This window comes from Neofelis nebulosa, chromosome 9 (genome assembly GCF_028018385.1).
Source record: "Neofelis nebulosa isolate mNeoNeb1 chromosome 9, mNeoNeb1.pri, whole genome shotgun sequence".
NCBI lineage: Eukaryota > Metazoa > Chordata > Mammalia > Carnivora > Felidae > Neofelis > Neofelis nebulosa.
The window spans coordinates 77,070,193-78,006,868 of NC_080790.1; the positions used below are offsets into that span (position 1 = coordinate 77,070,193).

At 43.1% G+C, this 936,676-nt stretch overlaps 8 protein-coding genes, 7 long non-coding RNA genes and 1 pseudogene across 33 annotated transcripts; 8 read left to right on the forward strand and 8 right to left on the reverse strand.

Annotated features, from left to right (window-relative positions):
* The first annotated feature begins 342 nt into the window (after window positions 1–342).
* Window positions 343–110,403, forward strand: LRPPRC (leucine rich pentatricopeptide repeat containing). Its single transcript, XM_058684262.1, has 38 exons — window positions 343–544; window positions 15,301–15,497; window positions 16,823–16,945; window positions 19,654–19,775; window positions 19,882–19,940; window positions 20,638–20,724; window positions 21,561–21,687; window positions 22,039–22,183; window positions 22,448–22,593; window positions 22,847–22,952; window positions 23,034–23,141; window positions 32,156–32,274; window positions 33,992–34,085; window positions 37,112–37,178; window positions 49,761–49,788; window positions 51,788–51,845; window positions 52,933–53,039; window positions 53,261–53,338; window positions 53,676–53,720; window positions 54,068–54,181; window positions 55,219–55,349; window positions 56,055–56,140; window positions 57,557–57,764; window positions 67,522–67,646; window positions 68,127–68,233; window positions 77,359–77,427; window positions 78,224–78,314; window positions 85,549–85,691; window positions 85,827–85,935; window positions 89,014–89,140; window positions 95,151–95,239; window positions 98,691–98,895; window positions 101,114–101,253; window positions 101,386–101,501; window positions 104,010–104,084; window positions 105,960–106,044; window positions 108,236–108,378; window positions 110,244–110,403. The coding sequence occupies exons 1-38, from the start codon at window positions 396–398 to the stop codon at window positions 110,298–110,300; spliced, it is 4,185 nt and encodes a 1,394-aa protein (XP_058540245.1). The 5' UTR covers window positions 343–395; the 3' UTR covers window positions 110,301–110,403.
* An 8,241-nt stretch (window positions 110,404–118,644) lies between these two features.
* Window positions 118,645–136,706, reverse strand: ABCG8 (ATP binding cassette subfamily G member 8). Of its 2 annotated transcripts, none has more exons than XM_058684264.1 (13): window positions 136,528–136,706; window positions 130,774–130,875; window positions 129,454–129,604; window positions 126,789–127,027; window positions 126,132–126,264; window positions 125,761–126,030; window positions 123,186–123,348; window positions 123,012–123,095; window positions 121,929–122,128; window positions 121,406–121,482; window positions 120,431–120,698; window positions 119,337–119,464; window positions 118,645–119,251 (listed from the first exon to the last, which is right to left on the reverse strand). In XM_058684264.1, exons 1-13 carry the CDS (start codon window positions 136,588–136,590, stop codon window positions 119,114–119,116), a joined length of 2,016 nt encoding a protein of 671 aa, XP_058540247.1. In that variant the 5' UTR covers window positions 136,591–136,706; the 3' UTR covers window positions 118,645–119,113. The 2 variants fall into 2 exon arrangements, with proteins under 2 accessions (XP_058540247.1, XP_058540246.1); XM_058684263.1 differs by having other exon boundaries at window positions 130,774–130,878.
* Window positions 126,278–169,332, forward strand: ABCG5 (ATP binding cassette subfamily G member 5). 5 transcript variants are annotated; one of them, XM_058684266.1, is made up of 13 exons: window positions 136,729–137,117; window positions 137,754–137,875; window positions 144,517–144,653; window positions 144,735–144,833; window positions 150,002–150,134; window positions 151,549–151,688; window positions 152,450–152,579; window positions 153,041–153,254; window positions 153,337–153,542; window positions 154,327–154,465; window positions 160,042–160,227; window positions 167,611–167,723; window positions 168,881–169,332. In XM_058684266.1, exons 1-13 carry the CDS (start codon window positions 136,972–136,974, stop codon window positions 169,072–169,074), a joined length of 1,959 nt encoding a protein of 652 aa, XP_058540249.1. In that variant the 5' UTR covers window positions 136,729–136,971; the 3' UTR covers window positions 169,075–169,332. The 5 variants fall into 5 exon arrangements, with proteins under 5 accessions (XP_058540252.1, XP_058540249.1, XP_058540250.1 ...); XM_058684267.1 differs by having other exon boundaries at window positions 153,337–153,407; XM_058684269.1 differs by lacking the exons at window positions 136,729–137,117; window positions 137,754–137,875 and adding an exon at window positions 126,278–126,552.
* Window positions 127,026–133,517, forward strand: LOC131485177 (uncharacterized). The gene is made up of 3 exons (XR_009248686.1): window positions 127,026–127,254; window positions 128,448–130,894; window positions 132,475–133,517. It is a non-coding gene; the product is annotated as an uncharacterized LOC131485177 (long non-coding RNA).
* Window positions 168,802–212,040, reverse strand: DYNC2LI1 (dynein cytoplasmic 2 light intermediate chain 1). 2 transcript variants are annotated; one of them, XM_058684272.1, is made up of 14 exons: window positions 211,851–212,040; window positions 209,468–209,585; window positions 197,936–197,970; window positions 194,809–194,878; window positions 192,706–192,794; window positions 186,650–186,836; window positions 185,389–185,457; window positions 184,705–184,782; window positions 180,426–180,502; window positions 179,753–179,823; window positions 176,493–176,590; window positions 176,052–176,144; window positions 172,181–172,289; window positions 168,802–169,026 (listed from the first exon to the last, which is right to left on the reverse strand). In XM_058684272.1, the coding sequence occupies exons 1-13, from the start codon at window positions 211,997–211,999 to the stop codon at window positions 172,227–172,229; spliced, it is 1,197 nt and encodes a 398-aa protein (XP_058540255.1). In that variant the 5' UTR covers window positions 212,000–212,040; the 3' UTR covers window positions 168,802–169,026; window positions 172,181–172,226. The 2 variants fall into 2 exon arrangements, with proteins under 2 accessions (XP_058540255.1, XP_058540254.1); XM_058684271.1 differs by lacking the exon at window positions 168,802–169,026 and having other exon boundaries at window positions 171,989–172,289.
* Window positions 212,041–217,710: 5,670 nt separating this feature from the next.
* On the reverse strand, window positions 217,711–332,136 carry PLEKHH2 (pleckstrin homology, MyTH4 and FERM domain containing H2). 6 transcript variants are annotated; one of them, XM_058684273.1, is made up of 30 exons: window positions 332,021–332,136; window positions 325,080–325,209; window positions 305,289–305,351; window positions 294,844–294,993; window positions 292,894–292,977; window positions 292,012–292,093; window positions 286,870–287,055; window positions 283,483–284,444; window positions 280,392–280,467; window positions 278,832–278,926; window positions 278,103–278,247; window positions 274,922–275,058; window positions 274,709–274,819; window positions 274,465–274,551; window positions 272,231–272,389; window positions 263,621–263,701; window positions 259,828–260,007; window positions 255,390–255,498; window positions 254,350–254,462; window positions 249,506–249,685; window positions 246,929–247,026; window positions 244,573–244,750; window positions 243,281–243,436; window positions 241,344–241,441; window positions 233,119–233,260; window positions 228,047–228,192; window positions 226,866–226,995; window positions 222,842–222,928; window positions 220,763–220,900; window positions 217,711–219,811 (listed from the first exon to the last, which is right to left on the reverse strand). In XM_058684273.1, exons 2-30 carry the CDS (start codon window positions 325,200–325,202, stop codon window positions 219,626–219,628), a joined length of 4,482 nt encoding a protein of 1,493 aa, XP_058540256.1. In that variant the 5' UTR covers window positions 325,203–325,209; window positions 332,021–332,136; the 3' UTR covers window positions 217,711–219,625. The 6 variants fall into 6 exon arrangements, 3 of the variants coding, with proteins under 3 accessions (XP_058540256.1, XP_058540257.1, XP_058540258.1); XR_009248687.1 differs by lacking the exon at window positions 217,711–219,811 and adding an exon at window positions 225,374–225,408 and having other exon boundaries at window positions 220,868–220,900; XM_058684274.1 differs by lacking the exon at window positions 263,621–263,701.
* On the reverse strand, window positions 247,619–249,493 carry LOC131485180 (uncharacterized). Its single transcript, XR_009248690.1, has 3 exons — window positions 248,798–249,493; window positions 248,504–248,553; window positions 247,619–248,277 (listed from the first exon to the last, which is right to left on the reverse strand). It is a non-coding gene; the product is annotated as an uncharacterized LOC131485180 (long non-coding RNA).
* C1GALT1C1L (C1GALT1 specific chaperone 1 like) lies at window positions 307,592–308,706 on the forward strand. Its single transcript, XM_058686330.1, is given in 6 exon segments — window positions 307,592–307,635; window positions 308,117–308,287; window positions 308,289–308,338; window positions 308,341–308,502; window positions 308,505–308,645; window positions 308,648–308,706. Coding segments are annotated over 6 exon segments (627 nt in total).
* Window positions 332,137–338,753: 6,617 nt separating the features above from the next.
* Window positions 338,754–367,045, reverse strand: LOC131485183 (uncharacterized). Its single transcript, XR_009248691.1, has 2 exons — window positions 366,660–367,045; window positions 338,754–340,491 (listed from the first exon to the last, which is right to left on the reverse strand). It is a non-coding gene; the product is annotated as an uncharacterized LOC131485183 (long non-coding RNA).
* THADA (THADA armadillo repeat containing) lies at window positions 367,034–698,016 on the forward strand. 6 transcript variants are annotated; one of them, XM_058684278.1, is made up of 38 exons: window positions 367,034–367,178; window positions 370,105–370,204; window positions 370,501–370,595; window positions 371,313–371,443; window positions 376,660–376,808; window positions 376,928–376,960; window positions 377,232–377,280; window positions 381,242–381,429; window positions 384,220–384,314; window positions 385,243–385,463; window positions 387,601–388,307; window positions 390,610–390,761; window positions 393,995–394,150; window positions 394,879–395,001; window positions 400,985–401,108; window positions 407,692–407,843; window positions 410,293–410,506; window positions 414,571–414,706; window positions 414,981–415,117; window positions 419,136–419,297; window positions 420,751–420,908; window positions 430,480–430,589; window positions 450,902–451,034; window positions 454,410–454,523; window positions 458,622–458,744; window positions 470,427–470,518; window positions 512,852–512,941; window positions 514,688–514,819; window positions 546,758–546,926; window positions 598,560–598,675; window positions 618,767–618,861; window positions 641,443–641,822; window positions 642,389–642,507; window positions 642,841–642,913; window positions 645,838–645,991; window positions 648,617–648,748; window positions 690,310–690,479; window positions 696,917–698,016. In XM_058684278.1, the coding sequence occupies exons 2-38, from the start codon at window positions 370,129–370,131 to the stop codon at window positions 697,307–697,309; spliced, it is 5,853 nt and encodes a 1,950-aa protein (XP_058540261.1). In that variant the 5' UTR covers window positions 367,034–367,178; window positions 370,105–370,128; the 3' UTR covers window positions 697,310–698,016. The 6 variants fall into 6 exon arrangements, with proteins under 6 accessions (XP_058540261.1, XP_058540262.1, XP_058540263.1 ...); XM_058684279.1 differs by having other exon boundaries at window positions 419,136–419,294; XM_058684280.1 differs by having other exon boundaries at window positions 414,984–415,117.
* Window positions 698,017–701,322: 3,306 nt separating this feature from the next.
* Window positions 701,323–705,617, forward strand: ZFP36L2 (ZFP36 ring finger protein like 2). The gene is made up of 2 exons (XM_058684284.1): window positions 701,323–701,663; window positions 702,183–705,617. Exons 1-2 carry the CDS (start codon window positions 701,613–701,615, stop codon window positions 703,629–703,631), a joined length of 1,500 nt encoding a protein of 499 aa, XP_058540267.1. The 5' UTR covers window positions 701,323–701,612; the 3' UTR covers window positions 703,632–705,617.
* A 5,690-nt stretch (window positions 705,618–711,307) lies between these two features.
* LOC131485184 (uncharacterized) lies at window positions 711,308–717,427 on the reverse strand. The gene is made up of 3 exons (XR_009248692.1): window positions 717,292–717,427; window positions 716,671–716,781; window positions 711,308–711,833 (listed from the first exon to the last, which is right to left on the reverse strand). It is a non-coding gene; the product is annotated as an uncharacterized LOC131485184 (long non-coding RNA).
* Window positions 717,428–781,156: 63,729 nt separating this feature from the next.
* On the forward strand, window positions 781,157–800,297 carry LOC131485187 (uncharacterized). Of its 2 annotated transcripts, XR_009248695.1 has the most exons (3): window positions 781,157–784,680; window positions 796,600–796,654; window positions 800,065–800,297. It is a non-coding gene; the product is annotated as an uncharacterized LOC131485187 (long non-coding RNA). The 2 variants fall into 2 exon arrangements; XR_009248694.1 differs by lacking the exon at window positions 800,065–800,297 and having other exon boundaries at window positions 796,600–796,877.
* LOC131485186 (uncharacterized) lies at window positions 784,041–785,617 on the reverse strand. Its single transcript, XR_009248693.1, has 2 exons — window positions 785,363–785,617; window positions 784,041–784,904 (listed from the first exon to the last, which is right to left on the reverse strand). It is a non-coding gene; the product is annotated as an uncharacterized LOC131485186 (long non-coding RNA).
* Window positions 800,298–803,113: 2,816 nt separating the features above from the next.
* Window positions 803,114–814,625, forward strand: LOC131485185 (mitochondrial import inner membrane translocase subunit TIM14-like; annotated as a pseudogene).
* Window positions 814,626–833,000: 18,375 nt separating this feature from the next.
* LOC131486222 (uncharacterized) lies at window positions 833,001–836,315 on the reverse strand. 2 transcript variants are annotated; one of them, XR_009249247.1, is made up of 3 exons: window positions 835,406–836,315; window positions 834,036–834,103; window positions 833,001–833,051 (listed from the first exon to the last, which is right to left on the reverse strand). It is a non-coding gene; the product is annotated as an uncharacterized LOC131486222 (long non-coding RNA). The 2 variants fall into 2 exon arrangements; XR_009249246.1 differs by lacking the exon at window positions 835,406–836,315 and adding an exon at window positions 834,983–835,392.
* Between the last annotated feature and the right edge of the window lie 100,361 nt (window positions 836,316–936,676).

Sequence of the window (936,676 nt, forward strand, 5' to 3'; positions counted from 1 at the left end):
ACTGTCGGCTCTTCTCTAGAGTTTCCGGGTGTCCTTGCTAGTTGGCCCCCCGCAAGCCCCTGCGCTAACCTGGGAGGAGTTGACCTCTTCTGACTCTACCAACTGAAAAGCGCAGGGGTGGACGCACTGAGCATGCTGGGAGGAAGGCGAGGAAAACGAAAACAGAACCTCTCTCAAATAATCAGTCAAGTCTCATTATTAATAGCACATCGCATGGGGCTCATTTGTCCTCAGAGAAATAGGTTTGTCCACCTTCCATGTGAAAACAACGCGTGGCTCCCCCTACGTCTGGCGCGCCCAGCCTTTGGTCTCTTCCGCGCCGGGCGACCCCGCGATCACGTGCTCCCCCATTCCCTCTCGCCGAGCGTGCATTCTGCCTTGGGGACGGCCGAGCCATGGCAGCCCTGCTGAGATCCGCCCGCTGGCTCCTCCGTGTCGGGGCGGACCCGCGCCTCCCGCTATCCCTGCGCCTCCTGGCAGGTGGCGCGAGCCGGCTGCACGCCGCCCCTTTTCTGCCCGCGGCCCGCGCCGGGCCGGTCGCCGGGTGAGTGTCCATGCTCTGCCCCCGTCCGCCTGCAGCGCGGGCGTCCCCCGGGATCGTGACGCTGGTGGGGGCCAGGTCCGCCTGTCCCTCTCCGTCGCTCTAGGGGCCGAGCGTCCTGGGGTCTTAGACCCCCTTCCCCACAGGGGGTTTACTGCTGACAGGGTCGGTCGACTTTGGAAGGTCATGGCCGTGTGCATGGTTTGCTTCCGGCATGGATTCTGCTCTCGCCTAGGACTGGGTCGTCCTGCCCTCCGGCTACCAGCGGCCTATGAAGCTGGGGGCTGAGGGGTGGGCTTTGAACGCGGCTGCTGGGATCGGGTGTTACTCTTCTCCTTGGGATTGACCCGGCTTGTGTGCTGTCCCACGTGGGAACATTATCGGTGATCAGTAATCAGCTAGGACGTGTATTTCGAGAGGTTTATTGTGGGGGGACGGGAGGAATAGGTTGGGAACTTGCGTGAGCTAGGGATCATTTAGAGAGGGACGTTTAATTATTACCAGCTTGGGCTTTTGCATGCATTTTCTGGAGTGGGGTTTTCCCCTAGCTATTTACAAGAGTGTGGTATGAGTTGGGAATTGTCACAGTAGGGCTCTGTAAAAGTGTCAATGGATGAATAAGTGAACACGTGGAAGGGAAGTTAAATTCCCAGTGGGTGTCAGTGTGTGAATGGATGCTCTGATGGATTGAGGTTTATCAGGAGATAGGTCAGACATAGACTTGGAAGTAGGGGGGATTAGGAACTTTGATGGGAAAGTGTTACAAGTAGTATTCTGACCCACCTAAGAAGGGGAGATGGGCACTGAGCTTTTAAAATAGGAGAAAAAATGATTTTGAAAGACTGTTTATAGATAAAAAGTACTTTGGGAGACAACAGGACTAAGTGCTAAGGATTTGCTGTTGGACAAGTTACTCAATATTTCTAGACCTCAGTTTCCTTAGTTAGACGGAGTGGTAATAACATTGGTAGTACTGCGTGAGATTATCTATAAAAAGCACTTAACATAGGACCTGGTACTTAGTGCTTTATTAGTTATTACACTAGTAATAACTATGATTACATGGATCTTTGTGAAGCAGCCTGGAAACTTACTCTCTGCATAAAATTATATGGAGGAAACATTTTATGACTTCTTAAGGAGCCAGTTACAGATCTTTGGAGTGTAGCCTACTTGTAACTTACGGCCTGCGTGGGTTGTTCTCATTAGGCCTGCAACAGCTAACCTTCAGGAGCCATGCCTCTGCTTCCACAGAACTGCATTTCTTTGCTTTCCAAGACTTTCCAAGAAAGTTGTGCCAATTACTCTTAATTTTTTTAATCTTTAACTATTCCTGTGAGGCCAGAGGAGGGTCGATATTATCTTTCATCTTCACTGTTGCATTTGTGGAAAACAATAGAACACAATCTGTAGAAAGAGTATTGGTCTCAATGTTCATCAGACCTGGATTCTATTTACTTGCTACGTAATCTTACCTAACCTCTTTGAGTCTCAATTTCATGGTCTGTAAAGTAAAGGTAACAAGGCTTTTCTCCCTTCTTTGCAAAGCTGATTTCTTGTCATTCAGGATTCAACTTAAACACTGTTTCTTCAGAGAAGGCTTACCTCAACATTCACTCTAAAAAACTATCCTATTTTTGTTTTAGGTGGTGTGTCTGACTTGTTTGTTTCCTTAGTAGAGAAAGTGAATTGCATAAGAGCAGGACTTTGTCTTGCTCCCCACTGTGTGCTGAGCTTATAGCAAGCAATAAAGAAGTATTCCCTCTTTCTCTTGCACTCTTAACAATCCTTTTATACAGTCTCATGTAAGCATGCCCACATCTTTCCCGCCTGGGAAACAAAACCTTTCCTAGAACTCTGGACTTAACTGTAGATGCTTACCAGTTTTCCTTCCCTGTTCGTATTCCTGTCTCCTTTATTTCCTCTCTTTGTGTTCACTCTTTCACCCATTGCAGTCACACTACTGGTAAAAGCTATCATTGTCTTATTACTTTTTTCTTGTATATTTTTAAATTATAAAACTCATGTGCCTTGAGGAGCAATTGCAAAATAGAGAGGGAATAGTTATAAATTAAAAGTCACTGTTGGGCGCTTGGCTCAGTCGGTGGAGTGTGCAGCTCTTGATCTCTTGGTGTGAGTTTGAGCTCCACATTGGGTATAGAGATTACTTAAAAATAAGATCTTAAAAAAAAGGTATCCTTAATTCTATCACCCAGAGAGAGCCATTGAGATATATATGTCCTTTGTGTATGGATGTTTGTATGTATGTATGTATACATAATTTATGTATGTGTAGATGAAAGTTTATTTCATTTATTTTTTTCCCCAGGGACTTCTTAATTACCAGACCCACTTTTAAGGCCTTGAGCTCTGGCATATTACCCTGTGTCCCATTTTGCCCTCCATGAGACCCTTTGCTTTGCGTGAGTCTTTCGTGATTCTCTTCTCTTTAGGATTTTTCTCACCTGCTTTGTTGCTTCCTTTTTCTTCACTTCATCTCTTAAATGCTGATGTGTTGGGTTTATCAGCCCCTACCTACCTATCTGATCATGGTGTTTTTTTCTCTTCCTGGATATAGACACCTCCAGTGGTTAAACTACTTGTGCCTCAAACCCATCAAATCTCAAGTTGGACTCATCTTTCCTCTCAAATCTGTTCCTTGCGTATTCCCTGTTTTAGTGAATGTTGCCATTTCTATCTGCTTCCTAGAGATTTTTCATTCTTATTTCATTGACATCTCCCTTACCCGGCTCACCCCCTATGTATTGATTATACAAATGATTAAGTTCCGTTAGATTTTTTCATCTGGAATAAATCTCCTCTTCCTCCAACCCTCACATTATTCCCTAGTCTCCTTGATAACTGTGATCATGTCATTTTCGTACTTAAAATTAGACAATGTGATGGCTTCCATTAGTTCCAGGATAAGGTGCTTCATGATCTGGAGATGCTTCTGAGGCCTCACTTTTTGTGAGTTCCTTTCCATGACATCCTGTAGTCTAGCCATACCATACTAATGAGTCCTCTGCAGCAGGGCTTTTTCACAAGCATAAGAATTCCTTGTGGGAATCTTGCTAAAATGTAGATTCTGATTTTGCAGGTCTAGGCAGGGGCCTGAGATTCTGCATTTCTGACAGGCCCCCAGATTATAAAGGTACTGTTGTCAATCTATTGACCAGCAAGTCTCTGGAGGGGCCATGTTGCACATCTCTTTGATTTTGAATGTGGTGTTCAGTCTTGGAACGTGTCTCCCCTTCTCTCTACTCAGGTGTTCCATTCCTTTAGTCTGTTAAATCTTGACTGCTTTTCCCATTTGACCACTCTTTTGTGCTTTCTCTCAGATCCTGAATCACTAAGCACCTGTTAGCACGATTGCATGTGTGCCCACCAGCACTCCAGACCTGGCTGTAAGTTCCTTCAAGGCAGGGACTTTGTTTTATTCTTTTTGCCTCCTCTAGTGGCTGACTTCATGGCACATAGTAGTATGGGTGTCAGATATTTGTTGGGTAAATCAGTGAAAATCTTAGACATGGAGGAAGGAATATCATGACATGCAGAGAAGTTTGAGGGGATATTTAATCCATGCATATAGTGTGGCAAACCTCCACACGTTCACCCCAGTCTTGATTTCCTAGAATGTCCTGGGAAGGACAGATGAGTATCATTGAGTAAAATTATTAGAATTTATTAATTTGTTTTCAAAATTCAAGCGCCAAAAAGTATATACTTTTATATTCTTTAGTCTTGCTTTTCATTTCCCATTTCAGCACTTTTTTTTCATTTTTTTAGACAATTGTTTTCTTAAAAACCAGCTCTTAGCTTATCTTTTTGGGGAATTTGAGGGGCAAACACTGTTGCTTTCCCACAGACTCTCTTTTTCTCACACTTCTGGATCAGAAACTGCTTATATTTTCTTGTGAGACTTTTTTAGGCCTCTGTGCTTCAGAGGAAAGATAAGCTTTGAATCAAAGTTTGGAAGTGGATCTAGATTGATGATTGGCTTAAAGGTGAAGAGCACATATTGCCCTGTGACAGAATGATGTGACTTCTCAAGTTGGAAGGAAAGAAAACTTTCCCTTGTTTATTTTTTAATAAGACAAGAATCTTAACAAATATTAAGAGTCTGGGTCCTTTTGGCATTATGATTCAACCTCTGTGTATATAAATTTATCCATTACAGAGGGCTACGATAGGCACATGTAAAACTCATATATGCTGTTCATAAAAGAGGAATATAATACTGGGGCATCTGGGTGGCTCAGTCAGTTAAGCATCCAACTCTTGATTTCAGCTCAGGTCACGATCTTATGGTTCATGAGTTTGAGCCCCGTTTGGGGCTATTGCGCCAATAGTGCAGAGCCTGCTTGGAATTCTCTCTCTCCCTCTGTCTCTGCTCCTCACCCGCTTGTGTACTCTCAAAAATAAACATTAAAAAATATAATACTGTAGTATTTCAGATAGAAGAACAGTCACATTTGTTTATGTTAGGGGCTTATTTGAGTTTAAGAGGACATTTGGTAATGAGCAGCCAAAGCGTTCCAGGGGAAGAGAAGAGGAGGAGACTTGTTCGAGGCCATACTTTTATCCTATGTGGCTATGTGGGGTTGATACCGTGAAGGCTGGTTGATTTATTGTAGCTATTAAGGTTGATTAGAAGTTGGTCATTTGAGGGGTGCCTGGGTGGCTCAATTGGTTAAGCTTCCAACTTCAGCTCAGATCACGATCTCGCACTCCGTGAGTTCAAGCCCCGCGTCGGGGCCTGTGCTGATAGCTCAGAGCCTGGAGCCTGCTTCAGATTCTGTGTCTCCCTCTCTCTCCGCCCCTCCCCCACTCATGCTCTGTCTCTCTCACTCTCAAAAATGAGTAAATGTTAAAAAAAAAAAAAAAAGAAGTTGGTCATTTGATGGTTGAAAGCCATTGGAGAACTTTGAGAGGTATAAGTCTTGACAAAGTTAACACAGACTATAGGAGAGATAGAGGCTAGGGATGGATAGACCAGTAGGAACAACATTGATAACACAGATTTGGGCTAATAGGACCTCAGCTAGGTGGTGCAGAACTGCAGACCAAAAAACAAACACTTCCTTTTCTTCTTGAGAGATTGAGAACAGGAAGTTGGTCAGCACTTTGGCAGAATTACGCATAATAGATTTGGAGATGAGGATAAATAGTAGTACCTTCAGATTAGATCTTTACTGTTTTCAAGCTTTGTATGAATACATCACACATGCATTTCATCTCTTGTGGGTTCATATTACAAATTAGGAAAGAAGCTTAGAAGAACAAAGTAATTTATCTGAAATCTCCAGTTGGGATTTACTACAGACACTGTGATGCCCAGTTTTGAAGTGTTTTGAATGTGTTGTGCTTTAGGTGTTTAGGTTACTTATATACGTAAGTAATATGGATTACCTGTGGGTATACCATTTTAAAAAGGTGATATGATACATCATAAATTTAGGAATTAAAGACTATCCTGAGTAAGCATATGATATGATCTTAGAATGTAAACTCTGCAAGGGATCTTTAGAGTAATCTTGTCCATCCAGATTCTCCCTTCATAGATTCTAGAGAGTATCCTGTTCCATATTACATCATAGGTCCCAACTGGGGTAATTGACTATTCCTCCCTTCCTGTCATAGCTGAGACAAAGGAGACATGCCTTTGGACCGGGAGAGCCTAAGGTGGAGAGGATGTCTGGATAGGTAAAAAGGAATTGGTGTTTCCAGCCGGGAGACTTCTTTTTTCTTTTAATATTTATTTATTTTTGAGAGAGAGAGAGAGAGAGAGAGCAAGCACACAAGTGTGCAGGTGAAGGAGAGGCAGAGAGAGGGGGAGACTGAAAATCCGAAGTAGGTTCTGAGCTGTCAGCACAGAGCCCGATGAAGGGCTTGAACCCACAAACCATGAGATCATGACCTGAGCCAAACTCGGACACTTAACCAACTGAGCCACCCAGGTGGCCCAAGCCAGGAGACGTTTAAGTGTAGAAGAGTTCAAGTGGCTTTTTTAGTCTAAAATTTTGTGACCATAAAGCATAGAACTGTGGGATACAGCTTAACTGGGCAAGACTTTTTGGAGAATTGAGGTTTTGCAAAATAGTTGAGTGAGAAAGTTCATTGAAGTACCTTTACAAAACTTTTTTTTTTTTTTTTAATGTTTATTTTTGAGAGAGAGAGAGTGAGCGAGCAGGGGAGGGGCAGAGAGAGAGGGAGACACAGAATCTGAAGCGGGCTCTAGGCTCTGAGCTGTCAGCACAGAGCCCGATGTGGGGCTCAAACCCACAAACCACGAGATCATGACCTGAGCCGAAGTCGGATGCGTAACTGACTGAGCCACCCAGGCACCTCCGCTAATACATTTTTAAAAGAAGAAAATGCTCTAGGAAATGCGAAGTTAATATTTATTATGCTTACTCTGCCGGGTCTTTTATGTACACTGTCTCAGTGTTGCTCAAGCTTCGGGCATTTGTGTACTGCCTTCAGATTTTTTTGTGAAATCTGAGTATAACTGCAACCATTAATTATATTTAATATTTTTCTTTACATTGGTTTTAGGTTTAAAGTGATCTTTTTATAACTTAATTTCATCTTAAGCAAAAATGTTAGTAAAATAAAGAGCTTGATGTGATAGTTATTTTTAAATATTAATTAAAATAGATAAAAGTACTGAAATGGAAATTTTTTGCCTAAATGCTATATCTAAAATCATCCTCCCTAGCAGAAGGGTGATATTTTGGGAAACACTGTATTATCTCCATTAATCTTTTGTGATGTCCTTGTGAGGTAAATACTCCCAGAATTTACAGGCTGAGAGAAAGTTGGAGTAACTTGGCCAAGTCACACATCTTATAAATGGCAGTGCCTGAATTCAGGCTGGACTGTAGGACTCAGACTCATGCTCTTAAGCTCAGAGCTCCTGTGTTTCCACCATGCCGTGGAGCCTTCTGTTTTTGTCTCTAAGATGGTCCTTATCCAGTGTTCGTGAAAATGATACACAATAGGGTAGGATGTATACGGAGGATTAAGGAAGCCTCTCTAAGGCACTTTTACATGAAATTCTCTTGGTTATTTATAAGGAAGTGAGAATTAACAAATTGTATTGGTGAGACTTGTTGCTTGGAATTTGCAGTTAAATCAGCTGGGGGCTGGGATGCCTGGGTGGTTCAGTCTGTTAAGCATCCAGCTTCGGCTCAGGTCACGATCTCATGGTTCATGAGTTCAGGCCCCACCCCGGGCTCTATGCTGACAGCTCAGAGCCTGGAGCCTGCTTCGGATTCTGTGTCTCCCTCTCTCTGTCTCTGCTTCTCCCCCGCTTGTGCGCTCTCTCTCTCTCTCTCTCTCAGAAATGAAGAAACATTAAAAGAAAAAAAAATCAGCTGGGGGCCTTGGTACCAGGTATTTCTTTTCCATCTCCATCACCCACTGTGGTGTAGCTTCCCTTGGCCTTTTACCTCGACTACTGCAGTGGTTTCCTAAATGGTATCTCTGTCTTAATACTTTTTATTTCAAAAAAAATTTTTTTAATGTTATTTTTGGGCAAGAAGGACACAGAGTGTGAGTGGGGGAGAGGCAGAAAGAGAGGGAGACACAATCCAAAGCAGGCTCCAGGCTCTGAGCTGTCAGCACAGAGCCCGACGTGGGGCTCGAACCCACAAACTGAGATCATGACCTGAGCCGAAGACAGATGCTTAACTGACTGGGTTACTCCGGTGGCCCTCTCTGTCTTAATTCTTGGTGCCCTCTAATTTATTCTTCACCCAGCAGTTAGACTAATCTTTTCAAAACAGAAATAAGCCATAACCCCTGCTTATAAACCTTCAATACGTTTCTGATACAGTTCTGTACCTGGCATAAAATCTGTACCAAGAATAAAATCCAGACTCTTTATCTTCATAATCCTTCATGATCTAGCAGTCTTCCTCTCTAACCTCATCCCATCTGTTGCTCACTTGCTTGGCCTGCTGACTGTTCCAGTTTGCTTGAAATACTTATCCCCTCTTGTCTATGGCTGCTTATTTTCATCCTCAGCTAAAAAATTAAAGTTACATTTACCTTGAGCATTTTTTAAAAGATTTTATTTTTTAGTAATCTCTACATCCTGTGTGGGCTCAAACTCATGGCCTCGGGATCAAGAGTCACATGCTCTTCCAACTGAGCCAGCCAGGCATCCCCATTTTTCTTGAACATTTTATTCATAATAGAACCCTGCTCTTACTCTTTCATTGAAGTCTCTTATTTCCTTCTAGAGCTTAACAGCAGTTTTTAAATTTTTTTGAAGTTTAATTGATTATCAGATTTACTTACTAGATAAGTAGAAGGGCTGATCCTAGCACGGTGCCTTGGACATAGAAGGTGCTCAGTAAATATTTTTTGAATTAATAAATCAAAGAACTTAGGTTTGTTGTGTAAAAGTAAAGAACAATTAAAGGATATTAAAGAGGGAATGACATGAAGATGGTTTGGGGGATGGTTGATCTGGCAGTTGTATTAATAAAAGCTGAAGCCTAAGAAAGTAAGGAGTTTGTTGCAAAAAACCCATGTATTCTGGGGGCATCTGGGTGCCTCAGTCGGTGGAGCCGACTCTTGATTTCAGCTCCGGTCACGATTCCAGGGTTGTGGAACCTATGTAGTGGTGGTATAGTCAGTAGCAGTAGAGAAATTTGAAAGGAGTACCAACCACTTTTAAAAGGAGGCATTGTGTATTTTTTTCTTGTGTGGACTACTATAGAAATTATACTCCTTGACCCTCAAAGATAGGGTTTATTGAAGTCACGATACAGCTTATGGTTTGGGGTACCAATCTGAATTGTGAAGTGAACAACTAGTATTTTTAAAAAACATTTCTCTGGGGGGTGCCTGGGTGGCTTAGTGGGTTAAGTGACTCTTGATATTGACTCAGGTCATGATATGGTGGCTGTGGCAACCAGCCCCAAGTCAGGCTCCATACTGAGTTCCACACTGAGTGTGGAGCCTGCTTGGGATTCTCTCTTACCCTCTCTCTGCCTCTCCCCGCATGTGTGCTCATTCTCTCTCTTTCTAAATAAATAAATAAATATTTAAAAACTTTCTCTGTTGGGGCGTGTGGTTGGCTCAGTCAGTAGAGCATGTGACTCTTGATCTCAGGGTCATGAGTTCAAGCCACACATGGGGCATGGAGCCTACCAAAAAAAAAAGGCATTATCTTTTTGAATTTTTAACATGTTAAAACTTAAGTGGAATCAGTAATATAAGATGTATAAAAAGAATTATAACTGTGTGCGATGGTGGCTCAACATTTGAAAATCAATCCATGTAGTCAACCGTATCAACAGGCTAAAGAAAACTCGAGTGGAATAATTAAAATAGGGGATTGGTAAGAACATGAGATAAGTTTGAGATCCCCACTGCTACCACTTTCCATTGTGAACCCCCTTTGCAGCCGCATTCATTTTCTTGATGCCTTTCTGCCATGTTGAACTCCTTTCAGAAGATGACTACCCAAGTACAAATCCTGGACCTGTTATCCTGTCATTAACTAGCTTTTACTGTGACTCTGGGCAAGTTGCTTCAGTTTTATCTGTAAAATGAGGATTATAGTAATAATTTTTTGTTATTTAGCATGCATCATTAAATGCATAATATACATTAACTACTGGTTATATCTATTCTATTGCATATCTATATCTTTTTTTTTAAACTCTAGTAGCTCCAAAGTGCTAGAAGCTGGATTGACTTATAATAGCAAAATGATGACAGTAACAGGGAAGATGATGTTTTGAGAATGTGTGTTTGTTTGGTGTACGTTTGAAGTTTAAAAAGAATGAGTAACACTTCAATAAAAAGTTTATTTGAAAAAATAAACACCAAGACTACCCAAAACATACAAAGATCTCTTAAAACTCAACAATAAGAAAATTAAAAAAGAAAAAGAAAAACGTAATAACCCAATTGGGAATGAACAGAAGATTTGGAAAGTTCACAAAGGAAGACATATAGGAGGCAAGTAAGCATATGAAAAGATGTTCACCATCATATGTCATTAGGGAATTGCAGATTCAAACCACAATTAGATACCATACTTTTTAAAATGACTAAAATCCAAAACATCTTCGGGATCAAATGTTGGTGAGGAGTGGGGCAATAGGGAGCTCTCATATTTATTGCTGGTGGGAATGCAAAGTGGTACAGCCATTTTGGAAGGCAGTTTGTCAGTTTCTTGCAAAGCTGAATAAACATAAGCTTACCCTATAATCCAGCAGTCACACTCCTAGATATTTACCTAAGTGAATCGAAAATTTACATCCACATTAAAGTCTGCACACAAATGTTTATTGATGCTTTATTCATATTTGCCCAGGTTGGAATCAGCCAGTATGTCTGTTCTTCATTAGGTGAACAGAAAAACAAATTATGGTAAATTTGTAAAATGGAGTATTATTCAACACTAAAAAGAAATGTGTTAATCAAGCCACAAAAAGACGTGGAAGAACCTTAAATGTATTTTGGTAGGTGAAAGAAGCCAGTCTGAAAAAGGCTCCGTACTGTGTGATTCCAACTGTAAGACATTTTGGAAAAGGCTAAACTATAGAGAAGGACAAAGGTAGTTAACAGTGGTTCAGGAGGAGGGGGGGAAGGGATGAATAGGTGGAGCATAGGGCATTTTCAGGGCAGTGAAACTCTTATGTGTGGTACTGTAGTGCTTATCATAGATTTGTCAGAACCCATAGGTTTTTCACGGAGTGAACCCTATTGTAAACTATAGGCTTTAGTTAATGTATCATGATTGGTTCATTGTTTGTAACACATGTACCACACTAATGCAAGATGTAAATAGGGGAAACTGGGTGAAGGGGAAGAGGATATACAGGAACTCTGTACTCTGCACGCTTTTTCTGTAAACCTTGAAAAAGCCTTGAAAAAGTAAAATATTAGAAAAAAGTAAAGTATTGGAAAAAAGTACAGGCTTAAGAGGGGAATCTCACGGAAGCCTGCTTATAATAATAGGTCCTTGTACCTTTTTGAAATATGGACACTCAACTATAAAGTCATTATTTTTTTGTACTAAAGAGTTGAAATAAAAACCACCACCAGTTAAAAAAAAAATGAGAAAAACAATGCCACATTTTGCCAGAGGAAATGCGTGGGTAATCTGAATGTTAGTGGTGAGTGCCAGAGTCTCTGGAGGGAACCTAAGATGTTTAACTCAAAAATTCAAAAGAGCCATTTATGACTTGTTGATGAGATGATGAAATAATTTTCACTTATGTAGTTACATCAGTTTTGGTCATCAGATTGGAGGCAGTGCGTTCTAGCTTGTGCAAGCTTGATGGGTAGGTGCCTAACTACATAGACTCTCCTTCACCCTGGACTTGTTCTTTTCTTTACTTTCTATCACAACATACCTGTTGTTCCAGGCACGAAATTCTTGTTACTGAGGAATTTAGAAATGAATTTTGGGCCAAATAATAAATGTAGGGGCGCCTGGGTGGCTCAGTGGGTTGAGGGTCCGACTTCGGCTCAGGTCATGATCTCGCGGTCTGTGAGTTTGAGCCCCGCATCAGGCTCTGTGCTGACAGCTTGGAGCCTGGAGTCTGCTTCGGACTCTGCGTCTCCCTCTCTCTCTGCCTCTCCCCCACTCATGCTCTGTCTCTCTCTGTCTCAGAAATAAATAAACATTAAAAAAAAAATAAATATGGGGCGCCTGGGTGGCTCAGTCACTAAGCGTCCAACTTCAGCTCAGGTCATGATCTCACAGTCCATGAGTTCGAGCCCCGCATCGGGCTCTGTGCTAACAGCTCAGAGCCTGGAGCCTGCTTCCGATTTTGTGTCTCCCTCTCTCTCTGCCCCTCCCCTGTTCATGCTCTGTCTCAAAAATAAATAAAAACATTAAAAAAAATTTTTTTAAATAAATAAATGTAGAAAGCACTACCATGTAGGGAAGCACTGGAGACTTCCTTTTGAAGAGTGAAGAATCTTTTGGTTAAATGTGTAACCCTTCCCTCACCCCAGTTCATTCTATGGTGGGTCCATAGTTCAGCTTATCTAACGAAAGTTGAGTGAATATACTGGGGCACCCGGGTGGTGCAGTTAAGCGTCCAATTCTTGATGTCAGCTCAGGTCATGATCTCAGGGTTCATGAGTTCAAGCCCCACGTCAGGCTCTGCACTGATGGTGCGGAGCCTGCTTGGAATTCCGTTTTTTCTCTCTGTTCCTTCCCTGCTTGTACGTGTGTGCGCACGCTCTCTCTCTCTCTCTCAAAATAAACTTAAAAAAATAAAATAAAATGAAATTGAGTATACTTGTGTGAAGGAGAGTTGGCTGCATTAAAGATTTATTTGTGGAAAAATTAGCTTTAAAATGGTCAGAATAGTGTACTTTATCTTCTCTCTGAATTTTGTGTTTGTTTGATCTTATGTCTTAAACTGCATTTTAGCAAAGGTTTATTTTTGTGCTTTTTCACAGTTTATAAGATTTGGGTTGTATAAGAAAATCTTGGCAAATGTACTTCACTACAATTTTGAAATTCCCGTATTAATTACCTTTGGTTGTTTTGAACAGTATTATTTATTGCATATTCACCTGAACTTGACATGTTCTGGGTGATTTAAAATAATGCTGTTTTGTGTTTGCCTAACAAGGGCATAGTTTAGTAACAACTGATCCAGTAGATAGGCAAATGGCCAGAGAAAACCTTTGAAAATAATGAATAAATAAGTAGGAGCGTATCTTCTATGGTTCATAGGTAATTAGCATTTAATTAATTCAGCTCATTTAACAAATGAGCCATTTACAAATTAATCAATTAGCCATCTACAGTGTGCTGATCATTAGGTTTGTAAAGGTAAGAAAACATTGTCTTATTTAATTAGTATCCTGATTTTTTCCACTGTTTTCCAATTTGTTTACATAGGTAGAATCATTGATGGCCAGAGTGCTTGTGATTTGTCCCAGATCACAGTAATAGAATTTCTAGTCTAGTATCTGTTACTGCCTCTGTATTTTACATAACCTTGTGGTGAAACTTTTGGCGTAGATTTCTTTAATGTAGTATCATAAACTTAATCATTCAATTTGTGACTGGTTTTCCAGGTAGAGAACATAGGGTAGGAAACTAACAGCTTTATTTTTACACTTACTACTATGTAAATGTTTATTGGTAATTGGGGTAAAAATGTGCACATGCAAGAAAAATGGGATTATCATGAAGGTGTCCCTGGATTAATAAGTATTTTTTTATATCACACTCTGTTAATATGTACTTTGTATATATTAGTTATACTTAACTAGCTGCTATTGGAAACTCTAAGATATTTTGGAATAAATGTAAATCTTTGTGCATTAGAAATTTTGTGTTAAAAAGTGGTGTTTGAATGCAGAGAAAGTTTAAATTCAATTCAAAGTTTCATGATAGGGTATTTCCCACACATAAGGATTATTTTTAAGTCTGTTATTTGTAAATTAGGTATAGCCTATATTTCTGCAGTATGGAATACCTCTGATTTCATGTTTTAGAGCATTTGGCTTATGTGTTAGTTCTCCTATTATTAAAATATTGAATGCTTTAAAGGTTTTTTGTTGGGGCACCTGGGTGGCTCAGTCGGTTGAGTGGCCGACTTCGGCTCGGGTCATGATCTCACGGTCCGTGAGTTCGAGCCCCGCGTCGGGCTCTGTGCTGACAGCTCAGAGCCTGGAGCCTGTTTCAAATTCTGTGTCTCCCTCTCTCTGACCCTCCCCCCATTTATGCTCTGTCTCTCTCTGTCTCAAAAATAAATAAACGTTAAAAAAAAATTTTTAAAAAAAGGTTTTTTGTTCTTTATAAACCTACATGTATTAATCTGACCTTATCTAATTTATAAACTTTTTTTTAATTTTTGAAAATTAATGATGTTTATTTATTTTTTGAGAGACAGAGCACAAGCGGGGGAGGGGCAGAGAGACTCTGAGCTGTCAGCACAGAGCCAAAGGCAGGGCTCGAACCCACAAACCGTGAGATCATGACCTGAGCCGCAGTCGGACACTTAACCGACTGAGTCACCCAGGAGCCCCTGAAAATTAATGATGTTTAATACCAGAAATCTAGTTTTATTTTCAATGATTGAAGTTGTTAAAATAACTAGAAAGGTACTATATAATTAGTATTTTGACAGATGGAAAGCAGCTATGAATTGAGAGCCGAAACAGTCACTATAAAATGTTTCAAATTTATTTAGAGAGATTGAAAATTCTTTGGTCCTGAATGATTCTTTAAAAAATTGCATAATTTAAACTTGGTTATTGGTCTTCTTTTAAATTTAAATTCATAATGAGATTACACCTAGAAAACATTTGAAAGCAGTTATCAGAATTTTAAGTACATTTTAGATCTCTGTAAAGGTGAGAAGAACTTTGTAGCATAAACTGCTTCATTTTCCTTCATTAAGCTGTTTTTACTTAAGGAAAATAAAACACACACACACACACACACACACACACACACACGCTTAAACCACATCATATTATTGTCTTACTTTGAAATGATTCCATGTGGAAAGTTATCAAGACACAGTTATTCAGGAGATTTACTTTGCATACAATTTGTGTGTGCTTGTGACTTTATTTAGAGTAAAAGGCAGAACTTTTCTTTCCTACCATCTTACACTTCTCTGAGCATTTCTGGTTTTGTACCAGAATTTAGGTATTTGGTAACCAATAAACTTTGTATAAATTTTGCTCAATAAAAGAATTTATATGGATAATAAGTGAGTTTAGTTAGTTACCAATTGTGTTTCATTTTATAGAGGGCTGCTGAGCCAAGCCAGGCTATATGCCATTGCTGTTGAGAAAAAGAATTATCTTCAAGAGGAGCCCTCCTCTCATAGAAAGAATGCCAGTCAATTTGACTGGGCTCTAATGAGACTGGATAATTCTGTCCGAAGAACTGGCCGCATCCCAAAGACTCTTCTACAAAAAGTCTTTGATAACACCTGTCACTCAGGTATTTCAAATTTTTTGTATATTTTCTTGTTTCAGGGCAAGATCACTGCAAAACATGTTATTTGATACTTTTAATTTTGTTTATTATTTCTATTGATCATGATTTTATGTTATGATTGTGATCTTTTGATCTTTCCAACTCATCAGGGCAAAGTTTTGCATGAAACATTTTTGTATTAGATATTTTTTCCAAAATCAGCAAATAAAAATTGTCTTCTTGCTTTCCACTTTTTTACAAAAAAAAGTCACTCAGTGGTAAATCGTTTGGAAGCTGTTTCTTATCTTGCCTTGTATGGTGTCAACTGTCCCTAAGATGCTTACATATGATAGATTCCCAGAAGGACCAATAATCATTATTTCCCTTTCATTTTCACTTAGCTATTATAATCCATTTGAATCACTTACTTTGATAATCTGGTGGAAGGTTGTAGGCCCTTTTACCACCTCCCACCCCCCCACAAGCCGAGCATGCAAACATGCACATAATTTTGCATGTAGTTACAGAATATTCACCAGCTTCCTAAAGCCCATCTGTGGATTTCATTCACATTAAGAAGCTATGGAATCTAATGATGATGGATATCAAAGAAGTGTCAGTTATAATTGTGTGTATTTAAAAGCTATTGTATCATTTTCTCTTTTTGATTTACTCAGAGTTGAACGACTATTACCATAGTTAATTTTAGAATATTTTTATCACCTCAAAAAGAAATCTCCAAACCCGTAGCCATTGTCCCCCAACCCCTCATCCCTTCCAGCCTTAGACGACTACTAGTGTACTTTTTGGCCTTGCAGATTTCTTATTTTGGATATTTTATTTAAGTGGAATCATACAGTGAGTGGTTTGTTTTTTGTTTTTGTTTGGTTTTAAAGTCATCTTTCAGAGACATGTAGATAAAGGCCATGGATAAAGGGAGAAGGAAGTTTATATTATTTTGTAATTGATTGTAAACTTGGTATTCATGGGTTTTAATTGTACTGCTCTGTACTATTTTCATAAGATACTGAGAAGCTTAGCCTTTGAATTGTAGTAAGTAGTGCTTATAAATTAAGTTCTGTGTATTTTTATATGGTATAGAGCCTTGCAGATTACATGGATTCATAACCTTAGCTTTTTAAAAGCAGACTAATTTTAAAAACATAATTTTTAGTAACATTGTAAATGTTACTTGTGGATTTGAGTAGGGTTTTTCTAGTTTGTGGGTACTCTTAACATCTCAGTGAGGCAGGAGAGTTTTGACTATTTACGGATTTCAGTTTAAGTTTTATATTTACCTGTATGATATTGCTGTTGTGTTAAATGATATCCATTACCTTTTTTCACAGGGAGCCCAGGTGGTAATCAAGCCTTGCTTCTCCTGCGCAGCTGTGGTTCTCTCTTGCCTGAACTACAGTTATCAGAGAGAACCGAATTTGCTCATAGGATATGGGACAAACTTCAGAAATTGGGTATGATTGTTTAAAATATGTGTATATGTAAAAAGTGTAGATATTTTTTCTTTTGGTAAATAAGAATTTATTTACATAAATGCTATAATTCAATTTTATGGAAGAGCTACTTGGTAGTATTTATCTGGTGAGTTATAGCGACATCTAGAGGCATTGAGAATAAAATAATTGTCAACTATACTCAAATGAAAAAATAAAGTAATTTTCATAACAATTATTACTTTTATGGTAAGTTAAAAAGAAAAAGGACAGGATAAAAAGGCAGTTGTATTGTCAAAGTTGGGAACGCACATACCATTTGACCAAGCAGTTCCATTTGTTAGAATTTAGATAACAGGGGCACCTGGGTGGCTCAGCAGGTTAAGCATCTGACTTCAGCTCAAATCATGATCTTGTGGTTCATGAGTTCGAGCCCCGCATCAGACTCTGTGCTGACAGCTCAGAGTTTGGAGTCTGCTTCGAATTCTGTGTATCCCTCTCTCTGACCCTCCCCTTCCTCTCCTCCATTCTCCAAAATAAATAAACATTAAAAAATTAAAAAAAAAATTTAGATCACAGATATATTCAAATGTGCAAAGGGATATCCTTTATTGTGGCTTGTTTGTAATAGTTAGGAATTGGAACCAACTCTAATGTCTCTCACTGGGGATCAGATAAATTATGGGGTGTCCGTGAAATGGAATACTGTGCAACTGTTAAAAAAGGAGGAGTTCTTCTATACTAACGTGGGGTGTCTCCAAAATAGAAGGAAAAATTAAGGTGCAGAATGGTGTATATAGTATACTACTATTTTGAAGAAAAATATTTATATCTGTATATGCATATAACATTAAAATAATTCTTGAAGGATAATAAATACCAGATACAATTTTACTCTGTACCTTTTTATGCTTTGAAAATTTTGAACCGTGAACATAGTATCTATTCAGAAAATAACATAGTTTAAAAGACCATTAGATAAAATCCAATGTTCATTCTTGATTTTTAAAAACCTTAACAAAGAATAGAAGGATACTTCTTTAACATGTTAAATTTAAAGCCAACAACTAATATCATGCAGTGAAATAAGTTGTGAAACAATATGAGAAATTACAGTTCTTTAGATGATATACTTGTTTACCTGTAAAATCCCAGAAAATCAACTTACAGTAAAGTAGTAGGAAATATTAAATGTTCATGAATCTATAACTTTTCTTAGTTAGAAAATAAAATGGGTAGAAGGTTTTAAGTTTAGTCACAAATATATAAAATATCTATGAATATCCTTCAAGAAACATGTAGTATCTATTTGGAAAAAAACTATACAATAAACACAGAGCTTCACCTCAGTTTTGAATTCATCTAGAACTAATTTTGATGACAAGTTCGTTTGTTTAAAGTTTTGAGAAGAACAGATGAATAATGGATTTCAGAATGGAAAATAGTCTTCTAGGTATAAAAGCAGCAGGAAAGTGAAAATAAAGAATTGACTTCAAAAAAACTAGAAATTTCTGTATGTCAGTAAGTCATGTGATTTAAAAATACATGTTGAACTAGGAGAAATTTTTGTGAAAAGGGATATACGTTCGTTCTTTCAGTCTTAGAGCCGCTTTTTAGCCAACCATTATTAGAGTTCAACTTGATGATTTTTTAGAAGTTTTCAGACGCCGTATGGTAATCTTGATGCACAATCACATTGCAGATGTTGAATTGTACATGGTTCCCCTTAAGGCCTATATAAGTGTTACAACGGTTAACAGATTGGGCACTCAGGGCAGACCACCTACATTCAAATCTGTGGTCACTTACTAGCCATGTGGCCTTGGACAAGTGGAAGAGTCAGTTTTCCTCATGCATAAGATGGGGATAAGAGTACGTCTCAAAGCTGTTGTGAAGACTAACAGAGCCTCTAGATGCAGAGCACTTAGCACAGTTTCTGAAACATAGCACAGTATGTACAAGTCTAGTAAGATAAAAGCAAATTTTAATAGAGTAAGTCCTGTGTGGTCTAGAATCTCAAAGTGACTGACCAGAGGCCTGTGTTGCTACAGGCAGTTTAGAAATAAAATTTAATTCATGCAAATTTAGTAAAAAAATAGCATTAGATTGATACGATGACCAAGATGTCATCAGTGGGTTGAGGAAGGCTGAGTGGCTACCTTGATTGATGTGGCCTTAGGCAAGATAGGACCTGGAAGAAAACAAAGAGCTTTGGAATAGGGGTAATTAACAATAGCAGACTAGAAACTGTAACTGGAAATGGAGCCTTCAAACAAACACTGATTAGCCTGGTGAGTAAATAACCAGGTCTGCTAGTACAGTCCTCCCTGGATAGAACAACTGCAGTCACAGTCCGTCTTGGTGTGTCTGTTCTGTGGCAAGGACTACTTTCTATCAAAAATGTTTGTCACTTTAAATACAGAGGTATTGTCAACATTTTCTAACAGGAAGGGATATTATGCTTCATAAGTAAGGAAATCTTTGTCACTTTACATCTTAACATCTGAATAAGCAGTTACTTGTGATTGTATAGTAATTCAGTTAATAACTGTCTTAAATGCATAACTTGCTCTGTTCTGACAAGATATCTGTATAGTTGGGCCTAAGTATGGGGTGAAATGCTGAAGTGACCATTTTACCCCTTAAATTTAAGTATGCATATTTTAGTTGTGATAAAGAATATGATTTTAGGTCCTTTTCTAAAAATTTGATTTAAATTTTATTTGTAGGTACTGTGTATGATGTAAGTCATTATAATGCTTTACTTAAAGTCTATCTTCAAAATGAATATAAATTTTCACCAACTGACTTCTTGGCAAAAATGGAGGAAGCAAACATTCAACCAAATCGAGTAGGTAGCTGCTATTGTAAATGTTTATTGGTTATATCACTTTTTTTTTCAACCCCAGGAAAAAGATAGTATTTAAAAAATATTAACTAGCTCATTTCATTGACAGGTGACATACCAGAGGTTGATCGCAGCTTATTGTAATGTAGGAGATATTGAAGGTGCCAGGTATGGAGCTCTATAAATGTATGTTTAAGCAAACAAATTTGTTAAGTCCTGTAAACCTAGGATACGTTTATTTGTCTTTTTTTTTTTCTTTTAAGCTTCTTCTTAGGGAAATTATTTCAGAAGGATTTTAATCTAGCAAATTTGGTAATATGACTTAGATAAAATATAAAATTGTGTAAGAGGAGAAAGATAAATGAGTATTGCTATTTTAATTAAAATTTGGATTTACTGGAACAGAGGCTTAAAATTGCTGAGGTGTATAAAGTTGGCTTTAGTCCTTTTAAATTGATTATTTCCTAAAGGAAATGTTCTTAGCCATGTAAACTGTATTCATTTATAAAACTTGCAATATTCTGTCTTGCTGATTCATATAAAATCAGTTGTGACGTTTATTTCTCTGTAAAATTTAGTACTGCTTTTGGATGGCAGCTTTAGGAAATAATAAATTGAAATGTATAATTCATTTTTAATTGAATGGATTTTTATTAAGCTTTATAGGCTTTTTAAAGGTTAATTAGTATAGAAGAAACAATCACATTTTAAAAACTTACCTGCTATTTTTACCAAGGGTAGTTCAAGATCTATAATTTGATATAATTGATATAATTTCAGGGAGTGAGATTTTGTGTTTGTATGTTGTAAAAAGTGGTTCTGATGTATATTTCCAAAAAGTATTTTCATTTCTCTTTTATTGCAGCAAGATTCTTGGATTTATGAAAACTAAGGACCTGCCAATCACGGAGGCAGTTTTCAGTGCTCTTGTTACAGGGCATGCAAGAGCCGGGTAATGTTCAACTTAAGGTTTTGTTCTCGAGTGAGGTTTAAATTATAGGAAATTATTGTAGAAAATTCTTAAACCATGTTTATCTAACCCCTCAAAAATTTTGAGCGTGTGAAGTAGAACATGCAAATTTTTAAGAACTTATTCTTAAATTTATCTGTTTCATAAAACTTTTATTTGAAAATAATTCAATTTTAAAAATTGGGCCTGATGCAAACTAGTTGACTTTTTGTTTGTTTGTTTGTTTTTAAATTTTTATTTATTTTTGACAGAGAGAGAGAGAGAGAGAGACAGAGCATGCGTGGGGGAGGGGCAGAGAGAGAGGGAGACACAGAATCCGAAGCAGGCTCTAGGCTCCGAGCTGTCAGCACAGGCCCCAACGCGGGGCTCGAACTCACGGACTGTGAGATCATGACCTGAGCTGAAGTCGGATGCTCAACCAACTGAGCCACCCAGGCACCCCTTGACTTTGTATTTTAACTGTTCTCTTGATGCTCTTGGAAAACGGTTTTATTTTTGAAGAATAATTTACTAAATGTTATTCTTCCCTAAAAAGGTAAATTTGAGTCATAGCACACTTGATGAAAGAGGGCACATTAATTTAAGGTCTAGGTGATTATTATGCAGTTTGGTTTCTCTTTAATTTGGAACATTTATTATTTTTGTTGTTTCAGAAACCTACAGCTGGTTTCGTGTGTATTTGCTCTTTTCTGATGTCCTTTGCTAAATGGTTTATAAGAGTTGTTAATTTTAATAAGTACAGGCTAATATATTTTAGAATGATAGTACATTTGCCAGTATTATAATAATCTGTTCTGTTTTCTTTGAATAACTTCCAGAGATATAGAGAATGCAGAAAATATTCTCACAGTGATGAGAGAGGCTGGAATTGAGCCTGGTCCAGACACATACTTAGCATTATTGAATGCATATGCTGAAAAGGGTGACATTGATCGTGTTAAGCAGGTATGTCTTATGTCATGTAAATAATACTTTAAAACTATTGCATAAAAAAAAATCATTTGTGTGAGCTTGTGTTATGTTTTGCATGAAGCAGAAAAGTGTAGCTTATATCTGTTTTTAAAGGTATTTCTTGTAGACATTAGTATTGATGGAGAATTTTTAAAGTTTGGTACCTTGGTGTTGATCTTACAGTTATTGCTGAAATGTAATGTTTTCTGTTTTATAATATAAGCCCTAAACCTTTAGATGGTGTATGTTCCTAATTTTTTAAATTTTGGTATTTTAATTTATTTGGCTATAATTTAAAAATACTGGTTTCTAACTCGTTCTTCTAATTTCTGAAACTGTCTACAGACTCTGGAGAAGGTGAAGAAGTCTGATCTTTACCTTATGGACCGTGATTTATTGCAAATTATTTTTAGTTTCAGTAAAGCTGGGTATTCTCAATATGTCCCAGAAATTTTGGAAAAAATTACATATGAAAGAAGATATATTCCAGGTAATTTTTCAAAATTCATTTTTATGATTTTTCTAAAAATCTGAATTACTATTCTTACATGATGGAAAGGGCATTCTCTAATGATAGGGGATTGTAGTACATGAACACAGGACTCTTAGAAGTCAGATTAATGAACTAAATTATCTAGGGAGATATATCCTTTTGGCCTTTGTAGTTCATAAGTTTGTCTTTCAGAGTGGCTGCAGTGTAAAAATATTATTCAATTCAGTAACAGAATATGTTTTTCTTTTCTTTTCTTCCCAGATGCAATGAACCTCATTCTGCTTTTAGTCACTGAAAAATTGGAAGATACAGCATTCCAAATTTTATTAGCATGTCCTGTATCAAGGGAAGACAATCTGAATGACTTTGGCAGTTTCTTTTTACGACACTGTGTGACTATGAATACGGTATCCTGTCTGTTTTTACTTTATTGACAGTGTAATAGGCAGTGAAATAAGAGTCTATAAAGTAGAAGAACATACTATGAGATGAGACCGATTACAAACATTATGAAAACTTTGTTTCTGTGTTATAAGTTTATCAGTTAGAAAGAGGACGAGAGGTTGAAATTTTTCATTCCAGGAGTGATAGCATATCTGCAGAAGGTCAAATGGTAGGATATTTGCAGACCCAGCTGATGTGTGGTACCTTTCCCCCTAGCCTGCAGAGAAGCTGAAAGATTACTGCAAGCAGTTAAAGGAATCCCAGATGCATACATCTCCTTTGCAGTTCACACTCCACTGCGCATTACAAGCCAATAAAACTGGTATGATATTCTCATCATTAAAACTGACATAAATAAGTTTTGCTGAAGTAACTTTGTAATATTTTATGATATCTCTTTCAGATTTGGCAAAAGCTCTAATGAAGGCTCTGAAGGAAGAAGGTTTTCCTGTCAGAACTCATTATTTCTGGCCATTGCTAGCTGGACATCAGAAGGAGAAAAATGTTCAAGGTTAGGTTTTGCCTTTTACAGATTCATAATGGTCCAGAGATCCAGTGTAAGTTTCTACACACATCTAGTTGGATTCTTTGGGAAGGCAAACTTCTCTCTGAGTAGTAGACCTTCTGAGAAAATAGAATTGATTGAAGTCAGAGTCAAGAATTGGGCAAGCATTTTTAAAAACATAGTGGATTTCTTTTGTCTTAATTTCATTCTGACTTCGTCTCTGATCTTGATACTCAGACTTGTGAGTGTAGTTTTAAACAGTTTTTTATTTTTAAGTTTTTCGAAAAGCTCCTTAGTTTTTGATTTTACATATACCATTCAAAATTAATTTGTCTAGCCTTATTCAAGATAAAGTTATACATAATCAAGCCATTTTCTTTGTGGACCAGTCTCCTTAACTGAGCTGAGTTACAATAATAGGAAAGGCAGGAAAACTTTTATTGCAAAATGAGTGCTCATGACCTGACAGCCTGCTGATTGAAGGACAGAAATGTTCCATCTCTCAGGTTCTTAAGTACGCTTATGCATTTAGCATACTTTTTCCTTGTACACATGGGATACCTATAGGATATGAATAAGAATTGAACAAATATTAAATTTTAGAGTACAGTATCTAATTCTTTGGTTTGCATTATTGGTAATTCAGAAAGAGTAGTCTCATAAAAAGATGCTTTTAACAGAAGTACTTCCCCCTTGGGGAAACAAAAAATGGTCTTTTTCATTTTATCTCGCAGTATAATGTGCTTTAGAATGAGATGCAGAGTTGTTAGTATGACACTGGGTGACAAACAAAATGCACAAACAACAAAAAAAGTGCTTTTAGCAGACTTTCATATTGCAATTTTATTTTAAATATATAGTCGTCTTCTGGTCTAAAGGAAATAGTGAAACAAGTATTCCCTAATTGTTTCTGGCTATAAAAGTCTCAAAATCCTTTTTAGAAAAATCTTCATGAAAACAGTATGCTAGTTGATTAACTCTTTGCACATCCTCCAGTTCTGAAAGCTCCCAAGAAGTAACCTTTAACACAGTATTTTTGAACCAGAGAAAATTTACATCATTCCATGAAAATCTTCGGGCATATTCATATTGTCCACCTCTACACAGATAAGAAAATACCCCTGTTGAAATGTTTGTTTGCTCATCAGGAAAATTTGCTTTCTTCAACTGTATCAGTGTGTCTAGACTTGAATTGGTTACCACACTTTAACAACTTAGTAAGCATAGAAGAATTCAGGTGATTTCTTTTGATAGTTGTAGCTCAGACTAGTAGAAAAATGGGCTTTATCTTGAATCCATCCTCTCTTAGAAGCTTATAATTTAGATCACAAAGGTGCCTTGTTGAAAGACTGCTTTATATTAATGAAGTAACTGAGAGCAGCAGAGAGATTCCATGACTGACCTTGGGTTCCACACCTAGCTGTCAGTGCTGCTGGGCTTAGAACTGAGGATTTCTGTTCTATTTTAAACACTCTTTTTGGGGCGCCTGGGTGGCTCAGTCGGTTGAGCGTCCGACTTCAGCTCAGGTCACGATCTCGCGGTCCGTGAGTTCGAGCCCCGCGTCGGGCTCTTGGCTGATGGCTCGGAGCCTGGAGCCTGCTTCCGATTCTGTGTCTCCCTCTCTCTCTGGCCCTCCCCCGTTCATGCTCTGTCTCTCTCTGTCTCAAAAATAAATAAACGTAAAAAAAAAAAAATTTAAACACTCTTTTTAAATATCAAAATACCTACGTGTTAGACATTTGTAAGTGTTATGTTGTGTTTATTTTATAAAAATTCTTAGCTATTAACTAAAAGTTAGGTGCCAGTTTTTACATTAGGACATTTAAAAAAGTGGTATAAGTTTTTTAATCAGTGATGGTTTTATCTGGAAAAACATAAAAGTTGAGAAAGGTAACTTGAGGTACAAGATACTGTCAGTTGTGTTACAGTTTTTAAAAACTAGTTTCTCCCTTTGTGGGAGGTCCAGAAATATAGTAAAGTATGTGTTCTCCAGTTGTCCTTCATGTGACAACAAAATGGCTATATATACTTTGTATGGTTTCTTCAGGGTCAGGTAAGAAGGTCACATTTTTATCAGTGCAATGAACTTGTTCTTGTCCAGGAAAATGTCCTATATAAACTGGTAGAAAGAACAGAAGAAAATAACAGCTGTAGTGTTGGAAGATGTAGAGGAGCGTTTCATAAGGAATAGATAAAACCCTTCATGAAATCAAAGAAAGGTATTTAGAGATCAGATCAAACTGAAGCAAGAGTTTTCAACGATACTACGATCATTCATACTATTATTGAATTCTAGAATATTTCTGGCTGCCAGTTCAGCCATCACCAACCCCTAAGGAAGATTCTCACAGTGATTTCCTTATAGCTCATCTTACTAGTATTTTTCTCTGTGGCACAAATGGAAAAGTCACCACTTCGAATTTTAGCAAGTTGGCTGAATGAGAGGGAATAACCCAAAATGATTGAGGATTTATATCCCTGAGTATATTTAGAAAACCAAAAAGTTAAGAGTATAGAAGGGATAAGATCTATAAGGAAGGGGCCATACAGAAGCTTGAATGCCAATTGAGTAAAGTTGGTTGAATAGAGAATACTTTTCAAGAAATAAGATATTGCCTCTGGTAGAGGGAGTGCCCTACATAAGACTCAAAAATCATGTGGAGTAAGTGGTCATAGTTTGTGAAAGTTGTTCAGATCAACCATTTATCTTTCCCAAAAGTATAAACTATTTTAATTCTACAAAGCTTTTTGAATGGAGGCTTTCCTCTGGATTCATAAACTTTGTCGTGACTATCTTTGAAATTTTTATTTATTTATTTATTTTTTTGAGAGAGAGAGAGAGCACGTGCACAAGTTGGGGAGGGACAGAGGGAAAGGGAGAGAGAGTCTTAAGCAGGCTCCATGCCCAGCACGGAGCCCTGCTGAGGGCTCAGATCTCATAACTGTGAGATTGTGACCTGAGCCGAAATCAAGAGTTGGTGGCTCAACCAACTGAGCCATCAGGTGCTCCTTAAATATTTGTATTTGATTGCTTAGTCTTAGTTCGATTTTCTAAGTTCACAGAGGTTTGGAATCTATGTTTCCCTAGGTTAATATATGATTATTTTAATCTTTTTATTTAAAAGAAAAATACAAGGGGCACCTAGGTGGCTCAGTTGGTTAAGCATCTGACTTCGGCTCAGGTCATGATCTCATGGTTCGGTTCGTGGGTTCAAGCCCTGTGTTGGGCTCTGTGCTGGCAGCATGGAGACTGTTTGGGATTCTCACTCTCACCTCTCTCTCTGCCCCTCCCCAACTCGTGCTTTCTCTCTCTCTCTCTCAAAATAAATGAATAAACGTAGAAAAAAATTTTTAAAAAAAGATAAAAGTAAAAATAAGTAAAAGAGAAATATGAAGGCACCTGCTTGGGATTCTCTCTTTCCTCCTCCCCCCCTGCTGTCCCCTCTCTCTCAAAATACATAAATAAATATTTTAAAAATTAAAAAAATATATGAATTGTATTTTTTAGGAGGAGGTAAGTGGGTATGTGAGATCAATCATGTTTTTTTCTCCTTATTGATAAGTTTTTCTGTCCTCCCATCGGACTGTAGTTATTGAAGTGAATATCTTTGTATCCTCCCTCAGAATGCCTAAGGGAGTGACTGAACTTAACTGATCAGGCAGGTGTGGACCTGGGTTTTCTTTTAAAAAATTTTTTTTTTAATGTTTATTTATTTTTGAGACAGAGCATAAACGGGGGAGGGTCAGAGAGAGAGGGAGACACAGAATCTGAAACAGGCTCCAGGCTCTGAGCTGTCAGTACAGAGCCCGACGCGGGGCTCGAACTCATGGACCGCGAGATCATGACCTGAGCCAAAGTCGGACGCTTAACCGACTGAGCCACCCAGGTGCCCCTGGACCTGGGTTTTCTTAAACCAACTTTAATTTCAGTTAGAAAAATACATGTTAAAAAATGCTGGCATCACACATCCTCTAAATGAGTAGAATACACTCCTCCCCCTAATGTACCTTTTGGAAGAACAATGAGTTAAGAGAATCAAATGTCTTTGGATCCTAGATATCAGAGTGAAGTGTTTTGTACAGAAATAAAAATCTTCTGTTTACATTCAATTTGTTGGTCTATTTTCAGACATCAGAAAATCAAATACATAGTTACATTATTCTGCATTTACTCTGTGTATCACTAAGAAAATTTAAAAAATTACTAGGGTATTTTAAGACAGCTAAAAAAATGAAATCATTATTGTTACTAGTAACATTTATTTAGTATTTTTAGGGTTTCACACATTTTTTCCTTTAATTTAAATGACCACCTTGAGAGCTAAGTGGAAAGTTTTATTATCATCATTCTTATAGACGAAGAACTGCTAAAAATCAGTTTTTGGTGACAGAGCAAGGACTTGATCCCACGTTCTTCTGATTCCAGGATAAAGTGTAGGTTTTTGCAGTTTTGTGGTGTTACGAGCACCTGCCAGCAATTAGGAAACTTTTTTTTTTTTTAATGTTTATTTATTTATTTTGAGAGAGAGAGGGCATGCGACCTGGAGAGGGACAGAGAGAGGGGGAGAGAGAGAATCCCAAACAGGTTCTGTACTGTCAGGGCAGAGCCTGACATGGGGCTCAAACCCATGAACTGTGAGGTCATGACCTGAGCCAAAATTAAGAGTTGGATGCTCAACTGCCTGAGCTACCCACCTGCCCTAGGAGACTTGGTTTCTTATTCAAGATATGCCTTTGATCTTAGAGAAATCATTCAGTTTAACACTTTGGTTAAAATAAAGATTGACTTCTGAAGACATTTCCAGCTTTATTTACATAGAGAAGTACATCCCCCCGCCCCCAGTAGACAGAGTCGAAAGCCTTGTTAATACAGTTGGCCCCTGAAAATACAGGTAACAGGTTTGAACTGCATAGGTTCCCATAAACATGGATTTTTTATTTTATTTATTTATTTATTTATTTACTTATTTATTAAAAAAAATTTTTTTTTAAATGTTTATTCAGTTTTGAGAGACAGCAAGCAGGGGTGAGGCAGAGAGAGAGAGAGAGAGGGAGACACAGAATCCAGAGCAGGCTCCAAGCTCCGAGTTGTCAGCACAGAGCCTGACACAGGGCTCGAACTCACGAACTGTGAGATCATGACCTGAGCCGAAGTCAGATACCCAACTGACTGAGCCACCCAGGCGCCCCCGGATTTTTTAAATAAATACAGTATTGGAAATGTATTTTCTCTTCCTTAATGATTTTTTTTTCTTTTTTTGAGTTTATTTTTTAGTATTTTGAGAGAGAATGTGCATGTGAGCGGGGGAGGGGCAGAGAGAGAGAGGGAGAGCAGGAATCCCAAGGAGGCTCTGCATTGTCTGGACGTGGGGCTTGATCTAATGAACCGTGAGAGAACTGTGAGAACCGTGAGAACATGTCCTGAGCCAAAATCAAGAGTTGGATGCTTAACTGACTGAGCCCCTTCCTTCCTTTCTTTCTTTCTTTACTTTGAGAGAGGGAGAGAGAGAACTTACACTTTCTGTATAACATTTTTTTCTCTAGGTTACTTTCTTGTAAGAATACAGTATTTAATACATAGCACATACAAAATAATGTACTAATTGATTGTTTTTGATAAGGCTTCTGGTCAACATTAGGCTGTTAGTAGTTAAGTTTTTAGAGAGTCAGAAGTTATGTGCGGATTTTCAATTGCACTGGAGCCAGCGCCCCTAACCCATGTTGTTCAGGAGTCAGCTGTTGATAGATTGATCAAAACTAAGTACTAGGATTCTTTCTGTTCACTGTGTTCTCTTTTTCCTGTTCTCAGTCTTCCTCTAGGCCTAGACCACAAGGATTTCTTCCATGCCTGTGGGTAGTACTTACAGTTCTTGATACCGTTTCTATTTATTCACTAGGCCTAGACTCTATAAGTCAGAAAAATTTTCCATTCATTGAGTGCCTTGACACATATCAATTTGCTGAATCTAACAAGGATGGTAGTTAGGAAGGATTAAGCCAAGTGTTTTTTGATGGAGTGTCTAAAAGGCATGGTTCCTGGCATATTGTTATTTCTAATGTGTAAGCTAAGAAATTATGGCTCAGAGGGGCGCCTGGGTGGCTCAGTTGGTTAACCGTCCGACTTTGGCTCAGGTCATGATCTTGCGGTCCATGAGTTTGAGCCCCACATTGGGCTCTGTGCGGACAGCTCAGAGCCTGGAGCCTGCTACAGATTCTGTGTCTCCCTCTCTCTGCCCCTCCCCCACTCATGCTTTGTCTCTCTGTCAAAAATAAATAAACATAGGGGCGCCTGGGTGGCTCAGTCGGTTAAGCGGCCGACTTCGGCTCAGGTCATGATCTCACGGTCCATGAGTTCAAGCCCCGCATCGGGCTCTGTGCTGACAGCTCGGAGCCTGGAGCCTGTTTCAGATTCTGTGTCTCCCTCTCTCTGACCCTCCCCCGTTCATGCTCTGTCTCTCTCTGTCTCAAAAATAAATAAACGTTAAAAAATTAATAAATAAATAAATAAACAAACAAACATTAAAAAAAAAAAAGAAATTATGGCTCAGAGAGGGGAAGTTATTTGCTCAGATTTACACTAGAATTAAGTGCAAGAACAGGGTAGAAAGCTCTTTAAACTTAAAGGTCTCTTTAAACTTTGAACTTGTTTTTGTTTTGTCATTTTCACTGGAGAGTCTTATTAGAAACTTAGTTATTTACTTTAAACCATGGTCATGAAAGCAATCCCTATTGGTGAGAAAGGACATTGAGGACATTAGATTAGCACAAGTCTGTTACTAGTAATTGATAGGCAACTAGCTATGCCCTCCTCTCAAGTGCTTAGTAATCTTTGCATATAAAGAAGAGCATAATGTGATTTGCCATTTTTTATGATAGTTATCAATGTTATTAGTAGTAATTCCTAGTGAATTGTTAGAGGAATACTTCTCCTAAATTTTGCTTACAAGTATTGTTATGCCTGTTGTGTGCTCTATGGACCAACATGCATGTTCTCCTAAACTTGGAACTAAGCACATGCTTTACCTTGAGGGTTTTTTAAGTATTGTATTTGTATCTTAAAAAATATGTTTAAATATTTAAGGTTTTGAAGATCATTAGGTGATTTTAAGTATAATAAACTGTTTAATCTGAATAATCTGAATTTTATCTAAAAGAATTGTGCAGGGTGCCTGGGTGGCTTAGTCGCTTAAGTGTCCAACTTCGGCTCAGGTCATGATCTCACAGTTGGTGAGTTCAAGCCCTACATCAGGCTCTGTGCTAACAGCTCAGAGCCTGGAGCCTGCTTCAGATTCTGTGTCTCCCTGTCTCTCTGACCCTACCCCACTCATACTCTGTCTCTGTCTGTCTCTCAAGAATAAATAAACATTAAAATAAATAAATGTGCAGATATTCATAATGTTGTCACACTTGCCTATATATTTCTGTACTCGGTGGGAATTTACAATCAAGTATTGCGCTAGAGCACATTATATAACAAATTTGTAGAAATGTAATTAAAAAAAATTTTTTTAATGTTTATTTATTTTTGACAGAGAGAGACAGAGCATGAGTGGGGAGGGGCAAAGAGAGAGGGAGACACAGAATCTGAAGCAGGCTCCAGGCTCTGAGCTGTCAGCACAGAGCCTGACATGGGGTGTGAACTGACAGACTGTGAGATCATGACCTGAGCTGAAATTGAACGCTCAACCGACTGAGCCACCCAGGCGCCCCTGTAGAAATGTAATTTTTCTGTAGATGATGTGATAGGGCAAACACAGGGATCTTTAGGGGAAGTTTTAATGTGAAAGTAATGAAACTAAAGAAAATAAGTTTTAAAGAGTCCTTTCTTTTATTAAACTGTGTGTCAAGTTAGGTGACACCTGAGTAGTTTGGTAATTTTCCAGATTAATTGGTCTTGTATAAAGAAATCAGTTTGGGGGCGCCTGAGTGGCTCAGTTGGTTAAGTGTCTGACTTCCGCTCAGGTCATTATCTCACGGTTTATGAGTTTAAGCCCGCATTGGGCTCTGGGCTGACAGCTCAGAGCCTGGAGCCGGCTTCAGATTCTGTGTCTCCCTCTGTCTGCCCCTCTGCTGCTTACACTCTGTCTCTCGCATTATCTGAAAAATAAATAAACATTAAAATATAAATTTAAAAAAAGGAATCTGTTCGCACTATTTGAACCTAACTATAGCTTTGGAAAACATGCAGTGACTTTTAAGACGTTAATAAAAGATTTTTTTGTAAGTGGGAGAAGGGAGAAACAATCTTGTAGATTTTTATTTTTAACTATATCGAGATAATAATTTCTTAGAATCTGTTGTTCCTGATTCCTTTTTACTCCTATAAAATAGGAAATCGGAAGTTAAGGGGTGCCTGGGTGGTTCAATTGGTTGAGTGTCTGACTCTTGATCTCAGCTCAGGTCATGATCTCCTGTTTCGTGAGTTCAAGCCCCACATTGGGTTCTGAGCTGACAGCTTGGACCCTGCTTAGAATTCTCTCTCTGCCCCTACCCCACTCGTGCTCGCTTGCTCGCTCGCTCGCTCTCTCTCAAGAATAATAAATAAAAACTTAAAAAAATTTGTTTAAAGTAAACAATTAGGGAATTTTTAATATAAGGGCTTGAGAGAACGCTTTTGTCCTTGACAGATCCCCTCGCCCTGTGCCCCGCTCATCCCTTCCCTCTGCAGTGTTTATTCTGGTCAAGTTTTATTGTGTTGATCCGTCACTGCTGTGTAATAGCAATGCTATTTTATGATCTGTGTTCATTTGTATAATACCAGAAGTATTAGGCTTATTTTTCAATTGTTTTAAATTTTCTTACAGTTATAATTTGTGGGATATTCCCTTAGTACTTGCCACTGGATTAATAGATTTGTCATCGTATTTCCCAGTTCTTTTGCTTTTCTGCTTTCTCTTTTTAGACAAAATGAGTATTCTTTCATCCATTATGATTCAGAAAGTAAATAAACTGAACTTTCTGATCTTTTGTTAATTTGTTACAAGTATTTCATTTCTGTGCTTCTAAATTTTATCCTATAGGTATAATTGAAGTTCTCAAAGCAATGAATGAAGTGGGAGTAAATCCTGATCAGGAGACCTATATAAATTACGTGTTTCCATCCTTTGATAGCGTGAGGTCAGTTCGTGGGGTTTTGCAGGTGAGTACAAGTAAGTGTGGTTTTAATTTCATAATTGAAGAGATTTGTTTCCTCCCTAATTGTTTAGTAGTAACCCCCAAAAAAGAAAAGTCATTAAGCTTAGTACTAAAAATGGTCATTGTCTGTATACAATTTTCTAAAAGCTTTGTAAAAACACCAGTTAGTATAACATCTATAGTGGTTAAACTTAAAAAACTTGAAAAGGTAAAACACCAATTTTCTTGTGTGTTAAAAGGCAATATGTCAATATCAGGAAAAATGTAAATAAAACATTTAGACGCTCCTTAATCCTGCTTTACAGTGTAACTACAAGTTTTCAGTTTTTGACCATTACTTTTCACTTGTATATGAATTTTCATAATACAGTCTTAGTATACTTACCATACATAGTACACTTATTCTTTTGTTAAAATAATCTTTTGTTTGACTGCAAAGCATTATTTTCCTACCCAGTAATTCCTGTTCCCATCAGAAGAGGCAAGGCATTTATGAAGGGGCAAATGAAGTAATTGACTTGGATAGTGCATTGGATCAGCAAGGGCTGTACTTTGCGTTTTCAGAACAAAGTGGTCTGCAGTTAGGAACATTATGGCAGAGCACCAGCCACCTTAATAAGAAATGTTTTGGGGGCGCCTGGGTGGCTCAGTCGGTTGAGCGTCCGACTTCGGCTCGGGTCACGATCTCGCAGTCCGTGAGTTCGAGCCCCGCGTCGGGCTCTGGGCTGACAGCTCAGAGCCTGGAGCCTGCTTCCAATTCTATGTCTCCCTCTCTCTCTGACCCTCCCCCGTTCATGCTTTGTCTCTCTCTGTCTCAAAACTAAATAAACTTAAAAAAAAAAAAAAAGAAATATTTTGTTTAGAAGGTCTGTTTCCTAGGTGGTTATTCCCATAATGCCTAGATTTTTCTAATAATTTTAGTGTTCTTTTCTTTCTTTGAAATAATTACATAACTACAGTCCTTTTAAAGGCAGAATTTATATCTTAAGTGTCTTTACCTCTCTTCCCTGAGTATTTAGCAGAGTATTTTGAGCCTGTGGTATACATATTTTACTGCTAAAAAATTTATATTTAAAAATTCATTTCCCCACAGGGTCTTACTTCCCCAACCTACATTTTTCACGTGGCACTTTCTATTCCAGTGTGTAATTCCAACAGTTATTTTTTTATGCTTGAGTGCTGTTTTATTGTATGGATATACCTTAATTTATTTCTAGTTATTGCTTATTATTGATTAGGTTGTTTTAAATATTGTGCTACTATACATTGAGTCAGTAAATGTATTGGAGTTGAATTTTGGCTCAGATATTAAATTATTAAACAAATGATGGCATTGGGCCACATGATTAACCATTTGGTGTTAAATTGTTTAACACCATTCGGTGTTAAATCCAAGTGCATTGAATTTTTATTTTGTTATGAATGAGAGAATTGGTCTCATGCCTTCAATAATAAATTCTTTCTAGAAGGAAAGCATCCTAAGGGTAACACATATTTGAATTTGAAGATTAGGTATTTAATTTGGAATGTTGAAACTCTATCTCATAGTTTTTGTTAAAGTTCATTTATTCAGTTTACGTATTCTAGAAAATGATTGTTTTGGATGAAGGATTATCAAAGAATGTGTTGGTATAAAGAAATGGGAAAACAGGAAATTTGAATGGCATATCAACATATTTATAGCTGAGGCATGTTATCATTGAAATATGCTTTATCCCTAGGAAAATGGATGTCTACCTGAAAATAATGTATTTTCACTAGCTGAATTCAGAAGTGAAGCAGTTACTGGGAATTTACCCTATGTTTTATCATTTTGTAAGTATGCAACATTAGCTGTAAACTTGACAGGTATTGATTTCAGTTACTATTGAGGGCATGCAGGGTAGTTCATGCCCTTGATACGTACCTCAGGGAAGGTCAAGGTAACTTTCTGTGTTTTTTTTTATATGTTTTGCTTAAGTGAGATTGATAAGACAGTTTATGCGTTTAACTAATGGACAATTTGGAAGTAATTTTAAAGTTAAAAGAACCTTGGAGATTATTTGGTAGTAGGTTAGGACCCAGAAGACTTGGTTCTATTTATAATTAAGCCACTGATTATGGGACCTGGAACAGTCCTTTTGCTTCAATTTCTTGAAATGGAGATAGTGTTACTTCTCTGCCTTGTGCAAGTCAGTGTGAAAATCATAGGAGATATTGTTTCTGAAAGTGTTTTCTAAACTGATGCATATTATAGCCACTGTTCCATGAAGCTCATCTCCTAGTCCTCATTAACCAAAATACAGCAGATGTTTACTAAACACTTAACAAATGCTATGATGCTTTACAGTGTTCATCACATGTTAATAAAATTACCTGCATTGATGGATGAAGAAAGGCAGAGATGTTAAATGATTTGGTCAAAGTTAGTGATTGAGCCGGAACCAAGATTGTCTCATTTGACCTGATTCTTTCACCCTACCCACATTTTGATGAATAAGACATTTCTTAAAGTTTTCATCTTTGAACTTATCTATGACATTACTTGACCATTTTTCTAATCCTTTGAAAAAGATGCTGTTTAAAAAGAAAACGCACAAACATCAGTTTCTACACCCCTAAAATGTTAGAAGTCCATCTTGGATTAATGTGTACCCAGACTGCATAGGTGGAAACATTGTAAAAACCATATTACTGGTATTGAAAATAGTTCATCTTAATATCATAAGGGAAAGGCAAGGTGTTCAGTATGAAGAATGGTGACTCCTGGAGGTGTAGTTATTTGAGTTTAAGGTTGGGTGTTAATGCTAGCTGCTATCTGAGGGTATTGATTTTGCCTTCTACTCAGTATAATATAAAAATTTGCCTTCCTCACAGGTCAAAAACAGAAGCGTTAGCAGAGGAATCTGGGTGCACGAGGTGTATACACGAGAGCTGCCTTTTCCCTGTAGCATCTATTCCGCTTTGTTGTCAGCCACCTGATTTTAAGACTTCTTTGTTGCTAAGGAAACTAGATGCTTTTTGTCGGCAGCTTTCATCTTGCTAAGATGTTTCTGGTCACTTTTTAATGAATAAAAACTTGACAATATTCTATAAAATACTAGTGTGAATAGTATAAAAATAACGTTTCAAGAGGCTATTAAATTTGGAAAAGAAAAATTCTAGGAACTTAAGAAGTACTTCAGGCCACTCCTGTCAGTGCCCTCCCCTCCCTGCTTTGATTTACAGGTCTTTGAAAAGCAGTTAGTTCTATAATTGCTGGTATTCCCTGCAGGCAGCTCTGAGGTAGGCACTTTTGGTTACTACATCAAAAGGAATAGCAAGTAGTAGAGAAGAATAAGTGGCTTGTCTTGATCCACTTTGTGTAGTAGTGGGAAACATTTCCCCAGTTGTGTTTGTAGGCGTGGAAAATTAATTTCATCAAGCAGTTTTATTAAAGGTTGCTGAAAAGCATGTAGTTATGTCCACTTTAAAACTTCCTTGAGTGACTAAATGCTGGTCATTTAAAAAATGATTTTCAGATTTTTTAGTTCTGTGTAAAACCATTGAGAAACTTATATTCCCTGTTGAAGGATATAACAGTTGATCTAAAATAATTTTCTTATGTGTGTGAATTAAATTTTAATTCATGTTTAGGAGAGATGGGCAAATACTCTTAAAATCTTAATGTGACTTTCCCATGAGTTGTGTTTTTGTTTTTAAGTTAACCAGGTATCTTAATCTTCACTAAACTGTATTAATTCTGTTTTCAGAATTTGCCTCGACTATGAGCTCCTCTCTAATTCTGTCCATCTTGGATCATTCAGTAGTCACATTATGTATGAAAAGATTAAATCAGTTACTTGCAACATGGCACCATTTTAATAACAGTGGCAGGGAAAAATAAATTCAGGAGTTACCTACTTTGATTTCCTCCCTTGCTAGTAAGGGTTATGTGAAGTATCAGGCCTTATGTGGTAAGGCAATCAGGCTTACAATGTCATCATTGAAACATACAAAGTTGTAAATTGTTAAATGATAAAATGAATAATAGAACAAACAAATACTTAGAAAAGTGGAAGGTGAGAATATAAATCAGTTATCTAACAGAGGTGAAGACTTATTATGACTTTAGGCTGTCACTCTTACGTGTATGAGGTTATTGATCATAGTGGAAAATGGAATGACAAAGTGTAAGTGGTTCTACAGAACCCAGTGCTACTCTGAGAAAAGAACTTTTCTCCTTAAATTTTTTTTTTAATGTTTATTTTTGAGAGCAAGCATGCGCGAGAGGGACAGAGTCAGAATTTGAGCAGGGAATGGGCAGAGAGAGAGAGAGAGGGAGGGAGACACAGAATCTGAAGCAGGCTCCAGGGTCTGAGCTGTTAGCACAGAGCCTGACACGGGGCTCAAACCCACAAACTGTGAGATCATGACCTGAACCGAAGTCAGACGCTTAACCAACTGAGTCACCCAGGTGCCCCAGAACTTTTCTCCTTTCAAGGACAGAAGTCCTATGGGTAGTTACAGTTTCTCCCTTTGTAGGGCCACATTGTCTACTAATGTACAGTTTTGGCATGCGTACCAGACTGACTGTCAGTGTGCCGGTAGATTACTTATTACCATTTAGACCAAAAAAGCACAAATTCATTAGTTGTATATATTCATGAACATGGAATAAAAATGTTTTTAAAGGATGGCTTATGTTGTAGGTATATATTACTGCATTATCTAATTAATTTTGTATCCGAACATTTCCGTTTTAAAAATTTCCAAAATGAAAATGAAAAAGTATTGCTATAAATGTGTTTCCAAATAAGGTGATAATTTTTAAGTTTTTTGGGTTTGGTCTGGGATTTAATGATGATCACTTTCTTTTGCAGTGGAATCAAATACATTGCCTTTCTCATTTGCTTCTTTGAGAGGCAGCCTAATTCTAGGCTTTAGGAGGTAAGATGATTGCCTTACATAATGTTCTATGCCTGATTGCTCCTGTTTTTTTGACCTGCTGTGTAAGGAAACATACAGATATTCTTGTCTTCCAAATCTTTCCATTTACTAGTTACCTGAAATAACCTTACCTGTTTTCTTCTTCCTGTTAAGTAGTTGACTTGAGTGCAGGCAGTCTTTTATATCATCTTTTCCAAGAAATACACACAGATTTGGTAAAGGTCTTGTATCAGAGAAGAAAGCACTGTTTGAAAATGGCAGGTTGGAGTTCCAAAGTTGTATGTATGTTTGAATGGTACTTTGAATATTTAATTACAAGGTGACTTTAGTGAGGATAATACTACTGTCTTCCTCTGTGTGCTCAGGGGATGTTAATGACCTTTTTCCTTCTTAGTGTTGTTATTTTCAAAATAATTCAAACATAATGAGTTGAAAGAATAGTAGAGGAAACATCCACATAGCCTTTATGTAGAGTCACCATTTTTGATATTTTGCTATATTTGCTTTCTCAAACATATATGTACACACAAGCACATATGTATATATGCTTTTTCCATTTTTGCTGAACCACTTGAAGTTGTAGACATCGTGATTCTGGATCCTTCAACTTTTTTCTCTTTAAGAACAAGGTCATCATCGTGGGGCACCTGAGTGGCTCAGTCAGTTAAGTGTCTGACTTCGGCTCTGGTCATGATCTTGCGGTCTGTGGGTTCGAACCCCATGTCGGGCTCTGTGCTGACAGCTCAGAGCCTGGACCCTGCTTTGGATCGTGTGTCTCCCTCTCTCTCTGTCCCTCTGCTGCTCACACTCTGTCTTTCTCTCAAAAATAAATAAATGTTGAAAAAAATAAAAAAAATAAGGTCATCGTCTATATAATCACAATACCGATATCACTCCTAAAATTTAATAATATTATAATACCATCTAGTATACATAGTTCATGTTTAGATTGTCCCTAGTTCTAAAAATTTCTTTTATAACTATTTTACTTTTTTTTTTTTTTTTTAATTTTTTTTTTTCAACGTTTTTTATTTATTTTTGGGACAGAGAGAGACAAAGCATGAACGGGGGAGGGGCAGAGAGAGAGGGAGACACAGAATCGGAAACAGGCTCCAGGCTCCGAGCCATCAGCCCAGAGCCTGACGCGGGGCTCGAACTCATGGACCGCGAGATCGTGACCTGGCTGAAGTCGGAGGCTTAACCGACTGCACCACCCAGGCGCCCCACTATTTTACTTTTTGATTGAGGATTCAGTAAGTGCATGCATTGCATTGGTTGCTGCCTCTTTATATTCTCTTAATCCAGAACAATTCCCCTACCTTCTTTTTGTCTTTATGACATTAACTTTTTTGAAGGGTCCCAGGCTACTTGATCTGTAGAATGTCCCTCCCACATTTTGTATTCATACAGTTTCTTTCTCATAATGAGACTCAGGTTGAATATTTTTAGCAAGAATACTTGATAGATGATGGCATTTCTTATTGCAGCAAGAGATACAATGTTGGTGCCATCAGCTGAGTTTGATCACTTGGTTATGGTGGTGGCCGCCATGTCTCTCTTGCAAAGGAACCTCACTCCCTTTGTGATTAGTGAGAAGTCTGTGGGATGATACTTTGAGACAGTGGGTCTGTCCTCTTTCACAGAACCTTTCATTCAGTGTTTTTTAGCAGTCATTGGTAATCCTTGTTGAATCAGTTGTTCACAGTGGTAATTACAAAAGGACAGGTTTCTAATTTTGTTTTCTAATTTCTAATTTCTGATACTAATCTCAGTAATTTTTAGCCTGTTTCATCGGTGGGAACACTAGGGTTTTCTGTAGACCTCTCCAGCACCTCCGTTGCAGGCCAGGAGAGGTAGAACAGGTCGGTGGGATTCTGTGTTGCTACCGTTTCTAGTGTGGTTCCACTCTTTTCAGTCATAGTTTTGAATTAGGTTAAAACACAAACCAAGGGCTGCGCCTTTAAAGTTTAAAAATACAAAATACATAATTAAGTGGATCAAAATGCTAGTAGAGCCAGATTTTTAAAAAACCCATAAAACTAAGTAAGAACCAGGGCACATGAGTGACTCAGTTGGTGAAGTATCTGACTCCTGATTTCGGCTCAGGTCACTATCTTATAGTTTTGTGAGTTTGAGCCCCATATCTTGGGATTCTCCCTCTCTCTCTTCCCCTCCTCTGCGCTCTGTCTCTCTCAAAATAAATAAGTAAACTTAAAATAAAAACTCATATTATGAAGTGAAATAGTAACATTGTCATTTGTTTGTCCTTGAAAGTTTGTTGTATAAACTTCCAGGCCTGTGTATTTCCTTCTTTAACTTGACTGATGTTATGTTTTTGTAGTCCGCTTGAATGGCAGTTGTTACATTTCACATGTCCTAGTCTTCTTAAACAAGGTATTTGGACTGTAAAGTTGGTTCAGTGTGACGGAGAAAAACCACGCTGTACGTTCTGGTATATACCTAGGTCGGTCATTGAGCTGGGAGTGCCTCAGTGATTGAAGTATGCAGAGTTGCTTGCCTCTACACTAAATTTGTTGTGTTTTCTGTTTCTGCTTTTTAAAAAATGTTTGTTTATTTTGGGGGGATGCAGAGAGAGAGGGAGAGAGAATCCTAAGCAGGCTCCACACTGACAGTGCAGCTGAATCTCACAAACCGTGAGATCATGATCTGAGCCATTATCAAAAGTTGGATGCTTAACTGACTGAGCCACCCAGGCACCTCTCTGTTTCTGCTTTTTAATTTTGTGTCATCATCTTTGCTGTAAGAGCTTTTGCTTTGCTCTTGACATCTTTCAGTGTATTTAAGTAACCTATGCATCCTTCAGTAATTTGCTATTTTTGATTTATTGTGGAGATTGGAGGTGCTGGTTGGGATCAGACTGAAATGTGGTAAATAACATATGGGAACTTGTCCTTTATCTTGAAGAAAGTAGACTTAATTGGTGCAGTGCAGAGGCTTGGCTGAGGCAGAGATACATTTAGAATGTATTTTAATCTCGGATATATTTCTAATTTCTAGGAATCCAATTTGGATTTTTTAAACATATCTTCCATATCTCCTTGACATGCTTATGCTTTTTTTTTTCTTCTTTCATGACTAAATGGAATATTGTCGATAGGTGTTTTGATGTGTCTGTTAATTCTATTGTTTGTATCATTTCTGGTCTGTTTCTATTGGTTAAATTTTTTCTCAGTATACATCATACATTTCTGTTTCTTTGTGATTTCTGATTGGAGGCCAGTTGTAGATTTTATTCTGTTAAATGTGGATTTTTTTTTTTATTCCTTTAAATATTTTTGAGCTTTTGTTCTGATGTTTTAAGTTATTGGAACAGTTTTCTTAGTGCTTGTTGCTTTTATGCTTTATTACGCAGGACTAGATCAGCCTTCAGTCTAGGATTATTCCCAGTAAATTAATCCAGCTCCATTATTGAGGCAGTATTCTTGTGAGTATTTTGCCTGCTAGCCCATGTTTTTTGTTGTTGTTGTTGTTGGGTTTTTTTGTTAGTATTTTTAAATAATTTCTACACACAGCATAGGGCTTGAACCCACAACCCCGAGATCAAGAGTCACATGCTCCACCAACTCCGCCAGCCAGGCACCCCTAGACCATGTATTTTTGAGATCATTGGGAATGTGAGCTATTACAACCCCTGTGTGAGTTTTGGGAATTGTCTTTTTCAGTCTCTCAAAAGGTCTTGGATAGTTCCCTAGGCTGCAGATTGTTGCCTCACTCAGATGTGATTGTAAGTACTCCGCTAAAGACTGAGGCCAGCTCTGCAGATCTCCAGAGCTCTCGGCCAGGGTCTCTTCTCTCTGGTAGTCTACACTGCAACAAGTTGTAACTAGTCCCTTCCAGGAAAGTATTTTTAAGTCTTCAGGTTCAAAACTGTTACATTGGTGAGTTTGTCTTATTGTAGATACAGAAAAGTTTCAGCCTGTAGTAATTTGGCATTATTCATAGCATATTTTTAAGCATTAGTAACTAGGTGATTTCTTTCGCTCTCTCCCACCACAAAAACTATTAAAAATTCGGAATGTAATCAATGTTGTTACAGTCCAGTATCTTAGGATTAATGTAGCTTTCTGTTCTTTTATTTGATGCTGAATCAAATAGTATGTATATTTTAAAATCACTTTGCAGGACATTTAATACAACTATTAAAACAGTCACCTATCCCATGCTTCTCCAGGGTCTTGTACTCTAGTTTAGAATTGGCTGAATGAGAAGACAACTGGGTACTCATCTGCATTCCCAATAGAGTCCAGATTAACCCTCAGCAACTGCTGGGAGGATGAACACAGAAGAGATTCACTTAGTTACTCCTTACCAAAAGTAAGGACTATGAAGGATTATTCATAGTCATTCGAAATGTAAGAAGTTCTAGAGCATTAAATGAGATACCGTAGTCCCTTTGGCTAATCATAAGGGAAACTTGAATATGCATTTCAATACTGGAATGCAATTTTGGGATAGTTCTCTACCCTTGATATAAACTGCCTTTTAAAAAAAAGTAAAATAAAAAAACTAAATAAACTGCCTTCTAGTAGTATGTCCAGGGTCTGTGAAGAAATAGTTCCTAGCATGTGTTCTGTAACCTGTTGGCCCAGATTAATTTTTTATGCTATCCCACAATAGTTTTGAAATACCAATACTGTTTTCTCCATGTCTTCTGAGAGTAGTGTTTGGTGAGCTAGTATTTCTGTAAATTGATCATCTCAAGACCTGGTCATTGATTACCAATCAAGTATATGCCTTTCTGGGGTGCCTGGGTGGCTCATTTGGTTAAGCATCTGACTCTTGATTTTGGCTCGGGTCATGATACCAGGGTCATGGGGTTGAGCCCCGTATCGGGCTCTGTGCTGAGCATGGAGCCCACTTGAGATTCTCTCTCTCTCTCTCTCTCTCTCTCTCTCTCTCTCTCTCTCTCTCCCTCTCTCTCTCCCTCTCTCCCCCTCTCACATTCTCTCTTTAAAAGAAAAAGAAGTATATGCTTTCCTAAAATTTTCCAGTTTATAAATTGTCTGTTAACATTTGTAGGCAAAGTCACCTGTAGAAAACTATTTAAATTCAGTACTGCTTAGTGAAGATGAGATTAAGATTATTAGGGAATTCTTAACTCTAAACTTTTTTTAAAAAATAAGGCTGTTTTTAAGTCTATTTTAAAGGGCATTTTAGATCTGACTGATAAAGTTAGTAAATTCCTATGTCAGATTCAAGGCAGACTGACATTAAGTATGAGTAAGACTTTTCTTTCCTCCTAATAATCGTGCTAGCTGAACAAAGTTCAAATAAGAAAGAGGGCAGTATACATATTATATATTACTGAAAACTACCACCAGAAATATTGAGTCACTTCTAAGACACAAAATGCCGCTGAAGCTAGTTCACAACTTGGCTGGGAATATACCATGTCAAAAATATACCATGTCAAAAAGATAAATGTTTCCAAATTGGCATGCTAGTATTTAAGTCTTTTTTTTTTTTGCCACAGAAACAGAGTTCTGTGATAGAAGGAGGGATTTCCTGACCCAATGGCAATAGTCTAAACTTGGCAAGTAGGAGTTTGTTTATTCCATTGAAGTGGTGCTCCTTTCCATGTGTTGGGAAAAAGAAATGAAGTTTCTGGCATTACCCTATTGAATTCACCAAGTTAAATGCCGGATTGTAAGGCCCTCTTTTCAGTCAGAAAAGATGCTCCCATTCATGACATCTTTATAGGAGCAGAGGAAGTATTTCATGAACTATGGTTTAAGTGCTCAGAAATTTTAACTTATTTGTGTGTGCCAAATGCTGGGACCACAAGATAATAGGTTCATCCTTGAAACCAAGGATGAACAGGAAATTTACCGTCACCAAGTTGTTCATAGTTGGGAGACCAGAAAGTAAGAAAGCACCTGCAAACTGGTCTTGATCATTACCAACGTGTAGAGGAGAAGGTACTATGTCTTCTACCAAGGTCAAGGGAGGGATGAGTCCGGGCTAAGATGTGCAGAAAAGGTGCTGAGCTGAGTATTAAAGGATGAGTAAGAATTTGTTTAAGGCAAAGGAAGTACATTCCAATGATCTCTTCTAAGTTGTGAGGTTTGGACTTTGAGTCATGGCTTTGAGCCATGGAAAGATTTATGTAATAAAGGTAAGGCTGACAGTGGATATTCAAAGAGGAGAGAAATGGGTGCAGGTAAGGAAAGGTGATCCACAGTTTGTAGGGTCCTTTGAGTTGCCTTTTGAGGGACCTGTGAAATTTTACTTAGCTGTTTAAAAAAAATTTTTTTTTAGAGATGGAGAGCACAGAGAGGGGCAGAGAGGGAGGGAGAGAATCTCAAGTAGGCTCTGCGTTTAGTGTGAAGCCTGATGCAAGACTCCATCTCACAACCCTGAGATCATGACTTGAGCCAAAATCAAGAGTCAGATGCTTAACAGACTGAGCCACCTAGGCGCCCCAGACGGATTTGTTTTGTTTTGTTTTGTTTTAAATAATCTGTGTGTCCAATATGGGGCTTGAACTCATGACCCTGAGATCAAGAGTCACATGTTGTACCAGCTGAGCCAGCTTTTCTCAGTCTTTCTCTTTCTACAGTACCTAGCCTTTCTAAGTCTGTTTCATCTTCTGTGAAACAAGGAATTTTAAAACCTACATGCAGGATTGTCTTAAAAATAAGTAAAAAAATATGAGGTACCTGGAACTCAGTACAGAGGATTGCTTAAGGAGCAGATAGGAAGGAAATTTTTGAAAGGAGTCCTTTGAAAGGAGAAGCATCAGTAGGAGACTGGTGGAGAATGATCAACAACACAAATCTCAAAACTTAGTCAAGGGAGATTAAAAAGCATTAGTTGAAATTTGAATTGAGATTAGTGGTTATTTTAGCAAGAGTACTTTCAGTGGAGGTTTGAGGCCAGAGACCAGATAGCAGTGAACATTCAGTGAAGAAGTGTTGCCTTTTCTTGACAAAAACTTAGTTTTAAAAGATTCTGTACTTTTTCTTTGAACCTATGCCATCCATCATGAAGGTTCACATTCAAGGTAGTGCTTTTAGTCATTGTCAGTTGTTTTAGATACATGTACAGTTTTGAAAGTTTATTTCTATGCCTTTCCTAGGTACTTATTGCCAGGTTGGAGGGCAGTTTAGTATCTTAATATTTTTTATTTTATGTACGTTGATGTTTGGTGAGAGATACGATTAAGTAGCTTTTCTTAAAAACGGAAGCCCAGCTTATTAATGTTGAGCATTGGAATAGAGATGCAACATTTAGACCAGAGATAGTGTTTGTCTATTTATTTATTTATTTATTTATTTGTTTATTTATTTATAAGAATTTTTTATTTTTTATTTATTTTATTTATTTATTTTTTTAATTTACACCCAAATTATTTAATGTTTGTCTTCTACTATGGAGTTTTCAAACATTCACAAAAGTAGACTCCCAAGTACCCATTAGCAAACAGTTAAGATCTAGACCATCTTGTTTCATTTGTCTCCTCCCCTGCCCCCCCCCCCCCCCAACTTGGACTGTTTAAATTACAGACCTCTTGTCATTCTACCTATAAATACTTCAGTATACACCTCAGAACTTACTTTAAATACAACAACATGACCACTATGATATCACACCTGACAAAATTAGCAGTACCTGAGAAGAGGGATTCATCAGCTTCTCAAAAAGGGGTCCAAGATACCAAAAAGGTGACAAACCACTCTCAGTCTTGCCACTTACTGTTGTGTGCTTTGGGGCATTGGCTTCTAACTTGCCTGCAAACTTCCCTGCTTCTCACTCCCCCACCACCCTGCACCCCTACCAATTCCTTAGATGTGGTAGGTACCCATAGGTTAAGATTCCTTGGAATTAAATCAAAGCTGTTTCTGGCCTGGTCAGAAAAGATGCCTTATTTTTATCAATATGGACTTTACTGTATCTTACATTCACTGTGCGGCATTATATTCTCATATCTTGAGTTCTCACCCTTCTTTCAGTTAACTATTTGGCAAAATAAAAGTCTTTTTGTTTTTTTCTTTTCTTTTTGCATATGGAAACGTCAAGTAGTCCAAGGAGGCTGCACTGTAGTCAGTGGATGGGCAAGATGAAAACTCTCATTAATAGTTGAGACATTGTTTTCTGCTACAGCCCTAAGCTATGATTTTTAGGTCAGTTTATCATTTCTTCTGTTAACTGATTTCTCAAATAATTTTTCCCAAATGAAAATAAACACTATACTAAACACAGGGCTTCATACACATTTTTTTTCTACACCTATAGCTAAGAGTCCATCTTCTTTTTCCAAAATTCCTTAATGTACATCAGTGGGAGGGATGATTTCATCATGCATGGACATGTTTGTAGTTTTTATTTTGAAATAATTATGGAATCATAGGAAGTTGCAAAGATAGGACACAGAAGGCCTATGTGCTCTCTACCCATTTCCCCCCACTGGTTATATCTTACATAATTATAGTACATTATCAAAACACATTGGTATAATGTGTGTGTATAGTTCTGACATTTTATATTGTGTGTGTAGCTTTGCATAACCATCACTGCAGTGATGATAAAAAACTACTCCATCACCACAGTTATCCCGCATACCACCCCCCCAGGACTCCCCCTGTAGTCCTACCCCTGCCCCCACCCCATCCCTAACCTGTGGCAACCACTAATTTGTTTTCAATTTATATAATTTTGTTATTTTGCAAAGATAATATGAATGGACACACAAAGTAAATCATGTTTTGAGACAGGCCTGTTTTTACTCAGCATAATGCCCCTGAAATTCATCCAAGTTTTTGGTGTGTGTTGATAGTGCAGTCTGAAAAAAATAATTTTTTTAAGATTTTATTTTATTTTTATATTTTAAATGTTTATTTATTTATCTTGAGAGAGAGAGAGCGCATGCACGTGCATGAGATGGGGGAGGGACAGAGAGAGAGGGGGGGACAGAGAATCCCAAGCAGCCTCTGCACTGTCAGCCAGAGCTTGATGGGGGACTTGAACTCACAAACTGAGACATCACAACCTGAGCTGAAATCAAGAGTTGGATATTTAACCAACTGAACCACCCAGGCACCCCTTAAGATTTTATTTTATTTTGTTTTGTTTTGTTTTGTTTTATTTTACTTTATTTTATTTTATTTTACTTATTTTTTTTTTAATTTTATTTTTTTTAATTTACATCCAAATTAGTTAGCATATAGTGCAACAATGATTTCAGGAGTAGATTCCTTAATGCCCTTACCCATTTAGCCCATCACTCTTCCCACAACCCCTCCAGTAACCCTCTGTTTATTCTCCATATTTAAGAGTCTCTTCTGTTTTGTCCCCCTCCCTGTTTTTATATTATTTTTGCTTCCCTTATGTTTATCTGTTTTGTCTCTTAAAGTCCTCATATGAGTGAAGTCATATGATATTTGTCTTTCTCTGACTAATTTCACTTAGCATAATACCCTCCAGTTCCATCCACGTAGTTGCAAATGGTGAGATTTCATTCTTTTTGATTGCCGAGTAGTACTCCACTGTACATATATACCACATTTTCTTTATCCATTCATCCATCGATGGACATTTGGGCTCTTTCTGTACTTTGGCTATTGTTGATAGTGCTGCTATAAACATGGGGGTGCATGTGTCCCTTGGAAACAGCACACCTGTATCCCTTGGATAAATGCCTAGTAGTGCAATTGCTGGGTCGTAGGGTAGTTCTATTTTTAACTTTTTGAGGAACCTCCACACTGTTTTCCAGAGTGGCTGCACCAGCTTGCATTCCCACCAACAGTGCAAAAGAGATCCTTTCTCTGCATCCTCGCCAACATCTGTTGTTGCCTGAGTTGTTAATGTTAGCCATTCTGACAGGTGTAAGGTGGTATCTCATTGTGGTTTTGATTTGTAATTCCCTGATAATGAGTGATGTTGAGCATGTTTTCATGTGTCGGTTGGCCATCTAGATGGCTTCTTTGGAGAAGTGTCTATTCATGTCTTTTGCCCATTTCTTCACTGGATTATTTGTTTTTTGGGTGTAGAGTTTGAGAAGTTCTTTATAGATTTTGGATACTAATCCTTTATGTGATATGTCGTTTGCAAATATCTTCTCCCATTCTGTCAGTTGCCTTTTAGTTTTGCTGATTGTTTCCTTTGCTGTGCAGAAGCTTTTTATTTTGATGAGGTCCCAGTAGTTCGTTTTTGCTTTTGTTTCCCTTGCCTGTAGAGACCTGTTGAATAAGAAGTGTCTGTGGCCACGATCGAAAAGGTTTTTGCCTGCTTTCTCCTTGAGGATTTTGTGGCTTCCTGTCTTACATTTAGGTCTTTCATCCATTTTGAGTGTATTTTTGTGTATGGTGTAAGAAAGTGGTCCAGGTTCATTCTTCTGCATGTCGCTGTCCAGTTTTCCCAGCACCGTTTGCTGAAGAGACTGTCTTTATTCCATTGGATATTCTTTCCTGCTTTGTCAAAGATTAGTTGGCCATACGTTTGTGGGTCCATTTCTGGGTTCTCTTTTCTGTTCCATTGACCTGAGTGTCTGTTCTTGTGCCAGTACCATACTATCTTGATGATTACAGGTTTGTAGTATAGCTTGAAGTCCAGGATTGTGATGCCTTCCTGCTTTGGTTTTCTTTTTCAAGATTGCTTTGGCTATCAGGGTCTCTTCTGGTTCCATACAAATTTTAGGATTATTTGTTCTAGTTCTGTGAAGAATCCTGGTGTTATTTTGAGAGGGATTAAGATTTTATTTTTAAATAATATCTATCTGCACCCAGCATGAGGCTCAGACTTACAACCCTGAGATCAAGAGTGGCATGCTCTACCGACTGAGCCACCCTGGCGCCCCCATTCTGAATATGTTTTTAGAATAAAAAATAAGTGCCTTGTTAACTCCATATACCAAAATTCAGTCCACTCAAAGCTGCCCAACATCAAGTTTAAAAAGGTATAGATTTAAAAAGGCTTGTAGATTTTGTGGGTATTTTACAATGTAAATATATGTAGTAAATATAGTCTGTAAGTTTTAGTAAATTATATTTGCATTATAAAATTACCATTAAGGGGTGCCTTGGTGGCTCGGGCGGTTGAGTGTCCCGATTCCTGAGTTTGGCTTGGGTCATGATCTCATGGTTAGTGGGTTTGCGCCCCATGTCAGTCTCTGTGCTGACAGTGTGGAGCCTGGGTTTCTGCTGCTATCCCACTCATGCTTTCTCTTCCCAAAATAAACAAACGTTAAAAAAATAAAATTACCATTAAAACACATAGTCTTTTTAAAGTAGATGATATATTTAAATTAAATGTACAGAACTTGTAGACATTAAATTTATGAAGCTTAAAAATAGTGTAAGACTGGTTACACTGGTTCACTGGTTATCCTGTTTCATAAATGGCTTTTCATTTAAATAGGAGAAATTTGGGTGAGACATTCTTTTTGCTTTCTTTGGAGTAATTTCAGATGTATAGAAAATTGGAAGGATGGTACAAAGAACTCTTATATGCCCCGTTTACTAACTTTTAGCATTTTTCGACATTATTTTTCTACATTATTATTATTCATTCACTCTATCAATCAATATACACCCATGCTTATTGTGTGTATGCATGTGTACATGTATCAATCAATGTACACACATATACATAATAAAATTTATGATTTCAGGGGGGTTATTCTACAGAATAAGGATATTCTTTTTTTTTTTTTTTTTTTTTTTAAGGTTTTATTTTTAAGTAATCTGTATACCCTACAAGGAGCTTGAACTTAGAAGGGTTACATGCTCTACTGACTGAACCAACCAGGGGCCCCGCTACACAACAAGGATATTGTTACACAACCACAGCACAGTTTACAAATTCAGAAAATTTAACATTGATGGAATACTTTTATCTAATATGGCTCTTTTTATTCTAGATAGATAGATAGATTTATTTATGTATGTATATATGTATGTATGTATTTCCCCCCCTCTCTTCCAGAAGTTCCTTCATGGATGGATGTTGTCCTTTTTCTTTAATTTTCTCTAATCCAGAATGTTTCTTCAGCTTTTGTCTTTTACGACATTAACATTTTGGGGGAATACAAGCCAGTTATTTTATAGAATATTCCTTACTATGGTTCCCCATGATTAACTTTAGGTTTTACATTCCTGCCTGGAGGAATACCACTGGAGTGATATTCTGCCCTCAGGGAGTTAAATCTAAAAATCACACATTGTCCATCAGCAATGTCCATTAGTCTAATTTTGATCACCTAGTGAAGATGTTGTTCAATTTCTCCATTATATGGTTTTTATCTTTACTAAGACAAGTAATAAACAGTCTGAGGGCAGATGCTTTGAGAGTATGCATATATATCCTGCTCTTTCAAACTTGGACGCGAAGATTTAGGGATGATTCTTAATGAATCTTGTTTAAATTAATCATTATTTTGATTGAGTTCAAAGAGTCAGCCTTTCCAGTTTATCCCAAAAATTCAACTTAACTTTGGAAAAATTTATTTACTTATTTTTTTTATGGCTTTTATCTGCATTGCATATAATAGTTGCCAGTGTGTTGTAACTTACAATGTTTTTTAAGCCTCTGGATTTATTTTTAATCCTTTGCTGCCCTCTGCAGGTCTATGGATATAAATCTTTGGAGCAAGGTAAGTACTCCTAATAATGCAATTCATAAGGTGATTTCTAAAATGCTTTTAAGAGCAAAAGTTATAGTAGCTTCATACATTTATGATATATTATTATAAATTAATGAATTTTAGAGTCTTGAAATCGGTAATTTTCAAACTGTCTTCCTAGAGCCTGAAATTGATTATTGTAGTGATCCTTGACTTCGTCCTAAATTCTTCATAAGGTTTTCATCTTTTCCAAAGGACAGCTGTTAACATTATTGCAGTGACATTTGGCATAAAATTTAATAATTACTTTTTAAATTATATATACATATGGACATTTGTGTGTCTCTATATATGAATGATGTATAGATCAATTTTAAATTGCTAGTTTTTTAAAAAGTTAATTGCTTTTATGCAAGAAGTACCGTTACCCTTATGCTGAATTGCAGGAAACATTTGTAGCTAAATAAAATCAGAACATACATCATTAACAGGAATTTCCAATTTGTATATTTTTTAAAATCTAAATTTCCATAGGGGTGCCTGGGTGGCTCAGTTGGTAGAGCGTCTGACTTCGGCTCAGGTTATGATCTCACAATTTGTGAGTTCAAGCCCCGCGTTGGTCTCTGTGCTGACAGCTCAGAGCCTAGAGCCTGCCTCGGATTCTGTGCCTCCCTCTCTCTGTGCTCCTCCCCCACTCACGCTCTGTCTCTCTCTCTCTCTCTCTCTCTCAAAAATAAATAAACATTAAAAAAAATTTTTTTTAATCTAAATTTCCTTTAATTCTGTTTTAAGTATTACTTATACTGCCAAACTATACAGTCAGTTTTAACTTATGCTTGGGATATCTGTATTTAGAAATGATTTTTTGACTAGAAAGATTTTTTTATTGGTTTATTCATGAAATGTGTTTTTGTTCAAAATTTAGTATTAAATGTGGCTATCTTATATCTATTGGATGGCTGTTAATTACAACTTCTAGTAGGATTATATTGTCTATCTTCTGTACATGTCTGTGTTAGTGAAAAATAGTTTGTAGGTAAGAACTGTTTCATTTTACTTTAAGTACTGTCTATCTTAACTATCCTTTGAATTGCCATTAACTGCAGCATGATTTACATGGTGGAGTAAAGTGGGATGTGGCCAATTTTGCCTAATTTTCTATATTAGCAAATAAATAGTAGTAGAAGTAACTGCATTTTGAGTTGTCAACACTTGTAACATGTGCCAGGCAGTATTTTAAGAGCAAATAAATTCAGTCGTAGAATACCCATAAAGTAGTTTAGAATTCTTAACTCCCTTCTTACTATCTTCAGCCCAAGGATACATAGTCAAACACTGTGTCCAAAAGTCACAAGTCAGTACTATAGGTTTTGTAATCATTTTCATCATGAAATACATATTTGGATTTCTTTTGTTAAAATTGGCTTGCAGAATTAATGTCGAAGAATTAGTGGTGTGTATGTCTTTGAGTATTTGTGCATTCCTCTGCTAAGAATCCTTGAGAACAAGCACATTAGAGCTCTTGACCCCTTTGGTTTTAATGCCATTGAAATGACTGGGAAAATGTCGTTGGAAAAAAAAAAAAAACTAAAAAAAAATTAAGCTATTTACGAGTCCAGGATATTGTTACTTTATTACTTTTGTAATACTTCATTTAAAGGTGGAAACTGGCCCAGTGTCAACAAGACCAAAACAACATGATGAGAAATAATATTGGTTGGTAATTCCTATAAGCTCTGTCCTGTTTCTAACAATTTATTTAAAACAATATATAAACAAATCAGTTTAGTGACATTTCATGAAACACTGTAGTTTTTCTTTGACATGGATTTGTTTTGTTTTTGTTTTTAAAGACCTATTATTTAAAAACGAAACAATCTCCTTGGCAGGTGGGGTAGTGTTGAGTAACTGTGCTATAGAATAATACCTTACTGGGGAGAGGTTTTATTATTTCAAGAATTCAATTTCAGATTGTATTTGTTCTTGTTTGCTTCTCTTGCTGCAATGCACGCATTTTCTGTCTTACCAGATAACAGAACTGTTGTACAAGGATGGACGTTATTGCCAGGAGCCTCCAGGACCAACGGGTAGCGTTTCAATTTCGATGATTGTAACTTATCCACAAATCCATTCTTCTGTGTAATGATGGGCTAGAAGGATTACAGCAGTAAACATTTTCTTTTTGAAAGTGAAATTTGAAAACATTTGGTTATAAATCTTTATATTGATAACTACAACATTTTGAGATCTATGAGGTGTTTGGTTTTATCATTATAATTTTTTTAAAGACAAGGTTGGAGGCTTTTTCCTTCTTAGATATTGAAGAAATGCCTCTTATAGCACCTACCAAAATAGGCTTACAAACCAGTATTCTTAGTGTTTGTTATTTTAATGTTTTGGAGGTATAGTTAATTTTAAATTTGTAAGATAGTAAAAGAGATCTTTAGATTTATTCCTACGTAAATACAATTTATTATCCAAAATGCCTTATTTTGACATTTAATGGTTTTTGTTTTCCACCTAATGAAGCCTAGAATATATGGTTTTCTTTAAGAAGGTACCCTTCTTGAAAGTTCAGATTTTCTATTCTAGGTATTAACATATGGCCCTCTACATTTTATGCTTGAACGCATAGGAAAATTACTGTTGTTACAAAACATCTTTGTTAATCTTGGTTTTTCATTGGCTAATAGGCAGCTCTCCACAGGATTACTGTATCTGCTTATTAAAATTATTTAACTTTCTGTACTCAACATTTAGCAGCCATTTCTAATTTTACGTGTTCCCCAAATATTGTCCACAAAAAAAAAATTAGTACCGAAATGTGTACAAGGCATTTATTTATTCTTCCTACTCGTGGTTTGGACAGGAAAGGGGTAAGGCCTTGGGCAGGACCACTTCTGTCACAGAGTGGTGGAAAAAAATAGATTGAAGTAAGATTCAGTACTGAAAAGCTGTCACTCGGTCTGAAAATAATTAATATTCCTTTCACTCACCAGTTAGATATGTGCTCCCAAACCACATAATCTCTATGCCTCAGTGATCATTGTTGCCATTTCAGAGCCTCTCATCAGGGTGACATCTCACACCAAAATGATTTCTTATAAATTAATCTTGATAACATGACAGTCTCAGTAATTTTAGTGGAATGCTTTCTCTTGTTTTTTTCCACAGAAGCTGTTGGCTATTTTCTTTATAACTTGATTGACAGCATGAGTGACTCAGAGGTACAGGCCAAGGAGGAGCGTTTGAGACAATACTTCCATCAGCTGAAGGAGATGGTACCATTTCATTTTTTGCTATATAATGCCTGTCCTGTCTGACATGTATCTATTAGATTTGAAATTGCTGCTTTTAAGTACAACCAGACCACTTCTCAATGACATACACGAGTTGGAGACTTAAATTATGTCTGAGATAATTTCTGTTAGACAAATTTCAGTTTGGTTGTCTAAAACTCAGGATGTTTTTTTTTTTGTCTTCCTCCTTTCCCTTTGCACAGAATGTAAAAATTCCTGAAAATATCTACAGAGGCATTCGTAATCTACTGGATAGCTACCACGTTCCTGAATTGATTAAGGTGTGTGAAATAGTAAACTTTTTCAAAATGCTTGATTTATATATAAAAGCATGTTAAAATTTGACTTAAGCGTGATGCTTTTGGACAAAAAAAGTTTACGTGGCAACCATGAAAATAAGGTTTTTTTCATTGATGGTTGGTAAATATTGCTTATATATCTCAAAGAATGTGTTTAAAAGATTAATTACAATGGTTAATGAAGTATGAATAGAATTTCTGGAAGATTGAAAAGATGAAAAAATAGTAAAATGAGCTGAAACTCCTAAAATCTGCTTTTGACATTTGCTGATATACTTTTCCATATGTTTTTTAATTCTAATTTAAATCTCAATTTTAGGATGTTAATATGTTGGTTGACAGAGAGAAGATAGACTCTCGAAAAGTAAGTAGGTTTTTTGAGTAGATTCTAGATGCTATATAACCACCACATTTAATGAGAATTCTAGATTGTGTCCTTATAAAACCAGTGATTCCTAACATTTTTGTCATCAGTACATATCTAAGAAGTTAGTAACAGCTATTCCCTATCTTAGAAAAATCAGCATATCTAAGAAATTCGCATATGTATCTCAGGAACTTCAAAAACCCTTGGAGTCCATCCACATCCGGCTCCCCAGATTAATATCCTTGATAGCACTTTTGACATCTAGGAAAGGTCAGTTTAAAGGGAAGAATGACAAGGGGTACATTTTCTTTTTGTAGTAAATTTTTCTTTTTCCATTCCTGTAGGCTACGCAGCTTACATCATCTGTTTTGGAGTCTACACTTGAAAAACTAAAAGCTGAAAATCAACCTATAGGAGATGTCCTAAAACAACTCATACTAGTACTTTGTTCAGAAGAGGTAATATTTGTTTAAGTATTTCAAATATGCTATTAAGGTAAAAAAAAAAAATTCTTATAGATAAAAGTAAGAAAGCCAAATATAATATTTATGATTTTCACAATTGATTATTATACATCATGTGTGAAGAGTGCAATTAAATGAAAGGTTAACTAATTTCAGCTACACCTTGAATGGCATGTTTTCGGGTTGCTGTAGTTTGTTTACGATAATCTGCAAAGTGAATGATAGTAACAGCCGTGATAGGTTTATCATACATGCCAAATGTCCTTTCAAGCCATGGCTCCGGTCTCTTATATCTAGATTGTCAAGCAACTGATACATGCAGTAGTCATTTGCAAGTCAAATATTACTAGGTTGTTAATGCAGGGATTGAAATTCCATTTTCCTGCTGGAAAAAAGCTCTTTCTGAGATAAAGGGTCTCTTGCATTTTTTTCAGCAGGCGTCCAGCTGTACTTTGTGTTCGTTTTAGTGTGTGTCTGCAATTTGTGGTATATCACTAGACTTTTTCAGTTTCTAGTTCAATATGATTTGGTTGTATGCCTGTGTTTTTGGGGGAAAAAACATAACTGAGTTTAAGATTATAACATGGTACTGTTGAATTGTAAAATATTGCTTCACTTGGATATTAAAGTAGACTGTGAGGAGCTTTGCGATGATACATATTTCTCTGTGTGGACATTGGACTGTGAGTAGGAGCTGACTTGGTACACATTTAATTTGGACATCTTTTTTACAATACAGTACCTACAGTACCTACAAAGCTAAAACATCAGATTTGGCGTAGCAGCTCATGTTGCGTTACATGTAACAAATCTTTTAAACCCTACATATGTATCTTGGCTGCTTTTGAAAGGTGAATAAAAACACCCCAAGGAGAAAGGTGAAATTATTAACACCGGATCCATTTGTTTTTAAAGTGCTATTAACTTTTTCTATACTCCCGAGTGTTAAGCTTAGAGATTTTACATTTTTACTTTTATATCATTTTATACCATCTTCCTTCTTTCTTTTTTACTTCTGTCCTTTATTTTAGAACATGCAAAAAGCTCTTGAATTGAAAGCAAAATATGAATCGGACATGGTTGTTGGTGGCTATGCAGCTTTAATAAATTTGTGCTGTCGACATGATAATGCAGAAGACGCATTGAACCTGAAACAAGAATTGTGAGTACCCTGGCACTGGAACAAATCATCAGCATTTATGCGGATAGTCAGTCCTTCATGGATCATGTAAATTGAATATTCCTCTTACAGAATGTAATTTTTAAAAAATCTTTTTTGTCAGTGTTTTTTGAAATTTCATAAAATGACTCCCTTTGATTAATTGCAGCTTGTTTTCAGCAGAGTCTTTGTTTAAGTATGATAAGACATCCTGTGCCTGAAAGCCAAGGATTTTTCCCAATTGATTATTTTACAACTGCATATCACAACAGGGGTGATTATAAGGCTTAACATTCCCCTTTCTGTTCTGTAGTGTGAACAACATTCTGTCCATTTCTCAGGTATCTTTGGTTTCCCATCCTGATAGATTTTTTAATTAAAAATAATGTCTTTGAGTATTTCAATGTTTATCACAAAGTTAGAATCACGTAAAGTGCCATGAAGCAAAGAGTTCCTTCGTTTGTAACATTTGCAGATGGTGTGATGCAATAAACATGTAGTGTTAGGTTTTTACCCTTTTGTCACTTTGAGTATAATTACATATGAATTTGAATATGGCTTCAAAAATAAACCTTCACAGAAATGTAGAGGCCTACGCTAATAACAGTTCAGAACAACTGATGAGTTTTTGAAAAGTGATAACATGGATATTGCAGTTCTTTTCACAATCAACTTTTAACATAACATAAATGTGCCTTTAATTTTTAGTGACCGTTTAAATCCATCTGCTGTCCTTGACACCAGCAAGTATGTAGGCCTTGTAAAAGTATTGGGAAAACATGGCAAGCTCCAAGGTAAGCCTCGGCACATAAAGGAAATAGGTGATGCAAGTATCTTGCCACTGGAATAACATGTGAATTGATATTAATGGTATATCATGTCCTGCAAAGTGCTTGAACACTTTGCATACAAATTTGCATGTGAATCCATCCAGAGCTGCGTGGACAGTGTAGGCCATTAGTTTTAATGGATTGGCAAGCTTGTCATTTACATTTGCACAGCTCAGTGCTTTTTGCATTTCTACAGCTAGTTTTTATTAGCATTGCTGTTTGGATTGAGTTTGAAGATCATGACTTATGGCACAATTTGCTTATATGCCTGCACTAATGGCTTTGTTTTTGCTTAAGAACATCTGAAGGCTGAACGTAAAACCTATAAACATACCCTTTATTTAAGAATATGATTTCTGTAGTCTTTGTCTTAACTTTTAATAACATTAACAAAAAATGTATATACCTTAATAAGTTTTCATTTAGAAGTTTGCAGGGAAAACCTTGCTGATTTTACAACTGAGATGCATGCTGTAATTTTCTCACTGTTGAGATAATACTAAGCCTAATTACTTACACTTGATCATATATTCTTACTGTTTGCTTGTTTCTTAAATTTCTCATTGGGCTTGATTTTGAAACTTCCTTTTTAGCCTTCCTCTCCTTTTTATTTCTAGAGAAGATATTTAAAGAAAATTTTTACAGTGAAAAATGTAAGGAGGAAATACTTGATCTGAACGTTGAATTTTTTCTTGGGACGTCCTTCTAATACAGAAAACTCTTTATAAGCATTAGCCTGCTTTTTAAAAATCACTTTTTGTAAAACGGTCAAAACATTTTGTCTGGGCAATAATTAAGAACAACATTATAAAAACGCACTTATTCCATATCCTAAAATGTTTGTTTCTGCCTTCCTAATGAAGCTTAATGAATCTAATGTATTAACATGCAGTCTTTTGGAAAGCTTTCATTGGCTCTGCTTGGCTAATTAGTATCGACATAGCAAACAGGCCCTATCGGTATCAGACCATTAGTCTGGCTGTATATACAGTGTAAACACATCTTTATTATCTGGCCTCCTGACAAGCCATCTGCTGAAGAAACAATGATGTGATTTAGCAGATGTTAGCTTTGAACGATAAAAGCCTCCATTTAGGAGGATCTTACAGCTATAGGGCAGACCGTACAGGGTTATGTGGTGCAGAGTGGGCACACAGTCCCTATCTATAATTTGTAGTCAAAGTTGCAGGGAAATGATAAAACCATGCTATTGTGGATTTATAATTGTAGTCTCGTTTAGAAATGCAAGTAGTAATTAACTTGAAATCGGCATTATACACTAGAATTTACATTCCTGCTGGGCTTGAAATGCTGTTTTAATAGCAGTTTGTTTTCCCTACATGAAATTACCTAAGGGTCTTTTGTGTTACTTCATTGTAGATGCTATTAACATTCTAAAGGAGATGAAAGAGAAGGATGTTCTTATCAAAGATGCAACAGTCTTGTCCTTTTTCCACATCCTGAATGGCGCAGCTTTAAGAGGTGAAACTGAAACAGTAAAACAGTTGCACAAAGCCATCATGACTCTGGGGTTAGCGAAACCATCCACTGCCTTAAGTTCCCCACTGGTCACTCTGTATCTGGAAAAGTAAGTTAAGTGAATTATGAATTTTAAATCTTGGTATTCAAATAATGAAGCTAATCATTTGGGAATTACACTTTGTAAATACTCTGTGGTGCTATGGAAGCCTTGGAGGTTATTTACCACAAATAAGAGGATTTTTATGGGCTAGATGACGTTTAAAATGACCAGCAGCTCTGTGGCCCTATGGCTTACTTCTCAATGGATTGGTCTGCGCTGATTTTTTTTGTGGGGCATGTGATGATATCACATGAAATTGAATCTAATTTTTCCCAGTTATGAGCCTTAGAGGTGTTAATTATTAATATAAGAAGGAAGGATTCTCTGGGGCTTTTGATTCTGCATCCTGATTGTTATTCGAGTAGTAATGTAGCAGCATCTCTTTGGTGCTCCTTTTCTCCATGTTGTAATTGATTTTAATAGTATGTGCCATTACAGGTTTTCTAGCTTTGATAAATGCTGTAGAGGATGTCTCTGTGCGTTGGAAGAGGAAGATGAATTTTGTTGATAGGGTGAGGTTTACTTAGTTTGAAAATTTTTACATTTGATAGCAACTGATATGCTTTAATATGCCCAATTTAAGGTATTATTTGCAATACAAATCATAAAAATCAACCCTGCTCTCTTGCAGTGAGTAAAACATTTTAGTAAGACCACTATGCACCCTTTATTATATCTTCTTTTCCTTTTGCATTTGTTTTCCCTTTTTTGCCTTTTTAAAAAAAATTTCTTACATCTTTCCTCTTTATCATCTTTTTCGTGGTTTAATGCAGTTTTTAATTTGCCTGTTTTGTGATTGGGATTTTCTGATTTTCTGATTTTATTTTAATTCCACTGTAGTTAACATAGAGTTATATTAGTTTCAGGTGTACAATACAGTGATTCAGCAGTTCCTTATGTTAGTCAGTGCTCATCAAGATAAGTGTAGGGGGGCGCCTGGGTGGCGCAGTCGGTTAAGCATCCGACTTCAGCCAGGTCACGATCTCGCGGTCTGTGAGTTCGAGCCCCGCGTCAGGCTCTGGGCTGATGGCTCGGAGCCTGGAGCCTGTTTCCGATTCTGTGTCTCCCTCTCTCTCTGCCCCTCCCCCGTTCATGCTCTGTCTCTCTCTGTCCCAAAAAAATAAATAAAAACCGTTGAAAAAAAAAAATTAAAAAAAAAAATTAAAAAAAAAAAAAGATAAGTGTAGGGATTTTTCTGATTTTAGTATAGATACTGCCCTATCAATGCCAGGAAAAATAAAAGATACATCTTAATCGTTCTCATATTCTTCCCAAATTTCTGGTAGTTTTCCTTTATTAATTAGAGGGTATAATTAATTGAATATAATGAATGGTTTATTATTGAATTTTTTTTTTAAGTTTTATTTATTTAATCTCTACACTCAGCGTGGGGCTCGAACTCATGACCCCAGGATCAGGAAGCACATGCTTTCCCACTGAAGCCAGCCAGGTGCCCCTAGTATTGAATTCAAAATGGGGAATAAAAATCATCTTGGCTCCATGTTAGGAAATGTAGATATATATATATTTATACACACACAGATACATACATACATATATATGTTTGATGAAACAGTTTGTCATCCAATCAAAAAAAAGCTTATCAAGTTAGATGATTGGCCACATCTTAACCTCTACAATCTCAGCATTACATCCTTTTAAAGAAATAGCGATTCAGACAATTACTGTGTTACTGAGTTCTCATGTTCACAGCCAACTTTATATCGAAATCCTATAATTAATATGCTTCCTACTAGAATTTTTTTGATTGTTTGAGAGACCCATCTCTGCAAATTGCATGTGAAGCTCTGCTTAGGGATTTGAAAGAAATGGGCCCAGTGCCCAGAAGAATTAGGCCCTCCTCCACTACTGGGCAAAAATAAAATAATTAAACAATGAAAACGAGGCCATGGTAGAATAGTATCTTACAAATAGAAATACTTTGAATACAGAGAAGACATGAAAGTTTTCTGAAAGAGGTCTGCAGATGGGGCTCATGAACCAAGGAGAGCTTATCCACAGGAAAATGAAATAACATGGAATCTACATGTTAACCTAGAGCATGCTCTGTGTTTCTGATTATAGAGGACAGTCAGAGATTTGTAGATCTCAGGAAAATTGGGCTGTCTCTCTTAATTGGGCTAGAGAAATCTAAATTAGTATCTTTGCTTTTTGATTTCTTACTACTTTCAGATACATAGAGAAATTATTACCCACTATTTTGATTTGCCTAGTCTTTTTTTTTTTTTTTTTTGGTATCTCTGCAGAGGCAGTCTCCATGACAGAATCTTTCAGTTTATCTTAATAAAAAGGTTTTGTTGACTGTTTTAGATGAGTCATGAGAGTAATAAAGAGAAGACAAAGGAAATTTCCTTTTTATAGAATTGCAGAAAACAGTAGTTGCACTTCTAGTCTGGGATAAGTTGGAGGAAAAAATTGTCTTTGAAACTTTTTTTCTGTTGTGTTTTCCGTAATTGCTGGAACATAACTAATTAATTCAGAATCATGACGAGAGCAGTACAGGGATTAACTACACTAGCCTGCTAAAAAGTCCACATGTATTTGATTTGATTAAATATGTTTAATCTTCAATAATATCATGTAATTGACCTCAGCAGGTGTGAGCTCATCTAGAGAATGAGCCTTATTTATTCAGACTTGAGATAAAATTATGAAACACGTTTCAGAACATCATATAGAATCTTCATCTTTTCATTCAAAGACAAGCATCATTTTGGAATGCCACTGCAAAGACTCTAAAGAGACTATCACTTAGATACTGTAATTCTGGAACAAATCTGTGAGATTGGGTTTTTTAGAAAGATGATGTTTCAGATTCCGTAATATCTTAATTTTGAAAGATAATGCTGACTTTTCCAGCATTAGATAAAACACAGGAGAAAGTAATCCTGTGTCAGTTTGTTACTTGGAAAGTGTATAAAAAGTTTATGGGTGTGGAAAACAATACACTTTGTTTTCATTTATTTGCAAAGAGAAGTACAAAGTAATAATAACACTTTTGGAAAATTGTAAAGAAGTTGGTTAACTAATCTGTTTTTGTATTATCAAAATTATAATACTTGTATTGAATGGAAAAATAAGCCGAGTTGAACAAAACTTTCAGGTGTTTCATTTACATTAGGATTATTTTATAAGCCACGTGTCTACCTGTAGGCCAAATGAATGCTACTTTATTTTAGGTAACTACTTAAAATTTTTTTTCTTTTCATTGAAATCATGCCTGATTCTGGAAGATGATCTGGGCCCTCCATATTAAGGAAGAAAGAAATGCTTTAAAATAGGTTAAAAGAGCTTTTGATTTGTCTTTATGCCATGGTAAAGGAAATGAAATTAATAAAATCTGGGCCATTAGGTTTAAAAGCATAAAAATTTGTATGATGTAGTTTCAGATTCACTTGTCTTACAGCTTATCCATTTTGGTTTCATCGAATGTGAAAAAACTATCTGAAGCTGTTTAACTGGATTATTTAGTGCAAATGATCAAAGAAGCTTTAATTTCTGCTTTCCATTAAGGACTTTTCTGTGCTGATTTGTGCTATAATCTGTATATGTCCACATGCATTTCATTTAAGTGAATCATGGACTTTGTATATTTAATCATCCCAGAACTCTTGCTAAGTTAATCTTGAGTTCTTCATAAAGGTCACAATTTCTGTAAGATGAACCTATAATATTAAAAGTTTAAAACTCATTGTAGCACTTTAGAATGTTATGTAAATGGGAAATATATTTTTTAAAATGCTGGTTATTCTGTCATATTTGCTCCCCTTCAATTTTAGCATTTTCATTTGTACTAGATACTTTTATTATTTATGGGAATGCTTGCCTTCTAGAGTAAAACTCTTTATGTGCTGAAAGGAAATTAAGGAGGTTTGGCTCTTTTACTCCATTATTGCAATTAAGAATTTAGCATCATCAGTGCCAAAGGACAAAAGTGGTTCATTTGCCCTAGGGGGACAGGACAGTGATAAGATGATTTTTCGTCAAGGATCATTGGGTCGTAATTAAGTTACATTCATGGCTATTGCTTTTTGAAGGATGATTGGTAAATGACAGGCTTCATGTGCTTAGTACGGACAGTGTTCAGTAGGGTTTTTTCTCCCTCTGTCAGAAAATCCTGTTGAGCCTGATAATGTAAATGTGGCATTTTATTCTGAACAAAAGAGCAGGGAAATGAGCTATCTTGTCTAATCATTCAGTTGTTTAACACCGACTTCCAGTTTAGACTCAATTGGCTGGAAAGCTCTTGACATGTGAAGTTAGTGCTGTTCCGAACGCATGTTTGAGTAAATTTTAAAGTAAGTGACAGCTAAATTGTACCTAGGGAAATTACAAAGCCTTCAACACAGTTAATTTTTTGGGGAGGATTAGTTGTAATTGCAACACCAGTCTACTTGAAGATTCCTCATTTATAGATGATGAACAGAAAAAAAACATTTAGCTCTTTCAAAGGCTGGTTCTCCTTACAGAATAATTTTTATGAGGACGATGGTTTCTCTTGAATTGATTTCTTTCCACACTGAACAACTGCTTAAGATTTATAGAATAGTTTGTTCTTAGAGTGAATTGGTTTTTTTTTTTTTCTTGTTTTAAACTTTTTTCTCCCCCAGACTCCCCTTTTCTCTAGTGATTTCCGATTTTGAGAGCTTTTCAGGCAGTATGCCCTTTAGGTAAATTACCACCTCACGAACACCTTATGCATAATGTCGAAGCACCTTATTCCAATTAAAAATCAATATTTGTCCCTTTTTCGTTGTTTAAATCAAGTATACTCTCTGGATTGGAAAGTTATTTACGATAAGTAAGGAGATTAAGTTTGAGGCTACTGATAGGTGAATAGATCGTTGTCACTAGTTCTAACAACATGAGATTCTGTGAGATGCATTTGTGGTTTTTACAGTTATGTAGAGCGAGGAATTTGACTTAAGAGTGCTTTGTTTCCTAGTATCTTTGAGAAGGTATTTTTGTGTTCAGTGGATGCCTCATATGGATGTATGTCCAGTGTTTGTTTTTCCATCGGTGACATTATAACATACTTTAATTTCATAATAATGACCGAAACAAAAGGTGGCAACAGATTTGCTATCTGAGCTTCAAGCTTGCCATTTTGGATATTCCTCCAAGTAATTATGGAAAATTACAGTTTGTAGTAGTTTTATGTTCAGTCATGTTCCCTTAAAAAGTGAATTAGAGATTCTAGAGTGAATTTTAATATGGGCCGAGTCCATTCACGTTGATAAATAAAACTCTCTTTTATTTTTTCTTTAATTTTTTTTAATGTTTATTTTTGAGAGAGGGACAGCGCGTGAGCAGGGGAGGGGCGGAGAGAGAGAGGGAGACACACAATCTGAAATAGGCTCCAGGCTCTGCGCTGTCAGGGCAGAGCCTGACACGGTGCTCAAACTCCCGAACCGTGAGATCATGACCTGGGCCAAAGTCGGAGGCTTAACCAACTGAAGCCTCAGAACTCTCTTTTAAATGTTCAAATTACTTACTGGACTCAACCTATCTTAGATACTTGTTCTTAAAATTGAGAATTTAGAATATTCCTTAACTCTCTTCTGCCTCATTTCGTAGACTCACAGAATTTGATAAACCTTATGTTTGCATCAATAAAAAAAAGTTTTTGAATGATTGCTTATTGTCATATATAGTTTCATTCATGAAAATTGTTTTATGTACTTCATTGAAATATTTGGGGGGGAGGGTCTAGTCATTGAAAAAAAGTCTTAGTTACGGTTTTTTTTTTTCTTTTTTCTGTTTTTTTTTTTCAAGTTTATTTAATTTGAGGGAGAAAGCCTCAGTGGGAGAGGGACAGGGAGAGACAGAGACAGTCCCAAGCAGGCTTCACACTCGCAGCATGTAAGCTGATGTGGGGCTTAAAGCCATGAGCTGTGAGATCATGACCTGAGCCACAGACGGAACCTTAACAGACTGAGCCACCTAGGGGCCACCCCCCTATTTTTAGAGATACCAATATGTTATAGAGTTGGTTTTCTTTTAGCATGATTTGAGGTTTGTGACAGCGGTGGCTAAATTTTTATCAGGAATGGGCTTTTAAAAATTTGTGATTCAATTGTACATAAAACTTTCAGAGTTATGAATATATGCTGAAGTAAGCATAGAATCAAAAGCTTTGGATCCAGAATTAATGTTATCAACAAGATTTCTTCAAAGCATTACTCTTATTTTAGAGTAGGGTTTTAAATACATTCTAGGGTTTAAAGTGTGCAAAGGAGATCATGGAATCATTTGAGGTCACGGAACCTCGAAGCACACTGATAAAGTGCTGTCCCACATCTTGGGTATAAAGCAGTTCCACTTTTTCCTTTTTATGTTTTGCTGTTCTTACTGATTTCATCTTGTCTAATAAAAGTCGTACTTTCATGTGATGATTTTCTCTGGTGGTGTGAAACATTTGAGTTGATGAATCTAATAAGCTCAAATTCACAGAACCTCACATTAGAGAATTAGAACTGGGAGGGAACCCATAGATCCTTGAGTTCAGCCATTGTGATAATCTGCCTTTCATCACCACTTCTGGAAATTTATCACATGGCTACAGCCAAAGCTGCATGTAGTACTTACCAACCAAGTGGGATTGAAATTCAAAAGTCCTGTGAGTATACAACTATTTGTGTTGATTTTAGATACTTTTTTATATTTTTCATTTTTATCACCCAAGTTTTTAAGCTTTAATAGGAAAGATTAATAATGACATCATATCATATGAAACGGATATTTTTATCTCTTTTTAAAATGACGTAATCAGCCACAAGTCAGAATGTAGATGATAGGGATTGAAAAGAGCCGGCTAATTATTAGTTCATTCCTCCCTCCCCCCACCCCCCCACCCCAGGTCATTACATTAGTTCATTTCTGTCATGAGTACACTTTGTATGAAATGTTTCATTATAGATTTCTAACTCATTTTGTTGGCAACCTGAGAACAGTAACAGTGGTACTTAAAATTACTAACAAATATATGAATTATTTCCAGTTTGCTATTCTTGTCTTTTCTGTTGTTGTTCTGAGTATGTATAATCTTCAGAAGCATGTATTTGGAGACCAAAGACTGTTAACATGTCTCTTTGATTGACAGAACAATTATTCATTCATTTATTGATAGCTTTGACCTAATGTAGAGGAAATACAATTGAGACATACTATTCTAGTTTGGGAGTTGATCTGAAAAAGCAGATCGTACTGCTTCAGAAAAATCAGTATGTGTTAGTTATTCTCTTGAAAATATTTTAGTGGTTTTCCGTTAAGTGGAATTGTAGAAAGCTAGTAACTGAACTTGTGTCTGAAGCAAGGGGAAATACTGATTATATAAAGGTTTATAGCGTATGTGGTAGCTACTGTAGCATTTCTCTTGTATGACAGTAATCTAGCCTGCAACATCTACTTGCAGTTTTGAAATTAACCTGTAATTTAGTCTTCACCCCAAATGACAAAAATTCAAATGACTCTGTGGGGTGCCAGAAGATGCACTGTAAACAGGGCTTAGGAAGGGGAGAAGGTAGAGCTCCCTCAGGATCGGCTCGTTTTCACTGTGTCAGTATTATTGCAGTAAAATTAACACTTCTTCGTGGTATTTTCCTTTCAGTAGAGCTTAAAATCTTAATCTAGATAAAATAGTAATTCAGTCTCAGGCAACAGAACATTTGTATAATGGACCAAAATGTTAGGGCTTCAACAGAAAATTTAAAAATGCTTTCTTCCTTTTGAAAACTGTTGCATGTGTGAGAGAAAGGTGTTTTCTCCACATAGCTTGTTATGAACTGTCACTAACCATGCCTGTCTGTCTATATTTCATACATTCTCTTCAAAACTCCTTAATTTCCTCTTCCAAATTGCACCACCTTATTATAAGGTTAAACAAACAGCAGTACTGTAAATAGAGCATAATGTATAAGTAGAGGTAGTTAGCTGAAAGTGAGAAGTCTAGGGACCCGAAGGCAGTGCCTTCCTCTGTTTACCTAGTAGCCTTAGGCTAATCATTCAGTCTGTACATGCCTTCATTTCCTCATCTATTTTAAAATAAAGGAGGATGGGATGTAGAATTGGATCACACAATTTCTACAGTTTTTCTAAGGTCTTACACATTTCTCACACTGTCATTTTCCTTTTAAAGGAAAAAGTGGTTTTTGAGGACTCATAACGATGTTTTTTCACCCTCTTGTTTAGGAAACTCTGGCTTGGGGCACCTGGGTGGCTCAGTCGGTTGAGCGGCCGACTTTGGCTTAGGTCATGATCTTGCAGCCTATGGGTTCAAGCCCTGTGTTGGGCTCTGTGCCAACAGCTCAGAGCCTGGAGCCTGCTTCGGATTCTGTCTCTCTCTCTCTCTCTCTCTCTGCCTCCTCTGCTCGCCCTCTGTCTCTCTTTCTCTCAAAAATAAACATTAAAAAATAACCTGAAGAAACTCTGACTTAGAAAATATCTTTTTATTTTAATTTATTACCACAGAAAAGAAGCCCTAACTTTACAATTAGAAATAATGTTTTTTTAAGGTCTTATTTTTAAGTAATCTCTATGCCCACTGTGGGTCTCAAAGTTACAACTCTTTTTGATCAAGAGTTGCATGCTCCACTGATTGAGCCAGTCAGGTACTCCTGGAAATAATTTTGAAAACCTCACCCTCTAATGAGAAATTTCTTCAGGGTTCTCCTGGAATTCACTGATCTTAAGAATGTCCTAGTTTTTATCCACAGTAAGGTTTCTGTATTATGAATCCTGAAGTTATTTTCTCCTTGTCTGGAGAGGTGGCAGTATGAAAACTAGGATGATAAAGTTGAAAGTACTCAAGGGGCACCTGACTGGCTCAGTCGGAGGAGTGTGCAACTCTTGGTCTTGGGGTCGTGAGTTTGAGCCCCATACGGAGTGTAGAAATTACTTAAAAAAAGAAAAAAGTACTCAAAAATTCCTTGGTAGTTATTGCTGGGCATTTCATAAAGTTTCCCGAATCTAGAATTATTAAGGGCCATGAACATACATAAGTATTTGGAAAAAATATTTGATAGTAGTCCTTATTTTTAGAAATAATGTGTTCTTATAGCATCTTAATATGTGAAATCAGGTTTTATTTGTAATTATCTCAGAGAATGCCTTCATTTATTTGGACTTTTTGGGTTTTTTGAGAGACAGGGAGTACGCGTGCATGTGTGATAGAAAAACAGAGAGAATCTAAACAGGCTCCACACCCAGCACAGAGCCAAATGTGGGGCTTGGTCTCACAACCCTGGGATCATAACCTGAACCTAAATTAAGAGTCAGATGCTTAACCGACTGAGCCACCCAGGCTCCCCCATTTGGATTTTTTTTTTTTTTTTAATGTTTGCTTATTTTTGAGGGAGAGGGCAAGTGGGGGAAGGGCAGAGAAAGTGGGACAGAGGATCTGAAGCTGGCTCTGTGCTGAGAGCTGTGAGCCCAACGTGGGGCTCGAGCTCATGAACCGCGAGACCATGACCTAAGCTAAATTGAGACAGTCAACCGACTGAGCCACCCAGGTGCACCTGGACTTATTTTTAAGAGTGCTGTTTAGCAAACAAAATAATAAAAGATAAAGGAGGGACAACAGGGAACTGCTCATGATGTCTGTACTCTGAACATTTATTTATACTATATAAGGATTATTTTCTCTCCCTCCCCCCTCCCCATTTTGGCTTTATTGAGTAAAGCTCATCTTGTACATTTTGACTGGTCATTGTGTATTCATTGTTAATATTTTGATGTTTCCAAGGGATGACTTAAGTGCCGCTCTTGAAGTCACCATTGACTGCTATGAAAAGTATAAAGTATTACCAAGGATTCATGATGTCTTATGTAAACTAATAGAGAAAGGCGAGACGGATCTAATTCAGAAAGGTTGGTCACCTCCAGTATCTTGGTGTATTCTTTTCCCCCTCTTGCTTGCTTAATCTTAATGCATTGCTGTGAAGAGAAAATTTAACAGGAAGGGAAGCACATCCAGAGAAACTTTGTTGTGCTTCTAAATTAAATTCTAAATTAAAAAGGTAGATTTTCAATGCTATAAATGTCCTTGATTGTAACAACTGTTCATTTTGCAAACTTGCCCCTCTATTATTTTTTGCTCTGCTTCTTGGTAATCTGCCTTTAGGAGGAGTTTTTCCCCCTCACCCTCACCAGTCCTCCATGAAGCTAGTCTTAGGTCCTCACTGGCATAAATGTATACCCTTAGATAAGGAATGTGACAGAAAATAGGTTGATACAGCATCAGTCTTTAAGTCATTCTAAGTATTTGTTTTAAAGTTTTCTTGTATTTGTCCAGAACTTCAAGTGTTTTAGTATTTTTTCCTCTGCTTTGTTTTTTTCTTTCCTCTCTAGCAATGAACTTTGTGAGCCAAGAACAAGGTGAAATGACAATGCTGTATGATCTCTTTTTCGCCTTCCTACAAACAGGAAATTACAAAGAGGCCAAGAAGATCATTGAGGTACGATTTTTTAGCTACAGTATTCTAATTGGACAGCTATTTAGACTCTTAATTGGAATATGTTTAAGAATTTTAACCTTTAATTACAGTTGTTCTGATTCATGTTAATATAATTCAATCCCAGTAATGGGGGCTGGGGGGTACTCGGCCAGCTTCTTTATTGTATGTAATTACAGTTCAGAAAAGGCAGCCTGGTTGTATATTGAATTTGTTTCCTCACTTTGTTAAATTCACTGTTATGTATCAAAATGATATTTGCATATTAAATCTTGGATTGTGGAACAATTAAATTAAACTGGCATTCCTGGGTGTAAAGTTGCTAATCCTCTTTGCCAAGGAATTCTTTGTTCTTAAAAGCAGTGGAATTTAATTTGCTGCAGACCATGCTCAGATTTATTTGTAATGCTTGTCTACAAGTTAATCAGCCAAACAAGTGCTGTCTGCAACTGTTTGGCATTTAATTTAAAATTTCTTCTTCTTCTTCTCCTTTTTTTTTTTTTTTTTTTTTTTAAACTATGTAAGCAGCTTATGGGAAATGGTAGGTGACAAACCTGGCCTACTTAGGATTAGTGTATTTTATCTAGGCTTGATTGAAATTTTGCTTACTGAAATTGATAAGTCAAAGGGCAACTATATAAAGTCTGTCCAAATTATGATTAATTTCACTATTAAACAATTCTGTTTCCTCTACATAAAACATTCCACAGAGGATAGACCCATTACCTTAAGAAAAAATACTTAATGTGAAATAAATAGAATAGACTTGTAAATATATCCTTAATCATGTTTCTGTCAGATCATACTTTGCCATTATTCTGTGTCTTTTTCCAAAACTTCCCAAAGGTGATGTGTGGCTTCCTTGTTTGTATATTGATGACTGCTTATCATGAAATTGAAAATGTAGTTATATAACCCAGAAAATCTTTAGTTTCTCTTGATGTTTTTCACAGAAAAATATGCAAAGGGAAGACCGTGATACTGATTCAGAATGTTCCTGTCTGTCTGTCTGTCTGTCTGTCTGTCTGTCTGTCTTACTACCCAATCTGTCCTGTCAGAGGGAAGTGGGATGTGCTGTCTTGGACCAGTGCTTCTGTAGCTCAAGTAGTCCATTTGAATTTTCTAGAAAATAGTATAAATTCTTTCATTGAAAGTGCACAGTGTATCTGAAAATGCAGGAAGCTCTTAAGATTCACCTCCTCAGAAGTCTTTTGAGTTCTTCTGCTCTGTATGCATGGTATCAGTATTAGGGCACTGATCAGAGGAGAAATGAAGCTCAGGTATTCAGATAATAGTGGCGAGTGGCTCTACAGTAGGAAATCATGCGTGTCTCTTTATGGAATAAGCAACACGTTATAGGAAGAGCCAAAGGCATAAGAGTGAGTTTGCCTTTTGCCATCTACTTGCTAGTGTGGTAATGGACAGTTTACTAAACCTTTTTAAGCTTCCTCATCTATAAAAGGTAATATAGTATCTTTCTTTAAGATTCAATCACATAATGTATGTAAAGCAGCTTGCATGTTTCCTGGATTAGGGTAGTAATCAATAATATTAATTCTCTTTGCCCCTCAAAAGTAGGGATTGTGTTATCTTCTTTACCCTGCGCAATTCACAATATGATGCTCAGCAGAAAGGTACATGTTGTCACATGAATAGGCAAGAGAAAACTGCCTCTTAATTACTTTAAAGCTTTGCCAAATGCCACATCATTGAGCATAATCATTTAGGGATGGCTGTCTACTGATGACAGAATTTTCATAGTGGATGTGTACAAAATTGCTTAAAGGATAAAGAATGGCTTTGTGGAACCCCTGCCGTGTTGTAGGGTAGGACAGCAGGTGTGTAATACATGAGAATAGACTGAAGCACATTTTTAGTTTCTTTTTTTGATGGTTAGCTGGAATTGAATTAAAGTGGGAACTTACTTATTTTTTTCACTATTAAAATTCAAGACCCAGGGGCACCTGGGTGGCTGAGTTAAGTGCCTGACTCTTGATTTCGGCTCAGGTCATGATTTCATGGTTGGTGAGATTGAGCCCCACGTCTGGTTCCATGCTGAGAGTAGGGAGCCTGCTTAGGATATTCTCTCTCTCTCTCTCTCTCTCTCTCTCTCTCTCTCTCTTTCTCACATACTCCCCCCCGCCCCCCAAAAAAATAAAAAAATTCAAGACCTGGAATTCTCTCTCATAGTTTTCTAAGAATTGTTGAAATATAAAAAATAATAAAAATTAATCAACTATGACTATATCAGTGTATGAAAGAATATTGTAAACAGTGAGCAACATTTTTTATCATTTCCAAAAATGCCAATAGTGTCTTATCAATGGGTAGATGTGCTGGGGTTGAGTTTTCAAAGCAGAATGTACGGTGAAGCTTCTTTGTATTTCATGGACTGTGAGAGATCAGATAAACCAGTTATGAAAATGTTCACATTAAATGAAGAAAGAAGAGACAGGATTCAGTGTGTATTACAGTATTCAGTGTAACAGCAACTTGTGTTGTTTTTTAAATGAGCCCATGTACATATATCATATAGAATAGCTTTTAACATAGCCTTTATATTTTATTTCTACACATGGATTATTGCAGGAGATTGGATTTATAGCTATTTTACTTTATACTTTTCTGTATATTCTGAGTTTTCTATAATGAGCATACATATTCTTAATACTCAGAGAAAGTATTCTCTTCCAAATGAAAGTAAGAGAGAAAAGGAAATCAGACTAAGAACTAATGTGAAGCTCTTTGAATGTGAGATTAACGCGTGAGGATAATTACTATATGAGACTGAGAAATGTTAACTGCTACAAGAAAAGTATGAATCGTTCTGAAAGTTCAAGGGTGGAACTTACTCCCAGTGAAGGAAATTAGGCAAGACTTTCTGGAGAAAATAGAGTATGAGGTGGGGGTTGATGAATATAGTAGTACTTTAACATTTGAGACTCTGATGGGGTCTGGGAAGGTTACTACAGGTATTAGAGGTAGAGCAAAGAAGTAGAAAGGGAAATCTCTAAATAGTTCTTTTTCCCCAGCTTTATTGCGATAACTGACATATAACAGTGTGTCAGTTTAAGTGTACATTATGTTGATTTGATTACTTGTATTTTTTAAGTTTATTTATTTATTTTGAGAGAGAAAGTGGGGCAGAGAGAGAGAGGAGAGGGAGAGAGGGAATCTCAAGCAGGCTCTGCGTTGTCAGTGCAGAGTCCGATGAAGGGCTCGAACTCACGAACCATGAGATCATGACCTGAGCTGAAACCGAGAGTCAGACACTTAACCAACTGAGCCACCCAGGCGCCTCTGATTGCTTATGTTTTACAAAATGATTACCTCAGTAATGTTAGTTAGCGCCTCTGTCACCTCACATAATTACATTTCTTTTTTATGGTGAGAACATTTACGATTTACTCTCAGCAGCTTTCAAATATTATACTATCACTGTGTTGTACATTAGGTCCCCCGAACCTGTTCATCTTCTAGAGGAAGTTTGTACCCTTTGACCAACGTCTCCTCATTTTCTCTGAGCCCCTGACAACCACTGTTCTAGGAGTTTGAGATTATACTGTATTTGTCTTTTCTCTGCCTGACTTCACTTAGCATAATGCCCTCCAGGTCAATCCTGTTTGACCAATTTCCCCTCCCTCCCTTCTTCCTTTCTTCTCTCTTTCCCTCCCTGTCTCTTTCTTCCCTCTCTCCCTTTCTTCTTTATATCATTAACAAATAATTACTGATGACATCTTGCAATCTAATCCTAGAGAAAGACCTTAAAAAAATGAGTCTATATAATGTAGTAATTGCCATAGAAAGGGTCTGTTCCAGACTCAGTCTTTCTGGGAAAGTGATGTTTGGGATGAGAACTAAAGGATGGATTGGGAGCCAGCCACGTAGAGTGGCGGCAAAAACATTTCATGTAGAGGGAACTCCCTGTGCAAAGGCTCTGAGGTAGGAAAGTGCTTCTGTCTTGTTCTGTCTCTCAGGACTCTATCAGATAACACTCAAAGAGAGGTACATTATCAAACACTTTTTTTAAATATAAAGTTTGTTTATTTTGAGAGAGAGAAAGAGAGCACAGCAGGTGAGGGGCAGAGAGAAAGAGTGACAGAATCTCAAGCAGGCTCTGAGCCATCAGCTCAGAGCTTGATGTGGGGCCTGAACTCATGAACTGTGAGATCATGACCTGAACTGAGGTCAAGAGTCAGACGCTTAACCGACAGAGCCACCCAGGTGCCTTTTTTTTCCCCCCCTTAAATAAGGTTTATTTATTTATATTGAGAGAGAGCACAAGCAGGTGAGGGGCAGCATTATCAAACACTTAATAAATGTTAGTTTTATTCCCTTCCTTCTGCGTGACCTTCCCTGTGTTGAAGTCAGACCTTTTGTCTCTCTCCTGCAGTCTCATCCTCTGCAGGCTAACTATCCCTAGTTCCTCTCAGTGTTCTTCTGGCACATTCTGGAATGAAATTGGGAATGTTCACAAATTATTTTTACAAACTTATTTAATAATATCAGGTAAATATTTTGTGAACTGTATTCTGTGTTGTACCAGTTATGATGGTCAATCTGACGTTTGTTTTTTCCCCTGTGAATAGACTCAAACAAAATTTACTACACATGTTACTGTTTAAAATATTCCAAATCCGAAGACACACTATTAATCTCACTACTCGTCTAGTCATCCCTGTGGTTTTTCTGTACTTTATTCAGTGCCTGTTTCTTTTATATATAATTGAAATAAATCGTACCATAGCTTTACCCTACATCACTGCTTCTGCATTTCCCTCCATGTAATTAAGAACTCTTCTAAGCATTATTTTTAATGACCTTATCATTCCATTGTATAAGTGAAGCTAAAGTTTATTTGCCCATTTTTCTTTTGAGAAAAATTTTTACTATTACAAAGAAATCATAACTCACATCTTAAGCTATAGATACAGGTATATTTGGTTTTCAGATTATTTACATAGGACCATTTCTTAGAAGTAGGTGAAATGTTATTACCATTAAGGCCCCTGATACACAGAGACAGAAACTTTGTTATGTCTTTATTTTATTTATTTAAAAAAAATTTTTTTAATGTTTATTTTTGAGAGAGAGAGAGAGAGACAGAGTGTGAGCTGGGGAGGGGCAGAGAGAGAGGGAGACACAGAATCCAAAACAGGCTCCAGGCTCTGAGCTGTCAGCACAGAACCTGGCCCGATGCAGGGCTCAAACCCACAGACCGTGAGATCGTGACCTGAGCCGAAGTCAGCTGCTTAACCAACTGAGCCACCTGGGTGCCCCGGTTCTGTCTTTGTAGATGATACCTCTTTTATGATTATCTTAGCAGAGATTTGGTCTAAAGTACAGGCCTCCCAAGTTCTAGTCCCATAGCTAGAAATTATCATAAACTAAAATGGTTTTACTTTTTTAAATCTGGGTAATGTTGCCCTTGTAGAATGAATTTGGAAGCTTTCTTTTCTGTTTTTTTTTTGAATTTGAGAAGAATAGGTATTTACTCTTCTTCTGATGTTTGGTAGAATTTACCTGTGAAGCTATCTGGTCCTGGGACTTATTTGTTTACTGAATCGATTTCATTGCTAGGAATTGATCTGTTCAAATATTCTATTTCTTCCTGATTTGGTTTTGGAAGGTTGTATGTTTCCAGAAATTTATCCATTTTTTCTTGGTTCTCCAATTTGTTGGCATATAGTGTAATGGTATTTTCTCATTTAAGAAAGGACTTTATTATGGGGGCACCTGGGTGGCTTAGTTGGTTAAGCATCTGACTCCTAGTGGCAGCTCAGGTCATGATCTCACGGTTTGTGAATTTGAACCCCACATCAGGCTCTACACTGACAGTGCGGCGCCTGCTTGGGGTTCTCTCACAAAACAACTCTGAGAAGTGATTAGGGCAAAGAAACTAGTTCGGAGTGTCCATGTGGAGCTGGTTTAGTTAGTAGTAGGCATGAAATTTGAAATTGGGTCCTGATTTCATATTTTCTCTTGGTTCTTTTACACCAATTCCTATCTCTGTGATCTCTCTCTCTTTTTAAAATTCAGATAAGGTACAGCATTGCATAAGTTTAAGGCATGCAGCATGTTGATTTGATGCATTTATATATTGCAGTATGACCTCCATGATCTCTTGACCCCTTAGTAATCTAAGCCATCAAAAGAACTTATCCTTTCTCCAGATTATTCTCTTGATTTTTCTCCCTCTTCTTATCTGCTGTTACCCTTCCATCACATTGTAGCCAGAATAAGTTTGCTATCTTCTCAGGGGGCAAAACCTTTCTTCTTTTTATGGTTTTGTGTTTAGAACCAAAAGGTTAGGGGCGCCTGGGTGGCACAGTTGCTTAAGCGTCTGACTCTTGATTTTGGCCCAGGTCATGATCTCACAGTTTGTGACTTCGAGCCCCCCGCATTGGGCTCTGCACCAAATCTTAAAAAAGATTTTATTTTTAAGAAATCTCTGCACCCCATGTGGGACTCAGACTCACAACCTGGAGATCAAGAGTTGCACGCTCTTCCCACTGAGCCAGCTAGACGCCCCTCAGAAGGATTTTTAGAGCTAGTTTTTTCCCCTGTCATCTCCCACATTTCAAGAAATGGATGTCAGTTCTCATACCAGTTCATACCCCCTCTCTTTAGTATCTCTTGTAATGCCTGGTTAAATGGGTTGTGTTTACTTTACCATAGTTAGTCTGCTAGTTTGACTTGCTCAGCCATATTTTCCTTACTACTCTAGACATGGTCTTTATGTCAGTCTCTGAAGATTTTAGAGAAAAGGACAAATATTGGAAGATTTAGTAAGTTCCATGATACCCTTTTCCTCCTTTGCTATTCTAGCTATGGACATAAATAGTTGGGTTTTTGTTGTTTTTGTGTGTCCGGTCCCTCTCATGCACTTGGTTTTCCTCCCATGCTGCCTAGAGGGTGTGGGGCTAGGGTAGTTGTTTGTTTTCTGTTTCATGTTTCTAGCACTAATGGCAGGAAAAATCAAAACAGGTAAAAACTTCTATTTGAGTCAAATTTAAGATAGTTTTCCTTGAGATCGATTTGAAGTAGAAGAATCTTCATCTCTTTCTGCTTTAAAGACAATAATTACTTGATAGGTACTTTTACTAGTATGTATAGAAGCCTATTATGATAACAGGAAATTTATATCAGAGTAATGTAATGAAATTAAATGAAAATTATTTTTTCTTTTGGATTACTATTATTCTTATACAAGTGAACTTACTACTAAATTGGAACATCACAAAGAATGTTTTGAAGCCCAGTAACCCAGGGGGAAACAAACATGCCAGGTTTTTTATTACAGTAATTACTTTATCCTCACTGTCCATTAATTAGATTGTCGCAAAACGAGAAAAAAAAACTAGGTAAGTTCATTGTTTTAATTAAGTGTTAACCGATTTTTTTGATAAGTTATATTTAACATCCCAATTAGAATTGTTCTTCTCCATATTTTTATTACATTTTCTATTTTTGCTTTCAACTTGTAGTGTTTAAAATTCAATAAGATGTTAAGAGATAAGCCAGAAATGTAGACTATTACAGCAGCCTAGGAGATTTAGTTAATCTGACCTAGATGTTCTTTTGATGATTGAGATTTATAATGTGAAAACAGTTCTCAATTTCAAAATGAAACATAGGAATATCTGCTGTATAAGCTGTCCTGCCAGTGACAGGCAGATTAATCAGCCACAAAAAGGAAGAGTTTACCATAGAAGTTGTGCTCTTTAGATTGTTGGCATTTGGATCAGCGTTAACGTTGAAAGTTATAAGTGAATGAATGTAGTAGTCCTGGCATTTTGCCTTCTTCTAATGAAGACTGTCCAGAATTTTTGCAAGGGCTTTTTGGATACGTTAGATTTCATTTGGTTTCATTTTCAGTGTAATTCATGTGAAACAAAACAGGTAATTAGATGAGAAAACCCTTGAGTAGAAATTGTGTGCAAATGTAAATATTAATGATATTTGAGAATATATTTAAACAAGTAATTTATTCAGCATTTCGTTCTTGTATCCCCAAGTGTGCATACTTGCACAGTTAGAATGAGAACACTTACACAGCTTCTGCTGTACCAGCTTTTCTGTCATTCTGCCAAAACTCTGAGGTGTTAGTGTCTGCTTCGTTCCTTAATTTAACATTGTACAATATTATTTTCAGAGGTAAAAAATAATGAAGACTTATAAATAAGAGATCAGATTGGAGGGGTACCTGGTTTAGTCAACAAAGCAGAGTGGAGGAAGCAGTAAAGGTACCTCCTCTAGACTGGAGCAGCCAGGGCTAATGAGTGTGTAGTTTTCTTATCATAATGCTGTGATTGAAATGTAGTATTTAATGGTGAAGCCCTCTTACAGATGATGAAAATACTATAGTTAGAGTGACAAATCCTTGGAATTATGTGTGAATTGGTTTTCCTTTTATTCCAGTATGAGAATTGTAAAATAATTGTTTTACAGCCACAGTTATTGACTCAACCTTAGTAATTTCTGATTGAGGATATAACCTATGTCTCAGTAATTAAAGTAAACTAAGACTGTGAGCTAGTTTAAAGTACTAAGTTTGTTTTAAGTACCTAGCTCTTTAAACATTTAGTTTTAGATACTAGGCAGACATTTGTGGTAGTCAGTACTTTTTGATCACTAAACTTCACAAAGCATGTTAAAGGAAAAAGTAAAAGCCATTGGTTTATGGTTGTGATAATGGTTAATAAGTTTTTGTAACAATAGTTTTTGCTTCTTGAGTCCATTGGGATCTCTGAGAAAGAGAGAGAAACTGTGTGTGTGTGTATTTGATTTGACATCTTTTGGAGTTTAGTTCGAGTCAAGGTTTCTTTTTGAACTAAAGAAAGCTTAACCATTTTAATATTTAAAAAATGATTTATTGAATGAGAATTGGCCTACAAAGCAACATTTTGATGTAAATCAAATCTTCTAGATACTGGTTAAATATCGGTTACCATTTATGCTGTTTTAATCCTAAAAGTCTTTGATAACTATGGTATTAAGTTACAGGTTTCTTTTATTATATATATTTGGGAAGGAGGTGGCAAATTCAGTAGAAGGAAAACTTTGAAGGAAAATTAACATTTAGCTAAGTTTTACCTCACGTGCTATATGATTATTTTATTTTATAGACTCCAGGCATTAGAGCTCGATCTTCAAGACTTCAGTGGTTTTGTGATAGATGCATTTCAAGTAATCAGGTTTGTGTTTAATTTCTGGTCTCAAGCACCTAAAACTGTGAGTAGAAAGCAAGTGTCCTCCATGTCATATGAGCATTTGGGGACATACAGCATTATTAATGGAAGCAGCGTTATCTTTATTGTTTTCCAGGTAAGCGGTAGCTTAATCCTTGTTTCTGAGGTGCTGTAGAATCCCAAAAAATTTTAATTGGGGCCCTGAAGATTTTCACTTGCTTTATCCTAGTTGTTGGCTTGAGCAGGCTAACCTTGTTTCCTTGGCAGTTTAAATCTGCTTCAGTTCTTAGTGACCAGAGGAGTCGCTTGATGGGAGCCCAAGTCGAATTTCTACTTTCTGTCTCCTCCAGTGCAGATATTTGTTCATATCCTGCAAAGTAAAAGCCACAGGGGAAGAGGAGTATAACACTTGGGTGGAGGAATATTCTTATTAATAAATAGAGGATGTGCTAATTCTACCCTCTACCCCAAGTATCTTTGAATTCTTCAAAATGCATGTTCATGGAGATTCCCTCAGTTAGGTGATTGTTCATGTTTTGTTCTTGACTGCAGAGTCCTTCAGCTTTTCAACCTAAAACATTTTTTTTAATGGTGGTAAAATACATCTAACAAAATTTATCATTTTAGCCATTTTTAAGCATTAATTACATTCACATTGTTCTGTTTGGCTCTTTAAATTTTTAAATGAAGTTAATCTGCCCTTTGGGTAAAGCTTATTTGAAGGATTATTCAACTGACATTTGTGAATTATAAAATATATCCTTTACACAGTTTAGATCCATCTGTTACTCTTATTTTTAAGGTTGAGACTCTAGAAAAATTAGTGGAGCTAACGCAGAAGCTATTTGAATGTGATAGAGACCAGCTGTACTACAGTCTGCTAAAACTATACAGTAAGTAATCTGACCATTCCTCATGTTTTCATCTTGTGACATTTATTCTGTTGAAGGCAGGTGCTAGAAAGGAGTATAAGGAAGGTCCAGGGATTGTTAGATGTGTAGCCTTTAACCGGGGCTTAAGTAGAGGCCAGATTGAGTTTTATCACAGAATGTTACATTGTATCACTAGATACCATACATGTTTCATAATTTCTGACAATCTTACTGCAGTAATCAGAAGATGAGAAAAATCTTCATCAGGGCCACAGAATTTAATGGGACTTTTTGAGGAGAGACTAATGTTTTCTTTTTATTTAAGTGCTCTAGTAGACTTATCAATCAGTCACTTCTATAAATAGCATAATCATTGACCTGTTCATGTCTACAAGATCCTTTTCCAGAAGAACGCATATTGATATACAAACTCATTGCTAGTTTTTAAAATGTGATTATGTTATAATACGGTTTTGACTGCTTCTATATTATAGACATTTTCTTATATTTTATTACCTACAAATAACTTCATTGAATGGATATACTAGATTTACCCAGCCAATCTCCTAATGCTAGACGTTGGAATAGAATTCAGTTTCCCATGTTATAAAATAGCGCTGCATTAACCATCTGTGTGCCGTAATCTTTGCGCATACTCTTAGTTGTTTCCTTGTACTGCATTTATATTTGTGTCCTGAAACTTTTTTTTTTAATGTTTATTTATTTTTGAGAGAGAGAGACAGAGTGCAAGTGGGGGACGTGCAGAGAGAGAGGGAGACACAGAACTCAAAGCAGACTCCAGGCTCCGAGCTGTGAGCACAGAGCCCGACGTGGGGCTCAAACTCACAGACTCACGGACCATGAGATCATGACCTGAGCCGAAGTCAGCCACCCAATTGACTGAGCCACCCAGGCTCCCCTGTGTTCTGAAACTTTTGATCTCTATTACCAAACATTGCTCTAGTGTGTTGATTCCAGTTTATACATCTGGGAACTTGGTAGTCTCTTTTAAGGTATTTGGGTAGAGAGGAACAACACTTATAATAGTCAGTGACCCTGGGGCGCTTGGGTGGCTCAGTCGGTTGAGCATCCGACTTTGAAAGCTCAGGTCATGATCTCGCGGTCTGTGAGTTCGAGCCCCACATCGGGCTCTGCTGACAGCTCAGAGCCTGGAACTTGTTTCAGATTCTGTGTCTCCCGCTCTCTCTGCCCCTCCCCTGCTCACTCTCTGTCTCTCTCTCTCTCTCTCTCTCTCTCTCTCTCTGTCAAAAATAAACATAAAAAAAAATTTTTTTTAAATAAAAAAAAAAAAAAAAGAATAGTCAGTGACCTGACCTCCCCTCCCCTCCTCTCCCTCCCCTCCCTTTTTCACTTCATAGATATCTGCTCTAGATTATTTTCTTTTTCTCATGGGAAATTTTCCTTCACCAAACACCATAGACAGCAGTGAATAAGTTAGTTCATTTGTCTTTTTGAATTTGTATTTATTATCTTTAGAAGCTTTGTCTTCTATGTTGATGGTATAAATAAGACTTTCCATAAAATTTACATTTCACTTGTTGGCTGCATTGAAGTACACACTTCACTATGTAGTTCTTAAAAGTCTCAAAATTCTTAAAATTCAGTTCTTTGGTTTGAATGAATTCTGGCATATAATACTGAGGTGGTTGTTATTGAATATATAATTAGAAAACTTACATTTTAGGAGTTTAGTCCCTCAGTCGGTGGATTATAACCTGTATTCATTCAGGTGCTAATTCTTTCCCTTCCCCACCCCCCTTTTCTTCCTTTTGAGGAACAGTTTCACACTTAAATTTTAATTTTATGCAAACTGGAAAAGAAAAAAAAACCCCTGAATTTATGTTTCCACACAAGTCCCAGCGTTTAAAGTCATCCCCATAGAAGACCCTAATCCCTTACTGTGCTAGACATTGAGGAGGGCCCTGCAGATAAAAAGGTAGTGCCCTGTGGAAAGAGTTAGGCCTGTGACCAAGACTAAAGACTAGCTATACAGAGTGAAAGAACAACTGGAAGAATGTACGAGGTACAGTTCTAGTCTGGGGAAGGTGGAAGTAGCCAGCCTCACAGACTTCTGTTTCCCCGTCCAGATGACCTTTGCTGTTTTGTTTTGTTTTGTTTTGTTTTGTTTTGTTTTGTTTTGTTTTTTAAAGAAAAGAAAACAATTTCTAAGTTCAACTTTCCTTTAGGGATAAGCAGTCTCTGAAGTTTATCACCATTTTTTCTCCTTTACCCTCTCTTTGCTCTGTTGGACACCTCCCTCCAGTGTTTTGCTCTATATTTGAGCCAGCAGTCTGAAGAGCACAGTCACGTGAGCGTAGCCTCTTGTGAGGCTGGAAGCCAGAGGAATCGTTATAATGAAGTATACTTTTTAACCCGGTTGGTGTACTTCATAACCTTTGTAGTGCTACAAATAGATAATATGGTTGTGATAATCCTAATCCTTCCCTTTCTTTTTTTTTTTTTTTTTTTTTAAATTTATTTTTTTTGGGACAGAGAGAGACAGAGCATGAACGGGGGAGGGGCAGAGAGAGAGGGAGACACAGAATCGGAAACAGGCTCCAGGCTCCAAGCCATCAGCCCAGAGCCTGACGCGGGGCTCGAACTCACGGACCGCGAGATCGTGACCTGGCTGAAGTCGGACGCTTAACCGACTGCGCCACCCAGGCGCCCCTTTTTTTTTTTTTTTTTTTTTTTTTTTTTTTTTTTTTAAAAACTAATCCTTCCCTTTCTGCTGAATAAACCAGTGCTCTCCTTTTTGCCCTCTGACTTGGACCACTACTTAAACGTGTTAAATAATGTATAAAGCACTATGGACCCAATTTGTTTGAAAAGGAACATATAATATGGAATGATGTATGAGATGTGGTGCTATCATACTTGAAAAATCCCTATCTTGGATTGTGGATTTCTGAGAAAGTAATTTGTTTGACCTACCAGAACTTTTTATGAATTCATTCTTTCTCATGGTGTAATTTTAGTCGTTAAAAGCGATTGGCCTGATTATTTTGGGGTATTTGTCGAAGAGCGGTTTTGTTTTGTTTTAAGAGTATCCCCCACCCACCACACCCTTCAGGTTGTGAATTACAGCATACTACAGAAACAGGCACAAAACAACGATACACATGGCTCAGTGGTTTATGATAGCCAACATTCATGTAACTGTAATCTAGATGAAGAAATAGAAAATGAAACTTTTCATATCTTTAAATACTAGTTGTACTAAACGTGTTTCATTTTCTACTTACTGTATACAGTATGATGTCCATAGGTGATCTGTTAAAAAGAATCTGTCACAATTCAAATTTTAGTTTGAACTATCTTTTCTTTCTTTTTTTTTTTTTTAATTTTTTTTTTTTTAATGTTTATTTATTTTTGAGAGAGACAGAGAGAGTGTGAGCAGGGCAGGGCCAGAGAGAAAGGGAGACAGAATCTGGAGCAGGCTCCAGGCTCTGAACAAGCTGTCAGCACAGAGCCTGATGCAGGGCTCGAACTCACAGACCCTGAGATCACGACCTGAGCCGAAGTTGGACGCTTAACCAACTGAGCCACCCAGGTGCCCCTCTATCTTTTCTAATACACTTTCTAATATCACCTTTCATGGTGATAGTCTTGCAAAATTAGTTCCTAAGACCTGTAACAAACATGAATGAAGCAGCCCCCTCATCTGCATAATGAATATACTATTATTTTGAGATAGTATTTTTACCTTATTGAACATTTTCTTATATTCTAAACATGTCAATTTCTTTTTATATATATACAGAGAGCTTATTATTTGTATACATTATTGGAAAGCAGACTGCTTTATGTTTGTTTGTAATTTTGTCTTAAAAGTTTACAAATCGATTTTTATTTTTATTTATTTATTATTTTTTTAATGGGAAATTTATTGTCAAATTGGTTTCCATACAATACCCAGTGCTCATCCCAACAGGTGCCCTCCTCAATACCCATCACCCACCCACCCTTCCCTCCCACCCCCCATAAACCCTCAGTTTGTTCTCAGTTTTTAGGAGTCTCTTATATTTTGGCTCCCTCCCTCTCTAACTATTTTTTTTTCCTTCCCCTCCCCCATGGTCTTCTGTCAAGTTTCTCAGGATCCACATAGGAGTGAAAACATATGGAATCTGTCCTTCTCTATATGACTTACAAATCGATTTTTAAAAAGCCAACATTTACACTTTAGCATTTATTCTACCTCTGAAGTTATTTATGTGCTTTTTTTCCCCTTTTTTTCAAGTACTTCCATTGACATTTCTTTTCGCACTGTGTATTTATTATACAAATAAGGCATGAGTATATTCCAAATTACTAAAGAGTCAAGCAATGCAGTAGTGTAGTATACAGAACAAAATGTGGAAATGTCCTTTTGTCCACCCCTCAGAAGTAACTTGTCAATTGGCCAGCCTTCCAGCCTTTTTTCTGTATATTTGTATCCATATAGTTTTTACATATACACCTATTATTTTGATTATTTTATTGTCTACATGTTTCATACTCTACGTTATGGTCTGTGGCTTCCTTTTTTACTTAATGTGAAATAAATTCACAGGGAAAGATCAGTGCCTTTTCTCTCTTTAATTACCATATTTAAGTGCTGGTGTCCTTGGAATCTCCAAAGTTGAACATTGATTTTTTTTTTTCAATTCGTGAGTTCATATTTTAAAAATTTATTTGTGTTTCAGTTTATTGCGATCGTTGTTTTCTAGGTGCTCACATTGTTCCATCTTTGACCAGTGGGAACTCCTTTACCTTGTCTCCCAGGTCATAGAACACCTCTCGCTAGTCTTGGATTGTATTCAGGCAAAGCAAGACTGTGCAGGCTTGCATAGCGAGATCCCTGTCCGAGCCCTAGATTTGTTATTTTAGAGTGGAACCATCATTTGGAAATTACCCCCTCTGATCAGTAATATGTAAAAACTTTCGATTTCAACCAAAACCCCAAACTAGACATTTTCATTTCTTAGTTCATTACCATAGCGGCTACGCATACAGTGACAACTTGTTACACACTGGTCCTATTGCCATAAATTACAATCCCACAACAGTGTGTATTCTGGTAAAATCACTAGTGGTGTCCAGAATTGTTGGTTGTATAGCTTAACAATCCTCAGAGATTGTGTAGTGGTCAGTCCTCTCATTCTTTAAAGAGGGGGAACCAAGAGTGCCAGGAGGGTGGTGATGGGATTATAGAGGCAGAGTGTCCATTCCCTGGCCACAGCCCAGGCAACGAGTAGGATTGTTGTTGTCTTGGTAGAAGGCATTTTAAGCCCCAGAGGGATATTGTACAAGAAAGGCATGGCCTTTCTGTGCCTTTGTGAGTTTTTGTACACAGGTGCCAATGTTGGCACGCTGACTAGTTTGCCTCAAAGGTTTGTTATGTATTTTGTGATCCAGGCATATTTCCAAGAAGTTTTTTCCCTTTAAACAAAAAAAAAGTGTCTGTGTTGTGTGTGTGTGTGTGTGTGTGTGTGTGTAAATATAAATGAGTTGTTTCATGGTATAAACACTATCTAATTTTCATGTATTTTGAAATATTCTCTTGTATAAGTTGCTAGTTAATTAAAGGTACATCTCTGTAATATCTTGTACCCCCAAACTGGAAGCTTCCATATACATGTGCCTCTTTTAGAAGAAAATTGTCTTCCTCTAATTCTTACAGTTGAAGGCACAGACTTGTACATCCTCCACCCATCTTCTCTTCAGTGTTTGGAATACTTACGTTAGTGTCAAAATGAATCTCTTTAGAAAGCACCTTAGCAGTGCTGTTTCCAGTTCTTGGAAACCTTTCCTGTGTCTTGTATAGTCCATAGTACTCTGGCAGGGAACAGAAGTGTTCCACCTTTTCTACAGGATTAAAGATACTGGAGCTTCGCGTTTTGCTTTTAATGTGTTTAGTTCAATTAGTTTTATATATTCACATAATTGAAAAGTTGCTGCTGAATTTTACGTTACATAAGAACATTCTAATGAAGGATAAGCATAATTAGCTTATGTGAATCTTGTTTTGAAAATAGGTTGTAAATGTAAGCGTTTTATATACAAATGATTTTATTATCAAAGTATGTACAAAATCACTGCAATTTGTGTATGACCTGGTGAAATTTTCCTACTTACTACCCTTTTACTTAGGTTTCTGATGGAGCATGAATGTGTTTTGTTTTTCTTCTTTGAGTTGTTTACTTTTAGGAGTCATTAGTTATCAAAAAACTTAGCTTTTCAGTTGGAGGGGTCAGGGAGAATCTAGGAAAATCCCATTTGTTTTAATATTTTGGAATTCCTGAGAAACATTTATTTATGTTTTCTGGAACATTTTGTGCTCTGAAATAACCCCTTTCCTAGAGCTGATGGTACACAATGAAGATACTCTTTATTCATATTTGAAAATTTAAAAAACACTTTTAAAGGAGTATTTCTTTGTGCTTAATAGTTATATTGAACTTAATTAGTGTCATGATATTTTTCATATTTTGGTCTAGTTTTTCACAAGTAAAAGTTTATTATATTAAATGACTTTGACCTTTTCTCTTTTTAAAACCCATTAGAAGGTTTTAAAAAACATCTTGATTATTAAATTTTTGCTATTTGTGAAGACGAGGTTACCACATAAAAGGAACATAAAAGGAATACCACATATTCAGTATGAAGGAATCTGCCTATTTCCTTCCAGTAAACTTCCCTTGCCCTATAATACTTATACTCTGGTGGCATTATTTGTTGGGATGAGAAATCTGTCACACAACGTCACAGACATTCTTCAAGTCAGCAGAAGAGACAGAATTCTCCCTATTCGACTAAGTGAAAAGCATTTGTTGATTTGTCCCCTTTGAAGAAAATCATACATCTGCGCGTATTCACTCCCTTTAGACCTTCAGACCATCATCTTTCCAGAGTTTCACGGACATAGTTGAATTGTTAGCTATTTCTGATTTTGATTTCAGAAATGGGCAACTTCTCAGTTACTTTAAAAAGGTTTTCAGAGTATGTAGTAAAGGGTAGGAGGTTTGTTGTTATTTTTTAATAGGTAAGGGATTTCTATTTGAATTTGAAAATTCAAGAGGTATACATAAAGAAGTCTTCTCATCTTTGGTCCACAATCATCCTGTTCCTTTCCCTGGTAGCAGTAATTTGGGGGTAATGCTTACAATTCAACATCAAATAGGAGGAAATTCTAAACATTTTTATGAATTCTACTTCGTATGCTCATTAATTTCTGCCTAATCAAATTTTACAGAAATAAATGGTGACTGGCAAAGAGCTGATGCTGTCTGGAATAAAATGCAAGAAGAAAATATTATTCCTCGTGCAAAGACCTTAAGATTATTAGCAGAAATCCTTAGAAACAATAATCAGGAGGTTCCATTTGATGTACCTGAGGTAATTTGTTTTTAACTGTAAGCATAACAGATTTTGTTGTCAGTATAACGTTAGGGCATAGGTGAGCCCGGTTTTGTACTAAAAAAATCACTGTGTATACCAGTTTTTGTTTAACTGAAGAATTTTGTTTTTAAGTTGTGGTATGAAGATGAAAAGCATTCCCTGAGTTCATCACCACCTTCACGTGAAGAAACAAATATCCAGAAAGATCTGTTGAATGCCTGCCAACGAAAGAAAAGCAAAGGTAAACCTGTACACAGGGGTCTAATAGTAGCATGAGATCCAAGTCCATTTAACAAATTAGAAGTGCTCTAGGACAGAGATGGAACTTGTATAAATTACTTTCTTTCATTTTTTAAATTAACAAAGATATTTTGGGGCAGTTGGGAAAACTTAAATATAAACTGAGTAGTAGATAATAATAAGGAATTATCTCATTTTGTTTTTATGTTTATTTTTTTAGTAATCTTTACGTCTAGTGTGGGGCTTGAACTCATGACCCTGAGATCAAGAGTCGCATGCTCTTCTGACTGAGCTAGCCAGGTGCCCCATCTCATTTTTATTAGGTTTGATAGTGGAATTTACGACTTATAGGACAGTATCCTTAAATGTTGAGATCTATAATGAAGTACTGAGAGATGAAAAAAAAATCAAGATATCTATAACTTGTTTTAAAATATCTAAGCCAAAGTGATCAAGCACCATTTCAAGGTTAGAGGCTGGACGTGAACCCTGTGTCTTGCTCATCTTCCTGTTTTCTAGCAGTAAACTTCCGACGTGACGTGCCTACCACCTTCATGACTACTTTAAAAATTTTATGACCATCTTGAACACTCTGGTAGCAGCTTGCCTATTACATTGTAGATATTTCCATTTAGACTTCATTGTACTCTTTCAGAATCATACATTACTGTTGTTTCCCTTTTTTTGTTGTTAATTTTTCTCCATAGCATGCTAGCATGCTCTTTAATTCTTTGAGTTTTGTGTGGATTTTCAAGTATGCTTTATGATACTTAAACTGTTATGTAGATTTTTATTCATTTTAGTATTGATCATTATGAGCTGTGTTCAATAGAAAGGAATCAATTTAGAAATTTATAATTTCCTCTTATTTCTTAACTGGAAATTTCGTGACACTGACGTAAAGTGTACAGGGTCACGAAGAGTAACTTTATCCTTTGTATCATTTTCCTTTGCTGCATACTCACCCTATACATCCTTGAGTCCTTACCTTATATATGGTAAACCTAAATATAAAATTAATTATGATCATCAGTACTATTTAAATATTCCAGTGGAGTTTTTATTTGACTGAAACAAATATGAAATTAGTATGTAGTTACTTTGTGAAGACTCTAGAGCTCCTTCATATATTACCTTTTTAAAAATTGTTGTTTTGGGGGGCACCTGGGTGGCTCAGTCAGTTAAAGCATCTGACTTCAGCTCAGGTCATGATCTCGTGGTTGGTGGGTTTGAGCCCCGCATCAGGCTCTGTGCTGACAGCTCAGAGCCTGGAGCCTGCTTCAGATTCTGTGTCTCCCTCACTCTCTCTGCCCCTCCCCCACTCACGCTCTGTCTCTCTCAGAAATTAAATAAACATTTTTTTAATTAAAAAAATTGTTTTTAAATGAAAACCTTAACTAGTTAGCTAGATAAATATAATGTAGTGTTTATTATAAACGTGGAGATATACCCCAATTCTGGTTTTAGTATGCAACTTACATTTATTGTACTTGTTTTATCCTGTTAATTCTTCAGAGTTTTTATTCACAAATCTCAGGATTTGAGTGCTTAGCAAAATATCAATACTTTGGAATTTGAATGCTTTGCATAATAGCACTTTATCGAATTTCTGGTAGTTTAGCCTCCTTACCAACTTTTACACCAGAAACCTGTGGTGAATGAGTGTGGCACTTTACAATGATAGCCCCTTCCTTCTTTTCCCTCCTTCCTTCCCTCCTTCCATCCTTCCTTCCTTCAACTAGTAGAGAATAATAAACAGACATACCGATTTCTTACAATGCCTATAGTTTTAGAAAACAGTAAGATTTTCTAGATTGTTTTGTCAGTCTTTAATATTTGAATTATACTTATTTTATATTTCCATTCAGGAAACCATGCTTGTTGGGGAGTAAACAAAAATTGCACTGCATTTAACCTCTTAGCTCCCTTAAAAGGGAGCACTGTGTACAGAATGACAGATTTTATCTGTTCTCCTTGGTTAAGATGCAGATATTAATGTCATACCTTTTCTCTCTTGTTTTCTCTGAGTTTACCTTGAAAGAGGGTTTTTCACAATGTCACCTCAGTTTAAATTGAAGGGCTCATACAAACTCCCCTAACTTAGAAATACAAGTGTAATGTCTGCTTGTTCAGAAACCTCTAAAGTAGCTCTGAATGTTTTTTTGAGCATCAATATCGTGTTCCCTCCTAATTGTATGTACTGCATTTCCTTACATTGAGCTTTATACCTATAGAAGTTCGTACGTGTAGTTCACTTATGCCCTCTCTTTTGTGGTTTGTTTATACACACCGGAGAGTGGATTATAGTTTCAGTTGGATGTTTATAGCCAGGCAATTTTATTTCAGAAAAGTAAGTGACTGAAAAGTGTAGTTACTTCTCTTTTGGTAACATCTTTTCATTCACTGACAGTTATTGTGAACAAGTGAAATAAAACTGTTAATCAGTCAAACAAATGTTGCTTAGTTTACTTGTTAGATACCTGTATATTTGAAAATTGTATGTTTTTGTATAAGTCCTGTCGTAGCCAAATAATTTGATCTCCTAATTTTAGAATTATAGGCTATATTCATTTTAATGCTATTGTGTTGAAATGTTAACCATTGTAACCACCCACTTATAGATTAAAGAGTGCTTTAAAATGCATCTTTTGCTCCCCTCAATCTAAATTATAACTGTGGTTTATTTGGACCTTAACACACATTTTGCAGCTTATTTTGAAACTGGTATCATCTTTTGACAAACAAATTCAGAAGAGCTCTTTTTCATTTTTATTGCCATGAGAATAATTTATTGACTTCAGAAAACTAGTATGAAAAGTCATTTTAAAAGGAAGTCCTTTCAGGTACCTTCCATGTGGCTTAAGTAGAGTTTCCAAAGCTGTGACTTTGTGTTTACAAAGATGAGAAGGGTGACGGCATCTGCTGTTTAGGTCAGTGTGTGTGTGGAGAGTGGTATGGTGGATGAGTATTGAAACAAGGAGAAATAATGTGGTTTGGGGGCCGTGTTCTAGGGTTTCTTCCCTCCTTTTTTGCCATTTCAGAGTAATGTCACCTCATTTTATGTTTTTTTCCTTCATAGATGCATATAGTATTTTCCTGAAAGCACACAAGCAAAACATTGTGCTGAACAATGAAACTTATGGCAGTCTGATAAAATTACTTTTGGAGAAGGATAGCTTCTTACAAGCAATGCAAGTGAAAGATGTGTAAGTATTAGTCTCTTTATTAAACCTGTCACTTAAAAAAACTATCAGCTCTCATTAGAATTTTTCTAATGATTTGTACTGGTAGCAGCTGCTTAATTATCCTCAACTACACACAAAAATCCTATGAAATGGTTTTCTAATTTTATGGGTTTCTTTTTAACCTACAAAAAAAAAAAACCTTTACTGGCCCTGCACAGTGCAGTACATTTTATTTGCCTAATATAACTTTGCCACTCATTTATGATGTCCATATACAGAAAAGTAATTGCTTTTTCTTCATCATACTCTGTTTCTTGTTCAGCAGCTAGATCTGTGAACCTTTTTTGGTGGGAGGACCCTAATATAATGAAAACACCCAAAGGCTTTGAACTTAGGCAAGGGTTCGAATCTTACTTGAAATTTCTATTGGGGAAATTGCCTCCCATCTGTGAGCCTCATTTTTTCTTTTATGTGATGAGGAGATGATAACAAGACTTACATTAAAGATCTCTTCTAGGTGTTGAAGAACATAGAGTGAAGTAGAGAAAATATAGGTGCTCAACACATTTTATTGAATGACTGATTTTACTTATTTTTAAAAAAATGTTTATTTGGGGGGTGGGAGGGAGAGAGAGAATCTCTGTCGGCACAGAGCCCGATGCAGGGCTCTGTCTCACAAACCACGAGATCATGACCTGAGCCGAAATCAAGTCAGGGGCTTAACCAACTGAGCCACCCAGGCGCCCCTCAGCACATTTTAAATGCCTTTCTCTTTGCCCTTCTGTTGCGTTTTTTGTTTGATTTTGGACTTTTTACAAAAAAAAAAAAAAATATATCTGTGTGGTGGTCATGGTAGGGGTTTTGTTTCTCTGGCTAGTTCCTCAGAGTAAAATACTTCATTATTCAGAACAAGAGTGAAGTTTTCTTACCTGGTGTGTCAGGTAATGGACTCTGTTGTCTTATCCCCAAGAAGTTAATGTGAAAAGTTGAGTTAGTAACCAGAAAGGGCCTAGAAAGGAATAGATCACAGTCTCCTGCCCGGGAATATAGAGCTGTCCTGGTGATGAGTCAAAAACCTTATTTTCAGTGGCAAAGGTCAGCCTTTTCCTAACGTATTACAAGTTCTTAAATAATCTCTCTTGGCTCAACGTTGGCCTTCAGAATTTTTAAGTCACAGTACTTTTGGAATATTAGAATCCTGAGTAGAAAGTGGATGCTTGGCATTCTTGCAGTTTGCTGGAAAATTTGGTGTTAATGCTAGTGTTACGTTAAAGTTATGCACCATAGGGGCCCCTGGGTGGCTCAGTCGGTTAAGCATCTGACTTCGGCTCAGGTCATGATCTCGCTGTCCATGAGTTCGAGCCCCGCGTCGGGCTCTGTGCTGACAGCTCAGAGCCTGGAGCCTGTTTCAGATTCTGTGTCTCCCCCTCTCTGACCCTCCCCAGTTCATGCTCTGTCTCTCCCTGTCTCAAAAATAAATAAACGTTAAAAAAAAAAAAATTAAAAAAAAAAAAAAGTTATGCACCATAGGGTCATATTTACTGTTTGTATTTCATTACATTTTGAAAAATGTATCTGACTGTACTTGTCTGGAAATACATAACACACCCATGTACAGTGTGTATACGTATAGTATATATAGATGTATATATACAAGTATAATATATACTTATGCACACCATATATATCTGTGGTCTTCAACCATCATTTGTATGTCCTATATCAAGGATAGTCACACTAAGACTTTTTGAAAGTTCAGGTTTTTAATGTATTCTGTATCCCATTTGTGTTTTTACTCAGTTGCTAATTAAATTACGTATCTCTAGAATACTCGAGACATGCTCCATTAGTGACTTGGAAAATTTTACATTGAACAGCCTATTGCCATCTGTAATCATTGAAGTCATCAAGGGGATGTGGTATTTTCCTAAAATTACTTTTCTCAGAAAATTATTACCTAAACTCTCTATCCTAACACTGCCCATAGTAATCAAAGGCATTCTGAAGCAATAGTGATTTAGGAGGAAAGGAAGGCAGTGTAAAGAGAAGAGCATTTTGTGTTGTGAACTGGGTGTGATTAAGTGAAGGGATAGAAGCAAAGAAGAAAAGTTTGGTTTTTTTTTTTTTAACTTTAAAAAGAAAACATATTTATTTTTGAGAAAGAGAGAGAGAAAGAGACAGCATGAGCAGGGGAAGGGCTGAGAGAGAGAGGGAGACACAGATTCCACAGCAGGCTCTAGGCTCTGAGCTATCAGCATAGAGCCCAATGTGGGGCTCGAGCCCATGAACCGTGAGATCATGACCTGCCTGAGCCGAAGTCAGACACTTAATTGACTGAGCCAGCTAGGCGCCCCAAACTTATTTTTTTTAACTTTTAATTCTGGGGTTGGTCACAGAGATCTCTGAAATTCCCCAAAGCACAGATTGTAATTTTTTCTCATTTTAATTGGGTTTGTTCTAGAACTGCAAGCCTCACATTCTGGTAGCATGAAGATTCCCCACAGCCCACTCCAAAAGTTCTGATTCAGTCCATCTGACTCAGTCCATCCACCCAGCAATGGTTTGGGGCCCAGAATTACTAAACACCCCAAGTGATTCAATAATCACATGTCATAAACATTTTGATCATATCCATTAGTAATGAATTGTACTAATGTAGCACATGTTAAGTATATTATAAAACATACTCAAAAAATAGAGGGGCATCTGGGTAACTCAGTTGTTGGGCATCTGACTCTTGATCTTGGCTCAAGTTATGATCTCATGGTTCATTGAGATCAAGCCCCATGTCAGGCTCTGTGCTGACAGCGCAGAGCCTGCTTGAGATTCTCTCCCTCTCTCTTTCTGCCCCTCCCTCACTTGCATGCACTCACTCTCTCTCAAAATAAATAAATAAACTTTAAAAAATAGATACTTTTCAGAGGATAAGATTTAAAAATAGAGGACTAAACAGCCTCTTGCCTCCCCGCTAGAGTGCTCATGCAGTGTGCACATCTTTCATTGAAGTGGTTTTTCAAACTGCAGTTGTAACCAGTAAGGGTCATGGAATCTCTTTAGTGAGACAGGACCAACATTTTGTGTAAATGAAATAGAATAGAAAATATCGAAGCACTCCATGTGATAAAGACGGTTTTGTGAGTTTTATGTAGTAAAATGTACACTAGTAGGTTGTGTGAAACGTTCCTTACCCTGTGTGATGGGGATCTTGATCAAACAAGTTGTGAAAGCTGCTGATCTAGAAGATGGTAGAAGATGCCTGCAATCACAGCCCTCCTGTTTCCCCTTATGTGCACAACGTGTAAAATGTATGTTGATTTTTCCTCCTTCTCTGGATCTCCATGAAGCCTTTCTGTACTCTGAAGGCACTTTTATCTTAGCTGTGTTATCCTTCCAGGAGGATTTTGTAGCTGCCTTCCACATGCAGCTGGGTGCACCTAAGAGAATCCTAGATGCAAAGCCTTACCATGCCATAAGCACCTAATCTGGGGATTGGATGCACATCCTTTCCCTTGAACTGAGATGTTATATCGAACTCTGAAGAATTGTACCTTGGGTTAGATCTACATTGGGTTGTTTTGAAAATAACTCTGGCCTGGAACTTCAGAAATGGTAGTTGAAGTTCACGTTTCTAATGAGGTCATCACTTCTTCCAGTTTCGTACCAGTGCTCTGAGTAAAAAAGAACGGTTGCTTTTTTTAAATGGCCTTCTTTATTGTGATGTAGCGTGACCAAATGAGCAAGTGGCAGTGCCCCCATGTATTTTGGCACTGTTATTGGCAGTCCATAGATAGCAACCTGTTGTTACTTTACCTGCATGACGCCTCTTGTCCAGTCTTCAGAGCAGTTTTCTCTGTGAACTAAAGAATGCAGTCTTTTTTGCTGTACCCTTGCTGTACCCTCTGATACGTTGCATTTACTTGACCTCTAATGAGATTTCTTCATTTTCAGAAGGTCATTTAAACCTTCCCCACAAATAATGGCACCTCAAAAGTATGTCACCTCAACAGTGACAGCAGCCTTTAAAAAATTAAAGAAGTCAACTTTCTTTCATTTTTAGTTAGAATTACACTTCCTCATGTTTCAAAATAAAAATTTAGATATAATGAATGCTTTCAAGGGAGGAGAAGTGCTTATCCAAAGAGCAGTAAGGGAGATAAAATATTGTTTTAAATCTCTGATAACACTAAACTGCGTTTTTAGGAAATTGACATTTCCATTCCTCCATCACAGTAGCCGTATAACCACGTGTGGCTGGTGGCTAACGACCGTGCTGGACAACATGGATAAGGAATATTCCCATCATCACAGGAAGTTTGATTTGATGGCTCTGAACTAGATTTTTTTTTTTTTTTATAAAAGGAAAGATCCAAAGTATAGGTCAGAAGTAAACTTTTATTGTCCGACACAAAGATCTCTGCCAGTAACTTTTTGTAGTTGTTTTTTTTTTTCCTTTTGCCAGTTTGTAATATATTTTTATTGTGATTGGTCAGTTTGTACATATGTAAAATATAGATGCTCAGTGTATTATAGAACTGAGGAGAGTTTCTGTCTTTCTGTTGATCCCCACTTTCATATTTGTATAGAAAAGGCAGTTTCTTGAGATTGAAAGAAATTATTGAAAGAAAATGTTCTGTGTTCTGAGGTTTTTGAAAGGTTGATAGTTCACACTTAATGTCAGTTAAAAGGGAAGTTTTGTTACCGCATGGTCTCAATGAATTTTAGGTAATATTTTCATGTAAATATGGTATAATACATGTAATAATGTTGACTTAAGAAGTGAGCTTAATTTTAATGTGTCTTCTGTTTATTTAATCATGCTAAAGAATGAGAAAGTAAATCCTTTATGCAGTTTATAGTCTCATGCACGAGCTGTTGACTTAAAAGCTTTGACAGATGGGACAAAGGAAAAAAGTCAAACTGAGCAATGGGTGCTTTGGTGGGATTAAGAGGATTGGTCAGGCAGGGGGTGGGGGGGGATAAGAAAATCCTGTGCCTGGGGACTGCAGGGGTGAATCTCAGAGGCTGGAAGTGACTGAGAGGCTGGGCACGTCACCGTGTCTTTGGAGGATTTTCTTGGGATTGACGAGAATAATTTACGAGTGACCCTGCTTTTCTCGCAATCTGCTCAGCTTCGATGTTCACGTCGACAGGCTGAGGTTGTTGGCAGCAAGATCAGCACCGAGCTTGCTAAGGCAAATGGCGGCGATTGCTTTTGCTCCTCGTGACCTGTGGGGATTTCCTCATCGGGAGATGAACCTTGGGGGCATTAAGGGTACTGAAATTTCATCACAGGAGATGTGCAAACAGTGTAGCAAACAGAAATCATCCCAGGCTAGGGTTTTTTAATCATGTCGGTTTTAGCCAGAAGTCAAGCAATTTTTGCTCTTGAGTTTTAAAAAGTTGGGGGAGGGGGGTGTTGCCAAATTAAAAGGCTGGGACAAGATTGTTGAGTGAAATTTTCAATTTTAATGTCACGATGGATTTAGTTGTGCAGTATGCTCACCTTTAAAACCTGTATGTATCTAGATGACAGAAATTTGAAAATTAATCAACCAAATGATACAGTGTTAGTAATATGCTTTCATTTATATTTAAAATATACAGCGCTGGAAATAAATGTTCATTTTTGTTGCCGAAAGAATAGTTTTACATTTTATAATTATGGTGAATGTAGAAAAAAGAGGAAAAAGTATCCAGCTTAGGATACAGCCGAACAATGCAGGGCATGCAGTTATTTTAGTCATCTAATATGTCAGCATTCAAGAATCTGAACCGATTGTTTAAAAAAAATCTTGTACTTTGTTTCTTTTGTTGCTCATTTCCAACTTTGTCATCTGTCAGAATGCAAAAAAAAATTATCCTTCTATAACCATTGACAGGATAACACAAAAGCTGTCTCCAGGTCGATATTTTGCAGCAATATTTTTAACATACGAACAGTAGTTTTTATAATTTCACCTTGGTGCTCAACCATTTATTATCGTATCAGAAGCATGTCAGTAATTCCTTTCTAAATGTCTGCTTCTTTTAGCGCTGAGACCCACATCAAGGGCTTCACACTGAACGATGCTGCCAACAGCCTCCTCATCATAACGCAAGTTAGGCGGGATTATTTGAAAGGTATGTCACAATGCTTGACCTTTACGTCACATTAATGCCTCTGCAGATTTTTCTTGTAACGCCCTTCGAATACTTGGATAAAGGAGTCCATTTAGCAAATTACCTGCTTATCAAGAGCCTTTTGTGGTAGCTGAGAGACGTAAATTACTGTACATGCATTTATAATACAGCTTGAATATGAATGTACTTGTCATTTGACCACTTAGTCCAGTTTCCATTCCATTTAACACAAGATGGGTTTTCTTAAGATGAATCACAGCTCTTCAGACATGCAAAATTTGTGTTCCAGAACGAGAGAAAGTACAGGCTTTCAAGTGCGTTAAAATTCACAGCACAAGTCATTTTGCTTTGGAAATTAACATACTTTAGAGCATCTGAAACAATTCCCAGCAGTTGTTTCTTGCATATTGTGTTGGTTGTGTGTGAGATAGCAAATGAGTTAAATTGAGTGTTAAATATGTGGGGTTGTGCACCAAATGATTATAATATTGATTTTTAAAACTTAATCTAATACTTTTTCAATAGTTCATAATACCAACAGCAATAAAATACAGTGTTTGGAGTTTAGCGTTTAGTGTTTTTAAATTAACGTTAAGAAAATAACCCCAGAAAGCTGCGGAGAGGACTTTGGGGAAGACTGGAAAGGGGGCCGTTTGTTTGGTAGAGGGTATTTGTGGATGGATTTGGATCTGGAGATCCTATGAGTGAGCTCCCCAGGAGGAAAACGATGACTCTCTTAAATGTAGGTAAGCGTCCTCTCTCAGGCTTTACGTTTGAATTTTAGTCAGTACAGTAAAACCATTAAAACCACAGTTTTCCAATCTAACAAAACCCACGTAGGAAATCTTTAAGGAACGTTGAAAAAACTCTCACTGTTCAGTATGGTGTCTCCTTTCTTCCTCGCTATGTAGTAATGATGTGATTCTTCACTTGCATGTTTATAAAATAATTTCCCATGCCTGAGAGAAAGTTGTTAATTGTGCATCTTTAATGTTGGCCTGTAATATTTAAATACGCTGGTCTTTAGAGGTCTTCTCATTGATTAGGACAGAGTAGGTAAATGATGATTTTTCTCTTTTGCAAAATTTCTATCGCAGCACTCCACAGGCAGGGCCAGCCCATCTAGACAGTCCTTTTGGACAGGGCTTGTTACTAAAACTTTAAAGCTGTCATTTCATTTTCAATGTAAAAAAAAAAAAAAAAGGCTTTTTGTCAAGTTGACATTTAATGTAGAATGAAAAAGAGTTTTAAAACATTGTAAACTTGCTCCCCATATAAATATTTCTGTAGACCTGGAGATAAAGACACAACATTTTTTTAATTTTGAGGGGTTAATTTTTGAGCTGAATCTGAACTGAATTTTTTTAACTTGACTACTGTCCTTCGCTTGTATATTAGATACCCTATGAAAACTACAAGAAACTTTACGATGTGATTTCACATCTACTCCTCTCAGTTGTTCAGTTCGGCAGGAAGTTGGTCGAGAGTGGGAGCCCTGCCACACTCCCGCCTCCACCCCCCCATGCCACCGTCGCCGTCTGCTAACCTGTTGTTAGAGTCCCGTGGTCGTCGGCAAGGATGGCAATGGTGTTGGTACAGTCCCCATCTCCTTATCTTGCTCCATGGCTGACTAGGGCTCCCAGTTTTTAAAATTCCCTTCTCTTTTTCAGGTTTCTTTTTCTCAATGCCATCTAAAGCAGAAAAATAAAGCCAGTTCAATCTTAATCTAATTTTGTAAGCGTATACTGTTCTGGAATATTAATAGCTGATTTATATGGCATCTTGGCAATATAATCAGTGTTACTAGTAAATTAAGGAGACTGAAAAGGACTCAGGGAGAGAGTGTGGATGGATACCGTTTTGAGTGTCTCTTGGGTCCTAAACTATATGGAAGGCAATTCCTGTTCTGGGAATTTGATTTAGGTTCTAAGGTCCCATGCTCCCTTTGAGTGGACATAAAATGGTCTGTTGTCCCAGTCCTTCTCTCTCACTCACACATGCACCCGTAGATGCAGGTGTAGGGGTGTTGGATTCTTGGGTTGCTGTCTAGCAATATGACCTTGGGCAAATTATTTAAACTCTGTTGTCTCAGTTTCTCACTTATAAAATTGGTACTTACTTCAGAAGGGTAGTTGTGATTGTAGCTGCTGACTATTGTGTCTACGTGTAGTAAATGCTCAACACTGTTGTTATCTTGTTTTTGGTACTGTTTTGATCCAGTCGTGGGAAGATCCTCCCTAGCAGCCTGTATTCTTAGTTAAAAGAATATTTTTAAGTTGATTATCTATGTGTGATTACCAGTTAAAGAAGATTTTATCAAGCTTGTTTCATAGATTATATTATTAAAACAATATCAATAACATTTTGTTTCCTAGTTATGCATGTGTATTTACAAAATATTAGAGAAGGTGCCTTTTGAAGTACCTATTTTTCCCATTTGAGAATCACGGATTTGGATTTTTTGTTTGTAGTAGTTAAAAATGGTTTCCTCAATAATAAACACTGAGCGTATTTTTTTTTTTTTATTTTAGCACTTTTAATAGACTGTTTAGTTATTCCCTTACCCTCATTCTTCTGTAAAAGATAGGTTTGTTCTCATTTGGAAGCTGCCTTCAGAGTCTCCATTTTTTCTAGGTTACATTGCTTTAATTCTAAAAAGCCGTGAAGTTTTTCTTGATAGCAGTAGTGATTGTTAGGCTAAGTGTTAAATTTTCCCCCCAGTCTACCACTTTACTTTAATGTAATGATTTCGCTACACTGGCACATGAGTCAGTAAATCAAGATATTTCGTATTTATCCGTAATCAAGTACTTACAAGTATGATACTTAAAAAAAAAAAACCTGTGGCTATATCCATGGGAATCTGATGATCTTTATTTTCTGTATCTACCAAGTGTTCAGTCATTTAAAATGAATTTGTTAGTGTGGAACTTGAATGTTCTAGTTTGGCTGCTTCTGTGTAATCTCTCCTGTTTAGAGAGAGACATTGTTTCCAAAGATGAATCTTTGGGATATTAGATTTGGATAAGCAGGTAATGTTTGAATGTAATAAAATCTGGTAAAGTATGAATGTGGTAGAAGTTACAGTATTTATGGAGACTCTTTAATTTTTAAAATTATTTCTATTTTTGTGAACTTGTCAGTTTCCTTAAAATTGGTCACTAAATGTTATCCCTGAAGGGAACCCATGTTCTGTCAGTAACATTTGTGTTTTCTCTGAGATTTAAAGAAGAAATTTCTCTGGCCTCTGATATTTTATAGATAGCCAAATAGATCATTATTTTTTTTAGGTTTCTCATAAAGTATTAATGTTTTCTGTAATCTAGAATAAATTATTCATAGCTTTTTGTGTGTAGCCATTTGGTACTCGTATCTAAAAGCTGGTTTTCAAAATGCATTAGTCAGTACGGTTCATAAAAGAAGAACTCTGTCGCCTGTTTTTCTGTTGTAGAGGCTCTAAAAACGCTAAAAACCACCTTAGATCTGGAGCAAACACCTTCTAGGATAGCAGTGACCCGCCTTATTCAGGCATGTGCCTTGAAGGGTGATGTAGAAAGTATACAGGAGATTCAGAAGATGGTAAATGGACTTGAAGATTCAATTGGACTTTCAAATATGGTTTTCATCAATAACATTGCTTTGGCACAAATAAAGAAGTGAGTATTTTCAAGTTTCTTTTCTTTCACTGGATACTAGAAGGAGCATTATCTCAAATACCACCTTTAAAAACTTTTCTTAGGCTATTAGAAGCCATATCAACACAGAGGAAATATTGATGTCAGTTGCTGATTGTCCTCGAACTATTAGGGAATAATTATGTGTTACAAAATGTGTTTTAGCTTTAAATTAGACCAACGAATGACATTTATCAAATTTTTCAAAATTGTGAAACTTTCTCCATGGTGGTAACTTTCTTCATGTGCATGCCAGGCCCTTGTGTTGAAACACTGTTACGAACGTGAAAAATGAGTTCATATGATTGTCAGCAACACTGAGGGTGACACTCTGCTAGAACATTGTGAGTGCGGAGGGACAAGCAAGCTTGTTAAAAATCAGCATTTCTGTTTCCCCCACCGTCCTTCCCATCCCTGCTGTCAGCACACACGCATAGGAAGCGAGGTGTTTAGAGGTGGTTCTTTTACCATCGCCTCTAGATTCCTTATGGAGACATGCCACTGTAGCAGTAAATCAGAACTTGATTTTTTTTTTTTTAATTTTTTTTTTTTTTTAACGTTTATTTCTGAGACAGAGAGAGACAGAGCATGAACGGGGGAGGGTCAGAGAGAGGGAGACACAGAATCTGAAACAGGCTCCAGGCTCTGAGCTGTCAGCACAGAGCCCGACGCGGGGCTTGAACTCACGGACCGCGAGATCATGACCTGAGCCGAAGTCGGCCGCTTAACCGACTGAGCCACCCAGGCACCCCAGAACTTGATTTTTATTAACGTCTCTAGCAAAGTACGTTGCCTAAGTTAAAGATTCATGGGATAATTATGGAATCGACACTCTGCGTGCTTTGTTCTTGAGTAGTTAATCTCACATACAGTTGATGGGTTGCGATAATCAAAATATAATGTTTGTTTTTGCAGGGTCTTTTGTTTGTTTCTATTTCTTTTTTTTTTTTTTTTTAATTTATTTTTGGGACAGAGAGAGACAGAGCATGAACGGGGGAGGGGCAGAGAGAGAGGGAGACACAGAATCGGAAACAGGCTCCAGGCTCCGAGCCATCAGCCCAGAGCCTGACGCGGGGCTCGAACTCACGGACCGCGAGATCGTGACCTGGCTGAAGTCGGACGCTTAACCGACTGCGCCACCCAGGCGCCCCTGTTTCTATTTCTTTGGGCAGAAAAGCTGTGTTTTGTTTTGTTTTTTCCTTTTAAAATGGTTCCCACCCCCGGCCAGATAGAACTTTGAATTTTCCCTTAATAAGAGAATGTGATTATTTTAGGTTAGAAGATCAAGGAAATTATCCAAGTAAGATCTGGATGAATTTTAAAATGCTACCATATTAAACACAGTTTTATATGATGTAGAGAATGTGATTTTATTCACTATTAAGGAACTATCTCACTGAAACCCATGAGAAAAACTTACTGTAACAGGGTGTTCATTTTTATTAGAGGATTCTTCTGTTTTAGGTAAGAATTCCAACAAAAAATTGATTATTTGGATTCTGAGTACCATATCATGACTAAAGTATCAGTTAGGAGTACCTTGGCCAAAAAGATAGTCATACAGATCATTGTTTATCATAACTTGTTAAATAGGGCCATGTAATTGATTTTTTTTTTTTTGAGTGTAAAGGTACTTTTTTCTGAGAATCTTAGTATAAATTAATTATTTTTCAAATGTATGATACCTGACAAAAACAAATTGATGTGACTGGTTGAAAGACATGCAAATAGCCCTTCGAAGACCTCAGCAGCAGCTTGAAGAATCCTGAGGTGTTATGCAATTATTATCTTCACCTCATGCAGCAGGAAGCAGTTGTAGATCAGAAAACTGAAGTTAGAGCACTTAAACAAGTTTTCATTTGATACCCAAAGAGCTACAAAATCAAATTAAATATTTAAGGTAAACTATTTCTTAAGGGACTGTCATTAATTAGCTGTTTGATCTTGTCTCTAGGGCAGTGTTTTACAATAAGCAACTACTTCGATTATTGTAGCATAAACTGCCTAGCGATTGCTTTTGTGACCTAAAAGTGGAGTTCACCTTTGCCTAGTGGTTTTTATCTGGTTAGTTGTAAATCTGTTTTCCCTTTTTCCTAAAGTATTTGTATGTGTCAATCTCTTAAGTTCTTATACTGAAACTGCCTACAAGATTAATACAAAAGCAAATACTTCTTTAATAATTTGTTTTACTCTTTGACAGCAATAACATAGATGTTGCAATTGAAAACATTGAAAATATGCTTACTTCTGGAAATGAAACCGTGAAACCCCAGTACTTTGGCTTGACATACTTATTCAGAAAAGTAATAGAGGAGCAGTTGGAACCAGCAGTTGAAAAGAGTAAGTGAGCTGTTCTTGCTAAAAGAACACAGAAGCACATTTTCTCTCTGGTGAGGCTGGACCAGATTTCTTTGGTGGGTGAGTGATACTACAGTTTAAACAAAAGAGTTTTCTTACCTGTTATTTTTTCAGTAAGCATCATGGCAGAGAGACTGGCCAATCAGTTTGCAGTTTACAAACCTGTCACTGATCTTTTCCTTCAGCTTCTGGATTCAGGCAAAGTGGATGACGCCAGAGCTCTCCTACAGGTAACGAGTCGCCACATCTGGACAGTGGGGCTTGTGGCTTATGGGAAATAAACTGAGAAATTACTAGACCTAAGTATAGGGTAGCATACTGGAAATAGAGCATGGTGCTGCTAGTACATTTAAATTCACTGTGGATCCAGGTCACATGACAAAGACTGGCTTGTAAGCGGGAGGTTGTTGGTTTGAAAGATGCCAGACTGGACTAGAACTGCCCTTCGATTTCAGGGGGGTGAGGGAAGATGTGTTTTGCTGAACGATTTAAAGACAAATGCTTTTGTGCAGATAGGTAATGCAAAGCCCTTCCTTTGATTTCCTACTTTAATTTCTCTAATGCTCTAAAGACTGCATCACCATGGCAACACAGTTTGCAAACAAAAAGTAGGAAATGTTTGCTTTTCAAGTACAGCTTCTCACTTGAATACTCAAACATTCTCAGTGCCTTATTCAAGGTTTATTAAGAGTTGAATTTGCTTTCTATTCACTTGTGTGTCACAGACACATTAAATGACAAATGCAGGTCTCTGTGGCCCGCACTTGCAGTTAAATTAGCAATCTTCAGGGAAGGAGACAACTGCATTCATGCCATTTTAACAGCACTAAATATAAAGCTGTGCCAAGTGCCGACAGAACGGTGGGTGATCGGAGCTGCCACTGGCAATGTACACAAACAGGCACCGCTGGGGAGCCCTTCCCAGCAGGTGGCAGTCAAACAGTCACCGTGATCCCTCCAACAGCAGTGTTTGTGTAGACTCCCTGTGTCAAATTGAGGCCTGGGACCAATTTCTGATAGTAAGTAGTACTATATTCCATTCCATTTTTACGAGCTGCGAAACATATTAAGTGGTAGATGGGGAAGGGGAAACCATACCCCTGTGCTGGAGCCCTAGTTTTAATCCTTGAAGTTCAGCTAGTTTGACAACAGAACCCAAGCCATTTTTAAAAGGAGTTCTTGACAAATTCCTGTGTGAACAGTTTTGCAAAAGGTGGAAATTGGCATGTGCCTCTGAGGTTGTTTTTTGTTTTTGTTTTTGTTTTTTTTTACTTTTTGTTCCTGGACAGAGAGAAATTCTAGTTAATTGGGAATGTTCTTGTTTGGTTTGGTTACTTTTTTCTCCTCTCCCCTTCCCCGCCTTTTTTTTTTTTTTAAAACTAAACAGCAAAGGCAGTTGATCATACATAGGGATTTCAGGAATCTTTTCGTGGTTTTGTCTTGCTGCCTTTAGTGTTAAAAGTTCCACCTAAAAGAAATAAACTCTAAAGCTTTATCTTTGCGTGTACGTATCTGTACATATCTAAGTGTACCTACCGGGGGGGGTTACTTGTCTCTAATTATACATGTGATAGTATTCACTCCATTTCAACACACTATTTTGATAGTTCTTCCGAAAGTGGCACTTGCTGTTTTATCTGCCAGCTTGTCCTGAGCCATCATCGCCCTGGCTCTTAGCGTGCACAGCGGCCAGCGGGTGAGGTGGGTGCCTGTGCCTTCGGAGCCGCACTCACACGGCGGCCTCTGCAGGGCTCTTGGTGGCAGCTGTGCGTTGAGACATCGGCCACAGTCTCTTCGTTGTCAACCCCTTCAGCAGACAGACGCTTTGGATGATAAACCCTTCACCTGTCCTTTACCTGCTTGTCAAACAGTAAAAGATTATTCTTGCCGCGGTGAAGAATATTTTGTTCACAGATGTCGAAAACATCAGTTTATAATGTAAATGCTCTGTGTGTCCGCAAAAGTTCTTTTTAGACTATTCGTTTTAGTATTGACAATGTCTTAAAGCTTTGAAAGAACAGTGTGCTCTTAGAAACTTAAGAGAATGACATCTGTGATGAGTGTAAACTAAAATATTGTCTTGCCATATTTGATTTTACTATAGCATCTAAGATGGGATAGACACTTGATTTCTCTGGTCTGTCATATAAACTTTTTTTTTTTGAGTTTAACTTTTGTCTCTTTCTCAAGCGCTGGCTGTCTGTTGCAATGAAAGCCTTTTATAAAATAGAGAGATTGAAATCAGTCCTTTTGTATGCATAAGTGTAGGTAATTATACTTTAAAGAGAACTTGCTTTGTACATTTTAATTTTTATAAAGAAACGAGCAGTTATCTCCCTGACACCTTATTAAATGTATAATTAACCTTATGATCCCTAGCTCACTTGTGAATGCTTGGCAGAATAATTGGAGAGGAATAGTGCTTCTTTTTTCCCCTCTTTCTTTGCAGTCCTAAACCTTATTCTGTGGTTGTTGAAGCATCGGTTTAATTTTTCCCTTTTCTTTTTAAACAAACTTCATACTCGCGGTGCCAAGGACAGCACTCCACTCACAAAAGCTTGGCATAGCTGGAGTTTGTTTTCTTTTTCTTGCCTTAAAAAAAGTGGTTGACAATTAGGCCTTCCTGTTGGTAATGACACATTACTGTATTATTGTGAACTTTGTTAATTGGAAATATTCACCTTGGTCTCCTTGTTTATCAAAAACCTTCGCTTACTGAATAACGTTTCAATTTTTAGAGATGCGGCGCGATTGCTGAACAAACTGCAATTTTCTTGGTGTTCTGCGTTAGGAGTTCTCGGAAACCAGGAAAGGTACTGTGTGGGATTTGCTGGCCAGTCAGGGAGGCTAGAAGCCAGTCTTGTTCGGGGACCTGAGTTTCACAGAAGAGCTTGTTGGTTCAGTGCCTTACATAAAAACACTACAGAGACCGAAGATTTTGCTTGTCTATACTTGTTCACTTTTTTAGATACTGAGACAGAGTCAGTCCAGGCTCCTTTTGTCCTGGAAATGCAAAACATGTTCATGCAGTGAATCGCCCGTTCACGTAGTTGTGTGTGAAGAGCCTCAAGAAAGGGCCCTTACGGGGGCACCCAGCTGGCTCAGTCGATGGAGCGTGCGAGTCTTGATCTCAGGGTTGTAAGTTTGAGCCCCTCATTATAAGCAGAGATGACTTTTAAAAATAAAAGAAGAAGAAAGACAGGGCCCTAGAAAGGAAGATAAAAATCCTGTTGCTTAGGTCACTTGGCCCATTTAACAGTGGGGAAGCCCTACAGAGGGAGCTGTCCTCCTGCAGAGCGTCTCTGTGCTGGTGGCTATGCCAGCCATTTCTCAGGTCCAAGCCGTCAGGTAGATGAGCCACTTGGCTTTAAAACTGGCACGTGCCACAAATTAATGTTCTCAATTTGTGTGGTTACCTCATTCACACTAAAAAGCTACGTGTGTGTATGTGTGTATAAAACAAAGCCAAGTCCTATTTTTGATGTGAAAAAAAATAAAAGTACAGTTCCAAAAAATATTTGTAGGTCTGATTTTACCTCTGAAGCAACATAAACCTCATTGTCAGTTTATTTGAGCACATACAAAGTTTTAAACCAAGTGCCAGTTGTAATGTTTGTTTTATGCAAAACATTTAGGTTTCTAGTCTGAGAGTCTGTCTAGTTCTCCTTAATTTCCCTCATGCTAACACACTGGTTTTGGGGTGTTTTTAATTTACCCAGTTGCACTTTTTATCTCTTACTCATATTTATTTACAGCAAACAGCTTTTCAGAAGTACTTATTGGTTGCTCTTTTTCCTTTCAAAGAGACTTTTTTTTTTTAATTTGTGGATTAAAAAGTATAAGGAATCTAAAAGGCATTTGTCGCTCTACACACGGGTCTGCGCCCACATGCCAAGTACCTACTGCCTTGCTTGGAAGATGGACAGGAAATGTACAGTAAAACACCTGTTGAGGACGTTCCTCCCAGGAGACTTTAAATTGCAGGAAGTCCTGGAAGGATGCAGGTCCAGATATATAGGTTGAGAAAACATGTAAAAAGTTAATTAGGATTTTTAAAAATTCCAGTTACAGTGTCTGCCTGTTTGACAGTAGAATAATTAAGCCAGGTCATGTATAAAATCCATCCTTGGTTTATCCAGCAATATTGGAATGTGTTTGGTTACTCACTAGAGTATGGCAGGTCTGTCTTTACTATAGGAACCAAACCCACTGGCGTGTCTAGATACCTCTGAAAGTAACCAAGTAAACATTCCAGGGATATCTGGAAATGCTCTGTTTATATTCAAAGCATGAAAACTCAGAAGGACTGAATTCTTCACATTTTGTTTGAAAATCTTGGCACCTTGAGACATCGTTGATATCTGTTTCTGCTCTTTAGGATTTCGTAATTTCTTGGTAAGGTTACTAGTTGACAAAAGAAGCAAGCAGTCTTTATGATATTTTAGAAAACAATTTATAGAAGTGTAAGTGGAATTGCATTAACTTTTGAAAAATGTTTGTTTGGCTGTCAGTTATCCAATCAACAATAAAATACTAAGATACACTAGAAGGGAAAAAAGTTTATTAAATTGAATAGGCAGTTCTGTTCTAACTGTTGTGAAGATTCTCTGATATAATGTACGTATACCAGTGTTTTATTTCACTCTTCTTTTGAGCTGTGGTAACATTTCCTGTATTTAATTTCCTAGGCATCAACTCTGAATTCTTTGTTAGAATTGATTCCTGAATTAATTGAAAAGGAAGAAGCATACACTTCTATCATGAAAAGCTATGGTAATAAGTTTAATCTGACTATGTTGTATTTAAGTCATTTAGATATTTGTAGTGTTGTCAACTAAGTCTTTGGCTCAAAGACAGTAATCCTAAATATCAGGTAATCATGATATAAATAATTGACTTAGCTTCAGAGTATGTTTTAAAAGCACATTTAAGAAAAATAGGCAATTATTCGTCTAATTTTCACATTAAAAAGTATCATTGGGCATCTTCAGAGAGGCCCAGCTTTGTTGAATAGGATCCCGGGCTCCTGGCAAGACTTGGAAGTCCACTTGAGTGTACACACTGGGCACCCATCCAGTCTCCCCAAGGCCACCTGAAACAAAACATGAAATAGGCACATATTTGAGACTGTCACGTGACTTGCCTTCTTGCCTCTTCAGTACCCTCCCCACCTGCCTACATTTCTGAAATAACAGACCTCTTCATTAAAAGTGGGCCCCAAGATTTTACTTTAAACCACAGTTGAAATTCCACTCTTTTAAGCACTTTGCTCCCTGATTGCCAGCTCATCACACATGAAAGGGAACCATGCTAAAGTTTCCTCAGTAGTCAAGATAAATGTAAGCATTTCATTTCTAAGTGATGATCACCTATCCACCTGCCACGAACTGATTTGCTCACATGAGGCAAGGGCTAAATAAAGAATTGCTTTGTTGATTTTATTGTTGTCAGGACAACAAACTGCAATCAGAATTCGTCATCTGGTTCTTCGTTTCTCCCCACCTTACAAGGTGACCATGATCTATTTCAAAATAGAGACAATAATCACAAAATTTCTCAAAGTTCCATTTGGGGGATTGGGAGATGTTAAATAATGACTAAATACCACAAAGTAGTGTCAAACAGCATAAAACTGCTACTGACTTTTGTAATCCCACTTGGGAATTGGGACAGGAAAGAGCAGGGAGACCAGGAAGGCAAGAGGGAAGAGTTTTCTGAATAGCTTCCTGGAAGATGGTAGAGTTTGGGCTGTGCCCTTGACAGTGTCAGGGAAACGATTTGGTCCCTGAGGGAGGATAACAAAGGAGTTATAGATAGGAAATTGACTTCACCCAAACTGCAAAGATCTGTTCAAGCCCAGTGAGAGCTGATGAATCACCCACACTCGCTCCCTTTTCGGAGATCCTGAGATTGATCCCTAGACTTCTCCTATCCATCCTGCAGGCTTGCCCTGGCTGTGCTGGAGTTGGGATTGGTTATACCGCACTGGTGTAGGGTAGGAGATTGTTAGGTGCTTAAATGTTAAAGAGTTGAGTTACCAACAGTGATTGTTAGCAGAGACCTTGTGATCCCAATAGTAAACCTCAAAGTAAAATTTCTGCACATCAGCTACAACTGGAAAGCCAGCTAAACTTAGCTCCTAGGCTACTTCATCATCCATTTAAGTGAAATATTAGTTTAAGTCGTTAATGTTATGTAGATGTGTGTAGTTTTTTTAATGTAGATTGATTAACGTATTTAGATTATTTTTGTCATTGTAGCTAACTATATATCCCTCATATTTGCTTAGTTCACAATAGGAGAATGTATTGAAAGTCTTTTTGGTGGTGTTTAGCTGATGATCTTCACCATGATGTAGATCTAGATTTCCACATAATTTACATGACCCTCCCCACAATAGTCCTTGAATTGGCTTGATTTCGAAGTGTGGATTAAGGGGTGCCTGGGTGGTTCAGTCAGTTAAGTGTTCGACTTTGGCTTAGAGCGTGATCTTGTGGTCCTTGAGGTTAAGCCCCGTGTAGGGCTCTGTGCTAACAAGCTCAGAGCCTGGAGCCTGCTTTGGATTCTGTCTCCCTCTCTCTCTGCCCCTCTCCCACTCACACTCTGTCTCTGTCTCTCTCAAAAATAAATAAACGTTAAAAAATTTTTCTTTTTTTAAGTATGGTTTTAAGCAGAAGAGTGTTGAATGGTGTATGTTTACTTTGGTTTATGGCCACTTTAACTATCCTGGGTCTCTTAATAGCCTTATTTATCATCTTCTCTTTTATACTGAATAATGCTGAATTAGAGGTGTGGGGAAGAGCGAGGGAGGGAGCTGGTAGTTTCTGAATGTGGCTTTTTGCTGAAAGTAGTTAACTATTCATTTGCCTTGGGATAAAGGGATTCGGGAGTCCTTGAACTGCTGTGTTTTGAGAAGAGAGTAAGGTAGGTGGTCTTTATCTATGATTAATATCTTTTTTTTCAGTCTTAGACAAGGATGCTGCGTCTGCTAAAGCACTGTATGAAAATTTGACTGCAAGGAATATAAAATTGAATGATCTGTTTCTAAAGCGTTATGCAGTTTTGCTGAAGAATGCTGGTGAGCCTGTCCCTTTCACCGAACCCCCTGTGAGTATTTCTTAATTAAGGAGAAAAAATACCTCTACAGATTTACGTATGCTTCATATTAATGTGTAAAAAAAAAATAAGTTGAATACTTAATTACATGAGGATTAGATCTCTGTGAAGAACCCTCAGGGGAGAGCTTCAGGAACTGAATAGTCCTGCCGTGAGTTTGGCTGTGGGAGAACGGAGCACTCTGGGGCTGAGGTTTAAAACACAAGGTCAGTCTCAGACCTTCAACTATAGGTATGGATTTATCAAATGTCCTTGGGGCAGTTCTGTCATCATTTCAACTTGAAATAGGATTTAATGGCCAGTATTTCAATAGCCTAGTATATTGTGTCCCTATTAATTACTTGTTCATTTTAAACAAGTTGGTTTTTATTTCTTCATCTAGGAAGGTTTCTTTTTTTATTGAGGTGTAATTGACGTAACCTTATAATAGTTTCAGAAGTACAACGTAATGATTCGGTATTTTTTTTTATAATGATCACAGTAAACCCATTAACATCCACACCACACATAGTTATAAATTTTTTTTTTCTTGTGATGAGAATTTTCAAGATCCACTCTCCTAGCTACTTTAAAATATGTGGGGCACCTGTTTGGCCCAGTTGGTAGAGCATCTGACTCTTAACCTCAGAGTTTTGAGTTCAAGCCCCATGTTGGACGTGGAGCCTATTTAAAAAAAAAAAAAAAAAAAAAGACATGCACTACAATATTCTAGCCCTATACATTACATCCCCATGATTTCATCATTTTATAACCAGAAATTTGTACCTTTTGACCCCCTTCACCCACCTGAGGCAACCACAAGTCTGTTCTCTATATCCATGAGCTTGGGGCTTTATGTTTTTTGATTTTTGTTTTGTTTTTATATATTCCACATGTAAGTGAGGCTATACAGTATCTACGTTTTCTGATTTATTCCGTTTCGCTTAACGTTCTCAAGGGTCCATCCATGTTGTTGCAAATGAGAAGATTTTATTCTTCTTGTGGCTGAATAATAATCCGTTGTATGTGTCATACATATATAATGATACGTACATCACATTTTCTTTATCCATTCATCTGCTCGTGCACACTTAAGTTGTCTCCGTGTCTTGGCTACTGTAAATAATACTGCGGTGAACATGAGGGTGCGTGTCTTTTCAAATTGCTGTTTTTGTTTTCTTTTGGTGAATACTCAGTAGTGGACTTACTGGATCATATGGTATTTCCATTTTTAGTTTTTTGAAGAACCCCTCCATACTGCCTTTTCCACTCGCTATACCAGTTTGCATTCTCACCAGCAGTGCACAAGGGTTCCCTTATCTCCACATCCTTGCCATCACTTCTTGTCTTTCTGATACTAGCCAGGTATTAGGTGCTGCCTCATTGTGGTTTTGATTTGCCTTTTTCCTGATGATGAGTGATGTTGAGCACCTTTTCTTGGGTCTGTTGGCCATCTGGATGTCTTCTTTGGAAAAAATGTCTGTTCAGGTCCTCTGCCCATTTTTAATTGGTTGCCCAGTAAATTTTGTTTTGCTTTGTTCTAATAAGAGAAATCATACATGCCAAATTCCTTTTTATTGTGTCATTAATTTGCAAGTTAGTACACCATGTTTATTTGAACCTTCTGTACCCAGGCGTAAATACCTATGTGCCCACACGGTGGAGGCTCTTGGTGCTGGCTTTAACTCTGGACTTGGGGCCCTTGAACTGGTGATTTCATGAGTAGAAAGGAGTGCGGAGGCTTGAGAAGACAGCAGCTGCCACGGGCCCGGTGGTCTTTGCTATCACTTTGCAGCATTTTATGACTTCTGAGTTTTGTGCCATCAGCTCTTGCTAGAAACTGTACCTGTAACTTCCCTCCCTTTTTGTCTCAACAGGAAAGCTTCGAATTTTATGCAAAGCAGCTGAAGGAATCAAGGGGAAATCCTCTGTGAAATAAGCAGTCACTACTTTATTTTGTGTGTATTTGTGGTTCAATGTCTAAAATGTTATTTTTTAAATATATTTGAGAGGACAGAATAAATAAATGAAAAGTTACTTTGTGTATTTTTTTTTTATTCATAAAGTACATGTTCAACACCTTATTGACAGCAATGGTGTGCACTTAGTCACTAGGCTTTGTTGGGGTTTTGCCTACAACATAAATATACGGCATTTTCTTCATGGTGTCTGATGTTTGAAGCTGTACCTTTTCAAGGTTCTTCTCTCTAACACTCTTGATGTCTCCCCTGCTCTGTTTTGTTCATTATTTTCATAAAATGTTATTCCTTTATTTAAGACTTGCTTGTTAATATTGTTTACGTGAAAATTTTGGAGCTAGACAAAATGATGCTCAGTGCGCCTTCTAAGGCTTTGCTATTTGATAGGAAATTCTCTTCATGTGTGAAACCCTGCATAATTTTCCAATTTTGTAAAATGCTGGCACTAGCAGCCATGTTGTAAGTCATCTAGCACTTGTTTTCCAGTGAAAAGCAGAAACTCAGACTGTTGCTTGCTCTTGGTCGGGGTGCTATTTGCCAACGCCTGGACACTCCCCACTATGCTTTCCCTTCTATCACGAAGAATTCCGAGGGCCTCTGTTCACAGATGCCTCTGAGTCCTAGCCATGACTTTGGTCATGAAACCGAGCAGCTCATTTCCTCTTGTCTTGGTTTCGGGTGTTTGTCAGCATAGGTACATCCCATACCAGGCTTGTTACTTCATACTCATCCTATGAATGTGTGATCTTATATAGGAAGGAGATTGTGGTTTGTATTCAGTTTTGTCAAAGTTATCCCCAAATCGTTTAGTAATTACTGTAAAAGAATGCAGGCTGGGTTGTGAAACAGTTTACCATTACAAAAGTATCTTAATATGTAACAGTGACCTATTTGGGGATTAGGTAGTTAATTACCAAGAAAGCTGAAAATGTTTTATTGGAGGTTTATCCTTGTTTTGGCGTATTGCTTCTCCCATTTGAAATCAGTGGTTCCCACTATCCACACGAGGGGAGACCTTGCCTTGCAGGAAGTAAGCTGGCCTCATGCTGGTTGTGCTGCTAACCTGAGTCTTCATGGAACCAACCATCCTTCATCTAGAGCCTGCAAGTAGCATGAAAGAGGAGGCTGAAGGAGGGAAGCCAAGAAGTAAATGTCATCGTGGCATTGTTTCCTCTGTCTCTGTTTTGTGCAGTTAGACCTAACGCATCAGAGGCCTCAGCCAATGTCGAGTCCTGGCCTAGAGGACTTAATGAAGCTCTCCTTTGTTTGCTCCAGGTGCAGGACCCGTACCTGTTGTGGTTTTGATATTGTCGGATTTGCCAAGAGCCTCACTCCACCAGTGAATTCCACTGGCCTTATTTTTTGCAGTCACACTAACCAAAAGTTAGTTGAGCAATATTTTACTGATCTCCATTGAAACAGGTCTCTCAGATGAGGCACGGCCTTGGGGCTTACCCTGGACTTCTCAGTTGCCTGGGCCAGAGACTTGAGAGTACAGAATGTAGTCTTACTTGTATGAAGTGACTCTAAGCCAGCCTTGTATATGGACTCTGATAAAATGCAGGGTAGTACAGAGGAAATAGCATTATCTAGCATTCTATTATTATTATCTATTGTCTATCATTAGCACTCTAAACAGCACTATAACTGCTTCCCCCTCGAATTTAAATATTTAAAATATAATTGTATATTCTAGGTGGGCTAATAAATGCTTTCTAAATGTCTAATTGCAAAACTGAAACAAATAGAGAGCAGACACAATTCTAGAACTCAATAATGTTTTAGACTAAAATTACAAGGAAACAGTCTAAAAAGTAAACATCATTGTAAACTTTTGGAAAGTACAGTGTTTTATATGTAATTGTATGTTCATGTATTTGAACCTAGTATAATTTTATTGTGAAATGCTTTGAATAAATTGTACCCCAAAAACTTGTGAGCTTCTTCATTTTTAATTCTATCAAATTTTTGTATAACCACTTTTATCATTTCAAGGACTTTAGTCCTAAATTTTTTTTTTTTAATTTTATGTTTATTTTTGAGAGAGAAACAGAGTGTGAGCAGGGGAGGGACAAAGACAGAGAGGGAGGCACAGAATTTGAAGCAGGCTCCAGGATCCGAGCTGTCAGCGCAGAGCCCGATGCGGGGCCTGAACTCATGAACTGTGAGATCATGACCTGAGCCGAAGCTGGACATATACCCGACTGAGCTACCCAGGTGCCCCGTAATCTTAAAATTTTAAATTAAAAATTGTGTGGTGGCCTCTGTTGCGACCAGAATTTCTTTGTTAAATGGTGTATGGTTTGTGTGTGGAGAACCAAATGAAATCATAGCTTCTCTGTTGTAAGGACAAGTGGATATTTAATTTGAGATCTCTGAGGTACAAAGTTGGCAAGAATTAGTAGAGTTGGACGCATGGTAAGTGGACACTGAAAATGAAGGGGGTTTTATCTGCATTGAGTGTCAGCAGCATTCCACGCCATGCAGGTGACTGGGACCACCACGGATCAGTCCTGGGCACACTTCCCTCCTCCCTACCCTCCTGTTCCTTTCTTGGGTGTGCTCATTGTGGCCAGCATCGGGGTCTTCTCTTTGCAGCTTCTTGGCCCTTCTCCCCACCCAGCACATTCGTTGTCTCTCCAGGGCTCCTGTAGCCACTTAAAAGAGCAGGTGTCAGGCAGCTCATGAATTCCTTGAGGACCAGTTCTCTGTGTCGTGTTTGCACCCCTGGACCTCACACAGACCTGGCTGCAAGCCCCCATGTATCGTTGTCAGGGCCACGTGTTCTGTGGGGTTAACCATGGGTACCCGCTACTGTGCATCGGACGCTCCTCTTACCTGACATTCACAATGAGAAAGTTGGGGCTTACAGAAGTTAATGTACCCCCCCCCCCCGCCCCCGGTATCACAGTGCTGTGATATGGCTGGGATTGACTTTCAAAAAAACAAGCAATCCAGTTAAATTTTAAATTCAGTTAAAAATCCCGTTAAAAGTCAAATCAGAATCTCTAGACTGTTAGGGTATTGTTTTTTAAAAAGCAAGCTTTCACATTTAACACAAGTGTTCCCAGTCTGGACAGCTTTACATTGTAAAGTTATTTCCTTCCATTTAGTCGAATACTCGGTTTCTGGCATAATCACCCGAGTTTGTGAATTCCAGTAAATTTTATTGCACACTGTTCTTCCCCATACAATTTATTCCACAAGTCTGCCATGTGTGTACTCTGCATACTTTTTCTTGTGTTTGAGGACAATTTTCATTTAATATTTGTCTTTCTGACAAACCAATATTTGTAGAGTTTCTATAAAATGAAAGCAACATTCCTGAAGTATGGTGGAGCTAATAGCTGCAGGGGGTACAAAATCATGGTAATTTATAGCTTTGCTGTTTCTATTAGAAATGTATCCTGCTTTCAGACCTGTGGACTTTACAAAGCCCACATTATGCAGCCTTAGTACAAATAAAGGAAATGGCTGCATTTGCAAATTCAAAATAGGCACTTATCTTTTTCTTTTTTGCACAAAGAAACATCCGGTTCAGGCAGAGCAAAAACATTTAACCGACTTCATACTTAACCATCCCTGCACATTAGTTTGGACAATGGCTGGCTGTTGGGATCCATGCTTACAAAGATCTCTTGAAAGTAGTATCTTCACCAACCCTGCCCCAGGCATACACTTACTGAAATTCTCATTATTTACTTGCTTTTGTCGTTTCCTCCCCTAAACTGAGGTCTCCTGGTGCTTTGCAGGGCCACCAGTTAGAACCAGAACCTGGCACTGACAACCCAGTGAGCATCGTTGAATGACAATGAACAACACAGCACCTGTCCCGCTTTTCAAGTCCTATTCTGAGATGTGTGCCTTGCATGCATTGGTGGCTTTCCTCACACTTCTTCCCAAGAGATCAAAGATGCCACTCGGTAGCTAGGAGCTCGGATATTGGGGGCTGAGGCCCAACAAGTTCTTTAAAACCCATGTGCCCAAATGAAAACACACTCAACTTTATTGCCATGAGGAGGGCTCTCAAATGTGTGATGGTGCAGCTCAGTGTAAGAGTGGAATCAACAAAAAGAGGGACAGTGGAGCTTTTTGGTGGTTTGGGGAAACAAGGAATCGCTCCAACTTTACAAAATGGCAAGACTATCATACGATAAACGGCACTAATTATTACACAGAAAGCTGAGAAGTGTTTTTCTGGTCTTTGAGTTGGTGTGTGCTAAAAAATCTCAACCTGCTGCTTAAAAATTACTGTTTTGTTAGCTGCTGATACCACATGGCTGCTGCTGTTCCCCAGTTGCCAACAGAAATGGGCTGTGCTCCACCTGCCTCTCACCTCCTCTGCCCTAGTGTCTTGGGCAGACACCATGTGATAGGGACCAGGATATTGCTCTATACCCTGGCCATTTTAAAGGAAGAACCTATCCTACTATCAAAAGCAAGTGTCAGGGGTTCCTGGCTGGTTCAGTGGGGTAAGCATCTGACTTCAGCTCAGGTCCGTTGGGCTCTGTGTTGACAGCTGAGAGTCTGGAGCCAGCTTCCGATTCTGTGTCTCCCTCTCTCTCTGCCCCTCCCCTGCTCACACTGTCAAAAATAAACAATCATTAAAAAAAATTGAAAAATAAAAAAAAACAAGTGACAGATAACTTGAGATTTGAATGACCTAGTTTAGACTATGAAAATAGGGGCCTTTACTTTCAGGCGTGAGCACTGGATGTATTTTCCAAAGAACAGGTCAGTCAGCAAGATGCTTCCTCACTTTCGGCTTCCCAGTCCCTTGCCCTGTTCCTCTGGAGCCTGGTGGGTGCTCCAGGCCTGTGGCTGGGCCAAGGGAAGCAGGAAATGGCACATGGTGGCTGTGCTGCACCCCTCTGTGAATGACATACTTGAGTCTCAGTAGAACCCCTATGTCTACCAGGTCTGTAGTTAGCGCTTGGATTTGGTGTCCATTTAAATATGCCTGCTGCTAGCTGTTTAATCTGGAATCAAAACAAGAGGACAAGTGGGGGGGGGGGGTGCTGGGAACACAGCAAATGCAAGATCTCTGTGAACCTGACCCGGGAGATTAGCTTGACCGAGGGGCAAGATTAGGTCTTAAATCATTTTTGTAAGAACAAGAGCAGGAAAATAAAAATCACATCAGGAAATATTTGAGTCCATATAGGTAATTACTTTCTGCTTAATTAAAATGTCCCTGTCAATAGCATAATTTGAAATTGGAGGGCTTAAAATACAAATTTCAAAACCTTTGCCTTCTGATCAAGAGTGTGCAAAGCTTACAACCTTGGGCAAAATCCAATGCACTGCCTGTTTTTGTACATAATGTTTCACAGCCACACCATCCATGTTTCAGAATTGTCTGCAGTGGCTTTCACGCTGCAACAGAGTTGGGTAGTCGCAACAGATACTCTGGCCCCCAAAGCCTGAAATACTGTCTGACTCTTAACCGGAAGAGTTTGCATCCCCTGCTTTTGATAATTACTCACAAGCTGACCTCTCTCCCTTTCAATGCAGGGAGGGGCTGAGTCGACAGCCCGCATGCCCCAGGGAGCAGTTTTTGTTGTTGTTTCTTTGTTTTGGTTTCAAAAAACAGACCTGTGATATCAGAATCTCTGGGATTGGGGTCCATAGTGGTATTTGTTAAAGCTGTGGGGTGGAGAACCAGGATGCTGTAACAAAAAAAAAGAAGAAGAAAAGAAAGAAAGAAATGGTGGCTGCTGGAGTTTCTCCAATTCTCCTGCCTCAGCACTTTGCCCCTTTCCCCCACAGCCCTGTGCACCAGAGTCCACTGAATCATTAAAGCCCCTTGTAGACTGAGTGGCCATAACTCAGTTAGATGATGGACCCCACTGGCTGCCAGCCCTCACCGCACATTGGAATCACTGTGGAGTTCATAAAAAAGCCCAGTGTCCTCTATCTCCTCCATTCAGGCCTAAAGCCATTAGGTGACTGTGTATGGGTGTGGGACTGAGAGTGGGGTAGGCGGCAGTAGGGTGAGAATGGCATCTGTGCAGACTAGGGGACAGCTTGATAACACAGCCCCAGCAGAGTGAGTAGGGTGCAGATGGGAGATTGGTTACATACAGGGGATTAACCAAATGAGTGAAAATATGAAGGACAGTGGAAGCCAGGTTTGTCACAATTGGAAAAGGGAGTTACAGGGGCACCTGGGTGGCTTAGTTGGTTAAGTGTCTGACTTCAGCTCAGGTCATGGTCTCATCGTTCGTGAGTTTAGCCCCACATTGGATTCTGTGCTGACAGAATAGAGCCTGGAGCCTGCTTCAGATTCTCTCTCTCTCTCTGCCCCTCCATCACTTGTGTTCTCTCTAACAAAACAAAACAAAACAAAACAAAACCCAGATACAAATGCAGAAAGGGAGAAAATTAGAATCAACTCTATGGTGTGCTGATATTTGGGAATTGGATGTATTAACGTGAACTCACATGTACAGGTAGATGTGTTTGTGTGTGTGTGTACATACACATGTATACAGACCTGTATACATATATCCACATGTATGCATTCCCTGTTTTGCCTCCTGAGAGGATCTGGGGGCAGTGATGCTGCAACAGCAATGGGCATATTTATCACTCAGATCTTTGCTTCTAAATGCCATTTTCCACTAAAAGGAACAAAGAATTCTTAGAGAAATGTCTGCATTTCCAAGCACTGGGACTAAGGACTGGGGGGGAGAAAAGAACAAAATGAGCCTGAAACACTTTTTTGTGAAAGAAAATGTTCACACAATGATAGAGACGTATCAAAAGGATGCAGAAACCAGCTTGAATGTGCCCCAGGGCCAAAACAGGGACAATTTGAATGTGAAAATTAATCATGAGACTAAGGGATTATAACCCACTGAATAAAACAGGACACTACAGGTTTATGTTGCTATAAATTGAAAAATGGCTAAGTGGAAGGTTTAATGAGAAATAGGCAACTTACATATTTATAAAGCACCTACCAACAGAATGCTTAATTACCAAAGGGGGGATTGGCTGTGGAGAGGGCTGGCAGACACTCCCTCGATCAAGTGATCCAAGTGGACATCTTCGGTATAGGACAAATTGAAATCCTCACCACCGACAGGATGCAATGAGAAGGGTGCATCACTTCTGCAACATCCCTGCCAAAAGAAGTGCCTGTGATATCCCGTTAAATTCATGACCTGAATTTTGTCATGCAAATGTATCAAACTCAAGCTGACAGCTAATTTGCAGAATCTTCAAGTGTCAAGGTCATACAAGTCAAGGAAAGTTAAAGACTGTTCTAAACTGAAGGAGACCAAGGAGAGTTGACGACCAGATCCAATGTATGATTCTGATCTTGATCCTTTTGCTATGAAGGACCTTGTCAGAACAATCAGTGAATCTTGAATGGGGCCTGCCCATTCGACAGTGGCCTGGTATCAATATCATAATGTGCCGTGTTATAGTGTGGCAGTGTAGATAATGGCAGTGTAAATACCCTGAGTTTCATGGCTGTACTATAAAAGGGCAGTGTGGTAGAGCGCTGCCTCTCAAACTCGGGTACATAAACCACCTGGGGATTTTCCTAAAATGCAGATTTGGATTCAGGAGGTCTAGGTAGAGTGTGAGCTTCTACCTGTCGGAGCAGCTCTGAGGTTAAGACCCATGCTGCCTGTCCAGAGCAGTTAGTAGTAAGGGCCCAAGGAAACCTGGGGTGAACATTTACTATTTGCCTCCCACTCACCTTCCTCCCTTTTTTGGTCCCAGACTGTGGTGTTTCCTTTGGGAACAATCTGCTCCCCTTGGTGTTCCTGTTTTGGATCAGATGGTCCTCAGTGCCCAGGCAACGAAGCACGTAACCTGGGTGTCATCTATCCCGTACCCTGGCCACTGTGAAAGGTTCAACACTGGTCCTCAGACCCAGCCAGGGCCAGTGAGAGGCAACTCTGAGAGGCCTGGCTGAGCTCACACAGCCTCTACAACCATCTTCATCTTTTAGAGCCTTCTTAGAATTTCCAAGCCTTACAGTGGCTCAGGACTTGCCTCTTGCCCTCCAACTCCTAAAGGCCTCCAAGGCTTTCCAACCCCCACATTGGACTCTACCACATAGTAGCCATGTGACCTTACCTAGCAAACTGAATTTTTGCCTCAGTTTCCTCATCTATAAAATGGGATACGACCCCTCAAAGGGTTGAGAATTCTAGGATACTCCTCCACATAAGTGTTTTGAGCTGTCCCTGGTATAGATCAGATGTTCAATAAATCTTTAATTGTTCAGTTTGGCTTTTGGAGCCCATGATCCCACACAAAAAGAATGGCATCTCACCGGTATGTTTTAGGTCATCTTCTGTATTGAGAGTGACTTAACACAGAGTTTGAGGATCCTGGAAGACGAGGCCAAACATTTTGCTAGGCATTGTTATTGATTCCTATGGATCCTACCAGTTCCCACACAGCCTACTCAATTCATTCCTAACTCGCTCCCATCTTGCACTGAGTTGCCTATATAAATACATACGAAAAGGAAATAAATTAGCAACATTGTAGATGTCCCCAAGTATGGTTTTCATTCCCAGAAATCGCAAGCTCTGGCCAGTGATCAGAAATCTCCTTCCACTGTCTTTATTCTACTGCCATCCTGTGGCCAGCCTGTGCCACTGCACATTGAGGGCTGGTGTAGCTGAGCTCCCTGTGCTGTCCTCCTGGTGCCCGGGATGGGGCTCCTTGGGAGGAAGGAAAGGAGTGCAGTTGAAGGGTCTTCTAGAGTCCCCACCAGCAAGCAGCAGTCTGGGCATGAATCACCAGTCTTGACTGGACTTCTGTTTGATGAATCTCAGGGCCACATAGTACAGGATCACAAAGCCACCACTGATGCCAATAAGGATGAAGTAGATGATGTACAGCGGGTATGAGTTCAGGCCCATGGAGCTGAGGATCTGGGGACACAGATATCAGTAAACCCACTGTGAAGACGTTCAGATGAATGTTATCTTTTTAGAGTCGAAGGCCTCAGCTACTTACTACGTCTCCCCGGATAGGGATGGTGAGGTTGCCGACGGCCATGTGGTAAGTGTGCCCTTTAAACTGAATCTGCATCAGCCCTTCAAAACACCAGCGGAGGAAGGAGACTTTGGAAATCCAAGCGGGCACTGAAAATAGCGAGACTCATGTTATTCACACAGGCTAACCACCTGCTCCCTGGGAAACACTCCTGGAGATGGGGCTCTTACACAAGGGCAGCAAGGTCCCTGAGGGAGCAGGAGGGCAGGGAGAGGGCAAAACGGCAAGAGGGGCAGCTTGGGACATGGATTGGGACAGAAGGGCCAAGTGGCTACAGGAGTCACCACACGTTTGATTGGTAACAATTTGAGAGAGTAACTTATTAAATGTCCCAGCATGTTCTCAGCTCCATGGAGGTACAACGGACATTTCTGAGTCTGTGCCCTGACCCAATGGTGGTATCACAGAGCTAGGAGTAGGAGGAAGGAACAAACTTGGCCCGAATGGTCAGGAAAGGCCTGGCAGAAGAGAGCAGCTATGGAAATGGGGGAATGGCGCCCCACAGAGAAGAGCCTCACAGGCTCAGATGTGAGTGCATAGAGGGTGTTGGGGACTTCAGAAGAGCTAGGTGGAGGCAGGGGAGAGTCAGCAGCCCTAACTAGAGGACTCAAGCAAAGCAGCAACATGGATTTCCACCTTACAAAAAGCCCTTTCCATGGGCAAGGGTCGAGAGGGATGTGGAAGGATCAGGGTCACAGAGACCATAGCTGTGGTCTGACACCAGACAGTAAGGCCAGGGCTGGGGGAGATCAGGCAAGGCGACATCTGAGAAAGATGTGGGAGGCAGAATTGACCTGACTCCCAGGTGAATGTGGAGAGTGAGAGTCAAGGGTGGCCTCCAAGTGTCAGCTGAGGGATATGAGAAGGTGCCATCTGCACCCTCTCATGGAGACATTCCTTTGACACGCAGGACAGTTGGCAAGGACACCTGCTCCCAGAAAAACCAAGCTTTAAATGGATCTAAGTGATGAGTCCTCATCCCCAAGTGAATATAGGCTTCATCCAACCCCGGAAGGCCTCAAAAAGCTTGACCAGGGGAGGGGAGCACGCCTTACCTATCCACAGGTTATCCAAGCTTATCATGAAGCCCCCGGTGAGGTAGAAGGAGTTGTAGAGAGCATTTCCAAAGAAGGAGGATGTATGAAATGTGGGGAGCAGGGCAGCGGCACCCAGGGCCATGATCCTGCAGCAGAAGACCACCAGCCACACCAGCAGGAAGTGCAGTAGAAAGGGCTCCAGGCCCGGGCGCAGGTTAGCCAGCCAGTAGATGGGCATCCCATAGATTGTGATGTAGACACAGTGCTCTGGAAGCTCCCCTAAGATCTGCAAAGAATAGCCCTTGCAAGGACGTGGAGCTAATGCCTTCATTGCCAATTGTTCTTTAAATGTTTGAAGATAGTGTAACCCTCAAGGATGTCAACCTTCCCTCCTGCTAATAGCCAGACTGCAGCAGGAGGGCCCGTGAGGGGCCCATGGGACCCTGGAACATGAGCTCACTGCTGGTTTCCCACTGCAGATGCCACGTGCTCCATCTGGGAGAGTTCAGAACAGTTTCCCCCGCAGAAGCAGCGTGGCCTGGTGAAAATGGCAGTTGTGTATCTATTCTCCTGTTTCAAAGTCCCCACCCTGCCTGCCCAGACCAAATAGCTGTGGGGCTTTGAGACAGCCGCATAACATCTCTGAGCCTCCACTTCCTGGAAATAAGTACAGTAACACCTGCTGACCTGCTTCCTGGAGATGTGGGGAGACTGGAGAGGTAAAGTATGCTGGATGTTTCCCATCTTTTCTTTTTTCAGATTTCTGCTGACCAGGAAAGTGTCACTCTTGGTCTACAGTCCTGGTCTTCGGGTAAATGTTTAAAAAATAGCAAGTCTCTGTAACCCCCTAGGGAACATGACAGCAGCAACCATAGATGATGCATGGCCCCTGGTTCAGCAAAATACTACTCTGGAGCTTCTGTACAATGCAGTGTAGCTTTCTCTGTCCCTGCACCCCCACCTGGTAACTTGCTCTCAGCCCTGACCAGTCACCTTGGTAAAGAAATATGGACCAGCAGTGTACAGCCCGTCTTCTAGTTCATAGTAAAGCATTGCCCTCTCTGAGTGACCTAAAAAGGGGGAGAAAAGGAGAATGAAAAAGTGACATTAATTTTCAGTGTTTCTGTTTTTGAGTCTCTTTTAGTACAATTGTAAATATTCCTGTGGCCTAAATGTCTCCTATTTTTAAAAACCAGGCAGAGTGAAACCATCCTAATTTAAGGTGTTTGTAATTCTGTAACTTATGAACTGCTGTCAAATATAAATCCCGCTATTATAGGAATGTCTAAGACTGCTTGGCAATCTGTGTTCATTTGCATACTAATATTAATGTGCGAACCTTAAAAATCATCATCTTCTTTTATTTCACAATCATGGTAAAAACAGTCAGCAAACCCATTCTCCCCAGGAGTTTGGAGGAACAGAGGTCAGCCTTGGACCAGCTCAGAGGGGTGAGTACCACCGTGTCCTCTGGTTGCTCCGGGTGTGGGTCACAGAGAGCGTAAGGCACACTCACATTTGGATATGACATCCAGAATCACGTTGAAAGGGATAAGAGCTCCAATCATGAACAAGAGGGCAGCTGTGTCCATAAAGGAGAGCTTGATGGCCCCATGGCCATAATAGAGGAACCCAATGACCAGGGACATCAGGCAGGCCTCTGCTGCATGGATGAGGAGAGTTGGCAGGTCTCGGAAATCGTTGAAAATCTGACGACTTAAAAAACAAAAGAGGTGCCAAGGGAATAACATACACCAGCCCCGTGACACTAGCAATGCCCTTCCGTCTATGCAGGGATGAAAGCCTCACTTTACTCTCTCATAAAATGGGGGAACAGCAGTACCCCCCTCGCAAGGATTCTGAGGCTCAAATGAGATCGTGGATGAAAGCATCTGTCTCACCGTATGTGCATAATAAACAATTGTTACTTTACTGTCAGTGTATCAGCCTTGCAATTTTACTTAAACACATTATCTTAAGGAAATAACCAATCACGTGTGTAAAGATGCACCTACAAGGATGTTTGTTGCAGTGTTACTTGTCATAGCATAAGCCTGAAAAAAATCTGACCATCAATATACAGTTTGCAGGAAAATGAATTGTGGCTAGATTGGAATGCTGAGGAAGACCTAACCGGGTAACAGGTACAGGCCTATTCTATGTGCAACCAAAAACAAAAAAATGGTTACAGAACCATATGCAGAGTATGATCCCATTTATGAATTACAATGCTTGTGTGCATGGGAATATCACCCACCAAACACTTGGGTCTCGTTTACTCTGAGGGCTGGCCTAACAGGTCAAGGCTGACCTTCTCCTTCCACTGAGGTTCTCCTGTATTGTCTGAATTTTTCATAATGATCCTATGTAATTTCTACAATCATTCAACCAGTAAGAACATTTTGATTTTGTTTAAAGAATAAAAGTAACAGGAGTGTTCTGTATTATACAGAGAGAGCTAGTGCTAGTCTTGACGATACTGGTTTTTAAAAATTCTACCTTTTGCTCTCTCCTTCAAATTCACTTTAGATAGAAAGGGCTTAATTTGACACAATAAAGAGGTCTGGGGTAGGGGAGGTGTGAAATGGCAGATAATTACCGGATCAGCATGGTAAACTGCTGCACAGGGCCAGGCAGCTCAGCGGAAGTCAGGGGCTGGTGAGTGTCCTGGGGGAGGGCCTGGCTGTCAAGAGGCAGAGGGTGTCATGGGACATGGGGGGTGGCTGCCTTCTGCAAGGAGCTCTCCACCCAGAGCCGCCCTGGCCTGCCTTACCTCTCCAGGCAAGTGCTCTCACCCAGCTCCTTTGCCTCCGCTCTCCACAGAAAGTCATCGAAGCCACGAACTTTTTCTCGGAACACGGCTGCAAGGGACCAAGCCTTCTCCCTGGTGGCCACTTCCTGTTCTCTGCTTCGCCTGTCGATGCTAGTCAAGTCCACTGTAAGTAGAGGATGTGGGGCCATGTGTGGCCAGGTCTCTGCACCTGCTCACAGGTGAGGAGCTCACTGCAAGGCCAGCTCACAACACTGGTCAGCCCTTGGAGGTTCTGGGACATGCTCCCCACCCTGTGAGGGTAGACCATGAAGTGATGGGAAAAGCAGAGAGAGGCAGAGAGATACCCAGGGCTGGCCTCCCCCGTGCTGGGCCTAGCCACATCCACTTCAGGGGAAAGCCTGCTTCAGGGAAAAGGCAACAGCAGAGGCCCTGTGGGCCCTGGCCTCCATCCCAACACCCAGGCTCATTATGGGGACATCCCTAGGACAGGACAGGACGCACTGGGCCTTTGGAGCCAAAGGTCATGGCACAGTTATGCCTTGACTCCAGCTCAAGCCATTAAAGCTTGTGACAGGGACTCAGCCTTCCAGGTGTGCCTTCTACCCATGAGGGGAAGGGAGGCTGGCCATAGGACAGCTGGGAAGTCTGGGCACTGGGAAATTCTAGTTCTCACTGTAGATTAGTAATTTGGCTCCCTAAGCAACCTGTCTAGAAGGGGAGAATGTTTTGGCTGGAGGTTGCCAATGTCTGGCCAACTCTAAGCAGAGTTGTCACCGCCCTCCAGGGGAAGGAGCTGGCATGACCAGCTGGAGAACCAGGCTGCTGTGCATCCACCTCTGTGTTACTTGTGGGGAGCATCTGGTAGTCCCAGCCACAGCTCTACTCTCATGGGGCTCCTGCGATGTCAGAAAGGCACATCCACCCAGTCACCACCAGGACCCTCCTGAACCCAGCCTCACTGCAGGCTGGAGGGTGGCTCACCTCCCTCCATTTCTCCTCTTAACCTCTGTCTCTTCCTTCCTACCATTTTCATGACATGTCCCATGGCAGGATAATGTCTAGGAGCGGTCTTGTAAAATGCAATATGCCTCCTCGGTGTGCAGGGCTGTAGACCAGAACACCAGATTCTCTGGGTACTGCCAGGCCCTATACCCCAGATTGGTAGGTGGTAGGCAAGAGCCCCCCACCAAAAGTGATAAAAATATAAAATAAAGAAAAACTTCTGTTCAGGTCTTTTCTAGGCATTTGACTTCTGGTAACCCCGCTCTGGAGTTACCGCATGTTGCTCCCGTGGCCAGGTTGACAGATGCCCTCTGCCCCCTTTATCTGGAAACGGCTAGCCTCAGGATGATACGCTGCCAGGAAGCCAAGCTGGCTCCTGAGCAGTGGGAGGGAGGGTGACCTCTATGTGAGTTCACACGCTGTGAGTGCACAGGGCAAGGGCTGGCAGACTGAAGAGAGTCCCCCTGGGGTGGGGAAGAGCACTGGATGCTGACAGGAGGATGTGGGCCCAGGGCCAGGCGTCAAGTTGGGGGCTGGACACACTGGCTGGGAGTCCCAGTTCTGCGTCTTACAAATTCTCTGCCAAAGGTTTAACTCTTCAGACTTCCGTCTTCTCATCTGTATGGATGGAAATGACCTTGGCCTGACAGGGCTGTGAGAGTCAAAGGGACACCCTCTGTAGCTTGGTGCCTTTGGGCCCAATGTCTGCCCTCAAGGACATGGTCCCTGTTGTCATGGTTACTGGTGAGGCCTTGCTACACTGGGCCATCTTGGGAGGAAGGCTGGGGCTCCAGGTGGCATATTGGACAAGCCACAGCTACTGTCTCCCCGCCCCTTCCCCCCAGCCGCCCTGGTAAAGCTGTGTGGCCTGGCCAGCAGCCATGGCACGCCTCAGCATTCAGGGTCCAGGGATCTGCTTTCGGGTCACACACCTGTAAAGGCAACTATCTCTCCAGGAATGAAGGAACTATCTCTCCAGGAACTAGCTTACGCTTTCCCTGAGGGCTATATGATGGAGGGCTCAGGACCCTCAGCAGGAAGGCCTTTCTGGGGGTGACAAAGCAATTTTCAGACCTAGTGCCTCATTGACCAAGACCTCCAAAAGGCCCTGAACTCTCCAGGCCCTGGGGTCCCTCCACCATGCAGTGCTTTCAGGCTCCCTGCCTCTGTGGGGGCACCAGGGCACAGCTTGAAGATTTCCTGGTGGCCTCCTAACCTTAGGTATCCTAAATTTCCCTAAAGAGTCTGAATAAAGACCACAATTCTAGAAAATTGACCCAAACCCTCTTTAATTCTATACCCCCACCACCCACTTTGGAACTCACAGGTTTCTTATCATGCACACACGAGTGGCTATGTCAGAAGCTGGATTTTCTTGGGCCCTTGTTTCTAGTATTTGATACTTGGCAAAGTGACACACATTCTCCAGCCCGCTGGGCCGCCCTGCTCCTATATCCTACTCCCCTGAAACCTCTGACAGCTTCCCTCCTGAAGCTCTCCATCAGGCCCTGCTGGAGCTTCAGGGTGGGGGGAGGGTGGAGTGGGGGAGGGGGGGCGCTGCTTGGGGGCTCACCATAGAAGTCTGCAGGGTTGCTGTAGCGAGGACAGGGGTGGCCGATGGCTGTGAAATACTGCACCATGTGCTGGGCTGCCCCCAAGTAGATGGTGGTACCGGACGTCATCAGGAGGACCAAATCAAAAAGCCTGAAAATGTCAGACCGAGGCTGGTGGAGGGAGATGAGCACCAACCGGTTGCCTTTGGCCAGGCGGTACAGCGTTTTCACCAGGTTGTGGGCCGTGAAGCTGTCGAGGCCGGAGGTGGGCTCATCCAGAATGAGGATTCCTTCCCAGCGGAGACAGGGGCCTAGTGAGCCGGCAGGACTGTGGCTGGTGGGAGCCAAGCCACGGGCGCGCCTCTGTCCACCCTCCTCCCCGCCCCCTCACCTGGGTTCCACAGGAGCTGCACCGCGATGCTGACTCTGCGCCGCTCGCCTCCCGACACGCCCCGCACGTACGCGTTGCCCACGCGCGTGTGGGCGCACTGGCGCAGGCGCAGCTCCGCAATCACGTCGTCCACCTGCGCGGGAGGACGTAGGTTTAGGCGCTGCGCTGCCCGCCTCTCTCCGGGTTACGTGGGTGCTGTCCTGGAGGAGAAAGCGGCTGCCCACCCTTGCCCCCCGCCCCACCCCCTCCGGGTGGGTTTGTGCTGTAGCCTTCGCTGCCCCATGCAGTGTTTGCTCCTGCATTTTTTCTGCATATCCTGAGTGGCTCTCACGCGCCGAGGGCGGCGCCATGTTGGGAACCTGGCCGCGACCTGGGGACAGGACAGCAGGGCACTCTGCCCACACGGAGGACCGGAAAACAGGTAGACACTCCTCTCACGTTTTGTCCTGTGTGGTGAAGGGACCCGGCCAGGGCGTAGGCGGCTTACAGAAGGATGTGGGGTTTAAAGGCGGACAGAGGGCAGGGTACCGATGGAAGGATGGCGAGCTGGGCTGCTCAGAGTTGACCTGTGACTGGGCCCTGAGGCAGGGGGGGGGGGAAGGTCGACAAGGGGAAGGATGTCATGGCTTCTTGGGGTCACCGGGGTCAGGCAGTTACCCTTTTGTCACGCTGGGCCTGGGAGAAGGTTCTGGGCAGGCGTAGCTGGGCAACAAAAGCCAGGGTCTCGCGGACGGTTAGGTTGGGGAGCAGGTGGTCGTGCTGGCGCACGTGGGCCACATACTTCCTCACGAGCTGAGGCGTGCTGGGCTGCCCGTTGATCCAGATTTGACCTGACTTAATTTTGCCGCTGTGGCCTCTCCCGGTGATCACGTCCAGCAAAGAAGCTCTCCCACACCCTGTGAAGCCACCAGAGACCTCCTGAGAGCAGAGCTGCGGGCGCTAGCCTGGAAGCCCTGACTGCCCGCACACTCTTTCAGCCACCTTGGACTTCTCTGTCCTTTCAGAAGTGACCAAGGCCCTAGAGAAAGTGGCACAGCTCTTGGACCCGGATGGGTCAGCCTCAGCACCTGGAGCTCCAGGGCTTTCACCTGCAGCCAACTTGAGCACCTTTGGGGAGCTGGAGGTACATTAATGTCGGCGGTTCAAGCCGCTCAACTAGTGGATCCAGGCTCTGAGATGGCAGGGGACTTTGTCAGTATTCACAGGGACACTGGGGTTCCCAGTCCAAGTGGGAAGTCCACTCTCCTAAACAGCACTTTAGGAGAGGTGTGGGTGGCCTTTGCTGTGGAGACCACCTAGTGCAACTGGAGAGACCTTCCATGAATCAGGAGAGAACACCAAAGGCATTCAGTTGGCTGGAACCTCCAGTTCCGTAAACTCCTTCATTGGCAAACACTGCTGCCACTACTGCTGATTCTACAGAAGCAGCCAAAATGCCTGAGGCTGTTTGGATTTATTATAAATTATGATGAGTCTTCATAATTTGTTTTATTCTTTGTTAAGCCTCAGGAAGTATAATTGATAAGTGTTTCTTTTTTTTTTTTATTAAAAAAAAAATTTTTTTTTAACGTTTATTTTTGAGACAGAGAGAGACAGAGCATGAATGGGGGAGGGGCAGAGAGAGAGGGAGACACAGAATCGGAAGCAGGCTCCAGGCTCTGAGCCATCAGCCCAGAGCCCGACGCAGGGCTGGAACTCACGGACTGCGAGATCGTGACCTGAGCTGAAGTCGGACGCTTAACCGACTGAGCCACCCAGGCACCCGGTTAAGTGTTTCTTTTTAAAAAAAAGTTTATTTTGAGAGAGAAGAAGAAAGAGAGCACAGGAGGGACAGTGAGAGAGGGAGAGAGAGAGAGAGAGAGAATCCCAAGCAGGCTCCACGCTAGTGGTGCAGAGCCTGATGTGGGGCTCGAACTCACAAACCATGAGATCATCGCCTGACCCAAAACCAAGAGCAGATGCTTAGAACTGACTGAGCCACCCAGGTGCCCTAATTGATAAGTGTTTCTAAGAAATCATTTAAATAAATTCAGTCAAGTAAACCTGAAGCTAAACAACACTGAACCTAGAGTCAAGAGTCCTGGAGACTGCTCAGCCTCTCCAAACTTCACTTGCCTCAGGGATGCTAACACCTGCAGGGTCATGTGTAGCGAGTATAAATTGTGGGGACTCTTAGGCTTTATGGAGGTGCCTTGGAAGGCCCGTGTATCTCCCAGATTCTCAGTTCATGAAGAAAAGCAAATATAACAGGAAAAGCCACCAGGAGTTACAAACAAAAACAAAATTGGCTTCTGAAGTGTCTGTTTTCTTTTTTAGATAAGAATTGCAGAGGCAGAGCCAAAAGTGGGCAGGACTTGACCTGTGGTGTTATTTCAGTTACAAAGTGCATTGACATACATTATCTTGTTTGATCTTTGGTTAGACAATAAACAGAATTTTCTTATCAGAAGACTAAAAAATTGGAGATGTTCAAAAGTTCAGTAATCTTTACTTCTGGAAATGATTAATCAAAAAGAATAAAGTGTTCTGTCTAACACCATCTAAAAGAGAAACACCTTGATATGAGAATCAGAAGACCAAAGTTCTAGTTCCAGCTCTGCATTAAATGTATGCCCTTAGGTGAATCACTCACTTTGTCTAGACTTTAGTCTCCCCATCTGTTAAATGAAGGTGTTCATATGTTGGGGCGGGGGACAGGAGGACACTCTAGAAATATTGAGGACCAGATAACTTAAAAACCCTCCATTAAAGAGGCTTCCAGACTGGTAAGGAGAAAGAAATAATACAGTGGAGAGAGTGAACACCATTCTCCAAGACCCCTTTCAGCTTTAGCATTGCATAATTTTAAGTTTGGCTTGCAGAAGTCACTCTGAGGCACTCCAAGATTCTGGATCTTTGCAGATGGTTGAAGGCTGCACTAAGACTTGGAGGGACTCTCGAAGAAGTGGGAGCTGTGGTGGGTGCTGTGCCTACCAGGTTGTGGGAGAAGAGTGAATGAATGCCCCTGGCATGGAAGAGTCCCCTGAGAAGAACATTCAATTCTGAAGATCTTACAAAGGTTTTTGCTCTGGATGCAGCTTCAAGAGGCACACTCATGATTCATAATGGTGGCAGCTATCTGACAGCTACTAAATGGAGGGACTTGAACTGGGATTTGAACCCAGGTCCACCTGACCCAGAACCTGTGCTTCTCACCCACTCTGCTGTGGTTATTCTACTAGTCAGCAAAGAATTCTGTGAGAAGCATCCATCTGTCTGAGGGACCATTCTGCATTCCAGAAGAGACAGAACCCATCGCCTCACTGTTTGCCCTTAATGGTACCTGAGCTCCCTATGATGGCCAGCATCTGCCCACTCCTCACTTTGAAGCTCAGATTTTGGATGCCCAGCTCACAAGAATCCTTGTGAGATGCCCAAGGCATCTTGAACTGAGCCAGCTTCTCAAACCAGGGCACCTGGGAGTCCATGTCCACCTGTGGGGAGATATTGCAAGGTTCTTCAGAGGGCGGAATAGAGGGTTTCAGCAACTTCTGTTCAACTGTACAGGAGACATCCTCCTGCTGTTGCACAAAAGGCCTGAGGGGCCCCCACCTACCATGCTGAGAACCTGAAGCTGCCATTTCCAAGTCTGAAGTTAAGACATGGGAAGCATGTGTAATAGCAGAATGGAAACAAAAACAAAGCAAAACAATGTTTTCAGTTTTTCAGTTAATGATAATTTACTAATGATTTGTTAAATGTTTATTACATGCAAGGCATTGTGTAAATCTCTATTTATTATCCCATTCAGTCCTCCTTGCAGACCTATAACATAGGTACCATTATAATCACTGTTTTTACAGGTGAGGCTCAGAGCAGTTACTTGTTCAAGGTCACACAGCTAACAAGTGGCAGAACAGAAAATGCTTATGGTGAGGCTCATTAGCTTGTCCTAATTCACATTCACAGGAAGCCAGAGTTGGGCCTCTGAAGTTTACCATTCTGCCCCCCCAGCGTATTCCATCTGAACTGCCAGGGGTCTACCCCCAAGGAGGTCTGGTAAATGGGGTCTTGAATCTGACCAGGGGGTCCTTCAGAGCCTCTGAAAGGCCAGGAGTCCTTGCACTTTGGATATTTTATTAGCTCCAGGGACAGTGTACTTTGCAAGCAAACAAATAACAAAACACGAAGCTGGTGAAACCTGAAAGTCTATAGTTTAGTGAAACCTGAAAGTCTGTAGTTTAGTGAATAGCGTCACAGCATTGTTAATTTCTTGGTTTTCATTATTTTGCTCTGGGTATGCAAGATGTTAACATTAGGGGAAGTTGGGCAAAGGTTACATGGAAACTGTACTATTTTTGTAACTTTCCCAAAAGTCTAAACTTACTTCAAAATCTGAAGTTAAAGTTTGAGAGATTTGTTTTTTCCCCAACAGGGTCACATAATTTCTTTATGTTTTAACAGAGGTCTTGTTCTCTAATGCTTCTCAACTTCCAGCTACAGTATATATAGCTGAAGGAAGTCTTGTGGTACTTTCACCCAACATGTGAGGCATCAACTTGGCAGAGGGCCCTCAGGATGGGCTCACCCTTACCTTCCACTTGGGGAATCATTTGGCCTTCCCTGCCCACTCCTCCCACCTTATCCTCAGGTATGCCTCTACCTGGTAGCTGAGATCCTGGACCTCCAAGGTGTTGGACTGGCCACTGTAGGTGAAGTATAGGCTGTTGTCATTTTCAGAGGAGAACAAGCTGTCCTGGAGGCCCTGCTGAGAAACATGACAGGTGAGGGGCTTCTTCAAAAGCCACTTAGGACTTAGGAGAAAACAGGGAGGAGACCCAAGAGGTGAGAGCTAGCAGCAGCTAGTGTGGTTGAGATCCTGAACTGGCAACAAGGGTTTAGGCAGATAGAGCCCAAGGGCTCTGAGAAAATAGGAGCATCAGTGAGGGCAATCTTTTTTTCCCTTCAGAGGGAGCTTTGCGGCTTCCCTCTAGCACAGCTCCTGGCTCCAGAGAACCTCAACCCAAATTGGTGGAGCCCGAACCCAGGCACCCTATGGTGGATGAGACCCAGACTCTGGACTAGAGAGAGCTTTGTGAGCTGCTATGCTTTGGGGAGACCTTAGCTGGGGCATGTCCTTAACTTTTCTCTTCCCTGCCTCTGACTTACTATTTCCTGACGCCAAACAGACTTCCCATACCTGCTATGTGAAGGGATGCAGCTATCAAAAAACTAGTGCTCAATATTTGGAAGACACAATCCTTAGAAAAGTTGCATCTTGGGGCGCCTGGGTGGCGCAGTCGGTTAAGCGTCCGACTTCAGCCAGGTCACGATCTCGCGGTCCGTGAGTTCGAGCCCCGCGTCGGGCTCTGGGCTGATGGCTCGGAGCCTGGAGCCTGTTTCCGATTCTGTGTCTCCCTCTCTCTCTGCCCCTCCCCCGTTCATGCTCTGTCTCTCTCTCTCTGTCTCAAAAATAAATAAACGTTAAAAAAAAAAAAAAAAAAAAAATTTAAAAAAAAAAAAAGAAAAGTTGCATCTTATTTAAATGAGGAGTTTTGCATAACAAAGCCATTCAAGATGATTTTGGAAGAAGCACCATTGTTATGTCATCGTCATTGTCAATATCTTGTTGCTGTTGTTGGTGTGATGTTGTATTTGTACATCAAGTAAATCGATGTTTTGTGGTATCACTGATACCTTTGAATGGTATTAGCTACCAGCATATCTAAATTCTTTCCATTTTATCAATTCAATCATTTAAATTATTGAGGCTCCCCCAGAAGAAGAACCTGGCTACTAACATTTCCATTTTTATTTTATTATTTTTTTTAATGTTTATTTTATTTTTATTTTTTTTAATGTTTCTTTTTGACAGAGAGAGAGAAAGACAGACAGAGCATGAGCGGGGGAGGGGCAGAGAGACACAGAATCCGAAAGAAGTAGGCTCCAGGCTCTGAGCTGTCAGCACAGAGCCCGACACGGGGCTCGAACTCACAGACTGTGAGATCATGACCTGAGCCGAAGTCAGACACTCAAACCAACTGAGCCACCCGGGCACCCCTTTAATGTTTATTTTTGAGAGAGCGACAGAGCATGAGCAGGGAAGGGCAGAGAGAGAGGGAGACAGAATCTGAAGCAGGCTTCAGGCTCTGAGCTGTCCTCATAGAGCCTGACGTGGGGCTCAAACTCACGAGCCATGAGATCATGACCTGAGCCAAAGTCAGACACTTAACCGACTGAGTCACCCAGGTGCCCCTCAGGTTTCCGTTTTTAAATGCATACAATTTTTCCTTTTGTTTCTTAGTGCAGGAAAAAGTGTATTTTTTAACAAGTTCCAGTTGACCCCATGATGTTTCCTCCTCAGAGCTGCCACTCACGCACTGATGTGTTCAGTCAAGTAAGCAAGCAAGCAAGCATCCAATACTTATTGGGAGCCCACATGATGCTGCAAGTTTGGAGTTTGGGATATGACAGTGAAAAAGATGGTCTCTGAGAAACTTAAACTTTTTATTGAGGTAAAATTGGTATATAACATTATGCTAGTGTCAGGTGCACAACACAACAATTTAAGATTTGTGTACACTGCAAAGTCACTACAATATGTGTAGTTACCATCTGTCATCATGCAAAGAAACTTAGATTAAGAAAATTTTTTTTAATGTTTATTTTTGAGAGAGAGACAGAGACAGAATGTGAGCAGGGGAGGGGCAGAGAGGGAGACCCAGAATCCAAAGCAGGCTCCAGGCTTTGAGCTGTCAGCACAGAGCCTGATGCAGGGCTCAAACCCACAAACCATGAGATCATGACCTGAGCCAAAGTCAGATGCCCAACCAACTGAGCTACCCAGGTGCCCCAGAAAAGCGTAGATTTTAATGAATGGGACAGGTGGTCAAGATGGAGCAAGATAGGCCAGGTGTAGAGCAGGCTGACCTCAAGCATCCATTCAGGGTATATTTATACTGTGTACACAATGCCTACATGTGCTTTGTGTGAAAATAAAATGACTTACATTATGTGAAAATAGTCTCCAGAAGTCTCTGTCAAACTTCCCCTGTAGTGGCAGAGGTCAGAAGTCCTTGGAAAGGACCACAGAAATGGAAGATCAATACAGGTGGTCATCTATGACAGTAACTATCAGTGAGTATTCCCCAGAATTGCAGGGCAGTATGAAAACAGCAGACCATGGCTACTTATCTTATCTGATGTTAGAATTATTACCATAAAGATCCTAAATTATACAGAAGAAACTGGGAAACCTGAATACCTACTTTAGCAGAAGGACTATCTCTGTGGAATAGAGAGGAATGCAAGAGAGAAGGGTACAGGGAAGAACGAGGGGAGTGAACTTCACAGTTCTTGGTAGTTAAGTTGCAGGTACATAAGAGATCACTGTTTTTTCAGCTGATCTGAACTATCTCAAAGTTTGTTTTCCATCTAAGAGAATGAACCTTTGAGTAGAACTCCAGAGTAGTACTCCCACCTAGCCACTCAAGTGCCAATATCTCCAAGGCAGGAGCTGGCTATGGAGATGGAGGAGGGGTGATGGTCTGTGCCCTCAGAGATGGAAAGGGAGATCTCTCCTGGGGGAGATTTAGGCCAGCTACAGAAGGTGCTGAATTTCAGGCTCACCACTTCCACCACTAGCACTCATACTGCCTAGTTTCTCCATTTAATTCTATTAAACTATCAGAAATTCTGGCAATTACTGAGAGACTCATTGAGCTAACATAAGATGCTTATTTGTTTGGTTATAAAAAGTAAACATCTGCAGGAGGGACATTAAGTCGATTGATATAAGATATGACTCAGCTCAGAAATTGCTTCTGTGAACTAACACCTGGCCAGGTTATATTTCAAGTGGAGGGGCAGCTAAGAAAGGGACATTGGACATTTTGGGCTCTGGAGCAATATGTGCAGGTGACCTAATGCCTGAGTGGGTTCCACTTTCCAGATAAGTGCTTTGGAAAGGTGGAGCATGCTGGGGCCCTGGGGAAAGAGGTGTCACAATAGGAAGACAGATAAAAGGAAAGAGGTGCTCCCTGTTGCTGGGGGGTGGGCAGTACCCCTCATCTTAGGCTAAGTAGGCTGGGCACAGGCAGCCAGGGACCTCAGCTGCCATCAAGGGACCATGACTTCTGGGTCACCTGTAGTTGGTTAAGCAGCCGACTTTGGCTCAGGTGGTGATCTCCTGGTTCGTGGGTTTGAGCCCCGCCTCCAGCTCTGTGCTGACAACTCAGAACTTGGAGCCTGCTTTGGATTCTGTGTCTCCCTCTCTCTCTGCCCCTCCCTGGCTCGTGCTCTGTTTCTCTTTCTCAAAAATAACGTTAAAAAGAAAAAGGGGGGATTGTGACTTCCTGGAGCTACACATGCAGCACAACTTTCAGAGGAAGAGAATTCATTTCTGGGTTGGAGACAGCCTCTGCTCCATTTTTAAGTATTTCCTTGACTCCCAGGATGGATTTGTTAGGTTTTGAGGTTTTGACAAATTCTCTGTATTTTTCAAATACTTAAATATCTATTCAGTTGACATCTTAATCAGTATGACTGTCAGAATATCACTTAAATTTCTGACAGGTGACATCCAAAAAAGCAAAAGCAGGTTTATTTGTAGGTAACCTGTTCAGCTCCTGCTGGGCTACATTGTAATTTCTCCTTGTATTAATTTCTGATCAAATGCCTGAGTCAGAAGCACAAATTAGAAGGGAACTTAGGGAGCACAGAGCCCAAGTTCCTTGTTCTAAGATGAGGAATCCATGCCCTTGAGTAGTAGTGATGTGCTGATGACTCAGTGTCTGTGCAAAAGCATGCAGGGTTTGTTCTTGGCTGAGGGGACGAGCCTGGGCCTTTATTAAAATGCTCGGACCAGATCTTACACATCTTTGTCCTGAGGACTGAGCCCCTCTAGTCCTCCTCTGGCCACACTCCTGCCCATGGACTGTGGGCCAAGGGCACTTGCCACTCCAGGCACCCCAGGCCCAAGGGGCATTTGTCTGTGGAGAGCGAATGGAATGTGGGTAGGCAGGATGGCATGACCACATAGGGGTATGTGAGTCACATGTTGCACTAGGGGTGGGCAGAGAAGGGGGACAGACTGTAGCACAGGGGTGGGCAGAGAAGGGGACAGAGAAGGGAGCCAGAAGCTGGCTCCCCTGTGCCACCACATTCTAGCTGCTGCTCCAAAAGGCCCTAGGATTTCTAAACTTACATCTGGCCTTTCAGGTTGTGAGGAAGGTATGTCAAAATAGGAAGATAGAAACTTAACAGTTGTTAGCTTGATTGATAACTTTAAAATAACTAGACATAAGATATGTATCCCTCATCCATCCTCTTGTTCTAGGTGCCATATATGTTGGGGGAAGATTATCACTTGGAACCTTGAGTTACAGAATTGGAGAAAAGGAAATTGGAAATGGCAGGCTTTCCCAGATGTTGGATTTGGGCAGTTATTTGCATTCCATGCTGTGGTAGCTGATTTGTCAGCCTTTTAGGCAGAAAATGTCCCCAAAGCCATTACTGACTTTATATACTGTTCAGGCTGTGAGCACTGCAGTCAGCTCCTACGAGGCATTTCTCAGCAGGAGCTGGCCATGTTCCCAGATCAGAGCTGGCTATTAGTTATGGCTGCAGGGCAGACTAGGAATGGACTGGGTTGAAGTCCTATCCTAGCAAGTGAGGACCAGACCAAGTGGCCTGTGGCCTTCCCTTTTGGGTGTGGAGTCCGCAGACCTTTCTTGTCTTTCTCTCCCTCCTCCCCACAGCAGGCAAGATGGAAAGGTGGGCTGGGGTGAGGTGGGGTGCTTCCTTTCTGTCTTCCAGTTTAGCCTCCTGCTTCAAATCCCACCCACATCCTTACTTTAGTCAAAGGCCATTTCTCAAGTAAACATTTCTCCATGTAACTTGGGTGGAGAACTTGTACCCCAACCTCTTGGCCCCCTGACTTGCTGTCTGTCCCTTTCACCTCTTTCTGGGGTCTTATATCTGCCTGTTGTGGTCATGTTATTATATTCCCATAAAAGTTGCCTGCCATCATATGTCATCAGTTTACTGCCTCTGAGACTCTGAGCCTGACAGACACACTGATGAAGGAAACACTGCAGAGTCCCCGGTGTGTGTGAACATATCTCTGTTTGGAGTCTCATTCAGAAAAAGCTGCATCAGCCCAAGTAACAAACAGGAACATCATTTCCCTGTAGGAGTGTGCCTTAGGGCAGGAAGTGATCTCAGAGGCCCCCCACCCACCCCTGACCCCTGAATCCCTTCCCCTCAGCCCTTTGATGCCCAGGAAGTAGAGTCCTGCTGCCATGTTCTCCCTCTGCTCGTGGTCCTGGTGGTGAGTTAAAACAAAGTTCTGGAGAGAGGAAAGAAAGGTCTGATTTGCCCCCAACCCCCATGACTGAGGTGACTGCCCATCACTCACGGAGGCATCCTGGGGAGCAGCCCTGTTCCGCAGCCCTCTGTCTTCTGGGACTGTCTCAGCCATGGGGCCCAGCGGTGTCTGTACCACTTTGCTGAAGCTTCCTTCACCTTAGCTGCTACCTGTGCCAGTGTTTTCTCTTTCTCAGAGTTGGGCAATCTCTGGCCCTGGTTCACTGTGCCTCCCAGCACTCCTCTCAGGCAGGCCCTCCTACAAACACAGACTGTGTGTTCTGCCTGCTGCCAAGATAGTGCACATGCTCTGGGTAAAGGTACATCAGATAATGGCATCCGTTACCAAACCCCAGTCCAGCTGCTGCAAAGGTCTGGAGAGGGACTCCAGAGCCCTGTGAGGAACAAGCAGGGCACTGTGCTGCTCACTCCTCTGTTGGGGCTCCCCCAGGAAGGGTCTGGCCACCCAAAAATTCACCTCTTCTGCCTCTTGGCGATGACTGAACTCCCATCTCTGACCTCTGTGGGGTCCTTGGGGCTCCAAGTAAACAGTGGCCCCCAGAGCTCCCCAGAGGAGGTTCCTACAGCTTGTTCAAGGCCTCGACACAGCCTGGGCATTCTCCATGCCTCCTACAGTGTCAGGTAAGGTTGATGCCTCTTCTTCCTGCTGGGAACTTGAGGCTGGGCTTTGTTTTTGTGGTCATGGCCTGAGGCGAGTGGGCCTCTCACCCCCTCTGCTGGCTTTCCTTGCTAATGGGGAGCATACATGGAGGCTTTGGGCTCCTTCAGTGGATCAGGGTGGAGAGAGGAGAGGGGAAGGGCTGCCAGTGGTAAATGAACAATGGTGAATGGCCCCCCTCTTGCCCATGGCAGGACATGGAAGCTCTAACAGTGAGGCAGCTGTGCTCTGCCATGTGCCCGAGCTTTGGGCCTCTTACCCCTTCCTTTGTGTTCCCCTGTGTACAGCCTGCCCCATGGGGATGGAGAGGGCTTGGGGAATACTTGCAACACAAACTGTAATGAAGCCTGGTGAAGGAATACAGGATCAAAGAGAGCTGGTATTCAAAGCAGCTCCCAGGCAGGCGTTTTACACAGATGAGCTTTCTCAGTTACTACCTGCCAGCGTCCACAGAGAGGGGCACTGAACCGCAACCACATTTAAGAGAGAGGTACTGAACCCCAACCACATTTAAGAACCTGTCCAGAAGCCACTGGGATTAGTGCTGAGGCACAAGGGTTTGGCACCTTCAGGAACCCCACACTGCCTTTCCTTTAAAGTCACCAGGTTGGACCCTGGTGGGACTTTACATCTTGCCGGCAGCAGTGGGACAGGCAGATCCTCAAGGATGTCTCCTTGTACATCGAGAGTGGGCAGATCTTGTGCATCTTAGGGAGCTCAGGTAAGCTTGGGAAGTACTTTAAATTTACGTTCTCAGTGAGCATTCAGAAAAGGCTTTGGCTTGCTTTGAACACATTGGGAAAACAGGTTTAAGTTGTAGCAAGAGGGCCACAAGTTTGGTATTAGAATGAAATCAAATGACATGTCTGACTGAATGGAATCTGGTACTAATGTGACTCCTTTAGAAAGATCCTTGGAAAAGAATAAACTCCTGGGGAGCCTGGGTGGCTCAGTTGGTTAAGTGTCCGACTTTGGCTCAGGTCATGATCTCAAGATTCATGGATTTGAGCCCTGCATTGGGCTCTGTGCTGGCGGCGCAGAGCCTGCTTGGGATCCTCTCTCTCTCTTTCTCTCTCTGCCCCTCCCCCACTCACATAGTGTCTGTCTCTCTCTCTCTGTCTCTCTCTCAAAATAAATCAACTTAAAAAAAATAAAGTCCTGCCTAACATATTAGTTAGTTCATATTTCAAAGTATGGAAAGCCCCTAACATGGTACCTGGCATGTAGAAGTACCCAGTAAACACAATTTCCCTGATTTTTATACTGTGCTCAGGGGCAGGAAAAAAATTAAGCACAAAGATACCCACTTAGCCCCATATCCATTGTTTTGTTTTGTTTTTTATGATGCATTTCAAATATACAGTCAAGAGTAGAGAATAGAGAAAGTTCATGTATTAACATCTGGCTTTATCAAATCTTAACATCAACATTATACCGTATTTGCTTCATGTCCTTTTTTTTTTTAAATCCAAGTCAACATATAGTGTAATAATGGTTTCAGGAGTAGAATTTAGTGATTCATCACATATAACACCCAGTGCTGATCCCAACAAGTGCCCTCCTGAATGCCCATCAGCCATTTAGCCCATCCCCCCACCCATCACCCCTCCAGCAACCCTCAGTTCTCTGTATTTAAGAGTCTCTTATGGTTTGTCTCTCTCTCTCTCTCTGTTTTTCTTATTTTTCTTTCCCATCTCCTCTGTTCATCTGTTTTGTTTCTTAAATTCCATATGAGTGAAAATGATATTTGTCTTTCTTTGACTGATTTTGCTTAGCATAATACACTCTGATTCCATCCATGTTGTTGCAAATGGCAAGATTTCATTTTTTTTGATCGTGGAGTAATATTCCATTGTATATATATACCATATCTTCTTTATCCATTTTTCAGTTGATGGACATTTGGGCTCTTTCCATAATTTGGCTATTGTTGATAGTGCTGCTATAAACATTGGGGTACATGTGTCCTCTTTTGTATCAGCATTTTTTTATCCCTTGGATAAATTCCCAGTAGTGCAATTGTTGGGTCGTAGGGTAGTTCTATTTTTAGTTTCTTGAGGAATCTCCACACTGTTTTCCAGAATGGCTACATCAGATGCATTCCCACCAACACTGCAAGTGTTCCCCTTTCTCCACATCCTCACCAATATCTATTGTTTCCTGAGTTATTTTTAGCCATTCTGACTGGTGTGAGGTGGTATCTCATTGTGGTTTTGATTTGTAGTTTCCTGATGATGAGTGATGTTGAGCATCTTTTCATCACATCCTTTTTTTTTTTTCATCACATCCTTTTTTTTAAGGAATTAAATATTACACACTTCACTGAGGCTATCTTTGTGCCCATTTCCCACTCTATCCTCCTTCTCTATTTTGGGTTATCTACACTTGAGGCTGAATTCACTGTTTGTCTCTGTGTCCCTACATCAGCCAGTCATTGCTCTGGGCAGGTGTAGCCTCCAGAGAGGCAGATCCTTGTGTCTGAGGGCAATGGCCCATGGGGATCACAGCTGTTGACTCCTCAGCATTGACCCTGACAAGTGGATCTGCATGGACACTACAGGGTCCACTACTACACTAGGTTATCCCATACACTTTCAGGGTAAAAGATTCTGACAGACTGGCTTCAGAGGAGTTTCCTGGTTGAGTTCTTGTTTGCACTGCATTGTTGACATTTCCTGGCACTACCTACTTGCGTTCTTCTCTGTAATAGCAATGGGTAACACAAGTCTGCAAAAGTCAAGCACGGTCAGCCTCATTTGACTTGGGAGTTAAATCCATAGCCATTCCCCTGCTACAGCAGGTAAACAACTGAGTGGCAATAGTAGCATTAAGATTAAATGAGAAGGAATTCAGTGACAAAAAGTGTTAACTCTTTGCTGAGATTTCTTGTCAGTTCCTATTTCCAGTTTTTCAATATTTCTAACTATATGCATGTACTGTGACATTCAGGGTCATTCTAATATTCCTTTTGTTAATTATTACATTCTTTAAAAATAAGAAAACCTGAGTTATTCCTGTAGTTTTTTGCTTGTCTTCTTTCTGTAGGATTAGAATGGTGTGTGGCACACAACAAAGAATGACTTCACATTCTCAGAAGGGTGTCCCACAGGCCAGTGTCATGCTTCATGCACATCTCAGCAGGACAGTGGGTGGGAGGCCTTGATCTGGGAGCTCATGGGCTGGTTTGTGATCATACCTAATCATAGTTTTATAACAACGTCTATCCTATTATACTGACTATGAATTCATAGTAGACTGCAAATTCACCTGGGGGTGAGGTTTTGTTTTATTTTGTTTTCTTTCTGTATTCTCAACAACTAGTATAGGACTAGCCACATAGTAGGTGCTTAGTAATATGTGTTGAATCAGTGGTATGTTAACATTTCACAAAATGACATATGATTCCATTGGTGTCTTACCTCACACAGCGCTGTTTGTCAAATCTTTATTAGTGAAGCAAAAGAAGACTTAGATGGTCAAAGTCTCACAACAGAATGGTCTAATGTAAGCCTGCCTAGGGTCACCCAACATTCCGGGGGAGGGTAAATATATTTGACTCATTATTTGCTATCAGTTGGGACCCAGACTCTGGGCTGCTTGCTCCCTTGTAGAGGACTATTTAGTTATAAACAATTTCTGTCTGTTTAGGGAAGATAACTCCAAAGGTCATGGTTTTATTGCCCTATAGGGCATTAACCTTTTGTTTTCTTTTTTTATTGTGGTAAAGTACACATAAAATTTACCATCTTAACCATTTTTAAGTGTACAGTTCAGTGGTAATAGATACATTCACATTGTTGTGCAGCCATCTCCACCATCCATCTTGCAAAGCTCTTGTAAAGCTCTTCATCTTGTAAAACAAACTCTACACTCATTAAGCAACAACTCTCCATTCCAGCCCCACCATTATACTTTGTCTGTATGATTTTGACTACCCAGCCTCATAAAAGTGGAATCATACAGTATTTGTCTTTTTGTGTCAGGCTTATTTCACTTAGCATAATGTCCTCAGGGTTCATCCATGTTGTAGCCTGTATCAGAATCTCCTTCCCTTTTAAAGCCCTTTTAAATTCCATTGATAACTATACCATATTTGCTGCTCTGTTCATCCATTAATGCATCCATTAAAGGATACCTGAGTTGCTTCCACATTTTAGCTATTGTGAATAATGCAATGAAGATGGGTGTACAAATATCTGTTTGAAACTATTTTCAATTCTTCTGCCAAGAAGTAGAATTCTTCTACTTCTTTTTTTTTTTTAATTTTTAATGTTTTATTTATTCTTGAGAGCAAGTGAGCGTGAGCGGGGGAGGGGCAGAGCGAGAGAGGGACACAGAATCCGAAGCAGGCTCCAGGCTCTGAGCTGTCAGCACAGGGCCTGAGACGGGACTCGAACTCACAGGCCGTGAGATCATGACCTGAGCCAAAGTCGGATGCTCAACCAACTGAGCCACCCAGGCACCCCAGTTCTTCTACTTTTTCTACCAAGAAGTAGAATTTCTGGGTCATATTGTAATTCTATTTTTAATTTTTTAAGAAACTACTGTTGTTTCTGCAGTGGCTATACCATTTTATATCCCCACTAACACTGCACATGGGTTCCAATTTCTCTACATCCTCACTGACACTTGTTGTTTTCCAATTTTTTGATAGTAGCCATCCTAAAGAGTGTGAGGTGGTATCTCATTGCAGTTTTAATTTGCAGTTCCCTAATGCTTAGTGCTGTTGAGCATCTTTTCATGTGCTGCTTGGCCATTCATACATCTTCTTTGGAGAAATGTCTATTTAAGTCCTTTGCCCAATCTTGAATTGGGTTGTTGCTGTTGTTGTTTCTGAGCTTTAAAGCTCTCTATGTATTCTGGATACTAATCCCTCATCAGATACATGATCGCAGATATTTTTCCTATTCTGTGGGTTGCCCTTTTACAGTGGGGATAGTGTCTTTTGATGCACAGAATTTTTTAATTTTCATGGAGTCCAATTTGTCTATTTTTTCTTTTGTTAACTGTACTTTTGGTGTCATATTCTAGGACATTAAGCATTTTTGTGTCTAACCTTGCATCTTCTTCTTTTTATTTTCCACTGATTATACATATCAGTTTCTTGTATTATTTTTTTTGAATAAACTTTTTCATCCTGCTGGTCAATGACTAATGAGTTGATAGGTAATAAAGTTGAGATATCTTTAAAAAGAGGTTAGCTATGTATTTCTATGTAAAAAGTATCCCAGAACTAAGTGGCTTAAAACAATAAAAATCATTACTATCTCTCAGGGTTTCTATGAGTCAGAAATTTGGAAGAGACTTTGTTGGGTAGTTCTGTCTGGAGTGTCTCATGAGATTATAGTCAGAAGCCTGCTGGGCTGCAGTCATCTGAGGGCTTGAGAATCCACATGCAAGGCAGCTCCCCTGCATGCTGGCTGGCAAGTTGGTGCTTGCTGTTGCTTACTGAGAACGTATAACATGAGAAGAGCCAAAGGCCCAGGAGAGAACCCTGAGTATCACCCACAGGAGGCTGGGAGGGAGCAGCCAGACCAGCAGGATAAAACAAAGAGGATGAAGTGGCATCAAAGCCAAGGGAGAGAGATGTATAGAGCAAGGCAGGCAACAGTATCAAATGCTTTTGGGAGGAAAGTACCCACCAGATACAGCAGCAAGGAGGCAACCTTGATGACCTCAGGGAGGCCAGTTTTGATGTGATGGGACTGGAATCCAGGCCCGAAGATATTTGGAGCTTCTGTCAGAGTTGAGGTTGGATCACAGAAATAGAAGGTCAGGGAAGGTTCTAGTTAGAGGAACCACATACGAGGCTTAGGATCATGACTGGGAAATTTTAGAGCATGTTTTGAAAGACAACTTGAATGAAGTCACATTTTGTTTTTTTACACTCCCTCCCCTCTTCCCACACTGACCTCTACTGAACATGCTGGAGCTAACTCTGATCTTGGTCAGCCCATGGGTTAAATAAGAACACCACCGCTAATGGAGTTTGCTCATTCATCTTTGTACCCCTCACAGCAACAAGCAATTGCTTTACAGTATTTGAACAAAAGATCTTCTCTGCGGTTTTGCACAAATCATCATATCCTTGGTAGAATTCTCTCTTTTCAGGCAGTTCAGAACCTCTTGCCTGTTAACTTCTTAGCAGCCTGGCCATGCTAATTCCTGTGTCCATTGACTCTCTGGGCTCATGTAGGTTTATGTCCAGTATGAAAACGAGGGGCCAGCTGGTGTCTTATCCTAACTGTATCACCTAACCTCTAACACTAGAAAAATGAAACCAGGGGAAAGCTGTTGGGTTCTCAGTGTAGGCTGAGGCCAACTTGATTTTACTAAAGGACTTGCTAGGTTAGTGCTTCTGAAACTCTGATATGTGTGGTAATTACCCAGAAATTTTATTAAAAAGCAGAATCTTGGGGCACCTGGGTGGCTCAGTCAGTTAAGCATTTGACTTTTGATTTTGGCTCAGGTCATGATCTCATGGTTCGTGAGATGGAGTCCTGTGCTGGGCTGTGCGCTGACAGTGCAGAGCCTGCTTAGGATTCTCCCTCTCCCTCTGCCCTCCCCCCACCTTCAGAATAAATGAACACTAAGATATATATTTAGGGGCACCTGAGTGGCTCAGTTGGTTAAGTATCCAACTCCAGCTCAGATCATGATCTCATGGTTCATCAGTTTGAGCCCTGCATCGAGTTCTCTGCTGTCAGCACAGAGCCGGCTTCAGATCCTTTGTTCCCCTCTCTTTCTGCCCCTCCTCTGCTTGTTCTCTCTCTCTCTCTCTCTCTCTCTCTCTCTCTCAAAAATAAATAAACTTTTAAAAAGTATGTATTTATACACACACACAAACACTCTGAAATCAGAATCTGATTCAGTAGGCCTGGGCTGGGGCTGAGAGTTTGCATTTGTACCAGGTGCTCAGGTGGTGGTGTTGGTATTCCGACCACACTTGATTAGCAAGGTTCTAGGCAGTGTTCCCTATTTTCAGGAACCACTAACTGATCCCTGGTTGGGGGAGGCAGGTGCAGAAAGAAATTCAGATGTCCTAGATCCAAACGTTTTCCAAGAGCCTAGGTTTTCTTTTTATTCTGATCCTATTTTTTTCTTTTTCAACTCAAAATAGCTTTAGAAGCAAATAGGCAGACAAAGCCCCTCCAGTCCTGACTGGGATGAAAGAAATGCCTCGTCTCTCTGTGACTTTTTTGGACAAGCTGGAAAGACTCATTTGGTGGCATGAGCGTTTGACTCAAGAGGCTAAAGAGAGAGCAAGTTAGTGCTAGACCAGGGGCCCACAGAGGGTCTGGGGATGGCCTGGCAATACCTCATGGAGGGAGTCTTCTTGGGCCTTGTCTTTTTGTCTCCCAGGCTCCGGGAAAACCACGCTGCTAGATGCCATGTCTGGGAGGCTGCGGCGCATGGGGACCTTCCTTGGGGAGGTGTTCATGAACGGCCGGCTGCTGCACAAGGACCAGTTCCAGGACTGCTTCTCCTACGTCCAGCAGGTGGGCGCATCCCCAGTTCCCGCCCCAGCTGGTGCAGCCTGGCCTCGGCCACTGCCATGCTGATGCCTCCCTTTTTCGCAGAGTGACACGCTGCTGAGCAACCTGACGGTGCGGGAGACTCTGCGCTATGCAGCACTGCTGGCTGTCCGTCGCTGCTCCCCAGGTTTCCTCCAGAAGAAGGTGGGTAGCATCTGGCCTTCTGCAGCCCTGCCCCCTAGGGTATCACCCCACGATGGTTCTGCACCCCCCTTCCCTCCACGTATCCATTCCTCCCCTTCACTCTTTACCTCTTTAGTGGGGACTTGCGCTGCCCAGTATGGCACCCACTGGTCACCTGTGGCCTTGAGCACTCAACACATGGCCAGGCCCACTTGAGATGTGCTATGAGTGGGAAACGCCCAGGGGTTTTTGGAAATTAGTCTGAAAAAAAATATGAACTATCTTATTAATTTTTGAAATACTGGTTACAGGTTGAAATGGTAGTATTTTGGCTGTATTGGGTTAAATAAATTATATTAAAATTAATTTTACTGTTTTCTTTTTAAAATGTCACTACTAAAACATTTAAATTCTATACGTGGCTTGTATTATATTTCTATGGAATGGCATCGTTCTAGGAGCTCAGTGTTTGAATAGTTATTTTCCTCACAGTACTTTGCTCTGCAGCCCTGTTGAGACTTTTCTCAACTTTCTTTGAGGCATTTTGAATGTGCCTTATCCAAACTGGATTAAGTTAATGAAGGGACTATTGACTTGTCAACTCTTTCTGGGTTTCAGTCTGTTTCTTTAAGTGTATCTAATTTGGAAGTAGTCAGAGGTAAGCCCACAGGGACTAAGGGTGTGTGGGTAGGTGTGCCACCTACAAAGCAGGTGCAGTTTCCTGGGAAATAGGCCCTCAGAGGAGGGTCACCAGAGGAAGCCAGCAACATCTGTTTCAGAGGCTTCAGCAAAGCCACAGCGAGGTTCCTCCTGGGCACACAAATTCTATCTGCTGTCCAGACTCCAAGGTTAGCCTCCTTTAATGCCATTGGGGCTCCAAGGAAATCCTCCATCTCGGCTGAGGGCGCCCCATCTTTATCAAGCACTGCTGAGTCTGCCCCAGGAACTTGCTCAATTTGTCCCTGGCATTGGACTTTCAGACAGGGCTTAGAGAGTGGAATTAGGTCTAAGCTGTGTCCCAAGTGCCAGCAGATTTGTTTGATAAAATACCCGGGTGAGTAAAGAGCATTCTTCTGTTTGAGAGTCCTAGACAGTGCTAGAGGATAAGCTTTTACTCCAGAGGAGTCTTAGCAAGGAGCCTGGCCCTCGAAAAGGACCATCGGCCTCACAGAGTGATACTTAGCTCTGTTCCTGGAGGTTACCTTAGAGTACTCAGAACGCATGGTGAGGTTCTTGCTATTCTACTAGGTTATACAGGCATTCCTTGGAGATACTGTAGGTTTGGTTCCAGACCACTGCAGTAAGGCAAATCCCAAAATCCATGGAGTCAGGTGAAGTTTTTGGTTTCCCAGTGCATGTAAAAGTTATATTTATACTATACTGTAGTCTGTTAGGTGTACAGTAGCATTATGTTTAAAATAAACAATGCACATCTTAATTTAAGAATGGTTTAGGGGCACCTATGTGGTTTGGTCAGTTAAGAATCCGACTCTTGATTTTGGCTCAGGTCGTGATCTCATGGTTAGTCAGTTCAAGCCCCGCATCTGGCAGCGCAGAGCCTGCTTGGGATTCTGTCTCCCTCTCTCTCTGCCCTTCCCATGCTTGCACATGCTCGTTCTCCCCGCTCCCCCTTTTTCAAAATACCTAAAAATAAACTTAAAAAAAGTAAAAATACTTTATTGACACACGAAATAAGCAAATGCTGTTGGAAAAAATGGTGCCAGTAGACTTGTTTGACACAAGGTTGCCACAAATCATTACTTTGTAGAAAATACAGTATCTGTGAAGCCCAGTAAAGTGAAGAACAGTGAAACAAGGTGTGTCTGTACTCTGAACTCTCATAGCTGGCTGGCATTAGTCAGGCTTTGTTCACACATAGTATTGCATTTCATTCTGGCATCAACCCTATGAGGGAGGCATTATCTCCTAACACACAAGATTAAGATCAGATAGTTGGGAATGGCAGAGCTGGGATGTGACGCTAGGCTGTCTAGTTCTATCATGCCTTCCTGAGCTCCTGGGATCTCCCGAGCCGCATTGTGATGAGAGAAGATGGAGGTCGAGTTCAGCCCACACTGAGGCACAGACATATTCACGTGACTTACCCCTGACAGTGAGTAACAGATGAGTCCATCTATGGACTTTGTCTCTGCTTGCTTTAGTATTTCTGTTTCTAAAAAGGGCAGAAAAAGATCCTATTGGTATCTGAGTGGGAGAAATGAAATCATAAACAGATTCTTCTGAGTTAGTGATCCACTTATGTCACATATCCCAATGAGAGAATGAATCTAAGAAAGCCATGGATCTCTTCCCCAGAAAATGCACATATATGCATAAATATTCAGAAAATTCATGGATGCCTTGCAATCAGTTGATGGCAAAATTGTCCCCCCCTGCCCCCAGTAACTGTTCTCTTGGCACTGGCAGCCCCTAAAAGTCCTGTGAAAGTTCCTCTGCCTGAGAAAGTACTTTCTGAGCAAATCTAGTCCACAGAACATAAAATCTGGACAAAGTAGTAAGAAGGAAATGGTGGTAATAGAGGGTAGAGCACAGCAGATCTCTCCTCTAAGGAACCTGAACATAAAGCTGTGGTTGACATGGGCAGTCTCTGTCTGCTGGATTGTGGGCTAAACCTTGTGCTTCATGGGCCACTTGAGAACCCAGACAGTTCTCTCAGTCCCAGTCTGTCACTTGCTAGTGGTGTGACCTTGGGCAAGTTATGTACCTCTCTGAGCATCTGTTTCCTCCTCCATAATGAATAAATAATAATGTATTAATGTGAGGAATGAGTCCATTTTGAGAACACATAGCATAGAGGTTGTTGATCCCAGTGATCCCAAGGGTTCCTTCTAAGACATTGTGAATTCCATTCCCAGTAGTGTTCGCCAAACAGAGAGGCTTTGGGATACAGTATGAGACATCTGAAACAGGTTAAATAAATGCCTCCTCTCTCTATCCCTTCCAAGCCAGGAGAGCAAGTTTACTCCTTTATTCTGGTTGTTGCAGAGCAAATGACAGGGATGCTCAGGAATCTGCCCTGGCAGGTGAGCCCATCAGCCTGGCCATATCAAGCAAAACTCAATTCCAGGATCCTTCTACTCTGATGGCAAGAGGAGACCCTTTTTTCCAAAATAAATCATACTGGTTTATTTATGCATTATTAACCTCGTTTTTCTTTGGATGTAATACAGATGTATTCCTTCTTGTGGTCAAATCTACATCTATGCTTTTGATCCCACTCCTGGCTCTTCTGGAACTTTGTTCCACAAATCATCTCCTCTTTTACTCCAATCTACTTTGTTGTTATTTTTTTAAAGTTTTTACTTATTTTGAGAGAGAGAGCAAGCACGAGTCGGGGAGGGCAGAGGGAAGGAGAGAGAGAATTCTAAGAAAGCTCTGCATTCCACACTGAGTCGGATGCAGGGCTTGATCTCATGACTGTGAGATAATGACCTGAGTCGAAATCAACAGTCGGGTGCTTAACTAAGTCACCCAGGCGCCCCTACTTTGTTGTTACATATTTTTTTAATGTTTCTTTTTGAGAGAGATACAGAATGCGAACAGGGGAGGGGCAGAGAGAGGGAGACATAGAATCTGAAGCAGGCTCCAGGCTCTGAGCTGTCAGCACAGAGCGCAATGCAGGGCTCGAATTCACGAGTGGTGAGATCATGACCTGAGCTGAAGTCAGACTCACTACTGACCTACCCAGGAACCCCTGTTGTTATTTTTTAATGTAGTGTTTTGTTTCTTTTTTCATGGTAAAAGTAACACAGTCTCTTTGGATGTGTATGGGAATGCAACTCATTACCATATATGTAGGTATTTTCAGTCTGTTTCTAGCTGCTTTCCCCAGGCCCTATGTATATATGGGTAATCAGCAAGGCAGGGCCAGAAGTAGAGGTTTTTGAGTCTCTGGAGATGGGTTAAGCTGAGGAAGGAAAGAAGGAATGGGAGGGAAAAGGCCAACCTTCTTGATTAGACAGTCATTAAAGAATGTTTCTAGTTTTGGGGAAGTTGAGGAGGAGGAGTAAGGAGAGGGTGTCAGGGAGTGGCAGAGTCTAAGAGAAGTGGAGAGAGAACTGGAACAGGACATGAAGTGTGGCTGTAGGTAATAAACTGGGTCCTCTGTAAAGTCCTTAAAGATATTCAAGTAAAGAATTGGCATTATTTTTAATTACTTTTGATAACTGGATTATATTTGATGCAAAACCACACTGAAAGTGGGCCAGGTGGGACTCCAGGACTTATTTGGGTTATATAAGGGTAGTCAGGTTTAGTTCAAACCAAATTAGATTTTTTTTGGTATATAAAACATTTATTATAATAAAATTTCAAAAACCAGACATACTTTTTTAAATGTTTATTTTTGAGAGAGTGCGAGCAGGAGAGGGGCAGAGAGGGAGGGAGACACAGAATCGGAAGCAGGCTCCAGGCTCTGAGCTGTCAGCACAGAGCCCAACCTGGAGCTCAAACTCATGAGCTGTGAGATCATGATCTGAGCCAAAGTCAGATGCTTACCCGACTGAGCCATCCAGGTGCCCCCAAAACATATTTTAAAAAGTATGTTGTCACTGTACCTTTGGAGGATCTTTATGCTGGACTCAATGCAACATCTGAAAATAGGGGTCCAACAGGGGCGCCTGGGTGGCTCAGTTGGTTAAGCATCCAGCTTCAGCTCAGGTCGTGATCTTCTGGTTCGTGAGTTCGAACGCCATGTTGTGCTCTGTGCTCTCAGCTCAGAGCTTGGAGCCTACTTTGGACTCTGTGTCTCCCTCTGTCTCTCCCCCTCCCCCAGTCAGTCTCATTCTCTCTCTCTCTCTCTCTCTCTCTCTCTCTCTCTCTCTCTCTCTCTCAAAAATAAATAAACATTTAAAAAATTAAAAAAACGATTTCTGTGAAAATAGGAGTCCAGTGAAGTCTCCAGTGTTTCCTGGTGAATTTCCCTGAAACAAATGTAAACAGTTTTGTTGCTCTAGAGACTTTTGAAAAACAGTTTTATTATTTGTTCTAATCTGACACATGTATTATGATTTAGACCAAATTGAATTTTACCATAATAGGCATGTTCTCCCTAGAGTGTGGTGAAAGTGGCTGAGCACTCCCGGGAAGTGTGTTGCCTCTCCCATGCCACCTGCAGGCCATAAATTAGGGCAGCAGCCCAGCCTTCTGGGACTTTGTGTCTCAAACAGGTGGATGCAGTCATGGTAGAGCTGAGTCTGAGCCACGTGGCAGATCGACTGATTGGCAATTACAACCTTGGGGGAATTTCCAATGGCGAGAGGCGCCGGGTCTCCATCGCAGCCCAGCTTCTCCAGGATCCCAGTAAGTGGAACTCAGAACTACTACCGGCTGCTGCCCATCTTCCATAGGTCTGGAGACGTTTTCGGTCCCTTTTTTTCATAGTCTCCATTTGCAGAGAGGTTTGTGTGGAACTGACGTCCCTGACATCAAACCAGGGACCCAGTTTCTTTGGAAATACTATGTAGTTCCTGATGCCATTCCACCATCTGAGTACAAAACAGCTCTTAGACTTGGAAACACTGCATTTGTGTTTTAATGTGCAGTGAGGGTCTTCCATGAACACATGGGCCTGGCCTGTCCATCCTAACTTCTTTTTTTTTTTTTTTAATTTTTTTTTCAACGTTTTTTTTTTATTTATTTTTGGGACAGAGAGAGACAGAGCATGAACGGGGGAGGGGCAGAGAGAGAGGGAGACACAGAATCGGAAACAGGCTCCAGGCTCCGAGCCATCAGCCCAGAGCCCGACGCGGGGCTCGAACTCACGGACCGCGAGATCGTGACCTGGCTGAAGTCGGACGCTTAACCGACTGCGCCACCCAGGCGCCCCTGTCCATCCTAACTTCTTACTAGAGCAGCACCACTGTGTGTGCTGTGGAAAACCAGTGAGTTTTGGTGTGACTAGAGGTACTAATGAAATGGCAGGAATTAAAGCAGGACTTTGATACACAAAAAAGTGTGTATTTTGGAGGGAGAAGTATCAAGATGAGGTAGCCAGTCACCTGCCTCTCCTGCTGAGTTTGGTCATTCTCCCTGCCACTGGGGGAACCTCAGCACTTACATGCCCCTAGAAGAGGACATACTACATTTGGATACTACACTGAGGCAGACTAAGACTGCCTGCTCTTCAGATGGTGGTTGATCACTAGAAGACAAGGAAGAGAGATGTTCTTAACAGCCCATCTCACTTTCTAGGTAGAAAGAACCACATTTAAACTCTCTAAAGAATCTAAGCCCCTGTCCCACCTCGGACTTTGTTATATGGGTCAGAGTTTTTTGCAGCACAGAAACCCTGTCAGTATTGGAAAGTGCTCCACATAAAGTGAGGTTATGTCTTTTTAACCAGCCTCCTCTCAACCTTTTGAAAACAACTTGGTGCCTGCTCACCAGCCCTCGTGCTTTGTCATTGGTCCTCTGGACAGAGCCCCAACAGTCCACAGTACCATGTGAGAGGCTGATCTTGTTTCTGCCCTGTTCCCTCAAGGATTAAAGCCAAAATGTGCTATGCAGCTGGGAGTTGGGTCTTACTAGGTCAGGTTCTCTGTCTTGGGCTTGGGCTGAAAGCCGGTTTACATGCAGGTACTCCTCACAGCATACTATTTGGATGGAGTAAGATGGGATGAGACATCTCCATAAAGAACTATTCAAAATTCTGAGTTTAGAGCCCAAAGCCCAGGCTCATCAGTGACTCAGAAACCTGACCCTTCCTTGCCTGCAGAGGTCATGCTGTTTGATGAGCCCACCACAGGTCTGGACTGCATGACAGCAAATCAGATCGTTGTCCTCCTGGCAGAGCTGGCTCGCAGGAACCGCATTGTGATTATCACCATCCACCAGCCACGCTCTGAGCTCTTTCAGGTGAGAGGGACGTCTCTTGTTCCTGCTTAACTCATCAGGGGTGGGTAGATGAGTGTGTTGAGATGGGGATCATGAGGGAGAGATTAGTACTTGTCAACCAGAGCAATTGGAACCAGTATGGGCTTCATGATATAGGAAGGGCACCTACCATGTACCAAATACCTTCTGTGCACTAGCTCATTTAGTCCACACAACAGTCCTATGAGGTGGGCATCTGTACTGTCACTTAATAGAGAAGAGGGAGCCTTAGAAATGATGCCAAATTGAGTCAATACCACACAGTAAAAAAGCTGGAAGTGGCATTCATGGTCCAGTTGGCTTCAAAGGCTGTGTCTTTCCACTGAATCATATAGATTTCCTTCCAAAAATCTCACTTCATCTTCCCAGGATACTTCCCAGGATACTTTCCCAGGAGCTGTTATTTGCCTCTTGTAGACAAGGATCTGAGATTAAACACATGGACATCTTGTCCAAGGTCACTCACTCAGTGGCATGACTGGGACTCAGACCCAGGTCCACTGGCCAGCTCCAGGAGTTCTCCTCCACCCCAGATGTGATGCTGGGCCCAGGCCGGATGCAGCATTGTGCACAGGAGCAACCCCAGCTGAAAAAATTAGGGACATGCTCTGTGTGTCTCCAGTGGACACAATAAGAATACTGATGCATGGCTAAGATAATCAAGGACTCACTGCTTGGAAATTTATTCTCCTGAAGAATATGGTAACCTGATTATACACTAATACCATCTATTTTCCAATCAGCTCTTTGATAAAATCGCCATTCTGAGCTGTGGAGAGCTGGTTTTCTGTGGGACACCGGTGGAAATGCTTGATTTCTTCAATGGCTGCAATTACCCTTGTCCTGAACATTCAAACCCTTTTGACTTTTATAGTAAGTTTTTTTTTTCACCTTTCCCATCATGAATGTTTATTAAACTTAACCATCTCAGATTTCTGCCTGGATGTCAACAGCACTGGTGGATTTTATTCTTGTTTTTGTTTCGGTGTTTTCAGTCTTTAAGGAATTAGTTTGGCTGGGTCCCTTAACTTACCATCTGATAGATGACCTGTCAGACTGAGGTGGGAGATCTCTCTTAAATGGGTGCATGTCCACTTTGTCAGAGAAAAATAGCTGAGCTTCTAAATTCTCACAGACAGCCTCAGTTGAATCCTCAAGGCCTTGCAGGTAACTTTAAAAGAATTCTGATTTTATAGGTGGGCATGAACAGAAAATATTTTGATTTTATAGGTGGGCTAGTACTCCTGAATCAATGATGAAACATGTATTATAAGCCATTGTGCATATATTTGCATTTAAAAACTCATGGGCCATTTCTTTTGGGAAAAAATTAGTGGACCTGACATCAGTGGATACTCAAAGCAAAGAACGGGAAATGGAAACCTACAAGAGAGTCCAGATGATTGAATCTGCCTACAAAGAATCAGCAATTTATCACAAAACCTTGGAGAATATTGAAAGAGCAAAACACCTGAAAACATTGTCAACGGTTCCGTTTAAAACCAAAGATTCTCCTGGAGCTCTCTCTAAACTGGGTGTTCTCTTAAGGTAAGAGCCTCAGCCCATTTTAGGTGGTTAGGCATTCACCAGTGAAAGAAAAGGAATTAAAACAGGGCTGTTTGGTTTTCAGGAGAGTGACAAGAAACTTACTGAGAAATAAGCTGGCAGTGATTATGCGTCTTGTTCAGAATCTGATCATGGGTTTGTTCGTCGTTTTCTATCTTCTGCGGGTCCAGAACGATGTGCTGAAGGGTGCTGTCCAGGATCGCGTGGGTGTCCTATACCAGTTTGTAGGTGCCACCCCATATACAGGCATGCTCAACGCTGTGAATCTGTGTACGTGCCTGTGCCTAGGGCGGGGGGCGGGGGGGGCACTTCCTCTCTTCCTGAATATCTCCCTTCTCCAGCTGGCACCTTGCAAGACTCCATGATTATAAGGGTATTTTGCTGAGCTAAACTTGGCCCTCTCCAGATTCTCTCCCTGGGGAATGGTAACTACTAAGTTACTGATATCTTAGTGTGAATTAGTTCACCAAGTAGATCTCTAAGGGTCTAAGGATCCAGGGAAACATGAAATTATGAGCTGCTGATGGGGTAGGGTTTGGGAAGGGTTTTTTTGTAAAAAGATCATCCCTGTTATCCCTTTCTCGGCCATTAGGATGTACAGCCCCTGGGAACCCAGATACCTGCCAACTTTGCACCATTAAATTCTTTTTGGAGACTATTTTAGGATAGCCAGCACCTAATTTTAAAACTCAGATAATCCAGAAGCAATACCTAATTGCCTGATGTTCTGTGCCAAAACCCTGCACAAAAAGAAGACAAAGTACCTCACATCATTCATGACCGTTTTGCACGTGTGTTCTTGAATTTGTGACACCCTTCCTTTGATTTTAGAAGGAAATAAATTAGGACAGCCTTTGCAACCATACTGTAATTCAAGTAGAGTAGATTTCTGTGGTGGAAGGTATTTATAGTTCTGTGGATGGCAGGTTCCCCTTTCCAGGACTAGGGAGCCCTGGCTGGTTCCCACTGTACAGCCTCAGGTTTAGTTTTGGCTAGCCCTCCTTCCTTAGCTGTGTGGTGGCCAGCTGTTCTGAAACCTGCTTTCCATGCCCAGTTCCTGTGCTGCGAGCTGTCAGTGACCAGGAGAGCCAAGACGGCCTGTACCAGAAGTGGCAGATGCTGCTGGCCTATGTGCTGCACGTCCTCCCCTTCAGTGTCATTGCAACCATGATGTTCAGCAGTGTGTGCTATTGGTAAGGGGTTGTTCAAAGGTGTTTAGTCCCCCTGGGCCAGGCCTGCTGGGGAGTCCCAGATGGCCACTGGGACCAATGGAGGGGGAGCTCCAGGGTGGACAAATCCTTGCTCTTGGCCCTGGGGGGTCTGTCTTTGCCCATCAGTGTCTAGTACAATGTCCTGTCCTTCAGGACAAATAAAAGAACCCAGCTGGGGGCTGCATGGGACCTGAGAGCAGATCAGCAGGACTACATGTGCCAGGGACAGGCATGTCCCACATCTCCTGCAGCGCCTGGCCAGAGAAGATCGCTCTTAAGTAGCTGGGATGCTGGGGGGTGGGGGGGGGTGGGGGGTGGGGGGGAGAGGTGACAAGCAGCTGTTAAGCGTGGCTCAACATTAAGCAAGGCTTCCGAGCACCTGTCAGCTGGAACGGCAACTCTGCCTGACATTTCCACTGACCCACCTGTGACATCACAGTTGGGCTGGTGTGAGGGGGTTTGAGCAATGGAAGAATGACTATGGGAAGAGGCACTGAGGAGCCATGAAGCATCCCTGATGCTGTTAGGTTTTGATTGATGGCTTATAGACAATGCTTCTTTTTGTTTTTTTTTTTTGTTTGTTTGTTTCTTAGAGCTTTTAAAAGATATAAATCTGAAAATGTGTAGTTATTTGCATGATTTATCATCATAGGGAGAGGTATCTTTCCTAATCCCTGTGGCTTTCCCATAAGAAAAGATGGGGGCATTACCTGGTATTCTGTGACTCTAGTAGTGTAAATGTGCCCAGCTTGTCATCCCAGGAGAACTTCAGGCAGTCTTGAGATGTTGTCTTCAGGCCACGGGATTCATGACTGCCTGAATAATTATAGGTGCTCCTAACATAGCCAGTATTCAGACCCATGATATGTAATACCAATAATAACTATGAATTAAGTGATACATAGGTAAAAGATAAACCAGGGTCTAGTTAGTTTGAGCTCCCAGATGAGGACTGGGAAGGTCTTGGTGCAGGTGCTTAGAAGTTGGTATCACTCTGGAGAGTGACAGAGGCAAAGCCACTTGCTCTGAGTTAGCAGATTGGGCTCCCCGCTGAGGGCGATGGCAGGGACCATGGGGCCTCCCTGCTGGACCTGATGAAGCCTCATTCTCTGACACTCAGGAACATGTTGACTCTAATCCATGATGTAAATAAACCATGAGCCTGTCTAGTTCAGGCTGAATGATCCAGGAACAGATCGTTTACAACCTGATTATTTTTGAGTAAATCAGGGTTGGCTGAAAATTGAAGACCTCGGTAATTTAGACTCTTGCTACTCAGTGTAGCCCACAGACCAGTGTCAGCCTTGCTTTTGAACTTGTTAGAATCTCAGGCCCAGCTACTGAATTGGATTCTGCATTTAACAGGATCCTCCTGGTGGTTCATGTGCACTTTAAAATTTGTGAAGCACTGATCTTGAAGACCATACAGTCTTTGAAAAACTGCCCATGAGAAAGTTCTGTAAGATTTAAGAAAACAGGGAAGTGTAAGCATACAGGTCAGGACTATTTTTGATTAAAGTCAGATATAGAAAGTCAGAATCATTTCCAGTGGTAGCATGCTGTTAGCAACATAGCAAACACTTTGATTAAATGACAGCAATGTTTGTTGAATGCCTACTAAGCACCAGCTTAGCCAGCACAATACTACGTGCAACAGAAGACTCAAAGAGGAGTGAACAGGAGGTGCTGCCCTCAGGCTTGCAATTCTGAAAGTTAAACATCTCTGAAAGTCAGAATGTATTTGTAACTCTTCTAGCAACATGCTGACATGAACTCAGTGGCAAAATCAGATGTGAACCCACACGATGTTCTCTGTACTTTTCCTACATAAACACTCCTGTTCAGCAGAAATATTAATGTGCTTGGTTACAGGTGGAGTCCCTAATCCCACTGTGACAAGTATGGTCTGTGCAGTGTACAGACTTTCCAAAATCTGTAAATTGCCACATTCCAAAATACATCTGGCCCTAAAGCATTTCATATGATGGATTGTGGACATAAATCTCCAGATGACTTTTATTCAAGAAAGTGTTAAGATTAGTGTTATAAAGAAGCACAGTCACTATGTTGAGGAATATAACAATAATAACAACAACTAACACATACTGAGCACTTGCTTTATGTCAGGCACTAAGAGCTTTAAATATACCAATTCATGTAATCCTTTCAATCATTCTATAAGGGTGGTACTATACCTATCCTTGTTTGTAGGTGAGCAAACTGAGGTACAGATGGGGTATCTTCCCCATCCCAGCCAATTACAAAGGAGACCAAGAGCCGATTTGTTTGAGTGGGGAGAGCAACTCTTGGAGGACAACTCTTGGAGGACAAAACTCTTGGAGGACAGATGAGCAGAATTCCAATGGATGGAAAAGGGCATTCCAGGAAAAGAAAGAGCAGGGGCATAAGTTCAGGAGCAAAATGACATAAAACCTTTCCAGAGAAAAGATGCAGTTGTGCTGTGGGAATGAAGGATTATAAAGAGTAGTGAAAGATCTGACTGGCCCCTCTGGTGAGGTGGTGAATGCCAGGCTAAGGAGCTGAAGTGGATTTGATAATGGGATGGGACATAGGAGAGAAGTCTGAACCAGCGAGTGACCCATCTGTGATGGACTCTGGAGGGTGAGGCTGGCCCGCTTTGGCAGCAGACTGGAGTTAGGGCAGAGACCCTGGAGCCTTGGCAGCAGCCTATGGGAAAGGCAGAGGCCTTACTGAAGAGAGGAGCAGTGGCAACAAAAGGGGATTCACTTTGAAATACTAGGAAAGTAGAATCAAATGGGCTTAGAAACCATGGATTTGTTGGTGGTAAAGAAAGTCATAGAGAATGCCTGAGTTTTCCATCTGAGGGAATGGGATGGTGACAGCATCTTGATAGGAAAGAGCACGGACTTGGTTTTGAACATGTTGCATCTGGTATGCTACAGGACATCAGATGAGACACGTCATGCTGAGGTTTTGGTGGTAGGCTACAGCAGAAAGAAAAAGAGGAATAAGAGTAAAGGCCTGGGAATAGATTTTATAGGAGAGAATATTGGAAGGGGAGAAGGTAGTCTTGAGTGTAAACCTTATTTATTTATTTATTTATTTTTTGAAAACATTTTAATGTTTATTTTTGAGACAGAGCATTAGTGGGGGAGAGGCAGAGAGCGAGGGAGACACAGAATCCGAGAAGCAGGCTCCAGGCTCTGAGCTGTCAGCACAGAGCCCGACATGGGGCTCCAACCCGTGAACCGTGTGATCATGACCTGAGCTGAAGTCGGACGCTTAAGTGACTGAGCCACCCAGGTGCCCCAAGTGCAAACCTTAGGAGGCACCTTTAGAGTGTGGGAAACAGAAGGGTGATCAGGGAGGTAGAAGGAGTAACAGGACCAGGCAGCATCAGAGAAACCGAGGGAGGAGAGCATTTCAAGGAAGTGTAGTAAACTCATTCATATTGCAGGGGTTTGAGGAGATGAAGCATCAGATTAGGATGTCATTGGCAGTCTTCCAAAAACAAGCTTCAATAGGTTGGTGGAGGTGCAAGTCAGATTTACAAGGGAACAAGTAAGAAGAAGATGCTGCTTGGAAGCTCTTGCTTCCAAGAGATGGAAGAAGCAGATGCTGCTTGGGAAGCTTGGTGGTGTAGGGTAGGATGAAGGGAAGGCAATTTGCTCACATGGTTATCAGGCTCAGGGAATTGATATTTCAGGATATGGTAAATAACACCATCTGGAAAAACCATTAGATCGAGAATAGATGAAACTATAGCAAAATAGGATAAGTCACAGATCACGTTTCCAGAGTAGAGCAGGGTAGGGATAGTGGAATCAGGTAACATGAAATCAAGGAGCAAGTAGATAGGATCAACTTGGCAATGATAGGGGGAAAAGAGAAAGAATGAGCACAATACATGGAAGATAAAAAATAGGGTAGATAAAGTTAGCAAGAAATTCATAAAATGGGAGAGGATTCCATCTGCTGAGCACTGGAGAGAGTTTGAAATTGGGGAGATAATTTAAAATACAGGTATATATTAGCCATGAGGGAAGTGTTATTGGAACCCAATAAGCAATGAGAAAAAGTAAGGGGTCTTGGGGCCGGCTGAGGCATAGTGGATCTGATTAGTACAGGATTACGCCCTGTTCAGCACACCTACAGGGAGAGAACCTAAGTGAAATAACAGGGCTCCCAGGTGTGGGGATTGGGAAGGCAAAGAATAGCAGAAGCAGGTAAGGATCTGAGGCAATGGGGACTTAGGGGAAACAGGAGACAGGAGGGATGCCATGATCAGAGAGAGCACTTTTATTTTTTTATTTTTATTTTTATTTTTTAACGTTTATTTATTTTTGAGACAGAGAGAGACCGAGCATGAATGGGGGAGGGTCAGAGAGAGGGAGACACAGAATCTGAAACAGGCTCCAGGCTCTGAGCTGTCAGCACAGAGCCCGACGCGGGGCTCGAACTCACGGACCACAAGATCACGACCTGAGCCAAAGTCGGACGCTTAACCGACTGAGCCACCCAGGTGCCCTGAGAGAGCACTTTTAGAATCTGAAATTTTGGAAGTAGAACAGTTTTGAGTAACATTGAAGTTTAAGACATGATGAATAATGAAGATTAGGTGGATGGAACCACTGGAATTGATCAGGTTACCTAATTAGGAGGCACTGATGTTGGTGGTTCATCAAGAAGGTTAAAGACCTTGAGGATAATGATAGTGGACAGGAGTGCAAAGACTGACCCTGGTCCAGATGCTATAAAATCCTCAAAGGTGAGAGAATGTTGTAAAAGCCACAAAGGATTACACGGGGAAAGAGAATTAACAGTATAAGCAAACCTCATGATTTGTATAAGGATGGAAGGCCTTGAAGAGTGGTAAGCAGGCATGCTTATAAGACATGCCAACTCCTTTTCCTTACTCTACAAATGAAAGAAAGGGCAGCCATGTCTAATGGTTGTTGAGGACATGCTATCACCAGGGGGAATGTATGTAGTGGAAGGAATGTAAGAGTTAAGGGGTATGGATATAGGGAAGTGTGTTTATGAAAATGAAGATCAAATCAGTGGATGGGGCTGGTAGAATAAAAGACAAGAATGGAATAGAGTCAATGGAGGTAGCAAAGGGTTTTCACGTGGGCAACAACCCCGCATGATGGGGATGAAGTGCAGGGATGGAGGGGCAGAGAAGCCCATGGAGTGAGCCTGGGAAAGTAGGCTACCTAGAGTAGGAGCAGTGCTAACTAGGCAGAATATGGTTAATTATGGAGAAGCCTGGAGAGTTCAACAACCCTATTTATTGCACTAGTTGCAACCATTGTCTAAGTATTAATATTTTCCTGTGAGAACTGAAGGAGCTGGAAAAGGTGGCACACTGAGTTGGAGCCAACAGAAACAATGTGTGGTAATGAATGGTCTCAGATGTTGGCTGTGTTTCGAAAAGGCCTTTCCAAGGGGAGTTTGGCTTACCCTGCAAACGCTTCCCACCCACTAACCACCATGAACTTATTCGTAGAAGGCAAGTGTGATATTTTTATTAGATAACCCTTGGAGAGGAAACTAAAGATTTTATGTTTTTCTAGGACTCTGGGTTTATATCCTGAGGTTGCCAGATTTGGGTATTTCTCTGCTGCTCTCTTGGCTCCCCACTTGATCGGTGAATTTCTAAGTCTTGTGCTACTTGGTATGGTCCAAAACCCAAATGTGGTCAATAGCATGGTGGCTCTGCTCTCTGTTGCTGGGATATTTGTAGGATCTGGATTAATAAGGTAAGATACAACAATTCAAAGGATTTTCATGGATGATTTGTTGTTAATGGTCACTTGATAATGATGTTATAAGGCATTCCAGAGGAGAGCTATGTGATACTGGCTAAAGGTATCACCTTGTGGTCTGGAGTATTTATAGTGCTTGTTTACCATTGTCATTTAGACCTTGAACTGTTTACTATTTGTTCAGTAAAGTGTCTTCACACTGAGGATCAGGAAATGACAGTTGAGGCATGTTATCCGTATTTGATTCACATGTAATAACAAGAGGAGGAAAACCAATCCATCCTCCAGAAAAACTCCCTGCCTGTATTGCAAGCTAAATAGCATGTATTTAATCCATTTTTGCCCTGGCACTGTGGAGTCTCTATTCTGGTTCTCAGTTCCCAGTTTCTTTTAAGAAGTAAGAACAGTCAGATAAGAGCTTGTGTGATAAAGGACCGATCAAGAAAATACTAGGAATAGATGACACACGCTGAATGTTAACAGAAATTATCTCTGGTAATATTTTTTCTTCATATTTTCCTTTATTTTGTAAATTTCTATAATAAACATCTTTTTATAAGCAAGAAGTATATATACGCACATACATACATTTTAAAAAAGCAGTAGCAGAAAGGGTGAAAATTTTTTGAAGGGTGCCAGTAGTCCCAGGCAGGTAATGTGAGCAGGACCTGTAAGTACACTACGGGTCCCTGAGAACATGTGACGGTGGTTGCTTCTTTGACTTAAACTCACCTCATACTTAACTTTGCTCCAGTCAAACCACTGTGAAGACTCACAGGCCACACGCGGCTCCCTGGAGAGCAAGGCTGCCCGGAGTTAGAGATTTCCTCTAAGCACTTAGCTGCCACATGGGCAAGTCACTTCTATCTACATTAAGTTTCCTCACTTAATAAATGAAACTAATGATCTTGGTCCCACCTTCCTCAGGGGAGTATGAGGAGCAAATGAGATAATCAACAGGAAGACACTTCATAAGCTGTAGTGAGTTCTAGAAAGTGAAGTGTTACAAAGTGAAGTGAGCTGGTTTTGATCAAAGAGGATTATTTTTACACCACCATTATTACACTGTATTTGTGTTGCTTAAGTGGATTGTTAGCATCTATAAAAAATGCTCAAGTCAAATCACCCCAAGGGTATGCAATCAAGCCAGCAAGGTATAGACCCACCTTGGGCAGGATCTCCACTTGAATATTTGAATCATTACATATTCCAGTCCGTCTGGCACTATTTTGTGTATTTGGTTTGTTGGAAAAGGGAATTCATTGTTTGAAAGAGAGGCAGTGGCCAACATTACCAAAGACTCTGGGGCTTTTTGCAAAACCTCAATATCCCAAGGTTTCACCTGGGTTCCACTCCCATCACTGAAATGAAAATCTGCTCTTCAAGGACCACATCAACCTCCTAATCATAAAGTTCACGTTTTTCCAAGTCATCACCTTTCCTGACTGACTGCCCGCAACATTTCCATTTTTGGCTGTCTCCTCCTTTAAACACAAACAGAAATAGCTTTGTTCTTTCTGCTTACAAAATAATGCACGTTCTTGGGGGAAAAAATGTACACAATACAGAAGTGCATAAGGAAGACTAAAAGTTACCTGAAGTATTGCAACCTTCAGTTAAATTTTGTTGTGTATCTTGTTAGACTTTTATATAATCTTTAATAGAAATGAGCTTATGCTGTTGTAGAGGAGTTAAGGATGCATTTAACAGTATAATGTTGGACAGTCCCATGTCAGTAAATTTAGATCTATGTTTCCTTCCTCTCTAAAGTACTCCAGGGGCTTCTATAATGTAGCCTGATTGTCCTGTGTCTTTCATGGATCCATTTGTCTCCGTTTGCCACCTGCACGAAGCCTCTCTGCTGGTCCCTTGGCTAGATCAGCTCTCTGGGAGCCTGTCAAGTGCCGCTTAGGTTGCAGCCTTCCTTCCTTTATTTATTTATTTTTTAATTTAATTTGTTTAATGTTTGTTTATTTTTGAGAGAGACAGCATGAGTGGGGGGGAGAAGCAGAGAGAGAGGGAGACACAGCATCTGAAGCAGGCTTCAGGCTGTGAGCTGTCAGCACAGAGCCTGACGTGGGGCTTGAATTCACAAGCTGTGAGATCATGACCTGAACTGGAGTCAGACACTTAACCGACTGAACCACCCAGACACCTCTGGTTTGTTTTTTTTTTTTGTTTTTTTTTTGTTTTTTTTTTAACTTAAATTCAAGTTAGTTATAATACAGTGTAGTCTTGGTTTCAGGAATAGAACCCAGTGATTCATCTCTTACATTTGACACCCAGTGTTCATCCCGAAAAGTGCCCTCCTTCATGCCCATTACCCATTTAGGCCATACCCCTACCCACCTCCCCTCCAGAAACCCTCAGCTTGTTCTCTGTGTTTAAAACTTTGTTATGGTTTGCCTCCCTCTCTGTTTTTATCTTATTTTTCCTTCCCTTCCCCTATGTTTATCTGTTGTGTTTCTTAAATTCCACATATGAGTGAAATCATGGTATTTGATTTTCTCTGATTTCGCTTAGCATAATACATTCTGGTTCCATCCACATTGTTACAAATGGTAAGATTTCATTCTTTTTCATCACTGAGTAGTATTCCTGTGTGTGTGTGTGTGTGTGTGTGTGTGTGTAGATGTGGTAAAGATGTATATATTATATATACATACATAATGTACATACATATATTATATATAATATATACATATACATACACACATTTCTTTATCCATTCATCAGTCAATGGACATTTGGTCTCTTTCCATAATTTGGCTATTGTTGATAGCACTGCAATAAACATTGGGATGCATGTGCCCCTTTGTATCAGCATTTTTGTATCCTTTGGATAAATTCCTAGTAGTGCAATTGCTGGGTCATAAGGTAGTTCTATTTTTAATTTTTTGAGGAACCTACATAGTGTTTTCTAGAGTGGCTGCACCAATCTGCATTCCCACCAGCAGTGAACAAGGGTTCCACCAACATCTGTTGTTTCCTGAGTTGTTAATTTTAGCCATTCTGACAGGTGTGAGGTAGTATCTCATTGTGGTTTTGATTTGTAGTTCCCTGACAATGAGCGATGTTGAGCGTCTTTTCATGTGTCTGTTAGCCATCTGGATGTCTTCTTTTGAAAAATGTGTATTTGTGTCCTTTGCCCATTTCTTCACTGGATTATTTGTTTTTTGGGTGTTGAGTTTGGGAAGTTCTGTATAGATTTTGGATACTAACCCTTTATCTGATGTTATTTACAAATATCTTCTACCATCCCTTCAGTTGCTTTTTAGTTTTGTTCATTGTTTCCTTAGCTGTGCAGAAGGTTTTTTATCTTGAAGTGGTCCCAGTAGTTCATTTTTGCTTTTATTTCCCTTGCCTCTGGAGACATGTCAAGTAAGAAGTTGCTGGCATCCAAGGTCAAAGAGGTTGCTGCCTGTTTTCTCCTGTAGGATTTTGATGACTTTCCTGTCTCACAGTTAGGTCTTTCATCCATTTTGGATTTATTTTTGTATATGGTGTAAGGAAATGGTCCAGTTTCATTCTTTTGTATGTTGCTGTTTAGTTTTCCCAGCACTATTTGCTGAAGAGGCTGTCTTTTTTTCCATTGGATACTCTTTCTTGCTTTGTTGAAGATGAGTTGGCCATATATTTGTGGGTCCATTTCTGGGTTCTGTATTCTCTCCCATTGATCTAGGTGTCTGTTTTTGTGCCAGTACCATACTGTCTTGATGATTACAGCTTTGTAATACAGCATAAAGTCTAGAAATGTGATGCCTCCCACTTTAGTTTTGTTTTTCAACATTAATTTGGCTATTTGGGATATTTTCTGGTTCCATACAAATTTTAGGATTTTTTGCTCTAGCTTTGTAAAGAATGCTGTTGTTATTTTGATAGGGATTGCACTGAATGTGTAGATTGACATTTTGACAATATTTGTTCTTCCAATCCATGAGCATGGAATGTTTTTCCATTTATTTGTGTCGTCTTCAGTTTCTTTCGTACACTTTCTATGGTTTTCAGCATACAGATCCTTTACTTTTGGTTAGGTTTATTCCTAGGTATTTTATAGTATTTGGTGCAACTGTAAATGGGATTGATTCCTTGATATTTCCTTCTGCTGATTGATTACTGGCATATAGAAATGCAGCTGATTACTGTACACTGATTTTGTACCTGCGACTTTGCTGAATTCTTGTATCAGTTCTAGCAGTTTTTTGGTGGAGTCTTTTGGGTGTCCCATGTAGAGTATCATGTCATCTGAAAAGAGTGAAAGTTTGACTTCTTCCTTGATGATTTGTATGCCTTTTATTTCTTTTTGTTGTCTGATTGCTGAGGCTAGGACTTCCAGTACTATGTTGAACAACAGTGGTCAGAGTGGACATCCTGTCGTGTTCCTGATCTCAGGGGGAAAGCTCTCAGTTTTTCCCCATTGAGGATGATATTAGCTGTGGGCCTTTCATATATGGCTTTTATGATGTTAAGGTATGTTCCTTCTATTCCTACTTTCTTGAGGATTTTTATCAAGAAAGATGCTGTATTTTGTTAAATGCTTTTTCTGCATCTACTGAAAGGATCATATGATTCTTATCCTTTCTTTTATTAATGTGGTGTCTTATGTTGATTGATTTGCAAATACTGAACCAGCCCTGTAACCCAGGAATAAATCCCACTTGATCATGGTGAATAATTCTTTTAATGTACTGTTGAATTCAATTTTCTAGTATCTTGTTGAAAATTTTTGCATCCAGATTCATCAGGGATATTGGCCTGTAATTCTCCGTTTTAGTGGGGTCTTTGATTTTAGAATCAAGGTAATGCTGGCTTCATAGAAGGGGTTTGGAAGTGTTCCTTCCATTTCAATTTTTTGGAACAGTTTGAGGAGAACAGGTATTAACTCTTCTTTATTTTTTTATTTATTTATTTATTTATTTTTTGGGACAGAGAGAGACAGAGCATGAACGGGGGAGGGGCAGAGAGAGAGGGAGACACAGAATCGGAAACAGGCTCCAGGCTCCGAGCCATCAGCCCAGAGCCTGATGCGGGGCTCGAACTCACGGACCGCGAGATCGTGACCTGACTGAAGTCGGACGCTTAACCGACTGCGCCACCCAGGCGCCCCAAGCATGTAATTTTATATGATCTTATCCTACAGAAAGTATACATAAGCAAGGCATGAAACTCAGAAGTCTATACAAAGAAAAATATTAGTAGATTTGATTACCAAAAAAAATAATTTGTAATTTTTAAAAAGCAAACACACTATAAACAAAGGAATACATTTGGTACATAATCTATATAAAGCTGTTATAAATCAAGAAGACATTCTGTGGTTGCTGACTTCCTGCAGGCATTCCCCATGCCCCTTTTTTTTTTTAATTTTAACGTTTATTTATTATTGAGAGACAGAGAGACAGAGCATGAGCATGGGAGGGTGAAGAAAGAGGGGCAGACACAGAATCTGAAGCAGGCTCCAGGCTCTGAACTGTCAGCACAGTGTCCGACGCGGGGCTCGAACTCACGGACCGTGAGATCGTGACCTGGCTGAAGTCGGACGCTTAACCGACTGTGCCACCCAGGCGCCCCAACTCTTCTTTAAATGTCTGGTAGAATTCCCTTGGGAAGCCATCTGGCCTATGACTTTGTTGGGAGACTTTTGATAACTGATTCAGTTTCTTTGCATCCTTCCTTTAAAAGGATGGCATCCTCTTGAGGGCAGCAGCAGTGCCTCATTCATCATTATAGTTCTCAGTGGCCAGCCCAAGGCCTTGAACCAAACAGGTTGGCAAAAAATATTTGCTGAATTGAGTGAATGAATGAATGACTACTCTCTCCTTGGACTGTGTACATACTGGATCAGTCACCAACTTCTGTTGGGTTTCTTCTTTGCTGTCAAATTACAAATGCATGTGGAGCCTTTACTTCTATTTCACCCTGTGTAGTGCACTGCAAGATGAAGGCACACGGTTCCTACCTCAAGGAGGTAACCCTCTGGCTAGCTGAGCAATCAGCCTGTCATGCCATCATCCTGTTGCAGGCCTTTGTCATCTCATACTTGAACTACTGCTGTAACCTCCCTTTTGCTTTTCTGCTTTTCCTAATCTGCCCTTATTCTGGCCCCTTCTACTTGCTGGTGCCACATTAATTACCTTAAAACACTATTTTCATGGTCTTTCAGTGTCAGCTCACTGAAAGGCCTGGCTGTCATTCCAAACCCAGCTCCCATGGCTTCATAGCCTCTGTTCTAGCCCTTCTGGCCCTTGAGTCCCATGTGCAGTCCTTGACATGCCTGTGCTCATGCCACCCTTCCTTCCTGGAGTGTCCTTCCTCTTCCCTCCTTCCTCCCCAGATTCCTGCCTGTCCTTTCCAATTAGCAGCCTCTAAGTTGGCGAATTCAATTTTGTGCCTTAGAATATTGCCAGTAACTCAAAGTCATGGGGCTTGGGAGTCCCTTGAGAATAGGTTAAAAAAAAACAACAAAAAACCCCATAAATACTAAGTATGAGAATGTCATGGACATGTGGTGCTAGATTTTTATACTTGGCACAAATCGTTTACCACTGTGTATTTTTATAGTCTTAAGGGTATATATTCTGTGTCCCCAATTACACTGTGAGTTCTCTAGGGGAAATTTCTTTTGAATTCCTCAAGCACTTAGAACTAGTGCCTTGCATATAGAATTTATTACATATTTTTTGATTGACAGAAGTTATATAGTGGACAAAGGAGGCCATAAGGTCAGCATGGAGTTTCTCCTGAAATAGACTAAACCGAGGGGACAGAGTTCATTTTCACAATGAGTGTCTGCTTGCTCCCTCCATCCTCTCCTCTTACAGTTAATTTTCACTTCACACACTAGCTCCTTCAAATCTTTGTTTAATCACAAATATCCTCCTTTAAAGTGATGTGTTAGGTGTGTTTTCTCTTTCATGTTTATATCAGTGGTGCTTTATCAAAAAAAAAAAATTAGACACCAATCCATCATCAGGGGATTGTTAAATTAAGGTTTCTACTATAATGGACCACCGAGCTATAATTAAAAATGATGGAGTGCTATGCTTACTGACTTGGAAGGCTGTCTGACATATGTTTGGTTGAAAAAAGCAGGTTAGAAAAGAGCATGAAGAATATGATTCCAATTATGTAAAATTTTATAAACATACGTACACACATTACATATATCATCAAAATATTAACCATGGTTATTTCTGGGCAGTGGTATTTCTTTGTACTTCTCAGTATTGTTTGATGTTTTGTATAGTGAGTGCAATTTTTATAATGAGAGATAAAAACTATATTCATAACAGGAAATGTAAAATGAGGGTTGTCTTTCTTTTCATTTGGTAGGACTATTACCAGAGCCTATTGAATTTCATCTCTCTTTCTCTTCAGAAACACAGAAGAAATGTCCCTTCCTTTTAAAATCCTCAGTTACTTTACATTCCAAAAATATTGCTCTGAGATTCTTATAGTCAATGAGTTTTATGGACAGAATTTCATTTGTGGTAAGTACTCTATTTTGGAATATAATCTTTTTTACATACTCCTCCGAGGAAGCAATTCCCTGAGGAAATGTATTTTTTAAACAAAAGCTATATTTTATAATAGATTTAAAACCTGTTTTGAAATAAAAGTCTGTTTCTTTGATTTTTTTTTTTTAATTTTTTTTGATGTTTATTTATTTTTGAGACAGAGAGAGACAGAGCATGAGCAGGGAAGGGGCAGAGAGAGAGGGAGACACAGAATGTGAAGCAGGTTCCAGGCTCCGAGCTGTCAGCACAGAGCCCAACACGAGGCTCGAACTCACAAACTGTGAGATCATGACCTGAGCCGAAGTTGGGCGCTTAACCGACTGAGCCACCCAGGCGCCCCACTTTCTTTGATTTTTAAAATAAAAGTCAAGTTAGTCACCTGTCAAAGGCCAATAGCTTAAGGCCACTCTTTTGTTTGCAGAAAATGATAGCCCTGGGGTGCCTGGATGGGTCAGTCAAAAGAGCATGTGACTCTTGATCTTGGGGTTGTGAATTTGAGTCCCACATTGGGTGTAGAGATTACTTAATAAAATCTTCAAAAAAAAAAAAAAGATAGACCTAATGTATGCTGAGGTAAACCCCTGTATACTCTGGATGGAGTCAGTTTCTATACCTACTGAACAGATTGAAGCAAATTGCAGTGGCTTCCTTCCTAAAATGTATGTAATATATATATATAGCTGAGTAAAGCCATTTTTGGCAAAAGTCTGTTTTCCTAATCCCATGAGAGGCAGTGGGAACATAGTAAGGTCCTTCTGGCCATGGAAATCCCAGCCCACTTTGTGAAAACAGCTAAAGAACAGGGCAGAATTTAGTAGCTATTTTAGATATTTTTAGGTGGTAACATCTAACCTTAGGATATTCAGTACTAGGTGATCATAAGAGATCATGATTTTTATCAGTACTATGATAATGAGTTTATACCCCAAATGGAAACAAACCCATTTCCATCTTCAAATGAAGCCAGGACCCAGAGCACCCACTATTGCTTCATCTAATAATGAATTCTGGATTCTCTAAAATGTCCTATATCTTTCATGACAAAAGATACTTAGCAGACAGTTGGTAAATACTTGTTGATTAAATTACCTGGGAAGCATCATATCTGACACTGTCAATCTTCCTGGCAGGCAGCTCAAATGGTTCTGTGACAACTAATCCAATGTGTGCCTTCACTCAAGGAATTCAATTCATTGAGAGAACCTGCCCAGGTGCAACATCCAGATTCACGACAAACTTTCTGATTTTGTATGCCTTTATCCCAGTTCTTGTTATCCTAGGAATAGTTGTTTTTAAAGTAAGGGATCATCTCATTAGCAGATAGTAAAGAACATTGCTGCAAAAAATGGACCTTACGCCCCAAATGTGCATGACTACTTGGAATGTCTAAACTAAGAAAGTCACATGTTTCTTGATAATATAAAGTCTTTTAAACATTAAAACTCCCATCTGTGCCCCTCAGATCCACGCAGGTCATGATATTCCAACTTGCAGGGACATGTGATATTTGGAAATTGTGACTGAGCTGGTCCAATTCTTGATATGTAAATATCAAGAATTCATAAAGTTATGGGAGACTGGTGAGACTATTTTTCTTTGTTCCAGATGCAGAAAAATACATGTTAAAAAATTATGCTTACAAACAAAAAAAATTAGGCTTACACTTGATACAAGATTTGGTAAGAAGACGACATGTGAATGATCACTCACTGTAAATAACAGAAAAGAGAATTGTGGGTTTGACTAAAGCATGCATCATGAAGAATTAGGTAGGAATGCTTTCATTATCATTTAAAAACCTACATGAGGGGGCTGAGTTACTCAACCACATTAAAAGGATGTTAGGCAGATGCTGGATGATGAAGACCCCTGAAACAGAGCACCTGGTGATTTTTTGGGGGTAGTTAAAATGAAAAACTAGGAATGGGCTGAACTGAGAACATCACATACCAGACAAACCTCTGGTAATGTTTTTAAAGATGAGTTTGCTATTTTTCCACTTTTCACTTGTGTATGTTACTAGATAAAGTGTATGCATTGAGTAATGGCATCTTAAGGCTAGAGAGCAGGTATTAAAGTCCATACAGAAAAGATGTTCAACTGACACAACATTTACACTAAGAAGAACCAGGTTACACATGTGGAATTCAGATTCTTGATTGGAAAGAATGCTGATAAATACAAATACACTTATTTTACATATTTTTCGGGATGAAATGATGTATATAGATGATTAAAAATGAGTTCTGTACTATCTTTCTGATTGATCAAGTAATTCATGCACAAGTCTGAAAAGACACTGTCTCAGTGTTACCATGGTAACTCCAAGGGAGACCATCTTAGTACATGAACTTGTTCAATTGCTGTGACCTAACTTATAAAGAATGATAAATTATAGCATTTGAAATGTCTTACATTATAGTAGAAAAGATCATTTCATTAAGGAGACCATAGTAAAATTCTGTTTCTTAGAATAGTATTTAAGGATCTGGAGACATTGGCAAATTACCAGAATAGTATTGTCAATTTTTGTAAAAGGTCTTTGACACTGATGATTATGGTGTAATAGTTACATAATACCTTACAGATTATATATGTCACATCAGTTATAGATAATTCTGGAGATGATAATCTACTAAAGTAGTTCAAAGAGAGTCCCACAGGAACCTCTTTTGAAATCTCTGATTTCAACTTACTAAAGATATGGGTGTGCACTGTAAGTGGAAACATTTCTACTATTCATATGCAGATGAATTTCATTCTAGCTCAGAAACATTTGGAAAATTGACATAGCATGTGACTTCAAGCTATTAAATGTTAGTGATACCACCTTAGAAGAACACAATGACTTTCAACATGCGACAGTCTGTGTCTTAAGTCAAAAATGGACAGTGATGTGTAAGACAATCAAATTATATAATAGAAATTTCTATTATTGTGGAATAGGCTGTTTCTTCCCACCAAGTCAGTGATGTTTCTGAGATTATAATGTTCACTATTAAAGGGAGCTCTTTCTCCACAGTACTCAGTCAGGGTGCCTGTCTGCTGCTAAGACTGAGGTTCTTCAGAAACATGCTAAAAATCCTGTTGTTAAGAGGGCTAGACCCACATGCATTGCAACTAGTTGATGAAGTCTTACTTCACTGCAGTGATCAGGTATTTTGCTATCCACTCAGATACCGCTCATCAATTTTGGTGTTCTTGGGGTTAGTGTGCTTATTTGAAGCTGGGTATGGTATATTAGAGCAAACATATTTTATAATGGAAGGGGAAGAACACAGAGTCAGTGACTTTCCTGGTTAATGACAATAATTCTGCTTACTCCAAATTGAACTTGGCTAGCAGACACACAAATTCATAGGCTCGAGAAAGCTTCGTAAAGGCTCTTTCACCTTGGAAATGATCTCAGTTATTACCAGTTCATGAAGCTTTGGCCTGCTTACTAATAACATATCTCCTTAAATTTACCTGTTCTTCAAAAAGTTATATTCATAATAACTATGCCAGAATCATTGGAGGTGCTGATTAAAAATGCAGATTACTGTACCCCATTCCAGACCCACTGATTCAGGAACTCTGAGTGTGGGGAGTCAGGCATGTGCATTTTATTTAAGTTCATTTATTTATTTTGAGAGAGTGAGTGGGGGGAGGGGCAGAGAGAGAATCCCAAACAGGGTTCACACGGTCAGCACAGAGCCCGATATGGGGCTCAATCTCACAGGATCATGACCTGAGCCGAGATCAAGAGCCAGACACTTAACAGACTGAGCCACCCAGGAGCTCCAGGAATGTGCATTTTAAATAGGTACTTCAGAGGGTTCTGGGTGGCTCAGTCAGTTGAGACTTTTGATTTGGGATTGGGTCGTGATCCCAGGATTGTGGGATTGAGACCCACGTCAGGCTCCATGTGGAGCTTGCTTGGGGTTCTCTCTTTCTCTGTCTGCTGCCCCCCCCCTCCTTTGTGGTCTCTCTCTCTCTCTCCCCGCTAATAGTTTACTTCAGGTGCTTCTTGTGCCTGTGTTTCAGAATTCAATGATAGTACCTGTGCATGTGACCCGGATTCTGGTTTCCTATCAGACATACCTGAGAACATACTTCAAGAAGGAATGTGTCTAATATAAATGCTTAAACTCACACTCGTAACTGTTACTAAAGGCTCTGGCTTTCACAGTCCTCAAACCATATAAGCAGAAACCTATAAATGCTGAACTGAGTACATACTAGATAAACACATTAGAGGCAGGCAGAAGATTCTTTTTATTTAAAAAAAAATACTGCATGTAATTACACAACTTTTCCCCCTTTTTATAGACTTAAAAGTATCCAGGGAGTTGCACTAATACAAGAAATTCCACTTTTCCTTTAACAAATTAGACATCTTAACTTTCTTCACTTATTACCATAATAGCTAATTAATAAAATAAACTTACTTGTATTTGGGAAAGAATAAATAAATACACTATAGTTGAATTATGTTCAAGAATCAAGCTCAAGTTGTTTCCAAGACTTGCAGGAACTTCTTTTGTATTGTTCCAGTTCCTAAAACAAAAATATGTATTACTTGAAGAGAAAAACTTTAAAAATTAAACTAGGCGCCTTAATGCTGCCTTAGCATCTTTTAGATATGACAGTATATCCTTTGTGGTATTATCATTTTCAAAATTTCTGGACAATTCTGTAAATTCTTACAATTAGGATTTTCTAGAAATGTAGTCTTCAGTGTTTCTGTGTAGCCTAAGCAACACTTTAGAGATCCACTTCTTAAAGATGAAATTACATACTATATATACATATAAATTGTCTTTCAACTATTAAATGCATTTGTCATACTTTATTTAAAAGTGATCTTATTTTTTGTTTCCTATTTGTTTCCTATTTGTCAAAACTGTTGAAGTCAGCAAAATATCTGTATTTAAAATGTATGTATCCTTTGACCCAGTGCTTGTACCTTTCAAAACGTGTCTCACAGAATAATAGAGGAGAGTGCAAGAACATAAACAGAAGGATATTCACTGCACTGTGTATACTGGCGCACACATGAAGGCAACTTTCCCAGTAAGGGAAGACATCAGTGCTCATTTGCACATGCCTTCATGGGCATCCGGCGAAAGTAACAGCAGTCCTATGTGTCACACGAAGAAAGCAGATAGGTGGAGAGAGGATAGGATACTTCCACTTTCTATGTTACATACTTCTATGTCTTTTGAGGGTTTTTTTTCCCCACGACAAGTATATGTTACTTTGACAATTCATAAAATCCAGTATGGGTGGATACCCTGCATGAGATGATTGATATGCAAAGGGACCATCCCTAAGGGGATTGCCTCCTGGCCTCTTGTTGTTCTTTGTCTCAATAACTGTACAAAGTAGATTATTTCAGATAAGCGAAAAGTGGTTACTCTGCAAGATAAGGCAACCACTGCCCTTTGGCTAACATAATTGAAGTTCACAGTTCCTATGAAAAGAAAATTCCATTCTCATTTTCAGAAAAACTGCAGATTGTCTCTTTCATACCTGTACTCAAGTTGTTTCAATTTAAATGTTAAAACTTTTAAAACTGAAGACTTAGTTTTAAATCACAACTCCAAAGTAGTCTTTACAGCTTGGTTTTTTTTTTTTTCTTAAAGGAAATTAATTCGGTTCATCAGTTATCAAAGAGTTCAAAGATGTTTAACTCCCAAGGAATAAACAGTAATCAGTTATCTTGTTTTTAACTGCAAGCACTGAATTATTTTTACCAATGGTAAGGGTGAGGACATTGTTTAAAATTCTTTGCTAGAGATACCTCCCTTCTGCAGACAGCAAACTGAGAGAAGAATTGGGCTGGTCACACAGGTCATGTCAGGGAAAATAAAGAATGACTGGTGTGATACACAACTCACCATATCCACAAGACCTTCAGTACTGCTGTCATAGGAATTCAAAATAATATGATGATGCTTTAAAGGAAGAAGAAGTAAGATTTTCCTTATACTGCTATTCTTCACGGCTATTTTAGAAAGCCATTTTAAAAGTGAACACAAAACTAAGAAAGGTTTTCAATTTGTCTCAAGAACCTCTAAAGTTTTAAGGGCGCCTGGGTGGCTCAGTCGGTTGAGCGTCCAACTTTAGCTCAGGTTATGATCTCACAGTTAATGGGTTTGAGTCCCATGTTCAGGGTCTGTGCTGACAGCTTAGAGCCTGGAGCCTGCTTCGGATTCTCTCTCTCTCTCTCTCTCTCTCTCTCTCTCTCTCTGACCCTCCCCTGCTCATGCTCTGTCTCAGAAATAAACATTAAAAAAATAAAAAAGATGTGGTATATACGCAACATTACTCAGCCAAAGACAGAATGAAATCTTGCCATTTGCAACAACATGGATGGAGCTAGAGAGTGTAATGCTAAGTGAAACAAGTCAGAGAAAGATAAATACCATATGATTTCACTCATGTGGAATTTAAGAAATGAACAAAGGAAAAAAACTGGGGCTGTAGTTAAGCGTCAGACTCTTGATTTCAGCTCAGGTCATGAGCTCACGGTGAGACTAAACCCTGAATGGGGCATTCTAGTGACAGTGCAGAATCTGCTTTAGATTCTTTCTCTCCCTCTCTCTGTCCCTCCCCCCACTCACACTTACTCTCTCAGGATAAGCTTAAAAAGAGCAAGAAAACAGCAACGTGAAGAAAGAGCTGAGGACAACTGGCTAGATTTTCACCTAACACGGACGAATTCTTTCATAGGCTGTGTTAATAGTGAAGAATGCTAGGTATTGTGGGGTTGCTTTCCAGCTCCACTCCAAATTCCTTCGGTTTTAGGTCAGGGAAGATGGATCTGAATGTGAAAAGTCATGATGCTGAGAAACATCCCAGCCCTTTTATAATACCTGTGCATATAAATGTAATAAAAGAGATCAAACTATGTGACATAAACATAACAACAGCAGTTAAGTCATTGACTCCTAGATACTAATTCACGATGACTTCCAACTAATCTTTAGTCAATTGCACACATAATAAAGGTTACATGAGGTCATCTGTTTCTACATCATGCCTCTCACTTTGCTATAGCAATGAAACCCTCTATTCATGACACAGTTTTCAAAAGTCTTGTGGACTATGTTTAAATAAAATGCTTTGCTTTCTTATTCTAGGGCCCCTGAAGGTGAAAGGCTAGTGCTGAGAAAATCACTCTGGTCACTGCTCCAGTGGATGGTTGTGTTCAGGTTACACAGCAGTGTGACTGTCCCGAGTGACACAGCACTACAAATCCCACCTGAGAGGTTGTTAGGGCATCCCATTTATAGTGCCTACTTGTGTAAGGTTGGATTCTGCAGTGTCCCACTTTATCAAACTAGAAGGAAATCTAAGAAAATCTAAGTATTGGGTCATGATGAATTTACCAGCTTCTGCATTCTTACATGACTTGTGTATCACAAATGGTACTAGCTAGGCATATATGGAACTCCATCTCTCTTTTTTTAATGTTTGAGAGAGAGAGAACGAGCAGGGGAGGGGCAGAGAGAGAGGGAGACACAGAATCTGAAGCAGGCTCCAGGCTCTGAGCTGTCAGCATAGAGCCGAACGTGGGGCTCGAACTCACAAAGCAGGAGATCATGACCTGAGCCAAAGTCAGAAGCTTAACCAACTGAGCCACCCAGGTGCCCCATTCAGTGTCCATTTTTAATCATTTTCCTGGGAGATCCTATGTTTATGTGGTTTCAGACTGGATAGTTCTGAGTTTTTCTGGTACAAGAAAAGTTTTAAGTATGTAATGTTTTAACAAAAAACAAAACCTTTTAAATAATCCCACAAACAAAAGCATATTATGAAACTGTCTCCCCAACAGCAAGGTAAGAATCACTACCCCTCTTCAACATAAAGTAAATGGGAGAATCCAAAAACAGTATGTGAACATTACGTCATGTCTCGGTGCTGGAATGGCAGGTGGCTTAAATTCCTTCTTTGTGCACATCAGAATTTTGTTTTATAGAGTGAAGATGTGCTATTTCAATTTTATTTTATTTTTTTTAATGTTTATTTTTGGAGAGAGAGTATGAGCAGGGTTGGGGCAAGAGAGAGAGACATTTCAAAGCAGGCTCCAGGCTCTGAGATGTCAGTACAGAGCCCAGTGTGAGGCTTGAACTCATGAACTGTGAGATCATGATTTGAGCCAAAGTCAAGACGCTTAACCAACTTAGCCACCCAGGCGCCCCTCAATAATTTTAAAAGTAAAAACCAAACATTAGATGAGAAAAATCTATGTAATTCCAGATGTATTTTGTGATAAAACTCAAGATGCAATAAAATAAGTGTTTAGGATAATACCTGATCCTTCTGCATTCTCATTTCGTCAACTTCTCTTTCAGCATACTGAGGGTCTCTTGCGGGGTCCTTGGTATCTTTTAGTGTGTTGATACTCTGAAATTACAATTCGAGTCATTTCATGCCCAGACCCTCAGTGACTACTGCCTGCCTCAGCCAGCCATTGGGGCCCATTCAAATTCTACCAGGCCCTCTCCCGCCCTTTCCTTCTAGCCACTATCTCTCCCTCCCAGGAAGCCTGCAAGCTGCATTTGAAAGTGGAGTGGGAGCTATGTCTTGCCCACCTTTTAAGTCCCAGTGCCTTGTGTACAATAGACTTTTGGCACATACTTGATTTTTGAGCATGTGAATAGAAAGCAAAGTAATCATAATAAACTCAGGAACACTTCCCAATAACTGAGTAGTACAAAAAAGTCTTGCTTTAAAAGAACTAGAAATCTATACCTTTGGTGGAAAGACCCTTTCATACACTTTTTTCCACAATTCCATTGGTGAATGGGCATGAAGCTTTCCAATGTCATTATCAGGAACAGGAGGAGATCCTAGAATTGGAAGTTGTACTCCAAATGACTGCACTGATTAAAACTTGACAAACTATCAAAACAGATGACACTTAGAAAAGCATAAATCCTAGATCAGTCATTTCCCTTCTCCCTAACATAGCCGCTATTAAAATTTACCCCAACACAGTATAGCAAGACCACTTGCCCCAGATTCTAGCACCAGAGGAAGAGACGAGTAGTGAGTCAACTGTGATTCTCTTTCCCCACACGTACACTGGTGTCCAGCAAAAATACCGAGTTTGGTATTCTCATGTGTTTGTGAATTTGTATGTAAACAGACTGTCTTACATGCTACTCATTAGAATGCAAATTGGGACAACGAATTCGGGGAAGTAATTTGGCACTACTACCTCCTATGTAAATACAGAAAAAAGTCGTATGTTATTAACCCAGAAACCCGTTTTTGGTGTTTAACCCAGAAACACCTGCACACATGTATTAACAGTTTCACACTGCACCATCGTTAGTGAAAAATTGGCCACAACCAAACTGTCCATCAGTAAAGGCACAGTAAACTAAATTATGCACAGCCATGCTCTGTAACTGTGTCCAGCAGTCAAAATACCAAACAGACCTAGCTGTGGCACTATTGTGGAAAAACCACTAACACACATTGAGTAGAAAAGGAAACTTTAAAAATAATAGCTAGAGAATGATACAATTATGTTCAAACAAATAGTTTTTTCTACAACATTCACATATAGAAAGTGGTCTGGAAGTACACATATCAAACTTGATTCTTATGTACTATTTTAACATTTTATAATGAGCATGCCTTTATGTATTGATTATATAATTCAATTTGAAAAATTGCTGCCACTTCTTGGCAGTTGTCTATAATCTTAAGATTTCTAATTCTTTCTCTTCTACCATCTACATTGTTGATCTTTCAGTACCTCTTTACCACTTTGGTGGGAAAGACACTAATGCGATCCACCAATCTAATTCAGCTTTCCTAAGTTTCTGTTTGTCCTCGTGTGTGTGTGTGTGTGTGTGTGTGTGTGTGTGTGTGTGTAGTAAGTTCTGTACAATTTTATCACCTTTGTAGGTAAATATCCAGTACCTCAGTTAAGATACTTACTGTATAGTGCCATTGTTTCAGGATCCTATGTGTTGGCCTCTTATAACCACACCACTCTCTTCCCAGTCTCTTCTACCTCCCCACCTACAGTCCTGTCCCTAACCTCTGATCACCATTAATCTTTCCTCCATTTCTAACATTTTTTTCATTACAAAAAATTTAAATAAATAGAATCCTATTGTGTAGAACCTTCCCCGATTGGCTTTTTTCCCATTCAGTATACACTTGGATTGATCCAAATTATTGTGTGTATCAACAGTTTGTTCCTCCTTTTTGCTGAGTAGTATTTTATTGTATGGATATACCATACCATAGTACATAGTTTTAAACAACATCTCTGGTTGTTTCTAGTTTTGTGCTATTACAAATGAAGCCACCGTGAATATCTGTGTACAGATTTTAATATGAACATAAGTTTTAATTTCTCTTAAATGCCCAATAATGCAATTTCTAGGTCATACGGTAGGTGGATGTTTAGTTTTATAAGAAACTGTCAAACTGTTTTCAAGAGTGAAAACTACCATCTGACATTCCCACCAGCAATGTGAGTATCCAGTTTCTCTGTATCCTTGCTAGCATTTAGCATTGTCACTATTTTTTGTGAGCTATTCTGATTAGCAAATTGTGGTTTCAATTTGATTTCCCTAATGATTAAAGATATTAAACATCTTTTCATATGCTTGTTTGCCATTTCTATATCCTCTTTGGTGAGATGCCCGCTCATATCTTTTCCCTATTTTTTAGTTGGATTCTGTTTTTACCGTTAAGTTATATATTCTAGATACCAGTCCTTTGTCAAATATGCAGTTGAAAATATTTTCTCCCAGAATGTGGCATGTCTTTTTATTCTTTTCAAGTGGGATTTTAAGAGCAAAAAGTTTTAATTTTGATGAGGTCTAAGCTCCATGATTTATTTTACATCCAAGTTAGTTAGCATGTAGTACAATAATGATTTCAATAGAATCCAGTGATTCATCCCCTACATATACACCTAGTGCTCATCCCAACAAATGTCCTTAATGCCCTTTGCCCATTTAGCCCACCACACCCCCCCAAACCCCTCCAGCAACACTGTTTGGTCTCTAGATTTGAGAATCTCTTTATGTTTTGCACCCTCCCTGTTTTTTAAATTCAGTCATTCTCGTTCCTTGTCCGACCTCCAGCTATTTACAGGGGCATTACCTGGCAGTACATACCGTGATTCTCACCGCTAATGAAATTAAGTCTTTGTGATCACTCATTAACCACCTCTATTCTTTTCATTCCAATTCAATCTATAATCTCATTACAAAGATCTTCATTTGAAGTCCAGTCAACTTTAGTAAGAGTAATAGGTGCTGGGAAATAAAAAAGAAAACTCCTATCTACTAGAGTGTTAAAACCAAACTTCTAGCTACAGAGTAGAAGTTTGCTAGGGCCCAAACCTCCACAATGAAAATAGCTTCTGTGGGAAGATAAGGAGCTTGATTATATAAACTCTTACAATTCTTTTTGCAAAAAACAAAACAAAACAAAACAAAACAAAAACCAAAAAAACCTCTTTTCACTTCATGAGCCTAACATATCCATACGTTTAGGAAATATATCCCATTATTTTTGAAGCAAGCTATTTTCATAATGAAGAATTAAAGCATACATAATTAGTACAACTGTTCTTTTTTGGTTTATTCCAACATTTGAATCTCATATTTTTCATCATTGCCCATAATCTGTAGCTTTGAATTTCCTGACCACTCTATGTTTCTGGTTTTCTTCTACACCCAACAAGCTAAAATTTAAAAGTACATGGAAATCAGCGAGGGAAAAGAAATACATGCAAATTTTTTAGTGAACTAGAAATCCAAAACCAGGCTCTTAGGTGCAACATTACTTCCATCCCAAATATGTCAGTGTGATGCATGTTGCATCAATGCCGTGTATACAAATAAACGCATAAGAAATAACAGCAATGATAATGAAATCAGAAATGGTGGTATGTTGGAGATGAAGTGAACGTAGGGTAGGATAAAAATCAATAAGCAATTAAAAAAAGATTGAACACTCTTAATAAGTTCACCAACCTATTTGACTTAAAGAATCCAATCCTGCTGTGATAAACAGTGGTTTATTTTGATCCACACATATTGATTTGCTACATGGATAAGAAGAAAAAAGAGTCTAATTTAGTTTAGCAATCGACTATCCTGCCATGCTCTACTGTAAATACAAGAGCCAGGTTTTATATTTAGCTACTGGTGAGAGAGCACACTGCTCCTAAATGAATGAGTGAATATCAATTTAAATTATTTCAAATATTAAAGTCTGGCATTAATAAAGGCTTTATAGGGGGGAAAAAAGTGACAGACATAAATTACCTTAAATGACAACCAAGAAAAGGAGCAAGTTTAAGAAAAATATACATACCACAATTATCAATTCAATTTCTATAATCAATATAAGAAAATGATAATACAGGGAAAGCTACTAAGATTACAGAAATAAAGTAAATCAGGGAAACAAGGGTAGTAGTATGATTATTTTATTCTAATCTTTAAGCATTACATAACATTTTAGTTATAATATTTGAGAAATATCTAACATAGGAAATGAGAAATAATATGAAATTATTTCTCTAAGAAGAGCCACCTGGAGGCCCTTTCCTATCAAGAAACAAAAGCCTGATATGAGCAATAATCAGAGGAGATTATTGGCAAAAAATAATAAAAAGATATAAAAAATCTATTTTAACAGTACCTTCTGTCAATGCCAAATGCTAACTGGTTGATAACTCCACGTATTTTTAGTAATAGAGCTTCTGATTTACTGGTAAACTAAAAAAAATCAAGAGAACAAATTATATGCTCTGCTTTCCGATCACAGAAACAGGTAAAATAAATATGGCTTTGAACACGTGCAAACTGCAGACAGAATTACTATTTATTTGCCCAACACACACTTGTTTGAGTAGACAAAAAACCTGAATAAAGGAAAATAAAGAAGTCTCAATAAATTTTAACTCACTCTTCACATTTTATGAGTGCATATTACGGAAGGGACTGGTGTTTATACACTGGTCATTTCGGCTATTCCCACATATGGCTCATAACTATTGCCCAAATGCAATCTGGTTGTTAGAAAATAGAAGGTTTACATCATAAATAACTTTTCCATCCAAGGGCATAGTACTGTCTTCCAAAAGGCCAACATGGAGGCTACAGACTAATTCAACAATACTAATAGTCATTAAAATGATCATTTAACTTTTCAGAATTGCCTTTGAGTCTGTAAAACAAGTTCCTGAAGATTCTCAGTGGTGGTATATAATAACTAGAGTGACCATAACCAGAACACTTCAGAGAATGAAAGGGGGTGGGTACGATTAATAATTAACTTGAGGGGCGCCTGGGTGGCTTGGTCGGTTAAGCGTCCGACTTTGGCTCAGGTCATGATCTCACGGTCCGTGAGTTCAAGCCCCGCGTCGGACACTGTGCTGACAGCTCAGAGCCTGGAGCCTGTTTCAGATTCTGTGTCTCCCTCTCTCTCTGCCCCTCCCCTGTTCATGCTCTGTCTCTCTCTGTCTCAAAAATAAATAAACGTTAAAAAAAAATAGTAATAATTGAGACATCAGGTGAAAATCAGGATATGTGGTTGGTTACCCTACAAATCTTTTAAGACTAGATTTGTTTTTTTGGAAATACCAAAAGTTACTCAGCCAAATAAGAATAGTTAACATGTATGAAAGTGGGAAAAACAACCATGAACCAAAATGACATGGAATTTTATAAGGCAAAGAAATCAGTTTTCAGGATAAGATTCATTCTGGATTAAGAACAGACTCTCTCCGGGCACCTGGGTGGCTCAGTCGATTAAGTGTCCGACTTGAGCTCAGGTCATGATCTCACAGTTCGTGGGTTCAAGCCCCGCGTTAGGCTCTGTGCTGACAGCTGGGAGCCGGGAGCCTGCTTCAGATTCTGTGTCTCCCTCTCTCTCTCTCTCTCTTTCTCTCTCTCTCTCTCTCGCGCGCGCGCACGCTCTCTCTCAAAAATAAAATAAAATAAAATAATAATAAAAAAAAAAAGAACAGGCTCCCAGGCAAATTATTATTTATTCATGTGAATATATAAAATTTAATACATTGACTTTTCAAAATTGAAATAATTTTAATACTTCCTTTGAAAGAAGGTTTAAAAGTATAAAAACTAACTGAATTTTTAAAACACAACTTCATGATGATCATGATGATGATGAATATGTGTGGAAAGGAAAATACCTCATCACAAACGTATTTCATAGAACTGTAGGGCTGGGAGGACATGAGAAGTTTTCTGACTCAACTTCCCTATCTGCTGCATCAATTGCCTTGAAACATCCTCCTTAAATAGCTGTAGAGCCTCTGCTTGTATCAACTCAATGGGAACTCATCACCTCCCAAAGCGGTTCATTCCATTTTCAGATAATGGTAGGATTTGAGAGTTCTTTCTTATTTTGATCTAAACTCTATTGATTCCTTGTTCTTGACTCTAAGAGAGCAAAGAATATACCTATTCCCTCTTCCATGGAACAGTCCTTTGAATATTTAAAAAGCATTATCACATTCTAGATGATTTGATACTCCTCCTCATATATCACATTTTTAAATCTCCAACCATCCTGGCAGCTCTCCACTGAATCTGGTCCTACCTCTCAATGTTTTTCTATTTTTATTTTTAATAACTTTATTAGATTGCTCATAATAGTGAATCCATTTTCTTGCCTGAATTTTAAAGGATCTGGCAATCTTGTAAAGCAGCCCCAAACTGTCCTCCTTGAAGTGAAACTGAAAGACGGGGCTTTGAAACTTTGGCTACTGTCTTCTTGGTCTGGGAAGCTAGGCAAGCTGTATGGTTCTCTTGATGGTCTAGAAGTGCTCCTCTAACCCAACCTCTCATCCCTCAGGCTTACTGAAAGCTGAGATGAAGCCTTTCTCAAATCCGTTCCCTAGAAAACCCTGATGATTTAGGGCCATCTAGGCTTGCTGGGTCCTGGCTTGGTCTGACTTCATCTAAATTTGTACCCTTAAGACCAGACTGGGCCCTGACTGATCATCAGGTGTGATCTGCTCTTAAAGAAAGAGATTTCCCTCAGCTAACTAACCAGATCTGTGGGGCTTTATCTTGTGGTAAAAATAAGAAACTACAAGATCCATCGTCTCTGCTTCTGTATCTTGGAGGAATCATTCATTTTTAAACTCCCCTATCTTTTTGAAATAGTAAAAATGAGTATTTCTAGGGTGCCTGGCTGGCTCAGTTAGTAAAGCATGCGACTCTTGATCTCGGGGTTGTGAATTTGAGCCCCACATTGGGTGTAGAGATTACTTTAAAAAAATTAGGCGGGGTGGGGGGGGCGGGGCTAGGTGCCTCAGCTGATTAAGCATCTGACTCTTGGTTTTGGCTTGGGTCATGGTCTCATAGTTTCGTGAGTTTGAGCTCTATGTTGGGCTCTGCCCTAGCAGCACAGAGTCTGCTTGGGATTCTCTCTCTCCCTGTCTGCCCCTCCCCCGCTTGTGCTGTCCATCTGTCTCTGTCTAATAAATAAAAACTTTAAAAAAAAAAATTAGGGGTGCCTGGATGGCTCAGTCGATTAAGTGTCTCTTGATTTCAGCTCAAGTCATAGTCTCACGGTTTGTGGGATCAAGACCCACATCGGGGTCAGCGCTGACAGCATGGAGTCTGTTTGAGATTCTCTCTCCCTCTCTGCCCCTCCCACACTCACGCATGCACGCTCTCTCAAAATAAATACATAAACTTTTTTTAAAAACTCTAAAAAAGAATATTTCCAAAGTACTCTGTCAATTTAATATATAAGCAGATACAGTATAAACATAAAAGGTACTGAGTTTTAAGAAAATACACAATGCAATTTATTTGGAGTATTCTGAAAAGTTAACATTTTAATGTTACCTTTAGTCATAATATACTACCCATGAAGGCTAGCGGCTAGCCCATGTTGTCTCCCGCTTCCCCTGAGCACTTTCATTTAGGGGGAAAAAGAAACCATTCAAATGGGAAGATACTATTTCTTTTAAATAAAAGTGCTTTTATATCTTATTGCATTAAAGGATATCCTTTATCCTTTGGTCCTGCTGTGGAACATAATGATAACAGTTATAATAAGCAACATTTATTAAGGAACACTTTGTTTCAGGCACTGTGGTGAGCATGTCACGTTACTTTCTTTTATCCTCACAACTCTATGAAGAAGGCACTATTTTTGTCTATTTCACCCTGTTGGAGACTGAGGCTTAAGTGAGATTATGTGACCAGTCTGAGATCACACATCTAGAAAGTGGTTGTCCTCAGATTGAAACCCAGGCAGCAAGACTCCCGAGTTCATGTTTTTAACTTCTACAACAAAGAGCGGTGCTTTTTTTTTTTTTTTTTTTTTTTTAAGTTTAAAAAAGAATATTTTGTTAAGGTTTTTTTTCCCCCTTTTCTCTTAAGAAAATACAGATTCTCGGGGCGCCTGGGTGGCTCATTCGGTTAAGCTTCCAACTTTGGCTCAGGTCATGATCTCGCGGTCCCTGAGTTTGAGCCCCGCATCGGGCTCTGTGATGACAGCTCAAAGCCTGAAACCTGTTTCAGATTCTGTGTCTCCCCCTCTCTCTCTGACCCTCCCCCATTCATGCTCTGTTTCTCTGTCTCAAAAATAAATAAACATTAAAAAAAATTAAAAAAAAAAAAAAGAAAATACAGATTTTCATTCTTAAGGGGAAACTAAAAATGAATAAGTTAATAGCCAGTTTATCTCTTTAAGATGGACTGGGGCTTATGGGCATAAGCAGCTGCTCCAAAGACATGGAAGGCCATCTAGCAAAGGGTGTTCTAGAAATACATTATCAAACACTGTAACAAGAGGGTTTGGGGGCAATGAGAAAGGAAAGGAGGGGATTATGTGCATTAGTAAAAACACTAGTATTTATAACTGTGCATCAAGTTGCTAACCTTTCTAAATTTGGTGCTGTCTACTCAAGCCAAAGGGTAGGAAAGGTACAAACCATCAATGATGCTCCATAATAATGTGCAACAAATCGAAGTGTCTTGCATATAACCTTTCTCTTCTCAGAGTCAAAATCCTGAAGAAATACATTATTAAAAAGAAAAAAGTTGAGAGAATTAAATATCTGTAGCAGGAAGGTACAAATTATTAAGCGTGGAAATAGATGATTTTTTTTTTTTTTTTGGAACGTACTCTGAGGAGTAGGATTCCATTACCTTGATATTTGTTTCTATACAGAGTTGAACAATAGCTGCGGCCTTCCAGAACTATAGCTGTCAGATCTTTCCTTGTTTAAACATGTAGCTCAACAGAATTGAGATATGAGCACACATTTTATAGTGTGGAATACCCTAGGGATTCTCTGACAAGCAAAGATAAGAAGAAACCAATTTTCTGCTTTCTTCAATTTAAAAGTTGGGGAGGAAGTTCTTTCCCTCAGTGACTGGGTGAAAGATTCAGTTTCTTGAGCTACCTTATCCCCATTCTGCTTCATCCCCAGTCCACTGTATTTTTATTGTTCTTTACATATTTTCACTTTCCCAACTATATCCTCTTTTCCAGATCTTTAAGATGTGTGACTCCTTGAGCTCTCCCTTCCAGAGTCATTGTTCTCATTTCACTATTATTTTTGCTCCTGTCCCAAGCATAAACAACCACCTTAACTAGAAGTGGAAAAGCTTACCTGAAAAATATCATATTTACTTCCAATTATGACCAGAGGTATTAGAAATGGGTCGACTAATTCACGATCCTGTTAACAAACATATTTCATTGATTTATTGTAATTAACTGTTTAATACTATGGATTCAGCAAATTCTATTTACTTCCAAAAATACACCTTTTTAGTCCCTTCGTAGATGTTGACTTTGTTTGCTTGACATGTTCTAATATTTAACTTCTACTAAGTTATATTTCTCAAGTGTAAAACTAGAAATGGCAGTTCCCTAAGTTACCATCATGTTCTGTCCTATTCTCTTAAATAACATGCCATCTTCCCATTTTTGTTTCTTACTACTTGGTATTATCTTTTGTTGCTATAGCATTTACACTGCATAGATGTGAACCATAAGCTGTTACTTTTGTCCTGATATTCGTGATGTAAAACACACTCATATAAACCCTGGACAATGCCAAATACTGCTGTGGGTTTTCCAGAAGATGATATTGACTGTTTGTTTGTTTGTTTGTTTGTTTATTTATTTATTTATTTATTAAAATTTTTTTTAACGTTTATTTATTTTTGAGACAGAGAGAGAGCGAGCATGAACAGGGGAGGGTCAGAGAGAGAGGGAGACACAGAATCCGAAACAGGCTCCAGGCTCTGAGCGGTCAGCATAGAGCCTGACGCGGGGCTCGAACTCACGGACCGTGAGATCATGACCTGAGCCGAAGTCGGCCGCTTAACTGACTGAGCCACCCAGGCGCCCCTCATGACTGTATTTAAAGGACCTGTGTTACCATCATTGCACCTTTGTAATTTTATTAGTTGTCAGAGGATCAAAGGACACGGAATATGGGACAGATACCAAATGAATGTAAAACAGAGGGTGGCGAGAAAGGCTGTTAAAACTCTACTCCTTGCTTAAATGTGTAGCTTCATCTAGTTTTGCCAGGTGAGTTTTTGTACAGTCTGTTTTTTTATCTTCATTTTATAGAGAGTATAAAATCAATATCAAACTACTACTTCACCCTATTTCTTTTGTTTGGTATAATATGCCATAACAGTCACAGTGGATGTCTACCAAGAAGACAGAAGACATCTTTCTCCTGGTTTTGCTCTCACTGAGGTTTTATCAAATTGCTATAATTTTCCAGTGAACAAGTTCATCTACATCAAATGAATTTCCAAGCACGCATAAAAATCTCAGCAAGTTGTTTGTGATGTTGTCTTTAGCTATGTATCGGGCTAAGGATTCCGGGAATAATCCCAACAGCAACTCACCGGATGGTCCTTCTGCATATTACTCCATATCCTCTGTCTCATCTCAGAGGCTGCTTTGGAATTTGTCTTCCCCAGTTTCATTATCATTTTATCTACATGGCTTTTCATGGCTTGCAACAGATTTTCCATGGTGGGCCAAAGGTCATTAGGTTTTGAAAGATCCAGAACAAGAACAATAGAAAATGTCCTAAAAAACAAAAACATCTCTTAAAGAAGACTCACAATAATTACTGTTTTGAAACCCTATTATACTGAAATTTATTATTTAAGAACACTACAGCTTAAGGAAAAAATAAAACAGCAATTTTCTAAGAAAACACACACACACACCCTCCAAAGTCATAGCCTTATTTTTTCTTTAAATGTTTTTATTTTTGAGAGGAAGTGTGAGCGGGGGAGGGGCAGAGAGAGGGGGACAGAGGATCTGAAGTGGGCTCTGCGCTGACGGCAGTGAGCCTGATGCGCGGCTCAGACTCATGAACAGTAAGATCATGACCTGAGCTGAAATGGGACACTCAACTGATTGAGCCACCCAGGCACCTCCAAAGTTACAGCCTAATTTATTCCAGTGCTTTTCTCTAGTGGTATTTAAATGTTACAACCACCAGTGGCACTGAAGGTTTCATTTGTACTGATAATAATCCAGTTCAAAGAATCTGCAAGCAGTTGGGTTCAACAGTGTCATGTTTAGATCTGATTTCACTGTATGCACCAGAGAAGGGAAGCAAAAATAGTAAGAGCAGCAGCAACAACACACCATTAGGTGAAGAACACATTTACTGATGGACTCAGCCAGCGGACTACATCATTTATGCCATCTTCACAACAACCCTTCGTGGAAGATGCTATGATGTCCATTTTATGGATTAGAAAGCTGAGACACAGGTTCATATGACTAGTAAATTGTAGAGCTGGAGATCCAAAGCCACACGTTTCTGCCATACTGTGGTGCCTCTCTGAAAGCACACCCCTGACCACCACACATGCCACTGCCACTGCCACTGCCACGTGAATGTGTACCTGTGTTCATGTGAGTCCAACGTAAATCTAAACTCAGCAACAACAAACCGGTTTAAAAATGGGCAAAGGACTCAAATAGACATTTCTCCAAAGAAGATGTACAGATGGCCATCGACATATGAAAAGATGCCCAACATCCCTAATCATTACAGAAATGCAAATCAAAACCGCAATGAGATGCTACCGCATACCCATTAGGATAGCTATGGTAAACCAAACCCAAAACAAAACAGTAACAAGTGTCGGTAAGGATATAGAGAAATTGGGGGCACCCAGGTTGTTCAGTCGGTTAAGCCTTTGATTCGGATCTCATGGTTTGTGGGTTCGAGCCCCACATCAGACTCTGTACTGACAGTGCAGAGCCTGCGTGGGGTTTCCTCTCTCCCTCTCTCTGCCCCTCCCATACTCATGGGTGTCTCTCAAAAAAATAAAGAAATATTTTTAAAAAGGATATAGAGAGGGGCACCTGGGTGGCTCAGTTGGTTGGGCGACTGACTTCAGCTCAGGTCATGATCTCACAGTTTGTGAGTTTGAGCCCCACGTCAGGCTCTGTGCTGACAGCTCAGAGCCTGGAGCCTATTTCAGATTCTGTGTCTACCCCTCTCTCTGCCCCTCCCCTGCTCACGCTCTGTGTCTCTCTGTCTCTCAATAATAAATAAATATTTTTTTAAAAATTTAAAAAAAAGGATATAGAGAAATTGAAACCCTTGTGCATTGCTGGTGGGAATGTAAAATGTAAAATTCCTACATTTGTTAAACAGTATGCTGGTTCCTCAAAAAATTAAACATAGAATTACCATATGATTCAGTAATTCCACTTCCAGGCGTATTTGAAATCAGGGACTCAAGCAGACATTTGTACACCAGTGCTCCTAGCAGCACTATTCACAACAGTCAAAAGGTGGAAACGACCCAAATATCCATCCGTGGATGAATGCATCAACATAACGTGTTATATACACACAAAAGAAGATCAGTGGAACATCCTTACAAAGGAAAGAAATTCTAACGCAGCCTACAACATGGGTGAACCTGGAAGATATTATGCAAAGTGAAATAAGCCAGGCTCAAAGGACAAGTATTACATGATTTCATTTACAGGAGGTACCTAGAGTGGCCAGATTCATAGAGACAGAAAGTATAAAGATGACTGCCAAGGGCTGGGGAAGGGAAAAGTAGAGAGTTATTAATTCATGGGGACAGAGTTTCAGTTCAGGAAGATGAAAAAGTTCTGGAGATGGATGGTGGTGATGGTTGCACATCAATGCGAATATACATAGTGTCAATAAACTGCACACTTAAAAATGGCTAAAACGATAAATGTTACGATATTTTATCAAAATAAAAAATAGATCTAGGACTATTTCAGAAAGTGGTCATAATAAGCATGGAGAGCCATAACCATGGGCTACTGTATCCTCGATCAACAGGACAAACATCCTGCTAGTATGTGTAGCAAGGAATTATAATACATGTTAGTTATTTTATAATATTGTCAGTTATTTTGCTCAGTTTGAGCAAACCAGCTATTTTGTGTAATTGAAGCGAAACAGTACTTTACTATATAGGTGTCACTTCAGAAAATAGTCTTTTAGACAGTAATTATCAGGATTTTCTATAAAATTTAGTGTGCCATTAAACTGTCCAGCCAATCATATCTACATCATTTCAATAAACTCATAATAGCTTTGCTTGACTATAACAAATAATATATATTTTTTAATAGTAAAGAAATCAATTTTATTTCAGAGGTTTGGTATGGTTAAATGCTTTTAAAAAACGACTGTGGGGGCGCCTGGGTGGCGCAGTTGGTTAAGCATCCGACTTCAGCCAGGTCACGATCTCACGGTCCGTGAGTTCGAGCCCCGCGTCAGGCTCTGGGCTGATGGCTTGGAGCCTGGAGCCTGTTTCCGATTCTGTGTCTCCCTCTCTCTCTGCCCCTCCCCCGTTCATGCTCTGTCTCTCTCTGTCCCAAAAATAAATTAAAAAACGTTGAAAAAAAAAATTTAAAAAAAAAGACTGTGGTTTCACTTTTTCTTATTGTGGTAAGATGTATATAACATAAAATTTATCATTTTTCCAAATGAAAAATAAAAAATTTAAGTGAAAACAAGATAGAATTCTCGACTTTTTTCCAAGATTAAAATTTGTTTCCATTGCACTGGAAACACTTGTGTTACCTTTACCTTCATAGCAGATGACAGCTAACTTTTTTTTATATGAGTGTAGTTGACACAGGATGTCACATTAGTTTCAGGTGTACAACTTAGTAATTGACAAGTGTCTACATGATGCTGTGCTCACCACAAGTGTACCTGCTATCTGTCCCATTACATCGCCATCACAATATCATTCACTGTGTTTCTTACGCTGTGCCTTTTATTCCTGTGACTTACTCATTCCATAACTGGAAGCCAGTATCTCGCACCCTTTACCCGTTGTGCCCAGCCCCTACCCACTTCCCCTCTGGCAACCATCAGTCTGTTCTCTGTATTTACAGGTCTGATTCTGCTTTTGGTTTATTCTTTTTTTTTTTTTTTTTTTAATTCCATTTATGAGTGGAATCTTATGGTATTTGTCTTTCTCTAATTTATTTCACTTAGCATACCCTCTCGGTCCGTCCATGTTGTCTCAAATGGCACAGTATCATCCTTAAAAAAAGTTTTTTTAAAAAACACAACAGCTCTTTAAACAGGGAATGAAACCACAGGAAATGCTCCATTACAAATTATCTAAACTCTGTTCAATGTATTTATAATTATTCTATGAACAATCATTTTAAAGACAAACAGTATCTAATAGCATTTGGCAATATTATTTTTCTCAAGTTGCTAGGCTTTGTCCAACACAAGGAAGTTAATTATGTGTCAGATTGATTCCAGTCACAAAACACTCTTGAGATTTGCAACATTAGGAGTGAAATGTTCTTCATGAATTTCTTAACCACTCAGCAACCTACTTTGGACGCAGGCCTACTGCTCCCCTTCCCTCTGTTCATCAAAACCTTGACCTCCCCTCTCTCCTAAAGCAAGCTGTGGCTGCCCTGGGGTAGAACCAGGGGAATGAAGAAGACCCAAGAACTCACAAAGTGAGGCATTAAAGAAGCTGTGCAGGGGCACCTGGATGGCTCAGTTGGTTGGGCCTCCGACTTTGGCTCAGGTCATGATCTCATGGTTTGTGAGTTCAAGCCCCTCGGCGGGCTCTGTGCTGACAGCTCAGAGCCTGGGGCCTGCTTTGGATTCTGTGTCTTCCTCTCTCTCTGCCCCTCCTCTGCTCATGCTCTCTCTCTCTCTCTCAAAAATAAACACTAAAAAAAATTTTTTTAAATAAAAAACTAAAGAAGCTGTGCAAAAATGTGGCTTCCTGCAGAAACCAGAATTTCCACAAGGCCATCAGGTGCAAAGCCTCTTGGACCAGAGGAAGTGAGTGACAAAGTCAGGGCCAGAACTGAAGCCAGCTCAGAACCCAGATAAGAGCAGCTCCCAGCCATTTTCACTCCTTTCTGCCCCTGGGCACACTGACTGGCAGCTCTGGTTCCTCAGCAACTCCCGTCCTTGCCTTCTCTCAACCACACCACCAGGAGCGGTCCTAACTCCCAGTGGCCTCAATTATTTTTCTCTGTTAAAGGAGGACAAACGAAAATCAATATAGCCGTAAAATTCCATGTTTCTGAAAAAGTATGTCAGGGGCATATGGTGGTTACAAATGAAAAAGAAAGATCTAAACATATATATAAAACATCCCAAATCTGTACAAAGTATATTTATAATGTCATTTTTTAAAGTTTACTTATTTGAGAGAGACAGAAAGAGTGCACATGTATGTGGAAGGAGTGGAGAGGCAGAAAGAAAGAGAGAGAGAGAGAGAGAGAGAGAGAGTCAGTCAGTCCTAAGCAGGCTCCACGCTTAGTGCAGGACCTGACATGGGGCTTAATCTCAGGAACTGTGAGATCATGACTTGAGCCAAAATCAAAAATCAGACGCCTAACTGACTGACCCACCCAGGCGCCCCCATACGATATATTTACAAATGCTGAAAACACTGAAAGAACTACCTCGGCATGTTAACAGTGGTTATTTCTCAGGTGATTAAGGGCGCTCTTACTTTCTTCATACCTTTCAACGTTTTTCCAAGATTTCTACATGAACATATACGGTACTATTTTTATAATAAGTAAAAGACAGTAAATTAAATTTATTTAAAAGAAAAAATACCGCTGAAAAAATAAAGCCAACATTATCTGTACCCAACTAGCTATGGAAAAACAATTGCGTTAACCGGAAACAATTCCATACCCTAAAGATCTAAGTGGCTGAAATGTAACAAATAATAGTGCAGCCCTTTGTATTTGGTCCAGGCAGCAGCAATGGTTTGTGTTAAACTCTGACAAAAGTAAGATCTTTCAGATGTAAAAATCTGTTTTCCTTGGCTGAGACACATTCCCAGGAACATTGTGAGAAATGTCACAATTTTCCACATCTGATTTGGCCAACATGTGGGAGTCATTGTCAGGAAACGCCACCAAAGAGTTTGAGGTTTTCCCCAAGTTTCTATTTCTTTTCGGTCAGCAAATAGACTTTCTCCCTCCACAAACTCATTGTTGTGTTCCCTGGGTGAAGCTTCAACAGTACTAATTAGCATCAAATTCAAAGGTAGACTTACCATATCCAGCTGAAGAAAAAACTCAGGGTTGAATCAGCTTACACTTGGATGGGTATTCAAAAGAGTTAAGCTTTTCAAATTCATGTTTGCCAAGTGAATTCATTGCTCAAGTGTTATTTGACATACTTTGTTTGCAGGCTTGCAAAATATGTCACTGGTTGGAATGCCAGCTGTCAGCACAGGCCAGAACCCTGGTTCTTTTAAAATCTCCTTGAAAGCATTATACTTTAAGCGCATAGAAAGGAAGAGAGTATAAACCTTCAGCAACATAAAACTGTCCCCCCAAATTCCGATTCCTGAAAGCCTACTCATACTCATCCTGTGGACACCAATGGGTACTTACTAACAACCGTTCCTGGATCTGGCTCACTTACCGTAAGGTGTCACTTGTGATGGGTATGCTGATTAAGTCCAATAAAGAGGTCCCTCCACCTAGTTCCCAAAAGTGAGCAATATCTTTTGGCTGAAACAAACAAACAAACAAACAAACAAACAAACAAAAACAGGCATTTTTCATATTAAATTTTTAAAATCTTTTTTGAATGTTAAATACTTCTTATACCTCATTAACATCAGTCAGTAATAATTATGGATACAAAATACTGTAGTCCTCAATAAACCTTGGCAATCAAAACTTTCCCCTTTCTCTATCCCATCCCTCAAAATGCACCAAAACATCTATTCCAAAAAACAAAGATGAAACATTAACATGGTAGGTGGGGAACAAGAAGAGACTGAACAACCGATTCCCTTTTTATAGGATTCTTTAAGTATTAGGGGAGTGAAACAGTGAGGCAGCCACGTGGCTTGGGAATACGACCATCTATTCCATGACAACCTTCTTGGATGACTAGCTAATTGCATCTCTGCTTCCATCCTGCTGCTGAGGAGCCTTCAGTAACACCACGATTGTGGGAGGAACTAACTGCTTCCACTTAGAACTCAGGGAACATGAAATCTGAGAAAGACATGGATCTTCCAGAATGAATATGGAAAAGCCCAACTTGCTAACACAAAGTGTTAGAGAAAATAGGTGAAGAAAAATCACCTTTTTAATATATCTGTTGCCATGAACTTGGAAGAGATAGTCATTGAAGCAAGTTTTAGATGAATATATAGATTTTTGACAAATTATCATCTCATACTCATTAAAATTGTTCTGCTGTTGATATTTGAATATTTGCTGTTGATATCTGAATTATTACTGTTCGTGGGGGAGGCAGTTTTGCATTGGAAAATCCCCCTTGATTCACCATTTGACGAAGGGCAGTTCTTAGAGCTCTTCTCCACAGTGAAGCGGTGAAAGCAGTTTCAGCATTTCCAGTGAAAAGGGCAATCTCATTTATAGGTCATCACTCATGTCAAAATTCACATGAGTCACAAACGTAGAGTTCTCCCACATCTCAATATATCAATGTTTTTTCTTTTCTTTTTAACCTCACAGTTTTAATAATGAACTTTCACTGACTTATCTAGAAAGCAGCAACAGGCAATGTTAACTCTTACTAATGATCAAACATTTGGACTAGATCAATCTGTAAAAATCTGCCTGTGTGACAGAAGTGGGGCCTTCTGTTATAGATGGTTCTTCCCTACACCTAACTCTATTTAAGAAAAGACCTTGGGGTGCCTGGGTGGCTCAGTCGGTTAGGCGTCCGACTTTGGCTCAGGTCACGATCTCATGGTCCGTGAGTTTGAGCCCTGTGTTGGGCTCTGGGCTGATGGCTCAGAGCCTGGAGCCTGCTTCCGATTCTGTCTCCCTCTCTCCCTGTCCCTCCCCATTCATGCTCTGTCTCTCTCTGTCTCAAAAATAAATAAAAACGTTAAAAAAAAATTTTTTTTTAAATAAAAAAATAAAAAAAAAAGAAAAGACCTTTTCATGGGAGAATTCCAAAAGAGGATTCTATTTTGAATGTTTTTATCCAATATACACCGTGCACTCTCCTTCCATTCTGAATAATCTCCAACTTTCCTCTGAAGAGACACTCTAGTGAAAATAGGACTGTAACAAATTAGGGCCTCAGTCTCAAGTAGTATTACTAACTTCAAGATATGTTTGTAAAAATGCTAAGAATTTGGACTCTGAGTAGTACATTTTCATAAATATTCTACAAGTCAAACTCCTATTTTTCGCAGATTTTTTGGGAGACAGGATGTAACTCACAATATTATTCCCACTTGAAAGAAGAAAAGCCACATTAACACAATTAATATAAATATGTCCAAAAACTATAAAATAAAGTTACAAAGGAATCTTATTCCACATTTTAAGACACAACAAATGAGATGGCTAAATTATTTTCCTATTCAGGTTGCCTTCATGTCTGCTGAGTTGAATCTGACTTAAAAGCACATAGCTATGAAGTGTACAACTAGATATGTTTATTGATTACAGATAAGATGAAAATATAAAACAAAGTCAGCATCATTACTTCTCCATCCCCAGGCACAGCAATATCACTTAAGAAGACACTCACTATATTATGCCCTTTTGTTCTTCTTCCATATGTATATTCCAAAGCTAAGGTTGGTTTTGGTGGCTCATCCCTGCACAATAAAGACAGATAGTATTACCATCATGGGTTTTCTTTTTTCTTTTCTTTTTTTAATGTTTATTTGTTTATCCTGAGAGAGAGCACTAGTTGGGGAGGAGCAGAGAGAGAGAGAGGGAGGGAGAGAGAGGGAGGGAGGGGGGGAGAGAGAGAGAGAGAGAGAGAGAGAGAGAGAGAGAGAGAGAATCTCAAGCAGTCTCCATGCTGTCAGCACAGAGCTGGATGCAGGGCTCGATCTCACGAAGTGGGAGATTGTGACCTGAGCCAAAGCCAAGAGTTGGACGCTTAACCGATAGGACCACCAGGCGCCCCCATTATGGGTTTTCTTATGCTATCATATTACCCAATTCATTTTTGCTTCCTCTTAAAAATGTGAATCTATTAGTAGAAAAGTTACTTTGTGGAATAGCACTGAAGTAAAAATGATAAAAAATTTGATGTAAAGACAAGCCCTCAAAAAACCATCTTCGAGGATTTTTGTCACAGCTGCAACGATGACTAATGGCACCGGCACAATGTCGTAGTCCTTACAGGCACTGTTGGAGCGAGTGGAGAATGGAGTGCAGCTGGCAATGCTGGTGGCCATGTTAGGGGAAGCTCTTGGCATTCAGGTCATGTGGGGAGCACTTATACCAGGTTTTGCTCGGCCTCAATGTGGGGAGCTGTGAATCTTATGATTATCAATTTAATGGAGATATCAACAGACTTTAATGCAATTCTTTTATTTTTTTAATGTTTATTTATTTTTGAGAGAGAGAGACAGAGTGTGAGCGGGGAAGGGGCAGAGAGAGAGAGGGAGACACAGAATCTGAAGCAGGCTCCAGGCTCCGAGCTGTCAGCACAGAGCCCAATGCGGGGCTCGAACTCACAAACCATGAGATCATGACCTGAGCCCAAGTCGGACACTTAACCAACTGAGCCACCCAGGCACCCCACAATTTTTTATTTTAAATCCCAGCCCGAACATGGGCATCATTTAACTAGCGAGAGCTGCAAACTAACAAATGACACCAACAAGTCCTAAAAACTGACAAATGGTTTGATGAATTATTTACACTGCAGCTTACATTGTTTGGTAAACAGCTTTATTGTATATATGTACTTATTTACTTCAATTTCTTATAGTACAAATGTATATCATAAATTTACCTTCGTCACCATTTTTCAGTGTATGGTTCAGTAGCATGTTAAGTATATTCACCTTGTTGCACAAACTCTAGAACTTTTTCATCTCGCAAAACCGAAAGTCTATACCCATTACACAATAACTCGCCATTTTCCCCTCCCTCCAGACCCTGGCAAACACCATTCTACTTTCTGTTTCTGTGAATCTGACTGCTCTGAGATACATCATATAAATGGAATCATACAGTATACATCTTTTTGTGACTGGCTTATTTCACTTAGCATAATGTCCTCAAGGTTCATCCGTGTTGTAGCACGCGTCAGAATTTCATTCCTCTTTAAGGCTGAATAATATTGGTATATATCTTTTTAATGTGGAGAAGAGAATTTTTAAATTTGTGATTTATATATTTATCTTTATTAAATATCTTGCATATCATCCCTACATATATATTTTTTGATACATATATAGAATATTTGGTTATATTTGCTTTTATAAAAGATACAAATTTTCTTTTATGAAACAAAATGCTACTTTTAAGACAAAATTTATATGCTCTGATATTCAACGTATAATAGAACTATTTTTTTTTCCAAGTAAACTATCAAGGAACTGAAATGAAGAATTTTCAGTTCAGTGTTGTATTTCAAAGTATTTCATCCTAAGCTGATGTTGTGTTAGAGAACTTGTTTGTAGAAAGAAATACATATGGTCAAAAGAGAGCCATGATTCCAGGGGATGGAAATATGATGCAGGTGTCACTATAGACGGTTCTTCTAAGAAACAATTTTGTTCGTGAAAGGAATTACACAAAGTCAGGATTCTATTATTTGAATTCTTTACTAGTATTTTTCAAATGGATGACGTTTCTTTAATGTGACCTTGAGACAAAATTACATCTATTTTGATATTTTTTGGAGAAGTTATAAGAAGTAGGTATTGGAATGAAGGGAACAAGCAGTTTCCTGCAATATCCTAAATCATAATCCTAAATCTTAATCTGATGACCATATAGGTTAGGAAGTATAAGAAACAAATAATAAAAAGTACAGTTTGAGGATCAACACTGTGCTTCAAAAATGTTTCCACGAGCAATTTAAAGATTATAATTAATGTTCTGGGGCGCCTGGGTGGCGCAGTCGGTTAAGCGTCCGACTTCAGCCAGGTCACGATCTCGCGGTCCGTGAGTTCGAGCCCCGCGTCAGGCTCTGGGCCGATGGCTCGGAGCCTGGAGCCTGTTTCCGATTCTGTGTCTCCCTCTCTCTCTGCCCCTCCCCCGTTCATGCTCTGTCTCTCTCTGTCCCAAAAATAAATAAAAAACGTTGAAAAAAAAAAAATTTAAAAAAAAAAATAAATAAAGATTATAATTAATGTTCAGATAATAATGGACTAGGTAAAATAGAAGTAAATCAAATACCAGAGTAGCACAGCCAAAAAGCAGCCAAGCACTATCGGAGTTACGTTCGTTGCTTCCCCATATAATAGGGAAACTCAGCATTAATCCTGTATAATTTTATTTATTTACTTTTGTTTATTGTTGGTTTTGTCTTTAAAGGAGATTTTGGGGCTCCTGGGTAGCTCAGTCAGTTAATCGTCTGACTTCGGCTCAGGTCATGATCTCACGGTTGGGGGGTTTGAGCCCTGCATTGGGCTCTGTGCTGACAGCTCAGAGTCTGGAGCCTGCTTTGGATTGTGTGTCTACAGCTCTCTCTGCACCTCCTCTGCTCATGCTCTGTCTCTCAAAAAACGAATAAATGTAAAAAAAAATTTTTTTAAGGAGATTTTAAAGGCCATACAAAGAATTCACTAAGAAGTTATTGTTTGAATCTCAAAATTATTCACATTCCCAAGTCTTTCAGAATTTAACTTGCCCTATATAACTAGAATAAACAAAAAATATAGTCTAAAGGTTAACATAACACTTACCTGTCAAGACACCTTAGAATAATAGTAGTCTTTCCCTGGAAATAGAAAAAAAAAAAAAAAAAAGAATACTGTGTTAATGTCACCCATATGTAAAATTTTGTTATTCGTAATTGTGGCCAAAAATAGCTTTTAATCACTCGAATGATAAATTACCTGGAAACTAGAAACTTTCAGAATTGTTCCTAAGTTTGATAAGTAGAAAAAGTTAACTGTCAACTTTCCATCACGGTGTAACTACACTGCTATTATTATAATTATGAAGTCCTGCAGATGACAAATACTAGCAAATCATACCTCACTTTAGTGGTCAACTTGGCAGCTGTCTGAAATTTTCTCTCTATTCATCAATGCTAATTACTGGTTAAGCAGATGATTAGTGTCTTCTAAAATGTTTTAATTCCAATTGTTGAAGTGGAAATAAAGAAAAAAGGTAACATACAAATAAAGGACATATTGCAAATATGTTCAAAGTAGGCAATCCAAATACTGGGTTAGAGTATTTTTTGTCTGTCTTTTTATTTGTAGAGAAGGTACTCGTTCTAAGTTTTTTGTTAGGAGTCAGAAAATATAGGTTCTGGGCATCTCTACCACACGAAAGTTAACCTCACATTTCAGCCAGGGATTGGCTCAGTGGTTTAATCACACTTTTTTTTTTAATAGTAAAACTTAAAAACAAAAAACAAGCCAAAAAAAGATCTCTTACAAGAAAACAGATAAAAGAGGAGCAGCAGGGAAAGCTCTAATGGAGGAAGCTGCTGGGTTCCAAGGAAAATAGTTTGGAAAATGCCGGACTGACAAAAACACAGACCATTTGACTAGGTAGGTTATTTCCTAAAACCTTTAATTTTTTTACCAAAAGAAAAAGATGATCACAAATAAATTACTCTGGATTATATCTGGGATATGATCAAATTGAATGACTTTTTTTTTTAAATAACGGGAAACATAAATAATTGGAATACGACCAAAAATGTATATTACTGAAGGATGTTTGCTGGCAGGTATTCTTTCAAAGTGAAAAACAAGAAATAACCTAAATTTCCCCCAATGGGGATTTGCTAATTTAATTATGACAATCCTTATAATGAAATAGCATGCAGCTGTTAGGAATGATGATCTAGGAAGATACTTATTGACATGGTAAAACATTTATGACAGATTAGCATAACTCTGTTTTCAATTTTAAAATATCTTTTCCTGCTTCTTTGAGATATATGTACATACATACACATACACATTAACAGATTCAGAAAAAGACACAGAAACACACACACAAATAAATAGATCTAGAGGGATATCACTAAGCTAACAGTAAACATTTCTAGGTGATGGATTTGTTGGTAATTTATATTATTTGGTTTTTTTTTAAGTTTGTTTAGTTTGTGTGTGTGTGTGTGTGTGTGTGTGTGTGTGTGTGTGAGAGAGAGAGAGAGAGAGAGAGAGAGAGAGAGAGAGAGAGAGAGAGAGAGAGAGAGAGAGAATCCTAAGCAGGCTCTGTCAGTGCAGAGCCCAATGTGGGGCCTGATCTCATGAACCGTGAGATCATGACCTGAGCCTAAATTAAGAGTCAGACGTTTAACCGACTGAGCCACCCAGGCACCTCTGGTAATTTTTTCTTTTTTTAAGAAAATCAGGATTTTCTAATTTTCATACACTGAACATGTATCACATGTAGCATATTTTCGAAGTTTGAGATAAATGAAGACTGTAGTACAGTGGTCTCCTCTTATCCATGATTCCGCTTTCCACAGTTTCAGCTACTCATGGTCAACGGCAGTCTGGAAGCAGATGACCCTCCTTTGGACATGTCATCATCAGGTCAGGAGTACCCTAGCGCTGCATCACTGTGCCTACACCATTTACCCCACTTCATCTCGTCAAGAGGACATTTTAGCATCTCACATCATAAGAAGGGCGAGTGTAGTACAGCAAGGTATTCTGAGTGACAGAAAGGCCACATTACATAGCTTGTATTAGAGTATGTTGTTATAATTGTTTTACTTTTAGTTATTTTTAGTTATCTCTTCCCGTGCCTCATTTATAAATTCAACTTTATCATAGGTGTGTATGTATAGGAAAAAACAGAGTATGTACAGGATTCAGTTCTCTCTGCAGTTTTAGGCATCCACTGGGGGTCTTGGAACATATGCCCCGCAGATAGAGGGGAGGCTGCTATACCTAAAAATTATTGTATTCTATGTACAAGAAAGCACAGAATCAGAATTACTGGAAGCTTAGATATAAGATTCCAGATTGGAAGGAATCTTAGATATAACTAGCCATTTTTCTCAGATTCTCATAGTTCCATAGCGTTGATTTAAATTTTGATTATAATTTCATGTAAATGTACTACTTGGTGGCAATTCCAAATAAACATAAACTCAACTCTGGGCACGGAAATACACTTTTAGGCTATCATTAAAATATGATCCAAATTTTAAAAATTCACTAGTAAACTGTTGCCCTCTGAGACCCCTAGGTTTCCTGGTTCAATAAACACTGACTTAGTACAAGTTCATTCAGGGATTATCAAAAGGAATCCTATCTTCCCTCCCATTACCTCAGACACATTGGAAATCCAGTCTTTTCTTCTGATCCATTATCCCCGGAGTTCTAATTCCACAGTCTTCTACACATCCCTTCATCTGGCACAATAATCCCCCCCATTTCTCCCCCCAAAACTCCCTAATATCAACCTCTTCTTCAGAATGTTCTACCTGTTGGCCTTACCTAAAATATGGCTGCTTCTGGACCATTTCCTCTACATTCTTGTTAAAGAAGGCTTTTTTTTTTTTTTTTTTTCCTACCACCTCATGTACTACAGGGCCCTCCTTGCTCCCCAGTGCCACCTTTAAACAATCATTCTACTTCCCTTGTTTTGCAAGTCTTACAGGCTGGTACCAGTCTACCGTGACGGCTGTTGTCACCTCTTCTGGCTCAGTCTCCCTTTCCCTCTCAGCTGCTGTCATTAGTCTTGCTAACTTCATATCCATGTGGGCACAGGCAATCCACCTAACACTCTGACCTCTCAGTGACTTTGCCTCCTCACAGAGACCCTTTCCTTCACTCTGCTTCTGCCATACATCACTTCCAAGGTTATATCTTGAATCACTTCATCACTGGAAATTGCACCACTTCCAAAATCACACACACAAACAATGCATTTCTCCAACTACTTCCTCAGGAATCCCCAGAGTAACCATCCTGTGGCCTTAGTGAGAGGCCTCAAAAGTCCACTGACCTGTCAACATTTCTCCTTCTCCATCAGCCCCGTCCTACCTCCACATCTCACCTTTTCCATCTTAGAGTCCACAGTTTATTATTACAATCACCCTTGCAAATATTACCCCCTCCCTAGGCTTTCTCGCTCCGTATTGCACCCACTTGGTTGGCAAAAACCAACCCTGGTAAACCCAATCACCTTCCCTTCTCCTCCATGTTTGTACCCACACAAGTGAGTGATGATGGAGAAAAATTATACATACTGTGCAGATTGGTGTCACCTAAATTCTGAATCCCCGTCATCAAAACAGCAGTCAACAATGACGAGCAATCCTGTAAAGTTTGTCTAGTGTGTTCTCTCTCCCATTGGTTGTAACTGCTGTTTCGTACACTTTTCTTGATTTTCTCCTCAGAATACCCACTTGACCCTCTTCACCTGAATTACCTCTCTTTCCTTACTTCTTGCTCTTCAAGCTCTGGACATCATGCTCTCATAAGGAGGCTTTCCTCTTCCAGCCTCTTGGACTGAGTGAAAAGCCCTTGTTTCCATCATAGATCTGTCTCATGTGTTGCTACTGTTGTACAAGTACTAGCACCTAAGTTCCTGCACAGCAGAGTATGACTTGCTTTTCTGTTTCCCCAGCATCGGGCAGAATACCCGGCACACAGAAGATGTTCAGTAAGTGTCCACTGAATGGACAGAGGTTTGGCAAAAAGAGAGAGAAGGCATCGAGGCAGTTAGTTTCTTTGGTAAAGGGTGATTATTAGCTGAACAACAGAAGCATTACTTGCTTGGCTCTCTTTATTTTTCAAAATCATGTTCTGTATAAAGCACGGAATCAGATACTTTTTAAAGAATAATACCTTCAAAAGTTCTACATATCTCAAGAGAGTTTGCCCGTCTTCAAAAGCAAAATTAGTTTTAATTTACATAAATGAAAATAAAAAGGAGCTTGTGTATGCCCACAGTCTCCTATTTTAAAAAATGGGTGGTTCTTCCATAAACAACAAATAAAACATGAATGCGCTGCCACTGCAACAAAGCCTAGAACAACAGTTACAGAGAGTCCTAGCGGGATGCTGGTGGGGCATTTTGCGTGCGAGCCTTTGTGTGCTGTGATCAGTACTACTAGTTTAAGCCACCTGAAAGGTATGGAAGCAGCTTCTTACACAGAAGACTTTATGTGATAGGAATTTACTTGTACCAGAAGACTAGTACTAGTTACTTGACCTGCTTATTTAAATCCACATATTTATCTATATGGCTGTAAGCAGGAAATTGGTAAGGTACCACATCCGATGAAAACATCACTCTCCTCACAATAAACTCATGAGATGAAATGTTTATATACTGTAGTTGGGTTAAAAATTTTAAAGTATAATGATACCTATGAAAGTTTTATTTAAGCTAATTTAAATAGTTCAGATTTTTTAAAGTGGGCCAACAAGAAAACTTGGTAAAATACAGAAATTAAAAACAAAATAAAAACAGTGATTAAAATTTTACCATATGCATTTCTCTTTTTCATCTTTGCATTTTTACAAAGTTGAGATCATGTTGTATATAAAATTTGTCATGCTTTTTTCTTTTTTTTAATTAAAAAATTTTTTTGTTTATTTTTGAGAGACAGAGATAGAGCACGAGCAGGGGAGGGGCAGAGACAGAGCGAGATACAGAATCCAAAGCAGGCTCCAGGCTGTGGGATGTCAGCACAGAGCCCAATGTGGGGCTCAAACTCATGAACCGTGAGCTCATGACCTGAGCCAAAGTCAGACGCTTAACCAACTGAGCCATCCAGGCGCCCCATGTCCTGCTTTTTTCAATTAACATTATAGTTTTTCCTTACATCACTAACAACTCTTTTGCAGTTGTATAACATTTCCCCCCTTAATTATAATGTTGATAGTATATATAATATCTCCCAATGAAGGATGTCTATTTGTGTGTGGGGGGGTCCTTCCAAGACACAGCCCAAGACAGAGGAGTGTTCTGGCTACCTGGGCACTGACATCATCTGGTAAAGATGTAGCCTCGTTGATGCACAGCTTAGATTCAGAAAGTTTAATTTGTCAATATATGCTTCAGTGGAAGCATGAAGCACAAAAATAAAAGTGTAATATGAACCCAAATAGACACAAAACATAATGCCACATAAATTTCAGCCTCTTGGATCTGTAAGCCCGATCTTTTGCAGACACTGTCACCAGCAGTCCTGCCTTCCTGGCAAGAACTTTGTGAGCCAAGCAAAGTTGGATGAAGATAGGATACATCTGTTCTTGCTCTGTATCGCCACTTCCAAAACCCCTTTGTATTCTTGGCTAAATAAAACAGAAACTCACAATGAGTGGGGAGAGGTCTCTCACTAATAATCAGTGGTCCTGGGGACAGGCTGCCATATTTTCTACATGTTTTTCACGATAACAAATAACCCTGTGTCATTACATCATTATCGTAACTCAATGATTCCTTAAATGACAATCCTAAAAGTAAAGTAACTGATTCCAAAATATGATTACTAAGATACTGACTTACCCACTTAGATGCTGACTTATTTATTTATTTTTCTGACTTGGACAGTTTATTTTTTAAAAATATTTATTTATTTTGGGGAGAGCACAGTGGAGGAGGGGCAGACACAGGGGGACAGAGGATCTGAAGCTGGCTCTGCATTGACAGGCTGCCAGCAGTGAGCCTGATGTGGGGCTCGAACTCATGAACTGTGATATCATGATCTGAGCTAAAGTCAGACACTCAGCACTCAACCGGCTCGAGGTTGAGCCCCGTGTCGGGCTCTATGCTGACAATCTCAGAGCCTGTAGCCTGCTTCAGACTCTGTGTCTCCCTCTCACTCTTCCCCTACCCTGCTCACACTCTGTCTCTCTCTCAAAAATAAACATAAAAAAAAAAAAAAAGAATCCTGGCTTTTATATTCAAATCAGATAGAAAACTTGAATGTTTTCAAATTATGAAATGAAAAACAATAGTTTAAACATTTTTTAAAATTTTGTTTACTATAATTGTTCTTAGATCAATAAGTACTTTTTTAAAGAATGTTTTTAACATTTATTCATTTTTGAGAGACAGAGTATGAGTGAGAGAGGGGCAGAGAAAGAGGGAGACACAGAATCCAAAGCAGGCTCCAAGCTCTGAGCTGTCAGCACATAGCCCAAAGTGGGGCTCGAACTCACAGAGTGGGAGGTCATGACCTGAGCTGAAGTCAGACGTCCAACCGGCTGAGCCACCCAGGCGCCCCAATAAGTACTTTCTAATTCCTGCTAAATATGGTATTAGCTAGGTAAAAGTGAGTTTACCAACTTCAAATTCAATGGGTTTGTTACCATAAATTTGAGCAAAATGTCTAAATATTATTTTTTAATGTAGTTATTATAACATTAGATGTTAAAAACAGCAAAAAAATTAATTCTTCATTTCATATTAAAATTATTTCATCTGGATATTTTTCAATCACATGTTTTAGTCAGAATATTCATATGGTAATCAAAATTATTTCTTAATTAAATTCCCCCCTATGGTGCACAATACTTAAAGTCCTCAAGTGACATAATGTGGTATTCCAAATGAAATCAGCTCTCTGTTGATCTGAAGGATATGCTATACCTGTGCATATATTAACCTATGGATTTTGGCTGACTTCTTCTAATTGTGTGGTGATAAATGACATTACTAGAGTCAGAAATGATAAACCAATTTTATCTCAAGTGCCAACACCTTCCTGGAATGTTATGGATCAGAAGTCATCTTCAGGCTCAGTGGAAAAGGGTGCTGTGATCAATAAAATGTGTGTGGAGGGGCGCCTGGGTGGCGCAGTCGGTTAAGCGGCCGACTTCAGCCAGGTCACGATCTCGCGGTCTGTGAGTTCGAGCCCCGCGTCGGGCTCTGGGCCGATGGCTCGGAGCCTGGAGCCTGTTTCCGATTCTGTGTCTCCCTCTCTCTCTGCCCCTCCCCCGTTCATGCTCTGTCTCTCTCTGTCTCAAAAATAAATAAACGTTAAACTTTAAAAAAAAAAAAAAAAAAAATGTGTGTGGAAGATGTGTAACTCGTATTTGCTATCTCTTAAGGAACCCTAGAAAGCATCTTCTTACAACCAGATTGTAGAAACTAGAAAAGGAAAAATTCAGAAGTCAAGACATTTCCTTCCCACTTTTCTTCTATCCAGAGATTGAAGTTTGGGAAGAGAACAGAAGCTCTGGGAAGTAAAATGCTCAATGACTAAGTTTTCTGGCCAATACCCTAAGAATACTTGAGTGATTATCACTTGATAAGAGAAGAAACCTACGTTCAGAGGATCACAAGACCATGCCTAGAGACTTGACAATTTAAATCTGAGTGGAGAGAATCAGAAAAAAATGTGCAGATAAATTGAGATGTCATTACGTATGACATTAAGAAAAATTTAAAGACAATAATGGAAGAGGGCCCAAGTAATTCACAAGAGAAAACAGCTGAGACAAGGCCTGGAAAGAATATTTACAGCGACAGATGCACAACAGTGCAGGTAACAATAAGTGCAGTATTATCACAGGGGAGTAAACGACCTCATAGGAACTACCAAAACTTGTGTCAGAGACTTATGAGTGCAACATATTAAATATTTTTTAAGTTTATTTATTTATTTTGAGACAGAGAGTGAGGGAGGAGCAGAGACAGAAGGAGAGAGAGTGAATCCCAAGTAAGCTCCACACTGTCAGTCCGGAGCCCTATGTGGGGCTCGAACTCACAAACTATAAGATTATGACCTGAGCCAAAATCAAGAGTCAGATGCTTAACTGACTGAGCCACCCAGGGGCCCCATGAGTTCAACATATTGATGTAAAGAGACAGAAGGAGAGAGAAAATACAGCATTTTGTGTATTTATATGGAAACTTACAAACATGCATGAAGGAATACTATACAAAGAGCAGAATGTGATGTATGTAATTAGACTGTTGCCTGACCGTATGAAATGAATTATCATATGATGTCCCATGGCACACATCACAAGAGGAATACAGATAAAGTCTAACAGTGAAGAGGAGACCAACCTTTCAAAAAATTTTTTAATGTTTACTCATTTTTGAGAGATGGAGAGAAACAGAGCACGAGCGGGGGAGGGGCAGAGAGAGAGGGAGACACAGAATCCGAAGCAGGCTCCAGGCTTCAAGTTGTCAGCACAGAGCTCAACGCAGGGCTGGAACCCACAGACCGTGAGATCATGACCTAAGCTGAAATTGGACGCTTAACCGACTGAGCCACCCAGGTGCCCCAAGGGATACCAACTATTCAAAAAGTGCCTCCCTCAGTTTGAATTTTCTGTCATTCCCAAAGGAAACAGTCCAGACTCAGAAACTAGGATCAAAGAGAGAGGTGAAGTGACTCATTCCAACACAGAATTCTATACCCAGATAAACATTCTACCCAGAGTGAGGGAAAATAAAGGCATTTTTAGACATGCAGTATCTCATAAATTTTACTTCCCATGTAACGCTTTCCCCGGAAACTACAAGAGAATGTGTTCCACCAAGATAAGTGAGTGAACCAAGAATAGGGAAGAAACAGGATCCAGGAAACTGAAGTTCCAACTCAAGAAAGAGGAAAAGGGAATTCCCGAGATGTTGGGGAAGGATGGTAGCTATGCCGCCACTCCTGACAACAGTAGAGACCAACACAGCAGGTTAAAAGATGGCAGGACTCCGGCTGGAAAGGGGAAATTTCAGATGATCTGATACAACTGCCTAGATGAAAATTATACTGAATGTCTGTTGGGGATTGTGGAAAGAATTAGCAATAGATATCCGGGGAGCTAGCTTCCAGGATGGTTCCAAATGATCCCCACTTCCTGGTATTCCCACCCATGTGAGGTCCCTCACACTGTACCAGAGTTGGGTCTTTGTGACCCATATGGCATATGGCAGAAGTGATGGCATGTCACTTCCAAGATTAGGTTATAAAAGACAGCAGTTTCTGTCCTGGGCACCCTTTCTCTTTTGGATTTCTGGCTTTGGGGAAAGCAAACTGCCATGTTGTAAGCAGCCCTATGGAGAGGCCTATATGGTGAAGAATTGAAGCCTGGTCAACAGTTAGCAATGAACTGAGGCCTCTTGCCAATAGCCATGTCAGTGAGCGAAACTGCTTCTCCAGTTTAGCTGAGCTGTGAGATGACTTTAGTCCCAGATGACATCTTGACTACAACTTCATGAAAGACCGGGAGCCAGAACCACATAACTAAGCTGCTCTCAGATTCCTGACCCTCACAAACTAGGTGAGATGATGTTTGCTGTTTTAAAAGCTGCCAAGTTTTAGAGTAATTTATTACATAGCAACAAATAACCAATGGATATAAAAACTAAGGTACATATAAGAGCTAAACAAATAAAAAAACAAGGCATTTTGAAACTTTTGGAAGAAGTTACTCAAGGTAAAGAAAGTAATCCACTGAATATTGATTTAGCCCAAAATTATAATAGGAATCATACTGCAGACCAGGGCTGGAGGTGAGCGTTTAAAAGAGACAGAACTATGGGCTCTGTGCTGATAGCATGGAACCTGCTTGGGACGCTCTCACTCTCTCTCTGCCCCTCCCGCACTTGAGCTGTCTCTCAAAATAAATACATAAGCTTTTATAAGTAAATAAATAAACAAACAAACAAACAAAGGAGACAGAAATAGGGGCACCTGGCTGGCTCAGTCAACAAAGCTTGCAACTCTTGATCTCAGGATTGTAAATTTGAGCCCCATGCTGGGTGTAGAGATTACTTAAAAATAAAAAAGTCTTTAAAAAAAAAAAAAAGAGAGATAGAACTAAATACTCTTCTACTATTATCAAAAATTCAACAGATAATGTCTAACATTTTAAGTCTAAAAATAGCCCATCAGTGATTTCAGACATTCAGAGGTAAATTATAGAAAAAAAGGAAAGAGGCTGCTTTAAGGAGAGGCTCTGAACAATGTGGAGAAGTTTACTGCTTTATGCGCCTTTTGATTATCTTTGAGCTTATAAACCTTATCTGTGAATCATTTTAATAAAAATAATTAGAAATAAAACCAGACTGTAACAAAGGGCCCAATCTAAGAAAATTAAGGACAAAACAGTGTAAATGAAAAAGGCTTACAGACCTCAAGCTCAACCTTAGTGAACAGGGTTACGTGATTACTAGGATTTTTCTATGCAACAATAGGAGCACAGCGTCTGGAAAAAGAGAAGGTGGCACACCTAGTCTGCTGCAGTTAAAGCAAAACCTCACAAACTCTGTTCCCTCCTGAGAATGACACAGTAGAATAATTCCAGGTGAGAGTTAATTAAAATCATGACAGAGAATCTATGACTGATATGGAATCCATAACACAGAAGGCATGAGCGAAAGAAATGAAGATACGAAAGCTGAAACAGACTCAGGGAAACAAAATGGTTGTCTATAATTATTCGAAGGGCAATTTAAAAATACTTAAAGATGTAACAAGTAGAAGAGAAATCAGACTTTTACAGGTCAGAATTAAGACCAAGAATTAGGTTCTTGGAATCAGAAATACCAACTCGCCGGACACTTTTACAGGTCAGAAATGGGAACACTGGATGTTCCAATAAAACACAGGTTTTCCAGTAACCGGGAATTAACAAAATGAAACCAGCCTGCTTTGTGAAAGATAACTCCCCCATTTCTAGAGATAGTCGAACTATATAACCACTCTTTATAGTGGCTCTTAACCTTTTTGAAGTGCTAGAACGCTGGGAGAATCTAATTTCCCATAAAAATGCACTGATACACAATCACACACAATTCTGGATACATTTCTAGAGAGTTCCTGGCCCCAGGAAGTACCCCCATGGGGCCCAGAGTGAGAATCCCCACTGTAGAAGACTAGGGCAGTGCCAGGTTTCCTTCGGTTTCTATGACTCTGGTTAAGATTAAATGTATCATATTCTACACGGTTCATGTTTTTGTTATCTATATGCCTGTTTCAGTTGTACAAGTTACCAGAACTATTGGTCATCAGATTAGTATTTATGGTGCCTTTGAGTAGTCGAATTAGAATCAATCGCTCCTTCCTCTGGGCTGCTATGGCTCATGCGGGAGCATACCACTTGACAAGAAATGCTGAGGCTAGATGTTAGCCCCCACTCACCTATGAGCAGGGCCCCCTCTCCAGGGAGGGCACAGCCAGCAGGTAACCAGCAGGCCAGAGACTGGTCATCTGGTTAAAGAGTTGAAGTATCCAAATGTTTACCAAAGTATTAAAATAAATTTTACCACTGGTTGCTAAATCAGCATTAATACTTGAGGGGGAAAAAAAGGAGGAAAAAATGCATTACCCCATTTTTACTGCCAATGAAGAAAACAGATTTTTCTCCAATTTCAACTCCATCACCTTCACCTCCACTGCTTCCCCGTTTTTCCACTTCTGCTTTTGCAATTTCCCAGAGAGTTTCACTATGAGAGGCAGAAAAAGAAAATTCAGACAATCAAAGAGAATCTTTTCCAATTTCTGTTTCATGCTCAGAGAAATTTTAGTTTAGTTAAATTTATAGAGCAAATCAACAGCATTTTCTTGGGGGACAATAAGCTGATAGAACCTCTGAGGATTAGTCATTTTCCTTGCACTGGTTCATATCAGCTGAAAATAATAAGCCACGTCTTTGCCACTAGGATTTGAGGCTGCCTTAGTTTGGGGCTTCCAGCCGAGGTCGAAAGCTGTGTATGTTAGCTTCTCAGACATGTATATGAAGGTACACAGAATTTTGGAAATTTACAACTTGAAAACCACCAACATCTAGGAAAATGGGGAGCCCAATAATCTTTGCTTTCTGAGATATTTCTTGTGTTTTTTGTTTTTTTAATGTGCTAGTAGAGGAAGGGAGGAGAGAGAGAGACACAGAATCCAAAGCAGGCTCCAGGCTCTGAGCTGTCAGCCCAGAGCCCGATGCGGGGCTTGAACTCACAAACTGTGAGATCATGACCTGAGCCGAAGTCAGGCACTTAGCCGCTTAGCCATCTGAGCCACCCAGGTGCCCCTCTTTTTTGTTTTTTAAATTATATTTCTGGCTCAAGATTACCTGTTTTAATATATAAAATGTAATGAAAGAAAAAAAATCACCTAAAATCACATTTTGAAAATAATCCTTCCATTCATCTCTCTATAAATGTATGTAATTTTTCACAGATTATACCTTTTATTAAAGCGAAAATGAAAAATGGAGTCTTGAAAAAAAAAAAAAAAAAAGAGACGAGATCTAATTGTTCTAAGCCAGAATTTGCGGCTTTCTACATGGCAAATGACCCAACCTCTCTGGATCCTTCATTCCTTTAATTAATTCAACAATTATTTATTGAGCACCTAATAGAGGCAAGCTTTTGTGCTTTTCTCCAGGCTTATTTGTTTCTCCATCTCTAAACTGCCAATTAAAGAAAAATACCAACCTTATAAGATGGTCATGATTGATTGTTAAAATGTGATAATTCATTTTGGGCTTGACCTATATATAGTTATTGAAAATTACTGGGAGCTCCTAATTATTATTCAAGAAACAGAGATGAAGAAAGGGGCTATACAAGACCAATAAAGGTGTCCCTAATTATTTGCACCAAATGCATGCATTTCTTTCACAGGTGAATCCCCAGGAACTCAGCCCAGGCTTGTCTGCTCTTCATTTACACACCTTTTTCTTAACATTTTTAAAAAGTTTATTTATTTAAGAGAGAGAGAGAATCCCAAGCAAACTCCGCACTGTTAGCACGGAGCCCAATAACATGGGGCCCTATCCCAGTAACTGAGAGCTCCTGACCTCAGCAGAAACCAAGAGTCAGACGATTAACCAACTGAGCCACCTGGCGCGGGTATACACCAATCTTTCAAACTGATGATCTGCTTTCCAAATTCCCAGCAGAGAGGAGGGCAGGTGGTGCAGCCACCAGTCATGCCACTGGTGAAATCTGTAACTATAACCATAACTTCATAACTGCAACCAATTATACCCCCATGGGAAGGAAGCTGACAATTTTTCACATTAAGATTCATTAAACTCAACAGAGATCAGGCCATGATCCACAAGGTGAGAGAAACAGATTTACCCCGCTCTGTGATGGACTCCAGAACCCCTCTCTCCCTGACATCCTTCTAAGTTGTTCAGAGAAGGTTTAGGCGTGATCTTGAAAGCAGGAAATTAAAACTGACATCACAGAACTGAAGAGCTAAAATGTATTTTCCAGGCCCCCTTTAAACGTCATCTTACGCTTTTCACACAGCTTTCTCAAGTTTCCCTCACTTATTATTGTCCTGAACCCCTGCAACCAGGAGAGGAGTCAGGGACATCTCCGAGAAGGAGGCTTTGTGGTCTAATTCACCGCCTGAACCCCTGCATCTAGAACATTCCTTGGCCTGCAAAAAATTTTTACCAAGTGAATGGTTGGAGTTGAACTTTCAAAATCTTTTATACCTGGGGAACTTTTCTACCTGCTTGTGGCCGAACCCACATGTTCAAGGGTAGTTCCTACGGATTCCTGACCATCCAGACAGAGGTTGCATGCAGAACAGACCCACAATTGTTTTCCACAGGCAGCTCCCGCCGGGTTCCTCTCCCTAAGTGTGCCCGCAGCTGCCCTCCCTCTCCTGCCCCTTCCTGGCGGGGTGGGAAAGAAGGGAAAAGCTAGGCTATCGAGGGAAACGTAAGCCGGACGCAAGCACGGGTGCGGGGATACCTGGGCATCCTGGCTCCACCACCCCGGTGTCGTGAACTCGGCGTTGGGACTCGCCTAAAATAAGCAGGCCCGTGATCTCCCAGGCGGGCGGCACTGTGCGGACTCTTGGGTTGCCATGGGAGCGACGTTGCAGGCTGGGTTGCGTGCATACGAGGGGCATCATGGGAAATGTAGTTCTAGGCGTTGCTCTTCAAGTCTTGATCAACGCCTCGAAGGCTAGGATGTGAGAGAACGAGGTGACGCGTCTGACAAACCTGGGACCTAAAAGCCCCGGGTTGGAAGTGTTCTTTTACTTAAAACATATTCCACTGAGTACCGGACTATATGCCAGAGATCTCTGCTCTCTCTCTTCAGTTACTTTTCAATCTCCAATAGCAGTGCTTTGGGAATGGAGGGTGAATCAAATTCCTGAGCTGTTTTCTAGCGATTTACTGGAGGCAAAGAATATTTGTGATATTAACATTTTCCAACGTTCTGTTTAGTTGTTTCAGGTTTTATGCAATAGCACATCATTTATTAATAAGCTAATAAAGCAAATGCATCTCCACTATACTTCATTTACTTTACCTCTAAATCAATAACAAATATTGAGTTATTACTATATGCAAGACTCTGTGCTACACAGAGTAAGGAATGAAGTGATGAGTAAGACAAGATCCCTACTCTTGAGAAAGATGTACACAACTAAATATAATAACCCAAAGGAAACCAGTGATATAAGCTATTGTAGAGAGGTACAAAAAATTACATAAGAATAAGTAATTATGCTGAAGGGAGTTGTTGAAACATTCGTGGCAGTGACAACATTTGATCTGTTTTGAAGGCTGGGTAGACCCAGCCTCTGCAGCCCAGGATGTCTTGAATATTTGAAGGAGATACTCTCCTTCCACACTTCTGCCATTTGGTTTTGGGTGATGGATGGTGTGATGTTCAAGAACATGGGCTTTTAGAGTGAGATGGACTTTTATGTCCTAAGTCACACTGGCTAAGTTGCCACATTGACACAGTGGATAGATTACTCAATATCTCTGAGCCTCAGTATCTGATCATGTAAACCAGGGGAAATTTATGAGTTTTAAATGAAATAAATATATGTAAAATATAAATTATGTGTGCCTGACACCTTACAAGTGCTTCATGCTTGTTATTATCAGTTGTAAGCTACTGATCAGCAACTTTGAACTAAAACAAAGATCACATTCTTGGAAATGAAGCAAAAATTTTTTTTAATTAAAAAAAATGTTTATGTTGAGAGAGCACGTGGGCAGATAGAGGAGAGAGGAGAGAGAGAATCCCAAGCAGGCTCCATGCTGTCAGTGCAGAGCCTGACCCCCAGGCTTGATCTCATGAACCACGAGATCATGACCTGAGCTGAAATCAAGAGTTGGATGCCCAACTGACTAAGCCACCCAGGCACCTGGCAAATTTTTAAGGGGGAAAAAAAAGCATTTGCTTGAGATAAAATCTTTAAGAACAAAATCCTCCCAACACCTACGAGCATTTTGAAGACCTAGAAGGCTACATTTGCACATAGAAAGGAATATAACAGGAGTGTGGTTCAATCGAGGATGATCACAAGTGAGATTGGTACATCTATCGTTGAATCAGCATCTACATCCTGGGCGTAGCTTGCCTATAAGCTTACAAACTGATGTGAGACAGTGTGATAATTTGGGTTCTGGAACTTTGGAACTCCTCTGTGTGTTAATTAGAAAGCCCTGTTGATATGAATAACAAAAGCGGCAGCTAATATTTTTGCTTGCTATGATCCAGGCACACTACTAGCATCTTTTTAAAATTTTTTTTAAGTGTTTGTTTATTTATTTATTCAAATGTTTATTTATTTTTGAGGGGGGTGGGCAGAGAGAGGGAGACACAGCATCCGAAGCAGGCTCCAGGCTCCAAGCTGTCAACACAGAGCCCAACGTGGGGCTTGAACTCATCAACTGTGAGATCATGACCTGAGCCGAAGTTGGGCACTCAACCAACTGAGCCACCCAGGTGGCCCAATGTTTATTTATTTTTGAGAGAGAGACACACACACAGTGCGGGGGGCGGGGGGCAGGCAGAGAGAGGTAAAGAGAGAAAGAGACAAAGAATCTGAAGCAGGAGCCAGGTTCTGAGCTGTCAGTACAGAGCCTGACACGGGGCTCAAACTCACGAACCTCGAGACCATGACCTGAGCCAAAGTAGGACGCTTAACCGATTGAGCCACCCAGGCACCCCAACACAGTACTAGCATCTTAAAAGTATAATTGTTTGCATAACTGGGATTGAAGGTTGAAGAAAGGAGCATTATAACAAGGAAGGTAAAGTTTGTCTGGCTGGGCCTTAATCACCAGCATTAGTTCAAAGGTGATTCAGTGGATTCCACTGATCTCATTGAGCAGATGAATTCCCTTTTTTACCCTTATGCCTCCTGAGGCTTCATATTTGGACAAAGTAAGTGACCTTCCTGGTTAGATGAAAATTGTTCTTTATTTTTAATTTTATTTGAGAGCGAGAGAGAGCATGAGTAGGAGAGAGGGGAAGAGAGAAAAAGAGAATCTGAAGCAGGTTCCACACTCAGTGCAGATCCTGACTTGGGGCTTGACCCCATGACCCTGGGATCATGACCTGAGCCGAAATCGACAGTCGGACACTCAACTGACTGAGCCAACCAGGAGCCCTGAAAATTGTTCTGAAGGCAGGACTATATAAAGATTTGAGTTCCCCTACTGGATCACTCCTAAAAGACTCCAGGGTTTCAATGGTGGTGATAGAGGAGAAGACAGTATTGTGATGTTTGCTGAATGCAATAAACAACAGTGCAGAAGAATGAAGATGTGTGCAGAGTGTATTTGGTGGCATTGTGAATAGTCGAGGTGCAAAGCACATAAAGTGGCTAAGGTGGAAGAGCAAACAGGGCAGGGAGATTGGGCTACATCGAAGTATCTTGCAGTCTGGATTTCACTGGGTTGGTTACGAGAAACGGAATACGATTTATTTATTTATTTATTATTTTTTTTAACGTTTATTTATTTTTGAGACAGAGAGAGACAGAGCATGAACGGGGGAGGGTCAGAGAGAGAGGGAGACACAGAATCTGAAGCAGGCTCCAGGCTCTGAGCTGTCAGCACAGAGCCCGATGCGGGGCTTGAACTCACGGACCGTGAGATCATGACCTGAGCCGAAGTCAGCCGCTTAACCGACTGAGCCACCCAGGCGCCCCCGGAATACGATTTTAAAATCAGGGTGTTCCATGACTGGACCTGAGTTTCAGTGAGATAATTTTTTCCAGCTGTGTGAAGGATGTTTTGTGTCTGTAGGTCCATATGGAGGCTATTAACAATAGCCCAGACAGTGACAGAGTTTTTACATTTTTTCCCTTGTTTTCAAAATTATATAAACTTCTTGTAGAAAAAAATAGCATACAGAGAAAATGAATAGGCTAAAAAAAGCACAACGCAGAAGTAATAACTATTAAACACTCTAGTGTTTAATTTCATTCTAGTCTTTCCTCTTACAGTTAAGATTTTACTGTAAAGCTAACATCCTGATTTTAACATGTATTTCCCTATACCAATTTTTAAAACTTTTTTTTTTTTTTAATGTTTTTTATTTATTTTTGGGACAGAGAGAGACAGAGCATGAACGGGGGAGGGGCAGAGAGAGAGGGAGACACAGAATCGGAAACAGGCTCCAGGCTCCGAGCCATCAGCCCAGAGCCTGACGCGGGGCTCGAACTCACGGACCGCGAGATCGTGACCTGGCTGAAGTCGGACGCTTAACCGACTGCGCCACCCAGGTGCCCCTAAAACTTTTTTAAATGTTTATTTTTGAGAGAGAGAGGGCATGAATCGGGGAGGGGCAGAGAGAGAGCGAGACACAGAATCTGAAGCAGGCTCCAGGCTCTGAGCTGTCAGCACAGAGCCTGACGTGGGGTTCAAACCTACGAGCAGTGAGATCATGACCTGAGCCGAAGTCAGACACTTAACCAATTGAGCCACCCAGGCACTCCTCCCCATATACATTTTTAAAAACCCATCATAAACATAGCTTTGGTGGCTGCATTATATCCTGCTATATGGATTTCTTGTCACTTAAGCATTCTCCTCATAATGAGCATTTGAAGTGAGTCAGAGTAAACACCTAACATGAGTCGGGCCATGTAGAGTCTTTCTCTGGGAGTTTTCAAACTAGAATTGGGAAAATCAAGCCATGCCCCACTCTGGAGAAAATTAGCATATTTTCTGCTGAATGAAGAAGCTATTTTATTGATTAGTTCCTTACATATTCTGGATATTAACCCTTTTATCATATATATGACTTACCATTATGTTCTTCCATTCTACAGTTTTCCTTTTCACTCTGCTGTTTCTTTTGATGTTCAAGAGTTTTAAAGTTTGGAGTTGTCCCAAACTTGTTGTCTATTTTTTATATTGTTGTCTTTGCTTTAGAAGAGTTGTCTGATTTTAATAAAGCCACCAATATAACCCTACCAACACCTTCAGAAAGGGATGCCACCCACCATTAGATTATGTTAACAAAGCACTGGAAGGAAGGGTACCCTGTATCCAAGTGCTACGGTGAACACTTGTGTCTTGTTTTGGATTTATTTGCTCATAGATGTTGCCCAAAAGTACGTTTTTGTTTCTTGACTATCATTGGGCCTAAAAATGTTTATAGAGCATACAATGAAGATTTTGGATGGATGTTGATTATAAATATGCCTCCAGAATCACTGTGACTATGTATGATATGGGTAAAATTAAGTTCAACAGGTAAAATTATGGTATAGAGCAAGTGTGGATCTCATCTCCTCCCCCCACACTCTGTCCAGGTCCATGCAACTCTTCATTGTAGGACCCACCTTCCCACCTAAGTGCCCAAGAGAAGCCCAAGTCTTGGTTCACTGGAATATGGATGAATCTCACCTCACATTAAATATCTGTGTGTGGATTTTACCTTGATTTGGAGTTTAAAGTGATTCCTATTGCAATAAAATCCCTTTCTTCTTCCAGGAAAAAGAAAATAGGGGAAAAATGTAAAAGGAGATACCATTTCTACAGGAACTGGTTAGCAGAGAAGCTTCTCCACGTTGTTATTCCTGCTTCTCGCTTCCCTTCCCTCAGTCCCCACATCTCTAGAGCCTTTGATCCCCAAGAATCAGGCCAGAGATTCCGCACTGGGGAAGTCCAAATTCCATGGCAGCTACGGGGTAGGTGGACAGGTGAAATATGTTCTTGGCAACCCAGGAACACTTAAAGTCCTTGTCTAGAGAAATAGGATTATCCATGTGGCTAATTCTTCAGGATTATACTACAGTACAATTATGGTTTAAGTGTATTGTTCTAGGATCCTGGCCACCATGTATTTTTTCCTTTGGAAAAAATTTTCAGATAGTCAACTTATAAACACATTTTCAGAAGAAAGACTCTTTATAAGTTGTGACTAACTTTTCCTGTAAACTGAAAGTTAAATTCATTTCCAAGCTATGACACTATTTGACTTTAAGGACACACACACATAAAAACAAACAAACAAACAAACAAAACCCAGAACATTTACAATAAATGTTTAAAACACAGCCCATCAATTAGCTTGAAATAAGCTACTTATGGAGCTTATTATGAAATCACAGGAGAACCCCACGATTTATACATATTGTGTATGTGTCAATATGCATACATACATCTTAAAGTTACAATTTGCCAAAACAGCTTCCTTTTATATGGATAAAACAAAGCAACACTGAAGACAAAGCATGAATGCAAGAGAAGGAGGTAATAACTACCATTTTCACTAGTAGTACACCTCAGCTTTGACAATGAAAACATTAGGTATTTCTCGAAGAGTATTCAAAAGATAATGCTCAAAATGGGTTTTGTAAATCATTTATTATGATTGAAAGGGAAGAAAATGATAGGAGACAAATATGACAATTAAACATGTAACGTTATTCTCTTGTAACCAATCATAATAACATACTTTGAATTTTTTAAATGGCTATATAAGTAATTTCCCAGAAAATAAAATTTTCACATCATCAGTTACAGAAAATTGATTTCTTTCCATCAAAATATTTTATCTCTGTTCTATCAAAAATAAATGCCACCATTTAAGCTAAGCCTTCACTACTTGTTCAAATGAGAACATTTGGCGTGGGGTGTGCTTACCCGATGGTGAAGTAGCTATTGCCTGGGAATAAAGTCCTCACACAGATGTAAGCTCTGCCAAGCCTCTGGCTTACCAACTAGTGATTACTGAACAGTTTCCTGGGAACTAAGAAACTCTATTGGATGCCAGCCAAAAGACTCCTGAGAATCATCGCAAATTGGTAACTCGTTTATTCTCAAAAATCAACTTGCTTATGCAGAGAGTGGCTGTGGCTCAAAAGATTTGGGGAAATAGTAAATGGGAATCTATTTCCATGGGGTTTTTTGACCTTCTTTTTGTCATTCCCAATAAAGCAAATATCTTAGCTGAGCAGTGTATTTCTTGGCTTTGCCCTTTCGAAGGACGCTAATACGAGATGGAATATTTTTAAAAGTCTTAGTGTGACAACAGTATATTGCCATAGGGAGAAAGCAGCAAAGAGGAAACTATGAAGGCTCTGCCAACAAATTAAATCAGCAGCTAACATTTTTTTTTTCAAATTGGTTAAAAAAAAACAAATACCACACACAAAGTGATAAATACATGTCCAAAAAATAAATACAAATATTCTCCACATAAATAAAATTAAGTATACTCATGATTACTATTGCAATTAAACAGTTTTATAATATAATTTTCATGTCTTATCACAGTTTCATTTTTATCATGAATACTACTTTGTTTTGGCACATACTGGAACGAACTGACCACTCATGTATTCCAGCAAAGTAACACATTTCTAGACTCTCTCAATTAAAAGTTTACCTCCTTTGACAGAAGAATTCTTTCTCTTTTCTTTTAAAATATACTTTGGGGACATTTATACTCAAACCATAATTAAAAATGACTATAGGAGGGCAAAGTTTTAAGCGTCTGTTTGTTTTCAAAGATGTTATTTAACAAAATGAGGTCAAGATGACCCAGCACCAAATGCAAGGAAATGTGGGCAATATTCCAGTGAACTCGGGCCATCCAGTAACAGCCAAGGAATGTGAGGAGTCACTGTCTCGTTTTAAACTTTACACTCCAGTGATCCGAAAAGGTGACAGGCTGCACTTTCTAATAGCACACAGGAGGCTCCGGTTACCTAACTCTTGTTTTCTCGCGGGGATTCCTTGTGCCACAAGCACTGTGCCGGCTCTAAAACTGTGCCACTAAACAGCACCCTGCAGCTGTTGCTGACACTGTACACGTCCTTCCGAACACCATATCATTCATTAAAAGCACACTTAATCACAGCACTTAATTTTTTGGCAGTGAGCACTTCCAAATAGTTAACTGGTTTGCCAAATGGGAGTTTGGTAGCTCCCTTTGCCAGAATATTTTTTTCAAGAGACAAAACCATGCCACACTGCATGATGTGTCTGATGGCAAGGGACAAAGGAGGTGGAAAAAATGATGAATTCTAACCCATTTAATCTACGAGCACATCAGCATGTGGGCAAATTTTGTGCTTATGGTTCATTAGTCGTGTTCATTTGAATATTTAAGGATCAAATGAAAGAGAGAAACGCCCACGTTTTTGAAGTTTGGAAAACCAGTGTGGGCGCAACACTGCCCGTGTGTCAACGCACTTATCTGCAGCTGACGCAGCCATTGGCCGGAGGACGGGAGTGAGGGTTCAGGCTCCCGAGCTTTCAGAGCAGAGTGGGGCCTTTGGTCGGTCTGCTGCTTGACAGCAGGGGCTGGCCTCCCGCTGCCCTGGCTTCCGGCCCCCGGGTCTGGGCCGAGAGCAGAGCCGGAGCAGAGAGGTGGTGAAAGGCTGCCTTTTGCTGATGGAAGTTGTTTATGTAACTGGCGATCAAAAGAGTGATTTCAAGAATCTAAAGCAAGAAAAATAGACTCGTTAATGCTCCGGAGAAGTTCTCGTCACTTTCAAAAGAGGAAAGGGCTGGCGGTCTCCATGTGCAAGTGCCCAGGCTAGCAGAATCCCCTCCCCTCCAGATCCGTGAAGTGCTTACATGTTCAGCACCATCAAGGCACTGACATTTTCTCCTGCTGCTGAAACCGGTGGAAGAGTGGATCTTAACAATCAAATGTAGCGGCAATGTTTTGTGACGGTAAAAAAGGTGACAGTAGCACAGGCTGCCAGTTATGTGTGCGTATGTGAATTAAGAACCTCAGTGCATATCAACTTTTTATTGAGACTAGATGAAGTCCTGAGTATGTCTCAATCTTCTGCACTTACTGGCCTTTGCTTCAGTGTCTGCTATTGAAAAAAGGTGTCAGATTCTAAAAAAGGAGTCTCTTTGGGTTGATAATTTTAAGACAATTTTAAAGTTTTAGGGAACTCGACGTTTCATTCTTTTTACCAAAATTGGAATTACATACTAAAATGTAGCCCTTGTATTTATTGTTTTTACTTATCGACGTTAAAACTACAAAGGACAAGTAAAGTCTTAATTATAAAACCTCGCTCTTCCCACTAATGAGTCCGTAACTTGAATAACCCCAAGTAAATAAGATAAAAGGTACCTGACAACAACTTACATCAAGACCACTTATTTTGAACCTTCTGTATACCAGGCATTGGGCTAAGGCATTTTAACCATTCCATCATTTAATTCTTAAGCCAAAAAAAGTAGGTAGCCTCCTATAATTTTTTAGAGGAGGAAACCAAAGCTTAGCAAGATGAGGTAAGCCAGAATTTAGACCTAGGATTGTCTGATTGTAAGTAAGTCTGTTTTCCCATCTGCAACCTACTTTTTGCACAATAAATGTGTTAGCATGAAAAAACTAGTATAAAAAAAGCTGGTAGAAAGGCTTCTACTCACCTTGGGTTTTGCCATGGCAAAAAGTAATTTCTCTGTTGGTTTGTCCTTTGAATGTGTATTGTTAATGACTATCATAAAATCATCTTGATGACCTCCAAAGGTCATTAGACTCTTGTACACATAGCTGATTATTAACCTCTTCAAAGAGAAGAAAAAGTTAATATCTTATATACTCTTTACTTTCAAAGAAAGATGAGAAATGATTAATAGCATATATTTCCATTAAAATGCTGATATCAATGAAACTAACTTAACATTATATGTTAACTATACTTCCCTAAAAAAGAAAAATGCTGGTATTAATTACATATAATACAAAAAATTATTTTCTAAAAGAAAATCTGTTATGATTTAAAATAGTAATATACTAATTTTATGGAGGCATCATTTATGTTTATAATTAAAATATAGTTTGATTCTGAAGCTAATAACTCACTGCAGACAAAACAGAAAATACAAAAAGAAAATCAAAAGCACCTATATTCCAGCATCCAGTAGAAGAACACCGTTAATACCTTTGTAAATGTCCTTCAAGATCTCTCTCTATACATATTAGGTTGAACCATGTGAAACGGATACTTTTTTTTTTTTGAAACTGATACTTTCTAAGGTAAAAAATGGTCGGTCAAATATCGGCAAAACTATATGGTTCACCCTGATATATAGATTTTGATATATATAAACAGAAATAGTATGGTGCATATTGTTCAGGATTCTGCTTCTTTTTAAATTTAACAAATTATAAATATCTTCCCATGACAACAAATATACTTGTATAACATTATTTGAAATGATTTGATAGAGGGGTGCCTGGGTGGCTCGGTCGGTTAAGCGTCCGACTTCGGCTCAGGTCATGATCCTGTGGTCCGTGAGTTCGAGCCTCGCGTCGGGCTCCGTGCTGACAGCTCGGAGCCTGGAGCCTGTTTCAGATTCTGTGTCTCCCTCTCTCTCTGCCCCTCCCCTGTTCATGCTCTGTCTCTCTCTGTCTCAAAAATAAATAAACGTTAAAAAAAAAAATTAAAAAAAAAAAAAGAAATGATTTGATAGATAATCTTTTATTTAACCAATCTCTTATTGCAGGAAATTTAAATCATTTTTTATTTGTTACTACCTTGGACAATACTTCAATGCATATATTCTGACATATTTAATAATACACATATCTAATTATTTCTTTAGTTGTAAATCTCAATTAGAGGAATTGCTACTTCAAAAAAGTAAGAACAATTTTGAGAATATTTCCAAATTCTCCTCGGGAAAAGTTACATCCAGTTATATTCCCAGCACTGTAGTCTTGCTAACACTAGATATCACCATTCTTTTATTTATTTTTTATTTTTTTGAAGAAAGAGAGAGAGCAGGGGAGGGGCAGAAAGAGAGGAGGAGGAGGAGGAGGAGGAGAGAGAATCCCAAGCAGGCTCCATGCTGTCAGTGCAGAGCCCAACCCCAGGCTCAATCTCATGAACCATGAGATCATGACCTGAGGCGAAACCAAGAGTTGGGCACTTAACCGACTGAGCCACCCAGGTGCCCCTACATTGATGTTATCTTAAAGATTCTCATTTACACAGGAAGCAATCTTCCTAACACTATAAATGAATAGTTTTATGAATACAACCATGGTTGCAATTTAGTCATGGTATTTAGTATTTTCCTCATATGCAATTCAAAACCCGTCCAATCTTGTTTTAAAAGATTAAATAACAATCACAGTTGTATTTGTAAAAATGACTATTCATGATAGTATTAGGAAGAATGTTATGGGGGCACTTGGGTGGCTCAGTTGTTTAAGCATCAGACTGTGGCTCCGGTATTGATCTGATGGTTCGTGGGTTTGAGCCCTGTGCTGACAGCTCACAGCCTGGCGCCTGCTCTGGATTCTGTGTCTCCCTCTCTCTGCCCCTACCCCCATTCATACTTTGTCCCTCTCTGTCTCTGAAAAAAATAAACGTACAAAAAGATTTTTTTAGAAAGGAAGGATGTTATCTGTGTATAAGAAAAAGCGTATGAAGAGATTATCTTCTGTGTATGTACATTGAGCAATGCAAACATTTGACTCAATGTGCAACTTAATCTTACCATGGAATTGTATTCTAAGACGCTTAAGCCATCCTCGTGGATAGCCAGCCACATGACAGTACTTCCGAGTGGTGATGGAGTTATGGGCTGTGAAGAGATGAAAACATAATAAACGCTAACCAAATCACAGAAATAGTTTTTAGTCACAATGCAGTGCAACATTTGCAACAACAACAACAACAGAAACTTATTTTTATTAAAAATATCTCCTGAAGGAGAAAAAAGAGAACACAAAACCTACAGGGAAAAAATCTCTCCTGGGGCAGAGGCGGTGGCATGTAATGGAAAGAGCAGTGAATCTGACAGCAGGGGACCTGGGTCTGCGTTCTCAATCTGCCATTTATTAGCTGTACAATTGGACACGCTACTGAATCTCTCTGAGGCTCAATTTCCTCATCTTTAACATGGAACAACAGTGTTTACATCTTATTTTTCTTTTGTGTTAAGAGACTAAGAGTTAATAAGCTTGTAGGGTTTCTATGAGGACCAAAATCCTAATGAAACAAAATACATGTGTGTTTCTAAGGTGTGTAAATACATACTTTTTCTGAAAGTTTATTAAATTTGACATTCAAATGACTCATAATGATAGAATAAAAAGAAAAGATGAAACTGTGTGATGAATGGTAATGAGAAATACCAAATTTTCCACTAAATTCCTTATTGTAAAAAACAATGAAATTATATTAATAAAAAGAATCTGTCACCACTAAACCCCAATTAAAACCCATGAATGTTTTTGAGCATTCCACAATGATTGCTCAACAATAAGTGAATTTAACAATGACTAAAATTCTAACAAAAACTTAACTACTTCTCCTAAACCTTATGAAAGTATGCTGAGGCCATAGATAAGCAACTGGGATGAATCTGTAGTATTTATACATATACTATATTTGTATAAGGTAAAAGTTATCAGAATCTCATGTATAAAAACCCCTGGGTTACTATCTACTGAGAGTCTGTTTGCTAAGGATAGGCAAGCATTAAAAGGATGCTGGGGTGCCTGGGGGGCTCAGTCAGTGAAGTGTCCGACTCTTGATTTCAGCTCAGGTCATGATCCCAGGGATTGAGCCCTGCATCGGGCTCCAGGCTGTGTGAGCCTGCTTGGCATTCTCTCTCTTTCCCTCTGCCCCTCCCCGTGCTCATGTTCTCTCTCTCTCTCTTTTTAAACAATTAAAAAATATATATGTATGTGTGTGTGTATATATATATATATATATATACACACACACAAACACACACACACACACACACACATATATATATGTGTATATATATATATATATATATATATATATATGATGCCATTTAACCTAAGCCATTGAACCCCCCAGTCCTTTGACAAACAAAATGTCGTTTTTATTGTCCTTTGGTCAAACAAAATATGGCATATACATGCAATGGAATATTATTCAGCTTTTAAAAAGAAGGAAATTTGGACACACGTTACAACACTGGATGAACCTTGAAGACATTCTGCATAGAAAAATAAGCCAATCACGAGGATGTAGAGAAAGAGGAACCCTTCTGCACTGTTGGGGGGAATGTAAACTGGTGCAGCCACTCTCGAAGACAGTGTAGAGGTTCCTCAAAAAGTTAAAAATAGAACTACACTACAACCCAGCAACTGCACTAGTAGGTATTTATCCAAAGGATACAAAAATGCTGATTCGGAGGGACACTTGCACCCCAATGTTTATAGCAGCACTGTTGACAATAGCCAAATTATGGAAAGAGCCCAAATGTCTATCGACTGATGAATGGATAAAGAAGATGTGGTATGCATATAAAATGGAATACTACTCAGTGATTAAAAAGAATGAAATCTTGCCATTTGCAACAACATGGATGGAACTAGAGGGTATTATGCTAAGCGAAATCAGTCGGTCAGAGAAAGACAAATATCATATGATTTCACTCATATGTGGAATTTAAGATGAAAACAGATGAACATAGGGAAGGGAAGCAAAAATAATATAAAAAACAGAGAGGGAGACAAACCGTAAGATACTCTTAAATACAGAGAACAAACTGAGGGTTTCTGGAGGGGTTGTGGGTGGGGGGATGGGCTAAATCAGCAAGGGGCATTAGGGAGGGCACTTGTTGGGATGAGCACTGAGTATCATATGTAAGTGATGAATCACTAAATTCTATTCCTGAAATTATTATTCACTATATGTTAACTAACTTGGATTTAAATCAAAAAATAATAATAATTTAAAAAAAGAAAAAAAGAAAGAGAAGCCAATCACAAAAGGACAAATATTGTATGATTCCTCTTACATGAGGTTTCCAGAGCAGTCAAATACACAGAACAGGAAGCAGAACGGCGGATATCAGGGCCCCGGGAGAAGGGAGAATAAGGAGTATGGAAGTTTAATCTGGGAAGATGAAAAAGTTGTGGAGATGGATGGTGGTGAGGGGAGCATGATAATGTGAATGTGCTTAATGCCACACAAACGTACACTTAAAAACGGCTAAAATAGGGAAAAGAGTTAAAACGCTGTATTTGATAGTATATATACTTACAGCCCCCAATGGATGCTATTAAGCAAAGGAGGTGTCTGCATAGAATAAAGAAAGAAGAGTAAAGAAAAGATGCCAGTCATGCAACAAACAAATGCTACATCATTATTTAATAATATTTCTGTGCTAAAAAAGCACAGAGCATATAATCAAAGAAGAATATTCAGTATTCCTTCCAATGCTGAAATCAGAGTTAAAATTCAGTGTAAAATGCTACTCTACAGTTCAAATCTAGTCCTTATTGTAAAAAACATGTTCAACTCCTTGCAAATATATTCATTTCATAGATGTTTAAGCATAATGACAGCACCCACTTACTCATTAGTATACAGCTTTCAGTACCAGGAGCAGTATCATTTCTTACCTCCCAATGATACTGTCACTCATGGAATTAGAATGAGAAGATACCCTAGATTTTACTTTTCTAGTCTGAGTTGTCACTTACAGATGATAAAAATGAGGTTCAGAGAGGCTAACTGACTTGCCCAAAGTGGCACAGGTATTCAGCAAAAATGTATTATGTGGTATTTATATGCAAAGAATAACGGTGTGCACAAGATGAGGATTTCAGGATCAGTGAGTCTACACCCTCAAGATGCCTACAACTTATTAATGAGGACAGACCAAACACATACACACATATACCACAAAACAAGGAGTATTTTAGGAGCCTGAGAGACTATAAAGTGACATGGTTCCACAGAAAGAAGAGTTCAAAAAGTACAGTTCTTCTCTTGGGGATTGGGCTGGCCACCTGCTGGCAGGGCTCACCTCTCCTTCCTCAGTATTCCCACAGTGCCCTGTCCCTGTCACTCTTAACCATGTTCACTCTACAATGCTTGTTTGCGGGCCTGTTGCAACACTGGATTGTGGGGTCCCGGAAGTTTGGGTACAACCCATCTGAAACCATGGGCTTATGTATCTCTAGATACATAATGTTTGGCAAACAGAAGTCACTAGACATTAAATAAACAAGTAAACGAGTGAGAGAGTAAATGATACATGGGTGAGAGGATGCATGGATGCGGACAAGAAAGTGGAGTTCAGCTGCTGCCTTCAGTCTAGTGATGAGCCCGCAGAATGCAGGTGACTTAAGGTTGGCGGCAAGAGGGAGAAGCTGGTGACACTCCTGCCCTTTCCTTAGTGTCCCTTCATGGTTTTCTTTTCTTTTTACATTTATTTTAGAGAGGGAGGGTGTGAGCGGGGGAGAGGGGCAGAGGGAGAGAGACAGAAAATCTTAACCAGGCTCCACGCTCAACTTGGAGCCCAATGCAGGACTCGATCCCACAACCCTGAGATCATGACCTGAGCTGAAATCAAGAGTCAGATGCTCAACAGACCGAGCAGCCCAGGCATCCCACCTTATTTTCTTTTTAAAAGCTGGATATACTAAACTTGGGGTCACCGTGGTCACTGTTTTACTTCAGTGAACTGCACAGGGGCAACTATACAGGTGAACGTTTCTATTCTGCATCTCCCTCCCATCCTTTCTTACTTTTGCAAGAAATAACTTGGCACCAAAGAATGGCCACTTCCTGGCTACTGTCAAATAAATGCGCACACAATCAGCAGCACTGTGTCCCCGGAGGGCCATCCATCTGGTTGACAGTCGCTGGCAGAGCTGCCTAAGAAAAGAACAGAAACGAAAACGCAAAAGCAAAAACATAAACCGTGTATCCTCCTCCCAAGGCAAAGCTCTCCTTGAGCCAATCCTAGGACAATTGGGGTACTGAGGTGTCACCCAGGAGGAGCTGTGATCTGGTGACTCCCATCTCACCACTGTCCACCCCTTGTCCTTTTGGCACATTCCTCTCACTAAATTCTCATACTATTAGTGCTTTCAGCATGACCCAAGTTCCCCATCTCCCACCCCCACTGGGCAAAGTTAAAAAAAGTCTGATAAGCTAACATCAAACCTTAGTGTAAATTAGTTTAAAAAGGCAATTTCTCATTGGGATGGCTTTCATTTTTAAAGAGAAGTACAAGACATTGAAACCAAAGAATGAATCCCTAATGGGGGAATTTTAGGTACCACCACCCCTGGCTTAGAGAGATGTCAGCTGCAGGGGAGATGCCTTAAATAAAATCACAATGGCAACTGCTTACTTCTACAGAGACAAGAGCCTGATCTTAAATGTTTCTATTTTGGAAAACTCATTGAATCGGATTTGCCTCTATTTTTAAATTGAATTACCCTTTCTTCATATAGTCTCTAAAACCAAAATTCCAAATTAGTTGAATTCAATCAAAAATTTATAGTAAAAAAATCTTGTGTAGGCAGATAGTTTGTTTTTATTCTAATCTGTTTATAATAGAATACCCCAAGAGATACAACTTGTTGGTAAACACTTCATAACACTAGACATGGTACTGGCCATTTTTTTTTTTCTTTTTATTAGTAGGGTTAATTTGGACAACAATGAATAAGATCAAATGAAAAGTAGATCTTCTAACTTAAGGTAAACATCTTTTCTTTAAAACTTTAAATACGGATTCTCAAGTTTCTAGGCCCATCTTAAATGAGAAGATCGATAACCTCTTGGTAGTCAACAGTATTAAAAAAATCTTAAGAAAATGATCACGTATAATGATTTTCATCTTTAAAATTTGAACAGAAAAATATCACCAAGAGACCAGTGTGACTCTACCCTTAAAGAGTCACAAGTACTTCCTTACCTTAACTGTTCTTCAGAGGAGTCATCTCTATACCTTTTAGGATAAAATTTTTCTATGACTTGTTTTAGAGTTTGATTTGCTTTGCACTGATTAGGAACATGCCCTGCTGGAGTTGAAAAGGGTCTTTCAAAATCTCCAATCTCCACCTAATTGCAAATCCAAAAAGAAAATAAAGGGTATTGAAGAGTTTTTTTTTTAAATTAGTTTCATTGTTTCTGAACATTCTTTATAATATATAAATCTATTTGTCATGATTGTGTGATTATGGAATTTATAACCATACATAAGTATTAATAAAATCTAAATTCCATTTGAATTCTAATTTAGAAAAAAATCTGTAATTCAAACATTTTAATTCCATTTCTACATCAACCACTCTTGGTTAATGTTGCCATCTAGTAGTATTTGCTAAGGGCCACTAATACTATTAGCTATAAGAGCATAGGATAATTTTTTGTTTTTAGGGTACTATTTTAGTTGCTAATAATAAAGCAAAATGGGAGCTAATAATAAAAGACAAAAGAGTTATAAAGCTATGAGAAATCTCAGAAAAGTATTATTTGTACTTAAGGGTCTCCATTGAATATGATGGGAGTAAGAATGACATTCTCATTACTGTCTTCCTAGATTTTCTGCATAAATGGTTCTGTATCCATCCACTTGCCCTATTATTCTGGGAATAGAGTCCTGTATTTCCCTTTCATCTTGAATGAAAGAATGTTCAATCCTTATCTCTATGAACAGGCTACACAGACGCCATTCTCTACCCACCCACCCATCTCTCTAACCACTCATCCACCCATTCATTCATCCAAACCTATATGGAGTCTCCATTATATGTCAGGCATATATTAAGTGAAGTGAGGAAAAAAAAAAAAAAAAAACAGCTGAGCACAGTTCCTACCCTCAAAGAGTTTATTGTCTAACAGAGGAGGCTGAAGTATAAACAAGTTGAGTATAAACAAGTTGTTTATACTTGTAATGACCCATGTCAAGTGCCTTATAGAGGGTACCAAAGAGGGTTCAAGGTGGGAAACGGAGTGGGGACATTCAGATGAATGTACTACTGATCATTCACATCCTTACCTACAACACTTCCCAATAAACAGATGGAGGGTTCCATCCAGACTAGCCTGGGTCTCCATCTCAAGGGGATGTTCTGCCTCCAGGTAAGCTGTTAGCACAACCAGCCTCTGAGATTCTGACCCCTGTGGCTTCTATTTTCTAGCTCTTAGTCTGATCCATTGCCATCTAAATTCCTTAGCTGAACCTTACACTTACAGTGTATTCTACCTTTCCAGGTTCTCTGACCAGTTTCTTAGTTGTTGGTTTCTTGGCTTGGCCCTGCTATTCAACTCTCATCCTCATTTCCTACCTCCTTCCCTAATTTCCCCACACTAAACACAGGCTGTCCATCTGTTCTTCAAACATACTGAAATCCTTCCCCCAGAGCAAGCTTTTTATTGTCCTCACCTATCACCAGACCATACTCAGCACAGCTATCTGTGAAACCTAAGAGCAAGCTTTATCCCCCAAGGAGATGGCAGTTGAACAACCAACAGTCACAAAAATAGGCCATTCAAGGCAACCTTTTCTCTTAGGGAACCCTACAGTGGAATCTCCAAGGTCAGTGTCAGAAGGAGCACATAAATGTTTGCAGGCTAACTGAAAATCAACTCAGAGAGTTCCCAATATGACTCACATCAACACGATGCCCTACCAGACACTATGCACAATGATTAACAATCAGCTCCAAGAATTTCCTAAGAAAGAGAGTATCAACAAGGGCCTAGAGATAGTCAAATCTTCAACAGAAAGAACTTTTCTTCTACAGATCTCAGATTAGTATATTTAATTTGTCTTCACAAAGACTACTCTGAGGAAAAGAGTTCGGAGATATTATTTAATTTTCCTTTCATAGATGGAGAAATTATACTTTTCAGTCAGTAACATGTTCAGAATTTTCTAGGTGTACGCATAGTCTTACCTCCCTACTCTTTCCTCAAATTCATCTAAAACATGTTAGAAGTGTATCTCTCTCAAAGACATTATAATTTTTCTCAGAAAAACTTACTGATAAAATTAAAAATTGAAAGAGGAAGACTAACTTAAATTTTAGTGAAAATGAGAGTGATTTTAAAGAGATGCCTTTAGAGGACTAGAACCTAGAATGGCAAGGGATAGGAAATCATACCTAATCGTATCACCAAGAAAGTTTGTGACCTATTTGTGTTTTCCTTAGCTTTTCATTGCTTGCAAAATGAGAACCCTCAGTGCAGCAGGGATGTTTTAAAGTTTGGAGGACCATAAAATTGTTATAAAAAGTAAACTCAATTATTAACTATTCATTCATCCAATGGAGAATGGACTATGTGTAAGGCACTGTGCTAGGTACAAAGATGAATAGGGACAGCCCTTTCCCTCGGGGAGGCTACAGCCAGTGGTGCGAAGCAGAAACAAATGAATAATAATAAACCTTTGAGGTAAAGACAGTACCGTGCAGGACATGACAAAAACCCCAAGAGGGACACTTAACCCACGCAGGCAGAATTCAGGAAGGCTTCCTGGAATAAGTGACACCTCAGATGAAAATTGAAGGATAAATTGAGGAGCACCTGGGTGGCTCAGTCAGTTAAGCATCCGACTCTTGGTTTTGGCTCGGGTCATAATCTCGCAGTTATGGGTTCAAGCCCCATGTCAGGCTCTGTGCTGACAGCAAGGAGCCTCCTTGGGATTCTCTCTCTCTGCCCCTCCACCAATTGCTCTCTCTCAAAATAAATAAATAAATAAACAAACTTTTTAAGAAAAGGATACATTGAAAGTAACAGGTGAAGGAATGGGGGTTGAGATGTTCCAGGCTGAGCACACAAATAAGTACACAGAAGAGGTAAGAAAAAGTGAGCCATACGCAAGTCAGGGAATTGTGCAGGGAACCAAAGTCTCCATTTTGCTGGAGCATAAAGCTCAAAGCAGGGAATATTAACAGATGACGCTGGAGAGGCAGGCGGAGTGCAGCTCACAAATGCCCTGTGCAAATAAGGGAACGACAGCGAGATCCACCTGTCGGCTAGATCTCCACCCCAATTCCAGAGCTTCCAAAGCACCACGGCTCAGCCTCCCAGCCGGGTCTTAAGAAAATGGCGGCCCCCATTTCCTGTCCCTCTTTCCGGACGTTGCTCTTGCCACCCAACCGCCATTCTGTGCGGAAGCACACGCAGCCACATGAAGAAGCCACGGGTAGGTGTTCCCACTGATGGCCCCAGCTCAAGTCCCAAGTAACAGCCAGCGCCAGACGCCAGACATGTGAGTGAACTCTGCAGCGGCAGAGTCACAGCCAGCCTTCGAGCAAGGCCAGCTGCTGCCATATGCAGCAGAGACCAGCTGTCCTTACTCATCCCTGCCCAAACATTATGTTAAGTGGCTGAGTCCTGTAGTCATTTCTTTATGTAGCAATAGCTAACTAGAACAATCTCTCTAGCACAGATTTGTAGGGGATCCGACCAGAGAAAGGCTCATGAGCTAGAAGCCTGCTGCAGGAGAGCAGGCTGGACACGATGGTGGTCTGACACCCAGCAATGGTGACCAAAATGCAGACGAGTGAAGAGGAGAATGTATCTTAGAGTTACAATGGGCAGGTTGTGGTGACTGGTGGGACCGAGTGAAAAGGAGGGCAGTCGGTGATGATTCCTGGACTCGAAGCTTGCATGAGGAGACAGCAGCACAGTGAAGATATAGAAGGTGAAGGAAAAGGAGAGAAGACAGTTCGGTTCCTGCTGGGCCGAATTTAAGGAGTGCATGAGAGAAGTGAACTGGAGAGAAAAGATTTGGGAACCCCCAGCACAGGTGGTAAATAAAGAGATGTCCTGGGACGGTGTGCACTGTGCAAGGACCACAGACTTCGGGAGATCTAAGCCTTTGTCCCAATGACGTATCACAGAGTTGACTTAACATTGTTCCTTAATTAAGCTGTGCACAGACTCATTTGTGGTGGAGACTGTGAGCTGCCTCTTATGACTCTTCTCTCCTTTCCGAGTAATAAAAACCTTTGACTTACTTAGGAGCTGTGCTCCTTGCCAGCCAGCTAAGACCATATTTGCTAGTCTCCCTTGTAGGCTGGCAAGGCCATACGACCAAGTTCTGACCAGGGAGACATAAATGGAAGTGTTCTCTGGGTAACTTCTGGAAAGTTTCTCAAAGGAGGAAAGGCATGCCCTGCTTCAGCCCTTCCTCCATCCTGATGCCTGGGATACTGATGTAACAGCTGGAGCTCTGGTAGATCTCCAGGACCATGAAAAGGACATGTTAGGGAAAGAAGAATGGAGAGCAAGATAAAGCCCAGGCCTCTGGCGACTCTGCAGAGGTGCCAGATTGCCTGTCTCTCTACGTGAGAGACAAATACCTTTCTATTTGGATTAAGTCACTATTGATTTCTGCGTGTGTTTATAAATGTCTGAACTTAATCCTATTGGTACAATAGGTAAATAAAAGAAAGTGCTCTAGTCTTTTAAAAGACCCATTCCTTTTCTTTTTCTTTTTAAATATTTATTTAGTTTGGGGAGGGCGCAAGCAGGGGAGGGGCAGAGAGAGAGGGACAGAGGATCGAAGCGGGCTCTGCACTGACAGGCTGACAGCAGCGAGCCTGATGCAGGGCTCGAACTCACGAACCACGAGATCGTGACCTGAGCCGAAGTCAGACGCTCAACCGATTGAGCCACCCAGGTGCCCCGAAAAGACCCATTCCTATTAGATTACTGAATGATTTCAGCACGACATCTTCAGCCCTGTAGCTCTACACTGAAATTCCTTTACTAAATGCAGAGCCTAGTGGGATACTGTTAAGATAACTAAGAAACCAGGTTCCACGAGGAATACTGTCTCAGTCAACATCACCGCCGTGGTTGTCAGCAATTCAGAGTCAAACTGTAATTATATGCCTGTAAGTTTTAAGGTGTTAATCACAGCAACGTGAATTTAAAGAATTACAAGGTATATTGTTTTGCTATACTTCAATCAATGTAGAAATTAGGATCTTACCTTTAACAAAATATTACTTTATATAACATGGAAGTTACCTGAGCTAAAAGAGCTGCCATTTCTAATGCCAGGTCCTTGTTCAGAGGAAAAAGTCCGTTTATTATTTGATCATTTGTCTGATACATTAACAGCAACTTTTCTCTATCAGTCTCTCCGCGAGCTTGCATTGAGAAATACAGTCTTAAAAGAAGAGGAAATCTTTCGTTACATGGTATTCTTACAAAGAAAGAAAGGAAAGACAAATCCAGGGGACTGATACAGGGTTATTCTAAGGTAGTTCTCTACGTGATACAAACTTAGAGCATGACTCTCAGTCCATCTCTGTTTCTGTTTCATATTAGTATTTCCAGCAAACAGAGGAAAAGCTGCTTTGAGGTTAAGGAATGCTTCTATGCTATTTTTTTATGCCCTAAAATACCCAATCCTTTACTGAGGAAGGACCTAAGGTACTGAACGAAATTAAATATGCTCTTTCTTGTAAGGAATGCTGATGTAACCCTTCAATTCAATGGGCTGTATAAAAGCAATTGTCAAAACACTCATGATCTTTCCTAAATACCTTGGAAATATCACGGAAGAGAAAAATGAAGATCTGAATTCAAACTCAACATCAGGGGCACCTGGGTGGCTCAGTCAGTTAAGCATCCGACTTCGGCTTAGGTCATGATCTCGTGGTTCATGGGTTTGAGCCCCGCATCAGGCTCTGTGCTGACAGCTCAGAGCCTGGAGCCTGCTTCGGATTCTGTGTCTCCCTCTTTCTCTGCCCCTTCCCCCACTCACACACACACACACTCTCTCTCTTTCTTTCTCTCAAAAATAAATAAACATTAAAAAAATTAAAAAAATCAACATCAAATTGGGGGTGGCAGTTTTCTCTGGAGGGTCTAAAAGATATTATTTGTACATTTTAACTTTTTTTCCCCCCACATCCAGGTAAGCATCTTTAGGAGCTCAAACATAGTTTACATGTGGTTATTATTACTTGTTGAAATAGGAGATATCTTCTGTTTGCCTAGGAGGACTTCAGCATTTCAGTGATCTTCTTTATTTATTCACTATGCCACTCCACTATTCGGGAGACCTCTGGGGGCTCTGACTTCAGGCTGCAGACCAGGCACAGGGTGCTATAAATGCTGTAGATGTTACGACGATGGGGTGGGTAAGCAATACACTGCTATATTTGAATGTTGGCAAGACAACAGAGTGGCAGGAAAAGAGAGATTTAGATTCAGCATGTGTTAGGAATGTGCCCATTTAGCTCTAAGTGGATTTTCAGCCTTTTCCTCCCCACACCCTTCCAGGAGAGGACACACTGGCATCAGTTACAGTATCTTTCACACTAATTATCTCTGTTGGCAGGGAATCCCAGGGAAGCATGGTGGGTGGACTCTGAAAAGCTCTTCCCTCCCATGACTTTGATAATTCTTCCCACCCACCACACTTAGGAATCGCCAACCCATGCAGTCATTCAGAGTGGTCTCTGGAAAAAACAAATCCTAAGCCCTACTCATCTGTGACTGCATGATAAGCTGCTAACTCACAGAAGACTATGGCTGGGCAATAGAAACAGAGTCTAAATTCAAAATGCTACTAGGGTGCCTGGGTGGCCCAGTCGGTTAAGTATCTGACTCTTGATCATGGCTCAGTTCATGATCTCACAGTTCATGAGTTCAAGCTCCACATTGGGTTCTGCACTGATGCTGTGGAGCCTGCTTGGGATTCTGTCTCTCCTTCTCTCTGCTCCTCCCCTGCTTGTGCACTCTCTCTCTCTCTCAAAATAAATAAATAAACTTAAAAAGAGAGAGAGAGAGAATGCTATCAGCAAAGTGATATAAAACAAAGAGAATAAAGTTTAAGAAGAAAGCCCTCTCTTTTCGGCATAACTTATTTCCTCCACTTGAAGTTAAGAACTACTCTGGTTTAAGTAAGGTTCTTAATAAAAGTTTGAATTGATAATAAAGGTAGAGGGAAAAAAGGACCAGATATGCAAACAGGTGCAGGCAAGAAGACCTAAAGTGCATTTTCTATTCTTATTGGCATGCTGGAAAGACGGACCTGGGAGGGGAAATGAAGCACTATGATCAAAAAGGGAAAAGCAATCCAGGGCAAGTATATAGGAAGACAATACGTACAATCGTTGACTGAAGCCCCTAAAGAAAGTTTGCACTCCCAATGACTGTACAAGGACTTGGAGAGAATGTGGAAAGGAACCAAAGAATCACAAAAATGATCAAGAGTCAGAAACTCAAATCCACAGTCTTGGACAGACGAGGTGCCAGGGGAATGTGATGTGAGTGTCCCCAAAATGACCAGCTTCTAGGCACTCCCTAGTCCCAAAAAGGCCTGCAGCAGAGGAAGTGGACTTCTCTTCTGCAGGCAGGGCCTGGGTTAGACAGCAGGGTATCTGCAAATGTGCACCTCCTCACTTGATACCAGGAAGCCGAATACTGTGGGATGGAAATGTTCAGGACCAGTTCTGACCCCTGGACGCTGCTTCTGAACGCGGTAGGGCTCTCAGCGCTGCTGGGGAACCCTTTGTATGCCTCCAACTGGCTCCGTATTTCGTTCCTAGGAGCATTTACATCCTACTGTCGTCCTTCTCCTCCCCTTGTTAACTTACTGAAGGGGCAGCTTGCCTTCACCTTCCAGTTACCTTCCCGTCACTCCTCCATCCACCATGGTCTACAGATAACACCAATGAACTGCAGTCGTGACCCCCCCACCCCCCACCCCTTGCCTGCCGCTGCCTCTATGGCTACCATCTCAAGTCACCTGCTCAGAAAGCACCACTCTGCAAAGGCTTCCTCTTTGGTCCCACAATGTCTTGTATATACGCATGTTATATTCATGGTAAGAGCCAATATTGGTGGACGTTTACTGTGCGGCTAGATCCAAGTGCTGTACATTTGCCAACATACAGTCCTTCAGACAACCCTAGAAGTAGGCACCATTTCCATTTCACATAGAGAGTATCCGAGGCACAGAGATGGTAAGTGACTTACTCAAGGCCACACAGTGAGTGGGAGAGCCAGGATTCTAACCCAGGCAGTTTCTCTCCAGAGGTCCTATTCTTCACTACTCTGCTTTACTGTTTCTGTTACAGCATTGACATTGCTAAGATTTCATGCCTGTTTCTCCCTATAAACTGTAAGCTTCTAAAGGGTAGAAGCTTACACCTCTGAACCCTCTGTTCACCTTTGAACCCCCAGGGCTTCCACAAGGTCTGGCACTGGAACACGCTGAACAGATGTTTCCTGAATGAATGGGTAAATGAGTGGTAGTAAGAATTGCCAATCATGGGAATTATTTGCCAAAACAGCCTGAAAAATCCCCTTCTGTAGTCTTGGGTAGTTTCCTCACCTGTAAGATGGAGATAATAGTGATACCGGTCTCACAGGGGAGTCGTGAGGATTATATGAGAAGATGCGTACAAGGAGCTCAGCACCAGGCCTGGTGTGTGGAAAGTGGTCAGTAAATGTTGGTTATTATTATTATTATTACTACTTGTATCACTAGGGTTCTTGTCTAGAGGTCTTCAGAATCGCAAAAGTCCCTTCATTCTGGAATTTTTTTGTTTTATTTAAAACATTTTTTTTATCTTTATTTTTGAGAGAGAGACAGACAGAGTGTGAATGGGAGAGGAACAGAGAGAGAGGGAGGCACAGAATCCAAAGCAGGCTCCAGGCTCCGAGCTGTCAGCACAGAGTTTGATGCAGGGCTCGAACCCACAGACCGAGAGAGCATGACCTGAGCCGAAGTCAGATGCTTAACTGACTGAGCCACCCAGGCGCTCCTGTTTTGCTTTGTTTTGTTTTACGGTACAACAGCCTTTACTGTTTGCAACAGGAAGTGGAAGAGGACGGGACATGGGCATGACAGCTCTGGCACCCGGGGAAGTTTCAAAGACCTACTCTGTCTCTGTCCCCCAAAAAAGCGATTCTGGAAATTTTTTTAGTGTAAACATGGCTGGAAGAAATCAGATAAACTAGATGACCTGCCAAGATGTTTCCTGGCTTAGTAGCCAATGGATACAGGTGCTAAAGCGGCAGAGATGGGAATGTTCACCTATGCTCCAAAAAGTAAGAATTAAAAAGCAGTACTGAAAATAATCTTCTTTTTTTTTTTTATTTTTAATTTATTTTTGAGGGAGCACAAGCGGGAGAGGGGCAGAGAGAGGGGGATAGAGGATCTGAAGCAGGCTCTGCGCTGACAGCAGCGAGCCTGATGTGGGGCTTGAACTCAAGAACCATGAGATCATGACCCGAGCCGAAGTTGGACGTTCAACCAACTGAGCCACCCAGGTGCCCCTGAAAATAATCTTCTTAAAAAATGTTTGTTTATTTATTTTGAGAGAGAGAGAGAGAGAGAGAGAGAGAGCTAGCATGAGCGGGGAGGGGCAGAGAGAGAGAGGGAGAGAGAGAACCCCAAGCAGGCTGCATGCTGCCAGTGCAGAGCCCGATGTGGGGCTCCATCCCATGAACCATGAGTTCATGACCTGAGAAGAAGTCAACAGTCGGACGCTTCACCGACTGAGCCACCCAAACGCCCTTGAAAATAATCTTTTATTTCATAAACGGGGGTAGGAAGAGTTGTTTTCTTCAGGGAAGGACCCTTGCCGATTCCAGTTTGTTAAAAACATGTCTTGACTTTTGCAGTTTCAAATACACAGTAAGAAAGCAAATTAAACAAGCAGCTTAAGCATAAATAGAATTTAAATGTTAGTTTCCAAAGGACTGTCTATAAGAATAGGTTCAAATGCTATTAATTAGATCTTTAACCTCTGCATCTAAATAATTAAAATTCCATAACTTACTAAATATAAATACAAATTCCATGATAGAGAGCTGGTGTGTAGTTTCGCTTATTACAGGGCTGCTTGACAGATGAAGCATCGAGTCCTTGGCTGCATGATAGGTCACAGCCAGTCCCCCTTCTAACTGTGTCACTGGAAATTAGGGCTCATTGTCTAAGCTATTTATACACATATGCAAAGTGCAACCATATTTAGAAGCATAGTACTTTCTCATAGCTGTGGCTAGCCAGCCATTTCAGACCTCTGTTAAAAATTAAACCTTTTGGTTGAGTTGCTTTTTTTTCTGATGTCAAAGATATTGTCATGGGACTTTTTGTTTTTACAAGGCAATCTTTATTATGTATTATTCACAACTCTCTTTGTCCCTTCTAGTGCCATTTGCTAGACTTGGATTATTACTCTTATCTCTGTTTCGAACTACCTTTCTGCATTTCATCCAAATTTAATTTGGGTTCTAACCATAGCTATCACAGACAGAATTAGTATGTATTAAGCATTCATAAGGTACACATTATTAGGAATAGTCTTAGACATGGAAATAATTCCATTTAGTTCCAATAAAACCAAATGAGAATTCCTGAACCTCTCTCCATAAAGATATATGGCAGGTCAAGTCCAGGAGCTGGCTGTCTTCAACAAAAGGTAACATTAAGAGACAGGGCAGCAATGGGGATCTCTAGATCAATGCTTCTCGAAAGTCAGTATGTGTAAGAATCACCTGGAGAATTGCTAAAACACAGACTCTTTAATGTCCAGAGATTCTGCTGGACTCAATAGGTCTGTAATGGTGCCTAATAATTTGCATTTCTTTTTTTTTTTTAAGTTTATTTATTTTGAGAGAGAGAGTGAAAGAGAGAGAGAGAGAGAGAGAGAGAGAGAGAGAGAGAGAGAGAGAGAAAGAAAATCCCAAGCAGACACCACACCATCAGCGGGGAGCCTGACACGGGGGTCAAACCTACAAACTGTTGAGATCATGACCAGAGCCGAATCAAGAGTCAGACAGTTAACCACTGAGCCACCCAGGCGCCTCAATAATTTGCATTTCTAATGTGTTTCCATGGGATCCTGAATTTGCTGGTCTAGGGCCCTCTCTTTGAGAATAACTGCTCCAGCAACCCTAGGACTAAACCAAAATCATCTGGAAAGTCCAAGTCTTCCAGCCTGCTATTCTTGCCAGTCACCAAAGGACCACAGATAAAGGCTACCATCAGAGGAAATGGGTTCTTCCAGGAGAGCCTATTAGATTTCCATTAGCTAAGTAATCCTGCTTATCTCCAGGAAGTAGGATTTTAAAACCTTAGATATCAAAGCTTAACAGTCACCTTCTTGTTAATCAGAACTCTTGCAAATTGCCATAGTTCATGAGCGCCTAAACAGAGAAGCTCCAATGGCTCATGGCCACCATTTATTCAGATCAAAGGAATCCATTCAAATAGTGGGTGGCCTTTAGTGGCTGACGGTAGGAGAGGAGTCTACAATAGGAATGCACCACATTTATTTAACTGTTCCCCTAGTAATAAACATGTAAGTCCCTTCCAACACTTATTTTTCACTGTTACAAAATCCATGGCAAGGAAGAAACTGGGGTATACTGGAATACTCTCGTTCATGCATATGGATATATCTGTGGGACTGATCATTAGAAAAAGAAATCCCAAATTGGATCAAAGGCTATCACATTCTTTACGTATATAGTGTCTTTACTTCTTACATTCCAGTTTTAGGCCTATGACCATCTTTCAAAAGCCTCTGAAAGAAGTAACTACTTCACCAGTAATTCCACCAGTAATTCTTTCATTCTCATATTTTAGATTCCTTATTTTATAGACTATAAGAGCCAAATAAAATCATCAAAATACCTTTTCATTTTTTTTGTACAGTTAATTGTCACCTGGTCAATGAACACTGTTTACTAAGTACTACCTTCTGCTGACACATGGAAGAAAAGAAGATATTTTTAAAAAAGAAACAAAGAAAATCTAGTTTCTGATCATATGCCAAAGTATATTAAAATTGTATCTGTTGGGGGCCCCTGGGTGGCTCAGTCGGTTAAGCGTCCAACTCTTGATCTGAGCTCAGCTCAGCTCAGGTTTGTGAGTTTAAGCCCCATGTCGGGCTCTGTGCTGACGGTGCAGAGCCTACTTGGGGTTCTCTCTCCCTCTGTCTCTGCTCCTCCCCTGCTAGCTCTCTCTCAAAACAAATAAATAAACTTACAAAAAAACTGTATCTGTTGGGAAGATACGTGCTCCAGGCCCACTGGCTTTTCCCCAGTTCCTGAAACCCTCCAAGCAGCTTTCCTTCTACAGGCTTTGGAACATCCTTTTCTACTCATTTCCATGCTGCCGCTTCCAGCCCCCTTCCGACCCTGGCATAAACATCATTTCCTCAAAGAAGTCTCCCGATGCCTCCAGTCTAGGTCAGGCCTCTTCCTGTGTGCTCTTACAGGACCACATTCTTTTCTTTCAGGGAACTTAGTGTGTAATTATGTGTTCATTAGAGTTATTGTATGATTAACTAACTATAAATTCAAAAGATCAGGGACTGTGTTTATGTCTGCTTCTGTTACCACTTTATTCAGAGCATCTAGCTGAGTGCCTGGCTTACAGGTGAAGCTCAAAGATTATAGAGAGAAAAAGAGGAAATCTGAAAGAATGAGAATATGAGTATGTGACTTCTTAAAAGATTTGAGTGAACAGAAGCATTTCTTCTTTTAAAAAAATTCTTTTGGGGCGCCTGGGTGGCTTGGTCGGTTAAGCGTCCGACTTCGGCTCAGGTCATGATCTCACAGTCCATGGGTTCGAGCCCCGCGTCGGGCTCTGTGCTGACAGCTCAGAGCCTGGAGCCTGTTTCAGATTCTGTGTCTCCCTCTCTCTGTGACCCTCCCCCGTTCATGCTGTCTCTCTCTGTCTCAAAAATAAATAAACATTAAAAAAAAAAATTCTTTTAAGTTTTATTATTTAAATAATCTCTATACCCTACATGAGACCTGAACTCATGACCTTGAGATCAAGACTCACATGCTCTTCTCACTGAGCCAGCCAAGCGTCCCAGAAATATTTCTTCTTACTACAGATTTTCAGTAGGGTATTTGAGTATTTAGTCTTTATGAAAAGATTGTGACGTTAAAGAAATTGTTGAAAGTGAAAAAAATTCACCCTTGTACCGACCACCCTAAGAGAGAAGCTATTCTTTCTTATAGTTTTTTTCTAATCTTTGTCCACATGTATATTTTTATAAAATACAGCCATCCATGACATGAAGAGACTAGAGCTAGAAACAAAATCTTATGTGACAGTTTCTTCTTAGAGAAGTAGAGTTTCCTTTTACAGAAAAACAAACACACAAACAAATACTGTAACTTGCAAGGCTATTCAATAAAAAGCCATAGGCGCATGATGTGAGCATAACGGTACACACATACTTTGGTGTTTGGACACAGCATTTACACACCTGTTTTTATAAGTCAGACGAACAGTTCTCGTACCTTCCCATTTCCCAGGCTGCTGTTCTTTGGAAGCCTGTTCCCACTTAGAAATAATGTCACAAATCTAGAAGGGAAGTGGAAATTGGGGATTTATAGTAATTTTTAAATCAGCACTTTTGGAAGACAAGCATGTCTGCAAACTGAAAAATTTCCAATTAATATGATCAAACCAAATGGACTGAAGCTATTTGTTTTAAGCTCCGGTGTACCCTTGGTTTTAGATTTAATTATAAATTGCTCTTTGGTCCACTTATCCTTTTGGACACCCATTAACTCTGGACTGTAGCCATGAATTTCTTAACAAAAAAGGAATCTTAATGAAAGACTACATGAGAAACAAGAAGATTCCAGGAATTACTTCATAATTTAGTCACAGAAGAAGCAACTTTTCCACCTTCTGAGTTTATGAAGACTGGAATAACTGAAGTTATCTCAAAGACACTTGAAATATAGTCTTAAGATTCTTTGATTGGGAAAGAATAAAAATTCTTCAGGAACCAAATAAACGCTTGCTTGTTTTTCAACAGGTCATTTAGAGAATTATAAATAAAAGTTTTCACAACCATGTGATAAGCAGTTATTCAGCAAAGCCCCTAATGTTTACTCAGCTCAAGTCAACCAAAAATGCTAGTTTATCTTCTTGACTAATTATTAACAACAGTGCTCTAGGAATGTGTGTCTCAAAATTTACATTTGAATTTGCTGAACTAAATAGGACATAGCTGGAGCTGAGGAGAAAAAGACATTCACTTATCTAGATTTCTCAATATGTAGCCACATAGGCAGGGGTGTAGGGGTGGGGGGATGGTAGCACACCTACCAACCAACATTCCTAATGAACTAAGTATGAACTTCAACAGTATTCGGTGGAACCCCTTCAAGTGCCAACAGGTTGACCTGCAAGTGAAGCTGGGCTTTGATAGTTTGACCAAAGAACTGACATTTCATGTCCTCTAAACTTATGGCAGCTATTGCTTATGAGTCTATTTCTTCTCCTATTCTGCCCCAATTCTTTCATCTTTGAATCATAGGGACACCTTCGCCCCGTAACAAGGCACTTACTCCCGAGAGCAATCAAGGACCGTATCAAGTAGGGAAAGGGTCCAGACCCAGTTCTAGCTGTGTGATTTGGGGTAAATCATTTTTTGCTCTTGGGGTTCAGCTTCCTTGTTTGCAAAATAAGTGGGCTAATTCTGATCAGGTTCCTTATGGTTCCATATTCTCTATTTCTAACTGTTGCCATTGCTACCTGGAAACTTTGTTAGTGTCATTTTACTATGACCTAGGAAAGAGTTTTTAAAAGTCTTCCAATTTTCCATCTTCGTTCGTGATTTTCCTTATGTTTGGAATTCCTTCTTTATCTCCATAGGTCCATTTTCTACCCATCCTTCAAAGTCCAGTTCAACAATTCCTTATTTTCTCGTGCTGAACTTAATCTCTCCATCTGTGGAATATTCACAGCACTCTTAAAACATTTATCACTTTCAATTCTAGTTTAAGGTTATCAGTGTATAAGGCTGCTCCTCCGGAAGCAAATCATAAGTTCACTGTGAACAGGGACTAGCCCAGCTCCTCCAACAGCAGAAAGAAGTATTGTCTTGTGAATGAGTACAATAAAAAGCTATTTTATTAGAGCTTCCATACGTCCACTCTTATTACCCTACTAGTTGGGGCAATGTTGCTATTACTAATCCTTCCCCTATCTTAACATGGAATATGTGTGTGTGCAGATTGTGTCAAGAATTTTACGACTTCAACAAAGTCCCGCAACCCTTTTTTATTGGGAAGATTAGATTACTTAGAATTTTTGAAACCTCTTGAACTAATAAGCCTTTTGCAAATAGCAAAAAGTAGCTTCTTTGCTGTTGGTGGGGTCTGCCTTCTTAAAAGGAGTCGGCTTTACCTTAACGTTTCCTTGAAGACAATGCTCTAAATCCCTGCCAGAAGGATCGTCTGTGAATAATGCAAAGCCAGACTGTGTTGGCTTTCTCATGCCTGTATCCTGGTTCAAAGTATTCAAAAACTCTTCCACTGTGGTGGACGCATCAAATCCAACTACCTAAACAGAAATAACAACACTGTTCTCTTAATAAAAGCAACTATGTACATTTCAAACTTAACTTTCAAAAAGGATTTAAGGGAGAAACAGGCTATATTTGATGCATGATTAATGATAACGTATATTTATCTAGATGCTTAAACTCCCCCCCCACACCACAGCTCCACTGGAGAAAATTAATGTCATCTTAATTGCTAGCTTGCTGTAAGAATTCAGAAATCTTGGCTTCAGCCAACAGACATGAATTCAAAATACAAAGATCATTTGACAGCTATAAACATCTTGCAGAGATATCATGCCTACCTGTTAAAAGCAAACCAAGAACTACAGTACAATATGAAATATTTAAGCAAATGAAAAAAATTGCACAAGAAATGCGCTTAAACAGTCACAGGGATGTAAGTAGAGCATAGGGAATATAGTCAATATCCTTGTAATAACTTTGTATGCTGACAGATGGTAACTAGACTTATCTTTGTGATCGTTTAGTAATGTATATAAATGTCGAATCACCATATTGTACACCTGAAAGTAATGAACATTGTGTGTAAAGTGCACTTCAATTAAAAATGAATAAATACAGAAAAATAAATAATGTCTGTTCCTTTAATATGCAGTTACTTATCTGAATTCTGTGATAAAAAAAAAAAAACTCTGGCTACAAAGACTAATTGCCAGCTTTGGAACATGTTTGCTTCAGGTAATAAGCGAACATCTATATCTGAGAGCTGGAAGGGCCTGGAGGAGTTTTCCCACATAATTCCTGAGATCTGGAGACTTCAAAAAGACTAAACTTGTACACGCCCACTGTCAGTAATTATTTTCTCATCTAGCAAGTACACTGGTTGGGAAAGGCATCAACCAAAGTATTTTTGATTTTTTCCATGAGAGTTGTAAGGGCAGTAAAATTCCTCCCTTATTTGGCTCAATGTGGATGGCAGTTTGAATCCTTCTTCGCACAATGGTTTCAAAACTCAGCTGTTCTGATAGAAGACGTAACATATTTGCACATTTACGGTCACTGCCAGCTGCTGACAAAGGTAGGTAGGCAGTCTCACTCCTCTGTTCCACAGAGGACACACGCACGATTCAAGGTTAAGCAAGCATGCTTTCATCAGCCAGAAAGTGTAACCCACCTGATAGATCCCATTCATGAAGTGCACGGGGATACTGAAGGGCAAAGAATGATGATAAGGGTTTCGAAGAAGGGTTGAAAGGATTTCCATCCTTGAGGGTCTTGCTTCTCTGTCTCCATTTTGTTGTGTTCTTTCTACGCACCGTTGGCAGTAAATGGCATATTTTCCAAATTCTGTCCTATAATATACAACTTAAGATAAAGCCTAGGAATAAATTTAAGACACCCTAATATGTTAGGTACGTGTACATTACAATGTATTATGCTAATTTTGACAATAATTTTTCTTTTTGATAAAAGTTGTTAAAGTTGAGTTGTTGAAGTGTTACAACTTTTCGCAAATTCTAGTTTCTTCACTTTTGCAACTGACTGAATCGAACTTCCCCACAAAGCATTTTCCCTCTTTATTGTATTATTATCATCACAAAATGAATTTAAAGTTACCAGTCATTATACAGTCAAAATACAGTAATTACATTAACAAACACAAAGGAAATAATTGTATAAAAATAGTATAGGATAACTCGGGAAAAACATGATGTAGCAGAGTTCTCCTTTGAGGTTAGTGCTTGACTGCTAAACAAGGTAGGAAAAATATCTCCAAAAAAGCAAATAGATGTATTTTCTTTCTTTACCCTATAAAACATGCACTTTAAACATGCTTAAAAAATTTTAAGCATTAAACAAAACCTCTGGAGTAAATAAATACAAAAGCTGGATAGAGAGCTTATTTGCCCTCATTTGTTACATACAATTTTTATGAAAGCAGATTGATAATACCTCCAAATATATTTGTGTTGTGAAGTGCCTTCTAGGCAGACTTTAAAATGTCACCCTTTAGGGGCGCTTGGCTGGCTCAGTTGGTAGAGTGTGTGTCTCTTGATCTCAGAGGTGTGACTTTGAGCCCCAGGTTTGGCATAGAGATTACATAAAAATAAAATCTTTAAAATGTCACCCTTTGTCTAGGGGCTCTTCAGTGACTGCAACTAAAATCACATGATGTTGGGGCGCCTGCCTGGCTCAACTGGGAGAGAATGGGACTCTGCATCTTGGGGTCTTGAGTTCAAGCCCCATGTTGGGTGTAGAGATTACTTAAAAACAAACTCAATAAATGAAAATAAATAAACAAACAAACAAACAAATAAATAAAGTCACACAACTTTGATCACAGTCTCCAAAATATAATCTGAATTGGGGAATACTTTCCCACTATTTCCAAGTTGTTTTGTCTCATTGTGTTGGTCTGTTTTAGACCCAGAGTCTATTTAAGAAACCTAAGGTGAACTTGTTGCACAAAATGATCCTGATAAGCCTTGGCTGGGTGCCCTGGGTCTCACCGTAAGAAAGCTATTCTGACAGTTGGATTTTAGATGTCTTTTCGAAGGGAGTAAAAATTCTGAAGTAATTCAAATACACACAAGCATAAGAGGAGGGAAAACCATCAGGGAAGTTTTCCTACATAAACGAATTCAAGTAGAGATGGGGTGCCTGAGTGGATCAGTGGCTTCAGTGTCCGATTTCAGCTCAGGTCATGATCTCACAGTTCATGAGTTTGAGCCCCACATCAGGCTCTGTGCTGACAGTTAAGAGCCTAGAGCCTGCTTCAGATTCTGTCTCCCTGGCTCTCTACCCCTCCCCAACTTGCATTCTGTCTCTCTCTCAAAAGTAAATAAGCATTTAAAAAAAAAAAAAAAAAAAGAATTCAATGTAGAGAAAAGTAGCCACAGGGAAAATGAAGGAAACAAAACACTTGCTTTTAATGAGCACCCACGAATGCTAAGTCATTCATCCCTGAAAAGTACATAGACTTTTCACTTAAAAATATTCTTTGTCGGGGCGCCTGGGTGGCGCAGTCGGTTAAGCGTCCGACTTCAGCCAGGTCACGATCTCGCGGTCCGTGAGTTCGAGCCCCGCGTCAGGCTCTGGGCTGATGGCTCGGAGCCTGGAGCCTGTTTCCGATTCTGTGTCTCCCTCTCTCTCTGCCCCTCCCCCGTTCATGCTCTGTCTCTCTCTGTCCCAAAAATTAAAAAAAAAAAAAAAAAAAAATTCTTTGTCATACTCCTGAAATCATTTTTGCACTATATGCTGATGTGGATGTAAATTAAAAAAATAAAATTAAAAAAATATATTCTTTGTCAGTTTTTCAAGCTCTTATTGCAATCTCCTGTAAGAGATTTAACATAACAAAAGAAATATTTTCCAAGCCTCATATAAACGGTAACCAAGGGCTTCCTGTACCCACTTTTGTTTCACACATTTCTTCCACAAATATACCTGACAGGTTACTAAATACTTATGACTTATTGTAGACTTTCAGAGACCACACAAACGGTTCAGCTGGCTAGTTTTCTGCACACCTGGAATCTGCATTCCTCTTTAGGTGGAGCCTGAGGAGCCACAGGAAAGGATGATGGGGAAGGAAGAGCCCAACACAGAGAGCCAAGAGCTGCCAGCCCTGGGCAAAGAGAAGCACCATAGGTTAGACACCATCTGGCAGTCAGAGATCCACGTGAGAATCAGTGTAACCGACAGATTATGAGGAAAGGGATGATGATAGTCTTTCTTGGCCCCCAAATGTTTTTGCTTCTTCCACATCAACATTATCTGCTTAGAGCATTTATAATATATAAAAACATAAAACCTCCTCCACATTCCATAATCCATCTAAGTCGTATATGCTATTGTCCACAACTAAGGTACCAAAGGCCATGTAGATAGGGTAGTCTTTTTTGACATCATACTCAAAGATTAAGGACATCGTTCCTTTTTTGTTCATTTATGTATTTACTCATTCATTGAAATACAGTACTGGCTATGAGGAAAGACTGACTGAAAAACAGTAAAAAATCATATACCCCAAACCACAACCAATCTACTCACACATACATATATATATGGCCGTATATATATATATATGTGTGTGTGTGTGTGTGTGTGTGTGTATGTGTGTGTATATATATATATATGTATATATATATATATATGTATATGTATATATATGGCCATATATATACATATACATATATATATATATATGTATGCGGCAAGTATAAAATATTAGCAGAGATTATCTTTTTATAATAGGATTGTATTTAGTTTTTTCTTTTGTTCTGTCCTGTACTCTCTTTTCTCCTTTATTATTTTTGATTAAGTATATTTTCAATCATTTTATGAATGTTATATGAAAAAGAAGGGGAAAAAGGTACTGTCCTCTGGAGTTACCTACAGTCTAGGAGAAGAGTTATATATTTTACAATAATTTACAATGTAACATGGTTAATACCATGTCATAATTTTTTAAAGTATAACCAGTGGAGGGAATGACTATCTACTGTGGGAGTCAGGGAAGAATTCACAGAAGAGATGTTGCCTGGGCTGACTGTAAAGTCTACAGGGTGGGAAGAGAGAAGGGGGATGCAGGTAACAGTAAAAATGGCAGGTTCAAGGTGAAGGATACGTAAAGGCACAGTGTGTCTGAAGAATGGGGTGCGTTTATCCTTTCAGTGTATGCTGGTTGCAGGATGACAAAGTGAAGTGGAGAAAGAGGAGCTAAATTATGAAGGGCCCTCAATGCAAATGAAGCTTAAACTTCCAACCTCCCTCGTGCGTGGGCCCTCCAACGCCTGGGAAAGGCCCTATGGAGTGTGTTTACATGATCCTATGTTCTTTTAAAATGTGTGAAAGTAACATTAAAAAAAAAAAATAACTTGGGGCGCCTGGGTGGCGCAGTCGGTTAAGCGTCCGACTTCAGCCAGGTCACGATCTCGCGGTCCGTGAGTTCGAGCCCCGCGTCAGGCTCTGGGCTGATGGCTCGGAGCCTGGAGCCTGTTTCCGATTCTGTGTCTCCCTCTCTCTCTGCCCCTCCCCCGTTCATGCTCTGTCTCTCTCTGTCCCAAAAATAAATAAAAAACATTAAAAAAAAAAAAAAACACATTAGTAACAGTATAAGCTTAAACTGGATAAGCTTCAAGTCCCATTAAACCTATATCCCCTGAGGGGCGCCTGGGTGGCGCAGTCGGTTAAGCGTCCGACTTCAGCCAGGTCACGATCTCGCGGTCCGTGAGTTCGAGCCCCGCGTCAGGCTCTGGGCTGATGGCTCGGAGCCTGGAGCCTGTTTCGGATTCTGTGTCTCCCTCTCTCTCTGCCCCTCCCCCGTTCATGCTCTGTCTCTCTCTGTCCCAAAAATAAATAAAAAATGTTGAAAAAAATAAAATAAAATAAAAAACCTATATCCCCTGAGAGTACTATTTGTGAGGGTAAGAAATTTCTGTTTCATCCTGCAGTTAATAGGGGGTTAATGAGCAAAGATTAAAACAGGCATTCATGGGAGAGCAAACTTCAGTGACCAAAAGCCACCTGAAAATATACTCAGCTGCACTAACAGTTAAAGAAACGTATCCTAAATCAATAATGAAATACCACTCTTTACCTGGGAAGAATTTAAAGGAGTATTACACTGAACATTGTTCAAGATATATGGAAATTCTAGAAATGGATTCAAAGAAATTTGGTGGACTTGTACACAGGGTTTAGGTTCAAAGTTGTCTACTGTAGAGGAATTTGTTATAAGAAAAATGACCGGAAAAACCTAAATGTGTAGCAATTGATATCAATACACCATTAATGTTTTTGAAGAGTATTGAAGGATATAGGGGAAATGATTACAGTCTACAGTTTTACAAAAGTAGTATGCACACTGCAACTTTAGTAATGTGAAAAACTGAGTGTGCATAAATATACTCACATATAGCTTTATTTATATAGGAACATATAAATACATAAGTAACCTGAAAGAATACATATCAAAATATTAATGGCTACTTTTCCTTTTCATACTTTTTGTATTTTTGAAATGTCTATATTGAATATGTATCATTCTTACAGTGAGGAAAACAACATCGTCTTAAATTGCATGTATATGTATCAATATATACCTGCAGCGGTCCTGGTTGATTCTGTGGCTGTCTCCGTCTTGTCTGTTTAATGAGCTGACAGCAAATTTCATTCTGTAGCTCAGGATGTGTCAGACAGATTTGCAAAGCACTCTGGGCTAGAGATATATGGTAATCAATCGCAGGGGAGTCAACTGCTGCATTTATAAAGAGCTGGCATGTCTGAATTAAACAAACAAACAAAAAAGACATATTCAGGGTGAGAAATGATTAGATTTATTCTGCATGAATTATATCAATTCTCTTCATAGCAACAGTTTTTCTTTAAAAGAATGGAATAAGATATATTATGATAACACTAACCAAAGAAATCTGGAGTGGCTATATTAATATCAATGTAAAAAAAAAGCAAAAAACAAACAAACAAAAAAACAAAAACAAATCGGAAAAAGTAGAATTCAGAGCAAGGAATTCTGCCAGATATAAAGAGGGTCATTTTGTAATGATAATGGGGTCAGTTCTGCTAGAGGACATAACAGTCCTGAACATTTACATACTTAATAACACAGCTTCCACATTTATGGAGCAAAACCTGATAGGATTGCAAAGGGAAACGGGCGAATCCACAATTATAGCTGGAGATTTCAATATCCCTTTCTTAATAATTGAGAGAACAAGTGGACAGAAAATCATTAAAGATTTAGAAAACTTGAACAACACTATTAACCAACTTGACCTAATTGACATGTATAGAAAATTCCACCCAAGAGCAGAATATGCATTCACTTAAAAAGTATACAGAACATGTCGCTGTCCAGTTTTCCCAGCACCACTTGCTGAAGAGACTGTCTTTATTCCATTGGATATTCTTCCTTGCTTTGTCAAAGATTAGTTGGCCATACATTTGTGGGTCCACTTCTGGGTTCTCTGTTTTGTTCCATTAGTCTGAGTCTGTTCTTGTGCCAGTAACCATACTGTCTTGATGATTACAGCTTTCTAATACAGCTTGAAGTCCGAGATTGTGATGCTTCCTGCTTTGGTTTTCTTTTTCCAGGTTGCTTTGGCTATTCGGGGTCTTTTCTGGTTCCATACAAATTTTAGGATTATTTGTTCTAGCTCTGTGAAGCATGTTGGTGTTATTTTGATAGGGATTGCATTGAATATGTTGATTGCTTTAGGTAGTATTGACATATTAACAATATTTCTTCTTCCTATACAGGAGCATGGAATCTTTTTCCATTTTTTTGTGCCTTCAATTTCTTTCATAAGCTTTCTATAGTTTTCAGTGTACAGATTTTTCACCTCTTTGGTTAGATTTATTCCTAGGTATTTTATGGTTTTGGGTGCAACTGTAAATGGGATCGATTCCTTGATTTCTCTTTCTGTTGCTTCATTGTTGGTGTATAGGAATGCAACCGATTTCTGTGCATTAATTTTATATCCTGCAACTTTGCTGAATTCATGAATCAGTTCTAGCAGTTTTTTGGTGGAATCTTTAGGGTTTTCCATATAGAGTATCATGTCATCTGCAAAGAGTGAAAGTTTGACCTCCTCCTGGCTGATTTGGATGCCTTTTATTTCTTTCTGTTGTCTGATTGCAGAGGCGAAGACTTCCAATACTTTGTTGAATAACAGCAACACACAGAAGACTGAACCTGGACCACTTTCTTACACCATACACAAAAATAAACTCAAAATGGATGAAAGACCTAAATGTAAGACAGGAAGCCATCAAAATCCTCGAGGAGAAAGCAGGCAAAAGCCTATTTGATCTTGGCCGCAGACACTTCTTACTCAACACATCTTTACAGGCAAGGGAAACAAAAGCAAAAATGAACTACTGGGACCTCATCAAAATAAAAAGCTTCTGCACAGTGAAGGAAACAATCAGCAAAACTAAAAGGCAACCGACAGAATGGGAAAAGATATTTGCAAACAACATATCAGATAAAGGGTTAGTATCCAAAATCTATAAAGCACTTCTCAAACTCCACACCCAAAAAGCAAATAATCCAGTGAAGAAATGGGCAAAGGACACGAATAGACACTTTTCAAAAGAAGACATCCAGATGGCCAACGACACATGAAAAAATGCTCAACATCACTCATCATCAGGGAGATACAAATCAAAACCACAATGAGATACCACCTTACACCTGTCAGAATGGCTAACATTAACAACTCAGGCAACAACAGATGTTGGCAAGGATGCGGAGAAAGAGGATCCCTTTTGCACTGCTGGTGGGAATGCAAACTGGTGCAGCCACTCTGGAAAACAGTATGGAGGTTCCTCATAAAATTAAAAATAGAACTACTGTATGACCCAGCAAGTGCACTACTAGGTATTTATCCAAGAGATACAGGCATGCTGTTTCAAAGGGGCCAATGTTTACAGCAGCATGGGTTTGTGAGTTCAAGCCCCATGTCAGGTTCTGGGCTGGCAGCACAGAGCCTGCTTGAGATTCTCTCTCTCTCAGTCTCTTCTGCCCCTCCCCTGCTCATTCTCTCTCTCTCTCAAAATAAATAAATAAACTTAAAAAAAATACTTCAGTATGGATCTCCAGTTGATAAAGGTTTCTTTCCCATAACCACCATATCATATCATACCCCCCAAATTAATATTTTTTTTTTTGAGATGGGAGGAATGTAGGCAAGAAGAAGCCAAAAAAGAAAGACAAAAATTGAGACCTTAAGAAACTAGGGCAAAATGAAATACCGAGGTCCTGATATGGAATCAAGACTGGAATCCACGAAGGTGCATGAGATTCTGAGATTGGAGGAAAGGAGGAGAAAATAAATTAAAGAATGTTTGTCAGGGGGGCACCTGCATGGCTCAATCGGTTAAGCATCCAACTTCGGCTCAGGTCATGATCTCACGGTCTGGGAATGTGACCCCCGCATCGGGCTCTGTGCTGACAGCTCAGAGCCTGGAGCCTACTTGGGATTCTGTGTTTCCGTGTCTCTCTGCCCCTCTCCTGCTCACGCTCTGTCTCTCTCTCTCCCTAAAAAATAAACATTACATTTTTTTTTTTTAAATGTCTGTCAGGGAGAGAGCTTGGAGGAATAATGTCTGATGCCCTCTAATCTTCTCAATAAAATAGAAGTTTGTTGTGAAGAACATTATTGAGTAGGGCATTGGAGGGCTTGTGTGTGACAAAAGATAAGCAAAAGGAGAGGGAGTCAGCCCTGAGGGTGAAGACCATGGATGTATATTGGCTCTAGCCCACACCTGGTTGTCTGATGTTTTCTAGCCATGTGCTCATGATCAATGTGGAAGTGGACGGACACCAGCAATGACCTATGTTGGGGTTTGGCTGAAGAATGCATGGAATTATGGGTCCCAAAGAACTATGAGTATTAATGAAAGTCATCCAGACTGGATAAAGAAAGAAGAAAAGCCAAGTGATGGTTACCATGCTCTCTTTTGATCTCAAAGAAAATAAATGGCTCAAAACAAAGGTCTTAGAAAAAAAATTGAAGAATAAGAAAATAAGAGAGCTCATAGGCTAAGAGATTATGGTTCTAGAAAGAGATGCTAGAATTGAAGCTTTTAGAAGTAGTGTACTTGTAAGGAATGGTGGGGTTGGAGAATGGGAAGATGAAGGTGACTACAGGTGAAGCTTGGCATTAAGAAGGTCAGGATCTTAAGAACATGGCATTGGTGAGTGAAGTGATGACGAAGTCATTCGACATCCTAATGAAATCTGAAGAGTTACCAGAAAGTGAGTGAGAGACGAGGGGATAAAGCGTGATACAGTTGAATGGCAAATTTCAAGTGATCAGGGATTTCTTTTTTTAAAACACTTTATTTATTTGTTTGTTTGCTTGTTTACTTATTTATTTTTTGAGAGAGCGAGTGAGCAAGGAAGAAGGGGAGAGAGAGAGAGAGAGAGAGAAAGAATCTTAAGCAGACTCCACGTTTAGTGAGGAGCTGGACATGAGGCTCAATCCCATGACCCTGGGATCATGACCTGAGCCAAAATCAAGAGTCAGATACTCAACCGATTGAGCCACCCAGGCATCCCCTCAAATGATCAGGGATTTCTAAAATAAGTTGAGTAATAAGAATTTGAGAATAGCACTGGAGAAGAAGGATGTTGACTCCTCTGTCCCAACACTGAGGAAGGTGTGATGTGAGAAATATCTCCTTTTGAGATGCTAAAGGGGAAACGATTCTTCTGACATTGTTTCACACTGCCCAAACCATTTACAGTTTATTTCAGTAAGTCCCAAATCCTCGTTCAGAAAGCATGTTCAATTCACCTAATTTTATTTCAGAAGATTTTCTTAATGAGATGATGATGATCACGTTTTGAATTTATTTATTTATTTATTTATTTATTTATTTATTTATTTATTTATTTTTGAGACAGAGAGAGACAGAGCATGAATGGGGGAGGGGCAGAGAGAGAGGGAGACACAGAATTGGAAGCAGGCTCCAGGCTCTGAGCCGTCAGCCCAGAGCCCGACGTGGGGCTCAAACTCACAGACCGCGAGATCGTGACCTGAGCTGAAGTTGGACGCCCAACCGACTGAGCCACCCAGGTGCCCCAAATTTTTTAGAGTGAAACCTTACAACCAAAATTATTTATTTTTATTTTTTCCAATTAAAATTTTAGCAACATAGGGGCGCCTGGGTGGCTCAGTCGGTTAAGCGGCCGACTTTGGCTCAGGTCATGATCTCGCGGTCCGTGAGTTCGAGCCCCGCGTCGGGCTCTGTGTGGACAGCTCAGAGCCTAGAGCCTGTTTCAGATTCTGTGTCTCCCTCTCTCTGACTCTCCCCGTTCATGCTCTGTCTCTCTCTGTCTCAAAAATAAATAAACGTTAAGAAAAAGAAATTAAAAAAAAAAAATTTTAGCAACATAGAAGTCCATATAAAGTTTTACCTTAAATAATTTAATAGCTTCTGTCTGTAGAGCTTCAGAGGGTAGTGTTGTCAGTGGGGAAATGATTCCTTCTTTGCTGTGACACAAAGTAGGGTGTCTCCATATCTGAGAGGCTACATACATGATAAAATGTAAACAGAAAACACAAGAATCACTTATTTTGGCCTCCCATTAATTAGCCCTTTAGAAATTAGCTTATTCAGGCCTGGCTCACAGCTTTAAGTCTTACAGTTCGTGAAAAACCTTTGGTAACATTATTTTATTTTAGTTTCCAGGTCATTGGGATTTTCATGTTTCTGTGAATAAAGTTAATCTAGAAGAATTTGGTCTTAACATTCTATGTGAAACAAGTCTACCAGGGCACTATGACATAGCTGAAATTTGCTGAAGATCAGTGACCTAGGTAGGGAAATGATTCTGAGAAGGAGCTGGAGAGAAACAGAGAGGAGAAGCCAGAGTAGAAGGAGACAGAAAGATAAAGAGAAAGTTAAAGACATTCCTAAAACCAACATTTATTAAATTCTATTCTAGATACTGCAAGTAAAATATGATCTATTACATAAAGCACAGCATCGAATCTAGACTCTCAATGAGGACACCTGAGCCATAAAAAATTAATCTCAATGCAAAGCAACAAATGCTATAAAAGAGTTAAATGCAAAGTGCATTGGGACATAATTTTAACATTTATTCAGTACCTTTTATGAGCCAGATGCTGATGTGGAGTGGGCTTGCTGACAAGGGGAATTCCTAAGGTAGGTAGGATTTTAACAGGTTAGTGAGAAATGTGAAGGAAGGGGAGAGTTTCAGGCAGAAGGAATAATGTGAACAAAGGTAGAAAGGTTATAGGACATGGCATATTGGGGAACGATGGTGTCCCTGGAGCCTAAGAACCACAGTGAGAATCTTGGCCCAGGACAAACAAAGCCAATGAAAAGATGGATAAGATTGCAGGGAAACAGGAACTCACAAAGTGAAAACTCCATTAGGCTAAGGAGTCCATTTCATAAATTATAGAGCCTTATATGTTGTGAACTTACAAGGTTCTCCTTCGATATTGAGCAGTTTGCAAACCAGCTGTTCAAATTCAGATCCAACATTTACATTGTTACTTCCTGCTGCAACAGTCAAATGATAAAGCCAAGTGTCCTTAAAATCAAAACACGTTAATAGAGATGTTAACTAAGATATAATTTTTGATGACCTAAAGAAAAAAAACAACTTGCATAAACAGTAGAAAACTTTGACACTGAATAATTTTTTAATTTTTAAATAATAGCAAAAAGCCACTTAGTCGAACAGTTCTGAAGCAGGCTCTCTTGAATTATGTACATAGGACCTTTTTCCATTGTTTACAATTTTATTATTTTCTATGGATGTTTCTCACAAAAAGCATGATAAAATTAAGTAAGTTAATATGATGCTAAGAGACTAGAATAAATACAACCAGTTCATATTCTTTTAAGAAACACAAAAAAGTCTATCAAATTTAAAATCTGACTCTCAATACATATGAATAACACATAAAAAATACTTGGGAAATCCAGAAAATTTAAAGAAGAAAATAATATCCAGAAGGAAATTACCTCAACACAATAAAGGCCACACAAGAAAAACCCACATCTAATATCACACTCAATGGTGAAAAACTGAAAGCTTTTCCTCTAAGATCTGGAACAAAGCAAGGATGCCCACTCTTGCTACTTTTATTCAATATAGCACTGGAAGTCCCAGCCAGAGCAATAGGGCAAGAAAAAGAAATAAAAGGCATCCAAATTGGGAAGGAAGAAGTAAAATTATCTGTTTATAGATGATATGATCTGACACATAGAAAACCCTAAAGAGTCCACAAAAACATTGTTAGAACTAATGAATGAATTCAGGAAAGTTGCAGGATACAAAATCAACACACATAAGTCAGTTGCACTTCTAAACGCTAACAATCATGGAAAAATCTCATTTGCAATGGCATCAAAAAGAATAAAATAGTTAGGAATAAACTTAACCAACTAGGTGAAAGACTTGTACACCAAAAACTATAAAACATTGATGAAAGAAATTAAAGCAGACACAAATAAATGGAAAGACATCCAGTATTCATGGACTGGAAGAATTAATATTTTTAACATGTCCATACTACCTAACCTCCAGATTCAGTATAATTCCTGTGAAAACCCCAATGGAATTTTTTACAGAAATAGAAAAACCAGTCCTAAGGAGCCACAAAAGACCCTGAATAGCCAAAGTAATTTTGAGTAAGAAGAACAAAGCTGGAAGTATCACACTTCCTGATTCAAAATTTATTACAAAGCTACAGTGATCAAAACAGAATGGAACTGGCATAAAAATACACATATAGGCCAATGGAACAGAACAGAGAGTCTGGAAATAAACCCAAGCATACATGGTCAACTGACCTCGGGCAAGAGTGCCAAGAATACTCAATGGGGGAAAGGACAGTCTCTTCAATAAATGGTGTTGGAAAAACTGGATATCCACCTGCAACAGAGCGAAATTGGTCCCTTATCCTACACGAAACACAAAACTCAACTCAACATGGAATAAAGACTTAAACATAAGACCCAAAACCACAAAAGTCCTAGAAGAAAACATACGGACAAAGTTTCTGGGCACTGGCCTTGGTGATGATTGCTTACATATGGTATCTATGGTACAGGCAACAAAAGCAAAAATAGACAAGTATGATTATACTACACTAAAAAGCTTCTTCACAGTAAAGGACACAATCACCAAAATGAAAGACAACCTATGAAATGGGAGAAAATTATTTGCAAACCATTTATCTGATAAAAGGTTAACATCTAAAATATATAAGGAAATCCTATAACTCAATAGTAAGAAAAAAACCCAATTAAAAAATGGGCAAAGGAACTGAATAGACATTTCTCCAAAGAAGACCTACAAATGGCCAACAGGCAACACAAAAAAATGTTCAACATCACTAATCATTGAGGAAATACAAATCAAATCATAATAAGATATCACCCTGCACTCATCAGAATGGCTTTTATAAAAATAATTTTAAAAAAAGATAACAAATGCTGGTGAGGATATGGAGAAAACATTTATCCACTTCTAGTGGGAATGTAAATTGGTACAGCCACTAGGGAAAATAGTAAAAAATAAAACTGAAAATAGAATTACCATATGATCCAGCATTTCTACCTTTGGGTACATATCCAAACAAATTGAAATCAGGAGCACAAAGAGGTATCTGTACTCACATGTTTTTTTGTGGTATTATTCACAATAGCCAAGACATGGAAGCAACCTAAATGTCCATTAAAAGGGGTGCCTGGATGGCTCAGTCGGTTGGGCATCCGACTTTGGCTCAGGTCATGATCTTGTGGTTTGTAACTTTGAGCCCCGTGTTGGACTCTGTGCTGACAGCTGGGAGCTTGGAGCCTGCTTCGGATTCTGTGTCTCCTTCTCTCTCTGCCCCTCCCCCACTTGTGCTCTGTCTCTCTGTCTCTCAAAAACAAATAAATGTAAAAAAAAAAAAAATGTAGGGGCGCCTGGGTGGCTCAGTCGGTTGAGCGGCCGACTTCGGCTCAGGTCACGATCTCGCGGTCCGTGAGTTCGAGCCCCGCGTCGGGCTCTGGGCTGATGGCTCGGAGCCTGGAGCCTGTTTCCGATTCTGTGTCTCCCTCTCTCTCTGCCCCTCCCCTGCTCATGCTGTGTCTCTCTCTGTCTCAAAAATTAATAAACATTTAAAAAAAAATGTAAACAAAAAAAGGAGTAATTTATAAAAGCTGTTTATATGTTAAAGATATTGTAGCCATCCATGAAACGTTTTTTTTGTATTACCCTTTTGGTTATGTTTGTAATTTTATTTGATATAGACAAGTATTTCAATTTTTTGTAGTCAAATCTATTGACCATTTCTATTGTGATTTCTTACGTTGTTTTTTTTCAGAAAGTACTTTCTATTCAGATATCAGATAAAGGCCCTTTAAAAAAATAATTTCAGGGGCGCCTGGGTGGCTCAGTCAGTTAAACCTCTGACTTCGGCTCAGGTCATGATCTTGCAGTTTGTGGGTTCGGGCCCCGCTTCGGGCTCTGTGCTGACAGCTCAGAGCCTGGAGCCTGCTTCGGATTCTGTGTCTCCTTCTCTCTCTGCCCCTCCGCCTCTCATGCTCTCTCTCTCTCTCTTACTCAAAAATAAACATTAAAAAAAAATAAAAAAAAAATAGTAATAATTTCATTTATCTCTTTAAATTCATTTGGAAACTATCTTGCTATACATATGAGATGAAAACTAAACTCATGTTTTTCTAAAAAGCCAATCTCCTCAATATATAATGAACATACCATATTATGTACTGAATGATCCATTACCTCCCCACTAATCTGTGATGCCTCTTTTATCTTTTAATTTTTATATTTTAATTTTATATTATATTAACTATAATATATTAATATTTTACTATTATATTAACTCTTTTATATATTAATGCTTATATTAACATTAACTATATGAACAGGGGAGGGAGCAGAGGGAGAGAGAGAGAGAGAGAGAGAGAGAATCTCAAGCAGGCTGCATGCTTAGCAAAGAGCCAGACACGAGGCTCTATCCCACGACCCTGGGATCATGACCTGAGCCGAAACCAAGAGTCAGACGCTCAACCTATTGAGCCATCGAGGTGTCCCTTGTTTTATGTTATATTAACTTTTATACTGTTTACTTACTACATATACATATAATACATACAATAATTCATTTTTAATTGTATCTAAACCAAAATTTTGTTGAAAATGAATCAAAAATAAGAGAGGTTTTATTTTTTTTTTTTTATTTTTTATTTTTTTCAACGTTTTTAATTTATTTTTGGGACAGAGAGAGACAGAGCATGAACGGGGGAGGGGCAGAGAGAGAGGGAGACACAGAATCGGAAACAGGCTCCAGGCTCCGAGCCATCAGCCCAGAGCCTGACGCGGGGCTCGAACTCACGGACCGCGAGATCGTGACCTGGCTGAAGTCGGACGCTTAACCGACTGCGCCACCCAGGCGCCCCTAAGAGAGGTTTTAGAGTCACCCTGAAATACCCAGTCTGAGACATCCACATTTTGATCTAACTAAAGCAAACGTACTAATTTCAGCCTTGAGATTACTTTGTTTTTACTTTTTTTTTTAAATGTTTATTTATTTTTGAGAGAGAGACAGACAGAGCATGAGCAGGGGAGGGGCAGATTGAGAGGGAGACACAGAACCTGAAGCAGGCTCCAGGCTCCAAGCTGTCAGCTCAGAGCCTGATTGAGATTACTTTTAATGAGAGAATAGAGAAATGACACTTTGAACAAGGCTCATTTCCAGGGACATGAAGAAGCTCTGCAAATAGGGCTGAAAGTCTGACAAGGTCTCTTCTTTGTGTCCATAAAACTGATTTGAAAATCATTACCAGATCTTAATGACATCAGTGTACTTCATTCAAATTCAGCCAGTAAGTCCCTAGGTACCTTTTCATGCTTGGATCCAATTAGGAGGTAAGTTGGACCTTGGTCTTTGGGATGGATCACGATGGTGTAATGTGTGGATAATAGACTTCGCCCACTGGCTTCATAATCTTCATCTGAATCACAGGATCTGTCAACCTCTTCAACTTTAGCTTCCCAGAGTTTGATCTGACCTAAAGGAAACTAAAGTAAATGTTAGTAATTTTGAGGCAGGCACTTTCTAGATCTTTTCCTACTAAAATTTTTCATAGTCCTTTGCATTCTTACCTATATAAAGCATACTTTTTTTTTTTTCAATGAATGCCCAAAGACAATTGGGTTATCCACATTGTTACAAAAGTAGTGGTCACAAGTAAAATACCCAATTATAATATAAAAGAACAGTTTGAATAGCAGACAAGAAGCTAGTTCTGCACGGTGGTTTGGATTATTCATTACACTGAAATGACCCATTACCTACTCAAACAATTATGTAACTCAGTCAAAGTATTCATTTGACTTTCTCCCCACAGAACTGATGTGATGATTAAGGTATTGGATCAAAAGGACAAGCGTAGACCAAGTCTCAATGCTATTCATAGAAAAAGTGACAAGGTTAGGCAGCCAATACGAAGAAGTATGATTAACTACCAGCTTCAACCCAATGTGTTTCAAGGATATTTATTAACATATGGAATCTATCACGAAGCAATGCCATGATTTCTTCCATTTTACTTTAAGAGTAAGAAAAACTTCCTAAAACTGATTTACATTAAATTTTACCTACTTTTATTGACAAAAGCCATCCTATTTGCTGTGTTGAATATTTAGCACATTTGTTTTCAAACTTTAGTTTTAATTACGTACAATTTATTCCAGGAAAACAAGCGGTCTGCTTCAGATTTACAGCTTCTAAAATATTTTATCAGGTTTGCGATTGCAGTCTGAAAATGTTTGTTCTAACCTAGGGATATTTACCAATATCCATTTTCATGTTCAGGCCCAGGGCTCAGTGTGGGGCTCTCTTCCCACCTGCACTCCCTTTCCAGGTGATCTCATCCAAGCTCATGGTTTCCGTGGCAGCATAATTAGCTGTCCTCATGCTTATAACTACAGACTCACTATCTCTACTTAGCTGTCTAACAGCATCTCAAACAACCTACTCTGCTCAGTCTCCTCTAAGTTGTTGGCAACATTATCTTTCCAGCTATTTAGGTCCCAAACCTTGACATCAACACTGACCGTCTCACTACTCCTCAAATACATGAGGCATGCTCCCGCCTCAGGGCCTTTACACTTGCTATTCCCTCTGCCTAGCATGCTATTGCCTGAAATATCCACATGGCTACTCTTTTCCTTCCTTCAGAGCCTAATTAAAACATGAGCTTCTCAGTGAGGTCTTACCTGTATATCTTATCTTAACTGAAATATTATCTGCCTAATAGCTGATTAATAGTAAAAAATGATTTAATTCATTTAATTAAACTTGTTCTCTTTCATGAAAGCCATGACTTCTCATTAAATTAATAAGTATTTTCTCAGTAGTCACTCTGTGCAAAGCACTCTGGGCACTGAACGAAGAAAATTTGCTTTTGAAGGAAAAAACGCAAAATTAACTTACCTACACTTTCAGAAAAAGACAAGCAGTAAAAGAAAAGCCAAATAAATAAACAAATAAATAATACTATTTTTAATTTACTGAATAAATACAATTTTATTTATTAAATATATTTATTATACATTTATAGCAGAAGATTTATAATAATAAGTAGCAAGCTTTTAAAAATGGGAAAAAGAAAACTAATTCTACTGTGATAATATATGACAATCCTATCCTAATTGTGTGCTTTAGATATATCCCACCCTATGAAAATCGAGGTTTCATCCATCCGAATATTTAAAGACCATTATTCATTTTAACCAAAGGATTCACCAAGCCTCCATAAACAGTAAACAGACCTAGTGCTTTGAACTATTTTGACTGAATAAAAGAAGACGCTAATCCAGATTAAAAACACATTGTTTCTGAAACAACTCTCGCACCAAAAGAAGTAGGTCTATATGGATTCACATGCATTCTCAATACTTTTCTAGTGATTACAATGGATTTCTACTCATCCATCTACTTCTTCTGACTCGTTTCTTCTGTGACCAACCTTATCCACTTTTATTACATTATTACTAATTATTAGTGAGAATAAGTTCTCTTTTAGCAAAATTTAAATAAATTTCTATGTTTAAAACAAATGCTTATTATAGGAAGTATAGAAAGATATAGGAAAAGAGAATATAAAAAATCATCCATAAATTCTACCATCACAGATAATTACTCAATATTTTGGTACAGTTCTTTCCCATCTTCTGCTATGCATATTTTTACATAGATGTGCCGGCCTGAGAATTATAAACTCAGCATCCCAACCATCCACTCCTAAAATCTCCCTGTAACTGCAGAAGAGAAGTTGGGAACTACATCTGTCGGAATCCCCTTCCCTCCAGGGTTCTCAGCTAGAGCCTGCCTCTGAGATAATCTACACAAGGTGTGGAGCGTAAGGGGAAGGAGAAGTTGTTACTCTCTTGAGACACTTGCAGTCAGATGTGTGGGCTGATGTGAGAGTCACAGAGCTTTCTCCTAAGCTGTTGAGGACGAACTGCCTCTGTGCTTTGGGTCAGGATTACACTGAATGTAGAATTTTATATTGTGCTTATTTTATATTCTTATGTAAGCATTTCCTACATTACTTCGGAGGTATAATTTTTAATAGCTCTGTTAATTCCCATCCCATGAGCAACACCGAGAATAAAGGCATGCGTTTTAAATATAGCTGGTTGGAACTGAGAGTGCAGTCTGAAAATGCAGCGGAGAAGTAACTAACTGACCTACGTGACGTGGTCACTGGATCAAGAAGCCTGGTCTCATTGATGCAGAAGTTAGTCACAGGCTGCCATTCTGTGGGGCTCGCATCAGAATTTTATGCAAGTACTTTCGGCACATGTCGATCCAATTTTTAGTTTCAGTAATCCAAAGGTGATGAGGAGTACCCACAATGATAGCCAGGCATACACTTCACCTGTGAAAGCTATCCCATCTTTTTCTTTTTTTTATTTATGTATTTTTGAGAGAGAGAGAGAGAGCAAGGGAGGGACAGGGGAGAGAGAGAGAGAGAGAGAGAGAGAGAGAGAGAGAGAGAGAGAGAGAGAGAGAGAAGAGAATCCCAAGCAGGCTCCACGCTGTGAGCAAAGAGTCTGATGTGGGCCTTGATCCCATGAACCATGAGATCATGACCTGAACTGAAACCAAGAGTTGGATGCTTAACCAACTGAGCCACCCAGGCACCCCTCCCATCTTTGTACTCTGAAAGTGTACTCATGACTGGAGATAACTCAAGTTCTTTTGGGGATGAGATGAGTTTAAAAATGAATACAAGGATATAAACAGGTAGAGGATGGATAGATAAGTGGTATCTAGGGATTTGAGAGCCTGGGACAGGACTGGAATCTTTTCCCTCCCCAGATCTTCTTTCCTATTTTGCTGTTCCCTTCATTCAGAACCTGGGCAAATATAAGAAATTGACAGCTTAGAATGGGAAAGATTTTTCTCTTCTAAGACAAAGATACATTAATTAAAAGTTGCCAAGGGTTATAATTAAGAGTCAAGACCCTTGTGGGTGTGTGGTTACCCCAGTAATAAATTTTTGCAAGATTTCAACCTTATCAAACACTCTGAAGTTTTTGTTAGCAACGGAAGAGTGAAAGAGAAAATTTAAGCCACAACAAAGAAATGCCTCTAATCAGCTTATTAAAAAGACATACATACCTTATCTTCTTGACTACGAAAATAATACAATGTTTTTCCTATAAGTGTACACCAGACTCTCTTGGAGTAGCCATGCTTTACCTGAAATCATATTTCAAAGAATTACAAATGTAGCTCAGAGCTCTGACACCGTGAAGTGTAGCATATACACTCCACCTGAAACTGTACTCGTATCCAGTTTGCTCAAGGTATAAGTGATATTCCAACTAGATTTTCCAAATGCAGTTTAAGATTTACCTGTTTGGCTTTAGTGCTCACCATTCAACTCTTAACAAATTTTTGCTGTATGTCAAGTACGATGCCTCTAGGGCTAAAAAGTCAAAGACAAACAAAACAAGATGCCCATTTCACAAGTAAATTTATGTCGTAATTTCTGTGTTTCACAGATTTTCAGTAATCTTGTGGCTCTCTGGGTTAACCCCTTAATAATGTAGGAATGAGAAGATTAAAACCTAAAAAAATTCTAGTGCTTTCCCAAATATTAAAGATTCACTCTTCAAAACATCTGATGCCTTCTCCAGAAGGATTCATGCAAAATATTAAAATCTATAATTGTATACTGAGTACTGCCTATGTGTCAGGAAATATGTCAAGTGAGTGGGACAGAATTTGATTCTACCTCTTGACTTTGAATAGTTAGAGATTGCTCTAGGGTCTGTGCATTTTATGATTTAAGCGAAGGGACTCAGGAAGGCCTTGCTGACATTGAGTCAAGGCTCTGAAGGAGGTGGATGAGCCATGCAGTCATCTGAGGGAAGAACACTGGACAAAGGGATATGGTATGGCCGGGAGATGGTGTGTCTGAGACTGAGCAAGTGAGGCGAGAGGTCGCCGCGGAAGGACATGAAGGGTGGGGGTGGGAGGCATGCATGTCTTACAGGGCCCTTGTAATGACTTACACTGAAATGGACTGTTCTGACAGGAATACACTGAGAAGAAAAGAAATAACTTCCATAATAGAGTTTACAGGAGGCAAGTCACCTGAGTAGAAAAGGCCTGTTTTTTGAGGTCAAATGGACCAAAGCTTCAGCTGCAGTTCTGCGTCATGCAGATGCATGTCCTCAGGCAACTGACTTAACCTTTCAGCCTTCTGGTCCATAATGTGGGATTACTGTATACCTTATTGGGCTGATGTGATGACCAAGGGAGAAAAGTAAATAAAGGATAATAGTAGTTACTCAATAAATGCTTCCTTCCTCACTATGAATAAGGCGCAGTAAAACCACATGTTATTTAAACCCACACACATAGCCAGACTTTGGGCTGTGGTCTTAAGCAAACACCACCATCCAACAGTTTGATGGATTTAGAATTCGCTCGAGCAAAAACAAAAAAGGTTTCATTTGGCAAGACATATTTCAGTTTAATTAAAGTTAGAAACAGATATTTACAGATAAATATCCTATAAGTTTTAAACAGTTTGTATCACCCAGTTGTTTCTTTCTTTCTTTCTTTCTTTCTTTCTTTCTTTCTTTCTTTCTTTCTTTCTTTCTTTCTTTCTTTCTTTCTTTCTTTCTTTCTCTCTCTCTCTCTCTCTCTCTCTCTCTCTCTCTCTCTCTCTCTCTTTCTTTCTTTCTTTCTTTCTTTCTTTCTTTCTTTCTTTCTTCTTTTAAACAAAACCCAGAAGGGCCTCTCATCAAAACTGGAGTACAATGCATCTGGCTGTAGAGAGCATACTTTTGAAATGATTTATCTTTCGAGTAGCACAACGTATACCTTTGAAGAACTACAAGTTAACAAAGACCATTGCCAATTCACTGTAAAAACTGTGTTTTAAAAACACAGTCTATCTTTATGTGTACGTCTGATTGTATTACAATTTCTTAAAACTCTAACTTATTCTGGAAAACTCATAGTAAAGCAAATTATGATAGAAGAATCCTCATAAAAATTTAAAGGCAACCTCCAACCCTAGGGCTTCGGCAAACAAAGTAACTGAAAGAGTCATTTTTTTACCTTGAATCTATAACAAAGGGCCTTCCTATCAGTTCTGTCTGAAACTTTAAAGACACGGTATATCATACCCTGATTAACCTCTGTCATCACACAAAATATAAACTGCCACAGTCGTCTCTCCTCTCCTAAACATTCATGCCTCTAGCATTCTCCACCATAAATCCTGTCACCAGTGTTGCTGACTTCCAAATCGAGGTGAAAGTCTTGTGATAATAATGGCTCGCATTTTGGGAGTGTTTATGATGTGCCAGACACTGTTCTAAAGCAGTTTATAAGCTTAAATAATTCATTTCATCCTTGGGGCGCCTCGGTGGTTCAATTGGTTAAGCATCCGACTTCGGCTCAGGTCATGATCTTGCAGCTCGTGGGTTCGAGTCCCACGTCAGGCTCTGTGCTGACAGCTCAGAGCCTGGAACCTGCTTCAGATTCTGTGTCTCCCTCTCTCTGCCCCTCCCCCGCGTGCACATATACACACACACACACACACACACACACACTCTCTCTCTCTCTCTCTCTCTTAAAAATAAACATTAAAAAATTAAAACAAATTTCAATCCTCTCAACACCCTGTGAGGTTGTCACTATGATTATCCTTCCGCTTTACAGATGAAGACAGTAAGGCAAAGAGCCTGCAAGCAACCTATTCAAGGTCACACAAGGGCAAGTGGCAAAGCCAGGACTTGCGCCCATGCTCTTGCCCTAGCCTCTTTCCCTCACTGCCTCTCTACATCCTTAACTCACAGTTTCGTGCTCTCTTCATTTCCACTAACTTTTGGTGTCCCTCCATCCCCTCCACCGCACCCTCGACTTTTTTTCTTCACTGGAAACTGCTCCACTTTGGAAACTGACATTTTATTCTCTGATCTCAACCTTCTTCCTCTCCTTCCTTCTCTCCTTATTCACACCACTCCTGTTCTTTGACCTCTTTCCAAACAGTAAGTCCCCTGATTCTTCCATTTTATTCCAGTTTATCAGTTCTCTCCTGGCCTCTCTTCCCTTCCTCCCAATCTTGGGTCCTGGTTTGGTCACAAAACACCTCTTGCTCCAAGGGCTGGGATTGTGTCGCATTCTCTGCTTCGAACATATACACTCAATACAATTTCATCTCCATTTGCTTTTAGGTAATCCAGTGAAGAGTGTGGGAAGAGAGAGGGAAGGTTATGGGGGGCTTTCTGCCATAACATTAGCCATAGTTAACAACTTAAAATTGGGTAATAAATATATGAGGTTCGTGTTATTATTCCTTCTACTTCCACACATTTGAAAATGCCCAGAATGAAACATTAATTTCAAATCATCACCTTGATAGGCATGTATAAAGCAAGTAAAGTTAATTACAGAATCTAGGTGGTGGGAATATGCGTGTTCACTGTAAAACAGTCTTCCAACTTTTCTGCATAATTGAAAATTTACATAATAAAATTTTAGAAAAAAAGGACTATCCTCACATTGCTACAATGTAAATTCTCTGCTCCTATTTCTGGGCATCTGAAGATGTAAGAGAAAAATAACAAATTCCAATCACTAAAGTCAGGTGGGTCCTAAGTAACACTTAGCAATCTTTCTATTTGCCCTTGAGTATATCCCTATGTCCCTGATTATTCTCAATCCTTTCCCTCATTCTCACTACATAATTTTGTCTTACGGAGTAATCTTCATCAAGAAAATTGATGATATCAGGCGTGATCTCATTCAATGCCCGACAAACTTAGATATTCATCCTTCCTCGCCTTTCTGCCAGTCCAGCCCTTCCACCCTACCCACCATGCCCACTCACCATGACTCCCCACTTTGCCTACCACCACACTTGCCCACTATGGCCTTCCACCATGTCCTTCCACCATGTCCTTCCACCATGTCCTTCCACCATGCCCGCCCACCATGTCTTTCCACCATGCCCGCCTACCATGCATACCCACCATGATCACCCACCATGTCCTTCCACTATGCCCTTCCACCATGCCCATCTACCACCCACCATGGCTGCCTGCCATGATCACCCAACATGCTTGCCCTCTATGCCCTTCCACCATTCCTGCCCACCATGCTCACCCACCATGCCTGCCTACCATGTCCTTCCACCATGCCCGCCCCCCATGCATGCCCACCATGATCACCCACAATGCTTGCCCACCATGTCCTTCCACCATGTCCTTCCACATGCCCACCTACCATGCCCGCCTGCCATGACTGCCCACTATGTCTTTCCACCATGTCCTTCCACCATGCTCGCCCACCATGCCCACCTACCATGTCGACCAACCATGCTCGCCCACCTACTTCTTTTGAGCTTCATTTCCCACTTCTCCCCATCCTGGCTTCTTCCTCTCAGTTTGCAAACTCAAGGTATGCCTTTCCTGTCCTAAAAATACCTCTCCTGACACCATGTTCCCTTCAGCTTCATTCCCTCTAATGTGCTGGACCAGGTGGACAGTACTCTGAACTCAAATACTGCACTTACTCATCTACCCTTTATCCTTCAACACACTGCAATGTGCCTTGCTTGCGAGCACTCCACTGCCTGCAGACCCCTCCCACCCGGTCACACACTCCACTTCCACGATCCCATTACCTACTTTCCAGGGTCTCTTCACATATCTCCTTTGTATGCTCTCAGCTTTTGTAAAACCCAGTGTTCCAGCAGGAGGCCCCCACTCTTCCACCACAGACGTGTCCCTGGGAGACTTCTGTCATCGTCATGAATTCAACCACTACATTCATGCTGAGAATTCCCCAAATTCTTCTCTCCAACCCAACCTCCTCCTCTGATGTAGACTCATTGGCACTGCTTGCCAGACTTCTTAATTCTTAACTCAGGTGTCCTCAAAGCTCTAAAAATTGGCATGGTCCAAAATAACCTTTGAATTATCCTAAAACTGTTCGTCCTCCCTGAGCTGTCTTATGTGGCACCATCTTTCACCCAGCCAACCATTTGCACTTCCTAACCCTGAATTCAACCAATCTAACTGAAGACTTTACTTCCTCTCATTATTTAAATTCACCTTCTCCTCTCTTTCCCTATGACCAGCTCAGCATCTCATCCCCTTCACAAGAACAACTTCTGCTAACTGTTTTTAGAACTTCTTTCCACCTTGCTCCCTGCAAATCCACCTTCCTCTCAGCAGAGTGATCTATTAGCAACATGAACATGCCCCTGCCTCTGTTACAAACCTGAAGGGTTCCACATCACATCCAGGGTGAAGAATAAAGTCTTTAACAAGACAAAAAGTCCCTCCATGACCAGGCCCCTCCACCTTGTTCTCCAAAGGACATGTTTTCAGCATATATGGCACCGCTTTGAGATACTGTCTTTGTTCCCACTGTCTCCTAGCCTGGGATACCTTCCCTGCCCATTTCCATTTGGTGTAATGATTCCTTCTCTTCCCTGAAGACTCAACACAAATAAATCTTCTCTGAGAAGTTGTTCCTGATCCCACAGCCTAAATTAGATTTCTCTGTGACCTTACCATGCCTCTCATAATTGCACTTGGTACATATTATAATATGCTAAGTCCCTTTCTTTCCCAATAGATTATGCGGCTTTTTGAGGAATGGGGGGTGGGGAGGGGCCAATGGCCTCTTCATGTTGATATCCTCCAGCCCATTGGCTGGCATGTGGTAACTACTCAATAATTTTTGTTTTTTTAAATAAATGACTTTTTATAGAGAAAATGTTCTTCCTAAGTATTAAAAGTTGCAAGAGTGAATATCCAGAATCAAATTAGTCAAGTTCTTAATATCTACCTACATATTTCTGTACTTAATAACAACGTGACAGCCTGAGAAAACGTCCTCCCCTGCAAAGTATTCAAGTGCTGTTCTGCAGTAGCTTAAATTGTAGCCTGAGTGTGAGCTCAGAACAAGTCACTCAGAATAACTGAGGCAAGAGTTTCTCTTATAAGGCTCTGAGGGCAACAATATGGGGGTGGACATGAAAATGGTAGGAAGGAAACCTAATAAGCATCCTGTCTATAAACCCAAATGGTTTAGTCATCTGATAATCACATCTACTTATACTCATTTAAAACGCAAGTATGAGACGGGAGGCAGGGAATAGCAGAAATGTAACATGCAGAAACTGACAATGCCATGTGGATAAAGTAAAAACAATCAAACAAACACACAGTGGAACAAGTAACCAACCCTTAGCCACAGGATCATATTAAAGTCTAAGGGTTTGATACACATGGTCCTTGAAACAGGAAGACAGCTAGTTATTATGAATTATAGTAAGAATATGATTTAAAACAGCACTGTGTTCACTGGAAAGTATATATTTGCGTAATACCAAGAAGTTTCTAAGTCATCAGTAACTGAAAAAATATTTTCATGGTACTGTAACATTTTGGAAAAAACAGAGCACAACTCGGTGAATTTTTTCTCCTACTTTTGGTGTAGCTGGTCAATCTTTGTAAATATTACTGAATAGCACCCACATTAATGCTAGCTATGGTGACATAGCTCTTCTAAATCTAAATTTTTAACTTATGTAAACAAAGCACATGAAGGATGAGTGGTTACTCAGAGGTTATTTTTGTGTGTAATACTTTATGTGTAAATATTTTATTATATTTTTCTAAGAGTGATCAATTTTTAAGTTTAAAAATAATATTTATCTTAGGATTCTTACTCTTTCTAAAAAAAGTTAGAAAACAGAATTAAGCAAGAATAAAATCACCTAGCGCTAACCAATATGTCTTGGTATATTTCATATTCAGACCTTTTTCTATAGATGCATATAATAAAGTGGGATAATAATATAATACTGCATTCTATTTATTTTATCACCTAACAGTGTGTCATAACATATTCCTATAGCACTAAATATTCTTTTACAATATTTAAAATGGCTGCATAGTAGGAGTGCCTGGGTGGCTCAGTTGGTTAAGTGCCTGACTCTTGATTTCTGCTCAGGTCATGATCTCACGGTTCATGAGTTCGAGCCCTGCAGTAGGCTCTGAGCTGACAGCACAAGGCCTGCTTGGGATTCTCTCTCTCTCTGCCCTCCCTCACTCATGTGTGCTCTCTTTCTCTCAAAATAAATAAACTTTAAAAAATAAAAAATAAATAAAATGGCTGCCTAGTAAAGCATTATCTGATTATATGTACTTATTTAAACTATCCCCTACTCTACATTTAAGTTGATCCCAATTTGTCTTTGTTATAAACCATGCCATGCATGTAATCTTTCTGGGGCAATGGAAACATTCTGTATCTTGACAGAGTGACTATAAATATTTGTCAAAACTCATCAAACTCTACATTTAAGATCTGCATTTTAGTGTATGCTAATTATATCTCATTTTTTATTTATTTATTTATTACTTTTTTTTTTTCAACGTTTATTTATTTTTGAGACAGAGAGAGACAGAGCATGAACAGGGGAGGGACAGAGAGAGAGGGAGACACAGAATCTGAAACAGGCTCCAGGCTCTGAGTGGTCAGCACAGAGCCCGACGCGGGGCTCGAACTCACGGACTTCGAGATCGTGACCTGAGCCGAAGTCGGCCGCTCAACCAGCTGAGCCACCCAGGCGCCCCTCTCATTTTTTAAAAATAGGAAAAAAACAAACCATGCTGTGATGGACATTCTTATACTTAAATATTTGGCAAATTAAAACCATTTCCTAAGTATAAATTTCTTGGACTGAGATTGCTGAATGAAAAGGTCTGTATAAATGTTTTTAAACATTATTAATATTCATTCATTTGTTCATTCAAAAGCATTCACTGAATTAACACTTGGATCAAGACACTGCCAAATTCCTTTTTTTTTTTTTTTCCAAATTGCCTTCTAAAGTAATAAGCTCACTCATTTTGTGTCAATACTATGTTTCATAATTTTAAGAAATATCCACCCTTTGACCGGATTTTTTTGAAGTTTATTTATTTATTTTGAGAGAGAGTGCGCAAGCAGGAAGAGGAAGAGGGAGAGAGAGAATTCCGAGCAGGCTCCTCCCTGTCAGCGCAGAGCCCAAGATGGGGTTAAAACTCACAGATTGTGAGATCATGACCTGAGCCAAAACCAAGAGTCAGAAGCTTGACCAACTAAGCCACCCTGGCGCTCCCAGAGGTTTTAAAATATCATTTATATTTTTTCCGTCTACCAGCTCTACTTCTTCCCCATTGTGTCCTTCATTCCTTTCCCCCCACGTTGGTATTTATCCTTTACTTATTGATTAGAAAAGCTTGGTTTTTACACATTTTAAATGCTTTCCCAAGCTTTTCTTTTTTTTTTTTTTTTTTTTTAACATTTTTTTATTTATTTTTGGGACAGAGAGAGACAGAGCATGAACGGGGGAGGGGCAGAGAGAGGGAGACACAGAATCGGAAACAGGCTCCAGGCTCCGAGCCATCAGCCCAGAGCCTGACGCGGGGCTCGAACTCACGGACCGCGAGATCGTGACCTGGCTGAAGTCGGACGCTTAACCGACTGCGCCACCCAGGCGCCCCTTTCCCAAGCTTTTCAGCTGTCTTTTCAAAATTCTGCTTGGGGAATTTTTGATGGTTAGAACACTTGGCATCATAAGCAAAAGACACTTCCCACCCCAAGATAATATAAATATTCAATACACAGACTCTCTGACACCCACTTACGATCAGTGGGGCTGACTCCCCAGCTACCCAGGACACTGCACTGTACTAAAGTTCCTACCTTGGTGAGCAATCCCTTCACCGTGGGTTTGCCCTCAGGCTGCAGAAAATGTGGGTCGGCAGCTTGTACTCGGAGAACATTCTGCAATACTTTAATCCATTCTTCCAATATATTGGGAGAATCTGCAGTCAGATAGTAGGTGTGTTTTTCAGTGGTCAGCTAGAACGGGATGAGAAAGAGATAGGAAAGGAAACTCTGAAGATTTAGGATTATTAGCATTTCCCTGTCTCTCCTAAAAACAACATTAATTAACATAGAAACAAACATGCCATACCTTGAATCCTAGGTGCTAAATAAATGACTCCACAGATAATTTAGAATAGTTTAACCAGATTGTGAGAATTACAATAATTAACTTTGTGTTGAAATCATTGTTTTCACTTTAGTTTAAAGTTTTTCAGAGTGTTAAACTTTTGTGTCATCATTTTTTTATCTTGCTTATTTGTTACATTTTCTTTTTCTCCTTTAAATGTGCTACAGTTTCCTAGCTGTTGAAGTGAGCAGTAGCATGACTGGAGACTGTAATAAAATAATATATTTTTTGCAAATAAAGAGGAATTATTTGTTATAGAAATAAAAATTAATTATAAATAAAATAAGAAGTCCTTGCTTATAAAGAAGAGAAATTCTTACAACTAACATGTGATCAGATATTATGAATTAGCAATGTTTCAGTCTCAAATGAACCACATTTTGAAATTTCCAAATATTTCAGAACTTTGTAGATTGTTCTTATCTGCCATGCTTCCAGACAAAGCTTTCCTTCTACTTTTCTCCTTTCTACTTTTTTGGGCAGTTCTCAGGTATTAATTATCTCCTGAAAACATAGACAATGAGCCTTTCTGATAAATGTTCATTATACCCTCTGAAGGAGAAAGATAAGAAAATAATAATAATTATTATTTTTAAAATATTTTTAAATTTATCTATTTTAAGAGAGAGAAAGTTGGGAAGGGGCAGAAAGGGAGAGGGAGAGAAAGAATCCCAAGCAGGCTTTGCACTGTTGGCACAGAGCCCAACACAGGGCCTGAACCCACGAACCATGAGATCATGACCTGAACTAAAATCAGAGGGTGGATGCTTAACTGATTGAACCACCCGTGAGCCCCAAGAAAATATTAATTATTGAAGATATTTCAGATAAAGTATCTGAATTTATTTATTTAATTTTCTTTTAATGTTTATTCATTTTTGAGAGAGAGAGAGAGAGAGAGAGAGAGAGAACAAGTAGGGGAGGGGCAGACAGAGAGGGAGACACAAAATCGGAAGCAGGCTCCAGGCTCTGAGCTGTCAGCACGGAGCCCAATGCAGGGCTCAAACTCACAGACTGGGAGATCATGACCTGAGCTGAAGTTGGACACTTAACGGACTGAGCCACTCAGGCACCCTAAAGGGTCTGAATTTAAATCACATATGCTAAACTATCTCAACAGCCTGTGTTTTAAATTTAACAGATTTCTAGCAAGACTGGTTTTATGTGTGGGTGAATGGCCAGCAGCTATGTCTAGGGTGTGATTCGGTAGGAGGTAGGACAGTCTTCTTCTCACCAGTATCTTTCCCACTTAGGTGTTATAACAGCTGGAGTTCATGGAAGAAATGGCATTTTCCGGTTCTTTATCAAAATGCAAACCCTCCTGAATTTAGTAGTACATCAAACTAATAACATCTTATTGGTAATTCATTTCTCAGATAAGCCTTCCCTAAAATAGCTGGACAGGTTAAGAGCTGAGAATAGCTGGAAGATGAAGTATAGGGGAAGAAGAATGTAAGGCACAAGGGCAAAGGAAGGGTAGTGGACAGTTACTTAACACAAACCTAGTTTATAATGTAGTTTGAACTGAGAAGGCCTGGGGTTTCACACATTTTTGAGGAATCACACTTAACACAAAGTGAATAAAGAAACATTGAATCGGGGCGCCTGGGTGGCTCAGTCGGTTAAGCGTCCGACTTCAGCCAGGTCACGATCTCACGGTCCGTGAGTTCGAGCCCCGTGTCAGGCTCTGTGCTGACAGCTCAGAGCCTGGAGCCTGCTTTGGATTCTGTGTCTCCTTCTCTCTCTGACCCTCCCCCGTTCATGCTCTGTCTCTCTCTGTCTCAAAAATAAATAAACACTAAAAAAAAAAAAAGAAAAGAAACATTGAATCATCCAATCTCCTATTAGCTTGGATAACCAAGAATTGAATTTTACATGATACAAAAAAGAAAAAGCAAAAAAAAAAAAAAAAAAAAAGTACCTGAACTGTTTGTTTGTTACCTCCTCTTAAAATACTGCAGGTTGCGCTAAGTTCAATATGGCCCTGGGGTTTTCTAATTACGTCACTCTGTAGGAAAGGAAGAAAACGAAACGTAAAGGGACTGCCTGTAATAGTAATAGTAAGAAATGCTTTGTATAATTAATTGCATTACAGGAAAGAATATCAGGAGCTTGATTTACAGTTTGAGGAATTCAGTTCTAAAGGGTAAGTGCTTTCCACTCACCGGAGATTTATAGTAAAGTAATTCACCACCTTTGAGAACGAACCACCTCCTCTTCCAAGTCTTGACTTTACCACTCATTTTTAATAAATAGCCAGATTTTTCCAGGGGTTCCTAATTAAAAAGAAATTTTAAAAATTTAAATTTCATTTTAGAGGCTCAAACTAAGAACATTCATTGATTTTTTTTTTTTTTTAAACCTGAATCAGTGTTTACATTTTTCCCGTTATCACTGGAAGATGAGCAAGTTTTAGGAAGCTTCTGCTCTGGCTGTGAGTATTCTGTGTCTGTGGGGTAAGCATCTGGGGGAATGGCATAGTCACTTTCAGAAGCCACAGAAGAAAGAGACACACCTAGATGAATAAAGAAATAAATTAGGTCGATATTTAATAATCAGGTGGTCCAAATGCCAGCTGTGAGTTCTCCTAAGGAATACAGGTATTCCACAAAATCATCAGCCCTCCTAGACTATATTTATTCTCATACCTTCTGCCATAAAGAACTTTTAAAGCAAAAAAACAGAACTAGAGGGTAAGGATTATCATGCAAACCTCCAAGGAATATAAATAATAGGAATATAAATATAAATATATAAATTATATATTTATATATAAATAGGAATATAAATGATATTCTTGTATGATCACAAGCACAGCTAATTTTACATACATAAACTATGTGCAATATATATACATAATAAAATACACACAAAGATACTAATATGTCTTTTATTAAAGATTAAAAACGTGTATTTTCGTATTGACTTATATAAAGCAAGCAGATGTTTGATTTCAGTTTATCAAGAGTTGTACAATCACATTTTAAACCACTTAGTTGTTGAAATCACTTTTAATTTATTTTACTTTTTTTTTTTTTTTTTTAATTTTTTTTTCAACGTTTTTTATTTATTTTTGGGACAGAGAGAGACATAGCATGAACGGGGGAGGGGCAGAGAGAGAGGGAGACACAGAACCGGAAACAGGCTCCAGGCTCCGAGCCATCAGCCCAGAGCCCGACGCGGGGCTCGAACTCACGGACCGCGAGATCGTGACCTGGCTGAAGTCGGACGCTTAACGGACTGCGCCACCCAGGCGCCCCAATTTATTTTACTTTTTAATGTTTATTTTGAGAAAGAGAGGGTGTGTGCATGTGCAACAGTGGGGGAGGGGCAGAGAGAGAGGGAGACACAGAATTCCAAGCAGGCTCCATGCTGTCAGTGCTGAGCCTGACACAGGGCTCAAACCCACAAATTGTGAGACTATGACTTGAGCCGAGATCAAGAGTCGGACGCTTAGGGGCGCCTGGGTGGCGCAGTCGGTTAAGCGTCCGACCTCAGCCAGGTCACGATCTCGCGGTCCGTGAGTTCGAGCCCCGCGTCAGGCTCTGGGCTGATGGCTCGGAGCCTGGAGCCTGTTTCCGATTCTGTGTCTCCCTCTCTCTCTGCCCCTCCCCCGTTCATGCTCTGTCTCTCTCTGTCCCAAAATAAATAAAAAACGTTGAAAAAAAAAAAATTAAAAAAAAAAAAAAAAAGAGTCGGACGCTTAACTGACTGAGCCACCCAGCAATCACTTCTAAAGTAATTCACATTAAAAAGAACTTCACAATTTCAGTAGTGTTTTTCATGAAAGTCCAATACTATTAGCTTATAAATTTTAAAAATCTTTTGTAAAAAAGAAGCAATAAGGCTTAACGATATAAACAGACTATTTCATTTGGCAGCAGCTACAAAGTAAAATTCAAGGGAACATTGTCACAATAATTCACTTGCCTTTTTCAGAAAATGACTAGCAAGTTGCAAGCCACATCTGGAGGGTCAATACAATTGGAAATTTTGAATATAATAAATAAAATCAAAGATTTGCATCATTATTCATTGCAATATCTAGCAATTTTTCAAAGTGTTTATTAACATTTAAGGGACTTGTTAGGACAATGTCACCATATCAATATTCTTGTCTACTTGACAAAGACAAGTAATAGTTGTTATAGTAGCAATACTTTTATATTTCATAGAATAACAGAAACTTAGACTTATAAGGGACCTCAGAGATCATCCTGATTGGTGCCCTCGTTCTGTAAGGAGACTAAGGTCCAGAGATTAAACTAAAACATTTATCCCAAATCAAACAGCTGGGCAGGAGCAATGCTGGAGTGCTAATCTGGGGCGCCCGACCCCAGGGCCAGTGTGCTAGGCACTACCCCAGGTGTTAGGGAGAGAGCAGACAATAAAACAGAAAAATCTCTGCCCTCATGGAACATAGATTCTAGTTGGTAGAGACAGAAAAAAAACAGGCAGTAAGTGCTATGAAAAAATAAAACATAGAGCAGACTAGAGGGAATAGAAAGAGTTAGTAGATGGAGAAGAGCAAAGGACTGCAACTCGAATGCTGTGCTCAGGGTAGATCTCACTGAGAAGGCAGCGTTGGAGCAAAGCACCGTAGGATGCGCCCAAGTTAGCCCTATAGACATCTGGGGGGAAGAAAAGCAGGTAAAGGAAACAATCAGTGTGAAGGTCCTGAAATAAAAGCATGCCTGGCCTGTTCTAGGAACGGCAAGAGGGTGTAAGGAAGGAGAAAGGAGATGAGATCAAAGGCACAGAAGAGTCAGGTAACACCTTATAACCATTATGGGTCTTTGCAGTGTTTTGAGCAAAAGTGTGATGTAACCCAATACCAGCTGTTGGGAGCTAAGATAGGAGGAGTAAAGACACCAATGACAGCCCCGAAGCTTAATAAAACCTATGGAAGCTGAGCAGTTCCAGTTGAAGTTGAGGGGCTGGGGATTACCTAAGTGTTCTGTGGAACATAATCTGAAAACCAACAGAGCACGCTGCATTACTTTTGTAAAATTCAGGTGTCATTCAGTGTGATTATCTCTTTCTGTAACCTCTACCTATGCCAAAAGGTTCTTCAAAATCCACTAAAAATCATAGACATGCCCAAAGTAAAGTTTTTGTTGGTTTCCATCTTAATATCAGGTTAACCACCAAATTTTTAGGTGTATTTTCTCCCATTTAGCAGCATAACAAATTTAGCTGAAATAAGTCTATCCCATAAATTATGCAAAATGCCACACGGTAACTATAAAAGAGAAACCTCATTCTGGCCAATTATTTCACTCTATTCCCATAATAAAGTGATCTCTCTCTTACAGATAGGATAAGGTTAAAAAAAAAAAGATCATGTGGCTTATATGGAATCACAAAAAAAATTAAGAAGAGAACTAGGACAAGAATATAAGCATCTCAGTCTTGGCTAATTCTCTTTTCACTTTGGTTTCAAGCAAGTACTTTGGCTTTTTTAAAAAGTCCTATTAGGTGGATGAAATTCCAGAATATCCTGAATTAAATACCCTGATTTATTTGGAGTTGTCTTGTGTGCCTGAGATTTTCCCTCACCTCGTTTCATTGCTCTGGGGCTGCCTGGCCCGCTTCGATTGCGCGTGTCTGACTCCGAAGTCCGGGAGCTGGATCTGGAACTATCTTCTTCCTCTGACCCAGAGGAGTCATCCAGGAACGGGCTGCTGCTTATTTGGGTTGCCTTCTAAAGAAAAGCACAGTGGCCTATCTGTGTCCCTCTCTTTTTAGATATAAAATGTTTCACCAGAAGTCACAAAATAAGATTTTTTAAGGGAATACAAGAATATCTTTTGGTATTATCAAAGTCATGTGGTTAAATCCCAAATTAGCAAGGCATTCGTCAAATATAAAAGATTCCTGGAAACATAGGCTGTTAATAGTTGAAAATACTTATTTTAATTAGGTACTTCAAGCAAGGAGGAGGGAACCCTGGCAGTGACAAAAAAATCTTGCCAAATTAGGAATTTTCCCTACATCATTAATAGTGGTATTTCCTTTAAACAATTAACCACCGTGGAGGAGGTGGAAAATCACACGGGGTGTAACAAAAATGAGCCCAGACCTCTAATACTCTGAGAAGCATAAATATCTCCTCCGGATCTTTCCATTTCTTCTCTTTTTATGATATATTAGAGTGAGTGTCTAAAACTCCCTATAAAGGGAGAGTCTGTGTAAAATGTCAAGAATGGAATCTGGAGCTTAAATAAACAGTTTTCTCGATCCACCATGAAGAGAACCACATGTTTAGCAGTAACAATAATGACTTACCCCCTTCAAAGTTGTATACACTGGGGTTGTCATATTCTTGTATATCAGAGAGGTATAGAGTCCTGATGTGGTATAGGAGAGCAGAGGGGCAGAATCTGAAAGATAAGACAAAGTGATTTAAAAAACAAAAAACAAGAAACTTCTCTCTAGCACTTAGGTCTATTTCTTATGAATGTGAGCTAGCAAAAGTTCCAATTAAAGAGAAGCTGGATTAACACACGACTGTTCTCACATAGTCTGCTGTAAGGATATACTCTCTTGCATGGTTCATTATTTCCTCATGTATGTTACTTCCCCAACTAGACTGGATGCTCTTTGAGAGTGAGGATCATAGCTTTTATTTCTTTGGCAGGCATTTCTATGCAGGTCAGGCTGGGCAGAAATAGCACAAACATCTGCTGATTCAGTGAGCAGTACCCTATGAAGATATTCTCCAATTATTCATAGCCCTGTTACTGACATGGTGTTAAAACATCATCATGCTTAAGCTTTTATCAGGTGAACCTCATGTTGAAAGTTTAGGAATATAATTTCCTGAATGGTAATAACAGAACATTGCTGAGAAGAAATAGAACATCAATGGTTGCCTCTAAGATATGGATCAGTAGTAGGAAAGGGAGGGAGCTAGTGGAAAGAACCACAGGAAAACTTCTCTTTTTATTCCATACAGTTTTCTGTTGTTCGGTTTTACTTTTCATACTGGGAATACATTGCTTCTTTAAAAATTTTTTGAAGGAAAGAAAGAAAGAAAGAAAGAAAGAAAGAAAGAAAGAAAGAAAGAAAGAAAGAAAGAAAGAAAGAAAAGGGGAAGGGATGGGAAGGGATGGGAAAGGAAAGGAAAGGAAAGGAAAGGAAAGGAAAGGAAAGGAAAGGAAAGGAAAGGAAAGGAAAGGAAAGGAACGGGAGAGTGAGTTTTAAACTCTGGAAAAAAGGACATAGAGACTGATATTTTTATAATTTTAAACAGCTGAAACTCAGTTTCTTTGCTTTACCCTCTTTTAAATAAAAAGCAAAAAGAGGTACTTTCTGCATCAGAATTGAACATATATGTGCCCCTATATTGGGTAACAATAAATTGCAATTTAAAATGTAAATCAGCAACCTTAGAAATCATTTCCTGAAATACATAATTCTATCTGCTCCAATGGCTTCAAACATTTAGGCAATTCTTGGTTAGTGAAATGGCAATATAAAATCACTTATTTGTTTAAACATGTTTTATTGCAGTAAAAAACACAACATAAAATTGACCACTTTAACTGTTTTTAAGTGTATGGTTCGGTTAGTGTTAATTATAGTCACATTGTTATGAAGCAAGTCTCCAGAACTTTTGTATCTTGCAAATCTGAAAGTCTATGCCAATTAAGCAACTATTCCCCCCCACCACCACCACCCAGCCTGGGGTCACCACCCCTCCAGTTCCTGTTTCTATGAATTTGACCACTTCAGAGATCTCATAGAAGTGGAATCACACAGTATTTATCTTTTCATGACTCGCTTATTTCCTTTAGCATTATGTGCTCAAGGTTCATCCACATTGCAACATGCAAAATCACTTACTTTTATTAACATTCTCCATATTGAAGGCCTCAGACATTCGAATACCTGATTTGGCTACAGCATAAATTCTGCTCTCCTAATGTAAAAGAGAGATTTAAACTGGATATTTAAAGCAAAGAAATGATTACTTTCAATACACATGTTTTTCATTTGTTCTTCATTTAATATTCACCAGAGCAGAGCATTATTATAAAACTGTCATCGGTGCCAACACAAATATGCCACCGTGAACAGCACTGCAGACGTTTTCCATCCATTAGTCATTCCATTATTTATCTTTGTTCCCTAGTTTTTGCTTGGTATTTTGAATTCTTTTCAAGAGATAGGAAAAAAAGTAAGAGAAAACTTATTCATAGTCACTGGTTGCACATAAACACCACGTTTAGTATTCTACCATTCTAAACACGGTTAAAGAAAAAAACGCAGAAAACCTTGAACGGCTGCAACATGAGGTTAGAAAGCATTCATAATCATTGACTGTACATGAATATTACCTTTAATATTCTACTATTCTAGAGTATGCTGAAAGAAAAGAGAAAAATCTTCAAGTCAGAAATCACAGAGTAGCTTTAAGTGTTTTCATCTTCTTATTTCAATGTCCGTTTCAATCAAGTACAAGAAATACGTGAGGCTCGGGGCGCCTGGGCGGCTCAGTCGGTCAGGCGTCTGACTTTGGCTGAGGTCATCACCTCACAGTTTGTGAGTTCGAGCCCCGCATCAGGCTCTGTGCTGACAGCTCAGGGCCTGGAGCCTGCTTCAGATTCTGTGTCTCCCTCCCCTCAGCTCCTCCCTTGCTCACACTCTGTCTCCCTCTCAAAATAAATAAAAATTAAAAAAATAAAATAAAAATAAATACCTGAGGCCAAATAATAAATGAATTTGAGAATGGCAATGGAATTTATCATATTATCTTATTCCAAAAGCAGGTTATTATTTTGCTTTCTCTTCTTTGAGAGAAATCTCTGAAATGGGTACTGGAGAGGTTATTCACCCTGCACTCTGTGAGAAAAGGGATTCCAAGTTGTTCTTCATGGATAATCACGGTGTCCTGAATTGTGCACCACATCTAACCTGGACACAGTTGCCTGAATCAAGGCAGGGTAGGTAGTAAGGCTGTGCTCTTTGGGACTGGACTGGCCAGCGGCCTGCTAGGTAACAGGCATGAGATCCCTAACTGTCTGAGACGCGTTAGTTTGGAGAGTGGCTGAATGAACGAACCAGATGTGGTTTCCTTGAGAATGAGATATACACACAGCGAAGAACAGCAGAGTTGGCGGAACAGAAAGATATGTAAACACAGGGCAATAAGCAGGAGACGAGATGCAGCTGGAAGCATGACAGTGTGGAGGAGAGGAGTTAGCAGTAGAGGACAAGGAGAGTCACGCAGATGGGACAGGACAAGCTGAGACACTGGACCAGGGGCAGTGGGTGTCTGTCACCTGTTTCTAAGGAGTTGGCTATTAGCGGTGCTGCCGACATCACATGTTTTCCCACTAGAGTGACTACTGTATTTTGAATGATATTCCAGTTTGGTAAGGATGGGCTATGCCTTCAAATAAACTCTTAAAAATCCTTAAAATACACTCTCATAAATTGAGGCAACTGGAATACATCTCTTTTCCTTGAAACCTGAAAATACCTAACAAACGCTGAAATAAAATCTCAAACTTGGCCAGCCTGCCAGAAGGCTTTTGAAAAGCAATACTACTTTTTCAGGATTGAACAAATTGAAGAGAGAAAGGCAAAAGAGTAGGAAAATGGTTTGCCAAAAAAAACGAAGTTGAAAAGCCTAACCTAAATCTCCGAAAATCTCAACATAATAAAAGAAGCAAAAATTTCAAATCCTCACTGCCTGAAGGATAACATAATTGGAATTCCAGAGATTCACATGCCAATAACGTCCACTTTTTTGCGCTATCCAGAATTTAATAATGAACTGCAGACAGTTTCATGTGGACACCACAATGAAATGTTCTTTTGAAAGTAAAAGCAGATACATCTCAAGGTCTGGATTTATAGTAGGAAAACATGGCTGCCTTCATTTGCTTAAAATCACATGGATCTCTAAATAAAAAATAATATCACAGAAGATGACCCCCAAACCAAAAAAATCCTGCAGCCCAGACGCTTCTCTCTCTGGAGGCCAGACTATGGCAATATGTGAGGAAAATGTTAAATCCACAAAACAGATAATTTCAGTTTGTTTCAAATATAAGAGTATTTTTTTAATTGAGTGATGTGTAGATATTCCTATAAAGAATCATACAGTTGATGGGCTAACTATTGTATTAATGGTCAGTGTTTCAATGGAAGGAATTTCAATCTACTCCAGATACATAGGAAGATGCTTTTGATTAAAACAACAGATTTATAAGCTCGTGAAGAGTAACATTAAATTTCTCTTAAAGCCAATCAAGTAAATGATTAAGCACAAAAACTGATGACCAATAAGAGTTAGGTGTCCTGGTTGCTAATTTGTCCAAGGTATCACACGGGTAGGAGGAACACTTCTTCCCCACCCCTGATGTTTCCTTCCATGTGCAGGGAACTCTAGTAACTGAACACTCTGGGTCCCTCTCCAACCATTCATTTCTCCTTCCCAAGGAGAAGGGATGGCTTAATGCGACTGGCAAGCTTAGAAGGAGAAACTGGACAGGCAGAGCCGAGCACCCTCCTTGCTCCTTTCTCTTGAGAAGTAAAGGCATGCAAGAAACACCATTTGTTCTTTCTCTGGGCTTTAAGCTACCCAAGAGGAACAGACATCTAGCGGTCTAGGGTTACCTGGGACTGGATGAATAAATCTAGCGAATTCTGAGTTCAGTATCGGAAAGCTCATTTGCCGACCAACTCTCTAAAATCAGTTTTATCAGTAAGAAAGGTAATGTTTTGATCTCCTGCCTGTCTTCACCTTCCCTTATTTCTCAATTGACTCAGAACTCAGTAGGGAAAGAGAAAGGGAAATGGTACTCTGAACACCGAGACTTTTCAGAACAATCTGGACCTGAAAAGAAATAGGAGAAGAAAGTAAAACGTAAACGCCGGTTTAGGAAAAAGCCAGCATGCATGCGTTGCACACGGCAATGTCATTTACCCAAGAGGGAAACCGGTGCAGGGGCGGAGTTGGTGGTTTGCTGCAGGCCGGCTTCTTGGCTGAGTCACAGCTTTCTTGGTCGTCAGAGCAAGGGGACTCCAGGGAGTCATAGGAAAACAATCCGTCATCACAACTAGTGTCCATATTCTCTAAAATTTCTGTACCGTCGTCATCAACTAGGTCAAGATCTGTTTCCTGAGGTCTGAGCGGCCGGATCATGCTGATGGCATTTCTGTTTGTACCAAACATCCTATCAGAACTTAACTGTGGCTGGCTTAAGTGCCTTTTGGCTAGTGCCACACTTATACTGAAAACATTAGGAATCCTTAACTTCGGGGGTGGCAGGTTTGATGAAGGCACTAATTGTGTTCCTTTTCCAGAAAGTGAGTTAGGATGCTTTGGAGTCAAAGCCGGGGTCAAAATAGGGCTTGGTGTATTGGCCTCGCTGGACGAAGATGAATAATCCAGTCTCTGAGACTGAAATTTTTTATTCAGTTCATCCGATGAACTATCGTGCTCCTTTTTATCTGATTCAGAATTTCCCTTTCCAAGGGGACAATTCTGAGCTTTCCACTGTGCCTCCTGTTGCCAAGAATACAGCTTCTTATGCTCTGGTCTCTTTATGCCAAAAGTCTCTTCTTCAAATATGGAACTGCTGTCATCGGATGCTGTCAGATACGCCTCGCTGCCCATTCTGCTACCCTGGACGCCTTCCTCTGACGTGTGACTGGAAAGGGTGGACGTGTACCTGCTCTTGGATCTTCCTTTGCTCCCACCTTCCTCGTCCGAACTCCAGTCACTCCCTGGAGCCCCAGAATTCTGGGACGTGCCACCATCTGTTGCAAAGCTTGTTCTTGTTTTCCGATTCTGTTCTGAGACACAAGTGGTTTGATGCAATGTTCTCGGACCCCGGTTGTTTTCCTGGATTTGGTTCTCGCCTGACTTTTCTGGAACTTCCATTTCTAGAAAAGCATACATCATATTGGCATGTTGCCTTTAATAATGTCAACTCTCTGTACCTACACTATAAAAAGTGGAATTTTCGTATGAATAAGGTTAATTTACATTATCCTTTAGTTGTATGTCTTGTTGAAGCCCAACTTTGAAAACTGTAAGCTCTATATAGAATACGAGTCCTAACACTTCAATAGAATAGTATGAAAATTAAACCCCTTTTTACAAAGAAACACGTTGGGTAAAAGGAAACCGACAATGGTTTAAAATGAAAGAAGCAAAATGTGAAACAGGGCAACTCTGACTATCAAAAAAAAGCAGCCACCAAAGAATACCACTGATTCTGTTTTAAAGCAAATGACAGCCTTCTTTCAACTAAATTTTCAAAATCATAAGTAAATTTAAACATAATAAATACAAAGCTATAGTTTAAAAAACAAACAAACTTTGTTCCCAGGCTTCCATACATGAAATATGCAAAGCCATGAAGAAAAAACACAGAAAAGCCCTCCTCACTCTACTTTTGGTTTATTCATATATACAAATGTGTTTTTACAACAAAAACGATGTTTTTTAACAATGTCTTTCCACACGGCTTATTTTTGTTTATCATATAATTAATGAAATGAACCAGGGGCTTCATAAACAGCGAGCTAAAAATTTAGGTTCAAGAGTGTAAGAAGAGGTGCCTCAGCGGCTCAGTGGGTTAAGCGACTGACTTTGCAGGTCATGATCTTGCAGTTCGTGAGTTGGAGCCCCACATCGGGCTGTCTGCTGTCAGCACAGAGCCCGATTCGGATCCTGTCTCTCTCACTTTTTGCCCTTCCCCTGCTTGTGCGTGCGCGTCCTCTCTCGCGCTCTCTCAAAAATAAATAAACATTAAAAAAAAGAGTATAAGAGAAACTTTTAAACGTAGATATGACCTTAATAACAAGGAAATAGAGGCTGAACAAATAAACTCTGTGATTTGGCATCAGGCAATTTGTTAAATTTGCATGTGAACAAGAGCTTCAGGACAGGCAACCCCCACTGTTCTGAGCTATGCTTAACTGACCATTAGAAAGTAGAAGGGAAATTAAAATGACTTCTCAAAAAAGAGAAGAAAATTGCAACTAACATCAGAAAGGCAAGTAGCAAAGGAGAACTCCGACTGGAAAAACATTATGCAGTTTTCAGGATTTTAAAACCAAGCACAGAGACAGCTTTTGGGGCTGTAGTTTTTCTCCTTTGGAGGAAGGAAGCAGGAACTGAAAAGTGAGCAGATGCAAATTCAAGCCTTTAAAATATTTGGGCAAAGTCACACTACAGGTGGCAAAGCCAGCAGCTGACAACAGAGCAAAGTTTAAAGGGGCTTTACAAACAAAAGAAGGGTAGAAATCTGCACACAGGTCCAGGACTTAAAACATCTATGCAAATATTTTCCTCTTTGAAGCAAAACGGAAAAGGGAAAATCAAAGCAAGTATTCTCCTCTTTGAAGCAAAACGGGAAAGGGAAAATCAAAGCACTCACTGAATTGTCCCCTGGTGTTCTTTTTCTTTATAAGTTTACTATGCCATATTTGACTTTATATTTAACATCAAGTAATTTTAAAATGTTTTAAGTAAATAATAGTAAGTTCATTGTTCTAATGTGAAACTCAGAGAAAACAAGTACCTTATAGGTGTGAAGGTGAACTTTTTAATTTTAAATATCACTGCTACTGGGGCACCTGGGTGGCTCAGTAGGTTAAGCGTCCGACTCTTGGTTTCGGCTCAGGTCATGATCTCATGGTTTTGTGGGTTCAAGGTCCGCATCAGGCTCTGTGCTGGCAGTGGGGAGCCTACTTGGGATTCCTTCTCTCTCTCTCTCTCTCTCTCTCTCTCTCTCTCTTCCCCTCCCCTGCTCACATTGTCTCTGTCTCTCAAAAATAAATAAATAAAACCTTAAAAAAAATTAAATATCACTGCTACCTACTTCAGGAAAAAGTACCAAGAGAGGAAAATCAGTTTCTCCTATGCATTCTTGGCAAAAACTTTCAAAACAACACACAAGATAACTAGCTATACAGATTAAAGGCTGGACTGCTCTTTAAAAACATTTTCATAAAACATCAACTTGTCAAGAAAAAAAAAAAACCAAGGAAAATCAATCTATATTTGGATGAGTCTTAACAAACTATTTTTTCTTTTTAAAAAATGTCAAAGTAGGGGCACTTGGGTGGCTCAGTTTGTTGAGCATCCAACTTCGGCTCAGGTCATGATCTCACGGTTCGTGAGTTCAGGCCCCACGTCGGGCTCTGTGCTGACAGCTCAGAGCCTGGACCCTGCTTTGGATTCTGTGTCTCCCTCTCTTTGCCCCTTTCCCACTCACACTCTGTCTCTTTCTCAAAAATAAATAAACATTAAAACAAATTTTAAAAAATGTCAAAGTAGATTCTTCTAATCCATAAATACCTTCTATGTCTTTTCCCTCAGTGAAGTCAGGTTCTTTGGATGATATCTTGCTCATTTCCACAGATTTTACTACTTGAGGAGGACTCCTTGCTCGGGATAAAAAGCACCCAAAGGTCAAACTGCTTAGGCGCTGGCCTTCCGAGAGCTTTGGTGTAGAGACAATGGATGACTTCTTCCCCTGAACTTCTGCAAGATCATTAATCAAAATCAAGATTGGAATTTTTTTACAATAGTTTATTAAACACAGAACCAAAGCATATAAGATCTGGACAACTTACTCTTTATACCAGAAAAAAGCCTGCAGTTCATCTTAATTTATGTACAGTAACATGGAAACGTCAATGTCTGGCATCACATGCTAATGTTTAAATCTGTTTATATACTTTGAATGTTCTAAATATTTTTTAACTGCAGAGAGAAAAATATTGAATCCATTTTTTTTTTTTTTAATTTTTTTTTTTCAACGTTTTTTATTTATTTTTGGGACAGAGAGAGGCAGAGCATGAACGGGGGAGGGGCAGAGAGAGAGGGAGACACAGAATCGGAAACAGGCTCCAGGCTCCGAGCCGTCAGCCCAGAGCCCGACGCGGGGCTCGAACTCACGGACCGCGAGATCGTGACCTGGCTGAAGTCGGACGCTTAACCGACTGCGCCACCCAGGCGCCCCTGAATCCCTTTAAAAGTAGTTCTCAAATAGGGGCGCCTGGGTGGCTCAGTCGGTTGAGCAGCCGACTTCGGCTCGGGTCATGAACTCACAGTTTGTGCGTTCGAGCCCCGCACTGGGCTCTGTGCTGACAGCTCGGAGCCGGGAGCCTGCTTCAGATTCTGTGTCTCCCTCTCTCTGCCCCTTCCCAGCTCATGCTCTGTCTCTCTCTCTCTCTCAAAAATAAACATAAGAAAACTTCAAAAAAAAAAAAAGTTCTCAAACAAAAACACAAACAAATAAAAAATAGATTGTAAACAAGTAGAGGTTTTTGCTTCTTGCAAAGTCACGTACTGGTAAATAGCAGTCAAGAACTGGTAAAATTTGATTAGGTAGTAATGCTACTAATGGTGAGGAAAAAAGGAATGTGATCCGGTTGCCAAGACAACTAAAGGAAATTCAGATCATCACTGGGGCAAATATCACATGATCACTGTAATAACTTTTGCTATCTTAGTTTTCGGTTTGCTTCTTCCAAGAGAGCAGAAAGAGGGGCTTGATGTAACATGACCACAATATGGCGAGCCTTCATCGCTGCGTTAGAGGAAAAAAAAGGAGAAGGGGCAGTTTCTAGACACAGAATTTAGATAGCTCATGCAGTGATTAATTACAGATTTAATCCATCTTCTAACACCCCTGTTTACAAGATTAAAAGCACGGAGATCCCAGTGATAGTAAGAAAAGTTTCCAAAAAAATTAAATTCTTACCTCTGGGAGAGCACCAAAGGGTTAAATTAAATAGCAGCTGATAACTGACTAGAGCATAAGAAATATATCTTATCTATAGTATTCTTTTGGGTGTACTTTTATTATTCTCATGTTGATTATCTCTCACAGAACTAATCCACAGTATTTTAATAATCATATATTTGCATATACATTTTTAAAGTACTATACTATATCTACATGATTGTATCTACTCTTCTCCAGTCCAAGCCTAGGCCCCAAGGATTAATACCCTTTAGTCTACAAGACTGAAGAGACTGCCACTGAAGACTAGAATTACAAGCTAAGAATATCGGGTAAAATATCAGCCTTTTCAGAGTAGGCTTATTATATTCAATCTGTGTCAATGATTCCATATGTAAATATGGAATTCCAAATCAACTATGTGGACACTGACTTCTCATCATACAGGTGGAGAAATTGTGATAGAAGAAATACATATCTTGGTCTGCATCCATGGTTCCCGGCATTCAGCTCCTAAAACCCTTGGGATTTTCTAAGTGGTAAGAGCAATAAAAGTGTCTTGTTTTCAGAACAAGCTCTTTCAACGACATCAGAGTTTGTGTTGATGAGGTGATTTTTGGAAAGCCCCTAAATAGCCTCAGGATGGGGGCTGGTTGCCTAGGGAACCAACCACGGGATTAGAAGGTTGGAACATTGAGCCTCATCCTCCACCCACTCTACCTCTGACCTCAGGGGAGCGGAGGATTGAAAATTGACTTAATCACCAATGGCCAATGATTCAGTCAGCCAAGCTGACATAATGAAGCTGCCATAAAAACCCAAAAGGATGGGCTTCTAGGATGATGAACAAGTGAAGGTGCTGGGAGGGTGGTGTGCACAGAGAGAGCATGGAAGCTCTATGCCCCTTCTCCAAGCCTCGCCCTCTACATCTCTTCCATCTGGCGGTTCCTAAGTTATATCTTTTGTAATAAACCAGTAATCTGGTGAGTAAAGTGTTTGTTTGAGTTCTGTAAGCTGCTCTAGAAAATTATCAAACCTGAGGAGGGTCGTGGGAACCTTTGATTTAGACCCAGTTTGGCAAAAGTGGGGCTGAAAACTGATACTTACAACTGTGTTTGAAGTGGTATCTGATGTGGTGGGGGGTAGTTTTGTGGGAACAAGCCTTTAAGCTGTAAGATCTGATGCTAATTTTAAGTAGATAATATCAGAATTGAGTTAAATTTGTAGGACACCCAGTTTGTGTCTTCTGGGAACCGGAGAATTGCTTTGTGTGGGAAAAACTTGCACACATCTGGTGTCAGATGCATTGAGGGAAAAGGAAAACAGGAGCTTTTTCCCTTACAAAATGAGAGCCATAAGTATTAACATGCATTAGACAAAACAATTTCATAGGTCTTAAAATCGACAACCTCTCGTGGAACCAGGAAGGCACTATTACCATTACCATTTTACTGATGTAAAAAAAAAAAATGCAGAAAGGTAACACAGTTATGAAATTGTAGGGCATTAAAGTTGACTTCAAAGCCCATGCACCTCTACAATGCCAGTATTTTTCCAATGAATTCTGTGAAACCCCAGGGCTTTGTGGAAATGTCATAGTGGGTGAAAGAAGAGGCATGAGTACGGACTTCAAGCCGTATTAGAAGGCTGTAATCATCAAGACAGTATGGTACTGGCACAAAAACAGAAACTCAAATCAATGGAACAGAATAGAGAACCCAGAAATGGATCCACAAACGTATGGCCAACTAATCTTTGACAAAGCAGGAAAGAGAATCCAATGGAAAAAAGACAGTCTCCTCAGCAAGTGCTGCTGGGAAAACTGGACAGTGACATGCAGAAAAATGAACCTAGACCACTTTCTTAAACCATACACAAAAATAAACTCAAAATGGATGAAAGACCTAAATGTAAGACAAGAAGCCATCAAAATCCTCGAGGAGAAAGCAGGCAAAAACCTCTTTGATCTTGGCCTCAGAAACTTCTTACTCTACACGTCTCCATCTCCAGAGGTAAGGGAAACAAAAGCAAAAATAAACTACTGAGACTTCATCAAAATAAAAGCTTCTGCACAGTGAAGGAAACAATCAGCAGAACTAAAAGGCAACCGACAGAATGGAAGAAGATATTTGCAAATGACATATCAGATAAAGGGTTAGTATCCCAAATCTATAAAGAACTTCTCAAACTCCACACCCAAAAAACAAATAAGAAATGGGCAAAAGACATGAATAGACACTTCTCCAAAGATGACATCCAGATGGCCAATCAACACATGATAAAATGCTCAACATCACTCATCATCAGGGAAATACAAATGAAAACCACAATGAGATGCCACCTCACACCTGTCAGAATGGCTAACATTAACAACTCAGGCAACAACAGATGTTGGCGAGGATGCGGAGAAAGAGGATCCCTTTTGCACTGCTGGTGGGAATACAAACTGGTGCACCCACTCTGGAAAACAGGATGGAGCTTCCTCAAAAAATTAAAAATAGAACTACCGTATGACCCAGCAATTGCACTACTAGGTATTTATCCAAGGGAAACAGGTGTGCTGTTTTGAAGGGGCACATGCACCCCAATGTTTATAGCAGCACTGTCAACAATAGCCAAAGTATGGAAAGAGCCCAAATGTCCATCGATGGATGAATGGATAAAGAAGATGTGGTATATATACACAATGGAGTATTACTCAGCAATCAAAAAGATTGAAATCTTGCCATTTGCAACTACGTGCTGGAACTAGAAGGTGTTATGCTAAGCGAAATTAGTCAGAGAAAGACAAATATTATATGACTTCACTCATATGAGGACTTTAGGATACAAAACAGATGAACATAAGGGAAGGGAAGCAAAAATAATATAAAAACAAGCATGGGGACAAATATATAAGAGAGTCTTAAATATGGAGAACAAACAGAGGGTTACTGGAGGGGTTGTGGGAGGGGGAAGGGCTAAATGGGTAAGGGGCATTAAAGAATCTACTCCTGAAATCATTATTGCACTATATGCTAATAACTAACTTGAATGTAAATTAAAAAAATAAATTAAACAAAAATTAAAAAAAAAAAAAAAAAAAAGGTGAGGCATGAGTAAAGCGAGTCTGCAAATGGACCCATCACCTAACACTGCTTTCACTGTTTTATATCTTGATAAAAAAAAAATACTGTTTTGAAAAGGGTTCTGTTACTAAATAAGTTTGAAAACCACTAGACTAGCCCAGGGTCTAATAACCCTGTGGATTCATCTTGTCTTCAGCTCAATGTGCACTTGAGTGGTGATCACCAAAATAGCATATTAAATAAATCTCTATCTGTAACTCTACCACCCATCTTTAGGCTTTTGAGTCGAAAAGGAAGAAAGTAACCCAAAGCATTAAAAAATGCAAAGAGTTTATTATTATTATAAAATGTTGCTCAAAATATTCAGGCTATAAGATTTTCAATCACTATTGAATATCACTGCAATGCAAGTGAAAACAGAAAATAAAATACCTGATGTTTTTTAAGCAAACACACCTGAAATTAAACATTCAAATTAATATTATCCCTGTTGGGTTATCTCCAATTGGCTAGCTGTGCTGATATGGACATGTTGGCTATTTAAATTAAAATCCACTCAAATTAAATAAAATGTAAAATTCAATTATTTGGTTGTGCTAGTCCTATTTTAAGTGCTCAACAGTAAAATTCCATATAGCCTAATAAACCCAAACTAAGCTATCTTAGTCAAAATACTCATACCTTGTAGTTTTGACTGTATTATTCTTATCTCTTCAGTTTGATTTTGGTTGATCAAACGAAGATTCTGATTCTCTACTTCCAGCTGAAAGGACATAATTGTATTCTTTTATACAGGAATAACATTTCTAAAATGTACTAATAAATTATGATTTTTTTAAATGTTACTACCTAATTACATGTAAGCAAAATATGAAAGAAATGATGAGAAAATATCAGATGAATTTATCAGCATAGTTATCAACCTAGATAATCATGGCTTTAATATTTATTTTTTCCAGAACTGTGACTTTTTTTTTTTTTTTAGAAAGCACAAGCAGGAGACAGGGGCAGAAAATCTCAAGCAGGCTCCGTGATCAGCGTCCAACAAGAGGCTCAATCCCACAACCCTGAGATCATGACCTGAGCCAAAATCAAGAGACAGATGCTCAACTGACTGAGCCACCCAGGTGCCCCTAAAGCTGAGAGTTTCAAATATTTTCACCCCCATGCCTTTCCCACTGTAAAATTATTTTAAACCAAATTATTTCAGCATTTAATGTGCCATATAAACTAATGCGTTCTTCTCAAGATGATACTGAACACATTAATTTTATGATATACACACATATGTTCTATAACTATTTAAAATTAACTAATTAGAACTAAAATCAACTAGTTAGAATGGGGCTACTTAAACTGTTTACTACGAGCCTAGCAATATTTTTAATTTTAGAAATACACTGGACATAAAAATAAAAGCTACCTGTCTCATGTTTACCAAAAGACAGCAGCACCACCAACTGATCAGAATTATGTTTCATTCAGAATGATCAGATATTCTGATGACTTATCTATTCAAAAGAAATAAAAGGTAAAGAAAAGGCAAGATATAGCAATAAATACCTCATTTAATTTAAGTGTTACCCATTCTTTGATCTTAGCTGCTTTCTCTTCTATTATTTTAGCTTCTTGTATCCTTATTTGTTTCTGAAATAACATTAGCAGTTTAGTTCAAACATAGGCTCAGTGATCTGGAAATGTTACATCATAAATATGATAGACAAATTCACTTAAAACCTGTTACCAAGTTAACACATTGACCTTCAATATACAGTAAAATACTTCAAATAGAGTAAAAAATAAAACAATTGTCCAGCAGATATAATAACAAACACAAAGGCATATGCAAATATTATTAGTTTTAACAACTGCTTTCTCTGAAAGATCATATATTGAAATCCATCCACTGAATTTATCAATAAAGTAAACGATTTCTGTAAATGGTCTAGGGTTTATAACAGTGGGATAGCAGTCAACCAGGCTAGGGAGAGGGAAATTAGACTCTCCCCTGGAGCATGGTTTGTTTTCCCCTCAAATGCAAGTTTTTATTTGTTTTTTTTTAATACAGTTTTAAAAGACCCAGAAAAAAAATGAAAGAAAAAAACTCTAGCTCACATTTACCAACCTTAAAATCTGGTTGTGGTCATAAAATTACAAGAATATGACTGTCATATAAATCACAGTGGGTGGGAGGTGGGACGTGGTGAAAAGTTAAAAACCAGTGAGCTAAACAAATACTGATCCCCAGAGAAATGAAAATAAACGGTTAAGATAAAAAACAATTTAAAGTACTTAATAATTTCATAGTGGTCATATTTAAATGATGCTAAATGATGATGTAAGCAAATAATCCTTTATTTTTTATCTTTTAGAGGGGGTGGGGAGAAGCAGGGGGAGAGAGAGAATCTTAAGCAGGCTCCATGCTCACTGAGGAGCCTGTCATGGGGCTTGATCCCATGACCCTGGGATCATGACCTGAGCCAAAATCAAGAGTCGGGCGCTTAACCAACTGAGCCACCCAGGTGCTCCTAAACAAATTATCTCAATGCAATTTTTTTTTCTTAATAAAATTTTAAAATAAACTAGAAACTATACTTAATCTCAATAAAGTGGTTTAAAACAGTATGCACAAGGGGCGCCTGGGTGGCTCAGTCGGTTAACCGGCCGACTTCAGCTCAGGTCATGATCTCGCGGTCCGTGAGTTTGAGCCCTGCATCGGGCTCTGGGCTGATGGCTCAGAGCCTGGAGCCTGCTTCCGATTCTGTGTCTCCCTCTCTCTCTGCCCCTCCCCCGTTCATGCTCTGTCTCTCTCTGTCTCAAAAATAAATAAAACGGGGGCGCCTGGGTGGCGCAGTCGGTTAAGCGTCCGACTTCAGCCAGGTCACGATCTCGCGGTCCGTGGGTTCGAGCCCCGCGTCAGGCTCTGGGCTGATGGCTCGGAGCCTGGAGCCTGTTTCCGATTCTGTGTCTCCCTCTCTCTCTGCCCCTCCCCCGTTCATGCTCTGTCTCTCTCTGTCCCAAAAATAAATAAAAAATGTTTAAAAAAATAAATAAATAAATAACTAAATAAAACGTTAAAAAAAAAATTTTAAAACAGTATGCACATTTTTAAACAGAAGGATTAGCATCAAACATACATTTAAAATACAATGTTCCATAAATATTTCCAACACCCTAAAAATGTTAAGGCAAACATCTATTTCAAACATTTCACAGACAGAAATACCTGCTGCTAACCAAGTGTTTTCAAGTTAAAAGTCTAAAGTTTGAATGTTAAGGAGCACAGTCACATCCAAAAAGTGTTAGATATGGCCTTGGAATCACCCAGACTTAAAGAGAATGCCAGTTTATTTGTACCTTTCACCAACAAATGTGATTAGACTCCATGAGTTGACCAAATAAATGAGATTTCTGACCCAAATTCAGAAGTATGGGCTCTCTCTCTCTTCAACCTCTCTAAGAATGCATTTAAAATGCATGTATTTAGACTGTAATGATCAAATTCTTCCCAACCTGTTCCTCGAGTTGCAATTCCAAGTTTTGAATAATGTCATCTTTTTCCTGTATTAGGGTCTCCAGATCTTGACACTTTTTATACAAGCTTGTCTCTGATTCACTGGTTTGAATATTAGCTGCTTTTAATTTCTCTTCCATAACTTGTACCTAAATTTAGAGGATAGAAAATTAATGTTATGCATTTAATTTTTTAGATATATATTTTTTTAATTTTATTTTTTATTTTTTAAAATTTACATCCAAATTAGCATATAGCGAAACAATGATTTCAGGAGTAGATTCCTTAGTGCCCCTACCCATTTAGCCCATCCCCCCTCCCACAGCCCCTCCACTCCATATGGAGTTTGTTCTCCATATTTATGAGTCTCTTCTGTTTTGTCCCCCTCCCTGTTTTTATATTATTTTTGCTTCCCTTCCCTTATGTTTATCTGTTCTGTGTCTTAAAGTCCTCATATGAGTGAAGTCATATGATTTTTGTCTTTCTCTGACTGACTCATCTCACTTAGCATAATACCCTCTAGTTCCATCCATGTAGTTGCAAATGGCAAGATTTTATTCTTTTTGATTGCTGAGTAATACTCCATTGTCTATATATACCACATCTCCTTTATCCATTCATCCATCGATGGACATTTGGGCTCTTTCCATACTTTGGCTATTGTTGATAGTGCTGCTATAAATATGGGGGTGCATGTGTCCCTTCGAAACAGCACACCTGTATCCCGTGGATAAATGCCTAGTAGTGCAATTGTTGGGTCATAGGGTATTATGCATGAAATTTTTATGTTAACATTAAATAGATTCCTAAAAGGTATCATCATAAAACAAAATATTGAACAGCACGATTTAACGTATTTAATAATTATAAAGTCTGAAGACCATTTTACCAAGTGGTGTTACCTTTGAGGTACACAAGGGCACATAAGAGAGTCTCAGAATATTGCTATCGTCTAAAGTAATGTACATGTTTACTAGAACAATGATAATATTCAAGGCATTTCATGTGAGTATAGAATCAGAAAGTTTGCAGCCTTCAACTTATCAAATTTTTTTTTTATTTTTTATTTTTTTAAATTTTTTTTCAACGTTTTTTATTTATTTTTGGGACAGAGAGAGACAGAGCATGAACGGGGGAGGGGCAGAGAGAGAGGGAGACACAGAATCGGAAACAGGCTCCAGGCTCTGAGCCATCAGCCCAGAGCCTGACGCGGGGCTCGAACTCACGGACCACGAGATCGTGACCTGGCTGAAGTCGGACGCTTAACCGACTGCGCCACCCAGGCGCCCCCAATTTATCAAATTTTAAGTGAAGCAGGAATATAAAGAAGGTGAGTAGTGAGAGACGATCAGATTGGATGACCTTGTATAATAGCACATTTGGGGGAAACAAACTGAACTTAGGTGAAAAAGAAACACATACATGATGGAAAGGAAAAGGAAAATAAAAGAACTTGAAAGCTTCAAATGATGGAATCACAAAAAATTTAAAAAACTATGAGAATTAAGATACAGGTAGGAGAGTGCATTCAGTGAGGGTTTATTGATTCATTCACTTAACAAACATTCAGTGGATAGCAGCCAAGTGCCGGGCCCTGGGAAGATATCAGTGAATAAAATCTCTGCATAGAAATTACATTCTAGTGAATAAGACAGATCACAAATATAATAAAATGTAAAAATCATACAGTATGTTATACAAGGTGATAAAGGCAATGGGAAAAAATACAGCAAGACAAAGAGACTGGTGTGTGACCCAGGGTTGAGTTAAGCCTTAATTTTAATATCTAAGATGCACTGATTTCTGCTTGGATCTGTTGCAAAACACATCTGGGCATATGAAATCTTAGAAGGAATGTGTGAGATATTAATGATAGTAAGAAAGAAAATAAAGTACCGAGCACTGTAGATTAAGACTTTTATTCCATGTGCTAAGAATAGGTAAGAATGTAATTTTTATAATTTTTGTTTAGACTGCAGGAGGCAAAGAAGAAAAATATGCAAAAGCATTTGAGAAATTAACAATGATAATTTAGATGAAAAAATCTTAAACTATTAAAAACACATCTGAGGGGCGCCTGGGTGGCGCAGTCGGTTGGGCGTCCGACTTCAGCCAGGTCATGATCTCACGGTCCGTGGTTCGAGCCCCGCGTCAGGCTCTGGGCTGATGGCTTAGAGCCTGGAGCCTGTTTCCGATTCTGTGTCTCCCTCTCTCTCTGCCCCTCCCCCGTTCATGCTCTGTCTCTCTCTGTCCCAAAAATAAATAAATGTTGAAAAAAAAAATTAAAAAAAAAAAACACATCTGAAAGATCATGATGAATCCACTTAACGTTCAAAAATACTTGACTGATGAGGGCTTCTAGAAGGAGGGTGTTAAGATTAGTTTTGTTTTGTTTTTAACCATGAATACAAGGTTTCATCTGTGGGTTCACTGCAGAATTGTAAATTCAACTGTAATGCCAAATGTGTCCTACTTAAATACCACCCAGATATCTGAAAACTATAAAAATAAAAGTAGATTTAAAAAATAAAAGAGGGGCACCTGGGTAGCTCAGTCAGTTAAGCATCCGACTGTTGATTTTGGCCCAGGTCATGATGTCACAGTCATTGAGTTCGAGCCCCAAGTCGGGCTCTGCACAGACAGCGCGGCTTGGGATTCTTTCTCTCTGCCCTTCCCCTGCTTGCATGCTCCCTCTTTCCCTCAAAATAAAGAAATAAACATTAAAAAAATAAAAAACACAAAATAGGAGACAAAACCTGTATTCCACTATCCAAGTGATAATTTTAAGTTACCTTAAGATTTATATATATTTTTTTTTTTCAACATTTTTTATTTATTTTTGGGACAGAGAGAGACAGAGCATGAACGGGGGAGGGGCAGAGAGAGAGGGAGACACAGAATCGGAAACAGGCTCCAGGCTCTGAGCCATCAGCCCAGAGCCCGACGCGGGGCTCGAACTCACGGACCGCGAGATCGTGATCTGGCTGAAGTCGGACGCTTAACCGACTGCGCCACCCAGGCGCCCCAAGATTTATATTTTTAACGTAATATAGCAGGCTTTCTGCAGGAAGAGCAGACTAAAAGGTCAAGGACAAAGGTCTACATCAGAGATGTTATCATGAAAAAGCCAGAGGAGGACATGGGCTGGATAGTAAATACGAAGAAACATTCTTAAGATGGCACAGCCAGTTCCACACAGGGAGCTCGACAGCTGTCGAAGCAGAGAAGAGCAGAGACCAAGTCCAAATGGTAGTTCAGGGACAGAGGAATAGATGATAAACCTGACAGGGGGCAGAATTGGCTCGCCAAAATGTGCTGCTTTGGCATCTGGATTATTTTGAATTAAAGTTACCCGAGAAACAGCTGGTGTAAAAACACTCTGACACTCCTTTGTCCCCCTGAAAGCAGGAAATGTCCCCCTCCTCTACCAGGAGGGAAGAAGGCATCCTTATCACCAGAGATAGGGAATTTAAGGCCTGAGAAGGCTGTATAAACAGACCTTGTTACTTCTTCACTAATTTACTACTCTAAGCCCAAACCCCCTTGTCTTGTCAATTCTTCATAAATGGATTGCCTTCCTGTCTAGAAGGTATAAAAGTTGCCTGCTTTGGTCACTTCTTTGGAGTCTCATATTTTTAGGAAGCTCCCATATGTATGAAATTAAACTTGTTTTACTCCTGTTAATCTGTCTTATGTCAATTTAATTATTAGACAAGGCAAAGAAACTAGAAGGGAAGAAATTGTTCTGCTCCTACAAACCTCAAGAAAAGCTGAAGATTCTGAACAAGAATATAAATAACTATCACCAGATCTATACCTATAGTCTCCTTTTATTAAGTTGGAGCAAGCTACCCTACAAACATTGGACTGCCACATAAAATTGCCCTAATATTGGGGTGCCTGGGTGGCTCAGTCGGTTGAACAACCGGCTCTTGGCTTTGGCTCAGGTCATGATCTTGCAGTTTCGTTAGTTCAAGCCCCACATTGGGCTCTGTGCTGGCAGCAGGGAACGTGCTTGGGATTCTCTGTTTCTTCTCTCTCTGACCCTCTCCCACTCGCTCTGTCTCAGTCTCTCTCAAAATAAATAAAAATAAACTTAAAAGAATAAAAATAAGACGTGCCTGTGTGGCTCAGTTGGTTAGGTGTCCGATTTCAGCTCAGGTCAAGATCTCACAGTTCCTGAGTTCAAGCCCCACATCGGGCTCTGTACTGACAGTTCAGAGCCTGGAGCCTGCTTTGGATTCTGTCTCCCTCTCTCTCTGCCCCTCCCCAACTCATGCTCTGTCTCTCTCTGTCTCTTAAAAATAAACAAACATTGAAAAAAAATTAATAAATAAAAATAAAATTGTCCTAATATTGCTTAGGAAAGGTCTACAGTCCTAGAAAACTCATTTGGGAGTGCTCTTATCCCCTGAAAAATATGCCCAGTTTGAAAAGTGTTCTCATTTTATGAATGAATGCTACAGTTAGAGCTCCTTAGATGAATCTTTACCATGTGCAACTGTTTAATTCAACCATTACTTTTAGATAAACAAAACTTCTCTAAGCAAGAAAAATACTGACAAAAATGGCAAAACCTCTTAGGGAGAAGGATCACAAAGTAGTTACAGGCAACCGACTTGCCAAGTGGTCTTGTTAGGATCAAGTTCTTCAGGATTTACTAACCTTCCTTGGTAATTAGTATGAATAATAGGTCTTCCGAAAAGATAAGAGGCCTACAGAAAAACCGAGCAGCCTTTAAAAATAACTCACAAGTACACAGAAAATAGCCCAGTTCTTTTTCCATTAATTTAACCTGAACCATGGAAAAATTTTAACTACTCAGAGACTGGCCAATAACATCTGCAAATTCAAATTGTTCGCTAAAGAAACTCTTGCAATTACTTATATGTGGATATCCTCTGGTGAAGAATGCTTTGCACTTTAGGCTACCTTTCTCCTTTTCTTCCAAGAGAGACTCTGGTTGCATCCACACATCTCAGCACATTCCTCAGCCATTATCCCAAAGCCTTTATTTCTTCTGAGGCCCCTGAGCTATTTTGCAGTAAAGGGTTAACTCAGCAGACTTGGGGTACTCAAACCTTGCACATTCCCAAAAAAGAACTGGTCCTTGATTAGCTCCTGGAAAAAATAACCTCTGAGACCTGGTAATATCCTGCCTGATAAGACTCTACATACCTGAGATATTGGACCACACCAGATATTTTATGTCAACAATGTGATTTAAGGTGAATACCTTTCCCACCCCCCACCCCCCCCACTCACCCAGGGTCCTGGGCTACATTGTATCAGTTTGACCTGTGCAGCATGGATTCTGAGTAGCTAAGGTCAGTCTTGCATGCATTCCATGTCTATAAGACTGACACCACCACCACCACCCCATCCCCACTGCCAGGGCAATAAAAATTCTGGATACCAAGGCTCAGGTGAGCTTCCCTGGTTGGCAATGCTTTGTACGTTGTCATATATCATTGACGGGAATCAAGTGCACCCCTGTGTAACTCCACTGGGAGAGGACAACTGGAAACTCATACCTGGTTTCTCCTGGACTCTGCTCTACATGTATTTTTCCTTTGCTGATTTTACTCTATATCCTTTCACTGTAATAAATCATAACCATGAGTATAACGACTTTTCTGGGTTCTGTGAGTCCTTCTGGTGAATCGTCAAACCTTGAGGGTAGTATTGGGTACACTGACACAACTCCTAATGCTGTTTTTCATTTTCCTGCCCACCCTGAAGAAAGCAGGAGCTGCAAATATTGTTCCTGTTGTAATTACCTACGCTACTCTTTTCTTCTTCCCTGTTCTAACCTCATCCCTCCCTACCCCACTACAGATAACTAAGATGTGACTGTATTTTTGAGTGGAGGTTGAAAGTTTCTCTTTCTATATATATGTTGCAATGGCATGACAAAAATACCTGATCATTCCAACATAGAATGAAGAAAGGAATTATAAGGGCATTTTGAATCTCAGACTGTTTACCAGTTATTCAAAATTTACTGCAAATTAAACAATTATTCTAATCATATCTTTTTGGAGGGGGGAGCACAAGTGGGAGAGAGGCAGAGAGAGGGGGACAGAGGATCCGAAGCAGGCTCTGCGCAGACAACCTGACAGCAGCGAACCATGAGATTATGAACCAAAGTCGGACATTCAGCCGATTGGGTCACCCAGGTGCCCCCCAATCACATTTTAAACACAATTATTTTGGAGATAGTGCTCTAGAATTTATGCAGTGAGGCCAGAACCATTCTCATGGAAGGTGAAAAGGAATAGCACTGGATAAAGTATGTTTCCACGTAATGAAGCAAATCATTATAAGGTCCCATAGATTAGCGTGAATGAGTAGTAATCATTTATTAAGAACCAACTTCACAGAAAGGCATATTAGCCTGCATATTAGAATGGCCAGAGGGAATTTTTAAAAAATGTTTTTATGTTTATCTTTGAGAGAGAGAGAGAGAGAGAGAGAGAGCGTGTATGAGCAGGGGAGGGGCAGAAAGAGAAGGTGCCAGAGGATCCAAAGTGTGCTCTGAGCTGACAGCCTGATGTAGAACTCGAACTCACAAACCATGAGATCGTGACCTGAGTTAAAGTCAGATGCTTAATTGGGGCGCCTGGGTGGCGCAGTCGGTTAAGCGTCCGACTTCAGCCAGGTCACGATCTCGCGGTCCGTGAGTTCGAGCCCCGCGTCAGGCTCTGGGCTGATGGCCCGGAGCCTGGAGCCTGTTTCCGATTCTGTGTCTCCCTCTCTCTCTGCCCCTCCCCCGTTCATGCTCTGTCTCTCTCTGTCCCAAAAATAAATAAAAAACGTTGAAAAAAAAAAAAATTTTAAAAAATAAAGTCAGATGCTTAACTGAATGAGCCACCCAGGAGCCCCAAGAGGGAATTTAAAATCCAGGTCCTACCAGGTCTGCATCAAACACAGGGAAGGAACTGAGACCAGAAGGACAGAATGACAACACAAATTTCTATGGGGGAAATTATGTGCCCCTTACTGGTTAGCATAAACTGGTGTAATAGATTGGAATATACACCTAATCATATACTTGAGAATGAATCCTCTGTATCAGTGTCTCCCACATGTGCAATTTGCTGTTTATCCATCTCCCAGAAATACAAGTACAATAAGATTTACACATTCTGCTTTCAAAACTTTAAACAACTACAATGAAAAGGTGCTACAGTATTAAGAATAAAGATTGCCAAGATTTCTCATGGAAAACTGTATGATTTCTTTTCTATAGCCAACTTATTTAAGGGTTGCACAGGTAAAGTAATGCCAGTCATTAAAAACAAGAGGGAAAATGAACACCACTAAGGTGCAGAGTTGAGCTGGTTTAGCCAACTACTGCTTTTAGCAGTGAAATGTTCCTTTTTGGTTAACATAAATACAGTTTAAGTCTTAGGATCTCACTAAATGACAAAGGACAAGCTGAATTTAAGCAACGTAAACAGCAGATAGGGCACAGTCCTATGGAAACTGTTAAAGATAGCAAAGGATTCAGTTACTCTACATTAATAACATTTACTTAGTCTTGAGAAAGAAAGGTAATATAATCAGTGCATGAGATTTATTTGCTCTCTGTTTGTATTTCCTATAAACTTTTAGAATCATTATGTATGTAATATGATGTATAATGTGTGATGTACAGAATGTATAATATGTAATTTATATAATGTATAATATACAATGTATAATATGTATAATATACAATAATATATAGTGTAATATAAGTATACAGATACCTACAGATTTTGCTAAATTACATAGAAATTTTGGGAGATTTGCAATTCTCACGCTTTACGGGAGGAGAGGTTTGATTTAAGGCCATTTAGCCAATCACAGTGTCTTTTTGCTGTAAAATACAGCACACAGAATTAAATAACTTTATACGTGATATCCTCAAAGGACAACTTCAAATAAGAAATTCTTCCTGTTAGTTTATGAAGATCAGTGATTGGGCCCTAATGGTTACAAACAGCCATGGCTTGCTTCCCTTAAATTGGGAATGGGGATTTTTTTTTTTCTCTTAAGATCTAGTGAATCATAGAAGAAAACCCCAAAAATCACAAATAAAAATACTTAAATTTTCAGAGCTAAACAATTATGCTGCACATATGAATTAAGAATTTTAATTTAAGAAAAGGCAAGACAAAACCATCCTCGATTTCCTTCTATTTTTCCTATACTATGAGGTGTTAAAGGAAAGAAAGGGAAGGGAAAGATAGGGAAGAACAGACAGAGAGACAAGCATGGATATACAGATAAAGAGAGATGTCACCGAGAAAGGCCAAAGTCAGAAACGGAGGTAAAGAGAAAGACAAGAGAGAGAAGACAAACTGCCAAATGTGTGCTGTAGGGTGTCGGGCTAAACAGGTACATATACATACAGAGCCTCCAATAGAAAAAGACGAAGACATTTAGTACAGAATGACAGACAGTGACATAAACATAGAATGTAAGTGACCTTTTATGAGTTTACTGGTAACTATTGGATTTTTATAGCTATAAGTGGAGATATTACCATTCGGTCTTACCAGCTAAACAATATAAAAAACCAAGCACAGCATCAGTCCTTACCATTACTACTCATACTTCTACCAATACCTAAATTTGAGGTTTTAAATAATTACTGGTGTGATGATGGTACTATACTTGTGATTTTAAGTCTTTATTTTTAGATTAGTTGCTGATATACTCATGGGTGAAATAATATGATGTCTAGAATTTGTTTCAAAATAACTTGGTGTGGGGGTTGAGAAGAATAAAGTGGATGGAGGTATAGATTAGCCTTGAGTTGACTAATTGTTAAAGCTGGTGATGGGGGTTCATTATACTATTTTCTCTACTCTTGCACTAGTTGAAATTTGTCATAGTAAAATTTTAGGAATTTCTTTTCAGTGTAAGTATTTTTAAAAATTTATTTTGAGAGGGGTGCCTGGGTGGCTTGGTCGGTTGAGTGTCTGACTTCGGCTCAGGTCATGATCTCACAGTCCGTGAGTTCGAGCCCCACGTCGGGCTCTGTGCTGACAGCTCAGAGCCTGGAGCCTGTTTCAGATTCTGTGTCTCCCTCTCTCTCTGCCGCTCCCCTGTTCATGCTCTGTCTCTCTCTGTCTCAAAAATAAATAAACGTTAAAAAAATTTTTTTTAAATTTATTTTGAGAGACAGAGAGACAAAGGGCCAGGGAGAGAGTGAGAGAGAGAATCCCAAGCAGGCTCCACACTGCAGAGCCCAATGTGGAGCTTGAACTCACAAACTGTGAGATCATGACCTGAGCCAAAATCAAGAGTCAGATGGCCAAATGACTGAACCACCCAGGAGCCCCTGAGTATAACTAATTAAAGAAAATCAAGGGTTAGGTTAGACTGGGTTTATTTAGAAATTTATCAGGCCACTAAATCAATCTACTATACAAGATTAAATCTTTTAGGTGAAAACAAGATTTGGTAGTACTTACATTTGGGAAGAAACAAGACAAATTTAGAACATGTATAAGAAATTAAATATATACTTCCTAGAAAAAAATAATAATTTTGAAAATCCTGACTTGCCTGAACTTGACAAGGATCTTTTCATAAAATGTGAAGCTATGGATTGAGACTCATTAGACAAACTTTAAGGCTCACTTGGTGAGCTCACTGAAAACACTCATTTTAATATTGGCAAGGCCCACACAGGACTAAGTGACTTATCAAAGGTTTGACTTTTCTCCCAAATACCTATTAACATACTAAGTAAAAATTTGTGTTCATATTTTCCTAATATAACTCTAAGCATTTTTCTATATTAGTATGTCTTTTGTAATAATTATTTTTTAGTGTTTATTTATTTATTTTGAGAGGGAGAGCACGTGTGCACACACAAACAGGTGAGGGGCAGAGAGAAGAAGAGAGAGAATCCCAAGCAGGCTTCATGCCATCAGCGCAGAGCCTGATGTGGGGCTTGAACCCACAAACTGTGAGATCATGACCTGAGCTGAGATCAAGAGTCAGATGCTTAACCGGCTGAGACACACAGGTGCCCCTGTAATAATTATTTGTAATGGTTGTTTACTATTTCATGGAATAAATACAGTTCACTTATTCATTCTCTTGTAATATGGCATTCATATTATTTCCAACTCTTTATTTCTATCAAAGAAACTGCTATGAACATATTTATATTTAAAACTTCATTATGATTACGACTGCCTTGAAAGTCATATTTGGTTTTTCCGGGAAAGAACACTTCCTAATGGACGCATTTTTATCCTTTGGAACTCTGTTAAGGGGCAAAATAACGTTAGACTCTCCATTTTCTCTCTGGATCCAGCTCACAGAACAGTCAAAGAGATAAGATGTAGAGAAGGGTTAAAGACTATTTTGAGGAATGTTTTGGGCAAAACAAGGTTTATATTGGTAGAGAGAAAAAAATTTAACTAGAATTATACCCTACCTGTTGGAAAGCTTTTTCTGCTTGACGCTCAGCATCAATAACTTGTCTCTCAAGCTGTTGCATCTGTAAAGTGAGGAAAAACAGAGAAAATCTAAAAATTCATATTTCTCTTTTGAAAGGGACTTAAAAAATCTTGCAATGTCATAAAATTCTTTTAAGAATATTTAAAGTAGTTTAATGGATATGAATGACATACAATTTATCACATTGAGGCCTCTTTCAGTGCATATTTAAAAATTTAAAAATTAACCAAATAACATACCAAATGTTTCATACTTTTAGTACAATGCAATCTATACTACATGAGTGCTCATCCATAGGATTTTCTTCATTGACTTATGAATTACTGGTCAACACATATTAAGAACAGTAATTTAAATCTAAGAGAATAGTGAGACCTCAAATATCATATTTGATTTGTTGATCGAAAAGTCACAATGAGGGGCGCCTGGGTGGCGCAGTCGGTTAAGCGGCCGACTTCAGCCAGGTCACGATCTCGCGTCTGTGAGTTCGAGCCCCGCGTCGGGCTCTGTGCTGACAGCTCGGAGCCTGGAGCCTGTTTCCAATTCTGTGTCTCCCTCTCTCTCTGCCCCTCCCCCGTTCATGCTCTGTGTCTCTCTGTCCCAAAAATAAATAAAAAACATTGAAAAAAAAAAATTTAAAAAAAAATAAAAAAAAAAAGAAAAAAAAAAAAAGAAAAGTCACAATGATATCAGAAAGTGGTATATTCTCACAAGCTCTGTAGGTGGCATGTTTAAGTAGAAACTCTGTTTTTTGGGTTTTTTTTAAATTAATTTGTTTATTTTGAGAGAGACAGAGATAGCACGAGCAGGGGACAGGCAGAGAGAAAGGGAGAGAGAGATAATCCCAAGCAGGCTCTGCACTGCCAGCACAAGCCAGATGCAGAGCTTGAACTCATGAAGCTGAGATCATGACCCGAACTGAAACCAAGAGTCAGATGCTTAACTGACTGAGCCACCTAGGGCACCCCCAAAAAACTCTAGCTAGTTTTAACTCTCATACATTGTAGAGTACAGAAGAGACTCATGTTAGCACACACACGCACATCCACCAAAGTGTAGAGCACAAAGAATCAAAAAAAAAATCTCCATATTTTTTTTAAAGTTCTGTAGAAAATAAAAAGTTCAGAGATTTAACAAATTGCAAGAGACTCTTAACAACAGAGAACAAACTGAGGGTTGCTGGAGGGGAGGTGAGTGGGAGATAAGCTAAATGGGTGGTGGATAGTTAGGGCACTTGTTGGGATGAGCACTGGGTATCTAGGTAAGTGATGAATCACCGAATTCTACTCTGAAACCAATATGCACTGTATGTTAACTAAAATTTCAATTAAAAAAAAAGTGGGGGGGGGGAAGCTTGGAGATTTAAAGTAAATTACTCAAATGACTACTATAAGTAAAATAAAGAAAAGCCTTAAAAAGGACCCAGTGCAAAGTAACATAAAAAATGGGTACTAGGTAATGAATACACAACTGTGACATAAAACTCAATTTTAAATTCTTTTTTTCTGAGTGCTGAAATATGGTCAACATTATAGCTGTCTGTCCCTCGATATTTGCTCATTCTCAGTTTCATTGTGGCTTGGTGTTCCAGAACTTCCAGCGCACTTCAAACCCCAGCACCCCCGTCCTGCCCCAACAGCTGATGCCTAGCTCCAGCCCCACCCACTTCTCAGAACCACAGAGAAGTGGCTTCTCATGGCTAGAGTGTCCCAGCTGGGAGGGCGACCCTAGCCTCAGACTGGGTGGGCTGCAGGGACCCGGTCCAGGGTGTTGCATCCATACGACTCCTGAAACAGAATGCTATGGACACCAGTGACAGTCACAACAAAGTTTATTACAATGAGAGGCAAGGCCGACCGATCGGGACCAACACTCTCGATAAGAGTGTGGCCTCGAACAGCCGGCGTACAGAGTTTTTATAACCGATCACATCGTTTTATCATCACCTGGGAACAGAACAAAGAAACAGTTTCCAGATGAGTTAGAAACAGTTGCCTAATGAGGTGTTTATTTTATTTTAGACTTTCTGCCTCTAAGTTGCAACCAGTGGATCTCCTTGACCCTGCCTCTGATGCTCTTTTCTTTGAACTTTTGTTTCCTTAATTGGTGAAGCCTAATTTACAAGAGTATGAGGCGTAGTTTACAAGAGCAAAGCAAGGCTGTTATCTCTTAACCTTCAATGTCAACACAAAGCTGTTATTTTTCAAGCTAAGCGTTAGCCCTACACTACAATTTAACCCTTACAAGGGTGTGTCTTTTTTTGTTTGTTTTTAAACCAGTATGCTGCTGGGAGCATTTACTGTGTTTGACAACTATGTGGCCAGGTAACATTCAACACCGAGATAAAGACCCTGATCACCATTACCTTCGCCCCCCAAAAAAGAAAAGATTTCTTAAATATTTCAGAAGTGCAACGCGTGGATATTAAGAACAGTATCCATGTTGACTGTATCAGCCTTGGACAATCCAAGATGAGCATTATTGAAAGAGACTTGGGCCAAACACTGACAAAGCAGAGCCCTACAGTCCTAAAAATGATAGACTGTTAGGTTGTTTAATATTTTTAAAAGTGACACGTGGAGGGGCGCCTGGGTGGCTCGGTGGGTTAAGTGATGGACTCTTGATTTCAGCGCAGGTCATGATCTGGGTTTGTGGGATCAAGTCCCCCTCTCCCCCTCCTTGGGCTTCATGCTGGCGGCGCGGAGTGTGCTTAAGATTCTCTCTTTCCCTCTCTCTCTGCCCCTCCCCTGCTCGCACTCTCTCTCTTTTTCTCAAAATAAATAAATAAATAAATCTTTTAAAAAGTGACCTGTGGATACAGATGAGGACAACTTACAAATATGTCTTTGAAAAGCACAGTGACAACTACAACTGGTTCTTTCCTACACGTCCCACTACATTTGCTGTTTTTGACAATTCAGCGTGTTTTCTGTGTACCAGGGCTTTATCACAACCTTTCTATCTGGGCCACACTATAACTTGGCAAGCTCCAATACGTGACCGTGGAAGGAGAAATTGTCAAGTATAGAATCTGAAAGACAGCCTCTTCAGTAAGTCTGAGAAGTGTGCAGATTGAAGTGTCATTTGGGAGTTATCTGAAGATATGCAGGTGGCAGCTGGCCTTAAATAAGCTGGAATTCTTGCAGAAAATGCAGAGGATTCTGAAGGAAGAGTTGTATTTAATACAAAACCAATGCACATCTTATTCAAGAGACCACGTGTAATAATCCTTAGGAAGTGGTACAAGGCTGCTGTTCAGATATGGCTATTACTTTTAAGGGACTGACACCCAAAAAGATGATAGTGATGATGTACGGTATGCACTGGCTCAGGGCATTCATTATTTCAACAGCACACTGGTCTTCTTGCCTCCAAACGGTTCAGAAAGTGACTGACGGCTGAGGAATAATAGCATTGTGCTGTCCAAAAGCACTTAAAATGTGGATTCACTTGAAGTGTGAACTGAGATGTGTAAGTGTAAAATACACACTTAATTCAATAATACACATATTATTTGAAAACCAATACAAAAAGTATAAGCTATCCCAGTAATTTTATATGGTAATTCAATAATACACATATTTGAAAACCAATACAAAAAGTATAAGCTATCCCAGTAATTTTAAATGTTGACTCACATTGAAATAATATTTTAATATGTTGCATTAAATAAAATATAAAATTCTTTTTCATTTTATTAATTTGTTCAATAGAGAATTTTAAATTACATATGTGTCTCAGATTATATTTCTATTGGATAACAAAAGTGTGAAACATTCCATTGTCACCATATGTATTAATTTAACTGCCTGTCCCCAGAGCAGCATTCCAAAGACCATTTATTGCAGGGATCTAACTTCTAGAAAAGGTTTCAAGTATTTGGGTACATAAATAGATATTTCTTAAGTGCATTCTCTGGACCCCATATCATCTTTAATTTTTGTGAAAATATTTCAAACATTTAATAAGCAAGTACTATTGTCTAAAAGCATTCTATTGGGGCACCTGGGTGGCGCAGTCGGTTAAGCGTCCGACTTCAACCAGGTCACGATCTCGCGGTCCGTGAGTTCGAGCCCCGCGTCAGGCTCTGGGCTGATGGCTCAGAGCCTGGAGCCTGTTTCCGATTCTGTGTCTCCCTCTCTCTCTGCCCCTCCCCCGTTCATGCTCTGTCTCTCTCTGTCCCAAAAATAAATAAAAAACGTTGAAAAAAAAATTTTAAAAGCATTCTATTGAGTTACTGTTATAGACTATGGCACTGCATAGAAGCAGCTGGACAAGCACTGTCTCCAGTCTAGGATATTCTTTAAACCAAAACAAACCAAAACAAACAAAAAAACCAACTGGCAGGTATACGCCAACACTACATTCTTCCACTACTGGCAGTGGGCTGACAATCATCGCCTCTACAGTGTAACTACGTTATATTTTTAAGGAAAATTTTGCACTCATGGAGACTTAAGCTCAATTTTGAATATTGCTGAGGTTGCCAGGAAAACCCACAAACAAGTTGCTGATCTGTAAAATTTTGCTAGCAAAAAAAAAAAAAAAAAAAGATTACTGACATACCTGTTCAAGTGGCCAAAATCCAGAACACTCACAACACCAAATGCTAGTGGATGTGGAGCTGAGGATGTGGAGAAACAGGGACTCTCATTCATTGCTCACGGGAATGCAAAATGGTATAGCCACTTTGGAAGACAATTTGGCAGTTTCTCACAAAACTCTTACCATACTCTTAAACATACCCTTACCATATGATCTAGCAATCGCACTTCTTGGTATTTATCCAAAGGACTTGAAAACTTATGTCAACACAAAAACGTGCATACAGATGTTCACATCAGCTTTACTCATAACTGCTAAAACTTGGAAGCAATCAAGATGTCCTTCAGTAGGTGAACGGACAAATAAACCACAGTACACCCAGACAATGACATTATTTAACACTAAAAGGAAATGAGCTATGAAGCCATGAGCAGACATGGAGGAAACTTAAATGCATATTATTCAACGAAAGAAGCCAATCTGAAAAGGATGCAACTGAGGTGGGGGATGAATAAACAGGGCATAAGAGCTTTTCAGGGCAGTGAAAATACTCTGTATGATACCCTAGTGATGGATACATGTCATTAGACATTTGTCCAAATCCATGGAATGTACGAACTTTGGGTTATTATAATGTGTAAATGTAGATTCATCAATTTTAACAAAGGTACCAGTCTGGTGGGGGGTGTTGATAATGAGAGAGGTTATGCAGGTGTGGGGGCAGGGAATATATAGGAGATTTCTGCACCACCCAATTTTTTGTGAACCCTAAACTGCTCTAAAAAATGGAAGTCTTGGAGCGCCTGGGTGGCTCAGTCGGTTGGGCGTCCGACTTCGGCTCAGGTCATGATCTCACGGTCCGTGGGTTCGAGCCCCGCATCGGGCTCTGTGCTGACAGCTCGGAGCCTGGAGCCTGCTTCTGATTCTGTGTATCCCTCTCTCTCCGACCCTCCCCTGTTCATGCTCTGTCTCTCTCTGTCTCAAAAATAAATAAACATTAAAAATTAAAAAAAAAATGGAAGTCTTGAGAGAAAAAAAAAAAAAAAAAGGACTGAATACTTTCCTAAAAGGATTGCTATGGTCTGAATGTTTGTGTTCCCCCCAAATTCACCTTGGAATCCTAACACCCAATGTGAGGGTGGGACTCTAGCAAATAGGATTAGTACTTTTATAATGGAGATCCCACAGAGCTCCTGAGCCTCTTCTGCCAGGTGAAAATACAAGAAGTCTAAAACCCAGAAGAGGGCCCTAACCTGACATTGCTGGCACCCCGATCTCAGACTTCTAGCCTCCAGAATTGTGAGAAATAAATTTCTATTGTTCATAAGCTATGCGGTCTGTCGTATTTTGTTACAGCAGCATGAACAGACCAAGACAGAAATTGGTCCCGAGAGTGGAGTGCTGCTGTTAACAAATAACTAAAAATGTGGAAGTGAGTTTGGAATTGGGTAATCGGTAGAAGCTGGAAGAATTTTGAGGTGCATGGTACAAAAACCTACATTGCCATGAACAGACCATTTAAATTGCATTTAAAGCAATTCCAGTGAGAACTCAGAAGGCAAAAAGGAAAGCTGTAGAGAAAGCTTCAGTCTTCTTAGAGAATCCCTGAGTGGTTGTGAACAGAGTATTAGTAGAAATATGATGGATGGTAAAGGCCATTCTGATGAGGTCTCAGATGGAAATAAAGAACATGTTAATGGAGACAAGAGGAAAGGTGATCCTTGCTATAAAGCAGCAAAGGGCTTTGCTGAATTGGATTCTTGTCTTGGGGTTTTGTGGAAGGTAGAGAACTTGTGAGTGATGAAACTGGATATTTGACTGAGGAAATATTTCTAAGCCAACTGTTGAAGGAGTGGCCGAATTCTTCTTGAATGCTTATAGTAAAATGCGACAAGAAAATGATTTAAAGATAGTTGATCAAAGAAGAAATAGAACCTAAAAATCTGGATACTTTTCAGCATCTCCATATTGAAAGAAATGGGAAAGTCTGTTCAAGAGAGGACAGGGTGTGACCAAACCACCTTTTGATTAAGGGGTCAGTATGGGTTTGAACCAAAGAGTTAGGTAGCAACTGAAGAAGGAAAAGTCCATGTGAACTGAAGAGGAAGGAATGAGGCTGGCTGTTGGACTTGGATTTTACAGGATGGGATCTTAGAGCTATGGCTATGACATCGGGCAATTCTTCAAGGCAAGGAGGAAGGACCCTAAATGCAATTCAGAAATCATCAGAGCCACCCCTTCAATTTCACAAACTTGGGGTGGGGCATTTCCTGGGTTTCAGCAGGCCACACAACTTCCAACCAAACCAAAGTGATGTTTCCCAAAGCCATGGGGGGCTGACCCCTGCCGAGCAGAGCCACTGGGAGCATGGCTACCTCCACCTAGATTTGGAAGAATGAAACTGCCCAGAGCTGCGAGCGTACAACCCAAGCACAGGGCCACTTCAAGGGCAAGGCCACCAGAGAACCCCAACCAGGGCAATTCCCAATCAAGGCCATGGGGGTGGGGCCACCCCTTGGACCCCAGACTGGTAGAACCATCAGTGTGCAACTGCAACCCATGAGAGCTGCCCTGCAAAGCCACTGGGCTGCAAATGCCCCTCAGGGTCTAGAAGGTAAGACCCCTCACCCCCAGCTGATCCAGAAGCTAGGACCTCCATCCCAGAGGGTTGAACATCTAAAGATTATTCTCAAGTCTTAGGATTTAATGTTAGTTGCCTTGTGGGGTTTTAAACTTGCTTGGAACCTGCTGTCCCTTCTTTCTCTCCTATTTCTTCTTCTTGGAATGAAAATATCTATCTTATGTCTGTCCCACCATTGTATTTCAGAAACACATAACTCGTTTGGTTTCACACGTTCACAGCTGGAAGGGATTTCCTCAGAATAAATCATACCTTGAGTCTTACCCATACATGATTTACATGAGACTTTGCACTTTATAGACTTGTAAGTGGATGCTGGAAGAGCTATTAAGACTTTTAGGGCTGTCGGGAGGGAATGAATGTATTTTGTTTGAGAGAAGGACATGAATCTGAGGGGCCAAGTATGGAATACTATGATGTGAATGTTTGTGTCTCCCCCCAGAATTCACATGTTGGAATCCTAACACCCACTGTGGTGGTGTTAGGAGGTGAGGTCTTTGAGAGGTGATGAGGTCACAAAGGTGGGACCCTCGTGAATGGGATTAGTGCCCTTATCCTTATCAGAGAGATCCCAGAATGCTCCCTAGCCATTTCCACCATGTGAGGATACAATGAGAAGTCTGCAACCTCTGAGGGAAGAGAGCCCTCACCTGACCTAGCTATACCCTTGACCTCAGATCTCCAGCCTCCAGAACTAGGATAAATGTCTGTTGTTAATAAGCTATATAGTCTGTAGTATTTTGTTATAGCAAAGCAAATTAAGGCAAGGACTATAGAGATATCTGGTCAAATTTCTCTTTCTGAAGTTGGGTTTCTAGTGTTAACAGGGCAGAAGACTTCTCTCTTTGCCTCACTGTTACATACCCTAATACAGGTCTTTATACACAGTAGGTATTCAGTATATTATAGATTATTAAATAAAATTACATCTGTAAAGCACTATGCATATATGGAGGATAGTGTGGTTACTGCTGCCAAATAGCTTTTCTTCTGCTCCTATGGCATTGACTCTCTACCTTGTACTATTTTCCCAACTAAAGTTGCTTAAAGACAGACTTCACGTGTGAGGACCCTTTATATCCTCCATAACATGTTGCACATACCAGCCATACAGTAAAACTCTAAAAGCTCAGTAGCAAGCAATAAATAACCTTACCAAAAAAAAGATTTTTATACTTTCCACTATAAAAGGCATCACACAACACACACACTATTTTACAAGACTTGGGATGTAAGATTATAAATGAAGAGGCTAAATGTGCTGGAAATGAAAATTATATGTGTATGACTTCGAATACAAGTTAATTAAAAGCACCTATTCAAAGAGTCATTTTTGGGTTTTTTTAATTAAAAAAAAAAAAGGTAGCCCTTGGGGTGCCTGGGTAGCTCAGTTGGTTAAGCGACTGACTTTGGCTCAGGTCATGATTTCACGGCTTGTGGGTTCAAGCCCCATGTCGGGCTCTGTGCTGACAGCTCAGAGACTGGAGCCTGCTTAGGATTCTGTGTCTCTGTCTCTCTGTGCCCCTTCCCATTCATGCTCTCTCTCTCTCTCTCTCTCAAAAAAAAATTAATTAATAAAAAAGGTAGCCCTTGGGGCAACAGGGTGGCTTGGTTAAGCCACCAACTTAAGTTGCTTAATTCAGTTAAACATCAGACTCTTGATTTCACCTCAGGTCATAATCTCACGGTTCATGGGTTGAGCTCCACGTTGGGCTCTGTGCTGAGAGTGCAGAGCTTGCTTGGGATTCTCTCTCTCCCTCTCTCTCTCTCTGCCCGTCCTCTGCTCTCTCTCAAAAAATAAATAAAATAACTTGGGGAAAAAAAGGGCAGCCCCTGAACTATTAATGTAGGGAAAAGTGGAAAGAGCACTGAAGTTGGAGGCAAGAAAACCTAAATTAGAAACAATTCCACTGCTTATGAGCTATGTAATGATGGGTAAGTCATTAACTTCTCTGAGCCTCCATTCCTTATCTGTAAAAGTGGTAACCTTTGTCTCACAATATTTAACAGGAAAGTGTCCAGCATGTATCTAATACTTAATGGGTGTTCAAGGGTTATTTATATAGCAGTATATTTCTATCATACACATGTATTACATACACTCCCATTCTTCCAATACATTTACATCTTACCTTTGGTTAATTCACTATTCAGTATTAGTGTTACTGTGACTATGGTTGATACCCAGAGATGAACCACGGAATAAACCATAGTTACTTTTTCCTATGCTATATAACTTTTCCCCCTAGAGTTAAGTGTCTTGTTCTTTTATTTATCTAGCTTTCTATGAACTTAATTATTTAATTTAATTATTAAATTTAATTATTGAACTAAATCCCAAATTAAATCATCTCTCAAGATGTTCATTCATGCCTGATTTTCTACCAATTTCATCTTCTTTAAGTTGCTTCCAGAGTCTCTGACCTGCACTCATCTGGACTGATACCCCTCTTGCCAAGACACAGCTGTCTTCTTTGGAAGGTCCCTCCACTTTTCCCCACATTGGGGTTCCTGTTTCCTGAATCCTGTGGCTTCTTCTCTTGGTTTGCTTTCTCCTTTTAATGGAGCACATCCTTCTGGAGATTCTTCAAGAAGGTTATGTGGGAACTTGCATGTCTTAAAAATCCCATTCTAATTCCTGATTGTTCACATATAACCTGTTTTTCCCCCACCTGGAAGCTTGCAGAATCTTTTCTTTGGTCTGTAGTAAACTCTCATGATGATGTGTCTTTGGGAGAAACTATTTTTATCTGTTGTGCTAGGTACTTGGTAGACCTTTCAATCTAGAATCTTGTGTCCTTCAATTGTGGAAAATTTTCATGCCTCATTTCATTGATTTTGTCCACTCCAGAGACTTCCTATCATTCAGGTCTTGGACATGCTGCACTAGTTCTCTAAATTTCTAATCTTTTCTCTCTTGTTTTCCATCTTTTTAACATTTTTTGCTCTACTTCCCAGGTATTTACCTTAAGTTTATATTCCAACCTACCTATTAAGTTTACTGTTTCTTCTACCATGTTTTTAATTTGCAAGAGTTCTTATTTATTCCTTGAATATTCCTTGTTTCAGGGGTGCAGTATCTTTTCTCTTTGGGAATATTAACTGATAGGATTTTGTTTGTTCTGTTTTATTTCCTTTTCCCTGCATAAACAATGTTGTGTTTTGTTCTGTTTTCTGATTGTTCTCTTTCATGTTAGAGGCTTTCCTTAGATGTCTGGTCATTCATGAGCTGCCTGCTTACATTTAAGGTTAAGGGACTAAAAAGCTGCCTAGATGTTTTAGCACATATATGGGGCTTATTGACTATGAACTTTAACATTAGATGATCTGGCTGGGCTTTCTGTTGGGGAACCACTGATTGTCAGCATTATTTCCTCTTTCCTCCTGGGCTGATAAGATTTCCAGAGGCTTTTAATCTCCCCGCATAGGATAAATGTTTGTGCCGGCATTTTAGGAGCTACGTAAGACAGGAAGGTTGGGAGTACAAGGACAAGCTCACCATTAAATGTGCATATGTTCATTTAATCCCCTTGTTTTTTGATGAAGCAGAAACCATAGTCTAGAATTAGGACTGGAGGGTCCTGGGTTTCCCCGGGGAGCTAATTTCCCCACAGAATCCAGCAAAGACCTAGATCAGGAGTGATGGGGATGGGGTAAAAATAGGGGGTATTAATGAAACTATGTAACCTTAGAGTCAACTAACTCCTTGGAATCTTCTCACTTATCCCCATGTGCCAAATGTCCAGCAGCTAAGCATTTACTTCCTGTTGAAAATGGGAATTGTTCTTCTCTTACAAAACTGAAAAAATTGTTTGGAGGGCACCAATCCAACAACTGTGGCATTTATGGGTTCAGGGTGTAATAGGCAGTCTCCCACCCCCTCACTCTAAAACAAAGGTTGACAGTTGACCAGCACTGACTATTTACACACAATTCCTGGTCAACTTTTCAGATGTCCCATTTTTAAATATGAATGGATCACCAAAAATCATCAGAAATTTGAGAAAAGTTTACAACCTGAAAAAAAAATAACAAACATAAAAGTGGGAAATAATCTCAGAGGAAAGAAAAATAATTTGGGGAATAGAAGAGAACTTTAAAAAATTTTTTAGTTAGTGCTTAGGAACCAGAAACTTCCCACTACATCATTTCACAGCCACACCATAAGACAGAAATTGCTATGCTCATCCTTAAGATTAGGACGTTGATGTTCAGAATGACTATGCCTTGTATTAGCCTATGCTCCCAGCCAGTGACATGGTTGGGATTTGAGTCTTCCTTCATGTTCTGATTCCCTAGTGCTCTTTGAGTTGAACCACAGCTTCTTTGGTATTTAAAAATTTCACACAGCATATCGTTATACAGAACCATATGAAAATAAGTCCCCAATACATAAAACCACAGAATTCTTAGTTGGAAAGCATTTGTCTTTATTTCTATCCCCTTTATGCTATGCTTTTTTTTTTTTAATTTATTTTTAGAGAGAGAGAGCAAGAGCACAAATGGGGGGAAAGGGACAAAGGGAAAGAAAGACAGAATCCTAAGCAGGCTCCATGGTCAGCACAGAGCCCAATGTGGAGCTCGATCCCATGACCCTGGGATCATGACCTGAGCGGAAACCAAGAGTCAAATGCTCAACCAACTGAGCCCCCCAGGCAGCCCCCACCTCTGTATGTTCTTCTTTTAACCTAGGCATCTTTTATTGGTAACTTAAAGTCACACTAACATTCATAGCAGGAACAATTTTAAGTTGCATGTTCTCAAGGAATATACCACAGAACGAAGCACAGAGACAGAGGTATAGCCAAGAGAGGCTAAATTTGGAATTTGAGATTCTCACATAATTCTACCACTAGATAGTAAGTAAGCCAAGAAGTCTCCCCCCCCCCCCAGATTTTGTGTGTATTCTTTACTTACATAGCAATGATTAAGGCAGGAGTAATGAATACCATGTAACAGAAATTCAATAAATGTATGTTGAGCAAATGAATGAACAGATGAAAGTGTCAACTGTGTCCAAAAAAATTATTTACAACCAAAGATAAGCTTTGACAAAAGGAAAAAACCCTCTGTTTCCACAGTCTATATAACAGATCATAAATACTGAGCACTTCACACTGCATAGAGTAAATACACATTAAGTACATCCAACAACATTTACAACACTTTAAAATGAGTTTAAACATAAGGGTAGTAGGAAAGGCAATACTTTCATTTGGGGTGACTGTTTTTATAATCATTCAGGCTGGAAAATAACTTAGCAAAATACAAAAAACAAAAGCAATGCGGGAAATATTCAAGTAAGTTTTTACTTTCACAACGTAGACTATAAGGTAAGCCTTGGGTCCATTCCACAACCAATCCACACCAAGTCACTAAAAGAAACGAAATAATCTGCCTCCCTATATCAGGCTTTGGACAAAAATAGGAGTTTTTACAAACAGGCTACTTATTTAATAATAAATGCAGTAGCAAATTCTAAACCTAGTATTTGGACTTAATACCAGAGAAGTGCCCTCTGTAGCCAGAGTAAACCTAGCAGCAAGTGGCAAAAGACAATATGTCACTGATGTTGGATCCTAACACCACCACGCTTAATACTCAGTGTTCTAAGCACCGTATACAAATACACTTGTTTAATAGATTGGTCACTTTAGGCAGAATATTTTAGGACCTTCACATTCACCGATGTGGACAGCAATTCCTGACCAAGTATCTCTTCCCAATTTTCCCCAATAGAACCCATCACTGTTAGAAAGACTCTATCACCATTTTTCTTTATTTTCTTATAATAAATAATATCTTTGGTCAGTTCCCCCCTCCCCCCAAAATGACATTTAAATTAGCCTGCAAATCTCATTGTTAGTATATGTATAATTCCTGTCAGGTAGTGAGAAATATTAGGTGAGGCAACAGAGTGACTGAGGGGATGTGTAATTTAAATAGGATGGTCATGATGTTGTACTGGGCCATTATATGAAGGCAAATACTATGCTGTCCAGGGACTCCTCAGTCCTTTGAGAGAATCATAGCCCACCTCATGGGAATCATATACACAAAAGGAAGGTCAAGTGGCAGTCATGGCAGGGAATCCCAGACAGTGATGCTCTATCAGGTAACAGCAGCACTAGTTTATGTGGGCCATGCTGATGCCTAAGATGCCTAAAGGGAAAATTCTTCATATTTTCATCCTTTTTTTTTTTTTTTTTTTTTTTTGCTGAAAACCTAACCCATTGGAAACAGCATTCACTTCAACATAAAAAGAAACTTTCTCTTTTCCCTCCGTAACTCAGAACACTAACCAGTAATACTGTAAAGTAGGAAACCTACTTAAATCTCAGCTTCCCTGAAGAGTTTATATTTGGCATACTAGAGATATTTCCAACACCATTCCTCAAATTCCTCTAAAGACCTCTCCCACTTATAGCAGTATTTGCCCAAGACTTCAATAAAGCCTTTTTCTTCACAAGCTTCAATATTCAAAGTTACTTGGAAATTGTGATGGAAAAAAAAAATGGTGCAAAAATAGTTCTTTTAAAAAAAAAAATATCATGTATTCTTCTACTCCATCTCCAAAAAACATGAAGTATATATAATTGAAATCCATCTTTAACTATAAAAACACTTTGAGATCATCTCATAAATTTTCCTTAAAAAAATTGACAGAGATGTCTCCTATTAATCAGTAATTACATTTGTTAAGTCACCTCCTTGTACACTTAGCCAGTGTGTCCCTTAAGAAAGATGTAGGAGGGGCGCCTGGGTGGCTCATTCGGTTAAGCATCCAAATTCGGCTCAGGTCATGATCTCACAGTCCATGAGTTCAAGCCCCGTGTTGGGCTCTGTGCTGACAGCTCAGAGCCTGGAACCTCCTTTGGATTCTGTGTCTTCCTCTGTCTCTGCCCCTCCCCCACTCACACTCTGTCTCTCTCTCCTTCAAAAATAAATAAACATTAAAAAAAAATTAAAGAAAGTTGTAGGAAAATGGGGCACCTGGGTGGTTCAGTCAGTTGGGCATCCGACTTCGGCTCAGGTAGTGATCTCATGGTTCATGAGTTCGAACCCCACGTCAGGGTCCGTACTGACAGCTCAGACCCTGGAGCCTGTTTCACATTCTGTGTATCCTTCTCTCTCTGCCCTTCTCCCACTTGTGCTCTCTCTCCCTCTCAAACATAAATAAACATTAAAAAAAAAAAAGATATAGGAAAATAATGAGTTACTTCTATGTTCCAGTCACTCTACAAGCTGCATCACAAAAAGTATGTAAGATCTAAAGTTTAATGCCCACTCTGCTATTTGTCAGCTCTACAATATTGGGCATATTACTCAAATATTCTCAATCTTTTTTTAAAATTTTTATTTATTTATTTTGAGAGAGAGAATAAGAGAGTGCACATGAGCGGGGGAGAGTCAGGAGGAGAGAGAGAATCTCAAGCAGGCTCCACGCTGTCAGCACAGAGCCCAACCCAGGGCTCAGTCCCACGAACCATGAGATCATGATCTGAGCCGAAATCAAGAGTCCGATGCTTAACTGACTGAGCCACCCAGGCACACCTCAAAAATTCTTAATGTTAACATCTTGAGATTGGGGATAATAATAGTTACCTTATAGGGTTAGTGTGGGTTTTGTTTTTTTAAATGTTTACTTATTTAGTTTTGAGAGAGGGAGAGAGCAGGAGAGAGAGAGAGAGGGAGACAGAGAATCCCAAGCAGGCTACACATTGTCAGTGCAAAGCCTGATGTGGGGCTCGAACTCACGAGCCGTGAGATCATGACTGGAGCTGAAATCGAGAGTTGGACACTTAGCCAACTGAGCCACCCAGGTACCAAAAGTTACCGTGGGGTTTAAACTAGCTAATGGTTGTGGTGAAACCTTAAGAACCATAGTTGGTTGGGGCGCCTGGGTGGCGCAGTCGGTTGGGCGTCCGACTTCAGCCAGGTCACGATCTCGCGGTCCGTGAGTTCGAGCCCCGCGTCGGGCTCTGGGCTGACGGCTCGGAGCCTGGAGCCTGTTTCTGATTCTGTGTCTCCCTCTCTCTCTGCCCCTCCCCCGTTCATGCTCTGTCTCTCTCTGTCCCAAAAATAAATAAAAAACGTTGAAAAAAATTTAAAAAAAAAAAAAAAAAAAAAAAAAAAAAGAACCATAGTTGGCACCTAGCATAAGCTGCGTATAGCTAAGAACCAGAACTATTGCAGGAAAGAAAAGTTGGCCAGAATTCCTGGCAAAAAGCTGAAGAATCAAATTAGTATTCTCTCAAGAATCTTCAGTCTTGGGCCTGCATCCATTTGAGGGGAAGGTCTGGAGAACTATTCGGGAGAAGCCTTGGGGCAGACTGGTCCAAACACAAAACCAAAGGTTATGGATGGGACCAGACTGGCCTCTGGAATGCAACATTTGACTCAAGTTGGCATGTGGAAGCAATGCAATAGGGTTTGCTTTAAAAATATGTAGTGCTATGTAAATTGTTATTACTACACACATACACACATCCTAACACACACAGATACCTGCTCTCAAGCAGAGATGGATTTAAATGTTGCATGGTTGAGGAGAAGACAGAATAGATGAGTGGCTAAGTATATCAGAATGGTAATAAAGCCAGATTAGAGAGGCCATATAGGGCAGTGGCTAAACATTCAGCCACTAATTGCAGAATACTCAGTGTCAGTTGTCTCCATCACTCACTTTTCAGCACAAACTCGGGCAAGTTAAGTAACTTCTATGTACCTAAGTTTCCTCTTGGATAAAAAAAGGATAATATTAGTACTTACCTCATAGGATTGTTATAAGAATTAAAAAAGTTAATATATATAAAGCACCTTATATATTACATAAATATCTAATATATATCTATATATAATTTATAACATAAATAGATATATATATTTACATATATATATGTATGTGTGTGTGTATATATATATATATATATGGCACTAACAATGTGTGTATAAAGATTGCCTAGGACATGGTAAGCATCAGTTTCCCAATCTGTAAAATGGGAACAATAAAATGTCTTACTTCACAGCTTGTTATAAGAATTAAATAAATTATACTTATAAAGTGCTTAGCACATAATACATCAATAAATATTTGGTATTTTTATTAGAACATAGGTGGGGTACCAAAAATAATTTTTAATCCAGAGAAAAATATTTTGTAATGGAATAGAACAGAAAATATCGTGAAAAACATTCCCATTTTAGTGTTGAATATATTTACTGGGAAACCATGAGTAACTTGGCATACTTGTCCACTTTCCACTATATAAAACACATCTGAATAATTCCATCTCCTAGATCTGTCATGGGATCTAAGTCACAGATAAAAAATACAGAAGACGAAGAAGGAAGAAGAGGAGAGAAAGAAACCATGACTACAAGAGCAATTTTGAAATAATATTCCTCTCAATATTCATTCACTGACAAAGAAAAAATAAACCCTAATAACATAAACTAACAACCAAAAGTCTATATGTAAATGTACTTACAGAAAACATGACACTTTTAAAATTTGAAAAACGGCACTCATAAAGAAATTTGTTGCAACATGCCTTCTAAAGGACAAATGTTGCCATAAAATTAGAACTTAAAGGTCAATTCATTAAAACCCAAATAAACATAACTCCTGTTTAGTTTACAAAGAAACCCAGAGAATACAGAAGTCAAGGGAATCAAGAAAACTTTAAGGAGGCTGTGGTCAACAGTGTGCTAATTGCTAAAAGGCCAATAAGACAACACCTGGAAAGTGTCCATGAGATTTAGCAGCAAGGATATAATTGGTGATCTTGACAAAACCACCGTATGGAGTGGCTGGGATTGCTGAAAATACGAAATAAATCAGCACAGTCTTGGAAATGATTTTCATAGAGAGAGGAACAAAAGACTAAGCATGAGTCACTAACTTTGAGTTAGAATAAGCTTCCCTAACTTGGGAGATATTCAAACTGGAATTTTTTATCAGATTATAATTTTTATTCTAATAGTGGTAAATAAAGCAAATTGATACTGGAGATTTACTCCACAAAGCATTACTGGGTCGTCCTTTGACCCAAAGTGAATAGAATAATTTTAATCTTTCCACCTAAAAGATGTTGAAGCACAAAAATTTAAGATGATATATATATGAAAGTTTAAGCTGAATGATGTTTTCCTGAATTTTATTAGAATACTTCTGTGCCAAAAACAAAATACCAAAAAACTTCTGTGCTAAGAGATTCTCAGCGGGTGCCTGGCTGGCTCAGATGGTGGAGCATGCAACTCTTGATCTCGGAGTCGTGAGTTCGAGCTCCACATTGGGCGCAGGGATTACTTATAAAAATAAAATCTTTAAAAAAAAAAGAGAGAGAGATTCTCAGCCAGCGATGGAAGGAAGATTTAACATCTTTTTTTAAGGTTTTTGTTTGTTTGTTTTGGTTTTGTTTTTTTTTGTGTTTCTTTGAGAGAGGGTGAGAGTATGAATGAGTAGGGGAGGGGCAGAGGGCAAGCGAGCGAGAGAATCTTAGTTATTAGTTATGGATTAGTTATGGATGACCAGTGATATCATTTATCTAACCATCTAGACAGCACTGTCAAATAGAAATATAATGTGAGTCATCATATCAGAATGGCTAAAACCAAAACCATATGAAACAACAAGCATTGGCAAGGATGTGGAGAAAAAGGAATCCTTGTGCACTGTTGATGGAAATGCAAACTGGTGCAGCCACTGTGGAAAACAGTATGGAGAGTCCTCAAAAAATTAAAAATAGGACTATCCTATGACCCAATAATCTCACTACTGGGTATTTACCTTACAGAATATGAAAACACGAATTCAAAGTGATATATGCATCCCTATGTTTATTGCAGCATTATTTACAAAAGCCAAACTATGGAAGCAGCCCAAGTGTCCATCAATAGATGAATGGATATAAAAGATGTCGTATGCATATACAATGAAATATTATTCAGCCATAAAAAGGATTGAAATCTTGCCATTTGCAACAACATGGATGGATCTGGAAAATATTATGCTAAGTGAAATTAGCCAGTCAGAGAAAAACAAATACCATATGATTTCACTCATATATGGAATTTAAAAAGCAAAACAAATGAACAAAGAAAAAAAGGACACACACACACACACACACACACACACACACACAGACTCTTAACTATAGAGAACAAACAGAGAGGAAGTGGGTGGGGGAGTGAATAAAATAGGTGAAGGGGATTAGGAGTGTACTTGTCTTGGTGGGCACTGAGTAAGGTATGGAACCGTTGGATTACTATATTGTACACTAGAAATTATTCAACTGCACTGGAATTAAATTTTTGTATATGTTACAAATAAATAAACAATTCTTTTTAAAAATTTTTTTAGTGTTTATTTATTTTTGAGACAGAGAGAGACAGAGTGTGAGCAGGGGAGGGACAGAGAGAGAGGGAGACACAGAATCCGAAGCAGGTCCCGGCTCTGAGCCGTCAGCACAGAGCCCGACGAGGCGCTCGAACTCACAAACCACGAGATCATGACCTGAGCCAAAGCTGAATGCTTAACCGACTGAGCCACCCAGGCACCCCAAAATGTAAATAATTCTTAAAAAAAGAAATAAATATAAAAGTAAAAAGAAATAGATGTCATTAATTTTAATATTTTCTATTTAATCTAATATACAAAATGTTATTTCAGCATGTAACCAATATAAAAATTATTGCTAAGACATTTCACATTCTTTTTTTCATACTAAATCTTTGAAATCCAGGTGTATTTTACATTTCCAACACACCTCAATTTGTCCTAGCCTCATTTCAGGTGCTCAGTGGTTATTTATGGCTAGTGGTTGCTATATTGGACACTACAGGTCTAGAATCCAGATTCCCTGCAAACAGGAATATGAGTTTTCTTGTTCACAGATGTAATTTTAGCATTCAGAAGACTGCCTGGCACAAAATGAGCCCTCAGTGAATATTTGTTGAATGAATGAACAAATGAATGAATTAATCCATGGGTTTTATATACATATATGCAAAAAAAAAATTCCTGTGACATAGATGAAATTTTAATTACATGACTAGAACTATTAAGAGAAGCATGTAATTATATTAAACTCAATTCCAGCCCAGGCAATAGTTTAGCAATATAGGGTTAAGTCAATACAAATTCTTAAATGGGTGCATACTTTCAAATACACTATAAACATGTGTTACTATCCATAGGGAACATTCTTCTATAACCACTTTAAACATGATTTTCTTAAACATTTAGTAAATTAAAATGCTGTCACACTCCTCTAGTAAAATCAAATAAATTATAGCTTTTCTATATGGAATGAATGAACTCCACATTCATCAAATAAACACAACTCTTACATACTCCACTAGTTCTGCAAAGAAATGTTTTTTGGCTTAATGTTCCATTCCCTCTAAAAATTGGCAAAAGAATGTTTCAAAAATAGCTTTAAAGCCCTGACAAAAAATTAAATATGTTCTTTATTTTAAAAATGTTTACCCCCCAAAAGTACTGCAATTATTTAATGTAAATGAAATATGCCCCAAACAGGTGATGTTTAGTAACAAAGGTTGGAGAGAAAACCATACCTTCTCAGCTAAAAGCTCTCTTATCTTGCTTGCTTGAACTCTAAATTTCATGAGCTGGGACTCCAGAGCCACACATCGTTCTTTCCAATCTACTGGTCCTTCTGTCTCAGTAAGCTCTGCCATCTTTATTCTAGAAAAGAAAGCATAAATGGCATATAACCCATGAGCATTCAGGATAATTCATGACGTCATCCTGTATACACATTCACGTTACCATCTCATGATGTCATCACATACAAATTTTTGAATTCTAAGACAAATTCCATAACTGGTTATATAGCTCATGGAAGAAACTTAGTGGGAGACAGAGGTCAGGGTTGGAGGCCCAGTGTGTTATTCAGTCTTTTTATATAACATATCCTTTCCGTGTCTCAGATTATCCAATCTAGAAAAAGCAGGACACTGATAATAACAAACCATTGTTCTTCATGAGTATGTTGTGAGGAACAAATTAAATACTGTTATTTTTAATAGCACTATGGACAGTATAATAGCACCATCTGAACACAGAGAAGTAGTATTATTTTAGCTCTGCCCAATAGATAAAACATTGCTTTAATCTTCCAGCTCAAAATTTTACCCCACTCCTAGGTTTACAGAACTATCACAATTTGATTCAATTGGTACCATGATAGTTTCTTAGGTTTGAGAAACTTCATTACCAGTGCTACAATTATAAGTTAGATTTACATTACAATTATTACTTATCATCATCCTAAAATCTAAAATCTAAATCTAAATCCTAGATCCAAAATATCTTTTAAGCCAAAAATCCTTTGGCATATTTAACCAGGCAAAATATTATGACCTTGGATACATTTGTATAATATTTTTTTTTTTTGGTCCAAGAAGAGAAAAGATATAAATATGAATTTGTAATCACCTACATTAAGTACATCTGGAATCAGTGTTTCCCATAATATTAGCTTTCCTTTGGGGAGATTAATCCCAGGGAGAAGCACTGTACTCCACCAAGGGAACTGGTCTAGAAATTTTGAAGTGAAAAAAAAGACTCATTTTTTCTGGTTCTGAGATTCATAAATAATGTTTTAAATGTTAATGTTTCACCAGGTCATTTGAATAAATGGCCTGATGATATATTTCTGAATTGCCCTTGCTATGAACAGATAAAATCTGTATTAGGAATGGATCTCAAGGAGCCAAGCCCTGGTCTCGGCATATACGTGAGAGCAAACCCTCAGAACCCCAGGATAGATCTGCAGTTGAAGTGTACTATTCCTTCGTTTTCTAAAAATATGTTTCCCTCACATATTATCCAAGTTGATTTTCTCACTATTGAGTGTAATACAACACTTCCTCATCCCATACCAGTTTTTAAAAACTTCGTGTTGCTAAAAACCCACAGAAGACTATTTTCCTAGTGTAAATATTGTTTTATGCTTAAACCAATTTTCATATTCATACTGACATTATCATTCAATAACTTAGAAATAAATAAAAGCAGAGTTGCTCTACAAAGGCTACAACTTTATTGAGCCCCCCAACCATCTCAAAGCCTCCAGATGCTCCTAAGTTCTGGCCATAATTTAAGGGAAATTTATAATTGTAAAACTGGACATCATTCTCTTTTAGTTTCTTTGTTTTTATAGAAGCCTCATACCATTGTTGTCTGTTTTTTCCTAAGGATATTAGCCTTGTTAATGACACTTATCACCCACATTAGCATTTACTGTCAATGATTTACGAGTAGACAATGCACTTTGTCAGTCGCAAGCTTTTTCTCAATTCTGCTACTTCACTTCTTTCCTCCTTAGCTTTAGAATGGACAAGGAAAAAAACATATGGACTAAAAATTATAAAATAAAAAGCTGTCCTGAAACAGACACTGTTAAGTGTTGAATCACTTGTACCTTGCAGAGAAATGTAGAAACATTGTTAAGCAAGAAGAGTCTAATTCATGCTGGTAAGTTTCCCTACAATTAAAATAACTTGTGTATGTTCTACTGAAAATTTCTACAGTTTTAAAAATAGCATAAAGGCAAAAAAAAAAAACAAAAAACTAAAGGCAGATATTTTTCAACAGATAAAAATCAATCAATACAGTGAACCATATTAATAGAGTAACAGACCAAAACCACATGATCATTTCAATCAATGTAGGAAAAAAAAATCTGACAAAATTCAACACCCTTTCATAATAAAAACATTCAATAAGCTAGCAATAGAAGGGAACTTCTTCAGCCTGATAAAAAGCACTTAGGAAAAGCCCACAGCTAACATCATACTTAATAATAAATGACTGATCTGCCGAAGACCAGAAATAATACAAGGATATCTGCTTTGCCACTTCTGTTCAACACTGTACTGGCGGTTCTAGTCAGGGCCAGAAAATAAAATAAAAAGAATCCAGTTTGAAAACTAAACCTAGGCACGCCTGGGTGGCTCAGACAGCTAAACATCCAACTCTTGGTTTCAGCTTGGGTCATGATCTCTTGGTTTGTGAGTTTGAACCCTGCATCGGGCTCTGCGCTGATGGCATGGAGCCTGCTTGGGATTCTCTCTCTCTCACTCTCTTTCTCTCTCTCTCTGCACCTCCCCTGCTCATGCTCTCTCTCTCTCTCTCTCTCTCTCTCATGCTTTCTCTCTCTCTTGAAAGAAATAAACTTGAAAAAAAAAAAAAAGAAAACCAAATCTCTATTTTCAGATGTCATGATCTTGCATACAGAAAATTCTAAGGAATTCACAAAAAATCTATTAGAACTACTTGAGTTCAGCAAGGTTTCAGGAAACCAGATCAATATACAATCAACCATATCAATTGTTTTTCTACGCATTAGCAAAAAAAATAAAAATAAAAAATGAAATCAAGAATATATTCTGTGTACAATAGCATCAAAAGAACACTTAGGAATAAATTTCACAAAAGAAGTGCAAAACTTGCACTCTGAAAACCACAAAACAACACTGAGAGAAATTAAACCTAAATAAATGAAAGACATCTCATGTTCATGGATTAGAAGACTTAATATTGTGAAGATGCCAATACTTGCAAAAGGATACATACATTCAATTCAATCCCTCTCAAAATTCCAACTGCATTTTTTGGGCAAAAATGGCAATCTGATCCTAAATTCATATGGAAATTCAAGGGATCCAGAATAGCTAAAAAAATCTTAAGAAGTTGTAGGACTCCTATGTCTCAATTTCAAAAATTACTACAAAGTTACTGTAGTCAAAACTGTATGGTATTGCCATAAAGACAGACATATGATCAGTGGAATAAAATTAAGAGTCCAGAAATAAAACCTCAAATTTATAGTTAACTGATTTTTTTTTTTATTTGAAAGAAAGAGAGAATGTGAGTGGGGGAGAGGGGCAGTGAGGGAGAGAGAGAGAGAGAGAGAGAGAGAGAGAGAGAGAGGAGAGAATCCCCAAGCAGGCTCCAACTCAGCACGGAGCCGGATGCAGGGCTTGATTCTACAACCCTGGGATCATGACCTGAGCCAAAATCAAGAGTCAGATGCTCAAAACCAACTGAGCCACCCAGGTACCCCTATAGTCAACTGATTTTTGACAAGGGTACCAAAATCGTTCAATGGGGAAAGAAGAGTCTTTTCAACAATGGTGCTAGACAACTGGATATCCACATGCAAAAGAATGAATTTGGACCCCTCCATCACAACATATAAAAAACTAACTCAAAATGGATCAAAGATAAATGTAAGAGCCAACGCTCTAAAACTCTTAGAACAAAAGATAAGCATAAATCTTGTGACCTTAAATTAGTCAAGTTTCTTTGAGTTGACATCTAAAACACTAGTAATCAAAAAGAAAATAGATAAATTGGACTTAATCAACATTAAAAACTTTTATTTCAAAAGACACCATCAAGAAAGTGAAAAGATAAGCCACAGAAGGAAGAAAAATATTTGCAAATCATGTATATCAGACACTTTTATCCAGAATATATAAAGAACTCTTACAACCCAACAATACAAAACAAAACAATTAAAAAGTAGGCAAAGGATCTAAATAGACAGTTCTCTAAAGAAGATATACAAATGGCCAAAAAGCCATGAAAAGATGTTCAACATCATTAGCTATAAGTGAAAATGCAAATTAAAATCATGACAACCACTGCACACCAAACAGGATGTTTAAAATAATAAAGCCATAATAACAAGTGTGAGTGAGGATGTGAGAAATTAGAACCCTCATACTTTGCTATTGGGAATGTAAAAATGGTATAGTTGCTTTGGAAAATAGTTTAACAGTTCCTCAAAAGTTTTAACATAAAGTTACCATATGAGCCAGCAACTCCAATGCTAACTAACTATATACCCGAGAGAACTGAATACATAAGTTCACACCAAAACTTATACACAAATGTTCACAGCAGCATTATTCAAATAGCCAAAAAGTGGAAACAATCCAAGTGTCCATCATCAGTGGAATGGATAAACAAAATGTGGTATATCTGTACAAAGGAATATTATGCAGCCACAAAAAGGAATAAAGTACTAATACATGCTATGACAATTATCCTAGATGCCAAGTGAAAGAAGCCTGAATAAAAGGCCACATATTGTATGATTCCATTTACACAACACAGGTAAATCCAAAGAGACAGAAAGTAAGTTAGTGGTTGCCAAAGACTGTGAAGAAAGGGCAATGGTGATCAACAGCTAATAGTTTGGGGTTTCTTTTTTGAATGATCAAAATTATTCTAGAATTAGTGCTGATAGTTGCACAACCTTGTGAATATACTAAAAGTCGCTGATATGTACACTTTAAAGGAGTAAATTTTATGGTTCACTAATTATACTTCAATTTTAAAAAGCAATTATTTACAAATGAGTAAAGAAAAATAACAGTTTTATAGAGCTGTTGAATCAACGTTGTACACCTGAAACTAATGTAACATTGTGTCAACTTTATTCAAATAAAAGTAAATAAAATTTTAACAAGAAGTAATACAGATACAAATATTCTTATTACACATTTATTTGCACAATTTTCCCCATACATTTGTTGTCTTTTAAAACTTGTTTGTGATACACACAAAGAAAAAAATTTATTTAAATATGTGGTAAAGTGTAACAATCATTTTCTTCATGCAATCTGAGTTTTGTTTTGTACTTTAGAAAGATCTTCCCCACTCCAAAATTAAAGAATAAAAATGATTTTTTAAAAAGTAACAATTTGTGTGGATGTATATTAACTCAACATTTACAAATTTAATGATCCATTGTTTGTAGCTATCCCTGTCAAGAATTCTACCGTTAACTCAAATAATTTAGAGGTAAATATTAACTAACCTCAAATATGGCAAGTTCATACATATATCTTACCCAAGACTACTTTGCTATGAAAATGACATGATAAATAAATTCCAAATTAAACATACCTATTTATGTCTTTAGTTATGCTAATTACATATTTTACAACGAAGTAGCAGAACCTTAATAATATTACTGAATTGGCATCTAATGTCTACATTCCCTACTAATAGGATCATAATTTAAAAAAATTCAAAACTACAGATTGGCTGGCTAATGGTCCACCAAGAGGTCTAGACACCTGATTTCCTCATTTCATTCTGTAATTTCCGTTAGTATAAAGTAACTGTTGTGTTAATGCACCATCTTGAGTAAAGATTCGAACTTTGAACAACATCCACCATTCTTTTCCATTACCATTGATTTTATAGAACTGTACAGCTTTGGGAGGTATAACCACTTGCTAAATAAATTAACATTTCTAGATTTTGAATTTTCAAGTAACCTATCTTCACTGCGGTGCACGGGAAAAAAATCTTGGTTTTCCAAAAGCCACCCCCCACCCCCATGACTTTTGGAAATATTTACTGACACAAAATAAACTGTTTACAATTATGGAGTGAATGCTCTTTTCTCCGAATCTCTGACTTCCTGTTTCTCTTCCAAATCCCAAAAGAGAAAGAAAAAAAAAAAAAAAAGTAAGAATTCATCTATTGAGGCTTATCCTGATGAAGCTCAGGGTTAGCCACTCACATTCTTTAATTCGCTCCTCTTAAGGGACGGCTTAACTTGGCCAGGTAACTATTTCTTTTCCAAAGCAGAAAGGATGTCTTTCTTGACCACACTGAGGCTTGCCTTGTTTAAGAAGGCTCCTGACCACCAACCAGCCCCACTTGGGCTACGCCTGCCCATTGCTGGCCCTGCCAGGAGCAGCCGTGCTCCCCACCCCACAGCTCCTCGGGGACCCACGCGGCGGTGCGGTAGAGGCTTGCGACGGGCATTTTCACAAAGAGAGCAGTGACCTGCAGGTAGGACAGCACCAGAGCTCTGACGCGTAAATCGTTCAACTCGCTCTTTCCACAGAGTTTCACACATCAAAATCGAGGGCTCGGATGTTCCGTCTTTTAAAAAGTGGTCTAATAACTTCAGGGCCAGCGCCGTTTCGTAGTAGGTCACCTAAGGGCACTTTGACATTCCGGCAACTCGAGGGGTTCTTGCAACTTTTGGGAAGTTTCACCCAAGAGATCACAGCGCGGCTCCCAGGAAGCCGAGGCCGAGCCGCAGCATCCCTAGCTGCTCGGGCCCCTGGGGCAGGGACGCGGGGGCGCCGGCTGCACCCCCCCCCCCAGAACAGCCCCCACCGCGCCACACACCCAACCCCGCGTTTTCAAACAAAATGTCACGGGAGACCAGGGGGCGAGGAGCCGGCGGCCACCAACCTCGGCCGAGACCCCAGTCCTGGAGGCAGCGAGGGGGCGATGCCGAGTGCCGGGGCTGCGGCGGCAGGCGCGGGGGCGAGTCCCGCTCCATCCTGCTCCAGCCGGCTCCACCGCCCTGGTCCCCGCCCGCCGGCTCTGCCCGCCGCCCCCAACCGCCGCCCGGCAAGCCCCCCGGGACGGCGCGCTCTCGAGGGGGCGGGGATCCCGGGCATCCGAGCCGCTGGGCTCGCCCCTCAGCTCCGGGCCCTCTCCATCTGCCTACCTCTGCTGCGGGACCCTGGCTGCAGTGCCCGAAGTCCTGGCCGCGCCTGGCGCGGGGCTGCCGGGACTCTCCGCGGGTGCCCGCCTTGCTCCAAGCCTGGAGAGGGCCGGGGCAGGGCACCGCCTTCTCCTAGGACTGGAGGCCAGAGTAGCCAATCGGATGCGCAGCCGGCCGCCTGTCGTCACTTGAGGGTGTGGCTACGACTTTGACTCCTCCTAGGCCCTGCCTCTGGAGGGAGTTGTGTCCTATTCTGTCTGCCCCTAGTTTTCAACATACCTACAGCTCAGAGGTTGTCACCTCCGTTCCATCCTCCCTACCTCGGCCCAGCATCCACCGGTTTGGTCTCCCAGCCTGAAGTCTCTCCTCTTGCCAATCCGTCCTTCGCCCTCTTGCCAGGTTGCCTGTCCTCAAGTGCACTTTTGAGGTACACCCTGCCGAAGACCTTCGTTGACTTTCTTTCGCTTAAATTATCAAGAACAGACTTCCCAGGCCAGTATTCGAGGCCTACAACCTACTTTTTCAGGTTTATTTTTCACAACTGCCCTTCACACCAGAGTCTTGCTGTGCAATTCCCCCACCCCAGGGAAGTCCATTTGGAAAGTTCACCTACTATTTCCTACGTCCCCTTTAAAAGTTCTAACTGTTCTCTAAGACACAACTCAGATTATCTTCTCCACATAACCATGACTGTTACTCCTAGCAATAACCCCTTCTCTTGTTTCTGTTCCCTGAGCATTTAGGTTTTTACTCCCCTTGGCACTTAGCTCATTCTGCCTTAGGTACCGCTCCTTATCTCTCCATTAGACTGTGAGCTCTTTGAAAGAAGGATTCATTTTCTTCCTTTTTGCAGCCTCCTCCGCACCCAGCACAGAGCATTGGGTAAGAAGATGAGTGATAATTTTAATCTAATTGGATTTTACATCCCAAGATGGGGTCTGGCAAGGACAATCTCAAGGGGGAAAATTAGAATACTAAATACCGTGGGTAATCCTTCTGCAGGTCATAAAGTGAGGTGAGACAAATTACTCTCTTTGGTTCACAGCTGGCCAATTAAGAATGTCAGAGGGCTTTTTCCATTACCATCTCTTTTTTTTTTTTAATCTTATCTCACCTTATATAGAAAATGCATAAGAGATAAAGATTTTCAAACTTCCTTAGAGAGAAAGCAATAAGTGAGTACAACTAAAAGGCCAGTGAGCAAGTATCAAACTTCCATATTTCTTCCAGATGAGCACTAATTTTGGACTGGATCCCAGACTACCCCCACACATCAAATTCCTTTTGCCTTCTGTGGGAGCTGATGATGCATATCACATGAAAAATTGTCTCCAAACAGTTTTGGCCAACAAACAGGCTGGACTGGGCTCATTTTACAGAGCATGCAGGAGTTAAATAAACAGAGTTTAAGTAACTTGCATAATTTAACGCAGCAAGTCAGTAGAGACCAAAGAACTAAGTGCGAGAGAAAGAATGCCAAAATAGAATCACTTCCGTTTGTGAGTCAGAATACTAAACAGACTAAGAGAGCTCAGTGAATAAAGTCACTCATGAAAAGAAGCTTTCTACACATGGCTGCCACCCTTGTAAATTTCAGCCAACATTTACTTACTGTCACCTTTTTCTAGAAACATGACTCAATTTGTTTGGCTATGGTGAATACAGTGGAATGGCATCCGGTTTCTGGATGTGCTAAGAAAAATACATGGTACAATGGAATATTATTTAGCAACAAAAAGAAATGGGGTGTTTATAAATGATACAGCATAGATAAATTTTGAATATATTATGCTGGGGTGCCAGGGTGGCTCAGTCGGTTGAGTGTTGAACTCCTGATTTTGACTCAGGTCGTGATCCCAGGGTCATGGGAGCGAGCCCCGCATCAGGCTCTGTGTTGAACATAAAAAGTGTTTGAGATTCTCTCTCTCTCCCTCTTCCTCTCTCTCTTTCCCCCCTCCTACTCCTCTCCCCTGCTCACACACACACTCTCTGTCTCTGAAATAAAAAAGAAAAAAAGAAAGAAAATATTATGCTAAGTGAAAGAAGCCAGTCACAAAAAGTCACATTTTAGGTGATCTTATTTACATGAAATGTCCAGAGTTGACAAATTTATAGAGCCAGGAAGTAGATTCGTGGTTGTGAGGGGCAGGGGAGGATGGGAGTGATGGCTAAAGGCAGAAGGGTTTCTTTGAGGAAATGAAAACATTTTAAAACTTGTGGTGATGACTGTACAACTCTATGAATATGCTAGAGGCCATTGACAGGTACAGTTTAAATGAGTGAATCGTATGCTATGTGAATTAAATCTCAATAATGCTGTTCTATAAAAGAAAAATACATGTTGAATTTTATGGTTTTTATATTCAGTAGTGGCAGTTGGAAAACATCTCTGACCAACCTTCCTGAATGTTCATGGCATTCTGTACCTTTGCTTCATAGTATTTACCTCATTGTAATATTATATTTATTTGTGATTATTTGATTGCCTGTTTCCCCCTACTAAACTGTAATGAGAGCAGAAACTGTGTGGTTTTTCTTTTTAATATTTATTTACTTTTGAGAAAGAGACATAGTGTGAGTGGAGGAGGGGCAGAGACAGAGGGAGGCATACAATCCAAAGCAGGCTCCAGGCTCTGAGCTATCAGCACAGAGCCTGACGTGGGGCTCGAATTCACAAACCCTGAGATCATGACCTGAGCCGAAGTCAGAAGGTTAACTGAACAAGCCACCAGGCACCCCTGCCTTTCCTCCTTAATATCCAGCATCTATATATCCAGCATCTAGTGAATGGCATATAGTAGGTGCACAATAAATATCTGTTAAATGAATGAACAAAGGTGGTTATTAAGTACTTATAATATCCCAAGCACCATACTAGATTCTGAGGACTACAAAGATGAGCAAAATAAACGTGGTTTCTGTCTTCATAGAGTTGTGGTCTAGGGGGAGAGATGCACATTCATTAAATATTCACACAAATAAATATATAATTACAAATTGCACTCAGTGTTCTAGAGGAAAAGCACAAAATGCTGTGCAACTGAATAATAAGGCGATCTGGCCTGGTCTTAGGAGTCAAGAAGGACTTCTTTGAGAGAATGACAGTTGAACTGAGGCCTGAAGGAACTAGCCAGACAAAAACAAAAGGATAATGGGCAGAGCATCCCAGGTTGTGGGAAGCACAGGTACCAGGCCCTGTGGTGAGGAGGAGCCTGAGACATTGGAGGGACCTAATGGAGACCAGAGAGGCCAGAACACAATGAGGCACAGTGAGCAAGGAGAGAAGTAGAGGAGGAGGAGGCTGTTGAAGAAAGAAGGCCAGACCATCTGGGGCCTTGAAGAACAAGGCTTCTCAAACTTTAATGGCGATCTTGTTAAAATGCAGATTCAGACGCCAGTAGGTCTGGGATGGGAACCAAGAATCTGCATTTCTAACAAGCTCCAGGGACACACTTTGAGTAGCAAGGCTGTGACTACAATTATTCCAGGAGCACAGGGAGTCCACTGAAGTGTTTTAAACAGAGACGTGACAAGACCAGATGTGACAAGAGTATGGAGGTGATTAGAAAAACACAAGTAGATTCAATGCAACCAGATGGGGAACTATTTCAGTCATTCTGGTGGGAAATGGTGGCAGCTCGGTAGCAGAGGTTATGGAAAAATGTGGCGGGTGACCAAAGCTGTTCTTTAGGAAGCTCTATCTAGCACGCAGCAAGAACAGCTAGGAGAGGGAGGAACAATTAGGAGCTAAGGGAGAGCCTCAGTGAACATCTGAACTAGGGCACTCAGGGTGAGAATGAAGTGCAGGCCATGGTGGAATTGGAAGGCTCTGGGTGGAAGAGATAAAAATAGTAGACAGGTGACACAATGCACCTAGTGTTCTTTCAAGTGCTTTAGCAAATGTAAACTCATGACTATTTTGTAATATAGGGACCATTACTATTCCCACCTGACAGATGGGACAACTGAGGCATAGAGGTTAAATCACTGCCCTAAGGGTACACAGATATTATATAATGGAACTGGGAATTCTGGTTTAACAGTAACCACTACTCTATACTACATCTCAGCTTCTTTCAAGAAATTGAATCTACAAGGTCTAACAATTGATTTGAAGATTGGGAACATGAGGGTCTGGGAGGCTTTGTGTAACTGGGAAATGAAGGTGCCATTAACCAAAGCAGAGAAGCAAGAAGGGAGGAATTAGTTAACAGGAAGAATAAGATTTGGCTTATATGTGCCAAGCACAAGCTGAGATGTCAGTGAAACGTCCAGCAGGAGAGCCAGCAGAAAATTAGTCAGGCTGAGCTGGGGAGAAAGGTCTGGGTTGGGGTATACATTTCAAGGTAAGGTGCATAGAGGGGAGAGTCTTGTGGATTGCAAAATGATTGCGGACCACGCAGCCATTTGGCATACCGGAAGCGGGAACAGCGAGGTTGGAAGGAGCAAGAATAAGGGAGCGGAGTAAATACTTGGGAAGAAAGATCTTCTTCTTTCATTCGATCACACATAAAATCCAACACAGGGAGGAGACACTGACCCCCACCTAGAATGAGCATGTGGCAGCTGGAGTAGAGAGAGTGGAAACCCCAGTTCAGAAACTAGAATTCCCAGCTCCTGGGGAAATATATCAAAGACAAGGGGAAGAAGTTTGGGAAAAAGAAATAAAGCTGGTAGGAATAAATTCTCACCTGCTGACTGGAATGCAAGCCTGGACTATAGGCTTGGACACTCCAAGCTATTTCTCTGCATCCCAGGAAAGCAGCAAATTCTGGGCACCAAAGAACTTGGCCTTCCTAGTAGAGATGGATAAAAGAGATGGCTGGGCTGATGGTGTGTTCCCGGTACCCAGGTTGTAATGACCTACTCAATCCTTTGGGTCTGCAGTGAAGGCAGGACCCCCTTCAAACTCACCTTATCTCACAGGTGAGCTGGACCCCCTCTATCATAGACTGGTGTGGGGAGAAGCTCATAGGTGGGTCCAGGTCAAGGCCAACACTGGTGGAGGTAAGAATTTAATGGGCATTGGTAAGACCACAGAGAAAGAACAAGTATGTACAGAGGAAAAAGAAAAACACTGGGCAGAGCTTTGCAGATCACTTATTTTAAGGGCAATTGAAAGGAAGAGAAGATTGAGGGGTAGTCGGCCATGGCTTGGTCAGGACCCATGAAGCTAAAAACAAAGACACCACACATGAGGGTCACACAGGAAGACTGTGACCCAGATAGTATAAGAGGCGCCTAGGGGGCTCAGTTGGTTAAGCATCCAACTTCAGCTCAGGTCATGATCTCACAGTTCGTGAGTTCAAGCCCTACATTGGGCCATCAGGCTCTGTGCTGACAGCTCAGAGCCTGGAACCTGCTTCAGATGCTGTGTCTCCCTCTCTCTCTCTCTGCCCCTCCCCTGCTCATGCTCTGTCTCTCTCTCTCAAAACTAAACAAACATTAAAAAAATTAGGTCATCTTCTTTAAAAAAGTATTAAATGTGAACTGATGATTTATTGTTTGGAGTCAGTACCTACCAGACAGAGGCAGCCATTCTGATACAGATCCATATCACAGCCAGTAACTAAAAATCTTCCCTCTCTCTTTTCATATTGCACAAAGGGTCCGTTTAAGCCAGAAGTAAAGGAATGAAAAACACAGCAAAACTGACCACAACATCCCCTGACACTGACAATTAGAGAAAAGACACATTATAAGGACATTATTGTGTGCTGTGTAATAATTGTAAAATGAAAAAGGAGGGGTGCCTGGGTGGCTCAGTTGGTCTAGCGTCCCACCTGGGCTCAGGCCATAATCTCGCGGTTTGTGGGTTTGAGCCCCACGTTGGGCTCTGTGCTGACAGCTTGGAGCCTGGAGCCTGCTTCGGATTCTGTGTCTCCCTCTCTCTCTCTGCCCCTCCCCTGCTCACACACACACTCTCTCTCTCTCTCAAAAATAAAATAAACACTGGGGCACCTGGGTGGCTCAGTTGGTTAAGCATCCGACTTCAGCTCAGGTCATGATCTCGCGGTCTGTGAGTTCAAGCCCCGCATCGGGCTCTGTGCTGACAGCTCAGAGCCTGGAGCCTGTTTCGGATTCTGTGTCTCCCTCTCTCTCTGACCCTCCCCCATTCATGCTCTGTCTCTCTCTGTCTCAAAAATAAATAAATGTTAAAAAAAATTTTAAAAATAAAATAATCATTAAAATTTTTTCTTAAAAACAAGGGAAGAAAATTTTCCCTTAAAAAAAAAGTATCCTCAAAAGACTGGAAAAAGCAGAAGTGAACAGGATGGCAGAGAATACTTGGTGAGGAGGTGGGGTCTGAGCTGGGGAAAGATTTGGTGAATCAGAAGGAACTGGTTACCTCATTGATGGTTTGGGGATGGGTGAACCTCTTGAGCCCAGGAGGCAATAGCCCGTATATATGAATGAATGAATGAATGAATGAATGAATGAATGTGGTATCCATGAGGTAGATTAAACCATCCTACACAGCTGGAAGGAAAGAGGTTTACATCATCAGTTTACATCAGTTTGCATCAGTTTACAGTCCAGTCCTAACAACTGACACTGAGGTGTTGAGAAACAAGACCTACCACAACATTATCCAAAGTGTGTGTATCAGGTTTCTTCTGTCATTGCCTATGGGATAGGGATACAGCATGGATGATTCAGAAAACCTGGCGGGGCCACTGAAGAGGTATTTGATTGGCACTGAACTGAATCAAGTACAATGCCAGTACACATAAGCTATTGTAAACTTACATGAAGCATTTATTTGAAGGATAGCCGATACATAGCAGGAAAATCCCGAGTTGAAGTGAGGAGAAGTGGGGAGATGAAGTAAGGAAATGTACAAATGAGAGGGCTGTATGTAGGGAAAGAAGAGGGTCAATGTTGTGTTGAACTCAAGAGGTAGGTGGGTTTGCTCTGAGCCTAGCTGGAGTAATCTGAGATGATTTGGCAGCAGTATTTCGAACAATTGGAAGGAAAAAGTAATTACTTGGATCCTTGTTTTCAATAGTCTCTTCCTTCACTTAACCAAATTCATATGGTGACCCTGTACTTGGAACTTTAGTGCTATGTTACCCTGTTGTACACTCAAATCAATATAAAAACCTTGTTTTAGTTCCCCATAGCCATTTTTGTTTTACAACATTTTGTTTCCCGATTATAAAAGCAATAAAAATTCATTTTCACTGGAAACGATAGAGACAGAACAACGAAAAAAGTTTAAATTACCCACAGTTCATCATTCATAAACACTATTATGCTGTTGTCTTTCCATTCAGGGTTTATTTCTATATGCTGTTTTCCCTTAATGAGATTTCCTTGTAAAATTATGTTGAATGCACACTTTTTATCCTGCTCTCACACTAAGACTCTACTGTGAGCCTTTTCTTTGTCGTTAAGTATTACTTTAAAACATTTTTAATGACTAGCTAATATTCCACCATACAATTTTACCCTAATGTATTTAACTATTCTCTTGTTAACATACAATTGTATTCTTTCCAGTTTCCCCCTAGTATAAAAACAACATAACCGTTTCAATGTTTTTGTGCTTTCCAAATATAACAGTCCTTTGGAAGACTTTTTTCATAGCAGCTTTCTTGAGATATGCTTCACATACTATACAATTGACTTATTTAAAGTGTACAATTCGATGATTTTTAGTGTAGTCACAGATGTGCGCTGTTTAATTTTGTCTGCACCAAATCGGAAAATTCTGGTCAGCTCTGGATTAGCAAGAATTGGGCTTTGGCCCGGTTCCGGAGACACAAAGCTAACCAGGTTTTATTCTTACAGACCGTTCCATCTTTGGGGGGCTTTCTCAACATGAAACCACATGTCTTCCAAGAGACACCTGTTGCCTTCATGTTTTCTCCTTATACACTAACGTGCACCCTTAACTTTCTAACTGGCACAATTTCACCAGGGACAATGGGAATGCGGTGGCCCATTTGGGGAAATTTTGACACGAATGAGGTTGTTCATTTGAGAAGTACCTCAGAACAAAAAAAGAGAGAAAGCTTCTTAAGGAGATTGACTTGTTTGTCTAAAAGAGAGAAAATTTTGTTTAAGCTTAGAGACACCTTCTTTATTTTTTGTGCTTCAGGAATGAATGAGACCTCACGTTTTAATTTATGGCTCGATAGAGTTGTCAAGGAGTCAAGTTACATCCAAATCAACTACATATCACTCTCTTTTGTGTGTATATAGGTAACATTTATTCTTCTCTATCTAAACTTTCTTCCCCCTCCTCACAGAGGGATCATAATCAGCTTTTTTACAGGAACAGTTTCACATTTGTCTGAAGGTGGCTCCCTCATGTTTCCCTTTCCTTTCCTTTCCTTTCCTTTCTTCTTTCCTTTCCTCTTCTTCTTTTTCCTTCTCTTGGGAAACTTTAGAGATTAAATAATTTTAAAGAACCATTCAGTTGTTATGTGCTCACCCCAAGAATAGTCCAGACAAGCAGTCAAAAGTATCTAAAAAAAAAAAAAAAAAAGAAAAGAAAGAAAGAAAAGAAAAGGTTATTAAACTATGTGTCTTCTTATTGGCACTAAAAAGTATATCTACACAATAGGCTGCATAACGCTATGAGGTGAGAAGAAAAGCCTTTAATTTTAGGACGAAAGAATAATTTCTGTCATGATTGAGAGTCTTTAAAAATTAGTTTACCATATAAAAATGTCAGCCCAACAGTTTTGTTTGTTCAAGACCAGGGTTAAATTTCTTATGATTCAAACTTCTTAAATTTTTTATTTTGGTTTTATGAATTAAGTAAATTACCACTGTTTCCACAACTTGCTTTAAGTAAAAAGTTACATGTATAAAATTGTATTCAACTAAATGGAATGAAATGACTGTTCAAAAGGTTTAATTTTGTGAAATTCTTACAATGCTACAAATGATAGGCATTTAATGTGTTAGCTATGTTATCATTTCCAGGTTTTTAACTAACTTCAAAACCTTAGGCAAATCATTAATTTAATTAATAAATAATCTTTGGATGTACAGGCAGTTTCTAGAAGAAGAAACAAATATAAAACATTAGTCACTAAACGTAGTTTTAAGTTACCTTTATCGCTTAAATTGACAATAGATTAACAAAATATGCAAATACACTTGGATGACACACATTTTAGTTATTTTTCCTCCTCAGATTTGTTAAAATTATGTGAAATAAATATTGAAGAAAAAAAATAGTTAGACAGCATTTGGTTTTCAATTCTTTAGCTTTCTTTTGTGCCTGAAAAAAAGAAAAGTTAGTTACCTTGGATGAACGTGACAATATAATATTTTTTTAAAACATAAGTATATACACAATGATAATGCATATGCTTTTCTGTTTTTAAGAAAGTCATAGTTTATTTATTTATTTATTTTTAAATGCTTATTTATTTTTGAGAGAGAGAGAGAGAGAGTGCATGAGTGGCAGAGAGAGAGAGGGAGACAGAGAATCCAAAGCAGGCTCTGCACTAAGAGCAGAGAGCCCAATGCAGGGCTCAGACTCACAAACTGTGAGATCATGACCTGAGCTGAAGTCTGCCACTTAACCGACTGAGCCACCCAGGCGCCTCAGTCATAGTTTATTTAGATGGTAAATTTACTGTGATATATACATTGTTTTATTTATTTTATTACTAAGTTACTTATATTCTAAAACCATAAAGGCTTAAAATGAATACCTATTTGCATATTTATAGATCTGTATATGAATGTGGCAATGAATACATATAAAGGTGTATCAATAAATCCTTTACTGCAGACCATTATGTGACTAATCTACAAAAAGAGTAATATTAGAGTTTTGATCTTTTTTTTTCTATAAAATGGGTATGTTGTTTTAGGTACAGATCAGTAGAAGTCACTAAATTCTTTTGCTCACTCATGGTGCTTCTTGACATAGTCCTAAATCATTTTTTAAGAGTCCCTATTTTAGGATGCCTGGCTGGCTCACTCAGTACAACATGTGACTCTTGATCTTAGCATTAAGTTCAAGTGCCACATTGGGTATAGAGCTTACTTAAAAGTAAAATCTTTAAAAAAAAAAGAGTCCTTACTTTTGAAAAAAGTTAAATTCCTAGCAATCATTGTTTACTGCAATGTTTTTACAACTTTGCTGCAAATTGTTAGTCTTTAGATATTTATCAATCTGTCTCTTAATCATTTTTGATGTTGCCTTTTCTAAATTCAACCCTCAAATTCTGAATAATAAAGCTGTTAAGATGCTTTTTATGACTGAACTATTTTTCAGTTTCCTAAATGACTAGTAGGCAAGACAAAGAATTGTTCCATTCGCTATAAAAGAAAGGAAAATAGGAACATCAGGTTTGTCTAAAATTCTCCAAATTGTAAAATTCTCCAAAACCTGTATGAGAGTTCCTTTCTTTTTTTTTTCTTTTTTTGGCAAATTTAGGATGAAGAAAAAAACTGACAATAAAAAAGAGTTTATCTTCTTAGGCAAATTATGCTTATGTAAAATGTCTTTCTCAAAATCAAATATGCAGGATTGTGTACGTTCTAGGATTGTATACTTTTGAAGTTTTTTTTTTTAAACATGCTCATGTATAATCACAAAGATTGGTACAATGACTCTCTGTCAAAATGTGTTTCCTAGGATCCTAGATTCACAATCTGTATTTCCCTTTGTTTATGAAAAGTCTGAATAAACACTAGCAGTATTAATTCAAATACCTGGTAATCTTCAGAGATCTATTGTTTATTTCAGCATTTCATTGAGTAATCAAAACACAGCCACCTTGTCTGACAGTGTGACAGCAGTAGGAAAAGGTATAAAAACTTCAATTGATTTTGTAATGGTTCCCATGCTATATAGATTCTTCTGTTGACAGAAAACGCTCATCACTTCTCAGCGGGTCACCACCTAATCTTTATACAATATTGTATTGCCCTTTCTATATCACCACAGCACTAACATAGCCACTGTCCTTCCTTTCCGTGAAAAGAGAACCCTGTGATTACGTAACCCCTACCAAGGAACTCTCCTTGTCCCTTACAGATCTTGGAGAAACACCTTGCATATCTCTGATATAATTTTATAATCATTTATACTTAAACTAAAAGTTGCCAAAGAGGCTAGGCTATCACAAATTTACCCTGGAAATTTAAGCTTCTCACAGAAATTAAATCAGTTCAGTCACCATATTAACTGCTCTTGCCTAGGCCTGCCAACTAACAAAACATAAAATATTTGTACTGATAGTGGATATTGTTAGTCTATGATTTCAAAATGCTTTAGAAACAGAGTTCCTGACCACCTCAGGAATCCTTATAAAATAGACTGTGAAATAAAGAACGTTGAGATGTTTTGCTTGGGATAGACACAATAAAAGTGAGAATTTAACAAAAATCCTTTCTGACATTACCCGCAATAGCCGAGAGAAAGAAATTAGTCATGATATAGAGGCAACATTAGTGGGGTAATTTTAAGAAGTATTGCTGATGTTTGTATTGTATATCCTATTTGTCAAATATTTATAGCTCATTCCTTCATTTCCTTTGTGACTTTGCTCAAATATAACCTCATGAGTGAAGTCTTCTCTATTTTAAAAATTTTTTTTAATGTTTATTTTTGAGAGAGAGAGAGAGACAGAGGTGAGTGGGAGAGGGGCAGAGAGAGAGACAGAATCCGAAGCAGGCTCCAGGCTTCGAGCTGCCAGCACAGAGCCCAACACGGAGCTTGAACTTAGGAACTGTGAGATCATGACCTGAGCCGAAGTCGGACGCTTAACTGACTGAGCCACCCAGGTGCCCCTTCTCGGACTATTTTATATGAAATAAGAAACTTCTCCTCCCCCCATCCTGCTTTATATTACTTTATAGCAGTTTGTGTATTGTCTGTCTTTCCCAGTAGAATATAAACTCCATGAGGTTCTTTGCTCTATTTAGTCCTGCCATTTTCAATGCCTGGAGATGCCTAGTATACAGTGGGCACTGAATAAATGTTTGTTAAATAAATAAAATACCTTCCTAACTCTATTGCACTTAGCAGTTTTCATTTTGTCATTCAACATACAGTACCTTTCATCTTTTCAGCACTGTGCTGAGATCTGATAATGAACAGTGAGTAGCCTCTGCCTTCAGGGAGGTTACAGTATAGTCAGAGGCAAATGTCAAGTAAATTGGCCACTAAAGCACAGTATAATAGAGGTTGTGTTAGGTAGATATACCGGACACTGTGGGACCATGTAGCAGACTCTTGTAGCCCAGCTTTAAAAAAAAAAAAAAAAAAAAAAAAATTTTAATGTTCATTTATTTTTGAGAGAGAGAGAGAGACTGAGTCAGAGCACAAGCAGGGGAGGGACAGAAAGAGAGGGAGACACAGAATCCAGTGCAGGCTCCAGGCTCCAAGCTGTCAACACAGAGCCCAACACAGGGCTCAAACCCATGAATCATGAGATCATGACCTGAGCCAAAGTCAGCCACTTAACCCACTGAGCCACCCAGCACCCCTTGTGTAGCCTAGTTTTGAAGGAATCAAAGAAGAATTCCTGGAGAAAGTACAGTTCTAACAAAGACACAAAGGACAAGGAGCTAATCCAGATGGGCAGTTTGGAGAGTCAAAAGTGTTTCACTCTTAGAAAAGGGTGTACAGTGAGAGAGGATGTTGGAAAACTGAAGACTTTCCCTCCCCAAGGGCACTGATTTGTTTCATGTGTTCAAGTCTTTGCATGCGGTGCTCCCTCTGCCGGGAATGGCTGGAATGCCACCTGTTTACCGCACAGTCACTTCTACGTCCTGAGAAACCTCTGGTTTCTTCTTTGTCCCATCTCTATTACCAGTGTTTCCTCCGTTCAAGCCCCTAGCAATGCTTTTCCTCAATGCCAGATGGATTTCCTTAGAGAACAGAAAATATGTCTCAGGTACTTTGTATCATTAGGCACTAGGAAACCAAAAGACCTGGCACAGAGTAGGCACTCACTAAATATTTGTTGAATGAATGAGTGAATAATTAGTTCTGCTTCTGAATGTCATTTTCTGATTCTATTACTTGGAGGGAGGAGTAATGACTGGAAAATCCCATGACCATCCCACACCAAAAAAAAAAAAAAAAAAAGAGAGAGAGAGAGAGAGAGAGAGAGACAGAATGACTGCAGAGTGAAAAAATCATCTAAATATAGATATTGACAGATCTATTGGTGTATCTATTTTGTCCATCTATCTATCTGCCTATCTGCCTACCTATCCATCCAGCCATCCATTTATCCATCTATCCATGTTCTAGCTGGTGCTTAATTAGTAAAAGAGGTAAAGAACCACAAATGTGTCATATTCCATAAACTTGTCAATATATGCCTCCAATTAGTTCTGTGAACACATCTGTATTCTGTGAGATGGGGCTTTCATTCAGGATATTTATTAGGGACCACCTTTCTGTTGGAGGTGAAGAGGTAGGATTGGAGAGAGAAATGTGATGTAGGCTCGCCGAAGCCTCAGGAAATGCCATGGGGAGTCCTAGAGCACATACGACCTCAATCGGAGTTGTCCCATAGTGACCTGAAATATACCAAGAATGCTATCAGTTTATCAACGGTTGGATGGAAGGGTGTGTGCTTGGGCGTGGCAATAGTCTAGGGAAACCCTGATTGGAGCGATAGCTGGGGTCTATGTGGTCACCAAATTCTGAACAGCTTGGGCAGCAAGTACTTCCTTGAAGTAGGACCTCTGTGTCCACTGCAGTTATTATTCCATAAGCATGCAGTCACAATTTCCAACGAGGAAGGTTATATTCAAATTTCCCTGACAAAAATGTGTCTATTTAAAAAGGTGTGGAAAGGGGCGCCTGGGTGGCTCAGTCTGTTAAGCGTCCGACTTCGGCTCAGGTCACGATCTCGAGGTCCGTGAGTTCGAGGCCCGCGTCGGGCTCTGGGCTGATGGCTCAGAGCCTGGAGCCTGTTTCCGATTCTGTCTCCCTCTCTCTCTGCCCCTCCCCCGTTCATGCTCTGTCTCTCTCTGTCTCAAAAATAAATAAACGTTAAAAAAAAAATTTAATAAAAAAAATAAAAAGGTGTGGAAAGCAACAAAGATGTATGATGGAAATCATTATATTGGAAATACACTACAAACACACTTTTCTCAGAGACATTATTGGAATTTGAAGCATCACCATGTCGCTTCCTTTCTTAAAGTTTGATGGCCAATACTTTTATGCCAGGATTTTGGTTTGCTTTATCCCAAACGACATCTAACATTTTCCATGGTAGATTGCAGATCACTCTCTCCTTTGAGGTACTGTGATTTTCATATTTTCCATCCCTTTTCCATGACATCAAGAGCCAAGTACCCAAACAAATTTCACTTAAACGGATTCATATGGTAGCTCTGCACTTTGAAGTTTAGTGTTAATCTTTAATATTGTAAAATACTTCTTCAAACCTATTTAAAATGTTTAATGTTTATTTATTTTTGAGAGAGGCAGAACTTGCGTGAAGGAGGGGCAGAGAGAGAGAGAGAGAGAGGGAGACACAGAATCTGAAGCAGGTTCCAGGCTCTGAGTTGTCAGCACAGAGCCCAATGCAGGACTCAAAACCATGAATGTCAAGATCATGACTTGAGCCAAAGTCAGATGCTCTACTGACTGAGCCACCTAGGCACCCCAAAACCCATTTTAAAGCAATGAAACCAATTGATCTCTTGGTACTTTTTCTTTCTTGTGGGGAATAAGCTTAGGAATTCCCTGAGCCTGCACTGATGGGTTAACAAGGCATAAAGAATTAGAAAGCCATAGGATGTACACACCTAAGACTGGGTAAACAAGATTAGGTAAGTAAGAATAGGTGAAGTGAAGCAAAAGTCCCAGTATAGGACAAAGGTGTAGGAAAAGGTAATCTCAGGGTGAAAACATTCAAGATGAGGTAAACAAGATTAGGTATTCAGAGCAGAAATGCCCCCCAACTTACTACTATAGCAGAAAGCTGCTTTCACAGGAAGGAAGGACCAAATTAGGTGAACAGGTAAATAGGGCTCTGGACAGCCGTGGGGCAAAGTTGCCCAGAGTGGAGCTAATTACCAAAAGAAAGGTGCCTTCTTGACCCTGAGGTAGCATGCTTTGTCTTTCTTGTCCCCTAGGCCAATTTAGGTAAACAGAGGTGGTTCCCCCCCATGTCTGCTATAAACAACCTTCTGCCTGGTGCCAGGATTTTGTTTTGTATTGACCCAAACCCCTAACACTGCGTGTCTTCAAAATCCCCTTTCCCTCACACCCATGAGTTAATGTTCATGATTTTCATTGTCTCTTTGTGCACTCCCATCACCACGTTTGTAAGCCTTCTGATCCTAATAAAAATGGAGCAAGGACCCTTACTTGTCTTGCCTCTTGTCTTCTCCCAGACATTAGCCTCTCTTGCATTTTCAATCCTGCATCCTGCTCTCTTGCTGGAAGAGAGAACTTCAGACCCAGAGTCTGCAATGCTTTCTTTTTTCTTTCTTCCTTTAAAATTTTTTTTAAACGTTTATTTATTTTTGAGACAGAGAGAGACAGAGCATGAACGGGGGAGGGTCAGAGAGAGAGGGAGACACAGAATCCAAAACAGGCTCCAGGCTCTGAGCGGTCAGCACAGAGCCTGACGCAGAGCTTGAACTCACGGACCGCGAGATCATGAACTGAGCTGAAGTCGGACGCTTAACTGACTGAGCCACCCAGGTGCCCCTCTTTTTTCCTTTTTTTAATATTTATGTATTTTTGGGAGAGAGACAGAGTGTGAGGGGGAGAGGGGCAGAGAGACAGGGAGACACAGAATCTGAAGCAGGCTCCAGGCTCTGAGCTGTCAGCACAGAGCCCGATGTTGGGCTTGAACTCATGAGCTGTGAAATCATGACCTTAGTTGAAGTCGGGTGTTTAACCCACTGAGCCACCCAGGTGCCCTTCTTGGTGCTTTTTCAATATAATAGATATAATTGAAGAATTTTGACCTAGTAAGAATTACCTTTTTGTGGGGAAAAAACGCCGCTTTCCATCTAAGTGTAAGAATTTTTTTCTTTCAGGCTCTGTTTTTCTACCTGTGTCATCCTAGACCATTCTATTCTATTCTTGCTCTTTCTTTCTTGCTGCATTTGTTATTGGTTCTAACCAGGGTTACACGTTTTTCTTTCTTAGCTGTTTTCTTTCACAGCTTATACAGTTATTGGTATCGATAGGATCTAGAGGTCATCAATAACACATTAAGGGTTATCTCTGCATTAAAAAGTATTAGACTCAGTAAAACTTTCACTCTTTGAAGATGACATAATACTCTATATGGAAAACCCAAAAAGATCCCACCAAAAAACTACTAGAACTGATTCATGAATTCAGCAAAGTTGCAGGATATAAAATCAATGCCCAGAAATCGGTTGCATTCCTATACACCAACAATGAAGCAACAGAAAGAGAAATCAAGGAATCGATCCCATTTACAATTGCACCAAAACCCATAAAATACCTAGGAATAAATCTAACCAAAGAGGTGAAAAATCTATACACTGAAAACTATAGACAGTTTATGAAAGAAATTGCAGAAGACACAAAAAATGGAAAAATACTCCATGCTCCTGGATAAGAAGAACAAATATTGTTAAAATGTCAATACTACCCAAAGCAATCTACATATTCAATGTAATCTCTATCAAAATAACACCAGCATTCTTCACAGAGCTAGAACAAACAATCCTAAAATTTGTATGGAACCAGAAAAGACCCCAAATAATCAAAGCAACCTTGAAAAAGAAAACTGAAGCAGGCAGCATCACAATCCTGGACTTCAAGCTGTATTAGAAAGCTGTAATCATCAAGACAGTATGGTACTGGCACAAAAACAGACACTCAGATCAATGGAACAGAATGGAGAACCCAGAAATGGACCCACCGACATATGGCCAACTAATCTTTGACAAAGCAGGAAAGAATATCCAATGGAATAAAGACAGTCTCTTCAGCAAGTGGTGCTGGGAGAACTGGACAACAACATGCAGAAGAGTGAACCTGGACCACTTTCTTACACCATACACAAACATAAACTCAAAGTGGATGAAAGACCTAAATGTAAGACAGGAAGCCATCTAAATCCTTGAGGAGAAAGCAGGCAAAAACCTTTTTGACCTTGGCCGCAGCAACTTCTTACTCCACACGTCTCCGTCTCCAGACGTAAGGGAAACAAAAGCAAAAATGAACTACTGGGACCTCATCAAAATAAAAGTTCTGCACAGTGAAGGAACAATCAGCAAAACTAAAAGGCAACTGAGGGAATGGGAGAAGATATTTGCAAACAACATATCAGATAAAGGGTTAGTATCCAGAATCTATAAAGAACTTATCAAACTTTATGCCCAAAAAACAAATCATCCAATGAAGAAGTGGGCAAAAGACATGAATAGACACTTCTCCAAAGAAGACATCCAGATGGCAAACCGACACATGAAAAAATACTCAACATCACTCATCATCAGGGAAATACAAATCAAAACCACAATGAGATGCCACCTCACACCTGTCAGAATGGCTAACATTAACAACTCAGGCAACAACAGATGTAGGTGAGGATATGGAGAAAAATGATCCCTTTTGCACTGCTGGTGGGAATGCAAACTGGTGCAGCCACTCCCGAAAACAGGATGGAGGTTCCTCAAAAAATTAAAATAGAACTACCGTATGACCCAGCAATTGCACTACTAGGTATTTATCCAAGAGATACAGGTATGCTGTTTCGAAGGGGCACATGCACCCCAATGTTTATAGCAGTGCTGTCAACAATAGCCAAAGTATGGAAAGATCCCAAACGTCCATTGATGGATGAATGGATAAAGCTGTGGTATGTATACACACACACACACACACACACACACACACACAATGGAGTATTACTCAGCAATAAAAAAGAATGAAATCTTGCCATTCACAACTACCTGGGTGGAACTAGAGGGTATTATGCTAAGCGAAATTAATCAGAGAAAGACAAATATTATATGACTTCACTCATATGAAGACTTTAGGATACAAAACAGATGAACATAAGGGAAGGGAAGCAAAAAATAATATAAAAACAGGAAGGGGTTCAGACATAAGAGACTCTTAAATATGGAGAACAAATACAGGGTTATTGGAGGGGTTGTGGGAGGGGGAGTGGGTTAAATGGGTAAGAGGCATTAAGGAATCTACTCCTGAAATCATTGTTACACTATATGATAACTAACTTGGATGTAAATTAAAAAAAAAAAAAAAGTATTAGATGCATAGACCATTGAAAAACTGCCAGATCTTTAAGCTTCAAGACTCTTGACACTCAGCTGTGTTCCTCTTATGGACTTACATCTCTATCTGTCCCTCAAGGTTATGTTGTTTTTCTCTGTTTTCACTGTACTGTAACAGAATGGTGTTCCTGCTAGTTCAGTTCAGTTCAGTTCATCAGATGCTATTGGCAAATAGAAATGGTAAATTCTATTGCCATAGAAGGTAAATGGGGACTAGAGGAATAAAGATAACCTTTCCCGGATCCTGCCATCTGATGGGGTAGACATTCACATAAACACTTCAGTACAAAGTTAAATGTTGACTTTGTCGTATTGGATGTGCGGTGGGAGGGCAAAGAAAAGGCACTTAGCTCAATCTAGAGGTTTAAGAAAGGTTTCTCGGCATGACAGATGAGTGTTAAAGGATGTGTAAGAGTCATTCTGTCCCATAGTGCAGAGCATCATGTGGAGGAAACAAGGAGGGGTTGGAAAGGTAGCCTCTGGGGTAATGTCTGCCATGCCAAGGAGCATCTATTGTATTCTATATGCCATGGGGACCCATGAAGAGTTAAGCAGAGAAGTCACTTCTATTTTGGAAATACCATTCTCACTGGCAAATGAAGGATGGCTTGAAAGTAATGGTTCTCAATGTGCCCAGGACTAGCAGCTTCAACATTATCTAGGGACTTGTTAGAAATGCAAATCCTCAGGTCCCAACCCCCACCTCCTGAATCAGAAACTGGGAGTGGGGCCCACCTGCCTGTGTCTTACCAAGCTCCGCAGGTGATTTTGACACTGGCCAAAGTTTGAGAACCACTCCACCAAATCAGCAGGGAGCATTTGACAAAGTCTCAGATTGGGGTGTGGAAAGTGAGGAACTCCCATCAGGGGCAAAATTTAAGAGGGGGCCCAAATCCTTGATAATCAAGATAAATAATATTTTAGTGCAATTTTTTAAAAAAATCAAAATTAATGCCAAGAATTCATAATGTTGTTTGTTCTAGGATGCTGTGTTATTGTGCAATGCGAACAGTTGTTTCCAATCAGCTTGGGGTTCCCAGGGCCCACACAGCTGTCACATTCCCCATCAGGAAGATTGGGTAACATGGGGTTCAGGGAAAGCTTCACAAGTGTGAGACCGGTGCAGTTGACTAGGGCCCCATGTTCAGAAGGACCCCACGCTTCGAAAGGCCCCATACTTGGTTTAACATTCTTCTGTCACTGTTTTGAAATTCTTCATAATTTTTGAAGAAGGAGACCTGTATTTTCATTTTGTACTGGGTCTTGCAAAGTTTCTCGTGGACTGGTTTCCCGATGTCTTCTTTTTGTTGTTTTTTGCCCCTTCAAATTTCACATCAGCATAGAGTGAATTCAGTCTTTTTGTTGTTGCAAACCTTTCATTAACTTTTTACACTCGGTTCAAAATATGAGAGGACTTTTTGGTAAATGTACACAGGGCACACATTCTTCCTCTTACTGCAGGCTCCAATATGGCTTGGCCTGTAGTGGTCTGAAGACATTTTTGATCATCACGACTAAGGGGTGCTACTGACATCTAGTGGGTAGTGGCCAGGATGCTACTAAACATCCTACAATGCACAGGACCGTTTCATAAGGAATGATCCTGTCCCGAATGTCAATAGCGCTCAGATTAAGAAACTCTACTCTCCAGGGACAAGTAAGGAGGTTGTTAGCAGTGTCTTGAATTGCAGCAGTGACAGCAAATGTGCAACTGTCTAAAACCTGATGATTAACCAGCGGGGAGGGAGTGGAGGCTGAAGGAAAGAATGGCTCCCACTTACTTAGACTTACTTACTTGCTTAGTCACTTATTTACTTAGGCTTACTTAGACTTACTTACTCACTTACTTACTTACTTACTTAGTCACTTATTTACTTAGGCACGAGCTGGAGGACAGAATTCAGAAGGAGGAGCTAGTTAGGTAGAAGCGAGGCAAATAGAGAGAGGAGTTGGTAGCAGGACATCAAACGGGGATGTTTGAAGGCCAGCACCTGAAGCTCTGAAGAGATGTTTTAGAACTGTCAGCAGCACCCGTTGTGGTCCTCTATTTCACCCAAACCTCTGAGACAATTCCATCCGTCTTGCCTCAGAGAATGGACACCACAACCAAACCAGGGGACAAGGAAGGTCATTTTTGGCTTTTAAAGTCTCACATGATTTTTCTGAAACCCATGGCAGAGAAATAGTTTTGTGCGTTTCAAATATTTAAGCCCTGACGAGCTCAAGGAATAGAGTGCATTGTTATGCTAGAAGTAGCAGCCTGGGAAAACAGGCAAGTCCAAGTACTTTTTCTCTGTAAAGAAAAAAGGGGGGATGGCCAGGACAACAGTTTTTGGTGGGGTGGCAGCCAATGGGGGAGCAGAATCATCACTGGGACTTCCCTGGTTCCACCTAAGCAGGCACCAAGGACCTGCCTTTCCTGATTGTACCAAAGTGCAATGTCTGAGAACAACCCCAAATCAGCAGCCAGCGCACCCCATGCTCCACTCAGGAATGACCCCTGCCTATGGGCAGCCTTCTTACCAATAGCTCAGAACACTTGCAGGTCACGGCATAGACGGAAAACCCCATTACCGAGTCTTGGGTGGAGCTACAGTCCATCCACAGATGAATGCCAAAGTGATCTCCCACTGCTCTGGTTGCGTTTCATAGGCAAGTTTCTCTAGAACTGTTTTTGGACAAACTTTGTCCTTCATCTCCAATTTTTGCATCGTCAGAGAGTGAATGCACTTTTCACCCTAAATATCTTCAACCTTCTTTATTGCCACCAATAAAAAGCAAGGATTTTTCTTTGTTGTTTATTTAATCTTACAGGATACATTTACTAGCTACAAGACAGTTTTGTTTCCTGCTTTTTTAAACACTTACCTATTTGTTTGTTTATTCTTTAACTCTGCACCCCTGGGTACCTTTGGAGGCAGAGATGTTGTTTTGTTCAATAGCACGTCCCTAGACCATGGCACAGTGCCCAAGAGGCAGTAGGGGTCTGTAGTGGATGGTGTGGTGTGCTTCCTGGATCCTCCTTTTAGGACCAAGGCACTCGTTCCCCTAGCTACGGCCAGTGTCAACTGATATAGCCAATGATCAAATTACTGACTGATGTGGGACAGAGGCTCCGTCCCTTGCCAAGCCAACTCCAGAGCTCCCAGTAGGATTGGCTAAGTCCTCTGTGGCAAATTCATCCCAGTTCAATCCTTTCTGACTACTTCTCTTTCCCTCATGCCTTTCCAGGGGTTGTTCTCAAGAGCACTCTCCAGAAACCCTCTCTCATTCAAATCTCTGCCTAGAATCGGTTTCCTGGCAAACAGACGTAAGACAAGATTTAATAAATATTCGTTGAATAAATGGATGAATGGGGTCTTCCATTGTAAACCATGAGGTTCTTCACCCTAAGCAGAGATTATCATGGAACGCCTCTGACCTTTATTTGTATATTTAACATTTTACTTTGTCATCTCAGGCTCTAAAAGTCAAGAGTTCACACTCAAATCATTCACCCAGCCTCGGGGGCACGCATGACTTGTACAAGATGATAGTATTAATACCCATTTGTTTTAGTTATATTGTCATTTGACCACCAGATGGCAGAGGTGACACTTGGAAAGCCACTCTTTCTGGACCTAGGTCACCTACTCCAAGATTCAACATTAAACCCAAATTACCCACTTAGTACCATTAATTTCCAAGCCTTCGTAATTATGGCATTGTTTCATTTTGTAGGAAAGTGTCACCGACACAGTTGGACTCATTTGCACATAAAAAGGAGCGTTTGGAATATAATGGAAAGGGCCCCAGACTAAGTAAGCATCAGAACCACACGACACACTGGCCATTTGCCCCATTTGAAGGGTTTCTTCGGTAAAATAAGAACGGCGCTTCACAGGTCTGTTGAGAGGAATACATGAAAATTACTGGGGCCTGGTGGAAGGGACCACACGTATCTCTCCCTACTCCAGGAGAGCTCTGGGCGTGGGGCCCGGGATGGAGTACGCGTACACTGACTTTACCTGGCTCCCAGAGGAAGGGGCTAGTGTGTGTGGTGCCCTTTAAGGAGGCCCTGGCTCCTGATACATGCGCTCCAGTCCAAGGCAGGCTCCCGGGCGCGGCGGGGCAGTTATTCCTTGGCTTGTGCGCCCCCCTCTGAAGTTTGTTCCCCTCCTGCATGCTGGGGTGCTTCACTTCTTTCAAGAATCCCCAACTCCAGTCCTTGCTTGCGTGTGCGTGCTGTGAGACGCGCAAAGGGGGGCGGAGTTTGGGTGCATTTTTCACACTGGAAGGGGACGGTCACCCCCCTGCCTGGATTCACCTATTCCCGCACCAGTGACGGGCTGCGGGAAGAGGCCAGGGCCAGCCAAGCCAGGGCAGTCTGGGCGACGTGCCACTGGAAGGCGAGGATCAAAGAGGCGCAAATAGCCGGACGTGCCTCCAGACTCCAGGGGCACGTCACTCAGGCGCTGGAGAAGTACGACCTGGAGGACCCCACGGCACCGAGGGGAGGAGCTTCTGCGGTCACACGACCCACCAACGCACCCACTTCCGCTGCTAGCACCTGGACCACGTGGTGGTTCTCCCGTTCAAATCCGGTTCAAAGCGTGGACTGTGCCAAGGACCCAGTGATGCACCCCCAAAGGACTGCGGTCAAAATTCCGAAGACAGCCGTGCTAAAGGAACACCACCACCTTCGAAACTTTATTGTGATGTTTTATCTCAGCACCGCTGTGTCGCGGTTATAAAACTAGAAGAACAGCTTGCATTTGTATTTATTTTCTATTTCATATTTCTCTGTAGCATGTTTTTTCTCTCCTCGATATCTGGCCCCTAAATTAAAACAAACAAACAAACAAATCTCTTGGAAAAAACGCCCCAAACTCAAAAACCGCAGCTGCATAGGTTTACTTTCTCCAGCCCTGAGGCTGCCTGAGCCAAGGGGCGGGGGAAAGCTAGCCAAGTGAGTACCCTGCAGCAGGCTGGCTTGGACACTGGGGTCAATGGAGGTGTGCAGCCTGGAGTCCGCTCTCACCTCTTTCAGTTGGGCAATGCATTACTTTCTTATTGCTACTGTAACAAATACCGCAAATTTAGTAGTTTAATATATACATTTATTATATTGTAGTCCAGAGGTCAGAAGCAGCAAGTGGATCTTACGGAGTTAGAAACACAGCTCCTTTTTCTGATGCTGATCCTCTTACCTCTTTTTCATAAAGAGCCCTTGATTACAGTGGACCACCCAGCTAATCCTGGATAATCTCATCTCAAAATCCTTAATTTAACCACATCTGCAAAATCCTTTTGCCATGTGAAGTGACATCCACAGGTCCCTGTGTTTCCAGGGACATCTTTGTAAAGACTTTATGCAGTCTATCCCAGGGAGTTCTGAAAATTGAGAGTGAATTAAAGAGGGCTATAGGTCTAGCATCAAATGTGAATGAGAAACATAATAGGCCATTTTTTGAATGTGGATTATATTCCAGAAACTATGATAGGCATATTGCATGTGCTATCTCATTTAATTCTCACAAGTATATAGCAAAGTAGGTATCATTACAGGTTTTTTTTTTTTTTTTTTTTTAAAGCTGAGATAATTGAGGCTCAGGGAGGTTAAATAGTTCACTGGTCTGTGGTAAAGCTTTGCATTTGGGTCTTTTTGATTCAATTCTTTCCTTTAATCTCTAGGAAAACCAGTTTTCTCACTGTGAAATGGACACAGTAACTAGCCATAGGTTTGTGTGAGAATTAATTGAGCTGACATGTGTAGAGGGGGTGGCTCATGCCAAAGGCTCCAGTAGGTGGCAGCTGTTACTGTTACTGTCAGCCAGTCCTAACCTGCCCTCATCCCTCCCAGCTGAAGTGCTTCCTCTCTCTCTGGCAGGCAGCCTCACCCAGCTTAAGCCAATTCTTTTCAAATTTTTAATTTAAAAAAGTTTTTATTTTTATTTATTTTTTCTTTTAAAAATTTTTAATGTTTATTTTTTTGAGGGAGAGAGAGAGACAGACAAAGCATGAGCCATGGAAGGGCAGAGAGAGGGAGACACAGAATCCATCCGAAGCAGCTCCAAGCTCCGAGCTGTCAGCACAGAGCCCGACTCGGGGCTTTAATTCACAGACCATGAGATCATGACCCCAGCCCAAGTCGGATGCTTAACTGACTGAGCCACCCAGGTGCCCCTTTATTTACTTATTTTGAGGGAGAGAGAGAAAAAGAGAGAGTGGGGAAGGCACAGAGAGAGGGAGAGAGAGAAAATCCCAATGTGGGGCTTGAACTCAGGAACCATGAGATCAAGACCTGAACTCAAGTCAGATGCTTAGAAGACTGAGCCACCTAGGCACCCCTAAGCCAATTCTGACCAAAGTGGGCAGAAGCCCTGGTATAGTAATTCTAGGCAAAGTAGGCTGTAAGCTCTAAATTAGTATGCTGCTACAGAGCTGGTACCATGAAATACTAGGGCAGAGCATTCAGTTGAAGAAAAAATACAGTAAAGCCTTGGTTTGTGAACATAATTTGTTCCAGAAACATGCTTGTAATCCAAAGCACTTGTATATCAAAGCGAATTTCCCCATAAGAAATAATGGAAACTCAGATGTTTTGTTCCACAACCCAAAAATATTCATATAAAAATGATTACAATACTGTAATCTAATACAAAATAATAAAACACAAAATATAAAGAAAAATAACTAAATTAACTTCCACTTACCTTTGAAAACCTTTGTGGCTGGTTTGAGGGAGATAAGAGAGAGGAGAGTTATTGTGTAGGACGACTTTCACTAACAGAATCACCGCTATCTCTTGGCTCAGTGGAATCTTTTTCTTTTTGTGCAACTTTAACAAGGAACCTATCCAATGACACTTGCTTTTGCCTTTTTTAAACGATTTTGCAGAAATGTGACATTGCATTGTCGTTAAACAAAATCGTTGCTCACACTGCTACAGCTTTATTTGGGTGCTGCTTTTCTACAAAATTTTACATTGTTTCCCACATTGTACACATCTCCCTAATCATTTGAAATGAGGGATTCCTCCACCGATTTCTCCTCCTCTGCATAAGAGATGCAGATGTAGACTTCTTATAAAATCTTGCAATTTCAGCCACTCGCATATTTTGTTCACACTTCTCAGTGATTTCCTTCTTAACTTCCACCGTAATCATCTCCTTCTCACCCCTTTCTTTTCAACCTTCTTCTGCATGGGGGCCATTGTATATGTTCACACGATGTTGGCTACAGTACAGTATTAACAAACTCTTGTCATCTACTGTATTTAGTGTAACTGGCAATAAGGCAGTAGAGGAAAGGGTCTATATCTGGCAGACAGCCAGGCCTAGAATGAAGCAAAGCATTCCTAAGCTTACTCTTGTATGGATGAGCAAAGGACTGTCTGTAGGTACTTTGAAGCGACAAAAAATACACTAGTGCCAGTTGTGGGCACCTTCCAACATTCTAAAAATCACAGATTTCTGCCAAACACCACAGCCTGAGACCGAGCATCCGAGCATGGGAGATGATCACCCACAATCCCAGAGAGACGGGGGGGTGGGGTGGGGTGGGGACTGGCTCAGTTGTGATCATGTGACATTTGGTGTCATGTACTACTCGTATTGCAATACATCACTCGTTTATCAAGTTAAAATTTATTAGGAATGTTTGCTCGTCTTGCAGAACCCTCGCAGAACAAGTTACTCGCAATCCAAGGTTTGACTGTACTATTTTTTGTGTACTATTTTGTGTATTATTTAAAAAATTTTAATGTTTATTTTTGAGAGAGAGAGAGAGCATGAGCAGGGGAGGGGCAGAGAGAGAGAGGGAGACACAGAAACCAAAGCAGGCACCAGGCTCTGTGTGCGCAGTCAGCACAGAGCCTAACATGGGGCTCGAACTTACGAACCAAGAGATCATGACCTGAGCTGAAGTTGGACGCTTAACTGACTAAGCCACCCAGGTGCCCCTGTGTATTATTTTAAAATAAAGGTGAATGTCCCTATTTTGTAGCCTTTTTCCAGAAGTGCCCACAGAAGTGAATCAAGCTTTGTCTGAAAGGGGCAAGAATGTTAACTACTTTAACTCAAACCCAAAAATGACCAAAGCAGCTATTTCACTGGCTCTCAATTCAGTGCTGCTAAGGCCCAAGATGATATGTGTCTTCACTCAAACCAGAAACCTAGAAACCATCCTCTTGCCTTTCACTTATTGCCTGCATTCAACTAGTTCCTGAATTCTGTGGATCAGGCCTCCTAATCATCTTTTAAATCCACTTAGGTACCTTTCGTGTCTATGGCTCACAAGTACAGCAATTGAGGAAGAGTATTCAGGTTATTAAACTTTGTATCTCCAAAAAATAACCCCAAACTGGTCAGCTCCTGTCCTCAAGGCTGAAAGAACTTGTCCAGGGCTTCTCATCACAGACGCGGAAAATAAGAATATGGAGTAGCACTCAGGTAAATGGACAAGTATGTGTAGGGGTCCCTAGCTATGGCCTGGCTGACCTGAAGGCTGAGGGATCCTGATGTTGGTGTAACCTTGACCATTTGCAATACCATCAGTCTGCTAAGCACACCATTTGGGAAGTTCAGATCTAGTTCTTTCCTTTTGTGGCTGGACCACACTTGGATTTGAGATAGACTGATGACCTGGCTGTTAGGAGTGAGTTCTGGATCCCTCTGCCTGTCTACTGAGGAAGCACTGTCTTTACTGCCATTGGGCTACTGCTTTATGAGCCTCCACTTCTGCCCTGAAGCCCTGCCTACTGTTCATTTGGCACACTCTTCACCCCAGTGGTCAGACCCTTTTCCCTACACACTCAGGCGCTGGCTGAGAGCCTGCTGTGAATGGACAGCCCAGACTGGTTGCTCATGCCCACTTGGTATTATTGCCACTGGAATTCTTGCCTCCCTGATATCCATATGCATTCAACCCATGTCACCAATATTGGATTAGCTAGCTACCCTCGTGGCTGTCTTCCTCATACCTCAGGGAAAAAGAAAAGTATTATGGCAGCTCCTAGAATGCAATGGTGTAGATATTGGAAAAAGAATATTCCATTCACTTGTAGGAGAGAACTGAGGTGAACTTTATAGGTTACCTTCACTGGGTTAAGGATTAGTGCTGGTGACATCAAGTCAGGACCAGAACATACCTTTCTCTGTTCCTTATACAAAGCTATGTGAATTAAAAACAAAATAGCCCAAAACCTACATAACCAAATGAAAATAGTCCCTATCAGAGAAATCACCTTGGGAGGCCATACACTTGTTTCTTCAAATATTAGTATAGCTCATAATATTTTTGGAAATCTTTTTGGATGTTCTTTTTAAATCATTCTCTTCAGGATTGCTGATGATATAGAAATCTTTATCCTTTGGAATTGGATTTGATTTTTCAAAACCATCAAAAGTAACTTTAAGATATGGCAGGTATGGGGGCGCCTGGGTGGCTCAGTCGGTTGGGCGTCCGACTTCAGCTCAGGTCATGATCTCGCGGTTGTGAGTTTGAGCCCCGCGTCGGGCTCTGTGCTGACAGTTCAAAGACTGGAGCCTGCTTCAGATTCTGTGTCTCCCTCTCTCTCTGCCCCTCCCCCGCTCATGCTCTGTCTCTCTCTCTCTCAAAAATAAATAAACATTAAAAAAAAAAAAGATATGGTAGGTATGATCAAGGAGTGTGCTCGATCAAATGGCCAAAAGCAAAGCTAGCCATAAATAGCAAGGCTGATTTCCTTATGTAGTCAGAATAACACAAAAGAATGATAAAAGAAGAGTTTCAGAAATTTTAGCAATTGCAGCAGATTGACATAAACGTGAAAGGTCACACTAACTTGGATATGCAAGTCTTGGGATGTTCTAACCAATCTGTGGAACAGTAGAGAAAATATTTTTGTTTTTGCAGTTTGGGCTTTCTAAGAAAACTGTACTGGGGACTTGGACTAAAATCAAGCCCTGGAAGGTTAATTTATGACTGATTAATGAGAGAACTCTGTGACACATACAGAAGAGATTTACCATACACACATAAAATTTACACATATATTTACTCTGTAACATCCACAGGAGGTAAATTACAGAGATTTACCTCCTGGCTGTGTATGTGTTTGTGTTTGCATTTCAAGGGGAGGAATGAGACTTGTATTGTGGAGGCATCTCTGGGTAGTAAAGCTGGAGACACCAGGTTTATCTTTCCCCTGGAGAAATTTACTTATATTCCAAAAGGTTAAAGGTTTGGAGTAAGAATCCAGGATCCTTCCTATGGCATTTCTAAGGAAACTCTCTAAAGAAGAGGGGAGAGGGGCGCCTGGGTGGCGCAGTCGGTTAAGCGTCCGACTTCAGCCAGGTCACGATCTCGCGGTCCGTGAGTTCGAGCCCCGCGTCAGGCTCTGGGCTGATGGCTCAGAGCCTGGAGCCTGTTTCCGATTCTGTGTCTCCCTCTCTCTCTGCCCCTCCCTCGTTCATGCTCTGTCTCTCTCTGTCCCAAAAAAATAAATAAAAAATGTTAAAAAAAAAAAAAAAAAAAAAAAAGAAGAGGGGAGAGGTACAACTGCTTCTCCCTTCTGTATAAGTGCCCGGATGCATTTTTAGGGGGTTCCTCACCTATAAAATGCATTACTTCATATGTAGAGTTTTATTTAACCAGCTCTGATTCATCCCAGGGATAAGAATTTGGGCACTGGGGAACCATGCGGCTGTTGTTGGCTGAAAGTAAATAATAGCAATCTGCTCTGCTCCAGAAACCTAAAACATGCAGTCAGGATAATATTAGTAAATATGGGTATTAAAAACTCAACACAATCTTCACCTTTTCTAATACATAGAACTATGTTCTACAAACTCTTTTCTCCCCTTGCAGAACCCCGTAGGGTGGAAGCCTACTCTCTAAAATTTATACCACATTTTCCATCTCCATTTCAGATGTCCCAAAGAAATAGTGGCAGGCATCTACTAGTTCCTTCCATGGGAGGGCTGAGAATTGGGATGGTCATAAGGACCAGGTGATGCAAATTTCCCTCATTTGTCTTTCTTAGATAAAGTCCATACATGGGCTCCCAAATGATGGCTGGTTTGGGGTGGCAGAATAATGTGGGGGAAATGAGATTGCTTTTTAAAATAAGAATGAAAAACATTTATTTTCTTTTCAAAAGCATTTTAATCAAGGATGGTGCTACATGTTAAAAATTTTTATGTTTTTCCATCTGTGCCCTACACAACTGCTGCCTTTCTTTAAAATGACAGTAATATCTTGGGGTGCCTAAGTAGCTCAGTTGGTTAAGCATCGGACTTTGGCTCAGGTCATAATCTCATAGTTTGTGAGTTCGAGCCCCACATCAGGCTCTCTGCTGTCAGAGCAGAGCATGTTTCAAATCCTCTGTCCCCCTTTCTCTCTCTCTCTCAAAAAAAATAAACATTTAAAAAAATAATAAAAAAATAAAATGACAGTAACATCTTGATCTTGGGGGTGTGAGTTCAAGCCCTACACTGGGTATAGAGATTATTTAGAAATCAAATCTAAAAAAACAAAATAAAATAAAATGATAGTAACATAATTCAAATGGTAAAAAATGTTACCTTTCCGGTGATTATAAAAACAGGCCTTAAAAGAAAAGTTTATTAGCCCAGTGTTACAACATTAAAGAAAGTTTAAGAAGAAAAAAGGAAGAGAAAAATTTCACTCAGTCTCACCAGCTTGATAAACTACTTTCCTAAAACACATTTTCTTCCAAACCTTATTCATAGTATCTACGTTTTTATGAAGTTGTAAACATAATAAATGTGTACATAATTTTTTGTTTTAATATTTTCAGGCCATATTTACAAATATTTTTCCTTATTACTTTTTAAATTACTTAAGTTTTCTTTTAAAGATTTTATTTTTTGATGCAATAAGTATAAACAGCAATAATGCTGAATTTTAAAAACACAATATTGAAAACAATCCCATTTACAATTTCACCAAAAATAATAAAATACCTAGGAAGAAACTTAACCAAGGAACGACCTGTACTCTGAAAACTATATGAGAATGATGCAAGAGACTGAAGATGATGACACAAGTAAACAGAAAGATATCCCATGCTTATGGACTGGAAGAATCAATATTATTAAAATGTTCATACTACCCAAAGCAATCTACAGATTTAATGCCATCCTTATCAAAATACCAACATTTTTCACAGAACCAGACTAATACTAAACAAACAAACCACACATACACACAGCATTGAGCAATTTTCACGAAGCAATCTTCTATTTGGATGTTATATTTCATAGTATATTACTTAAACTGAGTTGACAAGTTATTCTAACATACTTTCAGGTAGGAAACTAGGAAGTTAAACTTGCTCATAAATACTTGTTTTTTTGTACTTTTCTGTAGGAATGCTATATTCCCTATGAAAAATTATGCTATTATTCAAACAATGCAAAAATAGCATGGAAAGTGAGGGCCTCCTGAATTTCACTACCCTAAAAAACCAGTGACTACAATTTGGTGAATAGCCATCCCGGCAGAACTCCTCATTCACAGGTGGAAACAATTCTGTAGTTTGCTGCCCCAGAGTGGTAAAGTAAGCACCACTGCCCAATAACGCTGTAAAGAACTTGACCCTAACCCAACAAATATTTGCTGAGTTACGCGGGCTCGGCACTGGGCTAGGCACTAGGGATCTAAAGGTGGTCCCTATCTTGGAAAAGTTCATAAACTCATAGGATGTTTGACAAGCATACAAATAACTGGCATGTCCTACCAAAATGACAATGTTACAACTGAGACGAAAATCTTTTTTTTTTTAAATTTTTTTTTTTTCTTAATGATTTTTATTTACTTTTGAGACAGAGAGAGACAGAGCATGAGCGGGGAAGGGACAGAGAGAGAGGGAGACACAGAATCCGAAACAGGCTCCAGGCTCTGAGCTGTCAGCACAGAGCCCGATGCGGGGCTTGAACTCACAGAGTGTGAGATCATGACCTGAGCCGAAGTCGGACGCTCAACCGACTGAGCCACCCAGGCGCCCCAAGACGAAAATCTTAAGTATGGCAGAAGAACAGGGATTTCTTGTCAGGTTGCAGTGAGGAGGTGACGTTTGAGATGGGTCTTCAAGTGTGCTGAAGTTTCTCAGGTGGGAGTAAGAAAGACCCTCCCAGCAGAGAGCACAGAACAGCACAGGAAAGAACAGTGCTTTCAAGGACTATTGAGAAGGTCACTCAGGCTGGAGCAGAGCCTGGTATATAGGGAAAGAAAAGACTATCACATAGAAGACAAGACACTATGTGCTCTCAAGTAGGGAAGGGATAAGATCAGCATGGCTTGAAAAGAGAAAGTTTGGAGAACATCTAAAACGTTCCTCACCCACAATAAAACTAGTTTCACGTTTAAATTCTGTGGCTGTCTTCTATGAAAATGTATGTCATTAAAGGCAAATAACTTTGTAAGAAAACATGAGCATTAATGTGTCCTTAAGATGTACCGTGGAAATCCTATTCAAACAACTCTTAAATAAATCATCCCATAGTTGTGATTCCTTAGTTAGTACATTTTAAGCATTGAGGAAAACCCTGCAGATGTGTTATAGTACTATGGTGGCCTCCAAAATGGCACTTTCCAATTGTATTGGCCTCTGGGTATTCACACTTGAGTGTGATCCCTTCTCACCATGAATAGAGCTAACCTTCGTAACTAACCAAATATTGTTGAAATGATGTTTGACATGTGGCTGGGCCACAAAAGCCATTAAACCTTCTACCTTGCTGTCTCATGCTCATCCTGGGGGTGGGGGGTGTCTGCCACCATGTTGTAAGGATGTTTAAGCAGCCTGGGGAGAAGCCACATGGAAGGAATTGAGGCCTCCGTTTACCGATCAGAGCCACTGGGTGTAGTCATCTTGGAAGTGGTTTCTCCAGCTCCAGCCAAATCTTCCAATGACTGTAACCTCATGAGAGATTCCTGGCCAGCAGCACTCAACCACATGCATGACTGTTGAATTTCTGACCCATAGAAACTGTGAGATAGTAAAAATGTAGTGTTTTAGGGGCAGCTGGGGGGCTCAGTCTCAGCTTCCTGCTCTTGATTTCGGCTCAGGTCATGATCCCAGGGTTATGGGATAGAGTCCCACATCAGGCTCCACACTGAGCATGGAGCCTGCTTAAGATTCTGTCTCTCTTTCCCTCTAACCCTCTCGCCCACTTGCACTCTCTCTCTCTCAAATTAAAAAAAAAAAAAAAAAAGGGTAGTATTTTAAGGCATTAAGTTTTGGGGTAACTTATTACACAGCAAGTTCCCTCTGACCCTCTCGCCCACTTGCACTCTCTCGCTCTCTCTAAATTAAAATTAAAAAAAAAAAAAAAAGTAGTGTTTTAAGGCATTAAGTTTTAGGGTAACTTATTACACAGCAAGATAAATACCAGAAGAATTCTGCTTTCTTTCGTTGACTCAGGGACAAACACATTAACAAATAACATATATATATATTTTTTAACAAGTAACAAGATTTCATCTTATATTAAAAAATAACACAATATTCATACTCATAGTTCTAGATATGACATCTAGATGGGCATGAAACCATTAAATTTCAAAATATTTATTTTGAGAGAGAGAGAGAGAGCAGGGGAGGGACAGAGAGAGAATCCCAAGTAGACTCTGTGCTGTCAGCATGAGCCCAATGTGGGGTTGGAACTCACAAACCCTGAGTTCATGACCTGAGCTGAAATCAAGAGTTGAACACTTAATGACTGAGCCACCCAGGTGCCATAAGGCTTCTTATGATGGATTCTTTAATTATGTAAATCATCATGTATTCCTGGCCGATTACCATAAATTGTGTTTTTTTAGGAGGTACTGGGAATATAAAACTGACTGACAGACCATATTATGTTTTTCAGTCTAGGAAAACAATACTTACAGGAAAAACTTACCTTGGCTTGGTCTGAAGTTTGGCTTGAATAGAGATGCTTAGGAACAAGTATTAAATGAGTAGGCAGTTAAAGCCCTTTTTTGTGGTATTCGGAGGTCAAATTTTAATCACTCAAATGTCACAGATTTTAAAAATCTGTGTGAAATGTGTGAAAATGTGTCATTAAGTATAAAAAATCCACTCCCTAATTGAGGGGAAATGCTGCTTCAACAGGTACATATTTCCAAAGCTAAACTACACTGAACCAAACATGTATATATTATTTTTCATGATTTTATGTAGTCCACTTTTACAAGAAGATGTCATTTAAGTGTTTTCTTTTACACTTCTACATACTAAAGACTATGGATTCTTTAAAAAATTCCCTTGGGGGGCGCCTGGGTGGCTCAGTCAGTTAAGCATCCAACTTTGGATCAGGTTATGATCTCACTGCTGGTGGGTTGGAGCTCCGAGTCTGGTTCTGTGCTGACAACTCAGAACCTGGAGCCTGCTTCAGATTCTGTGTCTCCCTCTCTCTCTGCCCCTCCCTATTCATTCTTTGTCTCTCAAAAATAAATAAACATTAAAAAAATTTAAAAATTCCCTTGGAATACATTTTTACAAATAAAATAGATAGCTATTTAGAAAGAAGTTCATGGCCCAAATTCATGGTGTATTTTATTTATTTATTTCTTAAAGTTAAAAAAATTATTTATTTATTTATTTATTGGGGAGGGGGAGCGCGCTCACAAGTGGGGGAGGGGCAGAGAAAAGGAGAGAGAGAATCCTAAGCAGGCTCCATGTCATCAGTGCAGAGCCTGATGTGGGACTCAAACTCACCAACTATGGGATCTCTTCTGGAATCAAGAGTTGGAAGTTCAACCAACTACACCATCCAGGCACCCCTAAACTTTTTTTTTTTTTTAATTTTTTTTTCAACATTTTTTATTTATTTTTGGGACAGAGAGAGACAGAGCATGAACGGGGGAGGGGCAGAGAGAGAGGGAGACACAGAATCGGAAACAGGCTCCAGGCTCCGAGCCATCAACCCAGAGCCTGACGCGGGGCTCAAACTCACGGACCGCGAGATCGTGACCTGGCTGAAGTCGGACGCTTAACCGACTGCGCCACCCAGGCGCCCCTAAACTTTTTTTTTTAAGTTCATTTAGTTTGAGAGAGAGAGAGAGAGAGAGAGAGCGCACAAGGGGGGAGGGACAGAGAGAGAACGGGAGACAGAATCCCAAGCAGGCTCCACACTGTTAGCGCAGAGCCCAATGCCAGGCTTGAACTCAGGAACAAACGCACTTGGTTATAGGTTAGTTCATTTCAGAGTTTCTCATTTTAATTAAAACCCTTGGGCGTCTGGGTGGCTCATTCGGTTAAGCCTCCAACTTCGGCTCAGGTCCTGATCTCGCAGTCTGTGAATTCCAGCCCCGCATCAGGCTCTGTGCTGACAGCTCAGAGCCAGGAGCCTGCTTCGGATTATGTGTCTCCCTCTCTCAAACCAAACCAAACCAAACCAAACCAAACTCTTACTGTGGCTTCGGCTCTCACTACCCCCCTCTCCCGACACCATCTCCCAGGCTCTACAATCGCTGGTTTCCGCATCCCGGATGCAGTTCGTCCTGTCTCTGTGCTGGGTAAAATGTGTGGGAGAAGAGTGGAACGTCAGGATTGAAGCAAAGATGCTTCCCAGGTGCTCGAGGTCTAGACTGCCCTAAAGCGAATGAAACAGACAGAGTTCCAAACCGCTGAGTTCGCCCCTGGCTTAGAAGGGGTTGCACCGCGCATTCTTTTAAAGTCGCCGTCTCCCCAATTCCACTCGGCAACACCCGTTCCCAGTGACATCACGACCGTTCCAGCCTCCTGATTGGAAGAGCTCAGTCATTCAATTCTCGCGATCACTCCAGGTCCAGGTCCCCTTGCTTCCCTCCCATCACCCCTACCCGGTAGTCAACAGACCACGTTGCGGGCCACGGAGATACCGTAGAACCAGAGCAGCTCCGGCACTCATCTAGACGGCTGCGACTCTTCTCAGACGCTCACAAGCACGAGGTTTGGCTCCCAGGCATTCTGCCAGACCCGCGGTAGCGCGCGACTCTTCACAGCTCCGCTCGGCCACTTAGCTAGGGCAGCTAGGTGATTCACACCGATTCCCCCAGTTCTGGGCTATCGCGAGAATTTGGAGGTTTTGGTACTGATTTCCGGTCGCTTACGTCTCCATGGAGACAGCACTTTAACTACTTTTTTTGATCACCTGTCATTCTCTGGATTCCACGTGGTTCGGAAATTACCCAGAAAATGTGGGAGTCAACCAGACGGTGTAAATGGGAGTAAAGCAGCCGTCAAAGGAAAGCAGCCAGTGGGTTTTAGGACTACAATTTGCCGAGCATCTTCTGGCCACTGAAGCAGTGTCATAGGGTGGGCACGGGATTTTCCCTTTTGGAGAGGCCCAGTTCATCAGGACAGACATTTAGGTATCTGTTGAGCACGCATAAGCACCGAGCCAATTTTTGTGTAGTATTGAGGTTTCAAGATCAAATCCTGCTGTAAACTTACCCGCCATTCACCAGAAAATAGTCTCCCCAGTTATCTGTCTCTATCCCTTAAGTTTGTGTATTGGTCACTTTCCTAGGAAGTGATCCCCATTTATTCCCCTAGATATAATCATGTCACTTTCCAAATTCTTCCCTTGTTGTTGCCATTATGTGTTTATTTTTATTACCATTTTCTGTTAAGTAGTTTTTCACGTTCCATTGCTGTATTGATTTCTTACTTTGCAGATGGACCGTAGTTTTTGTTAAGGTCAGGACTAACTTGTCATTTAGATATAGAATATATCTGGTAGTGCACTTTTCTGTTGTTAAAGGCATACCTCCCTTCTAGAACATCTCTGACAGTGTTAGTTAATTCGTTTATTCATCAGATATTTATTAAGCACTGAATATATGCCAGGTACTGTTTTAGGAATTGAGGATTAAAACAGTGGATAAAACAGATTAAAGTTGCTGCCTTCATAGTGTTTATTACTAGGGGAGACAGACAATATACAAATAACCAAGTTACTGAAATTTCAGGTAGTAGTAAGTACTATGAAGAAAATAAGTTAATGGAAATGATCTGTGAATAGGAGTGGTGGCATTTTAGGGACAGTGGTCATGGAAGACTTCTCACAGGAGGTGGTATTTGAGAAGAGACCTGAAAGATGAGGTGCTAAGATCTTGCAAGGATCAGGTGGAACAGACATTAACAGGCAGAGGTATTAGGAAGGGAAAGGTCCCTTAGATGGTTAAGAGAAGATTGATTTGAGATGAAATGCAGAGGAAGGTAGTACCAGATTACTTAGGGCCTTGAAGGCCAAGGTCTGAAGCTAGATTTTATTCTAAGTGTAATTGGAAGCCCTTGGAAAGTTTTAAGCAAGAGAGTAATTAGATTTGATGAGAGTTTTAAAAAGACTGTAAAAAGAGGGGACTCTTCAGAAACAAGGGAGAAGGGAGGAGACCAGTTGTGAGGCCATTGCAGGAGTTCAGGTGCAAAGGGTTCATTCTGCTTCTGTTTGGATATTTTCAGAGCTGGGCAATTCTCTGTTAAAAAGGCAGTCCATTCCATAGTTAGACCAGAGAGTTCAGGGAGAGTTCTCCCTGAATCCAGGGAGCTGGATTCAGCCTCCCTGAAGCTGGCACTGACTTTTCCTAATTCTATAGCAAGACAAAAGACATCTCTTTTTCTGACAGTCCTCCAGCAACAGCAGCTGCCTTATGGCACTTGTCCTGTCCTCTTTTCTCCAGACCAAACACCTTTGGTTAACTGAGCTGTTCTCTGAAGGAGGTGCTCTCTAGGCCCTTCAGAAATCTGTTAGTTCCTTGAAAGTTTTATCATTTGTTATGGCTCCTTAAGGGATAGCCACTAGCACTTTCCTTGATGCTCCACATGTCACCTGACCTGTGGGGGTGAGCAGGGGATCATGCACTCCCTTGATCAGGCTGACTTATAATGTGGTTTTTAGCAGACATGTTGTTCTGTTGGCTCACATACTGATTTGTTTCAAATCAAAGACAGGCTGCTGTCTCCCTGTCTTGTATTAATGTTTTATGTTTTTTTCTAATAAAAAATGCATTTTACATTTATTTCTGTTTCATCTTGCTAAGTTCATTCCAGTTTATCGGGCTGTACTTTAATCCTGATTTCAGCATTTAACATGACCTTCCAGCTTTGTAGCTTTTACAAATTCTCTATGTTATGTCCTCTAATGTCTGAATCACAAACATTGCTAAACATGCTAACTGTGCTAAGAAAAGAACCCTGTGTTGCATTTCCCTAGAGATGCCCAGATGTCATGGTACTATATGTGTGTATTCTTTAGGAACATTTATTCAAACCCATTACGGACCTTGTTAACTAAAACCTTTTTAACTAAAAGCAAATTCTGTTAACTAAAAACAAACTCACAAGGATAGTATGCAAGTTTCCTTTATCAAATACTCTGCAAAGGTCAAGATACAGTGTGTTATGACATCTTCTGATATGTCCAAGAAGGCACAGAAGTTAGTTGAGCCCAGTTTACTTTTGGAAAAACCATGCTGTTGTTGTTGCTGTCATTACTAAAATGAAGGTTTGCTGTATTTTTAAAATACAAAGACTGGGTCATAATAGGAGTAACTTCGGAAAATAATAAGCTGTTGTTGAGCTTAAAAATGTTTTTCCTTTTTTGAAGCAGAAATCCTTAGATCAGTGGTTCTCAACCTGGGGCCACTCTGCTCTCCAGGGGACATTTGGCAATGCCGGGAGATATTTTTTGATTGTAATAACTTGGGGGGAGGGGATGCTGCTGGCATCTAATGGGTAGAGGCGAGGAACGTGTTAAACATCCTACAATACATAGACACCCAAAAAGTAGCCAAAAAGTTTCTGGTCCAAAATGCCAATAGTGCTGAGTTCAGAAATCCTGAATTAGACGATGCTTTAAATTCTTTTTTTACAGTGTCTACTATTAATTCTATTTAAAATGGGCGTAAAGAAGAAGAAAGAAATGCAAGTGACTGCACTGACCATTTGCCATCAAGACCTTGAAACTTTGCGTTGTAAGTGATTTCTGACCTCATTTGTTTATTTCTTTTCTGGGTTGCAGAGTATTTTTATGTCAAGACTCAATACCACATAATGTTCAGACTCTTTCTGTTCAATTTTTCCATGTTCCTTACATTCAGTTTTGCATGTAAAATGATTTCCTAAAAATTTTGTCTTCAGATGAAGTTCGACCTGCTTTTGTTTTGTTTTGGTTTATAAATACTTAGATTTTGCATAATGCGTAGCAAAGGTAAACTTATTTGCATATATTGTTAAATCCTTGAAATGTTTTTGTATGTGTGTTATCTAGCTTTGGCTGATGTGGAAGGAAAGACTCTAGCTTCTTTGCTGTTACATTGTGTACAACTCACAGATGGAGTGTCACAAATCCATTGTGTTAAACAGGTAAGACTGAGTTGATATTCATTGATGCATCTTGAAGAATATCATATCATGCTATTATGAACTTTTAAAATTAACTGACAATTTTTGGCTCTCAATTTTTAATATCAATGTATCATTAAAAAATAGATTTTTTTTTTTCCTTTTCTGTTCATTGTATAATCTCGTTTTACTCAGGGTATCAATAGAAGCCATATTCAGGCTTCCACTGCCATTGGAGCTGTAAATAGATGGGACATTGAGACAATTGTGCATACCTTTTTTGTGGAGATAAATTTAAAAAAATTATTCTGAATATTGATCTGAATCTTTAAAACTTTTTAGCAGACACATTAAAAAGTTAATATAAAATATAAAGACTGTCCTTACCAGTAAGTGTTTCAGTATTAGGATTTACCATTTGAACTTGCATAATTTTTTTTGGAAAGCAATTATATATATTTTTGCTTTTTCAATAGTGCCACAGAATTCCTATAACTTGAACCATTAACAAGTCTAATTCTTAATAGAGGTGGGTCTGGAGAGTAAAATGGGAGCTGGGGGTATGGGTTAAAAAGTTAAAAAATACTAAAATCAGTGTTTAAATCAGTATCCTTAACAATATAGGGTAGGAAATATTTCACATTACATTGAGACTTAACAGAGTGTTTGAAACTGTTACTTTGCTATATAGTTGATATTAGACAAAAGTACCATGACTTTGAATTTTTTGGATTGTAGATTGTGCCTTTACTGGAGAAGGCAGATAAAAATGGCGCATGTGATCCCAGTATTCGAAGTTGTTTGGATATTTTAGCAGGAATTTATCTTTCTTTGAGTCTAAAGAATCCCTTGAAGAAAGTCTTGGCAAGGTAAGGACAAAAAGGAAAGGAAGTTAACCATCATAAATGTTCAATCTGAGCAAAAGTAACCAGTATTTAAAGTTCTCCTGGTTTGGTAAAACTGAACTGAAATATGCAATTTCATTTGTATGGTCTCTGTTTTGTGTATGTATTACAACTTTTATAAAATGTAAAAAGGCTTTTTAGGTCAAAGACCTTAATAAAACAGGCTCTAGGCTCGAGTTTACAGACGTTTGGTTTAGTCCATTTATATTAGTGCAATTCTTGGTTAAGTTTAAACTGTCATCCTGCTATTTCTTTTTCCTTTATTTTTCCCATTTGTTCTTGGTTTAAGCATATTTTTAATTACACAGGTAATATAGAAATATATGCTTAATGTAAAGACTTTAAGCAATACTTTAAGCAAGTGAACAAAATGAAAAATGAGCCTTCTATTTCCCTCTTTCTGGCCTATCTTACTTTACTTTTTTTTTAAGTTTATTTATTTTTGAGGGAGAGAGGGGCATGTGCGTGTGCAAGCCAAGCTGGGGAGGAGCAGAGAGTAGGGGAGAGAGAATCCCAAGCAGGCTCCACACTGTCAGCACAGAGCCTGATGTGGGGCTCCATCCCATGAACCGGGAGATCATGACCTGAACTGAAACTGAGAGTCTGGTACTTAACTGACTGAGCCATCCAGCCACCCCTATCTTACTTTCTTTAGTAAAGGTCATCGCTTCACATTTCGGTATCTATCTCTTTAGACCTTTCCTTTGGGTTTAATATGTGTATTGTATTTTATTTTAGTTTTCATTTTTGTTTTTTACATAAATGTGATTATACTCTACTTATTGCTCTGTAGCTTGTTTTTTCACTAAAGAATGTCTTAGAGGGGTGCCTGGGTGGCTCAGTCAGTTAAGCGGCCAACTCTTGGTTTCAGCTCAGGTCATGATCTCACAGTTTGTGAGTTCGAGCCACACATTGGGCTCTGTGCTGACAATGCGGGGCCTGCTTGGGGTTCTCTCTCTCTCTCTCTCTCTCTCTCTCTCTCTCTCTGCCCCTCCCCTGCTTGCTCTCTCTGTCTCTCTCTCAAAAATAAATAAACTTTAAAAAAAAAAAGGAATGACTTAGAGATATTTTCGTATCAGTGTAGTCCTTATTCTTTTTTAAAAATTGTGTTAAAAAACACATAACATAAAATTTGCCATCTTAACCATTTTTGAGTAGTAAGTATATTTACATTGTTGTGCAGTGGATCTCTGGAGCTTTTTCATCTTGCAAAACTGAAAATCTATACCCATTAAACAGCAAATCCCCATTTTCCTTCTCCCTACCCTCTAGCTACCACAGTTCTTTCTATGAATTTGATTGCTTTAGTTACCTCAAATAAGTGGAATATTTGTATCTGTCCCTTTTTGATTGGCTTATTTTACTTAGCATAATATTCTCAAGGTTCATCCATGTTATAGCATGTGGCAGGATTTTCTTCCTTTTTAAAGTTAAGTTATATTTCATTGTCCATATGTACCACATTGTATTCATCCATTCATCTGTTGATAGACATCTGGGTTGCTTCCTCCTCTTGGCTGTTGTGGAGAATGCTGCTGTGAACATGCTGGGTGTGTAAATATCTCTTTGAGATCCTGCTTTCAGTTCTTTTGGATATATACACCCAGAAATAGGACTACTGGATCATATGGTAGTTCTATTTTTAATTTTCCGAGGAGTCTCCATATTGTTTTCCATAATGTCTTTACTATTTTATGTTCCCACCCAAAGTCCTTATTTTTCTTACAGCTATATGTATTCCATAATATGGGTATACAAAATTTAATCACTTTCTCACTGATATTCAGTGTTTTGTTTTCATTATTCCAATTTCATTATTCCATGATGCAGTGATATTCTTAATCACGTATATAGTTGTTCTGTGTATTTTCTGAGATAAATTCCTAGAAGTGGAATTTCTTCACCAAAAACATTGCTAATCTGTACTCCCTAACAGTGAACCAGAGTGCCAGTGTCTTCATACCTTTATAATGCTGGATAATATCAATCTTTATATCTTTAAAAATCTATTGGGTAAAAAATAGTATTATGTTTTACTTTTCATTTCCCAGATTGCTGAGATTGAATATTTTTTAATGTGCACAGTTTGACTATTTGTGATTACATATATTTTGTGTGTCTTCTTGTTAGAATGACTTTTTTTCTTACTTAGGTAAATTTATTTAATGTGTCAAAAAGCAAATGATCAGATAGTGGCCAGTTCTAGGGTTTTGGTGAAGCAGTCAACCATGTCATCAAAGATCTTGATGTTTTCCATTTTTCTCCCATGTGTTGGCCATATCTTCCCTCAGAATTACAAGGGACTGTAGCAGTTACAAGCACCTTAGACAGACATGACTGCATCCAGAAAAAAAGAGAAGGAAATTTCCTCTTTTCCAACTCTTTTTATTGGAGAGAAAACATTTTGCAGAAGGTGTCAGTAGAGTTCCTATCACTTTCTGTTGTCAAGATTGGGTCATATACCCTCCTTCTGGTTTTAAGAATGGCTGGGAAGCAAGATTCTCACACCTCTGTAGTGGGAGGTGGGTTTTGCCAATAAAAAAGGGCATTGGGGGGGGGGGGGCTGGGTGGCTCAGTCGGTTAAGCATCCGACTTCAGCTCAGGTCATGATCTCACGGTTCATGTGTTCAGGCCCTGCGTCAGGCTCTGTGCTGACAGTTCAGAGCCTGGAGCCTGCTTCAGATTCTGTGTCTGCCCCTCTTTCTTCACCCTCCCATGCTCATGCTCTGTCTCTCTGTCTCTCAATAATAAATAAACGTTAAAATTAAAAAAAAAAAGGGGCATGGGGAATGCCTGCAGGAAGTCAGCAACCACAGAATGTCTTCTTGATTTATAACAGCTTTATATAGATTATGTACCAAATGTATTCCTTTGTTTATAGTGTGTTTGCTTTTTAAAAATTACAAATTATTGGGGCGCCTGGGTGGCGCAGTCGGTTAAGCGTCCGACTTCAGCCAGGTCACGATCTCGCGGTCCGTGAGTTCGAGCCCCGCGTCCGGCTCTGGGCTGATGGCTCGGAGCCTGGAGACTGTTTCCGATTCTGTGTCTCCCTCTCTCTCTGCCCCTCCCCCGTTCATGCTCTGTCTCTCTCTGTCCCAAAAATAAAAAAAATAAAAAACGTTGAAAAAAAAATTAAAAAAAAAAAAAAAATTACAAATTATTTTTTTTGGTAATCAAATCTACTAATATTTTTCTTTGTATAGACTTCTGAGTTTCATGCCTTGCTTATGTATACTTTCTGTAGGATAAGATCATATAAAATTACATGCTTGGGGCGCCTGGGTGGCGCAGTCGGTTAAGCGTCCGACTTCAGCCAGGTCACGATCTCGCGGTCCGTGAGTTCGAGCCCCGCGTCAGGCTCTGGGCTGATGGCTCGGAGCCTGGAGCCTGTTTCCGATTCTGTGTCTCCCTCTCTCTCTGCCCCTCCCCCGTTCATGCTCTGTCTCTCTCTGTCCAAAAATAAATAAAAAACGTTGAAAAAAAAAATTAAAAATAAAATAAAATAAAATAAAATTACATGCTTGTGTTTTAAAATTTATTTTTTTTGTTTAATCTTTAAATTCATCTGGAGTTAAGCTTTGAGTGGACCATATGTTAGAGATCCAATTTAGTTTTCTTTTTTGTAATGGGAGCCACTTTATCCCCAAACTTTTGAATAGTCCATCTTTCCCATTTATTTGGAATGCCATTTTATTATGTTCTGTGTTCCTGTATAAACATAGATTCAATTTTAGATTTGTGTCTATTTGTTTACTCACCCATACCACACTTTTATTTCCTATAGTGTGATAATGTAGTTTAATTATATACTGAAGCACGTCACCCCTTTGGTGACCTTTCTTTTTCAGACTATTCCTATTTCTAAATTCTTTTTCTTCTAGAAGAGCTTTAGAACTCTTTAGGCAATTAAAAAAAATTCCTACTGTTTTTTTTTTTAAATTTTTAATGTTTATTTATTTTTGAGAGAGAGACAGACAGAGAGACAGAGAGAGAGAGACAGTGTGAACAGGGGAGGGCAGAGAGAGAGGGAGACACAGAATCTGAAGCAGGTTCCAGGCTCTGAGCTGTCAGCACAGAGCCTGATGCAGGACTCAAACCCAAGAATGTCAAGATCATGACTTGAGCTGAAGTCAGAAGCTTAACCGATGGAGCCACGCAGGCGCCCCCTAGTGGTTTTGATTTAGATTAATTGAGTTAAATTGACACTAAATTAAATTTATCTCTTCAAAAATTTTTTAAAAATTTGTTTATTTTGAGAGAGAGCATGTGTACATGAGCGGGGGAGGGACAGAGAGAGAGAATCCCAAGCAGGCTCTGCACTCCTTGCTGAGCCCAACATGGGGCTCAATCTCACAACCGTGAGATCATGGCCTGAGCCCAGAGCAAATACCTAACACTTAACCAGCTGAGCCATCCAGGTGCCCCTACTCAGTGAATTTTTATTGACTATCTACTCTATGTCAAATAAATATTCTAGGCATTGGGGATACAGTGAATAAGGCAGTATAGAATGGAGGTTACATTCTAAGAGGAAGATTGAAAATAGTCAAATAGTCAAAATATATAGGATTAGATGAAATGAATGTGATTGGGAAAAATAAAGCAGTGATGGGAGATGGGAGCATCAAGGATGGGGTGAAGGTTGCAATTTAAAATATGGTGGTCACTTCAGATATCTTTGCTAAATTGACATTGATAAGGTGATATTTGAGATTGACCTGAAAGGGACAAGGGAATGATTATTATTGGGTCTATTTGAGGGAGGAGTGTCAGTTGGAGGAAATAGCAAGAACAAAGACTTTGTTATATTGTTGCCACAAGGAAGGCCATGCAGCTAGAGCTAAGTCAACAAGGATCAAGATGAGACTGGAGAGATAGTGGTGGGGCTAGAGTTTGTGGAGTCTTGTAAGTCATTGTCAGCGCTATGGCAACCAACTGGACTGAGATGGACATGTGGGACAATTTTAGGCAGAAGATTAACACAGTGTTTTTATAATATCACTCTGGCTTCTCTATTGAGGAGGGAAGCAAGATGGAAGCAAGGAGTTCAACAATTGTGGCATGAAGTTAAAATTTTCTGGCTGTATTTTGAAGATGTAGTCCAGTATTACTTCATTTGTATGATTCCCTTCTACATACTACATGGTTGCCAGATTTCTAATGCTTGGTTCTTTTTCTAGCTCACTAAATGGCCTACCTGAATTTTTTCTAACTGAGGCTGTACAAAGTTTTACTTCTCGTCTTCAGGAAGAATTGAGTACTACTGATGTGTACTCTTACAGGAAAGTAATTGACAATATATCTTCCTGTATGGAGAACTTTGACGTAGGTAAGCCAGCTCTTTTGTAGTATTTTTTCTATCATTACATTATTGTTTTTAAACAATTTTGTTAATGTTAGTTTTGGTCCTGAGGCTCCCTACCAGTGTTAATTTTTTTATTCCCACAGGTAGAGCAGGTGTTAGTAATCTTCTTAAAAATGGTAAGTCCCATTCTTTTATTTTATTCTGAGGGTGTAACTGCTTGTATGAGTCAGTTTGGAACTGGTTGTTTTCGGTTTCTTGGCAATGGGTAGAGTTTTGCAGATTACTAACGTACATCACGTCCCTTCCTTTTAAATATTCTTTTTAAATTTCTACTTCTATACCATGATATTACTGTAGGTAATAGTGACTTAAAATATTTTCTTATATTGACATTAAAATTCACAGTTTTAGGTTCTGCTTTGTCATTATATATTCTTTTTGTTTCAGTGCTTCATTTTATGCAGAAGAGTTTAACTGAAATCTCTGAAGAAAATAGGCAAGTAGTATCTGTATGCTTGTGCATGTGTGCATGAACACTTGTGGTTGTGCATTGTCTTTGTACACAGGAAATTTTTAAAAAGTTTCCAGAACATGCTTCATTCCATTCCTCTCTGTTAATATTAGACCTGATTATTTAAATGTATTTTTTAGAGGTTTGATATTTAATTTAAAAAATCAGAAAGGGGCACCTGGGTGGCTCAGTCAGCTAAACGTCCAACTCTTGATTTCGACTTAGGTCGTGATCTCACAGTTTGTGAGATTGAGCCCTGCGTCGGGTTCTGTGCTGACAGTGTGGAGCCTGCTTGGGATTCTCTCTCTCCCTCTTTCTCTCTTTCCCCCTACCCTCAAAATAAATAAATCAACTTAAAAAAATCAAATAAATTTTTAGGAGAATATGAGCAAGAGTTCCTTCCTCCCTGAGTGTTCCTTACTCATAGCGTCTGTTCTTTTATAAATGAAACATCCTGTTATTTTTCTGAGGATATTAATGATAGGGTTTTGTTTTGTTTTGTTTTTAAACATAGTTTTCTTACTTTTGCATAGTCCTAGTTCTTTTATGTTGCTATTTTTTTTCTGTTTGATGCTTTCGGTCACTTCACTATATGAAACTGGAAGCTTTCTTTAGAAGTCTGGTGATATTTAGCCTAGCGCTCATATTTAAGGATGGGGCACTGAGAGTTGATTTGAAACTGTGTATATGGGTGAGGTTGATGGCAGGTTTTATTGTAGGCTAGTTTAGCTAGGCTATTTCTTTGGAAAACCTCCGATGTCAATATCTTTAGGTCTTTTTGCATGGGTAGTGGATTCACCATAGAACCAAACCGTTGGCTTAATCTTCTGGTTGCTGAGGGAGTGAAAAAAGCTGAGGTCATGGCGTTTGGCATTCATTGTTCATATATTTGCCTAATTCGCTTGTTTGCAATCTGGTGTTGCTTTACCTTCCCTGGAGGTAAGCCACTTGTTTGCTGGTTCTTACTCTTCTTCAACAGACTTGTAGCCCGTCTTCTCATTTTCAGCCCTACATTTATTTCCACATCAAGGAGTCCTGGTGCCAAGTTTCTTAGCCTTTTGAGGCTGCAAATCAGGTCGTTTTGGGGATTATTCTCTGGCTTAGTATTTACTTTTGTTGATTCTGCTAAGTTAGTTATTATCTATCTGCTTTGTGGCTTCCAAAGGCTTATTGTTATTGTCTTATTGTCTATTTGTTGCCCTTGTGTATTTATGTCTTTTTATGTGGTTGGTTTACTGAGGTTCTGGCAGGGAATAGAGGTAATATATGTGTGCTGTTCTTTTTTTTTTTTAATTAATTTTAATTTTAATTCCAGTATACTTAACATACAGTGTTATATTAGTTTCAGGCTATTAGAGTGATTCAACAATTCTATACATTACCCAGTTCTTCTCACCATAAGTGTAGTCTTTAATCCCCTTCACCTATTTCCCCCTCCCCTCACCAACCTCCCCCCTGGTAACCATCTGTTTGTTCCCTATAGTTAATAGTCTTTTTAAATTTGTCTCTTTTTTCTTTGTTCATTTGTTTTGTTTCTTAAATTCCATGAGTAAAATGCTATGGTATTTGCCTTTCTCTGACTGCCTTATTTAGCATTATACCTTCTAGATCTATCCATGTTGCAAATGGCAACATTTCGTTCTTTTTTATGGCTGAATAATTTTCCATTGTATGCATGTGTGTGTGTATGTATATATGTGTATATATCACATCTTCTTTATCCATTCATCTATCATTGGACACTTGGGTTGTTTCTGTATCTTGGCTATCGTAAATCATGCTGCAGTAAACATAGGGATGCATATGTCTTTTCAAATTAGTGTTTTCATATTCTTTGGGTAAATACCCAGTAGTGGAATTACTGGATCATATGGTAATTCTATTTTTAATTTAAAAAAAAAATTTTTTTTTTTTTTTAACGTTTATTTATTTTTGAGACAGAGAGAGACAGAGAGAGAGGGAGACAGTATCGGAAGCAGGCTCCAGGCTCTGAGCCATCAGCCCAGAGCCCGACGCAGGGCTCGAACTCGCAGACCGCGAGATCGTGACCTGAGCTGAAGTCGGACGCTTAACCGACTGAGCCACCCAGGCGCCCCCCCTTTTTTTTTTTTTTAATTTTTTTTTTCTCTTTTTAATTTTTTGAGGAAACTCCACACTGTTTTCTGCAGTGGCTGCACCAGTTTGTATTCCCACCAACAGTGCACGAGGGTTCCTTTTTCTCCACACCTTCACCAGCACTTGCTGTTTCCGTGTTTTTGATTTTAGCCTCTGTGTGCCATCCTTCACCCAAGGTCTCCTTTTGCCTTGCCAGGAGTGCCTTCTCTGTCTCCTTTTAGGTTCTTCCTCTGCTCATCTCTTGAATGTGGGTTCTTTCCTTGTTATTCTATTTGTTCTTACTGCTTAATACCATCTACCTCCTTGGTGTTAGGCACCTGCTAATATTCAAGATTCCCACATTTCTCACTCCAAGTTAGATCTCTTCCCTGAAGTGGTGGCTTCATATGGTCACTTGCCTCCTGGACATCTCAACTGGGATGTTTTATAGGTGTCTCACATTCAGTGTGTCCAAAAGAAAATTCACTGCCTTTTTACCCCCACCCACTAATAACTTCTATTCTTCTTTCTGTATCTTTGAATTTGCCTATCCTGGATACGTCACGCAAATAGAATAAGATTTTTATTTTTTTGTGTGCTTTCAGGGTTAATCCATATTGTGCCATGTATTAGAGTTTTATTTCTTTTTGGCTGAATACAGCATTCCATTGTATGTATATACCACATTTTGTTTATCCATTCATCTGTTGATGGACAGCTGGGTTGTTTCTTCTACCTTTTGGCTAATGTAAATAATGCTGCTATAAACATTGTTATGCAAATATCTGTTTGAGTCTCTACTTTCAGAATTAGTGGATTATATGGTAATTAGTAGAATTAGTGGATCATATGGTAATCTAGTGTTTAACTTTCTGGGGGACCTTAGACTGTTTTCCCTGACTTGTGTTTTAATATCATCACTCTGTGTTCTGCTGTGTTGAGAATAGACTGAGGGTGGGCCAAGGATAGAAGCTGGGGGACCAGTTAGGAGGCCACTGCAGTAATCCAAGGGAGAGACAAGAGTGACTCAGGCCAGGAGTAGCAGTGGAGGTGGTCTGATTCTGTATTTTGAAGGTAGGACGAACAAGATTTTCTTACAGATGGGATGGGGAGGAGGAAGTCAAGGATGGTCACAGGGTTTTTGTAGGATAGAGATCCTAGCAGGTGTAGCAGATTTGGAGTTGAAGATGAGTTCATGTAGTTGGAGGTGTCTGTTAGACATCCAAGGAAAGATATTGAATAGAAAGTTGCATATACAAGTCTAGAATTAGAAAGAGAGGTCTAACCTGGAGATAAAAATTGGGGAATTGTCAGCATATAGATTATAATTTAAAGTTTATGAGCTGGATGAGATCAGCATCAAGGGAACAAAGTAGCTGGAGAGGGGGACTAAAGACTGAGTTGTGGAGAGCTATAACATAAAGAGCTTGGAGAGAAGATGATGAACTAGCCAAGGTGTCTAGGAAGGAGCGATGGTGAAGTAGGAGAAAGTGGAGGAGAGCCTGGTGTCTTGGAAGCCAGGTGAAGAGAGCGTACCAAGGTTGAGGGAGTGTTCAAGTTATGGAATTGTGGCATTCATTCTGGATCTGCTACTTTTACTCTAAAAGGAGAGAAATGAGGTTGGTCATTGGCTGAGAAGGAGGGAAATGTTGAAGTAAGAGTGTTGAAAGTTTGTAGTAAATGTCCATAGAATTGGAATGTTTATGGGAGTGGAACAGAGAGGTATGAATGTCTATTATAACCTAAAATGAATTTTGGCCCTTTGATTGAAGAATGTTTTTTATTGAGGGATGGAAATGGTGACATTTTCGTGTGACTTTTCTTTTGTAATAACGTCTCTTCTTCGTTATAGAAAATTTGCCGGAAATCATATCGTTCAGACGCAGTTGATGAATGACTTGTCGGTAGGCACTAGAGTTTCTGTGATGTTGGTACAGAAAATACAAGACTTTCAGACACTTCATGTGAGGATTTCCAGTTCCCCCACATGGCAAAGTATGTGTGGATTGCTGAGTATTTTCACCAAGTTTTTAATTGATGGTAAGTGTAAAACCGTAAAAATGGTGATTATAATTGAGTGTCGTTCAGCTTACGCTAATAATGGTATGAAATGTTTGATACTTAACTGACACGTAGAACTACTTCTCCCCTAGCCCCTTAAAGTGGGGAGGCCCTGGATTATGAGGTTTTAATGCTTTTTCTTTCAAATGTACCAGTTCTCCAAGGGGTAATGTTGAAGGACTTTTCTAAATGTGTGTATGTGTATTGTAAAGAAGGAAATCTGACAGTCTTAGTGTTGAAAAGCCAGAGACTTTAAGTGGCAAAAGAAAATTCTTGAGAAGAATAGATTTCCAAATTTGGAAGGAAAATCTGGAAAGGTAAATGTAATCTGTACATTTCTCCTCAGCAGTAGGTATTATCCTCAAGTAATGATAGTAATCCTTGTGGGGCCATTCATCATTCCCCTTTGTATCTCTCATATGTTGCTTTTCTTCATATGAACTGTGCCACTGGAAACCAAATAGCTAATGAGAGGAAGTCTGTCTTTATAAAAGTATTTCAAATAATAAATTAAGATGAAATGGTAGAATATCACTATTTTGTAACCCCCAATGAATTGACGTAGGCATTAAGCATCAGCAACTGCTAACTTTACAGAACAGACAACCAGACAATATATGCCCCTTAGATCTAGTCTTGGTTTCACCACCTATACTTTTCCCAAAGTGACTGAACTTGAGACCAATCTCTAGGTCACCTGCCAGTTTACAGTAATTGTAGAAGAGAGAAGAACGTGTGCAATTGCATCAGGACTAAACAAACCCACATCTAGATTGTGGGAAATGTTGCAGGTCAAAGGCCAGAGTTCTTGAATAGAGAAATTGTTATGCAATGAAAGCGGTAGAGAAGGCACCTGTAGATTAAAACACATTTAAAAAATACATCACATTTTTAAAAAAATGGACGGGATGCACATTTGATTAATAAAACCATTTGAAAAGAAGAAAGCCATTACTGTGAAAGTCACAATAATGCCTACTCAGGGTGAGAGAAGGGGATTGTGGTTGAGATGAGGCACGTGGATGAGCCTTCCGGGCAGGGTGTCTTGAGTACTGCTTCTTGCTTTGGGCAGTAGGTACAAGGGTGTTCATTTCAGTTAATTCATTAAGCTGTGCCCTTGTTTTGGGTGTTTTCCTATATCAGTGTTTTATATTACAATAAGATTAGCCCAAAAAAAAAAAATACTTATCATGTTCACAAAAAGTTAAATTACTTTTTCACCTTTATCTCTCATTCTATATGATCATGTATGCATGAATATTAATGAAAAAATTAATGAATTGGTTCAGATGTTTCATTTGTTTTTTTAAAATTTTTTTCATGTTTATTTATTGTGAGACAGAGAAAGAGAGAGAGAGACAGAGTGTGAGCAGGGGAGGGTCAGAGAGAGAGGGAGACACAGAATCCAAAGCAAGCTCCAGGCTCTGAGCTATAAGCACAGAGCCCGATGCGGGGCTCGAACGCACAAACCGCGAGATCATGACCTGAGCCGGAGTCCTACGCTTAACTGACAGAGCCACCCAGGCGCCCCGGATATTTGCTTTTTAAAAGAGGAATTTGTTATAGGATGGGTAAAACACAGAGAAGGCCTGATTTTAATAAGAGGTAGCCCCTTTTCTGAACCATTGATGGGACCTCTTCATTGCTGTTCTTCCCCAGGATTTCAAAATTTCATGTATTAGTAAAATGTTCAGCTGCAAGTAACAGAAAACCAAACTTCAGGCACTTCAGGCACTTAAGCAAATATGGCTCCCCTCGTCCCCACATAACTTCAAGTTCTGAGGCAGGTGATCCCGAACTGTATGCAGTCTAGGACTCAAACATTTCTGCTTTTCTGCTCTGCCGTTTTCAGCATGTTGGCTTTTACTCACGTTTTTTGCCTCCTGGTTGCCATTTGACTGCTGTAGCTCCAGACATTATGTCTATGTTCACGGCCGGAAGGAGGGCCAGTTGCATCCTTACCTTTAATCAGGAAAAACAAAAGTTCCCAAGTACCTGCTTCTATCCCATTGGCCTGAACCCTCACGTGGCTACCTTTACTTGCAGGCAAGATTGAGGAAGCAAGTGTCCCGCCTTTGGCTGAGTACGTGGATGCCCCAATCAAAGTCACAGTTCTGTTAGCAGGGATAAAGGGCACAGTGGATATTTAGTAGGTAGTTTATGGTAGGCATTTTTGAGTCTTAGGCCCGGTTGAATAATTTACCATATTTGGTAAACTTTATTACAAACCAGAGGCTAATAGAAAACAAAGAGAAAATAGCAAGTCAAGATTGGTTGCATTGGGTACCTGCCAATGATAGCAGAGCTTTCAGTTAGCACTGATGCAGGCTCTTTACACAAGCCCCGAAATCACTTTAAGAAAGAGTAATGCATGTGGGGGTTGGGCTGGAGAGGCCTCAGTGCAGGGAAGAGAGTGAGCGGTATTGCTGCTAGATGTGCTGCGGGGAGAGGAAGGGAGAGTGGGTGTTAGTGGAGAGAGGAAGGAATCACATTTATTAAGTGTTTATGTGCTGGGCATAAAAGTCTTATGTTCGTTATGCATTTAAAGCTTAAAATAATTGTCAGGTAGGAGTTATATTGTCCCATATTACAGAAGAGAAAGCTGAGTCCCTGGGAGGTGAAATAACTTGCCCAAGTCCTATTCACCTAGGATGTGGTCATGCTAGAAATTGCACCCAGGACTCTCTGTCCCTGCAGCGTGTGCTTTTTCCACTGTACCAGAATATCCATTGTCATTTAATCCACACTCTCTACTTTTTTACCAAATAGATCACCTCTTACAGACAATTCAGAGTACATCTGGATTAGCTGTTATTCTTTTTATTAAGGCTATGTTTCACCCACCTGAAGAGATTCCTGATTTGGTGAGTGCATCTCCTTTGTAGAATTGTATACTTCATTGATAATTAGATACATGTTTTAAAAATATTTTTAAAGACATGAATTAAAAATTTCTTTCTGCATAGTAGAATCTTTCTGATGATCTTTTTCTCTTATAGTAAGAGACAGTCCAAAAATGCAGAAAAAGCAGGAAGAAGACCAGAGTAGTCACCTGTAAATCCATCTCCTAAAGATAATCACTATCAACATTTTTAGGGGTGCCTCTTCATATGTTTCTAGTGCTGTTTGTTCAGTTTCATCTCTCAGTGTTATAAAAGATATTTATAATATTAAAATTATGCAGGGATTAATATATACATACATGAAGTCCTAACTTTTTGATAAGTATGTCCTTTTCATTAAGAATAACCCAAATATTGAACTTTAGACTGGAAGCATGTGAGAGTCAATTTTTTGGTGAATTTGATTACATGGAAAAGATAATTTGATCGTTTGCACGCTAATCCTTATATTTAGTACTAGCAGGGTTTTCTTCCCTTACTCTGTTATCTACAAACTTATTTTAGTTGTTTACCTGACGTTATATAAAATAGATGTGTACTCTTCTATGAGATCACACAAAGTATTTACCATTGGATAAAATTTAATAATTTGATTTCTCAAATCACCTCTAAAAAGTGTTAAGGTCATTCACCTGCAGGGGATGATAAGTTTTGCTCCACTAGTACATTCAAACCAGCAAAATGGTTCACGTACTTAGAATTCTTAATCCTAAGACTTAATTTTTTCCCTTTTGGTAATAATAACTTTAACACTTGTGGCTTCTCATCTTTAGGTTCAGTTATTTTTCCTAGGATGTTTCAGGGGAAAGGGAATTTTGGATGTACATCTTGAAATATCTGTACAGTTTTAGAGGCTTTGTAACATGTTAGCTCTGCTATGTTTTTCCAGATTAGTAGTTTGCTTCTCCGTTCAGTGGACTGTACCAGCATCCCTGACTGGTTTTTGAACTGCTGCAGGAGCCTTTGTTGTGCTGATGTCTCGCAGTCAACTCTCTTATTCCTGTGTCAAGGGACACTCACCATGTTGGACTGGCAGAATGGAAGGATGGGCCCAAGCGGGGAGGCCCTGCTCTTGAATATCGTCCATGTATTGTTCACCTTGAGTTCACAGTGAGTTTTCATGCTGTTGTCTCATATTTTCTTTTGCTTGCCAGACATTTAAAAGATGGCGACTGAACCTGCATACTTAGTAGTTCAATGCAAAGTGCTCAGGATAGTCCTGAATTGAAAGGGTGATATATGTAGGCAATGAAGTGGGTATGAAAGAAGATGAGATGAGAGAGAGTTACAGAAATTACTAGGGCAGGTGAACCTGTACTGAACATTTTTTTTTTTAATGTTTATTTATTTTTGAGAGACAGAACACGAAATGGGGAGGAGCAGAGAGAGAGAAGGGGACAGGATCTGAAGCGGGCTCTGTGCTGACAGCAGAAAGCCTGATGTGGGGCTTTAACTCATCAACTGTGAGATCGTGACCTGAGCCAAAGTCAGAGGCTTACCCAGGCGCCCCTGTATTGAACATTTCTAATACTAATGTTAACGTTTAGTCTCTAATGCTAGCATTAAAAATTTTTTTTTTTTTACATTTTATTTATTTTTGAGAAACAGAGTGAGACAAAGCGTGAGCGGGGGAGGGGCAGAGAGAGAAGGAGACACAGAATCTGAAGCAAGCTCCAGGCTCTGAGCAAGCAGTCAGCACAGAGCCCGATGTGGGGCTTGAACCCACAAACTGTGAAATCATGACCTGAGCCGAAGTTGGACGCTCAACCGACTGAGCCGCCCAGGCACCCCTAATGCTAGCATTTTTAAAAAACTATGAAAAATTTTTTTTTTTTTTTTTTTTAATTTTTTCAACGTTTTTTTATTTATTTTTGGGACAGAGAGAGACAGAGCATGAACGGGGGAGGGGCAGAGAGAGAGGGAGACACAGAATCGGAAACAGGCTCCAGGCTCCGAGCCATCAGCCCAGAGCCTGACGCGGGGCTCGAACTCACGGACCGCGAGATCGTGACCTGGCTGAAGTCGGACGCTTAACCGACTGCGCCACCCAGGCACCCCTAAAAAACTATGAAAATTTTTATATGGATAGTGCTTTGGAGTTTATGAACAACGTCAACATAGGTAATTCAGTATGAGCTTCACGTGTCTTGATAGATAGGATAGGAAATCAGATGTGTTGTGTGGAAAAAGTGAAGTCAGAAAAGTAAATGCTAAAACCTAAGAGTGTATTGCTAATAAGCACCTGAGCCAGAATTGTAACCAGTTCTTTTGACTTCACTGGATTGTGTTTTGTGGGTTTTTTTTTTTTGACTTCACTGGATTGTGTTTTGTGGTTTTTTGGGTGTTTTTTTCATAATGCCTGAAAGTGATCGTGTGCTTGAAATATCAAACCATAGATACAGCTTGATAGTAGTGAACATGTAGGTAAAGGAAAAAAAGCACAATGTTCTAAAATAATTTTTTAAAATAATAATATAAATATAATAATATAAAAATTATTTAAATTATAAAAAACACTTTTTATTGTGGTGTTGTCTAACAGCTCTATTGAGATATAATTTATATACCGTAAAAGTCACTTATTTAAAGTGTGTAATTCAGTTTTATTTCAGTAGATTCACAGGGTTGTACAACTATCACTGCAATCAATTCTGGAATATTTTTATTACTCTCAAAAGAAACCCCATTCCCCCTAACTTTCTCCAGCCCTAACCCCTCACTATGTTTTAAAACACTTGTGAAACCATCATCAGAATAAAGTAATGAACATTTCTATCATTTCCAAAAGTTTCCTTAGTCCTTTTTTGGATTATTTCTTTTCTTTATTATTATTATTATTATTATTATTATTATTATTATTATTTTAGGGAGAAAGAAAGAGAGAGAGTGTGAGTGGGGGAGAGGGGCAGAGGGAGAGAGAGAATCTTAAGCAGGCTCCATGCTCAGCATGGAGCCCGACATGGGACTTGATCCCACGACCCTGGGATCATGACCTGAATTGAAATCAAGAGATGAATGCTTAACCGACTGAGCCATCCAGGTGCCCCTGGATTATTACTATAAGGTGGAAAGACTAATTTATAAATTTGAGTCTATTTTGGCCTTGTTTTTAATTTTTGTTGTAAATTTAATAATGATTGAATTTTCTGGTCATTCTTTGTCTTTTATATTTTTAAAATTTAAATGGTTATAAAATGAAATTTCTTTTACTAGTCAGTTTATAATAACATGGCTCATTTTTCTTCAGGATCAAGGAATCAACCCTGGAATTGTTTTTCTCTAGAATTTTGGCATCTTGGACTAATTCAGCCATTCATGTCCTTGAATCAAGTTCCCCAAGCCTAAAGGACAGTCTGAATGGGAATTCAAGCATAGTTGGGAAACTTTTGGAATATGTCTATACCCACTGGGAACATCCATTGGATGCTTTGAGACACCAAACCAAAATTATATTCAGAAATGTTCTCCAAATACACCAGCTCACTAAAGAAAAATCAGACTCAGAAGCGTCAGGTTTGGCTGCCGATCGTTTCATTTGTGAATTGACAGAGAGTCTTTTGCAACTGGAATGGCATGTGAAAGGGAAATACATGTGTCTTGGTTGTTTAGTAGATTATACAGGAATTGGACATATTTTGGCACTAGCCAAAACTATTCCATCACAAATCTTAGAGGTGATGGGAGACCAGTCATTGGTACCTTATGCAAGTGACCTCTTGGAGACCATGTTCAGAAGTCACAAGAGTCATTTGAAGTCCCAGGCTGTTGACAGTACGTGGATTGATGAGTGGCATGAGACTTGGGTTTCTCCTCTCCTTTTTATACTGTGTGAAGGAAATCTGGACCAGAAATCTTACGTGATCGATTATTACTTGCCAAAATTGTTGAATTGCAGCCCCGAAAGCTTAAGCTACATGGTAAAGATTCTTCAGTCTTCTGCTGATGCTAAAAGTGGTAAGATGAACCATTCTTTTAGTAATTTCTAGTTAAAAAAGGGTAGGTTCCTCGGTAGACGTGGACGATATTCAAATTTCAATATTACCACTTCCGTAAATTGCAAAAGAGGACATCAATGATAGAGATTTCAGATTGAAATGAATGTTCCTGTCCTGAGTAGAATAGAATTTTTTTGGCTTAAGTCATTTCTATAAGCTAAAGATTGATTTCAGTTATGAGTATCAGGTTCCCTTTATTACTAGTTTTTTTTTTTTAAGTCTTTTTTTTTTTTTTTTTTTTTTTTTAAGTTTATTTATTTATTTTGAGAGTGGTTTGGGGCAGAGTGAGAGGGAGAGAGAGGATCCCAAGCAGGCTCTGCACTGTCAACTCAGAGCCGGACGCGGGGTTCGATCTCAGGAATTGTGAGATCCTGATCTGGGCCAAAATCAAGAGTCAGATGTTTAACTGACTGAACCATCCACGCTGCCCGCCCCCCCTCCTCCCCCCTTATTACTAGTTTTATCTCATTTTACTGAGTTGTTATTTGTTAGGTTGTCAGACTGGAATAAAAGTGAGTGTTTTATATAAGTTCCTTATTCTAGTGATTGAAACAGTAATTAAGTATTGTTTTAGGCAAGGATGAAGACAGGTTAAGTTGACAGTAGCAAGTTTTTGTCTCTGGGAAAGAGAAAAAAATATGTAGAACGTGTGTGACCTCAAGAAACAGCCATCTGTAGTCAATTAGAATAGGGGTAAACATTCCGTTGAAACTCAGTAACCTGGAAGGAAGTACTACATTAAAGCATAAATCAGTAATTAATATGTCAATGATGGATCTTGACTTATGTAAATCTTAAAAAAAAATTTTTTTTAATGTTTATTTATTTTTGAGAGAGAGATAGAATTGAGCTGGGGAGGGACAGAGAGAGGGAGACATAGAATCCGAAGTAGGCTCCAGGCTCTGAGCTGCCAGCACAGAGCCCGATGTGGGGCTCGAATTCATGGGTGGTGAATCATGTGAGATCATGACCTGAGCTGAAGTTGGATGCTTAACCGACTGAGCCGTCCAGGAGCCCCTATCATGTAAATCTTAAAATTATTATTTTCTGTTTAACAAAGCAGGAATATGGTACCCTGCATCACAGTTTAAGAAAACTTATAACTAAAAATAGTTGAAAACTTTCAATACTTCAAACAGTAACCACCAGGTAGCTAGAAAAATCTGATTCCTATACCCAAAAATGAGCCATTATTTGTAGTTGGGTTTTTTTTCTCATTATTTGTAGTTTTTAACAACAACTGTTCCCGCCTTTCTGAGAAGCCATCTAAAGTTCAAGATTCATGAATCTGTTCCGGAATAAGGCAGTCTCTATTTTTATATCATTGCACCTTGTGAGGTTGAGCCCTCTGTCCTGTTAGTAATGGCTGATATCCTAACTTCCAAACGCATTAGGTTTTTTGGTGGTTTTTTTTAGTTCATTTATTTATTTTAAGAGACAGCGTGAGCCAATGTGAGTGGGGGAGGGGCAGAGAGAGGGAGAGAGAGGATCTCAAGCAGGGTCTGTGCTGTCAGCATAGAACCCCACATAGAGCTTGATCTCATGAACCATGAGATCATGACCTGAGTCGAAATCAAGAGAGTCGGATGCTTATCTGCCTGAGCCACCCAGACACCCCAAGGTTCTTTATAATCCTCCTTTTGCCTTTTTTATGAGGGAGGAAGAATACCTCCAAAATATGCAGAGGGTTAGTGTTTCTTTTTAGAGAAATGATATTTGGCCACTGAAATGTTTTTCCTGATTTTGGCTGAAAGTCGCCCCAAGAATGATTTCTTTAAGTTAACATAAGGGGATTATGCTTACTGAAGTTATTGACACAAGAACTATTAAATCTCTTTCAATAATGTTTCTTTTATAATAGGAACTTTATTTATTAACATTTTTTTTAATGTTTATTTTTGAGAGAGAGAGAGAGAGACAGAGACAGAGCATGAGTAGGGGAGGGGCAGAGAGAGAGAGGGAGACACAGGATCTGAAGCAGGCTCCAGGCTCTGAGCTATCTGCACAGAACCTGATGACGTGGGGCTTGAACTCACAAACCGTGAGATCATGACCTGAGCTGAAGTTGGCTGCTTAACCGGCTGAGCCACCCAGGTGCCCTTAGAATAGGAACTTTAATTCACGCTAGAATTTAAAATACAATTTTTTTCTGGAAATATAATGTTAATTGCAAATGAAAATTGTGGTAGTTGTTTTGTTATATAGCACAGTAGTGGTCTGTGTTATTGTGCTTTTGAGGCAACAATCTTTTCCATCCTTAGGATCTTATAATAGTACAGGGGCTCTGGGAGCTTTGATGGCATGTCTGCGAGCAGCTAGAGCTCATGGACATCTTCGGTCTGCAACTGATGTCTGGAGGAACCTTGTGTCCAGTGCAAGAATAAAACAAGGCTTAATTCACCAGCACTGCCAAGTAAGCAAACAAAATGTCTGAGAATTTCATACATGTAGTAGATCCCTGAGTCATTTATTCAGTTAGCAGTCCACTATAGAGGCCTCTCTGTTGAGCCCAGCACTATTTTAAGGGGTCCATAGGGAGGGTAAATTGAAAGTGAAAAGTGTAGAGTTTGTATCCTGGCCATTTAAATTTTATTTATTTATTTACTTATAAAAAATATTTATTTTTGAGAGAGCACAAGCAGGGGAGGGGTAAAGAGAAGGGGACGGAGGATCCGAATGGGGCTCTGTGCTGACAGGCTGACAGCAGCGAGTCCAACGCAGGGCTCGAACACACAAACCACGAGATCGTGGCCTGAGCCGGAGTCGGTTGCTCAACCGACTGAGCTACCCAGGTGCCCCCAGGCTATTTAAATTTTAGTTGAAGGAATAAGAAAACCTGTGTAACACAAGTGGAAACTCTTAGAAGACTATACAGATATAAGTGCGCTTTTATGGGTTAGGATTTGGGGGGGAGCTTAGAGCAGAGTAGGTGGTGGTTGATTAGAAATGTGATAAATGCGATTAAGGGAGAGGAAGTGTTGGAGCAGTACACAAAATGGGAGAACACTAGAATTGACAAATTAATTCAGTAAAGTCGCAGGATAGAAAATCAATGTACAGAAATCTGTTGCATTCCTATACACTAACGATGAAGCAGCAGAAAGTGAAATTAAGAAAACAATCCCATTTATAATTGCACCAAAAACAGTAAAATATACCGTGAAAACTATAAAGCATTGATGAAAGGAATTAAAGATAATGCAAAGAAATGGAAAGGCATTCCATGCTCATGTGTTGGAAGAACTAATACTGTTAAAATGTCTATACTACTCAAAGCAATCTACAAATTTGATGCAATCTGTATCAAAATACCAACAGCATTTTTCACAGAACTAGAACAAACAATCCTAAAATTTGTATGGAGCCCACAAAAGACCTCAAATAGCTAAAACAACCTTGAAAAGAAAAACTAAACTGGAGGTATCACAATTCCACATTTCAAGTTATATTACAGAGTGGTAGTAATTAAAACAGTTTGGTGCTGGCAAAAAAATAGACACATAGATCAATGGAATAGAACAGAAAACCTAGAAATAAACACACAATTATACAGTCAATTAATCTTCAACAAAGCAGGAAAGAATATCCAATGGGAAAGACAGTCTCTTCAACAAATGGTGCTGGAAAAACTGGACAGCACCATGCAAAAGAATGAAACTGTACTACTTGCTCTCACCTTAAACAAAAATAAACTCAAATGGATTAAAGACCTAAATGTGAGACCTGAAATCATAAAAATCCTTGAAGAGAGCACAAGCAGTAATCTCTCGGATGTTGGCTATAGCAACATTTTTCTAGATAGGTCTCCTGAGGCAAGAGAAACAAAAGCAAAAATGAACTGTTGGGAGTACATCAAAATAAAAGCTTCTGCACAGCAAAGGAAATAACCAACAAAACTAAAAGGCAACCTATGGAATGGGAGAAGATATTTGCAAATGACATATCCAATAAAAGGTTAGATATAAACAACTGATACAACTCAATACTCAAAAAACAAATAATCTAATTAAAAATGGGCAGAGAAATCATAGTAATAATTTAAAAAAAGACAAAAAAATGGGCAGAAGACATGAACAGACATTTCTGCAAAGAAGGCATTCAGATGGCCAAAAGACACATGAAAAGATGCTCAACATCTGATTCATCATCGGGGAAATGCAAATCAAAACTACAATGAGATATTATCTCACACCTGTCAGAATGACCAAACTCAAACATAAGAAACATCAAGTGTTGGCAAGGATGTGGAGGAAAAGAAACCCCCTTGCGCTGTTGGTGGGAACGCAAACTGGTATAGCCACTGTGGAAAACAGTGTGGAGGTTCCTCAGAAAATTAAAAATAGAATTATCCTATTTTCCAGTAATCACACTACTGGGTATTTACCCAAGAAATCCAAAAACATTAATTCAAAGGGACACATGCACCTGATGTTTACTGCAACGTTATTTACAATAGCCAAACTGTGGAAGGAGCTGAAGTGTCCAATAGATGAATGGATAAAGAAGATGTGGTATATATATTATATATACATGCAATGCAGTATTAGCCATAAAAAAGAATGAAATCTTGCCATTTACAACAACATGGATAGAGCTAGAGAGTATAATGCTAAACAAACTTAGAGAAAGACACATATACCATGTGATAGCACTCATATGTGGAAATTTAAGAAATAAAACAGATGAGCAAAGGGAAAAAAAAAGAGACAAACGAAGAAACAGACTTTTCACTATAGTGAACAAACAGATGGTTGCCAGAGGCGAAGTGGTTTGGGGGAAGGGAGAAATAGGAGATGGGAATGAAGGAGTATAGTTATCGTGATGAAAAAAAATAAAATGATTTACAAAAAAAAAAACCAAAAAACTAAAATGGGAGAACACAAAACAAAGTCAGGAGGATGATTCAGGACATTGTTTGGTAAGAGTGGAGTGTTTATGGAGGCCTCCAATGCTAGGTTGAAGACTTCAGATTTCACTCAGTTGGTAACTAGGAACCAGAGCCATTCTGCCTTCAGCAACAAAGTGGAATTAATGGAAACAGATGAGTTTCCAGTGTGAGAGCAAAAAGAAACCAGAAGACTGGTAAGATGTGCATAACTGTAATCTAAGAGTGAGGTGATAAGGTCCTGGAGTAGAGTAGTCACTGAGAAAAAAGAGGAAAAGGAATGAAATTGAGCATTACCATGGAATAAGAATCTTTAAGATTGTTGACTTGCAAATACCCAACTTACACATTTAATAAAATAATTTTATAGGATATAACCACAGGATCTTTGGGATTAGGAAACCTGTCTTTTTAAAAAAAAATTTTATTTTATTTTTTAAGTTCATTTATTTGAGAGAGTGTACACACACAAACAGAGGAGCAGTGGGAGAGGGAGGGAGAGAATCCCAAGCAGGCTCCACACTGTCTGTGCAGAGCCCTACATGGCGCTCGAACTCACAAACTGAGATCATGACTTGAGCTGAGATCAACATTTGGGTGCTTAATTGACTGAGCCACTCACACACCCCTTAGGGAACCTTTCTGAAGTACATGTGGGTAAACTGTGTTTTACTGTTTTTTTGGTAAATAAATATGTCAAGTAGTTTACATTTTGCTTATTTCATTGAAAAAGTAACGTTTTATTGCTTGATGTGTTTTAGGTACGGATAGATACGCTAGGCTTGCTTTGTGAAAGTAATCGAAGTACAGAAATTGTTTCCACAGAAGAAATGCAGTGGATTCAATTCTTTATCGCATACAATCTTAACAGTCAGTCCCCAGGAGTGCGGCAACAGATTTGTTCTCTTCTTAAAAAGGTAGAATTTCTCATCAGAAAGTATTGGAAAGTGGTGGACTCTGCTCTGCAAATCATTTTTGAAAAGAGCTCAGATTTTGAGAGAATGTGGGAATAATGGTCATAGGATTGGACTGCACATCCCTTCGTGGCCCTTCTGTGAACCATTTCCCTAAAGTTTACATTTGGGATTCAAGTCCATGGTATAAAGTCCTTTCGTTTTGGTGTAAAATAAATCAAACTTGAGCTCTTTTTTTTTTTTTTTTTTTTAATGTTTGAAAGTAAAAAAAAACTATAGTGATGGATCTTTCAGGGTGAAAGGTATTTTAAGAAAACTTTGGTGAGGGGAGGAAAGATGCCCTTGAAGCTTTACCATTTAAGTGCCTCATGAAATGGTGACTGTTGACTAATTCCACTTGAATTAATCACATGCCACATTTATGGGATGCAGAATTGGGAGAGTATAGAAGTGAGTATATCTGTAGTTTCATGCCAACCTAAAGGAAGTAGAACTGTAGTTTAATGACTGTATTCTGATTTGCAGTGATTTTTTGGGGGGAGTTTTAAAAATATGTGTTCATTTTCTGTCAGAGAGAAACACTGTATAAATATTAAGAGTTTAGAAACCAGTACTCTCCTTGCCTGAGGTTTAGTCTAAAGAATGTAGAAAACTTGTCCTTTGCCTTTTTTTAGACTGACATTTAAGATGAATGGAACTCACATATGCTTTATTTTTCTTTTTCTCAAAAGTTGTTTTGTAGGATACAGGAGAGTTCTCAGGTGCTTTATAAACTGGAGCAAAGTAGATCCAAACATGAGCCAGAGAATGAGTTATCCAAACAGCACCCTTCTGTATCTTTACAGCAGTATAAGGTAGGTGACCTGTTTCTAGACTTAAGGATTTTTACGAAACCTAGAGCAATTATGAATAAACGTTAAAGGGAAATAAATGGAAGTCTTGTAGTGAGTAGCGTTTCTGTGCTTTTTTCCCCTTCAATCTGGGTTTTACATATTTCTTCTGGCGCTTTGGTACTTCTCTCGAGGTACTCTGAGTTATAGAACCAGTGCTGGACTTGAGTCCTGTTACAGAATAACAGTAATGGGTTCACCTCAATCATTTACAGCTTAATGGGGGCTACATTAATTTAGTACTTTAACAGAAAGGTAATTGCTGGCCCTGAACTCGTCCACCCCTCCCCAGGGTAGAAGATTGCTATATCAGAGCCTGCTTCTTCTTTAGACTAACATGACCTACAGTGGCTTGATATTAGTGTTTCCTGGTCTGTGGTCCAGCTATGGAGTTTCTAGTCTATTCCATTTGGGAGGGAGTGTGAAGAGTAGGACTAGGTTTCAGGGTGCTGTGCTAATGGGATGGATGGAACCCCAGACATAGAAGCTCTACTGGGCCAAAGCTTAGCTTGACAACCTTCCATTTCTGTCCATCAGGAGTTTTTCACTGATTTCTTACTCCAAATCTAGCCTCTCAGAAGCAGGCTCTTATTTTCTTCTAAGACTCAGAGGACAGGGGCACCTGGGTGGCTCAATCCATTAAGCATCTGACTTTGGCTCAGGTCATGATCTCACAGTTCTTGAGTTCAAGGCCCACACCAGGCTCTGTGCTGACAGCTCAGAGCCTGGAGCCTGCTTCAGATTCTGTTTCCCTCTCTCTGCCCCTCCCAGCTTGACTCCCTCTCTCTCTCAAAAATACATGAACATTAAAAAAATTTAAGATTCAGGGGCGCCTGGGTGGCGCAGTTGGTTAAGCGTCCGACTTCAGCCAGGTCACAATCTCGCGGTCCGTGAGTTCGAGCCCCGCGTCGGGCTCTGGGCCGATGGCTCGGAGCCTGGAGCCTGTTTCCGATTCTGTGTCTCCCTCTCTCTCTGCCCCTTCCCCGTTCATGCTCTGTCTCTCTCTGTCCCCAAAATAAATAAAAAACGTTGAAAAAAAAAAAATTAAAAAAAAAAATTTAAGATTCAGAGGACACGAGTTCATTTATTTTCTTTCATTTAGCGAAATAGTTGTGATAAATTAATGATACATTGGAGCCATTACATACAACCTATTCTAAAAATTAGTATGGATGGCCTTAGCTTTCAGCTTTGTATTTGAAAGGTAAAAAAATCATGTAAAGGAGAATATTTCTATACCAAGGTTGAAGTCACCTTCAGCTTTGTAAAATCCCAACAGCGAAGATTGGAAAGTTACAACCTAAACATGAAAGACATCGGTGTAGTCCCATATCTGCCACTGGCTAGTTGTCTTACCTTATGAGTCTGTTTGACTCTAAGTGGGGTGAGTACCTTCTCTAGAAAGGTTGCTCTTGGGGATTAAACGAGAAAGCTGTTTGTAAACTCTAAATCACCCTAAAAAGCCTTGCTGGGCATCATTAAAAATGATTAGCGTGTATACTGAGCACATGCTTTTTGTTTGGAGCACTCATTTTTAGCCTTTCTTAGATCATTACTAGATGATCTAAGAAAACATGGCTCTTTTGCCTGTTTTTACAAGGGGTAAAATAACATTTGTGAAATATGAATTAGGTACTTAGAAAGATAAAACCTTTATTATGGATTGACATTCTGAATTTGTGTGGATACCTGGTTTCTTAGTTTGTCTTTGTGAATATATATGTTTTTGAAAATAGTCCTTTAGAGTCTTCACCTGAGTCAATCTCATGGTTCTGATATTTTCTCCCAACTGTAGTCACCTGTGGCTTTTGGCAGTTGTGACTTTGACACTATATTATTTATCATCATCTTTATAATAGTGGGAATAGTGGGTGTCATGCACAGTGTATGATAGGCTTGGTGCCAGTCAACAGAGTGAATCCTGGGGGAGAAGAGGAGGCTATTAGTTGGGAAAGGTGTCTTCGAGTCTAGTGAAGGAGATTATTTCATATCTAAATAACTAATAGTAATAGCTAGAGTACTTTTAAATTTACAAAATGCTTTGTATCCACATTTTCATTTAAACTTTAATAGCAAAACTGTGAGAGGCATTATTATCCTCACTTAAAAATGAGAAAATTAGGGCGCCTGGCAGGCTCAGTTGGAAGAGCGTGTGACTCTTGATCTCGGGGTTGTGAGTTAAAACCCAATGTTGGGTGTAGAGCCCACTTAAAAAAAAAAATGGTGACCGGGTGGCTCAGTTGGTTAAGCGCCCAACTTTGGCTCAGGTCGTGATCTCCCTGTTTGTGAGTGAAAGCCCTGCATCGGGCTCTACAGTGACAGTGCGGAGCCTGTTTGGGATTCTCTCTCCCTCTCTCTGTGCCCCTGTCCTGCTTGCACTCTCTCTCTCAGAATAAATAAACTTCAAGACAGTGAGAAAACTGCATCTTGGAAAAGTTGAGTAAACTGCCCAAGGTCCCTCAGCTACTAAGTGGTAGAGCCAAACTCCTATCCACATCTGCTCTTATTCCTAAAATCTGAATAGCGTTTTCCTAATACCTGCTTATTTGAAAGCATGGAAGTGAAAAAGTGCAGGGAGAATTTGTGAATGACACATAAGGTACTTGGAGGACCAAAGGAGCTGAGTAACAGGAAATAAGTTAGAGAATCAAGTTGGGGATGGGTAGCAATTTTTTTTTTTTTTGCTATAATAATCAAAACAGAGCTTAACAAACACACTGTGTGTGTATGTATAAATAAAATTTCCTTTTTTCCCCTAGGGAATACAGGTTTTTTTTTTTTTTTTTTTTTTTTTTTTTTTTTTTTTTTGTACCTATAAGGAGATATGTCATGGAGGTTCAGGAATTTCATACTTGTAGTTACACAGTTAACAAGTGGCAAAGCTGGAAATAGAAACCAATTTCATATCTGTGGTTGGCTTCCCTCTCTGGTCACCTAAGTGTTCCATCTTCTATGCATGAAAATGTAGCATAACAGTAGAATTAAACATACAGATATTTGTAATTTGAAATATATCACTTTAAACAATTTTAATGTTATTTTTCAATAGCCTGAATTATAACATGGCAAAAAGTCTTAAAGGCAAGTAGGGAAAACACCTGAGTAATCTAAAGGGATTTTGAATGCTAGGCTAAGGTATTTGGGAGCCTCACTAGGAGCTGTTAAAAGTGACAAGAACAGGGGCGCCTGGGTGGCTTAGTCGGTTGGGCGTCCGACTTCGGCTCAGGTCATGATCTCACGGTTCGTGGGTTCGAGCCCCGCATCGGGCTCGGTGCTGACAGCTCAGAGCCTGGAGCCTGCTTCAGATTCTGTGTCTCCCTCTCTCTCTGACCCTCCCCCGTTCATGCTCTGTCTCTCTCTGTCTCAAAAATAAATAAACATTAAAAAAAAAATTAAAAAAAAAAAGTGACAACATATATTGAGCTTCTCCTATATGTATAGGACAATATGCTTAGGACTAGGGATATAAATGTATGAACTGTGGTCCATGCCTCCCTGTGGGAGTCTGCTTGAGAGAAAGAACGATTTCTAAAAATATAAATGATAGTACAGTTAGGATAAGATCATTCTTTAAAAAAAAAATGTTTTTAATGTTTATTTTTGAGAAAGAGAGACAGAGCACAAGTGGTGGAGGGGCTGAGAGAGAGGGAGACCCAGAATCAGAAGCAGGCTCCAGGCTCCAAGCTGTCAGCACAGAGCCTGATGTGGGGTTCAAACTCATGAACCCCAAGATCATGACCTGAGCCGAAGTCAGACACTCAAGCAACTGAACCACCCAGGCACCCCAGGATAAGATTATTCTTTTTTTTTGTTTGTTTAACATTTATTTATTTTTGAGAGACAGAGAGAGACAGAGTATGAGCAGAGGAGGGACAGAGAGAGAGGGAGACAGAATTCAAATCAGGCTGCAGGCTCCGAGCTGTCAGCACAGAGCCTGACACGGGGCTCAAACTCACAAACTACGAGATCATGACCTGAGCCGAAGTTAGACGCTCAACCGATTGAGCCACCCGGCTGTCCTGGATAAGATCATTCTTAAAGGATGAACTTGTTGTCCTTTAATATGAATACTATACTATTCATTTATAATTAAAACTACTTTAACTAAGATATTTTCAATAACTACCCTATTGCTTTGAAACCCAATAGGTTTTTTATTTTTTTAATTTTTTTTGAAACCCAGTAGGTTTTTAAAAAAAAATTTTTTTTTTTTGAAAGAGAGAGCACGAGTAGGGGAGAGGGGCAGAGGGAGACAGGGAGTCTTTTTTTTTTTTTTTTTCTTGAGACAGAGAGAGAGGGAACAAGTGAGTGAGGGGCAGAGAGAGGGAGAGAGAGAGAATCCCATGACGGGCAGAGAGAGAGAGAAGCAGGGCTCATCCAAAGCGGGGCTCAAGCTCACCCGATGTGGGACTTGAACTCACGAACCGCAAGATCATGACCTGAGCCGAAGTCAGATGCTTAATCGACTGAGCTACCTGGGTACCCCAGAGAGGGAGAGAATCTTAGGCAGACTCCACCACACTCAGTGTGGAGCCCAACATGGGGCTCGATCCCATGACCTGAGCTGAAATCAAGAGTTGGAAGCTCAACTGACTGAGCCACACAGGTACCCCAAAATCCAATAGATTTAATAGACTAATAAAGTCTCACTTAGGGCTTGTAAGGGCCTATAAGATAAATCCTCATGATTGTATGTCATTGACCAAAGAAATGAATGCCAAGGTCCTTTCTGGAATCAGTTGGGACTAGAACTGCTTATGTGCTGCTCAGTTATATGTTGTTGGGGCATAGTGGTATATGAGATGCTTGAGAATCATAGCTTTTCCTTCTAAGTTTTCTCTTCAGTGTTACACAGAAATAGTAATAATTATTAGTATTTTAACCAGAGGAAGAAGACTTTATCTTGGATAAACTATTTCCCATTTTGCTTTTTTTTTAAATTGCATTTTACTAAAAGTTTCCATTTTTTTCCTTAACATTTATATAAAGAGAATGGTAGAGCCAGAGTCTCAAAGGGGAAGATAGAATACAGTGGAATAGTTGCATCTTTTTATGATTTGTGTCATTAGAGCCACATTTGTCAAGTATTATATTTACCAGATTTATCAAAGTAGTATGTGTTGGATTTTGGGGGAGGGGGGACATTAAAAAAAACTTTAAAAAATATACATACTCGAATGCCTCTGGTGAAGAAACCAATATTCGTACGGCTTTAGCACAAGTCAGAGCAGAACGGATCTTGTTCTCACTAAAAATGTGTACTTTTTTCTTGTATAGACTACAATAGAAATTGTACTCCTTGACCCTATAGAGATAGGGTTATGGTCAAGGGTACCAATCTGAATTGTCAAGGAAGTGAACAACTAGTATTGTTTTTAAAAATATTTTCCCTGTTAATTAAAAAAGAAGCCCAGTTCGGGCACCTGTGTGGCTCAGTCAGTTAAGTGTCTGACTCTTGGTTTTGGCTCAGGTCATGATCTCACTCCTTCATGGGTTCGAGTCCTATATCGAGTTCTGCGCTGACAACGGGGAGCCTGCTTGGAGTTTCCCTCTCTCTTTGCCCCTCCCCAATTTGCACTGTCTCTGTCTTCTCAAAATAAATAAATAAACATTAAAAAAAAAAAAAAAACTCCACTCTTTTTTTTAATTCAAATCCCAGTTAATTAACATATAGTGTAATAATGGTTTCAGGAATAGAATTTAGTTATTCATCACTTATGTATAACACCCAGTGCTCATCCCAACAAGTGCCCTCCTTAATGCCCATTTAGCTCATCCCCTCACCCAACAGCTCTCCAGCAACCCTATTTGTTCTCTGTATTTAAGAGTCTTTTATGGTTTGCCAAAAAAAAGAACCCCACTCTTAAAGGTGTTACTTTGAAGATAACCTATTATGAGTTAAGTTACTTACTATAATTTTTTTTTTTTTTTTTTTTTTTTTTTTTAGAATTTCATGTCATCCATTTGCAACAGTCTTTTTGAAGCGCTGTTTCCTGGTTCTTCCTACCCAACTAGATTTTCAGCTTTAACCATTTTAGGCTCAGTAGCTGAAGTTTTTCCAGTCCCAGAAGGTAAGCTTTCAATAATGTTTGGAGAAAAGTATTTTTTTCTTGCAAAACACATACTTTTTTCAACATTTTGTCTTACTTAAAGTTTTAGTTTTGTCATCTTTTATTTAGGTTCTTATAGGAGGTTTTATTCTCACTATATAATTCTTCCTTGGACATAATTAAATTTGTCATTTAGGGACGTAAGGCTGAGGAATTGTTTTCAGTGATCATTATTTCCCAACCCAAAACTACAGTTTTCACGGATTATGCTTATGATGAGAAGAGTGGCTTCTCTCAACCCCCAATTCATGTGTTGCTGTTTTCAGATAGTGTACAATCTGTCCTTTAAGTTTTAAAAATAAAAAAAAATAATAGCTTCTTTAAAAAAAATAATAGCCTCTTTATGTAAAACATTCCTCAGTGAGTCTTTGTGGTTAAAATGTGGTTTCCCTTATATGCTCTCAGTTTCATAAGTCCCAATCTGGTTTCAGAAAGACAGTATGTGGATGTCATTTCCAGGCATTCTGGTTTAATGATACCCTTTATTTCTCCTGTGGGGTACTCAAGAGGATGAACATTTAACTTCCTTCTGAGTCAGTTTTTTTCCTTTCTGACAACAAATAGTTCTTTTTATCCCTGCACTTAATTAAGTGTGTACGTTTTAATGTGGATTTCTTGTTTGTGCTCAGTGTTCCTTGACTGTGGTTAAATAGAAAAATATCCTGCTCAGCTGTTCTTTTGGAGGGAATGGCCAGAGGACCAGGAGGCTTTACACTGTAATTGGGTTATTATTATTTTTAGTTTAAATTTTTAGGCAAAGTGTAATGTTTTGGCAGGGAGGAGGATGGTTTTTGCTGTTCATGCAGCCCTGCTTCATTTAAAGAACACCATTTTTTTTTTCCAAGTTTTTGTTTTGAAAAGATTCAAACCAAGAGCAAAGTTTCAAGAATAGTTCACAAACGGCCATGTACCCTCTACCTAGATTCATCAGGTGTTATTATTTTGCTATATTTGGTTTATCTCTCTTTCGTTATTTTTTTTTTTTAACCACAACACAATGATCAAATTCAGGAAATTTAATGTTGATATGCTATTATCTATTATATAATCCACAACAAAATTTGCCAGTTGTCCCAATGAGTGGCCTTTCTTAGAAAAAGATTTTTACTGTGATCCGGGAACCAATCCCAGATCACACATTGCATTTCACTGTTATGCCTCTTAAGCCTCCTTTAATCTGGAAAGTTTTTTATTTCATGACATTAACATTTTGAGAGAATGTATCTCCATTTGGGTTTGCCTTATTGTTTCGATTGATTCAGGTTGTGCATTTTTGGTAGGTATAATGCATAAGTAATGTGGTGCTCTTCTCAGGGCATGTTATCAGGAGATACATGGTACTGGTTTGTCCTGTTATTCATGGTGATTAATTTGATCACCTGATTAAGGTAAGTGTGGTAGGCCCAAGCTCGACCTACAAAAGATAGCATCAAATCCTTAGAACCTGTTAATGTGAACCTTACCTAGAAAGCAGGCCTTTGCAGATATGATTAAGTTAAGGGTCTTAAGATAGTCCTGATTATGTGGGTGGGCCTAAATCCACCACAGCTGTTGTTATTAGAGAGGAACAGAGGGAGATGTGACACACAGAAGAGGAGGAGTCAACAGTGGACATGGAGATTGGAGTGATATGGCTTCAAGCCATGGAATACTGGCAGCCATCAGAAGCTGGAAGAGGTGAGCAATGAGTTCTTAGAACCTCCAGAGCAAGTGTGGCTCCACCGGCACCTTTATATCAGACTAATAGGACATTAGTCAAAATGGATCCAGTACTGTGAAAAAATAGATTTCTCTGGTTTTAAGTCACCAGGTTTATGGTAACTTGTGACTTTATGCACAGAAAATGAATACAGGGCTATCCCATCGGTTTAAGGAATTTATGTCGTATTATAACTTAATTTAGAAGATAAGGTTTTTTGGGTTTTTTTTTTTACATTTTTTTGATGTTTATTTAGTTTTGAAGGAGAGAGAGGGAGAGCATGAGAGGGGAAGTGCAGAGAGAGAGGGAGACACAGAATCCGAAGTAGGCTTCACACTCCGAGCTGTCAGGACAGTGCCTGACGCAGGGTGTGAACCCATGAACTGTGAGATCATGACCTGAGCCGAAGTCAGATGCTCAGCTGACTGAGCCCCTAGAAGATAAGGTTTTACCTGAGAATGATTGATTATCCACTTAACAAAAATTTTTCTGTGTTTAGTGTAGAGTTGCACCTAGGTGTATGGAAATAATAGTAGGCTGAATTAATATTGGTAACTTTTTAAAGTTTATTTATTTGAGACAGAGAGAGAGTGCATGGTGGAGGGGCAAAGAGAGAAGGAGGGAATCTCAAGCAGGCAGTGCAGAGCCCCATGCAGGGCTCAACACCAAGAATCAGGTGCTTAACCTGACTGAGCCACACAGGCACCCCAATATTGTTATTTTTTTTAATTGAGAGAGTAGTTTAGTTAATTAATTTTATTATTATTTTTTAGAGTTTATTTATTTTGAGAGAGAAAGGGAACACGTGCAAGCAGGGGAGGCGCAGAGAGAGAGGGAGAGAGAGAAAGAATCCCAAGCAGGCTCTGCGTTACCAGCACAGAGCTAGATTTGGGGCTTGAACTCATGACCTGAACCCAAATCAAGAGTTAGGCATTTAACCAACTGAGCCACCCAGGCTCTGTGAGTAGTTTAATATGTTTAAATGTACTTTAAAAGTGAAAAACCTGAGTCATCTTCCTTATGAGTGAGTCACATATAATTGGGCAGTGACTGATATCACAGTAATTATGTTAATTAGTCATCTTCCTAATGAGTGAGTCACATATAATTGGGCAGTGACTGATATCACAGTAACTATGTTAATTAAACAACTGGAAGGTAATGCAAATGCAGCAGGCCACACTTTACCCATTAACTTTAAAGGAAGCTAAAGAGGCATGGCTGTGAAATACAGTGTGGGAAACATAAATTCATTCTTCATCTTTATCTCAAGAACTTGAATGTGGGTTTTTATTTTATTTTACTGATGTGGGATTAGTCAAGATGGTTTCTGCCTTTACTCAAGTATATCTTAAGTTCAAGAAGAATAAACCACATGTTCCTTTTTCACTCAGAGTAAAATGTCATGGTATTCATGGTGCTAAATTGGATTCCACAGTTATATTAAAAGGGTTTGCTCAGCAAATACTTATTTAGTGCTTATTACATGTCAAGCAGCCAAGGATATGTAGTGTACAAAGCAAAATGGTTCCTATTAAAAAAATTTTTTTTTATTTGGGAGAGAGCAAGAGAGAGAGTGAGCATGTGCAGGGAAGGGCAGAGGGAGAAGGAGAGAGGGAGAATCCTAAGCAGGTTCTATGCCTAGCACAGAGCCCAATGTGGGGTTCAATCTCACAACCCTGGGATCATGACCTGAGCCAAAACCAAGAGTTGGATGGTCAACAGACTGAGCCACCCAGGTGCCCCAAAATGCTTCCCATTTTTGAGCTTAGATATTTCAGTGAAGGGGGACAGACAATAAATTAACAAGTAATGTATAGAATTTCAGATGGAGAGAAGTATTATGAAAAAATATTTCAGGAAGGAAAGTGGGGGGAATATTGAGTGTCTGCTAGGATGGGAAGCTGTTTCCGTCCGTGGTGTCAGAGATGGTTTCAGATTTGAGCAAAGTTCCTAAACGAGCAGTGGGTCAAAGAAGAAATCACAAAGGAGATTAGAAAATACTTTGAGATGAATGAAAACCAAAGTACGATTTACCAGAACTTACGGGATGAAGCAAAAGCTTATAGGGAGATTTACAGCTGTAAACGCCTACATTAAAAAAGAGAAATGATCTCAAATCAATAACTTAACTTTACACCTCAAAGTATTAGAAAAAGAAGAGCAAACAGCCCACAATTAGCAGAAGGAAGGAAATAATAATATGATAAATGAGTGAAATGGAGAATAGGAAAACATTATAGAGAATCAATGAAACCAAAGTTGGTTTTTTTTTTAAGTTGGTTTTTTTAAAAGGTCAACAAAATTGACAAAATTTTAGCTACAAGAAAAAAACAAAAGAAGGTGCAAATAACTTAAGATCAGAAATGTAAGCAGGGACATTATTCTATTGACCTTATAGAAATAAAAATGATTATAAGACAATACTATGAACAATTGTATTTTCAATAAATTGGATAACTTAGATGAAATGGACAGATTCCTAGAAACATAAAGTTACTGACTTAAACAGAGAACTTGTTATGTGTAGCAAATAAGAGATGGAGTCAGTAATCAAAAGCGTATCAGCAAAGAAAAGTCTAGAGGGAGTGGCTCCACTGCTAATTCTACCAAACATTTAAAGACTTAAAATCAGCCCTTCTCAGACTCTTCCAAAAAATTGGACAGAAGGGAACATTTCCAGACTCATTCTGTGGAGCCAGCATCACCCTGATACCAAAGCCAGACAAAGATACCACAAGAAAACTATAGGCTGGTATTGCTTATAAACATAAATATAAAAATTCTCTACAGAATGTTAGCAAACCAAACCCAACAGCATATTAAAAGTATTATACCCATAGCTAATTAAGTGGAATTTATTCCAGGAATGCAAGGGTGGTTTAACATAAAAAAAAAAAAAAAAGGTCAATGTAATACACCACATTAAAATGAAGGGGGAAAAAAAAAACCATGATAATCTGTATTGATGCAGAAAAGTGTTGACAAAATTCAGCAGTGCCCTGTCATGATAAAGAACACTTAGGAAACTAGGAATAGAAGGGAGCTTGCTTGCTTGCTTGCTTTCAGTTGTTTTGAACATTTATGTATTTTTAAGACAGAGACAGACACGAGCGGGGTCGGGGCGGGGGTTGGGGGAGGTGCAGAGAGAGAGAGGGGGAGACACAGAATCCAAAGCAGGATCCAGGCTCCAAGCTGTCTGCACAGAGCCCGACTTGGGTCTCAAACTCAAGGACCTTGAGATCACGACCTGAGCCAAAGTCGGATGCTCAACCTACTGAGCCACCCAGGTGCCCTGAAGGGAGCTTTCTTAATAGGATAAAGGACATTCATGAAAATCGCACCATACTCAATGGTGAAAGATCGAAAGCCTTTCCTCTGTGATCAGGAACAAGATACAGATGTCCACTTTGACCACTACTGACCACCATTGTCCTGAAAGCTTTAGCCAGAGCAGTAAGGCAAGAAAAAGAAATTAAAAGCATCTGAGTTGGAAAAGAAGCAAATTTGAACTGAGGTGTAAATAAATGACAAAAACTTGATTTACTTGCTCTAGGAGTTTCACAGGGTTCCACTAACTTGTTAATATTAAATAAGAAATGCACATCATATTGAATATCATGCCTCAAATTAACATAGGAATGTTTTCAGGTATTATCAGTGGTTCATTTGTTAAGTGTTCTTTACATTCTGCTGTGAAGCCCATTATTCCCATAGTTGTTTAGTCTTAATCTTAGATTTAAGTGGACTTGGTGACTACCATCATTCTTTTGTGATAGTTTTTCTGTTCATTTCTTGGTTGGCTGAAATTCATCTTTTCTTTGAGAAGAGTTTTTGGGGAAATGTAGTTCTTAATTTCTTATACCTCCAGAAATGCTTATGTTGCTGTTACACATGATGCTGGAATAGGATTTTGATGTATAATTTTTCACCACAACTTTCCCTGAGGATGTTGTAAGCATTGCTCCACTGTCTTCTAGCCTCACGTGTTGCTAAGGCAAAGAATAAAGCCAGCTTAATTTTTTCCATTTTGTAGATGAATTTTGTGTCTGAATGACCAAAAGATTCCTTCTTTATCTTTGATGCTCCGTGATTCTATTAGGATATGTCATTGATTATTCTGCATTGATTTAACTAAGGTGGTAGGACTTTGGATTCCAGATCAAGACATTTTACAAAGATTTTTTAAAAGATGAATTCCGAAATTTATTTGTTTTTATTTATTTAAAAACCAACTTTGGGATCTTTTATATACAACATACTCTTTGAAAGAGAATGGTTTTAAACAAAATTTTAAAAAGTATTTTTTATTTGGGGAACTTTATTATTTTATCATTTTAGGAAATAAAGGACAAATTATTCTTTTATATGCTACTCTGGATAAACTGTGAAGTGTGAATTTTTCTTTAAATTTGACCAAATAATTTAAACATGTTGATTTCCTTTTTCTTTTATTAACTTAAAAAATTATTATTTATTTATTAAAATAATTTTTTTAATGTTTATTTATTTTTGAGGGAGAGGGAGACAGAGTGTGAGCAGGGGAGGGGCAGAGAGAGAGAGGGAGACAGAATCTGAAGCAGGTTCCAAGCTCTGAGCTGTTAGCATAGAGCCTGATGTGGTGCTCAGACTCATGAATTGCGAGATCATGACCTAAGCCAAAGTGGGTCGCTTAACCAACTGAGCCACCCAAACACCTTTATTTATTTACCTTTTAAAGTAAGCTCCACACCCAAGGTGAGGCTTGAACTCACGACCCTGAGATCAAGAGTTGCATGTACTGTTGACTGAGCCAGCCAAGTGCCTCCCTCTTTTATTCACTTTTAAATCTTTTTCTTTTTTTAGGTCAAGTCCAAACAGTGTATCAGCTGAGTCATGATATCAATGTCGGTCGTTTCCAAACACTAATGGAATGTTTTACCAGTACTTTTGAAGAAGTGAAAATTTTAGCATTTGATCTTCTGATGAAGTTACCAAAAACAGTTGTACAATTCCAGGTCTTTGGTCTTTTCCTATATAAACGTAAATGTGGTATATGCATGAAAGCTTTCTAGTTTTAGCAGCAAATAAAGCAATCTGGATTGTCCAGGCTCTTTGCGTCTGCCTTCTCACATCTTCTGACTATTTCAGTTATCATACGTATACTGTTGCAGGGTGGTAGGTAGGGATGGATGGTAGGGAAGGAGGAAATACCATAAGAGAAAACAAAGTCCACATCTGTGAGCTTTGCTTTTTTTTTATTGTTTTGATAAAAAAAGGAGGTGTAAGAAGCAGTAGGTTTTATTACCCACAAGATTTTTCATAGATTTCAGTTAACTGCGGTCTCCCCAGTTCCCGTGGACATGTTAATATTCGGTCCAAACACATCACTTACAGTAACTTGAGTGTTTTGAGATAACATCCTTGCCAAGTTGACTGGGAAGCTGAGTGTAAGTGAGGTAGAGAACATGTTTCTGATCTTCCAACAAGCAGTAGCTAAACTGAGACTGAAACTCAGAGCACTTGAGGTTAACAACAGTTCTCTTCCTTGGCCTCCTACCCCAGCCCCAGCCCCAGCCCCTAAGAGAAGTTGTCTCTTCCTGACAACTGGCACTTCTAGCTGTAGGGTGAGAAGCGAAGGTGGGCTAGGAGTGATGGCACAACATGGGGTGCTTGGCTCTGCCCTTGAGGTATATTCTGAGGCTGTGACCACCAGCAGCTGTGGATTCACTGGCTCCAGAGCTTTGCTATGGCTTTCTGTTAGAACTGTATAGAGGCCAAAGGTGCCTACAGGGGCTGCAGCTGAGCCATGGTCTGTTCTCTGGCTGTTAGGCTCTATTTAGGGTGGGACAGCTTATAGATACGGTGGGATTCTATAGGAGCGCATGTCAGAGAGCACAAGGTGTCTGTTTCATTGGCTTCTAGATGGCATTGCAGTATCTTAGAGCATCGTTCAGGTGCCCTGCTAAGCAGAAGCTTCTTTTGGTGCTTAGGCTTCAAACTTTTGTACCATATAGAGTTTTTAAAGGAGATGCTTTCTCTTCCTCTGTTTCCTTTCTCTTCTCCCACCTTCCCATCCTCCTTGCCCCTTACCATTCATCACACTGAAGCCTTGTATCATATAGATGACTCATACTTGGCAAATATTTTGAGAATATCTTGTGTGGGGAGGGTATATTATAGCACCTATATGAAAAACTTGGTCCTTTGATGTAACTTTAAAACGTTTTTAAATCCTAACTATTCTCTCTAAGGACCTGTGTGTGTATATATACGTATATATATATGTTTCCTGTGTATATATGTTTTTGATGGCATATCTTTGTAATACATGGTTTTACTACTCAGATAGTCTGTTGCCCTTTTTTCTTGTGGAGCTACATATCCAAGATCTTTATATTATATTTTTACTGACCTCAGATGATAGAACAAAGATATTTTAGACTCCAAAGGCCATGTATTGTGTTTCTTACTAATTGTTAGTTAAGCAATTCTGGGACTTAACTGTAAGTTACAAAAAAATGGCTTAGGTGCTCAATTGGTTCTTTCTAATGTTTATTTAGATTTGAGCTTTTGGCCCCTATCTTTAAGTTTTTTAGGTCGCAGAAAATTAAACATATCAAATGGCAAAGAATTTAAACTGAAAGAAATAGGTATTTGAATCAGTATGTTTGTTACCTGTTAGAAATAAATAGATTTCCAATTAAATTAAATATCTATATACCTATAACCAAATTGAAAATTAAGTTTATAATGATTTTTTTCCCCTTGTATTAGACAGTTCTGGAATAATCCTAGTATAATTAATATAATTGAGCCATGAAACCCTAAGTCCCAGTGTACTGAATATGCAGTCTGTCTACTATGGATTTGGGACTAGGACCCACATCTCCTGACTTCAGCCCAGTGCCTTTCCATGCATGTTACAGTGAACTGTCCTTTTCTTCGTTAGGACAGACATGTGAGTGGATGTTTCTATGAGATAGAGGTGTGGGAGCTCTGATGCAGAGTTTCTGAGGCTGATATGAGCACTTTATTTTTTACACATATACATGGATTTTCACCAGGAATAGCCTGGTGGATTTGTCCTTTTGTGTGGACACAACACAGGTAAAATAAACTTCAGTGTACAAAAAACTCCATGTGGAAATAACAAAGATGATCTGGCCATTTCTACAGGAAAAAGCGTATTTCTGCTGGAGAAAGAGGTGCTTTAAAAAAGAAAAGCATTATCAGTGTTGCATTTCCCAAAGAAATTACATTCAAGATCCTCATCATTAGAGCTGAATAATAATAATCAATAATTACTATAATAAAAAGTCTAACCTATATTCAGGGAGAAAGGGAATTGAATTAATGTTTATACTGAGTACAGTTATGTGGCAGGCTCTGTTTTTAAATATGTACTATCCCTTCAAATCAAAGAAATGTTTCAGTGACAGTTACTGAGTCTGTGATTTATTCTAGGATTCGGAGAAACTGCAAGGCTTATTCCAGGCAGCACTGGAGCTCAGCACAAGCACCAAGCCATATGACTGTGTGACAGCTTCCTACCTGCTGAACTTCTTAATCTGGCAGAATGCCCTCCCCTCATCTCTCTCTGCCTACTTACAAACTCAACAAGCTGCATGTGGTGATGGAGATACATCTGCTATTGTGGTGGAAAGGAACACATTAATGGGTTTGTATTGAATAAGTGACCTTTTGCTGTCGCTTATCAAAACCAGTATCTTTCTCACTATTCATTTAGTTAGCATTGCTAGTGGTTAAACATTTACTTGGTGTTTTTTATTTAAGAGTTTACCAGCATATGAGAATACATGAATTTCTCTTTTGCAAGTAAATAGTTTACTCAGCTATGACACTTTCTACACAGAGAGTTCGTGTTAAATAAGTAGATATACAAATGTATATTAATACAGCTCTTACTTAAATAGGACCTCTTTCTCTGCCAAAAATTGTGCTTTTTTTTTTTTTTTTTGCAGAAATTTTTCTGTATCTACAGCCAGATCATCTTTGCTGTTTCTATATAGAGCAGAGTTCCTTTGTCTGTCAGGGCTCATGCTTTCACTGGCTGTCCCACTCCTGCCTTTTACTCTTCCCATAGCCGGTTCCAAGACCTAGGGTCTAAGTTGGCTGAGGCCTAGTGACTTCCAATGAATATTTGTTGAGGATTCATGTATTTACTTTTGTGCTAGTAAATCTTCATTTTGGAATTGTGAGGACAGATATGAATTTTTATTTAAAAAGAAAGAGAGGTCAGATGTAGGAAGAGTATTAAAAGTTGTTCTCTCCAAGATGGCAAAAATGCTGTGAAAAAGAGAACTAATAATGGGAAAAAATTAGGAGGCCCTGGGTAGTTCTGGTGGAAACGTGGCCATGGATCTGGGGATAGAGAGGTGACAGTGCCATGGAAGATGGCACTTACCCACTCTAGTTGCTTCAGGCCTGGGTTTGAAAGGAGACCCTGATACATGAGAGGAAGAGGTTTGCACTTCGGGTAAACTGGGGAGTTCATGTACAGGACTTATTTTATTCATTTTTTAATGTTTTTTTATTTTGGAGAAAGAGTGAGCGAGCAAGTGGGGGAAGGGCAAAGAGGATGAAAGAGGATCTGAAGCAGGCTCTGCACTGATGGCAGAGAGCCAATGGCGGGGCTCAAACTCATAAACCGTGAAATCATGACCTGAGCTGAAGTCGGATTCTTAACCCGACTGAGCCACCCAAGGGCCCCTCATGTACAGGATTTTTTTAATTCAAGGCATTTAAAAACTTTGTGAAATTTTTCATGCATACAAAAATATTTAAATATATTTGGGATTTAAATAGTAATAGTATAAAAATTTCATAAGTTTTATTCCCAAGCTAGGTGATAACACACAACTTAAGAAGTACAACAGCACCCATACCTTTGAAGCCTCTCCTTTATCCTGGCTCCCTCCCCTTGCCGTATAATTACTGTCCTATATATTATGTCAGTCTTTCATCTTTATTTTACCTAGATTTTGCCACCCATGTATATATCATTTAAGCAATGTATTATTTACTTTTACATGATTTTGAATTTTATATAAATAGTACCATATGTATTATACAAGTTTACTGCAATTTATTAGTACATTTTCCTGTTGATGGACTTCTTCTTTCTAAATAAGTAATGCTGATATGAACACTCTTGTACATATATCTTCTATTAGACATGTCTAGGAGTTTATGGTAAACAAAAAAGGATAATAGCCTAGTCATAAAATATGTGTATCCTCAGTTTAACTAGATGATGCCAAATAGATTTTTAAATTACATTCCTACCAATAAATTATGAGAGTTGTGGTGTATTATATCATCACCAGAACTTGCCCTTGTCAGATTTTAAAAGTTTATGGAATATAAAGTAGTATCTTGTGGTTTCATCTTGCATTTTTCTGATAGCTAATGTAATTGAACATCTTTTTACATGTTTGTAAGCCATTTGCTTCTCCCCTTCTGTGAAATGGCTTTGTTTAGTTTTCTATAGGGTTGTTTGTCTTTTTCCTATTGATTTTTAGGATTTATATATTCTAAATGTTAATAATTTACTGGTTAGACATAATTCTAAAATTTAAAGCTGCTGAGCTATGCTGGGATAACTGGATAGTTATACACAAAAGAATGAAATTGAACCCACTACTTCATACCATATTACAAAAATTAGTTTAAAATGAATCAAAGACCTAACTGCAAAAGGTAAAAAGAAAACATGGGTGTAAATCTTTGTGATCTTAGGTTAGGCAGTGGTTTCTTGGATCTGACACCTAAAGCACAAGCAAACAAAGAAAATATAGATAAATTGGCCTTCATCAAAATTTGAAACTTGTGTATGTCAAGGGTACCATCAAGAAAGTGAGAAGACAACCTGTAGAAGGGAAAACATATTTGCAACTCCTTTATCTGATAGAGGACTTGTGTCTAAAATATATGAAGAATTTTTACTACTCGCTAGTGGAAGCATATTACCAAATTTAAAAGTGGACAAAGAATCTGAATAGACATTTCTCCATAAAAGACAAATGTGAAAAATAATCACATAAAAAGATGCTCAGCATCATTAGCCACTAGGGAAATACAATCAAAATTACATTGAGGAAGCACTTCATACCTAGTAGGGTGGCTCTAAACAAGAAAATAGATAATAACGTGTGTATGGAGATGTGGAGAAAACCGCGTTCTCGCGCACTGCTGTGGGAATGTAAAATGGTGTAGCCACATTGGAAAACAGTCTGGCAGTTCCTTGAAAAGTTAAACATGGCGTTACTATATGATCCCACAGTTCCACGCTCAGGCTGCTCTAACAAGATACCATAGCCTGGGTGGCTTAAACAATGGACATTTATTTCTCACAGTTGTGGAAGCTGAAGAGTTTGAGATTAAGGTGCCAGCAGTTTCATATGCCTCATGAGAACCCTTACCCTGGCTTCAGAGAGCACCCTTCTTGCTCTGTGCTCACATGGAGGAGAACAAGCTCTGGTCTCTTCCTCTTCTTTTAAGGACTCTAATCCCATCACAGGGTCCCACCCTCATGACCTCATCTAAACCTAATTACTTCCTAAAAACTCCCATTTTCAAATACCATCACACTTTAAGGCTTCAACATATGTACTTTGGGAAGGACACAAACATTTAGTCCATACTGGGCATATATACTTAAGAGAAATGAAAACTATGCCCAAACAAAAACTTGTACGTGAATGTTGATAGCAACATTATTCATGATAACCAGAAAATGGAAACAGCTCACATGTCCATCAACTGTTAAATGGATAAATAAAATGTGATATGTTCATACAACGGACTGTTATTCAGCCATTAAAAAGTGAATATTGATACACACTACAACATGGATGAGCTTTGAAAACATTATGCTAAGTGAAAAAAGCCATATAATATATGATTCCATTTAGGTATGTCCAGAATAGGCAAATCTACAGAGACAGAAAATAGATAAGCTTAGGCCTGGGGAAGGTGAAAGGTTGAGGGAGGGGAGTGACTGATAATGGCTAAGGGTTTTTTGATGGGGAGAGGGTTAAAATGTTCTAAAATTCACTGTACTGATATTTGCACATATCTGTGAATGTACTAAAAACCATTGGCTTGTGCACTAGGTGTATAAATTGCATGGTATGTGAATTATATCTCAATAAAGCCATTATTTTAAAACAACAGCAACTGTTCTAATAGCACATGGCACATGGGCCTGGGGTCTGATGCCCCAGATAGAGGATGTCTAGGAAGGATTCAGAGTGAATGCTATAAATGGATCCAGGAAGTTAAGGAAAGACACAGTTCTACCTTAACTGGAAATACATAACAGGCTAGATAACTTTGGAAGATCTCTTCATTATTTTTTTTAATGTTTATTTTGAGAGAGAGAGAATACATAAGTGAGCACGAGCAGGGGAGGGGCAGAGAGAGAGGGAGAGAGAGAATCCCAAGGAGGCTCTGTGCTGGTAGCACCATGTGGGGCTCAATCTCATGAACCGTGAGATCATGACCTGAGCCAAAATCCAGAGTCAGAAGCACAGCAGACTGAGCCACCCAGGTGCCGCTGAAAGATCTCTTAAAAGCAACAAGAACAACAACAAAAACAAAAAACCTTGAACATAAAGCTTAGTTGAGTTGGATTTTTTGTGGGCACTGTTGAACTATTCACAAATTTATAAATGTGTTTCTAAGTTGGCATTATTCTGGGTTTTTGTTTGCTTTTTCTAGTTATCAAATGCTTGTTGGAAAATCTTGAGGTGGAAATATCTCAGGCTGAAAATTCTTTGCTTCAGGCAGCAGCATCCTTTCCACTATATGGGCGAGCCCACTGTATAACAGGAGCTCTGCAGAGGTTGTCTCTAAAGTAAGTATATCCACAGCTCTCTCCCCATCACGCATTTCTGAGCTCTCAACTCTTACTGGAATGTGTCCTAGGAAAGGAATGTATTGCGTTAAAGAGAATTCAAAATTAGATTTTAAAAGGTACCTATGTACACATATTTTTCTATGTCTTAAATATTTCATAGATTGCACAGTTTTGAAACAAATTGTTTCAACTTCTTATGTGTCATAATTTCCATTTGCAATTTTTGATTGTTTGCTTTTACTACAAATTTCCCTACTGACTTCTGTTGCAGCAGCCTGCAGTTGGTGAGTGAATGGAGACCTGTGGTAGAGAAGCTCCTCTTGGTGTCGTATAGGCTTTCTGCCGTGGTGTCTCCGGTCATTCAGAGTTCCTCCCCAGAAGGCCTCATCCCAATGGACACTGATTCAGGTCAGCAGATGAAAGAAACCGTAATTATTATATTTTTCCTCATTACCTACCCGCAGCGTACCCCCCCAAACCATTTTTTGGGGAAGATACAAAAGTTAAATAGGTTGGTTAAGGAATTACTTATGATTAGTAAGATTGCTGCCACTTTAGTATTGTTTTTTACTCTTAAAAAATAACCAAAACAAACAAATCAATAAAGTAGGATGAGTGAAGTACTTTTTCTCCTGGGGTAGATTGGATTTTCTAGTATTGTCATTTCGGAGCACCACCTACTAGATAGCAGCTGGGACTGGGAGAGTGGGCAGGATAAATCAGAGAGGTGGGGTTCAGTCAGAAAGGGCAACCTGTTAGGAATCTGGAATGGGGAAAGAGCATTTGATATACAAAGACCATCTAATTAAAAAAAGAAATAGGAGAAGATACTCAAAATGCCCCAAATTGAACTCATGAACTTTCATCTGTCTTTTCCCTCCCAACCCCTGTGTCTTTGTAAATGGCCCTACCAAAGATTTGTTTACGTAAGTCAAGAGCCTCGGACTGCTTGACGTCTCTGTCTTGCTCCGTATATACTGCCTGTCCTCACATTCTTTCAGTGGTGCCCCTTAACTGTCTTTCGAATCCGTTCTCTTTTTATCTGTATCTTCTAACCTTACTCCAGGCTCTCCTCCTCTCTTGTTCGGATAACTCCACGGGCCTCCCAACTGGTTTCTCCCCATCTCTTGGCTCATTCCATTTCCTTTTTACTGTATTCACAGCAGTCCTTTCTCATATAATTCATCATGTTACACATTATCTCTGCTTAACCCTTGTTGTCTGCCCCACTCCATCTCCCTTTATTTAAAATACTTGAGTGACCTCAGATCAGATCCTATAATAGTTGGGCTCCTGCAACCTTGCCAGTCTCATTTCTTACACTTTTCTTCTTCCCAGCGCATTCCACATGGAGTTGTTGCAATTTAATTAACAGGGATCTTCTCGATATTTTCCTCCCTTGTGCTTAGCAAGTGCCTGGTAGAAAGAGGTTTACAATTAATATTTGTTATAATGAATAAACCAATGCAGGAATGATTCCTGAAAGGTTAGGAACTAAGTGTGTGGGATGTCGTAGGTGGCATATATATACCTGTATTAAAACAGCCAGAAGGGATTGGATGCTAAAGGTGTTATACTAACAGGAGTATTCCTTTGAACACCTAGAAAATCATGAAGAAAATTTACTTTTGGCGTTGAAACATAGTTAGTGAATGCATTTTGGAGTGCAAATGAGAGTCTTGTATTAAAAACACACTGAGCATATATCATAAATACCCAATTAAAGTAACTTGGAGTTGTGTGTTTGTGTGAAAATGTTAGATTTTGTTCTTAACTAAAAATGAGTTGGCAGATTGATGATGGTTCATGATCTTAAGACACAGTTATTTGTTAATTTTGGCTGAGAGTTGACCAAAATTTGATGTTTTAGTTTTCTTACTTAAACAGTACATGGGAGTAAGGAACATTCAATCTCAAAGCTAATATTTGGATCAGGCAAGTACCAGTATATTCTGAATGAGAAATCTTGAATGTTTGTCACCTATTGTGGGTGGGGCCTATAGAGTATGCTAAAATTCTGTTTGTTATTCAGGTTTTAAAATACCTGTTGGTCAAGTGGCCAAAATGAACAAATCAGGAGACTATAGATGCTGGAGAGGATGTGGAGAAACGGGAACCCTCTTGCACTGTTTTGGTGGGAATGCAAATTGGTGCAGCCGCTCTGGAAAACAGTGTGGAGGTTCCTCAGAAAATTAAAAATAGACCTACCCTATGACCCAGCAATAGCACTGCTAGGAATTTACCCAAGGGATACAGGAGTACTGATGCATAGGGGCACTTGTACCCCAATGTTTATACCAGCACTCTCAACAATAGCCAAATTATGGAAAGAGCCTAAATGTCCATCAACTGATGAATGGATAAAGAAATTGTGGTTTATATACACAATGGAGTACTACATGGCAATGAGAAAGAACGAAATATGGCCCTTTGTAGCAACGTGGATGGAACTGGAGAGTGTGATGCTAAGTGAAATAAGCCATACAGAGAAAGACAGATACCATATGTTTTCACTCTTATGTGGATCCTGAGAAACTTAACAGAAACCCATGGGGGAGGGGAAGGGAAAAAAAAAAAAAGTGGTTAGAGTGGGAGGGAGCCAAAGTATAAGAGACTCTTAAAAACTGAGAACAAACTGAGGGTTGATGGGGGGTGGGAGGGAGGGGAGGGTGGGTGATGGGTATTGAGGAGGGCACCTTTTGGGATGAGCACTGGGTGTTGTATGGAAACCAGTTTGACAATAAATTTCATATATTGAAAAAAAAAATAAAAAATAAAATACCTGTTGGTCTCAAAAACAGTCTGTGACCCACAGACTTTTCCTTGATTTTTGCCTTTTCTTTTTTCCTCTGGTTGTCTCCGTTTTTCCTGTTTTTTTACCCCCACACTATCTGCCATGCATTCTGAATTTCTTGAAAATGTTTCTTTTCTCTGAAAGCCATAAAAATGAATGGGTCACATTTTATTCTGATTATCCTTTTTTTCTAAGTCTTTCCATGGTTTCTATTTGGAGCCAGTGATAACTTTTTTTTTTTGTATTTTGAGAGAGAGCAAGTGAGAGAGAGAGCATGACCAGGGGAGGGGCAGAGAGAGAGAGAGGGAGAGAAAGAATCCCAAGCAGCCTTCATCCTCAGCCCGGATAGAGCCTGACTCAGGGCTCGATCCCACAACTGCGAGATCACTACCTTAGCCGGTATCAGGAGTCGGATGCTTAACCAACTGAGCCACCCAGGTGCTCTGCCAGCGATACATTTTCATGGCTGTCAAAATTTGTTTTGGCAATATTTCATGGAGGTCACGAATGAACAGAAGACATTGGTTGAATCATCATGGTAGCAGTTTGGGTCTTTATAGCTCCTTTTAGACCTAAAATGTAAGTTTGTATAATAGGTATATGAAATACCCATTCTTTGATTCGTTAATTGGTTTCAGGTGATTAGCTGTTGTTATTTATTTATTTATTTTCTTAAAATATCTGAGCCTGGCTAGCTCTTATTACTGTGTCACGTATTCATTCCCTTAGTCCATGTTACTGAACCTCTGCCATGAGCCAGTGGCTGGCGTAGACGCTGGAGACCCAGCAGCGAACAAAGTGTTGCATTCATGGAGCTTGCATTTCTTAATCCATTAAGTGCTTAAGGAATAAATATGAAGTTCAATATAATACTAGGATTGTAAATCATACTTAGCAGTATATTGTGTAATGTATTTCAAAGTCAAATATAGAGTCTTTATAATCTTTCTGGGCTATAAAAGCGTTTTTTTCTTTATTTCTAATTGAAGCATGGTTGACAATACGATATTATATTAAGGATTGTTTTTGTTGTTGTGGTTTCTTACCTCTTAAAACAAAATTGCACTTTGGTGCTCTTTTTTCACGTGATTGAGCACCGTCTTGGAGATTCTTAGACAACACTAAGAAAAGCAACATAAATGAGATGGTGGCCTTTGTCCTATGGAGAGTTTCTGTTGTATTGTTTTGTCCTGTCTTCAACCAATTTAAAATTTTTGTCGTATTTTAAAAGCATACTCAAGTGTCATGAAGACCTTACATAAATAATTTTCACATTATCTACCCCATGTGTCCCTTCTAATAGAGCTGATTATTAAGTATTAAAAATTACAGGGGCACCTGGGTGGCTTAGTAGGTTAAGCGTCTGACTTCGGCTCAGGTCATGATCTCACGGTCCGTGAGTTCGAGCCCTGCGTCGGGCTCTGTGCTGACGGCTCAGAGCCTGGAGCCTGCTTCCGATTCTGTGTCTCCCTCTCTCTCTGCCCCTCCTCTGTTCATGCTCTGTCTCTCTCTGTCTCAAAAATAAATAAACGTTAAAAAAAAATTACAAAATTTGGGAAGGCAAATACCCCCAAGGGAAATCTGCAAGGGATTCGGAACTGGAGTTTGTGCACTCCCATTTTTTTTCCTCAGAGTCAGCAAGCCGCTTACAGATGATTCTGAGTGAGATTCAGCCACGAGATACTAATGACTACTTCAATCAAGCCAAAATACTGAAAGAACGTGATAGTTTTGATTTGGAGGACTTGAATGCCAGTGTGCTGGATATTGGTGCTTCTGCAGAGATCAAAGGTAGCATGTATAAAATCAATATTGTAATATTGTAATCGGTGTTTTAGTGACAAAATGTACAAAATGCTCTTTTTATATAGTAAATTAGGCTGCAGATGTTTGCAGAGCATTTCTAGAAAATAAAGCCTTTGAGTTTATCAATGATTTAGTTTGAGGAATGAGTTTCTAAGACTTTTACCAGAAAATGGTGCATCCCAGTGCGGCATAGAAGGTGCTCCAACAGAAAGCTTTTTAGTGCTAACAGCTGTCTTGACAGCCAGGTTGTGTAAGAGCAGTGGTGCCCTGTGAACTTGGGTTTGGGTAGCAGTTGGCTCCTCCCCTCCGTGTGGTTCATTGTCTTCAGTGAGAGTCCTTACAACCAGGCAGCCTTTTAAGGGAAATCAGCCTTATTACTCAGTAAAGTGTGAGCTGCTCTGTTGTATCAAGCGTCCAGAAGTTGTGTTCTTACTGCTTGTTTTCTCATTAGTTGTTACTGTGTCATTTTCTATAGTGTTATAAAAAGTCATCACTAGTAATATCCTTGTGATTTATTACATATCCTACATTGTCCACTAGATGGAGATATTGACTTAACAAAATTTCTTTGTGTTTTTATTTTTTTAAATTACACACTATAACATCTAAATATATGCTTATTGTAATAGTTTCAAGCAATAGAGAGGTATATTTTAATTAAAAACAAATTAAAGCCTTAATTAAAATTTCAATTCAATGTTTACATTTTACCTTAAAAAACAAAAACAAAAAAAAAAGAAATTAAAATTTGTTATTTCTTCCCCATCCCACTTCTTCTCTTTTGAATGTATGTGCTTTTAGATCTATTCTATGTATTGATGTGTATGTACATTTACTCTTTGAGTTTAGCGGGCTTTTAAAAAACACAAATGGGGTTACATTATAAATATTGCTTTGTTACCTTGCCTTTTAAATTGTCTTGGGGTTTTTTTTAATGTCAGTACTAAAATATTCTTAAAGCGAGAAAAAAAGAGTAAGCATAATTATTACTTATGGGCCATGGAATTTAAATATGTTTTGAAAGAGAATTTGTATTTTCCTTTGATTTTAAAAGTTTTATCTTGCCCCTTTACTGATATAACAGCCACCCTCACCAAGATGAATAATGAAGTATATTTATTATGGTCAATTTATGGATGACCACGAGGCAGAGAGAGTTTGTTTCATTAATTTCTGAAAGTTAGACTTAAGTTTTGAAATGGTGTTGTGTTTTATTTCAAAATTTATTTTGAAAACAAACTATATTAAAAAATGCTTAGCATGATTCCTACTGAGAGCACATGCTCAACAAATGTTAGTTGTTTTCTCATGAATAAATATAAGAATTGATTTGTTCAAGCAGATTATTCTTGGGGAAATTATGAATAATCTTATTCTAAGAAACCTGGGATGTGAGTAATCAAGTGTCTAGTGTTGCAAGAGATTTTTTTTTTTTTTTAAGGTAAAGAAAGAAAAACATGCGATGTAACTGCTCAGATGGTGCTGGTGTGTTGTTGGCGAAGTATGAAGGAAGTTGCCTTACTTTTAGGCACGCTGTGCCAGCTTCTCCCCATGCAGTCCACGCCAGAACCCCCCAGTGGATTATTGACAGTGGAGCAGGTAGGTATATGTTCATTCCACCTGGTATAATTTCTGGTCCCATAACTCGAAAACAAATGAGTTTTGAATTTTTCTTGAATAAAATCATACAGATGTCAACTGAAGAAAATTCATGGGAGTATAGAAATTGGGCCTTGGAGTACATTTCCAAACGATGGCAGTTTTAGAAATTTTTATTTTTCTAAGTTATAAAGAACTGTCGATTTTACCTTCTGTCTTCAAGATTATCGTTTTAATTTTTATTTCTCCACTTACCATATGGAAATTTAAATTGTAAATTAAAAAAAAAATTTAATGTTTATTTATGAGAGAGAGAGAGAGAGAGAGAGAGACAGAGCATGAGCAGGGGAGGGGCAGCGAGAGAGGGAGACAGAATCTGAGGCAGGCTCCAGGCTCTGTACTGTAAGCGGGGCTCACACTCATAGACTGTGAGATCATGACCTTAATCCAAGTCGGATGCTTAACTGACTCTGCCACCCAGGAGCCCCAAATTTAAATTGTAAATTTAAATGAAATTGTCTATTTAGCAAGACTCCACAAACCTCTTACATTTCTTAAATTAAAAAAAATTTTTTTTAAATGTTTATTTTTTTGAAACAGACAGAGCATGAAGGGGGGGAGGGGCAGAGAGAGAGGGAGACACAGAATCCAAAGCAGGTTCCAGGCTCTGCACTGTCAGCACAGAGCCTGACGTGGGGCTCAAACTCATGAACTGTGAGATCATGACCTGCACCAAAGTCAGATGCTTAACCGACTGAGCCAACCTGGCACCCCTTAAATTTTTTTTTTTTTTTAATGTTTACTTATTTTTGAGAGAGAGACAGACAGTATGAGCGGGGGAGGGACAGAGAGAGAGGGAGACACAGCATCTGAAGCAGGCTCCAGGCTCTGAGCTGTCAACACAGAGCCCGACGTGGGCCTTGAACCGACGAACTGTGAGACCATGATCTGAACTGAAGCCGGACGCTCAACTAACTGAGCCACCCAGGCGCCCCAAACCTCTTAAACTTCTTAAAGGAAAATGGTGCACCTGGGTGGCTCAGTTGATTGAGTGTCTGACTCTTGATTTTGGCTCAGGTCATGATCTCACAGTTTGGTTCGCTGTTAGCCTGGAGCCTGCTTGGGATTCTTTCTGTCTGTCTGTCTCTCTCTGCCCCTACCCCACTTACTCACTCTCTCCCTCTCTCTCTCTCTCTCTCTCTCTCTCTCTCTCTCTCTCTCAAAATAAATAAATAAACTTAAAAAAAATTTGGAAAGGAAAAAAAAGTGCTATATTGGTTACTTATGGATCTCTTGCTTCCTACTACATTGATAATAAAATTGTAGTCACTTTGGTTTTTTGGCTGACTTTTATTTTAAGACCACAAAGTCAGGTCACCATCTGGGACTATTCAAGTGACTTGAGTGCAATGTTTACAAGAAATTAGCTTACCACAAGCATTTCATTTGGAAATATTTTAGATTTATTAGATTTCTGTTTTTAATTGATTCTCTCTTCCTTTCCATATGGTTTCAGCAAATCTATTTCCCACCGTTTTCCAGCAAAGATATATAACACGTACTTTCATTTGTACCCTTTATCAAGTAAGGTAATTTTTCCCCTAGGGTGTTACATTTAAGAACAAAACAAATATCGTAGTACACTAAATGCTGATTTTTTCTGTAATAACCATGTGACTAGTTCCATGGAAATAATGCTAATATTTTTATTCACACACTCTCCATGGCCATGTGCTTGCATCTGGTTAACAGCTGGTCCTGTGATGTTGCAAGGCCCTGAGGCGGAGAATGGTGGAGGAGAACAGTACACTGCCAGCGTCATTGTGTTCCTTATTCTCCTCCAAATCAAATAGGCGTCAGTGTTCTAGAGTTACTTGCAGTCATTGCTGGTGACCAGCTGCAGTGCCAATGCCAACACCTTCGCGGGGGAATCCAGCTATGATTAATGATTACTTCACTGATGTGTACCGTCTTACTAAGAAGTAAACATGTGCAAGAGTCTCTTCCCTGTTCAACTCCTCTTTTCAAGGACAAGTTAAAACGTCTAGTTTTTTGGGGTTTGTTGCGTAGTGTTTAAGAAAAATTAGGGGAGCCTGGGTGGCTCCGTTGGTTAAGCATCCAACTCTTGATTTCAACTCAGGACATGATTTCCCAGTTTTTGAGTTTGGGCCCTGTGTCAGACTCTGCACTGCCAGTTCAAAGCCTGCTTGGGATTCTCTCTCTCTCTCTCTCTCTCTCTCTCTCTCTCTCTCTCTCTCCCTCTCTCTCTTCCCCCCCCCTCTGTGCCCCTCCCTGCCTCTCTCTCCCCTTCCCCTCCCCAAAATAAATAACTACACTTAAAAAAATTAAGGGAAGCATATTTTGCTTTCACTATAGTCGAGAAAGACCTGAAAGCTTTCTGTGAAAACCGTGTGTCCTTGACACTTTTTACATAGCACCCAAATGGTTTGAATTTAATTTACGTGGGATAACGGTGTTGAGACTGAGAATTAATATAAACTAAAAGAGATGTTTGTAAAAAAGAAAAAAAAAAAGACAAAACAACAACAACAATAGCAACAATAGCAGAGAGGTTCCCATAAAGCAAAGGATTCTTCTAATGGCTGTTTTCTTGAATACAAAATAGAATCTTGTTTTTCTGTAAACTACGAATTTCTTTCCTAATGAGATTCAGCCATTTTTCCACGTCGCTGTTCACATGATGATGTCACATTTTTGGTTTGAGAGGAAACTAACAACTGAATGAGCAATCAAGAATGTACGTGATAGCACTGTTCTGACCTTGAAACCATGCTGCCTGTGGAAGACTTTATTCTTGATCATGCTGTCTTTAAAGAAATGCCTCCATTTAGGAGTCTTTAGTCAGTGAAAATCAAAGTCATCAAGAAATTAGTGTTATTCATATTGCTTAGAAGATTCCTACTTTTAGACATAGAATTTTGCTCCATGAAATTCTTTTAAATAAAAATATTTCCATGTACTTAAAACCTTTAAGAGTTAGAAAATATATACATGACAGGATATAATTTATATTGAAGTGGCTGAGCCATGCCTGAAGTCCACTTTCCTCCCCAGGGCACAGTCACCCTTATGACACTACATCTTTTGTGCACCTAGCAGCAAAACTAAGAATTTAAGAGTCAGTACCTGAGGTGAGGGTATCCATAATAGACTTGCACAGACAGAAGCAGTGAAGTGACTTGTAGGCAGAAGTCACTTGTGGGAGGAATCTGGGACGTGTATTTCTTATTCCCAAGAATAATAATAACTGTGTTCTACTTTTCTCTCAGTGGATGGAGGCTTTTCCATATGACCTAAAATATTGATGCTCAGCCCGATGCTTCTTTTACTCTCAATTCACCCTTCACTCTTGAAAATAGTATGGTTCTATTCTAATTTAAAATTTGATGTCTCAAATTTGTAGCCTGATTCCTTTAATCCCATCCTGGTTTTAGGGCCGTTTGTTGAAGGGATGACCACTTAAATCCTGCATACACGAGGGGGTGGTTTCTAGCCAGCTGACCGGCAGTGAGATACAATTTGAAGATTACAATTTGCTGCTGTACAAGAAGGTCTGGTGCCTGTTCGTGACTCAGTTTTCAGAGCTGTGTTCACAGACTGTGAGAGCTGGAAGGATCACAGGGATGATATGATCTAGCCTTCTTATATGATCTAGCCTTCTCATACAAGGGGAAACTGAAGCCGTTGGATGTCACCTGGTTTGCCCAAGATCACAAAGCTGGTTTGTGGCAGTTGCAGGACCGGAACCCAGTTCTCCTTTCCAGCCTGTGTTCGGACATGGCACAGTGCTGCCTTTATTCTGAGCTGCTTGTTTAATTTTTCTTTAAATTTAATTTTCCCTACTTCCCATGCTCAGCCAGACGTTTACAAGCAACAGGACAGTAAGGCAACTTGCTACTGAACTTTTCAGCAAATGATTCATTTCCCTAAATCACTTCTTGTGAAGCAGTGTGTCCTCCACGGCTTCGGCAAGAGGAAAATGTGTTCATTCAGAAGCATGTCTGACTTTCCTCCTGCAAGGTAATCACCTAATGAAAGGTTCTTTCAGAATGTTCCTGTGCAAGGGGCAGAGATAAAACCAACTTTGAGGGATGTAAGTCGAGCCCCTTAAAGAGCGGGCAGTACGTGCAACCTTATCTCACAACTTCCTGGCTGGTGTGTGTCTAGGTTTCAAGCTGGATGTTTTGCTGAGGCAGAGCTTTTTCTTGATACATTTCGTTGGTCCTTTCTCCAAGGGATATTGGATACCCAGCGTCTACTGATTTTTTGTAAACAGCTCCCTCTATCCGGAGTATCAATTCATATGTTTATGTATTTCCTCTAATATTCCTAAAAAGAAGCTTTGGGGTAAATTTTCATATCTGTTTTCCCCTTCCTACTAATTATTGCCCTAGAACTCACGTGAATGAAAATCATTACCAATTAGAAATCAGCTATTTTTTAAAAATTCCTACTTTAGATTCTGTTGTCATTTTTATGATGCTCGTGGCTAATTGGGTTTACACGTTTTCTCAGTGTCTTGGTTACCGTTTTAGATTTTCTGTAATGGTCTGCAACAGGAGATCTAGGTTTATTGGCATTTGTAAGTCGTAAAGAAATTGCCTTTTGTATTTTGCCAGGGTTTATTTTTTAGAAATTATGAATAAGTATGCATTGAATTGTACCGAATTCAGGTTACCATTTTTAAGCTGTGAAATGGAATTAAACACATCTCTTAAGTCACCTGTTTGTTGACTGCCATTTCATAAAGAAATGTAATATGTGGTTCTCTGACCTCGAAGGGCTTAGAAATGTAATGGGAGATACAAGATAAACGTTTGTAGAAAGTTAGACTAAAGGACACCAGTTAAAATGGCACGCGGTTAGGAATTTGCTAGAAAGCAAAGAATAAACTGCTAAGAAGATGTCTAAATACCAGAAAAATATAATCTTTGTTGTTATTATGTAGGAAAGCAACATTTGGGCTTTGAAGAATCCCCGGTTTTAGTAAGAAATCCCTATAGTAGAGAACGTACAGTTTGAAACATTAATTAACCTCTGTGGTATAAACTTTTACAAACCGTTCTATTTAACCAAAGAGGAATTAGTGACATTCCTAAGGTAATAAGAAGTGGCTGTGTCCTAAAGTCATAATTTAAATTAAGGGATTAAGTCTCACTACTTGGTGATACAAAATAAAAACAAAACGGACACTTAGTGTTTGCTACTCTGACAGGTACTCTGCCCAATGCTTATGTGTAATTTAACTTATTTCTTAGAACAATCCTATGAAGTAGGTTCTAGTTTTATCTCCATTTCACATATAAATAATATAATAAAATAATGTCAGCTGAATTAGCTTATGTTAGTAAGGAGGCTGAGTAGGGTTCCTGAACCCAGACCTCCCACTGTATCAGAGTATCATAGCTTAACCACCGCATATGCTTTTTGTAGAAATGTTCCACCAACACTTAAATCCCTTTTGGTTTATCTACTTTAAAATGAATGGAATTAGCCTTGATTTTTCAGCCGTATTTCTCTCTATAGACAAAGGACAGATATTTAAAAATGTATTTAAATTTGTCCTGTATGGGTTTTAGACTCTTGATTGTACATTTAGCTCCTCTAATTAGCCTACTGGTAAATTATAGATGCCTAGAGACATGGCATGTAGCTGTTTTCCCCTGTGGAAATTTACACCCTGTAAATCCAGAAAGCGTGTTAATTGACCTATAGAAATAGGTTTTATGAAAATTTAGAACCAGGATCTGCTAAACTTAAAAAGATAGTCACTAGAATTTAAGAATAGAAATCAGTGCCCACCCCCCCTTTTTTTTTTTTTTGCATTTATACCTTAATTCTCTTTCAGAAATCTTGAGATGTATGTTATTCATTAAGAAATATTTTGTGAAGAAATCATCCATGTTTTTGTCAACTTTAGATAGGACCTCAGTTGCATCTAATAAAAGGGCAGTTGGGTTGGAGTTTTCAGAAGGCTTTTTCATTTTTAAGATACATTTAAAAATTCTATTTTTTTTTTTTAAGATTTTTTTAATGTTTATTTATTTTTGAGAGACAGAACATGACTGGGGGAGGAGCAGAGAGGGAGGGAGACACAGAATCCAAAGCAGGCTCCATCCAGGCTCTAAGCTGTCAGCACAGAGCCCGATGCGGGGCTCGAACTCACGAACCGTGAGATCATGACCTGAGCCAAGTCAGACGGTTAACCCACTGAGCCACCCAGGCGCCCCAAAAATCTATTTCTGATTCTGACTCTTGTCATTAATTTTCTAAGTTGTTAGGGTCAGATCTGTGCCTGTCATCTGATTATCCAGTGGGAGGTGTGAGCATGGCCCTTTTTCCTGTCCAGCTGCTCAGAGACCACACTGCCCTGCTGACTCTTTCAACCCTTGGTAATGGGGTTCATCCCCAATTTGCAACCTTATCTTTCTCTGTTTCCTAGAATGGAACCTTAAGGTCATTCAGCCAGGTCTCCTAACCTTCTCTTACATAATCTGTGTTCCTTCATATAGGAAGATCCAGTAAAGTGTCTGGCAGGTAGCAGGTATTTAATAAATGTTTATTCATTCCTTCTAGCCACCCAGCCTCTTCTCATGTTACTTACCCTCTTCCATTTTGATCCACCCAAGTATATGTGGTTCAAGGTCTGAACACAAAGCTTCTTGCAATAATTTATTCCAGAGCAGAAGGATCTTTCATTTCTTGGAGTTGTTAGGCGTCTAATGGGTACCACTCAGCATAGTGTTTTTCTCTGAACTGAAAGCCTCTTGAGGACAGATGTCTTGTTTTGTTCTTCCCCATCTACCCTAGCACTAAGCTACTAAGCATTTGGCTGGGTGCTCCAGAAATATTTACTGGTGCTCCAGAAATATTTACTGTCTAATTAACATACATTGCATATTCTCTTCAAAGGCACAAATTCGCAGTATTACGTAGGTGGGTTTGGTGGGAGATTATGTTCAGTATAAAATGAGGAAAAACTGTCTACTTCTCAGTTGTGTTCTGAGAACCTCATTCTGTTTCCTGAGGCCAGGATTACCTAAAATCGAGGTCCACCCTTGAGAAGAACGTCCACTGGTCACGCTTCTGAGGTCTTTGATTTTATTATATGCTTTTTGGCTTAGGCCCCTTTAAAAAGAGTTAGGATAAAGGAAGTAATGAAAAGAAAATCTTTGCTTAAGAACTAGATGGTGAACCACTGTAAGTTCACAGAATAGCACTTTAATAGTTAACATTTGTCTTTTCCTGAAGTATGTTTTACTATCTGTAACATTTTAGAAAAAAAAGTTAAGGAGCTTAGACCTCAACTTTATGACTTCCTGTTTTTATTTTCCATGGCTTAAAGCACCTTCTTAGACATCTTCTTTTATTTCTCTAATAATAGAAACGATAGCCATAACAACATAGCTAACTGGAATTTCTTCTGGTCCCCATTTTGTAGGATTACTGAGCTTCAGATCTATCTTGGGGGTTAAATTCAGATTTAAGGCTTGATAATTCTGATGAAAATATGCTCTGAAATTACCGTATCGAAGAGAAAATGACAAAGCTTACCTTGACTGTGGCTTTTGATAACTAGTAGTATGTGGGTCTTAAAAAATATATATTAAAAAGTAGGAGTATCATCAGATCTTTACCTGAAAACTTGAGCTGAAAAACATGACCTCTCATTCTTTGGGATATTAAAGTGTTAGACTTTTTAAATTACTATTATTAACTGCTTTTCTGGTTCTTTGTTGTTTTATATCTGATTCTTACTTCTCTAAATGTATTGCTTGTTGCTTCTCTATAATCAGATATATTTTGAGTATGGAGTAATGTCTTTACTTTTCCTCTATTTGGAAACCCAGAACTGAATTAGATTATAAGTTATGGTCCTGTTCTGGACTTGTAAGTTTATTAATTCATTTTAATATATAATTTTGAGGCAAGTGCTACTGCTGTCCCCGGTTTGTAGATGAGGAAACTGAGACACTTGCCCATGGCCACATGTTTAACTACACCTTGCACTGTTTGTTATCTCTAATGTGTTCAGGGCACTAACCTTGTCATTGTGCAGAGGTAGAAGGTGTTTCTAGGTAAGCATATCTGAACTATCTTGGGACATCTTGCCTTCTCACCATACTGTGATCTGCTGGGGAGTCTTGGATCAAGACAGCCAATTACAGGGGCACCTGGGGGCTCAGTCAGTTGAGTGTCCGACTCTTGATTTTGGCTCAGGTCACGATCTCAACAGTTTTGTGGGTTTGAGTCCCACGTTAGACTCTGGATGGTAGCTGCGTGGAGACTTCTTGGGATTCTCTGTCTCCCTCTCTCTCTACCCCTCTCCCCGACTCCAGATAAATTTAAAAAAAAAGAAAAAAGAGAGAGCCAGTTACAATTTTGGTCCTGAGCTTTATACAAAATTTGGATTTTTCTAAAGTCTGTAGCCGCCAAATCTTACTGGTATAAAAGTACAATTAGCCCATTTAATAGTTAATTCTGTACAAAACCTCATCAACAACTAAAGACATCATTAATCATGTCTTCTTTAAAATAAATTGCCATATTTGTTATTTGTCTAAACTTGCAACATGTAGGAAAGTGATTAGGTAGCATTCTGGAAAATTCCATGGTTCCGACTCAGAGTAAAGCATATCACTTTTCAGTTTTCAGGAGTCCATTTGCACAAATCTTGCATTGCCATTAACAAGTGTATATCTCTAAAGGTAATTTTTGGAAGTTATTGTTTAATGGATTGAAGTCTCAGTTGGGGAAGATGAAAAAGTTCTATAGATGGATGGTGCTGATGGTTGCATAACAGTGTGAATGTACTGAGTGTCACAGAACTGTACACTTAAACATGGTTAAAATGAGGGTGCCTGGGTGGCTTGGTTAAGCATCCGACCTCGGCTCAGGTCATGATCTCGTGGTTTGTGGATTCGAGCCCTACGTTGGGCTCTGTGCTGACAGCTCAGAACCTAGAGCCTGCTTCGGATTCTGTCTCCATCTTTCCCTCTGCCCCTCCACTTGCTCATGCTCTCTCTCTCTCAAAAATAAACATTAAAAACATTTTAAAAGATGGTTAAAATGTTAAATTTTGTGTTATGTATATTTTAACCACACCTAGCCATAGGTGTGTGAGGGTTGTCGCCTGTGTGCTTTGCTATTGGTGTTGAGTGATAGGAGCTAACAGAGAACACAGTGAGGTCTGTGCAGCTGGCAGAGGGAGGCAGTTCTAGTGTAACAGTTAAAGACGGCCAGCTGGAGCCAGACTGCCTGGCTTTATGTACTGGCTCTACTACTTACTTGCTGTGTGACCTTGAATAAGTTACTTGGCCTTTCTGGGCCCCCTCCCCAATGAAAAGTGGAGATAATAATAGTACTTATTTCATGGAATTACTGTAAAGATTAAATGTGCTGTTATAAAAACATTTAAAATACTACTTGTCACAGAGTAAGTGCTAAATGGATAGAGAACTAGTCCTGAGTTCTAAATGATATTACTGACATAAATATATCTGTAAATATACATATAAATCAGACATTTATTTTTCATTTTGTTTTAAAGGTAAAAGAAATAGGAGATTACTTTAAACAACACCTCTTACAGTCCAGGCACAGAGGAGCATTTGAACTGGCTTACACTGGCTTTGTGAAACTCACTGAAATACTAAACAGGTAAACAAAACAAATATCCTTTTGTGTACATTTTTAAAAGACTAAAGGTACAAACCATGTGCTCGAGTTAAAATTTACTTGTGTCTTTTGATGTTTAAAAGAATAAGACGTAGTTGGCTTCAAACTTTTGGAAGAAATTGTTTTCTTAGGTTTCATTGTGTGCTTTACTTCAGATGATTGAGTGAAATGTCCAAACCAAGTTGCTCTCCCATTGAAAGGTGATTTGAAGCAAACTCAAGAGATTTTGCTAAAAATAGCTTTGAAGTTACCATTTCTTTTCATTGAATGAAATGACTGTTTTGTCTGTTTGAAAATTACCTGGCATTTGGAATAAAATAAGCTTCCAGTTTTTTGGATTTGTGTATATTACAGAGAAACACTTACGGATTTTGTGTTTTCCTTTATAATTTTATCTTACAGAAAAATTTTAAAGAAGAGTAAATAGACCAAAAAGTATCAAATATTTTTCCCCCTTACCTGGAAAAATACGTAGGTAGATTTCATGTATTTAGCCAAATGTGTTTTTTTGACATTATAGGTACTGATAATTTCATTCATTCATATAATAGATTTCCTCTAAAGAACTTGTGAGGAAACCTTAAATTACTTAATGACTAAGTGTTCATGGCAAGTGTTCTCTAAATAAAAGGTAGTATTTTCCAGGAAAACATTTCCATTGCCTGGAAACTTTTTGAAATGAAGCAGAGTTCTGCCAGTCTTGTAGCCTCAGCAAACATTTTATTTTGGGCTGGTAAGACATCTACTCCTTGAATATTTTTGAAACTTTTTTTTTTTTTTTCACACTCCTGGTAAAAACATTTAGAGAACATTTTGCAGTTATGGGCTGCACAGAATATCTTTAAACGATATGTTATAGAATGGCCCTGACATTAAAATGCTGATCTTGAAAATATTTTATTATCTTTTCAACTCTTTCTTTCTGGTGTAGACATGACTTTAGGGGTATTTTTTCTGATAACACACTTCACTTCCTTCAAATCATTATCAAATGCATACTGAACACTAGTTGTGTGCTTAGTAGTGTGTTTGGTCTGGAGGCTATAATACTTCTTTATAAGACAAGGGTCCTGTTCTTAAAGAGCTTATTGTTTATGAAATAAGCAGGGATGAAACGTAAGATATTTAACAGAGGGTATTTCATGGGTACTGACTGGTCAGAACAGACACTGGCTGTAAGCACCTAACATCGCTTTATGTATGGATGTGTGTTAGCTGAATACCTGCTTGGAAAGTGAGGCCAACACACTTGAACAAGACCAACAATCCAGTGTAATTGTCGAAATGTGGGCCAAATTTACAAATGATGTAGGACTTGCAGAGAGAAAGTAACAGCAATAGGCTGCTAGGACTTAATGGAGGAAGTAGATTTTCTGCTAACACATGAGGGAAGTTTAAGTAGATAGCAGGAGAGAGGAGGAAACTTTATGAGCAGATGTTCAGAGGCTATAATCAGCATGACATAGTGGTAGGTGAATAAACAGGCCATTCTTATTGTAGTGGTGGTGGTGTTAGCAGGCAATACTGTACCCCTGGGTAGATTGAGACCGTATTACAGATATTTAGAAAGTAGGTTTGCTGTGGTAGGTTTGGAGAAAAGCATTGAATATATATTTTTTTTAACCTGAAATAGACTATAGGAGGCATCACAGAACAGAGAAATAGCAGTAAACTTTGACATAGGCTCTCAGTTCTGTTTGTATCCATTCCATTTATTGGCAGTGAGATTGTACAAAAGTTAATCTCTTTAGCTCTGATCCCTTCATCTCTAAAGTAACAAAAAGAATATTCGCCCTATTGATGTATCTCTGGCTATTGTCGTGCGGATCAAGTTTGCATTATAAAACTTTCCACAAATGGAAAACATCAATGAGATTGAGGTTGATGGTGGTGTTGGTGTGTAAAAGTGGTTTTCCAGTTGGAACTGTTAGATTAGATAGATCTGTAATGACAGATTACAGTGAAGAGAGCCCGGAACCAGTTATAATGATCTAGATCTAAGGTGATGAGAGCTTCCTCTGTGATGATGGCCCTGGGAATGGAGGGAAAGAGACGGCATGTCAGTTAGCATTCAGCCCCACTTCATAACAACTGCACACATGATGTATTGAATGCTTAGAAGGAAGCTGTGGATTTTATTATATTTGCATAATATATCTACATATTTCATGATTTTATGGGTCAAGGGTTACGGCAAGGCTCCGCTGGGTGATTCTTCTCAGCATGTTTACTGAGTTCAGTTGGTGGCATTGAACTGGCAGATGAACTGATCAGGAGGATCCAAGACGGCTTTATTCGTGTTATTTATTTATGTTACCTTGGTGGGACAGCTGGAAGATTGGGCCAGGTTGGGACTACATGTGGTCTCTCAGCATGGCATTCTTAAGGTAGTTGACTTTCATGTATGGCAGCTGGCTTCCCCAGAAAGAGTCCCGAGAGAACCATGCAGGAGCTGCATGGTCATTTCTGACCTAGCCTCAGAAGTCTCATAGCCCTGCTTCAGTCACATTCTTTTGGTTATAAGTGAGTCTTCAGGATAGTCCAGATTCAAGAAGAGAGGAATTAGACTCTACTTTTTGTTTAACGGTGAAGTGGCGAGATCATATTATAGAAATACATGTGGGATATTGCAGTGGCCATCTTTGAAAAATGTGATCTGAACCACATGAACCAAGTGAACGTGAGTGATGGAGGGCACCAGGAGTCCATGATTGTTCCAGTGGTTTAATTCTTTTTTTTTTTTTTTAAATTTTTTTTTTTCAACATTTTTTTATTTATTTTTGGGACAGAGAGAGACAGAGCATGAACGGGGGAGGGGCAGAGAGAGAGGAAGACACAGAATCGGAAACAGGCTCCAGGCTCCGAGCCATCAGCCCAGAGCCTGACGCGGGGCTCGAACTCACGGACCGCGAGATCGTGACCTGGCTGAAGTCGGACGCTTAACCGACTGCGCCACCCAGGCGCCCCTCCAGTGGTTTAATTCTTGGTGAACAATGGGACTGATGTTAACAGAGGCAGAGGAACTGAAAGAAGGAATTAGTTTGATAAAGATGAACAGGGGCGCCTAGGTGGCTCAGTCAGTTAGGTGTCCGACTCTTGATTTCGGCTCAGATCATGATCTCACAGTTCATGCGATCAAGCCCCGCTTTGGGCTCTGTGCTGACAGCATGGAGCCTACTTGGGATTCTCTCTCTCTCTCTCTCTCTCTCTCTCTCTCTCTCTCTCTCTCTCTCTCTCTCCCTCTCTCTTTCTCTCTTTCTCTCTTTCTCTCCTTCTCCTTGTCCTTCTCCCACTCGTGTGCTCTCTCCTTCTCTCTCTCTCTCTCTCTCTCTCAAATAAATAAACATTTTTAAAAAGATGAATAAATTTGTTTTGTATGTGTTGTATGTGAGCTGGTGATGGCATATCCTGGTGGAAATATTTAAGTCAGAGCTGGGAGATAGGGGATTAAGTTTGGGGGATACAACACACAGATGTAGGCTTAGCAGTTATCACCATAAACATTATAGTTAGTAGGATTGCAGTCTTTAGGGGAGAGCATAAAAGGAGAAGAGAGCAGAGGACCAAGGACAGAGGCTTTTGAACAGTGGTACTGTACTGGGTGGTTGAATGGTACATTTGAAGGCATTCGAAATAAATGGAACAGGAAGAGCAGGCAAGGCCCAGTGCCTGGTGTCTCAGCCACTCCTAATCTGCTTTAAAGATCTCCTCATGGCTGTCACTACTGGCTTTTAACCAGCCTGTTCTGAGTTCTCAACTGTTGAATTCCAAACTAAGTGGTTCTTGGTCCCTTTGGAGACATTTCTGATCTGCCGAACAGAATGTTTTGCAAGAACGTCTTAACAATGTGTGTGGCTTCCTTTTGTTTGGTTTTGATTTTTAAGAGAAAATGTGTTTCTTTTGGATCCTTTTAAAAGCTTTTTATAAGCTCTTAAGTTATGAAAAAGTTATTTTTCATATAACTGTTAAAAAGTTTGCAAAAAGAAATCTGGGCTTTCATGAAAATCCACTGCTGGATTTTCATGAAATGGAGGCCAACTGCTGGCCACCTCTTGAACTACAGCTGTGTTAGGGAAGGAAACACTTAAAGAGATTGATGGATAAATAACTGGAGTTAAACATGAGCCGCATTGTTTGAATTGGTTTTTAATAGGATTATTCAAAACGTCTTCAAATGTAAACTGACTTCACTATTAAACAATCATCTAAGAATAAATAGGATTGGGAGATGCTGTTCTTTTTCTCTGGGAATTTTTTGAAAGCAACATTTGCGCGCACATACATACACACACACATACAAACAACATGTTGAGTTAATTTTCTAGATTCTGCTTTTCTTATATGGTGCTCTCTATTTAGAATTTGATGAAATATGCATACTCTTCTTCAAAAACCAGTGTAAGCATTTGATTGAAGTGGTTAAGTGCATTAAAGTCATAACTCTCAAGTTTCTGGTGAAATTTATGTTTGCTTGTTTACCCTCTATGGCTTTAGTATTTAAAGTTGTTGTTTCAGTGAAAATGAACAGAATCTTAAACTAGGGTGTTAGGCCAGGGACTCTAGCTTTCATTTGTACGATCATGAATTAATCCTAACTGTAAAGGCACTAAATTGTTGACCACAATTCCAAATGTAGAAGAGTGTTTTGTGAATACTTGATATTGTCTTATTCTACACATATTTGAATTGCTTTGCTTGTTGAAATATAGCTTAGCCTACAGCTATTTATTGCAATAATTGCAATCATTTTCAGTTATTGGCCTGAAAAAATGAACTGCCGACATTTAGCAGTTTTTGTCATAAAAATGCTAGTTCTAATTCATGGACATCAACAATGATAGTAGACAGAAGTAATTTAAATATGTACTTAAACTTTCATCAGTTAATTATAGCTACTACAATTAAATTTTCTTTTTAATCTTTATTTTTGAGAGAGAGAGAGAGAGAGAGACAAAGTGTGAGTGGGGGAGGAACAGAGAGAGAGGGAGACACAGAATCCGAAGCAGGCTCTAGTCTCCGAGCTGTCAGCACAGAGCCCGACGTGGAGCTCAAACTCATGAACTGTGAGATCGTTACCTGAACCAAAGTTGGATGCTCAATTGACTGAGCCACCCCAGGCACCCCTGTAGCTACTACAATTTAAATTCAGCAGAAAACTTCTTATGAACATCTGAATTATAGTAATGAAAAAATAATTTGCTGCAGAATGAAAGACCAAGTCTCTAAAGAATATGAGATTGAGCAAGAAACAAATGGAGACTGTAATGTATTAGATTTGGTGAAAAAGTCATTTAACTCCTGATGAAGTAATATACAGTCATGTCTAAACCTTTATTTACATCTGCTTTGGCAAATGTGTCTAAATAAGACCCTTTTTAAAAATGTTTATTTAGTTTAAGATAGAGCGAGAGAGAGAGAGAGAGAACGTGCACATGCATGTGAGTTAGGGAGGGGCAGAGAAAGAATCCCAAGCAGGCTCCACGGTGTCAGCACAGAGACTGACATGGGGCTCATCTCATGAACCATGAGATCATGACCTGAGCTGAAATCAAGAGCCAGACACCTAACCAACTAAGCCACCCAGGCATCCCTAAATAAGACCGTTTTTTAAATTTCTGAGTGTCCTATGAATTTTATTTAAAACATTAATAATTATATAAAGAATAACAAAGCAATAATCACTCTGGGAAGCCGTATTTATTCTTCATAATTCTTTAAAATTCTTTAAACTTCCCATTTATGTAGTGAATTGAAAGGATTTGTTGAAAACTGAGATGTTTTAATATTTAAATTCTAAATCTTGGTGTCTTTGGTTTTTGGCCCCTGAATTTTCATTTTTAAGCCCATTCCATAGGTGAGTCAGATATTACCTTCTTTCTAGAACGTTGATACTTGTTTTTAAAGTTCTCATAATGGTATTGAGTCATTTCGACATAACAGAGGATTCTTGTTCTCAATGAGTAACCTCTATCTCAGCTCTGTTAGTGAAGTCCCAAGGTTTTTATTATTAATTTTTTCTCCTTGATCTCAGGGAATGGTTATATTAAATATTAAGAGAACTGACAATCTGATCTGCACTTCTAAGCACTTTTTTTAATCCCCTGTATCTTGCTCTTTCCCTATGGCCTTCTTATTGGTAACTCAATTTAGATTTGGTCATTGTCCTTATTGCCTGTGCCTGCAGCTCAGGCTCAAAATAGCCCCCTGATGTTTTAGTCTGCAGTAAACCTCAACTATATTTGATGGTGGTGAGGGAGGTTCAGATGACTTCTGTTGATATGTAGCTTTCTCACTGGATCTCATTTGGACAAATCATTTTTCAGGCTTAAAATTTCTCCATGCTTCAGGGTTATGTTGCCTTTTTAAAATGTGCATGCACATGCACACAGCCTTCCTGCACATCTGTCCTTGTTTAGTTTAATGGAAATAATAAACGTGAACCTTGAGATCATAAACATAATATTTGACCAAAGAACGAATGGAGTGGAGAATTTAGCTTATGAAATAATTGGAAATTGGGAAAAATCTCTAAGCTAGGAAAAATGACCATACTGAAAGAGTTTGAGGAAATGAAGGTAACATTTCTGAATTAACAGTAGTAATAAAACTAATCAGAACTTAACAAAAATAGCTCTGTGTTACCATACTTAGGTGGATGGATTAAGCCATTGGAAAGCCACTTTGTAGTCAGGGAACCTGATTTACTGGCACAAAATAGTCTAATGACCAATTAGTTGAGTATACAGCAAATGTAATTTGATTTCAGTCTGCGGGTTTTATGCTTATCTTAGAATACTTATCCACTATGAGTGAGATAGCTTTGTGGGTAGAAATTGGACTAATCTGCTTATGGAACAATAATTTGCTCCAGTGATTTGCTCAAGACAACACAAAGCCCTAAACACCAGCTATAGCCTGCCCTATTTATTTCTGTAGTAGAGATTGAGGCCATAGCACTTAGCATAGGAAAAATGAAAAACAACTCTCCCACACCCCAACCGTCAGCCTTTTTCTTTTTTCTTCCTTTTTTTTTTTTTTTTTTCCTGACTGTGTTGAACAGGAGAATCAGAATGGTCTGATTCCTCCCACCCCACACCCTCAACCACCATCTCCCTCAGTGTTTATTAAAAAAAATTTTTTTTTTAATGTTTATTTATTTTTGAGAGAGAGACAGCACGAGCAGGGGACGGGCAGCGAGAGGGAGACACAGAATCCAAAGCACAAAGCTTGACGCGGAGGTCAAACTCACGAACTAGGAGATTTTGACCTGAGCTGAAGTCGAATGCTCAACTGATTGAGCTCCCAGGTGTCCCTCTCTCAGTGTTTAGAGAAGAGAATACTGAGGTATGAATTAGAGCTGAGTTCTCCCTACCAGCCTTGTTGACAAGAGGAAAGCCATTTAACCTCTCTGGGTGCTGTGTGCTCTCTGAGAAAGTGAGAGGGTACCGCTTTCTGAGGCCTGTTTGCAGCTCTGAGCGTCCTACTCATTGTACAGTGCTGCTTTCTAGTTCCTGATTGGGAAAGTCTGGGTATTTGGGCCATGAAAGATTGAGGGAAGTTGGATCATTTTTAATAAACTTCCTTTAGAACTGGTAAACTGATCTCTTAGGAGTATTTTGTGGATTAATAACATTTAAGGAGAGTTTCTTATGAAGAACCTGGAATCCTTTGTAAGAAAGTTACAATTTGTATGATGTACTCAAGACTAAAGACACTGTGTATTTTGTATTAAGCTGACATGGGAGTGAAATAAAACAAATGATCCTTCAGACAGAGAGGATGTCTCCTCTTTTTGTGGAGAGGCGCTTGCTACCAAAATCAGGTTTGGCGTTCTCCTCGGCTGTGGTTGGTGACTGCGGAGAGATGGCCCAGAGAACCAAGGACTGCTTCACTCAGGAACCTTTCCCTTTTCCTTGCTGCCCCTGGATTGTGTGATGAAGAACCAAAACAAACAACCAGAGTTGTTGCATTGTTCTTGGGAGCCTTGCCTGGTTCCATTTTTACCTTTCAATCCCTTCATTATTGCTAAGGACCAGCAACTCTGGAGTTTTGAAATCACTTCCTTATAAAGTAATCTTTCCTTGTTGGGGAGTAGACAGAAGGTTCATTGACCAGTCAGAGCTCTAGATTAGGCTATTGTGTTTTTATAGGCACCGTGGTGGCTTCACCATGGAGAAACCTTAAAGTTCTAGCCCTCCTTTTCTACACCTAGTTTTTGTTTTTGTTTTTCCCATTTATTTGCCTAACTAAAGCCGCAACTAGTGTGCAGCCCCTGGCACCAACCCTAGTTGTCCTTGTTTAATCATTCAATAAAAGATTTCTTGAACATCTCCTGTATGCCACATGCTGTGTTAGGAAACGCTGTGTTTGACCATTGAGAATATGATGTGGTAGTCCAGAATTGCAGTGAACCTAGAGGCAATTACTAGGATCCAAATTTGAAACACTTAACTCTGTAGAACTAAGAGGGACATGTGAGAACCTGAGCAAAGAACTGAGGCCATGAGGGACTCAGTGTTTTGGGGGACATTTTCATCAGGAGCTTTGGAGACTTATATAATTTAGGGTCATTGCTTTCTTTATTTGTATTAGTAACCCAAATAATAATATCTCATTGAATTTCAAAGCAATCTTGTAATTATCTCCTTTTCATTCTTATCTACTAAGAAATCAAGCGATTTGTTCATAGCCACGCATCTAGTTAGTGAACAAGCTGGCACTAGAATCCAAATATTTTTGGAAATTCATACTGCTTCAGAGATTAGCAGTTTAACAAAAGTTTCGATCACCTATTATATATAAGAAATTGTGATAGGGGCGCCTGGGTGGCGCAGTCGGTTAAGCGTCCGACTTCAGCCAGGTCACGATCTCGCGGTCCGTGAGTTCGAGCCCCGCGTCAGGCTCTGGGCTGATGGCTCGGAGCCTGGAGCCTGTTTCCGATTCTGTGTCTCCCTCTCTCTCTGCCCCTCCCCCGTTCATGCTCTGTCTCTCTCTGTCCCAAAAATAAATTAAAAAAAAAAAAAAAAGTTGAAAAAAAAAATTAAAAAAAAAAAAAAAGAAATTGTGATAGGCATCACAGAAAAAATATGGATAAGACACGGTTTTTGTTCTTAGAAGAACTTGCAGCCCAGCATTTTAATCTTTGGGATTAGAGACATAAACATAAATTACAAGGCAGAAATGAAAGGCCAAAAAAAATGTTCCTTTAGGGTGGCTCAGTTGGTTAAGTGTCCAACTTCAGCTCAGGTCATGATCTCGCGGTTCATGAGTTTAAGCCCCATGTTGGGCTCTGACAGCTCAGAGCCTGGAGCCTGTTTCAGATTCTGTGTCTCCCTCTTTCTCTGCCCCTCCCCTGCTCATGCTGTGTCTCTTTCTCTTTCTCTCAAAAATAAATAAAAAACATTTAAAAAAGAAAGAAAAGTTTCCTTTAACTGAGCTGTCTATCCCAGGTGATGGGAAGAATAATTAACGGCATCTGCTGGTTCTAATGGTGGCACCTCTGGTTTTTGGAAAGCACTTCTGTTTGTACTTTCTTTTCCAGTTACCATACCACTCTTTCTTTGTCAACCTAGGTTTTTAGAATGGCACTCTTAAAGGAATTTGTAAGTTATGGGTCACTCATTTATTCAACAGGTATTTGTTGAGTTCCTGATTGGATGTCAGGCCCTGTTACAGGTGCTGGGAATAGAGAAGTGGATAGGACAGAAAATGTCTCTGGTATCGTGGAGTGTATATATTAAAGGGCGTGTTTATTGCTGAGAGAGAGAGAGAGAGAGAGAGAGAGAAGAGTGAGCGGGGGAAGATCAGAGAGAGAGAGGGAGACACAGAATCTGGAGCAGGTTCCAGGCTGTCAGCATAGAGCCAGATGCAGGGCTCTAACCCATGAACCGCCAGATCAGGACCCCAGCTGAAGTTGGACACTCAACCGACTGAGCCACCCGCGCGCCCCTCTCTTTCCTCTTAATGCTAACATAAGCCAAGGCTTGAATGGCAAGAAACAGCAGCTTTCTGAAGGAAGAATTTTTTAAACAATGGGAACAGCTAATGTAAAAGCCCATATGGTGTATTAAAGAGCAGAATGGTATTAAGATGAAGCTGAATGAGGTTGTTCAAATATGTAGGACTTTGTGAGTCAGGATACGGACTTTGGACTTTGTGTCCTCTTTTGATTTTTTTTTTTTCCTGAAAGTTCCCAACCAAATGGATATAAAAATAGAAGGTATCTTGAGAATTGTACAAACATTAGTATGTATGGATGTTAGCTTTAAGACCATCAACAAAGAAAGTACATACGTATGTGTTATGGAGTTGCACGGAAGAGGGCAGGCAGGGGAGCTAGATGACATCTGAGAAACCACATGGATGTGTAAAATAAATGGAGATAAAGTTTTCATTCCCAGAAAGTGTACTATGTCTCTCCAAGCCGTTTTTAGCTTCCGCCTGACTCTGTTCTTACCTGTCCTTGGAATCTTAGATCCATTTGTTCAGTATCATCGGTAGATGATTTTAGGCTAGTGCATGGAATATTGATTCAAAGCATGTAGCTTGTGAAAGCAAATACCTCTTTTTACATTATGGATAATTTTTCTCTTCTAAACCTAGTGGGTATGCTGCCCCCAAGTATAAGGGTGTAGAGCCCCCACTTTAGTTTAAAGTCTGACTTGGTTTTTTATGTTTTAGGCAGCTAAAAGTTTGCTTTACAAAACTTTGGACTTAGGTTAGTGAGAAAGTTCCTCTTAACAACATTAATATGGTAGAGGTTTGGAGATGATTCTAAAATTATCAGGTTATCCTCCTTCTACTTGCCCTGAAAGCCTCAGTCTGTTTGTTTGCTTTAATGTAACTAGGTACATGTTTTTTTCAATTTCCTCTGTTTTCATCTGTAGGAATCAAAGTGTTTGTCTTTGTTTTGGGCATCAGACCAATACCAATTTATTCCCCACTTGGTTGCCTGTGTATCGTTTACTCTGATGTGATATACACTGTTTTAAGGTTCTAAGTGTATTATTCTGAATAGTCAGATTAAGAGTTTGTTATTTTTTGAAATTATGGCTTATTGCTGTTTACACTCAGATGATGATGGTGATGATTGATAATGGTGAGCTTGAGTAAACACACATCATTGGCTTTGTATCAGGATTGGGGACAAATTCTGGTTTGATCCCCAAAACAAGCTCCTTTCTTCTTTGCATTATTTAGAATTATTTAAATTATTAGCAAGTGAAACATAAGGAAAGTGAAACAAGGAACCATGGTAGGGGAAAAATTTATTAACAATTAGTGTAATAAATAGCTTTGTTTTTATTCATACTCATTTTTCGCAAGCCATTAACTTACTTAGTTGAATGAATTTTCGTTTGGAGTCACTCTGACACCTGGCAAAGTGAAATTTTCTGTTTATGGGAAAAGGAAAGGATTTTCTTCCTTTTAGTGCCTTTAGTGATAACAGCTTGGTAAATAAATTATTATTTGGGAAGTGAAGATATTGGCAAAAGGCTTAACCTTTACACATAATTAGTTTCCTGGCAATGGAATCTTGATAATTTTCTGGAATTTTGCTTCGTGTATTGAGTTTAAATGTACTTTGCATTTAAAATGTGAAATTAGGGGCGCCTGGGTGGCGCAGTCGGTTAAGCGTCCGACTTCAGCCAGGTCACGATCTCGCGGTCCGTGAGTTCGAGCCCCGCGTCGGGCTCTGGGCTGATGGCTCGGAGCCTGGAGCCTGTTTCCGATTCTGTGTCTCCCTCTCTCTCTGTCCCTCCCCCGTTCATGCTCTGTCTCTCTCTGTCCCAAAAATAAATCAAAAAAAAACGTTGAAAAAAAAAAATTTAAAATGTGAAATTAGTTGCTTTGTGTGTGCAGGTGGAATAATTTCTTTAGGCCAGCGATGAGTTAACGTTGAAAAGTTTATTAACAGACATAAATGTTCCCAGTTGTCCAAGAGAATTGGAATACTTCCAAATGAGTGAGACACAGTTCATGTCAAGTCAGTTACAAGTAGGTTAACCACTGAGTGGTTTTTCTGCAGGATATTTTAATTCTCCAGCTAGTTTTCCATCCATGTAACTCAGTTTGTTTAAAAACTATTCTAACCCCCACTCTGATGGTATATGTACAGGGATTGAAATCAATCTGAAGGATAACAATAAAATATGATTAGGAAGGTAAATTTCTTAAACTCCATATACTGTGGTAATACATTCTAAAGCCACAGGAACTTGCTTTCTGAATTATGTGTAATTTGGTATTCTTATTCTACTCTCCCCTTCCTAAGGCACAGCATAGTGCCGAGAAGACTACTAGATACCTGATAGGTCTTTTTTCCAAATGAATAAATGAAATCCGCAGAAGCAAAGAATAGAGAGTTGATAGAATATCTGTCATGAGCAGATTGAGCCAAATGTGGAACAGAATCTAGGACAGGCACCTTGAAGTAATGCCTTTTCATTAAGCAAGGTCTTTGGTGTCAATCTACATTTTAATCCTCTCTCTGTCACTCACAAGCTTTATAACGTTGGGGAAATAATCTAATTTCTCTCTTTTTTAAACCTGATTTTTAAAAATTAGCATTAAAAATTTGTACATATTGGTAAGTATAGTGAACACTATAATCAACAGTTGTATAACTGGAGGAAGATTGTTCCAGGTAGAGAGAAGGTCGGGTGCCAAAGTCTTGAGAGGCATGGACTAGGGTCGGTATTCAAGCCACAGCAGGTAAACCATTTGTGATGGGAGTGGAATAAGGAAAAAAGTTGTAGAAGATAGGATCAGAGAGGTAATGAGGACTAGATAGTATTAGATATAGTAAGGACTTTGGCTTTTATTCTGAATAAAATGGGGAACCATTGGAGGGTTTGTGAACAGAAGAGTATTATGGTATGGTCTCTTAAAAGGATTTTTTTGACTGCTGTGTTGAGAATAGACTATAATAGTCAAAGCAGAGAGAGCAGTTAGGAAATCACAATATGATTATAATTCAAGAAAGAGATGATGATGGCTTGAAGAGTAGTGGAGATAGTAAAGAGTGGTCTGAATTTGGATGTAATTTGAAGGAAGAACAGAAAGGAGATATTGACCGATTGGATTTGATGTTTAAGAAAAAAGATGATTCCAAAATATTTGGCTGGGGGTGGGAGGGAGGGGAGGGTGGGTGATGGGTATTGAGGAGGGCACCTTTTGGGATGAGCACTGGGTGTTGTATGGAAACCAATTTGACAATAAATTTCATATATTGAAAAAAAAAAAAAAGAAAAGAAAAAAACAAAATATTTGGCCTAATATGTATCATTCATATGCTACATCATATGCTACATATGGGCAGAATAGATTTTTAGAGGGTGATCAGCAATTTAGTTTGGTGTATGTTAAGTTTGAGATGTCTAGTAGATACCACATTGAGACTGCTCTGAGTCTACTTAACTTTGCAGAGGCATGTTCTTCAGAATTTCTTTTCATAATGGTCTCTGGGAGACCGACTTACTGTTTGTCTCAAATTGTCTTTATCTACCTCCACTTTTGAGTATAGTTTAACTGGGTATAGAATTCTGGTTAACAGCTATTTTCCCTCAGTGCTTTAAAAATCTGTGTCTTTTATTATTGCCAGTGAGAAACTTATCTTTGGTGTAATTGGTTTCCTTTGTAGGCATCTTATTTTTTCTTTCTTCTGTGGCTTTTAAGGTTTTCTCTTAATCGCAATTTCACTGTGATATGCCTAGGTATGGGTTTATTTACCTGGAGTAGATACTTGGAATATACTTTGAATCTGAGGCCTTGTGACTTTTTTCAGTTTTGGAAATTTTCTAGATATTTCTTTGAGTATTTTTCTCCTAGTTATTTTATTCCTGCTTTCTGTAACCCCTCTTAGAATATATTGGTTTCTCTCAAGCTATTGTCTATATGTATGTATACAAACAGGTACATTTGTGCACATATATATTTGGAGTTTTGGTCTTCTTTCTCTGTACTGTTTTGGGTACCTTTACCAGAAAACTGTCGTCTGAGTCACTAATTCTCTAGAATTCATCTTTTTTTTTTTTTTAATTTTGAAAGTACATTAAATTTTTTTTTTAACATTTATTTATTTTTGAGAGAAAGAGAGACAGAGTGTGAGTGGGGGAGGAGCAGAGAAAGAGGTAGACACAGAATCCGAAGCAGGCTCCAGGCTCTGAGCTGTCAGCGCAGAGCCCAACACGGGGCTGAAACTCAAACCATGAGATCATGACCTGAGCTGAAGTCAGACGCTTAACCAACTGAGCCACCCAGGCTCCCCTTGCTCTTTTTAAAATAGAAGTTATTCCTAATCTCTTGAGTATTCTAAACAGTTATTTTAAGGTCTTTGTCAGACTGCTCCATAAAATTGTTTCATGTGGAATGAATTTATGCTCAAATTATTGTTTTTTAAGATAGTTTTTCTTAATGTAAAACTTATGGCTGTGTTTTCAATTTTGATTTGCTGACTATATGATTGGGAGTCTTTTTGGTTTATCTTTTTATTCTCCTTTGGCCCATTCCTCTCTATCAGAGGAATTAGATTAGATAGTGGCATTTTAGGTCTTCCACCCAAAGTAATACTGGGAATATTACAGATCTTGTCACCAAGCTAGAAGTCAGCCTGGTTCGAGGTTTCTCTGGGCCCACAGCTTTTCCTACTGCTGGAGCTCTGGCAGTAGCCCTTTTCCAACTTCCCTTCATGGGAGAGGAAGCCCCTGAAATTTCCCATTTCCTGGGAGTGAGATGAGTTATCCCCCAGGAACTAGTTCCTGGCCATCACTGCTGCTTCTGGACCTGTAATCCACCAGATCTCTGGTGTCAGCATTCTTGCTGCTTTGCATTTCTATTCTGTTTTACCCAGATAATTATCTTGTTTTTGAGCTCAGTTGGTTTTGGGGTTCTATTGCATATTTTGGTTATTATTAATATATATTGGGGATGTGGCTTGTCAAAATGTAAACCAGCTGTTCCATCTCTATCAGTTATATTGAAGCTCTTTAAAGCTTGCTTTTCTCGGGGTGCCTGGGTGGCTCAGTCGGTTGGGCGTCCGACTTCGGCTCAGGTCATGATCTCGCGGTCTGTGAGTTCGAGCCCCGCATCGGGCTCTGGGCTGACAGCTCAGAGCCTGGAGCCTGTTTGGGATTCTGTGTCTCCCTCTCTCTCTGACCCTCCCCTGCTCATGCTCTGTCTCTCTGTCTCAAAAATAAATAAATGTTAAAAAAAATTTAAAAAAAATAAAGCTTGCTTTTCTCATAGTAATAATAGATGATAATTTTAGAAAACAACCTGTTCAGAATGTGTTAAACACTTCACCAAAACAAACTTGTTTAATCCTCCCAACACTTTTCATTTTATAGAAAAGTGAGAAATGGGGAGGTTTCATATTTTGCCATGGATCACACAGCTATTACATGGCAGAGCAAGGATTCTAAAATAACTTGGCTCCATAGCATGTCCTCCTAACCACTATGATAGACTGTCTCACCTGTCAGTTGGGGAAAATCATACCGTGTTTGTTGTTGTGCAAGACAAGATTCGAAAAGTCTAGTGTTGTATCTCATGTATACTAGGCATTCAGTAAAGGTTTATTTTTCTTTCCTTAGTGCAGGCAAATATATTTTCAGTATGATAATTTAAACACCTCTGTGTAAGTTTATTTTGTTTAAAATATAGCACATTTCATTTTAGTAAAAGAGTGGGAGTTCTAGGATTGAACTACTTTTCTTGTGTGGTGGTGGGGGCAGGACTGGCCTGGGAGAAATGCAGAGCTAGGGAATCAAAGAAATAGGGTCAAGTGTAAAGTCCAAATTGAAGACCAGACAACTGAAGGATTCTACAGAAAAGCTGGATTGATCCCGGCGGATTCCAGAGCAAAACACCGTGTGGACTAGATGGTAGGAGCTGGTGTCTTGATCATTTCCCAGGGCTCCTGAGGCTCCCGGATCCTTGGCAATGGGCAAGAGGGCTCTGGTGAAGGCACTTTGCCAGATTTGGCCTCATTGAGTACTCTTGGATCTTTGTTTTCAAATTCCCCAAGTTAACAAGGAGAGTTTAGTCTTAGTTTGCAGCACATAAGGGACTAAATAGGCCCGGTTAACTGTTTATAGTTACAGTAGCCAAGAATCTAAATTAAGGAATTGCCTCTGGGGCCTTCCAGTATTTCCTCAGTCATCTCATCTCCTCCTTCCTCAACCCCACTTATGTGGGCTTTCCACCGTTCTGCCCGCACATCCTCAGAGTCCAGCTCACACTCCACCCCTTCCATGGCACTGTACTGAGCCCTTGTACACCTTGTGCCTAGTAGTGCTCGAAATACACTGGAGGCTTTGAGAAAGAAAAGGTCCTTGTGAGATGTAATATTTGGAGGAAGTTTTACTAATTTGTATGAATAGGGATAAGTACGAAGATCATAAACAAATGCTTAGTTGAGAATATGGAGTGTGTGTGTGTGTGTGTGTGTGTGTGTGTGTGTAGCACATGTGTTAGAATGGGAACCAGCAAAGTGCACAACCTTACTAGAACAGAAAGTCTGTACAGGAATGTGGAAAAATTTTAAGGTTACAATCAAGTAGGAGGGTTGGGACCAGGCCATAGGTGACCCTTCAAGCTGGAATAGTTGATCAAGATGGAAAAAGAATTAGATCGAGATTTGTTAACAGTCACAAGCCCTTGTAAGTTCAGATGAGGAAGGATGATGCATGGTGAGGTGGCCTATTCTTATCTCAGATCTGCCTGCCTTTTCAGATTGGTTGGTTTTGGTAGAACCTCTGTCGGTCAAGTCAGGGAGGCCCAGGAGAGGTGCACTGACAGTGCCTTTTTTTCTTCTTTAAATGTTTATTTTTGAGAGAGAGAGACTGCGCGCACGTGGGAGCTCATGAGCTGGGGGAGGGGCAGAGAGAGAGAGAGAGAGAGAGAGAGAGAGAGACAGAGAGAGAGAGAGAGAGAGACAGAGGATCCAAAGCAGACTCTCTGTAGAGAGCCCGACGTGGGGCTCAAAGTCACAAACCGTGAAATCATCACCTGAGCCAAAATTGGACGCCTAACTGACTGAGCCACCCAGTCACCCCTCACTGATAGTGTTGGGGAGCATTACTAAGCTAGTATTTATTGCACTGGTATTTCAGTTCACTTGCTAGGAACATAAGGAAATCGGAAAAAAAACCCTTACCTCTTACAGTTCCTTTCCCCCTTAGTTTTTCCTGTATAGTGATTCCCTGTAGGAGACTTGACCTTAGACTGCAGCACTATTTAATGTCAGTCCTACAAGGCTGGTGGTCCCGTGGTGGGAAAGAGAATAGGTAAATTAAATCCACATGTAATCTTAGATCAATTAGTTTTTACTTTATTTACCTCCAGTTTTTTTGGATGACTAGATCACAAAAGATGACTTTTGCTTTGGTTTTCTTTTCTTTCTTTCTTTTTTTTTTCTTTTCCCTGCTCACTCATTGTGGAGTATTTTAATCCAAATATGCTTAAAAGACTGTGAAGACTGAGCAATAGAAGACAGTAATCCATGACTATATCACTAGCACGTAACAGCTCTGGGGCATTTGGATTTCAGTTTTTGATTGGGCAACTGTGTGAGGATTATACCAAGCTGGCAATGTTAGTAATAAACTAGAAAACAATTCTGTGGAACTCAATGCATTTATCTTAATTTTTAAGAGGTATAAATCCAGTGATGAGAAGTAACTTCAACTCCTATAAATATAAAAGTGCAGGAGGACTATTTATATTATGAAAGATTTCAGACATTATATGAATGGATTATTTTTATTATGAGAAGTTTCAAAGGTAAATTTTAAACATGTATAATACATAAACATAAAAAACATACCAAAATTTCAAACATACATGTATAAAAGTAGAGAGAATAGTAAAATGAACTGCGTTTACCCATCACCCAGATAGATTCAACATTTATCAGAGTTTTGCCACACTTGCTTCGTCTGTCCCCTTCTTGATGGCTTGCTGAACTGTTACAAAGTGCATTTCTGATTTGTATTTCCAGTCCTATGCACTCCTCTGTGCATCTCTAAACAATACGGACATTTTCTTCCACGTGCATAATGCCATTGACACGTCCTAGAAATAATTCTTTGGTGTCCTATAGTATCTAGTACATATAAATCTCTTCTATTATTTGAAAATACCTCTTTTACCTTTGTTTTTTTGTTCAAGCCAGCATCTAACCAAGGTTCACACTTTGTATTTGGTTGTTATGCCTTTGGATCTCTTTTAATCTTGTAGTTCAGATTGTGGATGGCTGGTTTTGGTGGCTGAGGGGGTGAGTGGGAAGAAGCAGGGGTGGGGTGAATTTTTTAAGCTATGCTAAAAGGAAACCTTTAAAATCACAGAGCATGCTGGCAGTAGGGAGATTTGATTGTAAAGTTTATGGCTGAAACAACGTATTTTTGAATGTTTATTTATTTATTTCGAGAGGGAGAGAACGTGCGTGCATGCATGCACATGACCAGGAGAGGGACAGAGAGGGAGAGAGGGAGAGAGAGAATCCCAAGCAGGCTTAGTGCTGTTTGTGCAGAGCCAGACGTGTGGTTTGATCTCCCCAACTGTGAGATCATGACCTGAGCTGAAATCAAGAGTTGGGCACTCAAACAGACTGAGACATCCAGGTGCCTCTATGGCCAAAATATATTTTTAGGCCCCTGTCAAACTTTTAAAAATGTTTCCTATAGAGTAGTATTTTTTTTTTTAATTTTTAAAATGTTTATTTATTTTTGAGAGAGAGAGAAACAGAGTGTGAGTGGGGAAGGGACAGAGAGAGAGAGGGAGACAGAATCCAAAGAAGGCTCCAGGACCTGAGCTGTTAGCATGGAGCCTGATGCAGGGCTTGAACTCGTGAACCACACTAGATCATGACCTGAGCCAAAGTCCGATGCTTAACTGACTGAGCCACCCAGGCACCCCATAGAGTATTATTATTTATATATGATTTGTTTTATGCAAGACACAAACAACTAAATTTGAGTTACTATTTGGAATATTTAATTAGAAACTGAAGTTGTCAGGGCGCCTGGGTGGCTGAGTCAGTGAAGGGTCTGACTTCAGCTCAGGTCGTGATCTCATGGTCCATGGGTTCAAGCTCCACGTCGGGCTCTATGCTGACAGATCAGAGCCTGGAGCCTGCTTCAGATTCTGTGTCTGTCTCTCTGCCCCTCCCCTGCTTGCACTCTGTCTCTCTCTCTCTCTCTCAAAAGTAAGTAAACATTAAAAAAAAAAAAAGAAAGAAAAATCTTTCTGCAAAATGTTTTCCTCAATTTAAAAACAGAGTATTTTTTCTTTGGATTTCATCTCTTTATTTTCATATATTTACTTTAGTCAAATCCAGTTATGATCCTCCTAAAATAATTGTCTGTCTACCACTGAATATGCTATTTCTTAGGATAATGTTATATGATCTGTTAAGGCATAAGGTTAAAAATTTTTATTAAAATTAAATATTCTTTTTTTTTTTTTTTTAAATTTTTTTTTCAACGTTTATTTTATTTTTTGGGACAGAGAGAGACAGAGCATGAACGGGGGAGGGACAGAGAGAGAGGGAGACACAGAATCGGAAACAGGCTCCAGGCTCTGAGCCATCAGCCCAGAGCCTGACGCGGGGCTCGAACTCACAGACCGTGAGATCGTGACCTGGCTGAAGTCGGACGCTTAACCGACTGCGCCACCCAGGCGCCCCTAAAATTAAATATTCTTAAGCACAGCAGAGTAACACTTCATATAGTAGAATGGAATCTCACCAACAGCAAAGTCGAAATAATCGAAAAATGTTTATACTAACCTGCTTTATTAATTTTCCGTAGGATTTGGTTGAAAATTTTGTGGGAGGCCACATTTTGAGAGACATGAAAATGATTATTAAGATATACCTTAAAATGTGTTTTCTTTGAATATAATCTCTGTAAAGACCGAACATAAGGTATAATAAAGTTATATTCTCTTTGTGTTTTGCAGTATAGATTATCTGTAAGAGTTTCATTAACCTTCATCAGAACATTTTGAGTATGAGTGTAAGCCATGGTATTAAAGCTTATTTTGCAGACAAGACACATGCTTTATATGCTTTTGTAAGAAATGGAATCTTTAATAGCTTCAGACCTAGCTTAAGACCCATAGTAAAGAGGAAGGTAAGTGAAAAGTAGAAAGGGAGACAAGTTTTAGTTTTCCTCCTTCCAAATATAAGGATATTTCTTCTTCTCTAACAATGTTAATGTGTATTAATAGTTCGTACTTTTATCTTTTGGTACCCGATTATTCCAAATGTTTGCTTCATCTATTCCTCTTAGGTGCCCCAATGTGAGTCTGCAAAAGCTGCCAGAACACTGGTTATGGAATGTTTTAGAGGAAATTAAATGCAGCGATCCCTCATCTAAACTCTGCGCTACAAGGCGCAGTGCCGGACTTCCTTTCTACATACAGGTACATATCCACGGGACATAGCTGTCTGTCTGTCTTTTGATAATTTGTTTTATTTGTCTTTTGACGATCCCTTTGACATGTGAGGGAGCATATTGCATAAGAGATAGTTCTGGCTTTTATGTATGTGGCTTTGTTGCGTGTGTGGACAGTATGTTCCCATGACAGATCTGTTCTTGGAAGAAACCCTCTCTACAAAGTCAGTCTTGTAATGTGAACAGAGGGTGGTATGGATTTCCGCCTGTGTATTAAGTAGGCAGACATCACTGTGGCACATTCATGGCTCACTTCTAGGAAGTGTGCACGTTGCCTTTTTCTTTTTGAGTTAGAAAAAATAGTCTTCCTGTTATTTCAAGACCCTGAACACTGTCTCTGAAAGCAATAAGTATTAGCAATTTCTTTTCAATACGTCCATAAAATGTCCATGCGTAAAATAATTTTAATCCTAATGGTAGCTAACATTTATAAATGGTTATTTGACATATATTAACTTATTTAAGCTTTCTTCAAGCCCTATGAGATATGTCCTGTTATCATTTGTATACTACAGATGAGGAAACTGAGGCTGAGGAAAGTTAAGTGACTTGCCAAAAGCCCCAGAGATAGTGTGAGCAGGACTAAGACTGGAAGCTTGGGCAGCCTGAATCCTGAGCGACTCTACATGTGAAAATGGGTGTGTGGTAGTGCATTTTCTGTTTTTTAATACAGAAGAAAGCATATTATACACACTGTTTTGCCCTTGCTTTTGTTCCACTTACTGTTTTACCTCAAAGATCATTGCGTATCAGCACACCCAGATATTGCTAGTTGATAGGAAGATATTTTATTTCCACAGTGTTGCAATTAAGAGGCTATCGTCCTCATGAATTCAACGAATAAAAACCAAAGTCCTCACAATATTAAATCAGACCCCAACCTGGAAGGTCTTTGTTTAATATTTAGTAAGATTCAGTCCAGGAATGGTGGTGGTATAATAAAAGCAATGAAAATAAGTGCAACAAAGTGTTTTATTAGTGCCTCTACATTTTTTCCTTCTCTTTCTTACTCGTCAAATTTCCACAGTCATCATTTTGTGATGACAATGGACACCAACTTGCAGAGGTTGTTGATGTGATGCAGAGCTCATCGAAATGAAAACTCTCTGATCTGACCCATTCTGCATCAGTTTGGTTCATCTCCTGCCTGTAATTCATTTGGACCTCGTGTGTTTTTGCCTCACTGGAGGACAAATGTTAAGATAGTAGCAAGGTCTAGTTGCATGTTTGTGCAGTGTGCTTATTCCACCTCTGGCTCCCGTCTAGTACTAAATATTGGTCATAGTGACAGAGCAGTTAGGACACATACTTTCTTTTTTTTTAACTTTTTAAATGTTTATTTATTTTTGAGAGAGAGACACAGAGCGCAAGCAGGGGAGGGGCAGAGAGAGAGGGAGACAGAATCTGAAGCAGGCTCCAGCCTCTGAGCTGTCAGCACAGAGCCTGATGTGGGGTTCGAACTCATGAACCGAACCGCAAGATCATGACCTGAGCCAAAGTCAGATGCTTAACTGACTGAGCCCCCCAGGCGCCCCAGGACATGTCCTTTTTTAGTCCATCCTTGGAAAGAATGTCATAACTATGCACACAACTATTGGGGGGGGGGGGGGGGGAAGCCATGGCTCCAAGGAGACATTTCAGTAATTGCATGTAGCTTTTTTATTTATGTTAGTTGAGTAAAATCTAAATTATTAGAAAAATCTGTTCAGAGAGGCCCCCATTCCTCTTAGCATAACTTACCAATAAGTTATGTTCTCATGGAAACCTCTACTTAGTGTTAACTATGGAGGAAAACTGCCTACTTAGTTTATGAACTTATCTTTTGTACAGACAGATATAAAAATGTTTTGAGTGGTCATTAGAAAAATAGTATATATGTTTTATGAGCATAAATAGCATAAATATACTATAATAAATTTGTCTTTTTTTTAAAGTTTACTTATTTATTTTGAGAAAGAGACACACAGAGAGAGAGCATGCATGAGCAGGAGAGGGGCAGAGGGAGAGGGAGAGAGAGAATCCCAAGCAGGCTCTGTACTGTCAGTGCAGAGCCCGATGTGGGGCTTGAACTCACAAAGTGTGAGACCGTGACCCGAGCCAAAATCAAGAGCTGGATGCTCAACTGACTGAGCCACCCAGGTGCTCCGATAAATTTGTCTTTTAAACCTGGATCAGTTTGGTTCATCTCCTGGATGTGTTTACCTCTTTTATGGATTATAAAAGCTTCCAAAAAAGCTGAATAGCTTGAAACTTTCACTCTTGGGAGCTACTAGCTATGCACAAATGAAATAACCACTGCTACTCCTAGCTCTATACAACCACTGATCTGTTTTCTGTGTCTACAGATTTGCCTTTTCTGGATATTTCATATAAATGGGATCATATACTGTGTGGTCTTTATGTCTTTCACTTCGCATGTTTTCAAAATCCATCCATGTTGTAGCACATATCAGTACTTCATTCCTTTTTATTGGCTCAGGTGGTTTGATATCCTATTTTTATGTTTAATGTATATTGGCAAAATTTTAGACACAAAGTAAATTAGCAGCTCTTGAAAATTCAAATATAGGACCCCTTTGGAGTTTGTAGTATTTCCTTTTGCTCCATGGACTTTCCAGTATTATGGTTTGATGGTCCTTCAGGTAGAGACTCTTTGGTAAAAAATTAAACAACTGATCAATCTCCAGGGAGTTTCTAAATCCTTGCAAGAAATTTAATCCACAGGTGTTTTTGTTTTTTAAGTAAAGAGGATTTTCTTGTTGATAAATTTGTGACAAAATCTGACTTGCTGGGGGCTCCTGGGTGGCTCAGTCGGTTGAGCGTCTGGACTTTTGGTTTCAGCTCAGGTCATGATCCCAGGATCGTGGGATCAAGCCCCACATCAGGCTCTTCACTGAGCGTGGAGCCTGCTTGAGGTTCTCTCTCTTCTCTGCCCCTCTCCCCCACTTGTGTACACGTGCACTCTGTCAAATTAAAAACAAAAAACAAAAAACAAAACCCAAAACTGACTTGCTTATTGTATCTGAGACCTGTCACATAGTTGTGGTCCTAGGAGAGTGCTCAGTAAGAACCATTCATTCAACCTTTTAGAATTGTATAGTTAACAAGCAAACTGGAAATGACCTTAGAGATGCCATGATATCACCATCAACTTATTTTACAGATGAAGAATCTGAGGGATGGAGAAGTTAAACTACTTGCCCAAGGCTGAATGGCTTAATTAACTTGCTTGATACCACATGTTTTCATAAGGGGATTTTTCATTTTGGGATTGATTCTAGGAACTAGAAATAAGTATATGTAAAACAATAGCCCAGTTAATTTTTGTCTTGTTTTTCCATAGGCACTATTGGCATCTGAACCGAAGAAAGGCAAAATGGATTTGTTGAAAATAACAATGAAAGAGTTAATCTCCTTGGCTGGGCCTACAGATGACTCACAGAGCACAATCCCCCAGGTAATAATGGAAATACACAAAGACTGCTAGGAAGGCAGTGATTTTAAATCTTTGCTGTCCAAAAAAAAAGTATCTGCTAAAAAAAAGAAAGAAAAAGAAAAGTATTTGTTCTAGATATAGAATTATTGAAAATAGGGTGGGTATTTGAAGCTTGCTCTGGATGCTTTTGTTTTGTTGGCCTTTCCTGTCCACAAAATAAACCATTGCTTTAGTTGATCTATGTTAACCAAAATGACCTATTTTTAAACTTTGGTGAAAACATCCAACTAAAGGCATTTTATAATGCTACTCTGCCAGTTTTATTTCACATTTCTCCAATACCTGGCTAGCTTTAACCTCTTTTCATGTATTAGTCCTCTGAATTAATTCTGTGAATTGCCCATTGAAAGACTTTTTGGCTATCTTTAATTTGGTTATTTGTCTTTATCTTTCAGGAGTTGGGTTTTTTTGGTTGTTTTAAAATGATTTTCCTGATAACAGTTCTTTTTGGTTGAGTTACACACCTCTTCTTCCAATCTGTGGCTTCTCTTTTCACTTTGCTTATGGTCTCTGTTATTGCATGGAAGTTTTAAATTTTAATAAAATGGAATATGCCGGCTTTTTCTTTTATGGTTTGTACCTTCGGATCTTGTTTAATAAATACACCAAGGTCAGAACATATTTTGTATTTTCTTTTTAAAGTTTTAATTTTATTTCTCACATTTCTGTCTTTACACTATCTGTAATTCGTTTTTGTTTGTGTGTAAAATAAGAAAATAATTTTATTACCTTCCATTTGGATAATTAATATGCAAGGGTTTTTGATACAGTATATCCTTTCCCCTTGATTTATAGCACCCTTCTATCTCTGATATACTGTTCTTGTTGACATGCATGTCTGTTTGTGTGCTTTGTTTTATTGGTCTGTTATATTATCTCTGAGCCAAAAACTCTATTTTAATTACTATCTTTTCAATAACTTTTGGTATCTGGTAGGGTGAATTTCCCTTTTTTTCCTTTGCAATTATCATGGCTATATTTTTTCCATTGCTCTTCCATATAAGTTATAGAATCAGCTTGCTAAGTTTAACAAAACCCCCTTTTGAATTTTTGTTGGAATTTAAATTTATTGATTTGTTTGGGGAAAATGACTCTGTGCTGAATATAAGCACAACAATAAGCAAAAAAATTAATTGCATTTATACACACCAGCAACATCTAATACAATCCTTAAAATACTGTTTATAATCACTAGAAAAAATATAAAGTATGTAGAATTAAATCTCACAAAAGATCTATAAGACTTTTGTAGGAGATTATTTTTAAAAATAATGAAAGGGGTGCCCGGGTCGCTCTGTCAGTTGAGTGTCTGACTTTGGCTCAGGTCGTGATATCACTGTTCGTGGGTTCGAGCCCTGCGTTGAGCTCTGTGCAGACAGCTCAAGAGCCTGAAGCCTGCTTTGGATTCTGTGTCTCCCTCTCTTTCTGTCCCTCCCCCGCTCTCACTCTGTCTCTCAAAAATAAATAAACAGAATAAAATTTTTAAAATAATGAAAGACATAGAGAAAGATCTGAATAAATGGAGAAAACTAGCCATGCTCATGGACTGGAAGATTTAAATTAAAAAAAAATTTTTTTTAATGTTTACTTATTTTTGAGAGTAAGAGAGAGAGAGAGAAAGAGACAGCATGAGTGGGAGAGGGGCAGAGAGAGAAGGAGACACAGAATCTGAAGCAGGCTTCAGGCTCTGAGCTATCAGCACAGAGCCTGACGCAGGGCTCGAACTCATGGACCATGAGATCATGACCTGAGCCAAAGCCGGATGCTCAACTGACTGAGCCACCTAGGCACCCCTAGAAGATTTAAATATTAAAAAAGAAGTCATGTCAGCTATTGTGTATTACAACTAATGACTTGTCTGTAAATCTTTTGGATTTTCTTTATGGATAATCATATCCTCAGTAAATAATGCTAAATTTGTTTTACCTTTCTAATTCTTATTCATAAAATATTTTTCTTATTCCGCTGGCTGGAACTTGTAGTATGATTTGTATAGCAATAGAAATAGCAGTTATCCCTATGTGATTGCTGATATTTGCTGTAGGTTTAAATCTGTCATATAGCTCATTAAGGAAATCACATTCCCTTGAATGCTTTCAAGTGTCTTTTGAGATAAAAGTCTTCTTCTCGAATTTGCAAATAATCATGAATATACTTATTTTTGGTCCAATACCATCTTTGCGTATGGAATCCTAACCCACAACTTTGACATGGTGAATTGTTTTTACACATTGCTAGATTCCCTTAAAATCTTTTAAAAAATATTTTTTGCGTATTTTCACTGGGTTCATGAGATTGACCTGTGGTTTTTCTTTTTCATGCTGTACCTGTCCTTATTTTTTATGTAAAATTTTTTATTGAATTATAACATATACAAAGACATATAGAAATCATATCTGTACAACAATAAAGTTTCACGAGGTGAACATACTGGTGTAACTAGCAAGAGACAGAACATTTTAACACCTCAAAGCCTCCTCACGCTCCTTCTAATCAGTACCTTTTCCCCAAGGGTAACTACTAGCCTAACTTTAACACCTTAGTTTTAGTTCTACCTGTTTTTTTTAAGTTTTAAATAAATGAAAACATACCATTATGTACTCTTTTGATGTGGTTTCTTTTGACCAACATTATGTTTATATTATCCATCCAAGTTGTAATTTATTTATTTTCGTTGCTATATGATATTATATAATTTATTCATTCTTCTGCTGATGACCATTTGGGTTGGTTTTTATTTTGGGTTATTAAGAATAGTACTTTTAAGAACATTCTTGTACATGCCTAATGGTGAACATATATATATTTCTTTTCAGTAGATACCTACGAGTGTTTTTGGGGTATGTTGTATATTAAGCTTTAATAGAAATTACCATTTTCCCAAAGTAGTTGTCCTTTTCTAGCCAAGCTGTGCTAGACTGGTAAAATAAATTTGGGAGTCTTCTCTTCTCCAAATAGTTTATATAAATTGGGATTATCTATTCTTTGAGTATTTGGTAGAATTCATCTATAAATTCATGTGGGTCAATATTTTGGTAATTGTTGTAGTTATTATATTGGATTTGTTTTTTTGTTTTTGGTCTTTGGGTAGGATTTTTATCTATTGATTTCCTTTATGTAATGATAAACCTCTATTTGTTTTGATACATTCTATTTCCTGGGAAACTGTTCATTTTGTCTAATTTTTCAAATCGATTTGGGTAGCATTATTCACAGTAGTATTTTTGCTTTATTCTCTGTAGTATCTGTAGTCATATCATCCTTGGTATTCATGATACTGCTTGTTTTCTTCTCTCTCTTCTTGGTTGGCCAGAGGTTTGTTTCTATTTCAAAGAATCAGCTTTAGGTTTTGCTAATGGTCTTGGTTATGTCATTGCTTTTTTCAAAATTTTCTGCTCTTTTAAATTTTCTTTCTCTTTTCTAACTTATTGTTCTTTGTCATCTGAATTGGACACTGAGAATATTCATTTTTAGTCTTTTTTTCTTTATAGAAGCATGTAAGGCATGCTTTTTTTTTTTTTTTTAAGTTCCACTTACATTGCATCTCAAAATGTTGATGTGTAGCACCTTGGTTATTGGTCAGCCCTAAATGTTAATTTTTTTTTCCTTTGACCACTTTTTTAAAAAAAATAAAGTATCAGTTTTAAAAGTATTTAAAGAAATCAGTTTCTGACTTAGTTCCACTGTGATCAGAACATAATATGTAAGATTTTAATTATTTGGTATTTGTTGAGATTTTATTTGTGGCTAGGTTTTAAGTCATTTAAAAAAATAAATGTTTCATGTGTACTTGAAAAGAACGTGTTGTCTCTATTTGTTAGGTGCAGGATTCTGCATATGTCCATTGAATCAAGCTTTTTAGTTGCACTGTTTAAATCTTTTAAAAAATTGATTTATCAGATAATTGTATTTTATCAAAATCTGCTATTTCATTTGTGGATTATTTATTTCTTCTCAAATTTAGTAATTTTTTTATTTTGAGGTTATGTTATTGAATGTGTACAGATTTAGAATTACCAGGGTCTTCAACCACATCTAATTTTTAGCTTTTTATTCTAGGTTCATGCTTTAAATATCCTTAGAGCCTTGTTCAGAGATACACGTCTGGGAGAAAATATTATTCCATATGTGGCTGATGGAGCTAAGGCTGCAATTCTAGGCTTTACATCACCAGTCTGGGCAGTAAGTGCTTTTGCCATTTTTTTTTCATTGACTTAATTATACTTCCGAGTAGGTTTTAATAAGCTACTATTTATCTTCTTTGTTGGCTTTTTAGCCATAATTATTTGTTTTCTTATTTAAGTGATTGCCTTAGGGGTTTTAGCATGTATCTTTAGCATCACTGTCCACCCTCAAGTGATACCGTATCACTTCATTTGAAGTGTAAGAACGTAATGATACATATTTCCTTTTCTCTCCTCCCAATCTTTGTGCTTTTATTAGTTTATGTATGTTATAAACCCACACTACATTGTTATTATTTTTGTTTAAACTGCCACTTATCTCTTTTTCAAAATTTATCATGTTAACCATTTTAAAATATACAGTTCAGGGGTGCCTGGGTGGCTCAGTCGGTTGAGCACCTGACCGGCTCAGGTCATGATCTCATGGTTCGTGAGTTTGAACCCCACGTTGGGCTCTGTGCTGACACCTAAGAGCCTGGAACCTGTTTCGGATTCTGTGTCTCCCTCTCTCTCTGCCCCTCCTCCTCTCACATTCTGTCTCTCTCTCTCTCAAAAATAAATAAACATTAAAAAGTAAATAAATAAAAATAAAATATACAGTTCAGTGGCACGAGGTACATTTGCAGTGTTGTGCAGTCATCACCAGTATCCATTCTCAGAACTTTTTCATCACCCTAAATAGAAGCTCTGTATCTGTTAAACAGTCACTCCTCACTTCCTTGGTGAGGTACTCCCTGCCCCAGGGAACCTCTGTTCTACTTTCCAGGCTCTATGAATTTGCCTGTTGTAGGTACCTCATATAAGTGAAATTACAGAATTTTTGTCCTTTTGTATCTGGATTATTTCATTTAGTGTAGTGTTTTCAAGGTTTATCCATGTTGTAGCCTGTGTTATTATTTCGTTCCTTTTTAAGGCTGAATGGTACTCTGTTGTATGTATATAGGACGTTTTGTTTATCCATTCATCTGTTGATAAACATTTAGGGGGTTTTTTGGCTATCATGAATAATGCTGCTCTAATTGAGAGTCAGTATTTTGTAGTGTAGCCAAAGGCACAGACTTCCAAGGTAAAGAGGAATCCTCAAGGTTGCCAACTTCTGCCTGGAAAATTGTGCATCTTCCTGTAAGAGAGATACATGTCTGAAATCCTGTCTAGGAGCATTGCCTAACTACTCCTGAGGACACAGTGTTTACCTTTTGCATTTACAGGAAGCAGAGCAATACCTGTGTACCTTCAGTAGAGTCACAGAGGTAGGAATGGGGCTTTACCATCCGGAAAACTAGAGATCATAAAACTGATTGCCAGCAATATCAATATTGTTTTCGACAAGTCGTAAATTCAAGATGAACAAAGAAATGCTTTCAGAGGGTGAAACCTGGTGACTTTTCCAACATTTTAGCAAAACTGAAAGTATCAAAAATGAGTGCCTTATTTTAAAAAAAATCTTTTTTGAGCCCTTTTGAAACAGTAACACATATACTGCAGAAAATTAGAAAATAAAGAGAAGCATAGAAAGAAAAGTAAAAGTCACCTGTTTAACTGCCATACAGATGATAATCATTATTAGCATTCTGATGTATTTTCTGCCTTTTTTTAACGTGGGTTTCAAAGGTGTGTAGTACTCAGATACACACATATATCCACAAAAGACTGCATTCACATATATAAGTGCTCATGTGTAGTTTTATGTGGGGGGGGGGGATCTTCCTTACTAACACTGGTGATGAAGGGATCTTTTTGGTTCTATTCAGTTTGCTGTACTTGAGAAAATAAACATCATAGCTCTAATGATCAGTACTGTGACTTTAATATATTGATTGTTAGCCTTTTTTTCTTATAAAAACTTAATCTAAGATATGCCAAAATTATAAATCAACATAATCAATGAACATGAAGAGGGCTTCATTTTAGGACAATTGAAATGTATAACAGTTTAAAAAAACCTACCACAGCATTCTCTGTTGAAGTCATTTACAGAGTGGTTTTTCCTGAATGCATGTGAAATGTGGTTTAATTTACTGAAACCTAATTTGTGCACATCTTTTCAAGAATACATCTTGTGCCTAAATGTGACTACATTTGTACTTTGGACCTAACTGTTTTTCCATGTTGCAGAGGAAAACACAAGTAAAATTAACTTAATTTTAATTTTGCAGTAAAGGAATGTTTTCCAACAAGCTTTCATGTATAATTTTATTTTTTGTTTACAGATTCCTCAATCCTGTGTATTGAGACCATACAAATTTTTTGATCTTTGCCATCCCTTGTGCATTTTTATTTATTTTTTTATTTTTTTAAAAAAAAAAATTTTTTTTTAATGTTTATTTATTTTTGAGACAGAGAGAAACAGAGCATGAACGGGGGAGGGTCAGAGAGAGGGAGACACAGAATGTGAAACAGGCTCCAGGCTCCGAGCTGCCAGCACAGAGCCCGACGCGGGGCTCGAACTCACGGACCACGAGATCATGACCTGAGCCGAAGTCGGCCGCTTAACCGACTGCGCCACCCAGGCGCCCCCCTTGTGCATTTTTAAAATACAGGGGAAAGGTATTGTAAACAGATTAGCATTAAGCACATCTACTGTGTTGCAGATGATATGTTAAACACTAGAAATACAAGCATAAATAAGACATGATCATAATGATGTCTGTTTTATTGAGGATTTTCTGTGTGCCTGGCATCATTTACCTTGATAATCTCAGTTAATGCTCAGAACAGCCTTGCAAAGTAGATTCTGTTATTACAGTCATTTACAGAAAAGGAAAACAAGGCTCAGGAAGGCAAAATAACTTTGTGTAAGAACACACAACTATTATCTGTCTGACTCCAGAATCTGGGCTATTATAGGGGAAAGTTTTTGGTGTTAGAGGAATACAGAGAAGGTTCATTTTACCTACCTTATAGGTTTTTGGCCCTGTTACTTAGGAAACAGAGCTGGAACTATATTCTAGGTGCTAAGGTTTTATTGAGTGGCACAAATCCAAAGCAGCAGGAATGAAGGAAAAAGGGAAGGTGAGACAAGGAAAGAGGAAAGACATTATTACTAAGCAAGCCTTGACTTTGCAGGAAAACCAAGCTAGTCGTCTGGTCATGTGATACATCTTCTAACCGGGCCATGTGAAACTACCACCTCTTGGAACAGTTCCATCTCCTCTCTCTTACTGGCCAAAGATTAACCGTTGGGGCACATGTTGGCATAACCTTTGGGCAACTGCAAGAGAAGGCAGTTCCCATGCCCTGTGATACAGTGTCTCATCTGAGTCTGGAAATGTCCGGATGTTCTACAGCCTCTATGGGTATAATTGGAACAGACCTCAGGTTTCAAATTGTGGCTCCTACTGCTGTTGAAAAATCCTTCATGAGAGAGTTTCACAGTAGGGGAGTGATGGCATCTGATTGATGCAGTTAAAAATGGAGACTCAATTGTAAGGTGGCAAGAGAGAAGGAGGAAGACTAATCAGGAAGCTGTTGTAATAGTTTTGCCAAGTCATGATGATGGCTCAGAATGGAAAAATATTAGTAAAAATGGTGACATGTGATGATCTTTGACATGTATTTTGGAGATGAAACTAGTTAAGTTAAAAATATAGGTGAGAGTAATTTATAGTTCCATACACACACACACACACACACACACACACACACACTGAGGTATTTCTGAGCATTCCCTTTTTTTTTAGTTCAGTGACTGGAAAACCTAATCTTCTTTCCCTGCATCGTCACACCGTCATTGTAGGGCAGGTAACTCGTCTTTCCAGCTTGCCCAGAAACTCTACCGAGTATGCCATTTTGGCATCCTACTAAGACCCACACTGAGTTTATATTTCTATCTGGTATGTCTTTAGTTGCTTACCTCAGGCCAGCTCTGGCCCAGAGGGGGAAAAGGAGTCTTTCGGATCTTCCCAGTAGCACAGCCATGTATACTTTGTGCCTCTGTTGGTACCAGCATGTCCAGGCTCTCTGATAGTTGTGAGTTTGCCCCAAGGTTGCCAGGCTGAAGACTGTGTGGTGCTTAAACCTAGCCATGCTCTACATTACACTGCATGCCTTGGCATGGAGCTTTACTCACAGGAAAGTACTTAAAAAAAAAATAAAAAGATCATGCAGGGGCACCTGGGTGGCTCAGTTGGTTAAGCGTCTGACTTTGGCTCAGGTCATGATCTCATGGTCAGTGGGTTTATGCCCCGTGTTGGGCTCTATGCTGACAGCTCAGAGCCTGGAGCCTGCTTCGGATTCTGTGTCTCCCTCTTTCCACCCCTCCCCCTCTCACGCTCTGGTCTCTCAAAAATAAATAAACATTAAAAAATTTTTTAAAAAAAGTCTTGCATAGGTGGTATATGGATGGGTGGAAGTTCTGTCTCTTCCTTTGTCTCACTCTTTTGGAACGAGGTCACCATGAACTCCAGAACTTGGCTGGCCCTCCCCTTAATCATAGGCCCAGAAATCTCAGTACAGCTTTCCTGGATTACAGATGAGGGATTTATGACCTAAAGTTTTAAGTGTCTTCTTCAAAGTCACATGGCTAAGAAGTGATGAAAGGCAAATTAGAACCAAATCTCATTTCATTTTTTTCACAGAGTATTTCTTTCTACTATAAACTGGTACCATGTACACTACACAAAATATTTTATATTGTATGCAGATCCCATTGTCAGGGATGTGACCGTCTATTAAGGGTGAAGGTGTATGGTGTATAAATGACTGTACCACTTAGTGATTGTACATAATAGGCTGTGCATTTATATTTTAAAACTATTTGTCAAGGGGGCATTTATGTTATATAAGTAAAGCCATACATACATAAGAAAAATGTATTGTCTACACATAAACATATATACATGCATGCACACTTCTACAGACTCTCTCTCTCTCCCCCCCCCCCCCCCCACTGCTTTGTGAAACCTAATTTTCTTTTCCTTTGCCTAACCCTCCTATATTTTACACAAGACGGTATGGTTAGCCTTTTCATGCTAGAAAGGAAAGAAAAAGTATATATACTTAATGAATAGAAGGGAAAAACTGATAGCAGTTGTCAGTTTGTAGCTGAATATCAAATCTTTATCAACACTGTGTTCAGGGCTTGATGGGGAAGGAGGTAAGAAAACAGGAAGGTTTTCTGTTATTTTCCTTATGATAAGAATTGACTATAGCTGAAGTTATTTGGCAACCATTCTGTTCTCTCCATTTTTAACTTTACTACTTTTTTCTATTGTTACTCTCTTTTTTTACTTGTATTCTCCTTGATCCATCCTTCCCAAATAGGACATGTTTTCATTGTCGTTACTATGATGATCTTTCCAAAATATATTAGTGCTGATAATGACCTTTTTCATTACCCACATGGATATATCAATGATGCATATTCGTATCTACTAACAATGATTTAGGAGTTGATAATGCAGTTTGTCAGTCATCACCTCTCCTTCAATTGTACTTCTATGTACTTTCCCTCCTTAATTAGCTTTATAGTGGAGAAGGCCAGAAAATATGGATGAAATATTAGAAAATAAAAGGAGTACTTTACACAGATGTCCTGGAACTATTATACTACCTACAGCACAGAAACATAGGGACGCTCTTCTGTCTTAAGTAACAAGTAGTGTCTTCCATGCTAGTTATTTTGGTCTATATTTACAGTAATTGTTTTTAATGTTGTGCTATATTACTTCTACACATTTAGAATATAGAGTATATATTTTCAACATATGAAAATCAATATAGTACCCCCTATGAATAGACTAGTGGATAAAACCATATGGTCATTTAAGCAGATGCGGAAATCCCAACACCATTTCTTGTTATAAATACTCAATAAAGTAGGAATGGAGGGGAACTTTCTCAACCTGACAATGGGTATCAATGGAAAACCCATAGCTAATAACATACTCAATGGTGAAAGACTAAAAAAAAAAAGCTTTCCTCCTAAGATCAGGAATAGGACAAGGGTATCAACTCTGGCACATCTGTTCAACATTGTACTAGAAGTTGTAGGTAGGGCAGTTAGACAAGAATAAGAAATAAAAATCAGCAAGATTAGAAAGAAAGATGCAAAACTATCGCTATTTTTCAGTGATGTAATCATATACAGTATATAGAAAATCCTAAGAACACACACACACATAACCATTAATTAATTAACCATTAACAAACAAATTCATCAAGGTTGTAGGATACAAGAGTAACATACAAAAATCAATTGTAGTTTTATAGACTAGCAATGAATAATCCAAAAATGAAATTAAAGGGGCACCTGCATGTCTCAGTTGGTTAGTTAGGTGTCTGACTCTGGCTCAGGTCGTGATCTCATGATTCATGAATTCGAGCCCTGCATCGGGCTCTGTGCTGACAGCCCAGAGCCTGGAGCCTGCTTCAGATTCTGTGTCTCCCTGTCTCTCTGAGCATCCCCTGCTTGCACACGGTCTCTCTCTCTCTCTCTCACATATAAATAAACATTAAAAAAATGAAATTAAGAAAACAATTCCATTTGTAATAGCCTCAAAGGGAATAAAATACTTAGGAATACATTTAACAAAAGAAGTGTAAGTCTTGTACACTGAAAATTACAAAACATTTTGAAAGAAATTGAAAAAGGTCTAATAAATGGAAAGATATTTCATGTTCATGGACTGGAAGACTTCATTAATATTGTTAAGATGGCAATACTCCCCAAATTGATCTGCAGATACAATACAGTCTCTGTTAAAATCCTATTGGAGTTTTTTGCAGAAATTGACAAAGTGATTGTAAAATTCAGATGCAAATGCAAGGGACTCAGACTAGCCAAAACAATCTTGAAAAAAAAACAACAACAGAGGACTCACATGCCCAAATTTTGAAACTTACAATAAAGGCAACAATAATCAAGATAATGTGGTACTGGCATAGGAAAGGCATTTATAAATCAATACAATAGAATTAAGTGTCCAGAAATAAAACCTAACATTTAGTAAAAAGGACATTTCAGTGGGGGAAAGAATAGTCTGTTCAGCAAATGGTACCAGGATAGCTGCATATATACCTGTAAAAGAATGAATTTGCATCCTATCTTATACCATATTAAAAAATTTCAAAATAGATCAAACTCCTTAATTAATTAATTAATTAATTAATTTTTAGAGAGAGAGAGAGAGAGCACATGAGCAGGGGAGAGGGGAGGGACGGAGAGAGAGAGAGAGAGAGAGAGAGAGAGAGAGTGAGTCAGAGTCTTAAGAGGCTCCACGCTGAGCAGGAGCCCCTCGTGGATGAGGGGCTGGATCCCACAACCCTGGGATCATGACCTGAGCTAAAATCAAGAGTCAATCGATTGAACCATCCAGGTGCCCCAATGATGAAACTTTTAGAAGAAAATATTAACTGTCAATCTTTGTGACCTTGGATTAGGTAACAGTTTCTTAGATATGATACTTAAAGCATAAGCAGCAAAAGAAGAATGTTAGACTTGATCAAAATTTAAAATGCCAGTGTTTCAAAGGATACCACCAAGAAAATGAAAAGACAACTGACTGGGAGAAAATATCTGCAAGTCATGTATCTGATATTTGGTTAGCATATAAAATGTATAAAGAACTCTTAAAACTCAATGATAAAAAGGCAACCTGGTTAAAAATTGGGCAAAGAACTTGAATACCTTTCTCCAGAAAAGGTATGTAAATGTACAATAAGCACATGAAAAGATGCTTAACATCATTAATCACTAGGGAAATGCAAATCAAAATCGTAGTGAGATACCATTTCACACCCACTTAGAATAGTTACAATAAAAAAGATGGACAGTAACAGTTATTGGGGAGCACTTGGAGAATTGGTGAAATTGGAACCCTCATACAGTGCCGGTGCAAATGTAAATGGTACTACCACTTTGTCAGGTTCTCAAAAGGTTAACGTAGAGTTACGGTTACCAATGGGAGAGTATGCATTGTGTGAATGGAGGTCTTGGGTCTTGGGTTCCCCACAAAAGATTTATGTGAGGATCCACACTTGAATAAAGATAGCCAGAAGGAAAGTGGCAAGCACAAAGCAGTTTATCAAGAACATTACACTCTTGAAGTGAGAGAGTGGACAGGCCCAGAGGTGGCAACTGTACTGGGGTTAGGAGTATCTTTTTATGTTTGTGTAGGTTATGGGTCATAGCTAGGGTTGTCTCCAGCTGAGGTTGTTTCCAGTCATCTAAAGTACTCCTACTTGTTGAGAGGGGTAGTTTTTGACCCTACAGGGTTCTTGCCAGAACTGTCAAGACCATCTTCTGCCACAGGGGTGGGCAGGGAGGTGGGTCAACACCGCAAGGTAAATATAATGAGGCCATATGTTACCATGGGGTAGAGGTTGAGGATGAGAGTGCATGTTCTGCACCTGTGGCTCTTGGTCTGTAAGCCCTAGGGTGTTGGAAGCCACAAAGTCAGGATGTTGTGCCCTCAGGCTTCTAATGTGTCTCCTCTTTATCACTGCCTTTGCCTCCAGCTCATGTCTAACTAACTGCCTACTCTTTCTACCATATGGCTCAGCAGTACCATTTCTATGTATATACCTAAAAGAAATGAAAACACGTTCACACAATAACTCGTATATGAGTGTTCATAGCATCATTATCCATACTAGCCAGAAAATGGAAACAACCCCAATGTTCGTCAAATGATGAGTAGATTTAAAAATGTGGTATATCCATACAATGGCATATTATTTGGCCATGAAAAGGGATTACATACTGATACATGTTACAACGTGAGTGAACTTTGAGAGCAGCTAAGCTAGACAAAAGAGGCTGCATGTTACGTCATCACGTGCATATGAAATGTACAGAATAGGTAAATCCATAGAGACAGAAAGTAGATTAGTGTTTGCCTAGTGTGGGAGGGTGCGTGATGACTACTAATGTGTATAGGGTTTCATTTTGCAATGATGAAAATATTGTAGCATTAGGTAGTGGTGGTAGTTTCCTATGTTGCAAATGTAGTAAAAACCCCTGAATAGTTAGTACCCTTTAACATGGTGAATTTTATGGTATGTGGATCATATCTGAGTAGAAGGAAAATTAATTTTATTAATGGCTTAAAAGATCATGATTTGGTGACCTTTGGGGTTTGCCATGGCATGAACCCATTATCCTGCAAACTGGTAAATTTATGGAAATGATTCTGTAGTAACCGAGTAACAGGGTAATCAAAGAGCTGATGAAGGAAAACTTTATTTTTCTGAAAAGTATAGCTAATTAATGGTAGAATATCAATCACCATTTTGCTACACCTACTGGAATAGGCAATGACGATTATTGGCTGCTAATGAGGGAACTTGATAATGAATGAATCAGAGTACTACTACTGGAACCCTCAGATCCATCTTTAATTTTTTTTTTTCAACGTTTTTTATTTATTTTTGGGACAGAGAGAGACTGAGCATGAACGGGGGAGGGGCAGAGAGAGAGGGAGACACAGAATCGGAAACAGGCTCCAGGCTCCGAGCCATCAGCCCAGAGCCCGACGCGGGGCTCGAACTCACGGACCGCGAGATCGTGACCTGGCTGAAGTCGGACGCTTAACCGACTGCGCCACCCAGGCGCCCCACCCTCAGATCCATCTTAATATTACAGAAAGACTGTCTCCTGCATCTAGCCCATGGAATCACACAAAGGGGTTTTCTTTCTGGGGGTACCCATTCACTTTGTAAAACAGTCGTCTAAGTTTTGATTAAGGGCAGGCATCCTCTTTCATCTCCAGGAACTCCTGTTTTAGCTTGCATCTACACTACATCTAGCAGCTTTCCTTAGAAAGTTTTGTTCAGGGCAGAATGGAATTTGTGCTCCTGTTTTTCTTTTTATGTTTTTGTGTGATTCCTGAGAGGAGACAGGGTTTTTATGTGACTTCATCAAGTCATCTTAAACCCAAGAGTCTTTGAGCACTAAGTCAACAGATGAGGTAAGAGATAATCAAGATCTGAGATAGGCCAGAGGCCATGTTGACAGTGTAACAGGATAGATTTGTTGTTCGGGGATATTGGTTAGGGCACATAGTAGTGTCTTCATGAATGTTTGTTGACTGCGGAATGAACATAAGTGAATTTATCCAATTTTAGGGTTTTATTGCAATATTGTTATAAATTATACCACTTTGGTATGAATTATAGTCTACTTTTAGAGTTACCATGCATGAATTGAGTCAGTCTTGGGCTTCTAGAGGAGAGGTTGCAAACCGATGGCTGATAGGTCAAAGCTAGCCTACAACTGTGTTTTATTTGGCCTCCTCAGTGGTTTTTTTTTCCCCCCCTTTAATCTGTTGCCAACATTTCAAAATAATGGATTTCACATAAAAACTGGGTTTTCTGGCTTCTCTTAAAAAAGCAGATCTGGCAACACTGGGCTTACATTCCCTCATGCTACTCAGTGAAAGCTGAATAGTGACTGCATTAGACCTAGTCCTGTGCTGCTCCTGTCACTCACTGGTTCCTGTGGACATCTGAGTTTGTGACCCCTACTGTAGTGGTTTTAGAGGGCTATTTTCTAAGTCTTAGCCTAAGTCTAAAAGTGTTACTTTGAATTACCTTTCTTCTTATGTTGCTGTTTAAACATACCACATGATTATGACACCTATCTCATTAGAATGTAGGCTCTGTGTTGGCTGTAAGTGTGTCTTCTATTTCTAGATATTCTCCATGATGCTGGTATAGTGCCTTACATATTGTAGGGAAGTCAGTACGTATTTATACATCTCTGCTCGGATTTGGCAAGGTAATTGAGGAAGCCCAATATGCCGTGGCATTCAGACATTAACACATTTTTTTTGTGATGTTTATTTATTTTTGAGAGAGAGAAAGAGAATGAGCATGCATACGCGTGCACACAGAGGAGGGGAGAGAGAGAGAGGGAGACAGAGGATGCAAAGAAGGCTCTGTGCTGACGGCAGACAGTCCGACGTGGGGCTTGAACTCAGGAACCGCGAGATTTATGACCTGAGCCAAAGTTGGACGCTTAACCAACTGAGCCACCCAGGTGCCCCAAGACATGTTTATAATCCAGCAAAACAACATCTTGACACACTGGTTTAGAATAGAGATATCTATTATTATCATCTTGGAGAAATGATTTATGTTTATTAATGATAGTTTCATCCTCTTATTTTTATCAACCCGTTGTCTCAGATAATTTTAGGGTTAAAATTTATTAGATTACTAATTGTAGGGTTAATAAACAACATTTTGGATATTAAATATTTTCTTGGCCATCTTAATAATGTGGATTGAGTTAGGTCTTATGAATATATCCCATAGGTAAATGGGATATCCCATAGGTAAATATATCCCATACAGAAAATGAATGGAAAGAGCTGAGCTCTTTAAGGGGATAATCATTGTCAGAAAGGATATGGGAAAATGAATTTTTTTAAAAGAAAGTGTTATTTGATGATACAAGTACAAAGAGATATTGAAAACAATTGGTGGTAATGTTAGAAGTATAGGCAAGGGCCGTGTTATGTGCGTGTGGTTGGATTGCGGAGCTTAATGTAAGAGGAAGTCATGGAGTCAGTTACTTTGTAGTTTTTGAAAATTATTTCATGAACACAAACCATATTTTGTTTAGCCCCACACTAGCCAGTTGGGTAATGACTTTGAATATCAAGTTTGAACATTGTACATGTTGGTTTCATGCCATGTATATTTCTTAATCCTTATTGTGCGTTTATTTTTACATTAGGTGAGAAATTCATCCACACTTCTTTTCAGTACCTTGATCACAAGAATATTTGGAGTTAAAAGGGGAAAGGATGAACTTTCCAAAAAAAATAGGTAAGCTTCATCTAACGCTAACTTTACTTTTTACAAAATATTGTCCTGGCCAAAAATAATTTTTGGAAATTTGCTTACTTTTATGGATTCATCTAGAGCATAAAACTATTAAAATACTATAGTAAATTAACCTAAGCTGCCAAATTCTAACCTCTTGGGCAAAAATACCTACTGTTTAATAAGTGGACCTTTCAAAGCAACAAAAATATGGCAAGGTAGCATGGGCTGAAATGTCGAGCCGGTTTCTCAGTGCAACAGCTAAAGTATTTTTTTGTTTTCTTTGCATCTTCAGGTATTCCTTTAATGTCCTAAATTGTTTCTTCTTGATGTTTTAACCACGTACTAACTTGTGTAGTATCTTTACTTTTGTAGCTGGAAGTTTAAATGTTTGTGATACACCCATCAGAGCATGTCCCAGATTATTTTTGCGTTAAACTCTGCAGCCAAGGGGAGCAGTTCCAGGTAGATGTTGGCCACATGGAGTAAATAGTGCTTTTTACTTTTTAGGGCTTTAGTGTTACAGTTTTTTTTTTTAAGATGTTTTACTCTTAAGATTTTTTTTTTTTTAATATCTGGGAAGAAACCTATAGAAACACTTTGACAATGGGTTGTATCTTTAGATACAATGCACAAGTTCCGTTTGTTGGTTTTAAAGAAGAGAAGTTTTGAATAACTGTTTCTTTAGCCTTTAGGATTTGATGGTAGTCTAGCGGCTTGCAAGGTCGGACACTAGATGTCACTGTCACTGCATGTGTAATTACTTTCTTAACTTCATTCAGGATCCAATTAGGCCCAGTGCTTTCTCTTAAGGATCTGAAGATACCCCTGGCCATGTTCCTCTCCTCCCTAAAAAGGCTGATTATCACATTTTTAATTTAGGTTTTAAGCTGTTATTTGGTAAAATATTTTCTTGTGATGAAGTGAGTTTTAGGAATTAGAAAATATGGAATAATTTTATGATGTACTGTTGGTAAGTCTAATGAAACCTACAGATAATTCTGAATTGTCATTTAAATTGCTATTTATTGCCCTATGAAATTCAATAAATATTTAAAAAGAAGGCAACTGGCTATAAGTATGAATCCCCAGAGTATATTCAGGAAATACCAGAGAGTTTTGTTTTTTCTAATCAAGTTGTATTTTTAAAATAATGCTAACATCATTCCTTTGAAAGGATGATTACAATTTTTACTATTTAGTAGGTTTCTAAAGAAATTCTTCTTCTCATTAGTTTGAAATCACTAAGATTTCTTTCTCCTTAGCTTTCTTTATTTTGTAATAATTCTAAAGTGTTGAGGTTTAAAACAGTTTGGTCATGTTATAAAATTGTGATAAATAGGGGCACCTGGGTAGCTCAGTTGGTTAAGCGTCTGATTAGGCTCAGGTCATAATCTCAGTTGATGGGTTGGAGCCCCATGTCGGGCTCTGGGCTGGCAGTTCGCAGCCTGGAGACTGCTTCAGATTCTATGTCTCCTGCTCTCTTTGTTTGCCCCTCCCCCACTTGTGCATGTGCGCACACGCTCTCTCTCTCTCTCTCTCTCTCTCTCTCTCTCTCTCTCTCTCAAAAATAAACAAACATGAAAAAAAAGAGACGGTGATCAATAAATAACAGCATAAGTAAAATATGAGATAATTAACAAGTGAAATTAATGTTTAAAACTAAATTTGACAGTGAAGAAATGCTTTTTTACATTTTACTTTTTATAGAATGAGTGATACATGGATGTGTACACAGATTTTACTATGTACAGGAGAAAAATCATCATTCCATTTAGGTTACGTCTGAAGGAGGTTGGAAGAATAACACAATGAAACCACCCTGCTTTAATCTTTTTGCCAAAGGCATGATGATGGGAGCCGCCATTATAAATTCATTTTTCTTAAATAGGAAAGGTTACAAAATATGTAACTTTCCTAGAAAGATGGAAATGGAATATTCATATAATTGCTTTGAGTAAAGTTGAAAAGTGAAATGAAGGAATTAAGAAATTAATAATTTTTAAAAATGTGATGAACATTCTTGGTGAGAGCCTTTACTTTAATAATCTGAAGATTGGTATATATCATTATGTATACAGAGCTTCTGTTCTCTGTTTAACTGTTGAAGAGTATATTTCCTGGAAGCATCCCCTGGATTTGCTCTGCAAAACCTTTAGTGTCTTAGATTAGCTGTTATTTGTAGTGGTTCTAGTTGTAGTTTGTTTAAGTCTATCACTTTTTGTTGAAATGTTTATAAGCTTGTTCCCTACACTATTAATTCCGTGAGGGCAGAACGTTTCTCACCTATTCTGTGTATACATCATGGGCACTTTCAGAATGCTAGTAATAATGATGTCTTGTTGGTGGGTCACTCGCCCATCGAATAACTACACTCAGCTGATGAGACCTCACAGGCCAGTTAAATCTACTTTCACAGCCACAGATTGGTCTGCACACCGTCTTGCAGATGTGTGTTCTTGGTCAGAAGGCAACTGGTCATAAAAAGAACATCTGCCTTTCCCATCTAGTGGGGAAAAAATGTCTATCTTGGGGTAAACAGACTTGGTTTCTAGGCATTTTGCTGCCGCTGGAGATGACCTTAATAGACTCCCTTATCCTCTTTGTACTTCAATTTCTCCATCTATGTAACGGGAATAATAAGATCTGTGCCCTGTCCTCAAAGGGCTGTGGTGGGGATAAAACAAATGATTAACAGTTCATTTCTTTTAAAATGTTGGAAGTCCTACACAATTAGAGACAGAGTTGCTTTTTTTCTATTACCACTTCTATTCTAGTACTCGGCCCATCGTCTTAGAATTATAGTGAAATTTTGGAGTACAGAGTCAGTATCTTACCCATTTGTATACCTAGCATATGTGTGGCATATAACAGGCACACAGAAATAGTTGCTTAATGAGTAAGTAAATTTTGTTATGAGAGGAGAAATAAGAAATCTGGTTTCTATTCCTGCCTTTGTTGCCATGTAGCCACGATAACCAACTGAGACAAATTAGTTAACCTTTCCAGGCCGTGGTTTTCTCCTCTAAGATAAGAGATTTGGACTGTCCTGGAGGTTTCCTATTTCTGTAAAATACCAAGCTAAGGCTTTATGTAATTGTTACTGGAATTGTGGTTTGGTAACCTGCTATATTCCCAGTTCCTAGAACAGTACCTGCCTTGTAGTGGGGACGAGAAGTTCCCTTTACGTATGTAAAGAAGGGAATAGAAGGTTCTGCATCCCCATTTGTAAGTATGTAGAGTGCACTCGTAATGATGGGACTCTAGAGCTCCTTAGTCTTGTTCTAGATGCGTTCCTTGGATTATGAAGAATGAGAACACTTAAGTTTCACTTGTTTTGAAATAATTTTACAGCATTTTAATTTTCTAAATCTCCTTTCCTTTCTATTTATTACCTCCTGACTGACTTGGCCTGACTGGATGAACCTTTGATCCTACGTAGAAGCAGAGCCTGCATAGCCCTGTGATGCAGGGAGTGTGGTGGGCTTTCCAAAATGGCCTCCATCTACAGTGTTGTGAGGGGTCTACCCTTGATGGTTCCTCTTTCTGTACAGGGCAGGAGCTAAACCAATGTGATCTTTAACTCTAGGTCTTTCTCTTTAGTCCCTGTGGTATTAACCTTCAACTATTCTAGTCCCAGGTAAATGACAAATATCAATATGTAGCAGTCTGAACACTTCCAGGTTTTGCAAAAGCTTCACGTTGGTCTCAGTGTATTCTACAGCTCTTGCTTTCTGTCTTCATTTTAAATCATTTAGCCAGTGAGAATTTGTTAGCATTTATCATGAATTCATTATTGACACAACAGAGGAGTACATGAGAAGTATAAAACTTGGACCTCGCTAAAGGAGCTTATGTTTTAGCTAAGGGAACAGAAACTGTTATCTGTGAAAGATACAAGTTGAAGATAATTTGTAATAAGCGAATGTACAATGTGACATGAGTAATAGATGCACTAGAGAATCCTTAATGGGAGAGTTGAGTGGAATATTTGGGGGAAGTAGTGTTTCTTGTAAAGCTTTGGAAATGAGTACATTTGGGGTACGTGGAAATAGGTGGGTTGAAAAATGGAACAAAAGAAGAATAATCTTGTTTTTTGTATTATTCAGTATAATGATCTCTATTCTGCCTTATTAAAGAAAGCTTATATTTAAGTTAGTATCCTGGGATGGTTTAGTACAATTTAAGAAGAAAGTGTTTGTAAAAGCTTCACTAGGTCCATGAAAAATTAATTTAAATGACTATGTTAGGAGATGTAGAACCGCATTTATTTTACTTTCCTGGGTGTAAATTACAAAGAATTATTTTAGTTATTCCTCTTAATATCTTGGTTGTGTCGGTCTGGAAGGATCCTCTGAGGGGCATCTGATCTGGTCCAGTCTTTGCTTATAGACAGAATTCAAAGCAGTTTCCAAACAGACTGGCTTCTCTCTTGTTCTTCATGTTTTCTAGGAAAAGGGATTCCACAAGTTTCTGTGGTTACCCACTCCATTGTTTAGGAAATAATTGGATTCTCAAAACTAAAGTTGAGAGCTGTAGGGCAATTTGGTTTTTATATTCTAGAGAATGTAATTATTAGAATTCAGAATAGCTTATTTGCTTTGAACTATATAATAGTTTGTAGCAAGCGCCTGTTTGGTCAACCTGGAAATCAAAATTTTCTTTGACTGTGGCCAGGATAATCTTAACATCCTCAGACCCAAAGTATTCTCATTTTCTCCATTTAAAAAGCATTTATTATGTGTTTACTCTGGGCCAGGCTCTCTGCTGGGCACTGGGATCCAAAGATGAATCAGACATGCACTTGGCCACGGGGAAGCGGACAGTCTAATGGAGAATATCTGTAGTTATCTCCTGTGCTGTGGTCTCTGTTCCACTGGTGCAGAAGGAAGAGGGGAGCATATCTTCAGTGCCTGTTTGTGTGCTTGGCTGGCTGGGCCCTTTATGGGTAACTAACTTAGCCTCCATCATAGCCCTACAACGTGAATAATCATCCTAACTTCATGGAGAAGTAGACTGAGGTTGGTGAGATTTAGTTATTTGCCCGAGGTCAGAGAACCAGGAAGTGGCAGAACTAGAGCACAAGTCAAGTTCCCTTTGCAGAGCGCGTGCAGATTTACACACCAACACACATGGCCCCTCGTGAGCAGTGTGAGTCGCCTTGTTCGTCTGGCTGTAGCTTTTACATTGTCAAACTGTGGGAAATGAGCCACTTCACCTAAGGTCTCAGTGTGGAGCAAGAATCTCACATCGCCCATGTGGCAGGTTGATTTTTAGGAGGAAAGGTGGGAGAGGGCCAATGAGAAGTTCGTTTTGAGGTAACTATGTGACCTCATGGTGGTGGTGCACGGTGGAAGGCTTTGTGTGCTTTTGTCCCGTGGATGTTCCCTTCCTAGGGAGCCGTATACTCTATTTTCATACAGACCAAGGTAAGGGAGGAGCAGGTCACAGGGTTTCTAATGTCACACTATAAAGCCAGGAGTGTTGAAATCTTAGTTTTCTGGTTGGTGAGTAGGGGATGAGCTAAACTGCTTCAATAGGATATCCGTGTGGCCGGTGAGACATTCACCTCTTGAATTTGATGATAGGTCAGTGCTTATAGGGAGAGGATTTGGGGGTTTTGTGATAATCCTTGCCTGTGCTATGATGTCTTCTAGGCTTAACCTAAATTTTTCAAGTCTGTGCTTATATTTTTCATTCATATCTTTTGAAAAAAATGATAATAATAACCGTTACTAGTTTTTATCTTTGAGACGACCTAAGGTGGAAATTGTGCGGAAAAGTTGAGTGATTTGCTGAAGGTCACGCAGCTAGTGCTGGAAATGAATCTAATGATTACTTTTAGCTCATAGTAAGCTCAACTAGAACATTTTTTAAAAAACCAGCTGATTATTTATAATTGGAGTTTCTATTGGCAACAATAATGGTAGTTTGGATTCAAGTAATCTGGAATTGAGTTAAGAGTCCCAGTGTTTTGATATGGTCTGGAGGTGTCATTCATGCATTTTCCACAGTTGTTCAAGAACATTCAGTCTGGTTCTTTAGGCCGAGTAGATAAATGAGTATTTTTGGAGACCAAGAAGTAAAGTAAGTAAAGTACAAGTCTTGTGTAACCCTTGTTGAGAAGTCCTTAAAATCAGAATGAAGTCTACATTGACACTTTGGCCTACTGGAGAGTTTCATGTTGCAAGTTTTTGTTCATTCTTAGGTTCATGGATCACAGGTAGAAAAACCACAAATAAAAATTTTAACCAAAAAGAAGCTCTTAAAAAGAAATATGTTCATGAACTTGAAGTGGGAATTAGTCATTGTGTTCTTAAATATTGACTCTTGCATGGACCAAGTAATCTTTGTTCCTAAGTACTGCTTCAGGCCATTGCCTTCTTTAATAACTAAGGCATTGTTGCTTTAGTTTGAGCATGTTCTATGGAATTTTGGCAATGCATGCATCCTCTCTCTGCATCTTAGTAAAAGCATGAGTAAATATTTTTTCTTAGCTTTGGTATTTTTGTAGCTTACATTTTATATGAACCAGACTAATATAATGTAATACCAGGATTACATAATTTAAGACGTCAGGATTGCTTCCAGGACTATGAGATAAAGTCTTCCTTTATCAGGGGGTTTGCAAGCAGTATTTGTTGCTCATTCAGTGCCTGTAGAGAAATACCACAGAGCTATTTTCCAAATGAGAAAATGGAGTCAAAGAGGTTAAAGCCAGAGGGACTAGTTTCTTTAGAACTTGGATAACATTTTTTCTTTATTCAGAACTTGGTCCATATAAAATACTGATTTTAGTAGTGTATAGGTTTAGAAATTCCAGGAATTTCCAGTTATTCTTGTTACACACCGATTTTTTTTTTTTTTTTTGAGAGAGAGAGGGCGTGAGCTGGGGGGGGGGGGGGGGGGGGGAGAGAGAGAGAGAGAGAGAGAGAGAGAGAGAGAGAGAGAGAGAATCTTAAGCAGACTCCATGCCCAGCGGGGTTCAAGCTCATGACTATGAGATCATGACCTGAGCTGAAATCAAGAGTCAGATGCCTAACTGACTGAGCCACTCAGGCACCTCACACACTGAATTTTTTAATGAAATATAATGAATAAAATTTTGTCATTGAATACTTAGTTTCGAGCCTTGGCACTCTAATATATACAAAAATAGTTTGTAACATAATCTTGGATTTCATGGAGTTCATTTTTTGAGAGAAAACCAACACGTGAACTGGTTTAGGAAAAATGAGTATCAAACTCTCCAGTATTGATAGGGGATCAGAGGAGGATGAGTTGGGCTCCATGCAGGAGTCAGGGCTTAATCTACACTTGAAAGGATGGGCAGGATTTGGACAGGTGGAGAGGAGGATGCCATGGAGATATTCATTGATTCATTGATTGATTCATTCATTCTTGAAGCAAATATTCACTGACCACCTACTCTCTTGTAAGCACTATACTAGGTTCTGGGGCTTGTCAGTGAGTAAAACAGATATGCTAAAGAGGGTAGTTTGAATTGTACATGACATTAGGAATCATTTAGAAGTTTTTGTGTTGTAGTATTCCATAATAAAAGCATTGTTTTTGGAATCATTTGAGTAGAGATTACTTCTGTGTCTCTGGCTGGTAGGATTGGAGAATATGATGCAAGACTGTGGAAAAGAGTTACTTAAGAATAACTTGTAGTCTCTGTAGATTGTTAAAGCATAGTTCTAGCTTGGTGTGGTTGTTTTAACATTTATTCTTTTTATTATTTCTAATTTTTTTTAATGTGTATTTATTTTGAGAGAGACAGCAAGAGGGAGGAGGGTCAGAGAGAGAGGGAGACACAGAATCAAAGCAGGCTCCAGGCCCTGAGCTGTCAGCACAAAGCTCGACAGGGGGCTCGAACCCATGGACCGCGAGATCATGACCTGAGCTGAAGTCAGACACTCAACTGATTGAGCCACTCAGGCAACCCATCCTTTTATTATTTCTAAATTGAGTAGTGGCCATATTAGAGGGGCACATGTCTTATGTTTTAAGAATTACTAATTTCCCCAAGATACTGAAAGATATTTAGTGAAAAATAGATTTTAGAGTTAAGTAAGTTTCAGAAACTTTGAATTGAAGAAAAATTTATTACAGGACTGTTAGGACATTTTATGTGCTATAATGTTTTTTGTGAATTTTCAAGAGTGGGATATAACATGCAGTATCTCCCCAAATTATTTGACCATGGAAATCTGTCTTCCTCTCTCTTTTAAAGAACATCTTTTACCGTCTTGTGTCCATCAGACATAGTTTGGGGGCAACTGCTATGGGGACAACTGATAATGGCAGGTGGAATGCATGTTTCAGATCATTAGGAACAGCACTGTCTGTGAGAAAGAAAGATACTCATTTCAGATATATCTTGGCAGGAACAGAAAAGCTTAGTTTTAGTTGCAGCTATGTATAGTATAAGTTCATCCGAAGTTGTCAGATAAAAATTCAAAATAGTATCCTAGCATATAGTAGATAGTCAATAAATATTAATCAATGAAAACTTTATAATCTTAGACTGTTTCAGATCTTCTGATATTTAAAGTGCCTCTTTGGGAAAGAGAACTTTATATTCTACATTTAGAATATTCTACCATTTTGTCAGAAGACAGTGTCCATTTTCTTAGATCATTGGTATGGGGGTGGGGTCAATTTCAAAACATTAGTGTGTGTGTGTGTGTGTGTGTGTGTGTGTGTGTGTGTGTGTGTAGGGAGGGCAGATAGAAAGAAGGGAACAGAATAGTAACCAGCTTTGAAATATAATAGGTGAGGCTTTAGAATTCACTCATGAAACTGACTTTTCTACCTTTGGACTGTATGTCTTACTAGTAAATTAAGCACTAGACTCTGTTGTTGTCCCTCGTTTCCCAGATTATAGCTCCACTTGTTAATATTTAAACAGAGACTTGAAATAATTCAGACTTGTAGCAGTTAGGATGCTTTTGACTACAAGTAACAGAAAGTAAAAGAAAACCAAAATCAAAATTTAAATAAGGAAAAGTTATTATCTCACATATAACCAGGAAGTTTTAAGGGGGATTGATTCATTCTAGCTTGATAATACCATCAAAGACCTAGATTTTTTCATTTTTTTGCTGTGCTATCCTTGATGTGATGACATTGGCCTGAGGCAAGCTTCCTTCATGGTTGCAAGATGGCTGCAGTTCCAGCCATCACATCTAGATGCAACAGTGTCTAGGGACAATATCCAGTGGTCTTGTCCATCTCTGGTTTTAAAAGTGACACCACCACCTCTTACATGCTTTCCCATACTCTCAATCCCACATCATGCAGACTTCCCTTTACATCTTTTTGGTCAGAGTTAACATCTTTTTTTTTTTTTTTTTAATATATACATATATATAATTTATTGTCAAATTGGTTTCCATAGTTCAGAGTTAACATCTTATCATGCCCCAACTTATCCCTGACAAGGGAAATGGATACACCATAATTATCTTAGACTAATCAGGATTCTCCAGTTGAGTCTGGGGTTGGTGCCAGTCTTCCCTGAAGCATATGACTACTCAGAGAAGGGTATATACCATACCAAACTCAAATACTGTTAAAAGGAAGGATGGGATGGGGGAATGAATTTTAAGTAGGTGACTAATGAAGTCTGCTGCTCCATTCTTCTAGGCTATTTCAAAAGCTTTGAAAGCATGTACATTAAGAACAGCAGCTTAATAGGAAGAGAAATATGTGTCGTGTTTTAGCCTAATAGGAAAACATAGTCTTTTTTCTTTTACTTACGCAATTCCTTCATGTAATTTTAAAAAGATATGAAGTACAAGTGTGTCTGGCTATGTGATTCTATATAATTCATACTGTAAGCAAGGTTGCAGTACAAAAATTTTACTCAAGAACAAAGTATATGTCTTTTCACATGAAAAAAGTATGGTGGTATAGCATTAAAATGGAGATTCCCAGTAAAATATAATCAAATTCTTTTTTTTAATGCTTATTTATTCTTAGAGAGAGAGGGAGAGTGAGCATGAGCGGGGGAGGGACAGAGAGCAGAGCGGGCGAGGGAGACACAGAATCAGAAGCAGGCTCCAGGCTCTGAGCTGCCAGTACAGAGCCCAATGCAGGACTCAAACTCATGAGCTGTGAGATCATGACCTGAGCGGAAGTCAGACGCTTAACTGACTGAGCCACCCAGGTGCCCCCCAATATAATCAATTTCTAAGGCAGAAAATGCTCCTCCGCAATGTGAAACGTCTCCCTGGTTCATGGCTGATCTCTAACAAGATGACAGAATGCTAACACTGTTTCTTATTTGAAACTCGAATTCACTTTGGAATTTTTTTTTTTTTTAACATTTATTTATTTTTGAGACAGAGAGAGAGAGAGCATGAACAGGGGAGGGTCAGAGAAAGAGGGAGACACAGAATCTGAAACAGGCTCCAGGCTCTGAGCTGTCCACACAGAGCCCGACGCGGGGCTTGAACCCACGGACTACGAGATCATGACCTGAGCCGAAGTCGGACGCTTAACCAACTGAGCCACCCAGGCGCCCCTCACTTTGGAATTTGACCTGTATATTACAACCTTGATTTTGTGATTGTGAGGCCAAATGGTTTGAAGTCAAATGATCTTTCTAAATTGGAAATGGTACCTAATTATTTTCATTTAGTAACCAAAAATCCCTATTTCATTTAAATCAAATGTAGTATTTTGATGTACTTTTTTGGCCTCTGAAATCAAACTGTGAGGTCATGACCTGAGCCGAAGTCGGATGCTCAACCGACTGAGCCACCCAGGTGCCCCGATCCTCTCTTTCACCCCCTGCAGTCAAAGCCTTCCTCGGCCACTGGTTTCATTTCTATAATTGGTGTCCTGTTTAGGTAACCCAACATTTTTTTTTTTAATCATTTGTTCAATAAAAATACTTACCAGGTTAAAGGGTTTGAGCACTGAAAGGAGTACAGATATTTATAAAATATAATCTAAATATTTGAGGAACAGTTGAAGAGATAAGACTCAACTCAACTGCAATGCAAGGTGGAAAGCCTTAAGTACTCTGTTAACTCCCTTCCTCTCTCTTAGGGAGGAGCCTGCCTGCTGCTTCCTCGCTTCTGTGAGCTCTTCCTCACCCTCTTCAAACACGTGGCCTCTACAAACCCCATCTTGCTCCCCTTCTCTGTTCTGACATTTAGGTGGGAACATCTCACCTGACTATTTCTTTATCTTGCTGCCTTCTTTTGTCCTATCTTATATAACAATCAATGATTCAGACCAACATTAAACATTAAGGCAGTACTGGTGACTGATATGCCTACCCTCTATGTATTCGGAAATGAAATTCTTTGTGCTAAAAAAACAGTGTCACTGACTTATCAAATAAAGGTGGTGAGGACCCAGCTTTCCCCCGAAACATAGCACAAGTCATCATCTCTTTTTCCTTTTTGCTTTAACTTGACCAACTTTTCCATTAGCTTCAACACATTAGGGCAATAAAGGAGAATTTCTCTCGGAGTGGTATGCTCTTCTTTTGATTAGTTACTAATATTGCAATAGCATAGGTTTCAGTTTTTCATCATTGTGGAAGTACAATGTTTCAGTGGGAAGGTAAATAGATTTATGTCTTGGGAAGAATGTATTTCAGTTGGCGTATGATCATTTATTGGCTGTGGCCTTTCCACAGATGGACATACCATTCTTAAATACTTGCTTGTTTTCAGCCCTAATTGCCTTCAGAATTGTGCTGCCATGCACTGGCAAACCATTTGGCTCACCCAAGAAAATTGAATTCCATGGGATCCATGGCATTTTCTATGGAGGTTTCTTTCTCTAGAAATCTCTTCTTGCCTTTGCCCCTCATTAAATTGAAATGAATCATTTTTCGGGGTTTTGTGTATAATATTAATCATTCTAGCATGTAAAGTAACATTCCTTTAATGAACAAACCATAGTTTACTTGGTAATTGTCTTATTATAATATTCAATTTCCTTCCTAATTTTTTTTAAATGTTATTTATTTTGAGAAAGAGAGTGCCTGTGTGTGAGGGAGGGAGGGGTAGAAAGAGAGAGAGAGGGAGACAGAGAATCCCAAGCAGACTCCACGCTGTCAGTGCAGAGCCTGACATGGGACTCGATCTCCTGAAGCGTGAGATCATGACCTGAGCTCAAATCAAGAATCAGATGCTTACCCAACTGAGCCACCCAGATGACCCCTTGCTAATTTTTTTCAATGTATGCGGTGTGGTGAATATCTTTATTTACAAAGTGTTTTAATATGTAGGGTTATTTCTTGCAGATAGATTCACCTAGGTGTAATTTTTTGGTATTAGGGTATAACTAGTCTTCAGATTCTATTTATGTATTTTCATGTTTCTTGATAAATTGATCTTCTTGAGAGTTTCCCATTTTACCTTCCTACTCAGGAATTTTCACTAGCTCTCCATTGCCTCTGGTCTAAAGCCCATACCCCTTTAATTGGCCTTTCCCCATTTTGTTAAACGTTTTCCTTTTTGTTTTAAACACCTGCCTAACACTGAGCGTTTACATTCCATCTAATTTTTCCACATTATAAAAAGTGGTGCAGGGAATATCTTCATGCATTTTAGCTTTGCTTGTGTTTTGGGATTATTTCTTTGGGATAAATTGTCCGAAATGGAAATAGTGGGTTCAAGAATGTAAACATTCCAGAAAACTGATAGCCAGGCTTCTTTTAAATGAGAAGATACAATTTATATATTCACTACCATGTGTAATCTTCCTAGCAGTGGGTATTATTAATTTTTAATGTAAGTTTAAGAGAGTGTAAAGGGGGAAATCACCATGTTGTTTCAATTTCTGTTGCTTTTATTAGTAGTGAGACTGAACATTTGCCCACATTATTTGTTGGCTAATTGTATTTTCTTCAGCTTAGCTTTCAAGGCCCTATGTAATTTGGACTTGCCCTTTTCACCTTATCTCCTAAATATTCAAACCCACAAATATGTATTAAACTCTTACCAACTACCAACAAATACATATACTCTAACCAAGCTAATCTCCCTACTGTTCCTTTGAATATGTTATGATTTTCCTTTTTGTTGCTTTTGTTCCTGCTTTTTCTGCTCCTAAAATGCCTGTCCCTTCTACTTACAGTATGCTGGTTTTTCCCATTCTGTGGAGTTCAGCCTGAATCTTTTTTCCTCCAGAAAGTCTTCCCTGACCCAACTGTGGCTTCCTTGAGAGCAGGGCCTGTGTCTGATGCCCCTTTTCCACCCCAGTGCCTTGTGAAGGGTCTGCCTTATATAGGAGGCAAAGAAGTGATAGATTGATGTTACTAAGAAAATGTATGTTGAGTTAGCTCTAGATTTAAATTTTGGCTCAGACTTCAGACAAGTTATTTAGTCCCTTGAGCCGCCGTTTCTTAATCTCAGAATCATCATAAATTGGGGATGATAATAGGACCTGTCTCCAGAGTTGTTACGAGGAGTAAATGTCGCAATGCTTATAATGGGCCTGGTGCAGTAATGCTTGCTGTACAGGAATTTCATTTAATGGGAATTGTCTTTTTTTTTTTTTTTTAAGTTTATTTATTTATTTTGAGAGAGAGAGAGAGAGAGAGAGAGAGAGAGAGAGAGAGAGAACATGAGCCTGGGAGGGGCAGAGAGGGAGAGAAAGAATTCCAAGTAGGCTCCATGCTTTTCAATGCAGAGCCCATTGTGGGACTCGATCCTGTGAACTGTTGAGATCATGACCTGAGCCAAGATCGAGAGTCAGACGCTTAACCAACTGAGCCACCCAGACGTCCCTAGTGAGAATTGTCTTTAAATTAATTGAATGAGTAAACCGGTCATCCCAGCACTCACTGCCCTCCCTTTCTTTTGGGCTCTTCCTGGTGTACTGCAGATGGGGTGTGCTGTCTCTCTTGGGCTGCTATTGCTTCTTATGAATTAGGTATGGACTCTGGAATCAATTCCAAGGTCTTGAGAGGGCTTGTCTTCCAAATTTGTTGCTTATTCTGATGTACCATGTAAATACTGATGTGTTGAGTATGATTGAGTAGCTTTGAAAATGAAGGCAAAGCAGGGATGAGCACCTCATTTTCCATCTAAATAAAACCTTTACTGGACCTTTACTAAGAGAAATTATGTTCTCCGAGGGCCTTTTAAGAAATGTTTAGTTTTGTTGCTTGTCCAGCCAAATGGAGTTAGTTATTCAGTAAGAAAATGGTAAAAATATCCAAATAACACCACCGGATTTCACTTTTCCATATAGTGTTTCAAAGTGTTGCATTCATTAGTGTTTGTGAGAAACCTATGGTTAATACCACAAGAAGTCATAAACTAAACCAGATTTTCCCCCTTTTTAACTTTTACATGACTTGGATTAACAACAGTGTTACTCCCTAATTTACACCTGGGATTTCCAAACCTTCTCAAAAAGCTGTAACAATGATTCATATTTAGTCACCATGTGACTGGGTTATTTTCATTTATTGAAAACATAAACAACAAAAAATAGCCTGGATAAAGATCTCCATGTATTTTAACTAGTGACAGATGCTATGATCAGAATTTCTACTTAAGTCAGGCATTTTTGACATACACCTCAAGCCTCGCAATTAAGCTTTATGCCTTTCCAAACATAACAGTTAACCAATAAACCAAAATATCAGCCTGGTCTGGCTTAGCTCAGCGGTCTTTTGATTTCTTCCAGTCTGTTTGATGTGGAGGCTTATTGAGATTTATCTACTGAGCTGTTCATAGTTTGTAGGGCTGAGAGCACCGGCTATATTATATAAGATTCCATTAATGACAGGAGAGTGTAGACAGTCTCTATGGTGTAGATAATTGAGTCAGTTGTGCTGGCCATGGTTCTGTTGACATTTTTAAGACTTTTGTCAAGCTTTTTTATTAATAGTCAATGATTTTTCCTTATTTTTAAGTTTATACTGTGAGCCTCAAAACAGATGTAGTTCAGTTGGTTCAACTTAGTAGAAAGTTTTTTAACTTTCAGTAGAAATGTCTGTGTAGATTTGGACCAGTTTATCCATAAGGAAAATAAACATAGAAATATATAGTAACCACTTATAAATATTTGCTATGTGGGGAGGGGGGGGGTCAGACATCATTCCATTGTATTGTTCATCATAGTAATAATGCCACTGTTCCCAACTTTATAACACAGAGGCTGCAAAGGACTTTCATACACTTATCTCATGTAATTCTGGTAGGATTCCTCAGTAAGATAACTGTCCTCGTTCTAAATAAGATACTTGGAATTTAGATTATTAATTTGCTACATATCTCATATCTTCTAATATGCAGGGGAGCTGATGTTTGAATTCAGATATGACTCCTAACTCCGGTTATTTTCCCGTCACACTAAAACTTTTTGTTCTATAATATATAGTATTTCTAAAAGTTACAAAGTTCTGCCAAACAGCTTTCCAGTGGTTTCATCACATCCTCTTTCCTGAGAAGCAGGGTAAAATTACTCATGTTTAGGTTGCTGGAGATAGAAAATAAGATTGCACTGGAGGAATAATGAAACATATTCATTCCTTCTGCCTCAGTTGCCTCATGTATCCAAATGGGGAAAATACTAGCACTTACCTTGTAGGGTTTTTGAGTGGATTAAATGAGTTAATACATGCAAGGAAATTAGCAGAGGCCTGGCACAGAGAAATGATAATACATTTAGCTATTTTTAGCATTCATTTACTCAGCTGCATTTATTCATTCATTGCTACCTACCAGGTAACATGCTGGACTTTGGAAGATAGTAAGTCAGAGTCTGCCTTCCATGGTCTCATAACCAAGTGGAGGAGACGATCGATACGCCAGACTGCACACCATTAGCATGAAGGTTCTGTTTAGAGGCATGCAAGGAGGGATTCGGAAGCACAGAGTAAAGATGAGTAACTACTCTTGGGAGTCTTCCTGTAAGAGGCAGGGTCTGAGCTTGAAGGGTAAGTAGAGGTTAGCCCAGTGAAGAAAGGCGAAAGGCAGTCTCGGAAAGGGAGCCAGGAGAAGTGATGAGGGTGGTGAAATCTTGGTATAAGCGTGTTTCTTCAGGCCAGGGGTTCTTGAGGACTTTAATATGATGCCATGTACTGTGACTCTCCAGTCACAGTGCAGTTACTCATCAAAAATATTGAATCACAGAATCCTTTCTTATGGAGTATCTTAGGAAGAACTATGTTTTAAAGAACACAGGTGGGGAAACTCTGGGTGGGCTGGGTGGTGAGAAATTAGTTTAGGTCAGAGGTGGGGTGGGCAAGGAGGAGAGTTGGGGACATTGATTAGAGACATTAAGGTAGTAAATGTGACAGGACTTGATAAAAAACGAGAGGACCAGGGAAGAGGAAAGATGGTGGGATGGTTGGGCAGATTTGGGGCTTGGGATAGTGTCTGGGGCTGATGGTACCATCTGCAGAGGTAAGAGATTTAGGAGTAGAAGCATGTTTGGGGCCCAGCGGTGGGGAGGTTGGTGGATACCATGTTCAGTTTTGGATCTGTGTTTTGAGATGCCTGAGGGGCATCCAGTGGAATATATTCACGAAGCAGTACTGGGTCTGGAGCATACGAGTGAGTCCCTGGGCTGGATGAAGGAGTCATCCGTGTATAGATGGTATTTCATGCCTGGAGAGTGCATGAAATAACCCAGAGGGGTGAGGATAGACTCCTAGGGGCATAATTGTTTAGGTGACCTGTGGAGGAAGAGGATCTCTCAGCAGAGATTGAGTAGTTCAGCAATCTGGTATTCTTTGGGACATGCTTGTCTTTTCCTCTGTGAGCCATGAGTATTTTGTTTTGTTTTTTTGGAAAGAGCCTGACTCCACCCATGCAGGATATCTACTCTGCGGGCTACTCCTTCTCCCAAGAATCTGAGAAGTTGCAGAAAGAGGCACTTCACCCACACCCTAAGCTCTCTGAGGAGAGCCGTGTGGTATCTTGCCCAGCCCTTCCAAGCTCAGTGCTGGGAGGTGGAGCCATCTTGAATTGTTAAGTTTTTGAGTGTTAGGTCCTTAAATGTAGCTGGAGAAATAATGAACGAGAAGTATTCCACTGGATTAAACAAGTTCAGTGGATTTTAATTTTCCTGATAAACTATTATTAAGAAATTGTTTTGGAGATTTACTCTCTGAGTAGGATTAGCTAACCTACATTTTTCATTTGGATAAGTAGTTCTTTAATTAGCAACCAAGATTTAGGGAATATTTTCCCATTGCTTTCTATAGCGTGGGGAAGGTATGTGAAACTGCCAAATGAAGGTTTTCCTCATGATAGCCAGGAGCAGGGAAAACAAGAGGAAATTATAATATGTTAAGGGAAAGGATTCTGTTCATCCCGTGTGCCTGCTTTTATCTTCAGTTCTGGAAGTCTCTGCCGGCAGGGTTTTCTTTTTTTTTCCTTCCCTATTCTTGTCATGCCAAAAGTTGCATATTTCTGGCAAAATGTTCATTACTGGCAAGGGGTGTGCAAGAAATCCTTTGCCAGAGAATTAAGCAAGCAGAAGTCTGTCAAAACAAATATTCTAGTTTGAAAATACAGTCCTGCGGGGGAAGGGAGAGGGGCGGATAGTGGAGGAGGCCAGGGCATGTTCTGAGGCTGCGTATTTATTTCATAAGAATTCTGTGTTCTGAAAGGCTGTTGCTTGTAGGAATGCTGGAGGAAGCAAGCTTGTGCTACATTAAAATGTACTGATGAGCAAGAATAGGTTTTCTGGGGATTTTTGTGTTTTGTATCCAGCTCATATGGTGACAGCCTTTGCTAAGAGTGAAACATTTTGATAACAAATAAGCCTTTTAATTTAAGAGCCATTTAACAAAACTTATGTTTACATGGAAAAACTCTCAGACCTGAGGATATTAAACATGTATAAACAGTCACACACATAAACACACAGTCTACTTTGTAAGCATTTATTTGGCTGGAAAATGCTAACTTTATATAATCTCAGTCTTAAAAGTATTGGGTGATTGGTTCAAAAAAAAGCAAAACTTGTTTTTTCCCCCCTCCTAACTTTTCCTTCTACTTCTTCCTTTGTACCTTAAAAAAAAAAAATCATTTTACAGAAGAGTAAAATTACAGATTGGGTTAATGCAAGGTTTTTAGATTTCTTTGCAATATAGTTGCTTAAAGCTACCATTATAGAAGTTGCTCTTCAAGTTGGAGAAACATAGGCTGGCATTTTTACTTTCCACTGGGATGGGGGTGGGGGCTAACCATATTAAGCCTCAAGAATGAAAACCGTTGCATGCAAAAGTGGATTTTGAGGATTTCCTGACCACATATCTGTATACAACCGACATCGTTTTTAGAGAGAATTTTTAAAACAAAATACTGCATTCTATAATATTGAAGTAAATGATCACCCATAATAGGATATATTAGTAATGAATAAAATAATAGTAATAAAATACATACCATTTTATTATTCGTTCATTCTTACCTCCTTTTGGCAAATTTTAGACTTGCCACCATAGGCAATTCAAGAAGCACATGCCTTCTTCCGGAGCAGTGGGAGGAAACCTTCCTGTTCTTTGATCCTCCGATTTGATATACTTTAGTTACTGGAAGAGACATTAATTAATGTAAAATTTCTTTAATTTTAGTAATTCAAAAGAATAAAATTTTTTTGAGGGGTTGAAAAGCTCATGGTGCGCCATTGGAATGTGCCTTTAGTAAATGTAACGTTTGTTTTCTAAAGAATTATAACAACATACTTAAATTCCAGAACAGTAAGCAAAATAGCTTAAGTTCACTGACTTGAAAAAACATTCTTTTATACTGCACGGTTCTAAAATAAATACTTAAAAGAAACAGAGAGCAGGCCATTCTATCTTGGATTTCATTTTCCTTCAGATAGAACAGCTAGAACAAACATTCTTGCTAGTTAACATTGCCTGTGTTTTTATGCAGTTAATAACTGACCTGTCAATCACGCCCTATATAAATACGGTAGTTGAATGCTTTCTGCTTTAGAAGCACTTTTATTTACAAGAGCTGCCAGCCAAGATTTCCAAAGGACTCCACGGGCTGTTTGCTTTGATCTGTTTTGAGGGCTGGTCTCTTTATACCTGTTGGTTTGCTATTTATGATACCTTTGTGTAATCAGGTATGGGGAGAGCAGATGTGCAGAATAAACATGTCTTAAGGAAACCGAGGCTCAAGAGAAATCATGTAATTATGCACCAACAACTTTAACAAGAGAGAGAGAATATTTTCTTGAATCAACTTAGTTGCTGTCATGACAAGGAAACAGATGTTACGGTATTCACCCAGAGAAGGGAAAGATTGTCTCTTAAATCTTGTTTGTAATGAGTGGAGGTGGTGGTGGTGGGGTGTGTATCCCCACCCTTTGCTGCTCTCCTTTAGATTTGTAAATTGCTGAGATGTTGCAGCTCTTCTCAGTTGACTTTTACCTTTGACCTTTTTTCATTTGCTCCTTCCCTAGGAAATGTTTACCACATGTCTCTGTCCAAATAATCATCTCTCTGTGGGCGTTGTTACCTTTGCATTTTCAACTGCAAATGCCTTTTAATGTTTAAGATAGGTTTCAAAAAAGGGTGGCTTTTTGTTATGTGTTTCATGATTTTGATTTGGAGTTGCCCCCCAGTACTGAGGGGAACTGAAAGCCAAATGTATCTTTGTAACCCCACTATGCCAAACTTAGTGCCTCTAATAGCATAAGGGTTCAGTGAATGAAGAATGGCAGAAATTAAGAGACACCAAAAGTCTCTTTGGTCTTGTTTCCAAAACCATCTACTGAGTTTAGTTTCTTTCATCTTTCGATTAAATGTTGCCCTAATAGTTCCTCTATATTATGTTTACATACCGCTTTTCTCTAGGAATCTGAACATTCGAATATATTGGAGAGGTTGTTAATTTTATTTGACTTTGAAATTAAAAAGCTTCCTCTATCTTTTTTGAACGAAACATCTTGCCAATCACTCTTCTGGTGCTTTTGGGGGAAGTGACATAGACATTTGAGGGCACTTCTGGTTTTTCACCCTACTACTCTGGGAAATTCTCTTTATACTTTTCTTATTGATTTTACTGACATTTTTTGGTCAGCGACTCTCCCTTTTGTGACACTGGTGTGAATTAGATTTTCTGTGGAAGGGTGCCTGAACACATCCCAATCAGGTCTTTTATTAACCAGAGTTTTCTCCTTGCTTTGTTGTTGCTCAGAAAACTTTCAAAATCCAGAGTCTGTAACCGGTACCTTTGCTATTTATTTGGTTCCTTGTTTATAATTTTTAAATGCTAGTGTCTTTATGATGATGATCATAGTATAAAGTGTAAAGTATAAAATGTAGCCCCAAATACCTTTGGTTCAGCAGCCTTCCCCAGATAACCACTCGCCAGAGTAAAATCATTTCGTAAACTCTCAGGTAGATTAAAGCTTGGCTCTAAACCCTGTGTTCCCTTTACACAGCTTATGGGGGTCAAAGGTGGTAAAGCCCTGGGCTTGCCTGGAGCCAGTGCAGGCGAGTGCAGTCATGCTGCCTTTGTTGAGGCAGGAGCCTCTAAAATGTATGAAACTGCCAAAATTATATTTGAGCATCTTCGGGCCTTTGATTGGAAGTTGAGTGTCACAAGGCAGCCCAATATCAGGCCAGAGAAGCAAGTAGGAGTAAACTTGGGTCGGCCATGCCCCCAGACACCAGGGCAGAAACTGCCTCGCCATCGATACACAGAGGGACAGTTTTGTAAGTCCCCGGTACTGCTTAATTGGCAGATAAGCAGAGAGAAAGTCCCCTCTAATATTTTCATTTCACATTCATCCAAGGCTCAAACCTATAATTAAAATTTCTGAACAAAGACCCTATTAACGTACAGCATCCAGATTGATGACTAACAGCTCTTCCTTCCAGGTACATAAGGAAATCTGTAACACTTCAAGCAAAAAAAGAAAAGACCCTAGTCAGGTTTGGGGGAGGGTGAAGTAAGGGAGTGGGCATAGTTAGGAATGGGTTTGCCTTTCAAGAGTCACTTTTCATTGCTGCTTAAAATGGACCTTTCAATGGTTGCTGCATTTTCTCAAGTATGTATGATTTACTGAATGACCTAAAACTGAGTCACAGTAATATGACTTTATTTAAATATCCAATGAAAATATGCTGGCTTCTAAATTTTCAAACATTGTTTAGAAAAATCCTTTTTTAAATTCTTTTGTGTGAGCAGTGTAGGCTTATGTGAAAACGCCTAGGACAGACCCAAACACAATTCATCATGTTACTCACTTGCCAAAGCTTCAAGCCTCTTTATGGTATTTGAGAAATATGGCTTCAATTCATTAACTTGGCATTCAGGACCTTCCACAGACCAACCTGTTCTCTCCTAGAGGAGACTTTTTGTTCCAGCCCTCTCCATGGCCCTAGGCAGGCCTTACACATCCCTGCATCTTCAGTGTCCTCATGCCATCCGCCCCCTTCTCCTACACACACTCTTTTCCTCCTTCAACCACCCCGCATGGCCAAGGTTCACTTAAACGAGTTCAGGACCTCTCTTCCTCTGCTTTTCCAGATCTGCCAAGCTCCTGGCTGCCTCACTTCTTGTGAAACTAGTCTTCCCTGAGCATCCCTCAGTAGGCTCTCCCTTCTGCTTTGGCCTTCTGAGCAAGGCTAGAGCACCGCTCTGGCTCTTACCACACCGGTCCTTCACTCATAGCTTGGTTTTGTTTTTCCATTAATTTCCGTCTTGTTTTTTAAACTTGATTTTAAGTTCCGTGAGGCGTAGAATTGTAACCTCTGTGTGCTAGTGTCCTCCAGAGCACTCAGCCCAATGCTTAATACAGATTTGTCAGTTGGTTGATTGATTGGTGTACATCTCAGGCCTGCGGCTTGATATATTTGCAGTCTGTAAAGACACCAAGCTATTTTCAGAACCACTGGGTACCTTTGTACCAGGTTTATTTTTTGGCTTGTGCTTGGTGTTGGAGATGTTAGGCCTAGTTCTTTCCAGAAAATCTCTTTTCCACATCTTTGCATCAACGGAATGGTATTATAGTCACACCCTGGAGCAGCTTGACCTGGGTATTGCCAACTCTTTCTCAGGCTGACTAGCTGACCCACGTTGAGTGTTCCTCACATCTCATTTCAGCTTTCCATGTTACTTTTATTTTTAATTAAAGGAAACCTTATTTCTGAGCCCTTTCTTGAACCAAAGGCAAGGGAGTATTCATTAAACGTTTACTTTCTTGACTTTAATTCACTTTAGCAAGTGATAACTCAGGTGGGATTATTCCTTGACGGTGATCTGACAGGGTCCTTGTTCGTGGTAGTTATTGACGTTTCCAGTATTAACCTTTTAGGTAGAGCATGGAGCCAGCGTCCTGGTGTCTGAACCATATAAGGAGCTGGCTTTCTTTTAATTTTGTGTTTTGAGTTTGAGGAAGATGCAGACTCTGCCAAGATGGGACTTTCGAGACTTCGGCACTTAACTCATTTGATCTGAAAATTACTGGTAAAATTACTGCTTTTGCCAAGTATAAAACCAAGTCTTAGAATAGCGAGTGCCCTGGTGTGACTGACATAGCATGCTTTGAGGCTTCTGAAAGCTCAGGCAAGACTTGGAGAAGAGATTTTGATGTGCCAATATGAACGCACGCACACAGCGGTCAGTCCTTCACACCTGTGTAACGCTTTTTGACACTCTTGCATTTACCGACTAACATCCCTCTTGAGCATGAGCTAGGAGCCAGGCATAGTGCTCAGTTCCTAGGATATGATGATGAGCAATCACCACATATTTTTCTTCTCTGTTATTTTAAATTATAATTTTTAATCTGTTTCCTCTTACTAGCACATCAGCTCCTTGGGGATGGGTCTTTGTCTCCTTTACTGCTGTGTCTCCAGCATCTACAACAGTGCCTGGCACATAGCAGAAACCCAGTAAATCTTTATCAGTGTATGAATGAAGTTCTACAGTGAGGGAAGTATTGCTGTAAGAGCACATGGGGGATACGTGTAACCTGGGCTTGGGGGAATCAAGAAGGCACCCCAGAGCAGGGAAGATAATGACTGAGCCGAAGGATATGCAATGTTTAGCAGGGAAAGAGGAGGTGAAGCAATGGGGGGACTGCTCCTGTGCAGAAGTCTGGGGGTGAAATGAGCCATCACAAAACATGACTGCTGTGCAGAGTACAAGTAAGGTGGGCAGGAGGTGAGGTGGGAGCCTTGGTAGCCAACTCAAGGACATGGCAACAAGGAAACCATTTTAAGATTAAAATAAATTTTTTTTAAATGTCTATTTTAGAGAGAGAGAGAGAGAGACAGAGAGACAGAGCATGAGTGGGGGAGGGGCAGAGAGAGAGAGGGAGACACAGAATCTGAAGCAGGCTCCAGGCTCCGAGCTGTCAGCACAGAGCCCAATGCAGGGCATGGACTCACGGACCGCGAGATCATGACCTGAGCCGAAGTTGGATGCCCAACCAACTGAGCCACCCAGGCGCCCCACGACAGGACTAGATTTGTTTCAGTGTGATCAGTTTTGCTGCTGTGTAGAGAACCCACGGTAGCTGGATTGGAAATAAAAGCTGAAGACTGGGAGATCGGTTTGTTGGAATAGTTTTGTTTGTTAGGATAATGTAGACTGGTGGTACCCAGACTTTTGGGTTTCATGAGCCAGCAAAATTTTTTTTTTTAATTTTGAGGCTCAATATAATAGAGTTGCTGACCTTTTCATCTGGTTAAGTAAAGACATTAAAAAAAAAAACCCACCTGTGAGAATCATTTCATAAAATAAAGAACATCTTTCCATACATATGCACAAATACACACCACACACACAGGAGAGTCTCAAATAAATGTTAGCTATTTAAATGGAATACGTTGTAGCTTTATGCAAAATTTATTACATGGCCCTGTTTTGTCCCCTGACCCCCCTTTTCCATTTTCCTCATCATTGGGCACCTGTGTGGTCTGATATTTGTAAACCATTTGATATAGCCTAGGAAAAAATGTTAGTGATCTGAGTTGGAATAGTGACAATGGTGATTAGAAGAAGGGACCACAAATGAGAGAGGAAGTAGAATCAGTAGAACTTGGTGATTTCAAAGTGCTTTCAGATCTCTTACCTCATTTGATCCGAATGGTAGCCATGTGAGGTGGTTGGGCTAGGTATAATTATCCCTACCTCACAGATGAGGAAACTGAGACTCAGAAGTTAGGTGACTTACTTAAGTCACGTCTGATAACAACCCATTGAAGTGGGTGGGACTTTAGATGTGTGGCTCACCCACCTTGACCTTTTTGGTTTTGCTCAAATTTCAGGGAAGAAAGGAAAAGGAATCATGGGCTTCCTGTGAGTCATATCTTTTAGGACAAAACATATGATATAGTCCATCCTTAGAATAAAACAGTATTTCTGTGATGACTCTTGGATTCAGTCTTGTTTCGCAATATCATCCATTACGGATCCATGAACTTGAGTAACCCTATTTAAATTAGGTCAGAGGAGACTAAGAGGCTTCTTTGGCTGTATTTTCATTTTTATCCTGTGTTACCCTTTATCCTTTCTATAAATAAGCCTTGGCCACCCTATTTATGGGATTTTGTTGGGGGGGGGGATGGTGGTGAAGAGGTGATGAGGCTCTGTGTGTATGTAAGGATATTTATCTCCTATCACCTGGTGTGCTGGCTTTTCTTCCCCCTTCCCTTTTCTTCCTTTTGCTGGCTTTTTCCCCCCTCCCTTTTCTTCCTTAGCATACTTGCAGATTAAAGTAATTTGGTGCTATCTGAATTCCAAAAAGACTAGAATAGACTTTATAAGGGACTGCCTCTTGTTGAAAGACAAAGAAAGGAAGTGGAAGTAAATAAAAAGAACAACATTGGGCTTAAAAGAAGGAAAAAGTGAAGCAATAACAATTTGAATTGGACAAAAGGAAAAAATGTATTAGAAAATATTTGTGGGTAGTTCCCTGTAAGTGGCTTTATAAACAACATTTTTGGTGTGCAGTCATAAAATCCTCTGACCTATGAAACACCAATTTAATGGAATTAATTACAAATAAGATGGAATGCCAGAATTTACATATGAAAACTATCATCAATTGTTCCTTCAGTTAGTTGTTTTTATTTACGCTTTATATCAATCATTTTGTAGGCTCCTTGTTTTCTGGCAGATTTGGAGACTTTCTGGAAAACTGTTAGAGTGACTTGAAATTATTTCCGTACAGACTCAACTGCTAGCCAATCTGTTGTAATCACAAATGATTATATGAGAACTATGGTATTATTTTCTAAGGATGAAATATACTTTTTTTGAAGCATCTGCAGCTATTTCTGTGTATATTCAGTTATGGAAGTGTCTGGTGTTGCCACTAGAATGGACACATCAAAAACAAATACTGTTTTCTTGTAATACGTGAGAGGAGTGTGAGAACAGCATTGTACGCTGCCCTTTTCATTGTCTCACACACATCTGTGTGTGTGGGTATGTGTGTATGGGGGGGCTGTGGGTGTGCGTGAGTGTGTGTGTGTGAGAGAATGTTTACGTTTAGACACCTGAACTGTGTTTTTTCTACCCATATGGATTTATCCATCTCATTTTATAGCTTTCTTCCTGGCCTTTGGTTCTTATATATAATTTAGTGTATGATTACTGCAAAGTATAGGTGTTAATGTACTCAAAATAATACCTTAATTTTTTTATGTGAAACCCAGATTTTATCCATATTTCCAAATGCCTGCACTTAATGTATTTTTAAAGGCTATTTGCATAGCAAGAATGAAAATGACCTGTGTTCTCTGGTACTCTTGGATCTTAGAATCTCAAAGTGTGTTGACCTTAATGGTAATTTATACCAATCTCCTCTCTATTCCTTTCATCTCTCTTTAACGTGGGGAGGGAAACAAAGAGGGCCAGGTAGCAGGAGCCAAGGCCAACGAACAATGCAAGTATAATTTGTTGAGAAGGTACAGTGTTAGATTTGCCCATGTATTATCTCATTTCTCACAGTAACTCTACAAGAGTAGGAACTATTATTCCCATTTTATAGAAAACAAAACAGAAAGATGCTTAGCAAAGTTGGACAAATCATTCAAGGTTACACTGCCAATAAGTAGTAATGGTCTGGTCTAGCTGATTCCAAACCTTTGCTCTTTCTGTACATTGTGTATCCTCATGCCCACTCCACCACAGAATAAATAATAAATGGAATATGGTCTCAAATTTTACTCTAGAATGTAGTAGCAGCCTTTTCTAAAATATTACGCTGTGCATATTATAAAAAAATATGTTGGCATTGGAAATAGGCTTAATATAGGCAGATAATGAATATTTGAACTACCTAAGTTTATGTGGCATTATTACCTTTGTCAGACTCACGGCATTACTTTACTTTAAATGTGATTATATAATTAAGATGAGTATTTGGCTTAACATTGGGGAGTCATACACATTTTTAAGACTTTACTTGGGGGTATTTATATACTTCAAATATTTATTGGGATGTATCTTTGCAAGGTTAGGTGAAACATTTTACCAAACTCCCAGTTTCAAGAAGCCTCTGTTGGGAAAGGTTAAATAGCACTGTGGAGTAAGTAGTCTTTTGGCATTCAAGCAGTTCCTGTGCTCAAATAACGGTGAGTATAATTGATGGTCTTAGTAATAAGGTCATAGAGTCAAAAAAGAGTTACCACACTGTGGTCAACATTTTGACCATAAGGAACACTATGTAAAAGTTGGTTAGCTGAAAGGATTTCCTGCCTCCTTAATAACTATTGTGCCTCTGTTTCTTTAGAGTCATAGCCGAGTTGGAAAGAAGGGAAAAATCTTTTAAGTAAAACATTTTGTGTTTAGAATTGGTGTTCTTTATTTTAGAATTGGTGTTCTTTAGATTGATACAATGAAAAGCTTCTGTGGATGAGTATAAACCAGACCTGTCCTTTGAATAAAAATACCCTTCTGCCATGTTGCTTATTCCAAGTGGTCATCATTTGTGCCTTCTTTTTGTTGACCTGTCTATAACCTTTGTTCGACACATTATAGAATTTCAGGTTTCTGGTTTTAAATACTAGAGTTACTCTTTGCATTGGAGTACATGTGTGTATGTGTGTATTTGTGTAACAGGGAGAGAAGTACTACAATCAAACAGCTGCCATCTAAAATTATAACCAGTATTAGGAAAAGAATAGAGTTTTTTTTTTTTGAAAGGATTAAATAGAAGCAGACATAATATAGGGAACAGAAGAAAATGTAAAAAAAAAGTTAATATTCTCAGAGAAATAAGATAAAATTGATTACATGAACTAAGAACAGGATGGTATCTTGAATAAAGGAGCAACTGGAGAATAAGAAAGAGCTCAAGAAATTTAAAAATATGATAACCCAAATAAAAGTTTCAATACATAGGATGGAAGACAGAGTAAAGTAACTCTTTCAGAGGTAAAGCTAAAGAGAACAAGAGGGATGGAATATGGGAGAGAAAAAAATAAGAAAATTAGGTTATTTCAGGAAGTTAAATATCCAGCTTATGGAAGAGCTGAGAAAATTGAGGGCAGGAAATTGTCAAAGAAATACTAGCACAGGAAAATTTCCTAGAAGTAAAGGATGCGAGTTCCAGTACAATGAATAGAAAATGACCCACACCGGGACACATCATCATTCAGTGTCTTCAGTTTTGAAGAGAGAGAAAAACAACCCCAAACAGTTCACATATAGAGAATTAAGAATCAGAATGGCCACGGACTTAGATGAAAGAAGTTAATGGAGCATTACCTTAAAAATTCTGAAGTCATGCGATTTCCTTCTTCATACTCTTTAGTCAGCTAGACTATTGTTCCAATGTGGAGATAAAGTAGTAGGAATGTACTTTCATTCAAAACGTTTTTTTAGTTAAGGACAGGGAAAACTAGATTTTTTTTTTTTCCCTTTCTACCTCCAGAACATAAGTGAGAGGAGCACCTAAATATTTTGTAAAAAGCAAGTTCCCAAACAGCATTTGTTCAACACACCAATGTCTGCCACTCCTCCAAAACAACTGTGTATATTCCATGTATAATTTTAATGTTTTTATATGTGTGTAGGAAAGGTCTAGAATGGGGCAGGGTGAAATTTCTTATTTACTCTGCGTATTGTCTGATTTTTTTTTTTTTAAGTATACATTAATTGTAATCAATAGGATATAACTTAAAAGAAGGGAAGAAAAGAGACATGACTTAGTCCTTCATTTATTTTTTAAAATATAGGAAGTGTATGCTATGTCTGTCTCCTCTACTAGGTGCTGTAGGAGATACAGTTGAAGTAGCAAACACAGCCTCAGCCTTTGAAGGATTTTGGGTCTGGCTGGTAAGGGGAAACACGCATGGAAGGGAATCGCTCCCAGCCGTGTTGAAAGTCTGCCTCTGTGTGATCTCAACGTACAGGCTACTCCCAGGGCCAAGCAGATGGCTTTCCAGGGTCTGTAAAGAGATGGCAGCCTAGTAACTTCAGAGTACTTTAAAAAAACCAGCATTCGTGAGAACACCAAACACAGGATCCTGATCTTGGAATGTCTAGTTTAATAAATTTCATTTGCATTTCTATAGAAACCATCATGCTTCCTGCTGCCAACCCCAGGAGCCAGAGGTTAGGGTTTTTAATAATAATAACAATAATGAGTTATACTTATTCCAGATTAATTTTCTGGCTCTCCAAAAAACAAATGGCTAAGATGTCCAAAATGTTCCTTTCGCAACTCTGCCAAGTGCTGGCTTCTCCTCTCTGTCTGGAGATCCAGCCAATCTGTTGAAAATTATCCCATTTTTTTGAGTACTTCCAGGCAGCTGCTCAGAGAGAAGACTAAATCCTGAAGTCTGGGATGGACAGCCACAAATGGAGACTCTTTTCCATACTTCTGCAGCAGAAGAAAATCACACTTTGTGTTCTGAGTCTTATTTCATTCTTTCTCTGTATGAATTTGGGAGAATGTACATCAGACATCGTAACATACTTAGTTGTGGACAACATTGTGTATTAATTGGGAGTGTAACATTTGCCTGGTGACTACTTGTTTTTTCTAAATGTTTTTGTTTTTGTTTTCCTTGTAAATAAGCTTTGACCTGAGCACTCACAAACTTACAAACAACACGGGTTCACTGGGGAAAAAGAAGCGTTGAGCCTACATAAGTCCATACCCTGTTATATCCTCTTTTCTGGTTTGATTTGCATGAGAGTTAGAGGTTTTTTTGGTTTTTATTTTTGTTTTTGATTTGGGGGTTGCGTGGAGGGTGGTTAGAGGTATTGTTATAATGTGTTAGTAAGATTCTCTTAATTTGAGTACAGGAGAGACTTGAGACTTATTAGACCAAATGGAAGATCTGTCATCCCGTGATCTCTGAAAATGCTTTGTAGGAGCAGATGGATAGATTTTGAAAGATTAGTTTAGCTGGCAGTTTGCCTGTTCATCTACTCCCTTTAAAGTCGGTGGGTGGGCCTGGCTCAGTGCATGGGAGTGGAAGCTCAAGTTGGGAACCTTAATCTAACTTGACCAGGCTGATTGACAGCAATGGAGAGATGGCTGTCTGACCCAATGGCGGGACATGCACTCCTTTGAAAACTGGCTTGTCTGGGCCACAGGGTCCTCTGCTTGTTATGCAGATGCCTCGCACAGGGATGGTTGGCTTCCCTGTGTAATAGAAACCCTGAAAAGTCTGGTGGCTAGATTGCAGAACAAGAGAATTGGGTTCTAGGCCTGCACTTTCCTCCCAACCTGTATTTTGATCTTGGGAGACTCCCTTAATTCCTTTGGTCATCAGTTTCCTCATCTGTGAGATTAAATGATCAGAATAACAGACTTCTCTGAGAGTCCTTCTAGTTCTAATATGTTCCTTGAAGGCTGGAACTCTGTTGGCACCTTCCCTTCATTTTAATAATACAAACTGGCCAATTAATACTAGCCTTAGTGAAAATGTCTATAAAGTTTAAAGTAGGATCTTGAAAAAGTTAAAAGAATAAAAGTGTTACAGGGATAGAAACCAGAAAACTTACTTTGAAATACTGGACCTTATGCTAAATTAGTATATTGTTAATGAGTAAAAGAAATTTCTAGGTGATTTCTTGCTCGCGTTTTGGATGAGGCAGTTTCAGCACTGTTTGAACTGTTTGCATGTTGAGTGCATATGCTTAACTAGGAGATTAATGCTTATACGATGCTCTTTAGAATTTTCAACTAAGGGGGCGCCTGGGTGGCTCAGTTGGTTAAGCGTTTGACTTCAGCTCAGGTCATGATCTCACGGTTCGTGGGTTCGAGCCCCACATCGGGCTCTGTGCTGACAGCTCAAGAGCCTGGAGCCTGCTTCAGATTCTGTGTCTCCCTCTCTCTCTGCCCCTCCCCCACTCACACTCTGTCTCCCTCTGTCTCAAAAATAAATAAAAATTTAAAAAAAAATTTAGAATTATCAAATAAGAATGTCTGTAATCCTGCACGGTTTATAGAGTCAGCCTGATGGGGATAGGACTCCTGTGGTTGAAAAGAAGATAGCCCATTGTTAACTGGGGACACGATTTGTGGAGGGAGCCCTGAGAAAACATTCAGAAGGCAGCAGGTATTTCCTGAGTGCCTCCTAGGTGCCGGCACCACTCTAGGTGTTGGGGTTGGAGAAGAAACAAGACAGCTTTCGGTTTCAAGGAGCGAACTTCCTAGTGAGAGGAGACAGAGTTGAAACATGTTTGATAAAGCAACGGTATTGTAGGGAATAGTGAGCGGTGGTGCACGGAGTGTGCTTCTTTAGCTAAAGAGGTTGGAACAATGGGGATAATAGGAAGGAAGGGGGTGAGGAATGTGGACTTCATCTTCTAAAGCCTTCAGACTGTAAAGTGTGCCTCTCAAGTCCACAGAGGTGTATCAGGGCCTGTGCTTGCTAAGGATGAGGGAGGCCAAGGTGATCATCACTCACCTCAAGCTTGCTTCAACCAGAACAGTTCTGGATTCGTTTTGTTTTGTTTTGTTTCAAATACTGGAATTATATTTGAAAAAGTTGTCTTTTGCTTTAAGATTTGGAAAACCACTGCCTTAGAATAAATCATTTATGTTCATTCTTGCCCCTTAGTACTTTAGCTTTTATATTTTGGCGGTTGTGATAGATAGGCAGAATAATCCCCCCACCCATGAGTCCCAATACCTGGAACCTGTAAGTGTTACCTGGTAAAGACAAGAGGTCTGTGTCAATGTGATTAAATTAAGGATCTTGCAGTGGGGTGATTATCTTGGATTGTTCGGGTGGGCTCTAGTGCAATCTTGGATAAGAGGAAGGCAGGCACAGGTCTGAGAGACAGTGTGAGACAGGTCTGAGAATGCAGTGTGGCCACAGAGTTAGAGGTTGGAGCCACGCAGCTACTGGCTAAGGGAGGCCAGCAGCTGCCAGAAGCTAGAAGAGGTGACAATCAGGGTCTCCTCTAGAGCCTCTGGAGGTGCCCTGCTGGTACTTTGACTTTGGGCCATGTTATTGATGCAGTTTTCTGGCTGCCAGAGCTGTGAGAGAATAAATATAGTAATTAGATTAGATTGTATGTTCCTTGATGTCAGCATCCCTTTTATTTAGTATTACCTTTTCCACAGAGTCTAACTCGGTCCCGTGTTTTAGTAACCTGTTGCTGCATAACAAACACCCCGAAATATAGTGGACTCAAGTACAGCTCATCATTTCTCATGGTTCAGTGGTTTTGGCTGGGTTTGGCTGGTTGAGCTTCACCATGTGGTGTCACGTTGGATCACTCAGGTGACTGCATTCTCTGAGACCTCAGCTGGGACTGGAGGAACCCAGATGGTTTCCCATTCACACGTCTGGAACCTCAGCTGGGGGGGTAAATGACCGGGCAGGGGGAGGTGTGGGTAGCACAGAAGTCAAGTCTTCAAGACGGTGACTGCAGAAGCTGGTGTACCTCTTGAAGCTTGAGGCGGAACTGGTACAGCATCACCTCCGCTGCCCTCTGTTGAGTTGATCTAGTCTAGAGTCACAGGGAGAGGAAATAGGCCCTACCTCTTGAAGGGAGGGAGGCATGTACATGTAGTGTGAGTAGTAGGAATTATTGCTGGCCATCTTTGCGAACAGTCTACCACAAACCGTTTAGAAAGTGACTATCAAATTAGTTGTTGAAGGTGGACCAATTCTGAGATTTTATAGATGATGGGATTTAAAAAAGAGCATTTCCCAAGAAACAAATTTCTAGTGTTAAAAAAAAAATCCATGTAAGCTGCCCAGATGGGACCTTGCACACACGAGGAATTCAGGAGATGGCGTGTTTACTGATCATCTGGCTGTGTGATGGGTAGCATTGTATTTTTAGGTCCACCACTGGGCCAGGGATTCCTACAAGGAGAACGCGGGGCTCTTCCACTTCCCTCCATGTGTATAGTATAGTGATGGCTGACTTTGGGCTTAAGGAGATTCTCCACCTGGAAAGCAGCTCCCGAAGGGAAGGATTAGGGAAACATTCAAGAAGTCCAAGCATTTCATGGCTATCTACGGAGGATAGGAAGAGACATGAGATTGGCAGGAGACCTGGTCAGAGTCTGTGCACTCAGAGCAGAGGCCCTGAAGAAGATGCCTTTCCTTTAATTTCCGTCATGGTTTGCCTGAAATTTAGTAACAGGACTTCCTGGTGGAACCATTGCAAGGATCACAAGTGCTTGCTGGGTGTGAGATTCTGACTTTGGGGCCTCTGACATCTGTTTGGTCCAATAACTCATTCTGTTTAAATGACCACTACTCGAAGGAGAAATGGTGGTGTCAGGCCCGCTCAGTGGCGGAGAGAGGATTCTAGGAACAGAGTCAGAGATGGATGGTCTTCCTGGTAGGGTTCCAAGCCCAGATTTCTTCTTTATTAGTTGTTTCTGTTTTATTAGTTTGCATTTGCCCATCCTTTGAAATGTGTGTGTGCTTTGTCTTCTTTGTAGGTTTGTTTCCATTTGGGGGTACTGTTTTTCTTAAGATGCACTTGTTCTTTTTATCAGCAATCACCGTGGCAAGGAGACACAGGCCCTGCGCTGCTTTCTCTCTTCTAGAGTGGTTTTATAGGCCAGAATCTGGGGAGTAGCTAGGTTTTAATAGTTTATTGGGTTCCCATTTGAAAAACCGACTGAAAACCACCAGGCTTTTGCCTTCAGCGTTTGTTTTCATCTAATGAAACCAGGTTTATGGTGTTTACTCCATGGCCTGTGAATAAGTCCTGTTTTTTTAAAAACCAGGCACAAGCTATGCCTTTGCTGCTGTTTACTATGGAGTTCCTTATTCTGCATGTTTTTGCTTGCCTTTGCAAGCTTTCTCTCTTTATGCCTTTGCACATTACTCTCTTGATCCCTGTTCCTGAGATGATTCAGAATGATAGGGGATCTGTATGTAGGAATTAGGGGTTGGAGATAGCTCTGTTTTACTTGTAGCACATTTCACCAAATTCTTCTTTTCATTGCATCATCATTTTTATCAGGATGCTTTTGTTAAGTTCAGAAGCATGTGTTTCTGGCATTTCAACTTCCGTATGTGTGGCAGATCTTAGGACAGGGTCTCTAAGAGATAGAGAAGCTTGATTCAACTGAGATTTTCCGTGGCTGTTAGATGGCAGGGGGGAGTCAAAGCCCGCCAAAACAGCAAAAGCTCAGAGGCTCTCAAAAACTAGACCCTTGGCATTACCAAAATTGGATGTGGAATGCGCAGGCCAAGGGAAGCTCCGAAGGTAGCTGGAGTCAGGACTGCCTTCCACATGTGGCTTAGCAGGATGGGGACAAGTTGTTCTGGGCCGGTGTCTGGGTCAGTGCCCAAGATGTATGTTCGAATGTAGGAAAAGCACAGAGTGTATACCACACTGAGGCTACTATATTCAAATGGGTTCATACTGACATGGGACAGTGTTGTTGGAACAGTGTTGAGTGTAAAAAGCAGATTACAGAAGAATGTATGAGGAGGAGAAAGGTGTAGGTGGACAGACAACAGAATAGACCAGCAGCTATATTTGGTGAGTTTGTGGTGGTTTTCAGATTTTTCTTTGCATTACCCTTTACTATCTAATTTTTCCCCAATGAACAAGTAGGGCTAGACTAATTTTTAAAAAGCTTTTAAAATAAAACAAAACAGTGCTGGGCAGGCATTTTTATTCATTCAGTAAACCTCTGTTGCCTGCCTGCTTTGTTCATAGCCCGGCTGGGCTCTGGGAGAGCCTACCACTCAGTGAATCGGAGGAGCAGTGCCCTGGGGCAGCTCACAACCACTCTGTGCTCTTGGCACCTTATTCCTGGTGCTGGGCAAGTGGATTCCCTCAAGGAGCTCCTGTGTTTCCCCAAGGGCCTCTCAGGGGTCGTGCCTGCATAGTTCTTACCTGACGAGATGGGGAATAACTCCCCTTTTGTAGAGTCTGACAGTCCCAAGGTTAAAGCTGCTTTCTTCTCACTCTATCCCAGCTTTTTTGTTTTCACCTTTGTCTGTCTGTTTTTGGTGTTTGGTGGTCTCCTTTTGTCTTCCTAGAAGCTTGAATTTACAGAGATTCTGTTTTTCCTTTTTGGTCATTGCTTCTTTTGTTTCCGTAAAGTTGCCAGGCTAGTTTCTGGCCACAGAGATGAACAGGTTTGAAATGCCTGTCACTGGAGAATTTACCCCCAGGCCTTGCTATATTTGTGGAGATGACCTATCAGCCTGTTTTCTTATATGGGTGAACTAGAATTGAACTGTTTGCAAATGAGTGAGACAAGCTTTATATATTTGTGTTTCAGAAATTTCAAGCCCTGGCAGGATACTCAGTTTATTAATTCAGATCATGATTTTGAATGTCCTTAGATACAGCTAGTGATTCACTTTAAGAAATTTTTAATTTGTTGCCACCTTAGTAATAATTCCTTTTCTCCTTGATTAGGATAAATTGTGTTGAAGTTGGTTGGGTAGTTAGGTGTCAGTTGGGTGGGTATCAGTCCCAGAGAAAAGAAAAAATTCATAATGCATAGGTTTGAGGGCATCTATATTAGAATGTTTTTCTTCTCTGGCTAATATGACTTACTCATTCATGGCCAGAATATTTACCAGTCATCCAGTGTTTACGTAGAATTGTGGTTTGTATGAAGAGCGATGCAAGGAGGTATGAATATGGTCTCTTACCTATAGATATTTATGCTCTGGTTGAGGTGAAAAGATACATTCAGTGAATGTCCAGTGGGTCCATTGGGTCACCGTGTTCTACCCTCTCTCGAGTCCAGCCTATCTTCTCTTGACATATCTCTCTACTGTTCAGAAACTTTCGATGCCTCTAAGACACAGGCAAAGCTGCTTAGTCTGGCGTTAACATTTCTAAAAACTTGTATGCCATCCTGTCTTTTCTACCTTCACATGTCATTGAATTCCTTGATTCATCCAGCCAGTGTATCTACCCAGTGGGATCCTGTACTTACCCACCCTCTCCATACTGTTTTCTCTCCGTTTTAATCCATTCTTACCAATTTTTCAGGACTCATCTTGGTTTCCACGTTTCCCACAAACCATTCCCTAACCTCTCCGGCTCCCAGTGATATCTTTCCCAACTCCACTGTTACTGTAAGCTTCAGTTATTTGACCCTTAAACTGGCCTGCCCTACCTTGTTAGTTGTAGTCTATGCATGTGTCTTGTCTTCCTAACCAGATCTTAAGCCCCAAGAGCAGTGACTATCTCATATTGTTACTATCTTCCATAGGACCTAGCACAGTGCTTAACATGAAGTGTGTAGGTACTTAAAATATTTGCTACTTTCCTGAGAAAAATATGATCATACTACAGGTTTGATGAAGTAGAAATGAGAGATAAGACTCACATGTTCCTGGATTCACATATGAACTGAAATAGTCTCGTGATTTGGGCCTTTTAAAATAAAGCTATAGGTTACAGGCAGCGCAAAACCTATGAGGTGCCCATGAACCGTAGGCATTTTGTGTAGTTGAGAATCAGTAGTGAGTGAAGTTTGAATAAGCCCCTTGGACAATTCTGATATCCTCCTACACCATACCTCTTGAGACTCTGTTTTATAATACATGAGAATTGTTAATATCGCATATCCTTCAGGCAGCACTCTGTACACATTTAGCCAACTCTTTAGTAGCCCTTGGCTGATGCAGACTTGAGATGATGCTAACCCGGTGAGTACTCAACTCTTCTGCATTTGCAGTGAATTGGAGCCCTGGTCAGAAATAGAGTTGACATTTTCTTAACAAGTTTCGAGAAGTCTGAGAATGCTAGAATAGAAAGCAATTCCTATGTGCTCAGAGTACCTGAGCAAGGTCAGAATTCTCCTTAGAAAATAATTTCAGTTTTTCTTAAACCCTGTCAGATGCACAATTGGTGCTTCAGAGTCCTACATCATCAAGCATGGCACAATAATTTTAAACAGAATATTTTTTTAAAGATGTAGTCAAAACCCAGCAAGTTATTAAGAACAAAACTGTTACTTAAAATATTCACCAAATGTTTAACTTTGAATAACGTACCTTCTTCATAGATTCTGCAACATAGACAAGTTGATAAATACCTGCTAAGGTAACTGAATGAGGTAATTTGCTGTTTGGAACAATTAGTTTTATTTATTTATTTTTTTTAATTTTTTTTTTTTTTTAACGTTTATTTATTTTTGAGACAGAGAGAGACAGAGCATGAACAGGGGAGGGGCAGAGAGAGAGGGAGACAGAGAATCGGAAACAGGCTCCAGGCTCTGAGCCATCTGCCCAGAGCCCGACGCGGGGCTCGAACTCACAGACCGCGAGATCGTGACCTGAGCCGAAGTCGGACGCTTAACCGACTGAGCCACCCAGGCGCCCCAGGAACAATTAGTTTTAATTCAATGAAAACAATGACTATAGTTTGAGAATAGTAGCTCCACGGCCCTTTTCTCTGGCAGTATTTGTGGTCAGCAGAGCCAGTTATTTACCAAGGCAATTTCTAGATCATGGTGATGCAATCATATGGTCTGCTTACATGAGAATACTTCTCTTTCTGACACAACCAAGAGATATCAGACCATTAAGGAGTGGCTTACTCCCCTGGAAATATTGATTCCTCAAGAAGACATATCCACCAGGCCTTGTGGTGTAGATGGAGAGATTCTGTATGGGCTAGTGTATGCAGGGATCTCAATATTTAATTCATATAAAGTTTTAAGTGACCACTAAAAATGGAAACTGAGGAGTTTCCTGACCAGTTTTGCTTAGAGGTACTATAGAATGTAACAGTGGCCTGTAGCGGAATGTTTTTGTGGTCTCCCTGTGTAAAACACTGACCCTGCAAACCCCAGGTTTGCAATTTATTAACAAGGAAGTTTACATGTCATTGTTTGTAAAAGGAACTTCACAACCAAAAAGCCTATCATTCAGGTTTGAAATCAATTACAGTCAACATACAGTGCAGCCATTGAATGGAAAGTGTGCCTGATATTGAATGATTTCTCAGGTAGAGTTTAAATGAAAAAAAAAATCAAGGGGCATGACTATGTATAGTATGCGTATTTGCTGGGGGAGAAAGGGCTAAACTGAAAGTAGGTACTTGTATAAACAAATTTTTTAGAAGGAAAGCAGAGATGCTTTTGCATAGTTGTCTGTGAGGAGGGACACTGAAGGGTCTAGTGTGTCTGTGGGTTGTTTTTTTTTTTTTTTAACATTTGTGTTTGTTATTTTTTTCCACAAAAATATCTAATTAAAAAAAGTGAGCGTATTTTTGCACAGATGTCCAATAAATGATCTATAATTTGGAAGGGAGTAAAGACTTTCTCTTCTTTATAAAAAAATTGGTTTTACTGAATGTGAAATAGGTACAAAAGAAAATTTATATAGTGTGTATAAGCTATAAAGAGTAAGTAACTATGCAACAAACACTTTTAGGGGTATAAGTAATGGAGCATTTCTTTTGAACCCCCTTATATATTCCTTCCTAATTCCATCTCCTTTCTTTTCCCCCTTGGAGAAGTGATTGATTACTTTTGCCAATTTTATTTTACTTATTTCTTTGCTTTTCATTTTTTTTATCACTTAAATTTATTTCTCTAAGCAATGTATTATTTAGTGCTTTCTTGTAAACTGCATAGAAGGATTATATTGCTTGTATTCTTCTTTAACTTGCTCTTTTCACTTAACATTATGTTCCTGAGATACATCTGTTGATACATCTGTAGTTCATTGAGATTTACTGCTCTACAGTAACCCATTGTGTGAGTGTACAGTTAATCACTCTGCTATTGATAGACATATGGCTGCTATGCATATGCTGTACGAGCCTTCTGGTGCCCATGTCCAAGAGTTTATTAGGCCATTTACCTAGAAATAGCATTTGTGAATCACTGGCTAAACACATCCGTGGCTTCCAAGAAAATGCCAGATTATTCTTAAAATTGTTGTAGTAATTTTTGTTTCCATCGACAGTGTCTAAGAGTTCCAATACTTGATATTGGATTTTTCAATCTTTGCCAATTGCTCAGTATGATTGAACATCTTATGTTTATTGGCCACTAATGTTTATTTTCTCTGAATTATGTTTTAACAGGTTTTACCATTTTTATATTGAGTTGTTTGTCTTTTAACTTACTGGTTTCACTGGAGTTCTTCACATAGTCTAATACTAACTATATAACTCTCGGTTACATGCATTACACATTTTCTCTCCATTTGTGGCTTGGCAAATAAAATGTTTACTTCCATCATTTTGAAACCTTTTTATTATGGGAATTTTTAAAATATTTAAAAAGAAGAGAATAGTTTAACTAACCCCTGCACATCCAGCACTTAACTTCAACGCTTATCAACATTGTGCCAATCTTTTTTTTTTTTTTAATTTTTTTTAACGTTTTATTTATTTTTGAGACAGGGAGAGACAGAGCATGAACGGGGGAGGGTCAGAGACAGGGAGACACAGAATCTGAAACAGGCTCCAGGCTCTGAGCGGTCAGCACAGAGCCCGACGTGGGGCTCGAACTCACGGACCGTGAGATCATGACCTGAGCCGAAGTCGGCCGCTCAACCGACTGAGCCACCCAGGCGCCCCCAACATTGTGCCAATCTTAATTTGTCCATTTCTTGTCCTGAGAAGGAGGTCACAGACATTGTGTCATTTTTTTTCCTGTAAATACTTCAGGATGCATGACTGATGCTTAAAAAGAAATACCACCATACTATTATCACATCTGACAAAGTTAATAATTCCTTGATCTTCAACTTTTGCTAATTGTCTTAGAAATGTCTTTTTATGGGGTGCCTGAGTGGCTCAGTTGGTTAAGCAGCCGACTTCAGCTCAGGTCATGATCTCACAGTCCATGAGTTCGAGCCACGCATCAGGCTCTGTGCTGCCAGCTCTAAGCATAGAGTCTGCTTCAGATTCTGTCTCCCTCTCTCTCTACCCTTACCCCAACTCATGTTCTGTCTCTCTCTCTCTCTCAAAAGTAAATAAACATTAAAAAAAATTAAAAGAAAAAAAAGAGAAATGTCTTTTTATAATTGGTTTGCTAGAATCAGGATCCAAACAAAGGCCACAAGTTGTGTTTAGTCTTTTTTTGGCCTCAAAAGTCAGCTAAGTCTCTTAGTCTCTTTTATTCCATAATGTTTGATTCTACTCCTCTGTCAAAAGTGTTTTGTACATGTGTTATTTTGTGTTTTTATTTGTGCTTTTTTTTCTTTTTTTGGTGTAAAAATTTTAAAAACTATTAACTGATGCAGTTGAATATATAAATTTTTCCTTCTAGTTGATGCTTTTGGGTCTTGTTTAATAAATTCTATTCTCTACAGTTTTCTTAATGGGTTTGGCAGTTTTACCTTTTAAGTTTTGAATTCGCAAGGATTTAATTCTGTATGTAGTGGGAGGTTGGGATCCAGTTTTAATCTTGTCTGTGTGGATACTTGGTTGTCAGAGCCCTAGTGATCTCTTACAGTACCACCGTCTGTGGCACCAGCCCTTTCAGAAGTCAAGTTCTCATGCATATGTGTGTCTGCTCCCGTGCTCTCGATTCTGATTTTGGGCCTACTCGTCACCACAGTGTCCTGATCACTAAAGTTTTATAATATTTCTCACTACTTGGTTAGGTGAGTCCTCCCTCCTTGCTCTTCAAGATTATCTTTGCAACCACTGGCCCTTGATGCACCTATATACATTTTAAAACCTGCTTGTCCAGTTATACACATACACATGCACAATTATTATTTTTATTGGAATTACATTGAATTTGGTGAGAATTTCCTCCTTATAATATTGAATCTTTTTTTAAAAAAAAATATTGAATCTTCTTGTTCATGAACTTGGTGCATCTATCCTATTTAAGGCCTGTATCTTTTCTAAAATTTTTTTTTCAACGTTTTTTATTTATTTTTGGGACAGAGAGAGACAGAGCATGAACGGGGGAGGGGCAGAGAGAGGGAGACACAGAATCGGAAACAGGCTCCAGGCTCCGAGCCATCAGCCCAGAGCCTGACGCGGGGCTCGAACTCACAGACCGCGAGATCGTGACCTGGCTGAAGTCGGACGCTTAACCGACTGCGCCACCCAGGCGCCCCTGGCCTGTATCTTTTCTTACAGCATCTCCCTATTAAAATTATGATACACCAATGTAGAAGAAAAAGAATTTTGCACCTGAAACTAGTGTAACATTGTATGTCAACTATAAAAAAAAATAAATCTGAAAAAGAGAAAAAGAGAATCTGCCCGTACCTCACACCATACACAAAAATTAATTTAAGATGGATCATGGACCTCAAGATAAAGCTAAAAGTATAAAACGTTTAGAGGAAAACGGAGTATCTTTGTGATATTGGGATAGGCAAAGATTCCTTAAGCCATAGAAAGCATGAATCATAAAAGAAAAAAATTGATTCAGTTATTGGTCTGAAAACTTCTACTCATCAAAAGACTTTATTAAAATAATTTGGCAAGCCACAAACTAAGAAAAAGTACATGTAATGCACTTGTATGGCAAAAGAAACAAGCATCTAAAAATAGACAAAAATCTTGGATACTTGACAAAAGACCATATCAATAGCCAAAGCACATAAAGAGTGTTCAGTATCATCATTAGTCATCAAGGAAATGTAAGTCAAAGTCTCAGGTATATTCCACTATATACCGGCTAGGATGGCTAACGTGAAAAAAAAGAAAGACAGCAGCAAAAGTTGGAAAGGATATAGAGCCATTAGATCTCTTGCTTATTGTTGATGGGAATATAAAATGCTATAATTATTTTGGAAAACTGTCAGTTTCCTAGAATGTTAGATATGCTGAAATTTTATTTTCAGATATTTATTGAAGGGAAATGAAAACAGATGTTGACAAAAACCTTGTATAGGAATGTTCCTAGCAGTTTTATTCATAATAGCCTACAAATGGAAATAGCCCATTTCTGTTGAGAGGAGAATTGGTAAACAAACCTGTATATTCATACAACGGAATACTACTCAACAAAAAAGGAATCATACTATTGTTGCATCAAATACCATGGATAAACTTTATGCTGACTGAAAAAGGCCTCAGACGCAAAAAACTTAGGTTATGTATTACTACATTTATACGAAATTCTAGAATAGACAAAACCAAATTGTAATAGAAATCAAATCATTGGTTGTTTTGGGTATTGAGAGTTGACTGGGAGAGGGCACAAGCTAACTTTCTGAGATGATGGAAATTTTATGAGTCTTCATAGGAGTGTGGATTACATGAGTATAAGCATTTGTGAAACCCGATTGAATGATCTTGTCAGAATTCAAGAGTATAAAGATGGAAAGGTAATCCTCACAGGAGTCAGCTGGGATTGGGTATCCAGAACCATACACGCCAAGTCTATGCTTCTGATACCCATACTCCGGACCAGTGGTTTTCAACTGGGGACCATTTTGCCCCTCAGGATACATTTCACATTGTCCAGAGACATTTCTGATTGTCATAACTGGGCGGGGGTGAGGCGGTATTGTATTACTGGTATTTGGTGGGTAGAAGCCATGGAAGCTGCTAAACATGCTACCGTCACATGATAGTACCCCACAACAAAAAATTGTCTGGTCCAAAATGTCACCGGTGCCAGCTTGGAGAAACCTGTTCTAGATCTGTCCTTATTATGGAAGCCAAGTCAACCTCAGTCAACCAGGTGTTGACTCTATTCATAGTCCACATCCGTTGTGGAAACAGCATTTGCACAAATTACCTATTTCTTCCCCAACAGAATTTAATATCAAATATTTGTGAATATACATAATCTTAAATTTTGAGAGAAAAGTCCATGTGTTAAGAGCACTTCCAAAATCAAAATTAAATGTTTTGTTTGATTGTTAAATTCTTAAGGTAAGGTTTTGTTCTTAACTTTTGTTTCATTAAATATTCACGTGAATGATCTTGGTTATCTTTCTTTAAATAGAATAAAAAAGCTTTATCATTAAATCAGAGGAAATAAATGATAGTAATTTTTTTTTTCTTCCCTCTACAGAATGACAGGAAGCGAATTTTTTTCTCGTTTCCCAGAACTCTATCCTTTTCTTCTCCAGCAGTTGGAAGCTGTAGCTAATACTGTGGACAGGTAAGAGAATAGGGTGGGACACAGTAAGATCAAGAAAGTGAATTACTTCATTCATCAAGATTTTTTTCCCTCCAGGCAACAGTTTTTAATCCCCTCCTTCCTTGTAACACAGATGGATTTTTTAAAACTACTTCTTTATTACATCATGTTGCCAGATTCTCTACAGTACTCCTGTACCTGAAAAGTTGTATAAAATCCTGTTTTTATACTATATTTTATATTTTTAAAATCCTGTTTTATATTGTCTTATCAAATGTAATACTGTTTTTTCAGGAACCAGCTTCTTAGAAGCACATGGTGATTTCTTCTAGAAATCATTTTCTTCCCATGATATTTAAAAATCTATGTGTTTACAAATGGCCAATAAACACATGGAAAGATGCTCAGCATCACTGGTTATCTGGGAAATGCAAACCAAAACCTCAGTGAGATCCCCCTTCACACGGGGCAGGATGGTACTATCAAAAAGGGGGGTGGGGTGCCTGGGTGGCTCAGTTAGTTAAGTGTCCGACTTTGGCTTGGGTCATGATCTCACGGTTGGTGGGTTCAAGCCCCACATGGAGCTCTGTGCTGATAGCTCAGAGCCTGGAGCCTGCTTCAGATTCTGTCTCCCTCTCTCTCTGCCCCTCCCCTGCTCGTGCTCTCCCTTTCTCTCTCTCTTTCTCTCTCTCTCAAGATAAAATAAATAAACTTAAAAATTAAAAAAAAAGTTAAAAAAAAAAATCTGTGTGTTTACGTACTGAGTTTGCTGTCACAAACACCTGCCATTTTTTTCTTACTGGCCTGCTACAGTTGACCATTGTGACCTTAAGCAAATAGCTGACTAATCTGGTCGCCTGTGATCAGAAATGGTACCAGCCCACCTGAGCAAAGGTGGCCAGTGACCCTGGAAACATAAAATAAAGCCATTCAGGGGCGCCTGGGTGGCGCAGTCGGTTAAGCGTCCGACTTCAGCCAGGTCACGATCTCACGGTCCGTGGGTTCGAGCCCCGTGTCAGGCTCTGGGCTGATGGCTTAGAGCCTGGAGCCTGTTTCAGATTCTGTGTCTCCCTCTCTCTCTGCCCCTCCCCCGTTCATGCTCTGTCTCTCTCTGTCCCAAAAATAAATAAAAATTAAAAAATAAATAAATAAATAAAGCCATTCAGAGGGCTTCCAGTCCGATCAGGGCAGATAGCAAAGTTTACCATTGTGCTTTCAATCACATTCTGTACTGATGGTGGAATTGTTAGAATGGACATCTTAGAACATGGGCTTTTTTATTCTTCTAGCAGTGTTGGCACTTCATACTAATTATCCGTAATGGGAAAGCAAAGTAACATCAATGAATTTTACTTCTGTTTATGATACATTTCCTCACATGAGTAATTTGTACAGACAGGCTTTTCTGGCCCTAGTAAGTGACTGTTCAAGCTTTCATAAGTACATTTGGCTGTTGAACGTTTCACATTGCATATTCTGGAACAGCCACCTCTCTACTGTATGAACAGCTCAAATCAAAACACAGACGCAAATTAACAGTTAGCTTTGAGAAGAGTCGTGTGCAAAAGCCCAAACCATGGCTTTGTCGGTAGCTCTTCCTTATTTGCACATTAGGAAAACATGAGGTAAACAGAGGGAAAAGAACGAAAGCTATCTTCTGATCATAGAGAGTCTCACTTGATGTTCAGAATTTAATGAGAAAAATGTTTGAAGAAAGTACTGCACCTCTTAAATTTTAAATATTTTATGTACAATAATTTTTTTCAGTGATGCAGGAGAACTAAACCGTCATCCAAGCATGTTTCTCTTACTGCTGGTGTTGGGGAGACTCTACCCTTCCCCGATGGACGGCACCTATTCCACTCTCAGCATGGCACCTTTCATTCCCTTCATTATGAGGTAGCATGTGTTTCCTGGAAATAATGGGGTGGGTATGGGGGCCTTATGGGGTATTATAACTTGTTCTTATCTCAGAAACTATAGATTTTTTTTTTTTTTTTTTTTACTTTGGGGGGGGAGGGTCTTGTCAAAGCAGGGGCCTGAGGGTTATTGCCATTGCCCCCAGGTGGTCTCCAACGTTTCAGAGGAAGGTACCTCTGTCTTGGGTGCAGAAGCCCATATCCACTGTTTAAGTAATGTTTCCTTGGCACTCTGCTTGCTAACGGATGTGATCGGAGATACCTGCTTTTGAAAACCATAGCCTGGGTATTTGCAGTAAGCCCTGTGTTGAGCCTGGCCAGCATGGGGCAGGCTTGGTCCCGGTGTTATATCCCCTGTTCAGGTGTTGAAGAGAACATTTGTCTCTTCACTCCAGAGGAGTTTGCTAGTGGGTGCGAGGGGTAGCATCTAGAGGGCAGTGCTGCGTGGCACAAATTCATTTCCTGCTCAACTTCTCTTTCAAGCTTGGGGCACCTGAGAAAGAGCCATGCATGTGGATTATACATGGAATCAGATGACAGCAGGCTTTCCTACTTCTAGAGCCTATTACCCCTTTCTCTGTTAGAGTTTTTGAGGCATTGCCAACTTCTTATCACCTTTTTCATTTTCGATCAAAGGCATCAAGAAATAGGCTTCCAAAAAAGTATTGAAATTTTCTTATGAAACATTTCAGAAACACAGTCATATTACTTAGCTTTTACCTTTCTGTTTGCCTCTTGATAAAATAACACTTTCATTTTATTTATCTACCAAAATGGAAATAGACTTAGAACTGAATGGTAAGATACACCAAACTCAGGAGAATGTGTTTGTTATTTATGTGGCATCCTGGGTTCCACTTCCTGGTTTCACAGAGCTGACTGATGCATTCTAATGTGAGAAACCATTAAACACGAGATGCTGGCATACGATTGCTGTAGCCATTTGTTTGCGCCAAGCTCTGGCTGTGGCTGTGTTGTTATCTCTGATCACAGAGATGACTCACTCAGATTGGTTTTTGTTTCCTGATACACAAAGTTACCAGTCTCTTGGATCCAGCATTTTGGTGATTCATTTTAGGAATTTGGGTCGTAAATTTTTTACTTTCAGGAGCATTTAAAAATTGTACTTTCACACATAACTGGAAAGAACTGAAAAATGTTTCAGCAGGTTGATGGGGCGGGGGAGAAAGGCACATGGTCAGAATCACAGCGTCCATTAGAAACAAAGACGTGCCTTAGAACTTTGTCATCCTGTGTTGAGGACATTCAATTTATGGAAGCTCATCACTAACCAGTGTTATGTGTTGCATCCTAGAAACCAGAAATTACTACTTTGAAAGTATCCTTCCTGCTATTTGTTAGTATAATCAGTATATTTCAGTATATTTATTAGTATAATCAGAATGCTCATCTTATTATATTCCAAGCACTTATTATATAACAAAGATTACATTAATATAGATTATTTAAATATTGCCATAAAACCAGTGTCCTCAGTGTATCGTTTTTAATTTATTTTTATTTCTGTTAAGTTTATTTTGAGAGAGAGGGTGGGGAGGGCAGAGGAAGAGAGAGAATCCTAAGCAGGCTCCATGCTCTCAGCAGAGAACCCGACATGGGGCTCGAACTCACTAACCGATAGATCATGACCTGAGCTGAAATTAAGAGTCAGACGCTTGACTGACTGAACCACCCAGGAGCCCTAATGTATCGTTTTTTTAAACTCAAAAGGCACAAAGTATCCATTTTACTGCCCTTCCAGGGAAAATGCTTTGATCAGTAGTTGCTTTCTACACAAATAAAGATTCATAGAGTGCCACCAAATAGCATGAGTGCCACAATTGATTCCTTAGAGAATCAATAGGCTCTGATTTATTGAATGAATGTCCATTTGTGGTATAGAGCAGTTTTCTCAAACATTAAGAGGTAACCTATCACTTAGGAATCTCATAAATTCTGGTTCACTAGGTCTGGAGTGGGGGCCTTTCAAACAGACTTCCAGGTAATGCTGATGCTGTTGGTCTATAGATTACGCTTTGAGTACCAAGATTAAATTTGGGATATTAAACATTATCAGAACCCCTCCCCCACCCCTGCACACACAATTTTAATAAACTAGACAGTAGTCGGCTCATACTTGGTACTTGATTAGGCTATTCAGAAGGTTTATGAGAAGTAGATTTTGACCCAGGAATGCAGAAAACAAGCAAAAGAGTATTCTGAGCAGAGAGGTTAGCAGGAAGTACACCAACGTCTGTTGAACCTTGACTATTTGCCAGGCACCGAACTGGGCGTTTTGCTTACAATGACTCTGAGAGGAGGTGTTATCACCCCCACTTTCCTGTTGAGGAAATTGAGGTTCAGAGAGCAAGTCAGGTACAGAGCTAGATATGAACCCAAGAACATAGGGTTGTCAAGAGTGTTGGGTGTACTCTTTCTATTACACCAAAATAACCAGCTCCCTTTTGTGTAGCCAAGAGTAGTGGCTACACTGAGTAAGTGATTGGGCAATTAGGAGGGAGGAGGAGGGAGGAAGCTCCGGAGTTGGTGGATCTGAGTGTAGGCTGTTTTTAGAATGTAGAAGTCATGTCCCCACTAGCACTGGTGAGGATGGCTTGATCAGATGCAGCCTTTCTCTCAGGCTCACATCTGCAAGATCATTGCCAGAGGTAGCAGGGTTGGTCTGTGACCAGGTATGGAGAAGCTGGCTTAACTTTCTTGACCATCTTTTGTGATAAAGTGGAAGGATCCTAGACTTGGAGTTCAGTCAAAACTCCAGTTTGGGGTTTCATCAACCTAGTATAGGGGCAACCCCATGCTACCCTAAAATGTTCACAATCACTCTGGGCAGATGAGCCAAAAACAGATTTTTAGCAAATAGAGAACTTAGGGGTGCCTGGGTGGCTCAGCTGGTTAAGTGTCCAACTTCAGCTCGGGTCATGATCTCACGGTTCGTGAGTTTGGACCCCCATTGGGCTCTGTGCTGACAGCTCAGAGCCTGGAGCCTGCTTTGGATTCTGTGTCTCCCTCTCTCTCTGCCCCTCTACTGCTCATACTCTGTCTCTCAAAAATGAATAAACGCTAAAAAAATTTTTTTAATAAATAAAAAATACTGAATTTGATAAAAGTGTACATATTTGATTTAAATTACTTCTGAGAAAATTATTCATGAAGGAAGTGAAAGATTGCCTATTATTTTAGGCAATATTTGCAGTTCTAGTGATGGTAAAGAGTGACCTATTTTGACTTGGGATAATAGCTGAAAAGATGGATGTATGCATGAGTGGATAGGCAGTGCTTTATTTTTGTAACATTGCCAGTGTTAATTTATGTACTTGGAAGAGTCTAATCAGGCTCTTGGCTAGTTTGCATTTAGTGAAATAGAAATTCTTCAGCTAGTAGGAGTACCACAAAGGTTGCTCTGACCATGCTAAAGTGAGTTGCACAATAAGAAGATTAAAAGCCCCAGTGACAGATTATTTCCCTTTGACTTATGTATACATACCTGCCATTTCCTTCCTCTCTGTAAGATGTCTGTAGGTATTGTTTGTATTTTTGTCCCTTTTCCCACATTTGGGAGTATAAGCTTATATCTGCTGATCTGCTTTGTTGACTTAAACCTTAGAAGTTCTGATTTGGGTTTTCCAAAGTGACGCCTGTTACATAAGTTATGCTTGTTGCATCATCTTGGAAGAGAAATGATAATGCTAATCACAATGTTTTGTTTACAAGTTTGTTTTTTTTTTTTAACCCAGGATATTTTATGTGTCTGCTGCTGTGCTGGGTGCAGATTCACAGCCCTTTACCTTGCAAATATGATGCCTTCCATTTAAGACCATTCACCCTTTAGTTCAAATACCACAGAGCAGAGTGACTCATACTTTAAAGGGGACCCTGACTGGCTCCCCGAATATGTCCTGCTTGTCTAGGGCTTTCTACAGACCAGAATATCTCTGTATGTGTACCTTTGAATTCCCTTTCACAAAGGAGTTTCAAGTTTGAATTGAAAAGCTATAGGAAACTGAGTATGCCCCAAACCTAGACCACAGTGTGGAGTCCTGAACAGAGCAAAGGCCCTGGATTTTAGAGACCTGGTTCTGTCTGAGTTCTGCCACTGACTGACCAGCTGCAACACTTGGACAAGGATCTCTCCTCTCTCTGGAGCCATGTGTACCTGTGTGTGTGAGGGTGTCCACTGAGACAGAGAGCCCCTTCTATTGCTGACAACACATCTCAGCATTGGATTAATACCCATGAGAGATACCCCTTCACTGCCTTTTATTCATTCTTCTGGGTGCTTTCAAAAGGATCTGCAACACCCCCCCCCCCATTTGGGGCTCATTTTCATTGTGAAGGACTTTCAATATGTCTTTCCTCCAATCATTTCACCTTAGATAACTTTTCAGGGAAATATGCCGTTCTTTTCTCTGAAGAATATTGAGGTGCAAATAACAATACAATCTTAAATACATGGCAGTGGAAATCACCTATAGGGACCTGTGCTGACTTCTGTGGTTGAGATATTTAAAAACCCAGCCAACAGTAAAAAAATTGGAAAATACATGTTTTATACATTTAAAAAATATTTCATGAGACCTTTGGATTGTACCAGTCTTAAAAAGGGAAGAAGGGTGGTAGGAGTTACAAATACTAAGAGTTAGGCCTTTTAAGCCTGTGATATTGAGAAATAATATTGACCCTTGTTTTCTGGTCTTTGAAAGTTACATAATTCAAGGATTACCATGTTACTCCTTGCCCATGTTACGGAGTTGAAGAAACTTGTTTTCCTTGGTGTAGAGTTGGGGTTTTTGCAGTAGACAATAGATGGCCTCTACCTTCATTTGTGATTGTAATACTGGGAACTCCCCTTCGAGGCTGGATGCACATTTCTATCTCCTCTGTCTTCCCAGGATCCTTGTAGATAAGTAGAGGGCTGACTTTGCCTTACAGAGAGATAAACAGGCAGAGGGCTGCTAAAACACTGCTGGAAAGGAAGACCTGCCCTCCTCCCTTTTTGTTCACTTCAAGCCTGGCTCATCTCTCCCTCTGAATGGCTATAGCATTTGTTCCTTAAACCTCTTATCCTAGTATTCATCATTATTGTATCATCACATAATTTGTATGCTCAGTGCTTATTCTCTCCAAGTAAATCTTAACCTCTTTCCATGTAGAAGCCACTCTGGGTTTTTTGGTTTGTTTTTGTTCCTTGGTACCTTTCTCTGCCTCGCCCAGGTTTGGGCACAGAGACTGAATTATTAACCTAGAAATGAGAGTAATTGTAAATTGAGACATTTTGTGTCTTAGCAGATCTGTGTATCTGTGAAATACTTAGGGACTCCTAGTCCTCCAGTATTGGAGCCACATTTCATATCTCACTGGTTAATGGTTTTGTAGAAAGGAAGGTCTGCTGAGTCTTGTGTTTTACCTGGCCTTTGAGGAGTCTGTAGGAGCTCTGACATTTACTTTTATTTTGCTTCACCTCTCTGACCCTCTGTTTCCTTATGTATCAGATTAAAGTATTAGATATTGTGTAGGTCCTCTCCTGCCTCATGGGCCTGTGACCTGAGGCCTTCCTGGCCTCTGAAGCCCTTTTCCCTGACTGCTATCTGGCAAACTGCTCTGGAGACCCACCTGCTGCAGGGTTTAGCACTTAACAAGAGGAGACTGGATTGGTAAGAATGGAAGAAGGAGGGTGATGTTGTGTTTTTTTGTTTTTGGCTGTTTTGTTTTGTTTTTGCTGAAAGTCATAGATCTATAAAAACACCTTCCCAATTATTATGGCATGAATAAGAAGGCCCTTGTGTGCCTCAGGCTGTCAATCTATATAATGGGGATAATACTACTTACAAAATAGCAGATAAAAGTCCCTTTGGTTTGCTTTTTAAGAAAAATTCTATACAGAGGAAGGGGTTGATGGTGATAGAAAGAGGGCCGACTTTTTAAACTTCTGCTTTGGCTTGTCCCAACCAGTAAACTGGAAGGAAGGCCCTGTAGCTAGATGCAGGGGAGCAGATTAAAAAAGAGTGCACTGTCGTCCTGTTGATGGCAAATTCCTAGACCCAGGTAACTTACAGCCTCGGGTACTTATGAGCCTAGATCCATGTCAGTAATTTGGGTAAAATGTGGGATGGGAATATTCTGCTGGGAGCTTGCAGAAGGATTTTTAAAAGACAAGGGGAAAGGCATACTTTATCAGTGACCAAACAGTTGTATTGATATTGATTGTTTTAGACTGAGTCATTCAATTATTACTTGCAAGACCTTTACACTTTGTTTGCTGAGGTCAAGTAAGGATTCCCTAAGAATAAGTCATGTCTGAGTCAGCTCACTGTTTTGATGGGATTGCCAGTCCGATAGATGAAGGCAATGCTGCTTTATTCAACATTTGAATTACTTACTGAAACGAACACAGACTAGGTCACATGCTTATCAGGTTTGTATATAACATAAATATAAGTAGTGATAGAATCAAAATTCAAAATAGTCTTTAAGCATGGGCGTAACGCAAACTCAGGCTAGTGGCCATTACTTCCATGTGGCTGGGGAAGAAGGGGATAAACTTGAGGAAGTGTATACTAGGAGCTTCAATTTTATTTGTGGGGTGTTCTTAAGGTAGGTTCTGGGCAAGTGGTTGATTGTCATAGTATTCTGTATACTTATTTTGTATTTGATATGTCTGACATTGTTCCTAATTTAAAAACAAGATTCAAAAGAGTCTTGAAAGACTGGATCGATAGGCTGAGATGATCAAGATGACATTTAGTAGAGATAGGTATCATATTCTGATTTTCTAAAGAAAAGCCAATGTTGTGTATCTACAGGATAAGAGCTGTCTGGCTCCCTAGCAGTTTTTATGAAAACATCTTGGGGAGTAGGCTTTCCTGGTGAGCTCTGAGGAAGCAGTTGCTGCTTCCAGGTAGTGGAAACTGTAGTCCCCCTGAATTCTTCTGGTCAGATTAAACCTATATCCTTGTGCCTATTGTGTTGTTGTGCTCTGGGCTTCCCATTTTAGGAGGGTCACTGATAAACTAATATTTATCCAGAGGAGGTGACCAAGATGAGGAGGAAGCTTAACATCTGGAAATAGTTAGACTGGAAAACACTTAGAGGCAACATGGTAATGGTCTTTACACACTTGAGAGGCGGCCATATGGCAGAAGGCACATAATTTCTTTCTTGTGCTCCTAATGGGAAAGTAAGAGATAGATTTCAGATTTTAACATAAAGAAGAATTTTGTGAAAGTTAGCATTCTCCATCAAGAGAGTGAACAGATTTCCATAATGCTGAGCTGCTGGTCATTGAAAGCATTCAAGAAAAACTGATCCCTTGTTGGGCTTTCTGTAGTACATCTGAGATGACCAGCAGGGCATCTTTTTGAGATGTTTTATTTCAGATCAGCTGAACAACTCAGGTTGTTGGGGTGCCATTCTTGTCATGGCCTACAAGGTCACAGTGGTCTACTCCTATAGGGTGCCCTCCAGCAGTTAATTCACTTAAATTTAGCTTCTGAGTAACTTCTATAACTTTGTTCTGGATAGTTCTGAAAACATTTTTTTGGCCTATGGGATGTTATGTCTGAAAAGCATTCCTTATTAATTTAATTATCTTTTTTGTGGTTGCTATATTTTTCTCCATTCCAGATGTTGGCCTAAACCACATTTGTTTTCTGACAAGTACAAGGAACATCTGAGTCTTTGAGAAGAGTCAGAGATGCTTTTCTGAAAAGTGATTAAAATAGATAACTCTTTGTTGCCCAAACTTCCTGAAGGATCTTCTTTGAACAGAGATGCCTATAGAGAGAACACAAGCGTCCTCAAGCCTAGCCCATTACAAGAAGAGACAACTGAGAATAGGTCTTTGCTGGTGCTGTTAATGGAGAGCTTGTTCCCACCTGGCCAGCCGGGAGGTCCAGCAGAACTCCACCCCTCCCGTGGTTACTGCTAAATTCCACGAGCCTTAGAGATTGGGCTTAAAGGTCAGAAATGTCCCTATACCATCCTGATCTGCCAGCAATGGAGGCATGAAAGGAAGGGAACTGCCATCCTATCAGTGTGTGGAAACTCTGACCTCTGGTTTTACTAATGTGACCCTGATACCAGTTCCAGCTTTGGGCAAGATGTCAAAGTGCAGATGTTCAGTTCCCCTGGGGGGCGGTTCTGGCTTTTCCATTTTCCCCTCTGCCTCTAAGCCAAACCTGTGCTCACTTCTTCCTTTCATACAGATATGTTAAAGACCCAAGTCTTTAACTTCCTTGGGACTACTTGTTGTATTATAGAGGCATACATTTTTAAATAAAGCAATGACCATTGGTTTTGGAGTTTTAGGCCTTATACAGGGGAGGACCTAAAAGCAGAGACTGGAAGGTTGTTTCCTAATGCTGGTTAATTCACACTTCATGCAGCTACCAGCTCCATCTACTTTTTACCTTCGCCCTGTCTACCTAGTGCTTCATGTGGAGTACTGTGCTCATGGCCTTCTGAACTTCTGAATTCTACCCAGGGGTAGCTGAGCTTCAGCATGTGAAATCAAATCATGTTTCCTGTATTGTGTAGCTTTTCTTGCAAAGAGTACTGGCATAAAAGGATACTCTGTCATCTGTCACTGATTTTTATCTCTTAGTTCCTAGAGAGGGGCCTGGCCAACTTCATCTCTGGTGCCAGATCTCTTTAAGACCATTTTCTAAATATGTTTTTGAGCAAAAGGAATGAGGAATTCACCTCTTACGGAATGTATTGACAAAGCAAGCTGAAAAAACAAAACTTGTAGAGACCAGCTTTTCTTCGGTGTTATCTGCTACTTCAACAGGCCAATTCAGGTCATGTTAGAACAAGTGATTTGATCTGCAAACAGCTTCATTCTTAGGTGAAATATTTGATAATGATGATAATCCATGGCCTATTGCTGCCATTCACTCTAAAAGTTAGAATCCGGGGCGCCTGGGTGGCGCAGTCGGTTAAGCGTCCGACTTCAGCCAGGTCACGATCTCGCGGTCCGTGAGTTCGAGCCCCGCGTCAGGCTCTGGGCTGATGGCTCGGAGCCTGGAGCCTGTTTCCGATTCTGTGTCTCCCTCTCTCTCTGCCCCTCCCCCGTTCATGCTCTGTCTCTCTCTGTCCCAAAAATAAATAAAAATGTTGAAAAAAAAAATTTAAAAAAATAAAAATAAAAATAAAAAAATAAAAGTTAGAATCCAATCAGTTAATAGATTAACAAAGTAGTTGTTAAATATCCATTGCATACCTAGCTAGCCTTAGGTCTCTGGTAAGATGCAAAGTAAAGGAAGAAAGCATTCATCCTTGAAGAACTTATGGCCTAGCTAGTGAGATAAAACCCATGCTTCTGCACCTGACATAGTGAATTTTAACCATTGAATTATGTGACAGATACACTACGGGCCAAGGGCCAGTAAATAAGGGGAAGAGTGCCAGTGTTCTTGGAGAAGTTCAGGAGGCTCTCCCAAGTAGCAAGGCAGGAAAAGAAGGGAATTCAGTTTTCTTTCTCGAGGGCTTTCAGAAATCTCCCATGGTGATTAGCAGCTCATGCAAAACGAGAGAAAAGCCATGCTGTCTACCATGTAGACTGTTGGATCTAACAAGAGAAAGATTGTGGTAGAGAGTTTTATGATTCATAACTTGGAAGTCATTGTAAGGAGCCTTGCTTCCACTTGAATCAAGGATGACCCAGGAAATTCAGAAAATAAATGGTTTGCTGCTTAACAAGGGACACCGATGGTAGAGAATCTTGGCTAATTTCAATAAAGGACAGTATTTGCTCCGAGGTATACATTTAAGGCATATGGAAATAATAACTAGCAGGAGGAAAACTCTTACAAATATAGTAACATTTAAATTTCAAAATATTTTATTAATGTCTTTCCCTAAGGAGCTTTTATTTCGTTAGCCTTAATTATTTTCTCAAGACTTGTAGCCAAGGTGCTCAGCAGGCATTCTTAATGCTGAACTGAAGGATTTGACAATAGCAAGTCCCAAATGCTGACTGATGTGCGGTCATCTTATCCTACATGGTAGGGAGTGTTTTAAGATAAAAAATGTAGGTCTTTCTCTTTAGGCAGCAAATACAAATTAGGGAATAGAGTAGGAAGGCAAAGATGAATTATAGTAGGCTTAAAATGGCCCAGCATGTTTGGGATATCTTTCCCTGACTGGCACAGTTTTTTTCCTCCCTCTCCTCTGGGCCTTGACCCTTCCCAGTCTATTTATAATCTAGTTAAAACAAGCTGCATTAGTCACATCAACTGCCCAGGATGCATTCACCCCCATATCCTTCTACTTTTTCCTTCGTATCTTATTTTCTTCACTTGCCTTCAGCCCTGAGACTCTTGACTGTGCTTCTCGCCTCCCCTCCACACCAGCTACAGATTTATTCTTCACCATTTATTCTTGTCTTTCACTTTATTTTGTGACTCTTGTCATCAGTTCATCTGTCCCGTAAATATATTTGCTGAGGGCAACACAATACTTTGTGTTGTTGCCTAAACCCAGTGCCCCTACTTTTGTCACCTCCCATTTGCAAGAGAAACTAGAGGCCATTAGGCCTAGACTCTCCATGGAGGCGCCCGCCCCACCTGCCCCCATAGTTCTCACCCGTATTTTATAGCCAGATGCTTGGAAAAGGTTTTCTGTGTTCACAGGCTCCGTTCCCACCCTCCCCCCCTTAAGTCATTCCTTAAACTACTGCACCCTGGATGCTTCTTCCGCCACTTCACTGCAGCTGCCCCTACAAGGGTGCAGTGGGAGTGACCTAGTCATAGAAGCCTCTGGATGCTTTTCAGTGCTCATCCCTCTTTCCCTTTCTCTGGAGTTTGACACTACTGCACATCCCCTTCTTCGTGACACTCTTTCCTCTGTGGCCTTCTTTGGCCATTATATCTTTCTCCTCTGGCAGGACCCCTTCTTTCTGCTTCCTCCTAAATATTGGTGTGCCTCTTTGCCCTGCCTTCTACTCTCTTCATTTTCACTTTGCTTGCACTGTCTGGGGTTGCTCCTCACATACAGTGAGCGGTGTCCTAGATCTAGAACTCGTACAGAATCATAGATTCAGCATTCTACTGGACAACTCCTTCTTCATGTCCCATAGATACCTAAAAGTCAGCAATTTCAAAACAAGTCTCCAGGTAATTTCTCTGCACCCTGAGGCTTGAAACACCCATCTCTGAGGGCCTAGCACAACGTCTAACATCACATTCCATCGGGCCAGCTGTAGTCAGAGGAAATCAGGACTCAGGGTATCACAAGGGTCCTCCCGATATCATTGTGTTCATATGTACTCACTAACAAAGGAACATTGCTTTAAAAAGTCACTGACTTTGGGGGGCGCCTGGGTGGCTCAGTCAGTTAAGCATCCGACTTCAGCTCAAGTCATGATCTCGCCATTCCCAAGTTCAAGTCCCGCGTCGAGCTCTGCGCTGACAGCTCAGAGCCTGGAGCCTGTTTCAGGTTCTGTGTCTCCCTCTCTCTCTCTGCCCCTCCCCCACTCAAGCTCTGTCTCTCTCTCTCTCTCTCTCTCTCTCTCTCTCTCTCTCTCTCTCTCAAATAAAAACATTGAAAAAAAAAGTCACTGACTTATATATCCCTCCAGTAAGTTTGAAATGATTTGCCTTTTTCCTCTTATTGACGACCATCAGTTTGAGATAGCAAGGTAGCAGGTGTTGGTACCTTTCTTTCGAGATAGAAAAGCCAAGGCGCAAAAAGAGTAAGCATCATATGTCCACAGTAAAAACATCGTTGAGGAGTCAGTCTATAAGAACTGATTCATTTATTCATTTACTCAATACGTGTTTACTGCAAACATCAATTGTGTGTTGGGCACGATAGAAATACAGTGGAGCATCAGACAGATAAGATTTTGGTCTAATGGACTATCCTTTCTGGTATGCTGCTTCTTGGTCCCTGTCTTCTTTGCCCTGATTTGTTCCAGCAAATTAGTGATAAATGATAATATTTAGCTATGGGCCAGACACTGTTTTAGAACTTGACACATACTCATTTAATCATCATGACAACACTGTGAGAGGTCTGTAATGTTATTATCCCCATCCTCCAGAGAGGACAAGTTGGGTTGTAGGAAGTTTTAGAAATGTGCCCCAGGTCATATACTGCTAGGAAGTGAAAAGGCCAGGATCTGACCCAGGCAGTCTGGCTCCAGAACCCAGGCTCTTTGCCACTCCCTCAGCTACACTAATGCTTAACACCACAATATGCCTGCTTCTGATGCTACATGGCAAGTTAGTTCTCCACATGCCCAAATTAACCTACAGTTTCGAATGACAAATATTTGGACTCACTTTGCTGTCTTGAGCTCTCCCTCCATCCCATCTTGGGCACTGCTTTGGCAGTGGTCTCATTTCCTAATCTGAAATCAGTAGAAAAGGAAGAAAAGCTCGCAGTTAAGCCCAAGTGGTTGTGACAGGTTGCTAAATAAGACTGGCTCAACTGAAGTTCTGAGATTCTTGAGAAATACTGAGAGTTTCTTACAAAAGAAGTTTTCCTTAGAATAGGAAATCATGGGTCATTGCACAGTTGTGTGTGTCTTAGCAAAGAGAAAAATGTGTCTTGAGGCCCAAGAAGCATAAAGTCTTAATGAGATTATTTGTGGGTTCCTCTTTATTTATAACTTTTAAACTGTTAGAGAATATATTTTTCATCTGTCTTTACCATCATAAGTTTCCACAGTCGAAGCTTCACATAACTTTGAAAGCCTCCCGAGTTACTGAAAGAAAAAGAAAAAAATTTACAGCTACAAACATTTAGGTAAAACTTTGATATTTACAGAGTACCTTCACACACAGCAGCTTAGTCGATCATCCTCTTTTGATTCTCTTGGAAAGAAAACAGGATCTCAACGCTATCAGCCAGCATATGTTGAAATTTTGAAAAATTGTCAACGTTTCTTTGTGTGGTAATCCCACACTTAATGTGGAAAAATGGCAAGTCTGAATCGTGAAGTGTTCAAATCACTGACTATTACGGTGTGAAAGTTCTGTTACTCCAAACTGCATAGAGTAACTTCGGGTAGCTGCTCCAGTGGCCGGACAACGGCACCGGGTTACCGTAGTAGCTGACAACCCACGCCGCAAGGCCTCTGACTGTGGGTTGAAATCCACCCTGCTTCTTTCTCAGGTTTGCATTTTTCATGTGCACAGTCCTACCTTGCTCGTTCACTAACCAAAAATTACTAGCCGAAACCTGCTGGAAGGCACACCAGGAGCGAGATGTGCCCTCAGGGTTGTGTTTTCTTTTGTATCGGAGAATTCCTGGCCTGGCATGTTCATATCCTGGCCACCAGTCCCCAAGAGATAGCCACATGTTCCCTAACTTTGAATGAAAACTTTCAGTCGCAAAGGGAAACTGCAGCTCATTCTCAGTCTAAATAAGCACAAAAAATCAAAATTAGGCAGACCCACACGAATGAGATTTTTCTGTTTGGTTTCTACAATGTCCAGAACATTAACAAAAATACATATTTGTATGAGGGGTGCTGCTGAGTAAATAAGCATCTTGTTTTTGATTATTACAGTCATTTAGGAGAAACCCATCTGGGTAGAAACTATGGAAATATATCCAGGTAGCCAAGAAAAAGCTGAATTGTTACTGAAGGTTGTGTCACACAGACAAGCAGTGGGTAGAAAATATTTTCAAACACTTAACAAATGAGTCTCTTAAGGCGGTCCTTTTGGGTGATGGGTAAGTAGTGTGGGTTTGGTTTTTTTTTTTTGCTTAACTGTTTAATTATTATTATTTTTATTTTATTTTATTTTATTTTATTTTATTTTATTTTATTTATTTTTTTGCCAGAAGAATCTCTTTTTTTCTCTAAAGACAGAGTTTAAGGCTCAGCTTCTTTTCAGCTTGGATGAAATGAAAAGTGAAATTCATTTAATACTAATTATAACCTGCATAAGTCTAGTGAAGAGAAACTTAAGAAATGTAATTCTTGTTTTCTAGCTGAGCCTCCATGCCATATAATTAATATAATTCAGTCACTTTGTGCCCATTTTTTTCCCCCTGCATGATTTAAGAATTTAGTTCAGAGCCAGAATAAAAACCGGATTTAGGGAAAACTTGAAAAGACCAGAGCGGGATTTGCATTCTGCTGCATGGTTGAACACGTCCTGAAAGAAACAGTGTTAGAATGTCGTGTCCTGCTAGAAGGCCCTGTTGAAAACTGGCCAGCAGAGAGGCTTCCTAGTGCCGTCCCCTTGTCTGTACTGCTATGAACCATCTGTCATGAGAGCCCTGAGTAGGACCAAGGGGCCTCCACAGGATTGCTACACAGCCTGACAGAAGCTGTGCTCTGGTGTATAAGCCCCAGGCTGTGTGGGTTTTGGAACTGGCCGGCCACCCTGGCTCAACCCTGGATAAATATTCCCGGGTTCTAAGTAGGATAGGGAGTTCAAAGCCCTGTTTTTCCCAAGTCCTTCCACAACCAATCCGTGACATGTTGTTATGAGGGCTGAGTGGAATGGCCGTGTGTGGAGGGAGGAAAAGGGAATGCTTTCTACTACTAATTAATTTGACCTCCCTAATGGTCCCTTTTCCTGTTAGGAATGAAGCCACTCAGAGGGCCAGTAGCCTAATGGCCATAGCCACTCACCCGGGCCAGCTTTATCCCTAAGGTAGTTGAAAACTATCTGAAACGATTTCAGAAGCCTTAAGTGGTGCCTTCTACCCACCCAGTTTTCTCAGATGCCTCCTCCATTTTGAGTTTCACAGATAGACTTTTCATTATTTAAGTACATGGTTTCGATCCCTTCTAAAATGGAAATCCCACTGTGAGACATAGTACTTTTAAGTTATTATTAGTCAGTTATACCACCGTATGGTTTAGTTTAAGTTTCTTGGGTTTGGACGGGAAGAGAAATAGAAGACATCGGTTGGGTGTTTGGGGAAGTGTTTGGGGAAGGGATAAGGTCGGTGGTGGGGAGAGGATGCAGAACTTGGAACAACGGCAGAAAGCAAGTTGCCACGTTCACATGTGTGATATGGGTGAGGACTGCAGTGACTTCTTTCCCACCAGAACTTGCTCTCTTGCCTTCAGTGAAAGGGGGCTTCCTATTTTCTACTTACCTCTTCCTTCTGGCAGGGAGAGACTTGAAGGTTTTTTAACAGCTCTGACTCTTCCTTATGCCTTCTAGATGTGGTTCCATTTCCTTTCCAAGATGAAAGCTTGTCTTTGTCCCCTCCCAGAATAGTTCCAGACAGCAGAACACAGTGAATCCTTCCAGATAAAAGACCCTGCTGATAAAATGCCAGATTGTTATCAGAGAAGTGAAGTGAGGGGAGTCAAGTCCCTACCATTAATTACCTAGTTACAGCTCTGTTTATGTCCTGTCCATTTGGGGGCATGTTTTCCTTGGACAGTTTCCTGTCTGTGTTCTGAACTGCAGTCTGATGTTGATAAAAATCCCAAAGGTCAGAATAGTGGGTTCCTTATTTTCCAAAAGGTTTATTGGCAAGGAAGAGACTACCAGAGTTTCTATCTTCCATCTGGAAGAAAATGGACAAATGCTTGGGTTCGGTGGTTCATTCTTCACCTCAAGCATGCAAACCCTAGTGTGTTGAGTGAACTCTGACTGTGAATACTTAGCTGAGAAGTTACCTGGAAATAGAATGACATTTATTCACTGTGAAGCCCTGAGTATCAACCAGGGAATGCGTATCTAGACATGGAGGCCAGAGTCTAAAATTCTCTGAAACTACTTGGAAAATGTACTCAGTGCCACTCAACTGTCCACTTAAGAATGTGTCGATTTTATGTTATCTGTATTTTACCACAATAAAAATAGATGAACAAATGAATAAATAGCTCCAGTACTTTGGTCACGGTTGGAAATACCAAAGGCTTGGGCTGCACAGTCCGCTTTATTTTGAATGGAATTGTTGGATATGAGGCATTATTCACTGTTTTAAAAGCGGTGAGACTCTGAGCACAGAGAATCACAGAGAACCTTCACATGGTGAAGAGACTGTTTTGCCACCATCATATGGGCGTACTTGGGAAATTTGGGGATTGGGAGAGCCAGAGCCCTGTCTTGAAAATGATTGCTTCCAAACCACTATAGCCACTTTCCTTCTACAAATGTAACAAAAGCAGGGAATAAGGTCTCCTGATGGCTAGAATAGTAGCATCTATTGCTCTGATTCTCAAAGAATGGCACTGAAATGCTCCACGACCAGAAGTGGTGTGAGTTAAGTGAACCTCCTCTGTGGTATCTGGCAGCCATTAAGTGGTCAGGCACATGTTTCTTCACCAAATTAAACTCACATCTGACCTTATGCTTTCCTGTTAGGTTGTATCCTCAGTCCAACCCATTTTTGCTATAAGGCCCTTGACCTGTGACTCAGCCAGCTCTTTCGGCTTCACTGGTGATGGGGGTTCTTTTTGCGGACTACACTGTTGCCTTCTTGTTTGTTTGTTTGCTTTTTGCTAAGCCAAGAAACTTCTCAAGCCTTGCAAACATGTTCCCTGGTGACATAGCTGCAGTATGAATTTCAGGGTAGAAAAAAAGAAAGAAATATGAATATAGCCCTGTTCAGTTCCCAAAACTTTTTCTCTTGTTAACCCTGGAGCCCTGAACCCAGCACCCTGACTAAAAGATGCTTTTTTCCCCTGTGTATGTGTGTGCTTATGTGCTTATTCCTACCATCGTTTGAAGGCAGTCGTGAGACATTCATCATGGTTTCAGCAATACTTTTCTCAAATTTAGTGTTTTCCTTAGAAAAGGCAAGAAAATATAGGAGCCTAGGAAGAAGTTAAAGTAAATTTAAAATATATAAGCTCATTTTGAGTGAAACCAGTAAAAATAAGCCCTAACCTTTTCTTATAGGTAAAAAAAACTGGAATTTTTTTAAAAAGTATTCTTTTAGGAAATAAAGATTTTGCCAGAAATAGCATGGGTGGTTAAAGCACTCTGGTGTGAAAGATGCATCTTTAAAAATCTGCCCTTTAAAAAACAACATTTCTTTACTTTCTTCTTGACTAATGGTTTTGTCAGAGTAATCATTTGAACAATAAATGAAATGCTTTGAAGTATATAGGGGAGTAGAGAACTTTTCTGTGCCTTGTACAAAGTGGTGATACAGATTATAAACTAAATGATGGCAAATTCCACCAATTTACCCAGCGTCCAAATACTAGCAAATGTCACCAAAGCCATAGAAATCTACTGATGAAATCACAAAGATGAATGGAAGTGATCCAGATTGTTTAATTTCCTTTGAAATGTTGTATTTATTAGATCTTAGCACCCAGAAGTTGAACAGTATTGAATATCACACGTAGCACTTTATTTTTAATCTTAGGTTGAAGGTTATATCCTTGGCATGATTGAAGAATGACTCATATAATTTGCACTTTTTTTTTTTTTTTTTTTTAGATGGGCCAGGAGGGAACCTGGGGAGTAAGATGATACTGAATTGAGGCTAAATTTATTAATTGAATTCAAATGGAAATAAATAAATATTGCTTACAAATTTTCTTCTTTCTTTTTACATTCACGTGTATACCTTCTGTGAAGATTCCCTTGAATGCTACTTTTGCTTAAAATACAATGTAAGATATCTCTTGGCCACTAAAATTAGCAGTGGGAAAGTGGGAATTCGTGATTTTTTTCCCTTGTTAAATGTATCAAGCTGTGTGACAGCCCAAACCTTCAGTCACATGTACTTGTTGGAGGATGTGGCCAGAATTCTTCATTGACATGTTCCCCATCTTAAAATACAATCACCGTGAAATTAATGTATTAAGCCTTAGTCACAATCCAGGGGAGGACTTAAAGGTAATGTGATTCTCCTTATAATTAGTAACCTAATTAAATGCTGGAGAGCTTTAGTCATATAGCACTGTACCTTGCTTCTGAACAAAGATAATACCACCACTGAAATTGTATACTTGTAACACTAGTGTATTTTTAATTAGTGGTAGGGTGTGTGTGTGTGTGTGTGTGTGTGTGTGTGTGTGAGTGATCAGTTTTGTTTCATCTTTAAACTTTGCACAGCAGTCTCCATTGTGTATTCATTTAGACTATATTAAATAACAGTGTACTACCTTGGCTTCTGTCTTCTTAGAATTTGGCATGATTCAAACTGGGATAAGTTGAAATTTGCCTTTTCACTATGGAATAAGCAAAATATTAAAATAAGCAAAAATAAAAGATATTAGGAAGCAGGATTAATCTACTCAAGATGGGGGAAAATCTGTTTAACCTTAATAACCACATGGAAAATCCTGCTGCTAAATGCAGATGTGTTTATTAAAGCTGGCCCAACAAATCTGGCAGTGCTTGGTTGAATGGTTTGAGTTGTCAAGTGTACGTAAGTGTAATGAAATTGAATTTCTTTTAACATGTGTTACGGCTGTTTAATCCTAGAGTGATAAAAACGTCTTATAGCTGAGGCGCACTGGTTTTCTCAACTAGCATGGGCAGTAGAGACAGACAGACTTGACTCTGAATCCCAGCTTGTTCAATCACCCCCCTTTTTTAACTTGGGCAAAGTCACTTAATCTCACTGAGCATGTCCTAGAACAGCATGTGGAAGATTTGGAGGCATTGTCCTAGAAAAAAATAGCTTTTGTTCTTTTATTCTTATACGATTAACCATTACGATTTCAATGTTCATTGATTTAAGAGAGCACAAGGAAAAGTTAATTCTGGTCATAAACGTTCAAAGGAAATAGCTGGGCTTGTTTGATCTAAGGAAAGGAAGACTTGGGATGATGTGCAGGTAGGATTGGAGGCAGAGAAGGGAAAACCAGACGGGATGTGTATAGTTTGGTGACTTTTCTAAAGTGCGTGAAAGGTTATTCTTTAAAACCAGCATTATGGAGGTATAATTGGTTATAAAATAGGGTGCACATGTTTAAAGTATACTATTTGATAAGTTTATATACCCATAAAACCATCATGCCTGTCAAGATAGGGAACATATCCATCACCCACAAAAGTTTCCTGTGCCCCTTTGTAATCTCCAGCCTCTTGGCTCCCATCACCTGGCAACAGCTGTTGGTCCGTGTTCTGTCACCACAGACTAATTTGCATTCCTAATTTCCATTCACATAAATGGAATCCTACATTATGCTTTCTATTTTGTCTGCCTTTGTCACTCAGCATATTTACAGCATATTTTTAACCCCAGAAACCCTGAACTTAGAACCCTGACTAAGCGATGAGAGTTATCCATGTTACTATGTGTATCTGTTTACTATTATCACTGAATAGTATCCCATGTATCACAATTTTTTTTATAGACTCACCTATTGCTGGACATTTGTGCTATGTATAGTTTTGACTATTACAAATAAAGGTGCTAGGAGTATTCATATGCAAGTCTTTGTATTGACATATGTTTTCATTTCTCTAGCATAAACACCTAGGGGTGGAGTGAGTGGGATGTATGGATGGCGTATGTTTAACTTTTTATGTCAGATGTTTTCCAAAGTGGTTGTACCGTCTTACATTCCCACCAGGAAAGGATGAGAGTTCCAGTTGTTCCATATCCTAGCCAGCTCTTGATATGCTCAGTCTTTAATTTTAGTCTTTCTCGTGAGTGTCCTGTAGGATCTCTATGTGGTTTTAATTTGAACTTCCCTAATGACTAAGTGTATTGAATATCTGTACATGTGTTTATTTGCCATCCATCTATCTTCTCTGTTGACGTGTCAGTTCAGAGTTTGACCCATTGTTTTTTTTTAATTTGGTTGTTTGTTTTCCTATTATTCAGAATATATTCTAGACACAAGTCAGAAAGTTATGCTTTTAGACATAGATTCATTTATTTCCCTGGCATGTAGAACCAGCAAAATGAAATTAAGTTGCAGCAGGAAAAAGTATAATTATACTTAAGTACTTTTAACTGTGACACTAACATGAGCATTGGGGCAACCAAAGGAGGATGTAAAACTTTCCCTGAAGTTATTTAAAAATAGGGCTGACAATGGTCTGTTTGGATGCTGTAGGTTGGCTGATATATGACTCAATTTACCTAATTGCAGTCTTGATTTGAGGAAAGAATCTTCCCTGGGGTGGGTCTATTGCTAACAATCAATATTCCTCGCTCTTTTGTGCTCTTTTTTCAGGCCAAAAATCTGTAATTTCTTGGAATTTTTCAAAACTTTCCATGTACTTTACGTTTTGTTTTTTGTTTTTTGCTTTTTAATTCATTCTTTCGGATTTTAGCTTGAAGTGTTGCTACAAAACATAGAAGAATCATTCAGGGGCATTAATTGATTTGAGCAGAAACAAATTACAATCTCTGGAGAGTAATCAAATTCAGAGAAATTGCTCAAATTTCTCTCATCCAGCAGTAGCACAAATCATTGTTTTAACTGATAGTATTGGGAAGATTCATTTAACTCTTTGCAGAGGCAAAATAATTAACTAGATTCTAGAGGAGAGGTTCTACTTGATTAAAGGAGTTGGGTGGTTTTAGCCCGCGGAAGGGAAGAGCAAGGGGTGATTTAATGACAGGATTCCAATATCGCTAATGAAGGGTTTTCCTGTGTGCCGAAAACACTGGTCATTTGTTCTCCAACTCCAGAGAGACTCAAACTAGAGAAAATTGGCTCCCAGTGTAGAAAGATTGAGTGTGGGTAGTGTTGGACTTAAAACTTTTATTATTGGCATCAATATTATTATGAGATTAAGCCATGGAATAAGCCAGGAGAGATCATAAAGATCTTTTAAAATAAAAAAGATAGCTATCTGTCTGGGATGTCCAAATGTCCATTGAATTATAGGATTTGGTTATTGAGGGGGACCTTAGAGATCACTTATTCTAATCTCCTTTTACAGATGAGGATGTGAAAAGACATTATCTAACTTGCCTGTGGCCACGTTGCTAGACGCTAATGTTTTAATCTGAAAATGTTTTCAAAGTAGCCTCACTTAAGAGACACCAAGACCATGGGAGAGTTTCTACTTCACAGCAGGTTTCCCTCCAGCAAAATAGTCCCTTAAATCTGATGATTATGTGGTAATTTTTCCCCAAGCCAATGAAGAGCCAATATACTGACCCGTATGTGTCTCTTCTTGTCATTAAAAATGCTAATGATTTTTATTCTTGGATATTTTGAATTTGTCTCTAAATAAATGCTGTACCTGAAATGACTGTAAATGGTTTGACCTGAGGTGACCGATATTGATCGAGGTCAGCAGAGGATACTGCCACAACCTTTGGGGAACCTGTCCCAGTCTGATATGGGGTTCTTCATACATTTCTGGCTGATAAACTTCTGTGCTACAAAGCCTGTAATTTGGTGGATGCCTTTGGGTCAGTTGTCATGTTCTGGTGATTCATTTGCCTTCCTTAAAGATAATATATTAAAAAGCTTTAGGTTTTGTTTTGCAAAACACTAGTTAGAGCCATAGGAAACACTTTTAGGCCACCAATTCATTATATATAGGGTTTGCAAATACGAGTTCTAACCATTGGCATTAAGTGCAATAAATTGCTTTACAAAGGATTGTACATCCATTACCATAACTGAAAGAAATTGGCACACTGCAGTTTATTTGATTGTGGTTACATTTTATTTGATAGCTCATCATTCTGTACATGTTCCCACTAGACCACCTAGAACAAAAACCTACATATGTTTATATAGTATTATGTACTTATTTTAAAGGGTTTGTATGAGCACTAAAAAAATGTGATAAAATATTCAAAAGTACCTAGCACATTGCCTGACATCTAGCAGACACACAGTAGATGACCCTACTTTGCCTTCTTTCTTTCCTTTCTTGGGTTTTAGCCGTGGGTATTGGGATTTTTCAGAAATCTAACAAATTCTTGTCAGAAGGGAAGTTAATAAAATTGTTCACATTTAAAAGTATTTACTTAAAAATGACCGCCAGTGTCTGTTGAGCACTCACTTTACTCACAGGATGTTTAGATTTTATGAGATTTTAATATCTTTTCAGATACAGTCAACTGAAAAGTCAGGTTCTGTCAGTGCAAGAAAGATTTACTCAGCACCTGTGATTTGCTTAGCCAGTCTTGAGCTAGATTTAGGACGCTTTGAATGCCAAAATGAGAAATTTGTATTTAATGTGGCAATAGAGAGCTATCATAGGTTCTGAAACATTTGAAAGCTAAAAACAAACACAACTTTTTCAACCAGACCAAAAACATTCCTTTCCAAACCCTCCCCCTAAATATATATATTAGGTTAAAAAGAAGGCAAATTCTGTCTATACCTTTGTGTGGTCTGTTGAATTGACCACCCAGTCCTGTGTTTGTGAACTGAAAACCACTCATGGTAAATATGCTGTGAAGTTTAATGGAGTGAATTTCAACTGTATGAAACTGCTTTGAGAACTTGGCTTTTGAGCAGGGACCATCATCCCAAGGAGACCCTGCGTGGTCAGGACTTTTTCTCTGAGCCACTCACTACCTGCAGGAAAAGAAGACATGCTGGGTCAGGTATTACGTTCAACCCCTTTAGAGAATCAGCGGCTGCCTGAATGTGCTCATCTCTATCTTTTGTGGAGCCAGAGTAGAAACAACGTGAGGGCTTTTGCTATTGAGAGGAATGTGCAGCTCTTTTCACTTACTCTGCACAAGCTGCCGCCCCCCAGCTCCTGCCCTGCACGCCACTTATCCCAGCCTGGGAGTCCTGAGGGTAGCTCCAGAACAGTTTTCCAGCTGTCCATGCAGAGACCAGTAGACCAGTACGCAGCTTATGGATTCAGAGTCAGAGAGAAGATCCACATGTGGACTGGGCTTGGGAAGATTATGCCAAAATTTCAAACTAAATCTTGTGATTATTTTCATTGTTTTGGAGAGTTTAAAGTGGGTGTGTTAGATATCTGTCTTTTTTTTTTTCACTTTGTAATACTCCATTTTGTTTCGGGTAAAGACTGAAATTAATGATTCCCTTTTAATTTCTAGGGCTTCCCACATGTTTGTGTATTTCTGTTGCTGTAAAGTCTGTCTCACGCTTTTCCCAGAGTCGGGAAAGAATCATTGTTAAAGGACACCACATTTCAGTGTTCCAGAGGAAAAAACCCCTTCTTTCCAACTGTCTAGACCATTTGTTTAGAATCTGAAAAATTCCGTTTCAAATTGTATTTATTGTTATCTAGGCAAAAAAATAATGAAAGAATGAAGTGAAATTTCGGATGAAATATAATTTTCATACTTCATCTCTGTATTTTGATATCAGCAAGTAACCAGGGATTAGCACTCAGAAATCGTGTACCCTTTCATGTATTTAAGACACGTTTGTGATTTTAAATAATTAAAGAGCATTGTTCAAAGAGCTTTTTGAACTAAGTACCACACTAGATACCTTCCTCCCTCCCTGTTGGAAAATTCCCTTGTTTTATTTCCTAACACTAAAAGGCATGGCATGAATGCAAGTAGCCATTGTCCTTGCATCTGTGACCCTGCGTTTTTGCCACATGTGTGGCCTAGTGCTGTGCCCAGTTCTTGCAGGAGTAAGTGGAGGGGTGTCAAAGTGATGGAGGCTCATTCCCAGCTCGTGACCAGCTGCCATTTTCACCGTTTTTAACAGCCTGTGACTAGTCAGCCTGCTTAAAGCCTTGATAACTTAGAGGCAGAGTGGAGGTAACCTTAAAAGAATGTGTCTTCTATGGCCTAGCTCTGTGGTTATACTGTACCAAGTGGTTACATACTGAAATTTTCAGATGCTCTATTGTGGCTTATTATTGTCAGCGTTTCTTGATAAAAACACTTTTTTTTAAAAGGTTTTACTGTGTTGATTGCAGTTAATTTGCAAAGAGCAATTATGTTTTGAGCTGTCCAATGGATAAACATTTAAACTAAGCATTCTACCTGGAGATACATATATATATTTTTTGTCCACGAAAGCTGGAAACGTACAATTTCTAGCTTAGCTTCTGTCTACTGCTCTTAATTCCCTCTGGCTATCCAAACCAAGGACTTTTAAAAATCAAACTTCAAAAGTGCTGAGCCCATTATGCTTCCAAGAAATATATTTGAATAAAGAAATCCATGAGCTGTGCAGAGGGCAAGATTACAGTAAATGCAGCTTCTAAATGCTAGCGGTTTGAGTTCAAGAAAAGGAACAAGTTGTTCAGGTGGTGGTAGGTCCTTTGATGAACTGAAAATTGGTGTAGAAAGGACAAGTAGAGAATCTGGCGACCTTGATGGGCATGAACTCACCTGAAAATGTGGGAGAAGGGCTATAGCAATGCCACGTTTACAACAAAAACATAATAGTCACAGGACATTCTGAAATGCCTGCTTTTTCAAATTCACTGGTACGGACATTTTTTTAGTGGTTTCTCTCTTTTGTGCATGCACACATACCCACACACACGTACATATTTCCTGAAGGCAAGATTTGAAATCAGGAACTATACACAATGAAAAGGAAAAAGAAATCTTTGGTGAAACAGCATCAGCATGGAATAGAATTTGGGCCCTAGACCTGAGAATAAATTCTGTGGGCCCCACAGGGCACTTGCCCCAAAGAAACTCAACCTTCCATCTGTCTTTTCCAGCTCCTTTGGCGGGTTGGCAGAAGGGTAGCCTTTGTGAGCACTTGAAGCCCGTTTGGTACAAGCAAGGCTCTGTGTCCTCAGGCAGTGGTTGAGATAGAGAACACTAGAGAGTTTGTACTTGTGGATAAAGCTTTTAAGTTTGAAAGGTATTCCAGCTATTAACTTCAATAATAGCTACCACTTACTGACTGCTAACTTATAGGCATTGCATCTTATGTGCTTTATCTCACTTAAATTTCCCAACAGCCCTATGAGGTCATTTCTCTTGCCTATTTTATAGAAGCTAAAAATTGACCTGTCCAAGGTCGCACGCTAGTTAAGTGGCAGGACTTGGATTTAAACTTAGTTCTGCTGGATTTCACAACATGTTCTTAGCTCCTGTCCTATGTGCTGTGTTATTCAGAACTATGAAGACCCCGCTGCTGCTCTCCAGATCGTTTTGGTAGACTCTAGCATGGTGCGTGAGGCTGCTGTGGGGAAGGCAGATGAGATGTGCCCCCGGCTCTGATAGATCTAAGTGTGCAGTTGCAAGGACAGAGTATGAGAAAGGAAGGGATGGATTCTGATCAGAGGAGGTGCAGTAAGATTTTTGCAAAAGAAGTGAAACCTGAGCCGAGTTCAGAAGAAGAGGGTGAAATGACATTCATTCCAGGGAGGACGAGTTGCATTGTGCACAGGTACCAAGGATGAGACAATAGCTGGTTTGACAGAACATACACAGTTGACCCCTAAACAACTTGAGAATTAGGGGCGCTCACCCTCCCACCCCACGCAGTTGAAAATTTGCACATAACTTTTGACTCCCCCAAAACTTAACTGGTAGCCTACTGTTGACTGGAAGCCTTATATTGATAGCATTACAGTTGATTGACACGCATTTTGTATGTTGTGTGTATTATATACTGTCATCTTACAATAATGCCCAACTTTTTCTTAGTTTTTTCAGTATTTCTAGGCTACGTAGTTCATCTGTGAGTTTTTCACATTGTCACGAATCTCCAAAACATTTTCTCCAATGTATTTATTGAAAAGAACCTGCATATAAGTGGACCCGTGCAGTTCAGACCCCTGTTGTTCAAGGTGCCACTTTATAGCAAGATTCTTCTTTTAAAGTAGTATAGCCTGAGGTCTCAGCCTATGCCTTCTCACCCAGCCTGCAGAAATACCTCGCTAGGTAGGGTTATCTCAACTTGTATCAATAGATGACCATTCCCCAACAGCAGACGGTGCTGCTACTGTATGAGAAACAGACAATCATGGCAGGGCGTTCTTGAGTAAATCTAGTGAAAGACTTGGGAGGAAGTCACACATAGCTTCTTTAAACTCGGCCCAGCTCCTAGGACGCCAACCCCTTGGTTAAGTAGGGGCATCTAGAGAAAGTGGATGACCATGTTCAGCAGCAGCAGCAGCAGCAGCAGCAGGAGTTTGGGGGCTTCTGTTTTGTACAAGGTACAGCTTGACCTCTGCAAAGTAAGGATAGGACTGGAGCTGGGCCTGGGAACGTAGAGGACCTGGGGGGGAAGCATTAATATTATCGGTGAGGGAGAGTGGAAGGGGGTATTAGCTGGATCGTGAAGTCATTCTGAGACTTTTCTCAAGACTTTCTCTCTGATTCTTGTGAAGTGAGGGACTCACACAAGGTCACTGGGCCTTATGAAGTCCTTTCAAAAATACTTCCCTCACATTGCCTAAAAATGTTCTCTCAGCCATTCTGCCTTGTTGTGCGGATTAGATGAGGAAATACGTGCAAAGATTTTAACACAAAGTCTGGCCCTCTGTCAATGCTTAGTAAGTGTTAGTGGTTATCAGCATCATTTTATTGTTCTGCTTCATGTTCTACCAATTAGAGGCCGGATGCCTTCAAAAGCCAGTCACATTCAGTGGGTCTAGGTTGAACTTGTCCAAAGCTTTTCCAAGACTGAGGATTTTGAGGTGGCTGCATGTCAAGTCTTAGAAAACTGGATTTTGCAAGTGGACAGACCCTAATTGGAATGCAGGATCTGACACTTGCTAGTTTTATGATCTGAAATATGTTGAGAAACCTTGCCTCATCTGAAAATAGCGATGATGATGATGATGATGACCTTGCAGTGAAGATTTAGTAGAGTCGATGAAATAGTGTGTCTAAAGTACGTAGCCGGTCCCCGCACACAGTAGTCATTTAATAAACCTCAGATCCCTTCCTTCTGTCTGGATGCACTGAGGGGCAGTTTGGGCTCATGCAGGGAAAGACACAGGCCCAACCCAAATGCTCTTTCCGCCTGCCCCAGCTTCATCACAGCTGGACCATATCCCCCAGACCACCCACCCTCCTCTCTGTGTGTCTCCCCTCAGCCCTTCTACAACAGCTTGTGTTTACTTCTCGTGGCCCTGACAAGTACAGGCTGATCGGCCTGTCTTTCCCACTGCACTGTGGGCTCCCGGGGCATTGGCAGTCACTTTTCTGTCTGCTTCTCTGGTACCTACCTGGTGTGGGCTTGTGTGGGGCACTCAGATGTCTCCATGCTCATCTAGGAGGTACTGGTGAGCAGAGAAAGTTTGGGGGATGGCCAGCCACTTACCTGTGAAACCTTCCAAGGAAACTGGAATAGAATCTGAGGGTAAATATAGAGGGAAACATGTGGATAAAGGTCAGCCACCATTCTAGGAAATGGTGAAGTGTAGGGAAGATCTCAGAAGAACAGTTGCCTGCTCAGAATATTCTAAACTCTCCAGGGTTCTCCGTGGTGCCTGAAGGCCAGAGGTGTGTATCATTCTCACCTGAAGGTCCTTTATCTCCTCCAGAAAGCCATTCCAACTCCTTCTGCCGCTTGGCTTCTCTATGCCGCTCCTAGCTGTGTGGGTCTCCGTGGGTACTACTGATTTGGGATCATGGGGTTATCTGCCTCACTCCCCTCTAGACTGGTGGTATTCTGTGAGCAGAGTCCTGTTCTCTGTCTCGCTCTCTGGGAAGCGGAGCACATACCTGACAGTCACGCTGCGTGCAAAGGAGCAACTGGAGATTCTTGCCCTGGGTCTGGGAGATACTGCCCCAAGGGTTTTGGGTGTGTGTCATGAACCTCCTGAAATTATATGGGAAATTGCATGTGTATGTTCATAGATCTATTTCTCTTTGGAGAAAGCCCACAGTTTGTATTAGATTCTGGAATATTTTGAGGATCCTACAAATACTAAAAACAAAAACAAGAAACTCAACACACACATTTAGAGATTTCCTACATACTAGTAAAGCCTGTGTTTTTATTAGCTGGGAGATATTTTTATGCTCCCTCGATTTCCAGGTGTGAGCTGCTCCTCGGAATAACTCACAGATTCCATCTTGGAGCCGTGCATGGTGGTTCTGGCTTGGGTGCTGCTGCTGACATATCCTGGAGGGTCCACTTAGGCTTTCTGAGCTTCGTTTTATGTTTCGTCTGTTCATTTAGGTTTGTAATGCCCTCGTGTCCTGCAGGAATGTTGCATAGTAAAGAAATAGGGGTGTTCATATATTTTATAAATTGCCAAGGGCTCGGTAATTGCGGGATGCAAGTGTTATGGTGACAGATGTGTCATTTTTCATGTTACACAGTGCTGAGAGCACAGTAGGCACTCAGTAAATAGGAGATTAAAATTAACGTGGGAAGTGTTTATTGGAGTGAAAGTTCTAGAGGTTCAGGTGTCTGCATGTCCCGCACACCCTGTGCAAGGATCTAGTGCTCAGGCCTAGAACACAGCTAGGGCTACTGAGGACATGGTTTTCAAATAGTAGTAAAAGGGGACATGACCTTTCAGATCCCAGATCCATTTGGTGTATTTTCCTGAAGAAATTGAGGCTTAGAGAGACAGAAGCAGACCTACTTATTTTCAGAAGGGCTTGAGATTCCTCCTTACCATTTTTAAAAAATGTTTTATTTATTTTTGAGAGAGAGAGAGAGAAAGAAGAGGAGGGACAGAGAGAGAGGGAGACACAGAATCCAAAGCAGGCTCCAGGCTCTTAGCTGGAGCACAGAGCCTGATGTGGGGCTTGAACCCATGAACTGCAAGATCATGGCCTAAGCCAAAGTCAGATACTTAATCGACTGAGTCACCCAGGCGCCCCCCTCTCCTCATCACTTTTGATGGAGCGCCCACCCCCCAAATCTCATTGCCTTCATATAATCAGTTTGTTGTTTTATCTTCTTATAAATGGTACAGCCTTCACACCACAGTCTTCTTTCTCTATTTGAGGCCATTTAGAGGCCTGCAGTTCTTAGAACATGCAGATCCTGTACTGGACACAGGCACATTTCACTATGGAAACTTTGTATCTCCAAAGCGCCTTGCCTCTTGGAATGTTCTCATAGACATCACATGAGAACACTGGTATAGATTATTGCTACCACTGTCAGCTCAACTGAGACCCAGAGGTTACTGTGATTTGTCCAAGCCATAAAACACAGTATACAAAGCAAAATGGAAATTCAGGTGCTCTGATTTTCCATCCTTTATAGCTGCTAGACTCTGTGTCCCCACAGAGCATCTCTACTTGATTTTGACACATTTACTGAATCAAACTAGGAGACTCTAGCCAAGGGAGAGATAGATTTTAGGTGCAAATATATTCTGCTTAGGGCTAAAAAGACTGTGTTTATATCCTCTCACACTCCAGGTCACATATACCTCATCAGACCCCCTCATCAGACCCCTCTCTGCCCCCCAGGAACTGACAAAACAGTAACCTGGAAATGTTTTTTTGCTTAATGGGTGTGTGCGTGTGTGCGTGTGTGTGTGTGTGTGTGTGTGTGTGTGTGTATTGACTATAATCTATCCATCCATTTTAACAACTTGCAGTGGAGGAGTTTGAAATTACATTTAATCATTGTTTTATAATGAATGATAATTAAATATTACTTTTAAAATAGGCTTGGGGCGCCTGGGTGGCTCAGTCGGTTGAGCGTCCGACTTCGGCTCAGGTCAAGATCGCGGTCCGTGAGTTCGAGCCCCGCGTCCGGCTCTGGGCTGATGGCTCAGAGCCTGGAGCCTGCTTCCGATTCTGTGTCTCCCTCTCTCTCTGCCCCTCCCCTGTTCATGCTCTGTCTCTCTCTGTCTCAAAAATAAATAAACGTAAAAAAGAAAAAATAGGCTTTTCTTTTTCTATAATTGCATTACTTTTTTTTTGGGGGGGGGGTTTGTTTTGCTCTTTAACCTGATTGTGTGCATTTGGAAAGTACCCTGGCACAGGGTATCTGAACGCAGAAAATTCTGACATTTTTCCCACTTTCCATTCCTTCTCCTGTATGGATGCCAGATTCCTTTGGGAAACCATCATTTGCTAAAGGTCAGGAGCAAAAGGAGGGGCGTTCTTAGTGTTCAGTTACTGCTAATTAGAAACTAAACATCTGTAACCATGTCAGAGTTATTTGTGTTTGAAAAGAAACATTTATATACAAGAGCCTAGTTCGGCAACATAAAACACACTCTAACCCAAAGTGTGTGTGTTGGAAGGGTGGGGAACAGACAGATGGGGAAGCTTCCTACAAATGACCCGGCTTGAGTGAGGTCATTTGCTAATTAAATCTCAAAGCGTTTTCAGAGTATTTTCTTTTCTCTGTCAAGTGAAGTTTTCTCACTCCCCCCCCACCCCCATCATGGGCCAAAGCAAACATTTTATTGCGTTTGCCCATTAAAGATTAAACATTTAATCATTTTAAAGGAAAAATAAAAATGCGTGATTTGGCAGAACCTCGTCAAAAACCGTTGGGAAGTCTGTAGCTACCTGCTGTAACGTTAGCTCCCAGTGTCTTCCCATAGTATGATGTAAGGTGAGTTCTCCATCCATAAAGTGTGTGCTGATTGACCTGTCTCACAGATGTACACTTGTAGGGGGAAAAAATGACCCAAGGTTCGACTTCCCCTGTGCCTCTTTCTACACTCTTCCTACCCCGCTCCCCATGATGAAATTCTCTTTGGACCATTCCATTTGTACATTCATTAATCTGTTCTTTTATTGTCATATTAAGGTAAATGTCAGTGTTACCTCTGGGGTATTAGAAACGTTACAGTGGTAGGACTTTGTGCGTCTGCATGCTAAGTCTACGTGGCCACATGGCCCTAATGACCCAGATCTTAGCAGTAATACCTTCTTGGAATACTAATTAATTTTGAAAACAGAACGAGAGACCTCTCTCTCTTTCTTCCACAGAGTCTACCATGTTCTGATCTTCCCCATCCTTGTCTTGACGTCTAAGATATTTCTCTAAGTTGAGTTACTTTCTAAATTGGGTAAAAAATCATGGAGTCTTAAGAGTTCTCTAGTTAAGAACTTACTTGAGCCCAGACTTACCATATTGGGCTTTCCTCTCAAATAATACTATCTCAGTGAAGGCTTTCAAGTGCACAATTTCAACAAAATGGTTGTGGGCTCTCAGGTTCTGAGTGTTTACAAAGTCAAGAGGCTCTTAGATGACCTGCTTTTCCAATGACCTTTGTAGAATCTCAAAATCCCACTTGTCCATGACTTTCACTTTAAGAACTGGCTTTTCTTCAAGCTCTTTGGGTGTGAGTCAGCCCAGAGGCAAGGATTCAGTGACTTGAGGGTCCAGTTCTTGTTCTCTTGACAATAGTTCAAGATCTTGTAGTCTGCCGTTTGTGGCACTCCCTGGTCTGGCCAGACCCACTTCTCAGCCTGAAGTTCCACTGTTATTTCTGAGCCTCTACTTCAGTCAGATACATCTACCTATACCTTGAGCATTTTTTCCTTGCTTTATACCACTGTTTCTGGTTGAAACAATTTCCTGGTTTCGGCCTTCTGGGAACCATGCTTGCTTTCTTTCAATCCTTCTCAATACCAGAATCTACAGTCTTATCCTCATGTAGCCATAATATGAAGATCACTTGCATATCGTTCTTCCAGGACTGTCTTGTGCTTTTGGGGCATCTTTTCAAATGTACTGCCCCTCTTCATCCAGAGTATAGGCACCCCAGAGACCACAATGACTTTTATTTCTCATGGCACCTACTATTTGTTCATTTTGAGTGCTCAGTGAATAGTTGTTTGATTGTTCAGGAGGAAGCTATTTTTTGCTACTATTTATTGAATCATTCCCAAAGCCTGTCCACATTTATTTCTGTGATCGAATCATAGATATTAATGATATTTATATGAAAAAGAAAATCACCTGTAGAACCAACACTAACACATACACACCATCACTGGAATAAGGGAAGTATTAAAAAAAAAACAAAACCAACATTTGGAATAAGGAGGAACTCCCATCCCCTACCCCACTCCCCCTAAGCTTGGATGTCCCAGCTGGAGCTAGATAGAACATCAGCATGTACAGAATGACATATATCCAAAAAAAAATTCAAAACAAACAAAAAAGAACATTAGCACGTACAAAGGCATGGATGTGGAAATGAGTATTGAATGGTCTTGTGTTTTTATGTCTCCCCAGATGTGGTCACTCCCCTGTCTACCGCTCCCGTGAGATGGCAGCTCGTGCCTTGGTTCCATTTGTTATGGTGGATGAAATCCCCAATACCATCCGAACTCTGTTGGCCAAACTCCCCAACTCCACCGATCAGTGTTTCCGGCAAAACCATATTCATGGGACGCTTCTCCAGGTAAATAAAGTTACTTTGTGTCAAACCGCACAGGATAAACTTTGGTTTCTCACCTACTGTTTGCAGGTGAAGATTTGATACACAAGCTTTTAACTTTATCCATAGAACTCTTTTCTATTGCTGAAAAGGACTGGTATTTCCTAGATGTGCTTTTTTCATTACAAAAATGAGTACAGCATCACACTGTGATTCAGTCAGATCGTCTTTTGCATTAAATCCCGTATTTTTTACTTCATGCTTTCTTTCCCATTTGTACATAGCTCTCTGAACCAGATAAAGTTCTGTCTCTTCCATCAAGTGCCTACCGACTATTCTGGGCCACTCCCTGCTCAAGGTGAAGTTGTGAGCATTCCTTGAAAGAGAGGAAGGAGAATTAGACACATCAGGGAGAGTTTGTGCTGTGGCATCACACATAGAAATGCCAAGCCCTACTCTCCTGTTTTCTCAGTGCTACAAAAGAGACTTTTTATTTTTAATAAATATACAAATACACTTACTGCTTTTAACTTAACATTTCCCCCACAAAGGACCAAAGCACAACAAATGAATGAGAAAGAAACTTCTTACCGGAACTGTCTTTTTTAAACCCTAACGATAAACTTGGGAACGGGTGGTACTCGACACGTCTGTTCATGTGGCTGCTGGGGTCACTCATGTTGGGGCGGGATTGGGGGTGAGATTCAAGTATCAAGTCATGTTTGTGGTTTGTGAGCAGAGTTGAGGAGTGGCCTTGAGATCCCAGTATGTGCCATAAGGTTGAGGTCTCTGCTGCCGACACGAGAGGCACCGTATAGAATGGTTAATGGCCTGGGACTCTGGAGCCAGACTGTCTCAGGGTCAGTCTCACTACTTACTGCCTGCACATCTGCAATTGTTTTTTATGTTATTACTATTATTATTAAGTTTTTTATTTTAATTACAAGATAGTGAACATACAGTGTTGTGTCTTCATTTTTGAAACAAGGACAACAGTGATATATACCTGCTAGGGATTTTGTGAAGATTAAATGAATTAAAGCATATAAAGTGCTTAGAATAGTACCTGGTACATAATATGATATATAGTTACTATTGTTATACTTTTAATGAGCCTGTACTATAATGAAAAGTAAGATTTTTAGTAACTAATTCCCTCTAGGTGACAACGAATGCAAGATAGGCCTGTCTTCATGCCTTCCTTTCTTGGTTGTTACATATATTCAGCAAGTATTTGTTAAATTTATTAAATGCCTCCTACGTACCACTGTGTCCATCAGAACAGTGACTAAGTCGGTTCTTGCACTGAAGGAATCCAGGACAAAAACAGCCCTCTGAGAACGAGCAATCACCATGTAGTGTGCTAAGTGCTAGAGGAACACCTAGCAGGGCCACCTGACTGGTGTTGAGGGAGTCAAAGGAAAGCTTCCCAGAAAAAGTGACCTCGAAGTAAAGGCAGAAAAAGCCAAGCAAAAGGTGGAGGGAGAGCCCCCCACGCAGAGAGAACGGCATATAGCAGGGCTCAGGATGGGTGACAAGTTAGCCCATCTGGGAACTGCAGGCTTGGGTGGGATGAAGTTCTAGGTTGGCAGGTCACAAACTGGTCTCAGGACCTCTTTACCCTCTGAAAAGCTATTGTGGATTCCAAAAACACTTTTGTCTATCAATATTTAATTAGAAACTGAAACAGGAAATCTTAAAACACAAGAACTCACAAGCACACATTCCATTAGTCATTATTAGAATGCTGACATCATCACACACCTTGTTGCCCCTGGCAAACCCCACCATGTGCCGTCTGTCTGAGAAGGAGAATAAAGGGGAAAGGAATGTCTTAGTGGCATTGAAGATAGTTTGATCTTGCAGACCTCCTGAAAAGACTGCGGCCCCTAAGCGACCAGAGCAGATCCTCTGGTCTATGTGGTATATATTGGGGGTCTTTGGTGGTCTCTTCAGTGCAGTCTCTCAAGCACTCATCTCCCTTGGTCCTCACTGTATCTCAGTGATGACGAGAGGGCTGGAGGGTATTATCTTGGTTTTAAACGTGGGACCCTGAGGCCCATACAAGTTAGATGTCTCGATTCTCTGTCGGACACTACTCTGAAGGGAAGGAACTGACAATAGTGAGTAATGAAGGACATGCTTTTCAAAGATGCCTCGATTCTGCATCTGAGTTAGAGGCGGGGGTCAGATTGTCAAGCAGGAGGCAGGTAGTGGGGATCAGCCATCAGATCTTCTTTATTGCAGATCCATTCTTGGCTCAATCTTGTCAGAAGAGGTTGGGATTGCTTCTTTGGCTGGCTCGCCACTTGTACAAATGGGCCTCCCAACCTCGTTTCCCACACACAACACTAACAGGTCTGGCTTGTGTCTCACCAGTCTGCCCAGCAACAGAGCATGGTCTTCTGCTCTGTCTCTGGGCTGCCTTTGATATCTCCAGTTTACTTTTTCTGTGACCTGAAGGGTGAAACACCATGGAAAAGTAAAAGCCTTGTGACTCCAGGTTGGTTGTGGCCGTTGCTTTTGTTCCTGAGTGTTGGGAGGTAAAGGGAGATGTTTTGTTGAAAACAAAACAAAATAGTATGGGTGTTGGGTATCATGTTCATGTTTGTCAAACAGATTCCTGTCTTTACCCAGATTGGTTTATACCCTGGTTGAAAAAAGGAATTCAAAGGCATGTGAAAATCTTTTCTGTCATGTCCACTTGGGTGTCTCATCTGTGTTGTAATAGCTGTGTTTCACTCTGTTGTTCTTTAAGGGGAAAACGCAAGGGGTTAAGACGGAAAGGGTTCTTTTTCTCTTTCCTTTCTACAGTTTATGGATTCCTTCTCCACATGGAGTTATCTTTGAAATCAGTAAAAGGCCGGGAAAAGAGGTGTTAGGGATTGAAAGGCATGAGAATCTCCATGGGACTTTCAGAGCCAGCTAAATAAATATAAAATTGTTATTTTTTTTCAGAGGGAGGAAATCATTTTGTAATCAGAAAACAAATTCTTCCACAGAACATTTTCTTGAATTATACATTTTGGCTTCTTTGAAAAATGTTTACATAAAAATATCAAACCTCAGAGTATTTCTATAGAATACCTTGAAAATGAGAAATATGCTGATCTCTGAATTTTCCGAGGCGATGGAAGAAAGACTCAAATTATAGGACATGCATAAAAAGAAAACATATGAAAATCGTTTCTTAATCATTTTAAAAACCAGAGGTTCCTAATTGCAGTGTTGACATGGATGGAAGTAACACACATGAGAAAAGGTGAGATTATGCAGCCGGTTCATAAGAGCCAATGGTAAATGACATTAAATCTCCATAAAGGCTAGATAAGAGCCATGGACATTACCTCATTTGGGAACAACACTGGCTGGCAGGGCTACCCTGTCTTTTAAGTAGAATTAACCGTCTGTTTTTCTTGCCAAAATTCTTCATGTTGGGGCCTTAACATTATTACTAGGTTACTTATCACTCCCGAGAAATCACATTGGCATTAAAAAAGTTCTCTTGTGTTGAAGAAGAGTTTTGGCCAATGATTATGAGGTAGGATGTATTCTGATTTTGGGGCACTTAAGTCACATTTTGGTGTCTCGTGAGGAAATATATACCATTTGAAATAGAAGTTTGAATTTTGAGTTATTTTCATTTTCTTTTTCTTTTTTAAGCTTATTTATTTATTTTGAGAGAGAGTATGCTCATATGCACGTGCGAGCTGGGGAGGGGCAGAGAGAGAGAGGGAGAGAGAGAATCCCAAACAGGCTCTGAGACAGCACAGAGCCCAACTCGGAGCTCGATCCCACAAACTGTGAGATCATGACCTAAGTCAAAATCAAGAGTTGGGCACTTAACCAACTGAGCCACCCAGGTGCCCTGGGATTTTTTCATTTTCTATTTTGGTTCTTTTTCTCATGATATAAACACACAAGCGGTGGTCCCTACTCTTTCTTTACCTAAGCTCTCTTATATGAGTAAGGTGAAAAGACAGTTGAGGTAATTCAGCCTCTGTTGAAGCAGAAGAACCACTTTTGCATTTCTCTGAATGAACATTCTAGGCAAAGGTATTCTTTTTTCTTCAGTTAATCCAGACAGTCTCCATAGTTCTAAACACCCCTTTGCTGGGATTAAATTTTCTCAGTCTTTACCAGCAGAATCTGTTGAACACCATGTTTAATTCTCTTACTCCTCCATCCCCTCCCCCTACTCAAATTGGGAGCTTTGATGTTTGCACTTTGGGAATCCTGAGCCACTTTTCTGGCTGTGGAGCTGAGCGGCAGTATTGCACTTTTGGGTTGACATGAAATATTAACCGGAGATGGACTTCAGACAGCCTAAGCCCACACATTTGGTGAGTTTGCCATAAGAGAAGTAAAATGAACGTTTTGAGCACCACCTGTATGCTGCATAAAATGAATATGTGATTTCATTAATACTGTCAGCAATCCTGCAAGGTGTTTAGAAAATGGTACCTCCTGATAATTGATGTGAATAACAACTTTTTATGTCTTAGGGAAACCAAGCAAAGAATCCAGCTTTGCTTTGTCTTTAATCCCTTGTCCCTGAGTCCTGAAATCTGATTTGATGCTAGAAACAAAGTAAGTCCATTGGTATTAGAAAGACAGAGGAGGTATTAGAAGACACCTGGATGGCTCAGTTAGTTAAGTGTCTGACTCTTGATTTCGGCTCCAATCATGATCCCAGGGTTATGAGATAGAGCCCTGAGTTGGGCTTTGCACTGAGCGCTGAGTGTGGAGCCTGCCTCTCTCTCTCTCACTCTCTCTCTCTCTCTCTCTCTCTCTCTCAAAAAAAAAAAAAAAAAAAAAAAGACAGAGGGACAGAGGAAGTCACTGACACCCTGAGAGGCTACAACCAACTAGTAAGACATTTTTTTTTCGTATAGTTGACACGCAATGTTACATTATTCTCAGGTTTTCAACGTAGTGATTCAACAACTCTATACATGATGCTGTGGTCACCACAAATGTAGCTACCATCTGTCCCATTACATCACTGTTACAATATCATTGACTATATTCCTTATGCTCTGCCTTTTGTTCCTGTGACTTAATCATTCCATAACTGGAAGCCTGTATCTCCCACTCCCCTTCATCCATTATGCCCATCCCCTACCCTCCTCCTCTTTGGCCACCACCAGTTTGCTCTCTATATTTACAAGTCTGATGCTGCTTTTTGTTTGTTTATCCATTGTGGTTTTGTTCGTTTTTTAGATTACACTTGAGAGTGAAATCATAGCAGTTTTGCACCTTCCCTCCCTCCACTCATCTTTTTCTCATGATTTCTCTTTGGTGTCTCATTTAATAGTCTTAAATACATTAAATCGTCTAAAAGTACAGAATCCTCCATTGGTACCTCGGTTATAGGCAAGCATGAAGTTGCCATACCTTCTGTCATCCTTAAGAGTGTGAGACAAAACACTCAGACATGGACACCCACAGAAATTGTGGGTTCTAAGCCTAGGAGCTGCAGGGCACATGAAAAAGAGGTCAAGATTGAATTCAATTCAGCACACTCAGTGGTTTGCATACCCAGTTCTAGGTACAGGTGAAGACATGAGTTTGCCTTTCTAACCTCCCAGGGAGGGAGCTGTGGGTTAGAAGCCAAGCGAGCCAGCCAAACCCTCGCACCAGGGAGCATATGAATAACAGAAATGAAGATGAGGCAAGAGAGAAAGCTGCCAGATATGGAATCAGGCATGAGGGAGACTGAGACTAAGATAACATTCTGCTTGAATCTAGAACACTCTGTTTTAGGCCTAGAGTTGGGATCTTTATGGGTGTGAGAACAGCTGTGCAGGGATGGGCAGGACAGCAGGAGAACAAAAGTAGAGGTCGATCTTGGCATTACCTTTGTGAAACAGAAAAGCAGAAAACCTGGAAAGAAATAAAGGTAGGTCAATTCAGCCAGCCGCTTCTCTGAAGGAATCACTGTTCAGGAAACAGGGATAATACCGACCGTCCTTGACTCTGTGCCATGGAGAGAAGTAGTGGAAACAAAAAGAAAACCAGTGAGAGAGGTAGTCTTAAGTATGAATTCTGTCAGTGTTTTCTAAATGTAAGGAAATGAGTGTTTTAGAAAAAAGTGTATTTTTTACTAAGTGTTGTACTAAAACTTACAATCAAATTTAAAAGAATGATCCACTCCATCTTTTCAAAATGTGACCATAAGATAGCACCTTATGCTTGAAAAATTGTATCTTTTTTGTATTTCTTAAAAGTACAAAATTGTGAAACATAAAGCAGAGTCCTCAAGCTGCCTAGAAATAGAACATTACTTGATAGATTCCATTTGGTGACTTAAGGTTGGCCTGTCTCCATTGTTTACTTTATGCACGGAAAATAAAATTTCAGAATGGAAAGTAAAAACAAAAGCATGAAATTATGCTGATGTTGTAAGTTATAAATGGATTGCTGGTCAGTGTGCTTTTTTTCTGGAATGAGTCATAAAGAAAGTGCTCACTTTGGTCACTGGTGGCCAGATTCATTCTCTCTGAGGACTGGTGTTTGTCCGAAAGGAGGAAAATCTAAGTTGCTAGGAAGGTCTCCAGTCCAAGAAGGGCTAAGGCCGAGCTTCTCCAATGCTGTGCTTGTACATGCTTCAAGTATTGACTGATTCCTTCAGCTCCCAGCGAGTCTGAGTAGGGCCTGGCAGGGCTGGGGGCTCTAGGCCGTCACCTGCAGCTGGGAGCAGTCGCATCTGTTTGTCCCAGAGTGCCAAAGAAAGATTATTTTCTATGTGTGTGCCTTGACGTGAAAAGGATTGGGAAGCACTTTAATTTAAAAAAACAAAACTAAACTAAACCTTGTTAAATCTTACCTTTTGGCAATATATTCCTTTCTGGATGTAAGCCCAGAAAAGTCATTTTTAATTAAAATGCTACTTTGGAAGATGAATTAATCCTTTCCTTATAAATATCGAAAGGCTTTTATTTGGTATGTGTTACTTAGGGAGCTTTCTCTGGGTGTAGGAGACAGCCCTTCGCTGCCAGGTCTGGAGCGTTGATGATAGTACACGGTCATTGTCACCAGCCAAAGTGCTACTGCTATTTTGTAGTGCTCTGAACTCATAGTCTGTGGAATTTATGGATTTATCAGAAGATGTGCTACCGTTTGGGATAGAGTGAGGGAAGTAATAGTGTAAAGAATATATATATTATATACACACGCCAGTTACTGAATCTTATATACCGGGGTGTGTGGATGTTGAGTGCCTTTGGAGGCTCTTCTGAGTGATGGATATTACTCCCATTGTACTAATGAGAAGACTGAGGGCGAGAGGGGTTATGAGATTTGACTAAAGTTATGCAGGGATCGATTAGAAAAAGCAGAGCCGGGATTCAGAGCTTTCAAGCTTCTGTGGTTAATTGCCATACTGTACCACTTCTCAGGATGAGGGAAAGAACATTCTCAGGCTAGAGTGACTCTCTCTGAGGCGTTCAAGGTGTGGAGTGAAATGGAAGTTGACATCGTCTACTGATTTGTGCCTTCTGTTGGTTGAGTACCAACTACATGCCAAACCCTGTTCTAGATACTTGGAATACATCAGAGAACCAAGGAGACAGATCCTTGCTCGCAAATATCGTTGGTCTCACCGACCTTGCAGTCTAGAGGCAGGGAGACAAACCAGAGCAAATGATAGTATCATATAATTTATTATAGTAAATAAATTGTATCATTTATTGGAAGATAATACTTTTGTGGACAAAAAGAACAAGCAAAGTGGGATAAAGGGAATCAGGGGCTGGTAAGAGAGGCCAGATGACAGTATCAAAGGAGGTGTCAGAATAGTTGTTGAGAAGGTAGCATTTGAGCAAATCCCATTAATAGACAAGGGGAAACTTTTTTTTTTTAAATAAAGGGTAAACCCCTTTTCTCCTGAAATTGGGTTTGTTACACATATCTGTATGTTCAAGATTACCTTTAACTATAAAAAGTGCTAACAGAGTAGGCAGCAAGCAGTAGATAAACAAGGTGTGGAAGGACACTATTATTTTAGAAACTGGAATGCTGTGTAAAATCCTCGTGCTATACGTGCAGATTACTGGGGACTGTGTGAAGGCATTTTCCTGTACAAGCAAGGCAGTCTGTCTCCATTCTCGTGAGCATAGGTAAAGAGGAAAGTATCTCCCATAATCTCCTGTTTCCCAGGATGATCTTCCCTTTGACTCTCTGTCCTTAGGCCCTAGAGACGTGGAGTAAATAGAATGTTTACTTACTCTTTTATTTAGCACATGCTTACTGAGTGGTAATTAAGTGCATAGTACTATGCCAGGTGCCATGGAAGGTACAAAGAAAAGTTAATATGTAACATGTTCTCTGTTCTCAAGAGGCTTATAAGCTGCCTTGGAAAACAAGCCATCAATACCGCACACAATTACACAGAAATACATGGCTGCGGCGTGTGCCAGGCAGGTGGCTGAGGACACGCATCTGAGAGAAGAGCTCAGAGAAGGCTTTGTGAGGACACCGCGTCTTAGGATAAACCTTTCAACAATTTCCTGTTGTTGACAGGGACTTGATGTGAGCTGAGGCACGGAGTGGGGCATGCAGAAGGTCTTTGTGACAGTGGGTTAGCCTCTCGGGTCCCGGAATGCACTGGGGAGGTGGGCTGTGTGATGGTAAGGTGGGCACGGGTCAGCAGCATCAGAGAGACGACAAACGCCAGGCCCGGGCATTCACAGCGTGTGAGCCATGGCCTTCCAAGTGAAGTGTGGAAGAATAGGTTGACACGTTATTTTTCTCCCTTATCCCTTTGACTACTATTTTAGAGCAGACGTGTAATAATGTACATATCAACAGACTGGCATATAATTTCTAAATAAGTATATAAAAGCTGGGAACATGTGCTCGAAGAAGTGACTCCACCTAAGTAGGAGCTCGGACTCTGGAGCCAGCTTGTGTCCGTGCACGTCCTTTCTCTGCTGCGTCCCAGCCGTGTTATTCTGGGTGAGTTGAAATCTGCACCTCCCCCGTCCGTCTTCCTCGGTAAATGGGAAGGTACCACAGCCTCATAGGTTGGTCGTGGGGATTAAATGAATTCGTACAGGAGTGGTGCTCGGCATCGTCTCTGGCAGAGTCAGGTGCCCAGGAAGTGTTAGTCAGTTCTGTTCCGACCTGTGCTGCTGCAACCACCGCTGTCACAGCCACCCCCGAGAGGGGTTTACGATCCAAGAGTGCCGAGACCACTGGTACTGATGGTGAGTGAAAGATTTTGCACTAAGAAAAGCCGTGTTGTAGAAAAACGAACGTTGTGCATTGAAGTAATGCTGTTCACAACATGAGGATTCCTGTCGATAGGTGTGTGTGTAAGAGAGAAGTAAGTCGATTTTCGGCAGTTTTGACTTAATGTGTTAGCATGCTTCACAAAGAGGTTCCTTTGGTCAGTGTTCTCTACCTTCCTGTAGATCATATTAAAGATTATAAGACCAAGAGTAGTTCTGATTTTTGAGGGTCGAGTTCCTGCCTAGCGGGCCGTTACTCCTTGCACCTGTTCTGTTTTGAATTACAGCCCCTCCCTCAGACCCCATCACAAACCTGATGAGTCAGGAAAGGAACACCGTCACATTGTCCCAGACAAAGGAGGCTTTCATCATTCAGAGGGGGAAATTTGAAGTTCATAAAGTGAAAGGGGGTTATGGGATCCTCCTAGATAGATTAATCTAGCACTTCTCCAAGTTCATTTTTCATCTTGGAAGACAAACGTTCCATCCTCTCCCAGCCTTATTGTTTGGGACTTTTTGTGACTAAAGAGAATTCTGAACGTACTTTAAAAACTACAAAGCAACAAAACATCATTACGGGCACGCTAGCAGTCTCCTGTCATTTCCCAGAATTTCTATAAAATATCTGATGGTATATCGTCCTGTTATGTGGTGCGATTTATTGGGTCAGTCTCCATCCCATGAAAATAGCATTATTTGTTGTTTGCTCTCAGCTATGTCAGTCAAACAGTAATACCTTACCGTTTTTATTGTGGAAGCATTTTTGAGCTTGCAGAGCATATGTACTTGTTCCATTGCCCTGGGATTTATTTAGAGCACCCAGCATATTTCTGTTACTGAGGACTAAGTTGGCTGTTCAAAAGCACTGTGGTTGAGTATAGCCAGACAATTTGGCATCCACTCCCGAGGCCTGAAGTAAAATCAGCTCATGGGCCTAAAGGAAAGTATAAATAAGTAATAAAACTCTTTCTATTTTAAGCCATATTGTCGTTCATGACATTCTTCTGTTTCCCTGTACTATGTACCTCCCTCCTCTCTAACCCTGTCCTTCCATGGCAGGATTTCTCAGCGTTGGCACTGCTAACATTCTGGGCCTGGTAATTCTTTGTTGTGGGGACTGTGCTGTGTGTTGTAGTATGTTTGGTAGCATCTTCCCGACAGATGCCTGTAGTACCCACCCTCCCAGCTGTGACAGCAAAAATGTCTGCAGACATTTCCACCTGTTCCGTGAATGGAAGCAAAATTGCCCAAGGTTGAGAGCCTTTGTTGCACCGTACCTGTAGATTTTCTCCGTCATCCTGTGTGGACAAGGTGTGCTGCTGCTCTTTTAAATACTGATGGTCAAAGAAGAAACCATTCCTGACCCATGAACAGATTGTTGGCCCAACAGACGACAATGAGCTGGACACAGGAATAAGAGAAGGGGAGGAGCAACCCAAAACAGGTTGGAAATCTCAAAGGGAGCACCTTTCTCCTCCCGGTCTCTCTCTCTGCTGGAAAAATGCTGTGGACGTGTAAGCCAACACACTTTCAAAATCCTAGCTTTTTATAGTTGGCTTTGTGTCCCTGTCCCAACCTGCCCCTGATCCCCTTGCATAACGTATAGTTGAAACATTTCTGCCTTCCCCAGACTCAGGGAGCATGGTAAAATTCTAGGTTCTATTTACCTAAGGAAGCTTTGGAAAATAACACATAATTAGAATTTCCTCACTTCTGTTTTTTGAAATGTTAGTGTATTTTTATTACTGGGTACAATTGCTGTCTCTTTCATTGAGCCTGTCTTGGGCTGGAGGCAACAGGGTGTGTGGAATGATCTTCTCTAGGAACAGAGGTTCTGTTGAAAACTTAACCTAGGACATCAAAATTTTAATTTTGAGTTAAACACAAAGCTTTCTCCAGACCACCAGATTCAGACCTCAAAAAGGAAACTGGAGGATAAATCTAGATGAAGGTGCTAGAAGTACATAGTGAAGACAATAATTATATTAACTGTATTTTCAAAAAGCTCTTAAAAATTGTATATGTCTCAGATATGTCAACGTCTAGAAAGCCAATAGTAAATCTGTACCTTGACTCTCAAAAATGTGACAATATATAAAAAATAAGTTTTCAAAGCATATCCTTAACACCTCTTTTCAAAATTATCAAATAATTCTTGTGTGTGCTTCTTTGTTTAAAAGGATTTAACTACAGATATTCAAGTGGAGTCTTACTTTCTGTTTTTAATTAAAGGCAATGGTTGAAAAAATAAGCAAATTAAATCTTAATTGAATTTCTCTTGTTGCTGTCAATAACAAGAACTTTCTGTGCCTTCTCTTCACATCCAGAGATATGAACGGTTGATAATTGGGGTAACGGTTTGCACCTGTGAATGTTTGGTAATTTTTTTTTTTTTCTTCAAACTTATGCATAGTTAATTTATCAGTCACCCTGTTAGGTTAATTACAGATTTTGACATCAAAATATAAAGAGTTAGTAAGAATACAGATCCAGGGTCATGAAAGTCCTTAGAACGAACATACGGACAAATGGCATGCTTTTCCCCATTTTAGTAAGAAGTCCATTCAAGTTGACCACTGTTGAGTTCCTATTTCTTTTGAAATATACATTCATTGACATCCCTTTTCCAAATGTCTTTTACTTTGCAAAACTACCGTTGGATGAGGAAGTCCACCAAAGTCATCCACAGAGTTTTTCCTGTCTAAATTGGTAAGAAGAAAAAGTCCTTCTCTTATATACATGTGGGGTTTTTTTTCAGCCTTATTTGCATACAGCTAATATATAACGTTGTATAAGTTTGTGTACAATGTAATAATTTGATATATGTATATATTGCAAAATAATTTCCACATTAAGGTTAGTTTAGCACATCCATCACCTCATATAATTACAATTTTGTTTCTGTGGTGAGAACTTTTAAGATGTACTCTCTTAACAATTTTCAAATACACAATACAATATTGTTAACTATAGTCACCATGCTCTTACATTACATCCCCAGGCCATATTCATATTATAACTGGAGGTTTGTACCTTTTGACCACCTTTATCTATTACCCTCCACCCCACAACACTACTCTGCTATTTCTAAGAGTTGGAGGTTTTTTTTAGACTCCACGTATCTAGTGAGATAATACAGTATTTGCTTGCCCTGTTTGAGTCATCTTACTTAGCTTAATGCCCTTAACGTGCATCCATGTTGTTGCAAATGGCAAGGTTTCCTTCTTTTTTGTGGCTGAATAATATTCATGCGTGTGTAAGTGTGTATGTGAGTGTGTGTGTATGTATGGCACATTTTTTTTATCCGTTCATCCATCAGTAGATGCTTAGAGGGGCATGTAGGTGGTTCATTCGGTTGAGTGTCTGACTCTTGATTTTGGCTCAGACCATGATCTCACATTTCCTGAGCTTGAGCCCGACGTCAACCTCCATGCTGTCAGTGTGGAGCCTGCTTGAGATCTTCTCTCTTCCTCCCTCTTTCACTGCCTCTACCCCCTTCTCAAAAATAAATAAATAAACTTAAAAAAAAATGGACACTTAAGTTGTTTCCATGTCTTGGCTAATGTAAATAATGCTGCAGTGAACATGAGGGTGCAGATATGTCTTTGAGATAGTGATTTCCTTCACATATATTCCCAGAAGTGAAATTTCTAGATCATATGATAGTTCTATTTTTAATTTTTTTAAGTTTATTTATTTTGAGAGAGAAAAAGCACAAGCAGGGGAGAGACAGAAAGAAGGAGAGAGAGAATCTGAAGCAGGCTCTAGGCTCTGGGCTGTCAGCATGGAGCCCAATGTAGAGCTTGAACCCATGACTGTCAGATCATGATCTGAGCTGAAGTGGGACACTTAACTGACTGAGCCACCCAGGTATCCCTATGTTTAATTTTTTTTATCGTATTTTTTAAAGTAAGCTTTATACCTGGAGTGGGGCTCACACTCACAACCCTGAGATCAAGAGTAGTATGCACACTCTACTGACTGGTGCTCCTCGATTTTTAATTTTCTGAAGAACCTCCATAGTGTTTTCCATAGTGGCTGTACCAGTTTACATCCCCACCAACAGTGCACAAGGGTTTTCCTCATCAGCATTGTGTTAACTCTTGTCTTTTTGATACTAGCCATTCTAACAGGTATGAAGATATCTCGTTGTTTTGATTTGCATTTCCTTGATGATAGTGATGCTGATCACCTTTTCACGTACCTATTGGCCATTTGAATGTCTTTAAAATTTTTTTTTGATTACATTTATTTATTTTTGAGAGACAGAGTGAGACAGAGCATGAGCCAGGGAGGGGCAGAGAGAGAAGGAGACACAGAATCCAAAGCAGCCTCCAGACTCTGAGCAAGCATTCAGCACAGAGCCCGATGGGGGGCTCGAACCCACAAACCACGAGATCATGACCTGAGCCAAAGTCGGACACTTAACCGACTGACCCACCCAGGCACCCCTTGAATGCCTTTTTTGGAGAAAATGTCCACTGAGGTCCTTTGTTTATTATTCAATTGGATTATTTGGGTTTTTTTGCTTTTGAATTGTACGAGTTCCTTATATATTTTGGATATTAACCCCTACTCAGATATGTGGTTTGCAAATATTTTCTCCCTTTCCATTTTGTTGATTGCTTCTTTCACTCTGCAGAGCTTTTTGGTTTGATGTAGGCACACTGGTTTATTTTTGCTCTGGTTGTTTGCACTTTCGGTGTCATATCCATAAAGCATTGTCAGGATCAGTGTCAAAGAGCTTTTTTCCCTGTGTTTTCTGCTACAGGTTTTGTGGTTTCAGGTCTTATGTTTAAGCCATTAATACGTTTTTTGTGAGTGGGGTAAGATAGGGGTCCATTTTCATTCCTTTGCATGTGAATATTCAGTTTTCACAACATCATTTATTGAATAGAATATCTTTTCTCCATTGTACTCTTGGCTTCCTTCTCAAATAATAGTCGACCCATATGCTTGGGTTTATTTCTGTGCTCTTGAGTCTGTTCTCTTGGTCTTTGTGTCTGTTTTTATGTCAGTACCATACTGTTTTGATTACTACAGTTTTGTACTACAGTTTGAAGTCAGGAAGTGTGATACCTACAGCTTTGCTCTTTCTCAGAATTGCTTTGGCTATTTGGGGTTTTTTTTTGGCTCTATACAAATTTTAGGATTATTTTTTCAATTTCTGCAAAAAACTACCATTAGAATCTTGAGGGATTGTGTTGAATCTGTAGATAGCTTTGGACTTTTAACAATATTAATTGATTAATTAATTAATGACTTTTAACAATAATACATCTTCCAATCTATGAACACAGGATATCTTTCCCTATCTGTGTGTCATCTTCAGTTTCTTTCATCTGCCTTACAGTCTTCAGTGTACAGACCTTCAATCTCCTTGGTTAAGCTTATTCTTAAGTATTCTATTGTTTTTGATGCTTTCGCAAATAGGATTGTTTTCTTTATTTCTTTTTCAGGTAATTCATTGTTAGCGGATAGAAATGCAACCAATTTTTGTATGTTGATTTTGTATCTTGAAACTTTACTGAATTCATTTAAGTTCTAACAATTTTTGGCAAAGTCTTTAGGATTATCTCTATGTGAGATAATGTCTTCTGCAAACAGAGACACTTTTACTTCTTTCCCAACTCAGATGCCTTTTATTTCTTTTTCTTGCTGATTGCTCTGACTAGTACTTCTATTACTATGTTAAATAAGAGTAGTGAGTTGGCACTCTTGTCTGATTTCTAATCTTAGAGGAAAAACTTTCAACCTTTTACTTTAAGTATGATGTTAGCTGTGACTTGTCATATATGGCTTTATGATATTGCAATACATTCATTCTCTACCCAATTTGTTGAGAGTTTTTATCATGAATGGACATTGAATTTTGTCAGATGTTTTTTCTGTGTCTATCAAGATGATCCTATGATTTTTATCTTTCATTCTATTAAGGTGATGTATCATATGGATGATTTGCCTATGTTGAGCCATCCTTGCCTCTCAGGGATGAATCCCACTTGATTATAGTGTAATCTTTTTAATGTGCTGTGGAATTTGGCTTACTAGATTTTGTTGAGTAGTTTGACATCTATATCAGGGATGTTGGCCTGTAGTTTTCTCGTAATGTCCTTACCTGGCTTTGGTATCAGCATAATGCTGGCCTTGTAAAAATGAGTTTGGGAGTGTTTCCTCCTCTGCAGTTTTTAGAAAGAGTTTGGGAAGGATTGTCATTAATTCTTTTTTAAATGTTTGGTGGAATTCACCAGTGAATCTTTCTGTCCTGGGCTTTTCTTTGTTGGGAGGTTTTTGGTTATTGATTCAATCTCCGTACTCATTATTTGTTCAGATTTTCTGTTTCTTCCTGATTCAGTGTTGGTGGGTTTCTAGGCATGTTTCTAGGGATTTATCCATTTCTTCTAGCTTGTCCAATTTGTTGCCATATAGTTGTTCATGCCTTTCTTATTTCTTTGCTCTGTTTATTCCTGTGCTCCACTGGACCCTCAGATAGTATAATGCATTTCTTCAACAAAATCATGGATGCATCCAGTTCTAAGCACAGTGCTGACCATTCTGACTTCCTGGCTACCCTGGGCCCCCTCCTCCATGTTCCACACTTGAACCTTTGCTCTTAGATTATTAGGTTTAATCTTTGCTCTTGTATTTCATTTGTCTTTTCCCAATTAATAGTTCTGCTTAATGTAACAGTGGATGAAAGAGAAGGCTCTGGAGTTAAGACTATCTGGATTCAAATCCCAGTTCCACTGATAGCTTAGAGTTATTAGCCTTTGTTTTCTCCTCCATAAAATCAAGAAAGAAATCATTTTCTGGGGCTACTTGTGAAAATCAACACAGATTAAGATAAAATGGAATGTCTCTAATAGCCAGATCTTCTGTCTCCAGGAGAGAGCAGGGAAGAATGATTTTTAGGGCAAGAAGGGGAGGGGGAGGTGGGTCTTCTGAAACTATTTTAAAGCCTCCTTGGTCATGACCTCTGTGTGCAGGTGAGTTTTGGGGTCTCTCTGTGCATGGGTGGGTTTTGGGATCTTTCTTGAGTGGAGTATGCTGCTGGGGATTCCTAGCAAGTCTAAATCTCCTATGTGTTCTTTTTTCCTTTTTTCTTTTTCTTTTCCTTCCTTCCTTCCTTCCTTCCTTCCTTCCTTCCTTCCTTCCTTCCTTTCTTTCTTTCTTTTTTTTTTTTTTTTTGCTAAATGAGGTAGACTTATCTTCCTGCTTCATCTTCCACTTTTTTTCCTTATTAATGAAAGGAATGTGTGTTATATACTTGAATTAATAACACTCTGGAGCAGTTGTTATGTATATACAGGTATCAGATTTTAATATTGGACCCATGTTCATAACTGAATAGGTAATCCTCTATTTTCTCTAAGCTCTTGGTCAGTCTCCTATTTGAGATGTCTTTTTAATCTTCATAAAGTAAACTTTCTGGTGAGGGGGATATCTTTCATTAACTTTCTGAGAATTATATTTCCAAAAAAAGATCTAAAGTTGTTTGGTTATTTTTTTATATCAAATGGATTTAGTGTGTTTTCTTAATTGTGACTTTGAAGAGTTTGTAAGTGCCAGAAAATTCTATCACCTTTGTTAATCTTCAAAGAAATCAGTATAATTAACATCTTAAATGTGCTGTTTGATATTTTTTTCCTTATGCACTACTTGAGCCTTTTAAAAGTGTCTTTATTTCATGTAGATGGTAAGACAGGTTTTACTTGTAAGTTTAAGTCAGTTTATAACAAATAGACTTTATGCCTTTCCTTTCTTCTATTATAGGATATGTAGTAATTTTTATATCTAACACATTGTTTCTGAAATGTAGTTTCGGTTTTCTGTTTTGTAATTGATTTTTTCAAGTATGTGAGACACTTACTAGTCCAGTTCGCAAACTATTCTTTTCCTACTGAAAAGCAGTTTTCCTTGATCAATCTGTTTGAGAGAAAACTTAGTCATTCAAGTTTGATTTTCAAATGTGTATTTAGAGACCAGAGATACAAGGCAGTAATTTGTTTTAAAATTTATGATGGAGCATATGCTCCTATGTGTGTGGGTATGTGCGTTCAGAATTAAGGTGCTAGAAATTCAAGTCCCATGTTCTTCAAAGGAAGCTCTGATGGTGTATTATAGATGTCATATAATCCAGGGCCACCAAATCAAAAGGTACCAGGTGGTAGATTTCTTTTTTTTTTTTTTTTTTTTTAGTTTATTTATTTACTTTGAGAGAGAGAGCATGGGAGCATGAGCAGGGGAGGGGCAGAGAGAGAGGCAGAGAGAACACCAAGCAGGCTCCGTGTTGTCACTGCAGAGTCCAACATGGGGCTCAACCGTGAGATCATGAGCCAAAATCGAGTCAGATGCTCAACCAACTGAGCCACCCAGGCACCTTCAGGAGGTGGGTTTCTTTTCTTTTCTTTTTTTAAATTTTATTTTGTTTTTTAATTTACATCCAAGTTAGTTAGCATATAGTGCAACAATGATTTCAGGAGTAGATTCCTTAGTGCCCCTTACCCATTTAGCCCATTCCCCCTCCCACAACCCTTACTAACCCTCTGTTTGTTCTCCATATTTAAGAGTCTCTTATGTTTTGTCCCCCCTCCCTGTTTTTACATTATTTTTGCTTCCCTTCCCTTGTGTTCATCTGTTCTGTGTCTTAAAGTCCTCATATGAGTGAAGTCATATGGTATTTGTCTTTCTCTAATTTCGCTTAGCATGATACCTTCTAGTTCCATCCATGTAGTTGCAAATGGCAAGATTTCATTTTTTTTGGTTGCCAAGTAATACTCCATTGTGTGTGTGTGTATATATATATATATATATACACACACACACACACACCACATCTTCTTTATCCTTTCATGCATCAATGGACATTTGGGCTCTTTCCATACTTTGGCTATTGTTGATAGTGCTGCTATAAACATTGGGGTGCATGTGCCCCTTCAAAACAGCATACTCGTATCCCTTGGATAAATACCTAGTAGTGCGATTGCTGGGTCATACGGTAGTTCTATTTTTAATTTTTTGAGGAACCTCCATACTGTTTTCCAGAGTGGCTACACCAGTTTGCATTCCCACCAGCAGTGCAAAAGAGATCCTCTTTCTCCACATCCTTGCCAGCACCTGTTGTTGCCTGAGTTGTTAATGTTAGCCATTCTGACAGGTGTGAGGTGGTGTCTCATTGTGGTTTTGATTTGTATTTCCCTGATGATGAATGATGTTGAGCAGTTTTTCATGTGTCAGTTGGCCATCTGGATGTCTTCTTTGGAGAAGTGTCTATTCATGTCTTTTGCCCATTTCTTCATTGGATTATTTGTTTTTTGGGTGTTAAGTTTGATAAGTTCTTTATAGATTCTGGATACTAACCCTTTATCTGATATGTCTTTTGCAAATACCTTCTCCCATTCTGTCGGTGGCCTTTTAGTTTTGTTGATTGTTTCCTTCGTTGTGCAGAAGCTTTTTATTTTGATGAGGTCCCAGTAGTTCATTTTTGCTTTTGTTTCCCTTGCCTGTAAAGACATGCTGAGTAAGAAGTTGCTGTGGCCAAGATCAAAGAGGTTTTTGCCTGCTTTCTCCTCGAGGGTTTTGATGGCTTCCTGTTTTACATTTAGGTCTTTCATCCATTTTGAGGGTGTTTTTGTGTATGGTGTTAAGAAAGTGGTCCAGGTTCACTCTTCTGCATGTCGCTGTCCAGTTCTCCCAGCACCACTTGCTGAAGAGACTGTCTTTATTCCATTGGGTATTCTTTCCTGCTTTGTCAAAGATTAGTTGGCCATACGTTGGTGAGTCCATTTCTGGGTTCTCCATTCTGTTCCATTGATCTGAGTGTCTGTTTTTGTGCCAGTACAGGAGGTAGATAGATTTTTGAAGAAAATCCGTACGAGTGCCCTTCACTGTCTCCTCTCTAAGCAGTGGTGAGGCTCTGGCTCGGGTATCTCACTCCTCCTCCAGACTCCATGGCCTCATTAGGGCCATATTGTTTTGCAAATGTGTCCTTAAGACTCACGTCATCTGTTTGATATGAATGTATGATTTACTTTGTTAATCTTCCTTTGTCATAGCTTTTCCTTTGTCATTTCTCTAATGTTTACTCTTTTTCCCTCCTGAAGGAGAGCACAGAGTGTGTAGAGATGCACAGTCCCCAGCTGTCTGTCCATTTCAGAAGTTAAATCTCAGGTATCACCTCATCAATCACAAGGAGTGTAGTCATTTTTGAATTCCTGTAAAGAAGGTAGAGATGATCTCTGTGTGTGTGTGTGTGTGTGTGTGTGTGTGTGCGCGCGCGCACGTGTGTAGTGGTGGTAGAGGCCTAAAAACATCTACAGGTTAGTTTAAAACAAAACCAGAAAGGATACCAAAGGTCCATCTCAGAGTTTGTATTCACATTAATAGTTTTCATTATTTTGGTATAGATTTGAAGACTGAAAACACTTTCATTTTATTTTTCATCCCTGGCTGAACTTTCAAAGGTGGAATAGGTTGCTGTGGAGTGTAGTGAGCACTCATTCCCCGAGGAAGTCAAGCCCAGGCTAGAGAGCCTTGTCATTCGAGTGGAGTGCCAGACCAGCAGCATTGGCATTGCCTGGATCTTGCTGTAAACACAGAATCCAGGGCCACCCCAGACCTACTGAATCAGAATCTGCATTTTCAGGAGGTGCCCGCTTAAACTCACATGCTCATTAAAGTTTAAGAAGTACCAGTTCAAATAAGCGTTTTACAGGATTTTGTAGTGGGCCTGTATCCCAAAGTGTAAAATAAGTATCCATAATCAATACAAATAAATAAATGTGGGAGAAGAGACAAATCTCCCATGCAGAAGAATTCCAAATAATTTATGTAGCTACTCTCCCCCCAGCTCCTCCTCTAGGAGGTGAGGCTCAGCTTCCCTTCCCTCGTTCCTTGAGTGTGGGCTGCATGTGGGGACTTGCTTCCACAGAGTATGGAAAGAGGGAGGCAAGGAAAATAACCCCACAGTGGAGAAAGCTGGCAAACACTACCTTTAATCTGTGTAATCAAGGCTAACACCAACAGTGATTGGTCACGATGGTTGCACGTACGAGCATGTACCCTTGTGACGACGGGATGAGAATGGCATGTCACCTCTGTGGTCTTGCTCCCCAAAACCTGGAAGCCTAGTCTAATCCAAAACACATCGAAAAACCCAAATTGAGGGACTTTTTGCAGCACATCTGATCAGAACTCCTCAAAACTGTTAAGATCATCAAAAACAGGGAAACAGGGAAAAAGTCTGAGAAGCTGCTACAGACCAGAAGTGTCTAAGGAGATGCGATAACTAAATGTAATGTGGTAGCCTGGATGGGATCCCGGAACAGAAGGAGGACATTAACTGAAAACGAGTGAAATATGAGTAAAGCGTGTGGAGTTTAGTTAACAGTAAGATACCAATTACTCCCTTAGTTGTGACAAATGTACCATGGTAATGTAAGACGGTGAAGGTGAGGGAATTGGGTGAGGGATGTAGAGGAATTTTGTCACATCTATAACTCACTGTAGTACACCCCACTCTCGAGTCCCCTCACTTGGAAGGACAGCTTTCCCATAGAGTATAGTGATGGGTAGAGGTAAGCCAAGTTGCATGCACCCAGATCGCCAGGAGCCTCTGAAAGGGCTTCTCCGGATGTCAATAATTATTGACGTCGGACTTGATTCGAGTGTGGTATTTGGGCCTCGGTCGGAGTCCTCGCTGTTGACGCCAAGCAGGTGTTGATTATTCTGATTCAAAGTGGGATAGAATTAGGCCTCATTCATGTAACATGTGGCCTTCAGTAACTGAGACTGAATGTTTAGAATTTGGATCTTTGTCATTGACTGGGGCATCCTAGTAAACCCCTAACATCAGCTTTATTTTGGGAAAGGGACATGATTAGTTCTGTGTCTTTTTCAGCTTTAGAATCATAGAAAACTTTGAAAATGAATTGAGTTAACTGGAGACCAATTTTGAAGATGAGGCTGTTTTCATTAAAAAAAAAAAAAAAAGGAAGTGGGCTCAACTGTCTCAGCTGCATGTAGAAAACAAATCATCATCAGGAGGGTCTTGATTTTTTTTTTTTTTTAACCTTTATTTATTTTTGAAGGAGGGTCTTTTGGAAAGGGGGTGGGGGGCCTACTTCAGGAGTGTAGGCAGCCGTGTCTGCGTCCCTGATAGTCTATACGGAAGAAGGCCTGTGCTCTCTGAACTGTGTCTTTACACATACCAAGAAAAGCAGGAGAGAACACTGCTGGTTATATTGTAGCACGCAGGGGACAGACCTAGAGAAGGGCTGTTCTGTTTTCTGCAAGTACAACTTTAACCATGCTGTAAATATTGGCTCTGGGAGTTTCACAACGTTGGTCCAGCGTCAGGGGCTCTTTTTAGTCTGAAATGGCTTGCAGTTGGGTGGTGTTTCTTGTGTTGGGTTGTGAACACTGACACCGATTTCACAAAACTCTTGCAAAATGCTTTTGCTTGCTTATGCTTTGTTCTATCCCTGTTCTTGGAGACCTTCCTGGCTCAGGCCCTGTGCCGATTTTCCTTCGGTGTCCTACTGCCGTCAGCAGTTCTGTAACAGGATTAAAGGGATACCTCAATTCCCAAAAATAGAAGTTCAAGAGGTTTACTGCCCAGCAGAGGGAAGTCAAAATAGCCAGCGTTATATTCTTTTGGCATACAGATTTCCAGTTTCCCACATCGGGACCTTGTACATAGAAAATGAAAACAGTTACAGAATTTCCTCAGTGTAGAATATATTGATGCTTACTCTAGCTTCACTTTATCTTCTTTATCAGAAAGAATGAGCTGTACCGTGGATTCACCTTGGATGTCATCCAGTGACTGAAATGCCAGGCAACCATGATAGAGTATAAATAAGACATGGCCGCCAGTGTGTTTACCATTTTAAAACTAAAAAGCGGAGCGCCTGGGTGGCTCAGTCGGGTGAGCATCCGACTCTTGATTTTGGTTCAGGTCACGGTCCCGGGATCGTGGGATTGAGCCCCTCATCAGGCTTCTCACTGAGCATGGAGTCTGCTTAAGATTCTCTCTCTTCTTCTGTCCCTCTCCTCTGCCTTGTGTGTGCTCTCTCTCTCTCTCAAATAAAAAAAAAATTTTTTTTTTAACTAAAAAGCACAAAGAGAAGATACTTTGTTTTCTTATAGTTACGTCATTCCTAGTTGGTATGTACAACTGTAATCTCAGGCTGTTTTTATTGCCCCTTTCTTGAGAGTCTCATTGACAGACTGGATTATTTTGTGAAGAGAGAATGGTATATAGAAGGAGGTTTTGGACTGAGGCACACCTGGACTTGACATACTCTCTCCCCATTTTCTAGATATTTGGCCTAGGGCAAATCACTTCAATTATTGTTTTTTTTTAAGTTTGTGATTTTTTTTTTTTAATGTTTATTTATTTTGAGACAGAGAGACAGAGCACAAGTGGGGGAGGGGCAAAGAGAAAGAGAGACGCAGAATCCAAAGCAGGGTTCAGGCTGTCAGCACAGAGTAGGATGTGGGGCTTGAACTCATGAACCATGAGATCATGACCTGAGCCGAAGTCAGACACTTAACCGTCTGAGCCACCCAGGCGTCCCAAATCACTTCAATTCTAAACTGCAGCTTAACCATTTGTTAAAATAATGATAACACATAATTTGCAAGGTCCATATACAGAGTCGAGATGTTATATGTACAAATTCCCAGTGTAGTGGCCTTCATGATATCGTTTCTTAATAAATGGTAAGTATCACTTATAATTATGATAATTTAAAAAATACTGTTATGCAAAAATACTTAATATCATTGAGGAAAATAAAAAAATAGCTACTGTATGGGTTTTTTTGTTTGTGGGGGTTTTTTTTTGTCCCAAATTTATTCGTTGAAAAGCATATCTTATCTCCCCTGACGGAAAGGCTATCTTTGTCATATGCTGAATTTCAGTATGCAGCCGCTTTTATTTGCTAGATATTTAGTCTGTTCCATTGAACAGTTTGTCCCCTTCTGCACCAGTTGCCCATAGTAGCTCTGTAATGTCTTACAATTTGTTGGAGACTAATTCTCGTTCACTGCTTTTTCAGTACGCTATGAACTTTAAATCAGCTCATCTAGTTCCTCATCCTTCATTATGTTGATACTTTTCTTTTTTATTGGGACCGCATTAGACTTGTGTATTACATTATGGAATATACATACACCTTTATTATGCGGCTGTCCTATTTCACAATATGGTATACCTTTCCATTCATTTGTCTTTTATGTTCCTCAATAGCATCCTATCTTAAAGCTTTTTTCATGTAGATGATATGTTCTGTTTTTATATTTATTGTTACTATCAGTACTTTTCCATGTTTTATCTTCTGAATTGTGCTGTTTTTACTTTTGAAAGGGATTGATTTCCACCTACATGCTTTGTAATAATAGTGTTCATCATCACTTATACTTCATCTGTGTCAAACGCTATTCTCTGCACTTAATATATATTTACGTGTTAAGCTCTCCTAACAGTCCTAGAAAGTGAGTACTGTTTTACAGTGAGGAAACTGAAGCTCAGAGAAGTTAAGGGTCACACTGTGCTCAGGGTTACACTGCTAGAAAGTGGCAGATCCAGGGTTTTTTAGAGCCGATAGTCGTAAATTCTGCACTGTGCTGTACTCAGTCACCTAACTCTCATTTGGAATATCATTTGTAGTGCTCGCTTCGGCAGCACATATACTAAAATTGTAGTATTATTTGTAAAAACCCTTTGTAATATGTTTTCTTTTTTTAATTTTTTTTTTTAACGTTTATTTATTTTTGAGACAAAGAGAGACAGAGCATGAACGGGGGAGGAGCAGAGAGAGAGGGAGACACAGAATCAGAAGCAGGCTCCAGGCTCTGAGCCATCAGCCCAGAGCCCGATGCGGGGCTCGAACTCATGGACCGTGAGATCGTGACCTGAGCTGAAGTCGGACGCTTAACCGACTGAGCCACCCAGGCGCCCCTGTAATATGTTTTCTGTTGATTCTCTTGAGTTTTCTCTGAGGATGTTATGTGTATTTGATAGGACTGAATATCACAGAGATGTCCATTTTCTCCAAATTTTAACATGGGTTTAATGCATTTATAATAAAATTTTCACAATTAAATTTATATGAAAGATGAAATAGTAAGAGAATAGACAAAATGTTTTTTTGATTGGGATTACATTGAATCTTTAGAGCAATTTAGGGGAGAATTGACATTGTGAAAGTAAATTTTCATGAAGGTAAAATCATTACATTCAGGCAAATATAAAATAAACATGTAAAATATATTATCTAATTTGCTAATTAATGAGGGACCAGACAGATAGCTGATCAGTTCAAAGAGTATCTGAGGCAATTTAACAGAATGTTAGAATAAGATTGCTGAATTAGATATAAGACAGTTTAATGTCCAGCAGATCATAAACCTCTGTGGTCATCTGTTCCACTAGAGAGAAATTATTTTTGTCTCCACTCCACAAAAGACTACCCCTTCACAAGTAACTTCACTAAGCCTGGGACCTTTAATCAGTAGCAAACAAGGAGAAATCCATCCTGCCTCCTATTTTACAAATAAAGCCATGCCCATTTGTTACATATTTTCTATGGTCGCCTTTACAGTATAATGCCAGAGTTGAGTAGTTACAACAGAGATCATATAACCCAGAAAGCCTAATATATTTACTCTCTGGCCCCTAATAGAAATTTTTATAAATACACAATATTTGGATGATGCATCTTACCCATATTTTGTTAGATTTATCCCAAGATATTTCACGTTTTTGATACTATCAAGAATGACAACTTTTTAAAATTTCAAATTCTAAATGTTCATTGCCAATCTCTAGAGAACATAGTTAATTTTCATATATTGACCTCATATTCTGAGATCTTGCTGAACTTACTAGTTTTATATCTTTTAAAAATAGATTCTTTAGGGTTTTACTGCATAGATAGATGAATCATGTTATCTATGAAGAAGACAATTTTATTTCTTTCTTTCAGTTGGATGCCATATATATACATTCTTTCCCCTTATTAAACTGGATAGGGCCTCCAGTATAATATTGAGTAGAAGTCGTGTGCGTAGACATTCTTACTTTTTCCCAGGCAAAGGGGGAAAGCATGCATCCTATCATCATTGCATAGGGTATTAGCTCTAGGTTTTTCCTAGATGGTGCTTTATCAAGTTAAGGAATTTCCTTCTATTTCTGCTTTACTGAGAATCTTTATCAGGAACAGATGGTGAATTTTGTAAATGCTTTTACTGCCTCTACTGAGAGAATTAGATTTTTTTTTTAATGGGTTAATATGGCAAATTACATTGATTTTTAAATGTTGAACCAACCTTGCCATGCTGAGATAAACCCATTTCTTCTTGATGTATTATCCTTTTTGTTAATTATTGGATTTGATTTGCTAACATTTCATTGAGGCCTTTTGTGTCTAGAAAAAAAATTTTTTTAAAGAAGCTCACGGATTATAGAACTGGCCACATCAAATCCTAAAACAGAATATAAAGATACATTAATATTTATAATCATTCTCCATAATAAAAAGTATGATACTAACTCATCATTAGAAAGAAATATCAGAGGCCAAAATGGAGAAACAGACCCTCGTATATATGAAAGTTATATTGGAGGTTCTGTTAGTACTGTAAAGCCCAGTTTTCATAGGGATACTGAAAATGTTGGGCTTTGTGTTTTAATTTTGAGTCACCATTTGTGATTTAAACTATACATTGTATAGTGTACCTTAAATAACCATGGGAACATGTCATGATTATGTCATACACTTCCATAGCATTTGACATTAAACCCTCAGTAAAGGCTATTGAATAAATGGGCTAGATTAATGTTGTTTTTCAGTAATCCAAAAGGTATGGTGGTGTTTCTTCTTTTCATCTATGTTTTCCTACTGGTAGTGTTAGAAATAAGTGTTTCTGGGATAATCTAAAGCTTTTAAATACTTACTAGACTAATGCCTTACTTTTGTCACTTTGGAGGCTGAGCTTTCTATGACTTTGAGATATAGTTTGAATGGCCCATTTATGTATGTATGTACATATGCATGCATGTGACATGGAACATAGAAATGCTGTGCAGTAGATCAAGGAAGCTCCCCTCTGTCAGCTGTATTGATTCGGTTGAAGATTGAGGACCTTTACACCTACAATGCAAAGTTCTCAGAGAGATTAGAAACTCCTGACCTTGGAACTCTAGTTTAACAGCCACATTCACTCTCACTGTATTCATTAAAAAAAGTAAGATTTTTCTCAATTAAAGAGGAAATCTCATTAATTTGGATTTTACTGTTTTAGTTTTGTTTTTGTGATTCTGACATTAAGACTGCACACAAATTTACTTTTCTCCATGAATGGTCATTACAAATTAATCTGAAGTTATTCGGGTTCAGCTTAACAGATATACTATTTGACAGCCATTTGTTTATTTTAGTGTAGTTCGCATTACTGACCATATTTGAATAATAGACCAGCAGGTCTTTAAAAACTGTTTTTGTTTGGGGCGCCTGGGTGGCTCAGTTGGTTAAGCATTCAACTTTGGCTCAGGTCACAATCTCGCGGTTCATGGGTTCAGGCCCTGCATCAGGGTCTATGCTGATAGCTCAGAGCCTGGAGCCTGCTTTGGATTCTGTGTCTCCCTCTCTTTCTGCCCTTGCCCCACTCATACCCTGTCTCTCTCTGTCTCTCAAAAATGAACAAATGTTAAAAAAAAATTTTTTTTAACTGTTTTTGTTTAAAAAAATTTCTTGTGCATTCAGACTGGTTTTTTCCCAATTATTTTGTATCCTGTGAGTGTTTCTGTTTCTTAGATATTTGCCACTGATATGTGTACTTTTGTTTAGCTGAACACATCACTGTTGTAGCCTACCAAGAAAGAAGTTTCTATCATGAAGAGGTGACAACAGGCAGTTAAAAGATGTGAGAGTGTGTTTGGGTGAGTGATGACAAAAACCTAACACCTAGGGATGAGTTATCTCAACCATCAGAAACCAGGATGAGCTGTATAGGCCTGGACCTGGGTTTTATAATCCATCACTGGCTTGGGTGGGAGATATTTAAACAATGAGGAAAGTTAGCATATAAACATAGCTCCTAAAAGGACAAGTGATTTCTTAGGGCACCAGAAAAGAGAAATGATAGTGGACCTTTTTAGCAATTAAGTGACAAAAAAATTGTGGAGGTTTTGAAAAACAGACTGAAGTGATTCGGTCCACAGTCAGTAAAACGGTTTTAGTTGGAAAAACGTAAAGGTTAAATTCATTTTGTTTACTGAAGAGTTGATGTGTTCAGGGTTGAGTTATAAAAAAGAATCAAAGGCAAAAAAAAGGAATCAAAGAGTTGGAAAATCAGAGTCAATGATACTTCTCTGTAGCAAAAGATGGCATATTTTGGATTTTCTTTTTTTGTCTACATTTTTGTAAGACCATTTTTTTACTGTATATTTTTAATATAAAAAGGCAAATTATTTACTTCTAAAGATTCATCTCCCCACCCCCACAAAGAGTGAGTGCTGCTATTGATTGTATTATGAACAGTCAGTATCCGCTTTTAATATTTAAGTCCACGTGGGAGGTGGGAATTCTATCGTTTAACCACCAATGCAAAGGAATGTTATAATGTACTTTTTCGAACAAATGTGATAATTTATAATAATCTTATATAATGAATCATTTGTTGAGTTATGTTATTATAAGTAAAAACTATAATTAAGCAGATATAAAAATTCAGTAAGCTTTACACTTCAGACTTGGCACTTTCTGGTTGTATTTCAGTTAAAAAAAAAACCTTTAGGAATGGTGGTCAAGGTTTAGGAATGGTGTGTGATAACTTGGGGAGTTACACACTTTATAATTTTATAGAGAGGATGTTCTTCATTTTAAAAAGTTCCTCAAAGACTAAAGCTTGTAGTTAATTAAAAACAGGGAGAATATTTTTAAATTCTACCTTCAAATCTCTGTATAGACCAGTAGGCACAATTGAAGTCCAACGGCTGAAAAAGAGTATGTTATGGGCATGGTTTTCAGTGTTCACTTCAAAGCAGAAATGCAGTATTCATTAATCTTATTCTTTGATTGTGATGTTAGCTCTTTTGTTGCCGTTGAGTTTACCTTGGCCTGAGTGCTGGCAATTAAATGGCACAGTGAAGATTACTGGAAAACATTAACTTGTTATTGTTAGTTGACATCGTGCTGAGGTTGATGGGAAGTAGAGTTTATAAATAGCCTGGTCTATGCACTGATTTAGAAATCTTCTCAGTTTTAGGGATGGATCTCATCATACAGACTATTCATTGTTTACATTTGAAGCTTTTTATTTAACAGAGAATGGATTCATCCTTTTGAAAAGTGTAATACTGAACATAGCTGTGATAATACCTCCACTGAAATTTTTGTTTTTAGTATTAACTTCTTGAATAAATTGGCTTCATATTGTTCGCTCAGCTTTATTTTCCTGAATAGTATATAAATGGTAATCTTTCACTTTTTAGCAAGGGCCCTACATTCCTTTCTATGTGATATAATTCATTTAGATTTTACTCTAGAATGGGCTTCATGTTTTGAATAAGTATGTTTTGAAGGAAGCATCCTTGAACATTTGCAGTGATCAGCATGAAACTTCTGTTAGTTTCTGAGAAGTGTTCCTGTGTGTCCTTGCCTGAAAGTAGGCTTGCTACTCAGATTTTTATGATGCACCATCAGATGCAAATCATTAACTCTGAGATCTCCCCAGCATGACGGTGGAAAGAACACAGGGTCAAAGCAGTAATCCTTGAGGGATGAAAGGAAGTTGACTCTACTATGAAAAATCTAGGCAGTCAGACAAGGCATAACAATAGTTTCTAGAAATCTGGCCAAATCGCTGAATAATTGCCTTACTCTTTCAAGCCAAGAGGCAAACCCTAAGTTTGCATTCTCATTCTCATTCTCATTTAACCTGATGGTGAGGGAAGGAATCAGTGCTACTCAAGTAGGCTTTAAGACATGGAGTTTTTAGGTGGTTTGTTTTGTTTTGTTTTTGTTTTGTTTTGTTTTGAGTTGGGCGGTACTTTACTGATCAATCAGTAAGCTTTTAATTGAGTTCCAATTAAACGCTGCATGCTGTGCTAGTTAAGCATTGAGTGAATATAAAACAGTATAACTTTATCCCCAGAATCTTGCAGTATGATTGATGAGATACAACCAGCAAATCTGAAACTGAAAATCACATAGTATTAATTTTAAGTCAAATTATCGGCATGGCTGGTGTAGGTACAATCTTCATAACTAATCCCTTAATAATTTAGGTCCTCTGGCTGATATGTCTTCAGACCTCTGGTTGGTAAGACACTGACGAAAACAGGAAGACCTGATAGACTGTCAAATGTTTCCCAAACTCACTAGACACAAGAGTTACTGGGACAGTGTTTACAATACAGATTCCCAGGCTCCTTTCATGAAAATCTTGAGTGTATAGGTCTGAGATAGGACCCCAGAATCTGCCATTTTAATGTGCAAGCAAGGGAGGTGCCTGGGTGGCTCAGTCGGTTAAGCGTCCGACTTTGGCTCAGGTCATGATCTCGCGGCTCAAGAGTTCGAGCCCCGCATCAGGCTCCGTGCTCACAGCTTGGAGCCTGGAGCCTGCTTTGGATTCTGTGTCTCCCTCTCTCTCTGCTCCTCCCCTGCTTGCACTCTGTCTCTCTCTCAAAAATAAATAAACATTAAAAAAAAACAAACTCTAATGTGCAAGAAAGGCAGGTGATTCTTATGATCAGGGAAGTTTGGAAGGCATTGGGTTAAGAGTGGAAGAAGGATTCAGTGTACAAGACTGAATTCATCTAAGAGACAGGTCCAGATTCTTATGTCAGGTCCAGAAGATAACAGAGATTTATCCCCTAATAATAGCTATTATGTCCCAGCATAGTTTGCCACCGAGGTTGAAGGACCATGAAGAGCAATAAGAAAATCTTGAAATTTCTAAGCTCAAATATTGAATGGGCAAAAAAGTTCTGGATTTCATTGCCTCACTTACTTTCTACCCCAAACCTGTCTGCTCTAGGAAGGGTGCTCCTCCTGGTCATTCATGTGGAGAGCAGGCAGACAGACATGAGTAAGGAGGAAGCATTTGAAATAGTAGCTTGGCAGATGCGAAGAGAGACTCTTCCAAGTTTAAAGGGCCGCTGGCAAGACTTGCCCAAAGGCAGGAATGGAGGAAGCAGGAGACTGAGTGAGCTGTTTAGTAACACAGTGTTGTCTGGTCAGGATCAAGGGGCATGAAGTAAGGGTTATGGGAAACCAGGGCAGAGATAACACAAATAATTGTGCGTGACACATCTCCTGAGGATCAAGGAGGTCAGCAGTGCACATCCTGAGTCCTCATCCAGAGCAGTAGAGGGTGGTCAGTTATATTGTTCCAGTTTTACAGCTGGAGACCTGGTGGTATTGAAAGAGGTGTCTTTGTCACAGACTGTGAGCCTAGAGAGGAAAGTTAAGAACTAGAGCCAATAGGTTCTTTGACCTCTGGTGTTAGGTTGGGTAAGAGTTGGGGCGATGGAAAAAAGCAGTAAAAGACAATCTGGATGTTAAGTTGAGTTGGTGAGTTTGTGCGATTGTGAACAGATTTCAGCATAGGTGAATGGGGCAAAAAAGTTATCAACAGATTAAACAAAAAGTGGTGTGCAGTGGGGATAATGAAAGGGGCTGAAAATGTTTAGGTTTTTAACTGTGAGCAGACAGAGTAACTATTGAATAGGAAGTAGAGTTGATGGTTCACAAGTATGTGAATATAAAACAAACTTTTGTGCCTCCTGATGACTTATATATGACATATTATACTGATCAGCATAATAGCCTCAACCACATTTTCCTTGGTAAGCATAATACTTTAAAAATAGTCTGCAGTGGAGAAAGTTTTTAAAAATTAGACTTTGGGGGCGCCTGGCTGGCTCAGTCGGTAGAGCATGGGATTCTTTTTTCTTTTTTTTTTAATGTTTATTTATTATTGAGAGAGAGAGCAAGCGGAGGAGGGGCAGAGAGAGAAAGGGAGGAACAGAATCTGAAGCAGGCTCCAGACTCCTAGCTCTGAACTGTCAGTGCAGGACCCTAAATGGGGCCCAAACTCACAAAATGTGAGATCATGACCTGAGCTGAAGTTGGACGCTTAACTGACTAAGCCACCCAAGTGCCCTGAGCATGGAACTCTTTTTTTTTTTTAAATTTTTTTTTTTTCAACATTTTTTATTTATTTTTGGGACAGAGAGAGACAGAGCATGAACGGGGGAGGGGAAGAGAGAGAGGGAGACACAGAATCGGAAACAGGCTCCAGGCTCCGAGCCATCAGCCCAGAGCCTGACGCGGGGCTCGAACTCACGGACCGCGAGATCGTGACCTGGCTGAAGTCGGACGCTTAACCGACTGCGCCACCCAGGCGCCCTTGGAACTCTTGATCTCAGGGTCGTGAGTTCAAGCCCCATGTTGGGCGTGGAGCCTACTTTAATTAATTAATTAAAAAATAAAAATTAAAAATTGATATTGTCTCTGAATTTAGTCTGATGGTTGTCATTTTCCTTCTCCATAGTAGCAGAGAGACTGGAAAAGTAGCAGACACTAGAAAAGCAGTAAAACAGATCTTTACTGTCTGCTCATATGTGTCCCTTGAGAATTATTCCTTTCCCTACAGTTAGTATTATAACCTTATAGCTTGCCTCGAAGGATAGATTTGACTATTTTTAATTAGCACCTGATGCTAATTTTTTTAAGGATTAAAAGAAATCAAAATGTGGTTCTATGAGCATCTAATTAATACAAGCTCACAATGCCAGTTGGTACGTTTGCCACCCCCCCCCCCCCAAGGCTTTTTAGTAGATGAGGAACTCTCTAATCAGAGAATTTAAAACATATCCCAGAAATAATATGAATGCAATGTTACACTATTGAAGATCGGTGACTTGAATGTAAGGAAGCTTTTAAAAGTTTGTTTCTTAAATTTTTGTAATAAAATACACATATAGTTTACCTAACCATCTTTAAGTTTTCAGTTCAATAATATTAAGTGTATTCACATTGTTGTGCAAATAACCTCCAGAACTTTTTCATCTTGCAAATTGAAACTTCATACCAGCTAAACAACTCCCTATTTCTCCCTTCCCCCAACCCCTGACAACTATCATTCTACTTTGTTTCTATGAATTTCACCATTCATGATACCTCCTATAAGTGATATCATATGCTGTTTGTTCTCCTCTGTCGTCGTCGTCATCTTCTTCTTCTTTTTCTTCTTCTTCTTCTTCTTCTTCTTCTTCTTCTTCTTCTTCTTCTTCTTCCTTGTGACTGGCTTATTTCTCTTTGCATAGTGTCCTCAATATTCATCCATGTTGTAGCCTGTGTCAGAATTCCCTTCCTTTTTATGGCTGAATAGTATTCCATTGTATGGATGTACCACATTCCTTTATTAGTCATTGAGCACTTGGGTTGCTTCCACCTTTTGTTATGAATAGTGTTGCTATGAACATGGGTGTAGGAATATCTCTTTGAGACCCTCCTTTCAGTTCTTTTAAATATATACCTAGAAGTAGAATTGCTGGGTCAATTTTTAATTTTTAATTTTTTGAGGAACTGCAGTACCTTTTTTCCCACAGAAATGTACAGAATCTTAATTTCTGGTTTTAGTTACATAGTAACTTCATTGGGAACCTTGATGGTTGGTTTGTTTCTGGGTCTCATTTTCCTCTAAGATTAAGAACTATTGTGCATAAACTTATACTTTCTTATTGGTATTCCTCCACTATGTCATGGGTACCTTCCCTCTCCACCCACCTGTGCACCCCGGTTCTCTTGAAACAATTAAATTGTCTATGTTTTTCACTGAAATTTTTTGGAAACCTGAGAAAGAGGAAGACCCAGATGGTCATGGAAGGTAACTACCAATTATACGGATCCAATTCCAAATCTCTTTATCTATGGCTTTCTCCTTATTGGAACACTTCACATTCTTCAGAAAATGAGCCTTTCCTTCACCCCACCTTACTTAGATCTTTTATTAACTGAATCCCTAGGTATTATAGTTTACTAGACAGTAGTTTTCATTTGTTTGTATTTTACTTTTTAAAGTGAAATTGATTTACTTTTTATTTAATAAAATTGCATACAACCCATTTAACTTGCTAAATCTGTGCCAAACTAAGAAAAGACTGTTCACAAATTGCCTATCAAATACTGACTTTTCTCTCAGTGAGTATGTATCCTGGAGTGAACAGTGAGATGTGACTTGTAAATATATGGTCCCTTCAGTGTCTCTGGCTGTGCTGAATACAATTCAAGGCAATTCTTACTATACACAGCATTCACCTTAGCCACTGGCTTTAGACCCTGTTCCCACAGAGGGTGTGACTGTATTGTACTTGTATGTTGTCTCCTCAAATAACTCGTAAACTCCTAGGGAGTAGAAATTACCTTAACTTGCACTTTCACTGGGCCAGAAGATGATGCCTTTTCATCTGAGCAAATGTAAATTCTGTTCCACCCCCTGACCAAGCCACAGACCTGAGCCTCTGCTGATCTCCACATTCTCAGTAAATGGAGCCACTGTTCACTCAGTTTTTCAAGATGGAATCTGGGGATCGAGTTTTGATTCTTTCCTTTTCTTTGGCTTGGCACCTAATCCCCAGTATCATTTACTTCTCTACTTTTCATTCTACACCACTATCCTTGTCCAAGCCACCCTCATCTTTCACTTGGACAATTGCATTTGCCTCTCTGCTTATATTCTTGCCCCCTCTATCCACTCTCTATCTAGGGCAGAAGGACTTTTGTAAAACACAGATGAAATTAACTTAATCCCCTGTTTAAAACCCTTTAGTCATTTTCCATCACACTTTAAATAAACCCAGACTTCTTACAATAATTTATAAGCACCAAAATGACCTGACCACCCTGCTTATTAAACCTCATCTCATGTTGCTTTCCTCCTTTCATTTGATGCTAATCTCATGAACCTTCCTCAATACCCCAGCCTGGTCCTGCCCCAGGGCCTTGGTGCATTCTCGTCACTCTGCCTAGAAGGGACATAAGCAGGTTTTCAAGAAACATTGTATTTGCGGAATGAATGAAAGAGTCAGGTTCTTCTTAAGGACAAAGACTATACTAAATGCCACCTCTCAAAAATAGAGAAGATACATGGTATAAGTATATAGATTAAAATGCCTAGTGCAGTGGTTCTCAACTGGGGGCTGTTTTCCTCCACAGGGGACATTTGGCAATGTCTGAAGATACTGTTGGTTTTCATAACTGGCAGTATGTTATCAGCCTCTAGTGGGTAGAGGCCAGAGATACCGGTAAACATCCTGTAATGCACAGGACAGGACCCACAACAAAGAATGACCTGTCTCCAAGTGTCAATAGTGCTGAGATTGGAAAACCTTACTTTAGGCTAATATATTTGAGTTAGGAGAAGTCAGTTTTAGTACCTCTGTTGGGCCTTTAAAGTTCATCACATTACATAAACAGCCTATTTGAATAATACCAGGAAACTTAATCTCCTTGATTAAAGACCACTTTCCCATCCTCAGGGACTGTATGTTATATCTGTAAGAGCAATGCTCTTAGTCCACAAACGTACAAACTGAGATTCCCCTGTTGGTGAACATCTTGCTCAACTTCCTCATAATGCTAGCATGAGCTCAGCCTTTCCATTTGTTCTTCTAATGATAAAATGACCGCTAATCTCCAAAGTTGAAGGCCTTCCCTCTGGATCAAGCGAGAAATCCTCCTCCTCCTCTGCCACTTCAAAGATTTCGGAATAAACTTCTTTTTCATGATAGCTAAGATTCTGCCCATTATGGAGACATGATTTACTCTACTAAGAGTCCACCATTAATTTCAAGAAGATTGGAACTAACCACTGTATTATCTTTTTTAAAAAAAATCAAGAATCTACAGAATTTTAAATACATGCAGACATATGCATACACAAATAAAACTCTAATGTAACATTATTAACAATAGCCAAACAAGGGAGAGAGCCCAAATGCCCACTGACTGATGAATGGATAAAGGAGAAGTGGTGTGATGGGGTGCCTGGGTGGCTCAGTTGGTTGAGCTACCGACTTCGGCTCAGGTCATGATCTTGCGGTTTGTGAGTTCGAGCCCCACATCAGACTCTGTGCTGACAGCTCAGAGCCTGGAACCTGCTTCAGATTCTGTGTCTCCCTCTCTCTCTGCCCCTCCCCCATTCATGCTCTGTCTCTCTCTGTCTCAGAAATAAATAAACATTAAAAAAAAAAGAGAGAAGTGGTATGTATACAGACACACACACACACACACACACACACACACACCACACACACTGGAATATAACTCAGCCATCACAAAGAATGAATTTTTGCCATTTGCAATGATGTGGTTGGAGCTAGAGAGTATTATACTAAGCGAAATAAGTTAGAGAAAGACAAATGCAGTATGATATCACTCATATGTGGAATTTAAAAAACAAAACAGATGAACATATGGGAAGGGGAGGGAAAGAAAGAGAGGGAAACAAACCATAAAAGACTCTTAATCATAGAGAACAAACTGATGGTTGATGGAGGGAGGTGGGTGGGGGATGGGCTAGATGGGTGATGGATACTAAGGAGGGCACTTGTTGGGATGAGCACTGGGTGTTGTATGTAAGTGATGAATCACTGAATTCTGCTCCTGAAACCAGTATTGCACTGTATGTCAATTAACTAGAATTTAAATAAAAATTTGAAATAGGAAGGAAAAAAAGACTACAATTTAAGACCATAAGGCTTTGCTATATAAATATCCAGATATCCATTTTGTGAGACAAAAAGCCCCAGGAAAGATGCTTTGCTTCGCTTCCTTTGAATAAAATGAAAGCAGACTTTCCAGATTTACCCAAGAAATGAAATGGGTTGAAGCTAAAGTATTCGTTAAAGTGTTACCTGATTTGGGTCATTCAGGAAATAGGAAAATAAGAATGTGCTTACTTAGCTTATTTTAAAGTGTTTGCTTCTCCTAGGCAGGACAAATGAGCTGGGAATTGTTCCTCTGGATATGTGAATTTATGGAGCGTGCTCAGTTGGAAAAAGTATCAAGGATAAGCCTCTTGAGACTCATAACTAATAGAACTAATATCTTCAAGGGTCACCAAATGATTCTTCTGAGACACTGAATGGCACAGCTTATTCTTAGATATAAATCACAAAGGTGGAAAATGTAGCTTATGACAAAAAGGGCAAACTTGGTAATAAGTACTCTACTTATACTTCTCAAATGATTACCCTGAGGGGTAATCATTAATTCATCCTTGCCATACACTTGGTCATTATTATGAGCTGTAGTAAGATGATTAGTCAGAAAGCACGGTTTCTGGGAAAATCATCAGAGACCACTAAGAAAAGTATTGCTGAGGAATAATACTGCACGAGGCAGAAGTCCAGTGGCCAAGCAAAAACAACTGCCAAATAAAAAGAATATAAGCAGGTTCCACAAAGGAGTTAAGAAAGCTGCTTAATAATGCAGAACTGGGAGAACATGGATACCCCAGATAGATGGAGAGAGGTGAGGTGAGCTTCCTTTCTACGCCCACACCTAGCGGTGCCTGAAGTGCACCGCAAAATTAAAATCACACATGGGCATGCTGCTAACCATTAATAAGAATGACTAGTTTTTAAAGGTGTAATTACAAAGTACTTTTCACATTAATTATCTTTTAGACTTCATGATAGCCTCATGAGATGAGTTGTATTATCAGCTCCATCTTATAGAATGGGAAACAGAGGCTCAGAGAGTGTAAATAATTTTCCCGAAGTCACCAACTAGACTGCAAAGCCTGTGCTGTTAAGCAGGCCAGGGTTTCTCCACCTCATCCAGCCCCAGCACTACCGACATCTGGGGCTGGATGATTCTTTGTCTTGGGGGACTGCCCTTTGATCTGCTGGATGTTTCACAGCATCTCTCACCTCCACCCACGAGGTGCTGATGGCACCCCGTTCCAGTCGTGGCAACCAAAAAATGTTTCTAGACATTGCCAAATGGCCCACAGGGGTAAAACCACTCCACATTTAGGACCACTGGTCCAAAGTCTCAAGTTTCTCAGCAGAAAGGACATCAAGAGGAATGTCCTGTCGCCCCATTGCAGTCAGTCTCTTAACCGGCCAAGGAGGCTTGTTTGGGGGGGATGGGGAGAGACGCATGACAACTTCTAAACTTGATTCTCATAGCCTTCCAGCAATATAGGGAAAAGGGGCAGGCCAGAGTGGATTGTGGATGGTTACTTAGAGAGAGTGGCTGTCTTGTTCATCCAGTTACTCAACAAATAAACTTACCAGTGCCTGGGAGAATGGTTTCATTGAGACACCAGCGGTTGAGCTGAAGCAGGTTGAGAGGAAAGATCATGAGTTTCCTGGAGATGAGCTTGGGGGATGATAAATTCATGTAGATAACAAGACGCGCTGGTAGGCTAGGAGTAGTGGGCTGAAGGCCCAGGCCACAAACATATTCCCATCTGGAGGACTTGCATTCATTGGTCATTCTACTTTGCAAGCCACCCCATTTGCAAGCAGTCTTGGTGTTTACTTTCACTATTGAGTTAACTGTTGCCTTGAAAGTACTGTTTATCTCAGCCCACATGGTAATTGCCTTAAATTTAAAATCAAATCAACAAACTTTTGCATTCCAGTAAGGCTCTGTAGGAGATAAAACGACATGGTTTACACAGAAAGATAAATAGCAATCAAGGCAACATATCTTAGGTGCCAAATGAGTGGTTCAGATAATACATACTATGGAATGAGAGGATGGAGAAATTGCTCTACCCACAATTCTCAGGGAGAACTTCACAAAAGGGGCTGACTAGCTGAGGCTTAATGGATAAATGGAAATAATACAAAATCTGTATAGTGGACTGGGGATCACACAGCTCCCCACGTAAAAAAGTACCTTTTGATGATTATTTTAATGCCATCTAGTCCCATTATTTTAGAATATGTCTAATAGGAAATTCACGTAGAGGCTCGTCCATGATAATTGTCCACAGTTCATTGTCAGAAAAACCCATAAGCAAAAAGGTTTTTTTGCTCACTCTGAAGTATTAGAGGAGGTTTGTGAGGACTGGTTTCACTGACCCCTTTGCCCTCATTAGATTCAGAGAATCATCCCTCTCTGAACAAAGGTGCCCTCACTGGAAACTGGGCTCAAGATTTGGAGAGACCTTACTGCAGCCTGTCTGTATGGCTTTGGGCATTACACAGTACTCGGCATGATGGTGGGAGGCAGTTATCAACAAGGGCGACAGAGGCTTTGGCTTCTCAAGACACTGCCTGGTTTATTCCACAAATCCCAGCCATCCAGTAGATGTTTACAATTCTGCATAAAATGGATGCAACTGTACTCACTGTGGGAGGTGTTGAATGGCAAATGAGCAAACAAACGAGGTGGAGGGGGAGCCACCCAAACCTCCATTCCTAGGGGCTTAGAAGAATCATTTTTTTCCTTCCTCCATGTGAAAATATAAACAGTTGCTTTATAAACAGTTGTCACTTTTTGACTTATAAAGATTCACAGTCTTTCCCTTTTGTTTACTTTGATGACCTTTGAAATAAGCTGCAACCCAAAGACGCAAAAATTTTTTTTTCCATCTTCATTTTTCATAAAGAGGAGTCTCTGTTACCACAGCTTGCTGGAAGCCAGCAGGCTCCTGAGGCTGGCTGTCACTTGGGTCCAGGCTTGCAGGGCCTTTTGCCCCAAACCCCCTCACTGGGCAGCTCGGAGTAATGTGCGTTACCAGCCTGAGAGCATGCTAAAAGCCAGTTTTCTGTGGGTCAGTTCTTTTTATAAGGCAAATTTTACAGCTGCTCTAAAATCTGGGACATGCAAATTGATATAATAACTTTGTATTTCCTTTGCTCTTGTTTGCCCGAGAGACAGTATTGGAGATAGGACTGCATCTCTCAGGAATGCTGTTCCCCCACCCCTGGTGGCACCTCGCCATGGCCAGCCTTCTCTACCTTCCGTGGCTCTTTCCACTGAGCTGCTCTTCTACCCACACTGGGCACAGATCTGAAAAGTCTGAGAAGAGCAGGAGGAGCCTTGGAAAAGTCCTAACGTCTTGTCTTTCATGCCTTGAAAAGTTCCTTTTCTTTGATTTCTATCTCTTGGTGAGAAATAGCACACAGCCACCTGTCCCAGTTGACGTAGCGTGTGAATTTTCACATTGAGTATGGAGTTAGGGGATACATGATAAAAAGAGTATTATTTAGCTTTTATTGTTCCTGACTCCAGAAATAATGCATTCTTCCTTTGTGGTACTAGGACAGTCCCGTGTCTTAGTGGTGGTGGTAGTTACCCAAATCCGTGCATGGGATGAAACCGCCCCCACACATACACACACGTGAATACATGTAAAATATGGCAAAAGCCGAGTAAGGTGTGTAGTCTAGTTAACAGCAATGTGCCACTGTCAGTATTCTGGTTTTGATGCAGTACTACAGACAGGTGAGACGTCACAGTTGGGGGAAGCTAAGTGAAGGTACACCAACTCTACTCTTTTGGCAACTTGTTATGAAACTGTAATTATTTCAAAATGAATTGTTTAAAAAGTAATGCATTCTTACTGTAAAACATTCTAAATTCCAGAAACATGCAACATTGATTGTAAACAATCCCACCCTCGCCGTTAATAATTTGGCATCAGTAAAAATAGGACCATGCTATTTTTTGCAGCTTGCTTTCTCATTTACCAGTATGTCTTGGAGATAATTTCATGTCTGTCATATAAATTTATAGCTTAAAAAAAAAAATGCCCATAGGGCATCTGAGTGGCTCAGTCGGTTCAGCGTCCGACTCTCGGTTTTGGCTCAGGTCATGAACTCGTAGGTTTGAGCCCTGCATCGGGCTCTGCACTGACAGCACAGAGCCTGCTCGGGATTCTCTCTCTCTCTCCCTCTGTCTCTGCTCCTCCCCCACCTATGCTGTCTCTGTCTATAAATAAATAAATAAATAAATAAATAAATAAATGCTTAAAAAAACGTTTGTATACCTTGACTCTATATGATGAGATACCTGTAGTAGTATTCCATAATTTTTTCAACTGGTCTTGTATTGGTTGTTTCTGAATTTTCCCATTGCAGTCAGTGCTGCCAAAGATCATCCTTGGGCGTCTTTATCTTTGCCCATACCTCTAAGTGTTCTTGTGAAATAAATTCCTAGAAGTGGGTATTGCAAGACTGAGAAAGCAGCATGTTTTACATTTTGATAGCAACGGCCAGACTTCCAAGTTGCCGCTTTGTCCATCTCCGAGGGTTACCATTTGTATGGAATATATCATATGTGCAACAAAATGGCCCTGCTGGCTACCCCCAACATGTCTGTGACCAATTTATACTCCCTGCAGTGATGAATGAGAGTGGCCATTTCCTTACCCAGTTACTAAGTGGGTCCTACCCACTTAACAAAATTTTCTGTGCAAATCAGTTGTTTTTTTTTTAAGTATTGTTTTAGTTGCACTTCCTTAAACATTAATGAAATGAAACATTTCTTCATGTGTTTATTGGCTATTTGTATTTCGTCTGTGAATTGCTTGTTTATATTCCTTGCTAAATATTTGCAGTTCCCAAAGAGTGTGCCAAAGTGCTGTGGGATATTTTAAATTTTTGTGAGAAGCCCAATGATACTTGCCATCTGTGAGTTACTATAGGAGCTACCAGCTTGCAGTAACATACAGTTATCAACCTTAGCTCACGTTGTACTCCTTTTGATGATGCCATATATCTTTGCAAAGTTGAGTATTTGATAGTTGCTGTGGTAAAAACAAGTACCATGGGAAGGTCAGTGTGGAATAGGAATGAGGGTGACGGAGTCCAGTGACTCCAAGTCTTGGGAAGTTAGGAAGTATCCAACAGGCACACACATCTCATTAGTAAGTAATTGTGGTTATTAAAGAATGAAATCAAAATATTTTTTCTTTCAACTTATGTGTATTATTTTTTCAAACAGTTTCGCAGTTGTTAGGGCATAAATACTTCCTAGGTTGTTTGGACCTAACTACTTAATAAATGGAACTGTTCGATATTTCTTTTGGCCTGGAGGCACCATGAAAAAATTATTGAGGTGTAAGGGTGCTATGAATGGAGAAAGCTTGTAATTCCCAGCCATATTTCATTCCATGACTTTCATTTCTGTTACTGGTTTGCAAGAGGTTTGTTCCTTGAAGGAATTAGCAAATGTTTTGCCCCTTATTTTTTTGGTTTTGAATATTGCTATTAATTTTTGCTGTCCCAGAGATTTCGGTTGTTACATTGACATATTTATACATCTTTTTTTTTTTTTTTTTTTTTAGTTTGTGGCTTTGTGTTCGTTCTTAGAAAGCCCATTTTTTACCAGAAGATTATAAAATATTTTCCTGTTTTCTTCTAGCACTTTTGTAGTTTCTTTTTTTACATTTGATTAGTTTCTCCATCTAGAATTTATTTCAGTGCAAGGTAGGGACCCAACTGTATTATTTCCCTAAGATCTAGTTGGTTGTCTTAATACCCTTTGTTGAATACATTAGTCTCTTCACTACTGTTTATAGTGGTTTTTTTAATGTTTATTTATTTATTTTGAGAGAGTGTGTGTGCGCTCAAGCGTGTACACATAAATGGGGGAGGGGCAGAGAGAGAGAGAGAGAGAGAGAGAGAGAGAGAGAGAGTCCCAAACAGCCTCCCCTGTCAGCACAGAGCCCAACTCGGGGCTCAAACTCACAAACCGTGAGATCATGACCTGAGCCGAAATCAAGAGTCGGATGCCCAAACAATTGAGCCACCCAGGCACCCCTCTTCACTATTGTTTAAATGTCACTTTTACCATCTTCTGGACTCCCTTCTCTCCCTTCCAGTGCTTAGTGCTCTGTCTTAGAATTTATGCATTTTATTTGTTAATATACGTAACTTCTTGTACTACATCATAAGCTTTTTATACTTATTTCATCTCTGTGACCTATAGCTGCTTTCTCTTTACCTTCTTCTCTCCTAAAGCCTTTTTCTAAAACTTATATTTAAATATACACAAATGTAGTTAGGATAATATAATGAACCTCATGTACCCGTCACTCAACTTCAACATTTATTGATTTATGACTAATTTTTTTTCATTTATTCCACCACCTCCTTCCTTCCTCCTTTCTCCTTTCTTCCTTCCTCCTTCCTGTATTGCTGAAGTAAACTGTCTTGACTGAACAAATTATCCTTATTATTTTTCATCAGCAAGCTTTGGTACATCAAAGAGATCCTTATTTATCTCAGTATTGTTGTTAAGGAAACTCAAGAGTTGAAGATCCAGATAGATAGAAGAGATAAATCAGCAAGCATAATAAAGCTTCTCCTAAATAAGTTAAACTGGGATATCTTTTACAAAAAAATAATTTGTAATTTAAAACATTTTATCCAGGGTACCTGGCTGACTCAGTCGGTTAAGCATCCGACTTCGGCTCAGGTCATGATCTCACAGTTTGTGGGTTCAAGCCCTGCATCGGGTTCTGTGCTGACAGCTCAGAGCCTGGAGCCTGCTTCAGATTCTGTGTCTCCCTCTCTCTCTCTGCCCCTCCCCCACTCACGCTCTGTCTCTCTTTCTCTCTCAAAAATAAATAAACATCGGGGTACCTGGCTGGCTCAGTCGGTCGAGCATCCTACTTCAGCTCAGGTCATGATCTCACTGTTCGTGAGTTTGAGTCCTGCATTGGGCTCTGTGCTGACAGCTCAGAGCCTGGAGCCTGCTTCAGATTCTGTATCTCCCTCTCTCTCCACTCCTTTCCAACTTGTACTCTGTCTCTCTCTCTCTCTCTCTCTCTCTCAAAAATAAACAGTAAAAAAATTTTTTAAATAAATACAAAATTTAAAAATAAATAAACATTAAACAACAAACAAACAAACAAACAAACAAATAATTAAAACATTTTATCCATACCTTTACAGAAATGTATCTTATGTTCCAAAGTTAGGAACTCTTTGGTTAGAACAGATATTATTATATCAATGGAAATTGTTAATACTTTACATGTAAACTTTTGTAAGTGAGGTTAAGACTGAATACCTTTGATTTCACTTTCTTTTTTTTTTTAATGTTTATTTATTTCTTTTTGAGAGAGAGACAAAGAGAGAGCAAGCACAAGCAGGGGAGGGGCAGAAAAAGAGGGAGAGAAAGAATCCCAAGCAGGCTCCGTGCTATCAGCACAGAGGCTGATGTGGGTTCGAACTCACGAATCGTGAGATCATGACCTGAGCTGAGATCAAGAGTCAGATGTATAACTGACTGAGCCACTCAAGTGCCCCTGACATCACTTTCTCAACCTCACTCTTACCCAGTAGCTCAGGGCCCCTGACACTTCTTCTGGGTGAGGGGACTCTTATTTGCATTGTAAAATTTGGAGCACCAGGCCAAAGATGATCTAAGACAAATGAATACTCACTCTCTCATTAATACTGTGTATTTCTCCCACCCCTTTGTGTGGGGAGAGTTTAGAAAGTCATTTTTAGCACTCCAGCTGCTGCTCTGAACATAGGCTGTGCTCCTGCCACCCCTGGAAGGGAGGCATGCTACAGTTCCAACTCACTAAATGCTCCATTCATGGAGCCCCTCTCTACACCAGACAAAGCTCCATATCCTTGGGGCCCAGGGACTATGAAGAACAGGGCACAGTCCTTGCCTTCAAAGAGCTATACTCCAGGAAAGGAAATTGTGGATTGATAACTATGATGACAGGATTAAAATTTTTTTAAAAAATCAAATTAAATAAGCCGTTGGGCACTGAGTAGGAAAAGAATATGTCTTGGGTCAGAGAGGGGGGTGGTGGTTGATGAAACCTGAGGAAGGTTTTATGGAGGAGGTGATGTTAGCTGGGCCTTACAGTTTGAATGGAATTTCAGTAGGCAGAGTTGGAGAGGGTGGTGGGGGGAGAAATAGAAGGAACATCCTGGACAGAAAAGCATTTGTAAGTTGTCAGGAATGGGAAATTGTCCCATTCAGCTACAAAATAGATAGACGAAGTGGAGGAAATAGGAGGTAAAAACAGAAAAGTAAGTCGAGACTTCAGTGCCCAGCAAATTCTTCAGGCAATTGGAAGTCATTGAGAGATTTTGAACTTGGGAGTGATACAGTCAGGGCTTTAAGAAGTTTCTCTGTAGTCAAGTGTAAAATAAGTTTTGGAGGCAGAGACCAGTGAGTTGTTTTCATCTTCCAGGTGTAAGATCTTTGGTTCCTGAACTAGAACAAGGGGAGTGTTCACAGAAAGGAGGGAATGAATTGACACACGAAGTGACTTTCAGACCCCTACAGACTTTGTGTGTGTGTACATATTAGTCCTTAAAGATATTCATGGCCTGTTTCCTGTGATTCTCTTCCCCAAGCCAGTGTCAACTAGGAAGTAATTACACATCACAGTTAGCACCCTTTTTCTGACAGCAGCAACAGCCAAGTGTCACCTTTTGGGAACTTCCCGAGACCTTCCTAAGGATTTGTCCTCATCTGATAAATAGGTTGAGGTTTGGAGGAGTAACCACTTGAAATGCTTCCTGGCCTGCCCTCTACGATTGGTGGGTAACTATGGGTGGCACTTGCCCACCAAGCCCTTTCTTGTAGGGGTGACCAGGCTGAGTAGCTGAAGTGTCCCATGGTCATGCCTCCCCGTCGATTGGGCTGTCAGTAAAAAGGACAATACGCTGAGCCCTGTACAGATGCCATGGGTGGGTCCATACTCCCAGTAAGCACCGTGCCCTGCACTGTGGAAATCAGAAGATAAGAAGGGTGTTCCTAAGAAGCCTGTGGTCTGGTTATGGATACGATTTAATAGACCTGAAGCAGGAAACAATTAAATCCTAAACCTCATTGTAGTGATTAAAAAAGATACAGAAGTTGGAGAACTGTCTCTTGCTTTCCCATCTCCTACCCGCCCACACACACACCCCACACCCACATACAAATGCAGTCTACCTTTTAAATAATTTTTCTCTTTCTCCACATTTGTATGATTAAGCATGTTTCTGTGAATTAGAAAGTTTAGATTCCTTTCTCAGCCATCCCCCCTTCTCACACCCTCCCCCTTTCAGTCTGACTCAAAGCCATAAAATACTCCTGCCTGCCTGCTTTTCCTTCTGTTTGTATGAATTAAGTCGACAGGATAAATATTCACATTCCCAACTACAGGCTGCAACAATGTTTGCCTGTTCTGCCCAGTGAGTCGAGAGAGAAAAAGGGGGCCTGACATCACCCTATACTGTACATTCCCGGCATAGATCATTTATTCAAGTCCCTGAAAAAATACAGATGTTTTACCAGCCGAAATAAAATCCTGTGTAAACACTGAGCTTGGAAAAATGTGGCTCTGACTTAGCCGTGGGGGTTGGGGCAATACAGAGAGAAGGCAAGGCAAAATGGCAGATACAGAAATTTTATACTTGGCTGAATGTGATAGGGGCAAAAGTGTTCTCCCAAAGTCTGCATGCTGCAAAAGAATAGGATTTGTGGTTAAGAAAATATAGTTGCAAAAGTGGATACAGGTGCTGATCTTCCAAGTCTGGGATGGTGAATGATTACGATACATTCAGCTCATTTATATCTGACCTCTGAAATGAACATCTCTTTTCTCTTTGGAGTTGTCCTTTTTCACAGCCTGCCTAACCTGGTCCTGTTATTGCTGGATCCTGCTGTTTCTGGAGCTCAGCTGCTGTTGATTTTATAAGGGGGAAAATTGCCTGGAAGCCATGCTTGGTGAAGAGGAAAACCCATCTCGGCGTTGCATTCCCAAACAGCCATATATCATCTTGATCTTGTCTAACACAAGTCACTATTTTAGTCTAGCAGCATAAACCAGACATACTTTACTGGTGCAGTGCAAGTTTTTTCAGAGATCTGCCTCATGACTCTTTTTAGGCCTGTGGCACTTATTCAAAGAGTATTACATTCGCTCCTGTGGAGTCACTTTTAAGATTCAAAGCTGCCCAAATGGACCCAGTGCTTCATACAGATGCTTGGGGGCTCCCCCGAGTCTCTCTGTGTTTAGAGTAGGCATGGGGGTTGGCAAGGAGTAACTGCTTCCAGGTTCTCCAGATTCCTCTTTGGTTCTCCCGGAGTTTCTCGGGGCTTGCATCTCAAGGGCAAGGACACTAGCCTGCTGCCAGCTGCTTCCTGGCCTCCCGTCCTGAGGGCATCTTCTGGCCAGTCCCACTGCCTGCGATAGTCCTGGGTGGTGCTGCTGGTTTGCCCTTGGTTGTTTGCGTGCGCTTTCTGTCTTTCTGACTGGGTTACAACCATCTCAAGTCGGCAAAGCTTCCTCCTGCTTCTTTTGCCAAAGACACCTCTTCCTCCACTCTAGTCTTTTTTTTCTAAGGGCCTGCAGAAGCTAGAGGCAACCCACTGGCCTTTGTCCCAGGGTGGTCATTAATAGAGCTCCTTTTCACTCTCAAAAGAATTCGTGCTTTCCAAGATAAATTACCCTGACTAGAGCAATCATCAAGTGGATATTCCTAACCCAACTCATGAGATCCCTTTTCCTCATTCCCAGACCTGCCACGGGATATTATTCCCTTGTGAGCCCCGTTGTGGAGGATGGCTCTCCATCACCGGCTGCCTGAGTTGAGGCTCTTTTCTGACCTGCAACTCCATGTCTAACACCAAGTTGCCAAGTACTGCTTCTTCAGCTTCCAAAATGTCTCTCAAATGTATCCTTTCCTCTCCTTTCCACTCCTTTTACCATCCGGACCGGGGCTCTCACAAAATCAGAGTCCTATCAGCACCAGGCAGATAAGTGAATGAAGGGAGACGAGGATAAACACACGGCCCTCCGAGTCCAATCCTTTGTTTTGAAACTTTTGAAAGAAGTCTGAGCTCAGTAAATATTTTATTTTCCTCTTGTTTCTCCAAAAGTTAAAAAGAAAGAAAGAAAGAAAGAAAGAAAGAAAGAAAGAAAGAAAGAAAGAAAAAGAAAAGAAAGAAAGAAAAGAAAAGAAAAAAGGCACATGAGCAGTGATAAATGACACTGACACTCCACCTTAGGCCCACGAATAATAGGCAGTCGTGGGTGTGACAGTGAACTGGACCCCCGCAGGTGACTGTTGACCCCCAGGTCTTCTGATTTTTCAAAAGAAGTTGGAAATCAGAATGATTCTGATGTGAAATCTCCCAGTTCGTAAATGACGGGCTAAAACTACCCTGTAGGTCAAAGAAAACACCTGCAGCTGCTTTGAGCCCACCCACCATCCTTGGCTCTCAGTATCTGGTTTTGACCCTCACCACCTCTAGCCTAGACTAATAGTAATCTTGGTCATCCTACCCCTTCTAGTTCCAGGCTCCACACTGCCCTGGTCTTTCCTTTCCAAATGACACATCTAATTATTTGAGCACTGTTTCTAAAGCGGCCTTTGCCACCTACAGAACAGAGGACGCATCCCTTGCTGGTGCATTTAAGATCCTCCTCATTCTGACCTGACTCCTCTTTCCAGCTGTGTCTTCTGTCACCCCACACACCGCTGACTATGCCCTCGCCACACACAATTACTTGCTGTTCCCTGAGCAGTCCTGATGCTTTCCTTCCATTCATAGGTTTTTTAAAGAACAATTATAGGGGCGCCTGGGTGGCTCAGTCGGTTAAGCGTCCGACTTCAGCTCAGGTCACGATCTCGCGGTCCGTGAGTTCGAGCCCCGCGTCGGGCTCTGGGCTGACGGCTCAGAGCCTGGAGCCTGCTTCCGATTCTGTCTCCGTCTCTCTCTGCCCCTCCCCTGTTCATGCTCTGTCTCTCTCTGTCTCAAAAATAAATAAACGTTAAAAAAAGAAAGAAAGAAAGAAAGAAAGAAAGAAAGAAAGAAAGAAAGAAAGAAAGAAAGAAAGAAAGAAAGAAAGAAAGAACAATTATAGATTTCCAGAAAAACTGAGCAGGTAGTACAGAGAGTGCCCATATCTTCCTTTCCTCTCCAGTTTTCTCCTGTTATTAATATTTAACGTTGGAGTGGTATGTGTGTTACCATTAGTGACACATTATTTTTAACTGAAGTCCATAATTCACGTTAAAGTTTATTCTTTTTGTTGGCAATACTGATATTTTAATACCCTTTCAGATTTTTTTTTATAATTGAGTTTCCTCTGCTTGCACGGTCTTCCCCAGATTCTGGCAAGATTTGCTTTAAGGCCAAATAGGAATATCACTTGTTTTGCAAAGCCTTCTCTGACTATTTTTGGAATGGGGGCTGGAAGGGAGGGAGCAAACAGGAAAAGGGAGAGAACTAACATTTTTATCATGTGCCTAATGTGTCAAGTAGTAGTATATATTCCTTTGAGTCTTTCTGCAGATACTATTATACAGTGTTTCACTGAGGAAGCAGAGGTTAGGTAAGTTGCCCAAAGCCCCACGGCTAGTAACTGGGTGGACACCCATGTCCACCTGGCTCCAGAGCCTGTACTCCTCCCACAGGGCTGCATTTCCCCGCCCTGATCTGGCCTCCCTGCTCTCCCTACTGCAGTGAGGGGTGCAGTGTTGTTCAGCTCTGTCTTCTCCTCACACGTGTTTGCAGCAACTCACCAAACCCAAGGAAATGTGTCACAAAGGCAGAGTCCGTATGGGAAGAGGCACCACATACCGGCGTCAGTTCAGCAGACGTTTGTTCAGTTCCTGCTCTGCACCGGACTTGGTGGAGGGTGAGGCCAAGCATAAGAGGAAGGTGATGGCGATGCTGTGTGCAGGTCATAAAATTGCGACCAGGCAGTCAGGGAAGCTATGGATTTTCCGTTTATCTGTGACTAGGATGTAAGCTGCGGGGAGCAGGCATTCATTTGTTATGTGCAGAGGCTCCTAGGACAGTGCCTAGTAGTAATTGTTGTTTAAATATTTGTGACAAGTTTGGGCCACCTGAAGTGACACTACACTTCTTAGACTGCTCATGTGCATTCAGTGGGTCACACAGCTTCGCTTTCTCTTTGGGTTCAGTGCAGTCCTATATCATAGGCTGTTTGCAAATTGTCCCAGGCCTGGGCCAGACTGTACTCCTGGCCTGGAAGTTCTCCTGAACCAGAACTTTCAGAGAAGGAGGAAGGAGGAGGAATCGCTTTGCCCCCACCGTCTTTTCAGATCCTGGGACCTGCCTGGTGCTCCTGGACCTGACCTTGGACCGTAGTTCCAGAGGCCCAGCCTCACTTCTGGACTTCACCCCAAACGATGGCCTCATTTTGCTTGAACAAATTAAAACAAACCCTCTAAATGTCATGTGAAGGTAGCTGTGTGTTCAAATATAGTCATTAATTTTCTTAAAGAAAAAAAAAAATGATCTCAAATACAGTAACTTGTTTCAGACATTTGTTTACAAAACTTTTCTCCCCTCTCCCTGTCTTCTGCTCTCCCTCTCCTTCCCTGCCCGGTTTTCCCTTGACTTCTGTGACCCTGTCTTTCACTTCTCTGGCCCTGTCTCTCCTACATGCTTCTTTCCACCGCGGTTCTTTTAAGTGTACCTCCCTCTGCAGTTGTCCCATGTAAATAGATCACTCTCCGTTCCTGGTGAATAACCAGGATCACAATTGTTGTCTGGGTTGTGCCCAAGGTGACAGAATTGATGGACCTGGAGGCTGATTTTCATAAACCAGAGCTATGAAGCGTTTCAAAAACAGCCTTGTTTTTGCCAAGTAAGGTGAGCAAATATAGGACTAAGTTTAAACATCCATCAGGAGTTATTTTTGAGGTGATTGCTTCTAAATGAGAGGCATTCGAAAATCTCACAGCTTTCTTTACAAGTAAATTCCACAGTCATGTATTTTGCTGGTGTCTGCTGATTAATTACGATCCTGTGACACCATGAAAAACCCTGGTGGTTGGTTGTGTGCAGCTGTGGAGAAAAGTAAAGCAAGGCCCAGTGAGTTTGCCAACTCCTTCAGGATAGTGCGGATTCAGGCAGAGGGAGGTGTTTTTTTTTTCTGGCAGTCACCACAGAAGAACAGAAGCCCCAGCCAGACCCATTTCTCCAGACTTCTCGACGGGCGGTTTGTATCCCTGCGGGGGTGTGGTGAAGTAGTGATACTTGATCTGTTGCCTCTGAATAACAGATCCATTATTAGAGGAAGCATTTTCAAGTCTCCACATCGGGATTGTGTGCCTTCTCCTATACGATTACTTGTGTTTAGACGACAAAAAGAAAAAAAAAATAGTAGTTACATATAGTAAAGTAATCACAGTGTATTTTGATTCTTTAACCAAAGGTGCTCTGCATGTGTTTGTTGTTGGTAATTGCAGACGTCTGACCCAGGAAAACTGCCAGCTCACTCCCATTTAGGGGTCTGATGATTCTGGATCTCTTTTATCTTGGCCTCTTCCTTTTTCTCATTATTCCCTTCCATATTTAACTTTCACTTAATGCTCCTCGTTGGCAGGAGACAAAAAGTTGAATCTTGTTGCTTAGGAAGTCATCTGTAGCTCTGGTGAAGGACACAATAGGGAAAGAAAACAGACTAATTATTAAAATAGACTTTCAAAGTTCTCAGTGTGTTTATCCATACTTGTGTTGCTCCGCCCACCTCCCCCCCACCCCCCCTTGATTTCGGTAATGGGGCTGAAGGGTTTCTGTGACATGCGTCGTTCTCCTTGGCACTGGCTGAGGTCAGAGGATCTCTCTCTCTGCTGCAGGTGCAGGTTTGTGCTCCTCGCAGTGTCGTTGATGTCATCACTGAGCATGAATCCACAACATGCTTACGTAAGCTGCGTGCACACGCACACAGTCATGGGTCTGCTGGATCTGTGGCCTTCATTCTGAATAGAAGCCACCTAGAGATACAACAGGACTTGTCTTTCTCTGCTCAATTCTAATATGTAATGTCACGTAGAGTGAGAATAGAATGCGTCTGCCTTGGTGCCTCCATTCTGGACATCTCCGTGGAGAACTGCTAAAAATAAAATCTAAACAGTTTACAAACATCACTACCCTGTGCTTGCAAAGGCAGGCATCATTGTGGCCTGCTTCTTTGGCCAAGACTGTTCTGATAAACCCAGCACATGAGCCAGTTTGGACTGTGAGACCGTTGATTTTTCCCTCTTCGGCAAGACTTTGATTTTGAAAAGGTACATTTTTTTCATATGAGACCACTAACATAGAGCAAGTCGTTTGCCTTTCTTTGCTAAAATCAATGTATAGGTTTTCTGTAGCTAGTAAGCTCTTGGATCAAATAGCTGGTCCCTGAATAGTCCCCTTTGCTTGGAATTGTGCAGGGAACCCGGGGCATAGGCCGGGATCGAGGACATAGGGTTCTTACCAGTTGCTGTGTCTTCCCACACCAACGTGGTTTTCTGCAAAGAAACCAGAGCTGTGTTCTGCAGGTGTCTGTTTTCTTTGAGGGGAATATTTTGAGGAAACCTAACAGGGAGGAACTGAGCATTTAGGAAAAATATATTTTCACAGCAGGATATTGCTTTTTCTCTTTTTTGGTTTAGGTTTTCCATTTGTTACAAGCCTTCTCAGACTCCAAATACAGACTGAATACATACTTTCAGCAGGAGCTGGCTGACGTTGCTGTTTGTACCAGAGCCAAACTCTGGCTGGCCGAGAGGTATGTTAAAACCCCACATGAGCGAGGAGTTATCAGGGGTTAGGAATACATTGGAGAATTGCTGTTTCTAGTTGTGGGAGTTTTAAAAGTCGTTGGCATGAGTTTTATAAACTTATTGGAGTATTTATCTTTTTAGAACTTTGGGTTGTGGTAAAGAAAGAAAAATATTTTCCTGACAATTTTTCTGAAACTGCTCTATGGCCGGGGGGCATGTAATATGGCTTTTTATCTGTCCACCAATCAGCTTGTTTCTATTAATACCTGCCATGTGCCCAAGCCTGTGTCAGATGTTATGGCAATGAAAGGCAATAACTGACTAAATCATGTGGTACAAACTCTTAGGCGCCATGGCAATTCATAGATTAAAGATTGGGGTAAGACTTGAATAGGTACGGGGAGACCATTAGGGTGTGAATAAGAAAAAGACGTGGAAGTTGCCTCTTGTAAGGTAGGTAGTAGAATAGCTTGAATTTTGAGTAATCAAGGCAAAGGAGTGTGGATACATTTATTTTTTCACTCTGGCCATTGTCAATTTATTGTGGAACTTAGAACATTTACTATGTGAAAGATGGAACAAAAAGAATTTCTCATTTAATATGCAGGGAGTCCTCTCTATAACATTGTGTTCAAATCTGTGTCTGTAAGACTCTGATGTTGGTAGGAGAGTGTTACTGCAAGGACCGCCCCCCCCCCCCCGCCCCCCAACTGTGTCCTCTGTAAGCTCCAACACACTGGGTCCAGCAGAGGCCCACATGCTACCACAGTCCATGCTGGAGTGTCTTGCATTTGGTTAGGAATCAGTGCATTGGTTGTCTAACATAGAAACCTTTTTTGTTTTTCAAAAACGAACTTTTGTTCCCTTTTGTTGGCTCCCTACCTTTTGGAGGCAGGAAACGGGTATAGTATGACGCCCAAAAGTCAGTGTAATCCAACAAAGTCTATTGAACACAGGCTGTAGCCTGTGGCCTTTGTGTTAGGAGATGGAAGGGACGCAGATATAGAAGAACTAGCTCTGACTTCAAGGAACTCACATCCAGGAGGTAAGGTAATAATTTGCATCCATATGACAAGGGTAATAAGAAATGTATGTAATAAGCACAGGAGTAGCCCAGAGGAGGGACGGGGAAGGGCCTTCAACAGATGAGTAGAATTTTACCAAGTGGCCGGGGCAGGGAGGGCATTCCGGGCTCGAGTAATATCAGAGTCAAGAACATGACTGCGTGAAATGGCAAGGCGACGATGGAGAACTATAAAGGGAGCTCTTCTGGAACCTAGTAGAAGGTACACGAGACCGTGGAAATACGTGGAGGCCACTCGGCGAAAGCTCCTAAAGGAAACCTTTAGGCAAAAGGGAGCCCCTGAAGAATTTCTCAGTGTGTAGATGTGTGAGTCTCCATGTCTGTCTAAATACCTATAGCTTTGGATGGGGATATTGATGGGGAAATTCTCTCATGTCTGAAATGCCAGTAAAGTGATGGTTACCTCTTATTTTTAGACCAGTTTTTGTTTTCTCTCTTTTATGTACAGAGAGCGAGTTGATTGACCATAAACTGCCTCTGAGCCTAGTATCGTTTGCTTTTCATGTGGCTTTTAGGTAACTCCCCTAAGCTGCCTTTTTTGGGAGAATAGGGAATTATAATCACATTTGTGCTCTCATCTGTTTATCAGTTAGCAGGCCAGGTCCTCCTAGCTGTTGTTTCTGGGGATCCGGAAGTCAGGGCTCTCCAGGAACCATCCTATGGAAATCTCTGTTTCCATCCAGGAACGCCCCAAGAGAGAACCTGAATCTCCTATTCTTCAAGTGCTATAAAAGAGTTTCTGCCCCCTTAGCCTGCTACCCTTTCATGGCTGTCATAAAAAATCATCATCTGCTGGCTTCCTGAGCCCATTCCTTCTTGTTGGGTGGGAAGGAGCAGATGGTGTAACAGGCCAGCATTTGAATGGACCTTCGTGCTGTGCAGTCAGTGCCTAAAGATGGGTGACCAAGCTGCCTTCAGCCTCCTCTTCAGCTGGAGAGGACACTGTGGCCTCTTTAACTTTCCCTCTGGTCCCTGTTGCAGTTTTCTATTTAGGTTTTTCAGCATCATCACTCCCCCCCCCCCCACCCCCCCCACACACATGCACTTTCTCTGATTTTTCTCCATGACATTCCAGCCCTAAAAAACAAAAGCATGAATCACCGCAGTTCACTGCGTTTCCACCTTCCTTGCTGAGAGTCTAGGAAAGCCGCTTTTATGTTTCTAGTACAGTCAACTCTTTATTATCCAAGTGTGAACTTTATACTTTGTGGGTGGTCTGTAGGTGGTTCCTAACACCAGGCTTCCTCTTGCTCCCAACACACTTTTACCGTATTAATCAGGATGTGTTCAGAGCCTGAAATAAAGTTTGGGAGGAAAGCACACTGCCAGAGCACAATTCATTCCAGGGCTGTGTATCAGTTTTTCTGTATTATCCACCCCATTGACATGATAACCTTGAGGTCCCCAAATAGAAAAGTGTAGAATTGAATGTAAGTGATGAAGCTTCAGCCTGCCCCGTGAGACACACCTGCCTTGTCCCTGAGGTCCTTTGAGAGTGTTGCTGTGGGAAGCTGTGTGTCTAATACCTCCATGCTCACGTGAGCCCATTCTGGGTCCTAATGGGCCATTCTTGAAGCCAACCCCTGTGTTCACGTTATCACCTGCCTTTCCCCTGAAAGACGTGGCAATGTGGAGTATTCCCAGTTCTAATGGGATGGTAACCTTCAGTTCTAATGCTGAAGAGACTCTTTATGTCTCTAGCAATTTACATATGAAAGAAGAATAAATGTTCCTTTGTGCCTACTCAGGATTTTCTGTATCTTTTGAGTATAAGCTATGAAACATTAATGTTATTGAAAAAAAGAAAGTTTAAATTTTTTATTCTACAATTTATTTGATTATTGACTTGAGTTCATTCAGTCCAATAAGTACATAAACATTAGTGAGGGTGTCATTTATTTGTCCTTTTATTCCCGAAGAAGGTTTTTTTAAAAAAAAAAAAAATTCTTTGGAGCCATTGGATAACCAACCAATTCGGTTTTTAAAATTTTGACCCTGAAACTGAGAGCACATAAAATAAAGACTTTTGTCATATATTTATGTTTTGACTTTGCAAGATTAATTGGGATTTATATGAGGTGGTTAAGCAATAGCCATGGAGTTGTTGGGGAATTTTTGGTGATGAACGGCCAGCTGGCAACATGGCCTGAAGAGAGGCCTGGGCTTCTGCTCTTACAGGCCGCTTTTCATTCCAAGATGTCAAAGCCTTTATGGAAATCAGCTCATTAATCCTTCAAGTTCCTTCCTTCCCCTTTTTCCTCCATCCCTCCCTCCTCAGTCCAGGTCAGTGTCTCTCTCATGGCGAGAAGGCAGTTTACCGGCTACTGAAGGAAAATGAAGCCGACCCAGGCCAGAAGTGGGGTGTGCATTGGGGTCCGTGGCAGGCCTGGAGAGGCTGGCTGCAGGTGCTCTGCGAGTGCTATCAGCAGTCTCCTGCCGCCACTGCCCCCCGCCCCGAACCCCCCCTCCTCGTGTGGCCCCGTCTGCCACCCTTGCAAATGACAGATTCTAGCCCTGCTGCCCCAACTGGATTGTAGGCCCCACCTAAATAGGAAGGACTTTTCGAAAGTCCTGTCAAATAGGACTAAGAGGTGAAAAGACTTACTATTTTGATTAAGAGTTGGAATTATTATTTGGGGCTTAAAATTTTTCGGAAATCAATTTGGTTATAAAAGGAAGAAGTGTGTGTGTGTGTATGTGTGTCTGTGCACACGTGCGTGCATGTGTGTGTGTGTGTGTGTGTGTGCGTTTAGATAAATGTGGTGAACTGAATGAACCATCAGACTAAATAAGTACAATGGATGATGGGATGACCAGGAAGAAAAATGTGCCCCACTAAATTTTTTTCACCTTTTTTTTTTCTTGGTTGTCAGTGTAGTGTATGCTTATCCTAGAAAAGTAGGCAAGTGCGAAATTTGAAAGCGAAGAGAATTTAAGTCTGCTCTTACCAACATTCGGGTGGAAACCACCATGTCTAGTTCACAGTTTTATGTCTGTACTTACTTCATCTTTTCTCCTGTGCCTTTTTTTTTTTTTTAACAGAGTTGAGGTTGTGCTGTAGCTATAAGTTAGAGCTTACTTTTTTTACTTAACAGTTTCATGAAAGTATTGGCTATTATTATTAAAAACTCTTGATGATGGCCAAGAAGGAAAATAGTAGGATGTTTCCTCAAAAAATTAAAAGTAGCATTACCATATGATCTAGCAATTCCACCCAAATGAATTGAAAACAGAGTCTTGAAGAGATATTTGTACATTCACGTTCACCGCTGCATTATTCACAATAGCCAAAAGGTGGAAGTAATGTAAGTGTCGGTTGATGGATGAATGGGTAAACAATGTGATATATATGGACAACATGATATTATTCAGCCTTAAAAAGGAAGGAAATCCTGACAAGTGCTACAGCATGGATGAACTTTGGGGATATAATGCCAAGTGAAATAAGCCTGTCACAAAAAGACAAATGTGGTTCTGATTCCACTTACATGAAATACCTAGAGTAGTTACATTCATGGAGACAGAGTAGAGTGGTGGTTGCCAGGGGCGGGGGAGGGGGAATGAGGAAGCAGCATTTAAAGGGTATAGAGTTGTAGTTTTACAAGATGGAAAGATTTCTGGAGTTTGTGACTCTTGGTATTGGCATTTATTAAGTACCCAGATTGGCTGATGGTGAGTTTTTACTTCAGGCAGTAGTTCTTAATGCTGATGGCTGCATATTAGAATCATCTGGAGAGGTTTTAAAACCTGATGCCAGGTTCCCCCTCCAAAATTTCTGATTTTTTTTTGGTTGAGGGTGTGGCCCAAGAACTGGTAGTTTTAAAACTCTCCAGGAGATGGTAAAATTCAGTCAGATTGAGAGCTACTGATGTGTTCTTGTGCCCTATTGTGTCTCACATCTCCTTGAGAAAGAAGATGAAGGATGAACATCGAGCAAAGTAGCAGTTATGTTAGAGGGCACTTGTGTTTTCTTCTAAGGCCACAGATTCATTTAGGAAAGTTGGAAAGACCATCCCTGTAGCCTGCTACCCAGAAGATACAGTCATTACCTCTTTAGTGCCACAGATGTGCCAGTGTGAGGGGCCACACCGTTGTGCACTTTCATATACGAGTGAATTTCTGGGATAGATTACTTGAAAGATGCCTCAGCAAAGATATATTAAGTTATGTCAGTTGCCATCAGAAGTGCCATTTAAACCTGATGCTCTGGTGTGGTCTACTGTCCTAGAAGCTTATGGCTCATTTTTGGTTTTTGAGGTAAGGCTTGAATAGAATAGGCTATATACCTGTATCACTTTCTTCAACAAATATTTATTGAGCCCTGCTGTATGCCAGACTGTATTAAATACTGCAACTATCTATTCAAACCAGACTTCACTGTAGAGTAGTCAACAGAACAGAGTCTTGTTCAATAGAATCCTAGACCTAAAAACTCTCAACTGGAAAGAATCATGAAGTTCATTGCAGTCCACTCCCATCCCCATGCATATGGGAGAGTATATAGCTCAGAGAGGTTAGGAGATCTGTTTGTTTTCTCACAGCTGACCAGGGCAGGGGTGAGATTCTATCTGATAACAATTAACATTAGGTCCCTCTTCCTTGTGAGGCTCTTTATACTGGACCCCATTCTCTATAGCTGTTCGGTTTCTTTATGTCAGGCTTTAATGGTGTCAGCTTACATATTGTCTAGAACAGTGTTTCTCAGACCTTAATGTACACGTGAATCACCTGGGGATCTCCTTAAAAATGAAGACTCTCATTCAGTAGGTCTGGGATGGTGCCTGAGATCTTGCATTTCTGACAAGCTCTCTTGCAATTCTGATGCTGTTGGTTCTGGAACACAGTACATATTTTGAGGGCCAAGGGTCACTGTGGTCATCCAATCCATGCCTCTTTGAAATACTCCCACCTTCACACCCTCATTCTTAAGAGCTGGAGCTTAGGGACACAGGAGAAGGTGTCAGCCCAGAATTCTTTCCCCGTCCACCTGGGATGACCTTCCCGGAGGGGCTTCATGGCTCCAGCACTTCCTATGAGGAATGCACACTCCCTTGTCTGGGCAGCCATCCCAGTGGCCTCAGTGCCTAGGGTAGGACCAGTGCTTGTTGGCATGCAGGGAGCATTATCATTATGAAAATAACAGTCTGATAATCTGGTGAGAAAAACAGCCCCTCAGGAAGACAAGAAGAGGTCCCAAGGTTACTAGGAAAACAACCTTGGGCAATACAGTTTTGAGTAAAACAGTCCTGATGGGGAGAAGAGATGGTGGAGGGCACTAATGTTTGCTGAAGACCACTCTTCGTGCTAGACTTAATGATTTGCTACGGCAAGTTAGTTCTTTTTTGCAAAAAGTATTGGCTATATGATCCCTCCACCTCCCCATACGGCTTCCCCATCAGTGCTCCTGACACCCCCTGTTCACTCCTGCGTGTGCTCCTCATGTGCTCCTCCTTGTCCCCAGTGCTCACTGCCAGCCACTTCCACATCTCCTTCCCTGTCCACCCCCTTGTCCACTCTCATCTGTTCTCCCCATTTTCTTTCTTGGTTATTGGGCCCAACTAAGCAGAGTGGTGAGCTCCTTGATGGCCTTGGATTTAAATGTGCAAGGAAAATCTGCTCACAGAAGATGAAGCTAGGATGGTTTTTTTGTGAGGCAATCCCACTTCTGCCCCAGGGGGTGTCTGTGGCCAGCTGCAGAAGTTCTGGTTTGGGATTCTGTTTTGCTTGACAGCTGAAGATGGCCTTTACTTTCTAGCCACCAAATTTATTCACACAAGAGAGTATACTTCCCAGGCAGGAATACAGGGGTTTAGGTCCGATTTGGTTTTCCCACTGTTCCTTAGCCCTTCTCAAATCCCTCGTGCCTCCTGGACCACCCCCCCCCACCCCCCAAGAAAGAGGTCCTTCGTTTGCAACTGCTTGAAATAAAGAGAGGCCTCAGCCCTATGCCACAGCTGCAGGTTGCTGCTTCGCTCCCATGCTGCTGAAATGAATCCAGTCAAGAAGGATTGTTAAAATATTCTGATGCTCATGTGGCATTTTAAGGCTATCATTTGTGGTCCCTGCCAAAACTTTAAGGGAAGCAAGTCCTAACAGGGATGGATGGGTTGGTTACATAGCAAGTTTCCAGGCATTGCTGGGGGGTTGGGTTTTGCTTTTTCGGTCTGTTTCTTCTTTGCTCTTTTTTTTTTTTTTTTTTTCCAAAAAAGATGTATTCCCAATACTCCTGTCCCCCCTTCTTTTTTAAAACTGTTTTTCTTTCAACCCCCAGATTTTACAGGGGACGGAGATTGCCATTAGGACTACTCTGAGCCCTCCCGCTCAACCTACTTGAGCCTCACACGTATTTGAAAGATGAGAGAGATGAAGTTGGTGTATCTCAGACCCAAGCTTGTTGAGATTTGTTTGCTTCTCTCTCAAACTTCTCAGAAATGTTTAAGGTCAAGCAAGATACCTCGGGATGAGATCCTGTTTGTATTTTTTAAAAACAGAGAGAACCATTGAGTTAACACGTTTCAACCCAGACCAGTGGACGAGATACAAAACATTTTCCTCATTCTATATTCCTTTTAAAAATAGGTCACATTTTGAAGGAATAAGGTGTTTGAGAAGAAGTGAAGCTTGAGAATATATGAGGTATTTCTTGTTGACAGTCTGAGCTTATGGAAACTTGTCAGGTAAAAGTAGTCACAAGAGATCAATATATTAAACTGAGCCTTTGAGCAAGTTGCCCAAGATCAAAGCTTCTTCATATTGCAGTGAGAAATAAAAATAGGTCTTCCAGGCAATGACACATCAAGAATCCTGCTGCCAATTGCTGATGCTTTCTACTTTTCAAATATAGAAATCTGCAACCCTAACCTGGAAATGGCACTTAGTTCGATAAAGGACTCTGAAATATCTGTCTTGCTCCACCTGTAGCTGTTGGCTTATAGACGTATTGCTGTTGGAAGATTTGGGCAATGTTGTCATTGCCCAGCTTGCAAAGGAGTACAGCCTTTAAGTGTCCTCAACACATTTTCCTAATGTTATGTAAAACACTAATATAGTGGGTTATTTTTTTCCCTGTAGCATGTAACATGTTCCATCTTTTGGATAAATCAACACATGGAACCATTCCCAATGAACTCCAGCCAATTCAGATTCACAAACAGTACAAAGCCATGTAGTAGGCACAGTGGGGAACATAGAGATGAACGATGTCATCCCTATTTCAGAAACCACGTAAAATTGGGGCGCCTGGGTGGCGCAGTCGGTTAAGCGTCCGACTTCAGCCAGGTCACGATCTCACGGTCCGTGAGTTCGAGCCCCGCGTCAGGCTCTGGGCTGATGGCTCGGAGCCTGGAGCCTGTTTCCGATTCTGTGTCTCCCTCTCTCTCTGCCGCTCCCCCGTTCATGCTCTGTCTCTCTCTGTCCCAAAAATAAATAAAAAACGTTGAAAAAAAAAATTAAAAAAAAAAAAAAAACCACGTAAATAAAACAGGTATGGATTTCATCAACTGTAAATAAATAAGAATCTGGTGGATTCCGGAATGAGGTCAGAGGGTGTGACAGGAGCCAGTTTGTGGGGTTGGGGTGCCAAGGAAGTCTTCTAGGGGGAGGGAAAAGTCTTTAAAGGCTGGCTGAGATTTAATTGTTAGATAAGGTTAATTTTCTTCGATTGGAGAATTGAGTGAGGTTAGACTGATAGAGAGCCTGTGTTGCTAAATAAATTGTGAAGGTCTCATTGCCCAAGTACAAAGGAAGGAATCTTAGCACAGTGCTCAGCATTGTGGGAACCACTTTAGGCATATATAATGGAGTCTCTGTTGTCAGAGTTTAGTGATGGTTCAGTCTAGTTGAAAAGAGAGCTTATCCATGTGAAACAACCAACAGTGACGTGCATAAAAAAGTTCTAATTCTATAGTGCATATAATAAGTACAAGGATTCAGAAAAGAATGTGGACAGTCAGGGGAGGCTTTGCTTTATAGGGGAGTTAGGTATTTGAGATGGGTCCTGGAGCATTGGTGTGATTTGGAAACACTAAAGGTGGTAGGAAAAGGGCATGTCCAGATTGTGGACGGCATGGGTGAGGGCACACTGTAGAGAACATGTGTGGTATATTGTGTGCCAGTGAGGGATAGAGCTGAAGAAGACCTGGTGTGTTTTGGAGAGCAGTACAAGATTTGATAAGAGACCAGTTGTAGCAGGCCTTAAATGTCAGCCAGAGGAATTTGGATTTGATCCAAGAGTTAAGAGGAAGTCAGTGAGCTTAGGCTTACACTGGTAAATAGGCTGCTGTCTCCATGCACAAGAGATACACTGAGGAGTGTGTTAAATCTTTCCAGCCTCTCCCAGTGATCAATAAAATTTCCAGCCCCTCCTGGTGGTTAGCAAAAGCTCCCTGGTAGCCATCTACCAGCTCTCTGTCACCTGGAAGCCCCTGTTGCCTGCCTGGCAGCTGGTAATGGGAAGAGAAATGCTTCCTGAGTGCTTCGTAGACTGCATGGCTGTTGTCTTCTCAGCATTGCCAAGAGGACCATCAAGCCACAGAATGTATAGCAGGAAGGGAATTTAGAGATCATCTAGTCCAGTGGAATCCTTTCGTTAAGTAGAAGCTTAAGTGGGAGTTCAAGGTGTTGAAGATAGTAGAGAGAACATATGTGGTACAAGCAGGGGTGGGGGCCTGGAGGCCCACCCGCATGGCCCCTCACCCATTGGGGGCCCCAAAAGGGACTAAGAGGAGCATCCCGGCTTCCTATTTCAAAATAGGAATCTAATCCAAACCAGTATTTGTAGATGAGAAATTAGGCACAAGAGGGCAGGTGACTTCTTCCTACTTGACTTCCTACTAACTACTTCCTTCTTTGGATGAGCCAGCCACCTTCCTACTTGATAGATGTGGCTGGCTCTGGAGGTGGCCCATGTTGGGCTATAAATAGCAAATTTGTTTTCTGCCTCATGATCCATTTCCTTCTTCTACTGTGGCCTGATCATCCTCATAGCATATTTTGCAACCCCGTGCCCTTGGGCTGCCCGACACCCTTTTCCAGGAACTGCCCTCCTTGGACAGGGACCCATGCTCTAGACCTTTTGCCATCAAAAGTTAGCTATCGAAGACCCTCTTCCTTTAGAAATCTACTTTCAGCTAGCTGACTGCCACTGCCCCTTGAGCGGCCAACAAATCATGCTAGCATGTTACTAAGTTCTAATATGTATGTAAGTTCATTCTCCCGGATCATACTGCTATTTTTCAGCAGCAGTCTTTGGAGACAGTACCCTTAGCTGAAGGCAGGTCTTCAGGCAACACACTGACCTGGCAGGACGCTTCTTTAGGCCTTGCTTGGCCTCCTGGTTCTCTGCCCTCATACTGAGCTGACTCAGCCCTGGCACTTGTGTCCTGCGTAGCCAGGCTTCAGCTGCCTCCAGGAGGGCTTTTGGGGCATGGGGACTGGTCTTACATGAATAGACCAAAGGAGCAGCTTCAAGAAAAACCCTTCAGAGTCTCACTATCCTTCCTATCCCCTGCGCATGATACCCAGGCTTCCTTAGTGATAGGATTGGCCCGCACACCCCTAGAAATAACATTTTCCCAAGCAGTTTGGGGTACTTATTCCAGGGCTCCCTGCCTGAACCCAAAGCCCCTGTGTTTCTGGGTGACCACAGGGAGGGTCACGTTGAGAGGGACTTGGGGAACGGAAAAGTCTCTAACCTGCATATGCACTTTGTGAAGTTGAGTAGAGGCAGAGTATACTCGAGGTTAGCAGGTCTGGGTTCTGGTCCCTGTTCAATTCTAAACCAACCACGTGGGGCTAGCCATTTTGTTTGGGACTCCATTTTTATCTGTAAAGGGGGAAGCTGTAACATGATGGTGGGAAACCGATGAGGGCAAGGAAGGATGTGGTGAGTAATGGGCATGAACGTACAGAAGAGCTGAGCAAATAGAGGAAACATCTATTGTCAGATAATTAAGTCTTTACTTTATCAACATAATCAGCCAGGTTAAAATTGGGCCTTTCTGTTGGCCCTTACAGGAACGGCTGTGCCTGGAGCCTGGCTTTTCACCAGACTGGATACAGGACACAACACCACAGCCTGTGGCTGCAAACCAAAATACTCTCCTTGTTTGGCATGGTGTCTCACTTTTCATCTGATTGTGTTTGGGACACATAGATATAATTTGTCTAAAAAACCTTGATTCTATTCTTAGTTTTTGCCCTAATCTTGGGCAGGTCACTTGAGCTATATGAGCTACTTTGTTGATCTGTAAAAAATGGGAATAATAATGCCTATTTTTTTCTTCCCTCTTAAGAATCTTATAAAGTAGAAGTATTTTTTGAAGACAAAACTTTTAATAAAAGGTAGTTGATATTATGATTATCATCATTACTATTACCAGGGATCATTTCCAAGTGTGTGCTTTGCCAAGTGCACGTTAACATAGTTCTGTTGACTGTGCTGTTGGAAATTCTCACCTTGTGATCTACATACAGACTTCTCATGCAGCTTCTTGAAGTTTTTATTCACCTTACTTATTTATCCTTTTTAATAATCCTGGGGAGAAGGCAGGGTTTGAAAAGAAAAGGGACTTCTGTTAACATTTTATATAATAACTGAAACTATATATCCTCCAAGCCCCAAACTGTACAATAAAAGTTTCCTTGGATACTACTTTTTTCCCATAATTCCTAGCACATAGCTTATTAAGTTATTAACCAGCAATTTCTCTGGCAGCATATTAAACTTTACTTTTAAACAAGTCACAGAGGGGGGGGAAACATGCATCTCTCATAAAAGGAATAAAAAACATACACCCTCTAAAACGATTTCCCCAGGCTTTGAACAAATCCCAAGCCCCACACAAGGTCTCTTTTTCCTCATTCTCTGCACATAACTTGAGTGTTAGTACATTAATGAGAAAAAGATGCCTAATAGAAAGATGGAAAAATATGAGGGCCTCTGGGGGTTGTGGGAGGCTCCCTGGGGGTCCTCTGAAAAGGCAGGTGAGCCTTAATGGAGGGAAAAGGCAAAGCCTTGGCCTTGAGATTGCGGGCTTCCTCTTGAGCAGCAGTTTTGCCAGGGAAGCAGAGGCAGCTGTGGCCTGGGCCCTGACCTACGCAGTGCCCTGATGCCTTCGACAGACTGCCTGTGCCTTGTGGAGTGCCTACCCAGAACCCTGGTAAAGTGGTTGGGGCCCTGTTTTCACAGATTCCATTCCCCGGAACAAAAGCTGCTTTTCCAGGGGAAGCCCCGTGTGCTGTGCAGCGCAATGCTGGAAGCTGGGGCTCACAGCTCCTGGTCTCTTGCTTTGGGCATGGCAACTCGGTCAATTCCCTATAAGTTTGTCAACCACCAGAGCAGGGCATGAAGATGGCTTCACTTTAAAAGGAAAATTCAAGTAGGAGGGCTACAGGGCAGCCTCTATGTGTGGGTGTGAGTATAAACACTTGCAAAGCTCCGACCAAGGAAGGCTGGATGGAAGCTGGAGCGTACCATAAAAATGCAGCTCAGCCGTCACACCCCCTCAGGGGAGGGCAAGGTAAACGAGCAGCCCTGGGTAGCCAGCCAGATCCTGCGTGCTGCTGCCAGCTGGCCCTGCATACAGATCTAAATTCTGGATGTTACAGTGGGGGAAAATAACTTGTTTAAAAATATACATTCTGCAATTCATGACCATTTGGCATCTTGGTTTAAACAAATCCCCTATTGTTCCTCCAAGAATGCCATGTGATGGTTGCTTGGCTGGGGGCTGTGGTAAAAATGGAAATCAGCAGGGAGAGAGGGGTTCTTTTTTATTTAATTTACACTTCCACATTTATATGACTTAATGTGGCCTGCATCAAAGAAGTACCTCCTGGCTCCTAACCCATAACAGCTCTTCCTTTTATATCCAAATGTAAGGAGAGGCAACTCTGGTCTGTGGGCAGCTACCAATGCAGAGACATGAACTGCCTAGGTTTGCAAAGATGGCCAGCGGGATCTCTGGGAGACCAAAGGATGGTCAGCAAAACACTGTGTCAGGTCGCCCATTCGGATTGTCCTTGGAGACTGTTTTCTGATGGTTAATTAGGGAAGGTTTTCTTGGAGGACAGGCTTTGAAGTGAACTTCCAATAAAGGACATGGTGTGGCTGGACATATGTCACTGGGGAGATTGTAGCAGGATATGGGAGGATGTTCTAGACTCTTTTCCCCCTCTCCCTCTCCTACCACCTCCTCTCCCTCATTATTCTTCTCTTGCCCCTTCCCCCACTTCTCACCTGCCTTCTCTCCCCTTGCTCCCCACCTACTTTTTCTGGTTTTCTTCTTTCCATCCTATTTTGGGCCTGATGGTGGTCCCTGGGATATTACTTCATTAACACCCTGGCTGGCTCCATGGTAAGAGGCTGCTAGTGCTTTTTGCGCATTGTGGTTGAGAGCGGAAGCCGTCTGAGTAGGAGTGAGGCCGTGTAGGGGCCAGCATTAGAGCCCGCAATGGGTTGTGATGAGCCCCTACTAGGACTCGAGCTCCAGAGTCATTTTAAGCCATCATGCTTGTCACCTGCACCTGTCTGACTTTCTGGCCTTCATTTGGTCCCCGCATGTGGCAGGCATGTTCTCACCATCATATCTGCTCCAGTGAGCTCTCCTGCCTGGATTCCTTCTTCCCCTTCCCGAGCCAAATCCTTCCGTGTCTCCAGACCCCCTCCTCCATGACATTCCCTCTGATTGTTTTTTTATACCATAAGCTCTGCAAGATCAGAACTTTCTCCTCTCCCTCCCTTTCTGTCCCAAGTAGGATATCCCCCATGGTACTCAGTAAATGTTTCTAGATTAATGAGGTTAAGTCATGAGTCTGATTAGGCTTCTGGGGGAGTTAGATATTAGATAGTTAGATATTAGATAGTTCTGGATATTAGAGGGATCTCAGACCCTGACTCTGTTGAAGTCCAGATACAGTCATTTGACTTAGAGACCTTAACAGACACTAGCAGTCTACAGCCATAACAGCTATTTCCAGCCCTCTGAAGATGACAGTGAATGCTTCTGGGAGAGCGTAGTATGCCCAAAGTGAACTGTCTGTCCCTTCTAGGGGGCCCACCAAAGCTTCACACTAGTGAGTGGGGATCTCAGCTTTCCAGCATGGATTGGGCTGGTGGGGTCCCACTGGCAGCCTCAACCCTTTGGGGCTTTTGAGTTCTGAAAGGTCACTCCTAAGCTCTCCCATTGGGTGTTTCACTCATCCTCTATGATTTCCTGTTGTCTTCCCCTCCCATGTCTCCTTTGCATTTCTCATTATTCTCCAAACATGTCATGTGTCTTTGGACATGCTGCTTCTTCTGCTGGGGTCACTCTGCCCATGTTCTGTATCCCAGACTTCTCATTCTCCAGCTTTTTGCCAAGTCACTTCCTGACTCACCCAGGAGGACTAGGCAGGTCCCTCTTCAACCATCCTTAATTTTTACTCTGTCAAACCCTTCTTTTGGGCCACCCCTCATACTCTAATATGATTGGTTGCTTGTTTCTCCCACTAAACTAGTGGCTTTCAAGATTTTTTGACAATCACTTGAAACAGATAATTTTACATATGACCTAATGTGTATGTGTGCTGTGTCTATGTGTGTATATATGTATACACACATGAATTCTTGCATAGTTTGAGATTATGATAATATTTATATAAGACATGAAGAGTCTGTTAAAAAAAAATGCAACAGAGAGGAAATTTATTCAAGTTGTAGCATATTTAGTTTCAGGAATGTTTGCTTTCAACATATCCACCATCACTTTGGATACCAAGCATAACCCTGTTGAATCCATTCAGTATAATGTGGGGTGGTTTATTACCTGGAAGGGAAAAAAGGAGAACAAATCAATCAATGTTTTTATTTAAAATAATTGCATTTCATAAATTATTGACTTCTAACACCAAGGGTAATTTATTAAAAACTGATCCCGGGCAAGGACTTTATGGAAACAAGTGAAGGAAATAGTACACCTTGATGAACTCTGATTATATTTTCCTCCTCCCTTTCCCTCCCTCCCTCCTTCCCTTCTTCTTTTCCTCCCTCTCTGTCCCTCTTATCCTCCTCCTCTCCCTGCCTCTGTTGCCCCAAATCCTCTCTGTTTCCCCTCCCTCCTTCCTCTTCTCCTTCCCCTCCCTTCTTTTCTCTCTGTTATACTGGTCACCACTCATATGAATGCTGATTTCATAATCAACAAAATGGGTCATAACCTACAATTTAGAACACTATTCAGGACTCTAAGTTCCTTGAGGGCAGTGACTATGTCACTCAATCATTTTATCTTCATATTTCCAAACCCTGGCACTACTGAGAGCTCTCAGTAGCCTCTCAGTTAATGTTTTCCGAATGAATGGGCCTCAGTTAAGAACCTCTGTAGCCACCGGGATTCCGGAAGGGACAGGAGAAGTGAATAATTTATCTCAGACTTCCCAGGAACTCCTGCTGTCCTCTAGACACTGGGGCCATTGTGGACGTGTCTGGGGAGCCCTACTCTCTCTGCCCTGTGTTCTGCCTCCCCCCAATTTCCAGGAGAGAGGGCAGGAGGTTTAATGAAGTGCAGAGATTTCCCAAGGCAGAAACGGATTAATCAGGTTCTCAGGTGGTTATTTGTCAAGGGACAAATGTTTAAAAAAATAGAAGAAAGTGAGATTCTTAACAAGCCCTTTGTTCGATTTTATATATGTAAACTTGGTCCTCCTAGTACCCGGGTCCTGCTGCTCCTTCCACAGCCTCCGTTCTGCCGTCTTTCAGCCCATCTGTTAGACCCTGACCATTTCTGATTTTTTTTTTTTTTTGAACACTCTAAATCTCTATTATACCATACCCCATGCCAGGATTTTTCCATTTGGGAGTAGAAAAAAATCCCCAAGCCCACCAAAACCCTGTGGGTTGGTTTCCTGTCCAGCTGGCTTGCTGTTCCCTGAGATTTTATTCCCATCATCAAAGTGGCTTCACAGACCGAGAACAAACCTCTGGCTCACCCTGAACTCACAGCGTACCATTCCCAAGTCCGAATAAATACCAAGTAATAGTGAGAGAAAGAGAAAGACAACACAATTATTTTCCTGACCTAGAAGCCAGTTCAGAGTGAGGCCCAACTCTAACTCCAGACAGGGATATTATGTGGCTGTGATTGTGGCTGAGGCTGTGGCCATGGCTATCCTTGAGGGTAGAGCCAAGAACAGTGGACTCTAAGCCAGAATTTTTCTCTGATTCTGTCTCAGAGGAAAAGCCAAGGATGGACTCCTTTGTGGCCCCGACCCTCTGTTTCCTGGAATCCAAAGCAGCAGCATTCGAGGGAGTCCCCCACAGTCTCATTGACTGTGTCAGACCTGGCCCAGAGCCTCTCTGTTATGGGGGCAGAGTGGTCCCGGAAGTGTCCCAAGAGTCCAGCAAGGTCGACAACCGGTGCCATGTCCAAAAAAGATACAGAGCACTTCAACCAGGCATGGAGCCCTAAAGACTGCCTAACTTTCCTCTATTCATTTAGAAATTTAAAAAAAAATACATTAACTTAGCTAAAAATATCATGGAAACTAGGCTCCTCATCAGAGTTGAAAATCAAACCAGCTTTCCAGAAATTTCCCTTTATGGTTCTGTATGGCTCCACCAACAGGAAAACATCCAGGATGAAAAGCTATGACTCTAAGGCCATATGGGAACAGGCAGTGCATTTTTATACTAAGAAGCACTCAGTTGGAATGAAGTATCCTGTGTCCTGAAAGCCCAGCCTGCCTTATTCTTGTTCCTACTTTTCAGCACATTCTCTAATCTTCCCACCCTGATCTTCCCAGGTCTGTGGACAAGCCAGACTAATTCCTTCCCACGTCTGTTGCCGCCTCTTAGAATGCCCTTCCCTGTCAACTTTGTCTAGTTAAATTCTTCCCATCTTTCACAGCCCGGTTGGAATTACATCTTCATAAACCTTTTTCATTTCTCCAGTCCACCTTGATGTTCTTTCTCTTAACTCCTTACATCCTGTCCCAAAGTTTGCCGTTATTTTTGCCTCCATAACTGGACAGAATTCTCTGGGGTCAGAAATCATCTCATGTACCTCACTTCCCAGGACTTAGCTCAAAGCTAGTGCCTTGAGGGGATTCCATCTGCTACCTGCAGGCCACTTACTCAGCCCTGTGCTACCTATCTAATGATTCATTAACCCCAGCATTGGCTCTTCTCACTTTCTTTCTTCAGTGCCCCTTTTTTTGGCAGAGGGAAGTCCTACCTGTTAAACAGTGGCAACACTAGAATTGCAAATTATACCATCAAAGAAGTTTTCATAAGCTGGGCCTTTCACAGGGAGTAGAAGAATAAAGACAGGAAATTAGAATTAAGAGAAGTGGGGAAAATGAGATAGAAACAAAAAAGATAGGGGGAGGATTAGGGAGAAAAATTCCAAAAAGATAAAAGTTTTAAGCAACGACAACAAAAAATGGAACCGTAAAGTACTATAAGAAAATGTGGGAAAATTAAAAAATTTTATATAAAATTTATATAAAAGTGTAAAACCCAGGAGGCATAAATAAAAATACTAATATATTTGGCTGCATAGAATTGAACATTAAATTGCAAAAAAAATATAAAGTTAAAAGACAAATGATAAACTGCAAAAACATTTGTAACACATGTGACAAAAAGTAGATTTCCTTAATATACAAAGAGCTCCTATGAACCAATAAGGAAAAGACCCACAACATAACGGACAGGGGAGTTGAAGACATTGCATAGAAAGGCAATTCAGGTATCTTTTTTGAAAAGCATATGAAATTATGATCAATCTCACTTATAAGAAAATAATTGCAACTTCAAATGATGAGATCTTGTTTTTCACCCTGGCAAAAGTCAAAAAGTTTAATAGTGCACTGTGTTGGTCAGGTTGTGGGAGACTAGAATTCTTACATGCTGTTGGTGAAAGTGTAAATTGGTATAATGTTTTTGGAGAGCATCTTGTCAAAATCCATCAAAATTTTAAATGTGCAAATACCTTGATTGATCTATTCAGCTTCTAGGAATTTCTCCCCTGAGTACTGATTTATATTTACAAAATTGATGTACGTATATATTCTTCCTTGTTTTTAGCCAAGTATCTTCAACAATCTGCGTTATTCCAAAAGGGGATTGGTACCTCTGACAGGGAGCAGTCTACAACCATTTAAAAAATGAGGCAAATCTCTGTTTTTAATGGAATGATATCCAAAATATAGAAGTGAAAAAAAGTAATGCCTAGAACTTAGCATATAGTAAACCACTATTTCTGTAAAAAAATAAACAAGTGGGTAACTATAGATAGATGCTTATAAATGAACAGAATGTCCCTGCAAGGACATACTGAAAATTAGTAATAGTGGTTGACTCCAAGGAGCAAAATGTGAGTAGAGGGCAGTGGTTGGAAAAGAACTTAATTTTCACCACATGCCCTTTTATGCTGAATTATTTTTATGCCACGTGCACATGTTACCTATTTTTTAAAGCTCATTAAAAAAAGTAGCTAGGTGCAGGTATGAAATTAGGCCAAATGTAGGGTATACATATAAGCCACGGGTCATGGTAGGGTAAGAGTCAGAGCGAGCAGTTACTATAGAGGAAGCAAGTCAGTAGGACAGAAATGAGGCAGGTCAGCAACAGAGAGACCTTGACACAAGATAGTTTTGTTTTAAATCATAAGTATCTGACTTGCTTTTCATCTGCCAGCCTAGAATACGGGCATTTTGGGACAGAGTAGGGAAATGGTAAAACTGTTAAAATGCAGGGAATGAGACGCATGGGTTTAGGGGCCAAGTGTATGGAATCTCACTGGCAGCATCCCTGTGCCATCCCATGATCTTAGGTTGGGAGCAGAACCGGGCGGGAACAAGCACCGATGGAGCATGTGCCATGACCAGGCTGTGAGGCAGTGTTCTGGTCGCTGTGCCACCTCGGAAGCTCACAGTGACTCACTTTGTGGTGATTAGGGTTCCCATTGTACAGGTCAGGAATGTGATTCAGGTCACAGGAGTAAGCAGCAAAGCCAGGATTCAAACCCAGATCTGTCCCTACTGTTTTTTTTTTTTTTAACCTTTATTTATTTTTGAGACAGAGAGAGACAGAGCATGAACAGGGGAGGGGCAGAGAGAGAGGGAGACACAGAATCGGAAACAGGCTCCAGGCTCCGAGCCATCGGCCCAGAGCCCGACGCGGGGCTCGAACTCATAGACCACAAGATCGTGACCTGAGCTGAAGTCGGACGCTCAACCGACTGAGCCACCCAGGCGCCCCTGTCCCTACTGTTTTTACTACTTAGGCTGAATTATTAGTACACCAAGGAGGTTGGGGCCCTTTTCATGGTCAGTCTGAACTGAGGCTCAGAGCCAGGGGACCTTCAGCACTGTTCTCAAAAGAAAGTCTTCATTTTTCCTTTTTTTTTTTTAATCCAGACCCCTAAATCCAGGCCCACTTTTTTCCAGCATGTGATTCAAAGAGTAAAGTGAACTCCACATATTGAAAGAAGAAAAAATTCCATTTATTGGGAAAGGAATGTCTGTCGCAGTGTTTGTTAGCCCTTCTGTGTGTTTGTTTTTCAGTCGGTTATTTTAAGTCCATAGGTATGGTTTGTCCTATGTGATTGCAGTTCTCCTTCTCCAAAATGCTAAGTCAGTGATACTCGTAACCAATGATTTTCCCCCAGATCTGTCCACTTAAGAGGAAAATAATAGAATATAATTCCCTCTGCCAATCTCCTTGTTTTCAAATAACTAGGATAGGATATTGGTTTTTGTTTGTTTTCAGTTTGTTTTATTTGGAACCAGAGCATAGAGTTTTATCTGTTCTTTACTTGTGTATCCCCAACCTCCACCATATGCTCTAGGATTTCATTTCCTCACTTGACTTACTGACGTCTCTTCACCATTGGTGATTATCTGTCTTTTTTAGCATTCACCATAACTCCGTAAGCCTCATGATATGCCTGTTACAAAATACCTTTTTCTCTTCTGTGACCCAAGCCTCAGGGAGAGAAAATATCAATTTATCTGCTGTTCTTTACCTTTCTAGGCAAAATCCATGTTTGGTGACCAGAGCTGTATATATTGATATTCTCTTCCTGTTGACTCGCTGCCTTGACAAACCCACAAAAGGCAACCAGCCAGGTATGATTCATAGTTACATCATATTTTGGAACAATTACGGATCTTTGAAATACAGGTGGGGTTTCGAGTGGTTGTACCACACACTCCCCCAGCTTCTACTTTTGTAAAACTAACCACACATCAAAATTAAGCATAGCATCATATGGCTACCTCATAGAAGCTTCTCAAGGAAACCTGTCCTTGTTTAGTTGGAAGTTTGCTATTTATTTTCAATTTGATCATTCAGGAAAGAGCTTGGACTCTACTCAGATGCCCTCTGTATTTCAGACACCTTGGCTTTTTTTCCTCTTCCATGCATTTTCTTTGGTAGTTTGTCGTTTTCAGTAACTGAGAGTCCATTCTGCTCCATTCCGTGGACCTTACTGAGCTGGGCTCATTTGATCCTGGAGCCTGCATACCTGAGACTCTGTCTCAAATTTGCCCTTCACTGCTTTAAGCTCTGCCTTGAGGTATGTTCCTTGGTCAAGTATGTTTCCTGGTATGGGGCCCCAGATCCACATTACAATTGTTCTATTTTAATCATGATTCACAGAGTGGTTTTCTTAAAATGGAGAAGGGCAACTCCAAATTAAAAAAAAAATTTTTTTTTTGATGTGTTTATATAAGAGGCTGCAGGAAGTGCTGTACATGAGTTCCAGGCCACAGACTGAAACTGATTTTCATCAACACAAACTGGAATGCAGGGTAATGAGCCTGCAACTGGTTAAAATCAGCCTCTTCTAATTGATTAGGCCTGTCTAAAAGAGGCTACAATTACAAAGTCACATTCTGAGTACAAGCAGGCCAGGCTTTTCCTCTGTTACATTTAGTCTGTCAATGATTTCTTGTCTTCAGTAAATATATTCAGGCTGTCAGAGTCCGGCTCTGTCCATATGGAAGCCTGTTCCCAAATTCAAACCAATTTAAATTGCTTTGAGGGGGAGGTGCGAAACCATCTCACCCAGATCAATGTATATTAGCCCACAAAGCCCCTGTGGCCATGCAGAGGTAAGAAGAACCTGCCTGGGCTTTCATCAGCTCCACATCCCTGCCCAGGGGGAGCTGTTGTATCCGTTTGGTAGAATAGGATCATATAGTTTTATAGTTGTAAAACGGGCCTACTTTATGCCTCTTGTCCCAGCATAATTATTAATGGTGCCCCCCTTTACTCTTACAAGTGTCCCGGTTTGCACAATAAGTTATAGATCACCTTCGCTGTAGGAAATCCCAGGGTTGCGCCACCATATTTTACACTTGAACTAGGGCGCAGAGATTATAAATTGGGTGTTACCAAATAAGTTGTTTTTGGGTTTCCTCTATTTTTATATTTCAGTTCCAAATTCCATATAGCTTTATAATACTTCTCTGCTTAGTAGCTAAAGGACTTTGGCGGTGAAAGAGTTGCTCACGACTAACAAGTCCAGTCGTTAGAGTGGTTGACTGTAATCATCAGTTTATTTGGACTAAGTTTTTCTTGATGTATTAGTACCTTTATTCCTTGTCCGGAGGGACATTCCTTGAATGTTTTGGAATTCCCTACTCTGTTCTCCAACCACCCACCCTTTATTGATGGCTGGTCTCCTTCAGGAAGATGACATTGGCCTTTTTTGAGCCATCCTTCCCTCCAAAGTCTTGCAGTATTTGGAATTTGTACCCCAGTTAAATGTGGTCACAAGCTGCGGTTTATTACTCAACAGTATTGCACTTGGATCAATGCATCATCCCTCTTCAGGTACTTTGCAGAGTAAGATGCGTGGGGGTGGGTACTCTTGCCCTTATTCTGTTCTGAAAGCCATAGCCCTAACTATTTTATCCTGCACTGCCCAATATGGCAGGACTCCTGAGCACTTGAGATGTGGTCCATCCAAATTGGAATGTTTTGTAAGAATAAAATACACACCACATTTCAAAGAGTTAGTATGAAAAAAAGAATGTAAAATTTCTCGTTAATTTTTTTATATTGGTTACATGTTGGAATGATAATATTTTTGATATATTGGGCTAAATAAAATGTATTGTTAAAATTAATTTCACCTGTTTCCTTTTACTTTAAAAAATGTAGCTGCTGGAACATAAAAAATTATATATATGGCTCATGTTATATTCCTAACAGACAAGTAAGGATTTTATCCAGTCCTTTGGTGTTTGCCCACATAAGCCACAGATGCGTGTGCATGTCTGTGTCTATCTGTATGAATGTATGTAATCTTATAGTACATTCACACAAATAGTACTAACAAATTTTCCTTCTTTGAGGATGGAACTAGATTTTTAGAACTAACCAAATGTCAAATGTGATGGCAATTAAAGTGGATGGCACTGTTCAGGATAAAAACAAACTATGAGCTTAAAGTAATGAAATCTATTCTTATGTGTTTCATAAATTGTTTCCAAAGGCAGTTTGAGCAACAGCTAAATATATCACCAAACAAGATGATCACTTATTTGGATGAGTAGACTACAATATGATTTTGAAATAATGTCATGACATTATAGTGTTACCTTGCAAGTAACTTGAAAGAATGGATCGTGCTGTAGATTCCTTGTCCCCCAGCTAAGTACATAGCAGGCCCTAACTATGAGGGTTTGTTATTAACTGATAGAAATGCAGAGTTTTCCTCAGTTTTTAGAATAGTAACAATTGTCATCAAGATACAAAGTCTTATTTAAATTCATGCATCAGTCAGATGTAAATTTATTTTCTGATTCAAATGTTATGTTTATATCATGTGTATGTTTGTAAATGTGTGCATATCTACCCCCATTATTAGCTCACGAAGCTGAGAGTAAGGGAATATATCATTTAGGCTCTGAAGCCATATCCCTGGATTTGAATCCCAGGTCTGCCATTTACTAGTTTTATGACCTTAGGCAAGTCAATGAACCTCTCTGAGACAGTTTTTCTCAATTGTAATTGGGGGTGATAACAGGATCTATATCTTAGACTGGTTTTCAACTAATATATGTAAATTCCTATGTATAGAATGTGCTTTGCATCACACAGAATAAGTGCTCAATAAATATTAGCTACTGTTAATATTATTATCATCATTATCACTAGCTAGAAACATGCATCTAATCCAGTACCCTGCAGCCCCTCACATTCACAGCTCTCCTCTTATTTTAAACATCTTTGGGAAAGAAGATATGCCTGCTTTCCTAGGAAAATACTGAAGCATGGCATACCTGGGACAGAATGTCAGGAAATCCACTTGATTAAGGATGCTCCTGCCCCTCTGACTGATTCAAAAAAAGGGTCGTTTTTTGTTGTTGTTCATTTACTTCTTTATTCATCAGAAATGACATGTTGGCATCAGACTCATTGAGCACCTGTAGCTGGAGATACACATGCATATGATTTGGGCTTGTAAGTAGGCGCAGTAGGGTTTGCAGGTATTACAAAGGAAGTGTGTGTGGGATACATTGGAAGCACCAAAGAATGGAAAGTCTTTTTTTTTTTTAAGCTTTTAAATTTATTTTGAGAGAGAGAGCACGCACACACAAGTGGGGCTTGAGAGAGAGAGAGAGAGAGAGAGGGAGAGAGAGAATCCCAAGCAGGCTCCATGCTGGCAGCACAGAGCCTGACATGGGACTTGATCCCACGAACTGTGAGATCATGACCTAAATCAAGAGTCGGACACTCAACCAGCTGAGCTACCCAGGCGCCCCTGGAAGGTCATTTTTTTCTTGGGAAGGCGGGGAGACTTCAGTTGAGCTGAATTTTGAGGGTGAGTAGAGATTAACCGCATGGTCAAGGTAAAGGTGGGCATTATAGACAGAAGGAAGACCATGGCCAACGCCACAGAGACACGAGTCAGCACAGCCTTCCAAGAGCTAGGACAATGACCAGAGTATCAGTTCAAGACCAGGCAGGTGTGACTGGAAGGGAGGCTGCAGAGGCAGGAACTCAATCACGAAGGACCTCGTAGGCCAGTCTGAGGAGCTTGGACTTGACCCTGTAGACAAAAGGAGATTATTGAAGGACGTAAGACAGAGAGTGGCATTGTGTGGTTTTTTAAGACAAGGAGACATTTCCTTCTTTGCCCTCGTCCTCATAGAATTCTTAGGACCCTTATGAACCAAGTTCCTATTGTCGCTGAAAAAGAATGTAACTGAAAATCCATTAATGGAATGTCAGGGGGATTTGTCCAGACCTTGTGATCATCGGCACTGGGGGTCTAGGAGGTGGGAGTGGGGAGCAGAGAACCAGACTGAAGTTAAAGGCAGTACAGTGCTTCAAAACACTTGTCTTAGAATGGCGCCATCATGGGAGTTTCTTTCTCTTATTTTCCATTTTATGAATCTTATACACCATGATTCTGTTTTATTCATATGGGTGTATGTACTTGCATTTCAGCAGTAAATGAATCTAACTGAATCTTGAAAGTGCTTAATTATTCCGAAAGAAGTGAAGTAGTATCAGTTTCAGGGAAACTTTTTTTGGTTGGAGGAGGGTCTGTCCATCTCCTCTCAAACACTATTCTGTACGTGACCTTGGAAAGCTATTTCTATCTCTAAAGTGTCTCAGAACCACATTGAGGGGCTGGGGCATAAACAATGAGAAAAACAGTGAGGGGGAAAGGCAGAGAAGACGATTAGAAAAGCTTAAGATAATGATGTGTTTTGTGTGATTCAGACTTTTATCTTCATGCTTCCCCAGCCTTTGAGGTTTCCTCAGCCATTAACTAGGTTTTAAAAATTCCAGATCTGGGGGTTTTGTTTTGAGTTCTAACGTGATTTAAACCCACAAGGACGCTCTGTCCCCTGTATTCTTTTTCCTCTTCTGAATCCATCTGTCATCATTCGTATGCATCAGTTTCCTGCTAGAAAGAAAATTATAGTCTCCAGTTGGAGCTGGGGGGTGAGGAAGAAGAGGACTAACTGCCACAAGCACTTCGGGGTTGCCTTGCAGGCCTGGGCAGGGATGGGAGACAGAGCTTTCATTCTCACTGGAAACCCACCTTCAGTTTTTCCTTCTCAGGTTGGACATTTTCCATCCTCCTTCCACAGAGTATAAGTGATCTCAAAAGGCTGTTTCCCTTCCCCTGAAATGTATATAGGATATCCGGCATACTCTTGTCCTCAGGAAGCATTTTCAATACCCTCTTCCTTATAGGGATCATCGTAATTTTAAAAAAAAAAATTTTTTTAACATGTATTTATTATTGAGAGACAGAGAGACACAGAGCGTGAGCGGGGGAGGGGTAGAGAGAGGGGGAGACACAGAATCCGAAGCAGGCTCCAGGCTCCGAGCTGTCAGCACAGAGCTTGACGCGGGTTCAACCGTGAGATCATGACTTGAGCCGAAGTCAGACGCTCAACCGACTGAGCCACCCAGGTGCCCCGGGATCATCATAATTTTTGACCAACAGCTATTGAGTGCCTACCACCATGCCAAGCACTGTGCCAAGCATTTTGTGTGCATTAGTAAGGGAGGTACTAGTGGTCCTTCGTGTTAGACGTGAGGAAACCTAAGGCACAGAGAAAACCGGCCAAGTGTCTCATGTGTAGTGAGACAGAAGAGCCTGGCTCTCCAGGCGTCGACACTGTGGCCCCGCAGCCCAATCGGGGCCAGAATTAGGAAAATCTCTACCTTGGGGAGGAGTGCCCTAGAACCCTGTTGGTTGTTTTGTCTTCCCATTCCTCTTCCTCTCTTGTAGAACCCCCAGGCCTTAGAGAGGGATCCCCTCTATAGGAGTTTCCAGATCATAGGCTTTCATGGGGATTTTCTTGCCTCATTTCTGTCTCTCCTGTGCCAGCAGTATATGCAATAACATGAGAGTGTACCGGGGACACAAGCAGTTACTAGAAAGAGAAAGCTTGACCTCTCCCAGGCAGCCACCTGCCCTTTTTCCCTTCACAAGTGGACCTACAGCCACTACATGAAGCACTTCCCAATTCCAGGCTGCTGGTGACTGCGTTCTGTGTTTCCTTTGTTAGTTGAGATTTATAGTTCAGATCTCATCATTCCGCCAAATGCAATAAACATTTTGTGTTACTAGAATGTAACTTTTATTGTTATGATTTTTCCTCTAAATGCCTTAAAAGTGACCAGCTTATGAGAGTGAAGTCAGAATCCCTAAGTAGTCTAAATGCCAAGTCAATGTGCTTTGTAGATCAATGTAAGATTAGAAGACAGGCTCTCATTTATTACTGCTTGTATTTATATAATGGAAGTTAGGTAATGTAAGCACTCCCAAAGGCCAGCTTAGATGTTGATGATGGTCAAATGCTAAAATCTGTGACAAGTATTCAACAATGCCTTGTATTTGTACCACCTGGAACGTGAATAATATATGTGTGACATGAATAAGTATAAGGTCAATGATTTTTATGACAGACTAACTTCCTTTACTTAAGTTCCTGGGAAATATAGCCAAACAATTACAGAGTATAAAAACATTGGCAACTTACAAACACCTGCTTTGATTATTTGGTCTAATTAGGTTAAATTTAACCAATCCCATCTGAACAAATTGAAAACAATTCTTATCTGTTCCCTTGGTCATGCACTTTTATCGGTGTTGGATGCAGATGTGTTTAATATGACACAGTTGGTGCTGTTCTCTCAGCTCTGGGTGGGAGATAAAAGGGAATTGAGAACATATTTTTAAAGTCTTCTGGGGACTTTTTATTTCTGGGCCTACAGCTATGAAATTTCAAGGAAAAAAAACAGGCTTTGTTGTCAATAAATTAGTTGCTTTTCTCCAAAACACTAAACTGTCATCTGAATGGTTGCTTTTGCCAAAAGTATCTTTCCCAGGGAACAGCGAGCTCCTAAAATAAGCAGATGATTCTAGCTGCCTTTCGGAAGTCAGAATAATACAGGATGTGTTATTAGATTGCTAGGTTCATGTGGTGTTTACCCCTCGTTAATTCCAAGCCTTGGTGCTGAGTACATAGGCCCACGGTTCTTAGAATTTTAGAGTTTCGAGACCATTTAATCAGTAGGTGGAACGGAAACTATAGCAATTAAGTGACTTGCCCAAGGTCACACGGCTAGTTAGTGAAATAGTCAAGCTTCCCTGGTTCCTGGTGCAGTGCCCATTTCCATGACCAAAATTAAGAGCCTCGTAGTAGCGTGAGTTGGGCCGAGTGTCTAGACCTGTAACGGAGCTATGTCATGAAACCTTCTTACCCACATTTCCACCCCAAGAGTAAAATACTGTTCAAATGAGCAACTGGGGTCTCAGATCATCTGTGATTTCAGTTTTTCTCTGTGTTCCTATATTGCCCCACTCCAACAGCCCTCATCACAGACAATCTGTGTCCATTAAATTAGTTAAGCAAATTGTTTTTGAAAACTTATTCTGGACACTTCATATAAATGGAATCATACAGCATGTGGCCTTTTGTGTCTGGATTCTTAATGTTTTCAAGGTTCATCCATCTTGGATCATGAATCAACACTGTTCTTTTTTTATGGCAGAATAGTATTCCATTGGATCAGTATACCATGTTTTATGTATTCATTAGTTGATGGATTTTTGGGCTGTTATAAACAATACTGTTATGATTCACGGACAAGTGTTTGTGGGGACGTATGGTTTCAGTTCTCTTAGGTATTGATGTAGGAGTAGAATTGCTGGGCCGTATGCCAGCTCTAAGTTGAACTTTTTGAGGAATTGGCAAACTGTTTCCAAAGAGATTGCATCAGTTTACATTCCTCCTACCAGCAACGTATGAGGGTTTCAATTTCTCCACATCCTTGATGGCACTTGTTATCGTCCATCTTTTTTATTATAGCCATCCCAGTGGGCATGAAGCAATATTGCATTGTGCTTTTGATTTGCATTTCCTTTATCAAAGGCTAGTGATGTTGAACATACTCTCTACTGCTAACTGGCCATTTGTTTATCATCTTTAGGGAAATGTCTATTCAGATTCTTTGCCCATTTTTTAAAATTTAATTTATTTTTTTAATTTACATCCAAGTTAGTTAGCATATAGTGCAACAATGATTTCAGTAGATTCCTTAGTGCCCCTTCCCCATTTAGCCCATCCCCCCCTCCCCAACCCCTCCAGTAACCCTCAGTTTGTTCTCCATATTTATGAATCTCTTCTGTTTTGTCTCCCTCCCTGTTTTTATATTATTTTTGCTTCCCTTCCCTTATGTTCACCTGTTTTGTATCTTAAAGTCCTCGTAAGAGTGAAGTCATAGGATATTTGTCTTTCTCTGACTAATTTTGCTTAGCTTAATACCCTCTAGTTCCATCCATTTGCCCATTTTTAAATTGGGATATTTGTCTTTTTATTCTTGAGTTGTAAGACTTCTTTATATATATGGATATTAATCCCTTATCAGTTATATGATTTACAAATATTTTCTCTCGTTCTGTGGGTTGTCTTTTCACCTTCTTGATAATGTCCTTTGATGTATAATTTTTAGTTTTTATTTTTTTATTTTTTTTTTTTTAATTTTTTTTTTTTTTCAACGTTTTTTATTTATTTTTGGGACAGAGAGAGACAGAGCATGAACGGGGGAGGGGCAGAGAGAGAGGGAGACACAGAATCGGAAACAGGCTCCAGGCTCCGAGCCATCAGCCCAGAGCCTGACGCGGGGCTCGAACTCACGGACCGCGAGATCGTGACCTGGCTGAAGTCGGACGCTCAACCGACTGCGCCACCCAGGCGCCCCTAATTTTTAGTTTTGATGACGTCTAGTTTATTTTTTCTTTTGTTGCTTGTGCTTTTGACATCAAATCTAAGAAACCATTGCCAAATCCAAAGTCACAGAGATTTGTACCCATGTTTTCTTCTTTCTTCTAAAGACTATATAGTTTTATCTCTTAACATTTAGGTTTCTGATACATTTTGAGTGAATTTTTGTATTTGGTGTGAGGTACAGGTCCAGCGTACCTCAGGATTGCGTGTGGCTATCCATTTATCCCAGCACTATTTGTTGGAAGACTTTCATTATCCTTTCCCCCATTGAATTGTCTGGTACCCTGGTCAAATAATCAATTGACCATAAATATATGAATTTATTTCTGGACTCTCAATTCTATGCTATTGTTCTACATGTCTGTCCTTACGGCAGAACTATACTGTCTTGATTTTCATTGCTTTCTGGTAACTTTTGAAATCAGAATATAAGTCCTCCAACTTTATTCTTCTGTTTCGAGAGTTTTTTGGCTGGGTCCCTTATATTGTCATAAAATTTTAGGAAGTTTGTCTGCTTCTGCAAAAAGGAAAGAAAGACTAGCTAGGGTTTTCATAGGTATTGTGTTAAATCTGTAGGTCAGTTGTCATTACAACAATATTATGTCTTCAGGTATTCAGATCAGAATACAGGGTGTCCTTCCATTTGTTTAGATATTCAGCAATTTCTTTCAGTGACGTTTCTTTCATGAACGCCTTTTGTTAAATAATTTATTCCTATGCTATTCTTTTTGATGCTGTTGTAGGTGGAATTATTTTCATAATTTCAATTTTAGGTTATTTGTTGCTACCATATGGAACTATAGTTGATATTTGTATATTAATCTTTTATCCTGCAACCTTACTGATCTCATTTATTAGAATTTTTGGGGGCTCCTTAGGATTTTCTATATATAAGATCATGTCATGTGCAACATAGTTTTTACTTCTTCCTTTCCAATCTGGATGCCTTTTATTTATTTTTCTTGCCTAATTGCCCTGGCTAGAACCTCCCATACAGTGTTAAATGGAAATGGCAAGAACAGACATTCTTGTCTTTTTGGGACCTTAAGGAGAGAGCTTTCTTCACCAGTCAGTATGTTGTCAGCTGTGGGTTTTTCATAGATAATCCTTTAACAGGTTGAAGAAGTTTCCTTTATTTCTAGTTTGTTGCGTCTTTTTACTGTGAAAGGGTGTTGGATTTTGTCAAATTCTTTTTCTGTATCTATTGAGATGGATCATGTATTTTGTTTTTTACTTTTATTAGTATGGTGTGACTCATGACTTTTTATTGCTGAGTAGTATTCCATTATATGTATGGTTTTTTTTGTTAAATCACCAGTTGAAATACATGTGGGCATTTCTACTTTTTGGAGATTGTGAAGAATGTGGCTCTGAGCATTCATGTAGAAGTGTTTCTGTGGGTCATGTTTTTATTCCTGTTAAGTAAAACCTAGGAAGGTGATCACTGGGTTATGATAAGAATTACAAGAAACTGCCAAACTTGTCTTCCAAAGGGGCTTACCACTTTGCATTCCCACCAGCACTATATGAGAGGTCTAGTTGTTCAACATCCTTACCTAGACTTGGTATTATTGTCCCTCTAGTCGTTCTTCTATACATGTATATTTTTGGTAAAATGTCTATTCGAAACTCTTGCATGTTTCTTTTTTAAGTTGAGTTCTCTTATTGAGTCTTAGAGTTCTTTATTCTGAATATAAGTCCTTTATACAAATAGATATTTTCTACCTGTCTGTTGTTTATCTTTTCATTAACAATGTCTTTTGAAGAGCAAACATTTTGAATCTTGATGAAGTCCAATTTATCAATTTTTTCTTTGTTTTATGCTTTTTGTGCCCTAGTAAAGAAGTCTTTATCTATCCCAAAGCCACCAAGATGTTTGCTCATGTTTTCTTCTACAATTTTATATATAAGGTTTTACATTTAGCTCTTTGATTGACATCAACCAGATTTTCACGTATCTCATGAGATAAGGTTGAAGTTCTCTTTTTCATTTCTAGCATACAAAAGGCCAATTGTTCCAACACCATTATTTCTTCAAATATTTTTTCCAGCCCTTTCCCTTTTCCTTCTCTTTCTGGGACTCCACTCAGATGTGTATTAGGTCACTGGAAGTTGTCCCACACATCACTGATGCCCTGGCAGTTTTTTCTATCGGTGTTTCGTTTTTGATAGCTTCTAATTCATGTCTCTAAATTCACTAGTCTTTTCTTTTGCAGTTTTTAATCTGCTGCTAACTCCATCTAGTGTATTTTTTTATTTCATATATTATCTTGTTCAGCTCTATAAGTTTGATTTGTGTCCTTTTAATATCTTTCATATTTCTCTTCGTTTTCCAAGTTTCTCTAGATTCTTGCCCATATGTAGCATGTTTATAGTAGCTGTTATCATATCCTTGTTTCTACTTCCATTATTATTATTGTTACTTTGGGGTCTGTTTTTATTAATATTTCTCCCAGTTATGGGTCATATTTTCCCATTTTTTTGCATGCATATAATTTTTTACTGGTGCCAGACAATATTAATTTTATGTTGTTGAGTGTTGGATTTATTTCATTCCTTTAAAGTGTTGGATTTTAGGGATGCCTATGACTCTTGATCTCAGGATTGTGGGTTCAAGCTCCACTTGGCCATAAAACTTAGTTAAAAAAATTAAAATTAAAAAAAGTGTTGGACTTTGTTCTGACATATGGTTGTTACTTAGGATCCATTGGGTTGCTTTTGGATCCATTCCAGGGCCTGCTTTTTTTTTTTTTTTTTTTCCTAGAGAGAGAGGGCATAAGTGAGCAAAGGGGAGGGAGAGAGGGAGAGAAGGAGAAAGAGAGACAGACATGGCACTCGTGTTTTTACCCAAAGTGGGCGTGGAGCTCACCCAGAGCGGTGCATGAGCTCACAAACTGTGAGAACGTGACCCAAGCCGAAGTCAGATGCTTAACCACGGAGCCCCCAGGTCCCCCAGGGCTTGCTTTTAATAAGCTCTGTTTGGGCCGGTCCAATCTGAAGAGGAGCCTTTAGTTTAATGCAAATGTAGCTCCACTAACAAGAGCTTTCTCGGTCTCTACCTGATGCCCCATGTATTACAAGGTTTTTCTACTCTAACTGGTGAGAGCATGAACTACCAGGAGCCGAGCTGTGCTTCCAGAATTGTTGGGCCCATGGCTCTCATGGTTCTTTCCGCAGCCTCATGGAGTTTCACCCCTTGTACAAGCACATCGGTGTTCAGCAGAGACTCAGTAGGTTGCTTCTGCAGATCTTTGTTTTTGTACAGATACCTCGTCTTCACTATTCCAGCCCACAAATACCCACAAATTCCAGCCGCCTCCCCAAACTCAGAGCTTTCATCTTCTCCACTCAGCAAGATCTCTGGGCTCTGGGGCTCCCCTTCTATGGAAATTGCCTCTAGGTAGTAGTCTGGGGCAGTGGTGAGGCTTACCTTGTTTGTTTGGTCTCTGAAGGATCACACTGCCCATATCTAATGTTTATAAACAGTAATTTGTCACATTTTGTCCAGTTTTCTAGTTGTTTATGGCACAAGGGCAATTCCTGTAACAGTGAAACCTTGGTGGCCTGAAGCAAAAACCACTTGCATCACTTTGTTTTGAAACCTCTTGATGCCTCAACTGTACAATGGGGCTAATATGCTCTGAAGACCGGGGTGATGAAGGTCACATTAAAAAAATATATATGAAAACTTGAAAAGTTATGTCCCAAGAAAGGAAAAAATCCAGTGTTGGAAGAAAAGCAGCTATCAGGGAGGGGAAAAAAAAAAAAGAAAGAAAAGAAAAGCAGCTATCAGCAGTTAAAACTGATAGCAAAAACAAAGAAATGCATCATCTCATCCAGAGCAGGAGACAAAGCTTCTGTTGGTCCCATGGCCGGGTACACTTACTCCCAGGCTTACCTCCGTTGCTCATCTGGCAGAATGTACTTAACTTCTCCCTCCGTGATGGGGCTGGATTTCACGCTAAATAGCATAGACTCTGTTGGATCTGCCAGCTCTGCTGTACCTCACAGCATCATTCGTGTGGGTGTTAGTCCGCAGCCCAGTAGTGCCAAAAACTTCTTGAGTCTTAGAGTCAGTTTTTCCCAGAACTGTGAACTGTGGCACCTGCAAGGGACTGAGATAGGTGGTTCTGGCTTCTCTCTTATCCCGGGAGACAAGACAGAGGTAAGCCCCAGTTACTTAAAGGAATCTTCCCAGCTAGCTACCTCCTTTCAAATTGATTTCACACTGTATCTCATTGCCTAAGGGTGGAACAGAAGCCCCAGGTCTTTTGTGGGGAAAAGGCAGATCTAAACAAGGATGTCTAGAGTGTGATGCTAGGGAAATTCCTGATTTCCTAATCTTGTCCTTAGTAGCCAGTCACTGACAAAGAACCAGAAGCGCTGTTTGCTCAGAAGTAATTTTATGTTTGTGTCTTTGGGTTGTCATGTGTTTATCCACAAGTATTTCCTGACTTCCCCCTTGTGTTGGACAGGGGCCGATGGGATGGTGGGTGGAGTCCAGAAGTAAACCTTGGTCCCACCCAATGCCTGATGAGCTCATTTTTAGCCCAAATCCTTTTAGAGATCACTCCCAGAGCAGTCTCCCAAGCACCCTAAGCACAGGGACTAGGTTTTTATTTCCATGGGTTGACAAGATAGTCTTCAGATGGTATTCTCAGAAGCTCATCCTCCTTCCACAGCAGCAGATAAGGAATTCTGTGCTTAAAAAAAAAAAAATACATGCCTTTGAGAATATGCTGGGGGCAAGGGAAGGAGGGAATATTTTCAAAGGGACGGGTAAACAGGGCATAAAGGGGTTCAGAGACCTGGAAACAGAAGTAGGCAAGAAATAAGCAGCCAGCACCAGTTCATGGTGTTTCTCAAGACAAAGTTAGTCTCCAGATCCTTCCACCAGGTCATTCTACATGTTGGTTAGTGGAGGGGCCCCCGGGGTCAGGATTACAGTGCATTGGGAGGCGCAGAGGATTAAATCCAGGAATGGAATTTCCCTTCGATAAGGAGAAGCCAAGATTTATTAAATCAGTTGATTTGTTGTTGTTGTTGCAGTTCCTATGGTTTCCTTTTCTCCCCAAATATATATATACTTTTTACTGACAAATTGCGCAAGGGGACATTAACATTCACAGAGTGTACAAATTGTCATCTGTGATTATTTTTAGAACCAGTTTGTCAACTGTTTGAGGTAGGAACTTTTGTTGGATCTGACTGCAGATCTCTCTGACCAGAGCTACAATCCTTTGAAATAGAAAACACTGTCCATGTTGCTGTGAATTAAAAATGAAGTCTGCTTTGTATTTGCTCACGCCCAACTTTTCTAAGGAAGCTGGAGATTCTGGGAGAAAGGGGGAGGATCCAAGAAACTTTAGAACAGTTCCATCTGCAAACTTTTCTTGACCTACTGGTATCAGAGAATTCAGAGCCTTTTCAGTATGTGAAAGAGAAATCTATTCATTTGTTCATTCATTCATTCATTCATTTGAGGCAGAGGCAACAGCATGTGCAAGGTCAGGCAAAAGAAAAAAAAATTCTGATTCTTAGTGGCAAGTGACTACCACAGTGACATAATCAGTATCATTGTCATTTACACAATATCGCGGTAAGTGACTTATTCCATAGCAGTGAAACCATTTTTTTCTGTTTGGTTGGCCTTTTCAATCCTGGGGATCCTTCCCCCCTTCATGGGTACCGAAAGCTAGCTACTTAGAAGTAGAACAGGTTTAATGTGATTACCGGGAGTTTGGCGTCCCCTATAACCATCTCTGCTGGGCCAAGGAAGTGCTGTCTTGGGGCCAGCACACTTACTCTTTCTTTTCTATTTTACTTGGGCCAGTTCAACACAAAATCAGGCTATCTGGATTCATGACTTCACAGTGAAGGCCAGGAGCTTTTGGCCAAACACTAGATGAAGGGGTTGACTTATGATTAGGGGCCGTGGTGTTCAAAAACAAACACCAGTAAACACCAGTCACACACGAATTCAGCATGGCGGCAAGGTGTTTACACCGCAGGAAGCACAGATGATCTCAGATGGGTGGAGACAGTGGTTCTTAAAATGTGGTTCCTGCATAGCGGCATCAGTATCACCTGGGAATTTGTTAGAACTGTGATCTGGGGGGCCCTGCCCCAGGCCAACTGAGTCAGGAGCTCAGCAAGAGAGCACACTAAAGTCTGAGAACCTCTGGTCTGTGGGAGCAGCACAACCACCCTTCCGGGAATGTGTTTAGTGACTGGGGTGCCAGGTGAAACTGCCTTCTATTTTAATTGTTATTTTCCGATCTGTCTGCTGAGTGCTTAGAGTTAAATTCGCCTAAATTAAATGCTCCTATGGCGAAACTCCACTGTATCCATAATTATGTAGCAATGATATCATCCCATGTTTTTTTTCCCAGAAGGTCCTTATTAAAGCTATTTAGATTAACATGCATCTTTTTAAGATTATGTTGATTTTTTTTTTTTTTTTAAGAAATTTTAACAGATCCATATGAGTAGCTGAAAATCAAAGATGAATGACCCACAGGCCTGCCCTTTGGGGCTAGGCTCCTCCTCTGGGGAGAAGACAGACTTCCCTAAATAATAAGACAGGATTTGTGACATAGGACACTGACTTTCCCTGCTCAGAGTATGTGCTGCAGGGCGCCTGGGTGGCTCAAAGGTCCAACTTCGGCTCAGGTCATGATCTCATGGTTTGTGAGTTTGAGCCCCACATCGGGCTCTCTGCTGTCAATGTAGAGGCGGCTTTGGTTCCTCTGTCCCCTTCTCTCTCTGCCCAGCCTCTGCGCTTGCTCACTCGCTCTGTCTCCCTCTCTCTCTCAAAAATAAACTAAAAAAGGGGCGCCTGGGTGGCTCAGTCGGTTAAGCGGCCGACTTCGGCTCAGGTCATGATCTCACAGTCCGTGAGTTCGAGCCCCGCATCGGGCTGCCGACAGCTCGGAGCCTGGAACCTGTTTCCGATTCTGTGTCTCCCTCTCTCTGACCCTCCCCTGTTCATGCTCTGTCTCTCCCTGTCTCAAAATAAATAAAAAACGTTAAAAAAATAAATAAATAAATAAATAAATAAACTAAAAAATATATATATATGTGTGTGTGTGTGTGTGTGTGTGTGTGCTGCTTTTAAATCCTCTTTCGGCACCAGGTTGATGTTAGCACCCTACCTTGGTTAGTTAGGGAGTGGCACCTCTGAAATGCAGTTAATTTAGCAATCTCTATTCAGGTTGCAGACATAACACTGAAATCTGCAGCTTGCCAAAGAACCAAGAACTGCTAAGATAACACATCAGAGATTACCAGAGGGAATTGTGTGAATGGACCACTGCGTTCCTTCACACAGACACTTTGCTCGCTGTCCCAAGGGACGCGGCAAAGTCCCTGTGGTTCCCCCAGAGGAGACCTCTGTTAGGGTTGTCATGCTGTCCAAACAGATCAAACTCAGGAAACTGTTACCAGCTTCTCCAAAACTACAGTTCCCTTGTGCTGCACCCTGGTGACGCTTTCATAATAAAATTATAACCAAATGATATTATGGCAAATTTTTCTTAAAGCCAAATGTCTTTAAAGAATTGCCCTTGGGGGGACGCCTGGGTGGCTCAGTCGGTTAAGCCTCCAACTTCAGCTCAGGTCATGATCTCGCGGTCTGTGAGTTCAAGCCCTGCGTCGGGCTCTGTGCTGACCGCTCAGAGCCTGGAGCCTGTTTTGGATTCTGTGTCTCCCTCTCTCTCTGACCCTCCCCCATTCATGCTCTGTCTCCCTCTGTCTCAAAAATAAATAAACATTTTAAAAAATTAAAAAAAAAAAAGAATTGCCTTTATGATGCCACCATGGGTTTGCTACCTTTTTCAGTGTTAAGATAGCCTTTCTTTTATGAAATGATGAATAGATGTTAGGTTTTTAACATCCTTCCTTGATGGGGCACCTGGGTGTCTCAGTCAGTTGAGCGTCCGACTTTGGCCCAGGTCATGATCTCACGTCCGTGAGTTCGAGCCCCGCGTCGGGCTCTGTGCTGACGGTGCAGAGCCTGGAGCCTGTTTTAGATTCTGTGTCTCCCTCTCTCTCTCTGACCCTCCGGCATTCATGCTCTCTCTCTGTCTCAAAAATAAATAAACGTTAAAAAAAAAAAATTAAAAAAAAAAATAACATCCTTCCTTGACAAGATAAAAAGCTGGCAACATATACCAGTCTGTCACATTGTTTTTGACATTTTCTTGGTCCTTGGATTCCAAACTTGGGGAATTATTTCCCCATTGAACCAGGACTTAGCACAGCCGGAGGTATTACCCTTCCAAGTGAATCCAGCATTAAGCCGTGCCTTTGAAGGCTAGAAATACACTTGCTCTAAAGAAACAAAAAGTTAATTTCAAAAACGAAATCAAATTGGATGTTTAAAATCAGTCACACATACTTGGGTGACTGCACTGTTGAGAAAATCCAAAGACTTTCCAAATAAGGAGGGCTGGAAAAAACTCCCAATTAATAAGTTTGAAAAAACCATCTAATTTATGAAAAATAAGATGGGGCCATTAAAGGAGGGACTGGACTCTTTCATTGGAACACTTGGCTTTCCAAGAAAGATTGGAAGGAAGAAACCCAAAGCAATCAAAATTGAAATTGCAAACAGAAATGTTATCTTCCAGAGGAGAGAGGTGCTAAACCTCAGACTGAGGCACCCCACCGAAGAACTAACCTCAGTTTTTTGCAGGCTGTGGACAATAGTCACGGACAGAAATGGAAATAAGTACCCTGTGTTGACCTAGGCTCTCCAATGCACTTGGTAGCACAGGACACGAAACCGTGCTTGGCCAGGGAGAGGTCCCAGTTGTGAAAAACATTTGGTGGACTCTGTCTTACCTGCTGTGGGTGCAGAGCTGGTAAAGCAGGAGGTGGCAAGCCTGGAAGAATTACACTAGAGTCACCCAGGTCCCTTTAAAACCAGGCTTGCCCCGGCCATGTAGTTAAGTGCCCCCTGACATAGGTGTTTTTCTAAAGCTCTCCAGGTGAATTGAACGCACTTCCTGGGCCCAGAAGCCACTGGGTCAGAGAGGAAAGCAATACGTACCTCTTCTTTAGTCACTGCAGCTGCTTATGTTAAAGTATTGGTCATCTCTAACTCCAGCCTCCTGTTGCAGCTCGCGACGCCCTCAATGTAGGCCCAGGGGGAGAGGTGGACTGTGGTCCCCATGTAAGTGGGAACCCCATGAGACCGGAGCCTGGTCTTTCTATTTCACCGCTACATCCTGCACCTAAAACAACCTGTACCCCGGGAGCCAGCACTGAGGCCTGCCAGGGGCCTTCATTCCAGCACTTGTTCATTCTTTTGAATTCCTAGTGGTTTCCCTCCTTTGATGTTTTTATTTGTAAGAGAAAAGGGGTGTGGTGAATTCTCTACACTATAAAGAAGTACTGGGCTGGAATCAGTTGTACTCTGCTTGGGACTGCAAACCCCTGCCTACCCACACATGCATAAACCCTACAGACCCCCTATGAAAGTCGTGTCTCAGGAACATGATTCTCAGCTGGGCTACACAGCAGAATTAGCTGTTGGCTTCTTAAGACTGTAGGTGTCTGCACCCAACTGAAGCCCACTGGATTAGAATAGGCCAGAGTGGGATTCAGGTGTGTGTGGTTTTAATAACCTCTGGTTAAGAACTATCACTTGAGGGCAGTGGTTTTCAAAGCACCTGGCTGGGCAGCATCAGCATCACCTGGGAGTTTATTAGAAAGGCAAACTGCACCTGGGTGGCTCATTCAGTGGCGCTTCCGACACTTGATTTGGGACACTTGATTTCAGTGATTCCAGAGTCGTGGGTCGAGCCCCTCATCAGGCTCTGCACTGAGTGTGCTCTCCTCCACTCGTGCACATGCTCTCTCTCTCACTAAAATTTTTAAAGAATTAAAAAAATAGGGGTGACTATGTGGCTCACTCAGTTGGTTAAGCATAAGACTGGCTCAGGTCATGGTCTTGTGGTTCGTGGATTCGAGCCCTGTTGTCGGTCTCTGTGCTGACAGCTCAGACCCTGGAGCCCACTTTGGATTCTGTGTGTCCCTCTCTCTCTATGCTTCCTCCACTCTCTCTCTCTCTCTCTCTCTCTCTCTCAAAAAGTAAACAATAATAATAATAATTAACAAATAAAGTTAAAAAAAAATAAAGAAAAGAAATGCAAACTCTCAGCTTCTTCCCCAGAGTTCCTGAATCAGACTTTTGGGGATGAGGCCCAGGCGGCAGTCTGTGGGTTAGCAAGCCCTCCAGGTGATTCTGATGCTCACTCCAGTTTGAGAAACTGTGCTCTAGGTCATCTCTTTGGGTCTTGGTGCACAATGAAGTAGTTAGGAGAAAGTAAATGAATGTCATTTGATAACTCGTAGCTTGTGGTTCTGACCTGACTCCTCCTCGGCTGACACACTAACTCAGCGAACCTATTCTTGGTCTCTCTTTGTCTCTCAACCTCCCCTGGAGCATTTGCCATTTCCACCTCCAGTCAGGCACCTCTGGGCAGCCTTCAGGACCCATCTTAAATGTTGTTTCCTCGTGAAAGTTTTTATTTTGTCTCCCCCCCCACCCCCGTAGAAAGCAAGTGCCCATCACATTCGTTCTGGTCCTTCATTGACTCATGTACTCTCTTTGCAACCTTGGGCAAGTAACTTAACCTCTCTGTTTCATCATCTGTAAAATGGGAATAATAATAGCACCTACTTCTTCAAATGAGTTAATACTTGTGGAATTAGAATAGTACTCAAGTGTCAATTCTAAAAGTAATTATTATTCCTAGCATTAAATAATGGGTATATAACATTCTATAGTGCATGCCACATAAATGTAGCTTTTCTTGCTAACAATTGTAAAGCTCTAAGCATTTTGCAATTTTTGTAGTTGTCTTTATCTTCCCATTAGTTATAAAGCTTTTTAATAGCAAGTAATTTTTCTTTCTCAATTCTGAATCTCTCTCTCCCAAAGTACGTAGTAAATGCTTATGCTCAGTAAATGCTTATGGAATTGTACTGAACCGCACTGGCAACGTAGGCCAAGAAGTCCCAAAGGAGACCTTCCTAAGCCTGTCCCCCATCTTCCATTTCTTTAGGGCAGTGCCTTCAGTCCTTGGGTTCTTGATGATGTCATCCTTTGTCAAGGCCCTAGAGGAAGCAAGTGGGGCTGGGTGCCTGGCTCTTGAGTCTAGTGAATGATGCACTCTGCTTGGAGTATCTCCCTTTCAGATAACAGGTTCGTCTGAAAATTGTCCAGAATGGCCTAGACAGTTCTTCCTGTTTCTTATTATGTTCTAAAGAGCAGATCTCTGAGCCATGTTTCTGACTCCTTGCCAACAAATGAAATTCCTTTTTTAAGGCAGTGTTATCCTGAGGCAGCAGTGGGTGGGAAGAGTGAGGAAGTGGCACCTGAAGACCACATGGTGTGGTCTCATCACTAAATTGTAGTGGGATAGGTTTTTAGGCACTGGTGGGGCACCTGGGTGGCTCAATTGGTTGAGCATCCAACTTCGGCTCAGATCATGATCTCATGGTTTGTGGGTTCGAGCCCTGCATTGGGCTCTGTGCTGACAACTCAGAGCCTGGAGCCTGCTTCAGATTCTGTGTCTCCCTCTCTCTCTGCCCCTCCCCTGCTCGTGGCTTGTGCGCTACGCTCGCGCTCTCTCTCTCTCTCTCTCAAAAATGAATAAACATTGAAAAATTTAAAAAAAAAAGAAGAAGAAGAAAATAGAGATAGTGACACAGAGGTTGAGGATCCCAACTGTCTGGGGCTTCCCTGCTGCTTTGTAAAGATGGCTGCCCTCCCACTTGAACTCGGACTTCTGCAGACTCTGAGTTAAGAGCAAAGGTGTGTCTGCAACCACAGGCGGCAGTTGGCGGTGGTGTTTTCCGTGGGGCACAGTCATATGGGAGCCTGAGCCCCCACTTAGCCTTTTGGGACAAACTTCTTTTTGCAGCAATTTGATGTGTAACATGAATATTCTGTATTCTTAATCCCTGGATTATCGCAAGCCTGTAAGGTTTTGCAATTTCAAGTCAGTTTTTTCTGTTATCATAATCTTTTATATTTCTATTATGTTTATGATAGTTTTCTAGAAGTCAGCAGTGTTGACTGAGTTATGAGATACCTAAATTCAGCAAGGCCTTTGATGAAGTCTGTCCTGATGTTCTTGTAGGTAAAATCCCACGCACAGTTAGGTAAATAGTAAAGTTAGGAGGATTTATAAGTGGCTAGTTAATGAATTGGGGAGAGTTTAGAGTAGGTAGGGGACGGGGCTAGGAGCTGCCTGTAACACTCACTGATACCCTCTGCCCTCCACACCGGCCCAGTCCACAGTTTCACTAATTCTTTGCGGCCATTTATGGCATGCTTGTCAAACTGAGGTTTACATAACTTCTGTTGGATGATGAATGTGTTGTGTGAAGCATCTGGGTTCTGGGAGGTACCCAAGACTCCTCCCCCATTCAGTGCCCAGTGCTGCCAATTTGATTCCCTCACTGCTTCTCAAATCCATCTTCCCCTAGCCCTTCCTCACTTTAGGCCCTCATCCCTTCTCTCCTAGATTACTGCCTGACCTTGTCACTTGAAGTAACGCCCCAGTGGCATTCCCTTGCCTCCAGAAGAATGTCCAGGCTCCTTCATGTGGCCCAGGAGGTTCTGCAGGTCCTGGCCACAGTACTTCTCTAGCACCATCTCGAATTCTGTGCTGTAGTGATCGCAGACTGTGGTTCCCCACGTGGTCCATTCTGGTTCATGTTTTTGAACCTTTGCTCTGCTTTGGTGGCTCCAACACATTCTCCCCTCCCTTCCCCTTAAAGACTCATTATCATTTACACCACTGTATTGGAATCACCTAGTCATTCATTTCTCACTCTCAAACTGAACTATAATCTCCTTATGGGCAGTGTTCTTATTTTACTTAGCACCCAGTGCATAGTAAGCAGGCAATAAGTGTTTTTTAATCAGAAGTGAGAGTACAAAGAGATCTTGGCAATCTAAAAGGCAGGCCATAAAACTTAACAGGGAGATAAAATTTAACAGGGATTCTACTTGGGTTTAAAACAAACAAAGAAAACAAGTCCTGATCTAAGTACTGAGTACAAGGTGGGAGAAAGATGACTCACCACCCTCAGTAGACCATGTAAAAAAAGAAAGGCTGTGGTTTCAGTTGACTTTAAGATCCACATGAGTCAACAAGTGTGATGTGCCTCCAGTAACCTAGTGTCAGAACAGGGAAAGCCATCGTCCTGTGGGTCATATCATGTGAGAAAATCATGTTCCATTCTACGGGGCCAGACCTCAAGAGGGGTGAAGCATGACCGAAGGAGGGCAGCTAGAATAGCGAGAGAAGGCAAGCCCCACCGTGTGGGGAGTAGCTAAAGGAAGCAAGGGTGTTTTGTGCAGAGAAGACCGGGGCTGTAATGCCTGAAGGGCTCATTGGGAACCACAAAATGCAAAATTAGGCCAGTGAGTAGGAACTCCCAAAAGAACTTGGTGACACTTTGATCTGCTAACAATGGAATAGCCTGTCTTGTGAGCTCCGAGTCACTGTAGAGGTCCATCAGGAGCCTCCAAGGAAAGGTGCTGGAGAGGGAACTGAGCCCCTAAAGGAAGTTTGGACTAGCTGGCCTTTTATCCTGCTCAACTCTGAGGCCTAGTGACTCAAGAGGTTCCTGAGTCCATACCTATTGAATGTTGGGGAGGGGTGCCGGGACCACATCTTCTGATAGCAACATTGTGAATTACCTAAACAGAAATTGCTTCTGGGCAAACGTAGTAAGTTCAGACTTCTGAGCCTACGTGGGCTAGTCACTTATTACATCATTCATGTGAAATCTGTTCAAGAAAGGCATCTGGTAGTGCCACCCCCATGTACCCAGAGCTTTGCAGTGTCCACTGTCCTTTTGTGGAACTTTGAATAAAGTGATAACCTCTTTCCCTTTGCTTTTTTGCTCTTTCAGCTCTGGAGCATCTTGGCTTCTGGGGGGACATCAGAAGGATCATCTCAAGATCAGAGCTGATAACAGGATTCCCCTATACCTTCACAGTGCCAGGCCTGCCCCAGTACCTCCAGAGCCTCACCAAACTAGCCGTCGCTGCAGTGTGGGCAGTGGAGGCCCAGGCTGGAGAGCAGGCAAGGGACATTCCCATATCCTTCTCTCAGCTGTTGGAGTCTTCTTTCCCTGAAGTGCGCCTGCTGACATTAGAAGCCCTGTTGGAAAGGTTTTCAACAGCAGCCTCTGGATTAGGAGAGAAGGGACTGCCACCCTTGCTGTGGAATATGAGAGGGACATTCTTGATGTTGGCCGTGAAGGAAAATCACCCAGAATGCTTCTGCAAGGTAAAGTCTCTGTTGTATTCACCATCCCCTCCGCTCCCCACGTTCTTTGGCAAGCTCACCGTAACAAGACTGTGTAGGCACGATTGGGTTTGGCTTCTCCTGCAGCCGCAGGAAGGAGATGCAGTGTCTAGTGGGCAAGAACTCTTCGTATAGTACTTGTCATGGCTTCATGACAGTGGTAATGATGATGGCAATAAGCCAAGATAGAGAATGGGAGTGAGCCACTCTGTGCTCTAAGAAAGACAGCATTGAAAATTGGCTGTAGAATGTGGCAAAGGGTGGTCTTTATTGACATGGCTTTATTCACGGCCACCGAGAAAGCATCATCAAAGGGGAAAGCGCACTGATTAGGAATTGGGGCATCTAGACTCTGATCCCAGGTCACTAAGGTCCCTCGGGTATGTCACTACTCCACCCTGTCTTGGTCTCCCAAAAGTATTAAGGGAGAAATAAGTCAGTGGACCTGTTTGAAAGATAGATTCCTATTAACGGTACAAGTGATGATTATTGGGCTTCTGAAGACTTTCTCCTGAGCTTTTTTCCCCCCATGGATCTGACACACACAGATACTGAAAATTCTTCATCGCATGGACCCCAGTGAGTGGCTTCCTGAGACGGAGCATTGTATCCATTTAACCCCAAAGGAGTTCCTGATCTGGACGATGGATATTGCTTCCAATGAAAGGTTTGCGCCTGATACCCCTGTGCAACCTCGGCATCACACGTGGTCCCAGCAGTCAGTTATATAATGAACTTGCGCAGAGTCCTGGCCTAAAGGCTCAGGTCCTGTGTTTCTTTCTAAAAGTCTACCTAGGAGCATGTTCTAAGCTCAAGTCATAGGATGATGTCAGAGTTTCACATTAATAATCAAAAGGTAATTACTTCTGGAGGCATTTGTATGGTGATGAGCTGAGCATTTCTAGCATTCACAGTGGCATCGATTACAGACTGATGCAAAAACCCATCTGTATATAAAGTAGGTTTGGTTTTATTTTGTGTGTGTTTTGGCTTTTTCTAGGTCTGAAATTCAAAGTGTGGCTCTGAGACTTGCCTCTAAAGTGATTGCCCACTGCATGCAGACGTGTGAGGAGGTAAGGCTGATTCTGCCTCTGGCCTAGGACCTAGGTTTTTGTGCTCACATTTGCGGGGAAGGTGTCAATTAAAGTGAGATGTCTCAGCAAGCAGAACCACTGCTGTATGCACATGTGGCCTCTACCAAATGTTATTCAGGTGGATTTTTCACTTTGGGTATAACTCGTGAAGAATTTTCCACCATTGGCATGTCTTTTCTCTTGTTCTGGGCACGTTTGATTAGAGTCCCTGAGGATAACACAGCCTTCTCCCATGGAACACACACACACACACACTCACACACACACATGCTCAAACCCTTTTTTTTCCCCCTATTTTTCTAGCTAGACTCTTTATTTTAAAAAATGAGTGAGCAAGTCACTAGGATTGCATCCTGGCCAACCGAGCATGACAATACATTGCTAAGGCTTAAATATTCCCCCAAAACATGGCCTAGCTGGCTTTGTATAGAGGGCCAGATGTGCCTCATCTGTCTCCCATGTCCTTTGGGGGAGAGGCAGAACCAAAGTAACTGAAACAACTTCCTGGGAAGATGCCTTAAGACAAATACATGTGTACTTAGGGGTGTACAAGAAAGCTACCACCGTCAGAGAATTATTATTTTTTTAAATGTTTACTTTTGAGAGAGAGAGAGAGAGAGAGAGAGAGAGAGAGAGAGAGAGAGAGAATGCATGCAGGGGAGGGGCAGAGAGAAAGAGAATCCCAAGCAGCTTCCACACTGTCAGCACAGAGCCTGACACGGAGCTCTCATGAACCGTGAGATCATGACCTGAGCTGAAATCAAGAGTCAGATGCTTAACTGACTGAGCCACCCAGGGCGCCCCTCCATCAGAGAATTATTATAAGTAGAAGGCGGTAGATACTATAGTAAAAGTACCTGAAGCTCCTGGTTACACATGATCACACTGTGATAGTGGCAGCACAGTTTCACAGGTTCCAGTCCCTTACAGGAGCACTGCCAGAGGTACTTGGAGATCAGAAAATGAACAAGGATGGAGGGACAGTGGCATGAGTGAGAAGGAGGGTTAGATTGTGATATTAAATGCCCTGTTAGAGAGGAGGCTGGAGGATTTCAGAGGAGGAAGGGAGTGTAGGGATGCTAAAGAGAAGACTTCACAGAGGAGGTCACTGAGTTCAGAAGGAACAGAGGGTGAGAGCTAAGTGTGCCAGGAGGCTAAAGCTGGCTGGTCACTAGGAGAAAAGAGCCAAAAAAAGTCAGTGGTGTGTGTTGGGGGCTTGAGTGGGAGAGGTTTGTAGGAAGGGAGAGGATTTACTGGAAAAAAACAAAGCTACATCCCCGAGGGGAATAAAAAACAAGTTCTAAGAAAGTAGTCACAGGGCAGCCTATCACATCTGCCAGAAGACAGTGTTCTCATCTACAGCTGCTTTTAACCAGTTGTCATGTGCATCTCAAAGGCACTTTGTGGTACTTGAATGAAACGATATTTGATGAAAATTGGGAGTTTTCCAGGGAGAGAAAAATTAACAAAACCATAGAGAAACACATAAAAGAAGTTCCCAGGAAGACCTGAGTTTCTTTGTACATTGGGAGCCGGCCTGTTCCTCAAGGTCTAAGTTGCTCATTGGTTTAGTTCCACAGAGCCCCATAGATGGTTATTTTGAACATTTAAATTGATAGGGGAAATAAAGTACATTTGGAACAATAATCCCCTTTGTAGAATAAGTAGAAAACCAGGGTTTAAAAGATAGAAATAATCCAAATGTCCATCAACTGATGAATGGGTACACAAAATGTGGTATGTCCATTCAATGGAATATTATTCAGTCATAAAAAGTAATGAAGTGCTGATACATCTGTAGCACGGATGAACCTTGAAAACATGCTAAATGAAAGAAGCCAGTCACAAGAGATCACATATTGTATTGGTCAGTTTATATGGAATGTCCAGAATAAGCAAATCCATAGAGACAGAAAGTAGATTTATCCCACTAGGTTTAGGGCTGGGTCATTGGGGAGCTGACAGGATGGAGGATGGTGTGGGATTTCTCTTTTTGGTGATGTTCTGAAATTTACTGTGGCAAATGGGTTGTATAAACCAGTGAATATACTAAAAACTCAATTATATACTTTAAATAGGTAAATTATATGGTAAATTGTATCTCAATAAAGAAAGCTATTAGTATTTTAAAAAAAAATAGAGCTTTGTTTAAACAACAGTGTTAGTGAGGAAGCTGCTGTAAGTGTTGTAGCAGAAACTCACAAATACCATGGCTTAAACTAGATCACAGCAGTCAAAGCAGTTATGGTGGCTGGAGTGCATTGGGCCACCAGGCCCTTGTTGCTTTTTCTGCTGTTCTCAACATGACTTCCGTCTCATGGTCCCAGACGGTTGCTTCAACTTCCACCATCTTGTCCTTGTTCAGCTAGCAGGAAAGAGAAACCTAGGAAGGGAAGGTCATAGCTGTTTCCTAAGGCATGACTAAAAGTGTACCGTTAGTCAGAACTTAATCACATATTACTCCCAAGTGCAGGGGCGTCTGGGAAATGTAGTCTTCAGCTGGGTACCCACATGCCCAGCCAAAAATCTGAGGTTCTGTTACTAAAGACAGGAGCATCTCATTCCTGGGGACAACAGTATTACTTGCTGCCAAATACACTGATGTTCTGATACCCTGATACACATCAAATACACTGATGTTCTGATACCCTGATTTGCATCAGAAAGACTCCAGAAACTTGTTCGCTAGTTCTACTGACTCAGTATTACTGAAAGACCGTCAGATTTTCTCCCCTGGGCTTATTTATTTCTCCCTAGTTGGGTTGGAAAAGCAACTAAAATACCATTTTCCCCCTGCAGTAAGAGCTAATTTGCAGATCCAATGGGGTGTATGTAGCTCGTCCCTAACACCATGTCAGCCCCTGACCACATCTGCTGAACTGCCATATGCTTTGTGCTTTCAGACCAGGGACTCCATGGTCCCCACACTGAAGCAGTGGGTTCGGTTGGTCGCCTCATCCTGTGGAGAACACCTTCCCACAGAGTCCAGGCTGGCCGCTGCCGAAGCCCTCACCAGCACTACACCGTTCTTGCTCACCAGCCCGGATCCCGTTCTTGGTAAGTGTCCTGGGCACAGGGAGGCCCATTGTGCCAAATGTGCTAAAAGTGTGAATAGATACTCCAGGGTTAAGAAGAAGGGAACGTGAAAATTCACCCATGTGCACCGTACCTTCGTCTCTTTCAAATGCCACCCCTGCCCCTGCCCCTACCAACCCTTGCCAATTCCTCATTTTTCACCAACAGCCTCTTTCAATCTTGCCCTCAAAGCCATTCTCCTTAATGCTTCCAAAAGCCTCTGCGGCCTTTCTGAAATACAGATCTGATCGTTTCACTCCACTGCTTAAAGCCTTTGAGTGGGTTCCCATTGCCTTCAGCATAAAATCTAAACATCCTTTCACATGGCTTGGTGCCCTGCCCAGCCCTCCCTGCTCATCGGCCACCACTCCCAAACATAGGCTGCGTGCATCATCGGTAGGGAACAGTTCTTTAAACAGACTGCTGCTTGAATGACTTCTGTTTGTCTTTCAAGACTCACCCTAACCGTCACCTCTTCCAGGAAGCCTGATGCAATGATCTTGGTGAGAAAGGAATGGGTCAGGGTGAAGCCGGGGCATTAAAGAAGAAGAAAGGACAGGCTCAAAAGGCATTTGGGAAGCAAATCAATAGGACTTGGTGTTGAGGTTAATGTGAAAAGCAGATTCAAAGAATAAGAATAAGCCATGGTCCCTGCATGCAGAGAGCTCTCAGTGGAGTTGTGGAGAAAGGATTTACAGACTCAAGGAAAGAATTGTTCTTTTAGACGGTGAGACTCAAATTTTCGGTGTTAGCACAGTTCAGACCATTGAAATGTCTCATGTGTCTGGATATCTCTGGGAAACAAAGTTGTCTTTGATATCTTTTTAATTCTTTCCTCTAAATGACTTCCACACATTTTTCTTACACCCAAAGGAGAGCTGGAAGGGGCCTTCAGTGATTGGGATTTAATCATCAGACCCAGAGGAATAAGAGCAAAGCTTTACCAAAAACTTTGGTGAAGCCTCTCCAGTGGGGATAGCAATTATAGCATTTTCTGGGTAACTTTGGCCACTGTAACCCTAGCTCGGATGAGGCAAAATGGGTGTGAAATAACTTGGAATTCTGAGCAAAATTGAGTACTGGTTAAGAGCCATTGGTTCATCATCAGTTCCTGGAGGTGGTTATAGCATTATAGGCAGTAAGGAAGGAGGTCAGTGGTGGCTGAGGGCCTGTAAGAGCATGAAAAATAGGTACAGAACTGAAAGACAAAGGACATAAAAGTGCATGGGGACCAGTCAAGGACAGAACAAAGTCATTTAAGGAAAAAGAAAAATCAAAATGGACTAAAAAGGGAAGATTGAAGATCTCTGAGAGTATAAATGACCATGTTAAAGAGGAAAATATTAAGAAAGGAAAATATTAAACCTGAGAGAACAATTAGAGTGCATAGATTCTGAAAGACTGTGTAAAATTTAAAGCCAGATTTATAACAGAAAAGAGAGAACAAAACCCCAGAGGGAACGTTGGTGTTCTTGGTTTGACTAAAGCACTAGTGACTCTGATATCAAGTTCTCCGTGGGCAGATGAGGTCCTTAGACCGAAGGAGAGTTCAACAGGATAGACCCCCATTGAAAGGCTAGGGATGATGAGTATGGTCTCCTGTGGCCCTCCCATTGTGACTCTGCCCAAGCCTGGGCCCACCCCCTATACACCATATATCCTTTCTGTGAGGCCCTGTCCACCTCTCACCTCCCTCATCAAAGCTGCCTGGGGCACACCAGTCCACTGTAATCTTTCCCTGCTGTGAGGCACAGCCATACATTTCCATCTGTGATTTCTTTTTAAATTTTTTCATTTTTATTTATTTTTGAGGGGGAGAGAGACAGGTGTGAGTGGGGGACAGGCAGAGAGAGAGGGAGACACAGAATCAGAAACAGGCTCCAGGCTCCGAGCTGTCAGCACAGAGCCCGACGTGGGGCTCGAACTCACAAGCTGTGAGATCATGACCTGAAGTCAGATGTTCAACCGACTGAGCCACCCAGGGGCTCAGGGGCATATACTGTCTTTCCCTACCCCGTTGTCTGCAGCAGCACCTAGCACGGGGACCAGCTAGAGTTCCTGCCCAGGGGCAGTGGTGGTCAGATAGTGGGCTCCACGTAGAGGTGGCACAGGCTGGTGTCTTTATCTTTATCGTGCATGGTTCTCTGCCCTTTCAAAAGTTCTTGCTCCCCAAAGTATACTCTTGATTGAAACTTTGCTTTCAGAATTTATAAGCTCAAGCAGTCACTCAAATCAACACTGGGCTAGTTTCCCTAAAGCACTCTTTATGCATAAAGTTTCATTCCTGAGAATCGTGAGTCATTGTGGACAGCTGGGCCCGGGGCCTTAGTCAGCCGGGCCGCACCTTGTGGGGAGCCTTGCCTGGGGCTGGTTGCCTCCAGAAGCCTTCCCCTCAAAAAACAGACCTTTCCAAACCTTTCCCCTTAGGGCCCTCTCTCTTCCAGTGTTTATCTGACTGCCAAGTCTTCCGTTCTTGCAGTATCCAGGAAGAAAGGAATGGCTGTTGCTCATTAAATACTGTCCTCTTCCACCCTAAATTTGAAGCAGTATTGGTACCTTCTTGTAAATTGAACCCTAAGTCATTTGAATTCCTTTTGGTCTTCTTAGAACTGCAGGATACACTTGCTCTCTGGAGATGTGTCCTCACCCTCCTGCAGAGTGAGGAGCAGGCCGTCAGAGATGCTGCCACGGAGACTGTGGCAACCGCCATGTCACAAGAAAACACCTGCCAGTCAACAGGTACCTTGTTCTTACCCTTTTTTGCAGTGCCTTATTGCTCTTAGACAGAAGTTGGCACACTTTTTCTATAAATAGCCAGAGAGTGAATATTTTAGGCTTCATTGGCCATTTGGTTTCTGTCTCGACTTCGCTGTTCTAGTGGGAAAGCAGCCCTGAACAATAGGTAAACATGGGGTGTGACTGTGTTCCAATAAAACCTTATTTACGAAAATAGGTGGCTGCCCAGATTTGATCTGTTAGCCGTAGTTTGCTGACCCCTGCTCTAGGACATCATAGACAAAAATTGTCTTCGAAGATAGAAATCTAATAAACAGTGCCTTTTGCTAGTTACGTGGTCATCCTTTTTAAATAAGGCCAAGTCTTGATTATCTGTGTGGTTGCATAACCCAGGAATCGTAGATCCATCATTTTGTCCTTCTGTGAGTTTTTACATGTGGCAGAAACAGCTGAGTGTGAGTCAAGTTAACTTGGAGCAGAAGCAAGGTCACACCTCTGGACGAGTGGCCCTCTGGGAGGGTGACCGCTCTGGTGGACTTGGGCTCCCTGCACTTGGGGTGTCAGGAAAGATCTCTGGGTCAGCCATCCCAAGGAGAAGCAAGAACACCATTTGGAGGCAAGAGGTCACAGGCTGAGCAAAGAAGTTTACCTCAATAGACAACAGAATGGGAGGGGGAATAGCCATGCAGGGTCTGTGACCAATTCAGGGTTTGTGACCAACTCAGGGTTCCTCGTCCCAGTGGCTGACGATCTTGGAAGCTTCCCTTAGAGTATGTGAACATCCTCCTACCAGAGTCCTGTGTTGTAATGGCATATATGGGAAAAGCTGACTTTTTAATCATCTCTTGGTGGTGCTGCTCCAGAGCAGGTTTGGTCAGGACCGGCTTCGCCTCTCAGTGGGAAGACGTGCAGTTTGGTGCGCGGTAGTGATGCGCAAGCGGCCGTCTCCCCACCCGCTTCCCACCCCGTCAGAGTTCTTGGATGTGTAATTCTGCCGTTAGTGATTCATTCCGCTTTCCAGTTGTGTGTTTTCCTTAGAAGGACACACAGAGCACCCAGCAATTGCTCCGTAAATATTTGGTGGAATATAACACTCACTAGATTTCTCTAAGACCCTCTCCACCAAAAACAGGGTAGGTTATTGCATATTGAAATTCATTAGTTGACTTAGTCCCTCCTCATCTTTATAGTTATTGCCCGACTACTTTTATTTCTCTCAGAATTTCTTCAAGTTCACCTGTAGTAAAAGAGTATTACCGTGTTCCCCCCCCCTTCTAGTTTGAAGTTTTCCTCAAGAAATACAAATTAATAATTATATATTGAGTGCCTTTCACATGGAAAAATCCATGTATAAAAGCCTCTGAGAGAATAATAAATGTAAAAGGCTACCTATTTTTGTATTCCTCACCGTGACCTATAAAAAGAGGATCTGAGGTGTGAAAAAGACAAGCAGTCTGTAACAGTTAAATGTAGTATATTACCATGGGGCGCCTGGGTGGCTCAGTTGGTTAAGCATCTGACTTCGGCTCAGGTCATGATATCATGGTTCACAAGTTCAAGCCCTGCATCAGGCTCTGTGCTGACAGCTCAGAGCCTAGAGCCTTCTTTGGATTCTGTGTCTTCCTCTCTCTCTGCCCCTCCCCCCCTCATACTCGCTCTCTCTCTCTCTCTCTCAAAAATAAATTTAAAAAACACTTTAAAAAAATAATAAAAATAAATAAATAAATAAATGTAGTATGTTACCCTGGACCAGATCCGGTACTAGAGGGGTGAAAAGCAGTACAGGAAGTTTCTAGAACAACTGATAATGTTGAAATACTGTCTGTAGATTAAGATCAATGTTAAATTTCCTGAATTTGACAACCGTACTGTGGTTTTGTAAGAGAATATTTTTGTTCTTAGGAAATGTATAACTGAAATGTTTAGGGGTAAAAGAACACAGTGCCTGCTAGTACTCTCAAATGGTTCAGAAAAAAAACTGTGTGTGCGTATAAATAGTAGACACGGATGTGGAGTTGCCATACCTGCATCTTTTCTGTATGTTTGAAATTATTTCAAAATAAAAATGTCTTTTAAAAATCCAATTCCACAACTTGAAAACACCAACACAGCATATATCGCTAGACCATCCGACTGGCTTATCAGCAGTCCACTGTGTCATGACTCCCCCGCTGTGACTCCTTTCCCCTGAATTATATAAAAACATCCTGCCCACCCCTTCCCTTTTTTACTCATTTTTAGTGAATTTTTGCTTCCAGAAAATCAGACCCAAGCCAGGTTCTTCAAAGGTCCCAGCAACGTATAATGTCACCATGTGGGGACATTTGCTCTCAGCACTTCCCCATGTAGTCTTTATTCAGCCTGGTAGCAATGCGTAGAACCTCCATAATACAGCTTTGATTTTCTTTTCTTTTTTTTTTTTTTTTCAACGTTTTTTTTTATTTATTTATTTTTTTTATTTTTGGGACAGAGAGAGACAGAGCATGAACGGGGGAGGGGCAGAGAGAGAGGGAGACACAGAATCGGAAACAGGCTCCAGGCTCCGAGCCATCAGCCCAGAGCCCGACACGGGGCTCGAACTCACGGACCGTGAGATCGTGACCTGGCTGAAGTCGGACGCTTAACCGACTGCGCCACCCAGGCGCCCCTACAGCTTTGATTTTCTCAAGCAAAAAATATACATCTGTTTCTGCTTGGGACTGAAAAGTAGCCAAAGCCTGAGGATCACCCTGATTTTTCGCTTAAGTCGGAAGTTCAACCAGCTGATTCGTGAGAACAGTATTGTCTTGTTTTGACATCTCTCAAGGATATCAAGCAGCTGATGGGAACCTTTCACATTCCTTCAGCAGCAGGGATTTTGTAGAATACACCACTAATGGTTTGCTCTGTGGTGTTCAAAGTTAATTGTCACTCCTGAATCGTGAATAGCTTGCAAATACATGTCATTCATCTTGTCCTCAAGTCAATGGTTTAATGAATGCCACAGTACAGTGTTATTACTAAATCATGGTAGTATTTAATGTCTTCGATGAGGAAGCTAAATATTGTTAAAAATAATAAGAATTCTCACTTTTCCTCTTAAGAATAAAATAAAACACAAGGACTCCCTGCCTCAGATCCCATCCTACAATGAGGGCTGGATGTGGACAGAGAACTTTGCGAATACACTGTGTAGTAGCATGCCAGGGGCACAGGGACATGCAAGGTGCATATTGATTGTGCGGTCTAGGGATTGTGCGGTCTCAGGTCCCTGAGAGTGGGGCTGGCCCAAAAGACAGGATAAATGGGACACACCTGGGAGCATTTCAACAAAGAAGAAGCCAGAGCCAGAACTTGGAGTCAGGGGGACCTTGGGAGCTGACTGGGGAGCAGAGTGGCCTCGTGTGGCCAGGGGAGTGGAGTGGGGGATGAAGCGGGAAGACAGGGCATGCACAGTTGGGGTGACTGTGAACACCAAGTTAAGGACCTCCTTCTGTCAGTGACGGGAGGCTGGAAGGGGCTTTAAACGGGAGCAGCGCTGTCAGCAGCGTGTATCTGAGGAGCTGTTTCCGGCAGCGGTATGCGAGATGGCTCTGGCTGGGGTGAGGGAGGGAGACCCCTGGCAGGGAGACCAGCTGGGAGTGGGTGGCAAGGACACAAGCCGCTGTCCCTGGGGACTGGATAGGAGAACATGGCAGGTAGACTCACCGGTTTGCAGACTGCTGCTGGTGCTAGTGGGAGGTGGGAGAGAAGGGAAAGCAGAGAGGACTTCTAGGCCTCAAACCTGTGAGCCTCTGGCTCTGAGCTGCAGCCTCCCAGGAAATGAAACTACCAGGAATTGGGAAGGGCCCATAGAGGCCACAAGGCACTGTGATCCAGGACAGAATATTCTTTCGGCGCCGGGGAGAGGGGTGACAGAAATTGCGAGGGCAAAAGCGGGCCTTTATCTGCTATAGGAACAGAACGAACTGTCCGGCTCTGTCCTGCCCTGTGCAGCACACTGCATAGTTATCCTGGGAACCCTGGCACTCCTTAGGGCAGGGGCTGGAAAATACAGAAGAAGACGCAGGCATCAAATCAGTGGTTTCACACTGCATCCCTAGCATGTCGCTTTGCACACGTCTGGCTTCAGGTGTAATTTGTGGAATCATTAGTTGATGATTCTGAGACGCCTGGAGAAAATAACCTCGTGCCTAAATAGTCCTCGGGAAGGTGTGTGTGTGTGTTGTTCACATTTATGCCTGCTGACCTCCTGCACGTGCTTCATCCCACACGGCCACCTGGAAGATGAGACTCACAGCCCATCAACTCTCCGAGCACCCCGGGGGCTCTCTCAGCTTCACCAGCTCTACCTCAGGAAGCCCCAGCAGCACGACCCTCTCCACCTCCCTACTCTAGATCAACCACAGAGCACCCCGAGAGGGACAGCAGAGATGGTGTTTCTAGGACTCAGCAGTAGGGGATTGAAATTTGCAACCAGGACAAGAAAGGGTATGGGCAGGGCTCCAGGTGAGGCTCCACCTTCCTTCCCTGCACTGACCTCACTTCCAGCCTTGAGTGGCTGTGGAAAGAGCTGTAGTTTTCAGAGTAGGAATCACCCAAGGCCATCAGCTCTGTGGCTCCTGCTTTCCTGGGCCCCCCACTCTCACCTGAGCAGCTCACTCCCATCCGTTCTGTGCACATCAGCATATCATGTTGGATTCCATTCGAACAAGGGCTTCCACTGGGTAGGGGTGAGGGACCAACCTGGACAGTATTTACATTTAACTCACTAAATGTGTGTGATTCTCCAGTTAGGCAGAGTTCTGGGTAAAAGCAGCAGGGGAGGAATTGAAAGAGCTCCAGACCTCATACCTATCGTCAGTGTTTAGGTTCAAGAAGGATGACTTCTTGGGAGAAACTTCTCCTGTAAAAAATGGAAAGGACTTTTAAGAAAGACAAACAGGCATGCACACACAGGGAGGGAGAAGGGAAGGGAGAGAGAAGCAAGCCACCTGCTCAAGCATAGCTAACTTGTAGTTCTTCTCCTTGGAGTCTTGATACCCTGAGTAATTCTGATCCTGCTCTCCCACCAGGTCTCTTACCCACAAAAATCATGTAAAACTTCTGCTCCTCCTGCCAAATAGAAATCTTTTGCAGTGACACATTCAGTCCCACCTATAACACCCCAGCTTCCCAGGATCTCCCCTTCTTCGAACCCCTGCTCTATTTGGTTACTGAGTCACCCCACATTGCCATTCATTTGTCTGCTCTCCAATCACTTTCTCTTTCGTGTGCTTTTTTTTTTTTTAAGCTTTATCTTCCTAACTTGCCCGTGAGTTAGAGACTGTCTCCTATTAGGTACACTGTGGGTGCTCAGTTTGTATTGATGGACTTCTCTTTGACCACAGTAGGCCACCTAACAGTCAGTAACTGGTCAGTCCCCAGTTCCTAAGGAGACTGGAGCGCCCTCTGAGCTAAGCAAGTGCTCCAGAACAGGCAGCCCGACGCTCTGTGTGGGAATCCGCTCCAGCAACAACTGGAACAGCTGTCTTGAGTGACCACTGTCTGGGTCTTGCAGGCTAACAGTTTGCAGCCCTTGTAGTGCTCAGTTCTTCCTCACTCCTACCTCTCAGGTCTGGGTCTCCTGACTGTGGGGCCAGGGAACCAGCCCAGGGCTGCAGGGACCGCAGCCCCCAATTACCCAGGAGACATGGCAGGAAGTCCTGGCTTGGCCTGAGGACCCCTGGAGACTCCAGAATAACAAAGGAGCTTAGCAGGGAGGCAAAAGGGCAGAACAGGAGCAGAAGGTAGAAAAATTGAGACCTAGAGGTTGGAGGAGGGGGCCGTAGGCAGGTGGCTTTGTGGGCAAAATTGGAACAGTCAGCTAGACTAGGGCAAGGTGAAGAAGAAAAGACCCGATGCCTGCCCAATTTCCCCAAAACTGTGTTCCTCCCCCAACACCCACGCCCCACCCCCTCACACACGTGTGTACATGCACAGTTGCCACCCACACAGAGCCCGACAGCATGACAGCACTAACACATCTCATAGGCTCCAACCCTTGAGAAAGCACGTTGGGAGGCCAGGTCACTGTGACATTACACAGCGGCCCCGCAGTGACACCCGGTCAGCAAAGCCCCAGGGCTGTGGGCCTGAGTCATGGGCAGCTCCACCCCCGGAACCTCTAGGACTGTCCGCCAAGGCCTCCTGCCCACCCAGCTATGAGCCTGGGCAGGAGGGGGGGGGGGGGGGCGGGTAGGGGGAGGCTGCTGTTTTCAGTTCCCTGGTGGTCCTGGGAGAAGAGCCCTCACAGTATGGCCTACCTCCTCCCTCTGCCTCCCTGTAGCTTCTTCCCTAAGTTGCTCACGTACACTGTCCACAGTGTCTCTTCTGTGCTGGGGTGCCAGAGCCGGCCCCAGGCTCAGAATTAGAGGGCTTTCTGCTCCCTGAGTGTAACCTGATTTGTCTATACCAAGTACATTCTTCTAGAGAAGAATGACCCAAATCAGATAACCACTGCACCAGAATGAACCTTCACACGTGTCTCCAGGCCTGACCTGCCTCTGTCATTTCTTTTTGCCTGTTTTTTAAATTCTGAATTGTTTTCTCAGTCCCCCTTTCATGCCTGCCTAGATGGTCCGCAGGTTTTTTTCTCTTACTGTTTTAAGTATGAAGCAAAAAATGGTGACATCAGGCATATTCATTCAAGAAATAGTTACAAAGTGCCTGCCCCTCAGACTTGTTTCATTTGCTGGTCCAAGCCACCATCACCTCTCTCCTGGGCTTCTGCAGAAACCTCCAGCCTGGTCTTCCTGCCTTTGCTCCTACCTACCTGCAGTCCCTTGTCCGCGAGGCTGTTAATGGGCTCTTCTTAGGAAGTAAGTCGGATGATGGTGCTGTCCTGCTGTGAGCTGTCCCTTGGCTTTCCTTCTCTCTCAGAATAAAAGCCAATTCCTAAAGTACCATAGAAAGCCATACCCGACCTCACCCCTGCCTCTCTGCAGCCTCATCTCCAACTATGCTCTCTCCCTCTCTTTCTCTACTCCAGCCACTCCAGCCTTCCTCGGGGTTCTTTAACTCACCGGGCTCCTTCCAGCCTCAGGCTCTTGGCACTAGACACTTCCTCTGCTTGAGGAAGAACCGGGTCTTTCCTGGTTCCACACAGCTAACCTCCTTGTTTCAGTCTCTGCTATCTCTGCTTCCGTGTCACCTCCACAGAGAGTCTGCCTCGACCACCCAGTTTAGAGCAGCCACCTAATCATTTGCTGTGATTTCACCCTGATGATTGAATTCTCCACCTAGTCCTTTCACTGTCTTCTTTTACTGTTTCTTTGCTTTGTTCTATGTCTCCCTCCACCAGAATGAAAGTTCCAAGAGGGTAAGATTTTTGTCTCTTCTGCTGGCTGCTGTATTCCCAGCACCTGGCGCATAGTAGACGCTCCACAAAAACTCACTGCTGGACGATCAGTTGGATGAAGGAGTGGAGGAATTGTCAACTGCAGCAGCTAAACACAGTGAAGAGATGAGTGTTTTCATGAGTCAACCTAAGGCAAGGGACGCAGAGCTCTTTGGATTATCTTTGTTTGTGAAGTTGTCCTGAGGTGGTGTCCCGAGGTGGGCCCCCTGTCTTCCCAGAGACGTTAATTCAACAAGGAACTGAGCACGTGCTGAGGCAAGGCCACTGTGGCAGAGCCAGGTACTAGCTGCACCTCTCTCTCATCGTTTCATTCTGCCTCGCACCAGATGGAATTCCTTGAGCAAGAGTTTCACCCATAGCGGCCCATGGGCCTGGCACGGGGAGGTGACCAGCCAGGGGGGAGTTCCAGTAGATCCTCAGGCCCTGGTCAGGGGACTGGGGCCAGTGCCAGATGGATCCATCTGGAAGGCCTTGAGTTGGGGGCAGTAGCTCTGAGAATGGGGGCGCCTTCCTCCTGGGGCCTCTTGTGGCCTCTTCCCCACTCTGAGTAGGCCAGTGGCAGGGGTAGGGGGACACAGAACATCACCCACCAGGCACTCTTCCTTCTTTTAATTCTCCCAGCCACCGTGATATATTTTACTTTTGGCGCCATTTTAAATATGAATCACCTGAAGGTCAGAGAGTTGAAGTAATGGACCCAGGGTCCCGTGCCAGAGAAGTATCGAGCCGGCGTTGGAGCTCAGTTTCCATAGTGACAAAGGCCTCGCGTTCGGCACTTCCTCTGAGACAGACAGAGAGCTCTAGGCCCAGCCCTCTAGGTTTGGAGCCTAGGAGTTAACAGAGGAGGGGTGTTGAAAGTCTTCTAAATTAATTTACTGTTGTTGTCTTTGAAAGGAAGACACTAGAATCAACCCAGGAAAATGGGCTTAGGGACCCAGGAGCTCAGCTACACAGAGCTTGTCCTGGGGAAGGCAGTGGGAGTTGTCTGCAGCAGGGGGGCAGGGGTTGGGGGGGCAGGAGGTCCTACATCAAGGCTGATTTGTCCCCATTTCCCAATCCCCTTCTTAAAGGGGATCACAGGGCTTGAGGGTTTTAGCTGTGGAAACTGAAGCCAAGGGAAGGTAAGTGATTGCCCCCAGGGTCACATAATTAGTGGGGAAAAGGTCTATAACCCAAACCCACTGAGACACAGAATGGCACTTCTCTCTACTGCTCCCCAGGCCTTGCCCTACCAAAAAGAAATGACAGAGGGGCACCTGGGTGGCTCGGTCGGCTAAGCGTCCAACTTCAGCTCAGGTCATGATCTCGTGGTTTGCGAGTTCAAGCCCCATGTCGGGCCCTGTGCTGACAGCTCAGAGCCTGGAGCCCATTTCAGATTCTGTGTCTCCGTCTCTCTCTGCCCCTCCCCCACTCGCACTCCGTCTCTCTCTCAAAAATAAGTAAACATTAAAAAAAATCCTATAAAAAAGAAAAGAAATGACAGAAACGTAGGGGTGCCCCTGAGAATAATCTGGACTCCTGGGATGGGGTCAAGGCGTGAGGTAGGTGCTGTGGGGTAAGGGCAGAGGAGAGGGAACACCGCCTTGGAGAGAGGGCCTGGAGGAGCTCCAACCTCACAGGGGTGGGAAGAACAGCATGTTCTACCAAACCAGGCATCTCCCAGCAATAAAACCACACCCTGCAGTGAGCCCTGGCTCTCCTCAGCCTTGCTGTCTCCCGGGCCTCTCTCTCAGGGTCTCTGGGTGTTCGTCTGTATCGTCAGTAGGGTTCCAGGGGAGGAAACCCAGCAAGCTGGGAATCTCGATTCTGACTCCCAGCGGGCCCCTGGCACCACATGAAGAGGGTGAAGGGAAACCGCTGTTGAAGGAGGGTGGCTGTCAGGAGCTGGTCCTCTCTTCTCCCAGTACGGCTCCACTTACCGTGCACCAAACTGCCTGCCCCATCACCGTGTCCCTGGAAGCCTGGCCGTGACGTTCACCTGCGTCTCAGCGAGTGCGTCACTGGCAGCTGTCCCCCAACCCCATGTGCAAAAGTAGATGCGAACTAATGCTCCCATCTTCATTCTGGCAGCAGGCTGCCGCTGCCACTGAGTGCCCTGGCTGAGCCTGGTTGCTGAGGTGATAGGATTGTTTCCATGGCCTCCCGGTGACTAAGCCCCAGAAAGACAACAGGCTCCTCTCGAAGAAATAAGGGTTAGTTTTGCATCATCTTGCCTCCACTGTTGCTGCTCCTGAAAGCCAAGCTCCCTGGGCCCAAGGTGACTGACCCCTGAGGGTGACGATAAGCCCACGGTCTGGGGCTCAGGCTCTCTGGCACTGACGTGCTTAGTCAGGACAAGCCCGGTGCCCGGTGATCCTCATTCTCCCGCTCTGGCCTCAGCTCCAGTCTCTGTGTTTTCCCCTTCTGACCTCAGGCCCCCTCACTTTCCTCGGCTAGGCCACACCAGGATGCAGGATTCCTCTTCTAACTATTGCGAACAGTCGGGGCGCCTGGATGGCCCAGTCGGTTGAGCATCCGACTTCGGCTCAGGTCATGAACTCACGGTTTGTGAGTTCGAGCCCCACATCGGGCTCTGTGCTGACGGCTCAGAGCCTGGAGCCTGTTTCAGATTCTGTGGCTCCCTCTCTCTCTGCCCCTCCCACGTTCAAGCTCTCTCTCTCTCTCTCAAAAATAAATAAACATTAAAAAAAAAAAATTGTAACTATTGCAAACAGTCTTCCTTCCTCCTTCTAAGCCCATTTCAGGAATTAGGGTCACTTCTCTGTCAGGGTGACCAGGGTGTCAGGGTGACCCATCTTCATTCACCCCCAGGGTGGCCAGCCGCACCCCTCCCACTCCAGCTTCAGGCCAACTCTTCAGGGAGTCAGCCCTTCCCCAGCACTCCCTCCACGCCTTTCATCCACATAGAGCAGCATGCAACCACTGTACCAGCCCTATTCTGTCCACCTGTAGACTGACCAGAGGATGACCTTCTTCCTCCAGGCCCCCAAACCAAATGAGTGTCAGACCGGGACTGTCACAACATACCTGCCCAAGAAAGTCTATCTGGGCACTATAGTAGCCCCTCGTTCTTCAGCATCCTGCTGTTATCCCAAGAGGTGTGAAAGGTAACCAGAGCCTGTAAAGCCCTTGTCCTGCCCACAGAACCCCACGTTCTATCCTCAAGTCTCCGAGCATGATCACCTGGGCTTCCTTGCTCCAACAGCTCTCCTTTGACTGTAAGAATCCACATGGCAGAAGTTCTCGTAGGCAGGAGAACAGGATGGGAGGTGGCTCTGGTGGTGACAGCCCTTCACGGGGAGTACCTGTACCTGTACTCCTAGAGCGTGCGTGTGCATTTAGATGCACGTGTAGGCTGGTGTGTTGTACATTTGGACGCCTTTCAGAGTGGCTCTCTGTAAAGAGGACACAGAAGCCGTTTGGACGTGAACGTGTCCATGGGCGTTAGGAGGAGAACGGGATTGGAGGAGATACACTTTGGCCAGTTCACTCCCGCGTCATCTAAATGAGCAGGAAATCCTCCCGTAGTTCGGTGATCCGGGTTTTCCAGGATGGTTTCTTGTGAGCTGGTCTACAGGAGCAAAGGCGGAGAGTGTCAAGAGAGAATCAGAGACAAAGGCTGGCCTTGACTGCAGCTTGCCCGCCCCCCACCACCCCCACCACCACATTTCCCTCTCCCCTCACCCCACCCCTACTTCCAGCCGAAGTACTCAAGTTAGTAGAGTACAACCAAGGATCTTACTTGGGCATATCTCGAGACAGACTTTCTGAAGTATTTTCTCGGCATTTCAAGCATGAAGCAGCTGGTGTTTTGATTGGGGTATAGATCTGGCACCTGTGACAGAGACCCAAGTTAAAAGTAGCTTGGACAAGTTAGTGGCTTATTTCTCCCTCCTCACATAAAAGGTCCACAGGTCACCAGGGGCCCCCCGCTTCTTGCTTGGTGCTCTGCCGTTTCCAGTAGGCACCGTCCTGCTCATGATCCAGACGGCAGTTACAGTTCGCACTGCCACGGCCACAGCCTAGCGAGCAGGGAGGAGGAGGGAAGGGAAGGCCCACCTGGGCGTGATATACACCACGTCCAGCAGTGCCTCATCAGCCAGGACTCGGTCATGTGCCACATGGCTCAGCAAGGGAGGCTCGCAAAGATGGTTTTGAACTAAGTGGACGTGTGTACAGCTACGAAGTCTATTTCTATGTAAGGAAGGAAGAATGGATTTGGAGACATAGGACCTTCACTTCTTGCCGTTTCCCATCTTCTTCTTTTCACACAGGTACTAATTAACTGAGTCCTAGAAAGTCCTGGCTGCTTGCTAACAGCTGGGGACACAGAGATAAATACGATAGAGCCTCTGGCCTTAACTGTTGGGACTCTTCCCTCTCAGGTGTCATTCCTAAAAGTCAACAAGCTTCCCTTTATTGGCATCCACGTTTTTTTTTAATAACTCACATGACCGTTTTTATAAGAAAAGGCAGTAAGAAGTAAGGATTCTCGTCACAATTTTTTTAATAACTTGACGAATTTAATTGCTTATCCCCGTTACATTTCTTACGACCACACACATCATGCAAAAAAAACCCCAAAAACAAACAGAAAAAAACACAAAACTTTATTAGAAAACAAGACGGCAATTTTGTAATTGCATTACCCATAGAGAAAGTTACCTCTTTAAAGCGGCCATGGGGGGGGGGGGCACCCTTAGAAAAGACCCAAGAATGGGAACTTAGAGGAGAGAGCCCCGAGGTCATCTCTCTGCACACACCCTGCGAGTTCCCCCTCTGTGGATTTGTCCATATTGGCCTTGTGGTGTGTCATCAACCTACATAAATGTTGCTGGTTCCACAAGGCCCAGCCCCCAAGGCCCTCCTTTCCCACAAAGCCTCCAGGCCTTTGTTCTCTCTCTCTCTCTCTCTCTCTCTCTCTCTCTCTCTCTCTCAGACCCACACTGTTTAGCTCTTATATTGTTTCTTGGTTATGAGCCCACCCACACTGTAAGCTTTTTAAGGACTGGGTCTCCATCCCAGTGAGGATGGGCGTGTTAAATTTTCACGTCAGGCTAAGCTGTTGCCCCCGAAGCACGGTTTAATGTGTGCATAGCGGTTGAGGTGAGCAGCTACCTTTGAGTGGAAGGCCCCTCCCCAGCCTCATGGCAGACCCCAGGGCGCCTCATGATCCAGCACTGGGCCTCGAGGGTCAGGCTAAATTGGGATGGGTTGACAAGGGCTCCCCAAGCAATGCAGTCCCATTATACCAGAAAATGAAATTCCCCATTTCTTTTAAAAGCCAGTCATAGACTACTTGTTGGGATGAGCACTGGGTGTTTTACGTAGGGGGTGAATCACCGGGTTCTGCTCCTGAAAACATTATTGTACTATATGCTAACTAACCTGAATGTAAATTAAAAATGAATAAATAAATATTTTTTAAAGAAATAAAATATAAATAAATAAATAAATAAATAAATAAATAAATAAAAGCCAGTCATGGAGCAGAGTAGTTCTGCCTCAAAGTTGCAAGTGTGCTAATTTGTTTCAAAAGTAAAAGAAAAATCCTATTCTTGCCCCCTCCTCCTTAATTTGTTCCCAATGAGAGCTTTGAGGAGGAAGACCCCCCCCCTCCACCCCCCCCAACCTACTCCGTTAATCAAATTCATTTCTGCTGTGGAGAGGGGCTGGAATGGGGCACGGAGGTAGGAAAATATATGGAACCTGACATAGAAGATTGGATTTTTTGTTTGGAAAAGGATGCGGGTTGTTCTCAGGTTTTGAGTTCCAGCTTGGGTGTGTTTGAAGAAGCAGAAGTGGGCGGCACCTCGACCCACAGCCCCTGTGGGCTTTTCCTTCCGTGCCTCCTGCCTGGGTCGGTCCCTGTGAAAGACTCCTGGCTTGGCAGTCTGGCCAGAAAACCTTCCTTCGTACATAACTCCCCAGGGGAGACAGGAGTGCTAACAGACGTTTTAAGTGGGAGCCAAGCTGCCTTCAGCACTGAGGAGAGCGTGCACAGGTCCAGCCCTGGAATTTCCTTGCCGAGGCAAGTGAGCCCTCTTCAAGCTTTCAGTTTGGTTACTCTCATTTTATTATTTCTCTAACCTCTCTAAGCAGCAGGGCGACTGAGGCTCTGCTTGTGGGTCCTGTTTTTATTTTTCACACTCTATTTTTATACTTTGAAGCTGCGGTTGTAAAATATACACTCAAAAATGTTGGCTCTGCCCCCACAAGACGCAGGAGGCTGTCCAGATGCACAGTGTGGGGACTGCTCCCGTGAGTGTCCTGCCTGCACCCCTGGCCATTGGGGGAGGGACAGGAGGGACCAGGGGACAGCAGTTTCTGTGAAAGGCTGGTCCAACAAGGAGCAGAATGCTGACCAAGTAATGTAGAGTTGACCCTGAGAAACTGTCAGGAATACTTTTCTGGTGGCTTCCCAAGCACACAGTGAGGGGGTCAGAACCCTTAGAAGCAGAATTGCCAGTTCGCTGTAAAGGGTTCATTCATCCACATACGTACAGTTGTCCTGGCCCCCGTCTTCCCTCACCATCCATGCAGAAGGTGTGTGCAAGTGGCACTTCGTAAAAACAATGGCAGTGAAGCAGTCTCATTTGTTTCATTCACCACCGTTTGCTGGAAATGGTTGTCACGTTCATGCTACTCTAGAGCTTAGAAAACGGGCATAAGAAATCTTCCCAAGTGCTGACCTTCCCTAGTTCTTCTCTGGCCAGTTCCAACCCCTCCCGTCGTCTTTTTTCCTTCTTCTCCCCCAGGCTCCTCCCTGTCCATCCCTCCCTCCAACCAGAATGCATCTGGGAATCTCCTGACGTTCCCACCTTGGCTACCAGCAGTGCGGGGTCTTTTTTTAACAGATTTGTCCATAAATCTTAGATTGTTTTTCATCTTTGAAAAGGCCGCTTCTATCAGCAAGTCATTATTCACATGTAAGGGGCAGGGGAAAGTTCACCAAATTTCAAACTTCAATTTCTTTTCACTCCATTTTACAACATCCACTCCCCAGAAACCACAGAAATTTAAAAATACCAGTCCCAATAGGCGAGGTGCCCCCTGACATAGCCTGTGAGAACCAGGGCCGGCCACCTGGGGATGGGAGAGGGTGGGGAGGTTGGCCTAGATGGAGCTGGCTGGCTCTAACCCAGGGGGGACAATAATTTCCAAGTCTCAGAGAACTAAAAGCCCACTGTTCTCATTCTCGAGTGGTGGATTTGGTGGGCAGGGAGATTTGGGGAGATGGGTGTGAATATTTATAAGGAAAGGCTTAATGCAGCTGTTACTATAAATTGAAAATAAGGAATATAGTATAATGTAGCTAATGGGCTAGAATATACTTCAATTCCATGTTATACCAGCTCAAGGAGAGTTGAAGATGAAGCCATCAGTTTGGAGCAGATGAGAAGAGAAAGGAGGTGGGGGTATAGAGAAACAGATTCCCAGTCAAAGGCCTGGCTCTTTCTGTCTTTCTGCTTTGTCATCTTCAGCATGTTGGCTTTTGGCCTCATGCTTGTTCTCATGGTTACAAGATTGCAGCTGTACCTTCAGCCATCTCCCCAGCATTCTAGGTAGGAAAGAAGGGGGAAGAACATAAAATTTTCTTATCCCAAGGTTCCTTTCATCCAGGAAGAGAGTATGTCCCCCAAAGCCCATCTCTGTTATGTCTCCTTGGCCAGGACTAGGTACGTGGCCATCTTAGCTACAAAGGTACCAGAAGGGGCTAGGCATATCACCTGCAGGTGCACACATTGTCTCCCAGAACAAAATTGGACTTGTGTGTGCAAGGAAGAGGGGGTAGCTACTGGTGGGCTACTAGGAGAAGGCTGAGTATGTGCCCAGGGAGTGCCGTGACACGCCTAAGCAACTGTAGAAGTAGCCCTTGGGAGGAGTGGACGATGGTGGGACAGAGGAAGGACAAGAGCTAAACCAGAGAGGGCCATCTCAGGGGCCAAGAATGCCCTGCCAAGGACTTGGCTGTCTTGGAACCCAGGAAATCACTACACATTACCCAGAAGAGGAGAGGGGATGCCAGTGCCCCCTAAAGCAGTGGTTCCACACCCCCGTGTATACACAGGTCATCCGAGGATCTTGTGACATGAGCTTCAGATTCAGTAGGTTCAGGGAGGGCACGAGATTTCACATTTCTTACCAACTCCCCCAGGTGATGTTGGTGCACCTGGTCAAGGGACCAGACCCAGAGCAGCAAGACCCTAAAGTAAGTCTCCTCAAACATAAATGCCCAAATGTGTTGGTTAAGCATTTTAATGTAACTACTAATATCACTGTAATAGAAATTGAGACTCAAATATTAAAGGAAAAATGACAATAACTCTTAAATTGAGTTTTTCCCCAAAATGGGGGAGCGGGGGTCAAAATCTGATGTATCTTTCAGGAGTCCTGATGTCTACACATAACAGAAAAGCCAAAACAGTGGAAGTTTCTCTCTCTCAAGTTTACGGTGTCCATAAGGAGGAGTCCAGGGTGATCAGCGGCTCTCAGTCATGAGCCCCAGGCCCAGGCTTCCTGTGTTTTTCTGCTTCACTGTCTTGGCATGTGGCCTGTATTGTCAGGGGCACCTCTTGGTCCCAAATGCTGCAGGAAGAGTTAACGATCTCATCCTCATTGCAGATGGGAAGAAGGGGAGGAAGGGAGAGGAGTAGAGGGCTCCAGCCCTCTCCATTTGAAGGGGCCCTCCCAAGGCCCCACAAGGCATTTCTGTGGATCTCTCACTTAGTAATATGGTCCTCTTTAGTGGCAAGATGTGCAAAGAAATACATTCTTTTGGCCTGGGCACATCACCTAGGGTTCTCTTACTCATGAAGAAAGGAGCACATCTGGCCACACGCCACATTGATACAAGAGTTATACTGAAAACGACGTGGAATGGTTGAAAATAAAGGGACGAACAAGACGACTCCAGGCGAATGACAATCAAACGAAAGGAATGGGAATAGTAATAGTAGGCAAACTAAAATTTCAGATGAAAAGTAGAAAGATATACAGGAATGGGAACACTGGATGATGATAATGGTAAAAGGGTATGATCCACAAAGAACATGTCACAGGCACGAACCTTTATACATCAAGTAAAATAGCATCAAAGTATAATCCCCTCCAAAAACCACTGTAAAAAATATTAGGGAAACCTGTTAATATCACAAACATAGTAGGATACTTTAACCTGTCTTTCTCAGAATTTATGAGGTCAGGCGGACCAAACATAAATAAGGTTATAAAATGTTGTATTTAAAAGCTTGGATATGGGGGCACCTGGGTGGCTCAGTCGGTTAGGTGTCTGACTTCAACTCAGGTCATGATCTCGGGTTCATGAGTTCAAGCCCCGCCTCAAGCCTCGAACCTGCTTCGGATTCTGTGTCTCCCTCTCTCTCTGCCCTTGCCCTGCTCATGCTGTCTCACTCTCTCTCTCTCAAAAATAAATCAACATTAAAAAAAAATGTTTTTAATAAAAGCTTGGATATGTACTCTGCAGACAAAAATAAGCGTCCATTTCAAAGAGCTACAAAACATGTGCAAAAATTGGTTATATTCTGAGCCCCTAAGAAAATCTCAATTCCATAAGGTAAGAATCTTTCTAGGCCACATTCTAACCAAATCATAAGCAAACTTGACATTTAAAATAAAAATATAACAAAAAATGCCACTTGGATATTTATACACAGTCTTCTAAATAAGTTATGCCAACGACAAAACAAAAATTAAAAGACTCCTTTTAGGCCTAAACAGATGAAATCACTATCAGTGTTTAAGCAGATGAACCTGTCCTCAGAGGAAATACTTGAAATGTTATAGACAATTACATTTTTCTCCAAAATATACAAAGAATTCTTTCAAAATCAATAGTGAAGATAATAGAAATAAAAGATAAAAAGCAAGCACTTTGTGGAAGAAAAAACAGCCAAGAATGGTACACATAAGACAAAACACACTCACCCTGAATAGTAATAAATGTCTACCACACAACAGGGCCCTGTCATTCTCCCCACATCTTACAGGCAAAGAATAAAAAGACCATTCTCACCAGGATTGCTAAGATGTGATCATAGCAGCTGGAGTGGCTATAAATCAGTACATTATTATTTTTTTTAACGTTTATTTATTTTTGAGACAGAGAGAGACAGAGCATGAGCAGGGGAGGGACAGAGAGAGAAGGAGACAGAATCTGAAGCAAGCTCCAGGCTCCAAGCTGTCAGCACGAAGCCCGATGCGGGGCTCGAACTCACAGACTGCGAGATCATGACCTGAGCTGAAGTCCAAGGCTCAACCAACTGAGCCACCCGGTGGCCCTAAATCAACACATTTTTAAAGGGAGTTTAATGGTATCTTCAGAAATTTTTAATATTTTTACCAATTGATTCAGGTAATCCCAGAGGAATTGATCTTACAGAAATATGTGCACATGCGCAAAGATACATGACAACTCAGAGGATTAAATAAACTTACATTACATGTGCATAGCATGAGGCAGTTAAAAACAATGAAGTAGATCTGTATGAACTGACGGGCAACGGTGCCCATGACATGTAGTTGTCTGAAAAACTAAGTTATTATGATAGGTAAATATACAGTTTTTTTAAAGTCTAGAAGGCCATATGTTGCAAATGGCGGTCTCTGGTGCCCACGGGGACCTGGCATGGAGCATGAGAGCCAGCTAGATGTGCGGTCACAGTAAAGAGCAGGGACAGTGGTGAGCAGAAGAGCAGGTGCCTTCTCCGTTGTCTCAATTTGTAACCTTGCCAGATCCAGCCTGGAGTCCACGGATCAGGACTCAGGACTGGCAGCTCTTTCTGCTTCAGCCCCAAGATGACCTCTTGGCCCCTTTGCAAGGGCAGCAGGGAGGGCCCCTGTCGACATCTCATTGCCCCTCTCCCACGAGCATGGTGGCATGGGCTCAGTCCTGTCACTCGGAACGTTATAGTGACTAAAATTGAGTTTAAGATTTTTTTTTAAGTTTATTTATTTATTTTGAGAGAGAGACAGAAAGAGTAGGGGAGGGGCAGACAGAGGGTATCTCAAGCAGGCTCCACGCTGTCAGTGCAGAGTCTGACGCAGGGCTCGAACTCAAATATGAGATCATAACCTGAGCTCAAACCAAGAGTTGGATGCTTAACCGACTGAGCCACCCAGGCATCCTGAAGATTTTTTTTTTATCACCCTAGAACTTAGGTTTTGTTTTGGCTTTACTTGTTCCTTAGTGTTCTGCAAACTCACTCCACCTCAGAGCCTCCAGAATCTTCCAGAATCTTCAGGAGGCCGCACACCAGCCAAGTTACCCATAGTCCCAACATAAGCATGTGTAGAGTTACTCTTTTTAGTCTCTGTAACCCTTTGGAAGGGAGAGGAGCCAACAGCCTTAGCGGTAGTGGAGAAGGATAGCAGGAAATAAACAGCTTGAGGAGGATATAGAGCTCAAGGATTGAGATCTTCCAGTCACTGCTTCCTATCCTGCTAGCAAAACCTCTGTGCTGCTTCTCATTTCTAAAAGTGACCTTCAGCTTGATTTCTGCCCCCATCAGTGTAAATACTGGCCAATGGGGCTTTGGTCCAAAGAATGGTTTGACCTTCAGTGTAGTGTTGCCAGATTTAGCAAATAAATATTCAAATATATAAATTTGAATCTCACATGAACCACGAATAATATTTTCTGTGTAAGTATGCAATATTTGGGACACACTTATGCTAAAAAGTTATTCATTGTTTATCCAAAGTTCAAATTTAACTGGGTGTCCTCCGTTTAATCCAGCACTTCTAGTCCAGGGGGCTCCTGTGGCTCCCCCATTCCAAGAGGGGACATCTGAAAGTTGAAGGGTGAAGATCGGTAGGACTTGAAGTGCTAGTTACCCACAAGCCCCTCACACCCAGAGCCTCCCGAACCGCCCCGCCCATCACCCTGTTTGTGCCTACCCCCCCCCCATTTCCCCCTCCCACCACTCATGTGCTTCCCTACTTCTGAGTTTTGCCTCACTTCCTGCCTCTTGGCTTCCTCTCTTTTAGTCTGTGGCTTTCCCCTACCCTCACTTCTCCTTTTTCCTCGTTTTGCTCTCGCTGGCCCGTAACATGTAATTAAAGTTTACATATTTGAGTGTTGGTTATAATTACTAAATAAGGTTTTATGTTCCTTGCTGTAATTTAAACAGCAGAGGAATTTAACTTTTTGTGTGTGTTTCATTTTCCCTTTATTGATAGGTGGCCTTAAGTTCATTTTTAGCTGTGTGAATCATTGACCTTCGTTCACCTTGAGCTAGAAAAAAGGTCCCCCCCATTTCCAGAGTGAATTCATATGCATCTTCCTAAGATGGGTGCCAGCAGGGCACAGTGACAGTGGGAGAGATTGGAATGGGGGACAGAGGGGGGCCTGCTAAGTTGACACATTCAGGGGAGAAGGGGCTCAGAAGCCTCTTGTACTGGTAAAGCCTTGCCTTTGGCACTGGGCCCAGCTGCCCAGAGCAGAGTGCAGCTCTCTCCCCTTTGTGATTGATCACCTGACTCCTTCCCAACAGGAAGCCGCCTCTAAAAGACAGTGAAGAGCATGGTTTGCGGCTAATAACTAGGGCCCCAGTGTCCTTCTGCTTCCATTCTCTGCCTCTCCAAGGCAACTTTATTCTGGTTTCCTCCCACAAATGAATGGGGGTCGGGCAATTCTCTGAGCTCCCCCTGGATCAGAACCTATGTTTTCTAGTCGCTGCCCTGAGGGACTCCAATGCCTATGTTTCTCCTATCCTCTCCCTGCCTGCCCTTGTTTCTCCATCCCTGCTCTGCCCCCACCAGTGGAGGGACCATGACCCAGAAGGTGCCTTCCCATCTGGGAAGCAGAGCTTTGAATGGCAGTGCCATCTTGGAGAGAGAATAGTGATCTGGGAGTCAGGGAGTCGCCTCTATCCTGAACTAGTTGCTTCTACTCTCTTGGCCTCAGTTTTGTCATCTGTAAAATGGGAGTGCCCGTATGTCTTACAGAAAAGCTGTATGAAAATATGAATAAAAACAAGAGTCAAAAAGTGAACATAGTTCCATCCCCAATCCAAATGCTAAACGATATTTTTTGGTTTTTTGTTTTCCGAGGGTTTTGTTTGTTTGTTTGTTTGTTTTGTTTTTTATAGAGAGAGAGTGAACAGGGGAGGGTCAGAAAAAAGGAGAGAGAGAATCCCAAGCAGGCTCCATGCTTTCAGTGCAGAGCCTGACATGGGCTTGAACTCATGAACTGTGAGATCATGACCTGAGAAGAAATCAAGAGTCAGACACTTAACCGACTGAGCCTCCCAGGTGCCCCTAAATGATATTTTTTAATGTTGGAAAGCCAGAAACTTGCTGTCGGTGATAGAATCCTTCTCCTTCACCTGATTAGAAAACCTTGCCACTTTATTTTGAAGGTGTCTTTTATTCCTTCTGTCATGGACTCCTAAACATCTGGGTGTTCTTTCCTATCTCTCCTTCCAGGCAGGGGAAAATTTAAAAGAAGCTAAAGGAATAGATATGTCCCCCTTGACATTTCATCATATATTTCAGTAGAAAGGAGTTTGGCTCTTTGAAAAGTTTGACCTAACGGTTTAAGACTGAGTGACTGAGTGGAGGTGTCTCCTTCACTCTGCGGAGGAGACAGCTATGTGAGTTGGAGGTCAACCCTTGCCAAGTGGCGGCACAAAGAATTTTGGATCAGATCTCTCGACTTTGATGGGAATAAAATAACAAAGCCTCACCCGCCCGAAGCCCATGGCCTTTTGCTGAGCAAAGTCCTGTCAGCCGTCTAGTACGGGAGGCTTTATCCCAGCTGGAAACCCGGTAATGAGTGAGGCTGAAGAATCTGGGTTCCCGGAGTGTGTGGGAAACTGAATCGTAGAGGCCACAGCATTCCGACTCCGATCTTGGACAGATCCCGCGCATTCCCTTGGTTACAGCCATCTGGGGCTCCGAAAGGCACAGAGATTTAGCCAGGGCCTCATCTCCATTGTCGTGGGGCCCAAGCCCCGGTCACCTGGGAGTTCTGTTCACTCCTCACCTTCGAAGCTCGCTGCCCCTCAGCAGTGAGAAACAACGAGAATCTGCCACGCCCATGGAAATTCGGGTCAGGGAAAGTAGGCAGAAGCAGGATCAAAGCCACTTGTAACCCAAGAATTCCTCAGCAGTTTGAGTCCCTTAATAATTATGGTTTGGAGATTTGCCAGAAAGCAAAACCACTTAGCATGCCATATTTAACAATGAACAGTTTTCTGTGTTCATAATAGTCACTGTGCAGAGCAAATAGGCACCTTGAACAAAGGATAGGGTATTTATATGTGTATATAAAATAACCCGCACTCCCTTAAACCCTGAAGCATGTCTGCAGGGAAGAATGTGGCACTTCCTTCTGCACTGGTACCTGTTTTATGGGTAAGTGGGAGAAAGGCTACATACCCTGCCCCCACCACACTGCCTGCATTTAAAACAAACAAACAAACAAACAAACAAACAAAAAACCTTTGTTTAACCCAGAATTTTCCAAACTTATTTAATAGCCAAATCTTTTGTTTTAACCTCTGGTTGGTTTTGGAGTTTGGAGGTTTTTCCTTTTGTTTTGTTTTGTTTTGTTTTGTTTTAAATATCTATTCACATTCTAAAAAGATATCTAAAAATATCTATTTTAAATATCTATTCACATTTCCGTGCCCCAAGGAAAACTTTTTGGAAAATGATGGGCCAAGGAGGGTCGGAAGCAGAGATTTTAGACCAGTGGGAAGATGGGGAAAACAAGTCCCCAGCCCTGAGGGATGATGGGTATGATTGTTGGAACCCAGCTCTGCATATCAGTTTGGAGCACCCTACCCACCTTGGGCCCTGTTTCTCTGTGCCATTTTTTTTAATGTTTATTATTTTTGAGAGAGAGAGAGGGAGACACAGAATCTGAAGGAGGCTCCAGGCTCTGAGCTGTCAGCACAGAGCCCGACAGGGGGCTCGAACTCGCGAACCACAACATCATGACCTGAGCCGAAGTTGGACTCTTAACTGACTGAGCCACCCAGGCACCCCTCTCTGTGTCATTTTTTGTTCGTTTGGTTGTATATTTTAACATTTGTGATTGGGGGAAATTGTAGAAAAATGGCCACTTGGAGGAAAGTTCATTAGAACTGGACCTTAAAGGGTAGGTATGATTCCAATGAGGAAAGATGGGGGACATTCCAGAAAGACAGGGTGGCCAAGTATGAGGCCTGTTCAGAAGAGGAATAAATTAGTATAGTACAAGTGTGAAGTGAACAAGTAGGGTGAGGTAAGATGGGGCCAGGATGCAGTGGAGGACCTCTGGATCAAGCAGGACTGACACACGCACAAAGGTCACAGAGTCTGTCTGACCCAACCCACTTCGGCACAGAGGGGCATATTGGGTCACGTAAATGAGAATTCTGGAGCTAGTGCTGGCTTCACATGTGCCACAATTCAAGGGCTCAAACAGTATCCCAAGGACCTGGTTTCTCTCCCCTCTGTTCTTCAGTTCGTTCTGTTTTAAGGTAGGCTCTCACTGCCCTTGGAGTTACAAGATGGCTGCAGCAGCTTTGGCCTTTACATCATCATTTATTTTGAGGCCTGTGTCAATAAAGTTGCTTTACTCTTAAATACTTACTTATTTATTTATTTATTTGTTTGTTTATTTATTTTTAATGTTTGTTGATTTTTGAGAGAGAGAGAACGTGAATGGGGAAGGGGCAGAGAGAAAGGGAGACACAGAATCTGAAGCAGGCCCCAGGCTCTGAGACATCAGCACAGAGCCCAACGTGGGGCTTGAACCCACAAGCCGTGAGATCATGACCTGAGCCGAAGTCAGATGCTTAACCAACTGAGCCACCCAGGCTCCCCTTAAATGCTCTTTTAATGACTGCCATTGGGTTCCAGGCCCATCCCAGAATCAATCTCTGAGTCAGGGGCCATGATGCCCTGATTGGCTTAGACCTAGGGCAAGAGCCCATGCCTTGAGTGTGAAGTAAGGCTAGCCCCACCAAAACCACATAGACTAAAAGACATGGAGGGGCTGGCTCTAGGGGGAGAGTGGGGTACCGTTATCCAGAGAAGGTGAATGGAAGCTAGGCCACAGAAACAACAGATGTCCACTAAAACCTGGAGTACCAGGCCAAAGAATCTGGATATCATTTGCGGCAGAGAACCAGTAAAAATTTCTGAACGAATAGTGATCAGAACTATGCATTGAGATTAATTCAGCTACGGTTTAATAATTGCCATGTGCTTGGCACATGGTAGGGGCTCAATAAATACGTAATGAATGAGGGAGGTAAATGGGTGGATTGGGGGTAGGGAGAGAGAGAAACGCATTCTTAGGAGACCATTGTAATAGTTTTGGAGGGTAGCTGGCAAAGGAAGTAACGAAGACTCATCAAGAAAATCAAGAGGTTCCACTGTCATGAAACGCACATAAGGAAAACCTATCAAGAGGACAGGGTTGGTGAGCCATGCCAAACACTGTCAAAAGACCAGATCAAGGAGGAAAAGGACTGAGAAAATGTCAGAATGGAGAGTTGAAAAAGAAGGTCCAGTAGTAGGATGGTCAGAAGCCAACTTCAAGGAGTTCAGAAGTAGGAGGCCACCCTGTAATAACATCCATCTTCTCTTCCTCCCTGCTTCAAACTCAGAGAAAAAAAAGAACAAAAAACAAAAAAAACCCTTCACTTCCACACATTCTTCACGAAGCACCCGATGCCCTCCCCATGACCTTTATCCAGCCATGATGTCCATTTCTCCCGTGTGTCTTTAGGCTCTCCTCCCTCTCCAGGGCTATCTCTCATATAAATATTAACATTACTATCTTGTCCTAAGACAACATTTCTTAGACCCTGTTCTGCCTTAAGTTAATGTTTCAAAAAGAATCATTAGAGGAATCTTGAAGTTAGGGAGGACAGAAGTTTGAGCTTAGGTTCAATATCCTTTGCGGAAGACAAGATTATCTGTAAGAATGAGCGGTTAGGGAGTGGGATGCAGGGACAGGGAGAAGGTTGAAACAGTTCATTTAGAGGTTCAGTTAGGAGTCAAATGAATGAGGGGCATCTGGGTGGTTCAGGTGGTTAAGCATCCGACTCGATTTCAGCTCAGGTCATGATCTCATGGTTCATGAGTTCGAGTCCCACATAGGACTCCACACTAACAGTGCAGAGCCTGCTTGGAATTCTCTCTCTCTGCCCCTCCCTGTCTCTATTTCTCTGTCTCTCTCTCTCTCTCTCTAAAAAAAAATAAAATAAAATAAAATAAAAAAAAAAAATTTAAAAAATGAATGAAAGAATTGCCAGGGGCCAGTGGGAGGCCAGCTGAGATTAAATAGCTTGAATTATGGAGAGCCTAATCAGTGTCCCGCGTCTCTTCGGCTAGAATTGGCGCAGAGTAGAGTAGTGACCTGGTTTGAGCAGAGATGGTTATGGAGCACCGTTGAGACTGGCCGAAGGTCAACTTGACGTGGGGGTTGGGGGCTAGAAGAGCATCACAGACCAAGGGAGCCCAGAATATGTAAAGAAAGGCAAGTGACAGCCTCAGAGAGGAGACAGAGTCCAAGATGTGGTCAGAGATGTGTGAGGGGGTTGTCTCAGTGGAAGAAATAGAAGGTTAAACAGTTGTGTTGGGGATATTAGAAAGGCCACGTGGTGTGTGATACGTGGTTTAAATCCCATATCCTAACCTGTTTCTCCGCTTACCTTGTTTATAAAATGAGGCTCATAAAACCTTCAGAAGTTCGTTGTAATTAATACATATGAGGTACTTATGACAGTGCTCACACATAGTAAGTGCTCACTGAATGTTGGTGATGGTGATGTTCATTTAAAAGTGATGAAAAGACTTAGAACTTGAGGTCTTAAGATTGAAACCATTCTAAGGAATAACAAGCATTCAGATGCTGTCAGGCCTGTTGTGAGCAGAGGGAAATTGGAGGTGGAAAGCATTGGAATCGAGGAGGTTGCAGAATGGTGCACCCGAATACTGGCAGAGACATCTTTACAGGTGTGGAAGTCACCAGTGGGCTGGCAATGACTCCGCGTCACTGAGACAGGCCAGGTCTCTAGCTGAAGTTAACAAAAATGGGGATGCGGCTATAATGGGCTTCAAGGGAAGACACATTGTTGAGAGAGAAGGAGCGAGGGCTGTCTACAAGTGGTAGAAGGAGGGGCTCATCTGTCTGAGTCAGAGACTGAGGGAAAGAAGAAACAGCTTCTACTGGAAAGTGAGGAGTATTCTTCCAGGAGGAGGAAGAAACGGGCCAAGGTTGAAAAAAGTGGAGTAGTTGTTCATGGTAGAACAGATTTTGATTGAGAAGAGATGTTTTTCATAATAGCTTTTAAGAAAACTCATTCCCAAGCCTGGGGCAAGTCTGAAGAAGGCTTTCGCGTAAGGGAGGAAGTGGGAAGGAGGTTTGAGTAGATTCCTGGAAAAGCCAGTAGATGGGGGCTCTGTTCCCTCACCTTGATTGTAGGATATGCAGCATTAGACACGCTGGCTCAGGACTGGGTGCTGGTGCCAGGCATGCCCCAACCGGACACCCCCCCTGCTGGCCCACCCACCCCTTCTGCTCAGGGAGCACACTGTGACGTGTGCGTTTCCAGGGTTGGTGCCACTGGGCACAATGGTGGATAGAGGGACCGGGAGAGCTGGGATTGCAGCTTTTGCTTTCAGAGAGCAGATGGATGGGTTTAAAGGGAGAGAAACAGGACACCAGCGAGCTTCGTGACTGTGTTCTTTTCCAAAAGCACTGCTCAGTAATGTGATTGTATTCGGACATTTTTTTTTCATGACGTCAGGGAATAGCCTCCCTTAAAAGCTCTCATGAAAAAGCACAACTATAAAACAGACTCAGGCAATGAAATGGAAACCAGACAAGTGGGTCTGTGTAATTCGGGTAAAGAGATTTCTCCTTGCAGCTTTGTGATCCGATCTCTGCTCTCTGAATAAAACTCTATTTCACAAGATCCACTTACATATGAGCTTTACCTTGCAGGTGCTTTTAGACATAACATGTCTTGCTTTATTACCAAACGTGCAGGAAAGCACGGGTGCCCTCATCAGCGGCTATTCAGACCACCCTCCTAGGCTTGCCACCTTTCTCCAGTCCTCACAAGTCTTAAACCTCTCATCCTTGTATGATCCCAGCCCAGCAGCAGGAGGGAGGGCTAGTCCCGTGTGCGCCTCGTTTAACCCCCATGTGTACCTTTATCCACCCCTCACACCCCTGCTCAGGTTTAGTCTTGGGGAAGTGTGTCCTGGGGAGCATGACTCATTGAAGAGGGTCTTTCTTACCCACCCCCTTTTCTTAAACTCATAGAGGCGCAGAACTGAATCACCTGCCATCCTCTGTTTTTGGCACATTCTCTGGCTGCATCCCCAAGGAGCTCCTTTATTTTTTGTATTTTTCTTTTTTATGGAGGTGAAACACCTAACATAAAATTAACCATCTTAAAGTGTAAATGCAGTGGGATTTCGTACATTCATAATATTGTGCAACCATCACCACTATCTAGTCCCAGAGCATTTTCATCATGCTCCCTCGCCTCCCAAAAACGCCCATGTCCCTTAAGCAATCACTCCCTGTCCTCCCCTTTCCTCCCAGCCCCTGGCAACCACCAGTCGGCTTCCTGTCTCTGACTCTTCCTGTTCTGGGTATTTCATGTTTAAGGGTTCATCCATATTGTAGCATATATCAGTACTTCATTTTTTTTTATGCCTGAGTGCTAGTCTCTTGCATGGATGTCCCACATTTGTGCATCTAGTCACCCATTGATGGACATTTGAGTTGTTTCCACCTTTTGGCTACCGTGAGGAATGCCGCTATGAACATAGATATAAAGTTTTTATTTGAGTAGGTGGTTTCAGTTCTTCTGGGTATATACCTAGGAGTGGAATTGCTGCATAATATAGTAATTCTGTGTTTAACTTTGTGAGGAACTGGAGGTCCCTTCTTTTTTTTTTTTTTTTTAAGTAAGCTTTATGTTCAACGTGGGGCTTGAACTCACAACCCTAAGACCAAGAGTCACATGCTCCACCGACTAAGCTAGCCAGGAGCCCCTGGAAGTCCCTTCTTGATGGGCATTCTCCTGGGTCTGTTCTGTCAAGGAATAGCCCCTAAGACACATTGACCTCATCCTGCTAGATCTGGAAAGAAAGTGAAAGAGTAAGGCTGAGAAGCCAGGATCTCTCTGGAAGTGAGTAAGGTCACCAAAGAGATGCTGGAAATCAGAAGAAAAACAATCTGGGAAGAGATAGGATGCTAAAGGGATCTGGGGCCACAAGAAGACTGGACCAAGGCAGGGGAAGAATTTATCGAGAAAGGAACTCAGTTGTCCAGAATGAAGGAATGTGTAAACCTAAAACCCCCAAAGCTGTTATGGCCGCTCTACTGGTGATGGAGGAGTGATATAGGAAAGCTATAGACTCATTTGTCCCTCTAACGATGGGGCAGGGGATCCAGGCAGAAAGAGTCCTTCAGGCTGAGGAATTGGGAAACTCAGGCCTTGTGGAGCCACTGAGGGCTTTTATAAAAGGAGGCTTTAGAGGGATCGTCTTGACTACAGGGTGGAAGAGGATGGCTTGGAGGAGAGGAAGACAAAACTGGAAGCAAGGGGGCTGGTCAGAAGGTTACCAATGCTCTTAAAACACGATGGGTGAGGGTGGTCCTAGGAGAGGCAGTGAGGATGGGAGACTGACTGCCGTCGTCAGGTCCACTACCTGCACACAGAGGAGAGGGCTTCAGAAGGCCCCGGGGCTCCAGAGCACCGCACGCACTGCTGGAGATTCCCGTCGGGTTAAGAGGTGAGAGGTGAGTTCAGGGACAGGTTGTAGACGCATGCCAGACTGCTCCTTCTTGATGGAGGACTACAGTCAGAAATTCTAGCTAAATATGCATTTTTTCATCTGAATTATGCCAACATTGGTTAATTTTCATCAAGAAATTCTTTTCTGGTGTAACTCCCATCAACTTAGTTTCATTCCTTGATCAGTTTTCTACATGGAGCCGTTAAACCATTTCTGATGTTCTCCCTTATTTTCTTAAGTGTCAGCTCTGTTAAATTTAAGTGTAAATTTAACAATAAAGAGTTGATTTTTTTTTTGGTCAAATTTTAGTCAGTAAGAGTTTTACCACACCCGGGTTTAAATCTCATCAGTTCTATATTTTCTAATGTGTGTTTCCATCAACTTGCATTTTCCCCATTGTCATTGCTATTGCTATTATTTGCAGTTTTCAGTGTTACTAACAAAATGATTTCTTTGGTCAGTTGTTGTGGAATTTATCGTGTGCTATTTAACCATTGTTGGCTTAGTTGAGTGTTGATTATTTTTAGCAGTAACATTCATGGCAAGATCAAAACATCCTCAAGGTCAAAACCAATCTGCTTCTTCCCAGAATTCCTCTTCCTTCTAATCCTCCCTCCCACCCTTCCCATCAAAGACTGGTTCTGAAAGGAAAGAAATAGTGGACCCTTCTGGGCAATGGGCTCTGAAGCCTCAGAGCACCCAGCCACCCTTCCTAGCAGCTAATTTAATTATTTTTTTAAGTAGACTCCAAGCCCAGCATGGAGCCCAATGTGGGGCTTGAACTCACAACCCTGAGATCCAGACCTGAGCTGAGATCAAAAGTCAGATCCTCAACCGAGCCACCCAGGCACCTCCCTAGCAGCTAGTTTAAATCCAACCTGCAACAGTTTGATCTGTTCTCCTTTTTTTAGTTGGCTAAAAACACAAGTAACTCACTGCCCCGTATTCTCTGAATTGTTATCTCTTCCTTGGCTTGTTCTTGAAGAGAGGTTTTTCTGTGGTCTCTCCCTTCCCTTCCCTCACCCCAGCCTTCTCCAGCCTCAGCCACCCCGCTTCCATCAGCCCAGGGCCATGGCAACAGGTGCTTTCCGATGCCTCTAGAGGTGGGCAGTAATCCAAGGGAGGCTGGTGGGGAGTCCTGGCCACAGGGGTCTGGGAGTGAACTTAGTTTCAAGATCTAAAATTTCCAGAAACTTTGAGGGCTCAGTCAGTTAAGCGGCCAACTTCGGCTCAGGTCATGATCTCACAGCTCAAAGGCTTGTGAGTTCGAGCCCTGCATTGGGCTCTGTGATGACAGCTCAGAGCCTGGAGCCTGCTTCAGATTCTGTGTCTCCCTCTCTCTCTGCCCCTCCCCTGCTCATGGTCTCTCTGTCTCTCTCTCTCAAAAATAAACATCAAAAATAAATTAATATTTCCAGAAACTTTGAAATCACCAGTGCTTAACATTTTGAGCACTGCTTATGAATCTTAAAATCACTTTGTGACTTTAGGAATCATTTATACCTTGATGAACATGCTATATTACCAATGACTGTTTTTGTTCTGTTTAGAGCTGTAAAAGCCTGAGAGTGAGAGACCTTTCTGGATTCTGAATAAGGCTGGGAGATGGTAGTGGTAATGCCCTCAAGAGACAAAAATTATCTTCCTGAATTTTTCTGAGTTCAAATTTCTAGTCTTCAGTTACACTTCAGAACCATCTGTAGCCATTACCTTCCATAGCCCACGGGTGTGTTGGGGGAGCTGGGCAGACCCCCATCTTGTGCTCGGTACTGCATGCCCCATGCCTAGATTGGACATGTGTTCTGGGGAGCTCTGGCCTCTGGCTGGCACAGCGCCTTGTGCTCATGACAGCTTTTCTGAAATAAATCAGCCATTTGGTTTCTTTTTCTCTCCCACCTCAAGCCCTATTTGAATAAGCTGAAAGGGTTGAAGATAGGGAGTAGGGGACCAAGATAGGCAATATGGTGGGTGGAGAGTGGCTCTGAGGGTCAGAGAAGCTTAGGAAGAACTCAGAAGGAGCTAGTCAGTCTTCAGAGCTCAGGCTGAGAAGAAATTTCCTTTAACAAGTTCCAGTCGTGAAATAAACTAAAGAAAACTGGAATGACTTCAAGGAAAGGGAGAAGAGAAATAGTAGGACCCAGGCTGGTCCCTTAGGAATATGGAATGTGTCTGCAGAGCCCTTGAACTCTGCCCAGAGGAAGAGGAGGCTAATTGCAGAAGGAGAGCTCAAGTTGCCCAGTGCCACCTCCCTCCCCAGGACAGCGTCTCAGTCTGTAGGCATCCTCATTGTACTCGACCTCCTCACTGGCTCATCCAGCAGTGTCAGGGAGATGGGGAGAAGGACTCAGATTGCGCTTCCAGGAGTGCTTTGGGATGAGTGACCTAAGTGCAAGGTGCTTACCTTTCACGAAGAGGCGGAGGTGACTGAACACTTTGGGAGGCCCAGCAGAGTAAAATCACCAAGGAACAGGCAGAGCACAGGGGAAGTGCTGCTGGCAAGGGTCGCACCTTGCGCAAGGGCATCAAGCATGGGCCGGATGCTGTTGTCCAGAGCATCTCTGGGATGGACCTAACTCACTCCTCACCCTGTGACCCTGTCACACACCAGGGCTCCAGGGATAGGCCTTCATTAGCCTGCTCTCGAGCGGCCATGGACAAAGCTCACATGCACCTTACTCTTTCCCACTGACTTAGGAGGTAGCCGCAAGAAACAGGACAGTGAGGTGCACACAAAATTGGGTATAACTGGGTACCCTGAAAGGTTTAGATGGGGGGATGGTGCTCCCCTTCTCCCCAGACTGAATGCCCCCAGGAGAACCCAGCTTTTGTCACAGGCATTGTTGCCTGAGAGTGACGTTCGTTTCGATCCACTCCTCATTCTTTGGTGTGGTTGGAAGTGAACAATTGTAAGCATTTTTATAAGCTTTGAGCTGAGTGTACTATTAACCAGCTGTAATTTAATTTATCAACCCCTTTTCAGTGAAGTATGGCCCTCCTAAGGAAGAAATGCACACTTGTAATTCATATGAAATGCTTGTTTGTTTTTATTCATGTTGGCTGGATCCATTTTTAAAATTAGGGGAAAATATATATATATATTTACCCAGTGATTTGAGGTGGGCCCACATTTTTTAAATTATAGCTTTTTTAACTTTAAAAATACAGGTTTTTAAAAATACGTATCTTTTCTTTCAAATGAAAACCAAGGATTTGGTTTCATGATGGGTCAACCAGGAAAATGTTTGCACCAGGGTTATGACTGCATCTGTGGGGGTGTCAGCCTTTGGGAGCTAGGTCTGCAGGAACTTTGGGGGAACCCAGGCCATTTGTTCTGTATGAAAATGGCTAGAAAATTAAGAAAAAGCAAATTACTAATATTTGAAAGGTTCCCCCCCCCCAACTATTTTTAGAATTTCCAGTGGTGTTTTTATCCTTTCCCTTCAGACTTGGAAAATGTTTCCACCTCCAGACAGAAAGGGCTCTGTAATAAGCTATTCATCTCAAGTGGCTGCTTTTCACCTGTTACCACCTTTCTGCCCAGAGAGCTGATGAGGAGTGGGGGGAGCTAGGGATTGCCTTGCAGGGGGGTGGGGGTGGGGGAATGAGAGGAGATGAGCTCCTTCTCATGTGCCCCAAATAGAGACCCAGGCCCCTGTTTTCCTGATGAACATTGGAAAGTTCCATCCATCCACCTACCAGACTGTTTACGTGGAGAGACTTCATCAAAGGGACTATTTACAGTTGTGCAGGGTTGTGGGCAGAGCTAAGGCAGGGCTTCTCAACCTCAGTACTACTGACATTTGGGGGAGGCGGGAGGTATCATGTGCATCACAGGGTAGCTAGCAGCATCCCTGGCCTCCAGCCACCACCTCCTCTGACTTGACAACCAAAAATGTGTCAGACATTGACAGATGTCCCCTACAGGGCAACATCGTCTCTGCTTGTGGTTGAGAACCACTAGGTGAAGGGAAGCAGCAAGTGATGTTGAGGCACCCAGAGACTAGTATTACTGCCCCCACCACCCTGAAAGCAGACGGAATGGGGGTTCCTGAACCCAAGAAGAGCTAAACTGGGAGGGGCGCAGCCATGCCAGAACCTTGGCGACTCACAGGGGAGAGTGTGGGAAAGAAAAACCCGACTTCTCTCTCTTTCTCCCCTCCAAATTCTGTGTTCCCTTCCCATGGTATAAATCCTGCCAGAAGCCAGGTGGGTAGTACAGTCCATAAGGTCAGCCTCCTGGGGCACTGAGCGGGAAGCTGAAAGACAAAGAATGGATGGTGGGAGCAAAAATATGATTATATGAAATTAATCAGTCTACTCATCCCTCCATGTGTTCATTCAACATTTATAGTTGGCTTAGCAAAATGGTCAAGAATATAAGCTCTGGAGTCAGACAAGCCTGGGTTTGTATCTGGCCCTACCGCGAACCTGTGTGATCTTGAATGAGTGACTTCCTTAACGCTCAATAACCTCAAATGTAGAATGACAACAGTAATTCTGTCTACATGTGCCTGAGCCTTGCAGTGTTGGAGATTTCCCGGGGAAACACAAGTCCTAAGTAAATTGCTTAGTACATGACTCTAACCAAGTGCCAAGTGGATGGTATCTGCTGTGTGCCTAGTGTTGCTTTATGGATGATCGTGGGAAAAGCAAAGACATGGGGCTCAGCTACAGAATGCCCTCTTTCACCATCTGTCAGCATACTGAGTGCTGTGCACATATGAGCAGAGAAAGGTCACAGAGGGCTAGAAAAATCCAGACCACAGGACCTGAGTCAGGTCCCAAGGGAAGAGTAGGTCTGGCTAAGTCAGGATGAGGAAGCAGATCTATTAGACGGGGGATGATGAGGAAACCGAAGCCATGAGAGTTGGAGGGAGGGGGGAAGGCCCAGAGAGCCCCAGGGGCAGACTGGTGAGCAGACAGCTTTGGTAAATGGTCTTGGTCTATGAAGATGAGGGGCTGGATCTGGGCTAGCTGCCTTCCTCAGTACTCAGGTGTAGGAGTCAGAAACTCACATGCCTACAGGAGTGAGGTGGGAGGCAGCAGGGTCGTCCCAGACTGGATGCACTGATGCCTCCTGTAGAGCAGAGCCATTGCTGTGCTCCAGGCCTCTATTACCACATTAAAGTGCAGGCCTAGGACACCAGGTTCTAATTTTCTGAATTTTCAAATGATGCTAGCAACTCAGATTTTTTATGAGAAATCTCCTGACTTTTAAAAAACCATATAAGCCATACCAGACTTGTGTGGACACCAAACGGTTTATTTGCACCCCTGTCTAGAAGCTTCTGAGGGGCCCTTTGGGGCATTAGAACCTTTGAGCTCTGTTTGGTTGGGTTCTGCCTCCTTGTGTACTGTCTTCTAAACAATAGCTCTCAGGGCTTAAACAAACAAACAAACAAAAACCAAAAACGGGTGCTTGGGTGGCTCAGTCAGTTAAGCATCCCACCAGCTCAGGTCATGATCTCACAGTTCGTGGGTTCGAGCGTCTCATCGGGCTCTGTGCTGACAGCTCAGAGCCTGGAACCTGCTTCGGATTCTGTGTCTCCCTCTCTCTCTGCCCCTCCCCCACTCACACTCCGTGTCTCTCTCTCTCTCCAAAATAAATGAACAACAAAAAAAAAAAAAACAGAAAAAGAAGCAGGAGGAAGAGTACCCCTCCAGACTTAATAGCATGGCCAGGTTGGGAGTGTAAGGGAAGGGCTGGCTGTAGCCTAGGCACACAGACTTGGAACAGTGAGTGGGTGCACAGTAGTCTGTGCTGTATGCGCTCCTTGCACTTGCCCCAGTGCATGCTGGGGCTGGGGCTGGGGCTTCCCTTGAGAGCACTAACCAGCACATTTGGTTCTTCTTTGATGAAATTTTTTAAATATTCAGATAAAGAACAGAGGCTAATATCACAAATACCCATGTTCCCCCACCCAGACTTCCTGCTGGGTTCTTCAGAACTGGAGATGTCACCCCTTTTCTTTCCTTAGGACACGGACCTTCCTCTGGGCCATTTGTCTCGGGTAAGGGTCACTGGGGAGCTCTGTTTGGTGGTAAAGGCTGAGAAAATGACCTTTGGTATAGCCATGAAGTCCTTGTCACTGACTGCCACGCCAGGAAACCACCTCTGAGTGCTGGCTCTGCTGGCCCTGAAGAGCAGAGAGCCATGGGCTCTAGGGCCAAGGGTCAGGAGAGGCAAGGGACAGAGGGGCTCTGGCAGCCTCAGGAAGAACTGAATGGCAGAGTCAGCAGTTGAACCAAGCTTCAGTTCCACACTTGTTTCTCATGACTAATTAAAATCCAGGCTCTTGCTCTGCTGAGGGGAAGTAAAGAAGTGTATGGAGAAGACCAAAAATAGTGAAGTGGTCTGGAAACAGCCTCGTGCAACCTTAAAATATTTTCGCTCAGAAAAAAGAAGGCACAGTAATACTCCCTCACTCAAACACTGCCTTTGCCTCCCGGCATCTGCTCCAGCCTGTCTGGCCCTCCGGCTTCACCTCCACCTCCCCTGGCGGACACCCCTCCTCAGGGGTAGGCCTAATCTCCCTGCTCCTCCCTTTCGTCCCAGCCGTGCATGGCCCCTTACGCTTGGCCTGCCCAAGTTTCCCCTCCATGAAGCTCCCTCCTCCCACTCTCCACCTTTTTTTCCCTTTTCTAGTCTTTCATTCCTGCTACTAATGATATTGTCAATCCCATCATGATATGCCATCTTAGACTGTTTCATGACCCTTCGTATGTGTCCGCTCATCTCTGACTAAACTCTTCTGTCTCTGAGAGAAGGGACTGGGGTTTTCCTTGTGTTTCTCACAGTGCCCCCCACACAGCAGGTGACATTAAGTACTATGGGCAGAGAGAAGCTTGAATTGATGGGTGAATGGGTGGGTGGATGGACAGAGAGATGGTTGAATGGCAAGGTTGAGGGAGTTTGACAAATGCCCAAAACTGGGTTCTCCAGAGCTAGGGGCAGGGAACATCCAACCCATCTCCATTTACTCAGCATTTACTGTGCTGACTTGGGCTCTCTCAGGAAGGAGACCTGACCAGTGGCCTTAGTCTAGAGGGCATCTTCCCCATGACAGTTTAGAATCAGACTGTCTAATCCATGGTCTGAAGCAGTTTTCAAGGTTGGCATCTGGAACAAGTCAATGTTGGCATTTTCATTTTAATCAGTACGGTTGAAGAAGTCCTCGAAGCCTGGGACTTAATGTGGATCCAGTCCACTGTGTGAAGCCTGTGTCTTTAGCTGCTAGCCCCGAGATGGGCCTCATCACAGAGGTGGGAAACAAGATGGGCGGCGGGGCTGTGGGGCTCCCCATGCTCACCTCAAGAGCGTCAGCAAGTAAGGTCTCCCATTAGCCAGGTGCCTGCCTTGGCAGGAGAGCCCTGATGCGGCTGGGGCAGTAACAAGAGGAAGTCCCCACTGCAGCAGCCCTGAAGCCCTGTGTTTGCTCCCCTCCCCTACAACCAAGTTACCCATTCACAAGGGTGGAAGGCAAGGATTAACTAGTTCTAAATGCTGATTCGTTGGGTTTCCAACTCACTTCCAAATGACTGAATGCTTATCCCCCTTGTGTAGGCCTACCACAGACACGAATGTGTATCGGTACACCTCAGCCATTTGAAGAGGCTTATTTCACACTAGCCTTAGCTGTGTAGCCATTGGGAGCCAATGAATACTTCTCCCACACTGACTTCTTCCCTCCTCTGATTCCTGCAGCTCATGAGGTCCAGACCAGTCCATTGAGCACCTGATGTCTCATTGTTGCTTGAGTTTAAGCCTTCCCTTCCCTCTCAGACCACTACCTTCTTGAGGACAGGACTTGTCAGCTACTTGCCTTGCTTTTCCCATAGTGCTCAGCACGGTGCTGGCCACATAGCACACCCTCAGCACCTACGCCCTGACTGTCTGGTGAAGGGCCAGCTGCTCCAGGAAGCCTTCTCAGGTGCCCTCCCCGCCTGCTGAGCAACCACTCACCTCTGTAGAGTCCTCTAGCGCCCGAGGCCCGGGCCCTACAGGCAAGCATGAGGGCTTGAGGTATTTGTCCAGGCTCAAATATTCTGTGAGTTCTTTCAAGGCATGGACTGTGCTCAGCAGTTGGGACCAACTGTGCACACAGATTTTTTAAGACAACAATTTCACTGAGATACGCCATACACGTGCCACATGAGTCAACTGCAGAGAGGGTACCATGCACCGGTTTTAGCATATTCATGGAGTTGTGCAGCCATCACCACAGTCGAGTTCAGCCATTTTCATCACTCCAAAAGAAACCCGTGCCCTTAGCAGTCCCCCTTCATTCTCCCTGTAGCAGTTTCCGGGGGCTGTTGTAACAAATTACCATAAACTTGGTGACCTAAAACAACAGCAGTTTCTGGTTTCACAAGGCCAGAAGTCCAACATTAAGGTGTCAACAGGGCCACACTGGAGGCTCTGGGGAAGAATCTTGCTCTAGGGAATTCCTTGCCTCTTCCAGCTTCTGGAGGCTGTCAGCATACCTTGGCTGCATCACTCCAGTCTTCTAGCTTCACATCACCACCTCCTCTGTGTGTCTGCTATCTTTCTGCTCTCTCTTGTTAGGACCTTTGTGATGGCATTTAGGGTCCACCCAGATCATCAAAGATTATTTCCTTCATCTCAACACCATTAACTTAATCACATTTGCAAAGACCCTTTTTCCAAGTAAGGTAACATTCATGGGTTCCAGGGACTGGACATGAATATCTTTTGGGAAGCCAATTTTTGGCCTACCACACTGCCCATGCCCCCTGGCCCAAAATAATTCACATCCCACAAAATTTGCCAAATTAAAGTGTACAGGTGTGCCTGGGTGGCTCAGTCAGTTAAGCATCTGACTCTTGGTTTCGACTCAGGTCATGATCTTGTGGTTTTGTGGGTTCAAACCCCGCATCAGGCTCTGTGCTGACAGCATGGAGCCTGCTTGGGATTCTGTCTCTCTCCCTCTCTCTCTGCCCCTTCCCTGTTGCACCGTCTCTGTCTCTCTCAAAATAAAGAAACTTAAAAAAATGTTTTTAAATAACTGCACAGGTGTACACATTTTAGTATATTCACAAGACTGTGCAACCATCACCACTATTAAATTCCAGAACACTTTCATCAGCCCAAAAAAGAAACATTATTTCTATCAGCAATCATTCCTCAATCTCTCTAGTCTCCAACTTCTGGCAACCACCAATCCACCTTTTGTCTCTATGATTTGCCTGTTCTGGATATTTCACATAAGTGGAATTATATAATACACAGGCTTTTGTGTCTGGCTTCTTTCACTTAGCGTGTTTTCAAAGTTCCTCCGTGTTGTAGTATGCGTCACTACTTCATTCCTTTTTAAGGCTGAATAATCTTCCATTGTATGGATATACCACATTTTATTTATCCATTCATTGGTTGATGGACATTTTGACTGCTTCTGTGTATTGACTATTAGGAACATTCATGTACAAGTAGTTGTGTGGACATATGTGTTTTATCTCTCTTAGGTATATGCCTAGGAGTGAGCAAAACTTTGAGACTGTTTTCCAAAGTGGCTGCACCATTTTACATCCCCACCAGCAATGTCTGAGAGTTCCATCTTCTCCATAGCCTCACCAAAACTTATTACTTATTATCTGTCTTTTTTATTATAGTTCTCCAAGTGGTTGTGAAGTGGTATCTCACCATGGTTTTGATTTGCATTTTTCTGATGGTCGACGATGTTAAGCATCTCTTCCCGTAACTTATTGGTCATTTGTGTGTCTTCTCTGGAGAAATGTCTATTCAGATCCTTTGTATGTGTTTTCATTGGGTTATTTGTATTTTATTATTTCAGTTTTTTTAATATTTATTTATTTGGGGGGGCACGTGCATGCACACGCACACACGCGCACACACGCACACACACACACACACACACACACACACACACAAGCTGGGGAGGGCCAGAGAGAGAGAGAGAGAGAGAGAGAGAGAGAGAGAGAGAGAGAAGCCCAAGCAGGCTCTAAGCCTGGCTGGCCTGCATGGTCAGCTAAAAAGTTCTCTCCCCACTCTCCTGCCTCTCTTCACAAGGCATTTGGCCAGTAGAGATCTGGGTTGTTCTGGCTGAGGTGTCCTAGTCCAGGGCAAGGTAATAAAAGAGGAAACTTGGTGGGATGCATCTGGCCCCTCAAAGAGATTTAAATCCAACCAATTCTCCTCCTGCCCCCACCCAGCTTTTTCTCCCTTCCTTCTTCATCTTGCAGAGTCAGTATTTGGGCGGTTATAATTCTCTCTGGATTCACCTCTAGCCACATCGCACCAGCACTCCTTTATACCTCTGTCATGCCTGCCACTCTCCTGCCACTTCCTCAGCACGACTCATGACGAAATGGTGCAGGATGGGGGATATCTGTCCTGTTGGATAGGGCAGGTGCAGCAGTCTGGCCTTCCTGGTGGCATCTCTGGTCACTCTCGTGTGTTCTTTATGGAGCCAACCAGAGTGTTGCTGAGCTGCAGGCACAGATTTTGCTGGTGGACTGTGGCATTTCCAGTCCTTGCCATGAGGAGACCGAAAGGGGAGCAGGCCGTAAATCAGAAGGTAGATTTTTGTGAAAGGTTTCACATAAGCCCACCTGCTGCACAATACCTGCTGCTTTGATTGTCTTTTGAAATATGGCCCCCAGCTGGGAGCTTTTCTTTGTGAATCAGAGTGATAAAGCCAAGTCTGACTTCATCTCCGTGGGGTGCCGGGGGTGTTTCTCCACCGCCTCCCTGTGGGGTAGGGACAGCTTCTGCACTGAGGCCCACTTAGCTCACTGCCACCACAGCTAACTGTGCAAACTCGGATCCGTTACCCCGCTTCCATGAGCATAACTTCCTCATTTGTTAAATAAGGATGCCTCCCTCCTAGTGGTGGGAGCGGTAAGGATCTGATAGGCCAGTATTCATTATTATCAACGGTAACCCTAGTTAACCATCTAGTGAATGCTTGCTTTGTGGCAGTCCCTGTGTTATTAAATCAAGCGGCAGTAAAGGAAAAGATTTCATGATCTCCGGGGCCACACACTGGAATGTTCTGAACCTCTGCTCTATGTTTAATCCCATGCCGGTCTTCGTGCGTATTTTCAGTTCTTTGAGGTTTGAAGGATGCCAATTAATTGTACCGTCTCCCCATACAGATACTACACAGAGAGGTCAGGTAGAGATAAAAACAGATATTGTAGGGACGCCTGGATGGCTCAGTCGGTTAAGCGTCCCATTTCAGCTCAGGTCATGATCTCGCGGCTCGTGGGTTCGAGCCCCGCATCGGGCTCTGTGCTGAAGCTCAGAGCCTGGAGCTTTTTTCGGATTCTGTGTCTCCCTCTCTCTCTGCTCCTCCCAAGCTCACACTCTGTCTCTCTTTCTCAAAAATAAATAAACATTAAAAAAAAATTTTAATAATAAAAATAAAAAATAGAGATTGTATTGTAGGTAAAGGTTAGACCAACACATGGCCCAGACCTACAGCCAAAATGCACCTTTGCTCCCCACTTCCCTCCCATCCCCCTCCTCTTTTGCTGTTGCCCAAGTTAAATCCTGGTTCCAGGCTGCACAGGCAGCAGCCTAGGGAGCGGGGGCACTAAGGAGCAGTTGTCCCAGGGGATTGATTTGGGATGGTGACATCAGTCTTTTAGCTGCTTCCATGAGTGTAGGCTCTTCTGGGTGTGTTCCAGGTAGTACTGGCCCCGCTGCAGCCTCACCAACCCTGCTTATCTCACTGTGAAGACTTGCATGTCTAGAATGTTGGTGCTGTTTCCAAATCTGTGTTCCACAGGCACCATGAAACATTTTGCCCATTCCTATTCTTCATAGCCACTTACAGCTCTGTGACTATACAAAAGTGGATCATTCTGAGCCCAGGATCCCTCACCTGTGAAGTAGGGATGGCAATATCCAACCGATAGGATGTTGAAGGAATGGACAGAAGGTACTTGGTTAGGGCCTGGCACATAATAGGCCCTTGGGGGGCCATCCTGCTATGTCTGGTTCAGTACCCTGAGAACTCAAAGTTTTCAGTCCAGACTTGGAGGCTTCTCCCCGTGTGCTGAGCATGTCTCTTTGGGAGCCAGTGGTCAGGGCCAGGTCTATGTGCTGGAGTTGGAAATGTGGATTTGGGAAAAGATGAGGCCTCAACAGAAGTGGGTCCTCGGAAGACCAGCACTACTGCATGGATGGATCCAAAGAGGTTCATTTTGTGGTGGGATTTCAATCCCATGTTTCAGACCTCCTCCAGGTTGGGGGCGGGAGGGCTGGGGTCATTAGCGGAAGTGCCAACAACCCAGAGCCTCCCTTCAAATCCATATTTAGGACTGTCTAAGGCAAAATGATGAAGTAAGCAATGGTTCCCCCAAGGCACCTGCTTCCTCTTTCTGCACCCTAATCTACTCTTTCAGCGCCCTTTCCCGGCCAACTAGGAAGATGAGTGTCTGAAAATGAATTCAAAGAGGGCAGCAAAATGTGAGCCAAATCAGGCTCACCACCTTTTGTTGTACAGCTCGTAAACTACAAATGGTTTTTATGTTTTTAAATGGTTGGGGGAAAAAAAAACAAAAGAAGAATATTTTATGACATGTGAAAACCACATGACATTCAAATTTTACTGGAACATTAAAAGTTTACATATTGTCCATGGCTGCTTCCAGCAGAGTTGAGTAGTTGTGACAGAGACCTGAAGACCCCCAATGTCTGAAATATTTATTATCTGGCCTTTTAAGAAAAGGTTTGTTGGGGAGCCTGGGTGGCTCATTCGGTTAAGCGTCCAACTTCAGCTCAAGTCATGATCTCACAGTTTGTGGGTTTGAGCCCCACGTCGGGCTCTGTGCTGACAGCTCAGAGCCTGGAGCCTGCTTCGGATTCTGTGTCTCCCCCTCTCTCTGCCCCTCCCCTGCTCATGCTCTGTCTCTCTCTGTCTCAAAAAAAAAAAAAAAAAAAGCTAAAAAGAAAAAAAGAAAATGTTTGCTGATGCCCCGCCCTAAAATGTTAAGAGATTTATGTGTTATGTGGTCAGCAAGATTTGCTTTCAGAGGGACAGGCAAACCAACAGAATCCAGGCGTTGTGGCAGGCCTGCAGAGGAGACACTGGGTGGGGAGCTTTCCTGATTTCCTCCCAGTTACACTGGAGGGGCTGACAGGAGGTAAATGTCTAATCCTGCAGGCGGACTTGCTACTGACCACACTGGGCTAGGGGGCATGGAAATGGTGGGGTTCGGGCCTGTGGCTCACTCTAGCTGTGTAGACAGCAGGACTCAGAAATGGGTTGGTAATCTCTGAGGAGCCTATCCCACCAGCCTCCCCATAGGCTGGTGGTAGTGATTAACGCGAGGCCCTTCGTGTTTAGAGTCCTTCAGAGCCTCCGTGGGGTGGCCCTGAGCAGCACATTCATCGTTTGCTTCTCTCTTGCTTCCACAGAATTTGCCTTCTGCCAGGTGGATGCCTCAATCGCACTGACTCTGGCCCTGGCTGTGTTGTGTGACCTGCTCCAGCAGTGGGACAAGCTGGCGCCCGGACTCCCAGTCTTGCTGGGATGGCTGTTGGGAGAGGGGGAGGACTTCGTGGTCCATGTAGAAAGCACACATCAGGTAATCCTAGGGTCTCAGGGCAGTTGGCGGGGAGGGGGGGGGGAATGGTCAGAGTGTCAAACCCACTGAATGCAACACATTAGGCTTACTTGGGCATCAGGTGCCTGCTGAATGTGTGCTTCTGGATGCTTAGGTACGGATCAATTATGGCTTAGGAAACTGTCTGAATGACATGGCAGCCTGCTAGATCCGCTGGGGGCCCTGGAGATGCTGGGGCAGCTCTCATGCTGGCCTTTTGGGTTCCAATGGTAAGTCTTCAGATCACTAGGGGAGAGGACTTTGAAGGAGACTCCTTGGTTTCCGAAGCCAGTGAGTGTGCTCCCGCACTCTCCAGCTGTCTAACTAAAGCCAGTACCCATATCTGCTCCACACCCAGGACACCCCTTGATCGCCTGACCCCGGTGGCCAACGGGACTGGCATTCCTGAGCTCCACAGGAAGGTAACAGTTGGAAAGACAGTTCTTGGCAGTCCACCACGCCAGGGCAGTGCACAGACAGCAGACTGAAATGCAACCCGAGTCTTCATGGGAAAAAGGGCTGTTTACTTAGCCTGGAGCTTTAGCCGAAGGGACAGGCTCCAGGTTTCCCACACATCTAGAGACTAAGGAGGTGCTCCCAGGGAATATAAGCAGGAGGTGACACCCTTGCATGCCCCCTTGGCCTTGCTACAGCTCCATGAGACCTCCCAGAAAGGAGCTTGGAGCCCCAGTTTTTACAACGGTTGCCCAGGGGACACCTCTAGATCTCCTGGTCTGGAGGCCAGCAGGGATTACAGTTGCCACCGCACAGGACTATATATATTTGCATACTTTATTTTATTTTCTTTTAACATTTTGATTTATTTTTGAGAGATAGAGACAGAGCATGAGCAGGGAAGGAACAGAGAGAGAGGGAGACACAGAATCTGAAGCAGACTCCAAGCTCTGAGCGTTCAGCACAGAGCCTGATGTGGGGCTCGAACCCACCAACCATGAGATCATGACCTGAGCCAAAGTCAGACACTTAACCAACTGAGCCACCCAGGTGCCCCAATATTTGCTGACTTTAAAAGCTGCCACCAAAGGATCTGGCTTCCAATCAGCCTGAAAATAGGTACTGAATGATATTCCTCCCCTTGGAACAGGTCTTGCCATTTTGTCAGCAACAGGGGAATATTAAGAATAAATCAGGTGGTTTAGACAATCAGAAAGGTTGAAGAGACAACCAAGAACTAGGGCAAGGTTCAGTGAGAAGTTTCATCACGCATAAGACCACTCCTTCAAGACTGAGAAAGGTCGCTGCTTTGCCTAATACATAGAAGCAAAGACAGAGTCAAGCAAAATGAAGAAACAGAGAAATATGTTCCAAATGGAAGAATAAGACAAAACCTCAGAAAAAGACCTTAATGATATGGAGATAAGTCATCTACCTGATAAAGAATTCAATGTATTGGTCATAGAGGAGCCTGGGTGGCTCAGTTGGTTAAGCATCCTGTCTCACTCTTAATTTCGGCTCAGATCATGATTTCACCATTCATGAGAAAGAGCCCCATGTCAGGCTCTGCACTGAGTGTGGAGCTAGCTTGGGATTCTCTCTCTCCCTCTCTCTCTGTGCCCCTCCTTCGCTCGCATGCACACTCTCTCACTCTCTCTCTCAAAAATAAGTAAATAAACTTTAAAAAAAGAAGAAGAAAACTGGAAAAACTACAGATACGTGGCAATTAAAAACATGTTACTAACAACTATTGGGTCATAGAAGAAATCAAAGGAGAAATTAAAACACCTAGAAACAAATGAAAACAGAAATAGGACATACCAAAATCTGTGGGATGCAGAAAAAGTGGTTCTAAGAGGGAAGTTCAAGTGATAAATACCTATTATCAAGAAACAAGAAGAATCTCAAATAAACAACCTAACTTTATACCTCGAGGAACCAGAAAAAGAAGAACAAACAAAACCAAAATTAGGAGGAGAAAGGAAATAATAAAGATCAGAGTGGAAAAAAATTAAGTAGAGACTAAAAAGACAATGGAAAACATCAATGAAACTAAAAGCTGGTTCTTTCAAAAGATAAAGTAGAAAAATCTTTAGCTAGACTCACGAAGAAAAAGAGAGGGTTCAAATAAATAAAATCAGAAATGAAAGAGAAGAAGTTACAACTGATACCACAGAAATACAAAGGATCGTAAGAGACTACTCTGCCAACAAACTGGACAACTGAAAAAGAAGGGATAAGTTCTTAAAAACTTGCAATCTTCCAAAACTGAATCATGAAGAAGTAGAAAATCTGAATAGACCAATTACTAGTAAAGAGATTGAATCAGCAATTAAAAACCTCCCAAGAAACAAAAGTCCAAGACCAGACAGCTTCACTGGTAAATTTTACCAAACATTCAAAGATTTAATACCTAGCCTTTCAAACTCTTCCAAAAAACTGGAGAGGAGGGAACGCTTCCAAACTCATTTTACAAGGCCAGCATTACCCTGATACCAAAACCAGATAAGGACACCACAAAAAAGAAAGAAAGAATGAGTGAAAGAAAATTACAGGCCAATATCCCTGATGAACATAGATGTAAAAATATTCAACAAAATATTAGCAAACTGAGTTCAACAATACATTGAAAGGATCATATACCATAATCAAGTGGGCTTTATTCCAGGGATGCAAGTGTGGTTCAACATCCACAAATTAGTCAATGTGATACCACAGTATTAACAAAATGAAATATAACAATTATGATCATCTCAATAGATGCAGAAAAGCATTTGACAAAATTCAATATCCATTTATGGTAGAAAATAATAATAATGAAGTGGATACAGAGGGCACATATCTTAACATAATGAAAGCCACATATGATAAATAGCTAATGGTCAGTGGAAAAAAGCTGAACACTTTAAGATCAGAAACAAGACAAAGATACCCACTCTCACCACTGTTATGCAACATAGTCTTGGAAATGCTAGCCACAGCAATTATGCAAGAAAAAGAAATAAAAGGCATATAGATTGGAAAGGAAGAAGTAAAACTGTCACTATTTGCAGATGACATGACACTATATATAGAAAATCCTAAAGACTCCACCAAAAAAAAAAAAAAAACCCTTTTAGAACAAATACATGTGAATTTGGTAAAGTTGCAGGATACAAAATACAAAAATATGTTGCATTTCTATATGCTAATAACAAACTACCAGAAAGAAATATCAAGAAAATCCCATTTACACTTGCATAAAAAAGAATAAAATACATAGGAATAATTTATATTTCCCTGGGAATAAATTTAACCAAGGAAATAAAAGACCTATACACTGTAAGACTAAAAACTGTAAGATAGTGATGAAAGAAATTAAAGAAGACACAAATAAATGGAAAGATATTCCATGCTCTTGGATTGGAAGAATTAATATTGTAAAAATATCCATCTGCCCAAAGCAGTCTACAGATTCAATGGAAACCCTATCAAAATTCCAATGGTATTTTTCACAGAACTTGAACATATATTTTAAAATTTATAGGGAACCACCAAAGACCCCAAATAGCCAAAGCAATCTTGAGAAAGAAGAACAAAGCCAGAGATATTATGTGCTTTGATTTCAAACTATACTACAAAACTATAGTAATCAAAACAGAATGGCATTGGCACAAAAAGAGACACATAGATCAGTGGAACAGAATGGAAAGCCCAGAAATAAACCCATGTATGTGTATTTTTTGACAAAGGAGGCAAGAATATACAATGAGGACTGGATAATCTCTTCAATAAAAGGTGTTGGGAGAACTGGACAGCTACCTGCAGTAGAATGAAACTGGACCACTTTCTTACTCCATACACAAAAATTAACTCAAACTGGATTAGAGACTTGAATATAAGACCTGAAACTATATGGGGCACCTGGGTGGCTCAGTCAGTTGAGCGTGCAACTTCGGCTCAGGTCATGATCTCGCGGTTTGTGGGTTCGAGTCCCGCGTCGGGCTCTGTGCTGACAGCTCAGAGCCTGCAGCCTGATTCAGATTCTGTGTCTCCCTCTCTCTCTGCCCCTCCCCCACTCACACTCTGTCTCTCTCTCTCTCCTTCAAAAATAAATAAACATTAAAAAAAAATAATAAAAAATAAAAAGACCCGAAATTATAAACTTCTAAAAGAAAACACAGGTGGTAAACTCCTTGACATCAGTTTTAGTGATATTTTTGTGACTGACTCTAAAGGCAAGAGAAACAAAAGCAAATACAAACAAGTAGGACTACATCAAACTAAAAAGCTTCTGCACAACAAAGGAAACCATCAACAAAATGTTAACAGAACATACTGAATGGGAGAAGATATTTGCAAATAATACATCCAATAAGGAGTTAATATCCAAAAAATAATAATAAAGAACTCATACAACTCAATAATAACAACAAATCTGATTAAGGGGCACTTGGGTGGCTCAGTCAGTTAAGCATCTGACTCTTGACCTCAGCTCAGGTCTTGATCTCAGGGTCATGGGTGTGGGCCCCACACTGGCTCTATGCTGACTTTTAAAAATCTGAAAACTCTGATTAAAAAAATGGGCAGAAGATCTAGACATTTTTCCAAAAGAGACATACAGGTGGGCAACAGATACCTGAAAAGATATTCAACATCACTATCATCAGGGGATTGCAAATCAAAACTACAGTGAGATACCACTTCACGCCTGTCAGAATGGCTGTTATCTAAAGACAAGAAGTTAGTGTTGGCGACGATGTGGAAAAAAGAGAACTCTCATACCCTGTTTGTGGGAATGTAAATTGGTGAGCCACTAAGAAAATGTATGGAGGTTCCTCATAAAATTAAAAATAGAACTACCACGTGATTTAGCAATTCCACTGCTGAGTATCTATGCAGAGAAAATGAAAACATGGGCACCTGGCTGGCTCAAATGGTAGAGCGTGCAACTCTTGGTCTTGGAGTTGAGAGTTTGAGACCCACGATGACCCTACTCTTAAAAAATAGGGCTGCCTAGGTGGCTCAGTCGGTTGAGCGTCCGACTTCCACTTGGGTCACGGTCTCATGTTTTGTGAGTTCGAGCCCTGCATAGGGCTCTCTGCTGTCAGCTTAGAGCCCACTTTGGATCCTCTGTCCTCTTTCTGCCCCTCCCCACTTGCACTCTTTCTCTCTCTCTCAAAAATTAATAAACATTTAAAAATAAATTAACAAAGAAAATATTGGGGTGCCTGGGTGGTTCAGTTGGTTAAGCATTCAACCCTTGATTTTGCCTCAGATCACGATCTCATAATTCGTGGGATTGAGCCCCATGTCGGGCTCCACACTGACAGCATGGAACCTGCTTGCGATTCTGTCTCTCCTTCTCTCTCTCTGCCCATCCTCCCTGCGCACGCATGCATGGTATCTCTCCCAAAATTATCAAGCATTAAACAAAAAAAAGTACAGACTCCCAATTATAAGATAAATAAGTCATGGGGATTCCTGTATAGCATGTAGAATATAATCAGTAAGATATTAACTCTGTAGGGTGACAGATGGTAACTAGACTTACTGTGGTGATCATCTCACCATGTATACAAATGTCATTATGTTGTACACCTGAGACTAGTGTAATTTTCTATGTCAGTTATACCTCAATAGAAGGGGGAAAAAAAGAAAGGAAGAGGCCCCTTGGAAGTTGAGTGTTTAATTATGGAGAATGTTTATTAGTCAGCACTGGAATAGCTAAGGGCTCCCCACGGTTAGGTCTGAAGGTGAAACATTTGCAGAGAGTCAGGGCCCTTCCGGGTATTTGCTGCTTAGAGAAAACTATTAGCCTCCTCCAGGTGAGTCAACAGATAGGGAAACTGAGGACCAAGAGAAGCAGCAAAAGCATCTTGTCAACTGAAATTTGTATCCGTCCACCAGTGTCTGACTCAGCTGGCCCTCTTGACATACCCAACAGGCCAAGAGCTCAAAAAGCAGCCTGTTTATGGGAAATGTGGAGACAAGATTAAGTGTCTGTAAGAAAATAACCTTGAAAGTCCCCAGCCTTATAGAAATTTGGTTCCATATTCAGAGTAGTGCCTCATATTTGGTAATCCTTTGCTGTTTCTTCTGCTGAGATTTCTCCTCCTCCCCCTCTCTCCAATTTCTAGAGGCACCTTTGGTTCTAGGGCCCACTCCCATGTCGAGGTTCCCTTTTCAACAGCAGGCCCCCAAAATATCTTGACTTGAAACCACAAACACATCTTTATCAAAGGTCATGTTAAGTCTGGGGAAGAAAATTCCTCCCTGGTGGAGAAGTACAGCGAAATGAAAATAGAAAGTGACCTTCTCAGCTGCGAGTGGCATGTATATGTGGGTGCTGACAGGCAAGAGTGGGCCTTCCCTCAGGAGGGGGAGGGGACATACCTCCTCTGAGTCTGGCCAGACTCTGGTCTGGATTGGAGCCTGTCGACATCCCCTGTAATGTTGACTTTGGGCTTTGTCATTCAATCTAGGTGGAAGACTACCTGTTTGAAAAAGCAGAAATCAACTTTTGGGCCGAGAGCCTGACCTTCGTGAAGTACCTCTACAAGCACCTCTCCCATCTCCTCTCCAAGTCCAGCTGGTGTCCCCTCAGCCCTGAAAGCCTCCGTCATCTTCACAGGACAGCATCAGAGCAGTGCCACCTCCTTTCCCAGCTCTTCAGAGAACTGCCACCAACTGCTGAGTTTTTGAAGACGGTGGAATTCACAAGACTGCGCATTCAGGAAGAAAGGACTTTGGCTTGCCTGAGGCTGCTGGCCTTTCTGGAAGGAAAGGAAAGGGAAGACACCCTTGTTCTCAGTGCTTCGGACTCTGTTGCAGAAACGAATCCGTTCACTCTTGCAAGAACAGAAGCAGCTTGTTGAAGAAAGAAGACTTTTGGGGGTGGGGGGGGTGTGGATTATTCCCCCACTAAATCTGCAGGAAACGTGTTGAACATAAATTCAAATATTTTCTCCCCTTCATGAGTCTAGTCTTCTGTCCCTTCCTACAAAGGAATTTTTCTTCAGCTCACTCATTCAGGGGAGCCTGGTTTATTGCAGCTACTGTAGGAAGTGCGGCTACCACGTTGAATATTTACTCTGTTCCCAGGTGCAGGCCACCTGCGGACCTGAATTCGCCTTTTTCTTCCCCCACAGCCTCTAACGTCCAGGCATAGTCAGCCCACATTTTCTGTGAATTGACTGTACAGAACTAGGTTTTAGCTCGTGACTTTCTCTCCTCTTTCCCACTGAATAGAAGAGCTGGATTAGTTGGCAAACAGCCCACTGGGTCAGAACTCTAAATTTTATTCCATTTTAGCTACAGCAGAAGTATGTTCCAAATGTTGGATCCTGGGAAAATTATAGATCTACTTCATAGAGATGGTTTTGTTTTTACCATCTACATGTTCAAGTCCTGCAGCGACCTGCACATGACGTCTGATTTATTAAAAGAGCTCCTACCCACCAAAAGTGTTTCTGGCAATGCCAGGAAACTTCGATTTTGCCACCCAGTGAAAGCATAGACCCTTGGCTGTGAGAAGGAAATCCAGGGAAAGAAAAGCCAGAATAAATGACTTGTTTTATTCCTACGCTGTTTACTGTCATTTTCTTGGTGGCAATAAAAGATTCTCATTTAAGATGTCAGAAAACACAATTATCCATTTCAGTGTTTGAACCTAGCAACCTTAAGGTTTTTCTGCCTTTTCCAAGCCCAACCCAGCCCTCTGCCTCAGACACCCAGCAGGTGTCGCTCTTGCATACATTTTTGCTTCATTGGCTTGCCATTTTTTCCTTCTCATTTCAGAAAGAGTGTTATCCACAGAGAGCTATCTTGAAATTCATAGCTTGGATTGGTCAGAGCCTCATCCATATTCATTTTTCTTCCTGGTTATCAGAATGATACCAGCTTTTAGGGACTGTAAATATTTTTAAATACTTCCCAGGTGAGCAATCACTTGGAACTATGTTATTGACGTTTGACGGTCTGAAGGGGCAGTTTAAAAGAGAGAAAGTTTGATATCATTTCCTACTGCAGAAAAGCTTGTATTTCAAATGTGTTTCTCTTTAAAAAAAAACCACCTAACACTAAAAACACAGCCATACTGGAAGTACAGAAAAATAGCTCTGTAGGAAAAGGCAAGGAAAGGAGTAAACTTAGAATCCAAAGTTTTGTCCTAAAGAGAACAGGAAATTCCCTAGGTAGTTTTGGACTATTCGGCTCAAAATGTGTTTTTTTGTGATCCTGAATTAATTAGGATCCTGTGTGGCCCACACTTGATGGAAAGTTGCCAGTCTAACATTTCTTTTTGTTCTGAGAAGGACTGACTGGGTCAGGAAATTGTTGGCATAATGCAGTGATGACCATGGTTCAATAACTATGAAACTGGCCCCAGTAAAGCCCAACTCATTGGAAACAGCCAGCGTTCCTTTTCTCTCCATTTAAAATGAAATAAAAGCAGATACATAATAATAAAAGCACCTTATACCAGCAGGTGCTCTTTACCAAAACATGTACCATAGCATATGTACATGTTATCTCCAGGATCCTTCTACCAAGCCTGCAAAGTGGGTGTTCTCATGGCTGCGGACTGGGAATTACCCCAGATTTTGATGATGGCTGGCTGTGGCCAGCCTGGGAGGACAGGAGAGACAGAAGTTTCTACTGGTTTTATATCTGAAATCTTAATACTGACCTACAATAGCAGTGAAATGGCTGTTACACACTTGCCTGATGCATTCCCAGGGGAATCTTAGAATACTACTATCAGGGCTAACCTCAGACTCCATGTTTGGGGTCATTTCAACAAAGAACAAAACAGAACAGTTGGGGTTCTTGAGTGCTCTGGGCTGTGTCAGCCACAGCTGCCTGGGGGCCAGTGCAGGCTGGGTGGTGCAATCACCCAGATTGAAGCAATCCCCCCTTCGGGGTCATTGCTCTTGGCTCCAAGCTAGACGGTCCAAGATTTGGTGCCCCTCAGGTCTGCGTGCATGATCCTGTGGACCTCTACCATCTGGCCACAGTCCAGAGACCCGGCTGTCTCCATTTTTATGCTTTGTCAATTTATTTTAATAAATGATATGGATTTATACCTGTACATCTTTTACACACCTTAACAGATAACGCATTTGCACCTTGACAAGAGTGAGAGATCAGTAAAGCAGGAATTATCTTAGTTTTACAAGGAAACCCAAGTACCAAAGGGATTATGTGATTTGCTTGAGACCACATGACTTGGAAAGGGCAGCGCCTGAACGCCAGCCCTGGGTTTCTGGTCCTAAAGTGCTTGCAGCCCACTGCAGACTCTAGCTCTCTGGGTGGGTGCTTAGGGAGTGACAGCAGGGGGAACTGCATGCAAACTGAACTCTGAGGCGTCAGTTCCATGAGTGACAGGCCTGATGGCTTATTCCCCCACTTCCAGGTTAACGAATGGAAATGACCAAGAGGAAACAAGAAATAACCTCAATTTGGGAAAGGGGCGTGGGTTGCTTCCTTCCCTAGAGGGAACTGGGCCTTCCAACTTAGGCCCAAATGCAGCCTAAGCTGCCAGGTGTGCGAGATCATGGGCCCGCTCCAGTTTTTGGCAGCATATGTTTAGACGAGTGATAAGTGTCCTGGCCCAGACCCCACATCTGCCCGACCGGGCTGTCAGCGGCTTTTGCCTAACTGGGCGCTAGGGGGTGCTGTCTGCCCCGTACCCTTGAGGGGGCCCGTTGGCAAAGGCATTACCCAGAGCAGGGCTTTGGGGTGTGGGACTGGTGAGGGGGGGAAAAAAAGAGGGCAAGACCACCTTGAGCGTCCTCGACGGCAGTTGGTCGGCCTCAGCCCGAGCCTGCGGCCCACGACGAGCTAAGACAGGGCGCGGCGCCCCCAACGGCCCCGGAGGAAAGGGACCTGGAGGGCACGCCCGGCCACGGCCGCGGCGGCCGGGGAGCCTCAGCCGGCAGCTGCACCCCATCCCCTGGGAGGGCTGGGGAAGGCCGGGCTGACCGGCGGACGGACGGGGTGGCGGGAAGTCGCCTCCAGGCCTGCGCAGCTCTCCTGGCCTTTCCTCCCGTCCTCCCAGCCGGCTCCCCCGCCCGGGACGCCCCGCGCCACTCCGCGCCTTTGGCCCTAGCTCAAGGTCTTGTGATGTGATTAGCAAAGCCAGCGCCTTGTCCTCAGACACTCAGCCCTGCCCTGCAGGCCCCGGCGCTCAAGCCCTGTTTACTGCAGCCTGGGCGGGGACGGGGGCGGAGAAACGGGCCCAGGCTCCTCCGGGCGAGACTGCCGCGGCAGCCGCCCGCGTGGCCGCTCCCGCCCCCACCCCCACCGCGCCTCCACGTGCAATCGGGATGGAGCCACCACCCACCGGACGCAGGCCCAGAGCCCCCGCCTCCCGGCCCAAGCACCCTTTGCAAGCCAGCCGGGCCGCGCGGACGGTTGCAATATTCTTGCATTTTGCAATTCCCGCGCCCAGTATAAAACCGAGAGTGGGAGATAAAAGCTTCGCAATTTCGCCTAGCAGGATCCGGCGCGAGGAGACACGTCCAGGGCTGCAGAACTCTGGTCACTTTAAACGTGCAGTGGATTTCCAACAGGGCAGCCCCAGAGAAGAGGAGCCTTATCTTCCCGCCGCCACCCAGCAGCACCCAACAGGGCCGAGCTCTCCACGCCGCCCCGGGCGCCCTGGCAGCCTGCCCCGCCCCACGGCCTCCCGCCCCCTCCCCCGGAGAAAAAAAAATTGGCGGCGGCCAATGGGAGGCCACGAAGGTGCTTGACGTCCGCGAGCCGGCGGGCGGCGTTGCCTGGAGACCCCGGCGGGGTCAGCGTTCTGTCCCCTCCTCCGGCACGCCCGCCTAGCCGCTGCCGCGCTCCCGGGCTCTATATAGGGCGCGCGCTCGCGGGCCGCGGAGTTCCAGCAGTCCGCGAGCTGTCGTCGGCTCCGCGCGGGGGGGGGGGCGGGCCGGGCACCCCGGGGCGCGGAGGAGCGCTGTTTGCTTCTCCTTTCCCCCCACTCCGCACTCCCGGGCACCCTCAAGCCAGTCCACGCTGCTTCCCTCTCTCTAGTCTCGTCCCCCGGCAAACTTTCGGTTCCTCCCCCGCCCCTCACCCGTTATTCGTCGTGGCTCGAGCCCGGCCGCGCCGCCCCGAGGGCTCCTCCGGACCTCCCTGCCTGCAGCGCCGACCATTACAGGATCCAGAAACATGTCGACCACACTTCTGTCCGCCTTCTACGATATCGACTTCTTGTGCAAGGTACGCGAGGGAGCAAGGAGGGAGTAAAGCGGGCAGGCAGGAAGCCCCTCGAGTTTTCAGACTTTGCCTCTGCCCTCGGCTTTTGGGGCACCCATCCCCACCTTGACTTCGGGGTCGGGAAAAATCCTGGAGTTTGCTGTAGTGTGTGCTCGTGCCTTGTGGGCGGGGAGAAGGAGCTGGGAGGAAGGGCAGGGGGGAGCCGCTGTCGCTGTTTAGTTCCTCCGGCGCCGACCGCGGCCACGCTGCCTGGGGCTTCCCGGACGGGGTTTGCGCCGCCCAGACTGGCGGCCCACGGGCTGAGGATCACATGTCGAAACCGAGCGCGGCCTGGGGTGGGAGTCGGCTCCTCCCAACGCGAACATGATTCTTTTGCGCGTGTAGGGGCGGAGGGTGGGGGCCGAATCGAAATCTGCAAAAAGGAAGAAGAATCAGAAGGCTTGGAAGTTCCTCTGCAACTCGCCCCAACTCTTCCCTCCCTTTCCATATTTCATCCCGTCCTCGCCCCCCTCCTTTTGGCAGACGGAGAAATCCCTGGCCAACCTCAATCTGAACATGCTGGACAAGAAGGCGGTGGGGACGCCCGTGGCCGCCGCCCCTAGCTCGGGCTTCACACCGGGCTTTCTCCGACGGCACTCGGCCAGCAACCTGCACGCACTCGCCCACACCGCGCCTAGCCCCGGCAGCTGTTCGCCCAAGTTCCCGGGCGCGGCTAACGGCAGCAGCTGCGGCAGCGGGGCGGCGGGCGGCCCGGCCTCCTACGGCACTCTCAAGGAGCAGTCAGGGGGCGGCGGCACGGCCCTGCTGAACAAGGAGAACAAATTCCGGGACCGCTCATTCAGCGAGAACGGAGAGCGCAGCCAGCACCTCTTGCACCTGCAGCAGCAGCAGCAGCAGCAGCAGAAGGGGGGCGGCGGCGGCTCCCAGATCAACTCCACGCGCTACAAAACTGAGCTGTGCCGGCCCTTCGAGGAGAGCGGCACGTGCAAGTACGGCGAGAAGTGCCAGTTCGCTCACGGCTTCCACGAGCTGCGCAGCCTGACCCGGCACCCGAAGTACAAGACGGAGCTGTGCCGTACCTTCCACACCATCGGCTTCTGCCCCTACGGCCCGCGCTGCCACTTCATCCACAACGCCGACGAGCGGCGGCCGGCGCCGTCGGGGGGCGCCTCCGGGGACCTGCGCGCCTTCAGCGCGCGTGACGCGCTGCACCTGGGCTTCCCCCGGGAGCCGCGGCCCAAGCTGCATCACAGCCTCAGTTTCTCGGGCTTCCCGTCTGGCCACCACCAGCCCCCCGGGGGCCTCGAGTCGCCACTGCTGCTCGACAGCCCCACGTCGCGCACGCCGCCGCCACCGCCCTCTTGTTCCTCGGCCTCCTCCTGCTCCTCGTCCGCTTCGTCCTGCTCCTCGGCCTCAGCGGCCTCCACGCCATCAGGCGCCCCGACGTGCTGTGCCTCGGCGGCAGCTGCGGCCGCGGCAGCGCTTCTGTACGGCACCGGGGGCGCCGAGGACCTGCTGGCGCCAGGCGCCCAGTGCGCGGCCTGCTCGTCGGCCTCGTGCGCCAACAACGCCTTTGCATTCGGCCCAGAGCTGAGCAGCCTCATCGCGCCCCTCGCCATCCAGACGCACAACTTTGCCGCGGTAGCCGCGGCGTACTATCGCAGCCAGCAGCAGCAGCAGCAACAGCAAGGCCTGGTGCCCCCCGCGCAGCCTCCGGCGCCGCCCAGCGCGCCCCTCCCTGCCAGTTCTGCCGCGCCGCCCTCACCGCCCTTCAGCTTCCAGCTGCCGCGCCGCCTGTCCGAGTCTCCCGTGTTCGACGCGCCCCCTAGCCCCCCGGACTCGCTGTCTGACCGCGACAGCTACTTGAGCGGCTCCCTGAGCTCCGGCAGCCTCAGCGGCTCCGAATCCCCCAGCCTCGACCCCGGCCGCCGCCTGCCTATCTTCAGCCGCTTGTCCATCTCCGACGACTGAGGCAAGAGGGCGCCAGCGAGGAGGAGGAAGGGAAGGCTGTTCTGGGGATGTTGGAGGGCGCCCCTGCCGTCTCGACCCCCGTTAAGGGCGGGGTGGGGGAGGCACGGGAGTGGGGTTGGTGATAGGCCCTGAGCAGACTGCGGGCCGCACCGAGCACTTGGACTCGAACTTGTGTGCCGGGAGGGGGCTCCACCCCTCCCCTTTCGGTTTCCTCTTTTTTTTTTTTTTTTTTAATTTTTATTACGAAGTTTCGTTCTTGTTGAGCAAAAAAGCCAACGAACTTTTGTATTGATGAACAAAATATTCACAACAGGGCAGTTGTGATGCGAACAGAACAAAGAACCAAACACTTAAACTTTTAGGTCTCCTATGAGTTTGGGACTTTAGGAAAAAAAAAAATCAACCCAGCACCAGCAGCTACCAACCACCATTCCATATCTTCACTTGAAAGCATTAGTTACAGTCCAGATGTGGGAACTCTTATCTTGAGAGAAGTTCCTAATTTTCGTTTGTCTCAGACCAGTGTAAACAAACCAGCCAGCCACCACCTTGCTAAACTTATAAGCTTCTGGAATCCAGTATTCTACCAAGAATATGCCTTGATTGTAGTCTTCAGTGTGACAGGATTTTGTTTGACACAACGTTCTATACGTCTGGAAAAAAAAAACCCTTGCATTCCAAAGTTTCATACCGGTTACTGGTTTTGTTGCCACCACTTAGTGGATGTTTAATTTTAGAACCATTTTGTCTGCTCTTTCTGGAAGCCTTGGGCAGAGCTTAGTTTGTAATCGTTGGGGGAATAACTGCTGAATTTTTAGCTGTTTTGAGTTGATTCGCACCACTGCACCACAACTCAATATGAAAAAACTATTTAACTTATTTATTATCTTGTGAAAAGTATACATTGAAAATTTTGTTCATACTGTATTTATCAAGTATGATGAAAAGCAATAGATATATATTCTTTTATTATGTTAAATTATGATTGCCATTATTAATCGGCAAAATGTGGAGTGTATGTTCTTTTCACAGTAATATATGCCTTTTGTAACTTCACTTGGTTATTTTATTGTAAATGAGTAAAAAAAATCTTAATTTAAGAGATTGTATGTAATATTTATTTCATTAATTTCTTTCCTTGTTTACGTAAATTTTGAAAGATTGCATGATTTCTTCACAGAAATCTATCCTGATGCTGTGGAAGTAGTTTGAGGAATATCTTATGAGTTTTCTTAGAATGTATAATGGTTGTAGCCCATCCAACTTTAAAGAAAAAAAAAGGTGACCACATACTTTGCAATCAGGTTTAAATGTGGCATGCTTTTCTCATTCCAGCTGTTGACATGAGCAAAAAAAAACCCAAAAAACAAAAAAAACCCATGTTTGTTTGTTCGTTCCACCAATTCTACTGTGACATACTCTGCGTACAAAGACATGTAGCAATAATGGGGTGGGGGTAGTCTCACAGTGCCTTTGGAAGGGCCAGAACTTGCCTTAAATCTTCCTCAACCAAATAAGTATTTTTCTATTAGTGCTTGAGAGAATTTGAATGTAGGATGGGTTCAACTGCACAAAAGGAAAAGATATTTACCACTTTTTTTTTATATAGATATAAAGTGAAGAGGCCACCTCTTAGTGCTAAAATGGTATGTAGTACATGAATATGCCTTGTTTCATTACAGAAGATTCCAAAACTTGTACTATTTTTTTTTTGTGTGTGTGCGTAGAAAGGCAGGAATGCTTTCCTGGACAGCGGATGAATGAGCAGTAGCTTTAGTTTGTTTGTACGTAGGTACAGTTGGAGCACTATGTATGTATGTACTCTGGACTACTTTGACAGAAGTAGGTTTTTGAATGTAACAAGATAAGTCAACTTGAGTTGTAATATATTTTGGGGAAATCAGTTCACTACAGATTGTGGCTGTAAACATTGTACTGTAAATGTTTTGTAGTTTTCCCCCAATAAAATTTTTGGGAAAAAAGGTATTCATGTGTAAGCCAGCTTTTTTTTTTTTTTTTTTTTTTTTTTTTTTAAACCAGAACATGGAGCCTCTTACCTTAATTACCACCACTTTTCCGGGCATTGCCCAGGCCTTGCAGGGGTTGGGAGCTAAGGTTTCCACGGGAGCTGGCAAGGTGAGAATTCAGAAAAGCCTGCCCCTATGTATTTTATAGCAAGCTCTTTTAGCTGAAAGAAAGTAATTATTTGGACTGTCAAGGGCATTAGTTAGCTGTTCCCCTTGGTAATAAGATGCATCCCAGTGTTGGCTGACTGGCTGGTGGCAGGCCCTGGCTGAAGGCCTGAGGGGGTGTGGCCTGCCTGTGAGTCACCAAGTGGATCACGTGTCTGCAGTGGCAGCTGAAGGTCCGATTTTTTTTTTTTTGCTGGGACACCCAGGGACCAGAACAGCTAGGGTGGGGAAGGGAGGAAGGTATCGAGGGCCACTAGAACGCTGAGCTGGAGAAGAGGAGGGAGTTGGGTTAGAAACTTTTCCTGGGCTGGAGAACCAGGGTTTTGCCTCTACTTTGGGAAGCCTGGCTGTGTCCTTGTCCGGAGAGGAAGGAAAGGGGAGGAAGATTAAACAGGTCAAACTTATATCTGGGTAATGTTTGTTTATGCAGACAGCTTCCTCTGGGAGTGAGCACACACGTTATTTATGCAAAAGGATTTGTGTCTGCTTTAGGCGACTCTAAGTGGCCAGAAAGCAAATTCAACCCAGGCTTCTAGAAAAAGGAAGAAAAAAGAAAGGGCACCAATTTGTCTGCTGATTCGCACACAATTGAACAAAACCTTGGTAACTTTTTTTCCCCTACAATCCCTTTTGAAACTTCAAAATCAGGTTCATAAATTAACTCACATTTTTCCCTTCCCTCCTCCCACCCCTCCCACCCCCCAGTTCAGACACTTCTTCCAAAGTAGGTAAAAGATTTAGCGATAGTTTGTTTTCTTATCTGCAACAGCTGGGCCCTATCAACCACTGCTTGCACCCCTGTGCGGGGTCTCCCCTGTCTCCCAGCTGAGCGGGCGGGTGGGGGAGGGGCGGTCTGGAGCCCGCCAGGCCTCGGGCAGCTGTTTCACGTTAGCGGTGATTGCGCTGGTGTTAACTGGAGCGTTTTGGTGCTTGGCTGCCAAAGGGGATGGGGAACAGTTTCAAAGTTCTCCCAGATGCCCGGCCCCTGGCTAAGGGCCTCAGCCGTGGGGGGAGGGGAAGCCTGGGGCCGAGAAGGGCTCAGGCGGCAAGACCCTGCGGGCTCCCTGGCCTCTTCACCATAAAGAATGTGCAATGGGAAGGAAAGGTCTAAAATGCAGTGCTATTTAGGCCAAGCTGCTTTCAAAGGCCTTGTTGCCACTTCATTCCAAAACTTATTTTTCTAAACAAGTACTTTTGATGGGCTGGAATGTCAGACTTGTTGGGATAAGCCACATTCATTTTTAAAAATTGGTTTGTTTGAGAGCCTGACTAGGATCTGATGTTTTGTATTTGCGACTCAGTGGAGCATGGAAAGCTGGGGGGAATCATTCAGAAATTTCCTCTTGCCGCAGATCAATGGAGGGTATATAGGTCATTGTCTTTCTGCAGCGGCTGGAATTAACAGCAAACAAAACTCTCTGCTATTGCTGATCGCTCTTAGGAAAGTTTTCTTGTAAATTAAGGGGACTAGAAGTAAAAATGCAAGTAAGGACAAGCCAGGATTCCTGTCACGGGCTGGAGAGCGGAACTGAAGTTGACTGGCTCCAAGACTGTGTTACACTCCAGATAAAATTCTTTTGCAGCCAGTTGTGAAAGTGAGCCCAGGATGCGAGGGTGTTTAGAATGTCTTCATAGTGGCATTGCCCTGGGCTGTTTGAAAATAAGGTATTTGGGGGGACGCCTAGGCGACTGGGTGGCTCAGTCAGTTAAGCACCTGACTTCGGCTCAGGTCATGATCTCACGGCCTGTGAGTTCGAGCCCCGTATCGGGCTCTGTGCTGACAGCTTGGAGCCTGGAGCCTGCTTCGGATTCTGTGTCTCCCTGGCTCTCTGCCCCTCCCCCGCTTGCTCTCTCCCTCTCTCTTTCTCTCTCTCTCTATCTCTCTAAAATAAATAAACTTAAAAAAAATAAGGTACTTTTTTAACCAGCTCAATTAGTACGTGCCACCTTCTAGATTATTTTAGAGAAGGGATGCATGCATGGACATATTTGCCACTCCTCACTCTGTCTGAATCGACTTCTGAGTATGTAAAAGGGAAAAAAAAAAGCCACAACACAAATGATTGAGGAGGCCAAAGCACCCACCACCCAGCGATGGGAATAGATGGGGATTTCAAGCCCTGCAGAGGTTCAGGAGTCCAGATAAAAGGTCCAGGCCTGGGAGGGCCCAGAGAAGGAAGGACAGACAGGCACAGCTCTTGGCCACAGGTCTGGCCCAGCAGAGGAAACTGGGTCTTAAAATCTGCCTGGAGGTCTGAGAAAACCTTCCAGGCTGGATGTGTGCAAGGAAGAAACCCTAGAGAGCATTTGAACTGGGAGGGAACCATCCCCAGACACTCACTGCCCCCCACTTTAGCTCATGATGACAAGAGCAAAGGAGAGATGACTCTGGCCAAGTCCTCTTGAAAGCACAAGTTGGGTCTCTGCACCTTCCTTGACCTGAGTTAGGGGAGTTAGGGGAGCCCATGGGGCCCCTAGAGGTCGAGCCACAGCCAGCCTCCCCTTCCGTCGGAGAACCGTAGCTACTCTCCAGTTGTCATTACCTGATTTAATTGTGTTTATTTTTTTGTTGTCCACACTCTGGGGAATGTGCAGACCCGTAGCCATCCAGGGCAGTTCCAGTTTCGTGCTGCTGGCAAGGCCAAGGAGGAAGGGAGGAAAAAAGGCAGGGCCAGGGCCCAGAGGCCTGCCCAGGAGGAACCCTGCAGGCAGGAGGTGGGTGAGGGGCTGGGCAGCAGGAAGCCACTGCCCCTCCAGGGCCCATGCCTGCTTCAGTGGGTTCTCCAACCTCTCCTGACAGTTTTTGCTAAACCTGGAAAGCATATGAGTGTGTCTGTGTCTAAGGGTGTGTCTGTGTGTGTGGAGAGAGGTTTGTCAGGGCGTGTATCTGTGTCCTTGTGTGTCTAGCTGGGAGTGCACCTTTTCGAGGGTATCATTCTCTATGCAGGTGTTCAAAGTTCTGTGTCCGTATGCTATAGGGGAGCGCTGGTATATGAGGCTGTCGATATGTGTGTGGGGTATGTATGTCTGTAGAGCTTGAGAGTCCGTGGGTGTGAGTGTGGGTATGGGCTTGGGCGTGTCTGTGATTGTATGTGTGCGTAGGTATGTTCAGGGGTCTGCATGTGAGTGGGGGTCTGGATTTGGGTGCATCTGCTGCTGCTGCTGCTGTGTGTGTGTGTGTGTGTGTGTGTGTGTGTGTGCGTGGGTGGGTATGGGTGTGTTCAGGAGTCTGTGTGTGAGTCGGGGGTCAGGGTTTGTGGCTGTATCTGTTGCTATGTGTGAGTGTGTGTGTGTGTGTGTGTGTGTGTGTGTGTGTGGTGCGCGCGCGTGTGTAGGTATATGTGGATCTATGTGTGGGTGTATCTGTAACTGTTGCTGTGTGGGTAGGTGTGTGGGTCTGTGGGGTGTGAGGAAGGACCTGTGGGTGTTGCTGTATGTTTGGGTCTAGATGTGTCTGCATGGGGGTAAGAGTGTTAACAACACCTACAGAGGAAAAGCAGCCCTTTTTAGCAGGCCTCTTTCAAGTTAAAAACTGCTTTCAAAACCCGGAAATGGTGGCCAGGCTGTCATCTGCTTCCTGCAGGGGGGTGGGCAGAACAGGGCTGAGAGTGGGAGGGTGGCAGACAGGCCTCCAGACCTGCAGGGACCCCAGACCCACCTTACTGCTGGGCACAGCTGTCAAGGACAGGCTGCTTGAGCCTGACTGCAGGGACATATTTAGAAACAATTCTCTGGTTGGAGGGGGAGGGGACCCCTTTATTTTCATCTGTACAGAAATAGCTCTCATCAGATAGGAGTTCTTATACCCTCTGGGGTGAGAAGCAGTTCTGAAATAGAAGGAAAGATATTAAGACAGACAAGAAAACTCCTGAGCTCGCTGAAACCGAGTTTAAAATATTTCTCTAAAAATAAGCTTTGTTTTCCTTGTGGATTCCTCTGGCAATCGGGCCCTTGTGTCAGGGTGCTTAGCTGGCCTGCAAAGCCAGGCGGAATTTTTAAAAAAGCAAGTGTTTCCCAGCCGTGGCCTTGGAAAGTTCTCTGTTTTCCATTTATTAAACTCCTAGTTTCCAGCTAATTAAAATTATTTTCAAATAAAACTCCTTAGCCTAGCAATATTTGACGAAACACAGAATTCCCAGCGACCCCTCTGTAGGAGGCTGAGCTGGGCCGAGGGGTGGCCTGTGACCCCTCCTCTGGGCCCTGTGCCAGTTTTATAGGAAGAAGGGGGGCCCTTTGAAATGCAGGTCCAGGGCCTGTGTCACCAAATCCCAGCACCCTCCTGGTGACAGGTGAGAGGCTGCTTGCAAGGCAGTCTCTGAGCCCCGCACCACTTGAGAAGGGACTGTGGGGTCATTGGGAACCTGCTGTTTGTCAACCCACACCACTGAGCATAGGAGGGGCACACTTTGGGGAGAACTCCACCGAGGTAAGCGACAGGTGATCCTGTGCTACCTGGTTGCCCCTTCCTGGCCTGGCTGCTAACAAAGAAGCTTCAGGTCCAGTCAGGCCAGTGTGCCAGGACTCCAGGACTGCAGGACGTCCAGGCTCCCAAGGGCTCCCATGGCTTCACCATGTGGTGAAGCAGAAATCAGAAACAATGCAGGGTAGGAGGCTTATGTCATCAAGGGCCAGACCTGGTGTGATTCAGGCAGACTTGCTGCCCTGAGATCCAGTCCAGACATCCAAGGGATGGGGTGCTGGGGCTGTTGGCTGGGACCCTTCAACAATCCCACAGACCGTTCTTGGTTGTCTAGTAAATGTCTGCACTGGGTAAACAGGTGAGCTGACAGCTGTCATCCCCTGCCTTCATGGAGTGCACTGTCATCAGTTGTCATCAGGGTTCGTTCATGATGTGGCATGAACCAGTCTTCATTCCTTGGTGGAGCAGGATAATATTCCATTATACGGACACCACATTTTGTTTATTCACTCATCAGTTGATAGACATTGGAGTTGTTTCTGCTTTTTGGCTCTTGTTGAACAATACGGCTATAATCATCCGTGTACAAGTTTTTGTGTGTTCATGTTTTCTTTTTTTTTTAATTTTTTTTTAATGTTTTTATTTTTACTTTTGAGACAGAGAAAGACAGAGCATGAGCAGGGGAGGGGCAGAGAGAGGGGGAGACACAGAATCTGAAGCGGGCTCCAGGCTCTGAGCTGTCAGCACAGAGCCCGACGTGGGGCTTGAACTCAGGGAGTGTGAGATCATGACCTGAGCTGAAGTCGGACGCTCAACTGACTGAGCCACCCAGGCACCCCTGTGTGTTCATGTGTTCAATTCTTTGGGCTATATACCTTGACGTAGAATTGCTGGGTCATATGGTAACTCTGTGTTTAACTTTTTGAGGAACTGTCTTACTATTTTCCAAAGTGATACTTCGGTTTTCATAACTATTATAATAATATTAGTTTCCCCCTCTCGACCTCGTGCATGCTCCATGATGGCCACATAAGAAACTTCTACACTTGTTCACAATAGCCAAAAAATGGAAACAACCCAAATGTCCATCAACAGATGAATAAATAAACAAAATGTGGTATGTCCTTTCAATGGGCTAGTATTTAGTCATAGAAAGGAATGAAGCACTGATACATGGAGGAACTGTAAAAACACTTAAGTGAAAGAAGCTGGACACAAAAGACCACATATTGTATGATTCCACTTCTATGAAATGTCTAGCATGGGCATACCCGTAAGACAAAAAGTAGATTGGTGGTGGCCAGGAGCTAGCAGATCAATGGGGACTGACTGCTGATAGACGGGGTTTCTTTTGGGGTTGATGAAAATATTCTGGAACTAGATAATGGTGATTGTTGCACAACCTGTGAACATACTAAAATTTGTAGATTCATATACTTTAACCTGATGAGCTTTATTGTATGCGAGTTATATCTTTATTTTTAGAAAATGTATACTCACAGGCTGAAATCCAGGCTGCAAAAGGGAAGGAGAGGATACTGAGGGAGCCTCTGTCAGGGAAACTGACCTCACTTAGGATCCAGAAAGCCCCTACAAAAGTAAGAAAGGCAAAGTGTAAGTAACGGTAAGGCAAAGGGCCAATGAAAGAGTTTCCAAGTAAAAGGAGCAGCTGTGCAAAGGCCCTGTGGTTAGAGGATGCATGGTTCCAGAGAGGGAAGGAAAGAAGGATATGGTGCCAAAGGGTGGAGAACAGAGCAAGGCAGCACAGGATGGGGCTGGGGCAGTGAGCTCAGGCCTCAAAAGATCTCTCTCCTGCCTTCTTCCCACCAATTCCTCCATTAGAACATCAGATTTTGGGTTCAATGATTTCTCTCCACTGTTGTTTTTTCAACATTATCCTCATGCTCCATCACAGTGTCATTCACCTCACTTCAGCTCATCACGTGGGCATTTTATCATACCACATCATCGCAAGAAGAGTGAGTACAGTACAGTAAGAAATTCTGAGAGAAACCACATTCACATAACTTTTATGTGTATATGGCTGTAGTTCTGTTTTATTATTGTTGTACATCTCTTACTGTGCCTAATTCATAGGTGAAACTTTCTCATAGGCATGTATGCGTAGGAAAAAACATAGTATATGTAGGGTACTACTTAACGGTTTCAGGCATCCACTGTGGGTCTTGGAACGTATCCCCTTCCATAAGAGGGGACCACTCTATTATCGTTCTGCTTCATCACCTTTGGCTTTCCCTTCTCCTCCAGCTCATGCCCACAGGTCTCCTGGTGGAAATGCCTTAAAGATTCTAATAGCTACTATTTATAGAGCTTCTCTTTTTTTTCTAATTGTTTTTAATGTTTATTTATTTTTGAAAGAGACAGACCGTGAGCAGGGGAGGGGCAGAGAGAGAGACACACACACACACACACACACACACACAGAATCTGAAGCAGGATCCAGCCTCTGAGCTGTCAGCACAGAGCTGGATGCAGGACTCGAACCCACAAACTGTGAGATCATGACCTGAGCCGAAGTCTGACGCTTAACCAACTGAGCCACCTAGGTGCCCCTTGGAGGTTCTCTTATGAACTAAAGTTTTACATATGTTAAGGACAGTCCTTTATATCTCCCAAGACTGAGGTACTTTTACTATCCCCATTTCAAAGATAAGGAAACTGAGCTCAGTGTAGTTGTCATATGCCTGAAACCAGAAAGGCTGGAGCAAAATTCAAAGGAATCTAAACTGTTGCTCCTTCAAATCTCCTGGGGCTACTTCTCTCACTCCTCTCTACCTGGCTTTTCTCACACTGTCTATAAACCCATATTTCCAAGAAGCCTTCCAGGGGTCCATTCCAGGGCAGTCTATTTCCTGCTTCATCTATGCTTTTAAAATCCTACTAGTTTGGGGCACCCAGGTGGCTCAGTCAGTTAAGCGTCCAACTTCAGCTCAGGTCATGATCTCACAGTTCGTGAGTTCGAGCCCCGCCATCAGTCTCTGTGCTGACAGCTCAGAGCCTGGATCCTGCTTCAGATTCTCTGTCTTCCTCTCTCTCTGCTCCTCACCCGCTCACACTGTCTCTGTCTCTGTCTCTGTCTCTCTCTCTCTCTGAAAAATAAATGAACATTAAAAAAAAAAAACAAAACACAACATGTTAATGCTAAAAAAAGGTTTAGGGGCACCTGGCTGGCTGACTCAGCCGGTAGAGCATGCAAGTCTTGATCCCGGGGTTGTGAGTTCAAGCTCCACACTGGGTGTGGAGATTACTTGAAAATAAAATCTTTAAAAAGTAAATAAGTAGGGGCACCTGGGTGGCTCTGTCAGTTAAGTGTCCGACTTCAGCTCAGATCACAGTTCATGAGTTCAAGCCCCACATCAGGCTCTCTGTTGTCAGGGCAGTGCCCGCTTCAGATCCTCTGCCCTCCTCTCTCTCTGCCCCTCACCCGCTCTCTCTCAAAAATAAATAAACATTAAAAAATAGTAATAAAGAAGTAAATAAATTTTTAAAAATAAAAAATGTTTAAAAAAATCATGACCTAGTGTATCCCTTTCATCCCACAGATGAGAAAACTAAGGCTTAGAGAATGTGGGGGAACCCCTCTGGAGATTTTCCAATTTCTGGAAAATGAGATCACCCACCCCGCCTAGGACACTCTTCCCAGGTACGATCTGTGCCGCAAGGCTGTTGGTAAAAATGTAAATATCAACTCTCACCAAGGCAGACCTAAATCCCTCTGGGCTGAGAGGCTCAGAGGGGCTGGTTTCTGGATGTTCTGTCCATCCAGCCTCTCAGGGAGGGCCTGGAGGGTCATTGGATGGACATGGCCAGGAGCTTACAAAGCACAGCCCTTTGAGCCCAGAGCTGCTGCAGGAGCAGGGGCACGGGAGGGCGCCAGGCCGGTGTCACCACTGCTCTGCGAGAGGCCTAGTCACACAGGGACTACAACAGACCTCCATTCAAATCTCATTCCACTGCCACTCCCTGCCTGTGTAATCCTGAGCAAATCTCTGAGCCTCGGTCTCCTCATATAGGAAATGGGAGGACAATGCTGCTCCTGCTATACAAAGCGCCCATGAGGGTGAAATATGATGCCACGTGTGAAGTGTCTAGGAGAGGCCCTCCCTGGTTCGGGGTCCCACAGATGAAACTGTGCAGACTAGCAGAGCAGTTAGCAAACTGAAATGGCTGGTTCAAAGCTGAGCTTTGCTACTGCCAGCGGTGAGACCGCGAGCCAGCTGCCGATGCTCTCTGTGCCTCGATGTCCTCATCTATAAAATACCCGGCCTATTTCCTAGGGTTCTCATGAAGCTTAAGTGAATTAACTCATGTAGTGAGGATAGAACCTGGCACACAGAAAATGGACGTGGTGGGGGTGTGGCGGGAATGGGCACAATGGGTGAAGGGGAGTGGGAGATACAGGCTTCCAGTTATGGAATGATTAAGTCGCGGTATAAAAGGCACAGCATTGGGAATATAGTCAACAGTATTGTGACAGTGTTTTGTGGTGACATATGGCAGTTGCACTTGTGAGCATAGCGTAACAATATCGACTTGTCAGATCACTGCACTGTGTACCTGAAACTAATGTAGCATTGTGTATCAGCTAGAATGAATGAATGAATGAATGAATGAATATATACATACATACATGCATGCATAAATGCAATATAACAATTTGTTATTGAATCTCTTGGTTTTTTTCCACACTTAACCAATAGACACGCAATCTGAGGGGGGTCAGGAAGGCCCCTAGCCCGCCTCTACCAAACTCCCCCAACCACACAAGGCTTACGGTAAGAGTGGCAACTGCTTTTCTACAGAAATTCTAGATACATCTGTGCTGTCCAATATGGTAGACACTAGCCACAAGTGACCACTTAAATTTAGTACCTATTAAACACAATTTAAAACTCACTTCCTCAGTCGACTAGCCACATTTCAAGTTCTCGACAGCCACATGCACTGAACAGCACTACTATTCTAGAGTGTTCTGTAAAATGCAAATAACTATAAGGAAGGTAACCTCTAGCATCTAACCCTTGAAGGGTTGTCCTTTTCCAAAGCCAGTCCTGGGACATATCCATGACGCCCTTGATGGCTCCCCCTCCATCCCTTAGCCAAGAGGGTCCAAAATATCCCCAGACCACCTCTCTGTCCAGTGGACTGCCAGTGCCAGTGGAGGAGAAATGAAGGGACCACCCACTGCATGGTGGCCCCTCACAGCCCTGCCTGGCAGCCTGGGACCCACCTCCTCCCAGATGCCCCAGAGACGTGGACCGGCCTGCTCCCCCTGTCTCCACAGCTGTGATACCACATCCATCCAGTCACTGATACCAGAACCTGGTGTTCCCTCCACCCCTTCCCTCCTAGGCTTCCTGAACCTCATGACTCTGCTTTCTAATCATGCCCAGACACTGTCCTGTCCCCTCTCTCTGCCTTTACTGCCTCAGCAACTCGGGCCCCCCCTTTTGCCTGGACAGCGATAAAGCAGGAGCCCCCAGCTGTTCCTCCTCTCAGCCACCATTCCCCAGAGCGAGCTTCTAAAACACTTAGGCGATCACGCCCCTCCTGAGGGGTGCCCTCCCTGCCCTCCACCCCACCACCCAGTTCAAATCCAAGCTTCCACACATGCTGGATGAGGCCCTGCCTAGAAACCTGCTGCTTCTCACCTGCCCTGGAGTGCTGAGGGCTGCTGATTCCCAATGCTCTTCACACCCCTGGGCCCCGGGTCCCTGCCTGGAACACACCTGCCGTGTCCCCCTGCTTCCTCTGCTTCAGCTGAATCTGCATCTCAGATACGGTCCTTCCACCACCCCCCACCCCAGCCTCCAGGGCCCTGCGTGGGCCTTCGTAGGAGCACAGAGCACGTTGTCCTACACCAGCTAGTTACGGCTCTGTGGACTCTAGCCTGGAAGTTCCTTCAGAACAAGAATGTCGTCGTGTGCCTCCTTGCACAGTCCAGCCTGGCTCCTGGAAGGGCTCCTAGAAGGACTGCAGCGAAACCAGAGCCCCCTGTGAGATGGCACTGTTCTCTTATACTTGACAGATGAGAAAATGCAGCTGGGGGAAATGAAGACACGTGCTCAAGGCCTGCTACCCCAGCCCTGCCCCACGGGCACGCTGGGCCATTCGGAAGGGGGAGGGAGGATCTGCTCCTTGCTAGACACGCCCTCCTTCTGAGTTCCTCTAATTCCGAACTCATGCCTGCCGGTTCTGAATCTCCGAACAACAGACGCAGAAGCCCAATGCTACAAAGGGAAAAGTCCCTCCTCACCTGTCTCCTCAGTCCTACTCAGCCAAGCTGACTACCTTGTAATCTCTTTGTGTGAGGGATTCCTGAGATTTGACAGTGTAGCTATACCTATAAATATTTACACACATGCTCATGTATTGTTGCAGTGGACAGAACCAAGTCATACTGTACCTCCTGCCCGTCGGCCCCCCTCCACACTCGGGGAGCTGGCACCTTCTTTCATGGTCCTCCGTAGCCTGAGGGCCCTGGTGATGGCCGCCAAGATTCCACACGAGTCCAGTTCTGTGGACAGGGCAGCACAAACATCCTTACACTCAGACCTGGTGTGAGTATTTCCATCAGGTGAACCCCGAAAGGCAGCACGGCTAAGTTGCGGGACAGCTCAGAGTAGCCCTCCGAAACTGTTACCTGAAGTACCTCTCACCCCACTGTGCCCTAGAGGCCGTATCTACCCATTTGCTCCCTGTATGCCCCTTTCTGAGCTTCTGGAGTTTGCCTGACAGAAACTCTGCCCTCCCCCCTCCCCCCTGCCCCAGGGTCTGGTCTTTCTGTCTCCCTGTCCTGTTCTCGGATCCTCCTGCGGCTAAGCCCCATCCCCCTACATCTCCAGGCTCTTAGAGGGCAGCCCGTGGCTGTCCACCTCTTGGGCTGGTGCCAGAGACCGAGGCTATCACCTGGGAGCCCCGGGCAGGCCTCCTGGGCTCGAAGCACCTGGGACTTGAGGGCCAGGAGCTGGGAAGACTCTCCCACTGAAACCAGGGCGATGTGGAGGGTGGGGTGGGGAGCCCCTACCTGGGTAACTGTCAGTAGGGATGGCAGAAAGTATCCCAACACAACAGCCTTGCCAACTGAGGGTGTTGACACTGTGCAGGTGTGTTTCTTCGAGAGCGTGTGTGTGTGTGAGTGTGTGTGTGTGTGTGTGTGTGTGTGTGTGTATGTCTGACCATGTGCCAGTGAGTGTGCGTGTGTGCTTTAGGGGCGGTTGTGTGAGGCGTTATGTAATGGAGGCACTCCCCGGGGCCAGCAAACCGCAGTGGTGTAACTGCCGGCCAGCCAGGCCACCAGAAGGAAAGGAGGGAAAATGTAAACACCATTCTGGGCCTTTCCCTTGCCTGCCACGAGCAGGCCCTGCACAGAGCAGCTCTTCCCGTTCTCCATTCCTGCTGCCTTAGCCCCGTAGGCTGGCCTGGGAGGGGGTGATAATGGAGGCCAAGGAGCCGAGGCCAGGGGTCAGAAGACCTCTCCGGGAGCCAACATCCACAGCTCTTGATCCCAGCCCAGGGGGCAGAATGGAGAGGAGGGCCTGTCGGGGTCTGCCTAGGCTTCTCCTGACTCTGCCACAAGCCATGCATCCCCCACAAATGAGGCAGGCTGCCTTCCTCACCCCCAGAGCTGCTTTCTCGTTAACGCCTTTGGAGGCCCCCTGGGTCCCAGACGCCTCTCCCTGGCATTGGAGCCCCTCGCCCTGCAGTGAGCCAGTTCAGACTCACGGCTCACGTGTGAGCTCATACTCTGGGATGTCCTCAGAGCCAGCTGTCTGCCTCTCTGTCTTTCTCTCTCTCTCTCTCTCTCTCTCTCTCTCTCTCTCTCTCTCACACACACACACACACACACACACACACACACACACAAACAGGTGCACCTCTCTCCCTGCCCCCCCCACCTCATCGCGGGCCAGACGCCTGCCTTCCAGCCAGCTCCCGGGTGCTTGGCCCTTCCCCACCCCGCGGAGGCTGGCTCTTCCAGGAAGCCTCCCCTGCCTGCTCGTGGCCGTGGTCCTTTCTTCTCGCTCTGAGCTCCTGAGGCGCCTCTGGACACACAACCTGACATCTGGCCATGCACAGTCGCCCCTTGTTCTCCAGTGGTTCGCTTTAATAATAATGGCCACGATTTGTTCAACACACTCTCTGCCAAACCCGGTCCCTTAAGATGTCCTTGTTATCACGATGGGCATCCTCACACCGGCCCTAGAAGGTGGCATTCTTACCACCAGTACATGGCTGGAGCCCAAGCAGAGAGAGGTTCCGCGAATTATCCAGGCTTCTATCTACACCTAGAGGTGTCTGGTGGCCGATATTCACAGAATCCGGTGGCTAAGTCCCATCTCTGCACACCACCAGGCTTTTAGAGGGTAGGAACCTGTTCTGCCCCCCACTCCACCCCCCAACAGAGAACCAGCTGGGCACCCACCAGATGCTCAAATAAGGGCTGTGGCTTTTACTCAACAGCTGCCAAATACTTGGTGCCGTTTAACTGCCAATTGAATGAATAACTGATTGAACAGAATGCAATAGGATCTTTATCCAGAGCTATAGAGAGTGATATGTTCAGAGCAGGGGTTTCTGGAATTACCCACCCATATGACTTCAGACAATGCACGAACCCCTCTGAGCCTCAACGTTCTCATCTGAAAAATGGGCGTGGCCCCCGTGCTGTCCTCTCAAGGTTACTGAGAGGATAGATAATGTGCAAGCCTGTACGTGTGACAGGCATGGGTTGGTGCCCAGCGTGCATTTAGTGGTCAGTCAATGCCAGCTGCTACCACTGTTCCCCCTTCCAGTGGTACCCCCTTCCAGAGGGGTAAGCCTCTTCCTCCATTTTACAGGTGAGGAAACTGAGTCCCAGAGAAACAGCTTCCCTGAGATCTTGCAGCGTCTGGATTTGCAACTGCAAATAACTGATTCCTATCCCAGATCCTTTTTCTTTTTTTATGTTTGTTTATTTATTTTGAGAGAGAGAGAGAGAGAGAGAGAGAGAGAGAGAGAGAGAAGGGAAGGGGCAGAGAGATTGAGAGAGAGAGAGAATCCCACACAGGCTCCTTGCTGTCAGCACAGAGCCCGACTCAGGGCCCAATCTCACAAACCGTGAGATCATTCCTGAGCCAAAATCAGGAGTCAGATGCTTAACCAGGTGCCTCTGATTCCTAGCCGAAACTCTTAAAAGACAGACCAGCATTTTTCATCCAGGTCCTTGTAGGTAGAGGTGGTGAGGTCAACTGAAGAAGGCTATCTTTCTAGACTTTAAAGAAGTTTCTGATAAACTTGAGGGCAGTGTCCTCTAAGAAAAATGGGCTCTCCCGTTTTTCCACCCCAGTGAGGGGAGAGGTCAACCAAGGAGGGCTTCCGGGAAGAAGGTAGACATAGAACAACTCTAACCCTTAAAGGAGAAAGACACTGTTGGGAATGCAAGCTGGTGCAGCCACTCTGGAAAACAGTATGGAGGTTCCTCAAAAAATTAAAAATAGAACTACCCTATGACTCAGCAATTGCACTACTAGGCATTTATCCAAGGGATACAGGTGTGCTGTTTCAAAGGGACACATGCACCCTAATGTTTATAGCAGCACTATCAACAATAGCCAAAGTATGGAAAGAGCCCAAATGTCCATCGATGGATGAGTGGATAAAGAAGATGTGGTATATATATACCATGGAGTATTATTCGGCAATCAAAAAGAATGAAATCTTGCCATTTGCAACTACGTGGATGGAACTGGAGGGGATTATGCTAAGTGAAATTAGTCAGTCAGAGAAAGACAATAATCATGTGACTTCACTCATATGAGGACTTTAAGAGACAAAACAGATGAAGGGAAGGGAAACAAAAATAATATAAAAACAGGGAGGGGGACAAAGCATAAGAGACTCATAAATATGGAGAACAAACTGAGGGTTACTGGGGGGGTTGTGGGAGGGGGGATGGGCTAAATGGGTAAGGAGCACTAAGGAATCTACTCCTGAAATCATTGTTGCACTATAAGCTAACTAACTTGGATGTAAATTAAAAAGATAAAATTAAGTAAAAAAGAAGAACAAGAAGAAGAACAAGAAGAAGAAGGAAGACACCGTGGCACAGGCTGCAACTGCTTGGAAGTAATGTTGGCCTGGGCCCCCACATGCCCCATCTGTACTGAATTTTGCTCTAGTGGCAGAGATGGAGCCACAGGCCTGGATCTTACTGGGTGAGGGGCCACTAGAATGGGTCCTTCCTCCCACCCTGACTCAGCTGAGCTTCAGACCCTTTAGGAAATGTTCAGTCTTACCCCCTCAGGGTTTCCTTCCTGTTAACTCCAGGAATTTTTTTTTTTTTTTATCAGTTTTACTGTGGCCCCAGGGCTTAGAACAGAGCCTGGCATACAGTAGGTGTTTAACAAAAATTTGAAGGAATGATTGCATTACCTCCACCCTCCTGCCCATTGCACACTCGTGCCATGTAATTTTACTCCTGCCCTATCATGTGCCTCCAGCAATGCCTTCCCAATGCCCTTGTCTGACTGTATCACGCCACCCCTTGCAGGAAGATTTCCAGGATTGCACCTGCCGATGGCACAGCCTCCCCTCACTGACCTCATCACAGTGCACATGGTGCCCAGCCAAGTTGTTCTCCCTTTCTCTAAGCTCAGGTTAGTTTCAGAGAAGGATGGGGAAGGAGTCATGGCGGGAGCAGGTATGGATTATCCAAGTCTTGGGAGGCCAGGGCTCCCAATAAGTATAAATTCGGCCCAAGGACAGGAGATAAGGCCTATATCTTTGTCTTTTGACCATCAGGGCCTTTTGCTTCAAGTTCAACCCAGCCAGGTCTGTGGCAGGGGAGCACACGGTTGACACAGGTTTCTTGTGACATGCGTGGGATGGTTGGTTCCAAGAAAGCCAGCCTCTGACTCAGCTGACTCAGAGACCCTCCAGCCAAGGCTTGCCCTCTGGGCTTCCAGTGGCTTGGGAGGTTCAGGGTCCTCTTGACCTTGGGGTCTTCCCCTGAGAACCCTTTGGAGAAGTTGTCACCAAGGAGGCTGTGTGTCCCTGTGAATGCATAGGAATGAGGGGAGAGAGAAAATTCTCTTCACTAAGGTAGAAAACATACACCAGGGGGACAGGTGAGTAAAAACCAGAAAGCTAGAAAGCAAAGATGACTCAGGACACAGCTTTGATCCTGGCCAAAGTGAAAGGGCAGGGCAGCCAGACGAAAGGGGGAGCTGAGGCGAGAGGAAGAGGTAGCCAACGCCTGGCTCTCTGGTCACCCCCCCACACACCCCCCGACACACACACACAGAGGAAGCGTCCTGCCCAATCACCCTGGCCCTCAAGGTCCCAAGAGCCAAGGATCCATCACCTCTTGCCTCTGTTCCCTGACCATGCTGGGCCCATACAGTCACCCACCCTCGGGAGGAAGGGATGTCCATGGCCCAGCAGTAAAATCGTCTGTTGTAGGTGCCTGGGTGACTCAGTTGGTCACGGTACAACTATTGATCTCAGCTCAGGTCCTGATCTCAGGGTCGTGAGCTTAAGCCCCACGTTAAGCCCCATGCCCAGCATGGAGCCAACTTAAAAAAAATTGTCTTTTATACAAGAATTAAATGGCATCAAATATACTACATGTGGCACACAATAACACTAAATAATGTCAAGCCCTCCTCTCAGCCCTCCTTGGGCACCATCTACAAACCTTCCTGTGGTCACTCCCTCTAGCAAGTCAGTTCACAAAGCCTCCTGGAGGAGGAGGGATGCAGAGGGGCTTGAGACCCCCTCACCCTGCCCTGGGATGGAGGCGGGTGAGTTCGCCACCTTGTCCGGTGTGGAAGCTTCCTATGTCTCCCATGGCTCCTATTCACCTCCTGCGCCTTCTCTGCCCAGCTTCTTCCTGCCGTCCAGTCCCAGATGGACATGCCAGCATGGTCGTGCCTTCACAAAGCAGTCAGTCCACTTACCAGTCTGCCCACACCAGCCCTGTCACCTTGGGCAAGTTCCTCAACCCCTCTGGGCCTCTGTTTCCTTGTCTATTATTTTCCTGTTCCTGGGAGACTCCAGGGGAAATTTCGTCTCACCAAATAGCCTCCATGTTCTAGAAAGGTATATTGGAAGCCCATGCTTCAGACCATACCACCTTTTAAAAATCTCCACCTCGGGGCACCTGGGTGGCTCTGTCAGTTAAGCATCGGACTCTTGATTTTGGCTCACATCATGATCTCACGGGTTGTGGGATCGAACCCCTCGTTGGGCTCCGTGATGACAGTGTGGAGCCTGCTTGGGTTTCTCTCTCCCTCTCTGTCTGCCCCTCCCCGATCTGTGTGCATGCATGCGTGTTCTCTCTCTTTCTCTCAAAATAAACTTAAAAAAAAACTCCACCTCCACTTTAAGAGAGGGTCACCCCATGTTATAGAGAAAAAAATTGAGGTTCAGAGAAAGTGCATGCCTTGCCCAAGCCACCAGGCCTCCCTGCCTCCAGGAATTTCTCTGCCTGCATTGGGTTAATTGCAACTCTGATTTCTTGACTCGGAGGTGGGCCACAGAGGTTCTGGGGGTGACCAGGGGTGACCAGGGGTGATTAGGAAAGAGGTGAACAAACATTTCAAACGTTCTAACAAGAGACTAGACACTGTGTAGAGGCCTGTTTACAGAGCACTGGCCCCCTAACAGCACTTCTGTGGCATGGTATTTCCATGTAGCCCAAGAATGGGGTGGGTCTGTGTGTTCTGATCAGAGAGATGTCGAGCTGTGAAGTTAAAAAAGCAAGGGAAGGGGTGCCTGGGTGGCGCAGTTGGTTAAGTGTCTGACTTCAGCTCATAGTTCATGAGTTCGAGCCCCGTGTCAAGCTCTGTGCTGACCGCTCAGAGCCTGGAGCCTGCTTCAGATTCTGTGTCTCCCTCTCTCTCTGTCCCTCCCCTGCTCACACTCTGTCTGTCTCTCTCAAAAATAAATAAACAGTAAAAAATTAAATTAAAAAAAAAGTGAGGGAAGGGGTGCCTGGGGCACCTGCGTGGCTCAGTCGGTTAAGCATCTGACCTCAGCCCAGGTCATGATCCCACAGTTCATGAGTTTGAGCCCTGAATCGGGCTCTCTGCTGTCAGTGCAGAGCCTGCTTCAGATCCTCTGTCCCCTTCTCTCTGCCCCTCGCCCCTCCTCTCTCTCTCAAAAATAAACATTTTAAAAATTAAAAAAAAAAAAAAAGCAAGAGAAGACCCGTGGGACACGTCAACCTTCTTTCCTCTACATTCTCTTTAACGGATACGCATGCTTATATGGGCTAGTGTGGACCTAACATTTTCGTCTGTTACCTGGTTGCTGTCAAACAGAGGCTGGGAAAAGGATGAAGGGAGGGCGTGTTTTATTTTAAATATTTCTCTTTTGTTTGACTTTCCTACCATGTGCATATATTATTAGTTTTTTAATTCAACAGACATTATCAGAGCACTTGGGATATGAGCCATTCTGCTCTTTTTCTGTAGGGTAAGAAAGAAACGTGTTCTGGAAGTTGGGAGAGGGGTGCGGTTTGTTTGGGTCTTGCTGTTGAGGGCAGGGCCTGACTGGGAGCAAGAGGCTGAAGGGCCCATAGACCCCAAAAAGAGGAAGGGGGGAGGGGCCCTGCTTGCTGATTCTTCCTCCCCACCCCCACCTGGGTCAGGAGGGCTTTGAGGGGGCCAGGCGTTGAGGCTTTGGAGCCCTCTCTCACGCTGTTTGAGCTTCCCATCGCGGAGCTCAGGCTCCATTCCTCCAGGGACAAGAACCAGGAGCTGTGTCAGTTTGCCTGAGTTTTGCCTGCAATTTGCATCACCCACCACTCACTGCCTGTCCTGCGTTCGTTTGGAACCTCTGGTCCCGTTTTCCCCGGGGTGGGGAGGAGGGGTTGGTGCACGTAGCTGGTGGAGCATAGGCTCTTTGGCCAGGTGCTCTCTGACAAGCCCCGCCCTCTGGTCCTCTCTCAGGGAGCTTCCTACATCCCTGCAGCAGCTGCCCCGACTCTCTCCTCAGTCCTGGCCTGTGGGGCTCCCTTTGCAGTCACAGCTGGTTTGGCACCTGGCCTCACTCCCCACTGACCACCATACCAAGCCATCACCCACACCCTACGGATAGAGACCCCCATACCTCTCTCAGGTGGGAAGAGTGCCGTGAGTTCTGTTTCATAGCCTGAGAAACAGGTCCAGGTTGGTAAGTGACTTGCCAAGGCCAATGGCGAGCCAGTGACATAACAGAGCCTGAGATTCAGGCGTATCTCCATCCCTGGGTGCTTGACACTTTAGGGTGGGCTGATAAAAAAAAAAAAAAAAAATGAAGTTCAGGATTATTTAAAGAAAAACCCATCTCAACATCATATGCAATTAGAGAATTGTGAATTAAAACAACGAGATACCACTGCACACCTGTCAGAATGGCGAAAATCCAAAATACTGACAACACCAAATGCTGGCAAGGATATAGAGAAACAATAACTCTCATTCATTGCTGGTGGGAATGCGAAATGGCACGGCCACTTTGGAACGCAGTTTGGCAGCTTTTTACCAAACTAAACAAACATACTGTTTATGATCTAGCAATTGCATTCCTTGGTATTTATCCAAAGGAGTTGAAAACTTATGTCCACACAAAAACCTGCACATGGCTGTTTATAGTGGCTTTATTCATAATTGCCACAACTTGGAAGCACCCAAGATGTCCTTCAGTAGGCGAATGGGTAAATAAACTGTGGTACATCTAGATAAGGAAATATTTAGCCCTTAAAAAAAAAAAGCTATCAAGTCATGAGAAGACACGCAGGAATCTTCAGTGTATATTACTAAGTGACAGAAGCCAATCTGAAAAGCCCACATACCATTTGATCCCAACTATATGACATTCTGAAAAAGGCAAAATTATGAAGGCAATAAAAAGAGCACTGGTTGGGAGAGGGGCTGGGGGGCAAAAAAAAAAAAAAAAAAAAAGAGCACTGGTTGCCAGGGACTAGGGAAGACAGAAGGGTGAACAGGCAGAGTACAGAGGATGGGTGGGGGTCCTACTGATAGGACAGTAGTGGATAGGTGTCATTATACATTTGTCCAAACAGAATGTGCAACACCAAGAGTGAACACTAATGTTAACTGGGGACTCCAGGTGACAACAATGTGTCAATGTAGGTTCATCACTATGTAACAAATGTACCACTCTGGCAGGGGATGTTGATAGTGGGGGCAGCAGGGGGTATATGGGAAACCTCTGTACTTTCCACTCAGTTTTGCTGTGAACCTAAAACTGCTCTAAAAAATAAAGTCTAGGGGCGCCTGGGTGGCTCAGCAGGTTAAGCGTCTGGCTCTTGATTTCAGCTCAGGTCATGATCTCACAGTTCGAGAGTTCAAGCACCACCTCGGGCTCTGTGCTGACAAGCGCAGAGCCTGTTTGGGATTCTCTCTCCCTCTCTCTCTGCCGCTCCCTGCTCTCTCAGTCTCTCTCAGTAATAAATAAATAAGCATTAAAAAATAATAATAAATTTAAAAGTAAAAAATAAAGTCTATTAAAAAAGAAAAAAATTGTGACCCAGGAGCGAGAGTTCCAAAAGACCCTCTCCACAGTGTCTTCCATGAGGGGACCCTGAGGCAGGTGGGTCAGGGATGCTCAGTGTGTGGGGTGCCCAGGCCTGTCTTTGCCCCACCCTCCCCCCACATGTTTCCCTCCCCCCACATGTTTCCTGGAGGAGCCTCAGAGATCCCCCAGCCGTTGGCCCTCTTCTCCCCAGCTTCCTGTTTGGGTTCCAGAGAGACGTTGGGGCCGTTTCTGCAGCTGAACCGGGAGCTGGTCGGGCCGGTGGGAGGGAGGACACTTGTCTTGCCAGGGAGGGGGTCAGAGGGCTGCAGGCTTGGGGTGGGGGTGCTGCAAGTCAATTGGAGCCTCAGCCTGTGGTCACTTGGATACTCAAATTCTGACCTGGAGGCCCCTGAGAGGATAGTTAGTTCAGCCCCCTGCCTTGGTTGCAGGACATATGTGGGCCAGGCAGCTGAGGTCTCCAGCATCGCTGGGCCCCAGTTTAGCCCATGCAGGCAGACCTTCTCACTATGTGACTCAAGCAGGCCACTTTCCCTAGATGAGCCCCAGCTTTATCACCTGTGAATGGCCTACTCTACAGGTACATACGTTCAGAGGTTGCAGTGCCCGTGTTGGAAGGGAAGAAATCCTGCCTTGACCCCACTCCCACCTGCCCCTCACCTTCTGCCCCAGGCTGGCTCCCCTGACACACACCCGTGAGCTTGATCCCAGCTGCAGACCTGCCAGAGGTCGTGGAGAGGAGATGCCACAGCCCTGTCCTCAGGGAGCCCTGAGCTGATCAGGCTAGAGGTATACAAAGGCAAGTGCTTCCTGAGGAAACAGCATGGGAAAGGCGGGGGGATCCTGCAGTTTAGGGAAGGCTTCCTGGGGAAAGAAACTCTCCAGTCAGAAGTTGGAGGATGAGTGGAGTTAGGCAGGCAAAGCAGAGGCCCAGAGACAGGCAGCTACCTGATGTGGGTGGGGCTATGGTTAAAGAAGGTGCTGGGAGGAGAACAGCCGGCTGGGGCTGTCTAGCCCACTCATGCCACCTGCCCTCCTCTAGTCTCTGGGGCCTAGGACTGGCCTGGGGTTCAGTGGGACCCCGGCCCCTGCAGGCCTGGTGGCCCCAGCTTTACATACATAACAGCCTCCTCCAGGTGAGCAGCAGCTCTGGCTCCAGGGTGGGGGTGGGGGTGGGGGTGGGGCTTGACTCAGAAGGCCCTGGGGAGGCCAGACCACAGGTCCTCAGGCCAGAGAGAGGGAGCAGGGAGGACTGCCCTTCCAGGCCCCTTCAGCCAAAGGGTGGTACCCACCCCATCAGTGAGGCTGTTTGCACACAGGAAAGGCATTGCCCTGGTCCTTTCAGGGGAGTATATAGGTAGAGGCTTCTCTTTGGAGGTGCAAGGAGAGACAGTTTTGGGGAGAGAGTTCTGCAGGGCAGAGGTTGGGGGCAGAGGAGTACCCAGCGTCTTCTCCTCTGGCTCCTGAAGCACCCCACAAGGGTGCTCTCTTGTTCCCAGCAAGGATGGAAGGGAGGACAAAAGTGAGATTCAAAATGTGGGCTTGCCCCCACCCCCACTGTGCCCAACCACCTCCCTGGGCCAGAGGCTGGGCCCTACCCATCATATTAGGGCCTTCTGGAATAGAAGCCACATTTCCTTCTGAGCCAGAGTCTCTGCCTCTTTTTGTTCTCCATGCTCCCAGGCAGTTCCTGAACCATTCTCCCAGGTGACGTGAGGCCTGGGCCTGTGATGTGCAAAGGGCCTCCTCTGCTTCCTCATGGGCCAGTAGTTCCAGCCATCCCAGGCCAGACCTTCTCCCTGGGTCAGAGCGGGCTCTCAAGAAAGGTGGGACTAAGGAGGGGCTGGTGGGGACAGGACAGCAGGACCAGGTGCATAACTGGGAAGCTCAGCATAAAATGAAATTTCAGGGCTCCTTGTTTAAATTTTTAAATTTCAGGATGGCATTGACAGAGCATTAAACCAAGCACAGGGCCTTTCTACGTGCAGGGTCTTGCCCAGCACAGGCCACGTGTCCACGGAGCCGGCCTGTGGGAGGGACAGATGTTCTAGGAGGGGGCACTTTGTGGGGAAAGGAAAGGAGGCTGCAGCAAGAGCCGAGGCAGGGGCAGGGGGGCACTACCCCTGCTGATCTGTGGAAAAACAGGGAGAGATGAGGCTGATTAGATGGGATGGTACCAGATCCAGAAGGATCTTGAACACTCAGATTTGAACTTGGTCCTAGAGATAGATGTTTCCTGGACTACAGGGAACCGGGGCAGAAGAAAAGGTCAGACCTGGGTGGGACCATGACAATCATCTGCTCATAGATGATTTACTGAAGAGGAAACTAAAGCCCAGAGAGGGATAGAGACTCACCCAAGGTCACCCAGCCAGCATTGCAGAGTCAGGCCAGAACTCCGGCTGCCTAGAACCTTGTCTCAGGTTCTGTGGGGAATAAATCTGATGTGTAGGGTGGAAGGACAGATAGTGTCGGGCCACCGATGGTTCACCTAAAAGGCAGGACCCACCTTCCCCGACACACTTAGTCCTGGGGCCAGCCCCTCCTGGGTACTCCTTTCCTCTGGTCCTGCCTCAGGGTCTCTTATAATTGCCCCTCTCTCAGGGTCCATCCTCTTGTTTCTCCACTACGTAGATATTTTGCCCCCAGGAATATGCCTCGCCATGCACCTGAACTTTTGGAAAACCCCATGCCCTCCCCCTGGCCTGGCCAGGCAGTAGCCTGCTGGTAGAAGAGTGCATAGGGCAGGGATCCCTGCCACAGGAAGGCAGCCAAGGCCCACGAGGTCTTCCAGGCCCCATCCCCAGAGCTGCTGCTTTTCCCCTGCTCCCTCTGCACTGCCTTCAACTCAGTGCTCTGTCCCCTCTCTGCTGGAGACCTACCCAAGGCACTTGGGAACCTCACTGAGGCCTTGGCGCTCCCTGGGCCCACAAATCCGTTACTTCTCTGTGTTCTCTGGGAAAGTGGAGAGCTTCCAAAGCAGCCCATGCAAATATGTGCAAAAGAGATGCAAATAAAAAAGGAGCGCCCCTCCCCCCCACCTTTAAAACAAGTCTGGGCACTGGGTGTTGCTGTCTTCCTCCAGGCTCTGCCTCATTCATCTAAATTTAAAACATTAAAAAAAAAAAAAGAAGAAGAAGGGGGTTGTGCCTGGGTGGCTCTGTCCGTTAAGTGTCTAACTTCAGCTCAGGTCATGATCTCACAGTTCGTGAGTTCGAGCCCCGCGTCGGGCTCTGTGCTGCCAGCTCAGAGCCTGGAGCCTGCTTCGGATTCTGTGTCTCCCTCTCTCTCTGCCCCTCCCCTGCTCGTGCGTTCTCTCTCTCTCTCAAAATAAAATAAACATCAAAGAATTTTAAATTTGTGAGTGTGTGTCTGTCATCGTGCTGTGTATGTGAGAGAAAACCTCAGAACGCAGAACAAAAAGTGCAGAGGGCCCAGCCTTGGGGCCGTGGGGTGGAGATCTGTGTGTCTGAGCCTGAATGAAGGTGGGGAGCTACCCTTCCCTCTCCCAGGGAGGCCTGAATCAAAGGATGTTGTTTATGGGTAAGAAGTGCCTGCTCCCTGGGCTTCTGAGCACTCAGGGGAAACCTCAGGGTCACTGTCAAAATGGGAGAAGGCAGACTCTGAGGAGCAGTAGCCTCGGGAGAGGTACCATGGCAAAGGGGAGCAGGATACAGCTGCCAGGGTGAGGTGGGGTGGCTCTGCTCTGAGTCAGACAGAGGCTGCTGCCCCCAAAGGAAACCTCCCAGATGTTGGCCTGGAAGTCCCCATCGGTGCAAACCAGAGGCCCAGCCCAGCACTCAGCGCCACCGTTGTCCTGAGGAACTCATGTGGGAGCCACTCAGCCAACCGGGCACTTGACCTCCGGGGGCCTCGGTTTCCTCATCTGCAAACACAAGCGATTGTGTGAGGAAACCATTGTGCAATGCTGATTCTAAGCAGTCCGGGTCTGGTAAGATGATTTACAACCTGCAGAAAGAAGGAAGGCTGTGGGTCCTTCTAGAAGTCTCTGTAAGAAGCATAATAAAACATCTTAAAGGGGTGAGCCCTGTTGTCGAAGGGACTTGGAAATCCCCATCCAGAGCTCCTAGGTCTCCCTGTGGAGTCTCCTTGGGTCACATCCTCAATGCCTAGGTGACAGGGAGCACATTGGCTTGGGAGAGTCCAACACAGACACGTCCCTATGGGATTAAGAGTACAAGTATCAATGTAAGTGAGAGAAAGGAAAAAGGAGAAAGGAAATACACACCCCATCGGTAAGTGGTTTGAAGAGCTGAATATGGGGTTCAGGCAGCTGTTAGAGGAGCAGTGTCGGGTTCTTTTACATTTTATATGGCTTTAGGGTCACACAGGCCAGACTCTGCCATTTTCTGGCAGTTTGAACCTGGCTAAGTCCTTTAACCTTACCCAGCCTCAGTTTCCCTATCTGTAAAATGGGGATGATAATGCCTGGCCCTGGGCTTCCAGCCGGGATGCAGTTCCGCAGGAAACGTAGGGAAGGTAGTTCAAGCCCATGAGTGTGCTTGGCAGGCAAACTCGGGGCTTCCCCGTGAGCAGAAACCGAGAGCTTTTCAGGAGAGTTGTTACTTAAACAAAGAATTCAGTTTTTCTAGAAAAAGACTGAGTGAGCTCATACGGTCTGTGGTTCTTGCAGTGGGGAAGCTGACCACGGGCTTGCTCACCAGAGGGCAGGCCTCAGGCCTGGGTGTGATAGAGCTCTCCCTGCCCCCAGCCCTTGGAGGGCCACATGGGCTACACGTTGAACTTCAAAGGGCCATTTTAACAGATGCAGCCAGCTTCCTGCAGCTGTGGGACAGCCTACACCAGTCTGAATCACCCAGGGCTGAGGGAAGCTGGGGCAGCGAGGGCTGGGCCGTGCTGAGGGCCAGGGTAGTCTGAGAGGCTTCCTGGAGGTGGCCCCCAGAACCTGACCGCTAAGAGAAAAGAATGGCTTGGCTGCGGAGGGTGCTACTCCTTTGTGATTCTTCCAGGAAATAAATCCCTGTAGCCCAGGGTGTTGGGGCCTGGTGCGGGTAGATTCAGAGAGATCTTTAGGTGCAGGAAGGAGTTGGGAGAGGAGATAAGAACACTGATAAACTAGGCTACAGGTAGGAATGTAACCTACTGACCCAGGCCACCCTCCAAGCCCCAGGAGCACATGGCATTTGGTGACAGGTAAATCCTCCTCCTCCAGAAAGCCCACCAGGAGTGCTTCCAGTGATTTAGTTTGCAGACGCCAAGCTCCAGAAAAACTTCTAAGGTCTGTGCTGTGGGTATGGGAAGTGTAATTGGGTAGCTGAGAGTGGGAAAAAGGAGGGGCCCGGGCTGGGGAGGGTGCACAGGGAGGTGGAGGTCAGAAGCAAGGGGCTTAGAGGCCCACATGGCCCACAGCAGGTGGGAGGTATTTTTAGGTAGGCTCAGGTGCAGACGGAGACATTACGCCATGGCCCGACAGGTGGTTAATATTTAATCCCTTCCTTAATCATTAACTGTGCGGCTGGCTGAGGAGGAACGAGACTGTTGTCAAATCAGTAACCATGGGCCGGGGACAATGTCCACAGATCTCACTGCCTCTCCGCTGCTGGGAGCGCTGGCCGGGTGGGGTCACCCTAGCCCTGGGGGCCCTGGTTCATCTCCTTCCCATGGTGACCTCAGGACATGGAGAGGGTATAAGAAGGTCAGGGAGAACCCCCTCCAGGTCCAGATGGCCCTCCTGCCCTAGAGCCTCTTACTGGCAGGGAGTGGTGTCCATTCATGCATGAGGATTCCAGGCCCTGCTTCCAGGTTGTGTGACCTTGAGTGAATCATGTAACCTCCCTGAGCCTCAGTTTCCTCATCTGTGCAATGAGGATAAGTGTTCTTATCTTGAAGAATTGTCAAGAGATTCGAATGAGATACGGGTATACAAGGAAGTACTTTGTAAGATGAAGATTGGGACAGCAAACAAATTGGGAAAGTACAGGCGGAAAGATACAGAGGAAAAGAATTTAAAGATGAAAGAGGAAAGCTGGTGTGCCCATGCACTGAAATGTAGCTCCTTTCAACTCAGCGGTTTTAATCCGGGTCAGTGAGTGTGCATTGGCAAGCCTGTGTCCCCAGTCCTAAACTGGACTTTGGGGGTAATTTGAAAAGGAGTTAGCCTTGCCCTGAGGGAGAAAGAGTGACCAAACTCTAGGCCTGAACCAGAACAAAATGGGTAGTGTTTGCGATGTAGGTCAGCAGGTCAGGGCTACAGGGCCTGCAGGTTGTGGGTAGGGGGAGGACACTGTGAGCTGGAGGGTCAGAGTGGGCTGGAGGGGTGAGGCAGAGCTGCAGAGTGCTCTGAGAGATGCATAGGAGTCAGGTGCGCTGGGTGCAGGGGCACTCCCTTATCGTGGGTGCTTGCACGTACCCAGGAGCACTCAACACATAAGCGGACTGTGTGATGGTGTACCTGAATCACACTTACACACACACGCTCACACGTGCATGCACAGAGCCGCCCACAGGCACGTGGTCGCATACATACGTGCACTCTCGGGCATGTGTGTGCGTCCTCTCCCAGCCCCGCTCCCCTGGGAGAGTCCTGCTCTCCCAGCTCCCTGAGCCCGGCTGACACCCACTGAAGAGCCCTGTGTGTGTGTGACAGTTCACACTGGGATCCAGACACATCCCCCAGAGGGGACAGGAAATAGGCAGGAAGGGAAGGGAAGGACGGGGTTGAGGCAGGCCCGGGAACAGAAAAGACACAGCTTCTTAGAGGGGGTGTGCATGGAGTTGGCCTTTAGGAGGGAGGGACTAGAGGGGTAGAGAGAGGTCCTGGGGGTTATTGGAGCTCCCAAGCACCCCCTCTGGCTGCCCCACCCACATTCCATGCTCTGGCTGGGCCCAGGCCCCTGGAGCCAAAAAGAAATCAGGTAAGACTCCTGAGAAATTGGGCTGAGAGTTAATAGAAACAGAATTCTGTCCTTCCCTGTGCTCCCTCCTACTGGGGCCTCCAGGGCTGTGTAAGGGTCTGAGATAAGGGTCTTCCTCTGTGCTCTCTAAGCAAATACTAAGACTTCCAAAGGAAGCCAATCCCAATCCACGGCTCTGCCCTGAGGGATTTCTAGTCCAGTGTAGCTGGAACAGGACATAAAAGGCTCCATACCACCCAATGTACTCGGGGGCCCTAATGGAGGTACAAACACTACTAGGGGCAGGCTATTGGTGGTCTAGAGCTCAGGCTGTGTATCCAAACTGCCGCATCCTGCCTCAGTCCTCTTCCAGCCGTGGCCTGTTACCTGACCTCTCTGTGCCTCAGTTTCTCATCTAGAGTAGGGGGATAATAATAGTAAAGTACTTGCTGCTTGCAGTTGCTGTGAAAGTTAAATGAGACAGGACTCAGGACAGTGCCTGGCACACGGCAAATTCTAAAGCACCTGAAGAAGGAGAATGTGCTTTTGACTCACATGTTGGCGGAAGCTTCAAGGAGGACACGTGTAAGCAGACCCTTGCAGGACTAGGTTCCCCAGATCCAGGTGAAGGAAAGGCGTACTTTCCCTGCAGAGGCAAACATGTTTGGAGACCACGAGGAATTCCATGTGGCTACAGACACGGCCTGAAGGATGGAAGTGGGGGTGGTGGTCGGCGGGGGCCCAGGAGTAGTCAGGGAAGATTTGGAAAGTCAGGCTACCCTGGAATAATGGGAACCACAACACTAAGGCTGAGTTTTGGCAGCAAAGAGCCGGCCTCAGTGGTGGGGGAAGTCCAGGCAGAGGGCCTTCTGAGGGACAAGAGCCCTGTGGGAGACAGAGCCCCAAGCCCTGGGACTGGGGGGGTTTGGGAGGCTGGCCTGACGGCAGCAGGGACGTAGAAGTGCTGGATCTTCACCTACGAGTCTTTCTCCCTGGGGACACTCTAAACACAGCCTCCATGGAGTTGTGTCACAGGGGCCTTGGGCCTGCTCGCCGCAAGGCCTCTTCCAGCTCCTACATTCTATGGGTCTGGCCCAGCGACCTTGGGGAGGTCACTTGATTTCTCTTGCCTCCATTTTTTTCATCTGTGAGTGAGCACAGGAACTATTGCCCATGAAAGCGTGGGTATGAGCACCAAGGGGATGCCTGCTTCTTTTCTGGCCAAAGTTGGGCCAAGTGTCAGGCAGAGAGGTTCAGGGCAGGGGAGGGCCCAGGTCCCAACTTCACCTCTGTCTTCCCCGGTGGCCTCTCAGCTTATCTGAGTCAGGGCATGGCTGGGGTGGGCTAGGAGGAGATACTCCTTCAATGGCCAGCTAGTGTGAAGGAGTGATAAAGCCTAGCAACTGGCTTAGAGAGGGTGGGACAAGCAAGGCTGTTGCTCCCCTGCCCCCTTGCCCCACCCCCAACTCACCCTCCAGTCCAGCTGGGCACAGCCCAGCCCTTCCGCCATCCGTACCACCACCCCAGTGGGGCAGGAGGAGGGAGAAGAGGCCAACGGAACTGGCGTTTGAAGGTTGGTGGTGGCCTTCGTACATGTTTCATGGGACTGATGGGGACAGAGGCCAGACTGGGGCGGGCGGTGGGGGGGGGGGGGGCGGGGGGGGGGGGTGGGAGGACGGGAAGGTTCAGTTTTGCCCAGAGCTGTTCCGCTTTTAACACTGGAAGCCTGTCCTGGGAAATTCCTCAGACCCGAGCAAATCAGGATGGTTTGCCTGGGACTGTGGAGGCTTTAAAACTGAAATTCCTTATTCCGGGAATCCCCTCAGTCCCAGGGAAATCATCGGGCTAGTTGGCCATCCTAGTAGTGAAGGAATGAATCCGGTAGGTGGCTAGGATGGAGAGCAGATAGCGCTTTTCCGGGTTTCCATAGCCCTGTTTCTTAAGCATGACTCATCCTCAGCACACACCCCTGTGCAGGAACCGCTCAGGTTCAGCCTCCAAGAATCCGGAAGCTCGGAGCTGCTTCACCGGCGGGCTTCTTTGCCAGGCTGAGGGTGAGATGGGTGAAGAGCTCACGCGACAATCTTCGATGTCTGCTGCTCTGCCAGGAGCCTCAGAGGTGGACGTGCTGAGCCGGTACAACACTATAGATATAACCAGGCGCCGGATCTCTGAGATCAGAAATTGCTGAAAATTGAAGTCAGGGCACCTGCCTGGTTTGGGGGTCCAGCCCCCTCCCCCTCTCAGTGCCCCTGCTAAGTTGGCCTGCCCTGCAAGGGCTTCTGACGACCAGAGGACATTCTGGGGACAGGGCAGGAAAGCTGTCAAGAGCGTGGAGGAATAATCAGGGACACCCTTGTAGAGAGGGCTCAAAGCAGGACAGAGGTATCAGAATGGAGGCTTTCTGTAGCTGGCAGTTCAGTCCTAGGCCTCTATGCCTCCTCCCAGCCTTGGGGCTTGGTTTTTTTTCCACACTCACCCTGGAAAAAGGATGAACTTTCCTTACCGGGGATACGGAAATCCCAGAGACCCTTGGGCCCAGCATTCCTGGCCAGTCAAAATAGGTCCAAAGCCTAATGGGGGAGATGAGAACAGGGCCTGGGGGAAAAAACAGAGCACCCTGCAGGGAAAGGCCTTGGACCTTGGGGGTGGGGCTAAAGGGATAAGAGAGGCAAATAGCATCCAAATCATCCCTTAAGAGCTCCGTATAGGGTGGCTCAGCCAAAGAAGGTGTTTGAGAGACTCTCCTGGGCTCCAGGAAAATGTACCAGATGCCTATTTCTAGACTTGAAGGAAAGTCTACTTACTTCCCCTTTTAAGGGTCCCCGGGTTGGTTGTGAGGCAGTCTGTTAGTGGAGCCAGCTGTGGTCTTGAGATTAACATCAGGGTAAATCGGCCAAATCAGCTGACCATGTTCTAACTCTAGGCTCTGTTGCTTCTGGAGCCTTCCCTGCCTCATTTTACCTTGTATCACACCAGATCACTTTGGCGTGTCCACTTACACAGTACCCCACCCCGACCTCCCTGTCTGGTCACCTCTGAACCACCAACGCCCCGCAGGTAGCAGGTAGCGTCCTCAGCAGATGTCTGGGAGATTAATGTGTGGTAGGCCAGGGGACCCCCAACAGTGACCGTGAAGTTCCAGACAGGCCAGGGCCTTGGGGAGAGGGCCTGGTGAGGGAGCTCGAGGAGGGACCCAGAGGACAGTCTAGGTGTCCTAGGGGAGAGACAGCAAGAGTGCTCAGGGTGGGCCAATTTGGGGGTCGTTTGTATCCCTAACTCAGCCTTCCCCGCCCTCCTACATCAGACTCAACCACGAGACCAAACTGTGTGAGCAAATGGTGCTGATGGTCCATGGTCTGGGACGGAATCCTCCCAGACAGGCTGACCAAAGGGGCCAGTCGCCAACCTGTCAGGTCTGCAGGGAGCCACAGGGAAGTGGAGGGGAGTGAGGAGGGGGGAGGGGAGAGGCTGGGGCAGGGCTACCATGGCAGGCGTGGCCAAGGGGAAAGGTGCTGAGGGCAGGGGAGCAAGGCCTGGTTGGCCTTTGAAGGGCAGGTCTTCCTGGGGAGGACACTTTAATCGCCCCCAATTAAACCATTGCCGGAAGCTTTTAACAGCCCCTCACAGCCTTTCAAGGACCGCCCTTTTGTTAGGCAGCCAAGCTGTTATGCAAAAAGAAAGGGGGCTGGGGCCTCTGACCACTCACCCCAGGCCCCAAGGCCAGCCAGCCCCAAACTCCAGTCAGCCTCCAAAGAGGCTGCTTGTTTGTGAATCAAAGGCTGGAGAACCTGCTTTGATCTGGGGAAACCCGGCCCTTCCCGGCCTCCCCAGCTTCAGTCTCCCCGCCGAGGGTGTGGGGCCAGGGAAGCCTTCAGTCCCAGTTTCCAGATCTGCAGTTGGCCAAGCTGATCTTTGGGTCTTGGGAAACTGCCCCTGCCCCTCATTTCCAGAGGCAGGTCTGCTGGGATGGTAGAAATTTTCACTGCTCCCACTGCGCCCTTGGAGCAAAGAAACCCCAGCTCCACCTTTTTGGGATGCTCTAGGGTCTTCTAGACCCTAGTGACAGAGTGTAGTCCCAGGATGGGCTTTATCTGGGAGCCCAGTAGAAATGCAGACTCTCGGGCCCCATCCCAGACCTACTGGATCGGAACCTGCTCTCTAACAAACCTCCCAGGTGAAGTTCAACAAGTACTGCTCTAGCATCTTCCCTTCGTTGGACCTCTCCTCCCCCATCCTCCCCCCAAAAAGCAAGATAACGTGTAGAAATTATATTAACCATGGTAGATTATGGGTAATAGGCCCTCTGCTTTCCAAACTTTATATAACATAATCATTTCTAAAAACGTCAACAACAAAGCCCTTTCTGTAAATAGCTTCTAGAGGACCCCAAATGGCAGGTTTCCATTTGGTCGTTTGGTTGACATCAAAACCCTCCACCCTTGACTTCCACATCTGCTCCCTCATTTTATCCTCAGAATTGCCTGAAGAAGACAGGATAAGCATCGTCATTATGCAGGAGAGGAAATTGAAGCCCAGGAGGGTGTGTGGACTGGCCCAAGGTAGTGACCAAGGTAGGCGGGGAGGAGAAGGAATCAGGAAACTCCATTCAGGGCCTCCCTACTCTAGGTTCAGCAGGGCTGCCACAGACAGTTGCAAAGTGTGTGCACTGCACAAAGGTACCTGGCTTGAGGTGGGAGTGGGAGCTGAAGTGTAGCTCCTACTCCACTCGCCAAGGGTGTCCTTGTGTGGGCAGAGCCCCATATGCTGGAGGAAGGGGAGCCTTTACCTAATACACGTGAAAGCCCCACACAGGCCAGCAAAAGCCAGGAGCTTCCAGAATTCCCCATATCCCCCCCCCCCCCGCCACCCCCCAAACAAGAGCTGCACATCATCAAGCACATGCCAGTCTTCTGGTTTAGTGCTTTCTTTCATGATCCCACTTAGTCTGCAGGACAACTCTTGGACTCACATTTCTGGATAAGACCCATTCCTTCTGCTTCTTTCCTTGAAGCTGGATCCTTGAAAATCAAACAAGACCAGAGTGTATTCCAGATGAGTCAGATCCTGTCAGAACAAAGGTCTCCCGCGGCCCACCCAGGGATGGACAGGCTGGCTCAGCCAGGGGGATGCCGGTAGGGGTTGGCTGAGAGGGATTTTCTGTACATTCTCAGGTCTTGAAACTTCAGTCCCATCTGGGTCAAGTCTCGGGTGCCTGGGGGTACAGACAGTGCTAAAACCGACCTTGCTTTCCCTCCAAGTTTCCATAGCAGGCTCAGCCTTACAGAAAGACAGCAACCCCTGGAGGCAGGTGGGGTGTTTAGAACTCACAGAGCTGTAAGGTAAGGTAACAACAACGAGGTGAGGCAGTCTGGTGGTGTCTTTTAGGGCAAACGTTGGCACACTTCTTCTGGAAGGGCCAAACAGTAAATATTTTAGGCTGGTCTCCTTCACAACTACTCAGCTCTGCCACCGTAGTGAGAAAACAGCCATAGACAGTATCGAAACAAACGGGCGGGAACGTGTTCCAATATAACTTTATTAATGGACAAGGGCATTGTAATTTCATGTGATTTTCCCATGCGCCAAAATTTTACATTTTTTCTCGATTCTTTTTTTTCAGCCATGTAAAAACCATTCTAGCTCGGGCGGTGCAGAAGCAGACAGTCGGCAGAATTTAACCAGTGGGGTCACAAGTTTGCTGGCCCCCGGTTTAGAGCAAAGGTTTGGAGGGCGGCCATCAGTCGGATTCAAGCCCTGGTTATCGCTCTAACCAATGACGTAATTCGGGGCAAGTTACTAAATCACACTGAGCCTAATAGGGGTGGTGGTGCCGGTCACTCAGGGAGTAAGCAAGATGAAGCAGCTAAAGGCACTTACTAATCTCAGTGACCCGCATACAGCAGGCAGTCTTGAAATGTAAGCAGTGAACATTGCAGCAGGCCGTTGGAGGTCAGTGGGAGGGGGCACGAGGCTGTAGAGGTCAGGGGCCTTGCTGGAGGAGGTCCGGGGTAAGCTGGGCCTTGACTGATATGAGAAGCGTGGTCAAAGTTGAGAGGTCAGGCCTAGGAAACTGGCTTCAATCGTAGGGTCCAGGATGGCCATCGAAGGCCCTGAAGAGGGGACCCTTCAAAGTGGGGCTGAGGGGTGGTCCGTCTGCAAGGTCTGCCTGACTGGGGGACCTGTGAGGAAACACCATGGGCCCGGGAGGCAAGTGATGAGGTTGCTGGTGAGTCCAGGTGATTGGGGTGAGGGCAGAGAGAGGGGTCATTATCAAGGGAGTGTCGGATCAATGGGTGGCAACGTAGCCAGGTGTTGTGTTTCGTTTTTAATCACCTGGTAGAGACCAAATTAGCCCCTTTTTTGACTGCAAGCACATTTCCGGGTTAATTGGAGGGGGTCACCTAGCGATCTGCTGGTAGCAGGCCTCCTTTCCCACCCACCCACCCCCGATACAGCAATGTGACTGCGGCTGCCAGTCTCTTTGCTCCCTTGTACTGAGTGGTGCGGGGGTAGGTTCCCAAACCAAACTGAGCTGTTCAGCCTTCTCCCTTGAGATTTTGTTAACTTGGGATCAGAGAGAATGCGAGTAAGACCCCTGGGGCAGACGCAGACCGGGCCTGCAGCTGTGTCCCCTGTCATGGAAGGGAAGTCAGAGAATTCATGAAAAAAGTTATCTTAACAGGAAGCAGAGAAGAGAGGCTGAGTGAGTGGAGGACTGCCTCCTTGCCCTTTGTGCGGGGCTTGGAGATTCGTTCTTCCTCTGGTTGTAGGAGCTGTCCTCTTTGAAGAGACCCTTCTTCTTCTAAGCCTCGGCTGAGTTCCTGTCACTTGCAAATGAAGAAAATTCCCAACTAACTGTGTCCTCACAGCTTCCCACCCATGGTTTACTGTGCGTTTACTGTGTGCTGAGCGCTGGTGCTTCACATCCATTACTTGCTATACTCCTGGGTCATGCTGTGAGCCAGGACTACTGTTATCTCCGTTTTGGAGGTGATAAAAACTGAGGATCCGGTTTCACCTGACACTTAAGTGGGGTGTTCCCGAGGCCTTGAGCTTGATCTTCTCGGACTCGCTCCGATAGTTTACTCTCTCCTAGGCAATCCTGTCCATTCCCATGTCAGAATGATGCCGTGTCCACAATTTCCAACTCTCAATCTAGACCTTCTGGTTTTGTTTTAAAGATTTTTATTATTACTTTTGCAGTGTTTATTTTTGGGAGAGCGCAAGCGAGGGAGGGGCAGAGAGAGGGGGACAGAGGATCTGAAGCAGCCGGCTCTGCACTGACAGGCTGACAGCAGCGAGCCCAATGTGGGGTTTGGACTCACAAACCGCAAGATCAGGACCTGGGCTGAAGTCAGACGCTTCACCGGCTGAGCCACCCAGGTGCCCCAGATTTTTATTACTTTTTTATGTAATCTCTCCACCCAACGTGGGACTCAAACTCATAACCCCAAGATCAAGAGTCGCACATTCTGCCGACTGAGCCAGCCAGGAGCTCCTAGACCTCTTTTTGGAGCTTAAGACTGAGGTATCCAGCCAGGCCACCTGGGTGGCTCAGTCGTTAAACATCTGATATTGGCTCAGGTCATGATCTCACGGTTTGCTAGTTCAAGCCCCATATCCGCTGAGCTCGAGCCCTGCTTCGGGTAAAAACATGAGCCCCACTTCAGATGAGCCCCGTTTCTCTCTCTCTTTCCCTCTCTTTCTTCCTCTGCCCCACCTGGAACTCTGTCTCTCTCTCTGTCTCTCTCTCTCTCTGACCCTCGCTCACTTGCACCCTCTCTCTCACTGTAAAAAAAAAAAAAAGACTGATGTATCTAGCTACCTACTTGATATAGATATTTCTATTTCTTTCTTTCTTTTTTTTTTTTTTTTTTATTTATTTTTGGGACAGAGAGAGACAGAGCATGAACAGGGGAGGGGCAGAGAGAGAGGGAGACACAGAATCGGAAACAGGCTCCAGGCTCCGAGCCATCAGCCCAGAGCCTGACGCGGGGCTCGAACTCACGGATCGCGAGATCGTGACCTGGCTGAAGTCGGACGCTTAACCGACTGCGCCACCCAGGCGCCCCTCTTTCTTTTTTTTAAAGTAATCTCTACACCCATCATGGGACTTGAACTCATGACCCCAAGATCAAGAGTCACTTGTTCTACTGACTGACTCAGTCAGGCGCCTTTAAAATTTTTTTTTTAATTTTTAAGTGTTGGGGTTTTTTTTAGATATTTCAAATATAGATTTTCTAAAATTAAACTCCTGCTATTCCCTCCTTCCATCAAATCTGCCTCTCCTCTCCTCCACCCAGCTTCACATGTCGGAAACTTGAGGGTCATATTTGACACATCCTCCTTCAACCTCCACACCTCCCCTATCACCGAGTCCTAGTATACCTACTTCTTAAACATTGGCTGTGCCCCCTTTCCAGCTCTGCTGTCCCTCATCCAGCTACCTCCACTCTCCCTTGAAAGATAATCTCCTCCTTGGTCTCCATGAATCCACCACAAGTCATTACCATTCAGTTGCTGGAGACATTTTTGAAAGAGCTCTGACCACATCCCCCCATTCCTTAAAACTACTTAGTGGTTCTAGTCCAAAACCTTTCCCAAGGTCTATGTGGTCCCACCAGATCTGATTCTTTCTATCCTCCAACCTCAGCTTGAGTCTCTCTTTTGCTCACTCAATATGGACTCCTTTCAGTACAGGTACCAAAGTCTTGTGACCTCAGGGCCTTTGTACATGCTATTTCTGCTCTCTATACACTGTTTTCTCTTTCTACTTCCCCAGCTCTTTTCCTTCTTAGATATCCTTCACGTCCTGACTTAAACCTCAGGAGTACCGTCTCTTGAACCCTCCAGGAAATATTAGTTCATAGCACCCTCCACTCTCTGTAGCATTCAGTAAGTATGTGTTGGATATATATTTAATAGTTGTCTCCCTTGCTAGACTTTGACTCTATTTCATTAACCATTGTTCCTGCAGCACCCCGTACAGTGTCAGGCACAGAGCAGGTGCTCAGAAATGTTTGCTGAATGAATGATTGAATGACAGAGGCTTGGAGAAGACCCATGACTTGTAACCTAGGGTCCCAGTGCTGGTGAGGGAGGAGACCCCAATCTCTTGGACACTGATAACGCTGCGTGATATTGGGGCCACTAGGGAACCAGGAAGGAAGAGGCTGAGAAGCCAGCCTCAGGCCCTTAGACTCATGGGAAAGGATGTAGGAATCAGGGTGGGGTTGAAGGTGGAGGTGGGCATCCACTCTAAACAGAATTTAGGAGGAGGTAAGGAGATTCCTAGGTCCCAGATGAGACAGCGGTGGGGGTGGGTTACAGGCCACCGCTAATGGAGCCCTGGCTCTGTCTGCACCGCACTAGAAGCTTTGCCTGTGTTGCCTCTTTCAATCCCCTGCAAGGTGAGATTATTATCTCCTGTTATAGACAAGGAAATGGAGCTTTAGAGAGAGGAAGTAACTTGCCCAGAGTCTCCCAGCTAGTAAGTGTCAGAATCAAGACCTGAATCTTGCACTGAAGCCTAAGAAATCAGCTCTTTGGGAAAATCAGCTCAGAAAAGACAATGGCCAGACAGGCCCCACACTGGACTTCAGGGAGAACTTGCAGCCCTGCCCCCTCTCCTCCATCACTTCACCTCTGCAGGCTCTCCATCCCTGCGGGTATCTTTGTGAAATTGCAAAACCTCTTGCAGGAATCCAAAAAGCCTCTCTGTGCAACCCCTCAGGTGGTCAGACCCTCCCAGGCTGGCGCCTACCTCCCTCGAGGATTTCCCCGCACAACTTCCATTTGAAAAGGAGCTTGGAGCCTCAGCGCCTGTCCTGCTGTGGCCCGTCAATGCCCTCAGCTCAGGGATGCAGAGTGAAGGAGCTGGCCTGCTGGGAGAAGTGGGGCAGGGGGTGGGAAATCCTCTCAGAGCCTGGCCTTGGGCGTTGGGCTTATTTTATTTAACATTACTTATAGACCCTCCCAACCCCCCATTTAACACCGCTTATATATAACTCTTCAAAAACTAACATTATTTATACAACCCTTTATAAATAGGAATGCAACAACTCTATGAGGTAGGTGCTGTTATCCCGACATTTTGCAGACAGAGAGGTGGAAGCAGACAGGGTCAGTGACTTGCCCAAGGTCACCAGCAGTAAGTGGCAGAGCTGGGATTTGAACCCAGGCACCAGGCTCTGGATGTTGTGCTGAGACCTCTCCCCTCCACAGGGGAGCTTCTGTGGGGGAAATGGATCTGCGAGATTCCTGCTCCGCGGCCCGCCTGGCTTCTGTGGCCTCAGGAGATAACGGGTACCTCCTTTTCTCACTCGGCCAGAGTCTGTTTACCTCGGGTGAGCTAGTGGCCGCCCCAAACAAAGGGGATGAGGGCAGAGATAACCCAATCATTCCAGGCCCGGCTGGGCAGTTGAGAGGGCTGGGATTGAACCCAGCCTGGACTTCGAGAAACTGCCAGGGCCTGGCCGCCTGCTGTTTGTTGCAAAACAATGAGTCAGCCCTGTGAGGAGAAGGGTGGGGGGGTGGGGATGGGGGTAGAGGGGCCTCTCCCCCTCCAGGCCGGCCTCCGGCCTTTCCCAGGGTGGGTTCTGCCCACCCCCACCCTCACAGCTCTGAGAAGGCTCACCTATTTACTTTTTTGTTGTTTGGCTGTGATAGGAAAAGTATTGAAAAATAGAAAGTGCCCTAGACAGGAAAACATTCTGAAAGCTGAAACCTGAAACCTGCTGGCCTGGGCCAACACCCCAGTGGGGGGTGGTCAGCCAGCCAGGATTCCATCCCTGGGCTCCTTCCCAGGCACCCACCCATGGTGGCACCTTAAGCCCTGGTCAGTAGAACTTGGATGAGTTGTAACCGACTCAAGGTCACAGCTGGTGCTGATGGCAGGAGGGCAGGGCAGATCCTGTGGGAAGGTTTCCAGGCCCAGGTTACCTTGATGGGAAGAGCCTGGAAACATAGACCTCCTTTTTTTTTTTTTTTTTTAATTTTTTTTTTTCAACATTTTTTAATTTATTTTTGGGACAGAGAGAGACAGAGCATGAACGGGGGAGGGGCAGAGAGAGAGGGAGACACAGAATCGGAAACAGGCTCCAGGCTCCGAGCCATCAGCCCAGAGCCTGACGCGGGGCTCGAACTCACGGACCGCGAGATCGTGACCTGGCTGAAGTCGGACGCTTAACCGACTGCGCCACCCAGGCGCCCCTAGACCTCCTTTTTGAAACTGGCTCCGCCAGGGGACCATGCCCTTCCATCCCCCTTTGGGAAAACCCCCCACCGGGAGCACACGGGGTGTTGATCGGTCTCCACCCTGGCTGTCAATGGATGAGCCCCTTTCAGATCCCATCTGGCCATGGTGAGTGTCACAAACCACTCCATTCTTCTCCTGGCCCTGCCTCCTCCACCTCCCGGCCCCTTCCTCCCACTTACCCAAGAAAGACAGTGTTTTCCCCTTGTTAGAACGGGACAGAGGGAATTTTCTCAAGGTCACAGAGCAAATTCATTAATTCATTCATCAGAATCTTGCTGGGCTGCTGCTGAGCCACACTCCAAAGCAACGGGGATGGGGGCGGGGGTGGGGGATGGGAGAGAGGGCTACACTCTCTTGGGAGCCAGCTGCCTCGACTGGAAAATGGCTGGATAACAGTGCACTGATCCAGACTTACATACCATACAAGCAGCGAGGACACGGAGGGATCTGATCCCAGCTGAGTGACAGGGAAGGCTTCCTGGAGGAGGCAGATAGAACAGGTCCTAAAGACAGTAACAGTGTGCTGGGGCTGGGGCTGGCAGAGGAGGGTGTTCTGTGCTGGGGAGAAACTGAACCCACTCTTCCAGACCCTCTTTCCAAGCTCTATCCCCTGGTCTGTGAGCATTACTGAGCTCCTCCAGCGGCACAATGCTGAGCTGGGACCCAGGAGAGGATATAGGGCAGCCATCATACGGTTCCTGCCCCGGAGAAGCTTCCTGGGCCGGTGGGACAGCAAACTGTCATCTTCATATGCTGAGGAAAGCCAGCAAGTGTTATGTATCCCTATGCAAGATGCACCTCATTTATTTTTTTGCTTTTTATTTAAAACAAAAGGTAATGCTTTTTTATTTTGAGAAAGAGAGAGAGAGAGAGAGAGAGCACGCGTGCACACGCACCAGTTGGGGAGGGGCAAAGAGAGAGACGGAGACAGGCTCTGAAGCAGGCTCCAGGCTCTGAGCTGTCAGCACAGAGCCCGATGTGGAGCCTGAACTCATGAACTGTGAGATCATGACCTGAGCAGAAGTCGGACGCCTAACAAACTGAACCACCCTGGCGCCCCAGGATGCATCTCATTTAGCCCACACCAAACCCAGACAGTGACTGTTTGTCCAGCAGCCAAGAACTGAGCACCTAGTGTAGGGAACGGTCAGCCCTGGGATGTAAGAGGGAGATTGGAGCCCAGAGGTGCAGGAACCAACAGACAGCAACATTACTCATGCACTGTCTCCCTCGGACCTCCCACAGCTCCAAGAGGGGAAGAGTTTCCATTGTTCAGATTCTCCTCTGTTTATTTTATTTTATTTTATTTTATTTTTTTATTTTTGAGACAGGGAGAGACAGAGCATGAACAGGGGAAGTTCAGAGAGAGGGAGACACAGAATCTGAAACAGGCTCCAGGCTCTTAGCTGTCAGCACAGAGCCTGACGTGGGGCTCGAACTCACGGACCGAGAGATCATGACCTGAGCCGAAGTCGGCCGCTTAACCGACTGAGCCACCCAGGCGCCCCAAGATTCTCTTCTGTTTAGAATAATCCTCTCCTGCCACCATCTCTGTCATGTTCCTGGGAGACTCTGAGCCTCATCTGTCTTCATACATTCCCCATAGGACCAGATGCAGTACTGAGTACATGACTAATTACTCACTTAGTATTTGCTAAGACTGGTCTCAATGGGGAAAAACTATTCTCCAGCTACAATTGGACCTTGAACCCAGACCACGAATTCCTTAATTTACCCAGGCAGTGTTCAAAAGGTCCCGTTGGCCCCAGAGTCCCTGTCAACGTGTGAGGCTGGCTGATGGGCTGTTTTTGTGAGAGGAGGACCCATTGCTGATGACATTGCTGAGCCTTTAAGGCCGCCATCCTACGTGGGGGGGGGGGGGGGGCATGGTGCAGATCTCTGAAGCTGCCAGTCTCCCCAAGCGAGCCAATCAACACAAGACATCCAGAACTGTTCTCTGAGCTAGGTGGTATGGGAGGGCCCTGGCCAGGGTCAGGGTGGGCATCCTACAATATCTCCAACCTAGGGCCAGTCCAGATTTTGACTGTTGTGGCTACTAAGGTACAGACAAGCCTGACTCTAGGAAAGAAGGGACCCTGTGAGGCTCTCACAGCCTCAGTGGGGACCACAGTGAAGGTAGCTCAGGAGGGGGAGATGGGGAAGGGCCTGGGAGCCCTAAGTGGGAACAGGCCATGGGAGGTCAACAGTGCCAGTGTGCATTCTGGTAGCTGTTTTTTTTTTTTTTTTTTCTTGGACTTGTGTGTTTTAATTTCCTCTTTGTCCTTCCTTGGGATTTACTGAAGCCCTCTGGAAAGTTTCAGCTGCCTCAGCTGTGTGTGTCCGAACTCAGAGGGTCAGGCCACGAGCGGGGCAGGTTTGCTGGGGTGAGGCCAAGGAGCTCGGAGCAGGACCATGTGGTGGGGACACTGAAGCTTTCAGCTTTCATGAGGGGCCCTCTCTCTTCCTCTTCCAGGCCCTGTCCTAGCAACAGGGCCGCCCAGAGCATGACTGGGACTGTTTCTTCCTTTTCTTTCTGGCAAAAGCTACGGGAGGGGAGTTCCCCTTCTCTGTTTGTTTTGATTCTGTTGTTTTCTTAAAGAGAGGAAGGAAAACCATCATCACTTTTTCGGTTTTGTGAACAAAGGCAGGCAGAGAGGATGTTCACTGGGGCCGGGACTGTGGGGGCTGGGCCTCCCCCGCCTCTCCCTCAGCCCTCTTTGCAGCCGCTCTGAGCCCCCAGAACACAGATTGGCCACCGCATAGGGTCACGTTTAGGTGCTGGCTCTGCTTTTTAATAGCCTTTAACCTCTCTGAGGCTCGTCTGTAAAAACGGGAGTTGTCAGATCTGCTTTGCAGGATTGTTGAGATGAAAGTCAAAGGAAAAATACTAACTTGTGAAAACACAGTGCCAGGCACACGGTAAATGCCCCAGAAATGTCGTTCCTTTGCTTCCTTCCACAGTGGGAGTTGGAGGGGTCTTTCCCTTTGGCCCAGTTGTGTGGAGTATGGGGACCTTCCCCACTGAAAAAGGCCCCCCATCTTCCTGCTTGTCCATACACAGCTGGCTTCTTCCCCAGCAGGACCTGCAAATGCCCACGTTAGGAAAAACTCTGAGGAGCAAATGATAAGTAAGGCCGGGGCTCTCCCCCTGCATTGCTGGGAGATGGGAGCCCCCTGAGTTTCTCCTAGCCTCTTAGTCCCTCAAGTCCCATGCCCTACTATGTTGGATCTCCTGGGGCCTACTCCTGCAGCCCTTCCTTTTTTTTAAGGTGTACTTATTTTATTTATTTATTTTTTTGGGGGGGGAGAGATTACAAGTGGGGTAGGAGCAGAGAGGGAGAGAGAGAGAGCACACACAGGGGAGGGTCAGAGAGAGAGGGAGAGAGAGAGAATCCCAAGCAGGCTCCACACTGTCAGCACAGAGCCCGATGCGGGGCTCGAACTCACAAACCATGAGATCATGATCTGAGTCAAAGTCAGACGCTTAATCGACGGGACCACCCAGGTGCCCCTGGGACAGGCCCCCTTCTCTGATGAGATGGGGGTGGGTGTCCTGACCAGACAAAAAGGGAGCCTCAGCCCAGTGAGTAGGTCCCTGGGCCCCAGCTTGCTCTGAAAGTTCCCCAGGATGTGCTACCTCTCAGGGCATCCGTGTTTTAGTTTGTAAAGTGGTTTCTGAACTTTTTGAACACAAACGTTCTCTCACAGAATCGAAACGCTTTGCAGCCCCTGCTCCCCATGATAGCAGTTGTTCTTTTAAAATCTTTTGAGAAAAAACATATACATGACCCGCAGCGAGTGTATATTCAGTCACGCTTTTAAATGAAGGTGTGTTTTATTCAGCAGCTTCTACATACATTCAACAGTGCGCCCCTTTATATGGGAGATGTCAGCTTATACGTGGTGCTGACACCCAAGGGGGCTTGAGGCTCTGGTCTCAAGGCAGAGACAGTCCTGGGATCGAATGCTTCCTCCTTGGCCCTCCTGGGGCTGACCCAGGGACTCAGGGACACCTAACGGGCGGTCCCAGGCCCAGATACAAAAGCCCAACAGTGACTGATAAAAATGCATAGAGTAGTGGCTCTTCCTCAACATGTGGACGCTCCCTGGGCTTGAGTCATCACACTGTCACTAGCCAGCTCTGTGATCTGGGCACGTGCTACTTAACCTCTCTGGGCCCCGGTTTGTCATCTGTAAAATGGGGGGTGATGGTACCAGTGAGTTTTTGTGAGAGTGAAATGAGACAAGAAAATCACAGGACTTACTTTGCATAGGGCACATTTGGTGCTTAAGAAACATTCTCTTTAAGGGATGCCTGGGTGGCTCCCTGGTTGAGCGTCTGACTTCGGCTCAGGTCATGATCTCACAGCTCGTGAGTTCGAGCCCCGCCTCGGGCTCTGTGCTGACAGCTCAGAACCTGGAGCCTGCTTCGGATTCTGTGTCTCCCTCTCTCTCTGCCCTTCCCCACTCAGCCTATGTTATCTCTTTCTCAAATAAAGAAAGAAAGAAACAGTAAAAAAAAAAAAAAAAGAAAAAGAAAAGAAAGAAACGTTCCATTTATTTATTTATTTATTTTTATTTTTATTTTTTTAATTTATTTTTGGGACAGAGAGAGACAGAGCATGAACAGGGGAGGGGCAGAGAGAGAGGGAGACACAGAATCGGAAACAGGCTCCAGGCTCCGAGCCATCAGCCCAGAGCCTGACGCGGGGCTCGAACTCACGGACCGCGAGATCGTGACCTGGCTGAAGTCGGACACTTAACCGACTGCGCCCCAGAAACGTTCCATTTAAAACAAAGCCACAAGTGGGGTGCTTGGATAGCTCAGTTGGTTAAGCACCGACTCTTGGTTTCGGCTCAGGTCATGATCTCATGGTTTGTGGGTTCGAGCCCCATGTTGGGCTCTATGCTGACAGTGCAGAACATGATTGGGATTCTCTCTCCCCTCTCCTGCTCTCCCTCTCAAAATAAGTAAATAAACTTTAAAAAAGTAAAAAACAAACAACAACAACAACAACAACAAAACAAAGTCACAAGTACCATCGCTTGGGCTGGTGCTGTCCCCTTTGGGGGTGGTCTCCTTGTCCTCTCTGGGGACCCCTCCTGGCCCCTGCAGCTGACTTGGCCTTCCCTTACCTGCCCTCCTTCAGGACAGAGCTCATCCCTCCTGTGTTGCTCCTTGGCTGGGCCTTGTCCTCCTGATGCAAAGATCCTAGCCTCCCCTTAGGTCGCTTGGCCAGGCCCAGCCCCCAAGGCCAGCCCCAGCCCCCTCCACCCCACCCCTCTGCTCTGGGGACCAGAGTGTTGGTTCCCAACCACATGAAGGGGGCACATGGAAAAGCCATAAACCCGAAGCCTGAGAGGGATGTTTGTTAAAGCAGGACAGGTCTGTGGCCAGGGACGGAGCGGAAGCGGGCGTTTCAGGGGAGAGGGATGAGCACCGAGGAGCTGGCATGGGCAGGGCAGGAAGGAGGCCCGTTAACACTTCGGCCTGACCGCGCTTCCTCCGGCACCTCGGCCAGGGCGCACACAGGCGCGTTTGTCCCGCTTTCACTGTGGTGCTGTGTTCGAAGCAGCCCCTGCCCCCAGCCCCAGGTGGGCGGTGTAGCCTGGGCACAAATGCCCTTTATGGATGAGTTGTGGAGGAAGACACCACCTCCTTGGACCAGGACCACCCCCCAGAATTCAGAATTGACCCTGGAGCGGCCTTCCTCCTGGTAATGTGGGCGTGCAGGGAGCCTGGTCCCAAGAGAAAGGAACCAGGTTTAGAAGGGCAGAGCCCCCAACGACCCTTCCCTCCAGGGCCCATGCTGGGGAATGATCCCCTCAGCCTGCCTGCTGCCACCTCTTGGGGCTGAATGAATGGATTTTCATCTCCTCGAGGGGCGCTAGAGGGAGAATGTGCCTTGGCCTGCAGAAGAGAGGGAAAGCAGGCACATCCCAGTAATCCCTCATCACCCTCCCTCCTCCATCCCAGCAGGAGTGGGGACTTAAGCCAGCATCCAGGGACAACCTGGCTGGCCCCTCCCAGGAGCCCAGTCCGTGTGAGCCTGGGATTGAATTCTCAGAGGTGCCCTGGTGCTCTTCCTACTGCTGGTGGGTGAGAGAAGTCACACATCCCACAGACAAGCCCTTCCGTCAGGCCCCGCTAGACTGTCCCCATTCACACAGCTCCTCTGGCCCCCTCCTCGGCCTGCCTGTCTTTTGCCCGTTTAACCCATTGGCAGGTGCGGGCACGTGCTGGTTGCCTGTCAGCGCCCCCTAGAGACGGCCCAAGGACCTTCACCGCCACCGGCCCCCAACCCCCGGGAGGATCCAATTGAACAATTTCTATGAAGGTAGGAGAGGTGAGAAGGAAGCATGAGTGATTAGCTCTATTCCCTGTGGCCACAACTCCAGGCTCATCTGGGGTGCAGATAACCCCTTTCTGTAGATATCATTGTCCCTCTTTTATGCCTGGGGATGCTGGAGAGACAGAGGTCCTCCCTTGTGGGGCTTTTCATCTAGCTGGGAGCAGGGTTGGACGGGAGGGGCTCCTACATGGGGGACAGACCCGCATGCTGGTGGAAGGGCACTCACTCTGGGGTGCCCAGGCTGAGTCCCGCCCGCTGGTGGCCAGTGGGCCCTCTCTGGCTGGGCTCTGCATGTGGGTAGACTCAGGTGAGGGACAGCAGAAGGGAGTGAGAGACCAAGAGCCTACCTTCACTCTTTTCCTAGGCCAAGTTCTCAGTCTGAGGAGCTCCCTTCCGAGCTTCCCTCTGATGAGCTACCCGCCCCCCCCCTCCCCCGAACACCCCCTGTGAATGTGACATCACCGCCCCCATAGCCATCAGTGCTGGCTTGGGTTTATCTCCAGCCTCCTGGCCCAGGCTGAGGGAAAGAACTGAAGGGTGTGACACCAGCCTCAGTCACAAACCCAAGTCCTAAGTCCTTTCACATCCTGCAGAGCCAGAGGCAAGGCAGGCGGTCCAGGCACAGACACCCTCAACACCTACACAAACACAGACAGAAGCACTTCCTCCACACCCAGCACCCACCTCCTCCACAACACGGATGTCCATGCGGACACGCCTCAGGCACAAATGCGCTCTTGCCCCCCACACCCTCCCCCTCAGTGGTGGCGACCTACGACGCATACACCTGTGCCCATCCCGTAGCCGATAAACCCCTAGTCCCGTTCCCGTGGAAATTTCCTCCAACCACAACCTCACGACACATGTATGCTGTGCTCCCTCACAGATTCCCCACAACCACACAGACAGCTCACAAATACAGACACCCAGTATGTCAGAGTCTCAGCAACACCTGTGTGCACATGCACACACACAGGCACACATTCTGCCGATACACACACGCACGGACCAGAACCCTGAGCCAAGCCCCTCACCTTCCCCAGCGCTGGGTCGAGGAGTTTGTGCTGATAGACCACTTATTTATAGTTTATGGACTTTGAACGGTGTGTGGGGTGGGGGAGACAGGGAGGGAATGAGGATTCGCAAGGTGTCAGACAAGCCAAGTGGAGAGAAAGAGAAGGAAGGAAAAGCTCTGTGACTCACTTCCAGCGTAACAAGCTCAGCTCCTCAGGGCAGGGGGCAGGGCCCATTTGTCAACCCAGGCTTGGCCTGGGGGTGGGGTGGTAAAGTGAGATCCTGTCCCCAGACCTACTGGACAGAGGAGGTGGGGACCCCATCCAGAGAGACTTTTTCTCCCTCTGTCTGCACCTGGGTGGGGGGCATGAACTCAGCATCCCACATCCCCAGCACCTGTTTTGTCTCCTGGGTACCCATCTCTAGACGCTTCAGCTGCACTCCCCATCTCTGAGCAAACAAAACCCCAGAACCTTCTGTGTTTCTACACAGTAGTTCCTGAAGTTGGACAAACCACCACTCAACAGCCTGGCCTACTGCCCTGCCCCTAGGATCCTGCCTTCACCACCCAACTGCACCCCACGAGCCCCTCCAGCCCTTTCTTCCAGGTGTGCCTGCTGCTCACAGTGCCCTCCATGCCCTCATACTCATCCTCTCCATCCCTGAGGCTCCAGCTCCTTCCCTGATGCTGCCTCCTGGCCCTGACCAGCTCCTGCCCCAAACCGTGGTTTCTGTTCCTTGTTTTCTGGATAGTGAGCCACCCCCTCCTCCCAGGTAGACTATGAATTGCTAAAGATCAGGCTCTGGAATTTTTTCTTCCACCTCCAGAACCCCATCCCCACCCCCACCATCAGGGTCCTGGACAGCAGCAGGTGCCCCGCAAGGTCTTGAGGGATGGACAGTAAGGGATGGAAGAAGGATTGAAAGACAAGGAACTCTGCCTTTGAGGTAACCCGTGTCCCCCTGGACTTGATTCTCGTGGCCAGGGCTCCATTCTGCTGGGACAATGAGGGAGGGAGGATTTCTCACCAGGCACCCCTCTCCCCCAGACCAGGGCCCAGGGACACAGCAGCCACAGGCCCAGAGAGCAGGGCAGGGCCTCGTCGGCTGCATACCTGTTTAGTGCCCTATGACATGGGGGCTCTCATTAGCCTCTGTTAATTGAGGCTTCTAGGGGCTGGGGAGTTTTCCAGACCACCCAGCTGATAAGGAGTAGAGCCCTAGAGCCTGTGCTCCCCACCATGGTAGCATCCTGCCCCTCAGCAGCCCCTTCTCTGTTTCCAGTTTGCCCTCTAAATGTCACTGGTTTCTGACCTTGACCTTTTGCTCTGCTTTGTCTGCCTGAAATTCTGCCTGTAGCACTTGTCTTTCCCCTGAGCCTATACCACTTTGCATCTCCTTTAACTTGCCCCTGGAGTGGGATGAAATCTGCCCGCAGTTGAGGGTGTTTCTTTATGATTTCTCAGAGGGAGCCACATTTTTCAATGTGGAAGGCTTTTCCTAAGTCTGGGTCAGAAGTTAGAGACCTGTCCTTCTTCCTTCTCAGCACCAGCAGGGACTGTGCTCACAAGAGAAGCTCCTTGTCTGCTTGTAGCTTCCTTTCTGGCTTGCCGTCTTGCACACTCACACACACAGACACACACACAGACACAGACACGCACACACACACACACACACACACACACCCCATAGCAGACTTGCCTCCCCAGAGCCTACACAATCCCCGTTGCAAATGATGATGGAAAAAACAGGTAATGGGCTCTGAGAAACGCACAGGGCAGGCTCCTTGTGGCACAGATTCAAGTGTGTGATCCCAGCCCACAGATAGCATGTAATTATTTGGTAAGAAATTGAATTCCAACCCCAAGCCAGCTGTCCCGTTTTTCCCCCTCTCCTGCGCTCCTTGCCAGACCCACAATGCCTCAGTGTCAGACATGAAATATGGTTGTGATTTTCATGCCTAACCAAAGTCAAGGCTGATTCCTCAATGAGTTCACTTTAGCTGGAAGATAAAGACTGACCCAGATTCTTGTGTGTTGATGTTATGGGGCAGGGGGAGGGTGGAGGGGGGGGTTCCAGAGCAGAGGGGAGGTGAGTACTGTTTGGATGCAAGGTCAACTCTGCCACAAAGGGGCTTTGAGTCACCCTGTTGGGAGTGGCCGTTGGCACAGCTAGGGATGGACCTGACCTGCCCGTGTGGCCTTCGTGACACAGAGTTGGGAACAGGCCTGGCAAGACTGCACTTCACTAGCCCCTTGAAGTGAGTGTGGCTGAGTGAACTTGCTTTGGCTGATAAAATGTGAGTAGAATTGACACACGCCACTTCCAGGTAGCAACAAAAAAGCTGTGTGAACTCTCCGGTCCCCTTCTTGCTGCCACGGTTAGTGCTGAAGAAAGGTGTTGCTAGGGGGGGCTTCCTTCAGCCTGGGTCCCTGAGTGAGAACAGCATACTTTAAGTGACCAGCACTGCTCATTTGGCAGGGGAGAGAAAGAAATCTTCACTGTTTTAAATTTTTAAAAATGTTTCATTTGTTTTTGAAAGAGAGAGAGAGACAGAGCGTGAGTGGGGGAGGGGGAGAGGCAGGGGGAGACACAGAATCCGAGGCAGGCTTCAGGCTCTAAGTGTCAGCACAGAGCCTGACACGGGGCTTAAACCTGCAAACTGTGAGATCGTGACCTGAGCTGAAGTCGGATGCTTACCCGACTGAGCCACCCAGGTGCCCCTTTACTGTTTTAAAACACTGAAAGGTTGGGATGTTTGTTACTGTGGCACACACGAGCCTATCCCGCCTGATATACCCGCCTTGTGGGGTCGAGGAGGGGATTCAGAAAACAACGCGCACAAAAAGCTTAGCAAAGTGCCCCCAAACATGCTACTTCCTCTTCCTCTTCCTCCTCCTCCTCTTCCTCTTCTGCTGTTATTTCCCTTTTTATGCTTTGAACCAAGTCACAAAAATTTAACCAGGCCCACTAAATGTCTTGTATAGGAGCCCGGAGGTGAGGGTGACAGATATGTATGCAGGTAACTGTCGTCTGATGCGCGAATGCCGCACTGCCTGTATGAGTCCAGAGCTGGGTAAGCCCAGGGAAAGGAGTAACGAGTTCACTGGGGTTCTCAAAAGTGAAGTCCGATCTAGATTATGGAGGGGGGTTGGTTTGATTTCTTCAAGCAGAGGAAAGAGGATGGCGTATTCTAATAATGAGACCAGCTTGTCATTTCTTGAGCATCTGTTATGTGCCAGAGGCTGAATCAGGCACACCAGCCCTACTGTCAGAGCAACAGTAATATCCACAATATGTGTGCTCTTATTATGTCCATTTTACAGGTCAGAAAATCAAGGCCGGAGGCACATGGGTGGCCCAGTCGGTTAAACATCTGACTCTTGATTTCCACTCAGGTCATGATCTCACAGGTCACGGGATTAGGCCCACATTGGGCTCTGTGCTGACAGTGCAGAGCCTGCTTTGGATTCTCTCTCTCTCTCTCTCTCTCTCTCTCTCTCTGCCCCTCCTCCCCTCTCCCTCTTTCTCTCTCTCTCAAATAAATAAACATTAAAAAAAAAAAAAGAAAATCAAGGCCAGCAAGGGTGCCCAAGTCACCCCAAGTTGGGCAGTGGGCAAAGGTAAAGAGGTGTGGCAACTCTTAACTAGCCTTCAGTCTGGTGCCTCTCCAAGGGCCACATTCTCCAAATCCAAGGACAGCGTTCTGAGAGTGTAATCCATACTGCACTGGGAGACATTTCCAAAACACGGCTCTGGCAAAGTCACACGGCTGCTCATGAACCCACTGTGGCTCCCTACCGCATTTTAGACAAGGTCTGGCAGTCTGGCCAGTCACTTCCAGCCCCTCCTGACCTTTCCTGCTTTGCCTCTAGCTATTCCCATTCATGTTCCCGGGGTTCTTGTCTGTGCCTGAACATTTCCTGACATTTTCGGCCTCTTGGATTTTGCTCAAGCATTTGTCTGGAGTGCCCTTCCCCAATATGTTCACCTGCCTGAGGCCTACCTTTCCTTCACAGTTCAGCCCACTTCCCACCTTCTCTCTCTGTCCCAGGTGTTGCTGCTAGAATCGAGCCTTGGGGAGCATCTCTGAAGTTGATTCGATCTGGTTTGAATGATAGGATGAGAAACGTTTGTTTGGGGTGCAGGTATTTGCTACTATTTAACATATAGATATTTAGTAGGACATGTGTACGATTTATGAATGTGTATAAATATATCAAAGGTGTGTGCCAAGAGTTGTTTTTCACAATAGCAGTATGCTATCAAACGAGCCTGGAGGGGCACCTGGGTGGTCAGTCGGTTGAGCGTCCGACTTCAGCTCAGGTCATGATCTCACAGGTCATGAGTTCGAGCCCCGCATCGGGCTCTGTGCTGACAGCTCAGAGCCTGGAGCCTGCTTCTGCTTCTGGGTCTCCCTCTCCCTCTGCCCCTAACCCACTCACATTCTGTCTTTGTCTCTCTCAAAAATAAATAAACATTTAAAAAAAAACAAAAACCAAAAAAACACGAGCCTGGAGACCACTGCCATATAGGCTGTGAAAAATTGTTGCAGTTTGCCATTTACCAGCTGTGTGACTTAGGAAAGTTATTTGACTTCTCTGAGCACAAGTTATCTTGTCTATAAAATGGGAATTATCAGGGCACCCGGGTGGCTCAGTCAGTTAAGTGTCTGACTTCGGCTCAGGTCATGATCTCACAGTTTGAGGATTTAATCTCCATATCAGGCTCTCTGCTGTCAGCGTGGAGCCTGCTTGGGATCCTCTGTCTTCCTCTGTCAGCAACCCCCCCAACCCCACTCTCGCTCACTTACTCTCTCTCAAAAATAAATAAACATAGGGGCACCTGGGTGGCTCAGTCGGTTGGGCGTCCGACTTCGGCTCAGGTCACGATCTCACTGTCCATGGGTTCGAGCCCCGCGTCGGGCTCTGTGCTGGCTACTCGGAGCCTGGAGCCTGTTTCGGATTCTGTGTCTTCCTCTCTCTCTGACCCTCCCCCGTTCATGCTCTGTCTCTCTCTGTCTCAAAAATAAATAAATGTTGGGGCGCCTGGGTGGCGCAGTCGGTTAAGCGTCCGACTTCAGCCAGGTCACGATCTCACGGTCCGTGAGTTCGAGCCCCATGTCAGGCTCTGGGCTGATGGCTCGGAGCCTGGAGCCTGTTTCTGATTCTGTGTCTCCCTCTCTCTCTGCCCCTCCCCCGTTCATGCTCTGTCTCTCTCTGTCCCAAAAATAAATAAAAAACGTTGAAAAAAAATTTAAAAAAAAAAAATAAATAAATGTTAAAAAAATTTTTTTAAATAAAATAAATAAATAAATAAATAAACATAAAAAATAAAATGAAATGGGAATTATCTTGGTTCCTACCCTATAGGGTTAATGAGGACTCGATGAAATAAAACTTGTAAAGGAACCAGGTCTCCCAGATGTGTCCTGAATTCTCAGCTTGCGGAGGGGCCTTGCTGGGTGCACCCAGGCTGCTGTTGAGTGCATCCAGGCTGTTGGTGGGTCCTGACAGGAGAGGTGGAGGAGAGAGGGAAGAGCGGTGACCCCTGTTGATGGGGACTCTGTGGTGTAGGCAGGCTGTGCCAAGACAATCGTAGCAGTGTTTGATAAAAGGCTGGGGCTCTTCAGTGACCAAGTAAATGTTATAAGAAAAGGCCATCTCCAGGGAAGGGCTCCCTCCCGTTCCTTGCTTGAGGGCCAAAGTCCCCAGAGGCCAGTCTGGAGGCTCCTTTTATGTGACTGTAAAGTAATCCAGGACCTGGCAGGGTCGAGCCTGGGCGGGCGCTGATGCGCAAGGCGGCATTGATGTGGTCAATGATTACCTTTTATGCCTAGCCATAAAGGCAACCGCCCAGCCCTCCGGACAATGCCCCGGGAGTGTGCTTGGACACACACACACACACACACACACATGCCCGCCCCAGCTGGGCAGGGACTTGTCCCCACCTGAGATCTCTGAGGACGCCCACCCAAGGCATTGCTATCTTCCCTGGGTGGTCTCTGGGGACTTGGCCCAGGAGCGAAGGGGGTTTAGGTGGCTGTCAGTGGGAAATGGTGAACTACCTTCAGGGCTCTGGAGCCTGTTCCAGGTGGTGTGTGCAGAGGGGACAGCTTGGTCAGACTTAGGCACCATGGCTCAGTGGAAAGGAAGGTATTCTAGGGTGGATTAAAGTCCATTCCCACTTCCCAGGTGATGCAGTTGAAGTCTGGGTGCTCGGTGACTTGCCCCGGATCCAGAGGAAGGGGACAGCAGTGGAGCCAGGAGTAGGACCCAGGTCCTCTCTGACATCACCACACCAAGGGCGTCCAGGTAGGAATGTCAGGTGTCAGGAAAGGAATGGGTCACTTCTCAGAGAAGATACCTCCCCCAAGGCTCAGAGGGGAGCTGGGAAGCAACTGCGGGCCTGGCCCTGAGGCTACTGTTGGGAAGAGACCAAGGATGAACCCCTCGGGTGGCCATACAGGCTACATGCAGGGCCTGCTGTCCTGATGGACACCCCCCTCACCCACCTGGAGTGCGGAGGCCAGCTGTGAGGGGGCAGGGCTGGAGAGTAGGTGGCCAGATTAACATTCTGCCTCTTGGACTGATAAGGCTCAGGAACTTTGTCCCAGCAAGAGAGGCTGGAGAGGAAGGGGTTTCGGCCTCCGGTAGGGACTTTCTGGCAGGGTCAGGTGTCTGGGGGCATCGCTGTGGGTACCTGAGGCTGGAGATCAGGAGGCCTGAGTTCACACGGCCTTCCTCACCCTGGCAGCACTCTCCTCCCCTGGCTGAGAGGAGGACTGTGCACGGTCTTACTGGTGGGCATGACAGAGGTCAAACCGAAGACTCCAGAGTGCGGCTCTGGGACAAGTCGACGTTTGGGCTGCTGTCTTGAAGAAAAAGGGCTGTTGTTCATAACAGTGCTCATGAATGCTCCGTGGAATCAGAGTGGAGTTGCTTTGAGCCCGAGCCAGAATGCTCCAATCAACCTTTGGCTCTGATAAAGATAAGCGGACCCAAGGTGATAACACACAAATCAAAAACTGTCAACAGGTGCTAATTAGGGCACTGGGAGCTGAGTCACACCCACTACACCTGACGTGGGGAGAGATCTCAGGTGGGGGAGCTGGGCTGATCTGGGAGGATATGGACTCACTGCCTGTACCCCAGGCTAAATGCCTTTGTTGTCACCTCCTCCTTCTAACGACTGTGCACCCCAACCCCACTCCTGCCTACATGCATTACATAAGATAACACAAAAGAACAAAATCCAGGGGTGCCTGGGTGGCTCGGTCAGTTAAGCATCTGACTCTAGATATTGGCCCAGGACATGATCTCATGGTTTGTGAGTTCGAGATTCTTGTCACGATCTCATGGTTTGTGAATTCGAGATCCTTGTTGGGCCCTGCACTAGCAGCATAGAGCCTGATTGGGATTCTCTGTCTCCTCTCTCCCTCTGCCCACCCCTGCTCATTCTCTATCCCTGTCTCTCAATTAAAGAAAAAAAAAAAAGATTCACCCTCTAATAAAAAAAAAAAATCTATAGGAATGTTGTGCAATATAACATGATCAACATGATGTAACAGTGGAAAGAGTCTTGAATTGGGAGCTAGGGGCCCTTATTCGAGCCTTGCTCTGCATAAGCTTGAGTGTCATTTCTCTTGGAACTTCAGTCCCCTCTGCAAATGGGGGATAGGAAGGGGACAGCTACCCAGTAATCCCCTGCTGGAGTCCCATCTCGGTCTAAAGTTCATTCTCTTCTGCTACAAAACAATGTAATCTACAAAGCGCACAAAACATCGAGGGTGCCACCCAGCCACGCTGGGGTGTCTGTGACACTCGACAGAATCGCAAATCCGTCTTCAGGAGAGGGAGTTGTGAGGAAGGCAACAAGTTGTGGACAGTTCTCAGAGCTCCTGGAATCCCTCTCCCTATCTGAGCCAGAGGTCAGCGTGCCTGCTGCCTGCTCTCCGGGCACTTGGGGTCTATTTTTAACTCGGTGCCCCTTAAATACATGTGGCCTTGGGCCCAATGGTTCATTTGTCTCCCTCCCCTGCACTCTCTCCCCTTCCTCCCCAGTGCGCGTGAGCACACACGCACAGACACACAGAAAGACAGATACATACACACCAAAGTGGCCACCCAGAGGTGACACCACACAGGGTGTGGAGTTCCCAGTGTTCAGGTCCCGGCCAGGCCCTCTTTGTGCTGGGGGAGTTGCTGGGGCCCCACTGCTCTCCCAGGCTCAGCCCAGCACAGATTCTGCTTCCCACTTGCAAGACCCAGCCTGAGAGCAGGGCAGGGGCCCATCATTTTCCCCTAGGAACTGGTAGGAGAGGTGTGGACAGGGCTGCACAGGGACAGATGCAGGGGCGAGGAGAGGGGAAGGAAAGAGGCTGGAGAATGGGTAAGTCAGAGGAAGAGGAGAAGGGAGGTGGGTCCTGACCATCCTTCCTCTGGCCCACTCACTTCTCCAGGCAGTGAAGAGGTGCCTGCTGCCCACTCGTCAGACTCGGTGGGGAGCGAGACAGAGGGTTGGTTGAGACCCTCACAGGGGCCAGGACAATGGAGAAGGGCAAACATCAATGGCTGGGGGCTGAGATAATGGCCCCAACAGGAGTCACTACAGGGGCAGTGGCTCGAAGCTGGGGTCAGCTTCTCCTGCCTGGGGCAGCGGGCAGGGGTGCGGTGCAGAGGAGAAGGGAGAGTACCCAAGGTGAATCTTGAAAGATGGGTAGGAATGCATTATTCCTCAACCTGTCTCGGCCTCAGTTTCCTCATCTGAACCATGCGTGTAACTAATGGCACTTTCTTGTGAGCGTCAAATGCAAGAATAGACGGAAGGCTCTTACAACAGGGCCTGGCTAGTACTTAAGTGTTGACTGATGACTTTATGGTCAGGAAGATAAACAGGGAGGGCATTTGAGCATGTGCATGGGGGCGCAAGCAAGAGAAAACAAAAGGCCCTGAGCCTAAGCAATCTGGCAGTCCTGGGAAGCTGTATGGAGCCCTGGCATGGACCTCTGTGTGCTGGGGCCCAGTGGAATGGGCACAGTGGGCACAGTGGAGGTGGAGGCTGGCCTCTGCAGCAATTGCTTAGTCCAGCCAAGGGACAGTGGGGCTCAATGGGGCCAACCCAGGAGGGGAAATCCCCTGACACTGGCCCACCAGGCCTGCGCTCAGCTTCCAAGGGTTGAGTCAAGGGCCTATGGCTTTGTGGGGCTTGGATGCTCTTTCTATGAGGCTAGTGTTAGGGGAAGGGGTGCTGCAGAGGAGGAGTGTGTGTGTGTGTGTGTGTGTGAGAGAGAGAGAGAGAGAGAGAAAGGAAGAGAGAGAACTGTAAGGTTGAGGGCATATGCTATGGAGCAAGGCCCCCAGGCAATAAGAACCTGTGCCCATCCTGGGGAGGGATCTAGAAGCATGGGCCTGTTTCCCATGCTGGGCTGCTGTGTTCTCCAGTACCAGGAGGTGCTCAGGCCTCTGTTATGCTGGCCCAACCCAGTACTCCTCACTGGCCTGCCTCAGCCTCATACCCACCTCATACCCACACTGTTTCATCTCCAGTCGCAGTGTGGCTGAGTGTGTGTGTGTGTGTGTGTGTGTGCGCGTGTGTGTACATGTGGCATTTCTAGATCCAAGAATGCTTAGAAGGTCCTGCTGAAGGCCAGGTCAGTGAGGAGTGAGAGCCTGGCCCATCTCCTCAGACCTTGGCACGGAGACAGCTCTTTCCCACCCAAATTCTCTGGGCTCTGGAGGCAGCGGGAGCTCACGGGCCTCTGACTCAGGCCGGGTCAAGGAGGAGCCCATGTAGTCATCTGCCCATGTAGTCACCCATACAGCCCCGGGCTGGGGGCAGCGTTGTCAGGCTCTCCTGCCACTGAAACAATAGCCAGGGCTGGGGTGAGAGGTCAGGGCACAGGCTAGGACGTGATCCTGGGGCCCCTGAATGGCGGGAGGACGTCCTGGAAGTGAATCGGAGGCTGATGGCCGACCTTGGGGGTTTGCTGCAGCCGTGTCGCTGACTGTGGGAAGGCTGTGTCCGCCCAGCAGGGCAGGCTCCACGGCGCCCAGCCCTGGCCTGGGCCTACAGTAGCACACTCTCTGGTAATGGGATGGGATGAGGAAAGCTGGTGAAAACAAAGTGCTGGAGACCCGAGCTCCTCGGAGAGCCCAGAAGTAGCCGCAGTAGACAAGCAAGTCTAGGTAAGGGCACCCTGTGTATCTCCTGCCTGCCGAAGCCCAGCCGTGGAGATGGGACCACGAGCAACCCTGATGCCCCAGGGCCACTCCAAGCTTTCTGGCCCCAAGATGCAGCTTCTGTGGGCTGTGGGCGGGACCCTTCTCAGCTTATCCCAATTCCGGCCACAGAAGAAATTCCCCTTGAAAGAGGCTGTCTTGAAGCTTTCCAGGAATGCTGGCCCTGGGGTGGAACTGGGGTGGCGGAGAGAGGGGGGCGTGAGGTGGTATGTTCCAGAATAGACTTGGACCCAAAGCCAAGAGCACAGTGTTCCCACGGGCCTGATGCCTGGCTGTGGAGGAACCAGGAGGTTACAGGGATGTGCCTGGTGGTACCAGGACAAGGCAGGCTGTGTGTGTGTGTGTATGTGTGTGTGTGTGCATGTGTGCGTGAGAGAGAGGGAGAGAGAGAGAGACAGGGCTGGGAATGACCTGATGTCACATGTTCAGGCCCCCAGTGCCAAAGGCAGCCTGGACCAAGTAATCTCGTTTCTTTTTTTCTTTTCTCAAAAATTCTGTTTTATTTATTTTTCTTAAGTAAACTCTACCCACAATGTGGGGCTTGAACTCACAACCGTGAGATCAAGAGTTACATGCTCTACTGACCGAGCCAGCCAGGTGCTCCATTATCTTTTCTTTTTTAAAAGTAAGTTTAAAAGGTGACATAGAATAACGTAGTGGTGAAGAGTGTGGCCTGGACCAGACAGCTGTGTTTGAACCTGGACCCCTCTACCCACCCCTCGGGGCCACGACTTCGGGTAGGTTGGTTCGTCCGTCTCTATGTCTCAGTTTCCGAAACTGTAAAATGCCCATCAGAATTGTGTCCGACCTCAGAAAGTCATCGCAAAGATTAAGTGAGCAAATATAAATAAAGTGCTTAGAAATGGGCCTCACGCAGAGTGAACACTTACACAGGTTTGGTCCTTGCCCAACGGATGAAACTCCATGTCAATCCATCAATGCCAGGCCCAGACCCAGGCCAGTGCTGAGCTCTGACCAGCTGGGCCCCTATGGGGTGTGGCAGTGTGCCTGCATCAGCACATCCAAAGTCCCCAGACCTGCTGAGCTGGCAGAGAGCCTGCTCTGGCACTCCCCAGCCCTGAAGAAAGACCTAGAAAAGTGCCGGGCTTCCCAAAGTGTCAGGGGCGGAGGGAACAGAGTACGAGAGACCCTGGCCTTGGCTGAAGACTCCTTCCATGGCTTGCTGACCTGTCCTGCCCTCGCTGTAGGGCTGGGCCCTGCTGACTGGTCAGTTGTGCTTCTTGTCTATGGAAAGGGGAAGGTGCACGCGTTCAGGACTTGCTCCATGGGGGCTGTAGTGACAAATGTGTGCTCATGGGGGCTTTGCCCTCCAGCCCATGGGTTCTCCCCTACTCTGACTGGAATTCCATGCCTGCAAGTCCCCACCAGCCCATCTGGCAATAATTCTTAGCTGCCTTATATTCCCAATGATTTCACCCAGCTACACACTTGGGCAGTCAGTCAACAACACTTATCAAGGCCCTGTTGTGTGTCACATCAGGTATACAGAGAACTCTGTCTTGGATGCTGGGACTCAGTTCAGGATTGAGACGAGAAAAGAGTTCCTGGTTGTGGGAATAGTGTGGGCCGAGGTGTATGGGAAGCAGAGAGCCCATCTGAGGTGTGAAATGTGGCTGGAGGGAGGGCAAATCTGAGGAGGCCGGTCGGGAGGCAGGGTTGGAGGGAGAGAACAGGAAGGGCCCTGTGGGCCCTGCTTTCTCTGGAAAGAGTCGTTGAGGGAGAGACTTCAAATATCCAGAAAGGTGGAGAGGTGTTCCTGATATCCCCCCAAGGTTGGGTCTGGGAGCTACTCAGTGAACCTTTGCAGGTTAATGACTGTGTAGCATCCGGGTGTGACTGAAGGTCAAGGTTAACCCATACATTGTAGACTGCACAAGTGGCTCATACTGGAGTTGTGCAATGCAGTGGTCCTGTGACATTTGGGGGCCTGGTGTTTGGGTATCAGTGAATGGGTGCTCACCTGTACCTGTATCAGCGGGTGCCTGTGGGGTGTGATTCAGCCAATGGCTGGGAGTCTGTGTGAGTGTGTGTGTGTGTGTGTGTGTGCTGTGATTGCGGCACTACCCAGGAGCTGGGGGGCTATTTTTGGAGGTGTTAGCCAGTAGATATGGCCTCCACCCCCATCTTATCCTATGCACACCTGCTCAGGTGAGAACACCTGGATGTGATTCCACATCTGGCCTTGTATCTGGCTGAAAGGTGTGTCTTTGGGCATCAGGCCAAGCAGGTGTTGGCCTCCCTGGAAGCCTGGCCTGGGGAAGAGATGGAGAATGGGGGCAGTGGGGTGGGGGGGGACTGGGGTGGGAGTAGCTTGATCTTCAAGCTCTTTGGGGGCTCCAGAGAGAGACTGAGTGGGAGATGTCCAATGACAACCCACCCACTTCTGTTTTTCCAATATTCCATCCTTCCTCCTGTGTCTTTCAACCTTTCTGCTAATCTTTTTGTCCATCCATTGGCCCTTGGTTCTTGGTTCTCCCCTCAAATTAGCCTGCCTCCCTCAGGCACTTCGTTCTCAAAACTTCTGATGCAGATTGTAATCACAGGCCTTGCCTTGACCTTTGATAGCTCTTGGGGTCACAGCACACCCTCCTCATCCCTGATGCTCAGTCTCACACAGTTGGCTTCTACTCTACCCCGTGGGTGTCATGAGGCCTAGCACAGACATGGCACTCCCTCGCCAGTCCTGGAATCAAAGATGCACACCCGCCCCTTCCAGCCCTCTTTCCAGAAGGTTCTCCCGTCTCTGGCCCATACAAGGCTCCTCTCCTCCAGGAAGTCTTCCCTGAACACCCTGCTCTGCTCCTGTTTCCTCAAGCCTCACTCTGCCACACAGTATGCAAGCTGGGGAAGCCTGGCTGGAGGCCTGTGGGAGCAGAGCCGAGTGCTCCTAGGTAGGATGGGGCCACCCATAATGGGGAGCTCCCTTGGAGCAGGGGGCTAGGGGAGGGCTGTGGGGCAGGTCACTTGTCCCTCCTACCCCATCCAGAACCCCAACACAGTGCCCCCAGGGAGGTTTCTCCTGTAGAAGATGGGGATCCTCACACCCTCCCAAACAGGGGTTTAGCCTGCTGCTTCCTTGGTTCCACCGCCCCCCTCACCCCCAAGTTCTCCCCTTAGCCTGGACTCTGGATGTGGGGCACTGTCCAGGCCAGAGACGGATGGGCCTCTCGGTGCTGCTCTCTCCAGGGCCTAGTAGAACCAGAACACTGCAGGGCGATGGGGTGAAGGTGGGGCTAATTCATTACAGAAATATGCATGCGTGTGTGTGTGTGTGTGTGTGTGTGCATTCATGGAGAGCAAACATTTCCTGGGCTGCTGGTATGTGCCGGGCACTACTACAGGCACTGAAGAGAGAGCAGTGGAAAAGACCACCAGGGGCAACTGCCCCCAGAAGGCTGGTGGTCTAGAGGGGTAGACCCAGGAGCTGCTGGGTGGGTGTCAGTGCGTGCTGGGGGTATGAGTGTGGTGGGAGGGCACCTGTGGATAAGGGGCCTATACGTGAACAGGGTCAGGCCCAAGCAAGTACGTGTGCGTGTGAACTTGAGTGTGTGCCTTTGGAGTATCCATGGGTCTCCTGGGGTCTGGGCTTGGCAGCTGGCATGTGTCTGTGCAGGCCCAGAGCTGGCGTGCACATGCACATCAGCCAGTTTGGGAGGCTGTGTGGCAGCCACACCTGGCTGACTCCCAGGCTGCGGGGCTCTAATTTTAGAAGTGACAGGCTGTAGATCCCTGCGCACACCTGCTCAGGTGCCCAGCCCCTGGGGGAGGGCCCAGCTGGCCTGCTGGGGAGTGAACCTGTCTCAGCCAGCACCACTGGTTCCCTGCCACGCACGCCCACTCACCCAACTGAGCAGCCTCTGGCCTCTAGTTCAACACAGTGGGCTGTGCCTGGGGCCCTGACAATCGATGGGGAATCGCAGCTCCCAAACCCTACACCTGGGCCCTACCTCTCATCTCCCAGGAATGCTCCACCCCCACCCCCCTTTGCAGGAGGCCCCGCTCTGGAACCCTCCAGGACCCTGCTGGCTGCTCACGCCCCAGCCAGTCAATCTGAGAGTGGGCCAGGCTGAACTGGAAGTTGGGGGAGAGGAGGGAAGTGGGCTGGGCCCCTCTATCACCTCCTTCTTCCCAGGGTCTCCTTTCCTGGCTGCAGGTGGAAAGGCTGGGCTGCCTGTGTGCCCCTCCCTCTGCCTCTGCCTCCTCCTCATTCTCTCCTTTGTGGCTCACGTGTCTCCCCTCTCTCCTTTGCCATCTAAGAGTTTTCTAAGAGTTAATAACAATGTGCACTGAGCTCCAGCCATATGGCAGGCACAGTGCTCATCTTTACGTGGATTAGCTCATCTGACCATTGCAATCACCCTGTGAGGTCAATGCTGTCATCCCACTTTATGGGGAGAAAGCTGAGGCTCAGAGGGATCCAAATCACCCAGCCAGGAGGGCGCCGAGTTGGCGTTCAGGTTCGGTCTTAGTTTTCCTTTTTCCTTGGCCTCACTCACTGCCTGTTTCCACACGTGGTCTTGGTGGGCACGGAGCTGTAGCCCAGGTGCCCTTCCCTGGGCCATGGGAGGGGTATGCAGAAGGAGGAAAGAATGACAGACACATTGGGGGTCCAAGCGGTGCGAGACGGTGCGCGGGGGGGTCCCAGCCACCTCCCATGCATGCTCTGGGCCCTCTCCTGCTGTAGAACCTTCAGTGGCTCCCCTACAGGCAGTTAGTTACCAGGGCAAGCTCAAAGGCCTTGCAGGCTGGTGTGCGTCCTTCCTCCCACTGCCACCATCTCCTCCTCTGCAGCAACACCCTCTCGCCCAGGCAGATACTTGCCCCTGCTCTGCCACCTGCCTCCCTGCAGTGCAGCTAAAGGGTGAGGATAAGGAGGCCACGCTTCGAGCTAAGTGCCTTATTGACTTCATTTCATTTCACCTGCCTAAGGTCCCTATGAGCTAGGTTTTCTGGTGCTCTTTGTACAACAGCAGTTTGCTTAAGGCCGCAGAGCAGGCAAAGAGCACAAGTGGGATTCAAAACTGCTCATTGGTCTCCACCGGGCCATTCGGTTCAACTGGATCCTCACTGCGTGTAACAGCACTAAACCCTGTGCCAGCAACTGGAGATAGTATTCTGGGAGGGGACGCACACAAACACAGACCCACGCACGCACAAGGTGCAGACGGGGAGGAGGGGAGAGGTGCTGAATTGCTCACCTCCCAGTCTTAAAACCTTCACACTTGTGACTTAGACCCCCAGTTGGTCCCTTTCAAGGAATGAGCTCTATTTCCCTTTAAAAGGGGGCAAGGGTAGGAAAGAAAAAGCCACATTTTGTTCTGATGTCTCAAGATGTCATTTGGGGACAATTTGTCCCTTTTCTCCCTATCTCTGTCCCCCCATTCCTCCTCCCCCCTCCCCTGAGGCCTGGTCTGGTTCTGAGACCACAGATTAGCATCACTTCCACCCCTATCCTTCCCCACATGGGTCCATTACACCCTAGGCTTTCCAAAGTCCTGTGTCTAGTGCTGAGAGCTTATACTGGGGGTGGGGATGAGAGGAGACAGTTCCTTCTCCATGACAGTCAGAGGTTTGGGAGAGAGGCCGGGGTCCTTGGCTAGCCCAAGACTCAGATCCAACCCCCTTCACTGTCTCTGATTTTTGCTGAGAAGTTCAGCTTGTGCTGGCACCATGAGGTTCCACAAGGTGTCACGAGGACGGAGACCTTGTCTGTCTGGCTCACAGGCTTAAAAAGAAAAATACCATCACTTACTTTTGGAAGCCCCACCCACTTCACATGAAACACACTCAAACACACTCTGATTGCACACTGAATGGTGTTGTATGGGCATGTTTTAAAAAAGGATTTTCAAATAATTAATGATTGTGAAATTATCCAACTACAGCTAATGCATTTAATTTAAAATAGACTCTAATTTCTTGGGCTGCCTGGGTGGCTCAGTCAGTTAAGTGTTTGACTCCTGATTGCAGCTCAGGTCATGATCTCATGGTTCGTGGGTTTGAGCCCTACATCAGGCTCTGCATTGGCAGCGTGGAGGGCTTCTCTCTCTCCCTCTCTCTCTGCCTCTCCTCCACTCATTTTCTCTTTCTCTCTGTCTCTCAAAATAAATAAATAAACATTGAAAAATTTTTGGAAAAGCATCATGTGCACTTGGAAGTTCTTTGCAATGGGAACATCTAAACCAACAAATTGCTTTCAAATGTAATGAAATGTTCCTGAGTTCCAGGTTCTCCAGCTGACCTTTAAAAACGATTTTGAAGGCAATGCATCCCCGCCTCCCTTCCCTGAATCTCAAACCTTTTTGTAGGTCCTTAAACATTTCACAGGTCCCAGACACTATGCCTATGTGATTGGAAGGATGAGCAGCCTTGCACACAGTGTCTCCTTAAATACTGTGGGAGGGAGGTAAGAGAAGGGAATACAATGGTTTGGAAATACAATGAAGACCGCAAATTAAAACAAGATACTATTTTCTTTTCTTATCTTTTTATTTTTTTTAACATTTATTCATTTTTGAGAGACAGAGAGAGACGGAATGTGAGTGGGGGAGGGGCAGAGGGAGAGGGAAACACAGAATCCGAAGCAGGTTCCAGGCTCTGAGCTGTCAGCACAGAGCCCGACGCGGGGCTCAAACTCACAGACCATGAGATCATGACTGGAGTTGAAGTCAGATGCTTAACTGACTGAGCTACCCAGGAGAGATATTATTACCTAAAACGAGATACTATTTTCATCTTTTAGATTGGCAAAAAACAAAAAGTGTTTGTTTTTTTTTTTTAAAGTTTATTTATTTTGAGAGAGAGGGAGAGCAGGAGCAGGGCAGGGGTAGAGAAGAGAGAGAGAGAGAGGGAGAGAATCTCAAGCAGACTGATTTGGGGCTTGAACCCACAAACTGTGAGACATGACCTGAGCAGAAACAAAGAGTCAGACACTTAACCACCTGACTGAGCCAGTCAGGCTCTTAACCCACTGAGCCACCCAGGTGCCCTCAAAAGTTTTTTTTTTCAAAACGTGTTTTAAGATTTTATGTTTATTATTTTATTCATTAAAAAATTTTTTGATGTTCATTTATTTTTTTATTTTTTTTTTTAAATTTTTTTAACGTTTATTTATTTTTGAGACAGAGAGAGGCAGAGCATGAATGGGGGAGGGGCAGAGAGAGAGGGAGACACAGAACCGGAAGCAGGCTCCAGGCTCCGAACCATCAGCCCAGAGCCCGATGCGGGGCTCGAACTCACGGACCGCGAGATCGTGACCCGAGCTGAAGTCGGACGCTTAACCGACTGAGCCACCCAGGCGCCCCGATGTTCATTTATTTTTGAGAGAGACAGAGTGCGAGTCGGGGAGGAGCAGAGAGAGAGGGAGACACAGAATGAGAAGCAGGTTCCAGGCTCTGAGCTGTCAGCGCAGAGCCTGACGCGGGGCTCAAACCTATCAACTGTGATATCATGACCTGAGCCGGAAGTCAGATGCTTAACCGACTGAGCCACCGAGGCACCCCTAAAATTTTATTTTTAAGTAATCTCTACACCCAGCGTGGGGCTCAAACTCATGAGCACGAGATCAAGAGTTGCATGCTCCATTGACTAAGCCAGCCAGGTGCCCCTATATTTAATTTTTTTTTTTAACAATCAGTACATGTCTCTTTTTTCATTTAAAAAAAAAATCTAGTTAAAAGACAAAAGCCTGTGGAATAAATGAAGTAAAACAAACCAATACATGAATGAATGAATTCTAGGTCACGTGGAGGAAGGAATTTCACTGCAGCCTGGAGCCCAACAGGCTTTGGCCACCCCGTGGCGGAGACCCATGGAAAAGGCAGAAAGCCCCAGTCTATTCTGTTGAAGGAGGTGGGGGAGGAGAGGGGTCTGGAGACTTGCTCTAGGAGGGGCTGAAGGGTGGACAAGGTTGGGCAGATGGGGAGGAGGTGGGGGTAGGTTTGTACGCTTTTGTCCTGGGAGGGCTGCCTCTTCATCCGTGTTGCTTCCCCCAGCTCCTCCCTAGAGAGTACATCTATTTCAAGCCTGGAAAGTCCCAGCCCTTAGCATGATGCCTGGCATATAATCTGTGGCAATAAATAGTGGTTGACTAAATGGATGGAATCAGTCACTGGTTAATCCAGACCACAGTGTTAGTCACTCCTGTCCCTTCCCCAAACAGCTCCCTGCCACCCAACAACAACAACAGCAAATAACTCTCTCAGGGCTGCTGTGTACAGCTGTGCAGGCTGTCTACTGCACAACTCCAGGAGGAGCCATTTTCATAGTAATGCCTCTTGAAGTTGTAGCACATGGTGTACCTGCAAAACACTGTTTCTTATTCTTTCAGGCTCACTAGAACCAATATTACATTAAGAGTAGGAAAGGAAAGGAACCAGGAATCTCTACTCCAGACACCTCCCTTGCCCTTTTCCAATTCCTAAGGCCCCTCCCTTCCTTTATTCCTCTCTAATTTGAGTTTAAGGTGATTTAGCCAAATTGGCCAATTATTCTGTCTCTTGACTACAGAGTTTGGAACTTGTTGTATGATCCTGGGCAAGTTCCAGAACCTCTCTGGGTCTCCATTTCCCCACCTGAGAAATGAGTAAATGTGTAGGGAGCAATTCTTGATGACCCTCCTTGGCTTAAAGGAAGCTTATGGGGATAAAACTTTGAAGGAATGCATCCTTCTGGGATGTGACATTCTCAGAGGGGTCAAATCCCCGCATCCTGCCCTCCATAACTTCAGGGCTTTCATTTAATTTAGGAGGCAGTATCCTGGAATAGAAGGATCCTGTGGGGAGCAGGAACCTTCATCAACTTCTGGCTCTGCTGATACCCACGGTGTGCTACTAAGCAACCCACAGCTCCTACCTGAGACTCGATTTCCTCCTCTGTAGAATGGGTGTTTAGGACAGATCAGAGAGTGTCAAAATGCTGGAATGAGTCTGCCATGGCCTTTCCTTTTTCTCTTTAATTTCTATCATATGTGTTTCATTCTTTCTGATGCAAACATCACATATGTTCATGAAGTTCAAACAGTACCGAGATAAGTAATGTACCAAGTGAAAGCAGCTCTTATGGAGAATCACTGTTAACTTTTTTTTTTTGGTAATTTTTAATTCGGATATAATTCAAATGTATAAAAAAGTCACAAGAATAGTACCAAGACTCTGGTAGACCTTTTACTCAGATTTATCACTTGTTTACATTTAATGCCTTTTTTGCTCTCTCTCTGTATACCTGTGTACATGTGCATGTGTGTAAACAATATCTTCCCAAACTATGTGACAACAAATTGTAGCCCTTATGCCTCCCCCCCACTTTAAATTTTTTTTTTTTTCAACGTTTTTTTATTTATTTTTGGGACAGAGAGAGACAGAGCATGAACGGGGGAGGGGCAGAGAGAGAGGGAGACACAGAATCGGAAACAGGCTCCAGGCTCCGAGCCATCAGCCCAGAGCCTGACGCGGGGCTCGAACCCACGGACCGCGAGATCGTGACCTGGCTGAAGTCGGACGCTTAACCGACTGCGCCACCCAGGCGCCCCTCTCCCCCCCACTTTAAACTTTGTTTCTTTTGAGTGTGTGAGAGAGAGAGAGAGAGAGAGCGAGAACGTGAGCAGGAGACAGGCAGAGAGAGAAGGAGAGAGAATCCCAGGCAGGCTCTGCACTGGCCGCCAGAGCCTGATGTGGGGCTGGAACTCATGAACTGGGAGATCATAACTTGAGCCAAAATCAAGAGTCAAACACTTAACCGACTCAGCCACCCAGGTGCCCCTGCCCTTTTACCTCCGAAAGCTTCAAGGGTGTATTTCCCAAGAACAAGGACACTCTCTTACAGTGCAGGACTTACATAACTCCTGCAGTTAACAAAATCCGGAAACCTAGCATTGATACAATACTGTTATCTAGTCCACACAGCCCATGTTCAAAGGCATTGTGTCGGACTTTTCATAGGTTTCCAGCCAAAGTAGAAAAATCCGGACAAGTTTTTTTGAAAGCTAACATGTATTTACCTTTAAGGATTGTGCTTAACTCCAAAACTGTGCTCCGCCCTGTCGTATTGCTTTTATTGTTTTACTTTGTTTAGGCTTTGTTAGGCACCCTCTTAATGATGGTGACAGCGGAGAGTGGGTTATGTGTTATTTGCTTTTGAGATTCTTACTTGGCAAAATAAGAAGTGGGCGATCCTATGCTACTCCTTCAACTTCTTTTGCAGGGATCCCAAGGTGTGGCTCCCCCAGGGTTAATGGTCCCTGGTTTCAGGTGAGTCAGATCACCAGAGACTTTCTTGAAGCCCAGTTGAGAGCACACAGCTACTTCCAACGCTGGGAGCAGGGATGGGCTAGGCAGCCACAGGCCCTGTCCCTCCAGGACCACAGGGTCTTTCACCCAGCAGAGTGCATCTTTACCCTTTCTGTGGCTCTCCAGCATCTGTTTGGGACATCCCCTACCTTGCGAGTCTCACGTGGAGGCTGAGCCCTCCTCCCACCCCAGAAACCAGACCTCACTCTCCCAGCATCCTTTGCAGCTGCACTGCAGGCATGTGAACTGGCTCAGACAATCAGATACACCCTCGCATGAACTCTGAGTCTCAAGCAGGTGACACAGAGCAGCAGAGATGGGATGTTTCTGACAGAATTGGGGACAGCAGCGGCAGCAGGAAGAGTTTTGGGGGCAGTGGAACCTCAAAGCCCGCTACCTTATGGTTCTCCCTGGTCTGGCCCGGAGGTGTGATTCTTCAGGCTGAGGTTCTGGCTTCTGCAGCCTGGGCCTCCCTGGATCCTGCACCTGGTTCTGCAGCCAGCTCAAGGCATCTGCGAGCTTTCTGTGGCTTGCAATCAGGAGCCCTGACCAGTAAATACAGAGAAGTCAGTACTATGGGAATTGAGAGGCGCTGGGGCCTGGAGTGTGGACACACTGGGACTTGGTGGGCAGCCACGGAAGAATCTAGTTTCCTTATGTGGAATGTGGATGGGACACCCTGTCCAGGTGTTAAGTGGGGCAGCCCAGGCAGGCAGTCCTGTGGGTGAGGGGCAGTAGGGATGTAAGAGCAGAGAGCCTGGAGACTGAGGAAGGGGCGGGGAGGAGGGAGATGAGCTCAGAGAAGGTGGAGGTGCCTTTGTAGGAGAAGGCAGACAAGCCGGATCACATGGTTCCATCCACCCAAAATATTTTTTGACCTTTTTGTATATGCCACACAGTGTATTGGTTAATAAAACAGTCTGGGCATGGGTATTGGTGTCTTATTTTACATACAGAGAAAGGGAACGTATTCAGAAGGATGAAGCAATTTGTACAAGATCAGGAAATCAGAAAGGGACAGGGCCAGAATTTAAATCTGGGCCTAACTCCAGCAGTGATGCTCTCAAGAACCCAAACAGACACTCAGATGAGAGACTAGTGTCTCTGCCTCAATCCCTGAGTTTTTATGTACTTCGCATGAGTACTTTAAGTAAAATGTACTCCCTGTAAGCACTCTGGCTGAGTCATAGAATCCGGGGGCCTGGCTCACTTTATAAATACCAATCCTCCCCTCCTCTTCCCCCACCAGGAAAAAGTTCAGGTCCAAACAAATGGGCTTCAGCACTCGTGCTTGGTTGATTGCCTATCCATTCGCCCTTCTCTCACTACCCCTTCCCGCAGCACCCACTGAGCCCGGGTTTGTCCCAAGTGTTTGTCCTTCTTCTGGACTCTGGGTTAGTGCTGTGGCAGTACTCATGGAAATATCCCCGTTGCTTGGGGATATGGGGGATATTCAGGGATGGGATGTGGCTCAATTCTGACCAATGAGCAGTAAGGGACAGTCTCCTAGGAGCTTCAGGGAAAAATTTTCCTTGATCTTAAAATGGGACACAGGATGAGGTGTTTCCTGGTTTTTGTTTTTGTTTTTGTTTGGTCTTGTTTTTTCTTTTTTCTTTTTGTTTTTCTTTTGTTGTTATGGACATCATTGTGTGACAATTGATGACTGGGGTGGTGGCAGCCATCTTGTGACCATGAGGAGAGCTAGCCAAGGACAAGGCAATATGATGAGAATGACAGAGGGGAAGGAAAAGAGGAAATAGCCTGAGTCCTTGATGATGATGTTGAGCTGCAGGATTAATCTCTGCTGAAGCTATCCTTCCTCTGGACTTTTTGTTCTGTGAGATAATACACTTATTGTCTAAGCCAACTGACTAGAAATTCTCCGTTTCTGGCCACTGGAAACATCTTTACTGGTGCATGAACCACGGGATCAAAAGAATAAACACCTGACATGATAATCTGATATACTGATAGCTGACAACAGGGACAGCAGCCATGGGTTAAATGAGGAAAATCTGATTCCTTGACCAAGGGAGGCCCTAAATTTTTATTTCTCTGCTGGTTCTGAGGCCCTGCACTCTGCATCTTGTCCAGGCATGTGGAAGGACTTCTATCAGAGGAGAGGTCTACTTTCCAGCTGAACTTGTGACTCCCATTTCCTGTAGGGTCAGCAGAGGAAAGCAGTTTTATTTACTGAATCAGGATGGAAAACAGATGTCCAAGCACCCCACTGGGCCCAGGCTCACCCCGGACAGAGACTGGGCCTGTTCTCAGTCCTGACCTACCCACCAACCTCCTGTTCCCCAGATCGAGTCCAGATGTGGCTTCTTCCAAGCTCTAATAATAATTTTGATTTGTTGCAGCTAAGTAACCTTTGCCCCCCGCTCAACCCGAAACTCTCCAAGGAGAAAAATGGGAGTTATACTATGAAACATTTGTGAGGAAGCCTGGGCAGGGCACAGAGGAATGTGCACTTGAGTAGCAGACCAGTGTGGGTTCAACCACAGCCTGGTCTCACACTAACAGAGTGGTCTCAACCATTGTATCAGTCAACAGCTGCTGTGAAACAAGCCACCACAAAACTCAGTGTCTTAAAACAGTAACTATTTAGGGCTGCCTGGATGGCTCAGTTGGTTAAGCATCTGACTTTGGCTCAGGTCACGATCTCGCGGTTTGTGAGTTCGAGGCCCACATCAGGCTCTGTGATGACAGCTCAGAGCCTGCAGCCTGCTTCAGATTCTGTGTCTCCATCTCTCTCTCTCTGCCCCCCCACTCACGTTCTCTCTCAAAACTAAATGCATATTAAAAACAGTTTTTTTAAGCCAGTAACTTTATTTGCTCACATTCTAAAATTTGAGCAGGGCTTGGCGGGACAGCTCATTTGTTCTCTATATAGTGTTGTATTTTGGAAGTGAGGTTGAGGTTGATGGGACAGTGGAACGTGGGTGGTGGAGACCCATAGAGTATGCGTTTCCACCCTGTTCTTTGCTTCCCCGTCCCCCTATAGATCCTTTTTATTTTAGTCCTTCCTTACTCATCAGCAAGCTGAAGGTAGACAATGTTGGCAGAATGTGTGCCCAGAAGAGAAGCTCTTCCCATGAGCAGCCTGACTGCCGAAAATCCGTGATTGCTGAAAATGGTTAGCTGTTTGCTTGACCCAGAAAACCCCATGAAAATCACATACGTCAACAGAGTCAAGTCTTCGTGTTCCCTTTAAGAACACCCGAGAAACTTCCCAGGCCATTCTGGATATGCATATGTGGAAAGCCATCAATGATATGAAAGATGTTGCTTTGCAGAAGCAGTGTGTGCTGTTCTGTGGTTATGGTGGTGGGGCCGGCAGGCATGCTCACGCCAAACAGTGGGGCTGGATGTGGGGTCAGTGGCCCCAAAAAGAGTACTAGATTTTTGCTGCACGTGCTTAAAAATGCAAAGTACAGGGGGCTCTGGGTGACTCAGTCAGTTGGGTGTTCGACTTTGGCTTAGGTCACAACCTCACAGTTCGTGGGTTCAAGCCCCATGTCGGGCTCTGTGCTGACAGCTCGGAGCCTGGAGCCTGCTTTGGATTCTGTGTCTCCCTCTCTCTCTCAAAAATAAATAAACGTTAAAAAAAAAATTTTTTTTTAACGTTTATTTATTTTTGAGACAGAGAGAGACAGAGCATGAATGGGGGAGGGCCAGAGAGAGGGAGACACAGAGTCTGAAACAGTCTCCAGGCTCTGAGCTGTCAGCACAGAGCCCGACACGGGGCTCGAACTCACAGACTGCGAGATCATGACCTGAGTCGAAGTCGGACGCTTAACCAACTGAGCCACCCAGGCGCCCCCCCCAAAATTTTTTTTTTAATGCCAAGTGTAATACTGACTTTAAGGGCTTAGATGTAGATTTTCTGGTCATTTAGCATATCTGGGTGAAGACAGCTACCAAACTTGCAGAGCTCATGGTCAGGTAAACCCCTATATGAGTTCTCCTTGCCATATTGACATGATGCTTACTGAAAATGAGCAGATTATTCCCAAACCAGAAGAGGAGGTTGCACAGAAGAAAAAACTATCCTAGAAGAAACTGAAGAAGTGAAAATAATGGCTGCAAATAAATTCAGCATAAAATAAATGCAAATAAAAGTAATGACACTTAAAAAAATAAAGCTGGGTTAGTTTTGTGCAGTATTTTGTTCAGTGTTTCCACTGTTCTGGTAACAATGAAATACATATGCATACATGAGCTGTGGAATATGAATCGCATCATTTTGGTGATTCTGCATTTGAGTTAAATACTCTTACATTCTCATTTAAAACTGACATTTAATAATGTAAGGTTGAATAGTAAAATTCATACTGATATTTAAAATTTTTAATTTTTTCTTAGAACAACATTGAGTAACAAATAAAAAAACACCATGATGACTTAAAGAGAGATTATGGAAGAGAGGAGAGCTTTATACTTTAGTATCTTTAATGGCATTTTAAAAAAACTTTTTCAACAAGGAGCCCCACACTTTCATTTTGTCTGGATTCTGCCAATGTAGCTGGCCCAGGGACCAGGTCTCTTAAGGCACAGGTCAAAACTCACACAGCATCACTCTGGTCACAGAATGGATTGGCCAAAGCCAGTCACAAGGCCAGTGCAGACTCAAAGGGGTGGGTGGTGGAGGGAAATAGAGTCCAAGTTTTTTGTTTGTTTGTTCGTTCGTTTGTTTGTTTAATTTAAGTAATCTCCCAGCACAGGACTTGAACGCACAACCCTGAGTCGCATGTTCTACCAACTGAGGCAGCCTAGGTGTCCCTAGATTCTAAGTGTTTTTTTTTTTTAAGTTTTTATTTATTTTGAGAGAGATAGCAGGAGCGAGTGCAAGCAGGGGAAGGGCAGAGAGAGAGAGGGAGAAAGAGAATCACAAGCAGTCTCCTTGCTGTTGGCGTAGAGTTCGACGCAGGTCTGGATCTCACAAACTGAGAGATCATGACCTGAGCCTACGTCAACAGTCAAATGCTTAACAGACTAAGCCACTCAGGCACTCCTAGATTCCAAAGCTTGAAGGGAGTATTTGATACAGAGATGAGAGGAATTGTCGGTGGCCATCTTTAAGGGCAATATTCAACAACCACTGGTCAAAATCTTTTTCCTCCTCAGGCTTCTCATCTGTAATATGGGAATATTTCCATTTCCTTCCCAGGGTCATTAGAGAATAAAGGAATATTGTGGTTGCCAGTCCTCAGAACATGGCCACTAGCTCATTCAGGATTGGTTGCTCGCCTTTATTTTTTTTTTTTTTAATTTTTTTTTCAACGTTTTTTATTTATTTTTGGGACAGAGAGAGACAAAGCATGAACGGGGCAGGGGCAGAGAGAGAGGGAGACACAGAATCTGAAACAGGCTCCAGGCTCCGAGCCATCAGCCCAGAGCCTGACGCGGGGCTCGAACTCACGGACCGCGAGATCATGACCTGGCTGAAGTCGGACGCTTAACCGACTGCGCCACCCAGGCGCCCCATGGTTGCTCGCCTTTAATCTTGCTTTATAAATGCTTACCTCCTTGCTATCTCATTCTTTCCATTCATGCATTTAGTGTCTCTTGAGTCTTATAACCCAGGTGTTGCCGTAGGTACAGAGAATAAAGCAGACAAAAGTCCCTGTCCCCATGGAGTTTACGTTTTGATAAGAGAGACAGACAAAAGATATGCTCAAATACATGGCATTTTGGGTGGTGACAGATGTTAAGAAAAAAGCAAGAGAGGGGGATAGAGAGTACTGAGGGGTATAGACAGTACTGGGGGGGGATAGAGAGTACTGAGGGGGATAGAGAGTACTGGGAGGATAGAGAGTACTGAGGGGGGATAGAGAGTACTGGGGGGGGTAGAGAGTACTGAGGGGGTAGAGAGTGCTGAGGGGAGATAGAGAGTACTGGGGGAGATAGATAGTACTGAAGGGGGATAGACAGTACTAAGGGGGGTAGAGAGTACTGGGGGGATAGACAGTACTGGGGAGATAGACAGTACTGGGGAGGATAGAGAGTACTGACAGGGGGTAGAGAGTACTGAGGGGGATAGACAGTACTGGGGGGGATAGACAGTACTGGGGGGATAGAGAGTACTGAGGGGGGTAGAGAGTACTGAGGGGGATAGAGAGTACTGGGGGGGATAGAGAGTACTGAGGGGGATAGACAGTACTGGGGGGGATAGAGAGTACTGAGGGGGGATAGACAGTACTGAGGGGGGTAGAGAGTACTGGGGGGGATAGACAGTACTGGGGGGGATAGACAGTACTGGGGGGTAGAGAGTACTGAGGGGAGATAGAGAGTACTGGGGGGGATAGATAGTACTGAGGGGGGATAGACAGTACGGGGGGGGTAGAGAGTACTGAGGGGGGATAGACAGTACTGGGGGTGATAGACAGTACTGGGGGGAATAGAGAGTACTGGGGGTGATAGACAGTACTGGGGGGATAGAGAGTACTGGGCGTGATAGACAGTACTGGGGGGAATAGAGAATACTGGGGGGGATAGATAGTACTGAGGGGGGTAGACAGTACTGGGGGGATAGAGAGTACTGAGGGGGGTAGACAGTACTGGGGGGATAGAGAGTACTGGGGGGGATAGAGAGTACTGGGGGAATAGAGAGTACTGAGGGGGGTAGAGAGTACTGGGGGGGATAGACAGTACTGGGGGGGTAGAGAGTACTGGGGGGGATAGACAGTACTGGGGGGGATAGACAGTACTGAAGGGGGTAGACAGTACTTAGGGGGAGGGGGCTGCACCCAGAAGCCAGATCATCCAGGTAAATCCTGAAGGCGGAACTATGAGGATATTCCAGGGAGAGGGAGGGGCTCTGAGAGGGGATGGCTGGGTTGTTTGCAGAACAGTCAGGGGCCTAAGGTGGCAGGAGCAGAGAGCCACAGGAGACAGAGGGCAGCTCCTCATGGGCCGTTGTGAGGGTGTTGCCTTACTGTGGAGGAGATAAAAATGTAGGGGCAGGTTTGGAGGAGGTTGCAGTGGGGATCGAGGAAGGGGGAGGGAGGCCAGCAGGATGGTGGCTTGGCCAGGGTGGTCATGGGGGAGGTGGGAGAAATGACCAGATTCTGAATAGTTTCTTGGAGGTCAGCATAGGATTCACTGTCAACTCTCAACAAATCAATCCGGTATAGAAAGCAGACATCCTCAAATTCTCATTTTATAGAAAAGAAAATCTTCTGAGTGACTAGCACAGGGTCAGGGGCAGGCAGGAAGGCTGTGGGATCCGTCTGAGGCTGACTGTAATGGGCTGTGTGTGGTCTACACGTGGGTGTGTCTACAACGTGCCTTTGCTGGGTGTCTTATTTGTCCCCTCATCTCCATCTGTGACCCACTGCCACCTTCCATCCTCTGTTTTCCCTATATCTTTAATTTTTTTAAATGTTTATTTATTTTTCAGAGATAGAGACAGAGCATGAGCAGGGAAGGGTCGGAGAGAGAGGGAGACACAGAATCCGAAGCAGGCTCCAGGTTCCGAGCTGTCAGCACAGAGCCTGATGCGGGGCTCGAACTCTTGAACCACGAGATCATGACCTGAGCCAAAGTCGGACGCTCAACCGACTGAGCCACCCAGGTGCCCCACCCTATATCTTTTTATAAAACGCTTATCGGAAGAGAGAGAGAATGCACGGGTGCACAAGCAGGGGAGGGCAGCGAGGGAGGGAGGGAGGGAGGGAAATAGAGAATCCCAAGCAGGCCCTGTGCTGAGCTCCGACCTGGGGTTGGATCTCACCACCGTGAAATCATGGTCTGAGTGGAAGCCAAGAGTCGGACACTTCGCTGACCAAGCCACCCAGGCGGCCCTGCTTATGTCTTACAGACCCATCCAGACCCATCTTCATCCTCCTCCCAGGCCTGTTTCCAAAGGGCCTAGGTACTTCTGGCGGCCAGGGGAGCCAATCTACGTCTAGGAGAGTGTGTAAATGTGTGTGTGATGCTTGTCAGGTTGGTGTGCCTTAGATGAGCGTGAATGTCCCCAGGGCACGCCCCTAGTGTCTGAGTGTCACTTTGGCTGTGTGAGGGTGTGTGTGCATGCTCCCGACTGTGAGAATCCACACGTGTGGGAGCTTAACGGTCTGAGCGTGTGTGAGCGCGTGATGTGTGCATGTGTGTGCAAACACGTGAGCGCACGGAGGTGTTCTCTCTCCCCTCTGCCCATTCAGATTTGCTCCTATCCTAAAAACCCCAGGCCACACCCACCTCTTTTCTGATTCCTGACCTCCCAGTGCCCCATCTGTCAAAACCACACAAGGGCCAGCATCCCATCCTTGGCTGGTGGTCTGGCTGGTTTAGAGGGGATTCCATTTCCTAGTCTGCAGGGCAGGGCGGGCCTGCATGCACACCCCAGCCTAGGTCTATCCTGTCTCCTGAGGTCAACGGCCCCTCCTTCTGCCTCCCCTGCAGGTTTCTTTAATGGAGGGAGGGGCCCTGACCTCAGAAGGGTCTGGCCGGCGGGTCTGGTGGCCTCCAACAGCCCAAGGCAGGTGGGGCAGAAGGTAGTTGCACCCTCAGGCTTCCTTCCTCCGTGACAGTGGCCAGCTGACGAGGATGGGAGTCCACACTGCATTCTCTCAGTGAGTTCCCAGGGGCCCATTGCTGGGGCCTTGGGACCCCAGAGCTTTGTCCCCACTTAGGGACCCCTGTGGGTCCGAGGGCAGCTTGGCCCCACTCTTTGCTTCCTTCCTGCACTCTCCCTTTAGGAGCCCCCAAGCCTTGGGCCTCCTCCCAAGCTCTGGCCCCAGAGTATTCACAGGCTTCTTCTGGTCTAAGCCCTTTTCCTTCTCTGTCTCCTTCTTTCTGAGACAGCCCCAGAAAGCCCTTCAGCCTCTCCTATAGTTACCAGAGGATCCTTTTTCTTTAACTTACTAGAAATGGACCCTTGCTACAAGCAAGGTGAGCAGGTGCCTGGAGGCATGGGGTCACTTCAGTCCATCCCCAGGCCAGCCTGCCCTTCCCTCAGTCCTGGCCAGGCACACTCCAGCCTCAGGGTCTTTGTTCTAGTCTTTTTCTGTCTGGAATGTTCTTCCCCAGACCCTGCTTGGCTCCTCCCTCTCCAAACATTTGTCAACATGTCTTCTCAATGGGGCCTACCTGGTCCACCCAATTTAATACTGTGGCCTGTGTGCACGCACACACGCACACACACACGCACACCCTCATGCCCTCTGGCCCTCCCAGCACGTATTATCTCCTGGCCTTGCCCTGCCTCCCCATTTTCTCACTACACCCGTCACCTCCTTACATACAACAGAATTCATCTAGTCTGTCTATCGTGTCTCCCCTACAAGAATGCTGGCCCCGTGAAGGCAGGGATCTTTGTGGTATTCCCTTTTATTTCCCAGTGCCCGAAACTGTGTGTAGCCATTTAGCCGCTCCACGGACATTTGTTTTGGTTGCTGGGATGGCTGCTGAGAGAAGAGAGAATCTGTAGGAGAAATGGCTGCTTTTCCCCCAGGCCTATGGTCCCAGTAAGGGCTGGGGAGGGGGGGCTGTCCAGCTCCCTCTACCCCACCTGCCCTGCCGGGGGCACTGGGCCAGGGAGCCACCCCCCCCCTCACAATACTGGCCCCATGCGTGCATGCTGGCACACACCTGTGCACCCGGCATCTGCAGCCCCACCACCCACCACCCGCTGACGTGGCTGTGGTTTCGAGGCCCCAGAGGTGCAGATTAGAGACAGAGTGTCCTGTTTTCTGCCGCTGAAGCAGCAGGTGGGGGCGGGGGACAGGCTCGCCTGCAAACAAGCACATGCAGAGGTCCCTTCTCCTCCCCTTCTTGCACACACATGCACACACATGCACACACATGCACACACACACACACGGACAGCCAGGTGGCCCAGACTGGCTGCTGTTCGGTGTCAGTACGGGAGCCATGCCTCTGTCTGTACCGGGCCCTGCTGCAGGTGGGGAGAGGGGACAGAGGAAGAGGCTACAAGTTCCCTTCCCAGCGCCTGAGCTGCCGCCTCAGGGCTTCATGCCCACCCAGCATGGCCACCTAGCCTCACGTGTCAAGTCTTTCCTTTGGGGGAAGCATTGTCCTCTTTTACCTTCTGTCAAAACCACATCCCCATAGGAGGGGGCTCGCATTCAGCCCTCGGTGGGGAGGAGCAGGTCTGCCTCTGTCACTCCTGTGCTCCATGGTGCACTCAGCAGCTGGCCGGACCGCCACGGCTCCCCCCTGGGCCTGTGGGGTCCAGCCCAACCCCCTGGGCCAGTGCCTTCCCTGCTCCAGAAGTCCCCGATTTGAGGGGAGATGAGTGTGGCCTCTGGAAGCAGGCCTCCTCTGAGAATGTCAGCTCTGCATGACCTTAGGCGAGTCACTTCACCTCTCTGTGCCCCAGTTTCTCCCCTGGTAGAGCTGTTGTAAAGACGAAATTGGTTCATGTATGCAAAGTGCTTAGCCCAGCACCTGCTGTGGAAGTTGTCAGTGAATGTTAGCAGTCACTATGATGGTTTCCTGCCTCAGAGCCACGAGGGGCTGAGGAGTGGCTTGGGTCAGGGCTCGCGGCCCAGCTCTGGCCTCCCAGACTGAGCCAGCAGCTTCCAGGCCCAGCAGCAGCTCATTGGAGACTCAGAGTGCCAGGCCATACTGGGGAATCCTAATGTAGAAGGTGGGCCAAGGGAGGGGGCTCACACCTCAGCCTGCAGCCATCTGTGGCACAGGAGTCCCCCAGTCTCCCAGCCACGGGTTGGTCCCCCTGCAGCCTTCTGGTTCTCCAAGCCCCCTTGCCTCACAAGGCGCCCCTCAGGCCATCTCCTGCAGTAAGAATGCCCGTCAATCTTGCTGCCAGAGCACCCACAGTTCCTACTCCTCAGGGCCTCAGGCTCCTCAAGTATGAGAGGGCATAAAAACTCCCACACCACGGGATTAACGTCAGGGGAGGTCATGGATGGAGACTGCGTGGCCTTGGCAGCCAGTCAGGGCCAACTCTTGTTACTGCCTGCACCCCAAGGCTGGCGGGTCCTGCTTGCCGCGCCCGGGCTCCCCGCAGTGTTCAGGAGCCCAGGCTCACGGCAGGCGTCAGGAAGGAGCTGTTGCCTAGGGTGGGCTGGAATGAACCGGGGAGGCCCGGGAGCTGAGAAGGGGGCGTGATGACCAAAGCCTCTGGGTGAACAGTGCTCACCCCAAACAGAGCTTGAATGAAGGAGGAAGGAAGAGAGGACGGGCTGAGCACACCCTGGGCCCCAGAGGAAGTTGAACGCTGGGCCGCGGTGTGACAGTTCAAGGGCCTGTGCACCACAGCTCCTCACCCCACCTCGCCTGCTGACGTCAGCGGGGAGTGCATGACCCTGCCTGCCTCCTCTCCCAGGCCCCGGATCTTTGAGGTGGGGGTCCCAGCCTGGGGGCTCCCACAGCTAAACTCTGCACAACCGGGCACCCAGCAGAGCTTTGCGTCTTCAGGTCGACTTTGCCCTGTCCAGGCTCCTTTAGTAAAAGACAACCAGTTAACAGCACCTCTTCACTCACCCGCACCACCTCACATCCCCCAGGTGTGCCCTAGAAGATATCTATTAAGCATCTACTGTATACAAGGTGGTTTCACCTCCATGAGTTCATTTAATCCTTCACAATACCCTGAGGTGAATATTCTATGGGTAAGGAAAATAGCTCAGAGAGGCTAAGTAACCTGCCTGAGGTCACACAGCTTGTAGGTGACAGAGCTGGCCTCCCAACTCAGGCTCCTATAGGTGAGTGAATTCGTGCTGGAGGAGCCCTTGGAGAGCCAGTACAACTAGGCCTCTGGTTTGCCAAGGAGGAAATGGATACCCAGTGCCGAGAAGCCAGTGTCCTAGGCTGTGCCCCGGGCTCCTGGCAGAACCAGATAGGATTAGCAAACTTTCTTTTGGCATTAGATGCCTGGCAGGAGGGGCTCTGCCATGAAGCCTTCTTCCTTCACTGCCTTCAGGTCTCCACTTAGAGGCCACCACCTTAGAGAAAAGTCTGGACAGTCCTAGCTGAAGGAGGGCCCTATCATCCTCCACCTCTTAGCCTGGCTTTATTCTTTGCAGCACCTACAGTCATCTGCAGTTCTATGCATCACATTATTTATTTATTACCCCCCACCCCACCCCAGTTAGAATGTGAGCTCCATGAGCTCAGGGAGCATCTACCTTGTTTCCTTGGATAGAACAGTGCCTGGCACAAATTCAACATTTTTTGTGTGGAATGAATGAAAGAATGAATGAAGTCAGATGATAAAGGAAGAGTCTTATGCTTTATGGGGGATAGTTTAGTGTAAAGATGAACTTACTAAGGCCAAACCAAATAGATAATTCTAGGTGGGGGAGGGGAGTGAGAAGTAATTTAGGAAAGAGAAGGGGCAGGGCCAGCATGCGCAGACATGAGGTCTGGCACATAGACTGTAAAGTAAATGGTGTCCCCTCCAGTTGTTCAGCTCTCAACTTGGACAATACAAGGTGACTCTGGGATGGGAAGAACACAACAGTTTTGGCCCCTTCAGCAGACCGGAGGGGGTGAGGGAGCGAGGAGTCGAGGCTGCTCGACAGGTGCCTGCAGCAGGAGGAACAGGCTGTACCCACCATGAGGACGCCACGTGGTCGCGGTTAGCAGTTTGCCATCCGGTGGCATTGTCTCCACAGACGGTCGTCCAACCAGGGGGAGCAAGCGTTCTGCTGTTAGCAATCTCTAGTACCTGGAGCACCCCTGTGGGATGCGGGTGGGGAAATCACCCAGACATACCCCACAAACACACACCAAACGCTGTGGACAGAGATTATCACCACAGCAGGAGGGAGGGCTGTTTCCTGAGCCGGCAGGGAGCTCTGACGGCGGAGGACACTGTGTTCTGAGACCTCTCCACTGAGCGGAGGACTCGGTGAAGAACCCGTCCCGGCCCCCTTCTTCCTCCTTAGTCCTACAGGCTGGGCACAACAACAATCACCCTGTGCTTGTGGGGCCCATCTTCGATGAGTCACCTTGCCCACGGCGAGCCTTGCAGGGTGATGTTATCGGCTCCTCTGCTTGCTTAATTCCCTGGTTGACATCACCATTGCCTGGTCTTCCCCTTCTCGGCACTGCAAGCCTGAAGGCTGGCATATCCTGGAAGAGAAGGCGGTAGAGGTCATTTGCCAAGAAGCTACCAGGGCAAGTAAATTGGGACCCTCAGTCACTTGGCCATTAGCACCAAGGTGCTTGGCCTAGTTTCTTGCTTTGCTGGACAGAGGTCTTGGTTTACTTCCCGGGAAATGCTATCTGGAGCCTGTGTCTTTGGGGCATGGTCCCCAAGGCCAGCCCTCTGCTGCCTCAGGCATCTGCTTCCAAGTTCTGTCTCTTGCAGGCCTATCTGTGATGGGCCCAGGATTTCCCAGGCCCAGACTGGGCTGCCTGCTGGCCTTCTGCCCGCCTCTCTGTCCAGCCACTGTGCCCAAGACCCAGCTCCCTCAGAGGCCCCGGCTCCTTCCTTGCTGGTCTCCTGCCCCCACTCCTGAGCAGCCTCCTGGGAGCCTAGGCCTGTCCTCCTCTGCCACAGCCTAGCATTCCCTCTGGCCTCCCCTGACCTTGTCACCCTTCTCAGTGCTGCCCCGTGGTCAGTGGCACATGGAAGGTGCCATGGAGTCGGCAGAGCAGTGGCAGGGGTGGCCACACACACGTGGCCAGGTGGGATGAGAAGGGAAGGGTTCAGTCCTCTTCCCACACCATCCTACTCTGGCCCCTCCCTGCCATCTGAGCTGGACAGCAGAGGGGTGAGGTGGAGAGGTGCAGAAGGGGCTCCACTCAGGCCACTGGGGTGGGACCTCAGTCCTCGATGGGAGGCTGGCCAAGCTTGGCAAGTGAGGGAGGCAGTGAGGGGAAGTGGGTGGGGCTGGGCAGGGAGCAGAGCCAACCCTTTGAACTGCCCAGGCAGCATCCTCTGTGGCCCCAGGAGACAGCGCCTCAAATGTCACTGCCAGAGGCCAGGGAAGGGGGAGGGGGAGGTTGCTCAACACCAGCCACTTTTATATTAATTATGTGACCAAATGAATTGTTCTTAGAAGGAAAAAGAAAAAACAAACAAAAAAACCTCAAAACCCACCACTGAGGTCATTCCTATTACCCCCAGCAGCCAATGAGCAGATCCTGAGAACAGATAGCATACCTGGGCCAGGGCTAGCTCTCCCCCACTCACCCTGTGGCCAGAAAGAGCCATCAGTCAGCCTGGCCACTCTGCACCCAAACCCTGGCTGCCTCGGCATCCTGGAATGTCGTAGAATGCTGTTCCAAATAAGAAGGGGGTGAGCCTAGAGAGAGGCCTGCAGGAGCAAGCCTGGGCTCAGCCCCACACACCCTAATCTCTTTGGGCCTCTGTTTCCCCACCTGTCAGATGGAGGAAACCACTGAGGAGTCAATGAGATAATAACTGTGAAAGTGCTGAGCGGTGTTCATTAGCCAGTGAAGAGGCCGGGGTCCTGCAGAGAAGGGAACAGGGAGTCAGGAAGAGCTTCAGAGAAAAGGACACACCTCGGTGATTTAAGAACGTTAAATCAGGTGACTCCTGCTCTCGACTCTTTTCTGTCCCCTTTCAGCCCTGACTTGTGTTCTTATTCACTCTCGGGGGGGTGTACACCTTGAGAATGACGGGCACCAGTGTTGAACTTAGCCTGTGGTCTGCTCAGACCCCTGGATCCCTTTTCAAGTTCGAGGACGCAGCGTCCTCAGTTTAGTCTAGCGGGTGGGTGTTCTGCTGTAGTACTTTCCTCCTAGGCCACAAACCAAGCTCAAATTCTAGTCAACCCTGACTGCTTTCCTTAGTTGGAGAGTAGAGCCTGATTCTGGCTGTAGTTTGAGCACTTATCCCTCTTTAATCCTGAGCCCAAAGCTCACCTCCACTTACAAAGCCCACACACACATCAAACTCATTTACCCCAGACTGAACTTGTCTTCCTTGCAGTGGCCTCTTCCGCTGCTAGATCTTAGTTCATGGTAAGACTCCCCATCATGCAAGCCAGAGGCTGAGTCATCCTTGACCACCACCTTCTGTCCATCACATCTGATTAGCTGTCTCATCTAGTGGATTCTAACACTTCGGTATCTTGAGTTTTCATCCTTCCCCTCTCCCCTGCCCCCATTCTGTAAGAGTTGAGCTACCCATCTCTTTCCTTAAGAACAGCCCGTAGAACCCAGTAGACCTCCTGGACCAAGCTCCACACAGCTGCCAGGGGACCGACTGCTGACGGAACCCTCCCCTCCTGGAGGCTCCTGCCAGCCTTGCCAGCCTCATGGCCCAGCTCTGCGGGACAGGGACAGACCATGTACACGCTGGAAACGGCTGGGCTGAAACTGCTCATTAGGGTTACTCAGGCTGCTGAGAATGCCTTTCTCCTCCCTGTCAGCCTGGAGAGTGTCCTCCTCCTCCTCCAGGAGGCCTCTCAGACTGGCTACGTCTGTGCGCGTTGCTCCTTCCTCGGTGCCCTGCTCTCTTCTGCTCATTGCGGGCTAGGCGTGCCCTGCCTTGTGGCGCCTCCACGGCTGTAGCCTCGTCTTCATCCTCTCTCCACCCAGACCCTGATTCCACCAAGAGAGCAGTGGATAGTGCCAGGCAGACCTGGGTGGCGTTCAGTTTTGCCCGTTTCCCACGGGGGACACGGGACAAGTTACCTGTCTCCGAGCTTTCCTTCCCTTGTCTATCAAAATGGGTTAATAGCTCTACCTGCTTCTCAGGATGGGTAATTGAGCCAGTCAAATGCTTGGCACAGAGCCTGGAACACCACGGGAGGGTAGCAAATGGCACCCAAGGTTTCCAGTGTTGCCACCCCTTACAAAGACGTGGGAAACAGTGCTGACACCTCAGCCCTCCTGTCCCTTCCCTAGAGCTCTCCTTCAGCTCAGGCCCTTCGTCCCCTCTGCCCTTGTTCAGACCCCTCTGTTCATCTCCTTTCTGGCTGTCTGCTCTCTGCACCTGGACAAGGTCTTGGGCAATGCTGCCTGGTCCTCTTTTGCCATACCTTCCTCCCCATGGGGAGCTCTTCCTCCCCATACCACCACCCCTCTCCGCCCCTCCAACTGCTGTCCACGGGGGCGGCCATGCTCGATGTCAGAACTGTTTTCAGCCTGGGGTCAGTGTGGCTGCTGTGCTCACCTCACACATTGCAGTTGCCGCGGTGTGCTCAACAAGGCCCCGAAGTTTGCCCCCAGCCATACTGGGAGTGCGTTGCTGAACTGGCCAGCTAGTAAACCCAGGTCTTCTGGCTCCAAAGCCAAGAATCTATCCAGTCTGCCCTGGTGCCATCCCTTTCGGTCTTTTTTGCATCTATGCGACTCAGTCTCCTCATCTGCAAAATGGGCACAAGAATTCCTTCTTCTTCTTCTTCTTCTTCCTCATCTGGAGGAAGGGGGAATGGGGTTAATCTAGGAAGTTGTAACGAGCTGGAGACCCTGCTGTGTACAAGGCAGTCGAGCCTGGATGAGTGTGTGTGTGTGTGTGTGTTTGTGTGTGTGTGTGGTGGTGGTGGCGGGGGGTGCATATAACAGGACAGAACAAGTTTGGGAAGCTCGTTCTGCCTGCTCCTTTCCAGCAGTCCGAGCCCTGTGCCTGAATCCACAGCGCCCCCTGCTGGCGAGTCACCCCAGAAGCTCCCTGTGGGCAGCACCAGCCCTACACTTTGCTTTTCCCTAAGGCGACCCCAGGGAAGCTGTCACTCCTGCCCTCAGGGTGCCCAATCTGAGGGTAGACAGGCACCCATGGCCCAAGAAGCCCAGACTGGGGGTGGCGAACCAGTGTGAGATGGGAGCTTCCTAGGCCAATGGTTCCCCATTGTCTGCCATAAATCCACTGAAATCTCTTCCCGAGAAAGGTCTGCAGCTGGGCAGAAACCCAAAGAAATGGTCGGTTCCAAGCCCAGCAGCTACCCCTTGATTAGGACCACCAGTACCCCCACCCCCCATGGACCATCTGGGGAGTCATTAGATGAGGGCAGACCCTGGGGAATGGAGGGGAGGGGCTGGTTAGGCCCCTGCTTGAGCTTGGGCTGGACCCCCTCATCAGTGCCCTTACCATCCAGACACATCCTCCCAGCACAGCAGATCCCAGACCACCCTCCCCCCCTCCTCTCCAGACCTTTCCTCCCCATCTCCGCAGCCTCATTATCTCAGCATTTCCATAGCCTGATTCTGTGTTGGGTGCTGGCTATTCAGGGACAAGCAAGGCCCTAACCGGTCCCCCAGGAGCTCAGGCATGGCACTGTTTCTCCCATCTTCCCCTGCTCATTCATCCGCAGCATCTTCCCTGTTCTGGAGGAAGGCAGCCATATGTAACACTCCCCAGATTAAGATCTAGCCAGCTGTGGCCACCTCTCCCCAGAAAGTCTCCACCATTCCCCACCCTGGGTTTTGTTTGCTGTTTTTGAGACTTTTCCCTCAAACTGTGACCTTCCCAGACTGCCGATATAAAGCGGAGATTGCATTCTTCCTCCTCCAGGAAGCCTTCCTGGATGAATCCCAGCCTCAATGATTTTTCCCTACTTCAACCTTTTTCATGATCTGCTGGCACACACTGCATTGTTCTGGGTACATTTATTATTCTATCTGCCCCATAGGAGCTCCAGGCCTCAGGGGGAAATAGCTATGTCCTCTTTCCCTGTACCCCTGGCAAGACCATGCATGCTCCTTTCAGTCCACATAGTTCAGTGTTTTTCAACTGGGCATGGTTTCACCCCCAGGGAAGTTTGGCAACGTCTGGAGATAATTCTGGTTGTCATGACTAGCAGAAGTGTGCCACTGGCGTCTGGTGGGCAGAGACCTGGGATGCCGTGAACCATCCTACAGGGCACCAGGCAGCCCCATGACAAAGAAATATCCAGCCTAGAATGTCAACAGTGTTGAGGTTAAGGAGGCCTGATTTAAATGAATTCACAGATTGAGTATTAAAATAGTGGCCAAGAAGGGGTAATGGCTCACGCAAAAGAAGGGGGCAGAGAGCAGGCATTTCAGAACAGCCTTTCCCCACATGGCCTTTTCAATCCCACATGGTTCGGTTGTGTCTTGCGTAAGTGGAGGCTGACCTTAGCCAGTGGAGGAGGAAGCGGGGCCTGTCTAGAGGACCCACAGGGAAGTGGGTGTTGCGTGGGGGAACCCTTTGGGAGCAGGGAGTAGCTTGGCCTCAGCTTAGTCATCTGTAAAATGGGGATGGGTGTTCCCTTCCAGTTCTAATGGTTGAAGGTCCTAAACCGTGCCTTTTGGATATGGACAAATCCTCCCCCGCCCCCCGCCCCACACCCCCATACTGAGGGGCAGGAGCCCTCCCTCAGGGCTGAGGGTGGAGTACCAGCCATCAGCCCCTTAAACAGATGTGGGGGGTTATTGTGGCTTTAATTGCCCTCCCAGGAGCAGCTGTAAGAACAAGAATGCTTTGATAGGCTTCATCAAAGCTGACTGGGTGGTGAGGGGGGAGCCTTCAGCTGGAAACAGCTGTTAGCCAGGCCCCCATGCAGAGGTGGAGGAGGTGAAAGGTGCCCCCCACTTTGGGTGGGGCTAAGAATGTTCCAAAGACTGGTTACCCTGGGACAGCCCTCTCTAGAGGCTTCTCGGGGTTCTCCGCACCCTCCTTGGGTGGGCTTGGGTGACCCAGGGCCCTTGGCAACTGAACAGACGCAGCTCTTTCACTGGAGCTGGGCGTCTGGCTCCTATTCCCTAGGGCAGGGGTCCACATGGGGGTGGGGCGAGGCCAGCCCTCCCTGCCCCCTTAACTCCATAGAGTCTCTGGGTCTCTGGTAAGCGGGGAGAGAGGGCACCTTGGGCAAGTCTCTCCCCAGAGCACACAGACCTGCCTCACAGGGATCCAGAGCTGTCAAGGAAAGGCTTGGTCTTTGAGGAGAACAAACAGGAACCCAAGCTACCTTGAAACCTCTCCGCCAGACAGCACCCCTTCAGTATTTTCCGCAGTCATTTTGACTTTACACTTAACACCCACCAGGCACCCCCATCCAACGTACACCCAGCGCCCCCCACACACTCCCAGCTGAGTGCAACACTCGCTGGGGACAGCGGGGACATAACCAATCTCAGCTGCATCCCCAGCCGTCCTACGCCTGGGTGCTCATCCTGAACCCCAAACGTCCAAGGCCATTCAGCTAAAGCTTCTCCCAACCCTGCCTCCTCAAGCTGCTGAAAACAAAACAAAACAAAACCAAAAATAAAAAAAACCCTGAACATGTTCCCCGAAGACCTTTGTTTTTCACATCAGGCTAAAGCAATAGATTACCTGAGAGCTGGATTCTCGAAAGATGTCACCCTAAATGGTGATGCTAATGATGGTGGTGGTAAATTGCAGCCACAACTGTCAGCATTTCTCGAGCACTAACTGTCCCCTGGGAACTACGCTCTGTGCTTTACTTACCTCCTTCATCCAACCCTCGCAGCAGCCCGTGAGGTTGGAACCGTTAGCATGCCCATTTATAGGTGAGGCAACTGAGGCTCAGGGAAGTTAAAGAAGTGTCTGTAGAGACGCCAGCATCAGAACAGGGGAGAGATCAGGTGGACACGTGGTGGGCAACCCGAGGGTGTGGGTCAGTGTGTATGTGGTCTGTGTCTGCCACAGGACCCCCTTTCGGGAAGACCCCCGAATATGCTCCCACCCACACTGCCCGAGCTGCCTTGTAGCTCTTGGGTTAAGCACGATCCCCTGACATTCTTCCCCACCAGTGTGGAGTGTGTGGTCAGACCAGGAGGTTCTGGGGCCTGGGGGTCTGGCTTCTGGAGAAAAGTCTGGAGTTGGGGGGTGGTGCTCAGGCAGAGCTGGTAACCGGGTGAGCTGGAGGCCCTGGTTCTTTTTTTTTTTCTTTTTTTTAAGCGTGGGAAGGATTCACACAATACAAACACAAATACGGGTATGAAAGTCCATACACAACCTGATAAGGGTATTGTCACAGGAATTAAGACATTATAATGAGAACATTTCAGAATTCATAATACGCCTTCTTATGAGATATCAACTCTGTCCCCAGTTTGACTGATTGTTAAAGCACAAGTCTGAGCTGATCTAGACTATGTGCATTCCGAATATTTGACACTAGCATCAATCCTGAACTCCCTGTGAATCAACGCTTTTATTTTTTAATTTTTATTTATTCTAGTTTTATTGAGAGATAATTGTATTGGTTTCACCCTGTAGACGTTCAAGGTGCACAACAATGATGTGATATATGTATATATTGCAAAATGATTACTATAATACATTTAGTTAACCTCCATCAGCCTTACATAGCTACACATTTTCTTTTCTTGTGGTGAGAACTTTCCAGATTAACTCTCTTAGTAACTTTCAAATATACAATAGGGTTTTGGTAAACTGCAGTTACCATGCTGTGCTTTGTATCCATAAGACCTATTTTTTTTATAACTGTAAGTTTACACCTTTTGACCACCTTTGCCCAATTGTCCCCCCAACCTCACCCTCTGCTTCTGGTAACCATAATATCCCACGTTTCTATGAGTTCTGTTCTTTTCAGATTCCATCTGTAACTGAGACCATACAGTATTTGTCTTTCTCTGTGTGACTTACTTCACGGGGCCCTGGTTCTAAGAGGGGCTGTGGACACCTTGGGAGAGAGGCCAGGAAGAAGGAAGGTGTGTCTAAGCTAGAGCTGGGTTTTGTCTCCATAGGGTAGGAGTACATAGGAAAAAATGCAGGGGCGGGGGGGGAGGGGGAAGCATAAGGAACTTTCTGGAAATCTGTGCCTTTTGCCTTCTTTCTGAACTTCCCTTCTCCCCTCCATCCCTCCTCCCACCCAGAACCAGGATCCAATTTCCTCTTTTTTTCAAAATACAACTCAAAACAGATTTAATCTCTGGGGATTGTTCTGTGAAGGAAACCTGTAGAGGCAAGTTGTCTCTGAACTTGTAAGATATAAATAAATAAATAAATAAATAAATATATATATATAATATATATAAATAAATATATATATATAAATATAATAAATAAATAAATATGTTTATATATATATATATATATATATATATATATATATATTTATATATCTCAGGAGTCTGAAAATAAAAAGTCCATTTGGCATGTGAAGCCACTTGACTCTCTGGCTCTGGGCCCCCTATGTCCTGCCTGCAGTAGTCATCAGTGAGGGCCCTGTCTTGTAGTTGGTGAATCTCTCCCTGCCCCCACCCCATGGGGCCTTTTCAGAAATAACCACATGGCAACTCTAAATCTGGCAAGGGGCCAGCACCCTGTGGCCCACGGTGGAGACTAAGAAGGCAGATTCCTGGGCCTCCTTCCAGATGAATATATTGGAATTTCCTAGAAGCCCCTGGGGATCCTGCTGCAGACAACCTTAGCAAGGCCTCTCTGAGCAACCTTGGTCCACTAGCCAGTGGCCCTGTTTGCCATGGTGGGTGCTGGGGGCCTCTCTTACACACTGCTTCACAGACTGGGTTTGCAAGGGAACTTTCAAGCTCCTGAGAATTGCCTCCCGATGCTTCAGTCATTCTGAAGTGAAGTCACATGTGATGGGGTGGGTGCTGTTCAGTGTGTGAAACATGTGACCCCCTCTGGTGGCAGGTGTAGTGAGGGCACAGGGTGACACAGTATGATGTGCTGGGGTCACCTGATATGTGTTGTCCCAGCCTGTACTTGAATGGTGTAGGAATGATGCTCCCTGACCTCCCATCACTCATGGCCATGGATGCGAAACAGATGGTCCCACAGAACACCTGGGCCTCCCAGCCCTCTGGGACAAGCCATCTGTAATCCACCATGGGCCACCTGTGTCTGTGGGCCTCCCTGCTAGGAGTCACCAGGCCAGCACTTTTGAAGCTGTCTTCTGAGCCACATCAGTGTGTCAAGGAATGTGAAAAAGCATTCTCCCACAAACACACAAAACTAGCAATATTTTCCCTTACAATTTATTTTGAAAAAAAAAATGTGTACGAAAAGTGATATAAATATGAATGCGCTTATCATCATGTGAGAATCCACCTTTACAAAATGGGATGCACTAGTGAAAGATGCCAGGAATTCATGCTGGGGTGTGCTCCTCACAATATGCTGTGATAGATGGTGAGATCCAACCAGAGTTGGGACCAGTGTCCTCTCATATATTGGAGGAGTGTTACACTGGGGGCCCCCACACGTGGGCCCATGTGACATTAGAAGCATGACGGAAGTGTAGATCTGACAAGTGCTTGCTTCCCCTCTTGGGGCTTGGTCTCTTGGAACACTCTTGGGGAAGCAAGCCACCAACCTGTAAAGAAGCACAGGTAGACTAGGGAATGATGGGATAGCACCTGGAGAGAGAGCCACCTTGTGGAGGAGCTGAGGCACCAGGTGTTTTGGTGGGTCTTCCTGAACTTTCCAGCTTAGCCCAGCTGAATGAGTGTGCTGGAGAAGAACCACCTAGCTGAGCCCTGCCCAAATTCCTGACCCACACAGTTATTGCTGTGTTAAGTCATTAAGCTTTGGGGTAGTTTGTTACATAGCAATGGTTAATGGAGATGCTTATAGGAGGTGTGTAACAAATGTGTATGGAATGAGTGATTGGCAAATCACACTGCTAATCCCTTACACTGGTCCTGCATATTCATTAAGTTGATCACATGTACTTTCTGGTGTGATTCTTGTGATGGTTAATTTTATGTGTCAACTTGACCAGGCCATGGAGTACCCAGATAAGTGGACAAACATTATTCCCGGAAAGTACTTTTGAATGAAATTAACATTTAAATTGCTAGACCAGTAAAGTAAATTGCCCTCCATACTGTGGGTGGGCCTCGTCCAATCAGTGGAAGACCTGCATAGAACAAAACCTGCACTATCAGGCCTGACAGCTTTTGAATTGGGACCTCAGCTTTTCTTGCTTCTAGGTTAACCGGCCAGCCTTCCACAAATTCTGGACTTGCGGGCCCCTGTAATCGCATAAGCCATTCCTTATAGTAAATGTCTTTACCTGTAGATATAGGTATAGATATACAGATATAACGTACTGGTTCTATTTTGTTGGAGAATCGTGAAAAGTATAGATTATGGTACCAAGAATGGGTGCTGCTATAACAAATACCTAAAAAATGTGGATGTGGCTTTGGACCTGGGTACTAAGGAAAGGTTGGAAGAGTATCGAGGTACATGCTGGAAAAATCCTGATTGCCTTGAAGGGACTGTTGGTAGGAATATGGACACCAAAGGTGCTTCTGGTAGAATCTCCAGAAGAAATGACCAAAGTGCCAAAAGGAAAGGCAATCCTTGTTATAAAGTAGCAAAGAATTTGGCTGCTTTGTGTTCCTAGTGTTTTATGGCAGGCAGATCTTATGAGCGACAGCCTTGGATATTTAGCAGAAGATTTTATTCTTTCTTTTTTTTAATTTTTTATTTTTACTTTTTAAAACCATTTTTTAAGTGTATTTATTTATTTTCAGAGAGAGACAGTGTGAGAGGGGGTGGGGCAGACAGAGAGGGAGAGAGAGAGAGAGAGAGAGAGCGCCCCAAGCAGGCTCTGCGCTGCCAGCACAGAGCCCGATGTGGGGCTTGAACTCACGAACCGTGAGATCATGACCTGAGCCAAAATCAAGAGTCAGATGCTTAGCTGACTGAGCCACCCAGGCACCCCTATTTTTACTTTTGAGAAAGAGAGAGTGCAAGTAAGGGAGGGGCAGAAAGAATGGGGCAGGGGATCTCAAGTGGGCTCTGTGCTGACAGCAAAAAGCCCAATGCAGGGCTCGAACTTACAGTGAGATGACCTGAGCCGAAGTTGGAAGCTTAACTGACTGAACCAACCAGGTGTGCCATAGCAGAGGATTTTTTCTAAGCAAAGTGTTGGAGGGGTGGCCTGGTCCCTCCTTACTACTTATAATAAAATGTGAGAGGAGAGAGAGAGAAATTAAAAGAATTTTTCAGCAAAAGGGAACCAGAACTTGAAAATTTAGAAAATCCTCTGCCTATCCATATTGCAAAACATGAGAAAGCGTGTTCTGGAGAAAACACCTAGGATGTGGTTGGATGATCATTCTGTAAAGATTATCCACAAATTAGTCAGCCATCTCAGCTGAAGCCAGGAATAGAGTTGGGATTATACCAGCAGAGGCATTGGCAGTGGGGACCAAAGGGGACGGAGAAAATGGAATGAAGTTAGGCTGTCCGATTTCTGGGATCTACAGGTCAGGGCAATAGAGGATCCAGCCTCAAACATGGTTGTCCTTCTAGAGGAGGGAGAAGTGACCATGATGGTGGTTCAGAGATTATCAGAGCTGTCACGCCCATCTCCAGCCCAGGGAACAAGACCGTTTCCTCCTGGCTTCAGGGGGTAGGTAGGGCCACCTCCTCAGGATCAGGGGGCCAGGATGCCAGTCCAGAGCTGAAGGGGCAGGACCACTGCCTGAGGGTCATGGGGTGGGCACGGAGGGCAGAACATTGAGCTAAAGAAGATTGACCTGGAGCCTTAAGATCAAATGGAATTTGCCTTGTTGTTTTGGACTTGCTTGGGGACCCCTGACCCTGTCCTTCTTCCCAATTTCTCCCTTTTGGTTGGGAACGTCTGTCTTATGCCAGTCCCACCATTGTGACCTGGAAGCACGTAACTGGTCTGGTCTCACAGGTTTGCAGCTGGAGAGGAATTTTGCCTCAGGATGACTCATACTTTGAGTCTCACCCATACCTGATTTCGGTGACATTTAACGAAACTTTGGAGCTGGAATTGATGGATGGGTTACAACTTTGGGGCCGTTGGAATGGGGTGAATGTATTTAACATGTGAGAACGATGTGAATTTGTGGGGGCTAGATGGCAGAATGTTATGGACTGAACTGTGTCTCCCCCCAGATGTTGAAGACCTAATCTGACGTGCGACTCTGTTTGAGAAGGGGACTTTAAGGAGGTAATTAAGGGGAAATGGGGTCAAAAGGGTGGGCCTTCTCTCATGAGCTCTCCCTTTGGCCTCGTGTGCACAGAGACAAGTCCATGTGAGGACACAGCAAGAAGGTACAACTGCAAGCCAAGGATATAGGTCTCACCAGAAACCACATTGACCGGCACCTTGACTTTGGACTTCCAGCCTCTAGATCTATGAGAAAATAAATTTCTGTTGTTTAAGCCACCTAGTATGAGGTCTTCTGCTATGGCAGACAAACACAGGTCCTCATGCCGTTGGTGAGGGAGGAGTCATGCACACTTGGATTTCAACTTCAGCTTTCACTGACTGACTCACTTGGCCGCTACTGAAGTTCTAGTACGTGTCAGGCACTGTACAGGCACCGGGTTTCAATGGTCACAGTGCCTGTCCTCATGGAGCTTAGAGTCACGTAAGGGAGCTATAGCTTCACCAAATAAATACTCAAATAGACAAAATAACAACGGGGGTGAGTGCTGTAGGGGGATGTCACCTCATCAAGGAGGTCAGGGGCAAGTTCTTGAAGAAGTGACACCAGAGAGACACGAAGGGTGATTAGGAGTAAACCGGGTGAAAAGGGGAAGGAACATGCAGAAGGAACAGCATGTGCGAAGGATGCACCCACCAAAGAGGGAGTTGGTGAGTGTTCAGGGGACTAGAAGTGCATCCTGTCCGGCACAGAGAGGAGAGGGGCAGGAGGACAGAGTTCAAGATGAGGCTGGATCTCTCGAGCTGGGTGGACCATAGCAAGACTTTGTCATAGGAGTGGTAGGAAGCCACCAGGAGTCTGGCGTGGTCAGATTTGCATTTCCAAAAGATGCCTGTGGCTGCTGTGTGGAGACCATGGAGGGGGTCGATGCAGGAGTCCAGGAGAAGCATGCAGAGGGCTTGGACCAAACTGGCAGCTACAGAGACGGAGGGAAGGGCTGGATTGGGGAGCTATCTATGAGGATAAAATAACTGGGCTTTGGGAGATGCAGGTGTGGGAGGAGTCAGGCACGACCTGAGTTCTTGGAGTCAAGCTCCTGGGTGGGTAGTGGTGCTGCTCATGAGGGAGAAAAGATGGGGAGGAAAGACAGGGAGGACCAAGTCAGGGGCGGGGGCAACTACCTACTAACGGGGTGAACTTAGGCAGGTCACTCAGAAACCTCTGCATGCCTCAGTTTCCCTATCTGGGATAAGTACTCTATGTGATGGGATGTATGTAGAGCCCAGCTCGGGGTAGCTGCTTCTGCACATCAGTGCTTCCGGTCTTTTCCTCTGTGAGGCGGCCTGGCCAGAAGTGATTATTCCCATTTCAAGGGTGAGGAAGCTGAATCTCTGTAAGGCTGGAGTCTCGCCCAGAGTTGCACACCTTTAGAAGCAGGCTTACAGGGGGGTCATGGGAAGAGCCTTCCCTCTTTGCCGGCCTGCCTTTAGCATCAGCACGCAGGTCCCCAGGGCAGAAAGTGTTCACTCATCAGTTGCAGTCACCACTGGAGGCCTGGGATGGGGTGGGAAGAGAGGGCAAAATTTAGGTGGGACACGCAATGGTGGGGAGGGGATAAGAGAGTGCTGGAGTGAGGGGCGGGCCCACCGTCCATAGAGGGGCAGGCAGCTGAACACCAAATGCATCCAGTAGCCAACTTCTAACACGCAGGGTGTTCACAGAGTTTAGTTTTTACTCACATAAATTCCAAGATGGTGCTCTGAGTGGCAGGCAGCCTTCCCCCAGGCGGAGATTCAGGCGCCTCGGCTCCTTCTGTCTCGGGGTTCTGCCGTCTCTTAGGCCATGTGGTCACAGCAGAAGGGGAAAGAAGGGTGGAGGAGGTACATCAGCTTCTTAACACCCTCAACCCGGAAGAGAGACACGCTGCGTCTGCTCGCACTCCATTGGCCACCTTTGATGGCACAGGAGGTGGAAATGTAGTCCAGAGGGGTGCCCAGGAAGAGGATGACATGAGTTTGGTGACCAGCTGCCCAGCCCCGCTGCAGTAGGTCTGCTACAGCTTGGCCAAGGGGTGCGGTACACTCTGGCTCTATTGGAATTTCCCCAGACAGGAGAGGACTGGCCCTAGGGTAAGTAGGTTGAAGGGGCCAGGCTTGGTCCCAGTACACTGGCTGATGGTTGACAGGGAGGGCCCTTGATGGGTGTACGTTCAAGGGCTACAGAAATAGCCTCCAGCCAAGGCCAATGGGAAACCTGTCCTGAGTTCCTTTTGAGAACTAGTGAACAAACCCCTACCAAAACAATTGTGGGCTGGTAGAGAGAGGGGCGTGGTGAACTTTAACTGGGCGGCCTCAATAAGGGGAAGGGACATTTGAGCAAAGACACAAAGACGCTGAATCATAAGGATATCTGTAGAAGCGCAAAAAGAGTAGCAAGTGCAAAGGCCCTGTGGTAGGAGCAGGCCTGCTGTGTTCAGGGCCCCACTGCAATAATCACTGAGATGATGGTGATAAGAGTGAGTGGGGGCAAGGGGAGAAGTGGTTAGATTTTTTATCTCTTTTGTATGTTTATCCCTCCTTACCTCACTTCCTTCCTTTTTCGGTTTTCTAGAAGGGATGCACGAAGACACCCTGAGGTGTTTCCTCATCTAGACTGTAGGTACCCTTTTAGACTGTAAACCCCATGAGGGCAAGGCCTGGGCCTGACTTCTCTCCTTACCCTCACACCTGGCACGGGGAGGGCCCATCGCCAGTGCCTGGCAAACATGTCTATGGAGAGACTGCACGTCCTCCCGAGTCATCAGATTTCATGGGGCTGAGCCCAGGCCCTGCTTGTCAGCATATTGCTCACTGATGTGGAAAGCTTTCCTGTGGTCCAGACACTCCTGACTCCAGTCTAAAGAGACCTTCTAAAGAAGGTCAGTGCATCCAAAGGAAGGAGATGCCTCTATGTCCTGAGCTCATGGCGATAACTGCTGGGAAGACAACATCACTGGTTCTATTTTATCCTGGATGTTCCCAGCTGCTGGTTTCCCAGGAAGTGACAGGATGCACAAATGGCTGTGCCCAGCAGGGATCCCTGACCCCACGCAGTCTGGCCCTGTGCTCCCACAGCTCACTCACTGACTTGTGGGTGGGATCCCCAGTGGTTTTTGAGGGGCGTAATGAGCTTGGTCGTGGGGTGCCTTTTCCTCACTGCCCTGCAGCCTTTCTTTAAGCGAGGCCCTTCCCTGCAACACCCCTGCCCCCCCCCCCCCCCCCCCCCCGCCCCGACTTGTACAGGAACTTGGATACAACTGACGTTTACAGCCCGGCAGGCCCTGGATTTGAGAGGGCTTCGAGAAGCCCTGAGGTCTTAAATTCAAAATGATGCTGCAGGCTTCCGGCTTTCTCCAGAATCGCATTCGGGGAGTCATGTGTTTCCTGTGCTCTCGTGCCACAAATTAACTGCCTTTTCACTTTTCCCACAGGTTTTGCCTCTCATCCTACGTGGCAGGGTATCGCGGTGTAGCGGTTACAAACGTACGAACACTGGAATAGGACAGATGTGAGGGGGCGTCACAGCTTCTGCTCTCACCAGACCTCTGAGCCTCAGTTTATTCGTCTGTAAAATGAGCACAGAGTATCCACCCTGGGGCTTGGTTGTGAAGATTAGTTGAGGTCGTGACATAATGCCTAGGCCCACAATAAATGCTAAATGCGAGCTATTACCCTGAACAATGACTCGAAGTGAGGTGGGGCTCCGGGCTGGCCAGCATGCCCCCCGGCTCCTCATCTTGCTCCTCTTTCCGCCAGCCTCTTGGTCCAGTTCCACATCAGGCCAGAGGAAAATGAGAAAGCCTTGCACGTTCTGGGCCTTTGGGGGAGTCTGTGAATAGCTGAATCCATGAATGATGCCTCTGCAGGTGCCAGGGCCCGACAGCCCCACCCTCGCCCAGTGCCAGAGTGCTGCCTGCCAGACCCTTGTCAGCGGTTACAACCAGCAACTGCCTCCCGCTGCCCGAGTTTTATCAAAAGCTCAGTTGAGAGAAATGAAGTTCATGGGGGTTATTTAAAGGCCATGCATTCCATCCATTCTTCCAGATGAGACTTATCCCTGAAGCGAGTCGGGCTCTCATGAAGCTGAGTTGCTCTCGGACCACATGATTTAGCCACCACAAAATCTTTATTATGTCCCTCCCTTATGATGGGGCTTTACAGAAAAGGGCTGGAGGAGTCCGGCTGTTGCCTTTATTTGGGGATGCTGCTATTGCTAGAGTTTGCTGCCTCAGTCAGCGCTCTCTATAAGACCGACGGGGGGGAAATATATTTTAGGCTCCAGTTCCTGGCAAAGCTCTGTGTCCTCGGAGGAATCAGTGGGCTTCTGACCTATGGGCAGTGTGACTCACGAAACTGACCCCCATTCTCATTTTACTGGGGCTGCCAGGAAGCTCAGATTTGGGGATCAGTTTTAAGAACCCTTGAAGATCCCTTGACCTGTTACACAAGAGAGATGATTTCTTTCCAGATGCTGATTTCTAACAGATGGGATTCTTCTTATTATTAATTATTATTATTATTATTATTATTTTGTATGTATCTTGTCACCTGCGTCAGGGCTCTGGCGGGACTGGAGTGGGAGTTTCTATCCTGGAAAGCAAGGGATGGAGAATTGGCCAGGGTGGGTAGGAGAAGAAGCCGGCAGGACACGAAGGGGAGGAAAGGGCACACAGCGTGGCGGCTGGGGGACAAGTCCCTGTCTAGGCCCCCATGGAGATGGGGGCGGGGGAGGTCTGGCTTCACTAAACCAGAGGGTGTGAAGAGACATTTTCCATGAATTTAGGAAGAGAACTGCAGCCATTGCTCAACTTGAACTTCTCCCTGTGGCCCCCTCTGGCTTTCTGGGTATTTCTGTGATGTTGTGAAACACCGAAACTTGCAGCGTCTCCTTTCTCTTCCTCTTCGCTCCCCACCCTGGGCTCTCCTGCCCCCCTTTTCCCTTTCCTTCCCTTGCCCCCTCCAGCGACCGCTGCCCTCCCTTCCTCTGTGGGGCCCAGGGTGGCTGCTGAGCCCGAAGCCACCAGCCGTGCTGCTGCAGCAAACAGGGGAGGGTGAAGACTTCAGATCCTGGGAGGAAAGAACGACAGAGCAGAGAACAATCATGGAGCGCTCTACTCTGCTCCACACATGTAGGCACCCATGTGACCGCCGTTTATCTGGTTTATGTTTCTGCGTCCCACGCGCGCTTGCCTCACTGTCCTGGCGAGGCCCCTTCATCTACCTGTTTGTCCATCTGTCTAGCCCAGGGCTTCTCAGCCCCAGCACTATCGAGATTGGGGCTCAGGCACTTCTTCGCTGTGGGGCCTGTTCTGTGCATTGTAGGGTGTTTTGCAGCATCTTTGGCCAGGAGCCCCTCCCACCCCGTGGCAATCAAAAAGGTCTCCAGACATTGCCAAATGTTCTCTGGTGGAGGTGGAGGTGGAGGCAGGGGTCCGGGGTGGACTGTCCCCAGGTTGGGAACCACCGTCCCTTCCCCCCCCCCCACCCCCTGTTCCTCACTGGTATCGCTCCCTGACCGAAACTTTTCTGGCGTATTCACGGGTATCCAGTTTGTGTTTCTTTTGGCAGCCCTGTTCACTGACTGCTTGCACACTGTGCCCGGTTTTCTCTTGGGGTTACCATCCTCTTCTGACTGTGGCAGAGGGCAGTCCTCGTGCATTCTAGATATTGGCCCCCGGTTGCTTTGGGCTTGTAGGGCCCTCTCCCCTCTGTCAGTCGTCGCCTCACAGGTGAGGACTCACAGGCACAGAGCTCACAACGCTAGTGTGCTACAGCCAGGACACAAGCCCAGGCCTCTCTCCCCAGAGCCCAGGCTCTCGACCACTGGCCTCCAGCGATACCCCTGCCTTCCAAATAGGCCTCTGCAGGAAGGCAGACAAGATCAGGCAGTGAGGCTGCGGGAGGGGAGGGAGGCAGCTCGCTGGATGTCATGCAGCACCACCTGGATGACTTTGATGTGACGCCAAGTGTCCGGGGAGTTGGATTCAGCCTTTGTTCTGGTCTAGGAATGGCCGAGTGATTTTGCTTAAACTCTGATAGGAGCGCCGGGCTCTGGTGAGCGGAGGAGGTGCGGGAAGGGCTCTTTGCTAGCTCTGCCCAGGCGGAGGATGTGCGGGGCTCACAGACTCAGAATGGGCAAATTTCTGGACGTGGGCTTTCTGTCCCAGGCCTCTATGGGCAGCGATGCCCTCTGTGCCCTGGGCGCTGGTGGAAGAGTGCTTCTTACCAGGCCCTGTGGATGATTGATGAGGGGGAACAGAGGGTACAATGGAGGGGCTTTGTTCCCTAAATGCCATTCACATGACTCTCTGACCTCAGGGCTCTTCCCCTTTCTCTTGTCTTTTTCTCTTTCACTGCATTCGGCTCTGCTATGGTTTTCCTTCTCCGTTTTTCTTTTCTCAATACACACAAAGCCCTCGGAGGGCTGGGGTGACCCCCAGGCCTCTTGCCTCTTGCTGAGGTTGGTTTCTAGTTCCTGGGGAGGCCTCCGGGGCCTGGTTGGGAGCAGACAGGCACTTCTGGCTTAGAGCTTCAGCTTCACTTTCTAGGAGCCTTGTCCACACTGGTTCTAAACTCTGACTGTTCAGTCAGAACTACTGGGGTAACTTTCCAAACAGATTGATAACCAGGCCCCAATGTTGATTTTGTTGCTCTGGAGTGTGGCCCAGGGATGGATATGATATAACATCTCAGATGATTGTGATGTGTGGGCAGGAGTGATTATGTGCGGCCCACTGTTTTCCTGAGGGCCAAGGGTCACAGAGAGAACACAGAATGCAATTTAGGAGAACTGGGTCTGGTCAGATAACCCTCGGCTCGCCATGTGTCCCTGGGCAAAGCCCCTTCTCTCTTGGGCAGGAGCACCCCACAAAGAGATGACAGATTTGTGGAATTTTAGACGTGGAAGGGGCCCAGAAAACCAGCCAATCCATCCTTTCGTTCTATGAACACAAGCACTGCGCATGTGTACATGTGTGGGGTGTGGAAGCGGATTGCCCAGGGTCCCACAGGGCCTCGCAGGGTCAGGCATGCAGGCCAGGCTTTGGGCTGTCTCCTCCCACTGACTACACTCTGCTGGGCCCCTCAGGGAGTTCTCTCTAGATTAGACCGTTGGGGAGACTGTGTCTCTGGGAGTGAGTACCGAGGGGTCTCTCTGCCGTTTATTGGGATGGGGGAGACTGACCTTCTAGATCCTGGGAGGCAGGAAGCAATGGCTGGAGCCAGAGGGACTGCTCCCGGCCTCACTTTGCAAGAGAACTTTTTGCAGAGCTGCTGACTTTTTGCAGCTGTTTTACGGGGCCTGTGGACCGAAAGGGGAAGTTTGGCTGCATTTAGAAAGTTGTCCACAAAGAGGAATGGTGGGGGTGGGGGTGAGGAGGGTGGCTGGGTTGCAGAGTGGGGGAGGAAGGTGGGTGATCTGGGAGAGATGCCAGCAGGGGCCCGAGGACAAGGGTTTGATTTGGGTCCACATGTTGTCACTTTGGGAGCTCTTGGGGTTGGGTGGGGTGGGGGTGGGGTGCTGGGGAAAAGCAAAGGGGACAGAAAAAGAAAGAAAAGAAAAGGAGGGGGTGGGGGAGAATGAGTTCCCAGCCAGGGAGCCCAGCTTTTTCTTGGATTGGAAGCAAACACTGAGTGTGCTGGGAGCACGGCCAGTCCTCCCCAAAGGCCCAGCCAGTGGTTTCCTCCAAAGGGGTGCGGGGAGATGGTGAGAGGTGCTGAGACAGAAGGAGAAGCTTTGTCAAGATGACCCAGCCCTACAGTGGGGCATGTTAAAGGAAGAACTGCCCCCTCCCCCAAGGTGGGCAGCTTGAGCTGTTCTGTCCCTAAGGCTAGGGATGCATCTACCCCATCCCTGGACTGACCCGGGGCTCGGGCCCCATGGTAGCGGCAGGAAGAATACTGGAGACATGACTGAAGATGTTCACACCACAGTTTTCTGTTCCTGCTAGCAATCCCACTGCCTCGTACCAAGTGCCCGGGCCCCAGGAACCAGGGAGAAAAATGGAGCTCCTGATGACCACTCTGGTCACACTCTTCCTGCCCCCACCAAGCTCACAGTTCTCCCTCAGTCTCTGGCACCTGCAGGGTGCTACATTCTGCTGCCCCCATGCTGAGCCTTGTCATAGTGTGTACGTGAGGATGGAGTGACGGCGAGGGCGTGGGGCGGACTGCAACTTTGACCCGGAGTTCTCGACAGAAGATCCTGCCCCTGCTGGAAGTGTGCTGAGCAAACCTTCTTGTCCCAAGTGTCCCCCTGCCCCCAACAAGACCATGAGGAGACGATTCAGCGGCAGAGATGATCTGCCCTAACACTGACTGTGTCACACTGGCCACAGAGATGGTGTCACCGCCCTTCTCAGGAACATGGTAGAACCAGCAACCAGAGGGATCTGCTCTGAGGGAGGAGGGGAGGCCCATGCTGGTTCTGCCTTCCTGGTGAGCATCTGAGGCCAGAAGTCCAACCCTCAGAGCCTACTCAGTGTGCCCTTGTCACACGAGGCAACTCAATTCAGCTCAACAGGACTCTGTGTTTAATGAGTGTTCAATGAGTCTTTACTGAGCACCAGACATGTGCCAACCACCGTACTGCGAGCTGGGGATGAGGAAGAGTGCAGACAGACATAGTCCCTGGTGGAGGCTACTTGAGGGCTCGTGTGGGTTCCATGAATGTACCCGTGGGGGGCAGTGGGAGGAGGCAAGGCCCTTACCTCTGTGGTCTCATTGGAGAGAAGAGATAAGATTCATACACACAAATGAACCAGACAGAATTTGAATAAATACATTATTGTCTCTGGTAACCACACGTTGAAGTGGACATGGTCAGGTTCAGGCTGTGTATGTCTGTAGGTGCTCTGGGTGGGTCCTGTGGGGCAGCCCCACTGGGGCTGGGTTACTTTCCAAGCTTTGTGGAAGAAAGGATGGAAGAATCTGATATAGGGGGGAGTCTGACTTGAAAAAAATCATCAGTTCTGACATGAGTGCACTGGACTGGCAAGTCTGTATGGACTCGACCGTCTTTCTTGGTTCCTTCTCCCCATTGGCCAGCCCCTCTCTTTCTCCTTCTTCCATTTCACTCAGAGCTGGAAACCTTCCATGGCCAATGGGAGGACGCCAGGTTTGTTTGAATGCTTACTGTTTACAAAGCTCAGTGCTGACAACACAGGCCTTACCCTTGACGACTTTCAAACCAACTTGGGTCCACAAACTGCTATAACAGAAGATACTGAAAGCTGCTTGTAATGTGCATGAGTAAGAGTAGGGGACAACAGGAGAGTTGCGTCCCACTCCTGGGTATAGGATTTGGAGTATCGATGCTGTGTTGTGGACATGCACGTGTTCACACTTCCGGTTGTTTGTTTTTAATCTCAAACTTCAGAGAAATTATAAGACTATTACAAGTAATGTCTGTAAGCCTTTTCTAAGATTCACCGATTATTTACATCTTGTGGAATCGTTTAAGAACAAGTTAGAGCCAGTTTTGCTCCTTTACCCGTAAATATTTCAGTGTGTATTTCAAGGACATTGTTGTGTTTTGTTTTCAAATTCAAGTTAGTTAACATACAGTGTAGTATTGGCTTTAGGAGTAGAGTCCAGTGATTCCTCACTTACATATAACACGCAGTGCTCATCCCAACAAGTGCCTTCCTTAATGCCCATCCCCCGTTTAGCTCATGTCCCCACCCACCCACCACCCCTCCAGCAACCCTCAGTTTGTCCCCTGTATTGAAGAATTTCTTATGGTTTGCCTCCCTCTCTGTTTTTTTCTTATTTTTTCAAGGACGTTATTTGACATAGTTGGTTTCCTTATAGCCGAACCTTCGTCTCATTTCTAAACACCATCAGATCACTCCAGACCCTAAATAAAGTTTATTTAATGGCAGCCAGCAAGCCTGTTTCACTGCTGGGTGCCGTGCTGTTGGTGTGGCAGTTGGGGGCTGCCTAGGTCACAGGGGAGAAGTCTGCTGGCTTCACGTGGCCATGCCTGAGTTGGCCTGCCACCAGACAGCTGATCTGCCTTGGCTGAACTGCTCTCTTTCCCTTCACTTTGTTCTTGAGTTTTCGGTACATTCTCCCACCCACAGACGTGAATGTTGCATGATACTGGCTTTCTAATGTCCAACATGGCCTGGTGGAAGCGGAGTGAACTTGGTTGGGCACCCTCTCGGGGCCTCGGATGCCAGCCTGGGCTCCTCTGAAAACACAGGAGGCTTCCTTTCCCTTATTCGTGGGAGGAGGCGCTACGGCCTGGCCTGGCTCTGAGGCCTGTGGTCTCGCTCAGGACCGGCAGTGTTAGGCTGAGGGAACATTTTCCAGAGTACCGCTGAGGGACAGAATGTCTCCATGATACGGGCTGGGATGGGCAGGGTTTTGGAAAGGCCCCTGCTTGTTCTGGGAGGTGTTCAGGATGCTGAGGTTTTGGAAATCCATGGTGGCTGTTCATGACTGCTCCCAGCTTTGGGAGGAAGAATGAACGGGTGCCCATTTCTTTGGGTGCAGCAACAAGGCTGAAGCCCAGCACTGCTGACCTGGGACCGGGCCCTCTGCTGGGCCCTCTCCAGGAGGGCACTGGGCTTTGAAGGGGAACACAGCCTAAAGGACTGGACCCTGGAGTCATGAGATGCTGTTCACATCCAGTGAGCCTTGGCTGGAGCTCCACCGGCTCTGGCCTGGACACAAAGCAATGTGATCTCTGGACCTGCACTCAAGCGTGCCTCTGCTGGAGCGGCTTGGAGAAACCCCAGTGAACCCATGAAACAGAACATGCTAGAGGCATTTCACTAGGCAGATCAGTCCCACGCAAGGAGGGGCCAGGGAAAGGAGAGAACAGAGCGGGCCTGCACGGTCAAGAAATGCTCTGGCAAAGAGGCGAAGCCCCCCCTTCCAGCTGCCTCTCCCTTCTGTTGTGCTTTTGCACCCCACCAGCACAGCCAGTCCCAGCTCTGTTCTGTTGCTGGGGGCAGCTCAGTTTACCTCCTGGGGCCTGCTTCCTCCTCCGTGAAACAGGAAGCAGGGCACCTGCACCACCTTCCGCCCGGGGTAGGGCTGAGAGGTGACCCCGATGCGGGTAAGCTTCGGAGGTGCTTGGAGACTTGGGAAAATCAGCCCCAGCCCAGACTTTGAGAGTCTGATTCTACACAGGGATTGTTTTGAATGAGCTTCCCTGGTGGTCCTTGGAGCAGAAGCCAGGTGACTGCAAGGTCTTCACATGCCCAGTCCCTGACTTAACCCCAGGTTCCACAGACCCAGACCCAGGCCTTTATTCCTTGACTCGTTCTGCCTGCTGTCCCGGAAGGCCCGGTACAGGTGGGGGCGCCCTGGCTTCCCACCCGTGGGCTGTCCATGCGCCCCTCCCACCCTGGAGAGGTGCCATGGTCAGGGTGGCCTGAATGCACCCCTTCTCCTTCCTAAGAACGAGCCTCAATGCACCCATTACCATTTCCATGGCGCTCTCCTCCAGGGCCCCATGGAAATCTCGAGGCTTTCTGAGGACTTGTGCAGACTTCAGAAAAGACCCCGGGCCCCCTGCCCACCCCGGGCTCGCTGGCCGGCTCTAATCCGGCTCGGGGCGCTGAGACAGAGCTCCCTCTCTCCTCCCGGCCTGGCCGCTCACTCTCCCACAGAGCTGACGTTTCTCTGCGGCCCAGCTGGCTGCAGTTTTTAGAAATAACAATATCCCCGGGGGGAGGAGCGGCGGGGTGAATGGGCGCCTTTGTCCGGGGCCCTGTGAAGCCCGATTAATTATGCGCTGTGGAGCGCGGGGAGCGCGGAGGCCGGGCCCCCGGCGGCTGAAAGGCCCGGGCTTGGGAGCGCGGCCCCGGCTCCGCGCCGCCGCACAAAGGGCCGAGAATTAGAAAACCGCCAATTACCCCGCATTTTGTATTTGCCCTTGTCTCGCTGACACTGTGGACAGCCCTCCCCGGGCGTCTGCACTTTGAGGGTTTTCAAGCCCTTTCTTGGTTACCAGGGGCGACTGGGCAGAGAGGGCTGGGGGTTTGGAGAGAGCGGGAGACTTGGGGTGGGATAGTGGGCGGCTAGGGGAACTTGAGGGGAAGACGCCCCTGGGGACATGGGTCTCAAGTCTAATGTTCACGCCAAAGGTGGAAGCTGTGAATGCCGATTCCTGGGCTCCGCTCGGGAGGACTCCCTGACTCTGTTGGTCTGTGGTGCCCAGGCTGCATTGTCACAGGCCGTCTAGATGATTTTATTTTATTTCATTTTATTTTGTTTTGTGTTATTTTATTATTTATTTTTTAAATTAAAGTATAACAGTGAAAGGCACAGGTATTACATGCGCAGTTTCATGCATTTTGACAAATGTATACATCTGTGTAACCTACATCCCATGAAGATATAGAGCCTGCAATCATTCGAGAAAGTTCCATGGATCCTCTTTCCGGTCTCCCCACACACCCAAAGCAACAACTGCTCTGACTTCTATCATCATTTTTTAAAAAATGTTTATTTTTGAGAGAGAGAGAGAAAGACAGAGTACAAGCAGGGGAAGGGCAGAGAGAGAGGGAGACACAGAATCTGAAGCAAGCTCCAGGCTCTGAACTGTCAGCACAGAGCCCAATGCAGGGCTTGAACCCACGAACTGCAAGATCATGACCTGAGCCGAAGTCAGAAGCTTAACCGACTGAGCCACCCAGGCGCCCCTTCTATCATCATTTTATGAGACTTTGTGATAAGTCGAGTCATATGATATGGTATTGACTCTTGTTTCTGACTTCTCTCACTCAGCATAAATGTTTCTGAGGTCCACCCATGTTGTGTGTATCAGTAGTCTGTTTCTTTTCATTTATCTGTTTACCTGTTGATGGACACCTGGACTCCTTCCAATTTGGGGTTGTTATAAATAAGGCTGCTATGATCATTTTGTACAAGTCAAGTGTCTTTTGTGGACATATGTTTTATGTCTTTGGGGTAAATATCTAGGAGTGGAATTGCTGGGTCATAGGGAAGGTGTTTAGCTTTAGTGGATACTAACCAAACTGTTTTTTAAGGTGGGCATACAATTTTGCATCCCCACCAACAAAGTATAAGAGTTCCAGCTGCTCTGTATCCTTGTCAGCACTTGATATTGCCTTATCTTTTTCATTTTAGCCATTCTAGTGAGCGTGAGGTGGTATCTCATTGTAGTTTTCAAGCCAGGTGAATTTAATTGCTGATCTCCAATGACCATGGTTGGGGAAAACTCCTGTCTAGTGCAATTCTTGGACTTGCCTCCAAGTTCCAGTGGGGTAAATATGATTTCTTCAAGACCCCTTGCTCATTGGGCAGAGACCAGATGATTATGCAAGACTCTCTCCTTGATATGATGCTGTCTCATTGGCTTATGCCTAGTGGGCCTGCCTGTGTGTGCCTGTGTGTGTGTGTGTGTGTGTGTGCTTGAGAGAGAGAGAGAGAGAGAGAGAGAGAGAGAGAGAGAGAAGTGTGGGTCTTGTTCTGCCCAGGACTATTCAGAATGAATCAGGAAGGGCATTTCTGAAGAGTCTCTGCCTGCTACCCAAGCAGCAGCGTCCATGAGACTCTATAGCCAAGAGATGGGCTCAGTCAGGTAGGCGTGGACACATACACACACAGGGACAAGGATAGGGGTTGGTGTCTGGCTATCCTTGACACTTATTCCAAGGGTGCAGACCAACTCTGAGAGTCCCTTTGCTTCAGCCACCCACAGAAAGCCTTAGATATTTTCTGATCAAGCACAGAGGAGGTTCTGGGTTCCGTCTGGGAATGAGGGGGGCAGGAGTCCTAGGCTTCCAAAGCCCTCCTTTGCCTATAAACATTCTCCTAAGTGTGGTTTTGAAGACCCTCCAGAACCTGACCTGACCTATCCTGGTAGCCTTGTATCTGGCTGCCTCCATTTGACATATTGTACCTGAGCAGTATTGGATGCCTATCCATCCATTGTTGTCCCTCCACCTTATCAATACATACCACGGTGATTGTGTTCTCCAAAGATGGCTGCACCAAATTATATACCCCCTCCCACATGCTCTTCTGGCAATGTGACTGACATTCTTCCTACTGAGCTGTGGGGTCTGTTTTCTCTCATTGAATCTGGGCTGGGGGGTTGTGACTGCCCTGGCCAATAGAGTACGGCAGAAGTGATGATTTGGGATGCCAAGTCATATACCTTCCACCTGGCCCTCTCTCTTTTGGGGGATGCTCACCTTAGGAACCCAGCCGCTTTGCTATACGAAGCCCAAACTAGCCCGCCTGGAGAGACCAACAGAAAAACCATGTGGAGAGGAACTGAGGACCCAACCTACATCAGCACCAACCACCAGCTCTGTGAGTGAATGAGCCCTCAATGATTCCAAAGTCCAGCCATGGATGCTCCCAGCCGAGGCCCCAGACAACACAGAGCAGACACAAGCCCTTCCTGCTGTGCCCTGTCCAGATCCCTGACCCAGAGAATCTGCAAACGTAATAAGTGGTTGTTTGATGTGCAGCCATAATAACTGGAATGCACGCAATACTGGTATTTCTTGTATCCTCTCAGTCTTACTTCATAATCCCCTTGCCCTGCTCCCAATTCTAAATTTACCTCTTCTCTTCCAGGGGCAGCTTGGATGTCACCTCCTCTGGGAGCCCCTGGCCTCCCTCTGCGCTGAGCTGCAATTTCCTCTTTGGCACCCCAAGTAGCTGCCTGTCTTTGCATTCCCCATGGTGTCTCATGACTTAATGTTTGGTTATTTGCATCCCCCATTAAAGGGCTCCTGGAGAGCTGGAACAGCGTATGTTCCCTCTCTGGACTTCTAAGAGCCTGGCACATAAGTGTTTGTTGAAAGATGGTATGTCCCTAAAACAGAGGGAGTGGGGCCTGAATTAAGGAAATCACTGGTCAGCTTCCCACTCCCTGCCCTCATTTCTTCAGGGTCAGGCCTTGAGCAAGAGAGGCAAAATGGACAAGAGATGGTCCTTTCCTTCAAGAGGATTTCACATGAATTGGGGAGGTAGTAACAGAAAGACTAGAATTAACTAGTGTCTGATTAAATGAGATTCACAGTCCCCAGAATGGGGAGAAAACTGCATGGAATGGGGTGGTCAGGGCAGGCTTCCTGGGGGAGGCAAGGACTTGGACATAAAAGCAGAGCTCTGAAACAAGTCCTTTGATAGAATTCCCAGCTTGCTTTCCTCCACCTCCACTTGCTGGGGCTCCATCTGAAATGCGGTGGGTGTGCACACGTGTATGGCTATGGAGGGGCATTGACACATCTCTCTCTTGGGATAGTGTCTAGGGGACGAGCCTGAGCCTAACCACCTCCTGAGTTTCCTCCTCCCTCCTCCACCTCACCGGAGGAAGGGGATAGGTTAAATTGGGTGGGTGTACAGGCAACTAGATGTATACCCGGCAATATGGGTGGAACTTAAAAACGTAGTGCTGGGGCACCTGGGTGGCTCAGTTGGTTAAGGGTCGGACTTCAGCTCAGGTCATGATCTCACGGTTCATGAGTTCGAGCCCCTCGCTGGGTTATGTGCTGACAGCGTGGAGTCTGCTTGGGATTCTTTCTCTCTCTGCCCCTCCCTAACTTGCACGTGTGCGTGTGCATGCATATGCACACACTCTCTCTCTCCGAGTAAGTAAGTAAGTAAGTAAATAAATAAACAAACTTAAAAAAAAAAAACCATAGTGCTGACTGAGAGGGCAAGAAACAGAATGAAATCTACAGCAGCATGTCATATATATAAACTAAAAATACACAGTACATGCTGGTGGTGGCTGTGTCACTTTCTGGTAGAGGCATGGAGCTGGTGGCTACGGCCTCTGGGCTGGGATGATCTTGGAGGTGAGGGAGCCAAACTGGATCCACGGCCAGGACGGTGGACTGGCTACTGTAGTTGTAGGGTTTGCAGGCTGTTCTGTTTCTCAAGCCACAGAGCATGTGGAGCCCCAAGTAAAACACATTTTTCAAAATATATCAAGATCTGCCTTCAGTGGTGGCTATCACAGATTCGGGGTTTGAACCCCAAATCACCAAATGGAGAAGCAGCATTAATACTAAGCATTAGCCCTACTGCCGATAAGGGGGAAATGAGATGCTTGTTGACAAATGATGCTGGTGAATCACCCAGACAGGGGAGAATCTCTTTAGATAGCAGCCAAAATCAATAAAGCTAAAGATTTACTAGAAGGCCAAGCTAAAAAATGAAGAAAATGTATGATGAATTTTAAGTTCTCATTCATTTATTTATATGAGTACCAGCCTTTTACTAAAGTGCCTCAAAGCAAAAACAAAAACAAAACAAAAAAACAAAAACAAAAAAAACCCCACCCTAAACTAAAAATACATGTACACAGAACGGCAACGTATGCTTTAGAGGGCTACGTACAAACACATTAATGTGGTTGCCTTTGTGGGTGCGGGGCACAGGGGTAGTGAACAAGGATCAAAGGGATAAAATGGAAGGAGAGGGTCTTTGTGCAGAAGGAGCAGACATGAGAGCATGCCATTGAGAGAGTGATTGGCTCAACTCGTGCACCTGAGGTCCAGGCAAAGAAAAGTCAAAGCCAGAGTCACTTGTGGAAATCACTCCCAACCTGAGGCCAGCGCTCACATCTGCGTGGGCAGGAGGGAGTAGGAATGTGGGCAAGGACTTAGCCATAGCTGTAACATTTTATTTCTTTAAAAAAGATAAGGAAATCTGAAGCAAAATGGCAAACCATTAACATCTGTTGAATCTGGGGAGTGGGCCATGTGTTTCTGTTTTATTATTATTATTTTAAGTAAATTCTATGCCCAAGGTGGGGCTTGAACTCACGACCCTGAGAACAAGAGGCACATGCTGTACGTAGTGAGCCAGCCAGGTGCCATCCTGTGCAATTATTTATTTATTTACTTACTTATTTTCATTTTATTCTTTTTCAATGTGTAATAATTTTAAAAAATGTTAAGAGGTTGTTGATGAAGACTGCAAGATGATTTTGCGACTATTGCATAGGCTGGTGTCTGAATAGTTTTGCAAAGCTGAATAGGTGCTCTGGTCTGTCAGTGACCCAAGTCCCAATAAGGACATGAGGAATTGACTTTAGAAGCTAAAAGCACTCGTAAACAAGGTCTGTAGCAAATGGAGACTGTCATTGCCTGCTACATACGGAGTAAACAGCCACAGGAGTATTTTTTCTGAATGGTTGGATCAGTCAGCTATTGACCGTGTAGGGATGGCCAATCCTAGCTAGACATTGTACAGAACTGCCATGGGCAACTTTTGGAGGGCTGCACAGCCCAAAGTTAAGGCCTGGGCTCTGGGAACCCCCTAATATGGTGAGGAGCCCAGCAACGGAATCTATGGTACAGACTATACAGGATGACTCTTCCCACACCTGGCCACAGCTGATGGGTACAAAGAGAATAGCTGAATCCAGCTGGGTCAATCAGATTCTTTCTGTCAAATTCTGGGATTTTGAACCGAGAGGTGGAGACTGGCAGCTGTGGGGATGGCACTGTTTTGATGGAAGTGTTCTATGGAGGAGGTTCATTCACTCTAGATGCTTAGGTCCTTGGAACTGTCCTGCTTCTGGTCTTTCCTGAGGCTTAAGTTGTTCAAACTCTGCGTCTTAGTTGAGTTTGAAAAAGGTGCCCCTCCGGGGCGCCTTGGTGGCTCAGTCAGTTGAGCGTCCAACTTCGGCTCAGGTCACGATCTCCCGGTTCGTGGGTTCGAGCCCCACATCAGGCTTGCTGCTGTCAGTGCACAATCTGCTTCAGATCCTCTGTCCCCCCTCTCTTCCCCTCTCCCACTTGCACTCTTTCAAAAGTAAATGAAACATTAAAAAAAAAAAAAAAAAAAAAAGGAGGAGGCACCTGGGTAGCTCAGTTGGTTAAGTGTCTGACTTTGGCTCGAGTCAGGATCTCACAGTTTGTGTTTTCGAAGCCTGCGTCGGTCTCTGTACTGACAGCTCAGAGCCTGGGGCCCGCTTCAGATTCCGTGCATCCCTCTCTCTCTGCCCCTCCCCAGCTCGCACTCTGTCTCTCTCTCTCTCTCTCTCTCTCTCTCAAAAATAAACAAACACTAAAAAGAGAGAGAGAGAAAAAAGAAAAAGGTGCCCCTCTGGACAAATTAGAAAAAGCTGTTCTTTCCTCCAGGCAGATATAGTTCCTCACCAGGGTGAAAGGTTTGGCCAGTGGAATGTGGGGCTGGATTTCAGGCCCCATTCCACTCATTTCCTTGGCCAGGCCCCTTGGTGCAGTGCACAGACTACATAACCATTCATGGCGGTCCTATCTGCCCACGCTTTGTATCCTGGCTGATTTGTCCTCCACACAAAGGTGTCATCCAGAAAATGAAGCATTACATCAGACAAGATTTATATTGGAAATGTTGGTCTATCATGCAAGCTCTTTTTAGAACTTTAAGTGCTCGTGACCAACAATGTAATTTTAAATCTTTGTGTGTTGAAAGCCATAGAAAGTTAAGCCTTAAAGAAAATTTAGAAAAACCCCATGGCCTGGTAAAGTCAACAGAAGCCTCGTCTTCTTTGATGAGTAATCTGCAGGCTTTCCACCAAAAAGCCTGGCAGACATTCTTGAAATGTCCAGGGACACTCCTCCTGCCCCCATGGGAACACATCTAGCAAGATCAAGTGCACAGGAGTGAGTGGACAAAGAGGTGTCCTGGGCCACGGTGAGAGTGACACGGAAACCACACCAAGACACCGGTGGCCACAGGGAAGTAAAGGATCTCAGGGAGGAGAAAATGCCTTGAGAAGAGGCTGCTTCAGCTCTTCTGGTTTGTTCATTCATGTTACATCTGGCAGCCTCTGCATCTAATATGGGAGCAAGCTGAGTACAGAGAAGCAAGTCAGGAGGTTTCCCAGGACAGAGGACCTCCGCCCGGAGCCTGTGCCATCAGCCACTGTGTCTACAAGTATAGCAGGCAGTGTAGACTAGCAGTTTAGGATGGGAGTCTGGAATCGGAATGCCTGGGTTCAAACCTCCACTCTGTCACTTTCCAGCTGTGAGACCTTAGACATATTACTCAACCTCTAGTGATGGTTTCAAAACATGCCCACAATCCTCTGATTCTCCTCCCATCGCTCCTGTCACTGGAGTCTACATCCCTGCCCCTTGAACCTGGGTAGAGATTTGGGAGTGGCTAGATGAACAGACTGCAGCAAAAATGTAATTTCCAGGGCTAGGTTAGAAAAGAGCATGAAGCTTTTGATGGCTCCTTTTGGGACACTCACATGGGGAGCCTTCAGTGACAAGAAAAGAAATTCAGCCACCCTGAAGCTGCTTGGGGAAGTTCATTCACAGAGAGAGATGCCTGAGGAGCCCCCATCACCAAGTGACTGAGAATTCATGGAGAGGTCCCGAGAGAGAACCGCCTGGCTTATTTTCAGCCAACCCCCAAACTTGTGAGCAAAATAAATGCCTGTTATTACTTTGAGGTCATTGAGGATGGTTTGTTATAATGCAATAGACAGCTGACCCAGGCTTTTTGTTACCTGAAAATGGACAGCTGCCATAAGAAAACCTAACTCTGTGGCTTAGGACTGGGAGGTGGACAGAAATTGTAAGGGTTTTGAGGATATTGGAAGGGGAAGCCTGATGGCCCCAAGAAGGCTGCAGGTCAGGCCTGAAAGAAACATGAGGAAGATGTTGTTGGAAGCAGGAGCAAAGGGGACCCTTATCATGCAGTGGGAGGAAATTAAGCAACATTGTCCTTTGAAGTGATGTGGACGACAGAGAATGTACCTAGTGACCCAATGGTTTGGGCTAAGGAGACTTTGAAGCAGAATGTTGAAAATGCCAATTGGATTATTTTAGTTACATATGATATAGAGAAAGATGAGTTTAAAAGGAAAGTTTAATTTTCAAGCAATCTTGTAGAGAAAATATTTAAAAGCCAGGGATTTGCTGGGTTTGAAAGTAAATTTTATTTCTCTTTCTCAGCCTCCTCTAGATATCAAAAGATTCTCAAAGTCTGAAAGGGCCTCAGGACAAAGATAAAATCCAGGGTGGGACTGTAAGAACCTTTTGTTAAAACCTCAGAAAGAGCAAATGCTTCATAAAATCTTTCAGATAAAGGCCCCCTGAGTATTCGAGAGCATGCCTCACAGATTATTAAATAAGAAGGCTTCTAAGAATCTTAGAGGATTGTGCCTCAACAGTCTCACCAGAAGCTCAAGGTAGAGAAGAGCTGATCTTGAGGAGGTTTGTAGTATAGCTTTTGGCTAATGGAGTGATGCTTAATAGGATCCGTAGGAAACCTACAAAGTCTTAAATAGAATTGTATTGTCAGATGCACCATCATCTCAGATGGAAAGCTACAGAATAGAACAAAATGAAAAAAGGCTGCACAATTTTTTCAGACTTTGGGCCCCCAAGAAGGAAGCAAGCTGAGAAAGCTACTCAGTTGTAAACAGCAGCCATTTTTTAGTGAAGGAAGGGTGATTCAGAAGGTGGAACCCAGAGCCCAGAGGACAGAGACAAGAGTCATTGGGAAACATTCCCAGGTAGAAGGACTGAGGCCTAATCAAGAAACTGGCAATCTGTGCCTGTCTGGAATTCACAATGTCTATGGACCAGGGACTGCTCGGTGCTTCCCCCATGACTTTTGAATGGGAATGTTTACAGTGATTATCCTAGGCCTGTCCCATCATTGTGTGTTGGGGTTGCATGGAGCAGATAACTTTTTCTTAGTTCACAGTCATTAGTGCTCAAGCAGCTGTGCCTGAGATATTGCCTCTGAGGAACCTCTTCCATGATGGGTTTAGATGATGAGATCCCAGTCCTCTAAGCTGAAACCTGATGCCATAATAGATGAGACCTTTGGGCACTGTTGGAAGGGAGTATGTGTAGTTTGCATGTGAGAGGGATGAAAATAGTTTATGTCCAGAGGATAGACTGTGCTGGGTTTTTTTTTTTTTTTTTTTTTTTTTTAACGTTTTTTATTTTTGAGACAGAGAGAGACAAAGCATGAATGGGGGAGGGTCAGAGAGAGGGAGACACAGAATCTGAAACAGGCTCCAGGCTCTGAGCTGTCAGCACAGAGCCCGACGTGGGGCTCGAACTCACGGACCGCGAGATCATGACCTGAGCCGAAGTCGGCCGCCCAACCGACTGAGCCACCCAGGCGCCCCTAGACTGTGCTGGTTTTAAACATGGATCAAATTTGTTGACACATTTCCTATCAAGAAATGGAATCGGGTGCCTGGGTGGTTCAGTCAGTTGAGCTGGAGTCAGTCATGATCCCAGGCTTTTGGGATCCAGCTCCGTGTAGGGTCTGCAATGAGCATGGAGCCTGCTTGGGATCCTCTCTCTCTCTCTCTCTCTCTCTCTCTCTCTCCCTGCCCCTCCTCTGCTGGTGCACACACACTCTCTATCTAAAAATAAATAAATCTTAAAAAAAAAAAAAAGAAATAGAACTAACTCCCCCTTGTCTGTACCTGGGTAAACTTTGGTAACTGCCTTAACAAATAGAGTATGGTAGGAATGACATTGCATGACTTCGAAGGCTGGGTTAGAGACAGTGACACACTTCTGTCTTCCTCTCTCTCAGGACATATGCCTTTAGATCCCTGAGTTGCCCAGGGAAGAAGTCCAGCTACTCTGAAGCCGCCATGTTGCAGAGCTCATGTGGAGAGGCCATATAGAGGGAGAGATACCTGAGGAACCCCAGCTGGTCCAGCCCTGCTTGTTTGAGTCCTCCTGGCCCAGGTGCCAGATATGTGAGTGATGAAGACTCAGTCACAGTCTGACTACAACCCCAAGCTTGGGCTGGCTAAATAAATGAACCACTTCATTCTTTTCCTCCCAAACCTTCTCCTCTTGGGCCTGGTGCTCTGAATGCCTTTTCTTCCCACTGTTCACCCTCTGTCTCTGCCTTGTCTAGATCCCCATGCGCTAGGGAACTGAAGTAAAATGGGGCTCCTGTCGGGTTCCTGAGTGCACAGAAGCTTGAAGTGAGTTTCCTTTGTGAGGACATTCCAGGCTATGGGCTTCTAAGGCAATGTGTTCCCACTTCTTGGTGTAATGGGAGCAGGTCTCCTTACATGTATAAAGAGGAAAGAGAGGGGAGACAGGGCTATGGGTCTGAGTTCCAGCTCCTCCATGTCCTGACTTTGGAAACGAGCTGATTTAACTGACTTTCTTATCTGCAAAATGGTCTCAAGATCAAGGCTTCAGTGCAAAAAGTCAACATTCCATCTAGTCATAACAGCACCTGGAGCATGGTAGGTGCCTTGGGGTTGTTAACGTCTCCACACCATGGGTAGATCTCATAGATGTGGTGGGAGAAATTTCTGAGTCATTAGCTTTGAGAGGGATGGATATTGACTGGGCAGGGGCCTGAGGGAACCTTCTGGGGTATTCCAAATGTTCTGTATTTTGATTCAGGTGGTATATACATACATAAAAGAATTCATTGAACTGTACCGCTGAAATTATCGTGTTTTGCTGTGTGTGTGCTACATCTCAATAAAGAAGTTGAGAAAATGTTGGTGTCGCTTCCTTTCATGCAAGAGTGATCTGTAGGAAGGAACTCTCTAACTGCCAGGACTTTTATTCCCCTTGGAACTGTCTGTCCTTCACTCTTCACCCCAAGTCCACCCTGACAGAAACCTTGGGTGGCGTTCTCCTAGCACTTTGTATGAGCTGGCGGGCACTGCCATATTGGGCCTGGGGCAGGTTCCAGGATGGAACTGGGCTGGAGAACCTGCTAGCCTCCTGTTCCGGAGGGTGCACAGTGGCTGAACTGTGGGGTCCTAGATGCCACTGGGGGCTGGTGAGTGGGAAGGGGGTCTTTCCAGCCCCAACAAAGGATCCAGGACTTTTGGTGGGCCACAGGGTGTTCAGAAACAGTGAGCCACAGGGGCATGTCCTTGGCACAATGGGCCTGGTTCCTGGAAGGAGAGGGGGAAGGGGCTGGTGCCAAGGGCATCCGAGCTGGGCCGAAATAAAGGGCTTGTTCTCCTCACAACCCTGCTATTTGAGGACCTGGGGCCATGACGTCCCTCAGAGTTTCCATTCTCTGCGCTGCAGCTGTTGGTTACGTGTTTCATTCAACATGCTTTGCAGGAAGCAGCAGGCTCCACATTCCAGGGCTTTTAGTCATTTTTTTCTCTCAGAGCTTTGGGGCTGGGATTAGAACGTCCTTCAAACCACACTGTCCTCGGCTGGAATCCCAAGAGGAAGTGGGTGGGTCCCTAGGGGATGAGAACACAGGCCCAAATTCAGGGGTGGAATGAAAAAAGATTAAGGCCAGCACAAGTAAACTCCTAGAGAGATCACGAAGCTGAGGCCCAGGTTTGGCGAGGGTTGGAGGCCTGTGGGTGGTGACTCTTGACCTGCCAGCCATGGGCCAAGGGGGATGTAGAGTTTCTGGTGTGTGTGTGTGTGTGTGTGTGTGAGTGTGAGAGAGAGAGAGAGAACAGAGTCGGTGGTGGCTTTTCATTCCAAGGGTCCCACATGCTCGTCCCCTCACTTTGGTCGGGCTGAGGGAGAGTGTGACATGTGGCTCATTTGCTGCAGGGGTGAGTGTTGGGTTTAGAAAATAGACCCCACAAATACTTGAACCCAGAGAAACCACAACAAATGTTTGCTGCGTGTCTGCTACACTCCTGGCTCTGGACTGGGTGTTGGGAATACAGAGGGGATAAAACAGACTCCATCCTGTCCTTGTAGTAAGGCCTGGGAAATACGGCCTGGAAGGTAGCCACTGGGGTAAAGGAGACAGAGGAGCAGATTAAGGGAGTGAGGAGTGGTAGACAGAAGATTCTGGTAGACAGAGACGAGGCAAGTGTAGACACCACCATAGATCACTCAGATGGTGCAGAGCTGAGACAGCATGAAGGAAAGGGCGGAGCCCAGGCAGGGTACTTAGTAGCACGGGTGGCTGAAACTCCAGAAGGGAGAAGGTGGTGGATGCTGGCAAAGTGCCAGGGGTCCTGAAGCCTGAATCCCCCCTCAGATCTTGAAAAACCCCAGAGGGAAGGGCCACCCAGCCGGGTGTCACTCTTTCCTCCGAGTAGCTGGGGCAGAAGGAAGGAAACCCTGTGATAAGAGTCTAATCCAGCGCTTAGACAAAAACACCAAAGTGCCTTTGCTCCCTTTGGCAGAGAGAACTACAAATGGGCCCCCCATCCTGGTCTCCCGCCTTAATCCCTGAATATGATGAACTATCAAGGGTCCGATTCTGTAACATTATATGACAAAGGGATTTAAAAACTAATTAAGGTTCTGAATCACTTGACTTTGGGTTAATCAAAAGGGAGATTATCTGAGGGGTGCGCTTAATCTAATCACGTGAGCCCTTTAGAAGCAGAGAGCTTTCTCTGGCTGGTGGCAGGAGAGGAGGTCAGGGATTTTAAGCATAAAAGGGGATTCCATGTACCGTTGATGACGGGAAGATGCAGGGGACCACGTGGAAGGGAAGGGACCTGGAGAATGTCCCTAGGAGCTGAGAGGGACTCAGGGGATGACCAGCGAGGAGGCAGTACCTCCTCAGTACCTCAGTCCTACAACCACAGGAGCAGAGTCCTGTTAGAACCTGAAGGAACTTGAGAGCAGATGCTTTCCCAGACCTTCTAGACACAAGCCTTGGTTTTGGCCTTGTGAGACCCTGAGCAGAGAATCCAGTTGAGCCCACCTAGACATCTGACCTTCGGAACTGGGAGATAATAAATGGGTGTTGTTTTTAGCTGCTAACTTTGTGATAATTTATTATGAAGCAATAGACAGTTAATAACACCCCCACTTTCTCATTTCCTCCAAGAAGGTGTGTGAGGGGGGTACGATGACTCCCCCACTGCAGACGGGGCAGGCTGGGTGAGCCGATCTGTTTGCACGTGTCCAGACCGGAGCTCAGGTCTGAGCCCAGCTGAACCTCAGGCGCTCCGCCTTGGCCTTTGCCGACTTGGTGTCTCGTCTTCCCACTTAGGGTGGAAGGGGAGGGCTGTATCTTACACACCCCTTTATGAGAATAGCCCAGCAGCTCCTTCCATGACAGGCTGCGGGCTGCAAAGTTGTCCCGGCCCTGCATCCCCTGCAGAAGAGCAGAGCTCTGGGCAGAAACAAGACAAGGGCAGTGACCTCCCCCTCCCCCTTCTTCTCAGATGACAAGTCTGGGCTCTGTCAAGGCAAGAGCCAGGGGCTGGGAGGCAAGGAACAGGAAAGTTTGGCCACGTCCTTCCGCACCCCCATAAAAAAGCATTCTCTGACTGGTGGGTGTGGGGATTTTTAAACTTTACACTTGCTTTCGGAATCATTTGTTGGTCGGGTACCCCTGGGAGTCCAGAAATATTTGCAAGGAGGAAGGTTACGTTTCTGCCTAATTGATTAAAAGGCGCTAATGAAGCTTTTTTTTTCATTTCCACATAAGGCCTTTTCTAGAAATCTTCTCCGATTCTTCCCAGATGGTGTCCGGCTCTTTCCCCACAGCCGCTGGCAGGGTGGGGCCTTGAAAGTAGGGGTTTTGTGTCTGGCAGACCTGGGATCTTAGCTCTGTCACTTACCCACTGAGAGTGGGGGTGGGTGGGGGGCGGGCAGGGCAACCTCCCAGGCGTCGGTTTCTTCGGAAAGACAGTTTCTGAGACACAGTGGGCCAGCAAGTATACATACAAGGTGCCCGACAGGCAACAAGGGAGGAGTAAACATTGCTTTCCTTCTCTGCCTGCCTGCCTTACTGCAACACAACAGCCCCCTTGGAAATATATTTTTGACAACTAGAAAATAATTTTTATCCTGATGACAGGCGGGCCTGGTCGACCAGCGGCAAAACTCTTCCGTCAGCAAAGTTTGCCTGTGTGCTCCACCTTCTCAAAGCCACTTCCTCGATCTGTATCCCGTTTCCTTCTTTCGGGCTCTGCCTGGCCAGATCCCAGGGCCCTGGGGGTGGACACGCTGGGAAGCCTTTGAAAAACTCTCAGAGTTCAGTATTCGGGAGGGAGGGTAATCCCTCATCCTGGGGACGGATCTCATGGTTGAATCCCAGTTCATGGGGCAGACAGGCAGAAGAGGGGTATTTTGGGGGTGGGGTGGGAGGTGTTGCCAGGTCCCTGCAGATGTCTGGGGGGGGGGGGACCATGAGAAGTGGCTGTATACAAGGCTTCCTCCAGCTTGGTTTGTCTCAACTGCGTGTTTGGAGTTTGGAGATTTGATCCAAATCCTCTTAGATGTAGGTTTTGCTGTCAAGGAATCTCGGGGGTGGGGGTTGGGGAGGGAGAGAAATCTGCTCGATTTAAATTTTTCAAAGTTTCCATAGTGAGAGCTGAGCTGAGCAGGTCCTGAGAACGGGGCATAAGGTTGTCATGTGTTTAGGGGGTGAGAGGGACTTCAGGGTCTGGGCCCAGGACCCTCAGCCCCACGGCAGGGAAGAAGAGAAAGGATGGAGGAGTGGGGTGACCTTCGTTCTCTCCTACTGAGGAGGTGGAGACCTTGGGACGTTCTGGGAGGTAGGGTGATTCGGGCCCCCCGATCCCCTGCCGTGCACATCCCTGGGGGTTAGGGGCAAAGCTGGCTCCTCACAGGGCTGCCTTCCGGGGCAGAGGCTGCAGGAGGTGCCAGGTGGGCCTCGGTGAAGTGGGGCCCACTGCCCAGGCTGGGATGCCGAGGCTGGGGCCGGGGACTGCCCTCAGCTGCCTCCGCCCTCCTCCCCTGAGCTGTGGGCTCAGAGCTGAGCCAAGCATAAAACAGACAGCCTCTCTCCGCCTTTCTGTTCCCACCCCCATCCTGACAGAGTCTGGTTTTCATCACCCATTAATCACTGAAGCTTCCCACAGCCTGTGTCTGTCTGTCCACACTCACCAGCCCCCTGGGCCCTGAGGGGACGGATAGACAGACAGGCAGATGGTCTCTGACTTGGGGAAATTTAGGGTCACAGCTCCGTACGCCAGGCAGGGGAGAGGCTTGCTTCCTGAGCGTGTTAGGTCATCCCCGCCCCCAGCCCGGCTTGAAGCTGCCAGCCTGGCCCACCTCACCCTGGCAGCAGGCGACGGGGGCCATTAGCTGTCCTGTTCACCAGGAAGGAAATGGGTTGGAGGGCCGAGGAATTCTAATTAAGCTTCCCCAGCTGGCAGGCCTGCTGGCGGATGGGAGCTGGCATCTCCAAGCCCGCTAGAGTTGGTGCCAGCCCCGTTCGGCCTGGCCCGCCGGATGCCCACCTGCCGCTGTGGGAACCCCGGCTCGGGGCTGCCTTGCAAACTCCCCGAAGATTCTCAGATGCTGGCTCAGCTTAGCTCTCTCTGGCCCTGTCCTCATCTCCTTCAGCCTCCTTGCCATGACTCACCTGAAGGAGGTGGCCCTCTGGGGTTATGTTGCCGTGTGGGACCCCATCCGGCCCCACGCTGGAAACATGGGTTCTGACCCGGTTCTTCTCTGACCCACTGTGTGTAACTCACAGCCTCTTTAGGTCTCAGCTCCTTTGACTGTGATAGTCACAGTCACAGTCACAGTGCCTGGCCGAGGAGGGCACCCATCAGTGTTGGGAAGCCCCTAGATGCCCCAGTTGCCCTGGCCCGCCAACCCACATGGGGTATGGGCTGAGGGTTGGTGGGCAGTCCAGCCTAGGGCTGGGAGTGTCAGTAGCAGGTGGCAGGCAGCCAGGGGCTCCCCAGTCGTGGTCACAGCAGAGAGCTGAGACAGAGTCTGAAAACCTGGAAATGACACCAAGTTAGTCTTTCCTTCCTGTCCAGCCCTCTGTGCTCTCCCAGAGCTGTGTCCCCAGGTCCCAGAGGTCCTCAGCTCTGGCCACACTTCCAGCCTTTCCCCAGGGCAGGCCTCTGTCATTACACATCCCTCACCAGCCAGGCTGCCCCGGTGGGTGACTGCAGCTCCCCAGATGGTTCCCACTGATGTTGGAGAGCCGCACAGGGGTCTGCTGCTGGCCCTGCCATGCAAGATCTCTACGGGCACGGAGCCCCTCAGATGGCAGAACCCACCAGAAGCCAGATTCTGAAGTCATGGTACTCCTCCCCGCAAATCCAGGATGCACATCTGCATATCATTGCACAGTGATTTGTATTCATTTGCATCCAAGTCCACATCCATCCCACCCCACACCGCTTCTTCTTCCACCTCTACTTGGACTGAATATTTAACCAGCACCTCTAAAGTTGTAGTGTCTAAACCCTCAACCCAACCCCATCCACTTCAAGTGTGATTTGAGGAGCTAGTGTCTGCATAAGCCTGTATTTGGGCTGTCAGGGGACGGAAGTGGAGGGGAAATAGAATCCCTACTCTTGGGGTGTTCACAGACTGGCCGGGAGACAGAATTCCTGGGTGGGATGCAGGAAAAGTGGTAGAGAGGGTACACCCGAGTGTGCGGTTGATGCAGGTGGCGGGGGGCAGTGCTGGGAGCAGGGCTGGAGGAGCTTCGTACATGCTGGCCACTGTGTTGGAGAGTGGTCCCCGATATCCAGGGCTGAGTAAGAAACGCATCCAGCTCATCAGCTCATCCGGGGCTGAGTAAGAAACTGGATCCCAAGGCTGACTTTGGAGCAGGCTCTACAAATGGTCGCCTTGAATTGTACCATGACCTGCTCTTGGCCTGGACAGATTGGACCGAGTGTGGGGCCAGGGCCAAAGACAGCCTTCAGAGGCTGACATGAGAGCTCTGCGTGGGCAGGAGCAACTGCCCCACCCAATCTGATCCCCATTCAGAGGAGAGGGGTGAGGGAACTGAGGTACAGAGGGGAGAGGTGACATGCTTCGGAGGCCCCCCGCACAAAGAGGAGCCGGACATAAACCTGGCAGCCAGGTTCCTTTGCCTGTGCCCTCGACCCCCACCCTCTATAGTCTCTCGTGAAGGGATGAGCTGGACTGGACCCCGGGGAGGAGCTAACAGACAGGGGTTAGTAGGTCCGGGCGCTGGGGTCTGACTGCCTGGGTTCAAATCCTGGCTCCACTTCGGGGAAGCCACTCCATTCTTCACCTGAGCTTTTCTTATCTGTGGAGTGAAGCCTAGCGACACCTCTTCCCTCACGGGCACTTGACTCACTTTGCACACGGCCCAAGAGAGTTCCGAAGTAAGTGTGTGCTGCATGTCTGCCGTTGGGTGGGGATTGAGGGAGGAGGAACGGGGATGGCCAGCTGTGGTCTATGTGAGGAGATCGGCCTGACTGGAGCAGGTACTGCCCAGGGAAGGAGAAGGGAACAAGGCTGGGTCTGGGGGAAGGGGGCCCCAGTGCTTGGGGACATTGGTCCCTGGGCTCCGCCGTCATTCCAGAGAGGAAGATGTGGTAGATGTGTCCAGAGCTGCCCAAGGTTTGGCAGTCTCTCTTTACTGACCTTACCCGGCCACTTATGTGGATGCCGGGTCTCCAGGGCTAGGAGGGTGCCATACCCTTTGACTCTCAGGTCCTGAAAATGCCGCCGACTGCCAATGGTCAGCCTTCGAGTCCCATAGTGTGACGAGACTTTGAATTGCCTGATATGGGACTTGACAACAATGCTTTAAGGTTAAGTCTTGCTTTCTCTGGGTTCCTTACAAAAATGAGGGATTTTTTTTTTTATCCCAAGAAGGATGAGTACTTAGTCTCTCCATATCATTGTGAAAAGATAACCAGCTGCCCATTGTCAGTCAGGGCAGGAAGGGCAGGTATCCATAAGGAGGGGAAGGGGTTGCTGGACAGGAGCAAGAGAACAGAATGAGGAGGGGCTGGGATACATGAAGATAAAACCAGAGGACTCCATTATAGGGAACTACAATGTGCAGAAGTAGACACACACCTAGGCATACATTCCTGCCCACTTATAGGCCCACAGACCATCCTCAAGAGGCTTAAGGGGTGGCAGGCTGGCATACAGTTTTCTGGAATGCTTTTTGAAGAGAGAGTCTGTCTAGGAGTTTAGTCTATGATAAAGCAAGGCAGAATGAGTTAACTCTCTCCTTACACCTTTTATTTAGGCACATTTGGGAGATTCACTCATACCGTTAACTGGGGCTAAAATATAGGCTTGGTGCTCTGTCCCTGCTTTGTCCCAAAGCTGCGGGACGGGAAGAAACATGGGGAAGATAGATGATCCGAGATCGGCCTCCACCTCGGGTCCCAAGCCAAGTGCGTTGGCATTAGCCCGGTGCAGAGACCCACAGAAAGGTGGCCTGACCTGGTCTGGCACATGTAGGGTCAGCTGGAGGGTCAGGTCCCTACCCAGTCCTTGATGGCAACCTGTCCTTGGTCAAGTCAATCGGCTTCCCTCGGGAGAATGCTCCAGGCCTTTTCTTTTCCACTATTGGCTTCACGCTCTTCCTGGTTCCCGGCCTTCCTCCTGCAAATCCTGTGAGCCTCTTTTAGAACTCCTCCCTCCAGTGTGAGTTAGACCCTTTATGACTTGGGTCACTCCCCTAGTGTAACTGACATACAGTAGAGTCAACAGAGCTTAAATGTACAGCTGGATGGATTGCCACCTGTGTGTCTATGCCCACAAAACCACCAGATCAAGATATCGAACATTTTAGCTCCACGGAAGGCCTCTCATGCCCCTCCTCAGGAAATACCACCCCTAGAGGTGACCGGTAGTCTACCTTCTGCCACCATCGACTCAGTTCGTCTGTTCTTAACCTTCTTCAAATGGTACCATGTAGAATCGCTTTGCGTCTGGCTTATTTTACTCCATCCCCGGGAGATTTGTCCACGTTGTTGTACGTTGCAGAAGCTTTATCACTGTGTAAGTGTTCCATCACATGAGTGCACCACAGTCTGTCTGATGATTGCCCTATCGATGGATATTTGGTTTGTCCAGTTTGAGATGCCATGAATAAAGCACTCATGTGGCATATATATTCATAGACACGTGCCCTTGACTCTCCTGAGTATGTAGCCAGGAGAGGACTCGCTGGGTGGTTTGGAGGTTGGAGAGATCACAGTCCTTCCTTCTCAGTGGCTAGGCCTTGGGACACAGCAGTTTTAGCAAAATAAGCTGTCCATCCTCCCCAGTGTCTTCCCACCTCCCAGTGAAGTTTCTTGGGAAGGTCTCACACACTGCCAGTTGTGAGGAACTGGACGAACCGCCCTGGAGTGCTCTGCACCTTTAAAGAGTCCCATGAAGAGGTCTGCAGTGCTGCAGAGGGTGTTGGGGGCCCTCCCTTGGGGTTGGGAAGGAGGTCAGGAGCAGGTGGGGGCTAGGGCATCCAGGCAGGAAGGATGTGATTGCATTACCCAAGAAGCTGGCAGAAATGAAGCTCCAGGGTTAGCGACCTGTCCAAAGTCACATGGCCAGTACATGACTAGGACCCTTGTCACCTCAGGCGGGCTTCTTTCCAGCCCAGAGTAAGCTGCCTTCTCTATGGGGGAGGCATTTAGGGACAGTTAGGGGTCAGGGTCATGATGCTGCTGAATGCTCCACCCTGAGACCAGACTTGGGCAACCCTTTCTTGGGCTTTCCACCCCTGCCTGCTAAGCCTCCCTGCCTCTGGCCCGGTCTCTTCCCAGGGAGACATTCACAGGCCTTGCATAGCCTGAGTCAGAGCCATGGGTTGAAGGAGAGACAGACAGAGCCTGGGGGCTGGCATTGCCCAAGACTCTGTGCCAGGACCTGTTGGTCTATCTGTGGGTGAGTGGAGGCAACCCCCAGAGAACATTCCTGGAAAACCGTTCGCCCTGCATGACCACCTCAGGCTTTTTTTCTTGGGCAGAACATCGGATTAGGGGGCAGGTTAGCAAGGCTGGTGGGATGTTTTTCAGCATCTGCTGAGGTCTTAGCGGGTCAGAAGAAGGGCCACCGTGGCCCCCTGGGGAACTGACAATGGACACCTTCACTGTCAGCTTCTGGGTGGTGTGCTCTCAACCAATACCAGGTTGGTTCACGGTGACTGACTTTGCTGTTCTCCAAGAAGAGAGGCTAGGCGTGCGCGCGTGCGTGTATGTCTGTGAGTGTCCAATTACTACTTCACCATTCATTCTGCAAATAGTTGCTGATTACTTATTACACGCCACCAGGGATTCTGCAGTAAATAAAAGGGACAAGGTCCCCTCTTCAGAGGAGCTTTGTGGACCCAGAACATATGTCTCCAAGTGATTCTGTGTGTACCTGAAGTATGTCTTTGCTGGAACATGTGACTGCCTCTGTGTGTGTGTGGGGGGGGGGGCGGGTTCCTGAATATCCGAGTCTGTGTGTGCGTGTGTCTGTGTGTACTTGAACATATGTGTCTGAGCATGTGTCTATGAAGGGGAAAGAATTACTCATCCACTCAGAAGACTGTTCAAGAAAGACCTCTCCCAGAGCAGTTACATTTTCATAAATACAAACAATCAGATAATGAGTTCATTTCCGATTTCGAGTTTGATGCCAACATTCCAGTGAAACAAGACGTGCTGGCAGGCTGCTGCTCTCTGTGTGGCTCCGATTAGCTGGGGGAAAGTACAGGGGTAAGACCTGCCACTTGCGGGCTGCAGGGGGTGGGAGGAGTGGGGGTGATCTACAACCAAAGGAGCAGCTGCATGGGCCTGGGGCTGAGAAGCTCCTCACCCTTACCCGGGCATCGGAAGACCCCCGACAGCCTGCACGAGGCCCGAACTCCTCCGTTCACTCCTTTGGGAGTAAGGATGGGCAGTAGAGTCGGTGCAGCTTTATAAATGGCGATGGCCTCAGAAGGGGTGGCCCAGATGGCCGCCGTGAATTACAGAAGGCACCCAGGCCAGAGCCCAGAGAGGCCTGCCGCGAGAGCACAGAGCAGAGTGCAGAAGGAGGTTGTGCGTGGAGCCTAGAGAGAAGGCGAGGGGCCACACCCACACCACAGCCCCTGCTTCAGCCTGGATTCCCACGGCGGGAGTTGAGTACACCTCCTCTACTCTGCCCTCTCTGGCCTTCATGTAGGCTGGTCCCTCTCCTTGGAATGCTCTTCCAACTCGACAGGTCCAGACTGATGCATCGGTTAAGATCCAAACATGCGCCTCCATGAAGCCTTCTCTAACTCTGTGGGCCGGAAGCACTTTTCCCCCCTCCGTAGTTACCGCCTTCCAACCGTCTCCTATTTTTCTTCCCCGGGTCCAAGCGCCAGGAGGGCGGGCTTTGTGCTGCATACAGCTGATTTGCCCCTGCAAGTCCCAGCCAGCCTGAAGGTGGGCTGTCCCTGGAGGCTGGCCGGAAAGGTGAACTGAGCCAGATTCAGCAGCATGCTCTGTCAGGGGAGCCTGTGAAAGGTTGTGCCCTGAGATCTGCCCCAGCATGGAATCGGAGACCCACTGGCACTAGGAATGCCTTGGCAGTTGGACAGGGGTTGAGAGAAAGGCATCCAGGGGGGAGGGGCTGGGAAAGGAGAGGGGCCTTCCCTAGGAAGCATGACTTGAACCCCAAATCAAGACATCTGTGAGACATCAGGGAATTATGCTGGGGTGCGGAAACTACCGATAATCGATTCAGAGGCAGAGGTTAATTGTTGGCAATTAAGCAAGAAAAATTCAGAGGACATCTGTCTGTTTGTCCATCCTTCCACCCATTGACCCATTCATGCATTCAACAGGCAACAGGGAGCACCTTTACATGCATACAATAACATACGTTATTCAACTACTCCTCCGACCGAAGAGCTGGGGGCGGGGGGATGTATCATTATCTCAGAGGGGGAATCTGAGCCTCAGAGAAGTTGAAGTCAATGTTCAGGGTCACACAGCTGCTAAAGGCCTGAGCGGGATTTACACTCAGGTCAGGCTGCTTCTCCGAAGCCTGGGCGCTTCCCACGCCAGCCAGCGCTAGCGAGGAACAAATGGATTATTTCTCAGTCTCTCTACAGCTCCAGGCTGAGCTGGATCGTGACCCTCCGGCAGTGTGATTAAGCCTTGTTCTTTGTCTGGAAGTTCAGCCTGTGGCCCCACCCTGTGCCCCCACCAGAATTTTGCTATAAACCAGCTGTCTTTATCTTTTAAAATCTTCAGTGACAAGGCCATTTGTAGGGGCAGGGTCCTAACCCAAAGGAGCAAAGCTCTGCCAGTGGAATTTCTCGTGTAGGGGGAAGTTTTGCTGGGGAGGGTCCTCCGACTTGCTAAGAGGGAGGACTGTGCTGACAAGAGCCCATGTTGGGCTGAAGAGTGAGGTAGAGATTAAAATGTCCTAAAAAATCACCTGGGAGGCGGTTACCAATGCAGATTCCAGTCTCCATCCCTGTAGAGTTTGATTGAGCAATCTGGGGTGTGCCTGGAAATCTGAATTTTTAAACAAGCCCTAAAGGTTTTTGATGTGAGTGGTAGCAGACCAACAAAGAAATCCCTAAATGGGTTTTACAGGACAAGGAAATCCTGTACAACAAGACTTTCCTTAATGCACCTGAAGATCACACTTGTTTAGATTCATCGCAAGCTGACTGGTACTGAGCTGAATACTTGAAATCCTTCACTTTTTTATATGTGTCAAGGCAGGTGTTTTCTTGGACCGCAAAAGCACATCCTGACGTTAAACTCTCTTCAGACTCACTTCTTAAATGTGTCCTTTCCACCTAGCCTGACCAAACCTTTCGGATTTTATTATTCAGTGTATCTCCTACCCCGCTCAGCTTTGACAGTCTGCAAATTTGAGAATTCTACCCATCCACATCTTCGTCTCTGACAAACACGTTGAAGGGGCCAGGCCCAGGCTGGATGGGAAGCTCTCTCCATGCTGTCACAGGCTTCCAGGCTTGTGCCCTGAGGACCCCCATGTCCTTGGACATGTCCAAGGACACATGGCCGGCTCCACCCTGCAGGTCTCCATCACAAAGGCTGCAGTCACAGAGGCTGCGCACATAGGGTGTCCCCCCACCATCCCATCAGGACACAAAGGCCATCTGGATCAGGCCCTAAGCTCACTGCTTACTGCATTTTGGATGCACAAGCCCATCTTTCCACGGTGTATCCAGAACCATGATGTCAAATTCGCCAAAGGGTAGAACAGGTTTCTCTCCGCAGTCCCTTCTGAGGCCAGGGCCTGCCTCGGCATCTGTGCCGCAGTTGGCCATCTTGAGTGGCTAGGCCAAGAGACCTATGTCCGTGTTTGTGACCCATGAGAGCAGTTGGGATGGGCGGAGAGTGGGGGGCAGGAGGGGAAGGCAGACACTTGTGAGAATTCGGTTTTCCTCACGGATAAGAGGCTGACGTCGGAATTAGCTGGAAGCCTTGGAATGCAATTCCTCCTTTCCTGCTGGTGGAGGGGGCTGAACCGCTGCCTCAGGCTTCCTGAGGAGGAACTCGAGCCCCTGAGCTGGTTACTGCATGCGTGCGTGCATGCATGCGGGTGTGAAGTCGGGAAAGAGGGGAAGAGAGGGGCTCTGGTGACTTCAATGTTCTGGGCCTGTCTGGGAATACAGAGCCCGGAAATTTGATCAGGGACTGAGGAGCGCCAGACGCTTCCCACATTTCTCTGAGGGCTTTCTCACCAGGACTCGGGTTTCTTTGGAGTATCCTTCCCCCTAAGCGTGTCCCCCACTCTAATCGTGGGGGTGGGGTCAGGAAGCAAGCCCCCCCATGCCTTAGTTATTCTGCCTAGTGGTCTCTGAAACCACCATCAGCTGCTGGAAGGGAAAAGGGGGTGGGTGTTGGGGAAGAGCCCCCCCAGCACCCTCAGAGCACTCCACTGGGCTGGCGAGGTCCAGTGCTGGGTATCCCTGGGAAAGGAGGAAGTTTCCCCTTTCTGGGTTCAAGTTGTCCTTAGCCCCCGTGGAACTGTCTCATGCTCCCTGAGGGCAGCTGTTCTGGAACTAACCCCTCTTTCTCTGCCTGCCACCCCTGTGGCCTCTGGCTCCCTGACTCAAGGTCTTTCAGGGACAGGAGTGAGAGTGGCCACCTCTCAGCCATTACTGGGGGGCACTGGCCCTCCCCACGCCTCAGCTGGTGCCCAGTGGTCGGGAGCACTTCGCCACCCGGGCCTGCCCGACAGGAGCTAAAGGCAGCAGCAGCTGTGGCAGAAGGTTTGGTGTGTAAAAAGGAGAGAACATGGAGGTATGAGGGCGGGGAAAAGAGGAGACTGCATCCTGGATTTTCGGGGGTCAGGATCTGTAGCCGCACAAGCAAGTGGCCCTCAGGGACTCAGCTCTGAGCCACAGCTGTGCCTGCCCCAAGGAGGTGGGAGAGGCCTCTCACCTCAGTTTTCCACGAGGTAGAAATGGGGAACTGAGGACAGACATGAACAGCAACCAAACCTCCTTTATGCCTAGCATGCTCCCCGGGAAAGTCAGGGCCCTGGGTTCAGGTCTACTTTGTCATAAGCTGTCTTTGGGGGCTTCTCTACCTTGTGGATGTGGGCTGCTGTGACTTCACGGTGAAGTGCCAGGGGTCTGAGATGCCACAGCATAAATGGGGTTCATCCTCCCAAGGTCAGGTTTGCCAGATTATGGGAGGAAAAACTATCATCAGTTAAAGAAAAAAATTTTTTAAGTTTATTTACTTCAAGAGAGAGACAGAGTGTGCGAGCGGGGGATGGGAAGAGAGAGAGGGAGAGAGAATCCCAAGCAGGCTCAGAGCCCAACACAGGGATCGAACCCACGATCCATGAGATCTTGACCTGGGCTGAAATCAAGAGTCAGATGCTAAACCAACTGAGCCACCCAAGCGCCCCCTATCATCATTCTTATACGGAAACAGCCATGTATACGTTATGAAATTGGAAGCATCATTCACACCAATTTTTAAGAAAATACAACATTTCAAACAAATCTCAAACTTGGAGCCCTTTCAAGCTATGGTCCCCAGAGGCTCACTCTTTACTGCTTTCAAATAGTCAAGCCCTCTGTACCTCAGTTTCTTCATCTGAGTAGTGGGATAACAGTACTCCTACACTTAACAAGGAGTCTGTGACAGTAAATGGAGGTGGGGTGTGAGGAAAGGCTGGACAGAAGCAGGCATTTCCTCCTCTGTCCCGGCCGCTTTCAGGGCTCTAAGTGCTGCTGTCCCAGGAGAAAACTCTCATTTAATGGTTCACTGGGCTTCCCCCAGCTGAGCTGGGTGTGACAATCTCTGTCTCCTGGCCATGTGCCTGGTCACCCAGTTGTCAATGGCCTGGAGACTTCCTGCTTAAGTCCTCTCCATGATGGGGACGGTCTGATGCAGGGCACAGGGATCTGGGAAGGGTTGGGCATCCCCCAATACCCATCCCTTCCTCCGTCCCAATACCCCTTCCTCAGTCACTGAGTCTGGAGAAGCTGGAGGGAGAGGGGGCTTAGAGGAAGGGATGGGGTATTCCTTCTTCCTGAGGCTCAGAGTACCAGAAGCATTTCCAGTGCTATACCTAGGAATGAGGTTGTGAACTGACAAGCTGTGAGCTGAATCTGGACCCTACCTATGTTAGTGTGGCCCACAGCATACTTTAAAACTTGGAAAACCCACCTAAAAAGCTGAATTTATTTCTCATTTATTTAGAGCTTAGGCCTGACCAGTTTGGCCCATAAGACACTAATGGGCCAGAGTAAGCAGTCACTGCTATGTTCACAGCAGACTTTGCCACAGTCCCCACCACTCCCTAATGCCTCCCCCCTCCCCCCACCCCGGGCCCACCTGGCCGGTTCTTCCATTCCCAACAGCTGTCAGCAACTGTGGGCAGGAGAGGGTGTTCTCTGCATCTCCTGTGAGGAGAGATGTTTGGTCAGCTGGAGCATGACACCCGTAGCCCAGAACATGCTCTTCATTTAAAACTGGAACATTTCTGGGGCGCCTGGGTGGCGCAGTCGGTTAAGTGTCCGACTTCAGCCAGGTCACGATCTCGCGGTCCGTGAGTTCGAGCCCCGCGTCAGGCTCTGGGCTGATGGCTCGGAGCCTGGAGCCTGTTTCCGATTCTGTGTCTCCCTCTCTCTCTGCCCCTCCCCCGTTCATGCTCTGTCTCTCTCTGTCCCAAAAATAAATTAAAAAACATTGAAAAAAAAAATTTAAAACTGGAACATTTCTGATGCTCTGGAGTGGCTAGTGAGAGTCAGGTGGCAGGGAAGGTCAGGGAAGCCAAGCGGGGTGGAAGGTTCCAGGTCCTCCTCTTCCTGCCTCCGTGGGTCACCATCGGCCCCACATGCTGCCCTGTGCATTGAAGGGGCCTGGGGGCTGTAGGCATAGATCCCCGAGGGAATACAGTTCTGCTGGGGCTACTGGAAAAGAAACCAAATGGTCACATTATCCATTATTTGGATTCCTGACTCTAGTGACCAGTCTCCTACACTGTCTGGGGTAGGTAGGTGGGAGTGTCAGTGCTGACACAGCCCTGCATGGATCCCCCAGAACAGCTTCCCTGAAGGGAGTGGGCCTCCGTGTCAGGCTGGGAGTCCCCACTTCCCAAACCTCTCAGTTGGGGGGTGACCACAGCGGTGAGGTCAGGGCCCCTCTTTGCCATTCATTCATTCATTCATTCGCTCATTCATTCAGTTCATACTTGTAGAGCGCCTACTCAGAACCAGCAAATGCCAGAGGCACCACTTCCTCTTGAGTGACCTTGGGCAAGTCACAATCTCTGCACCCACCTCTCTCATCTGTAAAATCAGGGCATCGTAGCATCCGCCTCTGAGGGTTCTTAGGAAGATCAAATGACACGATGCTGTCTCGGCATGGAGCTGTACGCAGTAGGCGCTCAATAAAAGGTATCCGTGTCCCCAGTACTACGACCACTAAGGCTGCTCAGCTCTGACCTCTGTGGCGTCTTGCCGCCTCTGGCCTCCCCGCTCTCCTCCCGCACCCGAGTCTGGACCCCAAAGCCGGCCCGCCAGGTGCACAGAGGCCCCATTCTCCGGACGCGCGCGCGGCCCCTCGCCCCTCGCCCCTCGCCCCTCGGGGGCACCCTGCCCGCTGACCCGGCGACCCCGCCGTTCGCGCGGGCAAAGAGGGGCCTTTTGTTCCGGGGCCGCCTGCCCGGGCCGCGCGGCTCCCGCCCTAATCCGGCTAATTACCGTCCACATGGCGGCGGCGCGCGCTCGCCCACCGCTTTCCCACGGCCGCGAAGAAAGCCCCTCAGTGCGGCGCCAGAACAGAGAGCGATTCAGCCGCCGGCCCCGCGCCCCTCCGCCGCCCCCTCGCTGCGTCGTCTTCGCTCTTGTCCTCTGGCTCTCTCCGCCTGTCGCTCTGGGCTGTCCCCGCACTGTGTCCCTCTGATCCTTTCTGTCCTCCTCCGTCTTCTCTCTGTCTCTCTCCTTCTGCCCTTCTCTGCCTGTCCCCTCTGAGGCCTTCCGTCTGTCTCTCCGCTCCCTGGATCTCTCCCCCAGGCCACGGTTCAACGTGCCTGCTCACCTTGGGTCCATCTGGGGTCGCAGTGTGCCTCAGGCCCTCCCTTCTCTCCTTTCTGGGGACCCCAGGGTCCTACCCCTTTTAAGTGTGAGGAGACCAAGGATGTGCTGGGCCCATGCCATGACTTTCGCATGGTTTGGGAGGATGTTCCGGGCTCTTTCTGGTGGGAGGCAGCTCCAAGACAGTGAGAAGCATGCGAGATGTCCAGTGCTGGGCCAGGGAAGGTATGGTGGGGCTCCCACAGCAGTGTATGAGGAGGGAGCTGCGGGTGGACCCAGGATGCTCAGCTCATGGTGTCCTGTGGCCACAGGCTACAAAGAGGAGCAAACTCTGAAGCAGTCCCAGCCTTGGGGGCAGCCACCAACCCCAAAGGGGTTGGCCAAGGAGAGGGTCTAGGTTGTCGTGGGCATGGGCCTAGGCCAGTCAGTCTGGACAACTGCTCTTCTAGAATTTATCGGGAGTACATGCCCAAAAGGTTCTGGGCAGGCTACCAAATGAGTCTTTTTGGCCACTTTAAGGCCTAAGGAATTCATTCATTCACTCATTTATTCATTCAACAAGTATCCAGTGGTTACTATGCGCCAGAAATCATTCTAGGCCACAGGGGAGAAACCAATGAGTAAAATAAAGATCTTGTTCTACATTCTAGGGGGGGTGGGAGGGCGGGGAGGAAATCTGGGTAAATAAATAAGGAAAACAGCTGTCAGATGGTAGGAAGGGCTATGGAAAAATGCTAAACCAGGAAGGTGTGTTGGGAGCTAGGTGAGGAAGGGATCAGAGGATGTCTCCCTGAGTTGGTAACACTGGAACAGAGACTTGAAGCGAGGTCAAAGTGCCTCCACTCCAGGGGCGTGACTGGGCCTACTGTTAAGTTCCTACCACAGATGCCAGGGGACTCTCCCTGGTACCTTCAGGCCCCCATCACTGGGAGACACTGAGACCCACATCGTCTCATTAAGGGGCAGGGGCCAGGAAGAGGCTGCCTGGAAGATATATGCTACAGAAAAATTATTACTGCCCTTCATTTTTCTTGCCTTTTCCTCACTACTGTTAGGGATTTCCTGACAATGGTAACCTTTGAATGAACAGATCACAAATAAACCCTACAGCCCTGTGGGAAGGATCCTGGTCAGGGCCTGGTGGTCTGTGTTCAAGGGAAAATTAGGGTCCTCCCGTCTGCAAAGTGACCGAGGCCTTCTTTACATCTAGGTAACTGAGGAGAAAGGATTAGCGAGTTTAGTGAGCTCATAAATCACAAGATGACCCAAGAAAGAAAAGGTGGGAAAGTACCCTCCGTGGGCTCATATTGGCCTCAGCCAAAGCAGGAAAACCTGGGGAATAGAGACAGGACCGACGGATACACTGTAGGGCCCGCAGTTGCTCACAGCTGAGAATTAGGGCCCCGGGGGAGTCTGGGGCCCTAGCTAGAGCGTGCTTTTGTTAGTGTGTTTGCAAAGTGTGGTGAGTGTGGTGTCTGCCTGGAGGGAGGAGGCCCGGGGGACCTTTCTCAGCCTCTCCCACCTGCTTACTCTCCCACCCACACTGCCCACCCTGACAGGGCCTGGGCCTGGCTGAACTCCCACCGAGTCGGTTTCTGGGGGTGGGGAGCCATGGTGGGTAGATGGTGAACAGCCCCTCATTCTGCCAAGCTGAAGTGGGGCTGGCCAGGTTTAGGGGCACAGACACCGTCCACCCTGAATCTCCTTCCCGTGGGCCGTGTCGCTCTGGGCTTTGTGAAGGAAACGAGTGTCCATAATCCCGTTTAGGATCAACTGCGGGAAACCCCAGCTGAGTCTAGGAGGGTAACCTGCCCCTCACTAACTGGGAGACTGTGAGTGCACCATTGGACCTCTCTGGGCCTCAGTTTCTTCCCTTGGAAAGTAGGGATAGTAATAATAACCCCTCCTTGTAGGGTTACAGTAAAGATAAAATGAGGTAAGGATGTAAATGTGCTGTGTCAGCTAGTGACTTCCGGTCTTTTGGGACCAATATATTTTCCATTTTGACCCATTACCCACACATCTAATTGGGTTTTTTTTAATTTTTTTTTTAATGTTTATTTATTTTTGAGACAGAGAGAGACAGAGCATGAACGGGGGAGGGTCAGAGAGAAAGGGAGACACAGATTCTGAAGCAGGTTCCAGGCTCTGAGCAGTCAGCACAGAGCCCGACCCGGGGCTCGAACCCACGGACCATGAGATCATGACCTGAGCCGAAGTCAGACGCTTAACCGACTGAGCCACCCAGGCGCCCCCCACACATCTAATTGAAACAAATGTTTATACTTCCCTTATTATGTTGAATGCATTGATCTATTCTATGCAGATCAAGAGGTTGGAAGTTTTTAAAAGGTTGGAAATCATGACTCATTGGGTCTCAAACTACAGTTTGAAAAACACTGCCATAAACCATGAAACGGGATACCAAAGCATTGGTGGTTTCAGCACCTGGAGAGCTGGCAGTGGGGAGAGCAGAGTGGCCTTGGGATCTGTCACCCACCCTGATCCCAGGGCGGCACACCACTGCTTCTCTGTAGATGACTTGAGTTTTACTCTTCAGCCACATCCTCTGAGCACCCCCAAAATCTCCCTGCCAGCTGCAGTCAGCCTTATGCCACGGGCCAGACACAGTCTGCTTAGACTTTGAATGGGACCTGGGGTCCCATTCACTACCTTACAGAAGAGGAAACTGAGGCCCAGACAAGGAAAGCAATTTTGTCAAAGCCACCCAGTGAGTACGTGGCAGAATCAGCAGATCTCAGGTGTCCTGCTGTCGGCCCGTGGTTTGTTTTCCCTCATGACCCAGTCTTCTGCCTGACTGAAACCCAGCCACCTGTCTCCACCTCTGCGGTTTGGGAATGGCCCCTGCCTGAGGAGAGTAGGAATAAAGCAGGAGGATCAGTCTTGAATCTATACACGTTAGCCATGTGGCCAAGGGCTTTAATGCTTCTGAGCCTCAGTCTTCTCCGGGAAGTGGGAATGAGGCTTTTACTCTTCCCAATCCCCAGGTTTGCTTTGCAGATTAAATGAGATATGTGTATGAGGAAGCTTGGAAAAACATCTAAATAGACTTTAAAAGTGAAATCTTCTTGAGGGTAAAGGAATGACTGAATAGGTGGGGCACTTGTTTGTTTGGTTTTTTGGAGGGCAAAATTATTCTTTATGATATTTCAATGTTAGATACTTGACCCTGAGTTTGTCAAACTCATAGAACTTCACAGCAGAGTCCATCTTAATGTGTGCAAGTATAAAAAAGCATTTAAGAGGATGGGAGATCCCAGGATGGAATGCAGACTATGACAAACCCATCTGTATTGTAAATATATGAAACAGCCTCACTGAAGTGGGTGGGGGGAGAAGGTTCTGATTTAAGTAACTCTGGAAATGAGTAAAGTCTGTGAGACTAAAAGCAGAAGAACCTCTAAGCACTGCACTCTAGTTGATAAAGTCATTTCCCATGCAGTGTGGGCTAACAATTCTGAAACCACCATGCACGTATATTGGAACAGGACAAGCAGTAAATGGATGGTGGGTGACAGGAGCCACGTCTCTCACTGAAGGAGTGGGAAGCGAGAAATGACAGGCAAGCAGAGAGAGAGGGCTACAGTGATGCTCATGATCATGGGTTGGAGTTATAGACATTAGTATGAACTCAGGTTTACCTTAATAGAGACACAGATGGTTACATATAGAAATATTTATAGATGTGTGTATAGACACACAGGTTAGTGAACACACATATATTTCCTTGTTCTATCAGCGGAGAGGGCCTGGAAGCAATGATACCCCGGTAGCCATGGGCACACTTAGTGCTCAGATCTTGGTTTCTAATACCATTCTCCAATAAAAGGAACCAGAGCTCCTTGGAGAAATGGCTGATTCTAGGTTGGGGGCAGGACATACGCAAGATGAACCTGAAGCATCTTGTAGTGCCAGAAAGTAATGAAGTGCTAGAAAGAGAGAGAGAGAGAGAGAGAGATGGGATTAAGTTCAAAGGGGTGCAGGGGCCAACTGTAAGAGCTCCAGTGGCCATAGCTGGAACAATTTTGAACAATGAAATACAGTAGTGTTTGATTATTACCCAAAGTATAAAGTAAGTATTCATGAGCAAATGATGAACTGAATAAATAAATGGGGGAGACGAGACAAAACTCTGGTGCAGAGGCATTCCAAGTGATATATGTGGACACTTTGTCTTCAAGGAAGAACGTAGCTGCCCACTCCTTAAACATGGGCTGGGCAGAGTGACTTCCTTCCAAACAGTGCAGTCTGGAAACACTCCCTCAGTTAGGCGATCCAGATTAGTACGGACGGTGATAAGTAATATTGATAGAACATACCCTGGATACAATGTGATGAAAATGGTGTCCTCGGGGCGCCTGGGTGGCTCAGTCGGTTAAGCATCCGACTTCGGCTCAGGTCACGATCTCGCGGTCCGTGAGTTCGAGCCCCGCGTCGGGCTCTGTGCTGACTGCTCAGAGCCTGGAGCCTGTTTCAGATTCTGTGTCTCCCTCTCTCTCTGACGCTCCCCCGTTCATGCTCTGTCTCTCTCTGTCTCAAAATAAATAAACGTTAAAAAAAAAATTTATTAAAAAAAAAAAAAAAGAAAAAGAAAATGGTGTCCTCCCCCAAACTCATAACCCCAGTCTCACCTGGGACCAGAGGAGTCCCAGCTGAGGGGCATTCTACAAAGTACCTGATAAGTACTCCTCAAAACTGTCAAGATGATCAAAAGCAAGGGAAGTCTGAGAAACCGTCACAGCCAGGAGGAGCCTAGGGAGACACAACAACCAAATGTAATGTGGTGTCCTGGAAAAGAAAAAGGAAAAGGACATTAGGTAAAACCAACCAACCAACCAACCAACAAAAAAACCCTAAGGAAATCTGAAGAAAGTATGGATTATACTTTAATGATGATGTCGGCAATATTGTAAGGCTGATTAATAATAATGTATCAATATTGGTTTATTCATCGCGACAAATGTCCCATCCCGACATAAGATGATAGTAATAGGGGAACTTGGGTGTGGAGAATATGGGAACTTGGTACTATCTTCACACTGTTCCTGCATTCTAAAATGAAAATTTTGTTTTAAAAATTAAAGACCTTGTGCTTATAGCCGAGATGGGAGGAGCGGGGAGAGTGCCTCTGGGAAGGTTTCCAGGAAGTACAGAGAGGACTTTGGGAACCGGTCAGGGTTGAGAAACAGCTTGGGAGGCAGGGCCAGAAGGAAGGTCCATACGTGCCCCAGCCTGAGAGGAGGCACGAGAAGGAAAGGATGCCTTGGGATGGGGTGTCTTGGAGCCCTGCCCAGAGGGCAGGAGGCTTCCCAGGAGGGCTTCTGGAGGAGGTGAGTGGGTGAGGAGTGATAGCCTGGCTCCTTGCCCTCCTACCACTTCCCAGCTGACCTTGTCATACCTCTGAGGCCAGCCCTGCTCTTCATTGTGGGAGTTAAGAGTTCAGCTTTGGAATCAGAGGAACTCTGACACTTAGCAGCTGTGTGACCTTGGATAAGGCTAACACCCTCTCTGCGTTTGAGAGTCCTCATCTATAATAACTGGTGAGAAAATTTATGTTCAAGGGTTGTTGTAAAGGTAAACTGAGATAATGCCCAGGAGGGCCAAGACCTGGCACATACTGGAGACTTTATTGGTCCATGTGCTACAGTCCATGTGCCTTCCCTCTGATCTGCCCTGAGCAAGAGCTAACAGTCAACAGCTTCTCTTTCATTCCTGGGATCCAGTCCTTCCTCTGGATGCCAGGTCCAAAGTGGCAGTTTTAAAGCATAATCCCCAAATTCTGACACTCTTTTCACTTGGAGGTGGGATTTATATCCCACCCTCTTGAACCTGGGATGTTTGGCTGCTTCAGCCAATAGACCATTGTGAAAACGAGGCCATGCCCGTTTCTGGACCTGGGCTTTAAGAAACTGTCAGTTTCCACTTCCGGTCTCTTGTGACTCTCACTCTTGGAATCCGGCCACCATGCCGTGAGGAAGCCTGAGCAGCCATGGAGGGGCCCATGTGGAGAGGAACACAGCCCCCCACTCTCAGTCTGGCTGAGCTCCCAGCCAGCCGCCAGCTCTTGCTTGTTAACCCTGTGAGTCATTGTGCCAGGCAGGGGATCCTTCTGTCCTCAGACGCGGTTCCCCCACGTCCATCTTGTAGAGCAGCACCTAATCCTTTCCCACCATGCCCTGCCCAGACCCTAGATTCATGAGCTGAATAGATGACTAGGGATGTTTTAAGCCACTAAGTTTTGGCGTTACACGGCCATAGTAACCTCAACATCCAATAACTGGACCCTCCTCCCTGAGAGTGAGTTGTGGTGTGGTGATCTAGTACATGGACTCTGGAACCAAACTGCCTGGGTTCAAATCCTGACTACCGCGTGTCAATTGTATGCCTCTAGGCAAATTACCTACTCTCTGTGCCTCAGTTATTTCATCTGTAAAATGGGGCTAATAACAGTAGTTGTCAGAAAGATTAAATAAGCATAAAGCACAAAGAGAAACACCTGGCACAATTCTGCCAACCCAAGGTGCCAGACTTCCTCCCACTTTAGAGGTCTGTTGTCTAAGGTCACTCTTGTCTGGCCACTTGGGTCCGCAGTCAGACTTCCCAGGTGCCACCAGCCTGCCCCTCTGGACTGTGAATTATTGCTGTATTATTGCTTTGTCTGTGCCTTGCTCACTCTAACGGCTCTCCTGGTTCCCTGGTTCTTCCTATACCTTTCTGATACTTCCTTTTGGCTGGGTTGTTTAGGGAATAAGAAAGAGTTGTCAGATGGTTGTAGGGTCCTGGCCAATGGCAGGTGGTGTACTGACGGGGAGAGTCTTTAGCTCGTAAACTTCACTGGGAAACAGAAGCTTATCATCCACGCATCTCATAGGAAGACATTGATTTGGTGCTGAAACAAGAGTCCAGAGAGAATGGGACACAGTGTGAATGAGTCTTACCTTGGCCAAGCCAGTTTTCACAAAGTCTTTCTCAGGAACTGCTTGATGGCACGCAGCAGACTCCAGGGGAAGCTAAGGTTTCATCTTAATTAGATTTAGCCAGAGAGACGTGAGCGTGTTCTAAGAGACTTTCCCACATAAGTCTTCGTGCAGGTTCTGAGAACTCAGAAATGCTTCGCACCCAGGTGCCCCCCCTCCCCGGGCTCACGTTACGCCAGCTCCTGGAGCCCCCTTTACTACAGGAATGCAGTAGCCTCTTCATTAGAGCTTTTCAAACCAAGGTGGGCACTGAGGGAAGGATTGAAGTTTGCCTGGGGTACAGGGAGCAGGGATTCAGCAACCTGAATTTTAGAGTTTGCTGGTCCTCAAGCCCCACTTAAGGATGATCATGCAACCTCCAGCACCTCCCCACGGAGGCTTCCCCAGTGCCTTCAATCCCACCAGTGTGCCTGGAAGAATGGTCCACTTCTTCATGCTGGGAGCGTCATGTTGATGGGGTCAACCTGCAGGAGTAGAATTTGGAAGCCACAAACCTCCCTCCATGCCCTCGCGGGAGACAGAGAGCAGGGAAGATTGAGAGCCTGCACCAGATTGAGAGGATCTGGGCACATGATGGGGCACCGAGCACCCCCGCAGGGAGGATGGGCTCTGCCAGTTTGGCTCTGTGAGTGGCTAGACAGGAAGTCAAAGGCTCTGGGCCTCCAGCAGACCTTGAGAAGGGTCTGACCGACTGCAGGGAGAGAAAAAGCCCAACTGGGAGAGGTAGCTGTGTAAAGCCACCTGTCAGAGCCCTACCTGGGGCTACCTGCCCCCCAGGAGAAGTTGCCAAGAGTCCCATTTCTGGAGGTGATCAGGGTGTGTGGAGTCAGGGGTATGTATGGGAGAGCCCTGAGTCTGAGTTGGCACTCTGCCACTGACCACGGTGATGACATCAGGCACATTCTTTAGCCTCTCAGAGTCCCATTTATTTTTATTTTTTTTTTAATTTTTAATGTTTTTATTTATTTTTGAGAGAGAGAGAGAGAGCATGAGCAGGGGAGGGGCAGAGAGAGATGGAGACACAGGATCCAAAGCAGGCTCCAGGCTCTGAGCTGTCAGCACAGAGCCCGACGCGGGGCTCGAACTCACGGGCTGTGAGATCATGACCTGAGCCGAAGTCGGCTGCTTAACCGACTGAGACACCCAGGTGCACCCAGGGTCCCATTTATAAAACAGGGACAATATCACACACCGGTGCATACACATACCGCCATCACCACCATCAGTTTCCGGAGCAAAGTTGTTTTGTTTTGTTTTGCTTTTTTGCTTGGAAAGTTCTTTGCTATGTTAATATGTTCTGTGAGTCACCCAGAGAAGCCAGTATAGGAGATGTTCCCCACACCCAATTGATCTCAGAGCCCTTTCTGGAGAGAGGAACTAAGGATCAACTCAGTAGTTCTTGACCCTAGCTGGTAGCAAGATAGAATGCTCCCCAGCAAGGCTCGGCATTGAATGGAGGCTCAGGCCTCTGTGTCCCAGGACCTCGTGTCCCTCAGCCTCTGCTGCCTTCGGGGCACCTCCATGGCCATGGTGGCCAGGCAACCGCTGTGTGCTCCCCAGCCCTGACTCCTGCAGCCCTGCCAGCCTGGCACAGCCCGGGTCCCCCTCACAGGTCTGGTGTGAAGCTGGCCAGAGGCCCAGAATCTGTCAGCGGCTTCATTGAGATGCCATCCCAGCTCTGCCCTAGTTCAGGATTTCAGAGCCTTAAGGCACACGCTCTGGCCTTTTCCTGCTTTCTCTCTCACCCTGGAAACAAGTCTCTTTTTCTAGGGGCCCGGGATGATGGTGGGCTTGTCCCCTGGGGGCTTGCCTCTTGGTGCTGGTCGGTTGAGGGGGGGAGAAGTCCTGTAGAACCAAGGTGTGAGGGGTGGGGGGCCGGGCAGGCCCACCCTGAAGAAGGGGCCGTTCCTGAAATGTACTGCCTTTAGAAGGGGTACTTTTGAGTGGTTTGTCTCTCCTGGCGAGGGCGCTTTTTATACACGTGCACACAAATGTCAGATGTGTAAGTGGTGGCCTGGCCTGCGTTACCATCGTCCGGCAGCTTGTGGGGTTCGGCCCCAGGACCCTGGCCCGGGCCCACCCCAGGATGAGGAGAGGAAGCGGCTTCTCCTCTCAGATTCCGGGACAGCCCAGTGCCCCTCGCCAAGCCTAGGAGGGGAGGACAGGGTGGATGGATGTGTGGAACATCTCTCAGCCTCCCCAGGCATTTCCCGAGCCCAGGATCTCTGTCACAGCCCCCTGTTAGTGATGCATCTGTGGGAATCACCGGGTGAGGGTCAGCAACCATGCTTAGTTTCCTTGCCTTTGAGACGCCATGATACTGTCTTTCCTGAAATACCCATTTACGCACGTACCACAACCAGCATGAAGTTCAGGGGGAGGTGCAAGTCTGTGACCACCCTCCGTTAGAGGCTCTGGCTCCAGAAGTAAGGACGTTTGGCCTGGAGTCTGGCCCTGGCTCTGCTGCTCTTTCAAGACCCCTTCCCTGGGCCTCCATGGGCTCATGTGGAGACCAGGATCTTGCACTACACAGACAGGACTGGAGGAAAATTGGCTGTGGTGAGTCTGCGGCGAGCACCGAGCTGGCGGCCTGGGGGCTTCCCACCTGAATGGGGTGGGTGGGTGTGGTGGCTGTTGTGGATGTCCTGCCCAGATCCCTTTCCCCAGGGGAGGTGAGACTTGTGCTGCCAGCTTCTCTGGAGAATTGTGCTGGCCCGACCACCCGGGGTTCTCCTTCCTGGCACTCAGCCCCCAGCTCTGGCCTGTAGCCAGTGACTGACCCAGGATGGGACGGGCCAGGCCAATGTCTCCATGCATGTCCTGCTCCAGAGCTCCTGTGGGATCTGTGAGATCTGGAAGGAACTAGAGGCCACATCCTTGCTTTGGTTTCTCCCCTGCCCCATCCTGCTTCCCTCAGTGCCCTGCTCCTGAGAACACTCCCTTTCAACCCTTTCCAGGTTGTCCTGGAAATGGGGACCCCTGTCCCCAGGGGACCCCTGGCTCTACTTCCAGAAACTGAACAGGGGACACAGGCCTGGCTTACAACAACTCTGAGGGCCCCTGGTTCCAGAAGCATGTGGCTATGGGGCAGGAATGCAGCTGGTCAGGCATGAGCTGTCCTTGACGGCAGGAGCTTAGAGCAGAGAGCCGGAAGGGTGGGAAGCTCTAGAGCCCGAGCTGGGGGCCCCAGTCTGGGTAGGGAGGCAGGCCACAATCGGCGCTTCTCAGCCTGCCTTCTCTCTTCCCTGAGCCTGGCCTCTAAGAGCCACATAACGTTAGTCCTGTCTTACAGATGTGGCAACAGAGACCAGATAGTCACCTCTTCTCTAAGCCTTAGTCTCCAGGGAACCAAGGGCCTCTGCCAGGCTCCAGAAACTATGTCCAGCTCACTGTCCTCTGCAGATGCCCAGTCTCTTCCTTGGGTGGTGGTATTGGGTGGGGGGGCTGGCAGAAGCTGGACCCTTGGCAGGAAAGAACTTGGGGGAAATTGAGCACTGGGTCTCCCCCTGGTGTGGAGAAAGGGCCTGACTGTGTTGGAACGGCCGGAACAGCTGGCCTGACCCATGCAGCTGGCAGCTGAATTGTGAAGCTGGGGAAGTGGGCTTCCTGCAACCTTCCTTCCCTTTTCCTGCTGGGAGGAAGGGGGGGAGGGGGATCAGAACTTCCCTCCCTTGTGCTGCCACTCCCTGGGTGGATGGGCAGGTGGGGCAGCGTTGAACACGAAGACAAGACAGTGGGGGCATTTCAGGTACTTGGCCCCCAGGTTGGCCAAGCTGGGGACTTCTTGGGGCTCTTCCCATCATATCAGGTAAACCCTGCCTGATCTCCAAGAGGAGGGAAGGCCTCCTCCCCCAAGCCCTGCACACTCTGCTGCCTGCCTGAACATCGAGACACCCCCTAGGCGTTTGGGGGAAGGGAAAGGCTCAGACAGAAGTCAGCGCCCGGCTGAAGGGCTGAGGAGGAAGAGGACAGGTTGGGTGCTGCACTCACCCACTGAAGCCCCCACGTTGGACGGGGCTGCACTGGCACTCCTGGGCCAGCATAAGCGGTCGCTTACGTGCCACAGCCACTGCTTCCTGCGCTCAGCCTGCGGGAGGCCACCAGCACCAGCGGACACGCTGGCCCCGACGGCTGCTCTGATAAGCCTGGGTTCAGCTAGCGGAAGGAGGGTGGTGGCCCTGTGCGCCCGGCGGCCTGGCCCTGAGAGCTGTTGGCCATTGTGCTTTCAGCGTGTTTACCCCAAACCTTCCTTCCTCTCACTACCAGGAGTCCGGAAAGCATGGGTCTCTGGGCTCCAGGGAGGGGGCGGGGTGCATTTAAACCAGGAGTGACTTCTAGGTTTGTGGAAGCCTCGAAGCCACGGGCACATGTGGTCAGTGGGAGGGGAAGCTGGTGCCACTCTTCTGGGGACAGCTTGGTGATGTGGGTCTCAAGCCCTGAAGATGTGCGTGCTCCTGACTCAGCAATCTACTTCTGGGAATCCGTCCTAAGGAAATAATGGAAAGTTCACACGAGGCCTGTGCATAAGGACGCTTATCTCAGACTTGCTTAGAACTGATACCAGCCAGTGGGAGATTGGTATGTTCACACAATGGAGAACCTGGCAGCTGTTTACACAGTGATGGAATGGTCGGTAAGGCTGCCATGAACATTCTGGTACATGTCTTTTGGCAGACATAAGCACGCCTTTCTCTTGGCTGTACATACTCAAGGTGGGATGCTGGGTCAAAGGATATGTGTATGTACAACCTGAGTAGATATTGCTAAACAGGGGTCATCCCTACATGTTCCACCAGTTCCCCCACCGGTTCCTGGGTGCCCCACTTGTCCCGCTCACCATCTTCACCAACACTTAGTACCGTCAGTGTGTTTCATGTTGGTTTTTCTAATGAATATGTAAAGCTGTTGCATCGAGGTTTTAATCTACATTTCTAAATATATGTCAACAGAAAGGGGATAACAAATTGTGATATATTTATAAGGTAGAAATATACACAGCAGTTAAAAAGAATGAACTACTGACTCCTGCAACCACATGGGTAAAGCTCAAAAAACATTATGTCGAGTGAAAGAAGCCAAATACAAAAGAGTACCTACTGTATGATTCCATTCAGATGAAATTCCAAAACAGTGGCCTATGGAGGCAGGGGATATTGACTAGGATGGAGATGAGGGAACCTTCTGGAGTGCTGGAGGTGTTCAATACCTTAGCCAATACCTTAGGTAGTGGTTAAATAAGTGTATATGTAGGTAAAATTTTACCAAGCTTAATATCTTTGCATTTTTTTGTATCTAACATATACTTATATTGAAAATTAAAGCAAAATATTTACTGGGAAAAAAAAAAAAGAAAGAAAGAAACTGTATTGATTAACCTGGAATGACATTCAAAATATATTAAGTGTAAAAAGCAGGTTGCTTTTTCTATGGGCCTTTAGGGCTTCCCTTATCAACTTTTCCTTGGAGAGTCTAGTGAATCTCAGTTTAAGCTAACATAAAATGTGGGGGGGGGGCGGTCATACAGAATAATAGTCTTTGAAAAGGATTCAAAGCACATAGGAACCACTGTATAGAGATAAGAAATAATAGTACATTGACGAGGAAACCAAATACAATTTTCAGCACCATATTTTGAAGGGCTGAAGAAATGCCCTGTGTCCAGAGGGCCATGATAAGGCAGAAAAGATCTGTAAATTATATGAAATGGAAACGGTTAAAGAAATCTGGGGTATTTCTTTCCCTCCCTTCCTCTCTTCCTCCCTTCCTTCCTTCCTTCCTCCCTCCCTTCCTCCCTTCCTTCCTCCCTTTCTCCCTCCCTTCCTTCCTTCCTCCCTCCTTCCCTCCCTTCCTTCTTTCTCCTCTTTCTCTTCCTCCTCTTCCTCCTCTTCCTCCTCTTCCTCACCCCCTAGGCAGCTCCAGCAGGGAAACTTGTTTCTTGCTTACTTTTCTGGAGATGAGACTCTTGGCTGGAGGAAGAAGGATATAATTTAAACTCAGGCTGGGGTCCTGGTGCTGATGCTGCCACTTCTTGGAAGGGTGACCTTGGGAGAGTCACTCGTCCTCTCTGAGTCACAGTTGCATCAACTGCAAAATGGGGACGATGGCACCTGCCATGCTAGGTTGCTGGCTGAATCAACGAAGCAAAGGATTGGAAACGAGTTGATAAACTGCCAACGAACCCCGACACCTCTAAAGCAGGACTGCCCTTGCTGTGGTGGAGACACAGAACACCCTTTCATGTCACATGGCCCTGGATTCGAGTCCCAACTCCCACCCTTACTGTGTGGCCCCGGACGAGGGGTTTAACCTTTCTGAGCCCTGGTGAGTTTGTCTTTAAAACAGTAGTGGAGATGGTGTAGGACATCAGGTGGCTGTGAAGATAAAAAGAGATCATGTTTATGAAGAAAGTAGTATAGCAGGTGCCTGGAGGGAGGAAAAGTGCTCAGAAAACAAAGCGGCAGCAAATAGAAACCCACAGACCTACTCCTAAATCCTTCTTATCATGTTATCATTCCCCACACAACAGCATTGAGTCCCCCAGGGTAGAAACTTGGAGCAGGTTGGACCCTCTCTGAGGACAGGAGCTCACATCTCCCCTTTGGGGTGGGAACGGAGGAGCCCATTCTTGCCACTCTGCTTTTGCCACCACATAGTCCTGGATCTGCAATGAGTCCTCCTGAGTTGCCAAGCCTCATCCTGCTGAGGCTGGGTCCCGAGAGACAGGACGGGACCCATCAGCTACTTCATTAGGGTCAAGGCTCCTAAAGGGCCAGGAATGCCCAGAGAGTCTCTGGAACCCAAGGCTGGAGAGTCTGAACCAGGGTTTGGGGCTCTGAGGGGGGACTGGTCCAAGAGAGGGGCTCTGGAGTGGGCCCACCATCCCCGACTTGCCCCAGGGGAGTGCAACAGGGAGTGGTGAGATGGGGGTCCCCCAAGCAGAAAGCATCTCCAGATCAGTCCCCAGGAGGAAGTTCACTCAGCCACCTACTGCATACCCAGCACAGTGGTATTTAGGGTAGAGGACTGGACAAAATGACCGGATCTCACCTCAGGAAAATCTCAGCCTTGGACGAGGACAGACAGAGAGACGTACGATGACAGGTGTTAAGGACAACAATGACAACTGCCAACATTAGCATGCCCTTTGCACATGCTGTCTCTCTGAATCATTGTCACAAGCCTCAGAGCCTGGTTCTCAGACAGGGGCATGCCCGCTGGAAGCATGGATGGGGCAGCTCAACCAGGCTGGGCTGTGAGGGGAGAGAGGGGAGGCTTGCCACAGGGAGTGGCCTCTTAGCCAGTAGAGGCAGGGCCTGGCCTCCTGGCCTCCTGGGCTCCCTTCGAAGCTTGCTCTCCACAGCTACATTGCCGCCCCCACCCCCTTACCCTGGCTCCATGCTGCCCGTCCTCCCCTCTGTCTGGGAAATCTTCAAGGGGCTGTCTGTACCGGGCTCTGTGATTCCCAGACTCAACAGTTGGAGGGTTCCCCTCCCTAAGTTCCTGTCCATCACCCCCTTTTACATACCTCCAAAGCTGAAACGACCTTGGAACTGCCTTTTGCGCATAGACTAGAAAGCTGAAAAGTCAAGGGACTGGTCCAAGGTCACCCAGCTGGTCCTGGCTGAACCAGGAGACCCAGACTTCTTGGGTCCCAATCCTACGTTTTCCCCACCACATGTCTTCTGGGGCTGCCCGTGAGGCTGACCGGGCTGAGCTCTGGGCTGTGGGCTCCAGGGTCCTTCCAGTCCCCAGGCTGAGCCAGGACGGAAGCAACAGGGACCTGAGGCTTTTCCCACCAGTAAAGGCACGATTTTTCCTGTTCTGCTTTTGGTTGTTCTATTTTCTTCCTTCATTGTCTACAATCATTCCAGCCTCTCCCACTGTTGGATTTGCCCAAACTCCTGGTGAGGTGGCCAGGAGTGCCATTGTGTGCTTTGTGACTGGGTGGGAGGGCCCGCATGAGTGTGTGATGAGAATGTGTGGTGGCACATCCGTCTGTGCAGGCAACTGTCTGTCTGGGTGTGATGTGACTCAAATGCTGAGGCTCACATGCCCTCCCTCTCCCTCCCCATCTCCCAGCAGCTGTATCCCGCCCCCAGGGAAAGAATGTCCCTGGCAGCCGCCATGCCCACCCCAGTCTGGAAGCAGCAGCACAGGTGGGGGCACTGTGTCCAACTGGCCCCGTGACAGGGCCTCCCAGGAGGGCCTCCCCTCCAGTGCCCCCCATTAGTACTGCCTGCAGCAGCTGTCGCCCTGAGGGACAGGAATGCCCTAAGAGGACGTGCCTGGAGAATAGGGAACCAGTCCACAGGAGCCCTCCCGTGTCTGGCCAGGCCCCGTCCAGGGGAGTGGGTTGGCTAGGAACCCCTGGAGGGCAGGGCTCTATCACCAATGCATCCCTTGTGCCCCCTCAACAGATATGTCCTCAGCACCCACAATGTGCCTGGAGCTGGGGCCTGGCCAAGGAGCTTTAGTGCTGCCAAGTGGAAGTTTCCACTGCGTTGGAAACCTGCGTTGTCTGGGAGTGGGGGGAGGGGGGCGGGGGGTTTCTCCTGGAGGAGAGTGCTGTGGGTGTGAGAAGTCCAAACTCTTCTGCACTAAGGGGATAAAACCCAGACACCTTCTACAACAGTAAACAGGGCCCCATCAGGGTTGTGAGAAAAGCCCAGAAACACAGTTTTGGTGATACAGAGCAAGGTACCTGTGTGCTTTGGGGAAGGCAGGGTGACACCAGTGACGGGGGTTCAAGGATGGGCAGGAGGCCAGGTGGGGGTAGGGTGGAAAGGGCAGTCTGGCAGAAGCACAACAATGGTAAAGGTGTGGCCATCAGAAGGGAGCACTTCTGGCCTGGTTGTGGGACCCCGTGAGAGGCCACTATGTGCCAGCACATGCACGGACATCTGTTTGTGCAGTGCGGTGATTCTGGGGAGAGACCCTTGGAGAGACCTAGTGGGACAGAAGACTTCAGGGAGGAGGGGAGAACTGAGATGGGGGAGAGAAGAGAAGACAACATCTCTGAACCCTGGAAGGCCCTCCACTCCCTGCCTTGATCCTGAAGGCCAGAGGCCCAGGGGTGCTGTAACGGAGAGAGCAGAGACCCTCAGCCTGTCCCGGTGAGGGTGGACAGGGCTTGGGCTTAGAGAAACAGGCTTGGTGCATGTAGGGAAACCCACACCTGGCCCAACCTCCCTCTAGCCCCTCTTCTTCAGCCCCCAGGGAGTCCCTTGCCCCTGTACCAGCCACATCTGTGGAGCACAGAGCTGAGCAGAGGGCTCATTTTGCTATGAGTAGGGCTGTGTGACCTCACATGAGTCACTCTTCCTCTTTGGGACTCCATTTCCTCATCTATACACTGAGGGGCTTGGGCTCTATGGGATCTCAAATAGCTCCCACCTTACTCGCTAGCCTTGATTAATTAACCGGCAAGGAAGACTATTGTGACACCAAATCCAGGCTGGGAGGGACAGATGCCTAGATCCATTAGTAATGTCTGCTGTGGCATCCTGAAGCCAGTGGTGATCTTCACTCTTGTCTTTGCTCTCGGGACATACCATGTTCTAACGGGGGTAGAGGGCTGAGGGACAGAACCAGCCTCCCATGAGAAGTGGTTCTCCCAGTATTTGTGACAAATCTTGTGTGCGTTCCCCCAGGGCAAACATCTAGAGGGAAGACGTCTCCAAGCATCCAAGCATCTACCACTTGTCTGTGTATAGACAAAGGCAGAGACACAGTTTCATGAGAAAGAAGAGAGAGGATAAACACCCCCAAATCTGAGTTCTTGGTCCATTTGTTTTTCTGGCATTTTTTTTTTAAGTTTATGTATTTATTTTGAGAGAGAGAGAATTCCAAGCAGGCTCTGTGCTGTCAGCACAGAGCTCGATGTGGGGCTCAGACTCACAAACCGTGAGATCGTGACCTGAGCCAAAATCAAGAGTTGGACGCTTAACTGACTGAGCCACCCAGGTGCCCCATTTTTCTGGCATTTTGATAAATTTACATCCAGCTGCATTTATTTATAGCAAATAAGAAGAAAATTTTCATAGCTGTTGTTGCTTTGTTTTTGCTGAAACAGAAAAAAAAATCCACGATTATTGTCAAAAAAGAAAAGAACAGACCAGGAGAAGTTGGTGAGTCATATAATTGGGTTTAAATAGAAACTAAAATCTTGAGGGGTGCCTGGGTGGCTCAGTCGTTTAAGTGTCCAACTTCGGCTCAGTTCATGATCTCTCGGGCTGTGAGTTCAAGCCCTGCATCGGGTTCTGTGCTGACAGCTTAGAGCCTGGAGCCTGCTTCGGATTCTGTGTCTCCCTCTCTCTCTGCCCCTCCCCTGCTCATGTTCTGTCTCTTTGTCTCTCAAAAATAAACATTAAAAAAAATTTTTTTTAATAAAAAAAGAAACTAAAATCTTGAGAACTTTAATCAGAAAGTAGACTATGTTGGTCAAATATGTGTGTAGGTTACTGTTTGTGTGTTTGTGAATGTGGTGTATGTAGATGGTGCATGTTGATGCACAAGGTGTGTGTTATGTTCACGTCGTATAAACGAGGCATGAATATATTTGTGTATTGCGTGTGTGTGTGTGTGTGTGTGTGCACTAGGTATGTCTGTAGAGCATAGCGGTGTATTTTTGTATTCTGTGTCCATGGTGTATGGGGATATATGCAGTGTGCATATGAATATGGTAAAAATCAGAATAGGTGTATATGTGGGGTAGGGTGTGTGTACATCATATACGTGTGCGTGACCTGTGACATGTGCATTCCGGATAAGCACATGGCATTCTTGCCCCATGACGCACTGGCCTTGAGCAGGGCCTGGTGACGATGTGAAGTAACCTGAGAGTTTGAAATCGCTCCCTGTGGAGCCACAACCAAACCTGAGAGCCAAGAACCTTGAGTCTTTTTTGGTGCCTGCTCTTCCGAGAGGAAATCAGGAATTTCTGAGGCCTGTCTTACCTACTCTGAAATCCGGATAAACAGAAAAATGACTGGAGTCTTGGGGAAACCCAGATGCCGGCTCGTGAAGGCGGGATTAGAAAGCTTACAATTTGCAGTTTCCAAGAAAAATTGCTCACCAAACTTTTCAGACTTTTTTCACCCCTTTAGCAAAGATGAGAAAAAGTTCCCAATGGCCTTTAACTGAGAAATGGAGTAATTTCCATGATGGATTTGGAACAGTCTTCCCCCCTTCAAAAAAGTTGAACTGTGGTAGCAAAGGGAGGGTTGACAGACATCTAGAGCATTCTGCACAACTGTTGATAGTAAGGGTTGTGTCCTCCAGCACACTGGAGGCCACAAAAGGGGGCAAATGAATTTCTTTTGACTACCTTCAGGCAAACTGCCCAGAGGATTTCATTCCCCCAGGCCAGAGGGTAGACCAGGGAGTGAAGACCACTTTGCCCTGTGTCCTTGTAAAACTCACAGCACCCTCTTATCAAGAAGGGTTATGGATCGGAGTCCTTCCTGTTACATAGGCCTGTGGTGTGAACTCCGAAGCAATAGTTGTGAATGTTTTTGCAGAGTTGAAGGGATAGTCCCGAGGGACAAGGTCGTTCCTGGCACAGGGCCTGCTACCTAGTAGGTGTCCAGTAAATAGCTGTTGAATGAATGAGTGGCCCAGAAGGTGACCATCCAAGAGAAACAGACTGGTTTCCACCTACCGCCAAGCAGGGCTTCCAGGGCAGGGTTGGGGGCGGACGTGTCGGCCTGTCCAGCTGTTGGGTCTCCCCCCTCCTCTTTTCCGGTCCCTCTCCCATAATCTCAGCTGGTTCCCACGCCCCCACTCCGGGGCTGCTGCTGTCATTGTTCAGCTGTTATCAGGGCCCAGCCTCTGCCAGACTAGACCTTTCATTGGACCAGGAAAAGGGGAAGGAGAAGGCAGAGCAGGGAGGGAAAGCTTCAGGGACCGAGGAGGAAAAGACTCCTGTTTCTAATGGGCTGATCTGGTGCAGGCTCAGGTGAGAAGCCAAGGTTTAGGAAGAGACGAGGACATTCCCAAGTTTACACTAATGGTGATACAATAATAATGGTCATTGTAATCATGGTAATAGTAGTATCTACCATATATGGGGGGATGTGGAATAATATCTTGTGAACTATTAACTTGACTTTCCCCCAATATCTTCTTGCATTCCTTAGCTCTGCTCACTTTCTGTAGCTAGTTTGCTCTGAACGACCCACGGAGAGTGTATTTGCCTGGCCCCTGGGGTTACCGAGGGGACCTAGTGAGGCTTCAGCCTCAGGACTCCAGCCCGGGCTTGACCAAGCAGCATTGGTTGCCTCAGGGAATAGACTAGAATTCTTGGATTTTGAGTGTCAAAAGCCAGACTGTAGAACTTCCACAATAAAAAAAAAGTATCGTTGAAATTTAAAACTCAGTGGGATAGAAAGGGCTGGAAAAGGCGATCTGAGAGTTTACCAAGAATGCAGCACAAAGATGTAAATAAGTGGAAAACAGGGACGAGGGAGAGGTGTGGAGGACAGAATGAGAAGGTCCAGCCTATGCCAAGGAGAATTGCAGGAAGAGAGATTGGGAAGAATGAGGGGCAATATGCAGAGAGACAATGGCTAAGAAATCTCTAGAACTGAAGACAGAAATGAGTTTTCATACAGCAGAATCACGCCAGGCTCTGGGACATATCATGGGGGCAATTTCAGCTCTCAAAGAGAAGGCTTTCTGAGCTCCGTGCTCCCCCAATCCTTCTCTTCTACCCTCTGACAGCCCCAACCACAGTACCTTTGCTTCTGCATTGGTACTGCCTCCATTTGCCATCCTTTGGTGGGCGGATTTTGCCTCTTCCATGAAAGTGGGAGTTTTCTGAGGGTAGGAGCCCTTCTCCTAACCCCAGTACTGTGGAAGGGTGGCAAGACACCTGGTCAGAGATCTAGTTAGAGTCCTGCGCCCATAGCTCAACTCCTCCTGTCTCAGTTTCTTCATCTGTAAAATGGAATTAAAATACCTGGACAGCACATCCTGAGATTTACACATGGGGAAATTTCCTCCCACACTGTGTTCCTGTTCTGTTTAATCTATTGTATTAAAAAAAATTTTTTTTTAATGTTTATTTATTTTTGAGAGAGAGAGAGAGAGACAGAATGCAAGCGGGGGAAGGGCAGAGAGAGAGGGAGACACAGAATCTGAAGCAGGCTTCAGGCTTTGAGCTGTCAGTACAGAGCCTGACAGGGGCAAGGGGAGGCAGTGGGAGGGCTTAAACTCATGACCGGAGCCGAAGTTGGAGGCTTAACCTACTGGGCCACCCAGGCACCCCAAATCGATTGCATTTTAATGTCACTATTTTTGTTTCTAGACACCCCCAACCCCAATTGGCCTCTGTTTTTCTTTTTCTTCATCTATTCATGAAGAGCCACAAAGTATTGGCTCTCAAACTTAGTTTTAGCAGCAGAGGCCCTTCATCAAATAAAAATATATTGTTGGAAACCCGATCCCGGCAGAATAAAGGAACTGCTGGTTGAATTGGGGTGGGTGGGGTGGGATGGAGACCCAGAGTCCAGCTGACTCATTTCCCCAGTCCCTCTCACACCACCCTTGTGGCACCATGGCTGGAACAACGTCAGAAAGCCACCCCTCAAAAGCTTTAACACAGCCTTCCCCCAAATGTGTTTCTGGCGTCCCATGAAAAAGGGGTTTTGTGGTTGGATACATTTGAGAAACTCTGGATTAACCTAAGTGAAATGAGTGTCTTCAGGATTTCTGTGAGAATTTAATATTTAATAGGAATCTCAAAGAAGGTAGCTGATGTGCTGAGTTCCGCAAACCTTCCTGTTTTATCAAAGATTTCGCCTGTAGGCTGGTGCTGCACACTAAGAAAATGCTAGATGGGAGAATAATAATAATAATAATAATAATAAATATTTTTTCCTCTCTGTCCCCCTCAAGAGCTATAGGGCTAGACACGAAACGAGGAGGAAAGGCAATAATTACTCTGGATTGAAAATGAGCTTTAGTCTATTGTGATCCCCACATTTAAAAATGGCCTGTGGGAAGCCTAGTGGTTCCCAGGCCTTCCTTCTTCCCGTCTCTGTTCTGCAGCCACAAACAGCCTAGCTGGGCACAGACGTGGTGAGCTTCAGTTCCATTGGTCAGTTCTTCTGACACCTCACACTCGGGCCCACTTTTGTCCCAGAGCCGAGCAGGCCCTTTGGCCCAGGCAGAAGGCCCCAGAGCTCCAGCTTGGCCCGTGAGATCTCTGGGAAACCTGGTTCCCACTTGCCCACCCCCTTCCTGGCAGCCCAAGAGGCTGCCCGGGCTTTTCTTTCCTCTTCTTGCTGGCAGGAAGAATTTCTGGAAGTGCGGCTGGGCCAGTGACAATGAGGCAGGATGCCCGTCCCCCTTACCAGGCTGGCCTTGCGGGCAGAGCCCTCCCAGCGTCCCAGGGCTGGGGCTCACGGAGGTAACCCTCCCAGGCTGCCCTTCCCCACCTCAGGCTCCAGGAACAGGACAGGCCCCTGCACGGGGCTAGAAAGCAGGGGCGGGTGCCCTGGAGCTTCTCTCCAGAGGCCACATCCCAGGGTGGGTCTGTTTGGTCTCTTGCCCACAGCTTTTCCCTCTTCTTTTCACACCTTGAACAGACAGCGAGGGGAGGGCCACCCCACTAGGTGCCCAGATGCAACAGTGAACAAGGCAGATCTGTCTCTGGGGGTCTAGAGTGGGGTCAGGTGGTCCAACATGCAACTCAAGAATGTCAATAAAACGTTTTAGGGCTTTGACAGACACAAACGCCTTCCCCAGGGGACACCATTTATTAAGCCGCTTTCCCAGCTTCAGAGCTGAGGATACACGAGGAGCTGAGACCCAGTCCTTGCCTTCGAGGACTTTCCTCTCCATGTCACTCTGCTTCTCTGGTCTTTCCCTCTGTGCCTTCTTTGCCTGGCTGGCACCACCTCCACCTTTTTGTCTTCAGCCCCAGCTCTCCCTGACTCCCTGCCTTGCTCTGTAGAACCGCCATTCCGAGGGAAAGTGACTAAAGGCCGGAGACTCAGCTGACCCCTCCTCACGGCACCCTGGCCTGGCCTCCCACCCCTGGGGGCCCAGCGACCTCAGGACACCTCTGCCAACTACCCACCCCTGAGGTCAGCTAGCTTACTTTGTTTCTCTCCTTAGTGCCTTTGTTACTATGGCCACAGCCACATCATTCAGCCATCCTTCCTTGGGGGAAGTTGGGCAGGAATTTTTGTACTTTAAAAAGTTGTTATTGTCTGAGGGGAAGTAGCCAAAAAAAGAGACGTGTTATCTGTGGACTGGACTTGGCTTTCCCTCATTAACTAATGGGCTTTTCCAAGGAAAGTATTCAAGGGGGGGGATCCAGAGGAGGCAGGAAGGGCCTGGATGTCTGTCTTTACCTTAGACGCAGAGTTCCCTGGTGCCAAAGCCATGTACCTCAGCCTGGGCTCCTTGAGAGCAACAGCCCTGCCTCTACCGCCCGACTGGAGTGTGATGGTGCAGAGGTCTTGAGCAGGCCCTAGGAGCCCAAGGAATGTTGTAGGAACCGCCCAGGATGTTGTAGGGACCGTCGTTTCTCAGGGCTTGCTGGCAATCTCTTCCACCCTGTTATTCTCCGACTTCCTCCAACCCCGCATCCATACCGGTCTCCTTGCCACTGCCTCACCTTTGCTCGGGCCGTTCCCTGAATGGCTGTGGAAAGGGCACTCTTTCCATCTCTCCACTGAACCGTTCTCCCCATCCTTCCTGGCCTAGGACTGCTCCCACCTCCCAGCAGCCTGCCCTGACTGCCTCACCTCTGGCTGGTCTCTCCTCCCTCTTCCCTGCCCCGCCATCCCTCCACGGCCATGTGCCTATCACTTCATGGGGACGGACACCTCCACGCTCAGCCCCACACAGGCCCAGCAGCTGGGGGAGGAGGGCCAGGGCGGCAGGATGATGGATGGGGCTGTGGTGGCTCCCTTCCCTGCTGCGGCTGTGGTTAGGAGATCTCCCCTCGAAGAAGCCTGATATTTTCCAGGAATTTCCTGAGGGGAGGGGACCAAGTATTCCGGAATGAGAGCCAGCTGTGGAGTTGAGGCCTGGGGGTGAGGAGCAGGGCTCTGGGCTTCCTGGCTGAGTCAGCGACCATCCCCAGGTAATTTATGGGCTGAGTCAGGGCTGGGGGCCACAGAGCTGGGGAAGGATGGGGGGAAATGCCTCTAAGGCAATCTGTCAAGGGGAGGGCAGACCCACTGGCTGGAAGGGAGTCTGCCTGAGTCCGGCAGAGACCCCTCTCTCCCCACCAGCCTTTGCTCCCTTGCCTGGAGTCTGCAAAAGCAGCAAGCAAGAGGGAGGACCTGGAGGATGGACACAAGGCAGCAGAAGGGGAGAAGCTTCTGGCAGGCTCTGAGGGCTCAGGAAGACAGAGGAGGCCTGGCTGGAAGCGAGTGGGCTTGGGCCAGCCTCAGGGCTGAGCTGGGGGTGAGGAGAGCTACTGGCTCTGGCTGGGAGCTCCCTGCTCCTCCTTCCTTCCTGGCCCTGCTCCCTTTCTCAGCTAAAAAACTTATCTGGCGTCCATCTCCTTCTGCCACGGACCTGCTGGGTGACATGGGTTTGCCTCCTCCTTTCTGAGGCTCAAGTCCTCGCTTGGATAAGATGGCCTGGCTCCTCCAAGCCCTGACGTGGGCTGCTCGGCTGCAACCAGGGAGTCCGGTCCAACGGCGGTGGCCTAGAAAACAAGACTAAGCAAAAGCAGGTCTGAGAGAGCTGCCCCTTGAAGGCCACTGCAGGCCTTGGCCTTGAATGGAGTTGGGGCTGGGGTAGGAGAGTGGACGGGTGGAGTCTGCACCTGATTGCTGTCAGCTCCAGGCTGGAGGAGCCGTGGGGGAGGCGGGGCGAGGGGTGTAATCACACATGTATGCCGCACACATCCCACAGACCCTATTCTGTCTGTCTCAGCCAGCACTGAGCCTGGGGCCCCACAGAAAGATGAGTCCTGACCCAAGCTCCAAGGAGGAGCCCTCTCGTGTTGACAGAGAGAGACGGAAGTGTTCCCCGCCCCCCGCCTCCGGGGGACGGGACTCAGCCTCCCCACATCATTCATGCACATCTGGTACATCATCACACCTGTGGTGGCATCATGCCACAGCGGATTCCAAGCAGGGCACTACAGTGTTAGGGCTCTGCTGGCCCCGGTCACAGCGTCTTGGAGGGGCCCCCAGATTGCTGAGTGTTTTGCCCTGGCTCACAGCTCCAAGTCCCAGTGCCTAAGAGGAGCCCCTATGAGGACAGTAGATGTCACAGACCCCAAATGAAGACACGGGATCTGAAGAGGAATTGGGGGTGGGGCGTTTATGATGCTGTGTTAATGATATGCAAAAAAGAATTTCATTTTGTGTGTGACAGATGAACTGCTTTCCTTGGTAAGAATAGCCATGATGAAATCAAATCTGGACAGGAGGGCCCTGGACACAAATAGGGTCCGTGGCGTAGCTTGACCCTGGAGCAGCCCCTCCTGCATCAGTCTCGTCAGGCTCCCTTGGCTGTTCCGTGGAGCAGAGACCCGTAGAAGGCCAGAGATGATGGAACAGAAGTGGTGACAGGTGGTTGGGTTCTAGAATAAGTTGAAATCCAGCTGACAGGATTCTCTGATGGATGGGACACGGGGTCTAAGAGAAAGGACTCAAGGACAACTCTAAGGCGTTGGTCTGAGCAACTGAAGGGATGAAGTTACCACAGACTGACATAGAGAATGAATTTTGTTGTACATTGAACAAATTGCTTTTATTGTGAAAAGTCCATAAACTAGGAATGGCCAGAACTGAGCAGGGCATCTGTGAGGTCACTGTCCACAGGGACCTCTGGGTCATGACACTACCCACCATAGTCCTAGGGGCTCCCCAGCGGCCCCAGTGCAGAAACAAGGAGACTTACCTTCTTGCCTCCAGTACGAGGGAGAGCCAGCAGTGGGAAGGGGTTTGACCCTCCTGAGTTCCTTGGGCTGGCACAGGAGACCCGCAAGCAGCATGTGTGGTCCTGTCTGCACAGACCCACCTCTGGCCCACAGAGGCCCTTTTCTCCTCAGACCTGCTCTGCTGTTGCCGACAGTGCCTTCTAGAAGAAGTGTCCACAGGAGCCGAGGACTATACTTTAATTCTCTGGTCACAAACCCCTGCAGGCTGACTGGCCAGAGGCGTGCCTATGCATCCCAGCAAGCAAGCGCCTGGGGACGCACGGCCCGAGAGCCTGTGAGGATGGCTTTGTGCGGCTGCTCAGGTTGGCCTGGCCAAATCCCCCTGCCAGGAGAGGCCAGTTTGGCTGCCGAGACTCCTGAACTTAAGTTACCTGAGGAAGCAGCCTTGAAACCATCTGTTTCTCATTGCTTTGCTTGCCATGGGCCTGCTTGACCCAGAGGCCCCTGCTCTGTCTCCCGCATCAGCATAGATGAGGGATAGGAAGACAGCTCTGTGGGAAGAGTCAGGAGGACCATCCTTTGTGAGAACATTGATTCCTGGGCATCTCTCCAGACCTGCAGAATCTGTGTCTCTGAGGAGAGACTCTGAATATTTACAGACCTGAATATTTACAGAGCTCCCTTGGCGATCTGATGGGGGTCAGGGATCGGGAGCCCTGGCATAAAGGACGCATGCTCTGCATGATCTCTGGAGAGACACCATACTTGAAGAGGGTCAAAAATGTGCCACACAGGACAGGGGGTGGGTGGGGTTAGGACGTATTGGTTGTCTGAGCACAAGAGAAGCCTGGATCTTTGAGGAGTCTCAAGGGGGAGCATTTGCAGAGTTTGAGCCTAAAGCAAGGATAAAACCCCCAAGATGGAGAGAGCTGTATGTGCTCAGACAAACCAGAGGCCTGAGGTCTAGGCGTCAGCACCAGACAGGCCTTTCAGAGGTATCTAGAGCCCTGAAATGTGAGGCAGGGAGATTCTACCTCTCACGGAAGGAGAGATTTGGGTACATCACTAGGCACCCAGTTCCTTCTCTGAGGAGTGAAATCCTTGCCACCAGCCTTAGCTGTATAATGGGAAGTAGACACCTAAAACTTCCCGTGCCCTCTGGTTGAGAGGCAGGATTTGGGAGTTTGGAGCTGGGGCCAGGGTGAGCCTGAAGTGGGAAATGGGGCCTCCTCTGACCCGCAGGGGGTGAGCCCCGGAGCTGCTCTATACCTCGTGACCTGCTCCTTCTCCCTGTAAACTCTTAACCCCGATCTGGAGGTGATTCCCAAGGGTAGGGCTCACCTGCCCAGAAATACATTAAATAAAGAAATGTGTTCGGCCCAGATTTTATCTCATCAGGATTCCAGAGCACAAGACAAATGGCCTCATGTCCAGCAGGGAGGTATAATTCATTCTCCGGGGTGAGCCCCAAGCCTGGGAGTGGCGGGGGGGGGGGGGGGGGGGAGGAGCAACGGATGTTTTGGCACATCTGGAACATGCAGACTTGGGGGCCAGCAGGCCCTGGAGTTCTGTGTGTAGGGCTCGGCTGTGAGGCCTTCAGAATAATTCTGCCTTTCCGGGCTTGCAAGGGATGGAAACAAAACCTAACATCCTTTAATTCAGGGAGTCTGTTTCTGAGACTTATTCTAGGGGAACGCACAAAGATGTATAAAGATATAGCTACAGGGCTGTACTTTGCCATGTTATCTATGAGCCTAAAAAACTGGAAGCAGCCTAAATGTTCAACAAGAGGGGATTGGTTAAATAAATTCTGAACCAGAAAGTAACATACAATGCAGTCTTTCAAAGATGAGTTTGTAGAACACTTAATGACATAGAAAGAAGTTTATAGCATAGAAGGCAGAAAAATAAAAAGCTAATAAAGACATAAAATAACCCAACTTTGAAAATACGTTGATTCAGTAAAAATGTTGGAAGATTATACACCAAAACACTGACTGGTTGTGAGATAAAAGGCAATTTTAGAGTTTTTATTTTCCCTTTGCTTTTCTTTTGGTCTTGCTTATCTGAATTTTTAACTTTTTCCAGAATAGTCATGCGCTTATGTGTACACAAATGATAAAAATGTTGGAAGTTAGTATTGTTGTTATTGTTTTATAAACCAGAGCCCCCAAGATATAGTTCAAGAAGGAGGATTTCCAGGCAGGAGGGACAGCTGGATCAAATAGGCTTGTCACCTGCCCACCCCCCTTCCTTGGGCCAATGTCTTCATTCTCACTGCCTCCCCATGTCTGGTCCCCTGGGATGCCACTGTGCTTTCATTTCTTTGGACCAAGCACAGCTAGAAACCCAGGCTTTGGCTTCTTTTAGCAAAGCACAGCTAATGTACCAGACGGCATTACTAAACCCTGAGGGAAGACAACAAGAATAGAGACACAGTACCTGGAAGAACTATACAACCACCAGGCTTCCTCAGGCAAGGGTGTCCTGTCCCACCTCGGCCAGGACCCCTGCAAAGGCTCCCAGGTCTTGCCCATCCTCTGGGGAAGTCTCAGAGGGGACGGAGGCCCCATACCCAGAGTCCTCTATCCCATCTTACTCTTAGCACCTTCTTCCCAGGTCCACTTTCTACTTTGAAAGACCCACTTTCCCTCAGGCACCTGATCTTGAGAATGACCTCCCTCTCAGGTAGGACCCACCATGACACAGAGGGAGAGAACACTATTCTTGCGGCCAGACTCCTGATAAAAATACCCCACAGCACTCGTCTCAGAGGACTTACACAGCACTCGTCTCAGAGGACTTACACCTTACACATATAAGAGGTCCCCCAGGACCTAACAAGCTTCCAGACTTGAAGAGTAAACGCATTTACTTGGCATCCTCAAGCTTTTCTTTTCTTTTTAATGTTTATTTATCTACTTTGAGAGAGAGAGAGAGAGAGAGAGAGAGAGAGAAAACACCCTCGGATGCACACACAAGTGGAGGAGGGACAGAGAAAGAGGGAGAGAGAATCCTAAGCAGGCTCCTCAGTGTCAGTGCAGAGCCCTACGTGGGGCTTGGTCCCACAAACTGTGAGATCATGACCTGAGCCAAAATCAAGAGTCGGACACTTAACTGACTGAGTCACCCAGTCGCCCCTCCCCAAGCTTTTCTTAACATTACTCCACATACTTCTGCCCCAAATTAAGGCCTGATGGGAAATCAGTGAATAATTTTATCCCTCTAAAAACCAATAACATTTGAAATTGTAATATGAATACAGGTTCATCATAAAAACTATTTAAAAACCTAAAAAAAAAAAAAAGAAAACATCTCATAATCATCACACTAAATGGAAGTAAACATTACTGATACCCATTTCAATAAAATTGGGGAAATATACACATACACACATAAAATTTTGATTTTATACATGAATTTAAAGTCATTTACACACACATAAACATAAAAGTCTGATTTTTTCCGTATAAATTTCATTAACAGAATTTTCCTGGATCATTAAAATAGTCTTTGAAAATGTAATTGCATGGTATCCCATTGCATGACACAATGATTATTAAACAAATGTCCAATCGTTATTTAAGCTATTTCCAAACTGTTTGCTATTATACAGAATAATTTAATAAACATTGCACATACATCTTTGCATATATCTCTGGTAATTTCTTTAGGATAAACTTCTAGAAATAGAATTACCAAGTCTACAAAGTTCTTGGTGTCTCCAACCAATGCATGCTTGTTAAATCGTATTGATTTCAACCAAAGAAGTAAAAACCTCCAGAGCGGTGCTTTACCATGTTCACTGCATGCTCTGAGACCCAGAGAAGGTTCCAGGGGTCCAGGTGCTCTCCCTCCACCCACCCTGTGGAACTGCCCCTTGGAGCCCAGGCAGAGGCTGAAGTCAGCAGTCCTCGGTGCTCCCTGGCTGGGTCCAGCCCCTGCTGCTGCCACATAGTTGCTTCCCTCAGCTTCTCAGAAACGCCCCGAGTCCTGGAAGAGCAGTGGTAAGCCAAGCAGGGGGAGCTCAGGGAGGGGCCGCTGCTATCCTGGGCGTGGTGGTCAGCTCAAAACTCGTGCCGGCCCTACTGGGGGCTCCCCGTGTTTGGTGCGAGAGCATCAAGCCCACTCAGAAGCCCTTCTGTGAGGATTTCCTTCCAGCCCATTGTGGTGGTCGGTCCCCTGGGGAGTATACGGTAAGCGTCACCCACCCCCTATTCAGATGGGGCGTCCAGGGCACAGAGGCCAGCAGGATGTGAGAGATAGGACAGGACCAGGGATTCGGAGACACAGCTCTAGGTCTCTCTCCACCAGCCAGTGTTGCCAAACCACAGCAGGGTGCGTCCCATGGGAAAGTGACCCAGCACAACCAGAGGCAGAGGCCCTGTGAGGAGGCTGGGCTCGTGCCACAGTCATTTTCAACGAATACTTATTGAGCATCTACCATGTACCAATCATTGAGAAACTAGCGATAACCCAAGAGGCAAAGCCCCTGCCCAGAAGAAACGGCATGCCGGTGGGGGAAACAGAAAATAAACCCCCCAAAATCATGGCTGATGTGGTCAAGAGCTGAGAAGAAACCAAAGCAAGGTGAGGTGGACAGACAGTGACGCAGAGGGGTGGGTAACTTTTAGATGGGCTGATCCACAAAGGTCTCTCTGGGTTGATATTTGAGCAAAAGCTCGAATGCATAGAGGGAACAGGCCCTGTGGGTTTCTGGAGGAAGCCCTTCAAGGCAGAGGGAGCAGATCCTGAGGCAGGAGTGAGATTGGTATGTTTGAGTAGACATCAGGAGCCAGTATGGCTGGAACAGGGTGAACAGGGACAGCGTAGGGAATGAGGTCACAGAGCTAGTAGCATCCCCATTATATGAGGGAGCTCCCACTGGGCCACCGGCATCATGTGGCACACTTGTCATCTCTTGTCATGAACCTCGAAGGTTAGGGGACCCTCCGGTGGCAGAAGACAAGAGAATAATAGCAGAGGTTCTACTACCTGATCAGGTGTTCATATCAAGGTCGCGAGGAAGGAGGGTATGTTCTAGAGCTCCATCCCACTGTGCTGGGTGCCGAGTGCCCAAGGCTGACCAGGCCACAAGGCTGCTCCTAAAAGGCTCACAACCCTACAGGGTCAACAGATGGGCAGAGCCAATGAGCTGGCAAGGAAATCTTGTCGTTTGTGACAAGGCTCGACATGGAGGACAGTGTGCCGAGTCAAATAAGCGAAGCAGAGGAAGACAAGCATTGCATGACCTCACTTAGATGCGGAATCTAAACAAGTCCAACTCATAGAAGCAGAGAGTGGAACAGAGGTAGCCAAGGGCTGCAGTACGGGGGAAATGGGGAGATGTTGGTCAGTGGGTACAGACTCTTAGCTATAAGATGAGAAGGTTCTGGAGATCTAACATACAACATGGTGATTATAGTGAATAAGTCTATATTGTGTACTTGAAATTTGCTAAGAGAGGAGATCTCAATTCTCAATTGTTTTCACACACACACACACACACACACACACACAAGAAGGTGACTGTGTGAAGTGATGGATATGTTAACTACCTTTGTTGTGGTAATCATTTCACAATGTATACACGTGACATGGCACACCCTAAATATATGCAACTTTTTAAATAATTGTTTTTAGTTTATTTTTTGAGAGAGAGAGAGAGAGAGCAGGGGAAGGGCAGAGCAAGGGAGAGAGAGAATCCCAAGCAGACTCTGCACTGTCAGCTTACAGCCCAATGCAGGGCTGGAACTCACGAACTGTGAGATCATGACCTGAACCGAAATCAAGAGTCGGAGGCTTAACCCGCTGAGCTGCCCTGGCGCCCGGTAAATATATGCAACTTTTATTTGTTCAATTATATCTCAGTAAAGCTGGAGAGAGAGAGAGAGAGAGAGAGAGAGAGAGAGAGAGAGGAAGGAAGGAAGGAAGGAAGGAAGGAAGGAAGGAAGGAAGGAAGGAAGAAGGAAGAAAGAAAGGGAGGAAGGAAGGAGAGGGGGAAGGGAGGGAGGAAGGGAGAAAGGAGGAAGGGAGGGAGAGAGAGAGAGAGAGAAAGAAAGGAAGGAAGACAAGAAAACACATCCTTGCCTCACAGAGTTGTTGAGAAGAATAAATAAGATGTCAATAAAAGCTGGTCATACAATATCTTATGAAAAATCAGTGCTGCACAGGAACTTGCTGTGCTTTAAGCCTAATTTTGTTGTGAACCTAAAACTGCTCTAAAAAGTAAAGTCCATTCATTGAAAACAAAATAAAACTGTAAAAACCAAGCATATGGCATGGCAGACTCGGAAGACTTCCTGGAGGAGGTGCCGTTTGAACCAGGCCTTGAAAAATAAACAAGTGAGCCAAATTTCGACAGGCAAGGAAAGTGAGAAATGCACTTCAGAGAGAAATACTGGTTTGCTGACAAGGGAGCAGGGGGACCCTCTGGCGGGATATTGGGGTGTAGAGCCCATGGCCTCCATTTGGGATTATCACTGGGACAAAAGTAGACAGTGAGAAGAGAAGAGAGTTGAGAAGAGAATGCTGGGGCACACAGCCACATTGAAGGTGGGGTAGGAGGGTGCTGGGGAGGGGCTGCAGAGGAGGGTCCAAGAGGCAAGAGAAGACCATGGGAGTGGACTGTCACAGGATTTAAGAAAGAGCAATGAGGAAAACATCAAACATAGCCAAGAGTTCAGTCAAGAGAGAGAAGTGCTGATAAAGCCATGGATTGGCAAGAGTTGAGTCCCTGGAGACCTGGGCGAGGGCCAGTTGGGACGTGGACAGGGCAGGGGGGAAGGGGTGTATGACTTTTCTATTGCTGTGTAACGAATCACCACAAGCTGGGCGACTCAAACAATATGGATTTACTCCCTCACGGTTCTGTAGGTCCGAAGTCTAAAATCAGTCTCACTGAGCTACAGTCAAGGCTTTGCCAGGACTGGTTCCTTCTGGAGGCTCCAGGGTTTTGTTTTTTTGTTTTTTTGTTTTTTTTTAGCTCCAGTGGCCGTCTGTATTCCTTGGCTTGTGGCCCTTCCCTCCATCTTCAAAGAGCATCATGCAATCCCTCTGACAACACCTCACCTTCTCCTCTTTGACCTCTGCTTCCTCTTAGAGGACCCCTGATTGCAGAAGACAGACCTGGACAACCCAACATAACCTCTCTGTCTTAAGATCCTTAACTTAATCACATGGGCAAAGTTCCATACAAGGTGACACTGACGGGTTCCGGGGATTAGGACATGAACATCTTGCGGGTGGGGGGAAGTGGCTTATTCAGCCTTCCACTGTTTGGGTGGCCAGGGGCCGATGGAGAAAGGAAAGAGGGGAGGAAAAAGAGAGGGTGACAGGAAACAACTCACTCAAGAAACCTGAACTAGAAGGAAGGAGAGGACAGATGCATCTTGTGGAAGACCCACCCTGGCCGGAGACAAGTTGCTTTTAGGATTTTATTTTCATCCCATCCTGTTGTGTGTCCTTCCCTCTGTTCTCCCCCAAGCCCAACGGGGAGATGAGAAACAATCCACGTTGTTGTCAATTTCATAAAGCATCGCTTCTTTCACCCCTGACACCCACCTGTCTGGGCACCTTCCAAGCTATGTGAGTGGAAATCCACATTTTTAAGAGTGGTTCTCATTGTAGGTCCTATGGCAGGTCCTCCTTTAATTTACAAAACAAAGATTATTATATGATTAATTGTTCAAGTTCAAATAGCGATGTCCCGTTTAGAAAGGTAAAGATTTCATTCCCGGCCCCCTCTTCCCCTTCTGAAAAGTTTTCTTGTTGTACAACGGATTTTAGTTCTTCTACTGTTTTTACGTGTAACTTAATTTTTTCCCCAGCTTTAGGGAGAGATAATTGACAAGGGATCTACATTTTTAAACCACAAGGAAAAGAAACCCAGAGCTACCAAGAATAATATTTTATTGACTTGGAACCAGTTTTGGAATTTGTATTTTTAACCAACTACCCAGGTGATTTTGATGATCAGACAGTTTGAGGGTTTTTTTTTCCTCTTTCTCTTCCCTTCGGTAAACTGTTTTTCAACTTTGTTTTTCAGTGAAAACCATTTCCTCCTCACCATGGACTCCATCCAGAGGCTGCACCCATCTCTCCCACGTCAACAGTCTGTGTCCTTGGCAGAGGACAGTGCTCTCATTCTGGGCCTTTCCCTTCTTCCTCAGCCAAAGCCCTGCTCCTGCACCTCCCTGCAGCTAATAAAAAGGCTGAGTTCCCTGATGCAGGGAAGGCCCCCACCCGCTCTCCCTCGCAGGGATGAGTGAAATCTGCCGGGCCCACGGTCATCCCAATAGGCAGCTTTGCTGGCCTCCCGTGTTCCCAGAGCAACCAGCTCTGTCCTGGGCCTCAGGACGTCCTCGGGCTGAGGGACCCGACCCCCTTCCGAAGCCAAATGGTTCCTAGTGAACCTGCAGAAATGCAAGAGCGGGGCGTTTCTGGACACCGAGTAAAGAGAGTTTCCCCATGGGAAGGCATGAATTGACCGGGGACAAAAGGCACTTGTGGGCCCAGGGAGGCAGGGTTTGGGGGAATCCTGTGCTAAGTGGAGGTGGGTGGGCATATTTCTCCAGTCTGGTGGGATTGGCCCCTCTGACCAGTAACCACCTGGCTCAGCTCTCAGAGACGTGGAGAATGAATTTCACAGTCATTTCCACTGGGCCATGGCACTGGAACAGCTGCAGGAGAGGACACAGCTGGTGCTGCCCCCACCCCCTTCCAGCAGAGCCTCTCTGGAGGAACGCCACCCCCACCATGGAGAGGAAGAAGGTCTTACTTGCTGTGGTTCCAGGGGCCATGGAAGGTGTCTCTAAGCTGAACCCCCATTTTCGAGGGCAAAGTTTGGTCTTTATTAATTCCATCACTACTACTCATTCTAGAGGCTCCTAAACCCAGTAAAATGTCAGGATCACCCAGGATGTTCATTAAAAAGTAAAGATCAATAAAAATAGTAAGTGTGGGGACCCATCCCAGACCGAGTGAATCAGAATCTCTTTGGGGAGGACTAGGGCTACAATCAGCATGAATCAGTTTCGTGAGACCGTGTCCTCTGTTCCAAAAGTCTGAGCCCACAGAATGGGAGCATGGAGAAGGAACGGTGGGGGCTCAGGTGACAGAGAATCATACTCAGAGTCACCAGGCATGCCAGCCAGTGCACTGAAGACTTCTCACACGTTATCTTACTTAGTGGTCCAAACACGTTCAAGGAGGATGCCCAGTTATTGCCCCCATTTTGCCGACGAGGAAATAGGAGCTCCAAAAGTCACACATGTCATTCAGAGGCAGAGCCAGGACTTGGATCCAGATCTTTCTCTGCATGTCTCTGCCATGGAAGGAATCATGGGAGACCTGGGCACCCCTTTGGGAGTTAGGGCGGTGTGTGACCAAACTGACATGAATGCAATGTGCTTTCTGGGGTCTCCTCTCTGGCGGGCTCAGGTCCCCCATGATTGCTCCCCTCACATCAATTCACCAAGTGCTTATGGACAGGACATGGCCACCCTCAGGCCAGGACATGGCCACCCTCAGGCCAGGATGTTTCCTGGAAAGGGCATTGGGCTAAAATCAGGAGAGTTGACTTCTGGTCCCAGCCCCACCACTGCTAAGCAATGAAAGCAGCCTTGGCACCCCCTCAGCAGAGAGGGGTATGGACTGGGTGAACTGGGGGGTGGGAGGGGCATCTACTCTTCAAAAGCAGGCTGAGGACCCCAGCTCCATGTCACTAGATGCTGTCCCTCTCCCACTCTAAGTCCCTCCAGGACAGTGGTCTTCTCTTGCCTGCAGGATAAAATCAGCCCCTCACCTAGATACCATGAGCTTCTCTGCAGGGTGCATCAAGGAGGGGATTTGGCCTCCCCAGACTTCAAGGAAGACTTCCTGGAGGAGGTGGCACCTGGGTCTGAACTATCCAGGAGAGGAGTGGAGAAATATCAAGCAATGGTAACAACATGAGCTAAATAAACCATGGCTGTCTCTCTCCACATGGTATATGCAGGTATATGCTGGATACTGGTCCCTGGAGGTCCCAAGAAGCCCTCCTGACACCTTAGACAGCCTCCTTTGGCTTCTACAGGGCTTTAGGGAACTCCAGGGACCAGTACCCAGCACACTGCTTGGGAGGGAGTATTTGCATGGCTGTCTTCCCACTGACTTTTCACAGGCAGGAGGACTGACCCTCTCTAGCTCTGATCCTGTGCCTGACATATGTCAGGGAAAGGAAGGAAGGAAGGAGGGAAGGAAGGTCTGGCCCAAAGAGGCACTTCACTCAAGAGACCTCTGAGGGCACCAACCTGACAAACTGGGTCCCACGGGACTGCCTGTGCTGGCTCAGCATTGTCCCTCTCTCACTCTCCCTCGTGAGGGACTTTTAAGTACTGATTGTGACTGGGGTGGCCTGAGACCTCTGGGAAGATGATCTAATGGGGGCGGCTGCAGGAGTGAGTTCCCACATCTCTCTGCCTCTCCCACTCAGACATTTTGGATTCCTACCCAGCATCCTTGAATTGGGTCCAGGATTCTTGTCCCCACACCACAGATGAGGCAGTCGAGGAGCCTGCTTTGGAGACAGGTACAATTCAGATCTTAAACTAAGTTGGGGTTGGACGAATTCTTCACAGGTCGAAGATGCTTCTCAGGTATAGACTGAGGATGCAGAGTAGACAGGGCTTCCCTTCTGATGAGGCAGAGGAGACAGTGTGAGTCCCAGAGACTCAACGATGAGCAGAGAGGTGGGCTGGACCCATCTCACCTGAGGTCCAATAAGGCAGAGACTCAGCTTCCTGGCATCAGCGCTAGAAGTGGCCTGTGGAGACTGACCCTCTGAAGCCACAGGTAAGGTCCAGAGAAGGTCACGTGCTATAGAAGGCTGAATAACGGCTCCCAGACATGGCCAGGTAATCCCCGGAACCTGAGAATGTTCTTACACAGCAAAAGTTGCTTTACAGGTGTGGTTAAATTAAGGCTCTGGAGATGGGGGTCCTTCAGGTGGGCCCAAAGTAATCACAAGCACAGGAGGATGCAGGAGGGTCCGAATAGAGGAGAAGGCAATGTGTTGACAGAGCAGAGACTGGAAGGAGGCCCTTGGAAGATGGAGGAAGGGGCCACAGCCAAAGAATGCAGGCAGCCACTGGCAGCTGAGAATGGCAAGGAGACGGGTTGTCTCCTGGAACTTCCAGAAGGAACCGGCCCTGCCAACAGCTTAACTTTAGCCCCGTCAGACTGATTTTGGACATCTAACCTATAGAATTGTGAGAGAATACATTTGTTTTGTTTTAAGCCACTTAGTGTGTGGAGATTTGTTACAGCAGTAACAGGAAGCCCCAACTTGCCTGGAGACACATGGCTGAGTCTGTTCTCCGAACCTGCGGGCCCAGCTCTGTGGAATGCTTGTCCTGTGCCGGATGCGACTGGGTGAGTGGTGCAGGTGAGGCCCTAAGGAGCCCCAAACACCACTCACCTGGTGAGATCCCAGGCCTCTGAGTCTGAGGGGGTATGTGAGTGTGTGTGTGTGTGTGTGTGTATGTGCTAGAAAGAAGAGAAGAACATGCCTTCTTCATGCATCGAGGGATTTTCTGGGCAGACAATCCTCCAAAGGCACGTCAACATTTTTCTCTCCAGGAAAAAATAATTCAATCCCTATCAAAAAAGTCACAGTTATGTACACACACCACACATGGATTTTCACAGGGCAGGGAGCAAAGCTGAGGAGGGCCGGGAACCATCTGCCAGAGGGCTGTGGACACACCGTGACATCTGGGATGGTACAGAGGACGTCCCTGTCCCTGAGAAATTTTGAGGTTCCACAGCACATCCCCATCACTTATTTTCCTCTTTTCTCCCTACAAGCCCAAGCGTAAATACCGATACACAAATCACACGGGCATACACATACACATAGGCTCATGAGCAGCGCCAGCGTGTGCGAGGAAGAAATGAGCAAACAGACGTGCACAAGCCAACCACCTGACCCACTTATAAACAAGCAGTCCTGCACACGCACTGGCAGACATCTACAGGCCCACAAACCCAGATACATGCACTTTACACACTTCTGTGCACCCACACTTGTGCAGACACAGCCGTGCCAGAGTAAAGACCACCCACACATATGGACACCTGGACACCTGTGAGCCGAGTGGAGGGCCCAGGACTTCCTGCGCCTCCTTTCAGGGAAGGAGGCCAGATTCCCTTCCCCACCCAACCCTCCTGAGCTCTGCTCTGGAGCCCTCTGCTGGGGAGTCCAGGAACAGGCTGCCAGGTCCTGGAGCTGTGCCAGCCTGGACTGGGGCGGGGGTTGGAGGGAAGGGAAAGGAGGAAAGAATGGGGGACGAACGGGGGGCCAGCTTCAGGGCACTCAGTATCCTGCCTCCACCGGGCCCGAATGACTTTCTGCAGCCTCCAATCCAGGGCTGAAGGGGAGATTTCTCCTGCAAAGATCCCCTTGGGCTCTAGCTCTTTTTGCCAAACCCAGGCTCACCCTGTCCTGTCAGTGGCTGTTGCTAGCGTGCCTGCGTGCGAAGGAAGGGCCTTGGCTTGGCTGCATCGCACGCTCCCCCCAACCAAGCTTTCTTCACCCTCCCACACACTGGGAGCCCATACTGGCTCTGCTCACCCCACCCTGGACCATCTTGCAGTGCTGCTAGGCACCCAGCTTCCTTGCACCCACTGGGTCTCTGACAGCTTCTTACAACTCCCCGTTCAAACCTCCACCTCCTATCTCTCAGAGGGCCCATCCTTCAGCTCTCAGTGGCTTTTTCTTTCCATTTGCTCCTGGGGGAGGGGGAGAAGTGAAGAAGAGTCGGGCTTTGGAATAACATGGGTGAGCCTGAATTCAGATCTTAGCTCCAAGGTGGGGCTTGCTCACAGCTGTGGGTCTCTCGGGCAGGTCACCGAACCTCCGTCAGCCTCAGTTTCCCCAGGTAGAATGGAGATCATGCTACTTATATGGCAGGGAGACTGCATTCTCAGTGCACAGCATCAGGGCTGGTTTAAGGGGTCAGACAGCCAGGCAGCTGGCTAGGGTGCCATCTTTACAAGGCACCCAAACATCACTGCAGATGTAAGGAGATAAAGAAAATCATGGCTGGAACTCCTCTAAGGGACAGTTGTATACTCTGCTCTAATGATCTACTTGCAATGGGGTGGTGGGTAGACCCCCCAAAAAGAAGGGTAAAATAACAACAGTCTCTGAGCTGTTTTCTAAGGAGTTCGGGGGCGGGGTCTCTAAAAAGATTTTGTTTGTCTAATTGCAGCATGCAGGTTTGGGGTGAGAGCTGAACCACTCAGAGAAGATGGAGTGTTGGCAACAGGGATCCGCTTCTCTGTCCATGCCCCCCCGCCCTTCTTCTAGGCGGGGCCCAATTCCACTGCATTCAAGTTGAACTGATAGTAAAAGAATATCAGTTTGATGGGACGTAAGATTATATTATTCTGTGTTTGGGGCACCCACACGTTTCCCTGTTGGGTCCTTCCTGACAGGTAGAAGGTACTTAACAAATGGTGGTTGGGTTTGTCTCTCCAGATCTCAGTCCTAAAACTTCTCTCCAGCACCCCATGCTCAGCTTGGCCCTTCTCACATTCTGTCTACCTGGTCTTTGTGTCCACAGCACCACTGAATTCTTCACTCCATACCCCCTCCCCATAACCTTAGCCCACTGGCCCAGCCCATTCTGGAAGCCACAAGGCTTCTAGTGGGGCAGGGGTTGTCCAGATTTCCATTTCTTGGGAAATCAGATAGTTCCCCTGCATCAGCCTGTCTAATACAACACCAACCAGCCACCAGCCTGCCCTGGAAAGTATCTCATTATCTTAAAGGTCTACCATCAGGCAGTCCCAGCTTACCAATGAGTTATATTTCAAAACTTTGTTTCTGTGAAATGACATGACATTCCAGACAATGAGCCAATAGAAAAGCAAGGAATCAGAGGCATGAAGGGGGGCTTCATTTTCCTGGTCGGGTGGTAATGCCCATCACAAAGCTGGGTTGCCACACGCTTGCATGGGGAAAAAAAGAGAACCCTACTGTTGCAAGACCTGTAGGTAGAAATGGAAAAATAATAATGCTGATCTAGAAAAGTCTGTTTATTCTCTCGTGAAAGCTGGTGCTTGAGGGAAAGCAGGTTTCTTAACAGGAGTATAAAGAGATGGGTGGGACATTCTGAGGTGCTCTTCAAGGGCTTTAGAGGCTGAAAGCCTTTGTTCTTCGTCATTCTAATTAATCTTTCTGACATTCAGTCTACTTTTTTCTTGACACAGGGAAGGCCTGGCTCCATCCTAACACTCAGTCAACCGGGATTGTTTAGGTAGACAGAGTAAACGGTGGGGAAAGGTCCTCCTGGGGTAACTGGGGCAGAGTTGTTAGGGAGGAGATGAAAAAAGCAGATACAAGGGTGTGTGATTTGGGTTTTCAAGATGGCCCGAGGAAGAATGAGCTGAACTGAAATGTGGAAAGAAAAAAAAACCCAAGAAGCAAAGAACAAATACAGAGAGAAAATGACACATATGTGACTCCATCCCCACAAAACCTGAAAAGAAAATAAAGGAAGTGGAGAAGTTGGGAGCCAGACAGTTCCGAGGCTGGCCACCAGGTGACACCACAGGCCCAAGACAGCTTGGTTGCTGTCTGTGGTGGGTGGGGGACTCAGGAGGCCCCAGGGAACTGGGGAGGGGTGGGGGGATTCATAGGTTGGGAAGTACGGGACATTCTCAGATTCAGCCCTCATTCCGACTGAGTTGGAGCAAGTAGGCTCCTGCACATTCCCTTCCTCCCCCAGCCTCCACCCTGTCTCCCCTGCAGGGTTTATGCTGGTCTACAAGTTGAGGTGGGGATGGGAGGGTGCCCCGAGGGACCAGGGCCGGAGACAGGGGGTGAGAGGAGGGACTAGGAAGAGGGGGGGGCTCAGGAAGGTCTTGGACAGAACCCTGATAGCGTGAGGGGACAGAAGACAATGAACCTTTATTGGGAGTCCGCCCCCACTCACAGGTCCTGAGGCAGGAAGGCCCAGACGGGGAATCAGGCAGCTCCACCTACGGGGCTGCCCACAGATGCAGGTGAGTCAGAGTTTAGGTTTGGCTGATAACAGCCTGGACTAGCTGAGAAAGGGCCCTTTGTGAGGGCTGCCCCTCATCAGGCCCCCTCCTCACAGCTGGGCTGGCCCCTTGGTGGAGGGCTGCCTTTCAGGAAACAGGACGGACTAGAATATGGAAAGAAACTCGGCAGAGCGCCTTTACTGTGAGATGCCGTGTGGGAACTTTCAGATGCCTTAGGGCCAATGTGCAGGAGAAAGATACAGCTTGGCTGGGGCCCACATTCTTTCCTTCCAGGTTTTCAACCTCAGCTGTGTCTATCTTCCACCCCCACCCCACTGATTCCCCTAGGGAGAGAATACATCACTTTCAGTACCGTGATAAGTCAGGACACTGGGTTGTAGATGGCCAAACCCACCTTTGAATCAGCTTGGCTAAAAGGTGGTATTGACTCTCTGGCTCAGTCAGGGCAAGGATGAAGCAGGCCCCAGGGAGGTCTAGAATGAGGCCTACTTACCCCGGTGGGATTCTCTCCTCCCTGTGTCTCTCAGAGGCTGGAGGCACCATTTCTTCAGCAGATAGGATTTGCTTTGCTCTGGTAGGGAAAATGACCTTGGGCCGTTCAGATTTGCATTCTCAGAGTATGAATTTGCATTCTCATACCAGAAAGGAAATCCCACCATCTGCTACCAGATTTGGTTAGGAAAAAGTCCTGAGGAAGAACTCTGATTGGCTCTGCTCGAGTCATGTGCCTAGTCCTGGACCAATGGCTGTGGCTGGGGGGATGCCTTACTGTGATTTTCTCAGACTGAGTCACTTGCCTAACCCTGTGGCCAGGAGGAATGAGGTCCAGGAAAGACAAACATAAGAACCTCCTTGACATGCACTTGGAGTTTCATGTGGCAGAACTACTAGTTGGCTCCCAAGAACAATTTTTTCCTTTTCTCCAATAAACAAGATGTTTACTGGATACATGGCTACCTGGAATAAAAACTACATTTCCCAGACTCCCTTACAGTGAAGGATAGCTGAGTATCTAAGAGTTCTGACCAATGGGGTATGAGCAAAACAAGGGGTGCACTTCCAGATGCTGTCCTTAAAAGGAGGGGAGCAGCCCCTCTTAACCCTTCACCCCAACTTCGTGCAGACTGGAAACTCTTGTGCTGGTGAACCACCCTGGATCCTATGGGTGAGAACAGAACCATACAGATGGCATAGTAGCAAGTTAGTTAACAGAAGCCTGAGTCTTTAGTGCCATTTTGGCCCCAGATTGTTTCTGCCTGGACTGCTACACAAGAGGAAATGAACATTTATCTTGTTTGAGCCAGTCTTGTTTTGGATCCCTGTTAACATCTGTCAAGTCTATATTCTAAGTAATGCATCTTAGGACCTTTTCTTGGTACCCACTGATGCAGGCTGAAAACTCCATCTCTTGTAATCCAGCACTGAATTTGTTCCCTGACCCAGACACCTCCACCCAAACCCAGAAAAATGCTGTCTGTGACCAGCCCACACTTTGCTGAGAATGTGACAAGATGTACCACAGCACCAGATCTGCTCTCCCTTCCTGAAAAGTTATTTATCTTTCTGCCGACATCCTGACTCCATCTCAATGGGCATGTTCCAAAGTGTTTTGCATGTCGGTTAGACCAGACTTCGTTGGCTCAGGGGCTCCTATAGAGCGGAGGCTGTGGCTCTCTCATCAGACTGGGGGGCTCCTGAGAGCTAGAGCCATGGATAAATATAAAGTCATTGCCCCTTCCTGCCTCCATGATACAAATTGCACACCTCCCATTTGGGTGGGCAAACACAGCAGACAGCCCATCTTCTCCTGAGGCAGGGAACTGAGTGCACCGAGTTACTGAGAGCTGAACTATGGAGGGACAGACCCATAACTGCCTCTTCTCCTGCCACCTGGGAGTGTTCCATCCCTGGGCTCCTACTCGGATCTTCATGACTCATGGTCCTGAGGGCAGGAAAAGAAAGCATCAGCCAGTGGCTGGTCATATTTGAGGTTAGTGTAGGAGATGAGGCACAGAAACTAATCGAAGGACTTTGTATCTGATGATCCCCCACCCTCATGCCAAGCATTTATACTCGAAGAAGGTTAATTGAGGTGAACCCATTTGGGAAATCCAGAAGGAAACATTGCTTTGGACCGTAAAAACACAGGCTGGGACTGGGCTGGGCTCTTTTCCTTTCTTTAGTACTGATTGTGTTTAAGAACAACAGCAGGCAGGCCCAAGTCTTTCTTACAGCTGTCCTTGATTCCAAGCTGCTGACTTTACTCCTTCTTTCCCCCCAAACTTCCTCCCCTAGAGAAGGCCTCCCTAAGAGCCAAGACGGAGTCTCTACCCTCATAGTAAGGTCAGAAAACTGCTCACAGGGCAAGTTGGACTAGCCTTGGGCCATGGGAAGTAGCAGGCCCTACCTGAACTGGCAGGAAGGTGACATTGGGTCTCTAGGCTGCATCTCTGGATCTCCTTAGAGATGGAGACAAGACCTATGGTCCCAGCTCGAACCCAGGCACTTCTTCACACTGTTTGCCTCTGGCACTAGCATTGGACCCAAGGAAAGAGTATTGACTTTTGGTCTTACTACCCATGAGATACATCAAGACTGAGGGACAGAGGCGTCTGGATGGCTCAGTTGGTTAAGCGTCTGACTTTGGCTCAGGTCACGATCTCACAGTTTGTGAGTTCAAGCTCCATATCGGGCTCTGCACTGACCGCTCAGAGCCTAGAGCCGACTTTGGGTTTTCTGTCTCTTTGTCTCTCTCTGCCCCTCCCCGCTTGTACTGTCTCTCTCAAAAATAAATAAACATTAAAAAAAATAATAAAAAACTGAGGGACAAGCAGGACTGGTGACACAGTGACATGGAGGGCAAGATGTGAGCGATGACCCTGCTCCTAGCTTGTGAGGGATAGCCAAGGCTGGCCTTCCATGAAAGCTAGGGTCTCCCTTCCCTTCACAGCTACCCTGCCTCACCTGAGTCCTGACCTGCCTGCTTGCCTCACCTGCTGTGCCCCTCCCTTCTCTTGCACAACGCACTTGGGAGCTCTTGCAACAGTCAGCACACTCCCCTATGTCTTCAACCTCTTCTTGGAATGTCTCCTCCTCTGCTGGTCCGGAGCCACCATCTCCCCACAGCTCTCTCAAGGGAGGCTGTTTATCCTCACATACTCTGCACCTTAGGACTAAAAGGTGGGGTTTTTCTTTATTATTCCTATTGTCGTTTCCAGCCCATACTCCCATCCTCTTGTAAAGCCCCACACCATTGACACTGCTGCTGCCTGCACTACCTTCCTGGCTCTTTGTCTCTGTCTTCTCTCAGCCTCCCAGGTGTGCTCCCCCCCCACCCCAACTCAAGACCCCGGCTCCAGCCTCTTCATCTTTTCCTCTACCCCCTACCCCCACCTGCCACTATCCTAAACAAACATATCCACGCCTTGACCTCTCGCTTCCTTCACCTTGATCTCCAATAATCCCAGCCTTAGCTCTCCATCACCACATTTATTCCTGAAGACTTTATGGTCACCCAAAGCCTCACTGCTTCTGAAATGAGAAGTCCCATCTCCCACTCCCCATCCACCACCTGTGAGCCTTTGTGCTCCTCAGCCCAAGTGCCCCAAAAGAGTTCTCTGGTCTCAGACAACTCTCCAGCCTGATGATTCCTTCACTTTCTCTCTATCTGCCAGCCCCCTCCTGCTTTCACTTCTCTTCTTTCCCAGATTCTCCGGTTTGTGGGTGAATAAACTGTGGTGTATTCACACAATGGAGTATCATACAGCAGGTTAAACAAAGAACCACAGCAACAGAAAACAAATGTATAAATCTTAGCAATATATAATTAAGTGAAAAACATAAATCCCCAAAGATTACATAGAGAATGATACTCTTTTAATGAGGTTAAAGATGGTTAATATAAAAATGTATATATATAATATTTGGAGATACCCAAAGGCACAATAAAACTATATAAACAGGAAAGAAAGGGAATGTGACACACAGGATTCAGAATGATAGTCACTGTGGGTGGGGGAGACAGGGGGCTTGGATAGGGAGGAGGATCCATATGTAAGATGTGGGTTATTGTCAAGGCTTTTGTTTGAGTGGTGATTTTGCAGATGCCTATGACATCATTACAAATAACTAATTAAATAAAAATTAGCCATGCATGGATCAATGGTGAATGTGTCAGGGAACCAGTGCTGTGTGGAGGAACCCAATAAAATCAAGATTGCATGGGTTATCATGACATGACTTTCTTGCACGTATATTGAACCTCTCTCAGCCTCCCACCGCTGAATCCACAAATCTCTCTGCACCTGCACCAATTTTTCTTATTTTTCCTATCACAATGGGAGAAGACTCCCAGTTTCTTCCACCCAAGAAGAATCCCATCCCCTAGTCCCTGGATCCCATCCCTTCTCATATCCTCAAGGACTTTGCTCTTTAGTTATCCCCTCGCTCTCTACTCATCAATCTCTCTGTCTCTAATTGGTTTTTTCCATGAGTACAAACATGCTCTAGTCTCTCCCATCTTAAAAAACAACAAACTTTGGTGTTAGTTAGGTTAAGAGTTAGGCTGCTGTAGCATGGAAGTCCCCAAAGACTGTGTATCAGCTAAGCAGAAGTTTAACTCCTGCATGAGAAGGCTAGGAAGGCAGTACAGGGGTGATGTGGTCACCTCTTCCATCTGTTGCCCTGCCATCCTTAATTCACAGTTCCCCTCCAAGTTGGCTGCTCCCGCCCTTGCCAGCTCTCCAACCTCCCAGCCAGAAGGAAAGAGAAAAGGGGAAGGAGAAGATATTCCTGTTTCCACTGAAGAACATGGCCTGAAAGTGGCACGCATCATGTCCATTCACGCTGCATTGCCCTCAGACCGGATCAAGACACACACCCAGTTGCAAAGGAAGTTAAGGAATACAGTCTTTTGGTGGGTAGCATTGTGTCCGCTTAAACATTCTGCCACTGTTGAAAAAGAGGAGAGTTGCTAGCAAAGAAAAGCTATTGTTTTTTGACATGGCCTGCACCTCTGGCCACCCAAATAAACATGCCCTCTTCTCCCACACATGGAACACGTTAATCTCCTGCCCACAACCCACATCCACAAGGTCTCATTCATTATTGCAACCAGCTCAAAGCCCGGACCCTCTTGGTGACTGTCAGATCTTTGTATGAAGCTCAGATATCAGTCCAGTGACATATAAACTAAAAAGCAAGTTATCTATTCGCCACTTCCACCAGCAATACACATATACAAGAAGAGATAAGAACAGGATAACAATTAAAACTGCCATTTGGAGGGGTGCCTGGGTGGCTCAGTCGGTTGAGCGTCCGACTTCGGCTCAGGACATATCTCCTGGTTTGTGAGTTTGAACCCCGTGTCAGGCTTTCTGCTGACAGCTCAGAGCCTGGAGGCTGCTTCTGATTCTATGTCCCCCTCTCTCTCTGCCCTTCCCCCGCTCGCACTCCGTCTCTCTCTGCCTCTCAAAAATAAAGAAACATAATTAAAAGAAAATTTTTAACTGCCATTTGTAAAGGAAAAATTAGAAAACACATAGCAAGAACATAGCAATTAGCAGATCCCCCTAAGCAAGAATTCCAAAGGTTCCCTGCCTCTCAAAGGAGTATGTTCCTTGGTACTGATTACCCACAAACATCTCCTTTATCTATTATTCCCTGTGGCCCCTGGCTTTGCCTTCTGGGAGTTCCTTCCTTGTCTGTTGTCCTCTAGGGCCACATCTGAAGAGGGCATTGGAGAATATGCCCTTCCCGGGAAAGTGAGGGTACAGCTTTCACAGCCTGTTTCCTGGTGGTGCAGCTTTGGGAGCTCATAGTTTGCTTCAGGAGTCAAGCAATCCCAAAGTTGCACAGGCCAGGATTCTAAGCTTTGGTCAATTAATTTTCCTCAAAAACTTATTGTAACACTACAAAAATTAAATATAGAAACTTATTGTAACACTACAAAAATTAAATATAGAAAATAATTTCGTTGGGGCGCCTGGGTGGCTCAGTTGGTTAAGCGGCCGACTTCGGCTCAGGTCATGATCTCGCGGTCTGTGAGTTCAAGCCCCGCGTCGGGCTCTGTGCTGACAGCTCAGAGCCTGGAGCCTGTTTCGGATTCTGTGTCTCCCCCTCTCTGACCCTCTCCCGTTCATGCTCTGTCTCTGTCTCAAAAATAAATAAACGTTAAAAAAAAAAAAGAAAATAATTTTGTTTACAATCATATAGAAGAGTATAAAATAGGAGTATGTTTAACAAAAGAAGTCCCAGGCGTGTACATTGAAAACTACAAAACATCATTAAAAGAAATTAAAGAAGACCTAAATAAATGGAAAGTCACCTTGTGTCCATGGATTGAAAGACTTAATATTGTTAAGATGGCAATACTCCTTCGAATGATCTACAGATTTAATGCAGTCCCTATTAAAACCCTACCTGCCCTTTCTGCAGAAGTTGCAAACTGGTCTTAAAATTCACATAGAATTGCAAAGGATCCATAGCAGCCAATTCAATCTTGAAAAAGAACAAAGTTGAAAGACTTACACCAACTTTACCATTTCAAAACTTACTGCAAAACTACAGTAATCAAGACAGTGTGGCACTGACATAGGAATAGAATTGAGAGTCTAGAAACAAACCCACAAGACGGAAAAATAGTCCTTTCAAAAATGGTGTAGGAGCAGCTGGATATCCATATTTGAATGAATGTAGTTGGGTCCCTACCTCACATCATGTATAAAAATTAACTCAAAATGGGTCATGGACCTCAATGTAAGAAATGAAACTCTGGGACACCTGGGTGGCTCAGTCGGTTAAGTGTCTGACTTTGGCTCAGGTCATGGTCTCACAGTTCATGGGTTCCAGCCCTGCATCAGACTCTGCACTGACAGTGTGGAGCCTGCTTGGGATTCTCTCTCCCTCTCTCTCTGTCTCTCCCCAGCTCGTGCTCTCCCCCCACCTCTCTCTCTCAAAAATATATAAACTTAATTTTTTTTTAATGAAACTGTAAAACTTAGTGATCCTGGATTAAACATTGTTTTTTTTCTTTTCCTTTTTGTTTGTTTGTTTTAGATATGACACCAAGACCACAAGAGGAAAGAAAGAAAGAAAGAAAGAAAGAAAGAAAGAAAGAAAGAAAGAAAGAAGGGAGGGAGGGAGGGAGGGAGGGAGGGAGGGAGGGAGGGAGGGAGGAAAGAAGGAGAAAGGTGTCAGTTTTCATCAAAATTAAAAACCTTTGTGTTTCTTTTTTTTTAATCTTTATTTATTTTTGAGAGAGAGACAGAGACAGAGAGAGTGAGAAGGGGAGGGGCAGAGAGATAAGGAGAGAGAGAATCCCAAGCAAGATTCAAGTCCCGATGTGGGGCTTGAACTCATAAACTGTGAGATCATGACCTGAGCTGGAACCAAAGTCGATGCTTAACCAACTGAGCCACTCAGGTGCCCCAAAAACCTTTGTGTTTCAAAGAACACTCTCAAGCAAGTGACAAGACAACCCACAGAATGGGAGAAAATATTGGCAAATACTAAATTTGATAAGGGACTTGAATTCAGAACACTTAATAATTCAACAATAAGAAGAACAAATAATCCAATTTAAAAGTGGACAAAGAATTTGAATAGATGTTTCCTCAAAGAAGATACACAAACGGCCAATAAACACATGAAAAAGAGCCCAACATCATTAGCTGATGAGGACATTCAAATAAAAACCAGTGAGATACTGTGGTTGGAAAACAGTCTGGCATTTTCTCAGAAAGTTAAATACAGGATTACCTACGACCCTGCAATTTCACTGCTAGGTGTGTATCAAAGAGAACAGAAAATATACATCTACATGAAAATTTGTACACGGATGTTTATAGCAAGATTATCTGTAATAGCCCAAAAGAAGAAACAACCTGAAAGTCTATCAGCTGATGAATGGTTAAACAAAATGTGATATATCTATACAATGGAATAAAAAAGGAATATAACACTGGTGCATGCTACTATATGGATGAACCTAGAAAATATGTTAAACGAAAGAAGTCAGACACAAAAGGCCACATCTTGTATGATTTCCATTTACATGAAATGTTCAGAATAGTCAAATCCATGGAGACAGAAAGTGTTTGTCCGGGGTGGGGAGGGGGTGTGTTCGGGGGGAAGAGAGGATTGGGGAATGACTGCCAGTGGTTCAGGGTTTCTTTTGGGAGTGATGGAAATGTTCTAGAACCGGCTAGTGGTGATGGTTGCACAATTCTGTGAATATGCTAAAAACCACTGAATTGTACACTTTAAAAAGGTGAAATTTATCATATGTGAATTGTATCTCAATAAAATGGTTTTAAGAAAATGAGTTTAGGGACGCCTGGGTGGCTCAGTCAGTTGTGCATCGACTCTTGATTTTGGCTCAACTCATGATCCCAGAGTCGTGAGATCAGTCCCTACATCTGGCTCTGTGCTGACAGTGCAGAGCCTGCTTGGGATTCTCTCTCTCTCCCTCTCTCTCTGCCCCTCTCAGACTTGCATGTATGCATGCTCGCTCTCTCTCTCTCTCAAATAAAAAAAAAAGTAAAAAAAAAAAAAAAGATTCTTTCTCTCTCCCTCTGCCCCTCTCCGCTGCTTGTGTTCTCTTTCTTAAAAAAAAAAAAAAAAAAAAAAATTAGTTTACTCGTAGTCTGTTCCATGAGCATGTAACCCCACCAAAAAAGCTGGTCTAGATACAGTTCTTAAGCCTGAAGACACATTTATACATATTTACTTACCAGCCTGTATACCAGGTCCATCTTACCCTCTCGTAAATTAATGATCGTTCATGAGGTTACTTAACGTAGTATACTGGCCTGAGTGGAAAAGCAACATCTTTCATATGATCTGGACTGCGGGACTGACTCTCGTTGTCTGGCCGGGCATTCTTAACTGAGGCTAATTGGGGAAGTGTTCAGACCACAGTCTTATCTCCTGGGAAAGCGGCCTCTTCAGGGCCCCTTCACATCATCGCTTCAGTTTGGGGTACAAAAGCCGTTGGCTTTCTCAGCGTGTGGAGGCTCCAAATACTGGATTCTCAGTCAACTTAGATTACCAGCCACAGGCAGGAAGAGTCTCCACTAACAGAGCTCCATTCGTCTTCACCTCTGCTTGCAAACTGCTGTCTCTATCCCGAGTGTGTGTCTCATCAGGACCTTGTTAAATGGGTGAAGAAGACTATACCCACCAACATTTGTACCTTTTCAAACCACTTTCTCTAGACCTAAAGGCTCAGTAGGCTCATGAACTGTCTTCCAAAGTACTGCAGGAGGTAGTGTTACCAAATATGTTGCATGACGTGAGTCCCCAGCTTTCCAACCTGAAATATCTGCCCACTGTCTGACAAGAGCACAATGCCTCACGTTTACAATTTTGCTGCATCAACATTCTACTTCTCGATATCAAATTCTAGGTTAATCAGAACGGGTTTGGACTGCTATAACCAAGAGACCTCAAACTACATTGGAAGTTTGTTTTCCTATCCCATAAGTTGATGGTCCGGGGCTAATAGAGGGGCTTAATGGATTTGGATGACTCAGACTTCTTGTATTTTTAACTTCACTATCATCCATATGATGCTTGCATCACGGTGTGAGATGGCTTCTGTCATAAACTCTGAGGCAGAGATGTGCAGACAGGTGTTTTATTGGGGGTGCACTTGGGATAAACCCTCGTGGAAGGGAGAATGGAAGCAAGAGTGGGCAAAGGTGATGTAGCCACAGCAGAGGACTGAGCCAGCCTCTCAGGAGCACTGGGGCTGAGGTTATCTCACCCATCATTGGATGCAGACCCCCATTCGATACCCCCAGGGAAGAGGCATAACTTCATGCAAAGTGGTTTCTGGGGAAAGACAGCAGAACTGCGTGCGAGCAGACAGTACTCTTGGCGGTTGGGGGAAGGAGTGCCTTGGTTTTGAAGCGGGTATTGGGCAGCATCCACCAGTATCCACTGCCCCAGTGTGCACTGGAGCTCCTGGGTTTACCCATCCAGTGGGAAATGGAAAAGCCTCCATGGCACTTACACTCATCTCTTCGGCCAGACCTCATGGTCACAGTTACCTGGAAGGGCCATGTGCTCAGCCAAAAACTCAAGAAAGAAAGCAAAATGACTGTCTGGATCATTTGGGATTTCCTGCCCTTGTCCTTGATTCCATGCCCCTCTCCAGTCATTGTCCCATTTGGCTGTCCCTCCTTAGCACCTGGCATCCTTCACTTTTGCATCTATCTTAGCTCCTGTAGACTGACATCTCCTGTTGGAGGCTGTGTGGGTCTTCCTGCTTTGTCTTTTAGTTGCAGGCAGAAGTATTCAAAGTAGCTTCCAGAGAAATAGAAAGATTTTATTAGTTTACATAATGGATCAAAAAGCAGATCTAGGGGCACCTGGGTGGCTCAGTCGGTTAAGCGTCCAACTTTGGCTCAGATCATGATCTCACCACTTGTGAGTTCCAGCCCTGCATCGGGCTCTGTGCTGACAGCTCAGAGCCTGGAGCCTGCTTCAGATTCTGTGTCTCCCTCTCTCTCTACCCCTCCCCTGCTCATGCTCTGTCTCTCCCTCAAAAGTAAATAAGCATTAAAAATTAGAAAATAAAAAAAAAGCTGGTGTAACTTTAGACGTGTATTGATGCAGAGTTTCCAATGATGTTATCAGAACTCAGCCTCTGTCCACTTCTTGACTCTGTTGTCCTGTGTTGGTTTCATTCTCCAGCTGCCTCATTCCATGTGGTGGCAGAGATCCATCCACCGCTCCAGGCTTCCATGTCCTTATGGCTCCCAGACTCCAAGAAAAGCACAACCGTCTCTTCTTCAGTGGCCTTAGGTGGCTGTGAGTCCACCAACTCCAAGACCAATCTCTGTGTCCAGGAGCTGGGTGCCCTGACTGTCCCACCTGAGGTCATGCCCTGCTGGGCACTGGGGGCGTCGAGCCATGTAAGTGATAACCCAAGCAGAGACACTTGCAGCGGGGGGTCCGGTTTTGTGTCTAAAATGGGGAAGGGGCACAGATGCTGGGTTACCTCCTGGGCACTGCTAACTCAATATGCTTCAGCTGAACTCTTGGTTCCCTTCCTGGCCCGAAATATTTGCTGTCTCCACTCCTCCCATATGGGAATGGCACCTCCATCTACCAGTTGCTCAGTCCAGAAACCTGGGAGTCATCCTTACACCTCCTCCCTCTCCCCCCAGCCTCCCTACCCTCACCTACAGAGTCTACCAACCAGATGGCCTTGAATCAGTCCCTTTCTCCATCTTCTCCACTGCCAGCATGTCGCCCATCCCCATCACCTCTTTCTATGCTGTTCCGATGGTGCCCCCACCCTCAACCCCTGGCTCCACACGTTTACACTCCCTCCTCTTGCTGCTTTTCTCATGGCCACCAGAGGCATCCCCCTCACCAGGCAAATGAGGCAGCATATAACACAATGACTGGAGGTGAACATGGAACAAATGGGCCCCATGGCACTGTATCCAATTCTCACTTCCACCGGGCAAGTCTCAAATCAGAACTTGCCTGCCACCTGCCACAGCACTGGCCACCTGAAGACTCGTTCAGTACCTGTGTTGGCCCCTAACCTGGAAGTCCTGGGAGGTCAGTCACATATCCCAGCATGTCCTAGCCGCTGTCTGGAGCACACAGCCTTGGGGTGGGGGGTGAAGCCAGGAGGGTGTTCTTGGGACAGGTGGGAGGGGGCTTGGAGCCGGCTGCTCCCCCTACTGCATTCTAGATCTCCCAGAGAGGTCAAGTGCTGGGGTGGAAAGAAGACAGCAGAGCCTTCGTCTGCGTTTCCCACATTGGAAAAGACCCAGGGAGAGAGAGGAAGATGGGAAGAGAAGCTGGACTAAGGTGGAAGGGAGCCTGAGAGAGAAGGGGTGGGGGAAGACCTTCCTTTCTGAATGGACCCGGGGCTCCCACAACGCACTCCCTCAGAGGTGTGAGAAGCACCCGCCTTGTGCTGTAGCTTTCTCAGTCAGCCTAGGACCACTAGGAGGAGAAGTGTGGACATCCAGGCACCACCTCCCCCCCAATCAGGAGCCCCCACAGTCTGTGGTGACTGCCCCAGCATCCTAAGTCAACGTTTAATAGTGGCCGGAGCCAGGAATGCTCTATCAGGACACGCGATTACAGGGGTTGGGTTGCAGCCTCAGTATTGGCAAGGGCTCGGTGGCAGGAGATAAGAAAATGGCACCAGGAAGGGTTGTGTGTGTGCTAAACTGTGAGCTCCCGGCATATCCCTGGGGCCAGCTCACAAGGCCTCCATTGTTGGGGTCTGGCTCCCAGCCCATTGTCAGCCAGATAGGAGCTGCTGTTCTGACAAGGCAAGAGAAGCACACCCTGAGTTCGTCCAGATGCTGTTACCCCGTCCTTATCAGGCAGAGGGAAGGGAGCTAGCAAAGCTAATGTTGTTCTGAGCAAAAAAGGAAAGGAACGTTAACAAACACGGCAAAAGTCAGTTTGGGCAGCAGGGGTGAGGGTCAGGGGTCCTGATGTGGCTCAGCTGGGCTTTTTATAACAAGGAGCTGGAAGCGAGGGGTAGGGCAGTCAGGAGTGTCCCGGTGGGTCGGGAGGAGGTCCCATGGCGTGCCCAGCCCCCTGCTGGGTGCTATGGTGTAGGGGCAGAAGCCAGGCATGAGTATTCTGCTTCCTAGTTGGGAAAAAAGAGTTTCATTCCTTCACCCAATATATTTGAGAGCCCACCATGTGCTGGCTGTTTGTAGGTGCTGGGGATGCCCCGGGATGATGTCCTAGTGGATGATGCAGGATGAAAATAAAGAGTCCAGAGGACCAGCTGCCAGGGGAGGAAAGGATAGGCCAGCCAGAGCAAAGGGGGCAGTGGCTCTGGGATGACAGGCCAGGAGAGGCACAGAGGGCTGGGTGCTGGCAGGGGTTGAAGGACTGATGCAGATTCTTATTGGGAGGCCTGGTGTGAATCCACCTCCCTCCCCTGCTGTCTGATTCTAGGCGAGGAACTTTTTCTCAGGGAGCCACAGTTTCCACATCTGTAAGCTGGGGATGATGAGAGAAACTACCCAAAGAACTTAACATTGAGGATGGAAAGAGAGCAGGGAGGGTAAGCTCCCAGCACAGTGCCCAGCGTGTTGGCACAGAGCGGGCCCCCCGTAAAGCCATGTCACAAAGGTGAGTGAGGCGCAGTTACCACCTGCAGGCTGCTGGCCGTCTAACTAACACAGGAGGTGATTCGTGGGAAAGGCGCGTTGGCCACAAGCCGGGGTGGGGGGCAAGGGCTGGGTCAGCTGGTGAGAAGAGGGTGGGGAGGGCAGCTCTGAGAGGGAGAGCATGAGCAAAGGAATGGCGGCCCAGAGGACACAGCCCAGGGTGGGGTCATTCCCACCGCCACCTCACCCCGGGAACACAGAGCGAGCACCATTTAAAATTCTGTGGGGCTGTCTGCGCACGCTTTAAAATATAGATTTGGAAGAAAAGAGCACTTTGAGGATGAAAAGTCCCTAGAAAATGTCAGTCTGTAGAATCCGCTGCCCTCAAAGTAGTGAGTAAAGAAGCCCATTCAATGAAGATCAGATGTTGATTAAGAGGATGGCAGGGGGGAGGCTGGTTGCCAGGGAAACCCACTGATTAGAAAGGGCCGTGGGGTGAACTTATGTCCTGTGCACGTGTGTCAAGCACGGGCACAGGCCTGAGACAAAGCTGCCACAGGCGGACAAGGCCTGGGAGAAACATAGCAGCCTATTAGTCCCCTTGGACTGTCATAACAGACTGGGGTGCTCAAACAACAGACATTTATTTCTGCCAGTTCTGGAAGCTGGAAGCCCAAGATCAAGGTGCCAGCTGATTTGGTTCCTGATGAGGGCTTTCTTCATGGCCTGTAGACCACTGCCTCCTTACCATGCGCTCTCATGGTCTTTCCTCCGTGCAGGTGCAGCACGAGAGAAACCGATCCTTCGTGTCTCTTCCTCTTCTTATAAGGACATCAGTCCTATTGGATGAGGGTCCCACCCTTATGACCTCATTGAACCCTAATTGCTTCGAGGGCCTATCTCCAAATACAGCCACACTGGGCGGTTAGGGCTTCGTTTTATGAACTGTGGTGGTGGGGGTGGGGGGGCACACAAACTTTCAGTCCATAACAGAGGCCTTCTTTAGCATGAGAAGCAGAGGCAAGAGAATGCGGTGCAGGGAATGTGCAGGGAAATAAGGTTTTCCCTGGCATCGGCAGATCTGACTCACAGATTCAGTTCTCCTTTTGGGGCAACTGATGTGGCCGGCACAAGAAGAGATGCAGACGGCTCACCGCTTCCTGGGAGTTCTGACAACAGTTTCCAGAGAAATGCTTAAATCCCAATAAGGAAAGGAGCTTCTGTGGCCATTGATTATGGGGAGGACCTTAATGCTGGAAACACCTGACTGTGCCCAGATATTTGTATTTCTTTACTTTTTAAATCAGTTAATTAATTATCTAATTTTATTTGTATTTCTTTAAATCTTAACCAGTAATGAGTAACAAGCCTTAATGCTTCCTGGTTTAGGAAAAATTGCAATTACAGGAAAAGCTCACGGGGATAGAAAAAAAAGAGTGCTATGTTCCATCTTTTAATTAGGAATAGTTTAGGAAATCGTCACTGAAAAAACAAAAGAAACTCTTTTTTTTTAACGTTTATTTATTTTTGAGAGAGAGAGAGAGAGAGAGAGAGAGAGAGCATGAGCAGAGGAATGGCAGAGAGAGAGGGAGACACAGAATCTGAAGCAGGCTCCAGGCTCTGAGCTGTCAGCACGGAGCCCAACGTGGGGCTCAAACCCACTAAACGAGAGATCAGATGCTTAACTGACTGAGCCACCCAGGTGCCTCAGAACAAAAGAAAATCTTCACTGGTTGGTTTACGTTATATAAATGTTGTTGTGGTTGTTATTCATGTGGTGACTGCCACGTGAACAGCAAGTGTGGTCTTTGGAGCAGAGGAAAATTAAACCTTTATGGAGCCTATTATGTGTCTGTTATTTTATATACATCATGTCATTTAATCTTCCTATGAACCTTGCAAAATTAGCCTTGTCCCATTAATTCATTGGCTTGTTTTAAGGTAAGATTAGATGGAATTTTCTCCATTTTATAAGGAAGGAAGCTGAGGCTCAGAGAGGTTAAGGAACTCAGTGGAGATTATATAGCTAAGTAAGAGATAAGAGTCAGGATTCAAACTCAGGTGTTTCTAAAGCTGATGCCCTAGTCCTGCAAACCCAAACGAGACCGATGCGATAACAAGCGTCATGCACACTGGCGCCTGCCCACTTCTCGCAGCTATACGTGCTCACACGTATGTACGCTCAGGTCTGTGCTTGACCATAGCGCATTTCCTCACATCGAGCCACCAGTTGGCTACCTCGGTCCCAGCTGGGGGACCATCTGGTGGAAGGGAGGATGTCCCTGACATAAGGTCGAAGTGACACATACCCTTTCTCCCGAGCACCAAGCACTCAATCTGTAGTCATGGGTCTTCCTTTGCCTCAGGCTTTTATAGAAAGCAAAGGCTCCACACACTTGCATGCTGGCCTTGACTGTGGCCCCTCCAAACACCTTCAGTCCTTCCTTAGTTGACCACACCCAGTAGGCAGCCATGTAAAGGTGGGGCTTCCTGCACCAGTGCACAGAATTGTACCTCATTTCTCATTTCAGTGTTCACTGTGGCTTCCTCCCCAGTTAATTTTTAAGACTTGTCATGGCTTAAATGTTTGTGTCCCTCCAAAATTCATATGTTGGAATTCTAACCGCCAATGTGGTGGTATTAGGAGGTGGGGACTTTGAGGGTGATTAGGTCATAGTGGTAGAGCCCTCACCAAAGGGATAGTACCCATTTACAATGAAAGAGACTCCAGAGAGCTCTCTCACCCCTGCCACCATGTGATGGCACAGCAAGAAGATGGCCATCTACGAACTAGGAGGTGGGCTCTCACCAGACACAGAATCTGCTGGTGCTTTGTCCTTGGACTTCCCACCTCCAGAACTGTGAGGAGTAAATTTCCGTTGTGTATAAGCTACCCAGTCTATAGTCTCCTGTTATAGCACCTGAACAGACAAAGACAGACTTAACTCAAGTGCTCTTCCTCCAGGAAGCCTTCTTGGACCTCCCAAGGCCGGGTTGGTATCCCCTTCCCTGAGCACTCATGGTACCCTGAAATTTCCCTAGAAGAGCTCCACCCTTCCTTGTGGTAGGAATGTGTTACTTGCCGGTCTTCCCTATTAGACTGGGAGCTCCTCAAGGACAGATACCGGATCTGTCATTACTGTACCCCCCAAGCATTGCTCACAGTTGGTGCTCCATTAGCGTCCCAAATTTAGCAAATAAAAATTCAGAATGCCCAGTTAGATTTGAATTTCAGGTAAACAATGAATACTAATAATAATGAATAAAACTCCTGCATTATTTAGTCTGTAACCCTATGCTCAAGAAGTACTGGTTGCATTCAATAATATGTGAATGAGCAAAAAGCACAGAGAAGGGAAAAGGCATTGTATTTGGAAGAAAGCAAGAAAAATCAGTTTTCCTGGAACATAAGACCTGTGCAAATACATCACAGAGAATAAAACAAGAGAAGCCCTATGCTCCAGGGCTCAGATCCTTGCACCTAGTAAGTACTCCATCAGCAGTGAAGGCCTGAATGAATGAACACCTGTTGGTTGGGGGTGAGGGAGGTAGTAAATGCCAGAAAAAGTAGTGAAGATGTCAAAACAAAAACAGAGAGTGTGGTGACGACAGTGTGACAGTGGCTTTGGTCATGGGGGCATGGGGGGTGGGGGTCAAGTGGCCTTCAGGCTGCAGCCTCCACAACCCCAAAACTCAGACTCACAGAGTGACCATGTCTCGATCTGATGAGCTATAAAACTCTCCTCCAGACACTGCAAGGGTCTGTGTCCACCTGGGGCAAGATGAGTACAAACCCTGAATCTCCCTTCCCTGCTCTTTGGGTCCCCGAGGGCAGGAGTCACATCTCTTCCCCCAGCCTGGTGTTCCCCAAGAACTCCTCATGAAGAACATGGCCTCTGGGGACTTTCCCTAGCCCTCTGAACAGGCAGCCGGGCTCCCAGGCCCCAGTCTGCCAGGAGGTGTTGTGGGGAGCTGGAGGACACAGGCCCTCATTGTCCCCCTGTGCCTGGCAGCACAATGGGAGCCTGTGTCGTGCCAGCAGCTGTATGTGGCTCTGACTGTGGTGGACACCAGCCTTGGAGAAGCACACGGCCTGGGGGACCCCGTCTGTTGCACGTCCCTCCAAGTGGGACCCGCGGGCTGGCTCTCTGTGCCTGAGGGACAGCACGTGTCTGGGGGTCACTGGCTATTTCTGGAGGTGCCCATACGTGTGTTCACACCAGTGGGTCTGACGGAGTGCAGACAGGCTTGTGTGCTCGTGTGTCTACATGTGGCAGCACACGTGTACCTGGGGCCGGCTGGGTGAGTCTGCAAGTACGTGCACATGCAGGCATGTGTGTGAGTGCACTGAGGACGGAAATGCTTCTGAGCACGTGGGAACACATGTGCCTAGGTCTTCTCCGTTGCCAAAATAGGGCGCATTCCCCAGGCACCAGGCCAAGCAGGGCAGAACTGGCTGTGAAGCTTCCTTGGGAGGAAAGTACTAGAAGATCGGGACCAAGACTCCGTCCAGTTGAAACTCAGCCTCTGCACGTGTGCACACACACTCCCTGGGGCCTGGGCATGGCTGTCCCCTTTACATGACCCCTCTCTGTCCCTCCTGGCCTCTCCCTCTTGCTGTTCCCTGCATCCAAGATCACCTGGGACCCTCATCTGGGCTGGGGACCCTCAGATAAGAAGCAGCAGGTGAAAGGACAGGAATGGCTGAAGCTCTCCCAGGTGCAGGACAGCCCCCCAGGGCTGAGCTGCCCAATGGGCCTTGCATCCATCCCACCCCAACCCCCCACCATGAATCAGAGCCCAGCCCACCCAGCTTGCACTTCCAACCTTGCTGGAATCAGGAAATGAGATTTCAACTCCATTCAAGCAAATCGGACAAATATTTACAGAGGATCTTCCAAGTGCAAGGCTCTGTAAAGCTAGCAGCGGTGGAGAGAAGCCCTTTGCCAGTCCCGCCTCCTGGGATGACTCCAGGTTCGGTGTGATGAGGCCCCACATTAGGGCTTTGCTCCCAACCGACACCCAGAGCTGTTGCCGGCTGCTCAGTCCCTACTCCTCAACCTGCCATTGAAGGAGGCCCCTCCTGATGAGGGGTACATCCGGGAGCCTCCCAGAGAAAATGCCCCACCGCATTGGTAGCCCCTTCCCACCTCCGGTGCCCTCTCCTCACCTTCCAAGGCTCAAAGGACCCCTCTGAGGGGCAGCCAGAAGGGGAGGGAGCAGAGGACAAGGTGGTCTCTGCTCCTATTAGATGGTATCCGTTGCTGAGAACCTTGGGGGCTTCTAAGCTTTCCTTCTGATTCAAAGGAAAAGCTATTACTCCCCCATAGGGGGCCCTCCTGCCTTCACCATCCAACCCGTCCAACCCCTAGGCAGGCATCTTTCAGCTTATACCGCAGAAACTCCCTTCCTATACCTCGGTCTCCAAAGCAAAGGTGCAACATGATCCTTTGGGTGAGGCATATAAATATTGAGCCAGTTTTTTTTTTAATCTAGAAATTTAAGACCAATCAAATATTTAATAAACAGATCGACACTATGCCCTCGCTCAGCCCTTCCCCAAGTCCCAGAAGTTTCTCTAGGAATCCTGAAGAGGAAGGCCAGCTCCTCTGTGTGGGGTGGTTTGGGGGTACCTTCCCACTTTAGCCCACGTTCAGCGAATGGTTTCATTTATTACCGTGTAAGTGCCCCCGTGTGTTATTACCACGGTTGGTTTTATAAAAACCATGGCTTAAACAAGAAGATACTCATACTTTGTGAATGAGAGGGGTATATCAGGAAACTCTTCCTTAGCCCACACGTCTTCTGAGAATCAAACTTAAGGATGATTTGTGCACTTTTCATTTACAGAAATATGAGCAGGTTCTAGCATCTCCGACCTTTTCTATGACAAGTGGCTATCATAGTGTGTGACCCCAGTGGATATTTCAGACAAAATCAATCCATCCTATCAGGCTGTAGGGAACATTTAAACAATAAGTAAGAGAGGAACAGCTTTTCAAATAAAATGTATGCTAAGGAGAGAGCATTTTGAAAATAATGATTTGGAAATGTTTCCAACATAAGGTTTCCATCGTAAGTTTTCCTGAAAACTATGTAAATATGTCACCTATTAAAAAGTCTATCTACACAGTTAAAGAAACAAGCCTGGAAAATTTTTCAAATAAAGAGTTCAAGAGAATTTTGAATCAGTTTGTTAAAAATGGAAACACACACACAAATAAAATAAAAATTTAAAAAGGGGTGCCTGGGTGGTTCAGTTGGTTAAGTGTCCAACTCTCGATTTCGGCTCAGGTTCTCACCGTTCGTGAGACAGAGCTCTGCACCGGCTGTGGAGCCTGCTTGCGATTCTCTCTCCCTCTCCTTCTGCTCCTCCCCCCTCAAAAAAATCAATAAAAAAATATGAAAACACAAACCTTCCAATTATTTGGCAGGAGTAACTGTTTAATATCAGGAAAGGTGTAAATTTACCAACTAAATGTCAATTAAATTGCACAATGGATGGGAGTGAAATATAAATGTCACGATTTAATGGGCACGACAAATGATGTCTGCCCATCATTTGTTACATTTCTATTCTAGCTATGGCCATTATGAATACCAAGACTCAAAATGAATCTAATCAGACATTCAAATTGCTGTATCACAAAGTATTAAAAAAGATTTAAGATGTAATGCATTCAATCGGACAGAATAGTGAGCATTTTAATGGAAAGAACCTTGCTAGCATCCCTGAGCCTGCGGACCAACCCAGCAAGAGTCTGTCCTACCTCCTGGATTCCCCGTTCTATGAGATAAGAAGTATCCTTATTCTTTGAGCCAGCTTGAGTAAGAATTTCTCTCACTAGCAGCTGAAGGCTTCCTGAACTAGGATTGTCTCCAGCCTAAGAGCTTCACTGGCACTGGGTTGGGGTCAAAGAGGGGTTCCCAGGGCAGTTTGTGAGATTGGGTAGCAGTAGTGTTAGCAACATTCAGGTGGTTTGGAGTCACCCTCTTCACTAGCTCTGCGAGAAAACAGGAATATCTTCTAAGACTGCTCTAGTTTGTGACCTAAGAAGAATAACATAATGTAGCTAGTATTTCTTGAGCATTTACTATTTGCTAGGCTCTGTTCTGCATGCTTTGCATGTGTCATTTCCACTTATCATAATCTGATAATCTTCTAATAAACTGCTGTTATCCCTGTTTCCACGTGAAGGCACTGAGGTATTGAGAAGTTGTCCAAAGTTAGAGAGCTTGTGAGTATCAGAGCCGGCTTTTGGACCCAGATAGTCTTGTCACAGGGCCCTCACTCTTGTGCTCCTCAGTCTTAGCCACCTGGCCCCTGATCCCTGTGTTCGTGCTTCATAATAGAGAGACAATCTCGAATTTACAGTGATTCTCTGCTTAGAGAAATTTCCAGTTATCCATCTCTACTTATAGGAACCCACAGAATTCATTCCATTGGGCAGTGACAACCGTAATGACATCATCCACCCATATTTGAATACAGAGTCCCAACCTTGGAAGCTGGCATCCTGACTCCAGTGTGAGTGCTCCTGTACCTTATGAATCATTGCAAGATCAACGCAAGAAAAAGATGTGTGCATAGAGAGGCAGCATAACCTCACAGCAAAAGCAAAGATGTGAAAGCACAGGCAGCTCCATATCTAGGATCAATCCTGGCTGGCTAATTTCCTCTCCCTCCCCTCCCTCTCCCCCTCCCCCTCCTTATTCCCCTCCCCCTCTTCTTCTTTAATGTTTATTTATTTGAGAGAGAAACAGAAAGTGAGGGGGGGGGGCAGAAAGAGAGGGAGACACAGAATCTGAAGCGGGCTCCAGGCTCTGAACTGTCAGCACTGAGCCCGATGTGGGGCTCAAACCCACAAACAGTGAAATCATGACCTGAGCCAAAGTCGGCTGCTTAACCAGCTGAGCCACCTAGGGGCCCCCCGTTATTAAACCTTCTTGTGACAGTTTTCTCAACTGTAAGTGAAGGAAAAGAATAGTACCAGCATCATCTGGGTGTTAAGAAGATTAAATTAGTCAACATTTGCAAAGCAAATATTAAAGCGGTACTTAAAACAATACGTGGTAAAGTATATAGAGAACTTTTACAACTCCATAGCAAGAAGATAAATAACCCAGTTTAAAAATGGGTCAAAAATGTGAACACTTCATCAAAGAGGATACATGGATAAAAAGTTAACTCATAAAAGATGCTCAACCTCATTAGTTACTAGGGAAATGCAAATGAAAACCCCAAAAAAGTCACCACTATGTACCAGCTAGGATGATTGCAACTTAAAAAAAGGTCAACACCAAGAGCTAAGGAAGATGGAAAGCCACTGGAACTTTCATACGTTGCTGGTGGGGAATATAGAATGGTACAGCCACCCAGGAAAACTTGTTGGCAGTTTCTTAAGAAGTTAAACATACACCTATTGTGTGATTCAGCGGTTCCGCCCATAGGTATTTACCCAGAGGAATGAAAGCATATGTCCATACAAAGACTTATTCATGAATGCACATAGCAGCTTTATTTGTAATAGTCAAATACTGGAAACAGCCCAAATGTCCCTCACCAGGTGATGGATAGACTGTGGTATATCTATACAATGGAATATGACTCAGCATTAAGAAGGAATTAGCTGTTGATATATACTGTAACATGGATGAGTCTCAAAAATAATTATGCTCAGAGAAAGGAAAGAGACAAAAAAAGAAAAAGTACATATTGTTTGATTTCATTTACATAAAATTATAGAAAATTCAAACTGATCAGTAGTGACAGAAAGCAGATAGGTGATTGCCTGGGGGTGAAGGAGATAGGGAAGGGGGGAGAAAGGAATTAGATAGGAGGAAACTTTTAGAGTGAGGGAGATGTTTGTTTTCTTGACTGTGGCAACGATTTCAAGGGAAGTATAAACATGTCAAGATGTATCGCATTGTACATTTTAAAAATGTGCAGTTTATTATAGGTCAATTACACCTCAATAAAGTTATTAAAAAATAAACAGAGATTGCTTCTGCAATACAAAAATTTCTTAAAAGGCAAAAGTATGAGACTAAGGATGTTGTATTATATTATACATACACAACTATGTGGTTCGTTACTGTGTGGCCCTATTTAATTATTCATATGCTATTCAGAAACTTTGTAATGTATAGATTATGGGTACACCACTATAGCTACTTGAGTTTGCTTTTGTAGTCAGTTCTATAAAAATTTGTATTATCAGTCCCTTGGCCAGGAACATAATCCCCTATTATAACACCGTTTCTGTGGGAAAATCAGAGTTGACTTATATTATATTTACAAAGTTCCTTCCCTCTGTCCCCAGGCTCTCTCTTTTAAATCCATCTTACATACTGTTGCCCGATTTATCTTTTTTGAAAGCAAAACAAAAATTAGATCATGTTACTTCCCCGTTAAGCTCCTCAGTGGTTCCAAATGGCAAAGTCTAAACTCCATGTCAGGACATTCAAGGTCCTTCACCATTAGCCCCATCTACCTCACTAGGCCCATCTCCCTGGGCCTCCCCTCCCTTCTGAACCATTCGTCAGATGCATTCACTACTTTGAGCCTTTGCTCAAACTGTCCAACTATCAGGTATGTCCTTTCCCTTCACCTTACTTGTGCATCTGGAAAAATCTGTCATCCTTCAAGACTCATTTCAAGAATCCCTTCTTGAGAGTCTCCCCAGATTTCCCAGAATGAACCAGTGTTTCCACTGCACTGCCATAGCACCTTTCACATCCCTCCACTAGATCACATATTCCTTTGTACTGCAGTGATTGAATGCATCTATAGTAGCTTAGAGGCTCTGCTGCTCTAACAAAAACAAACAGAAACAAAACAAAAAACCCCAAATACCAGTGGCTTGAGTCAGTTTATTTCTTTCTCACATAAAAGTCCTAAGTGGCATGCTGGCTCAGCTCTGTAGTGTTGGGATCCAAGCCTCTTCTGTCTTGTTCCACCCTCCTTAAAGTTTAGTCCTCTGTGCACGGACCAACATGACTGTCTAACATCTCTGCTTTCCAGCCATTGGGACAGATGAAAGGGAAGGGAGAGTATCTTCTGTCTCTTACTGTATGATCCAGAACTTGTACCAGCACTTTATTCACATCCCATTGGCCAAGACTTAGTTACTCAGTCACATATAACTTCAAATGAGACTGGGAAACACTGTTTTATCCTGGGTGGCAAAGTGCATCCCTGAAAGTCTGGTGTTGTATGATCGTGAGAGGGAAGGGGAAAATAGGTCTTGAGCTAAATTAGCAGCCCCTGCCACAGTCCACCCATTTAGCAACCCAACCATCTATGATCACCCTCTCTTTCACACATAAAACTCAAAGCCCACCTTTCAAGGCAAATGAGCCCAAGTACCATGCTGTCCTGCACCCAACACCTCAGTCAGGTCTAGATGTGGTTACTTGCAGCCTGGAGACCTATACACTAAAAGATAAGTTCCCTGCCCTCCAACCTCCTCCAATACACAAGGATGACACAAGACCCACATACGACAATGAAAAAACAACAACTCTTAACTCAGAAAAGAAAACAATGGAAAGTATGCAAATGGCCCCAGTCCAGAGCAGTTCCCAAATGATGCCAGTTAGAAGTTATAAAGACATCTCACCCTTCTGTTTTTTAGAAGTGACCCCTTTGGCCACTGTCCTCCTGGCCCCTCTGGGAGGTTCTTACTTGTGTCATTATCTCCCATAACCACATCTGAATTGGGCATTAAAGAATATGCCTCTCTCAGGCTTCCAGACTATTTGCTTCTATTCGGTTCCATGCACAGGTAACTCCAGCCAAAGGTCTTGTCCCGACAGTTTGTCAGGCTGAAAATTCTGGCTGTATTTTAACTGGCTTCTATGCTCTGCCCAGACCCCTCTCTCAGCTTAATGGTTGCTATCTTCAGGCCATCTGAGACAATAGGCTTGGGTGGAAGGGAACACCCTTAATCTGATTTTGGCTGCTGGGGTGGCTCCCGATGCCTGGCAGAGAGCAAGTTCTTAACTGTGAAAGCTTGGGAAAGGCTCAGGGCCATAGTCTTAACTCCTACTAAGACTGTCTTTTCAAAGCCAACTTAGGTCACCACTTCCTTTTGGAGTAAAGAAGCAAATGGCTTTCAGAACTCTTCAAGGCTCCAAATTACCAAACTCCTGGTCAACCTAGGTTGCAGGCAGCAGGCAGAGGTGCCCCCTTAGCAGCACAGTATTGCCTTCCATCTCCACTTGCAAAGTGACTAAGCCACCCTGAGCTCATCTCTCTTTCCTGGGAATCTGCTGAACGAAGCAAGAAGCAGTCAGCACATGGCAATTTTTAAGTCCTCTCAGAGTTAGAAGCTCAGAGGGCATGTGGTCTTCCTATCACGGTGTCACTCATAGATGACAGTTTTACCAGATCCTCTCCCAGAGCATAACAAGGGGCACCAGTGTTCCAGTCTGCATATCTGTGTCCACACCACCTGACTGAAGCTGACGCCACACACGTAATATTTTCTGTCACGGTACTCTACTTCCTGGTAGTCTAAATTAATTAAGGAGTATGTTTTGCAGCTGTACTGGGGAGACCAAACATAACAGCAGCTTCACCAAGATGGAAGTACATTTTTCTCTCACGAGAGAGGCCCAGACGGGCATGACAGCTCTGCTCTGTGAAGTCATTGGGGCGCTGGCCTTCTTTTGTCTTGTTCACCATCCTGGGAGGGTGTCCCCATCTGCACGGTCCAGCATGGATCATTCCAGTGACCAGGAAGAGGGAACAGTCTGGGGCAGTGTACAATCTAGAAGTCTGTTTGCCTCTCTGTCGTCACGTGGCTATGCCTAGCTGCAAGGAGGCTGAGAAATGCCATCTTTATTCTGGGCTTCCACGTGCTCCACTAAAACCTTGGGAGTTCTAGCACAGTGAGAGACAAGAGGAGGACGTGATAGAGGGGGATAATTAGTCACCTCTACCACAGGCTGTCTGCATTTGAGAGAACTCTTTGACAGGCAAGCACCTTGTCTTTCCACCTTCATCATCCACAGGCCCAGCCAAGCCCCAGATCAGTGATTATATATGTTCAGCTTGACTCTCCCAGACCATAAACCTGTGCCATCCTAAGGGACATTTGTGGCATGTTTCAAAGTCACCTTCACCGGTATAACCCAGGTGTGCCTAGGTGCATGTCTTCAACTTCTCCAGCCTTGTGGGATCACCTCCTGTGCCCGATATTCCTGAGGGATTTCCAAGTGGGCAATTTGTTGCTCCCGACCGAGTGTGCTTCTCCAAGGTCTTTTTGCCTCTCATGGTGGCCCTCAGCCCTGTGCCTATCGTCCCCTCTCAGGAGTGCCCCTTGCTGAGCTGGCGCGTCTCCTCCTTCATCCCTCCCAGTGTACCAAGAACCAAGGCTCAGGTGTATGGCAGGTGTTATTCAAGTTCAGGAGTAATGGACAGTGATGACAGCACAGGGTGGAAAATGGCTTCAAATTCAAGGTCACACAGTACCTCCTCAGCATGTGTTTGCCATTCCCCACCACAAGGAATGTCTCCTCAGAGGTGTGTTCCTCTATCGTTCCTATCTGCCCCACATGGTGTTTTCCACCTCTCGGGCTTCTGTCAGCTGCCAGCTGTCTCTCTGTTCTTGCCTGGGTCCCAGGGGTACTCAGATGTCCTGTGCCTCAGAAACCTGTTCCCCTCACTTTTTCACTGGCCAGTTCAGTCTTGATTCTTCTCAGTTTGCCCTTCAGCCTATGTTCAGGGGCACCCAGTGACCCTAAAGGCCCATTAAGAGGGACCCTTTAAGCAAAAGGGCCATCACACCCAGAGGTGATTTACTCCCTTGAGCAAACATAAAAGACAGAGAAGACTACAATCCACTTGAATCATCAATAGTCACTTTATTTTTCTCTCCACTCTAAGTGCAAGACCTCATCTGATCCTTGAGGAGGAGAGGTGAGGCACCTGAGGCACAGAGGTGTTACACCACCATCCAAGGCCACACAGCAGGTGACTCAGGGTTGGCCTACATGCTGGGGAGCAGCTGGCATCATCTCGGGTCATCTCTATGTGCTCTGCAACATGAGTCTTATATCCTCTGTGTACAGCCCCCAAGGGACAGTGCTCGCTTCCTCTCACAAGACCAGACCTGTCAGGGCCCAATGGCAGCCCTGTTCGGACGCCACCTGTCCCACTTACAGATTGAAATGGTCATGAAAACCACAGGTCAAACTGCTTCAAGGATGTTCTCCTTGGATGCTTTCTACTTAACAGTGTCCCCCAAACTCAGACTCCAGCCTCAGATTCCCCAGAGCCCTGTCCCCACCCACTGGCTGGGCCAGGTCAGTCCCCACAGCTGGGGAATGGGCGGGAGATGGTGAAGGGGGAAGAGGAAAGGGGAGGAGGGAAGGGGCCAGGCTGAAAGGATTGAATTGAATAGGTGCTTTCTTCTCAGAGAGGAAAGGTGCTTCCCCCACCCCCAGTGGTCACTGATTAACCCTCCAGACCAGATAACCCCTCCATGGGAGGAAAAACTGTGTGTTTATCCTGGGTCATAAAACATCAATATTGACTTCTCACAGGTGAAGCCAAAGGGGAAGGGGGGGTGGGGTTGAGGACGGGGGGGGGGGGGGGGCAAGGCTTGTAGCCCCTTCCTTTCAAGGCCTGAGGCACACTTGCCTGACACCCCGGGGCCAGCGCACCAGGCCTCCTTCCCCGGGAGAAAAGCTGGATGAGCCAGGGGCCCAGGACCCGGAGGCTGTTCTCCTCTCTCACTCCTCCTGGGGGCCTCTCCCCTCCCTGCCCCAAGCAGATAAGACAACTGCACCAGTCATGGGTCTGGAATCAGACCGCCTCTGCTCTGCGTCAACTCTGGGACTTGGGCAGGTGACCACCTTGAGCCTCAGTTTCCTCATCTATCAAGAGGGAATAGTAATAGGGCCCAGCTCTCAGGGCTGTTTAGGGTGATCAACTGGGGTCACTCACACCTCTAAGAAGCACCAGGAGTGGGCGGTCCCATTAACAGCATGGCTCTTGCTCTCCCCTCTCCTCTCCTCCTTTACCTCCTGTCTTGATGTGCACATCACTTTATGCACCTTCCTCCCTGCTCCTGGTGAGGGCGCCTGAGGTGGCTTTGGGGTATTCCGTGCCAGAATTACTCCGGAACTAGGAGCCAGGGGTGGTAGGGCCAGGGCTGGGGTCCTTTTTCTCTTTAGCCCAGAATGAATCGGCCTGCACTCTGTCGGGCTGGTGTTTTCCATCAGAGGCTCTGTGGTCGTGTGCTGCTCCGGGTGGGACCACTGGGAGTCCAGCCACGTCCTCCTCAGAGAACCTCACACCTTCACCCTCTGTCCATCCTCTATCTCCTTCCTTTTAGGGGAAAAGTGTTTCTCTTGCCCCTTTCTGTTCTTCTGGAGGGTCAAAACAGGGAAGTTCCCCAAAACAGCATTTTCAGCCTCTCTGCACCAGGTCCTTTCTGCACCTCACTTAATACTGGGCTTGGGAGCAGTGGGGGAAACATTCCACCTTCCTTGATCCTCACCCAAGGCCGGGATCCTCTCCTCCCCTGGACCCAGGTGAGCCCCACCTGATGTTGTGGGAGGCCAAGGCCCCAGGCCTGAGTGCCCTCCATCCAGCTGGCCAGAGGGGCACTGTCCCTGGGTACTTGGTCAATAATTAACACTGAGCAAACTCGGGCTGGCCGGGCCTCTCAGCAGGGTCAGGACCAGACAAAGGGCCTGCTGTCTTGCTAAGCTGCCATCTTGGTAGGGGGTTACTGGCAGGTCAGTCACCCTGGGGTGACAAACACCTCCATCTCCAGCGGGACACTAGAGTTGCTGCTACTCAACAAGAAATGAAGTGGCGATTGGCCCAGGAGGAGGAGACCCAGGGTGCGGCTTGGCCACACGCCTGTTCTTAAGCCTCAGCTTCATGTTCTGAGCAAGCCCAGGAGCGTTGCTGCCCAGACGAGGGTCTGCTGTAGGGCACTCTCCAAGTAGGGGGCTTCTGCAGCCGTCGGCCACAGGGCTGATGGGGGTGGGTGACCTGCCTCTGAGAGCAGCTCTCAGCCTCTCCATTCTCCCTCCTTCCCTGCAACCTACCTTCCATTCCTCCTTTAGAAAATCTGCTGAGTGTCATTGTATGCCAGATCCTTCTTCAGTGTCCCCTCATCTCTCCCCATCCTCCCAAACTTCCACGCCTTCTCAGTGCCTTTGTTTGTATAGTTACATACTCAGGAACCCTTCCCCTCTCCCCATCTGAATCTCCTTCCTCCTCCAAGAAGTCCTCCTTGAGCCCGCCCTGATCTCTACCTCCCAGTCCCTCTTACACTGACACTCCTCTGTTCCTTCTTATCTCACCAGCTGCGCTGTAAGCTCCTTGGGGGCCAGGAGCCAGGACTTGCCCCCGCTCCTACTGTGGGCAATGAGCAAAATTTGCAGGATTATCAGCCATACCAACCTCAGCCACAATTTGAGTAAGAAGTTACTTTCTTGCAGAGCAACAAGGCAGGAGACAACTTCTACATCACTCAGAAAGTTCCAGACACATGGCTGAATTCCCAAAGTTGGCCCTGCCAGCCCAGACCTCCCCCAGCCGCTGCCCATAGTGTCTGAGAAGCCCGTCATTACCCCCTTCCTCCCCCGTTTCCAGCCCAGTAAGTGTGCACCCTGGTTCTGGAGCAGATGAGGACACTTCTGGCTGACCCGTGTGGCTGCCCGCCTGATGTCAGCCTCTAGTGCAGTCTCCACTGCCTCCTGGCTCTTTCCTCCCTGCAGCAGCCCCACGCTCACTGCCATGTGCCGTGTGCCTCCTTTCCCAGGCAGTGACAGTGCAGCTGTCAGCGGCCTCCTCTTGCCTGGCCATTCTTGTCCTCCCCTCTCTGATACCCCCTCATCCCTCTATTCACACCTCCTCCCTCCCAGCCTCCTCGGCACCGACCCACCTGTCCCTGTCCAGGTGCGCTTGGAAACTAGAGTCCACACGTAACACACAGACACGCCACTGTCTACGCTACACCAACGGCCTAAAAGTTCAAGATGAACCAGAAGTGATTAGAGAGGGCACCCCATCCTTGGGAAGACCGAAGAAGGCAAGCTGGCTTTTTGTTTTTTTGAGGCTTAAATAGAACCAGACATAGGGAACCCCAGCTGCGGTAAGGACATGGGTGATGGCGGGGGGATAGGTGTGTCCTAGCTGAGCTCAGGGAGTGGAGTAAGCACCTCTTGCTACCATGCAGCTCTTCCTTAAAATATCCTGCCCCGTTGTCTCCCATAGGAATCTAGGCTGAGGGAGTGGCAGGTTGGGGGCTGTGCAGGGCAGCCGGTCCCTGGGGGCCTCCTTCTTCCTGCTCTTCTCCCAAGAGGCCCTTGTGCCCCTATGCCCTCAGCCTAGGGACTCTGGGTCCCTTTGGAAGTTTCACTGGGGGACTCACCTGCCCTCACCTGCTCCTTCAGAAGGGAGTCCTGCTCCCGGGTCCCACTGCCCTCCTGAGCCCACCTGACTCTGTATACCGTCTGGGCCTGCTCTGCCATTGTTAGGGTCCACTGACACCCACCCTGCCATGAGTGGGCTGCCTGTCCCAAGAACAGGAAAGGAAGAAGTGAGGGGAGAAGAGGCTCCTGTTTTTTTCTGGTTGACCAAAGTCTTCAGATTAGGAGCTCCCACCCTGGGAGCTGCTGTAATTTCTGTTGTCATTCATTCATCCAGAGCAAATACTCCCTCTGCTCTGCCCCTCCTGCCACTAGCAAATGCTCCTGGGAGCCCACACAGAACTCCTGCCCCTAGCAGGGGCAGGGAACACCTCCTGAGGGTCTATGAGGTGGACAGGCCTTTGGGAGATATTCAGGCTGGGCCCCCCACGGTGACAGTCCCATTGCCAAACACACCTCCCTGGCCTGGGCCTGGAGTTTCCTTATCCTGTGATGATGCCTCAGAGTGGACCCAAGCTGAAAGCAGGAATGGAGGGGAGAGGGGCACTGAGGGAAGCAGGGACAGAGGGGAGAAGCAAGAAGAGCCTGGGATGAGGCTGACCAGTGGGGAGGAGGGAATGGAACAGGTAGGCATGAGAGAGAGGCCCAGGGCCCTCCGGAATGTAGAACTGAGGTGCCCCCACCCCCAGCAGCTTCCGGTGCAGGCTCCTGGCCTCTCCTATTCCCAGGCTGGGGTTCTGGAGGCTGTCACCAATCCTAGCACGATGGCGCCACCTGCTGTGGGGAGAGAGCAGCACACTTAGCTGCCCTGAGGGGTTTGAGAATTTTGGGGGCGCAGGCGGGGGTGGGGGTAACTCTCACTCGAGGATCACAGGCTATGTTTGAGGCCTAGGACGTAGACTTCAGTATGGGGCTATCTCCATCACTCCCAGGCACCTTGCAGGTGGTCAGATTCTCTCTTTTTACTCATTTCCCAGGTGCCCACACTGCTAGGCAGGCCCACCCACAGGGGGCATGAACCCTGGCCACGTCTCTGGTCTTTGGCTGGAACTCTCCAACGCTACCTCCATCCCTGTGCCTCCTTTCCTCAGGCTGCCATGTGGTCATAGCCCCCTGGATGGCCTCCCCACCGCCTGCCAGTTTTGCCCAGCACTTCCCAATTCACAGGCCTACATGGGGTCCTCACTACCTTCAGGTAAAGGCTGGCTTCTTATCACACTGAATATTCCTCTAGGATAAGGGCAGCAGACTGGGGCAGGGGTTGGCTGGGTCCGTGCAGGGCCAGCCTGTTGGGGCCAAGAGGTCTTTCAAAGCAGGGGGCTGGGCTCAAAGCAAGGCCTGAAGTCGTCACTTTGCCTGAGATGGGCTGTGGCAAATCATCCTGTGGTCCGGGCTGTCGCTGAGTCTCTAGGCATAAGTGGGGACTGCTAGGCCTTCTACAGACTTCTCAGGCTGGTTCTCTCCTTTCCATTCCTGCTTCCACTCATGCATGCATAGCCCGGGTTAGTGCCCTCTTCTCCCGGACTCTCCCTGTCTACAGCATCCTCCCTACAGCCTGGACGATCTTTCTCAATTGCCAAGCTTATCCCTCCATGCCTCTGCTTAAGTTGCACATAATCTCCCTGTTTCGTTCCAGAGGAAACCCAAAGCATCCCAACCGGATAGCAGGGCCACACCTCTCCTGGACCCTCTACTCTCCCAGATGTCCCCACCACAGCCAGGGACACCTCGTGCTCTGCCACACCTGGGCCTGTGTATTCCCTGGTTTCCCGGCCTAGAACGTCCTCCCTTGCTTGGCTTATTTTTCCTCCCCTTCAAGCAGCAGCTCAGACCTCACCTGCTGTGAGAAGCCTTTTGTGACCATCCCCCAGCACTCTCCTGGGAAGGCGTGCTTCTCATGCACACATGGCCCCTAAACTGCCAACTCGCTGAGGACAGGGACCTGACCTTTGTAGCAGGAAGGCCTGCAAGCAGAAATGAATGAATGAAGGAATGAGTCAATCAACCAATCCGTGGCCAGGGATGACAGCCAGGAAGAGGACCATGTGGCCCGGCCCTGAGGCTCCTGCCCTCTCCCCCACCTCTGCCCCTCACTTGACCACCCCCTTCCTTGCCTCACCTCTTAAGTCCTTCAGGGGCCCTAGCCTGCCTGCCCTGCGGGAGTTCCTTAGCAGCCTCTTCCCAGTCTCAGAGTGCCCCCTCCACATAGACCTGGTTGTGCAGTGGGCAGGACTCAGCCCCCTCATTTGGCTGGGCCTCTGAAGTCTTCCCCATCTGACCAGTCCACAAGAAGGAGCCACTCGGGGCAGGGGTTATTCCACCCATTCACAGGAATCCTCCTGCTGCCAGACTAGGCCACTTACTCTGTCCTCAGAAAGCTGGTATCATTTTGCTTAAACATTGTGTTTTGGGACAGGGACATTTCGTCTACCCTGTGATACCATACCCTTTTTGAGAGCAGGAACCACTCAGGAAAGTGTGATTTCTGAGACTGGGTCATCATAAAAACATTGCTGTTTCAGATGACTTACTCTGGAGGAAGCCCCCATGGTGTGATGAGGACATGCAAGTGGTAGAGAGATCCATGAAGTGATGAACGGGGAGGCCTCCTGCCAATAGCCGGCACCAACCTGGCAGGCATGTCTTGGGATCAGAGCCACCAGCCCCAGTCGAGCCTTCAGATGCCTGCAGCCCCGCCTGGCATCTTGACCTTATGAGACATCCAGAGCCAGAACCCCCTCCCCACACACACACACTGCTAAGCTGTTTCTAAATTTTTGACCCTCAGAAAGAGTATGAAATAATATGTGTTTTCAGCTGCTAAGTTGTGGAGTAATTTATTATGTAGCAATAGATAATTAATACAGGTTTGATGATTTTTTGATTCTCAACTCCTGGCCAAAGTGAAATACACAGTGAGGCTCAAAGCAAAGGTCTGATAGCTGGAATTGAAAGTACACAGCTGCCCAGGCAAACCTGTACAGACACAAATGTGCCGGGGTTGAAAATCACACCTACAACTCAGATGGATGAGACAGGCATCTTTCTGAATTGTTTTTGTATTGTTCTCATCTGGATCCAATGAGACTGTTCCTAGTGTTAGCAGAGAGAAAGAAAAAGAAAGAAGAAAGAAAGAAAGAAAGAAAGAAAGAAAGAAAGAAAGAAAGAAAAAGAAAGATGGAAGGAAAGAGGGATGGAGGGAAGGAGGAAGGAAGGAAGGAGGAAAAAGGAAGGAAGGAAGGAGGGAGAAAGAAAAGAGAGAAAGAAAGAAAGAAAAGAGAGAAAGAAAGAAAGAAAGAAAGAAAGAAAGAAAGAAAGAAAAAGAAAGATGGAAGGAAAGAGGGATGGAGGGAAGGAGGAAGGAAGGAGGAAAAAGGAAGGAAGGAAGGAGAAAGAAAGAAAGAAAGAAAGAAAGAAAGAAAGAAAGAAAGAAAGAAAGAGAAAGAAAGAAAGAAAAAAGAGAGAAAGAAAAAAGAAAAGACAAACAGAAATCTTTAACTTGCCCATTAGAGATATCTCCATTTCTGTATGTTCAACTTAGTCTCCCTAGAGCAAAATGCTTAGTTTTCCCGGGTCTTCTCACCCCCTGCCCCTCCTCCTAGTCAAGATAATCTCCTGGTGCGGAGAAACATGCATGTGACCTGGTGGTAGTGGGAAGAGGGGGTCTAAGGTTTGTGTGGAAGTCCCTGCATTCTTCCACACACGTGGCTGGGACAGGGCTGGTCTGGCCTGGCCCCTGAGGCTTGCTGGAATGGGGGTGGTGGGTGCCGCTGAAGTATGTGGATCTCACACAAGGCTGCTGGTACAGATCTTAACCCCTGTGTCCCCTGGGCCCTGGGACCACCCAGCCACATTCTCCCCAGACACCCCAGCAGCGGCAGGGTTCCATGAAGCCACTTCCAGACCCCCTTCTTCAGTCATATCAAACTACTCCCGGCCGGCACCTTATTGCATGGGGACCGCCCTGAATCCCTGCTTTGCTGCGGGGATTCGCTAAAATTTCCCAGAGCTGCAGTCTGAGAGTCAAGCCCCCCTTGCCCCATCGCTGTGAGATTTTCCCTCAGACTTGACTGGGGCTTCCCACACACGGCCAGCCCAGGCTCTCCTCTGAGGAGAGGATGGCGCTGCCTTTTTGGTTCTCGTCTTCCCTCTTCCTCGAGTCCCCCATTCCGGCCTCTTCCTTGAGTCCCCCGTTCTGGCCCTACTGCAATAGCAGCAGATTCTCTGCACCACATCCTGCTTCCATCCCTACTTGATGCCCTGCTTCCTCTCCAGTTCGCTGGGCCATAAGCTGCACCTCAGACTTTACTGGGAGAAGAAAATACCTCACTATACACTTGCTTGCGTGAAGCAGGCATCCTTGTGCAAAAACACACAGTCTGACACCGAGACCCCTGCATATCCAGGCACTCACCACAGACACCCTGGGGGAGGACCGAGACGGGCTCAGGGAGCACTGGTCTGTGATTTCCCAGCATTTGCCAGGGGTACCCACCCCTGCTGGTTCCTCCCGCTTCCCTCTCAAGGCTATTTTTCTAACCCTGTCCCTCAAAGGCCTTGGGAAGGAGGCAAAGCACAGGGAGCTGTGCCTCCCCTCAGGTCTTCCCAAGGATAGAAATCTGGAGATGCGCCTTGGTTGGTGGATTTCCACACTTTAAACTGCCTCCTGCCCCTTGAGGGCTCTCAGATGGGTGTCTGGACGCAGTTCCCTCCAAACCCTCCATTAGCCGCTCTGGGGCTTCTCTATGTGATTTCCCACCCTACCTCAGTGCAGGCGGCCCCAGACTGACTCTTCCTCCTCCCAAAGGCCTGCTCCCCGTTCCCAACACCGTCATCCAATCTCCCTAAACATTTCTCATCCCTCCACCTCTCCCATGGTAACAGGGCACCAGCCTCCACTTCCCACCTGGGCCTCCTCTCCCCACCTCTCTCCAACCCCTCTTGGTCACCATAGGACCTCTCTTAACTGGAAATTGGGCCTTATGAATTCCCAGCCCTGGCTGAAAAGCCTTCAGAGCCCCCCAGTGCCCACAGGGTGACACCCTTTGGCAGAGTGACAAGCTCCTTCCTGATCTGGCCTGGCCCACCTGGCCATCCTGGCCCTTCTGCTCCGCAGTTACCAGCTACTTCACAGCTCCCCAGACAGCCTGGATCGCTCACTTGGCCCCCGTCACACACAGTGATGGAATACTCCAACTCTCCAGTGCCTACTGAACTGCTCATTTGTTCAAGATCCTGCTTGAGTCACCTCCCCTGGGAAAAGGCATCCTTAGTCAGAGTTAATCATTCCCTTCTCCGCATCACCATGGTTCCTTATTCAGGTTTCTTCCTGGGCGTTTCTCCCATCTTCCACCGCCACTGCCTGGCTGCAGCACCATGGCCCCTCACCTAGACAGAGGTATGTGTCCCCTGACAGTCCCCCCGCCCTTGCCCTTGCCCCTTCCAGGCCACTGTGGACACAATGGCCCAGTGGTCATCTGAAAATGCTGGTCATAACACATCTGTCTGCTCAAAACCCTCCAGCACTTCCATCTCACTCACAGGAAAAGCTACACACCTACAGAGGTCTCTGCGACCTTCCTGGCCTGGCCCCTTACCTTTGGCCCCCCACTCCCACTCTGCCCCAGCCCCATAGGTCTCCTTGCTGAGGAACTTGAACAACCTGGCTGCGCCCCGCCTCTGGGCCTCTTCATGCCCCCCAGACCCCATTCTCATCTCCCTCACCACCTTCAAGTCTCTCCTCCAGTCTCACCTCCTCAGGGAAGCCCCCTTACCTTGCCCTGGGATGACAGTGGGTGGGCAAGAACCATTAACAAATGAATGAATGAATGAATGAATGAATGGGGTCCTGCCCCTTTGGCTGAGGTAAAAAATCAGGGACCCGAACAGATCAGAAACCCCCACACACAATCACTACCACTTTCAAATTGTTCCTGGACTCCTTGTCTGTGCCTGGACCTCACTCCCTCCAGTGGCAGTCTGTTTGGAAGGAATTGATCAATGACTCTCCACTCAGGTGAGGCTGTCTGAATACTGGATGAGAACTGATGCTTTCCAAGAAAAGTGCCTTGCGACCAGGGGCCAATCCCCTAACGAAAAGGACTGAAGCAAAGTGATGAAAATCAGGTGTGGTGTGAGGCTGAAAAAGGTATTTGCGGGCCTGGACAGAGGCATCAAGCCAGCCCTGGGCCAAAGTCTGCCGCAGCCTCTAGAAAGGGTACCTTGCCCTGCCTGGGCGTCCTCCTAAGGGCAGGGCTCTGAGCTGAGAGCAGAAACTAAATTCCACACACCTCTCGTGCGAGAGGGAAGGCACAGCAGCCAGGGACCTGCTCTTCCCCAGCTCCTCCCCGCTCACCCTGTCCCTTCCAGAATCTCAGGGGCCTCCTAAGGAGGTAAGGGGTGGGGAGGAGCTTAGCTCCCCAGACCTGGGCTGGACCCCTGATGCAGGCCTTAGGGGTTTCAGGCTGTTTTTGTAACCACAGTCACGTGTTCCTTCATGTAACCTGAGCCCCCTCACACTGCATGAGTCTGCACCCCAGCTCCCGAACTACATCTGCTTCTCATTTCCGGCCCAGGAAAATGGCCCAATTTCCATGAGCTGCTGGCCCAAGCCAAGCCTGGAGCCTCTCAGTGGCCAGCCCCACCCAGCCGGGTTCCATTACTGGGGTGGCGGTGGGGGCTGAGAGAGCATTAGAGGCGACAGAGTATGTTGTGGAGCTGGATGGGGGCCAGGAGGCCTGCGTGCTTGGGCTGGCCCTGGTCAAGACCTTGCTGTGTGACCTTGGGGGAGTCCCTAACCTCTCTGAGCCTCAGCTTGCTTTCTTTCTTTCTTTCTTTCTTTCTTTCTTTCTTTCTTTCTTTGCCTTAGCTTTCTCATGAGTAACACATTACTCTATTAATGGAGGTATTGTTAGGATTTGGGGACTAAGGTGGCTTTGGGGGACAAAAACAACAGAATTTTCCTAAAAACCGAACTGAGAAGGAATTGGCCTATGTCAGGAAGCTGGTGGGAGCTCAGAGCCACTTTTCTCCCCAAGCAATGGGTGGAACCCTCCTCTCTTTAGTTTGGTAGAATTTGGGCCTCAGACCTCATGCTGGTATGTCTTAGCCCCGTTCTCAGTCCTTCATCTCCAAGCATTTATGAAGGACCTAGTGTGTGTCAGGACCCAGCAGGAGAACAAAGTGAGGAACACGATTTAAACTCCTTATCCCACAGGTAAATAAATAAATACAGTCCCGTCCAGCAGAGTGGAGGGGGGTATAGACAGAGTGAAGCCAGAGGCTAGAAGTAACACATTCTATTTCTAGTCTTTTAGCAGAGACCCTTGATTTTTTAGGCATTCTTGATACTTATTTTCTAACGAAATCTATAGCAAACTCCATCTTCTTTCCAACACAGGAAAGGACCTTAGCACATGCCCTCTAGACACTCTCTCCCATTTTCCACATTTCTAAGTCCCCAGCCAGTTCCCCCTGTGGGAGCTCTTCAGTGATTCCACAGAGGCATGTCTACACCTCCCATGCCACCCCAAACCCCTGGTGCTTCCCTGCCACCTTCACCTCTCACATGCTTTGTGTCTTGCTCAAGAATAAGCCAAGTAGGTCTGAAACCTCACCTTCCTGAGCCATGATCCCTGCATCAGTGTGGCACTACTCTTGAGTCCCTCAGTGAAAAAATTCTAGTTCTGTCACTTACTAGGAATGGGACCTTGGGCAAGTTCTCAAAGACTCTGCGCCTCAGTTTTTAAAATAGGTTTGTTTTTTTTTTTAATTTTGCTGAGGGATAATTTACATGCAATAAATGCACAGGCGAAGTGCTAAACTGATGAATTTGGGTAAAAGGGTACATGCATGTAGCAAGCACACAATCAAGATGAAAGAACATTCCTTCACGGCAGAAAGCTCCTGGTTCTGTGCTTGGTTTTACTACCTATACAGAGAGGAAAACAAGAATTCCTGCCTCCTGGTGTGTTAGGAAAATCGAATGAGATAATACCAGCAAGATACTCAGCAAGGCACCTGGCAAGAAGTAAGCACTTGATAAAGAGGAGAAAATGCGTTGCTTTCACGACCTCCTGCAGCATCTTGCCTTCCTGTCCCCTCTTGAGGGCTGAGGATGGATCAGAACAGGTGCTGGTCAGGAGATGGTCTCTCTGAAGCCTGAGGACATCAGCCTGCCTAAGAGGAAACTTCAGAAAATGTGACACTGTCCTGGAAGAGGCTCAAAATCCTCTGTCTGCTTCCAGAAGCCCTGACAAGGCTGGGGACAGAGGAATGGGTCAGCTTTTGCCCTAATCCTGGCCCAGAGATAGGTCCCCTGTTCTTTTGAGAACTTTACAGGTCTGTCCCAGGCACTGGTGGCAGGGCCAGCTTCATGAGTTTGCAACCTGCGCAGTCACTCAAGGCCCCGTACTCAGAAAGGCCTTTACTTGGTTTAATGCTCTGATGTCACCTCTTGCAGTCCTTAATACTTTTTGAACAGGGCCCCCTGCATTTTCATTTGGCACAGGGCCCTGCAAATTATACAGCCAGGGGTGATGATGGGGAAGGTAGTGGGCTCCTCCCTAGAAAGGTTGGTACCACCACCCCCACCCCCACTCACTACACACAGTCATACATACTTCACACTTATTCACTACCTCCATTGTTCCCTCTCGGTCCCTGCCCATAATGGGACATCCAGGATGGTGTGGGTCCAAAAGAGCCCCCTCAACCACCAGGATGCACCAACAGAATCTGGAAGCCTGCTTGGCCTGGAAACCCCCTTGGGGACAACTCCTGCTCACAGGGCCTGCTGGCTGGGCCACTCAAATTCCCATCCTCTGACAATCTTCTCCAGCCGCCTCCGCCCAACTGAGCAGCTCAAGTGTGAAACCACAGCTGGGTGCCCGCCAAGGGGGCTTAGGCTTCATCACATTCAACCTCCCACACCTCGGCCAGAGGCCAGGGTCCGATGGGGCCGCTGGCCAAAGGCTTGAGCTGGAAGGCAGACTAGGGATGGATTCCAGTCCCCCTTAGCTTCTTATGCACCCCAGAGTACCCGCACTCTCTCGGGCCTCAGTTTCCCCTCTGTGTAGTGGGACAGGATTCTGTAGGGCTGGCACAGATGACAAGGTGCAGGGGAGGTAGCTCTCAGAGACGAAATCATTGAAAGAGATTCTAGAATTTCATTGACCAGTACAGTAGCCATGAGCCATGTGTGGCTCTTTAAATCTAAATTAATTTAAGAAAGAAAATAAAAATTTTAGATCCTTAGCCGCTCTAGCCACGTCTCGCATGCTCAATAACAACATGTGGCTTGTGGCTGCCATATTGGACGGCACCAATATAGAACATTTTCATCAACATAGCAAGGTCTGTTGAGATGTGCCTGCCAGTTGGGAAAGCCACAGTTCTGGGAACACTGGTAACTTTATTGACCCCAGGTAGGGAGGTGGGGGAGAGGGTCATGAACGAGGAACTTTTAAGAAACACTCTCAGTCCTCTTCAGACCTCATGAGTAAGGTGGGCCCTCCACAAAGGGGAGTCAGGAACTAACCTCCACTGAGCAAGGAACCCTCCTGGAGTGGAGCACAGGCTCTGGTCCCCAGAGAGGGAGGCAGTGGTCAACACGGGTGCCCTTCCTAGCAAAGGGCTCCTGGAGCCAAATGGGAAATATCGTACCTCCCTCCTGCCTCACATCCATGGTTGGGGAGCACTTGTATGCTCTAGAAGAGTGGTTCTTAAACTAGCCTGCCTCAGAATCACCTGGAAGCTTGCTAAAGCACAGCTAAGTGAAAACTCTAAACATGCACATGTTCACTTTGTTTATAGGTCAGGTTGAAATATAGGTATTTGGGTTCTGTTCACCTTAGGGTTCATCATCATTTGGGTCTGTCTGGGTCAAATCATTGACAGATACTGGGTTGATTTAACGTGGGCACATGAGAAAGGGATACAGCAGAAGGGAGACAAGGCAAACCTCAGGAAAGAGTAGATGGGGGATGGAGAGGAGGGAAAGGAGTGGGAGGGGAAGGAGGGAGGAGAGGGAATTGGAGGAGAGAGAGGCCAAGGGAGCACTTTTTGGGGCTTCTACTATTGAAATCGTTCTTTCTATGATTATCTCATCTACTCCTCACAACGCCCTTATAACCTGGTAAATGCGCGGCTCCAAGAGGTTACACAACCCCACAGCAGACACAGGGTCACTAAAGAATCAGGCTGGACTCCGTTTCTCTTTCCTTCCCTCTCTCCAACTCTGAATATTTTCAAATGAAATCAGCCTGGGAAGTGGGGAAAGCTCAGAGCTGTGAATACATTTTTTTGTTTTCTGGGCTCACTTGGCTTTGACAGGAAGCTTGGCTGAGCGCAGGAGGCTGTGCTCTGGCTTTCAATGGTGCTTTTTAGGCATGCCTTTACGCGGAATGTAAAGAGTCACAGTTATAAATATTGGCAGGCCTTGGTGGGCCTCTCAGTCCCTGAGCCCCACACCCAGCAGGGACAACGTGGTACTTCCCATCTCCCCCCACCCCCAGCCAGTACCATCCTCCCTCATCTGGGAAGGGTGGGGAAATATGGACCCTGAGTTGGGAAACTAAGGATCAGTGAAACCCAAAACCTGGCCTCTCCTATTTTCAGGAGAAGGACTGTTTTCAGCATCGGGAAACCATAATCACATAGCCAGCTGTGAAGATTCTAGAATGACCCTCATTTCACAGATGAGGGAATAGAGGCCCCCGGTGGAAAATTTTCGAAAGTCCTCTTCCCACACCCTCCCCCAGCTGGGAACAAAAGTCCCGCCTCCTACTTTATCAACCCAGGACTCCACTCCCCGAGTAAGGGAGTAAGCCGAGTAAGCCTCCGCGACATAATGGCCCTTTTGATGGCTGCTTATATTTGGGTAGCATCTCAGACTCTTCTCCACCCCCTCTTCCGCAAGTGCCTTGTGAAGAAAAGCAAAGCAAGACTTGCCCCCATTTCACAGATGGCCAAAGAGACGAAGTGACCACACAACTCATCCCTGTCTGCTGATGGCCAGCCTCTGCCACCACACCTCACACGGGCAGGTTCTGGAGACTGCCACCCGCAATCCTTCCCATACACACCTCCTGTCTCCTCACCAAGGCCCAGGAGCACAGTTGATTTAGGATTTCCTGCCCTTCTGACAATCTGTGTGCACAAAACGGGCTTTATTTAAACCACTTCGGAGGGCATCTCCTCTACCCCTTCCTCTTGGTTTCATTAATCTGAAGCAGGATAAATCTTCGGCATTTAACTACCTGATTACAAACATGTTCCTGGTTCCTGTCCCTGCCCTGATGGGAAACCCATTTCTCGAAGGGTTAATTAACAGCCTTCACACAGGCTGCATTTAGCAACAAGTACAAAGCCGCACACATAAATAACGTCTCCAGCGGAAGAAGAGGGTGCAGATGGTTTGTGACTTTGCCGTCCAGAGTTTTTTAAACCAGTGTGAACCACGTCCTGTCGGGACCCAGGACTATGAGTCAGGGTCAGGCTTCGAGGTGGGCCAGGCCAGAGACACTGGTGGCCAACTCTGCGCTCTGTTGAAAGAAAGTCTCAAAGGAAAACAGAGTGCTGAGCCAAGATGGGGGGAGAAAGGAGGGCTGAGGAGGGGGATGGGCTTGCTGACTGACCAGGATTGAGAGGAGCCCGGGAGACCCAGAGAAACAAACTGGGAAGAACCAAACTAGAGACCCGAGGCTCAGCTCCCTGAGCAAGGGTGCTGAATGTACCCAGAAGGTCAGAGCCTGAGGCCCAGGGTCCCGCTCAGGCTCTGCAGTATGTGATGCCAAGAAGGCTGAGGCTAGGACGGGTGTTGTGGGGCTAGACAAAGGGTGGAGCGAAAGACAGCCCTGAGGAAGCCGGGAAAGTTCTGGAAATGGTACAAAGGCACTGGCAGTCTTCTGCCTGCCTCCTTCGAGGGTAAGCTCTGTTCCTCTACAAAGCCTTCACCTCCCATCCAGGGCTCGCAGCCCACCTTCCCCTGACCATGGGGACACAGCTGCAGTTTTATAATGGATGACAGTGGCAGCCCAGGAGTCACTTCACAGCAACCAACACTGTTGCAAGGTACCTGAAGCCAAAAAGGAGGAAAACAAAAGCCAAGAAACAGAGAGGGCAATGTAGATACGCACTGGACCTCAGTGAAAATGCGGAACAGAAAGGGGAGAGAGGAGAAAGATTAGAAAGCAAGCTTTTGGGCATTCAACCTTTCACCATTCTCCCTGTTCCTCTGGTTCCTTCATGGCCACCCCCTCAGCACTCAGCTTGAAAAGCCCCCCCACCATCGTCATGCAGGCCCTGTCCCCAGGGGAGCAAGAGGGTGGGGGGGCGGGGCGCCAAGGGCATTTCCACCTGGAGATGAACACGCCCCCTGGTGGCAGAGAGGGGCCCTGTCTCCACAGCAACCCAAGCTGCCCCTCCTGACCCAGGACCGAACCCGCAGGACACTCAGGCCAGGGGCTGGCTCTCCAGGCCAGGCTCAGCGCCCTGGGGGTGAGAGAGTAAAGAAAGAGATGGGGGCTGGAAGACACAGGCCTAACAGCAGAGCTCTGTGTCCAAGAGTGGCAGTTTCTCCCCGTGTAATTTTCCACAGTTTTCCTTTCCCTCTGCACACAGTCGTGCTCACAGAGTTCATATGGTGGCTGCCGTCCCCCAGAGGGTTATTCTGGGCCAGTCACCTGCTCAGTGACCCTACCTGCTTTGACTTCTGCCCTCTTTGCTTCTCAAAACCTCTGCACCCCTCTCCGGGATAAGGCCCCTTGGGACGGACCCCTGAGGCCCCCATCCCACCCCGTCAAGGCCTAGCTCTGGGTACTTGTGGTAAATCCCAAAGTACCCTTGTTGCTGGGCCGGGCCAACATTTCTGTTTTCTCAGAAGGATCAAAGCCCCATCCCAACCCTGCCAGGAGGAAGCAGTTTTGACTCGTGCAAATATCTGCAGTCCATTTGGGATTTTACTTTGGTGAGAAATAAGTACACAGCCATCTGCAGATGATGGAAATATGACTTAAGTAACTTTTTGGTCGAGGCTCTTGGGCCGGAGCCCAGATGGAAATAAGACCTTGTATCTCAGTCTCCCCTGCAAACTTCTGAAAAAAAGCAAAAGCGGAGGGGGAAAAAAAAAATTGGTGGAAACCAAAGTTCAAAATGGAGTGTGCTCTATTACTTGGCCTGGGAAAGGAAAAATAAACACCAAACAGCTACTCCATTCAAGTGTGCGTTATCTTGCTCATCCCCGCCAAGAACTGCCTCTCCTCCCTTCTCTGACCGGGAATTACCTCCCGGACAAACAGCCCCCACGCCCACCCCTAACCCAGGGCAGGCAGACAATGGGCCTCTCCCCGCAGCCCCCAGAGGCCGTAAGATTGGGAAACACAAGGCTATTTTTAATGTCTTATTTGTCTACCAACTGCAGCTCCATGAGCCTGAGAAATGGTATCGTTTGTGGGAGGTGGCATTGATTTTTTTTTTTTTTTTAACTTGCTCAGACAAAGCCACATATTTTAAACTTTCAGAAAAACCAAAAAAGCAACACTCTCCAAGGGTGAACTCTTGCTTGGCTTGCCCTTCTGCCCTACGGGGAATGCTCTCTCAGGTGTGTCTGGGAAAGCAGCCCCCCACTGCTCTGTGCTGGTTAAGAGCAGGCACATGCCCCCGGGGTCCAGGGCCCAGAGGAGTGGAATTAAGCCCAGAGAGCCCAAAGGAGAGCCTTTGAAACAGAAAGGAGCAGGGGAGGGAGAGGCAAGAAGGGAGAAGTAGGGTCAGGGGGCGGTAGGGTTCCTCATTGGTGAGGGGGGCACGAAGCCTGCCCTCGGGGGTCAGTGTGATGGGGCGATGGGGCCCCTGCCCTGGGCAGTCCCTAATGCAAATGGGTGAAAAGTCACACACAGAACAGGCTTCCCAATAGCCATGTGGCTCTCTAAATCCATGAGCTGGGAAGCGTGCAATGAATGGATGTGACCAGGGTCTAGGAGGAGCCCCCAGGTGGGTCTGCCCAGGCTGGGGCAGATTTTGGACTCTGGGTTGAAAGAATCTAACTGTAAAAACAGGAGCTTTTCTGTTCTTGGGGCTTCTGAGGGCTTTTGGCTGTGAGGATATGGCTACACCTGGGCTTCAGAGGCCTCCCCCACCTCCTGCCAGGACAGAGATAGAGAAAGATGGCTGGCTGGCTGGCTGGCTGGCTGGCTAGATGGATGGATGGATGGAGAGATAGATCTGAGGGAGACAGAGATGAAGGAAAACAAAGCATAAAGATGCAGAAAGATGAAAACACAAAATGAAAAAGCAAAGGAAGAGGACTGAGAAGGTGTTGATCCGACCCCAGCCCACACCTCTCAGGATAGAAGAAGGAAGGGTGACTGCTCAAGAGGACCAGAATGGAGGGACACCAACAGCGGGCCGTTCCCTTTCTCCATCAGCCCATGGCCCATGGCCTGGAGGCAGGGGAGAGAGCACGGAGGTCATCCAGCTGCCCGGACACCAGCCCCAGCAACCCCTCTCTTTTCTGCACACCTGAGGCTCCCAGCTCAGTCCACACCCTGAGGTCCGGCCTCGAGCCACACAGACCTTGCCTGCACTTGCTGGGCTGGCCCAGTGACTTTGGACAGGTCTCTTCCTCTGTTCTCTCATCTAAATAAAATGGAGGGGTGCCTGGCTGGCTCAGTTGGTGGAGTGTGAGACTCTTGATCTTGGGGTCGTGAGTTTGAGCCCCATGTTGGGTATAGAGATTACTTAAAAAAAATAAAATATTTATAAATAAATAAATAAATAAATGGTCATAATCATACCTTCCTTGCTTGAGTATTGTGAGGATTCATTGACTGTGTTGTAAAATTCTGTGCACATGGTGAGGGCTTGATAAATGGCAGCTCTAATGCATGTGGCATGTGGTCAAGCAGCAGAGGCTGTTGTTGCTAATATTGCAGGGCGAAGTGCTATTGGGAACGCTGGGAAGGAGAGCAGAGGGGCAGTCAGGAGGGGGAGGCAGAAGAGACTCGCAAGAAGTAGCCAGAGGAAAGCAATGCAGAGTTCACAGAACCATAGACCCACAGTGTGTTGGGCCTTGAGACCCTGGCCCATCAGTGGCACCCCGTGGTATAGATCTGACCAAGGACACCGTGAAGGGCCTGCAAGGGGGGCTGCCGATGGCTATGTTTCCCTGGTTCCAGGGGTCCCCCTGTGAGATTGGCCTCCCACCAAACCCTAACCTCCCTGCCCTGGGATGTCTTTCCTTGGCTGGGACATTTTGGAAAGCCCAGGGCCCAGTGGAGCAGAAGCACCCAGATAGGCCAACAAGCTGGGACTCGAGACTTAGCATGCACCCACCCCCAACACATTTATGGGGCAAGCAGGAAACCAAGGAGAGTCTGTCATCCTGGGGGTCTCAGAGAAGCCAGTTCCTCATGAGAACTGTTCTGCACAGCCATGTTAGCTGCCTCCAGCACCGCTGGATGGGGCTTGTCCTTCTGTCCCTGGAGTCTCAGGTTGGACAGAGGGGACAGGTTTTCATCCCTTTCACCAGCCTTCAAGAAGCATCTCCTTCCCATCCTCTAGGCTGACCTACTGCTCTTTCTCCACAGCTGCCATTTTGGGGACTAGGTGCAGCCCCCACCTCCCTCCCAGAGAGGGGCCCTGGACCTTACGGGCTGCTGGGAGGAAGTCCAGAGACCTGAGCCATAATCCTGGTTTTGATCCCTTTACAAAAGTCAGCCTCAAACTCAGGGCATCATTTTCCTCATCCAGAAGATGGTAAACCTAATTTGTACCTGTGGGGGTTCAGCAAGACAATGGTACATATATGACCGCTTAGAAGACATTCAGCTCTATGCTCTTCGTAGGTGGGAAAAGAGCACAACTGAGTGTGTGTCTGTTGGCAGTCTAGCCTGTGGTTTTCAGCAGAACTGGTGAGTGTTTGCATTCAAACTACTCACCAGGGGTGGGGAGGGTGGGGGATGGTGGATAAAATCAAGAAGCTTCTAGAAGCCCTTCTAGTGTGAGCACAGTGAATGAGAGGGCTGTTTCCAGAACCAGATGGACTAGGTTAACTCTCCACACCCTCATTTTCTCATCTGTAACAGGGGATGATAAAAGTGCACCAGGCATTTAGTTTGGTGTGAGGATTAAATTAAGTAATCCATGCTGATCCTTTAGCACAACGCCTGGCTACAGCAAATGCTCGGTGCGAGTGCTGAGCAATGGGGCCAGCGTCCCGGGACCAAGGGGAAGAAATTGCCAAGATCCATGTTGCGTGTAACAACATGTGTCGCATGCTACCATCTGGGCAGGGAGTGGAGAAGTCAGACTAGGTGCCCTGTTTGCTTGGATTGACATAAGGATATTCTGGAAGGATACCTAAGAAACTGGTAAAAGGGGTTACCTTGTAGGGGGAAGGTGAGAGGGGATAGGGTGGGGCAGGGCTTTTGACTGTACACATTCCTTACAATTTTGATTTATCAACCATGTGAGTGAACTATCTATTCCAAAAAATGATTAATTAACATAAGAAATGTGAGCTACTAATATTATCATTCTGTCTGAGCTTCAGTTTCTTCCCTAAATGAGAAATGGGGTCCATGTTCCACCTGCCTAACTGGGGTTTGTAGGGATTCAGAGAGTAATTGAATGTGCAAATGTCTTGGGACAGAAAGAGGATGGGATGAGGAGGAGGAAGAAGAAACAGAGGAAAGGCGGGAGATGGATGGGGGTGTGCCCAGTGGGGAAATGGAGAGCCATTGTCCCAGGAGCTGAGCCTCAGTAAAGTCGAGCACACCAACTGGACAGTTTGCTCTGACCTCAGCCCGGGTCTCTCCTCACACACCCATGGTGCAAAGGAGGCTCCTCAGCCTGCCAAGGATTCCAGGGGAGATGGCTACAAATGGGTGGAGCCCACAGGGACCTGTGTGTGACCCCTGACACCTGGCCAGAGCTACTGGGAGCAAGAAGAGGCCCTGGGAACACAGACCTGTGAGATGGATGAGGTGGGACAGAGGAAAAGGAGAGATTCTGCCCTGCAAAGGTAGGGGGTGGCTGGGCCACGCCAAGGGTATAGCAAATGTGACCTTGCCCCAGGCTCTGTGAAAGGAAAGAGGGAGAGTTATCTCATTTATTCCCCTGACAGTAACTCCATGACATAGATTCAATTACCATCCAGATGAGGAAACTGAGGCCCAGGGAGTTTGGAATAATTCTCTGGCCAGCTGCTGAGTGGCCAGGATCTAGACCCAGGCAGTGTGGCTTCAAGTACAGTTCCATCATAGCTTATCACCTGACGTCAGGGCTGGCCACCTAGCACTGGATCCTGTTCATTAGCAGAACAAAAATGGCCATAGTTTAGCTCACAAAGCTCAGCAGCAGCATTGTATGCTGGCGAAGAAGGTTTCCATGCTAATTAGATGCCCAGAGCCTGTGGGCAAAGCCTTCGAAGGGCCAGGCTTGGGAATCCCCCAGGACCCCATGCCCCCGAAACTTGAAGGGCACGAGGCTGGAAGAATGAAAGCGCTTTTCATGGAATTCCAACAGGAAACCCATGAGAACATTCCTGCTCCAAGGATTCCAACAGGAAAACCACGAGAACATTCCCACTCCAAGGATTCCAACAGGAAAACCAAAAGAACATTTCTGCTTGTGGGGTTCCAGCTGGGAGCCAGAGTCCATATTCTCTGCTCAGGAGGCTGGCAGTGGGTAAAGGGGTGGAGTAGAGGGCTTGTCCCGCCCTCATGAACCATCTCTAGTCCCCCAAATGGATTTAGACACTCCTCTGGCCTTTCCAGGACAGGGATGGGCCATTTGGAAACTGACCTGCCCAGCATCCAGCTCTCTGCCTTCGTTCACAGGGGTTTTCCTGCCAGCCAGCCTCCACAGATAAGTCGCAGCCCCCTAACCTTTCAAAGGTCTTTGTAATCAGATAGGACTCGCAAACATGTAAAAAAACCTTTCTCTTAAACTTAATTGCCTCTGGAGACACATCAGTCAACAGCCGGGTGTGCCTGAAGAAACAGGAGGCACACACCTCATTCTGCCCGCTATCCTCCTCTGAGTATCCATTGTGCCCCAGCCATAAGACCTGCCTAAAGTTCCTTGTTGAGAGGGACCCCAAGGAACAGAACAGGTTTCTGGCCTTAACAAATTTCCAGTCTAGTAGAGGAGCTGAGAGACACCCCAACAGAAGTGCTTTTAAAACGCTACCAGAGAAATGGTCACAGAAGTCATCAAAACAACCCATTTTATGGGTACCTGCTACACGCCAGGCACTGTGTGAGGCTCCAAGGCAGATTGACACAGTTCCTTCTCCCCCCAAAACCACTGCCTAATGGAATTGACCAGCAAGTAAAGGACTGTATCACAGTGAGAGGAGAGTTATAATCCAAGTTTGGTAGGGATGCCGAACAATAGACAGCCAGCTCTGAGAGAAGGGGAGAGAAGATCAGGGAAGGCTTCCTAGAGGAAGTGATTCTCGAGCATGCTGAGGAGCTCAGCTGGAAGTGCAGTGAGACTTCAGGGGTGAGAGGATAGGTGGTGGGCCTTGGCCTAGACTGGGTAGTGGTGGTGAGGGTCGCATCGTGGAATGGTGATAAGATGTTAATAAAAGGCAGAGGGAGAGGGCATGGAGGAGTAGGTTTTAGGCACAGATCAGCAGACACCAGATGGCCAGATCTTCAGGATCCAGGGGGATGGTTCAAAGGACAGAGCTGGAGGAGTCGTGGGTGACCTTGGGACGTGTGGTTTTGCTCCGTGAAGGAGAGAAAATGAATGCAGGTAGGGGAACAGGTTGCATTTAGAAAGACAGGAGGGAATCCAGGCTTTGAGGGAGTCTCTGAGCTCTGTGAGGGAAAAGCATGACATCTGGAAAATCTAAGAAATTGAGTGAGCTTCCAGGGTCTTTTCATCAGCCACCATCCAGACGCCCACTTCCAACTCATGGGGTCGATCATTATCCCCTGTATGAGGCCACAGGGCCAATCCAGGCAGTCCAGCAATAACAGGAGGAGCCATGGCTGAGGCAGGAAGGAATGGGTCCCACAGCAAGCCACCCAGCAAGTTACCGAAGGGGGCCAGGGGCAGGAATTTGGGGTCAGGATTAGAAGAAAGTAGAGGTGGAAGACGAGAGGTGAGGTCAGGGATGCACACATGGGTGGCATCAAGTTGGGGGTCAAGAGCTGGGGTCAGGACAGGACAGGGATCAGTCTGCCACCAGAAAGAGGGGCCTGAGGGCCTAAACCAAGTAGGTTGATGGGGAGCAGGGGTGGGGGGCTGTGGCAAAATCAGCCACAATGGAAGAATTCACACCTGGAAACCAGCAAATGCTACTGTTCTTTCCCCTCCCAGAGAGACGGCTGAGACCAGGGCCTCTGAGACTAGGGTTCTAGACTTTACTCCACAAATGACTTTGCGCCCTGGTTGCCTCACCTGTAAATGAAGTGTTCTCACCCCTGCCTACCACCAAGGACTATTGGGGGGTCAATAAGAAGCTGTCACTGGAGGTGCCTCTGTAGGGCCATGTTGCAGAGTGAGAGAGAATCTCGAGTGGATTTCTTAGCATCCCCCTGCATGTCTGATCTAAATTTAGGTTCTTTTAGTCTACGTTGAATCCCAGCCACTGCCTTTCCTTCCTTCCTGCAGGCTGTCTGGAGACACCACAAGGAAGGCCCTGCTGGAAGGCAAGCTGCCCCCTTTGTTGTTTCACCTGTGAGTCTGCATGCCTGCTTTCTGGCCAAAGCACCCCCAACCTGCCCTGTGCCTCCTCTGCCTACCCCCTCCCTCAAGCTTCCTGCTTCTCTCCTGGTGTTCCAGATGCCCTGCCCCCACCCCAGGTCATCACCCTCAGTCTCACCCACAGCCATGTTCAGCTACCCCCAGAAAGCATACCTTCCCACATCAGGATGCCTCGAGCAAATCTCTAACCTCTCAGGGTCTCATCTATACTCTAAGGATGATGCCTGCACCCTTACCCTCACAGGGCCTTTAAGAGCCTTTGTGTTTTTCTGCAAGAAACAGAAACTCTGACTAATAAGAACTTAAAACACAAGAAGTATTGCTTACTAAGAAGTCTAGAGGTGAACAGTTATCAAACTGGCTTTGCAACTCCAAGATGCTGGGGCTCTGGGTCAGTGTCCAAATTCTTTCTGTTTTCCCCTTTATGACTGCAAGATGGCTGCCATAGCACCAGCTAGCACATCTTCTTAAGATTCCTTCCAAAGTCAGGATGTAGGGTGAAGGTCGAAGTGGAAGGAGCTCTCTTTGTGTGCTTTTCTTATTTGATCAGAGATGGAAAAAAAAATCTTTCTCAGAAGCTTTCCCTGCTCCCCAAAACCCCCACAGTCCCCATAACTCCTGGCAAACTTTTCTTGTATATAAAACTGAGTTATAAGGATATTTTGAGTCACCAAGGAGGCTGGGAAAGTATAACTTTTTCAGCCTCTATGATCAGAAGAGGGCAAGAGAGAAGGGAGCTGAGGATGGCCATTGAGTGGTAAATGAACATGCTGCTTTAGAGGGTAGTTGAAGATCAGACAAGATGGCCATGTACTTTTTCTCTGTAGTTACAAGAGCTTACTATCTCCCAGACCCTTGTTCTGTCCTCTGACTGTTCACCCTGGTGTTGTGGGGGTGTCCCTCTTCCCTGGGGGCTGCTCATCCCCCTCTGGAATGACAAAGCTATCCCCATGCTGGATGGTAAATGAACAGACTCAGTCTCTTCAACTAAGCAGTCTCAAGGTTGATTGTCTCAGAGATTCCAGGATGAGGAGAAGAGCCGAGCCTTGCCACAGACAATCAGCAAGTTTTACTGGTCTCTCTCTGTGCCCAGCCCTGGGGGAAGTAGGAGCCTGCCCCTTGTGAGCTAATCATCTGGGTGACTCTGGCTGCAAATTAGAATCTCCTGGAAAAAGCTTTCAACATACCCCTGCTCAAAAAACTTAACCCCCCATCTAATCTTGAGAGAAAATTGTATTCAGCAAATTCCCTAGAGGTACATCCAGTAATATACCTGACCAACTGAGCAGGGCAAGCAAGGAAAGTTGGAGAAACTGTCATGTCTCTTCAGAGACGCAATGACCAAATGTAATGTGGTACATCCTGGATGGATTCCTGGGACAGAGAGAGAATTTAGGTAAAAACAAAGAGATGCTGAATAAAGCATGGACTTTAGTTAGTCATGGTCTATCAATTTTGGTTTATTAATTGTAACTAATGTGCCATACTAATGCACATTGCTAATGATAGTGGGACTATATAGAGGCAATAAGGGATGTATGGAAACTCTTTGTACTATATCCTCAATTTTAATGTAAATCTGAAGCTGCTCTAAAAACTAAAAACTAGCATCTCAGAGACTCTTGGGTTGTCTGTTAGTCCAATGGCTGTCCTACCTTCCACTCTTCTCCAGCTGACAGCATTACAACAAGCTGTGTGGTTCCCAGCTCCTTCCTTCCATAGCACACTGGTGACAGACCTCGGGTCCCAACTGGATCTTTTCTCCAAGGGTTTCCGGCAGGAATCTGGCTCCTGGGAGGGGATCATGGTGAGAGGCAGAGACTGGTTGGAGGAGAACAGGAGAGAAACGCAGCTTACACTCAGATGAGGTTTGCTGGCTGCTCCTGGGGGCAAGTCCCTTCTTTTTTGCTTAACTTCATTTGATGGCAATGAGGGGAAACATGGCTACACAGGAAGTATATGAAAGCTGAGGGAGAAAGCTGTGTCCCTTGGAGATTAAAACTCACAGAGGGTGGGGTCCCTGGGTGGCTCAGTTGGTTGAGCGTCTGACTCTTGATTTCAGCTCAGGTCATGATGCCACGGTTTGTGAGTTCAAGCCCCACGTTGGGCTCCGCACTGACAGTGCAGAGCCTATCTGGGATTCTCTCTCTCTCTCTCTCTGTATCTCTCTCTCAAAATAAATAAATAAACTTAAAAAAAAAATACCCACAGAAGCTATAAGGACAGGAGAACTGTAAACTTTGCTAATCATACCTCCCAAAGAATGGCAGCAATACACCAATATAATGGTTATAAACACAAGCTTTGGGGTCTGACACATTTTGGTTCAAATTCTAGCTCTGCTACTTAGTAGTTGAGTGATGTTTGCAGTATCAGGATAGGTTAAGTTATGCTTCAGGAACAGACAACCCCCAAATCTCAGTGCCTTAAAGCAACAAAGGTGTACTCACTCACACAAAGCTTTGTTACGTGCCTAAGTGACTCTGTGCAGCCGCCCTCCTTGTGAAGACCCTGTGGTGTGCCTCCATATCGGCACAGCCTTCCCTAGTCACTGTGGAGAGAGGCGCAAACTTGAGGTCAAATGTCAGTAATTAAATGCTTCCACTGAGAAGTGACCTATATCATGTCCATTCACATTTCATTGGCCATCGAAAGTCACACGACCTTATCTAACTTCAAGAGGGCTGGAAAGTACCATCCACCCATATCCCCAGAAAGAAAGGGGAATGAAATTTTGGTGAACAATAATACTGTCCTCCACAACTTTGGACAAGCAAATTAACCCATTTCTGTATCAGGTTGCTCATCTGTAAAGAGGGGATTATGGTATTCACTTTAAAAAGTTGTTGTAGGGATTAAACAGGCTGGCTGTTCCAAGTACACAATTCTCTTGGTCAACTGATTGGTTCAGGGATGGATACACAAGCTGATGATACCAATCAGAATTTTGCTTAAGATTTGGTTTATGAAGCCTCTCTTCCTCTAAAATATTGAGCAGTGGGGATCAAGAGAGCCTGAAGCTCTTGCATATAATAAGTGATCATTATTTGTCTTGATAAAAAGTAAATTCCAGAACTGTGAGAGTCCCCAGTTCCATTTGGCCTAAGACTAAACTGTATCTAAAGAGGTTTTCTAGGACAAGTTCCCCAATGAGCAAAAAAACAATATCATTTATCCCCACTGAATTGATCAGATTCCTTATTATATGGATCCACGGAGCTCAGTAATTTCCCTTCATGGCTTGTAACACTTTGTAATTAAATATATACAGATACTAATTAGTCCACAAAATTTAGGATTCAAGACACGTTGCATTTTAAAATTTCCCAAATTAAATTACATCTAGCTAAAACTGCATTTGTCAGGATTATAGAAAGTTGGTGAAGAAGGTTATAGAAGGACCCTAGGATTTGCCCCACCCATGAAAATAGATAGTAGGGTCTTAATTGTCAATCCATGGTTGACCTCGGTGCTGCCCACGTGGTGCATACTGAGGGAGAACCTCTACTCCCTCTACCTGGCCTGGAGACCTTCCTCAAGGTTCCTGAGCCTTGGCACTTGGGATTCTCACAGGCACAGAGCTGTCCCTGCCCTGTCCAGGGCTGCACCACCTCAGCAATTCTATGGGGGCCAACCACTGGTGTTCATGCCTGTGGTCCCCCAGAATCTCCCAACACTTCTCCTCTTTGGTCCAAAGCATCCTGCAATCCCTAAAGGCCATGCTCTTCTCCTGGCCCTCCTGACAGACACCCCCTTTAACCACCAGATGGGTACAGGCCCTCCAAATCTCAGGGCAGCCCACCCCTGTCTGGCAGCTTCTCCATTTGGCCGGAAACACAGACCAAAGACTGTTAACTTCCCTCACGGTGATAAGGAAAGCTCAAACCTCAAGAACTCAAAACCCAGCTTTTCCAGAACGGTAAAGGAAAAAGTGTATATTTCCTCTTTTATCCTGATAAGCCAGCAACCTAAAAATGAGGAAAAATGAGACCCTACTTGTCAACAGGTTCTTCTACTTCACATCTGCATCAAGCCCTGCCACATATATCTGTACATGGAAACAGGAGGTCCCAGTGGCTGGTGTCTAATTTGCTTGCCATGTGATCCCTGTCTGTAGCTCAGAACATGAGCAGTGAGTCTCAATACATCCTAGTTCTATAATTACTTATTAATCAGAACTCTTTCAGTGCTAAGTGACAGAAATCCAAACGGGATCAATTTTTTTTAAAAAAAGGTAATTGGCTCCTGTAACCAGGAAAACCGAAGACTGGCAGGATTTCAGGAAGATTGGAATGATGTGGTAGAGTCAGATTTTCTCTCTGACTCTTTGGCCTACTTTCCTCTCTGTGTTGGTTTCAGTCTTCCATTGGCTTCTTTCTTGTGTCCCTTGGGCAATGGCTCCAGCAGCATCAGGCTCTCTTGGTCCTCATCACTCAGTATCTTAGAGGAGGAGAGACTCTCTTTCCAGCATTCATAGCCTAAATCTCAAGCAAGACTCTTATCATATTATGTATCTGCCCCTGAACCAATCACTTGGCCAAGAGGATTTTGTACTTGGAATGGCCACTTGTGTCACATGTTGCCCTCTGGATGGTGGTAGGGAGGCCCCATCAGAAACAGCTTCACCAAGGGGCACCTCGGTGGCTCAGTTGGTTAAGTGTCCAACTTCAGCTCAGGTCATGATCTCACAGTTTGTGAGTTTGAGTCCCAAGTCGGGCTCTGTCTTGATAGCTCAAAGCCTGTAGCCTGCTTTGGATTCTGTCTCTCTCTCTCTCTCTCTGCCCCTCCCCCACTCATTCTGTTTCTCTCTGTCTCTCAAAGCTCAAAAAAAGAAAAAGAAAAAGAAAGAAAGAAACAGCTTCACCAAGAAGAGGGATGACTTCTCTAATAAAAAGGGAAACTATGACCAAACAAAGAGAAAAAGGCAGACAGAAACAGCAAGGTGTCCCCTGTAGACAATGTAGGGAGCTAATGTTGGTGGACATATATTCAATTAGGTTCAGTCATGAGGGTGCAATTGTTAGGGTAAGCCAGCTGCGATAACAAACAACCTCCAAATCTCAACGGCTTAATTGTTAATCCATGGTTGTCCCTGGTGCTGTCCACATGGGACTCACTCATGTCACAGTCTAAAACAGCGTCATCCAGCCATGGCTTCATAGAGTCATCCAGGGACCCAGTCTCCCTCCTTTTAGTGACTTCCTCATCCTCCAAGGCTCTGGAGTCCTGTGCTTCCATGTGCACATGGAAGGTCATGCAAGAAGTCTGTAGGAATTGGTATATATCACTCCTGCCCAACATCCATTGACCAGAACTTGGTAACTGCAAGGTAGGCTGGAAAATGTTCCCAGGAAGAAAAGCAAACAGCGATTGGTGAGTTCATGAGTTCATGGTCTCTGTCACATTGAGGGCAGGCCCTCATAGGACCAAGATGGGTTTTGAGAGGAGGTGGGGGAGGCAGGGAAGGGTGCAGCAGGGCCTGGAACTCAAGGCTGCCAGCCTCTGCCCTCCAGATTGTTCACCTTGGGAAGGGCACTGTCCCTCTCTGAGCCTCAGTTCTACCCATCTGTCAAATATAACATAACCCCCACTAACGCCTCTTCCTATGCAAACATTTTCTGCTCCTGTGCTCCCCCCATTGCCTAAAGGCTCCATAGTCTTTCCCAGCTATCAGTTTCTATGCTCCATCATCTCTGACCTCTCCTTTAACTTCACAACGTCCCCCCATCCAAGCCCTCCTTTCCCCTTCTCTACTTTGTCTTTCTTCATAACACCTATGATATAACAATACTTTTCTCACTTATTCATCCTCTCCCTATAAAGGAATATAAGCGCCAAGAGGTTGCAGCTTTTTGTGTTTAGTTCACTGCTGTATCCCCAGTACCTAGAAAGTACTTAGCATATTGTAAGCACTCAGTAAATATTTGTCAAATGAGTGAATGAATGAATGAATGAATGAAATTTAAAACCTTTCTCAGAATAGCAAGGTTAATAAATAAATAGCAAGGTTAATAAAATTCATAACAGAACAACACTGCCATCTGGTGCCAGACACTTGAATTGCAAGCACAAAGTATGGTTGGGAGGGGGTATTTCTGGAGAGAAGTCTTGTCAAATCAGCCCTACTTCATGGCTTAGAGCACCATGATCTGACTTTGGCAGTTTGGATGTCTCAATAGCCCTGTGGGTCTGACTTTCTGTTCCATGTGTGCTCCCCTCCAGATCACTAGATGAGACCTGACCAACCATTTATAATGTCCTTAAGTGCCCTGGCATTCAAAGCTTGCTCTGATGCTGCTGAAATCAATAAATACATGGAGAATTCTATCTCTTCAGAAGATGAAGTATCAGAAAAAAGATCCCAGTCCTGAGATAGGATGAAAGAGAGAATATATGAGGTGAGACAAGTAAAAAGGACCAAGGGAAGAAGGAAAAGCATCTGGGGAGGAGCCAGGAGACTAGACCCCACCTCCAATCTGACCTCGAGTTCACTTTGGTTTCCTTATCTGCAAGATGATGGCATTGACTAGATGGACTCTAGCCCATAAATTTAGCCTAGCCCTAAAGTCCTTATGAAGGAACAGAAACGTCATAGTTACTATATTTCCAACATCTAGAGTTAAAGCCTAGGAAGAGAGGTAAGTGGCTCATTCACTGGTCAGAAGCCGGTGTCCTCACTTGGGGGTCTCCTCTTTAATACGCAGCTGTTCTAATGCACTGCAGGCCTCTCCTACAGGACTTGGTTGCTTACCGCAATTTCCCTCACTGAGCCTTACCCTTGCTTGGCCCAGCCTTGGTGGGTGTGGCCTAGTGCCCTTAGTGTCATGGCAACCATGCCCCAGCCCCAACACCTACAGGTTTTGTTTGCTTTACTCCTTTCCATAGCCTGAGGGTTGATTCCAGTTGATCTCTGATTTCCTTCAGCCAAATTTGCTCCTCCAATTCCCTCATTGGATTGGCTGTCCTGGGATGAAGGGAGGTGGCTGTCAATGGACTTTTGTCCCTTCTTCCAGACCCTTGCCCATTGGTGACAGGAGCAGCTCTGGTGGTTCTGGTGATGCCAGAGTTCTTCCCTGCTGGCCTCTGCTCCATCTCAGTCCAGCCCAGGTGTGTGGAGCACATTCCAGAATTATGGGGATATAAAAGATAGGGTGAGCCTCTCTTTGTCCCCAAAGGGCTACATGGAGGGACATAGCACATGCAGCACAGCAAACAAGCCATGACAGTGTATGTATGAGCAAGCATCAAAATAAGGGGTTCAGGCTGAAGGGATTGTCGACTGGGAAGCCTTCCTGGAGGGAGTGGGATTCCCATGGCCTCTGAGTTCATAGAGTATCTGAGGGGAGCGCACCTTGTCCCAAAAAATCTTAGCACCTAGAGTCAGTGAGAGAGACAGCTATGAGCACCCTCCCATGTGATGTCATTGACATATAACCCTGGCCACCTTGTGACACTGGAGCATCTGGATGCCCAGAACACTTTAGCAGCCTCACAGAGACTCACTGTTCTCCTCCTTCCATTGTTATCCTTCTCTGCTTCCTCTACCACTATCAGAGACTCCTCTAGGCCTAGCCAGGGTCCCTGCTGTGCTTACTGCCTTCCCTCCCTGTGTTTGCTCCTCCTACCTGGCAACTCCTCCCATCCAATGGAATAATGAGCCAGATTACCTTTGTCAGTTCAGTACCACCACCATCCTTTTCTACATTCTCCTCTGTGGCACCAAGAGAGGTTGGGAATTACAATTCCCAGAATTCCCTTGGTTGGATGGTTCTGTCTTGAAACTGCCAAGAAGAGGCTCTGGTTCCATATTTGGCAGATGGAAGAGAAGGCGAGGTCATCATTAAATCTAAATAAATCTAAATCTAAAGAGCTTTCCATGAAAATGTAGCAGCTAAATTAACATGTACTACAAGTGTAAAATACATAGTAGATTTTGGAGACTGTACCAGAAAAAGGTAAAATATCTCATTAATGAGTTTTTAATATTGGTTACACTTATTTTTGATAAATTGGGTTAAATAAAATACATTATTAAAACTGATTTTGCCTGTTTCTTTGTACTTTTTTAATGTGATTAGTGGAAATTTTTAAATTATATATGTAGCTCACATTAAATTTCCGTTGGACAGAGCTGGTTTAAAGTGTGCAGAAAGCGATTGGAAAATTAACACATAAAACACTTCGTGGCCACAGGAGACAATAAACAATGTCACAATGTTCGATGCCACTCAAGAGTCCTGCAAATGTCAAGAGGTAAGAGCTCAAAGGAAAAAAAGAGCTCCCTGAGGGCTCCAGAGTGGGAAGAAAGGTGGTGAAGGCAGAGCTGCATCACATGGGGAGTCTGTGGATGGGGTGAGGGCACTGAGGTCATTCCAGGAGCGGGTGCAGTGTCCTAAGGGAGGAATAAGTCAGGCTTGGCAAAGGTCTGGGGGTCTCCAGTGGATGGGAAGGAAAATCTCGTTGTTTCCACTTGTGCCTTCAGTCATGACTGCATTCACTCTACCCTGTGGCCCATTGTTGTGGGAGGGAAGAAAGCACTGAGTAGGATGCTGGGAGCATGGGTGCCATTTCTAAGGATGCTAGAGGGCCTTTGAACACCAGGTCACAGTGCAAACTCAAACCCAGGCCCGAACACCTCCTCTGGCTTCGTCTAGAACAGGCTCGTTGTGGGGCCACATTTTCCAGGGGGGCTGGAGTCAGGGGTCCAGGCTCCAGAAGGCAGGACACGTCCTCCTTTAGCCCCATTCCAAGCAAGTTCCTAGAGGCTGTAGATCTGAGTCCTGAGGAAAGTCACAGGGGGAAACACGTGTTTCTGTCTGAGATGAACTCCCTCCATCCGGGCATCATGAAGTGTGGCAGAACGAGGCCATAGGGACAGGAAACACGAAGCCATGGCTTGAAAGTGCATGTGCTTGCATTTTCCCAAATTTCTGGCATGGCTCTCTCTGATTGGCAGTGGGTTCTTTCTGAGAAAACCTGGGACCTCCAGGGGTCCTGGCCTGGTCCTCTGGGACTGACTGCCTGGAGCTGGCAGGGAGGGAGCTGGAGGTGGTCCAAGTTGGATGCTGAGTCATTTCAGAAAGAGCCAGCTGTGGTTTCCAGCCCAGAGACTGGACCAGAGGGGTGTCGGTCCAGGCCACAGGGGGCACCAGAGCATCCACTGGAGCACAACCAAGAGCAAGTAGTGGTGGTCGCAAAAAAGCCCCGATTCCCCAAACTCTGAAAGCGTGTTGCCTCCTTTTTGGGAGATCTTTAAAAACAGGAGAGCTTTTCCACCATTGCTCAATGGCCCTTCATGTTTGCTTCCAGAAAGAGGAAGACTTAGCTCAATAAATCCTTCCTAAATACCTGTTACCCAACAGTGAACCAGGCACGTGGTGGGAAATCCAAGGAAGAGTAGGGAATCTTTAAAACTCAGGGCAGGAAGAAATTGAAGAGGTCACAGAGGCCAAAAAAGATTTCCCAAAGTAGAAATTCTTGCAACAATATCCCTGACAATTTGATGTGGACTTGGTCCTCTGAGAGCAAACAGTACAACAAAACTCAAAGACATAAGCAACCCTTGGAACACTGCCCCAGTGCATGAAGAGGTGCTGAAGTGTGCAGCAGACTGTAAGTGCCAGGGGAACCCTGAGCCAGGGATGAACAGTGGGCACGGGAACAGACAGACAGGTCCTCCTAGACAAGGGGACTGAAAGTGGGCCATGAAAGACATGGGGGTTGTGGGGCCAGGAAAAAGAGAGGGGGATGTGAAGTGGTCAGAAGAAGGAGGAGGAGGAGGAAGAGAGGAGGGAAGAGGAAGATGAGGAAGGGGAAGAAGAGGAAGAAGGAAGAGTAGGAGAAGAGAAAGGAGAAGAAGGAGTGATTCAAGATGGAGCAGGAAGTTCTCTAACCCCAAAATCTCTGTTGCCTAAAAGGTCACCATGAAGTTTTCATTGGCAGTGGGGGGGAGAGGGGTTTGGAGGGGGGAGGGCAATCTTTCATTCTTCATTTTCATCTTTCAAAATGAAGCTTTTCTTGCTGAGATAACATATGAGGGCACTACAAGGACATAAGATGCTGAAAGTCAAGTAACAGCAGTTGCCAAAGATTAGCTGCTGGTCGTGTCCACAAAAATGTGACGCCAGTACAGGGGAGAGAGGGGTAAGCCTCGTGCAGGGCGTCAGAATCTGTGGATCTTCACCCCTACTGACCTCAGGAAAACCCTGACATTTTCTTTTCAGTCTCCCTGAAGCTCATCCCTTCAGAAAAACCTCCAAAGTAGAAAGCGAAGCAAGGGCTTCCCTGTGATCTCAACCTCCTTTCCAAAGGGCTCACAGGAGTAAAGCCCTGGTGAAGGTTTCATAGCAAAATTGTTAAGATCCCAGGCTCTGGAGTCAGACTTCCTGAGTTTGAGTCCTGGCTCTACCAGCTGGATCTAAGACCTTGACCCTCATGTTTCTGAAGCCCAGTTTCCTTGTTTGTAAAATGAGGCTGATGGGAATACTGATTCCATAGGATGGTTGTGAGGGTTAAGCAATATAATGCACTTGAACTTAGAACACCAGGCATTATGCTGGATAAATGCTGCTCTTTATTATCACCAATCTTCTGCAACGAGCCAACAAGGAATCCCTTGGATGTTTCAGACTATGACAGGGTCTGACTAGCCAGAATGACACTTTTTAGCATCATTTTCCTGTCATTCAATACTTACTTACTGAGCACGTACTGCAAGCAGGATTTTATAAGGAATACAAACAACACAAGGTCAGCACAGAAATCTACCCTGTATTGAAGGAATGTACAACCTCAGTCAGCACAATGAGTCACAGTCGCAAGGGACTACAACATGATGCAGTGGACAGGGGTGTGGGCTGGACTTACAAGGCCCCATATCATTTAGGATTCAGTTAGGCTGTGAGTAATTGAATTATCCCAAATGACAGTGGCTTCACCAAGGCAGAAGTTTATTTTTCTCTTCTATAAACATAGTCAGAAGGCAAGCAGTCCAGGCTGGTTTTGTGGCTCAACAAGTGTGAAGGGTTCAGGGCCCCCTCGGTGTAGGGATCTATCTCAACACCCCTCGTGGCACCCGAGCATCAGCCTGGCCATCTTCCTGTTCATCAACAACATCCTTCTTCACCAGAGCCACACTTAAAGAGCACATACTATGTGCCAGGAACGATTCTCATCACTCCTCAAATATTAATTCATAGAATCCTCACAATAGCCCTATTATGTCAATATTACTTTCACTCCTATTTTATTGCTAAGAAAGCTGTGGCACAAGAGGATTAAGTAACTTGCCCAGTGAGGTGGCAGGGCCAGGATTTCAACTCAGTCTGGTTCCAGAGTCCAGCTACTAGGAAGAAACAAGGAAGGGCATTCCCCGACCCTTTAATGACACTTGTGCCAGAGCTTAGTCACATGGCCATATTCAGCCGCAAAGGAGGCTGGGAGATGTAGTCTTTATTCAGGACAGCAAAACCTGAAAACTAAGAAAGAGAAACAGATTTGGGGGACCAACTTGCAGTCTGTGGTATGGACCTCCCTCATTTCATCCCCTCTCCCATAGTGGGGCACTCCAGCAATAATTCTGTATAACATGACCCGTCCCCTGCACCCGCCCTCCCACACAGAGCTCCTGAACTGGGACTAAGAGAGAGATTCCATCTTTTCATGTTGGACAGTGGCATATACTCTCGAGTGCTATGGGCAGCAGGTTTCAGTCAAGCCTTCAAGGCTATAGTCTACAAAGAAAAGAAATACGTGGATGTTCTGAGCAAGAATGCTGCCCAAGCCATGCTTCCAGCTGCTAATGCCAGGGCTTCCTAAG

Excerpts from the sequence above, each read along its gene's own strand:
- DYNC2LI1 (XM_058684272.1), bottom strand. The coding sequence starts at position 211,999 with ATGCACGCAACCCAGCCTGCAACGTCGCTCCCATGGCAACCCAAGAGT. Across the intron at positions 184,783-185,388 it reads GTAAATATGATATTTTTCAG|GATTTTGACTCTGAGAAGAG; the intron begins GTAAGCTTTTCC and ends GTATTTCTTCAG. Across the intron at positions 180,503-184,704 it reads ATTATGGAGCATCATTGATG|TTTACCAGTAAATCAGAAGC; the intron begins GTTTGTACCTTT and ends GATTTTTTTTAG.
- ZFP36L2 (XM_058684284.1), top strand. The coding sequence starts at position 701,613 with ATGTCGACCACACTTCTGTCCGCCTTCTACGATATCGACTTCTTGTGC. Across the intron at positions 701,664-702,182 it reads ATATCGACTTCTTGTGCAAG|ACGGAGAAATCCCTGGCCAA; the intron begins GTACGCGAGGGA and ends TCCTTTTGGCAG.
- THADA (XM_058684278.1), top strand. The coding sequence starts at position 370,129 with ATGGGCGTAAAGAAGAAGAAAGAAATGCAAGTGACTGCACTGACCATT. Across the intron at positions 381,430-384,219 it reads CACCAAGTTTTTAATTGATG|ATCACCTCTTACAGACAATT; the intron begins GTAAGTGTAAAA and ends TTTACCAAATAG. Across the intron at positions 414,707-414,980 it reads CTGCAGAGGTTGTCTCTAAA|CAGCCTGCAGTTGGTGAGTG; the intron begins GTAAGTATATCC and ends CTTCTGTTGCAG.
- LRPPRC (XM_058684262.1), top strand. The coding sequence starts at position 396 with ATGGCAGCCCTGCTGAGATCCGCCCGCTGGCTCCTCCGTGTCGGGGCG. Across the intron at positions 54,182-55,218 it reads TAGTACTTTGTTCAGAAGAG|AACATGCAAAAAGCTCTTGA; the intron begins GTAATATTTGTT and ends CCTTTATTTTAG. Across the intron at positions 85,692-85,826 it reads TTCCATTTGATGTACCTGAG|TTGTGGTATGAAGATGAAAA; the intron begins GTAATTTGTTTT and ends TTTGTTTTTAAG.
- ABCG8 (XM_058684263.1), bottom strand. The coding sequence starts at position 136,590 with ATGGCTGAGACAGTCCCAGAAGACAGAGGGCTGCGGAACAGGGCTGCT. Across the intron at positions 126,265-126,788 it reads AGGCCCAGCGTGACAAAAGG|GTGGACGACGTGATTGCGGA; the intron begins GTAACTGCCTGA and ends CCTCCCGCGCAG. Across the intron at positions 120,699-121,405 it reads GTCCATATTTCTTTACCAAG|ATCTTAGGGGAGCTTCCAGA; the intron begins GTGACTGGTCAG and ends TATTCTTTGCAG.
- ABCG5 (XM_058684266.1), top strand. The coding sequence starts at position 136,972 with ATGACTGAACTCCCATCTCTGACCTCTGTGGGGTCCTTGGGGCTCCAA. Across the intron at positions 144,834-150,001 it reads CAGGTTTCCTCCAGAAGAAG|GTGGATGCAGTCATGGTAGA; the intron begins GTGGGTAGCATC and ends TGTCTCAAACAG. Across the intron at positions 150,135-151,548 it reads CCAGCTTCTCCAGGATCCCA|AGGTCATGCTGTTTGATGAG; the intron begins GTAAGTGGAACT and ends CCTTGCCTGCAG.
- PLEKHH2 (XM_058684273.1), bottom strand. The coding sequence starts at position 325,202 with ATGGCAGAGCTTACTGAGACAGAAGGACCAGTAGATTGGAAAGAACGA. Across the intron at positions 249,686-254,349 it reads AAGCTATTAAATTATTTAAG|ACATGCCAGCTCTTTATAAA; the intron begins GTAAAACTTTAT and ends TGTTTAATTCAG. Across the intron at positions 247,027-249,505 it reads ATCAACCAGGACCGCTGCAG|GGCTGGCAGCTCTTGGCTCT; the intron begins GTATATATTGAT and ends CTCTTTGCCCAG.